Raw genomic sequence first — 1153433 nt, 5'->3', positions numbered from 1 at the left:
CAATGGGAGACTCCAGGAAGAAAAATAGGGTCTAAGTATCAATTTTCTTTCAGATCTTCATCATATGATACATCCAACAGTGTCAACTGATTGAGAGAGTTGGTGTAGTTTCAGAAAGTTCTGATTTATGATCGAATGATGTAAGAACCCTTCTCCACAGGCATAAATGTCCCTTATGCTTTTTCCCCGTAATGTGAAGTTTGAGTATTAAAGGGAAAAATTAAAATGTGGTTAAAATAGATGAAAGGATAAAATCTAAAATCAAAGTTATTTATGAGGTATTTTAAATACATTTTAAATAGACATAAATGTAGTGATTTTATGTATTTTAAAGCATATTTTAAAAGATAGCATAAAATCTCAATGATTCTGAATTGTTTAGAGATAGGAAAGGCAAGAAAGTCCAATGTCTATATTCATTTTATATATATATTCATTTTATATATATATATATATATATTTTTTTTTTTTAGGAGGCTGTATTGTACCCTAGTTAATAGCATGCATCTACAGAAAAAGAAAATGAGATATGAAACCATGATATTAAACATATAACTGGGGGGTGTTCTGGAGGGTGGTGGGGCTATGAGTGGGACTGAAAAAATTCAGAAAAGGAAATGATCCAAGAAAAATGAAAGAGAATTTTCCAGAGTTGAAGAAAAGAAGTTTCGACCAAAAGAATTGACCAAGTGCCAAGCAGAATAAACTTTTAATTATCCAACACTGGACACATCATTGTGAAATTATAGAATACTAATACTAAAGAGAGAGTCTGAAAAGCTTACAGAGAACAAAAACAGTTTATCTCCAAAGGAGGGAAGAAACTTAGACTATAATAGACAACATGCTATGATTAGCAACAGTGGATTCTAGAAGTCAGTAGAACAGTTCTGTCAAAGATTGAGAGAAATTATTTTAAACCTAGAATTCTGCACCTATGTTAGTCCATAATTAGTGAAGGGAAATTAAAGATAATTTTAGAAATACAGGAGTCAAAAATTTTATATCCTTTGAATAATATTTTTAATTATTAAAGGATATTATCTGGAGAAATGAAAAAGGAATACCAAAAGAACAAAGCATAGTGTATAAGGAATGGTATGGATCTAACCCTTGAAAAGAAAACTTGAAATGACAGCTATGCAGCAAATATAGAAGAAATAAAAAGATTTGGCATAGAGTAAAATGCCACAAATTATAACTAAAGACTCAGAGAAGTATGTCTTCAGAAAATAAATTTTATTAAACAAACTTTGTGATTAAGATGGATTATCTTAGCAACATGATGAAGAAATCATAATATATTTTTGTCAACAAAAAAGAAAAGCTTTTACAAACTCTAGAAAAACATCCCCACAAGAAGTCTTGGTTCAAATAAGAAGTAAATGAAATTGGTGTTAAAATTGGGTGTAACCAGACTTCCCTGGTGGCACAGTGGTTAAGAATCTGCCTGCCAACTCAGGGACACGGATTCGAGCCCTGGTCCTGGAAGATCCCACATGCCGTGGAGCAACTAAGCCTGTGCACCACAACTACTGAGCCTGTGCTCTAGAGCCCACGAGCCACAACTACTGATCCCGCGTGCCACAACTACTGAAGCCTGTGTGCCTGGAGCCCGTGCTCCGCAACAAGAGAAGCCACCACAATGAGAAGCCCGCACACCACAACGAAGAGTAGCCCCACTCACTGCAACTAGAGAAAGCCTGTGCGCAGCAACTGAGACCCAACACAGCCAATAAATAAATAAATAAAATAAAAAATTTAAAAAGAAAAATTTTAAATAGGGTATAACCAACCTTTCTGAGCTATGCTTTTTTTTTTTAAATAAACATGATAGAAGTTTCAAGACACCAAGAAACAGAGACCAATAAAGTATACCATAATTTCATCATAAAACAATGATATATAAGTCAGAATAGGCCAGCTTATGCCACTGAAATGAAAAGAGTCTCATGACTTTTTAACAAAATGAAATTTTATTTCTTGGTTTATCAGTTTTGATCAAGTTACCCTTCTGTGTACTTTCCTGCAAAGAGTGACCCAGAGAACCATGCTCCTTCCACTGTGTGATTCTCAGGTTTCATAGTTCTTGATTTCCAGATGACTAGCAGGGGAAATAGAACGTGCAGGACATTTTAGGGGCCTGTCCTAGAGGTGGCGTCCATCACTTCTATCCACGTTCCACTCAATCCCATGGCCAACAAAAGTGGAGTAGCACATGGATAAAAGTGGACATGATAGTTTCAGCCACAAATGCCAAGCAACGTTATGATATCATCTATATTGTTTGACTCCTTGTCATCTAAGGCGAAATTACCAAATGGCATGGTTTACTTGGTCTAAAGGGACGCCAAGGAGCTTGTACACAACTTGTCACAGAGCTTTGTATGATCAACAGAAAACTCTTAAAATGGAGAGATTATTCCAACTTTTTTAATCCCTAGAGCATATATTATGAGCCATGATGATACCCAGTTACAGCTCTATGACTTCATTTGAGAATGTGCAGATCCCTCTCTATTCTTTAATAGAAAATTAAAAGAGAACACAAACATAAGATTTGGATAGAATAAGATGTGGTACATGAATTCCACATATTTTTATCTTCTTGCCCCTCATTATAAAATGCATAATGTTTCTTCTGGAAGGGGAGCAAACAGATCTTACTGTGACATATTAAAAATAGATATGGTTTTCAGTTCCAATCTATTTTGCTTCCCGTAAGAAAGAAAAATATTGCTAATTGTAATGAGTGTTAGGGAACTTGAATCTCTCAAATCAGGCATTCTTTTGAGCAACTGGAAAGATAAAATAAATATATCTGACCTTGAAACTTGTAACATTCTCCTTTAAATGGCACATAGGATAGCATAATTTTCTCTTCAGCTCCAATCACTCTGCTTAGTTGCAGTGTATGATATGTAAATAAACACAAAATTGAAATCAGAGTTTATTGAATTTCAATTTTTAGACTCTATAGGCAATGCACAGAAGAATTAATCACAGTAACAGAATATAAATACTATAAACTTTGATGGTGTACAGGTAAAAAGAGGGAAGTTCAGGTGTTTATTCAAGTGTAAAAGTGGAGAGTAAACTGTTTAAAACTGATGGAACTCTAACTAGAGGTTAGAACTAGAACAGAAGGTAGCAAATAAAAGAACTAAATTATAATAACGTAAACGCGGACATCTGGGAGCAGGAGAGGTAATGGTGACGAATTCATTATTTTTATTGGCAGGAAAACAATAGTATCTAAATTTAATAAAGAAAAATGTTAGACATAAGCATATTATTCTGATTTTGGTTAACTAAAAATATTAAAAAGTGATGGTTAAATCTGACTACATCTAGGAGATGGCAATGAAGATAAGGGACAACATTTTATTTTTGCTTAATACTCTCTTTATTGCTTGATTTTTTTTTAACCATGTGAATGTCTTACTCTACATGTACTACTTGTATGGAAAAAAGTAACAACTTTGCAATTATAATAATATTGATAAAGTATGTTGCACTGTCCTAGACACACTGTTTTGATATGGATTCAAAACTGACCGTGAAAGGACAGTATTTCAGATTCACAAGTAATGTTAAAGGCAACTTATCCAAGCCTCTATACATACATGAATCATTTCTACAAATAAATTTCTCAGCACTGTTTTAATGCCTCTGATAAAAGGAAGCTCACTATATATATTTTTTTAAACATCTTTATTGAAGTATAATTGCTTTACAATGGTGTGTTAGCTTCTGCTTTATAACAAAGTGAATCAGTTATACATATACATATGTTCCCATATCTCTTCCCTCTTGCATCTCCCTCCCTCCCACCCCTCTACGTGGTCACAAAGCACCGAGCTGATCTCCCTGTGCTATGTGGCTGCTTCCCACTAGCTATCTATTTTACATTTGGTAGTGTATATATGTCCATGACACTCTCTCACCCTGTCACATCTCACCCCTCCCCCTCCCCATATCGTCAAGTCCATTCTCTAGTAGGTCTGTGTCTTTATTCCCATCTTGCCACTAGGTTCTTCATGATCTTTTTTTTTTTTCCTTAGATTCCATATATATGTGTTAGCAGACTGTATTTCTTTTTCTCTTTCTAACTTACTTCACTCTGTATGACAGACTCTAACTCCATCCACCTCATTACAAACACCTCCATTTCATTTCTTTTTATGGCTGAGTAATATTCCATTGTATATATGTGCCACATCTTCTTTATCCATTCATCCGATGATGGACACCTAGGTTGCTTCCATGTCCTGGCTATCGTAAACAGAGCTGCAATGAATATTGTGGTACATGACTCTTTCTGAATTATGGTTTTCTCAGGGTATATGCCCAGTAGTGGGATTGCTGGGTCGTATGGTAGTTCTATTTTTAGTTTTTTAAGGAACCTCCATACTGTTCTCCATAGTGGCTGTATCAATTTACATTCCCACCAACAGTGCAAGAGTGTTCCCTTTTCTCCACACCCTCTCCAGCATTTATTGTTTCTAGATTTTTTGATGATGGCCATTCTGACCGGTGTGAGATGATACCTCATTGTAGTTTTGATTTGCATTTCTCTAATGATTAATGATGTTGAGCATTCTTTCATGTGTCTGTTGGCAATCTGTATATCTTCTTTGGAGAAATGTCTATTTAGGTCTTCTGCCCATTTTTGGATTGGGTTGTTTGTTTTTTTGTTATTGAGCTGCATGAGCTGCTTGTAAATCTTGGAGATTAATCCTTTGTCAGTTGCTTCATTTGCAAATATTTTCTCCCATTCTGAGGGTTGTCTTTTGGTCTTGTTTATGGTTTCCTTTGCTGTGCAAAAGCTTTTAAGTTTCATTAGGTCCCATTTGTTTATTTGTGTTTTTATTTCCATTTCTCAAGGAGGTGGGTCAAAAAGGATCTTGCTGTGATTTATGTCATAGAGTGTTCTGCCTATGTTTTCCTCTAAGAGTTTGATAGTGTCTGGCTTTACACTTAGGTCTTTAATCCATTTTGAGTTTATTTTTGTGTATGGTGTCAGGGAGTGTTCTAATTTCATACTTTTACATGTACCTGTCCAATTTTCCCAGCACCACTTATTGAAGAGGCTGTCTTTTCTCCACTGTATATGCTTGCCTCCTTTATCAAAGATAAGGTGACCATATGTGCGTGGGCTTATCTCTGGGCTTTCTATCCTGTTCCATTGATCTATATTTCTGTTTTTGTGCCAGTACCATGCTGTCTTGATTACTGTAGCTTTGTAATATAGTCTGAAGTCAGGGAGCCTGATTCCTCCAGCTCCATTTTTCGTTCTTAAGATTGCTTTGGCTATTCGGGGTCTTTTGTGTTTCCATACAAATTGTGAAATTTTTTTTCTAGTTCTGTGAAAAATGCCAGTGGTAGTTTGATAGGGATTGCGTTGAATCTGTAGATTGCTTTGGGTAGCAGAATCATTTTCACAATGTTGATTCTTCCAATCCAAGAACATGGTATATCTCTCCATCTATTTGTATCATCTTTAATTTCTTTCATCAGTGTCCTATAATTTTCTGCATACAGGTCTTTTGTCTCCCTAGGTAGGTTTATTCCTAGATATTTTATTCTTTTTGTTGCAATGGTAAACGGGAGTGTTTTCTTAATTTCACTTTCAGATTTTTCATCATTAGTGTGTAGGAATGCAAGAGATTTCTGTGCATTAATTTTGTATCCTGCTACTTTACCAAATTCATTGATTAGCTCTAGTAGTTTTCTGGTAGCATCTTTTGGATTCTCTATGTATAGTATCATGTCATCTGCAAACAGTGACAGCTTTACTTCTTCCTTTCCGATTTGGATTCCTTTTATTTCTTTTTCTTCTCTGATTGCTGTGGCTAACACTTCCAAAACTATGTTGAATAATAGTGGTGAGAGTGGGCAACCTTGTCTTGTTCCTGATCTTAGTGGAAATGGTTTGAGTTTTTCACCATTGAGGACAATGTTGGCTGTGGGTTTGTCATATACGGCCTTTATTATGTTGAGGAAAGTTCCCTCTATGCCTACTTTCTGCAGGACTTTTATCGTAAATGGGTGTTGAATTTTGTCGAAAGCTTTCTCTGCATCTATTGAAATGATCATATGGTTTTTCTCCTTCAATTTGTTAATATGATGTATCACGTTGATTGATTTGCGTATATTGAAGAATCCTTGCATTCCTGGAATAAACCCCACTTGATCATGGTGTATAATCCTTTTAATGTGCTGTTGGATTCTGTTTGCTAGTATTTTGTTGAGGATTTTTGCATCTATGTTCATCAGTGATATTGGCCTGTAGTTTTCTTTCTTTGTGACATCTTTGTCTGGTTTTGGTATCAGGGTGATGGTGGCCTCGTAGAATGAGTTGGGGAGTGTTCCTCCCTCTGCAATATTTTGGAAGAGTTTGAGAAGGATAGGTGTTAGCTCTTCTCTAAATGTTTGATAGAATTCGCCTGTGAAGCCATCTGGTCCTGGGCTTTTGTGTGTTGGAAGATTTTTAATCACAGTTTCAATTTCAGTGCTTGTGATTGGTCTGTTCATATTTTCTATTTCTTCCTGGTTCAGTCTCGGCAGGTTGTGCATTTCTAAGAATCTGTCCATTTCTTCCAGGTTGTCCATTTTATTGGCATAGAGTTGCTTGTAGTAATCTCTCATGATCGTTTGTATTTCTGCAGTGTCAGTGGTTACTTCTCCTTTTTCATTTCTAATTCTATTAATTTGAGTCTTCTCCCTTTTTCTCTTGATGAGTCTGGCTAATGGTTTATCAATTTTGTTTATCTTCTCAAAGAACCAGCTTTTAGTTTCATTGATTTTTGCTATTGTTTCCTTCATTTCTTTTTCATTTATTTCTGATCTGATCTTTATGATTTCTTTCCTTCTGCTAGCTTTGGGGTTTTTTTGTTCTTCTTTCTCTAATTGCTTAAGGTGCAAGGTTAGGTTGTTTATTCGAGATGTTTCCTGTTTCTTGAGGTAGGCTTGTATTGCTATAAACTTCCCTCTTAGAACTGCTTTTGCTGCATCCCATAGGTTTTGGATCATCGTGTCTCCATTGTCATTTGTTTCTAGGTATTTTTTGATTTCCCCTTTGATTTCTTCAGTGATCACTTCGTTATTAAGTAGTGTATTGTGTAGCCTCCACGTGTTTGTATTTTTTACAGATCTTTTCCTGTAATTGATATCTAGTCTCATAGCGTTGTGGTCGGAAAAGATACTTGATACGATTTCAATTTTCTTAAATTTACCAAGGCTTGATTTGTGACCCAAGATATGATCTATCCTGGAGAATGTTCCATGAGCACTTGAGAAAAATGTGTATTCTGTTGTTTTTGGGTGGAATGTCCTATAAATATCAATTAAGTCCATCTTGTTTAATGTATCATTTAAAGCTTGTGTTTCCTTATTTATTTTCATTTTGGATGATCTGTCCATTGGTGAAAGTGGGGTGTTAAAGTCCCCTACTATGATTGTGTTACTGTCGATTTCCCCTTTTATGGCTGTTAGTATTTGCCTTATGTATTGAGGTGCTCCTATGTTGGGTGCATAAATATTTACAATTGTTATACCTTCCTCTTGGATCGATCCCTTGATCATTATATAGTGTCCTTCTTTGTCTCTTGTAATAGTCTTTATTTTAAAGTCTATTTTGTCTGATATGAGAATTGCTACTCCAGCTTTCTTTTGATTTCCATTTGCATGGAATATCTTTTTCCATCCCCTCACTTTCAGTCTGTATGTGTCTCTAGGTCTGAAGTGGGTCTCTTGTAGACAACATATATATGGGTCTTGTTTTTGTATCCATTCAGCCAGTCTGTGTCTTTTGGTGGGAGCATTTAATCCATTTACATTTAAGGTAATTATCGATATGTATGTTCCTATTCCCATTTTCTTAAATGTTTTGGGTTTGTTATTGTAGGTGTTTTCCTTCTCTTGTGTTTCTTGCCTAGAGAAGTTCCTTTAGCATTTGTTGTAAAGCTGGTTTGGTGGTGCTGAACTCTCTCAGCTTTTGCTTGTCTGTAAAGGTTTTAATTTCTCCATCAAATCTGAATGAGATCCTTGCTGGGTAGAGTAATCTTGGTTGTAGGCTTTTCTCCTTCATCACTTTAAGTATATCCTGCCACTCCCTTCTGGCTTGCAGAGTTTCTGCTGAAAGATCAGCTGTTAACCTTATGGGGATGCCCTTGTGTGTTATTTGTTGTTTTTCCCTTGCTGCTTTTAATATGTTTTCTTTATATTTAATTTTGGATAGTTTGATTAATATGTGTCTTGGTGTGTTTCTCCTTGGATTTATCCTGTATGGGACTCTCTGTGCTTCCAGGACTTGATTAACTATTTCCTTTCCCATATTAGGGAAGTTTTCAACTATAATCTCTTCAAATATTTTCTCAGTCCCTTTCTTTTTCTCTTCTTCTTCTGGGACCCCTATAATTCGAATGTTGGTGCGTTTAATGTTGTCCCAGAGGTCTCTGAGACTGTCCTCAGTTCTTTTCATTCTTTTTTCTTTATTCTGCTCTGCGGCAGTTATTTCCACTCTTTTATCTTCCAGGTCACTTATCCGTTCTTCTGCCTCAGTTATTCTGCTATTGATCCCATCTAGAGTATTTTTAATTTCATTTATTGTGCTTTTCATCGTTGCTTGGTTCCTCTTTAGTTGTTCTACGTCCTTGTTAAATGTTTCTTGCATTTTGTCTATTCTATTTCCAAGATTTTGGATCATCCTTACTATCATTATTCTGAATTCTTTTTCAGGTAGACTGCCTATTTCCTCTTCATTTGTTAGGTCTGGTGTGTTTTGACCCTGCTCCTTCATCTGCTGTGTGTTTTTCTGTCTTCTCATTTTGCTTATCTTACTGTGTTTGGGGTCTCCTTTTCACAGGCTGCAGGTTCGTAGTTCCCGTTGTTTTTGGTATCTGTCCCCAGTGGCTAAGGTTGGTTCAGTGGGTTGTGTAGGTTTCCTGGTGGAGGGAACTAGTGCCTGTGTTCTGGTGGATGAGGCTGGATGTTGTCTTTCTGGTGGGCTCGTCCACGTCTGGTGGTGTGTTTTGGGGTGTCTGTGGCCTTATTATGATTTTAGGCAGCCTCTCTGTTAATGGATGGGGCTGTGTTCCTGTCTTGCTAGTTGTTTGGCATAGGGTGTCCAGCACTGTAGCTTGCTGGTCGTTGAGTGAAGCTGGGTCTTGATGTTGATATGGAGATCTCTGAGAGATTTTCGCCGTTTGGTATTACGTGGAGCTGGGAGGTCTCTTGTGGACCAGTGTCCTGAAGTTGGCTCTCCCACCTCAGAGGCACAGCCCTGATGCCTGGCTGGAGCACCAAGAGCCTTTCATCCACACGGCTCAGAATAAAAGGGAGAAAAAATGGAAAGAAAGAAAGAAAGAGGATAAAATAAAATAAAATAAAACAATTATAATAAAAAATAAGAAAAAAAATTATTAAGAATAAATTTATTAAGAGAAAAAATTTTTTTAATTTTTAAAAATAGATTTATTAATTTTTTATACTAAAAATAAAAAAATTATTAAGAAAAAAAATTTTTTAATTTTTTTAAAATAAAAAATATGAAAAAACTTATTAAAAAATTTTTTTTTAAATTTTTTAAAAATAGAAAATAAGGAAAAAATTATTAAGAAAACATTTATTAGGGAAAAAAAAATTTTTTTAAGCAAAAAAAAAAAAAAAAAAAAACGGACGGACCTAACCCTAGGACTAACGGTGAGAGCAAAGCTATACAGACAAAATCTCACCCAGAAGCATACACATATACACTCACAAAAAAAGGAAAAGGGGAAAAGTTAATATATCCTGTTCCCAAAGTCCACCTCCTGAATTTGGGATGATTCGTTGTCTATTCAGGTATTCAACAGATGCAGGCACATCAAGTTGTTTGTGGAGCTTTAATCCGCTGCTTCTGAGGCTGCTGGGAGAGATTTCCCTTTCTCTTCTTTGTTCACACAGCTCCTGGGGTTCAGCTTTGGATTTGGACCCGCCTCTGCGTGTAGGTCGCCTGAGGGCGTCTGTTCCCCGCCCAGACAGAACGGGGTTAAAGGAGCAGCTGATTCAGGGGCTCTGGCTCACTCAGGCCGGGGGGAGGGAGGGGTACGGAGGAGGCAGGGCGAGCCTGCGGCAGCAGAAGCCTGCGTGACGTTGCAGCAGCCTGAGGCGCGCTGTGCACTCTCCCGGGGAAGTTGTCCCCAGATTACGGGAGCCTGGGCGTGGCGGGCTGCACAGGCTCCCGGGAGGGACGGTGTGGAGAATGACCTGTGCTCGCCCACAGGCTTTTTGGTGGTGGCAGCAGCAGCCTTAGCGTCTCATGCCCGTCTCTGGGGTCCGCGCTGATAGCCGCGGCTCGCGCCCGTCTCTGGAGTTCGTTTAAGTGGCGCTCTGAATCCCCTCTCCTTGCGCGCCACGAAACAAAGAGGCAAGAAAAAGTCTCTTGCCTCTTCGGCAGCTGCAGTCTTTTTCCCGGACTCCCTCCCGGCTAGCACCGAAGCCCGAGCCTCAGCTCCCAGCCCCCGCCCGTCCCGGCGGCTGAGCAGACAAGCCTCTTGGGCTGGTGAGTGCTGCTCGGCGCCGAGCCTCTGTGCGGGAATCTCTCCGCTTTGCCCTCCGCACCAATGTGGCTGCGCTCTCCTCCGTGGCTCTGAAGCTTCCCCCCTCTGTTACCCGCAGTCTCTGCCCACGAAGGGGCTTCCTAGTGTGTGGAAACCTTTCCTCCTTCACAGCTCCCTCCCACTGGTGCAGGTCCTGTCCCTATTCTTTTGTCTCTGTTATTTCTTTTTTCTTTTGCCCTACCCAAGTACGTGGGGGAGTTTCTTGCCTTTTGGGAGGTCTGACGTCTTCTGCCAGCGTTCAGTGGGTGTTCTATAGGAGCAGTTCCACGTGTAGATGTATTTCTCATGTATCTGTGGGGAGGAAGGTGATCTCCGCGTCTTACTCTTCCACCATCTTGCCCCTCCCTCCACTATATTTTTAAGGATTAAAAATATTAAGCATTCCATCTCAGTATGGCTTGAATCATTAGTAGATTCTTCCCTACTATACATCAAAAGCTACCTCATTTCAACCTTGCCCATTTGTTCTTAAGTTAATTACTGACAAAATACTAATATTTGAATCAGTGGAGATTAAAATATTAGAAATTCAATTTATAGAAATATTTTTATCTCAAAAGTGGCAATAAAATGCATTTATACAACATATATCAGTTTGTTAACAATTCACTAAATCCCATTTAACCACTGTAAATGAGCACCAAGGGATGCATCAGGTTTGTCATCTGGTAGAATCACTCTCCCCTGTTAACAATAATGGGCCTTATTATTAAAGTGTACTATGATCTGTGAAGAAGTGCCGATAGCTTATTTTAATTCGATAGAAAATTACCTCTGTTACTACTTTAAGAACAAACAAAACTAAGAAAGGACTAATCTAAATCTCCACATCGTTGATAATTCATGATTATTTAGGGGAGATTTATGCTACTTGGTAACTATTTTATAAGCTTTTCCAATAGCAGTATCAGTCTTGGATTTTCTCTGTTATTACAAATTTATACTCATTCTTATTTCCTTGTAAGTGAAACTTTTTGTTGTTGTTGCCGCCACTATTTGGCTGCTTATATTCCAAAGACAAGAGACTATGTCAGGGACATTTTCATCCTAATAATGCATGGTTACAGATTATAGTAGATCTGTTGTAATATATTCATTATAATATACTTGTAAACAGAAGTCTAAACTTAGAATAGGCTGTAAAAGGGTGGCTCAACAAAACTTTTTTGTATTCAAATATTGTAAATTCCTTCCAAGGTGAAAGAGAACAAATGAATTCAAAAGTTTATGACATACCCTCTTGCCTCAAAATGAGGAAAGAATGTTCCACGTTATGTGTGCTTAAATCTGAGACTAGGTATTATGTGGCCCAGTCTGCTTAGTGAAATTACTTAACCATCCCCCCAAATTTCCTTAAAATAATCAACATGATATGTTCTTTTAGGCAAGAAGGAACATATATAATAAAGATAATTCCTGTTCTTCAAAAATAAACAAAGGGGATTCTGAAAAGATGGTAGCTGTGGAGAGGTCCTTTTTGAACCTCTCCCATATCCCTGTAAAAATAAACAGACGAACAACATCTACCACCAAACTAGATGTAAGTTATCCTCACTAATGAAAAACATGAGAGAGAGCCACGCCAGGATTCCAATCCAGGCAGTCTCACTCCAAAGCCCGAACTCTCACTAACCACTTAATGCTACCACTAAGTGTACACGAAGCTACCATCTCGTGTTTCCATCTTCTTGGGCTTGCTGGCTTACTGTTGTGTAAAGATGACTTTTTGTTGAGGGCAGAAAAGCAGGATCATTCCCTCCTCAATGTATTCTAGACACAAAGAAAACAAAGCTTTTTAAAGGCAACTTACCCTGAGGAAGGTCACTTGTCTGCTCGTTTGTGCTGGTCTCCCCCTTTTCCAACAGTGAGCCCTGGAATCTGCTCTGTCAACCCCCAGGAGGGACTGCTGAGGCAGGCACCACTACCTAATATCACAAGAATATTTTCAAACTACAGCACCATGGTGACAAGAAAAGGATTAGCGGAAGATGACTGAATCCAACAATCTAGAGTGTGAGTTCTGTATTTTTCTATACAGAGAATTTGAGCATAATTAGACACAAAGCGCATAAGGGATGTGCTGTGGAAGTCTGGTATAAAACTGTGGTGATATTTTATTAGAAAAATAATGGCAAACTTGAACCAACGTGGATAAAAGAATCTGCATCCAATTTTTCCTTCTTCCGGGAACTGTATATTCTGCTTTGTTGCCTCAAACCTTCCACGCCTTGACTGGCAATTCTTTGTTTTAATGCTCTCATTACTAGTTCTTAGTCTGCATTTCGAGCCTTTAAATCTCACTAATTATGTCCTCCTTTTGGGTGAGCAAAAATATTGCTCTCTGCCTGCCTTGTTAGTGCAGGAATGGCTTTCTCCTTTTCAAATCTGAGGCCTTCTTAGTGCACAGGTGTCCTGAGAACAATCTGCTTTCTCTTTGCCCCTAGGAATAATGATGTTTTGTTCTGATGTCTTTGGCAGAAAGAGCCACTTACACTTTGGGGCCTAACCTGAACATAGAATCTCTCTTGAGATGTTTTCTGTGTTACGCCATTAAACATCCTCCTAGCAATGGTGCTTTAGGAACATTATTATCCAATTCACTCACTCGCAAAGTCATTAAGGCAAATGAAAACATCGACATGAGTTTTCAGTACACGGTTTCTTCTCACCAGACGTGAGGGGTCTGGATATATGAGTGCCCTCAGGGGTTTGGGCAGTGCACAAGATATTCAAACCTGGAGTTTAGCAGCGTGAAACTGGGAGAGCCAAATGGCAGTGCAACAGGCCAAAGGATACTGTGTTGGAAGCAGGTAGACAATCAAATTTCAAATCAACAGCCCAAATCAGGCTAGGCAAAATGACGGCTCCTGGTTTGAAAACAAGCAAGAGGACTTAATGATGAAGAATTTCCAAACAGACAGTGGTAATGAAGAGGTGATTTCTAAACAGAATGTGGAAAAACTGGCACACAGCTCTGGGGCTTTGTTATCTGATTCAAAAGTATTTGGACTTGGGAGATTTAGAAGTATCTATGGGAGGGCAGCAGAACGGACACTGTTTTAGTTCTGTTTTTCTTTGTGATTCCTTAAGCAAAGGAACCATTTCAGGGCTTCCCTGGTGGCGCAGTGGTTGAGAATCTGCCTGCCAATGCAGGGCACACAGGTTCGAGCCCTGGTCTGGGAGGATCCCACATGCCGCGGAGCAACTGGGCCCGTGAGCCACAACTACTGAGCCTGCGTGTCTGGAGCCTGTGCTCCACAACAAGAGAGGCCGCGACAGTGAGAGGCCCGCGCACCGCGATGAAGAGTGGCCCCCGCTCGCCGCAACTAGAGAAAGCCCTTGCACAGAAACGAAGACCCAACACAGCCAAAAATAAATAAATAAATAAATAATAAAAATAAAGGAATTCCTTTAAAAAAAAAAAAAAGAAACCATTTCAATAGGAAAATATCAGGGTGAGACCTATGCTTTGAGAGATTGATTCGGCAAATCAATCGGGAAGTACATTCATGTACTATGGGTAAAGTCAATGTTAACATATGATTTAGGTGTTGCTCTCTAACAAATTACTCTTGGTAAATGTAAGATATATGAGTATTCTGTAACCTCACAGATGTTTGCTCTTCATTTGCAAAACCATATTTGAACTATATTTGACTGGAAGAATGTGTATGTCTTCCAAAATATCTTGATATTTTTCAAATTTAGCTAACATCTCGTGAAAAGAAGGATTTTGGTATTATCGTATCTATATAAACATCATGGGACATAAAAATTACTTTTGGCTTTACAGGGCACAGAGAGCTGGTCTAATTTCTTGGATTCTATATTAACACAAAAATGTCAGCCTTTCCCTGAGTCTCACAGAGATATTTTTTAAAAATTTGTTTATATTTTTAAATATATCCCAATCATGAAACATTTGCATTTGAATAATAAAATTTAGCCTTCTAGCTTCAAGTAAAAAGGGAATCTTTGGATCAAAGATATTGAGAAAATAATTTATAAAACATGTTTCTTTTGGCCTAAAGAGAAGTAGAAAAAATTTAGATGCCACAAACATATTCTTTAAGCCTACATATTCAAGAATAAGAGTTTTATTTTAATTTAAATTTTAATTCATTCTAAAATTTTATTTTATTTCTGAAGCAGAAGAAAATATTTCTAGTTAGTTCTGAATTATCATGAAAGACTTTTTCTCTTCACTACATTCTCATTAATTTTGCCACCACCCTATGTCCTCCCATCCTGCTTTATACAGGAACACAGAAAGTTATGGAGTTCACCAGATGGGACTCTTCATTTAATGGTCTGTTGATGAATGGGAGTCAGCCCTTTCCCTCTAGGATCTGAGCAATCTGCTGCTCTAGGAGGCCCATGTTCTGACAGTTAAAGAAGTGAGAGGCCAAGATCCAAATTACATATCCACTGAAAATCACATACCTGGCTAGATGGCACTGAAAGTGCTTGCTGAGCGATTGAGTCAGCTGTCGGAAAATAGTGATGTCGTTGGAAACATGAGTGCTTGACTTGTAATCATCGCTGTCTGTACTGCTTTCAGCAGAAGTAAAAACTGCAATGGAATCACTCCCTTAGCCAATCCGCCACCCCATCCCCAGCAAATGGGCAAAAAGTTATAGGGGAAAGTACAGAGCATCATCACAGGTTGTAAAGCAAGGTTCGCAGGTTGACCAGGTAATAAGGCTACCAGAAGAGAGAAGAAGGCTAGGAAACACCTTTGTACTGTTGCGGACAAAACAATGCTTGAGGGGATCCTCTGCTGATAAAGAAGGTAACAGTGGCTTATGAGTATTCTCATATAAACATAGTAGTAGATCTCACACAAGGAGATGTATTCATTCTCTATTAGTTAGGAAAGAATATTTCTCTTTCTTGTGAAAGAAGTACATATAATAATGCAAAATAGTATTTGAGCCATAAATTTGACCTTTCCAGTTATTTCTTACAAACATGAAATAATTGTTTGGGGGTCAGCACAAATAATAATACATGTGTTCAAAGTCTAAGTATATTCTTCAAATGTATCCTTCAAAGGACAAATACACATTTATTTAATTTCTATCTACACAGATTTTTGTCACTGTATCCTATAACAACAAACTTATTTAATTACTGAAATTTATGGATTGTTTCTGGGTAATAACAGATAGCTACACAGTTCTTGAGTTTAGTTCTTATCCAGTAATGATTCAGTTATTAGAGTAACGCAACTAAATCAAGATTACACTTACTATCTTAGAGATAATGGATATATTAGAAAGTGTTCAGACTTTGAAATAATTAGAAATATCTATATTCAAATCTTTGTTCAACCATTACTTGATAACAAGTTATTTTATATAATGCTTAATTTCCTCAATGATAAATTTAGGATTTTTTTTGCAGAGATTTGCGAGAAATAAAAATAATAAATTTTAAGTTCCTAGCACATAACAGGTGCTCAATGTATAATATACACAGCAGCCATGATCATTTTCTGGTTGCAGTGTTGTTATTTTGTAGTTGCAGTGTGGAAGTAGGAATCATGGTAATAGGGTGTATTCGTTTCATATTGTTGCTGTGACAATACCACAACCTTAGTAGCTTAAACAACACAAGTTATTTATCTTCTAATTCTGAATATCAGAAGTTCAACGCAGGTCTCACAGGGCCACGATCAAAGTATTGGCAGGGTATATTGTTTTCTGCAGGCTCTAGGGGAGGATCCATCTTCTTGCCTTTTCCAGTTTCTAGGTGTTGCCCATATTCCTTGGCTCACGGACCTCTTCCTAGATCCTCAAAGACAGCAATGTCAGCAGAGTTCTTTTCATGCTGCTACCCTTCGGTTCTTACTTCTACCTCCCACTCCCACTTCTAAGGATCCTTGTGATTATATTGTGCCCACCCAGATAATCCAGGATAATCTCCCTACTTAAGATCAGTTTATTAGCAATTTTCATTCCAACTGCAACTTTCATTGCCCTTTGCTATGTAACCTAAAATATTCACAGCTCCCAAGGATTGGGACATGGACATCTCCAGGGGCCATTATTCTGTCTACCACAGATGGCTGCAGATATAAGCAATGGCTAGATTGTACAAATACAAAGTCAGATATGTGATTTCAATACTCATACTGATTGTTTATGTTGTCTGGATTATTGCTGAGAAAAAAATTTTGGTATAGTTATGGCCTGAAGTCTTAGAAAATTGAAATCCTGCTTTCTTCTTTTCGTGACTGAATCATAATTCCACTTTCTAGTGGTGCCCTTGTATTTACCATCCATCAATAATAGGCCTATTATAAACATATATACCCACCTAAAACATCTGTCCTTTCTTAGAGGAAATCAATATTAATTTCATTTTGGGGCTTTTCATCAGATCTAAAAGAGAAGAGGAATAAAGCTTTTTCCTTTCTCTTTTTTTGACCTTAACTTAAGCAAGCCTCAGGGAAAAGAGAAATCTATTTGATTTATGTATTTATGACATATTAAAAAGGATAAAGTGAAAGTCAGTCATTCTTCTAAGCAGAATGAGATAATTAAATTTTAGTTGTTCTCCAAGACAACAGAGTGCATCTTTTTAATATTCAAAATAATGTTCATTAACATTGATGTAATTTACAAATATAACTAAAAACAAGAAATAAGATTTGTCACAAATTTTGAAATTGCTTAAAGGGTATCATGGAGGCATCAGTTACAGCTGGGAAATTTCCCTCCAAGCAACTTCTGTCTTCAGGCAAAAAACAACAGCCATAATTCTTATTCTATGCCCACTGCAAATAACACCTTTAAACCTCTCCACAGCTTTTTTGCAGCAGACTGGTTGTGATAAAAAAAAAGGTCTTTTAGATCGCTTCACCAGATGCCTAAACTGAACAACGCTAACACAGAAATTGATCAAAATCCAGCAATCGAATCTTTGTAGTCTGAGAAACTCTGTAGTCTAAGACAACTACTCCCATTTGGGAAAACTATTACTGAGAAATTGAAAACAAAAAAAAAGGTCCTCAAATTTATTTGAATTTCTCATTAACCATTAAACCAATAACTCTGGGTGAATTAGATTTGGAAATTTTGTCTTTCTTCTCTCTGGATTAATGCGATTGAGTAAGAAAAACCAGTAAGTTTGTACGTTTGCTTCCCCATTGGGAACTATGAGACAGCTCTGGGATTCGTACAGGATCCCTTGAAACGGGCTTGATGTCCTTAGCTCAGTGCTTATCAAAAGTAAATGAACATGAATCACGCTGGGGTGTTGCTGAATTACAGATTCTGATTCAGTAGTTCTAAGGTGGTGCCTGGGATTCTGCACTTCTGACAAGTTCTCAGGAGAGGTTATAGCAGGTCTGCCAGCAGCAACACTAAGTCCAGGCAATCCACTTCTCCATGGATTTCTCTACTTCTCTTTCTGTTAAATGTCCTTCATGTATTTTGTTTTTTTCCAGCTCTTTCCACAGTTCTGATAGTATTGCAAGACATACTCAATTTTGCTGACAGAGTTCATAACATAGTATGGTTTGCAACCCAAATATTTATCAAATATTTGTTATATTTAACATGAAAGAAATATGGCTGGCCTCTGCCCTTTTAAAAAGAGGGTGTTTTGTTTTTGTTATTGTTTTCAATCTGCTTTTCAAGAATTCCTGGCTTCAATTCGTCAACTATTTCATTTTTCCATCTCTTACTATGTTAATCATTTTAAGCCAGATATATTGGGGTTTTTTTTTCCTATTTTTTCCTAGCTTTATTGAAATATAATTGAAATATAACTTTGTATAAGTTTAAGGTATACAACATGATGACGATACATGTGTATAAATGATTACCACTTTGTGTGTGTGTATGTTTACGTGTGTGTGTGTGTGTGTAGTGAGAATATTTAAGATCTACTCTCCTAGCAACTTTCAAGTATATAATACAGTACTGTTAACTATAATCGCTATGCTATACGTTAGGTCCCCAGAACTTATTCATCTTATAACTGGAAGTTTGTACCCTTTGACCAACATCTTCCAGTTTCCCTCACCCCCCCCCAGCCCATGGCAAGCATCATCCTACTCTCTGTTTCTATGAGTTTATAAGCTAGATATATTTGTATATGTCCTATGCATTATACTTTATCCTGGGAATAAAAGATGAATAAGACCATTTTATTGTTTTTAATGAGCTTGCTACCAAGCACAAAAGACAGAGCCATATATGTGAAGCTATGTCTGCTGGGAAGGGGTGGTGAATGTCACAAAATAAGTGACATTTTAATTGTGCCTTCATGAAGGATAAGATTTTGCCAGGTGACATTAAAAGTAATACAACTTAATAATAAACCTAATAAAATTTAACATTTAATGAGGACCTAACACAGACAAGATACAATGTTTAGGAACAATGTTAGAAGTTAAATTTCTAAAGATATTTTCCTATTCAACATGGTATCTCTCCGTTTACAATTAACGTCATCATAAAGTTGAAGAAGAGGATTTTGCTGCCATAACTTCTGGCATGGAAACCTTCGCCATACTTACTACCAGTTCTGGGATATCTCTAGAACACAAGAATTGAGATCAGAGGAGATGGGTATATTGTAGAAAACTTTTTTTTTTTTAATTAATTAATTTATTTATTTTTGGCTGTGTTGGGTCTTCGTTTCTGTGCGAGGGCTTTCTCTAGTTGCGGCAAGTGGGGGCCACTCTTCATCGCGGTGCGCGGGCCTCTCACTGTCGCGGCCTCTCCTGTTGCAGAGCACAGGCTCCAGACGCGCAGGCTCAGTAGTTGTGGCTCACGGACACAGTTGCTCCGCGGCATGTGGGATCTTCCCAGACCAGGGCTCGAACCCGTGTGCCCTGCATTGGCAGGCAGATTCTCAACCACTGCGCCACCAGGGAAGCCCTAGAAAACTTTTAACATTGTTAAGCATTCACTGTTTGGGATTTAATTGAATTGAGTAGAAGGTCATCATTTTATTTGCTTGAACACTCTCTGTTTGACCCCTGAACCACAATGAATGAAGTCTGACAACCTTGAAGCTTTCATGCTGTGAAGGAAGGTCTTGTGTAGGCACTGCAGTTGGCAGTTCTAACTGTGCCCAGTCATGGAGCCCTCCCATGTGAGTGAAAATGCCTTCAATGGGCTGCAGTCCACAGTCATCCATGTCCCCCAAGCTGAGGCCCCAGACATATTGCAGCAGAGGTAAGCCAATCTCACTGTGCCCTGTCCAAATTTTGGACTGGCAAAATGCATGAACATAAAAACAAAAAATGTTTTTGTTTTGTTCTGTCTAAATTTGAAGTGGTTTGTTATTCATCAATAGATAACTGGAAAAAGTAATAAGGAGATAATGTTTGTAAATTATTTAGAAAAATTCATGGCTCAGACAGTATCCAGCTAATGCTATTTTCTTATTATTTTCAGGAATAAATATTCCATCTATTCCCTCCATCACCTCACTTTAACTTCACCTGTATTTTCTCTTACACTTTAAATCTTACAAAAGATATAGGATTATCTCCATCTGCTCTATTATTACTCCTGGCCTCCTATCTTAATAGGTCTAGGCTATATAAAAATCTTTGTAAAGAGCATATTTGTTTAAGTCAATATATTCTAGCTATTATAGTCTAAATGGAGTAAGCTAATATCCAAGAGAAAATATTCTTCAATAGGTCTAAGGAGGTATACTTTCTTTCCTGGTAGACCTTTAAACATTACACAGAAATCAGTTTTTATAAACCATTACACAGAAATCAGTTTTTATAACATTACACAAAAATCAGGTTTTATAACATTAGAAATTCCTTCTAGATTTCAAGGGCTTTATTTATTTTATTTTTTTTAACATCTTTATTGGAGTATAATTGCTTTACAATGGTGTGTTAGTTTCTGCTTTATAACAAAGTAAATCAGTTATACATATACATATGTTCCCATATCTCTTCCCTCTTGCATCTCCCTCCCTCCCACCCTCCCTATCCCACACCTCTAGGTGGTCACAAAGCACACAGCTGATCTCCCTGTGCTATGCGGTTGCTTCCCACTAGCTATCTATTTTACGTTTGGTAGTGTATATATGTCAAGGGCTTTATTTTATTGTTCATCTTCAAAATCCCTACAGGTGCATTCTTTCTTTTCTTTTTTTAACATCTTTATTGGAGTATAATTGTTTACAATGGTGTGTTAGTTTCTGCTTTATAAAAAAGTGAATCAGCTATACATATACATATATCCCCATATCTCCTCCCACTTGCGTCTCCCTCCCACCCTCACTATCCCACCCCTCTAGGTGGTCACAAAGCTGAGCTGAATAACCTTGTGCTATGCGGTTGCTTCCCACTAGCTATCTATTTTACATTTGGTAGTATATATAAGTCCATGCCACTCTCTCACTTCGTCCCAGCTTACCCTTCCCCCTCCCCGTGTCCTCAAGTCCATTCTCTACGTCTGCGTCTTTATTCCTGTCCTGCCCCTAGGTTCTTCATAACCTTTATTTATTATTATTATTATTTTTAGATTCCATATATATGTGTTAGCGTACGGTATTTGTTTTCCTCTTTCTGACTTACTTCACTCTGTATGACAGACTCTAGGTCCATCCACCTCACTACAAATAACTCAATTTCGTTTCTTTTTATGGCTGAGTAATATTCCATTGTATATATGTACAACATCTTCTTTATCCATTCATCTGTTGATGGGCACTTAGGTTGCTACCATGTCCTGACTATTGTTAATAGAGCTGCAGTGAACATTGGGGTACATGACTCTTTTTGAATTATTGTTTTCTCAGGGTATATGCCCAGTAGTGGAATTGCTGGGTCATATGGTAGTTCTATTTTTCGTTTTTTAAGGAACCTCCATGCTGTTCTCCATAGTGGCTGTATCAATTTACATTCCCACAAACAGTGCAAGAGGGTTCCCTTTTCTCCACACCCTCTCCAGCATTTATTGTTTGTAGATTTTTTGAGGATGGCCATTCTGACTGGTGTGAGGTGATACCTCACTGTAGTTTTATTTTGCATTTCTCTAATGATTAGTGATGTTGAGCATTCTTTCATGTGTTTGTTGGCAATCTGTATATCTTCTTTAGAGAAATGTCTATTTAGGTCTTCTGCCCATTTTTGAATTGCGTTGTTTGTTTTTTTAACATTGAGCTGCATGAGCTGCTTGTAAATATCGGAGATTAATCCTTTGTCAGTTGCTTCATTTGCAAATATTTTCTCCCATTCTGAGAGTTGTCTTTTCGTCTTGTTTATGGTTTCCTTTGTTGTGCAAAAGCTTTTAAGTTTCATTACGTCCCATTTGTTTATTTTTGGTTTTATTTCCATTTCTCTTGGAGGTGGGTCAAAAAGAATCTTGCTGTGATTTATGCCATGGAGTGTTCTGCCTATGTTTTCCTCTAATAGTTTTATAGTGTCTGGCCTTACATTTAGGTCTTTAATCCATTTTGAGTTTATTTTTGTGTATGGTGTTAAGGAGTGTTCTAATTTCTTTCTTTTACATGTAGCTGTCCAGTTTTCCCAGCACCACTTATTGAAGAGGCTGTCTTTTCTCCATTGTATATTCTTGTCTCCTTTATCAAAAATTAGGTAACCATATGTGCGTGGGTTTATATCTGAGCTTTCTATCCTGTTCCATTGATCTATATTTCTGTTTCTGTGCCAGTACCATACTGTCTTGATTACTGTAGCTTTGTAGTATAGTCTGAAGTCAGGGAGCCTGATTCCTCCAGCTCCGTTTTGCTTTCTCAAGATTCCTTTGGCTATTCGGGGTCTTTTGTGTTTCCATACAAATTGTGAAATTTTTTGTTCTAGTTCTTTTAAAAATGCCATTGGTAGCTTGATAGGGTTTGCATTGAATCTGTACATTGCTTTGGGTAGTATAGTCATTTTCACAATGTTGATTCTTCCAATCCAAAAACATGGTATATCTCTCCAAGTGTTTTGTATCATCTTTAATTTCTTTTCTCAGTGTCTTATAGTTTTCTGCATACAGGTCTTTTGTCTCCTTAGGTAGGTTTATTCCTAGATATTTTATTCTTTTTGTTGCAATGGTAAATGGGAGTGTTTCCTTAATTTCTCTTTCAGATTTTTCATCATTAGTGTGTAGGAATGCAAGAGATTTCTGTGCATTAATTTTGTATCCTGCTACTTTACCAAATTCATTGATTAGCTCTAGTAGTTTTCTGGTAGCATCTTTAGGATTCTCTATGTATAGTATCATGTCATCTGCAAACAGTGACAGCTTTACTTCTTCTTTTCTGATTTGGATTCCTTTTATTTCTTTTTCTTCTCTGATTGCTGTGGCTAAAACATCCAAAACTATGTTGAATAATAGTGGTGAGAGTGGACAACCTTGTCTTGTTCCTGATCTTAGTGGAAATGGTTTCAGTTTTTCACCATTGAGAATGGTGTTGGCTATGGGTTTGTCATATATGGCCTTTATTATGTTGAGGTAAGTTCCCTCTATGCCTACTTTCTGGAGGGTTTTTATCAGAAATGGGTGTTGAATTTTGTCAGAAGCTTTTTCTGCATCTATTGAGATGATCATATGGTTTTTCTCCCTCAATTTTTTAATATGGTTTATCACATTGATTGATTTGCATATATTGAAGATTCCTTGCATTCCTGGGATAAACCTCACTTGATCATGGTGTATGATCCTTTTAATGTGCTCTTGGATTCTGTTTGCTGAATCAGATTTTGTTGAGGATTTTTGTTGAGGATTTTTGCATCTATATTCATCAGTGATATTGGCCTGTAGTTTTCTTTCTTTGTGACATCTTTGTCTGGTTTTGGTATCAGGGTGATGGTGGCCTCGTAGAATGAGTTTGGGAGTGTTCCTCCCTCTGCTATATTTTGGAAAAGTTTAAGAAGCATAGGTGTTAGCTCTTCTCTAAATGTTTGACAGAATTCGCCTGTGAAGCCATCTGGTCCTGGGCTTTCGTTTGTTGGAAGATTTTTAATCACAGTCTCAATTTCAGTGCTTGTGATTGGTCTGTTTATATTTTCTACTTCTTACTGGTTCAGTCTCGCAAGGTTGTGCTTTTCTAAGAATTTGTCCATTTCTTCCAGATTGTCCATTTTATTGGCATATAGGTGCTTGTAGTAATCTCTCGTGATCCTTTGTATTTCTGCAGTGTCAGTTGTTGCTTCTCCTTTTTCATTTCTAATTCTGTTGATTTGAGTCTTCTCCCTTTTTTTCTTGATTCGTTTGGCTAATAGTTTATCAATTTTGTTTATCTTCTCAAAGAACCAGCTTTTAGTTTTATTGATCTTGGCCATTGTTTCCTTCATTTCTTTTTCATTGATTTCTGATCTGATCTTTATGATTTCTTTCCTTCTGCTAACTTTGGGGTTTTTTTGTTCTTCTTGCTCTAATTGCTTTAGGTGTAAGGCTAGGTTGTTTATTTGAGATGTTTCTTGTTGCTTGAGGTAGGATTATATTGCTATAAACTTCCCTCTTAAAACTGCTTTTGCTGCATCCTATAGGTTTTGGGTCATCGTGTTTTCATTGTCATTTATTTCTAGGTATTTTTTGATTTCCTCTTTGATTTCTTCAGTGATATCTTGGTTATTAAGTAGTGTATTGTTTAGCCTCCATGTGTTTGTATTTTTCACAGATTTTTTTCCTGTTATTGATATCTAATCTCATAGTGTTGTAGTCCGAAGAGATATTTGATATTATTTCATTTTTCTTAAATTTACTGAGGCTTGATTTGTGACTCAAGATATGATCTATCCTGGAGAATGTTCCATGAGTACTTGAGAAGAAAGTGTATTCTGTTGTTTTTGGATGGAATGTCCTATAAATATCAATTAAGTCCCTCTTGTTTAATGTATCATTTAAAGCTTGTGTTTCCTTATTTATTTTCATTTTGGATGATCTGTCCATTGGTGAAATTGGGGTGTTAAAGTCTCCTTATATGATTGTATGACTGTCGATTTCCCCTTTTATGGCTGTTAGCATTTGCCTTATGTATTGAGGTGTTCTTACATTGGATGCATAAATATTTACAATTGTTATATCTTCTTGGATTGACCCCTTGATCATTATGTAGTGTCCTTCTTTGTCTCTTGTAATAGTCTTTATTTTAAAGTCTATTTTGTCTGATATGAGAATTGCTACTGCAGCTTTCTTTTGATTTCCATTTGTATGGAATATCTTTTTCCATCCCCTCACTTTCAGTCTGTATGTTTCTCTAGGTCTAAAGTTGTTCTCTTGTAGACAGCATATATATGGGTCTTGTGTTTGTATCCATTTGGCCAGTCTATATCTTTTGGTTGGAGCATTTAATCCATTTACATTTAAGGTAATTATCGATATGTATGTTCCTATTATCATTTTCTTAATTATTTTGGGTTTGTTATTTGTTATTGTATTGTATTGTTATTGTTGTTTTCCTTCTCTTGTGTTTCCTGCCTATAGAAGTTCCTTTAGCATTTGTTGTAAAGCTGGTTTGGTGGTGCTGAATTCTCTTAGCTTTTGCTTGTCTGTAAAGGTTTTAATTTCTCCGTTGAATCTGAATGAGATCCTTGCTGGGTAGAGTAATCTTGATTGTAGGTTTTTCCCTTTCATCACTTTAAATATGTCCTGCCACTCCCTTCTGGCTTTTCCCTTGCTCCTTTTAATATTTTTTCTTTGTATTTAATTTTTGATAATTCGATTAATATGTGTCTTGGCGTGTTTCTCCTTGGATTTATCCTGTATAGGACTCTCTGGACTTCCTGGACTTGATTGACTATTTCCTTTCCCATATTAGGGAAGTTTTCAACTATAATCTCTTCAAATATTTTCTCAGTCCGTTTCTTTTTCTCTTCTTCTTCTGGGACCCCTATAATTCGAATGTTGGTTCATTTAATGTTGTCCCAGAGGTCTTACAGATGCATTCTTTACCTCTTCTACCATTGTGCTTCTCTCCATTACAAGTCAGTATAAATAGTTAGTAGAGGATGAAAGGAGTCTAAGTAAATATGCTTGCTTTCCATTTTAGATATGTGTTCTCCATAGACTGTACCTTCCTGCTTGATCATGTTAGTTTAGAACTATAACCCTCTATAAAGCCCTCATAGCAAATTATTGTGAATTATGATGTGTATTTTTTCTGCTGGCTGTAGTAACAGGTTGACTTACACTTCCCAACTGGACCCTGGTGCCCAGAAGAGTTATGCCCATCACTTGTCAGAAGAGCCTTGCAGGTCCCTCCACTGGAGCAGAGTTTCCTCTCCCATCCTCTCATCTCTGATGTTGACTCTGTCCATGGTCTCAGCTAGATTCTGGTTATTCAGAGTGTGCTACTGGTCTAGGAGGGCTTTGAAAGGACCCCTTACTCATTATGCAGGAAGGTAAGAGTAGAAGATGTAAGAAAAAAATACCTAGCAGTCATCATATGAGCTTTGGAGCTGTACTATTTGGATTCGCATCCTACTTTCACAACTTACAGGTTTTATGACCTTGTGCAAGTTACTTGTGTTTCCTGTGCAATGCAAATGAGAGTTCTTGTCACACAGGGTGCTTGTGATGATTGTTAAATTACACAAAACACACAAGTGACTGGCACATAGTCTGTACTTTGAAGCAATGTTTGCTCTCCTCAGGGGTCTCCAGTGTAATGGAGGTGGTTCTTGTTTTTCATCTATACATCCCCTATATTATCTCTTCATTCCTCTAAACTTTGATTCTTATAGTGTTTGGTTTTCTTTCTATTATTTTTTTTTCTATTTTTTATAAGAACTCTGTTGTATTTGATGAGATTTGTTATACAGAAGCAAAGGTTTCCATCTTTTTTGCAAGCACAATGACCAACTTGTGTTTAATGCAGACATAGTTGTCATAAGTAAAAAGCTCAGAATTCAGATTAACCCTTCTATTTCTATGCCCACCATTAAGTTTATCTTTAGCTTGAAAGATAGCATGTTTGGTTTCACTACTTAATTTCGTAAACCAATCACTTCTCTAACGTGGCACAACCAATTATCTTTTGGCTACATTGATTTGCTCCGATTCAAAGATATTTTAAAAGCCATACCCTTCTTGCACTATTCTAAAGTTAACTGTGCTTCAGAACAGAGCTAAGGCTGTGAACAGAGTTATATTGTGTGACAGGTCTACTTTCATTTCCAGGAAATTACTGTGAGTTCACAAGGTTGCTCAATTCCTTGCAGATTGCAAACAAAGCCAAAACCATGACGGACTTAGGTTTAACACCTTTCTTACCTGTTTTAGCAAGGGCAACTTCAACCCTTCCACTGCTGGGTTCAGTTTTCAGGTGCTGGGATATATTTTTCATAAGATAGTGATCTCTTAATTCCTATTTATATGCCAAATTCATATCCTAGAAATCTGCAGAAGATTACCAAAGAAGAGCATTCTGAAAATTACTGGCCATAGCTTTATGTTCAGCAGTGTGATTAAAACACAAATCAAAGGTAAATTGTTTATGGATGCCCTTTAATAAAATTACAAATCGCAGTCAACAATCTTTTGAGCTATAATAGAACATAAATGATAATAAAAAAATATAGTAAGTTGAGGAATAAATACTTCATTTGTCTTACATATTAAAATCCATATAGGGCTTCCCTGGTGGCGCAGTGGTTGAGAGTCTGCCTGCCAATACAGGGGACACGGGTTCGAGCCCTGGTCTGGGAAGATCCCACATGCCGCGGAGCAACTGGGCCCGTGAGCCACAATTACTGAGCCTGAGCATCTGGAGATTGTGCTCCGCAACAAGAGAGGCCGCGATATTGAGAGGCCCGCACACCGCGATGAAGAGTGGCCCCCGCTTGCCGCAACTGGAGAAAGCCCTCACACAGAAACGAAGACCCAACACAGCCATAAATAAATAAATAAATAAATAAAATAAAATTTAAAAACCATATAATTTTATTTCTATTCACATGAAAATATCTTTGTTTAATTTTCTCCTTATAATTTCAAATCAATTTTATTAAGGTATAATTTACCTATAATAAAATGTACCCATTTTAAGAGTATAGTTCTATGAGTGTTGACAAACGTGTACAGCTGAGTAATCACCAACACAAACTAGAATATTTCTATCTTTCTAAAAATTTCCCTCATGCTCCATTTTAGTCAGTTCCTGACCTATTTTCAGCCCCAGCCATTAACTGATCTACTTAGGTCACTATAGATTAGATTTCTTTTTTCTAGAGGAATTATACACACTCTTTTGTGTCTGGCTTCTTTTGCTCAGAATAATGTTTTTGAGATTCACTCACGTTGTGTGTTATCATGAGTTCATTCCTCTTCATTGCTGAATGATATTCCTAGTACGAATAAAATACAATGCGTTTATCCATCTGTTGATAGGAATTTATGCTGTTTATACTGTTTGCTATTAGGAATAAAACTACTATGGATATTTAGTACAAGTTTCTGTATAATCATAGATTTTTATTTTTCTTGAGTAATTATTATAGCAGTGAAATTATTGGGTCTTATTATACTTTTAACTTTATAAGAAAATGTAAAAGTATTTTCCAGAATGGTGAAAACAATTAAAATTTCCGAGAGCAAAGTTTAATAGTTCAATTTGCTCCATATCATTACCAACACTTCTACTTTTTTTTTTAATTAATTAATTTATTTATTTATGGCTGTGTTGGGTCTTCATTTCTGTGCGAGGGCTTTCTCTAGTTGTGGCAAGCGGGGGCCACTCTTCATCGCGGTGCGCGGGCCTCTCACTATCGCGGCCTCTCTTGTTGCGGAGCACAGGCTCCAGACGCGCAGGCTCAGTAATTGTGGCTCACGGGCCCAGTTGCTCCGCGGCATGTGGGATCTTCCCAGACCAGGGCTCGAACCCGTGTCCCCTGCATTGGCAGGCAGACTCTCAACCACTGCGCCACCAGGGAAGCCCCTCTACTTTTTTTTAGACATTCAAGTTAATATTTATTGGTATATAACTTTTCTTTAAATTTTCACTCCCCTTTTGACCAATGTTAAGCAGACAGTATTTCCATGAATTAATCAATCATCTGTACGTCTTCCTTTGTGGAATGTTTATTCAAATTTTTTGCCCATTTTTAAATTAAGATTTTGTCTTTTTACCATTGATTTGTAGAAGTGTTTTATATTTTATGAATACACATCCTTTGTCAGATATTGTACTGAAAATATTTTCTCCTAGTCTATTATTTACTTTTTATTTCTTAATAATGCCTTTAGAGAGCAGAAGTTATTAATTTTAATATAATGTCCAATTTGTTATTTATTTTACTTTTGTAGTCAGTGCTTTTTACATCCTCTCCAAAAAAATCTTTACCTAACTCAATGTTACAAATATTTTCTCCCATATTTTCTTTTAAGTGTTCTTAGTTTTAGCATTTAATTTTAAGAGTGTGACTAGTGTCTAGCTATTTCGAATTTGAAGTGAGGTAAGGGTCAAGTATCATATTTTGACAATGGGTATCTGATTGTTTCAACATGATTTGATGGAAGATTCTTCTTTTCCCCATTGATTAACACTTGTTAAAAAATCAGTTGACCATATATATGTGGGTCAGTTTCTGGACTTTCTATTCTATACTATTGATATAGTTTTCTATACTTATACCAATACCTCTCTTGTTTTGATTATTGTAATTTCATAGTAAGTCTTAATATCAGGGAGTATAAATCCTCCAATTTTATTCTCTTTCAAAATTGTTTTGGAGTTTTGAATTCTTCAGATTTCCATATGGATTTTAGAAGCAATTTGTTCATTTTTACAAAAAAAAACCCCTCTATAATCATGTCTTTATTTTGATTAGGATTGTAATACATCTGTAGATCAATTTGGAGAAAATTGACATCTTAATAACATTAAACATTCCAGTCCATGAACATGGTATTTTATATACATTTTATTTAGACTTTCTTTAATTTCTCTCAGCAGTGTTTTATAGTTTTCAGTGTACAACACTAACATACATGTTACTTAGTTTATACATAATTATTTCACGATTTTATATGCTATTGTAAATAGTATTGAATTTACAATTTTATTTTCCAATTTTTCATTATTATTATATAGAAACACAATTAACTTTGTATATATCATGCAACTTTGCTAATCTCAAATATTTGTTTCTGCAGTATAGTAGCTATTTTGTAGATATTGTAGAATTTTTCATGTACACAATGATGTCTTCTGTAAATAAAGGTAATTATATATTTTTCTTTCCAGTATGCCTTTTTTCTTTCTTTCTTTCTTTTTTCCTACTAAACAGTCACACACAATGTTGAAGAAAAGTGGTAAAAACAGAATTTTTTTTACCTTCTTCCCAATCCTGGTGGGTAGGGAGTTGAAGGGTGGAGAAAACCATTCCATGTTTCATCAGTAAGTTTGACATTAGCTGTAGATTTTTCATAGATGCCTTTAATCAAGTTGGGGATATGCTAAGAAGCTTTTTTGTATATTATAAGTGGATTTTGAATTTTGTCAAATGCTTTTGCTTATATCTATTGAGTAAAATTATATGATTTTTCTCATTTTATTAATATCACGTATTACTTTTTACACTTTTTGACTGTTGAGTCAATCTTGCATTCCCAAGGTAAATCCTACTTGGTCATAATGTGTTAACAACTTTGTGTTTTGCTGGATTTGCTTTGCTAATATTTTGTGAAGAGTTTTGATTCTGTGTTTATGAGGGAAATTTTTTTCTTTCATGTAATACCTTTCTTTGGTTTGCTTATCAGGATAATGCTGACCACATAGAATGATTTGGAAAGCACTTCCTCCTATTTCCTGAAATAGCTGTGTACACTGACATTATTTATTCCTTAAATGTTGAATGGAGCTTTATCACTGAGGCCGTTTGAACATGAAATTATCTTTATGAGAGGGATATTTTAGTTATGAATTCAATTTCTTTAATAGATTTGGGGCAATCAAGGTTTTCTATCTTTTCTTGTGTCAGTTATGGTAATTTATTAATTTATTTCTTTTCTTTCCAGGAACTTGTCCATTTTATCTAATTTATTAGAAATTCTTCATTCCTTTACTATCTTTAATGACTTTTAGAACTATGTGATGTCTGCTGTTTTATTCCTAATACTGATGACCTGTATATGTTATTTTTTTTCTTAATCAGTCTACCTAGAGGTTTATCAGACCTACTGATTTTAAAAAACAGGTTTTTATAAACTTTATTTAAATTAATATGAAATGTACATATATTAAAGTTCACAAATCTTAAACATAGTTCTTAAGAAATTTTTATGAATGAATGCACTCAAATAACCACCACACTGGTTCAGATATACAATATTACCAGCAAAAGGAAGCTTCCTCATCATCTTCTAGTCAATATTTTCCCAAAGTTAACCACTCTTATAACTTCTATCACCTTTAATTAGTTTTGCCTGGTTTAGAATCTCATATAAATGGAATCATACAAAATGCACTTTTATATGCCTGGCTTCTTTGGCTAAACATATTTGTGAGATTCATTCATGTTATTATGAATAGTAGTGGTTAAGTTGCCCAAGTTAAAAAAATAAGCAAATGAATAAAATATAGCCCCTGGGTTTCCTGTCTTCTTATAGGCTGTTCTTTGCCACCATCTTCTCACCTATTTTTGTGCAAGTATCCAGTTACATTCTAAAACTCTGGAGGGTAGAGAGTATTTTCTAATACTTAAAATATCTACATAGTCCTGAGCATAAGGCTATTCTCAATAAAGATTTATTGACCTGGCTGGGGTAGTCAGGATTCTTTATCACTGAATGAAGTGGAAAGAGAACAAGGCTTGGCATTAAAGACTAATACTGATTCTCCTCTAGTTATTATTATCTTACTGAGTTTGGATAAGTCACTTAATTTTTTGTTTCACTTTATTCTCCATAAAATGGGAATAATATTACTTGCCTTAGCCTGTTCTGAGATACAGTGGAAATCCAATACAAGCATGTACAAAAGTACTTTGTCATCAGTAATCTAACACATTCTTTACAAATGTTTTGTTAATAAAAAAAGCACTAACTTTTATGACTCAAATCTTAAAATGTAACAGAATCCCTGGCTGTCATTTTCTGCCAAGCCTGTGCCTGAATCCAACTGGGCAGGCAGTAGGGATGATCAAGCTGGGCTGAGTCCATCTACAAGCATGTCATGACAGGACGTAGGTGCCATGATGGGGCCATGTGGAAAGATAGAAGTGGAAAGTTCAACATGGGATTTGTGTGATCGTTCATGAAATGTCTTACTATAAAACACATTGTCATAGTATCACTTCAAGCATTCAAAATTTTTATTCATTTTAAAAATTTACATACAGTAAAACTCAGTTTTTGGTGTGGCGCTAGCTTTAGGTTTCATTAATTTCCCCTATTATTTACCTAATTTTGAGTTCATTTTTTTCATTCTTATCATTTTAAGTTCCATCTTTTTATTTATACAGAGGTTAATTTGCTTTTCTTTTTTCATTCTTGAGGTGGGACCTTAGAACATTGATATTTGGCATTTTCCCCTTTCTAATAAAGCATTTATAAATTTATCCTAAGCATTACTTTAGCTATATCCCACAAATTTTGATATGCTATACTTTCGATATTATCCAGTGTAAAATATATTCTAATTTCACTTACGCTATCTTCTTACCCATGAATTTTATAGAACTGCAATGTTTAATTTCCAAATATTTGGGGAATTTTTATGTATCTTTTGTATTGTTTTTATCTAATTTAATATTTTGATGTTATTTTAAACAGTATTATTTTAAATTTTATTTTCCAACTTTTCATTACTAGTATATAAAAATCCAGTTGAATTTTATATATTGACCTTTTTTCCGGTGATTTTGCTAAACTCAAGTATTTGTTCTAGTACCCTTTTTTTTCTAGATTTCTTAATAGTTTCTCTGTTCATATTATGTTTTCTGCAAATAAAGACAGTTTACTTCATCCTTTCCAATTTGTATCCCTCTTAGGTAAGTGTCATAGAACACATTCAGTATAATTTCCACACTTTTAAATTTTTTACCCCTTTTAATGTGGTGTGTTCTATGGCCTCATATGTATCTATTATGGTGAATATTCCATGCACACTTGAAAAGGACATGCATTTTGTCATTGTTGGATGGGGTTTTCTCTAAATGTCAATTAGGTCATGTTAGGTAATAATGTTGGTCACATCTTCTAGATTATTTCTGATTTTTTTTTCCCACTTCTTCTGTCAATTACAGGAATAAGAGTGCTATAGTCTCCAGTTCTAATTGTGGATATGTCTGTTTCTCCTTTCAGATCTATCAAGTTTTGCTTCAAGTATTTTGAAGCTGTTTTTCTATGCATATTCTTTAGGATTGTCATATCTTCTTGATAAATTCATCTTATTTATTTATTTGTTTGTTTTGTTGTTTTTTCTTTATTGGAGTATAAATGCTTTACAATGTTGTGTTAGTTTCTGCTGTACAACAAAGTGAAACAGCTATATGTATACATATATCTCCATATCCCCTCTGTCTTAAGCCTCCCTCCCACCCTCCCTATCCCATCCCTCTAGGTCATCACAAAGTATTGAGTTGATCTCCTTGTGCTATGCAGCAGCTTCCCACTAGCCATCCATTTTACATTTGGTATTGTATATATGTCAACGCTACTCTCTCACTTCATCCCAGCTTCCCCTTCCCTCCCCCGTGCCCTCAAGTCCTTTCTCTATGTCTGTGTCTTTATTCCTGCCCTGCCACTAGGTTCATCAGTACTGCTTTTTAAATTTCATATATATACGTTAGCATACGGTATTTTTCTCCCCCCGACCTACTCCACTCTGTATGACAGATTCTAGGTCCATCCACCTCACTACAAATAACTCAATTTCATTCCTCTTTATGGCTAAAATTCCACTGTACACACATGCCACATCTTCTTTATCCATTCATCCACCGAGGGACACTTAGGTTGCTTCCACATCCTCGCTATTGTAAATAGTGCTTCAATGAACACTGTGATACATGCATCTCCCAGAACTATGGTTTTCTTTGGGTATATGCCCAGTAGTGGGACCACTGTGTCACATGGCAGCTCCACTTCTAGCCCTTTAAGGAACCTCCACACTGTTCTCCACAGTGGCTGTATCAATCCACATTCCCACCAACAGTGCAGGAGGGTTCCCCCTTCCCCACACCATCCCCCTAGCATTTATTGTTTCTAGATTTTTTGGTGATGGCCACTCTGACTGGTGTGAGGCAATAACCCACCGTGGTCCTGATAAACACCTCTCCAATGACCAGCGATGCCGAGCATCCCTCCATGAACCTGCCAGCCATCTGCTTGTCCCCCATGGAGAAGTGTCCACTCAGGTCCCCCACCCATCCCTGGATTGTGTTGTTTGCTTTTGTGATATTGAGCTGCACAAGCTGCCTGAATATTCTGGAGGTCAATCCCCCATCAGTTGCTTCGTTTGCAAATATTTTCTCCCATTCTGAGGGCTGTCCCTTCGTCCTGTGCCGGTCTCCCGTGCCGTGTAAAAGCTCTCAAGCTCCATTAGGTCCCATTTGTTCACCTTTGCTCCCACCTCCCTCATTCCAGGAGGCGAGTCAAAAAGGATCTTGCTGTGATTTATGTCATAGAGTGTTCTGCCCATGTCCTTCTCCGAGAGCCTCACAGCGTCTGGCCTTACAACTAGGTCTCCAATCCATCTTGAGTCCACCTTTGTGTATTGTGTCAGGGTGTGTTCCAATCTCATTCTTTCACATGTATCCATCCGTTCTTCCCAGCACCACCCACTGAGGAATATCTCTCTTTATCCCTGATTATGTTCCTTTACCTAAATTTGATTTTGTCTGATATTCACACAGTCAGTTCAGCTCTCTTATGTCTAGTGTTTGCATGGTTTTGTTTTTTCCATCCTTTTACTGCTAACTTGTGTGTTTGAATTTAAAGTTGTTTTTTTTTTTTTTTTTAATGAGCACAGTTTTATGCTGCTTTTCGTGTCTGAAAAGAGCTGTTTTATAAGTTTTCCCCAGTTTTCTGTTTGTTTACATTGGGGTGACATGTATGGTACTATTATCTCCTCATGGCCGATTTTCTTCTATACATTTTTATCCTCTGATTTGTACTGTACATGGCATTTAGTCTATACATATTGTCACCTTCATGTTAATGACTACAAGACATAATACCTTTCTTATTTATTGGTAATATCCCTTTACACATTGAATAACCATTTGCATTCGGTTTTATGATTCCAAGTGAAATGATTATTGCCTGTGTAGAAATAGCATTTATCATCAAGATGCATTTGTAAAAACCTCTAGGGACTAAAATACATATCTATCTACATAATTCAAAATATGAGCCACACTATGGATGAAAATCTCAGCTCCTCCATCCATGAAATACAAGCAAAGGAAGCATAGCATTTCTTAAATAAAATGACACATACCTCCAACATTGCATGACAAGGTGATGACTAAAACTTGCTAGCAACCAATTCCAAATGAAAAACTAAATGATTAAGTATATACTTAAATGTTAAAAATTAATTTATTTTCACATATGATATTCAGATATACAGACTAGTCTCAGTTATGTTAACAATTTGGTAGAATTTATATTAAAAAATCTTGTGGTAAAATTTTATTGAAAGGAGTAATATAATCACATATAATTTATGGCTTAAAATGTTTTACATCACTGTAATTGGATAAGTCAAATTTCACTTAAACATGTCAGTATGGTTTCTATATTTTATAATGCTCCTTTTTTACTGAGCTAGTGAATTTATTCTGTAAAGAGTTTTTTTCAAATTTGTGCCTTAAACATTATTATATTTTTCTCAATTTTAACAAAGGTTCTTAATGAATAATTTTCTAAATGTTATAAAAGTCTACTGATTTATCATTCTTTTCATCTTCTTTATATATTGATGCAATACCCCCTTAATTATCATCTTTGTGTACTATCTATAACATTTTTAAATGGTAGAAGTTGATTTCTTACCACCCTGAAACTGATTTCCAAGTTACTTTACACAACACACAACATTGGTTGACAATGCACATAAACGTATAGATGGATATAGATCATTATTTTAAATTCAACCTATTAAATCCCACCAAAATTTTACTGAATATACTTATTGTTACAAAAGTTATCTGTTGTTGTGGATTATTTACTATCTACCATCAACAAAGAGAATCTGATATGCAAAAAAATAGATAATCACACGTTTTCATTTCAGCCACAAAGAATGGTTTTTATATAGACCTTAATAAGAGAAATTTAGCTGGTGAAATAATCAAGTTCTATGAAACCTAAAATTCCTTACATAAGTGTATCTGTATTTTACCTAGTGCCTATAAGTTTATGGGCAAATGAACTGGATGTGTGGGAATAGACCAAAATTGTTGGGTGAAGGGAATTTTTAAACAATACTTCTTATTTTGAAATATTTTAAACTAGAGAAAGTTTTAAACATTACTGTTATTATGATAAATACCACCTACTAATTCTTTCAAATTTTTTCAAATTTTAATACTCATATTAATTTTTTTAATGAATGAAATTCTGGAGATAAACTAAAGTCTTACGTACCCCTAATGAACTCCATTCCCTTTCCTCTCTCCCTCCCTAGAGATAAATATTCCCTTAATTTGCTATTTATCATTTCCATGCATAATTTTTAATGCTGGATAGCATATACAAGTATCCATAAACATGTATGTATTCTTTGGGTTACATTTTAAATTTTCTATAAATAGTATACTATATTTACAATTCTACAACTTGCTTTTTTCCTTAAATATTTATCTGTGATTTATATAGCTTTGGTTTCTTAATTTAACTGCTATATTCTCTTCCAATTATATGAATATACCACAACGTATTCATCCATTCTCCTGTTGCTGGACATTTAAGTGATTTCCAATTGTTCACTATTATAGAAAGTGCTTAAAATGAACATTCTTGTGAGGACCTTCTTATGCCGTACTTGGTATACTTTAAAAGTATATTTGAAAGTGAAATTGCTGATCCAGCTTATGTTCATTTTCAGTATTTCTAAAAATAACCAAAGTGATTATACACATTTACAAGATCACCAGCAGTAAAGGAGAGTCAATAGAATATTTTTACAGATTGATTTTAATGGAAATCAAAAATCAAATTAATATTTTACTAGTCGTATTCTGTTTATTAGATGTAGGGACTCAAATGACATATTTTTATTTCTTTTAGGTATTCAAGGAAATTTAAGTATTTCAGGAAAACTTTGAAATTATCTTAAGGTACATGTTATTACAGTACCTGAGTCTTAGTTTTTAGCAGTTAATAGTTGGTTATATGTTCAGAGCTCTCCTTGATTCAGTAATCATTGTTTAACCATTCAAGTAAAATATTATTGCCCCTTTTTTCCCTGGCTATATCATTTATATTTCTTCTATAGCAGTCGCAATAATAAACATTTTTCTAGAGACTACTAACCACACTAAAAGTACCCTCAGATCACTTTCATTTTTCATGATAAGTTCTGAAAGCACCAAGTAGAATGTTTCATACTGCTGAGCACAGCGTGCTGTCTTCCCAGTGTCACGCTACATTTCCTTCACACCAGGCTTCTTACTGGATTTGTGTTTCTTTTAATCCCAGGCTGCTCCTGTGCCATCTCTGGTCACCTGAGATGGATGCTGTCTTCTCCTTCTACATTGCCTTCCCCATGCATTCCATGTGCTGCAAAAGAAACATGATTAGAGGGACTTGAGGGCTTTATTTCTGATTATGATCCAATCATTTGCTGCAGTGACAAATAATGTATCTGTATTATACAGGCCCTCTCCTGGTCTGATTAATCAATCATTCCCAAACTTAGACATTTATACTACAAAGGAACTAAATATTGAAAAGACTTGATCTTGCACCAGACATCTTCTGAGTGCATTTTCTTGGGTTTGTTATTGTCTTACATTATAATGACTAAGAAATTGAATATATTATTTATATTAACATAATTGCAATTCAATTCTTTGAAAGAGATTTTAGCTTCCTAAATATTTAAGTAAACAAAGATCACTGAAACTCATCATACCAGCAAGATAACTCACTGGTATCATTCTTTATGATCCACACACTTGTCTACATTATATAGATTAGTCCACAAAGCATTCACTCAACAAACTTTCACAGGCTGGCAGACTATACCATCATCACACACTGAACAATGTAGCGCGTCATTATTAGGCTATTACAATGATCCGATTGAAAACAGTGAATAGACATTTAAAAATGTCTTTTGCACAACTGTGCTGTGTGAACATTTCTTATGTTTCCGGGTAAATAATATTTTGTATTTCAGAAAATCAAACTCTTAGCCACTATATAATATAGTTTATGGTTTTGAGCTATGCTCGAGGGTCTGACTACCTGAAAGAAATTTTGTCAATACCTAACAAAACTACATATGATGCAATTACCCTTTTACCCAGCAACCCCACTTCTAAGAATCCACCCTAAAAGTAAGCCTCAAACAACATGAAAATGCATATATATGCATGGTTATTCATTCCAGAGATGTTTATAATTGCAAAATATTGGGAACAGTCTAAATACTCACATATAGGAACACGGTTGAATAAATAATGTTACAGTCATACAATGGAGTACTATACAAATGTTCTTTGTGAAATGATATGGAGGTGATTTCCATGATATACTGTAAAGTGAAAAAAGCAAATTGCAAAAGAACACCTTACCCTTCTTACAAGAAAGAAGGGGATGTAAGAAAATGCATTTATCTTCTTATTTATGCAAAATAACTGCAGAAAGGACAAAAACAGAAGCTCAAGAAATTTGTTACCTCTAAGGGGTGGCTGAGAAAGGGGTGGAAGGAAGAAAATTCTCTCTCTGCCTCTTTCTTCCAGGATACTCTCTTCATCTCAGACCCATAATGTAATCATATTTTTGCCTGTATAATGTCACATTCATAGGTCCCATGAATTAGGACATGAATATCTTTTGGGGGGCCATTTTCCAGCCTCCCATAATATTGATAAGTCCATACCAATGTACATAATTAAATAAATTGGGGAGAACAGACAGCTCTTCATTAGAGATAAATTCAAATTTTACTAAATGTATTGTAGAAGGAATGAAGAAATGGAAAATGACCATAGGCAAGCACTATAGCAACAATTGTTGCAGAAAAAAATCCCACTAATATATGTTTAAATCAGGGGAGCAAAAGTTTGAGAAAAAAACAAATATTTGCATAGTCTCTAAGTATTTCTCTGAAGTATCTGCCTTATCAATTACAAATTGAAAAATAATAATTTTATGTAGAGAAACATTGCAGACACCACTGTAACCAAGAGATCAATGATGAGATATAATAACACAATGTACCCCCAGTATAGATGCACCAAGAAAGACACAATAATCTTCTGTGGTATTCTTGCCAAAGTGTATAACCTCAATCTAATCACGGGCAAATATCAGACACGCCCAGATTGAGAGACATGCTGCAAAATAACTAGTCAGTCCTTATCCAAACACCAAGGTTATGAAAAACAAGGAAAGACTAAAGAACCGCCTCAGGTTGGAGGAAGCTAAGGAGGCACAATTAGATGCAATGTGAGATCCTAGATTGTCTCCTGGAACATAAGACAAGAGGCGTGAAAAAACTGGTGAAATTAGAACATGACCTGTAGTTTATTTAATAGTATTATACTGATATTAATTTCCTTGTTTTGATAACTATATGAAGGTTCTGTAAGTTTTTAATATTAGAGAAAAGGTATATGTGAATGCTCATTTCTTTAATTCTAAAATTATAGGAAAATAAGTAGAAAGAAAGGAAAGGAAAGGGAAAGAAGGAAGAAAGGAAGGAAGGAGGGAGGGAGGAAGAAAGAGAGAGAAAGGAAGAAAGGAAGGAAGGAAGGGAGACTGTTTAGCTCTTATATAAATACTTTTCAGTAGGCCCAAATGTTGGACCAAAGCCATGCCCAATGGACTCAACTTCTGGCCTGTCAGCCATTTTAATAGAGAAGTGTCATGTATGTGCTTCGATGTGCTACATTCTAACAAAGTCTCCATCACCATCCTACTCACTCACTAAATGGATGGATGGATGGAAAATAAGCAAGCAAGGAAACACTCTTTTAGTTACCAAGCAATATCTAAAATAGACATCCTCACTTCTTGGCTGAGTCCATTTTATCCCTGAACTGTTGTTACCAAACTCTTTTTTAATCATAACCTGAGGATATGGGTGAAATGTCCTTAGAGACAAACCCAGATCTAATTAATTTAAAATATTGATTTCATTATTTCATTTTTCTGATTATCAAAGTAGTGCATATGTGATTTCTTAAATAACTATATTTTAAAGAAATGAATGAATAGAAATGGACTGTCTTTCTTTACCAGAGTCAGCCACAGGAAAGGTCAGATATATGTTTCTTGCATCCACTGGTAACCAAAAACCATATTACATTTTGTTTCAAAATCTTCCCTGTTTCAAAATGGTCACTTCTCAGTACTGTCTCCTCCAAGTGTTCTGCTTCAGCCCAGACCTCATGTTTCTGACCATATATTGTTGTTACGCCGCTATTTGGGGAATCTTCCAAGGGACGAGTGGACACAGGCTCTTCCTCTGTGTTAAGTACTGTCTCTTCTCTTACGTGCCCGGCACTTATAAGGTACTGTCTACAATGAGCCATGCCTATTTTCAAGCACATACACCTTCTTTACTGTCAGCAACCAGCCACTTGCAACTCCCAAACCCTCAAGAAAGAAACCAAGCTTTTTGTCATAGTGCAAATCCTCTCATGCATTTACCTCTGGATGTCAATTCAACAGGCAGTAAAAATTGGAGAAATTTTTCTGGACTCTTGAGATCTCAGGCACTGATTGGGTGGTCATTATAGACTGAAAGAGAAATAATACCAGAAACAGACCCAAGACCTTAATGCAGAAGATCCATCAAAGTGGCTGTTGGGTTTCCTTAGAGCCTGGGCACCTTATGATGGACACATGGGCGTTAACTGGACATCCTCAGAGCCTGATGCCGGAACAAAGGCTACAGAGCCATCTGGCCACTATCCCTTAATTTTAATCCATCTTTAGCAATTATTTCAATCTACTCTGTGTATTCAAAATCCTTCTGGCTGATGTTCTTTCCACAGAGCAAAACTAACAGAGTTATTGCATCAGTTCAAAGAAACACTCTCTTGTAATCAATTAATTTAATAACACTTAAATATTGAATTCTTGTGACATATAGTTTACATCATGATTTCAAGCAACTTGTTTTACAGTCCCCAGGCCTAACAAAGTGACCTCCTAAAAAGCATTATAATGGCTTTTTTTTTTTTCACCAGGGGCAAACGGTGAAAGATCCTTTCCAGCACATATTTTAGTAGTACACTAAGATCATACATACCCTAGGCATCCTCTACTACAGTGTAATATGAAATTGGTTTATTGGAACATTTTTGTAACTTTTTAAAATTACAAAAGGCAGAACCAGGTCTTTTACTATAAAATCTCTTCTCTTCCCCTGCCTACTGTCTTCCACTGTTACCTAAGCTGCACTCTTGCGGTTGGTTTTTTTTTTTCAAGTAGAAATATGCAAACAAAAGAAAGGCAAATGAGATTATTTCCATGCAAATAGTATCCAGTTCCTCCTTTGAAAAGGAACAAACTAGAGTGAACTCTGCCCCATTCCAGAGTGTTGGTCAATGTTGGAAGTTCCCTAAATCTCTATCACACTCAGGTCTTCCAGAGCCCAGAAGATGGGGTGAAAAGAGTTTCTATTGAAATCCAGTGATGTTGCCAATACACACAAGATACTCACAGGCAACCAGGGTAAACTCATTTCTAAAAGGAATACAAACTGGCCAAATATTTCATACAGTTAGAAGGAGCTAAAGGCAAGAAACAAAGATCCAGGCAAACTTCACCAAGGCATTGATCCCTTTGCTTTAAATGTATAGTGGCATTTTCCAAAAACTTTGGAAGGGAAGGATTATCAAAAGTTCAACAATTTAGTCATAATCAGATGCAGGTGACTCTGCCTTAGTTCAGTGATATTCAATGCCTTTTTTTAAAAAAAAGGCCACCTGTGTTTAACTGCTTCTACCTTATGTTGTTTGGGTACATTTCCTTTAAATACAGGGTTTTACTCTAATAAATGTGCAGGTGGTACAATAAAACTCCTGACGTCATGGTAAGTAAATACTTCCTGGGGAATAAGCTATGCCCGTCTTTGCAATGAAGCATGCCTGACAGAAAACTTCACTCAGTGGGTTTGTGGCATCTGGGATATGTAAGTTCATGTAATATGGACATGCAGTTTATTGTCATGGAGGAGTTTATGCACCATATAACCAAACCATTCCTAAGAGTTATACCATTCCCAAAATGAAATAAATATATACAGTGTTTCATAGAAGATATTTTTTTGGCAAATATAAATTCTCCATATTGTTAGCCATTTCAAAATATGGGAGAAAAACCAGCAACTGTACTTGTAAGGATAGATGCACTTAGAATTAGACAGAATATGTGGGAGCTGAACTTATGATTTAAAATTCATCAGAACATGATAGGAGTCCTCATTAACCACTCTGAGTGCTTTGTAATAAATAAACTCCAGTAATTTTTGTCTGTGTTATGTTTCATCATGTTGCTCTAATTCCTGGCAAATCCTTCTTGATTGTTTTGCTCCGCAAAGTGTTTTATTAATGTCCCTTTTAACATTCTCCACATTGCTAGTAGCAACCTAGACTTATTAAAAAAGATTACGTTTCCACATTTAGCTTTTTACAGAAATTTAATATTTGGATTCTAAGAAGATCTCTCTGTCTAAGTGTGCCACATTAACACCTTTATCTAATCTATCCCTTGGAAACAATCAGCTGAATTATATTCCTCTTTACAGGAACAATGTATTATTAAATCCATGAGACCCCATTGTGTTATAAGAAACCATGTATCATATCCATATCTGTCTCTATAGATATGCCATTTACAAGCAAACAAGCAGATAATAGACTGTATACTCAGAAAATACTTAATGTCTTTGCATTACATCTTGTACAGTATAGTGTAATGAGGATGATATTAACCTTAGCATCAGAGATTTTGATTCAAATCTCGACTTTACCACAAACAAAGTTTGCAATCTTGACCTTTGTTTATCTGTTTATTTAACCAATTAAAGCATCAGATTCTTTATCTATAAAAATTATTAATAAGGCATAATATGCAGGATTGTCTGTAGATTTTTAAATGGCAGAAAAAATGTCCAACACAGTGATTAGATCATAATAGAAATTATATAAGCCTTATTTCCCCTTTTCTTCCCTTCTCCTGGAGTGTGTAACCTACAAGTTTTCCATTGTGAATGCACAGTAAATGTTTTTATTTCATTTACTAGTCAGTTAAATACACATGAATTGGCCAATTCACTTCAAATAGGTTATAAAGTTATTTTTGTAAAATAATTTAGAAAATGTGATTTTAATTTTTCAAATCAACTCCCAATATTCAGGTAATAATTACTGTGTATTCTCAGGAATTAAATGATGTGTAAAGAGTGTAATGAACTAATAAAAACCTGCTGTATAAAAAAATAAATAAATTCAAAAATTCAAAAAAAAAGAGTATAATGTTATATATACATATATATATATATATATATATATATATATATATATATATATATATATTTAGTGATATTCAATGCCTTTTCCTTAAAGGCCACCTGTGTGTGTGTATGTATATATATAAGATTATTCAACATATATAATATTACTTATTGATGTAGACTCATGTTTTTTAAATTAAACAAAAATGTATGTACCTGAGAGTGAATAATATGCACAAGAATTCTTATTGTAGTGTTTTTGTTATTAGTGAAAAATTGAAAACAATCCAACTACACACACACATACAGACATAGAGAAAAAAAGTATAAGTATTATTGGAAAGGGGAAGAAACAAGTTTTTTTCATAATATGTTGAGGATAGAATCAATTTATTGCTGCTTTTTTGTTAATAGTGAAAAAAATGGAAAAATATATAGAAAATATATGTAGCAAATATTAGAAGAATGTGAACTGAAAACAGTTCTTGGCATGGGGAGGTGGATTACAGAGGACTTTCTCTTCTATATTACATATCTTTCTAATGTTTAGACTGTATTAATTTGTATATTTCAGTATATATTAATATCTTCTGTAAGAAAAAATATCATTTTCTAACTAAAAATAATTTGAAAGCTTGTCCGTTAAGGCAAATAACCAAAGTAATTTAACTCTATATCCCTCAGTTAATCTACTTTATAGAATTATGGAAATAATTTGAAATAAAGCAAGGAAGACCACTCCGCAATGCATAGTGCTATCTCATAATGTGAAATCTGAAGATGGATTTGCTTTGAACTATTGATAAGATTATCTTGCCCACCTCTAATTCCAGGTGGAAGACAGTGCAGTAAATGGCTCTTACAGAGATAAGACACTGCCGTCTTTTTCAGCCAGGTTTAACTCCTTCAGAGCAGGCTATCGTCATCAGTCAGTAGAACAAAATAAATCTCACACTTCATAAAGAAAAGCTCCAATAATCCAAAAAAAGCTCCTGCATATTATTATATTGCTGACTATTCCCATGCAAAAATGGCCATCTGATTCTTTCTTTGTTTATTCAAATGCATTATTCTCCATATGTAAGATACTTCCAGATATTCATATTGATGATCTAAAGTACTGAAGCAAGACAGCTTGGGCCATAAAGTTATCTTATTATTATAAAGTTATCTGGAAAAGCACAGCTAAACAATGGAGGACATGTGTCAGAGTAGGTTGGCTTACTTGCAATGGATGTTTTTCCTTTCTAGTTTTTCAGCAATGAGAATGAAAAACCAAGACAGTAGGGGGCAGCCTCCTTAACAGCATTTGGCAGATTGAGATAGTTAGAACCTAATAAGTACCTATTAGTTGTATTAATATTTGCTGCCCTTCACCCAAGGAAATTTCCATAATTATTATTGTGTATTTACATCACCAAATGAAGTTTCGTATTTGCATTGTGGTTTAAAAGGCATATTGATTGTGATTTGATTAGTCTTTAGCATATCAAATATGGAATATCCAGGCTTTGGAAAGGTTGGAGGCTAGATTGTACTGTCCTCAAACTGGGTGATTTGTATCTTTTTTGAAAAATATACTCATGATGACCTCCAGTGTGTACATGTCTCAGATTTGCCTCCTCATAAATGACCCTCTAGATCTAGACAATAAGATGTCTCATATCCCATTTCAATGAGCAATGCTGAAACTTTCATATGTATCATAAATTGTCTATATATTGGGTAAATCTCAATTATGATCAGAAAATCAATTACAACTTTCTTAGTAGGAGAGTGAAATTTGAAATTCCTTTCTAAACCTAGTAATATTTAGATCTGTGGTATCTTATGATTTGCTCTCCAGGTTTAGTTTAAGGAACTTCTAGGTGTTAAAAACAGGCTATTTTGGAAAAATTAGAGAACAAATAAAAACCTGGAAGTTATTAAGATGAAATTATAATTTTTAATTAAATTCAATACAGTAAAAAATTTTTGAATGCAATGTGCCATCCACACAGAAGTTCATAAAGGGGTGGGGGGGGGAGAAAGAGAGAATCTTTGGCTTTAAAGAGCTTACTGTTCAGTAGGGAGGTGTCATGTAAAAAATATTGATAATATAAGTAGCTACAATTTATTTCCCACATAAGTACAGTAGTATTACTACCGCTATAATATCAATACTAATACTAATCAATACTAATAAATATACTACTACTATAATATCAATGGTAGTAAAAATATTTCAGAATGTTTACTATGTGCTAGGCACCATCCAAGACACTCTAAACATTATCTTGTTTAACCTGTCCACAAGCCTATGAGTTTACCCATTCCTATCATGGAAGAGGAAACTAAAACTTAGAGATATTACTTAAGCTAGGAAATGGGAGGATTTGTCTGGTTCCAAGATTCTGTTGAATAGTAACTTACAGAATTCTAAACAATATATATAGTACAAGACAAAATACATTCTACAAGAGTGTTCAAGCCAGGGATATTAATGCCGAAGTGGCAGGCAGCTTTTTTACCTGTTTTGCTTACTGATGTATGCCAGGTTCCTAGAACTGTATCTCATAAGTAAAAGACGCTCAATAAAGATGTGTAGAATTGAATTACATCTCAGGGAAATAAGTTTTCATTCTTTAGGTGTGAGGGTTAGAGTGGGAGTTGAGAAAGGACTCAGAAGAAATTATCTGAAGAAAGTTTTGAAGGCCTCACTAGCATCCAACTGTTAAGTTCCTTCTTGTCAAATCTCCTACCCACTGCAGCCCTCTTGATTACATGGACAATTCAAGCCCTCTTGGAACACTCCTCATGTTGTGAGATCTCCAAACTCACTTTCTGAATGTTTAGATCTGCGTGCTTAGATGCAGAGTAAGAATATGTCATATATGAGAAACTATAAATGTCATTGTTCATGAACTTGTAGGGCTATATGGTTGTGTTTGTGGCTGGTAGAAGTTAAATTACTAGAGTTGAGGAGGTTGTGGAACTGGAAAGTGTTTGAATTATATCTTATAACCATAAAGTTTGCAAGAAACAAGGTAGAGAGTGAAAATGTAGACCTGGTGCTGAAATTACTGAGGAAAGTAGAAGAAGATCTGGGTAGCTCAGTAAATGACTGTATTAAAGGACAACAAGGAACCTTGTCAATATGAACTGGAGAAAAGAAGAAGAGGGTGGAATGACTGCATTCTGGCCACTTGCAGGGAGCAAGGAATGTACAAATGCATTGTTCTGTCGATATGGATGTCTGGGGAGCACATTAAACATCCAGCTGCAACCTGTTCTGGGGGAAAGGCAAAGAAATGGAAGTGATATTTAAGGAAAAGCCTGAGAATAAATTTCTTGAGCATGTGTCTATTGATGAAGTGTCAATACTGTGCCAGTCCCCTTATCAAGCACTGGGGATGTAGAAGGCTTCCATTCTCAAAATAATAAGCATTCCAAAAGGAACAGTTAGAGACAAATAAAGGAACAGATACAAATCCAATGAGTTCAATGAGAGTAAGACTGTGCTAGTTGTGATCAAGTAGGAAGACAATATTGGGGAAGGGGGATCATCTAAAGCAGGAAGATAAAACAAGTTGTTTGGAAAGTATAATGAGATGGGATGGACATGTTGCAACAGAGAATGAAAGTGTAGAATTGAAGAAATACAAGAAAAACGTATCCTAAGAGAGATTAGTCAGACTAATTTTGATGTTTATATCTACTAGATATAATCATAGGATTATTAACTAGCAAATACCTAGAAAAGCTCAGGTATTCTACCATAACTTAATACGATTTTATGAAAGTTAATCACCCTAGAACAATTTAATTTCTCCATGACAGTGATGCCTAAGAAAGAGCAAGACAGTTAATATATCTGGGTTTTAGTAAGGCCTCTGTTACAGACTCATATGCCATTTTTCACCAAGAAATTTGGAATATTTTGTAAAGTCAATGTATAACTTCAGGAAAGCTCATACCCATAGGTGATGATCAATGGTTATGTGACAACCTAGGATCACACATTGAGAGCTGTCCCACTGTGGTCAGTTCTAATGCCCAGTATTTTTTATACATTTTATTAATGATTGGGAAGATAGCCTCACACTCAGCTTAATGAGCACACTATCTGTTCCCATCTTGGAAGACTGCCAACACTACAAGGCACAAAAATGGAATTCAGATGTCCCTGGTTAACTGGGAACTGGTCCATCAACAGTGTGAATTAAACCATAAGGACACACCCCCTATATTTAGGGAATGAACAGTAGCCACTTGCATATAAGCATTAACATACTAACATAGCCCCAAGAGGCAATAACTAAAGACAAGAGAACTCCTTTATTGACCGCTATGAATAACAACAGAAGTCCAGTTTGTTAAGAGTATCCACAATGCCTGTTATGTCCTAGTTGGAGAATTGCTTTTCTCTTTATTTTTTAACGTTTTAAAAAAGAGTTCCATAAGGGACTTCCCTGGTGGTCCGGTGGTAAGGAATCTGTCTTCCAATGCTGGGGACACGGGTTCGATCTCTGGTCAGGGAACTAAGATACAACATGCTGCGGGACAACTAAACCCACATGCCACAACTACTGAGCCCGTGTGCCTCAACTAGAGAGCCCACGTGCTCTGGAACCTGCATGCCACGACTAGAGAGAAGCCCATGCACCGCAACTAGAGAGAAGCCCGCGGGCCACAATGAAGAGCCACGTGCTACAACAAACAAAGATCCCGCATGCCTCAACAAAGATCCCACATGCCACAACTAAGACCCAATGCAGCCAAAATAAATAAATAAATAAAAATTAAAAAATAAAAAATAGTTCCATAAAAAGAGATATCCAACAAATGTTAATTGATGGCATATGATAATTAATATGTCAGATATTTTTTATTCTAAATAAATTCTTCCTATCCCCTTTGAAAATAGTAAGGATTCAAGCAATATTGGTTAAATGAATGAATGACTTGAAGAAAGAAACTTAAGATACAAAAGATTATGATTGAAGCAAAATTCACTCATTTCTATTCATTTATTCATTTAAATGACACATTGTTCTTTTACTATTTTCCAGATATGTGTTAAGCACTGGGAATACAGTAATGTGTGAGTCATTGAGCCCGTTCAGAAGGAGCAAACAGCCCAGTTAAAAAAAAAAAACAATAAGTACAATGATATGGGGCAAATACTATAAGACAAGGGTCCCCAACACCCCTGTCTGTGGAAAAATTGTCTTCCACTAAACCCGTCCCTGGTGTCAAAAAGGTTGAGGACCATTGTTATAAGAGACGCATGTCAGGGCATTATAGGACAACAGAGAATAAGAAGCTATCTAAACTGAGGCAGGGATAGTGATCTGGCTAAGGTAAAATTTGAATAATTAATTTCCAACACTGAAGTTTCAAGGATAAGTTATTCTTAACTGTATATGTGTATGAATGAGTGTGTGTGTGTATGTGTGTATGCATTGGGGGGTGGGCAGGAGGAGGGATTTCTCTTTCTGGCAGAGGGAACAGAATTGGAAAAGACACGTGACAGATTTTACTAGGGAATTTACAGACAATCCCTTCTCTCTCTTTAGAAAAGATGACACTAGAGACAAGATAGCTTAAATAAAATCAAGTGGAATTTAACTTGGGCGTAAGAATTTCTGTCAGTGTTTTAACATTGGAAAGGAGTATTCACACAATATTGTTATTTGTTCCTAGAAGTCATTAAAAATGGAATTTTAAAAAATCTATCCTTTTTATTGAATGAAAGATTCTTTAAATTCTATAGTGCTTTACAATTTTCAAAAGTTTCACACACAGAATTTAATATAATCCCATAATAATCCTTTTTTTCCCCTATCCCTATATTGCCCCTTCCCCTTTCCCACTCCCCAGTCTATCTTTGGGATGTCAACAAGATGGCAAAATAAGAGATACCAGCCTTTTTTCTCCCCACAAATGACAGTAATTCGACAGCTCTGAGAGGGCTCAAGAGTCCAATATATAGCCCCGAGAGGGCTCAAGAGTCCAATTAAGAACCTATAGTGAAAAATGGAGAATATCCACACATAAAGGATCACTAGGGAAAGCAGCTCAGTGGAAATGTCTGGAGATAGCTAGGAACAAAGAAGAAAGGCAAGACTAACAATATCAGCCACATGGTGGGTGCCATTATGGTCCCCAATGGCCTACTTTGTGGAGGACCCAGCAGCCTTTGCCTCTGAGAGCCTCTACAGCCCTTATGACAGCTGTGGATTCACCACAACTTTCATAGCAGAGGACCCCATAATATTTGTCACATGGACCCCAGAGGCCTGCTCTACAGAAGACACTGGCAGCCATTGCAACTAAGTAGCCAACAGCCATAGCTGTTATAGACTCACCAGAGAGGGAGATGCTGCTGTACTGCCCCCCTAGAAAAAGCTGCTGTTGTGTTGCCCAAGGACCAGGGATACTGCACCCCCTAATCTTGCACATGCCCCAGGCCCCAGAGCTGCAGCTGCTCCATGTGGGCCCACACTTCAGGTCCCAGCTTCAAGTCCACTCCATGTGCACATGTGCTCCAGGATCTTAGCTCTGAGGCTGCTCTGCACACACCCACACTCTAGACTCAGGACCGTAGCTGCTCCATGTACACCTCAAGCACCAGAACCAACATCACTGTGGTGTTACCAGCATCCTGGGCACCAGAGCTGTTGTCACTCCATGCATGCCTGTGCTCCAGACTTTGGGTTTGTGGCAGCTTAGTGTGTACCTGTGTCTCACACATCAGTGCTGCTGTGGGCTAGCCAATGCCCCAGACCCTAGAGCCACTATCACTCTGTGAGCACCTGGGCTTCAAATCCTAGCTTCATGGCTGCTCCACAGGAATCTGCACATCAGATACCAGTGCCACCACCACCACAAGGGTGCCCACAAGCTGGTTCTGACACCAGCAGGGAACTCCTTGGCCACGTACTTCATGGGAAAAAAAGAGATCAGGTGGTCTCTGATAACCCTCACCACTGCTACAGATACCCTCAGCATTGGTCATTGAGGGCCCCTGAAATCTTCATCAACACTGACCTCAGCTGATGAAGCTAAATAAGACTGTGCTGTTGGACCTTCCCAGGAGCTGGACCTAGCACACCCCCAGATAGCACCCTCACCTCCACCCACAGGTGAAATCTTTCCCCACAAACACTAGTCCATGAAATCTGGAAGAGGTGACTTCTTCATCAAATGCATAGACATCAACACAAGGCTACAAGAAACATGAAAAATGAAGAAAACATGACACCACCAGAGGAACTCAATAAGTTTCCAGTGGTCAAATCTAAGGAAATGGAGATCTAAACATTGCTGGACAGAGACTGCAAAATAATCATTTTAAGGAAGCTGTGATCTATAAAAGAACATAGACAACTCAACAAAGTCAGAAAAAAAAATATGAACAAAATGAGACGTTTAAAAGAGAGATATGTTATTAAAAGAGAACTAAACAGAAATTCTGGAGCTGAAGATTACACTGAATAAAATAAAAAACACAATAGAGAGCATTAAAAGCAGACTTGATTAAGCAGAAGAAAGAATCTGAGAACTCAAAGATGAAATTAGGCAGTCAGCAGAGAAAAAAGAGAAAAAAATTGAAAAACAGTAAAGAAAGCCTATGTAAATTATGGGACATCATCAGATGAAACAATATTCACATTTTGCAAGTCACAGAAGAAGAGAGAGAGAAAGGGACAGAAAACTTATTTAATGAAATATGGCTGAATATTTCCCAAATCTGAGAAGAGATATGGACACCCAAGTACATGAAATTCATAGATCCCATACAGATTCAACCCAAAGGAAATTTCACTGAGACACATGGTACTAACACTGTCAAAAATCAAAGACCAAAAAGAATTTTGAAAAGCAGTAAGGGAAACAAACAAAAAACAAAGTGGACCCATAAGGCTCTCAGCATATCTCTCAACAGAAATCTTGCAGGCCAGGAGAGTCTCATGATATATTCAAAATGCTGGAAAAAAAAAATCCTGCCAATCAAAAATACTTTACCAGCAATGCTATACTTCAGAAATGAAGGAGTGATACTTTCCTAGACAAACAAAAACTGAGGGAGTTCATGATCACTAAATCTGCTTTACAAAAAATGCTAAAGAAAGTTCTTCAATCTGAAATGAAAGGACACTAAATTCAGTAATATGAAAACATGAAGGCATAAAACTCCACTGGTAAGGAAAGTATATATAGTCAAATCCAGGATACTCTAATACTCTAATGGTGGTATGTAAATAACTTAAGTCTAGTATAAAAGTTAAAAGACAAAAGTATTAAAAGTAACTCAAGCTACCACAATTTTTTAATGAATTCACAATATAAAAAGATGTAAAATGAGCCATCAAAAACATAAAATGTGGGAGGGGGGAATAAAAGGGTAAAGTTTTTATGTGTAATCAAAGTTATGTTGTTATCAGCTTAAAATAGACTGTTACAACTATAAGACGTTTTATATAAGCTTCATAGTAACCACAAAGCAAAATATAAAGGAATCAAAGCATAACACTACAGAAAATCATCAAATCACAAAGCAAGATAGCAAGAGTGAAAGAAAGGAAAAAAGGAAGTACAAAACAGCCAGAAAACCATTAACAAGATGGCAATAATATATCTTTACATAATAATTACTTTAAATGTAAATGGACTAGATTCTCCAATCAAAAGACATAAAGTGGCCAAGTGGATTAAAAAAAGGATCCAACTATATGCTTCCTACAAGAGATTTACTTTAGCTTCAAAGACACATATAGGCAGAAAGTTAAGAGGTGGAAAAGATATTCTATGCAAATGGAAACCAAGTGAGAGCAGGATTATCTATACTTATACCAGGGAAAATAGACTTTAATTCAAACACTGTAACAAGAGACAAGGAGGTCAGTATATACAGTTGGCCCTTCATATCCAAAAGCTTTGCATCTGCAGATTCAGCCAACTACAGAGCAAAATCATTTGGAAGAAAAAATTCCAGAAAGTTCCAAAAAGCAAAACTCAAATTTGCTGCACATTGGCAACTATTTACATAGCATTTACATTGTATTTACAACTATTTACACAGCATTTACATTGTATTAGCTATTATAAGTAATCTAGAGATGATATAAAGTATGTAAGAGGGTGTGCATGGGTCATTTACAAATATTAAGCCATTTTACATAAGGGACTTGAGCACCCATGAATTTTGGTATCCAAAGGGGGTCCTGGAACTACTCCCCCACAGATACCATGGGGTCAATTAACCAAGAGGATGTGTTTTTAAGCTAAATGTATTTGAAGTAAATCTGATCTGATCTTAAAGAGTAGTGAAGAGTGGTGAGGTGAATAGAGAACATGTAGAGTTTGAAGGGCATAACATTTAGAAAAGCTTAATTTAAAAGCTCCTTGTGTGTCAAGTAGCTATTAAACATAATTTTTATGATTTTAACATAAGTGAATCTGAACTAGCATATGGACTAAGTTTCTTTTAACTTAAATGACTGGGTTTAAAATGTAGGGGAAAATGATCATTTGGTAAATATATTCTTGGTTTTGAAAGACTTACAAGTGTTTAAAAAATAGTTCTCAGATTAACTGTATCCATATGCATACAGGTTTTCTCATCTTTACCATTGAAGGATGAAAAGAATTAAAATAAATAAATAAATTTCTAGAAACTTACACCCTATCAAGACTGAATCATGAAAAAATAGAGAATATGAATAGACCTATAACTAGTAAGGAGATTGAATCAGTAATCAAAATCCAACAAAGAAAAGCACAGGACCATATGGCTACATTAGTAAATTCTGCCAAACATTTACAGAAAAATTAATGCCAGTAGTTCTCAAACTCTTCCAGAAAATTAAAAAGGAAGGAATACTTCCAAACTCATTTTATGAAGCCAAGATTACCTTGATACCAAAACCAGACAAGGGCACAACTAGGAAAGAAAATTACAGGCCAATATCCCTGATGAATATGGATGCAAAAATTCTCAACAAAATACTAGCAAATAATATTCAGCAGCACATTAAAAGGATTGTATACCATAATCAAGTCATTTTTATCCCTGTATGCAAGGATGTTCAACATACTGAAATCAGTCAATGTTATGCACCACATTAACAAAATGAAGGATAAAATTTATATGATTATCTCAATAGACACATCAAAAGCATTTGACAAAATTCAACTTCCTTTCATGATTAAAAACTCTCAACAAACTGTGTATAGAAGGAGCATACCTCAACATAGTAAGGCCATATATGACAAGCCCACAGTTAAAAATCATAATGGTAAAAAGCTAAAAGCTATTCCTCTAAGATCAGGAAAAAGACAAGGATGCCCATGCTTCCCATTTCTATTCAGTATAGTACTGGAAGTCCTAGCCAAGGCAATTAGGTGACAAAAAGAAATAAAAAGTATCCAAATCAGAAAGGAAGGAGTTTTGCAGATGATATGATCTTATATATAGAAATCCCTAAAGATTTCACCAAAAAGGTTAGAATTAATAAATGAATTCAGTAAAGTTGCAAGATACAAAATTAACATACTAAAATCAGTTGCATTTCTATATGCTAAAAATAAACTATCTGAAAGAGAAATTAGGAAATGAATCCCATTTATAATAGCATCAAAACAATAAAATACTTAGAAATAGACTTAACCAAGGAGGTGAAAGACCTGTACACTGAAAACTATAAGAGATTGATGAAAGAATGTCAATTATACCCTAAATCTAAAACAAACAAACAAAATCTATCTTTACCTATTTATTTGGAAAAAAGGATGTAGGTCTTAGAATTGATATTTAAAGTCTGCTCTTGCTTTGCAATGAAATATATTATTTGTATTATGAATAAGAAAGCACATTTATTGAGCACTTATTTCAGTCTGGCATGTACTAAGTATTTATACCTAGTATACTTATTTTGATCTTCAAAAATTATCAGTATTTTAACCCTACAAAAGGTCATTTATCTCTCACATGACCAATGCAGGTTATTAGGGCACTTTACTCACCGTGTTTATAAGAAAAGCCAGGCTGGGATGAAGTGAGAGAGTAGCATTGACATGTATACACTACCAAATGGAAAATAGATAGCTAGTGGGAAGCAGCGGCATTGCACGGGGAGATCAGCTCTGTGCTTTGTGACCACCTAGAGTGGTGGGATAGGGAGGGTGTGAGGGAGACGCAAGAGGGAGGGGGTATGGAGATATATGTATACATATAGCTGATTCACTTTGTTATACAGCAGAAACTAACACAACATTGTAAAGCAATTATACTCCAATAAAGATGTTTAAAAAAAAGAAAGAAAGAAAAGCCAGGCTGAAAGAAGTTTTCAGGTAACTTGACAGTTTGAGTTCTGGTTTTTCACCCTTCACATGTCACTGTTAATCACATTTGGAAGCAAGTCCCATGACCAAAACTAATGTCAAAAAAACAAAAAAGTACAGTGTAACTATGTGTCAGAAAGTGGGAAAGCTCGAAATATTTGGTGACCACAAAATGGCAACCCGGATTTATTTTGTTTTTTAATTTTTTTGAAGTATAGTTTATTTATAATATTCCAGGTGTACAGCAAAGTGATTTAGTTATACAGTTATACATATATATTCTTTTCCATATTCTTTTCCATTATAGGTTATTACAAGATATTGAATATAGTTCCCTGTGCTATACAGTAGAGCCTTGTTTATCTATTTTATATATAGTAGTGTGTACCTGTTAATCCCAAATTCCTTCTCCTCTTCCCCTTTGGTAACCATAGGTTTGTTTTCTATGTCTATGGGTCTATTACTGTTTTGTAAATAAGTTCATTTGTATCATTTTTTTAGATTCCACCTATAAGTGACATCATATGATATTTGTCTTTCTCTGACTTACTTCACTTAGTATAATAATCTCTAGGTCCATCCATGTTGCTGCAAATAGTATTATTTTATTCTTTTTTTAGAGCTAAGTAATATTGCATTGTGTGTGTGTGTGTGTGTGTATATATGTATATCTTCTTTATCCATTCATCTGCAGATGGACATTTAGGTTGCTTCCATGTCTTGGCTATTGTAAATAGCGCTGCTAGGAACATTGGTGTGCATGTATGTTTTCAAATTTGAGTTTTTGTCTTTTCCAGATATATGCCCAGGAGTGTGGTTGCAAGATCATATGACAACTCTATTTTTAGTTTTTTGAGTAACATCCATACTCCTTTCCATAGTGGCTGTACCAGTTTATATTCCCACCAACAGTGTAGGAGGGTTCCCTTTTCTCCATACCTCTCCAGCATTTAATATTTGTAGAATTTTTGATAATGACCATTCTGACTGGTGTGAGGTAGTACTTCATGGTAGTTTTGATTTGCATTTCTCTAATAATTAACAATGTTAAGCATCTTTTTATATGTCTGTTGGCCATCTGTATGTCTTCTTTGGAGAAATGTCTATTTGTGTTCTGACCATTCTTTGATTAAGTTGTTTGTTTTTTTGATATTGAGCTGTATAAGCTGTTTGTATATTTTGGAAATTACGCCCTTGTTGGTTGCATTATTCGCAAATATTTTCTCCCATTCCTTAGGCTGTTTTTTGTTTTGTTTATGGTTTCCCTTGCTGTGCAAAACTTTCAAGTTTAATTAGTTCCCATTTGTTTATTTTTGCGTTTGTTTCCATTACTCTAGGAGACAGATCCAAAAAATATTGTTGTGATTTATGTCAAAGAGTGTTCTTCCTATGTTTTCCTCTAGGAGTTTTGTAGTATCCAGTCTTACATTTAGGTCTTTAATCCATTCTGAGTTTGTTTTTGTATATGGTGTTGAGAAGTGTTCTAATTTCATTCTTTTACATGTAGCTGTCCAGTTTTCCCAGCACCACTTACTGAAGAGACTATCTTTTCTCCATTGCATATTCTTGCCTCCTTTGTCGTAGATTAATTGACCATAAGTGCGTGGGTTTATTTCTGGGCTCTCTATCCTATTCCACTGATTTATTGTCTGTTTTTGTGCTACTGTTTTCTACTGTTTTCATTACTTTGTAGTATAGTCTGAAGTCAGAGAGCATGATTCCTCCAGATCCATTCTTCATTCTCAAGACTGTTTTGGCTATTTGGGGTCTTTTGTGTTTCCATACAAGTTTTTAAATTTTTTGTTCTAATTCTGTGAAAAATGCCATTAGTAATTTATAGAGATTGTATTAGATCTGTAGATTGCCAGGGGTAGTATGATCATTTTAACAATATTGATTCTTCCAATCCAAGAACACTGTATATCTTTCCATTTATTTGTGTGATCTTCAGTTTCTTTCATCAGCATCTTATAGTTTTTCGAGTATAGGTCTTTTGCCTCCTCAGGTACGTTTATTCCTAGGTATTTTATTCTTTCTGATGTGATGATAAATGGGATTATTTCCTTAATTTCTCTTTCTGATAGTTCATTGTTAGTGTGTAGAAATACAACAGATCTCTATACATTAATTTTGTATGTTGCAAATTTACCAAATTCTTTGAGTTTTCTGGTAGCATCTTCAGGGTTTTCTATGTATAGTATCATGTCATCTGCAAACAGTGACAGTTTTACTTCTTCCTTTCCAATTTGGATTCATTTTATTTCTTTTTCCTCTCTGATTGCTGTGGCTAGGACTTCCAAAACTATGTTGAATAAGAGTGGCAAGACAGGGCATTCTTGTCTTATTCCTGATCTTAGAGGAAATGCTTTCAGCTTTTCACCATTGCGTATGATGTTACCTGTGGCTTTGTCATACATGGCCTTTATTAAGTTGAGGTATGTTCCCTCTGTGCCTGCTTTCTGGAGAGTTTTTACATAAATGGATGTTGAAATTTATCAAAAACTTTTTCTGCATCTATTGAGATGATCATATCGTTTTTATTCTTCAATTTGTTAATATGATGTATCACATTGATTTATTTGCAGATATTGAAAAATCCTTGCATCTCTGGGATAAATCCCACTTGATCATGGTGTATGATCCTTTTAATGTATTACTGGATTTGGTTTGCATGTATTTTGTTGAGGATTTTTGCATCTATGTTCATCAGTGATATTGGCCTGCAATTTTCTTTTTTCTTTGTCTGGTTTTGGTATCAGGGTTATGGTGGCCTCATAGAATGAGTTCAGAAGTGTTCCTTCCTCTGTAAGTTTTTGGAAAAGTTTCAGAAGGATAGGCATTAACTCTTCTCTAAATGTTTGGCAGAATTGCAACCTAGTTTTCTTGATTCCTGACTTAAGGATATAATCTGTATCAAAATTTTCACATGTGAGAATATGTAGCTCAATTATGTAATAAGATTCAAATATTTTCTTGATCATGATTTTTCATATTCATTTTTCTAAAGGACACAGGATTAAAAAACTATCCAATGTTTTCTAAACACCACATAATCGTACACTACTTTTTAACACATTTTAATGTTTTCATCTAACAAAGTAAAACAGTAAAAAGTATTAACTAGTGCAAAGTAATACAATTTTATATAGGCCCAGTATTCATGGATTTCAGAAGTCATAGGATGATCAGTTGATTCAGCTTGGTTAGTGGGGATGGTTGCCTCCAAATCTGAAATAGTGAAAGATGACAGAGATTGAGAGATAGAGAAAAAGAGAGAGAGAAAGAGAGGTGGTGGGAGGGAAGTAAATTTTTACTTAGGGCAAAATCTCCAGGAAATATAAAATTTTGTGTGCTACGAAGGTGAAATTTTGTTAAAAGGAATATCATGACCTCTGAAGAGGAAATGATGCTACAGAAGAGGTGCTGCCCACTCAAGATTGTGGAATAGTGGCAGGAAGCAGATGTCCCTAGGAGCAGCAGACTCTCTCTTGAATTTTGAGCCCTGTGTCAGTACCTGGCATATTTCTGCCCTGGCTGCCTTGTCACTTGTTAACATGGCTCTTGGACTTTTTGTGGGCCTCAGGGAATCACTAAAGGGAAGGAGAAAAGGAGATGGAGAAGAAACAAGAGAAAAGAAGAAGACAGAGAATGGGAGGGGATAAGCAATGGACCTCTGATCAGCCTGATTTTTCATCAGTTTTGACAATTTTTTTTTATTAATAAAACTGAGTGAAACAGGGAGACACCTTCGTTGGGTTTGAACGATGGGTCTAACTAGGTCCCTTGCTGGTGTTGAAATTGCTTTTCACAGAACCCCATCGAGATTATCTCATAGCATAGTAAACACTGCCTCATAGGCACAGAGGAATAAAGAGTTGTAATTGATCAAGTAAAAAATAAAGGGCTTTATTTAATTAAATTCTGAGTAGATAGATAAATAAGTAATTCAACCTTAGACTGGTAAGTCACAATGTAAGCAAATTTGTGGTTAGCACACTACATCTTTTCCTGATTCTTAAAACACTTAAGGCTTCAAATTTACTGAAGATTAGATGGTGAATTTGTTAGGAATTAAACAAAGCAAGTCATTGTTAGAAAACAGAGAGCAATTCTTGCCAAGGATCTTCTTTCCTTCTCTCTTCATATGTTTAAATCAGCTCAAGTAGCATTTATCAGCAGCGGCAGGATCATTGTTATTTTGTTGAATGTCCCTAACGATAGAATAAAAACTTAAAGTATAATTACTGTTCACTAAATGACAACTAAAATAAGATTCTCTGTGTATGTGTATATATATATATATATATATATATATATATATATATATATTCAAATATGCAAATGTATGTGAAATGTCTATATTGTTAATAACATTTATCCATAGTCATCTATGTATACATAATTCTTGGAAAAATCATATACATATATAAATTTTATAAACATGAATTTTTTTCTTGAATTTCAATTCATTATCAGTAATATGGTAGATGATGTCCCTAAACTGGTTTTCAAACTCAGGACAAAGCCATCTTTGGTACCATATTGCAGTGAATGTCCTGTTTCTGGAATATATGGGGCCCATTATTTCTGACAACATATCATATTTTAAGAGACAGCAGCTGCTAAATAAAATTATCACACAATGTCTTGCAAAAGAATCACCAAGGCAATTATTTCTCACTACGACCATATCCCCTTTAAATTGCCTTTCATGTGTCTATATTTTCTCTCTGAAGCTGTCTTGATTTTACACAAAGCAATTAAAATATATTTGGGAGTTTGAAAAATGCAGTATATAATTTCCCTGACTTCAGTCCTCTCCACTGGTAATAAACTTAAAATTTAGACATAATGACTGTCAAAGATATTTTTAATATTTATGGATTTATGCAAATGGAAAATCTCAAAGAGGCATTTAAATTTTAATAAATCACATATTTATATATGTAATAAACAATCTTTTTTAAAGAATATAACTGTCGTAAATTAAGATTGTTCTAGACAATTCAAAACATACAGTGGTTATATCTATGGCTAATTAGATGTTCCAGTTTCAAGGATGGCCATGAACAAGGTCATAATGACTGCATATCCACACAAAGAAATTTACTACTGTAGATTTATATGTGAGCTTTCTCTTTCACACGCTTAACTTCCGTTAGCTTTAAAAATGCACATGCACATACTTGTGTACATCCCCATATGTCCCCAGGCCCTCGAGATGCTATTCTCGGAACCGAAGCTAGTTTTTCATAGCTGCAATTCTTTGAGTAAATGGGAAAATCATCCTGACAGAGAATCCCTTGGCCTATGTATATCAGCAATTATATCCATGGTGACATGACCCAAGAAATAAAAATTCAGGAGATTAAAGACTCAGTGGCCTTGAATCCTGCTTCCAGCAGCTAAGAATCATAATTTGATATCTGGCACAGATTTTCCTTGTGACCTATGCCAGATAAGTTAATCGTTTTATGCCTCAGTTTCCTTATTTGTGAAATGTAGTATGAAAATAAATCTGGTCGCAGGGGGAAGAGCTGTTGTTGGGTTTACATGATGAAGTGTGATGTACATGCTGAGTGAATCCTCATTATGAACATTAGGGCCCGATTATGCTCATGTTATGTAAAAACTAGCCAATTTACAGATACATGTAGGTATTGTGCTTCAAGTATAAAAGTGAAGGTCAGAAACATTTTTCAATTTTATTTTTGAGACTGAGCACTAAAATAATGTAAAGTACAGCTCATAATTTTCTGCATTTTCCTGGGCATACTGTTCTTAGACAGTAAAATAGGATATTAGTTTGACTTTATAATAAAACTGAGCTAAATTCAACCAGTTCTTCATTTTTATTATTTATTACAGTGCCTGTAGCAGGAATGTATTGATTTTTGTGCCAACCTTTGTTTTTCTTACAAGTTTTGTCACGCAAATTTGCTTCTCTAAATGCAGTGCCCTTAGTATACTTTACAAAATATATTGGCATGACATTACAATTTGACCTTTACATCTTCTGAGGAACCAGGCCATTTCAGGACTAAAAGCCATATTTTGCAGTTCATTTTATCCCATTCATTTTCAACTTTTATTGAACTCTTCACAAAATGAAGCATGCGTTCTGCACAAAACTTTCTTTGAATGTTATGACTGAACACAGGTAGTTCAAATACAGGTTTTATATGTTTGAAGCATGGCTAAGTCATTTTTTAGAGCATGATTAAACTAAGCACATTTATTTAGAAGAAAGAATGAGTGAAAAGATGAAAATTGTATTATGAGTTGAATAAAAATTTACAAAGACACTTGGAAGGTAAAACAGTTACTTGTTACCAGTTCAGAGAGGCAGTGACATGATTTTACATAATTTTTTTTCAGAGATTCAATGTCCACAGTCTGTGGAGCAATGTGAAAAACTAAGTATGCATTTTTGAAGTTCAATAAACTATATTCTGGTTGCCCATATTTACCCTGAATTAATAACTAGCTTGGAAGTACTTGCCAATAACACAGTTCGGGAAGTACAATGTCTCAACCACCTGGTTTTCCATTCATTTAAAACTATTCGTTGAGCACCTTTTATTTGCTAGCTTCTGCTTATTTGCTTTTTAAAACATTATTGTTCGTTTATATCTTTGGGATATTTTACTTTTAGACACAGGAAATTTTTGTTGTTGTTTTAGATTTTAGGTGCAATAATGAAATATTTCTGAGATTTAGAGACAATAACCTTTCTGTTGCATCACAGTAGAGCTTTAAAATAGAAGATAATTGATAAAATGAGTAATTTATGGATAATATTCCACTAATAGATAATATAAGGCTGCCATTTTCACTTTTCCATCATTTTCTTGAAATTTAATTATCCCTTCTCTAAAATCAAACTTAATTATGCTCAGTAAAACACATTTGAGCTAAAGAAAATTAGACAAGATGATCAAAATCAGAAGAGTGTTTCAGAAAGAAAAACTCCATAAACATTCAAAATATATATTTGAGAGAAGTTAATATATTTATATTGATGCATATTATGAATTGCTGTTATTGGGTATGACAACCCATTTTATTGTATCTATTTAACATGTTTACTTATAAACTTCCTTTTAAAAAATTGTTTAAAGTAGCTCACAACCTCTGAGTGGACCCTATCAAGATAGTTCGCCAAGGAAGTTTTTAATCCATAAATCTTTTGTTTCTCAATTTATTTCTGATGCCATTTGAGCTCATATTCAAAATGATCCTACTTACAGAGCAGAGTCTAAGGAACAAGGAGCAGGATATGGATGGTTCATTGGAGCCTGTATTTTACAGTTGCCTTAAAACCCAGTGATATTAATGAGAAAGTGATGCAGGCAAATCATCACTGTAGTCATCAAACTTCCCTGAATAAAGCAGAACCTAAGAACTTGAGGTATGTAATAAAGAAGGGGAGAGGGAGATAAAGTGGATTATAATGGTTGAGCATTCAGAATCATATAAAAATCATTTTTTTATTCTTCTTTACATGAAGTCATCATTAGCCAACCTTGGTCCATAAAGCAAAACTGAAAATTTGAGCTTTTCAAGATTTCTTACAGAGTAACTCCTGACCTCTTTGTTTTGTCCTCTTACAACTCAAAGCAAGTAGTCATGAGCCCTAGAGATTATACTGATAGAATGCTTCTTAGAAAAGTCAAATATGTCATTAGTTTGTAACTCAGTGATAACTATCAATAAGTAAAATCTTGTTCAAAGAATATTTTATACTTGTCATTTTTAAAGTAAGGAAATAAAGTACCATAAGCATTCACTTTAGTGTCAGTTAAGAATTAGAAATTGAATTCAGTCAATAGTAATAGAGATGAGCATTAACAATAGCTTTGGTATATAAGGTAGGTTTCTCTCTCTCTTTCCTCTCACTCTCTCAGATACACACAAATGCACACAAACACAAAAAGAAGTGAAGAGCTAAGCAGGCTAAGATTGTGTTGGTGGATCCACAAAGATATCTAAGTTAACCCTAGGTTCCATTCCCAAAATCACAAGATGGCTGCTAGTGCACCAGCCATCTGTGCAGAAAAGAGTTAACTCAGCAGGCCTGAGTTGCTCGAGCCTTGCATATTCCCAGTACTGGGTCTGTCTTTTTGACTGGCTTAGCCCTTGACCACTCCTAGGAATTGAAGTCTTTGAGTGTTCTGACTGATGAGTGTTTTGTAGACTTGGGGCCTTTAACCACACTGTACCAGTTTTTGTAGATAAGCTGTATAAACAAGTATAATTTATGGTGAGTACCTGCTTCCTTTGGAACTCTGGAGGGACTGCAGTAAGTCCTGCAGGCATTGTACCCTTTTTGTGACTGAGCCCCATGAAAAACCTGGACACCTAGCTTCAGGCACAGGTAAGCTTCCCTGGTAGAAAACACATTGCTTGTGTTTTCACACACTGTTGCTAGAGAAATTAAGCACGTCCTGTTTAATTCCACTGGGAACAGAATCTTGGAAGCTTAAGACTTGTTTCCTCCAGATTTTGCCCCATGCACCTTTTCCCTTTGTGATTTTATGTTGTATAATTTTGCTGTAATAAACTATAACCATGAAAATAAGAACTTCTGGGTTCTGTAAATCCTTTTGGCAAATCAACAAATCTGAAAGTGGTTTGGGAACTCCTGACACACTATCATATCCTCATTTGAGACATCAGAAAGGAAGATGCACAGAGGGAGAAAAAAAAAAAAAAAACTTACCTTGAATCTTCACATAACATCTGTTTAAATCTCAGCTTGCTCCCTTATCTTTATCTTCATCTGGGCACGATACCCAGGGTTCTGCTGGCAAGAAAAAGAGAATGAATATTGAGCAGGAAATCATCTGAGTTTTTTCCCACCCAAACATCAATGTGCACTTTTTCCCCCATATATGGAAGAAACACAACCTTCCCTCAAAGGAAACAACCCCAGTGTCTCTGAGAGTTTCTGCATAGAGCTCAAGCCCCAGGATCTTTGAGTTAAATGAACATCTGTGCACATCACATCTCGGTGTGGCTGTGTGACCTGTAGATTAAAAATGCTGTAAAAGGAGAATGAGAAATGTATGGTAATCAAATGCTACCTAATAGGAATAGCCTTGAGGCCTGGCCCTGGCAGTGGAATATGTTCCATGATTAGCCAATGGGACAGGCCCTGATGCATTTCTTGCATATGTTACCCACTGTTCATTTTCCCTGTGACCCTGACTTTGAACCCTGGAAGAATCTTCTTTGCCCAATATCTCCTGGCCATATCTAAGATGAGCACTGAAACTTCCTGGGGTGGTACAGCACATTCACTCATCCCACCTCCTACCATGGCAATTTTAAATGCCTAACAATTTCTTTGTAAACCAAATTGTTATACCTTATTAAGACAAAGGTTTGGGATTTCTTTGGCAATACAGTTGCCTAAAACTTAGCACGCTTCTGGTCTATTTGTTTCCAATTGTCATGGTTGAGTGCCACATGGATGGGTTATTTTTGTCATTGATATTGCCTTTCATTTATTATTTTTGAAGCTATTACCTCAAAGAAAGTCAAAATGTTGTTTTTCCCTGCTCTTCAGGAACTTAGGATCTAATTGATGAGATGGTACATCAAGAAATGAAGCAGTAAAAAAAAAAAAAGAAAAAGCAACCTATCTTTATAAATTGAAAAAAATAGTGGATCAGAGAGTAGGTGCTACAGTACAGTTCAATTAATATTAATATGGAAATTCCCGCTGGAGTAATCCTGAAAGGCTTCCTGGAGGATATGAAGAGGTAGTCCTGTGAAGGAAAGATATTTAAAATTGCTGGAGGGAAGGGGGAAAGTCCTGCTAAAGAGACAGAATGACACTAGTATAGGATGGCATACATAATGAAAGCAGAGTATTTCCCGAAGGAAAAAGAAAGCATGATGAGATATGAACCTATAGATTAGTCTCAAAGATGTCTGTGTTTAGAGAATAAATATGAAATGGGTAAAATTTAAGGAATACAGTATTTCAGATGGAGATTTGGCTACACTTGAACTGCTGTTCAAACAAGAGTAAGCATCCTTGGGGAGTCCTGGGACACTGAGGCAAAAGAGAGGTGAGCTGGATAAGGTGCCTAGACATTTGACACCACAGGAGGTAATGCAGAATGGAAGTGATCCAGTTGGTATCTGGATGCTATAAGTAAAGTCAAATAATGTGTGACCCTGAATTTAAAGCCAGCCTGCTTTTATCACCAGCATCAGTTAATGTTAAGTACCTGGAAATTTTTCATTGATATTTCTGAGGCTGTTAAAATGCATGCATTCTCCATCACTTCGCCCAGCCCTTTCTTTCTCTTCTTCCACCTCTTCTTTCTCTTTTTTCTAGACTTTGGCCTTCCTCTGCTCCATCCCCATGGTCCTAGGGACCAATTTGGGATACTCCTTTTACCCAAGTGTAGTTTTTAACCTAAATATGTTCCTTTTTCTTTATTGGCATCTGTGTTTTGCCTATGTTCCTCTAGCTAGTTTAAGTAGAAAGAGATTTATTAGCAAGCTGGAAGAATCTCCAAGAAGTCTAGCAACAATAGAAGTTAGGAAAAGCTAATCATATTTAAGTTTCTTCTTTTTTTATTAATTTTTATTGGAGTATAGCTGTTTTACAATGTTGTGTTAGTTTCTTGCTGTACAGAAAGTGAATCAGTCATATGCATACATATATCCACTCTTTTTTAGATTTCCTTCCCATATAGGTCACCACAGAGCATTGAGTAGAGTTCCCTGTGCTATACAGTAGATTCTTATTAGTTATCTATTTTATACATAGTAGTGTATATATGTCAATCCCAATCTCCCAGTTCATCCCCCCACCCACTTCCCTCCTTGGAAACCATAAGTTTTTTCTCTATATCTGTGACTCTATATAAGTTCATTTTTACCATTTTTCTAGATTCCACATATAAGTGATATTATACGACATTTGTTTTTCTCATTCAGACTTAACTTCACTCTGCTTGACAGTCTCTAGGTCTCTAATGAAAGCACCAACACTACTCATTATAGCACTAGGCACTTAGGGTACTAGGAACCGTGTACAAGGATTTCCACTAGGGCTGAACACAAGGCATCAACCCCTCAAGCCACTGCCCCACATGCTTTCGAAAAGAACCAACATCCGTGAGTATACTTGCCTCCACTCATTGCTCTCTTCCTCCTTCTGAGTTCTTGTGGTTGTACCTGCTTAGTAGAACCATAGCTGTATAGAAACCCACCTGAAAAGAGATCTGAAAATATTAATTTTTTTCTTTTTCTTTTTCTTTTTTTTTTTTAACATCTTTATTGGAGTATAATTGCTTTAAAATGGTGCATTAGTTTCAGCTTTATAACAAAGTGAATCAGCTATACATATACATATATCCCCATATCTCCTCCCTCTTGCCTCTCCCTCCCACCCTACCTATCCCACCCCTCCAGGTGGTCACAAAGCACTGAACTGATCTCCCTGTGCTATGCAGCTGCTTCCCACTAGCTATCTATTTTACATTTGGTAGTGTATATAAGTCCATGCCACTCTCTCCCTTCATCCAACTTACCCTTCCCCCTCCCTGTGTCCTCAAGTCCATTCTCTACATCTGCATCTTTATTCCTGTCCTGCCCCTAGGTTCTTTAGAACCATTTTTTTTTTATTCCATATATATGTGTTAGCATACGGTATTTGTTTTTCTCTTTCTGACTTACTTCACTCTGTATGACAGACTCTATGTCCATCTACCTCACTACAAATAACTCAATTTTGTTTCTCTTTATGGCTGAGTAATATTCCACTGTATATATGTGCCACATCTTCTTCATCCATTCATCTGTTGATGGACACTTAGGTTGCTACCATGTCCTGACTATTGTTAATAGAGCTGCAGTGAACATTGTGGTACATGACTCTTGGAATTATGGTTTTCTCAGGGTATATGTCCAGTAGTGGGATTGCTGGGTCATATGGTAGTTCTGTTTTTAGTTTTTTAAGGAACCCGCATACTGTTCTCCATAGTGGCTGTATCAATTTACATTCCCACCAACAGTGCAAGAGGGTTCCCTTTTCTCCACACCCTCTCCAGCATTTATTGTTTGTAGATTTTTTGCTGATGGTCATTCTGACTGGTGTGAGGTGATACCTCATTCTAGTTTTGATTTACATTTCTCTAATGATTAGTGGTGTTGAGCATCCTTTCATGTATTTGTTGGCAATCTGTATATCTTCTTTGGAGAAATGTCTATTTAGGTCTTCTGCCCATTTTTGGATTGGGTTGTTTGTTTTTTTGACATTGAGCTGCATGAGCTGCTTGGAGATTAATCCTTTGTCAGTTGCTTCATTTGCAAATATTTTCTCCCATTCTGAGGGTTGTCTTTTGGTCTTGTTTATGGTTTCCTTTGCTGTGCAAAAGCTTTTAAGTTTCATTAGGTCCCATTTGTTTATTTTTGTTTTTATTTCCATTTCTCTAGGAGGTGGGTCAAAAAGGATCTTGCTGTGATTTATGTCATAGTGTGTTCTGCCTATGTTTTCCTCTAATAGTTTTATAGTGTCTGGCCTTACATTTAGGTCTTTAATCCATTTTGAGTTTATTTTTGTGTATGGTGTTATGGAGTGTTCTAATTTCATTCTTTTACATGTAGCTGTCCAGTTTTCCCAGCACCACTTATTGAAGAGGCTGTTTTTTCTCCATTATATATTCTTGCTTCCTTTATCAAAAATAAGTTTACCATATGTGCATTGGTTTATCTCTAAGTATTTTTCTATATATATATTATTCATTTATTTTTAGCTCACCAGCTTTTTCATTATAGAAAATTTCACTGGGGTGTATGCCTTTCTGTGGCCATATTGAGCTAATAGGTTTTGTTTGTTTACTTTAACATAATTGACGAAAATATTAGAGAACCAAGAAAATATACACTTGCTGTTTCTTTCTGCCAAAAGTTTTTTCACTCCAGTCTTTAATGCATTATATTTTCTCTGTTGACATCTCAACAGCCATACCATTATTTTATTTTTCAACCTGGAAATACAAAATACAATGATATCTTTGTGTTTCCAGAAATGTGTTATTTGTCTTTGGATTCCAAGTATTTTATATCTATCATCTATCTATCTATCTATCTTTATATATATACACCTATATCTCTTGTTCTGTCTCTCTGTCTCTCCCCCTCCCCATGCCTCTTTTTTCCCCCACTGTCACAATATGAGAAACATGGTTATATTTACACTAATGGCTCTCAAGCTTTTTCACTCCATGGATTCTCCTTTTAATCAACAGGAAGAAAAAGAAAGAGGAGAAGAAGAGGGAAAAGAATAGGAAGAAAGGGAAGGGGAGAACAAGAAGAACAATAACAGGAACATGAAGGAAAAAGGACAGGAGGAGAGTGGTAGTGGTAGTGGTACTGTAGTGGTGGTGGTGCTAGTGGTAGTGGTAGGGGTAATGGTAGTGGTGTTGGTGGTGGTAGTGTAGTAGTGGTGCTGGTAGTGTAGTAGTTGTGGTGGTGGTAGTAGTAGTGATATTGGTAGTGATAGAAGTAGTGGTGGTGGTGGTAGTGGTAGTGGTGCTGGTAGTGTAGTAGTAGTAGTAATGGTGGTGGTGGTGGTGGTGTATCAGAAGAGAAGTCTTCACTCTCCTTCTCTCTCAGTCTATACACTTATCTGTGTTTTCATTAATCATTACCTTCTACCCTCTTTCATTTGCAGGTATGTCACATCCTTCTCAAAATCTAATACTTGGCTTTTTTGGTGAGAAGATCTTTTCCCATCTCCTCTATTACCATGGCTCTTGCCTCATGGGTCATCCTCTAGCTCATCTGTGACTCCAAATTTCTCACTCTATTATTTCTTTCCTCTCAAAAAGTAAACATTTCCACCTTTCCATCATCTCCAATAAACAAACACACAGACCATTTTTACCTTACCTTTAGATACCTGTAATCTACTATGGCTACAAAATCTTTTTCCTTCACAGCCAAGGTTCTAAACACAGGATTTTCCTCTTCCTATTTCACATTCTTATTCCCATTTGTTTTTCAACTCACTGACGTACGTATGGCTTCCAATTCAACTAGTCAAGTGGAAAATATTCTTAGAAAATTTCAAGTGTCCCCAAGTTGCCAAATCTCAGGCACACTTTCAAGTTGGGATCTTCTCTTCTTGACAGCATATAGTGCTGTTAGATTGCTTCACATTCCAACTCTTAAATGCATTCATCCCCAGCTTCCATGAAATAGTGTCTCATGAAACAGTATCTCAAGATTTTTCTTCTGTATTTCTGGACAGTCTTTCTCAATTACATTTCTGGGCTCTTTTTCTTTCACATATTATTTATAGTTGATATTGCATTGCATTTTTTTTCTTGATTCAATTTTCTTCTCAGTCTTCAAGTTTTCCTTAAGTGATCTTATGCATATTCATGAGCTGATAACCAATAAATGTATACTATTCCTCATAATTGAAAGAGTTTTAAACTGGTGTGTCTGTGTATGTGTACATATATACATGTATACATATGTATGTATATATACTATATATATATATATACACTGGCCATACACACATACACACACACATACATTGAGCAGCTTTAACTGAATGTCTAACAGAAAGGTCACCCTTAGGATGTCCAAAACTGAACTTAACACCCTCTTTCACTGTCACCCTCATTGCCACTCTCAATATTCTCTATTCTCAGTATTAAGGGATTGTCAAACAATTTATTCAGTATTTCAATCAGTGGAAATAATCCCTCTTATTTATTCTTATTTATTCTCCCCTTTCTTTTTCTTGCAGTCAGTCTTAAAGTCATGTATGCTCCATTTCCAAAAGATCATTCTAGCCATACCTACTACCATTTCTTAGAGCAGACCCTCCACCCTTCCATGCCTGAATAGCTACAGCAGCCGTCTATCAGGCAGTCTTGCCTCCAGACCCTAAATTTCTTATCATTTCACTACTCTTCTTAAAATATATTTACTCCTAATCACTGGGTCTTTATCCTTAACTACAAAATATTGTGTCTGGAGAGTGGGAGGAATATGGAACTGGAGTATGGTTGAGAGGTCAAGGCTGAAATAAACAGCCCATGTTGATTAAGCACTTATGATGTGCCATGTATTTATTATCTCATATTATTTCATTTTAATCCTCTCTATATCCCTATGGGAAGGTATTATGATTTTCCAAATTTTACAGATAAAGAAACTGAAGTAGGAAGATATTCGATTTCCCACTCAAGGTCACAGTAGAGTAACTGGAGAGAGATGTGAATACTGGAAGTGAGAGTCCGGGACACGTGCTCCTTGGAACTACATGCAATTTTTGAAACCACAGTTAGCAACACTTGTTTTCCTGGATGAATATAAAATATCAAAATGTCTAGTAAAAACACACTGTGCTTTGGAAGACAACTGTGTTAAGGTACAGAGACCGAGAGGAACAGTCTGAGTGGTGGACGGACCAGAATAAAACATCAAATACGTCAAAAAAGGAAATTTTTATTTAGAAAAGAGGAGGCAATCCACGGGGCTAAGGTTCCTAAAATGGTGAATAGAGACAAGCTAATTTTTAAAAAGCTTTCCAACTTCTCTTAAACAATAACTGATTGCACTTGGAAGTAGTTTCATTAGAGTGGGAGTTATTTTTAATAAACTCTGGGTTATGACATTTTAATATTTTATCACAGTTGATCATTTGCAAAAACAAAATAAGAGAATAAGATTCCTCCAATTTCCAATATGCCTCTTCATGCTAACAATAAAACATTTTATTTGCTCCTAAAATAGTACAAGTAAAGAGAATAGAGAAACTGTGTTATGTTATTTTAATAACTGTTTCAATATGAATAGAATAAAACATAATGAAGAACACATGTTTGCTTGGTGCTAATGACATAACGTTTTGCAGTTTTATAGATAAAGCAAAATGCATAATTTGAACCAGATGTTGAAATACTTTGGGATTAGTATCTAAGGACAGATATTTCAAAAACTATGTGGAAAGGTAACCGCATATTTGCTACTGGGAGTCCTCTCTGTGTCTTTATGTTGCACTTTACTTGGTTTCTCAAAATGAAATTACAATCTGTTCTCAATACTATATATATTTTTTAAATCCCGTAGGAGAGGCGGTTCAGCCAAGCGGTTAAGAGCCCAGATTCTGTAGTCACATATTTTGCTTTATCGTTTTCTGGCTATGGGATCTTGGGAAACTTAACCTCTCTGAGCCTCAGATTCATCATTTGTAAAGAGAAGGATAACGGTTAAACCTACCTCATAGGACTATTGTGTTGTTTAAATTAAGATAATATCTGTGAAGTGCTTTCCATGGGAACATAGCACTCAATGAAAAGTAGCTAGTATTATTGTCTTTGTTATTACTACCACTTTTTTTTCATTATCGCTACTACCCCCTTCAAAATTATTATTATTATTATTATTATTATTTATTTATTTATTTTTGGCTGTGTTGGGTCTTCGTTTCTGTGCGAGGGCTTTCTCTAGTTGTGGCAAGCGGGGGCCACTCTTCATCGCGGTGCGCGGGCCTCTCACTATCGCGGCCTCTCTTGTTGCGGAGCACAGGCTCCAGACGCGCAGGCTCAGTAATTGTGGCTCACGGGCCCAGCTGCTCCGCGGCATGTGGGATCTTCCCAGACCAGGGCTCGAACCCGTGTCCCCTGCATCGGCAGGCAGATTCTCAACCACTGCGCCACCAGGGAAGCCCCCTTCAAAATTATTTACTGTTAATCTCCGCATTGTCACTCACTGTCAGTACCTCTGTATCTTGAGAAGTGTGTCAGCTGGGTTCTTTTAAGTTCCACGGCACAGAATCACACTCAGTTATCCTCAGTTGATCTAGGCTTATTTTTACAATATATAGAAAAGTTTGGGAAAATAGGAAGTGACCTTAGAAGCCACTCCAGACCTAAAATACCATTTCTTACTGTTCCTCTTAACCCGTGGCTCTGTTGGACTGGCAATAGCTGTACTGATTCAGAAGCATCTCTACCGGTCACTTCTGCAGAAACAGGTATTGCCTGGGCTCTGGGGAAATACTTCTGCCTCTTCAATACCCAGCTGCTTCTGCTGAGCTCGCTACACCTGAACTGACTCTGAAGTCAGGGTCAGTGATTTCAATTCAAACTCACTGAGAAAGAAACACCTTGATGAGTTGGTCACCACAATCCAGGGTAGTGTGTCCCTCATACAAGGGGCTCTCCCCTTGGTCACCACAGTGACTGCGGCAGCGATCCTTTGTTGATCAACTGTGTAGCCAACAGAAAGGGAACAGAACATGACAAGATCAATACAGAGGTGGCTGTTATTCTGAGGCTTCTTGAAGGAATCAGTGTAAATGGTAGATGCTGCATGCGTGTTAGGGGCACAGCAAGACTCTTTTTTAATTCATTAGCTTCTCTAAGTAAATCATTTTGGAGTGTCAAAATACACTATTTATATTCATAATGAATTCCTTAGGGGAAGTCACTTGGCCCTGTCTCTCCATGCCACACTTGTATGGGGACTGCTTTCTCTATTTTACCGCAGGATGGCAGGGGTTAGTCTGGGCAGCTATTTTGAACAACATACCTTGCTTCTTACTAGGCCAGGCAGGACCATCAGATTCCATTCCCCAAAGATGATCACTTAGCCCAAGCTACTCCTGGCTCAATCCCTCAGAATTTAAAATGGGGACTGAGAAAGAAAAGTCCACTGTGGAGTGCAACATGTCAGCTGAGGATTCATCAGCAGCCATGCCGATGCTTTGTTTTGTTTTGTTGCGTTTGCTCTTGGTTGGGTTTTTTGTTTGTTTGTTTGTTTTTCTATATTATATGGTCAGGAAACTAAGAGTAAGCTTATCTCTGAGAGGGAGAAAATTGAAGCAGACACAAAGAGAGGCATAATAGCTTCACCTTGCTATCCCCAGATGTTTCCTAAGAAGGATATTTATACCTACTCTTTTACGTCTATGAGATAGTTTTTTTTTTTTAATTTATTTATTTTATTTTATTTTTGGCTGTGTTGGGTCTTTATTTCTGTGCGAGGGCTTTCTCTAGTTGCGGCGAGCGGGGGCCACTCTTCATCGCGGTGCGCGGGCCTCTCACTATCGCGGCCTCTCCCGTTGCGGAGCACAGGCTCCAGACGCGCAGGCTCAGTAGTTGTGGCTCACGGGCCCAGTTGCTCCGCGGCGTGTGGGATCTTCCCAGACCAGGGCTCGAACCCGTGTCCCCTGCATTGGCAGGCAGATTCTCAACCACTGCACCACCAGGGAAGCCCTACGAGATAGTTTTAAATCATTAAACCCCACATTGTTAAGCTAGCACCTACAAGTATCTGTTTTTGAGACTAAGAATTTTAATAACCAGTACAAAGATAAATTTTTCCTCCCAAGGATGTAACTCAGGCACTAAAATGGCATAGATTTTATATATATATAAATTCCAAAATAAATTTTGCAACCATTTTGCAGTCCTAAAAGAGGGGGGAAAACTTTTGACTATTACATTCCAGGAATAATATGGTTCTTATGACCTCAGCCACTCAGCTCATGCTTTTTTGTTTCATCCTTGTTTATTGAACTTTTTTGGTCTTAACATACTTACTTGCTGATGTATAGTCAAGAAAATAAATATTTAGTTTTCTCAGGATCTTCAATTCACATAAATACTAATTCTCATTGTTTAGAAATGTAGATATAAACGCAGACAATATAAGAGATGGTACAAGGTTTGCACCAAATCCAGGATATATGTTTAAATATCTGAAGATGAATATGTGTTACTAAACCTAAACCCTGATATAAATCTATTTTCTTGTCATTTGCCTTTTTCTCTAAGGAAGTGAAATATATACATATATATACATTTTCTATAATTATAGTCTTATATATATATATTTGCATTCCAGAACACAGAGCTGGCCAGGTAGGTGATATTTGTGTCTAATTATTACCATCTGGCCTCAGTCATCCCCAACTCACCATCCTAATGCCATTTCTGACTTCCTGTAATAACTGGTTTTGAATACTAGGGGCTTACTTAGGAGGAATCTATCCTAGCTGGTTAGATCCAGATAAGCCTTGAAGAACTCCTAAGAATGATACACATTTCTGAGTGTTCTATTTCCCAAGAATTATCTTTTTCCCAAGAATTATCTTTTTCCTTTGTATGACTCGTCTGTTGCCTGGACATATTTTGGAGGTTAGGGGAAAGCTTTCTGGTTTCCCCTTATCCACACTTTCTTTTCCCCAGTTATTCCAACCATTATTGCTGCATAACAAACCACCCCTAACTTAGTGGCCTAAAACCACCACCATCTTCTCTGTTCATTAATCTGTGGGTCAGGAATTCAGATAGAGTCCAAAAAAAAAAAAGGCTGATTTCTGCTCCAGGATTCTGGAGCAAATGGATGGAGATGACTCAAATACATTGGGGCTAGACTATCATGGAGCCTCCTTCACTCACGTATCTGGTGTCTGGGGTAGGAGGGCATAACCCTGGGCTCAGCTGGACTGTCAACTGGATACTCTCACGTGGCCTCACTAGATGGTTTGAACTTTTCTGGGCACAGCAACTGGCTACTAGGTTCTGAGATACTCAAGAAGAAGTATCTGGAGAGTGAGTGTTCAAAGAGAACAAAGTAGAAGCCACATGGCATTTCTATGACCTAGTCTTGGAAGTCAAATTAGCATTGATTCCCCGCTCAGTTTCTAGGGGGGTGGATAATGACCCCACCTCTCAATGGAAGGATTGTCAAGAAATTTTCAGTCCTTTTAAATCCACTCAACTGAAAGCAAACACGAAAAGCCAAATGAGAATCTAAGTGTGCATTACTGGTAAAACTAGATTGGAGTTTACAGCAGGAATATGTACTTTCCACTCTTATTTGAATTTGCCTACCTAGTTACAGTTAAAATCTCAGAGCATCAGCCTCTTCCCCATCTCTCCACTCACTGTAGGGGAGGATAGATCCCAGGATATTTATCACATTGGGAGAGGAAAGAGAGAAGAATTCACTCTGCTTAAAGGTGGCAAGGCAGGGAAGAGAGATTTTGTGACACCAACTATGATATGGACAAATTTGATAGTCCCCTAAGACCCAACACTCAGTAAAAGAGGAAACTCAAAGAGATTAGGGTAATAGTAAACCAGCCTTCAATTGAGTTCATTTGCCAAATTGGATGAACTTGAGCTTTAATTTTCATGACCTCCTGGTTGTAGCCCTTAGAAGGTGACCATAAGGTTTACTAACTAAAATAACAGAGGATAGATGGTGAATCTAATATAAAAGTATAGAAAACATGAGACTGCCTCAAATGAGAATGATTTTTTTGTTTTGAGAAAAGTTTATTTACTTGGTCACCATGAAAAACAAAGTTCTTATTCTGTGTCATGGCCAAACATATCAAAAGCCACTGTCCTAGAAAAACTCCTGTATATACCCAGGAGAAAGGTATAAGAAGGTTCAAATAGCACTGTTCCCATTAGAAAAATAATCAGATACATTCAAATGTCTATAATCAGAAGAATGGTAAGTAAATTGTGGTATATCCAGGTAATGGAATAGTGTGCAGCAGAGAGAAATTGTGGATAACAGTTAAAAGGAACAATATGGCTAAATCTTAGGCACAGTTAATTTAAAGAACGTGTTTCTGAAGAGTATTTATAGTATGATAAATATACTTTATAAAACATGCAAAATATACATTAAAAACATGCAAAAGCAAACAAAATATTAAGTATAGAAACAGTAAAACTTTAAAAACGCAAGAGAATGATAAACAGATTTTACAAGTTTCAAAAGACTTGCATTTTCTTGGATCTTTGCCTACCAGTGAATAGTCTGTGTCTCCTAACACCAGCCACAAATTCCTAATGTGACCCTGAAAAGTCAAAATGCCTCTCAGTCTGGTTTACTGATGCCTTAATCTTAAATTCACCTAATGCAGTTGCAATTTCTGTGTGTTATCTGTGTTCCTAAATGCCAGATCTTATCTATTTCTTAATGGTCCCAGCCAGAAAAACAAGGTAAAAAGGTACTGTATTTTTATTTATTGCACAATAAGTAAAAATCCCTATTCCCACTTAATGGAATATAGTTGTTCCAATAAACACTAGGCACAAGGGGGAAATAAAAATTAAATAGTCACATTAAACAAGGCTCCTTGGTCTTATTGTAAATTCTGGAAAAAGGCAGTAATTTTGCAAATGCCATTAATTCCCTGAGATGATTGTAAGTATTGGGGATATTTTCCCCTCTAGATATTACCATGATTGTTCTTGATGGAGAGATCTATGCCAATTAGGTTTAAGTTCAGAGATCATGGGCTCTGGATAACTGGCCCTAAGCAACCAGCATATTAGCAAAGGTAAAAAAAAAACTATCTTTTCCTTCTCTGTCCACCCCTCATCCTGCAGATGTTCTCATGCTCTTTCTCTATGGCAAATTTCTTGGTTCCAGAAACCAAATTTTGCTCAAATAACTACGTTATTGTTACACAGTTTCTACCTGGAGTAGCAATCAGGTAGCAAATCTAGCCAGATCAAGAACCCAGACAGACAGAATCAAGAGTTGGTAATCACTATATCATCGAGAAACAGATTTTTTTCAGGAGAAAAACTTTTACTTTAAAGCTCTCTCCTTCTTCATGTAATGAAAGAAATAGCACTGGCTATGTTTTTATAGCTCTCTGATGTTATGTGGATTTATTAGGCATAAAATAAGTTTTAAAAGGAAATTATCAAAGTGATGAGTCAGCTTCCAAAAGTTCAATGTTTTGGTTCAGTTGAGTACAATTACTCACATTTGATAATTCATTATAAATGCCAGGCTCCATATCTCATGTTTCTTCCAACTATTCAAATTTTATGTTCATCCAACAGCTGTATTCAAGGTAAATTTGCCAAATGTGAATCATTTTCTATGCTGCTGGGTACCAGTTGCTAGGAATGATGCTTCATTGTTTTTCTCTTCAATGGCATCATTAAAACTCCAGTCAGTTAATCATGAAAGGAATTACACAAACAACTTTTTCAATTGCACCAAACATAACAAAGCTTGTCAAATTTATTTTTATACAAAATTTCCATGACAATAATGAAGCAAACACCAAAGTCTGTCAAGCATCACAGTTTCTTCGTCAGTTTTATATTTATCCATCCTAAACTTGTCAAAATATCACGACCATCCCTAGGCAAATATATTTGCTTCAGATTTTGTACGTACTTCTGCCAAAATAAGATATTTAAACAATATGCAGATCTATGAATACTCAAACCCAAATGACAATTAAATATAAAAGGAAATATAAGTGAGCATTTTTGGCTTTATGTCAAATCTTTTAAACAATGCTTTTCACAGGCATTAATTCCTTAATATGTTTTCATCAATCACCCATTGCTAATAAGATTACAAGATATTTCTCTGATTCTGTACTTTAAATGGATACCTAGAAGCATTCCTATGATATTAAAAGAGAAAAGGGAAAAGACAGACTGAGTGAATTTGTTACATCTTTTCTTCCTTCTTGCCAGGACCCAGCATTGTATCAGTGTCATGATTAGCATCTAGATAGTCCCAGATTGAAGGTTAAAATATACACAGTGTAGGGGTCTGAGGCGCTAACAGGAGTCCTAAATTTAGACATCTTCCAAGTCTACCTTCTAATTTTCTGACTCTGAGTTGAGGACACATGAGAGTATTTTAATATAATAAAGATCTGTCAACTAATTGGCCCACAGACCAGGCAACATTATTTTCAGTAAATTGTTTCTCTTTCTCCATATCTGTGCTCCAAAAGATTATTTCTTTTTTTTTTTTTTTAGGTCTTTTTTTTAAACATCTTTATTGGAGTATAATTGCTTTACAATGGTATGTTAGTTTCTGCTTTATAAGAAAGTGAATCAACTATACATATACATATATCCCCATATCTCCTTCCTCTTGCATCTCCCTCCCACCCTTCCTATCCCATCCCTCTAGGTGGTCACAAAGCACTGAGCTGATCTCCCTGTGCTATGAAGCAGCTTCCTACTAGCTATCTATTTTACATTTGGTAGTATATATAAGTCCATGCCACTCTCTCACTTTGTCCCAGCTTACCCTTCCCCCTCCCCGTGTCCTCAAGTCCATTCTCTACACCTGCATCTTTATTCCTATCCTGCTCTTAGGTTCTTCGGAACAATTTTTTTTTTTTTAATTTCCATATATATTTGTTAGCATACGGTATTTGTTTTTCTCTTTCTGACTTACTTCATTCTGTTTGACAGACTCTAGGTCCATCCACCTCACTACAAATAACTCAATTTGGTTTCTTTTTATGGCTGAGTAATATTCCACTGTATATATGTGCCACATCTTTTTCATCCATTCATCTGTCAATGGACACTTAGGTTGCTTCCATTTCCTGGCTATTGTAAATAGTGCTGCAATGAATATTGTGGTACATGACTCTTTTTGAGTTATGATTTTCTCAGGGTATATGCCCAGTAGTGGGATTGCTGGGTCTTATGGTAGTTCTATTTTTAGTTTTTTAAGGAACCTCCATACTGTTCTCCATAGTGGCTGTATCAATTTACATTCCCACCAACAGTGCAAGAGGGTTCCCTTTTCTACACACTCTATCCAGCATTTATTGCTTGTAGATTTTTTGAGGATGGCCATTCTGACTGGTGTGAGGTGATACCTCATTGTAGTTTTGTTTTGCATTTCTCTAATGATTAGTGATGTTGAGCATCCTTTCATGTATTTGTTGGCAATCTGTATATCTTCTTTGGAGAAATGTCTATTTAGGTCTTCTGCCCATTTTTGGATTGGATTGTTTGTTTTTTTGATACTGAGTGCATGAGCCGCTTGTAAATTTTGGAGGTTAATCCTTTGTCAGTTGCTTCTTTTGCAAATACTTTCTCCCATTCTGAGGGTTGTCTTTTCGTCTTGTTTATGGTTTCCTTTGCTGTGCAAAAGCTTTTAAGTTCCATTAGGTCCCATTTTTTGATTTTTGTTTTTATTTCCATTTCTCTAGGAGGTGGGTCAAAAAGGATCTTGCTGTGATTTATGTCATAGAGTGTTCTGTCTATGTTTTCCTCTAAGAGTTTTATAGTGCCTGGTCTTATATTTAGATCTTGAATCCATTTTGAGTTTATTTTTGTGTTTGATGTTAGGGAGTGTTCTAATTTCATTCTTTTACATGTAGCTGTCCAGTTTTCCCAGCACCACTTATTGAAGAGGCTGTCTTTTCTCCATTGTATATTCTTGCCTCTTTTATACAAAAATAAGTTTACCATATGTGTATGGGTTTATCTCTGGGCTTTCTATCCTGTTCCATTGATCTATGTTTCTGTTTTTGTGCCAGTACCATAGTGTCTTGATTACTGTAGCTTTGTAGTATAGTCTGAAGTCTATATCAAAAATAAGGTGATCATATATGTGTGGGTTTATCTCTGGGGTTTCTATCCTGTTCCATTAATTTTTATTTCTGTTTTTGTGCCAGGACCATACTGTCTTGATTACTGTAGCTTTGTAGTATACTCTGAAGTCAGGGAGCCTGATTCCCCCAGCTCCATTTTGCTTTTGCAAGATTGCTTTAGCTATTCGGGGTCTTTTGTGTTTCCATACAAATTGTGAATTTTTTGTTCTAGTTCTGTGAAAAATGCCATTGGTAGTTTGAGAGGAATTGCATTGAATTTGTAGATTGCTTTAGGTAGTATAGTCATTTTCACAATGTTGATTCTTCCAATCCAAGAACATGGGATATCTCTCCAAGTGTTTGTATCATCTTTAATTTCTTTCCTCAGTGTCTTATAGTTTTCTGCATACAGGTCTTTTGTCTCCTTAGGTAGGTTTATTCCTAGGTATTGTATTCTTTTTGGTGCAATGGTAAATGGGAGTGTTTCCTTAATTTCTCTTTCAGATTTTTCATCATTAGTGTGTTGGAATGCAAGAGATTTCTGTGCATTAATTTTGCATCCTGCTACTTTACCAAATTCATTGATTAGCTCTAGTAGTTTTCTGGTAGCATCTTTAGGATTCTCTATGTATAGTATCATGTTATCTGCAAACAGTGACAGCTTTACTTCTTCTTTTCTGATTTGGATTCCTTTTAGTTCTTTTTCGTCTCTGATTGCTAAAACTTCCAAAACTATGTTGAATAATAGTGGTGAGAGTGGACAACCTTGTTTGTTCCTGATCTTAGTGGAACTGGTTTCAGTTTTACACTGTTGAGAAGGATGTTGGCTGTGGGTTTGTCATATATGGCCTTTATTATGTTGAGGTAAGTTCCCTCTCTGCCTACTTTCTGGAGGGTTTTTATCATAAATAGGTGTTGAATTTTGTCAAAAGCTTTTTCTGCATCTATTGAAATGATAATATAGTTTTTCTGCTTCAATTTGTTAATATGGTGTATCACATTGATTGATTTGCATACATTGAAGAATCCTTGCATTCATGGGATAAACTCCACTTGATCCTGGTGGACGATCCTTTTAATGCGCTGTTGGATTCTGTTTGCTAGTATTTTGTTGAGGATTTTTGCATCTATGCACATCAGTGATATTGGCTTGTAGTTTTCTTTTTTTCTGATATTTTTGCCTGCTTTGGTATCAGGGTGAAGGTGACCTCAGAGAATGAGTTTGGGAGTGTTCTTCCCTCTGCTATATTTTGGAAGAGCTTGAGAAGGATAGGTGTTAGCTCTTCTCTAAATGTTTGATAGAATTCGCTTGTGAAGCCATCTGGTCCTGGGCTTTGGTTTGTTGGAAGATTTTAAATCACAGTCTCAATTTCAGTACTTGTGATTGGTCTGTTTATATTTTCTATTTCTTACTGGTTCAGTCTCGCAAGGTTGTGCTTTTCTAAGAATTTGTCCATTTCTTCCAGGTTGTCCATTTTATTGGCGTATAGTTGCTTGTAGTAATCTCTCATGATCCTTTGTATTTCTGCAGTGTCAGTTGTTACTTCTCCTTTTTCATTTCTAATTCTATTGATTTGAGTCTTCTCCCTTTTTTTCTTGTTGAATCTGGCTAATGGGTTATCAATTTTGTTTATCTTCTCAAAGAACCAGCTTTTAGTTTTATTGATCTTTGCTATCGTTTCCTTCATTTCTTTTTCATTTATTTCTGATCTAATCTTTATGATTTCTTTCCTTCTGCTAACTTTGGGGCTTTTGGGTTCTTCTTTCTCTAATTGCTTTAGATGTAATGTTAGGTTGTTTATTTGAGATGTTTCTTGTTTCTTGAGGTAGGATTGTATTGCTATAAACTTCCCTCTTAGAACTGTTTTTGCTGCATCCCATAGGTTTTGGGTCATCGTGTATTCATTGTCATTTGTTTCTAGGTATTTTTTGATTTCCTCTTTGAATTCTTCAGAGATCTCTTGGTTATTAAGTAGTGTATTGTTTAGCGTCCAGGTGTTTGTACTTTTCACAGATTTTTTCCTGTAATTGATATCTAGTCTCATAGCATTGTGGCCAGAAAAGATACTTGATATGATTTCAATTTTCTTAAATTTACCAAGGCTTGATTTGTGACCCAAGATATGATCTATCATGGAGAATATTCTATGAGCACTTGAGAAGAAAGTGTATACTGTTGTTTTTGTATGGAATGTCCTATAAATATCAATTAAGTCCATCTTGTTTAATGTATCATTTAAAGCTTGTGTTTCCTTATTTATTTTCATTTTGGATGATCTGTCCATTGGTGAAAGTGGGCTGTTAATGTCCCCTAATATGATTGTGTTACTGTCGATTTCCCCTTTTATGGCTGTTGGCATTTGCCTTATGGGTTGAGGTGTTCCTACCTTGGGTGCATAAATATTTACAATTGTTATATCTTCTTCTTGGATTGATCCCTTGATCATTATGTAGTGTCCTTCTTTGTCTCTTGTAGTAGTCTTTATTTTAAAGTCTATTTTGTCTGATATGAGAATTGCTACTCCAGCTTTCTTTCGATTTCCATTAGTATGGAATATCTTTTTCCATCCCCTCACTTTCAGTCTGTATGTGTCCCTAGGTCTAAAGTGGGTCTCTTGTAGACACCATATATACGGGTATTGTTATGTATCCATTCAACCAGTCTATGTCTTTTGGTTGGAGCATTTAATCCATTTACATTTAAGGTAATTATCAATATGCATATTCCTATTACCATTTTCTTAATTGTTTTGGGTTTGTTATTGTAGGTTTTTTCCTTCTCTTGTGTTTCCTGCCTAGAGAAGTTCCTTTAGCATTTGTTGTAAAGCTGGTTTGGTGGTGCTGAATTCTTTTAACTTTTGCTTGTCTGTAAAGGTTTTAATTTCTCCGTTGAATTTGAATGAAATCCTTGCTGGGTAGAGTAATCTTGGTTGTAGGTTTTTCCCTTTCATCACTTTAAATATGTCCTGCCACTCCCTCTGGCTAGCAGAGTTTCTGCTGAAAGATCAGCTGTTAACCTTATGGTGAGTCCCTTGTATGTTATATGTTGCTTTTCCCTTGCTGCTTTTAATACTTTTTCTTTGTATTTAATTTTTGATAGTTTGATTAATATGTGTCATGGCATGATTCTCCTTGGATTTATCCTGTATGGGACTCTCTGCAATTCCTGGACTTGATTAACTATTTCCTTTCCCATATTAGGGAAGTTTTCAACTATAATCTCTTCAAATATTTTCTCAGTCCCTTTCTTTTTCTTTCTTCTTCTGGGACCCCTATAATTCAAATGTTGGTGCATTTAATGTTGTCCCAATGTTCTCTGAGACTGTCCTCAATTCTTTTCATTCTTTTTTCTTTATTCTGCTCTGTGGTAGTTATTTCCCCTATTTTATCTTCCAGGTCACTTATCTGTTCTTCTGCCTCAGTTATTGTGCTATTGATTCCTTCTAGAGAATTTTTCATTTCATTTATTGTGTTGGTCATCATTGTTTGTTTGCTCTTTAGTTCTTCTAGGTCCTTGTTAAGCCTTTCTTGTATTTTCTCCATTCTATTTCCAAGATTTTGGATCATCTTTACTATCATTACTCTGAATTCTTTTTCAGGTAGACTCCCTATTTCCTCTTCATTTGTTTGGTCTGGTGGGTTTTTACCTTGCTCCTTCATCTGCTGTGTGTTTCTCTGTCTTCTCATTTTAGCTTACTGTGTTTGGGGTCTCCTTTTCACTACGAGGCTGCATGCTCGTAGTTCCCATTGTTTTGGGGGTCTGCCCCCAGTGGCTAAGGTTGGTTTAGTGTGTTGTGTAGGCTTCCTGATGTAGGGGACTAGTGCCTGTGTTCTGGTGGATGAGGCTGGATCTTGTCTTTCTTGTGGGCGGGACTGTGTCTCATGGTGTGTTTTGGGGTGTCTAGGACCTTTTTATGATTTTAGGCATCCTCTCTGCCAATGGGTGGGGTTGTGTTCCTGTCTTGCTAGTTGTTAGGCATAGGGTGTCCACCACTGTAGCTTGCTGGTCGTTGAGTGGAGCTGGGTCTTAGCGTTGAGATGGAGATGCTGGGAAAGCTTTCACCATTTGATATTACATGGAGCTGGGAGGTCTCTGGTGGACCAATGTGCTGAACTCGGCTCTCCCACCTCAGAGGCACAGGCCTGACACCTGGCTGGAGCACAAAGACCCGTCAGCCACACGGCTCAGAAGAAAAGGGAGAATAAAAGAAAGAAGGAAAGAAAAAAATAAAATAAAATAATGTTATTAAAATAAAAAATAATTATTAAAAATTTAAAAAAGCAAACCAAAAAACAAATCCACCAATGATAACAAGTGCTAAAAACTATACTAAAAAAAAAAAAAGGACAGAGAGAACCCTAGGACAAATGGTAAAAGCAAAGCTATACAGACAAAATCACACAAAGAAGCCTACACGTACGCGCTCACAAAAAGAGAAAAAAGGATAAAAATATATATATTGTTGTTCCCAAAGTCCACTGCCTCAATTTTGGGATGATTCGTTGTCTATTCAGGTATTCCACAGATGCAGGGTACATCAATTTGATTTTGGAGATTTAATCCGCTGCTCCTGAGGCTGCTGGGAGAAATTTCCCTTTCTCTTCTTTGTTCACACAGCTCCCGGGGTTCAGCTTTGGATTTGGCCCCGCCTCTGCGTGTAGGTCGCCTCAGGGCATCTGTTCCCACTCAGACAGGACGGGGTTAAAGGAGCAGCTGTTTCGGGGGCTCTGGCTCACTCAGGCCGGGAGGAGGGAGGGGTACGGAGGCGGGGCGAGCCTGCGGCGGCAGAGGCCAGCGTGACGTTGCAACAGCCTGAGGCGCGCCGTGTGTTCTCCCGGGGAAGTTGTCCCTGTATCACGGGACCCTGGCAGTGATGGGCTGCACAGGCTCCCGGGAGGGGAGGTGTGGATAGTGACCTGTGCTTGCACACAGGCTTCTTGGTGGCTGCAGCAGCAGCGTTGGTGTTTCATGCCCATCTCTGGTGTCCACGCTGATAGCCACGGCTCATGCCCACCTCTGAAGCTTGTTTACATGGTGCTCTATATCTCCTCTCCTCGAGCACCCTGAAACAGTGGTCTCTTAGGCAGGTCCAGAGTTTTTCCCGGACTCCCTCCCGGCTAGCCGTGGCGCACTAACCCCTTCAGGCTGTGTTCATGCCGCCAACCCCAGTCCTCTCCCTGGGATCTGACCTCCCAAGCCCGAGCCTCAGCTCCCAGCCCCCGCCCGCCCCGGCGGGTGAGCAGACAAGCCTCTCGGGCTGGTGAGTGCTGGTCGGCGCCGCTCCTCTGTGTGGGAATCTCTCTGCTTTGCCCTCCGCACCCCTGTGGCTGCGCTCTCCTCTGTGGCTCCGAAGCTTCCCACCCTCTGCCACCCGCAGTCTCCGCCCGCAAAGGGGCTTCCTAGTGTGTGGAAACCTTTCCTCCTTCACAGCTCCCTCCCACTGGTGCAGGTCCCGTCCCTATTCTTTGTCTCTGTTTTTTCTTTTTTCTTTTGCCCTACCCAGATACGTGGGGAGTTTCTTGCCTTTTGGGAGGTCTGAGGTCTTCTGCCAGCATTCAGTAGGTGTTCTGTAGGAGTTGTTCCACATGTAGATGTATTTCTGATGTATTCGTGGGGAGGAAGGTGATCTCCATGTCTTACTCTTCCCCCATCTTGAAGGTGTCCCCAAAAGATTATTTCTAAGTTTTTAATTCCAAATGAATTGACTCTCCAGTGCACAGATAGGCTATTTTTAACAACGTACTCTGAAGAGGTTTTTTATTTCCCTTTTAACATTCCTTATCTAATGAAATATATTATACTAATAGAGTTTAATATAAAACATATTTCTGTATTTTCATCTTACTTGCTCTTGGATCACATTAAAAATTTTAAATATTGAAAAAATAACTCTTCCTTGAAGTAATAAAATTACATTTTCAAATGCATAATAGAGTGGAAAACAATTTCCTCCAAGTTATTCAAAATAGTGTACTAACAAATCTCAATATTAAAACTAATGTGTTGTAATCAAAATAAATCACAAAATAACCGTAATTAAAGCAAAAGTGAAATATAATATCAGAAATTCATAGCAGTATAATTAGCTGCTTTGTCCTGCCTTAAGAAGTTTTCTAAAATAAGTAGCAGTGCAAGTCCTAAAGCTTTAACAATCTGGTTAAATTTACCACTAACCAGTGCTTAGCAAATATATAATTTTCAATAATAAACAAATATTAATGTGCTTGTTCTATTTTGACCTTTTTGCTTTAATCTTTTACATTGTAATATATTATTTAATACATAAATTATATCTGTAAGATAGAAAGAATAATATTATGAAGAATTACATTGAACTCACCACCGAACCCTCCAAACTGGACCATTTCCTATAACTTCCATCTACCTTTGTGCCATTCTTCTATCACACCTTCCTTCGAGATAACCACTATTCTATATGTTGTATTCACTACTTCCTAGATTTTCTACTTTTGTCATGTGAATGCATTGTTGGGCTTTGTTTAAGTTCTATAGTTATATATAATAATGTAAGTCATCTTCCAAGATGTACTATCTTGCCCTGATATATTTCCAGAGATGTATTCCTGTTGTCATGTTTACTGTAGTTCATTTCTTTTTACTGCTGCATTGTGTCTAATTGTATGAATATACCCCAATTTATTTATTTTTTGTCAAAGTGATTTTGAATTTTTTCAGGTTTTAGAGGGGTGTGTCTTTCTCTTTTTTATCCTCACAAACATTACTTCTGTATTCTCTAGGGTCTATGTACACACTGTTCATTAAGTCTATGTTTCCTCTTTAAATTGGGTACACAGCTAGACTACATTTCTCAGCTTTCCTTGACACAGGTATGTTCTGGTCAGTGGAATGTGAGACAATGTATTTTATACCTGGGATACAGCTTTCAAGAAGTGTGTTTTCTTTTTCCATGTCCCCTTCCACCAACTGGTCACAGAAAATAAGAGGCTTTAGAAGATGAGGAGGCTCAATAGGGAAAGAACTTGGGTCCCTATTGTGTCACAACCTCAGGAGTTCCAGGGGTGAAATTTGAAACTGGCCCCTGTACACAGAGGGCAAGGAGAGACCAAAGAAAGAGGCAGACCACTCCAGATTGGTAGATGGCAGGTTTAATAAGCAAGAAAACTGACATAGGAGGCTTGTCCTGGGCGGATGCAAGATGAGCAGATCTCCCTACCACACCCCACCCCCTGCCAGAATCTTAAAAGTTTATATAGAGGCCCTAATGGTGTTCAGTCATGTATCAGTCCAGATGGTCTCAACAACACATTACTCTCTCAAGTCTGTATCCTTGAAATGGCTCCTAGTGTGGGAATGGTGGATAGAATATACATTCCAAGGACAGGGGAGGGGTGGGGAGCGTCTCTGATTGCTCTTGGATCAACTGGCAGTCATGTCCTCTCAATGACCTCCAACAACAGTGCCTGAATGGTCACATAGCACTCTCAGGGCAAGTGATATATATTTGAGTTATTATTTGAATGAGAAATAAACTTCTAGATTATTGAGCCCATTTATACATTTTGCAATGTACTTGTTAAAACTGTTAGTATTCCTCTCAGTGTTTCACTGAGTAAAATTTTTCCACTATCATGCCCCCCCCAGGGGGGGCATTTGACAATATCTGCCAGAGCTGGGACCAGAGTAAGGTGACAAATGACCTGAGAGGGCATTACATTCTGTACCCTACGCACCTCACTCTTAAAGGGGGTTGCTACTGGCATCTAGTAAATAGAGGCCAGGGATGCTGCCAAACATCCTACAATGCAGTCCCCCATAACAAAAATATCAGCTGAGAATAACTGCTCTAATTAATACAAGGAAATAACAAATAAAAACTTAATAAATAATAATGACCCTAATGTAGCTGAGAATCTACTCAGATTAAATTTCTGTGGCCATCAGATTTCATCCTAAAGTTCAATAATCCAAATTCACAAGAGCATGTCTATTGATTAGGTAAAGAATATGTCTTAAATGTATGGCTTTCCATTTTTTAAGTTATGTAGATGCTCTTATAAAGTTTAAAATGCAAGTGCATAGGAAATATTACTCTATTTTTAGGAATGTGTATATATTTATTAATTTATTCATTTACTTCACCAATCACTAGATCAGGTACTAAAATATAAAGTCTAATCTTTGGTAATCCTTAAAATGATTTAATGTTAAAAACTACATTGGATTATTCGACTAGGAAAATTAAAATGGATGAGGCATGACATAAAAGGCAAAAACAACTTGCTTTCCCAATCTGCCCATATCTTGCCATGTGCTTCCAACATGTCACTCTAACATGACTTCCTGGGTCAGCTAAGCTTCAGGGTTGGTGTCTGCCCAAACATCAATCTGACTTATTAATTTTCCTGGCTGGTCTAAATGTTTGGCTCCAAATCAAGTTCTCTTCCTAGTTCTGTGCATCCATTGTTGTGCTTGATTTGCCTGGCCCCATTTCTTATTATCTCCAGGGGATCCAAAGGGAGACAATAGAGCAAAGTGTTGAAGAGCAGAAATTCTGGATTCCGATGTGAAATCAAGACCTTGAACAAGATGAAAACCTCTTGTGACTTATTTTCCTGTCTGTAACATGATGATAATAGGATAATGTGAAAGGCAAAGAAAGGTAATATATGTGAAACACTTAGAACAATACCTGGAACATAGTAAATACTCAAAAAAAAAAAAGTCAGCTTTATTATAAAGTTCATTATTGCCTTCCTTGCTCTCATATCTTGGGATTTTCTTATTCCTGTCTGTATGCCTACTTGATTTATATTTCAGGTGCCTTTCTTCTTTTACCTCATCCTCTATATTACTATCTGCTCTGTCTTTTGTTTGCTCTTGTGTTGTACATATTGATTCATCCATTCATTAAGCAAATGTCCATTGGGTGCCTAATATGCTCTACTCTGGTTACAGCAGTGAAAAAAACAGACAAAACCCCCTGCATTCATAGAAATTGCTCCACCAATATCTAGACTCATGACAAGATTTCTGGGCTCTTGATTTCTTCATGGTTGCTGATTTGATTTTCTTACCAGAACTCTTAAATTTAGTGTATTCTTTGGCTATCCTCACTATGCCTTCTAACCTTCTCTGCTACAGACAAATGAGAACAGCTGAACAAATCTTGATTGGTTGCAGCTCCATGAGTTGCAAAAATTACTGCACAGAAATGAAAACCGAAGAAGTGCTGAGTAGCCATTTTCCTCATACATGAGGCAGATTTACTCTATGTCTCATCAGAGTTGGTGCAGATAAAAAGTACTAGAGGTAGAAGACCACATGAAAAGATCAAGACATGTCCAGAGGAAATTTTAGCTTGGAATTCTAAGCACTGTGAGTTACCGTGGACTCTTTTCTATGCTGTTGGACATAGGGTATTTGGAAATCTTTTCATCATCCATAGATGTCCTAAAGCTATTCCTAGGCTTCTGACATTGTTTTCCTACAATATTGTTGTCTGGGATCCCAGTACAAATGCCATACTGAGTTCTATTTTTTGATGATTATATCAAAGACAAAAATGGGCTGGATAAAGTGTGTGTCTAATAAAATGCGTGAATAGACGGTAGAAATCTTTTGTTACTGTGCAGCTATATGAGTTAATTTTATTTCCTAGCTTATGTTTTATGTATTTTAATGTTTTAATTTTGAAAGATACCCAAGGAAAATTACACAATGGGCTTTAAAAATGAATAATCATGCATTTTCTACATCATGAATATAGGGCCTTAAAGTTATCTTTGAAGCAAACAGAAGATCTTTAATTCACTACTGACTAATGCCACATGCCTTTTCAGTACACAAGGGAAGGATTAACAATATGTAGGAACATGTAAACAGAGAAAATCAGTCACAGGTGCTAAAGGCACCATCATGATTGCCTTCCTATGAAGTAATAACCCTGATGTTCCTCTGATGGAAAATGGGGTTCCTCTTGGGAATATAAAATCAAGTTTTGTAACATTTAAAGGCTACTCTTGTGAAGACATTTTCAAATGGGTTGATGAAGGAAGAAACATGTATGCTTCTGTGATTTGTATCAAAATAATTGTATTACAATATAAAGATATTGAGCACAGAAACCTACTAAGTGAAACTTCTGAATTTTGATAGTAAATAGAAAGTAAAATAATAAGTCAGACAATGCTAAGCAATAGCAGATTTTTGTTTGCTTCTGATATGAACATAACATATATTTTCTGTCTGTATTTCTATAAATATTAGCATATTTCAAATTAGCTATTTTAGTTTACATGTGGAAATTACTTTTTAAGTGAATGATAGGGCTGAAAACTAGTAATATTTAATATATTACATTATCTGATTGAGGTGCAGTACTTTGTAATCGCATATATATTTGAAATTTATGCATGCCAGCGATTAGGCTAACTTACCTCCCTTGCTCCACCTAGTTCAACAATGGCTTTTATTAATTATCTATGTGGTGAATTAATGCACCACTGGAAGAGTTTAGTCATGTTCGAGTACTTATCAGCCAAATGATTGTCTAAGATATGACATGGGAATCTCTTGCTCTGTCAATGACATAAATTGTTTTAAATTACACAGTAGACTGGAAATGGTCTACAAAGAGCTGTAAAGATACTTCCTAAGCATCAGAGGCCACTAACTATGGATTATGTGATTTAGCTTTTAGTAAAAGCAGACACAGGAAGGTAGTACAACCAAAGCTGTTTTTCATCCCACACAGAAAACCATATGAATTGAATCTGGTTTTGGATATTCATGTGAAATGTGAGCAACCTAGTTACATACAAGCTATAAGTCTATGTTTGAAATAAGAGTTTCAATATTTTATTACAAAGACAAGTGAAATTCTAGAACCGTCTCCCTCTGGAGCCTGAGGTTGGCTCACTGTGGCACTTTTAAAAGCACCCCTTCCAAACTACCCTTGGATAAACAGCCTCGTCCACCAACTGAAAATTATGGGTGCAGCATTTAAGAGTGCTTCCGGAACAGTCCACGTTTAGTTAGTGCTCCTGTAATTCCTGTAAAACACTCAGAGTTTCCAATGTTTAAACTAAAAATATACAACTCCATATATATGTTTTTACATAATGTGTCACTTTCATTATTTTACTCTCTTGGCCAGAAAAGGTGATGGAAAGGTTCTTCAGGTTTTGGTGAACCTTCTCTTCTGGGGTGGAAGATTGAGCATAGGCTACTGTCAACAGAGTATGAGAAACTGACATCATTCAAAGACAGCAGCTGAGGCCAAAAAAGTAGTTTAAATAGAATGAAACTACTAGGCCTACCTTTCACTGCCTTTGATTTATCTCAATAAAATTTGCATTTAGACGGGGTAAGATTAGCTTCCTTTCATATGTTTCAGATAAGAAACACTTTTTCCCTGTACAAAGGAAGTTTAATGTCTTTTCCAACTTTTATTTCCATTAGACTTTATTACTACTGTGTCTGTTGGTATTTTGCATAAACATTCAGTAGCTGTAATACAAAAACATACGTGTGTGGTCATCCTATATAAAAAGTGAATATTTGTTTCAAAAATAGTAGTTTAATTTGTGTTAAATATCTATCTCCCATGTACAGCAACCAAATGTAACCCAGGGTTAGTTTCTAGGCAGCGTTTAATTTTTAATCAGAATGCTTTCTTTGATGTCCTATTGTGCATAAAAGACAATGCACCTTCCAAATTTAAAACATTAATTTAGATTACATTTACTGTATAGTAGAATTATATGTAAAAGTTTTACTATTAAGCCATTTCAAAGCAACTATATTGAAGTGTCATCACATTGTTTACAAGAAAGAAAAATGTCTTCAAAGTGAGGCTATTTAGCTCTCTCTAATAAACAAAATAATCACTTCTTAGATTTAAAAGCTTTCTAAAGAATTAGTAAGTGTCCATGATAGCACTCTTCTATTATATAGCACTCTTCTATTAGAAAATAGTCAATATGTATATAATAAAGATAAACCAATAAAGATAAACTAAAGCAGATCAGTGCTGGTAGGTTTTACAAGGTCAATCTGTATAACTATAGAATAAGGAGGAAGAACAGATATTTAGTCAAATTGGTCATGTATTAGAACTATATATTTCCACTTTAAAGTTTAATAATCTTCAATTTCAATTTTCCTTAATAATATTTGGGAAACAAGTCACCTTTTCTTGCAATTACCTAGCCATATTTTTCCTCAGATTTTGAGTGTTAAACTGATTCTAAATTCACTAGGATAAAATACAATCTTATGTAAATTACATGAAGCAAAATGGCAAGCGTTCAGCCCTTAATTGATGCTTACACTTGCAGAAGAGGAGGGATGAGAGGGTAGGAGAGGAATAAATTAACTAGTTTGACTCTACATGACTGAAATTCGCTAAGATAATTGACAACTTTCTTTTCGTAGCCCAGACTGGTTCTCGAATCAGTTCGTTTAAATCATCCCACATGGTGAAGTTTATCCATTTATTGCAGACTTAAATCTGGGAAATCCGCAGCTACATGGCATTAACAGCAGTTCAACTGAAAATCACATCTGAAATTCAAAATAAACAAGAAAAAGACCAGTCAATCTTAGGCTTATTAAGTGCATTTTTATTGATTGTATTAACTTCCTTCAGCATGAATCCAAAGCACAAAAACTGGTCCTGTGACTTTTCCTCTTTCATTATCCCAAACAAGAAAGGAAGGATGGTATAGAGAACAGGAACATAAAATAGCTGTTTCTGCAAAAATGATCACCTTCCTCATAGCTTCATAATTTACTCTCAGTCCATAAGGTCCTCAGTTCCAGTGACTGGAATGATGGATGACTCCACTTCAGCTACAACCGGCAAGGATGCTACAATGTATCACTCCGCAGGCTGTACAATAGAACAAACGAACCAGCAGGATGGAATGGCAAGCAGAGGTGCCAAGGGAATTCTCTTCAGTGGAAGAGTAGATAGTCATTCCCTGGAATTATGTAAAATACAGCTTGTAAATATTGCTCCCATTGTGGACACGTGCATGTGCAACTTGACAGAAAAGGGCAACACTGACATGAAAAAATGCAAAAATATTTTCCACTTCAGTGCCTGTGTTTTTCACATGGCCAGATTTTGCATTAAACAAAGCTCCAGCTCTATGCTCAATGAGTTGTTAAGAATGTAAATATATATATTTGAGGATGGGGGAAACAGCTTAGGGTTTTATCATTGATATTTGGTTTACTCTGAAGCTTATAATTCAGTGCTAAGTAATGCTAAACTGCTTGGTAATACCTGATTAAATCACATTTTTAGAATCATTCCCTATCTCTTTATAATTCAATGCTAATTTTTTTATTGAAGTATAGTTGATTTACAGTGTAGTGTTTGTTCTGTTAGTTTCTGGTGTACAGCAAAGTGATTCGGATATATATATAATTTTTCAGATTTTTTTCCATTATAGTTTATTACAAGATATTGAATATAGTTCCCTGTGCTATACGGTAGAACCTTGTTGTTTATCTATTTTGTATATAGTAGTTTGTATCTGCTAATCCCAAACTCCTAATTTATCCCACACACACACACCCTTTCCCCTTTGGTAACCATGAGTCTGTTTTGTAAATAAGTTCATTTGTATCATTTTTTAGATTTCACATATATGTGATATCATATGATATTTGTATTTCTCTGTATAAGTCAATACTAAATTTTAACTAGTTAGGATGTGAAACAACACCTAGCAAATTAACAAAAGGAGCCTTGAATTTCCATACCATACAGGCAGACGTGTTCACTTCCATCCTTGTCTGTGCAGTTTGCATATGAAAGAAAAATTCTAACTAACCATACTTTACACATTCTCACATAATCTAATAGAAATCTACTCTGTACAGAATAAGGCTAAATGTTTATATCCTGGTAAGACTTTAAGAGCTAAGAGCTCTTATCAGCAAGGGTTGTTAGCAATTTCTCCAAGTTACTAGCAACTAGCGAGAAAAACTTCTTGGCCAGCTCTTACAGCCAATTTGCAGATCGCTGTTGCCAAGTTCTTCTTTATCTTTTTCATTTGAAAACCTCTGTTCTACAGGTGGCTCTGTTTGGGGGTTTGTCTGTTTGTATTTAACTTTTATGCGAAGTAACCTGCTCTTCTACTTCCATACTAACAGGAAACTCATAGGACGTAGCCTACCAGAATTTCAGGCACTCAGCTCCGTGCAGTCTGGCCACATTTAATTCATAAGCCACAAAACAGACTGTGTGTGTGTATGTGTGTGTGTGTGTGTGTGAGTATGTGTTAGGGATGGGAGAAATTCCATAATCTTACGTAAAGTGATTGGCCCTTGTGACCGATGCAGTGACCTTTATAAGCAAATGAAACCAAGATGTGGATTTCATCTTTTACTTATTGAGATAGCCACATTTGATGTTTTGTTTTTAAACTTTTGTGGGTTTTTAACTTTTTTTTTGCTCAGAAAAGAAAATGAAACTAAAGGAGAAACGTTAATCATAAAATGATATTTTGTATATCTTTTATTCTCAGGAAAGAGATTTGAAACAACACTTACGCTTGAGAATGGATAATAGAACTCTTTGCTTCAGCTTCTCAGAGCATGAACTATACAGCATTTCCTATCACGTACTAGAAAATGCTATTATTTGTAAAAAAAAAAAATAAGCGTCTTGTGATCAAATAAGTTTGGGAAACACTTGATAAAACAAAGCTAAATATATATCTTTACTGTATACCTGCACAGAGCCTTTCATCTGTTCATATGCATTGAAAATATCAAAAAAGGGATATTGTATGCAGTTTTTCTCAAGTATACATGAATTTGAAAGCTTTTGTTTTCACTTAAAACCTATTAATATCCTGAGAAACTTACATTATGCAAAGCATATTTTGAAAAATGCTACTTTAATGTTGCATTCGTAAGTGCAGCCAATGATCTTTGATCTTATATTTTAATCATTACTGTCAGCATTCTGATACAATGCAATGTTACGATGTGCAAACTCTCCGTTTATGTGTTATATTTTCTTTTCATTCTGCTATTTTATAGAGCTAGAACCTGGTCTATGCAGTCTATTTCTTTTTCTCAAAAACTTCTAGTTAGGTTGATGACCATTGGTGACTAAAGTGACCTACCTTGAAGGAACTAACTCATAATTACGACTGTGAGGACCATGCTTTGTAATCTAGAATTCTGGGTCATTTCCTGCCCACTTTCTAAGAGAGATGCAGCCCTTTACAAATTGTCAAAGTATATGCAGCTTTGAGCTTTAATGTAAACTGATAGTTATTAAAATTCACCTCCTCCTTTTCATTTGATATTCAGAGATTCAGAGTCAGTGGAGGAAGGTGGCATATTGTAGTGGAAACAGCACTAAACTGAGAATCAAGGGACCAGAGTTTAATCACTAATAACAGTATAACCCTGGGCAAGTCACTTTCAGGATCTCAGTTTCTCATATGTAAGATGAAGAGTATATGATTCATATATTTGAATCTTTCATTCTGAACGTGGAATGGGAAATCAAAACCTCATAAGTAATTAAATTACAATGGCTCATTCTTTCTCACACATATGAGCCATTGCAACTGGAAGTCATTGAAGACTAAAAATGTATTTTTTAACTTTTACTTAAAATATATAAACAGAAATAGACTCTGACACTCAGTTTAATAAAACCTTGTACAATTAAGGCAACTTTCCTGCCCTAGTTTTGTAGTCAAATTATTATAGATAAAAATATGTGTTGTTTATTATAAATTGGGTAAGATCAGAGACTTATTAGCATGCGTATTAATCTATAGGCTCTTTTCTCAAAAACAGTCTTTAGTCTAATAGACTCAGAATTGAATTGCATATCTTTCAACTCGTTGATCTACCAACTCAAAGCTTTTTTAGTGCCTTTCTGTTTCAAGAAGAATGTGCACCTACTTGTTAGAAATCTTGGCACCATTTCTCTTCTGTATGTAGAAGATATAATAGCCTGACATTAAAAGAACTTAGCTTCAACAAAATATACCCATTAAGTGTCACAGCCAATTCTTCCTGGCAAAGAAAAAAGGTATGAAAAAAGAAAACTGTAGATTCATGAGAAGAACACAAATTAAGCCTTTTAAAATTCCTTTGGTTTAACAACCTATGTTCATTCCATTGTTCAGTAAAAGGCATTCATTACATTTTTTATGATTCTTTGCTAGGTTTTTTTTTATTTTAAATGTTTTAAGTGTGTCAATTTTACCCTTCTAACATACATGTGAAATGCTTTATACCATTCAAATATTTTAAGGGAAAACATGACCTTGAATGTTTTTGAAGCTGTACTTCAAAATTCGTGCTTTAAAACATATTATGACAAAATAAAAATGTACACGTTTGCAACTTCTGGGGCTTATGAAGGAAAGCTTAGAGCAAATCCAAATGTAAAAATAAACACATTTCTTCTGGAAAAGGGTAGAAAACATTTTAATTTCTTGGGTAAAAACACATATTTTTCACTTTGAAAACAGAGGACAAATGTTTTACTGAATATGTTGGAGCGCTATAGTGTGGATGTGTGTATCTGTTCAGGTTCTTGTTTATCATTTTACTTCTACCTCATTGAGGCACAATTAGGAGGATTAGAGGCTACACTAAGCTTTCAGAAGATGATATTTAGTTATTGCTTTAGGGCACGCAGATGGACTCCCCAGAGCCCTGAGACACTGAGCCTTGTTCTACCTGCAGGCACCAAAGCAGGTGTGTGCCGCTCATGGGGCTGCTCGGAATAGAACCTACCACAGGTGTTGCTAATTAAGGAAGCCCAGGGACTCGGAAGGAGCACACAGTTTATTGCTGATGGTGGAGTGCCAAAGGTTAGTGAAAAGCCGGATTGTCTGCTGGCCCAGGGAAGATAAGAACACAAAGGGCACAGAAATGGATTTGAATACAGGCACTTATCAGTGTGCCTTTTAAACTACATAATGCTTCATATAATGGTGTGCTTTTAGCAGTAAAATTAGGAGTCCTTGTATGAATGTACTAATTTATTAACATCAATTTGTGTCACCGTTTAAGTAGTCTTATTTTTTTTGTCATGAAGAGGGAGCATCAAGAAAACATTAGACCAACCTCAAATAAGCTATGATTAAAATGAAAATCAGATGTATAATGCCATTTTAATAAGTAGTTTTATATAGTGCAACTTTACCCCCAAGTTAAGAAAAATTATTTTAATTTCAATAACATGTGAATTGAATAAATCTCCATCTTTCCCTGATTTAACAGTTATTTTAAAAATATATTTATTTGGAGAATGAACATGACATTCCACAGAACAATGTAATTGCACTTTTGTTGGTATTGTGATCAAATGGCTAATTCTAATAAGGATAAATCAGAATTAATTCATGTTAACTTTATTGCAGATAATTTTAAATTTTATATATTCTACTTCATTATTAATTGTATTTCATTTTTAACTAATGATGCTAACCAGTAAGAAATATTGCCTAAAGAACAATGACTGTTTACAATAAGGAAGACATATAACCTGAATATTACAGATTTCAGCATGATTTACCACAGAGCAGCTAGTCAATGATAAGCCGTGTATAGTCCCCTAAAGTGTAGGTGGCAGTATAATTGATCATTTTGAAATTTAATTCAAGTAAAGTGTGTTTTTGTTATCTTCTGTTGTTCAACAAACTACCCTAATATTTAGTAGCTTAACATCAGTACCATTTTTATTTGCTCAAGATTCTGTGGGTCAGGAATTCAGGAGGTGGGTGTGCTTGACTGGGCTTTTTTTTTTTTTTTTTCTCTTTTTTATGCCATTTCCTGGGATTACTCATTTGCCTGCATTCAGCTGGGTTATTAGCTAGAAATTGGGTTCACTGGGGGCTAGTGAGAGCTGGCATGCCCAAGGTGGATTCATTCACCTGTGTGGTGTCTCAGTTTGAATGGCTGGAAGAGCTGAGGGCTGCCTGGGTATATATCTCTTCCTCTCTCCATGTCATCTTTCCAGTAGCTGGACATTTTCGCCTGGCAGCCAAGGGCGCCAAGAGAGGAATAGGAAGCTGCAGATCAGGCTTGGCCTCACAGGTTACAGTGTCATTTCCACCAAATTCCTTTGATCAAAACCAGTTCGCTAGTCATCTAGACTCAAGGGGAGGGGAAAATAGATTCTAAAGTTTGACGTGGGAGTAGAATGGGAGCTACTACTGTGGCCCTCTTTAGAAACACAATCTAAATCAGTTGAATATCTTTTGTTTTGATATTCAAAAAGACTGTATATTTTATAGCAGGGGTCCCCAACCCCCGGGCAGTGGACCAGTACCGGTCTGTGGCCTATTAGGAACCGGGCCGCACAGCAGGAGATGAGCGGCAGGCCGGCGAGCAAAGCTTCATGTGCCGCTCCCCATCGCTCTCCATCGCTCACATTACTGCCTGAACCACGCCCCTCCCTGTCCATGGAAAAATTGTCTTCCACGAAAACCAGTCCCTGGTGCCAAAAATGTTGGGGATGGCCGTTTTATAGAATAGCATTTAAAATTATATTAGACACACCGACATTGCCTCCGAAAGAGAGATGAGATAGATCTTGAAGTAATTGCTCGGTACATATATAAATTTGAAATCATTATGAAAAGTAGTTAAACAGGAAATCAGAATCTGTACCCTCTTTGCCCTGACGCAGTGTAGCGAGAGCTGTTTCAACAAGAAGCACATGTTCACCGTTATGAAACCAAACCTCAATGCACCTGGTCTCTCAAAGAAATCTAGACTGGAAAGAATGATGTAAATTGTTATGGGTGAGAATTTTCACCCCACTTAAGAATGGCTTTTATTTAGAAACAAACTACTAACATCTGGTGGGGCCATATTGTGGCCTTGAGCATTTGAGAGTGGTCACTTCAGGTATTTTCTAACAAGGTATCGTTGAAATCATGGTGACGCCAATTTTCTAAAGGACCTTAAGGACTAACTTCTATACCCAAGGGGTGAAAAACATTGTTGTCTTAAGAAGAGATTTTTGCAAAGAATGGAACTGAAAAAATAAGCTTTAACTGAAATCAAATGCTCTTTCCTTTGTGGATATCTATTCTTAGTTCTGATAGGTAATAAAATAGAATTTATTGCAAGAAGAGAATTTGATTTTCATTTATTTCAACACTCTCATTTCATTGGTTAAAACAGTAAAGCATTGAGAGGCAGAATCTTGTTCAGAGCCAAAGAGCTAACAAATTGTCAAGCCTGGATAAGAACCCAGGAATTTGATCCGATTCCTCTCCACTGCCCAATGCACCATATTGACTCACATGACTAGTACTGTGACTCTAAGTCAGGAGTCAGCAAACCATGGCCTGGGGACCAAGCCCTGCCCTCTGTTTTTGTAGAGTTCATAATGAGAATGTTTCTTTTCATTTTTAAAAGGTTGAAAAGAAACAACAAGAGGAAAAACGTTTTGTGACATGTCTTGAAACATACAAAATTTAAACATTAATGTTTATAAATAAAGTTTTATTGGAGCATAGCCACACTCTTTCTTTTATGCATTTCCCGAGGCTGCTTTTACACTGTAAAGGCAGAGTTGAGTAGTTGTGACGGAGCTCCCTTTTGGCTCATAAAGCCTGAAATATTTACCATCTGGCTCTTTAGAGAAAAAGCCTTTCTACCTCTACCCTAGGTTTTCTCTTCCCTTTGATTATCTATTGTCCTTCCCTTTCCTACCTTTTTTATCTTTACTTTCCCTCTCCCTGCCCTCTTTCTCTCTCTGTCACTTTTTTCTTTCTTTCTTCATTTATTCCTTTTGTTCCTCTCACACATTTGTTTTTTTATGGTACCAAGCCCCTCAGCTTTTCCTTTGATTTTACATGTGTTTATGTCTTATGCGTGGTTCTTTACATATATTATGCTCAAATCAAGACTTTGTCCAAGTGTTTTGTTTTGTTTTGTTTTGTTTCAAAATGGCATTCATTCCCGTAAGCAGAGGTTTGTTTGCTTGTTATACATATGGAGAAATTCAATCAGCAGTCTCTTGTCAACATTTCACAATTCACCTAAACCAGAAACATGTTAAACCACACGATGTTAACTAAAACAGAACATTCCTTACACTTGCACTTAGGCCCCAAGCACATGTGTGGCATAGTTCTTCCCCTTCTTCAGCTGTTTGCTTCAGTGTTTCCCTTTCAGCAGTGTCCTCCCTGACTGCTTCATTCACAGTGGCACAGACCCTCACAATTCCTTCTCTTCCTCCCTTTCTTAATTCCTTCACTGTGCAAATATCTGAAACATATAACATAATTTACTTCTTTGTTTGTTATCTGCCCCACTAGAATGTGAGCTTCATGAAGTCAGAGATTCGTATCAACTTTGTTTACTGCTCTATCCCCAGAGCCTAGAACAAAATAAGGAGTCAATCAATATTTCTTGAATGAATGAAAGAATGAATTTTGGGCTTTGAGACACATAGACAAAGTCGTAGTGAAACAACAAACTTAATTACTTGACCACAATTGAAACGAGTAATTTTTAAATCTTAAAGTCATTTCCAAAACTGAAAACCTAAATTGTGAGGATTTTTCCCAAAAGAATACTGCATCTTCTGAAATTATATTTTCATTTTCTCTAATAAAATAGGACAGAGTAGAAACTACTTAGTTGTTTTACTATATCTTAAAATATTTAATGTGTTTAGGTTATAATACCTTAAAATCCACTGACCCATTTTAGATGCCAAGAAGTAGTGAAAGAAATGACAACTATCAGGTGAGAAGAGAAAATTATATAAGCTCAAATTTATAGAAGAATTGAAAGTACAGTAGAATGAACAATATTTTTCTTAATCCATGGCCCTAAAATATCTTTATAGCAAGAAGATCCATTTTAGAATCAGGAATTTAATTTACTTGCCATGCCTAGTTTCTTCAATTTGGAACAATTCCTCCATTTTTCATTGGTTTCTTGACCTTGATACCTTTGAAGTGTACAAACCAGTTATTTCATAGAATGTCTCTCTTTTGAGTTTGTCAAATGTTTCTTCGTGATTAAAATCACGTTATGCATCTTCAGCAGGAATAGCATAGAAGTGATGCTATTTTCTTCTCATTGCATTCCAACAAGTGTTACATGATTTTGAGTTGTCCTATTGTTGTTGATAAATTTGATCACTTGTTTTAGGGGGTATCTGCCAGCTTCTCCATTGTAAAATTACACATCTTCCCTCTCTTACTGGTAAGAATTTGGGAGAGGAGTAGGGTAGGTACTCAGGAACTATAAAATACCTTAATCAGATTTCTCATCAAAGTTTCAGTTCATTCATTTAATCTATTAATATGGATTTATGGTTTTCTAATGTATTCATTTGGCATAATTTATTACTGACATTGTTTATTTTGATACTCAGTGTGTTCTTTATTTGTCCAGTGGGAGCCCTTCAAGTTGGCTTTTGAGTTACTTTGATGTTTCCATCATTTTTGAGTATGTCATTGCTTTCTGGCATAATAGCACATTTCAGGTTTATTTTATACTTTCCCTTCCTTGCCCTGGTATCATTTCCACATTTCCATCATTTCTTTTGGATTATTACTATTTCCAGGTCCTCTCAGTGGACAGACCTAGGGAATACATGTTTGTATATCATGGCTTATTTCCCACATGAGCCTCTTCATGCCCACCAAACCCACATTACTCCATAATTAGGTAACAATTTGTTCTCCTAGAGCATTCACAAATGCAATTAGTCACTTGATCTTTCAATAAAAGAGGTGAGTGGCCAATTTCACCTGCAATTAACCAATTACCTCATGGTTTCATTTGCTATGTGTGAATCCATGTGTTTTAAAACATTATTTGTACTGCATCCAAAACATCCAGAGGAAAGTCAGGGACAATTTTTCAAATCCTAGATTAATGCACTTGAGGCAGCACAGACTTTCTCTAAAATAGGGACTAAAAAATAAGAAATAACACAGTTAGATTTTTCTTGTTATTGTGAAACAAAGAATCCTCACATAGTAAAGTGCATAACTGCAGGATAGATTATCAACGTCACAGTCTATAAAGCTCACTGGCTTGTGCAAGGGCTATCATTTCATAGACCATTCGTTGCAGTATCTCTACTAAATCAGCAGATTTTAAGAAATGAATAACAGTGCTCTTATTTTTCTTTTCTTTTCTATTTTTAAGGTAAAGATACACATAGATGATTGATGGATAGGTAGAGAGATAGGTAGATGATAGATAGATGTGATTGAAGGTGATGGCTGCTAATTTTCAATATTTTTTTCTTGATGCATTTCACCTGTAACTAAGATATTTCATTTTCTGTGAGAATCCCACCTCAATCTATAATTAAAACACCTTAATTCAAATTTAAGATAGGAAGAGAATAATTGTTTCTGTGTTTTTCTTTGGTTCCCATCCCTGTGCTCACCAAGATCTAACCTAATCTCCACCTGGTACCCCAATCCCTTTCAGTTAGAAGATTTAGATTCTCCTATTCCAGTAACTTGTATAATAAAAATGAGGGAATGACTGTCTATAAATGGTTGATTGTGCCACATAATGCTTGAAAATTGCTGCCTTACAGGTTAAAGAGTCACCTTGGCCATTTACTATGTGATGGATCTTCCTTCACCTGAGAAAAATGGGATTTGATCAAGTGTTCTAGGAAAACATGTGAGTACATGAATTGGGATAGTCCATTTCCAGAGATAATTTTTTAAACATTAAAGCAATGGAGAAAAGGAAAGCATGAGACATTCTTCAAAGTCTTCCTACTTAGCTCTGTTCCATGAGAATTAGAAAACATTAAGATTTTGGTTGAAAGTATTCAAGACCATTTAATAATCTTTTAAAAAGCTTATTCTTATCTCACATTTCATAAACTTACTGGCAATTCATTTTTTAGTCACAAAGGATAGAAGAGTCTTCCGAATTTGCCTGGCCAGGTTACCTCTTTTAAATAGATAGTAGAAGTCCGAACATGTTGTGTACAGACTCAACCTGTTGCTCTATATTATGTTTGGAGAGACCCCATCTTTCCAGTGGTTTAAGCATACCTGCAGAATAAACACAGTTATTAACCACAAGAAGCCCAAAGTCTAATGGGAGAGGCAGGCATATACTCAATAATTTAGCAAAGCAGATTGTGATTGATTAGTGATTATAAGGTAATTAAACATGAAAAAACAATAAGAAAATAAGGGAAAGGGAACATGACCAATTTCATAGGGGTAATACATAAGACATTGGCATGTAGAGTTGGTAGAAAGGCATTTCTAGAAGAATTAAGAGAGATATCAAGTCATCCTTTGAACAACAACTAGAGGAGCAGAGGCACCACAATATGGGAAATGTAAGAAGTATTTGGAGACATTAACCATTCACTTAATTATTTTCAAGCACCTCTGTCACAGCATAAAGATGGGTACAAAATCTTTGCCACTCCTTCCCTTGAATCTAGGAGGGCTCTGCTTTAATATTATATTTTATATAGTATAATATAGCAGAATTTATATTGTGCTAGCTTCTGGACCTAAGCCTTAAGAGACTGGCAGCCTCTACTTCTGTCTCTTGGAATACTTGCTCTTGGAACCTAGCTCCCATGCTGTAAGGAAGCCCAAGCAGTAATGTGAAGCAATCCATGTGGAGAGGAGTCAAGGCACAACAACTCCAGCTGAGCTCCAAGCTGATGGCCAGGACCCACTTATAAGACATATGAGTGAGCCATCTTTGACATGTATTCTCCAGCCCCAAACTGAACCAGCTTCATCAGAGGTGCCCAATCCCACCAATTCTTAATATTCTCATAAAGCAGATTCATTAGTAAAATAGTATATTATTTTTGTTTTAAGCCACTGAGATTTGGGGTAATATGTTGCAAGATCAATAGATAACAGAACAACTACCTACATACCAAGATTGCACCAGACTCACCATAGGTAGGAAAAAAACTGACAAATTTAAGTCTTGTGTTCATGAAGTTTACAGGCATTGTGCAGTGCAGCTGGAAATGGGGTGTAGGTATGGAAAATAGTGGGATGTTGTAGAACATGAGTTGAGAAAAGTAAGTTAATTAGTGATTATATTGAGAATGCAGGGGCCCCTAATATAAGTATTTATAAAAATGTTTAGTTGTGAATGTAAACTATTGAAATTTTATTAAGTGGAGAGTCATGCTTTAGAACAGTGAAAGTGTAGTTAGTATTTGGGTTCAACTGGAGAAGGCAACACTGAAAGTAGATTCACTATTTAGGAGACCCAAGAATCCGAGAAAAAGATAATGGGATCTTAAGCCAGAGCCAAGAGGATGGAAAAGAAAAATTAGGTTTGAGTGACACTGTCACATCTCCATGGAGCAGATTTGATCTGTTCTGTTAATTCATATATCCAATTTCTTAGAACACTATCTAGTACATAATGGGTGTTCAATATCTATTTGCAGAATAAATAAATTTTTAAAGAATAAATCAATGTGACAGAAGCCTAGATAGCTTTTAGGAAAGTTATACTTCCATTTGGCTCAATTCACCTTCACCACAGCCCAACAGAAATCTAAGGTAGTCAGTCTACTGCACTCCGTGCCTCTCTTCCAAAGATACAGATCCATGCATTGGTTTAAACAAGGATAAAGGAAATACATCACTTGACCATGTCTCTATCCAAAGTGAAATTATCTAAAACACTACTTTGGGCTACTTGTACAGTATAAAGTTTAACCTGCACTACATTTAATTTCTCACCTTCCAGCCTCCTGCATTTTGTTTTTGTGTGTTTCTTTGTTTATGTTTCCTTAATATATTCCAGGAAATTTATTTGTAGGTGGTTATGTAGGAGAAGATATGATAAATGAATGTAAAGAAGAATCCTTTATTCACACTCTCCCCAGAGGAAAGGGCAAAAGAGATATAACAATAACCAATATATGATTGTATAGAAGGGCTACATACCTGATATTATAAAATACCGTATTTTCTTATAGACTTCTCATTCGTAGGCTAAAATATTGCCTTCTTCATCAAACTTACCTGACAGTATATTTGTTGTTTGATGAGTAAAAGACGACAATAATTTTATATTTCCCAAATATACAAATGAGTATTGCTATAGGATCTATATTCACTAGCCTCTAAAAATTTTACATAATTAAAATGACAAAAGAAGAAATTTGCTGGAAAGAATTGGGAACTAAGCAAATGTATTCGGTCATACTTATCTAGTTACTTAGTCTACGTAGTGAAAATGAAAGAAACTAACAAAGACTAAAAAGATAAGAAAATTGTGTATTTATTTCTTAATCTAATAGTGGACCACCAAGTGCATGTGTAGAAGTTCATTGTGTATTATTCAATGTTTGGGAATTATTGACACTACTCATATTCTGTTTGTAGCACTGTTTGATTTGTTTTGCATCTATATATTCAAATTCATCTAGAACAAAAATAAAAACAAAACATATTTTACCTGCTCTTTGGAAAAACAATTGGTAACTATTTGCCTAAATTCAGCTTCTTATTTTAAAATTTTTAATTAAGAATATAACTTTTAATTTTTAAAATCATTTCAAAATAACTGTTTGAAGAAACAATGTCTATATCTTTTTAAAAAGTGTGCATACACATATATTTAGTTTTTAGATGTTATGAGGGAAACTTTACCATATCTGGAAGCCATATGCCAAAAATGTTCAGTTATTATCAATTTATCTCTGCATAAGTCATTGCAAATGATAGTTCATGTCATAATTCATCTAAGTGTTCCTTTCCTTGGAACACTGCTTTCCACAGACAGTAACAGGACCTGGAAAAAAATAAAATAGCAATATTATACACATTTTCTATTTCTGCATTTTTCCATTTCTGGAAATGGTCATAGGAACATTTTATGACAGATTAATATCATCTATGATCCTAAATCTCTAAGAATAAAAGTGTTAGATTCTTTTGGTAAAGTTGCCATAAGGACCAAATTTATTTTTTAACCAGTTCCTTGGAGTATCAACCCATTTTTAGTTTTACAGCATATGTATCACATCTCCAACCATTTTGCCCCCATTCTAGTTCTTTTCATCCTTCAATAGTGAGGATGAGAAAACCTGGATGCATATGGATATGGTTGATTTGAAAACTACTTTTTAAACATTTGGAAGTTTTACAAAACCAAAAACATGTTTGCCAAGTGATCTTTTTCCCCTACATTTTAAATCCATGTGTAACTTAAAAGAAATTTAGTCCATATGCTAGTTCAGATTCGCTTATATTAAAATCATGAAAATTATGTTTAATAGCTATTTGACACACAAGAAGCTTTTAAATTAAGTTTCTCTAAATTTTATATCTTTCAAAACACACTTTGCTCCCTATCCACCCTCAGCACTCCTCACTACTCTCCCAGAAAAGATCAGATTTAATTCAGGACCTATAAATTAGATGCTTTCAATCTACCAATGATGATTAAGTAATAAAGAAAAATGCATTCATTATTTTCCCTTTCTCTATAGTATTTTGTTTCAGTATCTCCATGCAAGTTCAGAATGGTTTGATTTTTTTCAGGATCAATAATCTGAGGGATAAAGTCAATTTTTCCATTTGTGATTTTATACTTCCTTTACAGTACATGAAACACATGTACTTTTTGGTGTTTAATTACAAGTAATACATGAGCCTTGTATCAGCACAAATAATGCAGAATTGTATAAAGAGAAAAATAATCTCTTTTTCCTCATCTTCTTCCTCTTCCAATCCCACCTACACTAAGGTAATACACGTGAATGGTTCTGTGTCTATCCCTCCACACCTTTAATAGCTGGATTTATGTAGTATAATTCTTTTTCAGGTACAACTACACATGAATAAAACTATGTGTGATTTAGAACCCAGGATTGAAATTTTTAAGGAGTGAGGGAAGGGGAAGGGAAAATGAGAAGTTAAGAGTGGAATGCAGCGTAGAAAGAAGTCTTCTTTCTATGTGACATCTGAAGTCCTGACCACCTAATTAACCACATACTCACCTGAAATAATGAACAGATAAGCACTCTGAAAATTATAAAGCATGAATGAAAAGTGCTTGTGAGCATATTACTATTATATCATTTAATCTTTTGTTTTCCCAAGGATGTATAAATCAAAATTGTTCATATCCATTAACAAAATATTCACGAATTCATAAATTAGATAAAATTCTGACAACTTTTAATACTTTTACATATAATAATTTGGTCCGTGTGGTGCTCACTGCTCCTGAATTTCTCTCTAACATTGAATAATAACTCATACTGGTTTTCAGTAATAGTAGTAATTCAACATTCTGTATCCAAGGTTTGTGGACATTGATTGAATATGCAGTATTCCGAGAAGTTGGTAGAAGAGATTTGTGCTAATATGTGAAAGACAGTATTCTGAGGAAGGACAGAAAAAGGATATACATATAAAGAAAGGATGGGTTTTATACTATAATTTAATTTGAGCACCCTCATTCCTGTTTACAAAAAAAAATCTACTTTGTTCTATCAAAAAAATTAACTTAACTTAATCACAAGCACTGAAATTGAAACTGTGATTAAAAATCTTCCAACAAACATAAGCCCAGGACCAGATGGCTTCACAGGCGAATTCTATCAAACATTTAGAAAAGAGCTAACACCTATCCTTCTCAAACTCTTCCAAAATATTGCAGAGGGAGGAACACTCCCAAACTCATTCTACGAGACCACCATCACCCTGATACCAAAACCAGACAAAGATGTCACAAAGAAAGAAAACTACAGGCCAATATCACTGATGAACATAGATGCAAAAATCCTCAACAAAATACTAGCAAACAGAATCCAACAGCACATTAAAAGGATCATACACCATGATCAAGTGGGGTTTATCCCAGGAATGCAAGGATTCTTCAATATATGCAAATCAATCAACATGATACACCATATTAACAAATTGAAGGAGAAAAACCATATGATCATCTCAATAGATGCGAGAAAGCTTTCAACAAAATTCAACACCCATTTATGATAAAAGCCCTGCAGAAAGTAGGCGTAGAGGGAACTTTCCTCAACATAATAAAGGCCATATATGACAAACCCACAGCCAACATCGTCCTCAATGGTGAAAAACTGAAACCATTTCCACTAAGATCAGGAACAAGACAAGGTTGTCCACTCTCACCACTATTATTCAACATAGTTTTGGAAGTCCTAGCCATGGCAATCAGAGAAGAAAAAGAAATAAAAGGAATACAAATTGGAAAAGAAGAAGTAAAGCTGTCACTGTTTGCAGATGACATGATACTATACATAGAGAATCCAAAAGATGCTACCAGAAAACTACTAGAGCTAATCAATGAATTTGGTAAAGTAGCAGGATACAAAATTAATGCACAGAAATCTCTTGCATTCCTATACACTAATGATGAAAAATCTGCAAGTGAAATTAAGAAAACACTCCCATTTACCATTGCAACAAAAAGAATAAAATATCTAGGAATAAACCTACCTAAGGAGACAAAAGACCTGTATGCAGAAAATTATAAGACACTGATGAAAGAAATTAAAGATGATACAAATAGATGGAGAGATATACCATGTTCTTGGATTGGAAGAATCAACATTGTGAAAATGACTCTACTACCCCAAGCAATCTACAGATTCAATGCAATCCCTATGAAACTACCACTGGCATTTTTCACAGAACTAGAACAAAAAATTTCACAATTTGTATGGAAACACAAAAGACCCCGAATAGCCAAAGCAATCTTGAGAATGAAAAATGGAGCTGGAGGAATCAGGCTCCTTGACTTCAGACTATACTACAAAGCTACAGTAATCAAGACAGTATGGTACTGGCACAAAAACAGAAACATAGATCAATGGAACAGGATAGAAAGCCCAGAGATAAACCCATACACATATGGTAAACTTATTTTTGATAAAAGAGGCAAGAATATACAATGGAGAAAAGACAGCCTCTTCAATAAGTGGTACTGGGAAAACTGGACAGCTACATGTAAAAAAATGAAATTAGAACACTCCCTAACATCATACACAAAAATAAACTCAAAATGGATTCAAGACCTAAGTGTAAGACCAGACACTATAAAATCTTAGAGGAAAACATAGGCAGAACACTCTATGACATAAATCACAGCAAGATCCTTTTTGACCCACCTCCTAGAGAAATGGAAATAATAACAAAAATCAAAAAATGGGACCTAATGAAACTTAAAAGCTTTTGCACAGCAAAAAGAAACCATCAACAAGACGAAAAGACAACCCTCAGAATGGGAGAAAATATTTGCAAATGAAGCAACTGACAAAGGATTAATCTCCAAAATTTACAAGCAGCTCATGGAGCTCCATATCAAAAAAACAAACAACCCAATCCAAAAATGGGCAGAAGACCTAAACAGACATTTCTCCAAAGAAGATATACAGATTGCCAACAAACACATGAAAGAATGCTCAACATCGTTAATCATTAGAGAAATGCAAATCAAAACTACAATGAGATATCATCTCACACAAGTCAGAATGGCCATCATCAAAAAATCTAGAAACAATATATGCTGGAGAGGGTGTGGAGAAAAGGGAACCCTCTTGCACTGTTGGTGGCAACGTAAATTGATACAGCCACTATGGAGAACAGTATGGAGGGTCCTTAAAAACTAAAAATAGAACTACCATACGACCCAGCAATCCCACTACTGGGCATATACCCTGAGAAAACCATAATTCAAAAAGTGTCATGTACCAAAATATTCATTGCAGCTCTATTTACAATAGCCAGGACATGGAAACAACCTAAGTGTCCATCATCGGATGAATGGCTAAAGAAGATGTGGCACATATATACAATGGAATATTACTCAGCCATAAAAAGAAATGAAATTGAGGTATTTGTTGTGAGGTGGATGGAGTTAGAGTCTGTCATACAGAGTGAAGTAAGTCAGAAAGAGAAAAACAAATACAGTATGCTAACACATATATATGGAATCTAAGGGGAAAAAAAAAAGTCATGAAGAACCTAGTGGCAAGACGGGAATAAAGACACAGACCTACTAGAGAATGGACTTGAGGATATGGGGAGGGTGAAGGGTAAGATGTGACAAAGTGAGAGAGTGGCATGGACATATACACACTACCAAATGTAAAATAGATAGCTAGTGGGAAGCAACCACATAGCACAGGGAGATCAGCTCTGTGCTTTGTGACCACCTAGAGGGGTGGGATAGGGAGGGAGGGAGGGGGGGAGATGCAAGAGGGAAGAGATATGGGAACATATGTATATGTATAACTGATTCACTTTGTTATAAAGCAGAAACTAACACACTAAAAAAAAAATTAACTTATATGAAGTCAATTTAACAGGTTAGAAAAATTCAGATTTGTAATAACAAATGAGTTTTTTTTAACTACAGAAATTTTAATAATATAGACTTTTCTTTTATAGCCATAAATGTATAGTTATAAAATCTAAATATGAATAAGCCCCTCCAATGTTTGATTAACATTACATTAGATATTGCTTAAAAGCAATGGCCTTCCTTTTGCTTTTACCCCAGTAACATTATGATTAGCACAGTGTCTCATGCACACTTATTGTTTCTATCGCCCATTGTTATGATTGACAAAGCACAAGCCATGCTCAGTCATCTTTGTGCACAGAGCTGCATTTATCCTAGGGTGGACTGCATATTGGGTTTCTTAATTTATAAATCTTTATTTCCAACGCACAATTTGTAAACTCTTGCTGTTGGAAAAATGTGTGAATGGCTATCAAATCCCTGTCTGATTCCTTCTCCCCAACGTGCACACCAATTCTTTCGTTCATTGTTACAACTGTAGCTGTTCCTTAATTTTTGACTGAAACTAATCCACATTTGCATCGTTCAGTCTGATACCATTGTCAAAACTCTTGTTTTGGTTTCTTTTTATTTCCTTTTTCTTCTTACATTTCCTCAAAGAAATACAGTTTTTCAAAATAGCAAATCCTTTGTCTGAGTCTTTATGATGCAAATATGAGGACAGTAGGAACTTTAAAGACTTTTTAATTTATGTTAAATTTTGCGAATGCCTGGAACACATTTTCATCCATGCACAATGCAAAGTAGTCACCAACACAAACTGTTAAATGGGAAAAAAAAAGAATTCTTTCTATATTTTATCAGAATTTTAAGTTTTATTCCACAACAATTGCCAGATGTTTTGGAAATGGTAAAACTTCGAAAATCAAAACATCACTATTCACTATCGCGCACCGTGATGAAGAGTGGCCCCCGCACTGCGATGAGGGGTGGCCCCCACTTGCCGCAACTGGAGAAAGCCCTCGCACGAAACGAAGACCCAACACAGCCCAAAATAAATAAATAAATAAATAAATAAATAAATAAATAAATAAATAAATAAATCCTTCCCTAAAAAAAAAAAAAAATCACTATTATTTTACTACACATGAAGAATTCAGCCACAATTATAGGCAAACCAGATAGAATAGGATTTTCTCTCTCTATTTAGTTTTCACTGCTGGATATCTGATGTGCTGCTTGGTAGATCAGGTATCTGCACTGGAGAACTATACCTGAAAATGAGGTCAATTTTGGTTGTGTGAACATACCCATCAGCCTGAAGCAATAGTAACATTCTGTCATTCTGAGCATGCTCAGGCTACCTCCCCAGGCTTCAAATTTAGTAATAATAGTGAAAAATAGCCAACATTTATTGAGTACATTTGTTGAGAACTTACTATGTTCCAGATGTTGCATTAAAAACTTTATCTGCAACATTTAATTGAATGCTCACCACCACTCTCTGGGAGGTGTTATTGTTATGCTCACATTTACGTAAAGGGATTAAGACTTGGAGAGGCAAAGTGACTTGAGTATGTTCACATAGCTAATGAATTTAGGAAAACATGATGGTTTAAAACTGTGAATTTCAAAGTTACAGCTGAGACAGAAGGGTCCTTCCTCCCCCGCAAGACCCCTTGCCCACCACATACACCACCACCTACTTTTTATTTGCAGGTTGTCATCCTGGAGATATACACCACACATTTTTTTTTTATATCAGAATGGTTTCATGACATTCAGTAAAAACTAAGAAAATCTGTTTGAATAAAGTTTGAACTTTAGTCAATCTATCAGTATTGGTTCCTTAGCTGTGACAAAAGTACACTATGGATGTCAGAAGTTAACAGGAGAGGAAACTGGGTGTGGGGTGTATGGGAATTCTCTGTGTCATACTCACAACTTTTCCGTAAATCTAAAATAAAAACGTATCAGAGGGGCTTCCCTGGTGGTGCAGTGGTTAAGAGTCTGCCTGCCAATGCAGGGGACACGGGTTCGAGCCCTGGTCCAGGAAGATCCCACATGCCACAGAGCAACTAAGCCCGTGCGCCACAGCTACTGAGCCCACGTGCCACAACTACTGAAGCCCGTGCTCCACAAGGAGAGAAGCCACTGCAATGAGAAGCCTGCGCACAGCAACGAAGAGTAGCCCCTGCTTGCCGCAACTAGAGAAAACCCACATGCAGCAATGGAGACCCAGCGAAGCCAAAAATAAATAAAATTAATAAAATTTAAAAAAATAATTAAAATGTATCAGATACAATGGCTTCATATGCATACCCAATCAGTGTTTAAAGCAATCCATCCTACTACCAACAGTCATCTTTCATTACAATTTTATTATGTTTTTGTTTAAAGAGGGACATAATAATCTCCCCAGAAACAAACCAAAAAAAAAAAAAAAAAAAAAGCTGGTTTCATTAAATCCATTCTTCTTAATGTCAGAAGCCCTTATCCTTCTCTCAAAATCCATGAAATTGCATGGATCATGGAAAAATATGAAAGCAAATTACAGTAGTCAAAGGAAAATTGTTTACAAAAATGTTATTAATGAAACAATCCTTCTACACAGATGTGAACATATTTTAATAACCTTGGATATGGCAGGAAGAGTTGTAATGTAAAAAGAGATTTACATGTACAAAAGCTGAGGGAAAAAGTTTCAACTTCAAGCATTAAGGTCTTAGTTCATAAATCTGAAGGGAAATTGGTAGAAAATAAAGGCATTAGAAGAAGATATGAAAAAATGTAAAAGAATAAATGTCTCTTTCATGAATCTCTGTGAGTATATGGTGACACACAAGCTACAGAAAACCAGTTTACTGTTTGAAGGATGAATGTGAGTTCAGAAGTATCAACATGGAATTTTCAAGTCAATAGAAAATAAACTCATGTTGTTTATGCAATAATTTATAGTATCCTGGTTGAATTAAAAGGGATTCTAGAACATACCTTTCCCTATGAAACACATTTTGCTGCTTTAAAACTGCAAGGTGTTTTGAGAACAGATTAGGAAGATTATAAAATACATACTAATAAGTCAAAAACACTTATCCTAAAATCAAATTAAAACCTATTTTTTGCAGAGTTTATTTAAAAGTATTTTGTTCATTTGCTGTAAATGGTTTGTGGCCAACTAACATTTAAATCATATTAATCTTAAAATATGCTTTAGATGTAAACTAAATCTAATGCCTACAAAGTTCTTATTTTCCTATTTAACTTAATAGAAATTCCAAAAGACCACTGTCTTTTCAGAGAGAAACTTGTTGAAATAATTACCTACTGAGGACTAGAAATCCCAAGGGGTCAGCTATGGATACAGAGCTTTCAAGTTTCTAGGTCACTGCATTGAATCTGAAACCAAACCCACAGGGACTAAAAGGCATTATCAGGAAACGCTGTCAAATGACCTTTATCATATGGTCTCGGTGAGAGACAGTTGTCCACTGTTGTTGACCATCTGGGTTAAGAAGCAAGAACATAAAAGGATATGATTGCCCCTAAAAATGATCTCCAGAGATTTGATTTAGGCAAAACATTGACAGTGGACAAATTCATGCACAATGACTTAACATAATCCCTCTCTCTCTCTCTCTCTCTCATTCTCTCTCTCTTTCTCTCCCCACCCCCGGACAACACACACACTCTGCATAAGCTTCACTAAAAGGTATTTATTGAGAAGATGCTTCAGGGAAATGGGGAATTACCCCTATGCTTTGGAAAGGAAAAGACTAAATTTTCTCAAAGGGAATTAAGATTTGGATCAATAGAAAAAGATGCTATATCAAAGACTTACATATGAAAAAAGAAAAATTGTGCGTGTATTAATTACACAGGTTTTAAAATTATGAAGACAAGTGCAAAACTTATTACAAAATAGTTTCAAATTGCACGAGTTCATAAGTTAATTTTCCTATGGTTTAGCAAATTTTGAATCAAGTTCTGTCTTTCAAAGCTTTGGTGAGTAGAGAAGAAGGTTCTATAATGTGGGATTGGAGAAAGTGGGTAGAACAGTAATCCAAGTACAAAATGAAGGATGAAATTGAATCAAATACATTTAATTTATTACCGTAAAAATTGTTTTCATAATCAGAATTGAAATTGAATCTTTATGCTTATTATTTGAGTACAAATATCGATGAAGTTCATATAGTAACATTGGGGAGTAGAGTAATGGTTACAACTCTCCCCATCACCAAGAGAAAGCAAATTCAATGCACAGTCTCTGTTACTTATTTTGGCCACAGTCAGTATAGAGACTTGTGTCTGGGATTCAAATCATCTTTCTACGTAGCATACTAATTTTAGCTAAGCTCCTTCTCTGAAAAATGTGCTTAAAAAAAAAATTAGAGCTACTATACAAAGACTTGAGAGTGAGATGGGGAAAGAGAGTCTGTGGTTGATGAAATGCAAATGAGGCTTGGCTCAGACAGCTGGCTGCTTTGGATGACATGGGTGATAAATGGTTCTTAAAACATGAGCAGGCATCAGGCACCCGATTCAGTGTCGAACTGGCAAAAACAGTAGTATTACTAGATGCTTCCTTTAATTAATGCAACACTACTGCATTAGTCCGGACACTGCCGATAAATGGGAAAGAAGTGATATCGAAGGTAATATCAGAAATCTTTCAACCTTGAAGCTGGGATGTCTTGGCCAAAAGCCGCAGTATTGTAAGAGGTTTAATTGTATTTGTAATGTACCAGAGCACCATGACAAAAATGGGGAGATAGTGTAGTCAGGACCAGGAGAGTCTGTGATAAATGAGAGAATGAGTGATTACACAGCCAGGAGGACTGTGAAAACAGACAAAGGACAGGCAAATGGAAAGGGGAAATTTAGCCACCACTGTAATTTGAAAGAACTCAGAGGAACTTTGAAGTGCACAAAAGGGCAGTATTTTGTCCTTCAGGATTTTTCAGGGCTAAAGGATGCACATAATACGTAAATAATTCAGTGTGTCCCCAAATATGCTCAGACAGCATATACCTTGTAATAATGTATACACTTTAACCTATATCCAAATGGAAATGTGTATGTTATTGGGACAGTGTCTGAGAAATAGCTTTAAAAAATATACACTCACACACACGCACAAGATATTTTCAAGAAAATATATCTGGACCTCGCTACCTTTTAAGTGTCCCCTAGCTCTTGGCTCAAATTTCCACCTGGAAAACAAATAAAATTTTTCAGATGGCACCAATATTGTAAATATGCTGCATCAAAGTAAGATTTCTTTTAAAACAGATAAACCAGTAAATAATTTTCTGCAACAAGCAAATGACACAGAATTGGCCTCAAATCTCACAGTGGATGCCAGTGAGAATTCCCTGAAATCACATCTCCTTTCCCATTTTGTTAACTACAATGACTACAACCTCACGTACAAACTACAAACTGCCACACCTACAAACTGCCCTTTCTAGACAATCTCAACTCTACTTTTCTACTCTGATCCTATGTCTTCCAGCCATGACCTCCTATAGCATTTTAGAGCAAGAGTAAGCAAACTTTTCCTGAATCAGGTAAGAGATCATAAATATTTTCAGGTTTGCAGGCTCTAACGTCTGTCTCAACTACTCAGCTCTGCTATTGTAAAGCAAAAGCAACAACAGAAAATATATAATGAATGAAGGTCCATGTTCTGATAAAACTTTACTTATAAAAACAAGCAGTGAGCTAGTTTAGACCATGGGCTATAATTTGCCAATCCCTGACGGAACATCCCAACTCCCCATGGTTACCTGAAGTACAGATGTGAGTTTGGCCAATAATGATACCTCTTTGAGCACTGCTTACAAAGAGAGCGGAAGAGCCAGTCAGGAATACCTCCTCTTGATACGTGTTCACTCAGGAGTGTATGGCAAAGTCACTACATTATATTTGGGATAGTAACTTTCCTTCCTTTTTGTTCTCATCTTTTGCCCTAGAGTAAAAGCGGTCACCAAACCAAACTGTTTCAGATGGAAAAATTAACATGTCCCCTAAACCCAGTCCTTCCTGCCTCTTTTTTTTTTTTTAATCTTTATTCAGGTATAATTGACAAATAAAATTGTAAGATATTTAAAGTGTGCAATATGATGATTTGTTATAAGTATACATTGTGAAAGGATTCCCACCAACTTAATTAACATGTGCATCACCTCACATATTTACCTTTTTTGTTGATGGTGGTGGTGAGAACACTTAAGTTCTATTCTCTTAGCAAATTTCTACTATACAATGCAGTATTATCAACTATAGTCACCATGTTGTACATTAGGTACTCAGAATTTATTCATCTTATAACTGAAAGTTTGTACCTTTTTACCAGCCTTTCCCTATTTTCCCCACCCCCAAGCCCCATGGCAACCACTATTCTACTCTCTGCTTCCATGAGTTCAACTTTTCTTTCTTTTTGTATTCCACATATAAGTGATACCATGCAGTATTTTTCTTTTTCTGTCTGGCTTATTTCATTTGGCATAATGTCCTCCAGGTTCATCCATGTGTTGCAAATGTCAGGTTTTGCTTCTTTTGTAAGGTTCAGTAACTTCTTTATTCATTCATCCATCAATGGACACTTAGGTCGTTTCAATGTCTTGGCTATTGTAAATAATGCTGCTATGAACATGGGGCTGCAGATATTTTTTTCAAGTTAGTGATTTTGTGGGTTTTTTTGGGAAATATATCCAGAAGTGGAATTGCTGAATCATACGGTAGTTGTATTTTTAATTTCTTGAAGAATCTGCATACTGTTTTCCATGGTGGCTGCACCACTTTACATTCCCATCAACAGTGTATAAATGTTCCCTTTCTCCACATCCTTGCTAGCATTTATCTCTTGTCTTTTTGATAATAACCATCCTAACAGGCATGAGATGATATCTCATTTTGGTTTTGATACTTGTTTCCCTAGTTATTGGGGATGTTGAGCAACTTTTCATGTACATGTTGGCCACTAGTATGTCTTTTTTGAAAAAGTGTCTAGTTGGGCCCATTTTTCAATTGATTATTTGTTTTTTGCTATTGAGTTGTATGAGTTCCTTGTATATTTTGTATATTAACTGCTTATCAGATATGTGGTTTGAAAATATTTTCTCCCATTCCATAGGTTGCTTTTTCATTTTGATGAAGGTTTCCTTTGCTGTACAGAAACTTGTAGTTTGATGTAATCCAGCTTGTTTATTGATTGCTTTTGTTTTCTTTGCTTTTGGTGTCAAATGCAAAAAATAATTACCAAGACTAATGTCAAAGAGCTTACTCCTATGTTTTCTTCTAGGAGTTCTATGGTTTCAGGTCTTATATTCCAATTTAATTTTGAGTTGATTTCTGTGTATGGTTTAAGATAGGGATCCAGTTTCATTCTTTTACATGTGGCTATCCAGTTTCCCAACACCATTTATTGAAGAGACTATCCTTTCCCCATTGTATATTCTTGACTTTGTCGTAAATTAATTGACCATATATGCATGGGTTTATTTCTAGAATCTCTTTTCTGTTCCATCAATCTATGTGTCTGTTGTTTTATCAATACCATACTATTTGGATTGCTATAGCTTGTAATATAGTTTGAAATCAGAAATTGTGATGCTTCCAGCTTTCTCTTTTTCAAGATTGCTTTGGCTATTTGGGGGTCTTTTGTGGTTCCATACAAATTTTAGGATCCTTTTTTCTATTTCTGTAAAAAATATCATTGGAATTTTTTTAGGGATTGCATTAATCTTCAGATCGCTTTGGGTTGTATGGACATTTTAACAATATTAATTTTTCCATTCCATTAACACGGAATATCTTTATATTTATTTATGTCTTTTTCAATTTCTTTCATCAATGTCTTATAGACTTCAGTGTATAAATCTTCCACCTCCTTGGTTAAATTTATTCCTAGGTATTTTATTCTTTTTGATGTCATTGTACACGGGGTTGTTCTCTTAATTTCTCTTTCTGATTGTTCATTATTAATACATAGTAATGCAACTGATTTTGTATCCTATAATTTTACTGAATTTATTTATTGGTTCTAACAGTTTTTTGATGGAGTCTTTAAGGTTGTCTATATATAATGTCATCTGCAAATACAGGGGTTTTTTTGTTTGTTTTGGTTTTTTGTTTGTTTGTTTTTACTTCTTCCATTCTGATTTGGATGTCTTTTGTTTCTTTTTCTTGCCTGATTGCTCTGGCTAGGACTTCCAGTACTATGTTGAATAGAAATGGCAAGAGTGAGTATGCTTGTCTTGTTCCTGATATTAGAGAAAGAGCCCTTAGCTTTTCACTATTAAGTATGGCATTAGCAGTAGGTATGTTACATATGGTCTTTATTATGATGAGAAACATTCTTTCTATACCCAGCTTTTGAGAGTTTTTAACCATGAAAGGCAATTGAATTTTGTCAAATGCTTTTTCTATATCTATTGAGATGATCATATGATTTTTATCCTTTATTTTGTTAATGGGGTGTATCACATTGATAAATTTGTGTATATTGAATCATCCTTGTGTCCCAGGGATAAAGCTCATTTGATTATAATGTATACTTTTGTAATGTAATGTTGAATTTGGTTTGCTAATATTTTATTGAGGACTTTTGTGTCTATGTAATCTGAGATGTTGACCAGTCCTTTTCTTTTCTTGCAGCGTCCTTGTCTGGCTTTGTTATTCGGGTACTGCTGGCCTAAAGAATGATATTAAAGTGTTCCCTCCTCTTATATTTTTTGAAAGAGTTTGAGAAGGATTGGCATTTTTTTTTTTTTTAATGTTTGATAAAATTTACTAGTGAAGCCATCTGGTCCTGGATCTTTCTTTCCTGGGAGGTTTTGATTACTGATTCAATCCCTTTACTAGTAATTAGTCTATTTAGATTTTCTATTTCTTCATGATCCAGTCTTGGTAGGTTGTATGTTTCTAGGAATTTATCCATTTCTTCTCGATTGTTCAATTTGTGGGTGTATTATTGTTCATAGTTGTCTCTTATCCTTAGTATTTCTGTGTTGTCACTTCTAATGTCTCCTCTTTGTTTTCTGATTTTACTTATTTGAGTCGTCTCACTTTTTTTTTTTTAGTTAATCTAGCTAAGAGTTTGTCAATTTTATTTATCTTTTCAAAAAACTAGTTCTGGGGACTTCCCTGGCAATCCAGTGGTTAAGACTCTGCGCTGCCAATGCCAGGGGCGTGGGTTCGATCCCTGGTCGGGAAACTAAGATCCCACATGCCATGACGCGTGGTCAAAAAATAAAAAAATTAAATAAAAAATTAAATAAAATATGTCTAAAACATTTAAAAAAATCTAGCTCTTAATTGTATTGATCTTTTCTATTGTCTTTTTAGTATCTATTTCATTTATTTCTGTTCTGATCTTTGTTATTTCCCTCCTTCTACTAACTTTGGGTTTCATTTGTTCTTTTTCTAGTTCCTTGAGGTGTAAAGTTAGGTTGTTTGTTTCGATCTTTCTCTTTTCTTTTTTTTTTCAAAACAAACAACTTTTAATGAAGTATAATTGATTTACAATGTTGTGTTAATTTCAGGTGTAGAGCAAAGTGATTCAGTTATATATATATCTCTCTCTATATATATATCTTTATTTTTCTTAATGAAGGCATTTGTCACTATAAACTTCCCTCTTAGAACTGCTTTTGTTTCATTTCATAAATTTTGGTATGTGATATTTTCATTTTCATTTTGTCTGCAGATATTTTTTGATTTTTCTGTTGATTTCTTCTTTGACCCACTGGTTGTTCAGGAGTGTGTTGTTTAATCTCCACATATTTGTAATTTTTCAGTTTTCTTCTTATAATTAATTTCTAGTTTCATTCCATAGTGTTCAGATAAGATGTTTGGTGAGACTTCAATCTTCTTAAATTTATTAAGACTTTTTTTTGCCTAACACAGGATCTATTCTAGAGAATGTTCCATATGTACTTGAGAAGTGTGTATATTTTGTTGCTGTTGGATGGAATACTTTATATATGTCTGTTAGGGCCATGTGGTATAATGTGTAGTTTAAGTCCAACGTTTTCTTATTGATTTTCTATCTGGATTATCTACCCATTGTTCAAAGTGGGATATTGAGGTCCCCTACTATTATTGTATTGTTGTGAATTTCTCTCTTCAAATTTATTAATATATACTTTATGTATTTAGGTGCTCCTATGTTGGGGACATAAGTAATTAAAATTGTTATAGCCTCTTGATGAATTGACCCCTTTATTGTTATATAATTAATTCTTTGTCTCTTGTTAGTTTGTGGCCTAAAATCTGTTTTGTCTGATATAAGTATAGCTACCCCTGCTTTCTTTTGTTTCCATTTGTATGGATTATCCCTTTCCATGCCTTCACTTTCAATCTATATGTGTCTTTAAAGCTGAAGTGGGTGTCTTATTTGCAACATATAGTTGGGTGTTGTTTTTTTTTTAATCCTTTCAGCCACTCTGTGTCTTTTAATTGAAGAATTATTTTCCATTTACATTTAAAATAATTGTTGATAGGTTTGGATTTACTATTGCCATTTTGTTAATTGCTTTCTAACTGTTTTGTAAGTCCCTGCCTCTTTCTTCTTCTCTTGCTCTCTTCCTTTGTGATTTGATAATTTTCTGTAGTGGGATGCTTTTTTTTTAGGGTATTTTGAATTTAACTACATGTTTACCTTTACCAGTGAGTTTTATACTTTTACATGTTTTCATGTTACTAATTACCATCCTTTCATTTCAGCTTCTGAAATATCTGCTGGGGACTTGTCAGAACTACCTCTTTGTTTACTATAGTCCTGTGAGTCTTGTGGACACAACTCTCTTCAGCTTCCAGAGCTAGATGTTTTCAGGGCCCATCCCTTGGGTGAAAGTCTAAAAATGTGATGTACTAGACACACAGTCCAAACCCTTTGCTTTTCAGGGGGAATCTGGGAGTTGGACATTTCCTCCTGATTGTATGCCACTGTGCCAGGAGTGGGGTTTATGGTGAGAGTATGTCTCAGCCTTTTGTATTCATTTCAAAGTGGGTATTTTCTCATTCCCCTGATGTGTAGGAGCCACTCAGCTAGCTTGTGGATTTCTTCCAGAGGAAACTTCCATGTGTACATGCAGTGTGTCCACAGAAAAGGAAAGTTCAGGAGACTCCTAGGTCACTATCTTGGTCCCTCTCCTCCTGCTTCTTAACCTTAGTGTTAAACTTTCCTTACCCAAGGATAGTAAAGATACTTCAACACTTCTATAAGTTTCTATCAGGCATTGTGTTTCATTTCATTATCTGCAATATGCTACAGAAAGAGCATACAATTTTGTATATGTTATCTATTGCAGCATAACAAACCACCCCTCCACTGCAAACAAAAATTGTTTATCCTTTCAGCTCACACATCTGTAAACACCTCAGACACAGTTGGTCTAGGCTAAACTTAGCTGGGTTGACTGGATTTATTCATGTGCAATTTGCTAGTCTAGGAGAGTTCTTCTTTTTACTGCTTACCTTGGGTAGCTTAACTAGAGAGGTTCTGCTCTTCATGTCTTTCATCTCCTTCCTGGAACCAGGAGATTGACTGAGAATATTCTTCCCATGACAATGATAGAGGCACAAAAGATCAAGTCCCATTGTGTAAACTCAATTCAAGCCTTTGCTTGTATCATGCCTGCCGAAATTCCATTGCTCAGATCAAGTCCCATGGATAAACTCAGTTCACCAAACAATGGTAGGAGACACCATAAAGAGGATGGATTTAGAGAGATATGAAGTTGTTAAGTCAAATATGCAATCTACCAAAGACTAGGAACTAGGCAAAGTTGGGTGTAACTAGCAGCCCAGCCAAATTCCAGCTACGTGATGTTGAGCTCAGTTTTTTCAACTGTAAAAGCAGTTTATGCTTAACAAAGAAGATCATTTGTGTGATTGTGAGAAATAAATGAGATAATATAATGTGAAGGGTCAACAGTATAGTGAAAATTAAAGATATCAAAATGCATAAGCAAATATAATTTATCCTTGAACAACATAGGTTTGAACTGTGCAGGTCCACTTACATGTGGATTTTTTTCAATAGTAAATACTACAGTACTATGCAATCCACTGCTGGTTGAATCCATGAATGCAGAACTGTGATATGGAGGAAATGCTTATGGAGAGCCTACTATAAGTTATACAAGGATTTTTGACTGCATGGGTTGGTGTCCCTAACTCCCTCATTATTCAAGGGTTAACTGTAATAATCTGGAATGCCATGCACTATGTAACATCAAATTTATATTAGTTTAATCCACAAAAAGTTAAGAAAATCTAGTTTTCTTCAACATGCTTAGTTTTGGAGTTGACAACTTGAAAATTTACTCCTTTGAGAAAGATACAGTATCAATAACAACTTGGATATCTATTAATAAATCTATTAGTCTAAAAGATGTTTCTGTGGTTTTTACAGAAGTAATAATATATTATTCAGCCAAAAACTGAGTCTTTCTTGACAACTTTTAATTTAAGGTTAAGCTACAAAATTCTTTCCATGTGATTTGAAAGCAAAATATTTGACATTTCATATGAGTTTCATGTAGTTATAAAGTGTTCAAAAGGCGTACACTATTGATGCATTATCTTTAATTCTTTATCCTGTAATGACCATGATTAGTTAAATATATGGGAAAATGTAGGCTTAAGACCCACATCTATCTCTTAGATTTCAATCAATAGCACTCGTTTTAGAATTGAATGCATTATTCCTAATGTAAGGTCATTAGTCTCTAACTTAGAGTTTTTTACATGGCTCCAGCTGAGATCAAGCCTGTGCTATTTCTTGAGACCTTTCCTGTGTAACTTTAAAACTTATTTCAAGGAGTTGGAGTAACTGAAAAACTAAAGACTAAAGATTTTTCTTTCTTTTTTCTTTTTTTTTTTTTTTTTTCCTTAAATGGCTCCTCGGGGAAGATGGATTGGACTGGGGTAGGTTATAATTCTTTTTTCTGCAACGCTCATGACATGCACTAATGAAAATGTTCACCTTTATGTTCCTCTTGATTATAACCAAGGAATTTTTGATACTACATAGGCATAAATTTTTGTTTCTTGATTGGAAAAGGGCAGGCTGGTTGTGGAGTCTAATTGCTGAACGATGAAATTTGAGAACTGGAGGTCATTCTGAAGTTATATTTCTTTCCCATATCTTGACAAATAACTAAAACTCCATTTTTTTTTTTAAGTTTGAGGTTAAGCTTTATTTTCTGAGGTTACCTCTTGCATTAGCACTTTCAAAAACAACTATCTACATTTATAGTGAACTTCAATATAAAACTCATATTCCAACATAATATAAACATATATGTATAAGTTGGCTGAAGAGTACCTTTCTGGAGTCTTTAGCAGTAAAGGGCCAACTGGGGATAAAAAAGAAACCAACAAGGTTCATTTGACTCTTACACTATTGAAAACAATGCACTCATTAACAGAAGACATCAGAGACTGGCTAAAGACCCAGAACGGTGACTAATGTCTGATTTGTTTCCCTTGTCTAAAATGTGAGATATGACATTCATGTGCAAGTGGGGATCATGAATAACTGCCATCAAAGTGAATCAATTATATAAGAAAAAGTTTTATCATAACAATATTTTATCAGTTTGCTGTAACAGAAAAAATTATTCCCTGTGATATGAGAAAGTTTACAAACTTTAAATTCTCTAAACTTCAAATTCTTAAATGAACCTATCTATTTACTCATCAATTTATCAATGTATCCATCTGTCTAATGTATATGGAATAAAATTTTTCTTTATCCAAGACTTTATCAAAATGTAATAACGGTTATCAAACATTCAACTTGCTAAGGCAGGTGACTTAGAAGTTAGTTGCTTCTCCAATCTATAAAAAAAGGAAGGGTAATTCTCCACTCTTCTCATTTGCAGGCTTATTCTGAGGATCATATGAGATAATGAACAACAGCAACACTTTGTAAGCTGTGAGATCTGAGATACTATAATACAAAGGAATTACTTTTTGTTTTGATATTTGTGATACAGTGGAAAGACTACAGGCTCTGGGGTTAAATAAATAAATCTCATTGGTTCCTTCATCTATGAAATGGGAAGAAAAACGTATTTGGATTTGAAATGATATTTGGAAAGCATCTAGTGCTTTTCCTGAAAAATAACACATGCTCAATAAGTGATAATAATTATTATTATTAAAGTATCAAAATGGATGAAGATGTGATCTAAATGAGGAGGCAGAGTAGCAGGCAGTTTCTGGTATATGCACTACTCAAAGTCACACAGGTTCACAAGACACTGCCCAAATTGTCCATTGAGAAACAAGACCACAGGCAGTAGCTGGGAAGATATGAGGACTAGCACAGCCCCTCAATAGGGAAGGAAGCAACGAGATGTGGGGAATTCAGGGAAAGCTTCTTTTTACAATAAGGGAATTAATACAAGGCTGAAGACTGTCACAGTGACTGCACAAATATGGCCGAGGTTGGGGTGGGGGAAGGAAATGTTGAGATCTCTGTAGTTCAGTCTAGGTCCATCATCATCTGGCAAAGAAACAAATTTGCTGAATGACAATAACATCCATTATATCACATAATTATATAAATGTGTGTTATGGACATTCAGTACATGTGTACCCACATGCAATATATTTAAACTTTTACTTCAATTTTCAAAGCCCTTTATATTTCAAAGTCCTGTTATCACCACCCTTTATTATTTATTTTTTGCAGGAATCAGACGAGCTATCTGCTGTCATCTACCTTAATCCAGGCCTTTACTCTCGTTGTCCACCTGCATTAAATACCTTTTTTTTCTATGTTTGTTTAATTCCTACCATCTTTTAAAGCCCCAGCTGAAAGCTGAGTTCTTCCATTAAGTTTCATTCTCTGAATTCTCCATTACACTCTAATCCCCTTGTTCTCTGATCTTCTATTGCACTTAAGCTGTAACACTCCATTTAGCACATGCCCCATCTCTAATCTTGTCACATTATGTTAATCTTGTCATTCTATTATGCTTGTAAACCCCTGTGAGCACAGACTATGGGGAAGACTGAGAATTGGTTCTCTCAACTGCCATTCTATCTCCTTTCAAGTTGAAGAAATTAGAAAGCTAAAAACATTCCTAGACTCCCTGACCACTAAGATTCCAGAAGAGAATTGGGTTCCACCAATTAGATTTACTTTGAGAAGAACTGGAGGGTAGGAAGTGAGGCAGAAGCCATTCTCTTGCACATCTTTGGTTATGCTAATGAGAAATGTTATAGCCCTGTGCTGTTTTTCTGCAGTAACATTCTTGTGTCCATTCTCCGCCTTACCAGACACTTGCATCAGTAGCAGCAGCTAATATGGTGGTGGCTTTTTCACCTCTTCTGCCTCGTTCAGCTATAGGGGTGTGTTTTTGAAATCCTGGCAATAGTGATGATCTCTACATCAGTAGCTCCAGTAAAAATAAATCAACAGACACTTCAATCAAAATACAGTCGGGAGTGTCAGTTGTTACTTCTCCTTTTTCATTTCTAATTCTATTGATTTGAGTGTTTTCCCTTTTTTTCTTGATGAGTCTGGCTAATGGTTTTTCAATTTTGTTTGTCTTCTCAAAGAATCAGCTTTTAGTTTTATTGATCTTTGCTATTGTTTCCTTCATTTCTTTTTCATTTATTTCTAATCTGATATTTATGATTAATTTCCTTCTGCTAACTTCGGGTTTTTTTTTGTTCTTCTTTCTCTAATTGCTTTAGGTGTAAGGTTAGGTTGTTTATTCGAGATGTTTCTTGTTTCTTGAGGTAGGATTGTATTGCTATAAACTTCCCTCTTAGAACTGCTTTTGCTGTATCCCATAGGTTTTGGGTCATCGTGTTTTCATTGTCATTTGTTTCTAGGTATTTTTTGATTTTGTCTTTGAATTCTTCAGTGATCTCTTGGTTATTTAGTAGTGTATTGTTTAGCCTCCATGTGTTTGTACTTTTTACAGACTTTTTCCTGTAATTGATATCTAGTCTCATAGCATTGTGGTCGGAAAAGATACTTGATATGATTTCAATTTTCTTAAATTTACCAAGGCTTTATTTGTGACCCAAGATATGATCTATCCTGGAGAATGTTCCATCAGCATTTGAGAAGACAGTGCATTCTGTTGTTTTTGGATGGAATGTCCTATAAATATCAATTAAGTCCACCTTGTTTAATGTGTGATTTAAAGCTTGTGTTTCCTTATTTATTTTCATTTTGGATGTTCGGTCCACTGGTGAAAGTGGGGTGTTAAAGTCCCCTACTATGATTGTGTTACTGTTCGTTTCCCCTTTTATGGCTGTTAGCATTCACCTTATGTATTGAGGTGCTCCTTTGTTGGGTGCATAAATATTTACAATTGTTATATCTTCTTTGATTGATCCCTTGATTATTATGTAGTGTCTTTCTTTGTCTCTTGTAATAGTCTTTATTTTAAAGTCTATTTCGTCTGATATGAGAATTGCTACTCCAGCTTTCTTTTCATTTCCATTTGCGTGGAATACCTTTTTCCATCCCCTCACTTTCAGTCTGTATGTGTCCCTAGGTCTGAAGTGGGTCTCTTGTAGACAGCATATATACGGGTCTTGTTTTTCTATCCATTCAGTGAGCCTGTGTTTTTGGTTGGAGCATTTAATCCATTTACACTTAAGGTAGTTATCGATATGTATGTTCCTATTACCATTTTCTTAATTGTTTGGGGTTTGTTATTGTAGGTCTTTTCTACCTCTTGTGTTTCCTGCCTAGAGAAGTTCCTTTAGCATTTCTTGTAAAGCTGATTTGGTGGTGCTGAATTCTCTTAGCTATTGCTTATCTGCAAAGTTTTTAATTTCTCCATCGAATCTGAATGAAATACAAAGGATCATGAGAGATTACTACAAGCAACTATACGCCAATAAAATGGACAACCTGGAAGAAATGGACAAATTCTTAGAAAAGCACAAACTTCCAAGACTGAACCAGGAAGAAATAGAAAATATAAACAGAAAAATCACAAGCACTGAAATTGAGACTGTGATTTAAAATCTTCCAACAAACAAAACCCCAGGACCAGATGGCTTCACAGACGAATTCTGTCAAACATTTAGAGAAGAGTTAACACCTATCCTTCTCAAACTCTTCCAAAATATAGCAGAGGGAGGAACACTCCCAAACTGATTCGATGAGGCCACCATCACCCTGATACCAAAACCAGACAAAGATGTCACAAAGAAAGAAAACTACAGGCCAATATTACTGATGAACATAGATGCAAAAATCCTCAACAAAATCTGATTCAGCAAACAGAATCCAAGAGCACATTAAAAGGATCATACTCCATGATTCAGTGGGGTTTATCCCAAGAATGCAAGGATTTTTCAGTATATGCAAATCAATCAATGTGATAAACCATATTAACAAATTGAGGGAGAAAAACCATATGATCATCTCAATAGATGCAGAAAAAGTTTCCAACAAAATTCAACACCCATTTATGATAAAACCCTCCAGAAAGTAGGCATAGAGGGAACTTTCCTCAACATAATAAAGGCCATATATGACAAACCCACAGCCAACATTGTTCTCAGTGGTGAAAAACTGAAACCATTTCCACTAAGATCAGGAACAAGACACGGTTGCCCACTCTCACCACTATTGTTCAACATAGTTTTTGAAGTTTTAGCCACAGCAATCAGAGAAGAAAAACAAATAAAAGGAACCCAAATCGGAAATGAAGAAGTAAAGCTGTCACTGTTTGCAGATGACATGATACTATACATAAAGATGCTACCAGAAAACTAGTACAGCGAATCAATGAATTTGGTAAAGTAGCAGGTTACAAAATTAATGCAAAGAAATCTCTTGCATTCCTATACACTAATGATGAAAAATGTGAAAGAGAAGTTAAGGAAACACTCCCATTCACCACTGCAACAAAAAGAATAAAATACCTAGGAATAAACCTACCTAAGGAGACAAAAGCTGTGTCTGCAGAAAATTATAAGACACTGATGAAAGTAATTAAAGATGATACAAACAGATGGAGAGATATACCATGTTCTTGGATTGGAAGAATCAACATTGTGAAAATGACTATACTACCCAAAGCAATCTACAGATTCAGTGCAATCCCTATCAAACTACCAATGGAATTTTTCACAGAACTAGAACACAAAATTTCACAATTTGTATGGAAACACAGGAGACCCCGAATAGCCAAAGCAATCTTGAGAAAGACAAACGGAGCTGGGGGAATCAGGCTCCTGGACTTCAGATTATACTACAAATCTACAGTAATCAAGACAGTATAGTACTGGCACAAAAACAGAAATATAGATCAATGGAACAGGATAGAAAGCCCAGAGATAAACCCACACACATATGGTCACCTTATTTTTGATAAAAGAGGCAAGAATATACAAAGGAGAAAAGACAGCCTCATCAATAAGTGGTGCTAGGAAAACTGGACAGCTACATGTAAAAGAATGAAATTAGAACACTCCCTAACACCATACACAAAAATAAACTCAAGACGGATTAACGACCTAAATGTAAGGGCAGACACTAGAAAACTCTTAGAGGAAAACACAGGCAGAACACTCTATGACATAAATCACAGCAAGATCCTTTTTGACCCATCTCCTAGAGAAATGGAAATAAAAACAAAAATAAACAAGTGGGACCTAATGAAACTTAAAAGCTGTTGCACAGCAGAGGAAACCATAAACAAGACCAAAAGACAACCCTCAGAATGGTAGAAAATATTTGCAAATGAAGCAACTGACAAAGGATTCATCTCCAAAATTTACAAGCAGCTCATGCAGCTCAATATCAAAAAAGCAAACAACCCAATCTAAAAATGGGCAGAAGACCTAAATAGACATTTCTCCAAAGAAGATATACAGATTGCCAACAAACACATGAAAGAATGCTCAACATCACTAATCATTAGAGAAATGCAAAACAAAACTACAATGAGGTATCACCTCAAACCAGTCAGAATGGCCATCATCAAAAAATCTACAAGGTAAATGCTGGAGAGGGTGTGGAGAAAAAGGAACCCTCTTGCACTGTTGGTGGGAATGTAAATTGATACAGCTACTATGAAAAACAGTCTGGAGGTTCCTTAAAAAACTAAAAATAGAACTACCATACGACCCAGCAATCCCACTACTGGGCATATACCCTGAGAAAACCATAATTCAAAAAGTGTCATGTACCACAATGTTCATTGCAGCTCTATTTACAATAGCCAGGACATGGAAACAACCTAAGTGTCCATCAACAGATGAATGGCTAAAGAAGATGTGGCACATATATACAATGGAATATTACTCAGCCATAAAAAGAAACGAAATTGAGTTATTGTAGTGAGGTGGATGGACCTAGAGTGTCATACAGAGTGAAGTAAGTCAGAAAGAGAAAAACAAATACCGTATGCTAACACATATATATAGAATAAAAAAAAAAAGGTTCTGAAGAACCTAGTGGCAGGACAGGAATAAAGACACAGACGTAGAGAATGGATTTGAGGATACAGGGAGGGGGAAGGTTAAGCTGCGATGATGTGAGAGAGTGGCATGGACTTATATACACTACCAAATGTAATATAGATAGCTAGTGGGAAGCAGCCACATAGCACAGGGAGATCAGCTCGGTGCTTTGCGACCACCAGAGGAATGGGATAGGGAGTGTGTGAGGGAGACGCAAGAGGGAGGAGATATGGGGATATATGTATAGGTGATTCACTTTGTTATAAAGCAGAAAGTAACACACCATTGTAAAGCTATTATACTCCAATAAAGATGTTTTCAAAAAAAAATACAGTTGGGGCTTCTCTGGTGGTGCAGTGGTTGGGAGTCTGCCTGCCAATGTGGGGGACACGGGTTCGAGCCCTGGTCTGGGAAGATCCCACATGCCGCGGAGCAGCTAAGCCCGTGAGCCACAACTACTGAGCCTGCGCATCTGGAGCCTGTGCTCCGCAACAAGAGAGGCCGCGACAGTGAGAGGCCCGCGCACCGCGATGAAGAGTGGCCCCCGCTCGCCACAACTAGAGAAAGCCCTTGCACAGAAACAAAGACCCAACACAGCCAAAAATAAATAAATAAATAAATAAATAAAGTTATTTAAAAAAAAAAAAAGTACAGTTGGGAGGCAAACGGGAGAAGTTCTCATGCCCTAATATGATGGCAGAGCCCAACAGGAGAAGAAAGACTCCTCTTCTTGCCTGAGAAGAGTTCAGCTCATGAGATACTGTCACAATTCAGCCAATGGAAAGCCACTATATTTTGAAGTTTTAGTTCTTCCAATGAACTCTTTACTTTAGCTCTCCCAATTCCTTTCCCCCTCTTTAAAAGATTTCTCCTCTCCTCCCTGTGTGGGGTCTTGCACGTAGCTCACCATGGTTGCAGATGCTGAATTGCAGTTCTTTGCTGATCCTGAATAAGCCCATTTTTGCTAGAGAAATAACTGGCAATCTATATGTTTTCAGTCAACATTCCTAAAGGCCTTGCCTTGACCATGCAGTTGAAGTTTTCCAATATATTTCTAAGCATCTATTTCCCTCTATTAAAACTCTTCCAGGAAATAATTCCTACAGTGATTTCTATGTTCAGCATTGAGTCCTGACTGATATAGATATTAGATATTATTTTTCATTATTATCTCTGACAGCTCCTCATACAAAGTAGGAGATCTAACAAGATATCAATAAGCACTTGGATGATTGTATGAGTTATTTGTTGCTGTGTAACAATTTACCCCCAAACTTGGCAGCTTAAAACAAGAATTATTTATTTTATCACACAGTTCCTGAGGGTCAGGAATCAGGGAGTGTTTTAACTGGATGATTCTGATTCAGATTCTCTTGGGATGTTATAGTTGAGATTTAGGCTGAAGTCTGCAGCAAGTTTGACTGAGTCTGGAGGACCCATTTCCAAGTTCATTCATGTAGCTGTTGACAGTAGCCCTCAGTTTCTTACTGGTGGTTGATCTTACTGGCCTTAGTTCCTTAACACATGGGTCTCTCTATTATGCTGCTCATGACATGACAGCTGACTTTCCCCAGAACAAGTGATCTGAGGGAAGGATGGAAAGTGAGGGAGAGGAGCATCAAGATGAAAGGCATAGTATCTTTTGTAATCTATGTTAGACATGAAATACCATTGTTTCTAATAAATTAGTCACAGAGCCTAACTCTGTTACAATATGGGAAGGGACTGAAATAGAGTTTGCATTCCAGGACATGGGGGCTATTTTGGAGGCAGTCTACCCCTTCCACCAATAATTTATGTCTGTCCTATATGAAAAATACTCTCCCCCCCTCCCAAGGACCCCAAAGTCTCACCTCATTCTACCTTCAGTGTGATATCCAGAATCTTATCTAATCAGGTCCATATACAGGGGAGTCTATTTGTGTGTATTTCCTTAAGGAAAGCTCCTTGAGTCCAGATCCTCTCAATCTGGTGTCCTGTGAACTAAAGAGACAAGTGATCTGCCCCCTTCCCCCAACAAAAGACAACATACATCACTATTGGGACAGGCGCAGGAGAACTGCTACAGGAACTCTTATTCCAAAAGGGAAGACAGGAGGTACACATACTGACCCACAGCAGTTCTGAAATCCATCCAGACACATGTTGAAAGTTCCTTGATTAGGACTCAGTTCAACTCCTGCTTGCAAATGACTTACCATGGTTCTGGCCTCCACACTCTGGTATCTTGGTTCTGCACTGTTATCATTTTTTTCACAAAAGGAAATGTATGTCTCTAGCTGCTTCCTGCTTACAGAAGTTTGGAAATCCAAAAGCTTTCATTTTCTACTCTCTGTCCCTTTGAGTCAAGCTTTCTGCAATTCTTCAACTACCTTACCTACAAGGCCCAGGCTTTTCGAAGAGACTGGTTTGTTCATATACAGTAGAGTGCAGGCACAGTAATCTTTTGCAATCTGACCATCTGATGGCATGTGCATGTGAGGAGAAAAATAACTGAGTGACTGAGTGAGTGAATAGAAAGAGCTTTTATTTTGGTGCCCTAGAAACCCTACTGCAAGAACATCAAAAAAAAAAAAAAAAAAAGGCCAGATACAGCATTTCCTCTTCTCAAGAGACTGCCATGCAGTGTTGGAATTGGAAGGGGAAAGTGGAAGCTGGCAGCATTGGCAGGACTCTGAATAGAGGAGGACAGGAGAGCAAGGAAAGCCTGCACTGGCGCCCAAAGGACCAGGGAGAGATTTTCTGTCTAGAAGACCATGGTGAATAGAAGCTTAGACTGGTTCACAGTCAATGTGGAGAATATCAGCAACCCTAGTGGTGAATTGTGACAGGGATTAGAACTTCTGTGTGAAGAATTAGGAGCTCAAAGCTAGTGAGACTGCAGTAGTAATGCAAAGATGACCTAAATTGCACCCATGGGTTTGGGAGTGCTGGAGAAATTTGGTTTACAAAGAGTATGTACATGATTTCCCATTTCTTTATTTTTGGAACAAAGCCATATCCTTCAATAGAGTTCTTTGTCTTTCAAAAAAACAGCAGTCCACACTCAGCAGTCCACACCCATCAAGTAGTCATCTTTCTTATGTCCCCATTCAAGAGAGAAAAAAAAATTATATAATATATATGTATATTTATATTTACATAAATGCACACTAACAAGAAGCAAAGATCTAGTCCTCTATGTCATGTACTAAGCAAATAATTTCACAGAACCTAATTTTTTCTGCTGTAAAATGAGGATACTAATCCTATCATTGGAATATAGACTAAAAGGGTTAAATGAGATACTATTTGGATAGAAAGTTCTATAAAAACATAGTGGGAGGGGTGGGATAGGGAGGGTGGGAGGGAGGGAGATGCAAGAGGGAAGAGATATGGGGACATATGTATATGTATAACTGATTCACTTTGTTATAAAGCAGAAACTAACACCATTGTAAAGCAATTATACTCCAATAAAGATGTTAAAAAAAAAAACATAGTGGGAAATAATTATTTGATTGACTAGCTGTCCCCAGTCAGGAACCGAACAAGATTCTGCCTTTCGGTGCATACCTTTAACTAGAACAGTCTGTGGCTGAGTAGAAAGATGTGATCTATACATTTAATAATTCCATTAGCACTGATTCTTAACTAGACCCTGTATCATCTCTGGTTTTAAGGAACTACATGATATACTTGATGCCAAATAATTCTGCAACCCATCTACCCACAGTTAGGCAATGGATTCTAGTCTTACACAGTCCCTAGCCAGCTTTAATGAGGCATCTCTTCTAGGCAAAAATGATTTTTAAAAAGCCAAATAGTAAATATTTTGGATATTTGGGCCATGTCATCTCTGTTGCAACGACCCAACTCTGCCATTATATCAGGAAAGGAGCCATAGACAATATGCTAATAATCTCTGTTTTCTAATATACATTATTTAAATAAACAAGCATCAGCCAAGATTTGGCCGGAAAGCTCAAGTTTGCCGACCCCTGATTTAAACAATTACTAGAAGATACTTTGATGATTATGTTTATATAGTCTAAATCAATCTCTTACTTCTTGTTTTAACATATACTTATCTTACAAGTAAAAAGCAATCCAAATATATACATAGAACATAGATAGATAGATAGATACATATGTAGTTTAAAACCAGCCCTGTATCCCACTTCCCACAGTAAAAACCTGTTATTATTTTATTATTTTACATATTATGCTTCCAGGCTTAAAAAAAAAAAAAAGAGGTGTATAAATTGCAGGTAAAATAAAGTTCATTTGATTACTACCCGAAGTCACGTACTCTTTACAGTCTCTCTTCTTGAGGCAATCATTGTGATGATTTTGATGGATGTGTTTTTGGATTTTAGAAGTATTTAAAATGCATATTTATATGAATATAAACCTATCCAGAATATATCCATAAACAATATAATGGATTTTATTTATATGTATGGACATGGCCATCTGCCTTTTTTTTTTAAATCTATACAAATGTATTCCCCTACCAGTAGTATATAAATGTAGCTTGATTCCCCACATCCTAGAAAACACTTGATATCATCATGTTTTTCATTTTTGCCAATTCAATGAAGGAAATAAAGTTTAATTTTTAATCCTTGTCAATTTGATGGAGTCAATTCAATCACATATCATTGTTTTAATCTACATTTTCTGATTGCAAATTAATTTAAAATAATTATCATATGTTTATTGGCTGTGGAAAGCCATATAATGCCCCTTTACTATCCACTCCCCAATCCCAGAACCTATGCACCCAGAACCTTATATGGAAAAAGGGACTTTGCAGATTAAGGCTAAAGACTTTGAGATTCAGAGATCGTCCTGGAATATCTGGGTTCTTCCAACCCAATCACATGAGCTCTTAAAAGCATACAAATGAAAGAAGAGTCAAAGAAATTCAATGTGAGAAGGAGTCCGTCTACCATTGTTGGCTTTAAAAATGGAGGAAGGGGACCATAAGTCAAGGAAGGAAGTATCCTCTGAATCTGGGAACAACTCTCAGTTTACAGTTTGCATGATAACAAGGACCTCAGTACTGCAACCTCAAGGAACTGAATTCTGCCAACCACCTGAATGTGTAGGAAACATTTTCCCAGAGCCTCTAGAAAAGAAACAGCCTGCTGACTTGATTTTAGTGCATTGAGAACTATGTCAGACTTGTGACCTCAAAAACTATAATTTGTGTTGTTTAAGCCTCTGAGTTTGTAGTAATTTGTTATGACAACTGTAGAATTGGATGTTAGTATTTTACTCTTTTGTGACTTACCTATTCTTATCATTGGCCCATTTTTCTATCAGGTTGTTGGGTTTGCTTTATTAATTTGTACTTCTTTGTACACTTTAATAATCCTTTGTTATAGCTTCTATTATATAAGTTGCAAAAATCTTCTCTAGATCTGTCACTTGACTTTTTTTTTTTTTTGCAACTAGCAATTGGAATTTGTTTTTTAACATCTTTATTGAAGTATGATTGCTTTACAATGGTGTGTTATTTTCTGCTTTATAACAAAGTGAGTCAGCTATACATATACATATATCCCCATATCTCCTCCCTCTTGTGTCTCCCTCCCACCCTCCCTATCCCACCCCTCTAGGGAGTCACAAAGCACCGAACTGATCTCCCTGTGCTATGCGGCTGCTTCCCACTAGCTATCTATTTTACATTTGGTAGTATATATAAGTCCATGCCAATCTCTCACTTCGTCCCAGCTTAGCCTTCCCCCTCCCCGTGTCCTCAAGTCCATTCTCTATGCCTGTGTCTTTATTCCTGTCCTGCCCCTAGGTTCTTCAGAACCTTTTTTTTTCTTGTAGATTCCATATATATGTGTTAGCATACCGTATTTGTTTTTCTCTTTCTGACTTACTTCACTCTGTATGACAGACTCTAAGTCCATCCACCTCACTACAAATAACTCAATTTCGTTTCTTTTTATGGCTGAGTAATATTCCATTGTATATATGTGTCACATCTTCTCTATCCATTCATCTGTCAGTGGACACTTAGGTTGCTTCCATGTCCTGGCTATTGTAAATAGAGCTGCAATGAACATTGTGGTACATGACTCTTTTTGAATTATGGTTTTCTCAGGGTATATGTCCAGTAGTGGGATTGCTGGGTCGTATGGTAGTTCTGTTTTTCGTTTTTTAAGGACCCTCCATACTGTTCTTCATAGTGGCTATATCAATTTACATTCCCACCAGCAGTGCAAGAGGGTTCCCTTTTCTCCACACCCTCTCCAGCGTTTATTGTTTGTAGATATTTTGATGATGGCCATTCTGACTGGTGTGAGGTAATACCTCACTGTAGTTTTGATTTGCATTTCTCTAATGATTAGTGATGTTGAGCATTCTTTCATGTGTTTGTTGGCAATCTGTATATCTTCTTTGGAGAAATGTCTATTTAGGTCTTCTGCCCATTTTTGGATTGGATTGTTTGTTTTTTTGATACTGAGTGCATGAGCCGCTTGTAAATTTTGGAGGTTAATCCTTTGTCAGTTGCTTCTTTTGCAAATACTTTCTCCCATTCTGAGGGTTGTCTTTTCGTCTTGTTTATGGTTTCCTTTGCTGTACAAAAGCTATTAAGTTTCATTAGGTCCCATTTATTTATTTTTGTTTTTATTTCCATTTCTCTAGGAGGTGGATCAAAAAGGATCTTGCTGTGATATATGTCATAGAGTGTTCTGCCTATGTTTTCCTCTAAGAGTTTGATAGTGTGTGGCCTTACATTTAGGTCTTTAATCCATTTTGAGTTTATTTTTGTGTATGGTGTTAGGAAGTGTTCTAATTTCATTCTTTTACATGTAGCTGTCCAGTTTTCCCAGCACCACTTATTGAAGAAGCTGTCGTTTCTCCATTGTATATTCTTGCCTCCTTTATCAAAAATAAGGTGACCATATGTGTCACTTGACTTTTAACTTTGTTTACAATTGCCTTGATATAGAGGTGATTTTAATTTAATGTAGTAAAATTTACCAAAATGTGTCCATTAAGGGTATGCTTTTGTTGTGTTAAGAAAACACTCTTTCTGTCTCATTATTAAAAGATAACTAGACTGTGTGCTGATTTGATCAGTAAGGAGATTTCTAGGTTTAGTGTTGATAATGTAAATTGGTTTCTTTTAATTGCATGTAATAAGGTACAGAAAATAAGAGACGAAAAAAGAGATGAAAAGAAAAAATGAAATTTCAGTTTGTTGTAGTTATCCACTCTAATATTTAGTTTCCATTTTATTATCTTACACAATATAAAACTGACATTTTGTGGTCCAGCCAGTAGAATATTGGCAATTTCACATGATTTCACATATGTACTCTGTACCCAGTTATTCAGATTCCTTGATGGAATCTTGTCAAGGTTTATACTCTTTACATAGCTTATGAGAATTTCTCATTCAGATCATTTGGATTCCCACACTAGATTTTAACTGTTTTATTTGTTAGAGAATTTATAAAAAGCAATTTTAAAGTTACCATTAAAAGATACACAGCAAAATATTCACCATTGTCAGGCAAGATGTCTCGATAAGGAAGCTACATCTTTTCTTTTTTTAATAAATTTATTTATTTATTTATTTGTTTGCTTGTTTGTTTGTTTATTTATTTTTGGTTGCGTTTGGTCTTCATTGCTGTGCTTGGGCTTTCTCTAGTTGTGGCGAGCGGGGGCTACTCTTTGTTGTGGTGTGCGGGCTTCTCATTGTGGTGTCTTCTCTTGTTGTGGAGCATGGGCTCTAGACATGTGAGCTTCAGTAGTTGTGGCACGTGGGCTCAGTAGTTGTGGTTCACAGGCTCTAGAGTGCAGGCTCAGTAGTTGCGGCACACGGATTTAGTTGCTCCACGGCATGTGGGATCTTCCTGGACCAGGGCTTGAATCCGTGTCCCCGGCATTGGCAGGCAGATTCTTAACCACTGTGCCACCAGAGAAGTCCCACTACATCTTTTCTTGGTCTTAGGTCCCAGAGCTTGGAACTAAGACTAGACTTGCAGACAGCCAGAACAGCATTTTGCCTGGCCTGACTTTCTCACTTAAATCCTATTTATATATTACTACTGTTATGTATCCAGTAATTTTCCACATCAAATTTACCCAGGTTTCCAGTTTATTTTTCAGCATATGCCCCCTTAGGTGTTTTTGTCTGCCTTGCATGAATACGAAAGATCACCAGAGCTGATGTCAGCATGGCTTTCAGTTGGAAAACCTTTACTTTTTTGCAGAAATGCAAGCTATTATTACTTGAAAACTGGATTTGAAATGTTTTGTGTCATTATCATTATTACTGTTTCTTTTTAATTGAAATCAAGCAAAAAGGGAGGCAAATCCAAACACTAGTCCTTGTCAGCTATTGCATAGAGACTGGCCTCAAGTCTCTCTCATACAATATGCTATGCAACTTTGTGGATTTGATAATGCAAATATAATTTCTGTGTCTAGTGCAAGGTTTTATATATTAAACCAGTGAGAGGCAGAGGCTATAGCAAGCTTTCTATATTTAATGAAGCTCTTCATTATCTGGGAATGTGATCCAGGAAATATCCAATGCATTTGCTTCAAAGTCCAAATTTTGTGGTGGCAGATGGGATTACTCTAAGAATACCCAGAAGCTAATTCTCTTTCTGAAGAAATAATAAAGATGATGAATATTGTTATTACGATGATTTCTTTCATCAAGGATCTAAGTATTTTATTAACCAGAGTTAAAGTCTGGTATAATTTCAAGTAAAAATAGGGCTCTTTTTCTTTCCTCCTGCTGACAGACAAAGATTTTTAGGTTAAAATTAAAGCACATTTTAATCATGACCTTCTTTCACAGGTTAGATAACAGGGAGAGGTGAACCAGAATTTAGATAGAAACCAGTACATGATTCACTTATCTGAGATTAACATTTTCAGACCAGTTAAATACCAGTTAGTCTACTCACTAGTGAATACCAATACACAGTGGTAATCTTGAAGACTTAATGGATGAATTGAGGAACATTTATTTCAGTTTTCTTCGGTATAGACTACAGAAACTTACTCCAAGCTGCTCTAAGGGAAAAAGAAATAGATGCATTTGAAAACTGGTCCATATATTGTATATAGAGTATAGATGTATAAATAAGTAAATATATAAATATGCATATATATATAGTACAAATGAACAGCTTAAAGGTTGTGAGAAGTACTAAAATAAAGACATTTGTCTGACTTGTTTAAACCAGTTTTTTCCAAATTTATTTTACCACAGATCTTCCGTCTTGAATAATACCAGTTGATACATTTAAAAATGACATTTCCAGAAAACATACATTGTGAAACTCTGATTTACTCATTTTTTACAAACTGATGAGATCAAGATTCTAAATATTCAAATTCTTCTCTTGGATGTCTTTAAAATATATTTTATTTTAAATTCTAGCCAGAATCTACATAGAATGAGAATATGTCTAAATGTTTTTTCTCTATCCCTTTGCATTCCAAAAAGTGTCATTCCAAAAGATGAAATTAGCCACATCTGTTATACTGCTCTCAACCACTTTAAGTTGGACAAGAAAATGAACTTTTTCTTCTTTAAAAAAAAACAAACAAAAAAAAGAAGTGCATAACATTCCTCTGCATCTGTTTACCAATTACACATAATGGTGAGTCATTTTTTTCCTACAAAATTACTAATGCATAAATACAAAATATGTCTGTTTTCAATCAAGAGTCTGAACTCTGTCAGAATATTCTCAGATATCTTTTTTATTAATTCTATGACCAGGCTACGGAGGTTAGACTATATATGTAGCTATCTAGCTATCTAGCTATCTAGCCATGTTTTTTTCAATCAGATTTGGAAATCTATTTGGAGAGATCCAAACACTAAAAGAGATTTAATGTATGCATAACTATCATAATCCATATGCAGAAACTTACCTGTCTGCAAATTACAGATAGAATGAGCCCAATCAGGGAGAAAATAATGATTTCAAACTTTTTCAATGAATAAAGTCATTTTTTTAAAGCATTAGAAAACATTTTACATAAGAGGTCAATAAAGAAAACTATCTTTTCATTCATTCAAAAATTCTTTATTAAAGCATAGGCATAAGTATAAGACAGTATGTTAAAAATTAGCTGAAGGTCTAATTAAGAGAGACAAAGATGGTTAAATTCCACATTCTTGAAATCATCATGCAACTGTAAAGATGCAGGTAGTTCCCAATGGATATCACTATGTGGATAGCACTTTAGGGGACACTTGATTATTGACCAGGGTTTGGCCTGGACTCTCTTTGTGATCTCCTACTCTAACAAACTCTACCTAACTATTTGTGAGCCTAGATTGGAGCCCCAAAAGAGACCAACATTCTTCCTCCAATAACCTGAATTAATTGTGGTTTGAAGATCCCCTCCAAAAATGGGAGATAATCCCATCTACATTTCCAAGACTACCAAGAGAGAAAGATAGCTAAAGTATTCCAAACAGAAAAATGGCCACTTGATGTGGAAGGCCTCCTAATTTCTTCGTCTGAAAACACTATAACCTATCACTATGTCCTATTTATGTCCTTGAGACTGGAGTTATGAATGGGCAAGTGGAAGATCATTGAGTTCCACCAAGAGGTAATATGTATGTGTGAAACTTTAGGGAGTTATATTCTAGGAGTAGTTAGTGACTGTTAAGTGAGACTGTAGACTCTATAAATAAAAATGAGTCTCAAGCCCCACTCCATCATCTATATATTTTTCACAACACATCCAGGTGATTTCTAAAACTGCAATATTTGCCATAGACAGGTGTTGGGTGGCCTCTTGGGTTGGTAACTTTAATATAAAACAAACTACAATAATAGTGATCAAATAGGTACAGCAAATAATCTTCACTACATGAGTTACACTCAAAAGTCAAATGGATGAGTTTCTTATAGTAAGGGAATATGTTTACAGGGTGAGAGTCTAAAGTCACAGTGTCTCTTCAGAAATGGTGGGTGAGTTTATTAGCACAAACCAGGCAAAGAAGCTAGACTTTAGGTATAGGGTTAGGGTTCAGAACAAGTACTTACTACTGAACAAAGGTTTTTATAATTGCTCAAGTAGGTGTATGGAAGGATGCAAAAAAAGAATTAAATTCACTAAATTAAAAAACTACACTGAGCATAATTTAAGTTTCCATTCAGAATTAAAGACCTCTGAATCTTCAGTATAATTATCAATTCTTACTGGCTTGGCAAAGTAATAGTAAATATATCAAAATGGTGAAATAAAAGGTACATTTCCATTTCCCAAACTGCCTCTTCCCATAACATATACATGTAATATATGCCTACATATAACAGACAGCCCAGAACTCTGTATATCTGTGGATGAGAGTACATGGGGATAATATGAGAGAATGTACAACTAACTCATAATATGAGAGAATGTACAACTGACTCATACATTTTTACTGTCTAATATTGAAAGGAGAAAGGAACTTTTAAAACATATATTTTAAGCATTATAATATGTATAATAACATATATATTACATGTATACACACTTTATTTATTTATACAATACTTTTGAAGCACCAGAGTAAAGGTTGTAAGTTTTCTGCGATGTAGTGACACATCAGGGAAGAAAATACATCTTAGGGGACATTTCTTTTTTTTTTTTTTTTTTTTTTTTTTTTTTTAATTAATTAATTTATTTATGGCTGTGTTTGGGTCTTCGTTTCTGTGCGAGGGCTTTCTCCAGTTGTGGCAAGTGGGGGCCACTCTTCATCGCAGTGCGTGGGCCTCTCAGTATCGCGGCCTTTCTTGCTGCGGAGCACAGGCTCCAGACGCGCAGGCTCAGTAATTGTGACTCACGGGCCCAGCCGCTCCGCGGCATGTGGGATCTTCCCAGACCAGGGCTCGAACCCGTGTCCCCTGCATTGGCAGGCGGATTCTTAACCACTGCGCCACCAGGGAAGCCCTAGGGGACATTTCTTAAACGTTGATGTTACTGTAAGGGAATCTATGGCATGCCTCTAAATGAAAAACCTAATATCTTTTGACTCAAATTTAAGTGACAATTTTAGGAACATTATGGGTATGTGTATATAATACATGTGACATTTTAAAACTGGAGCAAGTTTGGTCTCTGATAAGAATGAGGTGCCAGTTATAATTTGCCTATGGTGACCTTTTAAAATAATGTCAAGTCCCAAAGAACTACTACCATCTGGATGGTTGCTGGCTCAAACATGGATCTAGATCTCAGGCAATAGAAAGTAAACCAGGATTATTTTAAACGATGACAAACTGATCTTAATTTGTAATAAGCCTTTGTTGGCTCCCTGGTTTAGAACTATTACCCTCTCTATGTGGTTCCTAATTTTCTGGGTGGTAATAAGTATTGGCCTTTCCAGTTACTCTCATCACAAGCCCACTTACATACAGCATAAGGAGAATGAGCCCCTCCCATTTTTCTACTCTCAAATTCCTTCTGGACAGAGGTGCTTACCAGTAGAATAGGACACAAGGTATATGATAGGTAACTACATGATTAATCGTTTACACCTAATTCTAGCCAAGTTATTAGGGAGAAACAATGGGTCTCTACAGTACCTGGGAATTCTTTCAAGCATGCAGGATCAAAAGAATCCTTTCTTTTACACGTAATAAATTCTAACCCACAGCACGAAGGTCTTTCTAAATCCTCTCCAGGCACTCAACAAAGGTAGAACTAGCTAGACAATATATGGCTCAACTATTAATTACTATTTACTTCATTTCTTTTGTTTATTCTCATTATAATAGAGAATAATTATAATTTTTCCTAAAGCACTGGTCAGCTGTGGTAAGTATCCGGAAGTGAAGCCAAGAGAAAAGCACTTAATTCTCCTAGAAGATGTTCAGAAGAGGAGGATCTAAGAGAAGGGGACTCATAAAGATATGAAAGAGCCAGATCCTGAAATCCCCGAATGCTGAACTGTTTGGACTTAAACCTGAAGTTATTGCACAAGATTTTGAGGAGGGAAGTGACATGATCAAATTAGCATTTTAGGAAAAACTCATTGGGGTCACAGAATGTAGAGAACATGGATTGGAGCTGAGCAGAACTGTGAGAAAGAAGGCTACTTGGGATGCTATTGAATAGATCCAGGGAGTAGTTTCATGGAACTGAATTAGCTTAGTGGCAGTGGATATGGATGGGGCAGATACTGGTGGTCAATTGAATAAGATAGGAGGGGATCAGAGTTTGACCGGAGAAGCTGGGTTAAAAGCTGGCTGTATTGTGTTACCGTTCAGTCACCAATGTAACTAAAGCATTAACTTTAAACTAGCTTTGGTACCAAGTATCTAGGAAGAAAAGACACTGATATTCTTTTGTAGTTTGTGTAACCAGACTCATAACTTTGTGGTTATACTGCATATGTGAGAAAACTGGTTTGCTTTGAGGGTAGTGCCAACTGTACATTTCATCTATTTATTGAAACTTACTTTAGATTTTCTATAATCTGAAAAAAAAATCACATGTCCTCAACTTCTCCTTTGTAGATGGGTGATGTTTATTTTCTTTCAACATAGGCTTATATACAGAATATAATACTTAAATTTATAAAAAGTGAACTTGCATACACAATGGTCTTATCTTTCTTGGTTAAGGTTAATGATAAACAATGAAGCAAGTAATTCATCTTCAACAAAAGATTCTTGGCCACATCTTCTTTCTTCTCCCTTATCTAACAAAATATGGTGTATTCTGCCAGGTTGCACTTGGAAAAGTAACATAACAAATCATCTTTAATATGACGATTTCACATCTTGACTATCACAGAAACATTTTCTGCATAATTTTATTTTTTTAATGCATAGCTTTTTAAATATTTTATTACTGATTTTTTTAAAGTAATTTTATTTATTTATTTTTGGCTGTGTTCGGTGTTCGTTACTGCGCGCGGGCTTTCTCTAGTTGCGGCGAGCGGGGGCTACTCTTTGTTGCGGTGTGCAGGCTTCTCATTGTGGTGGCTTCTCTTGTTGCGGAGCACGGGCTCTAGGCACACAGGCTTCAGTAGTTGTGGCACGCGAGCTCAGTAGTTGTGGCTCACAGGCTCTAGAGCACAGGCTCAGTAGTTGTGGTGCACGGGCTTAGATGCTCCGCGGCATGTGGGATCTTCCCGGACCAGGGCTCGAACCGTGTCCCCTGCATTGGCAGGTGGATTCTTAACCACTGCGCCACCAGGGAAGTCCTCTGCATAATTTTAAAATCATTTCTTTTAAACTCCAAATCATCTGTGTTGTACAATACCGTATTATATGCATCATTATATTACTAAAGAATAACAGAAACTTAGGATAAATTACCAGTAATAAACCTCTAATTTAAGTTTCTGGGCAACTAAAATACAGTTACATTTCAGAGTTGACTAAAACCAGAAGACAAAAAATCAATGAAGGATAACATCAAGCTGTGGCAGGCTGAATAATGGCCCCCAAAGGGGAACTTGTAAATATGTTATTTTATATGGTAAAAGAGACTTTACAGATGTGATTAAGTAAGGGGTTTTAAGATGGGGGGATTATTCTGGATTATCCGAATGTGCCCAGTGCAATTACAGGTGTCCTTATAAGTGGGAGGCAGAGATAGACTTGACTGGAGAGAAAGAGTTAATGTGACAACAAAGGCAGGGATGGTGGGGAGGTGGTTCCAGCAGCCTCAAGAAGTTGGAAGAGGCAAGGAACAGATCTCTCCAGGAGACTCAGGAAGGAACCAGCCCTGCTGCCTCCTTGACTTGAGCCAGGAAAGACTCATTTTGGACTTCTGACCTTCAGAATTATAGTTAAATGAATTTGTGTTGTTCTAAGACACTATGTTCGCGGTAATTTACTAGAGCAGCAATAGGAAACTAATATCAGTTTTGATACCTGGAAGTGGGGTGCTGCTGCAACAAATATCCAAACGTGGAAAGGTGGCTTTAGAATTGGGTAATGGGGAAAAGCTGGAAAAATTATTAGCAGTATAACAGGAAAAAATGTACATATAAAGGAAAAATTTTCAATTCAAATCAAGCTAATGATAGCTACCTGATTTTTTTTGGTAAACGTCTTTATTTTTCATTCCTCTAAATACAATGCAAGCTCCTTGAGAACAAAATTCCTCTCTGTATTGATGGCTGTTGTGTCCCCTGTACCTCAGGCAAACAGTGCTTTGCAATTACTTGGTTCTCAAGACATATGTGAAATAGACTGAATAAGTAGATTTTTTTTTTATTTCAAAATGAAAATTTAAAAAATGTAAATTGCCTTGAAAAAACTGTTAGAAGTAGTATGGATTTTAATGACTCTGGATAGTAAGAACTCAGAAGGAAGTGAGGAACGTGTTAAAGCCTATATCACCTTAGATGACACCTAAATTGTCATAAACAGACGGCTGTTTGTTTATCTTTACTATGGGGGGTAAAATGCTGTTCATGAGATCTCATAAGGAAAAGAGGAACGTATTATTGAGAATCAGAGGAAAGGATATCTTATTATAGAGTGGCAGAAAACTGCAGAATTGTGGTCCACAGTTTTACTGTAGAATTATGTCCTACACTTTTGTAGAAAACAGAACTTTTAAGTGATGAACTAGGAAATTTAGCTGAGAAAATTTCCAAAGAATGTGTTAGTGGTGCAGCATGCTTTATTCTTGCTACTCTTGGTGGAATGCAAGTGAAAAGAGATATATTGAGGTAATAACTGTTAAGCCAAAAAGAACTAGTAGTGGATGATTGGGAGAATTCTTAGTCCATTCAATTTCAAAAAAATACGACATTGGAGGGTCACTGTCAGGAAGCAAGCTCTAGAGAAAACCAAGTGTGTGGTGACGACCTTTTGCTAGTGCCTCTGAAGTATCAAAAGGTAAATTATTCAGTCATATAGAGGGCCCTTGACGAGATTAGATGCATGACTCAGACCTCCTCAGCTATCTCAGCAGAAGCCACACTCTAGCCTTCAGAGATCCATGTCCATTCCACATGCAAAATACATTTACCCCATCCAAAGTCTTCAAAATTCTCAAACCATTACAACATCAATTCAAGTCCAAAATCTCATAGAAGTCTCATCAGCTGAAAATTCCCAGATCTCATCATCTAAATCATCTAAATTAGGGATGAGTGAGGGTCTAGATACAATCCGTTCTGGGGCAAAAATCCGCTGCATCCGTTGACTTGTGGGGACCATTTTGGACTTACGACAATCAGAACTGTAAGAGACTATGTCTTGTTTTAAGCCACTAATTTGTATTAGCTTGTTTCAGCAGCAATAAGAAACTAATAAGCAATCCTTCAAACTTTAAAAAAATTTGGTGTTTGTGTTTGGTAACCTCTCCACACAATAATAAGTAAAAGTAGAAGACCTTGGTTTCAGTAGAACTTCGTCAGAAAAGTTTTCAACATTTCCTAGCAGATTTTTTTTTTTTCTGACGGCAAAGTGGAAAAAATTATGAGTTAGTAGGAAGTCAGTAAATACATTCTGATTTACATGATATATTTTCATCCTTGTTTGAATGAGAATTAAGATTATTTATAGGTTATAACTGTAACCTCATTATTTTCCCTTAGGTCAGCAGCCTTTGGCAAGTAACTTAACTTCTCTGAGTCTCAGATTGCTAATGTATAAAGGAAGGAAAGGAATAATACCAAGTTTATGAGATAACCATGGGGATCAAATGACCTCCTTTGTAAATTCTAAAATAGCTGCAATGTTAATCTTTTACAATTTTCACCTTACTTCATTATTATATCATTTTTTAAATATTTGTTTAAATCCCTGTTGACCAAGGAAGGAAAAAAAGATATTTTATTTTACTTAGGGATTTATTTTTTAAATGTCTGGAGTTGTGAATTATAAAGCTAAATTATTTTTTTGCATCATTCAAAGTAGCTTCTAATTATAACAGATCAAATATTTTAAAAGCATAATTTTGTTTTGTGTATGAACTGAGAACAATTAAGGATAGGTTTCAGGTATTATTTTAAGAAATCTAGTTCATAAAAACTTAGACTTATGGAACATTTTAGAGAGCTATTATTTATTTAAAAGGGATCACCTAGGGGTTCTTTGAATAGCCACCAACAGACAAGGATTACACATGTAAATATAAAATATCTACAATGTAATATTTTTAAATAGCTTGGCTGAGATTATGGAGCATTCTCCAGAACAAAAGTGATTTTCTTTCCATGTATATACATTTCCTTTACATTTAGAACAGAGTCTCACCATGCACACAAGGGCTACTTTCAGCTCATCGTGAATATTCACAAGAATGCCTATTATTAATAAACTTAGAGTTGTTTGTTTTATACTTCTGAAATTTCTTTACATATAAGATTCAAAATTTAAGAACTCTTTTTAAGTATTTCCTATCGTGAATTAGGAAAAATGAATTTTAAGGTAAAATGATTTGCTATCAGTTTGATTTCAATTAAAAACAAATATATTAAATAGGATAACACATGTAAGTTACCTACCAAAATCCCTGATACACAACAGGCATTCAGAAAGTAGAAGCAGCTGTAGTAAAATAAAATATTATAACTATATTATATTATTATATCAGTATTAATGTTATCAATTTAGGAAGGGCCAGAGTGTTACATGCACATTTTCATATGGATGAAAGACTCAGTCTATGCAAACATACATTATAAGAGTTTTTAATTCAGCTACAGAAAGAGTTAAATGTTTAAAGGGACAAAGTAGTAATTGTTTTACGTGAAATTGAACATATTTGGTTTATTTTTGTAACTAGTTACAATTTTTTTTAAAAATTCAAATTATTTAAGTGCTATGATGCATACAAAACTGCAAAAAAAAATTGGCATTTATGTTTTCTCTTCTTCGATAACATGAGTCTTTCTCCTTCACACATTTTTATGAGGTAAGTAATATGCATATATTATTAACGTAGAACATCTACTTGGATATTGAACTTGAAATAGTACTGCAATTTAACACTATTAAAATGAGAATCAGGAATAAAATCAGTATCAGAATCAGAAATCAGAAATAAAATAACACTAGAAATCATATCTAACTTTATTCCCATAATCTTGCTTTTAAAAAATTATTAAATCACTTCTTAACCTTGAAAAATTACTAAAAGCACAACATTGTTTTAAAGAATTATAAATGTGGGAGTTTTTCTTGTCATCTTCATTAATTACATATAATTTCATCACTACTGAATCTTAAGTAATATTAGTATTAGCATAGTATAATATCCTATATTTAGTCTCACTACGCCCTCATTTTTATTCATGTTTATAGTAGAACATCTGTTTGGTTGACATTTTAAAGGAGCCTGTACTGAAATAAGGCTAACGAATGTTATTTGACACCTCGTATAACTAAAAGTAATAAATCTAAAAATGTGCAGCAAGACGAGGTGATATTTACATCATTTAAGAAAACTGCGTAAGTGCTGTAAACATAATTCACTTTTAAACGTCTTTATGAGATGAGGAAATACTTTCTGCCAATCATAGTGTTTAGATTTAAAAATGATACATTTTTAATACACATAGCAAAAAGTAACTCTAGAAAGAAGTGGATATTATGGTATGCAATAAGACTCAGACCCATTGAATAAGATAAATAGTGTATATAGAAAAAAAAATGGTTTAAATGTCGGCTTTCTATAAAGAGAAGCAAGTTGAATACAATCAAAAGCAATGTCATATATTTTTTCTATGTATGTTTGCCTATATACACATATAGAGAATTCTTACAATAATAACACACACTTGTTCTGTGCTTTATGCTTGTCAATACATTTTCACATGTATCAATTTTAACCTTACAGACACACTCTTAGGTAGACAGCAGACTTTTTGATCCCCATTTTACCGATTAGATAGCTGAGATTCAAAGAGATTAATTTCCAAACTTTACTCAATTGTAAAGTGAGAGTTGGAACTTGAATTCAAATTTTCTCATGCCAAACTCTCAAAGTCTTGATATGAGATGGTCATTCATAAGTATTAGAATCCACATACACTAAGCATAAGGAGGAAGCAACACATTTCCTGTTACAACAAGCCTTCTGGAGTTCTCTGAAGGAATGATGATAATGAATGTTTGGGTACAAAGGTATGCCAAGTAAGTATCACCTCTCCTCTCTGCCAAAGTCTGAAGCAACTGAGAAGTAAGACACAAGATTATACAGGTATGGACCAAAATTATACTAAACTCAGAATTGGAGCATGTGGCTTGGACAAATGGCCATAATGGACTTCCAACTACTGGTCCCAGAAAATCAGAAAGATATAACCTCCCGGTTACCCACAGCCCTGGACCACCACAAGCCTTTCCATGGGGCAGAGCCTTTGCTTGTAAAGTAACTCCATAACCAAGAGTACATGACTTCCGAAGGCAAGCAGAACCCACAAGGAAAGAAGAAGAGGCCAAGTTTCCCAGGCCCAGTTTATTCCAATACTGACATTTAGGTGAGTGACGGGGCAGAGAGAGGCAGGAGTGTGAACTAGCAGAGCTCCCCCTACAGGGGAGAAACTATCAGGAGTGGGGAAGAAATGTTTCTTCCCCCTAAAAGTAGATGTTAAATAATCATATAAACAAGAAATATAAGTGAATACTATTTAGATTTTCAAAAAGGCTTTCAAAAATTCATGAAGTGTCAATATTTTCCACAAGAGGAGATACAAAAAATTAATGTTAAAGAAAATATGAGTCCTACTATCCAAATAAATCATTATTTCATTCAAATGAGACATAGTGGCATTCCTGTATTTATGATAAACCTGCAGTCCCCATTGGCCTATTTTAAAAATCATCTCTAAAGGTGAGGTATACCTGTTTTTTCCTGTACACTCTTAAACTGATATAAGGAAGGAAGTGTGTAGCTTGTTAAAACAACTTAAATGAGGCTTAGTATTATCTCCCAACGAGAGCTAGCTTTATGTGGGTTGTGGTCCTCCCTTCTACCCGTGGGATAGAGAGTTTATTTACCTTAGTCCCTAGTTTTGAATTTCTAATATAGTAATGAGTCTTCTACCCAGTCACCCCACCCCCTGGCACTGGATTTTTAATTGTAAACCAAATTCTTCATCTTTTTATCCATATAATGGGATGGCACAGGGTTTGGGCTCCTGATACCAACTTTTACTGGAGCTATGACTAGAGATAGTCAAATTCCTTGGTTACCGTTTATGTCATTTTGGATGAACTGTAGCGTCAGAAAGCCGTGTTTTTAGCTTGTGTCACTCCCTATTGGGGGTCAGCCCAGTTCTTTGCCGTCTGCTCCACTCTATGTATGTCCGTGCCTTGATGACAAGCTCCATGGTGTCAAAGGAAGTGCATAATTAAATTGAAATGTATTTGGCAAACGTTAAACTCTTCCAAATTTTATAATGTTAAATTTATGTAAATAAATTGTAGTGAGATCCTATGTATTTGTTTTCATAGGAAAATCAATCATTGTATGCCATTTTGGAAAAAATAGAAAGCCATGATTTGGGGCATGGGAGGCGTAATGGAGAGAATAATCCGCATTCTACTCAAAACTCTTTCTTCTGCCACACAGAAAACCTCTGATAGTTATTGTACTAATCCCTCACTACTCAGTGGGTGGTCTACTCACTAGCAGCATCACCTGGGAGCATTCTAGAAAGCTCAATGCAGAATTTCAGATCCCAACTTAGACCTACTTCATTGGCATCTGTATTTTAAGAAGACCCCAGGTGGTGCCCATGCACATTAATATTAAGAAGTACAGAAACTAACAAAACACTGTAAATCAACTGTACTCCAATATAACATTTTTTTTTAATGTTTTTAAAGTACCATATTATCCCACGAATACAACTGTTCAAAGAGCATTTGGAGCCCAAAGCATGTTGGGATATGGGGGAAAATGCTTAGGGATAAAACTGAAGTTACTGTCTTATCCTTGTTCAAATGAATGGAGAATCCACATCTGAAAAATCTCCTTGAGCCACCTCAAGAAATAATGGAGTTGAAGAAAGTCTGGAGAATGATAAATTTGAGGGGGAAAAAGGGGCTACCACGTGTGGAAAGTCTAAAGGCTCGTTCAGACTGCAAACATAAAAGATGAAGCGACTGTGATCAAAGTTTGTAAAATCAGAGAGGCCCAGAGAGCGTGTTCACTGATACTGGTGTCAGGGAACGGCCAGTGCTGGAGAAATACGTCTGTCCTCTACCCCAGCAAATGTAGATGAAGTGTCTGCTACTCAGCCAGCCAGGCAGCTGTTTGTAGTTACTAACAGTTTACTTCCAAGCCAGCTTCAGTCAGGATGGAATCTCAACCAAGTGCAAGGAACGTAAAGACCGTGGAGGCCAAGACAGTGGGCTGGCTCCGTGTCAGAATTCTTTGCTTCGCTCCCCATACCCAACCGCCTTTCCTTCCAGAGGGAGCTCTCTTCAGTTATTTTTGCTACCTGCCAGTAGTTTCAGATTATTTAGCTGGACTTCACACTCTTTACTCCTCTGCTCACAGGTATGGATGTTCTCTTGATATCTTTGGCTTATCTGATCTCTGGCTGACAGCTGCTCAGACACCCCAGCTTATCAGCTCCTGCCACGCCTTCAGGCCACCTCAGCTCTTGCTGTGGGGTGATTTAAGTCTCTTAGATAGAGGACAGTCCTTGGACTTCATTCAAAAAACAGGAAGTATTTCTCTATATAACAGTAAACCTATCCTGTAAATGGTAGACTCTAGAATTATAAGTAGGTTTAAGAAGGTTTGATGTATCATTAAATCCATGGGAATCCGTAAATCCATAAAATTATTAAAATCTATGTGGATATTCAAAGGAGGAAAGGAGACAAATATTTCTCATTAATATGTTGGAGGACCTCTCATAAAACACCCCTAAGTGGGCGGAAACAGAGCACTGAGGAGATGGAACATATTTCCACCCAGTGTGATATCTTTTCATTCTCAGTTATAAATTAATAACGTTGTCTAGTTCTAAACTCTCATGGTGGTTAAGGAAACTGAGAGACAAAAAGAGACCTGTGGCAATATTTAGTATAGTTATGTTATTTTGTTCTCAATTTGCTATGAGAGCAAAATAACGTATCCTGTTGCTATGCTCGCAGGGTATAATTTTTAAGTTTTCATATATTTAATATTTTAACATTCTTTAATGGTGTTTACTTATTAATCCGATTCTCTTGTCTTTTCCATGATATGGGAAGCAGATGGATTGATAAAAATGTACAGATGTCTGCAATCTGATGTATTTATACAAGAGGACATTTATAGAATTACAATTGTGGACTGGAAAGGAATTTAGTTCAGAGAAGGATAAAAAGGAGAGAGAGAGATAGAGAGAGAGAGAGAGAAATGGGAAATAAAGGAGATAAACGTCTTCTGGGTACCTATCATGTGCCGGATATGGTACTCATGCTTTAAAATATAACCAGATGAGATGAAGTTTCCTATAATCTGAGCGTTTATAACCAACATCTCTGAGGCCAGAAAAATTATAATATGTGCCAGTACCCATCCAGTTTTAAATTGATTCCTGTAGCATCTATGCAGGATTTGCATAATGCTTGTTTCTGCCAGCATTAACCCATCACCTATCTTCAGCCTTTACACATGGGAGGCAAGAGTATCAGAGAATTGAGGACAATGGTAGTGAGAACTCATCTGGAGAGAGTGGTCAGTATGTTCTGAACCCTCCCCTTCCCATGGGGCAGCCACAGGAAGGAGTGCCCTGCTCTCAAGCTAAGTGAGAATGGCTTCCTGGGGACTGCTGGAGAGCATAGTATACATTGTCTGGATTTTGATAGACAAAGGGTTGGTCTCTGATTCACGCAGGAAAAATTTAGAGAAGAAGAGTTTCTGACTTTTCCCACAGCAAGTTTCTCAGCCCAACTTAGGCCCAGCAAGTTAAGAGAAGAAATATTAATTGTTGAAGTTTAGAGTTTTAAGATGATACTGGAGTTGATTTTGAATACTAGGAAAAAAGGACTCTCTATTTACCTGAAACTCCCTAGAAAAACTTTGGCCTTGAATGACTTTTATGCAGGAGAAGGAAACAATAAACAACTGAATGGGATTGCAGTTGCCTTCTGTTATCTTACTGAGACCAGCTCATTTTACAAACTGGGTTACTCACACAATATCTCTAATCCAGGTCACATTAAAATTCTGTCCATAGTCACACAGCCAGTAACTGTTTTTAAAATTTTTATTTTACAAATCTTGTGTTCTTTTCAATAAATCACATTGTAAGTGAATTTACTGCAAACTCACACACATATATTTCTGCCTAATTCCTCACTATTCCCACAAATAAATTTCTAGTCAAATAATAAAGATCATCCTTTACAAACTTGCTTTTTTTTTACTTTCTTGTCTTTACTTAAATTCGACCACCTGTATTTTCTGCTTATTTTAATTCTACCACATTTATTAAATACACAAGTCATCTCAGTTGAATTTAATCTCTGCTTTAAAGCAATTCAGTTTTTGAGTGCCTTGCATGTCAGCCACTGTGGGAGGAATATCAGGTGAATGATATAGTACCAGTGATCTTAAGAAGCTAATGGATCTGGTAGGAAAGACACACATATATGTACATTTTTTTTACTAAAATGCAAAGCAATACTTGATAATTGTATGATAGATGTTGGTTCTGGGGGTGGAAAGCAAGAAAACGTACTCATTTGTATATAAAACAGAAATATAGTACATAAACATATGCAGTCCATCTGTGGTGTTCCAAATTCACAGGGCGGACAATTAGGAAAAAATGTTTCCAACGGCTCTTGGATGGTTGAGGGACGTACAGTGACAGGGAGAAAACAAACAAACAAACAAAAACCCCAAAACTTTGAGAATCACTGGACTAGAGGAATTAGTGAGAACAACCTAGAGAATTTTTTTTTTAATTTCAATTTTGAACAAATTTCAGACTTAAAAAATGTAAAGATAGTACAGAAAGTGTTTGCATATCTCAGTGTTTTCTTTGACTTCCTTCTTTTTCTCTTTGTTTTTGATTTTCTGTAGTTTGAAAATAATATACCTTAGTATAGGTGTTTTTGGCATTTATCCTGCTTATTGTTCTCTGAGTTTCTTGGAACTGTGGTTTGCTGTCTGACATTAATTTGGGGAAATTCTCAGTCATTATTTTTTCAAATATTTTTTCTGTTTCTTCCTCTCTTCTCCTTCTGGTCTTCCCCTTATGCATATGTTACACCTTTTTGTAGTTGTCCCACAGTCCTTGGATATTGCTTTTCTCAGTCTTTATTCTCTTCACTTTTCAGTTTTTGAAGTTTCTATTCACATATCCTCAAGCTCAGAGATTCTTTCCCCAGCCATGTCCAGTCTACTAGTAAGCTCATCAAAGGCATTCTTCATTTTTATCATAGTGTTTTTTTAATTCTAGCATTTCTTCTTGGTCTTTCTTAAGATTGCCGCTCTCTGCTTACCTTGTCTATCTGTTCTTGCATGCTATCTACTTTATCCATTAGAGCTTTTACCATGTTAACTGTAATTGTTTTAAACACCCAGTCTGATAATTCGAATACCCCTGCCATGTCTGGTTCTGATCCTTGCTCTGTCTCTTCAAATTGTGTTTTTTGCCTTTTAGTATGCCTTGTAATTTTTTCTTGACAGCTGGTCATGCTGCAATGAGTGAAAGGAACTGCTGTAAATAGGCCTAGAGTACTGTGATGGTGAGATGTGGTGGGGGAATAGAAGGGTTCTATAGTCCTATGATTAGGTTTCAGTCTTTTAGGGAGCCTATGCCTGCCTCTGGGCTGTGACCTTCCATGTGTTTCTCAGCTTTTTCCTTAGGTGGGACAGGATGCCTAGAGTGAGCTGGAGGTAGGTATTTCTCTTCTCCCACATAAAAGGCTAGAGCTAACTGAAGTTGGGTATTTCCCTTTTCCCAGGTCAGTTAGACTCTGCAAATACCCCAGCAGTTAGACTCTAGTTAACTAGTTTATCTTGAGGGCAGTCCTTGTTAAGAAGAAAATGCTCTGGTGTATTTCAAAATGGTCCCTTTCCCCCTCTCCCTGTTGGAAGTGTGAGGGAATTTTTCTCTGATATTTACTGTGTCAACCTGGTCAAATTCCTAGAGGTACACCTAACTCCAGGGGGTCCCTATGACTGAGCCCCCCTGGAGTTTTGAACTCTCAGACTTGTCCACAGTGAACCTACAGGAATTAGTCAATTAGAGCTCAGATTTTCCTACCCCAGCACTGTTTGCCATGGAGTTTCTGCTAGTGAGTCTCTGCTGTGGTGAGAGTTGACTCCCTGTGGTTGCCTATCTTTCTCTCTAATTTGGGGCAGTAGTGGTTTGCCTTGCATCTTCCCCTCTGTTTTGAATCAAGAAGAGCTGTTGATTTTTCAATCTGTTGAGTTTTTTTTTTAGCTTTGTAGTTTTTCTGGTTTTTTTAAATAGATCTTTATTGGAGTATAATTGCTTCATAATACTGTGTTAGTTTCTGTTGTACAACAAAGTGAATCAGCCATATGCATATATATGTCCCCATATCCCCTCCCTCTTGAGCCTCTTTCCCATCTTCCCTATCCCACCCCTCTAGGTCATCTCAAAGCACCGAGCTCATCTCCCTGTGCTATGCTGCTGCTTCCCACTAGCTAACAATTTTACATTCTGTAGTATATATATATGTCGATGCTACTCTCACTTTGCCCCAGCTTCCCCCTCCCAACCTGTGTCCTCAAGTCCATTCTCTATGTTTACATCTTTATTCCTGCCCTGCAACTAGGTTCATCAGTACCATTTTTTTTTTTTTTTAGATTCCATATATATGTGTTAGCATACGGTATTTGTTATTCTCTTTCTGACTTACTTCACTCTGTATGACAGACTCTAGGTCTATCCATCTCACTACAAGTAACTCAATTTCGTTTCTTTTTATGGCTGAGTAATATTCCATTGTATATATGTGCCATATCTTCTTTATCCATTCATCATCGCCCTTTGTTGAGTTTTTTCGCCCTCTGTGGAGTTTTTTACTTGTTGTTAAGACAGAGTGGCAACTTCCAAGCTTCTTACATGGAGAACCAGAAACTAGAAATTCCCACTCATTTCCTAAAGCAACATCTTACATGAACATAGTATAATGATAAGAACCAAGAAATTAAATTGATACTATAATATTAACTAAAGACCTTATTTGAATTTCACAAATTTTTCCACAGATTTCTTTTTCTAGGATCCAGAAATTTAATCATTTCTCCTTAGCTTTCTTCTTCACCTGGGCAATTTCTGGAGATACTTTTAGTTTTTATAACTGGAGAGGTGCTATGGTATCTGGTGGGTAGAGGCCAGGGATGCTATTAAACTTCCTGTAATGCAAAGGACAGCCCCCTCTAAAGAGAATTATCTAGCTTATAATATCAAGAGTGTGAGAGTTGAGAAATTCAGAGTTGAGGGAACAGAATGTATACGAACTTGAATGTGAAAGGTGTGCAACAATTTGAAAGAATAATTAATTGTTTGGGATGACTAATGTATAGCTGACATTTTGGAAGATGTCTTGGTAAGCTTGGGCTGCTATAAAAAAATACCATAGACTGGGTGGCTTAAGTAACAGACATTTATTTCTCACCGTTCTGGAAGCTGGGAAGTCCAACATCAAGTTGCCAGCAGATTTAGTTCTTGATGAGAACCCACTTTCTGGCTGGCAAATAGCTGCCATCTTACAGTGAGCTCACATGACCTCTTCTTTGTGTGCATAGAGAGGGAGATCTTTGGTCTCTCTTGCCCTTCTTATGAGGACACTAATCCCATTAGGGGTTCTCCACCCTCAGGACCTCACCTAAACCTAATTATCCTCCAAAGGCCCCATCTCTTAGTACCATCACATTGGTGATTAAGGATTCAACACATGAATTTTGGGGAGACACAAGTATTCAGTTCATAGTAGAAGGGGACATATCAGCAAGCAATTATTTTTTAAATGTAGTTGAAACTCAGCTTGGGAAGTTTAAGTGCAATGCTAACAAGGTTAGGCCTTATTCGTGTAATTAATTGACACTTGTAGTTTATTGTTTGTTTGTTTGTTGTGCAAGCGGGTCTTGTTTGGAGTGACTGCCCAGTATCTTACTTCCCTCCCAATTTGGGGCATCCCCACTGCATGTAGTGTCCATGTGATGCAATACCTCTTCTCATACTGAGGAAGCCAAAGATTCCTCTCTTGTCTCCTGGTGACAGTGCCTGTAGCAGAAACAGCAGCATCCTGGCCAGACATTTCCTGCTAAAATACAGTTATTGTATTTCCAGGAAAGCCCTCCCTACTGGCTTTTCCCAACACACATTTTTCAAATTTTGTTCTCCAACCTCCCATTAAGTCTGTCATTATATTCCATTTTCATTTTCATTGCTAGAAAACTGGAATTGTTTTCTGAGCCTGCAGTCACAAACCCTGACTGATATAATAGGTCCCTATCTAAGGTTTTTCTGTAAGGGGAGTGATGCCGTCATATTTCTGCATTAAGATGTTCACTCTGACCAGTCTGTAGTGTGGATGAAAAGGGGTAGGACTAGACATAGTAAGAAAAAATGTATTATGGTTGATCTGATAAGACATAATAAATGATGAGCTTGAACTAGAACAGGGGAGGAAAAGAAAGAAAACACAATATGAATGTGGAGATATAATTAGTAAATTGATATGACTTGCTGATTGCAAAGGTGCCGAAAAGAGTGAAAGAGGAGAGTAGGTGGTTACTCTTGAGATAGTAGCCTGAGCAGAACATTGATTCTACTCCCGGAGAACAATATTGGGAGCCAGAGGATGAGACACATGGTAGTGTTTCAATATCAAAAGTGAGAATTTGAGGAAGAATAATAAGATCCCTTCTGGAAATGCTGTATTTGAAGTACCAGTAAAACATGTCTTCATATGATTGCTACTTATTTTGTGCTTACTCCTTGTGTAATGTTAATTACTGGTACACAAATGTTAGTGACCCATAGCATGGTGCCTTCAATAGTGAATATATAAAATATTGGCTTTCACTTATCATAGCATTAAAGCATTTAAAGTAATTGTATCAAAAGTTGTAAATATGTATGGAGACGGTCAGCTAAATAAAACAATCCTAAGCAGAATTTCCATAAATTTTACATTATTAGGAATATTCTATAATCATAAATGGTAGGTCAGGATGTAGTGTACTTCGAGATGCTCATAAATTTAATACAAACTCTAGTATATATATAAATTGAAAGAAAACATACAAACATGCAAAACACAAATTTTTTAAACTATTTTTAAATCCCTGGCTTACAACTTTTTCTAAAAAAAAAAAAAACCACACACTTATGCTTGCTCATAATAAGATGCAAATTTGATTCATTCACGCTAAACCTCTCCTTTTTACTGTAGTTCTCTCTCATCCCCACATCTCCCTACCCAATGGTGAGGACATTAATAAACAGCAAAATAACTGGAAAATAATTCAACCAAAATAAAATATTTGCCAAAATAAATGAAGAATCACATTAGTAATGTCACCACCCTAGAGGGAAATCAAAACAGTTCATGTGATTTAGGCAAGATCACTATAAAAAAATTTTTATGGTAATTTTTGAAAAATTATTCTTTTTACTATTGCTTAGGCTGTCATTCCCAAGAGATATCAGTAGCTCCAAAATGTGTAATCAAGAAAAATATCTTTTTTTATTACATAAATTTGATAATGAATCTCAGTGCTTAGCTTGTCTTTGCCTAATTTAATGAAATAGATCTATATTTATTGATTGTCCCCTGGAAGTTGAGATTTTAACTTCAATAATCCTAGTCAAAGATAACTTTGGGAACCAAGAAAATCTCTTAACCTTCCAAGGTATCTCAGTTAACTTTTTCCTTTCTCTAAGTTTACGCTCTTTCTCTCACCCCATTGATAAGACACACTTGTCTGTATATGGAGCCCATCACTTCGAATTAATTAGGAGCCAATTAAAATAGTCATGGATAACAAAGTCATGATAGATTTATCATCTTTTTCCCAGCTTGCTTTCCTCTTAGCTGTCTTCTGAGTCTAAAGTAATAGAAAGGAAGCTTCTGTAATATATCTCAAAGTTGGGGAAGAGACAGACACTCTTGGTCTAAAAATATATCTACTATATGCCAGAAGGAGCTTAATCTTTGAAGCACAAATTGACTGATTTTCTATTAGATTCTCCCAACATCCATAAGCATCTTTCTCCACTTTTCTCTTTCCCCTACCTCCACTGATAAACAAAATCCCTGGTAATCCAAGCCAGAGGCCAGCACTAGGGCAGGTAGAAACTTGGTGAGGAGTACAAATAAAAGGGACAAAATGTCTAAGGAACTGTGTTGGAAATGGACAAAGAATAAGGTTTGAAAGTCGTGCTCTCTCTTGAGCATGGACGTGTCCACACAGTCTCTTCTGAAAACCTAGAAGTGAGGCCTCCATATCAGTGAACTCAGGCAGGGATGAATAGAACAGGCTATGTCTCCACCACATTGTGAAACTTGCTATTTGGGTTGGAATATTTAGTGTTTATACTGAACAAAAGTGATAATTTTTCTACAATTTTTTTGCTTCTAATAAAAAGATTTGTTATAGGCTTCATTATCTATAATTTGAGGTGTTATAATTTGAGGGTGGCACTGTCTTATAATATTATACTCTGACACGGTATTTGGCTGTGCCTTAACCAAATTACTCCATAGAACTAACCCTGGCAAGACACTAGGATGATAATTAAAGTGTTAATGTAAGGTACAAGAAGCATACCTAGTATTTGCCATGCATTTATCTAATAAGTATTTATAGAGTGCCGACTGTTGGTCACAATTCCCTCTCAGAGGAAAAGAGACAGAAAAGGAACTGTCTCTGAATGAGAAGACTACTCTAAGGGTAGCACTATGTCTTATGCGAATTTACCAATGGTAGTTCCCAAGAGAGACCTGGAAAATGCCAGAAGGAGACAGGTTCTGTAAAGGAGCATGTAAGACCACACCTTTACCAGAGTTTTGGAAGAAAGTAATGTGACTTTGAGAGAGAGAAAGCTGATCCAAGGAGAGAATTCATAGGAAAACCCAAGCAGACATCAATTCACTGGTGGCTACTTCGAGCTCCTAGACCAATGGTTTGGGACAAGTATTAGGCCAGGCAGGGCAGTCTATTTTGGATGTAACCATGTACTAAAAGTTGAGGGGTTTTGCATTTGACTTTTATGAGAAATTCAGGAAAGAACAAGGGATATTAGAACAGGAAAGGCCCAGTCCTTGGGTTCTATAATGCTTAAAATCCTTGAACACGTCACCCTCAGTGTACCATACGTCACTGGGCTTTAAGTGAGCATTTTTGGAGAAGAGCAAGGATAAAGGAGGAAAATTACAATTCCTTAACCACCCAGGAAATAATAGTTGACATGCTTCTTATATATTTTATCAGACTGATTGCAGACAAGAGCAGCATGGGCTTAGGCATTGCTTAGGCAATTTTTGAAAGGAGATCAGTATATCCAGGAGCTGATAGTCTACCTCAGGGCATAAGATTCATCTGAAATTTCCCTTTAGTTCTCACTAAAAATGGAGTTAATTTAGGTGAAAGAGATGAAAACCAAAGAGATCCAGAGTCACAAAAAAGTTAGTATTGCAGCCTCATTTTATTTCTGAAGTGATGTGGTTAAACATGTCATAGAAAACATACACTCTCAAGGAATTCCTTTTTAGTGGTGGAGAATATTCAAAAGTCCTCTGATTGTTCATGAAAGAGAACAGAGTCCCAAATCAGAGTCAGCCAAGTCCCCTCACACAAAATTTTGCCACTTCAGGCTCCTTACTGCTCCCAGCAGCTCCAGGACCAGGTCACATCAGTGAGAAGTTTGACAATCCACTTGTAGTTTCAATATATAACCTATTATATTTGCTGAAACCCCACAACTTCTTTAGGTCTCTAAAATGAGTTGCACAGGATTTGTGATGAGGGCATTGATCACAGCAGACTTTCTGCTCACCCCTAGTTGGTTACAGTGAGCTTAAGAGACTTCAGAAAAATGCAGCAGTATCTGGCTGTTGTCAAGAGTATCTGGGTAGATACTCAATCTTCCCATTTTCTCTTATTGAGCATACCAGAAGAAAATTTCATATCCTCTCTCCAAGTTAACTTAGAGATCCATGTGATTTGTTTTAGCCAATGAAATGTGAACGGGAGTGATATTTGCTTCTTCCTATCTTCCCAGATTCTCCCAGATAAAATTTCCCAGATTCACCTAGAGTGTTCTCTCCCCTTTGCCCTGAGGAAGAATGCAAAAGACTCAAAAGTGACAGAGTTATGAGATAAAAAGAGCCAGAATCCCTTAGTCACAACCTTGGAGAAAAACCTTGCCCAGGCAAACACTCAATTGCATCCAACTATGATGTGAATGTGTGTGTTGGGGGTATTTGCTATAATAACTAGCGTTGTTGTTATGAGACGTTAATTACTGTCTCTTGCCATACAGACATCTTTTATACCTGGCTCCCCAAGCTGGTCCAGCAGTTTTAGGAATCATGTTTCATCCTCCACCAAAGTCCTTCAAAACAGATAAAGGGTGAGCATTTACATATACAGCAGCTCCCAGTTGTTCTATCTTTTCAACTAAACAGCCAAAACCAAACATACTTGTGTCAGCTGGCGGACGACTTGTATAGCTATGGTATATTTCTAAATTTAGAAAATCTTCCCTCATGAATGACACAGAAATTTCTTTTTTCTCAGTTTATGAATTTCCTACTCCATCTGCATTCTGAGCAAGAGAGAAATGTTGAGAGTTGTTAACCATGGAGAAGTGATTCCATTGGTAATAATAAAAAAGTCAAGGTCAACTTCTTATACCTCAGGGGACCAAAACTTAAAAAGATTTAATAAAACTCTGTTAAATTATGCTAAACACATGTTAAATTATGCTAAACATGTTATGCAAAACATGAGTGTTTCCTAACCTAGGCCCACAGTAAAACTAAAATCATTGCTCCACTAGTTTTACTCAGTACATCTTGATGTTAAAATAGGACCCTGGTTCCGATTTGAATGTCTGTCTAGAGATAGAAAATTTAATTACAACTGTGAAGTTGGTTAGAATCAAACAAATTGAAAATATGGGCTTGAAACATTCATCACATAGCATCTTAAACAGCTAGGATTATTTAATTAACATTTGACACTGTGCTGAAAAACTTATATAATCAAGGAGCTATTTTTTCCAACTGAAATGATAAAGAAAACAAAAACAAGGAAGATCTTTCATGAGCAGAACATATTAATCAAATGGCTCAAAAATTCCAGATCCAAATTATATCAGTAATTGAAATTCTTCTGTAGAATCTCATGATAATAACCCAGATGCCATATATAAAGCACTAAGCTAAATATACAGGTAGGTACAATTAAAATTATTTAGAAATGCAGTTTGTTTGAATGTACATTATTGTTTTGATTTTTAATATAGAGGCTACCTTTGGCTTGCTTGACAACATGCATTTCTAGAAGGTATAATTATGTTTGAAGCTAACCTTCCTCTACTTCAGGAAAGACTCCAGAGAAGGCCTTTCAGTTGCATATATATAAGACAAGTACCCACCTATCATTTAGGAATAAAAAAGTCTTCTTAATTGGAATGGAGATATTAATGGATTCCACATGGTTATATAAACTGAATTTATCTATAGCCAGATAATCTTATAAATGATTAAGTTTTTTTCTTGAAATAAATGAATAAGTTAATTGGAATGTTGGTGGCCTCTACAATAGGTCACTTGAAAGTAATAACAGATATCTGGGGGAAAATTTGCTGTGCACTATTGGTTTATCTTGTTCATTGGATGAATTTTTCTGTGAAAGGCTGGAACCCACACTACACATTGAAAAAATAGCAAATTTACCAGCAAAGTATGTAGATGATTTTAAATTCCTCGTGACCTCGCATCCTGAGGAACTACGATGGGGTGCAGAGACGTGGTCAGTAAACATTGATCCAAACTACTGAGTTTGCCAGGTCTTGACAACAGGCTAATGTGGCAATGGTGTCTACCTCAAGCTAGCAATACTTTCCAGTTATGGTAACCAGGATTTACTTACCCTTGCTCAAAACTAACTCTAGTGGGCTTTGGAGAATATCTCAGGAAGAGAAACTGAGGAATAGATAAGATTTCCTCAGTATTCATGGCATGCAGTCTCAAAGCCATAGTGATATGACTATGAAAAGTCATACAACCTTACATTGAACCTGAAGTTGGTGAAGCCAGACATATTGGTTATTTGGGCTCCTTTCTCCAAACTCTTTTTTAAATTGCAACAATGTATGGTCATGAACACTTTCCCTGATGCTAATTATAGGTTTTCCTTATCCCGAACTTCATCCTGCCTTGCCTGCAGGAGGGAAAGAAAAGTAAAGCTTGAGTGTTATTTTTAAGGCTTACTTGGACAAACGTGGTATTTTCTTCCTTCAAAATGGCATCCTAAGTACATTCTAAACTGGGCCTGACACTTAGGTAATCTCTTAGAAGTTCACCAAGGCTATTGTAAAGGAATTCTGCCTTATCATAAGGAGATATTTTTGCCAGAGGGAGGCAGTCTGGCCACTTTTAGCTTCAAAGCTAACTTACTTCCACTGCACCAGCTCTAGTTCTCAGTATATTGTAGCCTTTAGCAAAATTGCTTCAGCAAGAAATAAGGAAATGCCATGAAGAACAAAATCATCAAGGGCAATGAAAATAGCCTTTTGAGCTATCATTTACTTTTCCCCGAGACTAAAAATATAAACTTTATCAGGTGGTTCTCAAATCGGCTTGCACTCAGCTAGTTAATAGCATGAAAAAGAAGTGCTGAAGTTCATCTCTGCAAAACACTGTGGTTTCTTATTTCATGGGTATTTTTCAGTTTCATAGTTCAATACATAAAGTGAATAAGTGGACAACCCAAGGCTCATTTTGTTGTCATAAACAAAACTGGAGTGTATATTCTCCAGGATCTTGTCACATCGTTAACTTAGAATACAATATGGGAGAAATGCTTTACTGTTCAAAATAACGTCATTGCAGTATTGATTCCTAGACCAACCACGATGGAAAGAATTAGCACTGTTTCCCACCTTTCGTTAAGCAGAAGGGATGGAAGGCTTGGGAGTGCGGGTGAGGATCCTGAGGATGTTAGGCAGTGGACACACGTCCGTCTTTCTATCTATTCTACACAACACTGAACGTCATCCCTGATTTTTTTTTTTTTTTTTTTTTTTTTTTTTTTTTTTTTTTTGGCTGTGTTGGGTCTTCGTTACTGTGCGAGGGCTTTCTCTAGTTGCGGCGAGCGGGGGCCACTCTTCATCGCGATGCGCGGGCCTCTCACTATCGCGGCCTCTCTTATTGCGGAGCACAGGCTCCAGACGCGCAGGCTCAGTAGTTGTGGCTCACGGGCCTAGTTGCTCCGCGGCATGCGGGATCTTCCCAGACCAGGGCTCGAACCCGTGTCCCCTGCATTGGCAGGCAGATTCTCAACCACTGCGCCACCGGGGAAGCCCCCATCCCTGATTTTTGTGTGTTAGTTTTTCCACTCTTTTTTTAAAAAAAAAAAATTACTTAACTCAAATTCTATAAATTCAGACAGAAGAGATCAGTTGCAGTGTCGACCAGCATAGAAAACAGTTCTGAAGTATGGTAGGTCACGTGACACTGAGCTCCTTCTCTTCAAATAGCTTTACATTATCTCTCAAGTCTGGCTAAACTGTCAGACCAAAAAATTTTTTTCAAGAGGCAAACATTGTTATTCAGGTGCCCTTTTAAAGAGAAACAAATGTACTGGGAAGAAGAAGAAGAATTACCACGGAGAAGTGCAGAAATAAAATTTCCTATTGTAGGCAGTTAGATAATAAATTGCTCAAGCATGGAAATGTAGAATACTTTACATCAACTGGAGAATTGGGGTTATTAAAATGATCTGTCAACAGAAACAAAGAAAAGTTTAGGTGATGAAAGGCTAGCAGCTGCACCTTTTCTGCACAGTCAGGAATTTATAATGAGGTTTAGGTACTGTTTTTCTTTTCTTTTCCCTTTTTTTTTGGTAAATAAACAGGAGGCTTGGAAACATCTTCAAGACTATACGTTATAGTAGATTACATTCTGTGTTTAAAATGTTGTAGAATATTTATGTTTCATAGTGAAATTTTCTGGGGGTAAAGCAATGCATATCTTCTTTTCGTACTGTCTTCAAAGCAACCCTAAACAGTCCATGAAAGCCTTGCTAAGGAAATTTATACCAAACATAAATGTCCCTGTGTCAAGGGTAGTATCTTTCAGATAATGATTACAAGCTCTGAATTTTCTTTTATAGAAGAAAACAGACAAATTACAAAACCCATTAATATAGTCTTAGATCTTTTAAAATATATTTATCGCAAAATTGCCATTAAGACTGAACATTCAAATAAATGAGCAAGGGTCTGACTCCCTTACTGGATTACCTAAAATACCACCTTAATCTCGAATCTCTATAATTCTAGGGTAAAAAATAAATAAATTACGGAACTATGATATAATTAATCTTTGGCTATAGTTATGTTCTTGACTCCCTGGCCCTCAGTCTTTCTGAACTTTGTAGCTAGGGCTACTTAACTTCATGAATTAGCTCCTCTTAAGGTTCTGGACTGAAGTCTGAATCTAGTCTGGTTTACCATATACCCATTTCGCAGAAAGAGCAAATCTTATTTGTCCAATCATGTTCGTTCTAAAAACTGGTCTGTTTTATTTGCTGCAGCCCACTGACCAAAGACGATCAGGAACACACATGTGTGAAACAAGGTGAGAACTATTAGTTTCTGGAAGCAAAAAAAAAAACACTTAGCAGAGCTATTGGCCGGGGGGATGGGTGGGGAGCACACGGAAAGAGGGGTGTGCAAGAAGAGGGTCTCTTTAGGGTTTTGGCTTATACTGGTTGATTCTAAGCAGGGACATGGAAGTAGGGGCCATTTTTGAGATGGATGCGTTAAAGAAGTGAAACAGTTCTGCCATTAGTTATTGCAGTAATCTTTGTTCAAGAAGTGGGAGCAATGAAATGTGGCGGGGAATGTCATTGGTAAGAAAGCAGCAATCCCTCTGAAGAGCTGATCCTTAGTACTTTTGCAGCTGTGGTGTGGCCGTGGGCACGATTCTGTAGAAACACTATTCTTTGTTAGCATTGTCCCTAATTCGTTGGAAAATGGTTGATGTTCCTCGAGGAACAGCATAGTCAGGACTGACTTTTACTTTCACATCTTGTTCTGCTCCAAAAAAAGTCCGTGCTACAAATTTCAGGTTCTTATTTTATTCACTGGATCCCACTATCTTACCTGTTTTGGTTTTCTATTCAATTGCATCTTTCTTCTGTTTCATTTCCCAAGACCAGGCACATGCCTCTGAATACCATTTGGCTGGGATCACAATAGTTTTGAATGTATCTTCCTAGTGCTAATGGCTTTATAGGACTCTGCTGCCAAACTGTGTCACCTGCCAGGTCATCAGCCTGTTTAATGGCAGGATATCTTAGTTGTGTAAACTTCCTCCATTGCCTGCTTCAGGAACTTTCCCTTATTTTCTGCCTCATCATTTTTGTTCTGTTCAGTCTCTCTTGCCCAACCACCAACTGGAGTCCAGCAGAAAGAATAAAGACAGAAACAAAAAGTTTTAAAACTTGGTCCAAAATACAAATGTTTCCAAATATTTAAGTGTTTGGCAATTGACAATTCACACCCTGGGTAACACCAATTAATATTTTGTAGTTATTAGTATTTGCTTTAAAAAAAAAAGAACAAAACACATTAAATTAACCTAAAATAATCAGTGATGAAAGGGGAAGTGTTTCTTCTTTGTTTCAAAACTGAGCCAAGACACTTGGGTTTGAGCCTCGCTATGCTAGTAGCAATGTGATACTGCAAAAAATGATTAAACCTCTTTGTGCCTCGAGTTCCTTCCTTTGTAAAAACAGATACAGTAATGGTCTTACCTCATAAGATTGTTGGTATGTAAAGTGCATATATGGCACATAGTATCTTGCCATTTTTATTATTATTTTTAAGAGGCAATATGTGAAGATGGTGGCATTGGAAGAAAAATAATAATTGATGTTAGGAATCTTTCTAGAAAATATGATTTAAAAGTTTTATTCTTAACATTTAAAAAAATTTTTTAGGTTAATGTCATTGAACAGGAATACATATGATAAGAATGGGAATAATTCAATGACGTCATTTCTGAGATAATATACCTAAGGTCTGCTGATGTGAGTAATAGGAGTGTTGCAGTGCTAATACAATTCTTAAGTGCCATTGTTAGTTATGCCATTGTTTAAATCATTTGGGTTTTTGTAATTTACACGTGCTGGGAGGCCTTAAAAGTAAGTACACATTATAAATCAAAGGAATAATAATAATGGCCTTAGATATTATCAGCAAATAAAATATGACTACTAAATTATCTGAGTGACATTCAGAGTAATATTTAAATATAATGTGTTATTATTTTGCTTTCCTTATTAAACACTTGCTTTAACCCAATATTTCAAATTATTCTCTCTTGCTTAATGCAGTCAATAAAAATATTATAATATTTTGCCATCCAGTGGAGGGGTGATTTAAATTCGACCATCCCTATCAACCTTAGTTTTTTTCCTCCAAATATCGCACTGAGCACAAACATGAAAAACATCACTTTCTCGGATGTATATGGTGACAGTTTTCTGAGCTCTGCTTAGCAAGTCCTCAGCATGATTGAACCCCTTCATCGTCACCTTAAATTTGTTTACACAGTTTCATTTTCTTACCAGCCGATTCAATACACTCCCTCAGCCTCCGAACAGAAGCCTTCTATTGTATTCCTTACTTTTATCGAACCCCAGCAAGCATCCTCCACCCAAACATTCTTGAAAATTAACTTTAAATCTTTGCCTGAGGGGCTTTTTTTTTCCGCCTTCCAATTTTCCACTTCTGTGGTCTTCTCTTTGCTTCAACATATTCAGAAATGTGTGCAGTTGATAGGAACACATTTGGAAAGGCAGCGCCGAGCAGCACCCCTCTCCTCTGCTTTCTCCAGAGGGCTGCTCCGGTTTCACGTGGTGTGTGGTCTGTGGTGGTGGTGTCTGCCTAACGAGGTTGTGGCCGTTATCTAAGGTTTTAGGTATTTTAGTGGAATTCAACATCTAGTCCGTCCTTTGTTTTTTAACTGCGAGACAGAGTGCCAGGGAAATGAAATTTAAATAACAGTCACAAAAACTCTCCAACATAGATGACATAAAAGGCACTTACTAAAGTAAATTATATCTTGGCAACTTAACGTCTTGCAGTAATGAGAAAATTTTAAGTCATTCCTAGGAACAATAGATCATACAGCTCCATCCTTAACAAGAGCTTAAGATAAAATGGAAAAAAAATGCAATATTAATATACAGGAAACAGGTATGAAAATAAAACTTGCAAGAGGATATACTAAATCGAAGATTTAACTATCTTAAAAATAGTGCTGCTAAAAAATAGGAAGCAATTTTAAACACAACAAAGAGCCTTTCAAAAAAATTACAGTTCAGCAGTCTTCAAACTCAACTTCGTCCCAGGCAAAGCCTTATGGCACTTGGTGAGTATGTATATGGTTGCTAAGATATGTGCAACTGAGCCTTAGAAATAGAATTTGAAAAATGCTTCTTCTGGTTGGCATTTTCCTCTATGAGTTGTAGGTGGTTCAGTTTATTCATCACCAGTAGACGTTTTAGAAAATAGTTGATCACATCTAGAGAATTGATTTTATCAATTCACAAGCAGTGATTAGAGTCAAAGACAACGTTTATACCTAACAAATTCACAAGAGACTAAATATTAAACTTCATTGTCAATGTATTAATTGCACCCAGGTATGTGCAAGAGGGCAAAGATTTTCCATTTATTTTGTTTCTTCTTATTACCAACGTAGAAGTTGTTCATGTAGAAAATCTAGAGAATTCAGATAACCTGAAAATGGAAAATAAAATTCAACCACATGTGCATCACCCAGAGATAACCATGCTAGCTTTTTGTAGTATGCCTTTCCAGCCTTTTTATGCATCCTTTAATATACTTTTTAAATTTTAGAAATAAATGATACCCAATTATATATATTATTTTACAACTTGCCGTTTTTTATTTAATAATATATAACAGATGTTTTTGATGTAATGAAACGTATCTAGAAAAAAGTTTTGTATGGCTTTAGTACTCCCTTATTTATGTGATATTTGAAATTTAAGTAGGCAACGTACCTCCTCCACAATTAACCTTAACCTCAACTTTCAGTGACTGATGCAAAATCTTACACTTAAAATTAAAGGAAACTGAATTTCCTTTGGATGAAATTTTCATCACATTCAAGATTCTTTGTACTTTCTGAGATGGGGTCTGTGTCTTGGAAGGAAGATATGCATGGTGGATATAGGGTGTATGTGTATTGGTGGGGGGGGATTTCCACAGCTGACTCCTGTTACCTGAATCTTCCCCACCCGCATGTGGTCCCTGGTGCTGGTGAAGTCCATTGTTGCCTGATGAGTGGAAGATAGGTGTCTGGGTTCTAAATATGATTTGATCTGATGCCACTGATTTCTGCTGTTACAGTGGTTTTGGCAAGGATCATGTCCATTTCCTTTGCTTTCAGAGGATCCTCAGCCTCTCTCTTTTTCGCTTCTGTCAGCATCAAGAAGGAGGTCTTAAGCCCATCACTTGGCTGAGAGACTTCAGCCTCTGGCTCTTCTCTCTCAGGTCCACAAGAGCCTGGTAGTTTATATTCGTTACACACTGACATCCAAGGACAACTGGTGGGGAAAAGACGAGGAAAGGAGTGTGTCTTCCAGGCTCTCCTACCCAAGCAAAGCACACTGCATTCCCCCAGTCTTCCTGAAGTGGCTTCTCTTTTTGGTGATTCTGAACACTGACCAAGGGACTTCGCTGGTGATCCAGTGCTAAAGAATCCTCCTTACCATGCAGGGGACGAGGGTTCGATCCCTCGTCAGGGAACTAAGATCCTACATTGCCACAGTGCAACTGAGCCGCCGCATCACAACTACTGAGCCCACACACCCTGGAGCCTGTGCACCACAACTAGAGAAGAGAAAACCCACATGCCACAACTAGAGAAAAGCCCACGTACCACAATGACGAGCCCAGGAGCCGCAACGAAATATCCCACATGCCTCATCGAAGATCCTGTGTGCCGCAACTAAGACCCGATGCAGCCAAAAATAAATAAAATAAGTAAATAAATCTTTAAAAAAAAAAAAAGAATACTGACCAAAAACACATCAAATAAACTTGGAAAGCTCAGGGCTAATTTTATTATGCCTTTTTTTTTTTTTTACTAAAGACAACTTTAGGATATTTAAATGTGCCTTATGAATGCACCAAGAATGTGCATTGAATGTGCACCAAGAATATAAAGTATGCAGTGTTTTTCTTAAATGTATTTGACTACAGTATACTTACTCTGAGGAAAATCATACATAAGTCCTGTTCCATGGAAGACTCTTTGAGAAATGTTTCAGGTTTCTCCAGTCTGCCTGCCACAAAAAAGTCAGAGTAATCTTGCCAATATTCAAATCTTACCATGGTCCTCCCCATCTCAAAAGTTTTCAATGTTTTTCCATTGACCTACAAAATAAAAGTCTACACTCCTTGGCAAGACATAAAATAGTCTTTCAACATTTAACTAACTTCTGGTTCCTGATCCAACCACTTAGCTCTTTGCAACCTTTCCCTAGCTATTATTATTACCCAACCAAACTTGGGTCCAATTGCCCATGTGCAGTAAAGCCAATCTACTGACACCGAGTTTTGGTGAAGGAAAGTGCAGTGTTTATTGCAAGGTGCCAAGCAAGGAGTCCAGGCAGTTAGTGCTCATAAGGCCCCAACTCCCTGATGGTTTGTAGGGAAAAAGGGAAAAGTTTTTAAAGACAGGGTGAGGGAACAGGGTTGTGGGGTATGTGATCAGCTCATGGACATTCTTCCGATTGGCTGGTGGTGAGGTAACTGGGAGTCAACATCATCAAACTTCTGGTTCCAACTGGTCTGAGATCTATGTGCTTATGGGCAGCATACGGTTAACTTCTTTCACCTGGTGGGGGTTTCAGTATCTTCCAGACAGCTCAGAATATTATCTATAACCCTTGAGGAGAAGCTAAATGTCCTTGACTACGTTTAATGGCTAAACTATTACTATTTTGTCTTGCTTGACTGTATTCCTTTGTTTCTGCATTTTCTCACTTCTCTGATTAAATTTATTATTTGGAACACAGGGAAGGGCTAGAGGCTAAAGTTTCTCTACAAACAAGAGGCAGGCGGATGACATGCGGAGTCTGTCCTAGAAAAGGCCCCCTAGGGTCCTGCTTGTTTACATTATCTCCTACTTATAATCCCATGATATTGAGTTGCCCATAGATTCCAGAACAAGCCTTTCTCCTCTATACCTTTGTATGCACTATTCCCTCTGCCTGGTATCCTCTTCTCTTGGGAGTCTAATCAACTTTTTATATCTTAAAACTCTCAGCTCAAATGCTGTATTCTCTGTGACATTGAACTTGACACCCCTAGGCTGGTTTAGGTGCTTCTCCTTCTAGTGCACTTGGCACACACATCATTAAAGCAATTGTCTTATTTAGTTACAACTGTTTACTTGAAGTGTCCCTCTGCAGTAGGCTATAGTTCCTTGAGGGATTAGGCAGTGTCTTATTTCTTATATGTCATTAACACAGGAAGGAGACATGAGTACAGTTCTTTACAGAATCAAGTTCCCTGTCTCTGTTATCCCATGAATTAAGTACCCAGAGTCAGAGCGATATACCAAGAAATTCTTTACTTCTGGTCCAAGTCTTCTCCACACAGGACTGCATAGTGAGTGGGGGGTAAGAAGAGGCTTATAATCGCTACTCAGCAAACCTACCAGTAACTTCCTGAATGTGACAGAACTTCATTCTTTCTTATTCTCACTTCCCAAGTACACTTGGGAGTCTCTCCTTACTGTAAATTCCTTTTTTATTCACCCCTCTCCCATTCATTCCAGAGTCCCTTAAGGAATTGTTCTCTCTCATTCCTGCCCTAGCATCTTGCTTCTTTTTCTCAGATTTTATCCTTGGTTTACAAGCTTTCCCTTTGGTCTAATTTTTATTAAAATAAATTGAGAATTTTTGGATCTCTGAGAATAGAGAAAATATTGAAGGAAAGAATGACTGTTTCAGCCTCAGGATCAAATATCAATAAGACAATCAGTCATTTACATCGTCCTGAGCAATCTTGTCTTAGCATAACTACTGTGTTTTATACAGAGAGAGATATTTCCTTTTCCTTTCTTTCTCTAAGTTGTATTTTAAAGGCTGCATCTTTTTTTTTTTTTAAACTTGATTAATACCCAAAAGGAGAGGCTAAATTTTATGTCCAAGAAGGTGGTAGTGATAGATTGGTAAAGAAAATACTCTCTCCTGCCATGTTGCATCCCCAATGTCTAGCAGAGTGATGACACATATTACATATGTCTAATAATCTTTTAAATGAGCCAAAAATTAACAAATTAATGATGCTCCGAACTAAAGAGTTTTAGGTATGGAATATGGTCAGGAACCAGTTTGAGAAATGATTCCGGGAACCCGAAGTTGAGTAGAAACAGAATGTTTAGGCCTCTTCTCACAGCTTTGCTCTGAAAGAAACAGAGCAGCATTTGGAAAGGTACACAGGATCAGAAGTTACCTTATTTACTTGCTTTCATTTTTGTTATCAAGATGGGAAACACATAAACATATCAATGTAGTGAAGGGAAAGTCTCTTTGAGGACTTTTCCTCTTTGAGGAAACTCTCTTGACCAAACATAAAAGGATTCAGTTTACAAAAGAGAGAGCCTTCTGTCTTTAAACTGAGGGTGGAGCAGATGTGAAAATGGACACAGAGGCAGTAAAGTTTATCACAGAGGATCAGTAATTTAAAGAAATTTGTATCTGAGAGCTTCTCTCTATTTAGACATGTATATATGTATTTTTATTTTGTTTGCCTAGAGTAAATCTGACTTAACATTTCATGGCACACTATCAAAACTGACCCATGTAAGTTTCTTCTTTTGTATTATTTATTCATCAATTTTATCCCTATTTCCACTTTCACTCATCTACTCTGCCCCTATAGGCACTTATTCAAATGTCATTTACCAGTGATATTTATCTATCTCCCAGTGCATTACTCTTAGCACATGTTTAGATGGGGTTGAGGAATATGTCAGCGAACAAAATAGAAGAAAAAAATTGTCCTGCCCTTGTGGACGTTTTTATTCTAATATCGGGGAGGAAGCAGGGAGAAAGAAAAAAGAAAATAAATAGGTAAAGCATATAGCTTAGATGCTCATAAGTCTTAACAAGAAAAAAGAAATCAGAGAATAAGAATAGGAAGTGCCCAGGAAGGGAGAGGTTTGGGGTTCTGATTAAGGCAGTCAGAGTCTCACAGAGAAAGTGACATTTGAATACACACTTGATGTCACATCTTGCCTCTTCTCTGCCCAGAACCTTTAAAGAGCTTCCCACATCACCCAGAGCAAAACCAAGGATCCTTAGGAAGGCCTACAAAGCCCTACACACCTGTGCATCCTTCACCGCTGTAAACTCATCTCCCACATCCGCTCTCTCCCAAGGCCCAGAAATAATGGACTCTGTGCTGCTCCCAAAGCCAGCACCTCCCAGGCTCTGCATTTGCTCCTCCTTCAGCTAGAATCGAATTCCTCCAAATATCCAAACAGCCCCCCTATTTACCTCTTTCTGTTCTTTGCTTAACTGTCACTCTCCCAACAAGGCCTTCCCTGAGCATGCGGTTAAAAGAAAGCAGTAACATGCCCTGAACAAAAAATGGTGATACATTGTGTCCATGCTTATTGTGGATGGGAATAGATTTCCAAGAGATGCAGGGTGACTTCTGTACCCCTTTAATGACCCATACTGAGACGACAGCTTCCTGGCTTCCTTTCTTGCTCTCCAGCTATGAAGCCCTGCCATCCCTGAAAGAGGGACTTAATAAAGCCAACAGAGCATCCAAAAGATAATAAATAAATAAATATGTTAACATATTCTCTATCCCACATCTACAGTCTCTACAGCTCTTCCCTGCCTCATCTAACTCCAGACAGTGTATCACTTTCTAATATGCTATAGCAATTGCTCATTTTGTTTATTATCTGTCTTCCCTCAACTCCCCTCCCTACCCTCCCACTGGCACACACACTAAAAGGTAGCTCCTGGGGGATCGGGGGAAGGAAGAATTCTTTTCAGTTTTAGCCACGGATACGTTCACCGACCACCCACTCCGTCCCTGAAGTACCTAGAAAATTAGTCTTTGAATAAATATTTGAGAAATACAGGAACAGAGGGAACAAACCATGGGATATTTGGAAGGCATATGGGAGATGTCTGCAGGGTGTGGACCAGAGGAAGAGTGTCCCTGGCCTGTTCAACAAAACAGTAAAGAGGCCACTGTAGCTGGAAGAGATGACCACAGAGAGGAAAGTAGGGCAGTAGGGAGATCGTGCTGCATTTTGTTGTCCCCCAATAGGATTTTGGCTTTTGCTTTGAGTGTTGTGAGAAACCTTGGAAGAATTTTAGCAAATTAACTGTAATGGGTCAAGGGCTAAGGGAGACCCGTCAGTAGAGTGGTACAATAAACCAGTGTAGATATGATAGACGAGGATTAGCTTCTTATAAAATGCTTAGTGTTATCCTGTGTTCATGTATTTTTAATTAGAACAAATGTTATTATTGTACTATATGTCTCTTTCTCTTTCTTACTTTTCTTTCACCAGCTATGCGTTTTTATGATGTATCCATGCTGAAGGGTGAACAGCTAGTCAATTGTTTCTAATTGCTAAGTATTATTTCACTGTCAGCTATCTGTGTCTTTTTTCCAAACATGAACTAGAAACAAGGTTAAGATCAGCATATTTGTTTGTTAGGGGAACCACATTAGGGGAATAAAGGTAAGGAGCAATTTGCTAAATGGGATAGTGTGAGCAAAATGGAAAAGCAATGGGTTGGTTTAAACAGTGTTGGAATTTGCCAGGTGGGGTCTGTGAAGGAAGAATAAGGTTAGAGAACTAAAGGAACTAATAAGAAAATGGCTGAACAGATGAACCATGGGTTCCATCTGGATAGTAATAATATAATAATTATAACATAATATATAATTACATATAATATAGTAATAATGATAATAACAATAACAATACCGCCAACAATAAAGTACTTTTTCCTAAATACTTTTAATACGCAGGACACCCAGCTAGAAATTCACTTACATTCATTAAAATAAGGGACTAATATATTTGGAGAACAAAGAGAATACAAGGCATTTGATAGGAACTCAGCAAAGCAATTTAGTGGAAATAATAAAATGAAAGTGTTAGAAGTATAGAATATGACATTCCAAAGTACTGATATTTAATTTTCCAGGAGTGAATACTTTCAAGATTGCAACCAAGTGAATGTCTTCATAACTGGATAAGGAGCTAGGCTGTTAGAGAATCATGTGTGTGAATGTTGACATTCTCTAAGATGGCGGTAGGGGTTGGGGTGGAAACCTCAGATGCTGGCATGTAATGACTGCACTTGTGATTAGGAGATGGGATGATGCCATCCCAACCTCGTGTCCCATTGACATGTAAGGCAGGGGGGAATAAGAAGCCCATACAAAGGAGGAGAGGAAAGAAGCGACAGCAGAAGGAGACTCAGATTTAAGGCAATGCAGAGAAGGCAATCACGTGGAGACATTGAGTTATAAGACAGTTTATTGTCAGTGGGACAAGAGGTCCCAAATGGCACAATAGCAAGATCTAAAGGAAGATAACAGAAGAGAATACATAGGGTGGACAGAGGAAGGAAGAAAAAACTCATGAAATGGGCTTGCATTTAGGCAGAGATATCTCGTGGTTCTAAATAAAATAATGGCCTCGTCGCCCCAGTTAATTAAATAATTAATTTGGAGTGAAAGCTATTAAACTAGACAAGTGCTTTTGCTCTCTAAATACAACCTGTGCAGTAGAAGTGCCTTCATGATGGGGGAAGGAGAGTCTATTTCACCCAGTTCTTCTGACATTCTCAGCCCAACCCCATATACACGGGCACATATGCAAAATAAAATTAAAATTAAAGCTATTAAACAAAGTGTCATATTGTCATGTTGGCTATTTGATCAATTGGAAAAAATATAACAAGATATTATCCCAATAATTACATTAAATGGCCTCTCATTCTCTTTCCCCTTCTTGGAGCAAATAATACATTAATCTGCTTCTGACATTTAATAATTTTAGCTTTCTAAAATTTTTCTAGTTGGTTCTTTGCCTGACAATTGTTAAAGTGACTAACTGTCTTTTTACCTTCAGAGTGTTTGATAGGCACACAAGCCATTAACAGGTCTGAGTTTTAAATAAATACACAGAATGCATTTTCTCACCTCGATGTTTGCACGTCATTCTAAAAATAAAATATGAGAAACTAGAGCAGTTTATATTTTGGGGAATCACAGTGTGTTTAAAATTCAAGTGATAAGGTTTGTTTTTAAAAGTTAAAAAAAATCCATACTAATTATTTGACTTCTACATGTGCCAACTGCTTAGTAGCCCTGAGCACATTCATTAGATGCAGGAACCACGTAACATTTATCTCTGAACTTTGTGACTTTCCTTGTCTTTGCCGACATTCCCCAACGTTCACATTCACTTTGAAGTGAAATTGGGCCTGACTTTGTTTCTGTGGAAAGTCTAAATCTCCCCGCAAGACTGATAGTGACGGGATTATGTCCTAAAAGTTGCAGTTCACAGAGAAGTTCCCAGACTCTATTTTTCCAAGTCCTAGTGGAGAACATGGTCATGGGTAACTTCTAAGATGCGAGATCATTCCCATAGCCAAAGAATTGCCAGGTAGAATTGTTTATTAATAAAAGAGTTCCACAGCTTAGAGATACAAGTCAAATAGCTGGGCACAAATATAACATTTGCTCTCTAATTTTTTTTTTTAATTGAAGTATAGGTGATTTACAATGTTGTGTTAGTTTCAGGGTGTACAGCAAAGTGGTTCAGTTATATATATATGTAAATATATATTTATATATGTATATTCTTTTTCAGATTCTTTTCCATTATAGGTTATTACAAGACATTGAATATAGTTCCCTGTGCTATACAGTAGTTCCTTATTGTTTATCCATTTTATATATAGTAGTGTGTATCTGTTCATCCCAAGCTCCTAACTTATCCTCCCTTGCTTCCCCTTTGGTAACCATAGGTTTGTTTTCCATATCTGTGAGTCTTTTTCTGTTTTGTAAATAAGTTAATTTGTATCATTTTTTAAATTCCAAATATAAGTGTATCATGTGATATATGTCTTTCTCTGTCTGACTTACTTCCCTTAGTATGATAATCTCTAGGTCCATCCACGTTGCTGCAAATGGCATTATTTCATTCTTTTTTATGGCTGAGTAATATTCCATTGCATATATGTACCACATCTTCTTTATCCATTCATCTGTCAGTGGACATTTATGTTGCTTCCATGTCTTGGCTATTGTAAATGGTGCTTCAGTGAACACTGGGATGCATGTATCTTTTCAAATTAGAGTTTTATCTTTTCTAGATGTATATCCAGAGTAGGATTGCTGAATCATATAGGAAATCAATTTTTCATTTTTTGAGGAACCTCCATACTGTTCTCCATAGTGCTGCACCAATTTACATTCCCACCAACAATATAGGAGGGTTCCCTTTTCTCTACACCCTCTCCTGCATTTATTATTTGTAGACTTTTTGATGATGGCCATTCTGACCAGTGTGAGGTGATAACTCATTGTAGTTTTGATTTGCATTTCTCTAATAATTAGTGATGTTGAGCATCTTTTCATGTGCCTGTTGGCCATCTGTATTTCTTCTTTGGAGAAATGTCTATTTAGGTCTTCTGCCCGTTTTTTGATTGGGTTTTTTTTGAGCTGTATGAGCTGTTTGTCTATTTTGAAATTAAGCCCTTGTCAGTCGCATCGTTTGCAAATCGTTTCTTCCATTCCATAGGTTGTCTTTTCATTTTGTTTATGGTTTCCTTTTTTCTTGAACAGCACTGTGAGCTAAGTGCAGGGAATGGGGATGAAATGAACATGGAATGGCCCTGGCGGAACTCATGGTCCCTTGAGGGAGATGGATTGCAAATACCTTACAATAATTACAGTAATTAATAAATGCAACTCCTTAGTTGTGGCTGAATTGCCTAGAAGAGCTGGAATGACTGTCCATTAATAGAAAGAAATCAACCTTATTATTAATAACTTGTGAACAAAAACAAAGTCAAGGATATGATACCAAATCTTTGTTTTCTTCTTCTAACCAGAAAAAGTTCATTCTCTTTAGGGTCCTTTTCAGATGGCCATCAGGTGTTTCATCTCACCCTAGCTGTTCTCTTCCCCTCTTCTTTCTGCCTGCATTTTTCAGGGTGTTTTCAAACCTTTCTTGATCTTTCTACAGTGTACTGGTGCCAGACTGGAAAAATAGCAATAGATCCTTATTGGTCTTCATACAAGGAAGCTATAGTCCTTAGGATTCTCCAGAATGGAGAAGCTACAGCATGTCTTTCTTTATTATGTACTTCTGCACCAAGATTTCCCATACTACCCCGTGAAGTTACTTTATATAAAGTTGTTCCAGTATTAATGGGTAAAGTCTGGCAACGTGAAAAAGTGATCAAGCTCATGGATTGTGGAGCCAGACTGCCTGGGTTTGAAACACTACTCTGACATTATTTAATGTCTTTCCTCATGTCATTGGTTGAGGATTAAATTAATTGATAATATATGTAAAGAGCAAGGACAAAATGAAAAGCAAAAAGTGTGACAAGAACAGCAAACCTCGTCCTGCCATAGAAAGGTAAGTCAGCAACTCTGCAAACCCAGGGGAGTCAGGCACACTGGCTTTGTGCTAATCTTCTGTCCTGGTGCCTTTGCTTCCACATCCCCTTTTGTCTGGGAGAAACTCTTGCTCTTATGGTCTCCGAGAGATGCCCCCCAGAACTGCCATTCCTGTGGCCATCCACACGGAATTTGCCCTCGCAGGTTGATGCAGCCTTCTCTGGTCATGTCAAGGTGAAGAACTGGCTCACCTTCTCCCTCCAGCCCCATTTTCCTCACCAGGTGGGTAGGTCCTTTTCCCATGACGGAGCTTGACAGATTCCAAGAGCCCAGGAGTCCGGCCTCTGACTGCTCATCTCTGCAATGTGCTAGAATTCCTTATTGCTTTTCATGTCTCTCTGACACTAGTAAATGGAGGCTTTGCTTGACCACCTTGCCAGCTGAAGCTGAATCAACCAGCTTCTATTTCAGGTCTGTGGACCCCAAGGAGTAGTCCCATGTATGTGGTTTCCTCATCCAGGGATATTTAACTGACCCATCACATTCTTGGCTGTGAGAATCTAAGGACGCCATCACTGCTAGTGCAGCGCCAATGGGTTTATCCATTAATGGGAGTACATTTCCATAAACCTAGTAAGAAGGAGGTGGTAGGGAAGATGGAACTGGGTTGTCTTTCGTTCCTCCTTTGGCTGGGTCCAAAATTAGGACCCCATCCTCATTCTTTTGAAAACTCCTATTTTTTGAAATCTTTCTTAAGTTTTGAAGTTCTCACTTGATTATTGCCTCCATAAGGTGAAACATTTACAATGTAGCCCTTAGCTAAGCACATTAGATCCTACAAAAAACTGTGCGTAGCCAATTTTTTTTTTTTTTACTTACAATCTATAGGAAACTATCACAACGTGAGTGTCTTCTACAGAGTAGCATACTATGTGCAAGGCCACAAGGAGAGCAGTGGAGAAATTTTTACTTCTAGAAAAGAATACTGCTTATAATCTTAGAAACCAAGATTTTAAAGAAATCGATCTCTAATGCCTTCTTGAACAAAACAAATAACAGCAGAACATCTTTGAGAGAACTTAATCTTAAATTAGTAGAACATGGATTAAAATCTGTCTCTCCCACTTACTAGCTTCTTGTCTTGAATTATTTACCATCTCTGGGTATTTGCTTTCTCTTCTATGAAATGGGTATGCTAATATCTACTTGATATGACTTTTGATATAATAAAATGAGAAAACATATAGAGCAACTAACAAGAGTATGGTGATCATAACAAAAATCCACCCATTCATCTCTGTGTTGAATTCAACTACATGTAATTTCCAAGAGTCAGTGTGGAATTTCCTACAAGTTAAAAAAATCAACTTAATTTGCCTCTCTGGAATATTTAAATATAGCTCCTTTAAGGGAATCCAATGATTTCTTGAAGAACCATATCTGAAGGAATTAGATGATTTATTTAGCATCTCAGCCTAGATTTCTATTCCCAAAATAATCACAAAAGATTATACTATTCCTGTAGCTACATAGTTAGTACCCACTGAAAATGTTTGCACCATACTCTATAATAAATGCATTTTTCTCTTAGTTGCAAAAGACTCTATCCCCAAGAAGCTGTATGCTTTTCCAGATCATGCAAGTGTTGAAGTCAGTAATTGATATTATTAAATATGTTTACTGCTGATGCAGTGACACAGCTGAAATGTGCTTGCTTTTCTATGCTGAAAATTGATGGGATATTGAATCAGATTTCAATTCTACAGTGGATGTCAGCGAAACTTCAACATGTGAACCAAAGAAAGCAGGAACAGTTGATAAATGTTCTTTCTGAATCAGTCTCAGAAATAAGAGCAAATCAAATGCCTGTGGTAACATATGCTGCAGTTTCAGGCAGAGTCTGTGCAAAGAAACCAAGATTCAGAGCAGCTGAGTTTTCGCCACAGAATGAGGCAAAGCCTGTGGAGTCAGAGGAACTGGATCTAAGTCTTATCTTCGGACCAGGGTTTGCTTGAGGCTTGGTCTATGCCTATGGTTGTCTTCCTAGAGGGCACCTGTTTTGTTTGTTTTGGAAAGGTGACATTTTTTTTTCTACTATGCTGCAAAAATGGTAAAGAATGACAGAAAACATTCAGCCATATTGATTAGAGAAACATCTTTTGTACGATTATGGCCAGAAAAATGAATTTTTTGTTGGAAATAATATAAAATAGGCTTTTAAAAAGTTATATGATGCATTGCATATAAGTATGCACTATTTAGCCAAAGATTTATAAATTGCTATCAAAATGTGAATTTCACCGTGGACAAGCATAGAACTTATTCTCTTCCCAAAGAAATAGGCATGTCCAATGTTTTCCAGTGTTTTCCATTTCATAATTTTAGGTTGCAATCCTTTGTGCATATTAGGCTATTTCCATGGAGGACAAATATTTACATATATATTTATAATATCACTAATGCTCTAGCAAAATAATGTACTTTCACATGCTTCATCTTTTTTAATCTTTATAACAATCATGTGACCCACGTAGCATGGCATTTTAATCCCCATTTTACATATTAGGGCACTAAGACTCAGGGCAGAGAAATGACTTGTTTGGTGTCATATAGTTAATAAGTATCTCAGTGATGACTCTATCTCACCTATTCTGGTTTTAAGCTGAGTGGGTTTTGTTTTACACTTTAGTATATCAGAGCACATTTCCCGCTTGCTTTGTATCATTTACTGACATAAAATAGGAAAAACTACTAAAACTTTCCCCTTTATTATTTCATTCATTAGACACGCTTAACATTAAGAATTGTGTTGCTCATTGAGCAAGGATCACGGAATGTTAGATCTGAAACATGTTTGACAAGTTTGCCAAATCCTTTTTTCATTTATACCTTCTATAAACTTGGCAGACCTTCTCCATTGTTCCCATCCAAGTACTAACCAGGCCTGACCCTGCTTAGCTTCCGAGATCAGGCAAGATCTGGCACGTTCAGTGTGGTATGGCCGTAGACTCCATTGTTTCTATTCTAAGATTATCAACGTGTCAGTTTCCAACTTACTTATGAGGCTTATTGTCTGGATCTGTTGCAAACTTTTCAAGGAAGATGTGGAACAAACCAGCAGTATAACTGAAGATATGTTATAAATGGGCTAATTACAAAGGTGTGGGCAGGGTTAAGAGAAAGCAATAAGAGATGGTGCAGTACCTTGAACTCACTGTCTCCCGTGGGCCTGAAGGAGCCAGGAGAGGGAGCAGATGCTGGAACCCCAAGAGAATGGTTGGAGGAGAGCGCTGGAGTGGAATTGGCAAGAATGAAGACAGGAAAACAAAAACGCTGAACTCACTTTCTTCTGAACTACCTATATCATACCGTACCTCCCATTGTCCCAAACCAGAAGCCAGTGTATTTTAAACAGAGCCTAAGCTAACATGTTCCTTGGGAATACAATCCTGGGGAAGCAGAACTGAGGGCAGGGAGAGTGAAGAAGCAAAAGGAGAGCAAATATAAAAAGTGCTTTACTGAGCTGGCCCATCTTCACAACAGGCAGATGTCTTGGTTTCACAAAACATCTCCAGAAAAAGTGGTATGAAGCTGTGATGTCTGTCAAGAGTTTGAGGGGTCCCATTGGCTATTAGTGGCCCTGTGAAGTGTCAACTCCTCTGATCTTCTGGATTGTGTCATGCAGGGGCACTGAGTGGTCCTGAGGTGTTTCCCACTAAACAACAATGAGGAAGCTGCAGGGTGCAAGGAAAAAACTGTGAAGCCTGAGCCAGCGTTCTGTGGGGTCACACCTGTGAACCATCTGAAGGAACCACCAAAGCAGAGGCACTCTCAGCCGGAAGTGGCTGGAAAGACCTAGCTCCACGATCTTTAAAACAATGTTAGCTCTGCTAAGGCTGCATCAGTCAGAGGGCAAGCAGGGTAATGGCGCAGATCTGGGGACATGTAAACTTGTCTCGGTACAGAGGGCCAGAGTGTTTATAGACTGGGACCAGCCTCACAGGGAACAAGCAGAGGCAGGAGTTGGGGGAGAAGAGAAGTGGGTCTGGAGGGGCAAATAGAAAATACGCATCACGCATGTACACAATGGGAAGAAGTTTCTACAAACTAGCCACGCTCTATTTTGTAACACTGTATCTTCAAAATTTATTCTTTTAAGATTTCTGAAGTTGAAGTGGCAAGACAGAGTGTTCTAGTGGTGTAGTCTGATGGCTTTGTGTGTAGCCTTAGAAAATTTTGCTCTCTCCCTTATAGTGGTTTATTTTCATCCAACCTCCTGTAAAACTGCATTTTTACTCAGGGCTCATCCTTACCATGTCAGGGAAACAAATGCCTTGTTTCCAGTCTTCCCTTTCCTGCAGAATCTGCTTCTGGCCTCCTCACCTCAGTCTCATCCCCAACTCGAAAGTCTTAGCTGTGTTAGAGATTTATATATGCATTTTAGTATTTAATTCTTTTTTATACACTGTATCGTTAGTACATTTAATGCAGTAATTTTTTTATCTTTGGAAATTACAATAAATTTTAATTTTAATCACTATTTAAAGAGAATACCATTCCCCCTCTTCAATATTGTAGAAACTAACCTGACCTAGAAGTAAATTTGCACTTATTAATGTCAAACATCATGTAGTTACCCGTAATTGTGATTGGAACCACATGAAAAAGAAGAAGGAAAAAAGGGTTTGCCTACCTCAGCTGTCTAAATTTGACTAACAATTAATATTTGCAGGTGCTGGGAAATTAGACTGTTGCTGCCAGGGCACACCTTGATCTACCCTTGAGGCATGGCATTAGGCCTCCAAGTACATAACTCAGAAAGGAATTATGCAGGTGCAAAAAGGATTCACAGATGAATTGCCAAATGCCTCCTTTTGTACTCCTCCGATTCTGAAGACAATGTCACTGGTCTGGTTTGTATTAACTTTTGATAAGATCTAATTAGAAATAAAGATGAGAACAATATTATAGAAACAAAGGATTTTTTTTAAATCAATAAGCTTTTGGAAAATCGTAAATTATTCTGAGGTCTTCCCCTCATTCCTAGTTCCACCCTTGCCAAATTGCATATATAAAGCCACCTTTGCAAGGTTGGTATAAAATTCCATCCATATGATTAAATCTTCTGCTATAGACAGGAGTAGATATAGTACACAGATTTTTTTGCCAGAATGTTCTTTTTGTTTAAGTGATGGGGAAGTGAGGAGTGTCTGCAAATGGGGAGCTTTCAAGAAGCTTAGTTCCTCCTTGAAATGTGGTATACATGGCAATGACCCTGGCAACACCTGTAATGGCTAAATACATAATAATATTTCTTCACAGTAAGGAAATAAAATAAGCTATTAACTCCAGAGCTAATATTATTTTGGAATAAAGAGTGTAATTTTGGAAGGGAAGGGCACGTTTTTGTAAATTTCTTTCTCTTTTGACATTTAACTTAGAGGTTGGGGGTAGATGGTATAAATTACCAAGATCTGAGTTGTGGAACAGGGCCTGCACCCCAAATGTGTTGTATATGGTTACCAAGCCCTCAGTTTTGTTTCGTTTCTTTGGCCATGCCATACTTTCCGAGGCCTAAGATGGTTTGTTTTCTTTTGTTTGTTTATTCATGTTTTTCACTGGTAGCAGGACCCGTTCTTAGCTATGCACCAAATCGCTAATGTTGATGTACTTCAAATCCATATAAATAAAAATGGAGCTACTTTCATGTATCTCTACTTTAGAATTGCAGTTTTTCAAAAAGTATTGTAGGGTGAACATTATTATTTCAACGAAAATTTTTTCAATACTAACCTGGCTTAAATTTCTTTTTTCTAAAGCCAGTAAATAAATTAACTAAAATTCCTTTAAAACACAGCATTAACAATGAGTAGGGGGACTTCCCTGGTGGTCCAGTGGTTAAGACTCCACGGTCCCAATGCAGGGGGCACAGGTTCCATCCCTGGTCAGGGAACTAACATCCCCCCTGCATGCCCGGTGGCCTGGCTGAAACAAACAAACAAAAACAAACAAAACAAAACAATGAGTTGGGTTATGCTAGATGAAAGGATAAAAACATACTATTTTAGCCCCTCCTTGTTTTTATTGATTAAAAAATTAAGACTTAGGACTGTGTTCTCTAATAACACAGTTGGAAAACCAAGAAACTAAGAATGGAATCAAGGTAATTTGCTTCTAAATCCAGTACCTTTTTCACTATTCCATTCTAGCGGACTCTACCTAATACATTATAAACCAGTGTTCTTCAAAATATAGACCCCAGGTTCACCTACATTGTCTATGATGCTTTTCACGATATAGCTTCAGACACACATGCTGAGATTGACTCTGCAGATGTGAAATAAGGCATTAGCATCTGCATTTTTAACAAACAACCACCCAGGGGACCTAATGCACAGTGAGATCTGAGAACACTGCCAACAGCGTGATGCCTTGGATCACTGTGCGGCACTCTATCAATGCTGGTCACCTGCTCCCCATACATTTCCGTGAAAGTGTCCACAGTATCTCTAATTCGGATATTGGTACTGAGCCTCTGACAGAAAAAAATAAATAAATAACATGTAAGACTTACCTGGGTTAGTCTATTTAGTCAGTGAAGCAATAGATGGAATATAGGATCTGAAAACACAAATTAGCTCTCATCTTATAAACGTCATGCACTAAGTGAAAATCAACTTTTGCATCCTATTTCTTCGGAGATGCTGGCAACCAGCATTAAACAGAATGGAGTGGATGTATTTCTCTCGAGGGAATGGTCAGATCCTCAAGGAACCTTCAGCTAGCAGCACTTAATTATATCAAGCCCCCAATTCAGAATTGGTGAATTTCTGGAAAAGGATGGTAAGTTCCATTGACTAGCTTAGAAATGACACTGTCAAGGTTCACTATAATGTTATTATGATCATCAGGAACAGACTAGTACCTATTTATTTACGGAGGTTATGATACAGTTTTCTACTGACGACGTTCGACAGGAATCAAGGCAACGTTTTTCACGTCAGGTTTTGATTTTGTTTTTGTTTTAAGAGAGTGGGTGGGGGGAGACGGAGGGATACTTCATATCAACGTTTGATTGAAAACAACCAAATGCCTGCATGTGTCTACATACAAGGCGCAGCTTCAAGTTTTCTCATTTCAAGCCCGAGTAATTTAGATCATCTGGAAGGCACGTGGGCTGCAAGGCCACAGATTCTAGTCAGTGTCAGTTGCCTTTGTACACGAGACAATCAAGCAGCAAAGCACACTGTAATTTTTCTTTTATGTTTCAAAGGGTTCTTTAAAAAGATTGTATTCTTCCCTCACATTTTCCATGCCACAGCTGGTGGCTCCCTCCTAAATGGTATATTAGGGCCCTGGAGCACTTGATGTCTATCTTCTCTTACTTGACTGACACGATGTGTGTGTCAAAATGTAAATAGTCTAATGCAGAAAGCACAAGAATTCAAGGAGAAATTATAAAACTGTTTCTGAAATGTCTCTGATGGCTGTGCTCTGAGAAATTTCAGCCTGTGACCTTCTCGCCGTCTCTAATTCTAAGCTAGTGGATTTATAAAGTTTTGCTAATGACCACATGAATCTATAGCCACTGAAAAGACTGAAATGTTCTCTCTCCCCTCCTTGAAAACACAGCACTTTCTGCAGTGATCTGAGGCAGATTATTCACAGCTCGCTATATAGCCCTACAATTCCTTAGAGCGAAATTAAATTAAGCTCATTTCAGATTCTTTTACTGGTTATTAAGGATTAGTGCATTTCATTTTTAGCACTTTGCTCTAATGAGAATTCTGTTGTTAATGAAATCATTAGGCATCAATAATGCTGTCTGCCTCTGACCAATACAACTGGACGTAGTTGTGGAATGTTAGAGATGGCAGGAAGTTAGAGACATAGGACCACTGAGTTAGGTAAACGTGCCCTCACCTTCATTTTCAGATGCAGTGTTCTCTGTGAGTTAACGTCAAACAGCCACACATGAGATCAGCTAATTCTCTATCCACTCCTATGATTGCTCTTCAGATGCCTCCCACTTTGGCCACAGAGCCACCGCCCCGATGGTGGAGATGGAGAAGAATCTCAGGGATCCTGGGAGAGGGAGTCAGACTCCCTTGGCAGGTCAAATGCTGGTCTCAGAGTCTGCGGTTCTTTCCTTTCTCTCATCCCTCTTACTGCCCGTATTTCCTGAGGGCCAGGTTTTTCCAGGTACACTGCTAAGGATAGAGGTTTGGAGATAAGTAAGAAAATGTCTGCCCTCAATAAATGAACAATTAAATAGTCGTACTTGTGCATCAATAACATAAGATAGATATTAATGGAGATATTGTGAGGATGGAAAGGTAAGATTTGCTTGCAGGGTGATGAAATGCACCCCCGCCGCCTCTCCAGCCGGACAAGGGATTACTCTTTCTTCCTCTCTCGTGTTGTTACAATACCTCACAGCTAAGGGTCTGGCCCAATCAGAGTGGTCCTACTCTCCCAACATACGGTGGCGTTTCACACCTCTCATCCCTTCAGGGTTTTATTTTTCCAGAAAACATTAGATAATCTAATGGACAAAATGACTCCTATCAAATATTCCCCTCCACCGTTTCCCTACTTCTAGAAACACAAACACACACCCCGCGCACACCCTCTCGGTCTCTTCTCTGTGTGATCACGATGTGTACCTTGTGAGGACGACATAGACTAGTCTAGTTCGCAGAAATTTGGATCATTTTTTGACCTCAGGATTCATTCTGGCTTTTTTTGAGCAAGTAATGAGATCATTCAAGCCCAACTCAAATTATATGGTTGGTTAGGTTTACCAGATCAAGGGACTGTCTTTTTGCATCATTGTGCATATTGCAGAGACAAGTTCTTGCTATCTAAGCTCCTGGTTTCTAAATGACATGCCTCGGTATTTCTTCCATCAAGTGGGACCCACAAAATGGAGGCCGCCCCAGTGGCCCAGCTTATGTCACAAATCAAAGCCTAAACCAGCTGGCCTTCAGGGGAAATACCTCACTGACAAGGAAACCTAACGTACACCAATTACAATCCTCCAACTCGGCTTTGGCTGGCTTACCTTATCCTAGAAAATAGGACCTGCTCGCCTTATACAGAAATCCCTGGCCCCCTTGCCCATCATGCCCTGTTTGAGGATTGGCGCTTCTAATGCGCTATAAGACGCTTGCACTAAATCCCTTGGGAACAGTGCTTCACTGCTTGTAAAGCACTCTATTCCCCCAGTGCAGGGATTGTTTTACCTTGAATACAGGACATCTGAGGTGTTGCTAAACTGTTCTATTTTTGTCATTTGAAACTTGTCTCCTGTTGAAATGTGTGTATTTATTTCTGAGTTTGTTTTTATTTATACATTTGCATATGACTGTATGTTTGTGATTGAGTAAGATCAGTTACATTAGAGCTTCAGTTAGTAAAAAATATTCATACATAGCTTCAAATAGGATACTGAAATCATATCCATAGGTCGCCTAAGTCACTATTTACTATTCCTTTCAAGTTGAGGCAATGCAAATAATTTTGACCATTACAATGTCACTCTAAAAATGATAATCTCATTTCATAGTTCTGGGGAACTATCATCAACAAGGATGGAAATCTGGAGGGTGGCGGTGAGGAGCCAATATTAAGCAGTTGCCTCATCGTTTCGTAGTGGATTTTTAATCTATTACCTAATGCATGAATTTCAATGTCAACAGGAGGATAACACGAATACGTCACATTTGTACAGGATTTTAAGTATTAAAACAAATATTAATTTATTTGATTCTCACAACTTATGAGAAGAGAAACTTAAGAGTAGATTAAAAAAAAAATGTTAATAGATAAATCATTGGTGTTTTTCCCACCAGCAGAAGTGAAAAGACCTCTCATATCAAAACATTCAATTTGCCTCTAAATGAGAATTCCTGGAACATGAATTAGGTCAGCTTCTTTAGAGCTTTGAAGAAACAGCAGAGCTGGGCTATATCGGATAGAGGCACCAACACTCCTAGACTTGATAGGCAAGGATATTTTCATGTGTATGTGCAGCACCTAATTCTTGCTGGTCAGGAGTTGGGCGGGTGTACGAGTGATGGAAATCCACAGATAATCAACAAACTTCTTTTGCTCGAAGGGTTTGTGCTTTATCCCCAAGGAGGCTTTTGCCGTGATCTCTACCTAGAAGGAAGAATTGGCTGTTCTTTCTTCTTCTTCAAGCTCCCTTCCCAGCGTGTGGTCATGAGGCTCCCCTCCAGGAGTTTGTGTAGCATCGCCACTGGAGGTCATCTTTTTTTCATCACCATCTGGAGGTCTTTTCCCAGGCACTTTGGTTGCCCCTCCACCTGATTACAATATCCCACTGATCCTGTTTTGCACTCTCTGCTTCTTAACAGGATCTCTCTTTGGTGTCCCAACACCATAAAGAAGTTAATAATGCATAATGAGCTTGGACATCAATAGTTTCAGCTGTGGTGGGCTAAAATTACCCTTCTCTTTCATGGCACCATGAAGGCAGAGTCTGATCATCGGTTCAGTGAATTCCCACGTTGTCAAGACAAACAGACATAGGTGAATGTTTCCTGAACAACAGTAAGCATATGAGCAAAGGCCACGGCAAATGCACCTCTCTTCCTCATGCTATTCATCTGGAAAAAGGATAGCTTTGCATTTGTCCTTGAAAAACCAGCAACTAATAGTCTGGAAAAACTACCTTTGTCTTGTAAAATGCACAATATAATCTTTGTCGTTTCCACATAAATCCAGGTTGTCTTTCATTACCTTTGGTTTTGTGTTTCTTAATAAATTATGATTAGCATGCCTAGACACACTTTTAAACATATCTCTTTTCCTTAAGCTTGTAAGAGAGTCATGGCTTAGGTATGCCAGGAGCTTCCAAAACATATTCCTTTTTTTTTTTTTCTTTTAGTACATTAATAGAAAGGAAAAGGGTGTTTGCTCTATGAATTGATTGCTTGGAAAAATAAAACAGACAGGGGCGGGGCGGGCGGTCGTAGCAGCTGCCAGTCCAGACCGCCTGGGATGCGCGCCTCCCCCCACTATCGAGCCGGCAACAGGAGTACCAGCAATGAGAATGATGATTAGTAATAAACGTTATAATGGAATCTTCTCTTTCCTGGTCGCTTTGTCATGCTCTGGGTAAATGTGGTAGAGAGTCCTGTCCCTACTTTACAGGAAAAATTTATGAACCACAGCATGAAAATCTACCAAAAGTCTACTTTTTCATCCCGAATGAAGAATCGTTCACACCTGGGCCAAATAGGAATCTTCGCTGACAACGGTGGTACCTCAACTGAAAAACTGGGGCTAGATCCCACTCTTATTCTCAGATTAACAGAAGTATGCTCTGTCAACCAAAAGAAACACAATTCAAAAGTTTGAAAAACATGCAACAATGAAGGAAAGACAACTCATGAAAGCAGAAAAAAAGCTCGAAGAAGACGCAATGGCCTTTGAAGAGTTCCTTCGAGAAAACGACCAGAGATCTGTAGACGCTCTTAAAATTGCAGCACAAGAAACTATAAACAAACTCCAAATGACAGCAGAGCTGAAGAAGGCGAGTATGGAGATACAGTCGGTGAAAAGTGAAATAGCAAAAACAGAATTCCTCCTTAAAGAGTATATGAACTACGGATTTTTTCTGCTGAAATTGTCTCCAAAACAATGGCAAATCCAGCAAGCAATGAAAAGGGTGTCAAAGAATAAAGAAAATGTGAATGTCATGCTTCCAAGTATAATGACAAAATTAAGTACAAGGAGAAGAGAGGGCAACATGGAGTTGTCCGGGAGGATATCATTTTCAGAAGACGCTTCTCTGGGAAGGGGTAGCCAAGCAAAACCGCGCAAAACGACCACTCCCACCCTAGAGCAAAAGAAATCATCCTTATCAAAGTACGGTACATATTGATTAACTCTCTTGGAAACTGTGAATTTTTTTTTTTTAGCAAATATTTCTTTTAGCCTTTCTTTAACATATGTACCACGTATCCACACCCACCATAACAGATGCCGGAGGTAGTGGTTCCATGTACTCCTGAGGTGACCAAGCTCTCATAGGCCTCCCTGCATCCTTTGATGAGGGCCTACAACTGCTATTTGCAGAAACTGCCTGCGCCCTGCATCTTGGGTCTTTGCCTCTCAGAATTCACTGCCCAGTTGTTTGAATCCACTGCTGACTTGTGTGTTTGCAATTTTACCATGTCATTCAAAATTGCTGCAATAAGACTATAAAGCATTTTTTGTTTCTTCCCTTAAAAAAAATAAAAAAAAATAAAAAAAAATAAAACAGACATACAAAAGCCAGTATTTGTTAAATGAATACGTGAGTAAACTAATCCCCTAAAACAACTCGGGTACTTAGACAAACACTCTATTTGGGGAGAGGACGAGAAGTAGGAGGCAATTTGGGATCAGTATTTGCTCCAATGAGTGTAATTATTGTGTAAATTGTGGCTCTTGACAAAAATCTCTGAGTCCTGTTGAGATGTTGTTAATGCCCCAGGAAGAAACCTGCCTTCTCTAGTGTGATTCCTTACAAAGATGCTGCCGCCTCCTTCCTCCTTTTCCCACAGGAGATGGGCAATTTGCCAGTGTTTCATTTTCAAGTGCCATTGTTCACCTAGAGCTTTAGGAAAAGCTCCTGCTTTTTATTGTTAATCCAAGTCTAAATGATGGCCATTTTTTTAAAATCCTGGAACATTTTATAACAAATTTATTGGGCACTGACACTAGCCACGATGACACAAATAGCTCTGTCACTTATTTTTTAACTTAACAAGTAATTTAGTAATTTATGCAGCTTCGGAATTACTTTATTGGTTTGTGAAATCTTCTATGAGTAATTCATGGGAAAAATTATAAATCTGCAGCTGTTTCTGCAGTACCTTTCCGACCTCATTCCATTAGTGATGATTCTGACAACAAAGCAACATGATAATGTTTATTACATGATTTAATCACTTTAATGTCATATTTTACATTGCATGTATATACGACACTGAAGAACAGTCCAATCATCCTACATTCTAAGGAAATAAGATACATGTATTCATTAAAGAAATTGAAGAATAGGTTAAAGATGTTAATGATTATTGAATGTGAGCTCATGCTGGGACCTTATGTGAATTAGGTTTGGCAGTCTTGGATTAATTCTTCATATTTAACCCACACTGCACATTCGGGGGGTAATTTCCTGTGTTTTATCATAAAGACTGAAGCAGGATCAAAATGGATGCCAGAATTTGAAATGGTTCTATGCAAAAACAGAAAGCAGGTCATCTTTGCTTTTATCACCCCTTCTAAAATCCTTTGAGCCTGTCCTCCCCTCACTTGTCATAGGCTGCCCACCCCCCCAGCACTTGAGATCTGTCATTTGTCCAAAGCCTCCACTGCTCCCAACCTTTCCTATTCCCTTCACTCTCAGCTCAGAAATTTCCTACAAACATTACGTTCTTTAAGGGTCCTGTCTAGTCTAGAGAACAAGAACACTGATTTGTGTTTAGGAGTTAATAGCTGGTAGTAGCTATTAATGTGACACCCTTCCGGATATAATTTGCATTTAAACAGCTGCCTGGAACTGAAATAACTGGAGAATGCTGAGGGTTTCAGACTCTGAGGCAGGGCCGATGAGAATTCTTTTTTGTCACCAAGCCCTTCCCAGGACCCCTCAGGTGTTTACTCAGCCTATGAGACCTTAAGACGGAGAAAAACAAATAAACAAGGCTCTGATTTGATTCCCAGCTCTGACAATTACTAACTATGTGACCTTGAGCTAGTTCTTCAGTGTCCTCAACCATAAAATAAGGCTAATAAGTTTCTTTCTTTTTTTTTTTTAATTTATTATTTATTTATTATTTATTTTTGGCTGTGTTGGGTCTTCGTTTCTGTGCGAGGGCTTTCTCTAGTTGTGGCAAGCGGGGGCCACTCTTCATCGCGATGCGCAGGCCCCTCACTATCGCGGCCTCCCTTGTTGCGGAGCACAGGCTCCAGACGCGCAGGCTCAGTAGTTGTGGCTCACGGCCCTAATTGCTCCGCGGCATGTGGGATCTTCCCAGACCAGGGCTCGAACCCATGTCCCCTGCATTGGCAGGCAGATTCTCAACCACTGCGCCACCAGGGAAGCCTGGCTAATACGTTTCTATGAAGGCTAAATGAGTAAGATAGCTAAAACTCCTAAAAGGTTTAATATTATAAGAATGCCAGTGAAAAATCTTTTGGTTACAAGTGACAGAAATTCAACTCACACTAGGAATTCTGATATAGTAAAAATGTGTTGTTGTCTAGAAATGTGTATTTGTTTAGCAAGCAAAAGATTCTGATATGGGTGATAATTGGAGCATACTTCAAAGAACACTATTCTAGGGGTTCAAGGAATATTCCACAGACCTTACAAAATGAGAGACAGGAGATGATAGAGAATGTAATGGTCCAGATCTAAAAGCATCTGGAAGATGAGGATGGAAACTTCAGTAAGCCATAGAGAGTACAGGCAAGATTGAAGTGTCATGCCTAAAGTATACCAAATTATACACCAAATCTTTAAGTACTTGAGGATAATCTTTGACAATAGAGAAAACTATGTTTTTTAAAAATGTAGAAATTAACTGAAATCAGGGAAGATAATTGGACCACTAGTGGTAAATTGATAAAAGAAGCAGAAAATGAAAGAGGTGCCGAAAAGACTGGAGATGAAAAAATGCAGTTCCATTTTTCTTTAAAGAGCCCCAATCTGTTGTGACATAGAAGAAAAAATGCATTTTCTATAACACACTGGTCCACCTTCTCAGATTCTAATTCTGTGAGAACTAGTTACCATTCCGTAGGTAACTGAAAGATGTACAAATGCTCTCTTTTTTAGGAGAGGTTTAAACGTCTTCCCTTGAACTCTGTGAAAAAAAGGTTTGCCTCTATCAGCAATTCATTGCAACATTCTTTTATTCCTATAAATTTGGGCCTTTTTGACTTTTTCTTTAAACTGGTTCCCTTATATGCCTGGTTCTCTCAGTTAATGAGTAGAATGAAGCTTAATTGCATGATCATTTTATATCCAAAGGAGAGTCATAATTTTACCTTTTTTTTTTAAAGTATCTTTCAACAGTGAAATCACTTGTGTAGGATTGGAAAACTCCACTGTATATTCTTGAGAAAAATGAGCAATAAAGAAAAATAATGCCTTAGTATTATTAAGAAAGTAGTTTTAACTTTGCAGAGCCCCCAACAATCTTAGAAACTCCCAGGTAATCTCAGAATCATATTTTGAGAACTCCTGCTTCACAATTTTAAGAAGAGCAGTCTCATTCAGCATGGCCAATGAAAAGAATTTTTTATTTAAAGTCAAGTCAAAAAGGATTTTTTATTTAAAGTCAAGTCATTTTACTACCTAAAACATAGTCTGATAGAAAAGTTTAAAGAAACTGAATAATACATTTAGCCAAGAAATGAGAAAATATAGGGAACAGGATATTAATATTCAAATATTTTAAAGGCTTAACATAGAAGACTGACATCTCTCATGCAAAGGTGGAGTTTGAGTCCTTCCCCCTTAAAGTGGAAGTTTAATGACTTGCTTCTCATGAATAGATTGATGAAGAAGTGACACTGAATGACCTTCCACATCTAAGTCATAAGTCATACAAGATGATAGGACTTACCTGATTGTCTCGCTGGACGGTCATCCTCAGGACCTAGCCACCATTTTGTTAGGAAGGAAGCTCAGGTCACATCACATAGAGAGGCCATGTGTAAGTATTTTGGCCACTGGCACAAGCCAAGGTCCAAGTCAAGAGCCAGCATCAACCACCAGACATCTCAGTGAACAATACTTCAGCCACCAGCCTTAGGACCACCCAGCAAAAGCTGAGTAGAGCAGAGACAAGCTGATGACTGCCGTGCTCTGACCAACTCGCAAACCCATGATCAAAATATATGTCATTGTTTGTAGCCACTAAGATTTGTGATGGTTTGTTATGAAGCAAGAAATATCCAGAACAAAGAGCAATTACTTCTTAAAGGGTTAGCTCTAAATTTTTGCAACAATTACATGGAGACCAAATTTGGTTGACTATATAAAGACTTTTATAATGAAAATCTATTTAAAAATACAATCATACGGGCTTCCCTGGTGGTGCAGTGGTTGAGAATCCGCCTGCCAATTCAGGGGACGCGGGTTCGAGCCCTGGTCTGGGAAGATCCCACATGCCGCGGAGCAACTGGGTCCATGAGCCACAACTACTGAGCCTGCGCGTCTGGAGCCTGTGCTCCGCAACAAGAGAGTCCACGATAGTGAGAGGCCCGCGCACCACGATGAAGAGTGGCCCCCGCTCGCCGCAACTAGAGAAAGCCCTCGCACAGAAACGAAGACCCGACACAGCCAAAAATAAATAAATAAATTTATTTTTAAAAAAAAAATCATAGAATGAGCATATTTAATGTTCTTTTTTTAATTTTATTTTCCATGTGAGGAAATGTAGACATAACAAGGTCAAATGGTTTGCTTCTCTGCTCCTTAATGGCTCAGCCAGAACTAGAAGCAAGGAAGTCTGAATCAATCAATTTCGTTTTCCACTACTCCTCTTGGGAAGTCTTGGCTTCCCTACCTCCAGAGCTCTTCAAAGAGCTTGACTTCCTACTTGTCAGGAGTATGGTGTAAGGGAGTACAAAGTAGGATGGGTCTTTTGAGCAGATGATATAGAAGCATCTTTCCAACACCAAGATGTTACGATTCTATGATTTAAAAAGGACATGTGTCTGACCTATGAGCAGTAACAGTCTTTTCAATAGCACACCACTTACATGTTTCTGGGGTTCTCTGTATCCCAGACTAGTAATTCATATATGTATTTATAATTTAAAATGCTGCAGTGTTTTAGTTAATTATCCCTCAAAGAGACTGAGAGCTGCAGCATGCACTTATGTCCTCACTGGTTCATGTTTTATACATTGAAGGAACTAACGCTATTTAATTTCATCTCATCCGACCCAAATTCTTCCAAGTAAATTTTCATCTGATTCAATTTTTATCCTTATTCTATTTTCCTTAGTGCTAATTTTTACATGTTTGAGAAAGGTAAGAATTATTCTGTTATTTTTATTAAATTATGGATTAGTAGAAAACATTAGAAATGGAAATATAATCATAGAAAAATGTAGGATTTTTATTACAAGTCTACACTGGTGAGCTGGGAATATTTTAATTGTCACTACGTGGAATATTTGCTTTCTTTCCTATGATTGTAGCTAAAATAAATGAGATGTTTAAAAAAATCAAAGCAAAAGGCAAATATTTTCCAGAAGTCTAAGTTAATTTCTATTTCTATACAAAATTTTGAGGACAGCAATACAGGGTAATGGTTGACAGGGCAGATCTGTAACCAAACTGCCTAGGTTCCTATCTCAGTCTGTGCATTTCTTCACTGTCTTACCTAGGGTGAGTCACAAACCTCTTTCTACTTTCTTCATTTGTAAAATGGGGATGATCATTATAGTACCAATTTCATGCGATTGTTACAATAGTGAAAGAGTTAAGATTTGTAACAATACTTAGAACAATGCTTTGCCACATGGTTTGTGCTGTATACCATTTGTTAATTAAAATGTGGACGTTTAGTAATACTTTGTGTTCCTCTTTCTTGCCATTCATTACAAAGCTCAGTTTTGTAGATTTATTTACCTGACATTTGCTTTGAAAATTGATGAATAAATGGCTTTAGACTTAATTTAGGCATAACAGTAATCTGCCAATTTATTTTTCTATCTATTTTTAAATCCTCTAAAATTTTGGAATTCGGATGGTTTGCTATCACTGTAGAACTATTTAAACTTAATCTAAACTGTCTACTTAATTTTATTCTCGTTAAATTTAATTTTTACCTTAGGTTCTTTGCTTTGGAGATTTTGTGAAGGCTTTCATCACTCTAGGGGTGGAGTGGGGATGGGTTCATACATTTTCACAAGATTTACAGTATTACCTTTTGCTCCTTTTTAATCCACCTAAATTTAAACATTTTGTGTCATGTAAAATAGGCATCTAGATTTATTATTTTCCATATAATTAGCCAATTTTCACAATGCCGTATAATAAGCCATCCATATACAGAAGTGTCGGCATCTTTATCATACACAAAGTGCTCATATGTTCACAGGTCTGTATCTGGACTCTTGAATGTAATCCATTGGTCTATTTCTTTTTCTTTTCCTGTGCCTTACCACACTTTTAACCTTTATACACATATAGTAATAGCCATTCTTTACTGAGCAAGATGTATCACTTAGGATGGTAATTACAAACTATAGAGTGTAATGAGAAGCTTATTTTAAAACAGAGAAACAAAAGTGGAAAAAATCCAGTCACTGAGGAGTGGGTAAGTAAAGAAGAATGTGGATGAACATTAGTACTCAAATGAAAAGCTTATTAACTATCAAAGTGAAACTGTTGTTAGAATTACAAGGCAACTCTCCACGAGACTGACCGTATGTGACGTTCAGACAGCTGTTTTAGCCCATTTATCATCCATTTAAGGTAGTACCTGAAACTAACAATACGAAACTTGATCATTAGCAACACACCCTGAAGAATTAGACATAATAACATAGAAATTGTCAATGGGTCCCGGATGCCGTGGTGTCACCTGACAGGTGGAATATGTAGAGCATGTCACCCCCGCATTTCTCAGACTTGGTTGTGGACCTGAGATAAGAAAGGGAGTGAATGAAGACTTTGACAAAAAGAACTAAATCACTTAAAAAATGTAAATAACCAAAAGCTGCCTCCCATGTGGCACATTTTTGTCTATGCACTGTTATCTCCAGACAACATTTTGCAAATGTATCCCTTTCTATCTGTTGCTAATATTGTAATCGTCCTTTATCCTGGGTTTTCATAAGAATCCTGGAGGATTTGAGGAAGACCAATTAATCAATGCCAGAGTAGATAATGATTTGTGACCAGAGTAAAAATAGGAGTGCATACGTTTCAATGTGGTCCCTTCTCTCTGTTGATCAGATTTTTTTTTTTTTTCTTTCTCTTGGAATGACTCCAAACATCTTGCTGGCAAAGTGGGTGTATTTTTTGAGATAGCAAAGTTGTTTATTGAGCCACTGAGTTCAATCAGCATCAGTAACTCCTGCGGTAAAAGGAAAACTGGAAAGAAAAGACTTAGTGTAAATTCTTCAAATATAGAGTAACCCACTAGCTGGTTCAGCAAGTCACAGGATGGGCCTTATGATGTGGACAGATGGTGCAGGGAGTGTGTGTTTGGGTCTGTCTGTTTTAAAATATATAAAATAGTCTCTTCCTATGGATGCATTTTTATTACGCTGCCACATTTGTACCCAGGTGTTTAGATAGCACGGCTGGCATAGCACTCCCAGGCAAAATAAAAGATAGATATAATTTTTCCTTGAGTTCTACTTTTGTCCTTCAAGATATCTGGTTCAAATATTCCATTAGATTTTATCACCTTTGTTTCCAAATCATAAATTGTTTGACAAATACCATATCATTGATGTGCATCATAGAATAAAATAATATCTTCTTTCTTTGATGAGTGATTATGGTAAACTATCTTTATATTGCTGAGATTTATGGTACTCTTCAGCAAGAGCTACTGTAGGATGGTGAAATGAACAGTAATAAAGTTGGCAAGCTGAATGCTGCAATGTGTGTCTAATGTCTGAAAAAGGAGTCTGCTTTTATGCAAATACAAATTGGCTGTGAAGCTTGTAATTCTGGAATCCAAACATCAAACATGTGTCCTCTGTATGACCCACAGTGATTTGAAAGACAGAGTGGAGACAAAGGGTGGAGAGGGCAAGGATGGAGAAGGAAAATATTAATGTTATTTGTAGAAATTTGTTACAGGTCAGTGCCTATTAAAGAAAAAGACAGGAATGGAACTCCTGCTAAATTACAATCTTAGTAATAAAAGAATAAAGAACTGTTGTTATTATTTTTCTATAGCAACAATGAGGGTTAATTAATAGCCAACACTGCCTTTGGTATCGAGTAAATAGATGATTTCATTTTATTAAGTGTTGTTGTGAATACTAACAGTACTCCTTTTGTGAGAAGGAATAACAAACGACAGGAAGGGAATGATGCCTGGTAGATCTGATATATGGAAAGGGCCTGCTGAAATCTGAGAGTTGGTACCCAAGGACCATTTCGAACCGTATTAAAGAGGTTACTGGGTCCCCCTGTAACAGTTAATGTAAGAACTGGAAACTCTCTCTTTATATTCCTGCACTGAGTATCTATTGTTTGCTCTGCCTGATTCTCTCCTTCTTCCAGAATTCTTGCTGTCTATTAATGGTTCTCTCAGTAGAAGCCATGTTTTCATGACTCTATCTCTTAAGCACCATCATTGGGTGAGAACTTGTCCAAAGCTGGTAAAAATAGAATTCCCTGATGTTGAAGTCACTAGTCCAGGCTTGGGAACTGCATCCTACCAGACTAACCAGGGTAAGTCTGTCTCTCTGAGATTTGAAAACTTAAGATGAAAAACACAGAAGCTATAAAAAGCCATGTTTTCTGCCATATAAAGGAAGCCATTATAGCTTTTATATATTGAGGAAAATGATATAAATAGACAAATGGCAGCTCAGTTAATACATTGGTCCTTAAAGCCCTGTTTCTAGGAGTTCTTAAGCCTCAACTACACCCCCAACTTTCTCATACATTGGGCATTCATCTATACCTTCTGTTCCTTGAGCTGAAACATTCCATGTTTTGCCTAATTAATTCAATTTGGGATTTTGTAATCTGCAAGCAGGAGTCCTGATATATTTTCCAAGGTCAATGATTTTTAGGTATCCTGCAGAGAAGGAGTGTTACATATTAACTATGGTGTATATAAAAAACATTATGGTGCCAGATTTGTGTCTAGAATTGACACCAATTTTTTTCTTAATAAAATTGTTTATATAAACTATATTTCAGAGGTTAAATAATGCTGAAGAGATTTTCATAGTTTAGTGTGACACAAATTAGTACAGACAATTTTATTCCTTTTATAATGTGATTACATCAGGTAGAAGATACTAAATCATTACTCTTTATTTTAGCTCACCAAAAACTTCATAGATTTTTCTATATACAAGTTAGTATAAACTTAATTGACTGACCACTAAGTAAAAATATAAATGGCAAATTAAAAATGGAGAGATTCGAGTTGCTTATCTCTTCTGCAGAGCAAGTTCTGTGATATTTTCCCCTGCTTTTTGTAGATGTTGTTGTTTAGAATCATTTGCAGCTACCATGTAGCAAGAACTGAAGATGGAACTCAGAGTCTAATGGAAGAAGGTAATAGTGAAATCCAACCAGCACAGACAGAGAGAGGTGAGAGAAGAATACCCATCTATCAGGGTTATTTTGTGAATATAAAAGGAATTCACATTCAAGAAAGCATCTTCTTGGAAAGAGAAGGTACTCACTGTATGCAAGGCGTGGGTGAAGTCTTTCTCCATCCCATTTCCATTCTTCATATTTGTGTTGATTTGGAATCCTTATATGCACCCTTGTTGTTTGCTTTCTCTTTTCTATCTTCTTCGACTCTCTATAGATCCACTGATTTCCCATATGCAGGTTCAGCATCCCCAACTTTTCTGAATTAATCCCAGTTGAACCAGAATATATTTCCATAGCAGCCATAACACCCTCTCCTTAATTCCAACCTAATGAGATGGGGCTTTGAACTGTTATGTTCCTATACTTATCATTAAGGTTCCAGGCATTACTCTCTCTCAAGTGTCCCTTGCTGCTAATTTCTGTAAAGTAGAAATAATGTGTATGTCCCATGGGGTCACTGTGATGATTAATTTTTTAAATGGAGAGAAAATGCTTAGGCAAATGACTCTCATTTGTATATCTATAGTTATTATATTTGTTAGTGATATCTATATTTATTATTTGTCTTTTTTCCTATCATTACTATTCTTAATTATTATCTTCCAGGACCAAATGATGGGTGCCTCTGTCTCACCCAAACTAATGATCTGGTATTTGCACCAGTTTTCAGGATTGCTATTCTTTCAATATTCCCCCATTTTAGTTCATTTGTTCAACAATTCATTTATTCAGTTAATATTTTGCAAAAAGAAGCAGGAAAAAGGAGGCTTATGTTAAAGACAAGAAATGAGGCAAAGAGGTAGCAGAGATGACTTAGCTAGTTCAGCCCTGAGAGAGATGGAGGTCAATGGGGTGGTTATATCCAAACATAATAATAAGGACATGGGTCTTTATTCCCAAAATGGGATGAGAAGAATCAAAGGAAAGAGGTCAGAGTATCTTGTTAGGTTTTCCAAACTATAATCATAATCTCTGCCCTCAAGAAGTCCATAATATAGGAGGAAAGACTGACACATGAACATACAATATAATGCAGGGTCCTAAGCGTTATATATGTACGAATAGTAACACTAATAGGTAATGTTTATGAACACATATTACATGTGACTCACTGTGCCAAATTTATAGGTGTGCCGGAGCTGACTCTTACCTGCACACAAAATCCAGTCCGGTGCGTATCCATTTAACTCAACTTTCCATGGCATCATGATGCTACAAATCAGGTCCTTCTTTTAACCTGGCAATCTGTTTTTTTGTTTGTTTGTGTTTTTAACACTTACCAGAATAACACAGCCTAAATCATTTAAAGCTGTCATCTTATTTTCTTATGTCTTATTTAATCCCAAGATGCAGGTATTATAATTATCTCTTTTTACAGATGCGTTGTTTTAAAGTTTTTGTGACTTACCCAAGGCAGTTAGTGGTTGTACCAAAGTTTGAATTCAGTCTAACTCTAGAGTCTGCAACTCTAAACATGATACAGCCCAAGGAGGGCTGGGTATGGAGATGGTACCTTTTCTAAGAAGGCTTCACAAAACTGCTGTTGAAGTTTGATTTGAACAGGAATAAGAATGGGCTGCAAAGATATGGGGAAACATAGAAGCTGGATGTTCTAGCTCTGATTTTGCTCTAAATGAGAGAGGGAAACGAGCCAAGAAACATTTTGATCCTTTCACACTGCTAAGATTGACCTGCTTTTAGCTTATTTCCAGTTACATTTTATGAATTAAAAAAAAACAACACAACTTCTCACTAACTGGAAATTCCCTTCTTCCAATTATCCAGGCCAGTATATTGAGTTATTTTTGACACCTTTCTTCCCTTTAGGTACACATTCAATTAATCAACAAATGTGAGCTCTACTTTAAAAATACATTCAGAGTCTGACCACTATTAATCAACCTTCAATGGTATCACCCTCCCCCAAACAGTCATTATCTCTTACCTGCAATAGTTTTTTTGTTAGTCTCCTCGATTCCATTCTTGTCCTGTAGAGACTTGACTTCACAAAATATCCAGGAAAGTAAATCATGTCATTTCTCTGCTTAAATTTGGCAATGGCATTGTGTCTCACTCAGAATAAAGTCCTAAATACTTACCATAGTTGGGTTTCAGCAGAATCACACTGGCTGAGCTATATGACCCTGAACATCATGAGAAGGGAGAATTGCTTCTACAGAACTTGGGCAGGAATAAATAGATGTCTAGAGCTCCAGGAAGGTATCGTGGGAATGCAGGGGGCCAAGTACAGCTATGGTAGGCAAAGTCCTACCTCAATCTCAAAATGCTAATCTATAGACAGAGCACATCACACCATAGAGTTGTCTAGATCAAGGTTTAAGAGAGTTGAAAATTCATACCTTCATACCATAATTATTGTTTTAGGGCTCTGCCTGGAGGGACATAAATTCCAAGCCAATTCCCACCCTCTTTGTGTGAGTAGAATAAGCTCAACATCCCAAGAACAGTCCTATGAGCAAGAGATGCAGGTTCTGGCTGTTGGAGTCAGAGTGAAAATGAATTTGTAAAGGAATCCCAGGGAATGTGTGTGAAGCACAGTGTCTGTTACAACCCACCCATTTCAAGGTGAGATCTGTTCAACCCTTGCATTAAATTCACTGTACTGATTCTTCAGGATGGTGCCTGGTAACATTTCTAAAAATGATACTTAAAGAAAGATTAGCAGATTAAGCTACAGCCTCCACTGCTGTGGTTGGTTTTGAGGCAGAGGTGATGATATTCATCCTCCGCCTACTTTCACTGCCCTCTTGGCCAACACTTCCGCTGCTCTGGATTAATTAAATGGTGAGGTAATCTAGATCTTTATACTGCAAGTGACAGAGCCCTTGGTACTGTGTCTTTGGCTATGATCTGTTCACGGTTAAAACAGTCGTGAGATCACCAGGGTTGCCACAGTGTATCTCCAGAGGTTCAGTCTGCTTTCTGTATCTTTGTATAGAAGCAATTCTACCTCCTCATAATGGTCAGAGTCAGTTACCACTGCCAATATGGTAACTTTCTTGTCTGCTGGTCTACTGGATTGAGGACCAAAATGGCCAGGTAGAAGTCATAGTTTTAGAACTCTAGACCAGGCAAATTAAAAATTGGAAGGACGAGAAGCACAAATCCTCTAAATGGGTCACTGGGAGTGATGGAAATGGGGAGGGGGTGTCCCTTCTACTTTCACCCTATCATTTCTGGACTTATAAGTATCAGGGACTCAGGACAAAATGGCTGTTGGCTAAAGGTATATACCATTTCTGAAAGGAATCCTCCAAACTAGCAAGGTGTTATTTGCAAGTTGGAACTTTAGCTGTGCCTTTGAGTGGGCATTGCAGCATTATATCAGACTGGCAGGCTCTGGGTGCTACAGAAAATACTAGAGCCAGTGATCCTTTGAGCCAGGCTCAATATTAAAATCACTTTTCTGCAAAATGTATCCTTTGGTCTGAAGAAATATTATATAAGATAAAATGTCAGTAAATCAGATACACTGTAAGCCTTTAAAACTGACCAAAACATTAAGGACAGGAAAGGAAAACACATACCAACATATCTGTCAATTACTGCCCATTCCATAGTGGATGGGGTCTGGTGTAATCAACTTGCCACCAGGTGGCTGATGGGTCTTGAGAACGGATAATATATCAACAGCCTAGCATCACAGTTTGTTGACAAGTGGGATTTTTTTTTTTAGTGGTTTGGCCACGCCGTGCATCATGTGGGATCTTAGTTCCCCAACCAGGGACTGAACCCGTGCAATGACAGTAGTTATATCAAATTTGTTAGAATAAGTCCGTGCTATTGGATTCATGTATAGCCATCATCTCTTTTGTCATGGCTAGTTCATTTATGGGTTTATTATATGAACACTGGCATGAATGAGTACAGAGGGTATCTGTCATATACTGAATGAGTCACTCTGTCCCCCTGCTTGTTTAGTACCTCCAATTAATTCATTTACTCTGGTTTGCATTAATGTGCTCTACAAAAATCTGCACACATTCTGATGACTCTCATGAGTCCAACCATATGCCCTTAATCTAGACTTTCTCTTTCAATCTTGCTCTTTCCAAGCCACTGATCAACCAGCAAAGCCTTTTACCACTGGTCAGGGATCTGAGTATGTCCCTACTACAGGCCACTTCTTTCTCCACATGAGATAGAAGACCAGATGCTACACAAGGTCTGTCTGTTGGGAGGATTTTTTCTTGCCACTGTCTTTCAGGACCCATTATGCACAGGACTGCGGTACAGCAAGAATGTCCAGACCATCAAGATCCCCTGGGACCATATCATAAAGTAGAAGGAGAGTTAAAATTGCACTGATCAAGACTGGACTGTATATTTGTTACTGTCTGCCCTCGATATAAGTATATTTATCCCAATTAAAAACTCAGGGACAGGAAAATGACCACAAGATGAGACTATGTTTGCTCTAGAATTGGACAAGGACCTCGTTTGCCACATGGCATTGCACTATAATGGGTGGCTACAAGGGGATTTGGGATCCTTGGTATCATGTTAGCTTGGACCTTGTAACCAACAACTTTCAAAAATTCTGGATATCCCCCCATTCCAATGGACATAGATCTCTTTGGGGAAGGATTGGGTGAATCGCTGTTGCATTGCAGGTTTCTTCTTCAAATGCACCTGCATCTTTTTCAATCAATCTCAGGTCTGGAAACTGGATGAAGAATAATGATTTTCCACTGGGGTGGTTAATACCAGTTCATCTGCCTTCAATCTTTTTTTGATTATATATATTAAGTTACACCGCATTTGTTCCTCCATTTATCTGACTCTTGAGAATGTCCTGGTGTACTAGCCATCACCACAGATCCCTGTGGGTCAGAGTTGCCTTGTTTCCATTTCAACCTTACTACCCATAATGGCAAATACACTCACCTTGCGTCTGATGGTTAAATGTTACCACCTGGCCTCTGCTATTCTGTAAACCTATCATTCTCATAACAGAAGCTCAGTTTCACATTTCCTATTATTAATGTTGTCCTTTAGTGGATAGCCATCACTCCACCACTGAGCTTCCACATTGCTGGCTCCTCTCTCACTGAGTGCTTTCCTTAGGAAAAGGAGTGTCCTCTGGGCCCTCCCAGGAAACATAGCTATTTGCTAGGTTTGGGGCTCACATAATAGATATATTCTTGCGTATCTACCTCTCTGAGTATTTGTGATCCTTTCTCAACATTCTGCCAAGAGGAGTTCTATCATTTCCAAGTACTTTACTGTGGAGCATCATTATGTCCAGCTTTCCAAGAGCCAACCCAACAGTGTATCAAAACCAAGCCCTTGCTTGGGTGTTGAATCTAAATCATCGGAAAGAGCCCACCGTATATCCAATCCTCCCAATCTAGCATTATATACAACTCACTTTGTCCAGTACCTTCAAGTCTTATTTAAGTTTCCTTGATTCTAGCTGCTCCATACTGTCTAGGCCTTATTGTTCCTTTGGTGAATAATGCCAATCCTCCCTTAGTAGAGTCAGTACTTCCCAGTTGGACCATCCTAATACTTGACTTTAGTTATTGGTGTCCTAGCCAGGAGGGGTACGCCTTAGGGGAGATTTTAGCATGATCACAGGCAAAGAGATGTCTCTGCATGGTCTTTAGGAAAGGATATGTTGCTATTCTCAAACAATAGTAAGTAGCCATTTCTGTAGACATGGATGGTGCAAGGTAATCTTAGATTCAATGTATTCAAGCACATTCACCCAGATATCTCCATAGCAGGTCGTAGGATCTCACTCCCTTCCTGACTTTAGACCTTGCCAAGGCTGTGAATTCATCATTCTTTGTAGCTCTGCTATACTCACTCTTGAATTCTGGGCCTGGTCCTCAGCATGGTCTACTCTCTGGCTATAGGTGATGAGAGTCTCTATTAGTGATGCCATGGAAGCTTTTTCACTTTCACATCATGCCCCGAGTTGGTCATTGACCGACCTGAGTTTGTCATTTTCTTTCTTTACCTCATAATTGACACTTAGCAAAAAAGCAATCAATTCCACAATTCTAAAAATAACTATTGTTGTGCCAGGAGTTACCGTCTATCCAATTTTAATTGCTATCTGGCTGGTAAGTGACCCCACTCCAGAATTCCATTCTGGCCATCTATTTTCTAAACCACCTCTGTTAACAACTATGTTATATTGAATTCCCCAAAATCATATTCAGAGACAACGTTTGTATGAAATAGAGTTACTAGAAAGAATTCACTGAAAAAAAATTGGTGCCGAAGTGGGTGGATAAGACTTGGCAAGAATGGACATCACACAAGGGTGTGATAACAAGGAAATTCCCACAGGTACCAAATTAGTTTTCTATTGCTACATGGCAAATTACAGCTTGGTGGCTTAAAACGATGACCACTTATAAGCTCAAGTTCTGTAGGTCAGAAACCCAGGGAGGGCCAGCTGAATTCTCTGCTTAACGGATCACAAGGCCAAAATCAAAGCATCAGCAAGGCTGAACTCTCATCTGGAGACTCTTGGGAAGAACCAGCTTCAAAGTTCATACAGGTACTTAGCAGAATATAGTTCCTTGCAAAGGTAGAACTGGAATCCATGTTTCTTGTTGGCTGTTGATCAGGATCAGGGACACTCACAGCTCCTAAAGTCTACTCTACAGACTTTGCACATGGCTTCCTCTATCTTCAAGGTCAGCAATGACCCTTGGAATCTTTCATGGGCTTTTTAGCTCTGACTTTCCCTTCTGCTACCAGTGTGGTTAGATTAGGCTCACTTATTATATGAGAACCTAGTTCCTATGGGATTTTGAGGCGGGTTGATACAAAGGCTCTCTGTGATGTAGGATATTTGTCTCCCATTTGGTTTACGGAGCCTGATTATGCATTAGAACACATTCCAGATCCTTGACCATCGGAGATGAATGCCTATAGCCATGAACCGTCAAAACTCAAATTAAATCTGACATGCACACAGAGTAGTTGGAGTTAATATCCTCTTATAAAAAGGTCAACTGGTTAGGAACCTTAATGAAATATGAAAAGACCCTGTGCCAAGTAAGACAACATAGTCACAAGAGTAACACTGTAGAGCAGAGATTACAAATGCCGTCTCAGAATTCTGTCTACCACAGTCTGCTACAGAGTTTCCATCAAAAAATATTTGAATCAATTACTTTATTTATAAAATTAAGAAAATAGTATCATCAAACTCACTGGATTGTTGAAAGATTAAAAGAGAAATTAATTGATTAATTAACTAATTAATTATTAACATCTTTATTGGAGTATAATTGCTTTACAATGGTGTGTAAGTTTCTGCTGTATAACAAAGTGAATCAGCTATACCTATACATATATCTCCATATCCCTTCCCTCTTGAGTCTCCCTCCCACCCTCCCTATCCCACCCCTCTAGGTGGCCATAAAGCACCGAGCTGATCTCCCTGTGCTATGTGGCTGCTTCCCACTAGCTATCTATTTTACATTTGGTAGTGTATATATGTCAATGCCACTCTCTCACTTAGACCCAGCTTACCCTTCCCCCACCTGTGTTCTCAAGTCCATTCTCTATGTCTGTGTCTTTATTCCTCCTGCCCCTAGGTTCGTCAGAACCAATTTTTTTTTTTAAGCTATATGTGTTAGCATACGGTATTTGTTTTTCTCTTTCTGACTTACTTCATTCTGTATGACAGACCCTAGGTCCATCTACCTTACTACAAATAACTAAATTTCGTTTCTTTTTATGGCGGAGTAATATTCCATTCTATATATGTGCCACATCTTCTTTACCATTTCATCTGTTGATGGACACTTAGGTTGCTTCCATGTCCTGGCTACTGTAAATATTGCTGCAATGAACATTGTGGTACATGACTCTTTTTGAATTATGGTTTTCTCAGGGTATATGCCCAGTAGAGGGATTGCTGGGTCGTAGGTTAGTTTTATTTTTAGTTTTTTAAGGAACCTCCTTACAGTTCTCCATAGTGGCTGTTATCAATTTACATTCCCACCAACAGTGCAAGAGTGTCCCCTTTTCTCCACACCCTCTCCAGCATTTATTGTTTCTAGATTTTTTGATGATGGCCATTCTGACAGGTGTGAGGTGATACCTCATTGTAGTTTTGGTTTGCATTTCTCTAATGATTAGTGATGTTGAGCATCCTTTCATGTGTTTGTTGGCAATCAGTATATCTTCTTTGGAGAAATGTCTACTTAGGTCTTCTGCCCATTTTTGGAGTGGGTTGTTTGTTTTTTTGACATTGAGTTGCATGAGCTGCTTGTAAATTTTGAGGGTTAATCCTTTGTCAGTTGCTTTGTTTGCAAATATTTTCTCTCATTCTGAGGGTCGTCTTGTTTATGGTTTCCTTTGCTGTGCAAAAGCTTTTAAGTTTCATTCGGTCCCATTTGTTTATTTTTGTTTTTATTTCCATTTCACTAGGAAGTAGGTCAAAAAGGATCTTGCTGTGATGTATGTCATAGAGTGTTCTGCCTAAGTTTTCCTCTAAGAGTTTTATAGTGTTTGCCTTACATTTAGGTCTTTAATCCGTTTTGAGTTTATTTTTGTGTATGGTCTTAGGGTGTGTTCTAATTTCATTCTTTTACATGTAGCTGTCCAGTTTTCCCAGCACCACTTATTGAAGAGGCTGTCTTTTCTCCTTTGTATATTCTTGCCTCCTTTATCAAACATAAGGTGACCATAGGTGTGTGGGTTTATCTCTGGGCTTTCTATCCTGTTCCATTGATCTATATTTCTGTTTTTGTGCCAGTACCATACTGTCTTGATTACTGTAGCTTTGTAGTATAGTCTGAAGTCAGGGAGCCTGATTCCTCCAGCTCCGTTTTGCTTTCTCAAGATTGCTTTGGCTATTCGGGGTCTTTTGTGTTTCCATACAAATTGTGAATTATTTGTTCTAGTTCTGTGAAAAATGCCATTGGTAGTTTGAGAGGGATTGCATTGAATCTGTAGATTGCTTTGGGTAGTATAGTCATTTTCACAATGTTGATTCTTCCAATCCAAGAACGTGATATATCTCTCTAAGTGTTTGTATCATCTTTAATTTCTTTCCTCAGTGTCTTATAGTTTTCTGCATACAGGTCTTTTGTCTTCTTAGGTAGGTTTATTCCTAGGTATTTTATTCTTTTTGTTGCAATGGTAAATGGGAGTGTTTCCTTAATTTCTCTTTCAGATTTTTCATCATTAGTGTATAGGAATGCAAGAGATTTCTGTGCATTAATTTTGTATCCTGCTACTTTACCAAATTCATTGATTAGCTCTAGTAGTTTTCTGGTAACATCTTTAGGATTCTCTATATATAGTATTATGTCAACTGCAAACAGTGACCGTTTTACTTCTTCTTTTCCGACTTGGATTCCTTTTATTTCCTTCTTTTTCTCTAATTGCTGTGGCTAAAACTTCCAAAACTAAGTTGAATAATAGTGGTGAGAGTGGGCAACCTTGTCTTGTTCCTGATCTTAGTGGAAATGGTTTCAGTTTTTCACCATTGAGAACGATGTTGGCTGTGGGGTTGTCATATATGGCCTTTATAATGTTGAGGTAGGTTCCCTCTGTGCCTACTTTCTGGAGGGTTTTTATCATAAATGGGTGTTGAATTTTGTCAAAAGCTTTTTCTGCATCTATTGAGATGAGCATATGGTTTTTCTCCTTCAATTTGTTAATATGGTGTATCACATTGATTGATTTGCATATATTGAAGAATCCTTGCATTCCTGGGATAAACCCCACGTGATCATGGTGTATGATCCTTTTAATGTGCTGTTGGATTCTGTTTGCTAGTATTTTGTTGTGGATTTTTGCATCTATGTTCATCAGTGATATTGGCCTGTAGTTTTCTTTCTTTGTGACATCTTTGTCTGGTTTTGGTATCAGGGTGATGGTGGCCTCGTAGAATGAGTTTGGGAGTGTTCCTCCCTCTGCTATATTTTGGAAGAGTTTGAGAAGGATAGGTGCTAGCTTTTCTCTAAATGTTTGATAGAATTTGCCTGTGAAGGCATCTGGTCCTGGGCTTTTGTTTGTTGGAAGATTTTTAATCATAGTTTCAATTTCAGTACTTGTGCTTGGTCTGTTTATATTTTCTATTTCTTCCTGGTTCAGACTCAGGAGGTTGTGCTTTTCTAAGAATTTCTCCATTTCTTCCAGGTTGTCTGTTTTATTGGCATGTAGTTGCTTGTAGTAATCTCTCATGATCCTTTGTATTTCTGCAATGTCAGTTGTTACTTCTCCTTTTTCATTTCTAATTCTGTTGATTTGAGTCTTTTCCCTCTTCTTGATGCGTCTGGCTAATGCTTTATCAATTTTGTTTATCTTCTCAAAGAACCAGCTTTTAGTTTTATTGATCTTGGCCATTGTTTCCTTTATTTCTTTTTCATTTATTTCTGGTCTGATTTTTATGATTTCTTTCCTTCTGCCAACTTCGGGGTTTTTTTGTTCTTCTTTCTGTAATTGCTTTAGGTATAAGGTTAGCTTGTTTATTTGAGATGGTTCTTGTTTCTTGAGGTAGGATTGTATTGCTATAAACTTCCCTCTTAGAACTGCTTTTGCTGCATCCCATAGGTTTTGGGTCGTCGTGTTTTCATTGTCATTTGTTTCTAGGTACTTTTTGATTTCCTCTTTGATTTCTTCAGTGATCTCTTGCTTATTAAGTAGTGTTTTGTTTAGCCTCCATGTGTTTGCATTTTTTACAGATTTTTTCCTGTAATTGATGTCTAGCCTCATGGCGTTGTGGTCGGAAAAGATACTTGATACAATTTCAATTTTCTTAAATTTACCAAGGCTTGATTTGTGACCCAAGATATGATCTATCCTGGAGAATGTTCTATGAGCACTTGAGATGAAAGTGTATTCTGTTTTTTTTGGATGGAATGTCCTGTAACTATCAATTAAGTCTATTTTCTTTAATGTGTCATTTAAAGCTTGAGTTTCCGTATTTATTTTCATTTTGGATGATCTGTCCATTGGTGAAAGTGGGGTGTGAAAGTCCCCTACTATGGTTGTGTTACTGTCGATTTCCCCTTTTATGGCCGTTAGCATTTGCCTTGTGTATTGAGGTGCTCCTATGTTGGGTGCATAAATATTTACAATTGTTATATCTTCTTCTTGGGTTGATCCCTTGATCGTTATGTAGTGTCCTTCTTTGTCTCTTGTAATAGTCTTTATTTTAAAGTCTATTTTGTCTGATATGAGAATTGCTACTCCAGCTTTGTTCTGATTTTCATTTGCATGGAATAACTTTTTCCATCCCCTCACTTTCAGTCTGTATGTGTCCCTAGGTCTGAAGTGGGTCTCTTGTAGACAGCATATATATGGGTCTTGTTTTTGTATCCATTCAGCCAGTCTATGTCTTTTGGTTGCAGCATTTAATCCATTTACATTTAAGGTAATTGTCGATATGTATGTTCCTATTACCATTTTCTTAATTGTTTTGGGTTTGTTATTGTAGGTCTTTTCCTTCTCTTGTGTTTCCTGCCTAAAAAAGTTCCTTTAGCATTTGTTACAAAGCTGGTTTGGTGGTGCTGAATTCTCTTAGCTTTTGCTTCTCTGTAAAGGTTTTAATTTCTCCATCAAATCTGAATGAGATCCTTGCTGTGTAGAGTAATCTTGGTTGTAGGTTTTTCCCTTTCATCACTTTAAATATGTCCTGCCGCTCCCTTCTGGTTTTCAGAGTTTCTGCTGAAAGATCAGCTGTTAACCTTATGGGGATCCTTTGTATGTTTTTTGTTGCTTTTCCCTTGCTGCTTTTAATATTTTTTCTTTGTATTTAATTGTTGATAGTTTGATCAATATGTGTCTTGGCATGTTTCTCCTTGGATTTATCCTGTATGGGACTCTCTGAGCTTCCTTGACTTGATTGACTATTGCTTTCCCATATTAGGGAAGTTTTCAACTATAATCTCTTCAAATATTTTCTCAGTCCCTTTCTTTTTCTCTTCTTCTTCTGGGACCCCTATCATTCAAATATTGGTGTGTTTAATGTTGTCCTAGAGTTCTCTGAGACTGTCTTCAATTCTTTCCATTCTTTTTTCTTGATTCTGCTCTGAGGTAGTTATTTCCACTATTTTATCTTCCAGGTCACTCATCCATTCTTCTGCCTCAGTTATTCTGCTATTGATTCCTTCTAGAGAATTTTTAATTTCATCTATTGTGTTGTTCATCGTTGTTTGTTTCCTCTTTAATTCTACTAGGTCCTTGTTAAATGTTTCTTGTATTTTCTCCATTCTTGTTCCAAGATTTTGGATCATCTTTACTATCATTACTCTGAATTCTTATTCAGGTAGACTGCCTATTTCCTCTTCATTTGTTTGGTCTAGTGGGTCTTTACCTTGCTCCTTCATCTGCTGTGTATTTCTCTATCTTCTCATTTTGCTTAACTTACTGTGTTTCGGGTCTCCTTTTCACAGGCTGCAGGTTCGTAGTTCCTGGTTTTTTTTTTTTGGTGTCTACCCCCAGTGGGTAAGGTTGGTTCAGTGGCTTGTGTAGGCTTCCTGGTGGAGGGGACTGGCGCCTGTGTTCTGGTGGATGTGGCTGCATCTTGTCTTTCTGGTGGGCAGAACCGTGTCTGGTGGTGTGTTTTGGGGTGTCTGTGAACTTATTATGATTTTAGGCAGCCTCTCTGCTAATGGGTTGGGTTCTGTTCCTGTATTGCTAGTTGTTTGGCATGGGGTGTGCAGCACTGGAGTTTGCTGTTCGTTGAGTGGAGCTCGGTCTTATCATTGAGATGGAGATCTCTGGGAGAGCTCTTGCCGATTGATATTACGTGGGGCTGCGGGGTCTCTGGTGGTCCAGTGTCCTGTACTTGGCTCTCCCACCTCAGAGGCTCAGGTCTGACAGCCAGCCAGAGCACCAAGACCCTTTTGGGAAGTCTGAGGTCTTCTGCCAGCGTTCAGTAGGTGTTCTGTAGGAGTTGTTCCACATATAGATGTATTTTTGATGTATTTGTGGAGAGGAAGGTGATCTCCACGTCTTACTCCTCTGCCATCTTGAAGGTCCTACCAAGAAATTTATTTAAAAGAACTTAGTATATTGCTTGGCAAATAGTAAGCTATAACAATTCACTTAGCTAATGAACTGATAGATTCTGGTAGGTAGTCTCTAAAGATGGACCCCAAAGCACCCAGCCTCCTAATACTCATGCCATTGTTTAGTTCCCTTCCCTTGAATCTGGGCTGACTCTTGTGATTCACTTGTAATAAATAATATGTGACAGAAAGAATACTGTCTGATTTCTGATGCTAGATCATAAGAAATCTCATAGTTTCTGTCTCAGTCTCTTGGAACACTTGCTCCAGGGAAGGCTAGCTTCCTGAGAGTGCCATGTTCTGTGGCTACCCATCTAGCCATGCAAAGAGGTGGGATGGAGAGAAAGATGCCTAGGCGGCCCTAAGTTGTCCCATCTCAGGCAGACGATACATCTGGGATTGAAGAAGATATCTTGCATTTCCAGTTGAGCCCTCAAAAGAGTCCAGACCGGGCTTCCCTGGTGGTGCACTGGTTGAGAATCTGCCTGCCAATGCAGGGGACACAGGTTCGAGCCCTGGTCTGGGAAGATCCCACATGCCGCGGAGCAACTAAGTCCGTGTGCCACAACTACTGAGCCTGCGCGTCTGGAGCCCGTGCTCCGCAACAAGAGAGGCCGCTATAGTGAGAGGCCCGTGCACCGTGGTGAAGAGGCCCCCGCTTGCCGCAACTAGAGAAAGCCCTCGCACAGAAACGAAGACCCAACACAGCCAAAAATAAATAAATAAATAATAAATAAATAAATAAAAGTGAAATTCTAAAAAAAAAAAAGAGTCCAGACCCTGCCAACATCTGACTGCAGCCTCATGGGAAACTTACAGAACCAATAAAGGTGATAGTAAGTTGTTGCTTCAAACCACTGTTTGTCATGGCTATTTATGCAACAATAGACAACCTGGATGGAGTTCTAAGCAAGTTACTAAATTGAGTTTTCATTGAGGATTTCCTTACTGTCCCAATTGGGTTATATCCTTTCCCCAGTTCCTACAGGTCTTTGAAGTTGGTTGATATAAAGGTTTTCTGTGATGTAGCCTATGGGTCTCTCATTTGGTTTATGTAACCTTATTCTTCATTGGGACCTACTCCAGTTCCTTGATCGTCTGTGATAAATGCCTATGTCTATGCACAGTCAAAACCTAAATGAAATCTGACATACACGCAGGGTGGTTGGAGTTACTTTGTCCTCCCCTGGTTCCCACTTATTACAGAAAGACCTGCTCATTTAAGTGTTTTCAAGCTACATGTTCCCATATTTGGAAGTTATTACATGTTGATAGTTGTCTTCGCTGACATTCACTAGCCTTGATATGCCAAGGAATTTTAAATGGAACTGAGAATCAAAGGCAACACAGTTATGCAGACACTAGAACATGAAATAACACTCCAGTTACTTAAAGAAATGGAATGAATGCAGCCCTACTAAAATATGAAGGCTTTCCAGCCCTAGATCCTATTATCTCCAGTGATACTCCAGTTGTCTGTCTTTTAAAAGTGTGGATGCAATCCAGTTAGGAAAACGTCACAGCTCTCCTGTAAAAACAACATGCTCCACGTCACAGTAATAAAGATTTCCTCCATCAGTGAACATTGTTGTCTTTGGTCTCTGGGACTGAGAAGTTTCCCCCCACATCTCACAATCAGTTTGTTTGACAAGTGGGCTGATCTCAGCCACAACAGCAGCAAATATCTTCTTTAACTTTGGTAACTTGCCAAAATTAAATAAAGGACGTGATCCAAGAGGAGCAATAAACAACAGAGCTGCTAGGATGCTAGTTGAACAGCCTAGCTTGGCATCTGTGTCCAGCAGAGCGCCTGCATGTACTATTGTCAACAGCTTATTGATGATAAATGACAGAGAGGTCATTATTTCCCTGAATGCAATTGCAAAACCTCCTCATTCTTATAAGCACAGTCATGCCTGACAGACATTTAAAGATGCTGGTGACTGTCTAGGAGCATGAAGGCTGCAGCTCCAAGCTTCATGGGCAGAAATGCGCTCTGAAGGAAACGAGAATTATCTGAAAACCCAAGACTTCAAAACATCTGACAGTGCAATAAGAGGCACTGAATTCATAAAAATGTAGGGCCGCCAAACTAAGGGGGTATTGTTTAATAGGTTCCTTTACAGGAAAATCATTAGCTGCACAAGACTATAAAACTAGCTAAGTTAGAGATCCATACATCTCATAATAAAGGAATTTTTTTGCCTTGATTTTTTTTCCCCATTAAATGTCTTTAGATCAGTCCTTATAAAATACAGCCATGGTATGTGCATGCTTGGAGGAACTGAAGGAAATGAGTCAACAAATAACCATAGAACTAGAAGGGACTCCAGAATTTTACTGGTTTCAGTCTATTATTTTAGATTTTTCTCCATGACACCAGCCCAGAGACTGAGAGCTGCACAAAGCGTCGCAGCTCATCTGTGGCAGGACCTGACCTGAATTTCCTGCTTCTGCGTCCTTTACTCAACCCATTGCTCCTTCGAGCTGCTGGATACACCACAGATGCCATTCTATTAAAAACAGGCTACTTTCGATTAAGTTCTTCTTTATGTGGCTAAAGTCCTAGCACTGATGGTGATGAGAGAGGAAGAGGGGGAGGAAGGGTTCACTGTTCTACATTCGTTGAGCTTTAGGGAAAGTAGGGCAAGCAGTAAACGTGTGACCAAGAGAAAATTTCTGACGTTCGAATAAAGATCTTAAATATTAGGGATTATTGACGAGGGATCTTATAGAATCTTAAAGTTAAAAGAGAATTCAACTATTCCATGTTTCAAGGAACAAAAGAACAAGCCTTATAAACATAGCCCAAAGAGGCCTTTAAAATCAGACCATATCTTTACTTTTCGGTTTCATTTTGAAGCTCCCTGCCCCCCACCCCCTTCCATCTCAAAGACTACGTTTCCAGTCATACGTCATTTCTCCCTATTCCCTGTTTGTTCCTCTTTTATTCTTCCTAACGAATTCTTTGTTGTTGTTGTTATTTTCAATACGGCAATGTTCTCAGCTAAATATTTGCTTTCCCAGATTGCCTCCTTGCTGACAGGCATGGAGAGAGGGGAGAAGGGTTGAAAGGGAACAAATGTGATACATCCAGGCTGAGATGTAGCTTAAGTCATAGGAGAAGGGAGGCAGGGTCCTAGCAAAGCTCTATCCTTCCAGGTAAAAGAGAATGGCTGGTATGGACATTTTGTCTTTCTCCTTCATCTTGACTAAAGAATGTGTGTGATAGCTGGAGCTGCAGCAGCCACCTTGCAACCATGAAGGAAAGGCATAATTGATTCCCTGAACCACGTGCAGCAACTACCTATTGTGAGCATTCTTATGCCAGAAAAGCCAACTTTTTTGTTTAAAATACTGTTATTAGGTTTTCTATTACTTGCAGTGGAGAGAATTCTAAACTAATGCACTCTCTCAAGGTGCCATTGTTATTTGTCCATGTGTTTTTTTTTTAATACTGGCCATTTTGAAATGAATGTCTCCTCTCTCCTTGTGTGAAATGTGTTATTCTACCTTTAAGAAAATAATTAACTGTAGCCTTTCCTGTTGATCTCTCCCTCAAATCCTCCTGGAGTTATTAATTCCACATCTTTAGGTGTCCTCATAGCTATTTGTACCCACAGTCACTAGATATTTTTTACATGTTAGTGATAACTCTGTATATAACCTGTATGTTCCCATTCAGTTTCCATAGACTCTGAGATTGTATTAGCATTAATAATCATTTGTTACCTCGGTTCCCTTCACATTCATGTTCCTGCAGAGACAGGAAATTCCTGCAAAGACAGCCCACCCATTTCTCAAATACTGTGGATGCCACATGTATGAAAGGATGAGTACCTGCCTCCGGGTGGAGCTGCCCCAGCCTCAGACCTCTACTGCTGACCTTTTCTATCTGCTGCGCATTTGTTGGATCTGATGAGTTTCTTCGCTCCTGTTCTACCTGCCACAAATTCTCCCTCCTCTTGGGAGAATGAGGTCCTGCTCTGGGTACAAAAGTCCAAAAGTCCAGGGCAGCCCAAAGCTGCAAAACCGCCAATGTGTCAGAATCGTGTGATGCTTCCAACTGAAAGCAGCAGGATCAACTTTACTGTCTCACGTTTCTCTAGGCTGCAGCTCAGATCCAATCCCGTGGTCCTGCAGGAGGCCAGATGCCAATACAGCCCAGTTTCTCCTCCATGGCCCTCCTCTCTCTTCTCTTTTTCCCTGTGACTGCAGCACAAATCTCTCCTCCTCTTCCTTTACTACTTCTAAAGAATGCATACATTTTGGCTACCTGGCACAGCGGTCATGGACCACACATTTTACACACAGGCAGGCTCCCAGGCTGATGTCAGCTGACACCCTGCTGTTACCTATGCTTTTTTTTTCTACAAGGTTTTAAGTTCTTCTGGGCCTTGGAGCTTTTAGGTTTCTTTATCTGTTTGTTTTTGTTTATTTTTCTTTCTTTATCCCTGCACAACATCTGACATACAGTGGGTCCTTGAATAATGTTTAATGAGTTAATGAGGCAAAAAAATGCTAAATGACAATGTCCAAACCTGTCCAGCTAGACAGTGGCAGAGCCAGAACTAGAAGAAATTTCTTTGATTTCTAATCCTGTACTTACTCATTCCTTTGGATGATCTTAATGAGAGCTTGGAGCATGCGGAAAATAGAACTAATAACACTGTTAGCGGTGGGGGGTTTTCTTCAAGAAAAAAACATATCTCTTGCTTGAAATTAAATCTAGAACTTATAGTTTGACAGACAAAATGGAAATTATCATTTCCTATAGATGATTTGTGGCCTGCCTCAGAGTCCTAGCAGGCCATGTGCCTTGAAAGCCCTGGGTAACCCTAGAAAGCACAGTGGAGGTCAGCTCTGCTTCTATTTGAGAATTTACAAGGTCCAAAGATGGTCAGTGGTCCACTAGTTGTACGGGGGGGAAAAACAAATAAACAAACATGTGTCAGATTAGTGCATGTGAAAAACAATCTCTCATATGTATACAAGCAACACCCCCTCCATACACACATATATTGCTTCATATAAACATATCTCAGCAAACTCATAAAATACAGCAAAGGGAACTCATAGAAGCAAAAAGACAACAATCAGTACTCGAGTTGCCCTGGCAACTGGTGAAGGGGTAGAAAAGCTACTGCCAAGCGACTCATATGATAGCAACAGTCTTCATGAGAGACCTGTGGTAGCACCGTTAGCCATCTGGCTTTAAAAACAGTAGAGTGGAGTATTGCCAGGGCATTACGTTATTTTATGCATGCTTCACTCTATCCCTCAAATCCAGGCTTCTGACTCAAACTGATACGGATTCAGTTTTCTTTTAAGACAAAAGTTACATAGGGTGTATTAAGGTAAGGGAGACAGGAATTTTTTTCTTTTTCTATTATCTATAATTTTAAAATGAGACGTATCAGCCGACTCAGGGTGCCATAACAAAATACCACAGACCAGTATGAATTAAATAACAGAAATTTATTTCCTCACAGTTCTGGAGGCTGGAAGTCCCAGGTCAAGGTGCTGGCAGATTTGGTCCCTCGGGAGAGCTCTCTTCCTGGCTTGCAGACAGCCACCTTCCTGATGCATCCTCACATGGCCTTTCCTTTGTGGCATGTGGAAAGAGAGCTCTTCCTCTTATTATAAGGCCAACAATCATATCAGATGAGACCCCCACCCAAATGACCTTCTTTAACCTCAGTTACCTCCTCAAATGTCCTATCTATCTCCAAATACAGTCACATAGGGGGTTAAGACTTCACCACGGCAATTTGGGGAGAGAATTCAGTCTGTAGCTTAAAATTCATGTCCTTCTCAAATGTAAAATGCACTCATTACACCCCAACATCCCCCAAAGTCTTAACTCAGTGCAGATAGTCTAATGTCCAATGTCTCATCTAAATAGCATCAAAGTCAGGTATGGGTGAGACTCAAGGTGTGTTTCATTGAGGCAACATTCCTCTCCAGCTGTGAACCTGTGAAACTAGCCAAGTTATGTGCTTCTGAAGTATAATAGTGGAACAGGGGTAAGAGGGAAATTCTCATTCCAAAGGGGAGAAATGGGAAAGACGGAAGGGCGACAGGCCTCAATCTAGTCCAAAATTTAGCAGAGCAAATCCCTTTAGATCTTAAGGCTAAAAACGGTCCTCTGTGCTCTGATGCTCTCCCCTCCAGGCCCACTGGGGTGGCAACATCACCCCATGGCTCTGCAGGGCAGTCGTCTCTTTGGATTTGTGGGGTAACCTCCCCACCTCATGCAGCTCTCTGTGAGGGTCCCCCCTCACAGAGAGCAGTTATCTGTGGCGGCCTCTTGCCCCCTGAAAGGAGAAAACAGCCTTCCCCCCTGGGTCTCTGGTGGGAGTGGCAGCCCTCACGATCTCTGAATTGACTTTGGGGGTCATTCTTCCCTTTTCTTGAAGATTAACACATGTTCACAGCCTTCCTTCATTCCGCTCTATTTTCTCTGTTTCCTTTGGTCCAGTGTCGCATCTCTGTCCTGCCCTCTACTGAGGTGGCTGATTAGAATCATGCTTTGCACTCATACGAACCTCTTTATCAAATGATTGTTCAGATACACCCTCAGCGTTCTCTTCAGAACAAGCTTTCTCATTTTTGGTAATAATGGACAGGCTGAGAATTTTCCAAATCTTCAAGTCCTGGTTCCTTGTTGCTTAACAATTTCTTCTTTAATTCATCTCTCCCCTTTCACATTTTACTGTAACCAGTCAGGATGAACTAGGCTACTCCTTCAACACTTTGCTTAGAAATCTCCTCAGCTATATATCTAATCCATTGCTTGCAAGCTCTGCTTTCCACAAAACACTTGGACTTGCACACAGTTCAGCCAATTTCTTTGCCATTTTGTAACAAGGATTGCCTTTCCTCCAGTTTCTGATAACCTCTTCCTCCTTTCCATCTAAGATCTCACAAGAATGGTCTTGAATATCCATATTTCCACCAACATTCTACTCACGATTATTTATGTATTGTCTAAGGAGATGGAAGCTTTCTCTCCAGTTCTTTTCTCTTTCTGAGATCTCATCGGAATGACCTTTAATGTTCCTATTTCTATCAACACCCTCTTCACCACAATCTTGGATTTTTCTAGCCTGCACCTCAAAACTCTTCCAGATTCTACCCATTTCTCAGTTCCGAAGGCACCTCCACATTTGTACGTAATTGTTACTGCGGCACTCCATTTCTCAGTATCAAAATCTGTTCTAGTCAGCTTGGGCTTCCATAACAAATACCACAGGCAGGGTGGCTTAAACAACAGAAATTAATCTTCTCACAGTTCTGGAGGCTGGAAGTCTCATATCAAGGTCCAGCAGTGTTGGTTTCTAGGAAGAAATCTCTTCCTGGCTTGCAGACAACCTCCTGCATGCTGTTTTCCACCTGGCCTTTCGCCTGTGGCATGCCTCTCTCCTATTCTTTTTATAGGACAACCAGTCCTATTGACTTAGGGCCCCATCCTTTTGACCTCATTTAAATTTAATATCCCCTGAAGGCCCTATCTCCAAATATGGTCACTTTTGGACTTAGGGCTTCAACATATGATTTTGGAGGTGGGGAGTGAAGAGGGGGTGGCACGATTCAGTTCCTAGCAAGACTGTATACAACATAAAACTTTTTCTAAAACACAAACTTGATGAAAAGGAAACAAATATTTCTTGGGCTTAGTAAATTGATATGAATGGACATAAATAGCATGACTAAATAGCTATTCAGAGTATTCTAACTAGATACCATTATTAGCCACAATGAGGTACAAACCTCATTCAACTGGTAGCTTTAATAATTCTTTTTCTAGCTATAAAGTAAATATGGTGTGAATTTCTTTGTAGGAGTGAGAAAATTATAAACCTGGTAATGCAGTTGAGATTTACTCTGAAATTATGGCTAATTACCTACAGTTTAGAGATGATTAAAACCTAAAAACCTGTGCTTTCTTACCCCTAGGGCTGTCCTTTTAGACTGATTATACACTTTTTTTCTCCTATAGACAAGGCAACTGAGATGGTTACATTATTCTCTTACTCATATGTACTATGATTAATATCTACAGAGTAATGACAACAGTTTTGTGATTGACTTTGTAGGAAAAAAAATGGATTTAACCATGTAGAGTCCAAGGGTGAGTATATTCACTGAGCCAGAGTCTATGTTATATTTTGCTTCAAATGTAATATGTAGTAGCAGTTTTCTTCTACCAAGTGTACCTACATTTATAACATGCCTCCAGCATGTACTTCAGTGGCTTCACTTAAAAAATGATAGAAAAAACTGCTTAAAATAACCACATGGACTTGCATTGTCTGGCCTCTACATTGCCCTCTAACCACATCTCAAAGCATACTCATCCTTGTGTTCTCTGATACTAGCATCATCATACTATAGCCAAATGGGAACGATACGACAACTTTTAAAACAAGATAGTTCAATAAGAGCTCAATAAATGAACTATTTACAAATATGTGAGTGAGACAGATTGAAACCACACCCTAGAAGTGCTACCATCCTTAGGACCAAAGGGATTGTGAGATAGGAGTGCTTATGAAAACTGGGAAGATGGATCCTTTTGGAAAAGACTTGAAAGAAACCGTGACCTTTAGTGAAAGGCATCGCCTGAGGCAACCCCACAAGGAGGGAGCCAGAGGAATGGATATCTTGACTTCTTCATGCTCCCTTCCGTTGTTTTTCCTTTGTTTCTTTTTTGGTTAGGTCTCCCCGCTGACGAAAAACTAAAAAACTACAAGCCAGAGATAAGAGACTCCATTGTTATAAACTATTCAGGTCAGCTCCTGGGGCAGAAAGCTAAATGGTTAAGAGTATTTTGGAGGGATAAATAGAAATATCCAGCAAATAGGGTGTCTCTATACTGTGTTTGTCATGATCTCTCCTGAGAAATGGTATCTGCATATGTCATTCCTTCTCCTTGAGTAACTCTTCTATTCGCTTTGCTAATTCCTATTTATACTTTGGATATTAGCTTAGAAAGTCACTTCTTTAGTTACCCCTTCTTCCGTTCTTCATTAGTCAGGATATGTCAGGTTATGCTGTGATAATAAATAACACCAAATCCCCAATGGCTTAATACAACGAAGGCTTATCTCCTACTTAACAAGGTCAGCTTCATGGTCATGCAACATATGCAGTCACACAGGTCCTCATGCCCAGGAGGACCAATGTCTGGTTTAAGGCTCTGCTGTAATCCTTTTGATATTCTTGATAAGGTTTTTTTGAATTGTGGTAAAATATACATAACTTGAATTCTTTAATTCTGCCTTTTTTTTTGGCTGCGCTGCTCAGTTTGTGGGATCTTAGTCCCCCAACTAGGGATTGAACCTGGGCCCCAGCAGTGAGAGTGCTGAGTCCTGAGTCCTAACCACTGGACCAGCGAGGAATTCCCTGAATTTTGCCATTTTTACGTGTATAGTTCAATGGCATTCAGTACATTCACATTTGCATTAGGCCCTACAAATTGTGTAACTGGTCCTGCTCACTAACGGCAGATGCCCATCATGGGAACATATTCCATCTACTCATGGAGAAATCCAGGCCTATGGGAAATCCACAATCTTGTAACTGAACCCCCAGAAATACGTGCTTCCTCCACTGCCGTGGCAGGAGAAGAATCCTCCAAGTCAGGCCCACGTGCTCTTCTCTACATTGGCTCGGAAGTGATAAATATCATTGCCTACTCACTGGAATTTGTCACATAACCCAGTTTAACTGTAAGGCAGCTAGGAAACTGAGGCAGCTCTACCACAACCCATGATTACATCAAATTCCCCAATTAGAAAGTCCCGTAATATCATATGCCTTTCCTTCATCATTGGTTTGAAGCTGATATTTTACCAGTACGTAAATTGCAAGTACAGGGTCTATTTTTGCCTTGAGCACCTTAGTCAGGGCCCGGCACCTCATATTGCTGTATTAGTCAGGGTTTTCCAGAGAAACAGAAACAATAAGATATATAATAGATGATATCGATATAGATATATGGATAGAGATATAAGAGATTTATTGTAGAAATTGGCTCACCCAGTTATGGAAGCCAAGAGGTGCCATAATCTGCTATCTGCAAGCTGGAGAAACAGGAATGCTGGTGGTAAAATTCAATATGAGTCAGAACGCCTGAGAATCTAGAGGCCAATGGTGTAGTTCCAGTTTAAGTTGGAAGTCTGAGAACCAGAAGTACAAATAAACAAGGAAAGGAGAAAATTATGCCTCACCTCAAGCCGAGAAAACAGATTCTCCCCCTCTCTGCCTTTTGGTTCTACTCAGGCCCTCAGTAGATTGGATGATAGTGTTGACTTAAAAAAAAAATGCACAACATGACAGTTGTGAGTTACGTTTTCTGGGGGGCAAAATGAGGACTCTAGCCTGGGAGGCAGCATCTCAGATAGCTCTGTGAAACTGCTCCAAAGAGGCAGGGGGGAAGGTCTAATATATATGATTTTGGTGAAGAGGGAGTACATGCAACCAAGCACAAATTTTTTGCAGAAGATTTCTGCTAGTCTCATGGTTACTGCTAGTCACAAGGAGCAGACGTCACCATGAAGGATTTTAGTGCTTTTCTAGATATGAAGAGATACAAGAATTGGGCTCATAAAATCAGCTCCTGAAAATATCTTACTATCTGAAGACCTGTTCTGCCAGGTTTCCCCAGAGCACAGAGTGTCTCATTTCTGCTCTCCACCTGAACTCCTTTCAGGGGGTGTTTAAAGTCAGCAGATGCAGCAGCACATGATTTAATCCCTGTAGAGGTAGACGGCAAGTGCCGACGGCAAGTGCCAATGCCAAGTGCCAATTTGTAGTTGATAATACCCACTCACAGTGGTGAGGGCAATCTTCGTTACTCAGTCTACTGATTCAAATGCTAACCTCACCCAGAAACACCCTCAGAGACACACCCAAAAATGGTGTTTTACTAGCTATCTGGGCATCCCTTATTGCAGCCAAGTTGACAAATAAATATACCATCACAATTACACAACAAATATAATTGAATTAATGAATGAATTAGAAACTCCCACAATGGTTTATTCCAGTGGCTCTCCATGTCACTGGTCTCAGGATGCTTTATCCCTATACTATCCAGTAGATGGCCACAAGCCACATCCACTATTTATATTGAAATTAAATAAAATTTAAAAATTCAGTTTCTCAGTCTCACAAACACAATTCAAGAGCTCAATAGCTACATGTGACTATATTGGACACAACACATTGGACACAACAAATATAGAACATTTTCATTACTGCAGAAGGTCTTATTGGAAATAGCTGCTTTACACTCAAAAGATTAGATAACTCAAAAAATTTTGTTTATGTGGGTTATAACTACAGAGACTTACTGTATTCGAAATTTAATTAATTAATAAAATATATGTTAATATATTTTGAAATAACAATAGTAAACACTTTACGTAACATATATTTGTTTAGCTTGATAAAAAGACTTAGATTTTCACATACACGTCTATGTTTAATCTATTGAGATATGTCATTTTGGTTGAACTACATCCTGCCTTACACACATAAGTAGTTGGAAAAGGAGGAGTATTTTAACAGCCTTTTCAAATAATGATGGCTGTTCCTCTTTTTATACTATGTAAAACTTGACAAGTGGAATTTTCTGAAATTAAGTCACAATGCGAAATTTGAAACTGTATCAGTGAACTTTTAAAACTCTGTTACATTAAAATCCATTAGCCTATCATGCACTTTGAATAGATCTTTTGTCTATGCAAGATTTTAAATACCATGCATTGGCCAATTGGAAGATATTGACCCATTGAGTTATGCAAATCTTTCAATTGTTGGCTTACTTTGTTATATAATATCAAAAAATCATATATGCCAATATTATTACCAGTCTTACCAGAAAAGCCTTTAAGTATTAGGAAGTTGTCAAGTTCATGGTGGCACATGTATGTTTTCTAATTCTAATTTTTGTTTGAGAGCTCAAATTTTGTCATTAGTAATACTCTCATGTATTTTTGCTTGAGGTGTCAGGCTCACTTCCTTTGTTTTTGTTTTTGTTTTAAATCTGTCAGATACATCTGAATAGCTATTATTTGTCCGTTAGTATTTATTTATTTTATATTTTAAAACTTTTTTTTTTAATTGGTGTATAGTTGCTTTACAATGCTGTGTTAGTTTCTGCTGTACAACAAAGTGAATCAGCTATATGCATACATATATCCCCTCACTCTTGGACCTCTCTCCCACCCCCCCCCCCATGCCATCCATCTAGGTCACCACAGAGCACTGACCTGAGATCCCTGCACTATACAGCATGTTCCCACTAGCTACCTGTTTTACACATGGCAGTGCACATACATCAATTCCAATCTCCCAGTTCATCCCCCTGCCATCCCCATGTCCACACAGCCATTCCCTACATCTGAGTCTCTACTCCTGCCCTGCAAATAGGTTCATCTGTACCATTTTTCTAGATTCCACATACGTATATACAATGGAATATTACTCAGCCATAAAAAGGAATGAAATTGGGTCATTTGTAGAGACATGGATGGACCTAGAGTCTGTCATACAGAATGATGTATGCCAGAAAGAGAAAAACAACTATCATATATTAACACATGTATGTTAATCTTTATTTTAATTAAATATGTTCTGTTTTTTAAAAGTGGCTAGTTCAATCTCACACATGTTTTATCTGGGACTCCCATTCATACGTTGGTGTGGAGCAGAAGTGTTTATGGGTATTTCCCATCCATTCATCACGCCGAATATTAAAAATACATTTACTCAGGGGTTGAGATTTAATAAAATTAATACTTTTTACTGCTTCATCAAGATATTCTTATCTTTTTAAGTTATGTGTGATGGTGAATGTTATGGGCTGAATTCTGTCCCCCTCAAATTCATATGTTGAATTTCTAACCTTCAGTATCTCAGAATGTGACTGTATTGGAGACTGGGTTTTTAAAGAAGTAATTAAGTTAAAATGAGCACATTAGGGTGGGCCCTAATTCATTGCGACTCATGTCCTTATAAGAAGATAATATTGAGACACAGAGGAAAGACCACATAAAGACACAAGAAGAAGTCAGCTGTCTACAAGACACAAGAAGAAGTCAGCTCTCTACAAGCCAAGACCTCAGAAGAAACCAACCCTGCCGACACTTTGATCTTGGATGTCTAGTCTCCAGAGCTGTGAGGAAATAAATTTCTGTTTTTTAAGCCACTTAGTCTGTGGTACTTTGTTAAGGTAGCCCTCGGAAACTAATACAATGGATACAGTAAAAAACACAATGATTACTAGTAAGTACATTTTGGTGCTAGTAACTTGATTTGTGCTGAAGGAGCAGCAGTTTCATCCATCTCTACTTTTGCAATATCACTGCAAATAACAACCCAGTGAAAAAGACAAGTGACATCTTGCTACTATTATGAAAATAGTGTTGACGTCACAATGTCTCTGAAATTGTCTTGAGGACACCCAGGGTACTGGAAAGATACTTTGAGAACCAGTAGATTATCCATATTACATACTTTATTTTATTATTATTATTCCTTGCCTGTGCCATCTGGGAGCTACTAACTCCATCTTTTCTAAAATGTCTGATGATTCACATAAATCTGAAATATATCTATTTCCACTGGACTTTTTCAGAATTCGTATAAAGCATGATTTCTTACAAAATAATTAACATCACAGATAAGTCTCCTTTGTTTGTCCACGTCCTGAAGTGAAAAAAAATAATTTTGAACAAAGCTTTGACACTCCATACAATTTTTCTCTTGAACAAATTTAATTAGAAAGAGTGGGTAGGATTTGGGCAAGATTATTCCAAAACTAATTACATTTATTTTGTTGCCAACTCATTCACTGCAACTACTCTGGAACTACTTACCCACTGGCAGCTTGTTAAGTTACATTAAGTCTGTATTTTTAAACTACTTCCTTTGGGGAATATCCTGTTTCTTGCACCCAAAAGCATTGACTAATACACAGGGGGTATTCTACTGAAAATTTTTAAATAAAATTACATATATATTTTTTAATTTACCCCTTGTTTTTAATATGAACCTTCACAATTTGGATCAACAATTAGGAAAAAATAAATGCATATCATTATTATTGTAAACAAGAAAATGAGAATTGAAATATTAATAAGATTAAAACCTGTTGCCTAATTTGTTCTGATAACTTCCACTGAGCAGTCATTGTACTGAGAAATAAAATATTGCCTGTCATATCAGTAAACAAAGAATGTCACAGTCATCAGCCAGCACATCGCAGCTGCCCCGATGGTGAGCCCTGAGGAAACTCAGGAAGGAAACAAAGAATGCCCATCATCTATCAGTCAATTCCCCCCATCCCACCCCCAACGGTGCACCCTGAGGAGACTCAGGCTGAGAAAGTGTTACCGACCAGGGTTCTTGGCCTTCCTTAATCAATAGAAATTGATCAAAGGTCAGACAAGATTCAGGCAGGGCTTTATTGGGGCTCCTGCTGCAGCAGGGGGGAGCAAAAACCAGTAATAGTTTCCCTTGCTCACTCCCTGGGTGGGTGAGCTGGTTCCTTATATGGGGTGTGTGCAGGGGTCGGGCCAGAGGGGTGGCTTAGGTGTTTTGCCCACCCCTCTGGGGGTGTGGAGTACAGGGGGCATGCACAGTACCCTGCTTTTTCCTCCCAACGCCCTGTTTTTGCTCACAGCTCTTTAGAAGTGGCAGTTGGGTTTTTGGTCTTTTTGTATCTTGTTATCCATAATTTGCCCCAGCTGTTCATGTACACAGTTATTTTTAGTCCCTCATAGTTTCTTTTTATTTTGTTGCTCGAAGAGACGTTTGTCCAGGTGCAAGCAAAGGGTCCCAGGTCCCAGCCTGTCTCAAAAGCACAGTAAGATACTGGCCCCAGATAGCTGAGGTGCCTATCAAAGGAATGACTTCAGTGAGCCCAGACTCTTGCATCTTCCCATACATAGAAAAACACTAAATTCCTTAACTTGAGGTTCTGGTTTTCTTTTATTAACGTAATCCTTTGTTCTCACTACCTGGTGTTGTTGCAGAAACTCCTATATATTCTGGCTTCCCCCAACCCTTTGTCTTCGGAGCAGTTTTCTTAGGGTTACTTGAGAGGCTGCCTAGCAGGCTTGAAGTCCCAAGAATGCAGAATAAAACATAACTCTCAGCTTTTAGGTCGTGCATTATTCTTTTCTGTCGACAGTACTAAACAAAACCAGTGTGTACATCACACTCATCAACATCTATACGGAAAATCTAAGGTTCACTGGGTTAATTGACGAGTTGCTTGTTTCACAGGTATATGGGGTGACTTCTGGTGTGCTCAGCAGACTGAGTGCGTTCCACAGCATAGCTGAGTTTCTTTAGTTTCTCTTACGAGAGCACATGAAGGGATCGTTTTATGCTCAAGGACAATTTCTTCCACATAACGCAGCATGCAGGCATTTGCTAAATGCTTCAGATGATGCAAGGATCTTCTCACTGGAAAATATTGACTCTATTTGCTCCCGAAGTATATGTCGCTTAAGTGGATTGACCTCTCCAGGTACAAAAAAATATTGGTCTACTGCCTACACTTTAACACCACCAATAAAATTGCCTTGGATAAGGTAATATTTACTATGACTTCAATCCTCAGCTTTTAAAGGGTTTATATTAAAAAATGAGCTATTTGAAAAATAGTTCTCTGACTTTTGCAAAGCTGCAGTTGAAGATAGTTCTACTGACTTACCCACAATTTATACAAAAAAATCTCCTAGTAAATTTTTGCTTGCCTGAGGTTTTAGTAGAATAAATATGGTTGTCTCTTTAGAGGAATTTCATGTTGTTTACTTTGACATAAAGAGGTAAAATGATGTATGTTTTGCTTCTCTTAAGTGGGTTTAAGCCCCAAACGTAACTGTTCAACAGGCACGTGCCTAGTGGTTTCTAAACACATTTTTGCTGCCCTCTATTCTGTTTCCACTACTAACTAGCTTATTTTGTAATATGGTCAGACTTTAAGCTCTTAGATAGGGTATTTAGTCAAATAGAATGAACGCTTTTACATGAAAAGTCACAGTACTCTTTTACTTAATGTGGTAAAATAATTCAGTGGGTGCCAGTATAGTCAAATCAATTTAGCAGCCTTTCAATTTAGTGTTGCATCAGAAACTGGAAGTTACAAATGGGGCATAAGACATGATGTTTCAGTGTTGTACATTTTAAAATAATTCACAATATGTTTTAAGAAACCCTCTCTCAAATCTCAAATGGTTGGGAAAATAAATATCCACATTTTCAAGGGAAAAAAATCATTTCTAATAGCACTAAATTTAAACATGGAAAACTTGAAATCTCTGAGGACAAGCTATAACTAGAGAAAGATATCAAATAAAGTGTTGAGCAGGTATAGTTTATGCCTGGAAAGCTAATCTAGCAAACTCACATTCAAGGGTATGCTGAATATTGCCCCCTAAATCTCATAGCAACTTAATTTTGTCAGCAAATAGCTTTGTTTGCCATTTGTATGTGTGTGTTCATGAATGTGCATGGGTTTTACAAAATAAAAGTTCTTGGGCATTTTAAAATTATGGAGCCACTTCAGAAGAGATTTGCAGGGAAAGGATGATTAATTATATTTTGCCACTTCGTAATTATCCATACTTCGTCTTATGCTCTCATTATTTTTCGTGTTTCTGAGCTTTTCTGTTGTTGGTCTTTAATAAAAGATAATCAACAACTCATTAGGATCCTGGGGGAAGGCAGAATGGGAGGGAGGTAAGACAGGAGGACCAAGATCCATTTTTCCCTACAAAGTTTTATTGCACATCATTATCTTGGTTTCAATTCATCTGTTCTTGCCAGGATATAGTTTGATTTGTTTGTGCTCCTTTTGTGGTTGGTCCTCAGGCAGATTATTGTATCAGATTTATCAGCATTGTGTATTGTTCTTAATTTTCCCTAATGAAGTTCCTATTTGAGCCCTGGGGTCTGGTTTGGCTCTGCTGCATTCAATGGCACATGTGTGGAAAGCTGCTCTGCCCCATTTGGGATTGTGTTCCTCCTAATTGGTCTCGTTCTGCTTCTGCCTGGTATTTCCTGTTGTTGTTTACATGAAACTGCACACTTTCTAAGTAGGAATATTTCACACTGTGTTATATTTATGATACTTATTTAGTTTGCACATTTAGGCTTATATAGCGTTCTTTATTTGGAAACGTATCACATGAATGGCAAATTTGGATACATAGAATTTAAAGGTAGAATTGAATTTTCCCATTTACAGAAGCACAAATCCCCTTTGAGGGTGAGACGTCCTTACCTCCCCAGAATGGAAAAAGAAGCATGTGCTTCTGCAGAGGGAAAGTGAAGCCCTCATTTAACTCCTTTGTTTAGGAGGAATAGAGACTCTCTGGGGCATTATTTGGTCTGGAAGGCCTGGCTTGACCCCTAGAGTCTGAGTTAGGTGCCCACCTTCCATACCTCACTATAACACTGCACATATTTATCATATCTTAGATTCCATCTTATGATGTTTGTTGGAAATGTTGGTTCAATTCGCTGGTTCTCTCATGAGACTGCAGTTTCCTGTAGGCTGGAGACTGCGTTGTGTCTGCTTCCTCTCCACCAGGTTATGTTCTATCAATTCTTCCCATTTAAGGCCAAACCCAATCTGTTTTATCACCGAAGTCTCACTGACCATACCAGCCCTCAGTGTTCTCTCCTACCTGTTAACTCCTGAAATGGATTTCTGCGACATTCAGTCTTATACTGTTTGCTTCACTTGCTACTTCTAATATAATGTTCATGCCTTCTATTGCTTTTGACTAGTTTATAATGAGATTGTATTATTTATCACTGCCAGCCTCCCATGACATTGTGCCAAGCACAATACTATGTATACAACATTTGTTTATTCATTCTAAAACATTTGGTTATTCAAACAACAAAATATCCATTCCTTCACATATACGTATATATTATGATATATATGATGCACATGATATACATAAGTTTATGTGTACATGAGTGTATGTACACATATGTATAAATATAAATGTATATATAAAAAATGAGTGTATGTGTACTACACACAAATAAAAATGCATATATATAAAAACATATATGCACGTGAGTGTATATATACATACATATAAGTATAAATGCTTATATAATTTGTCCAGGAGAAACAGAGATTATCTAAAGCATTATTCAGTCTGGGATACTTGTCTTGATGCCTATAGTCTTTGTTAGGTGCCCTTTTCCATACTCCATGAGTGTATTCATCGTATCTTAGATTCTACTGAATTGAAAATCATTTATATATGTATTTGTGTGTGTGTATACATATGTGTGTATCTCCTACTACATCTATTGGCTACAAAATACATTTTAAGTGTTATTATTCATTTTATTTTTAATATTATTAAACAGATCCAAAATATCTTTCCTCTTGAGAGTCAATGATAAAAGCAGCTCTTATCATCATTATAAATTTTAACTTTTATGATAATAACTAGTTAAATGATTTTAATAGGAATTGGATGATATTGGATATTTAACACACATATTTCTTTAAAATTATGCTTTATTGTCATATGTTTATGAGTGTGTATTTTATACATTTTAGGTATAGTATACTATACTATACCTAAAGTATACTTTAAATGCCAGGTAAAGGCTAAGAAAAATTAGCACATCAACATTAATGAAGACAGGGATTTAATCTTTGGAGTATAATTACTTGCACAAAAATGCTTGCACATTTATTGAAAATGTTTTAATCCCTTTTCTAAAGCTGACTGCCACTTTCATCTTGTGTCTTTTTTTCCAGGCTGCTTCCATTTACCTGTTTAGTCTTTTTTATTAAACTAACCATTACCTGTAAGCAACTACTCTCAAATCATCTATGTTGAGGCATTTTAATCTATTGATTGCATTCATCTACCATTATTCAAAATTAATCAAGTACATTTAAGTCCCTTGTCCCCCCATTTCACTTTAATTTCCCTTATAACATATCATCTTCTTTTACACTTAATGCCAGCAAAAGTTCATATAACGGTAATCCTCAATTTTTCTTTTATATTTTTATATTTATCCATTTCTGAGTACACTGAAGTTCATCATTACTAATTAGCTGTTTTCCACATCCCACTGCAACTTAGTTCTCTATTGTCTTATTGACAAATTATAAGTTCTGTCCTTGTAAATTTTGTGTGATCCACTATTATTTTTAGCAATGTTCCATTTGAAGTAGAACCTAGTAATAATCAGACAGTACTCTTAAAAAATGAATAAACTATCCTTTTTTAAGAGTTGGGAGTTAGGGGAGATGGAAGACAATGAGTGTATTTTCGTGCTTTCGTTTTAGCCTAATGATTTGGAGATTTAACAATACACAAAAGAAATACGGAAAAGCTAAAGAACATATTGCAACCTTACCTGTTGATCAAGTGCTCAACACTGATATCAATTAAGTACTTGAAACTCTACCAAAAAGGGGAGGATACATGCAATTTCTCACTACATATTTTTTCTCTATTATCTCCACAGAATACCTGGGATTCACATGTGTTTTTCTCATGACTGAATGACTTTAAAAAAACCACAGCAAGGCATGGCATGCATGCCTTGGGGGCTACTAATGTAGAGCCTCGGGACAGAATGAGGTATGACAGCTTCTAGAAGAGTATTTCTCAAAGCGGGTTCACATAGTACTAGTCTTACAAGATGCTCCAGGACTAAGGGTTTTATGTCAGATAAGATTTGAACAGATTTGAAAAGAAGTCAAGTAGTAAAGAAATCTCTACATATTCAACCATAGAATTTTCACTCCTTTATCTTCTTCTTTATTTTAAATATACCTATTAAAATTCCATAGACTGTTTTGAGAAAAACTAGAATATTGGATAATGTGATGGGGCGAAGGGAAATTAATGAAACTAGTGCAGATTTTATTGCTTGTGAATTTTTTGGAAAGTCTTGCTTCAGGCCTCTTTTCCTTTAGTTCAAAAACATTAATCAAAAAGATACTTTTCTTGGGCTTCCCTGGTGACGCAGTGGTTGAGAATCTGCCTGCTAATTCAGGGGACACGGGTTCGAGCCCTGGTCTGGGAAGATCCCACATGCCGCGGAGCAACTGGGCCCGTGAGCCACAACTACTGAGCCTGCGCGTCTGGAGCCTGTGCTCCGCAACAAGAGAGGCCGCGACAGTGAGAGGCCCGCGCACCGCGATGAAGAGTGGCCCCCGCTTGCCACAACTAGAGAAAGCCCTCGCACAGAAACGAAGACCCAACACAGCCAAAAATAAAAATAATAAAATAAATAAAAATTGACCAAAAAATGTTGTCTACTACCCAGAAGCTGTATCCACCAAGGCATTTTGTAGACAAAGGGTGATATGGTGCTGTGACCTAAGGGCAGTTACAAGGGCCTGCAAATTGGAGGTTGACTTGAGCCCAAGGTCATTGTATTTGAATTATAAAACAAAAGTATCTTTCCTTTATTAATTACAAAGATAACTGAATATATATATATATTTCTTGTAGCTTGACAGCTGGAAGGAGAAAATGTGTTGACTAGAAGATGCAAAGGAAGTCACCTTTGTAGTTCTTTATAAATTAAATGCACAATCATACAAGTGTCTTGCATCTGTCACTTGGATTCTTGACAACTTTGCAACTCTTGTGTACCAGATTCCTTCCCTGGGCCTGAAGAAAATTCCTTCTGAGGGTGAAGACCAAAACAAAACGCTAAATTCATCAAGGTGAAAGAGTCCTTGAGAGCTTTTGGAGATGGCATATAACTTCCCCACCCACCCCGCGAATCCCAGCACCGTCCCCGTCCCACCCTTAGCAAGTCTTTCTACTTGCCTTTTCTTTTGAATTCTTATGACAGTTTTCTGTTACTGCAGTTTTTTTTCACATCTCTGCTATAAAGTGAAATTTAGCATGAACTCTCCTGATCGCTTCTTTGAAAGAGGTAAAATACATTTCCACAAGTTGAGGACATTAAATATTATTTGTTGTTTAAATGCTTTCTTGTAACATTGATACATCTTTTCTCTAGCTCATGTACAATAATTAAGAGAGAATAGTGGGAAAAAAAAATAGAGCATAGTGTATCTTTAATAAACCTTTCTGGTAACTTTGCACTTCCGCCATTTGCAGGAGATTCCATGGTACACTCAGACTCAATAGAGCAATGATTGTTTTGTAATTCCGCTACCATTTATCATACTGGTAACTGATATATTTTTTCTTTAACCACATATATTATATATTGCCATTGTATTATATTAAGACAGCATTATTTGTAATTATTTTAATACTATTTTATTTTATTATTAATGTAAATTAAACTCTGAAATGTATGGTCCACTTACCATGTATTTTTAAAAATATTTAGAGTTAAAGGTTTCTTTTTTTTCACTTTCCTGTTACTATGATTATTAATTTAAAGAACTCAAAAATTCTTTTTATTTTTACAGAGCATCTGAACCTGTAATTGTACTTAGTGAAAACGAATGAGCCAAGAAGTTTGTATTCTATCTATCTGAAGTCCTTTGTGGCATGGGGAAGATCAGATCTGTACAGTAGTGCTGATAGAGTGGGATCTGTAATTTCAAACGCTTTTAACATTTCATCAGTGACTTTTAGTCACTACTCTAAGTCAACACCAATTTCTATTAATCACCACCAACCCATAACCAAATGAGAAAATGAGATTATGCATTTGGCCACAAAATATTAATGTAGAGTTCTGAAAGTGACAAAATGGTCTGTTTTTGATTTGTCTACAAGCAAGTCTGTTTTACATAAATGGCTTTTTTACAGATTTGAAATGTGAATATATTTTATTTTTTTCCCAGTGAGTACACAATACACAATTCTTTGACAATACTATTAATCAATTTTATGCCAATTTCTTTTCCGATCTAACAACATCAAATGAAACACATTAAGATTTTGGACACTGTTTGGTGACTTAAACAAACTACAGTTAAAAGAAAAGTACATCTATAAAACAAAGTATAAAAAGTCTACCCACGGCCACAAAATCCCTTATCTTGCAACACTTTAAAGTCACAATAAATGCTTTTGAAAATTATGAGATAAGAAAAAATTGAACTTCATTAGTAAAAATTATGGTGTTTCATTTGAAGTACATATCGCAGAGAAGCAAAATAAAAGTAACTTCACCTCTAAGATAATGTGGAAAGACATGTTGCTTTACACCAATTCTTGTCATGTAATTCTATAAATACAATATACAGAAGCAGATGAACAAATCAGTGAACGTTACGGTTCTGCATATCTTTAATACTGACACACAATCACTTTCCATTGGAGAAACCACAGTTAAGAGCTCATTGGTATTATAATTATGTTGTCAATGGACAATTACATAAATTTGTTGAATAGAAATTTGGAGGTGTTCTATTAAACTCATACAAACTTTCAACTCAAATCCCACTGAAGGTATATTTAAATAGCCAGAGCATTAGACTAGGACATAGAACACCATTTAATGTTTTGTTACAGAGAAAGTCAACTTGCAATGCTTTTACTTCCCTTTGGTTACAGGATATCTTAAATGTTGGTCTGGATTTTCCTATATTCTCCTTTGAACTGGATTTGAATCCAGTGAAGAAATCAATTGTTTTCATGCCCCCGTACTATCCCACCTTACTTTAAATACAGCATGGGGAAGATTTGGAGAAGGGGTAGGGCGACTCTGCCTGCATACACTGAGGCACACCTGAGTTGGAGCACTGATTGGGCCATGGCCCCAGTGCAGACCTTGCATGTTAAGAATGGAGCTGTGCTTGTGTTGGGCGTGACTGCATAGCAGCGCTGCCAGTGAGTGCAAGGTAAGATTATATTCTCTCCCACCCAGGCTTCCTTCTGACAGCTTATGCAGGCTTCTGTTTAGACCTGCACAAGAGTGAGCTCTGTGAATTTCCACATTCATTTAACTGGCTTCAAAAATGAAAAAATTCATGGTAGCTCTCATGATACTCTGACTTATCCTTATTGGAAGTTTTTTACATATAGCAAGTTGACAAAGGCTTTTGACTTTCGGTAGTGTTCCCGAATTCATGTGAATTGCCACGGTATTTTTTCTTGCTTTATATCTACGGAGGAGGATATTTTGGGTGCAGTATTAGACTGAAATCAATTAATTTAAAACTAGACTTAACAGAGGATGTGAACTATTGTAAAAGAACATTCCAAGTAACCATAAGGCCTGATATAATCTAACCAAAACAGTTAATTTTTATGCACTGAAGACAATCAGGAAGGTACGATGCTCTGCCCTGCATTACTCCAGAAGTCACCTGCATACACATACTCTGCTTTTGAAGTCTTAGTTTATTAGTCACATACACCTGCCAGTTACCAGGGGTAAAAGTTTATGTGTAATATGAATTAAAGTTTTAGGCTAAACTGGGTTATAGAGGAACATAAAGAGGAAAGAAAAACAAACAAAACTTTGCTTTTAAATAGAAAGAGGTGAAGTAGGGAACTGCATAAATAAAGAATTAAATTCCTCACATCTTAGAGCTGTGAATAAGTATTCATTCTTCACAGACACTTCTCATCTTCCCCAGTCTCTCTGTCCCAGAGAAATCAAACTGCATTAAAATTCAGGCACTGATGGTGGAAAGTTGATAAAGGGATTAGTAAGTGGGTCTCAGAATTTTTTTTCTCTTCTATGAAGAAATGAACTACATGGGACCAAGCAGATGTTGGTCCCATAAAGAACATTATGTTCCTCTACTCTTGCCTGTGTTGATGCAGTCTCGGGGAATAAAAAAGATGGAAACATTGAACTATGTCCTTCCTTTGCTATAACAATATGACACACAATTGGTGACTGAGCCAATAATGCACGGAGTATGAACTGTCATTCAAACTGGCCCCATATTTTAGAACCGATCCTAATCATTACATTGAATATTTTTCATAGTACCAACTACTGAACACATCATAGGGAAAACATGAGAAAGTATAACTAGAAATAGAATTTACAATTGTGTAGGCAGCACATGGAAAAATGTCACAAGTGGGAATTTCAGGGAAGTTTGGGAAATTCAGGAAAGTTCTCTTCTACTTGACTGATTGACTATACATGTACAGTAGCTAACATATATTTCAAAGTCATATTCATTTGGACGATACCTGACTGATGTTCAGGAACTTCTTGTTCTCAAAGTCATGTAAACAAATGAGGCAGGACACTGTTATTAATGTCCACTTACGAGGTTTGGTTTATTTAAAAAGTGTATAAACATGCATTTTTCTTCTTTAAAATTTTTCTTTTCGATTTACTCATTCAAAATGGGTCAAACATATTTTAGTTGGTAGCCAATTTTTGAGAATGTACCATAAAATATTTATTCCAATAACTCTACTTACTGTGAACTGAACATACTCTGAGCACTGCTTTTTAAGCACTTACAATTGGCTATATATTTGGTGGCATAACTTCACTTCTTAATCAAATAAAACACAAAATTGTATATAGACTGCATTATTTTTAAAAAATCATGAATTTAAGTGATGCAGCTCTATCCTCTAGTGTGTACTGTACATGTATTAGAAAGATGAAACAAGATATTGCAATAGAGTTTTTATATTTGGAAGCAGCTCGAGTATGTCCTAGTAATAAATTGCCTCTTTAACTATTTGCTAGATACTCTAGAGTTCATTTTGTTTGTTTCCTTGGGGAACTTCATATTATATTCTGACTTAATGAGTTGGAGAGATTAGTTATGGTAATTCAGAAAATGCTTTTTTAAAAAAACTGTAATATAAATACAGCTCTTGTGAAACACCTGAATTTCCTTTTGCTTGTTGTAGTTCTCAGATGGGTCAATTACAATGACAGGTAAAGTTGATTCTAAATATAACTTTAATTTCTTTTTTTTAAGCAAGTTTAGTACATCATTGCTACCTGTATATTTTAATGCCTATTCAGTCTTAAGACTTCAACTTCCTTCTTTTGACCCCTGCTTTTGTCAATAGTAAAAGCCACCTTTCTGCTTTTTTTTAATTGACTCAGTCCCTGATGTTCCAAGAAGACTTCGCCAACACCACTGTTCCTTTGCATCTTTCCTATTTCTACACCCCAACTGAAAACCCCCTAACATGATTGGTTACAACCAGCATTATCCAACCTAGCTTACAGTACAGAAACTCCCTTCACATTCAGTCTTTTTCTTCATGTCACGAGGAGTAGAGATTTGTGCTTATCACCAAATAAAATTGCAGTGCAAAATTTAAACATAAAAGTTACACAATTAAAAGTTAATATATGGCACCACAGCCTATTAATTCACATATAGTACAACAGACCAATAAGAACAGACAATAATATGAACAGAGCTAAAAAGAGTGAGCTTGCATAGCAATGCACGAAAGAAATTATATACAGAGGAAAATCCTTTTCTTCCTGGAGGGCGAGCTTTGTTTTCTTTCTTTTTTTATATACTCCTGACAAGAAAGAGTTAAGGTGGGTGGTGTACTTAAGAGAAGAACACAAGTAAAATATCTGTGGGATATGTGTGGCTGTGTGTCTTTACATTGCATTTACAGTTCTTTTAATAGTACATAAATAGAAATTGTTCATTGCACTGTTTAGTGTCATCACTTCCATGAGTTCAGACCTGATGGTCCTTCAGAGCAGCTTTGCATGTCTCCTCTCAGTTACTCTATAAAGAGATTTAAAAAAATCAGAAATAAGTTTGCGTTTAAAGTAAGTATTCTTTATCTTGATCAGCATAACAAAAAGCAAAGCAAACAGATAACAGATGAAGATAACATCTTGGATTTTGTGAGGTTGTGAATTTAAAAAATTATACTTATGGAAAGTGAAAGAAAAAAAAAAACACTGTAAAATTTGGAGACAAAATCCGAGTAGATCATTTTTGCACTTCTTATGAGTCTATAATTACTCCAATATAATAGTTAAAGAAAAATCCAAGTAGTCTTGAATCAAATGAAAAATTACAAGCATATCTTAATCAGATTATTAATAGACAACAGTAATGATAACTTCCATTAATAAAGAAATTTACAGTTTTGCAAGTACTTTCACTTTCATTATCTCATGGCATCCCCCAGTCCGTGATGTGAGCATAAGATTAATACGATTTTTTAGATAAGGAGGTAGAGAAATTAAGAAGGTAGTTTACTTTCTCTTCTCACATAACCAGTAAAAGTTGACAAGATTGGAATTCAGGGCTATTCCTTTAGATAAACTGAATTCATGGAAGCAGTTGAAAATATTCAGCAAGTATAATTCTGACATTGGATAGTGAAATTGGTAACTTTCATGATGAAATTAACACAAAGAGTTCAATGTTTTTTGCTGTGTGTGACATACTGTGACATCCTACCTTTCTCTAGTATTTTATACTTGCCAAGTAGTTTAGTTATATTAACTACCAATGGCAGTTCTTTATCAAAAAAATTTATTTATATGCTATTATAATTCAAGTATTAAAATTTACTAAAATCAAAGATCAACCTTTCAAGGTTGACTGCCTAAATTTAAAAAAATAAATAAATGAAGAGCAGCTAAGGAATGAGGAATTCCCAAGGAGGTTCTTTAAAACTACCAAAGGGCCAACATTTCCTTATTAAATAAGAAAGAAAAGGCAAAGAAAACTACAAGAACTATATTTAATTAATTTGTAAGTATTAAAATTAATTGCCTAAATTCTGCAATTTTTGCACAGAATAATTCAAACGAAAGAGCAAAATGTTTATTTGACTGATGTAAATAGCAGTGGTCTTCATTATAACCAAACCTACTCAAAATCATAATTTTTTTTCTCATAGTAAAGCAAGCTTTCTATAATTTTGAAATTTGTTTATTGTGGCAATGACATTGTACGGGTTCAGGACATGCTACCCCAAAATGTGTGGTACCTTGGCATATTGAATACCTTAAGGCGAGGGAGTTTGGAAAACAACAGCAGAAACAGAGAGGTCACTGTGACCTCTCCCACCTCATCCTTCCCTGAAGGATCATAAAATCTCCTATGTGACAGGTACCCACCCTGTAGTACCAGGAGGAGGAAGATAGTCTTGTCACCAGAGATGGGGAACTTGGGGCTGAGAAATCTGTACAAACAAACCTTGTTAAACTAATCCTTATCTTCTCAGTTACCTCTTCACCATGTACTACTCCTAGCCCAAACCTCTCTGTCTTACCAAATTTAAACGCATTTATTGTTTCTTAGTCTAAAGGATTGAAAAGCTTCCTGCTCTGGTCACTTCTTTGAGTCTTCATTCTCTTGTGAAGGCTCCATGTTCATGTACAAATTCAATAAAATTTGTATGCTTTTTTCCTGTTAATCTATCTCATCCGTTCGGTTTTCAGACCCAGTAAGAGATCCTAAGAGGGTCAAGGAAAACTTTTTTCTCCCTTACGTTATTAACCCAGTCGTCTTTCTGAATCATCATAGCCTTTTAAACGTCCTAATGCACTTACATAATTCACCTGTAAACTGTCCTTGACTATTTGAGCCCATATATCCTATGTCAAGAAGGTCGCTGGCATTGCGCTGGTGGCTTCCCCTCAATGCCTCGGCTTTCCTAGGTCCAGTGGATCCCTTAGAAGAAGCCGTTCCTGATGAGCTATGGCCCCCTGGAGATGGGAAACTGGGCTTGCTGTAGGGCACCAAGGTCTCCTCTGAAAAAAGAAACACAAAAGTTTGCGTTGAACAGCAATGTGGAGGCAAAACAAAACTTTAAATACTAAGCTCAAGCTAGGCTATTTTATGATTCCACTCTTCAGTAAAATTAAAAATAAGAGTTTAATAAGGCCCAAATAGTAAAGGAATTTCTATGTGCAAGCAACATGTCCTACAATAGGAACTGAGGCAGGATTAAATTAAAAGAGATCTTGGGATAAGTATCTAATGTTATATATTATTTGCAAAATTTAAACTCAGTTTAAAAGATACTTGCATACAATAACCATATTGTTTAACTAAAGCATTTCTGAGAATAATTTCTGGGTTCAAAGAGCCTGCAATTTACTTTTTTCATTAAGAAGGAAGGAACATGGTTTTTGTTTTAGTTTAAATTATGGCAACATTTTCTCAATCAACTTAGATAAATAAGTATATATCAGTTTAATAAACTAAGCTTCTTAAATTTCTATTGCTTCTTTGGATAGAAATACATTATTTGAAAAGCTGTGTATTTCCTTAAAAGAAAAAGAGAAACTCATTCATTTTAATAAATAATGTCCATATTCTTTTTATGTACCATCTCTCTAAAAATAATTCACGATGTGCATTACTAAATACTTAAAACACTGAAATAACTTTTTTCTTTCTCTCTTTTTTTACTTTCTTTCTTCTTTCTTTTTTTCTCCCCTCTCTTTCTCTCCACCTCTCTGTTTTTTCTTTCCTTCTAGGTATGGGTTATTATTACTGCGATTAGATGACTAAAAAAAATGCTGACTGAATTTAGTATTTCTTTTTAGATAGTCTTTAATGACAAGGGTCACGTGATTTTTCTCTCACAACCTTAATGGTGTAAGCATCCTAAATGTTCCACTAAATCTAGATACTAATATTATCATATTTTGGCTTTTTTATAACTGTATCTTCTAAAACCTTAAGCACCAAGTTGTGACAAAATATAATTATTGAAAATGCATGAGTAGAGGACATATCCAGAAAAGACTGAGTCCGAATGAATAAAAGAATGTGTAAGGAAACTCTTTCAATTGTGTGTGTGTGTGTGTGTGTGTGTGTGTGTGTATGTTTTAATACTCAATGAATCCTGACATAAGAAGAGATGTTCTAGAAAATCCATTTCTATAAGTGGCTCAACATCCCCCTACCCAAAAAAAATCCAACCACAAACCATGAAACTTATTTTGTGACATTTCCAGGAAGTTTGAGTTATAAACAAAAACATTTCTCGTTGAAGTGTTATCAACTAAATTTAATCAGTTGGAGCAAGTGCAGGCTCCAGTTTAACCTTTTCTAATATGAGAATTCTGTGATTGCCTATTTATATGCAACTTTGTTATTTCCATTAATTTACCGATTTGACTGAAGCGAGTTCGCCTCTCAAAATGACTAGTTACTTCAGTCAAAATGAACAAACGGTTGAAGGCAGAGATTCAACTGACACTAAAGATGAAATTTAGTGGTCTAAAAGGACTCAATACAAACATTAAAAGGCAAAAGAAACAAACAAAAAAATCAAATGGTCTCTTGAGCACTGCAGATGAAGCCTGGAGGTCTCTTGAGCTCAAAGACCCTGTGCAGAGGTAAACTTGAGGAACAACCCTCACTGAACTGACTCAGCCGTAAGGGATGTGCTCGTGATCTCTGCTGCGGAATTCCAACTTCAATTAGTGATTCAAAGCAAACGCATTTCAGGTGCCCTTAAACAACTGGCATTTCCAAGATACCTGGTAGAAAAAAAAATGTAAAAGTCCACACTTTCTTGGGACTGTGCAGAACACACCTGGTCCAACACCTTGTTTGTGGAGGGCTTTCCGTATGTCTTCTTGGCGTTCTGTGGAGTTTATCCATTCCTGGGTTTGTCGCTGCCACTCTAGGGATGTTTTAGCTGGACAATCCAAAGAGCTCTTTGTGTCTTCTAAGTTGGATGCTTGCTGTCTCTCCAGAGAGCTTCCTTTTCTCTCTGTTGAGTTTTCCACGTTACCAGCATGCTGGCTCGGGCCTATTTGCTGCCTTAAACCCTGACCGGGAGGGGGATCTGGTGGTGGTGGAAGATCTAAAAATTTTGAATAATGTTTAGAATGGACTAAAATGTAATGAAAAGTACAGGTTTTAATTCAAGATGAAGAAAAAACCCTTGCCCTCCTACAGGTATCACCTATGCGAAATGAATTTGGGGGAGGAAAAGGTCAGTTATTTATATCTAAAATGCACATTATTGATCTCTTTGCTATCTTTTGATCACAGTGTCTTTGAAATAAAATCAACTGGCTTTATCCAACTATTGTACATAGAGAGTGTTTTCAATTGCACATTGAGGCTGATGTTCAAGGTGTAAAGAGCAGTTTATGGTTTCTCCATCTTTAATCCATTGTCCGCTGCCACCTCCCCAAAGTAGAAACACCAAGACACAAAGTGAATAGAAATTCTAGCAGCTGTGTTAATAAAAGGCCCTGGGAAGAATAAAAGCTGCCCTGCCAATCTCCATAGGAAATGTTGCCCTTGGGAAATTAAGAACTGTATGCCGTATCATATACAGCATATGACTGCTCTTATCCGTGTACGTGGCACATTTAGCAACAGTCAAAGGGTTAAGCTAACATTTATTAAATGCAATTAACATTCTGTCTGACAACCAATTCTGGCTGTTCGTTTCATGAGTTAGCTAATGAGTTACAACTAATATATTATAATCTTCCAATGTATTAATTTTAATAAGTAATAACCAATGTTCAGAGTTTAGATAGAATACGCTTCATGGTGCTAGAGTAGACAATGCATCATGAAAATTTGAGATGTGGTGGAATAGATAATTTTTCATAAAAGCTCTTTACATTAAATATCAGATATGAAAAAAATTAAAAGTTCAAATACTCAGCTAATTTGTCATTTTTCTTTTATTAGCTTTTCATTCCATGACACTTTTATATTTTGAATGTCTTTGGTTGTGAAATCATAATCCCTTCTTTCATATTTCTTTAAGTATTATAGTTCTATTATATAATTTATTCTATTATACTAGTCCTGAAATTACTTTGTGGAAGATTTTGAAATCTTCTAAACATTCTAACGTTCTTTTGGATTATTTTCTTCTCATTTTTCTGGAATGCTGTTGCAAACTTCTTTGTTCATCCTTAGAGTATCAGTAATTATGTTATTTGTTCACAAAGATCAAATATCATGGACAATATACATACTTATATCATTAATAGAGGATACTGTATATAACATAGGTAATTATTTCCCATGCCATTTTAGTAATGATGCACTTGTGTCTAATAATATTGTTCATGAAATTTAAAAGGGGAAAATTTCTTGTGTACAAAGCATAATTTCTTTAAGGAAGGCTAAGTTGCTCCTTTTAAAGACTTTATTAAGAAGCTTCATACTCTCTCTTATGAACAAAATAATACTGTCCTCCATTGAACCAACAATGAAAATCTCCTCCGTATCTGCTTCGGGAGTTCCCACATTGGAGCAACATTCCCAGTTCTTATGTATGTCCTCTTGTTAGATTATGAATCACTAATTATTGAAGGGAACAGGTTTTCTATCTGGGAGAATAAAGTTGCAATTGCAACATTTCTTCCAAAATGAAGAGCTAATCCAATCCTGAGGAAACTGTTTGTTGAATAATCCACCAATGAGTTTGGTATTTTCTTTATATTCAACACTGACTCCCTTCAGTTTGTATTATTATAAATGCAAATTAATTATTTCATTTGAGTAATTGGACTTAAGACTGCCAGTTGGGGGGAAATTATTATATTTGCTTCTAAAATAACATATCTTGTCACCGATTTTTATCCTCCATCAGAGCAGCTTAATTTTTAAAATGGCCAAAATGGCATCTGCTTATGCTAGCTAAAATTCTGATTACTATTTAATTTAACCTGAAATTATATGGCTACGTAATTAAGTAATATCCTTGGAGTTTGTATAGTCTAAGAAGAAAGAACATTGAAAGCACATTGAAATAAACAAATTGGAAAAAAGATGAGATTAAGAATGGCTGTGGAAAAAATAAAAGTATGTAATCAAATATGTTTACTTAAATTAAATTTATTATTCATTTCTCTGTTGATTCATTTCAACTAAATCAATTCACTAAAGAGTCTCTGGCTGGCCTACTGAGGATTTGCTATTGTCAGGCACACAACAGTTCAATGATATATGTGCCATTATTATACTCTTTTTTTTAGGTAAGAAAAAAAGGCATAAAGAAATAAGTATCTCCAGCCTGGGTCTCTCCTTCCATGAACTCCAGACTCATCTAACCAAATCCATACTGGAGAGTTCAGCTTTGATGTTTGGAAAGTATCTCAAATTTCACACATGAAATCTGAGCTCTAGATCTTCCTCCACAAACTATACTTCCTCTCTAGTGTTCCTCATCTCAATTACTACAAGTTGGCCATAACTTTGGAGTAATTTTTGGCTTCCCTGCTTTACAGCCTTTATTAATTTCATTAACAAACCCTGTGGGCTCTGCCTCCAAACCATACTCAGAATTCAACATTTCTCATTGCTTCCACTGATTCTAGCTTGACATGAACCTCTAGCATCTATTCCCTACATTACTTCCACAATTTCCCATGTGGTTTCTGTGATTCCACATAGAAGCACATTCAGTCTACCTCAACCTAACATCTAGAATGACTTGTTTTTTAATAAAAATATAAGGAAAATCCTGTTACTCCTCTGCCTTAAACACACACACATGCACACACACACACACACACACATACATACCATCAGTGGTTTCCCACTCAAAGTAAAGAGCCAATGTCCTTATAGAAACTTAAAGGTCCTACAGAACGCTGGTCCTCACTTACTTGTCTGACTTCACAGGCTATTTTGTTGCTCCCTCTGCTTCAGTCACACTGCTCCTCTTCCTTTTTATCAAATATTTCAGGATTCCACTTGCTGTTCTCATTTCCTGGAATGACTTTTCCTCAGATATCATCATTGCTCTTTCCCTTGTAATCTTCCAGTCTTTTCTCAAATGTCATCATCTTGGTAAGTCCTTCCCTGAGCAATCTAGTTTAAAACTTCCCCCACTTCTATATTTCTCAACTTCTTTCCTATGTTTTTTTTTTTTCTCCATGACACTTACAACCATCTTGTATACTTTTATTTTTCACTTATATATTTATGTTGGTCTTTATCTATCTTCTCTCACTAGAATGTAAGCTACAGGAGGGCAGGGAATTTTGTCTGTACGGTTCCCATTGTGCCTGTCATTTGGTATAAGCTTAATAAATATTTGAATGAATAGATTAATGAATAAAGAAATTTGCTCAATGGTCAAAGCTAGTCCATGGTAGAGCTGGAAAAGAGCCCCTTCTCTGAATAGACAGTAGGGTGAGGGGAGGACAGGCTGGAAGGAGATGGGAAAAAAGGCTGACAGATAGAGAACTACCTCTCTGCCTCCTTTGTTTAGCATTGGTCAATGTATTGGCTTTAAAGGATATTCTTTGGCTTATGCAAATGCAATAGATGATTTGAACTGAACAATGCCTGCTCAGGTGAGACTTTATCCAAGGGAGAAGAACATTCCTTAACATGTGTGTGAGTTTTTGCATAGTCTTTGAGACAGAGACTGAGGTTGCTCACCACTCCCAATTCCTCTATTGGCCACAAGGGAAGATTACTTTCCCACTCCAGTAGTTAGTTTGATGCCATGTGACAGAGTTCTTGCCAATGAAGGAGGCATGTCCCACTTTCAGGAGTAGCCATAGAACCTCTCAAATAATCACCTACGTTCTGTCTTCCCGTCACTCAGAAACCATCAAGGTCCCATCTTGGAAATAATGGTGTCTCAATATTTAAGAAGCATACATCTTTACACTACAACTTAGAGGAGAGTCACCTGACTTTTATAAATCACTGTGTCCATGAGAAATAAACGCTTACTGTGCTAAGGCACTGAGGGGATAGAAGCTGTTTGGTATAGCAGCTAGCAATAATTACTCTGATTAATGTACTCATAAAACACTGTTGTAAAATCTATAATGCAAAAATTTTACGGTAAAACGTCTATACGTTAAGTGCTACTAAATAGCAACCTTCCTCAAAAGAACAGTTTGATTTTATATACAAATATTATAAATTTATTACTGATGCATGGATTCATACCATACAAAAGCTACGACATATACATCTGTGGTAAAATAACAAAATCCTTAAGGATAATCTGTAGAGTGCTATCCAAAATAAATGTCCTTGTATCATAACTAAAATGTCTTTGGATCAAACACTTGGAAAGACATGTGAGCCAAAATTTGCTTTGCAATATCACCACTTCCAAAATGTATCTACTAATAGCACCTAATCCATAACCTTTTTTGGAATGCCAGTAAATTTGAAATGTTAGGAACCTATTTGTTTTTTAGAAATATAAGCAATATATTGATCATGCTTTAAACTAGGAGGTAGCTTGTTTTCACTAGACACTCTGAAGAAAGCTTGCAAGGAAAGTGTTTTAGGAAGAAAGAAAAGAGCTCTCTATTTTGCTGATTTATATTTTATATCTTCCACATATTCTGGACATGATCTTCAAACATTTTGGAAAAGCCACAAAAAACCCATATTGTCCCTGGATTTTTTCCTCTCTCCAAGACATTCATATCAGGAAAATTACACAAAATTATTAATGCTGAGATTTGTAACTAGAATATCAGTGAGAGTAGTCCTTTTTATTTAGAGGGAACAAGATCAACGCTTCAAGTGCTCAGCTAACCTTTAGATCATCTGAGGCAGAAAGGAGGTAATAAGCATTTTTGCTCACCACAGGATATCCACTTACAGAGAATCAAAATCTTGATTGTACCCTTACCCTTGTATTCCATAGAAACACTTTCCAATGGGGACAAAGTAAGCAGGAAAGATGGAAAGATAAGTAAACCTGAAGGTTTTTAGACCAAGTTATTTTGGCTTTTAAAGTCTTCTTAGCATTATAAAATGACAAGAGAAAGCACAACGGTGGCTGCCAGCTAAGGACCTACCCCCAAACCAATAAAGAACAAATACTTCTTTTCCAACTAAGCCTCATTCTGTCCTATAATGTCTAAGAGAGTCTAAGAGACTGAGATGAGTGTGCAGAACTCAGTTATAGCTTCTCAAAGCTGACTGCACATTAGATTCTCCCATGAAGCTTTAAAAATACTCGTGACTGGTTTTCACCCCAGAACAAATAAATCAGAATCTCCAGGGTATATTTTAAGAGTTCCCAGACGGTTCTCATGTGCAGCTTGGCTAGGTTCATCCTTTTGATGTTTAGTAGTACTATCTCAGGAAAAAGTGTGTGTGCTTGCAGGAGATATTGCAGAGAAGGGGGAAGAAATTTACCTTTCGGTCTGACGTTATATTGGGCTTTTTACATATATTATCCTACATATTCCTGAGGATAAAACTTCAGGATAAATACTTTTATTCCTATATTTAAACATATGAGAACTAAGTTGAATATTGAGCTGATGAACTACTCATTATTGAACAAGGATATCGTCCAATAATATTTTGTTTCCTGAAACTAGCAGTATTTAAGCAAATACTCAAAGACTGGACGCTATACATAAATAAAAGAATTGAAATAAATCAGCAAGCTATGGCCCATGGGCCAAATTAAGCCATTGCCTGTTTTGTCAATAAAGTTTTATTAGAAATCAGTCACACCCATTCATTTACATTTTTTCTATAGCTTCACAGACACTACAATTGAGTAGTGTTGAGTAGTCTTGACAGACACTGTTTGGCTCGCTAAAGCCAAAAATATTTACTATCTGGACTTTTCAGAAAAAGTTTACTGATCCATCAACCAGATGATCTATAGCATATTTTTAGCCCTGGAATTAATGAAACTAAAAAATTACTAAATTGGAAATCACTACACGGTCTTTTTCAAAAGTGAAATACCATCTAAGATATCTTAATTCAATTTCAAAAATGATCCAACAACATGGCAACTGCAATGCTACTTATGTTTTCTTCCTTAATCTTAAAAAGGAATGTTCACTAAAAAGCACTAATGGAAAATGCCAGAACAGCAGAAAAATCAACATTGCAAAGCAGTATGGCCTGTATTTCTTGGGGCTGGATAATGTAGAAATAATTCCAGATTGTTAAAAAAAAAAAGAGGGTGTTTTATTGAAACAAGACCACATTGCCAGGTGTTCAGCCTGGTTATATAACAAGACAATGCCTAATCTACCATAGCTTCTTTAATCTAAGTTACTGATTGCACAGATCATGTCTTTTCAGTTAGGAGACGAGAGAAGGAAACAAACCTACCATCTGTCATTCCTTCCCTTCGGTGAGGCAATGCTGGTTGTGGGTCCACTCGCCCTCCCTTGTGTTTTTTAGTGGGCCGAGGCCTCTGACTTTGACTCATGGCTGCACTGGTGTTACTGTCAGTAGAAAATGGGCTGGTTGGTCGAGGTCTTTGAGAGGAGGTAAAGGCTTTGCCTAAAAAGTAAACAAAGGGAATGAGGTATAGAGAATGTTATTATAAGACATTGATTCTGTCTTGTATTTCTGCTCTAAGACTAGCCTCTAAACCTGCCTGGAGATGACGTTTGAAGATACAAAATACTGGTGCATCTCCATAGAAAAAAATATGCCCTGCTGCATTTAGTTTGTCCGATTTTTATAACCAACCTACTACCCACTGAAAAAATTTAAACAAATGAATATGAAACAAAACCACTAACCAAAAACTCAATATTCCGTTTTTTCAATATTCCTTGATTATATTTGTATTTAACCTTGACAATCTTAGTAATATTTTCATAGATATAGGCAAATTCATGCAGCTTTTACTCCTTAAAATTAAAGAAGCTATTTCTGAAGTGAATTATGTACTGTCCTATCTGTTTAATCAAATTTCACCCTTGGAATCTTACAAACTCTCTTTGAGCACAGAAAAATGTCCTGTAGTAATTACATTTGAAATTTTACATGAAAGGTCTGCTCAGATACATATATTTAATTGACCTTACCACCCATACACATACACGATGAATTCTACCTGTCTTAGCAGAAACTCAATAACATTAGTGTATAGTATAGGATAGAGAGCAGGTTAAAATCACCTTGTATATCCAAAGTGCAATAGGTGTTTTCTGATGAATAGTATTGTATCTGAGCAGACTCCAAATTCTCATTGAAAAATGAAATGTGCTATGTCCTTTTCTTGTAGTTTAGTGTACATATGCAGGGAAATATATTCTGGCAAATGGTAAGCTAATAAATTTTCAACATCTTACGATTTTAATAACATGTTTGTTATGGTATGAGAGGGTTGGTTTATGTACATGTATTTATTCTCTATTGCATGTTTTCATTTCATTCAAAATTACTGTATATAGTTACATTTTAAGTCAATGTGACATGATACTGCTTAATGCTTTATTAGCTATTAGCATACATGCAAGACATGTACTTATGCCTTCTAATTTATTAGTTTCCTTGCACTTTCTCACTGCTCTGCTTATAGCTATGCCACAAAAAGCACTCAGGCAACATAAAGTTTCTGACTTACGCCTTAGAAAGCAAGAAAATTCAAATAACCATTATATTACAACATATTTTAGTTCAGATGCTATATGAAAAATAAACCTCTGCAATGCTTGGAAAATCTTCTTTACTTTGAAGATGCCTAGTGCATACTCAAAAGAAATAGCATAACATTATATGATGGTATAATTCAAAGGAAGCTTCCAAGACTCATTTTTATAACTTGTGAGTTTAGTGAAGGGTCAAAGTCATTTATTTTTCTTTACTATTTGAATACTATTAAGATTTCAAAAATGCATTTAGAGTTTCATTAGTTTGTTTTGTAAGGCAACTCAGTTTAATTCATATATCAGAAGTTTCTTCTATGTGCATTTAAGAAGTACACATAGTCATGTAACAGGATCATGCCAAAGTTATTTTGTTCAGTAAAACAAATGATTACAAAATTACTGATCTATTAATAGAGTGAATCCCACATTTATTTTTGAGTTAATGATCAGAAACGTGAAAAATTACGTATTTGGTCTTTTATATTATTATTATTTATTAATTTCAGAAACCAAAATTAGATTGTGATAAAGAGCAATATACAAGTAGTCATCATTTTATTTAACTTGCAAATGCAGTGGGTGTATTTTTAATTAGCATCCTTTAAAACAAATAATAAATTATTGGATTAAAATCTTAACAGCCAAACAATAAGACCATCAGCCATTTGAACTGTTAGACTGACAGCCTCAGACCCATTCACCCCATGCTGAGAAAGCCTTCCCAGAAAATGCATTTGCAGAAAGAAATGGGGCAAAGGAAAGTAATGGAGATAAAAGCTGAATAATTTTAATCACTGGGTACATTATTGATTGTGTGAGAATTTTGCAAAGTGCGAGTTATTGAAAATTTAATGGCAATCTGAGTTGCAGCGTTGCTATAGTATAAGAAGGAAGCATATTCCAATTAATCAGCGGAGCCATGAAGGGAAAGGGGAACAAAGGATGGAAGGTGGTGAGTAGGAGCCTATTCTTGGCTCTGCAAAGGGAGCATCAGAAGAGAGTTCTGTCTGATAACTGAGCATCCAAACTGTGTTCATGCATATTAAAGAAAACCCTGCAGTCAGACTCGCTGAGGAGAAAGGACAGAAGATAAATAGCTCAGTGTCCAAGGACAAGATTCTCTCATGCAAAGAGTGTTGACTCAGTCTACCAACCTGTTCTTGTAAGGCTGGTTCCATCCAGCCTAAAACCAGCTTTATCTGCTGCTGCCACCAGTGCTTGTGCAAAACTGCCGCTGGCAAAGATGGAGCCATCTGAGGAGCTACCTACACTAGATCTATGACTAGAAAAGTTACGATCCTCATCAGATGCAGAGCCCCATCCATTTACCATTGAACCTAAAAACAAATGTAGTCGTCTAGTGAGTGGTATATATTGCATAGCTCATCGGCTTGTACATACTATACTAATGAACAAGAGCCTGCACTCCTCACTCGTCCTTGAGGTTAAATCGGGTTTCACCAAGACTTCTTTAGCCATGTGCAAGCATCATCCATGTTTTAAACATTTCTAATGCAGAAGAATTAAGCTCATTGAAGACATGTATCTGTTTTCAACACATGAACAAAACATGTACTGTACGATTCCATTCTTACATTGTTTAAATTGTTACACTATTATTTTCTAAAAGAGAATTGCTATGTATATTTTAAGGCCTAGACTTCAGAGAAAAACATTTTTACTGAAATAAATTATAGTGTGTTTAAAGTCAACTTAGCAAGAACTCAGTTGAACAAATAGTGTGAATATATTTTGAATTTAATGCAGACTAGTGATAATTTTCATGAAATCTACACTCACATACTGCAGAAGGGCTAGAATTATTTCAAGAATTTAAAATAAAAATTTAAATACTCGGGAAATAACAAGCACTAATAATCAAAAATGTATAAATAATACCAGAGCAAATAGACTTAGAATATAACAAAATATTTACTTTTGAAAAGTTCTATTTTTTCAAAGCTTAGTGTGATTTCTTTGTTTTCCAATTACTTTAAGACCTCCAGTTTTCTCTTTAATACTAATCTTTATTTTAGAAAATTAATCATTATAAAGAATACCACTGACATTAACATGGATTTTTCTGCAAAGTGCAACATGGCAATAGAGGAAAAGAATCACAGCTTTATGTGTAGAGAGCTGCAAAATATGATGCTACTGAGAAATAATGCTTATTCTTAATTTTTAGCAAGTCATTTACACTTTTATCCTTTTTTTCTTAGACCAAAGCACACTGAGACGATCTATTACTTAAAGCAATTAACATTACAATATTTATTTAGGTTGTTGTACCATTAGTGTATGACACAATAAAAATACCAAGTGTTGCTTATCCCAAATTTTTAAAAAGAGAGGCACAAAGTATTTATAGGAAGCTAATTTAATATTCCCAAATAAAACAAACACATATTCACATAAAAGAGACTAAAGTTAAGTGCCATAGATTTTCTTCCCCCTTTACTCCAATGTTTAAGAGACAGCAGTAGAGTTAGGAGTGTTGCCATGATCAAGTGTTTGTACTCTTAGTTCAGGTGCCAGGATACAATAACATGGGTTTATGCACTTTCAAGACAGAGAAAACAGGCACTGGAGGGGTTAGAAGGATGAGAGAAGTTAAAAAGGTATTAAGTGTAGCAGAAAAAGAAAGAGTTTTGATTCTATTTGCCAAAAGCATGGAGATACACTTTTTACTTTCCAAACAAATTCGCTTGACACAGGCCACTGCAAGGAAGCCAAGATAACACCAGCAACTGAGCCTCCTCTGAGAGAACCATTTCTGAGTTAATAATCACAAGTCAAGGACCAACAGCCCAAAATGAAAGGAGAAATGATGCAATCAGCTTTGCAATATAATGCTACAGTAGATAAGAAAAAATCAAAGTGATTCAGCCAGTGATCACAAAAGAATATGAAACCCTAGAACTGAGGATACTTTGGAAACATGGGAAAGCTCAGTTTTGAGCTTCTATGTCCTGTTTTCTGTATTTCTAAATGTCTGCTGAAATCTGCAAATAAATCTGTGCCGGCTATTTGAAACTCACTCTCCAAACAAGCATCTCCTTTTCTACATCTCCAGTTTCATTCCTAAGCTCCTCCGAACTGATTTCCTTCTGGTCCCTTCTATCTTCCTCCTTGCCATATGAATTACTTTTTCTGGAACATTTATCACATAATTCTGTCTTTCCATTCAAAGTCTTACCTAGTTTGCCAATACATTTAAACACTGACTGAGGTATTTGAGATTCTTCAATATCTAGCCCAGCCTACCTTTCCAGCCCCATTCCCTCTAATAGCCAGTTCAGTCCCATTGCCTCTCATTCCTTTGACACACAATAGACTTAGATTGTTACTAAGTCTATTGCCCGGTGCCTAACTTCAAAGTCCAAATCAATATCATCTCTTTTATCACCCTGACTCCACTTCATCTTCAACCCTGTCTTAGAGGGAATCAATTTCTCTACCTCTTGTGTTTTTCAAATAGTATGCATACGGTAGCATATCATATCTCTACAAACTAGCGTTTGTTGCATATATGTTTTCTCTTCCAGACAGTGGAACTCTGGAGATTAGGAACTATTTATTATTCATTTTAATACCTCATGTACAGGGACATTTCCCAGTAAAAATTCAATAAACATTGGCATAATGAATTAAATGCCTTCGATATTTTCATTATTCAGTATAAATTCTGCATGGGATTCTAATCCATGTGTAATTTCCTAGCAATGGCCTTACTTTAGCTACAGAAAGAACATACTCATAATAACTCCCAGAAAATTTATTAAATAAGGAATATAAGGTCAGTCAACTCTTGTTGATTACTTGGACAATGGGGAAAGCAGTGATGTAATTAGTCCTTCATATGAGGATTTCCCCATACTGATTTGCCAATTCCTAAACAAATCAACTATTTTCCGGCCTTTGGGTCTTTGCTCTGACTTTATCTCAATCATTACTGCTCCTTACTATTACTCAGAAATTCCAGTTATTCATGAAGTTTTCCCTGATGCTTTTTTCCCTTCCCTGGGAAGAGAGGGTAGCATGGATGAATGACATGGCTTCAAGTGGGTGTTGGTCAATATAGAAAGATATTCTTTTTTCACCACTCTCTGTACAAAGAAACTAGATAGATGACTTCAGAGTTGAAGAGATGTGTGCCATAGTGATTTGCCCATAATGGGCAATAGGAAACCTCATCACCACAAACTAAAGAGGGGCAAGTGCCCTCAGCTTAATATAGTTGAGTTTGCCTTCAAAATGGAGGGCAAGAAGGAAACAAACAGAAGGAAAAAAATTTTCTTTCCCTCTTTGTTCCTCTGTCTTTATGTTTGACAACCCATTCTCTCTATTTGAGATATGGAGTACTTATGATATATGGAATGGCTACATTTGTGGGAAATATTTTTAAAGAAAATTGGCAATACACCATGAATAAAAAAGTATATAACATATATTAAATTTCTTCCATAGTGTAAAATTGTTAAAATTTATTTAATGATTACTGATTTCACCTCTCTGTGGCTACCATTCTTTCTTTTTCTTTATATTTAAACATCAAAGATTATCTGAAGATTTATGTAAACTATTACAAAAAAAAGGACAATGATTATAAGAAAAGAAAAACATTGATTCATCAATTAGAAAGTAAGCCATTTTTGTGATAACTGGCTTTCTTTCATAAATGTAAACATAACCACGAAAGTTGAAACGAACACTAGATAAAACAGCGAAGGTAGAGATTCTTCACAAATTACAAGCAATCCATACCAATTTGACATGTTATGGGCACAAACATAACCAATACATATTTAAACATTTAATGAAAAATGAATTTGTGTAACATAGCCAGATTTATTTGTGTTTACATCTTCCATCTTTCCAAATTTCTCAGGTTTAAAAATTGCTGAAAGGCCAAAAAAAATCTCAAATGTATTCAAGCTGTTAAGGAAGAACTGATGATAGGACATTAAGTTGTGGCAAAATGGTACTGAGCAGTAAAATACCATGATAAAGTGGCATCTTGCTGTATCTCCATTATATCTTCAGCACTAAAATTAATTTATGATCAGTCATCAATTCATTTACATGTCGTTTTATGCTAAATCCTTCCTTGCTGATAGATGCTTATCCTTAGACCCATTAAGCTAGAGTCAAGTGTATGCTTTATAATATGACCCTGCTAATTGTTGCATTACCATTTTTATGAGATACAAAAACTGGCTGTCCCCCATTTTTTCAGCCAATATTTAATCCAGGAACTCTTCCTATTAAGTGCAATCTGTTTAACTATCTGTTAAATAAAATCTTCAGCTCTAAGTGTCTTTGGACAAATCAATCCAAATATTGACCTCTGCCTAGATGTAGAAAAACATTTCTAATATTTAGAAGTTCTTTCACTCAAACATATTGAATACACAACAATTCACCTACACTCCTCAGAGAGAAAGGAATGTGTAATATAAAAGGGAAAGCAAAATAAGAAATTAAAAAATCTCTTCCTTGCGACCTATGACACCTGCTAATTTGTTCTACTCAGATAAAAGTTGAATATATGATATCCACGTTTATCTGTTAAATTTTGAAGTGTGTATTTAATTTCTTTTTAAATAAATCAGAGCTGTGGAGAATGTCTAAGAAAAGTATTTAGTGATTTTTAGCATTACCTCTGAAATTTCCCTATTACAAAAATATTTTCCTTAAATTTTTGCAACAAAAGCAAGGCATCAGGTCATGCTTTTAAGTGGCCAATTCTTTAAAAGCTGTGTGGTCAAGTAAGGTGGTGAGGCTGCCAGGTTTTATTGTTTTCAAAATAATCTGCTTTGGGACTTCCAGCAAAAACCTCCAAAGACATAAAATACAGAAAATATAGAGCCCCGATTTCCGTTCAACTAGGGTATTTACGTGGGGTTCAGCAGTCAAGGAAACTTTTATTTGTTTCATTTAACAGCACTCACTCTCAGTCTTACTTTTTGTGATCACTGAGGCAGTTAGAACCTTGGCTCCATGTTCAGGACATTTTTCTCCTGCCCTCTCTCCTATTGCCTTCTGTTTTTTTTTTTTCCTGTGCTGGAGTCATTAAATCCAGGAAACACTCACCCTTGACTCCCACCATGGAAGTCAAAGAAAAAAGTATTAAAGGTTTCCCCAAACCTGTTACCCAAAAGTGGTGGGTTTGGCATTTAGAAAGAAATATTACAAGCATATTCCTGAAGACTGAAACAATCCTGTATGTTTACTTTCTAGGCAAAAGAGTGTGATGTGCTGTAATCAGAACATTTTTTGTACTTTATTACAACCAAGTAGGTTTAAACTGTAAGTATAAATTAAAATAAAATTATAAGAATGTGACTCCCTATAAAAAGTACTGAGAGTTGAATTTTGTTGGCATGAGTCATTATAACTGAATATAGAATGAAATATGAGAAAAACAAATAATAAAAGTTACATCTAAAAATTTAATATTTTTGATCTTGATTAAGTGTATAAGGGGTAAAAACGAATGTTTCCAGAGATAAAATGTGTTGTATTTGTATAAATATATATTTATTCATATATGTATACATGCACACGCACAGAAAGGGAGAGAGAAGAACAGACCAGGAGATCATTTTCCTCTTAAATATGCTAAATCCAAAGATGAGAAAACAGTTGAGCATTTCCAGAGCAGGGATCATGATAACTGGTCTTTGGAGTAAGGCTGATTGATTTTGAACATTCTTCTGCCACTTATCAGGTGGGTGATCTTAAAGAAAGTCTTTAAACCCCTCTGTGCCTCAATTTCCTTATCTATAAAATGAGAATAAAAATGGGGTTGTGACAATTAAATGAGTTAATACATGGTAAAACCTTAGAACAGGGATCAGCAAACTTCTGCAAAGTGCCATCTACTAAATATTTTAGGCTTTGCTGTCTGTCACTTATTTTTTCTTTTTGTTTGTTTCTTGTTTTCTTACAACCCTTTAAAAATGTAAGAAGCATTCTTAGCTCACTAAGCCACCCATACAAAAAACAGGCAACTGTTTAGAAGAGTGCCTTGGGTGTACTAAGGGCTATATATGTGCAAGTTGTTGTTGCTGTTGTTATTATTACTATTATTACCAAATCTAAATTCCTAGCCAAGTGGTTGGAAGGAATAGACTTTCAATAAATATTTGTTGTGGAAATCAATAAATAACAGATTTTCAAATACATTTTCCACGCCTGAATGTTATGGACTGAATGTTGACATCCCCCTAAAATTCATATGTTGAAGCTCTCACCCGTAACGTTATGGTATTTTGAGGTGGAGCTTTTGGGAGGTAATTAGGTTTAGATGAGGTCATGAGGGTGAGGTCATGAGGGTGGGATTAGGGACCTTATAAAAAGAGATCAGAGAGCTTGCTCTCCTTCTCTGCCATGTGAAGACACAGTGCGAAGATGGCTCCCTGTAAGCCAAGAAGAGGGCTCTCACCAGAAACCCAGTCTGCCCACACCTTGATCTTGGACTTGCCAGCTTTCCACTGTTTGTTGTTTAGGCCACCTAGTCTATGATATTTTGTTATAACTACCCAACCAGACTAAGACACTGAGATTATGGGTTATAGAATTATTGATATTTTCCTCTCTTCTTGGCCTTCTCCATTCATGAAGCATTATTTCAAAAAATTTAAAGTCCCTCATAAATTACTTAGTTGTTCAGAACACATTTGAAAATAATATACTTATTTCTTTACAAAAATAGGCTCTGTACCTTGTTAACTGCTGATATTCCTGAATGTGGCAGCTGTTGGAATGCAACGTATTTCAGAAGTAAAATTCTAAATAATTTTATATACAGTCTTATTAGCCCATCTTTGTGTTATCGCTGGGCTTTCGTTCTGGTTGGCTTTAGAGTTTCAAGGACTGGAAAGTAACTGTTAGTTCTATTTCATAAAAAATGGTCATTAGTTTCATGAAAATGAAAATAGAGAATTCAGATGAAAGTGATGACTAATTTACTCACACCACACACAAATTTAGAATTCAAAGTAATTTACAGAAAAATCAGAATGCTCTCCGTGGGCACTTACCATCTTAAAAACATACAAAGCCAATGGAAATAGCCTCTGTTTTAATGCCCACCTCATTTAGCACCATTAAACTAGCCTTGAGTGTCTGAAGAAAACATAAACACGTTAGAGCAATGTTCATTAGCATGTTGGTTTCTGTAGCATTTGATCCATATACACATGCATCTCAGGGCCACCCCCAGGTACACATACAGACATGCACACATGCTCTACTACACCCAACATCCTATGTATGCTCATATACACACTCCTACGTACACTCACACACACACACCTTACACATAATCACAAACCCTAGCTATACTTTCAGACATGCACACCCTTCTGCACACACACTCCCTACACACACATCCTTTTTTCTGAAAAACTATATTTACTTTTATTTTTAACTTTTATTTACTTTAAATTACACTTACACCCTAGAAAGCAAATTAAATCTTTGATCATACCTTCCCCACAAAGTTATTGTAAATAAAACAAAAAAACAAAAAAAAAGAAAAAAGTTTCCTGCTTGGCTACTTCGGTGTAGAGTGCAACTTCTTTTACTAACTAAGGAGAGATATTATTCATAGGATAAATTCATTGTGCAATGCATACCTAAACACCTTGAGGTTTTTATATATGGCAGTAATTAAGCACCGAATTCAAGTAGGAAAACAGACTTTTTCTTACCAATAAAAGCTTCATTTGGAACGAACATTATACCAGCTACAAGGAGAAATTCAGATTGTCTTTAACCGCCGTCATATTAAACAGTGAAACATGTTATTAACAGGTGAGCATGTAAAAGTTCAAAATGGCCTTCTCCTGATTTATAGACATATTTATCATCTTTGACATTATAATATTTAAGAAAAGAACTACATAGTCGGTGGGTGACTTTTATCATTGCAATTTTTACTGCATTCCTAATAGAAAAGAGTTCAGTATCAGCAGTGAGACATGCAAAACTATGCAGATTTTACCCTGAAGGAGATTATGCTAGAAATTCAGGCAAAGGGGCTTAACATAATAGTGCAGTAATAAGTTAGCTCTCTGCATTCAAAGATTTAAACTTTTGCTCTGCCACCTTCATTCGGATCTGGATTTCAAATCACAGCAGTATATCTGCAGGTCTTAAATCTTAATTAGCTCGGCAAGCAGCCCCCAGGTAAAAAGAAAACCTGAAAAGTGTAGGCTCGTGCATGACATTGTGTAATTCAGGAAGTCGTGCAGAGGAAACATGTAGGTACTCATGTTTCTCCATCACTGTCATAAAGGAGTTTCCATCAGTGTTTTTGAATTGTAACACACAGTGTGAAATGTGTGCAAATTAAGAAGCCATTGGAGGAAAAATGAATTAAATGGGACTGTGGTAAAATGCACTCCTAGAATGAAGAGTGTCATGAAGGTAAATGTAGAAATGGGTGGTATACAGAGAAGACTCAAGGATAGGACATGCATGGGCAACACATTTGTAGCAGTTATGTCTTTATAGTCATGTAAGAGGCATTTGCGTGTGTGTATCAAAGAACGGATACCTACTTGAATAGAAAGACTGAATTTTTACTTTTCTCCACAGTCATTGTGTACACATTAGGATTTAAGTTTTTTAAAATACAATTTGCTAAATTTAAATCCTTGGAAATAGGTGGCAATCCTGGGATCATCCTAGGAGGATACCAGTTGCAGCCTTTCACTTGGTGAAGGAGGCCAGAGGAAGTCAAAGGGGTAAACAGCAAAAATAACTATTTCTTGGGAGAGGAGCAATTATTGGATCAACAATATGAAATGCATAAATGTATGGTTTATCTCGCTATACATTTTCTCCACTCTAAAAATAATACCTTGTGCAACCTTAGAGAGCCTTATTCTGAAGAGTTGCTTATCTTCATCAGTGAATGATTTTACAGAGTGAAATATCAAGAAGCGTTTTAAGATTGCATTCACTTTGTATGTTGCTCCTGATATACAAAATATATCATCTCTAAAAGTCAAGGTTTTTTATGTAATAGACTTGGTTCCCCAGTAGAGTGAACTTTTCATGAAAGCCCTGGATATAACTGAGTTTTCTTTCATGTCTTTAAAGCTTTTTAAAATTCATGAATTTTTCTTATCATTTTTTCAGCAAAGCAAAAGTATTTCCAAATCCTTTTTGAATTTTGTGTTTAATATTAACATATTAAAAATGTTACAGAAACAGACGGAGTGGAATAAATCTTACAAAAGAAAGTATTTGACTTTCGATGCATTTTAATATTACAAATGGGTCACTTATTCCTATTAAATCAGTTCCATTACCTGTCACAGAGCTGTCTAGATTGTCTGTACTGGATCCGGGCGTCTGTTCTAGTGCTCTCAGGGGCCTGGGGATTTCTAAAGCTTCCTCTTCATCATCAGCATCATCATCTGGAACATCTGTTTCCAAATCGGAAATCAAAGCTCCGGACATGTAACCTAATGGTGGAACCGGGGGCTGCGGAGGTTGATTATTGCTTTGAACATGCCTAGGATTCACAAGGGAAGGAAAAAAAAAAGCACTGGTTAGCATTCCACAAAATTGTAATTAGAATGAAACAGCCTGCTGTGGTAACTAATTTTGTTTTCTTGCTTTCCTTTAACTAATTCTGGAGCTTACTGTGCTTTCTTACATTTCAGCAGAGACAATGGTCTACGTATACATGACTTGCCAAAACAGTAACAACAGTATAGACTATTACACTCTTCTATGGGTATTTACGGGACGATACACAGAGGAAAAAGAATACAGACCCAGCATTTTTGTGCAAATAAATCACCCAAAGGAGAATAGGAATATTCATCACACATATCTATTTAAAGCTGATTTTTTTTGGTCCAAAAAGAATACAATTACATTTCCAGTTTTGTGTCAAAGTTCTACTCAGCCTGTGTAACCCACATCACCTGCTGGCCCTTATGAAGAAAAGATGTCACATGAAAATCTAATACCAACACCTTCTCCCTCCAACCATGGCCCATTCGCTGCCCTACAAGGCTTTCCTCCTGCACTATCCCCCAGGAATCAGGCTGGGTGATTGTTTCCACTTTAACGAGTTTAGGTTAAACTGGGGAGGAATGGCTACTTTGTGCTCTAGCTAATATTTTTGCATCTGTCTTAGCCACCCAAGTCTTAAACACCTCAAAGGCAGAAAAGATTCATCTCAGCACTCTGTGTTTAGAACAGTAGATGTGCCAAATAAACCAGCTGCAATGAATGAATAACTCTAATTGCAACCTTGGGAAGTAGATAGAACTGGTATTATCACCTCTCTTTCAGAATTTTTTAAAGGGAGGTTCAAATTTAAGTGACTTAAGTTTCAAATAACATGGCTAGTAAAATGCAGAGCTGGACACTAGAGTCCAGTCAGCTCTTTTTGTGACTACTTAGGAGTTTTTTCTAAACCATAAAATGCTGAAGGAAAGTAAGTCTGTTATTTGTTACTGTCATTAAAGAGGGAATATAGCATGTTTTGACACATTTGTCTTTTTTTTTTTTTTTTTTGCCTTGATACAAAATACTTAAAAGACCACTGGATTTAAGGGCGATTTATGCATTTTTATGGTTAGTTTTTGAATTAAAGATACAAGATTATTTTTCTTTAATATTTGCATTTATGGGGAAAATATTTCATTTTTCCAGAATTTGTTTAATATTCTCCCAACTGCATTCTTGAACTTGTAACCAACTCCAATATTAACAAGATTCTAGATCTTTTAATGTTAAAAAACCTAAGATATTAGTTCTGGAAGCTACCTCAATATCATTAGGCCCACATCTTTAATTTAATAGTTAAGGCATTTGAGGTCCCATTTATTATCTGGCATTCATCACAGCTCATTCATTGGAAAGTCAGGAAGTTTCCTAACTAATACTTTCACAGAAAATCTTGAGTGTTGATGGCAACATCTTGCTCTAAGTGTAACCTCAAATTCTGTTTGTGAAGCGGGGATGGATTGAGTCAAGTCATGAGCAAGAGAATATAAAGTGATATTTATATACATGAGCCATTCTTGTCTAATAATTTGCACTTTGGTCCTGAGAAGGACCGAACAGACCAACACTCTAGTCCTACAGCACTGCTGACAAGACACCTCTTGTTGGAACCAAGACACACTGAGTGGTGAAAATGTATTCCTTGAATTCGGGAGAATTAGGAGATGAACAGGAAAAGGGTACGTAACATTTTTAAGTGTCTTCTAGTGACAGGCGCTGTGTTCTGCACTTCATGGGTCAATATGAACAGAATCCCTGGAGGTGAAGCCTGGAATTATTATTTTTAAATACTCCTCCTGTGATGTCGATGTGCAGCCCAGATGGGCTGGCACTGCCAGCCTAGTAGGGCAAGGTCCTGTGCGAGCACATGAAGACTCATACCTCCTACACGGGGCGTCAGCATGGCATTCTGGAGGACTGTTGGACTGAACAGAAGCACACTCAGAGAGAGAAGCAGGGTGTGCTCTGTGGGTACTTGGGGCAGGTGGGCATGAACTAGTTTGTTCACTCTTTCAACAAGTGTCTATGGAGCACTCACTAAGTGGGGCTCTAAGAGTGGAAAGACAACAATAAACAACTCAGGTGAAAACCCAAGCCCTCTGAATAATAACAGCTATAACGTGGCTAGATAATTTACTAAGTACTATACAAGTGTAAACTCATTTAATTCTCCCAAAAACAATGGTGTGAAATAAAGAATTTGACCTTACCCAAAGAGAAGTTAGACTTTTGCCTTGTACTCCTGAGAGGTAATCTCTAAGCTCTAGAACATCCTGTCTGATAAAATGTCTTTACTTGGAGGCCAGAGGCTCCTCCAGCAAGTCTGACTATATGATTTATGGAGGGAACTTGGAGGCACAGGCTATCAGCTCACCTTCTGGAGGGGCCATAGACCCTGTTCAGCCATGCAGATAGTCAACCACATCTATGGGACAGACCCCCAATAAAGACTCTGAAACTCAAGGCTCATGTAAGTTTCCCTGGTTGACCCATATTGTCACACTGCGTTGCTGAGAAATTATGCTTTTCACTACTCCACTGGGAGAGGACAAATGGAAGGTCCGTCTTTGGAATTTCCTAGCCTTTCTCCCACGCATTTCTTCTCTTGGCTGATTTTAATCTGTATCTTTTCACTATAATAAGCTATAACTTCAAGTATAATAGCTTTCAGTGAGTTCTGTGGCTCCTTCTAGCAATTCTTGAACCTGGGGGTAGTCTTGGGGACTCTCCAAACTTGTACATAGTGTCAGAAGTGAGGGTGGTCTTGGGGGGACTGCCCTCTCACTTTGTAGATGAGTCAATTCCTATCACCATGATCATTTTACAAATGGGGGACTGAAGCACAGAAGTGTTAAGCGAGTTGCCCATTGTCATACAGCTAGTAAGGAGTGGCAGTGGCAGTGGTCCAGCCTTGGCTGACCCTAGTCAAATCCCAGACCAAGCAATCAGAATATCTGGGGTTGGGGCCTATGCATCCAGGTTATCCAGATGATTCCAAAACGCAGGCAGCGTTGAGAACCTCCAAGCTAGGATCTGTGCTTTAAAGGACTAGTATGCAGGGCTTCATTTAATTAACTTGAAGGAAATCTTCTGGCTCTTAAAGCAGCTGGCTTCAACTTCAATAGTTGTATTTTATAAAGCAGACTGATGCAAAATAATAGTGTTTAACAGTAAAATGTCTTTGACCTTTGGAAAAAACCCTGATGATTGAGAAAGCGTTCAAGAACCTCTAGTTCTAAAAAAAGAACCTATGTTTGTAATAAGCTTTAAATGATATTCCTGGTTTGAGTATCTCTTTGCATATTTAGTTGTATTTTTAAAACACATAGTTCATTAACACTGAGAATAAGACATCTCATTATCAGCTTATCCCAGTAGCTAAAACTACCAAAAAAGAAGCTAAGGCTCTTTCATAAAACTTTAACTTCAAGCACAGGACGTAAATCAACATAAGATAATCAGAGGTATGTTACTGAGATTTCATTTTCAGGAGTCACACTTATATGTTATTGTTTGGGAGAAGGGAGAGCAAATAAGAAAAAATAACTGCACAGAATTGTGAGAGTTGGTTCCACTTGTATTCCTGTCATATTTTTCACAGGATACATCAGCAGACTGCCATCTATACCTTATGTAAGTTTATGAATCAATGAGAAAAAAAGGAATTTGGGATTTGTAATTTATTCTAGAGGCTTTTTTTTTTTTTTGGATGCATTTACTGTTACTAACATTGTTGTTCTTTTCTGTCTCGTTTAGTTCAGCCCAAAGAAGGTCTTTTAATAACTGACACTGACCATATTTGATTTGCAGAAGCTTACATTTACATATTCACAACCACATACAGAATTAATCACAGGCACTTTGAAGAATCTAAAAAGAGTCCTTCATTATGGTGTTGGAAGTGAGTTCAAGGATAAGCTAATTGAAGCTAAACTGTAAATTAGAAAAGATTCTGGCGTAGCCAAAAGTACTTGAGCCTGAAATTCAGCAGATCTGAATTCTTGCTCCAGTTCACTCTAATTAGTTGTGTGACTTTGGTCAAATTATTTAACATTTCTTCAGTCAATTTCCTTATCTGGATGATGAAGGAGTTGTACAAAAGCATTTCTAACCCCAGCTGTAGAGTTCAATGAGACTCTCTTGTGAATTTAATGTGAAAGAACGTTTCCTCTATCCATGTGTTGAAAGCATGGGTCCCCTGACCTCATGAGGATATTTACCATGTTTGCTTTGCTATGTCAAACTGATAGGCCCTTGTCAACTCATCCAGGTGAGCCTGCAGCATGGGCTGCATCTCTTCCCGTGGGGAGGGAGTTAGAGTTGCAGTGGACTGCTGTCCAAAGGAAATAGCAGGGGAAGAAGCCACGCCTCGGACAGGAGGTGTTGGGACACGATCATCATCTTCTTCGAGTTCATCTTCCATACCCTGGTGTAAATAAGTTTGTACTGGTAATGGTGGGCACCAGCTATCACTGTCATAGCTGAAATTAAATGAGGAAAAAAAGCACATTAACACTTAGGCACACACACACACACACACACACACACACACACACACACAATTACACTGGCAATGAATGGCAACCACAATGGCATCTAAAATGTTCTCCCAGTTTATTTCCTCCTGATTTCCGGTTGTTGGCACTATTATAGTAAATCACCTGGCTGTTATCTAATTTCTATCATAAGTACATCGGTTATCTCAAGATCTCAATTTATTCTTAAAAGATCTTATTAGCTAGTTGTTACCCCGACAGTTACAAAAGGCAATAACTTCCCAATAAAGTTACTCACGTGGAAAAACCAAATTGCCAATCAAAGACAATGAATGAATTTAGTGCTTGTAGATTTAACTACTTTCTTCTCTTGTTCATCCTTGTGCACCAACAGAATATGCCAATATTCATCTAAGAAGTGTTTGATAATTTTATTTACTCTTATTCTAGATCTATGCCAACCTTTCATTCCATATGACATGTCAATCATTAAGACTTTGTGCTACAAAATGTATTCAATAGCCTTTCAACTGTCTTAATTTTCTTAATTTTTTTCATTAGAAACTGATGTCTCCTTATATCTCAACATCTCAAATCTATAGAAACAGAAGTTTAAAACCTAATCCTATAAAATATATATTAAAAAGAAAAATAACAATTTTAAAAACAGCATGTTTTAGGGATTCTGGTTAGGGAACATAGAAAATTAATCCAAAGTGTTTGTTTTAATTGTGACACAAAATCAGTAGCATTTTTATTTACACCTTCTCTGTAGTGCTATTATTTTCTTAAATCAAATAGATCCCAATGTACTTTTAAAAGGAGACTTAAGGATAAGATAAGCAATATTATTAGATGTAATTGTCCTATAAATTCAACCTCTTAAATATCCCCCAAGTCTTTATTCTACACTTCACCTCTACTCCCATGATCACAGATCAATCTCCTTCTGATATGAACCAGCCCATTAGCTTTCCTAGTCTCTTGGAATGTCATCATCATCCCTTCTATATCTTCCATACAGGCAATCGGATTATATTTCTAAAATCTTCATTCACATCACACCTATGCTTAAATTATTAGTGATATTGCTAATGTAAGAAAAAGTTCAAACCCATTAGCAAGGACTAAAAGATCCTTCCCCATCTCATCAGCCTATTATTCTAGCTTAATTTCCCATTATTTCCCCAACACCAGCCTACTCTATGTTTTTTTTAATCTCTGGGTCTGTATATGACTACTCTCAAATCATGTGACTGTGAGCCACTGCTTCTCCTTCAAGGTTCAAGTCAAATGTCCTCAGTTTTGTGAGCCTTCTCTGCTCCCACCATATGGAACTGATTACAACTCCATAATACTTATACTGTGCACTCCCCATGTTATACTGGAATTATTTGTCTCACGTCTCTTTTTCCCCACTATTCTATGAGATCCTTAACTCGAGAACTCTGTAATTCTCCACTTCGCATTTCCAGCACCTATTACAGTATCTAGCATATAGAAGGTTTTCATTAAAGAAACTGAAAATAGAATGAATATTACAAATATATATATCTAGTCTTGATGTCCCTTACAAAACACTAATTTGTAAATGTCCAGATGATTCTTGAATAGTTTTACTTGAGTGTCTTTCCACTTATCCTGTTTAAAAATGAATTTGTCAAAAAGCCTATACATGGATGTTTATAGCAGCTTTGTTTATAATTAGTGAAACTTCGAAGCAAAAAAGATGTCTTTCAGTAGGTGAATGAGTAAATAACACGTGGCATATCCAGATAATGGAATATTATTCAGTGCTAAAAAGAAATGCACTATCAAGCCATGATAAGACATGGAGGAATCTTAAATGCATATTACCCAAGAGAAAGACGCCAACCTGAAAAGGCTACATACTGTATGATTCCAACTATATGACATTTTGGAAAAGGCAAAACTATGACGACAGTAAAAAGATCAGTGGTTGCCAGAGGTTAAGGGGAGGGAGGGATGAATAGACTGAGCACAGAGGATTTTTACAACAGTGAAACTACTCTGGATGATACTACAATGGTGGATACATGTCATTATACACTCATCCAACTTTTCTTTGTACATCTGCACACAGAATGTACGACACCAAGAGTGAACCCTAAAGTAAACCATGAATGTTGGGTGATAATTATGTGGGAATGTAGTTTCATCAGTTTAACAAATGTACCATTTTGGTGGGAGATGTTGATAGTGGCAGAGGCTATGCATGTGTGGAGGCATGGGAAATTGGGAAATTATGTATTTTTTTGCTCAGTTTTGCTGTTAACCTAAAACAGATCTAAAAAAATAAAGTCTATTTAAAACTCCTGAATTTATCATCCTTTGATTTGACAATCATGTGTCAGGTAACTGGATCTTTTTATAGAGCATAAAATCCAGTGGGGCAGACTGATATGAAGCAAATAATCAAAGATACCAAGTATTATAGGAATAAAGCAGGGAGGCTGAAATTAGTTTGGGGCTTGGGTGAGGCTCTGCCGACCACTGGAAAAGGCGATATTCTAGGTAACAAATGAGGGGCCCCAGAGGAAGAGAAGATATAAAGTATTTGAAGAACTCAGTTTTTTAACTGGTAAGAGCTGGCAAATAAAGAAGGTTGGTTATAGATGAGGCAGGAGAGGTGAGTATGTGCTAGATCGTGAAGGGCTTCATCAGCCCCGAGAAAGAGTTTGGAATTTTGCCTGTGGGTGATGGATAGTCTCACTGAGAGGTTTTATACAGAGTGTGATGACATCTTTGGCTGTTCAATTTTCATCTCTTGTTGAGGGTACCTGAATAATCTTCTACCTCGATGAGTTGCAAACTGAAGACTTTGTTTCAGAAGCCCTGTATAATCTGATAGGAATATCTCTTCTGAAATGTCTTTTACATTTTAGTATCAGGCACACTTTAGTGTGTTACAAATAACCACTTTTATATATTAGAAAATAACGGTTAAACTTGTATTCCCATTTCTTGACTATATAAGTACCAGTATGACCTGAAAAAATATATTGCTCTAAAACGATGGCAATTTTAATGTTTTTTATGTTGGAGATCACAGTTAGATTTCATTCGAAGATAAGAGTCTGTGGTGTAAAAGGTTCATAACCCACTATTCCAGTTGGATTTATTGCTTTTAGTTTTCCCCATCTTCTAATCAATCTTGCACATCACTTATACTTTCTATGAAAACATCAGAACTCTTGGAATAAAACATTCACTTCACTTTACTCTGTTCTGTCCATTAAATGTGTCAAAGCCTCAACCTACCTTTTCAGATGTTTTCTCCAGTTTCTCAACAAGAATCTCCTGCTCAGAAGAAATTGGTTTGTTTCCTCCTTTCTTTGTACTTTTCCATCCTGGTGCATTAGTTTAAAGAATTCAACTTATTTCAAATAAGCTAGACTCCTCCAATTTCACCTAGCTTACTCTTACAAATCCTTCAAGCTACAGGCTAAATCCCATATCTTTTATAAAGATTTCCCTGATGAGGCCAAGTAGCACTGATATATTACTCTTCTGAACTTGCACTGATAATATTTTTGCACATTTACTTGAAAATTGATTATACACTGTCTTCTGCCATTTCCAATGTTGATTTCTGTAACTGTTGTCCAATTTATTTTAGTATTTAACCTTTCACATGTTAATAGTATTTTTTCCTCAAGTGGATTTAAGCTACATTAACATAATGACATTGAACTATTCCTGTTTGGCCACATCTGACGTAATACCTTAAAAATAGTATGTGATAAGCATAATTTATTGATTTGAAATGAAAACTCACAAACTGCTTCATTATTAAGAATGCTTAGGTTTCTTTTCTTAACTTACTTAACTTTAAATGCTATATTATTAAGTCAAACAAAAATATGTATAAGTAGCCTAATTTTTTTTTAAAAACTGCCCATTTTCAATATGGACTATGCATCCTGTTATACTTCATCAATAGTTATAATTAAATTTATTTCATAAAACTTGTTACAAAATAGCACAATTTTATTCTATAAACTAGTACATGTACTTTCCTTGCTTACATAGACTATTGTCAGGGATGTCCTACCTTTGAACAAAGAAAGAACATTTATATATTCAATCTTTCAAATGGAAGTAGGCAATTATCTCCTAAAATTTCCCTACTTCATAAGTAGTAAACTATTCTTACTTCAAATAATTTAAAGGGAACACACACATGGAATGAAAATACATACAGAACATAAGAAAAGGAGTAAGTAATGGTACATATATCATGTGTTAAGGTAACGTAAAAAATTGTAATTAGTTTTACTCAACTCATTTTTTTATTATTCAAATACCATCAGGCAAAGGAGAGTCTACCATATAAATATGAGTTTTAACATTATAAAATTACATTGCATAATGTACTAGATGACTAAAGAAATATTCTAATTGCTATTCCATTTAGCTAGAATGGGTGTTCATCATCAATTCTTCCAAGTCTTTCCTACAAAGATAATCTAGAACAGTAGTGAGCAAACTCTGTCCCCCTGTGGAACATAAGCAGAACTAAGAAAAATCCATGGATTCATCTCAGTCGTTTGTGCAAGAAGTGGAAAATAGAGAGGGGGGATAAAAGAAAGTCTAGGCGAAGAACATGAGAGAACAGGTTAAAGAAATTTGGGATACGGTGCAAATCATACGATGGGGAGAACTGTGCATCACCTCTGAGGTATTCATGTCTTAATTCATTCCAGAACAACAGATACTTAGGTTCTGTGCAGTTTCTGAAGAAGGGCAAGAAAGTAATAGATGACTCTATGAATGTTATGAAAAGCATAGTTCTGGTTTTAGAGTTTCCTTCATATTTACAGATGTATATCTTATTTGAGTGATGAAAATTCAACTTTTTCTTGTAGTAACCTAAAAAAGACTGTGAAAACGATTCTAATACCAATCCAAAGGTCTTTTGGCCAACCTTTCCTAGAGAAGCTTTTGTTCTTTGACTTACTGTCAGTGAAATATGAGGCATCATATTATCTGTCTTGCCTGGTGAATAATGAGCAGGATGACAAATCAATGTTGCACGTGAACCAACTTGTGAAAGGCCAGATACAAACACCAAACTACTAATAAAAATACAATAGAGTTCAACAACCACGAAAGCCTGCCGATTTCTAATTGCAATAGCAAAACAAAGCATTAGTTTTCTATTGAATTACTACTGAATTCTTCCTAGCATCATATGATTACATTAAAATACATTATATTTATAGCTAAGAACAAACATTTTGATACATTTTTGTCTAGCTGAGAGAGGCATATTGATGAGAGAGAACATTTACCATTGTTGATATAGTACTGAATTAACAAATCATTGTCTATTAGGACAATGATTTGATAACTTTTGATATTTAGTGTTGTGGGGGAAAAATGGCTCAAGAAAGGCTAAGAAAGAAAATTGATGATATCTAAGCTCTTAGAAACAATATGAAACATTGTAATAAAAAGCAAAAGACAATCTTTTAAAGATTGTGATTATTCTGGGCTAGATACATTTCTAATATCTATCCCTCTCTCTCCATCCTGCTGCCATTGCCTTATTTTATTCTCTTATCATTTTCATGGCATTGCCCATTCTGCTGCAATATCCCATACATTATCTACCTGCCCTAGCCTCATGTCCTCCAATCCATCTTCTATACCCAAAGATCAGAATTCCTATAAGACATACAAGACTTCACAACCGGCCTCACGACACCTTCTCAAATTATCTTCTATCCTGTGCATGTTTCAAGCTCAACAAACCTCATATGGCAGAAAGATATAGACAAGCAACTAGAATGCAATGTGATGAGTATTACAATAGAGAAGTAAGTTTAAGGAATAATGACAAATAAAGGAAAGGTAAGTAACCTTAACTAGAATAGGCTGGGGTTTCAAAGGAAGAGTAGGAAGTACTAAAGGAAAACTAATGGGACTATTCCTTTTTTTCCTCATCTTTCATTTTATTTCTATTTTTTGCCTTTGGCTAGGAAAATTTCTCTCCACCTGCACGGCAAATAGTGACATTAGTAACATTTGTTGTACTCATTGGTTAGAAATCTATTTTGATGTGGAGATTATGTTAGGGACTACTTCTCATTATCTTTGTCCTTTTTGCTTCTGGCTCAGAGCCTGGCACCCAATAGACACCCAACTCTGGGTACTATTATTTGTGAATAAGTGATTCAAGATTCACCTCAAAACTCAACTTCTATAGGCTTGCCCCAGCCTTATCTGGCATACATGGTTATCCCTTTCTGTAAGCAATTTATTATTTTGTACACATTGCTTACCTAGGGCTCGCCATACAAAATAGTGTGTGTGTGTGTGTGTGTGTGTGTGTGTGTGGTTTCTGGTCTCTACCTCTGAATTCTGTGAGTTTCCTAAATCAGGGATCAGATCCTCCTTATTAATTGTGGTTTTGTTTCTTTCATCTCTTTTGCTTTCCTTTCTGGCACTGGGCTTAACAGTTCTTATGTACTTAAAAAAAAATGTATGTTGAATAAGTTCTCTATTATGATACACTAAAACAACAAAAGCAAAATCTACATATCACCATAAGAAGTACAATTGCTGAATCCTTGTTTGTTAGAAATAAAAATTATTAAAAACAGGTGACTTCTAAAGTTTTCTGTTGTTTATATTTCAAGAAAACTTTAAATTTGCATAAGTTTCAAATCAAGGCATATAAACAATTCTATAAAAGCTCAAAGTTAATATCATGAATAGCAGAGTATAAATATAGAAAATATTAAAAAATCTTTTTTCAGTATTATAAGGTTTTCACATTAGAAAATACAAAAATATTAATAAGATAACAAGAGATGGACAAAGTCATCATCATCTCAAATCTACTAATCAAGATTCCAAATTACCTACAATATTTATGTTATCTGAGTTCAAGACTTTATGTTTATAAATGTTTAACAACACTACTTTTCTCTCCCCAGTTTACAAGTTCTATTTTCTTATTTTCTAATTACGGCCTTTAAAATGCATTTTTCTAAGCCCTGTAATAATATTTTCTTGTGAAATACACACCTCTGTTCCCTACTTCCCGGCCTAGGAATTGTGTGACACTAACATATTTTATTATTGATATGTATTACATAAGATCATGGGCAAAGTTTTGTTTTTAAAAACGTCAGAGAAAGAAGGTATGCTTTTAACTTCCTATTTCAGATGTGAACGTTTTAACAAAAGTACAATAAAAATGACATGCATATATATGGGAACTACAATCTCACAAAAGCAAATGAAGCCCTTTGGAGGGAAAGAAAGATATAGAGAAAAAATATGGAGGTATGCTTATTTATATATATGCATGCCCATCTATCTATCTGTGTATCTAATGCATATATAGAGTATATGTGTATATATATTAGGTAACTGAAAGAAAAAGCAAATGGAATCTTTTTTCGGAAGCAAATGTGATAAAGTTCTAGTTAGGAAAATTAATCTGGAGACCTCAAAGACAGCAGTTATGTAAGAAAAAAGGAGATGGAGAAAAAATTATAAGCGTGTGCATGTGATCTTTATGTAAAACAAGATAAGAAATAAAACCATTATTTAAATAAACTGAGATATTTTAATACCTAAATACTTCTAAATAAAGGAAAACTTGGAATAAAAAACTGCCTCTATTCTGCATTTTTCAGTTTCAGTCAAAAGCAATGGGTGACCTGGAAATTGTGCTGAAGACAGAGCACTTAGAATTATTAAAATAGAAAAAGAGACTATGTTTCTTCTGACTAGCTATTTTTTTTTTTGGATTAAAAAATAAACAGTATCAATGTCTTTCTACTTCAAAATCAATTAACACTTAAACTAACAGAGGAAAACAAACTAATTCCTGTGAGATGTTTGGGAAAGAATAAGGAAGCTGGTCACTTAATTTAAAACTCTTAAAGGAAATTTTCTAACTTAAAAGGTTTTGTTACAGAGTGTGCATTGGCTTGAACCTCCTTTATTGTTCGGACCCCTAAATTCCCATCAAAGCTGATGATTAAAGTCCTACCCACTGGCCAGATCCCTACAATTATCCCATTGTGATGGAGCTCAACAGTGGGCGCCCTGCTATGGCCAGACATCAAGCCATTAGAGAAATGCGAGGGATGATGAAGAAGGTTATTTTAATTTCCTTTTCAGCCCTTCTCGGGAGTGCCTCTTTAGTTCACAGAGCTCTGGGTTACTTGCTTTCAAACTAACAAGCAATATTATAAATGGAGGCTGCATTATCATGATTGCAGACAATCTAAGGCACTTGATGGCCAAGGATTCTACGTCCTCAATATGTGCTGTGTTGTATTTATCAGCTAAAAATATATAGATGGGGCAAACAATAAAAGAGGGGGGGAGCAATGAACAGGTTGGGAAGGCAGCAGGGAAAACAGGAAGATGACACGGTATCAAGACAAAAATGCATAACAGAGAAAGGAGGAGAGCCCTGGGCATTTTGCTGGTATATGAGATATTTTTACCCATTTTCTTGCAGTTCCACTGCATAGTGTTCCAGCTCTGTACCAGGAAGGGGCTGGACGGGGGGAGGAGGTAGCGGAACACTGGCCCAGGTTGATCCATTGTTTTTCTGTGCTTTAGAAGAGTTTTTATTTTTCTTCTTTTTTCCACCTTTCCCACCTGAAAATAATAATACATTTATTCAGACATAGTGAATATCACAAGAAACAGAGTATATCAGACAGGAAGACGTATTTATGTTTTCAAAACACCAGAAATCAGTATGTTACAGCTGTTAAAAGCTATAAACAATGAAATGATATAATCAGAAAAACATTTTTGTAAATCACTCAAAATGATACTGTTTCTTTCACAATGCATTAACTGCAGAGCTGAATAAACCAAAAACATGGCTGCGGTAGCAAAAGCTAATTTATTGATTTATTCACGTTTGCTGCCTCCACATTTTCATTGTTAGATGAAATAATGGGCCATAACAAATTCTTTCAAATGTCAGATTTTAGTGCGTTTATAATGCTCTTTTGCATAATCTGTCTCAGTGGAAAATGCAGTATCTAAGGATACAGGCTAAACTTTTCCATTAGAATTTACTCAATTTAATTAATCCAGGAGAGTAACAGTTTTCTCTCAAAAGTAACTTATAAAAATCAATCAACTACAATCTGGAGGATACTTGTAAATCTTTCACAATGATATGTTTTATAGAATTTCTGACTAATGAATGGCACAATTATTTTTGCATATAGTGAGAGTAGTTCCCAGATGTCTAAGCATAACATTTCTTAAAATTCCAAATATGGGGAAAATTAATGGAAATATAGTAATCAGTTTCAGTATTCTCATAATACAAATGAATTCATGCACAAAACATGAGCAGAAAGTAGGTTGGCAGCATATAAACCATATCTGGAATTACCAGAGCTTAATGAAATAGAGTTTAAAAAATATAAAAATATTTAAAAAAATATAAAAATATAGTTTTATCATTTGTTCAATGCAGTACTTTTTACTCTGCCAAAATTAAGTACATCAAGTTTCTTCCTAAATGGACCACAGTTGGATGCAGAAATGTGTACTTCTTAAGCAGAATGACAAAAAATGTTTCAGGGGAATCTAAGTAACTTCTGTCGCTCCCACTACAGTCAATAGCTGTATTTCCCAAAAAAAAATGGTATTGACCCCTTGAACTACATCTTTCTGGAACTAAAAGTTATGAGCATCAAATATTTGTAGCAGAGCTATCTAACAATAGAGATATCACTGAAGTTTACCTCATCTCCTTTCTTCTACCAATTACTAACCTGCATCAGCCAATTCAGAAAATTATGGAATGTAATAATAACTTTGAGTGCCAGAAAGTGATGAAACTACTGAACTGGACATATACACTATTGCCAATTATGGAATTACGTCTGTTTTCTAGGTAGTGTGCACATATACACACATATTTAAAAGAGCATCCCTGAAAACTGAGTGCTTTCACCTTTCCTTTCACTTTTTATCTTCGGTAGAAGAAGTATTAAGAGAAAGGAGAGCAGGTATCTTCTGCTTTGAGGATAAGAGCTGGATCTCTGGTTTTGAAAACTAGTTTCTCACCTACTTGACAAGTTATTCATAGATATCACCTCAATTTCCATACATGTAAAAAAATATAAAGTTACTATGTTGGGGGGTTATTTTGAGTATTACAAGCGATAATGCATATAAAGGACTCAGAATATATAGAATGTTCAATAAATGCCAGTCATTATCACACTCTCCCATCTCCTCTATCTCAAAGCAAACTCAATTCTACCTGTTTCCAAAGCCATTCCACACCCAACTCCTACCCCAATGAGGATCCCAGAAATAACCCGATTCTTAGAATAAAAATAATAAACCTGATTGAATTTAATTTTTGTGTTTAAGGTAGGTGAGCCTTAATTCTTTGTTTCCTGATCAAAACGATCATAAACAAGATTGTATCTTTCTCGGTAGTATCAGAACTATGTCTCAATACTTAAAAGAAGAATGGGTTGGGCGTGTGTTCTTCATAGCTTTTCCCTAGTTGTACCTCTTTTATCCCTTGTATATTTATATGTGTACTATGCTTTTTTCACTTTTTATAGCACTTTTAGAAATGTTATATGATTACCACCAGAACTGAGTGACACAAATAGGGAAGTTTTTACATCTCCATTTTATAGATGAGAAAATAGAGGTTCTTTCTGAGTTTGTGGTCCATATTCACACAGTAAGAGAACAAGCAATCCAGAATGCAGCAGCTTTACTGGAAATTACAATTTCTGCAGCTCTGAACCCAGCTGTGTTGAAATCCTTGTCCAAGGTCAGGAAAGCCATTGTCAACTCTTCCAAGCAACTTACTTAAAAATGTGTTGTGGAAGCAGAGGTGATTCATAGGGGGAATTTGTGAGGGTTTTCCATACAATGTCTACTTTCCCCTCTTTGGGGGAAATTTCTGCTCTCTCATTGTGGGTACTTTTGGTAAGACTATCAATCAACGTGCTTTGTCTTCTCTAGAATGAGTTAAGAGGTGGGCTCTTAGCATAATAGTGGCATATGATATGAGCTGAGAAATTCTCATCTGAGATCTGTATCTTGATCTAAGTGAACCCATTGTGCTGCTGTTTACTTGCAACCAAAGATCATCAAGCATTTTAAGGTGAGAACTGCCTGCATTATATTTTAGGGGAACATATTTTGATGACTTGCAAATATATTTGACCCGTCCCTCTTCAACTGAAAATGTAAATATTTGGATTTATATTTACTTGCTGAACAAATGACTTCTATGTAAAGAAAATTATGAAAATAGCTCATTTTAAAATTAAACTTATAGTCTATTTTTAAAAAACACTGGCATATAAAAAGATTTTGTTATTACTACTGGCACTGTGTTGTATATGCATGTTTATATACAAAATTATGATTGCAGATACTATTTTGAAAAAATCTGAGTTTTATATTTTTTTAATGGTTGGCTTTTTTAACAGAAGTGCTAAGAACTTATGTATTTAATAAATTATAAGAGTGTTTCAAAAAGGGTGAGAAATTCATTCATATAACTCAGGAATGTCCAATTTTCTTTATTACTGTGATTATTTTAAATTTGTTTCATCACTGTGCACAAATTAAGAAAATCTTATAATATCAATATGATATGATCCAATATCCATAGGGCAGTTTGATCTTAAATCTAAGCTTTAAGAAACATACCTCTGATTATAAGCACAAAACAAACTCTAATATTAAACTCAATTTGACTAAACTAAGAAGAGAATAATCACGTCACTCTTACCTCCTAAAGAATGCTTTCTATCACCGATTTAAGTAATTTTGTATTCAAATGTAGATGAAGTAGTTAATATAATTCATATATATATATATATATATATATATATATATATAAATGTCACTCAGGAGATTAATAGATTCAAAAAAGCAGTAAGCACTATTGTGAATCATGTTCTGCTTACAATTACTCAAAAGATAACTTTTAAAACTCAGTGGTAATCAGGATATACAGAATATTTAATAAGGAATTCACAGAAGGTCTTAAACAATCCATGGCTTACAATATATAGATTTAAAAAAAAAAAAAAAATATATATATATATATATATATAGATTGACACTTTGCATATCTTGAATGAAATAAGCCTAGGATAAAATTAATTTTTTAATTATTCAGTACAATTATGGGATTCCTCATAAATAAATGACAGTACAAATGACATATAAGGTTATTCAAAAAATTCCCCTATATTATTAAGCCAGTTTAAATTCATAACAGATGTTTAAAATTTTCTGCATTCTACAATGTATCTAATTCTACCAAGAAGAATTAGAAGAGTAAATGGCTCATTCTGGAGGGGAGAGAGAACATTAACATTTTCAGACTGAAAGGGTTCTATCTCTGAGGAAAAGTCATTTCATAAATGTTAACTTAATGATGTAAAAGAATTAACTCTTTATGGCCTTGATGCCTCATAGCCTGTGACATATCATAATACACTATAATCTTCTATTAAGAAACTGAGGTTAAAAAAAAAACTTCATAGAAATAAATAGTATATCATTAGTATGAAAAAATAAGCAAATAAGGTCATGGCATCAACTAGAAATGTGCAAAGTCGTCAGTCATACACAACATACATGTTATGTTTGAAAGTTAGAATGTCTACTAGGACCTCCTCATTTTAGAGATGAGGATCCTTGGGCCTAGAGAAAATCACTGATATTCATTATGATAGGTATGTATTTCTTTCCAGTAAAATGTGTTTTTCCCCACGTGTGCTATACAATACCTGCAGTACAGACTGTTAGTTCAGCTGATGTATCTTGAATATATATTAAGATTTACAGCACAAAAGAATTATCAATATGAAAGATTAGGGTTTTTTTTGGCAATTAAATGTAAAGAATAATGTCCCATATTAGCATTCTTGTTTAGCATGGTATCAGGACCTTACTCTAAATAATATCATTCAATAGAATCCTATTACATAACATTTTGGAAAAATTGTCCAAATATAGGAAGTCACATCACCAGACTCCTAATATTATGAACAATCTCCAAAATCATTTGCATTTTTGTTGAATTCATCTTTTGGTGTCCACACCATGGGGTTGACTTTCCTATATGATCTTTTTATTGTAAAGTTCTCTTGACTCTTAAGTAGGGTTCAAGGCAGATCAAACTCATCTGCTCCTTAATAATTCGTATTTAGTAAAATGGTACTATTTTTCCCTGAATACCTCCTTGTACAATTAGTACATAAAGGGTGATGGTGAATTTTACCCCCTCCCCCAAATCATGATTTCCTTAGGATAAACTGTTATTGTTATTTGAAAGATAAATGTCTGACAGTGAGTTGTGATCCAGGTACTTCTTCATGGTTGTTAGGAACACAGGTCATATGCTGGTGACAAACAAATATTTCTCCTTACTGTGACGAGACCAACCTGAGAGACTGCCACTCCTCTCTGAGCTGTTGTGAGAGCTGGTGGTGCTGAAATCCTGTGACTGGTTGTGTGGCATTCTATTAGACAATCCCTCAGCCAATCGGTAGTCAGGGATGTAAAGTAAGGCTAAGGGTTAAAGGGCAGAGGTCATAGTGGCATCATGTGATTAGTTCACAGCACAAGCCCATGCAGAACATGCAGTTAGCAACTCAGAAGCAGATGTCATAGGACAGTGGAGGCATGTTTTGTCTATCCTGCCTAATGGAAGTCGAGATGGACTATTGATCACTATTGAAAAAAGAGCTAAAAGGATGAAACTGATTGGTGTTGGTGTGTGGTGATAGTGACGACGGTGGTGGTGGTGGGGATTGTGGAAGGTACTGAATACATGCCGTTATATTTTTTAGTTTAGGTAGTGAACCTGGTGATGAATCACTAAACTGAACAACAAATACTAATTTCTATCTCATGCAAAAATGATATGAAAATAACTCTTCAGGAAGTAAGGACTTGACATACCATTGTTACCTTTGTTCTGATCAGGTAGAGAATAACCAAATCCCATCAGATCTGTTTTTTGCTGAATTGAGCTTTTCCACTGTGGATCAGGCAGATCGACAGCCAATTCATGTATGCTATTGGAATGCAATATCTGTGTAGTGGCATATGGAGTAGCCTGTGTTATTTGGCTGGAACTGTTGTAAGTGGTTTTGGTCGTGAAGTCAATGCTGCTATAAATGGCTCCATCTGAGAGCATCGTTGCTGTTTTATCCCCTTGGCCTGGAACTGGTGGCAGCACATCTGTGGTGAACATAGGGAAATGAAACAATTTAATGATGCACGGGAAGCCCAAAACCATCAGGACTGAAGATGAAAAATAAATGTGTCATGCCACACGTTTGCATTTCAGCTGAGATGGGCTTCATGAGCCAATGAAGGGTAGATGATATACAACCATCACCAAGCTATCAGCCTTGTGACAGGCAGGCCTACGGCTCGTCCTTCATGTCTCACTGGTTAACACACCCCTTCCCCCATCTTCTTCAACCATGAATGAGAAGTTTGGTATATTTCACTATTAAAAAATGCTTTCAGTTGCTCATTCTGTTTTAGACTCTATGAAATTGTTAGCTCTTTACTGAAGCAATGACAAAAGTGAATCTACAAATCATGGATAAAAGCATCTTTTTCCACTTTATCCCAAGAGACATGGAACATAACTGCTAAATAGATGCAAACATGTCCAAAATTATACTCTCCAAACTATGAGGCACTTTCTTCTGAAGTTTCAACTTGCTGTTTATCTGGGTTGATTTCACAGCTCCAGAAATGGAGTGTAACTAATGGTGGCAATTGTTTTTTTCTTGGGTAACAAAGGAACATTTTCATGAATAAGTCATTTTCACAATACAGCAGGCTTTAACTATAGAAAAAGCAATGAGTGATCAGCCAGTTTAGTTTATGCTACCAAATCTTAGAAGTGGAGAATTATAGTTTCAAGTTGTAACACAGCAAGTATAAAATTAAACTTTAGGAACAACACTGAATATCAATCAGTCCATTTATCACTTTGGTGTGCTAAATTATCTTTACATGATGCTTTTTATTTCAGAACTGCCACCTCTCTCCTGAGCACTTACTTTCCTTCCCAGAAGAAAGATACTAGTATCTAAAAAAAGAAAACAAAAACACACACACACTAATACTATTTTTAATCATGTAGAGTGAAAAGTGAATACAATTATATTATGCTCCTTAATAATGTATGTTCTGAAAGTCACATTTCATAGGACATGAGGTCATCAATCCACTTGATCTTTTCATTATGGGAAATTTTCAACTAGTTATAGTACTGTAATAATAAACCAGGTTGTCTCAGTACCCAAACCAGGAGAAAGCTGAAATAGTCAAAATATCCTAAAACTTTTAGATGAGATGATGCCCAACAGTACTTGAAATAAGGATCCTTGTAAAATATTAATTTTGCTTTTACATTTTACAAAAGCTTAAAATGATCTTCTTTAGCAACAGTAACAAGACATTTATAATGTATTTTATGCACTGTATAATTTAGGTCTCTCTGAGGGTTTTGATGTCTGGAATTCCAACTCGTTTTATAATTAAGTATATATGTACTTTATTAAATGACTATTTTAAATACATATCAGTGAGATTGTTAAACATGTTCACATTTGTAATATTTCACCAAGTTGTATAAGCAAGTAAATTGTTCTTGGATTCAGAATTTTGTAACTACTTTCTTGCCCTTCTTGTTTTTAGCTATAAGCTAATTAGAAAATTTGATGACAAAGAAGCATATTTCATTCTAAAGCATTAGGTCAGTATCATTTTATTATCAAAAACTTTTGATATTTAACAATATATCAAGATTGTGAAGGTAGATCCTTCACTCTAGGAAAGTTTTTAGAGTTTTTTTTCTACTTCCTCCACCATGTCTTTCACTGATGAATATTAACTGGATAGATGTCTCTCCAGCATTGATCCCAGCTTCCCAACACCTTAAATATGATGTTCTCCAAAGCTTTAGATTTATATTGTGAGCCACTGAAAGTTTTTGAAACGGTTGTGTGTTTAAAAATGGAAAAAAAATAGTCCGAGAATCTAATCCTTCATAATGTTATTCTGCACCGAGTAAAGCTACGGTTCTAGAAATAGAATCTCTCTCTGCTTATGAATTATAGAAACATTTCCCTCCAGTTGGATTTACTCATGATTTCATTCTGCAGTCTTTCAGCACCTTGGTTACACAGGCATTTATTTCTTTTTGCCTGGAATAATTACTTGTATGAATGACTGTCCCTTTCACTGTATCTTAAGTTACTTGAGGACAGGAGTACCTGGGATTTATGTCTCTAATTCCATAATTCCTCACCTAGCATTTTGCAAAGAGTAAGCACTTACTGAATAGTTAAATGAATTTTTATAGTTTGTATTGTCAAAATGCAGACATGTGATAATTAGTAACTTTATTATTCAAAATACTATTTTCATTACATTTAAACATGTATTGGTATAACATTCTTTTTTTATTGTTATTAAAGTTGACATATTTGGTGTCAGAAGCCAGATTTTTAATGTTTATTTATTTATTTGGCTGTGCCAGGTCTTAGTTGTGGCACGCAGGACCTTCGTTGCAGCACGCGGGATCTTTTTCTTTAGTTGCGGCATGAGAACTCTTAGTTGTGGCATGTGGGATCTAGTTCCCTGACCAGGGATCAAACCCTGGCCCCCTGCATTGGGAGCACAGAGTCTTAGCCACTGGACCACCAGGGAAGTCCCAGTATAACATTATCAAAGGAAAAAAATGTCAGTATCCGTGATTATTCTTCTAAGTGAACATGGTAATACAATCATACATGTGAATCCCACCTTAACTGCAGAACAGTGTAAATAAAAGAACCTAGGCTTTAAAAATCTGTTAGATCTTGATTCTACACATAGATCTCAAATTTTTCATCTTGATAAACCTTAGTTTCTTGACCTCTAAGATGGAAATATAATTATCTATGTCTGTCTTACATTTATTGTGCAAAGGAAATAAAATTTGCAAAAAATCCTATCTTTGGTACATAGTAAACGCTTAAAATGCTTATCACACTGAAAAGAGATACAGTAAACCCTGCAAAAACTTTGTCTTGGCCTTGATAGCTACCTGTGAAATATTTTCATGTCATGAAAATGAAGTGGAAATGGAAGAAAACCTTGAAAATCTTCAAATGTGCCCTTTGGCTAAATTAGACTGAGACATTTTAGATGTTGATGTAGTCTGCTAGAAACTGAAAAAACCAAAACCAAAACCAAAACACTTTCTCCATCTTCGAGCATTTAATTCTTGATATGTAGATAGAATGGCGTGTTATTCCAATACAAGTACAAGAAAGACAGGCAGCTATTCCTTGATTGATAAAAGCTTTGGGACCAGAATTTCAAAGTCAGTGGGTAGGGCAGGGCAGTGTTTTGCTTTCTTGGTGAGGAGATGCTTGGGCACAGAACTACCCAATGTAAAGTAGTAGCCTATAATTGCAGGGCTCAGAGTTTGGACACCTAGGGGAGGCAGCCACTATCAGAGGGTCTGGGCAAGTGAGAATCTAAACGGGGAGTACTGGATTACAGAGGGTAAGCAAGACTCTGAGGAGTCATACAATTTACTTTCTAGTCTATCATTTACTCCCCAATCATGCCTGTTGGCCACTGATTGTATGTCAAGCTTTGTGCTAAACCTGTATATTTAGTCATCCATTTAATTCTCATTACACACCTATAAAGTAGGGCTGGTTATTTTCTACATTTTATTTGGAGAATGGGAGGGAGATCCCTCTTTTTCAGTTGGTATTGACACAATGCAGAGTTGTGCAATAATTAGTAACTTTATTATTTGAAACAATATTTTAATTATATTCAAACTTGCATTGATATTACATTTGTAAAGAGAAAATGCCAATATCCATGACTATTCTTCTAAGTCAATATGTTTATACACTCATATATGTGAAATCTATCACTGAGGCTTATAATGGACTCAGAATAGTTTAGCTCAGCCCTGGGTCTCCTACATTAATTCTACCTAGAAGTGTAGAAATCCTCCAGTGGATTCACATGAACTTTCTTAGATTACAGCACTATTTTCCTAAATAATCACCCAAATTTTCCACACTATCTCGATTCTCCACCCAGCAGCAGGATGGATGATTTAAAACAGTACTCGCATTCTAGCATTCTCCTGTAAAAGTCCATCAGTGGCTGCTGAACATCCTTTGGCCAAAGTTTAAAGTCTTTGTGTGGCTCAGAAGGCCCTCTGTTACCCGTCCTTCTATATTTCTTACCACTTTTTCTGCCTTGCAATCTATACTCAAGTCATTAGGAAATTTATTCGCTTCTTAAATAGGTCAATGTTTCTTTTACTTTCTGGGCCTTAAAACAGTAGGTTTCTTCTCTACACACTTTCTACACACTTTTGACTCCCCACCTTTCCTTCATATATCAGCTTAAATAATACTCCATTCACAGAACTTTCCTACTCCCGGGGGGCAGCTCTTTCATCTGGGGTACTGGCAAGGCAGCTCCAGTCCATTCACTGTCTGTACAATCCCCTGCCAATGAAAAACTCATGTATCGGCTGGACTGAACAACGGGGCCTGAGACTTCTCTAGTCCCATCTTTCTCTAAACCCATTGCTCTCCTAGTGACTGGATGAAAAGATGGAGAGGGGAAGGTGGTCATTATTTATAGTAGGTCCAATTCTGTCTCCTTATAAAGACCTATGGGGAGGACCCTGGTACCAAATTTTGAAGACCTTAGCATGTCAGCCACTTAGCATTTTTTGTCTTTTATTTAGGGTACCAGTTATCAGTTGTAGAACTACAGAAAAGCTCTCTGTCAACATGTTGTTATACTTATTTAAGTGTCTATTCCTTACATGATATTGTATTTTTACTGTCTGCCATAGTGCCAGATACACAGGACATGCTCAATAAATATATATTGAATGAGAATCAGAGAAGTGAAATGACTAGTTCGAAATCATAAGCCCTGTTTGGCAGCATGGTTCCTGATTTTAGTAATCTTGTACTAATAGTCCCAAAACCAAATGTATTATGAATATTTATCTTCTTGGTTAGTGATGACGTCCTTAAAAGCTTAGTTTTACTCAAGATAATAGATACAACAGTTTTATAATAAAATATTTAGCAAATGTACAGCATTATATGTACATGTGCATCACTAAATTTAATTATGGAAGAAAATACTTTTTAGTATGCCTTTTTCAAAACATCTAGGAAAGCCAAGAAAACAAATAAGTGAAAAAATTTTGAAAAACATAACTCACCTCCACGCCCAAAATTCGCAATCTCATTTGGGCCACTATTGCTGTTGTTTACTGGCAAGCTCGTGGCTGGCCATGAATCAGCAAGCCACGGATAACTGGGATCACCAGCATTTAGAAGACCTGGGCGGCTAAAACAGGAATTAAAAGGAAATCAATCCATGGAACTCAATGAGAGAGTTGGACATCTGTCTCATGAACTAAAATGGATTAAAGAATTTAAGATTTTAATTCACTTTCAAATTAAAATCTGTAGGCTCTCAAGAATTAAGGAACTTTAGCAGTTCACTAAGGCTGTATATAGATCAACCCTGTCAGTGGAAGCCGAAGAGTGCTGCCTGGGATTCTGCTGATATCCAAATGAATTCAGTCCTCTTCCCTGAAACTGGTGGGAAACTGGTAGCACGGCAGCGTCCCGAAACAAGGTCTGATGATAAACTGGCACCTCAAGGGAACAATTGCTCAGAATGATTGCTCAGTATCAGCCATTTCCAGGACTTTGGACTATTGCTTCCTTAATTCCTGCAGCTCCCATATTTATCTGTCCCCTATAGGCTATAACCCCTGATATGGGCCCTCATGCTTGATTAGAGGCAAGGAACTTAAGGGAAATTAATGAACAGTATTTATACTGTTCCATCAATAGCACATTTTCAGGTTCTCTAAATTTAAAATATTAGGAGAATATTAAAGGTTTTTTTAAAGTAATAAAAGATCCACTGTGGTCTGATCCAGCATGTGTACATAATCTACGAAGAAAACTTCCTTCATATCCTATTTAATAAAGAATGCCCATCTTTAATATAAAAGATGGGATTCTGATCACTTTCCAGATTATTAGCATATTTACAAAGATACAGCAACATCTATAGTCATTGTACTTTTTTTTCTGATAGACCCTTTGTGATACAATCCCTAAGAGAAACATGTGTTTCTATGGAAACTGCAATAAGAAGATCCAACTGCTTTCTTGCTACATCCACTAGCTCTCATTAGACCTAATCTCTTTTTGCTAAAATATTGATTAAATGGGAGATTGGAAGTCATTACCAGAGCCTAATTACAATCTCCATATCGGCAAAGGGAAAATAGATGAGGATATATGGGTTTCTTATCAACTTTTATCAATTTCAATTGAGTATCCAAAGTTGTGGAATCCAGTCTGATCAATCTACAGCCTATTCATCATCCATGAATCATTTACTTTGTGATCGATTATGTGTAATTGTTCACTCACGGCAATTTAGTGAGAACCAATAAGGAGCCTTAAACAACAGCAACTTCATTTGCTAATGTCTAATTAATGCAATAAACATCCTGCTAACAAATGAACACATTCCTTGTGATATTTACTACTAATTTCTTCAGGGGCCTCTGGGAGATATGAAACATCTGGACTTGATTCTTCTAAAGTGCACAACAGATAGGTCATTAAACCTTGTGGTAAGCCGTTTAATTCCTCCTAGAATTCTCAGACTTATAAGTGATTGTTTATTACAATAATAGCCTCTTACTATAGAGTTTCCTCAGTCCTGATTAAGAATAATAATTTAAAAAATCTCCTCAGTATACCTTCCATTGCTCATTAGTCCTCCATCTCCTCTTTGAAATGTAACTGTAAAAAAAAAAAGAAACATACACAAGTAGTCAATATTAATTATGATTAATAACAACTACATATTGGCCCTTAGTTTAGAGCTGAAACCTCTGGGAATTTTAACAAAATATAATTAACATAATTGTACAGAGAATAAGAAGCAGTGGTTTGGCCTAAAGCAAAGCTATCATTTGCTCCATCTTTAATAAGACATTAAAAAATTCCTCAAGCCAAACATATGGTTAAGTCAAAGGGGCAATTTTTATTTGGGTGTCAATTGGTATATACATGGTATTGGAAGATCGACATGCAATAACGGGGAATTATCAAATCATGACTTTTAATGTTAACATATAGGTGTCCTAATCAGAGGGCCGAATGCAAAATGCACATAGTAGAAACTGAAACAGGATAGTCCAAACAGATAATATCCTTCCAATGAAACAAGTGAAAGTACTGATTGACAACACATTCCTCCCCATCACAGGTCCTTTTAGGGACACTGAGAAGCACTATGAGTTGAAATACTATAATTACAAAGACATGAACTGTAATGAATAGAGAATACATAATGTATTGGGTGCTTTGTTTCATTAGCCAACTCTTACAAAAATGAAACTTTCAAATAATTGATACTGAATATATTCCAATTGTATGTAATGATTACAAAACTTAAATCCTTTTTAAAACTGTGGAACTTATTAGCAATATCAACAAGCATCCAGGAGGGCCACAGCTGAAGAATCCACTCCCTCTGGTCACTAGATTCCATCCTACAAAGCTAACAACATGAAAGTGGGTTTCAAGGATTGGCCAAAGAAGGTAAATATCAGTTTGGGTCCATCATCCCGTATCCAAAACCTTTGCAGCTAAATTTATTTGGAATTCAAAATGCTTCAGATCTGAGATAGGTAATACGATGCATACTGCAGAGAGGGTCCAAGGCAGCAAATGTATTTAAAATTATTGTTTTTGCAATGAGATGTGAATATTCATGATTAATGGAAAAAAGTCTATAAAAAACTTCATAGTATTTTGGACCAAATTTTGCCACTAAATTACTTAACTAGAAAATCATTGGGAAAAAAAAAATCGGTGTTTAGAAGTTTATGGATTGCAAAATTGCAATTCTGACCAAAATTAGTATGGATCAGCTAAACCAATCCCTGGGGATGAAGGCAAAAATACTATTTCACAGATGTGAATCCAACATATCCTATCTTTGGAAGATACTGATTAGATTTACTGTGATTACTTGGTGAGCAAAAGTAAAAATAAAATTTTATGAATTGATTCATAATTTTAATAAACTGAGGTCATATTGCTACTTAAAGTGCACACATAGTAAATACTTTCTCATTTGGATAATCTCTCCATCATTCACCTGTTTCTCAAGTTTGAGCTAATAAATATGATCACTCTTTAGATCTTATAACTTTCTAAATGTAGTTCCCCAATCCCTTCCCTAAGGTCATCTAAGGATATATCTCTCATGGCATCATAATTAGGCAATAAGATGGCTAAGGTTCTTTCAGGAATTCATGAAGCAGTGCTTTCAGAAACATCTTGGCACCTAAAAGTACACTGCCTTATCAAGTTTTTAGGTAATCTGTCAAGTGAATTATAGAACAATCTTGACATAACCTTTGTACCTGCCCAGGACTGGCTATGGACAGCTCCTTGGAGAAAATAAAAGAATACTGATCACTAATCGGCTTCCTGACGGACTCAAGTGTCGGGAATCAACAATCAGCAGTGTATCCACACCACACTGGGTCCCTTTAATAACCGCTTTTAACAACAACAATAAAAAATTGATCTGAAAAAATTATTGAAAAAATGAGCACTGGTGGTATTAAATAAAGGCCTGATTAGGAGGAAAAAACACAAAATGTGAAAACAGTACAGCTAATTAGCTTTCTATCTGATGTGATTTCCTAGTTATGTGGATTTTTAATGGACTATCAAGTGATTGTTTTACTCTGGTAAAAGAGAGCTAAGATAATGCTGTGAATATCATTGTGAATATGCAAGTCAGCAGGTACTGATGGGCTACACCTCCAAATGTGCTGCTTAGGAGACACATGGGGAGAAGCTGAGCACTTCTCTCTAACTTAGATGCTCTTTTTCCTCACCCAAATTTTCTGTTACTGTCAGAGCAATAAATGATATTAGAGAAAAAGAGGACAATTGAAGCAGAAGCACAGAAATTAAGTTGTATTTAACTTCATGTACTTACCAATGGTTAACTTTTCATAAACTGTAAATTTTAAAGTATTATGATGCAGCACTGAAAATCTTATCCAAAAGATATCATTCAAATGGCTAATAAGCACATGACAAGATGCTCAACATCAGTAATCATTAGGGAAATGCAAATCAAAACTATTGGGTTGGCCAAAATTTCATTCAGATCTTACGGAAAAACCTGAACGAAATTTTTGGCCAACCCAATACAATGCGCTGTTACTTCACACCTATTAAGTTGGCTGCTATGCAAGAAACATAAAATAAGCATTAACAAGAATGTGGAGGAACTGAAACCCTTGTGCACTGTTGGTGGAAGGTAAAATGGTGCAGCCATAGTTGAAAACAGTATGTTGGTTCCTCAAAAAATTAAAAATAGAATTACCATAAGATCCATCAATTCCATTTCCAAAGGAATTAAAAGCAGGGTCTCAAAGAGCTATTTGTACATCCATGTTCATTGTAACATTATTCATAGTAGCTAAAATGTGGAAGCAAACCAAGCATCCAGTGATGGATGAATGGATAAGCAAAGTCTACATATAGACACAATGGAACATTATTCAGCCTTGAAAAGGAAGGATTTTCTGAAATATGCTAAAATTTTGGTGTACCTTGAGGACATTATGCTAAGTGAAATAAGCCAGTCACAAAAAGATAAATACTGTATGAGTCCACTTATATGAGGTACTTAGAGTAGTCAAAATCATAGAGACAGAAAGTAGAATGGTGGTTGTGAGGGGCTGGGGGGAGGGGGTAATAGGGAGTTATTGTTTACTGGATATAGATTTTCAGTTTTAGAAGATGAAAAGATTTATGGATATGGATGGTGGTGATGGTTGCACATCATGAATGTATTTAATGCCACTGAATTGTACACTTAAAAATGGTCAAGATAGTAAGTTTTATGTAATGTTTATTTTACCACAATAAAAAATTGAAAAAAAAATTTATCAAGTTAATTTACAGCTGTGTTAGAGTATGGACTCTATGGTATGGTCCATATTTACCAAATGAGAATTAAATGTTGTGAATAAAAGAATTTTAAATTTCAAAACTTTCAAGACATATCGATTTCCTATTTGTATTCCAAATCATTAAACTGTTTTCAAATGGTTCTAGACTGCTGAAAGACTGTCAAAATATTTCATAAAGACATTTATCTTTGTACCTCTGCATACCAACTATACAAAGGCAAAAATACACAGTCATTATGTAAATACATAATTGACTTAAAATGGCCCATGGATACAATTTGATATACATGAGAATCTTCAATTTTGTATGTTTCTATCAGGAGAGAAAAACAACAACAAAAAACAATACCTTTACTTAATAAGGTTGATTAGTTGTCTTTTTAAAGCAAGGTAAAGAGAGAGAACACTTCTTCCCATGCTCCAAAGCTTTTGGATTTGTTCCATTTTGAAAAGTAGACCAAAAATAACTGAGTTCTATTAGACCATGAGATTAAAAGCAGACTAGAAATAAGGATGAACAATTAGAACTCCTAAAATGGAAGTCATATTTGGTGTTTTGATCAGCATTTTTTGTGTGTGCAGAGAGAGAAAAACATAAAAATAAATGCCACAGAAAGTGAAAGCTGTTTTGAGGTAGCTCTCATTTCAGAGATGTTGAACTACCTTAAAGCTGAAAGCAAGAGGTTGGGGAGGGTAGGTGGTTGGACAATCTTGCTCTAGTCACAATTTTGATAATCACAGTGTGGTAACTTTGTGCTTATCAGAATTAAATTTGAAATAAGTGTGAATCTTTACCAGGAGTTTCTGCTAGCATCTAAAATTAAGAATTTTCAAGGGAGCAACATAGAGAAGTTTTTATTGCTAAAACTGACTGACTAGTGCTAAGGTTTCCAAAAAGCTCTATAGGCACCACAATCTTAAATGTTTTAGAATTGCATTAAATATTCTGAATTTATTGCAGTATTTATAAAAGATATAAGGTAAAGAGATTTTGCAAGTTCATATCATACACAAAGTACCTCTACTATTATCTGACAGGATTAATCCTAATCTCACGCTTTCTAGAATTGAGGGGGAAGGGAAACAGAGCTACGTGGTAAATTGACATTTTTGAGGTAAGGAAGCTTTCAGAGTGCCTATCTCTAGTAGGCCAGGCCACATTTTCCTACTCCAGATGGAAACTTTAATGTTGCCAGCCAAGCCTCACTCCCTTCCCTGATAAGCTATTTCTCAACTATGAATGTAGATTAATCCTCTTTTAATAAGCATTAACTCAAGCCCAGATAATCAGAGTATAAAAATTCCATCAAATCTTTTAGCTGTCTTAGGGTCATTTTGTCAAATAATTTCACCAACGGTTTAAAACCTATGCATGAAGTGTTTGGTATTTCATAATTTGCTCACTCATTAAATTATTTATATTTACTGAGTCTAATAAAATCTGTTCTCCTCAAAGGTAATATTCATAAAATAGAACTCACCCCTTTAAAAGTGAAAATATGTTTATTTTCATTAAAAAGTTGGTGACTTAAAAATTGTGAATAGAAATATGAACAACATAAGTTTGAAAAGAATCGTGTAGCCTTCATGAAGATTATAATATATAGAATCTTCATGAAGGTTGCATGGCTTTTATTCAAACTTATGTCGTTCACTTTTCTATTCACAAATACCGTTAATACATATAATCAAACATTTACTCTAGATTCAAAATCACCTAGTATTTTCTGCCTAAATATGTTTACAATTCTATTTCACCCAGTAATTCAGGTAGTGAATTCTTCTGGCAGTCAGGAACCTCACATGCAGTGACAAGCAGACTGTTAGTGTTCAATGAAGATTAAGATAAATAACACTGCATGTTACTCTAGAAAAATATAAAATGATTTCATGTAGAATATGAGATATGAGGATACCTTTCTCATTCCAGCTGCCCTTCTTTGAGCCACGAGCAAACCTGTCGTGCGTGCTTGTGTCTGAAGAATTTAAATAAAGAATAAATAGGAAAAAATTGAATAGGAAGTTAGTGTGTAATTTTGCCCTGGGGAAATCTCCAAGTTCTTCTATGTAAAGAAGCAAAACACGTTCAGGCCAAATTCTCCTCTCAGATCATTTAAGTGTATAAGTTTACATTTGATTCTTGATAGTTGCTTTTACAATCTAAGGTGCTAATCCACTTAGTGTTCTATGATCAATATGTTAAATCCTCTGAAACATAAGAAAAATATCAACACTGAGTGGCATGTCATTTTTTTTACCTTCCTTTTAAGCATTCAAATATAATTTTCCACATGGAGATGGAGAATCAAAGATTAGCCACAATAAAATCAGCGGGTGAGTTTTTGCCTGTACCAAGTGAGTGGAAAGTATCCTGCCGAGAGTTAGATTCTCCACTCTGCAAGTTACTTCTTCTCCCCACTAGTGAAAATCTTCCCTCTGGTGGTTAAAATCTACCTGTGATGGTTAGGAAGACTTGGAATGAAGTAGGAAAAAGCAAGTGCTGAAATCAAATTTTACCTGCTTTTCAATTCTACTTAGGATCAGTCTAGCGTTATTAAAATACATGTTTCTTAATTTACATCAATTGCAGCAGAGTTTAAGTATAATCCAAGATCACATTTGGGGTTTGAAATAAATGAAGACATTTTTTGTTATAAATTAATTTAAATACCGATCCCAAAGTAGACTTTCATTTATTTGAAAAAAAAATGTTATTGCTATCATAAATCAATAAGAAAATTTTGAAACTATATAGATATTACCATGTAGTACTACCATGTAGTACTTTTACTTTTACTACCATGTAGTAAAAAGTGGAAACATTAGACTTTTCATTTTGTGAATAAAATTACATTGCTTTAATGTTACTGGGTTTAGTTTTCATACTTGTTAAATTATAGGATTTCCAGAGAAATTTTTATGAAAACCAAAAATAAACAGAACTAGTACACATAGACTATTTTCTCTATAATTTTTATAAAACACTTCAGAGAAAAATATCCCTGTACGAAATCCCTGTTCTCTTAAAATGGATCATTAGCTCATGCATGAAATATCAGAAATTTAAACATAGGATAAATACATACTACACTAATCATTCCTATTTAAAATCCTCATATTCTCAAGAATATAAACATTCCAGGAGGTGGAGGATAGGATATTTATGGAGGAAAATGTGTAGAGAACATCGCCAGGTCAGATATGCAATGCTAAGTACCTGTGGTTTGGATTTTCATTTGCTTCTCACCTAGAAGAGAACAGCAGTTGCTGGAAGGCAAATTACCAGCTGAAGGTGAATCCATTCTGAGAGTCAGCCATCTATCAATTAAGTATAAAGGTTCAGAAAGGCTGCTCTGTGGCTTGGCCTTATTCCAAAATATCTGAAGTGCATAGCACCTTCCGAGTTAGCAGTTCTTCTACAAGCAGATGGGTATCAATCACAATGAGAACTGATAATAGGAAATGTTCTATTCTTGTCAAGCTCAAAGACCAACAGATATTCTCAAATTAAATGCATAGGTTTTGCAAAGAACTGCTGTTTAAAAAAAAAGAAGAAAAAAGGCTATCTGACATAATTTTACTAAAAACATAAACTACTAATTACGAGACCTATGCTATTTTGAAGGAGTGAGTGAATCGAGATGTATGGAGGGTAAAAATGCAACACTCCAAACGTGGCATCTTAGAACTTTGTACTGAAGTGGCTAGCATAGTCAATCTTTTATTATTTTCACTAAAGCCAAGCAATGAGATAAACATAAAAATAGTCCTTGAATTAAATCATTCTTCCTTATTTCTCATGTGATTTATATGAGCGTGTCACAGAGACGAAATGGAACGTGGTGATTGACTAAACAGACAGGTTGATGGACAATACCTTCAGGGAACGAAAGCAGAGGACTGGACTGCAAAACAAGAAGTTACGTTAAAGTATCATTAATGTTCATGACTCTGACACTCAGCAGTTATTGCCCAGCATCCCTTTCCAGGAAGAATCCCTCACTGGTAGGGTGATAAAGCACTCAGATGACAAAGCGTTAAGGAAGCAGGCATCAGCAACCAAAGAGAAATGAGAATGGCAGAGCAATAGCAAGTCACAAAGCATGAAAGCCCCTTTTCAATGGATACATTATACTACCTTCTCTAGTCCTGGGAATTTGTTCTAACCAGTAACTAATAAACTTTATTTTCACAAAATATAGACATGAGCCACAGTGTGATCGTCAAATGATCGTATTTAAACGCTATCGAATAACAAGAAAGACAACCAAGTGGGTGCTATTCCTTTCATTTTGAACTATTCTCAGAAGCTCAGACACCTACAAGCTACAGCAGCGGATAAACTTAATAAGAATTGAAGCCTCTGTCAAAGTCACTTAACACATTTATGCTTCTTACTAAAGTAAAAATTAGAAATAGAAGATGAATAAAATATCTCAAAAATTTTAAAATATTTGTAGGACGATGGTAAATTAAAATTGTTCCCTTGTAAATTCTACACAAAGTGTGAAATACTGTGAGACAATTTCTTTTGATGATCATTGTTAGAGAAAGTACTTAAAATGCATTGCAATTTAAACTGTAATTGAATATAACTTCAGTATTGAGTTCATTTTTCAATCACTGACTTGATAATTTTCTCTCTCTCTTCCTTGGAAGTATTTTGAAGGCCATAATTTTGGACATCCTTAAAATTCCTTTTCTTGATTCTAAGAAGAAAACATTTTTGTGAACAAGTAGAACACCAACGGTCTTCTTTTTCTTCTTCTGCTTCTTTTGCTTCTCCTTTTTCTTCCTTCTAAAATGCCTATTGGTCACTTTGAAATAGACATCCTATTTAAGTGACTAGTAAATCACTTAATTCATGCCTCATCAGTCTCAACAATCCTGGTGAGATTTTTTTTGCTTCGTTTCTATTTTCCATCTGAGACACAGTTTGTATTGTAATCTGTATTATGAAATACAAAGAACTACATTTCAAACCTTTTCTCTTTTTTTCTGAGCATTTTAGGAATGCTCTTGCTTAAATCCACTTTTCAAACAACGGAGTCATAGCATGCAAAGTCTGTGTGTGCGTGTGTGTGTGTGTGTGTGTGTGTGGGTGGGTGGGTGTTGAACTAGTTGAGAAAAATGTCTAAGCACTTTATCAGTGTGCATTCTTCTTATGCTTCCTTGGAGATACAAGCAAAAAGATTGCCTTATGGTCATAATGTGATATGGTGAAGAGCAGTGCATTAAAGCATGTTGTTTGCTTAAATCAAGCCAAAAACATCCATTCATTCACTCAGTTATTCCATTCCTTTCCTTCCCTTGAATTTTGTCATATTCCTAAAGATAAGACATTTTTTTAGCTGGAAATAGCCTCTTACCGGCATAATTACTGAGTCCCTTTCTCTTCTTTCTTCGCCAATACAACCAGATGCTAAAACCCATCAGAATTACCCAGCAGGCACCACCAATACCAGCTATAAAAGCTGGTTGCTTCACAACATCAGTGATTTGCTCAGTTATGCTGTTATTGTTTTCAGTAATGACAACTTCATTCCTTCCCCCTATGGAAGAAACAATAGTGTTACTGTTAGTAAATATTAAGACAAAAAACCCCACAAAAATACATATATGGTATGCCAAAGGCACAGAAGATTAGAACATTCTTTGAAGCAGGTAATATTTGTTGTGTCCTGAGCCTGTCACAATTTATTGGTAAGCATATTTTGTAAGTTTCAGAAAAAGAATCAAATCATAAGTTTGAAATGTGATTAAGAACATTGCTCCCTTGTGTTTTGTTTTGCTGTGGACAGGTTCAGAACCACTTCTTGATTTATTGCCTCATAAATAAGTACTAAAACAAGTGCTGTGAGCTGAAATAGTAGTAACCTTTCTTCAGTTAGGTAAAGCATTTTGTAATATAATTCTCATTTTTTTAAAAAAGGCAACTACAACATTTAACGCCAGGTATTTGAAAATTACCTTCCCCCTACAGCACTGCCTAAATACAAATATTCAAAATATTGCTCTTAATATTCTACCAAAGGTCTTATTTTGATCAAACATACTTTAATTTTCTGGAAGGTATTAAAATTACTATATTAAACAATGACAATTATGTAAACATCTTTTCATAGAGATTAGTATCTACAGTTAAAATGTCATGAAAAGATAAAATTCCTAAATGCCCTTAAAGTATTTGAAACTAATTTGAAAATCCACTTGAAAGTTGGATACAAAACAACTTGAATATTAATTCTAAGGTCTATGTAACAAAAACATACATTTAAATCTGGACTAAGATTATTCTAGAAGTAGTCATGTTTCTGACAATTTAGCCCTCTCTGAGGTAATAAAGAAAATCTCAATCCACATTTTTAAACAGGTTTAAAACTCATGGAATCATAATATCACTGAAGAGCAAAGATTTATGTGTTTATTTAACAGATGAATGAATTCAGACACCGGAAATTAAGTGATTTCTTATGTTAATATCATATCTCATTAGTAACTAATCCAATACTTAAAAAATAAATTGTAAGCAAAATATAAATGGCAAATTTCAGCATATCACATCACAGGAATGTGTAATTCTCATTGTTTCGGTTATCATGGCACTGTAACATATTAGAAAGTTCAAGGTCTTTGAAGTTCCACATTTGAGTATCATCTCTGCCACTTACTAGCTAAGTAAGCAGTGAGCTTATGTAGGGCAGTTAATCTTTTGGAATCCCTGTTTCTGTTAGTTGGCAACAGTACTGTCTATTTCATGTAATTGGGAGGATTAATTGAGACGATGTATGTAAAGAGGTTAATAGGAACACAGTAATTATAGCCCATGTAAGGCTAAGAGTTACTTTAAGGGCCACTCAGGTAGGAATACAAGTTGTAAATTATCTAGATGTGAGAGTCCTGCAAACAATAGGTGACTTGTTTACCAAGGTTTCACCTTTCTTCCAGGGCAGAAAATTAGCCTATATTCCCCAGCCTCCCTTGTAGTTGAGTACAACAAAGTGACTGAATATTAGCCAATTGTACACAGGCAGATGCATACTACCTCCGGCTCTGACCCATAAACCACTGTGACAATACGTCACACTCTCTTTCCTAGCATGTTGGATAGAAACGAGGGATCTGCGGCAGGATGCTGACCATCTAAGACAGTGGTCCCCAACCTTTTGGGCACCAGGGACAGGTTTCGTGGCAGACAATTTTTCCACGGGCGGGCGTGGAGGAGGGGAGAAGGTTCAGGCGGTAATGCGAGTGACGGGCAGATGAAGCTTGCCCGCCCGCCTCTCACTTCCTGCTCTGCGGCCTGGTGCTTACCAGTACGCGGCCCAGGGGATGGGGATCCCTGCTCTAAGAGACGTAGAGCCATTCATGGAAGGAGCCAAGTTCCGTGAAAAATTTTATGGGGTAGAAACCCCATCCCCCATTCTGATGACTCAGACTGGGCTATGAGTGAGAAAGAAACTTTTACTTTGTTAAGCCCATCAGTATGCCCACTTGTTTGTTACAGCTGCTAGCATTTTTTATAGTCTAATATTCCATTCCTGAAATGTCTTTTGTGTTAATTTCCAGATTTAAAAACCAGCTTCACTTATGTAGTGAAGCTGGTTCATTTTCCTAATCTATCTGCTCTTAGTTACTATACATATAAACATAGTCAAAAATGTATTTAAAATGAGCTCATATTTTCAACTTGAGACATATCAATACATATATCTGGTGATTGTGCTAAACACTAGTAGTTACTAAAAAGAAAACACTTTATAGCACAAACAGAAAAGAAAATTCGTCCTTCATTTGTGTAAAAGATCCATAAAATGTCTTATTGAATATAGTGAAATATTTATGTTACCCAAAGTGTATGAGTATTTCTTGTGCTGCTAGTATTTTTAAAACAATGTTGTCAGTTGGACTAATTAGAGCACAGACATGGGATGTGTGTGACCTGTAACACTCCACTGTTCTTTCAGACAAAAAAGTATAATGAAATATAATGTCTTCCTCCCACTGGAGAGTAATGAAGAACAAAACTAATTTGTTGGACTAAAAATTAATTAGACACATCAGATTCAATTGTACCTATTACTGTGAAAGTTTGCAGTTGTTCCACATATTATTACCAACTATGTAAGGTAAGCATGAAATAGGCAAATGATTAAAGAAACAATAGGTATATTACTAAGCAAGATTACTGAGAATTTTAAGTCAATGTAATTTTGTTATATGACATGCTGTTTGATGCTTATATATATAAATGTATTTGGTTGTATTTGTGTGTGTGTAATTGAAAACATATAAAATTATGGATATTTTGATGTAAAAGTCACCTTACCAGTGGAGACAGCAAATAAAAGAACAATACTACTTTTAAGTTTGTGTAAGGCTATTTATTATATTTATAGAAATTTTAATTAAAGGTCCCTTAATGTAATTTTTTGGAATAAAAACTAAGCTGAGAAGGAATAGATGAAACAGTACATTGTCTGGCATAAGACAAATCTAAAATTATCAGCCATAAATTACATCAAATGCCAATACATGATTTAATTAAAGCAAAGGGGAAATGAGGAAGAGCTTGAGTCACTTCAAGCGCTGTTTCCAGTACTGAATAGACAATAGGGAAAGCATAAATTGAAAGAGAAAAGGAGATTAGCCATCACTAAATCACTTTTCAACTAAGGAATAACAGTTGTGTAGATAAGGTTATCAGACAAGATGTTAAGGTAGATATGCAGGGGTAATTAAAGAAACAAAGGCTTCTTCAGTACAATAGTAGATATTAAAAAGAAATAAATCTCTCGAGGACAAATAGCCTTTTCCAGGTTAAATTGTGCTTGTGTGTGTGTGTGTGTGTGTGTGTGTGTGTGTGTGTTTATTTCAAGTAGTACAATTCTATTTTCTATAATTATGTCTTGGATATTGTGTATTCTAACTACATGAAAAGGAGATAGAAATATTACTTATTAGATTATTTTTTATTTCATAGAAAGATTTGAAAAGTACGATACATAAACAAATTAAAAGGTACTCATTATCCACTTGATCAGTCTTTTTAAAATAATACGAGTTAAGCAAAACTTTCCATTTGATTTAAAATAACCTTAGTTAACATTATTATTTTAAGTTACCATACAATTGTTTATTCTTAACTGTCATGACATGAACTTGGGGAAATGGTATTACTGCAATTTTTACTTGCCTCCAAATACAATAAATCCCCCAAATATTGTGACGCAAATAGGTAGCTACTACAAACCAAAATCAAAACCAAAACAAACCAACTTTTCCATACTTGAAAATTATATTTATTACCAAAGATGACAGAAAAGAAAAAGAAAACATGAAAGGAAAATATAGATATTTGGTAATCCTACTGATCTTTGATTTAGAAAAATTACATTCAGTCAATCTTTTTCATATATATGCTAGAAGGGCAGTGAAAAAAAAAAAAAAAAAAAGCTTTGTTTACCTATCTAGGAGCTCTCATAGAAAGCTATACCTTTCAAACATGTTTCATATTTTTTAAGTGAAAAATTACTGCCTTATTTCTAAATAACATAAATATTCTAAATATTATTTAGAAAATATGTAGAAATAAGAATAAGTTCATCTATATCTGTTAAATCCTTTTGGGTGTACCAGTATTTCTTTCTTATTCCAATTTATTTTAGAAAATCTCAGAAGGGCAAGATTATAGGTTTCCCTCAGGTTAAGAAATTAATTCAGTTTGTATGACTAATTAAGAAAGGGAAGGCAATTTAAAGAAAAGTTAATACTATAACTTTTTAAATGTTTTTAATATATAAAAGAAAGAATACTTGGAGAAGCTAAAAAATTTTAACATGACAACTGAATATTAAATCTCTTCATTATACGATAAATACATTGTAAAAAGAAACAATTTCCCAGAATTTGGTAGTATGTTCTATGTGTATATTTTAGAAAATAAACAGAAAAGAATGCAAGTGGCACATTGGCTTGTATGAAACTCTGGACAAGTATTTTTAAAATATATAAACTCTAGGAAGAATATTTAAAAAGATAAAGACACCGACAAACAAATAAAATCAGGGTAAACTGAAGGGATTTGCCTTTTGAAAGAATAAAACCACTCAAGAAAAAAATAAATCTGCATTTATGAGGCTTTCTACCCCCTTAGAGAGCTCAATCCATGCAGCGCTAAGGAGCTAGAATTCAAGCTGAAAATCTCAGTCTTATTTCTAGGAGGTGTCAGAAGATAGCCTTCAGAGCTGCCAGTGTGACAAAAAATTAAGGGAGAAACCATGTGAAAGAGGGAGAGACAGGAGAGTGATGTTCTCAAATCTGCGTATAAATTCTCCCTCAGTACTAGTGTGAACCCTGAATTGTGCATGCAGAAGGACGATTTCAAGGATCTGGTGAAACTCAAAAGGTAAAAGGCTGCAAAGACTGAGCAGACTCTCTCACTGCAGAGAAGATTGTGTTTGAAGTTTAAATTCCATCAAGTTAGGCAGACCAGATAAATATATTAGGCTTTTCACTGAAAGTCCAGGAGCACTATGCCTTAGAAGTAAAAATTAAACTGTTTTGCCTGAAGAATATTGTCAAAACGTAAATAGTCCATACTAACAATATGTAAAAACCAAGCCACCACAAGATCAAGATGATCAGCCAGTAACATAACTGCCTCTAAGGAAAAAAACACAACATTCTTCAGAAGATCACAAAATTGTATAGTATGTTTTCTGCAATGTCCAGTATATAGTAAAAAATTACCAGGCATGCAAAAACAAGCACAACAATAATAACAACCACAACAGCAAAAATGAGGAAAAGATAACCCCAGATCAAGAGGAATAGTAATCAATAGAATTAGACCATGAGATGACATGGATGTTGAAATTAGGAGGAAAGGACTTTCAAGCAGTTATTACAATATGTTCATTAATTTAAAATAATAGAGTCCTAATGAATAAACACATGGGGAATTTCAGAGGGAAATGAAAAATGTAAAAGAGAACAAATGGAATTTGTATTATATAAACTGAATAATTCACTGGATACTTCCACTTCTGCCCATGAAGGAATAAAAGGAATGAGACATGCAATCCCACCATAAACAAGGAAAACCTAGGCAAAATATGTGAAACAAAAGGACAGAACTATGAGAAAAAAGGAAATAAACAAGGGGAATCTTATGATATTCATATCTTTCTATCTGGAGACAGTTTCTAAAACGTGATGCAATGAAGGGGAGTCCAAAAATGGCTGAATAGCATTACTGAGTTAAAGAGACAGTAAAACTCAGGCAGACTCAGGGACTGAATTTAAGGAACAGAATGTCAGATAAAGGTGGGTAATATAAAATATTTTTTCTTAGTTTTAATTTATTTGAAAGATAGTTGATTGTTTAGAGCAAAATCAATAATAATACTTTCGTTTGTGTATTGGTTTTTATTACATGTGCAGGAGTAAAAGGTAAAACAATAGCAAAAAGCTTGAAAGGGAGGAAAATGGAATTATATTTTCTAAGATCCATATAGCATAGGCTAATCCTAGAGTAATCATTACAAAAATAAGTATATTTAATGATTCAACAATGAACATAAAATATTATACAGGGAGTCATTTTATTCATCCAAAAGAAATCAGTAAATTAGGAAAATAGGAACAAAGTCAGATAAAAAAAAAATAAATAGCAGAAGGGTAATTCTAAGCTCCAAAACATCAATGATCACATTAAAGATAATAAACACTCCAATTAAAAGGCAAAGATTGTCATATTGGATAAAAAATAAGGCCTAACAATATGCAATTTAAATAATAGAAATGTGCATTAAATACAAAGACATAGGAGTTAAAATAAAAGGATGAAAAAAATCACAAAACGCAAACACTTACACGGGTGTACTAACATCAGACAGAGTAAGTTCCGAGACAAAGAATCTTACGAGGAAATAAAGTGAGGCATTTCGTAATGAAAAAGCACAAGTTCATTAAGAAGCTATAACACTCTTAAAATATACTCAGTTAAAACAGAGTAGCAAAATACATGAAACAAAAACTTATAAACAAAAAGGAGAAATATACAAATCCATAATTATAATAAATTGCCAGGCTCTTTTCTTATTAATTAAAAGAATGCATTAACAGAAAATAAGTAAGGACTTGAACAATACTACCAACTGATTTGACCTGACATTTACTGAACATTCCATTTCAAGATAGAAAAATAAAAATGAACATAGTTTTTAAATGCACAAGGCACACTCGCTCAAACAAAATTCTGGGCCATAAAATAAGTCTCCATATTTAAAAAGCTAAATTCATGTAAAATACACTCTCTGACCTCAGTGGAATTAAATTAGAAATCAGCAACAAAAAGCTGTATGGAAAATACCAAAACATTTGGAAATTTAATAGCACATTTCCAAATAACTTCTGCAAAACCCAAAAATTTTTAGGGAAAGTGAAAAGTGTTTTCAACTTTATGATAAATGGAAACGTAACACATCAAATTTGTAAGATTCAGCTGAAGAAGTGCTTAGAGGGAAATTTATAACTTTAAATATTCGTATTAGAAAAGAAGAGAGGTCCAAATCATTGGTATAAGTTTCTATCTTAAGAAGCAACATAAAAGTAAGCAGAAGAAAAAAATTTCAGAAATCGCTTAATTAGAAAACAAATAAATAAAACTAACAAAGCCAAAATTTGTATGCTGAAAGGATTAATAAAATTGATAAATCCTTATCAAGATTAAAGTTGGAGAGAGGGAAGAGAGAGAGAGGGTAGGGGGCAACGAAAAAGGAGAAGAGAGAGAGAGAGAGCATCAATCCACAGTACTTATGAATAAAAGAGATGGCATTACTGCTCATCCTGCAAACATTACAATTAAAGGGATTACAAATAAGGAGATACTGCAAATAAACATGTGATAATAAATTCAACAATTTAGATGGATTAGACAAATTCATTGGTGGGCAAACACCAAAAATCCATTTACCACAACCAACAGGGAAGAAAAAAATATCTGAATAAATGTAAATTCATAACAATAAAAATAATGCACAAAGAAAACTCTAGGCACAGATATCATCATTGAATTCTAGAAGTATTTTAGGAAGAAATAGGACCAGGCCTACCAAGACTCTTACAGAATGTAGAAGAGGAAGGAATACTTCCCAACCCATTAAAGCTAGCCTCCCTGAATCCAAAACCTGACAAAGATATTAAAAGAAAACTACCGATCAATATCCCTCATGAACATAGATGCAAAATTCTTTACTAAATGTTAGCAAATCAGATCCAGTAGTATCTGTAAAAAGCATAATATATCCTGACCAAGTGGGATTTATCCCAAGAATGCCAGGTTTATTTACCTTTGAAACCATAGAATTTATCATATTAACACAAATAAGGAGAAAGAAAATAGATGATTATCTGAATACACTCAGAAAAAGTATTTTGCAACTATTAAAATAAGTGAATGAAGTTAGTAAGGCCATAAGATAAAAGGGCAATACATAAAATTAACTTTATATATAACATAAAGTAGTTGAAAAAGGGAATTTTATAACTCCACTTATAATAGTGTAAAACACATTAAATACTCAGGAAAAACTTTGACAAAACATATGTTAAGGCCATATGCTGGAAACTACAAAATATTGTTGAGAAAAATAAAGATAAATAATGGAGAGGTACATCAAGTTCCCACAGAGAAAGACTGACTACGAAAATGTTTAATCTTTCCAATTTGATGTATAGATTCACTGTATTTTTAAACATAAATATAATTTTTCCAACATAATTTTGTAGAAAAAAATTTTCCAAATTTTTTTTCCAACATAATTTTGTAGAAACTGACATGCTGATTTGAAAAGTATATGGAAAAGCAAAAGGTCTGGAATAGCCAAAAAAATTTTGGAGAAGAAAATGATGCAGTATTCACATTACCTGATTTCAGGATTTTCTATGAGCTATTAGTAATCAAGACACTGTGGTTTGGCATATGGATAGACATATAAACAAATGGAATAATACAGGGAATCCAGGAATGGATCCACACATATATAGTTAACTGGAGAAAGGAAAGTTTTTTCAGTGAAAGATACCTATGCATTTTGATTTTACATATGGAAATAAATAAACCTCAACCCTCAAATCACATGCAATTACTTTAAGATGAATTATAGACCTATGCATAAAAGCTAAAACTATAAAGCTTCCGGAAGAAAATATCTTTGCTATCTAGATCTAGGACATAGTTTCTTAGAAAGTACTAAACATGAAAGAAAAATCTGATAAATTATAGATCATGTAAATTGAAAACTTTTGCTCATCAAAAGACACTATCAAGAAAAGGACTAAGAAAGCCATAAATTGGGAGAAAATATTTGTGATACAATCTATGACAGATAATTTATATTGAAAATGTACAAATAACTCCTCTTAGTAACAAGAGACAAATGACACCATTTTAAAAAAGGCAAAGACCTGGAAATTTTACAAAAGAAAGTATGTGAATGGCCAATAAGTACACGTGAAGTTGCTCAACATCATTAGTCATCAAAGAAAATTGAAGTTAAAATGACAATGAGGGACTCTTACACTCACTGAAATGGCTAAAATGACAGATGGCAACATTAAATGGCAGTGAAGATGTAGAAAAACTGGAAGTCATATTCTTTCCCAGTGAGAGTATAAAATTATACAGTTTGAAAAAATATTTAGAGTTTCTTATAAAGTCAAACTACATCAGTGCTGTTACCCAGAAATTCCACTTCTAGGTAATTCTCCAAAAGAAATAAAAACATATGTCCTCAAAAAAACTTCTTACACATTCTCTCAAGAGAAAAGCAGAGAAACAAAATATGATACATTCACATGATTGAATACTGCTCAGAAATAAAACATATGAATTGCATAATACATCTATGGGAGAATCTCAAAAACATTATGTTTAGTGAAAGAAGCCAGACACAAAATATTATATTCTGTATGATTCCATTTATATATATTTCAAGAAAAGTCAAACATAATCCATGGTGATAGGAAGCAATTTTCTGTAATGATGATAGTAGATTGAATAGGGATTTCTTCTTTGGGATAGTTTATTTGGATTACTAGTTTCTTTTGGCCTGTTTCTGGTTAATTTTTGACATTTTTCTGGCTAAGAAGAGGTATACAGATTTGAAACATAATGCGCCTTCTTCAGTAACTGCCTCATTTCCTATTGTATTTCAAAGGCATCAAAATTACAAATGAAACTATAGATTAAAAATAATTTTCAAACCAACTTTCAGCATGTAAACTCTTAATGATTATGATTTTAAGAAGTTTGTGGAAATCCTAAAAGCATAAGCAATTGCTAAACATTTTGTTAGAAGCTCTAGTCAGTTTATTTGCCTATATGATGTGCGCATCTTATTACTTATTATTTACTGTATATCCACTGTTGGGACGTAAATTCAAAAGAATAATCTACTTTGTTACCAGTTGACTGATTCTAAAACACATACCATATGGATTGGTACTCACCAATTATTATTGGCTGTGGCTCACTTTTTACTCCAACTCCTGCACTGGTACTAGCTGCAACCTCTACCCGGTATTGAATACCTGGGAATAATCCACCAATTATTACAGATCGAATGGCTGCATCCACAGTTTTGTTGATGTGGAATCGTGTTTCATTCCCCAGACACCAGATCTATAGAAATGTAAAGTGAATACCAAAAGAATATAAAATTATTTTTTTCTGGTAATTAGTTCATTACAATTGATTTAATCTTTTAGTAGAGACCAATCTATTTTCTATTCTTATAGAAGTATTTGTAAATGACATTTTCTAAAGCCTAATTTCTGCTGTTTATATATACACGTATGTATGTATATATATATGTGTGTGTGTCTGTGTATGTGTGTGTGTGTATTAAAGAACAACAAAAGAAGCTAAAACTATGCAGCGTTCCTTTATATTTTACAATCAACACTGAATGCTCATAGTACAATGATTCCCTCAATACCTCTGCAAGGTCTGGAAAGTGGTCCTTGATTGCAAATGGCATTTAGGTATGGATTAAAACACACAAATTCCTCTGCTTAATTTATTTATCAAGATTTATTAGGCAAAGAATTATTAAAAATATGGTGATTATGAGTTGTAGTATCCAAAGTATATAGGTGCATATCTAAGTAATTTATATTTCATTTAAGAAATTATTAACTTACACAGAAGTGGTTAACAAGATTAATTGACTAAAGTTACAGGTATTGACTGAGATAAAATTAAAGCCAATATTTACACTGACAGTAATAAATCTTAATATTGATCAAAACATATCTATACATATATACACATGCATGAGAACAGTGGTGGGAAGTGTTTAAACACTGATGTGAGGGACACTAGGCTTGTACTTCCAACAAGAATCAAATTTTAAGTCATACATTCTTTTAGGATACGGAAATCTGTTACTGTAAAATGTGTTATAAAAAATTCTACTGTGTGTACTTATTTGTATTTCTATTATACAGTATTTATAATCTACATGCGGACATATAAGTAGGAACACACATTGCTTGTTTCTGAAAGAGGTAAGTTCCTGAAACTTTTTCTTTAAGAGAATACCTTTGAATTGCAGATGTCTTTTATTTAGTCTATGAAACCTAAGTTACTAGTGAAGGATTATTTAGCCCCTACCAAGATATACACATTTTTACCAAAATAGGACAATCTCATATGAGTGAGAAAATTTACAACTTATGAAAAATTATCATGTTGTGAAAAAAAATCAATTTTTAAATAAATAGAAATTGAAGATATTTAGTCCTAGATGATATAAAAGTAAAATTCTAAACTCATTAAAAAACACACACACTCCAGGGTAGATAATGTTTTGCTTTTAAAACAATGTGTCCTAACACTTATAAAATTTCTGATTTTATATAATTATGCTATTGTAAAAGCACTTACTCTTATATTCTTATTCACATTTCTTTATAATGTGATGGGAATAATTTTAAAATAAATTCTTATGAAATTTAGTCCATTTGCTTCAGTAACTTAACCATTAACTTAGGAAAATTCTACTTAAACTTTCACATTTTTTCCTAGAAGTAACAATGTTTTGAGTAAAATTATTCAGCTTAATTTCACATACCAACTATGAATTTCTGGGGTGAGGTGGGGTGTCTAGTTTTCTTTTCTAATAGATCTCCTTAGTATGTTATTATCAGATTTCTATAAAAATTTATTAATAGCAAAAAAGCATAGTTTTGAATTTTTACAAGATTTAATGAGGTGTTTTACTCTCCCATGTGGTCTAATCACATCAGAATTAATCAGAACCTTATTTCTCAAAGTTAGACAACTTGTGATTCTTAAGTGATGTCGCTCAAATGATGGTGAAGAAACAACGAACATATACTGTTTCCAAATAGCAACAAATTCATCAGTTGAAAAATAAGAGTTTTTCAAAATTTGTTTTTTCAATGGCTCCCGTTTTTCAAGTGAAATATTTTACAGAACCTTTTACCAATAACTTGGTAAAAGCAGAATTTACAGTGGGAGGTGGTACTGCCCACCCTCTTATCTCCATCTCAACTCTTTAAACCCCTGAAGCATCTTTTTTATGAGAATACAGTTTAAAAACAGCTGTTCTAAGTCCCATTACACAGAAATCTAATAACAAAGATAAAGGCACTTCCTAGGATAGGGCTTCACTATCTACCCTGTACCCTGTCTCTCTAAATCCCTGAGGTTCTGCAATCACATTATTAAAACAAACAAACAACAACAACACTGCATTCTTATGGTTTACTTGTCCAACTGAGTTTGTGTTATCTGTGACCTTGGAATTAGGTTCTATGCATCCTATGCATTTGCTTCTTTACCTGTCACACAAAGATATAAAATATTACTTTACACTCAAACTCAATAAGAGGGCCACTAGAAATGTTCCCCCTCCACGTGACCCTGAGACTTCTCTGGGAACTTTTACCTGTGAACTTTCCTTCTTCATCCAGGCCTTACCTTGTATTCTTGGATAATTCCATTCTGATGATCAGGAGGAGGAGGATCCCAGGAAACACTAATACTTGTGCTATTGTGGCTTCCAACAGTCAGCACAGTGACAGATTGTGGAGGGGCACTTGGGGCTGCAGAGGAAGTGATTAGAATAAACACAAACTGTTAAGTCTCGGTGTACATTAATGCTGCTTACAGAATATGAATATAAAGACAAAATGCAAGAAGGTCTGGTTTCCAGTAGTTCTGAATTAACAGTGACAGTTTTAAAAAAAAATCCTTTATATATAATGGATAGATCAAAGCAAATACAACAGCTATGGTAATATGTCCTCAACAATAAATTTAACAGCTAACATTCAAATGAATGTTTCCTATGTGCCCAGAACTGAGGTGAGAGTAAGATTTAATTCTCATAATAACCTCAGGAAATAAAAACACCTCTTATCTCAGTTTTACAGATAAGGAAACTGAAGACTTAGCTAAGTCAAACAATGAGGGAGAATTTGAACCCAGGTATGTCTGATTGATTCTAGAACTTTGATTCTTTTGACTCTAATAGGCTCGCTTTTTAAAAAACAAACAAACAAACAAAAAACAACAACAACAAAAAAACACTTCTATCAAAAATGTTCTGAGAGGATGCATTCCAAAATTTTATGTCATTATCTCTGAGTGGTAGCATTACTGACAATCTTTTTGTTTTGTTCTGGTTTGCGTTTAATACATAAAAACAGAAACACAGCTATAAATTTCACCAATCCAGAAAAAAGACACTTCTGTTTTCATGTTGAGAAAAATAATTGACTGTTATAAATTGACCCATAATTTAAGATTTAAAACTTATTTTATATTGATGAGCAAGGAACTCTGAAGATATAAATGAAAGCAGTTCATGTTAGATCAAATGTGAAATGGACAGATTTTAATTTCCTACAATTCTCTTCCTTTATCGTTTTTCCTATAACTAATTATAATCATACTGAGAAAAGATGAACAAGAAAAAAAATCATGATTTTGGAATGTAGCATCTCCTATCCAGTATATTTGAGAGCTAAATCATACTAATTTGGCCGGAAAACTAATCAATTCTCAGTATATCTCTGAATTTAAACCAAATGTTGAAAAAACAAATCAAAGTACTAACAGTTAAAGCAAAATTCAGATAATTTTGTGGTACAAAAGAATTTTTACATATAAGATCAATGCTTTCACAACTACACAACTTATTTCTTTGAAAACGTGTACACTTCAAACATAAAAGATATTTTAAAAGACTATCAATAGGGGCTTCCCTGGTGGCACAGTGGTTAAGAGTCCACCTGCCAATGCAGGGCACCCGGGTTCGAGCCCTGGTCCAGAAGGACCCCACATGCCGCGGAGCAACTAAGCCCGTGCGCCACAACTGCTGAGCCTGCGCTCTGGAGCCTGCAAGCCACAATTACTGGGGCCAAGTGCCACAACTGCTGAAGCCCACGTGCCTGGAGCCCATGCTCCAAAACAAAGAGAAGCCACCGCAATGAGAAGCCCACGCGCCACAACGAAGAGTAGCCCCTGCTCGCCACAACCAGAGAAAAGCCTGCGTGCAGCAACAAAAACCCAACGCAGCCAAAAAAAAAAGCCTATCAATAAAGTTTCCCACGTTTGATAAATCTGTCACAACATATTTCACTAAGGTATAGTCATCTTTGCATTGAGTGTAAGACACACACAGACACGCTACCACCATACTGCTCTTTATCACTCCTCTGTGTGATAACGTTGCTCCACAATGTGGCACAATGACATCAATCCAACCATTTGCCTACCAGTTTTGTAGTTATTAAGTAGACTTCATTGAAAAGTAACATTTTGGAGAACTGGTTTCTCATTTGCCTTACCGCTGGCTTGGCGAGAACACCGTGCCTATTTCCTGACCTGTCAATTATTACACAGATGTGAAAGAACCCACTCATTGCTCCCAGACAAGCCCAGCTGAGTTCCATTTGTTCCCTTCAGAAGGCCACAGAAAGCGGAGATGAACGTATACCGAATGGTGCCAAATGTCTAGTCCAGAGGCAAAGTCTAACTGCAGTGAAATTGATTTTTGGAAATATGCTTCAAATGTAGCATTCTGTATTAAATTTACCCACTCCACTCATTAGTTCTACACATTATCCACATAAAGTAAAATTTAATGGGGGATGAAGATCCTATTATTAATTTTTTTCTTTACAAATCTTAAAGGTAGACTAATGATGCCTTTAAAAATATGCACTTCTGCGCATGTCAGTATATCACACTGTAAACCAATATGAAGATAACATTTCTCTGTGTTGCTTATTATAAGATACGTATAATTTAAAAGCTCTTTGGTCAAACATGTACATCTATGTTAGCATGAACAACCTACACACATTTTCTTAAGGCTGCTCTTATATTGATTTATATGAAATATGTTTTTGTACATAAAATTAGTACAAAAGCAGAAAAGGGGGAATTTATTATAGTTGGTATCTGATTTTTTGTACTTTGATGATAGCATTCATTATAAACCTCTAGTTTAAGGAAGGAGACACTAGAAAATGGACTGGTTGAGACCCACATTAATTTCATGTCCATCACAGACTGACTTTAAAAGTATCTGCAGGTAAGAAAAGTTACCAAGGGAAGAGGGAGAGGGAACATCCCTAAGAAGAATGCTGCTGCAAACATGCAAGGGGCCTTCCGGATTAGAAATTATGAATCAGACTGGCAGAGCCCATAGGGAAGGAGGCTTATGAAAGAAAATGTCATGCTTTATCCTACCCAAAAAAAGAGAGACAAAGAACAGCCTGTGTACTTGGGTTTCCATTAGCCTGTCCTTTAATGAAGCCAAATGAGCTAAATCCATGTGTAAAAAAAAAAAATAGGAAAACATTATAATCAAATTCCAGTGCACTGAAAAACAAGAGTTGAAGCGAATGTTTCCTTAAGGAAAATTCAAACTACTTGAATGTCATTTTTTTGAGTTGTTAGATTCTATGAAATTCTCAGAATAAAAGGAGAAAATGATACTTCCTGGATTCACTTTTAGAATCTCTTTTGCTACCCTTCTAAGGAAGATGATAAACTAGAACTTCAATAGAAATTGATTTCATTATAGTTTAAGTTTGGTTTATGTTAGAAATCTGAATACTGACCTTCTTCAGTAGTACGAACTGTTTTAGATTCACTGTCCATTCCTTGGAACTCATTAAAATATGGTCGAACTTTAATTTCATAAGTCACCCCCTTTTTCAGATTGACTAAGACAGCACTTCGCTCAGTCGGGACTTTAGCATCTAAATTCTGCCACGTTGATGTAGCCTGCAGTCCTGAAGTCTGACGGTACATCACTCGGTAGCCTTGAATAAACTGGGGTTGGCGATCAACCTGAAAAACAAAGCAACAAACTTTTGAAACCAAATGGAAGTGTCTGAGTGATGCCATAGCTTTCTAATTCATCTCCCTGCTTCTAATATCCTTTTCCAGTTCTGAGTTCACGTTGCTCCTAAGTTGTTATTTCCAAAATGAAGAGTGCAACAACATTCTCTCCTGTTAAAAATACTTCATAGTAGCTAAGATACTCAATTAATTCAAATTCTTTGGATTAGCACAAAAGCCTGTCAAGGCCTAGACCTGCCAATGTTTCTAGCTTTGTTGCTCGTCTGTTCTTTTTTGTAGTCAACAATTCTCATTTTTTTGGTTTTATATGTAGTGTGCTATTTGTCAGGAATCTCCATTCTCATCCCTTGTTCATTCACTAATGCCTTCACTCACTCAAACATTTTCTGAGTTCCTACTAAGAGGTGCCAGTTATTCTGTTAACTCTGAGGGTGAAAATGGAGAATGAAAGTAGAGTCAGTCCCAGGCCTCATGGTGCATAGAATTCAGGTAGAAGGTGGGCATTATTTAATGATCACTCAAACAATGGGCAGGTTACATTCATAACAAATAAGCATACGCAGATATTATGAATGAGTTGTACTAGGAGCTAAGAAAGCCTAGAGTGGAGAGGAAGTTGAGTGATCAGGAAGGGGAGACAGTTTCCTGGAAGAACAAGCGCTGAGATCTGCATGGAAAGTAAGATTTATTTAGGGGAAGAAGAGTAGGAACAGAATGTGTAAAATTCCTGTAGCTGGAGAAAGCATATGAAAGAGACTCAAGAGTTGTGGCGCCAGAGCGTCTGTTTTAAATGCATATGAAAAGCTTATACCCATTAACAAATATTAAATGAAAGACAGTTATTAAGTAATCAATTTCTGCCTCCTCCAATATCCCACTATTGGCACAACCTGACAACTTTCTTGATCCTTTCATTCATTTGAGGTACAGAGGATAAGCAGCTGTTTTTAATAAAAATCTGAGATTTGGAACCTGAAAACCAATATCAAAATATCAAAAAATATCAAAAAACAAGTTCTCGTTTTACATTTATTGAAGAGTCTTTATTGGAGTTACCATTGTTTCATTTCAGGGAGAAAGGGACTTTTAGGTTTTTAAACTTTTTTAATGTCTTGCCATTTTTTAGAAATGCTTGACAAATATAACTATCACAGCACCTTCTTCAATTAATATTCCATATGCTATAGTTTAGTAGCCATATTTTATTTTATTTTATTTTATTTTATTTATTTATGGCTGCGTTGGGTCCTCGTCTCTGCGCGAGGGCCCCCTCCAGTTGCGGTAAGCGGGGGCCACTCCTCATCGCGGTGCGTGGGCCCCTCACTATCGCAGCCCCTCTTCTTGCAGAGCACAGGCTCCAGATGCGCAGGCTCAGCAATTGTGGCCCACGGGCCCAGTCGCCCCGCGGCATGCGGGATCCTCCCAGACCAGGGCCCGAACCCGTGTCCCCTGCACCGGCAGGCAGACTCTCAACCACTGCGCCACCAGGGAAGCCCCTAGTAGCCATATTTTAAGAAGCCTTTAACTTGACATATTTCACTGTCAAATAAAGTGTAAAATTCAATGGAGAAGAGATGGAATAACCTCATTTTAGGAAGGTTGAGGAGAGAGAGGAAATAAAGAAGGTGATGATGGAAACGGTTACTTCAGCTTTTTAAAAATGTCTTTATCCAACTGTTAACACATAATAAACAAAAGGTATTCTTTCATGTATTAACTTCTGGCATTTCTGCATTAGTTGCAGCATCTTAAAATATTTTTTTAAGTGAAGACAGAAAATTAAAAAATACAGAACCTCAATCAAACTACAGTGAAACAAAGGGACATTTTTTTGGTATTTCGAATGTCCAAGCTAGAAAAATCCATAAAGTTGGTGAGCATGAGCATGTGTGTTTCTAAGTACAACTAATTCCAGTTTCACAGATGAGTCTCAACAAGTAAGAGTTCCTTCACCCACCTGACAGTTTTCTAACCCTCAAAGATTTGTGGAATTAGTGCTACGCTTGTATGAGGTGGTGTCAAGGAAAAGCAAGCTCAGTTCTGATACCAAAGCTCATGACCTTTGAATCTTCATCCATGCTACCAGTTTGTGTTCATACCAAAATACATAGTATTTGAAAAGCAGAAGTTGTTCTGACATTATAAAACAAGGCAAGTAAAAAGCAAAAAGGTAAATTTCTGAGAGCCAAAGAGAGATGCCTTTCATCAAAACCGTCAATGTTCAAAACAATCCCTGCAGCATATGTTAAAACAACATTAAGCTTGCATTTTATAAACTTCTCTGCATTCACTTTAAGTGAATTTATATACTGAAAGAAAGACATAACTCACAATAATAGCTTGTTAATACTGAAAGAAGCAAGCTGTGTTTTTAAGAAGGACATTAAGCAGCTGTTTCCAGATGAAGGGAGTCTGTAAATCAGGGTAAATTGGTTTTATCCATGTTTGGTTTTCATTAATTAAGTGGTTTAGGACTTTATGAAGCTAATGTTTACTACACAACATTGCTTTGCTCACTTCGGTGTACACTGCCTTCAACCAGTGTATTCTAATGGCCTACTTAATAGCTAAATAGTTTAACTTGATTTTGCGCGGTTGCTATACATTCTTTTCAGAAGGAAATTTGTTGTTACAGGTGAAAGCAAAAATGAAAATGCTGCACATTACCTATTAAAAAATAGGTGGGGTTTTTAGTGGATATGTGCTCTACAGCACTGACTTTTGGAGCACCTTTTGACAAGTGGTCACTTTTGAGTTAAACCTTATGCTGGTCACTAGTTTTACTAACATTCTAATTATGAGAAGGAGGATTTTCTTTTAGAGTTGATTATAATCCGAGTCCAGCCACAAATCCATGCACGGGCTTATAGAATTTTAAAAATTGGTATTTTCTGACATCTGAATAAAAAAGAATTGTCTTAAGGAACATGTGAAGTGTTTCGGTCTTCAGGTCATAAGGTCTCTATTAAGTGACAGCTTAGCCTTTTAAACTTTCTGAGCCTCAGTTTACTTAGTTTGCTCAAATAATACGCATATTACAAGGGCACAGAAACAATTAAATGACTAATACAGTTTACAGCACTCTGCAAGTTTTAGAGCTGTACAATGATAAAGCATTGTTACGTAAGGGATATACTAAAAATGGGGGCCCATATGTGGCCCTCAAATCAGCACTTTCATTAAAAGGTTTAAAGCGAGATGCTCAATATCTATCATTTCAATTTTAAAAATTCCATCTATACTGAAAATTCAAATTGAATTTCCTTTGGTGGGCTCAGCCTTCTAAGTAACTGATCTGGGTTTAATTGCGTTCTGAAATTCTAGTTCACCAAAGCACTCTTTCAACTCCAGTAGCTGTGATGTTTAAGGGGCAAGGGGCCTGTAATCCTTTTTGTCCTTGAATAAAAACAAACCACTCACACACAAAAAAACTAGAATAATGATTTTAAAATAAGGGATTTATTGCTATTTTCTTTGTAAAACAGCCATTTTCATCATTTTTACCTACCCTCATTATAACAGCAGTCATTTTTAGAAAGTAGCCTTTGTTAAGTATTGTTGCTTCAAGATTAGACCTGTGGGGCAGGCAGATGGTCTTTCCAGTCCAAACATCCTATGTGTTTGGTAATAGAATCCTGCCAACTATTGATAAACCATATCAGCTGGCCCCTAATCGAAATACATGGGCTGGGGAATATATTTCTTCCCTCAAACATCAACATGTCTATAACTCAAATACTAACAATGTTATAAGTCAAAGAACATACACATTTAGCAAGTTGAAAATATGACATGAAAATGAAATATTTGGTTACAATTTTTTGGCAACTGATCTGACTTCCAGCCTAAATTTATTTCACTAAAATTTACCTCTGAAATACATACTTATCTCATGTGTAACTACAAATTCATGGGGAATTTGTGATATAATTGAATGGTTTCTTTTTTAAAGTAAAAAGTTAAAATGTATGAAAACAACTGATTTGATCATTCAACAGACAGTTACTGAAAAAGTATTTCATAATGAATGCTTTGCTCTGAAAAAACAGAAATGAAAACATGAACTTTGGACTCTCAGAACTCAAGCTCATGAGGGATAGAGATATGCAAACTAGTAATGACAAGTTTCTTGGGATATAGAGATGAATATGACAAGGTCCCTCTCCTGGAAGAACTCCCAGACTACTGATCTGAAATTTTTATCTAATTCGATTTATTCTTTTAAATTCAGTGACTTTTAAAGTGATTAACTTCATAAACATAATGACTTTGATTCTTACCCAAATAATTTCCACATTTAGAAGCAGCTTAAAAAAGAAACCCCTTCAAAACTCCCAACAAAGCAGAGAAGACTTTTGCAATTGAGAATGAGGAAAAATCTGTTGTTAAAAATCCAACCCTTTCCTTGGCTTTATTTGTTTTGTATCTAGCCAAAGCTACAGAAAGATGGAAGAGCCATGGCAGATGATACCCTCTCTGTGCCATTGGAAAAATGATGAGGTCATTATGCTCCCTTCATGGGAGCAGAAGAATAGAAGCCATTATATGCAGAAAACAGAATAAGTCTATGTGAAATTAAATCAAAAATAAAATTGGAAACAATGTAATCTTAAATAATCATAATTACTCTTAAAACATAAATATAGTTTTATTTTTTGTTAAAGCATTACCCAGTTTTGTACTCACTAAGCATTTGACTGGTCTGGTTTAAGAAGTAAAGTGCCCCATCCAGGATCATATGTTGAAATTCCACAGTTAAAAGGTATTTCTTTCAACTAAATATTTGTCTACAGTTTCTCTTTAAAGTGAAAAACACAAAAAGCAGGTTTAAAGTCAGGAAATTCTAATCCTATCTTTACCTGTAAATAGATGTAGGATATTGGGAACACTGTTCAACCTGTCTGCATTGGTTTCCTTTTACAAATCTATAGAACTGGACACAACAGCCTTAAATGTTAATTTAGTTTCCTCTGTTCAAATAAATAATGCCTCTATATTTCCCCATATAGATGTAGATAAGTGATAATGCTGTTTCTGATGCCTGAGGATAGAGTTAATCACTTCCTCTTTGATGATTGAAACCTGTGTTTATAAAATGTGTACATACGGTTATGGCCCTTATCCCTGTGTACCATCATTAAGAATTCCCATGTTTTTCTCAAGCAGATTTGTGTCTCTCTATACAGTGTTTCCCCACATCTAGTGAAAAACTGGTCCTCAAAAAATGCTTGTTGAACTGTGTTTGCTCAATGGTTTTATTATTAAGAGGACGCTGGAATAATTCTCTTCATTGTGCTTCATATTTCAGACATAATTAATTAAGAACTGACGAAAAATAACTGGTTTTCCTTTTTCAACTTCTTTTGTTAAGGGAATTGATGGAAATGGGTGAAATAGTTAGTTCCCTAAAGAAACTTGGATTCTAAGGGGGAAAAATCCATTTTTTTTTTAACTTACAGTCATTCTTCTACTACCACAAAAACAATAACAACAACAAAACTAATAGTCATAATTATAAATATTTTCTAATTAATATAATTCTTTCTAATTAATTATGATTGATATAATTCTAATATTATAATTAAAGTGAAAATTTTCTAGATATCCATAACTCAAATGACCATTACTTACACAACATACAAGATCTAGCACATATACGGGGGGCTTTAAAAAACTGTGCTCTTTTATCATCCTTATGGATTTTTAGCAGCAAGAGATCTCAGGCATAAAGGAGAAGTTGGCAAAAACTGTATTAGGCACAGGGAAAAACATTATCTGGCTCTTCACAAAACAGACACGCATAGACACAAACACATATACAAGGGTTAATATCCTCTAATATGAGTAATATGGCTATTTTTATGCTATTTCTTGTTTTCATTGCAGGGGCTATCATGCGATGAAAACATTTGTATTTTGAAATAACAGTGGGCAGGTTGACATTTAATAATGCATGGAATTTGGAATTGGATGTTCTTAGCATATATTAAAATATCAATCTACTTCCTAAAACCCATTAATTTTTTTTACTACATATATCAAATTATAAAAATTATATACTTTTCTTGGTACTGCTGGATGAGATTCAGCTAAAAGAATGTGAAGATGATTGATTTATATTTAGAAGAAAACTTCAAATAAAATTTTTTGTGCTTCAAATGACATCATTAAGAAAGTAAAAAAACATCCCACAGACTGGGAGAAAATATTTACAAATCATATATCTGATAAAGGATTTGTATCCAATATGTAAAGAACATTATAGAACTATACTAAGAAGACAAACAACTCAATTTAAAAATGGGCAAAGAATTTGAACAGACATTTCTCTAAAGAAGATATACAAATGCTCAATAAGCACATAAAAGATTCAAAACACTAGTCATTAAAGAAATGTAAATTAAAATCACAATGATATACCAACCATACCCACTAGAACAGCTATAATCAAAAGGACAGGATAAGGTGCAAGAGAAACTGGCAAGGATGTGGAAGAAACTAGAACCTTCAAATGTTGCTTGTGGGAGCATAAAATTGTGTAACCACTTTGGAAAACATTTTGGCAGTTTATCCAAATGTTAAGCAGAGAGTTTAATTCAACAATTCCTAAGTATATGCAAGAAAAATGAAAATATATGTCGATGTGTACACACAAGTGTTCATGGCACCATCATTCATAATGGCCAAAAGTGGAAACAACTCAAAGATGAATCAGCTGATAAATGGATAAACAGATGTATGTGATACATCTATACAATGGAATTCTACTCTACAATAAAAAGGAACAAAGTACTAATACATGCTACAACATGGATGAACCTCAAAAACATCATGCTGAGTGAAAGAAGCCCGACACAAAAGATCGTATATTGTATAATTTCATTCACATGGAAGAAATAGGCAAATTTATATAGACAGAGAACAGATTAGTGGTTGCCAAGGGCTAAAGTCAGGGGAATGGAGGAGTGACTGCTAATGGGCGGAGGGTTTCACTTTGGGATGATGAAATGTTCTAAAATCAGATTCTGGTGATGACTGCACAACTCTGCAAAGACACCAAACAATACTGAGTTGTACACTTTAACTCTGGTATGTTAATTATATCTCAGTAAGGCCAATTAAAAATCCAGGAGACAGATCGTATTGTTTATACTGCGATCTATTTTTACTCTAGTCACACTTTTATCTATTGAATTTTTTTTCTTCTTTGCCTTTGATTACACCTTGACTTTAAATGGTGAGTGTTTTTGCTACTTTTTTTGTTTGTTTGTTTGCCTTTTTCTGTTTTGGTTTGTTTTCTTAAAGGAGTAAAAGGGACTACCATTAGGATAGTCTTTAAAAACTTACCGTCCACGTGACTTGAACAGTAGTGGGAGTCAATACAACTGGAGTATGAAGATGGACAAGGACGTCGCCGAGTTCTTTCTGGACTTGTCTATGGTCCACTCCCTGTGCTGGTGGGCTGATATCTACAGGGATAACCATTCCCAATTTTTTAAAATTAACAGTGGAATTCTAATATACATTATATAAGCCAATATTATGCCATTAGAAATAATTACAGGGGACAAATTAAGAACTCTTTGGGACAAACAACATTAAAGCATTTTTATATATGTACCACCATTTTAGAACATAATTTGAGAACTGATATTTATCTTCACTAAAATAATATTAATAAAAGTGTAGGCAACCCCTTATCCCCACTCAGTATACTGCTGTGAAAGATCTATTATTTTCTTATTAAAGGATGAAGTATGTGCTGCAAGACTTCTTTAGAAACATCACTTTCACACAGATGTTGCCATGTTGAAGGACTTTTCCAAGTAGTTAATGGGGCCAGGTCTGAAAATTGCTGTTGAGGAATTTGTTCAATCCCTTTCCCCAGTTAGTAGGTTGTGTGTTCCTATTCCTTGACCTATTTCAGCCTGGGAGTGTGGAAGAGAAAGTAATCGGGGGGACTGGGAGTGAATTATGTTACTAAAAGTAAACAAAATGAGGGAAAGAAGGGGAAGAACCCTCCCAAATTCACAAAAATAATTTTGACTGACCAATTTAAAATACTGATAAAATGTTCCATGTAATAAATTCTGAACAGTACACCAATATCTGACAAAAAATCATGCTGCTATTTTTTCGAAGTGATGGAGGGGGTAGGAGGGAGAAAGAATTGCAATGTTTAAAATGATATACTCTCAGCCATAAACTGTTCTGACCCCTTATTCACCATTTGCCTAAATACTACTCTATTTCCCATACAATGGTTTACATCCTATGTGTCCATTAAGAAAAAAGATAAATTATAGACGTCCAAGTCCATCAAATTGATATCAAACACTGAATTTCACACATACTCAAATCAGCTTCTTTAACTGGTGCACTGCAATGTTACGTTGAATTTTTTTCTTCAATCACCTTATTTAAGGAACGAAGTCCAACTTAAAATGATTTATTTTCTTAATCTTGTTTTCTCCTATTTTCTCAGGCCACAATGCAACACTCTTGCAAAAATATTTTTAAGTGCATATCTCAGCCATAACTTAAATTGGGTGCACTAAAGTTGGAACATAAATAATTGGGGACTACATTTTGGTAATTTTTTTCCAGTTCCACTATTTTTCATCCTTAACATAAACAACACAGTGAGTTTTACTTGATTTAGAAATCATATATATATGTGTGTATATATATTATTAATATCATGTGAATACTATTAATCTTTGCTGATATATCTATGATCTACTGTGATATTGATGGTACAAGTACTTGCTGCCTTGCTGAAATAAGAAAATGCTAAATTCTACAGTATTTAATATCTTTGAAAAATAAGAGCTCACACAGCCAAGTGTTCTTTGCAAAGAAGTGCTTTGCAGAATGCAAAGCTGCTGAAAGTGTGGTGTCAAAAATGATCCTGACATTCAGACATAAAACATGAGTTTTTCTATTAAATATCTGTTAAGGGAACATAAGTCTTTTTCTCTACATAGTCTCCCGACTGGAACAAGCCAGATCACAAGCAAGTTTTCATTAATCTTTGTTGACCTTTTCACCAAGAAGTTATTTTATGAGTCAAGATTTAGTGACTGGCACTGTTACTGAATGATCAAGAAGAGCCACTGGATTTAACCACACCAAAAGTCTTCCCCACTCTGTGATCTCCCCACCTTCCATTGCAGCTATGCACAAAAACTGACTACTTCTATCTACACAAGTAAAAATGATCTGGGTACTACAATTTCTTGACTTAAAACCATACACCTCTTCATTTTCAAGTTCAATAATTTAATTTACTCATTAAATTCAGACACACTAAAAGCAACTGGATCCAGGCAAGGTAAAATAGAAACAGTTTCAGGTCGTCAAATTCCTTGTTGTACTTTTTCCTTCTCTTGAGACAGGTTCTTTACCTACAGGCCCTTTATCATTATGGAAAATTAATCACATTACTGCTTAGAGAACAATAGCAAAGTGGCATCCCCTCCTCCCTTGACTGTCATCATGTCAGCAACGTTGCAAAATCACGTGGTGACTTTATTTGACTTGATTCCTTTAAGGTGCCCTTCTCTGTTATAATAGCATGCTAGTTACTATCACCAAACTACATTGTAATTATAATAATATTTTATGGCTGTATGGTGCTTTTCATAGCATAAAAATACTACTTTGAATTATAAATATCTTGTTCAAAGCCTTTTACAAGTAAGAAATAATCAACCCTTTCTCAAGAACCCTGTGGGAAGTAAGCTGTAACAAATAATAAAGCCACCGTTTCTATTTTATTAATTCCCTTCATCTACTAGTAAGAAGGAAAATTATAATTCAACATCCCATATTAACCCCTAGACTGCAGCAACTTCTCAGTTTGAAGAGGCAGGCTATGAAAGATGAGATGAGAAATCTTCCATTTTGATCTTATAATATTCTGGGTGGGTTTTTTTTGTTTTTTGTTTTTTTTTTATTAGTCAAAAGCATTGCATACCTCGGGAAGAAAGCTTGATTTACTGCTTCCTAAAACAAATTGTTCCTTTAAACATGTGGTTTAATAAAATACACTGTAATGATGCTTGTCAAACTTAAGCATGAACATTCCTGGAGGGCACTTTAACAGGCTGCCAGGCCCCATCCCCAGAGCTTCTGAGTCAGGGCCTGAGAATCTGCATTTCGAATGTGGCCCCCCCCAGGTGATGCAGATGCTGCTTCTGTGGGAACCACACCTTGAGACCCACTGCACTATCAAAACACAATTCCTGAACTAGAGGAAGTAATTTTGATATCCCTAACAGGGCATTTTATCCATTGAAGATCACTTTTTGCTATTGTACAATTAACTTCAAAGAATGAGAAACATTTTTCCTTCTTTTGAAATATAGTAAAACCCTACAGTTAAGCCCCAATTAAACTTACTATGTAATTGTACCAAGTTATTTTGCTTCTTTTTTACTAAATAGACTCTGACAGCTCCAGAAAGAGGACACACTCACCAAGGTGAACAACAAGTTTTCTTCTCTTTCACTGGATCAGGTCTAGTGAAACATTATAATAAGCAATGCAGACACATTTATCTTTGGTCCTGCAACCCCTTTGTCCTTAAAGATCTGTTTAATGCCTCCTTCTAGAAACAGTCATGTTTACAGCTATTGAAATTACCTTGTGTGCGCACAGGATCTGACATAGCACTTGGGTCACTGAGACCTTGGGGGTTGATTGCTCTCACCATGAATAAATAGATTGTATTGGGCCGCAGTCCTCTCACTGTATAGAGGGTGGTCTTTACGTGGTTTGCCACTGTCTGCCAGCTATTGCTCACTGATTGGCTGAAACATGAACAGAAATTTCATTTAAACAGCAGTCATACGGGTCTTGGAAATGGAGTTCGGTATCAATGACAAAGGTTAATGGCTGAAAATTAAACACGCACACACACAACGCTTGAAGTGTTCAGCCCAATAAATGAAACATTTGGATGATTTCAGTTTATTCAACAACAAAGCCGAGCCCACCTAACGGAAGTGCCATGCACAACAAAATTAAACTCAGCCCAGGAGATGTGATAGCCCTTTGCTAAAGCACAGCAGCCACTAAATGAATACCTGTAAAAGGAACAGAGGCCAAGATCACAACATCAAGTTTATACAATAAATATGGTCCTCGTAAATGTATATATATATACCTTGAAAAGAATTAACCTGTAGAAAGAATAAATGGACTACAGAGTAAATTATGCCAATACATTTTCCTGTTACAAGGTGTGTTTTCTTTTGCATCAATTCCACATGCAATATTATAATAGAGCCTTCTAAAACTACATATCTGTAAAAGAAGAAAGGAAGCATGTAATGAATATTTTCCCTTGGTCACATTTTTAATAAAATTGTACATTACACAGTATTGTGATTTATCACTTCGGAATGGTGAAATATCTCTGAATCTGTATGTGTGGACCCTTTAACAGTCATCTACAGATGGGATGCCCTTTTATAGCACTTTGTCTAAGGTCAAATGCTGCTTTTGTTTAGAATGAGGAGGAAATGTGATTTTCAGGGCTGTCTGTTTATTTTTCAGAAGTCTTTTTACATCAAAGCATGAAACTTATAGAAAAACACTGGAAGTTTGAAAACTATATATCGATCATTAACTTTAATAGATTAGGGAAGCCTAAAATGAAAGTGATGATTTGTCCGAATGCTTATAAAGGAGAGAGGCTATCACTATATTTATAATGGCAAACAGAAGCACATTGAAACTAAATATGAAGCCACATTTTCCCATTAGTACAACTATTTTTTCAAATTCTCATAAAACAATTTTATACTAGTATTTGCTAATTTATAGTCTATATCCTTGAATTGACAGCAATTATTTCAAATAACAATTGGACATATCTTTTCCTTTCAGCAATCAGAAGTGCATGTACTCAATCACTTAATTGTAGTTTTTAATATTCTCTTAGGCATAGCCAATACACGTATTCAAATATATAGCATAAAACACTGGAATTATTTTAAGTTCTGCTCTAATTATTAGGAAGTAAAATTCCAAGCTTCCATGCCTCAATAACAGTTGCATAGCTTAAAAAGTGCCTGTGCCTAATTAAATTATTTTCTGCTTAGTTCTAAAGCCAAAATTCACATCTGATAAATCCCTACAATGGTCAAGAGCTAAGTGATTATGTCATAACTAGATCCCTATAGACGTAGGCATGGATAATGCATATTTAATCTTATAATTAAGGTATGAATGAAAAATAAAACTAAAGTCTATTCTTGAATAAAGTCAGATATAAAAGATAAATTCTTAAAATGCACTGATTAAGCATGTCCTTAGAATAAAACAGCAGGATAGCTCACTTGAGATTTTAGGATATAGGAGCTAAAGCAAAAACTCAATGGACAGAAAAGGAACTGTCTCATACCTGAAAGCCTCAATGATATATGCACTTGCTGGTAGGGTTCCAGGGGTACCTGGTTGCCAGGACAAGGTGACACTGTTCTTAGTAACATCAGTGACCTGTGGTTTGGATGGTGGTCCAGGCAGGTCATTAAAATCATAATTTTTACTGATTGTTGCTCCAGACTCTAGAGAGGACAAACAGAAAAAGCTTCATTTCTGATTGCATAAGCTGACAAAGATGCTTAAAAGGAAAACAGTCTATTAAAGAATTTGAATAGACAGTGAGCAATTCATCTTCATGAATCAAAAGTATACAAGTGAATATTTGTTTTTTCCTACATATTAGTAAATATTTACTTTCACACATGATCACTAGAATTGCTTGTTCTTTAGACAGAGAAAATAAAATAACAAGATTATTAAGGACAAATGTATCATATTTCATATGTGCAATGCTATGTACCAAGAGGTATAGAAATGAAAAAGTGGTGTAAAGCTTAGTTTTTACATTCAATATATTTAAAATATTGATCTCTCTTTAACTTGTTATTTGATATTGAGCTAATCACTGAAACTGGCTCAAGATTTCTTCTGTTAAAATAGTTCACAAAGAACCCACCTGTCACATCCAGCACAGCACTCCAGGAAGTCTCCCCACTTGAACTTGCAGCCACACAAGTATAAGTGCCAGTATCAGAAATCTAGTGTGCATAGAAGGGAGAGAATAAAATTGTTTTAACTGATTTGTAGAATAATTACTCAATCTCAACCAGGCAATATTTGACTGCGAAAATGTGATATATCATTTGGCTGTCCAAATTATACATTAGAGTCAATCATATGCACACATAAAATATTAAAAGAAGCTCATATCATGTTATTTTATTCATAATGGTGATTCAAAGATTCTTATTATTTTTCTACAACTAAATGCTATTTGTCTGTAAACTTTAGTTGTCTTTCTATTTGCCTCCACAGCAACCCCCTTATCTTTTAATTCCAGCTTATGTTGGTGCTTCACTGTGTCACAGTTAGATTTGGATAACTCAGGACAGAATTTTTCAGCATCCTATAAACATTCAGAGATCAGTAATGCAAAGCTGTCCTCTTTGTCGTCAATAAACTGTATTTCACAGAATAAAATATACACAGGAGTAAATAAGCACTGAGATAATAGGGGGGAAGACCTTCTTTTTTTTTTTAAAGACATGGAGAAAAGTGAAGAAGAAATTTTTTTTTAAAAAAAGGAAAACTAAATCTTTCCTTTTAAAGAGTGCAGTACTCACTTTTATTAAAATTGTAGCAGTGTAACAGTGAATGAAGTAAAGTTGTGTCATTAAAAACAAGCAAACGATACCCATGGAATCATTGCAATAGAGAGCTGAAAGGGTCACAGAAATCATCTAATCCATCACACTTTTTAAAGCATACTAAAAACTGTCTTTCACTGATTACATAAAATATTTTTGTTATTCATTGAAGAGCGGCAAAAGACTTTGAGGAATAGTTGACAATATAATCAAGAGTTCCCTTTTGTAAATGTTAAAAGGCAGAAGATTCCGTGATATACCCTTAACAAAAACTTCAAGATCAGTAATACATAAATCAAAATTCCTCCCTGTGGTTGAGCCCCAGGGACCTAAATTGCAAACAACATTCATTCACGTTAGTTTAGGGGTGAAGGAAAAGTGAGACTGGGAAGAGAAACTGATGACCAAACAGAATAAGGCAAAGTAGAAGATGTAGAATTAAAATTCCACGATGAGCGCGAGAATAATTGTTGATAAAATATGGGAGTTCATGGAATATAATATCTGTTGGGTTCAAAATGTAAGTGTATTGATGACTCAACCTTCCACAACTGATTCTCCGGTAAATCATTAGTGCCTGGATGTTACTGCGGTGCCACAATTTTAATTGATTTTAAATGGCATTATGTATTTTAACTTAAGTTTCAAATTACTCTGTCACGTCATTCTTTACCATATTATCTCTGTACAATTGTCTTCTATTATACCAAGGGATGATGGGGGATAGCCATTGTAGAAAGAGCCATTTTTTCAAATGCGGCTGTGCACGCATTATAGTCATTAGAAATCTTTGCTTTTAAGAAGCATCACTCACAAACTAAATATAATGAGCCGAGGTTGGATTTTAATGGGATGTTCATTTGAATATGGTCTGTGAAAGAGTAAAAAATTTGCATTTTATTATAGCAGTTGAACTAAAATGTAGCACTTGTTATTATGTGCAAATGCTAAAAGAAGAATACTAGGTAATGCTTCTTAACTGCATCTCCTTGTCATTGTGTGGAGATACAAGTCTGACATTAGCTGTGGTAGTAGGTTTTAATGATTATTGGAATATTCTCCTTCTCAAAAGAAACGGATTCAGCTACCAATTACTGGACCACGAGAACACAGTGTTCATCACACTATTTTTCCCCCCTTGCATTAAGTACTGGAAAAGAAAGTAAGACGTAAAGGAATATGATCTACAGAAACCCTCTCTTGACTGTATCTGTGAAGTAGTGTAAAACATTTTATTTCCGTAAAAGACAGTCATCTTACAGAAGAAATAACAATGTTTTCATTATGGAGTTTATCAAAAGTGATATGAAAACCTAAATATTGCTAAAGCTCACTCTTGTATCACCATCATCATCACCATATTCATTTTTATTCCTTTAACTTTAAATAATGTCTTCTCTGGTCATGAGTGCTTCATATCTTTTCCATCCTTCTCTTTTTGTCCTTAATCAAGTGCTTTGAAAAAGACTAATGTGCTGGCACACTCTCTCACCTACTTTTCTCCTTGTGTAGTTGGCTGCAAACAAGCTCCCAGGAGTATGCATCTCAGAAAGACTACTCAGAAGCCTGACAGAAGGGCTCAAACTTTGTTTGACATCATCAAGCACCCACCTTTAATTGCTTCTTTTAAACACTATTGGGGGTCTTGACTGTTCAAGCACACCCTTTAATTCAGCAGTACAGTGGAAATGCATTAACCTCCGTGGCCCAAGAAGTCTGCCTTTAGCTCAAAGAGAGAGGTCAAATTGTTTACTCAAGGAGAGCTGGCATTTATTTTTTAATAACTCCCATTTTGTCCAAAGAAGGTTTACAATTAATTTACGATAAATAAAAAGACAGGCTAAAAACCTGTATTAATTTATTTTTCTTTAAATTGAATTTGATAGCATTTTGTCTACTTAGAGCAATAATTAATGCCTATCTCAAAATTAAAGTAAAAAAATATATACATTCATTATAGTAACAAATTAAAGATTTGTGTTTGTGTATGCATGTGCACACTACAAAAAAGTCATTCTTCCTTTTTGTTATGTGTCCGTACTTTATACATCTGATAAACATGTGATTGTAAATAATTTACATTGTAAGAAAAAAACACTCCCCGTTGTGATCATTTGAAAATACACATAATAAAAATATTTTATCTTCCTCCTCAGGCTTCTGAATGGGAAAATTCAACATCTTTTCGTTTGTTTTTTAATCACCTTGGTTCCCAATTTATACCTAGATACCAGATGCTACTAATTGTTCTTCCACTGAATCATTTTCAGTCAATTTTTCTTCATGTACTATTACATCAACCACCCTAATTCTGGCCCTCATTCCCAATCTTGTGACTATTCTGACATACTCTTGAGCTTTAGCATAGTGCTTGCTACATGGAGGGGAGGCTTTCTATATTTGGTTGAATGAATTGAATATACTTGTGGAGGGCAGGTGGCCCCCATGATAACATCCTTCTGGTATTCACACCTGGTGTAATCCCTCACCTTGAGTGTGTGGAGGACCTGTTGACTTACTTCTGGCCAATAGAATATGGCATGAAGGTGACAAGATGTCACATTTGTGATTATGTTATATAGGATTGTAATCCTGTCTTGCTAAAAGACTCTCTTCCTTGTTGACTTTGAGGAAGCAAGCAATCATATTGGGAATATCCACACGGCAAGGAACCACAGGCAGCCTTCAGTCAACAGCAAGCAAGAAGCTGAGGTCACCAGTCTGATAGTCATTAAGAACTGAATGCTGCTAACAACTATGTTGTTTGGAAGCAAACTGATCCCCAGTCAATTTTCAGATGAGACTACAACCCTGACTGTAGCTCTGTGAGACCCTAGGGCAGAATACCCAGCTAAGTCATGCCCAGACTCCCACAGAAGATATGAGATAATAAACATGTGTTGTTTTGAGCCTAACAACAACAAGTGTTGTGAAGTGTTTGCTAATACTGTTACATAGCAGTAGATAGCTAATACAATATTCAGAAGTAAACATTTATTTTGAGCTGCTCCTGAAGCAAGTCTAACTTGGTAAGTTGGCAGGGATGGTCATTTTCTATCATGTCATCTTCTGTTAAAAGACCAGCAATGGCTTGTTCTTGTGCACAGATTTAAATCTAAACTGCACAGCAACTTTACCTAAAATGTAAGATATTTTTACCAACTAGCCAAACCTGCTTCCCATGCAGTCATCAGTCTCATCTCTTTATTATTTTCCACATAACTGTTTGGCTGAGCCAATTTATCCACATTTCATTATGAACTTCCCTTGTTCATGAGAGTAAATCAGAAGCATTTCTCATTTTCAATTATTTTAAATGTACTATTACTATCATTAACTTTATGTGTTTAACCTTTTTAGTTCCACTGATTACATACATATAAAGGATAGAATGAAGGAATAAAAAGTTTCTAGGCCTGTTATGAACTTATAATTAACTTAAAGACAATGAACTTCCCTCTAATTTCAATTTGTCATTTGTAAATTAAGAAATAACAGAGTCTATAATAAAATGTATAGCAATTATTCAGGGATGTAAGATTTTAATTTCACAACACAGTTTTTCCCTAGGGAAGTACATACTTCTGTTGAGATGAAGATCCAAATACAAATCCAACATTACTTACCCGTAAATTCTTAATCTGCAAGGTTCCTTGTTCTTGTATAGTTGCTCTTGGATCTCTACCCAGAAAAGTAAATCCCTCCTTTAGCCAGCTAATTACAGGAAGAGGGTCACCAGTAGCTTTACATTTCAGTAATGCTGTACCATCTACTGCTAGCGTTTGGTTGGCTGGGCCTTGTAGAATTATAGGTGGAGGTCTATCTGTCAAAACTAAAGGACAAAGATATTTTTCAGGATATTTTAATTTTATGAAATTTGGTAGTCTTTATATCATCAGTAGTCTTATATCAAAAGTAAGATTAAAGCCCCAAAGTCATACATATTACTTATAATTTTTTCTGTAATATTCTACATCCATTATATATCTATCATCTATAATTACTATACATATACCTGTACGTATTTTACTGAAGCCATACTATATTTATAACTTACTCTGAGTTACCTATAATTAAGATGATGATAAGATAAATTCTGACACCTTAGAAAGGCTTAATCATATTAAAATTAAAATGTTGAGAGCTTATGGTAATCATTTGCAAAATGGCCATTTTATCTCTCATATGCATATTTAAGAAAGCCTGTGGAATATCACATGAGTACAATCAATTTTCACTTTTGCTTTTATTATAAATATATGAGTAATACGTAATTTTACCTTCATAGCACCAGTTGCCAGCTTTATTTATATAGACTATAATATTTTGATGATGTTAAAATATTAGACTATAAATAATTTATTCCTAAAATTGTGATATTGGGCTCTAGATTAGAGTAATATAATGTGGATGATATAATTTAATTAGTCTATACATTTAAGCAAAATAATCTAAAGACCATATTTATGACATGACAAAAATAGCGTTTTCATGAAAATTTGTGTTTACATATATATCCATTTTTGTGATCATTTGAGTAAAGTTTCCATAATTTCATAAACTTAGTTCACCGTGTTTTTTTTAATTGAATATTGATTTGTAGCAGTACCATCAGTGCCTTTAGAAGTATTATATAATGATTTAGGAAGTGTATCAGAATGTATAGTAATATTTAAATGGGTAATGAAAATATGGAATCAATTGGAGGCAGGCTTTCATCTACAATTCATTAGAAGACCATCTCATAATGAAACTGATATATCCAGGTCCAAGAAAGGATTTCTTAAGAGAAAGTTTTGTAAATTTCTCATAGGTTTTGGTTAATTATCCAAATATGCTCTTTATTATGTATAGTAATATATAATAATAACAAATATAATATTTATATATATATATATATATATATATATATATATATATATAAGTTCCACAAAAAGAAAAAGATGCTGAATCTGAATTATTGCTAAGCAACTGTGAAGAGTGCTTTTTCTCAGGAAGGTCATCTTGGATTACTATGTACATAATCAAAAAAAGTCATTTTGCTTATTAATGCTCTAATTTCCTTTGTCTACCAGCTTTTACAAATACCCGTTTATATGTTTATATATTTCTCAATCTATATGCATTTTTATTTGTAGAGTTCACAGTTTTGGGGAAAGACATTAAATCAAACAGCCCTTTTAGAGGCTACCATGAGAAAGCCAACTGATCTTGATTTAAAATAGAGGTCCCCTGCATGTCAAGACAGAGTGGACTTCCAATCAACCTAAACCTGTTATATCAAAATAAGTATTAAAATGTGCGTATATGTAGAAAACCTTATAAAAACCTAAGGAAAACAAGATTCTCTGTGTATTCTTTGCAAATAAAAATTAGATCCATTTAGTTCACTGCTTTTCTTGATCAAATTCTTCATTTTAGAAGTAAATTAAATAATCTTCAGAGAACGTGAAAGCACAATATTATACCAATTCTGACATATCTGGCAATAATTGTGCAAATAGATATTCAAGTTGAACGCTTTGTGGAATTTATTTTCTCTCTAAGTCAAAAATGGAAGGCCAATTCACCAAACATTATGAATAATTTTAAAATTCAGTAAGAAAAATGGGTCTGCATTACCAGAGAAGAAACTATTTATTAAATTTTATATAATGTTACTTTTTTGTTTCAAATTAAATATCTATATAGAATTCAGGTAACTTCTTATAACCTGCTCTTACTGTCATATCCTTGAAATCATTATATATGGGCAAAGGACATACAATTAGTTTCTTTTTTCTCTTTTTTACTGCCCAAATGAGTAGCTCATTGTCTTTTAAATGAATTTGATCAAAAAAGTAACTGAAAATCTCCTGGCCAGAAAGAACTTTCAGTTTCAAGGACGTTATGGGTGAAAGATGACCACAAGTTTCCATAACACTAAGGTCAGAGGTTAAATGAACATTTAGGGTTTCCAGTGATCTGTGAACAATTCCATGGTTTTCTCTAACTATGCATTGTGAATCCTCAATAAACCAATCATATAAGATCATGATGTGACATCTATTGTACATTTCTTCTCTCCAGTCCTTTTAGATTCTATTGGCTCTACTCAGAATTCTCATTACAATTTTCTAATTTTCTAAGAGAAGAAAAGAAATGAAGAACAGTGTTAATGAAATAATAAGAAGGTCTTTTAAAGGGATGTTTTGAAATTCAAGTGTATTAAAGATCTTAGCTCTACCTATAATAAGTAAAATTATCACTCAACAGCACCTTTCATCACCATTAACAATCTCATCTCATGTGAACACTTGAGTTAAAAATATTTCCAAGAAAGGAGTCTAAGTACAAAAACGTAACAACAGAAACATCGCTATAGATGTTTTGCTTGTTTTTCTGAACATGACATATGTTTTCATTCTACATTGGAATTTCATTTGGCTCTAAACTGCCCTGGATCATACCAAGCAACACGTTCAAAAGGAAAATGATGGCTTACGTATTATTAAACTGTTAACCAGTCTGAAAAATTCAAAACTATGAATAAAAGCTGAAGTCATCGGCCAATGTGGCAAGTTAATATTTAGAGACAGTTATTTATAATAAAGTGTGTGTGTGTGTGTGTGTGTGTGTGTGTGTGTGTGTGTGTGTTTAGGTCTTGAAGTTAGATTTCTTTACTGTCAAAATCAATAACTCTATAACCTCCATTCAACGTTTTTGCAAAAGTATCTTGACTTTGTGATTGCTTACGAAAGTAAAAATCAATGTAGCAATGAATATTCAAGCCACTTGTAACCAAATGTTCAGAGACATCTCAGTCATCAGATTTAAATTTCCTTATCACTCTTTTCAGTTTGACCACAGAACCAAAGCTAGAATTACTACTGGTATGAGAGATTATGTCAACAACAAACATAATTTCTCAAAACAAGTTTTCCTTTTCATTATATCAGGCACAATTTTGAATATCCACCTGTTTCATGAACCACATCAGTCATATCAACTGGCTCTTCTAAATCATCAACTTTGTTTTCTACAAATATGGTTTGCCTTCTTCATAACACTTTCTTCATTTAGAAACATTTAAAAGTCTGTCTTTTGTAAAATACCATAAGCAGCTATAGTGGAGTTCTTCAGCATTATATTTGGAATCTTTCATAGTAGTATAGAATAAAACTTAGGTTTTGGCCAGAATACCTTATTTTCCAAGTGTATGTTTCTAGACATTTTTTCCTAGTAGAAGAAAACATAGGAACTTAAAAAAGATTAATAATTATATGTTATTTCTTTTAAAGAAATATGGAGGTTTGAAGGATCGATGATCTTGTCCATGTAAAGGAAGAATTTCTTGGCACTATTACCCTTGAACCTGACTTCTTTCAGTTCCATAGCAGTAAATCTCTGCTGCATCAGCAGGTATGGCCATTAATGACTCAATATCCCCTCAGCTAATGTTTGTCTGTTCTATTTATTCCCATTCCTGACATGGCGCTGAATCAGGCAATACCATGGGCAGACATTAAAAAATACTGCCTTTCTATTAATTTTAAATGACCTTTTAATCTACATGTAAATTTGAATTGTATAAAAGCTCAGCAGAGAAAGAAGAGAATCAGAGAGGTCACAGCCCAAAGCTCTTTTATCGCAGAACCCAGTGTGGGAGGGTGCGGGTGTGGGGAGAATCAGAAACCCCACAAATCAAAGAGAGCAAGAGAGATTTTTTTAATTTAAGATATCAAAGAATATGGCTTAAATTAATGCTCAGAGGTTCACAAATATCTAAAACTCCCTACGTGTCAATTGTGACAAAAAAGCTCTTGGGAAAAAAAAATCAGACATGAAGAGCGCTGCATGGTCTTCAACTTTCACCTGAATCAGGTGCTTCAGTTAAGATTTGTAGTGCATACATACAAATAAAAAAATAGTTTTAGCATCCACTTGTAGTTTGGAAGGTATTTAATTAATTTAACTTTGAATGTATAATTGACACATCATAGGATGTCATAATGTGATTGGCTAAGTGAAAAGTCATCTCTGTTTCCACTGATAATAAAGATTATATCTCTCTCTCCTCTAGTAAAATAAGATTATTACTATCCATTAGAAGCAATCATATCAGCACAAGACTGAATAAAAATACACAGCTAACATTCCTATTTCTATTTCACTAAAATAATGCATCACTATATTTTTAAGAATAAAATAGATTGTGTTTGATGTTCTTCTTTGGGAAAGTAAATGGTATTAAATCAGGGAGAATTAGAAACTATTAAGAATGTTATTTTACCTAGATTCAAACTTAGAAGATAAGCATTAATTTTAAGGATTTAACTAACAGGTCAGAGAATTTCATAGTTTTGAAATAAAAATCATTATTTTCAGAAAACAAATTCTAATAATATCACACCATCAGTAACTTCCAGCTGAGCTTTTGCTAAAATGCTTCCTGCCACGGTTAGGGCCTGGCAGATGTAGTAACCCGCGTCCGAGCGCTGAGTGTCGGTAATTGTAAGGTCCCCGGCTGGCGACACAGAACATCTGCTGTTGGCCTGTTGGGGTTGATTTGGGAAAAGCAGGTTCTGTGGAAACAAACACAATGTTACTAAGAAATCTCTTCTCACTCAGAAGGAAAATTATATTAACAACAGCTACTGCAGTTAGAGAAATGTGGCTGGAAAAAGAAAACACAAAGATTTAAAAATACGGTACCGAAAGGGTTAAAGGCCACACAGTGAGTCTCACTGGGAAACTTTTTTCCCATCATGGGAAAATGATGTGCTCTAAGAAGCGAGCATGCTCTGGCTGAAGGAACAATCATCTAGGTCTGGATCGTGACCTTTTACTCTCTGCCTGACTTTCTGTGAGTTACTGAACAGTTTTGAAACGCGGTTTCCTCATCTGTAAAATGGACATAATAATGCTCATCTGACTCAACTCATAAGACATCGTGAGAATCTGGAATGTAACATCAATTGTGTATGTGTTTTATAAACTGCAGACCACCAAAGAACGCAAAAATATTTTCTGCTGACCCTTTTGAATATTTGACATAAGTAACTGGATTTCTCCTAAAGGTATTCAGAAGTGTGTGACTGAGACTGACACAGAGAGACAGCTGAATCTCCTTCTGCTGTAAGATTTCTGCAGGTTGTAACAGCTTTGAAAGGAGCTAGGTATAAAGGCTACCGTCTGAGCAAGATTAACCAAATCACTGAAAATAAAAAGAAGATGCGGGATGTTTCTGAAGGATGCGTGTGATGGTAAAGAATTTCATAATATTACCCTTTCCAAAAATAAAAGGTTCTTTAGTTTCCTATATAACTCATATTAAATACAAGCAGCCAAATCACGAAATTGTGAACGTTCTTATAGGAGAGCAGTAGTGATAACCTGGATGACCTATGTTACTTTACTGTTGTTCAATTAAAAAAAAATTTGGATATAATAAATTATATTGAGATATGCTTCCAAGTTGGATTATAAATAAGGACATATCAATTTTTATGTTGTATTTACTTACAAAAAAGAACATTATAACCCTCTGGGATCTGTTTCTCGACATAGTAATTAATTTTCCAGGTTTGTAATTAAACAGTTTCAATATGTTACAATCAGGAGGTAATAACATTCAATTAAAGGCATAAGACACATTTTCCCCTTAAAATGTTTCTACCCTTGAAGTAATACCAATGAAAGAGGATAAAATAGGGTATTAACACTTTTCAATTACGCTAAATGACTTTAATCCTGCGAATGAGGTCCTACTTTAATTAGAAGCTCTTCTCTTTATTGCAACATGATGGATGTCCACTTTATTAGATTCGAGTGTGACACTGTAAGCCCACTTTACATAAACATACTATGTTATTAAACCTTTTCCAAAAGAGGTGATGTTTGCTAGCATGTCAGGAATATAATCTCAAAATGCTATTGCCTTCCTATAAAATTTGTATTACTATATAAGGCTAGACTTTTTCATACATATGAAGCATAATTTGAGAACAAGCTAATTCTCCTGTGGAATCCAAATATATTACTGAAATAAACCATCTGAAAGAGAAGGGTCTAAATTTTAAAGCCACTTGGAAATGATACAATAACTCAAAGTGTGCACTTTCCTACAATTAGCCATTAGAATACTAATTTACATAGCACTAATACATCAGATGGGCTTAATTCTCCCCGGGATCTCTTCCTCTACAATGTGTTATCAGTCCACCTTCTAAATGATTCGATGACATGAAAAATGGCATATGATTGAGGTTAACCCATCATTTTTATTCCCTGTTTGTATGACATAGGCAAAAGAAAATGGATGACAAGCAAAACCCAGGAATTCTACAGAGCTCTTCTTGCCTTGAAGTGCCTGGGTATCCTATTAGTGCTAATTGGCATTATCAGCACATATTGAGGAATATGGACCATTAAGTCCAGGCTCTTAACTCTCTATACTGATGGATAGTCATAGATCACTGTAAAAATTGGATACTGCAGACAGTAAGACCAATTTATTTTTCCTAATGTCCCAATTCATGATTTGAAAATTTACAATTTGCTCAAGCATTTCTCTTTTGTTCTCATTCACAATCTCCTTTCTCTCTCTCCCCTCTCCTCTCTCCCCCAACCCCTCTGTCTAATGTGAGGGAGATAGGTGAAATAAAGAAAACGAGGCCTAAGATTATAATCAAATCAAATCACCTAACTCGAAAATTTTTCCCAGAGATTAATATCTCTGGAATTACATGCCACTTTGTCAAATAACAGAAAAAGAAATACTTTAATGTTATTTGATCATTACTTGTTTAAAAAACATTAAAACACAACGTAGCATATTTAAATATCATGCTCATCGGGCCACAAGACCAATACACATTTTATGCAATAGCATGTATAAACCTGAAGCTATTTTAGGGCATGTGATTTATACATGATATAGCTGTATCTACATGATAACAAGTTATAATGAGATTTAACTCACTACATGGATTTAAAGTGTAAATCTGCAACAAATTGCTTTATAACATTATATTTGTATCATTTATAAATAAATAATATATTCACATACATATATTTACTATCAGTGGCTTGAGAAAGTAACTTCTGTGGACCCCATACCTCCCCGAATGGATGGAGGGAAGGAGCTACAGGCAGGAGTGAGAATCTTGACAGGCTACCAGGGCTCTCCAGGTTCATCCCCTCCTGCCTTCTCAGGCACGATGTGGGTCTGGGGACAGAGGTGACCAGAGTGGTGCTGCGCTTCTGTGCGTGGGCAGAGGGATACCTCTGGCCCTAGCAGCCTGGCCTGAGCGGAAGCATGAACTTGCCACTTCAGTCAGGAACAAGGGAAGGCAGATGCATTCTGCATTTTCCCCATTTCTAACCTTCAAAATGTGTAAAGCATTTTTACATATAAACTAACTTAATCACATAATCTTCATAACTTATGTGAAGTAAAATATATTATCTTCAAATTTTAGATTAAGAAAATGAGCTTCAGTAAATTTAAACAGTGCTACAAAGATTGTAAAAAACAGAGGGAAAATGGCTTTAGAATTCTTTCCTTTTTCAGGGTACGTGTGTGTGTGTGTGTGTGTGTGTATGTTCAAGTGTGTTATAACTATATCATGTTGCTTTACACTCACTTTAGAGTTTGGGATGTTTTAATCTGAGAGCAATTTTTAAGTGAAGAATCAAGGAAGTCTATGAGTAGAAATCTATTGTATAGTTACTAACTGATAAAAAAAGATGGCAATTAAGTCCTGGAACAATCCTGATGTGGGATAAGGCAGTGGCCAGAACTTTACCTTATCCTTCTCATCACTATATTTCCATCCCACAAATCATGGGGGAAGTGAATCCAACAAAGAGCACTGAGGAAAGGAAGAAAGATAATTTGCCTGTCCATACTAAGATGTTGAAACTGCTAGCTTGGAGTGGTACAGAACTGTACAGGAATTCACAACAATGCAAAATGACGGCTGAGGGAAACTTCCTGATGTCTCTCTACCCAGATAATCATACACGAGTTTTGATCAACAGGTTCTCTTAACTTAGTCTAAAGCATTTTCCGTCTCTGGCAAAGTTTTTAGATTGCCTGAGACTTTTAATCATGGTTTCCGTGTTTGCCCAGGAAATTCTTCCAGAACTTTTACTAACACCAGAGGGTGCTGAGGAGGAACACCACTAGGTCTCTTCCTGCGAACTATATGCCTCCTTCGGAATGCTTCTGGAGAGACTAGAACGAAAATTATCTCTAGGTCCCTCAGGAATGCACAGGTAAGTCTTTAGACAAAGAACTCAGTTTCTGATCTGGTTTAAGCTGGAAGTTCCACTCATTGCCTCAGAACCTAGAGGCCTGTGCTTGTCCAAGTTTGGACCAAGTTCTAAATGAGAAAACTGGTGTATTCAATTCGCTTTTAGCAGAGTCTGAGAGATCATGCTGCCCGGAGAGGGCCCGGAGAGGACAAACCAGGGCACAGCAAAGACCAGACAAGTGTTGGTTTTTTTCTGGTATTTAATGTATTATTTCCTGTCTAACCCCACTATGAGGGAATCCAGAAGGGATGATGGAAGAAAATATTTCTCCTACTCTTAAATGGAAGCGTGCTTAAATTAACGGTAAAGAAAAGGTATTTATACTATATATCTATGAAAGGGGGTTGAAACTAGTTTCTAGGCTGATTAATAATGGAAATATTTTTGACTGTTTTACATTTGCCCAGGATGTCCTAAGTGCTTTATATATACTAACTCACTTACTTATCCCAATGTAGCTCAATGCAAGAAAGCAAACTTACCTTTCTGTTAGGAGATTTTAAACAGCTACGGGTTAGACTTTTTCAGATAATTTGGTTATACTGCATTGTATCTATTTGACGTAAGATAAAAATATTAGAGAATTAACACTAGAAAAAAAGAATGTTATATTAAAGCATCTGACTCCCGCTAATTTTAGAATTAATTGGTCTCTTTTTCAGAAATAAAATAAATTCAACATTGACAACAAGAAAGGAAAGACAAACTTTGAGGATCACTAGAGACGGGGAGTTCAGAGATTTCAGAAAAGCAGTCAAGGCTTACACTCACCTGGCTGCCTTCTTTTTGCCAAAAAACTGCTGGCTGTGGGTTTCCTTTAGTTTCACAGGGAAATGTCACTGTACGACCTTGAGCAACAATCTGATCTCTTGGCCTAACCACAAACTGTGGAGGAGCTATAATTTAAAAGGAAAGAAAGTGTGTCAATATAAACTGTTGACAAAGAAAAATATATCAAAGAGAAAATCTGATACTAGGTGGATTGCTCAGTGCCAGACAGAGGCTACAGTTTTTTATTTATTTTTAAGCATTTCTCAAAACACAATGGGGAAAGAAAAAAGAGCACTATATCAAATGTGAGGAAAGAAGTAAATGTATTCATAGACACACTTTAAATGTACACTGTAAATCCTGCAGCCCCTATACTTGCATAGGAAAATAGATTTGTAATGATATTCTAAAGTTTTTAAGAAAAAACATAGTTCCCCAATATGGTTTTGTGTTTTGAATGAAGACAGAAAAAGAAGCATTGCATTACTCAAATATCTCCTTCCTGTGAAATCAATCTACTAACAAACATTAATTGTTCTTGTAATATTTGCAAGACATTGTACTGGGCACAGGGATACCAGAAGGAATAAAATATGATACCTATTCTCAAAGTGCTGATATTCTAGACCTGAGGAGTTGAAGTGTTGAAAATATCAAAGAATTGAAGAGATGGGAATTACATACAAAGATAACTAACAATATAAAGAAACATATGAAAGTGGTTGATTCTATTTAATTCATTTCATTTAGATCAATAAGCATTCGGCAATTACTATGTTCCCCTACTGGGCACTAAAGATACACAGATAAAATCATCTACCCTGCAGCCATGAAGGTACTCATAGTCTAAGAGAAAACACAAAACATGATCATGATGACAACAACAACAGCAAAATTAAAACAACAATTCTCTAAGGCTGTGGTAAGTTCAATGATAGAGGTGCTCTCAGAGCACAGAGGAGAAGCACTTAAATTATAGTACACATCATAAGTGTGATAGGACTCAGGAGAGAGGGATCCCTTTGTGTTACGGTAGCTGTGAAAGGCTTTATGCAGGAGGTGGACATTATGGAGACTTGGAAGAAGGGGTGGCATTTAGAGAAGTGGAGAAGTGAACATATTCCAAGCAAGGAGCTAACTGAGCAAAGTGTAAGAAGCAAGAACACATCTAGCATACAGTGTGTAATCCCAAAGGAATGGCAAGTCCCCATTGTAGAAACAGCATTGGCTACAAAAGATAGATTTGTATCCAGTCTAAGAATGGCCTGAGAAGACAAACTGAGGATTTTATTCCGACTCTTTCTAAGCTGAGGAGTGATAAATGTAAAGCAAAAATTTTGGAAGCTTTAACCCTCTAATGAATGTAGTATATAGATTGTGAGCGAGACAGATCGGTGAATAAAGTAGGGAGGCTGACTGGAAGGCCAGTAAAATGGTGTAGGCAAAAATAATGAGACCTAGGTACAAGGAGCTCCAGTAGAAAATAAAGGGATGGGGTAAAAATGCTAAGGAAGTTCAGATTTAAATTTGGGGCTAATTATAAAGAGAAAGAAGAAAGTGAAAAACAGCAGACTGTGTAACTGGACGTTTTCACAAGGACATCTTCTTCATACTAAAATCCACTCCTGTTGAAGAGAAAACAGCATGTTTATTCTATGACTTTTCTAATCATCTGTTTCCAGTGTAACTCCTGGCTTATACTAGAAAACTTAAGACCAAGAAAAAAACTTTAAAATGAACTCGAATTTTTAGAATCCAGTGTACATGGCCACAGTCCTAAAATTTGAGCGCTGAAGAATTTTAACAGCAAGCATCATTCGGTAAAGTCCTTTACCCAGAATTCTTTCAGTCCTTTAGGAGTACATAACTGTAGGTCCAAGAACGGAGTAAATGTAGGGTATCCTCAAACATGCAACCAGTTACTCATCCTTACAAGAATGTTAGCATAGAAACAGCAGCAGCATTTTTTCAAAAAACTCAAGAGATTTGTAGTGGCTTATTTTTTGGTGTCCTGTTTTACTGCCTCCTAATTCAACACATTCAACACACACCTCAGAGACAGAAGGAATAAATCTACTAAGTGAAATTTTCTTCTACAGCTATAGATAATAGCAGACTCAGTTTAAAAGGATGAAGAACCCAGATTTATGGATCTATTTGAACAGGACATGATTTATGTTGCCCTGTATTTTCAGGAGATTACTTGCTTCTTATGATCTTCTTGTTATTTCTACACAATTCCACTGAATCGGCAGATACATTGATTTTTGTTCCATTTTTTCTAATATGAATGATAGTTTAAATCAACATTACAAAATTACTTTAGGTACGACTCTTAAAACACTGCAGTGTCCATTTTTCAATAGAGATGTGAAACCACCGATAGTTATACACACAAATACTTAAGATTGGTCTCTATCATCTGTAATATCTAAGAAAAATTATATACATTAAAAAAAATTTAAAGATCAATGTATATTTCTTTACTTCTTAGTAATTCTATGAAAAAAAGTTTACTGCCAACATGGACACTAAGTAAGAAGTACTGAGTAACTTAGCTTGTACCTCATTATCAAAAATAAAAACTAAAATAAAAGTCAATATAGTAAAAATCAGTTAACAGTCTTTGATGAAAATCACATACACAGCTTATTAGTTCATCTGTATTGCTTTGGACCAGAAGGAATTTGAATTGGCTCTCATAACTAGCTGGTAAAACTAGTTAGTAAAAATTTAGAGGCCCATATGAACCATAAAATCCTTCTTTATATAATTTTTTAAAAGTAATAACTGAGAATACACATGATTAAAATCATCAGACGAAACAACAAATGAAAGCAATGAAAACATATTTTATAGTTTTAAGCATATTATGCTAACTCTGTTTATCTATCATCTATCTCAGTAAAATTACCATTTGTACTTTAAATATTAAACTATAGACTTCTTAAATTTGATTTTTCAAGCTTTCAAAAACCTTTGGATAGATGAGCGATTTTGTAAAATGCTTTTGGAATCCAGATCCTACAATTTTAACACAGCTGCTAAAACATAACCCCCAAAATAAGGACGGGCGAATAACCAAATCTATCGATCCACTTTATGAAAAAGATATGATTCATCTATTTACTCGTTCAAAAATGTATTGACTAGCTACAAACTATGATACATTCTGCTTGGTACAGGAGATAGAAAACAGAATAAAAAATTGTTCATAGCCTATGGCAGAGACTTCCTATTAAATGAATAAATAAAAACAAATACAGCAGAATATGATTTGTATAATAATAGAAATATGCAGGGGGCATCAGGGGAAAAAGTGTGGAAGCGCACAAACTAGATCAAGTAACTGCTGAGGAAAAAAGAGGAAAGATGCCAGGAGATGGCTATGTTTGAATTGTGCTTTGAAGCACAAGTAAGAGTTCACGAGATGGAGAGGACTCAGGTCACCTGGGACAGAGAGAGGCAGACACAGGCAGAGACCTGTGGAAGCAGATGTGCTGGGAGGATATAAATGATTTTAAAAATAAACTCAGGGATGCAGACGTGACATAGGTAGGGTGAGATAATTTATGCTAAAGGAGCTTAAATTTTGCCCTAGAAAGTATGGAGATCTTTTCACAGATGCTTATGCAAGAAAGATATAATTAGGTTGTGTTCTAGAAAGAATGCTCTTCCTAAAAGAGAAAAGGCAGATATGAGGTTGAAAAATCTTAGCAAGTTGGGACAGCAAATCCAGTTGAGAATTGCTATATTCATAGTAGCACCTAAATATAATATTTCATAAGAATTCTTAAAGGACAAAGAAATTCTGCAATATCACAGTGCAATATTTACCACTGATGATATAATCTAAAAGACCAGGAAATCAAAGTTTCTTGAGTTTTTACTCAGTAATGAATTTTTAAAGACTAGTAACGAAATGCTATCAGCATTTGTGTTATTCATGCTATGAAATATCCTTTCATGTGATGTTTATATATATTGTACTTTTATTCCAAGTTATTATAAATACACTGTATTTCTAATGTACCAAATTACTTCTTGTCACCTGAAATTAAATCACACTGATCTTGCTGAAACTAGAATCACCTTTTCATTTTTAAAATTAAAAAATAAAGATATTAAAGCATTTAACAAAGCAAAAGATTTTAAAAGTATTCAAGTCTCTGAAAATGTACATTTTTTTTATTGTCATCTGAAGTTGAGCCACCAAAACCAACTGCATCAATCACTTTTACTTCTGTAGACTCTCCTTCTCTGCCCAAGACCTATACTGTAATCTTCTGTGAAGGGATATCAGCTGAAGGACTTTATTTTTGAGGTTTCAAAATGAAAAACTGCATCAATAATTCTTCTGATAACACTTCACAGTTTCAGTATTTCTGCCAGGTGGCAGTGAAAATGGTTTGAAAAGACAGTACTTGGCCGATGGCACCAATAGGAGGGAGTAGGCAGAGAGGTGGCATTTTATCAACACAGCACGATAGCACAAAGTGTGCTATACACAAAATGGATTTTCTATGATGGCTCTCATTAAATATGAAAAAACACAACTAGGTCCTCAGGATGACAATCCAAAACACATATTTAAACCCAATGTGAATTAAAGAGTTTGAGTTATAAACTCCAGAAGAATATGCTAGTTATAGAAATGGCAATTCTCATATATTTCGAAGACGGAAGACTATAAAATACACATTTTTTATGTCTTCTCTAAAACCTGAAGCATTAGACAAATCTCTTGTAACTATGATGTAACGACCGACTTGCTTAACCTATTAAGTGACGATACTTTATTGCTTCAGCTATAACAAGAAATGAAATGAAGAAAACAGAGTGGCACAATTCAATGTTCAATTACACATGTACTAGTTAAAAACAATAGCTCCTTAAGAAAAGTACCTTGTGTGATTTCCAGAGGACTAGACCCAGATATAAAAAGGTCAATTAAGATTAGAGGTCTGTCTCAATGGTGAAAAACTGAAACCATTTCCTCTAAGATCAGGAACAAGACAAGGTTGCCCACTCTTACCACTATTATTCAACATAGTTTTGGAAGTTTTAGCCACAGCAATCAGAGAAGAAAAAGAAATAAAAGGAATCCAAATTGGAAAAGAAGAAGTAAAACTGTCACTGTTTGCAGATGACAGATACTATACATAGAGAATCCTAAAGATGCTACCAGAAAACTACTAGAGCTAATCAATGAATTTGGTAGAGTAGCAGGATACAAAATTAATGCACAGAAATCTCTTGCATTCCTATACACTAATGTTGAAAAACCTGAAAGAGAAATTAAGGAAACACTCCCATTTACCACTGCAACAAAAAGAATAAAATACCTAGGCATAAACCTACCTAAGGAGACAAAAGACCTGTATGCAGAAAACTATAAGACACTGATGAAAGAAATTAAAGATGATACAAACAGATGGAGAGATATACCATATTCTTGGATTGGAAGAATCAACATTGTGAAAATGACTATACTATAAGATTCAGTGCAATCCCTATCAAACTACCACTGGCATTTTTCACAGAACTAGAACAAAAAATTGCACAATTTGTATGGAAACACAAAAGACCCCAAATAGCCAAAGCAGTCTTGAGAAAGAAAAATGGAGCTGGAGGAACCAGGCTCCCTGACTTCAGACTAAACTACAAAGCTACAGTAATCAGTATGGTACTGGCACAAAAACAGAAATATAGATCAATGGAACAGGATAGAAAGTCCAGAGATAAACCCACGCACAAATGGTCACCTTATCTTTGATAAAGGAGGCAAGCGTATACAATGGAGAAAACACAGCCTCTTCAATAAGTGGTGCTGGGAAAACTGGACAGCTACATGTAAAAGAATGAAATTAGAACACTTCCTAACACCATACACACAAAAAAACTCAAAATGGATTAAAGACCTAAATGTAAGGCCAGACACTATAAAACTCTTAGAGGAAAACATAGGCAGAACACTCTATGACATAAATCACAGCAAGATCCTTTTTGATCCACCTCCTAGAGAAATGGAAATAAAAACAAAAATAAACAAATGGGACCTAATGAAACTTAAAAGCTTTTGCACAGCAAAGGAAACCATAAACAAGATGAAAAGACAACCCTCAGAATGGGAGAAAATATTTGCAAATGAAGCAACTGACAAAGGATTAATCTTCAAAATATACAAGCAGCTCATGCAGCTCCATATCAAAAAAACAAACAACCCAATCCAAAAATGGGCAGAAGACCTAAACAGACATTTCTCCAAAGAAGATATACAGATTGCCAACAAATACCTGAAAGGATGCTCAACATCACTAATCATTAGAGAAATGCAAATCAAAGCTACAATGAGGTATCACCTCACACCAGTCAGAATGGCCATCATCAAAAAATCTACAGACAATAAATGCTGGAGAGGGTGTGGAGAAAAAGGAATCCTCTTGCACTGTTGGTGGGAATGTAAATTGATATAGCCACTATGGAGAACAGTATGGAGGTTCCTTAAAAAACTAAAAATAGAACTACCATACGACCCAGCAATCCCACTATTGGGCATATAGCCTGAGAAAACCATAATTCAAAAAGAGTCATGTACCACAATGGTCATTGCAGCACTATTTACAATAGCCAGGACATGGAAGCAACCTAAGTGTCCATCAACAGATGAATGGATAAAGAAGATGTGGGACATATATGCAATGGAATATTACTCAGCCATAAAAAGAAACAAAATTGAGTTATTTGTAGTGAGGTGGATGGACCTAGAGTCTGTCATGCAGAGAGAAGTAAGTCAGAAAGAGAAAAACAAATACCGTATGCTAACAGATATATATGGAATCTAAAAAAAAAAAAAAAAAAAAGGTTCTGATGAACCTAGGGGCAGGAAAGGAATAAAGACACAGACATAGAGAATGGACTTGAGGACACAGGGAGGGGGAAGAGTAAGCTGAGACGAAGTGAGAGTAACAGTGACATATATACACTACCAAATGTAAAATGGATAGCTGGTGGGAAGCAGCTGCATGGCACAGGGAGATCAGCTCAGTGCTTTGCGACCACCTAGAGGGGTGGGATAAGGAGGGTGGGAGGGAGACGCAAGAGGGAGGGGATATGGGGATATATGTATACGTATAGCTGACTCACTTTGTTATACAGCAGCAACTAACACAACATTGTAAAGCAATTATACCCCAATAAAGATGTTAAAAAAAAATTAAGGAAATTTTATCAAGAAACTAAATATAAGACCTAATAAAATAAAAGGTCTTAGAAGAAGACACAGGAAAAAAAAAAAAAAGATTAGAGGTCTGGTACTGTTCACTCAAAACTGTGTTTTTGAGAATTTAAATACAATGCACAGTAAATTAGATTTGATTTCTGCTAAGCTATGCTTTGATACTGCATTCAGCCCAAGCTGGCTTCAATCAAAGTCACGCTACAGCTCTGTTACGCTAATGCCCACTGCTGTGAGTGAGTGGGTGATACGGAAATCAGATGGCTGAACACGAGTAGGAAGCATAGGCCTTGCATGAGGTGGGCTTGGAGATGTGGGATGGGGAACCCTAAAGGTTATCACATCATGTTCAGAGTTGTTTTTACAGGAAAATATGACTTTCTATGGCAGACATGAACATGGAGACAGTCATGAAGAAGTTGCATACATTAATATGTGATAGGGTGGTTACAGGCACACCCAGCAGCTCTTCCTTTGGGTACAATTTTGCACCTGAGTGAATACGCTTCTTCTTCTGTAACAATAAAGATTATGAACTTTGTATCCTAAACTCAAGTATAAAATTTTTTTGCTATTTAATGTTGTTTGCTTGTTAAATTATAATATATTCTATAAGCATATTTGAAACACACATTCTTCCATCATTTGCTTGTTTTAAAGATATGCAAGTTGAAAACTGCTTAATACAACAACAATAATTAAAATTAATTGAGTGCTTATTAAGTGCCAGGAGGTGTGTTAAACCATCCACAGGCATTATCTCATTTAATATTCAAAGAGCCCTATGTCTTAACTTCTATCATTATGATGTAAAGACCAGAAAATTGAATCTCATGAAGGCTTTTAAAGATTAAATCAATAGATAGGAAGAAGGACTTGAATTCTGATCCATCTGATATAGTTGGAACTCTTAAACACATATGGTTCACTTCAAACCATATGACTAACTGAGAATCTGTCATGTCTATTACCAAACTGAAGGGTAAGAATTATATGCTATAATTTCCAATATGGTATAATGTTGTTAAAATCATAACATGTTTTTCCTAAATAATTGCTTTTATTGTTAAAGTACATAAAACCTATAATCTTGCTCTTTCTGTGCCACCTGTAAGTACAACCTTTCTTAAGTATACTTATTTCAAGTGATTCTTTATTCAAAAACCTACAGTGCTTTTTCTATTGCTTGCCATTGCAATGCTTGCAAATCATTCTCCTCTGTGTAGCATTTTGTCTTCCATCAGCTGGCCCAGGGTTTTACCATCCTGATGCTCACCTGTCCCCAAACTAGCTGCAACATTTCAGCAGACCAGTCTACTTTCAATCACTTGCATGCGTATTTGCTTGTCCTAGTGGTTAATCCATCTTGATATCTATTATCCTTTGATCCACTTTGTCGACAACGATTAACCTGAACACACTCTAATCTTGTACTTTTCTTGTGTTCTTCCCACTTAAGGTACTTGCCCTTGTTTGTATTGTCTTGTTTCTATATTTGTTCCCCCTGCCTGTGTGCCTTGATTCTTCTGTTCCATTGTAAACTCTTAGTGTTATGGTGTGCTGTCTACTATTTTGCAATGAAATGGTATCTTTATTTGGCCTGGAAAATCTCCAAATAGTCAACACTAAATAAAATTCTTGATTTAAAGCAAATACTCTCATTTTTTTCCATCTCATCATATTAAAGAATATGATGCATTCTTACCAATGACAGTAACTCACTATTATAGTAATTTGGGTGGGGAGAAGTCAAAGAAAATATGTTTGAAAAATTTTCCTAACTGATTCTTATATGCCCCTCTGTAAAGAATGCCCAATATACTAAATGAAAATCTATAACTTAAAGACTATAAATGAGTAGCCACCACCCCAGAGTGACAAAAACAACATAAAAATGTTTACCAATTCTAAAAGTTCCTGCAAAAAAAATTAGTTAATAGGCTTGGCCTCAGCAACAAGAAATAGCAAAAATGCATTTCATTAACATGAAATGTAGAGCAGGAGTAAGAGATGAATGTTTACTCAGTAATCAGAACAGGCTGGCTTCTAATTGATAAATGATTCTTCAACTTATTTAATTCTATTTAATTTTTACTATTTAACACTTCACTTGATTTCAAAAGAATTTCTGTTAATAATACTGAAAATGTATAATGTCATAAAAATATTTGATTTGAAACTTATTAACACATAATCCATTTCAGAGGAAGTAACGAATTTATAATGAAAAATATAACTTACGGATATAGGATATAAAATGATCATTTTTATAAACCCCATTTAATCACAGTTTGTTCATTTGCCACTATTTTTCAGGAATATAAACGATCAAATTGCTAAATTACCTACCTTTCCAATTAATCATTTTCTTACTGAGTCCATGGCAATAACTCTTCTGGATGAGTGCTGTGATTTCTTTCTCAGCCAGTACCTTACTTCTAACTAATATTAAAAATTCTTATTCCATAACAAAAACCAATATCTATACCTTTTTTCAACAATAATCTAATAATCTCTCTCTCAATATATATGTTATATATATATATATGCTTTCTTAATGTCAAAATGAAAAAGTAAAACTACTAAATAGTCTGTTGTTTTCATAAATATGGAAAGTATAGTGGTCAAAAAAATAAAATGACTGAAATGAATCAAAATCTTTAGATTCTTCATCTATTTAGATTTCATATTCTACTCTCCACCTATGAGAGCCCTCGCATGTACAAACTGCATTCAATCCTTGTATGAGTAAAGACGTGTTGCAATTTTGCAGCTATACTCTTTATATTTTTTAACCACTGTTGTGGAATTTATTGACTGTGGGAAGACTAATTTTTGAAGGTTCATATAATATTGAAAACTAAAAGTAACTCATGTTTGTCCAAAGTCTGATGACTAAAGTAGGCCATGAAGCTAGTCAAGTGTGTTATATAGTATAACTATAAAATAATGTAAGTGGCCTTCTAAATCGACATTTATAATAACTGGGAAAGCAATTCCAAAGAGGGTCAAAGGTACTGAGTTTTGGTGATAATGTGACATACACACAGAAAAGTATGTGTATGTTTTGTGATAGTGATTAAAACCATGTTCTTTAATGTATAGTCACAGATAGTATGCTTCTCCTTGATAATGAGCAATGTAAATATAAAAAATGAAATAATTCTACAATTATCTAGAATAAATAGAATGCCTTTGAAAAGGATAACCTCATTTGGTTCAAAATACCCTGCACATTTAGATCTCACTGCAAGCATATAAAAAGAGTGTTATAATAAACAGCTCCACCACATAGCCAACTTTTTTTTAATTTTTGAATTTTATTTTATTTATTTTTTATACAGCAGGTTCTTATTAGTTATCTATTTTATACATATTAGTGTATACATGTCAATCCCAATCTCCCAATTCATCACATAGCCATATTTGACCTTAATTTTTTTAAGGCAACATATTACTGGAAAAAATAATAAATAAATACAATTTATTATTATTATTTAATAATAAATTATTAAATAAATATAAAAATAATTTATTATTACAAATTTGTACTAGAAATGAATTCAGATGTTTGTTGGCACTTTAACTCATAATAGCGTTTAATTATTTTAAGCAAACATTTACTGGTTTTATATGGTGTCAGGGTCTAAGAGTACTAAAATCTCTGTTCTCTGGAACTTACCGCCTACCAGAGGAAACTCACATGCAAACAATCAAGCATGACACAACATGATGAACATGGTAATTGCTGTAATACAGGATGTCCCACCATTACGAGAGTAACTTGACTCAGTCTGTCTCCAACAGTTGGGGAAAGCATTGAAAGAGAAAAAGAGAGAGCGAGAGAGAGATTTGTTCTTTTGAGATTAAGTAGGTAAGAAAGGAAGGGTGTGAGGTTGTTCCTCACAGAGGGAAAAATACATGCATTATGTTAGAGATAGAAGCTTTCCAGACTGCACCAATGCACCATTACCATCACCTGGCTTCACTGACACCTTTAGAAAAGCAGGTAAGTCTGTTTGTTAAACTGAAGGATTATATTGGTGGAACCATGTATTTTTCTGTGTAAATGGTCTTTACTGGCTTTAGCAAGTCCAACTTAATCCTCTAATGGTATTAAATATTTCTATATTGTAATAAATGAAATAGCTAACTAATAAAGTAACTAAGTTGGATATGTTTACAGATCATTTTAGATTTTATTATATTTCAGATTTGCACTTAAATTATAGGCAAGTACAGAAAATCATGTAACTATAGGAAATCATTCTGAAATCTAACATGCACATTTCATAAACTTTTGAATTCTACAAGTTACAAATTAAGAAAAAAATTAAATTTAAACAAATTCTGAATTGTAAATCACATTTTCCCATATTATACTGTCCTTCACCAATCTAGCTTTGCTTCTCTACTTTGCTTTCCGAACTAAAATACTGAGTAGAAAATAAAATAATAAAATTTTGTTTTCTTTAAGGGACTGTTAATTTTCAAGGAAAATACTATTAATTTAAAAACTAATGAATCATTAAATGAGGCAACATTTACATTATTTTTGAAAAAGATCTCATTTTCACCAGCAGAAGAAAAGTAGTTCAAGTAGTGGTGAAAAAAACCCTCTCCAGATACTAACTGGGAAAACTAGAGTTCTCAGTATTGTGGGTAGAAGAGGTTGTAAGTGTGGAGGTGAGGAGGGAAAACTATAGCTTAAAAATGGCTCTTCATGTAAATGGTGAGACAAGACATCCATTTTCACTCACTTAACCTGTCAACTTGCCAGAACCGTCATGTCAGCACTCTAGCTAAACCACAAAGGCTGATCACATCCCATTATCTCATTTTTTTAGAAAAAGACTGCATGAAGATGCCAATCAGAAAAAAAAAGGGGGGAAACTTGCAAGCAAGGAACAAATGTACTGAAGCTGAAGGGCTGCTTAGTTAACGGAATTTTAATATGCAACTGCAATGTTTCTTAATAACATTAATTACACGCTTAGTAAGGCACCATCCTAACTCATTAGTGCCTTCTTTTCTGTTGCGTTTTATCTCCTACTAGCAGAATGGGGACTATATGATTGGCCTGTTACCATTAATGTTGCTTAATCTTTTTATAGCACTATTTAAAACTGCTTGCATAAACATTTTCTAGGCAAGTATTACCTATGTATGCATATGTGTGTATCAATTAACTGAACCAACATTTGGCGTGCCCCTCCCACATGTAAATGTTATGCTAGACCTAGAGGCAGCAGAAAGATAAATACAACAATGTATTTACTGACAAAGAGCTAATAGTTTTGTAGGGGAGATGAAAATAATAGCCTCAGTCAATCTGGGAAGCCATGTTTGCCATAAGAGATTTAAAAAAGCTTTCAGACGTATTTTAACTCAAAATTTAATTTAATTTGGTAGTTTATATATTTTTAATGATTCTAATTATGTACTATTCCCTTGAGTGACATTTAATATGTTTATATAAGTAGTGCAGTAATTCAAATGTCATGCATATAATATTTAGGTGTAATGCACATCATGATATATATTTTACAGTATATACATATGTAAATAGATATGATATCTTTCTGTCACCAAGTTATTATAACTTATAAAAGTGAAAATTTTTACTTTCTAAGAAGGTGTGACTAAAATATTGATGCTATTTCTTTCTGGCAATAGCCAGTGAAATCTCTTAATACTAATCTCATAATACTGTTTCTAGCCAGAACATTTGCATTATTGTGATATTTGATATTTATAGTACTTTTAACTACTAAGTTAACAAATTTAGTGTTTATTTTATTTTCATTTGGATAGACCCCAAAATTAATGAGTAATGGAGTAAAGGCTTATTGCTCCAGCTTCCTCTATTGAACATAACAAAATAAATGAATAATATGGAAAAACTACCATTGCCTCAAACCACAAATTGTGAAGTACCCCTGCCAAACAGGTCATATCCGGAGGAAAATGAGGATGCAAGGTGAGCAACAGCTAGCCCCATCCACAATCCTCTATCAATGCCAATTTCACAAAAATTTTCTGTCAATACTGTGAGAGCCCATTCCATGATCCTTTGATAGAAAGAAAGGAGATCTAGAGTCAAGAAGGAGACTTGGGAAATATGAGACATGACTTTGCAGATAACCAACTAAAATTAAGAAGTCTGGAGAGAAGGTATTGAAGGAAAGAAAAAGCCAAGCCTACTATGGATGGCGAAAATTTAAGGGGGCCCCCATGACCTTCCCTTCATGGAGTTACTCCCATGGTTATGTTATGTTATGTGACAAAAGGGATTCTGCAGATGTAATTAAGGTAACTAATCAGTTGACCTTAAGATAGGTCTTAGGGACCTTAAGATTAGTTTAGGGGTCTAACCCAATCACATAAGACCTTTCAACCAGGGAATTTTCTCTAGCTGATAGCAGACTGGGAAGTGAGAGAGATACAAAGCAAAGCCCCTGAAGGATTCAAGGGATCACTGCTGACTTTGAAGGCTGTGGCAGCCATGTGCAAAGGTTAGCAAGTGAACTGTGAGCAACTTCTGGCTGGCAGCCAACAAGGAAATGGGGACTTCAATCCTACAACCATAAAGCACTCAATACTGCCAACAACCTGCATGAATTCTGAAGTAGATTCTTCTGGAGAGTCTCCGGAGAAGCGCTCAGCCTGATCGACATCTTGATTTAGCCAGTGAGGTGCTAAAAAGAGGACCGAGTTGAGCCTGGTTGGACTTCTGATCTACAGAACTGCGGCCTAAGAAACGGGTGCTGTTTAAGTCGTTCAATTTGTGGTAACGTGTTATGCAGCAGTAGAAAACTAGAATACCTAAAAACCATCTTCATTACAAAGCAGGCAGTATGAAGGAAGATGAAGAGTGTTTCCTATGGAATACAGAGAGCTTGTAACATAAAGTGGTGTGCTGTGTATTACTAGAATCACTAGCTTACCAAGGAGAAAATAACATGTTTTTTGAAAAAATATTCCAGATAAGAGTCCAAGTAGAGGTTACTGAATGACCCTGATACTTTTCACTTTCTCTTCTCCAAACATGTAAACCCTAGTTTTCAGCAGTTAACTAGATGATTAATAATCAAATAGGGACTAAAACAGGATCTACGTAAAATAAAATAAAGCAAACTGTATATTAACTAATTACTTACTAATTAATGACAGAAAAGATCATAATCAATTAATCAAAGGGAGATAAAGCATTTATATCGTCCAAAAATAACCCAACGGAACACAGAAATACTTTAGAATAAACAGTTGTCCATAGTCTAAATAGAATTATGTACAACAGGGCCTCTCTTTAAAAAAGAAACAAACAAACAAAAATCTCAAAAAGGGGTAAAGGCGTTAAAACACAAGTGAAGAAGAATACTTTGTTCAAGCTTATCAAGGAAGTGAACAAAAAGTTAAAGTAAATTAAGAAATATATTTTAGAAATAAGAAAAAATGATAACTGCAATTGAAAAAGTTAGGAAGGTGATAAATAGGCATTAAGAAATAATACAATGTGAAAGAATGATGACTTCAAAATTATTATAGAGAAGTTAACAAATATGGAACTCAGACAAAGGAAAGCCAATATAACTGATGTATTTGAGAAAAAGAAGTAAGACAGAAAAAGTATTCAGAGATAAAACAGAAGAAACCATTTTGAAATAGAGTAAATTAAAGGATGAATCTGCAGATTCTAGGGGTTGTGCTGTCCTAGGAACATTAGACACAGGGTGATCAGGCCCAAGGTATAACCCAGCAAAGTCATGGAAGAAGGGAATACATTGGTATTCATATTTGTATTCATAAAAGGGTATCCCAGCTGAGGATAAAAATATTCTGTAAGCCTTGTACTTCCCTACAGTACCATTCAATACAAAAACAATAAAACATTTTCACCAAAGTCTGAGAAAAGAAAGTATGACTCAATAATTTTATACCTACCTTTCAAATTAGAGGCATTGAACAGACATTGTCAAACACACAAGGTGCTTCCAAAAGAATTAAGTCAGTGACTAAAACCAGCCAAGCATGAGAAGTAACCACTACTTGTTTTTCACTTGAAAAATTAGTATTAGCTAAAGATATTTTAAAAGTTTCACATTATGGGAACGCTGTTAGAATATACAAGACAAAATACAATGCATTTTTTAACCTACAATTTAATCAAAACATATGGAGCAATGAAAAACGTGATGCTTAATAAAAATTAAATGGGACATTGCATAAAGTAGCTAATTAGCGCCAGGTGTAGGAAACATCAAGGGCTCCTAGGAGAGAGATGATCAATCACCTCAGGTCATGGGGTAACACCTTGCCCAAAGAAGAAAGGCTGAAGAGAATAAAAGTATAGGTTTCCTTCCAAGATACCCTCAGGATGCCTTTTGCACAAAAGTGGATCTAGACATGAAAGGATTCGTATATAATATCCACCTAGTTTCTGATTTTTAAAAAACTGTAATATTTCCAATATTAAGTTGAATTATAATCCAGCACATTAAATTTTCCAAATTTCAAGGTGGGGTGGAGGGTAGGGGTGTTGAAAATACCAGTTGCATTATTTTTAAAGCATTATCTGATTTCTATTTTTTCCTGAATGAATTTTTTCAGTCACTCACTTTTTATTGGATCTTTTGGTGGCCTCAATAAAATGCAACAGAGCATGTTATAAAAAAAACTCCACTTCAACTCAAAAGAAAACTTTCTAAAATGAAGATATGTTAATTTTTGTGTTTAAACAGTTAAAAGATTGAAAAAATATGTCCCTATAGGTTTCTGTTTAGAATAGTGGCTGCTTCTTTAAAATAATAATAATAATAAAAGATGGGAATTTTGCCAAAAACATGTATATTTCTCAATACTTATACACTCTTATGTGGCCAATTATATTCCATAAAAAGAAACATACTTTTGATTTACTAAATTAGGAAATAATTGGAAGTTTCCATAAAGTTGTGTATTGTCAATTTGTTTTTGATATTTTAAATGAGTTTCACCTGATATACTCAGTTTTTAGTTTCCATACTGGAGGCAATCACCATCTAGCATATGGTATACATGACACAAAATGGAGCAGGCCTCAGCTTCACAAGCAAGGCAGCTGGTAGATTTGACGGTCCTTTTCCAAATTACTCATTATGTTTTGAGTTGCTGCTAGGAAAAAATGTGTTGCCCATCTCCAAAATAGATGTTCTTTTTTATTTTTAAGCTTGGGAAAGACTTCCAATAGAAAGTAAGACAGATGGGTATAGGAAGCAAGATATTTATTTCTATTTAGATCCTTTTCTTCTGTCAGTTCCCTCATCAAAAGAGTCTTCCAAACAAACAAATGAATATTTCAGCATTCAGACTTAACTCTGTCCTAGGATGTACTTTTGCTCTCATATAAAGAATGCCTTTGGAACAGTAAAAAGTCAAAACCACAAGAAGGGATGGTAGATTTTTAATGATCAAAGTGGCATTTGTCTAGATTTTGTGGTAAAGAGCAACTAGGGAACTTAGATTCCAGGACTCTTTCTGAGGTGTTGATGACATTGCAGATGAGGAAGTGAAATCTGGAGACTACTTTGCTCCATTGGCAAGTATGTGATTGTTTGCTTTCAGTAGGACTTCCCACATTGATGATCCTCAAAATCCAAAGTTTTCTTACACTCTCAAAAGTACAGGCAAGAAGGTGTTTATTCCAACTGTAAATTGCATAGAGTTTCCAATTCTTTGACTCAAATGCAGCTTATAAGAGTCATCCAGTTTGGTGGTTTAAAATGATTTCTAAATTGGCTTTCCACACAGACAATCAAGTTTCATCTGGTATGTAATGTAGTGATTGGTTTCTGAATCTGTAAGTATTCCAGAATATGCATATATTTCTAATTTTCTTTTAAAAGCTTTAGACAGGAACTACCCCTTGAACTTTCTCTAAATTTTACATAGTTGGTACATAGTTCTTCACATTATTTATACTAGAATCAAAAGATGGATTTTTCTCCCCCTTCTGTGGTTTCTACTTTGTAGAATGCTGATTATGCTATTGCTAAGAGCTTCAAAGTTAAAAAACTTTTAGTCTAGTAACAAATATTAATGTAGTTTTCTATTATTTGAATATTTAATTCATGATTTTACTTAATTTTTAGCTTCTCACCTTACAACAAAAGTTGGCATATCTATACTTCCTGAATTAAAATTGATGTAAAAAGTTGATGCAAAGAAAAAGCAGGCTAATTTCCTCATTATCAGTCTCTTCTTTGGTGATCCAATATGAGCATATCAAACATTCAGTTTCCCAAATTAATAGTAGTTGTCAAGTTTAAAGTATAGTTCTTCATATTTCTGAGCACTGTCATAAGCCATTTAAGAAAGATTTATGAAATGACAGACTTTCCCAGAATGAAGTACAATGTGTCAAGAAGCTATTCTTTAGTTCCAGTCCAATGGGAATTTAAGAAATCATTTCAAAAAAGAATAAAAGACAGAAATAACTTGTGAAATGCCTTGTAGGCGACAAATATATCTCAATACTCTGTGTATATCACATTTTCTAAACAAGGTTTTTTTTATTCATGAGTTTTAATATATTGGAAATTATTAACATATTGTCCTATATTCCGGGAGCTTGTGGAATAATACAAATCAAGCGGTCATGGTTTATCGGCATAAGGCTTCTATATATAAAGATTTATAATTTAAATGTGATTTTTCCTGTTAATTTATGAAGTTATTATCTTATTCTTTCCCATTTACTTCTTAATTTTAGATGTCATACCATAGATATGTAAAGTTATTATTAATATGAATTCTTACAAATGCAAAAAAATTAAAAACTATAGTATATTCTTTAATTTTCTAACAGCATTAATTGTAAAAAGCATGATCAATTTAATAATTGTGTTTTAAGAAAAAATGCCTGCAGTTTATGTTCAAATTGATCATAAGCCACAAGTATACTTCAAAAATATTGAAATGTGAAATAATGCATGTCTCAGAAACTAGGAATGTGTTAACAAATGTTGGCATACAAAACTTTTTCACATATATGATCAATTTTGAACTCAATTCATTCCTATAGCAGTTTTGATACGTCAGGGCTTTTCTCTCCATTTTATAGAGGAAGTGATTAGGGATTAGGGATGTTGAATAACTGACAAAGGAAGTACTGCTCAGAAATGGCAGAGCAGAAATTCAGATTGGGAAGCCAAAGTTCTATTTATTGTATTTGCTATCCATATAAGAGTACATTACATAACAATAATGTTTGTGAATGTTTCAACCAACAGGGGAAAAATGTTATGAGTCTGGATGACTATACATCAAATGTCAACAATGTCAAGCCAGTATAATAAGAAAGCTTTTGAAGTTAGGTGGACCATTTATAAAGCTGTGTCAAATTGAATAACTTATTAAAGTATCTCTTGGTATATTAAAGAAGCAATGTACTAAATTAATTTATTCATTCACCCACCCATCCATTTATGCATATATCTATTTATTTACTTATAACACAATTACCAAGATTTCTTTTATTCAAACACATTTCTTGGTAGGTTAAGCAAAACTTTAAAAGAGATGCAGAAAGTTTATCAATACATTGGAAAATATTTTATTTTTGTTTACAAATAATTACCACTTAAATTACTGCAAGCGCAAGCTGTTAACTTCAGTTTTGCAAAGCCAAATGAAGAATAAGATATATTCAAACAACTTTTCATGCCAAAGAACACGGCTCATCCTTCCCTTTTCCTCTTAGTGTAAGCATCAACTTACAGTAACTTGAAGCATTCTACTAAATTTTAAGTAGGCATGCAGATAATAAGTATGCAGCAGTAAAAAACACCCTTACAGAGCGGAGACTCTAAGCAGCTTAAAATGAAAGTGCATAAAATAATAGAACTTCTTAATTTAGTTCATAATCTTTTATATTAATGAATATCAAACATAACTAATAATTGAATATTTTATACACACAAGAAAAAGGAAGTATTGTATTTTTCTCAAGAAAAGTTAGAAGATTATAATATTCATCATTCATATATTCTTTTACAAGAAAATTGTTACCTATTAATTGCTAAGTAGCAAAAAGCCACTACAAAATGGTTTAGTAAAGTGATGAAAAAGTTAGGAGCAACTTTTACAGCAGACAGTCCCTCAAGTAATATTTTAACAGGGGTGAACAAATGTATTTCATTCAGTCATATCCTACTATGCATGAACTATGAAGCATTGTACAAAGCCATGCGAAATGGATAGAAGGATGGCTACTTACCAACAGGGCGAGCTGTAGACATTACAATGGTGTGGTGAGAACATAAAAAAGAAATTTAAAAAAAAGAAAGAAAAGAAAATTATCAGAATGCATGATGTGTAATGTTACATTTAAGTATGGACAGTAGGGTGATTTTTAGTCTCATTATTCAAGTATGAACAGGATTTCCTAGCTTGATAAAAACTGAACGTAATTATAAATAGAACTCTAAGAAAATAATTACTTTGCACACCGAGATTAACTCTAAGCAATTTGAGAGATACTTTACATAAGGTCTTATTGTCATCATCATTTACTATAGTTATTATTTCAAAGATCTTTTTAGAGTTAAACAGCCTTGTGTTACCCCAAAGTTAAGAACCTGATGAATATAACTATTCAAGTCACAGACTAGCAAATGTCATGTCAATAAAAGAAGGCCTTGCTGTCTGATTTAAATAGCAATTGGATTTTAAGCATGGTTAGTCAGAACCATTACAAGGACTACAGAAAAGCCCCTGACGCTGCGTTTCAGCCAGTAATAAGTTAAGATCACATCACTTTTCATCCGTGGACAGGGTAGATGAAAATATAACAGATAGGTTGGAACATCCTTAGAGATTTCAACTGAGTAGCTCTCTAACTACTGTTAAGCTATTTTCTTTTTTTGGCGGAGGGCAGGAAACAATGACTGACAAATAGATTCTTGTTCATACTGAGAATGGCTTTCAAACTGCTGCTTCAACAAATTATTATTTTTTTTTATTATTCTATAACTTTCAATCACTAAAATCAGTTGTCATAGACTGCCCCCTTTTTTAGTGCACAGAAACTGTAAGAGACACACATGGGCTTAATAATACTTTCTTTAAAAAGAATAATGCCAAATCAATTTAGATAGTAAACCACTTTATATAAAAGCAATGGACAAATATAAAACATATGGTTCCATTTTCAAATGAAGAAGAAATAGATTTAGTAGCGTTTGAACTTTTATTAAATCTTACATTTCAAAATATAAATTTATTCAGCAAACAAGTGTTTCACCCATACCCCAGTGGGTAAAGCTCCAGTGTGAACACAATGTAACTCTCGAACTTATGAGTAGTTTTGTCTTGATGACTTGTTGGCATGGTGAGATAGATATAGCCATTGAAACCATATTTGTAGACCTTCATTCACTCAACAAATACATCACAATTCTAGTTCTGTGCAATCTTTGGAACTATATTGGAGTGTCTTCTCTATGAGATTCATGGTCTTAGAATATTATTCACAATTAAAGGGGGGGTAATACAACTCAAAGAAGACTAAAGCAATTATAGCAGCTGAATGAAAATTCTGGCTTAGTGAAATTCTAGTGTGTCCTACAGTCTATAGTGGGTTTACTATAGCAAGAGGGAGAAAGTAAGTTGAACTATGCACAATAATTTCTTTCTTTTTTTGTGGGGGGGGGCACAAAAATAACAACTAAGAACAAAACAACAGACTAACATAATGAAGTTGTGCCTTATTCTAACTGATGAGATTTCGCTTGATTTTGCCAATGTCTAGTAGTAAAAGTACTTTGTGTTTCACTTTTGAATTTGCATTTTTCAGGTGCCACCTCCAGCTGAATCTGAAACATAATGTTTCCTTTAGAAACAAAAAGGCATTTTGAGTCTATGATTGTAAAGAGAGAAAAGGAAAAAAACATGGTGAGAAATCTTGTTTTAAAGAAATAAAATATATTTCTTAGTCTAGGAAAATTCCAAAAAAATTAAAGCTTTATTGCTCTAGAACCAAGATAGTTTTCCCAATGAAGGCTTGATTTATGCAAAGCCAATTTAAGCAACTGAAAAATGGGAAAAAAATATGTTTACGAATATGCAGTTTGTGTTCACTCATTTTGGAGCCACTTTAAAAAAGTTCTATTAGATCATGAAATATTTGATTAGAATATAAATGCTAGGAGGCTTATTATTGTCTAGCAATATTTCTTTCGAATTTTATGTTTGTCAAGTCAGCAAAGGGAGCTACTTGCTGTTAAGTTTAATTTTATACTCTATTTTCACCATATTTCTGAAGTGGAAAACAACTGAGTAAGTCTGTTTCAGATTGTGATTATAAAACTTCTTTTTCTTTTCCCAAATTGGCTAAAGTGAATATCATGATAAAATTTTAGCAGAAACATCACAATAAAACTTGTCTTTGTAACATAGCAACATTTCATCCTGAAAAAAACCCAGCAGGTGGATGTTTTCAAAATCAGCAAATTAAACTAAACTGTGTCCCTGCATTAAATGGATGAAAATGGATGTGGCCTCTTGGGTCAGTTGACCCTGTTCTAATAAAACAATCCAGAGAAGGGCTGAACATTTCATTTATGTGCATAGAAAAATGAGTGTAAAAAAAATAAGCCGTAGATAATATGTTTTTTTTTTTTTCCGTTAACCTCTTAGTATGAGAAATCCCAACCGCTTTTCCTAATGGTAAAAAGTATTTTTAAACAATTTTTACTCCACATTCTATTATATTATGGAGATTTTAATTCTTTAACCCTGTTTTTGAGGGTTCAGTCTTAGATGAAATGCATACTACATAGATTAAACACTCTAATCCATTTACAGGACACAGATTAGGGGAGAGACCATTAAGGTTTGCTGATTTAAAAAAAAAAATCCTATTGAAAACAAACAACTCTTTCTATTAGTTTTGTAAATTAGCTTCAAACATCCATCCCGGAGTAGCATGCTTTGTTAAATGAAATGGTAAACCTGAAACTTTCAACAAATTATGAAAACAATTAGCTGGGAAAGATCTTAAAGCAAACAGACCACTTCAAATCTCATTCATCCAAGCATTCAAGTATAAAAGGAACCCTGCTGCTTCTACAAACAAACAACTCCTCGCATTTTCTCACCATTTGTTTAGTCAGCAAATATTTTTTTGAGGGGAACATTTCTTGGTTAGTTGTTTATTTTCTTTTTCCACTTACTTTAGAAAAAACAAACAAACAAACTTTGGGGGAATTATGGTCAAGTGAATTGCTTTTGCAAAGGACTGACTAGATAAAAGCAAACAAATATACATAAATATATAATCACCTACCAGAAAATGTAGGTTAACTATACTAAAGTGGCTTACAAATCAGATTTTGATCATATATTATCAGTATATATATTCATTTGGTGTATCATCATAGCTTTTTGTGATCTGTTAACTAACGAGGAATGAAAATCTTTTTAAGCAACTAGCTTGCTAATTTTGTCTAAGTTTATTTTATATCCAAGTCCACACTAGAATATCTGGATGGGGGAAAAATGGATTAAGTGGAATAGGAATGAAGTGATTGAGAAGTCTGGAACTCACCAGTTTTTTTTCTAGGTATCCAGAGTAAATGTCTCCTAATATTTACCTGGAGGAAGGTTTTTTTTTTAAATGATATGATGCCCAAATCATACATCTGGCAAAAATCATTTTTCTTACCAGCTAGAGGACCAGTCTGAGAATCCCTGACACACTTCTTGTGAATCCAAATTCCTCCAAGACTTTCTCCTAATCTTATGAAAACTTCTGCAAGCAAAGCTGCACAAGGCTAAGAGGTCTGACTAAACAGGGTGAGATGCAAGTGAGACATGGATATAAACATGCAGCCAACTTCCTTATCACGAGGGATGGGAGGAGGAGGCATCAGTTAAGGTACTGGAAGAAAGGCTGAAAGACAGAGCAATGGATGTACTTGCCTATCTCTGAAGTTCTGTGAGTGTAAACAATGCCATGGGTAATATCTACCTGGCGAGAGTAAGTGTAGCTGTGTACTTGGTACTACTTGGTACCTTGGGCTATATAATCTACTCATGTGGATCAACATGCACCACCAGGAAGATAGTTAATTCATTCTAGCTCACTGTAGGGTTAAGTAATGCTTTCTTTCACTTATAAGCAATTGCAGGGAGTCTATAAACGAAAATTATTCCATGACTGAGAAAGTGCATGACACCCAGAAAGTGAAAGTTATTACAGGAGCGGCACTGACTATTGCAATTTTTTAAGGCGAATGAACTTCACAAATCACTCTCTAAATCAGATTTTCTCAACATGGGAGCTCCTTTGTGTCCATTTTTCACCTTTGGAAGCAGTGTTAGCTTTTTCAGATTGCTTTTTGAATGCTGAAATAAAAAAGAATTTCAAAAAAAGTCTACTAGTATAAAGTGACAATCTAGTAAACAGAAAACCAAGTATCTTTGAAACTAGTGACATTTAAAAGCAGTAAATAGTTCAAAACATTGGAAACATAAAAGATTAGTGTAAATCTTTCCTATTTTTAAGATTTACTTTTAAACTACATTAGTTATTATTTATTAAATAAAAATTAATCACTTCAAATGATCATCCCTTCAAACCCAAATTTGAAAGTAATTTTATTTCAACTAAAAATAGACAGGACACAAAATCTAGGCATTTTAATGTAATAATAAAACAGTGTAAGCTATTATTTTGATTGTGAGTTCACTTACCAATTTAACCAAATATTAGTCTGCTGGTTCAATTGTATTTCACATCTTAAGTCTCTTACCTCGGACTGTGAGGGTAGCAGAAGCTTCCACTTTTCCAACCCGATTCTCAGCAATACACATATATGTGCCTTCATCTGTACTCATGGCCTTTTTAATTCTCAGTGTGTAATCATCTTTGATGTCATACCTGTGTAGAATATGAATTGGTTTTATTAAATAACATTGATTATATTTAGATAACACTAAGTATTCACCTTCATTTTTCTCTTTTATACTGTATTTTACCTAAAATAACATACACACACACACACACAACGTTCAGCCATAAAGTGCAATTGCTTAGATTAAAGGTACTGCTAATAAGATCATTAATTTTGTATCTTATCTCTAGCTGCTTGATTATCAATTACCGATAATTTAGATATGTATACAACTCTGGCTGCATCAAAACTGTCAAAGGCATTATTAACACTTCGACTTTTTTTGGTAGCTCTTAGATAGTAAGAAAACTGTATATTTCAGTTTCTTGGTGAGTTATATTTTGTAAGTTACACTGCATTCAAATATATGATTTATTTTTTAGGCACCTTGACTATAATAGAGCTGAAATATATTAAAGGAGAAAATGCTCTTATTTGTTGGCAAACTGACAAAAGAGACATTGGCTAAAAGAATTAAGAAGGGGTAATCCTTCTTTAAATTAGCAATATTAACTTTTAAAACATCAACATGCCTTGGAGTGATTTCTGGAAATGCACGTCCTCGGCTCTTTCACAAACATTTATCATCACACTTCTATTTTTTAACAAGTACACTAACATACTAGTTCAGAAAAAAATTCTAAAATTTTAACATGAATTTTTTAAGAGCTTGCATAAGAATATGCTCTTACTAGATTCTAAGAAATGATACAAATTAATGAAGAAGTTATCTTTACATTCTTTTCATATCTGATTTTTCTTCTTGATTTTCACTGATGGTCTTTGTTATTTCACACACACATTGTTGCAATAGCTTCTGGTTGATCACACTGACTGTCCTCCTCATACATACCACACAGTTAAAGCTATATTTCCAAAATATTACTTTAATTGGTTCTGTCTGCTTACAACTAGCTGTGACTTCCTATTGCTTTTAGGACCAAAAAAAAACTTTTTAGGCTTGCACTGAAGATTATTATAATCAGATTTCTTCTACTTCTAGCTAGTTATAAAAGAATAACACAGCTTAACATTATTACGAGCTGAGACATGGACCTAATAAAAGTTCTGTTTTACAGAACTCTGCAAGACAGAAATCAAGTGTCTATGAACCAAGCACGCCAACTAAACGTAACTATCCTTGCTCCTCCAGCCTCCAGTTATGGTGGTTACTTTTCTGTCCGCATGTTTTGGGTTAAACTTCTGCTGATTTACAATGTCCTAAGTCATGAGGGAAGCCTTATCTTCCACTACTCTTGTTTGAAGCCATCCATTACCACACTAGAAAATGATGATTCTTCTCTCCTCAGAACAAAACAAAACAAAACAAACAAAAAAACAAAACCAACCCCCCAAAGCAAACAAAAAAACTTATTGCTACACCAATCATTCTGCACTTGCTCACATTTTGATTTGTCTATTTTGATAAAGGCAGAGATCCTGTCTGCTTCACTCACTGCTATATCCAAAACCCCAACACAGAGCTTTTAACATCCAGTAGCATAACCAAGTGGTTAAGAGCACAGACTCTGGTCTTTGAGATTTTTAAATAATCTCTCCAACTTCTTGTTCACTCTCTTCTAACAACATGGCCCTTTTCCCCTTGTTCAACATAACAACCTAATTACCACTGTGTCTTTGTACTTCTCTTGTAACTTCAGGGGATTCCCTTCCCCTACAGTCTTCATTGCTGATCATTCTTGACTTTCAAGATAACCCAAATATTTCCTCAAAGATGTCTTCTTGCCCAAACAATGTAAAGTAGCCCTGTACCCACCAGTTACATTTTAAAATTACTTTTACTTGTTTTTATTCTTTGTTTTCATATTTTTTGTTAGTTTTAGTACTTTTTATCTTCTTCAGAGCACACACCTCTATCAAATTTTGTTTGCTTGTTTATTGTCTTCCTAGTTTCCAAGAGCATGTATGCTCCATGAGAACAATAATTGATTCTCTCTTGTTCCAAACTATATACTCTGAAGCCTACCAAACAGCACCTGAGATCTTGGATGTGCTCAATGAATGCTTACGGAATGAGTGATGAACCATCCAAGAAATTCTTAAAATTCTTCTATAGTTCTTTCATAGCATGGTTATTAGTAAAACAATTGTATGCAGAACTGAAAGGTAAACTAATATGAAATATGGAACTATACTATAGCAAGAAACAAAGTAGTGTTATTAGTTTTATATATCAGCAGTTAGTTCTGAAATGTAGGTTAAATCAAACAAAATACTGTAAATGTTAAGACTCACAATATTAATACATAAATGCTACTATGGAGATAGAGCTAAAATAAAGAAGTTAGCAAATCCTGACTAGTAATCTAGACTTTTGATTTACATATTATCACTGTAAATTTCCCTCTGTAAGTTAGTAACATGAAAAAAACCCTCTCTCTCTGCACAAAAATAAATGAAATAATTCTAGAAGAATATCTAAAACAATGTGAAGACTACAGGAGAACAAAGTAAAGCTTCGTGCTTTGTTCAATGCTTTTGAGAATATCAACTCATTATTTTGGCAACTAGGGTGGTTTCTAATCACATGTGTTATTAAAATAAAATAATGACAAAAATGCATTTGCATAGTGTTCTTAAATATACTTTTTAATGTATTCTCATAACAATTCTGGTAGGTAAGGAGTAAAGTTATTATGTCTCCTATTTAAAAAATTAGAAATTTTAGGCATATAAACTTCAACCTGAAACTATATAGTTTATTTTTACACTTTTATAAAATATGGCATAGCAGAATATTATGTTCAATTTTACCCCCTATTTATCAAGAAAGGAATTAGAGACATAAAAATTGAAAAGGTGACATACATGAACTTGAACTCTTCACGTGTAAAAACAATAACTTCAAAAAACATAATTTAAGTCTAGAAAACTATGAAGAATATGAATCAGTAAACATGGAAATACTCAAAACATCCCCAATTATCAATATTAAAGGAGAATACTTGAAGCCTAAATAAAATACCTTTAGGATAAGAGGGGGGAAAAGGCTATTTAATTATGCAATTATAAGAAAATACATGGAAATTGGTTATTCCAGGAAACCAACAGATTATAAATTCTGAGACATAGGGAAAAAATGAAAAAATATTGAGTCTAGTCTAATGTTCTAATTTTAAGATTAGAAAAATAATACTTTGCTATTCAGAGTCTGGGAATTCATTGGTAGCAAAAGTTTAGACCATATTAAAAACTAGATCTCCTGGAACATTCTTCATCAATTATATTACAGAGGTTACAACTTTCTACCAAAAGAAAGCATAAAGTTTCAATTTTTAAAAATCGTGATGTATGAATCTACAAAGGGAAATTAAAGTAAGCAGGGGATATACTACCAAAATGGCAACTACTCTCATAAAGTTTTCCTTAATGGGTTCAATGAATAAATGGTCAACATGCCAATTAAGCTTTTAGTGGCAGAGTTGTTGTTAGAATTCAGGCCTTGTGGTCTGACTACAGAAATTTACACTGGATACTATAAACTCATAATTGCAGTTTGCTCATTTGTGGACTGAAATCTGCATGAGAGCAAGTGGTGTGTGTGTATCCGTGTGTGTGTTTGTGTTTTGGCTCACTAATGTTTTAAAATTATTGGAATAACTGATATTTAAAATTTTGACACTTTCACATAGAAATTTGGGTTTTCAAATCAAAGTCTGTCTTCCGCCGAAGTACACAGTTTTTCTCCTTCATCACACTGCCTACATGGGTCTAATAGAACTGTACAACTGGAGACACTGCGGTCCCTTCCAACATGACTGAACCACTGTGCCAGTCTCTAGCCTGAACCCTGACAGTACCCACAACCCAAGAGACTGAAGCATGTCATGGTACCTTTGTCGATTTTCACAATAAGATACAACTCAGATCAGAGAAATGATAAACCTATAATTATGATCAAATTAGCTCTTACCTGCAAAAACTTAAGATATTTGAAGGTTGGTTTTAAAGAAATTTCGTCTAAATGACTTCAAAACCCAGAAAGAAGTAGATATTTGGCTCATTGCTAGTTTCACATTCAGGCAAGCTGAGGCAAAATACGACAAAGTTCCTTTCCCAAGGCCACACACATTGAGACAATTATAGTCAGGAGAAAAATTGTCATGAGTATCTACTACCAGTCTCTGCTTTCTCTACAGGTCATGATGTCTCTGAGACAATAATTTGCTTCCTAAAAGTACATATTTCTCAAGAAATTAGATGTCAAATATTTCCACAGGTCCAATAATTGTGGCCTTATTTCTTGTATTTTTTTCTGGATAAATTCGTACATGCTTAATAGTAATCTCATTGATGCTTTACACTACTAGATTGGATAACTGGGGAAACATTCATTTTTCCCTAGAAAGCAAATATTGACTGAGTAATATAAATAATTATAAATAATAGTTCCTTATATTTAAAGAGATCTTTATAGTTTATAACTGAGATTCATATAAATTTCACAACAATAAATGACTTAGAGAAAATGTCTATTTCCAAACACCATTTTATAGAAGAAGATTCTGAGATTGTTGTCTCGAGTTATAGAGAGACTGAAATCGATGTCCTGTGTATCAGTGTCCATTTATTTTTCTAACACAGAGCAACACACCTTTTCCATTTGATGTGTTTATTGCTCTGTGTGCATGTGCTTTGAGCAGGTGTGTATTTCTGCATCAGACTCTATGTTCAGAGTCTCAAAAACTCCAGAAACTAACTTTTATCAATATTTTTCTCAGTATTACTCTAAAACCAACTGTAATCCTAGGAGGGTCATAAATGCGTTTCCTGATATATATATATATATACTTTAAAATTATTGTTTTATTAAACAATCTAATGTACCTAAAATTTTCCCTGATTTGCTCTTAGCCTTCTTTACATAGTGGAGAATAAATTTTTAGTAACTAGAGCACACTTTGGTATAAAACAACTAGTTTTCCAACATGGTATAATATTATATGTGATCAACATGTAGGAGGTATTGTCTGACTTTAATTAAAAATAAGAAAAAAAAAAAGAAACAGATGAAAAAACATTACTGGTGAGGAAATTTTAACAGAAACTGGGTGATTTTGATTGTGAAATCTGCCAGTCTCAGACTTGTATAAATGCAGTCGTTGTTGCCAGGTTTGATTAATGACAGTTGTACAATCATGTGCTGACAGTCCCCACTATAACGATACCTTTTTTTTTTTTTTTTCCTGATATGAAACACTGCTGAAAAATGCAACCCAATCAGATTTGGCCCCCGGACAACATGTGCTATCATCACTGTACCGTGAATTGAGATTGATTGGTAACCAGCTGTGACAAAGTGGGAAAAGAAGCTCTGGTTTTTGTGTTGTTTTTTTCCCAAAGGAAAAAAAAAAAAAAAAGAGAGAGAGAAAGGGAACTAAATTGTGTCAAACCATTACCATCTGTTCAGCTAAATAATAAACAAAACAAAATACATTTCTTTTAATACTTAAAACAGCAGTTTGTATGCAAGGTTCTGTTTGTGTGTGACCTTAAATAATCTTAAAAGTGTGTCAAAAGAGAAAATATTACTGATATTTTAAGAAACAGAATACTATATGCTAAAATCACTTCCAAATTTAAATGAGATAATCTATTTTATTTCTTCCTGCTAAAGAAACCTCTCACAGCTAGTGGGAAGAGTTCCTATAAATCTAAATTTACTTTGAAAATACCAAACAAGATTTTTGAAAACTGGCAAAATTTTATAACATAACCACATTTTATACATATCTCATACTTTGCAATCCCCAATGTACCTTAAGCTTCTAGGGTAGGAACTTCTCATGATTTTCTGGCTTTTATGAATATAACTAAGATAACTTAGGGACCACCCCCTCCAAATCTCCTAAATTATAGAATTTGAGAGGAGAAAAGACAAAAGAAAATATACTACGTTTTCTATTACGAACTGGAATTTTACCACGTTCAGTTTAAGTCCCTGTATCTCATTGCCTTGTTTGACTTGTGTGAGGTCTCTACACTAATAAAACTTCCTGAAAGACCGTTCTCATCTCAAAAGCACCTTTGTTTTTCGTGGAAGGAAATTTATTTTCTCAGCGTTTTTAGTTTTGAAATCACCTACTACTTCTTATTATAGGATGTCTGGCTCCAATTCTAGAATGAGTGTTTTGAATTAGCACTTAAAATTTTATTATGTATCTGCTTTATTAATCATTAAGTTGGCCAATCGTAAAAACTATGAATTGAATCAGGAAATATTTAATATCTACACAAGTAAATGTTTCTTTCCTTTTAGGGAGACTTGAAAAGTTTGTTTTCAGTTTTCAAAATACTTGCACTCAATCAAAATAGCTGAAGATCACCTTACACCTTTTAGATTCTTTCAGAAAATTAAGGAATGTCTGCAAAAATAGGCATTCCGTAGCTCCAAATTCAGTGAAAATTTAACTATGGAGCTTTTACATGAAAATGTTACAAAGTCTATTGCTTTGTTTTCAACAGAAGAATTTTTAAGATTAAAAAAATCACTTATTAATCTCATGGAATCATTCACTGATAATTAGAGACACACAGATCAACTAATCAATACCACTATAGGGATTACAATGAACATGGAGATGCAGCCAGTTAGAACTCAGTGATGTTTTTCAATTGCACAAAAAGAGTGCATTTTAGCAACTCACAACTTCGAATCAAGGCACCCTTCTATAAAACATAAACCTTCTTGGAGAAATTTAAATATTTTGCTTCTTTCACGCTTGGCAGCTGAAAATAGGAAAAGTGGATCAATTTTCCTAAAACGATCTTTCTGCTCACAATTTATCAAACAAAATCCTTCCACAGATAATAGTTGAAACTGTTATTAAAACTAATGTAAGCACTTCTTGGTAGCCTAAATCCCAGGTGATATTTTCTCAATCTATAATATTTAAGGTGTATCCTAAAGTGGAGCTTTTAAATCACAATTGAGAGCTGGGACCCCAAAATGAACACAATAGGCCATTATTTTGTTGGCAAAGGGATATCAAGTAAAGTTTTCTATACTTTATAGCCTACGTGGGTCACATACTTCTTTTTATCTACAATTATAACACAGGCTAATGTTTACAGTTTGGATGAAGGAACCTTTATCTATTTTTGCAGGGTTCCGGTCGTAAGCAAGACTAGGCAGGGCACTTAAGAGCAGTATGAAGAACAGATATCATTTAAAAATTAAAATTAACATAACATTCATTGGGAACAAAAGTCTTGGGAGATTAGACTTATAGGGAAATAGTAAGAGAAAAGTGGTCCCCAAACAGAACTTTCTGTTCTCTTCTGGAAGCTTATACAGAAAGCCAAAATGAAACTTGAACTATGATGGCATTCTTGACTCTGTCTTAATTAGCCAAACAATATTTTATCCTTTTTTGGCTTTCCGTAAATGCTATCCTCGTTATCTTCACCCCAATCACAGGTGGCTCTACCCTTGTAAGCTTGACCCATCAATGGAAAACCCCTCTTCTAGTCTCTCTTTAGCACAGCTGAGAGAGTAAGGAGTTTTCCAACTAAAACGCTAAGAGAAAACAAGCAAACAAAAAAGATAACTAAAATACCCACAAGAATATAACAATAGTTAACACAGAGCACATTTCAAATCACAGGATAACTAGGCCCAAAAGACAAGGCCTCAAATGACTGCCAGGGAATCCCAGACATTGACCATCTTGAAAGCAGAGTCCATCTCTGGAGACTGGGCAATTAAACCAAACTACAGCCAAGCCCTTCCAGAAAGGCCAAAGCACCCTGCTCACCCCAACTAAAAGTGCCTCCAAGTTTTAATCACTGAGGCTATGGCTGTCTTTTGAGTAGCCCCTGTCTCTCCCATCTTCTACACCTATGACAGACATCGGAGACTCCAAGGATTAACTCCCCTGGCAAATCTGTGGACAACTGTGAAGTTCATAGCCTGGTATCCTTGGTCACCATCCAAGTTTCCGTCTTCTCCTGTTATCTATTCTCTCATTTTCACCTCCTCTGCCGTGAGTTTTATCTCCTCTGGTATAACCTCGGACAATTTTTTTGTGGTCCTCTTCACAAAATTTTTCACTGTGCCTTCTGAGCTACCTGTTCACTGATTTGTAAAACTTCTTGATCCTCTATCTTTCTCAGATTTTCACCTTCACCTCCATGCATTAAGGGAAATCTGGCTCTTCCCTGTGGGTTTGTGTAAGGGTGGAGAAAGAGTGAAAGTGAGAACATCTTCCCAGATATTCCAAATAATACCCAGAGCCTGACATGGAGCAGTTACTCAATAAATATTTTTGGAAAGAATTACATAGCCTCAAAACAAACAAAGCAAACTTTTAAAAGCAAAACCAAAAAGTCCTATCCCATTGAATAGTAATTATGTTATCCAGTTTTCAAATGGAACCTTTAGAATTTCTTTGCATTTGACAAAGATGGCATTTAATAAGGACCTACTTCACAGGGATGCTGTAAGGATTAAATGAGTTAATACATTTAGAGTGCTGAGACCTGAACCTAGCATATGGTAAATGCCCAATAGATGTCATGTGAGATTTTCCGTAGCTGCCTCTCACTTCTCTACCATCTCCTCTTTCAGAGATATTGTCTCCATCTCCCTTTGCCATTGTCCCATAGCAAGATCCTGGAACTTTTCTTCAATTGGAATGGCTCCATCTTTGAAATCTGAAGTTCAAATATCTGATCCTGCCATAACCTTGGATGGTTCCTACTCTCTTAATCAGTTTACAAACTGAACCTCTTCCTCAATTTCTATCACTCCTTTGCATCAACACTTGTTTGTCTACCCTGCTTAGATTCCATGGCCCATAAGATGCTTGCCAGTATCCTCACTTTTCTTGTCCCACTGCCTTTCTGTTGCATTTGCCTAGGAAAACCTCAATTATGTATTGACGTAATTGTGTGTGTGTATGTATATATATATATATATATATATATATATATATCTATAAAATCATGTACTCTTCCTTCCACACTCATATAAAATCAAGTTCAAACCATTCTAGAGATATTGGGATTTTCCTTTGGCTCATAATAACAGAAAGGAATGTTTAATTATTTTCACGATTGTCCTTAATATGCAACCATTTTGTGATAATTTTTTCACTAACCTTTAGCAGATTATTCAAATAATATCTGCAACTCCTTAAATGTATTACTTTTAAATACTTTTTAAAATATTGCAGTTATTATTTTAACTAATTAGAACAGAAAAATTTAGGGTAAAAAGTGCAAATATATCACAATTAAGGAGATAATGTTGGAACAAATTAAGTGTTGAAGCAGGTTAAATTATCCTCCAATTTAGAAATAATTATTTTATTGGCATAAGTGCATTCAAGACAATTTGGTTTTACAATAGGACTAGAAATTGCAATATCAGATTTGGAAAAGTGGATATATCTCACAGTTTTGTGTTTGGTGAGAAATTAATCTTAACTTTAAGTTCTTTTAGAAAAGGACTTCAGAGATTAAATTCACAAGAGTCCACAGAACTCACAGCTCAGACCAGACTTTTTGATTAGCAGCTCCCATTCTTCTTGCACTCTTCTGAGTTGGGAATGAACTCTGTGCAATAAGGGACTGCAAGTTTGGGATAAAATGGATTTTTAACTTTGCCACATACTTAGTGGCTTTGCAGTATTTGATGGACAAACTCCAGGAATTCTCCTTCATAGGTGTTCAAAGTGAGCAGTAGGGGCAGGGGAGGCTTCTGTGTCCTCAGAGAGATGTTCATTCTAGGCGGTGCTATGGAAGGTTCGGAAGGCTTTCTTTTCTTGCCTTCTGCCCATAGAAACTTCCTTGTGAAATGTGCTTATGGAGTAATTTAGAAATTCAACATGACATAGGAGCACTTATCATTAAATGTGTCACAGAACTTGTGGGTTGGTAGGTCTACTTGAAAATGAAGGCTCAGACACTTCTCTAATTAAGCTACTCAACTAGTTTGATCAATTCAGTAACAATTTCATGACCAAGAAATGAAAAGAAAAATTCCCTGCCTCATATGTTCTAGAAAATATGCAAAAATATACATTCACTTCAAGTCATTAGTGAACCAAAGGGTCTTCTTCTTGTGTTAAATGATGACATGTTTATGTCAAGTCCATTCATGGTATTATTTGTCCATCTCACTGGTATAACCTTCATAGTTAAGGCAATAAGAAAAGACTATTATCTTTGAAATCTATTTCTTTGAACTATATTCTATTATTTTTGCCCTAACATTAAAAACAAAAATAAAAATCAAATAAAACAGCATTCAAGTGAGCAAGGCCCGGATTCATCGTTTCCTCTAAATCGGGTTTCTCAACCTCAGCACTATTGACATTTTGGGCAGATTATTCTTTGCCGTGGGAGTTGTCCTGTGCATAGTAACAGGATGTTTAGTGGCATTCTTAGCCTCTCCATACTAGATGACAGTAGCACCTAATCCCCCAAATGTAGCAATCAAAAATGCCTTCAGACATTGCCAAATGTCCCTCTAGGAAAGAGAGAAGCATAACTGGCCCCAGTTGAGAGCTACTATACCGTACTGAATGTGTATTTGGGGAGCTCCACATGTTAGACGTAGGACTGGATATTTGAGATCAAGACAAATATGGCAAAGGGAGTTGGGGAGTCTGGGAGAAAAAGAAACAATTACAATAATGATGTCAGAGAGACCTGGGCGTGGACTCCAGCTCTGCCACCCACAGGTCCTGTGATCTTGAGCACGTAGTTTATTTGCTCTAAACCTCAGTTTCCTCCTTTGTTAAAAGAGGGGATTCATACTTCAAGGCTGTTGGAAAGATCAATTATAAAATGTGAAACAGCCTAACATGAAGTCAGTGGGCCCTCAAAAAATTATAGTTTTTGTTATTATCTTAATATAATTTTCTTTAAAACAAATTATTTTAGTGTAGTAGTTAATAGAGTATACTTTAGGGCTAAAGTGCTTCGATCTAAATCTCTGTCTGCCAGTGAAATTTGCTCCTCAGATCCTTCAACTGTAAAATAAAGACAGTATAAAAATACTTACTTCATGAGGCTATTGTGACGATTGATTAAATGAGTTACTTGCATGTAAAACATCTGTAAACATTAGCTTTTACTCCCATAGTTAATCAATTTTAAGATACACATTTTTCATATTTTAAATCTCTGAAATTAGAAATCATCTATCAGAGATGCCATATCACAGTTGATTTGGCAATCTTTTTTCCACTTAACTCAGAGAAAAAATACTCTTGTATCTCACAAATAATTCTAACTTGAATTCAGTTACATATGGTATTATTATATGATTAAAAATGATTTAGGTTAAACAAATCTTTTGACTTCTCTATTTATTAAGGACAACATCATTCATCCAGGCACCCAACCTCAGAATAAACTTCAGTATTACTTTTAATCCTTCTTTTCCCATGAACCCTGACATAGAATCAATTTCTAATTAAAAAAAAAAAACACATTTTTCTTTGTATTGCCACTTGCATTAATATCCGTGTTGGTGTATTCACAGGAAATACTCCAATGTAATCCACTAACTAGCTTTTAAACAAGTTCCTACCAGGTATGCCTACCTCCAAACTTTCTCTGCTCCAAGCTACACTACATATAAATGTAAGAATCAATTTTCTAAACGTAGAAACAAGAATATATTTCTATTCAATGTGTTTAGTGAATCCCCATTTCACAGTGTGTTCAGTATAAACACTTCACTTGGGATTAGAGGCTTTCATAATAAAGCCTCAACTAACCTTGCTGGCTTTAAGTGCCACTCCACTACGCTCCAGGGAAACTGAACCACAAATTGTTGGCCTACACTTTCCACCACCAGAGCTTTTTCATCCTGCTTCCATCTCCTGGAATAGTCTTCTTTCCACTTATAGAAGTTCTATTCTTCCTTTCAGACCCGTTTCTAGTGTCACATGGGACTAGAGAAGCTTTTATTTTCTGAAACCCTAAAGAGTCTTGTACATCATAGTCTGTATATAATTTTCCTTATTTAATAATTAATGTTTTTATATCTCATACTTTCCTCTAAAAGTCTTACCTTCCTTCTCAAATTCTTGAGAGCAAACTCATTTTTTTTAATATGCTGGGATATCAACACATAGAAATGTTTGATTGATGTCTGTGGTTACTTTTGAAATAATTCATGAAATATAAATAATATTTTATTAGTCTACATTGAAGATTTTCATTATTCCTTTGAGATAATTGATATCTTACTATAAATTATGTTCAAAATATTTTCTTTCAGTCTCTTTATGAAATCTCAAATAAAGGTAAAAGTCTTGATTGACTTTCTTGTTTCTGCTCTATGTGCTGTAAATATTTGGACAAAACTATTAGAAAATGTGAGTTAATGAATGGAATATTTATAGTTTTCATTGAACATTTTTTATAACAAGTGCCATATGTTGTATGAATTGCAATGACACAGAATACTCAACCAGATATTCTTTATAAAAGTGCCAAACGCCTATATAGTCGATGAAATGAGTTGAAAGATATTATAATAACCTTTGCAATTGTGACAGTTATGCTCATAAGAATAACTAGCAAAATTTCTGCACTGAGATTTTGTCACAAGGCTATTACATAGATCTTTTTTCTTTAATTTTTATAGAATTTTATATTTTGGCCACACTGCGCGGCTTACAGGATCTCAGTTCCCGACCAGGGATCGAACCTGGGCCACGGCACTGACAGAGCTGAACCCTAACCACTAGGCAACCAGGGAACTCCTTAAGGCTATTCCACAGATCTATATGATTGATCAATCACCTTCTCAGAAGAAACTTCTAGTACTTGAATTTATTGGCAAAGGTTCACTGTGCCCCAATCACAACTCTCCCTGTCTAAATATGGTCTTTTAGAATGAAGCTCCAATGAGTTAATACTGTGTACCAACTAAAATAGATTTCACTAAGCGTTGTTTCTATTGTGGTGGAGTATATTCTTAGTGTGCTTTGGAAGCATTCTCTTATCTTTTATCTCTGGCAATTGTATCTTTTTCACACACTAACAAAGATATAATCCTCATTCACATTGTCATTGTAATACTGGGTCTCAAGTTATTATTTGTTGTTTTTCCCTTTGTCTTTCAATTCATACCAGTTGACGTGAATATGTGGGTCAAGCAGCAACTTTCCCAAAGGGACTATTATAAGAAATAAAAAATATATATATGTTTGTAGAAAATATAAAGTCTGGAACACAGTCCTGCCTTCCAGTTTATAACCGTCCATGAAACTGTTGATAATCAAATATTATCACGAAAATATTAAAAAATACTCTTTTAGTAAATTCAAAAGTGCCCTGAGAATGAAAAGATGAGTGAAAGTATCATGCCCTGGAAGAGTTCATAGTTCTAGTATTTATCCTTTACTCATGATATTTAATTCACTTGGCAAGCATTTCTTTAGCTTCTAATGTGTTTCTCGTGACTTCATTTTTTTTTTCCAGATACACTGTTGTGAAGAACACAGATATATTAAGTTAAAATGTTCTGTGAGAATAAAGATAGTTATAAATTCTATTTCAATGGGCAGGGTAAAATAATAAATTTTTTAAAGATGAAAATTTATTTATTTGATGATATAATGGATTTATTTATTGCTTATAAGTACCATTATAATGAAGATTATAAAATCTTTATTATGTACTTTACTACACAGATATATTTTGTGACTTTCTGATGAAAGTGACACTTCTAAATGCTTCAGGTGTTTACTAAGCTGTATTTTCCTAATCTTCAATCCCAAATGGAAAATGGAAAAAAGTTGTTCCCATCCAGTACCTCAAAGTAGTGGTCAAGAGTGTGGACTTTGGAGCCAGAAATCCTAGACCCCTTACTAAGTGACTTTGTCATACTTAACCTCATTATGCCTCATTTTTCCCATTTGTAATATTGGAATAATAATAGTATTTACATCACGTCCTAAGGATAAGTGTATTAATGTAAAATGCCTAAAGTAGGTCTGATATAGAGTAAGCACTATGTAAATATAATTTATTAATATTATATTTATGGGAAAGGAAAATGCAATTAAAAACAACACTTTTGATTCAGTACTAGACTTTTTAAATAAAGTCTAATAAACTTTTTAAGTAAAGTTTTTAAATAGACTTTTTAGATAAGCATTCAGGGTCAAAAACAATTTTGAATTAAAATAAAGCCCATTTACACATAGAAATCTGAGAAGATATATGCAAAACGTAAAAAGTAGATGCCATTGGTAATGGTTATATGAGTAATTTTAATATTCCTTTTTAGGCTCATTCATTTCAAATCTTAGGATTTTTTCCTCTAAAAATGTATTATACTTTTTAAATCGTTTTGCATTGCTGCCATTCATAGATTCATACCATTTTGGAATTTAAAGGTACTGCAGAAACCATCCAAGGCAACTTACATATTTTGAGGATGTGGACTGTGGTACTCAGACAAGTAACATAAATTGTTTAAAATAACATGATGCATCATGACAGGGCTGGGATAAGAATGTTGATCTCCTAAATTCCAGTTAACCTTGCAGCTCCACATTACGATTCAATTTATTAAGAAAAACAACAGAAAAAAATAAAGAAACAAACAAACAACCAGAACTGTATCTTAATTTGAAAAGCCTGTGGAGTAATTAATTCATCTAAGTGATTCTAACCACAAATTGTCTTATAAAGGCAAGGATTTGTGTTGATACAGTCAATTACATAACTCTTCCCTTTATTTAGTTAAGGCAAGAACCCAGGTATGAGAAAGAGCGTCTCTAATGATAAACATCCAGTATATCCACCCTTGGGATACAGTGTGATGTGACAACTATCTCATCTCCTGCTAAGCCTTTGGCCTGTCCTCCTGTTTGGGCTAAGGTGAAATGTTGCCCTGGTCCCGACCTTACCCTAGCTGAATGTTCTAATATGCCACACTTTGATGGACGAAGCACACCTGCTGTGGCTCCTGGTGGGACGACACTCACATGCCAGTGACAGGTGGCACTCAGGCAGATCCTCTGCTTTGCAAACTGGCACCTGGTCTTGGCTCTGCCCTCACACAACACAAGAGCTGCCAGTTAATGGACAGCAGAGCATCTCTGACTTCAAGGCATTTCTTAGTCCAAGTGGTCCCAGCTTGTTAGTTGACCACTGGCCAGAACCCAAATTGCATGCCAGTTCCTGCATTGTTCCTTAGCAGAGATTCTCAACAGATGGGCCAGTGTGGTCACAGGACGAGGCAACTTGCACTCCCCACCCTAGGTGGCAATTAGTTTTGTGTTAACAGCAACTATTAGCACCTATTTGATGAAAACACAGAAAAAATACCATTTTGGCATCCCTCTGAAAATTGCTAATTAATTCTGTTTATAAACAAAATCTATATTTTCAGCTTCCAAGGAGGGAAGCTTGACCTGGTCCAAGTTTAGATTTTCAAAACACTGGGACATTTTATGTGAGGGTTATGCAATTGGTCTAAAAACTACCCTTAATAGTAATGCTATACAGTATTCCTATAAAGTTACTCATAATATAGTGTTTCTAACCAATTATTTAAAATTTTATCTAAAATGTAAAATTTGTAAGGGGCTCAATTCCGTAAACAATTCATAATCACATAATTACAGAGCCCATTACTTTAAAATACAGGTTTCACGTTGGACAGATACAAAGTCAGGTCCTGGCCCTAACACATATTAATGTGTGTCTTTGGAAACAATTTCTTTAAGCTATTTCCACATACCTCAAATGGGAGTAATATTATTCTGGAACACTAAGCTTTAAAATAATGAAATTAATATATGCAAAAATCATTTAGAAGAATGCATGGCAAATAGTAAGTCCTCCAATAATACTTGCTTTAATCATTACATAATCTTCTTACAAAGATTATGAAAGATGGTGGTTTTCTTATTACCAGTGGACAAAGGATACAGGTAATGTGTGAAATTTGAAGTTCCCAACCCAGATAACTGATTGCACTGGGGTTAGAATATAATATCTGGACCATGTTCAATCTCCCAGAGGTAGAGAAGAGGGTGACAACTTTTAGGCTTGGCAAACGGGCGGGAAAAATTTATAAATAAACCTATATGATTTAAAAGAAAAAGTGATATCTCTTAAATCAATAATATTTTATGTGTTTCTTTGGAAATCAATTGGCCAGAGAGAGGAGAATTGTGATTATTTCATGAAAATTATATACCCGGTATTTTTTAGCATTAACTATGTTTTCTTTGTAGTTACCTACATAACTAATAAATACCACCAATCAATAGGATTTATAAAACTGAGGCAGCTGTTATGTACACCCACTGTACAGTGTTTACAGTGCTCTGAATAAGTTATATCATCTTAATAACCCTTTGAATTAGAATGGATGGCATAATGATTCACCCTGCACAAATGAGTCAAAGTATAAGTTAATCATTAGTCCCAATGCATTGCTGGTCCATATCTTCAGGATGTAAAACACAAAGAGTTTAAATAGCTTCTTCAAGGTCACACTCCTAGTTAGTGGTAGAGAAATCTGTTGAACATCATTTCCAGAACATGCGCGTATAACTAAAGGGATAAATGATCAAACAGTGTCAGAACAAGGCTAAAATCCAACATCCCTGACAATGACCTAAATATTCTTTGTTACTGGTTGCTCTATTAAAAGATCCCACAACAATGGTCCAGGCAGTTCTAATTATTTTTTCAAGCAGAAATGCCTAAAACATCTGTATAGCTGAAAAATCATAGAATTTTCATTTACACTTTTCCTTATATTTCTAAATCTTAGGGACCAGTCTATTTATTCAAATGCCACATACAATATTTATATACATTGCTTTTCTCCTGCTCTCAGTTTTTTTCCCTTCTTTTTTGAAAACCATTTTAATTGACCAATCTTGACCAGCCAACCTTATCAGCGTGGTTATTTATCATGAGCCCAAATTACCACATGTCCTTGAAACACACACTGTATGTGAAGAAGGCTGATCTCCTCAGCAGGGTAGCTTAGCACCTGTTCAGTGTCTCTGCATCCCAGAAGCACATGCTCTAAACAATGGAGCTTCCAAACAATTAATATAAGAACATTTTCCAGGGCTAAGCGAAAAGAGCCACTTAGTGTAAAAATGCCACAAAAAGGGGACTTATAAGTGGTCCTATTCATTCCTTTTCTTAAGGAATCATGTATTTATGTGAATCTCACATTTCATGGAACTAAGAACTCTTAAAAAGTCTCTCTTAAAGTAGATTTGCACTTTAGAAAAAGGAATTTGTCAGTTGGTTCAGGAAAATTGATAGAATTTTGCACTATATATCTTGAAACTCTTTTTCTCTAGTCCCTTTTCTATTTTTATGAAATATTCATGAATTATATCCACGATGTGAAAGCCATCAACTGCATTTAGAATTCACAGGCATACATAAGTATGTAAATGGCATATTTTATTTCTTTTTTTCTGTGACAAGCTATTATGAACATTCCTTTCTCTACTCTAGATCTTTATTGAGAAAGTTAGTGTCACTTTAGAGTTAGTTTAGAAAATAAATAAAAATGAAATAAAAAATATCTTGGAACTCACTAATGGTGGTATACTGATATATGATTGATGCAAGATGTTAAATTTCCTGCTTATAGTCCTTTAAAAGATTGCTAATAATTATCTGAAATACAAACTATACAGACAAACCCAAATAAGAAAACATAGTTGAATTAATCATACTACTTCTTACCCAAATTCTGAGAAGAGATATTTTTATTCTCCTCACAAGTATTAAATTGAACACAATATTGTAGCGTTGGTAAATTTCAATTTTTATTGTTATGTCTTTGGTTGTAAATGTATAGTATTCTGTTTCTTTTATATTAGTACATGCTATTTTTCATAAAGCTTCAGCATATATATACTTTTTTCATTACAAAATATACAATATCCCTATGCTATGATGGAACATTGCCTCAGTTATTATAAATACTGGCAATTTCTATCACATGAAACACTTTGTGAAAAGTACTAATTAGCAAAAAGCTCTAGGTTTGCCTGAGAAAAAAAAATGTAGCACCCAAGCAAGACACTAGAATTACTTCAGTTTTAACTTTCATTAATGTATTCAGTATGTGAATACTTTCCTACATCACTCAATTTGATCAACATAAAATAAAAAATAATCAATAACAGCATACTTACCTTGCTTAAAGTGACTTCTTTTTCACAGACTATCAATGGCACTTAATAAATACAATAGGCACTTAATAAACATAGGTAAACCTTAAAGTGTTTCTTCTACAATTTCAATTATGCCTTGAAAAAACAGTGTTTTTAAAACACATAATCATTACGAACTACAAAATGTCTTTCCCTTATCTCCTCATTTTGTTCCCCCACCAACTTTATTTTCACGGTGGTGTATAAAATTCTTATCCCTAATAAATGAGTCGTTGTGCATTTATTTGAGCACATACGTATGAGACTCTCTGGAGAAAAAGATATTGATACCTGGTACAATCAAAAAAAAAGCAGTGACCTTTCTCTTCCTGAAATCTTCAACTGTGAAATAGTAGTATTGTAAGATGTTTCTGCAAATGTAACCAAGCAGGATCCTATGAGGCCTTCCCATGACAAGCTCTCCCCCATATCCTCTGCTTTAGCTCCTCTCTGAAGTACCTAGATAACAGTACCTGATGCACATTTCCTGAGCTGTTTTAGAGATGTGAAAACCCCCCACCAACTGGAAGATGTCAACTACTTGATGACCATGAGCACGTAGGCCCAGGCCTCCAGGAGCCGAAGACTGGTAATGTTAATCCCTGTGACATCGACCTGTTACCTCACCATCAGCCAGTCAGAGAATTGTGCATGAGCTGATCACATACCCTGCGACCCGCTCCCTCACCTGGCTTTTAAAACTGCTTTGCCAAAACCCATCAGGGGACCTTGGGGGTTTTTTAGAGCATGATCCACTCCTCTCCTTGCATGGCCCTGCAATAAACCTTTCTCTGCTCCAAACTGCGACATTTAGGTTTGTTTGGCCTTGCTGTGCGTTGGGCACATGAACTTGCCCTCACACAAGCAATTAACATTTTAACAGTAGCATATATAAAATGAAGGCTCCTTCCTATTTTGTCCCTTTTTTATATGGAAAATGTCTAAATAAATAACTTTTCCCTGGTTGGGCATCAGGGTTATTGTTAGACTTGGGAATTGCTATTTACCAACCTCACCGAAATATTTATCTAATCAAAAAATGGCTTTAATAAAACTCACCAATGGTAAGTTGTAATTTCATTAACGATAGTTACTGAGAAAGGTCAGAAATTTAGGGCTAAATCAAAGAAAGAGGTATACGGGTACTACTTAAAAAATGTTTTCACAGTGAAGAAAAAAATACTCCTTTAATTCATCTCTGGTTACTGAAAGGTTGGCACAGATACCTTCTTCTGTGTTGAAAGTTTAAATAGCTATCACAGCATTTCATAAATTTAAACTTGAATTGAAAAGCTTTTCTTGTCTCCAAAAGAAAAATAGTCACATATTACTTACATAGTAATTACAGGCTATGCAGCTGCCCTACAAAGCTTTACTATAAATGTGTTGAGCATGAACCACTACACAAACCTTATTCAAATTGCATAAATGTTAAGCCAAAGAAATGTCATCCTCCACACCACTCCACACAATTGCTTACACAAGAACAATGGCCATCTCCCTAGTCTGAGACCTAAATAATGTAATAGAATCAATGTTGTTGACTTAGGCTATGGTTGGTTAAGTCATTACTGTTATTCCTCACCAAGCAAAAAGGTCTCCTTCCCCCTCATTATGCATACATGAAGCTTATGCTAATGCATACAAATCTAAGAGTGAATAAGCTTCTTTGAAATACCATTTAAAGATTGAGATTTCAAGAAAAAGTACATGGCTTCTATCATGATAAAAGTACTGACCTCAATTTCTACATTGCACTGATCCTTGCTTTAAGTCTTTCTAACATACAATATAAAGCTTACACAGCATTTCCATTTGCCTAATACTTCAAAAATATTTAGCTGGTCACACAAAGCACTGTAGTCATATCATGACAGTAACAGAAGAATAAAGAGGACAAACTTACGAAATGTTTTAAGGAAAGTTGGTAGAGGTATGATTTTGAAAAATTTCAACTTCGTCTTTAGAGGCCTTTATATCAGCCATTCTAAATAGGCAGTTTGAATGCTGTTGTTTGATTTGTATGTATTATTTGAGCTCGGAAGCAAATGAATATGGCAAGATTTGGAGAATATTGTGGCAAACAAAGCTGTCAGGTTTAACGACCTAACACCTAGAGCAATCTGGGAACAAATCAAACTGGGCTTAAGTTGTATTTTACCTTAATTCAAAGACATAGACGCATTAAAATGTAATACACCCTTACCACTTTCTATTTTCTCAACTTTTGTCAATAGGATCCTATTTAATGATTAAAAATATCAGGATCACCAGGGATGTAATGTGAATATCATGTAACCCCTGATAATCATGTGACAAAAAGGGCACTCTCCTTGACTTTCTTCCTGAAGTCCCAGAAAGCCAGTCTAATCATGAGAAAACACTAGACAATCCCAAGTTTGGGGAACATTCTTAGTATACCTGTCCAGAACAGTCCTAGGATACTTAAGACTTGTCAAGGTCATAAAAACAAGGAAAGACTGAGAACCTGTCATAGAACAGAGGAGACTGGGAAAACATGACAACTTAATGCAATATCCTATAATATCCAACTAAAATACCCCAGGTAGGATCCTGGAGAAAAAGGAAGACTGGTGAAATCAAAATAACATATAAACTTTAATTATCATGTATCAGCATTTGTCTATTATGAGTTACAAATCTTTCATATTTGTGTAAGATGTTAACAATAGGGGAAACCAGGTATAGGGTACATGGGAATTCTCTGTACTAACTCTGTAACTTTCTGTAAATCCAAAATTATTCCAAAATGAAAGATTTTTTTTATGGACAGGCTATTTATTTCTACTAATTGAAAATTAATCTTTGTCTACACTAATTTTACAGTATAATTAATCTCTTAGTCTTACATCAACATTTTAAAATTATACACGAAGTGCCCTCAAATTTGTGGAAAGTTATTGAGTATACACAGAAGATGGACTCCAATACCTCAATTCCATCACCTCTACTTGCTTTTCAACCTGCTTCTCCACTGAGAAAGTTTGAGGAGGCCCACATTCACTAACCCCTCCTAATAACATTCTTTAAAACTAGGTGTCTGACAGCAAAGTGAGAAAAGAAACATAGTCAACTTTCTCTACCATTTATGCCGAAAAGCTAAGCAAAGTAAAATTTTCACTTGTCTCTTTGCTATAGATTGCAAAGAACCTGTCACTATTAAAAATGTTTGGTCCATTTGAAGCCAGTGCTGTTGATGATGTGACTTTAGAAAGTATAGTATCAGAGACCTAGGGATATGTAAAAATGAGATTTTGAAATGAATGTATAAATTCAGGAAAGAATCAATAGCAGTGCCAGTGAAAGCACAAAAAAACTCAATTTGATTTCTGTGAAAGCATGTTTACTTTCAGTCAGTTGAATGAAACCTAATTTCTTTTTTAGGAAAGAAAATTAGCAAAAAAGCAGGATGTGAAATTTTTTGCAGACCCTGATTGTAGTATGTGTGATGGCTGTAGTTTCAGAAGGTAGGACTAGGATGAAGTCAAAAGAAATCTTATAGCTAAATACGCTTGTTTCATAGGAAAAAAAAAATACTTGAATGATTTATTTGATCATAAAAGGCAAAGTCCTGGGAGAATTTAGACTACAAAAAAGTTCTATTTTTATTTTTATAAAAGATGACAAGCATTTCTGGACTTACCCTAGAGAGTGAGAGATTGGGTTTTGGGTTTGGTGATAAGAATAGAAAAGAGTTAGAAGAGAAGATCTCCATGAAGAGATGGCAAGTGAGAAAGTGACAGGAGGTCCTTAAGTGAAAAATTCCCTATGTGGATAGCGATGTGCCTTTTCATTATGGTATTGAATGAGATCCACTCTTTATTGCAGACCCTACAGTCCGCTACACCCAGTAGCCATGGCCACAGAGCAGTAGTTGAAGGGGGCATTTGGGGTGGGTGGGTCATTAGAAATTCAGCAGGAACAGAATGGCAGACCTAGATGGGGCCAAGAGAAAGAGAGTGCCTTAAGAATTCCTTGATATTGGGGGATAATAGATGGAGTTGAGGGTCAGGCATTTATGTGAAAATTCAATGAAAGAGTGACATCAAAAGCCTGAAGGACTTCAGTATATAAAACAGCAGATATCTGGTTTTCATATATAAAAATCATGTGTGAAAATAACATACCAAGATATGAGTGTTTGGTGGTACAATGGGGGCTGTCTTTTTCTTTTATAATTATTCAATGGTTATCTAACAATTTTCCATCCATATGATGTTCTTACCTTCCTCTTGGCAAGTCTGCGTCATCCTTTTTCCACCGCACAGTTGGTTGAGGATCTCCTTGGACCTGACAACGAAACTCTACAGCTTCTTCCTCCAGCACCACCTGGTTAATTGGCCTCCTGAGAAACGCGGGTCGTTCTTAGGGAAAAAAAGAAACAGTAAAATAAAATGAATGTTGTGCATATTTCAAGTGCATTATGAAACAAAGCATAGAAAATATGTGGTTTATTTTTGGTACATAGGTACCTAATTTTATAGCTCAACTATGTCTTGATAAGGCCTTACAGATCCAACGTAATTGTATAAGATAAAATATTTTTGGAGCACATGAATAGCTATGGTTTGCATATAAATCCATACAATCTGTTGGAAAATATTAAATTGATTCTTCTGTGAGTTTCTGAGCTAAATCATGTGGAACTTGTCATAAAAAACCTGAACAATGAATTCCAAAGAAACAAGGAAAGAGATGATTATCTTAATCCATTAAAATGACTCAGAGTGGGAAAAATGAAAGTTGAAACTAATGGAACATATCAAAAAGGAAACAAATATTAATATTCCATCAAGAATGCTAGAGAAAACTAAAAACGTTGTGCTCTCAAGATGAGTATTATCTAAATTTTCTCACTAAGGCTATCCATTTGATAAGGACCCAATAATTCCATGACTATTTTCACTTCATATGTGATTTTTTTTGGTCTTAAATTTTTAAAAAATCTGTCAATCTAATTTTTCTTAAATAAAAAACACTATCATTATTAATTATTGTAAACTATTTACTGACACATACTTTTCTAAGGCTACTTCTAATTATCTTCTCCTAAGTGTTCCAGATACTTGCCCATTTTTATTTACTTAACTTTTCTGTTGGTTTATTTCTCTAGTATTCTGTTTTAGTGTTTCTGTCCTTTAGTCTTTTGTTGTTAATCTGTACCTAGCACTGTTAATCTGCATTCTAACAGTCTTCTTTTTTTTTTTTTTTTTAGACTTTGCGTTTATTATTTATTTATTTATTTATTTATGGCTGTGTTGGGTCTTCGTTTCTGTGCGAGGGCTTTCTCTAGTTGCGGCAAGCGGGGGCCACTTTTTTTTTTTTTATTAATTTATTATTTATTTTTGGGTGTGTTGGGACTTCCTTTCTGTGCGAGGGCTTTCTCTAGTTGCGGCAAGCGGGGGTCACTCTTCATCGCGGTGCGCGGGCCTCTCACTGTCGCGGCCTCTTGTTGCGGAGCACAGGCTCCAGACGCGCAGGCTCAGTAGTTGTGGCTCACGGGCCCAGTTGCTCCGCGGCATGTGGGATCCTCCCAGACCAGGGCTCGAACCCGTGTCCCCTGCGTTGGCAGGCAGACCCTCAACCACTGCGCCACTAGGTAAGCCCTCTAACACTCTTCTAAATAAAGCCTGGAAAAAATAAATTCCTGGCCATAAGAATCTTACTATTGAAGAGAAGTATAAAACAAAATGTAGTTTTACATATCTGTAAACACTTCAATCTCTTGTCTAGTTTCCTCTCTTTTTTATAATGATCTGATTCTGATACAGGAAAAATCACCATTTAAATTTTTATTAGCCCATGTCTCTCAATCATAGGCAAGTCCAATATTGCTACTTACTGAAGTAGGAAGAGAAGTCAAGGAAAAGAAAAATGAAATCCATAGGGAGTTGACACAATTTATGGCCATATGGCCATACTTAGTCACTTAGAACTTTAGTTTCAAACCCAATTTAAGAATGTGAATACAGTGGCACAAAAACTGAAACATATTTAGCAAGAAATCTTTAAGGAAAATAAATCACATCAAATAACATATGCTGAGTATAGACTGGAAGTATATGATTTTATTGACTAAATAAAGACCCATATTTATGAAACAAATGTGTAAGCTACAAAAGCATATTTTACTGCAATAAAGTCAACCATCATTGGTATTCAGAAGGAAGACAACTGCATCTCTCCACAGGGCAGTTGACAGTAGGGATCAAAATTTTCTTTAAACACAGACAGACCTGCACATGCTCAAGTATCTGTACACTGGGGCCCCCAAACCCCAAGCCGTAAAACAAGGCTCATGGACTTTACCATGGAGAGGTTTTATAACACAGGATTTAGAAATAATCCATATAGACTTGAGGGAAAAGTTTGCTTCAAAAGATTTTAGGTGGTCGGAAACAATTAGCAGCTAAGTGTGCCCCTTTGACCACAGAACAAATCTGCAAGTTGGATAGAATTACTTAGTGTTATCCTTTGACCACTGGACACTGTGTGCTCCAAACAACTATTTTAGTGCCTGCATAGTTCATATTGAGCTACTGTTTTTGGCAGTATATAGGCAATAGGATCAGTATCTTCTTATATGAGTGTTTGGAATATTAACAGAAAAAGATGAGTCATTAGCAAAGAAAGCAGGATTGATTTCTTCTTTGCTATCACTTAGGGATATTCATCCAGCTCAACCAAAAGCTGCAGTAACCCAATATTAAAAGAGATCCAAGCCACTGCTGATATCACTAATGAATGAGAAATCATCTGTCAGGCTATCCCTCCTGCTCCCTCCGATTTTAAAGGGGGAATTGTCCTAAAACTTGGCATATGGATGAGTAAGCTAAGAGAAGTCTTTCCCTCATCCACTCATTCATTCAGCACGTGTTAATGCAGCTTCTCCTATGCCAGGTTTCGAGCTTGGTAGCTGGTGAAGAGCCAGCAGCTTGGTTTCATCAGAAAAGTGGTGAGAGATGAAACTAGTTAGTTGGTAAATGGTGAGACAATGATGGGCCTTCTATACCCTGTCAAGGAATGTGAGCTCTACCCTAAAGGTGATAGAGAGATGTTGAAAGATTTTAACTAAGGAAGCACCATTTTTAATAAGCATATGAAAACGATCGTGTTGGCAGATCTGTGAAAAATGAATTAGAAGAGAATATGAAGCAGTGAATTAGGTCAAACAGTTATTGTAAGAAATTATTTCAGCTTAGAACTGACAGAGTGGTTCTAGGGATATGGAAGAGGGAACAGAATGAAGAGATACCAGAACTGGGTGATCACTCAGATGTGGAAGGAAAGTCTAGAAAGATTCTCAAAGTTCCATTTGGCAAACTGGAACAAAGTGGCAGGTAAGGTATGGATATGGTGTGTGACTGTGTCGATCCTTTCATTGCAGATATGGTAGATATGAAAAAAATGGGCCCCTTACACTTAAGCCATTGTTAGCCTTCTGTTACTTGAAGTCAAATGCATTCTTAATTAATATGGTAAAGGAGGTTACTTATATTATAGAGAGGAGAAAATAAATATGATTACATCTATAGACATAGAGAATCTGTTGGATTAAAAAAATTCTAAATAAAGAAGGAATCACAAGAAACTTCTTAAGTATAATGAAGATATTTTATCAGAAACTAAATGCAAAAATTATTCTTTAAAAGTAATATACTAAAGTCATGCCTAATACAATCAGGAACAAAATGGACATGCTGACATTAATAATCAGTAAGAAAAAAAATGGAAGTGTGAGTGTTGGAGAAGAACCAAAATAGTCATTACTTGCAGACACTCCACAATACAAATAATACAGAACAGTAACTTCGATCATTGATAACTGCGACAAAAGATAAGAACAACATAGGATCATTGCAGGATTGCTGGCAGTATTGGAAAATCGGGGATTTTAGGATAAATTGTGGCAAAATCATACCTTGGGATGTAAATGCTATCTATGTATCTATCTCTCTAACATGGAAAATTTTCATGGCATGATGCTGACTACAAAGTATATTGCATAAGAGTATATAGATTAGTTCCACTAAAATACACATTAATATTTTCAGGCAAAGTTATTGTATGTTTCCTTTAACATGCCACCAGTCATAAAATTGCAACATATGAGTATTATTAATTCAAAGAGCAAACTTTGAAAGAGTTGCCACAAAACTAAAATTGTCTCTTCATTCAGAGGACACCATTAGGGTCCTTGAGGATTTTTTTGGTTATCATACCTGTTCTAAGTCCCACTGTTTTGTATGGAGACACGTGGAAGCACCTGATTTACAATTTCAAGAAGGAAGAAAGTTATGGGGTTCCCTGCTGCTGTTCTGATGAACTCAGTAGGGGTGGAGAACTTTGCAATGAACTTTGTCTATTCTATTCTGCCCTCAAGCAGAGTTTAGTTGCCTAGAAACTAGATAACCACAGGAGACTACGTGGTATAGAATTTTTGGAAGCCTAACATTGGTTTATGGTGGCAAATGCAATTCAATTGATTAAAAAAAATGGACAATGCAAAGAATAACCCAGAAGAAAGTCATTTGCATATACATGGCACGTCAGAAAGGGTTTTATACCTGAATGTACCTGAGGTTGTGCCTTCCAACAAAGTAACATTGAAATTTACCAATTCATTGGAATTTGGTCACAACTTTTAAAAAATTGTTCTGAGAATTTCCATAGCACCTGTTGCAGCAATTATCTCTAAATTGTGTAATTCATTATTTCAGTTGTTTTCTGCTAATTATATTAAGTTCATCTTCTACTTTGTAATTTTAACAGCCTACAAAAAAACAGTATGTTAAAAACTGTAGGTTTGCTTAACATTTATTTAAATGGAAAGACTTTTTTTTGGTAGGAATTATTTTCAGTTTACTTAACTAGACTTTATCTCCAGAAAATCTGAGAATCAAAAATACGAGTATTAAAGACTAAGTAAGTTATACAGGCAGAAATGTATTTTTAAATGCTTTGCCTTTGCAGGGGCTACTGTTACCATAGCCAAACACAAAACCACACCCCTTTCAGACGCAAATTACAAAAATTACAAGGAATTATCATGGGGTTTATTGTTTTGTGTCAAAATCATCTGCAAATAATGTAGTTAGAAGGATTAGAAAGTAAGATGACGAGAAGCATCCAGCAAGTCGATAACTGACCACATTCAATACCCATTAATGCCCCGTGAAGTTTGTACTCCATGAAGCTCTGGACAACTACAATAAATATACATGAAACATCTTGAACTACTGACTAACAAGCAAACCAAATTTTAAGGCATGTCAAAATAAGGTCACTGATTTTTCTATGTTGTTACCTTATGGCTGATTACACATTGAAACATGGGTAGAAATCTCAAGGGCTATTTGCTGAAAGTTTATCAATGAGATTAGAGTCCCTCTGAATGGCCTGATCCTTAATTATATAGCCACAGCATGATCAGAGGCAATGTCTTTGTCAATGCAATTAACATTTTTTTATTGTGAGATTAACTGGATTTGAATCACCTGCATAGTTTGCTTATAAGGTTAATCTCTCTTGAGATAGCAGTGTTCTTTGGCAGCGTGGTACTATGTAAAGTACAGGTCTCAAATAGCCAGGTTAATTTAGTTCCAAATTGGCATTGTGGAAAATCCAGCTTTGTATGCAACTGTAATAAAATCAAATGCCGAGTCTCCTTGTGGTTACGTCAATAATACTCAGAAAGCAAAATATTCAGTTCAACCCCAAAACCATAAATCTGAAATGTGGTTGCATAATATCTCTTAACTTTCTTACTTACATGCTACAATGAAGGAAATTAAGTGTCCAGTGAACAAATTTCTTTCAACTGTATTCAGTCATTGACGATGGCTGTAAAATTGGCAAAGGCTGTGCTGTGACAGCTATCACTAGGACAACCTTAACAATTTAAAAATAAACTTTGCTTGACATTATAAATGTAGCATTATGGCAATAATTATATAAGTAGAGTCCTTTAAGTCCTCTAAGACCAAAGCTATGCAGTAAAAGCACATGAGACCTAACCACTGCTTGTAAATCTTATCTTAACTTCAGGTGACCCAGAAGGATCCTCCACCCAGTAGTGTCTATTAAACTGGAAAGTGAGATGGCTAGTCCTAGTATGTCTCCTTTTTTAAATGGGTATGCGTGAGGGGCAGGGGGTTATGATAGCCATTGAATGTGAATTACTGTGCTCTTCCAATATAGACTGCATGATAATGATCAGTCTGCCTGACTGTGATAAATAAATCCTTGCTGCACTAATTTCTCTTCTTGCCAAGAATTTTCTTTGTCTGAGAGAAACCATCCTGTGAAGCAAAAGCAAACATAGGTAAATATTCTCAGAGGGAAAAGAATACCTTTCTCACCATGCTTTAGAGGCAAAGTTTCATGTTATTGCTGATATGATATGAGAGTCATACTGAAAGCAGGGGACCTGTCTATTCATTTCCCTACTCTATTTAAACACTGAGAGCCTGGCACATAGTAGGTGTTCAAAAGATATTTATTAAATAAGTGAACAAATGAGAAATATTTTGCTGTTTTAAAGTTTGCAAGTTAATATTATTTAAAAGAACTAAATTGCTCTTAACAATCACCTTGATTTTAATAACACCTTCTGTTTTAAATTCTTAAATGAAGGCCACAAGTTATCAGTAACACACAGATATTTCCTAAGGTTTGGTTCTGAGATTTCTTCCCTCATAGCTTTGTCTCACAGTATCTCAACTACACTCAGGCCATAAACTATTATCTCTCACTCAATAACTTAATATCAATATAACCAGACCCAACCTCTATCCTCATCCCGAAGAAAATAGTCATTTGAAGAAAGCCTCCAGTGTAAAAGACAGAACAATGCAGGCGAGAGGTCAGGGAAAGGAACTTAGAAGAAAAGGAGGAATGCATCATGAGAAAATTTTATTTTAAAAAAAAGAATATTGTTAAAATCCTGAGATGCAAGATAAGTTAAAACATCCATGAAATAAGAACAAGATGCTATAAATAAGGAATATTTCAAGAAAAGAAAGATCTAGGAGATTTAACATCTCATTAATGAATTTATGCTTGACAGAGAAATGGAATAGAAAAAATGGACAGTATATTTCATTGACTTTTTTGAATAGAGTGTTTTTAGATTGAGATTGCTCAGTAAGTGTCCAACCAGTAAAAGAAAAAAGTGCCAAAATGAGGCATGGTATTGAAACATTTCAGAACCATGGGATAAAGAGAAGGTACTAAATAAAGTTTGGAAAGAGAAAAAAAAGGAAAATGATCGCATAGGGATCAAAAGTACAGTAGACTCCTCAACAGTAACGATGGAAGCAAAATGATATTGAAGTGGCGACCTTAATATTTCGAGCAAAAATATTTTTTTAAACTTGAATTCTATAACCAGCCGAAGTATCCATTAAGTTTTGGATTGAATAAAGATAGTTTGGTCTGGAATGTGCTCTAGGCTCTAGTCAAGGAGACATCAGGAGAGAAACACTGTTCTGAATATAGGAGTTAAACAAGAAAAAAAATACAGGATATAGGAAACAGGGAATCCAGCATCAGAAGAAAGGGAAGATGAATATCAGAATGAAGTTTCTGGGGTAGACCTACATAGAATCCAGCCCGGTTGGACTGGGCAGAAGTCTGACGCCTCCAGGATGGCTGTAGCAAGAGTAGACTTAATAGCTAAATAGAGTTTAGAGAATTTTAAACCTTCTGTTGAAGATTTCAAGAAGAATTCATGACAGGCATAGATAAACATAAGTAAAAGGAAAAATGGATTTATTATTAATTCGAAGAAGACCAAATATAGTGCCAGAAAAGTACTGCCATTATAATAGCATAACACTTAGCTCACAGTCAATATTTACAAGGTTATAATAACTTAAATTCTAAACATTAATATAATCAATGTTTCTAAAGTCAATATACTGAAAAGACAAAGAAGGGAAAAGAGAAAAAGAGGGGAAAGTACAGGTGAGAAGTTGAGGAAGGGAGTATAAGTGGACCAAATCATCATCTTCCAAAATAAGAAGTTAAAATGTATAAAACTGCAGAATGAGCACATAGAAATATGGAAATAAATCCCAGAAGAAAAAGATAAAACAGGCTTACAGGAATGTTCAAAGATAAGAAATGTGTGTGTGTGTATGTGTGTTGGGAGGAGGGGAGGTTGCAAGCTCTTTCGGTATTTCATCATAAGTTTTGCAATACTTCTAATGTCTATTAGAAATGTAACATAGAAAATCTTTTTTCATGTATTACTTCTATAAACATTTAAAAATCATTAGGAAAAAATTCTTATTTTTAGTTGCTTTTTAATGATAGTTAAATTCTAGATAACAGATATCCCAAACCTACCCATAACTGGAAATTTAATTATGGACTTCAACTCTAGTTTCTCTGTCTTCAGGATCTCTAGAATTTAATTAACATATGTAAATTGCTATGAAGTATTCTTTATGAAGACATCTAGACTGTGCCATAGATTTTAGTGTCCTTCTACACTATGATGCCTACTTCTAATTTTTAGATTTGGTACTGCCACTTAACTAGGATGTTACTTTATGGTCAGCAAATACTAAAGAAGAACAAACAGCATAAATGATTCATAGAGTATGGCAGAGTAACATTTTGAAAATTAAGTCACACTGATTTAAGACTTTTTCTAAAGCGCAGATTTTTAAAGCATAATTTGCAATTTTCAAACTAAAAAACTTCTAAGTCCAATCCCACTTATTAAAGAGCCAAAATACTTGCAGATGGCTATTGTCTTGGTAAAGACCCTTTATCCTTTTCATTGGTTTCCTTGCCATTATAAGTGAATTATATTTTTGAACAATTAAATATCATCAGTTACTTTTTCTGTATTATATATCTTAAAGATGGAGTTGCAAAGGACATTTTAAAACTTCCATTTAAAAGCTGGAAGAGTACAGAGTTGTCACAGCAGCCAGAGTTTTAAAGGCAGAATTGTTGCTACATGAAAACAGAATTGAGAGAGGAGAGGTAAACTGTCACTAACCAGTTTTACATTTATAAACCTCCCACCAGAGATAGAATATCTAACAACGATGAAATACAGATAGGTTTACTAGAAAACATTTTCTGGATATAGAACATCAAAATAAGCTAAAGAAGGCCTCATTATACATAGCACACTAGTTATTTTATTTTCTCTAAGCATTGGGGAATCAAGGTACAGGAGGGGGTCTTTCCCATGCGATACTTGTCACAATCTTGATTTAGACCATCACTACTCTTTTTATGTTTTATTTCTAGGTTTGGATGTTGTTTTCTTATCAATTATGGAATTTTAGTTTTTCCCTCAACTTAATATTGTACTTAGGTCAGTTCTGACTAGTTTACACCATGAGATAAACGTTTCTCAGCTTCCTAAATCAATTGTTCCAGAAGAACTGCCTGTAGACAAATTCAATCTTTTTGGTTTATAGCTACTTTCAGAATAATTTAGAAGTCCCCCCTGTAACTCCTGACATATTCAGGGATATCCTGTAGTTCTCATCATGTTTTTAGAGAAAGTAGGGTGAATATTTCATAACACAAGTCACATTTGATAAGTCTAATTGCTTGGGTAATAACACTAAACCCTTTCAATTTTCTTCTGAAGGCAATATATACTGCTGTAATGAAACATTTTTCTGTTCCAAAGCTGGTGGTAGCTACAGAAGAATAGAGATGAGTGTTTCTTTAAATAGAATAGCTGTACTTGTGGGTTTTCAATGCTAATGTTCAGTGACCGCTAATTTCATATCTTAGCAGGCAAAACTGTATTTTATTCATTACGGAGTGAAGCACATTTTGAGACTCCTATAGATTGATAACTGCATGAAATGTAAGGGCAAACTGATATTGTCTGAGCTCTCTGTAGGACAGAAATTTACATGCATACTTTGAACAGTTTTATTTTTACTGTTCAATTCCTTTAATGAATTATGGGATCCTGGTTTTGTCATTTGGGACTTCAAACTGCTTAGTATCCACAAGGAGTATTACCAGAGATTACCTGATACTCAGAGCAATTGAAAAGAGAGGCCTGCACTCTAGTACATATTCATAAAGCACACCTAATACTCTAACTGTAATGGAAACCATAATATGGCTCTTTTTTGCATCGCAGCACGGGATCCCATTATACCACGGGTGGCACATCCCAAACTGCAAAAGAAGTTTCTTTAGGGATGTATGCCAGATTCTGATGCTACCTCAGTGTGTTCTGGAGTAATGACATAGGACCTTATCATACCATGCACAGATTCAGAAGATTATTTTACTGGCACACACAAAAAAGTAATTTTAAATTCACAATTATCGCTTGCATTTAAAAAAGAAATCATAATATCTGCAATAGTGACTCTTTTATTCAAATATATATAGGGAGAGATTGATATACACACTTATCTATATATGTGTGTGTATATACATATGTGTATGTGTTTGTGAGTGTGTTTGTGTGTATACATATATATTTCCATACAGATACTTGAATGGGACTTCCATGGGACTTCAGTGTCTTCTAAAGGAATGTTTCATTTTCCAGCATCTTTAGGATCCCCATTTTCCCCAATTTTCTGCCATTGTATTTCTCTTTCAATTTTCCACAGCTGCCCTGTAGCATTTTCCTTACTTTTGTTTAATTGGCCATCTTTACTACCTCCAATTTCCTCCTTCCTAATGCTTTCTCCACTATTTCTGTGATATAGATCTTATCACGTTTTCATTAACTAATTGAATTACTCCAGCTAAAGAGTCCTTTGGCTCTTAAAGTTGAAGAAACATGAATATTATAGCAAAATAGTTGATCAATTTTTTTCTAATTTTGATTGCGTGTGTATAACTAGCAAGCTAGTCTTTTTATCATGAGGTAAAACTGCAAATAGCTCAATCTGAAATTTTTTAAATTAGAAAACAAGTGAAATGGCTATACACTGCACTCTCTAATTTTTAAAAACCTTACCCTGTGTCATGCACATAATAAATACTTGATAAATGCATCACAATGGAATGAGTGATAAATTTTAAATGTATATAATCTCTCAAATAGATTTTGAGAAAGAACAGTTTTTTACCTCCTGATGAAAGGCAAAATCCTATAAACATATATTAATAAAGTAGGTAAATTAATGTTTCAAAAGTTTAATTTTCTTCACATCAAAGATTTCATCTGAAAGACAGAACCAGAAAACAAGACAATTCTAGTCTATTGAGTTCACCACAAGTCAGAAGTAACTGTCCCTGTATGGCCTGGTGTTTGGTATTAGCAAAAATATTTAAAGGAAAAGGAAAAGTAGATAGTAAATAGCAATTTATAATTTAAAAGAGAGTTTTACCAAAGACAGTCAGCTCTGCTGGATCACTGTCTCTTTCTCCCACCATATTGGTGCCAACACAGGTATACATCCCTGCATCACTTTTCCTGGTATTGGAGATCATTAGTTTTCCACCACGGATCTGTTAAAATTGAAAAAAAAGAAAATGGAAAGGAAAAGAAACAGAGAAAGAAAGGTCACTAATAAATAATTTTAAATATTTAAGCACATATTTTTTCTCTAAAAGAAATAGCTGAGTGTCTAAGACACAAAACTCTCCCACTATTTTGGCATCTGCATGTGTACTTTCTTCTCTTAAATTCACCCTCAATATAAGCCTCCATATTCCATTTCTAGAGAATGCTTCTTTAAGGCAGTCTTCCTCTCTATTGCCTGGTCCTATTTTGAATCTTGTGACTGCCCCCATTAAACCACAGTGGTTGGTCTTCACTCTGAGATTCTGTTGAATGAATTTCTATTGACATTTGTCATCAGAACGAAGTACTAGATATCTGCTTTGGATAATATAATGAAATCTAATTGACTCAGAAGAATTCAGTGAGTATTTGTTGAGTACCTCTATGGGCTGGGTAGTGTTCTAGGCCTTTGAGATTCAATAGTCAACCAAATAGTAAAAATCTCTGCTTTCATGGAGTTTACATTTCAATTGTTAGTATTAAAATAATCTTTGCCTCATCTTAACTGTATTTATGAGATAATTTTTGAAGAGGAGGTCAGGTTGAATAAAAACAAATAATTTTTTTTTGAATGATGAGTATGACTTGGTACAAACCACTGGCTTCTAATATGTGGTCCCTAAATGTTTCTTAAATGAGAAGCATTTTTGTTTGAATAAACAAATGTAATAATGTTAAAATGTCTGTTAGTTAAAGGGTACATTAAAGCAGAATAAGGTTTTCAGTAAGTGAATCATCAACTTATAGCTTCTTTTTCCAATTTAAAAATTTTTTTATTATTTATCTAGTTCAACAATCTTAACTTTACAATGACTGAGTGTTCTTAAAGAGATATGAGATAAGAATATGCTGGTTTCCTCCTTTAATTTTAATTTCACAGGCAGACAAACCTCAAGTAGGTACGTTTTCATCAGACTTATTCAGGCTCTAAAACTAGCCATGTCATAGAAAGGGATTTTCAACAGTTTTTTTTTACTTAGGAAGAAAACATAGTCAACCTATTCTCAACTGTATGCAGTAGAGCATAATAAATGATAGGTTTAAACCACGGAGGCCATTTCTCCTTCCCTCAAAGCTGAGTGTGACAATATGATTTGATTTGATTTGATCAGTGGAACTAAAGCAACATTTCACCAGAAGAAAGGCACTCGCATATAGGGACTTGCCTTCTCTTGCTGCAGTTGGAACCCTGAGACCAGTATGAGAACCAGCCCGAGCTAGCCTGCTGGAAAATGAGAGGCCGTGAGGAGAAGAACCAAGATGGCCAGCTGAGAGACAGTCAGTGGCCAGACATGTGAGTAAAGTTATCCTAGATCATCCCAGCTGCCAGCACACGTTTAAACAAGCCACAGCAACATGAGAAAGCCTAGCAAAGATCAACCAAGCTAGCCCAGAGCAAAGAACTGTCAGCTTACCCACAGAATCATACTGTAAATGCAATGGTTATTATAAATCACGGTATTTGGGGGTGATTTGTTACAAAGCAAAAGCTAAATGATTACAAACATGAAAAAGAAAATCTTGAACAGGAGCACATTTTCATAGGTTTGGTACCCAAGCACAGACCACTGGGAACCAAATTATCTTTCACTGTATATCCTCACAGTGTCAACAGTTCAAGCCAGAATCATATGGAATATGTTGTGATCTTTTGCATGGCCTCTCTTGTTCTGTGTTATGATGTAATCACAATGTACACATAAGAATAAAACCTCATTTATAAGATATTTTTAAAGAGAATAGACACCCAGAAAACATGGACTTTTTGATAGAAATGGCACATTTGTTTCGTTGAGACATTATTTTAAATAAAATATATTAATTCTCATTTATTGTACTGAGTATAAAAATTATACTAAGAACCATGTCAGAAGGTTGAGGCATTATCTACTATTTCAGTGGACTGCTCTCACAAACTTCACATACACATGTTGAATGGATCCTCTGAAAAACTAAAATAACTATATGCCATTTCTCTACCTTTTTACCATTTTCTGGGCGTTCCATGTTGAATATTAATTGACTGATTAACCTGATCATCCATTTCCCTTGAAAACAGACTATTTTTCTACAAGGGTTAAACTATAAAACCAGGCAGTTATTTTTACATTGATTTTATTTTCTATCTCTTAAACTTTGAAATGAGTTCTCATATAATATTTTAGTTATAAATATTACATTGGAAAAACTGGAAAAGAGCTTGAAATATTCATCACCTCAAATTATTTCCTCTTATAATTTTGGAAGTAGTATGAAAAGAAATGTTCTAGTTAATACAGTTTATGGCCATCATTTACACTTTGACACTTATGTATTTCATGATCAATAGATGCATTTGGAGATCTTAAAAAAGAGCTTCGACATCAGTATTCTACTGCAAAGATATATTTACATATTCAGATTGGTCCAGTTATTAATATATCATATACACTTGATTTATATAATATTTGACTCTTTGAAGCCTCATTCCAAAGTTTTTATTTTTGGTTATCTTTTTTCAGTCCTTTCAAAACTGTGTAAATAGTAATTAGCACTCAAATACAGTTCTACAACTTTATTAACAAGAAATAATAAATAATATAAATAAAATATTATAAATAATATAAATAAAATAATAAAACACATCAATTTTAAGGCTTGATATTCAATCTCTCTAGGGGTCCATTTTAGTTTAACTCACACTTATTCTTTCTTCCTTGTCGTCAATTCGAATTTTATCTTTTTTCCAGTAGATGGTGGGTTCTGGGTGTCCCCGGGGAGGTTGGCACTCCAGGATTGCAGGCTCTCCGGCTGCCACTACAACATCTGTGGGATTTTGCCGGAAGTCATCTCGTAACACTGAAGAAAAACAATTGTAGTAAAAGAAAACTCAGTGACAGTAACTTTAGCTTTCTCTTGCAAAAGGTAACTTCAAGTCTTAACTTTGTTCTAATAAAATTTGCTGGTATTTACTGAGAACAGAACCACGCCCATCTTAAAATATTTTAGAGCCAATCTAAGCGCTCATCAACAGGGAAATGATTAACTCTATGATTATGAACCTTTGCTATAAAATCTGAGTTTAAAATGAGATAAGCCTAAAGAAAATAAGATGAGACACATTCATGATATAGTTTTGACATTTAATACAAACTCAAGGTACAAAACTGTTTATGTAGTATGATCCCATTTTCTATTTAAAAAGCATATACGCATACATACATGTGTATAAATACATTAAAATAAGTTGTTATACTTGTTACACTTAAAGCCCTGAAACAAGTCATGTGCACGTGGTCTGGGAGCATGTATGCCTGTCAGTCTGGGAGGGGAAGTGGGGTGAGAACTCCTTGAGAAAGCCCTTTCTCGTGACATGAATATGGACAAGATCCACACTGTTTTCATTACACTTCTGAAGATAGACTCATTGTTCACCCTTGCAATGCACTAGCACCCACATACACAGGGCTACATTTTCATTCTGTCTGCATCTCCACCTGCCGAGCGACATCTGGGCAGCGTGACATTCGGAGCAGAGATATCCCTTATAGCAGTTTTGCCAGTCTGAATTTCCCCTCCTTTCATTAGGAGAACAGCAGGTTGGACCTCCGTTGTAACCTCCGAAAATCTGGCATGCCTGGCTCTCCAAATGTCACCTATCTATCTGTGTACTTTTCTTCCCCTGGCAAAATGAAAAGCCTGGAGAAATGACTCAGTCCTATCAGACTGTAGAATGCTGGTTTTATTTAGCAAATAAGGACTATATCTATTTTAGGGTAAACATTAGAAAAAGCAGTTGAGAAAACAGGCGAAGGAGATTAAAGGGTACAAACTACCAGTTATAAAATAAATAAGTTACAAGGAAGTAATGTACAGCACAGGGAATACAGTCAATATTTTATAATAACTTTGTATGGTGTGTAATCTGTGAAAATATTTAATCACTACTTGTACACCTGAAACTAATATAATATTGTAAGTCAACAGTACTTCAATAAAAAATGTAGTTGAGACCAGCTAATATACCATATAACACAATTGCCTCTGCTTTTTGTAACTGCCTTGACTTTTCCTATTCTTTGATATTCTAACACAGACAAGTTTTTTTCCCAATGTACCTTGGGGTAAAAAAATAACACCCCCCCAACACAAATATATGGGTGTATATGTATGTGTATGTGTGTTATACATGTGTACATATATATACACACCCCTACATACATATATACATAAGAACACACACATACATTTTCTATATATAAATTGGTCAAGCTATTTGAAATTGGTCAGCTATTTGAAATCAAAATTGGGCAGCTTGTGCTAGCTTGTTATGTAAATCATCTGCTGCAAATGTGGATTAGGTCAAACCAACTGCCTTTGATGTCCTGTAATGAGACCCACTTCAGCACTCTGCTTCTTTGTTGGGCCAAGTCTCCAGGTTAATTGTCATTCTCCAAATAAATAAAAATCCCCTGTCCTGAAAATAGGTCCAGAGAGACAACTGAGTGACTTTTAAGGCTTTTCTTTTCTTGTCTCTTGCAACATAGTTTTCCATCTTAATGAAGTCATGACCTTTTATGAGATTAGAGAAGCTTGTCTCCTATTGAAGGAGCAGCAAGAAAGAATTCAGCGCAAATTGCTCACTCTTAGTTTATACGCTGATTAATTTACTGCTTTAGCTGCTGAGGAAATGTGTTCCATTTTAGCACAATGAACTGCACATTTTTCGGTTCTCTTGTCTAACTGGCAAGAAGGATGTGATTTATATGCATAGGGGTTTGCTTCTGAATGGGCTGAGAGAAGTGTGCATTTAAATCTGATGTTCAGACACGAGGGTAAGAAGGGGTTAACACTGTGGTTCCCTACTGCAGGTAAATCCTCAAGGTAGAGCAAGCTGGTGACTCATTTATATTCTGAATACAGAACAGCTGCCTATTTATGCAATGTTAAGACTCGCAAAACTATGGTAACAGGGTGGTGAGCACCCCTACAATATCCGGTACTGGCAGCAAATGGTGTTTTGGCAGGCTCTCAATCTAGTCCAAAATGACACATCTGGCCAGTTGGAGAACCTTCTCCAGAACTGGTCTCCTGACAAGTAAGCCAAAAAGCCTCTGCTCAAATAGTACTTAAGACCACTGCAAACGATTCAGAAACACAGTATTACATCAATCTGCAACAAGCCAAATTAAGAGAAAAAAAAAAAGGTCCTTTGATATGGGGGATAAAAAGGAGAAAAATATCATAACAAACTAGGGGCTGCTGCTCTTAAACAATATAACGTGTGTTTATGGCGTTGACAAAAAAAGAAAATGACTCCCATTTGCAAATGAAGCCAAGAAATCTAACATCAACTGTAATTTTAGGCTTTCCGACTATTCACCCAGAGAGTAGAGTGAGATAATAGTATAATTGGTACTGTACCCTCTTCAACTTGTAAAATGCTCTTTGGGGTTTATAGAGTAATTCATTTTTGCTTAGTGATACCATTTCTTTTACGCTACATCTTTGGGGGTAATAAAATGTGTTTCTTCTCTCTCTCTCTCTCTCTCTCAAATAAAACATTTAAAAGAAAAACAACCCTTTCAGCAGGTTCTAGTACAGCAAACAAATATAGAACCTCTCTTAGGAAATAGAAAGTCATTTTTACTCGTCTCAAATTGTATAAATGTTCTGATACCTGCTTCTGTGTTTCTGAGGTTTGTATACCCATTCACAAATGTAAACAAAATAAAATGAAATATTTATTGTTTATAATTTTTTGCTAATTATTCATTTCTGTCTTGGATTTTGCCCTCTGCTTTATGGCAAGTGATAAAAAATAGAAGGTGTTCTCTACAGTAAAGGATTTATGTATGTTAGATAACGGGAACTAAAACAGTCCTGCTGTAAATGTAAAACAGCAAAGCAAGTCCAAATTGAGTCTATATTTTTTTTCTCATTAAGCTCCTATTCTAGAAGGAACTGGGAGCCATATTTTCAATGTGGCTTGACAAGTAAGCCAAAACAAGAACATGCAGCAATATGTGTTTACCTAAAGCTCCAAACAAGTCTTTAAATAGGGTGAAGAGAAATAAACATGATGAACTGAAAAGAATCTGGTTAAAAAGACAAAAGCTGGGGGCAGGGTAGAGGTGAGTTGTACTTTAAAGAAAAAAAGATATAATAGGTACACTTTTGATATAGTACTTGCTTGCAGATCTAAGTTTAGAATACAAGGGTTCAAATCTCCATGGGGGAAAAATAGAAATCTAGTTGGCTAAAACCCAAATATTCATTTCTCTATATGAGCTGAAAACACAAATGAGACTTCACTAAGCTAGTCATAACCTGGGTTAGACTTGAATTCTTTTTACATTGACATGCACAGTGACTTAGAAAGTTATTCTGGAAGATCAATAAATTCTGAATTACTACTGTGTTTGATATGATAGAGTTCATATTCATGACATAAAGATTTGTAACAAATTAATTCAATTCTACAAGAAGACACTGAATACTACAATGTGCTTGGCAGTGTCTTATAAAATGGTTAAGGAATACTGTATAAAACAGAAATGACATAACGGTGCCTGTGGTAGGCTTGTTCTCTAATGCTCCGCAATAACCTCGCCCTCTTGGTATTTATTTTTTGTCTCATCCCCTCCCCTTAACTGTGGGCTGGACCTGGTGACATGCCTTTAATGAAGTGATGGAATGTCATTTCAAAAATTAGGTTACAAAAGGTTGTAAGTTTCATCTTTTTTTTTTTTTAATTATTAGCACCTTTAATTATTATTTATTTATTTATTATTTTTTTTTGGCTGTGTTGGGTCTTCGTTTCTGGGCGAGGGCTTCCTCTAGTTGCGGCAAGCGGGGGCCACTCTTCATCGCGGTGCGCGGGCCTCTCACTATCGCGGCCTCTCCTGTTGCGGAGCACAGGGTCCAGACGAGCAGGCTCAGTAGTTGTGGCTCACGGGCCTAGTTGCTCCGCGGCATGTGGGATCCTCCCAGACCAGGGCTCGAACCCGTGTCCCCTGCATTGGCAGGCAGATTCTCAACCACTGCGCCACCAGGGAAGCCCGTAAGTTTCATCTTTTTGGTTCTGTCTGTCCTTCTGTCTCTCTCTCTCCCTCTCTCCTCATGTGCTTCCTCTGATCATGCAAGATGCCACATTGCTCGATGTAGAGGCCCATTTGGCAATGACCCGAAGGCAGCTTTCAGCCAACGGTAAGCAAGGAACTGAGGCTTCAGTCCACATCCCTTGAGGGCTCAAATCCTGCCAGCAACTACTTAAATTTGGGAACAGAAACTTCTGCAGTTGAGCCTTTACATGAGACCACGGCCCTGACCAACATCTGCATTGCAGCATTGTGAGAGATCCTTAGCAGAAGACTAAGTTAACCCATGTCTGGGTTCCTGACCCACCGACAGTAAGAATATAAATGTGTGTTGTTTTAAGCTACTAAGTTTTGTGGTAATTTGTGATACAGCAACAGGTAACTAATACAGTGCCCTGAAACAGCTTCATACCTAGGTATCCCTTTAGAGCTGACCTCCTGGACTCCTGCTTCTTACTATCCCACATTCTTTAGCTCACCAAGCCCTCTCCCTTCTGTCCTAATTCAATAGTTCTCAAAATTCTTTTTTGCCTCAGTCAACAGAGACAAGGCAAATCATGACTCTGACATTTCATCATTTTAAAATAAATTAGCAATAATAATGAAATGAGACTGCATAATTAGCAGACTTCTGAAAGATACATTTCTGACTTACAACCTACACATGCTTCCAAGCAGTTATTAAAAATGTAGCGCCTAAGACATTATGGATGAAAGTATTCATACACACCATCAGATAAAGAAGACCATCCACAACAAATTAAACTGATCATGGGAAAGGTAATTTAGAAAGAGATATGTAATTAAAAGCATGGTAGCAGCAGTTGAAACCTCTGGCAACTCAAAGCAACGCTGATCACAAGGCTTCCATGCCAGCAGGATTTCTCTCTGTATGTGCACCTGAGCTGTCAGAGCTGTGCAGCAAGAGACTTCGCAGTAGAAGACTGACGACTAGTTCCAAGAGATGCCCATCCAGTGCATATTTTACTTTAAGAATACAAAATTTGAGTAAATCTTGATACTTAAAAGGACCGTCAGAAGCCTTTAGTCATGCATAATATATGAAATAACAATAATTTTTTTTTAAACTTGCTTTTTTGAATCAGCAGCACACACAGTAACACTTTGATCTCCCTATTTTAAAAGTAACTGCCCTACAATAATAGCTAATATTTAATGAGTACACACTATGTGCAAAACCTGGCATCATGGATATGTCATAGGTCATTTGGAATGACCTATTGTGGTGGACAAGTACAGAGTCTGAACCCTGCAGGTCTGACTCTAGACCCTATACACAGTCATTATGCTACAATGATTTGTAATATCACCTGTATCTATTTATTTTGTCCCCACTGCCCTAGTTCAGGATGTCCTCATCTCTTCCTTAATTACTTCCAGGGTATCCTATTTAAACTTTTTCTCTGATTTCTCTTTTAATCTCTCTATTGTGGCTATTATGAGTTTGCTAAGGTGCACATATGATCACATCAATTCCTTTTTCACAACTTTTTAAATGGCTCTTAAGAAAAAATTCTCTTCTTAATGTGATATCAAATGTTGTATAGAATCAGGTCTCTGTGTTTATATTTCCATGCTCATCACATACATTTCTGCAACCCTCTTTCCGTAGACACACAGAGGAACATCTAATTATCGGTGCACATTAGCATATATGGTCTTTCTGCTTGAAAATCTTCCCCAGATACCTCTTTGTTCCCTTACTTTTTCCTATTTCTTTCTTCAAACACATACTGTTCCTTCAGTGTCAGCTTCAAATTCACTCATCTGAAAAGTTTTTTCTTTTACACTTACACGGGACTAGGTAACCCACCAAAGGGCTCCCATCTTGAAGGGCATCAGACGAGTTCATCAAGTATACTTGACAGGTTGATTGAATTGATGAACTCCTCTTCAACGGGTGTGTTGCAGTCTTTTTCTTATTGTATAAAATACACTACAGTGTTTTAATTTGATTTCAAAATGTCATTTCTGAAGAACAATTTAAGTTGGTAGGATTTAAGAGACAGTGCACTTGACTTGCCTACCTGCAAGCTCGTGTATCTCTAAAATAAAAGCCAGGCAGTTCAAAAAGTTCAGAAATCAATCACTCAAAGGAACAACATATTTATGTGCAACCAATAAAACTGCTAGCACAAATTATAGTATATCATAGTAAATATTACAGTGGGTTAGGAAAAATAGTGATAGCCATTTCTACAACTGGTACACATTATTTTCCTATCCTCAGCACCAGCAGCACCTCTCACCATGGGGAATGATCGGGTGTAATCCCAGCCAGCCTGAAGTCCAGGTCCTCTACGCTACTTCCCAGGAAAGAGCACTGTCTTGTCCTGCTGCACTAAATGGCTGTTGTTGGCAGCCATACTGTGACCCCAGGGGGAGCTCCAGCCTCAGAATGAAACTGAGGCTCTGCACACGAGAAAAAATATCTGGGTTCTTGATGCCATAACTGAACAAAGCAATTCTGAAGACTGTGTTAAATCTGGATTTTCTACGCATGGGATCTAAAGAAGTTTTCTTTCATTTTTAGGCCAGTTGAAATTGAGTTTCCCCCTTCAACTGAAAGCTCTACACGGATAAGTTACAATAATTCCGTATTTTTCTGAAGTTGAAAAGACCAAAAGACCTAATAAATCTAAAGAGGAACCATCATTCACAACAAACTACTTTATTATATTTGGTCCAATCAAACACGATATGGTCAGAATGGACAGGCCAGCCACCAGCTAAATAGACAATAAGATCTGATATTTAGGAAACAAGTCATAAGTGGTTTGTTCTGCACAGAAGGGGAATGGGAAAGAAAGAACTCAGTGGGGAGACATCCTGCTACCGCTGTGCAAGCTGACCTCTGGCACCTCTGCAACATGCTGACAATTCCAAAATGAGAAGCTCTCACCCCTCATCCCACTAAGATTCCCTGTGCAAGCAAATTCACTCAGCAAATGATCCAGATAAACCAGTGGTATGAATTGGAGCATGATAAATGAACAGGGATACCCTGTGACTTGCTCATTTTCAAGTCATAGCATTCTGTGAAGCCTCGAATTCTGCAGGGAATAAAACACACAAACACACAACTCATCCAAGAGGGATGGCCAGCTCCAAATTTCTTAGCCAAGTCTTTATTCTCGAATCCTTTTTTAGCCCTGTTCTGTCCTCATCCGCAATATAATTTGAAGTCCCCCTAAGAGTGCCAAGTCTTCCTTAATGTTTTCCATTAATGTTTAAAACTTGCTGAAGGATTCTTAGAAATTGCATGGAAACATCATGCTCTCTGTAATTTGTATCCGTAACCTCTGTAATGCATATGTTCTCCTTGGGGACCAAGAGTTGAGATCATTCATAAACTCTTGGATCACATGTGGCACTGCAAACTGGTGACATCTGACCACGGCAGACTCGAGGCCTGTCTCTGGTAATCATTTCCTTTGGTTTGAGTTAAGGAGCCAGCAGTTGGCACTCCTTCAACACTTGGAAGTCCTATTTTTGGCAAAGTCTAGCATCTGATATTTGACAGGGATCTGCATACCCTATCCATTAGCTTGTGAGGAAGTTGTGGATTGAGGCTAATTAATGTTTAATCAGTTCCTCTTTTTTTCTTAAAGTGCCATTGTCCACAAAATTGTTCATGTGGGATTGATGTTTCCAGAATCACGGAAAACTCAAAGGCATGAGGGGAACTTAGAGGGTGTGTCCGAATATAATAGTACGTCAGGAGGAGAACGGTGTGTAGAATTGAGGGTACTGGTCTAAATGTGTTCAAGGCGGCCTTCCTCTACTGTAAAACAAAAACTCTCCACATCCCCAAAATGTTCTACTCTGCTACCCAACCTCCTTCCAGCACCTGCCCTTTTGCTAATTTCAATCTCAGTCACAGAGATAGCTATAACTCTGGATATTGGAAGAAATAATACATTGAATTTAAAATTCAGAACTACACAGATTAGTCCTAAAAAAAGCATTAAGTGATGTTTCTCAAGATGGTAACAAAGGGAAACACCAGATTATTTCAAGCTAAAATACTGCCTCCTACTTTCTCTAAATCTGTGTTGGGGCATTAATAAATAAATAAATAATCACAACATCTTTATAGCATTTATATTTACAGGACGATCACAAATAACCATCTGTCTGCTTCTAGCTCTTCAATCTGGTTCATGTCCCATGAGCCTCAAGTCTTCAGCTAAAGCAGTTAGGCTTCTAGGTATCAGGAAGGCTTGTTACAGGTGCTTTGTGGAATGCTTTTTTTTTTTTTTTTGGCCCACTATTTCTCATTTTTTTCCCACACTCTTTCTTTTTTGCCTCATTTAGCTCTCACTGTAAGACCAAAGAAAACAAAAAATTGAAAGGGACAAATCTCTTTTATATTTTATATATATAAAATTTGTATACATATGTCTGTAAAAAATTTTAATTCAATATACTTATATATTTATTTAAGTGCACATTTAAATTTAAAATATACATAAGTATTTATTTAAATTCAAACTTCAAGATTCATTACTGCCTTAAAGCTACATCTGTCAATTTGAATAAAGAAATAAAGGGCTATCAAGTAAATATTAATGTGCTGCTTTATTCTGGATCCCAATAGATTACTACTCTCCTCCCGCCTTGTTAGTCCTTATCTGAAGGCATTAGCTTTTACAGCATTCTAACATTGCACAGTTCACAGAGGTACACAGTCTGAGCAGCTGTGCACCTCTGTCATTTCACCCTTTCCTAGTATCAATGGGTTAGTGCTCTGATATTTCTCTCCCATGGTGTATTCTGATGTGCCTGATCAGCATGAATTACAATGCCAAGTAACTGCCAGATGTCATGAGTTATAAACTCAATAGTCTAAGGATTATTACACATTAGGGCACCCTACAGTGTAAGGGTGTCCTGGAATTTATGTGTTATTTATTACCTATTGGCAAGGTCTCAAAGTAATCTCACCCCTGCTGATGAAATGAGGGTTGGAAGGAGAAGAAGGTCAAGGTCAACCTTCCTTGTCAAGAATGCCAGTTACTTTGAAACTACTATTGCTCTATCTTTTTTCCTGTCTACCTGAAACTCAACAGATTTCTGAATAAGTGAGCTATATGTTATAATGGGCTTTCAACATGATTCTGCTGATTTCACAATTTCCATCATTTCACCTATTTTAACAACACACTTCATAACCATAATCACTAGTGGTCTGATTTAGAGTGTAACAATGAATCTCACCATAATTCATGAACTTAAAAATGACCACTGGGAGAGTATGCTGTTTATTTCCCTCTTTTACACAGGAATATATACCAAAGCATAACTGCATGAGACTTACTTGAATTCAAATGCAACAATGAAAGTATTTTTTATAAATTTGTGGAGGTGATCACTCTGTAGTATATACAGCTGTTGAACTATAATGCTGTATACCTGGAATTTACATAATAAAAAAATCATGTTCCACATGCCTGTGGGCTCTTTAGTCTTTCCTATCTAATATTAAGATTTGCATACATCCACACTGCAAAATATGGGCATTACTGTAAGCTGTCAGGAATTTTGCTGAAATGGATGTAATTTGACCTTTGGGAAATGTTCTATTTGATTACTACATGACAAGAACTTTGAAATGTTTCCTAATCCAGAACATAGCATATTTATTTTTTAATTGGCTGATTAAAAAAAAGCTCTATCATCTCTCTACTCTATCCCAAAGACCCAGTAACCTTCTTTTCTTTTGCCACCCAATGAATTCTGAATGCTGCGGTTAACATTCAGCAATCTCATTACCCATCTACCGTAAATCTTCAAAAGCATCACCGTATTTTGACAGCTAAGCAGGAGAAGAGGAAGCAAGAAGCATATCCAAGCACCTTTTATGAATGCAAATGTGCTAAAGACCACATTTAAATTATTTCAGAAAATTCATATTACATCATTGACAACAACCAGCAAACAATGTGCTTGAACCTATGAGTAGCGCAATTTCTTTTATTCCTGATGCTAACTCCACAGGCCCGCATCCAACCTTGCCATATAATCTGTGGAAACAAACTGATACCAAAGAACAAATGATGGATAGCTTTTTAAGGTGTAAGTGATACTGAGTTCTCATGATGAAAATTTATTATAAGTATGTTTTCCCCAAAAGTGTTTAAATATTTTAAAATTCATGTAAACTCTAATCAAACCTTCATATCTTACATGAAACTAGAAAGAAGTCTAGTTTCTTAAGCATGGAGGTTTAGAGAAAAAAACCCCCTCTTCCTCATACCCTGTAGCCTTGGTCAGCCACAGAGTATATGCTCAGCAATAAGGGAATAAATCAAATTGCCCTCTGAGTCTTTTGCTATATTTTTATTTTCTGGGCTCCATGGTTATTCCTAGGACTAAGACTCAGTACAATTTTACTCTCAAAATAGTCATGGATAAAAAATAAACAGAGCCACTTCCTTCCTGCTTGGTGAGGTGCCAGCTCCCTATATGGAGATAACCACCTAGTTGCATGTGATTGTTTTAGCTTCTCTGCCTGGGAGGGTACCAAAACTTAATAAGTGAGATTTATCAGAAAGCCTGCCAAACCTTTACTGTTTAGTTCTAATCAAAGCTATTTGTGATGCCAGATTATTAAAATTCACAAATTATTATAATTCCTAATTTGGGCCATTTTCATGCACCACATATCAGCCACTTCACCCCACTCTTCCCCAAACTTTCTACACATGGTAAAATTAGAAACTTTTTTCTTGATACTCTCAATGAACAATCAAATTATAACTGTTCTGAATGTAAGCAAAATACGTATATTAAATGTGGGCCAAATAAGAAAATCAGAGGTTGGCAAATGGGTTAATTTTCAAAATGAATTAGTGGATCCTAAATAATCAAATGTTACATATATTTATGCAGTGATGTCTAAAGCACATGGCTAATACAGCCCTTGAAATGTTTTTTTCCACATTTACTTAAAAGGAAGACCTTTGCTTCAGTAAGCTTCTAGGAGATATGGCTTCAGTTCCTCACTGGGAATGTTGTCAGTTGATAAAAGTGCTGGGTATGGAGTTTGGACTATAAGACTTCTCATTTCCCTGCTAATATCACAAGTAGCTGGGGAAAAATTTATTCATTCCTTCTGAAATCTAAAATCTTTAACCTTACCTATTATTATTTTATCTTCCATACTAAACATTTGAGAAAGTAAATGGAAGCATTCTTCATAATTATGCCAGGACAGTTCCAGGAAATCCAGGCAGAATGTTAACTACCCTCCTCTTTTCTTCTGTGTGGTTTATTCTCTAAAAATCTCTACTGCCTCATCTTTGCCCTCTCAATCATAATTCGCACCCACACTGGCCTTTCCTCAGGTCCTGGAACATAGCAAGCTCTTTTCCATCTTAGGACCGTCACACTATTTTCTATTTCTAGGTGCACTCTAGTTCCTCTCCACTGTTTGCCCAGTTCCTTTCATGATACCTAGAACTTCCATTTAATAAATGTTTATGGAACTATTACTTTTTGACGGGGAGGCAATATGACATTATGGTTAAAATAATGGGCTTAGTCAGAGGCCTGGGTTTGAGGCTCGGCTCTGCTACTTTATTAACTTGATGGTCTTAAGTCTCAGCCACGTTAAGGCTCACCTTCTTCATCTGTAAAATGGGGATATTAAAGTTTATGTCTTTGGATAGTTATGAAGAATAAAGAAAGCGATCTTTGTAAAGCACATCGTGAAGCAAAGGAAACACTTCAGAAATAAGAATTATTATTGTTGTTAGGAATTAAGAATGCTAGTAAACAAAAAAGGGACCCTGAACCCTATCTTCAAGAACCCTATCTTGTGTATAAAATAATTCCTCTTTTAAGGTCTTGAGGGTCAGACAGTCAAATACTATGCAATTGCTACTGGATGGTGATAATTACTATGAGTGAGTACTACCGGATTTAGGATTTATATATAACAGTATAATTCTAAAGTCAAATGTATTTAGGTATCATTATTTATGTTGTAAAGTATTATCTGGGCAATAAAATATCATTGGTTCCTCCAAATCAAAAAGTTTAACTTTGCTCAATAAGTTTTACCCAGCTCATTTCTAAAAGGTGATTTTAATGTGATATTTAATTTTGCTTTGTTTAATTGATACCAAGTAAATTAGATATTCTCACTTTTCAATCAGTTCTAGTTCTAACTACTAATTTGAGATAACAGAAGAGTTTTTTAAATCATTGGTTTCTTTTTTATTTAAAAAGTAGGTACTGAATATTTTGATGGTGACAGGTGCTATCACACTTAGAAGTACAAGATATTTCAAGCAGAGATCTTGCCCTCAGGGTGCTAAAGAGATTTAGAAAAGTTACCAAAATATAAGTCAAAAATCACAATCTGAAAGAAAAAAAAGCATGCAGCATCATAGAACCACATTGAAAATGTATTAGGATACAAAGGAGGGAAACTGGTTTCAACAAGAAAGTCATTTTATCAGGGCCAGCTTCAGAGCTGGGTTTGAAACATGCACAGTATGCTTTAATTAATTACAAAAAGAAACATGCTGGAATGTGCTTGCATGTACAAAAAACAATCTCTGAAAGGACACACAAGAAACTAATAATAACAAAGCCTTTGCAGAGAAAAACAAAAGTGGGAAGTGAGGGATGAGACAGGAAGACTTCACTATATGCACTTCATACATTTTGATTCTTGAACCCTGTAAGTGTATTAATTACTTACTAATATGTATATTTTACAATGTATAAAGAAAAATAATTTTGACTAAGAGTGTTTTGAAAGTATACCATCTGCTGCAGCTGGATTCAACACAAAGAGTTGGGAAGAGGGTATGGAAACCTGGTTTCTCACAAGAGTCACTCAGTGACACAAACTGCAAGTTTACAGAAAATTGGTGCTTTCAAATATAAATGCCAACAAAGTACCTGTAGAATGGTAATAAGTCTGACCTTTGAGATCAAAATATATAACTCGATTAATTAGTTATTTTCTAAGGTAGAATAAATATTCAGAGAAATTTAATGCTAAGAAGGTCTCTTCATTTAAGATGAATTGAAGGCCAACTCTGAGCTAGGTACAAGAGATATAAAGGTGAGTAAGATGACAACCTTCTGATCTAGACCTAGGCCTCTTAAGTGCCTCAACAGAGGACTGAATAAAAAATGAGGAAGTTATAGGGGAAGGAGCAAGCAGTGGTGACTGCTCTAGATGAGAGAGGCTTAAAGCCATCACATATATTCACTGTCAACACATGATCCATAAAAGGCAAAATATCACTTATTTTTGGTGCTGGGAAAACTGGACAGCTACATGTAAAAGAATGAAATTAGAATACTCCCTAACACCATACACAAAAATAAACTCAAAATGGATTAGAGACCTAAATGTAAGACTGGACACTATAAAACTCTTAGAGGAAAACATAGGAAGAACACTCTTTGACATAAATCACAGCAAGATCTTTTTTGATCCACCTCTTAGAGTAATGGAAATAAAAACAAAAATAAACAAATGGGACCTAATGAAACTTCAAAGCTTTTGCACAGCAAAGGAAACCATAAACAAGATGAAAAGACAACCCTCAGAATGGGAGAAAATATTTGCAAACGAATCAACGGACAAAGGATTAATCTCCAAAATATATAAACAGCTCATTCAGCTCAATATTAAAGAAACAAACAACCCAATCCAAAAATGGGAAAAGACCTAAATAGACATTTCTCCAAAGAAGACATACAGACGGCCACGAAGCACATGAAAAGATGCTCAACATCACTAATTATTAGAGAAATGCAAATCAAAACTACAATGAGGTATCACCTCACACCAGTTAGAATGGGCATCATCAGAAAATCTACAAACAACAAATGCTGGAGAGGGTGTGGAGAAAAGGGAACCTTCTTGCACTGCTGGTGGGAATGTATATTGATACAGCCACTATGGAGAACAATATGGAGGTTCCTTAAAAAACTAAAAATAGAATTACCATATGACCCAGCAATCCCACTACTGGGCATATACCCAGAGAAAACCGTAATTCAAAAAGACATATGCACCCCAATGTTCATTGCAGCACTATTTATAATAGCCAGGTCGTGGAAGCAACCTAAATGCCCATCAACAGACGAATGGATAAAGAAGTTGTGGTACATATATACAATGGAATATTACTCAGCCATAAAAAGGAACGAAATTGAGTCATTTGTTCAGACGTGGATGGATCTAGAGACTGTCATGCAGAGTGAAGTAAGTCAGAAAGAGAAAAACAAATATCATATATTAACGCATGTATGTGGAACCTAGAAAGATGGTACAGATGAACCGGGTTGCAGGGCAGAAGTTGAGACACAGATGTAGAGAACAAACGTATGGACACCAAGGGGGGAAAACTGCGGTGGGGTGGGGATGGTGGTGTGCTGAATTGGGCGATTGGGATTGACATGTATACAGTGATGTGTATAAAATTGATCACTGATTTAAAAAAAAAATCACTTATTTTAAAAAAGTTCCTCATTTCTCCCAAATTATAAGTTGTGATTCTATAAGCCCACTTTAAATATGTGAATCAAGAAAATTATAAATGATTTCTCTTTTAAAAATAAAAACTTACCTCCATTTGAAGTTTCTTTATGGAGTTTTATTTAGAGAAAATGTGAATAACTTTAACTTTATAAAAATTTTGGTTTATTTTCCTTGATATGTCTATGCCTTTTATACTCATATGATTTGAGTGTATAAAAACATCATGAGTTTTTTATTTTAAAACTTGGAAAAAAAGGATAAAAAAGATTAAGTATAATGATCCATTAATATAGTTTTTCTTATAGAAAGGTGGTGGTATATCATAAAATGAATTATAGTCCATCTTAAACAATACAATTAGCTCAAGGAATCTTTCTCTATACCAGTAAATTCAATTTTGTCTAATTCTTAGGTTTATGATAATTTCAGCTCCTTAAAATGTTAGTTAAAACTCATTAAATGCATCTGGAGAGGTAACAGCTTCGTTACTGTAATATGATGTAAAGAAAAAGAAAATGCTTTATTATCATTTAATTGTTTTCAAAACTGAATATATTTGTATAATAAAACGTTCACTGTATATTTTCAATAGTCTTCAAAAATTAAGCAGCCCAATAACTAAAAAATGTTATTTTCTAAAAATAATTTTGTTCCTGAAGAGTCCTGGTTCTGTTTTTCTGTTCTTTTTCCATTAGATAAAGTGGCCATCTTAGAGATGGTGGTTATTAGAGACAGAAAATCATTTGAGATAATACTAAAATACACTAACATAGTCTTTCTTTCTTTCTGAATATTTTTAATGTTTAGGTAGAAGAGGCTTTCCATACAACAGATATATTAATCAAGTATTACATTTAATTGCCTTCACTAGGTATTATTTCAGTGCCTTGTAAGACTAAAAAGAGTCGGATGGAAACTATATTGGAAATTAGCTATGTCTCCAATATAGATGTGACTATTTCATGTTTCTCTCCCATAGTAGCTTAGCCATAGAAATTGCTTGATAATATTGCTGAGAGTTAAGATGTGGAAAATAACTATAGTGATTTTTTTGTACTCTCCCCCAAATCCTACATGATGAAACCAATACCATTAAAGCACTGCAAAAATAGATCTAATTTAAGCTTGTATTTCTTATCTTGTGTTCTGAGATACTTTAATAATTTTCCTCCCTCTAGCCATTACTCTTGACTGTACTTTGCCAGAAACGTCTTGTTCTTAAAACATAGTCAATATTACTCAAAAATGGAGCGCTCCCAGACACAAATTCTTCGTAGTTAACCTCTGTCAGTCCTGCCTCCATGCTGATGATTCTAAAATGAATGCCTCCAGCCTTGAGCTCCCTGGAATTCCAGACTGCCTGCTTGACATCACCTCTTGAATGTCTAAGAGTATCCTGAATTTAACATGACCAGAATTGAATTCTTGATTTTTGTCACACAAATCTTCCCCCCGCCACAAAAACTTTTGTGTCTTTGTCTGTGGTACAATCGGGTATAATTTACCAACAAATTATTATTTTTCCTCCATTTCTGTCACCCATGAACATCCCCCTCACACACACACATCATCGTCATCTTGTCCATTGGTAAGCCCCAATGACCAAAAGACTTACCCATAACCTGCCTATTTTTCTTTACTCCCACCCCTATCACTTGGTCTGAGTCACTGTCATCTCTCAGGGAATACTGCAGCTGACTCTTAACAATCTTACTTTTACTCTTCTTACAGTCAATTCCTCACATAGCCAACAGAGTAACCTCATTAAAATTGTAAAACAAATCTTGTCATCCTTCTGCTTAAAATTCTCCAAAAGACTCATCACATCTACAGAAACATCCAAATCCTTACTCTGGCTTACAAGGCATCTTGAGATCTGGACTCTCATCTCATGATACCCATTCCTCTTGTTCCCTCTCCCCCAGCCACACTGGCTCTTCTCTTCTTCTAGCAAGGCAAAGACTTCTTTAGGTCCTTTTGCTACACTATTCACTGTGATATGTTCTTCCCCTAAGACTTCCTTTTAGCTCTCTTCTTCTCGTCCATCAAATCTCAGTTTATATGTCAATTCTTTGAGTTTCCCTTTTATGACTACCCAATCTAAAGAAGCAACAAGATCACACATATCACACCCTTTTGGTATTTTCTGCCTGCATATCACATATGTGGAATTATTTTGTCTGCTAGCTTGTTCACTATCTATCTGCCTTCAGTAGAATGTAAGCCAGCTCCATGAAAGGAAGGACCTCATTCATTGTTTACTGTGGTATCCCCAGGGTCTAGAATGGTATTCTTGGCACATAGCAAGTGCAAAGTAAATATTTACTGAATGAATAGATGAGTGAGGAATTTCAATTCTTGCCATCAAGATAAGACTACACTGGATAGAGTTGATTATTACATATGCATCTTTAGTAGAAAGTTCCCTAAACTGGTTTAATGATTTTACTCAATAAATGTATGGGAAGTTGCTTGTCATTTGCTTTAGTAAAAAATATAGTATGCTTTGAGGGGCATTATTGTGGAATGATCTTCCAGTAGTGGAATGCTAGTAGTTTCTCATTTTCAAAGTTAAAAACTAACACAAATTTCACAGTATTCAAATGGTCAGAAAAATGTCAGAAACTTTTATCACTGCTTAAAACATTCATAATGTTTTCAAGATTATGTCCTACATTTTTTAAAAAAAAATCTCAGTTGTCTAGTTGGATGGGATAAATCAGTGTCTAATAATGATCAAGATTTCTTGCCTATAATGGAAACCCCACAATAACCCTGTGAGGTAGGTAGGCTTATGAATGAAAAGACAAATGTTTGAAGATATCAACTTCATCCAGTTAACAAGAGGAGGGACCAGGATTTGAAAATAGACGTTTTTTTTTTCATTTTCTATTATTTTGAAAGAAACTTAAGCATAACACACATATTTTATAATTCCTTAACCCAATAATTAAAGTATACTAAAAATAATTTAACTTGGAAACTAAGGTCGTCATTATAATCAGTTATTATATCATGCTGTGAGATGGTGATTTCAAACATTAGGCTAAATCTATTTTTAAGTTAAAATTCACGATGAAACTTGCTTCTTTGAATGAATCCCTAATATGAGCTTGATTCTGTACAATTGCTTTTGCATAAAAACTGGAGGACAAAAGCTAATGGTGAGTGAATTGCTGATCAGTATTACACCGCTATCTTTCTGTATAATGAACTACTGCAGCTTTTCTAATGGTAGCTCAAGCCGTGAGGATTGCAGTCTTCTTTTTTTAAAAAAATAAATGTCAATCTCTTTTTTCAGCAAAACTAAACTTTTAGTCAGATTCAATCTTTTTTGTGTTTTCATTTATCTTAAACGGAACATTAGAAAATACATGTAACCATCTTGGAGACAGTTCATTTCTCAGAGTGATATAACCATTATGAGATTATATCTTTTGCACTTATAGGTACAGACAGAACATTGCATCTTCAGCAGTTCCTGGCCCTCTGCAGGTGAAGCCCACAGGTTTTGGTGAATGAAAGCCTTCGGTTTGAGTTCTGGCACTGCTGCTTATTAGCTATGGAACTTGGGGCAAGTTATTTATCCTCTGTAAGCTTCTGCTTCTTCATCTGCAAAATGGGGACAATGGTGCCTATCATCTAGGGTGACAATGAGGATTAAGTGAAAGCACTTTTTGGCATTTAGCACATAATTAGCAAAGAGGAAGTATTCATTAATTTTCATGGTTTTGCATAATCAAATAGACAGTGATGTTCAAAGTTATATATTCTCCCTTATAAAGTATGCATCTCCCCACAGTGATAATTCTCCCGGTTAAGTACATAAATATATAACAAAGTTGTAGATTAAATACAATATCATGGAAATTTCTCTGTTATTGCACTAATTTAATAATGGAATATAAAGTAACATCAAATAATATTTTGCATAAACAAAATAATGTTCATTGGGACTAAATAATTGGTTTAAACATTTACATTAATTAGATTAGATAAAAAGTTGTGGCACTTTAATTTTGCTTTATATTATTTAAGAAAAAAACTCAATCATTTACTTTTAGGGTAGTCTTTCTTATTAAAAACACATAGAACAATTGGGGCAAGATTTTCAGCAAAAGAAAGAATCACAATAGTAGCAAGCAAGTGCAAAGAATGACACTACTATAATGCCAGGAGATTTTTATGCCTAATTTTTAGTGAGCAATCATTTAATTTTAGTTTAAATGTAAATATTTTAACCAAAAAATTAGCTCCTTCTTATTACAAATTTTCACTATGCTCGAATTTGTAAGACATCTTCTCTCTTTATATCTTTAATTGCTGAACAAATATTTTCATCATTTACTAGCTTGGGTATCTGATCCTCAGTATTATATAGCTGGTGATGCCTAAAGATTAAAATAAATCTTCTCAAGAACACAAAAAGAAAAAAAGTTGAAATAGTGAGAGGAAAAAGCAAATCAGGTTTAGTTCCTCAAGAACCAAAAATCACCTGTTCCTGACAGTTCCATCTTCTACTCTCCAAATGCCTGTTAGTAAAAGAAAAGCAGTCCAGCCCACCCCCTGACATCTTTAATTGACTTCCTAGAGAGTGTTATCAAGAGCTACTCAAGCGGGGCTAATAGTGCCTGCAGATTGCTCACACATGGCAAAGCTGGGTGTGTTGGACTTTAAAAGGGCTGGAGGGAGAGCATAATCTCTACTTCATGTGGGAACAAGAACCAAGGGTTATCTGAAAAGCAACAAATAATCCTTCAGCACTCTTGAGACAGAAGGAAGGTGCGTAATTGGGAGCTGGGGAAATTGGTGCCTACATGCAGACATCTTGAAGATGCTTCGCATCACCATATTTAGATTGTGACCCTGAATTGTGTCAGATGTTGGGAACTAAATGATAGAAAAAGACACTGGCCATGCTGAGCCTTCCTTTTGACAATTAATGTTGAGTCTTTTGAGAGCATATTGTACCTAGAGAGGCATCTTATATTGAGAAAAAGCAAAAAGGATCTGGCAGAATTCAGACAAGCCCAGGCATTTTCAGTTCCGTGTAAAATGTCATCCCTATTGGGAGGACAGCACATATGGTGCCTAAGATCTACTTCTTGGACTGCTGCCTAGGCATACTGGGATGAAAAGAAGTTTGTTTGTTTGTCCTCTTTTCATTTTCCTTGTGCCACTGAATTTCTCACTTCTGAGTATTAGAACTAGATATTTAATTGAAACAGAATGAAAGAAAGCATTGCACACAAAAAGCAGCATGTTGTATATCTTTTAGCTTTTATTAAAACCTCATATTTTCACATGAATGTTTGCCCATCATTTCCAAGACTGTCCCCTACTTCCTCTCTACCAAGTTAAGATTCTTTCCTTTGAAGCAGGGCCAAGCCTTGAGGTTTCTTCAATTACCAACAAAACATGAGTAATTATGTTTCATATCTAAAGAGGGCAACTCCTGTTCACTCTCAATTTGATATCTTTAATGACTATTTTCATTGGCTTACTGCATCTAACTATGAAAATTTTCACTGTACAAGTGAAAATACTAAATGGCTTTCAATATTATTTCATTTTCTAGTTGACATCCAGTTGCATTCTACTTATTTGTAGTTCTACGTAGAATGTAGTTCTATATAGAATGCGCTATGATATTATGGTATATTTTTACACCATGGTACTAAATAGTGTGCTCAGAATTCAAGGTCATATCGGAACACTAATAATATTTACTGAATAATTTCTCCATCACTTCACTACAAGAAGACATGAACAGCCTTGATAATAACAATCTTATAAGAGAAAAAGAAATAAAAATTGGCATTGACTTTGCAAATTCCTTCCACATTTAAGGACACTTTATTGACAAAGTTCTTTAGTTACCGTTTACCTCAAAGGAGTTTACTATAAAGTGAAATATTATAAGAAAATCTCTTTGCAAATGAGATCATGTATGTTATGATGGTATTTGATATTTATTAATAAATGAATAAAAAGGAACATTGGCTATTATCACCAAAATTTTTTTAGAAGGAAGAAAGATTTTTACTCTTGCTTACATTCAGATTCACCTGTTTTGTCCTAATTACCTATATTCACAATGTCAGCTACTATAGGAATTTTTTTTTTTAGTGTCATACTTTTTGAATGTTTCTATACAATCTTTCCCCTAGTTCTTGTAATTTACAAAAATAAGTTTTTCATTAATGATTGTAGCTGCTCAAACATTTTTTCAAGTTTAATTTATTGTCTTCTCAAAGATGTGAAAAAGATTCTGCCATTAATCAAACGATATGCAAGCTTTGCTAACTACAGTAGTAATTCTATTCATTTGAAAGGTAGTTAAATTGGTTGTTTTGGGTTCAGCATTACAGTTTCATTCTTCTATTTGTTATATCATGATAATTTTACCTTTTCAAATTACAAACCATAGAATTAAAAATCTACTTTACATTAGCCATAGAATAAAAAATCTACTCTACATCAACAGTAAACTTATTGAAGCAATCTCTCTTGCCATTTCTTAGTGTTAAGCCACTTTCACACACCTGGGAGATAATAGCCTAAATTACAGGTACAGCCTGAGTGTAGGAATGACTGCAAAACTAACTTGTCCAAACCATGATGATTCATATGGTATCCCAACAAACTGAGTTAGCAGCATGTCAACTTCTATCACTAACAGATATAAACAAAATAATATAAATAAGTCATTAGAAAGGGAGAAAAATAGAATAGACAATTAAATAAGATTAACTATAATGAAAAACAATAATAATCCTAGAAAATTTCAAGAGTATATGGTGGATTCTTATGAATTTAGAAGAATGTCAAAGAAATATTCAAAGGACAACCTTTCAACATGTCAAGCTGTGAAATGTTATAGGTCAGCTACACTATGGATTAATAATAATGTTCTGCACAGATGATGCCAGTACAGAGTTAAAATGATATCTGATATCATAGCATACATTGTTGCTGTGTAGAAGATTAATATAATATTTCCGTCTTTCTGCCTCAAGATGTATTAGTATAAGTAAGGACTAAATGAAAAGGTTCCTGAATATAAAAACTGGTAGGCATTCAGGAAAGTTTTGATTGTAAAGGAGTCTGGGGTTTGGCATAGTGCATGACCAATGTGATGACAGTGGAAATATATAGAAATTGATAACTACAGACTGTGCTGCATTTAACAAGGCAGAACAATAGAAAATACAAAAACAGTGAAACAAAATTGAATGCTTATCTTTTTTTGAAACAAAATCATGTTCGTATGATAAACCACAGAGTAGCTATCAAAATAAATATCAATGTCCTGGACAAGTTTAAAAAAATTAACGTACTAGCAGGTATTTGTGCCATAAATGAACAAATAGTTCAAGGGGATGGTGTAAAAGAAAGGCCCAGAGTAAGAAGATTTTTGAAGGGGATGCCAATCTCAAATAAGGCTACACACACGTTCTTTTTTAAAAAATTCCAATGAAGGTCCCTGATCAATCCAACTGTAACTGTTGATGAGAAATGAAGATTGAGAACAAATGTTCTGAAGGAGCGACAGGAAGGGCATGTATTTGAAGACACCTAAAACACATGAGAAATCTTCCAGTCTCCTAGTGATTCCTTCACTTTCCTTTCTAGAAACTCACATTATAAAAAGGTCATATTGTTACTTGCCTTTTTTTTTTACTTGCCTTTGATTTGGGTAGTTAATTGATGTAAATTAATCAAATAATCATTTAATTACAACTCCATGCTATGCACTCAAGTAGGACCTGTAAGAAAACAGTTACTAAGATACCATTTCTGTCATCAATGACCTAGGACTCTAGTGGGAACTATGGTTAAAAAAGAGAAAATGTTTAGTAATTTTCAGAAATAATCAGGAATATTAACTAAACTTTACATACCTCATTATTATAGCTGTTTGGAAAAAATCTCAAATTATTAGACCAATTAGCATCTGTAAATTGCGAGATTAGATTATCTCCAATTCCTTTTAGCCCTCACAACCTATAATATAAGCAAAACAGTAATGGAAACCAGTATGGCCAGTGAATGTGAAATTATAAGTTCCAGTTAGTGGATATGATTAGAAATTTAGATTAAAGTAAAAGAAAAAAAAGCCAGCCTTTAAATTTGTAACTTATAAAAATCAATCCATGTAGATGAGTGTTGGGGAGAAACCCTCCTTATTAAACTCCGCACTCCCAAAGTCGAATACAATGATTAGGAAGTTGTTCCATAAATGCTTAACGAATTAAAAAGATGACATGGAAGACCATTTATGGAGCAGATATAATATTTTTATTTTTTATAAGTATTTTTCCCCAATTTGGAGCAGCTTAATAGGTAACATGGTACTTTTAGTTTTGGACAAATGAGAAAATAGAATAAAATATCTGTGAGACATCCAAGTTACAATGCTGAGTTGGTTTGAACATAAAGATCTGTGATAGCTAGGCGGTAGCTATTCACTGAGGAAATGTCAGCACTCATGTAATAACTGAAGACATAAACTTAAAATGCATCACTCAAGGATGTGGTAGGAATCCTGGAGGAGAACTATGAGAAATACAAGTTTACAGAGCAAGCTGAAGAAATGGAAACTGTAGAGAATACTGCAATTTGATTCACATTGGTTTGTATGTGTGCTCTTGATATTCAAACCTATTTCTGCAAATTAAATGAACTTTTCCAATGATTTCTATTTCTATAATTTACATTTTTATGGAAAAACATTTTGGTTTTAGGGCACAAAAATCACACACATCATATTAATCATTTAAAAACTAATCCTGTCACCTGTAAGCTGATCTATTCATAATAATAGCTAACATTTATTGAGCACTTACTATATACTAGTTACTGTTCTAAATCCTTAACAAGAATTATCTGCTTTAATCTTAATAATAGTACCAAAAATATTGTTAAATTACCATCTTACAAATGAGAATATCTAGCCATACAAATATATACAATATATATTGCCCACTGTTCCCATGATAGTAAAGGGTAACTGGGAGATTGGAGTCAGTGTTTGTTTTACCCGAAAGCATGCTCCTTGTATTCACTATATAAGATTGAAACGTAAGCACGATTAATTTATCTGAGTTTAACTATACGTACTCAGAAGGAGAGGGAGACTCTACTTCCACAGTTCAGTCACTTCCCAATACTATTCCTATGAAATAGGATTTAGAAATCTGTCCTCTCACAGTCTCCCTTTCCACATGTAATGAGAACATCTCACTATTCTGATTGCAATGAATGAGTGTGATACTTTATGGATGATTCAATGAATTTTGAAAGATCATTTTTTTTCATTATTTTGCTATTGACTAACTGTTAAAATAAATTCCAATTTAAAATGTAATTCAGTGAGATGTTTATTGTTTTTCCGGGGGGAAAGATGGAAAGTAGGGAAAAGAAAAAAGGGAAAAAAGAGAAACGGAGAAAGGCAGGAAAGAAGCAAAGAAGGAATGAGGAAGAAATCAAAGAGTGCATCTTGACTGACAATAGTGGAACACTGAAATTTCAGAGTGAGATCTTTCAATATTCTTCTCATTTATTCATTTAATAAATATTAAACAAAACCAACTTGGGCAAGCACTGCACTAGCATCAGGGGATGCAATGATGAACCAAAACACACCTGAACCCTATAGGCTTTCATTGAAATAGCTATACCCTCTTGTCATGAGGACATTAAGCCAAGAGTGTGTGATCTAGATAGTGAAAAATATAGGAGTTCAGAGAAAAGCACTATGAGATCATAATAATTTAGGAAAGATGTAGGAGGAGATAGTTTTGTTTGTTTGTTTTAAGTTTGGAGAATACTTTTAACGTATCAATTGAAAATTTTGATTTTATAGACATGGACAATTCTAAAACTTCAAAATTCATAAGCATTAAATGGAGAGAATTGGAAATTATAAATGTTTCTTAGTGAAACATTTTTACACTGAATTTCAAGCTACTGAAGAAAATTTTGATATAACTAGGAATTAAGAACATATAGAAATCCACTTATAATGCATGTTATGATTTCCTTTGAAAATCACAACTGTTCTCAAATGCATTTGGATTTTTGCAAAATTATATCTATATAACATTAAAGGACATAACTATTGAAACTGATTGCCAAATGTAATGAAATGTAAAAGAAAATTATGCCTTTGAAAGAAGCTTTTTAACTTTATAGAATTTTAAATGTGCATTCACAATTAATATGTTTCACTATATTCTGCAGTATAATTAATGAATCAAAATTAATTCTCTACTTACTCAGCTTGAATGCCATCTATTATCTCAAAAAATGATTCTAAAATATATAACGTATAACAAAGGCATTTTTCTTCCATTAAATTCATCTTTACCTTGCCTAGACTTACAAATATCACAAGGAAATCTCTAGTATCTCTAAAAGATAAAGGCTTTAGCCTTGTTCTACTGATTCTACCATCTTTGATATTAAAAAAACAAAAATCATATATATAAGTATCCATGAATAATATTTAAATGTTTTTCATGTTAACTTCTGGGATAAAAGGAATAAAAATAAAAATGTGCTAAATATACCTGTTCTAATTATCTTCATCACTCTTGGGATATCTATTACCCAGCAGGCACCATATTGGATACATAACCCCTAAATCATGCATCACTTTTCAAGAGAGTATCTCCAGTTCAAAGATGTATGTTTCTGAGTTTCAGAAATTGACTTTCTAAATGTCATATGGCTTAGAGTTAGAAACCCAGGGCTCTTTTTCTCTAAAGCATGAATTCCTTTCCCTTCCTTTACAAAAAAAAGTCTCATGTTAGTTTAAGTTACACTATTAGTATTCCATGCTAACAATAAGGAGTGAAATGTCTCATTCACCAACAAAGTGGAAAAAGTAGATTTGAACACTTTAACAACTGGATTCTCAATTCTAAATAAAAACCAGCTGACTCTACAATGCAATTATTCTAAAATATGCTCAGAGAAAAGTGTCTAGAGAGTATCTAAAGATTAGCAACCATATATTTCTCAAATGGAAAAGCAAAAGCTTATGGCACACATTACAAATTTTGGACATTTTATTTTTTTCTGTTTACAGGACAGTTGTAGATTTTTTTTTTTTACTAGAGCTAAACTATTAGAAGCTGAAACAGAAAGTTGCTTTATTAAAGGGTGGGATTCCTTATTTTTATTTTTGCACCATTAAAAATAAAAAAGCTCATTGTGTTTACCAAGAAGGTTTGGGCCTTACTTTTAGCAGAGCTACAATGGCTCACTTGATAGTAAAATGCTAGCCAATCAATCCCCTCTGGTGTTTTTCAAGGTCTGACTGTACTCACTTGAGAGACACCATTTTTTTCACTTGAATAATTTTGTATAAATAAACTCAGATTTTGCTAGCTAAGCACGTGGAAGTCATATAAAGCACACCTAATCACATAGTTTAAGCATTCAAAATGTAGCATATAGCAAAAACTGCAGTGCTGTTTCTGTCAAAACCTGTCACCTGATGCATAAAATTGTTGGTTTTATGAGTCATTTTTCAGTGAACTCTAATGGAAACACGGCTGATGGAGATTTTAATGAAAGATGCAGATTTCTTTCTTCCTTACTTTCAATGAAACTCAACCAAACTGTCCTCTCTGTGATTAAAAGGAACACATTTTTTCGTAAACAGAGAAAAAGCCATTTATAATGTATTTTAAGGACTTACAGACTTTACAGCACATATATTATCCTTTCATTTCTCTAAAAATATATTTGCCAACCTAACTCCGTATCTAAGAACCTAAAATTTCACTTACCTCCATATGTGTTTTTTAAAAATTCAAAGATAAAAATTGAAAATATATACCCTTCCCTTCTTATTACTATTTTGGTTTTATAATCTCAATAACCATTTGCTTCTATCACTAAGAGTGATTATTTCATGCTATGAACTTCAAGCTCAAGTTTTCTTCTGTAAAACTTAATATTGAATTATAGAATAGAATATTTCATAAATGTTAATTCCAAAGAACAATCAAGCTAATTGTACTATGATTATTATTACACCTTCACATTAAGTCAATTGACATATCCGATTAAATGTCCAGTATTCTTAGAAATACCTTTCACTTGGTGGCCAGTAAAACTACAAAAAAATTACCTTAGAGAGCTAAGATATTTATAAACAATTTATAGCTATCTATAGATATCTAGAATGAAACAGATTTTTGATGATTTTTATTCACATTTCCTCAGATAATTTCTTTTCACATAGCTTTGCATATAAACATTTTTACCCTGGCTCTTATAAGTGATTTTATGATGAAAAAGCTTAATGTTGGTCCCAAGCCCAGAACTCAGTAAGAGGATGGAGGTGATTCTCATAGGCACTAGTTAAGTAAATGATAAAGTTTCTGTTGCCTAATTCCCTAGTGAAGTTGTTACTCTCTTAAAGCAAAGTTTCATTTCATTTGATTGAATAATTTTTCCTTACTATCTACTATATTCAAGGCAGTGTAAAGTACATAAAATCACTAATACATGCCTTTTCCCTTAAGAGGTATATGCATCAGCTAACTATTGCTGCCTCACCACAACCTCAAAACTTGGTAATAGGCAGATGACCTAAATAGACATTTCTCCAAAGAAGACATACAGATGGCTAACAAACACATGAAAAGATGCTCAACATCACTAATTATTAGAGAAATGCAAATCAAAACTACAATGATGTTATCACCTCACACCAGTCAGAATGGCCATTATCAAAAAATCTACAAACAATAAATGCTGGAGAGGATGTGGAGAAAAGGGAACCCTACCACACTGTTGGTGGGAACGTAAATTGGTACAGCCACTATGGAGAACAGTATGGTGGTTCCTCAAAAAAAAAAAAAAACCAGTATGGTAGTTCCTAAAAATTGAACTACCATATGACCCAGCAATCCCATTCATGGGCATATACCCGGAGAAAACCACAATTCAAAAAGATACATGCACCCCAATGTTCATTGCAGCACTATTTACAACAGCCAAGACATGGAAGTAACCTAAATGTCCATCAACAGAGGAATGGATAAAGAAGATGTGGTACATATATACAATGGAATATTATTCAGCCATAAAAAGGAATGAAATAGTGCCATTTGCAGAGACGTGGATAGACCTAAAGACTGTCATACAGAGTGAAGTAAGTCAGAAAGACAGAAACAAATATCGTATAATATCGCTTATATGTGGAATCTAGAAAAATGGTACAGATGAACTTATCTGCAAAGCAGAAATAGACACACAGATATAGAGAACAAACTTATGAATACCAAGGAGGGAAGGAGGGGTGGGATGAACTGGGAGACTGGGATTGACATATACACACTACTATGTATAAAATAAGTAACTAATGAGAACTTACTGTATTACTCAGGGAACTCTACTCAATGCTCTATAGTGACCTAAATGGGAAGGAAATCTAAAAAAGAGGGGATATATATATATATGTATAACTGATTCACTTTGCTGTACAGCCAAAACTAACACAACATTGTAAAGCAACTTTACTCCAATTAAAATTAAAAAAAAAAAATCAACTTAATGGCTTACAACAACTATTCCATTGGCTCACACTTGGGTGGGCCAGCAATTAAGGCTGGTTTTTGTTGAGTAGGTTTTCTGATCTTGCTTGGGGCCACTCATCCATCTATAGTCATCTGGGGGCTCTACTGGGGCTGGATGGTCAAAGTCAGTCTCATCAACATCTCCAGCTAGTTGTCCCAGCATACTGGGACAGTTCTATGGCTGTATAGTTGGGCCATTCTCCGTATTTGGTCTCTCAGTCTCAAAGGGTCTAGGTCATGCTACTTCACATGGTGGCGTCAATGTTCCAAGAAGGCAATGTGAAATCAGCAAGGTCCTCATGAGATGTAGGCTCAGCATATCAATTCTACTGTATTCTATTGGTCAAAGCAAGTGACAAAGCCAGCCATACACAAGCAGTAGAGAAATGGACTCCTCCTCTCGATAGAAGTGACATTGTAGAGTATAGATACAGTGATGGAAGAAATTAGTGTACTCATCTTTGCAGTTTACTATAGTTTAAAAAAATTAATGTGACACTATAAGCTTTACGTACAATAAACAAGAGTTTATATTCAACAGAATATCTCTCACACATACAAATTTAAATAGCTCAACATTGCAGGCACTTTTCTCCACCTCTTATAATCTCTCAAGGAAAAACCTAAAAAGTAATTAAAAACGACAACGAAAACATAAAGGTATAACAAACATGGGGTCTCTCTTTCTTTATTGTGTTGTGCACTAGAACTTCTCGATAATGGAACTTTAATTTTGGAACCAGCAGATGAGACCTCAATTTTACTCTTAATTTAAAGAAAAATGCTTGTTAGTTCAAAAGGATGCTATCCATGATGTTCCTGATGGAACCGTATGGATATAAAACACGAACTCCATCCCAAGCAAAATGTGATGCCAAGGTTTTTTCTATAATTTACATGGTCCATCTTGCGACCTAGCTGTCTCTCCAGAGATGTCTCACGAGCAGACTACATGGGTTTATATGGCAGAGTACGACTAACTGAAGCTCACTCTGTTAAAATTCGGTTTACTGTATAAAAGCTTTAATTGTTAACAGTTTGTTTTTATTTGATGTTCTTAGAATTTAACAGATGTTAACAATCCAACAACAATACTGAAAAACAATCTCATCATTATTAATGGGCAGAAAAAAAAAGCACAAGTGTTGAATGTTCCAGCACATGGCAATCAGAATACCATGTTTCTTAGTACCGCATGCTTCATCGAAAATGTTAATGGTGCCTTCTTCCTGTATACACAAGAACAGTTAGGTATTCATAAACTATCAAGCAATACTGCTAAGTAACTTATTAGTCTTGGCTGTTGTTATGAAACATTTCTGGGCATAGGATCAATTTAAATCTCAATATACTTGAGGGAAACTTCCCTCAAATAGCAATGAGTTATAAGCAGGTTTTCCTTTATCAAAGTCTGATCTCGCTTTTCTTTGAGAAAATTTCTGACTCTCCAGGAAATTAAATGGCATCTGATTGGCTTGTTTACACTTTCTCATTTCCCCAAACCATTTTGCTTCATTTACTGCATTCTGTCACAGTGTAAGTGATTTGGGGATTTAAAATGGATTCATTCTGCTCAAACAGATGCTGAAGATGAGGTACACTGGTTTTAACAACTATTTAGGGGCCAAAAGAGGAATAGCTCTTCCCATGTAAAAGTCTATAGTGAGCATCCAAAGGAGTGTTTTCTATTTTTCTCCACAGCTATATTTCACTAAATTCAGTCAAATTTATTGAGCAAGTTTTGTGTATCGCTGCAGAGAACTGACATGCATCTTTAAAACTGCTAATGTATTATAGAAATTATAATACATGGAAATAGTTTTGTTTTGCTAGAAACCACAACACAGAATTTGAGCACTGTGAGAAAAAAATATACATCTATTTTTACATCCCTAAAGTGATTTTAAAAGAAAATCAAAAGTTATGCTCCTTATATCATATTTCAAAGGATGTGACAACATAATGAACAAATGTGGACATATGTTTATTTTTGGTTGTACGTTTTTGTGGTAGTGGCATTGGGATGCAGTGAGAAATTAATACTTGCCTAGCAGTTAAATCAGGCATGGCTAGAACTTAGTGATATAGTATTTTTGATAATGCTTAAAATTATTATTGGTTTTAAACTATGTCATATGCATTACAAAATATTACCAGATGAGGTGGAGAAGAAAGAAAATATTAACTGCCTGTGTCATCATTTTCTTTGTGTTTGTATGCACGTGTGTGTGTATGCATGGCTTTGATGTCTACAATTTTGTCTTAGTAAGTGATTCTTTGACAATTAGATGGTGCTGAAAAGTATTTAGTGACCTGAAGTATGATGCTATTAACATCAGCTAGAAAGACAGAAAAAAATCAATACAAATTTTGCTCACAATTAGCAAATAATTCAATGACTTCTTGCTAGTTCTCTAGAGAGGAGGGTTGTGGAATCCTTGAATTCAAGGGAAGATACTCTGGATTTATTTCTACAGAAAAGCTTATCTCACAAACATAATGAAGAAAGGCATAATTCTAAATGAGTCAATGCCTCAGGATAATTGGAGTTACAAACCCAATTACTAAATGTCATCCTCAGTAATTATTTTACTTATGCAATATATTAGACATAGTTTCAAGTATTCCTATAGTTTATATTTCAAAGAAAAGCTAGTCTTTCTATTTCTATATTTGCAAAGCCACGCTTTTAAATTGTTGAAAAGCAACTGTTACCTTTTTATTCTAGTACAATTAATTAAACAAAAAGACAACTTTATATATCTTTCTTTTTTCTAAGAAACTATCATGGAAATTCTATCTTCCACAGTTACCAAGTTAAGTTTAAGTCTGTATTTAAACTGTGCACTTATTTTATTGAAAGACGTCGTGGACAAACATAAAATCTCTAACCTTGTTTTACAAAATTATTTACTACTGTAAGAGTCATCTTTTCTTTTCCTTTTATGAGTTTTGGTCAAAAATCACTTTTAGGCAGCATATATGACCATTTTTGTATGGACATATAAGGGTGAGAGTACTAAAAAGTATATATAATTTTGGGGGAGAAGGGAATATTCTGCGGATACTTAACATGTTCATATTATACCCAGTCAGCTTTTGGTTTGTTTATTCCAACTTAGATTGACTTAGAGATATATAACAATTATTGAATGTTATATTTGTTCAACTGGTTGTTAGCAATCCTGAAATAGTCTTAATTTTAATATCATATTTTTTCTTAAATAAAAAAATGATTATAATTTTTACAATGTATCTTTTCACTATTAGCACAGTGGCTAATGATGCCGGTGGCCAGGTGCCCGTCTTTCTGCTTTCATGCCAGTCATCCTCCTAAGATACTGAATTATTTGAGTCCTTGAAAAGGCTGTTTCTAAGGAAGAAGCAAAATATGTCAGCAATACAGCAGGAGATGTCACCAAACTGGTGTGGCACATCAATCACTTACTGATTTTTATTTGCCAAAAAAGGACAATATGCCATTTAAAGAATGAGAATACCATACCAAACCAGCTCAGGATTTGGAACTGAGAAGCACTGAACTGCAGACATGTGGCCCATCCTGATTCAGTCACAGTAATTAGGAAGGATGACTCCTGACACTGCAAACACAGGTGACAATTCTGCTGACAACACCTAACTGGAGATACTAACTAATCAGATACGAAATCCAGGCCTTTCCTCTATACATAACTGAAATAAAGGTCTTTCCTAATTCCCAAAGCTTGAGATAAACAGACATGTTCTTTTCAGTAACTGCTACCCTTTTCCCATTTAGGATTTCATATCTGATTCACTCATAGAGACTTCACAGTTCAGGCAGCAATTATTCTCTGTGGAAAAGTCAATGCTGCTAAAACCAGAATTCCCACGAAGTTTTTTGAACTTCTTTTTTCCTCTTTAAAAGTTCTCAGGCTAGCAGAATGTTAGTTTCAATTAACTGAACATAGCAAAGTATAACTTCCCTGTCAAAGGGCAGACTAATAAATCCCAACAGGAAGAAACTGGTATAAAATGACATTCAACAGAGTTATTGAAGATGTTTAGATGGAGACATAAGTTAATGTATACAGAATGTTCATTAAAATATAAAAGTTTTATACATACATATCTACCTAATCAAAGTGCCTAATGACATGCTCAAATCTACCAAGTACCATAAAAAGTTTATATTGTCTTAAAACCACATCCTCTGTAGTAATTAGGTTAGTCTCTCTAATAAAATATATAAAGACACGAACCGAAACTAATTTATGCAAATACATGTGTAGGAAGGGGTGATATGAATATTAGAATTCTGCTCAGCAGTATTCCTAAATTTATTTATGTGAACTTTAAAGGGAACTGTTGAATAAATAGAAGATCTGAAGTGAAAGATGAAGGCATGAACAATAATAAATGAGAAACAAATACAGAAGGAATCAGAGGAAGAAAAGAGGTGAGGATAATTAGGGACATTATCTGCTTAATTTGTAAAGTACATAGCCTGAGATGCTACATATAGATCATTTTAGAAGGCTGTGAGGTAGGTAACATTGATATTGGTATCAAGAAAAAAAAAAAAAAAGATTTGGCATGAGGGAGAGGCTCTGATTAGATAACTCATGGCACTACCTTTATCCCTTCTTTAGTCCAAGATGGCCACCGCAGTGACATGTTTGCCTACAGGGTACAACTTGCATGGGGAAAAGAGAGAAGAATACTCCAAATAAAACCAGAGGATCTAAATTATTTTTATTAATATGAGAAGTGATTAATATACTAAACTGTAAATTACTTATAATAGTGTCTTATAGGGACATAGTAAAAATGCTTTGAAGGAAAAATGAAGAGAATTAAGGTATTTTTTTTCTGAAATGGCTCTATTATTTTGTAAAATTCAATTTTAGTAGAAATGTCCTGCCTCTAAAACAGGAACTCCAAAAGCACATAAATTTATCCTCCAATATCATTCTGAGGTGTTTCATGTTATTGATAATAGCTTAATAGTTATAAAATTGAGTAGAACTGCACTGTCTTTAGTTGACAGTAAAAGTGAGTGAGACTTAGACTATTTGCCAACATATGTAAATGATGTTGCAACATTCACCCAAGATCTTATTTAAAGAGATCTCGGAAATCTAAGATTTCAAAGGAGGAAAAATTCATATCAAGCTGAATTTATTTTTCTTTTGAGTCTTTTTCCTTTTCAGGAAAAGAAGTGATAATTTTAACCACTCTGTCCTATATATCTGACAAGATTGTTTTAAAGATTATTGAACACAATATGTGAGAAATGGTTCTATAAACTATTCAGAGCTATACAAATCTTATTATAAGCAAAAATAATACCTTGGCTTTTACATTTATTTTTCTTCCGATTGCAGCCAGTCAAATTCTAGTATTCCTTAGAACTGTCTAAGGATTCCAACAATATTAGATTTGAATTTCATTTTAAATTTGTTTTTAAACTATCTTTAAATACAATAAAAAAATAATATGCACTAAAATATATTGTATTCCTAACCTACCATTCAGCAACCAACATATGTACTGCCAATATAACTGACTTGATTCAGAGCTTAGACTCAAACTCATCCTGAGCAATGAATATAAAACTAAACTGCTTATTACTACTCATGCTTATATAGCATTGTAAAGTTTTAAAAACCTAGGACATCCACACACATTACATTGCCATAAATCTTGGATCAGAAGTCTGGTCAAAATCACAGACTTTATGATTTTTTTTTTTTTTTTTAATTTAAAGCTTGTTCACTTGAAAAAAAAAAGTGAAACTTCTTCACTTGTGAAATGGTACAAATGAGAATACTACACACATGAACTCTGGTAGGGCTCGTTGACACTGAGGGGCATCTGCTGTGTTGGATAAGGACACATCACAGTGTTAGAGTCATTTGACCAGTACCAAATGATATAACACGTCACAGCAACATGAAATTGTACTCTAGATTATTTTGATATTCATCAGTTTTGGATGCTTATCAGACATTCATAATTGTGATATCTCTTTAAATACTGTTTAATTATATTTTATATGTTAGAGTTCTGCTTTTGAAAAGCTTTCCATTGGTTGAAAAAAAAAGGTTTGAAAATTGCACTGTTTTTTCTTACATAATAAGATGATCTTGCATAATGGCCATAACCTATTTTGAACTAGAAATAGCAGCATGGAAGGATTCATGACTGTAAATTTTATATTATTCTGATATTTTAACTTAGAAATCAATTCTAAAATGTTTTGTGTTTAAACCTATAAAAAAAGACTCAAATTAAAATGCTTGAAAGCATTCCTTACCCCATAAACAAAATATTGATAAGCATCAGCAAAATAGATCATTCTAAATTTGTGTTTTCTTTGAATTGCTGAACAGAAGAATAGTTTAAAGTAGCACTCTTCCAGTTTCTTCACACTTATTCACCAAAATTGATTTTTAAGGTTTAGAAACTAGCAGCCTGTTTTCTACAGAAGGCAAAAAGTCACTTTGAAGACCTCGACCAAAGACATTTTATCTTGTAACTTTTACTCTGGGTGATCATTTTTCTTCAGTTTGATCCCAAATGCCTCACTTACACAGATGTCCTCTGGAATACTGATTTCTTATGCAGTGCAACTCATTTTATAAAGGAATTCTTTCCTTATTTAAATTCAGACATGAAGATACATATTTTCTTAGTATCTATTATTTTTAATCCTTCCAAAAGTCTTTTTAAGTACTGTTTCACAACGTTAAATACAGTTTTGGTATTTTTAACTTAGCAATTGTTATCTATTTTTACTCTAATTACCTTATACAATATACATGTATACATACATATGCAATATGCATATATATATGCACATTCTTGTCACTTTTTTTGAAAACATTGCATGCTTTGCATAACATACTTCAAAACATATTTCTTGGATTAAATGAAAGGATACAACGTTCAAACGCAAGAGAAATGGAAAAGAGCTGCTCTATTGTAAAACCAGTTGGACAATGAAAGTGACATGGGGTCACGCCCCAAAATGAAAGAGGAAATGTTCACAAGGAGAGGCTGAGATGTACAACACTCCACACAATGCACTTCTCACTTGTATCTTCTCCATTGGATATTGACTTTGCTGACTCAGTATGAAATCTTTGCCAGGAAGAATTGTACCGATTTTGGAAAATCTAAAGAGACTTAGGGCAAGAAAGGGACAAATAGAGAGGCAAGCAACAAAAGAGGGTAGACTGAAGGCTCTTCCTGGATCTGGGTGTTTAGTGAGAGAGTCTCTCCTCACACTCCTTCCACCCACCCTCAAATATTTCTGGAGAGGCAGTTTCCAGAAACAGGTCAGTTCACAATGGTATAAATGGAAAAGGGACCTAGCAAAAAGTGATCAAGACTGCACACTAGGCGGAGACTTTCCTTCTTCCCACATAAGAATCAACAGAGAAAAATAAAATTGGCCTTTCACATAGGTATTAAGATTTAGGGAAATTTTAAGACATTTTATCCAAAGCGAAACCACAGGAAACTAACTATAAATGTTTACTTTACTATAAACACAATGAATTTATCCTTTTATGGTTCATTTTGCTTCTTATAGAATAAAAAAAGACACTTCCATTTATCATGTCATGACCCATATATATTGGCTGAGACATTTAATCTGTGCACATTATAACTACTAAAGCCATATGCATGCCTCATTATAAAAAGAAACCTCTATTCCTGTAAATGCAAAATTGTTACAGTTATTTGAAAAATAGTCAATAGGCATTGCTGCAATTTAACTTTTATTTATATCAAAAGACTCCCAAGTCATCAACGAACTCTGCTATTCAATACAAAAAAAAAAAAAAGATGCAAAATGGCATATGGAAGCAATTACAAGGGCAAAGTTCTAGATTCAATAGGTACATCATACCCATCGATATGAAAAATTAGGCTTTTTATTGACCAAATGATATAAGAATGTATCAGATGTAAAGACAAGGTTAAAAAGCATCCTGAGAAAGGAAATGGTATTAGCAATGGTCATTTTATTCAACTATCTATCTCATTGTCACAGCAAACAGATAATAGGATAACATAAATGGAAACAACTTGTGTGTTTTACATACATTTGTATTCTTTGTATCTCACATTGAATCAATGTATAAGTATCTTATGATTTTGAAACTGCAGATTAAGTAAAAATTTCATTTCCTTTTGCTACATCATTTATTCAATAAACACTACCCGGCTGCCTGCTGGACCAGTACCAGACCAAAGTGTATTTAACTTGGTTAAAAGCCATTTACAGTATATCGAATCATCTTTAAATATACTTTAAATATCTTACAACTTTGTCAATCATACCTCAATAAATCTAAAAGAAAAAAAAGCCATTTAGAGAACAAGGTACGACATGTATGAGGGTGTCTAGAATAGACCTAAAGCATGTTAGAAAGTGAAATGTTCTGTTAAATAATGTTTGTTTAGGAAAGAAGAGAAGAGAAGAGAAGGAAGAGAGGAAAGAAAATGAGAGAAAAATAGGAGATGAAAGAAAGTAGCAGAAAATGTTGTAGGAAATAGAATTTTCAAAACTGATTGACATCATCACCTTAGAGAGTTGCCCTGCATTCCTGAATGGGGATGGTGAAGACACTGTCTTCATTAAAATTGTATTGATGCAAGGAACTCCACATGCTTAAAGAAAACATTTTTTCCCTCTGTGGATCATGTTCTATTCTAATCTGAACACCATAAGGATTTATTTCCGCATATGCCAGAGGACGGGGGAAGAGAAAACATAGTCTATCTTTTCCAGGGCTAACTTGGATATAAAAATTACTAATTCATATGATAAGAGGCCACAAAACTATGCAGCTTGATAAAATACAGACTTAATGCAATGGAAAAAAACACATCAGACTATTTCCTTTTAAATATGCCATATTCCTCACATTTTAACATATTTCCTTGATCATCATGTCTAAGTCCCAAGCAAAGCAGATAGAGTGCTGTTTTAATAAAGTGATGAGTCCAGATTCTGGAAATTTTAAGATGTTAATTGCTCCTTAATGACTTGCAAGATATCATTCATTTTTTTTGCTATTAATTTAATGGCTAGTGGATAATAGTAAATAGAAGGTTCTATTCTATTTCGTTACCATTCAGAAAATTAGCTGCCAAACCTGATGGTAACTGTAATAATTTAACATATAATAATGTTCTTTGGTAATTTTTATCTTCTTCAGTTATAATGGTTATGATTTTATCTTTCCCTTGAAGTAGAGAGGTTGCTTTTATTTTAAATGACCTTGGAAATACAGAACGCTACCAATTTAACGTTTCTATATGTAATACTACTTCAAGAAATGATTTCATTTTTTAATAAAACCAATATAATTTATTCAGTTTCCTATGATAGTTACATAGTAACACATCCTCCACAAAAGAAATATCTCTCATTTTGTATGTACTTATAAAAAGTATAGTCTAGCAGAGAGGTCTGCAAATAACAACCCATGGATCAAATGGGTCTGTTACCCATTTTTTTTTTAAGGTTAGTAAGGTAAAAATGGTATTTACTTTTTTTAGTTAATTTTTTTTATTGAAGTATAGTTAACTTAAAATATTATATTAGTTTCAGGTGTACAATATAATGATTCAATATTTTTAGACTGTACTCCATTTAAAGTTATTATAAAATAATGGCCATATTTCTCTGTGCTGTACAATATATCCTTGTTGCTTGTTTATTTTATACACAAAAAATTTACATTTTTAAATGGTTACAATTTAAGTAGTTAAGTCCATACATAATACCCTTGATTTATATATAATAGACATATCTATTAATGCTAATGTAATATATTATACATAATCTACATAATATCACATATGCATGTATGTATATGTGTCTTCTCTCCTTTGGAAACTCCTTTTCAGATACACACTCTTTAGCTTAAATACCCTCAAGTGTTCTAGTAAGTAAGGCTGCTCTCTCACAAACTGTGTATGTGCACTCTCTCCAAATATATAATATATACAGTTTTAACACCTGGTAAGACTCAGAGTCAGGTCTGACATACTAGGAAATCAGTCTAGGTGGGCAGTGATTTGGACAACTGTGAATCCTGCTTGGCCATTTTTTTGTCTCTGTTGCCGTTTTTGCTCTGCCCCTTCAGAGGCCAGCACTGATATATACACACACACAGAGCAAGAGAGTAAGCACACTTGCATTTTCCAGACCAATCAAGGCTATGTAGGTTGAAAAGTGTGTATCTGAAACTGAGTGTTTATCAAAGAGGAGGGGGTATGGCAAGACAGTGCAAATATCCCAGACATCATATATAAGGTAATCCAAATCATGACCATGTTTTAACTTGCTACAAGGCGTAGATTCTCATTTCCACACAGTACATTTTATTTATTATCCTAACTTTGCATACTGTAGTGTCTGGGCTTTGATAAAAGTTCTGGCATCCAAATACTAAGATTAAGAATAGACTGGCCAGAAGGCAGAGTGTATTCAAAAAAGGCTGCCATATTTTACTGTAGACATTTTCAAAGGAGATTTTCTTTGATTTTCCAGGAGGAATTTTGAGTAGGTCATCACCAAATCAGAAAACTTTGCCACTTTCTATGCTAGACTGTGAAAACAATGTCAAATTCCCTCACTTATCTGTAAGGTTGTGATGGATGATACAATTAATAAAGGAATTTTTCTAGCTCCATTTCATTTAGAAAGCTTAGACATGTTTCAGTTCTATACAAATATTGTATAAGAAACAAAGAAACAAACTAAAATTAGATGCTTTAATAGGAGGTACTTAAAGCTATGTATTTCTTTTGCTAACATAAAAAGTACACTATTAATTACTATTATGTAGTTTTGTTATAAAGTAATAATAATCACTACTTTATTTAAATCCAATGACTTATTCCTCTGATTACTATTTAAAATCATAAATATATGACCCCAGTCACATTATAATTTCAGTTCCCGAGTACAAGTTTTATAATATGAAAGGAAATATAATGCAGTAACACTTTGTGCTTAACTGAAACAGTATTGTAATAGAGCAAAACAACACTGACTCCATATTGGATCTATTCCTTTAGCTCTAACCTTCGTGCCTGCTGCCTGTGCTTAGTCATGCTGGCTCTGAACACTTAAAAGAATGTTGCCTATAGCCTGAAATATACATGATAGTCCATTCTCAAGGCTCTGCCTCCCAGGCTTGACCTTTAAAGGTATAACACTTTTCATTCATAAAAAGTTGCAGAACAGAGAATAACATTTTTCTTGTGGGAGGTTTACAGGAACATTGTGCCCAGACCTACATGGACAGCTGCAAGAACAAAAGATTCTAGTACCAAGAAGTTTGCAACACCCAACCACACTCCTCCCCTTTTAGTATAACTGAAGTTGATTGTAATTTGGGTAAGATGGTTCTTTTGGCTTTCCGAATAAGGTTGATATTCCTTGCCCAGACACCTCATCTCTCAATGTATTGTCCTCTTGTGTGGCAGGCAGTATGAGCTTGGACTCAGCAACAATATCACATTAAAAAAATTCTCATATTATGAACAAAGTTTTAGAAATCACAAATTAAAAAAAATAATAATTTGTCAATTATTCAAAGTATTTTAATACTGACAGGCCAAGTTAATGGTGAACTGCCACATGACATAACCACAGTTTAACAAAAAAAATCTACACTGTTTGTGAGCAGGGAATGACAGAAGATTTGGATTGTATAAGGTATTCAAGCACATATTTCCTTGCATGAATTACAATTGCAATGTATTAATATTTCATTAGACCTGAGTCAGAAGGTACATAAAAGCAGAAAATCATACATGTATATAAAATCGTCCAAGGATTGCTAGTATAGAAGACTCACACTTCTTAATAATAAAATAAGTTGCATAAACAAAGAGGGTGAACATGCATTATGTGTTATTGCATAGTACTGAATTTTTAGAATTGACAGATATTTCTTTTGGACATAAGTTATCGTACTTTTTTTTTCTTTACTCCTCTAGGTTTTAAGTCAAAATAGACATTCAAATCAGCTTTAAAAACAAAGATAACATCTACATAAGAAAACTCCTAACTGCACATATATTTTTTTTTGCAGATAATGTTCTGATTATTTTACATATTATTTTCTTCTGAAATCCAGTATTTCTACATATAAATTAGTTTCTCTATTCCTCTTGTATCATCTCAGAAGGTCACATCTGACCATATTAGACTCCTCAAAAATCCCCAAAGACATGTTAACTTGAATAATTCATAAAATAGAGTATTTTTATTCTTAAAGTAACAATGTTGATACAGGCTGACAGCTAGTTTTGCTCTTAAAATGTAACAAGTCCCAGAAAAACTGTGGCAGTCAGGGTGGGGAGGTGGGTTAGAAAGTTAGTGGTAGGCTATTTTTTCCATAGCTTTAATATTGCAATTAGCCTTCTCTGGTTCTATAATATAGTGGTTCGGATTATGCAAAGACAATTTTTTGCCTCTGCATATGTTTCATTATAACATATTCAATTTTATTCCACAGGGGGAAAGCTGGCCACCTGATAAATGATTACTTCATGATTATTCCAGAAAATACTTCTTCCATCTCTCAACCTTTTATCAGCCCAGCATGATATATCTGATTTTTTTAAATCTGAAACTTAAGAAATATCTGAAGATAATATAAAACATAGGTTGGAGAACCTAAGAAGCAACTGTATTACAAATCACACCCAGCTAGCTAAGACCAAGCATAGCTATAGGAGCAACATTATTTGAAGAATTAGATCCAAAGTCACAATACATGCCTATGCTCAAAGTAATAAAGAAAAGATATTTTAAAGAAATAAATCAAGATTCAAAAGTTAAAGATCAATAAAGAGCTAATCAGACTATGAACTAAACAAATGCTTCTGCTTGGGAAGGGGTTGACCTGAGGGGACCAAAATGCCATGAGACACAACAGATGTATTGAATAATATGCCATTAAATTTTTTTGTCATGTTGAAAGACTGTATGCCTATTCTAATAAAAACCCGAAGAAGACCAAAAGGTAAACCAGCATTTGGTTCCCAGAGGATTATATAGATCACCCATTCGGATCTGAATTAAGGCCTAGAGGGAGGTGTCGGGGAATTCACGACTTAAGGGCATTTGAATATTACAAGTGTTTGGTACAGGGAATGAGAAACAGGTTTTTAAAAGAAAAAAAAACACACACACATATGGTGAAATGAGGGCAGGACTGAGCAAGACTGTCTTTATCTCACAAATTCACTACCAAGTCATTCTTAAGAATTGAGTCTTAATTTCTTCAAAGTGGCTCTTATGATCCTGGTAGGCATTTTTGGTCATTAGATATTTATGTTGTGAATTTTTTATGCAGTAAACCTACCTCATTCCTTTATAAACACCTATCAGATGAACTTTACGATATGTTCATTGCATGGTCTCCAATAATCTTGGATACCCTATTTCTTTTGTGACCTTTGCCTGCCCTGTTTCATTCTTAACTGGTCTCTGCTGCACATACACATTGATCTGAAGACAAAGCATTGTCAAATGGAATCAATAGATCATTCCTTTGGTATTGAGACTGGCTCTTGCATAGTTTACTTTCATTTTTTTAGCAGATCAATAGTGCTAAACTGATGCATTACAAATTGGGGGTACAATTAGTATCTGTCTTCAAGCTAGTTAACATGGGAATACTGCTTGATTGGTAGAGTTTAGACAGAAAAAATTCTTTTGAAATTTTTAAGTCGTATCAAAATTGCCTCTAAAATATAAATGTTTCAAAAAGAAATGTTTAATTTCTTTAAAAAATTATTTTTCACATTTCTTAGTATTTACTTGATTTAAAAAGACATTTTCTTATTAGATACTTTTTAATAAAATATGATTTGAAATAAAATACTTTCCATTGATGGATCAGGAAAAGGAGTTCTTTTTGAGTCTATATAGTCCTAGTCTAGAAAGAAAATAATTAGATTCATAGAGTATTCATTGAAGAAACTTAAAAATAACTGTATTAATCTTAAATGAATTTTCTGATTTAGCTTTATTTTATTATCTATATAAAAATGCACAGTTAAGACATTTTTTAAAAGGAATGTTAAGAATTAACTTTTTTACACTTACACAGTTGCTTTAATGCCTCTTCTTTACCTACTTCTTAGTTTGCATTCAAGATTCATTTCACTGGTGACAAAAGAGAGTTGAGCCCATTTTCTTCCATCTCATCAATATATTCATTAATGGGACTTCATCAATCTCACTGCACTAAGAAAATGTTAAATCTTCCAAGCATATTAAGATTGATTTCATGATTTGGGGATCAAGTATTTATTATTAGGCCATTTTTAAATTTTATATGTGAGTGCATCAAAAATAATAATAGTCAGACTAAGTGGCCTTAAAATAAAGAGTGATATCCAGTGAAGCCATTATCTATGTAAGAGTAATAAGGTACACAATTTATTAAATTTGACCCTTAACACCAAAAACAGTGTGACATATTGATTTGCTCTTCCTTTACCTAGGATCCAGTAAGTAGCTGGACCTCAACAACTTTTCATTATACGTGGCAATGGGGAACACAGATGAGAACAAATACATCCTAAGCCTTCTTTGCAGCATATTGCAGTGCATGGTTTGAGGGTCTCAGCCTAGATCTGAAACTTAGTTTTACTTACTTACTACGAATGGTGGTAATAATTAATATCTTACAAGACTGCATGTGTTAAAGAGCTCATTCATTCAACCTGTCAGTAGGTTCATTTCTTTCAATATTTATAGAGTTGGTGTATTAGGAGGTGGAAACATAACTCTAAGGAATAAGGGAATAAGGAAAAGGAAAGGGGCAAGATAGACACAGGAATTCTTGTACTGAGAACTTTCATAAAGATGGAGACATTCACTAAGATAGGCTATGATAGAAGAGTAGGATAAAAAAACAAACAAAAATGAAAACCAAGAGCTAGCCCAAAGGAAATGTTTCCAAGTAGGTGGTTGGATATCTAGAAGACAGGTCCAGGCGACAGTTACACACTTGAGTTATCAGTTTATAGAGGGCAGTTGAAGCCATGAAGTAAAGGTGATTGTCCGGGGAGAAGTACAGAATGAGAGGTTTAAGAGCACACACAACTATGTCTAGGGGAACTCAATTATTTAAAGATTAGATGACAAGGATTACATCTAAGAAGAAGGAAGAGCAGTTGCCAGAGAGAGAGAAGGAAACTCCTCTGAGTGCAGAGCAAGCCAAGCACCCTGCCTGGCCCATGGCAACGTTACGTAAGTGTCATCTACCAGTAACACTGCCAGTATGACAAAGAATAATAGAGCCTAATACAGAACAGCTTAGGAAAGTATAATACAGCATAGGCAATACCTACTTTATGTTCATCTTTCCTAGCTAATAAACTGAGATACCCAAGTGGCCCAGGAGCCCCCTTTTCCTTCTCACAGCTGCTTTTAATATCCTCTTTATCTCTCCCATTCTTGCTCTGTTGGCTCCTGCCCAGGATAAAATCGTGTAACTTTCAACTCATGTCTACATGGTACCTCACCCTAAGACGTATCCTGAGCAGGATCTGAGATGAGAGAGGCCAGGTGGGAACAGTGGTAGTGAGAGGGAAGGAAGGAAGCAGAGGAGATTCAACCCTGCAAAAGACTCCTGCATCACAAGCTCCCAATAGAAGGCAGTGTCCTCCAATCAAGCCACATGTCCTCATTCCTCCAAAGGACTCGAAACAACAGAAGAAATAACCCACGCCTACTCTCTTATGTCTCTAGCCTATGTCCTGCTGGAGTCTCCTCCTCAGATTTTGTGAATCAATTCCTGCCAGTCACTGACTGGTGGGACAGGAAAATACAAGAGGAAACTACAAGGCACAATAAGTCTGCTTACTGCTCTGGTAGAGGATAATCCATTCCTGATCTTCAGAGTCAAAACTCAGAATGAAATTCCCCACAATTCACTCTTCCTTGTGGTGTTAAAGACTAATTAAGAAGTGAACATGATGGATGTTCACTAAACTTATTGTGGTAATCATTTCATGATGTATGTAAGTTAAATCATTAGGCTGTACACCTTAAACTTATATAGTGCCATATGTCAACTATATCTCAATAAAACTAGAAAGAAAAAAAGAATTAATTAAAGACTCTCCAAGGGTTAGCAAATGTTTTCTCTGAATTGTTTGGCTTTCAGGACAAAAGGTCTCTGTTGCAACTACTTAGTTTTGCCACTTTTGCCCTAAACTATCCATAGACAATATGTTAGTGAATGAGCACGGCTGTGTTCTAATAAGATTATATTTACAAAATTAGGAGGTTGACTGGATTTGGCCCACAGACCATAGTTTGCCAATCCCTGGCCTGTAATATCATTAATGCCTTCATAGACTTCAGGCACTGAGCTAAATCAGGTGTCATAGACTGGTGTGGGGATAACTAAAAACCAGTATTGTTTCTATGCAAAACTGTTTACTATATTGCAAATGATTATTTACAAATGAATTTTGGGAACACAATCAAGTCACAGAGGCCATTCTGCATTCCTCATACATAATTCTCTTTAATTATACATGGTTAAAAAAAAAAACCTGTATATAAAATGCCATTCCTTACACTTCCTATAAAGTTCTGTAGATACACTGCTCTACCTTGAATATACAAATAGTTTTTTGTTTTATAATCCCCTCTTTGGCCTTATTCTGACTATATATATTAATAAAAACAGAAGAGTTAAAACAAATCTCAAAGATTTGATTCCAAATTGCTGAAGAAGTAGGAAGCATATTTTACATAGATTGTATGCTGCAGAGGGAATTGTTCTGCCTAGTTTTTCTAAATATTTATAGCTATGACAATACCCAATACAAGTCTCTTAATCCTTATCCTTAGTTCCAGGGTTTAGAGTCCAAGGGTGTCTCTATATCCAATGACTGCTAGAGTTTTCACTCTGGAGACAGTGAAACATCAGCGTCAAACCACATACTTTTGTTATTGATTCTTCCCTATAGACTTCCTTATAGACTGATAGGCTTTCCTTGGATTTGACAGGAACAAAACCAAGACTTTCTAGCTTTAGCATCAACATCTTCTTTCGGCCTGGCTAAGGACTGACGTCAACTAGTCTGCCCCTTTTCATCATTGACTAGCCTTCCTCTTTTATGGAGCCAATTATAGATTCTTTATTTCTTAACCCAACCCACATTTACTGAATATTATGAGTCAAATCTGAGCTAGATGCTGGGAACACAGGATGAAAGTAAGACAGATTCTGCTTTGGGAAGGCTCAAAGTCCAGTGAGGGTGCCATTTCAGGAAGAATGTGCAAATAAGGTTATCACTAAAAGCTGAAAAGAGAAGCTTAATTCAATAGAAATCAATAATTACTTACGTCTATTTTTGAACTGTAGGTGACTTCAACAATTAATTAGAAAATTATCCTGAACAGCATGTAGGATGTTTAGCTTCTCCTCATTAGTATTTGCTCTTCCACAGATACTTGTTGAATGCATGGATTTTTATATCCCTTTTCTCTTATGGTATCATCCTATCCCCTTCACCTAAGCATAAATTTTTGAAATCTTCTTTAATTCCACCTTGCTCCCATGTCCAATCAAATCCCACTGATTATTTTGCAGATTTTCCCACATGCAACTTATTTTCCATTGACATCAAGATCATCATCACCTTTCACATACTAAACAGTTACTTGCTAGAGGCAGCTCATGCAGGGTCACAAAAGCCAACTGTTAAATTTTCAGGTATTTTGTGAGTCTGTTGATAAATTATATACATTTACAATTGGTACTGAAGCTGAAACAGTTTTCAGTTTGAAGAATATAATTTAGACGAGAAATAGTTTAACAGTAGATCACAAATTAGAGATGACAACAATAAATGTATTGGGAAAAGAATTAGCATACTGGGATTCAACTCCATTTGGTAAATCATGATTGAACTGCAACCATAGACTGACTACAGATACAAGAGTTTTGCAAAAATCCGTGAAAGCATTCTGAAATATGAGATTCACAATAAAAGGTATTATATGTTCTATTATTTGTAAATTGGTGTTGCACATCCTTCACATCAGTAAAATTTATAATAAATAAATACTTACATGCACACACAATTTTATTTTGGAAGTTGTCTATTAAACATTTACCAGCACACCTCTGATTAGCAGCCACTCCCTACAGACATACATACAAATGCAATAACAACAATGAAACTTCAAAGATACCCTCCCAGACGGTAAAAACTTCATAGCTTATCATCCAAGGCTTTCCATATAGCCTTCCTTTCCAGACTTTCACAGTTTCTTCATGTAGACCTTCAGCTCCTGTCCTCACTATTCTAGTTACCATTCAGCAGAGCTCTCTTACAGGTTCCAATCTTTCATCTTTGTTCCCACCACTCTCCCAGACTGAACTGACCTGTCTTCCTCCCCACCAGTCAATTTCTACTCATCTTTCAAGAATCTGTTCAAGTCCTCCCTTCTCCCCAGAATTTATTCAGAACTGCTAATCAACACTGGCTTGGATTTCTAGCCATCACTCAGTGTCTATGCCATGTTTCCAGGCATAGGGGTTGGATTACATAAAACATGCTTATCGTTCTCTATTCTACTAGTAGACTCACTTGATCTATCCCCATGGTCATGGTAACAGCAGAGTGGACCAGGATAGGCTCTCACTCATAAGCTCTGCCATGCTAATCCACATTCTTTCTCTTTCTCTCTCTCTCTCTCTCCAAACTGTTGGTAGCGGCCCCTGGAACTAAGAGGCCATAATTTTGCAACTTGGATGGGGTCATTTCAAACTACAGGTGAAATGTATAAACAGAGAGAACAGAGGCACCAACAGGCAGAAAGAAACAGGGCACAGAGAGAGCGCTGTGTTTCTTACAAAAGACTACAACCTTGTTTTTCAACTTCACTACTTTCAACTTCACTTTTTGTCCTTGAATTTCATGAAATAATGAGAGCATCTTTGCCAATAAACCAGCTTGTTACATGAGCAATTTTTAGTTGTTTTTTATTACTTGTAACCAAAAGATGCATGAACAGAACAAACAGTAATGTCCTTGGTTCTCTATAATTCATTGGATTCCCCTCAGATACTAGCAGAGTAGAATTTTAATTGGTTGATTGCATAGGGGTTAGGGGGGGAACACTAGTTCACTACTGTTCATTTCTATTATATGCTTTCTGACCAGTTGGGGCCACCATGATGGCTTAAAAAATATGTGGGAAAGTCTAGTAAAAACAAGTCAGGTGCATTTATAGGATTGTAATAAAATGTAGCTCTGGCCTGTTCCCAGAATCAGTGAATGGAGAAATAAAACACAGAAGAGAAACTGCATTTGTGACCTTTCATTCTCCCATATGCAAGAGTAGTTGAGGATACTTTTGATTTCATACTTTGGGTTTAAATGGCCAATTTGCTTCATGATACAATAAGATTAAAAAATTTGCTCTATTGTCGTATATGTTTCTAATGTTTTCAGATTGGGCAAAATAAACCATTTTCATAGATTAAAAAATGTCTTGTATAATTTTAGATTAGCATTAATTATTTCCTTGGTTCCAATCTAAAAATAAGTCAAAAGTCTATAGTATGGTTCTGACTTTCTCTTCCACAGATATGTGTTTTGACACAAAATGCATTGTTCTTATTATACTGTTAAAATGAAAATCTTTGCATTAAAATTTCTTGATGTCATGCATATATGCATTATGCAATATAATCCTAGTATGCAATGGACCAACATGACTACAAAGTATAAGTATTTCTTGTTATTCAACTTTGTCCAGCCACAGCAAAAACATAAAAATAAATTAAAAGCTATGGGAAAAAAAGCACTGCTCTGAAAACGTTCAAATGGAAATTAACACTAAAATATCACTTAAGCTTTGATGTGAATGACTGAAATATAAAATATTTCAATTGTCAGGTCTTACAGGTCAGATAATTTTGATACTGTATCTCCTTTAAATTTCAGTCACAAATAAAATCACATATTTGCTATAGTTCTAAGAGGAAAAAAGATCGATCTTCTGAATTAACAGGACTAAGAAGTGTGTGTACTTGTGTAGATTGAAAAGGATGAAAATTTCAGTTACAGCACTAAAACTGTATGTGCTTTAAAGCTATGCTGCAATGATTTTTTATTAAAAAGATAACATTTGTCTTGTTGTGCTTTCTTGGTAACTCACAATATTTTCTTTTTCCTGGAATGAGATATCACAGTAAAGATTTCAATGATAAAATAAATGCCAAGTTTTTAATGAAAAACCAGCTCAGCTCAACTCAGCCAAAGAAATGGCTAATAGTTGCCTGTAAGGTTAAAAATAGAATATAAAATTAATCTTTTTATATCAACGATCAATGCAAGCTGAATAGTCAAAATTATTTCTCCTTATTAACCATTATCTTTAATGATTTATTGCATTGTTTATTGATAGTTTAAATTATTCCAGTGAGGTAATTAGCGGTCCTTGCAAACACAATGAAGCTGACTAAATGATTCAGGTGAGATGAGTCAGCAATGGACCAGGTGCAGAAATTGCAAACCTTGCAGCTGGGAAAATTATGGTTTATAAATTAACAACTTGCTGTCATTTCCTTATCTTTCCCTTATTGACAGTGGGAGTCAGCAGGCTGTCCACTCCAGGCAACAGCTAGTTTTTCTTTCTTCTGGGATTGGAACCTTTTGTCTACCTGTGGTGACATTTCTTAGGAGAACGTTAGAGCCAAGGCCAAACATAGGAAGAAATTCTGTTAGCTGTGATGTCATGCTGTGGAAAGGTGGGTACATGGGCAGAGCTGACAAACCCTGAACTACATTATCAAGGGAGTGTTTCGTTCCACCGACTCCCCCCAAACCCCATCCTTATGACTTCACACACACAAACATACACACACAGAGTGTTCATATTTATTTCCAGGAAATATACAAAAGAAAACTAAGCTCTCTATCTAAGAAACCTTCTCAGCATTTTCTAAAGTTGATAGAAATAATTTGATGGTGATAAATAAGAAGCAAAAGAAGAAAAAAAATAAACGCTTTGTATTACCAGTGTGGAAGGCCAGCTGTTTTAGTGATGTAAAAATACATTTATGTGAAAACCAAGTTTTAAAGTATGAGATTATAATTAATTTTCAACATTGTTCTAACTTTTAATGTAGAATACTTTTGCAAATTGATATTTATTTTTCAACCTAGATGGGACACTCTCTAAAATTTCACATGCATTATCTTATACCAAAATCAGAAAGCCAGCAAGAACTTATCCCATGACTAAAACCACACACTTTCTAAGGACATAAGAATAACCATTGACTAATCTAATATTCTCTTCACTAGCTCTTCTCTGCACATTTTAGACCTTCCTACCTCTACGTTTTGCTCATACCATTCCACTCACACTCTCCCATTTCCTCCAATAAAATTCTGCCCATCTTTCAAGATTTGATTTAAATCCCAGTTCTTCTACAATATCTCCACTGATCGTCATTGTCTGGAGTTATTCCAGAGTTACTATTTCTTTGCTTGAATATCTGTGCTAATTATCTCCCAAGTATTAGATACACTGGTACCCTTAGGTGACACCAAGCTGGTGTAGAATAAGATAGGAAATTAGCGGGCACAGATATTCAAGTAAATAAATATATTATAGATGATTTTCATATCTTGCTTGTGCTATCCCAGCTCTAACTCAACTCTTAAAGAACCAGGAAAAACTCTTATTTTATGACCCTCAGTTTTTCTCATTTGTAAAATGAGGGGCAGAAGTAAAATATCTACAAGATCTCCCCCAGTTAAAAATATGTTGTTACTGAATTATTAATACATTCACACATTCATTCTTTCAGCACTTACTTAGCTCTTGTTACATGCCAATCAGGTTAATAAGCTCTATAGACACAAATATGTTATGACACTATCCTGGAGGAACTACTTTTCAGGAAGGACCACAGTAAGGTAGGGGTATATGAAATTATGTACTATAGGATATATCCACACATTGAAGTATTTTAAAAGTAAGAGGTGTGTAATCAATAATGCAGTGTCTAACTCATCCTGTGAATTTCAGGAAAGATTCTCAGAGAATATAGTGCTCTAGCTGAGACTGTACAGATGAAAAGCAGGTGTTCCCTTCAGACAAAGTAGAGAAGGACCTTCCAAGTAGAGGGACCAGTAAGGACAGAGGCAGAGTAGAGGTAGAGAGGGATATTAGGTAAAATTGTGATAAGTTTGGAGTTATATTAGGTCAATCACAGTTGAAAATGGACAATATCATATATTTCAACCTAATATTACCTTATCAATTATTTATTTTAAACTTTTACTTTTGGTATTTGCTGTTCTGTGTCGCGTGTATGTCTTAATTCTGTAACTACTTTGAAAGGCTGCGGCATGAAAGGTCCATTTCTTATATAAGAAAGTCATTTAATTGGACATAGTAGCTTCTCAATAAATATGTAATTAATATGACATGATAATTCATTTAGACTTTAAAAAATAATTTATCTGAATGACATCATAGAGACTAAATAGTAAGGTTAAATAAATCTTGCTTAAAAATATAGCATCCTGGGCTTCCCTGGTGGCGCGGTGGTTGAGAATCTGCCTGCCACTGCAGGGGACACGGGTTCGAGCCCTGGTCTGGGAGGATCCCGCATGCCGCGGAGCAACTGGGCCCGTGAGCCACAGCTACTGAGCCTGCGCGTCTGGAGTCTGTGCTCCGCAACAAGAGAGGCCGCGATAGTGAGAGGCCCCCGCACCGCGATGAAGAGTGGCCCACGCTTGCCACAACTAGAGAAAGCCCTCGCATAGAAACGAAGACCCAACACAGCCAAAAAAGATAAAATAAATGAATAAATAAATAAATAAATAAAGTCAGGAGCTCTTTAAAAAAAAAAAATTCATGAGATACCTAAGAATAAATCCAACAAAGGAGATGAGAGAGACATAAATCATGAAAATTATAATAAAAAATATATATATAGCATCCTCATTTATTTAACTACCATATATTTTGATGATTTTTGCCTACTAAGTAAATAATAGAAAAAGTAGTTACTTGCATTACACTGCACAGCATAGCATTACACTGCATTTATCCCAGGAAATCTGCTTTTTTAATCATTTAACTTCTAGATTGTACAATTCTGACTGCCACAGAGAATATACTTACACTATGTATGGGGCACCTGGGAACTGGTAAATAATGAAAAATAGTAATTTACATAAAAGACCCAATGATAGCCTTCCAGTGGCACATCATATCTCTAAAAGCGAGCAAAGTGTTATATTCAAAGGGTACTTGAGTATTCATAAATTGAGGGCACATTATTTTCTAAGCCTTTTACGCTTTTATAAAAAGTCGTATAATTATATAATGATAGGCTGACACGTTCATGAAAAATAGGTGCAAATCACTGTGAGTGTCCAATCAGTGCCACGCCCTTCAGCAATAAAGATGGAGCAATTCAATGAAGGGAGGTCAGGAAAATGCAAAGAAACACATTAGCTATGTTTTGCAGGAAAATATTAAGATAATCACTTTAAAATTCATGCTTGAAATGCAGTTCTATTTAAATAATTCCGTGATTCAATATGATTGGACTGACTGTAATTTTTGACACAGCAGTTTGGGAACAGATTGATTCCAGAGTCATCCTTCTATCTTAGGAAGACATGGCAAAGACATTTTAAAAAATGTGTGCTGAATGCCCACCATATGCAAAATTTGTGCCAGGAACAGTTTAAGATGCAAAGGTAACTAAGACATAATCGCCTTGTAGGGCAGAAAGATACATATTAGCTATAAATGCCTTCTTAGCCTCATGTCTATTTCTGGGGAAGACTGTCTTGACATTAAAAGATATAATGGGTATAGTAGGGAAGTAAAAGTTGTTAAAATATCAAATATAAGAACCTGCCAGTCCCTTATCTTATTCTACACCAACTTGATTTTGCTTTCAGATACCAGTACCATAAAATTGCATATAGGCTATTGGGCAGTTAAACTAATACTGCATTAGGTAAATGGCTTCTTAACTTTTGTGACTAGTCTGCCAATGTTGGCATATTCTATGGTGCTGCCTCAGCATTTAAAATTACTAGAAGAGTATAAAGCAAAGTGCCCATTAAATGCAAGAATACAAATCACAGCACATGAATCTAATTCCTCATGATATTATTTCTAATTCATTCAAATGAATTTTGATGAACTGCAAATTAGAGTCTAAATTAATGGGATTAATGTACAAAGGGAGATAATATCTTTAACAGCAAATATTCTTTTTTTTAAACTTTAAATTATTTAAGTTTTCTATAATTTATTTGTTCATTATAATAAAATTTTTACTTTACTGAAAATAGGAGAATCAATGGATTATTTTTAAACCCTATTGATCCACTTTCATTTTTCCATTTCTTCTTGTCTTTTTCATCTTTTATATCCACTTCAATTAACTTGTTTTTATAGTTTTTAACAGTGTTATGATGCTCACTAGTTCAATGCTTTTGGTTATTAAAACCTGAGGCCCATTTTAAAAGTACATGCATAGAACATTTTCCTGAAATCATTAAACAAAATCTTGATTATATGAGCTAATCTTTACATTAAGCCTTTATCATTATGAAATACTCTTACAAACAAATTCATACTGAAGTTGCATCATCCTCTGCATAATGCTGAATATGGCAACAGAAATAAAAGATGCTATACAGGGTCAGATAGGTAAAATGAGATAAAACTTGAAACCTCTCTGGATGTTTGCTATGATGTAGATATCAATGGGATAGATAATTATATAAAACATAAATCTATCAAAATAACAAAATTTTTAAAAACAGATAGTACTAAATAGTTACATAAAACAAATGCCCCGTGATATTTCTAGAGACACCTAATCCACAAAATAATCCTATTTAACAGATTACAAAACTAAGGCTCAGAGGGGTAAAAGAGCATGCCCACGGAGCAAATTACAGTGGAGGCCAGCTTTCATCTTGCATCCATGTGATTGAAAAAGCCTGTGATTTTTTTTTTTTTTTTTTTACTTTCTATGTTATATTGTCTCATCTTTAGACTAATTTAAATAATTATAGAGACCGAGGTGGGAAGAAAGATGAATTGAAAATTCTAATGGGAGTTTGACATTCAGTTTGCAGGACTAGGGACATAACCACATATTAAAGGTAAATTGTCAATGGGGAAAAAATGTACCTAAATCTACTTAGATTAGACTAAGGCAATAATGCAGTCTTAGAGTACAACAATGTAGCATGCAATAAGGGACACATTCTAGAATGTCTCGTTTTCCAAACTTATCTCTCTAAACAATCTCCACTCTTCATTTTAGAAGGGCATCTTCAAATCAATGGAATCTGATAGACTGAAAGAAACCTCAAGCACAACAGGAGTTAACAAACAGGACATATTTTCTATATGAATATCTGACCAGTTTAATTTCCTTTTAAAAACTGAATCACAGTGACAGACAACACATTTGGTAAAGCTTCAAACCGCCTGTTTGGCTGAAATCATTACTGGAGCAGGTGGCTTTTATTCTGTTGGACGTTTCCCAGTTGTACAGCTGCTAAATGGGAAGTAAAGAGAGCAGCCACTCCCAGAAGGATGTGTGCCCAGGAAATCTGGCCCTTGGTAGAGCCAATCCCATGAAATGTGAAGGCTTCTTTCTGAATAGCTAGAGACAGACCAAAATACACCTTTTAATTTTATTTCATTTTGAGAGACACACCATACATAATATCATATACATACGTATATTCAGACTTATTTAAATGTATTTTTTAAAAATGACTTTTCAGACATACTGACTTGACTAACAAAAAGTAGCCTGTAAAATATTTACTTTAAATATTTACTTAATACAACTCCTTTGAACTAGAAATGTATGGAAGCTGAGATCATGCTTCATTTTGTGGCCTTCTCTTCCATCTCACCAACATCAGGCTTTTATATAAGATCAAATTAAAAATTAAGGAAATGAGTTTTTTTAAAGAAATTGGGGTGGGGATATTTTGAATATTTAACAGAGATCAATAGTTCTTAGGTATTTAGTATTAAAAAATTATCCTGGATACTTGCTTAAAATGCATATTGCCGATTCATCCTGTTCCTTGAGACTTAGATTCTGAAGGAGTGGATTTGGGCACAGTAATCTTAATTTTTAATCATTTCTCCAACCCCATTTTCAGGAAGACCATATGGAGAGCATACTTGAGAAATACCAGCTTGAGAAGGCAACTCAAAAACTCCAGTCCTAGCATAGAAATATAGTCATTTTAGCGGAGTTCTTGGTTTTATTTCCTTTTTAACAAATATCAATTTATTTATAATGATATTTCATATTAAATTCTATTAAACAGATAAAGTTTTCAATTCCAAACAGCAGGGTTTCAAAGCTATGTGCACTGTAGCTTTCGTTTTTATTGTCATAGTAAATGATCACCTAATATTTTTTATATTGTGAGATGGGTTTTGTTGCAGAAGGCAGAAGCAGAAAGTGCTAGAAGTAAGTTGCTTATAATACAGAGTTCCATTTCTTCTGTCACATACCACACTATGGTTATAACATTTATGCCCATGTAGTATTTGTTTCTTTTTTTTTAAATTTTCATAGTAATATATGTTCTCATGTTCAATTCATTTTATTATTACTCTACTTATGACAGGTAAGTGTTTACAGATATCACCGTTAATTAACTTCTCTATTCTTCCGTTTTCTTATTTCTACGAAGAACATGCTAGTATTACCATTAAGGTGAGGATTAAATGAGATAGTATATGTGAAACATATATCTGTGTTCAATACTTGATAGCTATTGTTAAAAATATTTATTATTAGTATGTTAGAACGTCAATGTAGCTCTGTAAGCTGACAAAGTATGATTTAAGCTTGTCTATGATAGGGCATTACTGAAACCACACATTTATGTTTATGTTAACTTAGAAGACCTTTACAGTATCTGTCTATATGGTACTGGCACAAAAACAGAATTACAGATCAATGGAACGGGATAGAAAGCCCAGAGATAAACCCACGCACATAAGGTCACCTTATCTTTAATAAAGGAGGCAAGAATATACAGTGGAGAAAAGACAGCCTCTTCAATAAGTGGTGCTGGGAAAACTGGACAGCTACATGTAAAAGAATGAAATCAGAACACTTCCTAACACCATACACAAAAATAAACTCAAAATGGATTAAAGACCTAAATGTAAGGCCAGACACTATCAAACTCTTAGAGGAAAACTTAGGCAGAACACTCTATGACATAAGTCACAGCAAGATCCTTTTTGACCCACCTCCTAGAGAAATGGAAATAAAAGCAAAAATAAACAAATGAGACCTAATGAAACTTAAAAGCTTTTGCACAGCAAAGGAAACCATAAACAAGATGAAAAGACAACCCTCAGAATGGGAGCAAATATTTGCAAATGAAGCAACTGACAAAGGATTAATCTCCAAAATATACAAGCAGCTCATGCAGCTCAATATCAAAAAAACAACCCAATCCAAAAATGGGCAGAAGACCTAAACAGACATTTCTCCAAAGAAGATATACAGATTGCCAACAAACACATGAAAGGATGCTCAATATCACTAATCATTAGAGAAATGCAAATCAAAACTACAATGAGGTATCACCTCACACCAGTCAGAATGGCCATCATCAAAAATCTACAAACAATAAATGCTGAAGAGGGTGTGGAGAAAAGGGAACCCTCCTGCACTGCTGGTGGGAATGTAAAATGATACAGCCACTATGGAGAACAATATGGAGGTGCCTTAAAAAACTAAAAATAGAACTACCATATGACCCAGAAATCCCACTACTGGGCATATACCCTGAGAAAACCATATGAGTCATGTACCACAATGTTCACTGCAGCACTATTTACAATAGCCAGGACATGGAAGCAACCTAAGTGTCCATCAACAGATGAATGGATAAAGAAGATGTGGCACATATATACAATGGAATATTACTCAGCCATAAAAAGAAATGAAATGGAGGTATTTGTAATGAGGTGGATGGAGTTAGAGTCTGTCATACAGAGTGAAGTAAGTCAGAAAGAGAAAATCAAATACTGTATGCTAACACATATATATGGAATCTAAAAAAAAAAAATGGTTCTGATGAACCTAGGCGCAGGACAGGAATAAAGACGCAGACGTAGAGAATGGACTTGAGGACACGGGGAGGGGGAAGGGTAAGCTGGGACAAAGTGAGAGAGTGGCATTGACATATGCACAATACCAAATGTAAAGTAGATACCTAGTGGGAGGCAGCCTCATAGCACAGGGAGATCAGCTCTTTGTGACCACCTAGAGGGGTGGGATAGGGTGAGTGGGAGGGAGACACAAGAGGGAGGGGATATGGGGATATATGTATGCATATAGCTGACTCACTTTGTTATACAGCAGAAACTAACACAACATTGTAAAGCAATTATACTCCTATAAAGATGTTAAAAATAAATCAATAAATAAATGAAAACAACACTTATTATTTACTAGCTCTTGGAAAATGTAGGTTGGGCCTTTCCCTTCTAAATCTCATAACTCCTAGTAAAACAATAATTTCCATAAAAGTATCAGTCATATGAATGTATGAATCAGAATACTTTTCTTCATGGTTCTTTCTTTCACGTCAAACAATATTCCGAATTGTGACTCTCCAAGAAAAACAAGAAAATGAGAAATATACTTGGAAATGAGTATGTTGTAAAATTTAGAAGAATTAAGTTAATTCTTAAGTATCTTTGGTAAGCTGAGCCATGCATAATAAAAAATTACCTTATAATTCAAAAGGTTACTATGTACATCTGCAATAAAAATGTACACTTGTTTTGGGATATGGATGTAGCTGATAAGTTGGAAAGTTATTGTGCTATGTAAGAATATAGTCCAAAAAATGAGGAGAAGCTGATTAAAAAAGCACCAACTGCTTTTTAATACTATAAAAAGTATATAGTATTGAAAATGTGCTTACCCTGCAGTAAAAACATTGGGAAGCTTTGATTTTGCTCTGTATGTAATGAATTTGTCCTTTAGCATTGAATGTCCTTCACATCAATTTTTTTTTTTAATTATTATTTATTTATTTATTTATTTTTGGCTGTGTTGGGTCTTCGTTTCTGCGCGAGGGCTTTCTCCAGTTGCGGCAAGCGGGGGCCACTCTCCATCGCGGTGCGCGGGGCCTCTCACTATCGTGGCCTCTCTTGTTGCGGAGCACAGGCTCCAGATGCGCAGCCTCAGCAGTTGTGGCTCACAGGCTCAGTTGCTCCGCGGCATGTGGGATCCTCCCAGACCAGGGCTCGAACCCGTGTCCCCTGCATCGGCAGGCAGATTCTCAACCACTGCGCCACCAGGGAAGCCCCACATCATTTTAATTGCACCTAAATATTGCTATTTTTTTCTTCTTCTGTTGAGTTCCAATGATAAAGTATTGCTCAAGTACTATACCCATTCCATGCTAGACCAAGCTGGCATCTCTTCAGAGACACTAGAAGTGCCAAAAAGGCTGCTGTGACTTTTTCATATACCTCTCCACAAGTAAGAAAATCATATAATAATGTTAGTTTTAGTGGGTTACTCATATTGTTCAAGGTAAGATTTAAAAAAAAAACTTGAGGTAGTAAAAGGGTTTGTTAGTTCGGTTTGTACATTCATTTATTCTTTCTTTTATCTTTTCTGCTGCCCCCAAAACACTTTAGGCAAATAATAAAGTCATTTATTTAATAAAAATATTAAAACTAAAAAAAAAAGTTTTAAACATGTTAAATGAGAAAATTATAAATATATTAACAATAAAGGCAATTAATGTATTTGCCATGATTATGCATTAAATTTAACCAAGTTTCCAGGGGAAAAAAATGCATTGAATATATATTATCTCACAATAAAACATAATGCTAGTAAATTCATGTGATAATCTACCTGTTGTTGGTACCATTTTCTAAGTATGAAAATGTTATGATAGTGTAATTCGAAAACAGAAGGAAATATCATGGCATATCATGGCATTCTTTAGCTTGTTAATGAATTTACTAATATTTGAAGGTTTACAAAATATTGAAGCCATAAACTAGAAAGGCACGAATTAATGAGGTCTTTGAGGATTGGTCAAATAAGCATTCTACTCTGTCATTAAATGGTCTTGGTGTATAATTAATGACTTGGGCAATGCAATAGGGAGCTTGATGCATTTATTATGTATGTTTTATTGAAGTTCTTAGAAATCTTAAAACTATACCCCACAGCATTTTCCACTGGGCACATAACCTAGGAAGAAAAGGGTATCTCTAAGCAGATTACTCCTTCTCTTTATGGTGTATTATTTTATCGTTTCCTTTCTTATGATCTCTCTTGTTTTTTTTTTTAATCAATGGATTGATTCAACATGAATATATAATAACAAAGAAGAAAGTAAAATGTTTTTGGCAAATCTTATAACTTACAAAAAATAAATCCAAAAAATGTGGTTACCCTGCACTAAAAATATTGGGAAACTTTGATTTTGCTTGGTATGTAATGAATTTGTCCTTTAGCATTGAATGTCCTTCACATCATTTTAATTGCGCCTAAATATTGCTATTTTTTTCTTCTTCTGTTGAGTTCCAATGATAAATCCAATGTCCACTGAAAGAAAGGAAAGATGTCAGAGAAACAAATCCCAGACTTTCCAGCTGCTTGAAATTATCTAACATTCAACGCACACATAATGAACTTATTATGTTTGCTCACCTCCTGACCAAAACTGCCCATCCTCTGTACTCTATGTCTTGACAAATGACATCAAAGTGTAACTTTTACCCCAAATAGAACGTTGTAGTCATTGTTATATGTTCTCTTACTTTCCAAATATGTCTTAAAGTCCTGTTTTTCTTCCCCTAAAAAAACACATTAGGATCTACCTTCTCCTCTCAATCACTCTTGCCATTTCCTTATTATATTCTGCCTGGGCTATTTTAGAGGACTCTTAATAGTTTACCACCTCCAGTTTTGGCCATTCTCTGCTCCACATAGCTACCAGATTTATCTTTCTACAATACAGACATGATTATATCACCATTGATGGTTAGAGAATAGTATCCACACACACTCCTTAGAATAAAATTCATTCAGTATGACTACCTGCCCAGGCTTAACTCCTGCCTCTCCCTTTGTTTCAGTAATTTTCAAAGCCATAACTGTGCTTTCCCACATCTCTCTGGCAAAGTTGAGCATCTGCTCTTCTGTTCTTCCATAACACTCTGTATTTCTCTAGTTCAGCACATAAAACATCTGATACTGATTACAATAAGGGCAAACATATGCCCTGAATATCACTGGATGGCCCTCATGTTAAATACTCTCTTCTGTTTTCAGCCCATGGGTGGGGTCATCAGTCTTTATTTTTATTTAGAAAATATGGTCACCGCACTTTGGGGCTTGTCCCACCAGACAGGCAGCTCCCTGAAGGCAGGGGTGGGGTCTTAGTAATCATGAACACTCAAAGGTTCATTGTTTAATTAAACCAAATTGGAAAAGGAATTCTCTATTTATACAAGTTGACTATAAAAGGAGCCATATGTAACAGATTACGCGCGATCTCAACACTGTCTGGAAATCTGTTCTCTTTCAACACAATTCATTGTTTCTCTACAAAACAATGTAAGCCAGTGTTCCCATTTTATCTTCAAACATTAATGTGAAAAAATGATCTTGCATCTTGAACTGTACCCTACGAAAATCATATATGTGATTATCTACCTCCTTTACCCACCCATATGACTGCATCTGGGCCCATTATCTACCTTCTCTCATGACAACAGATGATCTGTCTGTGTGTCCAGATTAGAGCAACTTCTCCACTTTTGCCTAGCGCCCATCTCCTTTTGCCCACTCAAGGACATTGCTTCAGCAATTTCCCTCTCTCTTTCATGTATCATCAATTTTTCCCTCTTTACTAGATGATTTCCGTAACACACAGACATGCATTTATTTATCCCACCTTAAAAACAAACAAAAAACCCCCTCTCTATTGTCTCCACTTTCCTCTCCTGATACTCTCCATCTCTCTGTGGTCTGGACTGAAGAACTGTGGTGTAACCTCCTTACTTACTGTCTCTTAATTTCTCTTCTCCCATTCTCTCTTGAACCTCTTGCAGTAAAGACATCACCCCCACTATTCCAGCAAAATTACTCTTATAATGGTTACCAATGACCTCCATGTTGGTCAGTTCCTGTGGCTCATCTCCTTTCACGCTTCAGTAACGTCTGACACAGTTGAATGAACAACTTTAAACATTTATTTCACTTCACCTATGGCATAACATATTCATTCCGCTTTCTGCCTACTATCTAACAGGTTTTTTCTCAGTCTTCTTTGCTAGGTCCTCTTCATCTTGTCAACCTTTAAAAATAAAGTGACCCAAAGCCTAGTCTTAGGATTTCTTCCACCTCCACGGACTCTATGTATAGTCCTATCAAATCTGATGACTTTACTACATGTATGCTCATATCCAAATTTATATGCCCAAGCCAGACTTCTTCCCTGGACTCACTCCTCCAACTGCCTACTTGACATCTACATTTTTAGATGTCAAAGAGACAAGCCAAATTTGACTTGCTCATAAAGTCTTCACTTCTCACAGTCTTTCCATCTCATTAAATGGCAATTCCCTTCTTCCAGTTAAGCTGATAATAGTTGATTCTTCCTTGGCTCTTGCCCTTTTCTCATAACCTCACATAAAGTGATCTAATCCTGATGGTTTTAATTTCAAAATGTACCAGACTCTAATCACCTTGCAGCACCTCCACTGCCTCCACCTGGTTAGCTCTCACCTGGATCATAGTAACTTATCTCCCTGTTTCAGTCCTGATTTGTAAAATTCTCAACTAAATGCCAAGAGTGATCTTTTTTAAAACATAATAGACCATGTCTCTTCCTTCTTCAAAACTTTGAATGGACTGACTCACTTAACATAGAAGCCGAAGCCCTCAAGGGACTACATGACCTGGCCTCTGCTCACCACTCTTAACTCAACTCATCCTGCGCACCCTACCTTATTCTTGCTCAAGCTCCATTCACAGTAACCTCCTGGCACTTTCTGACTTGGGACCCTCTTCCTAGAACATATTCTACCCCCACCCCTCATTTCCACAAACTAGTTTATTTTCGTTTGTTTGTTTATTTTCGTTTTTAATTTCCATTAGGGCTTCACTCAAAATTCACCTTCTCAGGCAAACCTTCCCAGGCCACTTTATCTAAGATTGGAACCTCTCAGATGCCCCCACCCAACCCAAACACACACTTTTTTTCCAGTTCATGCTTCTTCTCTTTGTTATGCAACTTGATTGCCCAAATAATGTATTTTATTTGCTTGTTTGTTGTTTATATCCACGGGTAGAAAGAAAGCTCCATTTTGGTCTCTTTTGTTCCTTTCTGGATTCCCAGGGCCTAGAAAAGTGTTGGGCTCAAAAGTTGTGCTTCATAATTTTTTTTTTTTTAATGACTGAATAGAGTTCCAAGAATCCACTGCAGTTACTCATTCCCAGAAGGCCAAGAGGCATTAGTTACAGTGGGAGAGGAACACACTTCACTAGCGCAGTGTCCCAGGGCAGAGGCTAATGCTAAGTATAAAACAAGAAGTGTGGGGCCAGGCCAGGACTGAGCTAAGAGCCCCTAGGAAATGGATTAGGAAAGCATTTCTGGGATACGGTCCAGGCAGGATGAGACTTTCAAGCCCTTTTCAAAGACTTTCAGATCTTTTACTTAGAGAATCCTGGACTTGGCTGCTCAAAGATCACTCAGGGCTTGGGTATTCCAGGAACAAATACTTCTGGTTTGCGGTTCCATTCTCACCAGTTACTGGGAGGAGGAAAACTGCGAGATTAAGTCGTGAAGCTGCAGTGCTCCAACAAGGGTTCTTCTCTACAGTCTGATTCAGTAGATCTTGGGGATGGAGGGGTCTCTGGAGTCTTCACTTTTAGCAAACAACCCTGCATAAAGCAAATGTCATGTGTTGTGTGTCTTTATAACACATGTGTCATAACCACAATTTAAGCTACACTGGTTTAAAGCTCAGCAGCTCAGTTCCTTCTGTACTTGAACTTGTCCCCTCGGTTTTCCAACAGGCAGTTCCCAGGAAGCCCTCTAGGTGTCAATCTCCAGGTAGAAGCTTGCTGTGACTGGTGTGGCCATTTCTTCCTTTTGTCAGGGATGTGGATTAAAGAACCTATAACTGTCTTTGGCTTGCTGGGCTCACTTTAGTCAAATGATCACACACATACTGCCTGCAAAATCCTTTTAGAACTTCTGGAAACTTAACCAGCGAGGATTCCATGTGAGTTAATAACTCTCCTCTTCTAAATCAGAAACATCATTGGAAGGTATGAAGCTATTGGTCAACCACATATTAATATAAATTTAGGTTTTTTTTCCTAATAGCCAGCCAAAATCGACAACACTAAAGTGAGGAGGAGGATAAATGTAATTTGAACATTCAAACTTGACATATCAGGTTTGGATGAAAACATTAAAGGATGTGCAATTCAGTATCTTTTTCTTTTTTCCTCCTTATAAAGTATCTTGTAAGCCTTGCTGTATCAATGCATAAAGGCCTTCTTCATTCTTTGTATGGCTCAAAATAAGATATAAAATAACTTTTTTAGTGATTCTCCTATTGACTTGATCCTGTTTAGGTTGATGCCTACCTTTTGCCATAATACATTAAATTTACACATATAGTGCTATTTTACACACATACATATATTTATCTGAAATATACATTTACAAAAGTAAATGCTGGATCTAAAACTACTTTAATTCATATTGTTAAATTGTCCTTAATAAAGGTTTTATTAATTTGTACCCACACCACTGCACTAGCAATGCATGAGAGGGCCTCTGGGATGACTTTGGATAAGCATGCAAGTAGCCTGTGGGCACTTTTTTCCTGTGGAGACAGGGATGAATGGGCATCAGGAGTTAGGAGAACCTTAAAAGTGGTGCTAAACTAGTTTTAGTTTTGCTCTGTGGTTATGAGAAACTACAAATTACTTAACATTTTATTATACTGTATGTAACACAGTCACCTCTGAGTCAGCCCCTGCCAGAACTATTACAGACCAAGAAAATGAGCTATAGGTTTTTCTAATATACTTCTAAATGAAATTTAAAGACTAATAATTAGAATAAGAATTTTAGAAATGTAAGCCTTATATTAAGGGTGGGTAATTTAAATATTAATACATACACTAAAAACTTGGGTATATAGAAACAGATCCCACAGACAGATGTATTAATCCATTTATCTGTCATGTTTCAAGAACTTTTGAAGACTGCTGAATTCAATGTTAATTCAAAACCAACTTTGGTAGACTAGTAGGAGCTCATATCTAACATCTTCAGGCAGTTACCTTTCTAGCAGAGCATGTAAATTAGCTATTGCATCAATTTACTGATCCCTTAGAAGATAACCTAATTAAGGACGCGAAGGTTAGCATGTATAAATTTAACTACATAAGGAGTAGTTTCTGGTTAACATGTATTTTTATTCTGCTATTCTAAATATGAACATCTCTGGACTTCAATTCAAATCTTCATATTGAAAAACTATGTGAGCAGAATTAGCGCATGTGTATGTGGGCAGCAAGCAGGGTACATACACGTTACATATTATTCACTTTGGTCCTTTCCTTGGCCTGATAATTGGAAATATTAGCTAGAGACACACTGCAGTTTGGCTCTATAGCTTCATCAGAATCAACAGAGCTGCCAGAACATTTTTAATGCTATTTGAAACCATTAATGACAAAGAGTCATTTGCTTACCCATGGTGCAGTCCTTCTCCAGTGAAAATTACTGGTCATGAATCTGGTGAACATTTACAGGAATCTCCAAATGAAACAGCTAAATCCTTGATGACAGGGAGCCTCATAAAGGCGGCTCATTTATTCTCGCAGGGCATTCATCCCTGCCACCGGGATCAATAGAAAATCTCATCTGATATATCCTTAAATGCCAGAGTACAAATGCTCTCTTCGCAATTTTGCAGAGAAAAGGTCCCACTTCCACTTTAAGGGACTGACACCAAATCACTAAAAAAACACAGTCTTATCCTGCATTTCCTTTAGACTTAAAGCCTAAGCTTGTAGAAAAAAAATAACGCTTTTTTTCTCATAAAAAATAAAAGTAAAACTCAGACACTTCGAAGATTTGTAATTGACTACCATAATAAATAAGAGTTTATGATTTGGCCACATAAATATTAACAGCTTCAGAGTCACAAACAGAAGATATGAATTAGCAACTTGTTGCAGTATAGCTGCTCTGTAATCTTTAACAGTTTACCCCACAAAAGTGATTTTAATCTCAGTAAAGGACTTAAAAATTTATATAAATTCAAGACGCTTGCACAAACAATTCTTCTAAAGCACATCTAAAAAGATAGAAAAGGAGAAATCAATGTAGCCTAAACAGAAGTTAAAACCCTGATAGCACTTGGGAAAACAAACAAACAAAAATAAATTTATGATAATAGATTTTTTTAGCCCAGGACCTGATAGGATATTCTAAACTATGACAGAAGAGATTTTACTCCTTCTCCAAGTGTTCTCCTTTATAAACGCCATGACTTGCTTACTAGCAATTTTCTGTTTAATTAATACAGAGGGTCTGTCAATTCTAAAATCTTAACAACCTAATAAAATGCCTTTTGGCAAGAGTATAGACTCTATTATGGTTGGTAAATTAGAAGACTAGGGTTTCTATAAAGGGGCATGTGCTTTCCTTTCAACTTAGAGAAGCTTCACAAGGATATTAAATCTTTTTATTATTTCCTTCATTGAAAAAGCAAAAATAGAATCAACACACACACACACACAAAACTCATTATAGAATGAACATACTCAAAACACAGAGGTGTATTTATTCTAAGGGGAAGTCAGTTACTACCTAACAGATCTGTTTATTGCATTATAAGAACTGGAATGTTCCTGAAGGAACTTCAGGGAAGGTTTTGGGGTTTTTCTCATCCCCTCCCCTCCACCATTCAATTACTAAGATACATTTATCAATTCATAATTCATTGACAAATCTGTTAAAGGAAGATAAATTTGGGAACAAAGGCATAACTTTCCAGCATAATCAAAACTAAAGATTTATATTACTATAAATTTAACTTAATCTGCTAGTAACATGTAATGTGGCTGAATGTAACTCCATAATCCTGTCAGGGACTAGGTATGTATTAATAGAATAGGTTTTTTTTTTAATCAAAACTTTAGAAGAACATGATCATTTTTACACTTTTTCCGTGCAAAGACCTATTTTTTAAAATAATATTATTTTAAAATAGTCCTAAAGATGAGGAATCATGTCAAAAAGAAGCATGAGCATCACTTTTGCAAAAATGCTTTTCTTTCTTAAACTGTGAACATAGTTTGGTTCAGGCTGTGGCCTAGGCGGCAACAGGCCAGCAGGAGGCCAGTAGGATTAACTCTAATTACCTCATGTTTCACCTTAATTAACTCCTGATACAAAAAGTAAACGCTGCAGGAAGGAGAGAAGGACCCTAGGCCAGAAAGCAAGATATCTAAACTCTCATTGTTTGCACATGATAATCTTTCTTTTGAATTTCCCTTAATTCCTCCAAAAGATCAATTGATGGACACACATTACAGTGTGATTAGCTGTGCTACGGAGATAGAATGCTCTTTTTCATATTTGTTCTTGGCATGGAAACCACATTTTCAACAAGGCGATACATCAGTGAACTGTCATAGTACTTTTATTATATTTGTTTAATAAAGCCATAATAAATAGCTGAAAAAAAGCTCTTCTAGAAGGTCCAGGACAAACTATTCTGTGGTTGAGGTAGTAATTATTTCAGGAAATATTTGACCAACCGATTAATAACTTTTTCTTCAATCCACCAAAAAAACAATTTTCCAGATGCCCCTGTACCATATCTTCCTTGAGAGCAGAAGACAATATGAATGCTTCCTGCTCCCTCATCACTTAGGAGTGGTGAATACCTACAAACATAAAAGGAGTGGCAGCTATTAAAACCAATAAAGCCTTTTTTCCTCTTCTTCCTCATAAAAGAGCCTCATTACCGAGTACTTATCGCAGTGCAACCTAAACTTTAAATAAAGTTCAAATATTTGCTAAGTTTAAAATGTAAACTTTGAGAAAGTCATGCACTGTGCGTTTTCATCAGCAATCCCAAGATGCTGAAAAGAAGCATGAATAATCCAAATAACAAAAATAATTACAAATGATTTTAGAAATGGGAAAGCATGGAGGGGGTACAAAGAGTGACATTTGAAGCCTCGAATTAAAAAATGTGTAAAAACCAAGTGAACCACTTACAGTCATACTATTACTTTTTAATTTACACATAAATATATTCTAAAATCCTGGAAAATAAATAATATAAGACCTAGCATAGGATTATTATTACTATTCATAACTGTTATCTAGTCAGCGTTATCAAACATGTAAAAATGATATAAGGCCATGCTGAAAAAAAATTTTAAGTTATTGCCTCAAACCTCTCCTATAGGAACCAAAAAAAATAACGGCTTCATTAATTTCTGACTTAGTCATTTTAACTTTAATTTTTGTTTGCAAGATAAAAATTAGTACATAGAATAACAAGTATGGAGGCCTCTAATTTTCACCATTCAGCAAACATTTTTGTGAAAGGCCAGATAGCAAATATTTTCAGCTTTGGGTCGGGCTGGATTTGGCCCAAGGGGACTTTTTGCTAACCTTTGCACCATTAAATTGTATTTCTTGCATTCCAAGGACATTTGTGTTCTTTTCCTTCTTTCCCTTTAAACTCCTAAACTCCTAAAAATCTCCAGTCCTTTACTACACTTGGAAAAATTGGTATTTGGCAGAAGCTTGTACTTTTTATAACTAATATTTATCCTAAGCTGAGTAATTGCAATTCTGACTTCTGCACATTTCCCATCATTGCCTAATGTTTCCTGCAATGTTAACTTCTATTTAGGGCAGAACACTGCCACACACTCACTTTAAAGGCTTAACAGTTATTTAAGGCTTAACTGTAAGGATAATATGAAGCTATGAAAGATACTAAGGTAACCTTAAATTTTTTGTTAATTAAATACAACTGTGGTATTGAAACAAATTTAAATATCTTTTACAAAAAAGGTTTAAGATATTATTTTATTCCTATGAAAAAGTACACTTTCTACCTTCTCTAGTGATTAAAATGGAAATTCTTAAATCAAAATCAGTAAATATCTGTACACTTATGCACTAACATATACATGTATTTATTTATTTTTCTTTGAAAATAATTCTTATTCATCACTTACTGGGAACGCTCAGCCCTGACCTAGCAGTATATGAAATAAGAAGTACCTGATGAGTCAAAAATAACTGGAAATGCAAAGACGTGTTATAAGAGAGGTCCCTGGTTTCAAGAAACTCCTAGTCTGGTGACACAGATGAGTAAACAAACAATTCTGTGAATTTTGCTCTCAGAGAAGTATGTGCAAGTATATGAATTGAAGAAGCACAAGAGCTGGGAGAAACAACGTCACTTGGGGAGGGTTTGAGAAAATTTCATACAAATTTTTCAGGGCAGAAAAAATGCCAGTACTAAAGCTTTATTCCTCACACATGGAAATCTATCCTTCAAAATCAGTTCCAAAACTTGAGGATGCCATTTTTGTCATGCTATTATTTGAATAGAATTAATTCCCGTTGACTGGAATAACTCTCATCTTATTCTTTTGGATTTTTAAAAATCCTTATAATACATGTCAAGTAATTATTACAAGAATAGCGAATGTGTATTTCACTTCCATTTTGCCAAATTTCCCATAATTGATTCCAGGTAAGTTCCCCTGCCCCCATTAAATTCTAAGAACATCCATATGTCCTTGTAAAATGTTACATTAATCATCTGGAGAGAGTTTTTCTTCTTTCATATTTCATTTGAACATATGCAAAGAATGACACGCTTTGAACTGCAGAATACATTTTTTCATGTTAGAAGCAAGCACTGGAATTCCATGTTTATGCCGCGCCATATTGCTGACCTTTAGGATCCCTTGTTATTTATGTGTTTATTTCTAGACTGATTACTAAGTTTAATTATGACATCTGTAGGCTCTTAAAATGTCAAAGCTTGTTGTCCAACAACTGTGAGAAGAAATACTGTAAGTGACACACACAATAAGAAATGTAATCATGAAATTATCTGTTTTATATAAACACAACTAAAAGTCGGTTTTGCCTCCTTACATCTTATACATACGCACACACTTAATGTTTATACAGAGGGTCTAATGTACATAAACTTACACATAAACGATTATACTTCACAAGGCTTTACCCTCTTTTAATGATTTCCTCATGCCTAATGTTTATTTTAAAACAAAGCACCCATGAGTAATGATATTCTATATAGAAACTGTCACATAAAATTTTTGCAGTCTCAATATACCGAGGAGTCATCCCCCAATTCCTCCATAGTTGTCAAGGAACTGTGGTCCTTGGGTACCTTTAATTGGAGGCACCCATTTGCCAGTGTTGTTTTATTACAGCAAATGCCAAGTGAAAAGCCAACCATTTGTAAGCATAAAGCCAAACTGGAACACTGATCTACTCCAGGCAACCGAGGCCTGAGGACCAAGTGCCAATTGTAAAACCTTGTTACCTCGGTCTAGTTCAAACTCCACTATTCTCATTTGGATTTGCTACTCTATTGAAATGTTTGGTCTATCCCTGCTTACTAATTCCATAGAATATGTCCCTTAGAGCTTTCCTTCCAATAACTCAATGCTCTCTGAAGGACACCAACCCACCGAGTTTTCAAGTGCATACCCCTTTTATAGGTCCAATAGGTTTAACTCTGCCTCTTAAAGAGACAGGATCGTCTTCAAAATGAATTACAGTGCAAAATCTAATTCAAGAAGCATTTGAGAAAAATCCTGGAACTTCCCTGGTGGTGCAGTGGTTAAGAATCTGCCTGCCAATGCAGGGGACACGGGTTCGATCCCTGATCCGGGAAGATCCCACATGCCGAGGAGCAACTAAGCTCGTGCACCACAATTACTGCGCCCACACGCCGGAACTACTGAAGCCCGAGTGCTCTAGAGCTCGCGTGCCGCAACTACTGAGCCCGCGTGCTGCAACTACTGAAGCCCGCGTGCCTAGAGCCCATGCTCCGCAACAAGAGAAGCCACCGCAATGAGAAGCCTGTGCACCGCAACGAAGAGTAACCTCCGCTCGCCGCAACTAGAGAGAAAGCCCGCGCGCAGCAATGAAGACCCAATGCAGCCAAAAAAGAAATCCTGAGTTCTATCCAGCATATATACAAAGCAATATAAAATACGCTGTCTCTATGTGAAGAGACTTGGATTCATGAAAAAGTCCGTAACACTGGATGAATAATAGGTGCTGAATTCTAGAAATATAAACAAAGTCATTTTGCATTTAAGGATTGGAATCCTCTTCCTAGAGTTCTGCAGTAGCACATGACCAGTATAAATGACATGAAGTATAAACTCATAAACCATCTGACAAGAGCCGGATTTTCAGTAAAATGTAGGGGCTGACGAAGAAGCAATCTAACCAAAGGCAAGAAATTTCTGGACATATTTAATTCCTTTTACAATGTTTTTGTATCCTCTGTATCTGTGACTTGTGTCAGGAAATAACCAAGAATCCAAAGAACAATCTGAAAAACTCACACAGTCCTGTATTTTTATTATTACAAGGGACCCTCCCAGAGAAGGTAGGAAAGATCATAAATTAAAACTTACTTCAAACAGAATAAGACACAGAGATTAACAACAGAAATTTTGTAATGAGAAAAAACTTGACTTGTAATTAGAAATTTACCACTCTCTAGGCGTAGAGTTTCGAAAATTCACCTAACTAGGCTCTACCTCATTTTACCTCATCTTTGAAATGGAAATACAGGGCTGCTGTGAGACTAAATAAATCTGCATTTAGCTCACTCTCAAATGCATAACACGCCATCTACTTGCCAGTATAGAAGTGTTCTTGAACCAAATCACAAAACAAGCACAGTTTAATAAGGGAATGTTCCTCAGAAGAAAAGCTGATCATGCTCTTTCTCACTTAAAACATATGCAAATTAAATATTTTAAATCAATTACTTGTAAAGTGATACGTTTAGAAGAACAAAATGCACTGGATAATTTTTAATATTTAAAGTGAGTTTACTGGCTTTTTAGAGCTATGCTCCCAGATGTCTGGTTTACTTCACAAGGCCCCCAAAATGACTCTAGAAGAATCCATGGTGGATTTCACATTATCAATCCCTGCAAAAAGCTACAGGAAAGTAAGTGCAGTTCAGAAATATCAACTACCAGTAATTATACAAGATGTCCTTAAAGATATTGAAACATTTTAATAGTTCTGATTATAATTTACCAACAGTCAGATTATTCCTGTCACCCATACATTCCTCTTTGAGCTAAGTCTATTGTTTTTAAGACCTGAATTTTTTGAATGGGTAATGACACATCCTGGGCCAGAAGTAAGGAATCTTTTTAAACAAAAGCCAAGCTACATGGTTAGAGTAATTACAAAATAACAGTTTTAAGAAGTACAATTTAAAAATCAATTTCAATGCTTTTATTCCTAATGCTTTTGTTTGCTTTCCTCTACCTGCTTATCCATCTTCCTTGTCTTGTTTCTCCACACACTCCCCTCTTCATCTCTCTTTTCCCACCTGATACCCACACAGCAAAGTATCTCCTAACCTAGAAAAGCCCAGCCCAAGGCAGTGTACTGCAGTGATTTCAACCTACACCCTAGTGCCAGGCTGCTTGGATTTCAGTTTCAGCACCATGACTCTTAGAGCTATGTGATTCTGGCAGGTTACTTAGGGTTTCTGTGATCTCAGTTTTCTGGGGGATAATACAAGTGTGCTTTTTTTTTTTTCTACTTTTGATAAATTAAAAAAAAAAAAGTTAAAGGATAGATAGATCAATATGGATGCACACACACCCACCACCACAGGTATTCTTACCCTTAAAAGGTAACACTATATTCAGTGCTGTTAAGTACCATATATGTGCCAGTCATTATCATGGCCACTTAAGTCAATTTACTCCTGAGCATATTCCTGTCTCAGTCAGTTTGGGCTGCTAAACAAATTACCATTGACTGGGTGGCCTAAACAACAAACATTCACTTCTCACAGTTCTGAAAGTGGGGAAGTCCAAGATCACGTTGCCAGCAGATCCACTGTCTGGTGAGGGCCTGCTTCCTGGTTTGCAAATGGCTCTCTTCTTGCTGTGACCTCACATGGTGGAGGAAAAAGAGAGAGGAAGCAAGCTCTTTTCTTTCTCTTCTTTTAGGGCGCTAATCCCATCACGAGGGCTCCACTCCTATCACCTAATTACCTCCTGCAGGTCTCACCTCCTACTATCATCCCACTGGGGATTAGGGTCTAAATGTATGAACTGTGGAGGAGACACAAACACGCAGTCCATAACAATGGTCTAATTCTCATTAAGGTATGGTTTTATCTTCAAGGAATTTAGAAACTTAGGGATAGAGGACTTGCTTGGAGTTTGGCTTTAAAAGGTACAATTTGAAATTTGTGCCAAAGAACATAGATTTCAGATCCCCAATTCAGCAGCTTAAGGTGTATTGAATTGTGATTTAAAACTAAAAAACAAAACAAAACAAAATATTGGTTTGTCAAGCCACACATTGTAAAGAAATCACTAAGAGACTTCCATAAAACATGTCCTGACTACAAAGCCAGGATTAAAATATCTCTTGTCACCAATGTTTTCATTAGGGCACCCTGTCTGCAGAACTTCTGGGGGAAATTTTAGATATCAAGAGAATTAATGTGCCAAAATAAACTTAACTCTCTTTATCACTCATTCAAAGTTTTTAACTAGGTTATTCTCATAGTTAACAGTTTTGACTACTTCTCTAGAATTGCTCATTGCAGTTCATTTAAGTACTTTCCTAAAATCTATATCTAATGAGAGCGGAAAGGAGGGAAATATGAAAAAACAAAGCAAAACAAAACAAACTTGGCAATTTAACTTGTCTTTTCAAAGACACTTTCAAAGGCACCTGTTAAAAACCAACTACTAAGAAGTAATTTCTGATCTTTGATAATTTCTGACACAGGATCTTGAATATCACTTTTAGAAAGAGGGAAAAATCCTCTGTTAACTCCAGGCTTTTTACAAGACTTGCCTTTAATAAAGTCATTAAAAAGAGGTCTAGTAAAAAAAACTATGTTGTTTACAAATATGACCAAGAAAAGTTTCTTTACTAAAGTAAATAATTTTATTTTCATGTAGATAATATTATATTGCACCAAACATAGACTAAGTATAAACTACTAGGTGTAATCTCCTTCTTTCTCTGTTTATCTCTCTTCAGATTTCAAGAATAGAACAAAATCACTGGCAAAGTTAATAAAATTAAGAATAAACTCTTAGCTGGGCACCAAGACCACCCTCTTACTTTTTAGTCTGAACACTCACTTTTCCCAATCCAACATTCCACACTAACTTCTGCACCTTCCCTGAAAACCCTCTATTTTGGTTTCCCTGAATCAGAAGAGATTGCAAATGGTTTAGATGTCTAAAGTCCAAATAAGTGCATAAGGAAAGGTCATATAATTGGCTGAAAAATGAATCTTATTATCCCATTATTGAAGTGACTATTAGTGTATATGATTTATACATAAAATATATTACATACATCATAAAATACTTATGTACTGTATAGTTCCTCCTGCTTAGAAAATATAAAGACTAAACACCTGAATCTTAAAAACATTCTTTTGGTACTAAGATTTAAAAGTGTTTAAAATTTTCTCTCTCTCTCTTTCTCTGTCTCTCATCTTCTTTTCGTTTGTTCTTACTGCTTAATTTTTCTAAAAATAGCATATATTCCTAAAATAAAGTAATTAAAGGGCTTTGCAGGTAAATCCAGAACAAAGCTAGAAAAACACTTAACAGTTTCTTCCACTTCAAGACAGCTTAGAGCACTAAAATTTTATAAATTCCATTAGGTTAAAAAATTCTTAAAAAAATAAATGCAATTTTAAAATCCCAATTTTTTGCCAAAAAATATTTTATGAATGATATAAGCACTCATAGACATTTATTTATAAGTAAATATCATCCATATATATGTTGCCTAAAGAAAGACATACATCTTTGCCAAACGATGTGGCTACTAAATACACAGGGGTACATAGAGAGAGTTCTTATTTAGGATTTTTTAGTCAAAGTAACTGATTGTATTCTCACCTATAAAGCTCCCTCACCAACCTGGGCTGTCAGCCAGAAGGTAGGCAGAGCCTTCTAGGTAAGAGATGTGATGATGGACTGCCTAAAGATGGATTATTCTAGAGGATGCATCTCCACCCCTCTATAGAAACTAATGTCTCTGATTATTACTCTCAGATAAGACTGGTTTAAATGCATCTTCATGGAGAGGGATTCTACCATGTAGATTTTTATGTACTTTGAATCCACAGAATATCTAGGTTAGTAGGGTGCAAAAGACAAACAGACCATGATCAATCTCACTGACTAAGTTTTTTGGTCACTTACAAGTTACTCATTATGCATGGATTCCCTTTTGGATAAAGGGATAAATAATTTTTCAGAAACATGATTTATTTCTATAGTAACACTGTGAATATGTTCTTTGAAAAAAACAGATACTATAATGATATGTGTACTACTCACACAGCTAGATCTTTTCTAAAATTCAGATGTCATAGCTTTAAATATTCCTTAAGTATTTGTAACCAGGAAATTTTAACATATATTTATATATAATCTAAACTTGCCAGTTTTCTCAATGCATTCACTTTTACTAGAGACCTCAGAGATGAAATCTTCATTCCCTCTACAAAGAAAAGCTAAAAACTGTTCTACTCATGAGTTCACAGTATTATGAAATAACTTGACAAGATAAGTGTGGTCTTTTTCTTTGTTTACCTAATAAAACGAAATGAAATTGATAAGATTAAAACAAATGACAAGATGTACTTTTGCTGACTGACTCATTGCAAGACTTAAACCATCCATCCTCAACTGGCAGTTGACAGGCATATAACTGAGACACTCAACAGCAGCAATCTAAGCATGGCAGAGTCTAATAGAATGGTTGTGTCCAGAGATATTTAGCACTCTGGGGTAGAGGGGGGAAGCTTAGTAGATATCAACACCTGCAAATAGATACAAGTGTTTAAGTACAATAGATTAAGCATCAATGATTCTGCATAATTGTGCTCAATTAGTCCCTAGTGGCCATAATAACTATAACAGTAATACAATAACACATAATAATTTTAAAGATCAAAGTGTTTCATGTAGTTACTGTTTTGTCACTACAATGTCATTGGAAGAAGATGAGGATGCTCTTATTAATTTGATTATTTCAAAGATGAAACAACTCAGAAACACAGCAAGAAAGAAATTTACTTAGAGTGAATAACAGACTGTCTAGCCTTAAAATTTGACTCTTCTATAATTTTCTTACAAATTATGAATCTTCTCTCTTTGAATGATATGGGAAAAGGCACTACCTATCTTATCATTTAGGATGTAGAGATACAAATAATAACCTAGAAAGTAGATGAGACAAAAATAAGAATTTCAACTTGGGGATGTATGGATGGATGCAATTGAGAATGGAAAACATTTTCTTTAAAATTTTATCAGATGTAATTTTTAAACCTTATGGCTAGATTTGAAAATACACAATTTTCTTGATTATTTGGAGGTTCCAAATGATTAAGTTATTGCAGAATGATTTCCTAGTAGTTGAAATTTTCAACATGCTTCCAAAATGAATTGGAGAAGAAAAAAAAAAAAAAACAGAGTCCTGAATACTGGCAAAATTACAGCACTTCCAAAGCTGTGACTTGTTCATACCTTAAAGAAGTATAAAACAATCCATGCAAAATATAATCCAACAAAAATAAATTTAAATGGTAGATTAATGTATCACACGATACATATTGAATTCCTTTAAAAATTCTACTTCTAATAAAATAATTTAGTAAACTGTGATTAATAATTAAACTCTTATAAGGGAGGAATTATATTGTATTATACTCTATTACAATTAGGTCCTTTACAGAACTTATCCTGATGTCAGTGTATGGTAAAACTCCAGAAAAACTTGTTGGATTAACTAACAATGATAACAATTAATTAGTATCAGGTTAGAACTTGAGCTTTTGTTATCCACAAATATCTAAAATACAATTTAAATAAAATGCAGATAATAAACTATAAACAAAGCTTGAATTTAAAACTGAATTGGACCATCTTATAGTCTTATTCCTTCTAATTTTGCTGCTCTCCTAAAGCATAAATCTCCTTCTATTCCCTCCAAAACGTTCAATTTTTAATAAAGTAACATCTGGTTTGGGGATGAGGCTATGCTACCTGCTGTTCCCCCACCCCTCTGGGAAAGTGGAAAAGTAAGCAGCTATTCAACATCATTTTTGTTATCCTAGTAACAGCTGTGGTTTTTAAAGGGATAAAGCAAGAGAAATTAAAAACAAGAGTACTTGAACACTGTGTGTGGAATCTACTGTGATATGTAATAAACTACATTAAAATTAACGTATCCTAATGGAAGATTACACTGTGGTACTCCTAAATGGGAGGAGGGAGTAAAAAGAGAGCAAATGTTGGATTATGTGGTAACCTATTGCCATACGTATAAGTAAATTAAAACAGCAGGAGAAACCACTAAGTAAATTATTTTCTATGTAGTTTGATTTTGTGAGTGTAAGCATCCTGTTAGTACAAGAAAAGGAGAAATATTGGGCCTATTTATGCAAGTTGGAACTTAAATAAATTCCAAATTGAGTAATAGTTATTACTGAAGAATTGGCATTGAATTTTAAAGGTGGTGTAACATGGTGAGAAGCTTTTTGATACCTTGATATCAACACTGTTCCTGATATTCGTGCCAACAGACAATTTGGTGAGGAAAGATTTTTACCTAAGGCTATAAAAGCCATAATGAAAATTATTAGAAACATTAAAAGCCAGAGATTCTTGGTACATTTATTGTTACTTTTAAAGACATTTTAATATTTTTTAGTGTTATTCTAACATAGAAATCAGTACTCATCTAAAGGAAAACTGACCCAAAGTAAAATGAGCTACAAAGTCACTTACTTTTTGCATTCTCAAAACACATATTTCTGAAATGTTGTAAGAAAAAGAAATGGAGACGTTAAACTCTTCTAACACAAAATAGGAAACCGTATTACTGTGTTATCCTCTTAATAATCGGTACAGAAATATGTGTTCATTGAATTTTTTTAATAGTAGTTCAATATTTCATCCTTCTTTTAACTGGTGTTTCTTCTTCCCTTTATTATCCTTAATATATTCCACTGAGAGTTTTCTTTCACTTCAAGAATAGGGAGGCGACAGGCCAACGGCATCTCCCTCCCAGAAGCCATTGCCATGAAAACTTGCACACTAATCAGAAGTGGGTCAAATGGTCTTCACATGAAAGCATCTAACAAGGTCCCCAAGGAAGCCCTTCTAAGTGGCAGCAGAGAAAAGCACGATTGCTTTTTTATGAAAGACGAATGCTAGCTTCCATTGGCCCATCTTAAAGTACAGATGCTTGCTGCTTTGAAGTTACTATAATCACGGTTGCTTTTGAAAGATTATTATGGTGTTAGAAACAAATTCCCTGAGATTTGGGATCAGAAGCAGTTATGAGGGCTTGCCATACAGGGAAAGACTACACACATAAAAATAACATTTTTTTTTTTTTGCCACTGTTTGGTCAAATAAACCCTTGCAACCTTCCATTTCTCAGCTCCCAGTTATAAATATTTACATTAACTATGAATTTGATAAAGTCTACTGTAGATTTTAATAAATTAGCAGAAAAAAATGTATAATTATATTCCATAAGCATAGTATATTAAGTGAAGAACTCCAAATTTGGTTGCAAGGAACAACCAAATTGATCAAGTCAAATACTCAGCAGCTCATATATGAACAGTAAATCAATGACGATTGAATAATAATATTATGACATTTGGATCAGTAAAGGCTGTAATCAATTTTCTCCAAATATGAATATTCTGGACTATCTGAAACGGTCCTAGCTAAAGAGCTATCATCATCAAACAGCATTGTTTGAGAAGTTTATCATAGAATATAAGATTGCTAATTCATTCACAAATTCATTCATATACTTGTAAGTAACTGACTACATGCTAGTCAGTGTGTGATACTGTAGTCATAGGCAATTTTTCTTTTGTTCTTGAGAAACAAAATTTGAGCCAATAGAATGAGGTAAGTTATTTATGCTTATTCTCTGTCTTCTAGAAGTTTTAGCTCATGCTATTCACCAGCTTCTAAAGCTTTAAATTGTATTTTTCAAAAAAAATAGGCAAACAAAACCAAACATAAATTTCCATTCAAAAGCAATCTTGCCACCCTGCTTAACACATCTTCACGATTATCAGGAGATTGAGAAGGGAAATTGATATATCATTCAACTTCTATAGGTAAAAGAAATAAAAATATGTTAACTGATATTATGTCAATGAACAAAGAGATATAGAAAATGAGATTTCATTAGGAAAATATGAAATAAATCCAAATGTGTTACTTTAACATGGTTTGAAATATAACTAGAAAAAAAGAGCTCTTCCTAACACAGAAAAAACAAAAATGCTCTACTCATAAATGTGCTTCAATCTAAATTAAAAATGGTATTAAGGTCTTCTGAACCTATTATTTTATGAACATTCATGGCAAAATTTCTAATATCAGCACAAAATAATGAGAAAGGTCAAATGTTAGTGGTATCACAAACTTGTTTTGTCCAAGATTTACTTAGTATGTATAAAATGAACAGACCAAAGTTCATAATACTTCTGCAAATTCAGAAGGAAAAAGACAAAGGAGTAGCCTCCTTTAGGAATAAAAAATAGTACTATGTTTAAATCCCACAAAATTAATGTTTAGCTCAAGGATTTGCTGTTCATCTCAGAACCCCTCAAGCCTGAGGCAGGATTAGGTCAGACTCGTGTTCAAACAACTGGAGGAAATCAATGGATTTCACTTTATTAATAATTAAAAAGCTAATGCAGACTGGCAAGTGATTAAAAATGTGTAGAACACATATTTATTACTGCAGTTTCAAATACCTCCATAATATATAATTTTAAATTGGGCCGCACAAGAAAGAAAGAGGTTATGGTAAATAAGAACAAATGACAGATAGAAAGAAGAGGCGAGGATTTCTGTGTCCATTGTAGATGGAGCAAAGTTTCTGCCTGCAGCGGGAAAAGCAAAGCTCGTAACTAGCTTGGATCCATGACAGAATGTTGGGTTACTGTTGTAGCTTATTCTGTCACCCATAACTAAATTAATCCCTATTAGGATTTGTCAATGGTGACAGAAACAAAGTTTGCACAATGAAGGACATTAAAGCTCTTCTGACATAGTTAAATAGGTTGAATTTTAGCAATTCAAAACCAGAGTTTATTAAAGATACATGTTAGACCACACTAGCAATCCCTCATTTCTAGAATCCACAGTAACTTCATTACTGTAGCTACTAATAGCCTAAATATGATTTATGAAGTCAAAGAATAGATGAATACACTTCTAAACTAAAATGCCAACCTTCAATTTGACATCAAACCTTCCTTAAATATCACTGCTTTGACAGTCCTTATTTCTCACTATCATTTCTTCCATAGATAAAATCTGTTATGCATGGTCTGGCTAAAATTAAGTTTTTGAAGTAATGAGTCTCAAAGGAAAAGAAAGGATATGGACAATAGACCTTAGGAAGCAAAAAAAAAAAAAAAAAAAAAAATTGTCCAAACTCTCTAAGGTGTATATACTCCTCACCTTACAAAACAGAATGCTTTCTGTTTTCATATTTACATATAATATTGTAATACAAATCCAGGGAATTCTAATGGAAACAGCTTTGAACAAACACTTCAGGTTATTTGCTAGGAAGGTGTTTTGTCTTACGCCTCCTTCTTCCTCAACTGCTAGTATAATACCGGACACTAAGAATAAATTAATCCATAGAATATAGAGAAAATAATGTTCTCCTATAAATGCACAGACTCCTGGGCTTCAAGAGAGCGAAAGATTCTGAAAGGTGGAATTAAATCCTTTAGGGAGGACACAGCAGACTCAAAACTATGAGACCCAGAACTCAGGAGGGTGTCTAAAGTGAAGGCAGACTTGGAATCCAAAGGGACTGGAACACATCCAGATAGTATTTAGAAGGAAGGGAAACATGTGTTCACTTATCTGCAAGCTGGACTTGGTTCTAATGAGAGGTGAAGACTGGAGAGATGACCAGGATTGTTGTGATGCTGGGGACTCAGCAGGGCAATCGCCCCAATGAGAACTTCTTCGGTCACTATGTACATTGAATGTGATGCTTGCAAGAATAATGGATAATCTGGATTGCCATATGTCTTTAAAATGTAAATGGTTTCACTTTGTTATACAGCAGAAACTAACATACCATTGTAAAGCAATTATACTCCAATAAAGATGTTATAAAAAATTTTTTAAATGTAAATGGTTCAAGTGTTATTTAAAAATATAGCATTCCCTCTTATTGTATCACATTTTGATTATAGATGTCATAGACCAAAGAGAAAACAAAAAAGCACTTGACTGGAATGTTTTCATACATGATAGATTTTCCAGGAGGAGATTAATCAATTTACAGATTACCTATAGGTAAGGTAAAATAGGTAATTTGGGAGGCACTCAAAGCTACATGGTTGATGTGCAAGGAGGGGCTCAGCGACTGGCCTGAGGACCTGGCTCTTCCTACCATCATCCCCTTGATGCTCACTCCACTATAGGTGGCCCAGCCCCAAGACTGATATTTGGGAAAACCCACTTTATCTCTTCTGGATATGGGTCATTGCATTTAGTATACACTCTCAGGTAAAATCACAATGTTATAATCTTCTTTTTATTCTCGTCTAGTGAATGTGTCAACATTATGAAGTGTAAGGCAACAGTACAACCCAGTCCTGTCATAGCCTGGAGGAGCACATCTCTGGATTGGGATCCATGCTAGCTGCAAATGATACCACAAACACACACCCATGTGGATATAAAGTGATAGCAAATGTGATCTTGCTGAAATATAAAAAAAAAAAAAAACAACTTAATGCCTTAGGTCAAAATTTAAATTATTCAAAGAGAGAAATTAAAAAGAAAAATATAAAGGAAGGAAAGAAAGAAGAAAGGAGAATATACATATATAATATATATATTACATATATAATTACTGTATATATATAATTAATGTGTGTATGTATATATATATATATATATATATATATATACTTTCTGATTTTCTTGATTAGTTCAATATCCAACTCTCTTGGGCAGTGCTGTCAACAGGACATCATCTGTGATGATGGAAATGTTCTACACCTGGGCTGTCTTACAGAGTAGCCAACAACCACAGGTGGCTCTTGAGCAGTTAAAATGTGGTCAGTGCAAATGAAGAACTGAAATTGTTATTTTATTTAACTGTTAATTTAAATGTAAAAAGGCACATGCATCAGGTGGCTACCAAATGGTAGCATACATCTAGGGAGGAGGAAAAAATTTTTAAATAAGAAATTAAATTAAAAAAGAAAAACCTCTGCAGCAAATTCTGAGTTTGCTGTACATTTTATAATTAACAATGCTAAATCCTGTTTCCATTTAAAAATTGCCTTTAGAGAACATTGTTCTTTAAGACAGCCTTTTATAGATTTTATTGGTGTATTAAAGTTCCTTCTTGATTTACAGTCAATTTACTATGGAGGTAAAAGGCCACAAATTGAAGAGTGTGATAAAGTACTTAAGACACATCACTCTTTGCCGGCACAAACTAGAACTTGGCATTAATTGTGAGAGAAGGGAAGGGATAAAGGGGGAAGAAAAGGGGGAGTGGGAGGGAAGGGAACCCCAAAACATTTTCATTTATTCAATACAAATTGAGAAGAGAACCAACATCCTTTACATTTTAGTAAAATGATGCCTTTACAGGAAAATGCGTGTGGGCATGTGATGTGTGTGTCTGCGTGTGGGTGTGTATAAGTGATCGAGAACAGAGTTTGGGCTGCTTTTAGATATTCAAAGAATATAACTAAATTTGCTATAAACTTCTGACCACTTGGCAGCTGTAAGCAGTGGGACAGGCTATATTCATGTTCATAAATAAGGCAAAAGTACTTCAAAATCTGACCTTCCAATTTTTCCTGTTTGCACAAGCAAGATTACCGTACAAAAGATAATAATCTAGTTGAAAATTTAATCGTGAGTATTAAATGTTAAGACACCAGGTTTTAATAAAACATCATCAACTTGAACCTCAAGTGCTGCTACAAATGCAACTAACACTAAAAGAAATGCTGCTGCAGTGGTTCTGTTCTAGAATTTTTGTAGTCCGAATTGTAAATAAATATATTCAAGAAATCTCTGTGTGTTTTAGAAAATTAAGCTTTCCACGGTATCTCTCTTTTTAAAAGTAGGAGACAGCTCTTTGGTAAATGTTAGTAAACATTTTGGTAAACACTAGTGTTTCAGTTATGAGAACGAGCTCTGAGGTCAGAATTTGAATCAATTTCTACTGGCTGTGCAACCTAAGGAAAGTTATTTAACTCTTCTAAGTCCTATTTTTATCACCTACAAAGTGAGGAAGAAATTAATACCCACATTTGAGCAGTTCTTGTGAAGTTAAAATAATAAAATGAAAGTAAAATGTTTAGCATGGCACACAGTGTTTGCCATTAGAAAGTACTGAACAAATGTCACCAGTAAAATATAACTGTCATTATGAATTTATAGTACAGTATTTCATATTTTTGTTTCCTTGTTGTATTGTTGCTGTTGCTGCTGCTACTAGATTTTACTTTTAGATTTAGGATTAGAAATGATGTGATACACCGTTCAGAATGGCCATCACTAAAAAGTCTACAAACAATAAATATGGGAGAGGGTGTGGAGAAAAGGGAACCCTCTTACACTGTTGGTGGGTATTTAAATTGTTACAGCCCTTATGGAAAACAGTATAGAGGTTCCTCAAAAAACTAAAAACAAAGTTGCTGTATGATCCAGCAATCCCACTCCTGGGCATATACTCAGACAAAACTATAATTCGAAAAGATACATGCACCCCTATGTTCATAAGAGCACTATTTACAATAGCCAAGACATGGAAACAACCTAAATGTCCATCGACAGATGACTGCATAAAGAAGATGTGGTATATATATACAGTGGAATATTACTCAGCCATAAAACAGAATGAAATGATGCCATTTGCAGCAACATGGATGGACCTAGAGATTATCATACTAAGCGAAGTAAGTCAGAAAGACAAATCCCATATGATGTCACTTATTTGTGGAATCTAAAGTATGACACAAATGAACATATCTATGAAACAGAAACACACTCACAGACATAGAGAACAGATTTGTGGTTGCCAAGGGGGTGGGGAGGGAGGGAAAGATTGGGAGTTTGGGATTAGCAGATGCAAACTAGTACATAGAGGATGGATAAAAAACAATGTTCTACTGTATATCACAGGGAACTATATTCAATATTCTGTGATAAACTTAATGGAAAAGAGTATGAAAAAGAATATATATATCTATAACTGTCACTTTGCTGCACAGCAGAAATTAACACACATTGTAAATCAACTATACTTCAATAAAATTTAAAAAAATTTTTTAATTAATAATTAAAAATTGGAAATGATGTGATAGAAAATCCCTGGACTGAGTGTTAGGATTCCTCTGTTCTATGCTGTGTCACTCACTTTTTTGAGGGTTTTGGGTAAATCATTTAACTCTGCAGCAAGGTGTCTGCAGTGTTCCATGAGATAGGAGAACATAGCAAACTCCTCCTATGTAGCAAGAACTTCATGTAAGATAGGATTGTGAATTGAGATGTCCTATCTCATTTGAGGGTTCATTCCAAAGATCTCACAGAATAGAAAACTTGCATAACTCAATTTTCCCATGGAATAGGTATAAAATGAGTCTGGAGGAGGGGCTTCCTCAGATATACCAAGGTGGGCGTTTAGGTTTCTTCCTGGCTTTTTACCACTGCTAAACTCTGTTCCAAAGTAATTCATCTCCAGACATATTTTCTAGATCCATGCTCTATCACTAAAAGGTCACATCAATGACATTGCAATGGATATTGAAAAGGTTTAAAATAGTAATAATTATGAATGTTAAAATGTGAAAATATTTAAAATAATATTAATTATGAATGTTAAAATAATAGCACAATGCTACTAAAACCACTCACAGATGCACTAATAAATTAAAACAAACAAAGAAACAAACTTCATATTTGAAACCACAGAGCCTGGATTCTAACAAAACATAGCAGGTGTCTCTAATTACCAGAGAATGGAAACTGTCTCTTAGAGTTATCAAGTCAATAAGCCCAACAGCTTTAAAACTGTGGGAAATTTTGAAGAAGTAGGGGTAGAGAGAGGAAGGTTCACACTATTTAAAGTTTTATCCATAAATGAAATCTATAGTTATATTCTACATCTTAATATTTCAAATTCTCGTAACTCAAATTTTAGTTGTGTTTTATTTACGGTTCAGGACTCTATAAGGAGCATGCAAAATATTTTGCAGAACTTTTTAAAGGTTTATATTTATTATTTAATGAATTTAAATGAGATTTATTGAGTATCACTTGTTTCAGGTAAAGTACTCGGTAGAATGCCATACAGACGAATAAGGCACGATGTTTGTTTTCAAGCAGCATGCAATCTTCTGAGTAACTAGTGACTACAAGGCTATCATCCAATTATTTCTATAAGTTTGAAGAGAGGAACTTATCTTCCTGTTTAAAAAGAAGACCAGTTTATCCATCTGGAAAATGGGTCTCAGTAGTACTTGGAATCTTTTTTTAGAAGACAACTTTGTATAAAGTAAGTAGTGTAAGCGCCACAGAGTGCAACAGCAGAAAAGAGATGGATTTCCCAAGTTATTAACCCAAGTTCTGGAAGGAACTTGGGTTAATAACTTTAGAGCAAGCATTTACTTGGGTTAATAACTTTAGAGCAAGCTTGTAATGTGCAAGCCTTTACACAGTCACTGAGGACCAAGTATTATCAGAGTATCTGGGAAAGATTAATTAATATATTTCAGTTTGGCATAAAAAACCCTATCAGAAGAGTTTCAGTTGATATATATTTAGATTTTAGCACTATGATAAATAATTATCACTAATCTCCAGCCAAATATCACATAGATTTATGATGACTCTATGTGTAAAGAGGGTATGTGAAAAAAGTAGAACTGATCCTGATTCATGTTTTTGCAAACATTTTGCAACATTTTACATGTAAAAACACTCCGTAAAATGTATTTTGTTTTGGCAATTGGCCAATTCTTTCTGGAATACCTCTCAAATTTTTCACAGATTTTTTTTTTTTTGGCTGCACCGCACGGCTTGCAGGATCTCAGTTCCCCAACCAGGGATTGAACCCGGCCCCGGCAATGAAAGCCTGGAATCCTAACCACTAGGCCACCAGGGAACTCCCTCATAGAACTTTTTCAGGTAAGTATTCTAAATATAACCTCTTCCCTCCCCAAACACACACAAATAAAGCCCTGGATTTTTAGTGATTTTATTTGAGCTCATCTATGCAAGTTTACTAGAATTGAAATAATAAACATCTCTGAAACAGTAAAGGTTATATAATGGATGAAAGATCTCTTTTGTTGAAAACAAGCATGGGTGAAGCAAAGGGAAAGAAAATAAACCAAATGTTAAACTTCCCATAGGTGGTATCTTCCCAATCTCCTTTTCTTCCATGGCAAAATGTAGAAAAGAGTTCCTGAATCATTAGCTTTTAGAGCAAAATCAATATATCTACCTTTAAGAACCTAAACAAAAAAGTAGTTAACCTTCATCCCAACTCTGAGTTGTCCTAATACGAGGCCTTGAAATTCAATACAGTTGAAAGTAGGTTTAAGTAAAGAAGACTTTAAAAGTGATGATTAATACAAAAAATCTTAGATTTACAGCAGAATGTAAAAGGAGAAGGCCAGAAATATTGATATATACATTTTATTACAACAATTTATTATAAGGATTGTATTATAAGCTCCTGATTTGGTCTCTGGGTTGGTAATAAAACATCTGCGTTTCTAATGAGTTCTCAGATGGTGCTGATACTGCTGGTCTAAGGACCACACTTTGAGAATCATTGTACTGGGGGAAGAGTGTGAGTTGGATGAGCTCAGATTTTGGATTCCACCAAGCCTGAGTGTGAACTGCAGAGCTTTTGGTTGGCTAAGAAAAAGCTTCATGGGAGAAGTTATAAAGTCATAAGACTCCAAAGAGAGGAATGGAGTTAGGCAGGCAAAAAGTAAGAGAGAGAAAAAACAAAGGAGAATTCCAGGCAGGGAAGTCTGCCTGAGTACTAGCATCGAGATGAAGAAGAAGCAGAGGCTCAAGATGGCGGAAGTGAAAGGTTTTGTACAACTGAAGGGTTAAGTTTTATAAGGAAGAACTGGTGTGGGATAAGGCCAATAAGTAGACCATATTCATAATATGAAGAGCTTTGGCCACCATTGTAGGAGCTTAAGCACATTGTCAGTTTGTTTCTTAGAAATACAATATTAAAAATGTCTTGGAGCCACGGAAAGACTGGTCAGGAAGTTGGGAGTAAAGTTTGTAAGACTAGAAAGAGGTAAGGAAAGCCTGAACTAAAGTAGTGGTTGAATAGTGAAGAGAAGCAGAAAAACTTGAAAGAAGTGGAGAAGAATCAATATGATTTAACAATTGGTTAGTGTGATGGGAGAGAAAGAAGATTGGAACGTGACTTTGAAGCAACTGGATGTTGACACACACTGAGCTATTATTTTACTTAATAAAAACAGACTAGTGAGTACAAACCAGCATAATGCTGAAAGCTGGCTCTATTTATTGCAAACCTGAGTCCTCACTCCATTCATGTAATAAGCATGAAATAATAAAATATATACATTAATAAAAAAAATAGTTTTAAGTTTAATAAAAAGAAAATATGGAAGATTAGTTTCCATATTTGAATATTATTCAACTTATTCAATTCAAATATTTCCATATTTGAATTGAATAAGTTGCTTAACTCCCTGTGTAGCTTTCCTGATAGCAAAGTAATAGCAATAGCTATTTCACTACTGAGTTCCAAGCACTTTTACCATATGCGTCCATTTAATCTTCAGTTTAGCCCTTTGAGTTAGGTACTATTATTATCTCCATTTTACAAATGATAAAACTGAAGTTAAACAATGTGTCCAAGGAGACATGGTTAATAGGAGATTCCAGAATCTCTTTTCTTATCAGCTATACACAGTGTGGTAATAAAAATATTTTTACTTAAGTAGCTGGAGATTGCATGAAAATTAATAAAATATCATTTTAAAAGTTATAATATTAAATGTATATGCAGTGGTTGCCTATTTAATCCTTCCCAACAGCTAGGAACTTGCAGATTAAATAAGTCTATAAAAAGGAATAAAAGAAAAACAAAAATCTGACAGCAATTTAAAATCCTCAGGCACAAAAAAATTATTTTGTTGATATATTAGCAATAAATAAAGATGAAGTATTATAAATACTTCATCTTTTTTTTTAAAGAAGAGCATGTTTGCTATTATTTTAATGCTGTAATTTAGAATGTTTTAATTTTAGTAGCCCTTTAATTTTAAAGGGCCTATCAAATTTTCTGAATTCTTAATCACAAAATTTTATCTAAAATTTTAATTATTTTTTCATGTCTTTAACTAATTTTCATGTTATGTAATATTTTTCATATATTTCCAGGTTCAGTCTTGTGCACACCTTTTAATTCAATCAGCAGCCTTGCTGTTTACTCCTCCACTTAGGAAAAAAAGTCAAAAACTAAAGAATCTTTATTTTAATATGTGTCTGCTTGTTGGTATGTGCCTGAAATATGTGATTCAACCAGGAATTATGAGTTCTTTGCAAAGCATCAAGGACAAATTTGGCATTTAATGGATGTTATCCGAAGGGAAAAAAAATTAAAAAATAAAATCTCCTAAACACCTCAAAGTTCTCTCCAGAAAAAATAGATTTCATGTCAAGATGGTATCACATTTCACATATCCTTTCCTCAACAAATCAGAAAATTTCCATGATGAATTTACTCTGGTTTAAAAATAAATTTATAGAAAGGTATAATCCAAGAAAAACAGAATAGCAATAGCAAAAATAAAAAAGGAGAATCATATGAGAGGGAAACAAATGTAACTACTCACATATGTGAATACATGCAAATGGAATTTTCTGAGTTTTTCTATGATTATGTTGACAAGTATCCTTGCCTGAAGTCATTTTTCTTCTTCAGAACCTAAACATTCACAAATATCTAAACTTGTGATTATCTAACCATGGGTAGTGTGTGTACTGTAATATATGCCTCAAGGGAACTGCAAATGTCAGGAAGATGCAAAAATAGTCATAGAGTGTGAAATCATCAAAGGGATACTGAAAGTTTAGAAGCTATCATTTAAAAGGCCCTTCATGCAGAGTTTCTCTGTTGAAAACAGCCCTGCATTATATTTCTGAAGATCTAAGTTAAGCTGAAGAGACTGGAAATCTGATAATGGTTTTATGGGCTAACATAACAGGGCATCCTGGATACTTTCAACCTTCTATAGATTCCATGGAAACAGGAAATGTAAGAACGTTGTCTTGATTATTCTAAATGTCTGCTTTAGGAAGAAATGGGGAGAAATGCCAGTTTCTTTTTCAAGGGAAAAAAGGAAAAAAAAAAAAACTCTCTGATCTAACTCACTTTGAGTTTGGGGCTGGGGTGGGGATGCAGGAATGGCATCAAAAGATCAGGGTTTATCACACTTGCCATTTGGGATGGTGCTAATCAGTGGCAAGAATGAGAGAAACATTCATCTTCACACAGATTCACCACTGAAATAATCTCTGTAACACCCACTGCTCTGACAAAAAAAGAAAGAAAGAAGGGACACTTTAGCCTAAGAACGTAAGAAAATGTGTAAGAAAATAAAGCACTATCAATTCTATTAGTGCTTGAATTCTAAAAAATTCCCAGCTGTGATTTATCATTACCCTTTTGTTTTCATTTTTTTCCTTTCGTGTTAATTTGTCTTCACATAATTTTGAAATGTTTTAACATGATATTACATTTTGGTCCTCGGTCTCATCACGTTTTCCTCAACCTCTCCATTCTCCTTCCCTATGACAGCCGGAGAGGAAAAACAATAGACCAGCATTCCATGAAGGTCCACACCATCTGACTTTCCAATGGGAAAGATAATTAAGAAGTTTAAACAGCCCACTGTGCTAGTGTGTTCCAGCTTCGAAGTAAAAATTGCATTATTTTGATTTCTTACAAAAAAAGTAGGATTTTGTGGCTTGCTGCCTATTACAAGGAAAAAATTCAAATTCATATTGTTCACTGATGGCCTTTATTTGGATAATGTTCCTTGTCTCCTACGTAATATCAGTAGCCTCCACTTCTTTAACTGCACAGAGGCGCAGAGTAAGCATGTTAGGACAGAAAAGATGCTTTAGAAGGGACTATCCATTAAGTCCTTCTGAGTGTTTTAGGATAGTCCAAATAACTTTGCTTCTCCCTGGGGATAAGAAGACAGATGATGTGCCTGGCTGAGAGATGGAGGGTGAAAGCTAACAACTGAGTCGACACAGGATCTAGATCCTCTCCCAGGACTAAGAAAGGTGAATGGGAGCCTGCATGCAGCTGACTGTCATCTAGGGGAAGAGCTGGGAGGAGCAAGGCTAGGAGGGGACTGATGGATAGAACAGGGAGAGATACCGATAAAGCAAAGAACAGGCTCCGCAGGAGTGAAGGAGTGCCCTGAAAAGAGGTAGCAGGTCAAGACTAGGAATTTTAGAGCAAGCCGTACCTCATTTTATTGTGCTTTGCTTTATTGTACTTCACAGATACTGTGGGTTTTGCTTTGTTGTTTTTTATTTAAATTGAAGGTTTGTGGCAACCCTGTGTTGAGCAAGCCTATTGGTGCCATTTTTCCAACAGTATTTGCTCAATTGGACTTTCGGTGTCTTATTTTGGCAATACTCCCAATATTTCAAACTTTTTCATTATTATTTTATTTCTTACGGTGATCTGTGGTCACCGTGTGATCTTTGATGTTACTAGTGCAAAAAGATTACAATTCCTTGAAGACTCAGATGATGATTAGCATTTTTTAAGGGATCGATATTTTTTTAATTAAGGAATTTACATTTTTTTTAGACATAAAGTTATTATACACTTAATAGAATACAATATACTCTATAGTATAAACATAACTTTTTTATGCACTGGGAAATTTCTGTGACTTGATTTATTGAGATATTCACTTTATTCTGATGGTCTGGAACCAACTGGAATACCTCCAAGGTATGCCTGTATCAGAGTTTAGAGGCATAAGAGGATTGATTCACATGTGGTGATAAAGGATAAAAATCATTTAAGCTATTATTTAAAAATTTTTATCCAAACCAAGAATGTACAAAGATATTAATACATATTTTGCTTTAACAGTATCACATTTCTTCAAGTTATGTAGCTTGAATTCATTACAGTTAAGCAAATATTAAGTTAGATAAATCTAGGACAGTATAAGAACCATCAATTTTTCAATGTTTTTATTGAGTGCCTACCAGAAGCCAACAACATGCTATATACTTTGGACACAAAAACCAAATCAGCATACTTAATTTAATGCTATCACAGATTAACTAAAGATGCACATGTGTAAACAAATACATATGATAAAGGGTTGGTAAATACCTTAACTAAGCTCTGTAAAAGAATACAGAAGTGACACCAAGGAGAGATCGATAAACTTCACCTGTTCTGCATGCTCGGTCTGGGGATGAATGACCACAGAAAGCTTCATAGAAGAAACAAAAATTGAACAGATCTTCAGTAGAGGTTTTACAGGCATCTATGCAGAAGAGGCTGCATAGTTGACCATGATGTGGAGTTATAAAACAGTTCAAAGAATCTATGATTGGTCCAGTGAATGCAAAGAGAAAATTCACTCACCTCAATAACACACAACCTATTTCAGATATCTTTACCTCTATCTGTATTTATATTTGTACCTATATTTATCCATATCTATCCATATGTAGTGAATAAGACTATATAGATTTTGGTCTCAGACTTGGTTCAAACCCTGGCTTTGCCACTTAATAGATACATGGCTATGAGCTTTTTGAACTAATTTCCTCATTTGAGAGGCTACATAAATTCAGTGGTAAAAAAAGTAATGGCATTGGAACTAAATTTATTGGGTTTTTTTGTTTGTTTGTTTAAATTGTCTCTCTAATGTACCCTAGTTCTGCTGTTTTCTTGAGGAAATTTTTAAGTTCTCTGCTTCCCAGTTCCCTTGTTTTGTAAAGTGGGGATAGTAACATTCCTACTTCATAGAGGTTCAAAGAGTTAATACTTGTAGGGCTCATAAACTGTACCTGGTAAAAACAAAGTCCTCAAAATATATTAGCTGTATATTCAAACTGGGGAGAATAACACTTACCGATTGATTTGCAATAAGATTATGATAATTTTCAAAAATGTTACTTCCCTTCTAACTTCAAATAAGGAAAAACAAGTCTTATGTATACTTTCTAAAAAAAAAAAGTCTGAGATTTATTCATCTTTCCAAAGTCCTATTGCTAAGAACTAGATTTAGTTGGCGCCACCATTTAAAAAATGCAACAGATAAAGCTTTCTTCCAGTAAATGTAGACATGACCTAAATTACTGCAAAGAGAAAACTCCAGAGAGTCAAAGAAAATAAAAAAGTATCCTTCACCTCTGGAAATACCTGATTGTATCTTTCTGATTAGTTCTGAACTGCTTTGTTTTGCCACCAGGCTGAGGAATCACTGCCATTAGTCACTGATATTAAGTATTGTTTATGTCCAACCCAATGGCAAAGGGTTAAAGTAAAGTACACAAAGGATTAAACATCAAAAATCCTGGGTTTTCCTTTTGAAATGGATATACCCAACTAAATCAGATATCTGACTCCAATTACAGTAAGTCAATAACCTCAGTCACTTTAACAACATGGTACAACGGCTAGACACTCTTGCCATGGATCATGATCTCATATCTTTCCTATGGTCTTAAGGACATAATTGGCTTCTGTGTAAATGCCTACTGAATTTGTAATCCAAAAATGAAATGCAACAAACAAAACTCAGCTTGTACATGCCATATAATGCAACACCTATTGAGCCATAGAAATGAATGACGATTTTCTGGTTCAAATGTAGAAGATCACCATAATATACTAAGGGGAAATCTCAAGGATTCATAAAATTATATATAGTAAATTGACTACTGTATAAAAAGGGGAAGAAATAATGTACCTTTTATACATGTATTTGCATACTCAAAAACCATTTTAGGAGGACTAACCAAGAACTCTGGAAAGAACAACTGGATGGGCTCACAAGATAATTTTTACTGTTTATTCTTTTCTACTTTTGAATTTTGAATCATGCAAATTTACTGTATCTTCAAAAATAAACAAAAACAATCTAAATTTAAGGTATAATTAAATTTTCTAAAATAAGAAAATCAGCTTCTGGTCAAGTTCATAAATCACTATATAAAAGTATGATTTTAGTAAAAAAGAACTTTTATCCTAAGTACATTAGATTTACAAATGAATAAACCTGGCTTAATTATTCCTACATAATGAGAATGAGGGAATAATTTGGGGTGACATTTTCTCATTAATCTAGTAAGCTTATTTCAAGAAGCAAACACATTTGATCTTGCCAAACAGTTTCATACTAACTGTATAGTAGAAATGGTAGAATTGACAAGTGAATGATCATTGGATACTATGATGAGAGCCAAAGTCAATACATTTATAGCATATGCCCAGCACTATGCTAGGACTGAGTTTGTGCTCTCAAGGGACTTACTGTCTAATGAGGGGAGGGCAGTAAGAGTTGCAGAAAATATACAGGTAATTACATTCAGCAAGATTAAGGCAAGTTAAGCAATGGACATTCTGAATATACGTAGAAAGCATACGCAACCGGCCTAGAAAGAAAAGGAAAGGCTTTCAGGGAAAATGAATCTGAAATGGTCTTCAGGAACCGCACACCTAGACTTTTTCATGAAACTTCCACAGCTTGTGCTATTTTAACCTTAATGCAAAATCAGGAAGACTTGCAGTTTGTGCACACAAACTTTACAGAAGTTAATCCCAACTGTGATGCTGATTTGCATTCTACAGTAGTACCTATAAGAGGATCTGCTCCCATCAGCTATAATGAAATATTCCCAAGGAAATATCTCCTAAACTGTGCCTAAACCCTGAAAATGAATGCCAAATAGCCTTAGAATCTTCAGAGACAAGGATGGCCCTACTTGAGAATGAAACTTAAAAGCTTTTGCACAGCAAAGGAAACCATAAAAAAGAAGAAAACCCTCAGAATGGGAGAAAATATTTGCAAATGAAGCAACTGACAAAGGATTAATCTCCAAAATTTACAAGCAGCTCATGCAGCTCCATATCAAAAAAACAAACAACGCAATCCAAAAATGGGCAGAAGATCTAAACAGACATTTCTCCAGAGAAGATACACAGATTGCCAACAAACACATGAAAGGATGCTCAACATCACTAATTAGAGAAATGCAAATCAAAACTACAATGAGGTATCACCTCACACTGGTCAGAATGGCCATCATCAAAAATCTACAAACAATAAATGCTGGAGAGGGTGTGGAGAAAAGAGAACCGTCTTGCACTGGGAATGTAAATTGATACAGCCACTATGGAGAACAATATGGAGGCTCCTTAGAAAACTAAAAATAGAACTACCATATGACCCAGCAATCCCACTACTGGGCATATACCCTGAGAAAACCATAATTCAAAAAGATTCATGTACCACAATGTTCATTGCAGCTCTATTTCTAATAGCCAGGACATGGAAGCAACCTAAGTGTCCATTGACAGATGAATGGATAAAGAAGATGTGGCACATATATACAATGGAATATTACTCAGCCATAAAAAGAAACGAAATTATTTGTAGTGAGGTGGATGGACCTAGAGTCTGTCATACAGAGTGAAGTAAGTCAGAAAGAGAAAAACAAATACCATATGTTAACACATATATATGGAATCTAAAAAAAAAAAAAAAGGTTCTGAAGAACCTAGGGGCAGGACAGGAATAAAGACGCAGACGTAGAGAATGGACTTGAGGACACGGGGAGGGGGAAGGGTAAGATGGGACAAAGTGAGAGAGTGGCATGGACATATATACACTACCAAATGTAAAATAGATAGCTAGTGGGAAGTAGCCACATAGCACAGGGAGATCAGCTCGGTGCTTTGTGACCACCTAGAGGGGTGGGATAGGGAGGGTGGCAGGGAGGAAGATGCAAGAGGGAGGAGATATGGGGATGTATGTATATGTATAGCTGATTCACTTTGTTATACAGCAGCAACTAACACACCATTGTAAAGCAATTATACTCCAATAAAGATGTTAAAAAAAAATGAAAAAAATAAACGCTAGTACAGCCAAAAAAAAAAGTTAAATTTGCTCTTGGATGATTAATTTTGTTTTTCTTTTTAAAAATGACAAAGAACAAAATGTATTTGACCCCACAAAGGGTTGCAATAAGAAAAAAAAGAAAAGAATCATAGAAATTTAGTATGGATAAAATATAAATAGAGAATCAAGGTGTTTGAGTATTATAAGCTATGCCTCTTAAAGACTTATAACCAGAATCTGTTTAATAGACAAACACTTGATAGATATATAATGAATACTCTATGAAAATGTTTATGTGAAGAGAAATACCAGAAAAGGTATAGGACACTGAAAACACCAACTTATTCATAAAATTTCTCTAGTAATTTCATAGGTTAATATTATTAGATGTAAGAAAAATTAAGTTCCCATAAAACTATATTATCAACCAAAAGCTCATTTGCCATATCCACCAAAGACTTTTATTAAATTCTGAGGCTCATTAGTCAAATATTCACATAAAGCAGCACAAGTGAGGTACTGAAGTGTCAGACATTGGTAAATCTCAGCACTCTAAGTGTTAACATGGAAGCAGAATCCCTTTGAGAGGATAAACAGAATAAAGTTCTGGAAGCTAGAGGTAATATTTCAACCACAGAGTTTATTACACACAGTTTCGTTGCTAAGCATAGCATGTCCCACGGAATCACAGAAAATCACTACTGCTGATCTCAAAGGTTGAGACGCTATCTCCTTCTGATAATTCCATAGTAAAATGAAGAAAATGTCTCCTGGCATCTTCACAATACCTTGGGTTTTTCACGTTGAATGTCTTTTTTTTTGTTTTTATTACTCATCTAAGAAAACTATCAAGAGCTCAGCTATTAACCTTACTGAGTTATTATTATTTCCAAAGTGGGGATGACTCTCAGAGTGTGTATTAGAAACTAACTATCCCTTATTGAATGGAAGGTGGGGGGAAGGGGCCAGAGGAAGGGAAGCTACACTCCAAAGATACTCACAAGGATACAGATATAAAGGAATACACTAGTCTTCTCCTTAGAAAATGGACACTTGTACCTAATCATTTTTTCACTTTGGTTAATCACCAGTTCAATAAGAATTGTACACAGATTTCTTGCTTGTAGTTTTTAATGCATATATCCACACAAGAACACGATCATACAGTAGTACCTTAGTACTATTTGAACTCCAAAGTGCAGTGTGTCCACAGAATCAACAGTGGGCAATGAGATTATAATCAAGACAGTGCTAGGGTTTCAAGGTGAGGAAGGCCCCTGTGCAGAAATCCCCACACCAGATGAACTGCATTTTCTAGAAGGCATGCAAGTTCTTCAAAATGTTTCTTTCTAAAGGTCCATAAGTGGATGAGTGAATTTATTAAAATAAATACTTCTTTTCGCAAACTCGACAGAAAAAAATCACTTTGGTTGTACTCTCATTTTGGTTATCATAACAAAAGCAGAATATAATCATTCAGACTGCTCTAGTATCTGTTTTATGTTGAACTGTTCTTTAAAAAGAGGTGGAGAGAAAAAAAGAAAAATGTTCCTCACTCAAGGTATTTTTCTAGTCCTTACAACTGCCTTTCATTTCAGATATTTTAAATTTTGCTAGTCAATACTTTTGTCTCCTCCCTAATTGAAATGCATTGTCCAATAATTGGTTTAGAGCTTCTATTCACATCTCTATGTCCTTGGGTTGGCTAGAATAGTTCACTGAAGGCATTTTAATTGAGTCTGGGGTATACTGTGAGAGCATCCTAATATTGGCACAAAAATGTGAAAGTGATTCAGAATTCACTATGAATTTTGTTACTATCTATGTAATGGTTTACATGTAGCCAAGAAATCTGGAATTCCTTTCCACACCTAACTTGTCTGCTGAATCTCATACGTGTTACACAAAGTGAATGTTACGCAAAGCGATGAATCATTCTAAGAAGATAGGATGATCCTTTACGTTTTAATTGTAGGGATGGGGCAACTACTTAGACAAAGGTCTACTGTAGTCATTGAAGGGACCAGCAACCAATCAAAATGGTACAAAGGTTAAACTGAAACCACCTGAACAAACCACAGCTGCAGAAACAAACTTTATCTAAACTTAAGCAGAGGCTCCTTAACATACAGCTGCCATTAAATGCTTCCAAGGGAGTCTCCTGCTTGAAAGAAGACTGACCCTTAGCACTAAGAGGTATAAATTCAGTTACCATAAACCCCCTCTGGAGGAGCTTCTGGCCAGGAGGGAGACTGTCTACGGGCTTAAGGATGAACATGTCTAATGGAAACACACTGAAGCCCCAAATTCCTCATTTTTGCTAAGCTGGTATATAAGCCCTTGCCCTTTGCTATTCAGCAACTTTCTCACTACTGAGTACTCCCCCATACATGTCAATTAAAATTTTTCTCCTGTTAATCCGTTGTCACTTAATTTGCAGGCCCCTGACCACTTGGAGTTACTAGAGGAAGTTTTCCTCCCAAAGCCATGCTAGGAATTAAAAGCATTATCTCATTAAATAATCTAAATAAAAATGAATAAATTTTCTTAATATCACTATTCCCTGTTTACAAATCAGAAAACTGAAGCTTAGAGAAACTGTGAGACCAAGGATATATCAGCTAATATGTGGTAGAACCAGTATTCTGACCCCAAAATGATCGTCTTTCAAATATTTATTTCCTTATGCAAAGAGACTCTGATATGATTCCTATTGACTCTCTCCCTTATAGTTTATCAGGGCTCCCCAAACTTTTCCAAGTCAATGCACATATAGAAAATGATAATGCACTGGTACTGCCCACACCAAAGGAAATGAAAGAGGCCACTTGTAGCTATTGATATATGTGATGACTGTGGCAGCCTACACACAGCCCTACCCAACCTCTTCTCCAGTGCCCCATGGCTAACAGGCAGCCCATCTGTGACATCAGGCACAGTGGCTGGGAAGCACCAGACTAGAGGATATCAAGCATTATAGAGCAGCTGGTTCAATTAGTGGTGATGGACAGCTATGCTGAGAACCACGAGAAGATATACAAATAATATCGGAAAATATCAAAGAAGTGAATAAAATACAGGACCTGCCCAGAATGGGGAGGTGCTAGAAAGGCTTCAGAAATTAAGTATTATAGAAAGTAAGTCAGCCCCTGCAGGCTTCAACTGCCTGGTAACTGTGATTATCCATTTTTTATTTCTAGCTGAAATATTTTCTGATGCCGTTCAATATCTCCATATGGATGGTTCAGAGACTTTACAAAACTCAGCATCTCCTAATCCATGATTTCTCCCTTCAGACTTCTTTGCCTGTTTCAGGATATGGTACTACCATCCATCTGGCCAACTACACAGATCAGAAACTTGAGAGATCTTTGGACACTTATCTTCCTCAACCTTGATACTTAAGCTGTTACCATTTCTTTTCATTTTCCCTCCAGAATAGCCCTCCAAACCATCTAACTCTCCCTTAAATACACTTCCAAAAACTAGAATATGGAAGAATGCTGTTTTTGTATACCACACAAGAAAAGAATGCTTTTTACATCTTGAAATGGTTAAAAAAAAAAAAATCAAGAGACTACTATATCATGACACATGAAAATTATAAGAAATTCAAATTTTAGTATCAATAAAAAATGTTTTATTGGAATGCAGCCATGCTTCCTCATTTACATATCATCCATGATTGCTTTGGCACTACAATGGAAAACCTGAGTAGTTGCAACAGAGACTGTGAGGCCAGCAACTCCTAAAACATTTACTATATGGCCCTTTACAGAAAAATTTACCAATTTCTGTTGTAGACTATCTTTGGTCTTTTGGCTGAAGGGCTATACTGACCACCCAGGAAATGGTTTATAAATCTTCCCATCAACTCTAATCTTTCCTTCAAGCAGCTAGATTTATCTTTTCAAATGCAAATCTTATCACTCTCTTAAAGTTTTGCAAAGTCCTTCCATTGTTTTTTTACAATGAAGATTAAAATGGCCTGCTGGGTACCACTTTATCTGGTTACAGACTTCCTGGGCAGCTCTTTAGTTACACTTAACCCGCCCACTGGAATTCAACCACAGATGCCTGCTTTCAATTCCTTTGCTCAGGATGCTTCCATTTACATGGAAATCCACTTTCTTTTCTTATCTTCTCTTTGCCCAAGTTAGTCCCATTTAGGCTTTGGTTTTAGCTCAACTTTCACTTCTTCAGGCAAATCTTACCACACCTTTCCTCTCCAACACATTAGTTGGGCTCCCTGTCCTATGAAGGGAATCATTCTCCTTTACTGGACTTATTACAATTTACTATATATTTGTAAGATTATTTAATTAATACTCTTCTCCATTGTTATAAATTCTGCAAAGGCAAGGATAATGCTTATTTTGCTCATCCCTTTTGCCTGGCATTTTAGGTACTCAGTGAACATTTGTGAAATGAATAAACATTAACAGGATCCTAAATTTATGTTTACCCCTCCCCACCAAACCATTAAAGGGTAACTGGGTCAGTTATACACATATTTAAAGATGATTTGATGTACAACATTTTAAAACTAATAATGTTTTTAGATCTTTCTCTCCTTTAAAGTACTGCTGCCAGATGAAAATAAGATACATATACAAATAAGTAAAACAGAATGACCTCTGAAATTTGGATTTAAGATGAACAACAAATACCTTTTGTAATATAGGCAAGTTCCACGCAAAAAATTTGTCCCAATACTAAGAAAAAAAACTATTCGTTGTTTACTTTAAAGACGTCTCTAATGAGAATTAAATTTGACTTGGTTATTGAGGTTTTAACTAGGCATTAGCATAAACAGATGATAAAATTACCATCGAAGAAGGTGACTGATAGAAATGAAGGAATGTGGCATTTTAACGTAATAATAATGCTTGTCTATGAAATTGAAAAGGTCATAATCTTGGAAATAAGAAAATCACCAGAATTAAAGAGAAACAAACCACCAACAAACTAATCAGAAAAACAAAAAACAAGGCCAATGTCAACTGAAAAAGAAATGCACAACGTCAGAGTGGTGAGTTAAGTTTTATCTGGGGCAAAATGATGGCTATAGCCTTGGAGACCACTTCTCAGATAGCGCTGTGGAACTGCTCCGAAGAGGTAAGGGGGTCAGTATGTATGTGATTTTGGTGAAAGAGGATACATGCAATCAAGCACACATTTTGACAGAAGGTTGCTACTAGTCACAAGAAGGTGGCTGCTAGCAGATGTCTCCTTTAATGATTTTAGTGTTCTTCTAGATAGGAGAAGATGCCAGAAATGGCGCTCATAAAATCTTCTCCTGAAAATATCTATGGAAAGGTCTGTTCTGCTAGTTTTTTCCAGAGCACAGATTGCCTCACTCCTGATCTCTGCCCTGAACTCCTTTCAGGGTGTGTTGAAGGTCAGCGACTGCAGTGACTAGTGACCTAATCCTTATAGAGGCAGACGGCAGGTGACAAGTTTTAGTTGGCACCAAGCAATATGCAGATAAAAAAGATTTGGCAACTAGCTCGGAGTCTCTATGAAAACCTTCAGGTTCTCCTGAAAATATAAAATGTATTGAGATAAAAGTGCAAAGAATTAAGTTGACAGAAGGTGGGAGTGAGGTACAGGTTCAGCAATATGTTTGGAAAGGAGGGGTGTGGACGGGATCCTAAAGCTTTGTGAACACAAGTCAATTTGCTTCTTAGAATACATGTTTAACTTGAAATTAAAGCTAATAGCAGGTCATATGTCACAGTTTTGTCTTTAACTTAAAAAAAAAAAAAATTTACTATGAAAAAAAGACACCTAGCATGCTCAATGCCTATATAAGGCTTGCACTAAACTATCACAAAGGAATTTGCTGATAAAATACAGATGCTTGTCATTAACTATACAAGCTCAAGGTAATATTTAGAGCATTTAATAATCACACATGCTGACATAGTTCACTTATTTTAATTACCTAGACAAATTTATTTTTACCTCCTCACCACTCTCCCTCTCCATCTGCATCTCAAAAAAAAAAGTGTTATCAATGAATTTTTCTTTTACACAATCTAATTTTCTACAGGTGTCAAATTCATGGCTATTTGTGGGTAAAGTAAATCCTTCCAGGGCTTCCAAATCTTGATGGGGTTTAATTATGTTCTATTTCTTGCAGATTAGTACATTTGCAACTAGAATATCTAAGCAGCTCCCTCCCTCACCCACCCCAACACCCACCTCCCTGCATTTGATGGTTAATGAAGGGTTGGTCAAGCCAGTGGATGCTAGTGAGTATTACCTTGAGTGCTCAAGTGGAATCTGGGGGATTCCATCCCTAGCAATGCTGGGAGCATAGGAGAAATTTAGCACTTCAATTTCTACATTTAGCACCTATGTACCCTCCTTTTTCTTTGATTGAAGAACTGAATTAAGAAAGCTGTATTTAAAATGTTTTCTTTTCCTGAGCTGTCTATAGTTGTCTTCTCCACACTATCTGTTCTGGTAGGCAACTCAACCCAACACACATTCACACTGTTATAGTGATCTTTGATTTCTGAAGCCTCACTGGACGGAAATAATTGCAGAATACTCAGGAGAGACATGTTTGAGTTCTCTAAATCAGCATAGGTAAACTTTGTTTTTCCAAAACAGATGGTTTCTGCCTGAAAGGACATACACACACATTCATCTGTTTTCTACATTTTATTGTTATGCTATAAGGTTCTGAAATCATCTCTCTTTTGAATTTCACTTGATCACACTCCAACCACAGTGTATAATAGTTCCCAGCCCTCTAAGCTGACATAGAAATGTATTTTCCATTATTGTTCACATCCCTGCCTGCCTAGACAGATTTTCCCAGGTGCTTCAGCTTTTGCAGTTCAATGAACGCGTCCCTGAGAAGCGAATAAAATCCAGTTGTTTTCTTGTTTCTTTTGCATCTTTTTCCAAGAACATTTGATTCCTATTTAGATACTCATGCGCTGCTTTCTATTCAAGATGGGGCAGGAAGTCAGGGTGACAAAGAGCACTAATCCTTACACATGAGAAAAACAATTTTGTTTCCATTAAGGCTTTCTGCCAGGGAAGAAAATAAAACAAAACAAAATGGAACAACTAAATAAAAAGGCACACAAAACATCTCATCAACAGCTTTTCCTACAAAGATTCTGCATGTCTTGCAGGCCTACAATAAAAATTTACCTCACCAAAAGGTTATTTATGCAATGATTGTTTGATATGAATACTATAAGCTACCCTGAATAAGGAATCTGAGAAAAGGTAATACAGTTTTATGCCACTGGTTTCTTTATTGTAGTGATACTTTAAAAGTTTATTTTTCTAAAGAGATTATTATTTAGATACAAAAATCTCAGTACATAATAATAAATGCTAATGATTTAAATTATGTGTATTACTCAGAAATAAAGCATAGCATATATATAGATGCACTGGATATCTATATTATTTATATTTTAATGTAATTTTAATTTTTTATTAATGCTGAATATTTACCAAGGTCAAGAATAAAACCTGAAACTTATAAATTTGTTTTCCTGGTTGTCATGGGATGATCTGTTTCCCACAACAATGTATGTTGAAGTCTTAAGCACTAGTAATTTAGAATGTGACCTTACTGGAAATAGGTTTATAGCAGAGATAATTAGGTAAGATGAGGGAATACTGGAGTATGGTGAATTCTTAATCCAATATGATCAGTATACTTTTAAAAAGATGTGAAAATACAAGAAAAGACTGCCATTTGAAGATGGAGGCAGGAATTGTAGTTATATAGCTACAAGCCAAAAGCACCAAGAATTGAGCGCTGCCCACCAGAAGCCAGGAAGAGGAAGAATGCATTCTACTCAGAGTCTCAGAGGGAACATGGCCCTGCTAACACCTTAACTTCAGAATTCTAGACTGAAGAATTATGACAGAATACATTTCTGTTTTAAGACAACAAGTTTATTTTACTTTGTTATGAAAACCCTTGAAAACTAACACACCTATTTACCCTTCAAGATTGCCAGTGGGGATAATATCTGAAATAGGATCTTGAGAATACATTGTTTCTCTTTTATGCTTGAGCTAGCAGTTCAAAAGTGGAACTACAGATGGAGAAGGGATCAAGATGGTGGGAGTAGGAAGACCTTGAACTCACCTCCTCCCAAGGGCACATCAAAATTATAACTACTTACAGTAGTAATAAATATTTGCTCCTAATCAATCAATGAGTCATAGCATAAATAAAAGAGAAAAAAAAAATACCTGGAGACAAATGAAAATGGAAACACAACACTCTGAAACTTACGGGACACAACAAAAACAGTTCTAGGAGGGAAGTTTATAGTGATACAGGCCTACCTTACGAACCCCCCCAAAAAACCCCCAAAGTTAGCAAAAGAAAGGAAACAATAAAGATTAGAGCAGAAATAAATGAAATACAGACTGAAAAAAAAAGATTAATAAAACTGAGAGCTTGTTCTTCAAAAAGATAAACAAAATTGATAAACCAGACTAATAAAGAAAAACAAAAGAGAGGACCCAAATAAATAAAATCAGAATTGTAAAAGGAGATGTTATAACCAACATCACAAAACTACAAAATATCATGAGAGATTACTATAAACCATTATATGCCAAAAAATTAGACAACACAGAAAGAAAAATGGGTCAATTTCTAGAAACGTATAATCTTACAAGACTGAATCAGGAAGAAATAGAAAATCTGTACAGATAGAGCACTAGTAATGAAATTGATCACTAACCAAAAAAACTCCCAACAAACAAAAGTCTCGGAACAGACTGTTTCACAGGGGAATTCTACCTGGGAATAATAAGAAATTATTCTTATTTAAATAAGAGTTAACACCAAGCCTTCTCAAACTATTCCAAAATATTGAGGAGGAAGGAATGGTTCCAAATTCATTTTATGAGGCCAGCATTCCTCTGAATTCAAAACCAAAGACACTACAAAAAAAGAAAATTACAGACCAATATTCCAGATGAACATAAATGCAAAATTCCTCAATAAAATACTAGCAAACTGAATTCAACAATACAATGAAAGGGTCAGACACCATGATCAAGTGGGATTTATTCCCGTGATGCAAAGATGGTTCAATAAATGCAAATTAATCAATTTGATACACTATACTAACAAAATAAAGGATAAAAATCATACGATTATCTCAATAGATGCAGAAACCTTTTGACAAAATTCAACATCCATTTATGGTAAATACTCTCAACAAAGTGGGTGTAGAGGGAACATACCTCAACATAATAAAGGCTATATATGACATACCCACAGAGAACGTCATATTCAATGGTGAAAAGATAAAAGCATTTCCTCTAAAATCAGAAACAGAGAAGGATGCCCACTCTTGCCAATTTTATTCAACATAGTAATAGAAGTCCTAGCTACAGCAATCAGAAAAATAAAAGGAAAGAGTCTAAATTGGAAATGAAGAAGTAAAACTGTCACTGCTTGCAGGTAACATGATACTGTATATAAAAACCCTAAAAACTCCACCAAAACCTGTTAGAACTAATAAATGAATTCAGTAAAATTGCAGGAAACAAAATTAATATACAGGAATCTGCTGCATTTCTGTACACTATAATGAACTGTCAGAAAGAGAAATTACCATCACAATCCCCTTTACAATTGCACCAAGAAGAATAAAATACCTAGGAGTAAATCTAACCAAGGAGGTTAAAGACCTGTACTCTGAAAACTATAAAATACTGATGAAAGGAGTTGAAGATGACATAAGCAAATGGAAAGATATACTATGCTCATGGATTGGAAGAATTAATGTTGTTAAAGTGTCCATACTACCCAAGACAATGTACAGATTCAATTCATTCCTATAAAAATACCTGTGACCATTTTTTTTTTTTTGAGAAAGAAGAACAAAGCTGGATGTATCACACTTCCTGATTTCAAACTATACTACAAAGCTACAGTAATAAAAACAATATGGTACTGGCATTCAAACAGACATAGCGATAAGTGGAAAGGAAGAGAGAACCCAGAAGAAGAAAACATGCTTATATGGTCAATTAATCTACAACAAAGGAGATAAGAACATACAATGGGGAAACAGTCTCTTCAACAAATGGTGTTGGGAAAACTGGACAGCTACATGTGACAGAATGAAACTGGATCACTTTCTCACTTCATATACAAAAATAAACTCAAAATGGATTAAAAACTTAAATGTAACCCTGAAACCGTGAAACTTCTAGAAGAAAGCATAAGCAGCACACTCTTTGAGATTGATGTTAGCAATATTTACTGCATCTGTTTCCTCAAACCAGGGAAACAAAAGCAAAAATAAACAAATGAGACTACATCAAACTAAAAACCTTTTGCACAATGAAGGAAACCATCAACAAAATGAAAAGGCAGCCTACTGAATAAGAGAAGATAATTGCAAACAACATATCTGATAAGGAGTTAATATTCAAAATATATAGAGAACTCATATAATTCAAAACAAAAATTCAATAAATGGGCAGAGGACTTGAGTAGACATTTTTCCAAGGGAGACATACACATGGCTAACAGGCACATGAAAAGATGCTCAACATCACTAATCTCCAGGAAAATGCAAATCAAAACTGCAATGAGATATCACCTCACACCTATCAGAATGGCTATCATAAAAGGACAATAAATAACAAGTGTTGGCAAGGATTTGTGGAAAAGGGAATCCTTATACATTCTTGGTAGGATTGTAAATTGGTGCAGCCAATATGGAAAACAGTATGGAGGTTCCTCCAGTAATTAAAAAAAGAACTAACATATGATCAAGCAAGTTCACTTCTGGGTATTACCTAAAGAAAAGAAAATTAATTCAAAAGGATATATATATCCCTATGTTCATTGCAGGATTATTTACAATAGCCAAGATATGGAAGCCATCTAAGTGTGCAGAGATGGATGAATGGATAAAGAAGTTGAGATATATATATGTGTATATATATACATATGTGTGTGTGTGTATACATATATATATATGTATATATACACACACACACTGTGGCATATTACTCAGACATAAAAAAGAATAAAATCTTGCCATTTGAAATAACCTGGATGGCTCTAGAGGGTATTATGCTAAGTGAAATAAGTCAGACAGAGAAAGACAAATACCATATGATCTCACATATGCGTGGAATCTAAAAAACAAAACAGACAAAACAACACAAAAGGAAAACAGACTCACACATAAAGAGAAAAAAGGGTGGTTGCCAGAGGGGAAGTGGGTGGCTGGAATGGGTGAAATAGGTGAAGGAAATTAAGAGGTACAAATTTTCAGTTATAAAATAAATAAGTCACAGGGACGTATTCATACAGCATAAGAAATATAGTCAATAGAACTGTAAAAACTTTGTATGGGGACAGATGTTTACAAGACCTAACATGGTGATTATTTACTAATCTCTTTAAATGTCCAATCACTGTTATATACCTGCAACTAACACAATATTGTTCAATGAGTATATTTCAATAAAAAATAATTTAAAAAATCTTGCATGTGCTTGAGCAACTGAAAAAAAAAAATTGAAAATACAAGTACTTCACACCCATTTCTATTAAATCTTTTAAAGATTTAATAGGCTGGTGATTTTCTTTTCAGAGGGAAAGGTAAATTTTAGTCTGTACTAGTTTTCTACTTTTCCTCAAATCTTGCTTTCATTTCCTTGCCTCATCTCCTAATAACTCATGTGATTTAGGACTAGCACCAGGCCCCTCTATGTTTCTTCTCACAACAGAAAAATAGTATTTGGTGACAGAACATGTAGGTTAAGAGTTGGGACTTTGAAAGGGATCAGAAAGCTTAGGTTCATCTTGGTTCTATCCCTTGATTACTGAGTGACCATGGATAAGGTTCTAAACCCATCTAAGGTCATTTTCCATATGTGTGATTCATAAAACTGTTCTAAGAATTCAATGATAAAATACACAAAAGGCATTTGCAAAGTGCTTAACATACATTAATGTTTTAATAAATATGACTGATTATTTGTATTATGATAATTCAAGAGAAATCTCAATAGTATCATCTCATTCCAGACTAAACACTTCTCTCCCCATCCCCAATTTTAAGCAATATTTATCATATTTCCTCAAAGTAGTTCTGTTTTTTCTTTAGTCTTCATCTAAGCAAAATACTCTCTTTGCTTCTAGTAATGAAAAATAATAGAAAATAATGTAACAGGTCCCCATATTTCATTCATCCAGATTTAGCAAACATGTTTATTAGCAAACAAGTTTACATGTCATATATGCTTTAGACGTTTTAAGGAGTCAAATATAAAGACAAAGCCCCAACTCATACCATCTCCTCCAAAATTAACCACTCTCTTGTGGTAGTGTGGTATTGTTCCTTGCATATTTCAACCATTTACTAATATGTATTTCCCCAGAATAACATATAAAATCAGTTTTCTTAAAAATGTTCATAAAAGGTATACTATGAGACTTCAATTAATTCAAATAATTTTTTTCTACATTGATACATTGATAGAGGTGTCTCTAGATTATTTATGTTAATGCTGTAAAGTATCCCATTGTATGATCATTCCAACCGTCTATATTTTCTTCACTGTCACTAACCAATATATGAAAAAAAGCATATATCTATAATGCAACTGTTTCACTTTTAGGTAAATATCTGAGAGAAATTATTGATGCATATTTGCAAGAGTAAATGAATAAGAATAATAATTGCAACAATGTTTGCAAGAGCATAATTTTAAATCTTAAAAATAGTCAAGCCTTACAAAAAATGAAGAAAAATATGAAATATTTTCTTTATAATCATACCCAATCCCACACCCTCTGTAGAAATGCTGCTGTTAATCTTTTAACCATCTGGTGTGAATCCAGTTGTTTTTCTTTGTATTTACTCTCTTGCTCTTTTTCACACACACAATCACAAAAGTTTCTTTTAATTAGCTATCAAAGGAATCATGATGAATAAACGGTTTTGCAACTTTTTCATTTAACATAGAACTTTCCATGACACCATACAAATCTAGTTCATTCTTTTTAATGGCTGCATAATATTTTATTGTGCCCATGAAACAAAATTTACATATTTATTTCCCTATTGATGCAAAACAATCTATGCCCACATACATAAGTATTACTATAGAATGTAGTTCCAGATGTGAAATTGCTGAATCAAACAGTAATGAGAATAAACATCTTTTTATATGTATATTGGACACTGTTTTTTCAGTACATTTTTTTTTTCTGCTTTGCCCATTTTTCTTTTGGGTTGTTTCTTTGCTCATTATACAGCGTGTATATCAATACTTGGTTATATATGCTATTAAAGCTTCTCCCTAGCTGGCACATGTTTTACAACTTAAATTATGGTGTCTTTCACCTTATACAAATTTTAATTTTTTATATTGCAAATTTTTCCTAAGTTCTATTATTTTTTTGTCTTGCTTGAGAAACTATTTTTCATTCTAAGATTATACTAAATAAGTCTCCTAAGAATTCTTAATACTTTCATTGTTTTATATTTAAATTATTAATTTAATATTATTTTTTTCCCAAGTGGACAATTCTCATTCATACCTAAATCACTAGAATGCCTGTCAGTTCAAACTTCAAAATACTTCCCACATCAACCATTTCTCAGAACCTCCACTGCTGCCACTGTGGAAACCATCATCATCTCCCTTTGCCTAAGCTGCTATAATCACCTCTTAACAACCATGATACCATGATTCTCATCATAGTAACTGAGCTATTTTCACAAAACATAAAGCAGTTTGTATTATCCCCCTTCTCGAAGCTCTCTGTATACATGCAACAGTAAGAATGAATGGCAAGTGCATTTTGCTAAGTGAAAGAAGCCAGACTCAAAAGGCTACACATGCTATGATCTAATTTATAAGATATTCTTTAAGAAGCAAAACTATAGCAACAGAGAGCAGAGCCATGGTTGCCAGGAATTCGGGGTGAGAGGAGGGCCTGACTTCCAAAGAGACATTATGGAACTTTTTGGAGTGATAAAAATTTTTCTTTGTTTTGATGGTCAAAGATGTTTACCTGACTCTATGTGTTTATCGAAATTCATAGAACTATACACTAAAAAGAGTGAATTTTGCCATATGTCAATTATACCTTAATAAACTTGACTTAACAAATAACCCTCTTGCGTCCCTCTATTGTTTTTGGAATGCAATGTAACTTCTTATTATAGTTTATAAGGCTCTGCTTGAAATCAAGCCTGTCTACTTCTCAACTTTATCTCCCACACCTTTCCTTTCAACACCTTCTGACCCAAGAAAGCAGGGCTTTTTATCCTCTCGGAGCAATGCCAAGTTTGTTCCCTTCTCAAGGCACTGCACTTGCTCTTTTCTAGGCCAGAAATGCCTTTCTTTGTGATTATACATGTTAGAATTACTAGCTTCTAAAAAATACCTATGCTTAGGCATTGGCCTCAGAAGTTCTGATTCAAACAACACCCTCATTCAACACACTTCTGCACTAGGAGACTTCATGGAGATATGGCTATTTCAAATGACAATCAAGTTCTTCATCTAAGATTAGGCCATTGGCTTTCCAAAGATATCTTGGTCTCACTCGTATTATAAAGCTAGTTTGCTTATTTATACTCTGCTTTTACCAAAGATTTTAGATTGCTTACAAAATACATACTACAAAAGCAAATTAAACTAAGTAGTGAATGTATCAAGGTGAAAGAAAATAAAATAGGAAAAATTTTAAAAATAATATGCAGTAAGACCATCACAAAAGAGCTGTGCTATTCTGTACCAATCATAGAGATGTGCCCTAAATTGCTCTGTGTTTTCTAGTCCCTAGTATAAACTGGAAAACAATCATTTTTGTAACTCTCAGTGTCCATGAGACCAACAACCACTTGCTCAGGAAAGAGAAGACTATTCTTGGTACTGACTCTGGAGATATATTTCTCCAGGGGGTTCTCGCGAGGTGTCCGCAGGGTAATGCAGACAACAACATCCGCAACAAAATTCTTGCAGTAAATAAAGTAATGAGTTTCTCAGGGCTGTTTCTTCTAATGATCCTCAGTGTGGCCCAAGGGCATAGTTCCAAAATACAATTCTGTAAAAACAATTCAGGCATGGAGCTGCAGGAGAGATGGGGGGTGGTACTTGATTGATGTAATTCATTTTCACATTTTTTTATACTTATAGTTTAATCCAAGAAGAGATTTCAGATTATCTAGAGCAATATTTTCCAGTGTATGTTCTGAGCAGTGTTAATAGGTATTGAGTTTAAAAAACAAGTCTCCATGGTAAGTTACCCTATGCATGAAAGAACTATTTTGAAGTATATTGAAGAGATTGATGCCAAACATTCTCCTTCGAACATTTTTGTTTCAGCATTGCCAATCTCAATTCAAATAAAAAGAATAGACACAAACAGAAGTGTACCATACTCTTCCTGGTTCTTAACTATGTCCAGAAATGTGCTCTCCTCCCATCATGCTTTACCTAAAATGTGGACTTGTAATAAAGCCTCCTTCTCAGAAGCAGCGGTCTTTCCTGTCACTAACAGAACCCCCTAAATTTGTGTGTCCCACAGTGCCGAACTGTATCATTTGGCTACAGGAATTTCTCAGAGAATAGACCGAAACATTATCATATGAACTTGAGCCCAGAGTTCATAAAAGGGGCTTAAAAGATCATCTTTTTTAAAAACAAAAATTAACATTAATAATGGCCTGAGGGACTTTCCTGGTGGTCCAGTGGTAAAGAATCCACCTTCCAATGCAGGGGGTGTGGGTTTGATCCCTGTTCGGGGAACTAGGATCCCACAGGCCGCAGGGCAACTAAGCCCGTGCGCCACAATTACTGAGCTCGTGCACTTCAACTAGAGAGCCCGCGTGCCGCAAACTACAGAGCCCACGTTCCCTGGAGCCTGCGTGCCACAACTAGAGAGAGAAAACCCGCATGCCACAACTAAAGAGAAGCCCATGCACCACAACGAAGAGCCCACGTGCTGCAACGAAAGATCCCGCATGCCTCAACGAAGATCCCAGGTGCCTCAACTAAAACCCGATGGAGCTAAAAATAAATAAATAAATAAATAAATGATAAATCTTAAAAAAAAAAAATAATGGCTTGAAAAAGCCTGAGCCAGTAAGAATTCTTCCTTCATCATGGAATTTAAAGGAGCAGTTCTGAAAAGAAGTCTGTTGATAACCTGTAAACAAAGAGATTCAATCAAACACAGACAATACATGACCCAGAAGATTAATAGATCTGTTGAGACAAATGCAAGTTATTTTAGTTACAGTGATTTTGTGATGGACCATATGAAATGAGCTGTTTAAATCCAGAAATACACTGCATCCTTATTTTCCTGACCTCCTAATCTAGCCATCTCGTCACAGAAAGAAATACCTTCCAATATCCAATGTCCAGAGCAAATTAACGTAAGATCAACTCAACAAAAAGACAAATTTGCACTGAAAACTTCTTGGTTGCCACATCAGTGCTCCTGATGTTGAACCCACAAAAAGTAAGATCAGGGTAAAATTCAACGAATTGTCCATTTTTTTAAAAAAAGTAAGAGTTTTGAAATTTTCTGTATTATTCAATCTGTATTATACTTTTCTTCAGTTAAAAAACCCCATGTCTTAATTTCTTCATGGGCTATCAAATGAATAAAGAAAGTACATTATGACCTTGTAACTTCTACCATCAGGATGTCATTGACTCAAAACACTGGGGAAAAACATAGCACTGCTTCCTGTAATTGATGTGTCTCCTTTTGGTGACGATGCTGTGCATAGACACATAATGTCAGGCAGACCATTTGAGAATATCTTCTATAATATAGAATGAGGCACAAATTATAATGAAGCCCTTGTCATCACCCCCGAATCAAGAAGTTTGACAATACATCTCTAGTCATGCCTGTCCATGTGTTCAAATCCCAGGCCTTCTCTGATACCTTAGAAAGACTAGATTTTTCATTATGCAGCTCTGTAGTGCTTTGGCCTGAGTTGAAAACAAGCTCTTCTAGAAAGCTAGTGTGAAATGCTGTTACCTGCAATTCTTGCTATTGGAGACTCCAGATTATATGGTGCTCCTTCTACTTATACTGTTGTTTTTTGTTTTTTTTTTTAAATAAATTTATTCATTTATTTATTTTTGGCTGCTTTGGGTCTTCGTTGCTGTGCGTGGGCTTTCTCTACTTGCGGTGAGCAGGGGCTACTCTTCATTGCGGTGCGTGGGCTTCTCATTGAGGTGGCTTCTCTTGTTGCAGAGCACAGGCTCTAGGCACGCGGGCTTCAGTAGTTGTGGCATGTAGGCTCTAGAGTGCAGGCTCAGTAGTTGTGGCGCACGGGCTTAGCTGCTCCGCGGCATGTGGGATCTTCCCAGACTAGGGATTGAACCCGTGTCCCCTGCATTGGCAGGTGGATTCTTAACCACTACGCCACCAGGGAAGTCCCTCTACTTATATTGTTGACATAACATGTCCTTCCTGATTCACTCTTCACAACTTTAGGCTAATGAGAAAACATGATTAATTATTAGAGTTATCCTCCCTTTTACTCGGAGATAAATGCAGCCTTCCTGATGCCTGAAGTATCCCACCTCCTTGTATTTCAACATCGATGATTTAGCCACCATGTTAAGGGAGAATATTCATGATGACTAGTGAGGTACCTTAACATTCTCAACCACAGAACTCTTTATCCCATTTCACCCCCATCCCCCATTCCTGCCAGTGCTGGTTCCTGAGCCTGGGGATAACCTGTCTAGTCCTCATGGATCCCTTCACCTGCCATCATAAGTCATTTCATGCCCTCCCGTAAAAATCATGACACCTTTTTCCAACTCACCTTCCACTAGTCATTTTTTACTTCTGTGGTAACTAAATGGTACCTTGATTTTAAAAAGAAAATTTAAGCACTACAACTAAAATTCAGGTGTTATTTAAACACAATGCCAGTATGTTTTGATATGTTTATGTTGCTCTCTGTTCCATCAAATTAATTATTTATTCAAGATCTGACTACAGTACAATAGAAACTTGAAGTTGTCACAGTAAACCTCCCAAATATTTATCTTCCATGATGAAATAAATTAAAAAGGCAAGTAAGGAGTAAAACAAACAAATAAGAGGACTGGCGCTTTCTTGCAGGAAATAAAATAGTTTCCCTAGATGTTTTGTTAGCTATTATTCAACACTTTAAAATGGAGCAACCATCAAAACACAGCTTATTGAAACATATATAAATGTAGAAATGCAAGAATTAAAAACTATTTGTGACCAAATGTACTTGGTAAATCAGGATGTCAGTGAGTGTGTGTTTAGCTCTAAGCCTGGCAGACTTAGAAACCTGGTTTTCGTGTGTGAGACATCCCTAAAGACTGAGAATTTTCCACTGCGCCTCACTTGTGTCCTGTTCCCTGCAGCTGTTTCTCCCCACTCTCTCTCGCAGGCCACCTTAGCCCCAACTGTCCTTCCCTACCACTCTTGATAAAAATCCAAATTGCCAAAATAATTGCTGCTAATCTACAAGAACAATTCCTCCCTCTTTTGAGGACCAGAGCAGTCTTTAACCAACTAATTATTCCCTAAAGTAGCTGAACTTCAGCTAATGTTCTATTAAAAAAAGAAAGGTCCTCCCCCCGTAAGCCAGAGCTCTCCTTCAGAGTCTGCTCTTGCCCAGCATTTCAAATAGCAGCTGACACGAAGGAGGCGCTGGTTGATTTTCTTCCACAGCTGAAAGGTTAAGAGCATCTTCATATTCAGCAGAAGTGGGAGAAGGTGCAGAAGAGATTCACATTCAGTTAACCAAGTTCAGGAAACTGATATATAAAATCATAAACTGATTTTTTAAAAATCCTTATAACTGTCAAACAAATCAGAATATGTGTGTCAGGACATGTCTTTTCACAGAAGCCAAATCATAATTATAAGGTCAATTTATTAACTTTCACTAAGAAATAGTTAACATCAGGACAAGATTGCAAGGAGAACATTTTGCCAGGAATTTTACTTCTGCAGGGAGACAAGAGCTGCATGGAAAATCAAGTATTAATCATAATATTGTTTGGTGATTATAGAAAAAAAATGAGTTAGTGAGATGAATCAAATGTTCATTGGCAATGGACTAAGAGAATCTGACTCACCCATGGACACAAAGGCTCTGGAATTCTCATAGTTCACTGGCTGAATGAGGCTCCCTCCCTTTGGACACATTTTACTAACTTTTGCTTTTGAGTATCCTTTTAAACTGCCTCTAGAGAGTCTGCCCTTTCTTATTAAAACATTCTTTCCTTAGAAATGTTAAGCCATTTAATAGGTAAGGGTCCCTTTGGTTTAAAAGCAATTCTAGTTCTTTAAAGTAACTGATTAATTATATGTTGATTTCATAGAGTAACTCTCAGAAGGCAATCTTATTTCTTTATTTCCAGGTTCTTGGGGGACATTGCAATATAGCTCCCCAGAACAGATAACGCTATATTTTTAGCACCTATTGTAGTAGGAAGAAAACCAGGTTAGGAGTCAGGAGAGTTGAGTTTTGGTTTAATCTCTCACACTTAACTAGTTTTGTGACCTTGGGCAAGACATAATAATTGCCTTCATTTGGAAAATAAAATAACACCTGCTCTATTTACCTTATAGGGTTGTAGCCAAGTATACTCTATGACAATATACTTTACTTATCTTTTTCCCCCACCATGAAATATTTACTGACCACTTACTATATTCCATGCTTTGCTCTAAGCACTGAGATAGTGAGGAAAATGCAGACAAATGAATCAGTCCACATGGAGTCTATAGTCTAGGTGGATGATAGGTAAGTTATAAGAAGAAAATAAAACAGGAAGGGGGAATAGGAAATGTCAAGTGGGAATGAGAGCACTGCCATTTAAGAGGAGTGACAAGGGAAGATCTCCCTTAGAAGAAGCTTTCTGAGAAAAGAATTGAAGAAAGTAAGAATTGGCCAGATGGGTACACATTGGAAAAGTTAATGAGGCAGAACCAATAGCTAATGCATAGACTCTGGGGTAAAAGCCAGGGTCACTTGCATGAAAAAGCAAGAAAGTAAATGAGGACTTGGCAGGTGTATTAGGAGACAAGTCAGAGATGTGTTAGGCACTGATGCTGATGTGAGAATAAACTGAAGGGGGGTGCAAGGACAGAATTAGAGAGACCTGTCATGACGATTTTGCCATAATCCAGGTGAGAGATAGTGATTGCCTGAACTTTTGACCTTGGGCAGTGGCAAAGAAGATGAATATAATCTAGATATATTCTGAAAATAGAAGAGTTATGTTTTCACCAAGAACTGGATAAGAGATTAGAGCAAGAAAGATGTACAAGATCAATCAAAGTTTTCGGGCCTAAGTAAATAAAAAATTGTGGATGGAGAGGGTTTCAGGAAGGAAAGTAGAAATATTAGTAGTTCAGGTTGGAGCATATTAATTTTGAGATTCCTGTTGGACATTGAAATGAAATATTGAGTCAATAGTTTTGGAAGCTGAAGGAAGAATTCCAGGCTTCAGATATAACTTTGGTGACTATCAACATATAGAGAGGGCGGCTAAAGCCATGAGAATCATTGATATCACCTGGTAAGCACATTTGCATAGAAAATGAGAAAATTCAAATGCCATGTGTAGGGGCACTTCAAAATACAGGGTTTGGGCAAGAAGGTGAAACCAGAACATATATCAAAGAAGGAGTAGCTGGGAAGACAGGAGAAAGACAATGCAAGAATAATGTCTTGGAAGCCAACAAGGAAGAAAGCATATCAAGGAAGAAAGTGCATCAAAGTGTATCATCTGGATCAAATGCTGATTATGGGTCTGTTAAGATGAATACTCAGACATGGCCATCAGATTTAGTAACCTGGAGGTCACCATGGTTCATGATAAAGGCAGTTTGGGTAAAAGGCTGGGGAAAAAAAATGCTGGATTTTAGAGTAGACTCAGGAAAAAAATCAGAACAAAATTGCAGACAAAAAAATACAAATAAGAAGGAGAGAGAAGGAGAGAATTGATAAAATAAAAGTTCTTTGTGTGTGTGTGTGTGTTTAATGGGAAAAATAAACATAATCATGTATTGATGGGAACCATCTAGATAAGAGGGAAAGAGAGAAACATTGCTGCAGCAATGTTTTCAGAACAAAGAAAAGCAAATTATGATGTTTGTTTATTTATTAATGTATAATCAGAAATAACTTAAGGTATGGAATATAAGATATTTATATTACAGTTGTTTTGGTTTATGATGGCGTCTGTTTTTCTTGACAGGCCATAAGATGAATCAAATATGAAACTTAAGGTTGTGTGGTGTCCTTGGAATTAAAGCAGCCTTTTCATGAGTTTTCTCTCCATAGTTTCCTAGACTCCACTGAAATGTAACTTTTCCTGAGAGGACTCAATCAAGTTACATCACTCTAAGCTTCTGACCAACCAACAACCTTATAGTAGGGAGAATTCTAAAGAAATCCCTGAAATATTTCCTTCTAGTGGTTAATCAATCAGGTACTGCTATGGAGGGACTTTGCAGGTGGAATTAAGGTTATGAACTGACTTTAAAATAGGGGGATGAGGATGCAAAATTCATGTCTCCACAAAACTAGGGCACCTACCAGGCACCGGTGGGGGACCACGGACACCTAAGGGGACGGGAGGAACCCCCAGCAACCGGGTAGGACGTGGGGTGTGGGGGGAGTGAGGGGGGAGGAGAAGTGGAGGCGGGACGGCACCGGCACCCCTGAGTGGTGGCTGGGGGAGGGGAAGGGATCCCACGCCCAGAGGGGGAAAGAAGGGGACCATTGGGAGGGCAGAGGATCAAAAGGGAGCATGGCCAGCATTCCCCCTGCCCACTTGGGCCCCCAGGAAGCTGCTGAGATCCTGGGCCAGATCCTCTGCCCACCGAGGCCCCCTCCAGCTGCGGGGGTCCTGAGGGAGTGGGAGGGAGGGAAGGGGGAGCAAAAGTAAAGGCTGGACCTAAGGTATCAGCACCCCTGAGGGGTGGCTCGGGGAGAGGAAGAGTTCCTACACCCAGCAGGACCCACCCACAGTTAAGGGTCAGGCAGCGATGGGGGAGACCCTGGGGTGGTGGGTGCAGAGGAACAGAAGGGAATGCGGCCAGTGCTTTCCCTGTCCACCTAGGCACTGTGGAGCCTGTTGGGCTCCCAGGCCTAATCCTCTGCCCTCGGAGCCTCCCTCCTGCTGCAGAGCCCAAGCCCTGCCACTAACCCCCACCCAGGGCCCCACCTCTACACTCGGAGACCCCCTCCGAAACCCCCTGCAACTGCACTAGGCCTAAACACCACCCACGCAACCTCACCCAGGGCCTTATCTCCAAACTCTGGAACTCCACACTCTGGAGGTCCCCCTTTGAACGTGCTGCCTCTCCCCTTCTGCACAGGTCCTAAGCAGAGTCCCCACCCCATGCTTAAATGTCACCCCCTGCCTAGGCCCTGCCCCTGCCTAAACTCTGCCCCTCCCTAAGTTCCAACCCCTGCCTAAACTCCGCCCCCCAGAGCCAAGGCCTTTTATTTTTTTTTTCTTTTTTCTTCTTTTAGGTTGGGGTTCTGTTTTACCTTGTTGTTGTTGATTCATTTATATTTTTATTTTTTCCAATAAATCTTTTATTTTTCTAATTTTATTTTATTCTTTATACTTTGTTATGGTTCTGCTCCTTTTGGCTAGTTCCCCCTTTTTTTTTTTAATTTTTTAATTTTTCTATTGTGGTTTTGTTTTACCTTGTTGCAGTTGTTTCAATTATATTCTTATTTTTCTTATATATTTTTTATCTTTCTAATTTTATTTTACTTTTTATTTTCTGTTATTATACTGCTCCTTTTTTTCTTTTCTTTTTTTTTTTTTTTTGCTGTGCCATGAGGCTTCTGGGATCTTGGTTCCCAGGCCGGAGGTTGACTCCAAGCTCCTGTGATGGGAACACCCAGCCCAAACAGATGGACTAACAGAGAACCTCAGACCCCAGGGAATATTAATCAGAGTGAGGCCTCCCAGAGATCCTCATCTCAGCACCAAGACCTGGCTCTACCAACTGCCTGTAAACTCCAGTGCTGGACACCTCAGGCCAAACAACCAGTAAGACAGGAATACAGCCCCACCCATCAAAAAAAAAAAAAAAAAAAGAAACAACAAAAACATATGTTACAGACAAAGGAGCAAGGTAAAAACCTACAGGACCAAATAAATGAGAGGAAATGAAAAAGAATTCAGAGTAATGATAGTAAAGATGATCCAAAATCTTGGAAACAGAATGAAGAAAATACAAGAAACGTTTAACAAGGATCTAGAAGAACTAAAGAGAAGACAAACAGTGATGAACAACACAATAACAGAAATTAAAAATACTCTAGAAGGAATCAAGAGCAGAATAACTGAGGCAGAAGAACGGATAAGTGAGCTGGAAGATAAAATGGTGGAAATAACTGCCAGGGAGCAAAGTAAGAAAAAGGAATGGAAAGAACTGAGGACAGTCTCAGAGACCTCTGGGACAACATTAAACGCACAAACATTCGAATTATAGGGGTCCCAGAAGAAGAAGAGAAAAAGAAAAGGTCTGAGAAAATATTTGAAGAGATTATAGTGGAAAACTTCCTTAACATGGGAAATAATCAAGTCCAGGAAGTGCAGAGAGTCCCATACAGGATAAACCCAAAGAGAAACACGCCGAGACACATATCAAAAATTAAATACAAAGAAAAAGTATTAAAAGCAGCAAGGGAAAAGCAACAAATAACATACAAGGGAAACCCCATAAGGTTAACAGCTGATCTTTCAGAAGAAACTCTTCAAGCCAGAAGGGAATGGCGGGACATATTTAAAGTGTTGAAAGGGAAAAACCTACAACCAAGATTACTCTACCCGGCAAGGATCTCATTAAGATTCAGTGGAGAAATCAAAAGCTTTACAGACAAGCAAAAGCTACGAGAATTCAGCACCACTAAACCAGCTTTACAACAAATGCTAAAGGAATTCCCCTAAGTGTGAAACACAAGAGAAGAAAAAGACCCACAAAAACAAACCCAAATCACTTAATAAAATGGTAATAGGAACAGACATATTGATAATCACCTTGAATGTAAATGGATTAAATGCTCCAACCAAAAGAAATAGACTGGCTGAATGGATACAAAAATAAGACCCTTATATATGCTGTCTACAAGAGACCCACTTCAGACCCAGGGACACATACAGACTGAAAGTGAGGGGATGGAAAAGGTATTCATTGCAAATGTAAACCACAAGAAACCTGGAGTAGCAATACTCATATCAGATAAAATAGACTTTAAAATAAAGACTGTTTCAAGAGATAAGGAAGGACACTACATAATGATCAAGGGATCAATCCAAGAAGGAAGCATAACAATTACAAATATTTATGCACCCAACATGGGCGCACCTCAATACATAAGGCAAATGATAACAGCCATAAAAGGAGAAACTGACAGTAACACAATAATAGTGGGAGACTTTAACACCCCACTTACACCAATAGATAATCCAGACAGAAGATAAATAAGGAAACACAAGCTTTAAATGACACAATAGACGAGGTAGACTTAATTGATATTTTTAGGACATTCCACCTGAAAGTGGAAGAATACACTTTCTTCTCAAGTGCACATGGAACGTTCTCCAAAATGATCACTTCTTGGGTCACAAATCAAGCCTTGGAAAATTTAAGAAAATTGAAATCATATCAAGCATCTTTTCTGACTAAAACGCTATGAGATTAGAAATCAATTACAGGAAAAAAAACTTTAAAAAACACAAACACAAGGAGGCTAAACAGTGCAATGCTAAATAACCAAGAGATCACTGAAGAAATCAAAGGAGAAATTAAAAAATACCTAGAAACAAATGACAACCAAAATATGAGGATCCAAAACCTATCGGACACAGCAAAAGCAGTTCTAAGAGGGAAGTTCATAGCAATTCAAGCTCACCTCAAGAAACAAGAAAAATCTCAAAAAACAATCTAACCTTACACCTAAAGCAACTAGAAAAAGAAGAACAAAGAAAACCCAAATTTAGAAGAAGGAAAGAAATCATAATGATCAGAGCAGAAATAAATGAAACTGAAGGGAACAACAGCAAAGATCAATAAAACTAAAAGCTGGTTCTTTGAGAAGATAAACAAAATTAATAAACCTTTAGGCAGACTCATCAAGAAATAAAGGGAGAGGACTCAAATTAATAAAATTAGAAATGAAAAAGGAGAGATTACAACTGACACTGCAGAAATACAAAAGATCATAAGAGACTACTAAAAGCAACTGTATGCCAATAAAATGGACAACCTGGAAGAAATAGACAAATTCTTTGACAGGTACAACTTTCCAAGACTGAACCAGGAAGAATTAGAAAATATAAACAGACTGATCACAGGTAATGAAATTGAAGCTGTAATTAAAAATATTCCAACAAACAGAAGTCCAGGACCAGATGGCTTTACAGGCGAATTCTATCAAACATTTAGAGAAGAGCTAACACCTATCTTTCTCAAACTCTTCCAAAATATAGCAGAGGGAGGATCACTCCCAAACTCATTCTATGAGGCCACCATCACCCTGATACCAAAAGCAGACAAAGATGTCACAAAGAAAGAAAACTACAGGCCAATATCACTGATGAAAAGAGATGCAAAAATCCTCAACAAAGTACTAGGAAACAGAATCCAACAGCACATTAAAAGGATCATACACCACGATCAAGTGGGGTTTATCCCAGGAATGCAAGTATTCTTCAATACACGCAAATCAATCAATATGATACACCATATTAACAAACTGAAGGAGAAAAACCATATGATCATCTCAATCGATGCAGAGAAAGCTTTCAACTAAATTCAACACCCACTTATGATAAAAACCCTTCAGAAAGTAGGCATAGAGGGAACTTTCTCAACATAATAAAGGCCATATATGACAAACCCACAGCTAACATCGTCCTCAATGGTGAAAAACTGAAAACATTTCCACTAAGATCAGGAACAAGACAAGGTTGCCCACTCTCACCACTATTATTCAACATAGTTTTGGAAGTGTTAGCCACAGCAATCAGAGAAGAAAAAGAAATAAAAGGAATCCAAATCGGAAAAGAAGAAGTAAAACTGTCACTGTTTGCAGATGACATGATACTATACATAGAGAATCCTACTAAAGATGCTACCAGAAAACTACTAGAACTAATCAATGAGTTTGGTAAGGTTGCAGGATACAAAATTAATGCACAGAAATCTCTTGCATTCCTATACACTAACAACGAAAGATGAGAAAGAGAAATTAATGAAATGATCCCATTTACCATCACAACAAAAAGAATAAAATACCTAGGAATAAACCTACCTAAGGAGGCAAAAGACCTGTACTCAGAAAACTATAAAACACTGATGAAAGAAATCAAAGATAACATAAACAGATGGAGACATATACCATGCTCCTGGACTGGAAGAATCAGTATTGTGAAAATGACCATACTACCCAAAGCAATCTATAAGTTCAATGCAATCCCTATCAAATTACCAACGGCATTTTTCACAGAACTAGAACAAGAAATTTTATAATTTGTATGGAAACACAAAAGACCCTGAATAGCCAAAGCAATCTTAAGAAAGAAAAAAGGAGCTGGAGGAATCAGTCTCCCTGACTTCAGACTATACTACAAAGCTACAGTAATCAAGACAGTATGGTACTGGCACAAAAAGAGAAATATAGATCAATGGAACAGGATAGAAAGCCCAGAGATAAACCCACACACATATGGTCACCTTAGCTTTGACTAAAGAGGCAAGAATATACAATGGAGAAAAGACAGCCTCTTCAATAAGTGGTGCTGGGATAACTGGACAGATACATGTAAAAGAATGAAATTAGAACACACCCTAAGACCATACACAAAAATAAACTCAAAATGGATTAAAGACCTAAATGTAAGGCCAGACACTATCAAACTCTTAGAGGAAATCATAGGCAGAACACTCTATGACATAAATCACAGCAAGATCCTTTTTGACCCACCTCCTAGAGAAATGGAAATAAAACCAAAAATAAACAATGGGACCTAATGAAACTTAAAAGCTTTTGCACAGCAAAGGAAACCATAAACAAGACGAAAAGACAACCCTCAGAATGGGAGAAAATATTTGCAAACGAAGCAACTGACAGAAGATTAATCTCCAAAATATACAAGCAGCTCATGCAGCTCAATATCAAAAAAACAAACAACGCAATCCAAAAATAGGCAGAAGACCTAAATAGACATTTCTCCAGAGAAGATATACAGATTGCCAACAAACACATGAAAGGATGCTCAACATCACTAATCATTAGAGAAATGCAAATCAAAACTACAGTGAGGTATCACCTCACACTAGTCAGAATGGCCATCTTCAAAAAATCTACAACTATAAATGCTGGAGAGGGTGTGGAGAAATGGGAACCCTCTTGCACTGTTGGTGGGAATGTAAATTGATACAGCCACTATGGAGAACAGTATGGAGGTTCTTTAAAAACCTAAAAATAGAAAAACCATATGACCCAGCAATCCCACATATACCCTGGGCATATACCCTGAGAAAACCATAATTCAAAAAGACACATGTACCACAATATTCACTGCCGCACTATTTACAATAGCCAGGACATGGACGTAACCTAAATGTCCATCAACAGATGAATGGATAAAGAAGATGTGGCACATATATACAATGGAATATTACTCAGCCATAAAAGGGAACGAAACTGAGTTATTTGTAATGAGGTGGATGGACCTAGAATCTGTCATACAGAGTGAAGTAAGTCAGAAAGAGAAAAACAAATACCATATGCTAATGCATATATATACGGAATTTTAAAAAGCGGTACTGATGAACCTAGTGGCAGGGCAGGAATAAACACGCAGACGTAGAGAACAGACTTGAGGGCACAGTGGGGGAAGGGAAGCTGGGATGAAGTGAGGGTAGCATTGACATATATACACTACCAAATGTAAAATGGATGGTTAGTGGAAAGCTGCTTCATAGCACAAGATCAACTTGATGCTTTGTAACGACCTAGAGGGATGGGATAGGGATGGTGGGAGGGAGGCTCATGAGGGAGGGAGTATGGGGATATATATATACATATAGCTGATTCACTTTGTTGTAGAGTAGAAACTAACACAACATTGTAAAGCATTTATACTCCAGTAGAGATGTGGAAAAAAAAATAGGGGAATTACCCTGGATTATCTAGTTGGGCCTAATATAATCACATGGCCTTTAAGGCAGAGAAGACTAGGTAGAAGGAGATTCAGAGAGATTCTAAGTTTGAAAGGACCTGACCCCCAGTTGCTGGCTTTAAAAATGGAGGAGATGGGCCACAGGACAAGGAATGCTGACACCTCTAGATGGTAAGAACCACCCCTTCCTCACAACACACACACACACACACCACCTCCATTCCCATTGTCAACAGCAACCAAGGAAATGGGAAGCTCAATCATGCAACTGCAAGAAATTGAATTCTGCCATGAAACTGAATGATCTAAAACACAGATTCATCCCTAGCACTTCCAGAAAGAAATGCACACTTGCCAACACCTTGATTTTGGCCATGTGAAATCCAGAGCAGAGGACGAGCTGAGCCTGGTCTTCTGACCTATGGAACCGTGCAATAATAAATAGATGTTTTAATCCACTGAATTTGTGGTAATTGTTATGTAGCAATAGAACATTAATAAAACCCTATTTCCAAATGCTGCTCACTGGTACTAAAAAAATAGCTGATGTTGTAAGAGTGGAATGAGGGGTAATAAAACTAGACCCAGGTAGTAAGTTGATATTCCATTCCATTAGCAGTACAGTTGAAGGAATAATCATAATCGTACTTATAACTGTAGCCCTCATGAAGCTTAAATGTACATTTAACTTAAAATTATGACTTGCATTTGTTGTAGAGGAGATTACACTTTGACCTACAAATATTTAAATTATATTGAACAATGCAGCCTAAATATATCAAATACAAGCTAAGACTTAAAGATCATTAAATATTTAATCATGTAAACTACTCCTAAACACAAAAGTATCTAATGTTTGATTGAAAGTAACGTAAGACTGGTGATTTGGTTTTAAATGACGCAGGATATGATGTGCTTGTACTAAAATTAGCACAATAATAATGAGGCACAGTAATATACGACAGCCAAAGAACCAACCAATAAGTGCAATTGCAGGATGTACCATGTTAGCCACTATAGAACAGCATAATTAACATTTAACCTACATTAACTGGCAAATAATGTGGCTAACATTTTAACATAGACCAAATTAACTGTTAATTGGTTGAAAAGATTATTACAGTAATGAATTGAAGAGAATACTGGAAAATAATCACCATCAATTATGCTGGACAAAGTCTTCATAATTTATTCTCTGCATATATTTTCACCTTTTGATTTACAAAGTTATTTAATATCATTATTCTGTTAAGTAAAGCTAATTTAAGTACCTGGTCAGAAGAAAGACATCATTTTGTAAGTGTTTACTTTAGAAACCAGATATGGATATTAAGGTTCAAAGATAATTATGTCAGTTACTGGTTGAAAACTACAAATTAACTAGGGATTTTTTTTTTTTTGGCATCAATTCCATGAGCACAATATCAAGATTATTTGTTTAAATACTAAAAATACTATTTCTCCCTGTGGTGCCAGCTTCCAAGATGGCCACCAATTATCTTCATCTGCTAGTATTTATGTCCTTAGATAGTCCTCTCCCACACTGAATAGGGCTGACCTGTGTGAACAGTACCATGACATAAACGTGAGGGTGTGTGACTGCCAAGCGTAAGTCATAAATGACATTGCTATTTCTACCTGATCTTGGATTGCTCCAGGAGAAGCCAGGTGCCATGCTGTGAGGACACACACGCAGCCCCATGGAGCTGCCTCCGAGGGAGAAACTGAGGTCTCCTGCAAACGACCATGATCAACTCAGCAGTCATGTGAGTAAACCACGTTGGATACAGATCCTCCACTCAGTCCAGCCAGTTTAGATGAAATCAGCCCTTATTGACATCTTGACTAACACCTCATAGCAGTTTTTATGGTTTTTTGGGGAGAGAGTTCCTAAACCAGAACCCCAAATTCTTGACCCATATAAACTGTGAAGAAGAATGAATGCTTATTGGTGTTTGAAGCCTCTAAGCTTTGGGGTAATTTGTCATGCCTCAACAGGCAACAAATACACTTGCACTCAAAGACGGATGATCACAATGCTCTTCAGGATAGTTTAATGGGTAAGGAATAATACAACAAAACAAAACAGAATGCTAGAGTATAAAGCAAGTTAAAAACAAGTTTTAATATGGACATTTTCAAATGTACATGACATTAGGAAGAATCTTATAACAGACTCCCAAGTACTTACTACCCATGTTTAACATCCATCAGATCTCTTACGGATCTAGTACCGCTCTGCCCATCTCACTTATTGCTCTTGTTTTTTTTATTGCCCCACTTTTTTCTTCTGTATTTTAAAGCAAGGTCCACATATACTATCGTATTTAAAGAAAGAATATTTTAATGTATGAAGGACATTTTTCCATTTGCCTGGATCTTTACATGGCTGACTCTTCTGTTATTCCAATTTTAAGTCGAACATCACTTTTTCATCATCTTCTAGGAAAACATTTCAGACCACCATAGGAGGAGCACTATATCCCTATGTAAAGGTCATTTTTTGTATTCTTTGCATTTACAACTCTTGATCACTTACTTAATCATTTATTGCCCCCTCCCCCTAAAAAGTCAGCTTGAGAACAAGGATTTTATTCTGGTCTACTACTCAACACCAAGCCATATAACCTGGAACCTGAGAAGCTCAATTAAAAAATAACTTAAGAACATTTCTTTGTCTTCATCTCATTCAGCACATTGGTGATACTCTCTTTTTCATCCATGTATTTGCTTTGTACTTGCCATTCCCTTTGCCTGCTGTTTACTCCCTTTCTTTCTTCAACTGCAATCTCACGTTCATAATCAGATGTTATCACCACTGAAAAGTCACTAATATACAAAGGATATTTATTTCAATAGCATATTATGTTAAGCACTTAACATATTGCTCTGAAACTCTCTTTCTTGCCCACTCTGAGATGCTAAGGGGCAGAATGTTGTCAGGTTATTCTTTACATCCTATAGTTCTTGGTCTGTACTCCTTATGCATGTGGTTGGGCACTTCATCAATGGGAAATATACAAATATACGGATTCATGAATGATGAATGAAATCAGTGTTCAAGTTATTGTACTCTTTTAAGATAATAAAAGAGGAGATCACAGCTAGAACATATAACATCCTTTAATATTTAAAATGCATTTTGTAGTTTACTAGAATTAATATGAGCATATGATGAAGATTAAGAGAATACTTCAACTCATGGTTGAAGATACAGGTAGTCTAACTCTACAAATATCTCTTATAGCTTCATGTGAAGAGAAAAAATGCTCTCTCTTGCTTACACAACTCAAATTGTGTCAAAGGTCTTGTTAAGGACTGAACTACATCTGCTCCCACATAATTCATATGTTGAAACCCTAACCGCAAATGTGACTGGATCTGAAGGTTTGGTTTTTAGGAATTACAGTTAAATAAGGTCATATGGGCAAGGTACTCTTCCAACAGAACTGTGTGAGGACACAGCGAGAAGGCTCCGTCTGTAAGCTAGGAAGAGATCTCTCATCAGAATCTGACCACATTGGCAAACTGATCACAGACTTCCAGTGTCCAAAATTGTGAGAAAATAAATTTCTGCTGTTTAAGCCACCCAATCCATGCTATTTTGCCATGGCAGCTGGAGCTGACTACAGTACTTTAAAGGCAAAGACTGTATGAGGAACACAGTGATGGGCTTTGTGGAACAGATATATGGTCTCCAACATAAAGGCATTTACAAGGAGGGACACAGTGACTACACCAATAAGAATCACGTGTGTATTGGGTCAGGGGGGTGGGGGGATGTGTTCCCCCAAAATGATTTAACAAAAGGGGCCAAATGGAGAGTCAGGGAGAAAGGTTCAGCAAGGGTGTGACACCATATGGACCAGTAAATGGGGAGTGGACTTCTTGGACTCCAAGGAGCCTCCTGGTGTCCCTCAGGGTACAGCAAAGAGATATTCAGGTGCAATAATATAGAAAACATGTTCAGATACTTAAGTTTATACTCATACATGTATGTAACTGTCTAGTTACAAAGGAATACTTCTCTCTACAACAATTATGGACGATTTTATTTTTTTAAATCAACTCTGGAAATTTCAACTAGAGCAGACGGTCTGTTTTTGTTTTACAGTAACCTCACACAGTGCTTTCAATTCAGGTGTTGAGAGAACAGAACTGACACATCCTATGTTTCCTAGACTTTAATGATGCCCAGAGCTTTCATTTTCTTTTACACACTGACAATGGAAAACATGGTCTCCTTATGTACAACATAAAACCTAATAAAGTATCCAGCTGTTCTTTCCCTGGTGATTTCTGCTGCTTCTAGCTGAGGTATAGTAATGTCAAATTTTCATGAAAAGGGTTAGAAAATATACTGTATAATTGTACCATGCCGGAATATCCATAGTACATTTGCCTTTTTCTTTGTGCCTGTCTTTATATATCAAATACATGCACAGAAGCTTTATTTCCCAGTGGCTTAAACCTACAAGATAATGCATATTCTTAATATCCACCTCTTTCTACATTGCTCTCTCTTGCAATATTCCAAGAATATGCTTTCTTTGTTTTATTTCTTCTGTCTCAAACTACAAATGCATCTGTTTCTGATAAATGCAGAGATGAAAAGAACTAGAAATATGTTTATAATTATTTTAAGATTGCCTTAATCAGAATAAGAATATAACCACTCATGTTCCACGTTGACTCTGAAAAATTCTGCAAAGTCTATTTCACAAAGCACAACCACGCTTACTAGCATTGTTTTAGGGGTGATGCTAGATTGCAATGATCAATATTACACTTTCGCAACACTATCACATGTAATTCAGTATCTATAGAATGTTAGTATCCTCTTAGGTAAAACAAATCCTTGAGAAATATTTAAAAGTTTGAGAAAATTAGTTTTCATTATATGATGTGATGCTGCTTCACCAGACACAAAATACCACTTCCCCAGTCCCATCGGCCACTGGGCTTTGAATGTCTGTGGGCAAGCCCAAAGACCCAATGGCAGTAAAAATAAATTAGACTTAATGTATTGAATGTTTTAGGGCTTAAAATTACAAGAACTATAACTATGTAAAAAGCTGTTTCAGGAAAATTTAAATCTACAATCAAGATCTCCTCTTCCATTTGGCCTGATCTGGTCATTCTAGGTATGGTAGATTCCCCTGTGATTGAAGAAAAGGCCAGATACATAATGATTTTTTGTTCTTATCAGTATCCCCAAAGTGGGAGGCTTTGAGAGTTAACCCCTTGTATTCTGATGCTCAAGCAATAGGGTCAGCAAACTTTTTCTGTTAAGAATCAGTAAATATTAATATTTTAGGATTTGGGGGCCATACAGTTGTAGCACAAAGCAGCCGTAAACAATATGCAAAGTATATTTATTTTTGGGTACCAAAATTTAAATTTCATGTAATTTTCCTATGTTACATAGTATTATCCTTTTGATTTTTTGTCCACCATTTAAAAATATAAAGAGCATATCTAACTCATGGTTGGCCAGGTTTGGTCCACAGACTGTAGTTTACTAATCCCAGCTTTAGCACTGAATAAGTGACAACACCTCAGAATCTAAGGCTGAATTTTTATTTTTTATTTATGTATTTATTTTAGCCTAGCTATCTTTGGGATCATCAAAAGGGTTAGCTACTGATTGTCAAACTGTCACTAGCTACCATATGGAACGCATTCTTACAGTTAGGTCACTAGTATTACATTTAGTAACCTGTCTGGTATGACCTGGAACTTCCTAGGCAAGATCTGACCGCTCATTTATAAACAAAAGCTAGCCAACAAAAAGGACTTAAATGAATTTAAACATATGGTGCCTGTGAAAAGGAACGACCTGAACGGGGTCTTCTTAATAGTTTGCGTCCTACGCTAGCTAATGAAATAGACCTTAAATACATTTCTGAAAAAGGTGATTTGTCTTTTTATGTCCAATTTTTACCTCATTCTACCAGAGAACTCAACAGTGCAAACTGGCAATGAACAGTGATTTAAAAATACAACCATGGACTCCTACAAGTATCAAAGAATCAAAATCACTTACCTAATTGGAAAACAAAGAGCAAAGTCATTTGAAATCAATCAGCAATCGTTGTTTCCAAATCCGTGTTAGAAGACATGAAAGAAAAGGAAAGAGAATATTTCATTAAGATATTTTCTTCAGAAAGTGACTTCTACCCAGTCATATTACTAATTCTATTGCTAATAAACCACCACTGTTTGGAAAACCAACTGGAGGCATTCTTTTATTGTTCTCTTTACCACTCATTACAGAGAAATGATTTTAGAAATATCTGATAAAAACCTGTACAGCACTTGTATAGCTAATATGAATTGAGCAGTCTTACCACTTATGATAGCAAGTAACATAGGACAGTTTTGAAAATCACTTGAATGACATCTTTATCTGAATATCAGCAGGGAAAGGGCCAGGGTGGAAATTATACAACGAGAAGGAAATTGAACAATTCAGATATGTTTATGGAAAGCTTGCAACTTGGGGCATCTCATTTGCCATCAAATAAAGCTGTTATTCATGATGTGCAACAACAATAAAAAGTAGCTGTCTGGTATAAAAATTTTGCCAGCAGAGCAAGTTCAGGCAAATAAGCAGTTTTCAAACAAATGCACTGAAGAGGAAGGAAAAAAAATAAGCCTATAAAATGTTTGTATGTATGCTTGCCTCTCCAACTCTGTCTTTAATATACATGATGATGCCTAAAGCCAGCAATTCATGAGTAGGTCATTATTCCCTAAAACATATATTTTCGTTCTAGGTAAAGGCCATGATAATAATGGTTTCTTCTTGCAGACCTAAAAAATGACATAAATTTTAAAAGACTACCTAAAGATACAAAAAAACTGAAAAGTGTCTTTTCTTTCATTCAATGTATTACTTTAATGCTATACTGACCAGGATCATCTCTTGCATTTTGAGGTGCTCAGATGCTGTCCACACATGTAGGTTTCACTAAGATTTCCCGTTCAGAGCATCAACACTGCTCCAAAGATTTTTTGGGAAAGGCTGAGATTCAAGGACTCAAAACTTTATTTCCACATGAAGAAGACAGTGAAACACATCTGAAACTTTCAAGCTTACCACACTTTTCTTCATTATCTGAACATTTCAACATCTTCTTGGTTAAAATTAGCTGTATAGCCAAATTATCTCAATCATAAACTCGTGCTCAAATTCTCTTTGCTCATTTAATCACAGTCAACATTTAGTAGGTTAACTGAAGATTATCTTCTAACCCTGACCTAATCCTGGATGCACCTACTTTAACAATATGGGCCACACCTATGTTTTAAAAAAGTATGATTTTAAAAAGGTATTATTTTTAATTATTTGCCAAAATAATAAAGGAAAGAAAAGTTGTCTCTATGTCCCCATCTTCCCACCAGGAAAAAGTAAATACATTATAAATGATTAAGTATCTCACAAAGGATTAAGTAAATACATTATAAATGATTAAGGAACCTGCTATTTGTTCTACCAGGATACTCCTCTAATCTGGAAAATTAAATGAGCATTTTGGGATGGTACTAGGGACTCGCCTCTAGCACTGTTTCTATTATTAGACATGCAATTCCAAAACAAATCAATTCTTTCAATACATTAGCTTTATTATTCTAGCCTCACTTATCAGTGAAATATGGAATCAAACAATTATTTAAATAATTTACTCAAGAGAAATGCAACAGTTTAGAAAAAATGGCATTGCTCTTTTAGTATCAAACACCTAATCCTACTCATTTTCTTGATCTATGACTAAATATATTAGTATTTTTAAAAACACTGAATACTTGTCACTGCAGATACTTAATAACTAAGCATATTGAAAACGATATCTTCATTCAGTAGTTGTATTCTGTGGTTCCTTAAAGATCTTTGTCTGCTTTTTTTTCCTCTTTTCCTTTTACAAGGTAAAATAAATCATTTAAAAATAATCACCACAACATTGCCTCATTGCTCTGTATCAACGATGTTCATGTGTTTTGCTTTCTGCATTTTATCTTTGGAGTCATTTATCTGAAATGCATGAGCTTTAGTCTTCTTGATGTTCATCTGCTCCTTCTTCAACCCCTCTCTAGTGAGGTCATGATGATCATGTCTGAGATCTCATGAACAAGTCCAAAACAACCAGATGTGGGGTCTGACCAAAGCAAGGGAGGAGCAGATGGCATCTAAAAACAAAGTGCATTTCCATAAAAATATCCCAAATAATGAGAACTGGAAGAAACCCAATGTGGAAACTCTGAAGTTAAATACTTCCTCCAAACAAAGATTTTTCCTAATCCCCCAGATCAAAATAAGATATGAGCTCTAGCTTGTTTGAACATTAAAAATAGGTCTGTGGTCCTCCTTCCTGATGCCTGTTTTCTAAAACTTAGCTTTAGAATTGGAAATAACCACGTTTTCTTTGTTTTACCCAAGTATATTATTACTGACCATAGTTGTTTATTGGAAATCTAAATGTTCAGTAGAATGTTTCAAGGATGCTGGGATTAAACTTCAACCAATACTTAATGATTTATTATTTAGTAAAACAATTTTGATTACATTGGTTTGTGGAGTCAAGTTTGAGGGTTTTCTGGAAAAAAAAAACAGAAATTCACTAATAAAGTCATTTGGGATAAACACGTTTTACTGATTATGCATACATTTAAAAGACTCTACCACTTCATACTGGAAAGTAATACAAAGATTTTTTTCCCCTAATTTTTGCAACATGTTCTTAAAAGAAATGAATTCAGCACGAAGATTAGTAAATGCTTATGTGATCCCAGAATCAATTTGCTTTGTGATGTTCTTATTTAATGTTTTGTGTGGTCCTAAGGAATAGCTTTTTTGGACAGGCTATGCAACTTGCAAGTTAATTGTTAGGTTCAAATAAAATAAAGTTACAAATACAGGAAACATAATTAACATAATTCATCTCAAATAAGGTATTTTGTTATTACATTTTAAGTACTTTTTAAAAGTACAGTGAACTCAAGTTCAGTTAACATAATATATTTTAACATGAACATAATTTGTGGTACAAACTCACTAACTTTTGAACATGAATAGTCTTTGTAATAAAAACTCCCTAATTTTCTTTTTGGTCATAAGGATGAACAGAATTGGCTGTCTCATTCCCAGCTTAACATTTTAGGAGACTAATCTTGGAGAAGAAATGTCATTATTCTTAGAGCAAAGTTTTTCCTTCTAAGAAAAAAGCAATGTACCCTCTGATAATTGTGCCTGCCCTATGGACGGAAAAGGTAAACTGTTCACCTTTGAAAGAAACAAAAAAAAAGACATTTTAGGGCTCCCCGATTTGTCTTTGTGTTAGCGTCTCTTAAGAAATAGTAGCTGATGTTCTAATGGCTAGAAATTGCTGATATTCATTCAGAAAGTAAACAATTTCTTCCAGACATAAAAATCAACCCTTTAAATTATTTGTCCTATACAAACTTAAGATGAAACTTCATCTCTTGGGGACCATCGCTCCTCCTTTCTCTTTTTATAGAACTTGTATTTCCAAGTATTTGCTGGACAAAGATATTGCCGCATCCTGGAGACATGCTAAACTTAGCAAAACAAAAGTGGAACTTGTTTCTCTCTTTTCACCTCACAAATATTTTCCACACCCTTTGTTTCTGACCTTGGTAAAAAGGCATCACCAACTCATTCAGTAACACAAAATAGAAAGTATCCTTTTATTCACTATTACTTTTTGCCAGCAATAAACCTTTGCAGACTGCCTATATGGTGTCAGGCAATGGTGTGATACACTAGGCTTAGGGAGGGAAAATGAGACCTTTCCCTGTCTTTGCTCTCCAAGTTTGTATAGAAAATGCCCCACTTTTTATACCAGCTACTTTCTTATGGAAGACCCTCATTCGGTTCCTAGTGGGTCGCTGCTAAATTTTCTCATTGTTTCACATACCAACAGTCTCCCCCAGCCCTAGTCCATCTGTCATACTTCTAGTAAGAAGGATTATCCTTAAATTAAGAGCAAAAGGGGGAGAAAAGGAGCAAAAGGAAGAGGAGGAGAAGGGGAAAAAAAGGAAGAAAGAAAGAAGGAAGGACATAAGGAAGGTTAGAAGAGAAGATGAAAGAGACAGAGACAGAAAATCCCTCTTGATTTCCTGTTGCTCACAAAAAAAACCTTTTTTTCCCTTAATCAAATAAGTTATCCTTTGCCCTCTGTCTTCTGTCTAACCATTCAGTCTCACTTCCCATAATGCCACTTGCACACTATGCTCCTGACAGACAGGCTCTCTGTTCACCTACAGAGCCTACTGGAACTCTTCAAAAAACTCTCCATGTGTGCAAGCAGGATCCTCTGTCTTCCCTGTTCTTTTTCTTCACCAGGCATATTCCTGTTCATTCATTAATCCATCTCAAATGTCATTACTATGAGGCCATTCTTGTCTTTCCCAAGCAGTCACTGGAACCCCCGTACTTTATATTCCATACTAATCGTAATGGGCTATTAATGGAGCTTCAATTTTGTGATTCCACAGTTCCTTGCGCAGAGCTCAGCTATCACAAGTTCCGCATTTTTAGTTTATGAGGTTGTTTTTCCTATCAAAGCATGAGGGCTCATTAACTGCATCTTAGTCAGCACTTAGAATGGTGCACTGTGTACGTTTGGTGTATGTGTCTCTCACCCATTGTAATATCAACACTTTGAAGCCAAGGTTGCCTTATCATTCAAGAAATGACTGTGAATCATTTTCTTTGCTTCTTCCTTCAAGTATGATCACTAATGTTCATATGTAGACCCAATTAGAGGCAGATGAGTTCTAAGTGGGCTTGGGGTGTGTAGCAAACAAGGTAATGTAGGTAAATAAATAGAGGTAGAAAATATTTATAACCCAGCATAATACTAAATAGCATCAATTTTGTTCTGTAATTAAGTTAAAGAGCACAGATATAGACATAGTTAGAGATGACAGAGATAGAGATAGAAATGAAAGGATAGATTTTTTTGCCCTCAATATTTAGGGTTTTTCCAGGCTTAAAGTATGATCAGCTATCTGCTACATTCAAAAGCATAAAGTAAGTTAATATTAATCATATGTGTACTGAAACAAATTTGAAGAAAAGACTGCATTGCCTCTTCAACTTTTAACTCCTTTTTGTTTGTGTGATAGTATCTTTATGAAGGTCCATCTTTCTCACCTACTGCCATAGACTTGAAAATGTCAAATGCAATGAAAGAGATAACCTTACAAAATAGATACGTGTCTTGCTCTTACAGGGAATTCTCCTACGGGCTGTGAAGACTTTTCAGGACCACAAGTAAACTTGTGTTACAGGGCTTAATAATTGCCACCTTTGCTGCTGGTTTGTGTCTCAGTAGGGCATACACCATCAAAAAAAATTCCTGAAAAATAACTTCTGTCAATTTTTTTCCCACCAGGCTTAAAAGTATCTGTCACTCCTCTGAGCACTACCAAAGAGCTACTGCCTCTTCTTCTGCCACAAAGCCCATTATATCATAAGGAATATCCCAGAGCTTTAGACGTGCCTATGTATGTAAGGGAATAAGGAAGGGAAGGTGTGAGAGAAGCAAATTTGTGATGGATGAATGAATGAAGCAGTGAATGCTTCATCTTATCCTGAGCCTGGGTCAAAAAAGAAAAAGAAATCCCTCTTCAGGCCTGAAAACCTGTAGTAGACATCTAATGGATTGGATTGTATGAGTAAAGAAAATTAGTGCCCGAAGCTAAGCACAGGCAATGCGGGACAGGTCCACCAAAGATTTCACTGGAGATGATGTTTGGCTTCATATGGGTCAACAGTGCCCAAGGCAGAATTACACAGCGAAGAGTTTCTTAGGCCTCCTCTCACTTTCTGCTCTGCCTCTATCCTCCCAAGATTTTTAATCATACTTCTTTCACTCCTTACTCCCAACATTCTTATTTTTCTCTTTGGCTGCCTGTAGAAACTGAGCACAATTTGAAAGTTCTGAAATTATCACTTCCTACCTACCAGTCAAAATTTCCATGCTTCTGGGGTAGCTGAGTTCATGAAGGCATTAGAAGAAAAGTACCTATAATCTTTATCAAGATCATTCACCCTAAAATATAGGTGTGGACAGGACAGCAGATGTTAGATTCTGTCTTTTAAAAAAATGGAAAAAAAAGCTTACTAAATCTGAATGAATTTTTCTGTAGAGAGTTTGGGACAGACATTCCAGAGGCTTGCTGGTTCCTCTTGCCTAGGCTGGGTTAATACCCTTTCTGTATATATTTTTTTAAAAAATTGGCTCCAAAGTACACACTTCTAAAAAGTGTCTACCTCATCCCAAACTATGGGTAATTACTCTAAAAAACACAGTGTGATGATTTTCATTATTGAAGCAAGGAAATAGACAAACTGGTCTTTGCTTTGCATAACATATTTGATTGCAGATGGTTATAACAACCTAGAGGACACACATTTATAAAAATTTAGGCATATGTGATGGTGGATCCTGAACACATGAGAGAAAACTCACTGCCAGGTTTCTTATCAAGAGTCATGTGGGCGATGGTTTGTCACTGTTTGTTTATCATAATAACAAATATACTTCTCTTTATCAACAGATGCACTAAAATTCAAATCACCAGTTTATAACAAAAATGTTAAGTGTAGATTTCTGTTCATGTAGATTTTTTCACTTATGAGCTTCCGTATTTGAATTCTGTTCATAATAATCAATCTAATAAAACTAAAATCTAGGATTCTTTACCTTGTCAATTGCAAAGAAGCAGAGAGCTTCCCTTCTAACAGTAAAATGCAAAATACAGTGGAAGAAGTGGCTGGTGAAATTTAGGAACAACCAGGTTTAATTAAGGTGTCTGGGACACCATCTTAAGAATGCATGATTGAATCAACAAATGTAAAGCTATAGCCTCTTCACAGTTAATAAAATGGCTGAGGCTGGAATATAACCAAGCCTCAACTGAATCCATTATAAGAAACTGCCTTAAGCTAGCAGAACTGTAATCACACGCATTGTAGCCTGTGAAGTAATTCTTTTCTTTGCGGGGCGGGGGAAGGAGAGGAGTCTCTACAGAGTACAGAAAAGAGGAGTCCAGAGTAAGAATTCAGTAGACTTCAGTCAACACCAACTAGAAATCATCAGACACATTTTCTGATTAAAGCAAGGAAGTTTTCCACAGCCTGTGTGAAATTTGCATTAAGACGCTCTCCCTCTTTTTTGACTACTTTGATCTAGGATTCAGCAAGTGCCTTTCTGATACGAAACGGTACTAACACTAATATTAATAATGCCTAATACTGATTCTTCATTTTGTGCCATACATAGATTTGTTTGATTCGACCATGTGTTTTCTTTTTATCATTACAGTAATCCAAGAAGTACAAATAGGTACTGCTCATTTTGGAGTTAGGCCTAATGAAACACGTAACTAGGTCAAGGATGCACAGTAAGAAATTGATAGGATCACTATTCAAGGCCACAAAGTTCAGTTCCAGAACTTTTAACTACTCACTCTAGAACACAGCCTCTGGAAAAGCAACCCACAAAGCTGAGGACCAGACTAGACCAAGAAGCCGCAGCACCACGCTCCCACCTGGACAGATTCACTGGCTCATCTGCTACCATATCTCTGTGTCATAGTCCTATAATTTTAACAAATTCAAATTGGTCACAAACATTTCAAATAGAAACAAAGGCAAGAACAAATATATCACCTGACTTCTTCTTCATTTTAAAAGTTTCAGGTGATAGATGTGAATGTACTTTATGTCTATGAATACAAAAATGAGACTTATTCAACACCAGAGCAGATATCTGAAGAGCAGTGCCAATTTAATTTCTATTGTGGGAATGTTTCAAGCAATTTCAGAGTTTTTAAATACAGGGAACAAAGAATATCAACCAGTGTACAAATACCATATCTAACCAGAAAAGCAGCCATTTCAAGCTTGTAAAAACAGTGAGAGTAACCTTTAGTTCAACTGTATAAGTAGTAAACTTAGGATTCTTTGAACCTCAGAAAATCCAGGTATCAGATTTGCAATAGTGCTGTTTTTTTCTTTGCCTTAAATATTCAAAATTTAGTTGCTGAAAGGTTTTTGTTTGTTTGTTTTGTTTTGTTTTACCAGTAGAAATTTGATTACCGATAAAATTTGATACAACACTCTGGGGCACATAAACCACATCCAAGAAAATACCCAGCTTTATTGTTTTCCAGTCTACCCAACTGCAACTGCAAGTGTCCTCAAAATGTCATCAACAATAAACTGCAAAAGGCTTCACATCTCCTCATTAAACAGTCTCCCTAAAGCCCTGGGCTGTAAACAGAAATTGCCTGGTTCCTAAGACAGCATTTATGAATTCAGACACAGACACTGGCACTTTCACTAAACGCAAAAATTTATCTATTGAACGCTGTTTATGTAGCAATCAGTGCAAGGTACATAGAAGCAAAGAAACACTCTACATAATTACGATATGAATGGGCTTAATATTTTTCTGACATACCCCAAACATCTACTGCACAATCTGAAATCTAGATTGGAGAATATGTATTCCTAATGCCCTGGGGGTTTTTTCTTGTCGGATTCCACAGCACACCCTCAAGTGACAGAAGACACAGCTAACTTTTTCACACTAAAATGACAAAGTCTATTTCATAGGGAATACTATATGATTTACCTTTTCTTTAAAAAATGGATGAATCAAAGTCAGTTGAATATTGAGAAAAAATTTCAACTGGTAACTTATTTCATGTTGGAATTTAGAATTTCTAACACTTTGTTTTAAACACACACACACACACACACACACACACCTTCTTTACCAAATAAAGAATATCACCAAAGAGGGCCAAAGCTGGTATCTATATTCTCCCTTCAAGGCTTGCGGGTTAGCAGCTTTATAGACAAGGGCAGTCTGGAACAGAAACCCAACTGCATTTGCACAAAACAATAACCTATTCCTTCTTGTCTTAAATCCTGGCGCTCCTTTTTCCTCCTTCCTAATAAATGTCCTTTGTGGCAATTTTTGTTTTTTTCTAGAATAGGGCGCTTCTGTCTGCATTAAAGACCTGTTCAGGCAGATATCCTTTCTCTTCAATGATTTTCTTAATGGCATCTGGGAACTTGTCTGCTGCCTCTTGGTTGGGAGGGGCTGCTTCTCCTGTTATCTTGACATTTTTAAAGCCAAACTTCGTTCTAAAAATTATCAAACTATCCTTTGCTGGTATTAAATTCTCTAACTTTAGATTCTTCATTTTCCTTTTGCTCTGAGCTGTCATATAATAACTTTACTTTTTCCTCAAATCATATTACAGTCTATAGGTATGCCTTTCTTATAATAATCTTGCATCCACATAAAAGCTGCATTTTTCAATACGAGATAAAAAGGTATTTTGCAAAACGTGGGAGGTTTTCACGCCTGCTGGTGTAGCAGCAGCATGTTTCACTAATTTCCTTTTCTGCTTTTACAAGGGTCCTTAAGCTGGGTTCATTTATCTTGAAATGGCAGTCAACTGTGGCTGCAGACCTCAGTCTATGGTCAATGGTACATACCAAGCAACTCAACTTTTTCTTGTAATGTCATGACTTTTCTCTGCTTCTTGGGAGGGCTTCCAGCATCACTAGTGGCACTTCGTATATGTCCCATAGTGTTATTTAAGGTTTACAGTATTGCACCAAACATGATGAAAAATATGTGAGAACCACAAGAGATCACTTTCTACTGCTCTATGCAATTTACTGGAGGAGAGATGAACTGCTCACATGGCATCTTAAGCAGATACTCAAAACACTTGAGCTCACTACCATAGCAATGGTAGGTGGCTACAAAATTAATACAGTAGTACAGTGTGTACTACAGTTAGTTTTATGATATTACTGCATCTTTACTTACATTTACATTTCACTCAGTGAGAATGGCACCATGTATGATCTGTGTTTGTGTGTGTAAGTTGTGATAAATTTTAACTTTTTATAATAGATTTGTGTGTATTTTATGATAGTAAAAAATAAAAGACTAGTATCTGGGACTTCCCTGGTGGCGCAGTGGTTAAGAATCCACCAATGCAGGGGACACGGGTTAGATCCCTGGTCTGGGAAGATCCCACATGCCGCGGAGCAACTAAGCCAGTGTGCCACAACTACTGAGCTTGCGCTCTAGAGCCTGCGAGCCACAACCACTGAGCCCACGTGCCACAACTACTGAAGCCCACGTGCCTAGAGAGCCCTTGTTCCGCAACGAGAAGCCACCTCAATAAGAAGCACGTGCACCACAAGAAAGAGTAGCCCCTGCTCGCCGCAACTAGAGAAAGCCCACGTGCAGCAACAAAGACCCAATGCAGCCAAAATTAAATAAATAAAATAAATAAATTTATTAAAAAAGACAAAAAAAAAAAAAAAAACCCCAAAAACAAAGAGGGCCAAGATGGTATTCAGTAAGTATACCTCAATAGAAAGCAAGCAAGCAAAGTTTACAACATGTCATCAGACCAAGGCCCAAAATTCTTTGGTTGCCTTTCAAAGCTTTGTATGAGCTCCCACCAAATTGTTCATTCTTTACTTTCATGCCTAAGCCCTACACTTCCAACTGATCTTCTAATAACTCCCTAAACACACTCCATAAATGCCCACCTCTATTCATCGTCTATTCATTTATCTAGATGGGCTTCCTTACCACAGACCCTGAGCTCAGTCCTAACTGACTTCCATTCAAATCTAAATATGATCCTTAACAACATAGTGAGTAATTATTAGACATAAATCATGCCCAGTTCGAGGTCATTCTCTGACACAGTATAGACACCAAATCACCAAAAAGTGAGTGGTACCTCGTAATATGCCTTATGCTTGGAATTTGGGGTGAAGTAGAGGGACCAATGGTTTAAATTATACTGAGAGGTAAAGAAAATAATCAAAGAAGTGGTGGAGAGGGGATTCAGTTTGAATTTGTCTAATGCTAAAGTTCATGCACTTTAGCCTAACCAAACATCCATCATGTCTATGAATTCTTCCTTCATAACCCTAAACTTCAGAGTTGTGAACATTAATATATGTCAAGCACAGTAAACATTACATAAGTATTAGTTACCATTGCTTATGTCATTGTGCTTCCCCTCACATGACACTAAAAGTAGAGATAGGTTATAATCTGGTTAACATAATCAGTGTATATCAACAGTTTGACTCCTTAGCTTGGCTACAAAAATTAGATGAATGCACATCTCTTAAGCATTGCGCAAGAGTAGACCCAGTGAAAGGCGTACGGAAGTAGGGAATGAGAATTAAGGTTAAATACCCTGAATAAAATGGCTAAAAAACTCACTATAATATCACTATCACCATAGAGAACTCTTTCTTTTGAAATTGTTTTTACTCTACTTATTGTCAAAAAAGCAGCCAGGTAGGATATTCATGTTTCATAAATGATATGGGATCCTCTTAATATATAGGGATCCTATATAAACAAGAGTTACAGTGGTATTCCAGTAGTCTAAACATGAGAACCAGAGTGGCATTTGTTATGATTTGCCATGCAAGTAAGGAGTGAATCTTAAAACCCCAAGTACTAGAAGGAGAATAAAAATAGAAACAGAAGTTCCCAGAGTTCTAACTGTTTAAGCCCCAATAGAATTTTATTCACATGTATCCTTCTAGAAAGTCTCACATCTAGTATTGCCTATTTCATCATTCCTCCTTTTCTTAAAAGCTTTCTTTCTAATTTACCCAGTGCTAAATTAGCTTCAGATTATTTATATTTGTCCTTAAAAGACTACATCAATATCAACATTAGATCATTGATTAATGGAGAAAACCCAACTGTCAGACTCTGTTTAGGCACTAACTTGTGTTTTAGGGAGACTCAGATGAACACATCAGAAAGCAATACAGGACAAAGAAATTCAGTGGGTTTGACAAAAGAATGCAAGGGAAAGAAAAAATAAAGAGCTGAGTTCCAGCATTGTTCCTGCAATTATTGCCAAACTATCACAGATTTCAGCAGTTTATGAAAACAGTATTTTGTGTTTTCAAATATGCTCTTAAATTTTTCACAGGATGTATCAGATGGGATACATTCTTGTCATTTTTGGAGAATGTGGAGAAAACAGGCATGCCAAAGACCAAGAACAGCATGTGGGAATAACACTTTACATGCTATTTTAATGCCACTTGTTTTTCAAAGTGTAAAGTGTTGTGAAACATTAGCAGGGGCAATGCAATGTCAAAAGGTTTTCAACTATATATCTATCTCGTATTGCATTATGGTGCCCTGTTACATTTTTAACATATGCCATTATTATTAATGCCAGCTCATCATCTTTACTGTACATTAAACAGCAGATCAATTGCCACATAACAGCACAGCAAAGGGTATATAGAAAAATGATGAAATGCTGGCAGGTGATTCATATAAGAATAGCTAGTTTACAACTTTAGATTTGGTTAGATACTGTCAATCAGTGAATTCTGGCTTAATAGCATGGCCCTATAGAATATGAATTGGTACACTGTTGTTGCAGCTTGTAAACATTTACACAGCCAACTGTATTCCACGTCTTAAAACAATAATGCCTTTCAAAATGTGGCCTAAACTTTATCATTAAACTCAACGGTGGCATGTGGTTAATTGCTCAATTCAAGGAGCCCTTATATTAGCTTGCTATGTGTCTCATCCACCAGGCATTATGGATGCACCAGAGAGGAAAAGGCTCCCAGCAATTCTGGCGGGGAGGGGAGGTACAGGAGTGGTAGCTGCGAAGGGAGGGAGGCAGGGGGAGCAGAACGAGGTGGGTACAACAGGAACATTTCCAGTGTTTTACTTTGTAATGCAACATATAAGGGTAGCCACTCAGCATAGTTTCAGAAATATTGTTCCATGTGCAGCCAAGACCCAGGAGCATATTCCTAGCCTTTGACACTGGGATCCCCTCATGACCTTATTATTCCCTTCCCTAGGCATGGTTCCTGGTCTCAAGGGTACAGAATTAAACTGCAAAATGGAGATACAGTGACGGAAGGGGTAAGGAAATAAAGAAACCCTTAACCCATAAATTATCCCCAACCTAGTTCTCTCTCTTTCTCCTATCTCGGAAGGTACAAACCTGCCTGTCTCTCTGATCCTAGGAATGGCACACTGTGAATAAAATCAATCTGAAGGCATTCCCAAACAAAGAAGGTGTTTTCCCCGCCACTACTGAATCTACAACAAGGCTTAGAACTATTCTCATAGAACTGATGTTATACATAGAGGCTAGACGTTTAGAGTGCTAGTTATAAGTATATTAAGCTACATTACGGGTTAAATAGGCTTTGGAGGGCTGACCAAGAAACTTAATCTTATGGAACAATGTTTCTATGGTAAATGGCATCCCAAGTTCCAAATTGTCTATGACTTACCCATGGTCTTTTAGAATATGATTCAATTGTGAACTGAGAACTGTCTTCACTCTGTTCCTTTATGACACAGTGTATTTCACTGTTTGAGCTGAAGCAAAACTGGCTAGTTCTTGATTCTTGGAAAACAGAATGAATAAAACTGTCTTCAAAGCAGAATTCATGTTGAGGAAGAATTTGAATAGAACCCAGTAAGGAGGAAAACAGCAAATGAAGCATACATCTCCAGCACCACCGGGGCGACTTTGCAGGAATTAGCTGGTGTTGTGTTAGTTCTTATCCCTGAAGAATCACTGCTAAGCCATTTGAAGCTGCTTTCTCAAAGGGATTATCTCCTTCAATCTGTTTTAATCACAACTAAATGCTTTCAATTGTTAGATACTGAGCTAGAATTAGAGAATCAGAATTCCCCTAGATCTCTGTCATTTGGTTGAAAGAAAGAAATACACACACTCACACACACATACACACACAGTCTAGAAATTAAATTGTCATCTGCCATTGTTCAGGTTAATTATGAAAAATAAAAGGGTTATATTTTTAAACAGCACAAAACCAGATCAATGCATACATAAAATATTATACATGAAAATGCTTTGGAGATTAGAGGTGATTTTTCAGAAGCAGGAAAATACATTCTTTAGAAAATGGCTACATTTGAAGAAGATTACTGTGGTTAAAAATAAGTGAAATGAAAAACAGAATGACAAACTGAGCTACAATTTGCAAGTTAGGTAATTATTAATTGCTTAATTTGCTCATTGCTGAGATTTGATATCAACCAAAAAATTCCCACACATTTATTTACTACACTACAAATTTTGAGTGTCACACAATACAAGTTGTTAATTGATATTTTCTTAGATGAAAGGAACAATTATTTTCTTGCATTAAAACTAAAGAAAAAAAACTAAAGAAAAAAAAAAAACAACTGTGGCCCAATGAAAGAATTTCAGCAATCCAGAATATTCAATTCCATGGTAGAAGCAGTATAATTCAAGGTGAAAGCATGGACCCTGGAACTAGATTGTCTGTATTTGAATCCCCATTCTACCACTTTCTAGGAGTATAATCTGTCCTGTCACATGAGGTCAAAATAATACTATTTATCTTGTAAGATTGTTGCAAAGATTACATGAGCAGGTTGCTTAATGTGTGCAACCACTATGTGCCCAATAGATAGTTACAATTCATATTTTTGTGGACCAAATTTAAAACAAAGTATTACATAACAATAAGCCAGATGAGTCTTAATTCTCAATTTTCCACACACACCCCCAATTGCAAGACTTTGATGGCTACTTTATAGACATCAATAGGTTCACATTTTGCACAAGATGTAGAGCTATCAAATAATTTTATGCTGACATCAGTTGCCCCTGACAGCTCTAAGATAAGAAATAACAAGCAGTCAATGTCAGCACTCCTAAATCAAGCCCAAGGGCTTCCATGGCACCAGACAGTGGCAGCTTGTTACTGCTAAGGAAATGTCAGTCCAGTCAAAGCATGGGGGAGTTGTCAAATCCTTGGTTGTGTCTGCCCTGGTATAACTAACATTCTGTAAGGTAACATTCATAAAGATGCTGTTATGTTGCCAAAAACCCTGAAGCAGAACAGCCAAGGTGGCTCTCAGAGTTCAAGAAGTTGTTTGACTTCTTCGATCACAGGAATTCCTCTCTCCAGGAGACAGGTTTATTTTCTCTCTGTTTGTAGGCACAGCATTTAGGATCAGAGATCATATTTTCTCCCTGTGAATGTTATAAGATTTGTATAAAGCCAGACATCAGTATACATGTGATGACTGACTTTCAGTTTGCATTCACAAGCAATGCTTATGAACCATTTCTTATTAACTTCTTAAATGCATTGGTTTTTAAAATTACTTATGTCTGCCCCCTTATATCATAACTGGATTTTAATTTCCTTTGACTGGCACTGATTCTGATACCCTGTTATTATCCATTCTCACCCATAGCATCTTTGCCATGGCAGGTATCACTTACTTCTAAGGTAGCACGTTGGTTGAATCCAAGGGTCTTATTAGAGATTTTCTATTTCCATTTAATTTTAAGGATAGCTTCCAGCACAGGGAGGGGGAAGGGTAAGCTGGGACGAAGTGAGAGAGTGGCATGGACATATATACACTATCAAATGTAAAATAGATAGCTAGTGGGAAGCAGCCGCATAGCACAGGGAGATCAGCTCGGTGCTTTGTGACCACCTAGAGGGGTGGGATAGGGAGGGTGGGAGGGAGACGCAAGAGGGAGGAGATATGGGGATGTATGTATATGTATAGCGGATTCACTTTGTTATACAGCAGAAACTAACATACCATTGTAAAGCAATTATACTCCAATAAAGATGTTAAGAAAAAAAAAAAAAACAAAGAATAGCTTCTAGGTAATACATATGCTGGTTTAAAAGATTCATTTTCTTGCTGTTCCTGTAAAGTATGGTGGCATTTTGTTTGTGTGTCAACTTTCCCATCAACAAGCCCATTTCTAGTCTCTATGCCACAAAAAATAATAGAATGTGCTGGCTGTTCTCAGTCCTATTTTGCCAATAAATATCAGTGCTCATTGATCCAGTTTTTCATTACAGTTGGCAAAGACCTTTAGTAACATTTAAGGGTTTCAATCCCAGAGTGCTATACAAGCACCAATCAGAGTTCCATCTTTTGAGTCCATGCTAGAAATGTACATTCATCAACATACTGCAGGACCTGGATCTCATCCTTTGCTGACACTTATAGACAGTCCCCTGTGACTTTTATCATGAAGAGTGTGTTGGGGTTAGAACTGGGTTATAGTCTGTGGTCATTAATCTAAAGTCTCACTGTGGACTTTCCTGTGCCTCAAATTGCAAGTCTCTCTCACCCTCTTCATACACCAGTGTCAAAGGAAATACTTACATGTGTGCTATAAATCAATTTGAATATATGGTAACAGAAACAAACATATGGGTTAAATTTCCATGAAATTACACATGGTTATAAAAATTGACCTAAAAAAAAGTACTTGGAAAAACATGTTTGGGATTTGATCGAACAAAAGTATTTTAAAATATCTCAAGCTGTTTGGCAAACCTCAGAAATGCCAAGTGATTTCCAAGCCTACTCACAGCATCCTTTGTCTAATACATCAGCCTTTCAAAGCATGAAAGTGTGTGTGTGTGTATGTGTGTGTGTGTGTGAGAGAGAGAGAGAGAGAGAGAGAGAGAGAGAGAGAGAGATGAAACAATGAGCTTTGTAACCATCTTCAGGAGTTTCATCCCATAAAAACAGACTAATGAATAACATTGCACAACTGTTTAGGAAATTTGTTATCAGTATTGCAAATACCTATCAGGTACAGGTTCAGCTCTACACACAAGTAGACTCCTAAGGTATGTACTTGCTGTGATTATGTGATGTCAAAGGTACTTGACACTTACTTTCTCAATCAAACGGCATGTTTTCTGCAGAAAAGCTATTTGTTTCAGTTAATTTGGGGAGAAACACAGGTTAAAATGCAAATGTGTTACTCTATTAGCATGGAGCGGCACACACATCACACACTTGATCTCCTCATATACTTGATGTCTGGGTCTTGAGATAACAGGTGTAAGAAACGATGAAGTCTCAACTCAGGAGAGCAGATAAGAAAAGTCAAGAGCATGAGGGCACTGCCAAGGAAGGGTTGATTGCTTGGGGCGTGAAGGCCATAGTCCTGGGCAGTTGGAGATCCTTCAGTATGTGAAGGTGGGGTAGCATGGGTGGTTTCCAGCATAGAGAACGTGTTTATGGACATGGGGGTGAAACTTTATTTGATGCATCGAATTATACCTGTCTTTATACCTATAATTATATATATAATATTTATATATAAGATATATGCTTCATATATGTTATATACATTATATGAGTATATATAAACATTATATATAACATACACTTTATACCTTTATACCTGCAATAATACCAGTATCTTAAATAACTCAGAGACTCTATAATACTCAAGCTTGAAAATAGCCATAGAAAATGCATAAAATACAGTCAACCTAACCAGTTAAGGATACTATCTAAATAAGTGTTTATCTGTCTCATGACTTCCTCATTTCCTTACTTATGGCTGCCTCGCTCTTGGTCATCAATCTGCTAAATTTGCTTCTGATTGCATCTTCGGAGTTTCATGTTCCTTCAAATCATTGTGAAACTTTGCCACTAAAAACTTTCTTAAGCATTACGCTAGGCAAACAACACTTCCAGTTAGAACTGGTAACTTCCAATTTACTTCAGAAGGAAAGCAAAACTTTTGAGCATGCTTAACTCTCCGATCACCATGATGTCTGTTGAGGCAATTTGCTCAGTAATACTTTCAAAGTTGAGCACCTCCTCATTATATGTCTCCTTCAAGTCATACAACAGAGTGACAAACTAATTCCTTCCAAGAAACACTATGTTAAGAAATCAAACTTAAACATGAAAACATTGTTTTATCACAAGTTTCTGGACTACCTGGTGTTATTTGAATCTATCTACAATTTTTGTAAGATTAACTCGTAATATTTATGTGTATGACCTAGGGATCAAAACTTAATCTTCTCTCATTTGATAATTTGTCACGGGATAAAACATAGTGCCTGCTTAAGGTTTGCTCTAGGAAAATTAAGCGATGTGGCCCCCTCAGGTCTGCCCAGATAAATCCTCCATACTTGAAGCCCCTTCTCTACCGATTACTCAGAACCACAAATACTGCGGTGCTTTCTGCATAGGTAAGACCCCAGCACTGTGCCCAATCTCTTGACCGTCTCAACCACCCTTCTGTGCTTAACTGTGTTCCCCAGCCCTATGCACTGTGGGCGTGCTCCCTTGGTTCTATAGGAACCTTCAAGCTGTGAACTTTCAACTACGCGAACATGCATCTGGTTCCAACAAGGAACCAGAACCTGTGCCATCAACTTCAGGTGTGAGTGAAATTGCAGCTTGCCCTCCATCTCCTACTGCTGACAATCCTTCAGCTCTACCATCTCCCACCCCCTCTCCCTCCTCCAGTCAGTCACCCTTCTGGCCTGTTCACTCGATGCCAGCCCCTGGATGCCAGCTGTTGTACTGTACTACCGTACTTTTCAAGGTACTGTACTGTAAGACTAAAAATGTTTTCTTTATGTTTTGTGTTTGTTCATTTTTTATGTATTATTGTGTGAAAAGTATTATAAACCTATTACAGTACAGTACTAGGTAGTCTACTGTGTTAGTTGGGTACCTAGGCTAACTGTGTTGGACTTTCAAACAAATTGGACTTACTTACAAACGCACTCTTGGAACGGAACTCGTTTGTATGCAGGGAACTTACTGTATTTCTACCAGCACTGTCTCACTGCTTAGTCATCTGTTCACTAGCCTTTCACATGTCTTGTTTGTCTTCGTATTTCTTCCATGTTGTCTGGAATGTAGCACATTCTTGGTATTGCTTACATACTTTCCAAGTAGATAAATAAATGTGAACAAATAAACTCAAATTACAATTACAACTCTCAAATGACCTCTAGTGCCATTTAAATTCTCATACTTAAATTTTAACTATGGTTCTACCACCTCTCTCTAAAATTTTTCTCATTATGAAATATTTCAAATTCATAAACATAGTGAATATACTCACCACCCAACTTTATACTTATACTTTTAAAATTCCTCCAGACACATAATTTCTAAAAAAAATACAGACCTATTTTACTATCTTTTTAGTCAGTTAAAATCCTTTCATTTGGAATTGTGTGCTGTGCTTGTGTGGGTGCATAGTAAAGTACCTTTGTCTACTCTTTCACACCTACGATTTTGAGTCTAATAATTGAAAAGACTTCTAATGTTTTTAAAGAGTTGAATTTTACTTGCAAGACACATTCACTGATACATGTAATAAATAATTATACATATCATATCATGTTTTAAAAAAGAAACAATGAAATAAAGTTCTCAAAAAAATGTTTGGATGGTAGCCTGTGAGTGAAGTACCATTTTTGGCCACTAGAGGGAAGCTACCTTCAAACTCGTCGAAGAAGTTTTTTTGTTTTTTTTTGTTTTTTTCCTCATTTAACAAGTCCCCTCCCTGGTTTAGTCAGGTATTTGGTCAATGTACTAATCAGAATCCTTCATTAACAATACATTTAATGACAACGTGTAATCAAAGAAAAGACCCTTTTTCTAAGAGCTAGAAACAAAGAACCATAACTGCTAACTGCTATCTGTGTCCCTCTAGAGGCAAAAGGAAACCTATAATTTGCCTTGAGAAAGTGGAAAGAGATCATGAGGCAAAGACAGAGGCAGCATCAAAGTGCAATCTTATTCCTTTACCATCTGTCACAATCACTGTCATTCCCCATAGGCCATTTTAAAAAATGAGACGAGAGAGAGAGCCCAAGAACTTGAAAAAAAGTAAGAGTTCCGAATCACACTGAATATTAAAACTCAACAAGAGCAGCTAGCAACTGCTAGAAATCAAGAGGAAAAATGTCTTCCAGTATAAGCCCAAAGCAGGGAGTAGTTTTTTAAAACAAGTAGAGAAGAAGGAAGAAGAGGATGAGCACAAAATAAAAGCTTTAGAAATATGTTTCATGAAGGTTGGCTGTATGTTTTAAAGTTTATTTACTTAGTGTATTGAATTAAAATGTACAGCCACAGTTTCAAGAATTATTATACTGCTATGATTTGAACAGGTGCATCCATATTACATTTAATAAATTTCAAATTGTTCAGCTGTTACATACCAACAAAAATCAATCAGGCACACAATCGCAGCAGTAATCGATTGACCACATTGTTACCTTTTTGGGGTCTCAGGCTCTCCACCACTTGGGGGCAGACAGAACAGCAACAGGACCGGGAGGGTAAACAACATCCACAGATTCCCTAAGTGCTTTTTAAAATATGAATGTGTGAATGAAAGCCACTTAACTTTCATTTAAATCCATTCCATATATAACTAGAGAACATAGACATTATGACAGAGCCAGAGTATCATTTGAATAATTTCATACTAAAATTTTACGTGAAAGAAAAGGCATGCTCAATATTGCCATTCAGCACCACTGACAGGCCCAGGCATTACTGATAGAGGAAAAAGACAGAGTGTCTTTTTTTTTTTTTTCCTGTTTTCCTTTACTCTTTAGAGGTTTCAATTAAAGCTATCTTACTCATAGCATAGTCGGTTGTAGCATAAACTTCCCAGTCAATGGACAAACCTCAAATGGATAAATCCCAATGAACAAAACAAAGGCCTAGACTACTGACATAGTCAATGCTTGTTCTGTCAGTTGGCATGAGCAATTAGGTTATTAGTTTGTAGCAATTCTAGGCAGGTCCAAAGACAATTCCTTCCTCTTAGGTTAAGAGACTTCTGCAGTTAGACCTGATCAATGACTAAAGTCATTGTAATAAAAAAATCTGTATTTCCAGGGATAGGAGAAGTTTAAAATATAGAATAGAAAGAATAGTTATTTCTGTACCCATAATTAGACTAATGCATGTATAAAATGTATCAGAGTTCTGTGGCTTCATCTTTTCCTTTTTTTAGATTTGAAGGGTAGACTTCTGAACATCCAGCACATGAGCAATTAGCTCATAATGGACTTGACCAAAGCCCATACTGTCAATGCTGTAAGACCAGATTAAAATGAAAAACAGAAACATAATTACTTTCCAGGTATTATAATATTGGATAAAGAGCACAGGCTAATCAAAATCATTGACTTGGGCATATCTATAGAAGATGAATCCAACGATATAAACGGAAAAATACAGAGATTTATAAAAGATGAATAATAACCACTGTCATCTTAAAGAAGAATCTCAAAGGCACTAAAGCAAATCTGATGACCTAAAGTACAATAATTTGATGAACATTATTACCTTGACGTTGATTTCAATAAAATGTAAATCAGCTTTAATTTCTCAATCATAAAATGTATAAAAGAACACTGGGTGGTTGGTGGCAGCACCAACTATGTACAGAGTGATTATTATATTTTAGGCACTGTCTTTAGATATTGTACTTTACAGGTATTAACTAATTTAGAACTTGAACTTGCAAAGGAGGTGCCATCTTATCTTACAGAAAACTGAGGTTTAAAGATGTTAAGTAATTTGTGCAAATGGTGGGGCCCTGGTTTGAATCTAAGTCAGGTTCACTTTAGAACATATAATTTTAATTTACACTGTCTCTTGTTAATTATCACTCTGGTTTGCTGAGATTCCAGCCCAGACATACTAGCAAATATAAGTAAGACAAATGCTGTAACACTTTTATCTATAATAGGAAAACAGGTCTCTATGGCAGAAACCACCAGTTTCTGATGCAGTATCTTTTTTTTTTTCTGTAAATTTATTTATTTTTGTCTGCGTTGGGTCTTTGTTGCTGCGCATAGGCTTTCTCTCTAGTTGCGGCGAGTGGGAGGCTACTCTTCGTTGCGGTGCACGGGCTTCTCATTGTGGTGGCTTCTCATTGTGGTGGCTTCTCTTTGTTGCGAAGCACGGGCTCTAGGTGCGCGGGCTTCAGTAGTTGTGGCACATGGGCTCAGTAGTTGTGGCTCATGGGCTCTAGGGCGCAGGCTCAGTAGTTGCGGCGCACAGGCTTAGCTTCTCTGCAGCATGTGGGACCTTCCCGGACCAGGGCTCGAACCCATGTCCCCTGCATTGGCAGGCAGATTCTTAACCACTGCGCCATGAGGGAAGTCCCCTGATGCAATATCTTTATTCTCCTTTTTTTTTTTTTATTAATAGAACCCTAGTTTCGGGGTGGGGGGGAGGCATAATGTGATCAATGATAAAACCACACTGCCCAGCCTTATTGCAATGTGGGACCCTGTAAGAAAATGCTGGGCATAGAGTTGTAAGCAAAACACACTGGCACTTCTTAAAAAGCGGACAGACTCACTAGCCTCTAGTCTTTTGTCATTCTCATTATTCTATAAATAAGACGTTGTGCAGACCTTCTTGCAAAACATGTAGGCAATTATGAGAGGGAGACCAAGAAATCTGCAAACACCTTAGGTGCATAAATTGATAATTTATATATGACATTAACTTTTAGAACTCTTTTACTACCAGTTGAATAAAATCTCTAACTGATAATAGCCCAGTTTTCTTAAATGTAAGCAAAGGGATTGAAGGATATAAACTCAAAGTCATTTCTAGTTCTTAACTTTTATGACTTTATTAGATTAAGAATCCCAAAGATAAGAAGAAAAGAACAAGTCAGCTTCACAAGCATTCCCTGTTTGTTCCAACACTGTAAAATTCGATTAAATAAAGCCCAAACTTGTTGGAATTCATCACAGAATGCCATTCACCCTCAGACCTTGTAACTCAAATACATGAGAGTGGTTTGATCAGATAAAATCAGTGTGGCCTGAATAATGAAATTTAATTTCCATTTAAAATTGTGGGTTCCTTTATATACCGTCACACGAAGCTTCTATTTACGTAGCTATGCTAAGACTGTTCTGCAAATAAGCCCCTGGTGTAGTTCCAAGTTCATATTATTAGTTTGTAAAAGGTCAATTTTGTTTTCTCCATTTTACAGAAGAGGAAACTGAGGCTTTGGAGACATTAAGTAAACTTCATAAGTCACAGTAATGTGGTCCAGCACTCTTCTCCTTGTACCACATTCTCTTTATTATTATTATTACTCAAAATATCCATGAGCTTACAAAATAATGGTAATGATTTAGCTAAGCAGATACATGTAAAATTTGAAATTTGATTTCAAATTGTTGTAAAAGTGTAAATATGTTACTGAAATCTAGCCAAAAGACCAAAAGATGAGCTTATTTTTAATAAAACAGCCTGCAGGTACATGCCCTATAGCAGGTTATGTGATAGCCTTGCTCTCCAATGAACTGAATAAACCAACTTCAAGATAACAATTTCTCTGTCTTCCTTCCCACCCTAAGTGGCCTGATATAAATGCTTTGTGTACAATCTTGTTGAAATATAAGGAATAAATGATATATTTTAACAATTCCCTATCAGCCCTCTGATGATAGGACTCTATGATACACAGTCTACGCTAATACTTGTAAAATGGTCAGAAATATCCTTGAACTCTTTGATAGCAGAATTTCATGTATAGAATTTAATCCTGTTGAATCAATGTCATAATCACTGGGTTTAGTTACTAATGACATATTCACTAATGTTCGTTTTGACCTAAGACAAAAAACCCATAAATAATACATGGAAAAGAACTCTGTTGAAAGAAAAAGAAGCTAATGCAAGATGCAGTTTTTAAAAAGTCAAGACATCAAATATGCAGTTAATCAGCATCCAGACTAAATAAGGTTGGTAGCAATGGGGCTATACTGAGATTGGAGATTTGTAGTTACTATCTGTATAATCATTATCACTGTTTGCCAAATGTTTCTGGTTGTCCCCTCCTTCCAGACACATGACTAGATTGCTTTCTGACTTCTTTGTGGGTTTATATGGCCATGTGACTTCCTGAAGCCTATAAATTGTGAGAGAATATGGCATGTGTTACTATAGGATGAAACATTTATCTTGATGCAACAGCCTCTGGAACTGTCCTTTCCTTCTGCCACTGTCACCAGAGTTCAATATTCCTTCACCCTGGCTGATAAAGGAAAGTTAATGCCTTTATCTGGTATTAAAGTTAATACCAGAGCAAGGCCCCAGCCAACCTGCAATAGGCATATAAAGAGTGATACATTTTTTTTTGCTTTTAAAACTATTGAAAATTTTGAACTTTTGTTACCACAGAATTTCTAACCCATCCCAAGTAACATAATAAAATTTGGTGCCCAAAGTGTTGAATGTAGGCATGCGTTATCTTATTCTTTAGATATTTTCCTTGATGGAGGGTGGAGTAGGCGACACCACATTCATATAAGAGGCATTTCCTTTTATTGAAAACAGCTGCTAAGTTCCAATTAGACATTTTAAAAAATGAAGATAAGCTTTGTACTGTCAGCTGTGAAATTAAGCATGACTCTAAAAGCCATCAGGCAAGAAGAATAAAGGTTGTAGATTTATAGATTTGGTGATAATTAAGATTTCTGAATTTTAAAAATGTGTGTGCAGTCATTTCCATGAGTAACTGACATAGTGAATTCTGAAGTGCAGTTTTCTATTTCACTCTAATGATGGAGTAAGGACTGTTTCCTCTTTTGGGTCAAGGTAGACATTTTCACACACTAATAATACAAACTTAGTGTGCTTTTCACTTAAGACATTTAAGGTTTAACATAAGAAAACATATAGTCATTAAACTCTTTAGCTTGTGAGAGGAATCTGTCTTATACTTTACGGCTGGGGAACAAAAATGATGAATTATCAGACTTGTCTAGACACTCACTCAAAAATCTTAAAAGAGACAAGGGTTTATATTTTACTATCTTACTACTTCCATCATGGTTTATGTGTGAACTGAAAGGTAAGACGAAAAGAACTCATTTGTTTTCTCTCCTGTTCTGGGTTAGATATAGGAATGTGAGTTTTTCTATTTCTCTAAGGGCATTCATAAATCTGGCTTCATAAAAGGCTTCTAGATAATACAGATGAAGGTCATCATTTGCAAATAATGCATGAATGATATGATACATGATAGAGATCAAGACATACCTGAAGCCACTAACAAGTTATTTTAAAAATAGCCTAGGTATTGAGAGGGTGCAAAATGGGTGAAGGGGGTCAAAAAGTACAAACTTCCAGCTGTCAAATAAATAATAACATACTGCATGGTGACTAGTTAATAATACAGTATTGCATGTTTGAACATTGCTAAGAAAGTAGATATCAAAAGTCCTCACTGCAAGAAGAAAAAAAGAAAAAAAATTGTAACTAGGTATGGTGACCGATGTTAACCAGTCTCATTACAGTGATCATTTCCCAGTGTATACAAATACCAAATCATTATTCTGTACACCTGAAAGTAATATAATATTATACGTCAACTATTCCTTAATAAAAAATAAAAAAAATTAAAAAAAAATTAAAAATTAAAAATAGCCTAGGCATGTAAAAACAAAAATAAATAAAACATTTCTGTACCTGCTTTTATTTATATAGTGTCAAACGTTACAGAAATAATCTGAAAAATAGCTGGAATTCAACAGGATTTTATATACATGAATAACTGCTGCTAAAGGCAGGTAAGAATTTTAAGAAGTATAAAAGTTTTCTGAATCATTTGTTTTCAGAGATGAGGATGAGAATCATTTGTTTTGAGAGACAAGGATGAGAAAATGAGATAGTTGCTTGAAACAGAGAACAATTAATTGTGAAAAGAATTAGGGATCTATACTAAACCATATCATACTATCTAATATAGAGCAAGAACCTTTAGAAGTTAAGAAGTGGTTAAACCCACTTATGGTCAATTAATCTATGACAAAGGAGGCAAGAATATACAATGGAGAAAAGACAGTCTCTTCAATAAATGGTGCTGGGAAAACTGGACAGCTACATGTAAAAAGATGAAACTAGGAATATTCTCTAACACCACATACAAAATAAACACAAAATGGATTAAAGACCTAAATGTAAGACTGGATACCATAAATCTCCTATAGGAAAACATAGGCAGAACACTCTGACATAAATTGTAGCAATACTTTTTTGGATACATCTCTTAAAACAAAGGAAATAAACGCAAAAATAAACAAATAGGACCTAATAAAACTTAAAAGCTTTTGCACTGCAAAGAAAACCACTGACAAAACGAAAAGACAACTGACTGAATGGGAGAAAATATTTGCAAATGCTATGACAGATAAGAGGTTAATATCCAACATATATAAACAGCTCATACAGCTCAACATCAAAAAAACCAAACACCCTGATTAAAAAATGAGCAGAAGAACTCAACAGGCATTTTTCCAGAGAGGAAGTGCAGATGGCCAACAGGCACATGAAAAGATGCTCAACATCACTAATCATCAGGGAAATGAAAATCAAAACCACAATGAGATATCATCTCACACATGTCAGAATGGCTATCATCAAAAAGAACACAAATAACAAATGTTGGTGAGGGTGTGGAGAAAAGGGAACACTCATACACTGTTGGTGGGAATGTAAATTGGTGCAGCCACTGTGGAAAACAGTAAGGAGGTTTCTCAGAAAACTAAAAATAGAACTACCATATGACCCAGCAATTCCACTCCTGGGTATATATCCAAGAAAAAATAAATAAAAACACTAATTTGAAAAGATACATGCATCCCAATGTTCATAGCAGCATTATTTACAATTGTCAAGATATGGAAGCAACCTAAATGTCCATTAACAGATGACTGGATAAAGAAGATATGGTATATATATACAATGGAATACTACTCAGCCATAAAAAAAGAATGAAATCCTGCCATTTGCAGCAATATGGATGGATTTGGAGGGCATTACGCTAAGTGAAATAAGTCAGACAGAGAAAGACAAATACTGTATGATAGCACTTACAGATATAGAGAACTAGTGGTTACCAGTGGGGAGAGGGAAGGGGGAGGGACAATATGGGGGGTAGAGGATTAAGAGGTATAAACTATTAGGTATAAAATAAGCTACAAGGATATATTATACAACACAGGGAATATAGCAAATATTTTATAATAACTATAGATAGAGTATAATCTTTAAAATTGTGATTCACTATTGTACACATGTAATTTATACAATATTATACATCAACTAAAAATTAATTAATTAATTAAAAAAAAAACAATGCAACAACAACAAAAGAAGTAGCTTTGTTTTATTGAAGTGAATTCAGTTGAATTCCAGTGTTCTATGGGGGATAATGATGGCCATGATGTATGCTGTATGAGGACTTTTATTACATACTAAATCCTTTTTGTTTTTAATCATTGACCCAGTGGCTTCAAAATATTTTCAGCAGTTACAGTCTTACCAAAGATCATGATAAGAGGAAAACAGTAGCAGTCAATTAAATAGCCTCATATATCCCTAATTGACTGTGTCTTGTAAAATCCAGTTGTGCAAAAATATGGCTCATCTATGGAAACTGAGAAATCATGTCAAAGATAAATTTGATCAGAGCTACTGAAAACACTAGGTTATTTCTAGTGTACATAGAATCCTACAATATTATTGGAAGTGCTTGTTGTATGTAATTGTGGCGTCTTTGGCAAAAACCAGAAACAAAGCTGCAAAGAATGGTTGCACAAATCACAGTCCAGTCAACTGATAAGGAAAAGAAAAAATTAGAAATGAATACATACATTGAGGTAAAACTCTTATTACCAAAATCGCTTTTTTCATGCATCTAGATTTTGTTTTGATTTAATAAATTAAATGAGTCAGAAAATGAATTTAAACCTACCCAGAGAAATTCATAATAAAATGTGTGGTGGATTACTTCTGCTATGACATTTCAATTTACTCATCAGAAGACATTTGATTACTCATGAGTGCTTATATTACATTAGCCTCTTTACTCATGACAAAAAGATAGCTATATCAGACCTAATCCATTACGGTGTTTTTTTTTTTGTTTTTTTTTTTCCATTTAAAGCTCATCACTACTATGCACACTGAATTGTATATTTAAATGGTAAGATATTGAACTGGTAAATCATGGTCCTAGAATAAAATGCTGTTCTAAATTATTTTTTTATCTATCAGGATACTGAATAAGTAATTGTTCTGATAACAGACCTTGAGTCTTAAGTGAAACAAGATTATATAAGTTTTTGCAATACCATTTAATTTTAAGACATCTCAAGTGGAAAGAAATTCACAGTTTTTCTGAAAGATACAGTTGCTCTCTCTGGAAATTAGTATTTTTTTCTTTTTTTTTTTTAGAACCAGATTTGAACTGAACAACAAATGAGTAGACAGAGACAAAATCTTTTCTACGCATATATCCTCAATTGCAGAGATTTTATGCTCCAAACAGAATTGGAGCCATTGTCTTGCTTTCTTGTCTGCTTTAGCATTCTTAGGATGCAAAAAAGAAATTCATTTCTCCTAAAAGGGTCTCCAAAAATATCTTTCTCACTTTAATTTCTCATAGGTTTTCAGCCACCTGCAATTCTCTGTTTAGAGACGTAGAGAATATAACTTAATCTAAAACTTCTTTTCAGGCTATAAATAGGGACTCAATTTTATTATATGTTTATATTTAGATTCCTAAAAAGACAGTTAATTTTTTCCATAAATGTGTTCTAGATTTGAGTTTATGTGTACTTAAAATTTGATATGTGATCCACTGAAAGAAATTTAAAATAAGGGGAAAATTTCTTCTCTCAGTCACTGGAATCATAGGAGAAGCCATCTTACTCTGAATAAAGAATCTCTGGATGTCCATCCTAGATAGTACATAGAAATTGAACTTGAAGTCTTTAAACTTTTTTAATGGAAGGAAGAGCTAAGGTCTGATACCACTTCCCCATTTTGATTTACTATGAATTGTCTAGAGGAAGAATTTATATTAAGGAATGAAGGAAATCACTTCTAACACTGACATCGAGGCCTTACTCTTGCTGTTTTTCAAGTATCACTGCTTTAAATATCACAGTCATCTCCCTATGGGCCCTTCCACAGAACTGCATACACAAACGTGGTTCTTGCTGATATAAATGTTTGATTCTTCCTGGGATTGTCCAGAGGGAGGTTGCAGCTAGGTTACTATCTCTAGAGATGGGAAGGATGACATTTTGTCTTTTGCAGGCAGGGCAGTTGCCTTCACTCATCTGGGTAGGAAGCTAAAAACACTGGTCCAGAGATTAACTTGAGAACCAAGCTCTTAGGAATACGGTTGCCAGATGATCAAATTCAGTACAAATATCTTTATTTTGTTAAATCTGGCGATTCTAATTATGAGCCTTACATCATTATCCAGTGGCTTCTTCCAGGGCAGTGTGGAAGAAGGAATCTCTCTGTAAGTATGAAGCACTAAGCACACTGTAGACAATCAGCAGAAGCTTTTTCACTCCCTCTAGGTTCAAACACCAGAATCTAGCAAAACAAACAAACAAACAAAATGCAAACACACACACAAAAGAAGCATCTTTCCCATTGGACAGCCACATGTAAATCAATGAAGCTAGAATATACCCTCACACCATACACAAAAATAAACTCAAAATATCTTAAAGACTTAAATATAAGACAAGACATCATAAAACTCCTAGAAGAGGATATAGGCAAAACATTCTCTGACATAAATCATACCAATGTTTACCTAGGTCAGTGTCCCAAGGCAATAGAAATAAAAGCAAAAATAAACAAATGGCATCTAGTCAAACTTATAAGCTTTTGCATAGCAAAGGAAACCATAAACAAAATGAAAAGACAACCCGCAGCATGGGAAAAAATATTTGCAAATGATGCAACTGACAAGGGCTTGATTTCCAAAATATACAAACAGCTCCTACAATTCAATAACAAAAAACCAAATAACCCAATCGAAAAATGAGCAGAAGACCTAAATAGACATTTCTCCAAAGAAGACATACAGATAGACAATAGGCACATGAAAAGATGCTCATCATCGCTAATTATTAGAGAAATGCAAATCAAAACTACAATGAGGTACCACCTCACACCCGTCAGAATGGCCATCATTAAATAGTCTACAAATAATAAATGCAGGAGAGGGTGTGGAGAAAACAGAACCCTCCTACGCTGTTGATGGGAATGCAAACTGGTGCAGTCACTATGGAAAACAGTATGGAGGTTCTTCAAAACTCTAAAAACAGAGTTGCCATATAATCCAGCAATCCTACTCCTGGGCATATACCCAGACAAAATTATAATTCAAAAAGATACATGCACCCCTATATTCATAGCAGCACTATTTACAATAGCCAAGATATGGAAACAACTTAAATGTCCACTGACAGATGAATGCATAAAGAAGATGTGTATATTTATATATACACACACACCATGATAACGCCATTTGCAGCAACATGGATAGACCTAGAGATTATCATACTAAGTGAAGTTAAGTCAGAAAGAGAAAGACAAATCCCATATGATATCATTTATATGTGGAATCTAAAATACAACACAAATGAACATATCTACGAAACAAAAACAGACTCACAGACATAGAGAACAGACTTGTGGTTGTCAAGAGGGAGGGGGATGGGGGAGGGAAGGATTGGGAGTTTGGGATTAGCAGATGCAAACTATTATATATAGGATGGATAAACAATAAGGTCCTACTGTATGGCACAGGGAACTGTATTCAATATCCTGTGATAAACCATAATGGAAAAGAATATGAAAAAGTATATCTACATCTATATATCTATAACTGAGTCACTTTGCTGTACAGCAGAAATTAAATACAACATTGTAAATCAACTATACTTCAACAAAATTAAAAAAAAAAAGACCCCCCTCTCCTTTCCCCCCCCCCTCCACAAAAGAAGCATCTTTCCCACTTTTCCTTCTAATTGGCTTCACATTTTGCATTTCTCCGGAATCCCCTAAATTTGTATTTGGGAAGAATAATTAAGCACAGAAACTGTATTTCTGTGAAGGATGTATGTATATATTTATATGTTGTGAGTACATAATATATGGTTTAATAGCTACCAATACACATTAGAATGCATACGAAAATAAAATAGAAGGAAAATAAATTTTGGTTTTTTAGATATTAAACCAATGTTTCTCAATCCTGGCTATAAATAGGAATTAATTGGGATTTAAAAACCTCCCCAAACTGATGACTTGATCCCAACCACAGAGATCCTGATTGAATTGGTCTTGGGTGGGGAGGTCTTAGATGGGGAGAAGCAATTGGTACTTTTAATTAAGGTCCCCAGGTAATTCTAATGTGCTGTCAAGGTTAAGAGCTACTATTGCAGACAATAATACCAGCCAACTTTAGAAATATATGCCTATGGGCCGCTTTAGTAGAGTCAGAATTAGGACCCAGTATTCATTTATCCTCCTGATTTATGGTGGAAATAATATTAGACTAAACACCTTGGATCTAATCCCAAATCAGCTATTTACTGTACGCATGGCCATGTGGTCAGCTATTTTAACTTCTCTGGGTATTGAGTTTCTTAATCTGAGAAAAATGCAGTATTCCCAAATTACCTACACATTTTGAAGAGGGTGGATGAAATAATGCCTTTGTATACAGATACAGGCATTTTAAATATTACTGAAATTACAGAATTTCTTGGTCACATCCATTTCACTGAAGTTGACAGGCACTGATCATCTTTACTAGTCTGTCCTAGCTCCATAAAGTTATGATAATGCAAGAATGGTCAGAAATAGCCCTATTTAAATTCTTCAGCAGATACTCTAGTATCTACATCTAGTATCTTGCATCCAGATATCTCTGTTTCTCTTTCCAGGTCCCCTTCATTCCAGCCTCTTAGGATGTGTCCAAAGTCACTGACACAACTTTTAGAGTCCTAGGCTACTTAGAGGTTCTTTCTTCCACTAGATGTTCTCCCATGAACATCTAACTATGTCCTGGTGTTTATCTTTTAATACAATTTTATTCATATATCACTAGAAAACTGATAATGGTAGTGTGAATCAAAATCCCCAAAAGTCCAAGGAATTTAAATAAGATCTTCCTGCCTACATAGAATATGACTTAATATTTGGCTTAGACTTGTTAGTTCTAGCATGAAAAGAATGAATACCACATTTTCTGAAAATTTTCAAATTAATGCTTACATTTAACTTTCCTTTTGTACACATTGAATATGTACTCTTTGTATGAATGCAGTTTAGTAGAAAAAAAAAGAAATGTTCTCCTTTAATCAAGTTAAAATCTCTTCTACCCAACTTACTTATAGTTAATATTTTTAATTTAACTCATGTTGTTCCCAAGAGAAATTTCATATGTTTCTCAAATTTGACAAAAATATCCCTACTCCCCCCCTTTACTGAAAATCCTGATTAGTCATAATTAGTCGAGTGATTAGAACTTCGTCAAGATGTCAGAAGTGAGAGCCCTGGGTAAGGTTTACACCGAGTGTTTAAAGAAAATGTGCCTGTCTTTATTCAGGGCATTGACTGTCCATTTCACTGCAGTCCACCCACATTAATTTTACTCACTTGGCCCCTGTATGCTTTTTAGTTTGCAACATTTGGCCAAAATGACAAAACTCTGTTTTCAAATAGTTGACTTAAATTCCACAGAATATATTGTAATCTATAATTTTCTGATATTAAGAAATAATACTAGTGTCAGGTTACTTGGTTCCAACAGAACAATTCTATTTGAACACAGAAAAATACCAACCTGATATCTCTCCATCATCACTTTCATACCACCCAAACATATATGAGCTAAGTCTGTAAGCTGAGACAAGACTGCAAGAGTAACTTGACTTCTCATCCAATGAAGTTTAGTTGTCAGAAACACTCAATGTACTGTATTTTCCAGACAGCTATGTTATGCATGTTTAAAGCTGCGATTGTTTCGTAAAATAAGATGTTTAAGGTGATAAGGTATCCATTTTGAGGCAGGGTCCAAGGTGGCAAGGATGCATTTATTGAACATTTTTCAAGGATAACTAGAATGAAAAGTGATACTCTATATTGTCAAATGCAGAGATAATGTCCTTCACACACAATGCCTTTGTTCCTGATAGGAGCAAAACAATATTAGCATGACATTTGATTTTCAGGCTAAGGTTTCTAAATAAATGTTCTAATGACCTTTGAAAACAAAGTTTCTAGGATAATACATTCCTCTAATTCTTGAACTAAACTAAGAGATGTCAGTTAATAATTTTGTTATTATAGAACCATGGGAAGATAAATTTATCCCACATACAGACTGACAAAAACAAGTTTTATGTTATATGGTTTATATCTCCATCTTTTTTAAAGAATATTTATTTTCAAAACTCAATTTAGCTTTCAGAAAATAGTTTATTGGTCTATTAGTGAACTTACCTCTTAAAATAGTGTCACATTGCATTTTTTAAATATATGTTTATTTTAACAGAAGCTAAGATTGAAGAAACACTTTTATTGCATTGTATAATTTAATGTGAGATATATTTCATCATATTAATGATCACACTTTATAACTTTGAGGTTATACATATACTTTGCTTTGCCCAAATAATTGAATACTTTTAAAAGGTGTAAACATGTACTTACATTTTATTAATCAAATTGTATACCATACATACTAATAGAGCTCTCAAAAAAAAATGAGAGATTTGTGAAAGGGAGTTTCTATCCAATTAGAATACAATAATATTTTGAAGTATTTAAAGAAGGTTCTTTTAAAATCCAATACTTACATAAATATAGTATTGGTTACTGAATATATACATACATTATTGTAGTAAATTCACTATTTGAGCAAACTTCAAAACTGAAACAAATATATTTATTTTCATTTACTATTTAAAATGATTCTTCTACTTTTATTGTTACTATGTGGAAGAAAAGGGGAAATAGGATGTTCTCATTATTTCCTAAACCTAAAATACTCCCATGTCTTATGAATATATTTTTAGAACAATAAAGAAGTTACCTGAAATAAATATATTCAGTTTTGTTTTGTTTTTTTCTAAAGAAGAATAAAAGATACACACACACAAACACACGTAAATTCTTAGGTAGATATTCGCGTTCACTCTCATTTAAATATTATAAAGCTAATTTCATACTCTGGAAAACTTTGAAAAAATTAATTTTTTAATATTATTTTCACATGGAAGTCTAATAGTTTTTTAAAATTCAAAGTAGTTTTAGTTTTCTTCTTTTGTGACTTTTTTTGCACTTATGACAAATGATAATTTTAAAATAGATACTGAACTTGGAGCAAAGATGTTATCCTTCAGGCTGAGAATGCTTTCTACCATGGGCTTTAATTTAATTTTGATAATGCCATGTGAACATGAGTGAATTTGCAGATTTTAATTTAACATTTTAGACTTGGAGATAAAGGGAGAAACTGACAATATCTCAATACCATAGACTGTACTCTTCTACCCTTTTTACATCCTACCTGAGAACACCATCCCCAAATGTGTCAGCCTACAGCGCTAACATATTGCTGTGCATGGCACATTCTGGGACTTGGATATGTAGGCAACCTTCCGTTTTATAGTCTAACACTCAGAAAAGGCAATCACAATGATTTGCTAGGAAATCTAGTGAAGAATGCTTCCACAAGGGCAGTTGAAACCCCTTGTCTAACCTCTTTTATGACTGCAGTGTTTAAAAATTTCACATTGACTATTTGATGTTTATTGTATATTTTAACAGCTATACTCACAGATTATTTATTTTTCAAATGTTGCAAGCCATGGGTCAAAATCTCCTTAAAATCAAAGCAAAACAGCCATCTACTTTTATTGAGCAACTTTTCAAATATAACTGTGCTTAAATTAACTCATGATGGAGGATGACTGGTAGAGTCCTTACGAGCAAATAAATATTCCCCAAGGGGTCAAAGAACTGGGAAAGCAGACTATTTAAAGACCCGTTGTAACAAAACCCAAAGACAAATAAATAATGCAATATAGAAAACTTCATCTGATCATTTTAGTGCGAAATACTGCAGGCTTATAAATGCATTTGCCAAAAACTACAGCTTACTTAGGTATCCTCTCCCCAACTGACATATTACAAATAAATTTACTCCCCTCGTAAGAACAATCTTCTAAGCACAATACGTAGATGCACATACCAAATTTATCACACTGCTGTTTGACCAGAAAAAGATAAAATTTCCTAATACTAATAAAGTGAAAATGGTTCTTCCAATTTAAGGTCCATAAAACACTTATTAAAGATAAAAGCGGGTTATTTAGCAATACCGGACTTTGTGAGATGCAGTATGTGCAACAGAATGAAATAGAAATTTCAGTGATGGAAAATCATCCTCCTTCCCTCGTGATAGTATAATAACCTTTTAAATCATGTTTGACATTTGTAAGTCGAGTGAGCTGGCAGCCCTGCAAGGTCTATGTGGTAATATATGTGGTAAACCCTTTCTGGAGCAGTAATCTCATTGCTGTGTCTAACGGCTCTAACTTCATGTGGCCGACTGGGCCCCAAGAGACTTATCTGGCTCTGCATTTCTCAAGCCACTGGTTGCTAATGTTCCCTATTATGAGGAAAGCAGAAACGTGCCTTCAGGCAATGGCCACTCGGCTAGAGGTACACCACCAGCCAACCTTCTGCTCAGCTGTTTTGTTTTAAACTATTAAATATGCACATGCGTTATACAAAGGGGGTTCTTTGTGCTTCAAAAAACAATATGACAGCGATATTTACTCTGCTCCATTTGCTAATCTGACAAGCTCCATCTGGTAAGCAGACCCTTTATCTTCTCATCACCCTAGATCTCTGAAGGAAAGTGGACACTAGTGGCATATGTCCATGGCTGGTCCTTATGCTTAATGAAGTAGAATATTTATAGGTTTAAACTTTAAGGACACCTATAAGACATGTTACTTGATGTTGAGAAGGAGAGCTATTCCATTACAGCGAACTATATCAGGCCATTTTCTATCACTCCGCATTTCATTTGGAAAGGGAGCCCAGCACTACACCTCCTTACAAAGGTGAAACTGAGATTTAATTCTTCTCAAAATATTTAATGATCTTAAAGTGGCAGCTTCAGTGTCCCCAGGGTAACCTCGACTTATCCTTAGCTCTTGCCTCTATATTTTAATTGTCTTCTTATATGTCTCTCTTCCCTACTCAATTGTAAGCATTGTGAAGGCAAGACATGTAGATTATTTCATAAGTCTACACAGTAGATGCTTTCTAATAGTTCCATGAGTAAATGGATACATTTTCACTCTGTTGTAAACATGGAATATTTACATTTTCCATAGGAATAAAAATGATGACAAAACAATCTTTTTACCTTATCATAAAAACAAACATATGAATTGGTAATTTTTGCCTTCCACAGTTGATCAAACAGCTTCATTTATCTTGTTCTTTGTTACTCATTGAACAACTCATGCACTGAGTATCCACCCTGAGCAATCCATATTCAAACATGAAAAATATTCTAGGAATATTTTCAATTCAACATGGTACTCTGTACATACAATTTAATTTATCATACTTTGTAGAAATATAGATGGAACATGGCATGGAGGTACTACTGTGGGTTAGCCCAGAATCAAATGTGTATTCTGAGGGAATTAGCAAGATCTACCTTCGAAGTTGGTAGCATAGTAAAGCCCATGAATTCCAGCTATGGAGAGATTAAAAATAAAGGCTATTGTTCATTTTAAGGAAAGAAATATAAGTGCTGCTTTCTATTAGGTGCTGATGAAAAAAATCTGAACAGGAAAGATACAGTATTCCCTTGCTTAATTGGTATTTCGTAAACAACCAAAAGCCAACTTTATCCAATGGGGATTTAAAGGCATCTAAGACTTTGGTTTAGAAGTGGGAAATAAAGGATGAAATCTCCTTGTCCATTTTCTGGGTCACTTTCTCAATAAAAAGGTCATAGCCAGCTGCTATGGCTTCCTTCCAAGTATATATTTCAGCTATATTAATGCATTATTTTATCTTTTTATCATTTAGAGAATATTTAGTGTATTTTCCATTAAGTGCCTGAAATTACAGTTGATTTTAAATCTTTCAAAATAATACAGTGAGCTGCAACACGGTAGAGAAGAGATTTGGAAATCTGGCATTATCCCCTAGATTTGGTGTCCACGCCACTATAAATTGTAAGAATTGCTAGCCCAAGAATATACGTTAAATATAAAAAAAAGGTGTGATTATTCGTTCATTGGTTTTACTTTCTTAGCTAATACAACTCACAATTATTTAGGAGTGACTGTGGAAGATGGGAAAGTTAAGCCTAATACTTATGTAGGCTTAGTGAAGAGAAATACAGCTTTAGTCCGAACGATCATAGTTAAATTAAGCGATCACTATGAATGAGGCACTGATCTAATTTATATATTAGTTCAATCAATCTTTACAACCATCCTGTGATGTAAGTACTGTTATTATCCTCATTTTCTAAATGAGAAGACTGAGGTCAAGTAACTTGTTTGAGGACACACAACTACTATGTGACAAAATTGGGCAGTTTAGTTTGAGTCATGTATTTAACCACCAACTGTGTCTCTAGTAATATCTGAAGTTATAATGTTTGAAGACTGGCTTGTAAACTAAAAGGAAGGTCTCATTTTAACTATTATTAAGAGTACTTGTACTAGGTACAAGGGCTAGAAAAGGGAATTTTTCACTTGACTGTTTATGCCTATTTTGCAAATGAATGGTATAAAAAACTTATTTTTGTTTTTCTTCACATGTGAATTTAGATATCTACAACTATATGTATGATAGGAACTCAAATATTTGCGGAGTGGATGGATTTATAAGTGAATAAATACACGGATCTCTGTATAAAATATATTTATATAACTTTGTCATCTTGGAGCAATGCATGCACATGCAAACACAGAAGAGTGAATGGAGGTTACACAGAAATAACTAGGAGCCACTACTGAGTATCATTTATAAACTGCACTTTGCTAATGCAATTGATTATATTATCAGCAATGGTGGGAATTTGCTTTGCACCTCTCCCAATCACTGTTAATAACTATCCTGACAATAATGATAGTAATAATAATAAAATTCACTGGGAAATTGGAGTCTAAAAATATTATGGAAAGTATTAATAAATGCATCTTTAGAGAACTTTGTTATCATTTTAAATCAGTAACATATCTAAATTTTTAAATGCATCTATTGTTCCGATGTAGGTTTAAGACAAGTCCCCCAACCTCTCTATTTCAGCTAGATTGTAGTCCCTAAAACTCTCTTAGAAAGAAATTCTGGAAATACTCATTATGTAAAATGTTGAGGTTTTAAAGAAAATGACTGAAGCAGAGAGAGAGGAAGTAAAAGATCACGTGTGGTTTATTTAAAAAGTAAGGACTACCACCTAAATGGGAAAATGACTAGGTTTACTGTACCACAATTTCTTCTTCCTCTTAAAAACAATTTGTTTTCTTTCAGCCTTTTGACATCGGTATTTTTTGTAGCACAGCAAAGACAGAACTAAAAATTCCAAAGACTGATGTAAAAATAACCTCTTTATAAAATTAGAAGAAAAAAAAAAAGAACAGATGGGTTGGGCGCCTACATTCATGCTCCCTACATTGTACTAAATTGAATTAGAAGGAATAACCATCTCTTTGGGTCCCTGCCTAAATATCTAGTTAGAGCTTGAATTGTAAGCTACTACAGATTATCTTCAATCCTGAGTGGCTGCTCTATAGACTAAATTAACTCACTAAGTAACTTTTTTTAAAAATATATTTTGGAATATATAAGGCAGCTTTGCAAATGATAAAACTCTAGGCAGTGTCAATAGCTTGAACAAAAGCAATAATAAAAGTGATTTCACCACTGCATAGTATATTTAATTCTGTATCAATTTCTCTTTGGCTCTGAATCTATGCTAATCTGCAAAAGTGAATAAAGATACAGCATATGCATTGGTGTCCATGTTGTGTATATACAATATATAATATGGATGGCAGATTTATATGTTTACGAAAAGAAAGAATGAGGAATTTTTTTACAGTATGAGAATAGGATGAGTGTTATAGAAATATTCGCATTCCATATTTATTTCATGAATCTGCCTTCTTCGGTGTCACCCAGACTCAGAATCTTTGAAGTAAGTTGGAGTCTCCATCTTCCTTTTTTTACTCTCATCTAGTTGGCAGACCTTGCCTGTTATTCATCTGCAATGCCTTCTATGTCATAATCTTCATTCCTACAGCTGCCTTTCTAAGTTCCACTCTCTATTAGCCTGAACTAATTTTGCAATCATGCCCTAACACTTTTCTAGACTTTCGCTCTTTATTCGCGCTCTCCAAATTACCCTCGACTCTCTCCTAAGTTGCTTTTCCTAAAACACATCCCGATACTAACCCTGCCATCTCCATCTATTTCAGTGCCTCCTCTCCTTGATTTCAATGGCAATATAAACATACTTAGCCCAATATTTTAGGTTTGCCTGGATCTAATTCCAACTCACTTTCCCAACCTTATTTTCAATAATGTTTCACGTTCAGTGAAAGAGCATTACTTTTATTCATGCGTGCCTCTATTTTCCCCCTTTCTAAAATGCTTTCTCCCTATTCTCCGCCATACACATCCTACTTAGCATTCAGTATTTAGTTCAAATTCTTTTTTTTTTTTTTCCATGAAATTTCCTTGACTCCGTAGTTCAACACTTCCACCTTCTCAGATTCCCTGGCTGTTAATCTAGTACCACTGAACTAGACATTAGAGCACAATTTTCATAATCAGTGTTTTACTGTAATTATGTATATATATATCTCATCTTCCACACTAACTGTAGCACTTTAAGGGCATAGTCTCTTACACTATCTAATCTACAGTGCCAAGCACACTGCATGCATATAGGAGGCACAGATGAACACATACATGTATGAAAGAATGATGACTTTATCCATAACAGAAAAAAAAAATTGAACTCAAGTCTCCTGAACCCCACCAAGCTATTCTGTTCACTGCTTTGCTGATGGTAACTCGCTATTTAGTCAGCTGTGACTGTTACGATGCACCTACTTCAAACATTATACTTGCACAGGGTTAAGTAATCTTCATTACAATTTTCCATGACTGATGTAAACCTTTCCCACAGCGATTCAGTCTCCTTATATGTTGCCCTGATCTGAGGGCAGCAGTTAGAAGGCAAAGGGCCTGTGAGTGAAGCAGTCTGGATTCTTAGGCTTTCCTCTCCAAAATTTCTTAGCTTAGCAAATCCCTTATAGCCTTCATTTTCTCATTTGTTAGATGAGGGGTTTGGGCTGGATGATTCAGGAGTTCCTTTCCAGCTCTGAAATTTATTGGAGGTGAAAGGTATAATCTACCAACTTTGACCTTTAGAAAATCATTTTACATGCTTGAGTTCCTATGGATTATTATTAAATGATCCTCTGTTTCCCCTGGTGCTGGCTGGTATGGTTCTAACACTCATTCTGATCTCTAACTTTCAAACTTTGTTTCAATATTGTTCAATTCATGCTGAGAATTTCCCTACATCTGTGTCACAGCCTTCAGAATTTCCCTGGAATTCTTCACCCAAAAGGGTTCATTTCCCTATCACTGAATCCTCTGAGGGTTCTAATGCCATTTGTTATTTGGTTGAGGAGGCTAGGCTTTGCTAACAGCCCGCGCAAGCTTAATGCCCTGCCTCCTTGGGTAGCTGTCCACTGACAAGCTCCTGCATCTGCTGCCTGATTTTTCCACCTTCTTGGCGCGTGTCCAGTGACTCTTCTTGCTCCGTCTGACCTTCGTAACTATGCCTCTTCACGTCAATGTGCCTTCTATCCCTTGGTCTGTTTTTCTCCTTTCTACCCACATTCAAGGTCTTTTTCCTTTCCTTTCTATTCCGTACAAACTTCCTTTGCTTCTTTTGTTTGCCGATTTCTTTGTCTTCTCTTGATGTATAGACTCTGAGTGTTAACTGAAGTCTAGAAAATCAGAGGCTTTGATAAAATTGGGTGGGCTTGACATAAATGTGGGAAAATAATCAGAACCAAGAAATGGAGGTACAAACGTTTAACATTAGATCCTAGATGACAGACTTGAAATTGCAGTATGGTAAATGTGATACCGTCTATGGCAAACTTCCAGAGGACGTGCGGATTCTGTCATCTTATCACCAAGCATTCTGGAAGCTGTTTCCTTTCATTGGATCTGCCTTGCAAGAACTTATCTCTATTCTGTGAAGACAGTGCACTTAGACAAATACCTCAGGGTGTTCATTTTAACGTCCCCTCAGTTCCAAAACATCAGCGATTCCAGTTCAGCCTGAAGATCAATATGTCCAAAGTTCCATTAAATTTGAAGATTTATCCAGTAGATAGTGGTTATCAACTCTGGTTAAACATAAGAATCACCTATGGAACCTCAAAAATTATGCTTACCTATCACCCCTAAATTGACTGATTTAAGCCTGGACATCAGTATTAGTAAAAATTTCCCTCCAGCAATCAAGCTCCTTGGTACTTACCCAAAGGAGCTGAAAACTTACATCCAAATAAAAACCTATACACAAATGTTTATAGCAGCTTTATTCATAACTGCCAAAACTTGGAAGCAACCAAGATCTTCCTCAGCACATGAATGGATAAATGAAGTGTGGTACATCTGGATAATGGAGTATTATTCAGCGTTAAAAAAGAAATGAGCTACCAAACCATGAAAAGTCATGGAATTAGCTTAACTGCCTACTACTAAGTGAAAGAAGCCAATCTGAAAGGTTATATATTGTATGATTCCACCTATATGACATTCTGGAAAAGGCAAAACTATGAAGATGGTAAAAAGATCAGTGGTTGGTAGTGGAGATAAACAAGTAGAGCACAGACAATTTTTAGGGCAGTGAAAACACGCTGTATGATACTGTAATGATGGGTACATGTCATTATACATTTGTCCAAACACATAGAATGTATAACAAGAGTAAATCGTAATGTAAACTGTGGATTCTGAATGACAATGACTGTCAGTGTAGATTCATCAGTTGTAACAAAGGTACCTCTCTGGTGGAGGATGCGGATTATGGGGAAGCTACGCATGTGTGGGGGGGCAGGGGGTGTATGGAAAATCTCTGTACCTTCCTCTTAATTTTACTGTGAAACTAAAACTGCTCTAAAAATTAAATGCATATATATATTCGAAAACTCACTGCAGTATAGTCCAGCTCAGATCTGCCTTTGGTGGCTGGGAGACCAGGAGGGTGGGAGGTTTATCTAATGATTGTTTAAGAACCATTTTGATATTTTTATACATTTTCCAGTTTTGTGGTAACTTAAGCCTGGAAAAAAAGAAAAGCTTTCAGTTTCTCTAATGTCCCTTGATCTCAAAAATTATTCCTGTTCATTTAAAGGTACAGACAGGTCAAAATATGCAAAAAAAAAAAAAAAAAAAAAGAGCAGTCAACCCTGTTCATGCTTCATGCTTTTCTGGGAGAAAAATGTGTATGTTGGGGACATTTCTAGGAAAAGACTTAAATGGCTGCCCATTACCATTCAGCAAAAACCTAAATCGGTAACATGGCCTACAAAGCCCGGCATAGACTGCTTCTTCTTTCCCAGCTCTTCAGTCTCCTGTCGCACATGACTCCCCAGATCCCCCCTCTCAGCAGCCACTCAGCAGTACCTGAACTTTCAGCTTTATTAAGGTTCTGCTGAGCTTCATCTTACCACTGGCCTTCTCCATCTGCCTAGAATGTCTCTCCAATGGTTCTCAAGCTTTGCTGAGCATTAAAATCACCTGGGAGCATTCTAAAGCTCTCAATGCCCATGTCCTACTCTGAACAATCAAATTAGATTTTCTAGAGATGGGAGTCAGCCATCAGTAATTTAAAAAAAAAATCCTCAAGTGCTTATGATGTGCAGCAAAGTGTGTGACCCAGTGTTCTAATTTCCTCAGCTCATCTGCTTAACCTCCGATTTGACTTCAGGTCTCCACAAATTTTCACTTCCTAAGAAAAACTTCCACAATTCACAATCTGGCCAAATACCTCTATTTACAATTTTACAGCATCAAGCACCTTCCTTCGTACTGCAGTGTTAATTTTCTATTTATTGCTTGGGGCTATAGTCTCTGTCCCAAACTCCAAACTAGACTTTACAATCTATGTAGTCAGTAACTATACGGTATCTAATTTTGTTAACAAGAGTATCCCCAGGGGCTTCCCTGGCGGTGCAGTGGTTGAGAGTCTGCCTGCCAATGCAGGGGACACCGGTTCGAGCCCTGGTCTGGGAGAATCCCACATGCCACGGAGCAGCTGGGCCCGTGAGCCACAATTACTGAGCCTGCGCGTCTGGAGCCTGTGCTCCGCAATGGGAGAGGCCGCGATGGTGGGAGGCCCGCGCACCGCGATGAGGAGTGGCCCCTGCTTGCCGCAACTGGAGAAGGCCCTCACACGAAAGCGAAGACCCAACACAGCCATAAATAAATAAAAATTAAAAAAAAAAAAAACTGTCACTGTTGGCAGATGACATGATACCATCCATAGAGAATCCTAAAGATGCCACCAGAAAACTACTAGAGTTAACCAATGAATTTGGTAAAGTTGCAGGGTACAAAATTAATGCACAGAAATCTAAAAAAAGAAAAAGAGTATCCCCAGTCATACAACAACAGAAACAAACAAACTAAAACAGAATTTGCCTATGTCTAGACTCCTAAATTCATAACATGTATAGATTCAGTAAATCAGCTGGACATCATAGAGGTCCATAACGGTGCTATAAATATATTGACAACTTTGCTTCTAATCTTTAGCGATACTTTCGCTAGATCTGATTTTACTGGTAAATGATATTCTCTGTGATAATATAATACAGTGTTATTGCACTTTTCAATTCTGGACACAAGGTAAAATCATTTGCATGCATTGGCTTAAATCGTCTCTAGTCTCCTTTATTTTTTTCTCCAGTAAAATGTATGCAATCCACTAATTGTAGATCTGCTGTAACACATTCTGTTAATGCAGTTGTTCAGGAAAAGTGTGATTACATTTTTGTTTGGGTGTATTTTGTAAAAAATCTGCCACTTTGAAATTTCCTCAGCTGTTGGTTCACAGAGGGTGTCAGACCTGTGGGCTGTCACATGGTCAAATAAGGAAAACAGCACATCAGGCATGTTAATTAGTATTGCATAAGCACAGCCATAATGAAGTCTAATTGCTTTTGCAGTGGCAGTTACTGGAAGACCCAAAACCCATACCAGTCTTCCTCCTGTGAAAAAAAAGACAGAAAAATAAAAAAAAAGTGTTTTCCAAAAACTTATATGCTTTTAAGGATGCTGGCATGTAAATGCTCTACTGAAATGTTTGCCACTTGAATATTTTTGCTTTATGCTAATATTTCTCTACTTTTAAACTTCCCTATCCATTACCATCATCCTTTCCGTACACACATTTTTACTAACAACTGTTCCTCTGATTCTTGCCATCTAAACTAGCTCCACAATTTCTAGAAACAATTTCATGCTCAGTCAGTTTTGCAGTCTGTATTTGATCTTAGTGTGAAAAAGAGAAAGAACAAAATTCATCACTACACACATAAAATACCCTGTTCTTCAATAAACCCAAGAATTAAATGGGAAACCTAACAGTTTCTCATGAACCTAAATTACTGTACACCAAGATATCCAGTTTTAATCAAATTTGGAATGATTCAATGAGGATCTAATAGCCAAATGTCAATTTTATATATAATATTGTCACTAATCCTAAAGGAAAAAATAATAATAAAGACTGTATGTGGTTATTTGACCTGTTTCATTCATGCTTATGTTAATTTAATTCAAAGTTTTCAAGGAACAATGACTGTCAATTAAGTTAAATTATACTCTAGGGAGAGGCCTTCGGAACATGTGCATTACAATCTGCAAAAGAAAAAACAAGACATCAAAGCACTTCACTGATCTGAATTTCAGTCATCTTTTAAAATGGCATCCTAAGAAATTTTGAAAGCAGAATCTATGAGTGGCTCCTCTCAAATATCTAAAATCCTCGAAAAATCCATCTCTTACACATATAGTCACTTGCTGAATGTTTCCTTAAATTTTATTCTCAAAGAATGAACAATTTGGATTATGATAGCCTTAAACATGTGAAAGACATAACATTGCTTCAATATTTGAGGAAGGAAAATAAATTGGGAAGTATCTGGGGATGGTGGGTTTCAAAAATAATTTGCTTTATTTTTTCAACTAAAAGAAAATGTATCACAGAAGTGTTTTAAATTAAAGAAATAAGGGATTATTGGTTTTAAGGAATAAGAATAATTCCTGTAGCTAGATCCAGAAATCTATCAAAAGATAATGTTAAAACAATGTCTGCCAATTTGAAAAGCATGTTGCAATTCCACTTTATAAGATGTTTTGTGAGGGCACAAATCTCTAAAGAGAGCATGTATGCATAGAGGAGTTTGTGGGTGTTTATGTGGACGGGAGAATGTGTGCTAGTGTGCATATAGCATCTTAACAAATTCTCCTGGGTTTATTTCAAGAGTAGAAGGGATTGTATGATGAATCAATTCCATAAAACAATGGCTTATGAACTCCAGATGTAATGCTTTTGCACTTTGTCTAATAAGCAGCGAAATTTGTCAAAAACAGCCTTCCTTTCTAAGAGAACCCAAATGAACAGCAACATCTATTTTTAATCTGTTTAGAATTCCAAGTTGTCGTTCACTTGTACAAAGGAATCAAGAGTGAAACCATTTGCACTTATATCTTAGTGGCATATTACTCAACATCTGGTATGATCCAAAGTTCTGAACTATAATTTAAACAAACTCCTGGCTAGAATGCAACAAATAAATAAGAAAAAATTGGGAATGCCTCACATATTTTTCAGAGTAGACTTCAATAACAATAGACTAAATATTTACTCAATACACTTATGTGAAGGATAAGGGAAAACCACATAGACAAAGTGGAAAAACAATTGTCAGCATAGTTCAAGACATAAACATCATTTTAAAAAATTCCTCTCAAAGTTACAAAAATAATTATCAGAATAGTCTATACTCATGATGTCGACAATTTTATAGTATTTGCAAAGTTATTCAGTTAAAAAATGGCATTGCCCCATAATTTCATATTTCTATGCTTCCATAACTTCTTTGGGTATTTTTAATTCACTTTATTTATCAAAATGGAATATCTTCAAGATATATGATTCACTTAATGAAACATAGTATAATATCTACAACAAGCTACCATTTTTGTAAGGCACAAAGCTGTATGAATATGCACAGATTATTCACATATATTAATGGAAGTTTGTACAAGAAAAGGAGCAACATTTGTTACTTCTGAGAAAGGAACGGGATGCTGCGGGGTTAGGGTGAGAAAGAGACTTGATTTCCTTTAATAGCTTTTTTACTTTTTGGTTTTGTACTAATAGAGCGTTTTGTTTTAAAAATAAATACAATCTATATGTTAAAATCATATTTGATTTCCACTATAAACCCAGTTGTTGATTTAAGACCTTTTTTGTCTTATCTTCATGGAACATATATTTTGGGAAAATAAGTGATATGTACATAAAAAAATAAAATTCAAACAAAAGTTTGGAAAGTAGCACAATGAGTGTATGATATGGAGTGAAAGTGGTCTAGGAGCCCCATGAAGGTCATAATGCCTTAAATAGTTAAAGAAAAGACTTCAGGTAAAACTGGACATTGTAGGATTTACAGAGAGAGAAAAATAAAAGGGCAATTCTGTCAAAAGCCACATATTTGAAGCACCATATGAAGACAAGGTTGGCCAAAGCAGAGTCCCACTTGATTACAGAGACTTGTGTGCGTGCGCGTGTGTGTGTGTGTGTCTGTGCACACACATGTGTTGGCAGACTCTATGTGGCTGTGGAGAGAAATGTGGGTGTGAGTGTGTAAGTGCTGGAATGAGGTGAATATATCAGATGGCAGAAGACATTTTTTTTATGATTCTGAAAGCAGGACAAGTGGTTGTACTTATTTGGTTTCTCTCCTTTCTTTTCTTTTTCTTTTCTTTTTCTTGCAGTTATTTTAAATCTCAAGTATTAATACACCTACAGTTAAGTGCACAAGTCAAAACTGCTCATGTGAATAAAGATATACAAAGTGAATGTATCCACGTAACCTATACCTATACGTAGATGAAGATCTATAATATCACTAGCCTCCCAAAAGACCTTTCCCCCACATTCACACCCCCAAAAGGTAACCAATATTCTTTTCCATCACCAAAGATTAGTTTTGCTAGTTGTGGAACTTTAACTAGAGAGGATCATATCACGTGTGTTTTTCTGGATCTGGCTTTTTCCCCTCATTATGTCTATAAGGTTCATCCGTGTTGATGCATGTGGCAACCCTTGACACAAAAAGGTTAACCTTGAGCGCTTTGGCTAAATAATTACACACATTCACTACATGGAAGCAAGGTAAGGTTAATTAGGCATTAAAACCTATGAATTGTATTGCACGTTACAATTTACACTGCTTCATATTTCTTATTTCATTTGCCCTTTACGATAAACTAATAACCTATTAGAAGATGTGATTATTATATTATTACTATTATTATTATTTTACAGATAAGGAAGTGCAGATTAGAGAGTTTGCAATAACTTACTGAAGGTCTTATTTAAACAGCAAGTAAGGAATTAATTGTTATTCGCAGTCAGAGCTTCCACCTTCAAAGTCCACGATCATAATACAAGACCACATTATCTCCATTATTATTTAAATAGAGAAAATGGAAAAAAACTACAATAATATAGTTTAAAGTCTATTTCTCCACTTTCATGACCTAGCATTATTCCTTAGAAAATATGACGCTGATGCTGACACTATGGGTCAGGTCTTTTCCTGAAAGCTTGTATTATTCCATTTAATCATCATAAAAACCATGTGAAGTAGGTACCATCATTATTATTATTTTACAGACAAGGAAACTAAAGCCCAGAGAGGTAAGAAAACTTGCCTGAGGTCACACAGTGTACTAGTATATCTGAGTTGGTAAACTTCTCCCGTAAAGAGCTAGATAGTAAATATTATATTTTAGACTTTATGGGCAATATGGTCTCTGTTATGACTACACTGCTTTACTGTCACAGCACAAAAGCAGCCATAGACAGTAAGTAAATTAATGGGCATGGCTGTGTTACAATTGGACCTTATTTCCAAAAACAGGCACTGGGTCAGATTCAGCCCACTAGCTGTAGTTTGCTGACTTCTTAGAATCAATGTTCATAGAATGCTTGAAAATACCATAATGCAAATTCCAAGTAAAACTTAATTCATGGGTGAAGCTGTAGAAACAGTTGCAAGATACAAAAATTAAAGTATGTTGCAAAAGCATAATACAGCGGAACCCAGAAGCATAAGTAAGCTAGATTCCATATTAGCTAGTAATTCCACAGTGGGTAACTTGGACTTGGTGCAAATGCAGAGCTCAAGCCAGAATCACATGACAAGTGAAAATGAGTTTCCTCAACAAAAAGTTAACCTTAACTTTTCCTCTCTTACTTTACACATGGAAACTTTATTCAGAGGCCTGAATAATCAGAGCTGTAAAAACATTGCATCATGTAACGTAGGCAAAGCCTGGGTTTCATTGATCTAGGAGTTAGTAAAGGAAACCAGTCAGGTAGGTTCAATAGCCCCAAATGAATACAGCAAAATTAAAATGCATGAACATATTGTCATTCGTAAATTTAAATATTTAACTTTTACCATTTTTAAGAGTGGTTGGTATGCGTTTTTTTTTTTTTAATTAATTAATTAATTTATTTATTTATTTATGGCTGTGTTGGGTCTTCGTTTCCTTGCGAGGGCTTTCTCTCTAGTTGTGGCAAGCGTGGGCCACTCTTCATCGCGGTGCGCGGGCCTCTCACTATCGCGGCCTCTCTTGTTGCGGAGCATAGGCTCCAGACGCGCAGGCTCAGTAATTGTGGCTCACGGGCATAGTCGCTCCGCGGCACGTGGGATCTTCCCAGACCAGGGCTCGAACCCGTGTCCCCTGCATTGGCAGGCAGATTCTCAACCGCTGCGCCACCAGGGAAGCCCTGGTATGCGTATTTTTAATTTAGAGATAAAAATGTGCCCTTACTCATATTTTTTAAAGAGTCCCAATGATAAAAGCTCTGTCATCTTTGTAAATTGTATGCTTTGCTTGTCCTTGTCTTAGAATCCAGTTTATTTTTAAAACAAACATTCTGAAAACCTTTGCTACTGCATTCAGCAACCCATCTGCTCCAATGTAAATCCTTTCAAGTGCAGGTGGCCTGTGACGTTGTGTGAGAGCAATTAATGAAGTTTTGAATCTCTTTTGCTCTTTCACGCTTGGCTGAATGGTAAAAAGGGGTTATCATCTTTAATTCTCCAGCTTCACAGTATACACAATTAGATATCTTCATGCATTTTCATTTCCCTTTTCGATACATATATTATACATGTTATTTTGGTTGTTCTAGATACAGACCAAATGAACTCACCAATGATTTGCAGGATGGATGAAAATTTTAATATCTAGTAGAGGTTATATTAATAATGCTTTTTAAAAGTTTAAAGAAAATATTTCAATCTGCCAGCATTGTCATTTAGATTCTCAAGTTTACAAAAGCAACTAAAAAAAAAGCAGAAAGCTTTTTATGCCAACATCAGTTGTTTAATGAAAAAGTTCAAAACTTTAGATATTTATCATGTTTCATTTAATATATACTTTTCTTCATATGCTAGTAAATCATTCACTCTAATTAAATAATAACTTAATAGCTGATTTATAAATTATTTGATTAGATCCCCAATTTTTCTGATTATCATATTATGCTCTGAGCCTAACAATGACTCAGATCAAATGATACTTATAATAAAATGTGTGAGAGTTTATGCCCTTATCTGTATAGAGATAGTGTTTTGCTAAGTGCATTGAGAATTTATCTGACAATAACCTTACATTTTATAAGGTATGAATGGTTGTAGATAGCTTTGTGAATACCACATTTGTTTCTTTTTTCCTTTAATACAAAGTTTGTGTTTCTACTTTACAGGTAGAATAATTAAGGTCTATTTTCTATTTATAGTAATAATTGTGGAAGCATGGTAAATATTAAAGACTAAAGAATAGAATCTCTAAAGGAAGCAGCCCATGGGATAAGTCTTGTCATTCTGAACGCAGTAAAATTTCATCTATAATGCCAGTTAGTTATCATTCAACAACCATATTATAGTCTACACATCCCTATAAATTATATTAAAAATTATATTTTCATGTTTTAAATCAGTTATTTAAAAAAATCAGTCATAAAAAGGGGGAGGAAAATACCTGTAGAAATATAAAGAACTCCAACAGTTGACTCTAATAGCTTGCAAAATATATGCACTTCTAAGGATATTTCTAGTACTTTTTCTCTTTATCTTTAATTATATTTAATGCAAAGTAAAATCTTAATATAGAGGCTTAGAAGAGTTATTGTCTAGCTGGAGACTTGCTAAATTGAAGTCAGAAAAATTTTGTACTAAAACTGTCTATAAGAAAAACTTTTGCTCTTTTGTTTTTGTGAAAATACAATTTTTTTAAAAGTTAAAGTCTGGAATTTAAGAGAAGAAAGAAAGATTGAAGTTTTCTCAGGAAATCAACCTAAAGGCCAAATATAGTCTGGACAATTCAAGACACAGAGTACAGGTTTGGGACTCATTCACTGTCAATTGAAGTCATGCTCATAAGGAAAATGAACAAATGCAAGCATCTTCAGCTAGGGATGAATATTCAACCATTGAATGGCTGCTTTTTTGAGTAGGTTACATGGGAAAGTATAAGCATGGCCCTTAACACCCTGCCTAACCCAGCACCCGACAATACAGATAGCTTTACATTCCACTTGATTTCCCCAGAAAAATTTATTCTCTCATGCCATTGCATATTCTGTTCTCTATAACTGGGATACTTCTCATCCCTATGTTCCTGTTCTACTTCTGTGTCACTTGCTTATTAGTCCCTGAAGCTAATGTTAGGCATGCCTTTGTTTTGACTCTTAGTTACTTAGCTTTTCCAACATAGATTTTGATTGGTTTTATCTGATCAGTGCACAGAAGAGTGCCTGGCACTAGACAGACGATCAATGTACTGAAAAAGAAAGAGTCACAACAAACAAAGAAAATGAAAGAACCTATAATACATGGAATCATATTGTTGTCAGGGATATCATGAGATTGCTTAAAATTATCTTATCTTCTATTGTTGGGTTATAATCAAACTGGTGTGGGAAAAAACATTTCACTCATTTTATAGTTCTGTAAGTCTCGTCATTCCTTTTGATTATAAGATGATAATGAACTTATCAGTTAAGAGTTCATTAGAAGGAAGTACCCATCCTTTCAATAAGCCAAGTCAAGCCAAATCTGTCCTGTCTTTAGCTGCTTACTAGATTTTATGGGGTTAACCAAACCAACAGAAGACATGATTTCTCTTCTCTAACTGGAAAGACAAAGCATTCACATATTTATCAACTATAGATTTAAATCAGCTATAAATAGTTATATAACCAATTTGTAGGGAATGTAATAAACCAACCATAAATATTGTATGAATTCAGCAATAGAAAATATCATTGTGGCCTAAGCAAGTTGCGTAAGGTTTTATGACAGAAAATTTGTTTCCCCAGATATGTGGGTGGTAGCAGAGAAAAGTTTAACGATCATGCATTTATGGGAAACATAAGAAACAGTATAGAAACCAGATGAGAATGGAACATCTCAGGAGCAGTGAGCAAAAGAGATACTTTGTACTGAAGAACAACCTTCAATGCTTAAAGATTTGAGATCATATCTAATAGTTAATCAAGAATTAATAGTCTCTTAAATAGAAGGTCATAACCTACTTATATTAATACCTAAGAAAATATACTTTACACTATACTGAAGCAAATATATTTACACTATTTGAAGCAAATATATAGGACTTTTTTAAAGTAATCACACGATAGTCTTTCACTCTCCATTAATAATTGAATGTCTCTGTGAGTGTGACACCAAAATCCGAACAACCCCCAAAAGCACAATTTAACATACAAAACGAATTAAGCCCTAACCACAACATTCTAATGCATAGCATAGCATATACTTCATAGGAAAAGGCAGATACCAAGATTGTTTTTTCTTAATGTTGTTATTTTCATCCACACTGAAGCCATAATAAGTAGAAAGTATTTAATTCTGTGTTCTTAATATTTAAGAAAATACATCAAAGAGAGAAGGAAAGAAGACTCCAAATGTTAACATGTGTATTCATTTTGCCTTACTTATAATGTTAGTCATTTAACTGAAAAAAAGAAAAAATTAGTCAGGTCTGGATTGGTCCGCTAAGGTTTCAACTGCTTTTTGCACATTAAAAAATGCATATGCATGAATTCTGAAATAATCATTATGAACACACCCCACAAGTTAAGTAGAATTTTCTACTATGCATATTCAAAATGTCTTTTTCAAATGCTAATTTGTTAATTACAAACTTTTTCTCCAGCTTAACTAAACTCATAGACTTCATTGCAATCATTTGCATAATGTTTCCTATATAAGCAGGGCCATCATTAAGTTACTGGAAATTTTCATACGAAAAGTACATTTTATTAAACTCAAAAGAATTAAATTTGTTATTGAGGACAATCATATTCAGAAAATATATAAGGTTCTGAAAACTTAAGCATTTGAAAAATAAATGGAGCACTCCACTCATTTTATATTGTGGTAACTTATAAGACGTTTTCAATTTTTATAGAGCACTGTTTAATTATCATCCACACTTCTCACACCAACAAATAATCAGGAGCATCGCTAATAAAATACTGGTGTCTGGAGTCTAAGGAATATGATTAGGGTCTCTAAACTTTCATCTTCTCAGTAAGATAAAAGTACTGCTATGAGTGTGATGATGATTTAGTTAATAGTTACCTAATGCCAGCTGTTTTCATGATTATGATAATGACAATTGTAGTTTCAAAACTGCCAATTCAGAAGTTCTGAGTTTAAATCATGTTTCTTGTCTTTTTTTAACTCCTAGTGGCTATTTTGCTTTTATACTTATTGCTAACATCTCCACAACTGGGAAGGTAGAAAGACACCATAAAAAAAGGGTAAAACACAAATTAGTCAACTCTTATTTGTATAATCCTTAATTATAACCATCAATAAAATTAGCTATTAAAACCAGTTCTAAAAATACAGCTTGTATATTATTTCACTTATCGAGAAAAAAGGGATAATACAAAGGGTCTACTCTATAAGCTTATTGTGAAGATAGAATTAGAAAATGTATATAAAGTTTATAGCACTGTACCTGGCTTCTAGTATGCACTTAATATATGTAATAATAATTCATAAATTCTAATCATTCATGTATCCACTTGTATAAATTATTCTAATTTGTAAAATTAGTATATATGTTTTTACATTATATTTATTTCCTAGTAAAACTATCCTTCAGCTCAGGATATAAACCCTGAACACACATCTATTTATAGGATTTTGGAGCGACATCAGTTGCAGTGGTATTAGGAAGGCTAGAGTTGGGTGTAGGATACTCATACCATCATTTAACATCATGGGAGTCTACAGGAGCTACTGGAGTTGATCATGACAGACAACCTCAATCTGTCAGCAGGGATTTTTCCATAGGTTTACATGGCCTTTCACTCATGGAACAAATATTAACTCTAAATATGTCAGTTATGAGAATCAAAAATCTAAACTCTTTGTTTAAAGGGAAAATTTTATTCTCATCTCTTCCCATCCTCCCTGTTCTCTCTGAAATGGGCAAAGAAAATTGCATTCCTCTGAATGGTACAATTATTGAAGCTTTTCCAGGTAAAGATCAGGAGAGATAATAAAGAATAGCAAAAAAATCCTTATGCATGAGAATGTGTCTTAACTATAGGTGATCTTCTTATACTGACAGAGCATGTATTCTGAATGGGGTCATTGGAGCAATATCAACCCCAAGGGGACAAATAGATTCTCATTGCAGGGTTGGGTGCAAATGTGCTTTTTATATATAAAAGCACAGACATACATACAGTACATAAACAAATATAGACTTCATCGGTAGTACTAAAATTTCATGGGGATAGCAATTAGGAAAAAATGTTGAAAAAGCTCCTATAAGGGGCAATAATGAAAAAAGGTGAGAAACACTATGCTACTGATATCAGAGAGGTTTTTAAATACAATCTATTAACTATTAACATGGAAGGGCATACCTAGAAAATCATGAATACAATTAAAATGTGTAGAAAGAGTGGAGGGGAATATGCACAACTTTTTATAGTATGTTTAGGAATTTTTGCAACCTCTCCATAGATTGTAAAATCAATCTAAATTACATAATGCATCACTAGCACACAAGTATGTTTGCTCAACTCATAGAGTATTTTGATAGCACCTCATATAAGGGGAAAACAATTAGATGCCATCATGTAGAAAATGCATGCTTCAGTTTGCTTTAAGAGCTTCATGTAGACAAAGTCAAAACCCCCTAAAAACAAGGGTAATTTAAAACAGCCTTTCCAAATACCACATCACTTCTTGTGTTTCATCTAGAGACAAATTAAGAAAAATAATTTTTAAGATATATAATCTTTTATCATATTGTACACCACACTGTGGTCCTGGCACTCTTGCACCAATTTTTTTTGCAATTGATACTATAAAACTTTATCTATTATTTTGATATATGGCTTAACACCATAATTTCAGTACTGCAATGTGGAGAGAAAAACCCATTATTTACTGAAAGAAGAATAAAATAGGATAAAGAAGAGATGCATGAAAAAAACCTGAAGATATTTGCATTTATATACCAGTTTTTTTTTCCAAACTTTATATTTCTTCACTAGTTGTACATATTATAAGAATAAACTGGACTTCCCTGGTGGCTCAGTGGTTAAGAATCTGCCTGCCAATGCAGAGGACATGGGTTCAAGCCCTGGTCCTGGAAGATCCCCACATGCCATGGAGCAACTAAGCCTATGCGCCACAACTACTGAGCCTGCGCTCTAGAGCCCACGAGCCACAACTACTGATCCCGCGTGCCACAACTACTGAAGCCCGTGTGCCTAGAGCCCGTGCTCTGCAACGAGAAGCCACCGCTATGAGAAGCCCGCACACTGCAACGAAGAGTAGCCCCCACTCGCCGCAAATAGAGAAAGCTCGCACACAACGCAGACCCAACGCAGCCAAAAATTAAAAAAAAAAAAAAAAAAGTTTAAAAAAAGAATAAACTATAGGTGCAGAGCAACTCTACTGGAGAGAGAAATAGAAAAGAAATATCTTTAGCCACAGAAGTAGTGATTTTTCAGACAATGTGCTCATTTTATTTCAGTAAGTTACTTGCATACACTCAAGTTCCTCAGTGATCAGACATGAAATGCTGATGTTCTATCTAAAGTTTTATCTAAAAAGGTCTTGACATATGATAGTTTTGAATGACAGAATATTTAGTTTTACTTCAAGTTTATACAAGGTGTCTCACCACACAGGATGTCTCCTCAAAACTGTGTCTGAAAGATTTGTCCTCAAGACAAATCAGGTGTTCCAGGTCAATTATATATGCTTGTTGGTTGACACGTATGCACATATGTATATATGTTTTATATATATATATGCATGTGTATATCTATTGAATTATGTGATATATTTTCACATTTCAAATAGGAAATTTTACAATTTAAAAATGTTCCTTAACAAATGCTTCAGTAACTCCTCTAATTGCAATGTAAATCTAACGGAAGTATCAGTAATTCAGACAGCTAATTAAAAAAATCCATGTCTCAATACAATATGTTTTTTTAAATATATAAAAGAATCCTTCACTTCTTCAAATTCTTAGTACCAAATCCTGATGAACAAATACAGATATCTGATTTTTATTTTTAAATCAATCTTTCTTTTCATTCTAATCTAAAACAGAAGAATATTTTGACTGTCTACTGTTCATAGACTGTGTCACAGTGACTTTAAATTCATCTCTGTGAATCAGTTTATTAATCCACAAAACAATGCTTGAAGACTATCCATTATAAGTACTGATTTTAAAATTGTTCATGGAGGGGGAAAATTACTTACTAAAATATATATGATAATGCTTTACCACATCTATTTTCCCAAAACAGTTTGGAAGAGATGCTACATCTTGAAATTCATTCTCCTCATCTATTTCAATCCCTAGCCTATGATCTTTTATTTTTAAAGATGGAGGATTTTTGAAAATATCATTAAAATGAAACTCAATCACAGAATATTCATTAGGTAGCCATCCATGTTGCAACATATTTCAAAGTGGCTGGGAAGTGACAGGTACAGTTGTTTCTCAACCTTATGACAGGTTTTGCTAGTTTTAAATGACAATTCTAAAAATTTTATTTTCATGAATAAATATAAAACATTCTAACAATATATGTAAGTGTGATTTTAATAGGTAGCTAACACTCCCCATCTGCCAGAAAATAAAGCCATTTGAAAGACTAAGACAGAAGAATCCTGCCAAGTTATTTGGTTTTAGTGCTTCTTAGATAATAAAAAAGAAAAAAAAGACCATATGCTTCCTAATTTTCCCACAACACTTTACATGCAAATTTGGATGTAAAATGCATGTATTTTATGTGCACTTGTGTGATAAATGTTTCTTGGAAAAAAAAGGTGTTTAATTTTGGTTAAAAATTTATGCTTCTGTTTATTCTACTCAAATGCTTACAGAGAAACTAGAGGTAAAGTCAACTCACACGAAGCTAGAATTATATTAGGGCTATAAATGATTACAATAATAACTTTATCAGTAAACTCAGTATAGCTTTAATTTATGGAAAAAAATTTTTAAACGTCAAATTATTTAGATGATGTTTACATCAAAGCGAAATAATATTTTTAAAACTTTTTTTGGATATAATTTCATGTGATAAAATTGACCAAGTTTAATAAAGAATTGGATGGGTCTTGAAATACGTACACAGTCATGTAATTACTACCACACTCATGCTGCAATTGTGATAAAGAACATTTCCATAACACCAAAAATTCCCTCTGATCTTTGCAGTTATTCTCTTCCCCCAAACCCACCCCTGAAATTATTGTTCACCTTTCCATCAATACAGTCTTTTACCTCTTCAAAAAGTTTATATAAATCAAACCATGAAGCATATAATTGTTTGAATCCACTTCTTTTATTTAGTATGTTTTTAAGAGTTCTTCATGTTATTGTTCTGTACTAGTAGTTCATTCTTTTTATTACTATGTAGTATTCTATTTTATGGCTATAACACAATTTGCTTATTTATTCACCAATTTATAGATATTTGGATTATTTCCAGATGTTTACTATGATTACTAAAGGTGTTATTATAACATTCACAAATAAGTATTTGTGTAGATATACATCATCATTTCTCATGGGTAAATATCTAAGAATTGAAATGTTGAATCATATGGTAATTGTGTACTTAGCATTATGAGGAATTGCCAAATTTCCAAACTGTGCCATTTGCCTTTCCAACAATGTATGAGAGTTCCAGTTGCTCCAAATTCTCAACAACATTTGATATTGTCAGTCTTTTTAATTTTAGCTAATCTAGTTTGTTTGCAGCATAACTTTTTGTGGTTTAGTTAGCACATCCTATAATAACAAATAACAATGAGCACTTTTTCGTGTGCTTACTTGCCGTGAATATTTATTCATTGGTGAAGTGCCTATTCAAATTAAAAAAATTTTTTTGAGTTGCATGTTTTCTTCCTATTATTAAGATATAAGTGTTCTTTACATATTCTGTATGTAAGTCCTTTTTTAGAGATATGTTTTAAAAATAGTCTTTTGAAGAGCAAAGGTTTTTAATTTTGATGAATTCTAACCTTTTTTTTTTTTTTGATGGCTTATTAGAAATCTTTGTTTACTTCGAGGTCACTTGATTTTCTCCTATGTATTTTTAGAATACATGTTACAGTGTTAAGCTCTTTCATATTTAAGCTAGGATCCATATTGAGTTAATACTTATATGAGGCACCTGGTAATGGTAAAGTTTCTTTGGATACTTTTAATTAATTAATTTTTATTTTCATATTGCAGCACTATTTGTTGAAAGACTATCCTTTCCTACATCAAATTACCTTCCCGTATTTCTAAAAAATCAACTGCCCGTATATATGTGGATTTATGTCTGGACTCTATTCTATTCCATTTTTCTTTATGTCTATCAAGTCAATATCACACAGTCTTGGTTACTGTAGCTTTACAATAAGACTGGAAATGAGATATGTGAGTCCTCCTTCTTTGCTCTTTTCCAAAACTGACTGAGTAAAGAAGCCTTAGTTTGTTGTTTTTTTTTTTTTTTTCTTTCAGTAATTTAAAGAAGTCATTCCACTGTTACACAGCTTGCATAGTTTCCGGAGATAATTTACTCTCATTATTATCTTTGTTCCTTTTAAAATGTTGGGTATTTATTTCTTCTAACTTCCTTCAAGATTTTTTCTTTATCATTGGTTTTCAACAATTTGATTATGATGTGCCTCAACATGCTTTTCTTTAGTTCTATTCTGCTTTAGGTTTACTGAGATCCCTTCAATCTGTCAGCTCAGTTTCCATTAAATTAGAAAAACGTCCAGCTATTATTTTTTCAAAGATTTGTTCCATCTTTTATTCTCTCCTCTACTTCTAGTACTCTAAGTACATATATGCTAAATTTCTTGGTATCACCCTGCTAATAACATAGTTTCGTTTTATAGGTCTTCAAGTTTGCTGATCTTTCCTTCTGCTTTTTTTCTAATTTGCTGTCAATCTCATTCAGTACATTTTTCATTTTATTTTTTGTCGTGTGAGTTTTTCAACTTATTTTTTAATAATATTTTTCAGAGCAATTTTAGGTTCTCACCAAAGTTGAGAGTAAGGTACAGAGATTTCTGATATACCCCCTACTCCCATGCATGCACAGCCTCTCACATTCAACATACCCCTCCAGAGTGGGACATTTGTTAAAACTGATGAACTTACATTGACAAATCATCATCACCAAAGTCCACAGTTTGCATTGTGGTTCACTCTCATTGTATGTTCTATGGATTTTAACAAATGTATAATGAGATATATCCATTGTTATGGTATCATGCAGAGTATTTTCACTGCCCTAAAAATCCTCTGTGCTCCACCTATTCATCCCTTGCTCTCCCCTAACCTCTGGCAGTCACTGGTCTTGTTATTGTCTCTATAGTTTTACCCTTTCCAGAACAGTACATGGGAAGAAGAAAAGGGGGAGGGGCAAATTAGGAGTATGGGATTAAGAGATTCAAACTACCATGTATAAAATAGATAAGCAGCAAAGATATATTGTATAGCACAGGAAATTATAGTCATTATCTTATAATAATTTTTAATGAAGTATAATCTGTAAAAATACTGAATCACTATGCTGTACACCTGAAACTAATTATAAGATTGTAAATCAACCATACTTCAGTATAAATCGATCAATCAATCATCAATCAATCAAAAAATAATTTAAAAGGTGGCATTTCACACTGGTGGCATTTCAAATCATGTTGGGACAATTAGCCATTAAAAAATAAGTTTTAACACTACACACCTATTAGAATTGCTAAAATCTGGAACACTGACAACATCAAATGCTGGCAAAGAGGTGGAGCAACAGGAATTCTCATTCATTGCTGGTGGGAATACAAAATGGTACAGGTACTTTGGAGGACCGGTTGGCAATGTTTTACAAAATTAACTTACTCTTACCATATAATTTAGCAATCGCAATCCTTAGTATATACCCAAAGGAATTGGAAACTTAGGTTCACACAAAAACCTGCACATGAATGTTTACAGCAGTTTTATTCATAATTGCCAAAAGTTGAAGCAACCAAGACGTCCTTCAATAGGTGAAAGGATAAATAAACAGCCAGGCAGTGGAATATTATTCAGCGCTAAAAAGAAGTGAGCTATCAAGGAGTAAAAAGACATTGACGAATCTTAAATGCACATCACTAAGTGAAAGAAGCCCGTTTGAACAGGCTACACACTGTATGATTCCAACTATATGACATTTTGGAAGAGGAAAAACTATGGAGACAATATTTTTTATTTTAGACATCATATTTTTTTATCTCTAAAAGATGTATCTTTTTGTATCTTCCATGTCTCTCCTCATCATGCTTTCTTTACTTTCCAGAACATATGGAACCTATTTATAATAACTGTTTCTACTTCACTGTCTGCTAGTTACATTATCTCTGCTATGTCTAGGACTGCTTTTAACAGTTGATACTTATTCTGGATGTGGATAATATTCCCCTGCTTTTTTTTCATATTGTGTAATTTTTGATTGAATGATGAACATTATGAACTTTATATTACTTCTTGCTAAATTTTTGTTGTATTCCTTTAATAATGTTAGATTTTGTTGTAGTGTGCATTTAATTTAGAGGGAATCAGTTGAATCTTTTTGAGGTTTGCTTCTAACCTCTGTTAGGACAACTTCAGAGAAGTTTTAGTGTAAGGCTAATTCATACCCCCTACTAAGGTGATACTTGTCTGAGAATTCTATCCATTGGTGGGAACATAAACACTACCCAGCTCTGTGTGAGTGCCAAGATTTCTGCCATTGGGTAGTTTCCTTCCATTTATGAACTGATCAAAACTCAGCCAAAGATTTGAGGGGGCTTCTCTGCAGCTTCTCTCTCTTTCTTCCTCTCTCTCTCTCTCACAGAGCTTCTTCTCCAGTGCTTTACCCTACAAATTCTATATATGCCTACTCTCCAAAGTGTGTGGGATCTCTCTGTTTTACATCTCAGTGAGATGACCAGGCCCTGTTTGAGCTCCCCCTCCCTACTTTGTAAACTAGAAAGTGCCTCCAGAAAGAAAGCTAGAACGACTGAAAGGCTCATCTTTTTTGTTTACCCTTTCTCAGAGATCACTGCCTTGAACTGCCTGCTATTCAATACTTGAAAAACCACTGTTTCTTTATTTTATCTGGTTTTCTAGTTGTTTAGGGTGGGAGGATAAATCCTAACCATTACTCCATCATAGCTGGTGAAATTAATTTTTATATAGCACCAAGATATTGATACCTTGTGTACATTCAATAATTAGACCATTTTATTTACTGGTTTTGCTTCCTAACAGTATTTTTATAAAGAATTGTTATTCCTCCTTAATATTTAAGAAGTATATCTCATGACTTGTGGTTACTATTTTTTTTACAAAAATGTCATTTATTTTGCTTATATCAAATATTATATAAAATTTTCCATTGTGTGCTTATATACATTAGGAAGAAAAATTAAACATCATGCCTATAAAAAGTACGTTTTATGGCCAAGTTGCAGATTAAAAAAGAACTGTCACATCAAATAACAGTAGAAATTAAGGCATGAAAAGCTTTGAACATTTGAAGCAAGACTTAAATAAAAGTAGATAAAAACACCATTAGGGCAGACTAGAAACTAAGAGGAAAGTCTTGAGAAGAATAGAAACTGTAAAAAAGAAAATACTGGTCAACTAGCCAAGAGAAAATTTTATTACTTGCTATAATTACACATAATACATTATCTATACTTTGGTTACAGTTTTGTAAAGTTGCTAGATTTCTTTTATTTTTCTGTATCTAGGACTCAGATTCATGAATATTCTTCAGGTATAGTTGAAATTATCCAGTCACAATTTTGGTACTTCAACAAGATTATTCATGCCTGAGTTGGCCTGACAAAGCCATTTACAGACACCTTCTACCCTACAAGAAAGGACTCTGATTTAAAAGTTGCCGAGTGGCAAGACTTTATTTCATTGATAACTGTGAAAGGTTTTCACAAAGATAAGGCACAATTATAGTAATAAAACTGGGATAAATTATGATAAAGATATAGTTGTAATAGAGTAACTGCTGGATGATGCTACCACTTTTATATTAACTTGAACCCTACATTTATAAATCTTTCCTCATCCTTAACAATTTTGTATTTTGATTATAGAAAGCTTAGATTCCTTTTCAAAGAGTCTTTTAAACTAGTTCATCAATTTAAAATATCAATTGCTCTAATTCCTCATATTAGGGTTTAGGATGGCAAAACAATCAGGTTGAGAGAGAAAGAAAAAGAGCTATTTCTCTCACATGGTGTAAAATTACAGCCACCTGCCCTATGTTTGCAATGTTACTAAACCAAATAAAAAGCTCAAAATTAAGTACTTCCTTCTACGCTCCACAGAGAAGAGTGTCTTACAGCAGGAAAGAAGCCACTCTCCACGGCTTACAGAGGCATGCTAAAAATAGCACTCAAACGTTCCTGCTGTAAGAACTTGTTCAGAAGATGAAAAAGCTGTTGGTTAACCATAAGGAAAAATTCTTGCAATAATGAAACCATATGAAAAAGGTAAAGTCAGGCAGGGCCCATGGGGGCATCTAACGTTGCTACAAGGTAGTTTTCTGTTAATATGTAATTTAGGGAACCCAAAACCAACAGGCAAAGAACAACAGGGTACATCTGAGTAGTACTTAGATTTTTTTCACCTGTGATTCTATTTTCTTCTACTTTATTCTCTTTTGTACAAGGACAATAAAAAATGTCACTAAAAAATTACCGATGTGATTGTGTAGCAAGAGACTGGCTAAGAATAGTGCACTGCAGAGGGTCTAATCACAGTGTATGCTTATTTCCTCACTCAATCCTGATGTTCCTTAATCCTTCAGCTGTTACTTCTAAATACTCTTTAGGTTAATGTTTGACACATTCACTTCTGTCAGCGGATGGTGCCATGTTTTAAAAAATATAACATAAAATAAATACAATAAAGTAAATATGTCATCCTGCAAAATGCATTATATCTTTCTATTATAATTTACCAGTAACTTTCCCCTCTGCTTCTGGAAAGCCTCCAGCTACAGAATTATTTTTAGGAATTATTAGAGAAACATTGAAATATTCATGTAGATATCATTGTAGGTTTATACTGCAAGTTTTTACAGGCAGAAGAGGTAATCTTGTTCAATGTTACCTTTCTAACACTTAGCGTTGAGTAGGTCCTCAGTAAATATTTGTTGGTTTACTGTATATATTAAATAGAAGATATAAAATAATTGCCTTAATGCATAATTTTTACACAGAGAATGAGGAATTTCTGAAGACTGAAAATGTACATGTACAGTGATAAAATGATATTTTTTACATAAAAAGTACAAAATAAATATCTTTATCACTTTCAACCATGATATAGAAGCTCTATTTTAAAAAAAGAAAGCAAACTCTAAATTTTCATTAAATATCTTGCATCCTTTTCAATCATAAGTAACTATCCTTATATCTTTCATGTAATTTTTGTCCTACTGGTAAGTATACAGCAGCAATCTTCAAACATCAATGATTAGGGATTCTTATTTGCATTATCATAATATTTTGAACCATCGAGTTCAATATTGAGGTTTTTTTGCCAATATGGTCAATGCTATAACTTAATGTAATATCAGATATCCATACAATTCTAAGAAACAAATATATTTAAATATATATACACAGGGAAGAATTGACTCAGTGTTCTTATCAAATATGATGCTATCAAAATGTGGCAGGATGTCACTCTGGTGATAGCAAGATTACTTGGCACTTTGTGAGCCAGCATAAAAATAGGTCACCAAACATCCACAGTTTTTTAAATCTGAGCCAAGAAAGTTTAATTTAGAAAATGGTATTGATTTGAGCATTCTAGAATGTTTTTAAAGAAAAGATTAGTCTGTTGGTTGTTTCCAAGGAGTACAAACTGATTTCAGCTACATTATTTAACTAAGTAAAGAACTGGGAAAAGACATGATAGGAAACATGGAAGAACTATGTTCTTAATCTTCATTTGCACCAACTCTAACTGGCACATTCAACTTTCTAAAGCTTGACATTCAACTTAAAGCCTAATTTTGTATTTTGAAATGTTTCATGTGCCATTTGTTGCTATGTTTAAATTTTAATTAGAGTACCTTTAAAAACTAAAATTAATATAATTTGCAATATAGTTTTCATTTATTTTTAAAGCACACAATGAATTCTAGCTGCCAAATTATAATCGAGGAGAAATCACACCAGGCCAGAGAAAAGTTCTTCTGCCAACACACTTTCTGAAAACTCTCAAGACTTCTTCTAAAACATAGGAACGAGACTATCAGTGATTCATCTTTGCCTGTTATTAATCTCAGAGATACATATTATAGATGATCATCCCTTATGCATTGGTATGTGTAGGAGAGTTGACGATTTGTGCTTCAAAATGTTGGTCCCTTTTATAGGCAGATATGTTTACCCTCTATCTCAGAAAACCCCTTGCCAACCATGTTTTCATTCGAATTCCTTAAATTATGGAACAATAACCTCAAAGGGGATGGTTTATTAGAGGTTTCTAGGCACCCTATATACCTGTGACTTGCAAATGAATTTTAAATGAATGCTAGGAGTGCCAAAATCCAAAAGAAAAGCCCATGTGGAAAAAAGATGTATCAAAGCCTAAAGGATTTATGTTTAAATTATTGAAATTCAATTGTGGAGGCATGGTTTATTTATGCTGATTTGCTTTCTAGCTGCATTGTATGCTCTAAGTCCACTGGGTTTAGGACAGAAGACAACGACTTCTTTTCTGTATATTTTAATATTTTTTCTACATCACTTGTCCATGTTGATAAGACCAGTGACTCAAAAATGAAAAATGTTCATGTAGTGTCTGTGTAAGTCAACTTTCCTCTCATCTGTCTTTTAATTGGCTCAGAGATCTGGATTTTCACTGTCGTGTGAGAAAACTATTCATTAGTTAGAAGAATTAAAAATATGAAAACCTTCTTTTCATACCAATGAGAGAAATGAAACCGAATCTGATAAAAATGAAAACATTATATACATATCTAATATATGATAGAACTATTACTTAAACATACCGTGCATACACCATGAACAGCATAGTAGCAAGCTATCTAGAAGAGGAATTGTTTCATGAGAAGCCTATTATTACAAGCACAAAATATAAGCAGGTATACCCATCTCTTACTACTATTTCTAAAGATGGGCAATGCCCTGGGGAAACCTAGGGATCCAGCCAAAGATACATAGCTCCTTTGATTCTTCCTACACGTCTCTGGCGTCTTTTCAGTGTTGTCAAATCTGTCAAGAGCTGTGCCCAAAAGAGGACCAATAAAGTGAATATGAAAATGCCACTTTAGACTCTGGATTAGCAAAGAATGTATGCTTGTTGCCTGCAATGATGTTTTCTCAGAATTCTAAGGAAGGACCCTTTTTCCTCCCTTCTCCAAGTGATGGGCATGAACCTGTGTCAACTTACTAGGTTTCCTAAAATTAGGCAAACTGTGCTAACAAGCGTGTCATTGAATAGTGTTTCTTCAGTTTTACTCTGTTTGATGGGTAAAAATTACACTAACACAATATATAAGCAGGAACTTTTTCTAGTCTTAGTGTCATTGTGTCCACCCCCCGCTCCCTCAAGTAGCATATGGGCCTCAGAAAGCCTACATTATGAGAAGATCCCAGTGCTGAGGCTGAGAATTAATACTTTCATGGTGTGAAGTCTTTCTGCTGGAACTGACTCTGTTGAAAAACTGGAGTACACTAAGTATTTAAAACATACTCCGTATTTTTTCCCATTATTCCATACAAATGCCCTAATATTTTTTAAAAACTTGCTTCTTTGTGGGAATTAAAATATATGCATTTTTCATTGAGCGTAGGTTCCATATTTTATTAGGAAAAAAGAAGACCCAGACAAAAGAAGCTAGTTAAAAAACACTAAATGTTTCTTTAGTGTGCTGTATTAACAGTATTTAAGAATTATGTTATAACAGTAAGCTGTAATTATAACATGGCAGAATAATGATATAATTCAGCAAGCTCAAAGCAATTCTACTATATCCAGATACAGTGAATACCCAGCAGGGAATGGCATTTCACAACAACTTGCTCTCATAGTCTATGCAGGTCATATAATATTTATCTTTTATTTCACTGAGTGTGATCATGATGCAAAATAATGTGCTCTGTTGTGCAGAAAGGGTTAAGTTATGGCTTTTGTGAGCCATTAGGTGGAGATTTATTGGGGGAGTTAGTAAGTCTATAGTTCAATATGTGGTGATTGAACAAGGACCATAGGTGCAGAGACAGAGAGAGGAAGAGAGCTGAGGCAAATGACATCCCTAGGGCTTTACAACATATGGCCCATCAGTCAAGGGTCAAGTCCCCTCACAAATTGCATGCACTTTACATAGCCATCTGCATCAATAAATTACTACTCTCCTGTAGCCAGACACTAATGCATGAGCAAGAGGGATCAGCCCCACTTAAAAATAAACTGTTTTATTTATTCTTGTTCATTTTGGCACAATACTGCGACCCATCATTTCCACACAAGACTTTCCCCCCATAGTCAGGCCAATCCACTAATAAGTACACTAAGTTTTAAAAATATATATTTGTCTTTTCCAGAGTGATGGAACATATCTTATAGAGTAACTAAGGTGCAGGTGAAGTAGGTCATTTATAACCTAGGAAGATGAAACTTCAACACATTATCTTATTTCTTTCTGCTGAGTTTCCCTTTGATGCCCAAAGACTGGTTTGCTAGAGAAAACTTCCTGGAATATTGTACTTTGCATTTTTGACATTGTCCATTTAAAATTAAGAATGTCAGCGCTAAAGCAACCAGTTATTTCACTACCATGTATTTGTGGAGAGAACCTTTGAAACTGGTAATTCTGGGGCACATTTGAAACAGCATGCAAAATAGAGCTCAACTAAGATGCTTTTTGTGTAAATTCAGTTGTTATTTTAACTGCATAATCTCAGAACTTTTATGCTTTGGTGCTTTTGCACAAGAAATTAAAGCTTTGTGAGTCTGAGAGTGTCTTTCATATCTGAAAGAAAAAAATATATATAGTGCTTGGCACCCAAAAAGAAGCAAACACTTTTGAAAACGAATAAATACTGGAGAAGTTCAGCAGTTTGTAGCCATGTGATTGACTGGTGGTACATTTAAAAAGTCAACCTTTTTCACAGAAGCAGGGTATCTGAGGTGAAAAATGGGAAAGTAAAGAGGAATAAGTACCACTTCATTTAATTCTTGCAACAATCCTCTGATATCTGTAATTATTATCACTATTATATAGATTTTTAAAAAAAAGAGAGAGAAGGACAAGATTAAGGGATTTGCCCAAGATCACACAGTGAGAAGAGGTAGAACAGGGATTTATAGACAGCTCTTCCTGGTCCAAAGTTCACTGCCATCCAACTTTCCAAGAAAGGTGGAGGAAGCTGTGAGATCCACAGTGGGGCTGTGAAGTCATGGGATTCTAGGGGAGGGAAGGCCCTTATATATGATCTTGCCCAACCACTTTTCTGCGACTTTAAACAAGAAGCACTCACAGGAAACAGAAAGGGGGAGAAGCAGCAATTCAGTTCAAGAAGAAAAGTAATACAGGTAAGAAAAGATATGCATTGTTAGTGGGAATGTAAATGGGTGCAGCAACTATGGAAAACAGTATAAAGGTTCCTCAAAAAATTAAAAATGGAACTACCATGTGATCCAGCAATTCCATACTGGGTATTTATTTGAAGAAAACAAAAATACTAACTCAAAAATATATATGCACCCCTATGTTCATTGCTGCATTATTTACAGTAGCCAAGACACGGAAACAACCTAAGTGTCCATCAACAGGTGAACGGATAAAGAAAACGTGGTTTATATTTATACAATGGAATATTATTCAGCCATAAAAATGAGTAAGATGGCGGAAGAGTAAGACGCGGAGATCACCTTCCTCCCCACAGATACATGAGAAATACATCTACACGTGGAACTGCTCCTACAGAACACCCACTGAACGCTGGCAGAAGACGTCAGACCTCCCAAAAGGCAAGAAAATCCCCACGTACTTGGGTAGGGCAAAAGAAAAAAGAAATAACAGAGACAAAAGAATAGGGACGGGACCTGCACCAGTGGGAGGGAGCTGTGAAGGAGGAAAGGTTTCCACACACTAGGAAGCCCCTTCGTGGGCAGAGACTGCGGGTAGCAGAGGGGGGAAGCTTCGGAGCCACGGAGGAGAGCGCACCCACATTGGTGCGGAGGGCAAAGCGGAGATTCCCGCACAGAGGAGCGGTGCCGACCAGCACTCACCAGCCCGAGAGGCTTGTCTGCTCAGCCGCCGGGGCGGGCGGGGCCTGGGAGCTGGGGCTCGGGCTTCGGTGCTAGCCGGGAGGAAGTCCGGGAAAAAGACTGCAGCTGCCGAAGAGGCAGGAGAATTTTTCTTGCCTCTTTGTTTCGCGGCGCGCAAGGAGAGGGGATTCAGAGCGCCGCCTAAACGAGCTCCAGAGACGGGCGCGAGCCGCGGCTATCAGCGCGGATCCCACAGCAACAGGGACGCAGAGGGAAAAACGGAGAGATTCCCGCACAGAGGCTCGGCGCCGAGCAGCACTCACCAGCCCGAGAGGCTTGTCTGCTCACCCGCCGGGGCGGGCGGGGGCTGGGAGCTGAGGCGCGGGCTTCGGTCGGATCCCAGGGAGAGGACTGGGGTTGGCTGCGTGAACACAGCCTGAAGGGTCTAGCGCACCACAACTAGCCGGGAGGGTGCACGAGAAAAAGTCTGCAGCTGCCGAAGAGGCAGGAGACTTTTTCTTGCCTCTTTGTTTCGCGGCATGCAAGGAGAGGGGATTCAGAGCGCCACTTAAACGAACTCCAGAGACGGGCGCGAGCCGCGGCTGTCAGCGCGGACCCCAGAGACGGGCATGAGACGCCAAGGCTGCTGCTGCCACCACCAAACAGCCTGTGGGCGAGCACAGGTCATTCTCCACACCGCCCCTCCCGGGAGCCTGTGCAGCCCGCCACGGCCAGGCTCCCGTAATCCGGGGACAACTTCCCCGGGAGAGCGCACGGCGCGCCTCAGGCTGCTGCAACGTCACGCCGGCTTCTGCCGCCGCAGGCTCGCCCCGCCTCCTCCGTACCGCTCCCTCCCCCCGGCCTGACTGAGCCAGAGCCCCCGAATCAGCTGCTCCTTTAACCCCGTTCTGTCTGGGCGGGGAACAGACGCCCTCAGGGGACCTACATGCAGAGGCGGGTCCAAATCCAAAGCTGAACCCCGGGAGCTGTACGAACAAAGAAGAGAAAGGGAAATCTCTCCCAGCAGCCTCAGAAGCAGCGGATTAAAGCTCCACAAACAACTTGATGTGCCTGCATCTGTTGAATACCTGAATAGACAACGAATCATCCCAAATTTAGGAGATGGACTTTGGGAGCAGGATATATTAACTTTTCCCCTTTTCCTTTTTTTTGTGAGTGTAGATGTGTATGCTTCTGGGTGAGATTTTGTCTGTATAGCTTTGCTCTCACCGTTAGTCCTAGGGTTAGGTCCGTCCGTTTTTTTTTTTTTTTTTTTTTTGGCTTAAAAAATTTTTTTTTTCCCTAATAAATGATTTCTTAATAATTTTTTCCTTATTTTCTATTTTTAAAAAAAAATTTTTAATAAGTTTTTTCATATTTTTTATTTTAAAAAATTAAAAAAATTTTTTTTCTTAATAAATTTTTTCTAAATAATTTTTTTCTTATTTTTAGTATAAAAAATTAATAAATCTATTTTTAAAAATTAAAAAAAAATTTTTTTTCTTAATAAATTTACTCTTAATAATTTTTTTTCTTATTTTTTATTATAATTGCTTTATTTTATTTTATTTTATCCTCTTTTTTTTCTTTCTTTCCATTTTTTCTCCCTTTTATTCTGAGCCGTGTGGATGAAAGGCTCTTGGTGCTCCAGCCAGACATCAGGGCTGTGCCTCTGAGGTGGGAGAGCCAACTTCAGGACACTGGTCCACAAGAGACCTCCCAGCTCCACGTAATACCAAACGGCGAAAATCTCTCAGAGATCTCCATCTCAACATCAAGACCCAGCTTCACTCAACGACCAGCAAGCTACAGTGCTGGACACCCTATGCCAAACAACTAGCAAGAGAGGAACACAGCCCCATCCATTAACAGAGAGGCTGCCTAAAATCATAATAAGGCCACAGACACCCCAAAACACACCACCAGACGTGGACGAACCCACCAGAAAGACAACATCCAGCCTCATCCACCAGAACACAGGCACTAGTTCCCTCCACCAGGAAACCTACACAACCCACTGAACCGACCTTAGCCACTGGGGACAGATACCAAAAACAACGGGAACTACGAACCTGCAGCCTGTGAAAAGGAGACCCCAAACACAGTAAGATAAGCAAAATGAGAAGACAGAAAAACACACAGCAGATGAAGGAGCAGGGTCAAAACACACCAGACCTAACAAATGAAGAGGAAATAGGTAGTCTACCTGAAAAAGAATTCAGAATAATGATAGTAAGGATGATCCAAAGTCTTGGAAATAGAATAGACAAAATGCAAGAAACATTTAACAAGGACGTAGAAGAACTAAAGAGGAACCAAGAAACGATGACAAGCACAATAAATGAAATTAAAAATACTCTAGATGGGATCAATAGCAGAATAACTGAGGCAGAAGAACGGATAAGTGACCTGGAAGATAAAATGGTGGAAATAACTACTGCAGACCAGAATAAAGAAAAAAGAATGAAAAGAACTGAGGACAGTCTCAGAGACCTCTGGGACAACATTAAACGCACCAACATTCGAATTATAGGGGTCCCAGAAGAAGAATAGAAAAAGAAAGGGACTGAGAAAATATTTGAAGAGATTATAGTTGAAAACTTCCCTAATATGGGAAAGGAAATAGTTAATCAAGTCCTGGAAGCACAGAGAGTCCCATACAGGATAAATCCAAGGAGAAACACACCAAGACACATATTAATCAAACTATCAAAAATTAAATATAAAGAAAACATATTAAAAGCAGCAAGGGAAAAACAACAGATAACACACAAGGGCATCCCCATAAGGTTAACAGCTGATCTTTCAGCAGAAACGCTGCAAGCCAGAAGGGAGTGGCAGGATATACTTAAAGTGATGAAGGAGAAAAACCTACAACCAAGATTACTCTACCCAGCAAGGATCTCATTCAGATTTGATGGAGAAATTAAAACCTTTACAGACAAGCAAAAGCTGAGAGAGTTCAGCACCACCAAACCAGCTTTACAACAAATGCTAAAGGAACTTCTCTAGGCAAGAAACACAAGAGAAGGAAAACACCTACAATAACAAACCCAAAACATTTAAGAAAATGGGAATAGGAACATACATATCGATAATTACCTTAAATGTAAATGGATTAAATGCTCCCACCAAAAGACACAGACTGGCTGAATGGATACAAAAACAAGACCCATATATATGCTGTCTACAAGAGACCCACTTCAGACCTAGAGACACATACAGACTGAAAGTGAGGGGATGGAAAAAGATATTCCATGCAAATGGAAATCAAAAGAAAGCTGGAGTAGCAATTCTCATATCAGACAAAATAGACTTTAAAATAAAGACAATTACAAGAGACAAAGACGGACACTATATAATGATCAAGGGATCGATCCAAGAGGAAGGTATAACAATTGTAAATATTTATGCACCCAACATAGGAGCACCTCAATACATAAGGCAAATACTAACAGCCATAAAAGGGGAAATCGACAGTAACACAATCATAGTAGGGGACTTTAACACCCCACTTTCACCAATGGACAGATCATCCAAAATGAAAATAAATAAGGAAACACAAGCTTTAAATGATACATTAAACAAGATGGACTTAATTGATATTTATAGGACATTCCACCCAAAAACAACAGAATACACATTTTTCTCAAGTGCTCATGGAACATTCTCCAGGATAGATCATATCTTGGGTCACAAATCAAGCCTTGGTAAATTTAAAAAAATTGAAATCGTATCAAGTATCTTTTCCGACCACAACGCTATGAGACTAGATATCAATTAGAGGAAAAGATCTGTAAAAAATACAAACACATGGAGGCTACACAATACACTACTTAATAACGAAGTGATCACTGAAGAAATCAAAGGGGAAATCAAAAAATACCTAGAAACAAATGACAATGGAGACACGACGATCCAAAACCTATGGGATGCAGCAAAAGCAGTTCTAAGAGGGAAGTTTATAGCAATACAAGCCTACCTCAAGAAACAGGAAACATCTCGAATAAACAACCTAACCTTGCACCTAAAGCAATTAGAGAAAGAAGAACAAAAAAACCCCAAAGCTAGCAGAAGGAAAGAAATCATAAAGATCAGATCAGAAATAAATGAAAAAGAAATGAAGGAAACAATAGCAAAAATCAATGAAACTAAAAGCTGGTTCTTTGAGAAGATAAACAAAATTGATAAACCATTAGCCAGACTCATCAAGAGAAAAAAGGAGAAGACTCAAATCAATAGAATTAGAAATGAAAAAGGAGAAGTAACCACTGACACTGCAGAAATACAAACGATCATAAGAGATTACTACAAGCAACTCTATGCTAATAAAATGGACAACCTGGAAGAAATGGACAGATTCTTAGAAATGCACAACGTGCCGAGACTGAACCAGGAAGAAATAGAAAATATGAACAGACCAATCACAAGCACTGAAATTGAAACTGTGATTAAAAATCTTCCAACACACAAAAGCCCAGGACCAGATGGCTTCACAGGCGAATTCTATCAAACATTTAGAGAAGAGCTAACACCTATCCTTCTCAAACTCTTCCAAAATATTGCAGAGGGAGGAACACTCCCCAACTCATTCTACGAGGCCACCATCACCCTGATACCAAAACCAGGCAAAGATGTCACAAAGAAAGAAAACTACAGGCCAATATCACTGATGAACATAGATGCAAAAATCCTCAACAAAATACTAGCAAACAGAATCCAACAGCACATTAAAAGGATCATACACCATGATCAAGTGGGGTTTATTCCAGGAATGCAAGGATTCTTCAATATACGCAAATCAATCAACGTGATACATCATATTAACAAATTGAAGGAGAAAAACCATATGATCATCTCAATAGATGCAGAGAAAGCTTTCGACAAAATTCAACACCCATTTATGATAAAAGTCCTGCAGAAAGTAGGCATAGAGGGAACTTTCCTCAACATAATAAAGGCCGTATATGACAAACCCACAGCCAACATTGTCCTCAATGGTGAAAAACTGAAACCATTTCCACTAAGATCAGGAACAAGACAAGGTTGCCCACTCTCACCACTATTATTCAACATAGTTTTGGAAGTGTTAGCCACAGCAATCAGAGACGAAAAAGAAATAAAAGGAATCCAAATCGGAAAAGAAGAAGTAAAGCTGTCACTGTTTGCAGATGACATGATACTATACATAGAGAATCCAAAAGATGCTACCAGAAAACTACTAGAGCTAATCAATGAATTTGGTAAAGTAGCAGGATACAAAATTAATGCACAGAAATCTCTTGCATTCCTGTATACTAATGATGAAAAATCTGAAAGTGAAATTAAGAAAACACTCCCGTTTACCATTACAACAAAAAGAATAAAATACCTAGGAATAAACCTACCTAAGGAGACAAAAGACCTGTATGCAGAAAATTATAGGACACTGATGAAAGAAATTAAAGATGATACAAATAGATGGAGAGATATACCATGTTCTTGGACTGGAAGAATAAACATTGTGAAAATGACTCTGCTACCCAAAGCAATCTACAGATTCAATGCAATCCCTATCAAACTACCACTGGCATTTTTCACAGAACTAGAACAAAAAATTTCACAATTTGTATGGAAACACAAAAGACCCCGAATAGCCAAAGCAATCTTGAGAACGAAAAATGGAGCTGGAGGAATCAGGCTCCCTGACTTCAGACTATATTACAAAGCTACAGTAATCAAGACAGTTTGGTACTGGCACAAAAACAGAAATATAGATCAATGGAACAGGATAGAAAGCCCAGAGATAAGCCCACGCACATATGGTCACCTTATCTTTGATAAAGGAGGCAAGCATATACAGTGGAGAAAAGACAGCCTCTTCAATAAGTGGTGCTGGGAAAATTGGACAGGTACATGTAAAAGTATGAAATTAGAACACTCCCTAACACCATACACAAAAATAAACTCAAAATGGATTAAAGACCTAAGTGTAAGGCCAGACACTATCAAACTCTTAGAGGAAAACATAGGCAGAACACTGTATGACATAAGTCACAGCAAGATCCTTTTTGACCCAGGTCCTAGAGAAATGGAAATAAAAACACAAATAAACAAATGGGACCTAATGAAACTTAAAAGCTTTTGCACAGCAAAGGAAACCATAAACAAGACCAAAAGACAACCCTCAGAATGGGAGAAAATATTTGCAAATGAAGCAACGGACAAAGGATTAATCTCCAAGATTTACAAGCAGCTCATGCAGCTCAATAACAAAAAACAAACAACCCAATCCAAAAATGGGCAGAAGACCTAAATAGACATTTCTCCAAAGAAGAGATACAGATTGCCAACAGACACATGAAAGAATGCTCAACATCATTAATCATTAGAGAAATGCAAATCAAAACTACAATGAGGTATCATCTCACACCGGTCAGAATGGCCATCATCAAAAAATCTAGAAACAATAAATGCTGGAGAGGGTGTGGAGAAAAGGGAACACTCTTGCACTGTTGGTGGGAATGTAAATTGATACAGCCACTATGGAGAACAGTATGGAGGTTCCTTAAAAAACTAAAAATAGAACTACCATATGACCCAGCAATCCCACTACTGGGCATATACCCTGAGAAAACCATAATTCAGAAAGAGTCATGTACCAAAATATTCATTGCAGCTCTGTTTACAATAGCCAGGACATGGAAGCAACCTAGGTGTCCATCATCGGATGAATGGATAAAGAAGATGTGGCACATATATACAATGGAATATTACTCAGCCATAAAAAGAAATGAAATGGAGGTGTTTGTAATGAGGTGGATGGAGTTAGAGTCTGTCATACAGAGTGAAGTAAGTCAGAAAGAGAAAAACAAATACAGTATGCTAACACATATATATGGAATCTAAGGGAAAAAAAAAAAAAAAAAAAAAAAGAGGTCATGAAGAACCTAGTGGCAAGATGGGAATAAAGACACAGACCTACTAGAGAATGGACTTGAGGATATGGGGAGGGGGAGGGGTGAGATGTGACAGGGTGAGAGAGTGTCATGGACATATATACACTACCAAATGTAAAATAGATAACTAGTGGGAAGCAGCCGCATAGCACAGGGAGATCAGCTCGGTGCTTTGTGACCACCTAGAGGGGTGGGATAGGGAGGGTGGGAAGGAGGGAGATGCAAGAGGGAAGAGATATGGCAACATATGTATATGTGTAACTGATTCACTTTGTTGTAAAGCAGAAGCTAGCACACCATTGTAAAGCAATTATACTTCAATAAAGATGTTTAAAAAAAAAAAAATGAGTGAAATCTTGCCATTTGCTACAACATGACAACATGGACAGAACTTGAGGACATTATGCTAAGTGAGATAAGTCAGACAGAGAAAGACAAACACCATGTGATCTCCCTTATATGTGGAACTAAAAACAAACAAACTCATAGATACAGACAACAGATTGGTGGTTGCCAGAGGCAGGGGGTGGGGGAGAAATGGGTGAAGGGGGGTCAAAAGGTACAAACTCCCAGTTATACGATAAATAAGTTATGGAGATGTAATGTATCATGGAGACTACAGTTAATAATACCGTACTGTATATGTGAAAGTTGTTAATAGAGTAGATCTTAAAACCTCTCATCCCAAGGGAAAGAAAAATTCTAACTATCTATGGTAACAAAAGTCAACTGGACTTATTGTGGTGATCATTTTACAATATATACAACTATAAAATCATTATGTTTTATGCCTGAAACTAATGTAATCTTACATGTTAAATTATACCTCAATCAAAAAATAAATATTTTTTTAAAGAAAAGAGAACGGATAACTGTAATCAGTACAGCTCTGAAGCTTAAATGTTGCCAGGAATAAGCTCAGTAATTGTGCATATCGAGGATAGGTTTCAACTTACACATTTTCTGAAACACTGAGTAGAGCAGGATTCTGAGGGATGCCCAAGATCAAGGGGAAAAGAGACAAAGACAGAACAGCTTAGAAATAAATAGCACCAGGAAAAACAGAGAGTTTAGAGAGATGCCTATACTTAATGAGATAATCTTCATCTTATCTGAAAAACTGGTTGAAACCTCAGTTCGTTTCCTATACTTTATAAGCGTGGGCCTGGGTATCCTTTTGGAAAGTTTTTGATTCTGCATATTTTCCAGAATATATAGAATACCTTTAAATGTACAAAAATATTGAGATATATATCCATGAAAGATTTTTTCTTTTGGTTTGGTAAGTATTAAAAGGGCAAACTTGGATTCCCATAAACCTTATGTATTTCCTTAAATACTCTAAAGTAGTCTATCAATACAAAACTTAATTAATTACCTTTTAGACTGAGAGCAAATAGACACAGGCATGATTTAGTATGAGAAACACAGATGTGTACTTCACATCTGAGATTGGACTCTAGTTCACGAAACATATTAGAGTGGACACAAGACCAAATTCTTTTGATTTAGATGGAAAGCATACAGTAAGATTTGCATTGTAATGGATCCATTGACCCCTGGTCAAGATGGAATTGTCAATAGAAGTGTCTTATGTATGGTATGAATCATATTTAATGGTTCTATTAACATCATATTGAGATTGAAGTCTCAAGGAGCATGACTTAGAATAATGGAAATGGAAGAGGGCTTTATTTATTATTTTCATTTCATTTCTACAAGTGTATTTTTTCACTTTTATATCATCTCTCATAAAAAAAAACAAGCAATGATACACTTATTAAAATTATATCAAAGCACACAAACTTGTAAAAGGCATCCAATTTTAAAACAGATGATTCTCCCCCCGCAAGATCAATTCCGTAATGGCCTACACCTTAAGGAACAAGGAGGATACGGACTAATGGAAAAAAGGGTGGATTGACAGTGAGCAAACATAGCATCTTCTGCTACTCCTGAGTCTGACATGCTGTGAAACGGTAGGCAAGTGGTTCTATTTCCCTCCCTCAGATTCTTCAACTGGAAAATAGGTATAACATATGCCTTCCCTTTTATGTCATAAGATGCAAGGATGAATCAGATAATATAAATGAAGCTTTTGAAGCACATTAGAAGAAATTGGTTTTTGAGTTATGATAATTATTTAATGATTTCTTATTGTTATTACATCAGAATAATAACTACTGACCAAATTCAGTATTCATGTAATAAAATGGACAATCATCAATCTACACAATTTTCTAATTATCCAAGGTATTTCTGAAGGAACAGGAATTAGATATTTTATGCAGTGACATACTTGAAGTAGTGATCTGTCTTATATGCCATTTTAATTTTTAAAATGTTAAAATACAATATCTGAACTACACTCTCCATTTTCCTAACAGTTAAATGGGAAGGCAGCTCTCTATTCAGACTTGTCAGAAGTAATATAATGACTAATAAAATTATCAAAGAAACAGAGAATGTTAAAGGGAAAAAGAGAGAAAAATATTTCTCTTACTATATGGTCATCTATACACTAGAAGTAACCATACTGTAAAGCTGTGATTCTAGAAGACTGTGAATGGTAATGGAAGATCATGGGAAAACAAAATAGCATTGAATCCTCTAGAAGGATCAAGTTGAAAAACTGAAGGATACTTCTCCCAGCAGACACAGGCCTTTTTCAAAACTGGGAAAATCATAAAAATGTAAATTTAAAATTCCTCTGTGCCGATGGACACTTAGGTTGCTTCCATGTCCTGGCTACTGTAAATAGAGCTGCAATGAATATTGTGGTTCATGACTCTTTTTGAATTATGGTTTTCTCAGGGTATATGCCCAGTAGTGGGATTGCTGGGTCATATGGTAGTTCTATTTTTAGTTTTTTAAGGAACCTCCATACTGTTCTCCATAGTGGCTGTATCAATTTACATTCCCACCAACAGTGCAAGAGGGTTCCCGTTTCTCCACACCCTCTCCAGCATTTACTGTTTGTAGACTTTTTGATGATGGCCATTCTGACTGATGTGAGGTGATACCTCATTGTAGTTTTGACATATATACAATGGAATATTACTCAGCCATAAAAAGAAACGAAACTGAGTTATTTGTAGTGAGGTGGATGGACCTAGAATCTGTCATAAAGAGTGAAGTAAGTCAGAAGGAGAAACACTAATACAGTATGCTAACACATACATATGGAATCTAAAAAAAAAAAAAATGGTTCTGAGGAACCTAGGGGCAGGACAGGAATAAACACGCAGATGTACAGAATCGACTTGAGGACATGGGGAGGGGGAAGGGTAAGCTGGGACGAAGTGAGAGAGTGGCATGGACTTATAAATACTACCAAATGTAAAATAGATAGCTAGTGGGAAGCACCACATAGCACAGCGAGATCAGCTCCGTGCTTTGTGACCACCTAGAGGGGGGATAGGGAGGGTGGGAAGGAGACGCAAGATGGAGGAGATATGGGGCTATATGTATATGTATAGCTGATTCACTTTGTTATAAAGCAGAAACTAACACACCATTGTAAAGCAATTATACTCCAATAAAGATGTTAAAAAAAATTTTTTTTTAAATAAAATTCCTCTGATGGCAGCGAATAAATCTGAGTAAAGCAGAATAAATATCAACGGAAATTACAACCCTTCTCCAAATGTACGCAAGTAAAAAGGAAAAAAAATTCTGGAAGCTCATGTGAAATGGCCGTTACTACAAAATCAGTTTGGTGTGAAAAGAAGCTGAGGATGGATATGACCAGCAATGACCAATCAAAAAGTCCACGTTAGAGATTCACTAATAAAGTTGAAACCTGAAATTTGTCCCTGGATCTTTAACTTTCAGTTTAGACTTAGACCAGGATCTATAAACAAATAAACAAACAAACAAATATTTTCTGTTTTTATAACTACTTATATCATGGCTGTACTCTCCATTGGTTATAAGCAGTGAATTTGAAACTTCAGAAATTCTAATATTTTAAATGGCAGGTAAATGGCTTAAAACTTAGCTTTACTCCTTTCAAGGCACACCTGTTTGGAATGGGAGCCTTTTCTACCTCTATAGTAATTCAGGGTTTTAAATTTCCATACTTGATCAGATGACCCTACAAATCATTTTGCAACTTGTTCCAGAGAGATCCACTACAACACAGAAGATAGAATCTTGAAGAATCTATTTAAGCACTGTGTCTCAGTTTTTTAGATGTAAGATGAGAACAGTATGGAAGCATTGTGAGGATTAAATGAATTAATTACCAAAGTATTTATAATAGCACTTAGTTCATAGCAAGGTTAGCTATCATCTTCACCATCACAGTCATCACATTCATCCTCCTCCTCCTCCCCATCATCAAGGTCATCTGCTCTCTCAAAGATTTAATGTAATATTTGCCTATTTTATGATATTTCAACTTTGATTTATGATGCGAAATGACAATGGTTAAAATATGCATGACTTCCCAAGTAGCTTTTAAGGATTTTTTATATGCTTTTTCTGGGGAGTTTTTTGATATACATTTTGGATTCTTTGTGTGTGTGCATGTTCCTGCCTGGCTGCAGCCTCGCTCCACACCCTCCACCCCCAAAGCCACCATCAAGGCTTGCTCCCCACTTCCAGGTTCAACTTGAAGCTGGCCCCTTCAGAAGAACACCCAAGGCTTTTTTCAGTAGTAATCCATTACTCACAAAGATGTATAACCAAGGTCCATCCAAAGACTTGTATGAACAGAATGCTCTCTCATTGTGAGGGCGCAACTCCTGGTACACCTATCAGCACAAATGCCCTTTTGCTTTGTGTAATAAAAAATGTGGTTCCAATTGATCATGAACTCACTACTTTTTTCACCTCTTGCACATCTTCAGCAATTTAAGCACTGCAATTTTGCCATTTTTCAATATGCAAAACATAGGTATCAAAACAAAAGCAAAACGATAGAATCCTCTGATGTGTTTTTCAATCACTGGACATTATATATAACATATAACTTATTGGTTCACTTGAGAGCATCTGTTTGTTTGCGCTTCATCTCAAAGATATCCTCTAGCTACTGTATGAAATGGAGCGGGTGATGCATTTGTTCCCAACCATAATAGTTTTGTGAAATATTTATTTTCTAACAAGCAAAATAATGTATAAAATTGAAGTGGAGAAAATTACTAGGTGGGCAGCTTTAAACTACTGTTTTTCAGAAGGCCTGAGAATGTGTCAATCAGTGTAAGGATATTTCAAAGTACTATAAACTTTTCTCCTCTCATTCACACAAAAGATGAAATCTGAAATGCATTCCTTCTATAACAGAGCAACCAGAGGTTTTGCAGTAGTTGTACTGCCTTTCTTCCAACTAAGGTAATAAGCCAAGTTTTAAAAAAACATGCACACAAATATGCATATGGGAGCATATAGTGCCAGCGTATCTTAGCATTTCACTGCTGGTATATGTGTGAGTAGTAATAGTGTCATGATTTCTGATTAAAATATATCCTTGTATAAAAAAAGCAGAGATTCTCCTGAACAAAGGATTAGGCCACAATAAAAGCTCCCTTTTATGCCATTTCCTTAGAGAACTGACAACACAGTATAGCAATATGTCTTGCTCTTTCCAAGACTAAACATCATTTAAAAAAGATCTATTCTCAGCCTACAGAAAAGCTTTAACAGCTCATTCCTATTCAAAGTGTCTTTGGAGAGAATATCATCCTTCCCTTGGATCTAATTGTCGCTGTTAAGAATTCTTAAGTGGCTACAGAACTTGTAAGGCTGTTTCTGTGAACCTCTTGGCATTCCCCAGGAATGCATTTGCCATTTGGGTAGAGGCAAGGATGAGGGTCCCGTCTCTGTCTCCCTACCTGGCTTTATTTAAAATGAAGCACTTTGTTTCTATTGCAGACAAAGAAAGCTGACGCAGATCTCCAGATAAATTTCTTTCCCATACTCTCTCTCTGTCCAGAGATACCTCCTCAGATATGTGACAGGTCAATTGGAAACCAAGAGCCTGGGAGTGCCTCATTTCATCACTAATTCTGCGCTGGCAGCCTCTCAGTGAAATTCCCATGAAGCCCAGACACCAGGAATCAAACCAATGCAGTTTCCTTCATGTTCCTTCCTTGCTGCAGCCTTGCTCTACATCCTCTACTGCAAAGCCACCGCCAAAGGTGGATTACCCACTGGGGCAGCACAATTGTCAGAGTAGTGAAAGTGAAGGGGATGGTGCACAATTATTAGGTCACTTAATCATTTCAGGGACTCGATTATCATGATTGACTCTCCTGTCAGTCCTACTGTCATCAGATAATTGCACAAACTGCATCTTCACCTCCACTCTGAATCGATGGCCTGTGTGACCTTGGGTAAGTCGTTTAAACTCCCAGAGCCAATTCCTCTTGCCAGATATAACACACCAAATTACTGTTTGAGCTGAATATTCTTTATGCTGTATTGCTTCGTTTCAAATGAAGTGCAGTTTACTGCACTTCAAAACAGTGAATCAACTTGCTTCACCGTCAAGAAACTTCTTAAAGCACATTTCTAAGGATCATGAATAGTCATTTTATCCATCCTGAGTGGCCAGTGAATCTTCAAACGACTCAGTCCATTGATCGCTGAGAAATAGTTTAGCTGTGCTGTGGAGTATTATCACCTCAATTAGTGATGAATATGCCTATTTCAATAAGTTGGATACAGAGCTTATAACAAAGTATGTCTTCCATTTCAATGATAACTGTGTTAAACAATATAGTCAATAAATCAAAAGGGTATTCATATTTTCCCTTAAATCCACAAACAAGCTGCTGTGCATCCATGAAAGACATCTTAACCCAGTGCTGTGAGAATAGCCCTCTTCCTTCTTAGACTCAAGGACCAACTGTTTTATTACTTCTGTAGGACATTGCAGATACATTAAGAGGAATAAGTTGATAGCATGTGAGAGTAGTTTAAAGGGAAATTCTAACCAGAATGACAAGAGGATCTCCTAAACGGTCTGACCCTCAGCATGTCCCACAGGTAGTGCCACGGCCCAGCAAAGCTATTAGTGTACACATCCAAGAGACAATAAAGAAGGCTGGCCAGAGCCCCAGATGGTGCTGCCGTAAAAATACATTCCAAAGCTTGGCATCTGGATTTTGCAGCTGCCATGCATAGCCCATATGTGGCAATAAATACTGGTTCTGAGATTGGAATAGCTAGAGGTTAGGGTCAAATGGAATCATCTGAACCATCACAATGGAACAAACAGACAAAGCACGGAAGTGATTGTGAAATGGCATGTAATTTTTCATACCTCTTACTCCTTTTACTGTTGTCAGCTGCTGAAATGCTAAGGTAAACTTTCAGCAAATAAGGGTTTATTTGTCAAAGAACAGCAGCTAGCAAATAATCATCCTTTATTTATTATTGTTCTTTATTTTGCCAGTTCCAAATATTAAGCTCTGCTTACTCTCATCTATCTTTTTCGTCATCATTTAAATTCTTAGTACTTCCGTTCAGCCACATCTATCATTTATGACATAACCTCTTAGTAACCAATTGTCTTCTCTTAAAAATGTACAATATTTTTATTCATTTATTTGTTTATTCATGCAACAACTATTTTACTGAAGATTTCCCATGGGCCAGGCACTGTTCCAAGCATGAGAGATAAAGGAATATACAAAACAAAGCCCCAACTCTCATGATGCTTACATTCTACTAATGCAAATTCATGTATATGTTTCTTAATATTTATTGTGCACTGACCATATGCCATACGGTTCTCATCTCAAAGACAGAGGAAACTCTGTCCAAGGAAACAGACAAGAAAACAGGTAATAACAAGCCTGTGAAATGCTAACTACAACAGCAGAAGATAATTTCCTGAGAACACAGAGAAGGGTCATTAAATTGGATATGAATATAAGGAAAGTATCAGGAAGGGCTTTGCAAAGGAAGAGAGACCTCGGCTAAGAACTGAAGGCTTAGAAGGAATTCACCATGGGAACAGCCAGAGGAAAAAAACAAAAAGAAAAGAAATAGATTTGAATGTGCAGAGCTCAGCCAATTGTTTGGCGGAGGTGGAATGTAAAATTGTCAAATGGGAGAAAAATATGGAAAGAAATAAAGGTAGAGTGAGCAGCAGTGGCGAGTCATGAAGGGCTTTTGCAAACATCCATGAACAGAAAAAAAAAAATTTTTTTTCCTCAAGGCCACCTAATTTGGGAGATTTATAGGTGCATAAATACCTATATATAGGTAAAAAGGATACATTCCCAAAGAAAGATACTTTGCAAGTTGAGAAGAGATCACACTTATTTACAGCAGAAGGTCACTGAGGAGGCATTTATGCTGAACTCTGAAGCAGAAGTAGGATTCTATAGAAGAGGATCATGGATAATCTGGCAAAGATGAGTATGAAATACTTGAAACTCTTAGTTGGACTTTTTAAACAGTCTGCTCCTCTGAGGAAAAGGAGTATAATTCCTCAACCTCTAAAGTTAAGAAAACTCAGGAAGAATATAGGATTAGATAAAAAGTAACACAAACTTGAACTGCTATAGCAGCTATGTTCCCCCCACTCACCAAGTGACTTAGTTTAATTAATTTGGTTATTACTTAAACCAGCATTAATCCTGCTTCTGCCTTTAGGGTTGACCTAAAATTTCCACCTATACTTTCACTTGAAATTTGTACAAGTGGATTTGAATCTACCTTTGTAGTCTCCTATGTATACTTTCCATGGCACGTTGGCCTCCCTCTGACATGCTGGTACATTATTTTAAACTCACAGAATGTGGCTCATCAATAGGTTATAAAACCAATATCTTTTTTTATTTTATTTTATTTATTTATTTATTTATTTTTGGCTGTGTTGGGTCTTCGTTTCTGTGCAAGGGCTTTCTCTAGTTGCGGCGAGCGGGGGCCACTCTTCATCGCGGTGCGCAGGCCTCTCACTGTCGCGGCCTCTCCCGTTGCAGAGCACAGGCTCCAGACGCGCAGGCTCAGTAGTTGTGGCTCACGGGCCTAGCCACTCCGCGGCATGTGGGATCTTCCCGGACCGGGGCACGAACCCGTGTCCCCTGCATTGGCAGGCGGATTCCTAACCACTGCACCACCAGGGAAGCCCAAAACCAGTATCTTTTATCATATACTCCCTAGCTAGTAGAACTGAATACATGTTATCTTGCTCCAGATTCCACTCAAGACATTAGCTGAAGAAATATTTAAATGACATTATAACGAAGCATCTTTCTTATCTAGGAGATAGATTCAGATAACATATCCTGACATATTATTATCAAAATATCTTTATGGCATTGCTTCTTATTACACATTATTTTTCCCCAATTGTGTCTTAATCCATAATGTAATATGAAAATACTGGTAATAACATCTTCAGTTACACCATTGATCTCTCACCTCTTAAGCTGGAAGCAGAAAATCATAAAAGCCCTGAATTCCATCCAACTAATCAGATTAGTTAGGTAGGCAATCTTATGTTAAGATAATGTTGCTGAAAACACAAGTCTGACCTTTTTTTTACCAAAAATTTTTCACTGTTCACATACAGGCTACTTTGTCCTTCTTTATTTTTACTGAGAGTTTGCACTTTCTAAAGAGTAACACTTTTTATTTCTTTCAATCAGTACATAATGATTTCCTATTATTTATAGCAATCATTCCCTTTGAAATACTGTTCTAGTGCCCTACACAGGTCCAAAATGCATGCCCATTTTCATGGTCTCTGCATCTGACCACAGCAGCTTGCCAATTAAGTCTTGCCAGGTCCTGTCATTTCAGCGTTTAAAAGAGCTTCTAAAGTCCCACCTGCTCTGTGAAGCTCCTCAGCAATAAAGATAATTCAGAGGATTGTTTGTTCTGCCTAGTCATAACCTTTGGGCTACATTCTGTTTGCTGAAAAGCCAATCTTTTCCCTGATATGGTTTGCTGAGGGCCCAGTCTGCTTTGTGCACTATGTGTATTTAAATAATAAAACAGAAGCTGGTGATCACAGGGACCCTCATTGCAGATTATCAAGTGTAAATTAGCCAAGTGTTTTGATAGCTCTTAATTACTGACAACAGACAGACTCATGGAAGAGTCTGCATAAGCCACACATCTAGGTAATATGAAACCTCGCTCCACTCCAATTATATATCTGCTGAGATATGGGGAGGGGAGGGGGACCACCAGGTGTCCACCAAGAAGGACAGAATTTGTGGATTAGCAAAAAGTGAGAGCTAATGAGATTGTATGCTAGGAGGGCTTTCATTAGCAGTGCTGTATTAGTGCATAATTCAGAGACCATTTTCAAAAAGGATCTAAAAATTCCCTGGAAGATCACTGGTACACAATATAAGTTACTGGGGTAAGCAGGCTAGTTTACTGACAGTGCCAGGGTTTGTTTGTTTTGGTGTTCCTTATAAACCTTGGTTTCACCCTCCGCTCTTAGCAAAAGGCTGTCTTGGGACTAGCTTATTCTTCTTGACTCCCTTCTCCATCAATATTCTCCACAAATAAAGTACTTTACAATATCAATTGATCAATTATTGAAGCTTTCTGTACTAAATTTTTGTACTAATGCTTAAACTTCCCACCATCTTTAAGCTAAATAAAATATGAGATGTCAAGATGTTTATGCTGAATAAAAGAGATATTTTTGTTTATTGTTTTCACACATGCACATACACACACAGTGAAAATCACACTAAGGATTTTACTTCTCTGACCTCTGTTTATACTTTATGATCTTGATGTTATCCTCCTCATGCACATTAAGGAAACAGAATAAATGATTTTCCAAAATTACATACCCTGTAATTGGTACAGACTTGTTTTTAGGACAAAGATGCATTCCTAACATTCTTAAATGTTATAGAATATAAAAACAGTGATAACACGTAAGTATTGACTTTTTAAAATATTTCTAGGATAATAAAGCCGAAAGTATCTTAGATTTGTCTTTTGTTGTCATCTGTACTTTTTGCTCTATTAATCCCATTTCTGCTAGTGAAATTAAAACAAGAGGATCACTGGCACCTAAAGAGAAATTATCTAAAGAAAAACCGAAATTTGACCAACTGTTGACAATGAGGCGGCTTCATTGGGTTAATGAATTTATAGACACCATTAGCTATCACATACAGAGCTTCAATAATTGATCATTTTGGAATCAAAGATATTTTTTGATGTGATAATTGAAACACATGCTCAAGGCTGACAGCAAAGCTGGCTTACAACCTGCAGGAAATGCTCAACCTCCAGACAGAAACACCATTGGTCAGTTTTATAACTACAGCTAAATGTGAGAAGAAACAGGATGACTTCCACTCTCATACACCCATAGATTCCCATTGGCAAGACTGTCTTCTCATTGCTTTCTACAGAATAAATTAAAATGTATTTTTCCAGAAGAAAATTGTGTTGATGTTTGGGATCTGCTTAAAAACATAATGTTTTCTTCCACCATGAACACAAAAGAATCTGAAATGCAATTTAGTTCCTATTCTTGCTCACGTTTTTTATCTTGTGATGTCTATAAAATAGCTTTGCTCTCCAAATCTAAGGGGTTTCTGAATTGCTATAGTAAGAGTTTGGGTAATAACCGTGTCCCCACAGACTGTCTGTTTCTTGAGTTCAGAACCACCCACATCATGTATTATACTATTATTTTAGCACTTCAGAGGTTAATTTTTCTCACACTCAGGGAGCCTGTCTCTGAAATAGACTTGCAACCACAAGGTGGCAGTAGAGATTTGTGGTCACATGGTCTAACTTCAAAGATTGGTGCTTAAATATATTTATTGTGTATACTACATCTACTCAGTAGTTGAATTGTTTTTAAACATGGACCACTTTACACTTGGCTTGTTTTATTAATTCTTACAAATTTTCACTTTGCCAACACTTTTCTTTAAACTTACAGGTGCCTTTAAGAAAGGCTTTCTCTACTTTCACACTCATTTAACTGAATTTGATTTGAAAACCTCCAAAAAGGTCTTGGTTCCCATAAATTCTTATTTCCCTGGGTAATATCATATTTCTGTGTTTCTTGTATCAAAAAAAATCCAGTATCCCCAGTGCTAATCTGAATCCTACCCTCCCTAGGTATTTGGGATCTTAATAAAGAGTCTCACCTTCTCTAGTTTTCCCCCCAAAAGTATAGTTTAAACTGCATTTCAGTATATTTTTGTCTCTAAGAAAAGATATAGTGGCCTGCCTCTATGATGCACAGAATTGGCTACTGAAGTTTAATGAAAAGGTCATTAACCTTGGGTCAGAAGAACTGGGACCTTTTTTCTATTCTGCCACTTTTTCTGCTGGGTGACTTTGAGCAAGACACTTAACCCCTTTGACCCTCGGTTTCCTCTTCTGTCAAATGGAAATGCTGGTTCAATATGGAAATAAGGGTTAAATAAATGTGACTGAAATAAGTGCCTAAAACAGAGTAGGTCTTTAACAAATTTTATACTAGAAGTGCTTTAATTTCTCACTGTAATTTGGCAACCAAAAAAGAGATTAAGCATAAAAACAACCTGTAATAAAACCAAACTTTAAATTGTGGAACAATTCTTTCCTCTTTTCTAGCAGTTCTGAAAGGTGTTCTACCTTAACATCACATAAGACTATAAGTAAGAATATTTGATAGTTTTGTTTTCAGCTTTTAAGTTCTCAGCTTAGAGAAAGGAGACAAAATCATCATTCTCTCAAAAAGCCCAACAAAGAAACGTTTTAATTACTTACTACATTGTAAAGCTATTTCTAAGGTTTAAGCCTCTTTCTACTTCCTGGAATATAGCAACCACATTAGACAAATTGTTTTGTATTGGTTCAATTAAAATATGAATATGTTGACTTGATAGAGCAATCACTATTCACTAGAATAGCTAAAAATGTCTTTAAAGAAAAAACAAAGCAACAGATTCATTATCTTCTCAAACAAAATCAAAAGTAACTACTTAGCTAAATTCTCCTTAAACACAGTAATTAAGCAAAATATAAAAACAGAATATGAAAAGAAAAATTATGTCAAATATGTCTTTTTTATTATTTTGAACACCATATTTCAAATACAATAGATTAGGATTTTTGTTTAATGTCAATTTTATATTCATGGTTCTAGGTTATTTCTTTACCATTATTTCTAGTTTACTGTATCTAGAGCTTAGAAACCACATCTGTGTCTAAGAAAGCAACAATCTTCTTACGGAAATAACCCAGATATTTAGATGGAAGAATATGCCATTGCCACGGTGCTGACATATGTCGTCATTTCTCAGTGGCAAAGAAGAAAAAAAAATCTGATCTTCCATCGTTTTAAACTCATTCAGGCCTTTTGATCACATTGTATGATTTTTATTGTCCAAATAGATTTTAATTTTTTCTACCCTGGAGAAAAGTTTGTTCCATGTCAAGACATACATTTCATAATACTTTGGTAATACTAGATTTAATCTTTAAAAAAGACAAAATTTAAGAAGTTTTCTTCTGGAATAGAGCTATGCAATGAATATTAAACTTAATTTTGCAGTTTACAGCACAAAGCTCTTTATGTAAATTACTTCTAGAGAAATTATTTTTCTCCACTTGATTTAATTTTAAATACCTCTTCCATGCAATCATATTTAAATACTTGACTCAATTTGTAGAAATAATTCCTTGGCTTAGATGAACTTTTAATTTCTAAATTCAACTCTTAAAAAAGTCTGCTAGGAACAATAATCATATTTCTAATATTCTCATTAAAGTCAAAATTTTAGTGCTGAAATGTGTACTTCAGAGGCAGTCCCCTTTTTACAGAATCAAATATAAACATCTGCTGGCCATCTGGAGAAGCACAGAGACATGCCAGCTGAGGACTCCTATACTGTGCTTACTTCTCAAAAATTTGTTTGCAATGTTTCCTAGTTCTCTTTAGCTTGGATCTTAAAATACTCCACACACATCTGTAATGTCAACTTCAGTGTACCCACACATTTTTCAAAGCAACATAAACTGAAGGTTAATACAACTAGCTATATAAATTAATTTAATGCTGTTTTGTCAAATAGAGTAGTTCACATTTTCTAAACAGGTGACCAGTTAGAATTCATTTACCAAAACTTTTTGTTTATCCCTAATTTAAAAATAAGATGCAAACTGTTCGTTCTTTGGGAAAAAATCAAGTGCCATTTAAAATGAGTGAAGTGATTTATGAATAAGCCATGCACACATTTGTCACTCTGAGTCAATGTATTAAGCACCAGGTTTTGTTTTGTTTTGTTTTTAAAGAAAGAGTGGCCTCTCCTCATTTATGAATCACAGCTGCAAAAAAGCAAACACTGAAAGGCATCACCACTTGGTTGGTGGTCATTAATACACAATCCAGGTGTATCACAAAGTAAGCAAAAGGATTGCAAAGTGGACAACATCAAAGAGAGTGCCTCTTCCAAACCTTCACGTTTGATTCTGAAGGAAAAGACCTGTGTCTGCCTCAGCTGCTGTTTTATTTGCACGGCTCAGTCATAGCCCACAAAGACTGTAGGTACTTTTGACTAGTTTGACTAATTTACTTTTAAAAAAAGGATTAAAACAATGTTTAAACCTAAAAAGTAAAACCAACCATCTGCTAAGGTTATGGAAGATTTCTCTCTGAGATACACTGCATTTAGGCATACAGCACCCAGCGCCATCTTGCTTCCAGCACTAGGTGTCAGGGAGACCAGATACTGAAGGGGAAAGAGAGAAGGCATTTCCACCTGTAGAATGACAGAATTGCGTAAGGCTGAACATTTGTTGAAAGCCCAGTAGGAGACAGCCCAGTCCAGGCATTTTTGACAATTACCAGACTCAAAGTAATCTTCCAAGGTATGAGGGCCTGCATTTTATAGATGAGGAGACTTAAAAATGACCCAAGCTAAATAATTTGATCAAGATTACAAAGTAAATCAATCAAAAGCTAAGACAGAATTCAGTTCTAGTCCTTTCGAGATCTAAAATTAATATGCTACTCTGAATTATAGTGGTTTTGAAGTAGGCTAGTCATTTTACTTACAATTTTTTTATATAATAGCAATATTTTAGGGCTATAATCTGACCTCTTGCATGTAGAATATTAATATGTTATGATATAACAAAGGTTTTCTGTGTTTATATATAAAAAATTTCTTCCTTAGAAGAGTGGTTCCCTCAGGTAAAACTTACAGATGGAAAATCAGGAAAAACCAACAACTCTAAAACTTTGGAACTTTATAGCCAGCTCTTAGTTTTCTGTGATTATGGATCTAGGTCCTAGCTATCATCATCAACATCATCACCATCATCACCATCATCACCATCATATATGGTAGCTATCCTCAAATTTGATTAGTATAATCAATTTTGATTATACTAATATTTTTTTAAAAGAAACATTCTCTTTGACTTCTAATATTAATAATTATTTGTTTTATATTACTTAAATATACATATGAATTCACAAATATAAAATTAGGTTTAAGTTTCATAAGTTTATGTCCTTGGGCAACTGTAAAATTTGTAAGTATAAACCTATGCAACTTCTAAAATTTAGATTAACAACCTAATTTTAATTTGATAGATGCTATTATGCAGCTGAAACTAAATGTCACTTACAATATTAATTTGAGGCTGACTGTCAGGGACCACGTGCATACCACTTATCCTTTTCTATTCAAACACCTGCAAACACTTTGTTCTTACTATGTTGCCTTACAGTCTTTGTTTTTCCCTACTGCCTCACATACCTGTAAAACTTTGATTATTTCCCTCTAGATCACACACATTAAAGAACTATCATCTGGAACAAAAGCAATTGTAAAAAATTAGACACAGAAGTCACAGAAGGAATGTTTTGTCATAGGTGGTTTCCAGGTAACCCAGAAAAAGCATTTTAGGTTTTTTTTTTTTCAGTTATCAATGAAATAAAAAATCCAAATTAAAAACTTTTTTGATAAAGAATCCTTACACTTATGAGAATAAAACTGGTGGACTCAAGTTCCAGAACACTTATATCAAATGATCTCCCGAACTCATTTTACTGAGTAATTTTTCTCTGACAAAAATTTAAGGAAGTGTTATTACTAATTTAACAACATAATTTTACTTGCTTAACATCAAACAGTTGGTAAGAAGCAGATCTGGGATTCAAACCCAGATCAGTTGGATGCTTTGAAATGCTAAGAGAAATAGTGAAAAAATATTAAAATTCAAAGAAAAAAGAGAGCGCACATACATTCGCAAAGTCAGCAACATTGTGCCTTTCTGTCAAGGAAAATGATTCTATCACTCAGAATTTGGGGTTGTAGGGGAAATACTCTATAAGTAGCACCATTATTCTTACTGAAGAGAAGAGAAGCCCATGCATTTGTGAGAGGATAACTGAAGGGTGACAATGGGCCTCGTATTTGGGATGTGAATATGGAGTTACTCTCATCACTCTCAACAAACCTAACTGAGCCCCCAAGTACAGATTACTCGAGCACTCAGACTAACGGCCCTGCAGTACAGCCTAATTCTAAAATTTTACAGAAGAAAGGCAGTATCCTCTCACCTAAAACATAAATAAGAGTCTACTGATTTCTCCCTTAGCTCCATGACAACCTACTCTTGCCAGCTCCAGGAATAAAGACTAGACTCAAAGCTTGGGAGCTATTCCGAGCTGCTTATGGGAGAAGCATTACACAGTCCCACAGCAAATATCATTAGTGATCCATTTACGTTAAATAAAGCAGTTCTAAGCTTGGAATCTATAAGTAGAGACATGGACTAAAGGCTTCAAGCTATTCAGAATGATTCCTCTCTCGGCAGATCACCACTAAAATAATAAATGCAACTGTTTATTAAGAGTGAAATACTTTAAAAAGCATCCCCTTGTTTTTTCTTCATTAATATTTACCTTAAATCTCTCATTAAGTTGAAAATACATAGTTCGCCCCACCCCCATTCAACTTTCAGCACCAGTTATCAGTGATCAGTTAAGCAATGTTTGGGAACCAGCTAGACATTCAAATCAAACAGCCAATAAATCTTCCTGTTTCTTTGACTGAAAAATTATGCCTCAGAGACAGGTTGTGTAAAATAAGAAGAAGTCCAGCTATAATCAAGAGGCAGATTCTCTCCAAGGAATGAAGTTATTTAAATTAAATTCATTGTTTACCAAAAAAGTGCTAAAGTGCTTTCTTGATGGCTTTCAGAATATTTTAGGGAATCTATGCAATATTGCCTTGGAGTTCCATCAGAAAGAAAAATAAAATGTTGAGTACCAACACGTCAAAAGATAGTTGACGTCTCGTGATTCATGTTTCCTTGAGAATGCCAAAGTGTGCAGCATCTTCCACATGGGGCTGAGTTCATTTTGCTATCTTGTATTTCACATTTATTTTTTTACATGGTGGCTCAATATCTAATGGTTTAGATCTGGCCTTACCACTAAATTATCTTCCATTCAACCGAGGATTGATCCAACCTATATAGTTGGAATTAGAGTGAGTGTAGCCACACAATCTCAGCGTTAAACTTGTCTACAATGGTCCCCTCCTCCCTTACTTACCCACCCAACACACACACCTATATATATACTAGATACTTTAAAGCCAAACTCAATTCTTGATCCTAGCTCAGGGGTCTTCTGGGATTCAGGGAAGAGCTCATGGATCTCTCTTTGTGCCCAAGAAGCCAAAAACTCATTAAAAAGTGGTTTAGACTATTTCTTTTCCTTTTACCTAAGAGTCAGGAAATTCCAAGTAATGAGGTAAGAAGAGCTGACCAGCTACAAATTCTTGACTTTGTTCATAGTACATATTAATTGGCATAGTACTATGTTTACTTGTTTTAAGTTCACATTATTTAACTAACTTAGTTCCCCATGGCAACTATTAAAAAAACAGACCTTAACTCAGACTAAATTGGCAAACATTACCATTAGCAGTGAATGCTTATTCCAGTTATTATAACCACATACCTATATAAAGGTACACAATTTATTTTTATGCCTCAGACAGATCCTTCAGCTAACTACAGTTTCCAATTTTATAAATAATTCAGCAATAGCAAGATCAGTCTGTGATATCTGGTCTTAAAATTCTTTAAAATATTATGGTTCCATTTAAGTCCTAGCAATCTTTGCTTTTCTTTGGTCGCAGTTTTCTGTTTATTTTGCTTGTCATTTTCTATGTACTTTCAAAAGGTGTCTTTATGAAGTTTGCTATCCTAGCAACAAAGTTTTAGATGTTTGAAAAAAAAAAATGATTCTATTTTAAAAAGTCACATTGTACTAAACATCAGCTTGAAAGAAAGAAGCCGCAAATGACAGAGTTTTCCCCTCACCCTGGATGAGAATCAGAAACCACGCTTGTTTGCCAAAGTTTCTCTGAAGTCTCCATTGTATTCACACAGCCTCATCCTATGGAGAGTTGAGCTAAATGAGTCAGTATGTTAATTATGTGCTCTGGGAGCACAAAGAAGAAATAAAGAAGTTATTACCTTCCCAAGTTTCTCAGGCAATGAGACCCACTTCTGGAGATATGTGGCGCTCTACCAGAATCTATCATGAGAACGAGCTTTGCAGTAAAATGCACAGAACTAATTTTTTAATGAAAATCCTCTACTGGTTTTCTGAGTCAAATCCACCTGACAAATGTCACTGGGCAACGTCATCACCAGTTAACCAGCACAAGGCCTTTAGAACAGATGGTATAGCGATGCCTTTTCAGAAGTCAGGCTGGCTAATTTCAGCCACCACCACCCCCCACCATGAAAAGGAAATAAAATAAAATTGGCTCCATGTCACTCAAACGTGACAGTACTTTGGATTTCTCCCCCATGATGTTTTTTAGCCTTGAGGCAGATATGACAGGCGCCTTATTAAATTCCAAAAATAAATGTGGAGCAAGAAGGCAGTGCATTCCAATGAGACATCCAACTTGTTAAAATGCAACATGCATAAAACTTGGTTCATTTTATTTTTAGCCATCATCCTCATCATTTGAAATCAAAATGGAAATATAATATTTGTTACCATAATCTGAGTAAAATTAGTACAAAGATCTGTTATTTTTTAATAAAAATTAGCCATTCATTTGTTCACATGTACTTAAGCTGGAATTTCCCAAAAATATCTCCATCAATATCCAGAAATAGGCAAAAAAGAAAAAAAGATTTACAGAAGATTTCTCACTCTATATTTTAGCATACCCCACACATCTACTAACATTTCCTTAGACATACCCAGTGATATTTATGGATCCCTGCCTTTGTGCATGCTGTACGTTTTCCTATCTGTATTTCTGTCTCTCAAACTATTACAATCCTACTTTGATTTTCACCATCTTTTCCTGACATACACCCTCTTCCCCCATACCCCCATACCATTATAAGTGACCACAATATGTGCCTTGTTCATCTATTTAGCACTTAATTCATTTATTTATTCTGCCTCACGTGTTAATTCATTTCCTCCACTAGAAATGTATTTCTTCTCCAAGGAGCTCCTAGGCATCCTTACATAACCTACAGCATCTAGCCTGAGGCATTATACATATCAGGGATTCAATAAATGTCAAAAAGAAAAAGCATGACCAATTGCACACATCATAATGATACAATCACTATTGTTTCTTCATTGTTTTGCTACCATGACTCCAAGAAATTTGGGTAATTGATCCCAAGAAGCAACCCAATCTTGAAGTCCCAATACGTGTATATTCTGTACTATAAAAAACACAACAGAGTGTCTGAATCTGGTCTTTATCTTCAAGAAGCTTTAAGCTAGAGTGTAGGGACCAGGCTTTGAGGACAATTCTCGGGACATCTCTATGACTCATTCCTTGTAACAATGATAACCAGCATTTGCCTTGGGATTAACAGTAACTAAAGTACTTTTAATGCATCATTTAATGTTAAAACATTCCCATAAAGGAGGCAATACTAGCCCAGTGTTATATATCAGAAATCAGAGATTCAGAGAGTTTAAATCACTTGTGCAAGGCCACCTGCCTGCCAAGAAGTGACAGTACTGGGGTTCAAGGTCGTGTATGTTAATGACAAAAAAAACATGTACTACGCACCTTCAATGATTCCACAATTTCACAAAGCACAAATGTATGTCCCAAGGAACCTGACGAGACTGGACTAGCAAATCCATGACACTGTACCCAGAATATTCACTCAATTTTACCCAGATGATTTTTCCTAATATCTAAGGAAGTGACCCACCTTCCATTCCCAGCTCCAGGGAGCTCTGGCAGAGCCCCCTCCCTCCAGACCATTGTGTTCCCACAGATACTTCTAAGGCTTCCCTGGTCCTAGGAATAATAATAATAATCATGTAGGTCTTTAATCAGTATCAGGGTGCAGTTAGCAATCATGATCCAAAAGATGGTTCAAAGTCCTAAAATTTAGCTTATTTTTATTTAATTCTATTTCTCTTGCAAAAAGCAAATTAATATTTTGCAATATGATCAGGTTTAATCTGAAATGCGTTATGCAAACCATCATTATTTCTAGGAAAAAAAATAAGGTTAACACAAGATCATAAAGACGGGAAAGGCTTTCCTATAACTAAAATTCCTTCAGAGAGTTTCTGTTGCAACATCCTAGGTCAGAAAGCTGACTAAGGCAGGTTGGAGCAGGTATTAAGGTTCTAATTCTCTCCCTGTTTCTCTATCTTTCTCTCTATCATCTCTATCTCTTTCTGTCTCTATCTCTATCTTCCTCTGTTTTCCCTTGTTTGATATCTTTCATTTAATTAATTTCAAACCAGGTAATATCTTGCAATATTAAGGCACACTATAATAGGCCATATATAACCTTCCACATTGAGGACCATATACAATTTGAAGGTCCTTCCTTACATATAAAAAGAAGGCAAGGGCTTCCCTGGTGGCGGAGTGGTTGAGAATCTGCCTGCTAATGCAGGGGACATGGGTTCGAGGCCTGATCTGGGAAGATCCCACATGCCGCGGAGCAACTAGGCCCGTGAGCCACAACTACTGAGCCTGCGCGTCTGGAGCCTGTGCTCCGCAACAAGAGAGGCCGCGATAGTGAGAGGCCCGCGCATCGCGATGAAGAGTGGCCCCTGCTTGCCACAACTAGAGAAAGCCCTCGCACAGAAACGAAGACCCAACACAGCCAAAAATAAAAATAAATAAATAAAAAAAAATTAAAAAAAAAAAAGGCAAAAGACACTATCAGCCACTCTCTCCTCTGCCTTTGATGTGACTCTACACGTTCAAGATTACCCCCTTCTGTTCTCTCTCCCACATTTCTTCTCCCTTTTCTGTTGAAGTTCAACAAGAAAGCTGTCTTACGGTAGAACATTTGCTGTTTATACCACCCTCTTGTAAACAAGTCATGTCACTGTTGTCATGATGTTGTATCTATAGCAGAGCTGGATGCAAAGGAAATTTCAACACACTGGAGAAAGTATTTCAGTAAACTTCAAAAGAGAGTATATTCTGGATAACAATAGCATGGAAGGAGTGTCAGCTTTTCTGCTAAATACCTTCCCACACCTTAGATTTAAATTGCTTTAACTATATAATTATCTTTTCTTTTCATTCAAAGATGTGAAAGAAGACTATACAATGCAAAAGAAAAATGTTTGCTTGCCAAAACGTTGGTTAGAAAACTAAGCCTTAGAGAAAAGAACCTCAACAGGGAAGAATATTGCTATCTCTTTAGCCAAATGCCATGTTTTGCCTTTTGGTAACACTTTAAATTCTTAGAATATATTATTTCTTCTCCTGACATAAATATAAATGTATCCAATCTTACTTGAAATGTGTGAATCTTTAACACTAACAACCCCTGCCAACTGCAATCCATAAGGCAATACGTATTTCAGCGCATATCTGGGTCCTCTCTTAGTATAAAAATAAAAGTAATTCAAAGTTAAGTTGTTAAAAGAGCTTATTTTCCACATGTTAGCAAAATATCTACAAAGTGCTTCACATATTTGGGCTTGGTAAATGTCTGTGTTTATTATCAAATCTCCTGATAATAAAAAAGACTGTTCAAATGTCACTAAAATAGTCAAAGCTTCTGACTTTTGATTCCTTATGCACTTGGTATTTTAGATTCCAAACACATAAAGGAAAGACTGATACAAATGGATGATCCTTTCTTGATACTTAGTTTGCTTCCTGGTATTGATTAATCATACTGCAGTTGTGGAAAGCTCTGAATTAGAGGTCAGAAGATTGATGTTTTTATAATAGCTTAGCCACTATTTATTTCCTGTGTAAGCCTGCCACCTGACTTAACTTGTCTGTACCCCAATTTTCTCCTCTGTCATTTGGGATCCGTAATAATTTACCTCTATTTTAATGAACAAATGGATAGTGATTATTGTTTTTATTTATTCGTACTATTCTTGTCAGATAAATGAACTATAGAAATTCATTTAAAATGTAAAGTTGCATTGAAAATAGTGTTATCATTAAGTAGCACAAACTGAATTTAAAGGAAACAAGAAAATAAAAAATAACATTTGTCTATTTCCTTACTATAATTATTTTAGTTTTTGATTTGTGCACTTTATGGTTTGAGTCAAAACTAGAAACAGAAATATGAGATCATTATTCTGTTAGTACCATCCCCCAAAAAAGTGTAATTTTCACAAATGCTTCTATTTCACCAGACTTAGAGGGTGTTACATAGTTAAAATTTGACTTATAAGTACTTAGAACTTTTAAAATACTTCACCTCATCCAGCCTTTGATATTTTACTATTACTATCTTTGACAACCAGTAAAAAGTTTGGTGAATAGATCTGTTTACAAAATGCCAGTTGATGCACCAGTGATCAAATATGTACAAAGTACAGAGATTTCTGTATAAAAATAGAAGCATTTTATGTACTCACTCATCAAAACAGATGAGTTTTATCAAAAGATGCTTTTGTGGAGTTTCTGAAATATTTTCATTTGAATTGTTACACCTGCCAATCATCTCTGACTTCTCAGCTAATCATCAGACAAAAAGAAAAATCAAAGAAAATTTGAAATAAGATTGTAGCTTAAATTTAAAATTACTACAGCCTGGTGTTCATTTTTGGTTTGTTTGTTTACAATTTCATGTGAAGCCTGGGCTGCTATGTAAAGTTATGTTATACAGTTTCCCTCAACACAGCCATTCAGCTCTCATTTTCCCTGTTCTAGCTGGGTAGGGATTAGTAGCCCATTTTCATCAGAAATATCAACATTTCCTAAAGTTATTAGAGATATGTAAAAATGTCATCAAAAACTATATATTTGGGGGGACACTAGGAAAATTATGAACTTTTCAGGATATCAGCTACCTCCTCTATCTGCAGGTAGAAAGAAAACAGGAGTATTCCTGAGTAAAGGTCCATGTCACTAGGATAGTTCTGCATTGTACATAGTGGTGACTGAACACACAGTGGCAGAAAATACTTGTTGACAAACAAGGTAGCCTGTTTGCCTAAAAAGGCCCAGCGATAAACAAATTTTCTTTAGAAAGAAGTGAAAAATATAATCATAATGAGCAAAAGAAAAGTACTTTTAGTCTACTAAATGAAATATGTCTCTATAAAAGAAAATCGAATAGTAAATATGGTGGAAGCTATAATTAAAAGCAAATATTTAGAAATACAGTACATGTTCTTCAACAAAATTTTTTTCATTAAACTTCATTTTAATTTTAAAAGGAAACTATTTAGAAAATTTTAAGCCGTAAGTATTCTTAATAAAATTGGCAAAATAGGAAGTAGTAATCGTGATACGTACTTTATTTTTAGGGGCAAGTGGGATCAAAAAGGCATCGAACGTTAATACCAGATTATTCTAGCAGAAAGAATTTTAATTATCCAAATGAATGCTTTTGAATCACATTGTACTTTTGGCAGAAAGCATGATAGAAATATGTTAAAATAAATTTTCTTAAATCTCTGAAATTTTCTGTCTAATATATAAGTGAATTGATTCTTCTGCTGACAAAACATCACAATTTTTGACATTGCATTAAAAAAGCATATATGTGTTATTGGTTCAAGTTCATATTTTATATTTAGGTAAATTCCACTCACATCATTAACGTCTTTTTTCTCTCATATTATTGAACGTATAAGGTTGTAAAGCTGGAAAAGGACTTTCAGGTCATATAACATTTCTTTAATTTTAGAGGTTAAAAAATTAGTATTTAAGCTATTCTGATTTCATATTTAGTCATCACTTTATGTGTGATTCTTTTCTCCCAAATATATGGTATATTGTAATTAAGCTTATTTAAATATTGTTTACTGTAATAGATTATAAAATCTACCAAAATACGATACAAAGTCATTGTTTTTCCATTGGTCATCTTTTGGGAGAAGACACAATAACAACCTCTTCATTTTGTCTGATTGAGCTATTCTGTCTTTTCCAATTTAAATACTTCAATCACAGAAATGCATCACTTTTTGAATGTTACAGTGAAAAAAATATCCGCAATGCTTAAATACCAGCAACCACCAGAAACCCCCAGAATTAAAGTAAGGCCAGTTCATGATGCTGACTTCATCCACCTGAGCATCAAGGAACCAATCCCAAAAGTCCCCAACCAATAACCAGAAAGCCCTGACATTGAGAAGATAAGCTCTAAACAGACACTATTGGAACATTTGTCATTGAATTTTTAATTCTGTTTCTTTTTCAATAAACTCGTCCCATCTGATGACTTTCCTAGAAAGGGTGAGTATTACATGGACAAAGCACTCACATAGGCCAACATGAAAATTACAAAAGGAAAAAGGATAAAGAGATTGCAACATTTGATTGAAAAATATTAATAAAAGTCTTATTCCTTTTAAGTAGTTCCCCTCTCTCCTTGGGGGATAAATGTCCCTTTCATATGCTAGAAACCTTTAAATAGATGCATCTTTCATTTCAAAGAATGCTCTAAAGAGCAGATTGTCTCTGTGATTCACCTAATTGTATTCTTTTCTGTCCACATTCACATTAAATGCTTGCAGTGTAATTCTTGAAGCCAAAAGAATTTCACTGCCTCAAAAGTAATAACAGACACCCAGGCATGATTAGTACTCAAATATTTGACTGCTCTCTCTTAGAACCCTAATCTCACTTCATTTTAACATGAACAACAACCCCAGGGGTTCTGAGATGGTAATGATGTCACAATCCCAAGGGCAAAAGTGGGAGAAGGGAGGGGCGAGGAGTCAGGTTTGATTTCAATAGACAGTGTGAGTTGTTGCTCTTCTGTGAATTTTGACATCGCCTTGGAAGGAAGGAAGGAGTCTGGTCAAAGCCAGCCTAGACAAAGCAATATTAAATATTTAATTTCCAAAGGCAAAACCCCAAGGTTCCAAAGCTCCGTGAAAGCTAATGGTCCTCTCCCTAGTTAGGCTGTAAGGAGCAAATACCAAACTCAGAACTAATTTGGCTATAAGATACAGGGACTTTCTTCAGAAATATTTATAAATCCCCAGGTTGTTTTCATTATTTTTTAAACAGAAACACAAAGTATGCATATTTTAAAATTCTGCAAATATTAATACACATGTATTTATATACTAAGAGGATTCACTAACACATATCCTGTCTTGTATATAGACGTTAAAAGCAAATGAATTGTAGTTTCATTTAAATATTGCTCTTCTTGAGAAAAAAAAGTTAAATAATGAGAATGAAATGCTCACATTTTCTTTTCTAAAATTAATATAAACATCTGATTATATATAATATTAACTTAAAACATATAAAAATCTATATAAACACTTATTTAAGATTTGGTTATAATTCTTAAAAATTATTTAAAACGGTGACAGGTATATATACTTAACATGGGATAGTGTTCCAAAAGTATTATACGAGTACTGTACTAAAATATGGAATACAGTTAAATCCCCATTAACTTCTAAACACTCATATGGGCATTACACACACTGGATAATGTTCTTTTGCATATAATGATGGGCAGGGTTTCTCTCCTTCTGTACCACAGAAAACCTACGAAGCAGATGTCATTTTTTTTCTTGACACCAGGGCCTAATAGTGTACTCTTTTAAATCATACTGCCTTTACCAATGCATAACTGCTTCAGATTCATTACCTATAACCCAGAGAACTGCTAAAGACAAAAAAAGCAAGGATTGTTTTTTCACATTATTTAAATCACATTCCAAATATAATACAAAGAGGCTTCACCTCATTGATATTACTGAACTGTTCACAGTATTATTAACTTCGAATTTTCAGACTCCTAATTGATGAGGCAGCAATCAATCAGATTAGCTATGCAGAGATAAAAATTGACCATGAAGATAGGTAAAAGCGATTGTATGACCTGTTGTAGACTTTTTTCCCCGTTTAATTTTTCCACATAAGTAATATACTTCTTTATATTTGTTGGTTTATTATACTACAAGCACTAGCCTCAAACACAATGACTTGGTTTCAGGTGTAAAATATGTGTCAGATGCAACCCGTGCTGGTAAATAAAAAGTTATTCTTTAAATTAAAGGAAATAATATACAACTTGAAAATTATATATTATTGTAGCATAAGCACAGAAGTACTTTGAAAATCATGAGGCAATTGAAATTAACAGATATCTTTGAGCACTGAACTAGATGATGGGAAAGGGGATCATGGGCCAAATCAGCTAGCCAACACAATTTGGAAACTATCCTTACCAGATTCACCACTCTTGTGTCTGGGCTTTCCACTTGTTCTTTCTTCTTCCAGGATTCCTCTTACTCTGATCTTTGTAGGACAGCCTCTCTTTAAGAGAGAACATTCCTGACCACACCAGGTAAATAGCTCTCCCTGATCCAGTTACTCTATACATCATTGCTTTATTATTTTTTTTCCGTAAGATTTAACTACCATTTAAAATTATATTATTTGCATGTTTCCTAGTTCATTTTCTCTCTCTTTCCACAGCACACAGCTCCAAGACAGCTGGGATATTTTCTTTCTTAGTCACTTTTGTAAACACAGTTGCTCTAACATTGCTCGACTCATGGCGACATGCAATAAATTGAAAGAAAAATCAGTGGATTTGGGAAAGAAGGAAGAACACAGCAAGGTTGAAGATAGGAGGAGAACCAAGAGTGTACGATACTAGTGGATTCAAAGACAGACAAATATTCAAGGAGGAGCAAATGGTCAATAATTTGAAAGCTACAGAGAACAAGAGCTGGGTAAAGCATTGAAAGACTTTGGAGAGAATAGTTTCAGTAGAGCTACAAGGATAGAGACTAGAGTCTAAGAAGAAGAGGACTGGGATAATCTATTTCCACAAAGTGTGTAGAAGAGATAGTGAGTGAGGACAAAGAATCAGTGGAGAGAAAACCAATAGAGCTATGAAAGAGAGCCATAAGGGACAAAATATCACCCCAGAGAAGGGTGACAGGATTAGAAATAAAACACCAGTATAGGGTTTCAGACTGGGAAAGAGTGGAAGCAAGTCTGTCCTTGAAACTGTAAGGAAAGAGAAGAAAATTAAGATAACATACTAAGAATTTATAGGTAAAAACAGATAAAAGATTCTAGCACAGCCAACTCTATTTTCTTTGTAAAGTAAGGGGTGAGAGTTTAAGAACTCAAACAACAGAGTAGGGCATAGCATAGAACATCCAATAAAGAAAAAGAACCTGATAAGGATTCCTAGCATTTCTTTTCTTCCCCCTTTTTAATAAAAGGCTTTTCCTTTATACTAAGGCCCTTATCACCAAAAAATTACATGATCCTACTGAACAGGATGATTCCTAACTAGCGAGAAAGCAACTCACAATTTTAAGTAAAGCCATATTTTTTACCAAACCTGCCAAGCACATGTTTAATCACACAAATTATTTTCTTTTATTAACTGAAAATTAAACTGCATATTGAGTAAATATTTTAGAAACAAACTTAAAATAAAACAGTACTTCAAAATCTAGAGAACCTAAATATGCCTAAGTCAATGATTTTCATGAAAAAGATAATAAGTGAATAATTTTGCATTCAAAAAAGTCCAATTTTAAGGAAAACCAGAATTGCTGTTTGAAATATTCTTTACAAATGGCCTATGTTTTAGAGAAACTGTAGTTTCTCTATATTTTATGTGGCAGCCAATCTCCTAGTTTTTTCATTAAGAAAATTTGAAAAAGAAACAAGCTTTCAGATAAGTACTTAGAGATTTGCTTGAAGGATTCTAATAGAAAAGTAAACTAATACAAAATTAATGTACTCTAATAAATAGGCCTTCAATTGATATAGCCATATATATCCAATTCCAGTATTAATATCTGTTTAATTTTCTTTTCCTATTGCCTTTGTCAGACCCTACTGTATTCACTTTTGCCCTCAAAGAAATCTAGGTTAACATTATACTTATAGAGTAACTTATGTTTATATTATTATTATTGTTGTTGTTGTTATATTTTAAAAAGTAGTTTAACATGGACGATTCAAGTAATAACTCCAGAGTTCTCTGACACAGAAAAAAGATGTATTTCCCAGCACCAGGTGGAAGTCACTTAATAAAGCTCAAGCTTTTATTCACCAGAAAAAGCAATACTTTTACTTTCATATAAACTGTTATATGCTTTCACCATTTAACCTAAGACAACCCAGTTAAACAATTTGTAGTGTTATTGTACAATAGTTCTGAAGTAAAAAATTGATCTTTTATCACAGAGGGAATTCTGAATACAAATCATTAGGGAAACTAATAACCTCCTGATTCCAATGGGTTGAAATCTCCTAAAAGAAACAAAGATAGCACTAGGGAAGCATGGCAGCAAGCACTCGACACCACTGCCTATTCTATTTCTTACGAAAGAAGAAATATTCTTATTTTCTGAGAAAAAAGAAGAAATATTCTAAGAAATATTCTTATTTTATTCTAAGAAATATTCTTATTTTCTAAACATTTTAATAAGAAATATTTCTTATTATTCTATTTCTTATTTCAACTTGGCCCATTCTTTTAACTTTCCCAAGCCCCAATTTATGTATCTGATCAATAGCTTTAATAATACTCATGATGCTTATTCCTGAGGATGTTTCTGAAAAGCAAATTAGATAATGTACATAAAACAATCTCAAACTATACACAGTTACATAATTTAGATTAGTATTGAATCACACACACACACACACACACACATACACACTAACCAAAAGGTGCATCCTTGTCATTACGTGTTATTTGAGAGAAATATGTTACAAATACTGAGGTGAAGGCTTAGAAATTAAAATGAGTTCTTGAATGTGAAAGTTTCTTAGAGATTAATTTCATTGGTTTGGCAGATAGCTTATCAACAAAGCATGCCAAATGAACCTAGCAGACTGAATACATGTTGAGCCACATAAAGTGCATAAGAACTAAAAATGAGTAGTCCAACTATTTTAAAGTTTGTGTCCTATCAGCTAGTTTGTTGGCTTGATAAACTTAATCTGGACTTAAGCATATCAACAGAGGAACAACTTCAAGAGATCAGAAATATTTAGGTCTTTTACTGGCACGGTTCTGTGTTTCTCTCTGGATTTTATTAAGATTTTCTTTTATTTTTATTTGTTTATTTTTTAAATTTTATTTATTTATTTATTTATTTTATTTTTGGCTGTGTTGGGTCTTAGTTTCTGTGCGAGGGCTTTCTCTAGTTGCGGCAAGCGGGGGCCACTCTTCACCTCGGTGCGCCGGCCTCTCACTGTCGCGGCCTCTCTTGTTGCGGAGCACAGGCTCCAGACGCGCAGGCTCAGTAGCTGTGGCTCACGGGCCTCGCTGCTCCGTGGCATGTGGGATCTTCCCGGACCAGGGCTCGAACCCGTGTCCCCTGCATTGGCAGGCAGATTCTCAACCATTGTGCCACCAGGGAAGTCCCCTAAGATTTTATTTTTAATCTTGCAAGTAATATTTTAAAATTAAAATATATATGTGTGTATGTGTGTGTGTGAACCACAGCATCTGTTCTCCTAGCTATTCAATGAAAACCCTCAATAAAATCCCAGAATTACTGCTAATTTGAATCCAGCAATAGAGAAAATATTGCTAAATGTTTTTATAAAGAAATATTTTAGTTGTAGGCTTTACCAATTACTTGAGTCTGTCAAATAATAAGTCAAATATTAGGAAAATACACTGTTGGATTTAACTTTAGTCTGGTTTCTCTCCTAATACACATGCACACCCATGAACATTTGTGTAGAGTTTTCAACACGTGGACTGAAATAACTGTTATGTCTGTGTTTGCAAGAGCAAGGTAATGGAGTCATAAAATAAACTTCTGCATACATGCAAAAACTAGTTTCACTATTTTGACGGACTTGACAGTCAATGACAGGGCACGGCAGCTGAAAGAACAATCAGATTATCTGATTGACCTGAAAGGACAGTCTAACCTGTTTCCTCTCCCTCATCCACCCAATACTCCACCTTATCCTGGTCCAACCTATCAGTCAAACCCATCATATACAAACCGGTCTGTACAGGTAAACATTAGCTTGGGCAGCATAAGTGATGCCATTCTAAAAGAGGAGAGAACTGTCTTCACAAAAATTCAACTCTGTTATTTATATATTATCCTTAACTTGTTCTTTCCTTAGAACTGGGTTGTCCTCGAGTGTCTGTCCAACAGCACTTAGGAAAGGAGTCAAATTGTTAATTACTTTACCAAAATCCTATTTTAGTAGTCAAAATGTATCATAGTAAAGTTTTTTCAATAATCACCATTTGAAAAATCTTGTTCAAACCCATTTATGAGAGAAAAATAATCTATTTGAGAATATTTTTCTTGATTGTTCTAAATGGAAACAGAGAAATAAAGCAAATTGACAAAGTTGTATGTCTGAATCTTGCATGAATATTTTAAAAGCCGTATTTGTTGTTCTTTTTTGTTTTTTTTTTTTTTTAACTAGTTCCATTTTTTTTTTTTTTTAATTTTATTTATCTATTTATTTATTTATTTTTATGGCTGTGTTGGGTCTTCGTTTCTGTGCGAGGGCTTTCTCTAGTTGTGGCAAGTGGAGGCCACTCTTCATCGCGGTGCGCGGGCCTCTCATTATCGCGGCCTCTCTTGTTGCGGAGCACAGGCTCCAGATGCGCAGGCTCAGTAATTGTGGCTCACGGGCCTAGTTGCTCCGCGGCATGTGGGATCTTCCCAGAGCAGGGCTCGAACCCGTGTCCCCTGCATCGGCAGGCAGATTCTCAACCACTGCGCCACCAGGGAAGCCCTGTTGTTCTTTTTTAAACTGAGGTTTATGACCTCCTTAAATGTCATTTTTAGTCAAAGTTTCTGAATTTTATTTTTTTACTCATATTTTGGGGCAGTTAAAATACTTTATTCATTTTGCACTACAAAAAAGAAATCCAGAACCTGTGTGTTCCACTACTATAAACAGAAAATTGTGAGCCTAAAAGCCATTTAATAAAAAACAAAATGTTTTTAAGGTGAAACATCTTTCCATTGTATAAAAAGGTCAAGAATTTGTTGAATAAAATTGCATTTTACTTTGGCCTCACAATTCAAGCTTTGAAGAAAAATCATCTTGGTCAGCACCACTCATTAGCTGAGTAATCTTGTCTTGATCAGTCAGGACAATATAAGGAGTTAAAATAGCATGTGTGGAGGCAGATTTACCCCAGCTTATCCTTACGTTGTTTTTCTTATGGACATTTCAGTGTAGGCACCAGACTCTACAAGCAGCTCTGAGCCATGTACGTGTGGGAAAGAGCACGTAAAGAGTAGAAAGGAGAAGAAGGAAATGGGGGGAGGGGGTGGTGGTGAGGAAACGGGGAGTGAGAAAAAACTGCCTTCAATTGCAATCCAACACAAATTAAAGAGAATACACAAAACTGGTGAAAAAAGAGGAGGAGAAGAGCAGAAGGAAGGGGAAAGAGGAGGAAGAAGAAGTGAGAAAGCAAATGCTCATTTAGAACAGTCCTAATAGGGTCATCTTGTTTTACCAGGATAGTAATTTCTTGCCATTTATTTTTTTGTTTTTTAACAAAAAATAAATTGTATTTTTCTAGTCAAAACAGCCTTAACTGAATTTGTTTGTTATTTACTCAGTTTAAACGTATCTCAACTTTTTGATGAATATAACATTCCTAAAATAAAAGATTCATGTTCTATTATTTCTTGCAAATCATGGAGGAGTAGAACTGTATCTCCAAATTTTCATTACAGAAATTTTCCAGATGATAAGAACAAGTGATGTGGATAGTGATCCCATGATAAGGATAGTGATGTGTGATATCATATGCTTAACTGAATCTCATGATACATTACTCCATTCTCACTAAAATGTTTCTCCTTAAAATTTGAGCTTTACAAGAAATACGGTCTTAAAGTAAACATCATGAACATTTTCCTGTAATGAAATTTGCATAGCATGAAACCACATATAGAAATTATATTTCTGGCTGAAAGTGAAGGATTTTGCTTAAATATTTACAGCCTTTCCAACACTATTATGAGCATACAAGTGTTAATTCAGTTTCAATGAATGAGTCATTTTTTTTTTACTATTAAGTGTATTTTAATACACTATTACACACAATCTCTTGATGGTATATATGCTCATAAATTGATTTAGCTGCACATCCTATTTTCCCCTATCTCTTTAATCATGTTTTTAAAATCAGGTTAATCAAAAATGACCCACACAGAGCTTTATTTAATTTATTATAGGATTTATTTTTTTAAAAAAAGGTTGCCTGGTAATGAATGCATGGCTGAAAGTATATTAAAGAAATGCACTTTGAAGAACAAAAGGAAAAAAATAAAACAGGGCTTCACACAGCCCGAGCATATTGTTGAAGATGAGTTTCCTCTGAGCAACACAATCCAAAAGCCCTCAGAAAGAATAAAAAGGCGCTGTTTCATCATTACATATTATGCAAAATTTACTAAGCTAGAATCCATTAATGAAAGCAAAATTGGGGGAAACACCCTTGAAAAAAATTCAGTCATTGTTTTCAATAGAATGAAATAATATGAGCATAGTAACCCCAGTTATTCTATATCTTCTATTAAAAAATAAAATACCTAGAGTAAATTTCACTAATTTTGTAAGGAAAAGTCTATATATACTGTGTGAGATGCTTACTGAAATATCTAGTAGTAAAATGAGATGCTTTAATATACTTCAGAGTGAAGAAAAGAAGGAATAAACATTGTAGCAAAATATCAGCATGGTTACATGTCAGATCATTATACTGTGTTCTATAATTTTGTATATGTTTGAAAATTTTCAGGAATCTTTCCTAGGGAGAGATAAGTGTCTAATAATATAAAGTGTATCTTATCTAGAATCTATATAGTCAAGAATTTCAAATGGATTCTCCTAACTTTTCTTGGATCATGACTCTATGATTTTAGGAGAAAAGTATCTGTAACTAATGAACTCAGGAGAAGTTTAATTAAAAAAACCCACGCCCCCCCCCCAAAAAAAAAATTCAGTCAAACAATAAAACAAATTTTAGGATAAACTGTAGAATTAACATAGATTTAATTCACCAATACAGTAGGTCCAATGAACATTAATATCCATAGTGATAGCATTGAAGCATTATAAAACTATAAGTCCAAAGAATATTAAATGTTGTTCTCTGTATTTTATTAATGCATTTTTTAAGGCAGTAAGGATTTCTTTGAGAAAGTGTAAGCCAAGAATGCCATTTTACATAATCTTAAATTAGCCAGATATCTTTTCCCCAAGCATCTTATAAGTACTGTAGTTTACTTAATTAGGCAATCTTTCAGCTCTAATATTCAAACCTTTGTGGTTTATGAAGAACCATGTACACTGTCTTTGGATTTGGACTATATAGTAAGTAAAATCAGAAATTTGTGTCAGGGTTCAAAACTCCTTTTACTTTCTTCTGATGAAGGGGCTGTCTTCTCACAGGCATCATATTGGTTGAAAGCACATTCATGAACAGTGTTAGAGAATATGGTTTACAACTAGTAGTCAAAAGGAGTAATGCTAGTTCTAAGATCATAAGCCTGAAGTACTCTAACTACAACAGACCATCTTAAAACACAGAAGTGGCAAAGGCTCATTTATACAAATTTAGAAGGACATAACTTGTAAATCAATTCCAATAGCAAAAGTATACACTAACCTCCTTTAAAATATTTGAACAACAATGAGGATGCCACATATGAATATGATATACATGGACAGTTATGGGAAACCCAACCATATGACAAAATAATATTGCAAGCTAATCAAATCACCTTGATATAATCACATTGAAGTAAACACATAAACAAAACTAAAAGGAAAACAAAACGAGGTTTTTCTCTTCTCTGGCCTTAATGAAGTATTGTAATGACTCCTAATATAATCCACATATAAACATAGTCTATGTCACAGTTTCTCAAAATGATTTTTTTTATTGTTCAAGGATTAAATATGCTTAGGCAACTCAGTTGAACCAAGAGAGCACAGATAACTTTACTATAAGTTTTGCAGAGAGTGTAATATGCAAATTTCAATTATGAATCTACAGGAGAAGGAAGAGTAGGTAGTATTTGACTGTGTAACCCTTTTGTCATGGAACAGAGAACAGAGTAGGCAAGTATAAATAATTAGTATTCTGCAGGACACAATTTTGTGGAATGTGCATCAAAACCTCAAATAAACAAGTTGACATCAAATTTGCACCCCCTGAAAAAAATGGCTCAAATGTCTTGTTTAGGTGTTCCCTTCTCTTGGGAAATCAAGTTATCAATATTTAGTCTCAGTACCCATTAAGTATGACTATGTTGTACCTAGAATTGTTGAGGTAACTGTTTTCTTAAAATGTGAAGCCCTTTCCAAATGCATATCAAAATGAAGATAGAGATATTCTTTTCAAGGCCTATTTTTTTTAAGTTTAAAAATTCCTTCTTTACAAGTTGAACTATTAAAAGCCCACAGAGCCATCCTTATAAGTAAAACAGTATAGCTAACTAATAAAGTAATTCACCTAGACTTTCAGCTTGTGTAAGGGTAACAGCTTTGACTGTGAGGAAAACAAAGTGAAGGCTCCTGTATATTGTACACCTCAATGATCTTGGAAATCATTTTCCCAGGGTAGAAGGGGAAGAGGTCACACATACATTCTATTTGATTCTATTTTGACAGGGTGAAGTGGATTACCAAAACAACAGTTCATACATATTTAAAGAGGAAGGAAAGTACTCCTTGGGAGCTACAGCTTTAAGTGCTTTCTACACCAGATGTCTGCTTTTTAATGGGTCTTCTTATTTAGGAAATGAAAATGAAATTAGGAGTAGGCCACATTTTCCCATTGAACAAATGTGCATATCACATGGAGCACGTGGACATATCACCATGCTGTCTCATCATCAGCTTAAAATACAGAAAGAATTTAAGTGGGAAGAAAATGCTTTTAAAAAAGTTTTATTTATAAATGATTATATGTATATATATGAAGTTTTGAACAGCAGTTGTTTCCAATGACCTAAAGAAATTTTGAGGAGAATGACCAATAAAGATAACCTGAAGGGAAAAACAGAATCTACTTTGCAAAGTAATTCATACTTACATTCCTTCATACTGAAAAATGCTGCAATTTTTTGAAAACCTTCTAGGAAAATCTCTCATCTCTTTATTACTCAGAAAATCCTCTGTGATATACCAGAGGTACATACATATACATATAACCCACTGGGAAATGCATATACCAAATTGGTAAAATAAAAGGATCTAGAGCAGGTACTATTCCCTATACTTAATTCTTCATATTGACAAAATTTCTGTACCAGTTTTTGGCTAGGATCTGTATATTCAATCAATATAACTTCTCTTTTCCACTTAGGGTTTTGGGACAGGAAGGTAAAATAAGATAGCGTATTAATAGTCCAATGGGCTATCCACCCATTTTTTAAAAACAAGTATCTATCGTTCATTTGTTGGACAAGTATTGTCTCTCATTACAGGACTCCCTTTCTTTTGGGAACTCCTATTCTGTAATTCCTGTCCAAGTGGCCACATTTTTATATGTCCCAATGGATCGGTGCATAGATGGGCACTTGATCTAAACTGGACATTGAGTCCTTTTTATTTAAGGGACGTTCGGCAGTGTGAACTATAAAAGGTTGCATAAGAAGGTTAGTTAGGAGAAGAGACAGACAGACAGACCCTGGGAGGAAGGTATGAGAGAGACAAAAAAGGTTGGAGAAGGTCTGAATCCTGGTGTCAGGCTCAGCTTCCTCCCTGTGCCTTGGATCAGTGACACACGCTACCAGCTTTATAACAAAAACCCTTTTTAGCTCAAATTGATTGAAGTTGTATTTCTGTAATATTTAACTAAAGACTACCAAATAATACACTGTAACCCTATAAACTCACTTTAAAAGGGTAAACACCTTCTATCTACCATGAAACTGGTCTGAGTAATGGGATTTCAGCTTATAGAGCCATGCAGTGCTGCACTGCAGAGCACCAGGGAGCATTTCCACACGGGCAGGGGGAGCCAAATCAAGACAGAGTGCACCCCAATATATGAACCATTAAAGCCATGGGAAGACAAAGCTGTGCACCTGTCATGTTTACATCTGCAGTGTTCATGTAATTCACGTTTTCCTTGTCAAAAATGTTCAGAACGTGTAAAACCTAAGATGCATAGGAAAGCTTTATCATCACATATATAAAAGTCACTAAAAATTATACTTATGCTAAATACTACCTTTGTCTCCTTCATTTGGATTATATTGTCTATGAATCTCCTTCACCCATTTTTTTGTAATAGAAAATATGTAATTTCTCCTATTATACAACATCATAATACTTAGGATGCAGAAGTTAAACAATAATTAATCTTTTTCCAAAAGATGAATGGGTAACTCTGCTGTGTAAGACTGAAAGTTCATTAATGTCTAAATGATAAAAGAGATACTAATCTCTCTTCATTAGTTAGGTGAAGTTAGTTACACCTTCTATGAAAGTGTATTCAGAACTTACATAATTTTAAGTATACACTGGAAGATTCCATGATTCAACTAGAACATTAGAAAAAAATGTCCATTTAATCATCTTGACAGATTCATGCCTTTATTAATTTTAAGAATCATTTATAATTTCTATAAAGAATCGAATTGAACTGAATTAAAATAGCAGAGACAGTAATATTGTAATATTTTAGATTTATGGGGAAATGATAATATAAATGAACACGTTTTAATATATATATAAAGCATTGACTTAAAATGAGTAATTTCATTTAAATAATGGCACACGCTTTTACAGTAAAATTTCTAGGAGAAGCATATCCATATTTTCAGTTGAGGCATGAATGTAACTTTTTTGTATGTGAGGTTTCCAGTTTGTGAAGAAATGCAAGCATGTTTTCTAAAGCCATGTTCCGAATATTTTCTATTGTCATCTGTACTTCTGATTGGATATGCTACTGCTCCTATATTACTAAAGGATTTTTACTTAAAGTAATTGAAATTTACACCTCTTTTCTATATCAAACATATTTTTAGAGTTAGTATCAGACATCTAAAAACTTCCTACACAATTTGGACTTTTAATTTGATGTGAAATTAGTAAAAATCTTTGACACATAAAACATTTTGATGGTTACATCTAACTTACAACTGTGATTTCGTGAGGGCAAGTTTAGCCATTTTATAAATCAGCAAACCGATGCTCACAGAGGCTAAATGACTTCCTTAAGCATCACAATTCAAATCTTCAGTTTCTTACCTAAATCTATTACCCCCAAAGGAAAGTACCCAACGTGATATATATACTTAGGTAGCCAATATGGTTCTCTCAAAAATTTTACTTATAAAATAAAGACTAGTGAGTTTGGTTATAATCATTTAACAAAATGTGGGGTGAGGGGAGAGAGAAGTTTTAAGATAAATGAAAAGGAGTAAAAATGGGCACTGTATCTCAAAAGAAGTTGATAAAACCTAATGCTAAAGATATTGGAAAGATGAGAAGGTCATTCACTCATGTACATTTAAACACTTTCAAAAAGTTTTAAAAGTAAAAAAAAAAAATTATAAAAAGACACTTTCAATGTGCCATGTTTTGTGCTAGATTCTAAGTGTATAGTATTACATAAAAATTTACAGTTCTTAATTAATAGAGTTTATAATCTAGAAGGAAGTTCAGATATTAATCAAACACAAATAAATGTATTACTACAAACCGCAGGAAAATATGAAGGAAACGAATAGGGTGATAGAACTTCTGTAAAGAAGAATTTCAGTTAACTCTGAAAGATAAGTAAGAATTAGACAAGTGGAGAAATCCAGGCAGAAAGGAAATCATGTAAAACTTTAGTGTGAGAAGGAGCTTGGTATATTAAAAGAGCAGGGTGAGGGGAAGATGGCAGAGGTAAGGACTAGATCATGAAGGGTCTTATTTAAAGAACTTGCTTTTTAATGCCCACTCCATTAGGAAAGCATAGTGGACAAGGGGATTTAATACATTCATACACGACGACTGGACCCTACAAATCATCAATTTAAACAGAGATTTCCATACTCTTAAATCTTGGTTATAATTTTCTTGGAATCTGGGAAGTATGTATCTATTTACTTCAAAATGTCTTTTTGGAAATTCAAAGCTGTCTTTGGCATGGATAATTGTGCCAAATGTATCCCAAATGGACAAAAGATAACTAATTTCAAAATAATGAGATATTAGCTCACTTAGATAGAAAACTACTCTAGCCTGTTACATTAATTTATTTTTCTGTGTTCTATTGTTCTTCTTTATGAAATAAGGGTTAAGCCTAGACCTTGGGTTTCCAGTATGAATCCAAAAGCTGTGAAGCTTAATCAAATTAATAAAAGAAAATTGATCTAGATTGCTAGCTCACATGAGTATAATACCCACATACTACCTCCTACAATTTTTATGGAACTGGTTCCCTTCAGGTGTCATGTTAATAAGCTTGAATCAATTAATAACTGTAATTGAAGCTGAACATAATTAAGCATTTAATTTTGAGCTCTTCAAGTATAATTCCATTAAAGTCACATCATGAAACTGGGGCAAAATAAAGAATTATTGACAAAAGATGACCAGAAATGAAAAAGCTTCACCAGGCAGTGATGCATGGCTTAATCGGGTCCAAACTGACTATTAAGTATGTTTATCTTCAAGTCAACAGTAGAAAAATGAGGAGGCCTACACACCTTTGAATTTCTGGTTGTGAGTTTACTACTTATAATTTTCCCTCAGCAAATGATCTCCTATATTTTGAAGCTCTGACATCAGTTACATAGGGTGTTAAGATAGTTCTTCAGATTTTTAGGTTAAAAAGTGCCTTCATGCCACTGGTCTCCGTACACCGCCTTACACACTTGCCATGGGGATTTTTAAAATAATACAAAGTAACATATATTTTGAAGAAAAACATGTCCGTCTAAACCAAACAAAACACAAAATAACCTTTCATAATTCTATCTCTTTAGAGATAGAAAGAACATCTCAATATTGGGGTATTTTGCATTAGAGCCTTTTTTCTCCTTGCACATGGGAGATTTTATTTTGGTCTGTTTGTTTACGAACATAGAATACTACCATTTGGTAATTTGCTTCTTTTACTAAATAATATATAGTGACTATTTTCCGTGTCAATAAAGTAAATATAGTTCTAATACAGACTTTTTAATCTCAGCAGAGTATAATATTTTATGGTTATACCAAAACTCTTTTAACCGATTTCTTGGTTTTGGTACTTATGATTTTTTTTTTTTTTTTTAATGCTATTCTTGTCTGCTTACATTCTTTTTATGTATGTATGTATGTATGTATGTATGGCTGTGTTGGGTCTTCGTTTCTGTGCGAGGGCTTTCTCTAGTTGTGGCAAGCGGGGGCCACTCTTCATCGTGGTGCGCGGGCCTCTCACTATCCCGGCCTCTCTTGTTGCGGAGCACAGGCTCCAGACGCGCAGGCTCAGTAATTGTGGCTCACGGGCCGAGTTGCTCCGCGGCATGCGGGATCCTCCCAGACCAGGGCTCGAACCCGCGTCCCCTGCATTGGCAGGCAGACTCTCAACCACTGCGCCACCAGGGAAGCCCGGTATTTGTGATATTTTAAATTAATTTTTATGACAAAATATGCTGCAAAGATATCCTTATCCATAAATCTTTGAACACAATTTAAGATCAATTCCTAGAAGAAAACTGTTAGGCTAAAGCACATGCAGTAGATATTTTAAGGCCATTTTCCAAATGGAAGGGGGCAGGGTGATGTTTTGAGATACTTATAAAAATATCTGCACAGGATGCTGCTCAACTACAGGAATACGAGCTTACTTCCAAAGCAAAAGTCCTAAGAACCTGATCACCAAATCCATAAATGTGTCCTAACTTATACGGTAAATATTCTTGGAAACAGCTTAAAAAAACATATAATTTATTTATTTTTTCCTTTAAAAAGGAGGAACTTTTAGGAGTCATGTGTTCCAACTGTCCTTAAATATCAGAATCACCTGTGTTGCTTTGTGTAAATACCTGTTTGTGAGCACCAGTCTGGACTTAATATATAATTATTTCTGAGTGCAGAAACTGGGGATAGTGGTATTTAAAAGTTTCCTAAACGATCCTGATGTGGCCAGCCTGACATGTGCCCTTGGACCAGCATTTTGGGTCTAACTGCCTACTCCAATCCTCTCATTTTGTAGATTAGGAAACTGACTCCACACACATTTTGTTGTTTACCAAACTCTCTAGTTAAACAGGCAGATAGAAACCTCTAAATCTCAAATCAGTGTTCTTTTTGCTATATTAATTTGCTTCCATTGGTGTCAATGTGGACTCATGTGATAATCAGCCCACTGGATCTACCATTAGAAGACCAATCAGGAAAGAAATGGATTATTTAATAATATTCATTGCATTATCTCACAAAGTGGAATGCATGTCTTTTGAACCCTGTTTATTGCTATTTTGATCTTATTGCTTTTTTTAACCTTGAACTTATTGAAAATTAGATGAAACTATCAAAGTAAAATACTCTTAGACAATCTTACCTTCAGTTAAGATGTCTTTATGTGACATCAATCCACTAAAATAACAATCAATCAGCAAAAAATAATGTTTTTGTCCAAGGCAAATAAATATTTAATTATGTTTTCTATAAACTATCTGGTCTTAGATTTATAGACCATGAAACAAAAATATTGAGTTCTATTCTTCATTATTATTCATATTTGCTGCATAGAACTAACATTACCAAATTACTTCTCGAATAAAGTTGTTAATAAATGATAGATTAATATCTTTATGAAAAGCATTATTAACTTTACAAGACCATGCTTATTTTTCAAAGAATCAGATGAGAGATCTCTTTCTTAGAATCTTTCAAAGCTTCACCAAAAATGAAGTAGAATTGTTTATAATACATCAACCATAAGGATCTCTCAAAAATGTACAATATAATATCACACCATTATTTAACACAGTCCACTGGCTTCTTTTTGCATTAAAAAAAATCCAAATGCCTAATTGTAGCTTACATAGCCCAGTGCCATCTGAACATGACTTTCTCTTTGAACTTATCTTCTGCTGTTTTTCTCCTCATCTATTATGACCAGTCATATTGGCCTTCTTTGTCTTCTTCACTCTGCCCTTCTACACATTTGGATCCTGAAACTAGCATGGTACCTGGAGTACCATGCTCTAGCTCCAGAGAGCTGTGTGATTTTCTCAGGCAAATGCCTCTTTTTTCAGAGAGAACTTCTCTGACAGGCATGTGTAAAATAGTTACCAATAAACATCTACTGCAGCAGATTTTAATTCTCTACAACAGTTGTGATTAGCTAATGCTTCTTCTGATTTGCTTGTTTGTATATTTATTTGCTTACTTGTTTATTTTATTTACTTTGACCACCAAAATGTAACCACCATGAGAGCAGGGGCTAAGTCTCTTTTGTTCACAGGTAGTCTTCCATAAGTAGGTGTTGGGAAGAATGAATGAATGAGTTTGTACAGGAATAGAGATCAAATAAAATATTGTAGCCAACATTTCATTTTTAAATATTTTTTCATTATGTAAAAGAAATTTGTTAATTTAATTTGGGATTGTGAAAAATTCAATATATCTCTATATCACATGAGATATGAAAATATGGCTTTCTTAAACAAAGCCCCAATTTAGGTTACACAGATAACTCGGTGAGGCATTGTGTCAAAAAACATGTGGCCATAAGCTATTGTCCATCTTCAAACAAATATGAGACTGATTTCTCATTCATGGCTGTAAAAATAGTGTCTGTCCATTAGTATTAACTTTGTCCAGCCTAATAGGTCCTCAGGAGCTAAGTTTTAACAGGTCAGAAGTCAATGAGAACACATTGATAATTCTAACAGTGTTCATCATCAGCCATCAGCATGCTGTCTGTCATGCCAACTTGTGAAACTGTATTAACTGCTTTAAAGCAAAAGAAAATGAGAATTTATGATAAAATCAACTGATACAATATATAGCTTAATCAATTCACCCAAAGCAAAATGTAGTTCTATAGACTGAGACAGTAATATAGTCACAACTTCAGAATTCTTAGGGAGCTTTGAGTTCCAGGTGAGATACTTTTTTAAGAAATACAAATGAATGGGCAAGGTCATGAGATGAATACGTTTCCTAATCATTCTGTTCACACTAGGTAGATCTTTGTCAAATGGTTTAGAATCACAGAAAAAGACTAGGAATTAAACTTAGCATTGCTTAGTTTTAATGCACAAATCTTAGTCTTTAAGGAGAGAGCTCATGATAGATTCTTTATCTGAGCCAATTGTTGCCCTCAGATATTCACGGATAATTCCCACCGTGGGAGAGAATCCACCACAAGCTCCTGTTGAGTATGAAATCAATTCTCAGGAGTAAGAAGACATCTTCAGTGCCCACACATTCTGAAAAGCAGCAAGGATCTTAAAATGTCAGCTGCATGTAAGGCATAACATGAATAGACTCCACTGAAAGTATTTAGAGGTTCAAACACAGAGCCAATGAACCATGATACCCTTAAAACTGCTACACACTAAAAGCCTATGACTGTCCTTTTGTGATCGCTGGAACTTACCTCTAATCCCATTTTGGGAGCTACACATGCGCCTCACTGGACAGTGAAAATAATTTTGTATTTCATATGGGCACAACATACAAAGAGTGTCAATATGAATTACACGCTCGTTTTTAACCTTCCCTTTATCTAAAAATGATGTTGAGATCAAATTCTGCTAGTGTATATTTATAAGTATGTTCTAAAAATAAAATGATGGCTAAAGTGAATAAAAGGTAGAAACACTAGTAAAACCATAAATTAATAAATGGGTGTTCTACTTAAATATCTAAATGTAAAACGCAGATCAAAAATAATTCTGACTCATTTAACATAAAACTGGGATGAAACATGATTCTTAATATGAATAGTATGACTGCCAGAATGGATTTTTTAATATCATATAAAGTTTATATTTTAGAATGATCCTTACTAACTAAAATAGACATACAGTAATAACTCTCCTATTAAATCCTCTCATACCTCAAAGTCCTTCTATCAATAAATCTTAGACTTCTGATGGGAGAAGCAGGACTCAATAGGAGAGAAAAATCATACACACATAATGATATTCCTTATATTCTCTATAACCATAGTTTGTGTTGCCAAATAAATCAATTAAATTGATATAATGCCCATATTTAAATAAAATTATTTAAACTATATTCTGTATTTGTAGTTTATAGGAACAGAGTGTCTATTATATAGAGGATGGAGTACTTCAAATCACCAGTCCATTGATGAAAGGAGAAAAAATAAACAATAGCCCAACCAAGTGCCATGCTTTATGTGTGACCAGTCAGTGAACAGTGCACAATCATGTAGCAATTCAAGAATATTACAATGCATTTAAAATGTCCATGAAAAAATTAAAAAATATTAAAAAGACCACAGAAACATTTTCTTACAAGAGAGCATAGCTAGGGCAATCGTTTTCATGCAAAGAAGGGGCAGCACTACAATTAATCTTATTCCAAAAGGGAAATAATATTAAAAAATTTTTAAATCTATATCCTCATTATTATGGGCTAAATTGTGTCCCCCAAAAGGATGTGTTGAAGTTGTAAACCCCAGTACCTACGTATGTGACCTTATATGAACTAAGGTCTTTGCTGATGCAATCAAGTTAAGATCTGGTCATACTGGAGTAGGGTGGGCCTTTAATCCAATATGACTGGTGTCTTCATAAGAAGAGGAGTGAGAGATACCCAGGAAGGAGAACACCACGTGGAGACACAGACACAGAGAGAAGACAAACGTGTGAAGACAGAGGCAAAGACTAGAATTAGGCCTGGAAGAAACAAGGAAGGATCCTTTCTTAGAGGATTTGGAGAGAGCATGGACCTTGATTTCAAATTTCTTTCCAAAACTGTGAGGTAAAGTGAATAAATTTCTGTTGTTTTAAGCCACCCAGTTTGTAATACAGTAATTTGCTAAGGTAGCCCTAGGAATCGACTCTTGTTCCGCATAACCCTGATCTACATAATTTATTTCAATATTTTCCTTCTCATCAGTCAAAGCAAGGTTATTATTCTTTAAAGCCCATATTTGCAATAAAGTCAGTAGTAATTTTTTTTTTGCTTATACATTAAAGAAGTATAATTCCTCCAATGGCACAACACATTAAACTAGTTTAAGACTACATGTAATTGAGCTATTGGTATGAATCTCCACACACTCCTACCTCCCTACCTAAGATCTGGTTAATTAGGTTGGCCAACATTAGACATTTTCTTGAGGAAGAAAAATATGGATTATCTAACTTGGAGTTCATTTTGTTTTTTTTGTTCACACATTTACAGGGAGAAAATACTAAATTATAAAAAGTACTATCAGGTAAACCATTGGATAGTCAAATAGACTTCAAAAAAGGAAAAGAAAATTGCATATTCTAGGAAAAATCTGAACCTTTTTTCTACTTTTATTAGAATTGAAGGGAAGTCTAGCAGTCTAAAAAGTTTCAAAAGACAGATTTAAACATATTGATCTTTTAAAATTATGAATTCCATTACAAAAATCATGGCACTTAAAGTATAAAGCTATTGTCATACATGCCTTCTAAAACTTATTTCATGTATTTGTTGGGAAAAAATTGCTCTTAATTCTAAGTTATCTTGCAGTTTACCACCAAATATCTTTTATTTGCAGTGAAAGAATCTTCAAGTTTGAATAATGTAAAAAAGAAGTATTTGGTATCAAAAAAAGTGATATTTTTAAATTGCACCCACTGAATTGAATGTTAAGATTAGTGTGGCTTTAGGAAAATGCCATCCAGTATTATTTAATGGTTGTGAAGCAAGTGCAGAGGTAGAGTACAGAGTAAACGATGGGTAACCATTGGGTAACCACTGAGCTCTGTTGCTAGTCCTACATCTCTAGCTGTTCCACTGGAATCCTGCAAAATTAAGCCAGGTTGGCTGGGAGCTCTGACTCAAAATGGTTTCCCTAATATATTTTAAATAATATAGGCAGTGCATCATTCTTATTTACCTTCTACTCTAAAACAGGTTCACCTCCTATTTACATTTTTGGTTGAGATTAAGGCCACGCCAAATTATGCATCATATTTTGTCCTAGGAGGGAAAGTATCCAAAAGAGAGTGATCTTACGCTTATTTAAGTTGCTTTTTTCATGGAGAAGCAGTTTTGAATTGTGGTTAAGAGCACAGGTCTTAGAACCTTGCTCCTTCACCTACTAGCTGTGTAGCCTTGAAGATATTACTAATTCATTTGTACTTTAGTTTGCTCATCTACAGAATAGGGACGAGTCTAGTTTCTATCTCACAGAGTTGTAGTTAAGGACTGAATGAGAAAATACAGGTAAATCAATTCCAACAGTGTCAGTTTCAGCCACCACTATCAACACAATCATCACCAAACTATACTGCAGAGAAGCCATGAAGTCTCTTTCAATAAAAACATGAAACAGTAAAAAAGGAAAAAATTAAATATGTGTAAATAATTAACTGGTATTTGGTTTCTTGAAAAAGATGGACAAGTTTGATTCAGTAACTTTTACATAGTAAGTGTATTCAAACACTTTGAAGCTGACATTTTAAATGTCAGCATCATCATCGGCTTCTGATGCCTTAGTTACACATCAATCTTACTTTAACTAGTTTTCCCTCCCAAGAAAATGGGAAACCTAATTTATTTTTATATTATAAGTGTTTTCGGGAAAAAATCGATTCTTAACCTAAGATTATTTGCAAACTCTCAAAATGCCATAAACAGTTTGTACCCCACCCCCAAGAACAGAGTGTGAGCAATCATTCCCATGATATATTTGCACTAAGTATTGCTTAATCTTCTTAATCAACACAATAAGAAAAGTAGGTGAGGTGACCTTCTGGCAAAAAATACTCTACAAATTGCATAAACCCTTCACACACCTTGAGTAGTACCTTTACATGCAATGCTTTGTCTTTTAGCATCAAGCAGAATTGGAGAAACATATTACTTGGTTTTTTGATTCTTTAGGCACAGTAGGACACAATGCTACACTGCAATGCCAAGAAAAAGAGATAGGTCTTCCTCCAAATCCCAAATGACTTTATGGCATGACTGCTGCCAACCCATCCAGCTGTACTCCTATGAGTGGCTGAGATTCTATTTTGCTGCATGCTAAAAGGCACTGTGCAGGAAAGCAGCTCTGTTGGGGAAGCTCTCAATGAGAGTCTGCTAGAAACCATCCTTGCTGAGGATCTCCTACCCTAAGGCCTTTCAGTTAAGTTCAGTCATGTTATTCTGAGAAGGTGAGTAATTTCATTTCATGGGGCTGTTACAATCACCCAAGGAGTCATTTGATAGACACTAAAATAAATATTTGATGAATGCAAGAAAGAAAGAGAGAGAGAAATAAACCAAAAGAGAGGGTGAAGTAGCGGGAGGAGGTGATGGAGCGGGGTAGAGGAGATGGAGAGGGAGAGGGGGAAGGAAGGAAGGGAGGGAGGAAGAGGGGAGGGAGGGAGGGAAGGAAGGAAGGAGGGAAGGAGGGAGGGAAGGAAGGAAGTGGGGAGGGAGGGAAGGACAGAAGGAAGGAAGGAAGGAAGGAAGGGAGGAAGTCAAGTAATTTAAGTTGAGGGCTTTCTTACGTAATGCTTCCATTACTCATGCTGCCAAGGAAAATCAAATTGCCTATGAAGAATAATTTTTAAAACAGTAATGGTTAGAAGGACAGGAAGGAATAACTATTTCAGAACAAGCCCCGCCCTGGTCATTTCTACAAGTTTTAAGGAGAAGGATGATAGGATAGGCATACATTAAAAACATTAGTCGTCGTTACTATGTTATCCCTCCTGAAATATCACCAATTTGTTTTTCTTCAAGTCATTCAGCATTTTTCTATTACTCTAGAAGACAGACATGTAATCAGATGGAGCAAATTAGAATAAAGTACCGTAAGGTAGCAGTGCTCTACACTGCAGAAAATGTTGTCTATAGCAGTTTGAAACATGGTCAAAATTCAGAGAAAAAGCCCAGCAACTAGTAATTTCACAGTTGGCCAGCTTCTCTCTAATCTCTGCTATTATTCTTGACTCTTTCTTTGACTTCTGAGTAAGTGCGTACCTATCTGGGCAAGTCAAAATTAAAGTTACTACTTTAATCAAAATGTAGATTAAATAGGAATCACACCTACACCCTTATTACCTCTAAGTAGCTTGCATATGTAATTTGTTTAAAACCTAGGAATTTGTGAGCAATCTAGATGTATAATTTTTAAGTTAGTAAAACTCATTAGGCCATCCATAGTTTGTTTGTCCTTGAAGATCAAAGTACAATCTATATTTTTAAAATAAATTTATTTATTTATTTTTATTTATTTATTTTTAAATTTTTGGCTGCATTGGGTATTCATTGCTGCATACGGGCTTTCTCTAGTTGCGGCGAGCAAGGGCTACTCTTCTTTGCGGTGTGCGGGCTTCTCATTGTGGTGGCTTCTCTTGTTGCACAGCATGGGCTCTAGACGCACAGGCTTCAGTAGTTGTGGCACGTGGCCTCAGTAGTTGTGGCTCATGGGCTCCAGAGTGCAAGCTCAGTAGCTGTGGCGCACAGGCTCTGCAGCATGTGGGATCTTCCTGGACCAGGGATCGAACCCTGCATTGGCAGGCAGATTCTTAACCACTGTGCCACCAGGGAAGTCCCTCAAGGTACAATCTTAAGGTAAACAATATTCAGGAAATTGGCTGTTGGCAGTTACACACTATATTTTAATGTAGATTTCAGAATATAGGTCTTTTTTTTTTCATGGAAATTATGCCAGTGACTTCAAAACCAACATCCAGATAATATAAAAATGTTACTATATTTTATTATTTGTTATAAAAATAGAAGTATAGCAGAAACCTTCAATGAAAATCCAGGAGAAAAATATTTATTTTCCTTATACCTTATCCTCATTCATGATTTCATGATTACTTTCTGTGTCTATTTGTCTTTAGATGGTTTAATTTGCTTTTTTTTTTTTTTCTTTTTCTTTTCACAGCCTGCAAGTATTACCCTGTGGTGTGTACCTGTATTGTAGTTTTATTACATTCAGAACTGGAAAGTTCTTTTAACCCAATCATTTTCCCCTCAAAGTCTGATCATGAGTCCCCCAGTTACCACTGACACTTCTTAAAAATGGAAGTTCCTCATCTCTGCCCCATACTCACTAAATCAAAATCTCTGGGGGTGGTTCCACGAATCTGGATTTTTAACAAATTCCTCAGTGATTCTTATAGTCTAAAGTTTGGGTATTTCTGCCCTAAACTCATCAGTCCAGTTATGGGTACAGTCATACATAGGATCCAAAAAGAAATTTTTAGGTGACAAATGCAGTAAATGTCCATGAGCTCAGTTCAAGATGAACATGCCAAGGCATGCAGAAATAAATAGTCTGTTCTGATAACATGTCCAGGTGAAATAAGGCAAACCAATCTACTTTAATGTAGAATTTAAAGATGGAAAATTGGGATTGTATTTTCAGCTACAAAAAGTATGAGTTTCCTTGATCTATTCAAAGTTCAGAGGTCTTGTTATTAAATTAATTTCAGAGCCACAAAGAGCAACACAATACATATAACTTAGAAAATAAGAAAAATTAAACTGTAATTGTTATTATATGCTCAAATTCTAAGTTAAGCACAGATGGCTGCAATGGGGTTTGCTACTTTGGGGGAGGATTTTGCCCTTACATTATTCTGTAAATCTTCTTAAACAGTGAATCGGTGAGGTGCTGCCTCACCAAACAAAGGAAGGGAATGTGACGATGTAGAAGAGCACAGAATCCAGAAACACCTGACTTCAACTCTAGGTTGTTCCATATTATGAGAGGTATGACCTTGAGCAAGTTACTTAAAATCTCTACAGCTTTGTTTTCCACATTTTGCATAATGAGGATAATACTATCTTACCCTTCAAGGTTGTAATAAAAATTAGGTAAGTGATATAGCACTTATAATGAATGACCAGCACCTAGTAGGTGCTTGAGATATTATAACTAGAACAGCCGCAATGACAAAGGCAGCAGGTACAATAATTGTATTCAAATTATACATATTCTTTATATCAAAGAAAGACTTGCAAATATGCAATTACAGATTGCCTGGAATCTGACTGAGGCCTTGGTGAGGAAAGGGAATGCTTGGCCTGTAGTGTCTGGGATAGTCCCTGTTTGCCAGTTGGCTTGTTGTTTAGAGACAATATGTTTAAATCCTATGTGCTCTCCAGTCACTGGTATCTGAAGGCTGGCAGAATATAGCACTCCAAAATACACCACTTTAGCATAAGGATAATTTTAAGCTAAAGGCACTTGAAAAATAGCAGGTACAAGAAAGGCACTCTGACCTTCCCTTTTCTTCCTGAAAGTAGGAGATAAAATTTATGCGAAAGATGCCTTCCTTATACCAAGAGGAAAGAAACATTCTTATCACCAGAGAAAGGGAATAGAGGTAGACAGAATTCTGTAGGAAAAGACCTTGTTAAAGTAACTTTCATCTTTAAAGCCCCATATGTTTAATTGTCTCTCTTTGTTCAAGCTAATGTATAAGCACTTAGGTTTTGCCATTTCTTTGGCTCTTCATTTCCATATGAGGGCCCCCATGTGATGTAAAACTTATATTAAATAAATTTGTATGTTTTTCTCTTCTTTATCTGTCTTTTGTTATGGAGCCCCAGACAAGATCCTAAGATAGGGAAAAGATTTTTCCTCCCCTACATATCAAACATACCATATACTCTTTAAGAAAATTATGTGGCTTTCAGGGACTTTTGATTTTAAGAACACTCTTTTTTTCTTAATCCTCAGTCTGGTAGTGACTAATAAAGAAGCCGAACTATAGTTCTTCTGACAATACCTTATCTTAACATCTGGTCTGCTTGCAGACTAGGAGCATCCTCTTCACTAGAGACAAACAGACCACCTGTAACCTAAAACAACCCACAGCACAATATAAACACCTTTTTGAAAAACTTTTATAGGACTAATGAGAAAGTAATACTGATTTAATTTTTCTTTTCTAAGTTGCATTTACTATGTTGCTCTGTGGCTCTGAAATTGATATAATACCATGGACAGCTACCAAAAATAACAGTATCTGTGATCTTTTAAATGTTTTCCATTTTATGCCCTTAGCCTACAGTAATTAGATTATATATAATAGATTACATAGGTTACACACACACACACACATTATTGGTATATATTTCATTACTACCATCTCTTTGTAAATAGTTGAAATACTATTATTAAAATGAAAGTGATCCATAACACCTTCTAAAATGCCATTCCCTTTCCAAGAGTAAACAGGTTTGTGGGTGTTTTTTCATACCATTTCTTACACATACATATACATGTAAAAGTATAGAAATTAAAAATTTTTTTTTTTAATAAATTTATTTATTTATTTATTTTTGGCTGCGTTGGGTCTTCGTTGCTGCATGCGGGTTTTCTCTAGTTGCGGCGAGCGGGGGCTACTCTTCATTGCGGTGTGTGGGCTTCTCATTGCGGTGGCTTCTCTGTTGCGGAGCACGGGCTCTAGATGCGCAGGCTTCAGTAGCTGTGGCACGTGGGCTCAGTAGCTGTGGCTTGCAGCCTCTAGAGCGCAGGCTTAGTAGTTGTGGCTCACGGGCTTAGTTGCTCCGCGGCATGTGGGATCTTCCCAGACCAGGGCTCGAAACCGTGTCCCCTGCACTGGCAGGCGGATTCTTACCCACTGCGCCACCAGGGAAGCCCCTAAAGATTTTTTATATAAATGAAGTCATGCTCTTTTTCCACTTACTCTTTACATTCAACACTATGTAATGGGATATTTCCATGCCAGTTCATAAATCTCTACAAGTACACTATTTATATGTGATGTAAAGAGTGACTATGAGAATAAGAATAGCCTGCATTACTGACTGCCCACTGTGAAGAGATGAATTAGCTGAGGGACAAGAGGTTGACCATTTTGCCTAAGGAATCACTGACTTTTAACCCATAATGAAAACAGCTGAATTAGCCTTTATGATTTATTTTTTTTTCTGAATACCTTGTCTCTGCTCTCTGGACTTCACCTGGACACCACCACTTAGCGAACAGTGACTCATTTCACTTGACCTCATTCGATGTCTCTGGCTCCCCAACTAGGGATCAGCTAAGTTCTCTACCTCAGTTTCCAAGGGAGAAAGGCAAAACACTCATGATTCAAGCCACCTAGATAAAAACCCTAATGCATAACAAAATAAGAGAGAAAACAACTGCATTAAAGGAAGTGTCAAGGAGTGAGTGGTACCACAAGGAGATGAAAACCCAGGATGGAATCTTGCGAGAGATTATAAAGTATTTTCACCAAAGGGGCTAACACTTCACTTTATCAACCACCAAATATTACCCTTCTGGGAATCATTACTATTGATTTCTGTGTCATTTATATGTATCACACTGTATGGTAATTATCTGTTTATACATCTGTCTCTCTAGAGTCTGGGTTCTTTGAGAGTAGGGATTACTTAAAGTTTATCAATGAAGACCAAGCACTTGAATATAGAGTATATTTTTATGAACTACTTGTTGAAATGAAATGCCTTTCTAAGAAACATTTTGGGGCCTGACCAAAGAAGTCATGTGCAATCTGAACTCTTTACCTTGGTCCTGAGAAGCCCACATAGTCAGGCCACTGTGGCCTTTCCACCCTTCCATTTGATAACTCTTGCCCCCTGTTCACTCCTCTCCAGCCACTGGGTGTTTTTTCAGTTCTTAAACCAGCAAACTGCTTTTTCAACTTAGGAACTTTAGGCAAGTGGTTCCCTATCCTTGAAATTCTCTTCCCCTAGCTCTTTATGAAACTGATTCCTTCTCATCCTCAAGTTTCAGTTCAAATATTCCCTCCTCAGTGCTGACCACCCTGACAGGGGCTCCCTGCTATTCACTATTTTAGCATGCTGTTAGTTTCTTCCCGGGACTTATCCTAACCTCCATTTTGAAAATAGATTCTTCTTATTCAGTGTCTTCCCCTAGTAGAATGTATTCTCCACGAGGTAATAGACATTAGTGACAAGTATCATATGAGGCACATCCAATTTTGAGGCCTTAACTCAATCTAAGGGTAAAATATCAACTCTCCAGATGCACAGTATATATCTTCTTTACTGCATTTCTTTTTTCTCTCTCAGCTGGACTTCTGAATACAACAAGATCTGTAGATGCTTGCAGATAGCAGTCAAGAGGGAATCCTTGACTGCTTGGGGAAAGCTTAGATAGGCTGAAAATAAAGGGTTTTTGCCCCATTGCTAACGTACCATGAATATACATTATTTCTAAATAATTAACTAGGAGATCATGAGATATATCTTTATGAGTTATCAAAATTTTAAAAACTATGTTCTATAGCACTGATTCATTTGTTCACTAGTTTATTCATTCAATCAAATAGTTGTTGAGCACTTGCTATGCATCAGGCATTGTTCTGGGTGCCAGGGATACAACTGTGAGCAGGACCAACTTCTGGCCCCTGTGAAGCTTGCATTCTAGCTAGGGAGCCAGAAGATAAACAAATAGAGAGACTTGGCTGGCGGCCACTTTCTCCATCTTCGAAGCTTGCAATGTTGCATCTCTCTGACCCACCTTCCATAGTCACATCTCCCTCTGAGTTCAGTAGAGAAAGGTTCTCAGCTCCAGAAGATTCTTGTGGTTAGATTAGCTCCATCTGGATAATGCAAGATAATCTCCCCATCTCAAGGTTCTAACTTAATTACATCTTAAAATCCCTTTTGTCCTGTAAGGTAATGTAGTCACAGGTTCTGGGGATTAAGATGTAGACATCTTTGGCAATCCATTGTTTTGCCTACCAAGCTAAAGGAAGCTAAATGAATTACTTTTCATCTTCCTTTGCAGTCAGATGTTTGGCTGTTTGATTTACTCTCACTCCATTTCTGATGGCAGAAACATAGAAGTCAGCAGCGTTCGGATCAATTCCCCATTTTTCCAACCATTTTCTGACGAGCCTCCACTTGTCTTCACTGGAACCAACAGACTCCACAATGAACCCTGTTTTTTAAAGAACATAATAATTTAACCAGTCTCTTTTTTGCTCATATGTGATGCTTAATAACCAGATGACTTTTAGCACTGTATCATACAGACCCAGTGAAGATGAACGTCAGACTGTGAATATTCATCACAAGGTAGATAAAGTTAAGTCATCTGTTGTTCAGTAATGAAGCTTTCCACATAAGTTCAGCCAGCAGTGGAAGCAGTTGATCACTACATATATTGCCCTCATTAAAACTTGCAAAAGTGAAAGGTGTGACATTTCAGCTTGGGTACTTGGAGGAAATAAGATTTTGAAATGGGATTGATGATCTTCCTCCAGAGAAATCACGTGGAAGCATTCCTGCCCAGGAGAAACATTCTTTCATGATACCATAAAATATTTTAGGAGATAGCCAATGGTTTCATGTATGAGAACACTGGAACTATGTGAACTGTTGGAAGTTTTGCTTTATTCAATTTACTTTGTCTTTTCCCTCTCTTTCCACCTCTCTGCTTTCTTCTTTATAATGTAACAAGGAATTTCATTAGGTCTCTCTTTTTTCTTTTTAATTAAGCCAAATTTTTACCAACTTTTGCCCCTCCTTTTTTGATTCTATTGTATACAGTTATTTGGTTCAGTATATAAGTTAAATTTTCCAATGAATAAATCCAGTCATTTAAATTTATTTACTGCTTGCTCCTGCATTTGCTTAATCGGGTACAAGCAGGGAATAAAGAACATATTTGTCTGTGTTTGCCTGAGGCAACACAAGGTTGCGTAACCATTACCTTTTTTTTTTTTTTTAACATCTTTATTGGAGTATAATTGCTTTACAATGGTGTGTTAGTTTCTGCTTTATAACAAAGTGAATCAGCTATACATATACATATATCCCCATATCCCCTCCCTCTTCCGTCTCCCTCCCACCCTCCCTCCCTATCCCACCCCTCTAGGTGGTCACAAAGCACCGAGTTGATCTCCCTGTGCTATGTGGCTGCCCTCTAGTTATGAGACATCAATTTATCAATATATCAATATCAATCTATCAATATAAATTAAAATAATAAAAGATTAAGGGAAAATAAATATGTATGAATATATTAATAATAAAATATATAATATGTATGTGTACATATACCCTTGAACTACCACAGTATATTTAAGTATTGTGATAAAATACATACTAAATCAATTTATTAGATAAAAATATAAAAGGGCCAAACTGTTGAATTCTGCAAGGGGAAAATGAGATGCTCTCCTCCTCATCAAATTTTGCTAATTCAGTAAAATAAATATTAACATCCTTCTCAAATGATCTATTACAAACTTACAAAAACACAAGACTAATTAGCAATCCCCCAAAGACTTGGGTTTGAGAATTCTGATTCTTTATAATGGAGTTCCTAGATTTTCCAGAAGGAAGTATGTTTCAAAGTCACACGTTTAATGAAACACTCAGGTAAGTATAGCATTGGATTAATCCACACACACATTTGTACTACGATACACAGTGGGTAAAATTACACAACAGGCTTTCCAATGGATTTCTCACATTCCCATACAAAGCAAGCAGAGCCCTGCACTGCCTGTCTGTTGCTCCCTATTAGCTCGCTACTGCTGCTCTCCAGCAAGGTGCCAGGGAAGGCTCTAAATATATTTGATTAGTTTCAGGCCTTCATTTTTAGCAAGTCATCACCCTCTTAACAGCAGATGATGCCCTCTAGTTCGAATCAATGTGAGTGGCCCTGGTTACAATGGGCTGGATTAATGATGAAAAATGTGTCGTCAGCCTAGAGGTCCTTGGACATTCATCACCCAATGGGTCTGCCAATTGGTGGGCTGCCCCTGGCTCATCAGCACAATACTTTCCCAGCCTTAAAGAGATAGTGTTCTTTTCAGATTAATTTAATGAGGTCTGGGAGGTGGGGAAAGGGACATGGTGAGACAGTTAACTTGACAGATTTAGGTTCTATATGTTTCAGTACTTCTCTAACAAGTGTGCTTCCTTGTGAAATTTGCAAGGGAAGTATATGAAATTATTAAAAGCTGTATCTGGAAGTCTATAATTGCTGATGTTTCATTCTAAAGTATTTTTCTTATAAAATAAACCTAGAAAATGTTATTAATATGGATATGATAGATTTAAAATGTTTGCGGTTAACTATAATATTTCCAGAAACCTTAAATGCCTGATTAATTCTCAAAATGAAGTGAATATAATCTTTAAAATTATTTTATTTTATTCACTCCTTTTTCCTTGAGTTCATTTATACTGTTACTCTCAGCCTAGGACTTTTGTCTTGACATTGATCATCAGTGCATATACTTTCATTTAAAAGATAGAAAAAACTGTAAGGAAGCCACTTAAGTTCTCCTTTTAAAAAAGTTTACATTCATCCTGCATTCATAAATGTTTACTTAACATTTCATTGAGCAACTTCCTGTCCTTCTCCAGCTCACCAAAGTAATGGACATGTGGAAATTAATATAAGAAATTGTTCTAGGTTTTATAAACAAGTCAAATAAAATATATTTGGCAAAATTAGCAAGGAAAAAATAGATGCCAAGTGTAATTTATATTGTCTCCTGCTTATCTGAATTTAATACAGTTGAAAAAATATTAAAAAAATATTAGTCACTGAAAGGAGACAACACACTTATGTCATGGGTTAAGATTGGGGAGGGGGAGATGGTGACAGATTTTAATGTCATTGTTAACATGGAAAATCCTAATAGCATTGCCCCTTCATTCTGAAATTCTTTCTTCCAAGAGTCACCTGATGTTCAATTTCTGATAAATTATAATGATTACTATGAAAAATGATTTTATGATATAAATCAAACATTACAAATTAAGCTTTACACTATAATTACTCCTCCATCCATTGCCATGTTTCTAAAAACCCAGTAATGCATGCTGACTTTTTCAATTTTGGTCTGAAGGACATAAATTTGTCATTTAATGGGACGTTCGTAACTTCCCATTAAGTTTGTAACTTCCCATTAAATGACACAGCAAGTCCAAGATACTATAAGTGAATAATAGCAGTTAACCCATCCTGAAAATTGGGGAATACGTTTTCCAGATTAGTAAAAGAGATTTGTAAACATAATTTACCCTATGAACATTTAATCTTGGCAATTAACAAGTTCTCAGGAAACACATACTGAGTTGAATGAATTAACCCAATTTTCTGCTGTTAGGAAATCTTAAACATAAACCTATTGCATTCAATCAGAAAATATTACTAAATGAAGGGTCTGGAGTCTGGAATGACCAGAAGTTATGTAAGAGAGATTAAGCAACATCCTGAGAAAGGAGTCGTTAAAGGTAATAACCATGTTAAGTTTGGCACAAGCGAACTTACATGAAGAGTAGCTGGTCCAAGGACACAGGACAGTAAGGTGTTAGGAGTGAATGGGGCCAGTGACAAGAAGACAGCTTAAATGGAGAGTCCCCCAGAGAATTTGGAGGGAGGCTGTAAACTGATATATTGAATTAAGCTGCCACTGATCTTACTATCAACTAGAACTAGCTATAACATTTATGAATTTTTCTGGATTAGATATGAAATAATAAAATCTTTAAATCAGTATTCCACGGCCATTGGTGTTTGACATCAGCTATCATCTCACCTAACATAAGTTAGTCTTTGCTTTATTCACTTTAGGCTTTGACAGCTGTTTGAGGACAACAAAATATAATAAAAAACTAATCTATATCTGAAAATGTAGGTTCCCAATGTCTACATTAAAAAACAGATGCATACACGTGGGTCCAATAAATAATATCTAGCTATAACTCGATAACTAGAACTTCAAAAAAGGGAGTGCTTCACTTTTATTCTTGAATTTTTCCACTTTTAGGTATTTTCACAAATTTGAAAAGATATATGAGGTTTTGCGTCATTTAAAACAAGAACTTTTTCAAAGAATTCCCTACTAGAGTGATGATATAGTTTTGTTTAGCCTTGCTTTTTAGGTCATGACCTGTCTTCACCTTCTGCTACTCCAAGGTCATGGCCCTATTAGCAAATAAGGAAATTTGTCCATAAAACTATTTTGTTGACTTAAATACATGAAGATTCCAAAGGTCCACACATCCATCAAAAACTCCTCCCCCGTCATCTTAGTAAGCCCTCATGCCAAGAAGAATCCTTTCTGTACAATTTTCTCATAGAATTAGGTATGACTCTGCCCTGGAAATTGATATCTTCTCTGAATCCAAGGTAACCGTACCATTACAAATTTTGTTCTGAGAGCATTTTTACTCCTTCTAGCATTGACTATCCTACCAGACTGAAAATCAAACTATATTGAAACAACATTGACCTTTTAGTGTTGGCATGCCACTTACAGACCAGGCAAGGCTGCGAACATATTATGGAAATGTATTCTAATATTTGTAAAGCAGAGTAAGTGTCAAAAAGGAAATATGCTCTGTTATCAAGAAGAAAAAGAACTCTCAAATTTAATGAGAAACAACTTAGTTTACAGCACCTTATTTGTTATAGCAAAAAATACTCATTAACTAAGAATAGTTAACCAGCAGTTCAAATTATTTGGCAGATAACTTCTATTGCTAACATTAAAATTATGACTAAAACTGAATAGTTGCAGTCAATATTTAAAGGTATCTTTATTCTGTAAGAATTAGTTCCAATAAATGTATAAAGATAACCTAGCAAAGCAGAGAAATGTGTGGTAGTCCAAACCCACTCATTAACTTTATGAATTGGAGGATTTCCATTTTAAATTCTTAGGAAAATACTTTCTTTTTTTTTTTTTAAAGCATGGCCAGTATATTAAAAAATACTTACAAAGCAGAACACATTTTTTATAAACTTATGAAGACAGGATATCTATGAAGATAAAATAACTGCATTGAGGATGTATTGGCATTTAAATTTTACTTTCAAACTATCTTGTTAAATATAAAAAATAAAATGACACACCCAAATGACACATTTTGATATGCATCAAAAACTGCATACCCAACTTTTCTAAATAATATTAAATTACTTACTTTTTTCAATGCATAGTTTACCACACTCTGTTTAGATTCACGCAGTTTCTTTTATTTTTAATTTTTTATTTTAATTTTATTTTTTAACATCTTTATTGGAGAATAATTGCTTTACAATGGTGTGTTAGTTTCTGCTGTATAACAAAGTGAATCAGCTATACATATACATATATCCCCATATCCCCTCCCTCTTCTGTCTCCCTCCCACCCTCCCTATCCCACACCTCTAGGTGGTCACAAAGCACCTGAGCTGATCGCCCTGTGCTATGTGGCTGCTTCCCACTAGCTATCTATTTTACATTTGGTAGTGTATATATGTCCATGCCACTCTCTCACTTCATCCCAGCTTACCCCTCCCCCTCCCCGTGTCCTCAAGTCCATTCTCTACGTCTGTGTCTTTATTCCTGTCCTGCCCCTAGGTTCTTCAGAACCTTTTTTTTTTTAGATTCCATATATATCACGCAATTTCTTCCCCAAACAGAATCACATTCATTTTATGACCATGCTGTGTACTATCTACAATCATCTGACATTTAAAGGAAAAGTGCTATTTATAATGTTTATCATGCTTGCCAGTATACTTTTACAAGTCTTTGACATGTCAATGTGAAAAATTTATAGATATACAATAAAGCTTCATTGTAAGGATTTTCAAATAAACTAAGATGCATTTTGTGTTTGTCTAAAAGGCTCAGTAATGAAGCCCTGGGGACTTGTTTATGCAGAGTGTTTTCCCAGTAGGAGAACCAATATTGGTCAGTTCTCTTGTCCTCAGAGGCCTTTCTCAGTAAATGGAACAGCATTAGCTCTGTTCTTTAAGTCTAATTAACAACCAAATCATAAATTGTAGGCTTTGCCCAATTGAATTAAGCTTTTAGCATTGCGTGCGTTAAAAAAAAAAATCCTACTGCCTTGAATTTTATTAGGTAAAAAGAAAAAAGCAAGGGCAAAATGGTGAATACCAAAAGCAAGATAGTGTACAAGTTTAATGCATTAGCCTCTTATCCCTAGAGATCACGGTTCCTACCTGTCTTAGGCCGCACTTTTAAAGAGTTGAATGATCTAGAGAAATCCCTCATGAGTATTTAGCCCTATCACTGAGTCCCTGAACAATTAAGACTCTCTGCTCAATTTATGGCTCTCTACTGGACAAGCTGGTGGCACAACAGGTCAAAAATTAAGGCGCTCACACTAATTTGTTCTCTCAGTAAACTTACATTGTCTATTAGGGTTATTTCAGGACTAAATGAAATAATACACTTAAAGAACAATATCTGTCACCCAGTAAGTCATATTAATATACGGTTGCTCATATTATAGTACTTTCTATTACTTTTATTTTACTTTCTATTACTAAAACTGACCATAAGAACTTAGACAAATATTCCAGACATGCATAATGTATTTATTTAGCATCTAATAAAAGCCTTATTTGAAAGGTAAGGTTGATCATTTATTTTTATCTTCCTGAATAAAAATTCAGGAAGTGTCTTTCTTCCAATTTTTTTTTTTTTTTTTTTTGCTTATAATGTCTTATATATTTCCAGGAGCATCTCTATGAAATGTATTTCCAAAATGCAAACACTTTTCCTGAGCTTCACATGGATGTTTCTGGCCAGCAGGGTCATTCACCTTTGATATGGGCTACCTTAGCATTTTTGTACAACACTGTAAATTGTATAAAGAACACAGACATTACCATTTCAGAAGTTCCTTCAGTTTACATCAGTGTAATAATTTTGTGTATACACTTCACATTCCTTATAGTCCAAGAGTCTAACCATTGAATAAAACTAATAAAACTCTTCTTTTCAAAATCTAGGATAGAACAGCAGAAACAAATTCTTTTAAAGCATGTTCTTTTTAAAAAGGCTTTAGCCAAGATAAAAGTACAAAGTATGTTCATCCAAAATATAATGCTTCCTTGCTAGATGCTGCCTGCCAAGATCCGGTGTGTTTCACAGATTATAATGCTGCATTTCACTGTTTTCTCTAAAAATAAGTTATACAGTTTTTATTTGAAAAGAAAATAGAATTCCTTTTATCTGATAAATTGGGAGGAATGTTAAAGGAGGCATTCAGGTCAGGATTTGCTTACAGAGCTCTCAGAGACAATATCTTTTATTTTGAGAAACATTTGGCAGAGCAGTTAACAGTAGAGATCAGAATTCATGTTTTACTCGTTTACACATAGATAATGCCACCCTCAAAAAGTTGCAAATGACTAAAGAAAGAGTACTTTCTAGCACACTTAGAATTTTCCAGTAAGTTTAAGCTAATTGTCCAGTTTTAATTTTATTCTCGTCCTTCATGAACACTTGGAATAAAATTGGTGTTTAATGGAGATATGGATCTTCTCTGCAATAATTTCATGCATTCTTTAGGAAAAAGGGTCAAATTTTCCACCGAATAATATTTCATGACACAGAAGAGCAGACATATGGTTTCAACCGCAGTGCTAAATTAGCCTAAAATATTGCCTCTGTTTTTTTTTCTTTCATGAAGCTATAAGGAATAAGGATAAGAGTGCTAACATAAGTAACTTAAGTTGATTTCAGCATCACAAAACTCAACTAACTTGTTTTAAGCTAATGCCATCATATTCTACTTAAGATACAACTACAGATATTGCTGTCCTATTCAAATATTTGTTTTACTCTGAAATTTATTTTTATAGTAAATTGTTATATACTGTATATGTTCACGTACCTTCTTATATGTCTTATAAAATCTTACCATAAAATAAACATCATATTTTAAAGACTACTTATTTGGGGGATATAATATTGAGAATAAACTCAGCCTTCAAGAAAAGAAGTAGATTGAACAGGCACTGTTTTGACATGTTCAAGGTTTGCTATTGCTTTGTGTCATAGGGATTGAGTGCTTGTAAGCAATACATTTTCCTGTGCCCCCGATAAAAGAGGGCACAGGTATCTTCTTTAAAATACAGTTATCATGCATGACATATGAGGTAAATATCATTTATCATCTTTCCATGGTCACTTCTAAGAGCGTTTCTTAAAAATCTTATCTTCAGTGTTTTTGTGTCAGCAATCATGTAACTTCTTCAGTTTCCACATAATCTTCAGGATGTTCCACATTTTAACCCTATCGTATCTACTTACAAAAGTTCACAATATCAAACCAAGACACATTAGCACAATAAGCATTTACAAAATTTGTCACATCAGGAACATAAATTTCTCAGAAATTTCATTAAGAGATCAAATGAATGTGAGAACTCATGAGAAGAGTCTATTTAAGCTAGAATAATATGAGTTAAATTTTAGAAAGTATCTGATACAATATTTTTACTTTAAAAGAATGTGTTATATATAGGGAAAATTTCTGTATTTTGAACCAGAAAGTCAACTGCCTCTCTCTTTCTCTCTCTCTCTCCCTCACTTTCTCTTTCTCTCTCTCTCTTTCACACACACACACGCACACACACACACACATTACATAAGTAATCTGGCTTTAAGTTTTAAATATTTGTTCTTGCACTAGAAATGTTATATTTTCTCATCATGCATTGCTTAAAAATATATCAAGAAAATTCTTTTCTTCTAGACTGCTTTTTGGCTCTGTCAACACCATAGATCTAAAACTATGTTACACAAATATCCCTTTGGTAGACTTTTATAATTTCAGAACTAATTTTTAAAAATTTTGATGAGTATAAAATGTAACTAGACGGATGCTAGACTACAAAGATACAAAATAAAAATGTCCTCTTATAGCATAATAGAACGTTATTGCCAGTTTTATCCTGAAAAGAGTACATTTTGGTTTAGCACTACACATTACACTTTTAATGGTAGTTTTTCTGCCTTCAACTAATCAAGAACACATAGATAAGTATGAAAATGCCATGTAAAAGCATAAGCATTCTCAAATAAATCCAGTAAGCAATGCAATCACATGCCCAGAAACTCATTTCTTCACCTTTGTTTCCAGGGCATTGATGAGGAGGTAGGGTCAGAATTTTTTTCCATAATCCTGACAGGTCATTTTGCATATAAAATATATCTAGACTTGAATAACCCTCTAGGGTAATGGTAGCTCTGTTTTGACAAATATTAGTGCTTCCCTTCAAATTATTTAATCCTTTAGTTGGAAAAAATATCATATACATTAATTTCCCCGGATGTTTGTAAATCCACTCAGTTGGCTTTTACCCTTCAGAGTAAATCATATATAAGTGAATAAGCCTATAAGCCTATTTTATTTCAATCTATCCTATGTCCTTTTTTTTTTTTGTCCTTTTTTTGTAACACTGATAATTCAAAGTAAGAATCCACATAACACTGAAGAGAAATAATATGTAAGCAAAGCACAACAAACCTGAAACTTCTCATGCTTAACGTTATAAAATGTATGCTCTTACTCATTTACCCCATTTGAAAATATTACTCCAATATTTTATCATATTTGAGATTGGAAGTCATTTTGTTCATAGCATATATGTGATACAGTCAGTATTCTTGTAGTTGGCTCTGAGCAATTACAGTTAACATTTTTTATAATTTACTGAATTTATCCCTTACTCAGTTCTAAAATGAAGAAGTCAAGTTATTCTCTGGTACTTATTTCAATGAATTATGATGAAAGAAAATACACACATACCAATTCTAAGTGCATGAATTAATTTAAAACATAGTGCACTTTATTTTTTATTCTTGTAACAGTTGAGATTTGGAACTTAAAAGAATTGCAGAATTGCTTTTCCTATAATCCACTATAAAGAGAGACTCTAAATGCAGAAATAAATAGAATTGGAGAAACTGTCTAGGATTTTTAAAAAGAAAAAAGGTACTGATATGTTGAATTATTCAGGAAACAGTGAATGTGAAGATCTACAGATTCTGCAGTGGGACTAAAGTACTTTTTAAGTGCAACAAGTCACTATATGCATCTACCTGTCAAAACAAGACCAAAGACAACTGTAAAGTCAAATATATTCATCATAAATATAAAGATTTTTAATACAAATTTAAAAATTCATTTGGGTAATTTCAAGTATATTTGTTTTAAACTGGTATTCAATTACTTTCAGTGCAGTTTGGGTGTTGAATAACTGGGCCCTTTAGGCACGAATCAGAAGTTTCAGATTCCCAAGAATGGCAAAACCAAACCTTATGCATATTACTTTTTCTTTAAAATGAAAGAATTAGGTAGTCAATAACTATCTGATATCTTTGTATGGTGATATATTGTAACTAGACTTATCATGGTGATCAGTTTGAAATGTATAGAAATATTGAATTTCTATGTTGTATAACAGGAACTAACATAGTTTTCTAGGTCAATTATACTTCAAAAACAAACAAACAAACAAACTCATTGAAAAAGAGATCAGATTTGTGGTTACCAGACGTGGGGACAGGAGGAGAGGGAATTGGATGAAGGCAGGCAAAATGTACAAACTTCCGGATATAAGATAAATAAGTACTAGGGATGTAATGTGCAACATAATAAATATAATTAACACTGCTGAATGTTATATATGAAAGTTGTTAGGAGAGCAGTCCTAAGAGTTCTCATGATAAATTTTTTTTTCTATTTCTTTAATTTTGTATCTGTATGAGACCACGAATTTTCACTAAATTTATTGTGATGATCACTTCATCATGTATATGAATCCAATCATTATGTTATATACCTTATACAGTGCTGTATGTCAATTATTTCTCAATAAAACTGGAAGAAAAATAATAAAATAAAATGAAAGAATTAGTCGGCACTTCCTAAAGGGCCAACGTTTCAAGTTAATCTAAATAGACAAGTTCACTTAACTAGAGCAAATACTAATTTTAGATTCTTCTTCCAACCTCGCCGATCTATAGAAGAAATATTTTAATATATATGACTTATTTTATCCTAGTTGCTCTTTTATTGTGTTTTTACAATGAAGGATCAGTCTTATAGTTTTCATTTTCAATTAGTTCAGTGAGAATTTTGTAGGAGAAACAATAGCTGTGATTACATTTGTGACAATTCTTACAGAAATTTATAGCTTTTACTTTCTGCCTCCTGAATACTGAAAGTACGTTTTCAATCATCTGATGTTGACGTGATGTATATTACATTACATATATGTAACAATTCAGCAGACCAGTTCGCTATATAAATAATAGTACCTAATCAAAAGAAAGTTAAAGTAGTATTTTAATCAGCTCATCAGCATGAAAAAAAAAAGTCAAAAGTAAAGTAGTAATAATAGGCTGCAAGTTAGAAGCCACATGGATCCGGGCTAGACTTCTAACTTGGCACAAACTGTTGTATGATTTGAGTTACATCATTTAACCTCATGGAACCACAGTTTCAAAATCTGCAAAATGGGATCAGTATTAGCTACCTTCAAGAATTGTTGTCAGGGGCTTCCCTGGTGGCGCAGTGGTTGAGAATCTGCCTGCCAATGCAGGGGACACAGGTTCAAGCCCTGGTCTGGGAAGATCCCACATGCCACAGAGCAACTGGGCCCATGAGCCACAATTACTGAGCCTGCGCTTCTGGAGCCTGTGCTCCGCAACAAGAGAGGCCGCGATAGTGAGAGACCCGCGCACCGCAATGAAGAGTGGCCCCCCCCTTGCTGCAACTAGAGAAAGCCCTTGCACAGAAACAAAGACCCAACACAGCTAAAAATAAAATTAATTAATTAATTAATTAATTTTTTTTTAAAAATTGTTGTTGTCAGGTTTAAAAGATAACCACGAAAAGCAATTCTCTCATTACAGGAAAAACAAAACAAAAACTGTCTTTTTGTAAAAGTCCTATACAGCCCTCTGTACTCTGGATAAACTAATTTGCATTTGACTGAGGTCCAGCCTTCACCAGTTGCTTTCTATTAGAATTTAGATTTATCTCTTGCCTTGGTCTTCTCTCTCCATCTTAAAGGACCCTTCCTCTCATCCTGCTGGTCCTTCAAACTATTACCTCCCACTCTACTAATAATCACTCATTTATTTTTTACCCCCTTGCCAGTTTGGTTCAAAAGTTATTAATCTATGGAATCTTCTCTTTATAAGACCATCTGTGAACTTGCTGATCTTCAAAATTTTGGGGCTTTTCCTCCTTGACTTCATTTCAATCTCCCCATGGTATTAAATATTACTGTTCACTTCTAATCTCCTTATTCTCTGCAATGCTGACATTTTGGTATCCCTTCTACTTCTCCCACTACTCACTTGTTTCCTTCTGTCATTCAATTTCTTTTCTTTTCCAAAAATATTCACTCCTCGAAAACCTGTTTTTCAGCATTATCTATGTCTGCCTATAATTTCCAGGTTAGTAATCTGACTTTACCATTCTAAACAGATAACTCTTCCACTTTATCTGCATCTAAATCTAAGATGGCCATTATATAGCATTTCCAATGCTAGGTCCCCAAATGAACACATTCTATTCCACATAAACTTACCCCTGCCCTCACTCTTTTTGGTGGGACCTATCTTTATGGCAGCCTTGAACCCACACAAACACTTGTCAAGTTTTGCAGGTTCTGTTTTCAAATATCTCCTTCATCTATTATGTTCTATTTCTATGGCTGCTCTGCTATTTCTGGCTGTGATTATAATTAATTCATCAACACGTTCTATAAGCTACTGTCAGACATTATACTACAATCTGAGAATGTAAAAATGAGAACTGTATTATCTCAGTCTTATCTGCCCAACTGAAGAGCCTGAAATATCCTCTAAAACTTTTTTCCCCCAAGTCATTGTATATATAAAAGAAGCAGAATATTTTCATGTGAAACTCATACTCATAAATAGTACATATATTTCTACTTCCTATACAATAATATAATTTCTTTAAACTGACATTGAAGGATTACCTAATGTGAAGCAAACTTATTTCAATAGTTTCTTTCATTCTCAATAAATGTATTTTACATGTATTTAAGAAAATACATGCATTTTCTTACCTGTGTTTTCACTCACATTATCCCACCAGCTTGAAATGTCCTTTCCCTTCCAAATGTTTGATGTGCAAACCCAAATCTCACCATCTTTTTTATACATGCTACAATTGCCAACGTTCCATTAATCACTGCTTGGTTCCCACAGATAGAAGTGATCCTTTGAACTCTTAATATTTTATCTGTATCACTTCTTGATTGCATATTTTCTACTCTACTGTAGTTCCTTATCGTCACATAATATCTCCTTTTTAGAATATAAGATCATTAATAGCAAAATCTACATCTAATTCATCTCCCCATCTCCCATGGTGCCTTATACATAGAGGATGCTTCATAATTTTTTGTCAATCAAATGGCTGCATTTCTAGTTTTGAATTTCTGTTCAAAAGATCAAATACTTTATGAATCTCAGAATTTAAAATTGAAGCTGATGCAAGATTTATAAGGGTACAACACATACACTTTATAATTAGTCAAGATCAGCTCTGGAGATTCAGGTTATGTTGTCCAGCAGTAAGGAAATCTCCTGAGCCTTCATTCATTATACCAATCTTGCAAACATGCTTCTAATCATTCAGTGAACACATCTATAAATATTTTTATCCTGAAGGTTTGCTTGGTGTTTAATGGGATCTAATGATGTCCAGGGCCATAAAGGAATAGAGAGTAAACCTCAGATGCAACCGAATGTGAAAGATATGATGATGATTAAAGACAGCAGAAAAACTGACATTGTGTGCTAATGTGATAAACAGCACAGGGCAAATCAACAATGATAGCAAAGATTTTTATAAATCTCAGCATATCACTTGAAAATAAGAAAGTTAATCAATTCAACAGTGATTTATTGAGTGTTTATTATGTGACTAGTGATCTGCATCATGTTCTAGACATGATCAAGAGGTTCTAGTCCAAATGAAATATCAAGGCAATTGAACAGACAAAATACACAAACAATACCTTTCATCACTATTGCATTAGTTTGTAGGGCTGCCAATAACAAAATGTCACATTTTGGGGAGTTTAAACAGAAATGTATTGTCTCACAATTCTGGAGGCTAAAAGTCCGAGATCAAGGTGTCAACAGAGTTGGTTCCTTCTCAGGTCTCTCTCCTTAGCCTGCAGATGGTTGTCTTTTCCCTGTTTCCTCATATGATCTTCCCTCTGTACATGTCTGTGTCCTAATCTCCTCTTTAGAAGGATTGGATTAGGGCCACTCTAATGACTTCATTTTGGTTTAATCACCTCTGTAAAGACTCTATCTCCAAATACAGTTACATTCAGAGGTATTGGGAGTTAAGACTTTAGCATATGAATTTGGGGGCACACATTCATCCCATAACAACTATTACTACCTAGTCATGTGTCCAGTTAAGGAAGTAATCCCTGTGGCAACACTGGAGAAGAGGGAACTCTTAGCGTCCTGGAATTCTTAAAGACTATAGAGGAGCAAATAAAGGAAGAACATGCAGCTTTGTCGGTTAGAACAAACAAGGTTTTTTGTTTGTTTGTTGTTTGGTTTGGTTTGGTTTGGTTTTTGAGAACACTTAATGGGTTAGTAACAATAAAACATGAGTTGGCATTGGTGAGATACAGATTTGCATACTATCTGGAATCTGATTAGGTTATCATCTGATAACCACTTAGGGAACAGAGCAAGATCAAGGAAACGTCTTTTTTTTTAATTTTAAGTTTCATTTTGTTTATTCCTTCTATTCCCTAAGATAGGAAGAACACCTTGCAGAACATTCAGAAATGATAAAGTAACATTTTCATTCAAAGATAGATTTGATGACTCATATTTTATGAAAAGTGGTTATATTCAGGAGGTCTCAGATAATGTCATTTACAGCCTGGTTACATGCAGTTTTAGACATTCTTTACTAACACCTTTTTTTTAAAAGTTCCCTTCACTGTGGAACTGCCTCTCTTGGGAGGGATTGAGCAGTACACCAACTCACTGTAGCCCTGCTTCTGTCAGCTCGCTATTCATTGAGGTCTGCTCAATCTAAGGTCTGTCTTCTCATCAGCTGATCGAGGTTGGCACTTCTCTTTGGCTAAACAACTCAAATTAGGAGGATGGACTGTTGCTCTCTCATGAATTATTCAAAAGATGTGTTCGAATTCAATTCCTCCCCTACCCCACCTCAGACAGAATTAATCACTCCCTCCTTCAGAATTACTGTTCTAGCTTGTACATACCTCTATTACTGTGCTGATCACATTGTACTTTACTGTATTACAATAATTTATTTGCATGTCTTTCTCGCCTCCTGGACTAGGGACTCCTTTATGAATGAGGACTGTGTATATCTTTTTTGTCCCAACACCAAGCACAAGGCCTGTACTCTGTCAGTCCTCAACCAGTTTGTTAAATGGATGAATGAATGAATGAGTTATCTGGCTCTTCCCACCACCATAAGTATACATTGTTATTACTGTATATGATACCAATATGAATTACCCACATATTCAGTCTCAGCTGTTGGAAATTTCTTGATAAGGAGTGCTTTAGTCTCAATTAGCCTTGTTGAGGATGGTTACAAAAGTTGCCAAATATAAATTAAGTCTTTTCGAAGGAATAAAACAAAACCCTTTGCATGAGATAACCATTTACTGGGAATCAGGTTACTGACAATTTTTATAACAGCAGGATACATACAGCTAAAACTATACTGATGTTTGTGGCTCATAAAGGACTTAAGGCTATTTTAACTAAAATCAATCATTGCACCAATAAGAGAAGTGTTAATAGTTCTCCTTACTTAAGAAATGATTAATCAACTTTATTGCGCTTACCACAAAACTATGTCAATCAACTTACATGTGACTTTGCATTTTAAAATATTTTCATTATAATTAAATGTTTGACAATTTATATATACTAGAATAATAAGAACAAATATTATTAAGACATTGTGAAACACAAAAAGCCAGCATATTTGTGCATCATTCTTTTTATTAGTTACAGTACTCAGTAATGCATTTTCAATCTGAATATTTTATATTCTAAATGACTTGTGAAGTTTTATTCCTTTTCCTGTTTAATTTCTGCAAAGAGTTTAGAAAGAGAGATACACTTTACACACCTTAGGGGGCCCAGGCATGTGTGAGAAAGTATTAGCTAAATATTACACTAATGTCTCAATTTTTTTTTCATTTCCCATGTTTAAAATTATATACTGAAATAAAATGCTTAATATGGCAGAACAACCCTATCTTAATAAATTCAGACCTACATTCTCAATGACAGGTGAATCCTTCATCCAGAAAGACACAGACACCACTCTGAAAGGTAGACGGAAATTAGGAAATATCCCCTTCTATGAGCTTCTCCTGGAAACATGGGCCATATCTCATCCCCTATACTATACAGTCATTAGCTCCACAGCATGTCAGATAATCTTGTAAGTCATCTAATCAAGTCTAACAGGAGTGTAGTGTGGATTCACTAAAAAATCTTAAGCTGTTCCTAGCATAATCAAAAGGCATTCCAGTTTATCTCTGGCAGTTCACCTATTACAACAGGTAGACAACATTAAACACTGGCAACCAAATGAGATTTAAAAATGTAGTACTGTATTTTTAAACGCTACCCTTATTTAATTAGGCCCTGAAGGTCACATGTAGGGGATTATTTGAATTTGCAGTAATAAGTATGTGCAAGTTTTATAACGATGTCTATGGAGTTCTGGCAGCAAGGTAAGTGCAACTCAGTAGAATCTGGACCAGAGGCACCACTTTCCAATAATCATTTTACTTGAGAGTTCTAAAGGTCAATATTAAAATCTAGGTGCTTTTGTGGATTTTTATGAGTGGATATCATGGGCCAAAACAAATACCACACATAAAAGTATACATTAATATTTTATCACAGAATTTCTCTCTCTCTTCATATACTATACTGTATGTGTCTATACATACACACACACATGCATACACCTTTCTATGTAACAAGTTTCAAAAATACTTGGGAAGTATTTAAGAAGAATTTGCTTTTAAAGAGAAGCATGAAATGAGACCTTCAATTCTACAGAGATAATACACCCCTAATGTGCTTATGAACTGCATAGCATTTCCTTTTATTTTCATTGTCTTTCATTCAATTGACATGGTATAGAGAAAAACATATAAAGGATTCCTATAGATAGTTTAGAAATATTTTCTACTCTTTATCACGTCCCCAAATCATTCAACCCTTTTGCTCTTGATTTTTTTATTTTTTAACTGCTCCTTTCACACTTGGTTCGATCATTCAAATAAAGTTTATTTTTCTAGACCTTGGCTGCACCATGGAGTTCATACAAAATATGCTCCCTGTTCTATTTCCTCTTTGTGGTGCCTTATACCACTTACAAGTGTTTTTAGTGGTAAACAGAAGATTAAATGTTAGTATTAGATCTCATCAACACTAAACATGGGGGAAGAATGTCTGTGGCTCTTTTCCAGGCGGCAAATTAAAGCATTGCTGGCAGTGGTACTTCAAACAAGCCCTGATGCTTTTATCGACTCCCTCACCATCTCAAACACAACCCAGTATTCAGTCAATACTTGTCATTCCATGGGAGCCACTAACTCACTGTTGCTGTCAGTTTTCCTTATCTAATTACAAATGGGCTCCTGTTCATGAAAGTATCTCGTAATAGAGTACACCCAGGACTGTAACTTGTTAAGAGACAATTTAACTAACTTTAGCAGTTGTTTAAGATCTTCTTATATTCACATGTATTTATATTCACATATATTTCCTTAATATTCACATATATTTCCTTAATATTCACATGTATTTCCTTAATAACAGCATTTTTTCCCTTTTGTTTATATATTACCTTAACAGCATTTTTTCTCTTTTGTCTATATTTGATCGTGTTTTTATGGAAAGTAAGTTTATGGGAGATTTAAGATTACATATTTATGTACAAAATAAAAAACACTGGATATTGATAGCAACAGAAGTGTCAATGCATTCTTTTTAATGCTATTAATTGTTATTATCTTGATGCTGCACAAATTTAAAGTGTAACTTTTTCCTGCCTCCTACTTTTGATTAGATTTTCCCTGGTCCTACTATTTTCACATAAAATATTTACAATTTTTTAATCTATGTTTTCCTCAAAACATAAATCTTGTTAAATACATATGTATGTATTTGTATACATTCATACGTTATGTGAAAGAATAAAATATATTTGCACTGCATTGTAGGAAAATATAATTAAAAAGGAGATATGTACGGCGTCTTTTGCTTAATTTCACTTTTTTTTTTTTGCACATTTATTAAGTAAACTTGCCTATAGCAATCCAATCTCCTGAGAACTGAAGAGTTATTAGCAAGCGACCAGGAATTTTGAAGCCTATTGTTAAGGATGGAAAGGACACTGACAATCTACACCTAAAGGCAGTTACTAAATATTAAAACTTTCTGAATTTTCATTATGCAAAAGGCAGTTTAAGAAAAAAGTCTTTCATTTTCATTATTTCTAAGGAATATTCTGTACCTTGTAATAATGAAAATAACTAATTTAGAAATAAAAGGAATACCTATAGTAAGTAGCCACACATTATGATATGTTAATACATACCTAAAATACACTAAGTCCATCAAAATGAATTATTTTGGAACTATTGGCAGATACCCAAGTCATCCAAATTTATACCAGTATTCAAGCACACCTGGCATCAGCATGGTGTCTAAACAACAGTAGCAATAGAACAAGATAAGTATTTTTGTTCCAACTCAACCTCAAACTTGACACTGAAAAAGATGAAGTTTGCTCTTACTATGAGTAGCCTTCCTATTTTCAAGATATTTCTGCAGAGTACTAAAGAAAACAAAATAGCTACATCTTAGAAAATGTTGCTAAGAAAATATTTAAACATAACCATGAGCCAAAATAATCCTTGTAAATTGGGGTTTTTTTATATATACATGGCAACAAATAATTGTATATATACTGAGGAGGTTATAAAATTATATCAAAAAACTAAAATGATACTTATTTTTAGTGCATTCGTTTCTTAGATATTTAAAATTTTCTCTTTGCTGGTTCTCTTGAGCATGCATCTTCAACTGTTTAATAAAGTGGGATGTCTTTTCATTAATCTGAAGCACCGAAATCAGTTTGTAAGTGTGCATTTTGTGTAGAGCAGGTTTTGGAGATCTGGGATCAAAGCTGTTGAGCGTGAGTTCATGGCAAACACACTGAAAGAGTACCTCTTCCTTTAAAAAGTCAAAACCAATAATCTAGGCATCAACATATAGTTCTACCTGGCAGTGCTTTAAGGTATTCTGAAATCACATCCTAATCTGTGTGTTGGGAACTCCAGTTCTACAAGACAAAATGATCAATGGAGGGAAAAGACAAATATGGATTATACATTATTGAAAGAGTATGCAACAGATATCTGCAAAGCTTGCCTTCTACCATCCATTGCTGTCTCCAGATCTACCTTACATAGTGTCCCCACTCCAAGAGCACTTTCTATCCCCTTATCTTCTTTTATCTACCTGATGTTAAATTTTATGTTGTCTATAGGTTTATCTTCTGTCTTCCTCTTTTACATGGAAGCTCTACAAGGCCAAATCTTTATCTCTATTATCTACTGCTCTGTCCCTGAGCCTATAACATCACTAGGTACATTGTAGATGCTCATTATATATTAGCTAAATATGTAAATTAGGAAAACACTGAAGGAGGTGCAGAAGAATAGAATGGTAATCAAACCATTTCTTTTGTACATATACATACACATCTATGAACAGAAGAGTGATTCGTGTTGATTCACTAGAAAACATGAAGGAAAAAAATTAACCTATCAATTCACCCACAGTCTTAGTAGGGTATGTGGAATTTCCTTCTTCTTTCCTATTGGTTAAAAATATAATGTTCAATATATATGATTAATCAGAAAAATGGAAATTTAGACTCAAAACCACCACTAAGGATAATATAATATGAAATAGTTCATATTATGATATGAAGTTATAAAAATATAGTAAGAAATATGAAAATATTGTTTGGTGCTTAAAGTAGATGGGTTCTTAGAACCAAAGGACAGGGTAAAGAGCATGTTTTGTACTTGTTTATGTAGATGAAGAAAAATCTTCAGAGGTTTTGGAGTTGAAATTTTGTTAAATGAAACACTGAAAATATTTTGGCTGCATTTGAACATTTTTCAACTCTAATTAATGAGATATATCCGAAGTATTAACAGACAGTGGAACGGAGGTAAACAAATAACCAGTGGGTACAACTGAGAGCCCTTTCAACAGCTGTTTGGACTACATTTGTATATTTTCCATAATTTTTTAGCCAAAAATTATTGAATTCACAAAAAATTATCTATAAATTATTTAAAGATATGCTTTTTTTGTTCTACACGTAGAGAGTACTAAGTTTGTATTTTTGCTTCCTGACTTTGGTCAGATTCTCAGTCTTGAACTTGAAAGTTTTAGATGATAAAATTAAACAACAGTTGACCAAAATAAGATGTCACATACTTCTAGACTAAAATTCATTCTGATCTATATGGAGCAGACCAGAGTAATCTAGTTTCAACATAATGTAGTTTATTCCTAGAAAGAAATAAAACAACTTATTTGCATTAATCTCAATTATTTTCTTTTTTTTCTTTTTTTTTTTAGTTTAAGCATGTGTGGATCTAGTAAGATCCACAAATTTTTGGCAGCAGAGATAAAGATGAATAAATTCATAAAGTGAAGAAAAAACAAAGTGCATTTTGGTCTTATTCCAAGATGCTATATGCTTTTTGAAGCATATGGCTGTGTATAAGGTAAATACTATATACCAGTTCATATTTACCTACTGACTTCCATTATAATTTTAAAGATGTTTGAACACAATGGAAAAATTAATTATGCACCTTAAATTTTACTTTAGAGATTGTGTGTTTATGAACAAATAGTCTAAAGACATTATTTCCACACAATCTCTGATAGTACCCAAATGAATAATCTGTTCACATAAGCTTTATATATATATTTGTTTTATTGGGCATTTTCACTGCCTCATTCATATTTAACCAATCTGTGTCTACCATTGTTGGAGGTCCTCAGTAGTGATCACCAACATAAGGCTTTCTTTATAGATCTTGGTTGAAGTAAACACCCTTTTCTCCGTTAGCTCTGAGGTATATGAAATTTGACCACTTCCTGCTTCTTGGAAGTCTCTTCCCTTTCACTGTTTATGACTCCCCAAATTCATCTGCACTTTTGGAATTGTCCTTTCCTAATTCTCCCTCCTGATCCTGCTACTTGCTACCTAAATGTGAGTGTCACTGTAGGCTAATTCCTCAGCCTTCTCTCTCTCTCTCTCTCTCTCTCCTTCTTATTTTTCCTGTGCTTCATTCTTAATGATTCCATCTATTCTAATAGATGTTCTATTCTGTTCTAAGTTTGGTTTCAACTTCCTTAAACTAGATGATTCCACAGGTTATATTTCTGCCTCTGACTTTTCTCCCTGCTTCTAGAATGACATTTCCAAACTTTTCTCTGGTTTTTCCATTAATATATCAAACTTATTATGTATCAATTCAGATAGCACCAAAATCCAATTTTCCTCTTGATTTTCCAGTTTCCATTAATGATGATTCTTTCTTCTCAGTCACCGAGTCATCTCTCTCCACCCTTGCCTTTGATCCTAAGGTCCCTGACTATTCCAGCTTACAAATCCTGGAAATTCTACCTAAACCAGTCTGACCAATTTATATCCTTTTCATTGCACTATCACCTTCCTGGTTTAGGTGTCATGATTACTCATCCACACTGCTGCAATAGTTTCCAAATGATTACCCATTTTATCAATGTTTCCTGTGTCAATTTATCCTACACTTGTTAACATGTAGCTCTAACACCATCACTTCATTTTCAAAATTTTGATGACTAATTATTGCATATTTATTAAATTAAGTCGGAATTCTTCAGTCTAGAATTCAAGAACCTCTCCAATATAGTTCTGATTTACATTTCTGTTCCTACCTCATGCTACTTTTCTTTAGATGCTCCAAAAGAAACAACTAGTTTTGAAAATAGATTTGGAAAGCTTATAGAGCTAACAGCTTTATAGTTAATAATATGTGCAAGTACTGTGTGGAGAGGCAGTAAGTACAGTGGTCAGGGAAACATTCTAGAGCCAACTAAGTACCCACTTTGACTCTAACAGTTACTACTACTTAGATGTATGACTTCAGGCAAGTTATTTAATCTTTTTGACTCACTTTCCACATCTGTAGAATGGGAACAGTAATAGAATAGTATTGGGAATAGTAATGGGAATAGTAATATCTTACAGGGTTGTAGTGAAAATGTATGGGTTGTAAATTCAAACCATTAAGAAGATTATGTGATTCATTGTATGCTTTAGCTATTTATTAAAAGTGAGTTCTATTTTTTTTTTAAAAATTCTTGATGACAATTAGTAGTATTTATGTTATGACAGGCTTAGTATTTAGGGATGTCTTTAAATACCACCACTTTATGAAGCCTTCTTATTTTCCAAAATTAAATGTAGTCTTTTTTTAATGAAATTCTATAGAATTTTTCTGTTTATCTATATTGTTCTGTGTTTGGCATGGAGGAGTATCCGGTATGTTTCTATTTTAAGGGAGAGTCAGTAAAGAGTAAAACAGAATGGTTATTTGTCAGGTACAGAATGGGAGAAATGAAAACCATAAACATAACTAAATAGGTTGGCCTTAGACATATAAATTAGCTTTAACAGAGCTAAACCAAATAGAAAAGGATAAGTGAAGTTTTGGAGAAATCTTAAGATGAAGAAGGAAACAGAAATAATTCACATATAATAACTTGGTGTTGTTTCATGAAATTCAGATTAAAGTTATCCTCTAACAATGAAAGGTGGTATGGAAGGAGGAGAGATCCGTGCCAATGGCACCGGAGAAATGAATTTAAAGAAAGAAAAAAAGAAAACCAGCAAGCAGTATTGAAGGCAAAATTGAAATGTGTTGGTTTGGATGTTTTTCAATTTAAATCTATTAATAGGGGTTAATATAACAGTTTCTGGATTGTATAAAGAAACCTCTCTTTCCTTTGTAAGAGTAATTTATATATTTAAAATTTTCAAAATATTTTAATTGTTCTCTAAGCTTGAGGCAATGCTAATCAACACTGAAAAGAATCTTTATTTAAAATTCATGATTAGGATTTTCAGAGTCAAGCAAAGCTACGGGGATGGGACACCCGTGACCCAGTCAATGTCTTAGTTGAAAGGTGTCATTACTTTATAAACTACCTAGTCTAGGAAATCTAGCTTGGGGATAGAATTCTACTCATAAGAAAAAAGTGAGTGACAAGAAATGAAGAGTTAGGAAAGCAGCCCTGCGGGTTATAGTTATTCCATTTATTTTCATTCCTTTTTCTTCTTTTGAGTAAATAAATGAATAACAAACATGTGGAAAGTCCAGGATACATCACACACTTAACTTTTAGGATGCCTAAGGCATTGTATATCACAATGAGAAGACAGAGTATGCGAGATGGTAGGTGTTTGGAATCAAGAGCAATTTCCCTTACGGTCAATGCTAAGAAAACAAAGGTTGTAGCTTCAAATCCAGAGAGAATTAGGGGAGATAATATTACCTCTTTATAACCACTGGATCTTTTAAAACCCTTTAGATATAATACCTTCAGAAATACAATATGCATTCCTAATTTATTACAATTTTTTTGAAATGATTAAACATAAGTAATGCTTTAGGAAAGTTTATATAATATACACACGTCTTCTACTTAAAATAACAGTGGCAGGCCTGTGTTAGATGATATACATATATATTTCATGATTTCATTGTTTATGAAAACTCTTTGGGATGGGCATTATCATCGCTATTTTACAAATGAGGAAACTGAGGGTCATAAAAGATTAAGCAACTTACTCAAGATTATATAATTATTGTGTGGGTAAGCAAAACCTCTCAGACTCTGAATCTGAGTCTTTGCATCATACATGTGAAGGGGCAAACACAATTAGGAAAAAAAAGAACCCTAAATTATCAAGGTCACTTCTTGTTTTTAAAACAATATACTTGCCAAATTGTTAATTTGGAAAAATAATAAAAGCATGGAAACTTTTTGCGAAATACGAGTGCTCTCTGGGGTTGAAAAAAAATTAGAATACATAAAGCTTTTAGAAATAAATATTTGATAGTCATTTTTCAAATGATATATCATTACCTTGTAGGCTTAAATATATAAAAATCGTTAATATGTTATCTATTCTTAAAATCTACCTACACCTTCTTCTAAATAGTGTTTCTTCCTTTACAAACTGTTTCTAACTTCCCAAAGTCTTCAAAGGTATGAGCCAACCCTTTCTAAATAAAGATGGTTCTTCCTAGGTATTGATTCTGCCTTGTTGTTTTACCTTGTCTATCTACCCGACATCTCCACTCCATTCAGAGTTCATCGAATGCAAACATCCTTCTGATTAATGGCTAATTTATTATTTGCCTTGCAAATGTTTATCTGCTGGGAAATGGGATAAATACTTCAGTTCTGACAAGTAGGAGGGCCACTATTCTAGGCCTGATGGAATGGTCAGTTGATGGCATCCCAGAGGACCTGGGCCCTGCCTTGATTTTCTGAGACAATCTTCTGAAAATCTAAGTATCTATTTTTAATGAGTGCAATGGAAAATCAATTAGCTAGTGGTTTACAGAAGGAAATTAATGATAACTTTTGTATGGCATCTTACAAACCTAATCACAAATAACCTGCATATGTAATCACTTGGCAATATTGTAACCTACTTATTTAAAATAAAAGTACACCACCAGAATCATAGACTTAACTATATATTTACCAAGCTCCAAAACAGCATCAACGAAAACACTTAAAAAACACACCCACATACATAAACATTTAAAATCTTAAAATAAAAGCCAAAATGGACAAATATGAAAATGTTAACAATGTTTTCCACTAAATGGTAGGTGATTTTTATTTTATTATTTGCACTTGATAATGTTTGTTAAATTTGTAACAAAAACATATTCCTTTAAAATTATATAAATGGTATTTAAGAAAATATTTCTCACAAAAAAGAAATATATCCAATGTAAGTAATGAATGACACATAGATGGTAGAAAACCAACATTGTATATACAATTATTTTTTATCTCTGCAGTGACCAATTCTGTGGAAAGCAACCTCATGAGACAACTGGGTATAAGCCACGGAAGTATTCCTAGTCTATTCTTCTTGTTGGGAAGCAAACAAAAATCTGTTTGTCTATGTATATACAGATATTTTCACACTGATGCTAAGAAAATCTGGAGTAGGGGAAGATATCTAATTCCTACAAAACAAATACTTGTAAGTTTGACTACATAAAACTATACTGTGAATTTTTCCAAACAGGAAAATTCCAGGCAGAATATAATAGAGCTGTGAAATTATTAGTCTGGGTGTAATTAAATAAATGGCATTTATGAACTAACACAAAGAAAAGTCTCTTGCTGAGAAAGAAATACAGCTAACCGACAATTCTGATGCTCCAGGTGGTCTGACTAATTTAGGTGTTAGTTTCTCTACAACTGAAGGTAGGCATTTGAAATAGTGTTCTTTTTCTTCAAATTTACTTGAAATTATTAAACAGTAAAACAGAAAGAAATGGAAAACATGAGACTGACAGACAAACCTTTTAAAAAAGTCTGACAGATATGCACATGTACCACCCACCCTGCCTAGAATATATTCCACATTTTAAATGATGCCTTTCTGCTAAAATGATGGAGCTGAGGGTCTCATCCTGATACTTATTGAGTGAAATTCACTAGCTGTGCATTTGGACTTTGGCTAATAACATGAGCACAAGAGGAAAAGTTAGAAAAGTTATCTTAACTCACAAAGAAACATAATACAATGTAATAGTCATTTTTGTAAAGACTTTCAAGCCCATTTGAATTCTCCAAAGTCTATTTTAATTATAAAAAAAAAGACAAAACATCTGTCTTCTGATATTAACTCTCAAAAAGAAATAATGCCAACAATTAATGTTATCCCCCTAAAAACTAACCCACGATTACTTTTCTAAGTGGGATGAAGTCGGCTCCATGTTTCTTCAGCAAGTACAGGCAATCTGCTGGGGTCCTGTTATTCAGACATCATATATGTAACCAGTCCTGACAACTGCTGATTATATCTTTTTTACAGGAGTGCTTTCCTCTTTTTTGTTTGCCAGTTATATCCTCTAGTGTATATGCCAATGCAGGTAATGTCCCATCACCAGTAATTGTCACTGGGCTGTCTGTCAGTGACGAGGAGAAAAGGGTGACAGCCTTGACATCCCACCACTCATCCCTCTGGAAAATTGATATTGTCCTTCCCAGTAAACAACAGCTCAAGAATCGACCAGTCCCGCTGGCACATCCCCGAACAATCAGCTTCCATTAAGGACAGAAGCCACACATTTATCCCACCACAGTCCAATCAATAGGAAATTGACTTTTTCTGTCCCTTTTAAGCACCCTCTACTTGTATTTTGCACCTAATACCCCCCAATTACAAACATCCTGTGGTCCTTGTTTGCGTCACTAGAATTCACAGTAAGATCTGAAACATTCATTTGGGAGGGGGTAGAGAAATCCTCATATGTAATGGATAATTTATTTTTAATATGATTAAGATGCAAATATTGAAGAGATATAAACTTCTGCTCCTTTAGATTTGAGACTTGCCAAATTTTTACAAACATTTCCATTAACTCTTTCTAAAGGCTAAGTAATTCTATTACTGCCATTTACATATAAACCAAATTAGGACAAAATAAAACCAGATAACAGTACAGTTGATACAGATGTGGCTTTCTAGTAAAGTGAAATGTGTATCACAGAGAAGATACATATTTTTTAATAGAAACAAATAACCAATGGTTATTGACTTAATGGCAATCATTAAAGTCTGATGATGTTAAAGTCCTTTTTCCCAACTCACAGATTTTTAAAGCCTCTTATCATGTACAATGCTCTGAAATATTAGTTATAAGACCATTAAATGCAATATGTTATCAGTAATTACAAATACATGTTCATACATTTACATGCTTATTTTTTTACAAAAAAACATGCATGTTGGGTTGTGTTTAGTTGTGTACCCAATGACTACATGGAACTTCCAAGTTTTTAGGGCATAAATTTAAAAACTGCCTTGTCTATAATGACAGAGATTTTATAATACATGGGCAGCCACCCAGAAAATATCACCTAGGCAGAATATGGAAGTGGATAAAAAAAGATAGGATTCAGCTACAGTGACAGAGAATGTATACTCTTTAAAAGGTGACGAGTGTCAGCTCTGGGGGGAAGGCAGTGGCTAAAGGATCATGCCGGAACACTCACTTGCTGATTTACGAAGCTTCCCATGTGTCAGTCTGGGAGCATGACGTGCTGCTCTATTTCTGGACCAGAGTTAGGTACAAAGGAAGGAACCAGTCAAGGGAAGCCCATCACCGTCAGATCCCATCTCACCCCCCAGAGCCTCTAGGAGGACCACAGTGGGGGGGCTCCTGCTCAACTCCCATCCCCTTTGTGGGGAACTGTGTCTGTTTCCATTGTAATCTCCAACCTTTTGGAATACTTTTAACTCATGAACTACCTTCTTAGAGTGACCTTTATCTTTAGAATAAAAAAAAAAGAAGGAAAAAAAAGGCAAACATCAAGGTAGTTATTACTAAAACAGGTTTGTAGTTTAAGCACTCAGTCATAGATACAGAGAAGTTTTCACTGAAACGTGTGGATAAGTAGGTTTGATTTACAAGTAGCACTATAATTTTCAGAAGCAATATTCACAAAATTCCTACTATATATATGCTTGAATTCCATTTAACATAAAATTTTTATTAATATTAATGAAAACATTTCTTTTGAGGAGTTTAATGTTGGAGTTTAATGTGACAATGTTGGTACATATTAAAAGTGATTTACAAACAACATAGCAAGTCAGGAGGTCTTATGATTTCTTTTTATTTTATTTTCATTTAGAGCTTCTGTCTAGTAAATAAAGATAAAAGACTACTAAAGCTCGACAAATTTGAAGACTAAAAATGAAACAGAGGGTTTACTGTAGTCGTAGATATCTACAACATCCCAGTAGGACCATTAAAAAAAACCTCCAAGTATCCAAGTGAAGTTTTTAAATGAACAAAATGCTAAATAAACATTTTACCTATAACAAGCCTAATGACTTGTTCACAAGCTCAAAGAACACAGACATATATTTTATATATTCACAGTTTTAGAAGCTGGAATTTGAATGCTTTCCATTTGTATACATGTAGACACAATCAAGACATACAAATGCAGGAAGTACAAATCCTTATTCTGTGCTCATTTAGTCTTCTTTGGACACTGGAAATAGAATCACTCCACACTTCCTGTTGGCACTTAAAGACAAGACAACTATTGGACAAAAACACAGTTATCTAAACCTGAGAGAAATTATTCACATAGATGAGAGAAGGCAAGTCTCCACACTCCAGCACCAATTTTTGTCCTTCCCTGAGATGGACACTGCACTTTTTCAAGGTGACATGAGCAGGACTCCATGTGGCAAGAAGCAAAGGGAACCCTTGGTGAGGGTGAAATTGAACAATTTGTTCATTCAATCATTAAAACATTCCCTGATTGAGCAGACTTTTCGTTTTAAATTCCATTCTATGGGTTATGTACTTACTAGGTGCTAGGGCAAAAAATTACAATTGGATAGTATCTTATATAAAAAGATAACATTCTAATGAAAGGACAAGCAAGTAAAATTAATTGTAATGTGAAATAAACACACTGCTATGAGAATTAGTATGAGGAATGTAACCATGGCCAGTACTTCCATTGTCTGGGTCTCTAAGGTGAAGGAAATGGAAAGGAAGATCAAAATTTCAATCAGGCTGGATATTTCCTATGCTTCTTGCTAGTTTTTAATGTATTTTATTTATTTATTTATGGCTGTGTTGGGTCTTCGTTTCTGGGCGAGGGCTTTCCCTAGTTGTGGCAAGCGGGGGCCACTCTTCATCACGGTGCGCGGGCCTCTCACTATCGCGGCCTCTCTTGTTGTGGAGCACAGGCTCCAGACGCGCAGGCTCAGTAATTGTGGCTCACGGGCCCAGCCGCTCCGCGGCATGTGGGATCTTCCCAGATCAGGGCTCGAACCCATGTCCCCTGCATTGGCAGGCAGACTCCCAACCACTGCACCACCAGGGAAGCCCTTCTTGCTAGTTTTTAAAGCTATAACTTCACACATGTAATTGAGAGGACAAATGCTCCCCATGAATGTGAGATAACTCCATAAATAGAAAGATTTACACAGTGAAATTCCTTACAACTATACAAAGTCATGATGTTTTCCTTCATAATCAAATTTCGTAAGACCAAGACTAACATCAACTGTAAGAACCATACTGGTTACACAGCCGTTCTGCCATTGACTTAATCTTGTATTTAGGGGCAGGAGGTATGTTAAGCAAACTGTTTGCAATGTTTATTATTGTGGAGGTCCAAGTATAATGATAAAATGCCAAGCCATTGGGGAGTTACTGCACCCTCAACCTTACTAAATGGCACAATCAATACCTTAATGGGGGTGTTTGGAATCAACCTTATGAGAACCAAATTGGCACATTACAACACATTTTCCAGCTAAGCATTAAGTTCATTTCCTTTTCTCATTTGAATTACAAATTTCATTTCTCTGATCCAGATAAAGACAAGATCTCATTTACAGGCTCAGAGTTTTGCCATGTTAATGTTTTACAAGGAACAATAAAGTTAATGCAGCAGAGAAACATCACATCTCTTCTCTTGGGAGACAATTAGAATAGAGTATAGAGTTAGAATATAGAGTTCCATATTCCAATAATTCTGATGGAAGTGGCACAGGACCTCCCATAAAAAATGTGAGAAAATTATGAAGTGAGAAGATTCAAGGACTAATATATGATATTTTTAAAAAAATGTTTAAAATGCAAAACTATAATATAATATCACAACCAGGATATTGACATCCACATACCATTTTATCTATATATGGTTATGTATTAGAGTGGATTTTCTTTATCAGACTACCTTTATGCAGTGGGGAACTGATCTGGTTGATTCAAATATATTCATCTTAAGAAAAGAGCTCTGTGTGTATATGAATATATCTGTATTGGTCTATGGTATGTCTGTCTAGTTATCCATCCATCCTTCAAGAGAAACCATTTTTGACTATGCCAGAAATAAATTTAAAACATAGATGAAATTTTAAAAAAAGTAACAGTAAGATATTTAAACTATTACAAGCCACGCAAATTCAACATAATTTTCTCAAGCTCTTAGTTTGTGCCCCAGATCATGTCTAAGTATAAGGTGTAAGTTGTTTAACAAAAGAGAGTTGTCAGTCAACTTGAGAAAACAGACATTAAACAAATGAACATGCAGATATGATTTCAAATTATAATAAATACTATAATGTGAAATGACAGGGTGTTATAAAAGAAAATAGCAGGAGGACCCTAAAAAGATGCCAGCAAGTATAGATGGCCTCTATGATTAAGGAAGTTTGAAATATAAAGCACTATGCAATAAATGGCCTAGAACACAGTGTATGTCGTTGGATTATGGGAATCTCTGTAGGTTAACAGTTTAATGATTAGCAAGACTACTGTCAGAATCAGCTAGACCTCTGCCTTATAGCAAGATTAACTCTCACTCAAAGATATTTGGGGACAATTTATATAATGTAAAATAACATTTGTATCATCTATGTATGGGTTATTTATTCCTATAGCATGTCTAGACAGCAAGAAGAATGTCTTGGTTATATATACATTTTCAGAGTTAGTGGACATCATTGACATCAGAAAATGTAAAAATTTTGTATAGATTCAAAAGAAGCAAATTTGTAACTCCAACTTTACTGAAATTTTCAAAGTAATACTCTTAGGTCCTAAACCAGAGAATTTTCAGGGTCTCCCACCTCTAGTGCCAATCCTCGTCACCCCTCCCACTCCCACATCCCCACTTCTCCTGGCCAAAAATGCTTTAAATCCTTTGCAGGCTTATTAGACAAAAAGGGAAATGCATACCTTCTATAAAGGATAAGTTATTTAATTCATATAAAAGGGAGGTTATTCTAATGTTCCATGCCTTATAGCTTTTGATCAGGGAGAGAGTGATACACAGGCAGGTGTATACTGTTTGCATTAGCAAGGTTTCTAGAATTCATTAAGACACTAAACTTGGCATATGAGATGCTACTTCTTGGATCCTGACAATGGAAATACTGTTGCTTATCTGTTTGAAAGTTCTTTTAATTAAATGTAGAAGACAATGGTAGCTTTTTTCCAAACACAGTACTTTTATACTCATTCATTGTATAGAGGATATCAAACAGTGTAAGGTCAATATTTGTTAAGCCATGCATTATTTTAATATCCATCTTCCAATCGGAATTACATATTTAAAGCATCCAACAATTTTGAAACTTAAACTGTGAAAAATATATAGTACAAATATATTTTGTGTTGTTATTACTGGCATGGCCATAATATTTATTCTTAAGCTGTTTTATTCTTTCTTTTTTAGCTATTATATTTCACAGAGTATGCTTTCTGCTATATGCCCTATTTTTTAACACTGGAGAGTTTTGACTTAAGAAAGTTTGCTAATGCTCCAAGTTAAAACTTGGTGAGTTTAACTCTCAAGTTTTTACACACTGAATTTGTATCTATATCTTCCTTAGAAAGAGATTATTTTAAAATGTATTGTTGGTATTACTGAATTTGCAATAGAGAAGTTCTAATTCTACATTATATTCAGACCATGACTTTGTATGTAACTTGGACAAAGCTACTAATTTGACAATGATATGGAAAATGGAATATTCTTGTTTAGAAAGGAAGCTACATGTTTCAATAAGGAAACATGACAGCAGAGAATGGGGCAAGAAAGAAGAGAAAGGAGGTAGAATAGAATAAGGGAAACAATGGTAAGAGAGACAAAGAGAAGAATATATATTTTCAGAAAATACATGGAAGTGAATGAAAGCTAACTTAGTAATTTTCAAATTGAATTTTTTATTTCTAAATCTGATTTCTTAAGAGGAACCGAAAATAGAGTATCTTTGGGCTATTTTTCAGAAAATAAAAATACATTGCTATGGAATCATTCTCTAAATAAACCAACTTCAACCAGTTTATTTTTGTCATGTTAATGCAAAATTATAAGAAGGTGATATATTACTCTGAAATGGAAAATAATTTATAATCTTTTACCTTACTTTTAATATCAACTAAAGATTGTGTATACATATTTGTCCTTAATAAAGAGTTGAAATGTTGCTTGAAGAGCAGTCACCAAGAACATATAATACTATAATAAATTAAAAATGTCAAATAAAGCACCAGCATCAAATGAAGCCTGTATTTGAATTGTCTTGGCTCCATATGCAAATGAAGCATCATAAAAATGATGCTGAGGTTGCATTTTATGGAAGATAAAACTTTGTATTGTAGATGCAAAAATCCAATTCCAAATACATAATTATTATTATGGTCATAATGTGTTTTCCTCAACACCTAAACAAACAACTAAAACCCCCTGGGATTGAAATGCCCTAGGCAATCATGCTCTATTGGCTCCCTCTTTCTGAGAAGTGCAGGCCATGAAGCTTACAGAGAGGGAGGGTTGTAATTAGCAGCATCTTCCAACCCATTGGAGTACTCCTTTTACCTATCTGTGGAACCAGTTAACCATTCAGTCATAAAGGATGCTTTAATAACACTTTACATATTCTAATTCCATAGAAAATTGGGGAAGTTATCATAGCAATAAATTATTCTTCAGCAGCCCAAACTCACAATACGATCCGTTCAAAATCAACATACAATTTCACATTCAAGTTCTTATTTGTTTAAAATTACAGTATCAGTATTTCTCTAGGTCAATCTGTAACTCCTGAGTAATTACATGCCAAGAATGCAGTAATTATATGCTCAGTGTCTAACTTGAAGTAGCAGTAATAAAACTGTAGTTCAAATGTAATTTTCTATACCTCTTATTGGCAACCGTTCACATCTAAAGTGCGTGGTATGTCCCATACATATTCTGAACAGTTTCATCCTAATTACTGAACTATATTACATATACCAGTTTATCAAATGAAATAATTCAGGTAAAAAAAACACTTGACTTCTCTCTCTTTTTTTTTCATTGTATCAACATCACCTTTTGGAGATGCATTAGCAAATGAGTATACTTCAGTAATGAAAGAAATGGCTAATGCATCCAATACATTACTCCAATAAAAATATCTCAAGATGATGTAAATAGAATAGCATTAATGCAGTTACTCTACAAAAATAGTTTCACAGTTTGTAGGAAAAAGTATTTTCCAAGACAAGCTTCATAGACAGTAACTGTATCATTTTTTTCAAATGTGTTAAAGTTTTTGAAACTTTTTGTCTCCCTCACACATGAAATGCTACCACATGTAATGAGCTTTTCCTAATCACTGGGAAAGCTCATCTCTATTTAGGAAATAAATAAGTTTTCTAAAAATGACATTGAAAAGCATGTCTTGTGTGTTTGCCCTCCACAATTATCAATACTATTAAGATAATAAGCATCAGAGAAAGTATAATTCATGTTCTGTCTGAGGTGAACAGACACACACACACAAATCTGTTATCTCTGGTAAATGTACATTTCTCTCTTTGTCTCTCTCTCTCCTTTTTTTCTTACAGCTAACTCCCAGACTAATGAAGAAAACATGATTTATTTAACTTATACACTTTTATAATTTCATATATTTATATGAGCTACCCTGAATTTTACATTCTTATTAAATTATCCAAGTTTGGTTACAGACTATGGAGACATATTATGATGCCTCCTTTGACAGGAGGTTTTTAACCCTTTGATTTGGACAGGTAGACACATTTTATTTTCATTTTCCAGACAATATTAAACAAATCACCTACTCTACTTTACAGGTGCCATTGATGACTAAAGAAGGGAAAGTGCTGGATATAAGTTCTATTAACCAGGCGTTCGTCATAGTGAAAATCCGCTGGGGAAGAACTGTGCAAGGATTGCTGCCAAGTCTGCATTAGGAAAATGAGGGAACCTGCTACAACACCCCCTAGTGCAATAGCTGAGAAATTCATTACTAAAATGTAGTAATCATCTTGCAAAAGTACCAGCATTTTGCACACATTACCTCCTGCAGATTGAAGTGGGAATAACTAAAAGAAAAAGGGTAATGATGGTCCGGGGAAATTGAATTTTCAGTGCACTTATCTTCTGTGTCATTCTATTTGCATGAGAACAATGTTAGCCACAGACATTACAGGACCCTAATGAGAAAAGGAGCCTCGCCCCGATGGGTAGGAGCCAGGATGGGTGTGGATGAAACCAATCTATCAATGAGATTTTAAAAGGTGCAATAGTCCCTGCCTTGCTCAGAACCCGTGTGGGTGGGCCTTCCATCTGAGGAGAGAAAAAATTAAGAATGATGACTTGAGAGAGTTCAAAGCACACTCGCCTCTCTATCAGCTGCCCCTTAATGATAACGTACTACTGCTTTCCTTAAAGAGCTTCATGTCTTATTCAGAGTAAATGGTGAAAATGTGGCATTTTAGAACCCATGATGTGTTTTTCTATTGATGCTGTCAGTGTGACCAGCCGCTAAAGGAAGAGTTGTTTGTCAGTTCCATTCTCTTTAGTGATTCATCAAACAGTGGCAGTTCATGCATACAGTATCAGAAGAGGAATAAATAACCTAACAGCTCCATACTGAACACTCACATATTTTATTAAGCTGCCACCAACACCAGGGTAATTCAGCATGTCAGAAGACAAATGCCTCTAGGGGAGTCTCTGAGCACATACTTTTAGTTACAAGCTACTACCCGCTACAATTATTTATTATTGAAATATGAAAACATCTTTTGAGTTACAAAGGCTAGAGATGCATTTTATCCCTTGGCCCTATTCTTTATGTCATGAGTAAACTAGTAATGATATTCATTATTAATGTATTCAATTTGTAAACCACTTTTCCTCCAAAGAATTCAACTTGCAGTATCCCCAATTACATATATTAACTTATCTCATATGGTAAGCGGTCTGCTTTTCACATGGTGAACTACATTAGTGCCTGAGTGGTAGCTCTCTAAATCATAGCTATTTAAGACCAAGTAATAGTCTTCAAACATCAGTAGCAGAGGACATTCCCATGTAGGTTGGATAGACCATAGAGAAAGTTTCCAATAACCACTTTGGTTATCACCAAGCTCTACCCAATGTTGAAACAGGGGGTTACTAGGGGTCCTGGCATGTGTCCAATTCATACACTGCATGTTGCCAATTTAAATCTTTTTCAAAGTTTTCACTGTTAACCATTTTCACCCCTGGGTCAGTCTGCAGGAAAACAATACATAAGTATAATTTCAGTGACTGTATTTACAGGCTAGGCAATTTGAATGAGATTATTTTTATATAAGAACTTTGAGTTGTATTTCATATGTTTCCCTTATCTTTTTTATATATCAAACAACTGAATTATGAAGGCTTGGCTAAAGGCAAGGCCAATCATGGCTACATTTCAGGATTTCCTCTGTGTACTGTTATTGCCTCTCTCCCACAACTCCCATAAGAATTTTAGTAAATATCTACTCACTGAAATTTAATATCTAAGTAGCAATGTTTATTCCCCAGAATCAAATACAGTTAATCTCTAATATAGAAACAAACTGTGTCCCAAACGCTCAATCAGAATTGGTTTTAGAACACAGAATGCAATTCCTCATAAGCACTAGTTTTATAGTATAGCGAAGCAAGGCTGTTCAAATCAACTCACGACCAACATGCCAAAAACCAAGGAGCGCACAGCGTCTTCACCTGTTACTAATTGCTAACAAGTCCCCACTTCTTGGACTCCAACAGCCTTCAGGGTTACCATATCCTTTTCAATGGGAGTAGAGCAGAAGTGTAATAAGAACTGCTTTGCAACCACGCAGAAAGCAAGAGAATTCTCTTCCAATTATAAACTTATGTTTCTTTCTTTGGCAATCCTATCTGGGAATTGGAGAATCATTGAGCTTCCATAATGAAATAAAATAAAACTTTTAGCAAAGGACACTGAAATTAAACTTACTTCACAGCAAGAACATTCAATCAATTTTTAGACAGTCAAATTTAATTGGGGATGCTAATTGCTACGTCTGTTATCCCTTGTTTAGTAAGTTAGAATAAAGCATTGAATTACTTGCTTATTCTGCTTTAGTGGCCAGAAATAAGTGAGTCAAAGAAGAATAAGAAAGACATTAGGTGCTTGTCATATCTTTGGACTATAAGAGTTATAACAACATCGTTTTTAGTATTCATTGTGCATCAAAATCATCTGGAGGGCTTATTAAAACATCTATTGCAGGGCTCCATCCCAGAGTTTCTGGTTAGGTAGGTCTGAGGTGGGGTCTAAGTGAGGTTAATGCTGCTGGTATGGCAACCACACTTTGGGAACCATTGATATTAAAGAAAGAGTACAGACATTAGAGACTGAAGCACTCTATTCAAATTCAGGGTTTTTACTCACTAGTTAGCTTAATTCTTATAAGTTCTAATGAATCAATAAAAAGGAATACTAAACACCACCACAAAGTTGTGAGAATTAAATTGAGGTGTTATAAAATAAAAAATATGAAATATTACAGGAGCTTAATTTTAAGACTGTATTGCACAAACACTATTGAAATCTTTGAAAAAAATCTGTTATAATTTCTTACGTCAACCTGCAATATATAGGAAAATGTTTTTTCCAGTGAATTTCTAATGATTTGATATGTGTGTCAATTGATTTAACGAATAATGATTTCCCAATGTCATAGGTACATCAGCACATTTACAACTCAACCAGGCAGTGAATGCAAAACCAGGTGACATTTGGGGTGCAACTAAATTGGCAATTGATAACAATTGCCATCAATTAAATTGACATCAATTTAACTTTGGAAAATATGCAAAATTATTTATATGCATGAAGATACAATCTTACATTATTTATCATGATCTCAACATCAGATCTGACTGCATTTTCAACACATCTTCTAGCCTACATCAACCATCCCCCAACTCCTTCCAAAGTAGAGCCTACCCTTACCTTCTCAATCAATCCAGAAGGACACACAATTTATGACAATACTGGAGGAGAAAACTAGGAAGAAACTAGGAGATCTTCATTCCATATTATTTATTCTTTATGCTTTCAAGGTCATGATCCCAATTATTTACGGTCTCTGATAAAAAATGGTGATGAAGATGAAAATTGTGCTAAAATGATATTGAGGAGGCGATGCTTCACTTGCTTCTAGGGTTACTGAAATATTTTAGCAAACTGGCACTTGTAGGCATTCTGCCTTGATTTTAAAGGCATAGAAACTATTAGATAGAGGTGACAGAGTGAGATTGACACTTTAAAATGACTCTGGCTAAAATATGGAAAATAGAATGAACACAGTACAGAGTGGATGCAGGTGGGTCATTTAGTAGTTCAGGTGAGAAATAATAATAGCTAGGCTAGGATGTTATAGGTGGAGCAGGAATAAACAGGATCAACTAAAGACAGATCTAAAAAGTAATAGCATGCTGTAGTAATTCTTGGATATAAAAGGAGGAAGAGAATGGTGTCATGTGTACAGGAAAGTTATAAGTTAAGTTTGGGAGATGCTGAGTTGAAAAGTCTTTGAGACACAGAAAGGAAAGTCAAGTAAGCAATGGGTTATATGGGTAGAGCTCAGAAGGAAGGTCTAGACTGAAGATGGAAATTTGCTCACCATCTGGAAAGAGTGGCAATAAAAGCAGTTAACCAGCAGATGGGAGCTCCTAGAGAAAGAAGAGTAGAGGGCTCTAAATAAACTAAGATGGATTGAAATGAGCTGTAAAGAGACCATGAAGGAGAGGTCAAAGAAGTAAAACAAACAAACAAAAGCACAAGGAAGTGCTAGGTCATGGAAGGCAGAGAAGACAAGTGTTTTAAGAAGGTAAAAGGAGAACAGTTAACAATGTCAAATGCTTCTGAGAAGTGAAATAAAGTGAAGACTGAAAAATATGCAGAGGGTTAACAGCATGGAGGTAACTGATGATTTGCACAAGAACAGTTTTAGTAATTAGACCTGTATCCAGATCACAGTGTGTTAGTTTCCACTAAAAATACTACCATGTGTGTTAGCTTCCTATTGCTACCGAAACAAATTACCACAAATTTACTGACCTAAGAGAGTTTATTATCTTAGACATCTTTAGGATGGGAGTTTGACAGGCGTCTCACTGAGCTAAAATGAAGGTGTTAGCAGAGTTTCTGGAGGATCTATTGGGAGAAACTCTTCCCTTGACTTTTCTAGCTTTGAAAGGCCACCTGTATTCTGTGGATACAGGCCACTTTCCTCCGTCTTCAAAGCTAGCAACAGTGAGTCAAGGGCTCACATTAAATGACTATGATTCCTTCTTCTGCCTCCCTCTTCCACCTTTAAGGACCCTGTGATTACACTGAGCCCACTTGGATAACTCAAGATAATCTCCCTATTTTAAGATTAGCTTAATCAGCAACCTTAATTCTATCTGCAAACTTAATTCCCCATTTGCCACGTAACCTAACATAGTCACAATTTCAGGGGCTTAGGGCATGGTCACATCTGATGGCCATTATTCCACCTTCCATATCAAAGTCATTTAACATTTATTGAGCACTGACCATATGTCCAGTAATCTCCTTCATTTTCCCCAAAACAAGTCATTTCAAAATAAACACTTTGAGGAGACACTTTGCTAGGCAAATCTCTTTTCTATTTTAACTTACAGAAATATATGTCATTAGCTGCTTTTTCTCTGTACATATTTACTGTCTCTTGATTATTTCTTTTATGTCACACTGAAACAAGGTCAAGAAAGAAAAACACATGGTTAGAAAATGGTAGGAGATACTTTAAATTATGTGTATTGTTTCAAGAGAAAATTCATTAGGAATTTAAAGTGTAGATTATGTTCTCAGAATTTTTTTAAAGTTTGATCCATTATATTTATGTTACAAATCTACTGAGAAGGAAATGCTTTGCTGCCTTAGATATATAGATAGACAGACAGATAGATAAGATTCAAATTTAAAACTTTTGTGCCTCAAACAATTCCATCAATAAAAGTTAAAAAACAATGAACAGAATGGGAGAAAATATTTGCAAATCAAATATGTTATAATGAACTTTAATCCAGAGTATATAAAGAAGTCTTACAACTCAACAATAAAAAGACACAAAATTCAATTAAAAATTTGGCAAAAGATTTAAAGAGCCATTTCTCCAAAGAAGATATATAAATTGTCAATAAACACATGAAAAAAAGGTTCAACATCATTAGCAATCAGGGAATGCAGATGAAAACCAAATGAATATCACTTATACCTACTAGGATGGCTAGAATCAAAATGATGGGCAATGACATGTGTTGGCAAGGATGTGGAAAAACTGGAACCCTCATACATTGTTGGTGGTTTTGGAAAATGGTGCATCTACTTTGTAAAACAGTCTGGCAGTTCCCTCAAAAATTAATAATAGAGTTTATATATGACCCAGTAATTCAACTCCTAGATATTTACTGAACAGAACTGGAAATAAATGTCCAAACAAAAACCTACACGTTAATAAAGCGTTATTTATAATAGTCAAAAGGTAAAACAACTCAAATTTTTACCAACTGATGAATGGATAAACAAAAAGTAGTATATCCATGCAATGGGATATTATCTAGCCATAAAAATATATAATACTAACACACGCTACAGCATGGATGAACCTCAAAAACTTTTTGCCAAGTGACAGAAGCTAGACAAAAAGGGTCACGCTAAGTGAAAGAAGCCAGACAAAAAAAGCCAGTATATATGATATATTGTACTTCCACTTACATGAAATGTCTAGAATTGGAAAATTCATACATACAGGAAATAGATTAGTGGTTGCCAGAGGCTGGGGCCAGAAGTGAATGGGCTGTGAAAGCTTATCAGTACTTTCTTTCTGAGGTGAGGAAAATATTCTAAAACTAGACAGTAGTAATGGTTGCACAACTGTGAATATATTAAAAATCACTGAATTGTACTTTAAAAGGGTGAATGTTATGGTATGTGAATTATATCTCAGTAAACGTGTTATAAAAAATAATTCATGGCATAAAGAGTAATACTAATACCTATTTTCTACACATTTAATAAATTAGAAGTGTCACATCAATTCTAGAGCAATACTTTTCAGCCTTTAATGTGCCTCCAATCAGCTGAGGATCTTTTAATTTTTTTTATTTTTTAAAATTTTTATTGGAGTATAGTTGATTTATAATGTTGCGTTAGTTTCAGGTATACAGCAAAGTGAATCAGTTATACATATACATATATCCACTATTTTTTTTTAAGATTTTTTTCCCACATAGGCCATTACAGACTACTGAGTACAGTTCCTTTTGCTATACAGTAGGTTCTTATTAGTAATCTATTTTATATAGAGTGGTGCGTATATGTCAATCCCAATCTCCCAATTTATCCCTCCCCCACCTTATCCCCTGGTAACCATAAGTTTGTTTTCTACATCTGTGACTCTACTTCTGTTTTGTAAATAAGTTCATTTTTATCCTTTTTTTAGATTCCACATATTAGCGGTATCATATGATATTTTCCTTTCTGGGTCTGACTTACTTCACTCAGTATGACAGTCTCTGGTCCAACCATGTTGCTGTAAATGGCATTATTTTGTTCTTTTTTATGGCTGAGTAATATTTCATTGTATATATGTACCACTTCTTTATCCATTCGTCTGTTGATGGACGCTTAGGTTACTTCCATGTCTCGGCTATTGTAAATAGCACTCCAATGAACATTGGGGTGCATGTATCTTTTTGAATTATGGTTTTCTCCAGGTATATGCCTAGGAGTGGGATTGCTGGGTCATATGGTAGTTCGAATTTTAGTTTTTTAAGGAACCTCCATACTGTTCTCCATAGTGGCTGTACCAGTTTACATTCCCACCAACAGTGTAGGAGGGTTCCCTTTTCTCCACACCCTCTCCAACATTTATTGTTTGTAGATTTTTTGTTGATGGCCATTCTGACTGGTGTGAGGTAAGATTCTGATCTAGTAGGTCTGGGGTGGGATCTAATATTCTGCACCTGTAACATGCTCATGGGTGATGAGGATGCTGCTTGTTCTAGAGGCACACTTTGAATAGCAAGCTCCTAGAAAGGCACTGTTCAATAGGGTAGCCACCAGCCACATATGGCTATTGAGCACTGAAAGGGGGCTAGTTTGAATTAATATGTTTTGCAAGTGTAACGTAGCACTGGACTGCAAAGACTTAGCATGGAAAAAAAGAATTTAAAGTATCTCATTAATAACTTACACTGATTATATACTGATACAAAATTTTGGACATTGTGTTAAATATTACTAAATTAATTTCACCTGTTTATTTTTACCTGTCTAATATGGCTCCTAGAAAACTTTAAATTACTTATGTGGTTTACATTATATTTCTCAGAGCTATCCCAGGGTATTTTCTTAGTATCATCAACAAACTGTGTTGCTGAACTTTAAAGGCCAAGAGTTATCGGTATCAAGAAGGTTGTTAATTGTCATCATCTGTAAACAGGCAGGCCATAGTTGTAGCACAAATGTACTCTGCTGAATGAATACAAAGGATAGATAAGAGGAATATACCCAAGATAGTGTTGTACAGTGATCCTAAGAAGTGCTACCAAAAGCAGAAGAGTAGGAGAAAATTATTTGAAATGCACATCTTCAAATAATGTGATATAACTGAGGATTGTGCTGATGCTACAGTACTAGAAAGTACATATACTAGAGCATAGTAAAGTCAATGGACAAAAAAAACAATCTAAAGAACAGAACTTAAATGGGAGAGATTTTGTGAAAATCAAGAATATATTCATGGTCAATGATAAATTTTATGTATATGTACCATGGAAAGGCCCAAATGGTATTGCTTAATTTCTTCAACCTCACCTAAATATGTCAATTGCAATGCAAATTTTAAAGTAAGACATAAAAGAAAATGCTATTATTTTGTGCTGAGCTGGGCATGGAAAATTAAAAAAATATTTTTCACCTATTTAAGGTGCATTGGATACTTATATCAGTAAATAAGCATAAAATAGAAATACTTGAGCATTATCACAAACTTAGTCAAAGACAACCTGAACAGCAAATCAAAGTGCAGTCTGTCAAAATAGTGTATGCTGACAGACAGCTGTCCACATAAAATTATGCTAGAGATCTGAAAGAGAAGATTCACAAAGCATTCATTCTGGCAAATTGGATGAATGAAACCTTGAGGTTGTAGCTGATTGCAGTCTTCTTGCGGTCAAAATGGTCCAGAGTAAAGGTAGAAAACCAGGCAAAGATAATAAGAATATTAATTCATCTTCCATTTAAAAAAAATTTTTTTTCCTTTTCTTTAAGACTTCAGACCATTTTGAAAGGCACTCAGTGAACTAAGTGATACTGTACCTAAACACATAAAGTCAGCACCAAAATTAACTTTCAATGCAAAACTGAAAATAATAATTTTAAGTTTATGTGCAACCCAAACTCAATGATTACACATGTATGAGGTATATTCACTAATCAATTTTACTATAAAAAATAGATGACCCCTCATACTGCAGGTATATAATACTATCCTGATACACTTGGAAAAGGTAACCTAATATGCAAGGCAGACATTAAGCAACTAATGCCAGTAATATATAAAAATTTCTCACTCTGAGAACTGATAGAGAGGAAGATGTATGCTGCATTGAGTGGCCAGAATATGGAATTTAATTTAGCCTGAGGGGAAAGAGGAGGCTAGTCAATGCAGGCATCCCTGGTGTGACTTTGAGCTGACATGAAAGATGAGTACAAGTTACATATGTGTCTATGGAATTAAAAAACATTACAAGCAAAGACCGCATGTGCAAAGGCTCTGGGGCAGGAGGAAGCTTGATGAATTTACAGAACTTAAAATATGAGGCTGAACCATAGAGAGAAAGTATAATTAGGAGAAAATAGGTGGGAATCATCCAACATAAGTCCTTTTAAACAATGAGAAGCCAATGAAAGGTATTTAATCCGTATTTCATTTTGATAAATCATTGAGAATGTAATAAAGAGAAAAACGAATTAGAAATTACAGTAGCCCAGGTGAGATATGATGGTTGTTTGATGGAAATGAGAGAAGTGAGATCATAAGAGAGATTTTTTAAAGGTAAAATCAATAGGACTTGGTTCTGGGTTAGATTTGGGGGCTAAGAGAGGGAGTCAAAGAGCGTAAGCAAATGAATGCCATTTGTTGGGCTAGAGTACCTGAAGAGGGTTCTTTTGGATGTTGAGAGACATCGTTGGTAACATTTTAGACATTATGAGTTTGAAGTACACCTGAAGCATTTAAGAATAATTGTCAAATACACAGTTGAAAACACGGGCCTGTAGCTCAGCAGACTGGCCTACCTCAGAGACATAAATTTGGTAGTAATTTGCAGACAGGTTATAATTAAAGCCATGTGTATAGATGCAATAGTTTAGGAAGCATGTACAGGTTGTAAGAAGGACTCAGAATTGAGAATTAAGGAATTCAAAATTTTAATAACCTGGAATACAAGAACATTCCTGCAAAGGAGAAGGAGAAGGAGAAGGAAAGACCAGAGATGTTAAAAAAAAAAAAAGAAAAAGAAAAAAAAAAACCGAACCAAACAAAAAACTATTTCTCTGTTTACCTCACTTGGAATAAAAATAATCTTCTTTGATTGGAAATTCCTATTTATCCCTGAAGGCCCAGATAAATTACAACTTTATTTCTGTGGCATGTTCTTAACCCACTCAGCTTCATTGTACCTTTGTATACATAATTCTGCTTTGGCTCATATACTGTTGTAATAAATTTTTTATGTTCTTATATAAACTTTTGAGGATAATACATTATTAAAGGAAATAGCAACTAACTTCTAAACTGGAAATATGTATTTTATTTGTCTTTATATTTAAAATACATCTAGCTTAATTCTTTTGATAGAAAGATGGTAAGTTCTCGGTTCCTACTTAAGTGTCCATGTTAAAGCATGAAATGTCACATTTTCTAATAACAAAATTATGATAATGAAATTTTATTTTAATTGGGAAATAAACTGTATACTGTTAAAAACTCAATTATACTTGCAGCTCTAACTTGTAACTACTATGTCTTGAAAGCATCTGTTCTTAAAGTTAATTAAACTTGACATTCAAATCCTGCCAACCATAGTTTCCAAATAATTTTAATTCCCTATAACACTCTGCCATAGAATCACATCCACTTTTGTTTTGTTGGCACTGCTCTGTAATAAACTATCCTTGAAAAGTGCAAGAATTAGGAGCCAGTGTCCTTATGGGAAAAAAAAACAACAAAAACTTCTCATTTCAGGATTTCATTGATGTAGCCAAATCTGCATTTTATAATTTATAAGGCTTTTCTAGCCTGGCTTTGAAGTATGATTATCTACAGACACTTTTCTGTTGTTCTCTGCAGAAAAGGGGGAAAAAAAGATAACCCATCTTGCCCGGCCATAAATATTTTATTCAACAATCCTTTCTTTTCTGATATATAAACAAGAAAGAAAAGAACCACAGTTTGAGATAAAATGTTCCTCTTAACTTTCAGAGGCTTTTTTAAGGTAAAAAGATTACAAAAAGTGAACGAGTTACTCATCTGTCCTTCTCCACGTTTTACTATAAAGAATTTTTCTTTTGTTCTCAATGCAAATGGTCATTGGTTCATTTCTCTCACCCGGGACAGTTATGTCACATCTCTTGACTAATACGCATGCATTTGCCACTAAAAGACATTTTAACTGAGAGCTGTCACACCCGTCATCTCCACTCGGCCTGGTTAAAAATTTTATCTGCCGTCTTGAATTAATTTCAGCTTGCCTGAGCCCAGCAGGGGAGTTTAGAGTGGTTTAGTTAAATTCTTCATTTTAAAAGAATATTATCGTTCCCTATTTAGAGTTTTCCTCCACATCTAATTTTTGTTTCACATTACTGAAACAATGATATAATTATATATCCATTGAAAAGGGAAAAACCAGGAACAAAAAATAAAATAAAATAATTATCCAAAGTGACATTTTCCTGAGGAAGCCATTTTCTTTTGCTTTGTTTTCTTCACCAATTTTCCTGTTATTTCACAAATTAGCTATAACCCTGCCTAAACAGTACACAATTAAGAAGTAAATATGCAGAATTGAGAGAAAAGAAAATGAGAACCCCAGCACTAATGACAGTAGAATCACAAAAGGAGGGAAAAAAAGCAAAATAGGAATAAGGCCTTAAAGACCAAAATATTTAATATAGAGCACATCTGGGACAAGACTGAATGCAACCAAATCAATAATCTATTCTCCTTAAAGACGTTCTTCAACAGTTTGCTTGTCAGGCAGCCAACACAGATATTGGTAGGTGAGGAAAGTTCAAGCTGTGAGTTGGATGAGAGGGCTGTTTGAAGCTGCCTAATGTCAACAAAAGTATCTAAGTCTCCTATAAGCCACTCCTGACCTGTGGGAATACAAACCTCCTGTGACAACTACTGAACTCAGGACAAATACATAATCTTACAGGTTGCAAGTTGAGTTTTCCAAGCATGGAGATAGCTACTAGGAAGGCTTAGTAAGGGCATGCATAGATACTAACTCCCCCAGCCAGGATCTCTAGTCTACATTAAATACTATCTACGTACATATGTTTGCAAAATACCATTAGACTTCGCAGTATCTCCAAGCTTTTAATTAATGTACTTTGGTCAGTAGTGATTTTAATACCTTAAATTGAAAGGAAGCAGCAGAATCTCTGTTGGGTAACTGTAACCCCAACACCCAACTTTTTCAGGCATTCCGTTAAAAAATCTGAGGGAGAGTATGCAGTACATGCTGTTGCTTTTATTTAAGCAGGATTAAGGAAATTGTACCTCTTAATTAAGCTAAATTGGTAGTTTAAAATGCTATATTAAATGTATTTGTGAACCATAAACTATTTTATGAAATAGAGTCAATATTTTGTTTCATATTTAATGGCATTTGTTTGACATAATGGGATTTAATATTTGTAAGATCTCATCTGATAGGAATTATTTTTGTGCCTGTACTCTCTAGGAAAAATTGCGAAAGCTGCAACATCAGTAATCTCTTCTCCTTGAGATTATCTTCACATAATGCTGCCTTAAAAATGTTTTTACTAAGGACAGAGAACATGAGAAATGAATACAATGTAATTCTTTTGTGTATTATTTTACCTTTGTACAAGGAGTAAGAAATGAGTTCCCGTAGTATTTCTTTTGTTAAATGTTGGGTGAGTAAAGGTAGAAACACAGTTTTCATGCAGAGATTATCAGGCACAGGGAATGCACAAGGAAATGCCTACTCATACTTGGGTTTCCCCAAATAGCAATGAATCACAATACGTCCTGTGCTAAAACAGACAACGCAGTATTGTGTTATTAAAATCCTTTTAATCAATAGGAATGATGAAAGTGGCTAAATCAGAAGTGGTAACCAAAACAGTTGATTGCAATGGGGTGAGGAGTGGGGGAAAACATTAAAGGAGGAAGCACAGTAGTGTTTTAAACCTGTATCCTTTAAAATTTACTAATTTAGCCATCTGGCAAGTTTACTGCTATTATAATACATTCTTATTTAAATGATAATAAAATCACTTGCCAACAGGAAATTAGTCATGCAAGGACCTGCAGATGCACTGCCTCCTGCCCAGGCTCTGGAACTCTGTGTGTAAAGTTCAAGGCTGCTCATTTGCTCAAACCACCTACTAGGGGTAGTGCAATGCTGACAGCTTTAAGTCTTTCAAGGTATCCCCCAAATTCAACAGATCTTTTACAGCTTTTAGGGATATAAGTGTGTGAGAGGGAAGAAGTGTATATTTATAAATGTCAGATTCTCTCCCCAAGGTATTTCATCTTTTCTTGTTAGATTAAATGTTAAAAACCCAGAGAAAAAAGGATACATCAGTCTGTATAACTTTTACACTAATTCTTGGCACAATAAAATAAGAGTGAAGTGTGATATTAGCAATGATATTATATTAAAGATTCCATTTTGAGTCTCTAGAATTATTTTGTAAACTACATATAATAGAAAAGTACATCATGAAAACATTTTAACATACAAAACTGTGCTTTTACACAGGAAATATTTCTATGGAACTTTTATCACTATGGTCACAAATTCGTTTTTGAAAATACTTTGTCCTTATAAAGAAAGTTTATTTAGTAAACCAAGTATTTTATCTTATGAAGATGGTGGCTAATTTTATATAACATCAATATTAAAAGTAACACTACCTAATGTAACAATTTATTTAACACATTATAGTTTGAAAAAAACCTCTGTTATTGTGTTATTAAATTTTCACCCTTTGGAGCCCTCTCAAGTGGGCACCAGTTCTCCCTTTTTACAGATGAAAATACTGAGCCTCAGGAAGATTAAATAAGCCACGCAAGGATCACAGAACTAAGAAATACCAAAGGCAGCAACCAGTCTCAGGTCTTCTGATTCAAAGACCAGAAGACAGAACACATGATGCTAGAGCCAGTAAACCAGAATGGAACTATATCTAAATAAACTGCAGTTTAGCAAACAAGCTAAAAAAGAAAGCCAGTAGTATTGCTTCTTGTTAGGTAGATAACTTCCTAACATAAACAGGTGTGTATTGCATATAGCATAGATATATAAATTTACTAAAAATTCCACCTATATGCATGCCTGAATTTCACATTCTTTCTTTAACATGTTAGACTAATCAATCAGCTTTTTACAATGGCATCATTTGAAGTTTTTAGGGACAGTAACTTTAGAAAAGATCCAGGTAACACAATTCATCATTGTATTTACAATTCTCTATGTAACTGAAGATATCGTATATTGATAGAGAAGATAATCAAAATGAGTATTAACTTTGTTTTTACTAAAATCCTCCCCTATTCAACTCTTGGAAGAAAAAATGATGATTTCCACAGAGAAAACTCATCTTTTATCAACCAAAACTGTCCGATCGTGCCTCCCCATCTCCCTACAAGCAGGTTTTGGCTTTTCTGCACACAGTAATGAACCGCTTCTGACAGAGCCATTGCCCTTCCCCCCTTGCTCCACCCCCTGCATCTATTTAAATTCAAACATGCACAGCTCATGTATAAGCAAACAGGTGCAGAGATCAGGGGGCTGCCAAACCCGGAGCAGGCAGGAGGTACACGTGTATCTCACTGATGGTGGCACGCTACTGATAGAAGACGACAAGCCCAGACACTAGGGAGGGTCAGTAGGTGGCTCTTTGATTTCTTTGGCTTCCTGACATGGCAGCAGCCTGGGAGTCTGCAGCTTGTAGAAGACCTTATGTTCACTACCTTATGACATTTAAGTGGCAGGAATGAAATTTTTAGATGACCTGAACAGCAGCTTTCTGCATTTTCTAATGGCTACCTCCAGCAGTTAAGTGCATGAGATGGCTACCCAGAAACTTAAGATACCAGAAGTCCCAAACCACTGCCTCTTCTCCCTCAGAATTGTCAAGAAACAAAGAGCAATAATGTCACACAGTACACACAAATGGATAAGCATGCTACCAGAGTTTGAAAGAAAGTATGTGAAAGAGTATTAATTAGAAAAGAAGAATGTCGTCAGGTTGTTTATTGTACATGTAGAAGCCATCTTTTCTATCGACACTTAAACCAATACAGATTTATGCCATATTTATTTGAGGTCACCCCAACGCTAATCTCATTCAGTTGAGGGGTGGTGGAGGCAGAAAAATGATATCCTTAAATCAGGAAAAGTATCACCTTGTCATATTTCATGTTAAAAGATCCATCAAGGTTTTATAGCTTGCTTACTTTTAGAATATGTGGGGATATTCTGAAACACATAAAAGTTTAAGCAATGTTTTACTAACATTTTAAATTAGTGTCTCTCTTAACTTTTTAAAGCAATGTAGAGCTTTTAACCTCAATGCCATATAAAAGCATATGTACTAAATCACATTACTTCTCCTTTAGAAAATTAGCTGCAAGAATCACAGTAATATACTTGCAAATCTAAACATACATTTTTCATAACCATAATTGTTATAACACAAATGTTGAATTTTCAACGTCTCCCATGAATCAGTATTCATATTATTTTATCGTAATACTTTTTAAGAAGTTAAAAGATCATGAACTTCTTTTCCTTAGAATTTCTTTTTTGACTTCTTAGCTCCTGGAGAAATGAATTCTCTACATTATCTACATAGCTCATGTTCACCCAGCTAAACTACACTAGCCACTCTTCAGATAACTATTGTGGAGACTCAGGACTCTAAACTATTAAAGCCAATGAACTTCTCATATTCGTTTTCAGTTTGAATCAAAGTACCTTCATTATATATGATATTAATATTTAAAAGAAAGTGGAAAAAGATAAATGTACCAGGGCCACTGACAACTTCCTTTCATGATCCGTATTTTTACAATTAGGGAGATTAAAATAAGATAAAACAAATGCTCAGAGATGTATCTATTGCCCATTTTCATCATCGTGCTCCACTGAGCAAGGCATTAATAAATAATTACTTCAGGGCTCACACTATCACTGATATTTGAGGCTGATATTGATTCACTATTTCATCCAAAGTTTACAAAGTTTAAATAAAGTGTCTTATAATATTTTCTTTTTGAACAAGGTGATGTGTATATGTACATGTGTATTTATATATAGTGTAGACAAAAATACATTGTTTTAAGCAGAACATGCTGGGAAGAATACTGCCATGGAAAAAATCATACATAGAGTATGTTCTTAAGAGGTTTAAAATATTTAAAGAGTCAAAATTTCCCCATATGAAACATTCATATGGAAAAATATGGGACCAATGATTACCCAGAGTTAAATTATGTAAAAAAAAAACCCTGTAAATTCAATGGGATTTCAAAGGAGGAAAGGGCCAATAGAATCTGGACTTGTATGAGAGTAAGGTTTGATAAAGGAACTACGATTTAATTTTCATCTTGCAGTACATTTAAGAGGAAAAGAAAATGGAGATTAAGTTGGTTAAACAAGTAAGAAAAGCCACTGAGTCAGAAATAAACATTAACATAAGTGAGAGATTGAGGGTTTTGTCTACGTAGAGGAGGCATTTCCTGATAGGAATTATGAAATGCAAGGGTTTCATAAATAAGGTAGAATCAGAGCATGTAGGGAATTCAGAGTAAATCAGTGAATGGTGGTCTTTCTTTTTAACTTAACCTGACAGACAATGTGCTTTAAGGAAAGCGAAGTGCCATGCAGAAAGTAAATGTTTTAGAATAATTCAATTGTCAGTAAGCTTACAGGGTAGAATGGAGTAGCAAGAAGTCTAGAAAGCATATGAACAAGTGCTCCTAGGAATAGTGCGAGCAACTGTCATAGGGGGGACACCAGAATAGTGAATATGAAAAAATGAACAGGAAATAATGAATGTCAGAGAAATTCTGAAAGAATATCAATATTTAGGTAACCAAGAATTTAGCAGAAATATGCAACACTGGATTGAAGTGGGGAAAATACTTTTTACTTCTTATTTTCTATATCTAGGTCAAAAAAATAGGTGTTCAGTCCACAAGTATTAAACAGAGATGAAGAAGACACAGTATATTATACTGATTTTATAGCAGCTATAAAATATAAAATGATGTTTGACACTTTAAATGGATGAATTGTATAGCATGTGAAGAATATCTTTAAAAGCCCTTGTTTAAAAAATGGTGTCTGGGAGATGATTTGCAAAACTGTCATAAAGCAATACAGCTAGAAGTTTCCTTTTCTTTGTGCGCTTGCTTATGTTAAGATACACAGAGCCCAGATTCAAATCCGGTTTTGCCCGGTTTCAATTACTGTAACCTTAGTTGAGTATACCTGGCCTTACTCATTTTGTTTTCCACTTGCATAATGACGGCTGGGGACCAAGCCCTGTGCTGAATTTGGAGGAAACACCTCTCACCTGTAAAAACAGGGCTAATAACAACATCTCCTTGAGTTATGATAAGGCCAGAATGCAATTCTATATGTACACGGGGAGCATGGCATCTGACCCACCTCAGGCCCTCAGAAAAGGTATCTGCCTTCCCTTCCTCCTATAGCAAGCTCCAGAGGGCTCCGTTTAAAGGAAATTCTGAATTGGCATGCCCTGTGCTCCTTGAAGGAGCTCACGTGTGCGGAGTGTGAGGAGGAAGTTAAAGGAAAGAACTCATCCCTCCATTAATCCTGGTAGGGAGGCCCAACCAATAAGTTCCTGCTACTTGTACAACTTATTTTGTATTCCATGTGTATAAGCAAGAGGCTCCAATAGCAAAAAAGGGCCGCATTTTACAAAATCATCTGATAAAGTTACATTTTAGCTTTTACGATGTCTCCTTTTTAAAGTTATTTCCATTTAATTAATATTTTTATTATAGTAATATACTTAAGATTTGCTATTGACACTAAGGAGAAGTGTCACTTTGGAGGAAAAATCTCAGCCTACTTTTGAAGACATATCTATTTTTAAGTGAGGGTATGTGTTCTTAACCTTTAAACATATAATTAAGTATACTTTTCTATACAAGTGTATTTCCACTACATATTCAAACTTGAAGATATGTTAAGAGTTTATGATTTTATCAAATATATAGGAATATTAATTAGGTGTTTCCTGATTAGATTGATTCTCCTTTAGAATCAATCTTTTAAAATTTAAATTTAAAGCTTTAAAATTGGATAAAGGTGTTCTCAAGATCTGAGTGTGTATATACATTTGGATATTTCAATAGGCTTTACATACAGGTGTGAGAAAGGGAGGGAAAGTAGGAGAGAGTGAGACAGAGAGATTTTTCTGAGTTTTGGTAGCTCTCTTCCAAATACTAACTGTTCAATTTATAAGAATTCACAAGCGTGCTAAACGGAGCCTGTACTTTTAATTAAGTATGTGGTCTTCAGTCATTTTAAAACTACATTAACTGAATAATTTTCTAGCTTCTACAATCAGTAAAAGAGTAGTATAACACAGGAGTAGGAAGACACAGTGGTGTTAGCACAATTCCTGCAATAGAGTTTTACCCAAGGATGTAAAAGAAATGAAAAATCATTCATTCAGTATAAGCCTGTTTGGCTTGCCTCTAATTTATCACAGCTTACAACTCTTGCCTGCCAGCAGAGCTGAATTCATACGTTATTGTCCCAAACCTGTCACTTCCTGGACTGCTTTTTAATCTTCCTCCCTGAATTACATTCAGAAAGGTCACCGCTATCCAATTAGAACCTTATCAAAGATGCACACGCAGTCCAGATTTACGCTTATCGAGAATGGGTCATAAATCCAGAAACTGCACATCACAAAGTGCCATTACCATAATGAATAACTGAGGAGGGGACAAAAAAGAAGTGACAAAACACCTGTATATTTGCCAGTCTTTGACTCCATTCTTGGGAGGGGTCATGAAAGGTGAAAAACTGGAAGGTAGGCAACAGGGTGATGGAGAAGAAAGGAAGAAAATCAAAGCAATGGGCTTCAAGAGTGTCACCTAGAGCATATCATTCTGCCTAAAAACATAATGAGAATGACCAAGGATAAAACAAGTACACCTATTATGAGAGCTTATGTATTGCACCTTAGGATATAAAGGAAAAAGCAAGTGCTGCTTGGCTAGAAGGAATTATATATCCACAACTTACTATATTTCTATACAGGCTTAAATTCTTATTAATCTTGGATAAATATTACTTGCTGTAAGGTTAGGTTAGATTTGTTCATTTCAGAAAATACTTAGCACACTTTCTTTCTAATCCTAAATTATCACATTGGGTCATAACTTTCTTGGAAATTAATGGTTTCTTTCACCCTGAGAGTGAAAGTCTCATTAACAATTTATCACGACACACCATAGGTAACTCACTACATAACACTCATAGAATGCAGCAAATAAAAATTTTGGTTTAAACAAGGGAGAAGTGAGGAGGTAATATTATTTTCAGTTTTATTGAGATATAATATGGCATACGGCACTATAACTTTAAGGTGTACAGCATAAAGACTTGACGGTAATGATTTACGGTACAGAAGGATTTCTTACTTTCCAAGAAGAAGTTAAAAAGAAATTTCTACAGGTTCCCTTTAAACAGAAAGCCCTTCAAGTATTTAGAATAAAATGGCCCACAGAATTTTAGGAAAATGTTTTATTGTATAGAGGAAGGTATACCACAAGTAGGTACTAAATTGGAACCCTGGGCTAAATTTTAACCTCGCACCATATTCTCTTAAGTCAAAGTGCTGGGATTATTGAAAGTGTATGAAGTTAACATGTTGATAGGAGTATAATTTGCTCTGTTTATGTTTTCAGGGTCAGTTACCAGCAGACTCAATCATGCATATTTCTATGAATGCTGATTTCAGGGAGACTGGGAGGTACTGTATAATTAAATGTAAATGGATCTCTGACATAATCTGAGCAGTACAAGCTTAATATCAAATTTCATAGCGTAAAGAATATATCTATCTCCTTGCTCCTTCAGTGTGCAGTGTGTCTTTATCCCTATAATGGTCCTAGCTGAACTTTCAGTTCACTCAGAATCTGGTTATAAAAAGAGCATTATTTGGTCCCCTCTCAGCTTTAAAACATTTCATCTTCACCTAAAAATTAAGCTGGCTTCAGAAAAAAATACCACAATAAAAGTGAAACCTCTCTGTCTAAGGCACTACAAGGTCACACTGTTAACAGAAGTATTTCCATTCCATCAGGGTGCTCATAATCCATGTTTAACAAGCGGAATGTAATTGTCCATTTGTGAAGCTTAAAATTACAAAAATCTCCCTAGAACTATATATCTGCAGTTGATAAACGCAGGGCATACAGTCACCCTTCCATCATCCCCTCCTGCCTCCAGTTTTCTGTGGGGTTTTGACGTTCAGCTGGTCACGAGGAAGTAAAGATACATTCACGTTTTCTGATGTTGACAAGCATGTCATCTATAACTTAGGCTCTGACAAGTGGGGTTGTCAGGATTTGCCTTGATGGGAAAGTGATTGACCTTTGCTCATAATTATCCAAACAAGGGGAAGAAAAGTGACTAGTGAGGCAGCTGCTACTTCGGCTGCTGTCCAACTTCAGAGAAAGAGAGGATGAGAGGTCTTTTTAAAATCTGAGTGCAGAAGACACAGCCTACAGGAACACAAAGCTTTACTGTAAAGTGCGAATTGGCACTAATACTGATGTACTCTGAAGGAGTGTTTTGTTGTGAGGATGGGTTGATCTTTATACCTAGGAACTGTTAAGTTATTGAACTGGTAGGACTTCCCTGGTGGTCCAGTGGTAAAGAATCCGCCTTCCAATTGCAGGGGGCAGGGGTTCGATCCCTGGTCGGGGAACTAAGATCCCACATGCCGCGGGTTAACTAAGCCTGCGCGCCACAACTACTGACCCCACACGCCTCAACTAGAGAGAGAAAACCCGCACACCACAACTAGAGAGAAGCCGACATGCCACAATGAAGAACCCGCATGTCACAACGAAAGATCCCGCATGCCACAACGAAGATCCCACGTGCCGCAACAAAGACCCGACGCAGCAAACAAATTTTTTTTAAGTTACTGAACTGGTTTCATATCTGCATTACATACCACACTTCCAAATCACTCAAGTGATGTAGGATTCAAACACAAACTTTAGGCATTAAGTCATAATTTCATTGTGAAGATCTTACAATGTTGGAACATGTGGTTGCAAGGCTTCTTAGTATTAATATACCCTAGGTAAGTTTTGGTTTGAAGTACCATTCCAAGTACAACCCATTACTGGATTTAAAATTCAATAATTTGGTAGGAGCTTCAAGATGGCGGAAGAGTAAGACGTGGAGATCACCTTCCTCCCCACAAATACATCAGAAATACATCTACATGTGGAACCACTCCTACAGAACACCTACTGAACGCTGGCAGAAGACGTCAGACCTCCCAAAAGGCAAGAAACTCCCCACGTACCTGGGTAGGGCAAAAGAAAAAAGAAAAAACAGAGACAAAAGAATAGGGACGGGACCTGCGCCAGTGGGAGGGAGCTGTGAAGGAGGAAAGGTTTCCACGTACTAGGAAGCCCCTTCGCGGGCGGAGACTGTGGGTGGCGGAGGGGGGAAGCTTCGGAGCCGCGGAGGAGAGCGCAGCCACAGGGGTGCGGAGAGCAAAGCGGAGAGATTCCCGCACAGAGGATCGGTGCCGACCAGCACTCACCAGCCCGAGAGGCTTGTCTGCTCACCCGCCGGGGTGGGCGGGGGCTGGGAGCTGAGGCTCGGGCTTCGGTCGGATCCCAGGGAGAGGACTGGGGTTGGCGGCGTGAACACAGCCTGAAGGGGCTAGTGCGCCACAGCTAGCCGGGAGGGAGTCTGGGAAAAAGTCTGGAGCTGCCGAAGAGGCAAGAGACTTTTTCTTCCCTCTTTGTTTCCTGGTGCGCGAGGAGAGGGGATTCAGAGCGCCGCTTAAAGGAGCTCCAGAGACGGGCGCGAGCCACGGCTGTCAGCGCGGACCCCAGAGACGGGCATGGGACGCTAAGGCTGCTGCTGCAGCCACCAAGAAGCCTGTGTGCAAGCACAGGTCACTAACCTCACCGCCCCTCCCGGGAGCCAGTGCAGCCCGCCACGGCCAGGCTCCCGTGACCCGGGAACAACTTCCCCGGGAGAACGCACGGCGTGCCTCAGGCTGGTGCAACGTCACGCTGGCCTCTGCTGCAGCAGGCTCACCCCACAACCGTACCCCTCCCTCCCCCCCGCCTGAGCGAACCAGAGCCCCCGAATCAGCTGCTCCTTTAACCCCGTCCTGTCTAAGCGAAGAACAGACGCCCTCAGGCGACCTACAGGCAGAGGCGGGTCCAAATCCAAAGCTGAACCCCGGGAGCTGTGCGAACAAAGAAGAGAAAGGGAAATCTCTCCCAGCAGCCTCAGGAGCAGCGGATTAAATCCCCACAATCAACTTGATGTACCTGCATCTGTGGAATACCTGAATAGACAACGAATCATCCCAAATTGAGGAGGGGGACTTTGGGAGCAAAGATATATATATATTTCTTTTCCCTTTTTCTCTTTTTGTGAGTGTGCATTTGCATGCTTTTGTGTGTGATTTTGCCTGTATAGCTTTGCTTTTACCATTTGTCCTAGGGTTCTGTCTGTCCTTTTTTTTTTTTTTTTTTTTTTTTTTAGTATAGTTTCTAGCACTTATTAACATTGGTGGATTTGTTTTTTGGTTTGGTTGCTCTCTTCTTTCTTTCTTTCTTCTTTTTTTTATTACTTTAAAAAATGTTTATATTAATTATGTTTTATTTTTTATTTTATTTTACTTTATTTTATTTTATCTTCTTCTTTCTTTCTTTCTTTTTTTCTCCCTTTTATTCTGAGCCGTGTGAATGACAGGCTCTTGGTGTTCCAGCCAGCCAGGCGTCAGGGCTGTGCCTCTGACGTGGGAGAGCCAACTTCAGGACACTGGTCCACAAGAGACCTCCCAGCTCCACGTAATATCAAACAGCGAAAATCTCCCAGAGATCTCTATCTCAACGCCAAGACCCAGCTCCACTCAACGACCAGCAAGCTACAGTGCTGGACACCCTATGCCAAAAAACTAGCAAGACAGGAACACAACCCCATCCATTAGCAGAGACGATGCCTAAAATCATAATAAGGCCACAGACACCCCAAAACACACCACCAGACGTGGACCTGCCCACCAGAAAGACAAGATCCAGCCTCACCAACCAGAACACAGGCACTAGTCCCCTCCACCAGGAAGCCTACACAACCCACTGAACCAACCTTAGCCACTGGGGACAGACACCAAAAACAACGGGAACTACGAACCTGCAGCCTGCAAAAAGGAGACCCCAAACACAGTAAGTTAAGCAAAATGAGAAGACAGAGAAACACACAGCAGATGAAAGAGCAAGGCAAAAACCCACCAGACCTAACAAATGAAGAGGAAATAGGCAGTCTACTTGAAAAAGAATTCAGAATAATGATAGTAAATGTGATCCAAAATCTTGGAAATAGAATGGAGAAAATACAAGAAATGTTTAACAAGGACCTAGAAGAACTAAAGAGCAAATGAACAGTTATGAACAACACAATAAGTGAAATTAAAAATTCTCTAGAAGGGATCAATAGCAGAATAACTGAGGCAGAAGAACGGATAAGTGACCTGGAAGATAAAATAGTGGAAATAACTACTGCAGAGCAGAATAAAGAAAAAAGAATAAAAAGAATTGAGGACAGTCTCAGAGACCTCTGGGACAACATTAAACGCACCAACATTCAAATTATAGGGGTCCCAGAAGACGAAGAGAAAAAGAAAGGGACTAGGAAAATATTTGAAGGGATTATAGTTGAAAACTTCCCTAATATGGGAAAGGAAATAGTTAATCAAGTCCAGGAGGCACAGAGAGTCCCATACAGGATAAATCCAAGGAGAAACACGCCAAGACACATGTTAATCAAACTATCAAAAATTAAATACAAAGAAAAAATATTAAAAGCAGCAAGGGAAAAACAACAAACACAAAAGGGAATCCCCATAAGGTTAACAGCTGATCTTTCAGCAGAAACTCTGCAAGCCAGAGGGAGTGGCAGGACATGTTTAAAGTGATGAAGGAGAAAAACCTACAACCAAGATTACTCTACCCAGCAAGGATCTCATTCAGATTTGACGGAGAAATTAAAACCTTTACAGACAAGCAAAAGGTAACAGAATTCAGCACCACCAAACCAGCTTTACAACAAATGCTAAAGGAACTTCTCTAGGGAGGAAACACAAGAGAACGAAAGACCTACAATAACAAGCCCAAAACAATTAAGAAAATGGTAATAAGAACATACATATGGATAATTACCTTAAATGTAAATGGATTAAATGCTCCAACCAAAAGACATAGAGTGGCTGAATGGATACAAAAACAAGACCAGTGTATATGCTGTCTACAAGAGACCCACTTCAGACCTAGGGACACACACAGACTGAAAGTGAGGGGATGGAAAAAGATATTCCATGCAAATGGAAACCAAAAGAAAGCTGTAGTAGCAATTCTCATATCAGACAAAATTGAGTTTAAAACAAAGACTATTACAAGAGACAAAGAAGGACGCTACATAATGATCAAGGGATCAATCCAAGAAGAAGATATAACAATTATAAATATTTATGCACTCAACATAGGAGCACCTCAATACATAAGGCAAATACTAACAGCCATAAAAGGGGAAATTGACAGTAACACAGTCATAGTAGGGGACTTTATCATCCCACTTTCACCAATGGACAGATCATCCAAAATGAAAATAAATAAGGAAATACAAGTTTTAAATGATACATTAAACAAGATGGACTTAATTGATATTTATAGGACATTCCACACAAAAACAACAGAATACACATTCTTCTCAAGTGCTCATGGAACATTCTCCAGGATAGATCATACCTTGGGTCACAAATCAAGCCTTGGTAAATTTCAGAAAATTGAAATTGTATCAAGTATCTTTTCCAACCACAACGCTATGAGACTAGATGTCAATTACAGGAAAAAATCTGTAAAAAATACAAACACATGGAGGCTACACAATACACTACTTAATAACCAAGAGATCACTGAAGAAATCAAAGAGGAAATCAAAAAATACCTAGAAACAAATGACAATGAAAACACGATGACCCAAAACCTATGGGATGCAGCAAAAGCAGTTCTAAGAGGGAAGTTTATAGCAATACAATCCTACTTCAAGAAACAAGAAACATCTCAAATAAACAACCTAACCTTACACCTAAAGCAATTAGAGAAAGAAGAACAAAAAAACCCCAAATTTAGCAGAAGGAAAGAAATCATAAAGATCAGATCATAAATAAATGAAAAAGAAATGAAGGAAACGATAGCAAAGATCAATAAAACTAAAAGCTGGTTCTTTGAGAAGATAAACAAAATTGATAAACCATTAGCCAGACTCATCAAGAAAAAAAGCAGAAGACTCAAATCAACAGAATTAGAAATGAAAATGCAGAAGTAACAACTGACACTGCAGAAATACAAAGGATCATGAGAGATTACTACAATCAACTCTATGCCAATAAAATGGACAACCTGGAAGAAATGGACAAATTCTTAGAAAAGCACAACCTTCCGAGACTGAACCAGGAAGAAATAGAAAATATGAACAGACCAGTCACAAGCACTGAAATTGAAACTGTGATTAAAAATCTTCCAACAAACAAAAGCCCAGGACCAGATGGCTTCACAGGAGAATTCTAACAAACATTTAGAGAAGAGCTAACACCTATCCTTCTCAAACTCTTCCAAATACAGCAGAGGGAGGAACACTCCCAAACTCATTCTACGAGGTCACCATCACCCTGATACCAAAACCAGACAAAGATCTCACAGAGAAAGAAAACTACAGGCCAATATCACTGATAAACATAGATGCAAAAATCCTCAACAAAATACTAGCAAACAGAATCCAACAGCACATCAAAAGGATCATACGCCATGATCAAGTGGGGTTTATCCCAGGAATGCAAGGATTCTTCAATATACACAAATCAATCAATGTGATACACCATATTAACAAATTGAAGGAGAAAAACCATATGATCATCTCAATAGATGCAGAGAAAGCTTTTGACAAAATTCAACACCCATTTATGATAAAAACCCTCCAGGAAGTAGGCATAGAGGGAACTTTCCTCAACATAATAAAGGCCATATATGACAAACCCACAGCCAACATCGTCCTCAATGGTGAAAAACTGAAACCATTTCCACTAAGATCAGGAACAAGACAAGGTTGCCCACTCTCACCACTATTTTTCAACATAGTTTTGGAAGTTTTAAACACAGCAATCAGAGAAGAAAAAGAAACAAAAGGAATCCAAATAGGAAAAGAAGAAGGAAAGCTGTCACTGTTTGCAGATGACATGGTACTATACATAGAGAATCCTAAAGATGCCACCAGAAAACTACTAGAGCTAATCAATGAATTTGGTAAAGTAGCCGGATACAAAATTAATGCACAGAAATCTCCTGCATTCCTATACACTAATGATGAGAAATCTGAAAGAGAAATTAAGGAAACACTCCCATTTACCACTGCAACAAAAAGAATAAAATATCTAGGAATAAACCTACCTAAGGAGGCAAAAGACCTGTATGCAGAAAATTATAAGACACTGATGAAAGAAATTAAAGTTGATACAAATAGATGGAGAGATATACCATGTTCTTGGATTGGAAGAATCAACACTGTGAAAATGACTCTACTACCCAAAGCGATCTACAGATTCAATGCAATCCCTATCAAACTACCACTGGCATTTTTCACAGAACTAGAACAAAAAATTTCACAATTTGTATGGAAACACAAAAGACCTCAAATAGCCAAAGCAATCTTGAGAAAGAAAAACGGAGCTGGAGGAATCAGGCTCCCTGACTTCAGACTATACTACAAAGCTACAGTAATCAAGACAGTATGGTACTGGCACAAAAACAGAAATATAGATCAATGGAACAGGATAGAAAGCCCAGAGATTAACCCACGCACATATGGTCACCTTATCTTTGATAAAGGAGGCAAGAATATACAGTGGAGAAAAGACAGCCTCTTCAATAAGCGGTGCTGGGAAAACTGGACAGATACATGTAAAAGAATGAAATTAGAACACTCCCTAACACCATACACAAAAATAAACTCAAAATGGATTAAAGACCTAAGTGTAAGGCCAGACACTATCAAACTCTTAGAGGAAAACATAGGCAGAACATTCTATGACATAAATCACGGCAAGATCCTTTTTGACCCACCTCCTAGAGAAATGGAAATAAAAATGAAAATAAACAAATGGGACCTAATGAAACTTAAAATCTTTTGCACAGCAAAGGAAACCATAAACAAGACAAAAAGACAACCCTCAGAATGGGAGATAATATTTGCAAATGAAGCAACTGACAAAGGATTGATCTCCAAAATTTACAAGCAGCTCATGCAGCTCAATATCAAAAAAACAAACAACGCAATCCAAAAATGGGCAGAAGACCTAAATAGACATTTCTCCAAAGAAGATATACAGATTGCCAACAAACACATGAAAGGATGCTCAACATCATTAATCATTAGAGAAATGCAAATCAAAACTACAGTGAGATATCATCTCACACCGGTCAGAATGGCCATCATCAAAAAATCTACAAACAATAAATGCTGGAGAGGGTGTGGAGAAAAGGGAACCCTCTTGCACTTTTGGTGGGAATGTGAATTGATACAGCCACTATGGAGAACAGTATGGATGTTCCTTAAAAAACTGAAAACAGAACTACCATATGACCCAGCAATCCCACTACTGGGCATATACCCTGAGAAAACCATAATTCAAAAAGAGTCATGTACCAAAATGTTCATTGCAGCTCTATTTACAATAGCCAGGACATGGAAGCAACCTAAGTGTCCATCAACAGATAAATGGATAAAGAAGATGTGGCACATATATACAATGGAATATTACTCATCCATAAAAAGAAACGAAATTGAGTTATTTGTAGTGAGGTGGATGGACCTAGAGTCTTTCACACAGAGTGAAGTAAGTCAGAAAGAGAAAATCAAATACCGTATGCTAACACATATATATATGGAATCTTAAAAAAAAAAGAAAAAAAGGTCATGAAGAACCTAAGGGCAAGATGGGGATAAAGACACAGACGTACTAAAGAATGGACTTGAGGATACAGGGAGGGGGAAGGGTAAGCTGGGACAAAGTGAGAGAGTGGCATGGACATTTATACACTACCAAATGTAAAACAGATAGCTAGTGGGAAGCAGCCACATAGCACAGGGAGATCAGCTCGCTGCTTTGTGACCACCTAGAGGGGTGGGATAGGGATGGTGGGATGGAGGGAGACGCAAGAAGGAAGAGATATGGGGACATATGTATATGTATAACTGATTCACTTTGTTATAAAGCAGAAACTAGCACACCACTGTAAAGCAATTATACTCCAAAAAAGATGTAAAAAAAATAAAAAAATAAAATTCAATAATTTGTAAATGTCAATAGAGTGTATTAATGGAATAAAGTACATGGAGGGAGATTTTTTCTTGGATAAAAATATTCCGAATATTCTTGTCTAATACCAGGTTTTCAATGTCAGGAAATCATCCACCTGTAACTAAAAATTTTCTGTGTGTATTGAGGCAGTGGGAAGAGGCTTGTCTGTGCTCCATACTCTTGAGAATGATCCGATTAACTCCCAGTAGCATTTTAAATGTAGAGTTTTAACATTTTCCTCTATTGCTCTTTTTGTCTATTCTCTGCTACCTATTTTCCTGTAGACTCAGAGATTATAACTGCTCAGACTGCCTGACCATTTTCCCTTTAATAGAGTGTAATTTTATAATAAATTCTTGTATCACAAATACTTCTAAACACAGTTCAGCTGTGAACTCATGATCTAGTATAGAAACTCTTGTGCTTTTTAACACAGAGCCAGACATTTATTTTTCTTTTTTCACAGCCAGGCACTTCCAGTCTTGTGTTCATGCATGTGTCTTCTCCTCACTAAGTGTGGAAGCTACAATTGGCCAAAGCCTGCATAAGCTCTGAGATTCTTCCTGTTATGCCACATTCTACTTGCTTGCTTGTGGCTACTTTCTGGCATAAAACAGAACACAGAAATCATCATTCCAAGTCTTTTCACCTCTGTTATTAGTTATACTCTAGACTTAGAACTAAAATAGAACTTCAACCGAGGGGTAAACACACATACAAAAGAGTTTTAAAAACACACTCCACATAGTTAATTTAAAAGATCTTAAACATCACATTAGTTCTTTTATCTATTTATTTCTTCATATAATGATTAGTCTCTCTCTTTTCTGCTAATCATAGTTCATGCTCTATCTTTAATATGAAAATATGTTTTTGAATATTCTGAGCTAGATACACAAGAGATTCTGTGACAGTTGCATTTATTACTCAAAAAGAACTTCTGAACTTGCAATTCTCTCATCTTGGAAGTATCATGTTATCTAAACTATTATGGAGAGGAAATTCCTTAAACCAGATTTAAGCAGTTTGGTGAATTAAGAGTATGTAGTAGACACCAGGATACACTGTACTGTCATTGATAGCATGAGTAATTAACTGTATTTCCTTAAAATAGAATCAGAATGAAAAAGGATTATTGTACTTCAATAGATTACATGTGTTTTAGTGCAAAAAGTAAGGAGCAAATTAAAACCAGTGGGAAAACTATAATTTCTTGTATTATTGGTCTGGAGAATTGAACAATATCTTCAAATAATCTATCACTATTTTAAAAGTTAAGAAATTGTACACTGCAGGGGAAATTTTTTGGATGATAAGGAAAGTTCATGATAGTCAGATTCAAGGTGTTGGAGCCATCTTTGTGTTCCAAGTTTTCCATGGTATCTGAAATATTTTGAATTCTGAACAATTTTTGTTAAATTTAATTGCTTTTGCTTGGAAGTGCTGCACAGAGCTCTTCTCTTTCAAGGTCACTGTAGAGAGAGGGATTGTCCAGCTCTAAGGGAGATCATTCTGAATATACTGAGCTGCACTCATTAAATGTCCTACTTAGGCAGATAGGAGAGAGCGAAGCACATCTCCTCCACGTTTCCTCACTGGATAATTGACATTTATGGTCAGGCAGCCATTTGGAGAGTTTCTCTCAAGCACAGACTTGTTTGTGCTCACTAGACTGTACAATTAGAATCCCCTAGATAACGAGGAGAATTTCCCTCAAAACTGGTGGGAGTTGAGCCAGAGTTTTAATAACTTTTACCATCATTTAGTTTGCTATTTCTCAAGTCACAAAAAGTTAAATGCAAATAAAAGCCAAATTAAATTTCTTCAGATATTATATTGAATATATACCCTATCATTAAATCTCACTGTGATGGCCTTCTTTTCCTGGGAAACGCTAAGAAATAACATAGTAGTAAAGTTAAAGAGCAGTAGACTCTTTAGTAATGGTATCAAGAATAAAGTGAACCTCACCAGAACCTCTAGTTTTTAAAACTAGAAAAAGGTATATTTTCTTGTCCTTTCTTAGTTATATGAAAAGGTGAAAGGTATCAAGATATGAATTAAACAGATTAATTTTCCTTAATACAACTAGAATATATTATTATCCAATGGAACGACAATTGAGAAGAAGAATTTAGTGTAGCCTAACAGAAAATTGCACATTGGTATTTAATTATGGAGCTATTTTTTAAAAATCCTAAGTCTGACTCAGCCAAGATAAAATTTTAATCAAAAGAAATTCATCTATTATTTTCATAAAGATAGCTCTGAGCTCTATTTTCAGTGTCTCTTGTAACTATGTTAGTGCCTCCATAGTTAAGAATAACATTTCACATCTGTCTGTAATTCCTTACTCCGTAATATCACATTCTGTGTAGAACACAGAAGTAAGAGGTATCTGCTGGGTGCTAACAGTGTACACAAAGTACCTAACCTGAATTATTCTACAAGTAAAGTAAAAGTAGTAAAAAACACATCTTTATCACTACTACTGTCACTGTGTACCGTGCTATATGAAATACCTTTCAGTCATGAAGTTAAGAACTTAATGTATTTTTAACTGTAGAAACAAACATTCCATTGACATGTTACATAGAAAGTTTATATGAAAATTCTCAGCAATTATAATAATTCTGCTCTGATAGAACAGGTTCCTTTCCTTTCTCTCCCCACTGATGTTAAAGTACCAAGTAAAGTACCAAGAGTTATCACGTGAAGTAAAGAGATAGAGAATGATTCAAAATAAAACCAGTCACTTCAAGATTCTCCATGTGAGTGACGAGAAAGGGCAGAAGACTAGATAAGCCCAAAGTTTCTGCAACCAACATTATTATTTGAAGATACTCCTTTATCTGGAAATCTAGATGTGTTTGTAGTCTTATAACTAACATACACCCACGAGAGACTTCAAATAGCCTGAGGATCATGTTAAAACCTTGGCAAAGTACTATGTTGCTGTTTGGCTCTCACATAACTTTTCATATTATAAATCTAGAGTTTAAACTCCCTCATTCCCACCAATTCTGTTTTGTTCCCATATTTCCAATTGAAAATCATGAGCCAGGAGTTTTGCATGTTGAAAGCTGCCAGTAGTGTTGTCAGGGATGTGTAACTGCTGCGCAAGGCTTTTACAGCTGGCTTCGAAGCTGATCTATGGAACCACTCAATTCCACAGCTGTCAAACCACTGATACCAACTGCAGTTAATGACACAGCGTCATCCTCTAGCTCGTTTACCTGCCGCCCTGCAAACAAATGGACACTGGCAGTAAGGGGAAGTTCAGTGAACAGCAGATACCAGATTTATCATAATCACTATGATCCATGGTAGAGGAAAATCAATTTCTCTTAATCGAGTAGAGTGACTTATTAAGGGTTATGAGTCCTGGCTGGATAGCTGTGCTGATTTGATTATGTTGGGAGGGAAATTAGCGGTGGCCTCCTACACAGTCTTTTCCTTTGTCTTCTGGCTCGGAGTTTGTTATTAAATTATTATCTTATGAAAGCCTTAGTGAGCAGGTCACGCTTTGATCAAGAAGAGACTGAGAAATAGGGTGCTGGAAAGGTTTCAGAAGTGTTGACAGGTAGAGATGTGAACATTCAAAATATCTTCACTGCAGAGCTATTGGTTTATAATTGAAAGGGTGTATATGTAGCATAAGCCTGTGCTAACGCTGGAACCTTCTTGAAAGAACCATCGTAAGTTAACCTTTGTCCTTCAGTTTCTCCTTCCTCTTTTTGATACCATAATCTCAGACACCTGGAAAGCAAGGTACCTTGTTATGCTGTCTGAGAGGAATAGGTCAGTAGGTTAAAAGTCATGTACATGTTTTTAATCTTTAAAGATGCTTTGACCAGAATCAGTAGTAGAAAAATAAAAAAGTTAAATGTGCGCTAATTTTCTTTAACTCTCCAGGTTTTTAGAAGCTCACAAATCATGAAAAAAAGTGGAAAAGATTCTGTGAAAGTAACTTTAAAACATTTTGTCACAAGAACCACTTTTCTTCACCTTCCTATGTCTCTGATGCAATATTAGGGAAAGGAAATAGAATAAATCAGTTGTTTTTCTGAACAGTTTTAGTTGGAATTTTGCAAACATATGCGCACCATCAGATTAATTTCCCTCTGAATAAAAAAAATAATAAAATTATGAGATGTCTCATCTCTTTCAACATATATAAAAGCCAAAAATGGCAGGTTAGTAAAAATTACTATCCTTTGTAAATAGTTCTATTATAGACACTGTCCATATGTACAACCAAATATGTACAATTTTTCTTAATAATAGTATTTAAGATACCAAATAAAATTATTGGGTGAATTTTTCTTAGGGGCAAGCATAGAAACTAAAGGAATCCCAAGACAGACTGCTTTGTAGTTGAGCAGAGCACAAAATTGCTTTTTCTTTGTCTTTCTCAAAACACATAATCCAATAGATGTACATGATTCCTTTAATAATCATGCATTTGTGCTTTACACATATTAGATTTAAAATATTTGATAAATATAATGCCAAGATTTCTTTTGATGGTTTCATAGTTCTTAATAGAGTTGTTATCTGATCTCCCTGTGAGTAAAATGTCATTGTTAGTACCATGATTTTAACAAAGGAATGATGCAATTCTTAGAAATAAGACAGTCTGGGTTCCATAATCTTTTGTTACCTTGAAGCTCACACATGTATTCTCAATTCTCTCTCCAGTGGCCTCATACTGTCCCTTCAAAAAATTACCTGACACATAATGGAAAATTTTTATTTTATAATCTTCCTTCACCTTTCAACTCTCATTTAAATAAACGGCTTTTTGGTCTCAATGACCCAAAAAATCTGAAATTGCACTTACAAACCTTATTTGCCACACAATGTCCCAATTATGCATTTTACCATATAACTAAATAGGTACAGAGGTACATTGCAAGATTAAAGGAAGTAGAAAGTTCCTTACTTACTTATATGCCTCCATTCTTGGTTATCTCATATGTCATAGTCTAGAAAGGATGAATAGACATCTCCTATCCATTCATCTCTCTCTTAGCATATATTCATTTTTGTAACCCTGCAACCTAGCACACAGCCTAACATAGAAAAATGTTCAAAAGATATTTGCTGAATTAAACTCAACTCTACTAGACACATATCAAACATGGTTTACATGGACTACTTTCTTTCTTTGGAATTTTCATTTCTGTTAATGGTCCTCATTTTTCCATCACTTCCAATTACTGGAGACATTTTCACACTCAAGAAAATAAAGACAGTTGTACTTAAAAAGTCAGTAGTCAAAAGAGATTTAGCGACTGAATGAAAACTTCCATTAGTTTATTAGGAATAATTAAAATTTTTAAAACCTGTGGATACATAGTTCATTTTTTTCATCTAATGTTTATAAAGGTATTTTTGGCTGATCAAGTAGTAACCAAGAGTAACTTTTCATAAGGACTCTCTCCCTGTGGTATAAATAATCTTGTTTGTGAATATAATGACAACTCAGTCAAAATAGCGCTTTCCAAGAGCTGAAACTATCATAGCTAGTTTGATGATAAATTTGAATCTGATTAAATTGACACATTATACCAAAAAGACCATATTAATCAGAGGGAGTTGGAGAAACATTTGCCACTGAGCTCTACGTAGGATCATTTTATTACTTATCAGTCAATAATCACCAAACGCATTCAAGTACTCTGTCTCCTGGCTCAGAGAAATTAAAACTACAATAAATCTTCTGACATACAGTATTACAGTATTATTAAACACCATCATTCAACACTAGGACATTGGATAAAAATCACAATCCTGTAATAAATCATATGTATTTTGGAGGTAAAGATTAAAATATACTTATCTTTATTCTTATAATTTTATGAGTCACAGGAATATATTAGGTCCTATTCTAAAGGAAAATATACATTCAAATTAATCCATTTTAAATACATTTTAAATGATGGATTTCAAAGAAATTCACCCAATAATTTAATAATGTGCTTTCCTGATCTTTAATGACCAAGTTTTAGAATATTATTCTTTTTGAAAACATAGCCACATACAAAACAATACACATAAATACTCTACAAGAAAGTGGTAGGAACTGTTTTCCAATTAATTTTATATTTCCTTCACTAAATGGTCAAATCTGATAGGAACTAAAGATTTGTTTCTAAATTCCCTAGTCTCACAGGTAAATTGTAATGAAGAGTGTGGAAACTATATTATTTCAACAAATTATACGTGCCATAGATTTAAAAAATTAATGAAACATACAGTTCTGCCCCATTGAGCTTAGAGTTCATCATTTATTTTCATATATACAGATCTCTAAGATTATATATTTCCCCTTATGTTACTGAAAGCTTTAATAGTTCTTAAAGCATCAGACTTATAAATCTCTTGACAACTGACATTTTTTATCATCAGTCTTCAGCCACTAATGCAGTTGTCTTAAACTTATATTCCAACTGGGTCTAGCAAAGTAATCTATATGAGTAAATCATTCAAGGTGTGGGTAAATCTGGTTTGTAGGGCACGTGGATATCTGGAGAGAACAAGACTTATCAAAAAGCATAAGTGCAATTGGAACATAATAGCAAAACACTAGGAGGGCTGAGCCTGTCTGTATTCAGCCTTTCAGCTGCCTGTATTAAAATAAGAAAAATAAGGCAGAATACCTCCAGCCTATCTCTGGGGGGAAAGGTGGCAGGGGGGTAGTAGGGAGATATCTTTCACCCAAAGACTCAGTGTAGACCTAGGGTTCCACCAAGTCAACAGAAATGGGGAGGTAGAAATGACACCCACGTAAACAGTACACTGCATCTCAGTCCCTTTAATGTCATTTTCACCTTTTGCTAGCAGTGTCTAAAACTTCTCCAATAATATATATCAAAGGGGAAACCAATAAGAACTCTAGTACTCTAATAGGAGAAAAAAATCTACTTCTGCAACTAGTTAATATAAGTTTACACATAAGCAATCTTATATTAGTATTGTCAATATAACAGATTAGGAAAGAATGATGGGAATTCATCTGTTTCAGTTTTGAAGTAATCAATAGGAAATCATGGAGGTTACTGTGATAGTTTTGCTATATAAAAATGGAAAACCTTTATGTATGCAGACACACAGGGACATGAAAAGAGGACAATATTCTTCATATATAACAAGCTCTCAAGTACCAATAAAAAGAGCATTCCAAAAGGAAAAACACTTAAACAACATGAACAAGAAATTCACTAAAGGAGGAAAAATAAGCCAACACTCACATAACAAAAGCTTTAGCCCCACTAGAAATAAAATGTAAAATTATTAGGAGATAACAATTTTATCTATCATATTGGCAAAGGAAAATGTCCAAAAGGAAGGCTATGAGTAAACCTGGACCCTCAAGCATTATTGATGGGAGTTTAAATTGGAACAGCCTTACAGAACCTACAAAACTCTTAAAAATATCTATAATCATTGATTCAGCTATTCTCTGTAATTGAATTTATTGGAAAGAAGTAATCTGGAATGTGCACAAGAATTTTCATCATAGTATGTTCTTCATAGTTTATATATTCATATACATTCCTGAAAAACTGGAAACAACTTAAATATCCAATGATAAAGAATAAGAAAATTAGCATACAACACAGGATGAAAAGTTGTACCATTAAACACTATAGTGAGGAAGAATATGATATGAGAAAGTATTTATGAAATGCAAAGAAGCAAGATGACACAAGCTACAATGATAATCTGAAAAAAATGCGAAACACAGATACACATAAAAGCATGCAAAAATATAGTCATCCACAAATCATTAACAGCAGACTTCTGAGTGATTTTATTTTAGTATATTTACATTTATATATCTTTCACGTTTCTACACTGAATATGCAAGCACTGAGAATATAAGTTCCATGAAGCCATAACTTTTTTCTAGTTTATTCACTGACATATCCCTAACACTTAGAACTGAACCTGGCACATAGTAGATGCACTATATCATTTGCTTAAATGAATAAAAAAGTATGTTTACTTTTTGAAACATTTCCAATCTTTATAACTCACAAATGAATCAATCTTGTATAACTATAAAATTATATCTGTAAGTATCAAAACAACTTTGTAAGGTTAGAATCCTCATCCAGTTTTATAAGTAAAAAAAAAACAAAGACTCAGAAGTTAAATAATTTGCCTGAGGTCACAAAGCTAACAGGTAATTTATGGGAAGGAAGAGATCTATAGCTAGGATTAGAAGGAAGGTCCTTTGTTCCCACTTCGACCTTGTACCCTCACCTCAACGATACAACCTCAAATGAATGCTGTTCTGCTGGTTAGGATCTTACTAACCAGCAGAACACCATTTTTTAATTCACCTGCCTGGACAACTCAAAACTTTAGCCTTAACTGATGACACAAGGCAAGAAGAAGCATCATCCTAAACTTCCTCTTAATTCATTCCTTAGGACAGATAAAATGTCAACCTTATGTAGAGTCACTACCTTAGAAAGAACACTATGTTAAAGTTATTAGCAGTTAGGAGATATCCAATACATAACTGACCTATCCAAACAATGAACATCTTCTTTTCCTAAATGCACTTTTCTCAAAAAATTAGGGCCAACCTTAAATCAACTTTGCAAGAAACTTCTTGTAAAGAGTATCTCTGTCAATATAAAAGAATTTCAGAATTCATGATGAAAGATAAGGTGTAATGAAAGGCATGGCAGTGATTGTAAGGAGCCCAAGAAAAAGTTCAGGATCCAGAAGAATAAGAGAAAGTGCAAATGAAAGAAGCAAGGACAACTGTGCATAAGATTGGACCAGAAATGAGAAGTGATCAAATGAAATGGGTTTTATATGTGAGACGTTCCACTCTATTATTGCACTTGAAACAAAAAGGATATCTATGAGGATACTTCTGAATATAAGAAATTCTAGAGAAACATTCAGATATTGTAGTAAGAAGACTGTGGGAAGACAGTTTTTCTTAGGTTAAAATTTCTACATTATTATTAATCGAGAAAGATAAGCTTCAAAATCAAATATATAGAAAGTATATCCCACAAAGATTTCAACATCTTTCACAAGGAAACAATTATTGTGCATTTATATTCCTTCTTTCTCTCAACCACATAACTTTAAAATGTTGCATCAAATTCCCCTGAGTACTTGTGCTGAAAGCCTGACATTAAACTACTAGAGAACATACAAATGAAAAGTGCTGAATAATTTATCACGAATTGGTGATCGTGGACAGAAATGTCTAAAATAAACTGATATAGACAACGATCAAGAAGAAAACAACTAAAAATATGAGCTGGAAATACCAAACCACAAGGGATAATGTTTTTAATCCAGTGTTTGCTCCTGCATTTCTCTTCCATAAATTGGAATCTGTAAATCCGATTTGTGAATTTTAAGTAGGCCAATTATGGATCAAACAGATGATTACTTCATTGCTTCCATAATAACACCGCTAGGTAACCAATTCAAACTTATATTTAATGGTCGTATATTTTCTTTTAAATCATCTTCTGAATACATTTTGGAAATGGACTGTGACAATGGTTTAAAGCTTTATTCCTCTCTTCAGCTACAAGTCATCACAATTCTGACTGTAATGAGGTTACTCTGCATCTGTCTGTCACAAATAACCTAGTAACAACTAAATGGAGTGCCATCAATCTTTCAATTAGAATATATAACTTTATTAGCACAATATTTTTTGAACTGATTGTATTACTTTGAAAAAGGGCTTTCATTTACTTTGTCATTTAGGGTCAAATGTGTGCAATCGCTGGGAGCTGAATAAATAATAATAACCTGTTTTGAATTTGTGGGCTGTAGCCTTTGTTAACATGTTTTTCTTTAATTATGTAAGCTACAACAACTAGTAGTACTTCAGAAGTAGAAATGAGCTAAACATAGGCAGATTTTTATGACAATTCTGCACACGTTATTCTACGATGTCAATTCCTAACAACTGCACTCTGTAAAACAGCTGCTAATCAAATTTACACATCAGGAAAATTTCATAAAAATATTATTTTTAATAATTTTTTAAAGGTTATAATTTTTTTAAAGGTTATAATTATGGTGAAGGAAACTCTATATCCAAAACATTTTTTTCACATTTCCTTGTAATGAAAAGCTTAGATTCACTCACATTACACCTTCAATCAAGCATCAAAGAACATAAGAACCCATGAGCAGTCTGGACGGTATCTGTTTTCTTTCACTTCTCAATCTTTTCTTTGTTAAGAAGAAGAAAGAGTAGTAAAGCAAGTGATAGAGACCTAGAGCCTTAAATTGAGCAGAATTAATATTAATCTATTAAAACAATAGCACCACATCTGAATGAAACTCAAAGTATTTAACGAAACCAACACCAATCGACTATCCAAGTCCCTGGAAAGGTTGAAAGCTGTAGTGATTTATGCTTCAAAGGCAAAAACTCTTCCTTCAGCAAAAACCACCTGGATCTACCTAAACGGCACTCTGAGAGGTAGAAATCCAGAAACACTCATGTGGCCATGACTTGGAGATTGTGCAGACAGACCACAGCTCTTATAGTTAATATGTTTTTTCCACTATATGTGGTTATCTGGCCTACATTTTATTATAGTCCCAGGTTTCACAGCAAATAAAGGTTTCATCTAAATACTACCTGGAAAATTAGTAAAAACAGGGAGCTCTCATCATTCAAACTAAATATTTGAAAAGTGCCTGGATTCTCCCCTTTCAACCCTGATATTCCTGTATCATGAAGATATAATACTATATTAGAATTTAATATTTATAATAATTAAAAGGTCAGTATTCTTTATGGCAGAAAGGGATATAGAAAGAAGAAATGAAGCAAAAAAAAGAGAGAGAAGATAAAGATAGAAAATAAGAAAAGAGAAAAGATGAAGAGAGGGAGAAAAGGGGGAAAGACAGGTCCTTGAGAGCAGTAAGCAATTATAATGAATAAATCAATTTGCTACTTTAATTTGAATTAAAAATGGTTGCTTAAACAAGATGTATACTGGGATGTACATGTTTTTATGACTAATACATGGTACAAAAATAAAGGTAACTGCACTATTTCAAATTCAATATTTATTTTACCAAAGTGAACTCAAGAATCCAGAAAACGTCTCCAATCTCTGCTCCTACTTGGATTTTATTTTGCACAATAACTCATATCCACAACCCCACCAAACATTACAGTATATAAACACTGATTTCATTGTGTCCTGTCCATTTTCAAAGCTTCCTGAACATATTCATTTTGCCTCCTGGATACTCCAAAAATTTTCTGCCTGGAATTTGTGGTTCGTGTTAACTTGGCTCAACCTGACCTCGGCCCCTCTTAAATCAATATTATAAACTCCACTCCTGCCAGGTTGGCCAGACCTTCAGATAACACTGCTCCTTTCTAGCTTCAAGTTTCTACCTTCACTATGTTCTTCCCTTCCAATATGCCCCACTTTCCTCTCTTCCAATTTTTCGAATATTCTTGAATTCAAAAACATTTCTCTAACAAGGAAGGCTGCAACTTCTCTATCCCATAGCCTTCATTCAGCTCAGGCCTCTCTGGTATCCTATGAAAATGGTTTTTAACCATTTGAACTCTGAAGATTCAAAAAAGGAAGGAATTAACAACCTCTGCTTTTATCCGACCTGGACTCTGGACACTGGGGTTTCCAACAAGATTTTAAGAAAGTATCTTTTCAAATGTTTTACACACATACACACATGCACACACACATGCAGGTGTACATATTAAAACTGTTGTCCTATAGCATTACTTATGTTTATTACTTTCTTCCCCTCTACCTAGAATTGACAACACTTTCATATGTGTATGTCTTATTTCTTCCAATTAGTATATAAACAGTCAAAAAGCAAAGACCACACCTTCAAACACACTGAAACAGGCTAAGTTCATAATAAATTCTAGTAAGTACTTCACTGATTGAATAAATAAATGAACAAAATATTTGCAGACTTTTCTAATAATCAACCTCAATTATTTTCTAAATTCTCCAAGATATTTTCATATGTCTTTGTAAAAGCAAGAGTCAAATAAACTACCTTGAATTATATAGCCAGAGAAGAAAAACTTTTGATTCAGTGGAAAAGCTGCAGCAGAGAAAATGTGCCTAGAATATATTTAAAGTCTTGGTTCCATACATTGCTGATCACCTTCCCCACCAGAACTGTATAATATAGTGTATAACTAAGAATCAATTCACAGAGCACTTTAAACTTCTACCTTTATTTTTCTCAATGCTGTTGCTCCATGCATGTTTATGAAAATCAACTGGTTAACTTTATTGTGAAAGTATTAAATTGTATATATATATGGCTAATACCTTTAATCAGCAAACTGCTTTTGAGTTCAGATCCTGAACTAGCCTTTGTTTTTATTGCTGATTCCTCTCCATTCGTTTCCTTTAACAACAAAGTAATATGGTTTTGATAAAACCATCCTTTGCAGCCTGAGAAAAGACCCGCACCAGCTGTTCCCAGACTTACTATGGAAGACTTACTATGTCAGAAGCAGTGAAATTGCACATTGGCTTAAAGGCCATTAGGCACAAGCTAGGAAAAAAAGGGAGGGCATTCACTTTTAATTTTGAATCTATCAGACATGGCTTGTCGACATTATGTCATTGGCCTGTCAGAATGAAAGAACACAAGACAAAACTGTTTTAATACTTCACTGCTCGCAATATTACTACAACACCACATGTGGAATAGATACGAGAAGGAAGCTTTGAGGAAGCATCACAGGTTCATTTTTTACGTTGTCATCACCGTAAAAAAGATATTTGACTGGACTTCAGCCTTTTGAATGGCCATTCTCTGTGAGTTTAGCACTGGTATAGCGATAATCTGCTTAAATCAGCTAACTTTTTGGATTTCTACATATTCTTTGACTATGAACGCTAATGAAGAATTTATATGTTAACTATTTTAGTCCACACAAAAGGAGAGGGGCAGTGAGAACTAAATTATAACCCCAACTTTTTGTCTAAGAAATGCTTACTAATTCATACATCTGTATGGACCACCAGCAAATTTACAACTGCAGCTTTAGGTGGCAAGGGGCACCAGTCTGAACTTTAAAATCATACAAAAAGTGCCTATGTTTGTGGCCACAAAGCAAACAGTCCACCTTTCTATTGTTGGGGAGAGCACATTAGTATTTAATACCTTGTTGCTCTCTCTTCCCACATATAAACACACACACACTCCAGTGTTGTGAACAGTTATCTACTTCATCTGCAGAGAATGAGAGTTACGCCTCAATAAACCAAGATCCTGAACTCTCACAAAAATCAGAATTGCTTGTTGCACTTCTAACTCACAAAGAGATCAATCCTAAGAAGTCTCCCTTAGATCAAATACTCTAGAAACTGTTTAAGTGGAAAGAAATTCAGATCAGTGAACTGACACATAGGGATTCAAAACTCCCCTCTGACAAGCTGTATGGCTTTAGGCAAAGTTTTTGTCCAACTTGCCATTCAATTTCTTCACAATGAAAAAAAGAAAATAATATCCTAAACATCAGTGGCTTGAAGTGAAGATGGAATGGAGTATGAAAATTTTCCAGAATATAATTAGTGTTCAACTTATGTAAAGGAAAGGCTGAATTTTTCACTGTGCAATACCATAGCACATTCAAGTTTCATAATATAAAGAAAACTAATGCTTACAGTAACTATCCTGATGAGACCTTAATCACTCAAGAAATTTCAACTAATGCATAATATAAAATAAAAATTTTAATAACAATTTCCAACAGACCATCGTTGCTTATACAAAACAAACCAAAGGAATCTGGTTTAACTGAGTTAACTGGAAAATATTTAACAGTATGTCCCATTTCTCACTCAATTTCAAGCAATGAAGGACTTACATGGCCAGACAGTGGAACTAGTCAAATTATTAGCCAAGTTATTCTGCTAACAGAATATCAAAAATTTTTAAATAATTTAAAAAGAATATTAAAACCTGAGTATATACTCAATGTTGGCATAATAATACTAAACATCTGCATTGTGCCTCCCATTAATTTGCCCAAACATTGATTTATAAGAAATTTGGGGATTCCTAAGTGTAAGAATTCTGTCAAACAAGACTGGCCGGGTACAATTTCCAATTTTTAAATTGCCTCTTCAACTCAGTATAAAAAAATCGCTCAATTGCTTTTTCTTAATTATTTTTTAAGTCTTTATTCAGACTTAGCTGAAATGCATAATATTCTGAATATAGAAGAGGGTAATATACTTAGCTGGCAAAGTTGGAATTTTTTCAAAGCCAAAGATATCACTGTAATTCCAGCTATGCCATTGAATTCTATGTTTGTAACTGTTAGAAATCATAATTATGCCAGGCTAATCACAAATTCAAAGAATAAAGGCAAACTTTCCTTCCATATTTTGTGTAGCTACTCCATATTTAAAATTTTACTATCAACTTACAACTATCAGTTGAATATTAACATATCATCAGTTTTTTGAGAGGTAATTACACTGTGAATCAATCCAGCTCAGGGGTATAATGTGATTTAGTTTGAATCCCTTCAGCATACATTTTAGAAGTTTTATAATTTGCCAAATTACCCCAGTGCCTACAACCTTTTAGGTAATCAAAGTAAAGTTATTAGGTTGTTATATCAACATCATTGACTTAGTTCTTTTCCATATCTTCCCCAAATGTCCTGTACATTTTTAGAAGAAACGTATATGCTGGACACATTGGAATAAATGTCAGTGCATGTTACAAGTTAAAATAATCATACTTTCATTTACTTGTTACCATAATTGTTCATCACATTAAAAAATGGAGTTTAAATGCTGAAATCAAGGTTGTAGATAATGCAAAGCAGTAATCCCATAATATAAAAAGAGTGAAAAAAATCTTTGATGCTTACTTAATAGGGTTTATGAAAAAAAATAGTCGAGGATGAAAGTCATTCCAAATTACCGATACAAAGGCTTACCAGGGCAACATTTTGAAACGGTGGTTCTGAGCATTTTAGTACATGAAATTGGCCAATGTTAACGTCCTTGAATGAAAAATAATTATATATCAATATGAATTCTGTAAAACCATAAGTCTTAGACTGTCAGCACAGAAGCCTCTAAGAATGGATAGTTATGTATTTTCTCCCTTACCATCTCTGTTCCAAGAAACGCACACAACATTAAAATAACATACTTCACATTAGAGCTCTTTATAGTTTATAAGGTACTTTCACATGCATTTCTTTGCTTAATTTCTCAGTCTCCCTGTGTGGTAACAGATAATAGCATCATTTTCTATATGAGAGCACCTGGCAATCTAACATATGAGTGCCCTTTATGCAAAGAAACTTTGACACATAATTTATGTTAATGAATTAAGTTGCTTCATTTTGATTAAATCATGTTTCCATGTAATGGATCTTTGTTCCAAAATAATGTGTATCATTTTTCCATTGCTGTTTGCTTGTTATACATGGAAATATCTGTTGACCTGCTCCTGGTAACTTAAATACAGTTCATATGCCAGAAATTGCAAATGAAAAAAAAAATTGTTATTTTGGAGAGAAGTAGGTGGTGTAGAATAAAAGTGAAAGGCAAACTTAGGCAGGTAAAAGTTAGTCAAAATATGGAGAACATAGTGAGCACTCCTAATTTTAAAAGCACAAATCTTAAGAAGCATTAAGTAGTAGGCATCATATTTAAGGACTTAAAGCAAATGACAGATGTGAAATGTTCTGATATTTAGAAGGGTTGGCCTTTAAGGAAGATGTTGCAATGGTTTCCCTGTGACTGCTCAAAACAACCCTTCAAATCCATATATCCTAATCTGACCACCCTCATTTTTTAATTGTGTCTGATCTAAACATCCATGACAGTCTAACTGACCACACACCTTGATTCCAGAGAGGATCCTACAACTAGAATTCATCCAAGAATTTTCCAAACCAACTCAGAGGCATCTAAGGAGAGATGAGTTGATTAAATGCTATAGTCAACTACTAAACATTTTCACAAAATTATAGAAGAAACCTCATTTAATTTCAAGACAAATCAGGAAGTCTGTAGCAATAAATAATGACCTATTATGACCTGTAATATTGCCAAGTTATTACACATTGTGCTGGACATTCCAAAGGGCCTATCAATTTTATGGCAAATAGCTCTGATGTGGATTTAGTGAATAAATGTAAATTATAATGTCAATGAGTTCAATCTTTATTTTGCAAACAAAGGTAACATTTCTAAGTTCTTACCAGTTTGTAGATTCAAGAGAATGTGTGAAAATGAGCCCTTTGAAGATTAAGAATCATTTTCAGCTTCACAAATACTTTTATGACAGCACACATATATATTAAATGTAGAATCACTGAAAAGTAGGGCATTAGAGACACTGGATATAAGGATATAGGGATAATCACATGAAATATTTACAAATGAGAATAAAGTTGAAATAAAACTTAGAGCTTATTATCTGTCATGATATATTAATTCCTTAACAAGTGTGACCAGTTTTTAAAAGATACGAACATACCTCAAAACAAACTGCTAACCTGAATCATATTTGTTTGAAAAAACTAATCACAAGATTATTTTTTAAATTTTATATGAAAATTTGAAATAAGGATGTGAAGAAGATTGTATTGGAATAAATTTTAGTCAAATGGACAGAGGAGTAGAATTATTTCCATGTTAGATTAGCATTTGCTACAAGACTCATTCTTTATTATTAGAATTCACTTAGGATAAAAGGATCACTCAACAGTAACAATAAAAAGAAGAAAGGTTTTTACAAATCCTACTTGAAATCTTGTTTATAATTAAAAAAGAATTACAATGGTAAGTATTTGACTTGGGGTTTTATTTTGGAAATTCCATAACTTCAGTAGACCAAAACTTAAGCCCATTTTTTATTTCATTACAATTTTTAAATAAAACATTTTGACCCAAGTAGTTCTTTACATGTATTATTGTTTCCAAAGTATTTCCAAATATCTATTTCAGCAATTCCAAAATGTGCTTGTTAAAGAAATTATAAAAACATTACCCAAATCAGCAAAGCATATCTAAAGTACAAGTCAGTTTTCATTCCAGCCTTAAACAGTGTAAACTCTTGGGTGTTTTTACTTTTCAAGTGTAGGGCAGAGCTCTTCTAATTTCTGTGACTTCTGTGTTATTAATTCTGCACAAAATATTTCCAATATCCAGCTCTGTGATCACACAGGTAGCTGAGCATGTTATTGTCCAAGCAAATGTGTCATAAGTCCTCAGATGATGGACTACATTGAGGCCAGATGTCAGAGGTGCTGAAATTGATAATCCATCAGTAATTTTCTATCTGTCGCAATAGCTCTGACCCATTGAACTAAATAAATATGTTTAATCACTGACTGGTCAACTTATCAAATGGTGCCCTGGGCTAAGGGGAAAGACTTGTCAAATGTGGAACAGATAAAGCAAGAACCACAGCCAAAGGCAAGAAAATAACGGCATCCTTAATCTCTACCCTTTTCCATCTCACTTTGAGAAAATAGACTTAAGTGGAAATCATATTAGGAAAACAACTTTTAGGCTAAGAAATAACAGAAAAATATTTCATCACAGTTCTACTGCATTTCTTCTATTCTTTTCTACATAAGCCAAACTGTTCATAGGTTTCAATCTGATTGCAGTTATATAAAGACATCCCAAGTTCAATGACAAGTAACACACTGAACGCTGATAATGGGCAAGAGTCAAGGGAGAGCTACATCACGCAGTTACCATGCCACGTTACAATAGTGACTGCAAATAAGGGCACTCAGTGCCTAAGATAAAGCTCTCATCTGTTCAAGTAAGCTAAGGGATTGAAAATTGCTGAATGCGAACAGTTACATGACAAGCCCATTCCACACAAACATTAATCATAGTTAATGAGATAAAAGCCTTAGTAACATGTGACACTAGGTAAGCGATAGATCAGCCATCCTTTCATTGAATGTGCCAACAGCTCTGTGATTATAAAGGCCAACCGCCACCACTGTCCAGGAATGGAGCAAACTGAGATTAGGTGCACTGCAGTGACCACAAACACTAGTGATTTCTCCAACAGGATTTGTGGAGGTGCACAAAGAGCATTCTCAGCATTAAGTTCTCTATGTCTTACTTTGCCAATTCCACATGCTGGCAGCCATGACAGAAAACTCTTGAACTTGTTTATTCACACTTGTTTAATCCTGACTCTACACACTGATTCAGCCTGTGGGGTTAAGAAGATGGATGAGAGGAGCCAGGGCCACAGAGGGGTCAGGGTCATGATGTCGCTAGATCTCATTAACTACATCACTCAAGACACCAGTCACTCCACATGTCACTCCAACTGAGGACTAGGGTATAGGTAAAAGAAAACTAGGTGGATGAAATAAACAAATTTTTCTTAGAACTGACATCACATATGAAAACAAAACTATTCTGAATTTGCTTTCTAGTCCCAAATATATCTATTTATTAAAATAAATAGTTTTAAGAAATGAAGAATAAACTACCTCTAAAATCCCAAGCAAAAAATACATAAATATTTTTAAAGGGCCCATAAAAGTCTAGTCAGTCCCTGCACTGAAAATTACTTTGTTGATTTTTACCAAGTAAAATTTGGCCTATTATATATGGCAATTAGTTTAAAAAAGGTGGAAGAAGGACTAGTATTCACAAAGGCATCACCACAGTTAGAAAGCTGAAAGACAACTTTTTTTGTGACAGAAAAATAAATGATTATAACTTATTTTACAGAGATGATATAAAGTATTTGGCAGTAAGACTATGATATGAAAACTCTTCCAAAAAACCACAGTGTTAGAATTTGTAATGACTTATTAAACATGTTTGCAATTTAGATTATTCCTATTTCCTTAGTGCATGTGCAAACCATTATTATAAGATTTCTAAACGTTCTTTGAAGAAATATAGACAAATTATGTTAGAGCTTATCCAATTTGACCAAAGTATAGATATATTTATTTACATGTGTAGTATTTTCATCTTTTATTTTACTGAAGTATTAAAATTGAATCCATTTCACAGATTGTCTATTATTAAAGTGATAGTGTTGATAAAGAAAAAAAAAACACAGTGGAAATAATGATGTTTATTTCTGGTGGTAATTTTTTTCTTTACTCTTCTTTAGTTTCCAACATTTCTAAGATGAAAAGACAACCCTCAGAATGGGAGAAAATATTTGCAAATGAAGCAATGGACAAAGGATTAATCTCCAAAATATACAAACAACTCATGGAGCTCAATATCAAAAAAACAAACAACCCAATTAAAAAATGGGCAAAAGACCTAAATAGACATTTCACCAAAGAAGACATACAGATGGCCAAGAGGCACATGAAAAGATGCTCAACATCACTAATTATTAGAGAAATGCAAATCAAAACTACAATGAAGTATCACCTCACACTAGTCAGAATGGTCATCATCAAAAAATCTGCAAATAATAAATGTTGGAGAGGGCGTGCAGAAAAGGGAACCCTTTTGCACTGTTGGTGGGAATGTAAATTGATACAACCACTATAGAGAACAGTATGGAGATTCCTTAAAAAACTAAAAATAGAACTACCATATGACCCAGCAATCCCACTACTGGGCATATACCCTGAGAAAACCATAATTCAAAAAGATACATGCACCCCAATGTTCACTGCAGCACTATTTACAACAGCCAGGACATGGAAGCAACCTAAATGTCCATCAATAGATGGACAAAGAATGAATGGATAAAGAAGATGTGGTACATATATACAGTGGAATATTACTCAGCCATAAAAAGAAATGAAATTAGGTCATTTGTAGAGATGTAGATGGACCTAGAGTCCATCATACTCTAGAGGGAAGTAAGTCAGAAAGAGAAAAACAAATATGGTATATTAATGCATTTATGTGGAATCTAAAAGAATTGGTGTAGACGATCTTATTTATTACAAAGCAGAAATAGAGACACGGATGTAGAGAACAAACGTATGGATACCAAGGGGGAAAGGGGGGTGGGATCAATTTGGAGATTGGGATTGACATATATACACTATTGATACTCTGTATAAAATAGATAACTAATGAGAACCTACTGTATAGCACAGGGAACTCTACTCAGTTCTCTGTGGTGACCTAAATGAGAAGGAAGTCCAAAAAAGAGGGGATATATGTATATGTATAGCTGATTCACTTTGTTGTACATTATAAACTAACACAATATTGTAAAGCAACTATACTCCAATAAAAAAAAAAAGAATGTATTTATAACCAGAAAAATAAAAGACAAAATAAGGAAAAATAAAACAAAGAAACAAAAAGACACACACAGTAGAAAGTTTTTTTTAGTAATTTATATAACATGGGTCCAGAAAGAAGAGCAATGTTATGTTGGTCTAATATATGCCTGCTTATGTGTATAATTATGAAATTAATTTCATATAATGAAAATATTTCAGTAAAAGACAAACATGCATTTTACCTAATAAAATATTTTATACACTAAGTGTAAGTCAAATACATCTCAAAAATTAGCTGCTTTGCTTCATAGATTTCTTTTAGAGAAACAAAACAAGATCCAATTTATATACTAGAAGTTTATATTTGTTTACATTAAACTTCAAGAGACCAGAAACACTGATCCAGAATATACATACTTTTGCAAAAAAAATTTACCTTAGACCTGAATGCCTAAAAGAAGAATGACTTAATTACATGGTGACAAGGTGACCAGGGACTGCATAGACGTGGATCCATGATCAGTTAAATCCTCAAAAGACATAGAAGATTAAGGAAAATCTTCATTTTATCAGCAATATTATCAATTACTTGTTGTCGACCAGAATTTGCTTGAAGAAATGGTGAAAAAGAAAGAAAAAAATAATATTATCTGGGATAAGAAAAAAGTTTTTTTCACAGACTGGGGGAATGGCCAGTTAAAAAGACTACTGCTCAATTACTTGATATCCAAGGTTGGCTCCTCTCAGTTTCTGGAATCCAAACATACATGATCTGTTGGAAATATCTTTTTTCAATGAATTTTGTCCAGTAGTCACATGCAAACCCTCTATAGTAGCTCAGTTAGATTTCCACTTTTCTGGAGGACGAATGATCTAGTCTAATCCCCTCACCTTAAATTCAAGAAAAGAGACCCAGAGAGGTTAAAAGCTTTGCCAAAATTATAGAACTAGTTAATAGGAGGACAGGGCCAGAACCTGGTCCTTTCTGGGAAAAGAAATTCCCCAAATTATCTTTCCTCTCCATTGCTGTCTGATGAAATTGGCTCCCTCATTTGTCATCTCAGGCCTGCCTCTCATCAACTGGGGGCTTTGATTAAGTCAGTTCATGTCTCAAGGCCTCAGTTTCTACATCTGAACAACAAGAGGACTGATGATCTCTAAGGTTCCTCCAACCTGCCAGCTTCTTCATGCACGGTTTTATGATGACCTGATTCACCCAAAGGTTGCTTTTTTTTTTTTTTTTTTCTGATTTAGTCCTACATCCATTTCTTATGAGAAAGCTTCCATTAATGCCCCTGTAATTAACATCAAACCCAAATGGAATGAATGGGAGATTTTCTTATGCACAGGATAAGGACCCTTAAATAAGAATGAATAATGATAATATTTCCCAGAAGACACTATGGCAGCCCTCAAGCATGATTAACTACACCACTCCTTGTCTTTCTTTCTCCACAGAAATAGAACAGTTCATTTGCATGTCATCTGATATAAAGAGAGATCCTAGCATATAATGGGTTATTACCATTGGGTACTTCATTAGTAAAGCTTTTCCTTATGATGTGACAGAAAAAAGAAAGACAAAGTAAATTGAGAGATGTAAATTCTTACATCTCTATTAATGACAGACACATATGAAGATTAGATTCTATCAGCTTATCCATCAATCCTAAAGAACCAAACAAGTAGTTAGGAAGGATTTTGCAAGTTGACCCCTTTCTAGGTAGTCCTGTTTAACAATAGGCTTTGGAGAGAAGCTGCTTTTAAAAGAAAATCTTATATGAATATGAAACACAGCATCTTCCTCCTTCTTTTAAGAATATTCAAAGCAGATCAAGGAAGAAAACAAAAATAAATCAGTCTTTCTATCAAGCTACTCTTGAATCTGGACATGTGGGTCCTGGGGAATTATATGTTATAAACGAGGGGTTGGACTACAAAATGCAATTAATTTAATTGCTTATAATCTCAAAGGATTTCAAGATAAGATGTGTAAGACATATGCATAACTGAGATTTTTCCAAGGACTTTTCATGAAACATGATAATACTAAATTTAAGGAAATCATTTCTACTTTATGGAATTCCTTGTGAATAATAAAGTGATGAGACTAAATAAGTCACCAGTACTTAAGTTTTGTTACCTTGTTTCATTATCATGAAGACTGATTTTTCCTTTGAGGTAAAACATAAGGTAAAGCTATAAGAAAATATATAGTTGTATGTAATTTTTTAGGGTCTCTTCTGACCACATCATCATATTGGCCTTGGTTTGCCTATAATTCCCTAAAAATCCCAAGAAAGAACACGTACACCATAATTATTGTCTGGCACGCTGAGGCAAAACCTGCAGCTTCCATACACTGGTCCTTTTCTTTCCTCAAGGGCCACATGGAACAAATATATTCTCTCTTTGGGATGACAGTTCTTGATGTGCTTAGTGAGAACTACCGGCCCTACCCATGTCTTCGTTGTTCCTCAATAATAATTCCAATTCCTTCCGCTTTTTCTACTTGTGACAGTCTTAAATCCTTAATCTTTCGCTTCTAGTGGTATTCCAGTTTTAATGGTGAATTTAAACTGGTACTCAGAACTATTAACAATATTCCACCCATAGTTTTAGCAGCAAAAAAATCAAGCTGGATCACATTTCTTAATCTGAACTATTAATGCAGTTTAGAGTAAGAGACTTTTTTGGCAGCTTTATACAATAAGAGACCCTGTTCATTAGGTCAAGTACTGGGGACTCTTTATTCTTAGGAACAACCACTCCCCTCTTACTTTAACACCCCCGCTTCCTTCCCCCCAATAAAAAACCCTATAATTACACTCAAAACCCATGATGGAGCAAAAATCAAAAGTAGAAAAAGAAATTCACAGAACTGTATGTAGAACATACCACAAGTTGTATCTAATTAATTTCAGTGAATCTGAATAAGTGAATTTTAAAGAAATTTGGAAAAATCTGAATTCATCAAAGTTTAAGCAAAACACTTAATATTTATAAGTCATAAAATAAATTATTAGTTTTTAATAAGACATTTTTATATACTTATGTTTACTTGAGGTAGTTAGCTTATTTGTTTTAAACTTTTATTTTGAAATAATTACAGATTCATAGGAAGTTGTAAAGATAGTACAGAGATGTCCCCTGTACCCTTTACCCAGTTTCCCCTCAGTGGTTACATCTTACATAATGATAGTAAAATACCAAAACCAGGAATTTGACATTGATACAATGCATGTGCTTCTATGTCATTTTATCACATGTATATTTGTGTAACCATTATCACAACCAAGATACACAACTGTGTCATCATTACAGAGATCATCCTCTTGCTCTCCCCTCATAAACACACCCATGGCTCTCTCCCCACCATCCCTAACCCTTGGCAACCAGTAATCTCTTTTCCATCACTATAAATTTGTCATTATGAGGAGGTTATATAGATGGAACCATACAGTATGTAGCCTTTGGAAATGGCTTTCTTCACTCAGCATAATGCCCTCGAGATCTAAGTCATTGTGCATATCAATAATTCATTCCTGTTTATTGTTGAGTAGTATTCCGTGGTATATATATAACATGGTTTGTTTAACCATTCACCTATTGAGGGACATTTTAATTGTTGTTTCCATTTTTTTTGCTTTTACAAATAAAACTGCTTTAAAGTTGTGTATAGGCTTTTGTGCAGATGTAAGTTATCATTTCTCTTAGCTAAGTGCCCAGGAGTGCAAATGTATGGTAAATGTACGTTCAGTGTTTTAAGAAATTGTCAAACTATTTTGCAGAGTGACTGTACAATTTTACACTCCTACCAGTAATGAATGAGAGATCACGATTTTATATTTTGGCTGTTCTAAATGGTAGGTAGTGATTGTTCATCATAGTCTATTTTAATGTGCATTCCCCTAAGCCTAGTGATTTTTAACATCTCTTCAAGTGCTTATTTCCCTGCCATACATCCTGTTGGTGAAATGTCTCTTTATGCCTTATGCCCTTTTTGCTAACTGGATTATTTGTTTTATTTAATGTTGAGCTTTGAGAGATCTTTATACATTTTAGGTATGAATCTTTGGTCAGATATATGTTGTTCGCAAGTATGTTCTCCTCGTACTTAACTTGTCTTTTTATCCTCTTGACAAGATCTTTCAGAGAACAAAAATTTCTCATCTTAATGATGTCAAATTTATTTATTTTATCTTTTTGGTTTGTGCTTTGGTATCATGTCTAAGAACTCTTTACCAAGCCCAAGGTATCAAAGATTTTTGTCCTATTTTCTAAAAGTTTTATAAATTTTATGATTTACATTTAAATATTTAATCCATTTTTAATTCATTTTTGTATAATGTTTGAACTGTAAGTTGAGCTTCTTTTATTGCCTTTGAATATCCAATTGCTCCAAGTTATCATTTATTGAAAAAAACAATTCTTCCTCCTTTAATCAATTTTTAAATTAAAAATAGAGTTAATTGAAAGCCAAATTGACCATTGTTAACATTAAGTACTGAACTTAGAAAGAAACTATCAAAGTTAGCAAATTTCTACAAATATGTATGCCATGAGATAATGCATGTTAATATGTTAATAACTTCCAAAGAACTCAAGAAAATACTGTAAGGGTATCATTGCTATTATCATACTCCCTTTTTTTTTTTTAATAAAACTTAGTCAAGTTATCTTTAGATATTAAATGATAGATAACTCTTCTTATAAATTTGATTCTTAAGCTCCAAGCTGCTTTGGCCTGCAAACATGTCAATAAGACCTGAAAGTGATGGATCTTCCTGACACTGATATTTGACAACTAGGAACTGTACAGAGAAAATCGAATTACTTGAATAAACTAATGAGCTCTTAAATGTCAATATATAACTAAATTAAAAAAAAAGAAAAGCTTACTCTTTCTGTTGTTTGTTTCCTTTAGTACCCCATGAATCACAGAATTTTAGCACCGAAATGAAGCTTTAGACTTCATCTAGTCCAGCATTCTCATTGTATGTATACAACTGGATAACCATTTCTGGATAGAATACCTAAAACAAATGCTAATGATTTCTTCTAAGTGTCAAATGATTTTGTTTGTTTAAATGAATCAATGAGACCACTTAGCATGGTAGTTAAGAAAGCAAACTCTAGGCAAAGGCTGTCTGGCTTCATATCCTGACTCTTCTTAACTGTGCAAAAATTGCTAAGTTAACAAAGATTTGGCCTCAGATATAATAGAGAGAAAATAATAAGTTGTTTTGAGAATTATACTCAAAATAAACTATAAATATAAAACACTTAGGAAAAAATCCTGGCATTTAGTGATTATTTTTACTGACTTTCCACTTACAGAAATCATTTCACCTGGTCCATATTTCTCTTGGCAAAATCAATACTTTCTTCCTCTGAATTCCCACATGTTCAGGTGTTCCTCACTCTAGGACTTACATTTTATACCATCTTGTTGAACACTCTTTGATGGCATGTCTCTTGTTCTGTTTTTTGTTTTTTGTTTCTGAGGTAAAAAAACCACAGGTAACATAAAATATACCATCTCAATCATTTTTAAGTGTACAGTTCAGTAGTGTTAAGTATATTCACATTGTTGTGCAAGAGATATCCAGGACTTTTTCATCTTGTAAAACTGAAACTCTATACTTATTAAACAACTCTTGTTTTAAATATCAGTATCCTCAGCACCTAGCTGAGCACCTAGCAATTAGAAAGTACTGTCCAAAAATGTAGCAAACTAAATTTATATCATCCCTTGGACCACAAACTCATTTCTTAAATTTGTATCAATTCTCCTTTGAAATGCCATCTCCTATCTTTCAGGCATCAATTTAATTCATCAAATTAATTCAACCTTCTTCTTACCATACCTTAATTTGTAATAGATCTCCTACCTTCACATTCTTCCATGTTCTAATCCACCTTATACTGCCTTTAACATATCCCCTCTCATACTTTACAAGTAACATTCCCGAATCAAAAAAACATTGAAGGCTCCCTCAGGTCTTCTAGGATAACATGCAAGCTCCTTAGTTTGTTTAATTATGACCAATCTCTACTTCCCTATTTAAATTATCTCCCTCTACTCTCCTACATACGTTCTCCAATCCAACAAATATAGAAATTACTCCCCACACTGGCCAATCACACACAGCCTCAGGTCTTTGCTTTTACACTTCTCTCCAGTTTGCTAAGGCCACTTTCCATTCATATTCATCCAGAAGCATTTGATGTCACTTCTTCTTCTAATCTGCCTGTGGCATGTCCTTCTGAGGGCCCTTACCCCACACCACAGTGGAAGGTTAGCTGTTACTTGATGAGGCTTCCCAGGCTTCTCACTTATAACACAAGCACCATTGAAGGCATGGATCTCTTAAGCTGCTTTTTACTTCTAATGCCTAAGAAAGCCAATAAAGACCTTTGAATAGATTTAAGGAAAAACACTGAACATCCTCATTCAATGTGAATAAGCAGAAAAAGCAAGGAGGAGGAGAGTGAAGCAGGTTGATATATATATGTATACGTAACAGTCTATATTGAATATGACATTATGAAAGTAAAATAGTCATGTTACCTTTCCATAATTTTACAGTTTATACATAAAAACTGTAAAGTTTGTGCCAAAGTCTTTGTACAGACTTAGATGTTAGATAACCACATAAAAAACTTAATGATTGTCTTTATAAATAATAAGTACTTGTATAACTGGAAAATGGCCTGATTATCAGAAAAAGGTATATGTGATAAAAAGAGCCCTTTTCTTCTTAGATGTTACTTTACACTCAGTTTCTAGGCCCTACTTGTGATGCTACTTAAAGGGCCAATGGCGTAGGCCAATCGGACTTTTCTTGCTTCCTGTAACCCAGGCTGACACTCTTGTTTGCAGGCTTTGTGAGGTTCAATTTTTTAACAGGCTTAGGCTAACCTCTCATCCTTCAGCAGTTAAGTCACAGGCTGTTACAGACTTCTACAGAAGAAGAAATTTCCAGAGTTGAACAAAATATCACCTGCCGTTTTTACTTCTGTACTCCTCTAAAGAGCTTAACATATATACTGACTCATGCATGAAAAAAGTGCAACCCCCTTTATGTAATTATAGAAACCTTGTGGGAGCCGCTTCAGAATTAAACAATGTGTATTATAATTATCAGAAACAAATTCAACCTAACGAAGGAAAATTGGAGACCTGTCTTTCTGATGAAACACATATCTTGAGAGAAAAGGATACAAGTTGCTGCACAAAATTACGTTTCCTAACTACAGTGTCAACCTATATACATTTTCAGTAGAATCAATTTATATTTACAAACCAGCTGAAATCGAATAAATTGAAGGTTTATAGGTGGGAAACCCTCCAAACCATAAATAGTCTTTTCTTACTTTTATCTAAAAAAAATTCTGAGACTGAAAACAAGAGCTGAACTCAACAAGTTTTGTCTTAATACACCTTAGCATCACTATGAATATGTTTGGCTATCATTCCATGGATAGGATTTACATGTTTGCAGACTTCAGGATTAAACTGTTTTTGGAAATAATCTTTTGAAAAGAAGAGAACATCAAGATTCCTCTTTCTCTTATTTATGTGCTTTCCTTGGAATCCGAGTTAATTCAGGCTAATTTTAGTAAATGGCAACTTGAGACTTGTAAAGGGAGAGGGGTTGAATACAGTTAATACAGTTAACAGAAACCTGATATCAAAATACAGCATTACACATATTTAAATAGTTCATAAGCTGAAACATGTACTCCAGGCATAGCAATTTCACACCTTCATTTGTGAAGATTAAAGGAGAGACCTGTATATGAAAGAATTTGATGGAGTATTACACAATTAAAAGGTACACCGACAAAACAGCCCAAGTAACACAGATGTGTGCGTATGCACACTCATGTACCTTCTAACACTGTTCTCTAATACCAAAAAAATACCAAAACATTTGCTATTGTCTTTTCTTTCTAGTTAAAGATGTTTTAGATTGATTTCTCTATGCCCATACATTCACAGTTTATAATACTTTCAATTGAGTTTACAGATTTCTTTCAAAACAGCCTCGGGCCAACATTGTGGATGCAGGGCAGTACAAATCCACAGAGCACAAACAATATTTGATTCAAATCATTATGTTTTTTTTTTTTATATGGTCTCTTACTAGTGGTTACTCTTACTGTTAAGACAAATGGCCTGTATTAATTTGCTAGGGCTGCCATCACAAAATACCATAGTCTGTGTGGCTTAAACAGCAGAAATTTATTTTCTCACAGTTCTGGAAGCTAAAAGTCCATGATTAAGGTGTTGGAGGTTTTAGTTTCTTCTGAGGTTTCTCCCCTTGCTTGCAGATGGCCACGTTCTCACTGTGTCCCCACATGGTCTTTCCTCTGTGCATGTGCATCTCTGGTGTCTATGTGTCCAAATGCCTTCTTCTTATAAGGCCACCAGTTAGAATAGATTAGGACCCACCCTAACAACTGTATTTTAATTTATTCCTTTAAAGACCCAATCTACCAACACAGTCAGATTCTGAGGTACTAGGGACTAGAGCTTCAATATATGAATTTGGGGGGGATACAATTTAGTGCATAACATGGCCCAAGTACATTAAGGTATGAGTGTTTTTCAGTGGTTGTCTGTATACCCTCCCCCAAAATTCTCTGCATTCTCTCTTGAAATTTGTAGAAATACAAACAGAGGAATCATGAAAAAGCCAGTAGCTCTTATATTCTTCTTAGTCAAAATCTATGAACATCAGTTCCAATTGACTAGTTGCCTCTTATGCATTTAAATAGATACATTTGTTTGTTTTAGGAAAGTTGAGTCATGATAGCAGTTCTTTGTTTCCCTACTCCTGGAATTACTTAGTCAACTTCTATTATAATCACCATTAATTTCTTATTCTAAACCTTCCTAGTAAATGAAAGAAAAACAAACAAACAAACAAACTTTAAGACCTTTGAAAGGAAAAATAACCTGGGAACAGGAAAGGTTATGTCAATTATTCTCAGAAAAGATAATGTCATCTCCTGAGAAGCCAGAATATTGTCCTCTTTCAGGACAAATAAAAATGTGGCAGAAAGTGAAGTAAGATTCAAATAGCAAGACTGTCCAACTTAATTGGGGCCAAAGTCAACATGGTTTGGTAAGAAGTTTTATAAGGGGAAGTGACTTCAGAATTTATTTCATCAATTCATACCTACTTGAATTAAATAACTAGGTCAAAGAAAAAAATAGAAACTTCATGACCATTCAGTGGCTTTATAGAGTTAATTATTTTATATTTTTAATTAATTAAATCTTATCTTAAAATATGGACATATAACACAAGGAAGTATAACATGCCAGCCAGTCAATAATATTTATCAAATACTGGCAATGTTTCTAGCTGTGCCTTGTACTAAGAGGGGAGTTGGATACGGTTAATTCAATAACACTAATAAATATTTTTATCTACACTTAAAAGTTACCTATAAGTCCCTTAAAAAGTTGAGTTACCATATGACTAAGCAACTCCACTCTTAGATATATACCCAAGAGAATACCCAAATGAAACCATATGTCACACAAAAACTTGTACAAGAATATTCATAGCAGCATTATTCGTAATAGACAAAAAATGGAAACAACCCAAATTTCCATCAACATATGAGTGAATGGATAAAATGTGGTATATCCACACAATAGAATATTATTCAGCAGTGTAAAGAAATTAAATACTGATACATGCTACAACAAAGATTACTCCTGAAAACATTATACTCAGGAAAAGAAGCTAGTCAAAAAAGACCATGTATTGTATGATTCCATTTACATGACATGTCCAGAATAGGCAAATATATAGAGACAAGACAGTAGATTAGTGTTTGCTTAGGGATGTAGCAGAAGGGTTCCAGGAGAATGGGAATTGGCTGCTGATGGGTATAGAGTTTCCTTTATAAGTGACAAAAATGTTCAAATTAGATTGTGGTGTTGGCTGCACAACCCCGTGAATACACTAAAAAACATTAAATTATACATTTTAAATGGGTAAATTATATGTGAACCATATCTCAATAAAGTAATTTTTTTAAAAAAGCTCTCCATGGCTCAGGCTTTTCTGCAATTTAATTTATCTCATGTGTTTTTGGAGTATAAAGGTATTTTGCCTGGATAACATTCATTTACAGCCGAAAGTAAAAAAAGAAAAAGAAAAAAATTACATATTTATTAACTTGGAAATATCAATGAAACAATTCACCTTGTGTTCATTTTTAATGCCACCTGTGACCTCTGTTACTAAAGTCAGTCTACTTCTATAACCTTTCTTCCTTGTACAGATAAAACATCAATTTAGTTTTGGATTTAAAGCAGGATCATTATGTTTGTAGAGCGTTCCATAGCTTTGCTATTCTAGCAATCTGTGACATAAATAATGCAACACCTTTTCCTTCTCTAAATGACTTTCTTGAGGCATGGGTCTTCATATGTGGAAACAAAAAGGAAAAAAAAGGAAGAAGAAAAGAAAAGAAATCACCCTGAAGTCATGGAATTCAATCTATTTCTAGTTCCCCAACTGAATTATGAACCACATCTGTTCTCTTTTGTAGTTCCATCAAAAGCCAACTTTCAAACATTTAGCCATTTTATTTTATTTTTATCAAAGCAAAGGTAAATCATAGCTAATCTGAAAAGTTCTTGTGTTTTAGTTTTGCTTTATAAGTAAGGAAAGGGGAAAAAAAAGACCGGTTTCTAAGTGACCCTTGACCTTTGAACCACAACCTCCTTGCCACTAAAGCGTTCATCACTTCATTTAATCTCCCCTCTCTGCACTGGCATAGTGCAGAGAAAAGGAAACGGAAAAAATAATCTGGGGACTTCATCAATTTTTCATGAATTTTCATTTAGGCCAGAACCCCCTCTTACCCTGGTCGATAGATCAAGCTGCTGTCATATATTTACCACCTGGGGCTACAGCTGCCATCTCTAGGCACTGCCACTGACTCAGGCTGCATCACAGCCAGCCACAATCTGTGTGAGGACCCCTGTGCTCCTTCCGCTCCAAACACAGGGAGCCCTGGAGTTCAAACTGAAATCCTATCTGCACCAGCTATGCCTCAGCTCTCTTGGTAGTCCCATTGGAAAACTATGTATTGAATTCTTCAGTGCCAAGTGCGTTGTAGAACCTGCAATTCTGTTTTCTAAATATGTAAAAATCACTTTTTTGCCTAAATACCTTCCTTGAGTTAAAGTGATCTAAAAAGTACTTTCTGGATTGCTTTTTTTTTTCCAAACCAAGAGGGGAAAAGAGCAAATATGTGTAAGTGATTCAAATCTCCACTGCAATGACTGGCCCTGAATAGTTTTTTCCTCAATTATATTGTTCCGTTACATAAAAGTGAACTCTGTATTTAATAAAACAAAAAGAGAATGAATAGAGTATGATAAAAACAGGCTAACTTCCATACAATCAGTCAAGACAGACGGTTATCAATAAAACTGCTCATATCGTATGACAGCAGAAAGCAAGACTGTTGAAATTAAAAATGAAAATCAAGATGAAGCAGAGTCAAAAATTCCAGATTTTTTATCAATAATTATTTCACAATAAAAGTTATAACAAGGTTGTTTGCTACTTTATCCATCCATACCACCTAGATATTCCTATATACACCTAAATCCATTCTCAACCGATTTTGACCGCCCCTGAGTTCTTGAAAGAACAGGCAGCACTTGCCATTCCAACTCCACTACCTACTCATTCTTCAGCTGCTGTGCTTTCTTTCCACCCCTAGAGACCACAGATACTTTTTATTTAGACCACCACGTGGCATTTGCATTGCCCACCACTTTTTCTTTCTTAAAATTATTTCCTTATTTTTCTTGTCACTCCACTTCCCATGTTCTATCACTCCAATACCTCCTCTGAGCTTCCTGAACTAGACTTCTTTCCTTTGCCCACCATTAAATATTGTTTCCAAACAACGGGAGTGATCGCAGCCCTATACACAGCTTGCCTGGGCAATCACATCTATGTCTATCTACTCCCCTGGCTTCAACCTCCATCTGGGAAAGACTTCTCAATTCCAGAAGCTCTTTTCTTAATGGAATATGGCATATTTTTACCCTGATATTTCATTGGTATGTCAAACAATACAACAAAGCTGACTTCACTTTCCTGTTCTCACTAGAGTTATTTCTCCTGTATCTGCCATCCCTTTGGATGGTAGGTATCATAATATACACAGTCACTCCACCAAAAACATCTGGTAATCACCCTCTATTCCCCAAACCAACCATAAAGTGATATAATTTATAATTTCTAAATACGGTTCAAACTATTTCCTTCTTTTAATCCTCACTTCTTTGTTCAGTTTAAAATCTAACATATACTCTTTTCTGAATGATTTGACAGCTTCTTAACTCTGCTCAACTTCAATCATCATCCTTTTAACCCTATCTTCAATTTTCTTTCAAAATTGAAAGAAAAGACTCTCCTTTTACATAACAAAAAGTCTAGATTTTATGATTCAGCACATGCCTATCTTTCTAACCTACGCTGCCCACCAACCTCATATCAAGCTACCTGCAGCTCTCCAAATACATAGTGTTTTTAGGTTTCCATTCTTTCCTTTAACAAATGAAGAAATGGATACGCCATAATTGAGGAATTATGTTGAGTGTCCTAAAATATGAAGGCCAGACATTTATATGACCCACAGCGGTTCCTATCATTTTATAAAAATACACCTTGGTTATCAATAGGATTGACAAATCACAATGTTTTGACCTAAATTTCCATATTAACAAATTTTATGAAACACATAAGGAAATGGAGAAGACTGATGAGCTAATGCGAAAGGGATGAGCAACATATCAATGGATATTATTTGATCTTTTGTTGCCTCAAATGGCATGAACTGTTGACAGGGCATCAGAAGAAAGAATTTTATTCACTAGCTAAATCCAATTTAGAACCCTTCTTGTTTTCCTCTCTAGGTCAGAAGTATTTTTTAGCATTTCTCAAAGCTCATTGATTTAAAAATAAAGAAAAATGCAACTGTCATATTACATGAAACAAAAATCGTGGTTTAAAATTTTCCCTCTAAAACAGTTTGATTCATTATTAATGATGCAATTAAGAAAGAGAGAAATCCTTTATGTTAAATAAAAGTACAAGATGCATGTGTGTTGGGAGCAATTTTAACAATGCTAAGGATCAGAATAAAGATCAGTTTAGAGCTGTCTAACAATAAAATGACTGGCCAATTTAGATAAACTTTAATATTGAGAAGAAAGTTAGTGAAGGATTAAAAATAGTTATTTGCTTAAAATAAATAAGCTACAAAGATATATATAGTACAACACGGGGAATTTAGCCAATATTTTATAATAACTATAAATGGAATTTAACCTTTAAAAATTGTGAATCACCAGGTTGTGTACTTGAAACGGATATAATATTATACAACAACTATACCTCAATTTAAAAAATAAAAAGTTATTTGCTGTTGAGTGGATAAAAGAAAAACTTTTAATTAAAAGTTCTTTATTTTTATTTATATAAGATGAGCCAGGTTTCATTTGAGCGTTTTTCGAAATATGGTACAATTCTCTCAAACTGAAAATTAGAACAGTCATGGTCTGATCCTGAATTCCCCATTAATTTATTGTCTTAGTCTTGGTCACCTAACCATCATGGGTTTCATTTTATCTATAAAAGGAAAGAATAATGCATGTTATATTTACTATAAAGGGATCTGGTGGGGAAAACAATCAATAGAATTGACATTGAAATATTTCAATTTGTTTGAAATGTTCCAGAAATAAGATATTTCAAAATAAAAATGGACAGTTAGGAATATTTGCATTCTTGAGGTTCTGTGTGTATATTTCAAACCTCACTAAACTGCATTTAATCTAACTGCTTTTTGAAGTAAGTTATAAAAATGAAATTACCTAGCAACTGGCGCAAAATGGCATTGCTAGCAAAAGTTCTAATGCTTATATCTCAAAGTACTTCACGTAATAAATTTGGGTTTTAGGATTCCTGTAGACTTTTCCTATTGGACTTACACATCTCAAGCATGGACTGGGTTCCAGATTTCTTGGTACAAAGCATAAATCAAAAGACTGGATGCGTAAAAGCAAAAGCTTTCATTGTGATAGCTGAATAAGAAATTGTATGATTTTGTTTACTAAAAGATGTTTTCATATATAAAGGTAATGATACACTGTGAGAAGTTCGATACACATATACACAAGTTTTATAATTTAGTGTGATACCATATAGCATGTGAGTATATGTATCAAAGTTAATTGCAGACATGAGACCATGAACTATTATCCAGCACTCTCATTCCAGCTATATAAAAAAGACGCATGCATCCTGAAATATTTCAATTCTCTTACCTATGAACACCTACTGGTACAAGCAGAAAGTTGAAGAGCACAAACTTTTTTTAAGCTCAGTTATTGCTATCTTATTCACAAATAATTCTTGATAAAGTATTCCTTCAAAATAGAGAATACCAAAATAATTATGACACCAAATCCTCACTTATAAACCAGAAAACAAATCTAACATATTTTGAAATTTGTTCTGGAAAACCATCCAGAAAAACAAAGTTATGGACTCAATGATCAAATAGATGCAAAGCCTTGATGCCTTGATTTACTAGTGCTATTTGGGCTACCTGATTAATAAATAAATATATTTTTAAGTGGCAAAGGCAGGACAAATCCTTAGCTACTGCTGATTACCAAAACTGAGCAAGACCTTCCTCTATATGCACATTTTGTCCCTAAACAGAAATCAGTTCTCTTCTCTGATGAATTTTTTGATAAAAAAATATAGTTGCTGTTGTTGGTATATTTTCCCCTGCATGCCTAGGGTAATGATCCCTGAATTTAGCCTGGAAGTAAAAGAGTTAATATAACCTAAAAGAGTATATTCTTTTTAAAGTTGCCCAATAAAAGTTAGATTTAAAAAATATATATATGTATATATATTAGTTATATATAAATAGGTAACAGGAATAGGTACAATAATGAATTTATACCTTGTATTTGATGCCATGTTACACATAAACTTTTTATTTTAACATCACCAACCTTAATATTTTATTATATCTCTCATTAATAACCCAAATTTTAAATACGACCAGCATCATCACCGCCTTGCTTGGGTATCATAATACCCACATTGCTTCAATATAAATAAATTTATTGCAACACCTTGGCTATACATTATTTTGACGAGCTTTCTTTGGAGAAGGCAAAGTAAAATTATGCAGAGAGTATTGACTGTTTTATTGTATAGGTATTAAGCATCTATGAGAACAAATCAAAGCTTATTAAAAAAAAATCAAAGTAAAAGCGCATGCCATTTATGAGATTCATTACGTTTACTTACATGCCACTTCCAGAGATGCATTTCGACTCACTGCTTCGCCAAGATAGTTCCTTGCAACACACACGTAGCTTCCTTCATCAGGTTTACTTCTGCGCCCATGCACAATGCGCAAGAAGAATAAGGAACCGCTGGGCAGAAGCATCCTGTGGGACCGGGGATCATCCTTGTCAGTCTCCACCCGCTCACCATCCTTGTACCACTCAATGGTGGGCGTTGGCCGGCCCTCGGCCTTACAGTTCAACGTGGTGGGCTCTCCCTTGGAGACAATGACATCGGAAGGGTGCTCCACAATCCGCGGGGGAAAGTCTTCCTGGCGAAGACGAGATCCTACAAAATGTGACAGAATGAAGACAAGCTTTAACATTCCTTATCTATAGCTTTTGTTTCACTGAGGTTCACACTGATAAAATTAAACTATTCAATCATTCATACTGCACTTACTACTATTTTATTTATGTTTCAGTCTTTTGTTCTTTATGCATCTCGTAAGTCATTCCAAGTCCCTTGTGGAACAAGACAATATAGCAATAAATTAATATGTTAATTCTAATGAGTTAGGTTTAACATGTTCCATGAGTCAGGACAAATAAAAATAAGCATGAAATTTTCTTTTGGAACCAGTAAGTTGCAATGGGTACTAAGATGAGTAAGGTTAATTTCCTGTCTTCAAAGTGCTTACAATGTACTAGGGGAGAAAGCCAAGTGGACAAGTGCCTAAAATACACACATAGAAAACGTTTATCATGCTGGCACTGTGCTATCAGAGTCAACACAAAAAAAGACCTGAACATTATGTACAAATAGTAACTCAATTTAACAGATGAGGAAGAAGTTTAATGACATATATTGTCTAGGACTGTGGAAGAAGTAAGCAGTAGAGGCAGGATTTGAATCCAGGTATGTCTGACTGAGGAACTCAGGTTAAATCACTATGTGGAAATAAGTGTTGCATGGAGGTCCAAGAAATGTATTACAGGAAAAGATCGGGAAAAGTAATGCCAACTCTAACTAGAGCACAGTGAGAGGCTTCCCCCGAAAAGGCAGCATTTAAACTGAGTTGTAAAGAATGAAAATAATATGTCAACAGAAGGAGAAAGACATTCAGAATGAAGAAATAGCATGAGCAAAAGGACAGAGAAATGACAATATACGTATAATACATTTCATAATCAGGGAGGAAGTTAACGTGGCAGGTGAGGGTAAAAGGCAGTCTTACAGCCGGAGACAAAGGGGCTTAAAATACCACGCTAAGGAGTGTGACTTTTATTCCATATGGCTAACTGATTTTGAGGGAGCAGTGACATGACCATCTGTGTATTAGAAAGATTCTTTTGGTCTGTACAGTAAAAGATAGATAGCGATGGAGGCAAAAAAGACAGGTGAGAGTTACTTCTATATCCCAGAGAACAATAAAAAGAACCTGACCTTGAGACACTTAAGGTAGAAAAAAGAAGGAAGATATAAGTTATACTGTAAAATAATCACTTGAGAGAATTTGGTATTCCATACAGTAAGGAAGAGTGACAGGTACCAATAACTTTCCTGTGGCTACAATGAAAATGGGGCCATTAAAAGTTAGAAGAAATAGGAAGAGAAGGACCTGTTTGGTATCTTAAGATGAAAATTTTACATAATGTACTGTTTTGAATATTTTAATTTATGAAGTGTCAGAAGCCATTATTTGTGGAAAGGTCCTACCAGCTGCTGCAAATAATTCTAAAGGAGACGGCTGAGAGAACTCTGTCTGGAGACATAATGATAATCTACATACGAGCTTTTAAAAGCTCTTACAATTTTCCAACCAATCACCCAATATTGGCACATTTCTGTTCAATAAACAGAAGTAATATTTACTCATCAATGTGATTCCAGTTAACTTTCAATATTAATTTAAAATTTGTGTTTGAATTTAATAAAGGGAATTTAATTTGGTAGTGAATGAATGTTTTCTGTAGAGGATTAACTTTTAAAGGTTGCTGATTACCATTTGTTAGCTCATCAGATGCAAGAAGGAACTTATACATTACAAGTGCTAGGTACCTAAAGCAAGAGTAATTTACACTACACAGGTCAAAATTTTAAGAAAAGAACTAAAGAGACCCAAAGCATTTAAATATGGACAGAAAATCACAACCTGCATCACAATAATAAAGAAGGTTATATATTGTAAGTACTGAGGCCCTAACACAAATGAGGAATTTATAGAATATAAAAAGTAAGAATTATTTTAAAAAGTAATAATCAAATAAGATCCCAAAGTACTTAATTATGAATAACTAATCATAGCTTGCAAATCAGTAGCATATTCCCAAATGTAAAGGTCTGGACACATAGCCATAGAAACTGATACTAAAATGCACCAAGAGTTATATGTCACTTTTCATGTAACAGACATACGGTAGCCACAGTCATCTTGTTTGGATACCTTCCTTGCTCTTCTCTAATCTTCCATATGCAATCATCTACATTCTCTCTAATGCCAAAGTTGTTCTATTATTAAAACTAAGCAAGTTAACTGTCCATGTTTTTAGAGTGCTATTTTCTACATCAAAAAGTTCTCTGCCTTATTAGGCAGTTTGGCCTGGATAAGGCCTGAACAGGACCTGAAATACACTAACACTTATTAAATAAAATATAGAATAATAGACTAATAAGAGAATTAGAGGCAAAACATCTAAACTATTTAGCAATAAGATTTAGAATCTAACATGTCCAATAGCACTCAGAGAATTTTACTCATTTATCACTATAACATATGTAAACTATTCTAGTGCTATTGCATTTGGATATTCTTGTAGTAGCTTTACTCCGCTGTTATAAAAAATTCAAAAGAATATCTACAACCTAAATGTAAGAGGTAAAATTATCCAACAATTAAAAGAAATTACAGGAGCATATTTTTATGATCTTGAGTTAGTCAAAACCTTCACGAATGTGACACCAAAATCACATGCAACAAATATATTTGTTCTTGAAAAAAACATTAGAAAAGGAAAAACAACCCACAGAATCAGAAAAAAATTGCAAATCATATATCTGATAGAGGACTTATATCTAGAACATATAAAGAACTCTTACAACTAAATAAAAGTACAAATAACCGAATTTAAAAATGGGCAAAGGATTTGAATAGACATTTATCCAAAAACGTTAGACAAAAGGTCAGTAAGCACATGAAAAGATTCTCAACATCATTAGCTATCAGGAAAATGCAAATCAAAACCACGAGATATACTTCACATCCACTAGGATGGCAATAATCCAAAAAATGTAAAATAACAAGTATTGTCTGGGACGTTGAAAAATTGAGAGCCTCATACATTGCTCGTGGGAATGTGAAATGGCACAGCCACTTTGGAAAACTATCTGGAGTTCCTCAAAAAGTTTTGGAATTAACATATGACCCAGCGATTCCACTGCCTGGTATATACCCAAGAGAAATGAAACCTTACGTCCCCACAAAAACTGTAACATTGATAGCAGCATTATTCATAATAATTTTTTAAATGGAAAGAACCCAAATGTCCATTAACTGATGAATGCATAAATAAATGTTATATATCCACATAATGGAATGTTATTCAGCAATAAAAATGAATGAAGTACCGATACACACTAAAACATAAGTGAACACTGAAAATATTACGCTAAGTGAAAGAAGCTAGTCACAGAATGATTCCACTTACATAGAAATGTCCAGAATAGTTAAATTCATAGACACAAAAATAGATTTTCAGTTGTCTAGGGTAGGTAACGGGGGTGAGAGGTGAAGGGGGACTGGAGAATCTTTTGGGGGTGATGAAAATATTCTAAAATTATTTATGGTGATGGTTGGACAACTCCATGAAAATAATAAAAACTATTATATTGTACACTTTAAATGAGTAAAGTATGTATGAATTATATCTCAATAAAGTAGTTTTTAAAAAGGCATAAGTAAAGGCACTGTGAACAAATTTAATACAAGGCATTGTAACAATTCATGTTCATTCTGACCAATAGTTAGGTTATTTTCCTCATTCATAGTTTTAAGTTTAAATGTAATCATCAGGCCAGCAATGGCCAATAGGGCATAAAATAAAGTTAAAAGGTTGTACCAGTCAGATAGATGATTGATAGTCATATAGGTAGGTAGGTAGCTAGCTAGCTAGATAGATAGATAGAATGATATGGAGAAATGCAAAAACATAGCTGCAATCTAAATTTTAAGATGTTATTAAAAGTGAGGGAATTAATTTTGAACTCCCTTAAATTCAGACATTACACAACTATAGCAGTGACCCTTAAGATGGGTAAGCCTTAGATGGGTTCGTGAATTCTTTGAAATTGTGTATAAAAATGGGTATTCTTGTGTGGGCAGGAGGGAGTAGTAGCAACAGGGGCTACAGATTTCATCAAATTTCCAAAGAGGTCTGAGGCTTTAAAATTATGAAGGGCCACTAAAGTACTAGGATCAAAACAACCCCATTATTTGGTTAAAAAACAAAAACAAAAAACAAAAAAGATAGCTGAGTTGTCAGCCAAAGTCACTGGGGATTCAAAACCCAACAGTAGAGGGGGCTGTTCATCACATGAAAAGCCATGAAACAGTTTAACTTCAAAAGCTTTGATATCCAAGGGCAAATAAGAAATACAGGGTCCCCAGCCCAACCCCAGACCTACAGAATCAGAATCCGCATCTTAACAAGATTCCCTGGCAATGCATATGTGCATTAAAGTTTGAGAAGCACTGCTTTAAACAGTTTTAGTATGACCTTGAGCTAAGGATGGTTTAATATTTTTAGCATGTTGTTAAAAAAAGAGGAGGAAGAAGGATAAAAGAAGCAGAAGGTGAAGGAAGAACGAGACTGTATACTGTCTACAAAGCTTGAAATACTGTGATCTGATCCTCCGCAGAAAAAGTTTGCCAATCCTGCTCTAGAGCACCTGTTTATCAATTTCCATTAATAACTTTAGTTTATTTTTTTATATAGGACCATAGAACTTTTTTCTCCAGATTTCAGATGAAAAAATACGTCAACAGCAGGAAAATAATATTTTGCTCATGTAATGGGAAATGTTCAGGATCTCTATTTGGTCAGATGCGCTAAGCACTGTATCAGAATTACTATCTGCAATTCTAACTTTGCTTGCAGCTAATAGCAAGTTTGGACATCATTTTATATCTCAATTATGAATTGTGCAATAAAATAGTCGTTTTAATCTAAAACATTTTATTCAACTGTCTTTAGCTATTATAAGGAAACAATGTAAATTAGTCATAGGGTACTATAGGTGAATATCCAAATGTTTATTTTTACTGTCCAAGAAAGTAAGCTATAAAATAGTCAAGTGATTTGTCCATAATCGAACAGCTATTAGAGGCAGAATTAGAACTCAAGGCCTTTCATCCAAAATGTACTAGGCTTCTGAAAATGCTGGAAGCTTAAGGAAAGAATGCACACTACAATGAGACTAATTACAAAACCCCTTCTCAAACTGATTTCAATAAAATAAGTCAAATTAATGCCTCTAGTCGTAATAAAATCAGAAAACATCTTCCTTGTTTTTTCAAAGTGTGATTCTTAGACTACCGGCATCAAAATCACCTGGGATTTTTTTTTTTTTTTAATTTTGTTTATTTATTTATTTATTTATTTATGGCTGTGTTGGGTCTTCATTTCTGTGTGAGGGCTTTCTCCAGTTGCGGCAAGTGGGGGCCACTCTTCATCGCGGTGCGCGGGCCTCTCACTATCGCGGCCTCTCTCGTTGCGGAGCACAGGCTCCAGACGCGCAGGCTCAGCAAATGTGGCTCACGGGCCCAGTCGCTCCGCGGCACGTGGGATCCTCCCAGACCAGGGCTCGAACCCGTGTCCCCTGCATTGGCAGGCAGACTCTTAACCACTGCGCCACCAGGGAAGCCCTGGGATATTTTTTTAAATGAAGATTCTTGGTTCCACATTGAACAGAAGGCATCAGAAGTTACAAGTGGAAGGATCTAAGAAGCTGCAGTTATAGCATGCCTACCAGGAGAAGGGCATGCACTTATATCTGGCTAGATGTAAGCACGCCACAGAAATACCAAATTAGTGAGCTGAATGAAGATGCATCTTTGAATAATGTTCTAAGCACCCAAATTTACATAATGGATTATTTCCGCTTCTCAGGGACTCTCAAACAATGATTTTGTAATGATTTTAGTAAAATATTTAATAAAAAGCAAATTGAATGGTTTATTAGTGCTTTAAACTTTAAAGAATTGGAGGTGAAGTATAAAATCATAATTTGTGAATATATTTAAATTTAGTTTTATTTAGTCAATAACCACTCATTTGCAGTGAGTGCTACAGAACTGTTGTTTTCAGAAGTGATTTCAATTACATAATATAATAAAGGAGGATAAAGCACTGAGAACACCTGTTGATTTCATTTCACGTATTTGAAAGTAAACTTTTTCTGTCTCCTTATTCAGTTGGAATATAATATTTCCTTGGACTAAGCTTTACTTTTCATTCACATACTAGATAGCATATCTAGCTAAGCAACACATTTCAAACTTCTCTGAATTTTCCCTCCAGCAAAATTTCTATGCAGTGTCCGTTTTTCTTTTTCTTAAAAACGTACGTAATATACATTGTGTCCTAGTTCATAATAAGTATGTTTGTTTTAACAAAATATTTTCCAAAAAGTTTAGTAAAATAAAGCCAGCAAGATATTCTATGATTACTCCAGATCTGAGTGTGACCAGAGATTCTTCCTGAAGTTATCCCTCCCCCAGTTTGAGAGGTACCTAGTGCAACATGAAAAAGTGAAGGCTGGATGACCCATCACAAAAAAGAGGTGGTGTGGTAGGAATAAAGGAACGGGTTATTGACCAGAAAATATTTATGCCTCACTTTTACCAGGTACAAATCAGAACACTAATGTCTCAAGAGTTGGTTTAGGTGATTAAAAGAAATCATATATATAGATCACCAGGACATGTGGTAAGCATCCAGTGTACCTTATATTTCCCGTCTATAAACTATTACAAATATTCTTTCCAAAATTTGCCCCTTAAAACGAATCACACTGACAAGTTTCTCCTTTCTGAGGTCATTCTTGTATTAATTTTTTCTGCATGGTAAATTTTAGCTAGACCAGGCTGATCGCTTTACACTAGATTTCAAAAGGATTAAAGCCCTTACTGCTTTCTATTTTACCAGAATAAATCCTACTCAAAATTTTCTCCACAGAAAGAAACATATCTCAGTGCCACTACTAATGCTGTCCACATTTATTAGTGAGCTCATGTAATTTGTAATGCAATGGAGTTAATTAATCACTCCATCAAGTCTGTCCTTAGAACTTTTCCATCCTTGAATTCTTCATAATGATTAAGTTCCAGTGTACTTCCCTTATCAGAGGGGGGAAAATAGAAGAGGGATACAAGAAACTTTTTTTTCCTAGGAGTCCTATGATGTGATAAGATGTGGTGAGAAAGCTAATGTTTGGAAAACACAAAGACTGTTTTATCCATTTGAACCTTACTGAAATTCTCTCAGGAGATGATCTAATTTAGCAATGAACTAAATACGTTTATAAGATTCTCATTTCTTCTGGAAGCACAGCAGTGTTAAAAATAAGTTTAAATTAGAAAGGACATCAAAATTAAATTGAGGCCTGAAATACTACTTATTTATTACAAAAATTCTAAATGGCTTTTTTTTTTTAGATTCTTTCCCCATATAGGCCATTACAGAGTACCGAGTAGAGTTCCCTGTGCTACACAGCAGGTTCTTATTAGTTATCTATTTTATACATAGTAGTGTATATATGTCAGTCGCAATCTCCCAATTTATCCACCCCCCATCCCCTAGTGACCATAAGATTGTTTTCTACATTCGTGACTCTACTTCTGTTTTGTAAATAAATTCATTTGTACCCTATTTTTAGATTCCACATATAAGCAATATCATATGACATTTGTATTTCTGTGTCTGACTTACTTCACTCAGTATGATAATCTCTAGGTCCATCCACATCTCTACAAATGACCCAATTTCGTTTCTTTTTATGACTTTGTAATATTCCATTATATCTATGTACCACATCTTCTTTACCCATTCATCTGTTGATGAACATTTAGGTTGCCTCCATGCCTTGGCTATTGTAAATAGAGTTGCAATGAACATTGGGGTGCATGTATCTTTTCGAATTATGGTTTACTCTGGGTTATGCCCAGGAGTAGGACCGCTGGGTTATACAGTAGTTCTATTTTTAGTTTTTTAAGGAACCTCCATACTGTTCTCCATAGTGGCTGTACCAATTTACATTCCCACCAACAGTATAGGAGGGTTCCCTTTTCTCCACACCCTCTCCAGCATTTATTGTTTGTAGATTTTTTGATAATGGCCATTCTGACTGGTGTGAGGTGATATCTCACTGCAGTTTTGATTTGCATTTCTCTAATAATTAGTGATGTTGAGCATCTTTCATGTGCTTTTTGGCCATCTGTATGGCTTCTTTGGAGAAACATCTATTTAGATCTTCTGCCCATTTTTGATTGGGTTTTTTTTTTTTTTTGATATTGAGCTGCATGAGCTATTTGTATATTTTGGAGATTAATCCTTGTTTTGGTGCTAAATGGCTTTTTAATGCCATAAAACTAAAGGGACAAGGCTATGAAAGGAAAATGACAAAGATTAAAGACATTTCTTGTCAAACTTGGCAGCCTTAATTCTGAAAGTTTCAGTTGTACAATATGGCATCTAGTATCGTCCCTATGTACCCAGTCTTCCAGGTCCAACAGGCAAAACATTGAGCTACCAGAGACCCTCTTGTCCCAAACAGCATTTTAGAGTTGAGAAGGAGAAAGAAAAAGAGAAGCAAATAATTGAAGTTTCTTTCCCCAAAGCTGAGACTAGAACACTTTGCCTTAGCTGGGAGTCCATTTCCAGGACAACTTTTTCTTCTCTATCTCTCCTCCTTCTTACCCATATTTTGGGTAAGTCTAAAATAGAAAGTCCCAAGTACTAGATTTCAGTTATTGGGTTTTTTTGTTTGTTTTGGTTTGGCTTCTTTTTTCCTTGGCCATTGTTTGTTAGGTATGTGACCTTAAGCAAGTTACCTAAACTTTCTCATGGTACCATTTCTTCATCCCAAAACTGAGGCAACTAGAAGAGTAAGTTGCTACAAGTTCATTGTTTTATAACATGATACACTTTTTATGGCTGTCACATCATAATGGACATAGCCATAGGAAAAGATAAGAAGGAGCAATTTAAATTTATTACCACAGAGCAAATTTTTAAAGATATACACTACAGATTAATGTTCATACTTTTAATATAAGTAGAGATTAGAAAGGTTTGCCCTTGATAGGTCTTATGTCTACTATCAAAAAGCAATGGTTGCCAAAATGCCTTCTTAGAGCACCCTCCAAAGGTTAACAATGATTTAAAAGCTTTTGTTTAAAAAGCAGCTCATGTAACACTTAGAATTTATTCTTAAATTTATGTTAAATTTACTTACATTGCCAATAAATACATGGTGCTACAAATCATTTAAACCAAACACCAACTGGTAAAACATAGGTACTTATCTTAAAAGTAAATTGTTTATTTAAAATATAAACAATTAATCAATTATTTATAATATAATCTTAGTCAAAGATATTTAAAATTTCCTTCCTTATTCAGGGTGAGTAGCTGCTATTTTAGGATAAGGTAACTAAGGCAGCTTTCATAAAACTTTTCTCTGAATTTCACAACTGTATTTCAGGTCTTTATCAGTGTATCCTTAGCAGAAATTACTGAAAATATTAAAAGTGGAACACATTTTCCCTCTTTGTTTCCCCACCACCTCATGTTATTCAGTGCCCTTGTTACATAAGTTTTTAATTGCTTAACATAGTAATTCATTTTCTGGCTGCCTACATCCAATGCAGTGAGCCACTGACCTCTTGTGAGCAGGTGGGGCCAGGTGACAGAACACCAGCATCCAGATGGAAGGCAGGACTGGTTTGGGCAAGTTAAAACCAATAGCAGAAAGCAATCAAAAACAGGGGTTAAACACATGAGAATATCTATATAAAACTGAAGAGAAATTTTGAAACCACAAGTCTCTAAGTTTCCAGTAAGTTTTTAGTAGTGATTTACTCCTGAGAAATAAAAAATTAATTTCCTACTTTATAAATTCATTTTCCAACAATTCAGTGAGGAGCCAACGTATTAACCTGGACATTCATCCAAAAGTATTTCAAATCAATTTGTTACATCTTACCATGGTTGAAGTCATTCTTTAAAGAGTGATTTGCCACCAAATCAGAGGTTTTCATGGGTTATGCAGATTTGCCTTATGGTGACAAAAAGAATCTGTATTCCAGGAAGATATCTTTGAAATTTAGCTTCTTACTGTCGTATTTATAATATTTTGATGTGGTTTTAAAATTGCATTTGGCTTTGCAAAAGATGATGCAATGAAACAATCTCCAACCTCATTCAATTGTTTAATAATGTTTAATTTTCTAAAAACTATCAATATTTATTCGGTGGAGACTCCAGAAAAGGGCATTCTCCTTACATAAACCCCTAATGTACTGATAACATTTTGGCTTTCTATTCTATTTCCTAAGCAATATATTCTGAAAATGCTGTGGCAGTAGCATTAATCTTAGTAACTGCAGAGTCAAAGGTCCCAGGGTCAGTGTCAGAAAACACCATTCCTACTAGCACTGATATTTTACACCTGTGATAATAAGCTCTGTTAAATATTTAGTTTCTGATAAATTTGCCTAAAACTCGACATATTTTCCTCTTATCTGAAATGTTTTATTATAAATTTAAATTGAGATTCAATAACCCTAGTTAAAATTGCAAACGTCATTTACTGTATAGTAACTAAGGCTTTTTTAAACAGAATTGAGAATGTTAATTCAATCCAGAAACTTTCTTTAAAGAATAATGGCTAAGTCATTACCCCCCAAATTATAGCTGTCATGAGCCAAATGTATTAGCTGCATCGTCTCCAAGTCATACACACAATGACTGGTTTTAGACTTGTTCATTTCCAACTGACATCCAACTGCAATTTGGCCTAACATATGAAATCGCATTGCATTACACCATTATCTTCTTAAATATGGTTCTTAAACCATGGATTACCTTATGTGGAATAGAGGATGACACCTCAGATATTGGGGGTAAAATTTTGTGTGCACGTGTGCATGTACGTTTTTAAGAAATAACAAAGCAGATCTTTGACAGTTAATACAGATTTTCTGTCTTTAAGAAGACTCTGACTTGCAATTGCTCTTGTCCAAGTGTGAGACAGGACTATGAAATCAGGCAAGTTTCCTACCCTCTCCACACTTTGGTTTCCATATCTATAAAACATAGCAGTACCAACCTAATATTGTTGTGAAGACTACATGAGATTTTTCCATGTGCTGAGCACACAGGAAGCACTCAGTGAATGTTCACTACTATTAGTGTTACTATAATGCATAATTCTTTTATTAGTATCACCTCTATCACTATACTCAAAGGAATTTGTGACCCCATAAAGCTAAAGACTACCATCTATAAGATATAGTCTTTTTTATGCAATAATAAGTCATTCAAAATACAGTTTCTGCCTATCTCTCTATTGTGATTTTCTACTACTGCCTGTTCTTACCTACCAAATAAAAGGTCATTCTGAATAATATACCTTACCTACATTTCCCTAAAGCCTCCATGTTTTCAACAACTCTGCACCTTAGGTTTGTCACATACACTATCAAGTTCTAAAGATGAAAATATTAGGTGCTCAATCAATATTATATATAAATGCATGAATAAATATGTCACTTTTGCTATTCTTTCAGTGGAGCTATAGCAACTAAAGAATACTTCTACTGTAGTTCATGACAAATTGGATGGGTGAGACTTTAGTACCAGGCATTACTGTCTAGGCATGCTGAAGAAACTACCTGCAAATTATAGTCATTGGAATTTAATCAAATATCGATGTTTAATAATTCTTTGTGTGTCCTTAAATATTTTATTGAAATAGGTTATACCAATACTGATGATTTTTCTTTATGTAAATCTTGAAACCACTGCGTGATTAATACATGGGAAGAATCTATTTTTTGGTGACTTTTCCATTATAAATTTAACGAGAATTAAGGACTATCAAAATAATCTTTTTGAGGGCACAATAACATGACTGAAGTTAAATGACAAACGGGAACAAGAGTATTATCAGAACACTGTCTGAAATTAACCCTTACCAGTAGTTTAAAGCGGTGGTGATAAAACCATTTTCTCACTTTTAAAGCAACATATTTCTTCCTTGAAGTCTCTAAATTATAGTTCTGTGAAATTATGTATCCTTAAAATAAGGCTAAGATCTCTTGCGATTAAAAAAAAAATAAAAAGACAAGTCAAAGATGGGTATAGCAATCCCAAAGATGAGAAGATTTTCTCTTGCATAGTAGCAACAGCCATATTGTATTTAGTTTTTCTTAATGTTGTACAATGGACTGATGTTGTACAATTCTGTAATTCTTTTTCTGAAGCCTATACCTTGGAGAGTAAAGGAGGTTTATAAAGGTATCTGAATACAACTTATACTTACTGCTTTGTCTTTGACAATCAAGCTCAGAGTGAATGAGCTTTCACAGTTGACCAAACCGAATGGAAGTGACAGCGTCACATTTCTGTGGAGGTATTTGCAATATAGGCACCTAAATTCACTGTTGAAATGTTTATTCCACTAAAAACACCTTGAACAAGATTTTGATCCAGAAGATGTTGAAAAAGAAGCCATGTTTAATCAGTTGCAAACAGTTCTTAGGCTTGGAATTGAATGTTTTCAAATCTTTAGCACACTGTCAAAAAATTTCAAAGTTGGCATTTTGTCCTTCGCTTTATGCATTGCATTAAAATAATAAATAAATGTAAATCTAAATTAGTCTCTTTAAGAAAAAAAGATTGATTTAGTAAATCACAATGATTTTGATATAACTTCTGTCGTAAGGCGTACAAATGGTTAGTTAAATTTAGACTGAAAATCAGAGTAGCTTTAGTCTAGCAGATAAAGAATATGAGTTACCTTAATTATCAGGATACTTTTCATTTGGGGATCTACTTTCTCTTCATTTTTGTTTATTTATGCTATCTGTTGATGCCTTTAAAAAATGAGTGATTTAATAAAACTTTAAATTTCCTTTCAAGGGATGTCTTCTGTTTCAGAGTGAAATGACCACCAGATAACATCATTGCTGCAACAGGAATACTGAGTGTAGTTTTCAGTTAAAAGAGCTTGTCTGCATAGAGAAAAACGAGCTTGTTTTTCTGCTGGATGGAGAAAAGCAGCAAATGGGAGTGCTATAAATATTTTAAAATGATCTTTTTCTGCTTGAATTATGTTTCACTAAAATACATCAGAGACTCAATTCCTTGGGTCTCTCAAAAAATGTCTGCAGTTTCTAGAGAACTTACGAAAAGTGTTATTTTCCACTCATTTCATTTACTTTGAAGCCTTATCAGATGAGGGATCAAATGAAACCGATCATCCCCAGGTTTTCCCAGGTTATTACCATAAGGACATGGAATTAACTTCCAACCAGCCACTCTCAAAATGCAATGCTTTCTTGTCACAAAGCAAAAGAAGTGGAACACAAAGAATTATTCTGGATTATGTTGAAGGGAAAGAAAATGCTGACAGGCAGAGGAATAAAAAAGTAGAGGAATAAAAAAGTATAGAGTTATGGTAATTGTGAAAGACAAGAATAACAATAGCTTAGAATAGGGTGGTTATTTTTTTAAATGTAGGAAGTTGCTTTTACAGTCAAGTACTCAATACATCAAACTCTGACAAGTTGGATTTTATAAAAAAGCAGCAACTGAAAATCTGGAAGAAAATGAAAGGTGTATGAATTTTAAAAGAGTATAATGATGTTTGCTTAATATGCCAGGTAGGTATACTACTTTCAAAAGAGGCAATAATAACTCTATTGGGGTTTTTTTTGTATGAGATATACAAACTGTTGTTGACATTTAAAAAATAAAGAACATTGTTACTGGGTACTTTTGTTATAAATTTCTATCACTAGGGAGAAAAAATCTTTGAGTTATATGTAAACTACTGAACTAGAAGTTTGAATTAAGTCAAATAATTTCTGGCTCAATAGTTAAGGCCTCCTAAGACCTCGGCTCTTCTCTTCAGTGTATGGGGACTCATTCCCTCTCACTGTCAGGTATCATTTCTATGACAACAAGAGCCAAATCTCTAGTTTTGTATCTCCAGCTAAGGAAAGCTCTAGGCTTGTTTCAGGTGCCTACTGAATGCTCATTCATAACCTCAAATTCTGTATCTCTCAAAGTGGATCCCACCCCTCTCTCCTGTCCCATACCTCATCCTTCTCTTCTTCCTGACATAATTCCATCTTTCTTCAGGTCCCTAATACTAAAAGTCTTAGTTGTAGGGTTTAACCCCTCAATGTCTTTCATATCCACTTAGGCACAGATTCCTGTGGATTCTTCCTTCTTTCTCTCACTTTATGTCTACTGCTCACTTCCATCCCTCTCTAGGCTCAATTTCACACTATCATTATTCCAAAAGCCTTAGAGTTTCTCAGTTCCAAGTACATTCTTATTCCTTTCCCTCATCATTCTATACCTAGAAAAATATATTCGGATTTTAGAGAGCTAGGTGTAACTTTCCTTTAAGCAAACAAAGAAGTAGGTTAGCCAGCTAAATCTTCTCAAACTTTCACAGAGTGCTCTAAATTCTTTTCACTCCCTTGGCCAGTAAAAATCCATTTATTCAGCCAGCTGAATTACAAATTGCACTTTTCTAAGTCCAGCTTATGCAGCCAGGATTAAGCAAATTGCCTTGTGAGTTTTACGATGAAGCACAAAACTCTGAACCATCATGCCAAGGCTCGGCATTTATTTGGACAGCATTTACTCATGCTGCCACGATGTCTCTGCAACACTGATTTATAGTCAAAGGTGCCAGAACATCATTTATTGTATTAAAACTTGGCTGTGTTTCTCCATTTTCTGAGTTCACTGCAAATTTGAAAAAATATGTTGACTGCAGGGGAAAAAATGAGATGCAGAACCCTTACTTACTGAGGTAGCTTACACTTGATAAATGTATCTAAACTGCCCACACTGAAATCAGGCCTATGGAACAGCTTTGTCACATGAATCCTGAAATGATGATGCAGGCATTAATAAAATCAGGCTGATTTTTTTTCTATTTTACTTACGAGTACCTTTAAATATAAAATAAAGAAATACCACCTAGTAAATAAGCACCTTAATTTAATTTCTAAACATTCCCTGTGAGATAATTAGCCAAAAAAATAAGAAGAAAAAAGACTGTAGTAGCTTCGATGTAGTTAACACACATTCACCAACCTCAGCATTTATATGTCTACTACGTGAAGTTTGAACTCAAATGTACAAAAACAATGAAACACAATTCGCAGTGAAAATACACCCACTGTCTAAAGTCTATCAACAATCAGGCAATGGAGGAGGTTGTATATCTGTTGTCATTAGTTTACAACCAAGTGATTTCTTTAATTATCCTCAATGGGCTCAACAAGGTATTAAACACCCAATGATCAGTCACGGAAACAAAGGCATGAGTAAGAGCACAAAGTCTGACGTTGCCAGGCTCAATGAGCTCCACCTTGATGTACTGATGGTTCTTAATGAAGACAACCACCACCAATGAGACAACTGACAATTAGGTTGAAAACTAAAGTGTCCAAACAGGAACAAGGGACTGACCCCTGAATACTAAATTATTTTTAGGTGGCATTTAATCACTCTCACAACAGCAAGAGACAGATTTTAGGGGTTGCTCTTTACTCCAATGAGGAATTCTGCTTTACACTTTACATTTTGCAGGTTGACATGTTAGCTTTTTTTTTCACTCTTCTAAATTTTGCTGGAATCTAGCTTGAAACACTATTTCATTATGATTAACTTGTATCAATGAACATACAATTAGAAAGATGGGCCATAAACAATATTTAAACATAGGATCTAAGCAGATAGTGCATAGATTCTGGATTTAGACAGACCTCAGGTTTAGTTCTGGCTCCTAGAGGGCAGGTTATTTCTTAAGTAGAAGATATGAGTGTCACATTATTTAGCCAATATTCAGAGTGTCTAAAGCTATCTTAGTACTGGGGTCTGTCCAATAAGGATTGAGGAGAAGTCCCAGGTCAGCCTAGGGGAGGAGTGGCCATTTTTGTAAATATATCATATAAATAGGAGACACATAGGAAATATATATCATATCCATATATATATATACACACACACATACCCATATATATCCATGTATATATCTTATTCCCACATCAAGAATATTGCCTGAAGAGATCATTGCCCACAGAATTTTCTTCAAAAAACCAAAAATTTTCAAACACTTAACACACTTTTGCACAAGCCACTGCCTTCCCCCACATAAAAAAATAAAGTCTTTCTGTTTGTACACCAGCCGGCATCCCACATTTGCCCGTACTAGGATTATTTCTGAATGATGTGGCACAACCTTTAATGATATGCTTCTTGCATCACAGGATTCAATGTTCCACTTTTGTCCATCTCATTGCTTTAGTCTCCCGAAGTTGCATTTGCCTGATTATTATTAATACACAGGGGCATGGCTGCCCTTAGAGCCCACACGCCTGGGCTGCCTCAGAGGTAAGATCACCTTTGGATCTCCACTGGCTCTGTTCCCTTGGACAGGATCCAAGACAGAACTGCCTTATGTAGAATCTCACTGCTGTGGCCAATGGTGTAATAATGAGGTTCCCATGTCAATACACCTTGGATTTTCAAGGGTCGTATTTCCAATATAAGCACAGGCATTTAAAATGATGTGTTTCTTTTAATTTCATTTCATTCAACTTTTTTCTTTCAGGATCAGGTCCAATACTATATACACCAAAATGCATAACACTGTCAATAACTTGAAATTTCCCATAAACTAGCATAGAGACATCACACACACACACACACACACACACACAGGTATAAACACAGTCACAGAATTATGGGAACAAAATTTTTCTCATTCTTCCCTTCAAGGAGAAATCTGCCACTCAACATTAATGTCAAATATTTGAGTCATTAGGCAAAACATATAACTCCGATGGATATCTTATAAAAAACAGAATGTAGAATATATATAATTTTATAATCAAATTAATATAGCCACTCATTTTTAGTGGAACTGTGTCTAGTCATTAACGCAAAACTTCAAATAACTATGTATTTATGAACAGAAATATATGAGCAAAGATTTTCAAGCTTACTGCACTCCTGCCAAAGGCAGTTAGTTGTAAGCATGAGGCAAAGGACACGGGTCTACCCCCAGAGTCAACTGTAGCTAGCTCAGCTGACGAGAGCTTTCCGATTCTTGGCAGAATAACAGATTCTCAAGCAGAGAGGGGATAGGGGTGAGATTTTTTCTTCTGTAAGTAACTTAATGAATGAAGTACTAATTAGCATTATGGCATTGATAAATGGAGAGAGAGATTAAATGGATGTACTCGATATTCAGACCTTCGCAGATGGACGGTCAAAGCCACATTAATTCCTATCTCATTGGAGCATCTGCTTCTCCCATAATCCACTGCCCCTTGGTACAAACAACACAAACTGTTGTGACTCAATTCGATTTATATCAATCTAATTTCTTTTAATCCAATTTGTATTCCAATCTACTACCTTCTCATCACTTAAATCTTCAGCCTCCATCTGGTAAATTTTCTCTCAAAATTAACCGAGCAGATGCCTCTGCGATTGTCCTCCACAGTCAAGCTAATCAGACCCTCGCAGTGGCCTATAGAATCCGCTGAATAGGTACGTGACTTACGGTGTTGCCCTTCCAGTTACAAAATCTGTGAGGTAGGAAGACCATTTAATATGTCATTAATTGGTTCATTTGCATAACACTGCTTGGGAAGAAGCACTGGACACAAAAGCCAAGAGAAGAAAAACTACAGGAAGAGAGCAAAATGCGCTCATTTCTCAAACGAGCTTTACAATTCAATCTGTCTTCTCTTTAGGTTAACAAACATGGGGTGAGAATATTATTTAATATTGCATGGTCTAAAAAGCTACCTACCCTCTGCAGGATATGGTATTAGAGGAGTTTTGTCTAGTCATCACAAAGTCATACTGAGACCTAACTTTGGTTGACAAACATATTCTTAAAATATGCTTCTGAATTTTGGAACTATGCACTAATTTATTCACTGGAGCATATGTCATATAAACAATAAAGCCCCTGGCTAGCACTGACTTCCACTCCCACTGAAGTTCCACTGTGATCCATAATTAACACCACAAATTAAACATCTCCTATGAGAAAGCTGGCAGCACTACCTGTGGAATAAACATCATTCTGGAGACACAGTAATTAACAAAAATGTAAATAAATAAAAGGACCCAAGACATATAAAGACAAACACTATACTGAACTACTTTGAAGTGGAACCGGTTTTCATAGGAGACTTGGGTTTCATTAATTTACAGTCATACTTACACACATAGTGTATCATCTCGATAATATTTTAAAATATTTTTTTCAAATTTCAAGATATCATAAATAGAAATACTAAAGTGTTCCATGTGCCCACATAAGGATTTAGCCTCAGGAAGCCTTTCGCTGTTAGAAAAACTTGAAAAATTAGCGTAGAAAATCATTAAATCTACAACATAGTCTTAGAGTGAAGAATTCTTGATACGTCAGCCTCATTAACATTATGAAACAGAAAAATGTCAAAATGTCTTCATAAAGCATAACATAAAGCATAAACTGTTGGATTAAACAATTGAATGTAGAATCTATTTCTATAATTTTGACTAGAGTAAGATATAAAAGGTAAGGCCTCTTGTGGTTGGGTCACTGGGTGTCCAAAATGACCAGAGAAACCCAGGTGGAGAAATCAGAGGGCAACAGCATTGGATCTTCTGGGAAACTGGCAGGACTGGGGAACTGGGGGCATGGTGAGAGACACTGATCCGTCTTTCGATCTCAGCACAAAGATAGTAGGTGACATGCAACCACTCAGTGAATAAAACCAAGCACTTCTGGACCTAGCTCAGTCGCAGATTTGATGCTCTAAGCCTCAGTTGTTTCACCTGCAAAGTGGACTGAAAATTATGTCTGCTTTTATCCACTGTATTAAGGAAGAAATGAGATTATTCATGTAAAGTACCATTTTTGAATTCTAAGGCACCATATAAATAAATGTAAGACCCCAGAGCAAGGCCATTTAAAAACATGGACTCTGGACTCAAATTTGAGATCCAGACTTAGAGTTAGGTTACCTTCAGATAAATTACTAACTTCTCAGTACTTCAATGTAAAATGGTGATAATAATAGCTCCTATTCCATGTTACAAGAAAATAAAAAGAATTAACGAATGTAGTATGTCTAGATGAGTAGCTACAACAAAGTATCTCATGAAAACATAAATGTCAGGTAAAGGATAAAAGCTAAGAAATTTGTCTTTGTATGACAAGTTCTCAAGTTAATCTAGAGGTGCAGTAACAGTTCAGCAGCTAAAGGTAGTGTCTATTTTCTCAATTGCATTCTTCTTTTCAATAATAGAGGCGAACTAACTTGTTAAGGATATAACTGTTTCAAGTGCTGCAATGAGGTCTATCTACAGATTGGAAAGAAAAATGTGGTTTGTATTGTACTTTTAATTGGCTTTCATATGAAAACAGTGACCTCAATGGTATCAGTAATTTTATTAGTTACTGAAATAAGCACTTACTGTATACCATGTGCCAGGCATTGTGCTAGAGGGAGGGAGTCCCACCCTCAAGGAATTCAGAGTCTTCTGCCCTGGCACTTTGATTAAACCCTTTTCCCACTCTTGGCAGTAGAATATCTGAAGCAGACGTGTCACGTGCTTCCTTGAATGCCGATGTTCACATAACTGACTCAGAATTGTAAAAGTATTAGTCGAAAGCCCACTTCCATAATCCTGGCCTCAAAACTAAAGTAGAAATATAAATGGGTATGAATTCTAGAACATACGGGAATGATTCTATACTTGGATGCGCCACCTACACACTCAAAGACTATCTGTGCCCCACCTCTGGTAAGGCAAAGAATGGCCTTTGATGGATAATAATATGTATGTAAATGTAAGTATTAGTGTGTGTGTGTATATATATATATATATATATATATATATATATATACACACATATATATATGCTTGATATATATGTCTATGTGCTCCTTCTCTCTCTCTCTATATATATATATATATATATGCACATACATACACACACACACATATATGTATTATAGAAGAATAACCAAGGGGGCCAGATGCTACTCTGAAAAAAAAAGCCTTGAAAATCTAGAGAAAATTGGAAGGTCCAGTTGATGAAGGAACACAGTTCCAGCTTCCTCTGTGTTAACCACAGTCCTAGTTGATTCCAATCATTTCTCGTCTAACCTTTCACCAATGACCTCTCAGTGTCAAGCCCCTCCCCAGCAATCATTCAACCAAACGGAATCCATAATTGACCAGGCTTGCCAGCAATTTGCACAGAGTACCAGAAGTATTTTCTCAATTGTTATTCTATCATTTTAGTTATGTATATAAATCTTATTTCTGCTGCAAGTTTTAACTTAGTATTTTTGGTGCCTAGCACAGTACCCTAGTATATCACGTATGTAACAAACATTAACTCATTTTCAATAATTCTAATACTCAATAACAAAACATTATCAATATAGCTACACTTTGTCAAACTTTTGGCAACAAAGACTCTTTTATTTCATTCTCAGTACAACCTTTGTATAATTATCCTTGTTTTATAGGTGAGAAATCCAAGAATTTAAATAGCTTGTATAGATTCATACCCACAGAACTCAAGATTATCAAAACATAATAGGAAATTTTGTGTCCTATTTTTCAAAAGGCAAGAAGATATATTTTAAATGTGCTGTGTTATTGTGCGGTTTTTGCCCAAGATTTAGGAGACAGTACATTGATCAGGAAAGAGTCCTGGTTTGTTTAAGTGAGCTGTTTCAGCACCATCTTTGAAGCTCCCCATCATCAAATCCTTTCCTTAAAAACATTAACATTATCAGTTTTAAATAGTTAACGGGGTTCAGAACATGCTCCCCCCAAATAGGGCACCCTTGTATATTGAATTTTTTAAGCTAAAGGAATTTGAGGAATGGTAGGTGCAAGAACGACTTTGTGACCTTCCCCTGAAACAGGTCATAAGACCCTCATGTGACAGGTGACCTCTTTATACCTGGAAGAAAGGAGCATCCTTACCTCCAAAGACTAAGGGACACTGAAAGGAATGAGGAGGGACATAGATGTGAAGGAACAGGCCTTGCTACGTTTCCCCCAGTTTACTAAACTTACCTCATACCCTTTGTCCTATCACATTTTCCCAAGACTTTCCCTTCTTCATCAAACCTAGTATAACGACACTTAGGTTTAACCACTTTTTGGGTTTTCATTTCCTTATGAAGTCTCCTGTGTCATGTAAAACTTAAACAAATGTGTAGCGTTTCTCTTGTTAATCTGTGTTTTATTATGGAAACCCCAGCCAAGAAATTAGAAGGGTAGGGCTTCCCTGGTGGCGCAGTGGTTGGGAGTCTGCCTGCTAATGCAGGGGACACAGGTTCGAGCCCTGGTCTGGGAAGATCCCACATGCCGCGGAGCAACTGGGCCCGTGAGCCACAACTACTGAGCCTGCGCGTCTGGAGCCTGTGCTCTGCAACAAGAGAGGCCGCGATAGTGAGAGGCCCGTGCACCGCAATGAAGAGTGGCCCCCGCTTGCCGCAGCTGGGGGAAGCCCTCGCACAGAAACGAGGACCCAACACAGCCAAAAATAAATAAATAAATAAAATAGGTTGCAGTTTCTTTAAAAAAAAAAAAAAAAAAGAAATTAGAAGGGTAGAAGGAAAAGATATTTGTCCTCCCCTATAGAGTCCATTACAAAATTTGCACTGATCAGTTTTAGTTTGCTGAAATCTTTAAGGCAAAACTGAAAGCTCATAATTTTGAGTTCTTTTTTGTAGAATAAACACATTCAAAACTCAAAATTTTCCATAAATGCCAAACCTATAGTTTTAATTGAGGCAAATTATTAATGCTTCATATAGATTTATCTGTACATGATATTGAGTTGTATACGGTGCAAAGTGCTACATTATTTACATTAGAACATATAACTAATATTTATTTGAAAAGTTTTATTAATTTTAAGGCAATCCTTCATAAAGATTTCATACAGTTTCATCTTGAAATAATTTATAGGTGGTTGGTGACATATAGTTTAATTAAGAGAAGAAAGACCATCTTGTCTTCTCTCCAGTTTTACTTGTTTTCTTTACCTTTTAAAATCTCTATCACTTAAAAAAGCAAACTTGAAGCAAAAAAAATCCAGAAACACAAATTGTTGTCAGACATTTTTGTACCATATATGTTAAAACATATCCCTTCTGCCAAATAAGTTCTAAACACTTAAATTAGGTGTGTTTTTAAGAACCAGTCTAATTTAATCCCTAAAAAGTTAAAATGTGTTAATAAGACAAACCAGGAAGCACAAGAAAGCACAATAAAATCAGTACCACAGTGTAGGAGAAAAAAATATAGAATTTATATATTAGATCTTATGATACAATCAAGAGGAAAATTATGGGGAAAATGTCTTTCTAAATAAAACTGCAAGACAGCAAAATATGCTTGAACTTTTCAAATTGTTTTCAAGCTATTACTATTTCCTGACCTCAGCAAAGAACAGTAATTTTAAGTCCCATTAGTGTGCCAGAAGACATAATAGTAAATAATTAAAGCACCCCTCCTACAGGAAATATATCGACAATATTTTGGTGTATATATTAACATAAAAATGCAAAACAAAGTTACTTTTTATGTTAGTTACTCTCATCAGGAGTTTACTGATTAAAGAAAACAGAGATAGGCCCAACCCTGACACAGCGACCACTTTAGGGTACCCCTCCCCTACTCACCTCCAAGTCTTTAACAAATACAAGGACAGGAATCCCAAATCATCTCAAAAGCCTGCCCAGCCTCGGTGAGAGAGGGAAAACATTACTCTTCACTTTAAAATCTTACTGGTGTTCTCAATTTCTTTTATTAGTGAAACTCACCAGTATGTTCATCTGAGGTGTTGCTATGTCTACATAAGTGCTCCCAACTGTGGGTCAATCCGTGGTTGATTGAATCTGTGAATGCAGGACCCCTGGATATGGATGGTCGACTGCACTATGCCATTTTATATAAGGGGCTTGAGCATCCCGGATTTTAGTATTCATGAGGGTCCTGGAACCAATCTCCCACAGATACTGAGGGACAACTGCATGGCATTCTACATACTGTACCTTCAGATACAGATATGACCCCCCAAAATTCTCAGCTGAAATTAGAAAAGAAAGATATGGCTGCTAATAAACCTGGTTGGTCACTCTATAGCCTTATAATGTTAATAAAGAATGCTAACATATAAATTATAATGCTCACATATAAAGAGATTCACTTTATGTATATTTATTTGTGTGTATTCATACTGACCACAAGCAAAGTGACTTCTCCCTTTCTACTTATGGTCCATTTTCCATAAGTCAGGTTTTAATGTACTCAACTTTCCATTTATGAAAATTTAATTTAAATTAATGTGACAGGAGCATAACAACAGAAACCTTTACTTGAAAACAGTGAAAATACAAAGTTGGACATTCTTAAGTCTTTCCTCTCAAGACTGGGTAAGGAAAAATATAGTGCTTTAAATACTCATGAAAGAATACTTCCCTTGGTGGAAAAGATTGCTACACCGTCATTTCACCCTGCCCTTAGGGACATTTATGCTGTGCTGAAATAACATTATTTCTTCAAAGGACTGAATTCATTCACCCATTCATCATTTATTTGTTTACTTATAGGTAATGTTCCAGTGACTAATACACTTCACAGCAGGAACAAAAAACAATAAAGGAGATGCTTTCTCCAGGAAGAGTTGCTCTAAAAATTGGACAGAAATACAAAGTTATGAACTCACCCAGGGCGTGACTTTTTCTTTTTTTAAATTGAACTAGCTGTATTAGTTCTTCTTCAATCCTAAAGGAAACATCTGTCAGCAAACCAGCTGAACTAATAAACACCCTAATGTGTTAAAAAGAGTATGACTTGATTCGTTCAAAATATAATAAATACAAAGACCCTCTCAGGCATGTAACTAATTGCCTTAGTAAACATCTGCAAGGAAACAAGACACATAAAAAATCATCTGTTTCTAACTACTTCTTTTATGTCCTAGAATTATCATACAGGTGGAAGGGGACATCTTTTAAAACTGAACCTTACAGAAAAGAAAGATGAAAGAAAGTAAGTTAGAATGATATTTTGACATTTTAGAGATAGCCTTCACAGGTGTGGAGAACAGAAAATGCAATTACATCACATATTAATGTTAGTAAAAGAACAGAGCATAAGTGAATATTTATGCCACATCAAAATTTGAATCTGCATTTGTAATTCTTCAATGTTCATAGTGCTAGTGATAAAAAAGAAATATTAACATTACCTGTTTCATGCGTTTGTACGACATTTTGTACGAATGCATTTGTATGCATTCATTTGTACGACACAGGATTTTAATTTGTAATGTAAATGTCATACACTTTTGTATTTAGCAATATATATCAAAAATGGTTATCAAAAAAGCCACTTTTTAAGATAAAATGTATGATCTAGTTAATGAACTTCATTTACTCCCTTTCTTTGTGTATATTTTCAGGGCACAATCTCCAACTAGGCCTAAAGCCACATGAATCTGCATAATTTCACATTTAAGGAGAACACCACACCCATAGGACAATTCTATCTGTTCACCCTGAGTGTGAGGGTCAAGCTGTGTAGTCCCCAGAAAGTAGCATTAAACAAGACAACTTAATAATGCACCAGGGAGGAAATCACTTAATATTCATGTTGACAGAAGAGAAGATTAATCACGGGGACATTGTGCTCTCAGAGAGGAATCAAGAAGGCCCTAGGTTCCAGTTCCAGGAAAGTTGATTGCTTTAAAGTAGTTCACAGCAACCCTTTGATGAAATGCTAAGGTTTACTGCAAATTGGCACTGGGTGACAAATGAGAGACCTTCCTTACTTTAACTTCAAATTGGCACTGGGTGACAAATGAGAGACCTTCCTTACTTTAACTTCAAATTAATCATATTGTCCCATTGATCTTTGTTTTCTGTAATGTGCTTCTCACAACCTTTTCTCCTTTTTTGTATAGAAAAGCAATCTTTTCAGTGAATTTTAAACAATTATAAGGAATAGTCTCTCTCATATTTACTTCACCCTACAGGTGATTTCAGAAACAGCATGCTTTTTTTTTTTTCTCTTAGCAAATATAAATGTGTCCCTCTCACACTCTGCTCACTTTTTATGACAAAGTAAACATTAGAAAAATAATGGTCAATGTTTACCTGGTATCCAAAATGCTGAGTTAAAAGCATTCAACCTGTGAAAGACTATTTTTAATGACAGTGATTAAATATAATTATAACCCTTTTCCCTTGAGCAATTTATTAACCCCCTTTGGATTAAATACTCATTTGCTGTAATTTTTAAAGGGCAATTGTTTTCATATCTATTAACCATTTTCCTCAAAACCTACCTACAAAACCATTCAAAAGCAGCAATATTACAAACATAATAAAGGCTTAGCTGATTCATTTCCTATTCATGTGTTTTAAATGATTTCCCTTTTGACTTCTAGTAATCATTGCATTGAATTAAATCATAATGGTCTTACAGTCCTTCCATGAAAAAATGAACTTCACTGTTATATCTATAGCAAATAAATATAAATGCAATCCTGAATTTAAATAAAAACAGATTAATGTGGGACACAGACTCAAAGCACACAAACTTTAGGGATGACGAATGTTTATAATCTCTACTACATATTAAACATAAAATACGTTCATTCACAAATATATATGCTGAGTATTACCAGCTGACACCGGGTACACACGAATGAACAAAGCAGAGACACACAGAGATTGCTATCTGGTTGTATATAAGTATACAGCATATAAATTTTGTTTTTAATTGTGGAAAATGCTATAAAGAAGGATGTAGTACCAATTTGGATTATTGGGCAAGAAAGTCTTCTCTAAGTAAGTGACTCTTAAGCAGAGACTTGAAAGATAAATGGAGTTAGCTAAAGAAAGAACTGGAAAAGAACATTCCTGGCAGAGTATCCAACATAAGCAGTCTCTTAAATGGGAATGAATGACCTTGGTATGTTCTAGAAACTGAAATAACATCAATGTAGCTGGAATATATGGTAAGGGAAAGAATAGTGGAATAAAGTTTAAAAAGTAGGTAGTGAGACCAAGATTATGTAGGAACTTATAAGGCCATATCAACGATTACAATCCTATCATAACTGCAACAGAAACCACAGAGATATTTTAAACATCTCAGGAAGCTAACATCATCTGCTTCACATTTTCAAAAACCGCCCTGCCTTCTCTAAGAGTCCAGGAAGCTCTTGGAACAACCCAGATAAGAAATGATGGTGACTTGTGAGTATGGGGAGAAGTAAGCAGATTTGTTATATAGGAGACAAAATCAGCATAACATAGCTCGGCTTCATGGTAGCAAGGAAACTTTCTTATGTGCAATGTTTTTATCACAGGAAGCTGATGATTTCCTAATCACTTTTTCAGTGGCCTAGAAACACCCTGAAACAAGCAGAAAGGCAGCAGTGCCTCACAGGAGGGAACATCTAGACATACCACCAACCCCAGGCTTCACCTCAAATGGACTCTTCCAGGGACTCCCCATGCCCCTTGGGCAAGCTGCTTAATGACCACGCTTTCTAAAACACCATCACTCATTTCCAAGGAGTGAGAGGAGAAACAACGGAAGAGAGAAACCATTTCATTTTTCATTTATGATTTTTGCAACTGGGGGAGGAGGTACTTTTCTTATTTCTAGGAAAAAAGCCTAGGCTATGAAGGCTTAGGTAACTTCACAAGTATTCATTATACAAATATCATAAGGAACATTTATACTAAAACTACTGGTTTTATTTTAATTTCATCCTATTTTAGAATTTACTGATTTTTTTTTTTACTGAATGAACAGCTGTTTCTAAAAAGTAAGTTTTCTAGTCTGGAAACTTGCTCATTAACTGGATTTTACAGAAAAAGAATACCTCTAGTTTAGAAAGAGATATATGTCATCTTAGAAAGAGAAGATTCTACATAGATTATTTCCTCAGAAGAATGCAGACAAATCTGGCGTTTGCTCCTAAAGCAGAGACTGGGAGACAGGACCAGGTGGGAGACTTTCTTTTCACAGTATAACTTTCCGGAGCTTTCGAAAGATTTACAGTCTATTATTACTATTAAAAATAAACAAGCAAACAAACAGTAAGAAAACAATCCAGGATTTCTCTCCACTCCGTAGCACATCACTCATAAACATTTTGGTTTATATCCATTCCACCAGCACATCTTCCAAACCTGGCCACACTTCTTTCCATTTCTGCTGAGCCCCTGGTACACCTCTCCACGAGGGCCAAACATGATTCTCCTTGTTTCCACTTTTTTCCCATCAGAGTCCATCCTCTACACCACAGCCAAAGATGCCTCTCTAAAATACAAATAAATTATTCTACTTGTGCGCTTAAAACCATCCAAGGGATTTTCTTTATATTTAAAATAAAATCTAGACTCCTCACCAGGATCTACAATAACCTACGTAACCCATCCATTGTCTTCTCTACCTTCCTTTTGTACCACCTTATCCCCTTTGCTGACTACTCTCTAGGTATATCAGCTGTAGTGGGTTGACTAGCATCCCCAAAAATTCATGGCCACCCATAACCCCAAGATGTGACCTTATTGGGAATAGGGTCATTGCAGAAGTAATTAAGGTAAGAATGAAGATATGGTCATACTGGATTACAATGGTCTCTAAATCCAATGAGAATATCCTTATAAGAGATAGAAAAAGACACACAGAGATGTAAGGGACAAGTCCATGTAAAAATGGAGGCAGAGACTGGAGTTATGCTGCTATAAACCAAGAAATATGTGGAGCCACCAGAAGCTGGAAGAGGTAAGGAACATGTATTAGTTTCCTAGGGCAGTCATAATAAAGTATCACAAATGGGGTGGTGTAAATAACAGAAACATATTATCTAATAGTTCTGGAGGCTAAAAGTCCAAATCTAAGATGTCCGTAGGATTGATTCCTTCTGAGGGCTATAAAAAGAGAATCTGTTCCTGCCCTCTCTCCTAGCTTCTGGTGGTTTGCTGGCAATCTTTGGCATTCCTTGGCTTGTAAATTACCCCAATCTCAGCCTTCATCTTCATATGGATTCTCCTTGTATCTCTGTGTCCAAATTTCCCCTTTTTATAAGGACATTAGTCCTATTGGATATGGGCCACCTTAATGACCTCATTTTAATTAAACTATCTCTGTAAAGACCCTATATCCAAAACAGATCACATTCTGAGGTACTGAGACTTAGAATTTTGACAAATCTTTTTGGAGGTCACAATTCAATCCATATCAGAAGGATTCTTCCTACACTTTGATTTTGGACTTCCGGCCTCCAGAACTATGAGACAATGAGTTTTGTTTGTTTGCTTGTTTGTTTTGCAGACATTTTTCCGATGCTACTATCAAAGGCCAAGATTTCTATTATTTGTAAGCCAGGAAGTTTGTGGTTATCTGTCACATCAGCCCTAGGAAGCTAATACACCAGTTTCCTCTCTGGTTCTTTAACACAGCAAGTTCTTTTCCACTTTAGGGGTTTGCATGGGCCCTTCTCTCTCCTGGAATGCTTTTCCTGCAGATCTTTGTAAGGCTGGCCCTTATCCTGGTCTTAGCTCAAACATTTCCTCCTAAGAAGACTTCTCCTGATGACTCTACCTAAGAATGCAGATCTCTGTAAGGCAGGCCCTTATCCTGGTCTTAGCTCAAACATTTCCTCCTAAGAAGACTTCTCCTGATGACTCTAAGAATGCAGATCTCTGTAAGGCAGGCCCCTATCCTGGTCTTAGCTTAAACATTTCCTCCTAAGAAGACTTCTCCTGATGACTCTACCTAAGAATGCAGATCTCTGTAAGGCAGGCCCTTATCCTGGTCTTAGCTCAAACATTTCCTCCTAAGAAGACTTCTCCTGATGACTCTACCTAAGAATGCAGATCTCTGTAAGGCAGGCCCTTCTCCTGGTCTTAGCTCAAACATTTCCTCCTAAGAAGACTTCTCCTGATGACTCTAAGAATGCAGATCTCTGTAAGGCTGGCCCTTATCCTGGTCTTAGCTTAAACATTTCCTCCTAAGAAGACTTCTCCTGATGACTCTACCTAAGAATGCCTGGCCTGCCTGGCACAGTCATAACACTATTCTGTATCCTCACAACATCAATTTGTCTTTTAAAATTATCCAGCGACTGGTTTGATTCCTTGCACTTTGTCTCTCTCCACCTCAAGGACTCCAGCCTGTCAGCTCTAGAAGAGCAGGCCTTGGTCTATGCTGCTTACCACTATAATCTCAGTGCCTGAAAGAGGTTTCAATGCCTATTTGCTGAATTAATTAATGAGAAAGTAAGAAAGTCATTCAATCTAACCTCTTCCAGACATTTTGACCAAGGGTTTAAATAGCCTGTGGCTGGATAATCAAAGTACTAGAAGTCAATGGCGCACAAGAAAAAAAGATTCCATTTTAACAGTATAATTCTATTAGTATATTTTTTTTTCCCCACATTGAATCAACATACCTTTCAGTAAAATTCCCACCTACTGCTCCTAACTCCAACTTTACCCCTTTGTGTTAAATATAATGAGACTAATCATTTTCCCATGTGATAACAGATATTTAAAGATAACTGTGGTCCCGATCAACTGCTTTTTCTGGCAAAGCATCATCATTCTTTCAACCATTTCTCATATCATGTTTTAAAACCCATCTCAGCCCTCCTCCTCTCTCCTAAGCGATCTCCTTACATGAATTCCAATTTGTCTATTTCTGTCTTGAAATTTAGCACTTTCGTATACGGTCTAAGAACACACGCTAGGGCACAAGGATCACCCCGTCTATTTTAAGTCAAAGATCAGCAAACTTTTTTTTTAAAGAGCAGGACAGTTAATATTTTCAGGTTTGTGAGTCATACCCTGTCTGTCACAGCAACTTAACTCTGCCTTTGTAGTAGGAAAGTAGCCATGGACTGTGTGTGAATAAATGAGCACGGCCAGGTTCCAGTGAAACTATTTGTGGACAAGAAAATCAGATTGAATAAAATGTTCACCTATCATGAAATATTATTCTGCTCTTGATTTTTAGTCAACTATTTCAAAATGTAAAAAAACAAAAATATAATAGTTTGTGGGTCACACAAAAACAGGTGGCAGACTGTATTTGGCCCACAGGCTGCAGGGAGCCCACGTCTATTTCAGATCATGTGTTCTATAATGAAGCCTAGGAAAACAGTAGCATGTGGGAGTGGGCTGCCAGTACTGTGCAATTACATTGAATTTAACGTTCACAAAATCACTGAAGTCTTAATTCACATGGTCTACTTCCAATTCCACCTTCTCTCATGCTGTTTCGATGCCATTCATCCTCTCCTACAAATGAATAATGTGCTTGAATTATATTTTCAAGATATGTTTTTCTTTAGAGTGAATATTAAATGGGGCTGTTAAGTGACTGGTTGGTAGGAGGTTTTGGATATTAGCAATGGAAAAAAATGATTATGCTTGAATGTATACAATGTTTGTTTAAACAAAGATTATTCTCAATAGGGTGATTTGTTTATTCTCATTTTAAAAAGTCAAAACAGAATGGCTTCTACTGCTTCCCTTGGGAAATGATGGCACAGCAGAAGGAAACATCTTTGCAAATGCTGTCTTAATTTTATTCTTTGTTTCCAACACATAAGACTGACAGCTTTCTCTCACCACAAAAATATGTTTTCTCATATCAAATTAAGGTTCACACCCTTAGCATAAATATCAACCAAGAAGCCTGTGCATTCTCAGTGGTGAGAGGGAAGTGAAACTTCAAAAATAAGACAGCCTGTTCCCTCTAATTATGACTTTAAAACAACAACAAAGGCTAATGGTGTCTCTTTGGAAATTTTTGCAAATATACACTTATAATTATTTTGAGAACAACTAAAAAGGTGCCAAGAACAAAAAAAAGAAAAAGAACAAAAGCACAAAGAGAAACAAATAGAGCAGTTTTAGACATGATTGTTCAGAGTTGAAGAATAGATCTTAAAGTGGTCTACTGTGTAAGAATTAGTGTTGATGATTTTAAAAATCAATATATGAAGTTGTCATCAATAAAATGAAAAAGAAAAAATATGTTTTGAAGCATCCTCTACATCCTCTTTAAAAACTGAGCTACTCTCGTAACTGTGAATGGAAACATGACATGTAGAATTAATTCCCAGGAATTTCATACTAACAGCAGTCTTGATTTTCTCACGTACTTCCTACTAAAGGTATGTATCCTCTGAGGCTAATGATAATATGTCAGTAAAGAACAGATGCCCTTCATCAAACACTTTATGAAAAGAAGGAACAAATACTCAATTCAGCACTGGCTCTATGCCAAGCATGGCGCTAGCTGGTTTTCATGTGTCATCTCAGTTAATGTTCACATAAAAATCCCATGACATCTTCCCCAATCTTTTGTCTATTACCCATATCCAACTCAAAAGCTGTTTATTGTAGATACATATATACTCATTCTTTTCAGTTTGGTATATATGAATAAAATTCCTGCTTTTTTGTACTCACAGTTGTCCTCTGGCTTAACTTTTGGTAAATCAAGATGATAATGAATATACTGAGTACAAATAGCAAAAAAAAAAAAAGTTTGAGAGAGCAGAACTGAGACTTACTGAGTATACCATTCAACTGACGGGAGCACTAGTGCCCACCACACTGGGAATGACCCCATGAGCTGTGTATATTTGAAGGGACTCTGGCTTCAGTCAGTATGATTCGCAAAGGGAATGATGGCTTTGGTTAACCCATTACTACAACTTTGGTGGTCACGAAAAATGAAGTAGAGACAATTCTTGAAATCTTTGGAAAACTTGCTAAGGCCTACCAACAACTACAAACTGTTTTGTAATTTTGTTTTGGGGTATGCATGTATGTTGTAGGAGTGGGGGAGGAGGGAAGAGGGTCTTTTTCTTAAAATGATATTTAATCCAAAAGCAAATGAAGAGTTTAAAATTTGCTAACCTGAACATGAGTGTTAATTTTAAAAATTACTGCAAGTCTACTAAAGATTTGCTTGTTTTATTTTGAGTAAATACGTGGATAATGGGGATAACTGTTCTATGTTTTAATACAATCTTCCAATACTCAGCACTAAGTAAACATTCCTTAAAAATTCTTTAGGTTGCTTGTTTGTACTATCAAAAACTATTAAAAGAATAAAAACAATCATCCCCCCAAAATGTAGATCAATTATGTAATTGAAATATGGACATCTTTAACATTAACGTATACATCGCTATATAATAAGGACTATGTATACATTAAAATAAGTTAATGTATACATAGACCTTATTATATAGAGTATATTATATATGTATACATTAACTTATTTTCCCTGCTCTTAGTCCTTTAGTTTATTGTATACACATCGTTGTATAATTTACAGAGGGAAATTATATACAAAAGCCTTTTTGACATAGAGTATTTCTGGCTAAGGTTATTTTTTAAATTGACATGCTATTAATATACATGATAAATTTTTGAGAAATTATATAGATTATTTATTATTAACAGAGGAACCTATGGAACAAAGAGCTGATTTTGAAAACATTTTTTCCACCTGCAGTTAATATTGTCAGAATTATTATTGCCAAATGTCTTTTGACATCTAATATCATAGCTATGCATTTAAATTTTAAAGTTTATGATAAATATGAATAACTATCAAGTCATTAGAATATAAAAACAAGCTTTATTTTTCTCAATATGAATGAAGATAGTTATAAAACTACTAGTAAGATCAAGAAGGTGGCCTCTTCAAAATTATTTCAATTTTTTAATTATGTCATTTCCCATAGGTGTTCCCATCTTAGTAAATGTATTAAAGTGTTATTGTGCTATTATCAATCACCAAATTGATGATGATGAGACATAATCTTCCCTTCTCAAAAAAGAACAGACCTATTCTAGGCCATTTTTACAGACATTTTAAAGAAATCCATGATTATTCAAGAATCTTCCTTTGTAATAAGAAATAGCTTCAGCTTCATTGCCAACAAAATCCTAGGAGAATGCCAATTATGCCAATTTTGCAAAAACAGATGTATGGTGATTCTGTGATATGGACTAGTTTTACACGAGGGACAGAGGCCAAACCATTCATCTCAATTTACTTAGGACCCAAGGCTTAATTTGAACTCTGACCTCAGAGTGGAAAGGTCATCTGTATATCCAATAGTGCACAAGGCACTATTTTCAAAGAGAAACATATATATTTACCTTCACATTCCATTAATTTTTCAATTAATTATGCAGTGACATTATTTTATTATTTTAATTGTATCTTAAAATTAATCAATTCTAAATGTTTAAAATTTGGATCATTACTAAGGTAACAAAGTGTTTAATCAATAGTATGGATGATGGCCATTGACTGAAACTCCTCATTTAAGGTGCTCTCAATCTTGATCAACGATGGTCAAATGACACCTGACTAAAGATTGCTAAGAATCTTGTTACTCGCTGACTTTAATGGAATTTTGAAAACAGGTCATAGGAATGACAGGTAATTGGGATTAAATGAAAATACAAAAGGAAACAATGAGCTATATTTCACAATTAATTTTGAAGAAAGTTTTTGTTTTGTCATTCATTTCTTATAATGAAAAAGAGTAAGTGTATTTCCATAAAAATGAGTTGCAACTTTTGTTGACCAATCTATACATACTAAGAATGCAACTATTTCTAATAGCCTATTAAAAGCATCTTCTCTTCAACATGTGATTTATTGCCCTACTCCTTCCCAGGGAGCTTCTGAGAATTAGTGAGACAATAGCCAAGCACTTGAAGCTCCTTAGGGAAAGACTGTGATGATATTATTAAACACTATTGTTATTATTATTATTTTATATGCAGTTCTTGCAAATTTTTTTTCCTAAATTAATGTAGTGGCCTTGATTAAGCTAGACCCACCTTGCATTTAAATCATTGAATAAAAATACTCTGTGAGCACCCCTGCCTCCCAAATCTGGGAGATACATAATTCTGGTCACTTTCCAGAAAACTATTTCTTGCCTGAAGCATTAATGCTATCAAGACTTCCATATCCCCCTGGTGGTCGTCAAACTTACAGAAAAATGGGAAATGAGAACATCAAGGAATCATTATTGAAAATATTTTATCATAGAAAATAATTCACCCTCCATTTTTCCTCAGGAAACAAAAGCAAAATATTTGAATGAAAAAGCACAAATCACTATTATATAAATTGTGATATCTCTGATTCAAATAGTTAAACATCACAAATTTTTAAACTGTTACAAACTTCTGCACTTTTTCCTCTAGAATAATATGTGTTTTTATATTTTGAAATATCATTAGTATTCAACTATTAATTTTATTAAAATATGTATAATATAAAATTGCAATTTATATAAATATATTTTTACTACAAATTTTTCACATGCTTGGATTTTGTTTTACAAACTCTTATAAACTAATCTTTATATTGTACTTTAATCTTCTTTCTTTGAAAGGAATAAACTGACATAATTTAATATACTTGCTTTTTAAGGTAATTTTTTTTTCTTTTGGTTGACGCCACACGGCTTGTGGGATCTTAGTTCCCCAACCAGGGATTGAACCCGGCCGTTGGCAGTGAAAGCACGGAGTCCTAACCACTGGACCGCCAGGGAATTCCCTTAAGGTAATTTTTTAAGTAAAGTCAACTCTTTACAACAAAAACTATGAAAATTAATGAAAAAAAATGAAACATAAAACATGAAAATTTCATGACAGGAAATTTCATGACATTACATAACAGAAAGCTTAACAATAGTAATATAAGCACATTAATTTTTCTGCAGACATTTAAATTAACATGAAGAAAACAGATTTTCCTTCCATCCAGGTAAGTAAACTAACAATTACAATACAAAGTGTACATTATGAATATTCTTAAATGATAAATTGGATTTAATCACACAAATACAGATAGGAGATAGCCCAAATTCAGAATACACAAATTGTGTATATTCAGGAAAATATTGTGATGAATAGATCATTTTAAATTTGCACACACCATTGATGAATTCAGCACAACCAAGGGAAAAGAGTAGCTTTTCCTTAGTCTAGAACAAGTAAGGACAAAGAAGACTTAAATGAAGTGGACCATTTTAATTTAATTCAACTGAACACTTTATAAATGTACAGTTCTCTGCTACCCACAACAAGCAATAGCAAGTAAGGTGGAAACAGCTCCTGACATGAAGTAGCCTAACATAAGTGTGATTCATAAAGCTTATACATAAATTATTACAATTCAAGTGAAATAAGATGTAATCCAGGGAGATGAAGAAAGAGTTATGGGAGTTGATGGGACAGGAGATCCTGTCAATCATTATTTGCATCCCTCATTGCAGCATAATTGAAACTTATTTTATTTATATATTTCTTTAGTTATTTTGGCCAAACTCCTAGGTATCTCTCTAACTCATCCCCTCATCATCCATTTGGCTCCAGTCTCACCGACTGACTTCCAGCTCCTCAGCAACCTCTTCCTGTGTCATTCCTTACCACCTTCTCACTGTCCACACTGGATGAGTGTGAAGAACCATAAGAGAGCTTGTAGCAAACTGACACCCAGTCTCCTGTCCCAGCCTTTCTAATGTAACTGGTCTGGGGTGAGGACTGGGCAATGCTTCTAGCTAACTCTTAGTCTGGACTCAGCCCAAGGTATCCCCCTCAGAATCCTTAGCTCAACGCTCCCCCCCAGAATGGTTTGGTTCATTATGCTTTCATAGCCTCCTGAGGCCACCTCCAGCTAACAGCTAACCACAGCTAACAGCTAACTGCACTCCATAGTATTCTGATTTACCACTGGACCTCTTCTACCAGCCTGGAAATTCCCCTAGGAGCAAAACAATGCTCCAGTGTCTTCTCATTGTCTTCCCATTGTCTTAGGATAAAGCTTAGAATCCTTACCCATATAATCTGCACCATTAAACCCAGCCTTCTTCTACCTTTCCTTGGCTCGCAATTTCCCCCTCTACTTTTCTTCTAGGTTTTCAAAGGTGACAGGTTTCCCCCTCCCACCCTCTTCAGGACCTTCTCTCAGTCTGAAATGCTCTTCCCAGATCCCACCCCTCACATGACTATCTCTAATCCCACAGGCCTCAGCATAAATATAACTTCCCCGAAAGACTCCAGGCCCAACAAACTAAATTTTGTAGATTTTTTGTAGCTTAAACTGAAAGCTCAGCACCCGATTCCAAGCACCCAGCACAATGCAATTGCTCAGTAAATATCTTCTGAGAGAACTAAATGAAAAAATGTGTATCTGCACTATCATCTAAACTAGTAATAATAGTCATAAACTTGGAAATAGCTAAGCAAGATGAAATTTTTTAAAAATAACAATTTATCCCTAAGTGCCATATCCCACAGACCCATTGTTTTCCTTTACTTTTTCAAGAGTACTAACAATATCACTTGAGGTCTTCACTAGCCCTAAGAGGAGTTACAGATTCATTCTTAGGGATGTTATGGAACAGAGGGCAGGATGTACCAGATAGCACACAATTTGTCTTTTTAAATTACAATAACAAGGTTACTGTGGATATTACTTACATTTGGTTGGAACTTTCAGGTAACTAAATATTAGAGTATTGTAGTTTTAATTTTCATGAATTTTGTCTCAAGGCAACTGAATAAACCTAGTTTGCTATTAAGCTAAAAGCATCTATGCCCAAAGGTTTTTATTCACATATTCTATTCACATGATATTTGAAAGCTTAACAAAAGACATTAAAGACATTTCTTACCCCCAATATTTTAATAGAGTTTTCTTAATAGCAAATTAGTAAGAAATGTAATTATTCCTTTTTCTGATGGTAAAAACAACACACGCACACACACACACACACATACATGTAATGACAAAATTCAATCATAATCCCAATCCAAGTTCATATTAAACAGAAACACTATAAAATTCAAAGCAAGAAAGGATGGCTTGCATGCCAGTAACTAATTCACATGAATGTTAAGACAAAAGGATAGAAGTGCCAAAGCCTTTCAACTTGGTTGTATGAATTTTTAACTACATTGTAAGTATATCTGTATATGTGTGCATGCATGCATTTGTGTGTATATGTGTGCACATATATGCATGTCTATATACACATATATTACATATATACTTGTACATGTATATTCCTTAATCTACAAAACACATTGTGCGTGTTATGGATTATGATCATGGCTTCAATTCAACCATTTTATGTTTCATGTTAGAAATATTAAGCAATATATTTGAAAAAAGTTATTTTTATGTTATTGTATCTACAATCCTTAATGTAATTGCCAAAAAAATGTATATCTTATATTTAAGCTTTGAGTTACCTATATATTTAGAGCTGTGAAAATTACACTAAATATACTATATATTTTTTTCTTATATGCTCAGTTCCCAGTATTTCCCAGTCTTTAATTTTTCAAACTGCCCATATAATTTCAAGAAATGAAAGATTGCTAGTTTCTCACAATCCAAAATAAAATTTTACACAGTTCTCAAGTGTTCTGGTGAATAAAAGCACATCTTGAATTAAGATATTAATAATAAGCTAGAGGATCTTTCATTTACAAATATACACCTTTATTTTTATTGGCTAATCCGAGTGAATCTCATCAAACAAAATTAGGTCTTCATAAGCTCTATCAAATTTACTAAATACCACCTCCTTTGAAAAAAGGAAGGGGGAGAATGTGCTTTTACACAAATGAATAGAGAAAGGATGACTTCATCAAAGAGAGTCTTAGCTACATTACAGAAAAGAGCTGGGAAACAGTAGCAGGTCTTTGTGGCCATTCTCTGTCTTATTCTGAGTACTTTATCTTGCCAGAACTTGTTTAGACTGAGTGTGGCTTCACAAAGTTGTTACTCAAATATTTCAGGCCTTCCTGTGATCTAATGTTTTCTCTCTGAAGGAAACTTTCCTCTTATTGTGAGATAAATACCTACAAAATATTTCCTAAATCCTCTCCCAAAAGATATTATTAGTACTGTGCACTCATTTATAAGGACAGTTCAACTACTCCATTTACTTTTTTTATTTAATGCATTCACGCTACTTAAAATAGCTGTGTTATAACAATCACCATTTTGCCAAACCAAGTTCACCTCACAAACCTTCCTTTGGTTAACTTGACCCTACTTTTAAAACTTGAAATTAGAGGGGAAAAAGTAAAAAATGATCTGGCAGTTATATAAATTTACAGAAATAAATTGATTGGTATTGGGTATAATAAAGTTACCCTACTGGTTTTGATTAGTTCCCCGGGGTACAAAAATGTAGTTTAGTTATATTTATATTACACAAGTTATAGTCCAAACCAATTTATATTAGGTTTTATGTGAATATATTGTACTTAAATGAGCTCTCCATATATATATATTTGGAGAATTCTTTATAACCGTTACATGGAATGGAAATTGAAGGTACTGAGAAATATCGTGATAGGATAACATGTTAGGAGATCACAATGAAGAGGAAAAAAAGGAGAATGAGCCTAGTGTATTTTCTTTTGCAGCATCTATATTTCTATTCCAGATTTATTATGAGACCTTCTATAGTTCTAGTCATTTATGTATGCCCCAAATGAGTCTACTATATTTTCTTTTACAGCATCTATATTTCTATTCTAGATTCACTATGAGACTTTCTATAGTTCTAGTCATTTATATACACCCTGTCAGCAAACTAGTCCCTCCTGAGTTCACAGACTATTATGAGAATGAAAGTCCCTTCATCAATACAATATGCAATTTACTGGCCTAATAACAACACCAGGAGAATGAATTTTATGCAGAGACCCCTAACACCAGGAGCATCTTTTTCAATATTATATGCTCTGTGTTACAGAATGATGAATACTACATGCAAAAGTGTTTGATGTTAATGGAAAGAGGCCGAGGAAGTTGGATAACAGAGAAAAATCTAAAAAAAAAAATCAAACTATAAAAGTAGCATACAATCATACAAGGGTGAGTTCCAGGTGAATGCTTTTTTGTATCTGTTATTTCTAAATATTAATGACTGCCTCTCTATCCTGTACCATACCTCCAAATTTAACATGTAGGCACTTAATTATTGGGACTCTTATCTCATTTTTGATATATTACACTTTTAGCAAATATAGATAGATAGATACAGATATAGATATAAAACACATACATATTGATGAAATTGTATAGAGTTAGCCCCTTCTCCATCACTGGTTGCAGATGTTATGGCACAATGCCCATATGCTTTCAAATGTTAGCTATGATATGGCCCCATAGCATGACAGTAACACAAAATTGAAAAAATAAAGCCAATTTGTAACTCTAGGCATTGGCCCTCATCACCTCACTGTCCATCTTATTTTTTACTTTTAAATTACTGAGATACTGGATCCATCCTATTTCTATCTATCACACTCTTATATCAGGAACGACAAATACAGAGAATTCTATGGACTGGGGGAAAGGAGCCAGCACATAATTGTACAGCAAGCATAGAATCTCACTTATACAACCTCCCAGCCCTTTATCGTCCAGCCGAGTAGTTAATTAAATACCAAATTGGTACAGGGAATATATTTAGTTTGAAGAGCCATTGTCCAGATTTGCTCCACTCCATGCAATACTTTCCTCTTTTACTGGAAGAAAGCTAGATCCTTGACTTCAACAGGAAGTTTTATTCTTGAACATATTTGGGGTCAGGTGGCATGAACTCTATTGGCTTCTGCCTAACATGCTGTCTATAAAGGACAAATTTATTCATCTAACACTGAGCCCTACTTTGCACAATTCAGCAGATATAAAATGGACTAAGATGTAAACATGGGCCTTGCTGTATACTGACAGGCAGTAGAGATTTCTTGGAAAGCTTCGTGAATCTCTTCTTGATTTTGCAGATGCTATATTCTCTATACAAATGGAACTACAAATTTTTAATTGAAAGCATGTACATAGGAGTTGATGTCATACCTCTAAACTACCTGCAAATCTAAAGCTGAATTCAAATTTACGCCAGCCCAAAAAAGTAGAGCATGAAGAAATCACACCTAGCAAAAGAACTACCAACATTTTCAACTTTAGAGGAGCAGCAAAAAAGGATATGAAGAAAAATCTTTCTTGTTTAATCTGAAAGATAATTAAAACCAATACAACTGGAGGTGTCTTAATTCTGACTCACCTTCTCAAATTCCCAATTTAAACTTAAACTTCTAAAAATACTTTCTCCTCAACTTTCTTTCCTTCCTTTGTTCTCCCACCCCCAGTCCAATTCTGTCAAATCTACCTCAATAGTTTTTTAATCCATTTCACATACACTGACAATAGAGTTTGTTTCACATCTCCTGACAATTCGTTTATGCCTTCACCATTTTAGCCTTAAAGGGCTTTCTCTGCCTTTGGTCTTTGCACCTTTAACAACACCCTCATAGAGGTCACATATTGCATTTTTGAACAACATTAACCAACTTTAAAACCTCTAGGTGAGTTTTTCATTGCCTTCCTTCCACGACTGAGCCTTTCTCAAGAAACCCTCCAACCCCATTTCCCAGTGAGGAATCTCCTCTCTGCACCTATACTTCAACCAGAAACACCGTATCAAGTAATCTCATGCCTTAAATACGTTCCGCCCTATCCCCAAGCACTACAACCGCTTGTCCAAATGGCAGTCGCAACACTCCTTTTCTTCCTAAGACTCTGCTCAAGTTACCTGACAGGTGTGCAGCTGTCACCTGCAAAGCCCATTAGGGTCCCGGGGGAAAATAAGATGGACTCTAGGTGATAAGACCAGGTCTAACCTCTTCCTTGATGCTTAGCCTAGTTGCACTTGCTCATAGGGTGCCCCATGCAGAGGTCCTGCCTCAAGGCTTCCAGACCAGAGTTCCTCCTGAGAAACTGCTGCGCTGACACCTCAGCTCGGGGACCGTGTGCAGAAGCCACGCACAACACTCAATCCAAGATGGCGGCGGCGGGCCGTGCGCAGAGACGCTGCGCGATCTGGAGGCGGAGCAGAGCAGTTGCGACTATCGCGAGAGAACCCAGGCCCCCTCACCCCGGCAGATGGGATCTCTACAAAGCAGCCCTGCCCACGGCCTGTCAGTAGAGCTGTGTACTCTAGGAGTGAGAGCCCACTTCTCCATTCTCTGATCAAAGAATAAAGCTTTCCTTTGCTTCTGAACTGAACTACTGGCATGCGCAACACCAGGCAGGAGGACCCTTGTTGGGGACCGATTTGGGAGAATCAGTAAGGAAGCTTTCTCCTAAGGCTCTAGGCAGCCTTGCACGGGGTTCTCAGCGCAATGTACAAATACCTCAACTGCAGCAGGACTTGAGGGCAGTGACAGTATTTAAGTCGGGGCTTGGGATCTAAAGAGCTCAATCCACTGCACATAGTAGGTACACTCTGAACATGTGCTGAAAGAATGGATGAAGAGTGATGAAGTGGGAGAAATAATATGGGCAGTGTGGGGGGGGGGTGTTCATCTTCTGGCTCCATCTGCCTCTTGCCCCATCCCACCACATTCTTTCTTCTACTCCTCTAATGAAAAAGCAATAATTTATATTCTACAGCAAACTATAACCCTTAGGCCAAAGCTGGCCCACCCCTTGTTTTTCTATGACCTGTGGGTAAGAATTTTTCTTTTTTTTCATTTCTAAACCATAGGGAAAAAAGCAGTCAAGAGGAAAATGTCATTTTGTGAGATGAAAAAATTATTAAAAAATTAAAAATTCTGTGTCTATGAATAAAGTTTTACTGGAACAAAACTCTGCCGTTCATTTACATATTGTCTATGGCCACCTTCTCCCTTCAAAAGGCAGAGTTGAGTAGTTGTGACAAAGGATGCCTTATGGCCAGCAAAGCCAGAAATAGTCACTACCTGGCTCTCGAAGTTCTAAGGCACCCCAGTTCACAGCATCATGCTCCCTTTCCTAACACAGGTACCAGAAGACTGTAAGAACAGGATGGCGTTGATGGGTGTCGGCAGTCAGCTCTGCATTCTTTCTGTTCTCTTGGGCTTATCATTAATGATATAAAATAATCACCAAGCTCAGGTACTAGCTTGTATATGATGCCTATCAAACAACTGAAAATGTTGGAAACCAAGAAAGGTGACTTTTAAATCCAATGACAGGATATTGTTCTGCCCCCTCAAAATAATTTATTCAAAATATTGAGGCCAGAAGAAAAACACAAAAAAAGAATGCCAACTCATGAAGCCAATCTTACACATTATTTTCCATTCCTGCTATCATTTTGCAGTTCTCTATAGAACAGAGACTATCAAGTATTTCACATTTCTCTTAAACTGTATAGCCCCAAAGGGTGCATGTCTAGTAAGACCTCACTAATGTTGAAAGTGGATTATGTTCTGGATCCTGTTCAGCCAATGAGTCTGATTACAATTCTTGTCTATTTACATAGTGGACTCATTGTTTATTACCTTTCCTTTGACATACAATGCAACTTTATATTAAGCATCTCCTATCATTTAAATCAACAAAAATGTTAAAATATGAGTATTTTCCCCCTTAGCATAATTCATTGCTTCCAAGTTTTTCTGATTTAGTTATGAAAAGTGGTTGGTGAAATACTTTAAACATGGTTACATTTTGCCAATCGTTCCCCTCAATATTTGAAAAAGTTTAATGGGATCCATCTCAATACTGTTTCTCATCTATATAGGTCAGGATATATAGAGGCAATAAGTACATCCTTCTCTAGTTTTAAGTGGACAGACATCTTCCAAAAGAATCTGTCTTTGTACTCACTCCTGCTTCTATTCTGCCAATATCTCTCTCCCACACTCATGTTCTGGCAATGAAGTGCAAAATGAAAGAAGTATTTCAACTGCACTTAAGCCACGCTCACTGAAAGAGAATCTCCACAGTCAGTGATGCAATACTCCCTAAATGGGCACTATAATCCCCTGACCTTTAAAACTGGGACATAACACTCCTAATCTGAATCGCATTTTCTCCTGGTCCCCACTCCCATATTTATCCCCTGGGCCCTTTCAGTTTTATTGCTTGGCTGGCTTCTCTCTCTAGTTAGATATCTAGGTTTCTGATTATTTCCCTGAAGAATTACTTTACATTTATATATCAAATAAGGCATTAGTTCATAATCTGCTAACAATTTTTGCTGCCTAAAGTTTTCTAAATCATTTCTATGTTCATTAGGGGGTATGGGTAGGTGGTGGGGGAAGAATTTCCTGATAGCTTTTTAATGTTGAAATATGTCAATTTCTTTATCATTTTGTCCTCTCCTTTATGTCACTAATAAAGATGTTAAATCAGACCTCACTCGAAGCTGATCTCTAGACATCACCCACCAAGTCGTTACATTTTCATCTCTGATTGCCCTTGGGTATTACCACCTCTTAACAAGATATTTCACTTCCACAGAGTCAAAAACAGGTTACAGGAAGCATCATGCAGAGTTCTTTAAATGTTGTTTGTTCTCATATTCAGACTACAGTGAAGCCTTTTTAATGAACATGAGTACATATTGAAGAGCCAGACTAAGCTGCTACATCAAAAATAAATGTAAAATGTAAAATGAACAGAAGAATTAGAATAATTTTAAAAGAACACTGAGGCTTGGCTTAAATTACCATCTAAATAATAACAGCCTGGATGACATTAGAATCATGCTGAAAAACAGTATGAAGAAGCACCACCTTGCATTTTCTAGTTGCCTACACAGGGCACCAAAACCAGAAGCTTTTCTATCTATGCACCTCAGATGATAGGCAAGCTTTCTAAACCTTACACAACTTTATTTGAACTATGCCATGTACTCAATGCAATCAAAATATATAAAGAGAGGTAATAGGGATGGATTATAATGATAACATCCCAAATCCCTTATGCTAAACTAGCCTATAGATATAAACATACATACATATATATATGTATATATATATATATATACATATATATATATACGTATCAATATATAAGAACTTCTTTGTAAATCACTGACTGCCCCTTATATTCAAGTGCTCATGGGAAACAAACACCTGCCGCCCTTAACACTTTCTCATTAGATGCTTCTCTAAAATCTCAAGAGTATTGTAATTAGTTTCTTTATCAAACAAACAAAAATGTGATTTGGATGCTGTGAAATAGATCAGTGTAGACAACATTTTGAATATAATCACTTAACATCATGTTTTTAGTTTGATGGTCATCATAAAACATTGCCAAAATATAAGAATGGCTAACTGATTTTCTTATAAGCGTTCATTTGGGACATTTTTACCATTTCAGTTGTATCTGACAATAGCCACAATTAACAGTTCACGAAACAATATTTTTTTTAACGACTACTGCAGGTATTGAAAATTTAGCAACTTCTTTTTCAAAAGCATTGACAATATATAAGATCTAATTTGCAAAAGAGCCAAAGTAGTATGAAGACCTTTCCTGTCTGCCTTTTCCCCCCCCATTAAAAACAGAAGGTATTAATCACTGGATTTCAAAGGCAGCTGACTGATGCTATTCACTGAGTAGGGCATTCTCACTAATGTGGCCCCATGAATAACTCTCAAGGCTTTTATTAGGGCTCTGAGTGGACTCTTAGCAGCACAGCCTCCCTTTAGCAACCCTCTTCCCCTCAGGCTCCAAAAGGATTATAGATAGCGGCTGAAAGAAAGCATCATTGGTAAAAACAAAAGTGTTTAAAGGGGAAAAAAATGGGAGCAAAGTGGACATATTGGAGACAAGTCATGATTCATGGCCTGTACTGTGTTCCGCCTCTCTTTTTCTTATTCAATACACTCTTTAGTTTTACTGCTGGATAAGAGGGGACCAGACCAGTGCACTTCTCCTAGCAACCAATATCAGTCAGCAAAGAAGGCATGTCATCTGCTCAAAGGGAAAACGGAAGAATTTGGGGTCATACAAAGCCAGACACATGTTCTTTTGCATCTGATCCCAAATTGATTATCAAAAAGGATTCAGTAAATGCTAAATAATTCTGTTTTATGTGAATGTTAACAATCCATAGAACTAAATATCAGCTTGTCCGCTTGCTATATAGCCGAGTTTCAAATGCTGGTCCAATTCATTTCGTTCAAATGTTCAATTTTTCACTTTTCCAACACCCCCTCACTCCTCATTGTTCATAGAGACTGCCTCTCCCAGGTATATCCTTGCACTTCCTGGACTATTTCAAATGCAAAGATCACACATAAACTCCTATAACACCCCAAGTTCAGAAAGCTTTGAATTGCACCCTGAGAAAGATAGACTATAAAAGCAATTGCCTAGTTGTCTTATTTGCATGCTATGCTTAGTTGCTGCTTAGAAAGATAAAAACCACTTTCTGAAAAGAAAAGTTAAACGAACTTGGAATTTAAATTCAACATGATGAGACGCTTTTACTGAGCAGCTCAAAAATCTGGGGAGTTTCATAAGATCCAACTGGTGAACATCACAGGTGTTACAGTTTAACAGTAAAGTACAATAGTAATTCATAGCCCGGGAAATGTTCTTCATAAAATAAAAGTTGTCTGTTGGATTGTGAGTAGAGGGCAGGTATCAAACAACTCAGAAGCTTATTCATATCTTACAGTCATGTGTGTATGGGGCGGGGCGGGGGGGGATAAGAGGTATCTCTGCCCAAAATCTGTACCCACATGCTGTACATATTTTTCCCATTCTTTATTCTTTCATTTTGTATTACAAGTTCGCATTATCCAGGCTTTCAAATCACAAAGGCGAATTGAAACACTTAAAAGCGTACTTAGCTACAAAATCACCTACATGTTTTCAGGATAGCCAGTGAGGAACTCCCCAGTAAACTCTGTTAGCACTTTCTTTCCTGGTGAAGTTATTCAACAGCACTTGTGAGAAGAAAAGGAGGCTGCAAACCTCAACTGAATGACAGCTTGAAGATTTGTGAGTACAGGGCTCAGGTACCATGGAAATACACTTTCACTGTTAGTTTTTAACTCTTGAGATTATCACTGCGTCGAAGAAAAGTGGTTCTGAAACCATTATCACTGCGTCGAAGAAAAGTGGTTCTGAAACCATAAAAGTCAATGTTCTAACTCCTCACAGTCCGTTTTGAATGAAAAAAATGCTGACGAATGTTAAGTTACCGGGCACTTTCTTTTTGAAAGGTAACATTCTTCTTACTCAGTATCTCCTCTAATCAATGATGCAGATGCAGTTAGGGAGGGGTTCGCATAATTTGCATTTGGGTGAAGGCATCTTGTAGTTGTTCACATGCAAAGGTGTTTTAGAATGAACAAGCTGTTGCATATTTAAGGTGGGGAAACTGAAATGCCTGCTCTAGTTTTAATAGATCAACACTTAACTCAGTTTTCAATAACTACACTATTATTTGACAACACATTAAAGTTCACTTTAAAATAAAGATACAAAACTTAGAATGCCTATTGCTAGGTTCATCCTGAATTTCCCTTAATTTACTGTAACCCTGAAAACTACATTTTATAATTATCAGATGTACCTTAACAAATTAGTGTACTGTATTCGAGCATTTGCTAGTATTTGTAAGTATATATTGTTAAACTTTAAAGTATGGCTATAACATTGATTTATAAAATTTATAACCTTTTCTTTATAAAGAAAACCTCTTGACCTAATTTTTTGAAAGTCAAAAGTTCTCCCTTTTTTGTTCATACTTATGAACATTTTAATTGGTTATAACTGTTGCCCAGGTTTTGGAAAAATCCTTTAAATTCCAAATGGTTTCCGTGTTCTTTGCTTAAACTTGAAAAGCAGTGTAATGAAAGAGTTGAGTTATATTCCATGTTCTCCAGTTCATTTCCAAAAAGGCTTGGGACCAAAAACTAGGGGAAGAGATCCCACATCAATCCTTACAACAGAAATTAAAAAGTGGCTGTTGACCCCTCTCCTGAGCTAAAACTGCCATGTCACATACAGTTCTAGTCACAGTGGCCATAAACTAGTAAGTACATTGGCTTAAGACTATTGTTTTTTTAGTATTATATTTTTGAATCCCATTTATTCATAAAGAAACAATAAGTACCATTGGTCATTAATGAATGAAAGTGGATGTGAATCACAAGGCTAGTGAATTTTGACTATCATCCATATTCACATCATTAAGCCCACATCAAAATAGAGCCCCCATGCAGACTGAACAATAACTCGTGATTATTTTCAAAGATGGATATTTATGGTTTGGGATAATTTCTTTCCAGGATAAATTTTCCCCTTTAATTGTACTCAAACATAATGCAAATGATAGGACATTTAACTAAATGACTTACAGTAAGAGAATTTAAGGCTGAGACATTGAAGAGTACATGGTCAAATACCTATTTTTTTATAAGAATCCAAAGTCATACAATTAATTAGTGGTGAAGCTTAAACTGGAGTCCACAGCTTCTGGACACCCATGGTGTATCCCTTCCACAATAGCAATGGTTTTGCTTTAGTCAGGTTATCCTTGATATACACAACCACTCAATATGCAAATCTGGCTAATGGATAATTGTAAAAAGTATTAGAATCAATGATGTCTATACTAGATGTAAGAAAGATAAGTGGGCTATTCAGGAAAAAATGTTGAGTGGAGACAATGTTAATTTTTTAAAAATTTTCTGTACTAGAAGTGTTTACTTGGAATTCAGTAAGCTTTGTCTCTTACAAGATTTATCTTCATGATACTTTATATCAAAAGCACCAAGTAAAAAATGTAAATCAGTCAATGTGAACCAAAACGCAGGGTTTTACTAGCATGTTCTGTTTGTTAACAAATTTCTATTTGTAGTATGCCTCTCTTGTTTATTCCTTTCATTCATAATACCACTCACTTGGGAATCCCATTGGCTCTGTAATCAGCACATGATGCAATGGAAACATACATGTCATAGCACGTTTGTCACAGTTGCATAGGTGTGGCCACAGATGAGTCCCCTTAAGAGGCAACAAAAGTTCTTATTTAGTCACCTGAAGACTCATGCTTGAAAGGTTATATGAAAATCTTCATGAAACGCATCTCAAATGTAGTTCATGATTAGCCTGATAGAAAAGGTCCTCTTAAATTTACTTCTACTCCATACTAGGAAAGGAATACCAATAGAATAAAAATACTACTACTAATAAAAAATAATAATAAATAACACTTAATTGGGGTTTATTAAGTACCAGGCACTGTTCAAAGCATTTTAATATAATTTCTACATATATAACATATATATGCAACATACAGATATATATTACATATACACACACATCTAATTCCATATATGATAACATATCAATATATATGCACACATATGTTCCATATACACATATATACATACATGGGTATGTATATGTGTGTGTGTGTGTGTGTGTGTGTGTGATGAACATATATGCATCTATTCCTCATACCAGCTATTTGAGAAGACACTATTACCATGCCAATTTTAAAGATAAGGACACTCAGAATGGTTAAATTATTTGCTCTTACTCACTCAGTAGTGTTTGTTGACTGTCTTTCAGTAATCATCTCACACTGCCCCTCCGTACAACTATGTTACAATTAAACTAGACTCCTTGCCTTTCCCCTAGCACACCTTTGTCATCTCCATGCCATTCCTCCTGTCATTCCTTTTGCTGGAATGCAATTTCCAATCTTTCTGTCTATTAAAAGTTCACTCTTCCTCTAAGGCCCACATTAAGTGACCCATTTGGTGTTGACTCTTCCCAGATTGCACTAGTTGGAAATCATCTATTCTTTCTCTGAGTTCCCAGACTATGTTGTGAGTTCCTTCAACGCCCCCCCCCACCCCCGCATTTACCAGATACTACTTTTATTTTAGTGACTTGAATATTTGTTATCTTCTCTACTAAAGAATCATCTCCTTGAAGGTGGGAACTATTTAACTTCATTATGTCCCTCACAGAGCTCTCAGCAAGGTGCTTTGTTTATAAATAGGTGCCCAATAAGCATGTGCTGAATCAAATGAATAACCTCAAGGTATCTCAAGCTAATTCCCTTGTTGACATGTTCGGAAAACAGCTGGCCATGGCATCTCAAGCTAATTCCCTTGTTGACATATTTGGAAAACAGCTGGCCATTTTCCGTTAAAGAGCCTGGAACTCTTGTTAAGGAGTTCCAGGGTTGAGAAGCTGGAAATAGTCTTTTGAGAGAAGTGTGGTATAGAGATAAAAAACATCCCTGGACTCTAGTTTCAGCTCTACTACTAAGCAGCAATAGGCTATGTGACAAGGCACATAAAAACTCTGAGCTTCACACATGTACCCCAATGTTCACTGCAGCACTATTTACAATAACCAGGACATGGAAGCAACCTAAATGTCCATCAACAGAGGAATAGATAAAGAAGATGTGGTACATATATGCAATGGAATATTACGCAGCCATAAAAAGGAATGAAATTGGGTCATTTTTAGAGATGTGGATGGACCTAGAGACTGTCATACAGGGTGAAGTAAGTCAGAAAGAGAAAAACAAATATTGCATGTTAATGCATATACGTGGAATCTAGAAAAATGGTATAGATGATCTTATTTGCAAGGCAGAAATAGAGACACAGACGTAGAGAACAAATGTATGGTCACCAAGGGGGGAAGGGGAGGGTGGGATTAACTGGGGGATTGGGATTGACATATATACACTATTGATACTATATATAAAATAGATAACTAATGAGAACATACTGTATAGCTCAGGGAACTCTACTAATGCTTTGTGGTGACCTAAATGGGAAGGAAATCCAAAAAAGAGGGGATATATGTATACATATAGCTGATTCACTTTGCTGTACAGTAGAAACTAACACAACATTGTAAAGCAACTATACTCCAATAAAAATTAATTTAAAAAAAAAACTCTGAGCTTCATTCTCCATCTGTCCAGCCAACGAGAGAATTGTACCACAAAACTGCAAAAACTTCTTCCAGCTCTGAGATGTTATCATTCTGTGATTTACATTTAGTATTGTTGAAGTCTCTGCTAAAAGTGACAATTTCAATTTGGGTTAATTTCATTTGTAAAACTTTACAGGGCAACTGAAGAAGACTTAGAAGACAATCACTGAAGGGATTAGAAATTAGGACTACTGGAAACTTAAAGCATATTATTATCATATAAAATTGTCTCACTACAAACATATATCCAACTTGTAAAGGCCGTTCAACATTTTCTTTCCATGGTGAATTAAAAGAATATATTTACCTCATACGTTGCCATTGGGAATGTAAAATGGTATAGTTGCTTTGGAAAACAGTCTTGCAGTTCCTCAGAAGGTTAAACACAGAATTACCATATGACCCAGCAAGTCCACTCCAGTTATACACCCAAGAGAAATGAAAACATATGTGCACACAAAGATTAATACACAAATGTTCATAGCAACGATCTTTATAATAGCCCCAAAGTGGAAACAACCTAAATGTCCATGAACTGATAATTCAAAGAATAAATGATATGGAATACTATTCAGCAATAAAAAAGAATGAAGTACTGATATACACTACAACATGGATGACCCTTGAAAACATTAGATGAAGGGAAAGAAGCCAGTCACAAAAGACCATATATTGTAAGATTCTATTTACATGAAATGTCCAAAATAGACAAATCTACAGAGACAGAAAGTTGGCTAGTGGCTTCCTAGGGCTGGGGAAGGGATGGCAGATAAGGAGCAGGATACTTGGCTTCTTTTTTTGGATGACAAAAAAGTTCTAAAATTGGATTGTAGTTATGGTTGCACAGTTCTCTGAATACACTAAAAACCACTGAATTGTACACTTTACATAGGTAACTTGTTTGTGAAATATAATGTGAATTATATTTCAAGAATTTCAGTGAAGTTGTTGGGGCAAAATATTTAAGTAGCAATATTTAGAGAATGTCTATGTTTGCTTTATCTCAGTTTTAAAAAATAAATTTTCCAGTAAGACTCCTTTGAGTTATTTTCTTAAAATCAAAAGTAGGTCTATAAAGAGGGTCCTACCTGCCAAATTCCTGGGTATATCTCAGTTTAGTATCAATGATGGTAAACAGGGTCCTAGACATGATGATTTCAACAGTAGATAGGGTAGGGTAATTCCAGTTGCTGCAAGTATTTTAATCTTCCTCTTCTTTTTCAATTATTAGTGAGTTATATAATTGGAGACCAATTTTAGAAGTACTCTTTTTAATTCTATGCCTGAACTAAAGTAATCATTTTTATCTGTTGCTAATGCTTAAATGAAAAGTTGCCCTAAAGGTGAAGAAAAGTCTCACTTTTTGGACTAGATATCATTGTATAAGTCAACATTCCTTAGTCAGATAAGAGTGTATGTGGTCCTATTAAGGCACATTAGAATCATTTGAAGGAGTGCCTTGTCAAAATATATACACCACTCAACAGTGTGCTAAAACATCCAACAGTGTTAGTATGGGGATTGGGAGTGACCATGTAAATCACACCATTGTAGAAAATACTCTTGGTTAGAAAAGAGACATATCAAAGCAAATAGTCAATTCTATATCTCCTGCCAGGTGAAAGGTGGAATACTAAATCATCAGAAATCATGATGTCATTTAGGTCAAAATATGCATGTTTGATAACTCTCTCTCTCTAAAGAGAGAGAGAGAGAATGAGAGACACACAAATACATACCTCCAAATAAATAAATAAACTTAGTTCATGTGAAATGTTTCACATGTTGGGCTAGGGCATGAAAATAAACATCTCAAAAGCACTCCATAAGCACATTTTCATTTATTCAACAAATACTTGATTCTACTATGTGTCATCCTGTGCTCTAGGCACTAGAGGAACACAGGTAAACAAAATAGACAAAGGAAGTCCATGCCCTAGGAGCTCAGTGGAAGAGGCAGACAATGATCATACTAACATATGCATACAGCAAACAGTCTTCTAAACTCTAGATGGTCTCCCTTCAGAACAGAAGGCAGATTTGCTTACTGTCTAATATAGTCAAGACAATGTTTCCCTCCAGGCCAAAGGTTAGGCAGATTTCCTTATCGTCCACTATAAAATATCCTGGTTCCCAAGCTCAGGGCTCCTCAGCTGTGAGGCTAACCCATTATGTGTGCATCATCTACCTGGGCCCCACTGCATTGCCCCTAAGGGTCTTCAGGGGAAAGGTAAATCTATACAAACATGAAGTCATGCTGCTTGCTGTGACATGACTAATGAAATCTACCATCTGTGACCCAGGAGTTTCATGTCCTTTGCCAGCATTCATGAAGTTGTAGCAGTCTAACTTCTTAGCTCGCAAGTAGGGTACAATGTAGGTCCCTTCAAGGTTGTTTATACAAACACGTGCATGTGCATGTGGACACGTGCGCACACACCCACACAAACTTTAAGAAGGTGATAAGAGCTCATAAAAAAATTAAGATAGGTAAGGGGGGTAGTCCAATAGTGTTTTAAGGGAAGCATTTTTACATTAGGTGGTCCATATATCTGAAGAGATGACATTGGATAGGGACTCATTACATCAATTGAAAAAACTCACCCATGCAATGATCAGGGGAAGCACACTTCAGGTGAAAGAAAGAACAAATGCAAAAGCCCTGAGTCAGGAACAAAACATCAAAAAGAAAGGTCTAAACCTAGGCTCCAGAAGGGAGTGTGAACAGATGAGGTCAGAGAGGCAGTGAGGGACCTGAATTTGAAGAGTCCTGTAAACTATTGCGAAGAGTTATCAGCGGAAGCCATTAGAAGCTTCTGAGCAAGGAGCTGCCATTATCTTATTTACATGCTTTTGAAAGGTCCCTGTGGCTACTGGGTGGAGAACTAACTGGTTGGAGGTAAGGTGTGGGGATAGGAAGAACAGGAATGGAAGCAGGTTGCTCATTTATCAGATTATTCCAATAGTCCAGGTTTTGACCAGGATGGTAGTGGCTGAATTAGTAAGAAACATTTGGAATCTATTTGAAAATGCATCAAAACAATAAGATGACTTAATGGATGCCTAGAGGAATGGGTAAACGGATAGATATGTGGTAATCAAGTATAGTAAAATAATGGTAGAATCTACGTGGGAATATGAGTGTTCACTGTAAAATTCAGCTATGTTGCATGTTTGAAAATGTTTATATTAAAATGTTGGGGAAAAAATCACAAACACACGCATAAAATTGTAGGTATCAGGGTATACTTCAAAGGATTTACTAACAAGTCAGATATGGGCTGTGAGAACAAGTCAAAAATGATTTCTAGTTTTGGGTCATGAAAAACTGTGAATAGTGATGCCATTTACTGAGCTGGAGATGACTGGAAAGAGAAGCAAATTCTATCCCTGGCTTGAGTTTGATATATTCATTTTTTAAATTATTTTATTGAGGTATAATTGACATACAACATTATATTAGTTTCAGGTGTACAACACAATGATTCGCTATTTGTATACATTGGGAAATGATCACCACAACAAATCTAGTTACTATCCAAGTTTGATATATTCTTATTAGATATCAAGCAAAGATGTCATGTAGTCAGCTGGATATGTCAAGTAATGTACGGGCACTGGAGATACAATGGTATATAGAAGAGCCAAATTGTAATCTCATGCAATTTACATTCTTCCACAAGTGATTAGGGCAATTTGAGAAGTATCAGCATAAAGAAGTATTTAAAACCCATGCGACCAGATGAAAGATATTAAGGATTAGGTGCAAATGGAGGAAAAAGCACTAAGGATTGAGGCCTAGATTACTCCAATGTTGTTTTGTTAGAGACAGGTTTTTGGGGTGAATATGCTACACTTTAGATGCTATATTAGATTTCTGCTATGCTGAAACACTGCCAGAGTTTATGGAAATTTCCCCTTAAAAGACTTTATGTCATCATTCATTCACGCTTTATTCAATAATTTAAAAAAGAAGAAAATCATTAACAACATCAATGTATTGATTTAGGTTGACAGGTCTATACCTGGAAACACTATAAGAAACATAACAATACTTCTCTTTGAAAATAAATCTCTAATATAGCACTCTATAACTTTCTGCTAGAACTCAGATCTGTAGACTTCTGTCTGCCTAAACTGGAAAAAGAACTATATAAGTTTGCATCAAGCTATACAGGATTGTAAAAGAAAAATGATGAGTCAAGATCCCAACTGGGTATATCCAAAGTTAAAATATTATTAACATATCTCCTTTAAATGCAGATTTTCTAAATTGTTATCCAAGAAACCTCTCACCTATTTTCTTCATTCTTCAAGTATTTCTTCAATTCCTTCCACTGGGTCCAAAAAAGAAGGAGAAGAAGGAGGGGAAGGAAGAAATGAAGGAGGAAGAGGAAGAGGGGGTACAGGAGGAGTAGGAGAAGGAGAAGAAGAGAACTAGGAGTAGAAATAAGTAAAAGGAAAATCTGTTTTTTCTAACTCTTCAAAAACCAAATTGCACATAGGAAGTAAATAAATAAATAACTCCTATGGACTGCAGGAACTACTGAAGCAGATATTACTGGGCACACACATCCTACATACATAGGCTCCCTTCATTACTATATATGTATATCCAAATGTAGGCAATGTGCTTACATATCCATATTTTTATTAGCAAAGATGCTGTTTTATACAGGTTGCTCAAGGATGCAAAGACTAGAATTTTTCTTTTTTTTGGTATAATCATGACCTTTTTTTCTTTAAGATACTCTTTTCTCTATGTATTAAGAAATCCTTTTGGTTTATGGTCCACATGTTGCCTAGAATCAAAGGTTATTCAAACAAAGCCAAGTCAAACGTGATATTAGTGTATAGTTGCAAGAAGAAATTTCAGGTTACTTATATGCAATTTAAGTTCTGAAATGGACTACATATGGCTACAATAATGAGTCCATTACTGAAAGAAGCACTTTAGCAAAACGTATAAACCTATATGAGATTATATATCTGCACCATGCACACGTATCATCTTTATCTCTCCAAATATCACAAGTGCCATTTTCATTTTAGAACAGTTAAGGATTAAAGATTAGAAATATTTTCATCTTAAAAACATCTTTTCACCAGTATTGTAAAATTATCGAACTGACACAATGTATGAAATATAGATGTAATCCAACAGTCTTGTGACAGTTCATATTAGTTCCCTGTAAATGATTACAAAACCATATTCTTATTTAAAAATAAAGAAAATCTGGAGAACAAAGGCTAAATTCAATACATATTCTCATACATAATAGTAAAGAAAAATCTGCATTTGGTTAATTAATCTGTATCGAATGCGATCATCTTTATTTACATCCCAAATAGAAAAGTTTGCCTGTAGTTCTCAACTAACTTAATATTTATTCTCTACAGATTTCTACAGGCACAAGATACAGAAAAATCATAAATAATAATGGCACGTAACTTCCATGAGGATGCAAAACTCTTAACATTTTTCATATACTATAAAAATGCACATATAAATAACCCACCAAGCAAATTTCAATGCAAATCAATGTATCATTTGTCACTGAATAAAATTAATTTCTGTGTCTAGCACAAGGAGAGTCAGTATATCTTTGAAATGGTACAAGCTTCTCTAAATTTGAAATTCATGGGGAGAATAAGCACACACCTCTAAGAAGGATAATAAGTAAATAGAAATCATAGAACCCTGGAAAAGTAAGAAAGCTTAGAGATCCTACAAACAACCCCCTCATTATATATGTAAACACACAATCCCAGTGTGTTGAAATAGCCTAGAGGGCAGTGTTGTCTACATCCCAAATTTTTAACAATCCCCATGGAGGGGCTGTCATCATTGGGGGGTAAACCAAAGGCAATCCAATGTCAAACGTATGACTTACATACTAATTCAGTAAGTGTCCACAGTTTCCATTGCTTTGGACATAGTAGATGCTAAATCCAAAAAGTAGTTTCACACACACAAGAATTTAATACTACCTTTTCAACTCCTCAATCTTGGGCATTTTTCACTACATTACTATGAATGTTGCTGCACAGTTATGGCCCAGACACAAAATACCCCCTTATCCTGTAATGTTAAAACAGAACAAAGGTCCTAGGTGTATCTGTGGGACAGGAAGGGCAAGGTGAGGGGAGAGCGGGAAAGAAGGGAGGGAGCTAGGACACGAAGGAGGGAGGGAAGGGGAGAAATGATGTCTTGCTACTGCTGTTCCAGCAAGGTGGTTAATTGCATTTGTTTCATATATCTCCAAACACCCTGGTACATTAATTACATTCTGTAACACCAAGCTCTTCTGATTCCCTCTGTCACTTCCACTGAGCAATTTAATTGTATTCCAGCTAGCTAGCTACACAACAACTCAAAAAAACAAAAAACAAAAAAAAACTTGGTGATAGTTCTGTAATCTAATATATACTTTATAATGCATTTCTGGCATTGCAGTATATAAATGCATGGCTTGTGAGGACATATCCAAAAAGTTATATCAAAGTCTTATTGTGATAATCAAAACACTTGGGACAAAACCTTTTTGTGATGGTAATCTTAATGTATTACAAAGGTAAATGTATTGAAGAAGAAAATGTCTGGTGAATGATTAGATATGATTAGAGATATTGCCACAGTAGAATTCACAGTGATTTACTCCTATACATCTACTACTTAGAAGGGAAAAAAGAAAAAAGCAGTGTGCCCACATGAACGCCTCGTGCCTACTATCGTTGGGGGGCATGGGTACTTATGTAGTCCAGGATTGAAAACAGCCACTTGACTGAAGGTAAACTCATCCGTATTGCCTCATGTTTATAGAAGGGCTTCCTTTTTGAGTCTGATACATGGGGCTCTGTGCAACAGCAGCTGCCAGGAACAAAGTTAGCTCCTACAGGCGGGCAAAAATAGGCAGTGTCCCAAATAATGACTTCGTCCACAATGCAAATACTGGAGGAAAGTTTATGTAGCAACAAGCTACTATAATGGCTCAAGTATCTGGACCAATACACCTCAGATTATTAATAAGTACAGTAATTAAAAATCTAAAGTACTACAATCCACACATGCAGGCAAAAATATCATGCTCTAATCTTCTCTTTAGACAATTATTTCCATTGATGTGAAAATTAAAGTCGCTAGAAGGTTAATACCAAATGTTCTTTTGACTTTCTTCTCTGGAACAAACAAACAAAAACGCATGTTAATGATTACTTCCACTCATCATTCAAAAGAGCTACAAAAAAGGATTTTGCAATCCTGCCACAGGAAACTGACATCCTTTGAAAATATCCCAGGAAACCAAATCTGAACAAAAGACAGGAGAATCAGAGGCAGAATGCTGTCTGCTTGACAGACTGACTCAACCTAGAGCGAGACACCTACAGCACCTGTTTCAGATCCCCATTGTGTTTGCCACTAGGGACTAAGCGGAGTGTTCCATGCCCACAGCCAGCCCACAGCTTCTGCTTCCCCCTTTCTGGAGCCTCGCCCTGTCTTACTTTTGACAGTTTTCTCCCTATGATCTAAATCTTCATTCTGATATCACGCTAGGAGAGCACTTAACCAGCACACAGGTGATACACATTGATCCCTGTCTCAAATTCCTAACCTACTGCACTTTCACTGGGGTGTCTATTACTTATTTCACTTGAATTTCTAAGCCAAAGTTCAGATACAAGAACAAACCCCAAATGGAGAACAAGCACAGGAGTATTAGACTCGTTCAAGAGATTTACTTTCATATTTCTTTTTCTAACAAAACTGAGAGCCCATCATTTATTACCCAACTCCTCAATTAATTAAGTAAATTACAACAATAGGTGACTCCTAACACGTTCCATTTGCAGCAGTTTAGAAACAAAAGACTTAAAACCTCTGCTTCCCCCAAAGCCCCCATGCCTGGCCAAAAGGGACCAAAAGATATAATGTCATTTTATTTATAGCCCACATCCGACTCAGAAAGAAATGTTTTTTGGGGGGGTGGGGGAGGGATAGGATAGAAACATTTTAACTTACCATCAACCCGAACATATAAAAATCCACAGAGCAGTAGTTGTGTAAACATCAGCCGACTCATTTTGACATATTAAAAAGGATCCAGATTGTTTAAGAAACCAATCCCAGAGAGCAAAAGTACAAAAATAAGTATCAAAAAAAGAGGTAGGTCCAAAGTTTAGACTTTTCTAGCTGCTAATTAAAGTCAAGAAGAGCAAATGGCAAGATCAGAAGGGGTTAGTGGAGAGGTCTTGAATGGGGCACATTTAGATCCATCCAAATTAACAGAGAGCACTCCCAAGGCTGCTGTACTTCCTCACTGTGGCTTCCTAAATTCCCACGAATTCAGCCCAGCCGGAGGGATTATTCAAGTGTGTCTAACCCCCTCTCCTCAGGCTCCATGGCAATCCAAAGCCAAGTTCGTTCTTCAGAAGTCAAGAAGATGACGGGAGAGGAAAAAGACCTAATTCCTAGAAAGTGTTCCACAAACTTGCCAGCGCGCTGCCGAAAAAAAACATTGGCCTGCCCACTGGTTTCCTTTCCCCCGGTCTCCGTCTGGGTAGCAGCTCCACGTCCAGAGTTTTTTCACTAAAGTTCCATAATAAGGATGTGTCAAAGCAACACTTTGCAGGCGGGCCGATTTGGCGGGCCTCTCCTTTGCAACCTCGTTGCCTCCCTCCACCTCTCTCGTTCCCGAAAGAGAGGCAAAGGGAAATCGGGACGAGGCGGGTGGAGAATCCGAACTCCTACGTGGTGGGGCTGCAGGGAGGGAGGGAAGGCGGGAGGGATAGAGGGGCAGGGCTGAGGCTGCTGCCACCCCCCCCCCCACCCCGCGGTGCCGCCTCCGAGCGGCTGTGAACCCGGGCGGCGGCAGGCGGCGGGCGGGTGCGGAGCGGGGCGGGTGCGGAGCGGGGCGGGTGCGGAGCGGGGCGGGTGCGGAGCGGGGCGGGTGCGGAGCGGGGCGGGTGCGGAGCGGGGCGGGTGAGCCCAGGGGCCCAGGAGCGGGAGAGCAGGGGAGCGCGCGGTCCAGCCGCCCGCCCGGGTCTAGCCGCCAGTCCACCTGGTACGGCCGCCGCCGCCGCTGCTCCCGCGGCCCCGCAGCAGAGCGTCCGCCTCCTCCTGCAGCTGCCGCGGGTGGAAGGACTTAGAGGAGGGAAGGCGAGGAGGCAGGAGGGGAGGGGAGGAATGAAAGCTGCTTGGAGTCTGCCCCGGGGAGGGGGGGCGGGGGGTGATGAGGGGGTGCACGGAGCCTCCACCTCCACGCTCCGCCACCCGCCCGCACAGGGGGCGCCAGCCCGCTGGGCAGTGGGGGGAGGGGGAGCTGGAAAGCCTAGAGCCCTCGTGGGACAGAAATTAACAAATTCGGAGCCGAGGCTACCGGTCAACTCCTTCCCCTTCTCTGCGCCTCCTCGTCCCCACCTCCTTCCCGCCTCGGGAGGGGATAGGTGGGCTCTAGCCTCCTGCCCTTCGCCGCGTCCCGTTTAATGGGCAGGTAATTTTCTCGGTGAGCGATTTCATGGAAGCTCTTCCTAATTATTCATCCCTCCGTCTGCCGGAGATGCACACGCTTTCTGGAAAAAGATCATCCGTCCAGGACCCCGGGTGCAGCCTCATTACCCGTTAAAATCACACAAACATTCACTCTTCACCTTTTAACAAAATGAGAAGCTGAGCGGGAGGGAGAAAAGGAAAGGAAACAATATAACCATCTCTTGGAGCGGAAAGGTTGTGTCGGGGTGCTTTCTCCGTCGTTAAAAAGGCACAAAAAAGGGGGGAGGGAGATGTACAGAAATCTGTAGTCTCCACTGGCTTGTTTTAGCCAAGATCTATGGCCCCCTGAGGAATCCCGGGTGGGGGGGGGAGGGGAAGGGGTGGCATCCCCTCTTCTGTTACTCAGTTGCCTTATGACCCCCTCAAAGATGAATTTGACGCGGGGCTGAGGGATGCCAGGGAGTTGAGAAAACGCTTAGGATGGAGAAAGGAGATCAGGGAGCTTGGGTGCGGGGGGCCGGTACCCGAAGTTACTACCCTCCAGAGACTAGCACCTCTGAAAGGAAATTCGGAAAACCTGAAAACCCAACTGAGCTAACGAAGCTCAAAAACAGCTGAATTGCAGCCCAAAGACGAAAAAATCCTGAAAATTAAGGCAGAACCCACCAAGTGAATGCCATTCAGGACCGGGAAGATTAAGGCAGGCCACATTAGATCAAAGAGATGCTAGTGTCTGGGGTGCCACCGGTGTGGCCGGTGGAGCCCGGCCCACGTGTGATCACAGGCTCGCTGGTAGTTGTTTGATGCTAGTTCGGATGATTACAAGGCGGGTTATAAGAACTCACGCAGGTTCCCGAGCCGAGCTAAAAGCTGGATGGTGAGTCTTTAGTTCCCCCTACTGGAAAATATTAGAAAAGATTCTTTCTGTTCGTGGCCTTGTGAAGCAGTTTGAAGAAGAGCCTTTGTCTGGTGGTACATTTTGGTGTTGCCACTCAATTTAGCTCTCCCGTGCCTATTATGGATGTGATATTGTGTGTTTCAAAAAAAAAATGGTCAGTGACACTCAAGTAATTAGGAGAGTTTTTATGGCACCTCTGCATGCTTGAAAATTATGGTAATGAAATAGTCTTGCAGAAGAATAAAACAAGCCACTCTTCTTGTGAAGCATTAAGAGTAATTTCAGCACGCTTTTTATATACATTATTTAGTTGTTTTAAAAAAGTGCATTAGTGTGCTGAAGTTAAATCACTTGAATTCTCACAGTAATGATTCTAAATGTATTATTCTTTTACCACTCTAAGAAAAGAAGGGAGGAGGGGAGGGCGAGACAAGTTCACATGCTTTTTTTTTTTTTTTTTTAACCCAAAGGGCCAAGTCTAACTTAGATGATATGGTGGTCATGGAAAATGACAAAATTCATTGGATTAATATCTCTCTTATCTATCTTTAATGTTGCCACATAATTTATAATTCTTTAAATTTTTCATTTTAAACATTCTGACTAGATTTAAAATCAGGGATTACAAAGTCTACTTTATTCCTCTAATGTACCACCACCACCACCCCCCAATCTCTATTTCAAATTTCCCTACATGGGTACAACAGAAAATATTCTGAAAGTAAAAAGTCCCCCTAATAATAATGCAGAAATTAACAAATCATATAGACTTAAAGCTCTTTAATTTTAAGATAGATCTCAGAAAGGAAGATATTGGGACATTTCATCTTGAAAAGTTTTGTCATGGCTATTCATCTGGAGGGAAAAAGGTAGATTTGACTTCATATATGTTACACTCAACCATCTACAAATGCCTTTCCTTAGGTGATCTATAAAATCACTCGAAGGCAGCAGAAAGGGTGTGCGTGGGAAGTTGGAGGAGGGTAGTTTGAAGGAGAATGACCTAGCAATTGCTGTTGTTCCCTAGGGCAGAAAAATGTTACCTCACATCTCACAGAAAGTTGTCCTTGTATAGAGTATGACAAATGACCTCACACAGAGAAAAGATTTATTTAAGAGACATTCCTTTGGTTACATTTATTTGGCATTTTGGACCAAGCATCATCATTTTGCATTCATACTTTACTTACTAAAAGTGACAAAACACACCATTGATTTCAGTCTGGTGCCATCTTTTTGCAATACATTACCTACATTATTTAATAATGTCTGTAACAAAGGAATTTAGGGGTCTATGTTTTGTGATTTTTCTTGAAGGTAAGTTCATAAATGATGTTTAAAAAGAATACTCTGTCAGTCTCTCATTTGACATAAAATGTGACCAAGGGAAACTGATAACTTTACATATGACTCTCATACCAAGTGATGGTTCAAGATTATGACCAAAACTCTCAACACTAACAGTTACTGTAAGAGTCTACAGACAGAAATGTAATATGGACAACAATAAGTCCAAGGGGAACAAAGACACTACCTTCTGGGAGGTTTGAGAAGATCTGTATTAGAGAAAAGTTTACATTTCTATTAAATTTAACACACTTTTAGTGAGCAGTGTCTATAGAAGAAATGGATTCCTCACTTGGTTTTTCTAAAAGGAAAATCTTTAAAACCTGAACATTCTAGTAGAAGTTGGAAATTCAATTTTAGTAGTGCTTTAGTTAAAAAAAATTTTTTTAGGTTTTCATTAAGGCAAAGCCAGAAATAGCTTAGAACAATGAAGCACCCGCACTGCCAAATTAGAATGTTTAAGATACATAAAATTAAATAGGCACTTGGCTATAATATCTTCCCAAATATCAAGTGTTTTTTTTTTTTTTCTTCTCTAAACAAGCTGCTAAATAGAAAATGTACATGGAAATCTAGGCTCCTTTTACGTAAAACCTGGAATGGTATTATTATGTGCTCAAAATGTGCCTACCGGATAAATATATATTTTAATATATCTAAAGACATCTATGTGTAGGAGACTATAATTAACCCTAATTGGGGTAAGGTGATCAAATGATCCTCTTTGTGATTGCACTTCTGAGTTGGCATTCTTGGAGAAACATAAAATACTCATCTGAAGCCAATCTGCACAATATAAGATATAAAATATTAAATATTTCTTTTCCATACCAGATTCCCAAAGGATGTGGTATAATTTGAAAAATCCCAATCTATTTTTTTTTTTACTCTTTCCAACATGCCCTCATTAGTTGCAAGGTGGTATACATAGGCAAATCAACTGATCCCTGATAATGATTTTAATATCTACTATGAAGTGGTGAGCACTTGCTATATGTCAGGAATTGTTCTAGTTTTTAAAAATTCATTAAATCATTTAAATCCTATGAGAGCCTTATGTGGTTGATATTATTCCCATTGTACAGATGAGAAAACTGAAGTTTAGATATCTAACCCAAATTAATAAAAAGTGGAATCTTCCTTTGAATCCAGATCTCTCTACAAAATCTATGCTCCTAAGGGTTTTAAAATATCTTCCACATTGTAGAAACACTGTAACACTTTAATAAATTGCTTTGATTGATTAATTTAAGATGTGGTACACCAAAACATATAGAAATACATAATCAGTTTTTGTTTCCAAAATTGAAGAACCTTTTTACAGCCAGAAGACCATTTGTTATCAGTTCAGTTTGAATTTTTCTATATAAGATTGTCTTACCATACTATGCAGAAACAACACATTTACATGAAACGTATGGGTTACTATCTACAAAAGAACACTGGACAATTAAAATAAGCGAAGCATTAAGAATCCAGATCAGAGAAGAATGACTCATGTGCTCTTAGGTTATTCTTCTTTTTATTACACTCCAACTTGTTGCAAAACGATTTGAGGGAGCCAAGATAAATTGCATATTGTTCTTCTGAAATATGTTCTGAGTATCTGATTTCAGTCAATTCATTTTCAATATTCACTAATACTCTGTATGTAATCAGTCTGCCTATCTATGTATCTATCTATGATTAGTACTTTTGGTACATTACATGGAGTTATTAAAATATTCCATTCTTAGAGATCTGAGATTTAAGTTGACTGAAATGTAGCAATATATCACAAAAACAAAGTATTTTCTACCAAATACCATCATTTGTGGTCAAGAAGAATTTTTCTTTTTTTTAGAATTAAAATCAATTTGGAAAATTATTTTCTATCTTGATTGAAAACTTCAGTGATACTTCCAAACTTAACATAGCTTTTGATTAAATAAAATATTACATTAAGTATTAATAATAAATAATATCGAGGCATAATTTCTCTAAGTGTGTATACCTTAAAATTTAGAGTTTTTAAAAACACATAAAGCTATTTCAGAGTTCATCGATGAGATTTTATCTCCTTAATGTCAGTACTCCTCATTCTGAGGTTGTCCGTTACCCCCCTCCCTCCGTTTAAGTGATCTTTGAAACCGCAACCTCGGCCATAAATTAAAAAGTAGCTCTTTGGTGGGGAAGATAACCTTTCATCTAGATTAGGAAAGTGTTTTTAGAAATAAGCAAAATTGTCAGTCTCGCAAAGATAGAAATTATTGACAGGTGCACCTCCATCTATGTGGCCTCTGACCATAACTGGCTAGGCTTCCTATTGCTGCATAGTCTTTTTCTGCTGGTTATTTTATCATCTCTATTTAAAGCTCCCGAGTTCTAATTTTAGTATGCAGCCTAATTTCAATGATGTTAAATAATACACTTTTTGCTATTTTTATACCACAACATAATGAACCCAAGAAAATCCCTTTGTTTTTTTGCCAAACGATTCCAAGTCCATCCGCTCCAATCTGGGCTTTGTATAATTGAATTTTAGCAACACAACTGTAATCCTAATAAGAAGGTTTTTCTAAAAATCCAAAACAGAATTTTTGTTGTTCTTAAGAAGAAGGGATTGTCAAAGATTTAGGAAAAGATTCATCATACCTATAGGCCAAAATTTTTAGTTATCTGCTCACTGAGTTGTCTTTTAGACTAACAATGGATTCTTCAAATTCAAAAGAAGTTGCTTACTCTCTCTTAACAATAATATCATGGAATTAATCCAAGGGCACATGTAATCCAATTGAACTGCCTATGGTTCTGTCATACAGAAGAACTAATCTGCTCGGGAGCAAATTCTGAATTTCTTCCAATATCCAAATTATCTTATTTCTGCCTGATAAAATAACTTCTGGCTGCCTGCAGAGTTCTTGAAGTCCTTCTACAACGAGTACTATGTTTTTAGTTGTTAGATACCAGCAGGGAGGCTAGGTAATATAATTTTGCTTCAAAAAATGAGAGATGTAAATACACATTCTCTTACTAAAGTGATAAAGTGAAATATCTGGGGACCTCCCTGGTGGTCCAATGGTTAAGACTTCACCTTCCATTGCAGGCGGTGTGCGTTTGATCCCTGGTGGGGCAGCTAAGATCCCACATGCCTTGTGGCCAAAAAACCCAAAACATAAAAAAGAGAAGCAATATTGTAACAAACTCAATAAAGACTTTAAATGGTCCACATCAAAAACAAATCTTTTTTAAAAAAGTGAAATATCTGGAAAAATTGTCATGGTCCAAGTTGAGAAACAAAACTACAAATGAAGGAATAATATGACATATAAAGTACTTCAAATCAAAATATTTCAATTTGGATAAAAAGTCTCTCTTAAGCAGTTTCTACTGATTAATCATTTACTAAAAAGCAGTATAGGTATAAGTGACTTTTGTTTTCTGAGTAATTTTGGCTTTTCCAATATATACTAATACTAATGTAAAAAGATCGAAAAATCAAATCATTAAAATTGAAAAATGCTAGTGTAGTTTTTGACAATTTCATACAAATGGTATGGTCCTCCTATCAAATTGGCTTGTTTTAATTTTTAATATACTTTATTTTCAATGACTAGCTCTTTATATTTAGTAGGAATATACAATTTAAGTATGTTTATATTGTATCTAATGTAAGATATACTGAGCATCTAAAAATTAACTTATAATTTTTAGCAATGAGAGAAATGTTTCACCAAATTTCTATTCTTTAATTTTTCATTTTTCAAAGACTACTAATCTATGATCCTTTCCTTCGGCAATCTGGCAAACATGAGTGTTTGAAGCACTGATTGGTATAGACGGGGTCAATGAAAATTATATAGCATGATGAGCACTGTGGGATTTTTTTTTTTTTTTTTTAGCTTGTCTCTACATCTGGCTTAAGTTCAGGTTATTACTTACCTATTATTTTGTTCCTCCCTTCTCTACTTCCCACCAAGCACACACATTAAAAAGACATTATGTCACAAAGATGGAGCAACAATTTATAGGTGTATTGATAGTCTATTTTCCAGCCTTTGTTCTGAATCATGCTTAAATTATCAAAAAAGAGAGGAAAACATTTTATTTTAAGACTTCCAGGGATTTTACAATATTCTTAAGTAAACCATTCACTCATCATTGGGAAAATTTTATTCTTCTCCAATCTAACTGTGAAGTAGCATTTCTATTTCATTATCCCTGGGAGGAGACGGAATGATGAATGAATGACTAACTGGGGAAATTATAGAGCATGCTGGCTAAGAGCTGGAGCTCTGGAACAAGCAGATCTAACCTTGGTTATACCATTTACAGTGTGATCTTAACAACTGTTTCAACCGTAAAATAAAGATTAAAATAGTGCCTACTCAGATGGGTGTATGAATGATGGTTTTAAAGAACTTGCACAGTGAACATCTTAACTGGTTTCCAACACTTAGGGTGTTGGAGTGTATTAATGAATCTCCATCATGGTGGCAGAGACAATGCTGTATGGCAAGCTCGAATTATTTTCTTTCCTTCTTCTACTAAGAGCTTGGTTAAATATCCCAGCTCCCTTGCAGGTAGATACCCTGTGACTGAGATGTGGCCAATGCAGGCACTTCTGAGACTGGTCTCTAAGATACCTCCCATAGCACCCCAAACACTTTATTCTATCATTCATTGGATGACCAAACCCTGTAGAAAACACCAAGCCACCAGATGGAATAAATGAGTCCCAGAATAAGTATGTAGAGCAAATGATCACACTCTCTCCTGAATGTTTTTCATTGAGTTGGACCAAAAAATAACTTATAATTATTATTATACTTAATAAATTATTGAAGTTTTTGTAATCTTTGTTTTAGCACTTAGCCTATTCTGACAAATATAATAAGCTACTTTGAATATCGCCTAAAGTTTAAATGGAAATGTGGTATTTATTTCTTCACAAGACATTGAACCATGATTAATATTAGAAAAATACCTAACTTTTAAAAACTATGTGGCAAGCACTTCAATAAGTCTTTTATATTAATTGTCTTATTTAGTATCACAAAGCATATGAGGGTAATGTTATTTTTAGCCCCACAGTTCAGAGTAGTTAATGAAAGCTCAAATTGAAAAAACTTTGAAAGTGTCATAATTTGAAACTAACTCATATTCAGTGTCAACAAACCTATGGTATCACGCAGGATAGACTAGGTTTTTCTATGGCAGAGTTTCTCAACCGTTTTCTCACTGTTACTCTAAGATGCATTTTTAGGTATTTTTGTCCTAATCAGCTCCCCATGGAATTTAATACCACAGATACAGTACCTATGTTTATGTGCTGTATGTATGTATGTAATTTATACATAAAAAGAGTAAGATTTTGTTTGCCCCCCAAAACCAATTTTACATCACTGTCATTGAGGATGCATATTCTACAAATACAAACAATTCCAAAGTCTTAAGCAATAAGGTTTATTTCTTGCTATATTGTGAGTCTATTGGAGACTCTGTTCTACATCATCCTCGTTCCAGGATCTAGGTTGCTGGAGCACTCACTTTCTGAACAAATGGAAAAGCAGAATATGGCTGTTAAATTCCTTGGCTGGGGATGAATTACACTATTTCTTATATTTCGTTGCCAAAACAAGACAAAATATCCACCCTACTCCCTCTTCATGGATGCGAAGAAGCTGGAAATATTCGTTGATCAGCTCTATTTACCATCCCACATATCCACCCCCTGCAGACTTCCTTGCTTTTGGAAGGAATTATTTAAATTCATTATGGCAGTATAGGTTATTGCAGGCTAAAGAGAAACTCTAATTTATTATTATATGTTTTGGTACTGGGTTGAGTAGTGTCCGCCCAAAACCTCAGAATGTGTCCTTGTTTGGAAATAGGGTCTTTGCAAATTTAATCAAGTTAAAATGAATTTATGCTAGATTAGGATGGGCCCTAATCCAATGACTAGGGTCCTTAAGAGAAGAGGGAAATTTCGACACAGACACGGAAGTCAAAGGGAGAACATAGCTATGTGAAGACAATGGCAGAGATTGGAGTTATGCCGCTCTACACCAAGGAATGCCTGGAGCCACCAGACTCTGAAAGAAGTCAGAAGGGATTCTTCCCTAGAGCCTTCAGAACATGGCCCTGATTTTCTAGCCTCTGGAACTGTGAGAGAATAAATTTCTGTTGTTTAAGCCAATAAGTCTGTGGTACTTGTTATGGTAGCCCTAAGAAATTAATATAACCATTACAAGTTTTAATAAATTCAAAATGGGAAAATAACTTTTTGTTTATTAAAAGCCAAGTAGATGAATGATAGATTAGTAGAAATCTTGGAAAACAATGGTAATATGCATTCTAAGCCTATTTAAATCAAAAGTTTATCATATATATAGTCAAACAGACACATGTATGTCTAACACAAAGAAGACTAAAGAGAGAGAAAAATTAAAATTTAAAAAGTTTACTTTAACACAGACCTACTAGAGAATGGACTTGAGGATATGGGGAGGGGGAGGGGTCAGATGTGACAGGGTGAGAGAGTGTCATGGACATATATACACTACCAAATGTAAAATAGATAGCTAGTGGGAAGCAGCCGCATAGCACAGGGAGATCAGCTGGGTGCTTTGTGACCACCTAGAGGGGTGGGATAGGGAGGGTGGGAGGGAGGGAGATGCAAGAGGGAAGAGATATGGGAACATATGTATATGTATAACTGATTCACTTTGTTATAAAGCAGAAACTAACACACCATTGTAAAGCAATTATACTTCAATAAAGATGTTTAAAAAAAAAAAAGTTTACTTTAAATGATCCGTTTTAGAATTTCAGAATTGAATGATAGCCTTAAGATCATCTATTATAATCTCATTATATATCTCAAGGATAGGAGGCCAATTTAAATTAATAATAGATACCTTATCTTATTCATAAATTAGTTTTTAAAAAATTATATTAATTTAACTTAGAATTTTTGAGTTTAGATATTGTCATTACAACTGCCAGTGATTTCTGATTAAAATTTAATTTATACATATTAGTCCATTAAAAAATCTTCGTATAATTAAAATATATCAAAATTTAAAAATAACTCTATACCATAAAAATGTTAGAAGAAATACTAAATAACTATAGTCTCTATGCGAAAATACTAAATAAAAATATTCGATCCTGGTCTTATTGATGTTTATTACAGAATGCCTCTTGCAAAATGTAGTAAAGACTATCCCAGAACCAGATTTACACAACTGCCTATGGCAATAAATAGAAGACTTAAGTCATTTCCTCTGTTGATTATTTAATATCGTCTTAGAGGGAAGGCTTAACTCTCATCTTTTTACAGCTTTTCTGTTTTAAAATTAAAAAAAAGAATTAGCCAAATCTCAATTTCTATGTCACTAGTCGACTTCCTACATCAGTTTTCTTCTAGATTCAATTTTTTTTAATTCAAAAAACACAATACTCTCTAAACTTAGAAGCTCCCCAAATTATGACACATGATTTTTGGCAACTTTTTCATATGTACATTAGCCCCAACAGAAGCCAGCCAGTCACCAAAATCACTACGAAGCAGTAACACACACACACTAACATGCTGGGCCTCTTACATCAAGTTGAAGGAATACAGTCTCATCGGTCCATTAACTTTCAATCTAAAGCAACATCCATAACAAAGATTGAAACATATCACAAGCTATATTCATACAGAGAAACATACATGAAATCAAGACCAACTTCTGAACTAAATTCATAAATAGACATGCTATTAATCAATGAAACTTTGCACTACACTCAGTGCTATGTGTTGCACCGAAACCTCAGGGTGAAAGGGAGGTGCTAGAAAGGAGAGAGAAATGATCAAATGTCTTATAGACACCAAAGTAATGAAACAGGGAAGTTAGATGTTAGAAAATTTTGAAAAGGAAGAAAATATTCCATATATATTGAATCCCATTCATGGTAGCGTGGAGCCAGAGGTGGAGGTAAGTGAGAAGCCTCAGATGCATAGAACCAAGATAAAAGTAGACAAGAGATGTCAGATGGTCTTGTAAAGTTCTCAGAGGACTTAGATGAGAGACAAAGAAAAGACTGTTCATTATGAACAACAAAAAATTGAGGCTCTGAGAAATTAAGTAACTTTGACAAAAGAGTACAAAAATAAATGAGTGCTGAGACCTGACTGACATCAGAATCTATTTCATTTCCACTAAACCGTGTTAACTAATTTAATGTTAATCATTGCTTTCTGGCTATAGAGAGGGTGTGCTGAACATTTTTAACTTGAGAGAAGCATTGGCAATTAGTGAACTAGGGGATTTCAGGAGCAGTTCCTTGTTTGTTTGCCTCAATCAGTTATGAAAAGGAGTAAGGAAATGAAACAGAAGAAAAGGAAAACAAAGGTGAGAGGACAGAAAAACAGGAGGGTAAGGAAGGAGAGAGGAGTGTTTGATAAACTTGGTTTCACTAAAAAAAACCTAGAGAAAGCCATGTGATTTGATATTCTTTGGGCTTCTAATTCTGCTTTGCAGCTCTTATTAAGTATTCTTTCTGATTTCTTTCTACCCACTTGACTTTTGTCTTGTAAGAAAACTGAGATGTAGCCTCATTTGTTCACACCACAGAACTTTTGAGCCAGCTTAGCCCTCATGTTTCCCCCTCCACTTAATTAAATATGCAAAGTGGGTTAGAGAGTAGTGCTTGACTAATACCCTTACTAGAGTTCTGAGTTTGACCCTGTTTGGTCCTTAAGCTAGCTCTCAGTGCTTAGAGGACTATGCTAACTGCTGTAGTTTAATAAAGTACCATGCTGTCAAAGATGGTTTTTAACAGTTCCTTTTATATGACCTTGGAAGAGTTAAAGCAACTTAGCCAGTGCATGTAGCAATTTCCTACTCACAATTTGGTTTTGCATTTATTGTCCAATTGACTTTTGCTGCTATATATGCTCTCTGGGATGTCCAAACTAGAAATGTCTGTGTATGCTTTGCATGAGCTTTGGAAGCAGTGGTTGAGCAATTTAGTATCAGCCCCTCTAACATACACAATGCCAGTCTCCTGGACATGTCACTTTCTGAGTGTTTGGTCCATGAGCCTGACAAGAGACCTAACTGCATTAGGGGCTTCAGGGGGATTCTTCTACCTGTTTCCCTCAGACTGAGTTTTTTTTTTTTTTTTTTTTTTGGTAATATGATGTTGTCATCACTATTGTCATCAGAAAGACATATAAAGGGATTTGTTAACATTATTGTTTTTCAGACTTCTATATTAATTTTCCTTGAAATAGTATTGCTTCAACTGAGAAATACAATTATATTTCGCCCTGTCTCCAGAAACGCTTATAAATTAGAACTGATGTTTGAGCTACATGACTTTTTATGGCTGATGTAATTTGCTTTTTTACCTGAATGTTTGATAAGTAGCAGTATGACTCTATTCTTCTAGTTACAAATCCATTAACCTCACCCTTAAAAAGCTGTTGCTTTATAATACTAGCTTTTACATCAAAGACAAACCCCAAAATATATCATGTTAGTCAAAATGCCCGCACATATTTCTGGATAGGTCACCTAGATATGATGAGGTGCACTAATTAAAATAAAAAAGATTGGGGGAAAAAGGATTCATTTGTTCAATTCACTCAACAAATTTTTATTGAGTGCTGTTACATGCCATCCTATAACAGAAATGTCTGTCTCATAAACACACATAGCTTTTCTGGATTTTAGTTCCTTCATCTGTAAAATGAAAGAGTTGGACCAGTGACTTCTAAAGACTAGTCTCCTTAAGAGCAGACATTCTATTACTTATTTTGCTCATGTAGAAAAGCATGGATTTGAGCTCTTGTAGCAATAATAGGGCCTGAGCCCTTTGCAAAAGATAAAGAATCACTGCCTCAAGTTTCAGATTCTGTGACACAAAGTTACTTTGAAAGCTATGATATGAAGTGGTGTTTATTTTGATAGTCTTCCATTGGCACATCTGGTCTAATCCATCATGCTTGTATTTATGGGAAGCTGTTATAATGTTAGCAGTTGTTCTTCAGGGCCAAGTGTAGACTGAAAAGTTATGGCCATTCCTGGTAGCTGCCTCATCTCTGTTACATTACATATGTATAAGGTACCTGCTTTATTCTAATATCACAACCCTCTATTAAAATTAAAAAGGATACTAGCATCCCTGATATGGCACAGCTTATAATGATACAGATATGGATATCATAAAGGTCAAAGTTTAACCCTGGATGTTAAGTGGTCTGGAGGGATTCCATGAAGTTTTATTACTAGAAATCTACGGGACTGAAGGAAACTACAGTAGGCTCTCAACATTAAAACAAAAGACAGGGACTTCCCTGGTGGTCCAGTGGTTAAGACTTTGCCTTCCTATGCCAGGGGGGTTCCATCCCTGGTCAGGGAGCTAAGATCCCTCACGCCTCGCGGACAAAAAACCAAAACATAAAAAAGAGTATCAATATTGTAACAAATTCAATGCAGACCTTAAAAATGGTCCACATAAAAAAATAATCTAAAAAAATACCCCAGAGATTTAAAACCAAGCATATGAGCATACAGACTTTTTAAAAGTCACTTGGATATCTTCTTATGATGACCATTTAGTTTTGACTGTTGATCTGATGGTGGTTGCAGCGATCCCGGTGAAGGCATTTTTAAAATAAATAAATGGAAACGTTGTGGTGCTAATAGTAGAACTGTGTCTGCCAGTAGATAGTGTCGAGGCTCTTTCTTTATCAGACACCTCTTAAACAATAAAACCGTGTAAAACATCAAGCTACAAGCAGCAACAAGGAAAATGCCTCTCAAGGAGTAAGGCAGAGACTTACGTGGGCACCTTCAGCAACTGCTGCAGGGATTTCCACATGTTAATCTCCAAACACCAAGACTGTAGTACTTTCCATTAGCACCCCACCAGCCCATTCTAGGATCCCCTCAACACAAATGATACCACCCAGGAGATTTTTTCCAAGGAGAGCTGTAAAGGTTTTTGAGGTTGTTTGCATTTCAAAAGAAATTCACTTAAATCATGAATCTTTTGTCTAACCTTATGTCATCCCCTTTTATATTCAGTTGGGAGCAATTTGTCTGTTCTTTCAGAAACTTTTGTTAGTTATCATGTTAACTAAATTTCCAAGTCACTGCAGGACATTACTTTGATTTTGCCCTCAGCAATAAATTTATACTTGAATTTGTTATACCAAGCAAACTGGAACGCTTCCACAAATTTAATTATTGAAGTCACTTGGACATGTTTGATTATATTTTGTTTTCAAGGCACAACATCGTAACAGAATCCTAAAGAAAAAGAAAACAATTTTGGAGGAGTCTTATGAACTGACGGCAGGTTTAAACAGTCATTTGTAAAGTCCAAAATAATAACTAAGGCTTGGAATGAAAATGACATTTAATTGACCTAAAATACCTAATAGCAAAAGTTGAAAGAAATATTTTTTTTATTACAGTTAAGTATTTTGTGTTAGGGGCTTATGACCACTTCCTTTCCACATGACCATCGTCCATTCTAAAGCGAGGAGCTAGGCATCCAGTCCCCTGCTTTTTAAAGAAGGCACACTAAATTAATTTATTGCCAAAGGACAGACCTTCTGTCTTTTCGAAAAAGTCCAAAAGAAAAAAAAAGACAAGAATAAAGTAAAATAGAAAGAAAGAAAATATTTATTTTCCAAAAGAAAATAAAACAAGAAAAGGTCAAACTAGTGGTCAGTTCACTAATGCTTCAATGTCTTCACTTCATGCTATTCATAGATTTCAAATCATGTATTTTCCTCTTCCAGTACGGTATTAAGTCACAAATTCAAAAGAAAGATATGCATGTTTGAAGCAATAGTTAACATAAGAAAATGCTCCAAAATGGTGATGCCAAGATTCATGTTATAAAAGCAAATTTCAAATTTCTTTTCCCTCCTCTTTTGCTTTATTATTATTCAAAACAAAATCCATAACAACTGGTATGTACAGAGTCTTGGTATCTCCAACCTTCAGTTATTTCTCTCAGTGCAGAATTCAGCATTTCCATCTCTTAGCTATTCCTCTCAGTACAGAGTCTACAGATTCAACTCCAGCTTTTACTCTAAGTATACCACTGTCTCTAAACACTAGGTCAGAGTATCATAAATGTTTGTGTTAATGGTATACACAACAATTTCCTTTTGTAGCTGATATCACTCTCTGTTTTATTGATCCCTCTTCCTCTCCATCAGACCCTCAAGCTGCCCGTTTTACTGTCTCACTTCCCACACAGTTTCTCTCAGTGCCAGATCAGGTTCTGCACTGAAACTAATATTCAGAACAAAAAACACACAGGGATGTTCTTGAGTTTCCTTTTCCATCTGATCCCCTCTTAAAGATTTCTGAGGTAATAATTCCATCTATGCTGAAATAGTCACACAATATGATGCCTCACCTAAATTCAGAAGTTTAACTGGGTAGGGACACACTAAGCGTATCAATAAAGTTGTACTTTGGAGCAATGTTGAGAACTTATGACAACTAAGTGAATCCATGTCAGTCTGTGTTCTCCCTCTATGCAGAACTGACCTGTGCGTATTTGGTCATAAGTGTACCTGATATACAGAGAATCTCAATTATTAGACCTGAAGAAAATGTCAAATTAAATACCACGTTTTTGTACTTCAAGCTGTTATATTAAGGTGGCTAACTGTAACTATAAAACATACTATAGATATTCTTAATTTTCAAAAATATAGATATAAGTCTTTTACTGTGCCATTTTATATATATTTTATAATTTAAGTATAATCAGAATGTTACTAAAAACTACTTTGGCTGTAGAAATTATAGGCTGCAGACCCATCAGAATAAGAAGCCAGTACCTTGGCATGAGAATTTCACTAGTATCGGCTGATTTTTTTTCTGTCTAGTTTATGTTTGAAAGAAATATTATAACATAATTCTGTGTTGATAAGGGGGTAATTAGGTTTCTTTTCATGCCCGCCCCTAAGAGGCTGTATCCTTTCAACAGTGTCTAAATTCCTTGAACTCTAAAAATACTAAAACCTTTGACATACAAATGGTTATTAAAATTATTATACGTCACTCCAATCATAATATAGCTCAACAATTTTATAAGTTTTGGGAGCCTGTTTGGTCTTTTATGATTTTATTTCCTTATCCACTATTTGATTTGCTTTCTAGTACTTTCCTGGAGAGAGAAAAAAAGGGTTTGCAAAAATATTAATCCTCAGGCTGGTCACAAAATGACAAACACTGTAAGATTCTACTATACAAGTTTCCTAGAGTAGTCAGAATCATCAGACAGAAAGTAGAATGGTGGTTGCCAGGGCCTGAGGGAAGGAGAGATTGGGGAGTTATTATTTAATGGGTACAGTGTTTCAGTTTTGGAAGTGAAAAATGTTCTGGAGATGGGTGGTGATTGATGATGATTGTACAATAATGTGAATTAACTTAATACACTGAAGAGTACCTTTTTAAATGGTTAAAATGGTAAATTTCATGTCGTCGAAAAGATTTAATTTTATGGTATATTTTATATTTTAATGATTAAAAATATTAATTTGCATGTTGTCTTTTTAAAGTAGCTCATGCACTGTTTATTATAGAAAATGTTCAAATACTAAAATGTATAAAGAAAAAATTCAACAAGTCATCATCTTACCATTCAAGAAATAAACACTTTTTTCATGTGTTTCCATTTTTCTCCATATACTGCTTTACAGTTGCTAGCTTAATATTTATGATTCTGTATCCTGCTTTTCTTCAGCTTAGTGTTGAAAAATAAAACGTTCCTGTGTCATTAAACTTATAAACATATTTTTTATGGTTTGTGATATTATATAGTTTGGATATGCCACATTTATTTAATATATTCTCTTATTATAGGACATTTAGTTTATTTCCAGAATTATTTTGGACATATTCCATAATATTCTTTGTTTCCCTTTATTTCCCTTTTTGTTTACACTGTCTTGAACATATTTTTCTATAAGCCATTGTGTACATTTTTTATTTATTACAATATAAGTGTTTGCTTAAATAGATTGACTTGCTGACTCAAAGGACATGAACATTTTTAAGATTTTTAATATGCATTGTAAAAATATTTCTGAGAAAAACAGAAAGCATTTACATTATACCAGCCATGAATAAGAGTGTCTATTTCACTAATGCTTTTATATATAGAAGTTTCCCCCCAACCAGATATTTGATAAATTATTCAGTTCTCAGTTTTTACTGCTTTGTTTGTGGTTTTATTTTTACATTTAACTATAAAAATCAAGATGTATTTTCTATTTTAGTATAAAGTGAGGTGAATATCTAAATTATTTTTCCCAAAACCTATTCAATTTTCATTTATTTATAATTTTTCCTGTTCTCACTATTTAAAAGCAGCAAGTTCCCTTTCAATAGTTCTAGCAATATAGTGAAAATGGTAATGACCAGAATCAATGACTGTGCTTTATGTTTGCTCTGCTGAGCATTTTATATACATGCACTTGGTGATGATCCTTTGGATTCCCATTACTAAGTCCCCACTTGGTCCTCACATTACCCTAAATCCCCTTTACCAAATTAGCTAGCTAGAAGTGGCAGAGTTGCGGTTCAGATACAAATCTGTCTGAATATATGACCCAAAGTCTTAAACTTCAAGAGGCCATGTAGAATCATCATTTTGAAGAAACCAACCAGTCTCTTTAGTCTTGTATTTCAAAGTTTTCCACAGAATGTTGAAGCAAAGGACTTCTTAGCAAAGTTACAAATACTTGCAGATGAAAGGGTCACTCAAAAATCCTTTAAAGTGAAAGAGAGAAACTCCTGAAAGTGCAGGGTCCATTTGGGCATTCCTGACTCTATTTCACCCCATGTGACATTTCCTTTTCTGGAATTCCCTTCCTTTTCTATTTACCTTCTCCCTTCCATTCCCTTCAAGGCACATTTTTTCATGAAGAATTTCCTGAATTCTTTAGCCAGAGACAACTCTTTCCCCTTTTTAATACTTATTTTGGGGAGCTCTCATTTGAAGTTTATCCTAAGCTCTTTGAGGTCCAAACAAAGGACCATTGTTATGTCAGATCACTGATAGAAGAAAGATGTTCTATTTTGGAAGAATGACCTGTTGGCCCACTACCCACATGGGAAAGGATGCCCCTGGATCAGAGACAGGTGGGGCTGTTTTTTCTTGGTAATCCAGAGCGGCAGAATCAACTGTGACAACTGTTTCATGATGGGAGATGCAGCCAGATTACCCTTACATCCCTTACATCCTATTGATTTTTTTAAAATTAATTAATTAATTTATTTATTTTTGGCTGTGTTGGGTCTTCGTTGCTGTGAGGGCTTTCTCTAGTTGCAGCAAGCGGGAGCCACTCTTCATCGCGGTGCGCGGGCCTGTCACTATCGTGGCCTCTCTTGTTGCGGACCACAGGCTCCAGACGCGCAGGCTCAGTAGTTGTGGCTCACGGGCCTAGTTGCTCCGCGGCATGTGGGACCCTCCCAGACCAGGGCTCGAACCCGTGTCCCCTGCATTGGCAGGCAGATTCTCAACCACTGCGCCACCAGGGAAGCACCCTATTGATTTTTTTTAAAAAACTCTATTGAGTTTATACATGTCAGTAGTAGAATATATTTAAAATATTGTTCTAAACTGAGAAAATCTTTCCCTTACCATATACATCATGTTCATAGCCTTTTCTATAGGAAGGCAATATAAAGGTTTTTGGGCTAGGCTATCAATGTTCTATTAATATAAATTTAAAACAAAAACAAACTGTTAGAAATGTAGTCTTATGCCCATAGTATTTTTTATTATCAATTAGAGTGTAAGTCAAGAAGAAATTGAAAAAATTATTTTTTAAAAATTGAGTGAATCACAGCATCTATTTAAAAATAATATTGGGCTCTTCAGATATATGTCCACAAAAAGTGATAAAATAAATAAAAGTATGCAAAGAATATAACAAATACTATGAGAATCTTCCAAGGTTTATGTTTTTTCCTGATGTGTCTCATTTTTAATTTTGCCTTTCCTTTTTAAGTTTATAATTTATATAAGAGGTCTAAGTGGCTTTTTCTAAGGCTAGAACAAAATGTTATAAATGTTAAAAATTCTCAAATTGTTTTCAGCTTAAGCAACATTTGTGTACTTTTATTGGACTAATACTCTGGAGTGATTGTGAAAGAAAACCATGGCCAATCTACTTCATATACACTTTAATTTCTTGGGTCGGTCTTAATAGCCATTTGATGTTATCCCTGACGGAGTCAAATAATCTTTTCATACATCAGCATTACTTCCCTCATCTATTTACTTTATCTTCCTTTTACAGTAGAAGGTTTTCTGTCGTGGTTTTTTGTTTTTAACTCATTTCCTTTGAATTTAAAAGAGGAAAGTTCATAGACACAAAGTCTGATTATTTTTCCACCTAACAGTTTCTGAAGTTAGATACAAATTCCAAGGCAACATTCTCACATTTTAATAGCCTTGCTTTCTTGTTTTTTGGTCTAATGTGTTTATATTTTAGTTCAGCATTCTAGACAAAATAAAGATTTCCTGGTCAGATAATAAGATGAGGAAGTATTATTGTGCATAAGAACTAGAGTAAACTAAATAAGATTGACAGCTGATTGACGTAGTGGTGGGCTTAAGAGGTAGCCGAAAAGATAATCTGTACTACTGATAGCTGATCACAGTTTTAGTAAATATTATTATAATATATGAAGCTTAGCTTAGTTCATAAAGAAATATATTCCACTTGATAATTGTTTCCCTTTTTCGGGAACCCATGGAACTAAGTTTTGCTTTGAACAAATTTGCTCTCTTTATACATCCATATGGTCTGAGCATGTAGAGCAGCTTGGTGCAAGAGAAAAAGGCATGAGATTTGGAGAGATGTGTATGCCCAATCCCCGCTCTAATATTCCTGGCAGTGTCACCCTGGGCAAGGATCCCATCTGTGGACCTCAGGTTCCTCACCTACAGAATGGAGATAACAGTCACATTACAGGGCTATTGGAAGTAGTACCGGTTGTATTAGGTTAAGTCACATGAACATGTTTTTGTAGATTAAAATATTCAAATATTAGCAATTTTATATGATTCAACCTAATGTATATGAAGATACTATCTCAGTCCCTTGATGACTATTGGTATTACCATTGCTATTACCAGGAGCTGGACTTGCAAAGATAAACATGATGTAGTTTTTGGTGGCGGGGAGTCTTATATGTATATAAAGATGGTGAAAAGTGTGCTATTGACAACCAACAATAAAACATTTTCAGTTTGTTTTATACTTTTGTTTTTTTTTAAGAAGACACATAAATTTATGTGTGGATCCAATTTGCAGTAGCACCATGATCTGAGAAAGCAAATTAATATAAAGTGTAAAACTCTGTAGGTAAAAACAACATATTAAAACATGGATAGTGAGAGGCAACATAAATAAATAAATAAATCGTAGTATTAATACCAGATATGGATCAGGCTATATTTCAAATGTGTGAATGCACAGTGCTGACATAGGCAAGGCATTTAACACATTCAGGTTCAGTTTCTTGTTATGTTGAGATAAGAGATCATTGTATGGTTTCCAGCCTACGGTCTCTGGGCTGTGGGTGAGGAGTTGTGATTCTGGAGAAACCCAGTAGGCTCAGTTTAGGTAACCCATCCCTTCAGTCATAGCAAGGTGCATTTTTAAGCATTTGTATGTACTGGGGTTCTTACAAGAAGTACGCTGGTAAAAATTATTTGAAAATTACTGGCCTGTATTGTTTAGCCCCTTCTTACTCTACAAGCCATTGATTTTTATGATTCTACTTAATATCAACATTGTTAAATGTCATCCTAGAGTATAATTTGCATAGAGTTGTTTTAATCCTGGGTGGTTATAGGTTAAGTATTTCTTGATCCTTCAGTGACCTTTGGGGAGACATTCCAAGGAGACAGAGTAAAAATGGAGTGTTCTCTTAAAATATCAAAGGCAAGGAAAAGACGTAATCACTAATACCGCATTAAATTTCTGTGCTTCCCATAAATCCCATACGTGTACACAAAGGCTCTTTCATTACAAATTGGTCACACTTTGTAGAAGTGACACCACTAATAACAACCCCTAAATGATATTAATCATGTTTAAATAAAAGAGAGTTCGCTTTAGTAAAACATTAGCTAACTCTTGTTAAATTGATTTTGGTCTTCTTGGTTAATTGATTTTAAACACTATTTCCTTAGAGCTTTTATGATGAGCTGCACTGGAAGGAAATGACAAGATTTCGCCTGAAATACTGACTAGAAATATATTTCCTTTTTTTCTTAAAAGAATACTTTCTTTTTTTGGTTTTTTTTTTTTGGCCGTGAGGCATGTGGGATCTTAGCTCCCCGACCAGGGATCGAACCCGCACCCCCTGCATTGGAAGGCGACGTCTTAACCACTGGACCGCCAGGGAAGTCCCTACTTTCTTTTTTAAGAGACTTTTTTTAAAGTTGAACTTTTAATATGTAGGAATGATACAATTGAGAAGCAACTATCTATATTTAAAGATAAGTTTATTAGAATTCACTAGATATTTATGATTATAATCTATATTTTTTAATAATACAAACAGGACAAATTTAACAATAGAAATGTAAGGAATAGGGTGAAAGATTCATGATTCAGCAAAAGTCTAAGAAAACAGGCATGCAAAGGTTGAATAAGGCTCTGCTTGTTCCTTTGGGCTTCCCCGGCCCCCCTCCTCTTTCAAATGGCCACCATCTACCCACAATTCCTTTGCTTCTCTGTGACAATAGAATAAAACTTAGGTGGTCTTTCGACCACCCCCAGTCTCCGGCTGCTCCTGATTGTTCACTCCCTTAACAAAACCAGGTCTTGTCTGATATAGCACCTCACATTTCAATTGAACTGGCTACTCCACGGTTTAAATAGAGCTGGAGGGGACTGATGTTGAAAACTTCCTACCCACTGTCCTGTTCTCAGGGGTTTCACATCTTAGAAAGTGAGTGTGAAAACTGCTGGGATCTGTATCACAGGGTTGTAGCCCCATTTGGAGCTTAGTCCTCATATGCAGTTCACCTTGTGAGTATCTCAGTCAGCTCCCTATTCAAGCACAGCTCTTGCTGGGGAAGGACTGAATTCCATTGTTTGTTATTGTGAGCTGAATCAGAGTTTTACCAAGGTCTTCCTTCGCCTGGACAAATTACCTAAGTTGCTTGGGAGGAAAGAATGTCAAATGAAAAAGTAATCCATTAGGTGGCTGTGTGGCGAATGTTGAATAAGAGACAGGGCCAATTTAGCAGCCATTATAAAACTTTAATGCATTAGAAGTTTAGAGTCTGTCAGACCAAAGGTTTATACCGACTAAAATTGAGGCTCAAAAATAAAGAAAATGAGATTTCACACAACTATAATTACCCTGCAAGTATTTGGGCAGACCTCACTGAAAGGAAATTAACCAGAGAGAAACTAATGTTTATCAAAATACTAAACCTGGGTAACTTATATTACAAAATGTTCTAGGTTACTGGAAATGCATAAAATAATCAGCTTCTAGAAACACTGTTCCTAAGTACACCCCCTCAATCCCCATAGTCTTGTATATCACAGTCCAATATACAATTAAGGCACCAGTGTTAATTAAAATTTGTTTTAAGTGTAGGATCTTTAAAAAGTCCATACTTACTAGGGATACAGAGATAATATATTAACTCAACAGGAAGGAAGCAACAATGCGCTTTATCTAGTCTGCTTCTCCTTATAGGTTTCATATTCTTCACTTATGTCTACAGCCTTAAATGCATGGGGTTGAGGTATACTATTTCTTGACCTCTTCAAGTATTATTATTTTATCAACAGCTATAATTTATGTTTAAATATATGATTTCAAAAATAACTTTACATTAAAATTATGTTTTCTTTCTCTTTTAGTCACAAGACCACATTCACCTTTGCACCCCACTCTTAAGAATCATGCCTTTGCAATTATAAGCCCAAATCAATGAGAAAATATAATTTAGTTAATAGAAATTACCTCGACAGCCAATCTTTCAGAAACACATCTATCTTATAAAGTAAGGTGCACCTATAATCTAATTTATTTTATCATTATTTTTCTACTTTCCTTTAAAAATATTTCAATTCTTATTAGATTAGTGATGTGAAGCCTAGTGATTGCAAATTGTATTAAGACACTAATGTTGGTTAATGCTTAAAGATAAAAGGATTTTTAAAGAAATTTTTATTTCTTTTTCTTAAATGAATATAGCTTTAGTCAACTGCATTTTCTAATTCTTACTTTAACACCTGAAATTAAACTAGAAACACTTCTAAAAAAAGGTGGCGCTATTAAAGAAATTGAAACAGGTAGTAACAGAAATCTGCAAATGCAAAAGTGGAATTAATAGAAATCTGTCCATGCAAAGGGAAATAGAGCTGAACTGGATTTAGGAAGATGCCACAAAAAATAATCCACAGTAGCTGATCATCAGAAGAACCTGGGTTGATTGAAATAAAGATTTCCAGGCCAACTCCTGGGCAATTGAATTCAGTATTTCTGGGCTCACGCTGAGAACCTATATTTTAAAAAGTTTATCAGGTAATTCTGATAATCAGCAAAATTTGGTAATCATTGATTTCTAAGCTTCCATAGAATGAATTTTGACAATAAAAGCTTCTCACCAAATTGTTATCTTTCTATCCACCCACATAACTGAAATTCCTATTATGACATGACTCTTCAAGTTACAACAAAGCAGATATACTATTTCCAGGGGACTAAATTCATATATGTTATTCAAGTTTGTTTGATAGTGTGTTAGAATCATTTAACATTTGTTGTTTGTTAACATGAACTTGATATCAGGGGAGCCAATTTTCATGCAGGAAGCTTCATGAAGCCTTAAAATAGAAAGTCAACAAAAGAGGTAACATCCCCAAAACAAACTTGCAAATTTCCATTTTTTGGTATTTCTGTGCTCTGAAGTCATATATTTCAAAATGGACCATGAGTGATTATAAGATATGCAGTAGTAGACACTGAGGTACAGAAAACCACAGTGTAAACTGTGCATATTCCTGAAGTATCAAGTTTATTTATATCTTATTTATTTATTTATATTATAATAAGCCCCAATATCTCATAAAGTAAAATATTTCATATTTCATATAGCCTTCACATGGTCATGTGGATAAGAATATTCTTATATAATCGGTGCTTTGTGACCACCTAGAGGGGCGGGATAGGGAGGATGGGAGGGAGACACAAGAGGGAGGAGATATGGGGATATATGTATATGTATAGCTGATTCACTTTGTTATAAAGCAGAAACTAACACATCATTGTAAAGCAATTATACTCCAATAAAGCTGTTAAAAAAAAGCATATATAATGAACATATATGTATAAATACATACATATTCATTCTTAGATTAGAGAGGAAGAAGAATATATTTCAAAAAAATTTCAAGCCTAGATTAAGTTGCTTTAAGTTGGGTGCTCATAGCTCTTGTTTTTATACCATGCCACCAAATGATGAATTCATTCATTATTTTCGAAATCTATGTGAAAAACCTTTTGATTGAAATTTCAAAAGAAGGTTTTTAGCAGGGAACAGATGGCACACTCTGATATTTTAAGTCTAATAAAGGAACTATTTACAAAAGTTAATGCAAAGTTTAAGGAAAATTACCCTAGGTCCAGTCACAAGGAGGAGCTATTACCACCCCTAGGCCTGAAAAAAGTAGCTGTATGAAGATGTCCATCTGATAGGACTGTGGCCTTTTGTAGAGGGCTAAAGGGATGCAGCCAACTCAGTTCAATATAGTGGGAAGAGAGTCTGGTAAAAAATTCCCAAGTTCACCTCTTCCTGCTTTACAACCACTTGCAACTGCCCCCATTGGCCAAACTCAAGTAGAGGTCAGGCTGTTGATATTGTCCAAATGGTCAGTCTCCCAGGGCACAGAGCAGGGTGAAGGGTGGTGGTAGATCTTGAAGAATAAGCATAAAGATATCCACCACAGGGAACAAATCCTTTTGATGCTACTAACATGTATACCTATTTGGATTTGCATGTAAAAATAGTCATTCATTCATTTGACAAATATTTATTGAGTACCTACTATGCGTGAAGCTCTGCGAGAGGCATTAAAGATATAATAGTGAACAAAACACACAATATCCTTATATTCATAGGGCTTTCATTCTGTATATAAACAGGTAAAGAGAGAAAGAAAGAATTTTAGGTGCTATAAGTTTTGTAAAGAAAACAGTGCAGTTTGAAGGATAAAGAGTGACTGGGGCATGGGTATCCGTGGCGGTGTTTTAGTTAAGAGTTCAAGGAAGATCTTTGTGAAATATACAAGAACTGAGAGAAGCCAGTCACAGGATAATCTGAAGAAGAACATCTTAGGAAGAAGAAACAGCAAGTGCGAAGATCCTGAGACTGGAACAGACTTGGCGTATTCAAGGAAGAAAACAAAGGGCCAAGAAGAAGTCAGTAAGATAGGGAAGTCTGATGAGAGTTGAGGTGGAAGTGGCAACACGTGGTCTGCTTGTGCAAGGAATTATGGTTTATTATGAAGAGCGTTTCTTTCATTATAAAGTAGAGACGTCTTTGGAAGTTTTAAGAAGGAGAGTTGTGATTTAACTTGAGCATTTAAAAATATTGCTCTGTTTAATCTTCCTTTGTGTAGGGAAGCAGGAATCGGGTTATAAAACTATTGCAGTAGTCTAGGCTAAAGATCATAGTAGTGTGTACTGGTGGTAGGTGGAGATAGTGAGAACAGATTCTGCATATGGGCTGTAGCTTATTCCTCCATGTGTATTTCAATTTTATTGAAATTGAACTACTAATAAGAATTTTGAATGATCAAACTCCCTCACTTCCAGTTTCTGAAATCAACCAAGTTTAGTGAAAATAACATAGGATCAAATCTAAAAACTGATCTTTCAGTAAGCTTTCTGATTCTTCTTACATAAACAGTTTATGGCAATCAAATTAATCAGATTCTGAATTTATGCCAATTAAAAGCTGAATATATCTGTAAACCAAGATCTAATTTTGTTATGTCTTTTTTTATGAGTAATTGTTTGTTAAAGGTGTGTACTTTAGAATAAATCTTTTCTTAAGATGGTTTTATCCTTTGGGTTTGTTAGTGAAACAAAACTAAATTGTCAAGACCAGATGAGACCAAGTGTCATTACCATAATATTGTATTTAAATATTGTTTCTGAAATAGCTTGGTATTTTAAATACAATTCTTATGCAGAGAAGTAATGAAAATTATCAAGAATATAAATACATTGGATTAGAGTTTTTATTTTTAATTGTTTAAAAATTGGGTTTGATTTCTTTTTTTAAAAAAAAGTATCCTAAATTTTAAATAAGTTAGTTTGGCTAACAGTGATTTACTCAAAGGGAAAAATCAGTTCAAACCCTCAAAGAATTTTCTCAGTATTTGAGTAAAATTATTGCTAGAGTGAGGACAACTACTCAAGAACTCTGAATTCTCATTCCACAGTTTAACATTAATAATAATAAAAATAGCTACCATTACCGTGCTTAATAGAATATTCATAATAGAATCAGTTTCTAGGCAAGGTCCTTTAAACAGATTATCTGGTTTAATCCTACTTTTGAAGTAAGTGTTAATTTATTCTCATTGAAATGAGAGAATTGACCACACAGCAATATGCTTCAGTGTCCCTACTGCTAATTTTATTATATGTATTTATCATCACTTTTTAATGGGTTAACATCCAAAGAAAAGGATACAAGTAAATGAACAATAGTTTACACATCTACTTAGAAAATAGTTATTGGACTTCTACATTGTGGTATACATAATTCCAGGTGCTAGGGATAAAGTAGTGAACAAAACAAGAAAAAAATAAATCTCAACTTTTGTGAATCTTCCCTATTTCAGGTCCTTTAAATTTTCTGATTAGTTTTTTTTTTTTTAATATTTATTTATTTTTATTTATTTATTTTCTTGGCTGCATCAGGTCTGAGTTGTGGCACGCGGAATCTTTGTTGTGGTGCTCGGGTTTCTCTCTAGTTGTGGCACACGAACTCAGTAGTTGTAGCGCGAGGGCCCAGGTGCCCTGCAGCATGTGGGATCTTAGTTCCCCGACCAGGGATCGAACCTGCGTCCCCTGAATTGGAAGGCGGATTCCTTACCACTGGACCACCAGGGAAGTCCCTTCTGATTAGTTTTTATTCTATGTTTTCCTTCTGGATGATTTCACACAAATCTGAAATAAGACTCTAATATTTATAACTATCTCAACAGATGTTTTCCAATTCTATATCTCTAGCCTAGATCTGACAGACTGAAAAATTGAAAGCAACAAGTGTTTTCTAAAACCATGAGCAACTTTCTATGGTTTATGTTGTTTCAGCTATTCTGTTGTCATTATTTTACAGAATAGGCTTTCCTACAGTTTATATTCTTAGAGATTATGGGTGGAGATTTTATCTGTTTTATCAATTACTATACTTCAGTGCCTAGAAATGTTGTGGGCTGATCTTTGGTAATAACTGTTAACAACCCGCTCAGACTGCTCACGTCTGGGTGACTAGAGAGTGACTATCTTCACACTTTGTGTGGTAAAGGTTAACTGATAGTCAAAAGAACCTGAGAAAAGTTTGCAAGTAAATATATTTATAGCCCAAGGGAAACTATTCTGCTTTTCTTACATAAGGTATAGTAGAAGGTGCCAGCTAAAAATTGGCACTTGTCATCTGCCTCTAAAAGGATTAGGTCACTAGCCACTATAGCTGCTGACCTTCAACACACCCTGAAAGGAGATCAGGGTGGAGATCAAGAATGAGGCACTCTGTGCTCTGCGGAAAACTGGCAGAACAGGCCTTTAGATAGATATTTTCAGGAGAAGATTTTATGAGCCCAATTCTTGTATCTCCTCATATCTAAAAAAGCACCAAAATCATTAACGGAGACATCTGCTCCTTGCAACTAGCAGCAACCTTCTGCCAAAATGTGTGCTGGACCACGTGTACCCCCTTCACTAAAATCACATGTATACTGACCTCCCCCCCTTACCTTTTCAGAGCAGTTTCCCAGAGCTATCTGAGATGCTGTCTCCCAGGCTATAGTCCTCCTTTTGCCCCAAATAAAACATAACTCACAACTGTCACGTTGTGCATTTTTTTTAAGTCGACAAAGGTTATCACTAAATTAAGTTCTCTAAGAAAGCGCTTACTCTAATAATCAACTTATTAAAAAAATTCAGAAAACCAATGAATTCTTTGACAGACAAAGAAACAGAGTATTTGCGGAGAGTGTCAAGTTCTGGTGCCAGCAATTTCCAATTAGAAGAAAAAATGACTCTGTCCTTTTTTATGGCATGATCTTCTTTAAGAATATGAGGGTAGGACAGCTACAGAAACCAAATTCACATTCTTGGTCAAGTTTCCCAAGAGTCATATACAAAAACCGTAAATAATTCACTGTCCTGATAGAATCAACAAAATCAGCCTGACGATAACGTTAGTTGCTAGCCTTGTCTCCTTTTAGCCTTCTGCTGTCATTTGTCATTCTTATTTAGTTTCCTTTACTCTATAAAGTACATTTTTATTAGTCCTCACAGAGCATATATATGTGTACCAATACCTTCAACAAACTCCTTTCCTTTCCACCTGGCTCATTATCAAAATATAAAGTCCATTTTGAACCAGAAATGAAATTAGTTCATCAGTAATGAATGATACTTGCCTTTTCAGCATAAGCCCATTTTACTTATAAAATATATTGAATAACAAATATAAGGAATTGTATGCCAAACAAATAATACATTACTGTCATGCCAAACAAATAATACACTACTGTCACTTAGGATAATAGGGAGTATCAAATCTGTTCTAGAAACTGTGCTTGGTGCTGTCACTACAAATGTAAAGACATGGTCTCTGCCCTCAGGAAGCTCCTGAAGAGGTTGGAAGGATACTGTGTTACCAGGTACTTAAAATGCAGTACCAGGCAACAGAGAAGGGCAACGGGCCATGGGAGTTAGGAAATGCTTCCCACTGGTGGTGACATTTGTATGGATAGAGGTGTGCCAACATCTGGGCAGCGGGAAGAAGTTGTAGTCAGTGGGAAAAGTCTATGCAAAAGACATGGTATTTTGGGGGAATATTGCCTCTGAAATGTACAAGATGGGGATTGCATCGTACAGCTGCTGAGATAGATGGATTCTATAAAAAGAAAAGTTTATGTCATCACCATCATATTACTTTAGATAATCAGTTGCAAAATATCTGAAGAAACAAATATCAGTACCAAGACATTTTACTGAAGGCAAAAAGCCTATAAATTGCACTTTCTTCTGACTCTGCCATAGATCTCTCAATAATCAGTCTGGTCCCAAAAGCATGAATGAGAACTTTGTTGATAAGCAACTTTCAGCTGAATTCAGACATTTGGTTTAGATTGCTTCCCTGCATAAGTTAGAAATACCATGGATGCTGTGTAGCTCTTGGCAAGTGATTGACCTAACAGGGGTTCCTATTTTCTGAGGGAGTGAAATGTGAGGGTAGGCCTAGCTTCAATTACAATCTCTCCTTCTACTTTCAGTTCTGAACTATTATGCAACCAGTTGTCGGCAAGGAACAAAGAAAGAAAAAACTGAAAGCATTGTTGCCTATGGATTTTCTTTATATCTTTTTCTTTTTTTTTTTTTAAATACCATTGGCAGAATTACAAGCCACAAAGCTTGTTCCTATATTTGAGAAGCCAACCAAAAGAACTATGAAGATTTTATTAATGTCAATAGACATTAAATCCTGAGGTTTCTAAAAAGTTTAACATGACAACAAAATAATTCTGTTATCGAAGCACATTTTTATTTTTATTTATTTATTTTTATTGGAGTATAATTGCTTTACCATGTTGTGTTAGTTTCTGCTGTACAGTGAAGTGAATCAGCTATATGTATACATACATCCCCTCCCTCTTGGACCTCCCTCCCCCCCCGATCCCACCCACCTAGGTCATCACAGAGCACCAAGTTGAGCTTCCTGTGCTATACCGCAGGTTCCCACTAGCTATCTATTTTACACATGATAGTGTATTTATGTCAAACCTAATCTCCCAATTCATCCCACCATTTCCTTCCCTTCCCACTATGTGTCCACACAACCGTTCTCTATGTCTGTGTCTCTTTTCCTGACCTGCAAATAGGTTCATCTGTACCATTTTTCTAGATTCCACATATATGTGTCAATATATGATATTTGTTTTTCTCTTTCTGACTTACTTCACTCTATGTGACAGACTCTAAGTCCATCCACATCTCTACAAATGACCCAGTTTCATTCCTTTTTATGGCTGAGTAACGGTCCATTATATATGTATATCACATCTTCTTTATCCGTTCATCTGTTGATGGACATTTAGGTTATTTCCATGTCCTGGCTATTGTAAATAGTGCTGCAATGAACACTTGGTATTGATGTACATTTTTAAAGTGCCCAGAGTTTATTATAGAGGACCTTACTATAAACATCTCAAAATTAAATATCTCTGACACAGATAAGAATTTAAATATTTCAACGTTTCTTTTTTTTTAAGCTGATTTATCAACTGAAACATAATTAAAGAAATGAACATGAATTCTATGTAAGAACACATTTTTAGGTTTGGCTATATATTCTGAGGCTGCCAAGTTCACAATGAGTGGCTAGTGGACCAGCCAACTAGATACATTCTAGGCTGAGAGAATATGCATTTCACAACTTTTCCAGGAAAGCTCCACTAGATCTGATTAAAGAATCTCCATCTCTATAAAGCCTGCTCTGTATTCAGTCTAACTGGGTAGAGAAAAGCTTGAAAAGGAACAAAGACTGATGGTGATAATAACTGTTCTTTTTGTTGAGTAGTATGTACAACGTACTGTTTTCTAACTCTTTAACAAGTATTGTCTCATTTATCCTCACAGCACTATGAGTTATGTGACATCATTACACTGTTCCCCTGAAAGAAATGTCTTATTTTTATTGCCCCCTCTGAATTACTCCTGAATATGGACATCTCTTGGTCCTATCTTTTCTCCAGCTGTAGCGACAGTAAGTATCATGGGATTGATGTGCTTCTGGAACAATAGAAGTGATGTGCTAATTCTTATTTCATAGAGGTTATTAATTCCAAGCAAGTTAAGGAGCTATAAAGATGCTATGCAACAAAGAACATTTATGAAGCACCTACCATATTCACAGATTTGTTGAGAAAAATATTAGATACTCTCTGAAGGGAGATAAAAAGTAGAGAATAATATAGTGAATATACTCAAAAGATAGCTTGCTTTTTCCTTGTGGTTATGCAACAAAAGATTCATAGGCGATATTTCTGTTCTTCTACCTTAATTACAGTGTATGCCTGGACATATGGTCTGTCGTCAAAATGCTTTGATCTTGTCATTATACATGAATGTTTGAGTAGGTATTTCCCTCCTCCTTTAATATGTATTCTGGACCTGTACTAAGTAAATATTATTGTACTATTTCTCTGGCTTTCGTGGGTATGCCAGATCAAAAAGAAAAACATAAAAAGGTAACACAAACCGCAACTAAATTAACAATTATCTATGGCTTGGATTTAGAGACTGAGACAAAAAGATATCATTGAAAACTAAAATCCAAATTGAAATCCTTTGCCAATGTTTAAACAAGACTAGAAACTTCAAAGCTGAAATGAATTCTTATATTTGTCTGTTAGGTCTTCTTAGTAAATAAAAATGTTACTACTGAGTTACTGGAAGAATCACAACTATCTTATTATTCTAGTATTTTTTCTAGTATTAATTGGACTTTTGAATCTTCTGAGATACTTTAATAAACCACCAGTTTTAGAATTTCAAATAATTATCTTCAACTATAAAATAGATGCTAGAATATGGCAGTATTTTAATACAGAATAATGTATTATCAATATAATTTATGTCTTTAATAAGAGTCAGAGCCATTACAATTTATATTTTGAGGATATGGAGTTGTAAGATAAAATGTTGAGAGAAAAAAACATTTTATTTGATGTGTAAATTAATGTAAATAATAATTACATTAATAAACTTAGAATTAATTTATAAAGTCCCAATATGGAATATAATGGTCTTTCCAAGAGTTTGAAAGTGGTAATCTAGGGACAAATAAAATAAAACATTAACTTAAATACTAAGAAATTTAGAAACCATACTTTAGTGTGGTTGAAAGGCAAAATTCATTTTAAAAGATACATTCATGCATGATAATTAGTAAAATTAGGATGTTTATTTCTACAGATATATTTACCATACTCTCTCCAATGATATAATAGATTTGAAAATGCTTTCATTCATTTAAACAATACTTACTGATGTTCAGTTTGGGGCTAGACATTGTGTTAGATGCTTTGTGAGGATCAATTAAGTAGGTGGAGAGGATACACAAAGAAGAAGACAGGATCCCTAACACCGGGTAGCTCATGTTCTAAACAGGAAGATGGTCACCCACATGTGTGCAACAAAATATATTAAGTACAACTATTTTTTGGAGCAAAAAGGCAAGAGTAACTTTATACAGTTGTAAAACTGTTAGCTCATTTAGGATTAGAAAGATGTTCATAGTTATTGGTTGAGTTTGCTTTTAAGAGGACTACTTTGCCCACCCACAAGGAATCTTGGTACCACTAGCCAATTCAGAATTCTGGTCTAGAGCAATCATAGATTTTTTTTTTAGAAGTTTGCATTTCATCTTCTTTATTTTTTATTTTTTCTTGAATTTTTGAATTTTATTTTATTTATTTTTTATACAGCAGGGTCTTATCAGTTATCTATTTTTTACGTATTAGTGTATATATGTCAATCCCAGTCTCCCAATTCATCCCACCACCATAGAACAATCATAGATTTGACACAGGATGGTGTTTAACATATCCCTATGAGATGGAGACATTATACTTTTTGCTCTTTAGAAAACCTCGAAAATCCCCATTCAGAATGCCCTCCACGTGTGTTGGCAGTGTTATGCATCATTGATCATATCTGAAAAGATCTGCTGCTCTTTGAATAAGAATCATGTTTCTACTGCTGTTTGAGATATTTCCATTGTGATGTTCACAACTATTTTTAATATTTATGGGATGGTGCTTCAGTCTGTTGCAAATTCAGAGCACATGTTCACCAGTGACAAGAACCAGAAGAATGCCATACATTTTATGAACTGTTAATAAGTCCGTACGCTGATTGTTTTGTAGCCAAAACTCTGCTACTACTGGCATTAGCCGACATTCGAGTTTGGATTTCTGCTTGAAAATGAGTCTGTTTTAAAGTAATAACTCTGTTCTTGCCCTACTTTTGCTCAAAGTAGTATCAGATTTCATTTATGGAACATAATTTTAGGAGGAAAAAGAAATGAGGCTGCACTGTTGGTTGCTTCCTTGTTCTTAGGTAAAGCCAGCATTCTCTGTTTTAGACTTTGTGCTTATTTCTAGAAAGTTAGTAGGCACACAAGCAATGTCTATTGAGTAAGCTTGTCAAAACTTGTCAAAACTGCCTTTTAAATATATGGTGCTAACTTGAATATATTAACACCCATGGCATGGCATGTCAGGTTTTAGGAGGTACCTCTGTGTGGAAAGCAATTCATTATTCAGATATTACTAACGTTGTAACAAATGAGATAGTACCTGGGAATATTTGTTTAATATAAGAAGCATTTTAGATATGAAAGTTTTTTTACTTTATTTTCATATTATTTTGTATATGTAGTTTCCATCTCCCATTCTACTTCCTTACATTCAAGATACCTTTCCCCAATAGATCAGTATTGTCATTAACAAATGTTTATCAATTATCTGCTATATTCAAAGTTCTGTTTTAAGAACTGTGCATATAAAAACACGTAAGACATTATCGCTGCCTTTAAGGAGTGGTTTTTTTTTCCTTTTCACCCAAGTGCATAGTTTATATTAGGGTTCACTCTTGGTGTTTTATATTCTATGTATCGTATATTTGCCAAATGTATCATGACATGTATTCTCCATTATAGTACCATATAGAATATTTAAACTGTCCTAAAAATCCTTTGTGCTCAGCCTATTTATCCCCCCTTTCCCCCAAACATCTGGTTCAGGGAGTTTTCAGACATTTGATGAGGCCATGCCTAGAGAAAAAGTAGCCCCAAAATATCAGCTACCCATAAATACATTTCCAATGAGTGTTTGCAAACATAAATATTGAAAGGGTTCAGAAGACGGAATGACCACTGTGGGCTGAAATGACCGGCAATGGCTTAGCTTACATGGAACTTACCTGGAGGGGCAGGACCTTGACTGAGCAGAGAAATAGAGGAAAAGCTGTTCAAACTGAGAGACTGGCAAAGGGAAATTCTGGAGGTAGGTGTGTTTTTGGTTGGACCTTGACATTTAATATTTGATGTCTTATATAATTTTGTAGGATGCGAAGACCTTCAGTGACCTACCAAGAACACATTTGAATCATGTCATGCCCAGTAGAGATGGGAGTGAGTCATCAACTACCACTGACTTTGAGAGAGTCCATCTACATCTAACCATAGTTCATGTGTGAAATCACCCTTCCTCCGTGGTCTCTTTCTAATGGGAGGGTTCTTAAAGTTCTGGGGTAGTAGTTTTAGCCCAAATCAAGGATTGATTCTCTCTCTCTCTCTTTCCCTCTCTCTCAGCTCTCAGTGGACATTAATTAGGCCATCTTGTCCCAGGTAGAAGAGTAATATAAAGGAGGAATAAAATAAGTCTGAAAATGTGGGGAGTTACAGAGTACAGGTTGCCAGAAACTCATCAGGAAGTTTATGCTGAGCGCTACCGTGTACGATGTATTTATTGTGCTAGTTGCAGTGGAGGATACAAAAGAGGTGAAATGCACCTGTATTGTCAAGCTTACCAAGTCAAAAAGAAAACACATGAAATAGAGAACACACAGGTATATATGTTTCCATGGTGAATTGGAAAGCACACACTTAAAATGCCGCAGCTCAGGACTGTGGAATAAGGCCTGCATTAGGAGCCTTAACACTGGCAGAAAGTGTAAAACTCTTAAAAAACGTATTTTATACAAATCCCAGGGGCTTCTCATGTATGTTATCAGTCTTGACACACATTTCTTTCTCAAATGTGGGTCTTTTCTGTTTTTAGTCAAGAATTGGAATTCCTGTAATTATTACTACAGGGAATAGCATTAACTAAAACACAGTTTCTCCAGGGGGTAAAAGAAGAATGACATTTCTAAACGACCTAATGTTATTTTAACACGGAGTCCTTCGACAAGAGCATTTGGCTCTGCTAAGCTGTAAAGACGCAGGTTAAAAAAAAAAACATGTAAGTAACAGTGGACACATTGGACATTTTTCACTTTAAGTTAAAGGGCACTGTTATCTGGGGTAAGGGTCTTAAAGGTACCCCCAGTCATCTACAAAAGGGTTGTTGCCATTATTTGTGATAACGTGGAGTATACTCTCCCGCTCACACATGCGCAGATTGAGAGCCGCCCAGGCTATAGGTGACGGTACTAATCCTGAGTCTAAGTGGAGAAAACAAGAGTACATTTCACAACAAATAAATAGGCATCTGGGATCATTATCTAGTTTATGTAAAAATATCTTCTCCTTTCCATCAGTAGATGATTAAAAATGTACTCTAGATGCAACATCATTAGTCCGCAGTAAGCCTAAACACAGAAAACCTTGTGGATTTGGACTAATTTGGAGGAAGGCCAATATGAACTTTAATATAGTTTTATTGATTTTGAATATAAATATTAATTTGAACTAAGAGCTAATTTAATACATATAAGTTGAAATCTTGCTGGGATTACTTCAATAAATAGATAAGTTTATTAAGTTCCTTTAAAAACTGTTTTATGAAGCAAATAAAAATGTTTCCTACAGTCAGACTTACACCCTCAGTATACTTGGCAAACCGTTCTGCAGTGTGTGTGAGAAGGTGCACCGAGTTCAACCCTTCCAGAGAACTGCCAGCCTGTTGGCTTCATTAATCACCTAATTCCCCTGGGCAGGAAAATTAGTGATAGGCTAGCTGTGCACTCACTTGAGAGTACCAAGATGTGAAGGGTTTTTATACTCAATTACCTGTATAACTTTTTCCTGAAAAGTAAATACCACTATATTCAAAATGACTACTGTGCACAGTATGTTATGAGCCTCTGTTTCCCTACCTGTAAATTGTAATATTTGTCCCACTGATTATTATGAGGATTACATGTATATTATTTTTGTCATATGAGGATTAAATATATGTGGAAGTTTCTTTTAAAACTCTAAAAAGTACTGTATGTATTGAATAAGCATTGTTGTTAATATTAGCTGAGACTATGACCTTTGTCTTCAGATTTTCAGTAAAGATTTTTTGAGAAGTATCCTCAATTTCTCTTGCTCTACCTTTCATCTTGGGTTAATGTTTTATACAATCTACCTGACTCACTCTGTCTCCTTTCTTCCTTCCCTTCCTCCCTCCCTTTCTCCTTCTCCTCCTTCCTTCCTTCCTTCTTTCCTTCTATCCTTTCTTTCTTTTTCTTCCCCTTTCATTATTTATAACACATGATTGCAAGTATTAATCAACTTGTCCTCCTAAAATAAGCAACTCTCAACAGGCCTTAATATGTAGGTCAGTATATACATGTTTACTGTGCCAGATTGTAAAACTGACTACAATTCTTTGTAGAATCTCCCATAAAAAGATGGAATCTCTTCACCCCTTGCATCTGAGCTGGTCCTGTGACTTGCTTTGACCAATAGAATGTAGTGGAATTGACGTTGAAACCATTCCGAGCTTAGGACTCAAGAGGCCTTACATTACTTTGTGCTCCCTCTTGGAAACCTTTACTGAAGTGTATATAAGCCCTGATTAGCCTCCTGGATAAAGAGATAAGCCCTCCCAGTTGCATCCATTTTATGCTATTTCCCAGCCTACAATGCAGCTGCCAGCAGTGCATGAGTAAGCCCTGCCTACCTCAGAGAAACCACCCAGCAATCCAAATTGCTTATCCACAGAATCATGAACAAAATAAAATGGTTATTGTTTTGAGCCACTAAATTTATTTACCAGTAGTTATGCAGCAAAAATGAACTGATACCCCTACTGATGACAGGTTATACAGAACTGAGACATCAAAAGCCCAAATCATAAAATCTCTCTCATGTCACTCTTGCTCTGGTATTTGTCTTTTATTTTTCATACTATCAGTATTTATTTTCACTTGTCCCATTATAATGACATTGTTATCAGAAAACACTTCTCTAATCTTTGAAGATCATTGGAACTGTCTTCATGTGCTCTCAGATATTAGAAAACCCTTAGATTTAGGGATATCTAGAGGGAGCACGTTCTCAATTAGTGAGCAAAGTCATTGATAAACATATTAAGGATCATTAGACCTCCATGATTGTTTTGACCAATGAATGTAGTGGAAGTGATGTAGAATCCCTTCCAAGCCCAGGATTCAAGAGACCTTACATTCTTCTGTGCACCCTCTTGGAATCGTGCACCAAAATGTGAATAAGCCCTGACTAGCTTCCTGGATGATGAGAAACCACAGAGGGACAGACAGTATTCAAGAAGCACTATTCTTTAGCAGGAAAATACAATAATAATACAATAATACAATAATAAGAGAAATAAAAATTCATAATGAAGTATAAAATTATCGATTCTACTATCAGATCAAATGTTTCAGGTGCTTTAACATATTCATTCACGTATATTATAAGTATTCACATTTTAAATTGAAAGATATATATGACAGATGTGTTTTTCATATATACTTAAAAACAGTACTATTTTTAAAATTTTATGCTACAAACAAAAATTTCTGTAAAAACATGGAATAGATATAAGTATGGAATTTAAAAAGGTTGAAATATCTTATGTCTAAGTAAGCAGAATGGAGATTGTATAAAAACTAAATAACTTGTACATACATATTATATCTTCATATTTGTTTTTACTCTTCTTATTGACTTATTCACAAAAAGACAATAAGGATGGGGGAGGATATGCTTGTATGGGGGCAGGGGAAATCTCTGTACCTTCCCCTTAATGTTGCCATGAACCTAAAACTGCTTTAAAAAATACAATCTTAATTTAAGAAAAAAAGACAATAAGAAGATCTGTAATACTGGGGCAGACACACTGGAAGTCACATATTAGACTGTGTATCTGATAATAATGATGGTAGAGACTGTTGGTGTTGCTTTTTTCAATCATACAGTAACATCAAGCCAAGACGCCACCAAAAGTGAATACTTATGCATGACTAGTAGAATAAAATAAGGTCTGGATTACTTTGTTAAACTCTCTTTCATGATCCACCAAAGTTCTATATGAAAATACTCAATAAAAATCTACTGTCAATCTGAATTAACAATGGCTGATTACAAATTATTTTCAAAGAGATTATTTTCAAGTACATACAGAAATTCAGAATGTGGTCAAATATATCTTATGGTGTCTCCTTCAAAGACTGTTGTACATAATTATCATTTTGATTACTAATTTTGCTCATTTATTTATATCTAGTGTAACAGTAAACTTCAAGCTTATGCTCAAATTATTCCTAATTCTAAACTAATTAAAACTTTACCAATATTAACATCTGGGATAGATTTTCCAGTAACATTTTCAAATTTTTTAAAAAATGGGACTCATTGATTAACATAAGGTTTTGTGGACTTAGGTATGTTTTTATTATACTGTTCACTGTAATAATTCACTTAGTTGATGAAATGTGGAAATTTCTAGCACATTTCTGTGGCTTGTTGGAGGATGAGGACAAAGTATTAACATAGGTTTCTCTGGAATACTGACGATATAGTTTCATAAGAGTATATCTCTAAGGCAGGTATCAAGTTACCTATTTCTTAGTATGGTATCTTATAGAGCCTTGCACACTACCTGGAACATAATGCGCCCTTGGTAAAGATTTGCTAAAAGATATAATAAACAATTTCTTACTGGCTATTTTGACTCTGTCACTAATTAGGCTTCACATTAGAATTTCAGGGAAAGTTATATGACAAATTTTTTTTTTGTTATTGTACTGTTGTTATCATCTTTGCTCTTTGCAATCATTTTAGAGTAAATGACTTAGAATTATGAAAGAAAATTATGACAAATGAAAGCAGTTTCCAGCTTACACAACGCATTCAAATTTTAGAGTTTGTATTTGGGAACTCCAAGTGTGCTTTTCCATAGGAACAACACTAGAAATAATTAGGTTCCCAGGCCAGAACACAAATTCCTATTTGATCATTAACGTACCTAAATTATATTACTAATGCAACAAGTCTAAGTTCCAAGTTATGATAATTGATGGGCATACAGAGCAGCAAGAAAAATACTTTTTCTCCTTTTCTTATACAGGGTTGTCCAATGTTAACATTTCAAGATGTACACAGATTGTATTTTGGGCTCATTTATCACCTTTTTTTTTTTTTTTAAGTTTTCTCTTACTTTAAGGCCCCAAGAAGTCTCAGGAGCCCTACCCATCAAAGTGTGGCATGTAACTTACCTTTCTTTCCTCATCCTGTTTAAAGAGAGCAATTAGGATGGAAACATGCTAATTAAACCAATTCACACTGAGGTATAAGTGACTGAAAGCCTTTTAACAAAATTCAAGAGAGAGATTTGCATTTTTTTTTGGTTTTTTTAAACAGGTCATTAACCAAAGTAAACATTAGTTGAAAGAATTTCAAGCACTATTTCAAAATAATGTTAAAAAAAGAAATAGATAAAGTGAGTGAAGACATTTTGGGGCAGTTAACTAGGTTAAAAAAAAGTTGATTTTTAATGATTTGTATGTGATTTTTAGGATCATTTCCTCTAAGATATCTTTGAATTTCACAAATCTTTATTCCTTCAATTTTCACGACAGAGTTGTGAAGAGTCCAAGTTGTTAATTTTATCTAATTGTATTATTTAAAAAAAATAATACTGCACATTGAAATGATATTCGTAGCTCTTTTTAGAAGGTAGGTAGAACAAAAATTGATGAACAGGAGATTGACTGTAAGTCAGAAGTTTTGAAATCAAGAAATACTTTGATTTTTCTCAAAAAATTTTTCTAGCCAAAGTAACCTTTGAGTTCTTATTTTTTAGAATAATCACAGTAGAAAACGGGTCTCTTTAAAAATTGAAGACCAGACCTGTTCACTATATCATTTCTCGTGTCTCAGATCTATTCAGCAACAGGGATATCAAGCCCTGTGTATGAAAAAAACTGTTTCCCATATTTTAGGGAAAATTTGATGTTATGCCAAGATTTCATACAATTCTCTCTCATAAAATATTGGTCCAAGCACATTGTATTTCTCACCAGGTGTCTCAGAATGCGTGATATTTAATAACCCACTGCTATTTTTACCAGGGTGGTGTTAAGTCTTCTTCATTGATGTGTCTTAGCAATGGTGATGTATAATCTGTTATTTAGGAGAACAGAGCTTTAAATTCATTCACAGCTTTTAAAATTAAAGTTAAATTTAAAATGTATATTTACTAATATGTGGATATAGATGGCTTCTTTAGAATGGTTGATAGGATATGCAAGAGTAGGAGACAATGATCTTAAGAGTGAAAATATATTAATGTCACTGGTTCCATGCCTTCTCTGTCCTATATGTCCCTTTTCTGACTTACTTTTGGCAGAGAATGTATAATTCTGTGGGACGGTAGATCTATTTCTAACAATGTGTTTTGCTTACACTGTTGGATACTAAGTAATTTTTCTTGGGACAGGAAGGTCTATTCTCTGGGTGGCATAAATTTCACACTCATAAAAAAAAACAAGCATCAGCATTGAAGACCTGGAAGCCCCGTTTGGTCATGGAAATTTATAAGGAGCAACCCCTTTAAATTTATATAGTTTTCCATACGTACAGCAGAGTGAATATCTGATTAAAAGCTTTCAAATAACCGTGCTTTTGAGGATATATGTCCACCACACTGGGGTCATTAGCCTTACTGGAATGAAAAACACGAATTCAGAGCTTTTTGAACTCTGCCACACTCTATTTTCTCTGATAGTTAAAGCCTTTCTACTCCCACTAACGATCTATTCACTTGGTTTCTTATTGCAAATCAATAAATGTCAGGATATTCATGCTCTGCATATTAATACACTAAAAGCATTGTATGTTAATCTAATATTAGGCCTTTATCTATATTTTCTATGGTAAAGAAGATTATTTTTCTTTTCCTTGGATTGTGAATTTATTATCTCTTCAAAAATCCTCAAAATAATAAATCCCATGATAAAACAAAACAAAACAGCATTGTGGAACCATGATTTATACAGCTCCCTTGAACAAACACAGAGATTCTAGCTCATGGTGGTTATAAAAATATGAGCTACATTTCATTGTAATTGGTATCGATGACTTCAAACTACACACAGAAAGTGAAAACTAGAAAACAATGCATACTGTGGGATGATATTGCATTTAGATTAATTACTTATATGATTTAGAATGTTGCAATACAGCATATTACACAATGGTTTGAATTAACTGGTAGCCATCATCTCCCATAGGAATAAATAACCATAAGTTTCAATGGCTGTTATTTGACAATGTTAATAGTATTGAGTTATATGCTGAATATCATGTTTTAAAAAAATTGTCAACGTTGGGTGGAGCTAGTATTTATTAACTTTAATATGTTGATTTCCTAAATTTTTACATTCATGACAAACTTTAAATATAGATAGCTTCGTTATTTCAAAAGTTCTCTGTTTCTATTATTAATGATTTTGCAGATGCAGTATGCATTCTTGTGTGCATATGTCCTAACTGGAAATATATGGGCAAGAGAGCTACCTGATTATGTTGAAGAAAGAAAACCTCTGGCTAAGACTTTCAGAATGGTAATTTTAAGAGAGATGAAGAAGAAACTAAATCAAGATGAATCCTATAGAGTTGGTAATAGGTACCCTAAGCTTCCCTATTACATTTTTACATTTTATTTTACTTCTTAACTAAGTAGGCGGACAAAAGGGGAAATTAAAACAAAATTCTTTATTCAGTAAGTCTCAGAAAGTAATATGAGACTTACTGAATAAAGTAATAAGGTAAGTTACTGGGGTTGGGAAGGAAAAAAATAGTGTTGCCATTCTGAGATCTATTAGATCTCAAAAGATAAAAGAGTATAAATTCAAACCATTCATTAATTTAAATCCATAGGTTTAATGCTAATAATAGGATTATGGTGGAAGAAAGATAAATAATAAGTCTGTTAGGTGTAAAAGAAACACAAGGGTGTCCTTGTTCATGCATGCCCCCGTGCCTATGTGCATGTGTCCACAAACACACACATACACTATGTAAGAAAATTTTATTTCATCTACCATTAGAAATCCATGAAATGCTTTGTCCCAAATATCCTGCCAGATTTCTCTCCACCGTCTTACTTATATCAGTGTTCCAGCACCAAATGCCAAGTCTTATTAAAATATTGGGATGGTAGTAAGGTGGAAAATCAGAGTGCGTAAGAGGAAACATTCTCCCAACAAGGAATAATTTAAACATTTAAATTAAAAAATTAAATTAAATTTTGTTTTAGTAGGATAACACTCAATTTTTAAAATTTTTTTCAAATGTTATTCTAAAAAAAATGGCATGTTAATAGCAAACATTTCAGTCCAAATGTTGCTTAAAATAGGGACCAACTTTGAAACAAAATCACTCCCAATCTACTTACTAATGGGAAATAGAAATTGGCGTTTTTAGTCTTACCATATTATATGTTGTTTATATTCACCAGATTACAAAAGAATGGTTAAGAGTGGATTCAGCCTGCACAGATTCAAAAGCTACTTTGTTTCATTGGTCAGTTTCGGTAGCTTTTCTGTACCTAAACTCAGTTTCTTAATCCATGAAATGAACATAATATCTCATGTAAAGTGCTTAGAATATGACAAGTTTCTATAGGTCCTAAAAAGAACTACCTATTATTATCCACTCTATGTGACTTATTTTCTTAATATTTTAGCAGTTTCACATTAAATGATTTTTTGTTGTTAAAACTATCAATTTTTTTTTGGCGGTCAGTGAAAATTAGTATGGAAAAGTATTGGTATTCAGTGAGTGCGTAATTATCATGTTAATAAGGACTTTAGAGAGCTAATAAATATGAAGGGACAGCACTAATATCTCTTCTAGGAATCCTGAATTAGGGCATAATATTTTAAGCTAGGTACATTAATTTTCTAAATAGCACAGTGGGGAAGGTTCAAGTTTCTCATTGGAGTGGATCTCTAAATGGGGATCACCGTTTCTTTTCTAGACTATATCTATTCAAATGCAGTGTGAGGTTCAGTTTTGCTACTATCTATTCACTTCTTGCTGACAGAGCACAAACTGCAGTTCAGAAAGAAAGTTGTTTCAGGCTTTGTTGTCAGTTAGAACAAAGAATTAGAAGCATGCATGCCTCAGTTCTACTGAAACAAAGAAAATTACTCCACTGGGAATAACAGGGTATTGGAAGTAAGGCCCACACCAGCAGAATGAAGTGGAAAATAAAGACATTTATCAAGATAACTTAGAAGAAAAGAAGGAAGGAAGAAAGAGAGGAAGAATGGAAGGAAGGAAGGAAGGAAGGAAGGAAGGAAGGAAGGAAGGGAGGGAGGGAGGGAGGGAGGGAGGGAGGGGAAAGAGAATAAGAATATTCTATTCTTGACTTCCCTGGCATTCCAGGGGTTAGGACTCTGGGCTCTCACTGCCGAGGGCCTGGGTTCAATCCCTGGTCAGGGAAGGTCAGGGAACTGCTGCATGGAGAGGCCAAAAAAAAAAAAGAAAAGAAAAGAAAAAAAAAAAATTCTATTCTTTTCTAGGTTTCTGACCTTCATCATGGCCCAAACTCCCACAACACAATTGAGGTAAATTATTGATAGAGTTCTTTGGAAAGTGCTTTTTAGCCTGACTTATTCGCATAATTAACTCAATTCTCAATTTAGTACTTCACTCTGATGGTGAGGACGTGGGCAAAGAGGATTTTTGGCAACCATCCATTCCCCTACTGACCTCTTCCTAATCAGGTTAACCACAGATGGAAAGGGTTGTATAAACTGTATTTTTATTTGGTCCTTGGTGAAACTGGAAAAAACAGGCTTAATAGCCCTACCTTTGGATTTGGTACAAATGAGCGCTTCATAAGAGTATTTCAAAAGTCTGCTTTTCTAACAGGAATTAAGATGAGCAATGCTATAATGATTATATCAATAAATAGGTTGCATAAAATTTTAGTTTGCCTTGTAATTACCTTTCAGCCAAGTAAAGTATAGCCTATATACATACATTTTTAAAGTAAGAAATGTATGATTTTTAAAACTAAAAGCATATATGCTGACAAATGATCTTTATAGATTAATACTGTTATGTTTTTGATTCTCATTGTCTATTTGTGGCAGTTAAAACTTTTAAATATTAATAAACACACTGAATTCATCAGATGTTTGCCATGGGGGGAAAAAAATTCTTGTACATGAAATGCACATGTGGGAGAACTTCAATGTAAACTATTCTCAGGGAGATACCGATTTATGCACAAATTAACTAGGTGATCAGCAGTGATACAAAGAATATGTGAGAACTGGTATATCATTTTAGGGGTGGGGTGTAGAAGAGAGGAATTTAGAATTACTGATTTGAACGCAAAATAAAACTGGCTTTTTGAGAAACTAGAAGATCAAGCCAGTTTTTTAAAAGCGCATGAATTCTTTATGGCACAAAACCCCTTGCAGTATCCCAGTACAATATATTAATACATCGGTTTTGTCTCATCTTTTGTGACTACTTTTCCCAAAAGAGAAATAAGGCCAAGTAAATACTGCCAGAAGGCAAGGAATTCAGCTATGAACCCTGATGAAGATTTCAATCAAAGGGAAGTCACACATAGACTATAGCCCTGAGAAGGAAAATATCCCTGTGGCCTAACATCCCCCATCACCCCAGCAGTGTGGAACTTAAACAAAACGAATAGAACAAACAGGTCTGTAAAAGCATGTTCTTTGTAAATGGTCAAGATCTCTAGAGGCCAGTGTATTAAATTGCAGATATTATCTAGCTAAACTCCAAATCATAACAACATGAAATTAGTAATTGACTCAATTTGCCTCATTTATTAGTAGCTCAGACCTCTGCTTGAATTAATATTGCCCAATGGAATTTCAAGTAGTGGTGACATAGCGTATCATGACAGAGATTAGTGCCTGTTTCTATTACTGTATTTCAAACATCCCACATCCTCCAATTAGGTTAGCTCTAATCTAACATGTATGCCTTTGGCACTTTTATTGTCAATAAGATGTGACATCAGTTGTTGATAACATCATGTTCATTTTAGGCAGTGTGGGATTCATTCTGCCTTAATTTGGCATGGTCTTTACAGTTGCTTTTGCATCTTGTCTCAGCTAGGGGTTTACTTATTATATTTCCTGATGGTTTTAATAATATATAACAATTAAAGATGGAAGTTAGTTATCTATACATGTGTAAGATAAAAATTGCTAATATACTGAGTTCCATACTGTAATGCAAATAGCATAACCAAGTGCAATTATATATTTTTTAATACTTTTCTATTAATGATGATTAGTATTTTCATACAAATGCACATTAAATTTACAATATTATTTAAATAGGTTCTATTTTTTAAAGAATTGCTGATATTCCTATGTTATTTTAGTAATAACTAAAAATAATTTTCTTATCTCTGAGAATAAAGAAATTTAATTTATAGTAGAACATTAGTATTTTCATGGGCATTATGGTAATAAGTCACAGGAAATTAGGCACTGTTTTCTGTTATTAAATAACTGAAAAAATATTTTTGGTTGAAATCATGCTTTACAAAACCCAAATAAGGCTAGGTACCAGAACCCTACCATGAATTTGACCTGAGTCTTGAAAGGAATAACATAAAATTTTAAAGCACTGGCAACTCCTCAGAAGTTTAATCTATAGGAAACAGCCCTGAAGATAAATACTCTACATTTTGTAACTTGGACTTGTGTGAATTTCATCATTGGCCAATGCATACTATACAGCAAACCATTTAAATAGATGCTTTGGCTTGAATTACTTGGAGCCATTTGATCCATGAGGATACAATACATCTTTGCCATTGTGGTATTAAAAGAAAGAAAACAATGCCAAAATATACATGCACATGAACTATCATAAACTGAATCTGCTTCAAATGCTTATCATAAAGTCACTGATATTTTTTCATGGTCAGTGTATAACAAAAGTGCATCTTCAAAAAATGAAAAGATTTTAAAAGTTCTGCCCAAAAATTGTATTAAGAGAAGGGAAGTAATTGTTACAAATGTCTTTGTTGTAAGATATTTCAGACAAAATTAATGACTACACGGAGTTAATGGCCCTAAGACCACAGGCTCTTCCAGTTGATCATTAATCCTCAGGAAATACTGGCATCATATATGTTATTGTTGAAACTATATATAGCCAAGAGTTCCACTTTGTTCCTTCATTGTTGCTTGAGTTATACCCCACCTGTTGAGTTCAAGTTGAATATGCAATGGAAAAAGTCCTGAAGGACATTAGCTATTACTAGCAATAATTATCAAATTGATTATGTCCCCCTAGAGAGAAATGAACTGCTCTAATTTCTACATAAATATAAATTATCTTCATCGTACAGTTTTCCTAGTCAACATTTTCCTCAAACAGATATTTTAAAGTCATTCAGTATAACCCATATATATTTTAGATGATTTTCAATGCTTAATAAAATTCTGATTAATTACAACTGTTAATTAGAAGCTTAAAATGGAAAATGCTGAGTCCAATGAATTCAGTGTATTAGGCTTTCTGCAACTTTATGAATTGGAACAAAAGAACAAAGAAATCAAAGCAGTAGAAAGGTACGTTTCAATATAAACTAAAATTATTCACATAATTCTATATTGATTAATAATTATAATATTATTGTTTAACTCTAATTCTATACTGATTAAATTTGGAATTTCTTATTTTATTTTGGAGTTAAATTATACTAATATATATATTATTACAGTAAACTATTTCCAACATATACATATGTATTTTTGTGTGAAATTGAAAAAGTTAGAAATGAAAGAATGTATCTCTTTGTGTTAAATAAATTTCATTTTAAATTACAGTAGTATAAAATTATTTATTGCTCATTTTTTGTCCCTTCATTCTACTACTCCATTACTCCTCCCCAACAATTTTCTTTTTTTATTCTTCTTGTACCATCCTGATCCCAATATAATCATTTGATGTGAGTCAGAATCATATCTTCTTTTCATATTTTATGAATATAATTTTTGCTTTTACATCCTTCCCTTCCCACAACCTTTCCATGCATTTTTCAAACATTTTTTTTTAGTGGAATGGTTAACTGAAAGCAAAAGGGTCCAAACTGTCTCTGGATTATGGTAAAAGCATCTGTCTTCTCTGGAGCTAAACCACACTTATGAGTCTGACAGAATACGGATATTCTTGTGGTTGGACTCTTGAAGAACTGTAAGCTTAGTGCAGGTAATGGATCTGACTTTGCTTCTTTTGTGTTTTTTCTAACCTGTCTTAAACTCTCTGTTTTTTAAAACCATTTAATTGTTTGATCTCCTGTTACACTGGGTCTTTGAAGAAGGCTGAGTTCCAATAAGTAGGGAGTCAAAATAGCTGGTGTAAGTTTAGTTCAGTAGTTCAAGTTAAGAGAAAGGAATTAGAGAAGAGACAAGACGATAAATGTAAAGAAACCCAGACTTGGAGTCTAATAACCTGAGTATGAATCCCTGCTCTACCAGTGGCTGATCTTGGCCAAGTCACTTAAACTTATAGGAACTCAGTTTCTGCATTAAAAAAAAAAAAAAAAATGGAGGACATATTATATATTATCTGGATAAGGTGAATTAAATATGATCATGAACGTGAAGTCACTTTCTCTATTGTCTACTACATAATAGGCACTCAATAAATATTAAAAAAAAATATTTAAATAAAATCCAGTCAAATCTACTTAACCAATCAGTATTCTTGTCAAAGTAGTTACTTTGGGTATTTCTTCTAACATAAGATCAGACTCTAATATTTGGTGAAAGAAAGGTATCAATATGGACATTAGCAGTAGAATTCATGGATGCATTTTATTAATAGGTATAATTTATCCTTTGAGTTTATACTTATATTTTGTTTAGATAAATGTATGTACTAAATCATTTGTTGTCTAAAAAATGTAGCATATACCTTTCAAATCCTTGAGAAAATTTGTAAATTGTTGACTTACTGATTCTTATTCACTCTTGTAAATATTAAATATATACATTTCATAAATACTAAATTGAGATAAACAGCAATGCTGTTTCCTTTAATTACTTAAAAATTATTAAACCTGAATATTTTGTTGCTTGGGTATGATTTTTTAAGTCAGATGAATAAAAAGAATTCTAAGGAGCATTGATTTTTAGAGAAACCTCCTAATGCAGTGTTATGAAATGGAACAAAATATAGATTCATTTGTTGGTGTTCCTAATGTAAGACACCATTTTCAATACAATTTCTATTATATTTTAGCACTGCATAGAAAAGTCATATCTAGGGCTTCCCTGGTGGCGCAGTGGTTAAGAATCCGCCTGTCAATGCAGGGTACACGGGTTTGAGCCCTGGTCCAGGAAGATCCCACATGCTGTGGAGCAACTAAGCCCCTGTGCCACAACTACTGAGCCTGCGCTCTAGAGCCCGCGAGACACAACTACTGAGCCTGTGTGCCACAACTACTGAAGCCCGTGCGCCTAGAGACCGTCCTCCTCAACAAGAGCAGCCACCACAATGAGAAGCCTGCGCACCGCAACGAAGAGTAGCCCCCGCTCGCCGCAACTAGAGAAAGCCCGCTCGCCGCAACTAGAGAAAGCCCACACGCAGCAACGCAGACCCAATGCAGCCAAAAATAAAGAAATTAAAAAAAAAGAAACGTCATATCTAAAAATTATATTTGAGATTATTTATGTGCAATCACAAAATAAACATGTATAAATTAACAGGATGTACCCCCTTCCCCACGGTTTGTGTCATTTTGTTTTATTTCATAATATGTCTTCATGTAATAAAAATGTACTTTAGTAAAAATTGACTAGCTTATCTTAAAATTCATATGGAGAATCAATGGACCCAGGATAGCCAAAACATGCTTGAAAAAGAAAAACAAAGTTGTGGGACACACTTGCCAATTACAAAACTTAGTACAAAGTTACACTAATCAAGACAGTGTACTTCTGCACCACAGAGGACTTAATAGACATTTTCCCAAAGAAGACATGCAAATGGCCAGGTACATGAAAAGGTACTCAACATCACTAATCATCAGGGAAATGCAAATTAAAACCACAATGAGACATTACTTCATACAGGTTAAAATGGCTATTATCAAAAAGATAAGAGATAACAAGTGCTGGTGAGGATGTAGAGAAAAGGGAACCCTTGTGCACTGTTGATGGGAATGTAAGTTGGTGCAAATCCTGCCATTTGCAAAAACATGAATGGGCCTTGAGGCCATTATGCTAAGTGAAATAAGTCAGAGAAAGACAAATACTGTCTATACTATGTTATCATGTATATGGGGAATCTAAAAGAGTCAAACTCAAAAACAGACAGTGGAATGGTGGTTACCAGGGGCTAGGAGTAGAGGAAATGGGGAGATGTTGGTTAAAGGGTACAAACTTCCAGCTATGAGATGAATCAGTTCTGGGAATCTAATGTACAGCATGGTGATTATAGTTAAATATTGTATTATATACTTGAAAGTTGCTAAGAGAGTAGCACAACTTTTTTTCTGTGTTCTCACCACACACACAAAAGTGTAATTATGTGAGGTGATGAATGTGTTAATTAATCTTATCGTGGTAATCATTTAGTAATACATAGGTGTATCAAATTGTCATGTCATATACCTTAAACTTATGCAATGTTAGAAGTTAATTATATCTCAATAAAGCTGGAAAAAATAATGATGGAAATAGTAGCCAAAAAAGAATGTAATTACTGGCATTAGAATAAACATACAGATAAATGGAAAATATCTGAGAGGACACAGAAACCTTCACATATGCAGGAAATTGATTTTCAGTAATGGTGTAATAATGCTTAATTGGAAAAGAATCATTTTTTAACAAATGATGCTAGAACAATTTGTAATCAATACACAAAAGAACAAAATTGGATATCTACTTCATACCATATACAAAAACTAACTTGAAATCAAAGACCTAAACATAAAAGCTAAAACATAGAGAGAAAACAAAGGGGTAAATTTCAGTGAACTTGGGTTTGGTAGTTTCTTAGATATGATCCCAAACCAAAAGCAACAACAATAAAAAATATTTTTTATGGCTGAGTAGTATTCCATTGTATATATATACCATATCTTCTTTTCCCATTCAATTGTTGATTGACACTGAAATTGCTTCGATATCTTGGCCATTGTAAATAATGCTGCTATGAACATTTTGGTGAGTGTATCTTTTCAAATTAGTTTTTTGTTGTTGTTGTTGTTGTTTTTGGATATATAACCAGGAGTGGAATTGCTGGGTCATATGGTAGTTCTATTTTTAGTTTTTTGAGAAACCTCCATACTGTTTTCCAGTATGGCTGTTGGGAGAACAGGCATTTATTTCATTTTCCACTTTTATTGAACAAAAATGTTTTCTGTTATTTATGCATCACATTAACATGAAGTGTAGTATTCTGCTTTGAATCTCCTAGCATAAAGGGGGAGGATAAAAAAGTTCATTTTCCAACTTCCTTCTATTCAGCACACAGTTACCTTCATAAAGTAGCTGATGCTTTCTAAGCTACATTCTTGAACTGTTTTTTTATAGACTTAGAAAGCCAGCATGGATTCAGAAGGCTAAGGGGTGATAGGCAGTGCTATTTCTACTCCTTGATTACATAGGCTAATGTGGTTTAGAGACCCATGGAGAAAGAACACCCTTGAGATCAAGCTCAGGATATGTCACATAGAACAACTTTGAAAACCAAAAGGCAGCCAAAAGCTAGCAATGGAAAAAAAAAAAAATCCTTCCATTTGCTGAGTTTTATGTGTGATCTTTCTTGAGCTTCACCACCTTCTCATGAACAAAGTAAGTTATTTCTTGGAGTATGGGACCAGATGTCTGTCTGCCAAGCATCATCTCTAAATATTGCAGTTTATTTCCTTTATAACCTTAGGGAACAATTCAGCAGACAAACTTTCTACTCTGTCTCCATGTCAGGTTTCGGAGTAGGAGGTCCTTTATTTGTCCATGACTATAATTGATTCCTATTTAGTCCTTGACCTTATGAAAGTTTCCAAGCCTCGTTTTCAGGAATCTCCTCAGACTGGAAAGCAGTGAGTTTTCACTCAATAAAAGAGAACATTAGGTAGATAACACAATACATGGGAAAGTGAAGACCTTAAAATGTGTGTGTGTGTGTGTGTGTGTTTGCTTGTGTGTTTGCTTATGTAAGAAAAGTAATTGGATGAAGTTGTTCACTTTTCCAGTATAGTGAAAAAAATCAAAATAAAACAGAAACCTAAAAGAGCCCTCAGAACTCTGAAATACCATTCTAGGCCTTTACTTGGGCAATTCCCTTTAACAATCATGAGTGCACATTTAGTGTATTTGTGTGGGTGACCTCAGTAGGGTGAAAACATCCTTTATTTCCACTACTGATTATAAGGCAGCAGTTCCTCTTTTCAAAATTAGTCAAGCATCTGGTCACCTATTTATTTTTCTGAGGCATAGACAACTCCCTTTTTTCAGAACCTTGAAAATATTCTCTATAATGTTGCTTTCATGTTTTAAGTCTGAGAAGTATTGATTTCTCTGGTTATTCATTTTGATTTTGTGAGCAATATAGTTTCCACCTGGCAACAGAGAGCTAAATTGAGCAATTTAGAAGAATCTGTAGCATTTATTCATTTATAAAAGACACTCAAATACATTCCTACAGACCCCAGGTCATTAAGAGCACTCTTGATATTCTTTCTTCCAAATAAAAAAGATGTCAATATGTATTTTGACAGGAAAATATAGAAAAGAGTGCTTTGTTTCATGTAAAATGAGTATTTTCATTCTAAGACTGACCATAAATCTGATGCCTAAAGTAACCTTTATTACATTTCAATTACTCATTACCCCCCCAACCCCCCCCCCCACACCCCCTCCCGCCAAATAGGCTTATAACGTAAAATAGAAACCTGAATCAGGGTCTTGAATGTGTACTATCACTAGCTGGAGCTAGATGACCTGCTTTATTTAGGTTTGGATTTTTAATCACTTTACCAATGTAATTAATTTTTAACAGAGTTTGAAAATTAACCATAGGAATCACCAAGAATATTTTCAGGGCCATATATAATTCAAACTTGCAAGTTCATACTCAAATGGAAGAATACTAGGATTTGGAATCTTGGGCTTTGAATGGATGCACAGAAATTCATACATTTGAGAATATCACCAAAGAATTTGCTAGGGTAACTCTGAAATATAATCTGGTCTTTGTTAAACGTGTTCATTATTGCACATATATTTATTCTCTGATGAGGATATATTATTATAATCTGAAATTTACAGATTTTCCAGCCTTTACAATGTACTTTCTTTAGAAAGATACCAAATTTGATCCTAGTTATATGTGCCTGTCAAATGCTTTACACCAAACAAGCATGCGAGGTATGAATCAATTTAACTGCAGTATTCAGCAATTGAAGAGTTCTTCAAATGCTTGGCTAAAATCTAGTCACATTATAGTTTTCCCCTTATTAGAAATTTAATAATGAATTTAAAAAAATATATGAAGTTAGTTGTCTTGACTTTTAAGTGAATCAAAACTTGCTCCTAGTGAGTACTACCTTTATTTCTAAATACTTGCAAACAATACCTTACAATCCATTAAAAAATTTTTCTTTGCATTACTGCCAAGTTTAGTACAGCTTTCCATAAAATCATTTTCTTATTTACATCAACATATATTGGAAAATACCCTCATTTTCCACAATTTATTGATAATGTTTTTAGGCATTATAAAAAATTGACCATCTACCCTCCCACAAGATCAATTAGAATTTTCAGAAATCGTTAACAAACGTTCACTGTGACTCCTCATTGAATCACTTTCCTCCCGGTAAAGTTTTCATTTAAAATGTTTGTTATAATGCAATCCATAATGAACAGTGAACTTGAAACTGTTGGGGAATCTAAATATCTCTATGGTGAGCTGACAAAATTGTTGCATTGCACAGGACTTCTTTGTATGAGATTAACTAGGAGAGTTTAACCCTTATTAATTCCTGCACTGCTTACTCTCCTTTCTGGTATTTAGCTTCACTTTCAAATTTGCATGGAAACATTTACCTAGGGATGTCATTTCCAACATGAATAGCAAATAAAGCTATCTGGAAAAGCAAGTGTGTTGCTCAGTAGCAAAGGTGAATCATATATTACTAAAGTGAACACTGAATTTATATTCTGACTGAATTATTTGGTATAATTTGGTTTTCAGCAATACCATAAGGTGAAGTCACTAATCACGTTTTACTCAGGTTCAACATGGTGTTCACATATTTTGCATGGCCTGGTATGAAATTCCTCTTAGCAATGGGATTTATAAAACAAAAAATATTTTGGTTTGCCTTCATGTATTAACTTTTCTAAACATTCCCTCATATTCTCAGATGAATCATTTCATTCAAACAGCTTACAAGGTGGGACAGCACATGTGACTCAACAGAAGTTAACATAGAGAACCAATATGGGCCCTGCTCCAGGCAGGGGCGGGGAGGAAGGGGTGTTCTGCTCTATAGACGAGGTTACTGTTATAAAATGTCACCATTTATGTCACATGCAAACTTGCTTACCAGCCATTCTGTGTAATATTTTCAGTGAACATACTAAAAACTTAATCTAAAGATTAAATGGAAAACACCAGTCACTGCGATGTCATTTCCATATGATTTAGAGAAAGTTCCATGCTTCCCATTATATGATTAAAACAAGCAAACTAACAAGCAAAAATTATGTTAACGGAGTGTACATCTATGAGCTTATGTGAAAATGTTATTTAATCTGTAAAAGGCTTTTATATTATTGTAAAATAATAATGATCCAACATTATGGGGCATTGGGATATAACCTCTAAAATACCATGTAGGAAGTCCTTAGCTCAATATAGTAATAGTTTCATGTTTATTCTATCTGAATAATGTCTGTTCTGCACGTTATCTGTCACACTGACTAACTGCATTTTAAAATTTCTGCTCTGCTCCTTCAGCTTCTGTGAAGTGATTCTTTAGTTTAGATATTTAAGACACATTGCCTGTCTAAATTCTGTGTGAATTTCTAATCAAAACACCATGAAAAAATACTATATTTCGACCCTGATAAAGGTCTAAGAGCTTAAATTCAGTAGCAGACAAGACTCTCTACACCCACTTCTTACTTGTTCAATTTAAGAATGTCTATTCCATAGACATTAATCTATCATATTTGAGTTCTAGTTACATCTATATCACAGTTAAATTGTGCTTTCATTTGCATAATCAATATATGTATATAATTTAAAGCATGTCTGTAAAAAGAGTTTTGGAGGCATACAGTCTGGAAAACTAATTTTTTAAATGTTAAGAGAATGGATTTAATTTAAAATATGCTTGAATTTCAAAAACTATTGATGTTTCGATAATGACGGTGATAAAATGACCGTGGTTAAATTTATAGGACAAAATTTTAAAATAAATCAGAAGACACTTTAGTGAGGAAAAGTAATAATTTTCTCCAAGAGTAAATTAGGAAAGAAAGCTTGGGGAAAATAGAGGAAACAATTTTAACATCGTCGTCGCTGTTACATGGAATGTCAAACCAAGACAATATGATAAAAAGAGATGGAGTATAACAGTGGTCTGTATCAGTCATTCCCAACATGCGGTTTGAAGTGCAGGAGGAGTGCTGAAAATTGTTGCATAGACCCAAGAACACACATGCACAGCAAGCACTGACTGTCAACCAAAGAATGATGTATTTTCCATGTATATGTTACTGTTTTTCATCTGTATGTTACATAATAAGACATCAATTCATATTAAAGCATGTCTGGGGAATTCCCTGGTAGTCCAATGGTTAGGACTCCGAGCTTTCATTTCTGGGTCCCACGTTCAATTCCTGGTCAGGGAACTAAGGTCCCACAAGCTGCACTATGGTGTGGCCAAAAAAAAATAAAAATAAAAATAAATAAATAAATAAACTTTAAAAAAAAGCATGTCTGCCTTCCAAGCATCTTGTTATTTCCCATAAAGTAGTATTACTATAATAAATTAAAAGAGAATCCTCCTACAGGGTGAGGATGGACCATTATGGAAGACGGGAAAATTAAGACATATCTTAGCTGCCTTTAAGCTATGCACTATTTTTGCTTTTTTGAATGGTATTATTCAGCCAACTGTAACAAACTATTACCACCCCACAAAACCCTTGAAGAGCTACCAATAGCTGAGGAAGAGATGCCAAAAACATTTCTAAGAATAGATGGTTCCAAAGACTAAGTAAAATAAGCACATTTCAGTCAACAGATTTTGTAGGGATTTAGAAGCTAAAATTTACAATGAAGGTATAAAAGGCAAATGCAATATCAGGGCGGTTCCTGGGACACTACAAGAGGACCTGTCAGAGCAGAATAAATAAGCTAAAATAAATTACAAAGCCTTTGAGAAACAGGAGCTCAGTAACCAGATCACTGGCATTACATACCTTCCGACTCCTCCACTTACTAGATAATCAACCTTGGGCAAGTTACTTTCCTCATCTGTAAGCCCAGGTTAAATATATTACCTATTTTGTGAAGATCTAATTAGTTAATTCACGGGACTTTACAAATTTTTGACGGTTTCTGGCCAGCTGTCCACCAACCCCTTTTCCTTTACCAAATAATAGAATACCAAAAGGAAAAAAAAAGAAAAGAACGGGTTTGAAAGGCTTAAAAAATAGTTCAAAAATCTTTGCCTCTAGTTTTAATGTATGTTAAAAGAGATAGTTTTTTCTTTTCAATATCGCTGAATTATTATCTTCCATATAATTACGATTAGATAAAAATTTCCTTTTGCTATATGAATGTTAAAAGGCTACTCTACTCAAGAAGGACTCTTCTAGAATTGAAAATTGTGCAATTTGTTAACAGAATCCTCAAAATTAAAAAGAGAAAAGTGTTATGGAATGTTATTTGTCTGTTATCTGATCAAGAGAGCCTTAAAATTTCTTGTATTGCCATAACTCATCCTAAATTCATAGGATAATTTTGGCATACTCTTTCTCCCTGAGTTTATCATACCCTCCTCCCTGCAATCTACTCAGATCTGGAGCTAATCAAATGCAGTGAAAGCTCCTTCACAAAATGATATTGTCTATTGCATTTTCAGCTAGACTGGAACGCCTGAGATGGGATTGAGGTGGGGACAGTGTCTAATTTATCTCTTATTATCTTACTCTTTTTATTCCTAGCACAAGATCTCATTCATAGTTAAAACTTAGTAAGTGTTCATTTTTACATTGAAATTTGAAGTCTAAAGTTCAGAAAAAGTCATGCCACGCCTGTAGTTGTATCTATAGTTAGATAAAGATGTTGATTATTTGTGGCATGTTGAAATATGGTGTCCATCATACATGAAGGCAATATTATTGATAAGGTATAAGATATGATGATTTCTTTTCCTTTACAGTAGAGGTTATGGTTTTGGACTGTACACTAATCATTAATTGAATAATAATCTGAATATAATTATTAATTTTGTGGTATTCTTATTAATAGAATGTTATATATACTGACTTGAATTTTAATGACTTCTTTTTTCAAAGTATTTTTAATGCTTTTCTTTTCTCAGGGTGAGCGGCTAGGCAAAAAATTTATAGATAATCACCTGAAGCAAGTAATAGACTAAGTAGTAATTTTCAGTGGAGTACTGATGCATGTTACCCATTGAGTTGCTAGGACTTGGCCTAAGATTTTTCCACTAGGACTAGCCAGGGTTTAGGTATAACTGGAAAAATAAAGGGGGGAAGGAAGCCCAAGCTTGAGAGATACAAACTTTAGGCTTCAACACAGCTGAACTTGGGTCTTAGCTTATGTTGTTGAAGATGAGACAAATACCCTCTCTTTATAGAGGCCTCTCAGGTCCACAGGCCAAGGTTATGTTAGTTGAGTATTTGTTCTGTAACTTAATACAAACACAGCTTCTATATTAAACAACTAAATAGCTCTTAATAAAACTTTAAGGATAAGAAAAAAGCAAAAAAAAACCAAAGAACGATGAGTTTCCTTAGCAGTTGATAATTTTTTTTTTTTGCTGTTAGTCATCATTAAGGTAAGAAAAAAACATCAATTATATTTATGCCCATAATATATATGAATGTATACACATATGTTCATGAATGGGTATGAGTCATGCTCCTTGCAAAAAATAAAATATAATTAACAGTTTTCTATATACTCAAAAGAAACTTACAAAAAAATCAGCAAGAACTAACAAAACAGTGTACTTTTCAGGTTATTGAGGAGATCTTTAAAAAAATGTTTTTCTCAACAACCAATTTCCACAAAGGAAATCAATCCAGATAAAGATTTTTCTTGAATGGCAGGTAGTGAAATGTGGTTCATTTTCAAACACAAAAGACTTTGTAGAAATGGGGCCCAACCAAGCAAGTGAGATTTCTGTGGAGACTCCGGAAACTTATCAGGTTTTTGTTTTACAGCTCATTGAGTAAGAAATACAGTTCCTCCAACAATTTCCTTTAAAGCATGTGTTAATGTGTTAGCCATGATTCTTGTGGGGCTCTTGAGCAAAAGATAAAAAGGATAGAAATATAGTCTCTAGTAAGGTTGTTTGGGGAAGTTAAGTATCAGATGCTCAACAGTGAAATTGTAAGAGCTTGCATTTAGATGTGATCAAAAAAAGTTCAGTAAATACGTTATTAGAACCGGTTAATCAGCCTCATGATTGAATTGCCAGGTTAGATCCTGCTCATGTCTGCACCATCTGCCACATGGCTTCCCTTTATTGCTGAGGGTCTAGTGCACAACAATTTGTTGAGTTGAAACAAGATAATAAGTTCTTAACAGAATCTGGTATCTCTTAATTTTGCTCAATAATTTGTCTCCAAAGATATATGTGCTTTGAACTATAAACCACATGCAAAAATGTAAATATAATGGTTTTCATTTATGTTCTCTATTTATTTCTGCCAGATATACATGTTTACCCTTCACATTTTAATGCATCACCCACATATAAAATCTAACTGATGTTAATTCAACTGTGCCTAAATTGATAGTAAGCCTGGGTATATATGTTCAATTTATATAGATGTTAGGCAATTGAATCTTTTACAAATTTAACATATTTAGATTAAAAAATTCTGGAATATTTAGCATATTTTTCTTTTATAGAAGGATTTTTAATCCTATCACAGTCATCTCCATATTAGTGGAAGCAACACATCCATGACAGTTATAGTTTGAGAGGTGGGAATAGTCACGAGAAAATGATGGGCAATTAATCATAAAAGATTAAATTTGGAATAAAAAAGGGCTTTTGTCATTATTTTAAATGCATAGAAAATATTTTCCTCAAATGCAATTTTTCTGGAGTAGTTTATTACTATAAGTAACTACATACAAATAAGTGAATATACATTAATTTATATTAATGTCAAAGGCAGAATTTAATAGAGTAATGGGAAAAGTGTAGACTGAGAATAAGACAGATGAGAACTTGAATCCTGGGTCACAAATTAAATATATAATGTCAGCCAAATTTTCTTAATTCTTTTCCAACTCAGTTTTTCTTGTTCATAAAATGGAAATAGCAATAACATATATTTCAAACACTTTCTAGGAAAAGTAACAATATGATTTACGTGACATTATGTGGTTAATGGAAGGGATTCAACAAAAATAATTAATTAAATCTAAAGAAACTAAACATACGAGGTGTTAATATTCTTTACATGAATTTCTTCTTTAGAAATTATCTAGTCCTAAATACTCACTCTTTGACATTTGTGTATTTTAGTGAATTCCTGTTGGTTTACTAAACCTTCTAACTGAGTCATTTAAAACACAAATACTAAATTCACTACACTGATTCATGGCCTGAGCCAGGCACCAGTCCTTATGCATTCTAACCAGTTTTGTTTCCTGGAAAGACTCTTCTGTCACTTTCCATTTAGCCCTTTTCCAGCTTGTAGATTTAAGCTGGTGAAAATGGAAGCCGACCAAATGCTTGTCACCCAGCCAGGCCACAGGGCTCACTCGTATGAAGACATTAGTTTTTCATCATATTTAGAAGCGTACTTCTAGTTCTGATTTGACAATGAAGTGAGGTCATCTCTCAAATATGAATTAAGTAACTGAGTTCTGGCTAAAATTATCTCCTGGTAATTTTCTTTCTTTAAATGATATATTACATTTCTTTCTAAAGAATAAGATGTGGTCATACAGTGGCATTTTGTTAAAAATCTCCTTTCCCGAAAGGAAAAGAAATGGTAGAGTTAGGCCCTTGAGAAAGCAATTAATCCCCTGGCCACAGAGAAGCAAAATGACAACGTGGATAAATACCTTGTCTTTTAACACAAGTTTCAAGTGACTGTGGCCAGTCACAGCAGAAATCGTAATGAGGGGTCTGTGGAGAATGGTTCTTCAGAATAAACCAGCAAAGCATTGGTGGGAATGTAAGAAAATGATAGTGGTCTCAGAGGAATTTCCTTTCTTCCAGGCTTACACTTTGAAGCTTTGAATCCTGAACTTTTGAACTATGTTGGCTTTATCTTGTCCCTTTGGAGAGATTTGCAAGGTACTCTTATAACACTTGCTATAATTATATTCTTAAAAATTAATGATACAGTGATTATCAAAGAAATATTGTCTGCTTCAAAAAATTCTAAAACTAGCAAACACACACAGACATATACACACAGACACACATAGACACACAAAGCCTTTCTGATATGATTTGTCCTATCACAGCTTAAGAAATAACAGTCCTCTTTGTTACATATCTCCAAAGCCCCCAATAATTTATAATAAAGCTTGCAAGTCATTATCAGAGTCTGAAATGCTCTCTTTATAACTAGGAAGAAGACATAAAGGGAAAGCTAAAAGGGTAGAAATCAAGAGAGAAACCCAGCATGTGGCCAGCTGAGGATATACAATTGAGGCTGAATATATTCTTCAAAAGAATTATTTTTAACAAATCTCCTCTCAGTTTGATTATATGATTCAGCAAACGTACTGTCTTGGGTTTTGTGGCTCTTTGGTACTTAGAGACAGAGTACATCAGATTCTCTAACATAATAAAATTAGGTTATTGGAACGATGTACTGGAGCTTAGAGAGTCTCTTGCAAGGAAGATCAGTCTCTCAAAGACCCTCTATGTGCCTTGCAGTCCAGTTCAATTTCTGATCTAGGATAATGACAGAAGCCACAGTCACACAAAAGGGGCCTTGTATTTCAATTAGTCATTAAATATTAAAGCTTCATTATTTTCCATAAGGAATAGTTTTACATTTTTTTCTATATTAACATGTTTATGTATTGATTCTAAAATCTGCAATAGGTAAAGTCACATTTCCTAGCCACCTTATTGAATTCTGCAATTTTCACTTATTTTCAAAGCTAATTGAACCAGTTGATAGTCCCACCTTACAAACAGTTAACAGAAATGACTTTCATTCACTTCAAGTCTTTATTTAATAAATGTGTAAGTCTCCAAGTGCTGTAGTATCAAGACACACATTACCGAGATTAAAACATAAATTAATGAAAAGCTATCCATGCTGAGTAGAATAAAACTGACTGATTACACAGTTACGCAGCTGTCACTAAATTAACTTTTAAAAAGGATTAAATGGGAAACATCAACTCTTGAAAAATGTAAGCCACTGAAACAACATTCTAAAATATAAACCTTGTTGTAAAAAGAATAACCTACATAGCAACAGAGAATGTCACATATTTAGCTGGCAGTATCCACCAATCATTGATGAAATTATAATATTTATGATGGTTTTCTGGCAAACAATACAAACCTGATGAAAACTTGCATATAATAGTATACTATCCTCAATTTTAAAACTTGAAATATTCAAGACTTAACCTTCACTAGAAGCTGGTAGAACAAGAACACATTGTAATTTTCCTCTACACGTTAAATCTCCTCTTTTTGGACTTATGGTAAATATACTCAATATTGTTTGAATGTTTACTGTGTACAAGATATTTTATCTCATTTCATCCTCACGGGAGTCCCAAGATGGAGGCACAGACTGAGGGGAGGTGAAAGAACTAGCTTGAAATCATATAGATGGCAGGTGAAAATCTGGGATTTGAACCCAGTCTAATAGCAGTGACTAAGCTCTTACCTATTAAACCATAACCTTTTTCACTTCTTATGTTTCCACTCATCAGTTATGCATTTGCTCATATTGTCTCTTCTCTGCATCCTTATTCTTATTCTTAAAACTCCAACATCAGACACAGAAAGATGCATTATAGTAGAAAGATTTAAAGCATACTTGGTCTCAATCTTTGGCTCTGCCATTTTCTAGCTTATGACCTTGGGAAATGGTACTTAACTACACTATGACTCAGTTTCTCTTTGTAAATGGGAAAAAATGAAATAACACAGGTAAATCTCTAAGCACAGTGCCTGGAACATGTTAGAGGCTCAATAAATATTATTTATGTAGCATTTATAACTTTTTGTGAATAAACCATTAGTGTCTGTATTTTAAGTCATCTTTATGAGTCAAATAAAAGATTTGCCTGGTAAATAAATGTAAGAAAAAGGCAAGTAGGAAAAATTTATGGATATGTATAGTGCCCACAAAACAATAATTAATATTAAAATAATAATGGTATAGCAACTACCTTTTGTATAATGACATTGTGAAAGTTTCTTTACAGACATCTCTAATTCTTATAACAAGAAAGTATTATTTTTCATCTTTTATAGATGTGAAAGAGCAAATGAGAATTTAACTTCTTGCCTAAGGTTACACAGCTATTGTGTCAAAGCAAGGATTTGGTTTCTGAAGCTGCTCCAACTTTTCTCCCCATACAAGTTATAGGAATTTCCCCTTTGTAGGGAGTTTGCTCTGTGGTATAGCTATGCAATGACTGAGGAATAAGAGCTGGAATATCTGCAGATGTCTATGGAACCAATGCAAATACGAAGGCAAGGGCAGTCAGGAAGACTGAGGCAACTGATCTCCAAAGTGTAGCTTAGCGGCACACCTTGCCCTATATGTATACCGGAAGTCAGCTTGCTAGAGCATGGGTCATCTCTGCCCATGGCAGTGATATTCAAGTTATCTGGATTTGCCTGGCAGAGGGTCTGAGGGATACCTCCACCGTAACTCAGAAGATGGGTGGCTGCAGCCTAATAAGCAGCTGATTCACCTTCCCATTCCTGGTCCACCGTCCTCATCCAAACTCACTGTCAGCTCATGTCTTCTGCTGACCCAGTGATTGTGTTGACTTCTTACTCTTGCATCCACTTGTTCATGTGAACTTGTGCTATGCATAGCAGCAGGAGCTCTTTTGGGAATACCAAAAGAAAGGAGCTTAAGGTCCATTTGGGGAATCAAAGACACTCAGATGTGATATCTTAATAATAATTAATTACAAAGTGGCCCGTGGAAGTATTTTCCAGTCATTAAAGAGGTAAGCTAGCAACTAACTAGCTGATTTCTAGGTTACTATAACCTAGAAATCATCAACAATAATAAGTCTGAACCACTTGCTGCCCATGAGTTTAGGTCATATCCACTGTGTCACTTCCTGGAGCACCAGAAAAACAATCAACCCCCGCCCCCAAAAAACAAACACACAAAAAACCCTGGAAATACTAGAACTTGTGCTATGATACAGTGTAGAACAAATACTATCATTGCAGGGGAAATAACAGAATCTGAGAGAAAGAACGACCTATATCAGTCATCTAATCAAATCTTATTTCACTTAGATGACAACTAAGGTGATGAGAATGATATAGTTGGAGTATATTAAGAGGTGGATGAAATTCAAAAGGTCATCATTTGACCTATCATTTAAACCTTCATGTGAATTAAAACCAATGTGATGCCAATCTCAGTGCTATCCATTTTTTCCTTAATGACCACACATATGAGGAGCAATCCTGGATTCTCAAACTTTCCAAAGAATATTGACAACCTTCCACAATGTCATACTTCACTGTTTAACTTGTTCCTTTATGGGGGAAATTCTCTAATCTGATATTCACCCTTCAAGTTGAAGGCTAAACCATATTTTCTTGTTCATTCTTTTTACTCTGAATGGACTAGTCCTTTGTCGTGGTATTATAATTAGCCTTGAGTTCATTTGGTCCTGGGGGCAGGGAGAGAATAAAATAAATGTGATAAAGTTTAAAACCCATGCTTACTTTTTGTTTGTTTGGTTGTTCTTCATAAATTTTATGCTTAAAATGTTAATTTTCCAGTTTATATATAGATTTTAAATCTATATATCTATTCATAGCTTTTTGTAGCACTTTGATAATTCAGGGTTTTTTGATTTGCAGGTTTTTTTTCTCTAGGGACTACTTGGAAAAGCAAATCTGAACAGAAAAAAGTTATTGGGGCAATCTTATTGCTGCCTGTTACTATACAATCTACTGCTGCATTGTCTGTAAATGTGTAAGTAGTACTAATATGGGAATAGACATTAAAATTTCAATGATCAAATTTGCAAAATTCTCTATGAGATACCTGAATAGAAACAGGTCTAGAGAAGAAGTTTGTATTCCACAGAACTTTCTTCTTTAGAATCACTATATATAGTAATAGAGCTTCATCAATTCTAAGTTCCTTTTGGGGTAAAAGATAAACTTTTAATCATGTGCACAATTGTGCTTCTATGCTCCTTCTGAAATTTTTATTTAAAATTTTCTGCATTTATTTTATATAAGAACTCTTTAAAATGGTTAGCTGAAAGTATAAAATTGATTAAACCAATCGTTTTGACAATGAAATATATAAACTAAAAGACAACTGATCTAAATAACCATGTTCATATAACCATATTCTTTACACATTTTATGATCCTATTACTGAGAATATAGGTTTCAGGGCTAGTTCCAAATAATCTGTATTATAGGGGCCAGAACACTTTGTTTTGACCTCAGTATACAGATGTTAATGTTTTAAACAATTTTCTTCTTCTTTCCTTTATCTTTCTAGATTAATGTGAGGAAAAACACATGAGCATGCTTTGTTAATTTGTAAGTTGATAGCGGACAGATTTAGATATTGATATCTAGATTCAGGTACCAAAAAATTTCTATGAAGCATGCCTGAAAAAAGTGAAAAACTGTGATATGGTTACCTTAGCTATCATATATTTGGATTTGTTTTGCATTTCCATTCAAGGTCCTTAGAAAATCGAAACTAGTTTTTCTCCATGGCACACTAGCTTATAAAATACAAATGTTTACAACTATCCATGAAAATTCTGATTCAGTAGGGTCTGTGTCTTTTAACAAGCTTCAGAGCAGATTCCGATGATTCTTCAGGTTTAAAAAACAGAGTCCTAAAGAAACTATCTGCCTAAAATGGGTCCCAACATTAGACCAAGTTAAAATTTCACTGAATGTTCTTAGATCTGTTAACCGTGCCCAGTGCTAAAGACATATAAAAGTGTTCATATGCAATATGCCATTGGATGTTCAAATTGCTATCTTAGAGAAACTGCTGATTATTTGACATGTGATATACATTTTATACTGTAGAAGTTTAGATTTTAATAATATGAAGGTCTGAAAAAGTTTACCACATTGTTTTCTTAGTACCTTCTCTTGCCTCCAGTATTATGTTATTTTATATTTTTGCAGTGTAAATACTGCTACAGTTTTTTAGGTTTTTAAAGGTCATGATAATGAAAAGACTGTAAGTGGATTTCTTAAATTATGGAATTCTGTGGCAATATGTAAACCAGAGTTGGTATCACCTTTACACCTTAGAGAGCTGGGCACACATTTGTAATTCACAGTAACTTTATTTAAGGTTGCTTTCAGTTACGTGTGAGGTTTCACCTCCAAGTATATATTTAAACGTTTTTTTTTTTCTTTTTCTCACTTAAAATAATCACAACTCTTGAAGCTAAAGACTTCAAAAATGAAACATAATGTGTAAATTTTAAATATATTTTAAATTAAAAGAATTATTGAAGATTATATTTTAAATTTACATGCTATATATACAAGTATACACATACACATTTATAAGGAGATTCAGAGAAGAGAAAAAAATCGGTATACTGTTGAAAATTAAGGTGTTTAGAAAATGATTAACAATCCACATCAACAAGAAATATAAAAAGATACTTCTACTGTAGCCACTTCTAGTTCTTCTCAATATTAAGTGTGGTCACTGTGTGGGTGTGGATTCTTGTATTGCCTATATAGACTGTATACTGAAAAATAATTATAGCTAAAGATAAGTGAATCTTATTTGGGGTTTTGTGTGTAAATTTTGCATCCTAACCTCAAAGATTAACCTCTCTTCAGGAATGTCAAATTGATGAGAAAACTTAAGGACAGTTTTTAAAAAGTTTTCATCTATGTAGGCAGCCAAGTTATATAATCCACACTTTTGTTTCTCTCAGATACTCAGAAAACTGTCACATCTCAGTTCTCTCTAACATTGACTGAAACAAAGTATAGAAAGCAAATCATTAAGAAATTTTTTAAAGAAATATATAAAACAGTCAGTGAAACAAAAAGAATTGATAAATTATGAGTAACATGAAGTGTAATTTAGGCACTGAAGTATTTCAAACTCATTATTTCTGGTTTACTTTTTCTAGCATTTTTCATCGTAAGTTTATCGGTAAAGAATCACATTATACTTGTAAAATAAACACTCCCTTTAGTCAACTTTACATAAATTCAAATAAAAATTAAGTTTGAAGAATCAGCAGGAAATATTTTACTTAGTGGTGTTTTTAATGCTTTATCATCCATTACTTATTTAAATTCAGGATATGAATGACAAATGTGTATATGAAAAGCATAAATTCATGGAACTGGCCGGGATGCATCTATCATTAATCTCTAATGAGAGAAATGTAGCATCCTTGAGTACTCGTATTTGTCAGTTCTCTGCAATAGAAAACTACCTTTGAGCACTGTCTTTAAACACTATATTTGCTGTGACTTCTCTGCTACTTACACAAATGGTGTCACTTCAGTACTCAATGAACCAGCCACTAAACTGGTCCACCACAATGGGTCTGAGATCAATAACTAATTTTGAAAACTGATTAGTTTGCACCAGAGTAGTAGACAGTTCCGAATTTTGCCAGAGGACATAATCAGCCAGTAAATAGAGGTATTAGTGCACTAGTAATAGGTTGGTAATACAGCCCAAATCTGCCATAAGCTCTTTTTCACAAAGGGTGATTTGAGTCTTCATAAGCAACTTCACTTGTAAATTAAACCTTTTCTTGATGTTGAAATAAAGCTTAGTTTTATTACGCAACATTGCTTGTTAATAAGAGTTGTTTGTAAATGAATTCTAATAAAGCAAGCAAGCTCAGCCTTGGGTGGCTGCTAAAGAGCCAAAGATATTTTTTTATACATCTTGACTGGCTGTGAATTCCAGATGTTTTCAATATGAAAAATGTTATGTTCTAACAGTTAATGTTGCATTGCTAGCCATTCAGAAGATGTATCTTTCTATTAGATGGAAATGTTGCTATGGAGATAACTAAATGTCTGACCTAAGAGAAGAAGTGGGGAGGGAACTGTATTAAAAGAAAGGAGAACATCAATTATGCCGGTAATTGAAAAGGTAGTGAAAAGGTAAACCTCTTATCCGCAATTACTTCCAGAAAACAAATGTGAATATATGATGCACAAAAAGGAGGTTGTAGCCTCTTGCATTGTCCTTGTATTTAGCTTCATCACGTGACCATGTGGATAAAACTTGACCACTCAATTATAATGTGAACTGGCACTAAACTGAATCCATACCTTTAAAAAGCCTTCCAAACGCATAAGCTATAGTTTGACAATTGCTGCAGGGTTCATGGTAGGGCTGTGATAACATACAACTTCAGAGAGTTGTGTTAAAATATGCCCTTCTCAAAACTCTGAGACAGTTGTGATTCCACAAGCAAAACAAGTCTAGAAACTGGTGATATGAAGCTGGTATAATTTAGCACTCCAGATTGAATTGCTACAGCAGAGTTGCATCGTTTGGATTGGGATTTTAAATGTGTGTACTCAGTGCAATTGAATTCCTAAGCCTAAACTGAGGGAGGAAGAACAGACAGAGAAAAATCACAAGCTATATTCCGAAGAGAGATTATTTGTTTTAATAGGAGGTGGGATGTAAATACTTAGAAAACAGATTGTAATTAGGAACCTCAGGCCACCTCTGTTCATTCAGTGGATAAGAAGGCAAATTGAGATGACTGTCTCAAGACCTTAGCGCACAACAGTGGCAGCAATGGGACAAAGCTTTTAGTTTGGAACATTTAATTCACTGTAATAATGAAATTAATATTTATTATTTTGGGTTTTCTTTTGTATTCTAAAGGGCAACATTCCCCCCCATAATTCCACTTTTGAAGGAAAGCTCTCAGGAAGAAAGAAGGAAAGAAGAGACGGAGGAGAAATGAAAAGGAGAGAGAGCTCCTTCACTTGGGTCTCAAAGCCCCTCAGAGGACTTCCACATAGATAAGCTGCACTCTTTCTTCTACCCTGTGGTCGTGAACACAACGTCTTTAGGCTCATTTCAGTTCATCCAGAGTTAAATTTTAGTACTTTCTTAACCAAAATAATTGATTCTATCAAAGGCAGTGGATACCTGTCTAATTAGCTACTATTGATTCTTTACGAATTAGTTGGAAAAGCTCACAGATAATGTTGTTATCCAAATATTACAGAAATATTCTATGTCCTAGTAAAAGACCTAAGAGGTGTTCTAATGTTTAATTATCTTTAATATTGGAAACATGATGTTTATAAAACTGGCAAAGCAGGGAATTAGAGTTATAGGAAAATTATATGTAAGGAAACCAAATTGAGTTTTCTTTTATGAACAGGAGAATATTGAAAGCAAAATGGACACAATAAGCAAATAATAAAGTACAATACAGATATACTATTCTACCATTTATCTGGTAGAAATATATTTTTATTTCTAGTGCCAGAAACCAAAAAAACAGTAACAGACTAAAACATTTCAATAGTTTCGTCACAAAAATACCAACATTTTGCAAGGAGATGGATCTGATAAAATTCAGATACTAAACATATATATGTGTAAACACAAGAGTGGAAACAAAGGCCTAGATTTTATTTTTAGGAACCAATAGTTATCTTTTGAAGCCTCGATTTTTAAATCTGTGACTTGGGAATTATATAACTCTAGTTGTTAAGGTTAGCTTAGACCAGCACCTCACAGCCCTCCGCTATTTCCAAAACTTGCTTAATCATTAGACTCTTCGGTTGTGTTAAGAATGCAAATTCTTTTGTGTTCCCCTGGAGATTTTAATTCAGCGGTTCTAGGGTTGAAGAATAAGGAGCTATTGCTTAAAGGGTGTAGAGATTTGTTTGGGATGAAGACAACTTTTGGAAACAGATAGTGATGATGGTTGCACAACATTGTAAATGTAATTAATGCCACTGAATTGTACACATAAAAATGATTAAAATGGTAAGTTTTAAGTTATACATATATAATTATTTTCCTTGAATATATCCATGGAAATTGCAGTGATGTGCTTTCTGATTTCAATGGAAAAGCTAGGCTTGTAATTATTTTGTCCATCATGAAAATGTAATATAACTATATTCTCAGGTTTTAAAGGTCATTTGCATAATGTTATTGCTTTTATTGCTTTAATGACAGTCAAATAATTCTGAGAACCATTGGAAACGTTGGACAATATTCTTTGGTTAGCTTATCCATATAACATTGTTATAAGCAGAGACCTAAAGCCTTTATTTTCATCATGATATTGTGCCGAGACATGGTTTTGAAGATTCTGTCTTCTGGTTACGGTCATAAGCGTTTTGTTTTTTTGGCTGCCTTGGGTCTTCATTGCTCATTGCTGCGCGTGGGCTTTCTCTCGTTGCGGCGAGCAGGGGGCTACTCTTCGTTGCAGTGTGTGGGCTTCTCATTGTGGTGGCTTCTCTTGTTGTGGAGCACAGGCTCTAGGTGCACGGGCTTCAGTAGCTGTGGCACGCAGGCTCAGTAGTTGTGGTGCACAGGTTTAGCTGCTTCGTGGCATGTGGGATCTTCCTGGACCAGGGCTTGAACCCGTGTCCCCTACATTGGCAGGCAGATTCTTAACCACTGTGCCACCAGGGAAGCCCCCATAAGCATTTTTTAGCTAATCTCTTCCCTAGTGTGTAGACACAGCTATGGTGTTACACACGATGAGAGAAATATATACTCTTCAGGTGTGGCAACTAACACAGGTATTAGACCTTTGGACTGAAATAGAAAGTACATTCAGAGGACTTCTTGCATTGTAAGATTACACAAAATGATTAATAAAGTGTAGTTACATGTAAATTATGGTTTATTAGGTGCTATTTCAATAGCACTGTCCTAAAATACGACAGACGTTTTCAAAACAAACTTGCAGCCAATGAAAACATATTGGGACATTTAAATTGTGCCCTTCTCTGTAGGGCACATTTGTAGGCAAATTTCCCTAGGCCTAGGCCCCTGGGTTTATGTTTTATATATTGAAAGAAAGGTGGTTTCAAACTTGATAAACATTTTCCAATTTAATTCTACTGACTAAATATTTACTCCGTTGAATAAATAAATGAATCAGTTGGGACCTGTAAATTGTCACTGAATTTTCTCTCACTTCGTTGTTAAGTCACTCAGCACATATAACTGAATAGATATTTGAGGATGAAAGACAGTCAAGGTTAAGACTATAGCTATATGGCTTTTAAAAATTCCTTCTAGCACAGGAGCACTTGAGTAAAGACTTACCCTGGTGAAACGGAAATTGCCAGCCTTTAAATGTAAAATGATGGCACACATACACACACACAAATTAAGAAAGGAGCATATGGTCTTGTATGTTGATCTATTGAGATTAATGTGTGAGGGAGGGAAGGGTGTGCATGCATGTGTATATGCCTGTGTATGTCATTGTGTGTGCTTCTCAGACAGTACGTCCTCATGGCTAAACATACTCTCTACCAAACATAATACAAAATGATGTTTGATATATCGTGTACTTACTCAACCAGAAATACAGATTGAAAGGACCATTTTGCTGTAAAAGTTCATCTCCAAAGTGAAATTCAACACTCTATCAGGGGAGAGTGCTTGTTGAATTGGAAGTACCATATTGAATTATAAGAATACCAGCAAGACATTGGTGTCCTTCAGTATATAGAGTAGATTTGCAGCTTTTTAAGTCGGATCCTTGTCATTCAGGATAAAATTAAGTTTCGGTTAAATATCCTCAAGTCCTGTTTGCTCCATAAAGTAGCCGAGGTACACTACGATACAATAGTAATGGCGTCTTCTGCCCTTTTCTTGCCGTTTTAAACACTCATCCCTTGATTAAGCTGTTACATCTAAATGATTATATGCAGTTTCCTTGATGGCAATACTCATATCTGTTTGTTTCAAACTAAAATGCACACTTACCAAAAGTTTTTTTGTGACTTTCCAGCTGGGTGGCATTTACAAGCAGCAGACAGCTGAAGTTAGCAGCGTCAATCTTCCACTAACTTGTCTATTATAGTAAAATGTATTTTTTCAAGGATGAAGAGATGCTAATTCAGAAGCAATCTTTAAAAGGCTGGATAACATTTCTATTTGATTTTTCTCTCTAGAAATTGTTAAAAATTTCAGCATTAGTACATTGTCATGATTTTGTCAGGATGGTAGAGAATGGCAAAATTTTCTACAGGTTTTGTGATAACTACTGTCAAAAGTCCCTGGTGTTTGATTGCATTAAAATGCTAGAATTAGGGCTTCCCTGGTGGTGCAGTGGTTGAGAATCTGCCTGCCAATGCAGGGCACACGGGTTCGAGCCCTGGTCTGGGAAGATCCCACGTGCCGCGGAGTGGCTGGGCCCGTGGGCCACAATTACTGAGCCTGCGCGTCTGGAGCCTGTGCTCCGCAACAAGAGAGGCCGCGATAGTGAGAGGCCCGCGCACCGCGATGAGGAGTGGCCCCCGCTTGCCACAACTAGAGAAAGCCCTGGCACAGAAACGAAGACCCAACACAGCCACAAATAAATAAATAAACAAATATTTTAAAATGCTAGAATTACTAACTACCATTTGGCAGAGGTTTATGTAATGTGTGCAAATTTTAGTCAATAAATAAAAAAACTGACATCTGTACAAATTAAAATAGAATCTGAAATTTTAGTTTAATTAAATTCTCCCTGCTGAACAAGTTGGGAGAGAAGCAAATGTAGTTTATAAATTGTTATTTATTATTACAAATATAACTACTGAATATTTTATACATAAGTATCTACCTAAACACATAGATGCACATGCACACATACTAAATGTCTGGATAAGAAAATTATGCCATATGTGATAATGATAATTGACTCTACAAAAGTTTATTTCACAGGTTAGATATAAAAGTAGCTTATAATAGGAGAGTTGTTTTGTCATGCCCTGAGGCAGAAATTATTTATGTCCATTGGTAATCAACTATTGTACGAGATGACTTAAAAATATTAGTAGACATGGTCAATCGTAACGTAGGCTGAGTTTTCAGACAATATATCTACTATCTGATGGAAGACCTGCTGAAATTCATCAATCTCACATGCTATTGACTTATGCTGATTCAGAGGGATACATTACTTGACAATATAAACTACCAGATATAACTTACTAAAGTTATATAATCATAGATCATGTGTACTAAAAAATATATTTTATATCTTGCAGAACAAAGCTGGTGAAAAGCTGCCAGTGAAAACTTGGTGAGATAATTGAAGAACTTGAGAGTTTCAAGGTAAAAACGGCTACTTATATGTACTATCTGGGCCTTTGGAAATGAGAAAAAAGATACGAGGGTATAGCGGTTGGCCGTGGGAAAAATGAAAATGGGGACGTTTTTTGGAACATGGTTTATATTAGTTTAGGAACAGCTCAAATTTCATGGAGAAGTAGAAGAATATGATTCTTAAAAGAAAGAAAATTTTAATTAATTTTAATTAACTAAGAAAAAACAAAGAAAAGACATTCATATATATAGTACACTATTTCTGTTCTATGGGGAGTAGCAAGCATAATGATATGGAAATAAAAATAATGTGTCACTTTAAAAAGTCAAGAAAGTAATTAAAAACAGTGTTTTTGCCTCTATTTCTCTTTTTCCTATCTTCATATAAATGCATACTTAGACACACACATACACACACAGAATTTCAGGTTCATTTTTCCTATATTATCTTTACTGCAAGGTGACACATATATTGAAGAAAGGTAAATATAATTTCAAATATATCACCTAGATAGTGTTGAATGACTGGAATGGGATGATTGACGTTTATACCACTTTAAAAGAAATAGAAATCTGTCATGTTGATAGATGATATAACCAGAGTGTTAGTTCCCAAAAAAGAGAGTTGAAATGCATTAGAAAGGGAATACAAGTTGTAGGAATACAAGTTGTTTAGTCCTTAAAATTGAAGAAGGAATGAGTTATGGAATTCAGATTTAGATCACAATAGAGACCTGAGGCAAAGTGTAGTATTGATGGTGGTTTTAACTTCCTAGACACCTATAAAAGCTGATAAATCCTTGACTTTCATTATCTTGATGATAATAATATTGTGATTAAGTGAATCTATGCTCAACTCATACCCTTAAGAAAGTGACAAAGAAATAAAGCATATCTCAGAGTTGATTATAACATGGGAGCATCAGCCAGGTATGGTCAAATGCATACCCCAGATTGCTGTTATCCAAAGTGTGGTCTATAACCCACTGCCATAATGGGATGCGTACAGGAATTGAAAGTAAATGTTTAGAAATCTTCATGGCAATTGAAATGGCTGTGACCTCCTAGTATGTAATCATTTTTATAATAATTCACTTTTAATGTATTTTACAAAATCCATGATGGATTGGAAATAAATAATAATAATAAAACTTTTGAAATTTTTCCATCACACATAGCTTTAGAATGAGAATCACTGTCTTTTAGAAAATGAAGATTTCATGTATATTTATGTTACTCAAATGGGAATCAAGGCTTACAAAAGACTAGGCAACATAAAGACTGATTTGATTCTGTTAGAGGAAGAAGAAAACCAAGGAAAACTTTGGCTTTCTCTTTGAGTAGGAGCTGATGTGGTTGCAGAATTCCTCAACTGTTTCTTAACTCTGTCAAAGATTATAAGCTTCAAATTTAACACTATAGAACAAATATTGATAGAAGGGATTTTAGTCCCCCCAAAGTTAGGAAATTGTAAAGAAGGCCCCCACGACTGTAAATTCAATGAAGTCACTAGCCTCTGTGAATTGCATCCCAGGGAATTGAAAAAGATAATCACCAAACCAATTTGATGGATTTTGGAGAATTCATGACAAAAAGAAGGGTATCAAAAATGTATGGGTCATTCTAATTTTATAGGAAGAAAATAAGTTCAGCTAATCATACTGACATGGTTTGTGAACGTATTGAGAAGGTAATGATTACTGTTCCCAATATGATTCACTAAGAAGAAGTGGTTTTAGAATCATCTTTTTTCTTTCTCTGCAGTGTTTCTAGACAGTTGGAGCATAAAAACAGAGGGCACACAGTGCAGTGAGATCTGTTGATTTTGCCAGCACAGTATTCCTTATTGTAGTAATAGACTCAACTCTTCTTTTGGGAGTCTTCCCTGCCCCCTCTTTTATTCATATCATTTTGATAGGGCTAACCCTGAGCTCTGGATTCAGGGATTCACATTTTACCCAAACAAAAGACAGTGATACATGGGATTTTTCTTTTTTCCTGGAATTATTAAAAAAGATCTACTTCTACTGCAGCAAATTCGTGAGAGTAAGCTGGTTGTCATTCTACCAAATTTGATGAAAAAAAGTGAAACCATATGAGGAAAGCAGATCTAAGACATGAAGAGAATTTTGATGACATCATTAGGGCACCTGAAATTAGCTATTTTAACTACTGGACTCTTCACGTACGTCACCCAAAAAAGTCTTATTTCTGGCTTAAGATGGTTTGACTTGGGATTCTATCATTAAAACTGAAATCCTGACTTTACACTCAGTCTATCTGAAAATCAAACCTATCTGTTTATACCTGGGGACAAGATGAAGAAATATGGGCTGATCATAAAGATAATTAAGTGATTGGGAAATTGGTAAAATGGCTGTAATTGAGCTCTGTAATTATTGTTAAACAACACAGAGTTCTCAATTAAATACTATATGGTACTTCATCTTTATCTTTGTCACAGTGAGTGTGTTTCCAAATGACTTGGAAGAAGTTATGGAAGATAGGGCAGTATTTTGGACCTAGTAAACTTGACAAACTGTCCTATTACAAAACCTTGGAAATATCTACTAAAATAATATAATCATGATTTCCAAAAGCTTATAAGATAGAAAAGGAAGTCTTTGAAGACAAAAAACAAAGTAGCAGCAAGAGAGGTGACTACAAATCTCTTCATGGGAGTTACAGCTGCCCTGTGAATGTTTAACAACCTCTGAATCCTAAAGTGTCATGTTTTAACAACCATCTTGAGGACAAGAGGCAAAGTGCTGGGCCCCACAAGGTAAACAAGTTGATTCCATTAAAGTCAGGACCCTTGAAGGACTATATCTTCAGTGAAAAAGTACTTTAGAAGAAAAGTCCACCCACTAACAATTGGAAACAGGTGGGAAGCCTGTCAGACTCAGCCTAACCTTAAAAATAAGGCTCTCTGAGAATTCATAATTACATTCCTGCCTTCCATCTAGTTTGGAGTTCAAATTTACTCTTCCTGCTTCATCAAGAAAATTTCAGGTCAATAAATTAATTGAAAGTTGTCCTCATTGTTAGCACTGGTTTGGGGATGATGTAGAGCTGGGGGAAAAAAAATTGAATTCTCTGGAAAAAACACGCCTTCAACATAGACCTTGAAGGATTCTGATAAAATACAGCACACTTAATCCAAAGTTGCAAAACACATTAAGAAACACAAACCAATATGAGTAAGAGCTGAGAGTTGACCACCACTAGACTGTCAGGGGAAGAAATCCTAGAAATGTTCCTCAAAAATAAAGGGAAATTATCCTATAAGGAAGTTCTGAGATGCAGTAAATAATGATGAGTACAGATATTGAAAAACATATGGGAAAATAAAAACTAACATTGACTATAAAATTTTTAACTTTTGAGGTTAAAAACTCTAGCAGAACAACAACAAAACAATGAAAGGATTTGAAGTAAAAAGTAATGCTTTCAGATGAGAATGGTGACAGAGCACAAAATGACATCATATGAAATTGATCAGGGGAATTTGAAACTGCTAAAACTGTTAGCTATGAGAAGATACAACTTTGGGAAAATAAAACCTAACTTAAATAATTATAAATGTTGTCACATACTGGAACATTTATGTTTTATTCTGAATCTTACTAGATAGTAGATCAAGGAACAATGAAGTACAGATTTCACTAAAATATAAAGAAAATCTTTTGTTCTGTCAAGGCTATTCTAAAAAAAAATGAACTTCCTCAGAAACGAATAATTTTCTAGTCTCTAGAGGTATCACACATAAGGCTGCTTATATATGTTCTTGTAGAAAGAATACAAGTACTAAATAGATGGACTAAATACATTGTAATATTTCTTCTGAACAGATATTATTCTTGGACTAAGACCCTAATATAAATATTTTTTTTCTTCATTTGTGAAAAAGGAGTTAAGTACACTAATGAACCTACAAAAGATATGGAAATTTTTTTATCATATGGTGATTTTTGGATAAGAATAATAGTTTTCAAACTCTGCCTCAATTTAAGATGGAGTAACAGGAACTGGATATACTCTCCTACCTGAAACAATTAAAACATCATACTGAATATATGAAACAATGATTTTCAAGACATTGGCAAAGAAAGACATTAATTCCTGAGATATGAGGGAAAAAATAAAATGATCCCTATATTTGTCCCCAGCTTACAGCTGGAGAGGGTTTGCAGACTTTATGCAGCGAGGGGGATGCAGGTGGAACCAAACAGTCTCCTTAAATTGAGGCGATGGAACTGAGATTTTAGGAAGGCTAGTGGCTAAAGTTCACAGGACAGAGTTCCAGAAAGAAAAGAGCTGCACACAGAGAGAATTTGGGAGATCTGCAGAGGGTTCTTTTCAAGTATTCAGCTGAGTAGTGCACATGTGTGAGCAAATATCCATCACTGGGCAAAGAACCAGCCAAAAGAATTCAAGGAAAAACTCCTTGAGGATCACAAAGGGCTAGGAATAGTTACTGATCTGGCCAGCCTGAATGGAAAACCTCATATTTCAAGGGGCATTTGGTAGAGAACTAAAAAGAGTTTTGCTTCACTAGGGCAATAATTAGCCCTAGACCAAATACTGCTCTAGTCCTACTTAACAAAGCTTAAAAGCAAGACCAGAAAGGATTGAGTTATTTTCAAGTAACTTAACCACATCTCAGAACATAGTACAAGGATATTTTTAGGAGTATAAACGTACCCAGCACCTAAAAAACTAAAATTCTTAATGTCTAGCATGCAATAAAACATTAGCAGCCACAGGAAGAAGCAGGAAAATACAACCCATAATGTATAAAACAAACAAACAAACAAAAAGGAAACCGTCAAAATCAACCTGGAAATGACATAGATGGTAGACTTAGTAGATGAAGACATTAAAGAAGTTATAATAACTGTATCTCATATATTCAAAAGCCAGACGAAAGATTGAACATGTTAAGTGTAGACATGAAAGCTATAAAACAAGTATATCAATTTGAACTCGTAGAGGTGAAACTACAATGTGTGAGATAAGAATAATAGCCAATAAGACATTGCAGAAGAAAAGATTAATGACCTTGAAGACATAACAATAAAAGTACTCAAAGTAAAACATAGAGGGGGAAAAAAGACTAAAAAACAACAACTAAAAGACAATCAGTAACCTGTGGAACAACTTCAAATGGCCTGATACACATGTAACTGTAGTTTATCCAAAAGAGGAGGTGTGTTTGAGCTGGAGCAGGATAGATGTTTAAAGGAAAAAAATGGGCAAAATTTTTCCAAATTGGATGAAAACTATAGTTTCATAGATCCAAGTAGCTTAATGAACTTCAAGTATATGTTCACAGCCTAAAAAATGTCCTTATTTGTAATAGGATACTCCAGGCTCCAATTCAGATTTCATAAGAAACATTAGAAGGATAATAAGCTCAGTCTTCAGTTTTTTTGTTGTTATGTATAGTGATAACAACATTAATAATAAAATTAATAATTAACATTCATTTAATGCTTATTATATGTAAATAGTTCTGATTTCTTAAGACCTTAGCTCCTAAACTGGCACATCACCACTTCTACCATATTCTATTGTTAAAAATAATCACAACACCTACCCAGGTTCAAGGGGAGACACTGACCTTCATCTCCTGATGGAAGAAGTGTTAAAGATATGTAGCCATATTTAATCTTTCCATAAGTTCACACTACATTGCAATATTCATATCAGCTATTAGGATTTGGGAGGAATTTGGTATTAGGATATTCAGGAATTTGGTAGACATAGTCAACTATCAGAAAATAATTCCTCTTCTTATGTAGAAATGTCCAACATTCAGTCAGAAAGAGAAAAACAAATACCATATGCTAACACATATATATGGAATCTAAAAAAAAAATGGTTTTGATGAACCTAGAGGCAGGACAGGAATAAAGACACAGACATAGAGAATGGACTTGAGGACATGGGGAGGAGGAAGGGTAAGCTGGGACGAAGTGAGAGAGTGGCATGGACATATATACACTACCAAATGTAAAATAGATAGCTAGTGGGAAGCAGCTGCATGGCACAGGAAGATCAGCTGGGTGCTTTGCGACCACCTAGAGGGGTGGGATAAGGAGGGTGGGAGGGAGACGCAAGAAGGAGGGGATATGGTGATATACATATGCATATAGCTGATTCACTTTGTTATACAGCAGAAACTAACACAACACTGTAAAGCAATTGTCTGATTTTATGTTGCCTTGAGAATATCCTATTCACTGTATTTTAAAAACAATATAATAAAGGGGACAATAAAACCAACATAACTGAAATTTATATTTTCCTTCTTCAGCTTCCTAAAACATAACATGCCTTAAATTAATGGCTAAAATCTTTCAAGATTTAATTTAGTACTATAATATCTATGGATTTATAAAATGTCAAATTCTTGTTTCTGTAAAACCATGAAAATTGTGTGTGATTTGTTCTGTGGGAGTGTGAGATGAGTGTTGATAAAAGTTTATTATCTGAAAATACCAAATATTTCTCTTTGTTAATTAAGTAAATACAATGTATTTTATTTTGCTTTGAGTGAATTAACCTTGCTCATTTGTACTTTTAAAATTTGTGATAATTCATTCAGGGTAAGGCTAGAATTTGTCTTTTCACTACCTATAAAAATATATTTGCTAAAAAAGCAGAAGTATAATAGGACTCCACAGTATGTATACAAGGTGCTTAGAAAATCATTATTTTTTTAATGACTCTTACTGACTGTAAAAGTAACTATTTATAATAAGACAACTGAGAGTTTAACAAAAAAGACTTTTTAACTGGAAAATGTCTTTAATTGCTAGGTTAATTCTAATTACATGTATTTTAAAATTTTAAACTATGTGTTTAAAAATAATAATTTTGACTTTCTATACGTTCACCAAAGTGTTTCTCCAATTAGTCTATATTACTCTGTAAACAAAAAATAAAAATCTTTGAATTGGATAACTAAGCCCAGCCTGAATTCTTGTCTCCCAATTTATTAGCTATGTTACCATAGCTTTACTCCTCTTTTGTAAAGTAGGAGCTATACTACCTGTCTTACATGTACTTTTTTTTTTTTTAAATCATCTTTATTGAAGTATAATTGCTTTACAATGGTGTGTTAGTTTCTGCTTTATAACAAAGTGAATCAGTTATACATATACATATGTTCCCATATCTCTTCCCTCTAGCATCTCCCTCCCTCCCACCCTCCCCATCCCACCCCTCTAGGTGGTCACAAAGCACCGAGCTTATCTCCCTGTGCTATGCGGCTGCTTCCCACTAGCTATCTATTGTACATCTGGTAGTGTATATATGTCCATGACACTCTCTCACCCTGTCACATCTCACCCCTCCCCCTCCCCATATCCTCAAGTCCATTCTCTAGTAGGTCTGTGTCTTTATTCCCGTCTTGCCACTAGGTTCTTACATGTACTTCTGAGGAACTAATAACACAGCTTAATATCAGCCAACAGCATTCAGCACACTGTAGCAAAAAGTGTATTGTAAGGATGAAAGAAAACAAAACAAAACAAAAAACTAACCTAAACCTTAGTAAAATTTTCTAACTTCTTAAGGAACCAGGTAGAAAAAAGTACTGACACAAAAGGTGGCTTCTCTCTTTTTGCTTCTTAGAATAGCTCTATAATTTAACTGTGAGTGTGCTCTTTAGTTATCAAAATGTACTGTGCAAAACCGATTTAAAATATGGTCACGATTTTCTAGTTTGGTAATTGACTTCAACTATAAAGAAGCAGTAATTTTAAGTGGTACTTTCCCATAGGTTTTACAGACTTAGTATGTATTTTTCTGACTTCCTTAAAGATCTAGTTCAACATTTCAATCTCTGGGAGGTTTGGGATCACTAAGACCAGGTTGGAAATACAAGAAGAACATTATAGTCGAATGACAACCTTAATAATAAGCAAGAAAGGTTTTTAAATGCTTTTGCCAGGTGTGCAGACACAGATACTAACATAGATAGCAATGAGTGGTATGCAAACCTTAAGATAAATGTTGGAGGACCACAGAAGGGAATTTCCAAAATAAAATACCAGTCCTCTGAGGAGCTCTTTCAATAGGCCACAATATAGATTTCCTAGAAAGGACCAAGTCAAAGTCAATCTACTGAAAAAACGCCAAAATAAATTTGAAAGCACATTTTATTGCTAACATATTAAAATATATACCCTACCTTTCTATGCACAACTGAAGAACTCACATGAAGTTAGGAAAACATTGAAGGGGGAGCATTGCATTAAAGTCTATGTGTCTACAAAATATTTTTGAAAGGTAAGAATAAAATAAAGTCACAAAAATATGTATGATTATAAATATATATATATTAGGAGTGTAAATGAAAAAGAGTACCACCTTCTAGCCACAGTTTAGTCAATAAAATAAAATATAGTATTTCAATACTGTTATTTATTTTCAGTTAAAAAGATGGAACACTAGAGTAACAGAAGGTGAGAGTTGACAGACATAGAGTCCATCAAATCAACTCCATATTTTATAGATGAGGGCATTGAAATTGAGAATTAAGAGAACGGTTCAGGACTGAGCTCTGCCCACCAGAGCAACAGCCAGCTCTACCCACCACCAGTCCCTCCCATCAGGAAATTGCACAAGCCACTTAGATAGCCTCATCCACCAGAGGGCAGACAACAGAGGCAAGAAGAACTAAAATCCTGCAGCCTGTGGAACAAAACCCACATTCACAGAAAGATAGACAAGATGAAAAGGCAGAGGGCTATGTACCAGATGAAGGAACAAGATAAACCCCAAGAAAAACAACTAAATAAAGTAGAGATAGGCAACCTTCCAGAGAAAGAATTCAGAATGATAGTGAAGATGATCCAAGGACCTTGGAAAAAGAATGGAGCCAAAGATCGAGAAGATGCAAGAAATGTTTAACAAAGACCTAGAAGAATTAAAGAACAAACAAACAGAGATGAACAATACAATAACTGAAATGAAAAATACACTAGAAGGAATCAATAGCAGAATAACTGAGGCAGAAGAACGGATAAGTGGCCTGGAAGACAGAATGGTGGAATTCACTGCTGCGGAACAGAATAAAGAAAAAAGAATGAAAAGAAATGAAGACAGCCTAAGAGACCACTGGGACAACATTAAACGCAACAACATTCACATTATAGGGGTCCCAGAAGGAGAAGAGAGAGAGAAAGGACCCAAAAAAATATTTGAAGAGATTATCATTGAAAACTTCCCTAACACGGGAAAGGAAATAGCCACCCAAGTCCAGGAAGCACAGTGAGTCCCATACAGGATAAACCCAAGGAGAAACATGCCAAGACACATAGTAATAATATTGGCAAAAATTAAAGACAAAGAAAAATTATTGAAAGCAGCAAGGGAAAAACAACAAATAACATACAAGGGAACTCCCATAAGGTTAACAGCTGATTTTTCAGCAGAAACTTTACAAGCCAGAAGGGAGTGGCAAGACATATTTAAAGTGATGAAAGGGAAGAACCTACAACCAAGATTACTCTACCTGGCAAGGATCTCATTCAGATTCGATGGAGAAATCAAAAGCTTTACAGACAAGCAAAAGCTAAGACAATTCAGCACCACCAAACCAGCTCTACAACAAATGCTAAAGGAACTTCTCTAAGTGGGAAACACAAGAGAAGAAAACAACCTACAAAAACAAACCCAAAACAATTAAGAAAATGGTAATAGGAACATACATATTGATAATTACCTTAAACGTGAATGGATTAAATGCTCCAACCAAAAGACACAGGCTTGCTGAATGGATACAAAAACAAGACCCATATATATGCTGTCTATAAGAGACCCACTTCAGACCTAAGGAAACATACAGACTGAAAGTGAGGGGATGGAAAAAGATATTCCATGCAAATGGAAATCAAAAGAAAGCTGGAGTAGCAATACTCATATCACATAAAATAGACTTTAAAGAATGTTACAAGAGACAAGGAAGGACACTACACAATGTTCAAGGGATCAATCCAAGAAGAGGATATAACAATTATAAATATATGCATATATATCCCAACATAGGAGCACCTCAATACATAAGGCAACTGCTAACAGCTATAAAAGAGGAAATTGACAGTAACACAATAATCCTGGGGGACTTTAACACCTCACTTACAGCAATGGACAAATCATCCAAACAGAAAATAAATAAGGACACACAAGTTTTAAGGATACATTAAACAAGATGGACTTAATTGATATCTATAGGACATTCCATCCAAAAACAGCAGATTACACTTTCTTCTCAAGTGCACATGGAACATTCTCCAGGATAGATCACATCTTGGGTCACAAATCAAGCCTTGGTAAATTTAAGAAAATTGAAAGCATATCAAGCATCTTTTCTGACCACAACGCTATGAGATTAGAAATCAATTACAGGGAAAAAAAAACATAAAAAACACAAACACATGGAGGCTAAACAATACGTTACTAAATAACCAAGAGATCACTGAAGAAATCAAAGAGGAAATCAAAAAATACCTAGAGACAAATGACAATGAAAACACGATGATCCAAAACCTATGGGATGCAGCAAAACCAGTTCTAAGAGGGAAGTTTATAGCAATACAAGCCTACCTCAAGAAACAAGAAAAATCTCAAATAAACAATCTAACCTTACACCTAAAGGAACTAGAGAAAGAAGAACAAAGCCCAAAGTTAGCAGAAGGAAAGAAATCATAAAGATCAGAGCAGAAATAAATGAAATAGAAACAAAGAAAACAATAGCAAAGATCAATAAAACTAAAAGCTACTTCTTTGAGAAGATAAACAAAATTGATAAACCATTAACCAAACTCATCAAGAAAAAGAGGGGGAGGACTCAAATCAATAAAATTAGAAATGAAAAAGGAGAAGTTATGACAGACACTGCAGAAATACAAAGCATCCTAAGAGACTACTACAAGCAACTCTATGCCAATAAAATGGACAACTGAACCAGGAAGAAATAGAAAATATGAACAGAGGTATCACAAGTAGTGAAATTGAAACTGTGATTAAAAATCTTCCAACAAACAGAAGTCCAGGACCAGATGGCTTCACAGGTGAATTCTATCAAACATTTAGAGAACAGCTATCACCCACCATTCTCAAACTCTTCCAGAAAATTTCAGAGGAAGGAACACTCCCAAGCTCATTCTATGAGGCCACCATCACCCTGATACCAAAACCAGACAAAGATATTACAAAAAAAGAAAATTACAGACCAATATCACTGATGAATATAGGTGCAAAAATCCTCAACAAAATACTAGCAAACAGAATCCAACAACACATTAAAAGGATCATACACCATGATCAAGTGGGATTTATCCCAGGGATGCAAGGATTCTAAGTATATGCAAATCAATCAATGTGATACACCATATTTACAAACTGAAGAAGAAAAACCATATGATCATCTCAATAGATGCAGAAAAAGTTTTTGACAAAATTCAACACCCATTTATGATAAAAACTCTCCAGAAAGTGGGCATAGAGGGAACCTACCTCAACAAAATAAAGGCCATATATGACAAACCCACAGCAAACATCATTCTCAATGGTGAAAAACTGAAAGCATTTCCCCTAAGATCAGGAACAAGACAAGGATGCCCACTCTCACCACTATTATTCAACATAGTTTTGGAAGTCTTAGCCACGGCAATCAGAGAAGAAAAAGAAATAAAAGGAATCCAAATTGGAAAAGAAGAAGTAAATCTGTCACTGTTGGCAGATGACATGATACTATACATAGAGAATCCTAAAGATGCCACCAGAAAACTACAAGAGCTAATCAATGAATTTGGTAAAGTTGCAGGATACAAAATTAATGCACAGAAATCTCTTGCATTCCTATACACTAATGATAAAAAATCTGAAAGAGAAATTAAGGAAACACTCCCTTTTACCACTGCAACAAAAAGAATAAAATACCTAGGAATAAACCTACCTAAGGAGACAAAAGACCTGTATGCAGAAGACTATAAGACACTGATGAAAGAAATTAAAGATGATACAAACAGATGGAGAGATATGCCATGTTCTTGGATTGGAAGAATCAACATAGTGAAAATGACTATACTACCCAAAGCAATCTACAAATTCAATGCAATCCCTATCAAACTACCACTGGCATTTTTCACAGAACTAGAACAAAAAGTTTCACAATCTGTATGGAAACAGAAAAGACCCCGAATAGCCAAAGCAATCTTGAGAAATTAAAACGGAGCTGGAGGAATCAGGCTCTTGGACTTCAGACTATACTACAAAGCTACAGTAATCAAGACAGTATGGTACTGGCACAAAAACAGAAATATAGATCAATGGAACAGGATAGATAGCCCAGAGATAAAACCACACACATATGGTCACCTTATCTTTGATAAAGGAGGCAAGAATATACAGTGGAGAAAAGACAGCCTCTTCAATAAGTGGTGCTGGGAAAACTGGACAGATACATGTAAAAGAATGAAATTAGAACACTCCCTGACACCATACACAAAAATAAACTCAAAATGGATTAAAGACCTAAATGTAAGGCCAGACACTATCAAACTCTTAGAGGAAAACATAGGCAGAACACTCTATGACATAAATCACAGCAAGATCCTTTTTGACCCACCTCCTAGAGAAATGGAAATAAAAGCAAAAATAAACAAATGTGACCTAATGAAACTTAAAAGCTTTTGCACAGCAAAGGAAACCATAAACAAGACGAAAAGACAACCCTCAGAATGGGAGAAATTATTTGCAAATGAATCAACGGACAAAGGATTAATCTCCAAAATATATAAACAGCCCATGCAGCTCAACATTAAAAAAACAAACAACCCAATCAAAAAATGGGCAGAAGACCTAAATAGACATTTCTCCAAAGAAGACATACAGATGGCCAAGAAGCACATGAAAAGCTGCTCAACATCACTAATTATTAGAGAAATGTAAATCAAAACTACAATGAGGTATCACCTCACACCAGTTAGAATGGGCATCATCAGAAAATCTACAAACAACAAATGCTGGAGAGGGTGTGGAGAAAAGGGAACCCTCTTGCACTGTTGGTGGGAATGTAAATTGATACAGCCACTATGGAGAACAGTATGGAGGTTCCTTAAAAAACGTAAAAATAGAGCTACCATATGACCCAGCAATCCCACTACTAGGCACAGACCCAGAGAAAATCATAAGTCGAAAAGATACATGCACCCCAATGTTCATTGCAGCACTATTTACAATAGCCAGGTCATGGAAGCAACCTAAATGCCCATTGACAGATGAATGGATAAAGAGGATGTGGTACATATATACAATGGAATATTGCTCAGCCATAAAAAGGAACGAAGTTGGTCATTTTTAGAGACGTGAATGAAACTAGAGACTGTCATACAGAGAGAAGTAAGCCAGAAAGGGAAAAACAAATATTGTATATTATCGCATATATGTGGAACCTAGAAAAATGGTACAGATGAACCGGTTTGCAGGGCAGAAATTGAAGACATAGATGTAGAGAACAAACGTATGGACACCAAGGGGGGAAAGTGGTGGGGCGGGGGGTGTGTAATGAACTGGGAGATTGGGATTGACATATATACACTAATATGTAAACAATGGGTAACTAATAAGAACCTGCTGTATAAAAAAATAAAATAAAATTCAAAAATTCAAAAAAAAAAGAGAACCGTTCAGTGTCAGAGGGAATTGGAGTTGGAACCAGCACTGAAACTGGACTTCTGGACTCCCAGAGACCAGTGTTTTCTCTGAGCCAGACTGATGTGTCTCTATTTTGTACATCTCCTTGAGTTGAGGAGGTAGGTATGTGTAGCCAATGGAACTGCATGTAGAAAAACGTCCCAAGGCACACATGAGCTTCTGCACTTCCACAAGCAGCTGTCATGGACATGTTGATATGTGAGGTCAACACTCTTTAAACATCAGAGGTGCTTCCCATCCAAAGAATCAGAAGCAAACTCAGCGGACAGTCTTCCCCTTCTAAATTGAAATGAATTCCACTTATGTAACACTTTTATGTTATGAGTATTCCCAGTCTGTGGGAAAGGGGAGTCAAAACAATAAAGCTGAGCTGGTCATTAGGTTTGTAGGTGCTGCTCAGCCCATGGTGTTTCACTTGTAAAAGTGAAATGGTGTTTTACTTGTAATAATGAGGTGTGCTTGCAAATGGAAACCAGGCATTCCACTGGGGTGATAAAAATGTCAAACTTAGACCTGCTGGGTTGAAAGATGAAAAGAAAAACAAACCAATGAGTTTCAACAAGAAACAAGAAACGTTTAAAGTAGAAACTACTAAAAAGTTTAAATTTCCAATTTCTAAATAATTATAATTTTCCATATAATAATCCAAATAATTTTTGTATGCATGAATTTCTTTCATATTAAAATGACTTGGTATAACTTTCAGAAATGAAATAGGTAGCAACATCTTTCTACAAAATTGATCTATAATTTTATTATAAATAAGTCCAGTAAATATGTTTTCTTTTAGCTAACTTTTAGTAATAATATCACTCACTTAAAACTTTCTCAATAATCACATACAGATTATATCTTAAGAGAGATAGTCCCTTTTCTAAAGTGGAAGAGATCCTATTCTCTAATTTTAAAATATCATGTATTTTAAAATTTTGCTGGTTGGTCAAAAAAAGTTTATTAGGCAATTATTATGTAACAGGCATGGGGTTATGCTCCAGTAATACAGCAGAGATCAAGTTCTGGTGCTACAGCAATGCCCTCCCCAAAATTACAGAGAAGTAGAGAGACATAATAATCAGAAAGAGGTAAGTGCTGTGTAGGGAAAGCGTCACCACGCTGTTGCCCCAGAATCATACTCCTGCTGCCCCTTCGAATGGAAACTAACAGACCTTATCTGAGTTTCAGGCCCAATTACAAAAGGAGGAAGCTGCAAGGAGAGAAACTAGGACTGGTGAGAACCACCTAGGCCCAAGATGGCTGAAGACATGGCCTCCAGTAGACCTTGAGCCTCGTTATGTGCCCAATGTAATGCACTAGCATGTTAAATGACACCCCCCCCCCAGCACCACTACCATTGACCATTGCCATGACACCCATCAGAAGAGCCCATACAAGGACTGAAAAGGAGTGTTTCCTCAGTTCCGGGTCCAAACCACACCACTATTCTTGGATAAAAGTCATGAATATTCCTCTCTCTCTTTACTCAATTCCCTCCCTTTTACCTCAATCCGCATATATAGATGGTGTCTCAGCTCCAGTCGGGTTGATTGATTGCGAACTAAGTTCGCACTTATCCATTCTTTGGCCACTGAATAAAGCTTGTGCTGTTCTAATGTCAGCATTGGTTTCGCTATTGGCTGTGCCTTGAGCGGAAAAAGAACCTCCTCGGCCAAGACAAGGGGTCTGGGCCTGGGCTAGAACCCTGGCATGGGTCCAGGAGACCAATATGGTTACAAAAGGTTACTAGTCTAAGAGATTATTATTTCTATCACTACAGATTACAAGAAATTTCAAGAGTTAGCGAGGTAAAGGAGAAGGAGCCTTTCAAGTAGAGGGAGAAGCATGTGTGCCAACTCAGCTTTAAAAGAACTTGGTTTAATTAAGGCACTAAAAGAAGGCCAGTAGAGCTGAAACTTTGAGAGTTAGGGAGAAAGTGGCATAATACTGTCCTGGAGAGGAAGAAAGAAGTCAGATCATGAAGGACCTTGTGAATCTGGTTGATGAATGTATATTATAACAGGGTACATTCTAAACATTTAATATAAACTAGTAACATAGAACATTTTAAATGACCTAAAACACTGGAATGACCTAATAAGTTACTTGAAAAATTCTCCCTTTTTTGGTTCTGAAGAGAAAGTAGTAAAAGAGAACAAGAATGGAAGCAAGGAGGCCAAATACACTATACTGTAATATTGACTTGAAGAAAGCTAGTGGCAAAATAGATCAAGAAGAATGCGTTCAGTTGAAACACAGTTTGGAGGATGAACTGACAGCATTTAGTGATGGGGGTAAGAGACATTTTGAAGATGACTCCTAAGCTTTAGACTTTGGGAAAAGCATGGTTGAAGGTATGATGAAATCAGATGTATATTTTAAGGCAGGACAAGAAAAAATTAAACATAAAACTCTCTCTCTGTGTTTGTTTGGGCCTCCTCCATCCCTCCCTAATGTGCAGTGTGCATATGCATTGTACATAAACCAGAGCTCCTTAAAGATGGGAGTGGCGGCTCAACCATAAAGACCAATTTTTTTTTCCTTTCTTCTGACTCTAGCAGTGTACCTTCTAAAAACAATAGTGTTCTTTCCCACCTCTGTAGGGGGTCGTGGTGACTTGCTGCTCACTTTGGATGTGCTTACCTGAACTATATATCCTTGGTGAACTTTATGTAAAATATCAGTATGTCATTTTTTTTTTTTAAAACATCTTTATTGAAGTATAATTGCTTTACAATGGTGTGTTAGTTTCTGCTTTATAACAAAGTGAATCAGTTATACATATACATATGTTCCCATATCTCTTCCCTCTTGCATCTCCCTCCCTCCCACCCTCCCCATCCCACCCCTCTACGTGGTCACAAAGCACCAAGCTGATCTCCCTGTGCTATGCGGCTGCTTCCCACTAGCTATCTATTGTATATCAGTATGTCATTTTGATGTATGATCCTTTGTCTCAAAAAGGTATATGACTATTCCTTTGACGTCTAACAGGCAGAACAGTTCTCAGAACTTTCTGAGAATCTGCTTCTCGTGTTATAATCCTCAGTTTGGCTCAAATAAAATTCCCTTTTTTTCTTCTTAACTTGATAGTTAATTGAATTTTTGTCGACTGGTATCATTTGCTGAGAAATAAGAGAGTTAAGGACGAAAATATTTGGAGAAAAATCAAGGGTTCGGTTTGGATATGTTAAATTGAAGGTATCTTTGAAAAACCCAAGTGCAAAAGACAAGCTGGCAGTTGGATATACAATCAGAAACTCATAAAAGGAGTTCGGATGAAAACTGCAAATTTGTGCATCATCAAACTATAAATGGATTTAAAGCCATTGGAATGGTGGACATCACCTGGGGAAAGAGTGAAAAAGGAAGTAAGAACCTAGTGAGATCAGCTGTATATAAAACTGATGCCTATTTTGTGTGAATGTTATTGAAGGTGTTCAATATCTTTTCAAATCTGAGTAACTAGAACTCTGCAGATTGATGGGCATTGTAGTAACCTTGGGATGAATTAGAGTCAGTGTGAATGACAAAGACAAAGTTATCCTACTAAATTGAATACAATCAAAGAAAAAATCTTTTGGTAAAATACATCCAAAATTTCAGTGAATCAAGCAGATGAATGGAGTTTTTGTTTCACTAAGAAATATAACAGCTGGCCTGACTTGACCAAATCATTGTTGGCACTGGATTGAGAAAATGTTTGAGAATAACAATTAGATTAACATGGTAAAATCCATTTATTCTCCATTTTGCTAAATAGAAAGCCTTTTAAAGTTCTAGTGTTTGGCAGTTTCAGAATTTCTTATTGCCCCATCCCTCATCTGCAGGGCCCCCATCAAATTAAATGCTAATATACAAACCAGTCTAGAAACTTACGCAGTGTTAAAATTAGTCCCAATAACAGATTCAGTCAACTGCAGAACTGGTTGGGGTGCAACCTGTTATGTATAATGGTCAGAGAAGGGATATTGAATGCTCTGCTCTGTGTTCACCAGTCTTTAGATTTTGGAGGGAAAAAGATAATTTCAAAAGAAAAAAATCACATGGATCATCACTGGTATTCACTCTTTTATTAGAATTTTTTACCCATTACAAGTTTTACCAATGCTAAAAACTAGGATTCTGACAATTCATTCCACCAAAGCACAGATAAAACATGTTTGCTTTCACATATGTTACCATGAAGATTTATCAAGAAATATCTAAATAACCTCAAGAAAAGTTAGTGGAAAAATAAACATATTTTGAAACCTAATTAGTACACTAAGTATAGGGAAATTCTTTCCCTTGTTCTTCATTTTTATTATCATAAAATGTCTAAAACAGAACCATGAAACTTTAACTCACTATACTAAATCAATAACATATCATCTTTCAATTTTCTGCCTTACCTACCTCCCCTTCTGGCTTAAACTGTTCTGTACATTGCCTTCTACTCAGAGAAAGAGTAAAAGGCTGGGCTTTTAGTGTGTGTGTGCAGAGGTGACTATTGATTGAGCTACATGTGGCCAACAGTTGTTGGAAAAAAAGTGGAGGATTAGCTGGCCAGCCACCTATGTGGTGTCACTTATGTGAACTGACTATCTACTAATTTCTAGAACTATAAAAATTCGAAGATGAGAAGATCGGCTGAGAGGAGCAGAGTGCAGGCTGGTGGTCCTTGTAGGGCTATACCTAAGAGATGAAGCAGAGGAAATCAGGTGAGGAGGGAAGCAGATCAATAAAAGAGTAGAGAGATACTGAGATGAGAAAGAGTGTGTGGCCTCAAGGAAAGAAAAGTTGCCTCGATGCCTTCCTTGATTACTGACTAGCTTCCCGATGCCTGTTTTATGAGGTCTGTCTGTACTATGACTCCTATGTACTATGTACTATGGTCTGTCCCTCCTATGGCTTCTGTATTTCCATGCTGACCTACAGCACACAGTACCACCCTGACATTTTACTTGAGCTAGTTTGTTTGTTTTTTCAAATAGAACAAGAAATGATCCTAAGTGAATATTCCCAAATACATGTGGGGGGATAGAGGATGGGACAATATTGTATGTATTGACGGCCACCCAGCATTATGCGTAATATTGCATAATTGAAGCTGGCGTAAATAAATACTGTTACATCTACAAAACTGAATATTACAAACTTGTTGTACATATGTGTGTTAAGTAAGTTTGAAATAAAGGCTAAAAAGGTACAATTGCATATTTATTTTGATATCAAATATATAAAAGTGATTTTCTTTGGTTGATGGAATTACAGGTTTTTTTTATTTCACTGGATTCTCTTTATTTTTAACTTATCCAAAGTAAACATGCATTGCTTTTCTAATCAGGATAATAAACTACATTAAAAAAAGGAAATATAATAAATCAAAGAACAGAATACAATTTATAATAGACTATGACTGTACCTATGATTTAAAAAATCATGGGTAAACAACTAGAAGGATATATCTTGATATGACTCAAGTAAATTTTTATGGTAGCAGATTAAGGAATACATTTTATTTATTTCTGGTCTTTCACTGTTTCTCATAGTTTTTCTCATAACATTTAAATTAACAGGTAGCATTATCTGCCAAAGACCTGACATGGGTATGGTAGACATTTGAATCAGATGGATATAATTTTGTAATGGAAAAGTTATCTAGCTCTTACATGGCCACTGTATATTTTAAGTGCCACAAACTCATATTGTGTCATAAAGATCAACTGGTGAAGTAAGAGTAGCTCCTCACTTCTACTGTTCACATTAGGATTTACTAAGTATAAGAGGAAAATGGAGGATCAATCAATGTAGGTGGGTTGAGGATAAGGACGGATAGATCAACATGAATACCAATTTATGGTGTCAATGAACACTACATGGGGCTGGCTAGTTAATCTAGATGCTAATCTTGATTTTAACACTCCCTAGCAACCTCTGTAATTGTCTTGGAATAATGTTTCAAACAACCAGCTCAGGATCAAATATGCCCCTATGGGGTGGGAGATATATATATATATATACCCACACATACATATATATGTGTGGGTATATATATGTATGTATATATATATATAAACAAGTTGCTACATTAAGAGGAAAAGGACTAAGGCTAAAGGCAGAAAGTAAGAAAATAAAATTGAGTTAAACACCAAAATGTAATTGCTATATAGTCTAAAAAGACCACAGCTGTTGTGATTAAAATGAATTCTTTAAAACGATTTTCTCAACCAGCGTTATAAGAATGATCCTAATTTCATAACTGGTGTCATTTATACTTAATAGACATGTGCATTTATAAAGAAAACCTACTAATGTCAACATGTTGGTGCTAGTTGTCATGTGTTGGCTCCAGCAAAAAATTAACTTCTAATACCTCCTAAATACTTCAGGTCACACCTTCTCTGACTTGGAGGAGCAACGCCATCCCCAATAATATTTTCATTTTCTGCCTCAAAGTTGTGACACATGAAATCCTTAGACATTTAAAATGATTTTCAATTTCAAATGTAATTTATATTTAACTCTACAACTTCAAAATTTGCATGCCATTAGAGGCTACATGGATATTTTCTATATAACAATAAATACACAAATCATGGTCAGAGGGGGACATATACAAAGTACCCTTCTATGACACAGATTTTCACATTATTTTGGAAAGTTATGGCATATCTATGATTTACTGAACTTAGATTTCTGGTCTGAAAAATATATCTACTTTTTTAATGAGGGCATAAAGTCACCTGCGTGCTTTGTATCTATAGTTTCTATCTTTGTCTCCCTTCTTTTCCAGATGGACATCATATGCCCTGTAATATCATGTGATGAGAGGGACATAAAATCACTTTTGTGGTGTTCATGCTAAACTGCAGTACCTCAATCTAATCATGAGAAAATTTCAGACAAACCCAGACTTGGATAGTTGAGGAATATTCGAAAAAAATAATGGGTCAGTACTCTCAAAAATGACAAGGTTATGCAAGATAAAGAAAGGCTGAAAAAAATTAAAAAAGAAAGACTGTCCGAGATTGGTGGAAACTAAGAAGACATGAGACCTAAATGCAATGTAATGTCCTAGGTTGTATCCTGGGCCAGAAAATGAACCTTAGCAGTTGAATTGGCAAGATTTAAATTAGATCTCTAGGTTTGTTAATAGTATTGTATTATTGTTAATTGTAGGTAATAGGTAAACAGAAGACAGTAGATAGGGGGAATAAAAGAACAGTGGGTACTATATTTTGCTAAAATATTTTAAGTATAAAATTATTTTAAAATAAAGTAAAAAATAAATTCCACATTCTGAGCCCAAGGGGCCGAGACTTTCATTTTATATTTGTGAAAAATAAGACTATTCTGATAATTCCTACAATCTTGGCATTGCAGAAAATTTCACTGGTGAAATAATACTTTGTAATCCTTCTGAACTTCCAAATTGAAGTCAAAGTATTTTCTCCATGTCATTAGGACACTATTTAACATTTTATTCATGCATCTATTTTTTTAATCAAGCAAATCATAAATGTCACAAAAATCTGATATTCTAAAAATATATAAACTGTAAAATACAATCATCACATTTTAAAAGAAATATTTTCTGATTTGGGACCTTTAAAATCTATAAAGTTGTTGTTCCATAACTCGTTTTAAAGGTGGTTTAATGTGTGGATTTTTTCCCACTCTTTATCTCATGGCACATGCAGGTCAGTTGCTAGGAGTATGACAATATGGCTATGAGGCAGCAATTTATGTTGACTATGAATTAAATTGTCATTATGTTCAATAATCTTTTTCAAAACAAAGTTTCTAGAACACAATACAGCAAAAGCTTTTAAATGGATGAATTGTAATCCTAGATATGCATTAAAGCAAGTTTTATCCTACTGAATATTAAACTCCTGAAAATAACAATTGATGTGTAAATACTGGCAACATCCAAACTATTTTTATACAGATAATATTTCTGTAATAAAGTATTTTTTAGGAGAGATAGGATTGTGTTTTTATGATAGAGACACATATAATGATAGCTGATGTCTGGAAGGTATTAGACTGTGGTTATAATAATCACTATAATTGTAACAGTTCATGCTAGCTCAACTGCACATCTATTCTTCATTTGTCCCTAAACTAATTTGTTCTACATATGAATATATAACCCTCATCAATTTAAAGTGCCATCTCTTGGCTATGTGAGTCATTAAAGTAAATACATAATGTATGAGTTCAACAGTCCAAACTTAGAGGGGGAAAGGCTTTTTAGCCAAGTGTGAAATATTGCTACAAAGCTGACTTCTGTAATTTAATCAGTCAAGTCATGATCACTAATTACTATCAATCAATTCTAGTGTTCTTCATATATTTTGTTTTGATCAAAGGTGTTTCATTCATAATTTTGACTCCAATATTCATTATTAAAACAATTGACATCAGCAAATTATATATATGTATACATAACTCTATGAAGTTAAAGAAATTTTCTGTAGGGCATTGCCTTTCCAGAAGACAATCAAACCCTAAAAAGTGCTGAAGTTATTGGAACTAGTTCATTTAAGGAACACAACTTATCTGGGATGACAGGATGAGTAGTAAATTTGCTGTGATAGAAAATCACAAACGGTAAGTTAAGTGGAACTATTTTCCATTTTAGATTAATGCTTTGGGGGGGCTATACAGTATACGGAATATGGAGAAATTAATAAGAATGGGGAAGAATTATAACATACTTGGTGATTATGTTAATACTATAACATTCTTGACTACTTAACATTTTCTATTTTAATAACTATTATTTTACATTTCACTTCCTATCTACTTTCCCAAACCTGGTTTCAGTTGTATAGGCTTAAAAAGAATATCTTTATTCTAACAAAATACTTGTACCCTGAAACAATTACAAAATATGTTTGTCCACGATCATTCTTGATTCAGCCTTGAATAGTAAGGGTAATAGATTTTTCAGCGAGATGGATTCATTATCTTTATCCTCTTTCTGTGAACATCTGAGGGTAGATGAAATTCACAACTCGAGGGACTTGGAAGATTGTTTTAGGAATATGCCTAGGTTTCAATTTTATGTTGAAAGTGAAATGTGAAAGGTTAATTTTTCCATGTCTTCTTCGAAGTACAACATCTGAGTACTGACTTTATTGAAAGTTTAGTAATTTTTGTTTAGGTAGTTCTCTTAAACAAGAAATCGTAGAACAGCGGTTTGTTTTCTTTTGATTTGATGCTTTTCATGTGTATACTTTTGTGCAATAATCAGAAATAAGTTGCTCTTTTTTTGGCCAGAAGATTCTTTGTAGTTCAAGTGAAGAGAAAAAAATAGCTATAGCACAGGAAGAGTGGAGGCATTACATAGTACACTGGGGATTACGGCTGCAACATAGACTTTATGTTTTCAGGGATGTGTGTGTGTGGTATGTTTCTAAATATATGTGTAGAAACATAGGAGATAGGCTCTTTCCCTTTTTGTGGTAATACAATGTTTTCTCTATTTATCTTGGGCAATTTCTCATGGTATAGACTAAATGTTCATTTTAAATCACTAGGAAGATGCTGAGCTATTTATCAAACATATTAAACAAATGTATAAAATATTTTTCAGTCTTTTATTTTTCCTTTATGGTAAAAATTTTATATTCCTTTTCATGTCTTCTAGTAGAATACTGATTCCAAAGCAAGACTGCTACTAGACTTCATATTTTTTAGATGCTTTAAATTTTTTATTTGTATTCTATGTTTAGAAGTCCGGATAAAAGTTGAAAAACAAGTTGGTGTTGAGAGTCATTACAACCATATAAACTACTTTAAAACCTTTGTATGATGATTCTCAGTGGAGATCTGGGCATTTATATGTAGCTTAAAATATGTGTTTAGCATACTTGTAAATAGAGTATTAGGCTAATAAAAAATATTTAAAAATATTGCTGATGACACTGACAATATAATCAGTTTAAGACTAAATGCTCTAATGTATGTGCATGTGTGTGCACATGTATGTTTTATAAAGCATATACATATATGGTGGTATAATATTTAAAAATGCAATGCAAATATTTAAGTAAATTGTGTAAGTTAATAAAAGAATCAAAAGTTTTATATGTTTTCTTGGGTGGGAAAAAGGCATGTTTGACCTGCAGTAAGTGTGGGTTGAACTGAAATCAAATGAAAACTGGTAGCTTTCACTATTTTACTTTCTAAGTAAAATAAAATGCAAATTAAACTGATAGCGTGGCATAGATTTTTAAATATAAAAATGCAAATTGATTTTAGTTCATTTCGCTATTTTAAAGCTTTACCTTAATGGTTTAAAATTAAAGTTTTTTAAAAAGCAAAACCTTTGAACTATAAATAAATCAGTAAATTTTCATTTTAAATAACATTTGAACTTTAACCAAAAAATAAAGTGGTTAACCAAAAAATAGAAATCCCTGAGCTCTGTAAGAGAGTAACAGAAAGCTTTCCTCCTCTCTTGTTCCTTTATACAGTCCTTGCCCTTGCTTTTATTCATTCATTCATGAAGCTCCTACCTTTTTGCCAGGTTCTGTTCTCAGTATTGGGAATAGAGCAGTGAAAAGAGAGACAAAATTCCCAACACTCTTAGAGCTTACGTTCCAGTGAAGGAGGGGGAGCCCATAAGCTTGATAATTAAGCAGAATATAAGGTGTTAGACTGTGATTAAAAAAAAAAAAATGTAAGCAGGGAAGGTGGATAGGAAGTATTTGGGAGCAATGGTTGTGATTTTGCATATGGCGGTCAGTTAAGACTTCAGAAGCTACATTTGAGAAAAGGTCTGCGGAAGAGAGGGAGAACCATGCACAAAGAAAAGTGAGGAGTATTTCATGCAGGAATCTTCCCTGAGATGGGAGTGTGTCTGACACATTTAAAGAACAGCAAATAGGTCAATGTAGAGAGAGTGAGAGGAAGATGAATAAGAGATGAAGTCAGAAAGCCAAGGAGAATGGAAGGGACAGCATTTATTATTGAGGGTTTTAGCTTTTACTCTGAGTGAAATCTGAAGCTACTGTAGTGTTCAGAGCAGTGCTTCATACCCTGAGTTACATTTTTAAGGGGTTATCTTGGTTATTTTGAAGGAGGCTGGGGTGGGGGGGGGGAATAATGGAAACAGGGAAAAGAGTTGGGAAGCTACCATAAGGACCCAGGAGAGAGATGGTTGTGGCTTAGGCCAGGTTGATAGTGGTGGATGTTATCAGAAGTGGTTGCATTCTGGATATATTTTGAAGAGAGTGTCAAAAGCATTTGCTGACAGAACAGGTATTGTTCATAAGAGGAATAGAGAATGCCTCCAAGGTTTCTGGCCTAAGCACCAGGAAGAATGGAGTCCCTCCTTACTGAGATGGGGACCGGGCAGAAGTCAATAGCTCAGTTTTGGATATTTTATGTTTGAGATGTCCATGGCACATCCATGTGAGGTACTGAGCTGGGGGTTAACCATTGAGGGGTGTGATTTAGGAAGAAATATGGCCTAAAGATGTGTAAATCATCAGAATATTGAATAGATTTAAAGCCAATAGACCAGATAACTTCGCCAAGGAGGTGAGAGAAGATGGAAGGACAGGAGGCCCAAGGACTCCCCTGAGACACTGTAGGAGGTGAAGAGAGACCAGCAAAAAAGACAAGGAACAGCTGACAGAGAGGAAGAAAACCAGCAGAGGTGTCTTGGAAGTCTAGTGAAGAAAGTCTGAGTTGGTAGAATTGTTGGTAGACCCCTGAGAAAATTAAAAGGATGCATTCAGACAACAGGAGGAACTGAGTAATTGGGGGCAGAGAAGGCGCCTTTAGACCTTTGCTGAGGACCTTGAACAAGCCTGTCTAATATGCCAAAATTCTTTGGGCAGGAACTGGAAGGCTGTTATGCATAATTTTTTTGGTGCTGCTATAAAAATTATCACAAACAGTAGCTTAAAACAGCAGAAATATATCTTATAGTTCTATTGGTCAGAAGTCTGACACAAGTCTTACTGGGCTAAAGTCAAGGTGTTATCAGGCCTGCATTTCTTTCTGGAGGCTCCGGAGGAGGATGTGTTCCCTTGCCTTTTGTAGTTTGCAGAGGTCACTCACATTCTTGGTTAGGGTGAGGGTTGGGGTTAGGGTTAAGGGCCCCTTTGTCTATCTTCAAAACCAGCAACGTTGCATCTCTCTGACCATTCTTTGCTTGTCACATCTCCCGCTCTCTCTTCTGCTTTCCTCTTCCTCTTTTAAATACCCTTGGGGTTACATTGGGCCCACCTGCCTAATCAATATAATCTTCCTACTGTAAGGTCTGCTGATTAGCAACCTCAGTTCCTTCTGCAACCTTAATTTTCCTTCGCCAAGTAAACTAACATTTTCACAAGTTCTGGGGATTAGGACATGGACATTTTCCATGGGCAGTTATTCTGCCTACTACACAGACAATATGCCTTGCTACTGAATAAGAAATTATCTTTATTCTTCTTATTAGTATCAGCATGTTTATTTCTCCACTAAGCCCAGTACTTTCTGCTAAGTAAACAAACTAGTGCATTTCATATAAAAATTTTTTAAACAGACAGAACTACACATTTTAACCTGACCAATTGTGTCTACACTCTTGAAATAGAATTGTGAGGTGCGTACAACAGATGAAGTTTAAAATTCTAAATTTGACATGTGAAAAGAAGTTTAGGTTGTAAATGGATAACGTACAAAAGTTTGCCTTTAGAAATGTAGATGATGTGGAAGTTGAGACACATTGTGCAATTGTTCAGCTTTTGTTATGTGTTGAGGAAGTAAAGAAAGAGCCCAAAGCCAGTAGATCGCCTTAAAGGAAATGATAGAACTAGAGCGAGGTACTGGTTGTGAGGCAGAAGCAAAGTTAGCAAACATGATTAGGAATTGTTATTAGGAAAATCTTGTCAGAGGTCAACAAAATCCAATGACATAAATACGAGAGACAAAATACCTATGTCATTCTTGGGTCAAAATCAATAAGAACAGACGTACAGAGACAAAGATGTGGAATCTAAGTTTTAGAGTTGGGCTTCTTACAGTATCAATAGATAGGTTCCTTTGTATGGCACTGACAATTTCTCATGTTCTTAACGATTGTCTTGTACTTCCAATCTCTGGAAGTGTAACACAATACAAAGTCTCTTATGAGTATATCTTAAAAGTTCTCATCACAAGAAAAAAAATGTAACTATGTGAGGTGATTGATGTTAACTTATTGTGGTAATCATTTCCTAAGATATACATATATGAAATTATTAGGTTGTACACCTTGGACTAATGTCATGTGACAATTATATCTCAATAAAACTGAAAAAATCTGTTAACGTTTCTAACTTCTGTGACAAAATTCTCTGCCTTCAAATAAAATGAATATTTACTAAACACTTGTTATATTTCATGTAAAGTGCTAGATTCTATGGTAATATAAAGATGATGCTCTTCAGCATTTTACATCATATGGATGGATAGAGCATAGATATACAAAAATCTTAAATAAGCAGGCAAATATTGAATAGTAATACATTAATAAAATGCACATGTGATTTCATCAGACCACAATGTAGTGTTCTGTTAGGAAAAATAACTGAAAAAAAAAGCAGGTTTTTTTTTTTGTGTTATATATATGCCTAGATAAAAAGTCAGTTTAAGCCTGAGTGGGAATCAGTAATAGTGACTTATTATAGGTTTTTAAGGGTAAATGGGGTGATCAAAGCATTGTTTGGAAGATTAGTTCAACATGGTAAATAAAATAGATTATGCAAGGAAAAGATCAGAGTCATAAAGACTAGTTAAGATTTTATTTTAATCATTCAAAATTACAATAATTTAAAGAGAATCACTGTGTTTAGAAATGGAACTCAAGGCTTAGATGGGAGAGGAACTGTGAAAGGAAACTAGATAGTGTGAAGTGAAAAAAATAAGAGAATTTGATGATAATGGATATACAAATGATAGAAGACAAAATTCAATGATAACACACAAATGACCTGAAGACAGTGAGTGCATGGTCATTCCATAACATAACTAGCAAAATTAAGGTAGGAACTGTTTGGGGGAGGTGGTGGGGAGAGATGAAGTGGTTGTGGAGGGAGAGGTTGAAGTATATAATAAGTTTGTTTCCTTAGAAGATTCAAAACTAGAAAGAAAATAATAGTTCATGCAATTTCATAACCCAGAGATGATCATTGTAATTTTTAATATATTTGTTTCCATATTTCTCTATATTGTTGAAGAAATGTTTATTTAAAAAAATAAGCTATATTCTTTGTTTATTGGCAAAGTTAAAGACGCTTTGATAAAAAAAAAGCATTCTTATGCACTGTTTATATAAAAATAGTATTTCCTTCCCACACTGCAACTTGGCAATATGTAGCAAGAACCTTAAAAAATATTTAAGACTTTCTTTAGTAATTCTTATTCTAGGAATTACCATTAGAAAATAATCAGAAATGTCAATGATGTATGTACAACTGTGTCCATTGTTATGTTGTTGGGAAAATTGGAAGAAAACTATGTATAGTTTAGCATAATTTGTATTGTACAGGGATTATCATAAAATGTTCTTAGAAATTTGGAAGAAATTACTGGGAAAACTTTTTTGGGTTAAGGTTTTTTTGGGGGGAGAGGGGGTAATTTTTCAACATTATGGAGATATATTTGATAATGCTATTTCTGTGGCTATATTAAAGTTCTATTCACTTGAATCAAATGACAATTACTTGACCATCTATTGAGTGCTGTTCTGTATGATGTGAAAGAAACTTTTTTAAAAATTAGGAATACCAACCCAGAGTCTGGAAACACCCCCATCAATACTGCTGCATTCTCAGCAATTTCTTAAGTTCAGCAAATATTTAATCTAATGGGAGGCTGGGTAACAAGAAATTTTATTACAGTAATTTTTTTTTTAGTATAAAAATAATTACTTTTTCCTTTATGTGCTGCTGAGCTTCAAATATTTGAAAATGATTCATCTCCTTCGGTTTTTAAATGAAACCAGTTAGGGAAGAGGTTGCAATAGTGTTTCTTTGAGCTGGGTTGTCCTCAAAAATTACTTGAGGTAGTTATTACTGATGAGTTATTCAATGGCCCTCTGTGGATCTTTAGCACAGTTCACACTGTTGACAATTTCAAACTAATCAAATTTCCTATGTTTTGAATTACAGGATTTAGTCCTATCTCTTAAAGAAACTACTCAGATTCTCTCTTTACCTACTACCACGTGTTGACATTCCCTCATTAAGACCAGCATGTACATATCCACTTCAGTGAAGTGAATTACTTATGGATACGAAATAAATAGGAGAAAGAGAGCTTTATAAAATGAATAGTGAAGCTATTAGTGACAATATATTTCCATAAATACTTCAAATGCATTATCCTGATGACTTTTCTGAAGGAAAATCAAGGCAAATTTACAAACTCTCCAAAAAGACCCACAGAGATTCGTAGATGACTATGGTGCCTTGTTTCCAGTTGAAAGTTTCTAAGAAGACATTTCCATAATTAGCTCCTAGAATCAGTTCTCTCTGATTCTTCATATTCTGCCAAAATGCTGTTATCTTTTTATGTTAATGTCTTTGCTTAAGGCATCTCCATGCTCAACAAGAAGCTGAAATTTTAATATAACTAGAGGAAATTCAAAACAGGACTCCAAGAAATGCAGCCACATTTGACTGTGAATTTCACATCATTTAGACATAGCCATACTTCTCTGAGACAGCAATTTTAGGACTCTGGAAAGAGGAAAATAATTAGACTCAAACTGGAAAAACATGAAATTCTCAGATATGAGTTAAAATTAAAGGCACCAGATTTAATTGTGAATGGAAATCAAAATATACTGTCCCATAACCAATTTCTAGTATGGTAGTTTTTAATACAATCAATCACCACAGAAGAGGAATGGATAGCCATTTAAGCCAGACCTGTCCGTGTCACCATTCCACTGACCCCATCTCTGAAGGACAGTTTGACTTTTTCTTTGTCCAGAGGAATATAGACATCTTTTTTTCTAACATCTGTATTGCAGTGTAATTGCTTTACATTACTGTGTTAGTTTCTGCTGTATAAGAAAGTGAATCAGCTCTACATATACATATATCCCCATATGCCCTCCCTTTTGCGTCTGCCTCCCACCTTCCCTATCCCACCCCTCCAGGTGGTCACAAAGCACCGAGCTGATCTCCCTGTGCTATGCGGCTGCTTCCCACTAGCTATATATTTTACATTTGGTAGTGTATATATGTCCATGCCACTCTCTCACTTCGTCCCAGCTTACTCTTCCCCCTCCCTGTGTCCTCAAGTGCATTCTCTACACCTGCGTCTTTATTCCTGTCCTGCCCCTAAGTTCTTCAGAACCACTTTTTTTTTTTTTAGATTCCATATGTATGTGTTAGCATACAGTACTTGTTTTTCTCTTTCTGACTTACTTCACTCTGTATGACAGACTCTAGGTCCATCCATCTCACTACAAATAACTCAGTTTTGTTTCTTTTTATGGCTGAGTAATATTCCATTGTATACACATGCCACATCTTCTTTATCCATTTATCTGTTGATGGACACTTAGGTTGCTTCCATATCCTGGCTATTGTAAATAGTGCTGCAATGAATATTCTGGTACATGACTCTTTTTGAATTATGGTTTTCTCAGGGTATATGCCCAGTAGTGGGATTGCTGGATCATATGGTAGTTCTATTTTTAGTTTTTTATGGAACCTCCATGCTGTTCTCTAGAGTGGCTGTATCAATTTACATTCCTACCAACAGTGCAAGAGTGTTCCCTTTTCTCCACACCCTCTCCAGCATTTATTGTTTGTAGCTATTTTGATGATGGCCATTCTGACCGGTGTGAGGTGATACCTCATTGTAGTTTTGATTTGCATTTCTCTCATGATTAGTCATGTTAAGCATCCTTTCACGTGTTTGTTGCCAACCTGTATATCTTCTTTGGAGAAATGTCTATTTAGGTCTTCTGCCCATTTTTGAATTGGGTTGTTTGCTTTTTTGATATTGAGCTGCATGAGCTGCTTGTATATTTTGGAGATTAATCTTTTGTCAGTTGCTTCATTTGCAAATATTTTCTCCCATTCTGAGGGTTGTCTTTTCGTCTTGTTTATGGTTTCCTTTGCTGTGCAAAAGCTTTTAAGTTTCATTAGGTCCCATTTGTTTATTTTCGTTTTTGTTTCCATTTCTCTAGGAGGTGGGTCAAAAAGGATCTTGCTGTGATTTATGTCATAGAGTGTTCTGTCAATGTTTTCCTCTAAGACTTTTATAGTGTCTGGCCTCACATTTAGGTCTTTAATCCATTTTGAGCTTATTTTTGTGCATGGTGTTAGGGAGTGTTCTAATTTCATTCTTTTACGTGTGGCTGTACAGTTTTCCCAGCATCACTTATTGAAGAGGCTGCCTCTTTTCTCCATTGTATACTCTTGCTTCCTTTATCAAAAAAAAAGTGACCATATATGCATGGGTTTATCTCTGGGCTTTCTATCCTGTTCCATTGATCTATATTTCTGTTTTTGTGCCAGTACCATACTGTCTTGATTACTGTAGCTTTGTAGTATAGTCTGAAGTCAGGGAGCCTGATTCCTCCAGCTCTGTTTTTCTTTCTCAAGATTGCTTTGGCTATTCGGGTGTTTTGTGTTTCGATACAAATTGTGAAAATTTTTGTTCTAGTTCTGTGAAAAATGCCATTGGTAGTTTGATAGGGATTGCATTGAATTTGTAGATTGCTTTGGGTAGTATAGTCCTTTTCGCAATGTTGATTCTTCCAATCCAAGAACGTGGCATATCTCTCCATCTGTTTGTATTATCTTCAATTTCTTTCATCAGTGTCTTATAGTTTTCTGCATACAGGTCTTTTGTCTCCTTAGGTAGGTTTATTCCTAGGTACTTCATTCTTTTTGTTGCAGTGGTAAATGGGAGCTTTTCCTTAATTTCTCTTTCAGATTTTTCATCATTAGTGTATAGGAATGCAAGAGATTTCTGTGCATTAATTTTGTATCTTGCAACTTTACCAAATTCACTGATTAGCTCTTGTAGTTTTCTGGTAGCATCTTTAGGATTCTCTACGTATAGTATCATGTCATCTGCAAACAGTGACAGCTTTCCTTCTTCTTTTCCTATTAGGATTCCTTTTATTTCTTTTTCTTCTCTGATTGCTGTGGCTAAAACTTCCAAAACTATGTTGAATAATAGTGGTGAGAGTGGGCAACCTTGTCTTGTTCCTGATCTTAGTGGAAATGGTTTCAGTTTTTCACCATTGAGGACGATGTTGGCTGTGGGTTTGTCATATATGGCCTTTATTATGTTGAGGTAAGTTCTCTCTATGTCTCCTTTCTAGAGAGTTTTTATCATAAATGGGTGTTGAATTTTGTTGAAAGCTTTTTCTGCATCTATTGAGATTATCATACGGTTTTTATCCTTCAGTTTGTTAATATGGTGTATCATATTGATTGATTTGTGTATATTGAAGAATCCTTGCGTTCCTGGGATAAACCCCACTTGATCATGGTGTATGATCTGTTTAATGTGCTGTTGGATTTTGTTTGCTAGTATTTTGTTGAGGATTTTTGCATCTATATTCATCAGTGATATTGGCCTGTAGTTTTCTTTTTTTGTGACATCTTTGTCTGGTTTTGGTATCAGGGTGATGGTGGCCTCGTAGAATGAGTGTGAGCGTGTCCCTCCCTCTGCTATATTTTGGAAGAGTTTGAGAAGGCATCTGGTCCTGGGCTTTTGTTTGTTGGAAGATTTTTAATCACAGTTTCAATTTCAGTGCTTGTGATTGGTCTGTTTATATTTTCTATTTCTTCCTGTTTCAGTCTCGGAAGGTTGTGCTTTTCTAAGAATTTGTCCATTTCTTCCAGGTAGTCCATTTTATTAGCATATAATTGCTTGTAGTAATCTCTCATGATCCTTTGTATTACTGCAGTGTCAGTTGTTACTTCTTTTTCATTCCTAATTCTGTTGATTTGAGTCTTCTCCCTTTTTTTCTTGGTGAGTCTGGCTAATGGTTTATCAATTTTGTTTATCTTCTCAAAGAACCAGCTTTTAGTTTTATTGATCTTTGCTATTGTTTCCTTCATTTCTTTTTCATCTGATCTTTATGATTTATTTCCTTCTTCTAACTTCGGGTTTTCTTTGTTCATCCTCTTTGATTTCTTCAGTGATCCCTTGGTTATTTAGTAGTGTATTGTTTAGCCTCCATGTGTTTGTATTTTTTACAATTTTTTTCCCCTGTAATTGATATCTAGTCTCATAGCGTTGTGGTTGGAAAAGATACTTGATAAGATTTCAATTTTCTGAAATTTACCAAGGCTTGATTTGTGACCCAAGGTATGATCTATTCTGGAGAATGTTCCATGAGCACTTGAGAAGAAAGTGTATTCTGTTGTTTTTGGATGGAATGTCCTATAAATATCAGTTAAGTCCATCTTGTTTAATGTGTCATTTAAAGCTTGTGTTTCCTTATTTATTTTCATTTTGGTTGATCTGTCCCTTGTTGAAAGTGGGGTGTTAAAGTCCCCAACTATGATTGTGTTACTGTTGATTTCCCCTTTTATGGCTGTTAGCATTCGCTTTATATATTGAGGTGCTCCTATGTTGGGTGCATAAATATTTACAATTGTTATATCTTCTTCTTGGATTGATTCCTTGAACATTATGTAGTGTCCTTCTTTGTCTCTTGTAATAGTCTTTATTTTAAAGTCTATTTTGTCTAATATGAGAATTGGTACTCCAGCTTTCTTTTGATTTCCATTTGCATGGAATATCTTTTTCCATCCCCTCACTTGCAGTCTGTATGTGTCCCTAGGTCTGAAGTGGGTCTCTTGTAGACAGTATACATATGGGTCTTGTTTTTGTATCCATTCAGTGAGCCTGTGTCTTTTGATTGGAGCATTTAATCCATTCACGTTTAAGGTAATTATCGATATGTATATTCCTATTACCGTTTTCTTAATTGTTTCGGGTTTGTTTGTGTAGGTCTTTTTCTTCTCTTGTGTTTCCCACTTAGAGAAGTTCCTTATTTGTTGTAGAGCTGGGTTGGTGGTGCTGAATTCTCTTAACTTTTGCTTGTCTGTAAAGGTTTTAATTTCTCCGTCGAATCTTAATGAGATCCTTGCTGGTAGAGTAATCTTGGTTGTAGGTTATTCCCTTTCATCACTTTAAATATGTCCTGCCAGTCCCTTCTGGCTTGCAGAGTTTCTGCTGAAAGATCAGCTGTTAACTTTATGGGGATTCCCTTGTATATTATTTGTTGCTTTTCCCTTGCTGCTTTTAATATTTGTTCTTTGTATTTAATTTTTGATGGTTTGATTAATATGCGTCTTGTCGTGTTTCTTCTTAGATTTATCCTTTATAGGAGTCTCTGCGCTTTCTGGACTTGATTGACTATTTCCTTTCCCATATTAGTGAAGTTTTCAACTATAATCCCTTCAAATATTTTCTCAGTCCATTTCTTTTTCTCTTCTTGTTCTGGACCGCTATAGTTCGAATGTTGGTGCATATAATGTTGTCCCAGAGGTCTCTAAGACTGTTCTCAATTCTTTTCATTCTTTTTTCTTTATTCTGCTCTGGGGTAGTTATTTCCACTATTTTATCTTCCAGGTCACTTATCCGTTCTTCTGCCTCAGTTATTCTGTTATTGATTCCTTCTAGCGAATTTTAAATTTCATTTATTGTGTTGTTCATCAGTTTGTTTGCTCTGTAATTCTTCTAGGTCCTTGTTAAACGTTTCTTGTGTTTTTGCCATTCTATTTCCAAGAGTTTGGATCATCTTTACTATCATTACCCTGAATTCTTTTTCGGGTAGACTGCCTATTTCCTCTTCATTTGTTTGGTCTGGTGGGTTTTTACCTTGCTCCTTCTTCTGCTGCATATTTCTCTGTCTTCTCATTTTGCTTAACTTACTGTGTTTGGGGGTCTCCTTTTCGCAGGCTGCAGTTTCAAAATTCCTGTTGTTTTTGGTGTCTGCCCCTCGTGGGTAAGGTTGGTTCATTGGGTTGTGTAGGCTTCCTGGTGGAGGGGACTAGTGCCTGTGTTCTGGTGGATGCGGCTGGATCTTGTGTTTTTGGTGGGTAGGACCGTGTCTGCTGCTGTGTTTTGGGTTGTCTGTGAACTTAGTATGATTTTAGGCAGGCTCTCTGCTAATAGGTGGGGTTGTGTTCCTGTCTTGCTAGTTGTTTGGCATGGGGTGTCCAGCACTGGAGCTTGCTGGTCATTGAGTGGAGCTGGGTCTTAGCATTGAGACAGAGATCTCTGGGAGAGCTCTCACCTATTGATATTACGTGGGGCTGGGAGGTCTCTGGTGGTCCAATGTCCTGAACTCAGCTCTCACACCTCAGAGGCTCAGGCCTGACACCCAGCCGGAGCACCAAGACCCTGTCAGCCACACGGCTAACTCTGCTGGGCCTCAGGGTCTCTTGAACATATCAATGGTCGTTAGCACAAGACGACATCTGGTCTTCCTAAAGCCCGGCTGCCTGCAGCAGCAACTTCTTCCAGCCCCCGGAATATAGACTTTTTATGATCTGGCTTTATCCCTACGAGTCTATTGAACATAGTTGGCACTCATTCAATATTTTTTGAATAAATGAATGAATCTACAGATGGTCCTCAACTTGTGATCGTTCGATTTACAATGTTTTGACTTTACCATGGTGCAAAAGCAGTATGCAGTCAGTAGAAACTGTACTTTGAATTTTGAATTTTGATATTTTCCCTGGCTGGTGATTTGCAGTATGATTCTCTCGTGATGCTGGGCAGTGGCAGTGAGCCTCAATTCCCATTTTACCCTTGATCATGAGGTTAAACAATTCACACACTTACCACCATTGTGTACCCATACATCCATTCTGTTTTTCACTTTCAGTACAGTATTCAATAAATTCATGAGATATTCAACACTTTATTATAAAATAGACTGTGTGTTAGATGATTTTGCCCAATTTAGGCTAATGTAAGTATTCTGAGCATGTTTAAGGTAGGCTAGGCTAAGCTATGATGCTTCGTAGGTTAGGTGTTTCAAAGACATTTTCCACTTATGATATTTTCAATGTACAATGGGTTATTGGGTGAAACCCCATCATAAATCGAAGAAGATTGCTACTATGTTCTGGTGATACATATTTCAGTCATTAGATCTTTGACATTTCAGTTAGTTCTCTTTTGTAGGTGGCTCTTTTTTACGGGATTTGATTTGCTCTGGTTCATGCAGCACTCCCAGCATCCTCTTCTCGTTTTTCTTCCCTCCCCTCCATCATGCACTTAAGAGCACATATGAATATGAGGAGCGCATTGTGAGTATGAAAACAGTATTCTACTCTTTTTAGTGAATTATAGATACTTCTGCTTTGTTAAGTATCCTTCCCCCAAATATATGTGAGTTAATTTTAATATTTTGGTATGTTAACATTATGATATTGAAGACATTTAATATCCTGACGTTTTAGCAGAACTGGCTTTAAGAAATATTTACAGGGCTTCCCTGGTGGCGCAGTGGTTGAGAATCTGCCTGCTAATGCAGGGTACACGGGTTCGAGCCCTGGTCTGGGAAGATCCCACATGCCGCGGAGCAACTAGGCCCGTGAGCCACAACTGCTGAGCCTGCGCGTCTGGAGCCTGTGCCCCGCAACGGGAGGGGCCGCAATAGTGAGAGGCCCGTGTACAGCGATGAAGAGTGGCCCCCGCTTGCCGCAACTAGAGAAAGCCCTCGCATGAAACGAAAACCCAACACAGCTAAAAAAAATAAATAAATAAATAGAGTAGCTATTAATTTGAAAACAAACAAACAAAAAACAAAAACAAAAAACAAAAAAACCCCAAGATTATTGGGCTTCACCCTCAGAGTCTTTGACTGTGTAGATCTGGGGTGGGGACAATACTCAAAAAAAAAAAAAAAAAAAAAAAGAAATATTTACAGTTTTACTCAAATTCAAATGTAAAATTTTGAGAAATCTTTTCCAAAGCTTCCACATCCATGACAGGCTATTATTGGGCAAATATATATAAAGTAACCCAAGAACAAATCAGAACCTGTCAAGTCTTCACAGTCATTCATTCATTCATTCATTCATTCATTCATTTATTTATTTATCCAACAAGTATTTACTGTGGTTTGGAAAAGGAGAAGTGAACTAGACTTTTTTTTAAAATTGTGAGCCACTATATTTTGCATTTCACACCTATAAATTCATTCCATCATTTTAATACCTCTAGGTATGAGCTATTCCCATTTTGCAGGGGAAGGAATGGAGCTCTGAGAGTGTAAGTGTCAGAGGGGACACAACTTTCAGATGGCTGAGTTGGGATCTCAATTTATGGCATTTTTAATCTAAAGTCCCTGAATAAAAGTACAATGATGCCTCAGTGATTCACTGAGTTTGTGCAACGGGCAGGTCCATATGCACTGGGGGAATACTAAAATAAATTGAATGTGGATTCTGGATTCGGTAGCTTTTAGTTTGTAAAAATGAAAGTGTAGGTACATAAACAACTATAATACATAATAGAATGTTAAGGGACAGAAATAGATATATGTCTATCAATCATAGTTTAGGGACCTCCTTGGTGGTCCAGTGCTTAAGACTTTGCCTTCCAGTGCAGGAGATGCAGGTTTAATCCCTGGCTGGGGAGCCAAGATCCCACATGCCTCGTGGCCAAAAAACCAAAATATAAAACAGAAGCAATATTGTAACAAGTTCAATAAAGACTTCTAAAAAAAAATGGTCCACATCAAAAAAATCTTTTAAAAAAAGTCTAGTAGTATAGTTTATATGATAAAGTCTTGTTTAGGTGAAATTATAACTTGAAGGTCTACATACCTTTGTTCAAATTCTTAACTGTTCTATCCATTGAGACATGGAAAAAGAAGATTGAATCTAAGTGACAACAATAAATGGTTTTCCAAAGTGAAATACAATCATGACCTATAATATTGTTTCCAATTTACCTCATTTTTGGTTTCTGAACAATGTGTTAAAAAGAAATGGACTACTTCCAGGTTATACAACTTCATGTTTACGGTTTTCAGTTTTTCCTGGGGTCATATTTCCTTATTCATCTTTTACATTGGAACTTGGAGAAGCACAGGGGGAAGGGTCAGGCTGCCAGAATCCTTTCAGTGTGATTCAGAAGCACAACTGCTTAGTTTCAGGCTGTTGGCACAGTAGTAGACAGGACACAGTGTTTCTGCAATTAATCTTTCTGATGTACCAATGATACTTTGCAGAACAGAATGATTACCACTAGTTACTTGCTCTTTTCACTCATTCCTGGCCAATGAGCTGGGCCAATGAGCCAGAAGAACGCTGACTGAAAACCAAAAAAGGAGCTAGAGCTATTAGCATTTTCCTCTTCTCAGTATGGTCATTTCCTCCAGGTCACTGAGTTTGGATGGATCCTATTTGATGAAATAGGGACTATACATCATTAATTATGATAATATATATATATTATTCACATATGTACCCATATACCAATTTAGCTATACTTGTAGTTATACTATGTGTCTGTTTACATACATGTGTACCCTTCCAAAGCAAATCACAGTAAAATTTAAATCACAGAGATTGACTTTCCAAAGTAGACCATTATGAGGGAACATTATCATCTATTTTTAGAAAGGACGATAATGGTGTTCAGAAGCTAAATGGCAGGGAGCCATTCCCTCTGAGTCTCCAGCAATGATTCTTTTTTTTTTTTTAATTTCTATTTATTTATTTAGTTATTTATGGCTGTGCTGGGTCTTCGTTTCTGTGCGAGGGCTTTCTCTAGTTGTGGCAAGCGGGGGCCACTCTTCATCGCGGTGCGCGGGCCTCTCACTGTCGCGGCCTCTCTTGTTGCGGAGCACAGGCTCCAGACGCGCAGGCTCAGTAGTTGTGGCTCATGGGCCCTGCTGCTCCGCGGCATGTGGGATCTTCCCAGACCAGGGCTCGAACCCGTGTCCCCTGCACTGGCAGGCAGATTCTCAACCACTGCGCCACCAGGGAAGCCCAATGATTCATATTTTTGATAGCTCTGAGTGAGTTAAGCTTTGTCTCTGTCATAGCAGCCTCTTTATACCTGGATGAAGATATAAATCCTGGGGGCACCAGAAGGAATGGAGCCCATATACTCTGACCTTTATGCCAGAAGCAACTGTGCAACAGCCAGAAACAGAAATGAATGTAAACATCCTCACTGTTACTGTGTTCTTCAGGAAACAAAGCTTTATTTTATTGAGTTATCTTGACAGGGGATAAAAATGAATTCCTGATCATGAGAAGATTGAGAACATGGTACTTTTGTACTCTGTTAGGAAAGCTGGAAAGCCTAGACTCAGCGACTAAATGAAACATTAGCTGCTCAATGTATAGCACTGTACAAAAGCTCTGTGTAGAGCGAGGCCCTTACAATGCGTCCTGGATCTCTGGAAGGCTCCTGGCTCAAAAGCCTGTCCATTGAGACGTGGGGGGTGGGAGAAGTCATGAGGAATGAGCTCCAGCTTCAGCCTCTCAAAGTCTGTGAGATGTTGAGGCAAACAGTACCTCCTGTTCCAAATAGGCGGGGTGGATAAAATAAGTCTTCACTTTTCATTCTAAGGGAGGTCTTCCTGGCCCACTATTTTCCCACCTGAAATACGGCAATCCCCGTCTCAAAATCACACCTCCTCCTCACCCTTCTCATGCTTCCAGAACAAAGGTGGGAGGTTCTTTCTGTTGAATGCTTTGGACTGGGCCTCAGTTTTACTTCTTTTGCCAAGATGGTGCCTAAAGCTACGATTAGTATTTACTCCTTGTGTTCTTGAAGCACTGGCTTAGTACAAGAGTGGATTTTGAACTACCTGAGTGCAGGACTGTGTCTCCTTCTACTTGCCATCATAGTACCTTGTACATTATGCTTTCTGTAGTAGTTAAATAATTTGTTCTGATTCCACTCTATTTGTATTTCTACCTATTCATAGAAAAGTATTTTGGAATTTATTTCATTCTGCTTTGTAGAAAACCATGATATTTTCTGATTCTTCTAGTATATACATACTCAACATTTCCACAAATTTTAAGGCAAAAATTTTGGATCATTACCCCAGCTCACATAATTCCAGAAAGTCAGATATGATTCTATCTTCTTTCAGAACTACAGCAACAACATGACAATCTCGTGATTGGTTTGGGGTCTATTTTTGTTTACTAGAGTATCTCAAGTGCCAAGAATAGTGCTTGGCATATTAAAAACATTCAGTGCTATTAAAATTATCATAACAAAAATTTGAGGTTGTACCTAGCAAAAACTGGGTACTCTTATAACGGGTATTTCTCATTTACGTCTTTTTTTCCATTTACTTTTTATAATTAAACAATTCACAGGAGGAATTCTTGATGCGTCAAACACATATCCACTGTAGTACATTCTAAATCACAGACCATGGAAGGCATATATTCAAGTGATGACATCAATCAATTTATTATGGATCAATTTGCAGCCAAGCTTTCCCCTAAATCTGTCTAATGTTTTGGCAAGATACTTGAAAGGACTCACTAAAAATTTATTAGTGTAGCTTGAAATAGTTTTTTTTTCCATTCTCTGGCTTAACAAAGAGAATACTGTTTGCCCTCTGAACATATAGATTTTATAGTTTAACATAGTAATGGATATGCTTGCCAAGAATCACAGTTTCTAATGAGGCTTTATTAAAACCATTGCTGTTTTAACTTTCATTTTATGTACTGTATTTTTATTTAAAACTCATTCTATTTAAATTTGTCTAACTTTCATAATCAAAGGTTAACTTGAGTACTGCTTTGGAAATATATTTTGTATCACTTCGTACCTTCTTTTCAGTGAACCGAGTAGTTTCAATTAATCGATACTGATTTTGAACATATACAGTATGTAAACTTTTCAAACAGAATTCACATTAGTGTAAAGATCATGTTGCTTTCATATGTAATGTTTTTAAGTAAGATACAGCTTTGAAAGACTAAGTATTTCAGACACTGATTCACACTTCAAAAGCTTTAGCTTAGTGCAGTAGCCACAGCACCAAATGAGCAATTTTGTAGGTTACTATATGTTATGAATTTAAGGATAACTGGTTTATAGAAGAAACCAAACAGTAAAATTTTAAACTGACCAGAAAAAGGTGAACTTTAAACTCCAATTCTGTACACAAGAGAAACTAGTTATTTATATTGGCCAAAAATATCAAAAAGTTAACCCCAAATTTTCTTCCTAGATGACATCTGATATAAATGATGACAGCATATTTATTAATAATATATTCTAAACTATCTCCTTTAGAGAATGTCTTTTGAATAAGAAGCTAAAAAAAGTGAGTTTTGATGCCTTCAAGTGTCACTTTCTAATAAACATGTTATCATTTCTTTCTTTTTAAGCTTTGTTGAAGTATAACTGAAATGCAAAACATCACACACACGTAATGTGTACACTTTGAGGAGTCTGGACACATACATATACCGGTGGTACCATCATTACAATCAAGATACTAAACATATCCATTATCCCCCCAAATTTCCTTGTGTTCTTTGGGGTGTGTGTGTGTGTTTGCTTGTGTGTGTGTGTGTTTTGTGGTAAGGACACAACACGAGATCCACATTCTTTATATATTTTAAAGTGCACAATACCATATTGTTAGCTATAGGTACCATGTTTTACAGCCAAGATATGGAAACTATCCAAATGTCCATCAACAGATGAATGGATAAAGAAAATGTGGTGTATAGATACAGATATTATAGCCTTAAAACAGAAGAAATTTCTTCCATTTGTGACAACATGGATGAAACTAGAGGACATTACGCTAAGTGAAATAAGTCAGTCACAGAAGGATGAATATTGCATAATTGCCGTTAAATGAGGTATCTAAAAGTCAAACTCACAGAAGCAGAGGATAGAATGGTAGTTTCCGGGGCTGGGGGAAGGAGGAGATGGGAATTGTTGCTTAATGGGTATAAAGCTCTTCTTTAAATGCAAGATGAATAAGTTCTAGAGATCTACTGTATTTTCTATTACAATATTGAGACTTTAGACTAGGCTACGTTTTCTTCTTAAAAAAAACAAAAAAGAAAAAATAATCTTAAATCACAAAAAAAATGATATAGCTGAAAGCCAAATGATACATTTATTGGCAAGGGTTCCCTGAATTTACTGGATTTTTGGATTACTGCATTTTTTTTCCTGCTTTTTTATTTATTTATTTATTTATTTATTTATGGCTGTGTTGGGTCTCCGTTTCTGTGCGAGGGCTTTCTCTAGTTGTGGCGAGTGGGGGCCACTCTTCATCGTGGTGCGCGGGCCTCTCACTATCGCGGCCTCTCTTGTTGCGGAGCGCAGGCTCCAGACGTGCAGGCTCAGTAGTTGTGGCTCACGGGCCTAGTTGCTCCGCGGCATGTGGGATCTTCCCAGACCAGGGCTCGAACCCGTGTCCCCTGCATTGGCAGGCAGATTCTCAACCACTGCGCCACCAGGGAAGCCCCTTTCCTGCTTTTTGAACAGGGTCTCCTCATTTCCATTTTGCACTGGGCTTTACAAATTATGTAACCATTCCTGATCACAGTCTTCTGTGTCTGATTTTCTTAAAATAAATTTTAAAAATTAAAAAATGAAGATATGTGGGAAGTTTCTTTTCCTGTTTATCTTAACATTTAGACAAGATAATTGCTCAGGCAGTAAACTCTGTCAGTAGATTATTACAAAGTAAATGCGTATGCTTGACACTGCAATAAGGCATATCATGGAGTAATTCGAATTCTTCAAAGAGTTCAGAATCTCCTTTTGAAAGCTGCTGCGACATTGCAAAGTAAATAGCCATAGGCTAAAAAACATAAATTAAACGTAAAGATAGATGTTCTGTGCAAAAGAACACCATTTCAGTATCAAGTTTTTGGTGAATGAATTATTAAGGAAAATGACAATTAAAATTTTTTCCGTGCAGTTAAAGATGCAGTGATAGGCTGCATAAATAAGTGCTTTGAGTTATTTACAAATCATGAACTCATCTTTGGTTTCTTGTATGAACCCTATAAGTTAAAGGAAATATCAGAGGAAACATGAAAAGGCCATTATATACATTTACTTTTAAAATTAAATTCAGACTAACATGAAATTGATCTGTATGAAGAGATAAATCTTTACAGAAAAAGTTTTCCATGAGAATCAACAGCTCTATATGAACTAAAACCCACATTTTGAAATAATTTATAAGAAATGTATTCCAATATTGTCAGTCTATAAAATATTCTTAATAGCTTCAGTTGTGTCATCAGAATGATACTTCTAAATTTAAAATCATCAAAATTGTTTGCTATCCGACAGCTGCCCAGAGTAACTGCCATCATTTGTAATAATGTTGATTGAAAATGAAGTTGTTAAAAGCATAAATTTTGATGACAATAAATAAATTTATGGAAAATGAGCCAGGAATACCTTGTGATCAATTAAGATATCATACTAACAAACCATTACTGTAGTTTATAAAATTATGACACCAGAATATTATTTTTTGCAATTTGTAAGTTATTACTCGTGTTACCTCACCATGTTTTATAAGTAATAAAATATTTTAAAAGAAATAGCTTCATATCTTAGTACCTTTAACTGTATTTTTTCCCCTGCTTTTTGAACAAGGGTCTCCGCATTCTCATTTTGCAATGGGCTCTACACATTATGTAACCATCCTTGATCACAGTTTTCTATGTCCAATTTTCTTAATTAAAATAAACAGTTAAGTGGGAAGTTTTCATTTCTGTTTATCTTAATATTTAGAAAAAAAAGATAACATAGTAATATTTTCTTACTGTGATCTTTTTTCTCTCCTTTTCCAGTGCTTTGGTTCTCATTGATTACATAACTTTCTTTGTACCTGCTTATATTTTCTAAAGCAATAAGGCACCATATTTTTTCTTAGAGTAAAAGCCTGGGTTTAAGATTTAAGCCATGGTTTTCTAGCTCATCAGATATTTTCCACTTAAATGACTGTCAGGAACCAGATTTTAAAAAGAACATTTTTTCTTCAATGGGAAGGTCCTGCCAGCCATCATTCACCATATTTGACACAGCTGGTGAATGAGCAAAAGACACAAATTGTTACAGAATCCCAAAACAAACTGCACTCTTGTTTCAGCACCACCTGTGGCCTCTTAATGTATGAAGCAGGAAAAGGAAATATGCAAATGTTGGTATTCATTTGCACGGAGCTGATTCCACTGAAGAGTTTTCTTGGGTTTCCTAATGTTTTCACGATTTCCTCAGCATATACTTACCAATCATTTTTCTTGTCAGTAAGAACCTCATTTTTGTGTGTGTGTCCATGTTAAGTGTTGCCTGAAGGTACTGCAATTTCTGAATCCTCTCAAGGTAAGAATATCCTTGGAAAAGTCTATAATTCTCGACAGAAAAGAAATCACCATGACTGAAAAAGCAAATAGCAATGATGCCAGTGCATAATAAGCAACAGACTACCAGAATTCATTCTTTACTTTAGTGGGACTCTTGATTACCATATGTAGAACGTAAAGATGAAGCAGAAACATTACAGCACTAATGCCAAGCTGCAGCGTTCTTCCCTCTGGGTATGGATCCCAGCCTGTCCGTGGATCCCAGCCTCCCTTAGTCAGTCATTATCAATGAGTGCCTTAAAGAGACACTAAAATTTAAAGGTCCCTTGTCAAGCTAAGACACATCTGCTTTTCTAGTCAATGCGGTGTCTTCAGGAGAGGATGACCCAACAAATAACTAGAAAATTAAGCCAGAATCTATCTGTTCCTCAAATGGATCAGTATTTTCATTATTATAAACCTCTACTACTAATTGAAAAAAAAAGTATATAGTGGCTCATAATAGCTGTGTGGGAGGAAAGACCTGTTGTTCTCATGCTCCTGGGTGAACTCAAAGAATTCCTTTGGATTTTTAAATTTCATTTTCTTTTTGAACAACCTTTAGAAAGAAATGTTATGGTGTTAGATTATATGTTCTTTTTTATTTAATTTCAAATGTCCAGATAAAAATCACTCTGGCTACTACCTCACATGTGTTTTTAAAATACATGTGAGGCTCACAAAAATTGTATTTAACGTACAAAAATTCATCTGTCTATAAAATCTCCTTTATTTCCATTTTCTAACAATTTTATTTTCTTTTATCAGGCTTTATTAACCACAGTTAAGATTGCTGCAAAAACATGTCTCATTCAAGTGCATATATCTGTTTAATTCACATCAAAAAGTCAAGTGAGGGCTTCCCTGGTGGCGCAGTGGTTGAGAATCTGCCTGCCAATGCAGGGGACACGGGTTCGAGCCCTGGTCTGGGAAGATCCCACATGCCGCGGAGCAACTAGGCCCGTGAGCCACAACTACTGAGCCTGCGCGTCTGGAGCCTGTGCTCCGCAACGAGAGGCCGCGATAGTGAGAGGCCCGCGCACCGCGATGAAGAGTAGCCCCCGCTCGCCGCAACTAGAGAAAGCCCTCGCACAGAAACGAAGACCCAACACAGCCAAAAATAAATAATAAATAAATAATAAATTAAAAAAAAAAAAAAGTCAAGTGAAAGATGAGCATATTAAAGCTACCCTGTCTTTATTCAAAAGAACTACCAGCAACTGTAACATTCCACAACTTATTCTAAACTTGTTTTGGAGTGAATGTTTGTGTCCCCCTAAAACTCATATGTTGAAATCCTAACCCTCAATATGAAGGTATCAGGAGGTATTGGCAGGTAATTAGGTCATGAGGGTGGAGCGTTCATCAATGAGATTAGTGCCATTATAAGAAGAGACAGATGTTTGAGCCTGCTTCCTCTCTCTGTTCCCCACCATTTGAGGATACAATGGAGAAGACGGCTGTCTGCAAACTAGGAAGAGGGTCCTCATCACACAATGGATTGGCTGGTGCCTTGATCTCAGGCATCTAGCCTCCAGAACTGTGAGAAATAAATGCCTGTTGTTTAAGCCACTCCATCTATGGTGTTTTTATTATAGCAGCCCAGACTGTATAAGCAGGAAAGGACTTACTATAAGCAGGAAAGGACAAGGAAGTCACAACCTGTCTCACTAAAGTCATTCTCTTCATTCTTTAAGCCCTTACCCATAACAGTACTAAGGCTGGAATCATTTAATATTCTGTTCTTAAGCTTTCATAATGGATTTCTCAGTACACAGAAGACACATCATTCATGTATTTAAAACATATATTTCAAATTATTTGCTAGACATGGCTAAGCACTGGGAATAAATTGGTGAATAAAACAGGCATTATCCCTGCTGTTCTGGAACCCACAGTCTGGTGGGTGAGACCAACAATAAAGAAATAAAAATAAGGTTACAAACCATGATGAATACTATGAAAGAATAAAGTGCCACATTAACAGAACTACAAATAGGTATCTTAAAAAAGGGGAGGGAAGTTTTTCTAAAAAAGTTATACTGAAGTTTAGAGAGACTAGTTTCTGTTCCCATGTATAGTTACCTCAGTTTGGCAGTGGTCAACCCCACTGGGTACAAGAAAGCCTTCTTCTCACTGAGAATGTGAGGCTGTTCCTGCCTCTTTCTTGTCTTAGAAGACAACTGCCCTGATTTCTCATCTGTTGAAATTCTTACTCTTTGCTTTCTCTTCTTCCAACATGTGCACCTGTCACTTTGCTCTATAACCAAACTGAGAAAACTGACTAAAATAAGAGTGCAATATTATCTTTTTCTTCTCCATCTTGATATAGTCAGTGTAATAGCAGTATGCTGAAATGTATACCAAAAGGTCCTGTACAATTGTGTAAATTTGTTTCAGTCAGCTGCATCCAACCAACTCTGAAAGAGAAAGATACAAAATTGACCAAAAATTAAGTAAAAAATATACTACCTACTAAGAAGTGATACAGATTTCTTGGCACCAAGAACCAAGAATTATTTCTCTTGGGGACTTCCCTGGTGGCACAGTGGATAAGACTCCATGCTCCCAATGCAGGGGGCACAGGTTTGATCCCTGGTCAGGGAACTAGATCTCATATACATGCCATAACTAAGAGTTCGCATGCCACAACTAAGGAGCCCGTGTGCCGCAACTAAGGAGCCCACCTGCCACAACTAAGACCTGGTGCAACCAAATAAATAAATAAATAAATATATTTTTTAAAAAGAATTATTTCTCTTGTGGGTCTTCAGAAAAGTAAGTACTCATGATGTCATAGTAGAATAGGTCACAGTTATTCATGATGTTAAAAAAAATAAGATAATGTGCTAATGAATGCTAATATACTAAACAGAGACTAAGTTTTCCTTTTTCTCTGCTATTCTCTGTTATGTATATTTGAGTAGGAAAATTCTGAGTTTATGTTCTATCTGTGCATTTTAATTCTAAAAGGTTAGTCAACATGGAAAGATTTTACTCTTGGTGGTAAATTCATGAGGCACTTAGCAGAGAACTCTGTGTAATGCTGATAATCTTGGAGTTGGGGGTGGGGCGTTAACCTATGTGGCATACTCCATGCAACTGAGGACACGTTTTAGCAATTCCCATTAGTATACATACTTAAGAAGTTCCCATGGATACACATACTCCCAACACAAAAATGCTTTGGTAAAAGTTTTCCCTTCTAAACCATTATTTTAATTCACAAAATTACATCAGGAATCCAACTGGATTTTAATCCACTTTGCACTTACTAATCTTAAGGAGAACTATTCACCAAAGAGAAACGTTAGAATGGCCCAGCAGCAGCCCAAGAAATGAGTGGCTGAACTGAAGTAACTGCCACAGTATTTCTGGGCAGAATAAACTAAATCTGTTAAACATATACAATGTACTGATTTATTTATTCACCAGATTTGATCTGTCTTAAAAAATCGTATTAAAGATTTTTAACCATCTTTGTAATAAAAAAAATGCCCTTAAGATGTTCATTCACAGATTTCTTGACTTTACTGTAGCACTGATAATACATAGAAATAATGTTTAAAGAAGTATTCATATGTAAAATATACATACATACTGCAGGTGGAAACATGGCCCTAATTGATGTTAAATAACAGACCCAAATAATTTCTTACTTAAATTAACACCAGTGAGTAATTGATAGCTATGCCCTTAGAATGCCTTGCATGCTTTCATGAGTAGGGAGAGCCTGACTCCCTCTATAATGATGATTTTCCACACAGTAAAATGACCAGAGAAATGTCTCTTTAAGACCTCTCCCACCACATAAAATATTCATTCATACATCAATTCAGGCAGTTTCATGGGGAGAGGCCCATTTTGAAAGAGGGTCAAGGTTTCAGATTATACAGTCGGAAGGTTCATCATGCTTTGCCTTTTCCTTTGTCTTCCCATCCTATTAATTCAAAATTTTTCACAAGGAGTGGCACTAATTAGACCTGCTCTGGACTACCACCAAGATTTTCTATCAAATTTCTTTCCTGTTTATGTTTAAGTTACTCAGAAGTTATCTGTGTGCCCTTTGGACATGTAGGACCTATTTTTTTAAACTCCCTCTGTACAAAGAATGTAATCTTAGCTTCCTGGGTTCTGGATTATGTCATAGTATTTCTCTATTTCAACTGAGAAATGTCAGAGTAAAGAGTGAAAGTAGTAATTCATCATAATAATCCCCTCTTCCCAAATCAGAAAAAAAAAACCCACTTTTTGGTTAAAAGGCTTCATTGCCTGAGGTTGAATATATACTGCCTAATTAGCTTTAGTTCCATCAAACAGAAGTTTTATCTATAAATTATCCTCTTATGAAACGATTATGGGGTTGTTTCTGATGTGATAAATTTCACTTCTTTTTGTAGTTGTATTTGGGTCATTAATTGGAGAGTCATTAATTGGAAAATAGAACAATTAGCTGTTATCGATTGAGAATTATAAGAACATCTAGGAAGTTAATTGGTTACTGATTACCATGTGTTGATAAAGTGGACAGGTTTGTAAATTATTTTATCTACCAAATGGAATTTTAGCCTTCTAAACAACTTATAATCCTTGCTAGATGTTCTTGGACAATTTATGTTATCCCTGTGATTTTCATTATTTCAAAAAATTATGAGAAAGAGAATCATTACTTCAGAAAAGAAATAAAATTTTCTTATTTTTTGTTTCTTATTTCTGAAGATAAACCTTATTGTATCACTAGAACTAAAAACTTTTCAATTGTGATTTGTGGATAGGAGCTGTTATAACATGAGTGCTCTAGTAATTTAAGAAATTTGGGCAGTTCTAACTCAGTTATTTCTCCTCACAGAGAAGAAGGCAAATGCAGAGAAGTAATCTGCTCAAGTCACAAAACTCATGACTCAATCAACATAAGAAACTTGTCTTATGTCTAGTGTTCAATATCTTATCCACCATGCTTATAGGATTGGTTTTTGGTTTTATAATCTGAAAATTTCATGACAAATTTTACCTGTGCTTGAAAAATCTTCTTAAAGATTAATTGGAAGAGTGTTAGGTCCTTTTTTACCTTTTTTTTGAAAACTTATAGGACATTCTCATAATATGCATTGTATACATTGTTGGTTAAAATATTTTCTTTTTAAATAATTCATTAATGACTTTGGAGAATGATAAAAAACCTTCAAATTTGGAAACAGTAATAGCACATATTTTGAGGATCTGGGAGAATTGCAATTTTTTAACTAAAGAACATTTGTAGTTACAGGCACTGCTGACAAACTTCACTGAGTTTTAATTTTACAGTTTTACTTTGCAAATTGAATTTTTAAAGTAACCTTTATATTAAACAAAGCTTTCCTCATCTAGCCTATTCTTGTAACCTTGATTTTTTTCCCCTCACTTAATCATCATTAGGTTTCCCTGCCTCAGTTCTAACCAATTTCTTGTTCCTTGAATAGATTCAACTCAATTTCCTTCTGTTTTTTTGGTTTAAATTTGAAATCCACTGCCATGCTTTTCTCATAATTTTAAGAGAGTAAAATAGGTATTCAGGAAAACTTTTCCAGTTGCCTTGCAAATACAAAGTGGTAATGAGTTTTACAGAGACTCAAATACGTCATTATAAGATAGAAAGAAAGGGTTACATCAGATCAATAAGACTTGTGTTAGGAACAAACATTACGCCACTTGTTGACAGTCATTTCCATTTCCTCAGAAAGGACCTTGTTGTGTGCCACAACAGTGTTTTTGATCTTGAAAATGAAATCACCAGCAAGCACTACAGTTTTCCATTTATTAAAATAAGTTTCTGCTTAGTTTCTAAACTAATCTCTCTCACTTGTGTATCTCAGAAGGGCAGAGACACATTATAGAAACTTTCCAAATGACCGCCAACACATGTATTATTAAAATCATGTATTTTTCTCAAAATCATTTAGGGGACAATTTTGTGGAGAGTATTTTAAGTAGACTACTTAAAGCATCATGAAACAATGAAAAAAGCACTGTTCTCTAAGGATCGCTTTGTGAAGTAAATACATGATACTTGTCACTTCTCAAGATGAAATATTAATACCATGAAAAATGTTTTAAGGCTCAATGTTCTATGATATATATTCTTTTATTATAAACGTTAAATAATGTGTATAGTCACAATGTGTATGATTTCTAGAAGCTTCCATTTTCATAGCCCATTCACACCAAATTTTCCCTGCTTTCGCATCATTTCATAATTGTACAAAGAAAAAAATAAATTTAAATAGCTTCATGTTTATCAAAATTCAAAGGACTCATCTACAAGTTGTTGAGATTGTAGCAGTTTCTTTACACTTAATAGTTTTTGTAGCAGCTAACGAGTTAATAAATGCCACAGATTTTTAGAACAGTGTCCAGACTAGATGATTCAAACACCTTGAACAGGGCACTGAAATAACTTTTCTCTGAGAAGACTGATGAGTGTATAAGATGAGGAAAGTTTAGAACAACAACACTGACTTACCCTTATATATATTTTACTACTAATAACAGTAATTTTGTACCATCGTTCAAGAAATATGATTTCATACTGATTTTAGGGCTTCACAAAAATAGTAGGAAGAAAAGAAAGCTTGGAAAGTTAAGAAACTTGCTTAACTTTGCACAGCCCTTGAGGGGAACACCGGGACCTCCCGATTTCCTGATTTCAAATCCAGGGCTCCTTTCCTCACAGCATTCTGCCTCCCAAGTAAATTGTATGACAAGGAGAGGAAAATGTGAAAAACAGATTTTTTTCCCCTTCCTTCAATCTTTGCTTCTGCTATCTTGGAAAGACCAAATGAGAGTTTTATGTGAGGTGAAATTTACCTTAAATTTTGAGTTTATTAAATAATCTAGAATTGTAAAACTGTAATTTTGAATAAGAAAACTCAAGTATTGAAATGATTCCAAAAGATGCTAGGTGAAAGTGTCAATTTAAAAAAGAATCCACGAAGAATCACTGAATAGAGAAGGTTGTTGCAATGAGACCAAATTTAGCTGAAGTCAGATCCCATTGATCTTTATACTTTCAGTTTCATTGTCCCAAGATATTACTGTCACTCTGCATGTGATTTAATAAATGAATATCTTGTTGGATTCATTTCCATCTGTTTAGATAAGACTACACAGGGTCAATATCTCAAAAGTTTTGGGGTAAAGTAGCCCATTATTGTTCCAAATTCAAAATTTATAAAATCAAACTAGAAATAAATGTTGAAGATGAATAAGATTGCACATAATTTTAGCGTTATCAAACTGAAGGACTAAATCAATTACCTTGATAGTATGTACCAAGTCATTCATTTGAACACTGACTACTTTGTAAAGTATAATTACCCTCAACTTTCCTAGTAAAGAGGTTTCTCTTAAGCAAGTGTATATGAAACAGGAAGAGTAGAATAACTAACTCTCCTAAGGAGAAATTTTAATTATACTTTTCACTTGAGTTTGTCATTTATCTAGTCTTCTTTTCCCCAAATTAACCTTTCACCTCTACTAGTGACTTCTCAGTGCCTCTTGAATAGCAGCAGCTCATAAAAGGATTATCTGAGTTAATTGCTTAATGCACAGTATTGGATGTAAGTACCACAGAAGAAAGACAGGATGAGGCTCTGTTAACAGACCTGACATGGCTGGGGGTGTGAGAATCATTCTACTCTGACGTTTAGTCAAACCAATCACCTACTTTTTTCCTAAAAAATGGTGTCGGACCAATGACTGATATATCTGGGTCTACGCTGAGAATGCTTCTTTGTAGGTGAACCTCATTTTAGTAAAGAATTAAAATTGGAACAATACTGGAATGTCTGGACTGCCAAGTTGGAGCTACATATTAAAGTTTCAATGCCGATTTTTCACACAGATATTCAACTTTATCCAAAGGAATTAATGTTACAAAGAAACATGCACACATATGTGTATATATATATGTATATACATATTATATATGTATATATAAATTTATATATATATATAAAAATTTTCAGGGTTGACAATTTATCTATGACTTTCGACTAATTTGAAACACACTATTAAAACAGAAAGGCCACGTACCAACATCTGCGAGGGTCATTTCTTTTAGCCATTTAATTAATGACTATATTCCCCATTAGACTGCAAATTTTTGCCCCTGGCTCTAGATTAAGTATCCAATAGAATCCTTGGCACATAGTAGGCACTCAGAATATTATTAAATTATTAAATGAATCTTTGAGAAGTCAATAATTTTTATTTTATCCCTAGTATTTATCCATGGTGTAAGACTGCATCTCTTACCCTCATTAACTTGGTTAAATATATCTGCTATTGGTTACAAACTGCGAGATTGAAAAAGCAGTGAAAAGGCACCGAAATAGGAATCTGGAAATAGGGGTTTGGGTCACAGCTCCTCTTCTAGGTTGGCTGTGGCCCATCCGTGCTTTTGGAATAAAGCAGGATTTTACTTTTTGGACTAGTGAAAATTGACTACTATTCTCAAGATAATCTGAGACTTGAAAATGTAAATGTTAAAAATGCATATTATATATTCAAGTGTCAGATTATGAAACTCTCTCTAACCCAACACTAGTCTCACCTGGCATTCTTCTACTCCTTATCTTTCATGTGTCACCAATACACGCCTGTTTTGCCCTTTCTCTTCTCATTACTCTCAGTTTATCCCAGCTATAATGCCTTCCTTTTCCAGCATGTAGGGCTTGTGATGGAGCAACTACAGGGCACAGAGGAAAATTGTGGCTCCTATCTCTGTTGTCCGACACAGCAGCTGGGGTGCAACACTGGTCTCATCAATATGTTCCCATTCCATTCGTCTCACCCAAATCCTTGCAAGTATTGTCTAGGATAACCTAGAATTAAGTGAAACTCCGGAATTCAGCCTGTCTTTTGGTGGTATTTATGTTAAAAAAAAAAAAAAAAAGATTTGGAGATAGCTTACATATTTCTAAAAAAATATTTTTCATTACTTACAGAAGCAATGTTTCAAAAGTCTCAAAGAATGCACTTGGAAGAAAGGGTAAAGAGGTATAAAGGATACTCCTACCAGAATTAGTCATGGGTAAAAGAAACACAAGGCAGAAATAACAGCACTCACACTGGGCTAAGATAATGTTCTTTAGGATATGAAGCATGAGATTTTCTCTGCCCTTGAAGGCTCATACGCATGGGGTAAAGGCAGGGAGAAGAGCAGGCATATCTAAGATTCAGGACCAAACTAAGATGTATCCTTAGACTAAAAGGACGACAGGACTAAGGGCTAAGGGATGGAGAATTGTCAAGCTCACTTGCCAGCAGGTGGAGGCAGCGAGAAAGGTGTGGAATTGTCCAGATCTATGACTCGAGATGTACGAAGTTGGTTCCCCAACTGGGAAAAAACAACCATGAAACAATCTTTTACAGAATCATTCCTTTTGATAGATTTTAAGTCTAAAATCTTATTAGGAGAGTAAAATATCTCAATTATATCTTGGTTCAATAGGTTTTGTCAGCTTACCTATTAAATGTAATTGCTATATTTAGCAATATTACTATGAGAAAACGCATTGAAACAAATGTGAAGAATTGCTTTTTCCGTAACCCACATAACCTACAGCCCCTTGTTGTAGTCTCCATATGATGAGTAATTCCTTTAATTCCTATCATTCCATTACTGAATCATGAGTTTACCCTAGCATAAATATGCATATGTCTTTAAGAATATAGTACAGTTCTTTCAGCAAATTCATTTAAACGTCAATCCTTAAAAAACTTGAAATATAACAAAAAGTACATGATTCTTCTCCATAGAAATTATCCTGTGTTTTGGGGAGAAAGATGAACTTCATGGGTATTCTTAGGTGCCTGTGGTGGGAGCGAGGAGGGAAGAGTAAGAAAAAGTTTAGTGTTGAGTCAAACTATGTAGAAAAAAGAAAAAAAATGTACTAAAAACTTACATGGGATCAAATGTATGCATATATATAAATTACATATGTGAACATATTTCTTAAGATTTTAAATTATATTAAAATATCTTAAAATAGTTATATTTCTCAAGCATCTGGGTAAAAGAATAATTAACAAACCTCTTCTTAGGACTCAAACTTGTTTTTGTTATTTAGAATGCATCTGGAATAAATATTTGTTGCATAAGCCATCGTATCCCTTGTATCATATTTAAATTTAAAAGACCAATTCATTATTTCTTTAAAAGATATATGTTGAGTGCCTACTATGAGCCAGGGATTTAAAATGGAATGAAATATTTCAAAATCCTTGCCCTTGTGAAGCTTATATTCCAGTGCCAGAGAAATAACATAAACAAAAAGTTAAATATATAATATGCTATTTGGGAATATATTCCATAGATAAAAATTAATTAGGGACAGTGGTAGAGAATACTGAGAGTGTTGCAATTTAATACAATGTGAAAATGGCAAAATACATGTTAACCCTCATTCTTGGGACTGGTACCATTAGCTTCTTCCTCCCAGGCAAGTCAAATTAGCTCAGGCTCTCACTGTAGTGAGATGTTTCCCTCGAGTGTATATTATTTATGTTTGGACTCTGTTTTATTCAGTATTTAATTTATTCCTAAGCAATGATTTGGTTTAGACCATTCAGCCTAAACAACACAAGACTGTGAATGTATTTTTTTCCTTTAGTCTATTTTCCTTTAAGAGTAACTGTGAGCATAGCTGCTGTAAAACTCCAGATGGAAAGGAAGCAGTTCGATACCATCTTTTCTTCGCCTGCATTGCCGTGGCACTCAGTTTCTCATTGCACACGGGACCTTGAAAATTCCAGGCCTCAGATGTGGTCACATGTATCCTCTGCTGACTACTACAGATTTGCCTTCAAATGAACCACAGGAATGTTTCTTTTTTAATAATCAACAGCTTCGCTTGTAATGTGTTTTTTTTTTTTGTCTTTACGTATAGGCTAGCAGCATTGCTCCCAAATTTTAGCCTTAGCTGGTGGGCTACCTTCCCTATGGGAGTTTTAAAATCACCGTATTAAGTTAATTGTTTGTAACTCTTGTCAAGGGCTATGGAAAAAAAAAATCTTCCAGAGTCTTGAGAAAATATGACAATCCAGGATCTATTTATATTAATAATACTTTTAATGATTTGACCCAACTTCCTTATTATGCATATTGTCACATTATGACACCACCTTAAGTGACATACCTTCTAATGAATTGTGAGAGAAAGGTCTTCTCCAACCAGTCTAAGCTTAGAGTCAAATTTAAAATTAGTCAGGCAAACTCTGGGAAAAGGGTCCACTTCCATTCCATGATAGATGGTCATGAAATCTGCCATTAACATTGCTCCAGAGGTATAAACTTTCCCTTAACCTTCTGACAAAAGAAATTTTCATATATTGAGACATAGGAAAGTCATTTTGGCTTGTACATGAGTTAACTTGAATTTTATGCTAACTAAAATAGCCTGTTTGTGACCTATCAAACACACATTGTATATCTGCTTAATTATTAGAGAAAAGGACACATTGGCCAAAAGTAAAGAATGTCCATGTTAAAAATAAAGATTAAATGCCTCTTGCTACTGGACCTAGAGACTGTCATACAGAGTGAAGTAAGTTAGAAAGAGAAAAACAAATATCATATCTTAACACATAGATGTGGAATCTAGAAAAATGGTACAGATGAACTGGTCTGCAAGGCAGAAATAGAGACACAGATGTAGAGAAAAAACATATGGACACCAAGGGGGGAAAGGGAGGGGTGGGATGAATTGGGAGATTGGGATTGACATATATACACTAATATGTATAAAATAGGTAACTAATGAGAACCTGCTGTATAGCACAGGGAACTCCACTTCGCTGTACAGTAGAAACTAACACAACATTATAAAACAACTATACCCCAATAAAAATAAAATATCTCTTCCTAGGATGCAAATGCTGGTCCTCCTTTGATGATAAGACTCCTTTCCTGGGTGCCAAGGCCATGCCGACTTGCTGTGTACATGCTGGACTGTTTTTTGTTTTGTTTTGTTTTGTCTTTAAACCTTGAAGACATGTAACCCTGACTTGTTAAATGTTCTTTGTTCTGACAAGATACAAAACTGTGCTGAAAACCCTGCTTCTCCAGAGTAGTTTCCCAGAGTAATCTGGGAAGCGGGCTTCCGGGCTAGTCCTCAGTTTGGCTCAAATAAAACTCTTTTCTATTCTTATTATTGATTGCTTATTGATTATTTTCACTGACACTTCAAAAATAGTTACTAATGGGTATAAAATATATACTAATGAGTATAATTATAATCATTAATATTCATATAATTCTAAATAATTTTAAGTATGTGACTATGCAGTAACAAGATGTGAAATTATCCACCCCCCAAAGGCAGGAAGAGAAGAGAATGCAAGCATGATGAGAGCAGGGGTTTTGTTTAAGAAATTCACCTTGAACGGTGTCTCACACTCAACAGGTGTTCAATAAATGTTTGATTCATAAATGAAGAAATGGTACCTGTCCGTGTCAAAAAAATCTATGTAGATGTCAAGGTCATACCCTTGCAAATTAAAGGTTCATCCTTTCTATGGAAAGAAAATGGCTATCAAATAAACTGACTAATTTAAAAAGCATAACTTTAAAATATCAGCGCTACATAGCAAAATCTTCATCAAATGTTTATGAAATAAAACATAAGTCTAAGAGAATTTAATTTTCAGATTTTAGGTAGGAGGCATTTAAATCCAAATACATTTTTTACATTAGTTATTAAAACTGTGGTATTTTCTTCACTTACTTAGTATACACCTCCAAATATTTGAACTTGCGTACTTTTGACATAGGAACTGGGTTAGGTCTTTGCTTTTCTAAGTACTCTAACTTTTTTAAAGATAACAATTGAGAAAAAAATTGTGAACAGACATTTAAATGCCAGATCAAGAGCTCTATCAAAACTTCTCCCTCCCCCTTTGAAAAAAATCTGGTTTTATTTATAGTGCTACACTAGATTGGCTATAAAAAAGAGATTTTTCTTTTGAGGAAAGCAGAGGAATGGTTGAGTACATCCTGCATCTGGCACTGGTGATCTTGGAAACACATGGAACTGGTGTCCAATTACCCTTCTTCCACTTTCTGGGGTTATCACACGATCCATTCTTCTCTCCTGACAAACACATGGAAGACAGGGCTCTGTTCGTGAATGTCCACTGTCCTGGCTTGGAATAATTAGAATGTAATAAATGCCAGCTAGAAATACTGTATTTTTCCTTTCTATACTGTATATGGTAGAGCATGTACTTCTAAGAAATATATATATTACTAAAGACCTTGAGATGACCCTAAATATACAGAGAAATTTAGGTTAATGTAATAATGATTCTTTCCACCACTTACATACTGCTGGAGGAAAATTCGCTGTTCTCAAACAAATTTAGAAAGAATAACTGAATTGATTAAGACTAAGTAAATTTCTCCTAAAATTGAATTTTGGGTGGGGGGAGAGTGTCTGTTGATATATATATATATTTTTGTCTAAACTTAAATTGGGAATTGTTAATGTTCATTAGTAAAAATGCCAAAACAAGAGTATGAGTACCAAATATAAGATCTTAGCCCATTATTTCACAATGTTGAGAACACAGCAATTGACATATATATAATGAATTTGATTTTATGTGTATTAAATTTCCACTAAGTATTACCTATAAATTTTATGCACCTTCTTAAGTAAGGTGCTTTACAATTATAATTTAATACTTATTTTAGATGAATTTTTTAAAACTGTAGCAGGGAATGATTTTTCTATGTGCTTAGTATTGATGTCAGTATCATACCGTCTGTTTTGCTCTTTTAAGAAGATGAGCCTCCTATGCCTTAGACATTTTCATGGATAAACTTTCCAGGCCTCATACAAATCATCAAAAAATGCGTTGGGATGTTCCAAAGTTTTACAAAATTGCTGAAACTCTCTTTAATGTAAGTTAAAGCCAGCATTTTTGTGAAGGCAGCTGTTTCCTGATGTTGTTATGCAGTTACACAAGAATATAATTAGCATTTGTAATGTGTATCTAAATTTCAATCCTATTCCAATTACTGATAGATCCATCATAAATATGAAGTGAAAATGAAAATTGCTTTGCATATGGTTTATGTATATATATGCAAACTAGGTTCTCAGATTTCGAACACTTTGTCCATCATATTTTTAGACCCATCTATAACTAAAAGACCTGAAAGGACTCTAGGAGTAGAATGCTTAGTTTTCACGTGTAGTAGTGACAGCTGTCCACACTGTGGATTAAGTCCTAAGTATAATTTAGCACCCCTGCCTCACTCATCAACGATATAGTGACTTACAGAAAGAGGTCAAGATTTGACTTCTGCATATTTCAAAATCTAGAGCTTAAGAAATAATATTTTAAAAGTACCTAGAAATTCCCTAAAAGTTTAAAATTTTTTCCTGAATATTCTCAAGTATTTATCATCAAAATCATTAGGCTCAAGTCTTAGAAAAATTTAAGGTTGAAGCTGCTTTTACTATTTTGACTGGAAAGATCTTTTTGTTCAGTTTTGCTGGTAGATATAGCAGTTTAATTCCTCGTATTTAAAGACAGACAATATTAAATGACATAACAGTATTCTCCAGGTAGAAATATTGATGCCTTACCCTCAGAAATTGACAGTATACATAATGCTTATAGTAGGGAATAATAGTTTCGATGTAGGTGAAAGGTTAGGAACGGACCTTCTGTCTTCTAGAGATAGAGGAGACAGTCCACTCTCTAAATATACCAAATTGGCAGCAACACTGCAATTAAAGCACTGAGCTCCCGGGGGCGGGTCAGGTACAGGATTCCAACCAGAGATGAGGCCTCCCCTATGTGGTTATGATGGATTAGAAGGCAAGTCAAGCTGTCCCAGGAGCAAAAGGAAAGATTCTTCTTGTTCCCAAGTACAAAAGTTCAAGGGAGCAAGAAGTGCAGTTTTGCCAAAATGAGGAATATATACATACAGCAGTGTGGGGAGAATTCAAGCTACTTAATAACATTTTATTCCAAATCAGAAAATAAAATACCCAAAAAAACAACCAAACTCGAATAAATGAAAACTCTTCTCAAACAGGAACATAACACCTATTCTTAAATGCTCTATGATGTAATCATCTTTTGAAATTATTTTAGCTATTCTGAGCTTAATATTGTAGACTCCCAAGAACTTGAGTTTTTAAGAACCCAAAGAAAGTGATTTTTCCTTTTCTGAAGATTCCTACTAATGTTCTCAAAGCTGCTTTTAAAACACTATTATTATATAAACATGTAGTTGGCCCTAATTAAATAGATTCACTCAATAATCACTAAAGAAATTATATAGCACTGGGCTATAAAAAATACATGCTCTGATAAAGGTTAATGGATAATGAATGTATTATAATTTAATTTTAATAATTATAAATACAATAGAAATAGATGTTTTTGGCACCAAACATACAATGCTCTAGCCCCTATTTGAACTATCACAAATTTCAAATTAGTTGAAAATTTATTTGGGTACAATGCATTTTGATTAGGGAAAAATATCAAGTGGATATTTTTCATACTACCAATAGCACATATTTATTTTACTTGAGAGATTTGTTTAGTAAATGTATTTTTTATGTTTACTTTTTAAAGCCAAATAGTATCAGGGCCAACACATTAGAAAATTTAATTGGTCACCAAGATATTTCAAGAAGAGAATAGATGGGGACTTCCCTGGTGGCACAGTGGTTAAGACTCCGCCTGCCAATGCAGGGGACATGAGTTACAGCCCTGGTCCAGGAAGATCCCACATGTCACAGAGCAACTAAGCCCATGTGCCACAACTACTGAGCCTGCACACCACAACTACTGAAGCCCATGCGCCTACAGCCCGTGCTCCGCAACAAGAGAAGCCACCGAAATGAGAAGCCTGCACACTGCAACGAAGAGTAGCTCCCACTCGCCACAACTAGAGAAAGCCTGCTCACAGCAACGAAGACCCAATGCAGTCAAAAATAAAAATAAATAAATAAAATACATTTATTAAAAAAAGAAGAGAATAAATAAAAGAGAAGGAAGATAAAAATGATGATGACATGTAGGAAATGGAAAAAATGAACGAAGAATAAAAAAATATTTTTCTATGGCAGGGATACTGCAATTTGGAGCTAAAAGTCTATTTTTTCACTTTCAGAGTTTTAATTTTCACTAGCAACCTCATTATGAAAAGATTTAACATAATACTTTTTAATATAATTCTAAAAGGACAAAAAACAAAACTAAGTTAAGTAAAAGAAAACTATCCCAATTCTTCCACACAATTGCAATTCCATTTGTTTTGGTTGAACTGAAAAAACTGGGTTTATCTGAGTTAATTCAGTTGGATTAAGTCCACCCTGTCAAATGATTCAGAAAAAAATTAAGTGACTAGAGTTGGATGAGGATGTTTTCTCCAGAAACTCTGACTCTGATGTACTGAGAAAAGTTTCCATATCTATGAACAAGACTATAATTGACTAGAAGAACTTTTAGTTAGTAAGCAATTCAGAAGGCTAAAACTATTCAAATGCAAACTAGCTACGATAATTTACTATGACTACTTCAGCACAAATCATAAAATATTTCATTCACAGAGATCCCTTTCATAAGACAACACTGCCAATGGCAGGCCAAACACAGTAGCATAAATAGATCTGTTTTTTAAGACACGATGCATCATTCTTTAATTGAAAGAAAATTATATAATAATAATTGGAGATTACATTACCTACAAAAATACATCAAAACAATAATATTCCTTATTTTGACATACCAATCCAAGATAGTAAGCTATACTAAATCGCAGGCATGATTTAAACAGGCATTTATCAGTTTAAGAAGACAACAGATCTACAGAAATATCAATTTGCTAGGTAATTCAATTATCACATTTTTGATCCACAGAGATGAAATTTCGAAATATCAAAACATGCCAAAATCATATTTGTATACCAAAAGCCTAATGGAATCTGAAATGCATTGAATTAGCAAGTTGTCATGCAAGTATGGTAATAAGTTTAGTGAAAGAGGAGAAAGGGATTTTTCTCCTGAGACATAATGGACGCACTATTCCCTAAATAACAAAGTATAGACCAAGACCTCTAAAAGAAAAGCCACTGCTCAAGGGAATTCTTTACTAATCCCTACTATTGAAAAATTTAACTATTTTCATATCAGTTAGACAGAACCTTTTATCTACTTGTAGGTTCATATACTGGGATAATTACTTAATTTTTGCTTATAAAAATAAAAATGAACTAGTTGAAAGAGTTCATGAGGAACGAATCAGTATGTTCAGTCAGACATTATTATGATTTTGAGGGATTTTTTCTTTCCTATCTTTAAGGTTACCCTGATCATCCTGCTCCTCTCAAATGATATAGAAATGAATTAAATGAATTCACGCATGCAAGTGTCTGGTCAAACTGTGAAAGGATCATAATAACACTGCAAAAATAAATCAAAGGATAATGTTTATTATATATTTTCAAAAAGGCAGCCAAATTTGAAAATTTAGTTAATTAACAAAACTGTCAGATCTACCTAGGGATGGGATAGAATCCAGTGTTTCAATTAGAGGAGATGATCTTAGGCAGAAACCAGAATAGTTACCTTTTGAGGTAGGAGGTTGGTCATAGTATACAGTTAAAGAGGAAGGTAGGTTGAAGAGCTGTTGGGGCATGTGGAAATTCTCTTTAATTGCTTATATTTCTTCAATGAATTAACAAGCAAAATAACCAGCTTCGAGAAGGAGGGAAGAGGAGCTCATATAGGTTTGAGGAGAGTGGGAAAGGTTTGAAATATTCAACTTGTAAAGAGAGAAAATGAATTGGCTCAAGAAATGGAGGAGGAGTTTTTGGCTCCATTGGAGGTCACTGGTCATGAATCTAAAATGTGTCAAGCCAGTCCGATTGTGTGTTTCTCTCCAACTATGCAGGTGAAGACTAAGAAGAATTTAGCAAGAGTTGTGTTTTTGCCAGGTGAGTAGGGCAGATGAAAGAAAACTTGGTATACCAGGAGAGGATGTATTTGAGGGACTGATTACTGTGTTAGAGCAGGAAATTTCAGTCAAGTAAGGAGAGAATTGAAGGCAGTTTTTCAGACAACGAACTGAAAACCTGAAAGAACTGGAATTTTTGCTTTCATCTGGGCTGTAGATGGGGTGTACAGGACAGATAGAAAATGACAGCTAAGAGTAGAATGCTTGACTTGAGATTATGGTGATGACTATAGGCAGAGAGGACAAGAGGTCAAAATAACTGGAGTCAGAGTCCAAGAAACCAGAATGCTACAGTGGTGGATGTATCGTGCTTGTAGAAAGTCATATCGCAGAGATTCAAGATAGCCATAAATGATCTTGGTGAAGTTGCCTAGGAGCACAGATTTTTGTGTATGGTTGGTCCTCCTCCCTTTTGTGGTCTCCACCCAGGGACTGGGGGACTAAACCAGAGACTGAAGCAGAGTTCTCCATGTCCTACAAAACATTTCCCACCTCTGTATCCCTTTTAAAAATGCCAATATATATAGCTTCATTGTCACACTCTTCCTAAAAATCTATCAGGTCTGATCCCATCAATGTCACCAGAAGCTCAGCTCCCAGGTCATCTTCCAACACAGAGACTTTCATCCTTATATGCACATTCTTTAAATTCACCAACTCTTTTACCTCTCCTGACCCCCAGTCCCTTCTATTGCACTCTCTGGAACTCATGCGCCCCCCAACCATCACCCAAATCCTTCGGGGTCATCACCTTCTTCTCTGAATGTCACAGAACTAAAATAGCTATTTCTGGTGAGAATATTGCTTCTGCTGATACCCTGCTAAGCGGAGGAAATTTCATCTCCCACAAACTTCTTTCTTGAGCTCAAGGTGCTTTAGATGGCATCCCCAGTGAGATCTGGACCATTATTTCTCCTCTTCCTCCCCAATTTCTTTTAGTTTTATGAAGCTTATACCATTAAATCCAACCATCCACCAACAGTTGTTTTGGTCATCCTGGGACCTTTCTGTCATTCTCTTTGTGTCTTAAAATACTATCAACTGGAGCCTACTCAAACACTCTCCCTCCCTCCAACACCACTCCTGTCATAATTCTCGCATTTTAATATCCATATCAACTCAAGAAGAGGTGAAAGAACCAACAGACCTACAAGCACAGAAAACACTAAAAAGGAGTCAGCTATCCAATCCTAAAAGATGTTACGTTCTAATGGTTTTACTTTGATTTTTATTAAAAATCAAAACTAATGATTCCTAAGTTATTTAAACGGGACCAGGGCATAGAAAAATATAGAGATCTCTCCAACTTAGTCTACAAAATAGTATATTCTTAATAACAAAACTGGAAAATATTAGCACAAAGGAAATCTATTGTTCAATATTATGAAGATTACTCATGTGAATTAAGAAGATAAGTATAAAATTCTAAATGAAGTACTGGCAAATAAAATGTTAAAAAAAAATCATGAGGTATATAAAGGTGGCTAAATATTAGGAATTATATACATTTCATCAGTCATATTAATGAGTAAAAAGTGAAAAAATAAACCATGAGACTTTGATTGATGTCATAAAAAGCATTTGATAACATTCAAAACCCATTCCAGGCTTTCAAAATTGCTTAGCAAACTTGGAAGAGAAAGGGTTGCCTTGATTTGATAAAGAGTACCCATCAGAAACCTTCAACAAACATCATACTTAATAGTAAAGTATTAGAAATAATTACCACTAAGGTGAGCAATGAGATAAGGATGCTATTGTCACTGACTTACCAGTGCAAGGAATAAATAAGACAGGCAAGTGCTAAAAAGAAACACACAACATTGTCATTGTTTAATGATAGTTTCTGCTTAGATAACACAAAATAATTAATGAAAAACATATTTTACTGAAACTGGTTGGAGCATCCAGTAAGTGACAGAGTTATAAGGACAGTATAGAAAAAGTAATATTATAAATGATCATACAAATATGATAGAAAATATTTAGCTCACTATAGCAACAAAAGTAAATATGAAATAACTAGAAATCATCCTAACATATTTCCAAGCCCTATATCAAAACCTTGGGAAAGGCTAGTCTAGAACAAAGGAAGGACCAACTCTTAAGAATACTTACTCATGATGGGGGCAAAACACCCATGATAGTCCCACTTTAAAACGATTTAGTCTAATAGTGGTTTTCACCTGATGTTAGGTAATAAAGTGTAGTGGTGAATCCTGTAGACTCTGGAAACAGAAAACACTGGCTTCAGATCCTGACTGTACAATGTACTAAGCATGTTTGTTGATTTCATTCTTCTGAGCCTCAATATGCTTAAAAAAAAAGGATGGCAATAGTATCTATCTTTATTAGACTGTAGTTAGAATTGAGATGTGTATAAATTTCTTGGTGCAATGTCTAGCATGTGTTAATAGTTCAGTAACCCACCATCATATTTCTCATGGATTCTTACAATATCTTCCTGACTGGTCTCTCTGTTGCTTCCTTCGGCTCCTGATAGTCTGTTCCCAACGCAGAGTGATCCTGTTAAATAGTAATTCAGATGATGATAATCTTTGGCTCAGAATCCTAAAATGACTTCCTATTACAGGCAGAGTAAAAGCAAAGCCCTTACAGTGGCCTAAATGGCCTTTTTTTATTCAGTCCCTTGTTCTCTCTCTTCTCCTACTCCACTCCCACTTCTTTCTCAGGGAACTGGGATCTGTCGTTCCCTCTGCTTGGAGCACTCTGCCCTAAGTTTGCTACCTCACCTCCTTCGTCTCTTTCCTCAAATGTCATCCTTTGGTAGACAGACTCCCTGACCATCCTATCTAAAATTGAAAAACAAAACAGAACAAAACCCAAAACCCTCACTCTGATCACTCCCTTTTCCTTTCAAAATTATTTTTCCATTACCACTATGTAGCATTATATTTTACAAAAGTGTCTTTTGTTGTCTTCCCTAGTAAAGTGAAATCTGCACGGGGGCAGGGATTTTCATCTATTTTCTTTTTCCCCAGTACCTAGAACAGTGCCTGGCACACAATATATACTCAATAAATATTTGTTGCATGATTATAATTGCTATTATTATAACAATAACACTATTAAATGGAGTTACTGATTTTATTTCCATGTGTTAATATGCTGACTGTAAAATATTAAAAGTTTTCATTGTATTTCATCAGCATATTTTCTAGTGATTTTTTTTTGTTTTGCTCCCTGTGGTTCCTACTACAGGAAAGCTACCTTCTAATTGTAGTGGTCCTTGATTATCCTAGTCTATGATTTTGTTACTAACCCACACAGATCTCTCCCAAACATCTCTTGATATCTATTTCTTTAGGATCCTGTACCATAACAAGCTACAAATCTTTTTAAAAAATGCATTTCAAATATCTTTCCTCATTCAAATAAATGCCTCATTTTAAATATCTTTTACTTTGAGATCAAATTCCAAGACTGAAAAAACCAGCCACAGTGCCTACACCGAACAAGTGAGCCAGTCCAATCTCAGTCAGCAGTTTGGCTCAGTAAAGGCTTCTCTCTATCACTGTAAATACGAATCAGATTCTCAACACCTAGCATCAGTCAAACCTTGGGGGCACAGCTAGGATTTGGAGAAGCTCACAGGAAGTTGTGTAGGCCTGGCTCCAACAGAGGAGCCACTGAAGTGCATAAACAGTGTGAAGAATGAATAAAAATGATGAAGAACTTTCTCAAAATTCTTACCAAACAATCTGTCAACTTTTGAGGGGATTACAAGATCTAGGAAAAACTGGCTTTTATGTTAAAGGTTATTAGTCCTCAACAGATAATATTTTCTGGAGGAAGTCTGAACTAAAGAGGCTCCACAGAGATTAGAGGATTTTAAACATTACACACATGTGAACATTCACACCAGAAAATGAGCCAATAAATCAGCTTCCTTAACTCTTACTGGAACTGATTAAAAACTAGAGCCAAAGTCCTCCAGTGGTGTGAGATAATCAAAGGCATTTTTTTAGAGTGATATGTAGATGGTGATTTATAAACCGTAAAGATTGCCATGTCATTTGGTAAACAAAACCTAGATAACACAATTCTTCCCATATATTGCTTCAGTTATAATTCTGATGGAGTACATGTATTAGTTTGGTTGAAGTTATAAAATTTTATCTAATTCATATTCATATTTATTTTAATTGGATTTTCATACCCATTTTCTGATTAGGATATTAGAAAATCAGTGTTAACTCTGGTTCTGCTGATGTTCACCATCATAATACTTAACTAGATTCACCTACAAGCTTTTGTTTGGGATCTTACTATCCAGTAACCATACTATTTTGATTTGAAAGTAGGTAAAGTCAACAAAATATTTTGAATTCCCTAGTGTCAGATGAATATAAATCTATAGTTATAGACTTTTAGAAATAATTGATTGTTAGAACTTCCAACACTCAGGATTTGATCTAACCCTTAGGTAATAATACTTTATCCCTCAAATTACTCACTAGTTCCACCTTATGCAGATAGTAATCAGAGTGGGAGTATTACAAGACTCTCAGCCTGAGATTATATGCCTAATATGGCTTCCTGAGGTTTGACAAATAAATGCACCAGATAGAAAGCATGCACTTGAGTTTACCCATAATTTGACTGCAGGGGAATACTGGTGCTGGAATCCAGGTTTCCTTGAACCAGAGTATCTCAGAAAAGATTTTGGAGAGAACTGGGTTTATTAGTTTTAGTAGCAGAATAGTTTTTAATGCAGCAATACTAGCAATCTCAATGTAATAACCCAAGCTTCTTTCACTGAAGTGTGGAGATGCGTGGAGAAGGCAGAGGGTAAAGACCATCCCACCACCACTCCAACACCATGTGCCACTGTGTTGTCTCTGACACCTCCATTACACCTTTGGGCTCAGTTGAGGCTGCTTTGAGAAAAGGTTCTAACCTCTTTAAAAATTCATTTTTAATTTCATTTATTTTATTTTAAATTATTGCCGAGTGGTAAGAACAAGTGGGTGTGGCAGCTTAATGCCCTTATTTGTTATTTAAATTAATTTTTATTGGAGTAAATTTGATTTACAGTGTTGTGTTAGTTTGTGCTGTACAGCAAAGTGAATCAGTTATATATATACATATATCCACTCTTTTTTAGATTCTATTCCCATATAGGCCATTACAGAGTATTGAGTTCCCTGTGCTATACAGTAGGTTCTTATTAGTTATCTATTTCATATATAGCAGTGTGTATATGTCAATCCCAATCTCCCAATTTATCCCTCCCGCCCCCTGTTTCCCCCTTGGTAACCATAAGTTTGTTTTCTACATCTGTGACTGTATTTCTGTTTTGTAAATAGGTTCATTTGTACCATTTTTTTAGCTTCCACACATATGTGATATCATATGATATTTGTTTCTCTAACTTACTTCAAACTGAAAAAAGCAGAGAAGCCACGAAGCCAGGTGATTCCCTAGCATCACATGGCTAATTTTTAGACTGAAATCTAGTCCAGTGCTTTTCTTACTACATCAATCCTTAAAAAAATGCTTCCTGAAGCAAAAGCAGAGCAACCTCACTAGTAGTCAAAGAGTGCACATTAAAAAATAAAATGTCATACCTTTCTTTTTAAATAGATAATTTTGAAGGAAACACTACTACTTAAAACCCATCAACCATTACAGATAGTTGCTCCTTAAGAAAACCTTAGTACACCTTCCAAGATCTAGACGAGTACTGCCCAATAAAACATCCTATGATATTTCTGCTCTGTCCACTATGGTCGCTACTAGCCACATGTGGTTATGAAGCATTTCAAATGTGCTTCTTACGTGTGACTGAGGAATGAAATGTTTAATTTTAATTAGTTTACATTTAAGTAGCCACATGTGGCTGGGGTCCACCATGTCAGACAGCCCAGGCCTAGTACTTTCCTTCCTTTCTAGTCTCACCTTTCACCACACCTTCACCTATCACTTTATGGCTTGTCCATATTACATTTCAGTTTTATGAACTCACCTGCTCTCTCCTGACTTCTAAACATTTTGTTAGTACCACTCCCTAATTCCTCAGTTCCCTTTTACTTGCTAACTTCTATTCACCTTTTGTATTTGATGAAATGAAGCTTTCCTTAAGAAGCTGTCTTAATTCTCTAACCCTCTTCTCCCTTAACCCCATATTTACAGCATCCACCTAAGGTAGACAGCATTTAACCTACATTAGGGCAATTATATTTTTACTATCCCTTTCCATCTACGAGATTTTAAGAGTCTCTATGGAAAAAAACTGTGTTAGCCACAAGCACATGACTTGCCACATGTATTTTGAACAAATTAATATAGGAATGAATAAATGAATATTGAAATGTCTGCTTAAATGTTTTATTTATACTTCTGAAAGTTAGGCAGAAAAAAATGGATGCAACATGGAGAACTATTGTCATCTCTCAAGCAGAATAATGACAGACTAACTCCACATTTAAGTCCAACAGTAGTGTGATGAACTGATTAGATGGAATAGTGTTTAGAAATCCATTCTAATAGTCAGCAATGATATGATGATGGTCTGGACTAGAGTCACTTAAGTGATCATGGAAAAGAAGGTGTGTGTCTAAAAGACATGTTGAGAATTGGGTTGAATAGAAATGGAAGGAAACTGAGTAACGAGAAACAATTCAATGTGCCTTTCATAAGAAATACAGAGAATAGCAATAACAAACAAAGATATTACATTTGGGAGCTAAATAAAACTTTGGGTGATGCATGATAAAAATGATGATGGGCTAGTAAATTCTGAGGAATGTCAAAGTGTGAAATGTCTAAGTTGCACAAGCAATTGATAATACGTGACTATTGAGAGTGTATTGGGACAATCAGGCTGAAAGTTGTAGATATTAGAGCCATATGATTGGTTGGGCTTTTGATGGAAATCAGTGTAGGAAGAAAAAACTGAATAAGTAAGCATTTAAATATATCCAAGTTAAGAGACAAAAGGAAGTGGGAATGCCAGTAGACTATTCAGAAGTATACAAAAATCAAAAGGCAAGAGTTTTAAGGAGAGGGGGCATAGTTAAAAGTATTGACTTCCCAAGAGAAACTGAATTGGAAAGACATGAGAAAAATGAAATTTGGATAGAAAAAGTCTTAGGGGGTGTTCTTTGAGACAGCTGTCACTCTTATGCCATGTATAAAAGTGCAAAGAAGAAATATTGACATTCCATGCTTCTCAAGTGTCCAGAGGACTGTGCTCCAGATATAAGACCATAAATTCAGAGACAGGGCTTACTATTCTTTATTGTGTTTGGGCCCAGGAATTTTGTTTTTTTATCTTTATTTTTTTTAAAGAGATGGAAGGCTGAGGTCTGCTAAAAGTTTATCCCTTCAAACTTAATATAAATAGTTTTGAAGAAGTATTTGTCATTGGTTTTCCAAAACCTTGGGTGCTTAATTAAAAAGGATCCATAATCTACAGGGTCTGTATAAGAATTTTTTTGGAATAGGTTATTCTCTTAGCCCTTAGGGCATAGACACACAAAAACTTATGTGCTAATACTATATTAGGAAGTGCTCTTCCAAGGAAGTCACAATGAGGGAAAAAGGAAGGGGGGGAGAGCAAAAACATGGAGGTGCTTTGCCAACTCCTTACACTTTGTATCAAGCACAATTTTGCCATTTTTAAGAGGCAGCATGAACTACTACATCTCAGTCTACCTTGGGGTAAAGAAAGGAGAAAAGTGCATCTGTCATTTCCCATTTAAATTGTCACAGGTTTGCTTCATGGCTATTGACACACCCTCCCCTGACCCAAATACACACACTGCTAGGTTGCATACAAACACCTCTAATGTGTCCCATGATATCTCATGTCTCAGAAGCAATAAGAAAGCATCAGGGAGGAAAGCTAAATGTACCATGTGGGCATGAAGCAAGATGCAGTCATGTTGGCCAATGCAAAGTAGGTAGTCACAGTATCTGGAGTGATATAGTGTCCAATGGTCTCAGAGAGATCCTGCTAAGAGGTTCTAAGATGGCACTAAGAGGTATCTGATATAGTTCACAAGTACCAGCCACTTTATTCTGTCTTCTCTGGCCTTTGCACTCAAGGGTGGTTTGCATACAGCCTCTAATTTGAGTTCCATTTTTGTGATGGGGTAATTATAGACAGTGAATGTACAAGTGTGTGAACACTGATATTTTTAGATAATACACATCCTGGGATAGTTTGAGTAGGAATGGTGGTCTGACTCGCTTATTAACTCTAATATTGATAAATTATGGTAATTTTCATACCAGCTTTATTTCTGTATAGTTTGACCGTTGAAATCCTAGTCTCTAGACAAATCTTTTTTATATTTGTGTGATAAAAATGTACTTCATCAACCTGATGTGGCCTTTTGCCTTTTTGACATAGCAAAATGTCATGAATGCCCCAGACTCAATTCAAAAGTCACCTTTTCTCTAAAGATGATATTGTATATTGAATCTTACTAAAGCTTAAGTTCTTTAAGTCCCTTTTTAAGGAAAAAAATGAATACAGTCAAAATTACCCATAAAAGTTATTTAAATCACCCACTAGGAACAGTATTAAATACATACAAATACATACATATATCTATGTATATAGTTTGTTTATACAAACCAAATGGAACCCACTAGGTGTTGGCTAGTCAGTATTTTCTGTGTGGCTCCAAGTCTCAAGAAAGCCTTAATATCAGTCACACATTTCTTCTATCATTTTTGCTCTTGAGTTTCAGGTATACTTATATCCATTGTTTATTTAATAGAATTAAATTAGGTATGTGACTCAACTCCACTGACCAGACCTTCTCAAAAAGATAAGTCATCTCTTCTCTGTGCTTTTATTTCACCCTCTTTATGCCATTGGCAGGTAGTTTATCATATTTATCATTTCTATTTGGGGAGATGTGACAGTGAGGCATTCCCTACAGCCATCTCCCATTTGGATATAATGTTTTTGTCTTCTTAGATAGGCACTGATATTAGAATTAAAACTAGGAAAGATTAAAATAGAATATAATAGGAAAGTATTATGAATAATAACATGAAAAAACTGCAACAGCTCTACGTTTCTAGTAATTTGCTAAGTAAAAATCCATTCCCTTGATTTGATCTTTTAGTTGTAGACAACTTGTTCCTGGATCACAAAGCTGAGAACTGAAGCTAACAGAGGTCATGGTCTTAAGGGAGGCCTGTTTGGTACTTCCTGATTTGACATACCAGCTGTCCTTCTGGAAAGGCTTCTCTGCTACAGTTCTCTACAGCTGTAACAGCATTGTGGTTGGCTCTCCCCAGAGCCATCTACCCTACTAGAAAGTGAGTTCCATGAAAACAGGGATTCTCTTATCTTTGTATCCCTGATGTCCAACACAGTTTAGGGGGTAATAGGTTCTCAAAAATGTTTGAAGAGACAATAACAAAAAAGAACTTTTAATTTTGCATGTTTCCACATAAAATCTTACCAATTCTTACAATTCTCTTAAAATATATTAGATTAAATTTCATTAACTGACAATGGAGATAATTTGTACTTACTCCGTATTTGTAATTGTTATATTTTAAAACAGAATAATGATGAATTTAAACTTAATTCCTAATCAGAAGGTTTTATCTATCATTAAAAAATATGTGCCACCTAGATGATTCATAATGTTGTTTATGCCCATACTAAGCAAGAAGAGATAATTAAATCCCCTAGTGTGCTGATACAGATGGTTGATAAATGTTTATTAATTATTATGGATGTGCTAAAGTTAACAAAAGACAATATATACTGGATCATTTAAAATCAGCTGGTGTCTAGCTCTAAAGCTGAATTTTTCTCATTGCATTGCTCCACAGCCTGAATATAGCTTCAACTTGAATAATTAAATCCAGGACTCTCTTAAGAAGAACTCTCTAATGCAATCTTGAAAGAGAACATTGTTGAACAACAAGTTCCATCACAAACTCTACACTGAATATTTTTAACAATCTTAGGAAACCATTGGTTTGATAATAGCTACTCTTTGGACATCAGAATTTAATTAGGCAATCTAGTATTAGACACCAGATAAAGTAAATGGATAGTTAGCAACCTTAGATCATATGGCATGAAATAAATCATAATACAAGACTTCTTCCATTTACTGTCATCTACAGTGTGATACTAAATTGGTTTGAGATAAATGGTTTCTATCATATGCCTCTGTTCAGGATAAAAACCAGAAAATGATACTATTAATATACTGAAGTCACCTCATTATTCAGGAAGATTAGAATAAAGAACTGAGATAACAGGTCTGTAGATTGTTTTCCTAGCATATTAGAGGGCTTTGGTAATGACTACAAAGTTTAGGATCATTTATATAAATCACAAAATGTGAACATGATAGTGGTGTAAAGTGATTAGAAATATGTTTCAATAATATTTTAAGATTTCTTACATACTTATAATAATTTTCCTCTTGCAAGCCCATGAAGTAATGAATTTGGTGTTGTAGACTTACATAATAAATTAAAAAACAATATATAAGAAATTTTAAATGATGATTTTAATTCAGCCATTTATATTTATATGTATTATGGAGTAAATTATACATATGATAAATTACACATGTGATCTTTCATGATTCTAGGCAATTATTTCAGGAAGACTGAATTGTTTCCTTTGAAATCATTATAATATGGCTGATAAAGGGTTTATAAAATTTAGAGCAACCCTAAAATAATCTAATGGGTGATGATAATATTTTTGTTTGGGATTATGTAAACAAAAGAGGCCATTCTCCTTCCTGTAGGCAGAACTCCAGGTTAATATCCTTTTACAGATATGAGTTTCCCTAACATGGACAAAACAAACTGATATTGGAAACCAATTAAGACTGTGAACCCAACCCTGTTTGAAGTATCATGTTTAAGAGTCATTCATCATCAAAATTCTCCTTCAATGGCAGAGTAGCCTAGAGCTTCTATGCAAGAGTTGAGTTTCCAGTGTAATACAATTTTAGTTTCCTAGCATAGAAAGAATAAATTTCTTTCAAATTCATAGATGGCAGAAAAATTTAACAATTAATACATGCAGTAAATAATTGTGAATAAATTAATACAAGTAACTTCTTTTCCCAGAAAGGTCTTAATAAATTTTGGAAATCATACCCTATTTTAAAATTTATATCAGATTTATTTTTGCTAATTTTATTTTTTGTTACTTGAAGGTATTTTTTGCTTAGCATGCTATAGGTAACAGATGCTGAAAGTGCTAAAAATACGAATGCTATTTTCAAGGAAAACAAATGCAAAATGTTTTTAAAAGCTATTTTGATACTCTGTTTGAAATATAGGGTGGCCGGCAGCAGCGAAGGTGAGGGCGGTGTTGTGGAGGGAAAAGTGAGTTATTTGTGAGGGAGGAGTGATGATATTGTATTTTCAAATGTACCAAAAGACAACCCTCAGAATGGGAGAAAATATTTGCAAATGAAGCAACTGACAAAGGATTAATCTCCAAAATTTACAAGCAGCTCATGCAGCTCAATAACAAAAAAACAAACAACCCAACCCAAAAATGGGCAGAAGACCTAAATAGACATTTCTCCAAAGAAGATATACAGATTGCCAACAAACACATGAAAGAATGCTCAACATCATTAATCATTAGAGAAATGCAAATCAAAACTACAATGAGATACCATCTCACACCGGTCAGAATGGCCATCATCAAAAAATCTAGAAACAATAAATGCTGGAGAGGGTGTGGAGAAAAGGGAACACTCTTGCACTGTTGGTGGGAATGTAAATTGATACAGCCACTATGGAGAACAGTATGGAGGTTCCTTAAAAAACTAAAAATAGAACTACCATACGACCCAGCAATCCCACTACTGGGCATATACCCTGAGAAAACCATAATTCAAAAAGAGTCATGTACCAAAATGTTCATTGCAGCTCTATTTACAACAGCCAGGACATGGAAGCAACCTAAATGTCCATCATTGGATGAATGGATAAAGAAGATGTGGCACATATATACAATGGAATATTACTCAGCCATAAAAAGAAACGAAATTGAGTTATTTGTAGTGAGGTGGATGGAGTTAGAGTCTGTCATACAGAGTGAAGTAAGTCAGAAAGAGAAAAACAAATACAGTATGCTAACACATATATATGGAATCTAAGGGAAAAAAAAAAAAGGTCATGAAGAACCTAGTGGCAAGATGGGAATAAAGACACAGACCTACTAGAGAATGGACTTGAGGATATGGGGAGGGGGAAGGGTAAGATGTGACAAAGTGAGAGAGTGGCATGGGCATATATACACTACCAAATGTAAAATAGATAGCTAGTGGGAAGCAACCGCATAGCACAGGAGATCAGCTCCGTGCTTTGTGACCACCTAGAGGGGTGGGATAGGGAGGGTGGGAGGGAGGGAGATGTAAGAGGGAAGAGATATGGGAACATATGTATATGTATAACTGATTCACTTTGTTATAAAGCAGAAACTAACACACCATTGTAAAGCAATTATACTCCAATAAAGATGTTTAAAAAAAAAAAATGTACTGAAGATTAACTTTGTATCTGGAGGTAAAATCCAGGCAGAAAAATGAAGCTATGTGACCTCATAGGTTATGATAATTCTGATTTTGAATGTGATAGACTACCAGCACACGTATTTCACCTCTACAAGAATTTGTATTGTTAATTCCATGATTATTTTTAAAATTTTATGGACGTATAGTTGATTTACAATGTTGTGTTAGTTACTGTTGTACAGCAAAGTGACTTAGTTATACATATATATGTATATTCTTTTTCATATTCTTTTCCATTATGGTTTATCACAGGATGTTGAATATAGTTCCCTGTGCTATACAGTAGGACCTTGTTGTTTATATACATCCTATATATACTAGTTTGCATCTGCTAATCCCAAGCTTCCAGTCTTTCCCTCCCCACTCCCCTTCCCCCTTGGCAACCACAAGTCTGTTCTCTATGTCTGTGAGTCTGTTTCTGTTTCATAGATATGTTCATTTGTGTTGTATTTTAGATTCCACATATAAATGATATCATATGGTATTTGTCTTTCTCTTTGTGACTTACTCTGCTTATTTTTAGAAGCGATTCTAACTAACAGCAACAGCAATAACAAAACCCAAACCTACAACCAACAAATTAAAAACAAAACAAAATAAATATTGCCCACGAAGAAAACCAACCTGCCACACAACAAATGCCCTGGTAATCCTGCTAAGTCAAACCAAATAGTAATTACAAGGGCGGGCATGAAAACCAGCAGACAGAGTTATGTTTGATCACACATCAGGCCTTGCCTCCATGCTTTCTGCCGTATTCAGGGCCATAATCATAGTGCCCCATTTAGATGCCACGTCTAGGTCAAAAGACATATTCAGAGATCCAAATAAGCACTCTGAGTAGGAGCAAACTATTGACCTATGAACATCTTTATTTGCACGTTGATTTTTATTCAACATGTAATTTATTCTGATTTGAAATAGTAGATACATAGTCTGTAGTTCTAGAATAATTTTGCAGCAGGATATTTCTGATATTGACATTTTCCTGAAATTTTTGAAAATGGCACATGGGAAGTAAGTGGTCAAACATGTAGCAGATGAGGCTCAGAAACAGAAAAGTCTCTTTTAGGCAGAAGTCTATTGCAACTATGCTTTTCTCATTTTAAAATGCAAGAACTAAGCTGGGATGAAGTGAGAGAGTAGCATTGACATATATACACTACCAAATGTAAAATAGCTAGCTAGTGGAAGCAGCTGCAAAGCGCAGGGAGATCAGCTCGGTGCTTTGTGTCTCCCTAGAGGGGTGGGATAGGGAGGGTGGGAGGGAGACGCAAGAGGGAGGGGATATGGGGATATACGTATGCATATAGCTGATTCACTTTGTTATACAGCAGAAACTAACACACCATTGTAAAGCAATTATACTCCAATAAAGATGCTAAAATAAATAAATAAATAAAATGCAAGAACTAGAGTATTTCTAAGAACCCTGAACACTTGAAGATTCAGTGACTTTACATGTTTTTATACATACTTCAGATTTCAGATTTTAAAACATAGGAATAAATTTATATTCTTTGGTTTGAATATCCTAGAGACTAAGGATCATTAGGCATGTCTTAGAGCTTAGTCTCAAGTTTTAAGAATTAGCTCTTCTATAATTCTATACACTCTGATCCAATTTAATAACAGAGAGAGAGATACATAGCACTGTGGTTAATTGCAGAAAATGATTGCCAATGACTATTTTCTGAGGTCTGGGAAGCCATCTGAAAGATCAAACAGTACACAAAACTAGGTACAGTGTGTTGTAATTAAGCATCACAGCTAATGGCCCTCAAACAAAACTCTGCTGGAAGACACAGTGATTAGAGACACCTGCAGGTTAATAATTAGAAGCATCTGAGCACAGAAGCAATTAATATAGGGAAACTCTCCCAGGAAAAAAGGCTGAGCAATAAACAAAATAAAGTTCTTTTCAAATTCCCATTTTAAAAAGTCTGTGTTAATAAAGTGTCACCAAGCCCAAACTTTTAAGAATGCATTAAAGTACTGATATTTAGTTTGTTCTGTAGCATATCTTTTAAATTCACTGTACTCATAGATGTTTTCATTCAATGTAATCAGAAATGATTGTTTTTCTCCATTTACCAAGTGAGTATCAAACAATTAGAAGCTCTTCAGTATCACGTATGATAACCAGTAGTAATGATTTGCTAGGCAAAACAAAGACCACCAACATTGAATTTATGTCTAAATTTCTAGAATTTTTTAAATGAAAGCCTCCAAAAACCTATTTTTTTCAAATTAAAAACCATACTAACATGTCAAGTAAACTATCTGTAAGTGAAAATGTTTAAATTTTTAAAGTGTGAAACTGCTTCCATCTTATATAGGAACATTAGATCATTTCAGCACAGCAAGATTTTTTATATTTAATAAGGACTTTTGGTACACACCAAAATATGTTCGGCTGGCATACATTCCTCTATTTAGTGCTGATCATATTTTGCTCTTTATTGTGTGTATGTATATGCATTTTATATTTCAAAATTTTGTTCGTTTTAGCCATCTTAAACACATAATGTTCATTTAGGTCCCACTGTTCATTTTCTGTTCCAAGCTGATTGCAAAAGTAGATGTTTTGAGGGTATGTAGCAAAGGCTAATGTATTCCTAAGCAAAATGGAAAAATGATAAACCAGGAAAAGGAGAGACATTAAAGGACATTAAAGGACTGTTCTGGCCATGTGACCTAATCATTAAAAAACACTTCCAGGGGAAAAAAATCTCAAACATTACAGAAATACAGATTCATGAATTATGTATAGTCATAAAGGCCCTTGGAAAACATGTGAAATTCAAGCCTTAAATCATTACTTTGAGAACTACTTCCATTATTTTTCTTTGTCTTATAAAGAATAATTTGCATCAGAATCCCAATACATTTATATCCTACAGCAAAATTTACTTGGTCAAATATGAAGGGTATCACATCCCATTTTCAGTTTGTTTTTGATTTCATCTTTTTACTAGTATTATCTTTTGTTCATGAGGCAGATGTTGAACAGTTTAGAACACAATGGTTCAGATTTCTGTTAATTATAATCCAAGTCAACTATGAATAAACAATGTAGACAGTATAGATGCTATAAAATATTAGCTTTACTATTGGTATCATAGAATCATTATTATTAAACAACTGTTTAGATACCCCTCGGATACAGTCCATATAAGGTTTGTTCTATTACCATAGCTCTGGCTTCTCGAATGCATTCGTTAGTCTTAATCTTCTAGATTTGAAATAACTTCAGAGACCTTTAAAGATGCACTCTGTTCGCTGGGTTTATTCTAATGCTACATCTTTTTTATTGTTGTTTAAATTTGATTTTTTTTTCTCTTCTTATTTTTTCTGAGGAAGACATTACAATTACTGGAATTGTTTAGATTTCCCCCACTGTCATCGTTCTCTAGCACTTTCATACTCAAAGTGGTGTTCTACGGGACTCACCTGGGAGCTGGTTAAAACGCAGATTCTTAGATCTCTACCCCAGACCTACTAAATCAGAAGTTTCACTTTAACAAGATTCTAGGTGATCCAAATGCACATTAAAGTTTTAGAAGCATTGTAGAAGGCACCACATAGACAAAAGCATACACCTCAGAGATATTGTGGGTTTGGTTCCAGACCACAGCAATAAAGCAAATATCACAATAAATCAAGTCATACAAATTTTTTTGTTTCCCAGTGCATGTAAAAGTTATGTTTACACTACACTGTAGTCTATAATGTGCAACAGCATCATGTCTGAAAAAGTATACACCTTAATTAAAAAATATTGCTAAAACATGCTAACAATCATCTGAGCCTTCAGTGAGTCATAATCTTTTTGCTGGTGGAGGGTCTTGCCTTGATGCTGATGGCTGTTGACTGATCAGGTAGAGGTTGCTGAAGATTGAGGTGGCTGTGATAATTTCTTAAAGTAAGACAATAATGAAGTCTCCTGCATGGAATGACTCTTCCTTTCATGAAAAATTTCCCTGGGGCATGCAATGCTGTTTGATAGCATTTTACCCCCAGTAGAGCTTCTTTCAAAATTGGAGTCCACGCTTTCAAACTCTGTTGCTGCTTTATCAACTGAGTTTATGTAATGTTCTAAATCCTTTGTTGTCATTTCAACAATCTTTACAGCATCTTTACCAGAAGTAGATTCCATCTCAAGAAACCACTTTCTTTGCTCATCCATAAGAAGCAACTCATTCATTAAAGTTTTATCATGAGATTGTAGCAATTGTCACATCTTCAGACTCCGCTTCTAATTCTAGTTCTCTTGCTATTTCCACCACATCTGCAGTTACTTTCTCTACTAAAGTCTTGACCCCTCAAAGTCATCTGTGAGGATTGGAATCAACTTCTTCCAAACTCCTGTTAATGTTGTCGTTTGGACTGTTTCCCATGTTTCATGAATGTTTTTAATGGTGTTTAGAATGGTGAATCCTTTCCAGAAGGTTTTCAATTTACTTTGCGCAGATCCATCAGAGGCATCAATATCCTGTAGCTGTAGTCTTATGAAATGTACTTCTTAAATAATAAGACTTGGAAAATCAAAATTACTCCTTGATCCATGGGCTGCAGAATGGATGTAGTGTTGGCAGGCAGGAAAACAACATTAATCTTGTGTACATTTCCATCAGAATTCTTGTGTGATCGGGTGCCTTGTCAATGAGCGCTCATATTTTGAAAAGAATCTTTTTTTCTGAGCAATATGTCCCAACAGTGGGCTTCAAATATTCAGTAAACCATGTTGTAAATAGATGTGCTGTCATCCAGTCTCTGTTGTTCCATTTTTAGAGCACTGACAGAATAGATTTAGCATAATTCTTAAGAGACCTAGAATTTTTGGAATGATAAGTGAGCATTGGCTTCAACTTCAAGTCACCATGTGCGTTGGGCCCTAACAGGAGAGTCAGCCTGTCCTTTGAAGCTTGGAAGCCAGGCATTGACTTCTCCTTTCTAGCTATGAAAGTCCTAGATGGCATCTTCTTCCAATATAAGGCTGTTCCATCGACATTGAAAATCTATTGTTTAGAGCAGCCATTTTCATTCATTATCTTAGCTAGATCTTCTGGATAACTTGCTACAGCTTCTGCATCAACACTTGCTGCTTCACCTTGCAGGTTTATGTTATGGACATGGCTTCTTTCCTTAAACCTCATGAGCCAACCTCTGCTAGCTTCAAACTTTTCTTCTGCAGCTTTTCACCTCTCTCAGCCTTTGCAGAATTGAAAAGAGTTAGGGCCTTGTTCTGGATTAGGCTTTGGCTTAAGGGAAGGTTGTGGCTGGTTTGATCTTTTATCCAGACCACTAAAATTTTCTCCTAACCATCAATAAGTCTGTTTCGTTTTCTTATTATCCATGTATTCAGTGGAGTAGTAATTTCAATCTTCTTCAAGAATTTTTCCTTTGCATTCACAACTTGGTTAACTGTTTGGCACAAGAGGCTGAGCTTTCAGCCTATCCTAGTTTTCAATGCTAAGCTTAATCATTTCTAGCTTTTCATTTAAAGTGAGAGATTGTGACTCTTCCTTTCACTTGAACACTTAGAGGTCATTGTAGGATTATTAATTGGCCTAATTTCAATATTATGTCTCAGGAAATAGGGAGGCCTGAGGAGAGCTGTAGAGACAGGGGAACAGCTGGTAGGCCGAGCACTCAGAACACACACATTTATTGATTAAGTTCACCATCTTATACAGGCACGATTTGTGGTGCCCTAAAACAATTACAATAGTAACATTAAAGACTACTGATCACAGATTAGCACAGCAAATATAATAACAATGAAAAAGTTTGAAATATTTTGAGAATTGCTGAAATGTGACAGAGAGACACAAAGTGAACAAATGCTGTTGGAAAAATGGTGCCAATAGACTTGCTGGACATAGCCTTGCCACAAACCTTCAATTTATAAAAAACAACATCTGGGAAGCACAGTAAAACGAGGTGTGCCTGTACCGGTTTAAAAATGAAGACATGATATGTCTCCTCTCTCCTGCACATTTCCTTCGACTGCACTTTCAGTACAAAAGGGTCAATTAGAAATGGCATGGAAATTCAATAGAGCAATGGAAGTTTACATAAAAGTAGAACTAGAGGAATCACCTGATGGATCTTTTGCTGAATAAATCTTGTGGCTTGGTTCAACTGAAATTTACATTTTAAATGAACTAGCTTTACACTTAAGAGTATTATTAAATTATTCCCCCTCACATTTTTATTATTCCAGCTTAATATTTTAATTCTTTCAAAAAAATTTTGAAACCATAACCACATTTCTTTTTCAACTTTATTTCTATTTTTATAGTGTCTGTGGGTATCTGGATAGGCACAGGATGCTTATGTACAGGATGAAGTCCTAGACTCCTTCCCCAATTACAAGAGGTTTCTTCTCCCTGATGAATAAGTGATGAAAGAAAATAGAGGTGGCTGGCAAAATTTTACTTGGCAATCTTGGTTTACAATTTTTAATATTGGTCTTAGCTCAGAATTTTGTTATTTGGTGTTACATTCTAGCAATGCTTTAAATGTTATTGAATATAAAACAAAGATCAGATCATATTTCTTTTATTTTATATTTATTTCCATAGGAAATATTTAAAAAGAGCCTAAATCCTTTCCATTGTAAGCCAGTAACATACCATTAGAGTTAAATGAATAAATTTTAATGACATTTTGCTTTTTCTTTGCTTTTCCTCTTCTTTCGAACAGCCATTGATAGAGAGGCAATAATGAATAAATCTCCTTTGTGTCAATTTTTACTTTATTTTATATAAGAGTAGCTGCTTAAGGGACTTTCCACAAACACCAATTTTTTTAATTTTTTTAAGATTTAATTTTTTTTTTTTTAATTTATTTTTTGGCTGCATTGGGTCTTCGTTGTTGCGTGTGGGCTTTCTCTAGTTGTGGTGAGCGGGGGCTACTCTTCGTTGCGGCACACAGGCTTCTCATTGCAGTGGCTTCTCTTGTTGCGGAGCATGGGTTGTAGGCGCATGGGCTTCAGTAGTAGTGGCACACAGGCTTAGTTACTACGCAGCATGTGGGATCTTCCTGGATCAGGGTTCGAATCCATGTCCCCTGCATTGGCAGGCGGATTCTTATCCACTGCACCACCAGGGAAGTCTCCCCAATTGTTAAAATTGATTTAGTAAAATTATTGTCATCCAGAGTTAAAAAGTTTCTTTCATTTAATTCTGTATCCATCTCTTATAAATTTTCTTGACGGCTCCCTAAATAAGGGAATGTATAAAGTGTTCCACGAATCATGGGGATGGAATGCTCTGGACTGAATCACATCCCCTCAAAATTTATATATTGATACTCTCACCACCAATGTGACTGTATTTGGAGATGGAGCTTTTAGGAGGTAATTAAGGTTAAGTAAGGTCACGAGGGTGGGATCCTAATCTGACAAGATTGGTGGTCTTCTAAAAAGAGGAAGATAAAGACCTCTCTCTTTTCACTCACACACTGTGAGGAAAGTTTATGTGAGCACATTAAAAAGGCGGATGTTTGCAACCCAGGAAGGGAGCTCTCACTAGAATCCAACCATGCTGATACCCTGATCTTGGACTTTCAGCCTCCAGAAGTGTAAGAAAATAAATTTCTGTTGTTTAAGATACCCAGTTTATGGTATTTTGATATGTCAGTGATAGGGTTCAGGGCAGGCCACCCCAAAATATACCATTTTGACATATTGATTATTTTGAATTAAAGTTACTTGAGAAATGGCCAGTTCAAGAAGAACACTCTGACCCTTCTTTGTCCTCCTGAAAGCAGGAAATAAATTTCTCATCTGAACCTATCCTCCCTATACCAGGAGGATAGGAGGCATTTTATTACCAGAGATAGGGAATTCAAGACTGTATAAACAAACTTTATTACTTTGCTATCCCAAGAAAAAAATCCTTTGTTTTGTCAAATCTTCAAAAATAATTGTCTAAAAGGTATAAGAGCTGCCTGCTTTGGTCATTTCTTTGAACCTCATATCTTTGGGGTTCCAGTATGTACAAAATTGTTTTTGACAGTTTTCTCCTGTTGATCTGTTTTATGTCAATTTAATTATTAGACCAGCAAAAGAAAAAAAAAAAAAAAAAGAAAAAAGAAAAAGAAAAAGACCTAAAAGGGTAGAGGAAAAGTTTTTCTCCCTTACAGCAGTCTGAACAGACTAAGACAGGTTTCGGTACTGAGAAGTGAGGTGCTGCTGTAACAAAAGTTTAAGATGTGGAAGCAGCTTTAGAACTGGGTAACGGGCACAGGCTGGATGAACTCTGAGGTTCATGCTAGAAGTACAGACATTAAGAGTAATTCTGGTAAGATCTCAGACAGAAATGAGATCTGGAAAAAATGTTATTGGAAACTGGAGGAAAGGTGATCCTTGTTATAAAATGACAAAGAACTTTGCTCAACTGGGTTATATTACTGTGGAAGATAGAATTGCAAGCTATGAAGCTGAATATTTAGCTGAGGAGATTTCTAAGCAAAATGTTGAAGCAGCAGCTTGGTTCCTGATGGCTGCTTATAGTAAAATGTGAAAGGAGAGAAATGAAATTGAGAAGGAATTATTAAGCAAAAAGGAACTGGAACTTGAAGATTTGGAAAATTCTTAGTTGACCCATATTGGGCCAAAAAAATGAGAAAGCATGTTGTGAAGAAAACAACAAGGGTATGGCTGGACCAGCACTTGATAAAGAGCTTACAAGATTTTACTTGATAAAGAGCCAGTTTGAACTGAAGGGGTTAGAGATGAGACAAAATGAAGGAAGATTGTTGGAAGATTTGACAGGAAAAAACAATAGACCTATTTGGCGGTGAATGTGCTCTATTCTTAAATAATAGGGGAACGTGACCCTGAAGGTGATTCAGAGATCATCAAGGCCACCTCCTTGGTTTCAATAGGCCAGATAGCCTCTGCCTTGGGGTCCCGACCCTAGGCTAGAAGAGTTGCAGGAGTGAGACCCCTGCCTAGAATCTGGGGGTGATGCTGCAGTCACAGTGGGCCTGGAGGGCAGAGTATCAAACCAAAGAAGATTATCCTTGAGCTTTAAGATCTAATGGAATTTGCCTTACTAGTTTTTGGACTTGTTTGGGACTTGCTGTTTCTTTCTTCCTTCTGATTTCACCCTTTCAGACTGTGAATGTCAAATCTATGCCCATCCCATCATTGTATTTGGGAGGTAATCACTTGTCTGATTTCACAGGTTCACAGCTGGAGAGAAATTTTGTCTCATAATGAATCATACCACTAGTCTCACTCGTAACTGACTTAGATATTTAGATGAGACTTTAGACTTTAGATTTTAGAGTTGATGGGGGAAATGAGTTAAGATTTGTGGGACTGTTAGGGTAGAGTCAATGTGTTTTGCATGTGAGAAGGACACGAATTTTGGGGGCCAGGGGTGGAATACTATGGACTGAATTCTCACCCAAAATCCATATGTTGAAGCCCTAGCCCTCAATGTGACTGTATTTGGAGACAGGGCTTTTAAGAGGTAGTTAAAGTGAAATGAGGTCATAAGGGTAAGGTCTTAATCCAATAGGATTAGTGGCCATTTAAGAAGAGGAAGAGAGATATCACGCTCTCTCCTCCTGTGGACACACCAAGGAAAGGCCATGTGAGCACAAAGGGAAAGATGGCACTCTAGAAGCCAGAAGAGAGCTCTCACCAGAACCTGACCATGCTGGCCTCTGATCTCAGATTTCCAGCCTCCAGAACTATGATAAAATAAATTTTTGTTGTTTAAGCCACCTCATCTTTGGGATTTTGTTGTGGCAGCTGGAGCTAAGACACCAGATATTTCTAGAATATCTATTGTATGTTACAGAACTTTTGAACATACAAAGTATAAAATAGTGCTTAAAAGCAAAACAAAGAAACCTGTCTCATAAGTTACTTCATACTAGGAGTAATAAGGCCCTAGGTTTGTACATCAGCTACCAGTTTTCTATTTATCTCCTTTCCTCCCACAGCCTTACAGTTCTAAAACATTTGTTTTCTTTCCCTCTTGACTGCTCAGTATTCCAGAGCTTTGGAGAACAGAATACGAAATGAATTAGGCTTGGTTTCTGGCCTAACAACACATTATCCTGAAAGAAAAATGAAATTAGGTGTGCACTGTTTGCATGTAATTCAGATTACTATCCTTCGACCAGAACCAGAATATTTCTAAGAGCAACCTTTAAGGTAATATCAAGCTAGTCTGTGCAGAGGAACTTCATTATTACTTTTCCTATTCTATGATACTGCTATTATAAGCTCTGACTTTCAAACACTAATAAAGTAATACTATTTTATGTTACATGTTCATGTATAAAATATTTGTGCAATTTGAATGTCTTGGAAAACATTTTGTTTTTTACTTTTATAGAAAATGTAAAATATGCTCTTACTTAGGATTTTGAATAATTTTTTTTCTGAGTCTGAATGTTTTATAAAATAGTAGTATCTGGTAGAAATCTATTTATTGACATTTTAGGATATGAAACAGCAACTACTTATGCTTTAATTAGGCTAAATTTATAATTCTGGGAGAAAGTGTTAGCAATTTCTAGATGCGGTAAAATAGCAAGAATTCCGTGAATTTTACTTCCTGCATGTAATTTTTCTGTTTAGGGTCTTATTACATTTAATAAGACCAGTAAACCACTAAATTTGCAACAATTTGTTATACCAGCAATAGGAAATTAATACACTATGCATAGCAAGGAAAGGATGCTCATGTTAAATCATTAAACAATTAAATCACAAAAAGAATGAATTCTGTTACACATGTAGCATCTCAATCAAGTGTTCCCACTGCGTCAGATGATTTGTGTTTTTGTCTTAGCTCTGTCATTGACTAACTGGGTTACCAGGAAGTCACTTCACCTGTCTGGACCATATTCCTTCTTCTTGTATCGACTGTAAAGGAATTAAAAAGGATCATCATCTCCCAAATTTTCTTTACTAATCCCATGTCCCTTTTAAGGTTTTCCCTGTCTATTTAAATTTTATTAAACTTTAATTTTGGTTGCTTGGATTATGGGAAAATTGGCACGTTAAAAATGCTTTTCAAATAATTATCATTTCTTCCCCACCCCTGAGCCTTGGATATGAACTTCTGTGATGGGCTATGGAGAAAGTGGAGACAGCATGGGCTCTCCATTGGCTTGAGAATCAGAGTACAAATACCCTCTTGGCTTTGACCATCTGATTTAAAATAAAACCATGCCAACCCAACCCCCGGAACTTTTATGTAGTTTAAAAAGAAATCAGGAGCACCCTCAGGATTTCTTAGTAAGATTTCTGGGCAATAATAAATAATTAATTGAAAGGAAAAAAAGATTCAAGAAACTTGATGGTAGCTTGGGGACAAAATAACTTGTCCCTAATTCGGCTTTGGAAGATTCTTAATGGGTGAGATGAAGTATGGGCTGACAGAAACAAAGTTAATGGTTCTTAGAAGTCAAAGGCACTTTTTCTTTTATTGGTCTGAAAACAAACAACTGACTTTTACATAGAGTCTTTAACCTAAAGCCTTTGTTTAACCTAATGGCACTTAAATTCCTTTTCTCAGATTCCCAGGGTGACTTATCTCCTCAGTCAATCAACTGGGCTGGCCCACTATCCTGCTCTCCTCTCTAACTTGGGGGTCTCAGGGAAACACTCATTCTTTGGCTTATTTCTGTTACGCTTCTGTTTGGTTCTTTCTCCATTATATTTATCTTAGCTAGTGCCATTCTCTATTTCAAGGTCACCAGGGTCAATAATCAAATTAGGAGGCAACCAAAGCCTTTTCTTTCTGGGTGGTAAACTTCAGAATACCCAGTCTGCCTCTGGTAACTGGAAAGAAGAATGGAAAGAGAAACTCTTTCCTAGCATTGGCAGCTCTTCTGCCAAATGAACAAATCTTGCCAGAAAGCTTTCAGGACAAAGCTTACATTCAAAATGTGTGTTGCTGCTTCTGTTGTTTCAATTCTTTCCATTTCTGCAACTGGCAGTACAAGGTGATCCGTGGAAGTGAAAAGTGCCACAAGTGTCCAGAAAGCAAATTGTTCAGTTCATCTCCCAATTCGAAGAACATTTTATAAAAGAAATTGGAAATTCAAACAAAAAGTTTTCCTTGCTGATTATAGAAGGGGATTTGCTGTTTCTAAAATGCTGAATGTCCTCAGGAGTCTATAGCGATTCCAGACACTACATAAAAAATAAAATAATTTCCAAGGTTTACAAGTCATTCAATATACCCTTCTTCCAGATCTGAAATAATTAAAATATTTATGAAGCTTTTCCCCTGCCCTAGAGCACGTGAACTTTGCCTTAGAAGAGGCTTAAATATTGACTGATCCATTGTAATGTGACATTTATTAACCTTTGTAACATTTAATGTGCACTAAAAGTAATCTTGGTTTAACATGCTTCTGAAGAGTTAGAAGTTTTTGGCTATTTTTTAGTTAAGTAAGAGTTAAAAATACAAGACTTGTTTTTCTTGTAAAAGATATTTAAAGTATCAAAATTCATATGAATGCTTTGAATGGACAGAGCAGAACACCAATTTTATATTATATATTCTTGAAATTGTCAGCATCTAAGAATATTTAGGACTTTCATGTTGCTGTTGTTCACTTTGATATAATGAATGTGATTTTTTTTGTTTTTTTTTTTACTAGCCAGGCACATTGATGATTCTGGTCTACATAAATATAAAATACTTGACAGGTATAAAGAAAAGCAACATAAAAAAACATATAGGAAGTCCTAATGGTAAATTATTTATTTTATAAAAGCAGAGATGCATGTAATTCCAAACCTTAGATCTACAAGTATGAATATTTTTAACACAAAAAAACTTGGTGTTAAAAGTTCACTTAATTCTAATTTAAAAGTTGTAGCAAGCATATGAAAAATTTCCTGATGCCATAGAATTTATTTCTCACCAAAGCTTACACAGATTGTGACCTTATTGATTTTAAATTTCATAAACTCAGAAAGACGTTGACTATTAAAATCTCTTCCTGGAATGTAATAACTTATTTGAAAATATTTAAATTTTTTAATAAATAAGCAATTTAAAAAGTGACGATCTTGAGCAGTTTACATATCTCTTGCTAATATGTGGAGTTTCTTAACTTACAAAGATTAAAATGAAAATAAAATGTTTTTAATCCATAAATATAACTTCAAGAAACAAAAAAGTTTTTTTTTCTGAGCGTTAGGATTATGAATAATTTGTAATTTCATTGTATTTTCTATATTTGTATAGTTTTCTACAAGTCTGATTTGCTTCTGTATTAGATTTTTTAGGTTACTATACAAACATTCTATTTGAGTCATATTTTAAGTGTTTCCAGTAAGAACACACAGGCTTCTGGTCTTCAAGATAAATCAGAAAAAAAAAATTACAGGAATATTTTAGTTGAGCAGAGTTTACTGCTCAATTTAAAAATACTATTTTTTGGATTATGTTCCTAAAATTTAAGAGAGAAGATCTTTGCAGAATACAAGAAAATCAAAAGTTGTTATCTTCTGTTGGTGCCTCGATTAATATTTCAGTGACATTTATGACAAATCTCCAGGTGTTACAATTTTCCAAGTTTAGAGCTTTCATTTAAAAAAGAATGAAAGAAAAATTTTTAAAAACTGGGAAGACTTACTGCTGAGTTGCAGCCCTGTCATTATTTCCGCCAGGTTTACATCCCTATGGCCATCTGCCGCCACAGACCTTCAATGCTAATTATATCCATGGTCAGCTCAATTTTGATGTAACCAAAAGCTAGTCCCTTTCGGATCTACTGTTGTCACAGTTAGCCAGACACAGACTTTCCGTGAAACAAGTTGGCTGCCATTCACAATCACAAATCTCCAGATAATAGGTGATGATCACAGGCATGTTTCTCAGCTCCCAACCAATTTCCTTCATTTCCCTGAAAAATGTGTTTTATCTTCATAGATTCTACTAATCATTTCTTGAAGTGAGTTAGTGATTGCTTGAATTTTTAGCTAAATAGATATTTTTCAAAGACTAAATCTTGGATTAAGTTAGATAAAACTCCACAGAGTACAGAGGAATTAAAAAAGAAACTAAACTAAAAAAGATAGGTATTTGGAGAATTCAAAATAGTGGCTGATGACCAAAGATTTTAGAGAAAACATTCCCAACTCCTGAGAAGAGCAGATCGCCACATGTCACAAAACAAAAACAGTCACCAAGTCGTATGTCATTTCAAACCCAAAAACTATTGAATAAGCTTAATGCTTTCATCATTGTTGTTTGTCTCTATGGATTAAGTCCACATAGCCTGATGAGGTAAATCCACTATTTAGAAATGTCCGTATATTCTGTTCCAGTCTACAAACATTCCCCTAGTTATAATTCCTATATTTAATAAAGTGAAAACGAAATAACTAAATATATTTTATAACCCAATTTTATTTCTAGGTATGGTGGGTGAGGGAGCAACTGGCAGAGTTCCTTTAATGTTTTTTTCATTTAAATGCCAAAAGAAATGTACCTTTTATATTGTCTTTAAAATAGAAAAAAAGATACAAATGAACTTATTTCCAGAACATAAAGAGACTCACAGACATACAAAACAAACTATGGTTATCAAAGGGGAAAGGGGGGTGGGGGGAGAGATAAATTAGGAGGTTGGGATTAACATATACACACTGCTATATATAAAATAGATAACCAACAAGGACCTACTGTATAGCTCATGGAACTCTACTCAAAATTTTTTAATAACCTATAAGGGAAGACAATCTGAAGAAGTATATATATATATATATATATATATATATATATATATATATATATATATATATATACACACACACACACACACACACACACACATATGTATCACTTTGCTGTACATCTGAAACTAACACAACCTTGTAAATCAACTATACTTCAATTTAAAAATTGCTTAATAATAAACTTTAGATCTATTACGGTCAGTTGGTGGGGATAAAAGGTAATAAATTCAGTCACTTTATTGTATACACAACTGATATATGTTTGTCTATTTATGACATTTATATACTGGGTATTAGTTTGAATGATTAACACACACAATTACTTTCACTTTAAATACTGTATTATGGATGAATATTGACAGCTCCAAGTCCAGCTCTCTCCTGCCTAGCATATTACTGACCTTTTTAGATGTTAACTTTCCTCATCCATCTAATATCTGATTTTTCTTCTAACAAAAACCCGATTTTTGTCTCTCTTCTCTTTCTACAGTTTTTCATATCCTTAAATGTACTATAAGGCTCATAATTTTTTTCTTCTTTTTTGATTTCTGGCTAACGATTTTGACTCAGCATATGGACGTTTAAGATCTGGTGTATCTTGTATCGTTTTGCCTTATCCTTGAGATAACTGACAGTTAACCAACTAGGTCAGATCCATTTTCTGTTACATAAAATGTTTTACTTATGCATTTCTTTTTAATTAATGTGAGAAGTTATGTTGATTTGTTGGTATTTTTAATTTATTAAATTAATATTTACTGAATGCCAGACACTCTCCTAGACCCTGGGTGACAGAGATGAATGAGACATGCTCTCTAGGAGTTCAGAGTCTAGTGAGAAACTGTAGCCTAGTGCAGAGAACTCACTTGAATGTACACCAGAGATAATTTTCAAAGTTAAGCTGATATACCTCATGGAAACCTGGGCTTCCTAGGAAACTGGAAGATCATCTGAATACATGTTTCTAAATATACAGTCTATTGCTTGGCTGTTCAATAGGAGAATCATTTGGAAGAACTTATAAAAATAGAGATTCCATCAGCCTCTGGAGATGGGGTGTGAATTTATAATTGGAAATGTACTCCCAGGTGATTCTGATGAAAGCCAGGTTTGTGAATAACTGTAAGCTTAAAAAATCTACTCTTGCGGGGGGGATATATCCTAAGAGGTCAGTCATTTGTACATTATTGCTGTTGTTACACAGTTGTAGTATTACTGATATGGAAAATAATATTATTCAGTGATGCACCAAAGGGAAAAAACTTCACATTAGCACAATACAAGTTATTTCTCTGAAAAAAGGCTTTTGGAATTCCTGCTACTCTGTGTTGCAAAATTAATGCATGATTTTAGATTTTTCACAATAATATAAAATGATATGATATTTAAGGAGTATGTTTAGTCTTTTTGTTTCTCTACTGTGTCTTGCTGGGTATACAGAGAGTTTTATCTCTTCTTTCCTATCATTTTTTATACCTAGAGACAAGTTTCTATCTAAACTAGAATGGGAAAGTAGTGTTTGCCATTAGTTCAGTGACATTATCTATTTTAAATACTGCTCACTGCTTAGCTTGCACAAACTCCGGGCATTTGCTCAGTTCCAAAGAATTTCAGTTAAAAAAAAAAATCTTTTAACTTACCATTTTGTGTCCATTAAAAATTAGTATTTTTTTTCTCCACAATTATATGCCTTAGGACCTGTCACAACCATCAGTAATACCCTTAAAATCATTTTTCTTGCTAAATATACCTTTGTGTATGTATATTAGATAATGTTTTTCAACACACGAGTCTCTAAATGTCTCTAAATAGTTTTAAACAAGTAGATTTTTTCTTTTAGATAACAGCTTACAGGTACATTTTAAGACCATTTTTGCCCCTAATCTCTCTGTACTAGAAGGCTACACTTACCTCTCAGTTTGTTTCCGGTAATGTTACAAGAAGCCAAATATCTGTTCAACTCACAGCATTGCCAAAGCTGCTGGAACTTGCAAATTTTAGTAGAAACCCATACTGCTTGGGGACGTGGGGGCTATCAGACTACATTGCTCCAGCCAGGGGATCAGGAGACCAATATCCTAATCCAAGTAGGAGGTTGAAGTTCTTTTCAGGTTTGCCCTAATTCAACAGGTCCTAGGAGATTGGTTGGGTTATGTGATATTTGAGGGATTTTTTAATGCCTTTGAGAGTTTAATAAATCAGGAGGAAATCTTAAGTATGTCATAATTATTTGACATTGAGCATGAAGACTGAGTGGAAGGAACAGAATAAAAATTGTTAAAGGACACCTCTAAATTAGAACCAATCAAATTGAAACCAGTCCACTAAAATTTCATTGCCCTTCTTTGCTCCCAGTATATGGTCTGTAGATATAAATAGCAAGTGACAAATTTGACTGCGAAGTGACTTTATTTTTCAATATGAATGAAAGCAATGACACAGATTATTTTTATGGTTTCTTCCAACTCTGATAGTCTCAGTTTCAGTGATAAAATTCATGATATTAAAAAACGGTCAATATCTACTAGTCACACAAAATATTCCCCAAATGCTATAAACATTCCTTGTTGAAAAAAAAGTTAATAGCATTGCAACTGTTCAGATCTATGTCTTCATTAACAGAGAGACAGGGCACACAATGGTTGAATAGCTGGTTTCGACTCCTAATTCTATCCCTTACATCACTCTCAACAAAGTACGTGAGCTCTCTGTGCCTCAGTTTCTTCATCTATAAAAACAGAATTATGATTTCTATTTCCAAGGGCTTGGAGATGATTAAATGAGTGCAGAAATGCAAAGCACTGAGGAAGGAAAAAAAAAAAAAACTTGCACAGAATAAGAAATTATTAAATATTATGATATCTTTTCTCTGACTCCTTTGGCATATCTATCTATCTATCTATCTATCTATCTATCTATCTACCTACCTATCTATCTATCTATCTACCTACCTACCTATCTATCTATACTGAACTAAAATACTCTGGTTAGAATGGAAAGTTTTCACACAGGCATAATATTACTGATAGAGATAATTATTCCTAATATTATTTAGTGATACATCTAAGAGAGAAAATACACATTAGCACGATACATGCTATTCTTCTGAAGTGCTTTTTTAGTTCCTACTAATCTATGTTGCGAAAGCAAGGAGTGATTTTAGATGTTTCATAAACATAATATGACATTTAAAGGCTATTTGGATACTTTCCTTTTATTCCTGTATTGTCATCATTGTTAATCCATTTATTGCTGTAAGACAGAATCTGGTTCCAATGAGTTCTTATTGAGATTTTTAGCTGGGATTTTTATATTCAATTTATTTAGTGATTTAAACAACAGAGGCAACTTCGAGTGTTATCTGATAACTGTCTGGATATACTTTCATAAGATTCTATCAGAAACTTACCAGAGTAATTTGTCCTACTTTAAAAATTGAAAGTTATTACTTATTGTCTTGATATAACTCTTAAGTATTAATGTATTAATGAATGTACCAAATATGTACATGAGAGGGAAAGCTCCATCTCCAAAGAGAATTGGTGGTCAGCTCTTGTTCATTAAGGGGCAGTGAATTAAGACAAACATGCTAAAAAAAAAACAAAGTGGAGGACGACAGGAAGAGAAAAAAGTATTTAGAAGAGCATAGTCATTGTGTTGACAGATAATAAATTTATAATCTGAAACTCAAGAAGAACTATAGATGCTTAGAAGAAGCAAAGATTCAGGAGAAACAAAGATTCAGAAATTAGGGAGGTTGCCAAAAAGAATCCATGTTGAATAAAAAACATAATTGTAACTTATAAAATTGATATATGTATGCATTTGTTTTATCATGTCTGAATATTTGCTGTTTCTACATTTATACCCACCGCTTATAAAAACCTATAGTAGTATCTGTGTAGGATGGTCCTAAAATGGAACTGAATGTATATCATATGATAATTTACAATGAAGAAGATTAGTTTGTGTGTCAGGGGACGGGATGACATTGCCAAGCACCTAATACCATGAGAAAGTATAAACTTTTGGGTGCTGACAGGGGCAGAGTGTGTCAAGCAGAGTCCCTGGCATGAAGTGCATACCTGATATTTTGATCATTTGCTTCAAGTATTATTGGCAGCCTTGTTGTGGTATCTAAAACTCTATGGAGAAAACAATGTTCTGGCTTCTCGGAAGCACTTCTACCTTTCCCTTTCTCATGCAATGAGTTAAATTTTCCCAATAAAATGTAAGCATTTTCCAGGATAGAATGAGCATGTGTTTTTTTCCTGAATAAACACTTCTTTTATTTTTAGAATTCCTTTTTAATTTGAAACAGTTTAAACAGAAGAATGAAACTGCCAATGCATTCCATTGGAAATTGATGCTGATACTTTCTTTTAAAAAGAAAGAAACTGGATACTCAAGTTCTTCATTGTCTTCCTATCTTGTTGAGCAGCACTGAATAAAAATGCCCTCAAAATTGAGCTTCAATAATAGTGGGCTTTAAAAGTCAATTTCTGTGGGCTAAATTTTTCTTAAATCTAAGCTAAAACAAAAACCAACAAACAAAGCAAGATGAATGCACAACATCCTACAATGTACATAAACCTCCCATAAAATACTCTCTTCTTGAAGATGATCCCTGATCATGCATGTGTCAATAGCACTAGAATGAGAATGCTGTCTGTATAATGTATAAATGCCCGATTAACCCATATTCTTTACTAAAATAAGTAATAGATGCCTTATGAGAGCCCAAATGACAAGTTTTTCACTGAACAAGACTTCTCTGGAGAACAAAGGTCAAGCTGATAGTCCATTATATGCCATTTCCTCCTGTCTTACAAAATAACAGTAATCTAGGCTAGGTTAATACTCTCCAACATATAAACACTTAATAAATGTCTGTTGAACTGAACCAACGCCCTCCCCCTTTTCTTGCTTAAAAATAAGTGGTGGTCACACTTTTCAGTTAAAATGTAGCTACTATCTGATTGTGAGACAGTACATTATATATTCCAAGTCACTTAATGACTTTACCCTGGTAAGTCACTAGAAATGGCTGAACAATTAACATATAGTTCATTAAATGAGGAAGATCAGGCCCTTGAGAAAATCCCAGCACACTGGGAAGTAGCAGTTGAGATGTGCAGGTGCATCTAATTAGAGCTAGTGTGGATTGTGAAAACTATCTTACTTTTCTGTTATTCAACCTGATTATGTATAAACAATCATCCTCATTTTTCATTTGTTTCTTATTTGCCAAAAATAAAATAAAATAAAATACTAAAATTAAATAAAATAACGGCCAGATTTATAGCAGAAAAAATTTATAGCACAAGTACTGGTTTAAGGTTTAAAAACTTAAAATATTATTTGAGAATTAAATGGAAAGAAGAGATATAGAATAGAAACTTGAATGATTAACTAACAAAGACAATCATAAATATTTCTCTAAACTTGGAGTCTTGAATAGCATTAAATTTATCATTCTTAGTCCCCAAATGGATTAATTTTGTTTTAATGTAAACTAATAAAACCAACTTTTTGGCATATAATTCAGGTCTGGAAGCCATAATATTTAATAATCACCATTATCAACATAACCATTACCGTTAATGTCATCTCGGAGTAAAAAATTAAGTAAACAGAGGTTAAGGCACACACTTTATGTAACTGATAATAACAGAATCATAGCAAATATAAACAGTGTTCTTCCAAATATGATGTTTTATATTAAAAATATAAAATTAAATAACTTTATGGCAAAGAACACTATGTACATCCTTGATTTTTTTCCTTTCTTTTTTTAAAAGCAGTATAAATTACTTGTCCATATGGAGTAGTAAAACTATATAGAATATTCTTTACCACTTCCAGTCTGGAAGTTCTTTGAAAAACTCATGGACTTCTCTTTCTTTGATCAAAGTAAATGGAGTGAAACATGCACCCCCAAGGCAGTTTTTAGATAGGAAAAGATCAAATAAAAGCAATTACACTGTAATTTGGCTGGTAAGGCTTAAAATAAGGAGCCTATTGAGAAGCTCTTTCATACTTCAACTCCTGCATAAGTAGCCCGATTTTTATGTTTAAATTAATATAATCATGTTGAAGTACCTACTAAAATACAAGGTAGCTATAATTGATCCTAAAATTCTACCTGCAGGAATAAAATGCCTCTTAATTCAAAATGTAACATAGCATTTGAACAGGAATGAATTAGATCAGTCCTGTTTAAGATATTCTTTGTGGGTATAGCAGGATATTCCTTTATAGCTTTTAAAATTTCATTCAGTACTTGCAATTAAACAAAATTTTATTTACCTACCATGGGCCAGGTTGATTAATATTAGTGACAAAAATATCAGTGACCTTAATTTGGTAATCTGGACTAACATGGTGAAGTTAGTGTAACAAATCTGGTTATGACCTTGGAGATACAATCTACACTTTTAAATAACCTAGACAATGGTAGAACATAGAAGACCGACTCAATTTGGGACATTGTGATAGCGTAAAGCAGTGCTACTCAAAGGGTGGTCCCTGGACCAGTGCGGGTCCACAAAGTGCTTGTTACCGGTCCACGGCGTGTCAGGTACAGAACTTAAGAGTAAGCTTTGATAGCAATTTGACAGCTATGTGGTACTACTGAGTCTAATAATCATTTTAAGAATTGGTGGTTTTAATTTGTATGACTTTGTCTTTTTATTTTTCTAGTAATTCATTTTTATTGTATTATGTGAAAGTTTTGAATCAAAACATACTGCAAAAGAAAACAAAATTGCAAACAAAGAAGTAGGTGATATGCTTGTCTACGTTTTTGGATATATTAAAAAAGAAAAGAAATGAAAAAGCACAGGGTGGAAATAGACTATTCTGTGAGATATCCCTAGGGAAAATAAATGTCATACTTGACATTTTTAATGACAGCTCCATTGCTCAATAATTTAAATTCTGATTTTCTGCCATTCTAACAGTGCTTTCAATTTAGCTATGCTAAATTCGTTAGACCACTATTATATTGTACATTATTAAAATTTATCTTGACCTTCAAAAAAGTGCAGACTAGTTCCATGTTGTATCACCTGCCATTTTTAGTTATTTTAGTACAAGTCTATTCTTAGGTCATTTTAACAATTCAGATGGAAAGTACTTTTTCTGAATTTAGATCATTATAAAGACTGATTTTCATTGTTTATATTCCCATATATACATCACTTGATAACCTGTTCGACTAATTATTAGGCAACAAAACATCATTTTTTGTCTGCAGATGTTAAACTTAAACACAAATTGCTATCAAGGTGTAGATAAACTGCTGCTCGTTATGGCAAACTGATGCTCATGCCTAAAGAGACCTGCATGTACTTACAGACGTACAGTGACAAAGTTTTTGATGAATGCCAAAATAAAGGCACGTCCTGGGAGTAAGAAATGCTATGATGTCAACTTGAGTTTCTGACAATTCTACCTTAGAGATATAATGAATGAGAAAAAACTGAACATGAGATATGAAATGCAGAGACTAAGGAATTCTCGTGATTAGTTCTGTGATGTCTGTGGAATAATTCTCCTATTCATCAAGATAAGGTGAAGGAAGTTTGATACCTTAACTGATATTCTGGGACAAAACGATTGAAGTGAAAAATTATTCAATCTACTTTCTTTCATATAGAGAGGAATATTTTACTGAAAATATAAATCAAGGAATATATTCCCAATATTATAAAACAACATTCAGATTTGTAAACTGAAAAAAACACAGATTTATAAACATCAAATAAAACATATTGTGAATGACAGAGTTCCCAGATGTATCTTAAGTATTTATAATTTTTAAAATCTATGGCCCAGATTCTATTAAATAAGAGCCCATTCTGGAAAAGGAGTTAGTTCAACTCAATAGAATGACATGTAGTGAATTACTGCACCAGAGAACACACTGGTTCCTGGGAAATGCTCGCTCACCTGGAAATACTGCACTCTTCTGTACTAGAAAAATTTACATTTCACAACAACGGAATTCCTTAAGTCTTGTCAGGATTATTTTTATTTAAGGAACAAAAATCTTGTTAAACTTCAACAAAAGACAATTATTTAGCAAAAGGTAATTTAATTCACAGTCTTCAAATATAGATTTGGATAGCCTATAAAGTTTAGTGTTTTTATTGCTTAAGATGTTGATTGGTGGAGGTGGTTATCGTCATTACAGTCCTGGCATACATTCTTAAAATAATTATTATATATACTAACATTTTTAATTTCATATATTTAGCAATTCATGAAAGCTTTATTGAGTACCTATACTTTTGTAACAGTATTGCAGATAAACAGATAAGCTTATGTCCCATGACATTCACACTCCAAGAGGGAAGACAGATATATAAAATTCTACTTACAAGACAAAGAATAAGTTCTACACTAGAATATATAATGTGTACAAGATACAGATCTATAGGAGTATGAAGGTGCTAGTAGAAAACTCAATCTGATTAAAAAATTAATAAGAGAGTAATATCTGAGTTGGACCTTGAAGGACATATAGATATTCATAAGATTGAAAGGAGAGGGAAAATATTTCACGCAAAAGAAACAGCATGTACAAACCTACAAAGACAAACAGATGAGCAGCAAATACAAGAGATTGCAAATAATTTGATGTGGCTGGAAGACAAGGTAGAAAGACTGTTGGGAGGTAACGTTACATAATTCGGTTGATTTGCTTTACAGAGTGCAGTTTTTGCCCTTTTTAACAAAAAATTGCAGATGTTATAGTTTGGGACTGTTAAAGAAAAGTTTTGAGGTGAGAGGTTAAATGATCAGGTTTGTGTTCTAGAAAGTTGACTTTATCAGCAATGTGGAGACTAAGATTCATAGCATTTGCTTTTTTGGAATGATAACATTAAACTAGGGCAGTGGCAGTGGCAACAGAGAAGAGGCAAAAGATGGTAAATTGTTGAATTATAATTTATAAAACAATAGATATTAGAGACCATTCATTAAATCACCAAAAAAATGTGATGTGATGGATTTGTTAATCAACTAGATGGGAGGAATCCTTTCACGGTATATACATATTACCATGATGTATACTTTAAATTTCTTATCATTTTACATGTCAATTATACTTCCTAATAAAGCTTAAATTAAAAAAATAAAAATATTACCTTCTTCTGTATTGAATTTTAGATGAGAACAAGGCCATCCAGAATAAAGACATCATTTCCTAGCCTCTTTGTGGTTACATGTAACCATGTAACTAAGTCCTGGGTTATGGGATGTAAGAACAATTATATTGTGTAGCAGCTTTAGGGAACAATTCCCACCTATAAGATGGAGGGTATGCGCCTTTAAAATAAAATCTTCCTTTTAACTGCTGCCAGAACTATGGGCATGATTGCTGGAATTCTATCTGCTCTCTTGAGGTCTCCATTTTAGGAAGGAAGAGAAGTGACCTACAAGAGCCTGAGTATCTGGGGATATAAATAAAACAAAATAAATGACCATATTTAAGCCATTCCTACCTGAGGTCTCTGTTAAATGTAGTCAAGTCTTGTTCTAATGATACAGGAATCAGAATTGGAGGGAAGGGAAAAAGTAAGTTGAATCTTCTGGCTTGGAAGATTACTGATTTTAATAAGAAGTCAATTAAAAAAGCATGTATTGAGAGAAGATAGTGACATATTTAGAAATTTTGACTTTAAAGTACCAGAGTGACATCAAAAAATGTTGTCCAGAAGGTAGTTAAGTATATTGGCCTGGAATTCAGGTGAGCGGTTGGATATAAAGACTTGAGAGGCATAAAAATATATGTGGTGATGTGAAGACTTTATAAATGTATACGATGGCCCTTCGAGAGCACACAGAGGAGATAAGAGGGCTGAGAAAATAACTGTAGGGCACATCAATACCTAGACTGTGGGTGAAAGAAAACAGGGGGAGCAAGAGGAAGAGGATTAATAGGAGTGGTGCTGGTGGTGGTGGACAGTAGCTATTAACAGTAAAACAATAATTTACTAAGCAACTACTATATGCCAGCCATTGTCGTAAGTGCTTTACGTGTATGAACACTCTTCATCCTCAAAACAATCCTCTAAGGTACTATCTAACCCATGAGGTAGGTACTATTATTATCCCCATTTTAAAGGAAACAGACACAAAGAAGTTAAGTAAGTTGACACGCTATTACACGATTCGCTGTGGTGTCCAGTAGCCTGGTTCCAGTGCTCTGGCTCTGTACTATTCTACCCTACTTCCTCAAAGTAGATGGAGATGTTCAAAGGGTTAGGAAGAAACTCAGAATGGAATCATGGCAGAGAAGGGTTGAGAATTTCAAAATGACGAAGTTGTTGGCTATTACTAATGTTCAGAGATGTTAGGGGAAGAGGGCCAGGTAGAGTTGACCGGACTAGAAATATTGGATGTCACCAGTGACTTAGCTGAGACCCCCTTCGTGGAATGGTGAGTCAAAGTTTGACATGGATGCAATGGACTGAAGAGAAAGTTCACGCCTTCCTTTTAACACACACACACACACACACACACACATTATAAGTGCAGTTTTTAAGAAGTGAAGGGCAGGTGAGAAAATGGAGAGAAAGGGCATACCATTCACATGTGCATTAAAGTGAGAGTCTGTGAGAAGAAACTAAGGACAAAGGGATTTTTTTGTTTGTTCCTTGTTAGACAGAAGAGACACGTGTGATTTATCCTATGTAGTGAAGAGCTCAGTAGGTGGACTGTTCAAAAATACAGAAGGAAGATGGAAAACTAATTGGCCAAGTTGCAAGAAACTGTGGAAGACAATGCCATCAGTAGGTCATGTGGCAGGATTAGCCTGGAGCATATGGATGTAAATGTCCTCATGGTTCAGTAGAAGGTAGTAGAAAATAAAGAAAACCTGAAAGTAATGCACTCAATTATCTTCTGAGAACAAAGAAAAGAAACAAAACCAAAAAGGACCCAGACGACAGCATCCATCATAAAACAGTATGGGGATCATTATTAAAAAGCTTGGCTCCTAGTATGAGCTCTGTCACAAATTCATTGGTAGAACGCGTCTTCTTTAGAATTATGGTATCTTAATTTTCTTATTTGAAAAACAGTTCTATTGAAACAGTATACTTTTTATGAAAAATTGAAATAAAAAGCCTTTGAGGTAAAAGTATGTTTCATGAATTTATCACTATCAGGAGAAACATGAAGAAACTGAAAGTCACCATTTGTTGTAATGGGAATAGTCCCAGCCATGGGTCAGCTCTGCCACATCTACAGTGTCTCTGAGCAAATCACGCAGGCACTCTGAATCTTGGTCACTTCCTTTGTAAAATAAGGATAATTGCCCTTAGATCAAAGACCTGCTCAAGGATCGAACTAAATTTGTATGAAAACACTATAATACAAATTACCACACAAAGCACTTCTTTTGAGAATCATGACATAGCATCTGTAACCGAAGATAATAATAGCATTAAGAGATGATGAACAGCATTCATGCCCAGATAGCTCAGTGGAGGTTAGAGGTAGACGCCACAAAGTCACATCTGGTTTCTTTTGTGTTCCAATGAGTCACACGTAATTTTAAACAGCACGGCAGCACTGGGAACAAGGGAAGTGGTCCAGGGGATCATGACTGCTGGACAGTGAATGGTTAGCTGCCATATGCTACCCAGCAGAATAGAGAGATGTGTGGCCACCCCCAGCGGGGTGGGAAAAAGATGCTGCCGGAGGTTGTGGCTGAGGAAATTTCTCTTCAGTTATGGGAAATTTTTCTGCTTTCCCCATGTGGTCTCACCACATCCTCATGGACCTCCATGGTGGGGTTCTCTGGAGAGAAATAAAGGAATAGGCAGGGCAGGAAAGCACACAGAGGGTAGAGAGAGATAAGCCAAGAGGTATCAAGCAAGAGGAAGAGATTGAAATAGAAGGGAGGGAGTAGAGCTATAGAGAGGCATGAATCACCAGAAGGGGCAGTTGCACATACTCTGCTTGGACTGGAATATCTGTGATGATAATATTGAAATTTCCTCTCTTGAAATCACGCATTCTTTGGTCAGTATCTCTTTTCTCTCTATTCTGCCACAGTTCCTCACCTTCCGACTTCTCTTTTTACTCTCTCTCTGACAAAGTGAACGTTCAACACTCATAGAATCAATCCCCCGATTTATGCAACTGATGCCCATTTTCAGAATTTGGGCCTCAAGACCTCATTCACACCATGGACTCTTACTTTTAATTGCTTACAGATTTTTCTGATTTCCCATTGACCTTTACCTAAACGTGATTTTTCCAAAATCCCATCATCCTCCATGAGACAAATGGCTTTCCTTATTATCACCCTATTTCCAAAGTACTACCATCACACGTTTTATCCTCTAGGACAGAAATCTAGGGGTTATCAAGCCTTGCATAAGACATATCTCTCACCGCTTCACCAACATTAACACCCTACAAATGTGTATTATACTCATCCCACATCGGAACTACTGTAAAAGCTTAAATACATTCTCTCAGTTTTCCTAAATCAATGTTTGCATTGTGTTACTTTCCAATTCAAAATTTGATAATAGTTCTCTACTAATTATCATGTTAAAAATCAAACTTCTCTGCCTGATTTAGTAGGTCCTCCACAATTTTGCTTTAGATATCAAATCTGACTTCTCATTACTCATGATATGGTTAGTAAATTATTTTTTTTAAAAGCTCTTTACTGATTTGCTGTTACATGTTGACTCTGTGATAAACATAAATACAGATGGCACAGTTCCTGTTTTCCAAGAGCTTAAGACTTAACAGTAAGGCCAATGCCTAGTGTCCCTAGTGGTATGTTTGAAATATCTCAGGGGTATTAAATGGGGATTTTGAGAATAAGGACCAAATAGGACCACAGAGGAAAATTCCCAAAAGAAGTGGAAAAATGAGGTGAGTCAAAAGACAAATAGAATGAAGTGGAAAAGATAAGGAATGAAGCTATTTTAGGCATGGGGATAAGTAGCTTGAGAACACATTGTATATTTAAGGACTCCTAAGTTGTTTTTGATGGCAGGATTAAAAGATTTAGCTATAAAACTAAAGAGGAAGGCTGGTGTCAGTTTATGAAGGGCCTTGTAAGTAAGGCTAAGAAATGTTTATTTCATGCTGAAAGCAGTGGGAAGCTGTCAAAAGATTTTAATTAAGATAGTGAGTTGCATGATCACATTTGTGCTTTAGAAAGATGCCTGGCAGCAAAGTTGAAAATGCTTGGAAGGGAATGAGTGAAATAGAAAAAAGTTAGAAAGTTGGGGTTTGGGCCTCTCATAAAGTCTTGAGAAAACAGTTACTGCTTAAAAACCACCATCACACACTTTTCTTCACCATCAGTGCTGAAACCCTATAGGCCAACAAAATTGTTTTTGATAATGAAGATGTATTAAAATAAAAAACATTTCAAGAAAATATGTGCCTACTCTGCAAAACACAGAGATCAGTATTTCATAAATTGCAAGTAAAAATAAGCCCACTGAGTTCAATAGCAGATTAAGGAAATATCCTCTAATTCCCATGGCCTTCTAATCTTTTAGATATTTTTCTCCAGTATTTTATTTACAGATAATTAAGATTAGGGATGCATTAATATACTGTCACATTATACTTCACTTTTCAATAAAAAAGTGGGGAATTCAGATTCTACATCGTAAGAGGATTAAAAAACTAAATTCTTGCTTAGTTTTTAACTCCTTGCATATAATATATACCATACGCAAGCATAAAATACAAAACCAGGATTAGAGAAAACACTTGCTGTGTTGGATTATCGTATGTGTATGCTGTTCTGAACCCTCATCCCCCCATAATTTCTGCAATTTGTCTGCCATTACAGGCTTCTTAATGATTTGCTGCTCTGTTTTTTTCTGGAAGATCTGTGCATATTTTGTTGAAGACCAATAGATAGCCAATACTATAAAATATTTATAGATAGTGTGGTAGGATAGCATCATCACTACTTAGGAACTTGTTAGAAAAAAAAATTATTGGGGCATACCACAGATATGCTGATTAAGAATAACCTGCGCTATGGCCCAGAAACTTACTATATTTTGGTAAGCTTTCCAAATCATTCTTATAAATCTTAACTTAAGAAGGACTGTAGTAAACGGTCAATCTAAAGGCAGAACAATCTAAAGGCAGATTTTAATTAATTAAAAAATTAATTTTGCTGCTACGAATGTCTTGACTTTTGGCAGATAGACACAAATATCCACTAAAATTGTACCAAGCCTGTGTTGCCTCCCGTTGAACCAATTATGTCTTCTTGTTCATATAATAATGACCTATAGAAAATATATCCCATTAAGCTCATGTTGTCTGTTCATGGGACTCCTATGTCACCAAGACCTGATTGACTCAACCAGCAAGGAATACCAGTATATAGCCCAACCCCTGGGCCACAGACTGTTACCGGTCCGCGGCCTGTTAGGAACCGGGCCGCACAGCAGGAGGTGAGCGGCAGGCTAGCGAGCGAAGCTTCATGTGCCGCTCCCCATCGCTCGCATTACCGCCTGAACCATCCTCCCCCGCCCCCATCCCCCCACTCCCCACCCCGTGCGTGGAAAAATTGTCTTCCATGGTCCCTGGTGCCAAAAAGGTTGGGGACCGAAAATGAAGGTGCTCAGTATGGATAATTTTTTAAAATAAATTTCCTATAAAACAAAAAGGTATACTGTTTTTGGTGAGTTTGTGAGATATTTCTTAGTCACTTTGTTTTTCTGGATCATATCAAATATTCTTATTTTATAAATTAGTTGTTTGATACTGACATTACAGTAACTTAACCAGTGGTATAATGTGCTGAACCCTATTAGAATGATTTTGAATTAAGAAACGAAGTAGTCCTTTTTCTTGATGGAAATCGAATAAAAATGTCAAACTGCTGCAATCAGACATCCCAGATATGAATATTCATTGGCAACTGTTCATGGCAGATTTATGAATTCTTTCACCTGCTGTTAGGAGGAAAAGGAAAACATTAAGTTGCCAAATAAAGCCATTAACATAAGCTAAAAGAAAAAAATATATATACACAGATGGATGCTGATCTTGGAATTATGCAATCTTAACAAAAGAGACCTATTTCTTTTATTTTGTGAAAACATTTGTTTTGTACATGCAGATTGCAAAGGTCTGAGATTTGAACTCAGTATCTACTATAGCACCCTCTCTTGTGGTTTATGAAGGACAGTGAAACCAAACATCTATCAACTTGTCATGGGATAGCTATGTGTAAAGATACTCATTAACAGTCTGAGTCATACTTTATGAACGTCTGCCCCATTCCTTCAGCACCATTTACATCAGTATCCAAACACATCGGACTATTTTGCCCTAAAGAAAAGATTTTGACTAAATTTGAGGGTATAATTTAAATGGATGATAACAAACTACGTCTATGGATTTGGTTGGAAGGTTGAGTAACGAGAAACCATATAAAATGTTTGCTTAGGTGTGTTAGGTTACTTATTTGACCATGTGTGAATTTCAGTTAATTTGTGGAATACAGTTTTCATGAGCATTTTTAGTGCTTTCTGATTACTACCTGGGTTGAAATGCTACAAAAACATAAGATTTCCTGAAGCAGTTCAGCATTTTCATTTATAGGCAAGGAAAGGATGCAGAGCAGCAATAAAAACTAGCCTTTGAATATATGATTATTCTCACATACACAATTCAGTTCATACTTAGTTCAAATATTTTTTGGCTTACCTTTTAGGTATGTTTGATACAATCTTTTAAATAGGTATAGGGTTTTCTCTTTTAGTTTATAGCTTAAATAAAGACATAGCTAATACTAATGTACATTTCTATGTTAATTAATTGAATAAAATAGCAATGGAACTATGAGGCCAAGAAGAATTTGGGTTGTATTTTACCCAATAATCATAAGATTTCAAGTGAATTATTTGGCCAAACAATCATTGCATTTTTCTACAAGAAGAGGCATTGGAAGAGACCTGCAGAGATCTGAAACAAGAAGCCCCCAGTTACTGTTCCTCAACTGTGCCAAGAAGTTAAACAAGAAGACTGTATCCCCAATCTACCGGGCTTGGTTGACAAAACAAAAGTAAATGGCGCTGAGTTCTCAAAGGTTTGCATTATCACACTCATTAATTGTTGGTGGAAGTGTAGATTAGTGTTGTCTATGGAGGATAATTTGTTAACATTTTTATGGAGGATAATTCACCTAACATATGAAAATTAAATATGTATGCACCATTTAGTCCAGTAATTCCACTTCCAGGCATTGAACCTATAAAAGTTTACCACATTCAAAAGTATTAACTGCATCAGAGTTGTAGTAGCAAATGACTGACAGCAATCTAAATGTCTATTAATAGAGGACAGGTTAAATAAATCCTGGTTCACCCATACAGTGGATGACTTGTAGATGTTAAAAGAGTGAGGTAATTCTATAAGTACTGATGTGGACTAATCTTTAAAGTGTAGTTTTAAATTAAAAAAAAACAAGGCACAAAATTGTATATATAATATGCTATAGTTTTAACATGAGAGAGAAAAGAGAGAATACATTTTTCTGTTTATTCATTTATCTATTTATCTATTCAGAAGGATATATAAGAGACTCAAAACAGTGATTCTCTCTCTATAGGTGACTAGGGTGGGAATACACACTCTTCACTCTAAATCTCTTTGCATTTTAAAAGATATTTATCATGTGAAGGTACCAAGTAAATAGGTTTAAGAAATAAAATTTTAATTGCAGATAATTCATTTCTAAAACTATACCACATTATGAAAAGTATGAGTTAATGTATACATAGAATAAATGATCATATCCTAAAGGTTCAAGTGTTGGATACTAGGTACAGTTAGGGAATATTCTTATAGTGGACTTTGATTATTTGAGTTTCTATCCAATCAGCTACATTTTGTATCTTAAAATTTTACAGTCAATGCTATACTTTTTCAGTTTGGTTAAGGTTATAGGCCCTCTCCTCCCCAAACTGCACACATGCCCACACCCACAAATGTACAATAAACCCAGGGGACTTATCAATATTTATTACATGCACTCCAAGACAATCATCTATGGATCTTTAATATTCTGTGAATCTTGGGATAACAACTCCTTATTTTAATAATGATATAAATGTGGAATGAACAATACATATTGTTCATTCTCAAATCATGTACAGAGAAAGACTCTAGTAATCACTTTGAACAAGACCTTAAAAATAAATACATGTGTTAGATTGAAATTTGTGATTATAATCTAAGCCTGTGTAACTCTTGAAAAGCAATATATTTAGAGTCCCAAGTGGCCATCTCACCAACTCCTTTTTTAGTCATTTTGTATCTTGGCAGCATTTTCATCATTATTAAAATATTTTAAAAAATATTTGCCTAAGGGAAAAAAGAAAGTAAATATTAAGAAAGTTTTATTATATTTCAAGAGCTAAATAATAACAATGTGGGTTTTTTTGCCATTAAAAAATTTATTTGAAACTAGTTTCAAGGGTGTGATGAGGCCCGATGTTATTTTAAGATATAAATCTCAATATCTATCAATTCAAAAATAAGCAGTATTGCCTAAAAGAGTAGTCACTAAGATACTACCTCTCTGAATACACAAAATTCCTTAACAATTACTCTCAGTTGTTTGTGTAACTATGACAATGTTTTTATGTATATGTATACAGATTTTTTTTTAGTATTGCATTTACAATAATCATGACACTATTTTAAAATAATAGTGAATACAAGTCTAACTGCTAAGCACATAGGCAGAATACATGAAAGATTCGTTAATGTAAATTTTGTAATTACTAAAAAATAATGAAAGGTATTTAATCACCCCATAGATATGTTCTTAACATAATATCACTGTTCATTCAGATTGGGTTTTGTATTTGGAGATTTTCATTAGTTATTTTCATGGATTTGTTTGAGCTTCTCATTTTCTCTCTCTTAAAATATTTGAAAAGTAGCATAACATCTCTTTCCTTTGACCTCTTCTGACAAATTAAATATTCAACAACCCTCAAGCATCCATTACCCTTGAGATGACATCATGATCTCAATAACACTCCTTTCAGCTAATCAACATAATTACCACACATCTAGAACTTACAGAGATCCTTCTCAGACAAAGGTAGCAGCAGAGCCTCCGCTATTAAGGGGTCAGAATATAGGTTTAAATGGCTTAGGGTCCTAGATTCAGCACTTTATTTAATACCTGGGTAAAAATATGCTTTCCCTTTAATTAACAAATGAAGGAACATGAGGCAATGAAATTCATATCCATAGGGTATGGTGGGAAAGAATATTCTATAGTATCTATTTTGGATATCAAAGCCTTCACCAAAATACTTTTTTCTAGTTTTTAAAAGGAAATAATGCAGCTGACAGGCAAAGTGAAGAGCTTCCTAATAAGTGTCCCATTGGGGGACAAAGGGATTTGCTCTCTCATTATCGATAATAGTTTTACTGGCTCTTCTGATTATATAGCTGGAAATCTTAACCCGGGTTTTATATTTAATGGAGCCCAGATACCCTAATGAGTATCTGAAAACAACAATAAAAACAATGACACTTATCACAAACACTTACTATGTGCCAAGCACTGTTCTAAGTGTTTTCAGACTCTCTAGTTTGTTTACTCCTTTACAGCCACCTTATGACATAGGCAGTATTATTAACTCATTTACAGATGAGGAATTTGAGGTGAAGAGGCGTTTACTTATCTTGCTCAAGGTCATGGAACTGGGTGGGGAATTTGAATCCAAACCAAGGAAATTTACACATTTAAACACTACTAAACTACACTGAACATTAAGGAGATGTTTTAAATCACCTTATATTTTTTTCAAAAGAAAGGTCACAGGAAGAGAGGGTGATGATTATCCATGGACTCGTCCAACAGATATTTATTAGTTACTGTTAGGCATGGTGGTAGATGTAACTAAGAAAGATATGAATGACAAACAAAATGAAGCTGAAGAAACAATGCAAAGGTAAGTTTTTTACAAAACTTTTTACTATTCTAACTAATTTCCAATTACATCAAGTAAGCAAATTAAAATATATGAGACAAAAAACTTTCAATTGTTTCTGTAATTCTCATCTATGTATTCTTACAACCACTATATTTAAAAGAGCTTTAAATAAAATGGTTGTAAGGATATATTTAAAGAAGTGTTATTTGACTATTTTATGATTTTACTCTATGCAATTTTTCTTTTCCTCTCTATTAATTTAAGTCTAATCGGTATCACCAAACAATTTCTCTGACTTGTTTCTATTCAAATGTGTATAATGCCTGTAACAATCTACTTTTCTGATTAACCTTCAGATTCTCTATCTACCATGAAGTCTTCCCTGAAAATTTGCATCTAAATGACTTTAAAGTATGTGGTTGGGGGCTTCCCTGGTGGCGCAGTGGTTGAGAATCTGCCTGCCAATGCAGGGGACATGGGTTCGAGCCCTGGTCTGGGAGGATCCCACATGCCGCGGAGCAACTGGGCCCGTGAGCCACAACTACCGAGCCTGCGCGTCTGGAGCCTGTGCTTCGCAACAAGAGAGGCCGCGATAGTGAGAGGCCCCTGCACCGCAATGAAGAGTGGCCCCCGCTCGCCGCAACTAGAGAAAGCCCTCGCACAGAAACGAAGACCCAACACAGCTAAAAATAAATAAATAAATTAAAGTATGTGGTTGAAATGCTCACTTGGTATCAACTATAGCCAATCACATATTAACATTTTACTGAATTTTTAGGTATTATTTCTTGAAGACTAGTTGTCTGGTTTAATTTTTTGTCATTAAAAGCAGCTCTATCTAATATAATTTCTGCAGAGACAGGCATATTCCATAATTGTGTGGTCCAATATAGTAGCCACTAGACACATATGTGTATTGAGGGCCTGAAATGTGCCTAGAGGGACAGAACAATTGAAATTTTACTTTTATTTAATTTTAAGTAATTCAAATTTAAATTTAGTCACATGCGGCTAGTGGCTGCCTATTAGACAATGTAGACCTACAGTGATAAATGTAGAGCAGATATTTAATAAATTTTGTTGAATGAATGAATGAATGAATGCATACATAAAAGTTCTCAGGTTCTTAGGAAATATCTATCTGCACCCAAACTTTTATTTTGGAAAGTGTTACAAATCATTTATGAAGGCAAACATTCTAGGGATAAATAATCTTAGAATCATAAAGTTAGCCTGGGGAGAGACTCTTGATCATTTAACCATCCAAACCTTTATTTGACAAACAAGAGACAACTGAGTCCAGGGAAGACAAGAGTCTTTGTTTCAACAAGTTTGTAAAGAGGCAAGGGCTAGAGCTCAGGTGTCAGTTTCTCAGGGTAGTATTTTTGCCATAATATTCTGAAATTTTCGGGGTCATTAAACATTTTGTTTTTCCATTATCTGCAAAACTGTAAACCTATTTTAGTGTTTTGTTTTGAGGTTACCCGAAAGCAGACCGTAAAGCCAGGATTAAAATACAGGTTGTTAATTTGGGAGGTGTGGAGAACACCGGCAGGGAAGGCTAGGTAGCAAGAAAGAGCATTATCAAGCCAGAAAATGTGGGCCTCAGAGTTTAGTTTCATGAAGAAAATTCTGGGATACAATTTAAACATGCATACTTCAGGGTTATCTCCGTTTGGGAGGCTGGGGAGGTGTCAAGTGAGAGAGCTAGAGTATTTATTTATCAGCTCCCATTAGTTCCTGGACATGTGGAAGTCAGCAGATCCCAATGATGAGGTAAGGTAGAAGGATTTTGGTGAGGCTTTTCCAGCTTCTGACCACTTCGTACTTAGCACAGGGTTAAGCTATAGTAGTTGCTAAATTAATATTTGTTTTATTGAATACATATAATGGGAAAGATGTTATGTACCATAAAGAGATAAGGTGCAAAACAGCTTTTTTTAGCCATAAAATCTTAATGGACTAAGAGTTTTTAAAGACAGATAGAGATACTAATTTTTGTATCCCAGGAGCTAGCACAGTGATTAGCACAAAATAAATGGTTTTCAAATTATTGCCATAACTTAATCTTGTCAACATAATACACAAAAGAACAACATAATATTTTAATACTCTACTCCTCCTACTATTCTTTTTTTTTTTTTTTAATTTATTTTATTTATTTTTATTTTTGGCTGCGTTGGGTCTTCGTTGCGGTGCGCGGGCTTCTCACTGCAGCGGCCTCTCCTACTGCGGAGCACGGCGCGCGGGCTTCAGTAGTTGTGGCGCACGGGCTCAGTCGCTCCACGGCATGTGGGATCTGCCCGGGCCAGGGCTCGAACCTGTGTCCCCTGCATTGGCAGGCGGATTCCCAACCACTGCGCCACCAGGGAAGCCCCCCTCCTACTATTCTTAACAGTAAATACTAATTGTATCAACTATCTGCTTCTAAATAATTTTTGTATATTAACTCATTATTCCTCACCTTAATTCTAAGCTGTATGTACTATTTCTCACCATAAAATACTACTACAACAAAGCATAAGTAGGATTTTTTGTGCGTATTTTAAATGATACATAAACTATGATATTCAAAACTTGCATTTATAATTTAATGCATTATTATTATTTCTAATTTGGGAGATCTTTTATTTTGGAATCTCTTTGGTTTTGAAATCTGGGGATGGAAGCCTAAGGACTTTGGTTCTTCTTATGCATCTCTGTATTTAAATTTAGCTGCAAAACTAGTGGTATTCTGAAGCATGCAATGCAGACATGGCCATGAAAGAAAACCAGAGTTTAGGAGAGCATATGGGTCTGGAAAGGAACATACACTACTTCTCCCCTAAATTTCTTTTTCCAAATAAGAGATTCCAAGATACTTGCTATAACACCCCGACAATAAACACTGAGCCCTCACTAGGTGTATTCGATGTGATACCTAGGACAAACCATTTCCTTGACTTTAGAACAGGTTTCTAAGTTATTTGCCTGCTGAGAAATTAACGTCTGCAGAGCATATCTGATGTCTATATTATAGTACAGTTTTACTAACCAGAAAGTAGTAAGATGGTAAATATCTGTTAGAATTCTACTGCCCCAGAAATAGAGTCATTTAGGAAACAGATGGGTTGAAACTTGGGTAAAAATATTGTTTAGTGGAACAATTAAAATAACTTTGTATGATTTTACTTCAGTTTGTTTACATTGGATTCTTTCCATTCTTTTAAGTCCAGTATCAATGCGTGTTACCAAATGGAGAACGTTGATATGCTTCTGATAAAACTACAATAGTGAGATATATAGGGGCAGGGGCAGTGGTTTACTGAAGCCTGTACCAACTAGCTTACTTAGCTGATCATGTGCAGAGATGTGCAGCATCTCTTCTCAATTCCAAATTCGGTGAAGAGACTTCACCTTGGGAGCTTGAAATCCATCATGGTGGGAGTACTTACACCACTGAAATTGTACATGTTACAAATCAAGCCGTTCTGCTCCCCATCCTGTTGTCAAACATTTAGCAGCATCATTTACCAGTATGCCACTGTATAGCAAAGCCTATGAGGTGTCTCAGAACTCATAACTAATTTAACTCAACATAAAATTTATTTGTAGAAGCACCTCACCTGTGTGATACATCATAATTAGGTGACCAAATTGTTTCTGGAACAAAAAAATCATGAGTCTAGAGCTGAGGTGTTGCTTTATATAATGACTGGCTCTATAGCATGAGAAACTAATGGTATAGACTGGTAGTTTTCATATTTAGATTTTTATTACAATTAAAATTTTTCCTTTAATTCTGAGACCATCACAAGGTTTCCAATTTTTATTTTGTTAATGAAATCATAAAAAATATATTGCTATCTCTTCTCATCTTAATTTCACAGCTGAAATAACTTCTAATACTAAAAAAGTAAAAAACAAATTAAAAAGATATAATCTCAGAATAAATTATAATTCTTCCTAGGAAAGAAAAATTTCCATTCTTTTTTTTTTTTTTTTTTAAACATCTTTATTGAAGTATAATTGCTTTACAATGGTGTGTTAGCTTCTGCTTTATAACAAAGTGAATCAGTTATACATATACATATGTTCCCATATCTCTTCCCTCTTGCATCTCCCTCCCTCCCACCCTCCCTATCCCACCCCTCTAGGTGGTCACAAAGCACCGAGCTGATCTCCCTGTGCTATGCGGCCGCTTCCCACTAGCTATCTATTTTACATTTGGTAGTGTATATATGTCCATGACACTCTCTCACCCTGTCACATCTCACCCCTCCCCCTCCCCATATCCTCAAGTCCATTCTCTAGTAGGTCTGTGTCTTTATTCCCATCTTGCCACTAGGTTCTTCATGACCTTTTTTTAAATTTTTTTTCCCTTAGATTCCATATATATGTGTTAGCATACTGTATTTGTTTTTCTCTTTCTGACTTACTTCACTCTGTATGACAGACTCTAACTCCATCCACCTCATTACAAATACCTCCATTTCATTTCTTTTTATGGCTGAGTAATATTCCATTGTATATATGTGCCACATCTTCTTTATCCATTCATCCGATGATGGACACCGAGGTTGCTTCCATGTCCTGGCTATTGTAAACAGAGCTGCAATGAATATTTTGGTACATGACTCTTTCTGAATTATGGTTTTCTCAGGGTATATGCCCAGTAGTGGGATTGCTGGGTCGTATGGTAGTTCTATTTTTAGTTTTTTAAGGAACCTCCATACTGTTCTCCATAGTGGCTGTATCAATTTACATTCCCACCAACAGTGCAAGAGTGTTCCCTTTTCTCCACACCCTCTCCAGCATTTATTGTTTCTAGATTTTTTGATGATGGCCATTCTGACCGGTGCGAGATGATACCTCATTGTAGTTTTGATTTGCATTTCTCTAATGATTAACGATGCTGAGCATTCTTTCATGTGTCTGTTGGCAATCTGTATATCTTCTTTGGAGAAATGTCTATTTAGGTCTTCTGCCCATTTTTGGATTGGGTTGTTCGTTTTTTTGTTATTGAGCTGCATGAGCTGCTTGTAAATCTTGGAGATTAATCCTTTGTCAGTTGCTTCATTTGCAAATATTTTCTCCCATTCTGAGGGTTGTCTTTTGGTCTTGTTTATGGTTTCCTTTGCTGTGCAAAAGCTTTTAAGTTTCATTAGGTCCCATTTGTTTATTTGTGTTTTTATTTCCATTTCTCTAGGACCTGGGTCAAAAAGGATCTTGCTGTGATTTATGTCATAGAGTGTTCTGCCTATGTTTTCCTCTAAGAGTTTGATAGTGTCTGGCCTTACACTTAGGTCTTTAATCCATTTTGAGTTTATTTTTGTGTATGGTGTCAGGGAGTGTTCTAATTTCATACTTTTACATGTACCTGTCCAATTTTCCCAGCACCACTTATTGAAGAGGCTGTCTTTTCTCCACTGTATATGCTTGCCTCCTTTATCAAAGATAAGGTGACCATATGTGCATGGGCTTATCTCTGGGCTTTCTATCCTGTTCCATTGATCTATATTTCTGTTTTTGTGCCAGTACCAAACTGTCTTGATTACTGTAGCTTTGTAATATAGTCTGAAGTCAGGGAGCCTGATTCCTCCAGCTCCATTTTTCGTTCTCAAGATTGCTTTGGCTATTCGGGGTCTTTTGTGTTTCCATACAAATTGTGAAATTTTTTGTTCTAGTTCTGTGAAAAATGCCAATGGTAGTTTGATAGGGATTGCATTGAATCTGTAGATTGCTTTGGGTAGCAGAGTCATTTTCACAATGTTGATTCTTCCAATCCAAGAACATGGTATATCTCTCCATCTATTTGTATCATCTTTAATTTCTTTCATCAGTGTCCTATAATTTTCTGCATACAGGTAAAAATTTCCATTCTTTCACCACCATCTTACTATGTATCAGTAAAAGCTTTGTCACAAGCTGAACAGGAACTTTGGAATACGAGCACAATAGATAGTAGGAACAATATTCTGAAAAATGATTATATCCAGCTTTGAACAGTGATGAGAGAGTTGAGGTTGCCAGACAGAATACCCAGTCATACAAAAATCATAGAGTGTCCATGGATCTCTTAGCTGAGGAGTTATCAGATTATCTAAATTCCTGGCTTCCTTATCTATACTCACTTAAGTAGATTTCTCATAAGAAAAGTTTTTTCAGTGTTAACTTTTCTACAGAGAAAATGTGACCACAACTATGTGGTCTCCTTACGAGCTGTCTTTCAGAAAAATTAATAAGCTCTATAATCTCTTACTCCAAATCATCTCTTAGTCTCTAATACGTTTCACTGAGCTTGAACATCCTGGGTATCACATGTAGTTTTATAATGAGCAAAATGAGGACCTTAACTAGAGACAAGGTGAGTAGTTTCAAGCCTGGCCTGATCAACTGCTGTTGTGATAGCTGATCAGGACACCCTGGCATCAACACTACCCCGTGTCCTTCAAACTATGGTAAATATAATTTCAACTTATTTGAAAAATGTTCACTTACTTTTAAGTGAGATCAGATATCATTATTCCTTATGTAATTATTTCTAGAAAGTTATTGCCAATGTATTTAAATGTTATTTTTCTACCTCTGAAAATGTAACAGGAATAGGGTATTTTATGTCACCTCTTTTTCTAATCAAAAGATTGATACCTGAGAAAAAACTAAACTCATGTACAGTAACAAATCAAGCAAGGAGGTACAGTCAAATATGTGTTTGGCATATTTAACAAAGCAAACCAACCAACAGCTGTAAATTAACCATGAATTTGTTTTTGTAAAGGAGAATTATTATTGACATTTTCAGCTTGAGGGGCCACTGAGAGTGAGTAAGTTGATTGTTGTTCGGTTATTTAATTAAGTTCCAGGAAAGATGTGAATCACAAGGTCAGCCAGCATCTGAACTGAATTATAGAAACAGAGAAGTACTGGTCAAAAGGCAGACTGCAACGATCACTGAGAGTGTGATATAGATTGACTCTCTTTGTCAGCTAGTATACTGACAAGTGAAAATGTGGAAAACTAATTTTGAACTTTTGAATTAAAATGACTTAAAAAAAGACTAAGGAACCATGAAGAGTTTAGTGAATGTAAGCATATAAGCTATTTTAGCTTATGTGATCTCAGAAGAGCCAGTAAACAGGTACAAATATAGAGGAAAGTTTTTCCAAAACCACTTCCAGCCCAGACAACAGTAGTGAGTATTGAGAATAACAAGGTACCAGCATTGATAGTAAATAGAAGTACTGACTCTTCAAACCATCATTTAGAAATACAAAAGTAGAAACACAGGACAGTCATTCATCTTTCACGTTTTCAGATTTCTAAAAATGTGAAGACATTTACTATATGTACATTATGAACATAATTCAGAAGGTATAAATGTCTGCATAGTGAAATTTGGGCAGAATATGATATTCATTGCAATAAGCTATGAAAATCTATGTAAAATATTTCTTTCAGGACAAGTATATGTGCAAAGAATAACTATTCCGTTAATTACCAGTGTGGAAGAATAATTACTTTGTTAATTCCCAGTAAGGCATATATATCCTTTATGATCAAATTCATCTCTGATAGAATGACAGACATGACCAATTGAGGGAAAGTAGTAGATCCAATACAGTTTTATTTCATAAAGGTTTTGGTTCTGTACCACATGCCAGAAGTCATCAGTAAATTGAGATATATTGTCTCTTTTCAACCACCATTAAGTTACAGCACAGAGCTATAGGTTTATAGTCAATGAGTTGTATTTGACGGCCCATTGCCAAGTTCAGGTGACATAAGTAATGTTTCACAGTGGTTGGTCCCAGGCTCATTGTTGAGCATTTTAATCAGTGACTTTGATGATTGAATCATGAACATGATCATTAATTTTGCAGATAAGTTGCAGAGAGTGACATCTTGAGCACTTCAGAGGAAAAGAATGAGAATATAAAATAACTTTAGGAAATTCCACAAGTTTTCAGAATTAATTATGATGAAATTCAAGAGGCACAAATAAAGGTTATCATGTTGATTGAAAAAAATTAAGGAAATATAAGAGTGAGGAAATGCTGTCTATGCATAAACATATTTGAAGAAAGTCTGAAGCACCACAGAGAAAGTGATTAAAAAGTCAAATATGGGTACACAATGTACTGCAAGTTTTAAAGGGAGAAAGAGACTCAGTTACTTGAATGAAGTAATAACAGCATGGCACTGTGGACAAAAGATTTGGGACAGAAGACCTGAGACTGAATCCAAGATCCACACTTACTAACTTTGAGACCTTGGGTTGAGCCATGCTATAACTCTGAATCTCATTTGAAAGATGGAGGTGATACTAGCCTTGAGCTCAATAAAAATAATTGGGATAATCTGTGTAAAAATACATAGTGAATTTTAAATCACTATACTAATGTTGGTTTTTGGAAATAATTTTTGTAAAGGTAATAACATTCAAATTACAGATATTTTATCCACATGTTATAGGATTTTTGGAGGGCTGAAAAATTTAAAGGACTTAGATAACATTTTCTATTAGAAGATGTAAAATTGCATTTGAATTTTTTATTGTTTTAACCAAAATGTAATAATTCTAACATTTCTAGAACACAAATGGGAAGTAAGCATTTCTAAATTGCTAATTAATCCAGAAGTTGTTTTCTGTTAACTATAGTAGTGAAGATTTAACTTTAATTTTAAGCCAGGGTTATTAAATTCTGGCAGGCTATGAAACAGTTGATTTTGTACATTTCAAAAGAAAAAAAATGAGATGATTTCATTTTCATCAATCTAAAACTAGATAAAGTCCAGGCTAAAAACAGTTTGTATACTGTTTAAATGATCTTTCAAAAGGCCTTCCTGGTTTAGTAGTAGGTCTTTTCTTTCTTTTTTTTTTATTTGCTATCCCCAATTCATTGTTTTTACTAGCCTGAAGTCACTACTCTGTTGATTTTTCTAATGCAGTAAATACATCTTTATTTTGCTAGTGTATAGAGACAGTTTTTTATTTCTCCTTTGGTCTTAGGCAGAAGGAGATGATAGTGGGAAAGACAAACCTCTGGTTTGAGTGCTAAGACAGGAATATAGAATTCTACACAAATAGATGACAATTTATTATAAAGTATATGCAAATGGAATCCCAAATATCTCTTTCCATAACACTTACGGGACTAAGTTTTGGCGGGGTCCAGGCAACAATGAGGCTCAGGGGAAAACCACTAAGGAAAAGGTAGGGGCTTAAGTATGTTATCATGTTAAAATAGATAATTGAAGGATTTTTCTTAAAAAAAAAATTCATAGTTTTCACTTACTACTGTTCCTTGATCTGAAACTCACAACCTTGATGTGAGAAACCATTTCTCCTGATTAAGTAGTTTAATTTGCATATGTGGTTTAATATATACATAGATCTTTCCATATATTCTAATTTTTTGGTGTGAAATTCTCACCAATTCAGAAAAATTTACATTAAGATTGCTTGGTAATGTGAAATCTGTTCAGAAGACTGGAAAACCATATTATATTCCCAATAGATTATACTAGCATTTATAACAGTTACATCAAAACAAGCTCATATTTACCCAATTGCAAACAATGTTGCATGAAGTATTTTAACCCCAAATAAACATACTGTTTATTCAAATCTGTAAGTGTTGGAGAAACAAAAAGTCTGATGCCAAAGTCCCTTAGCAACAAAGAACTTGAATGATTCTAAAAAGATTAACATCACTTAATCTCTAAAATAACCTAAACCCAGTAAAATTCAGAACCCTTATATTTAATGATGATGCAATTCAACAATTCCACCTTATTTTTTTCACTTGAAAGGATGCCAGCTCTTTTTTTCTTCTTTTTTCTCCTGCAATTCTACTCCTCTTTATATAAGATCAAGGTAACCTAACTCTTCTACTCACCATATATGAAAGATACATCCAGCAAAATCATAGCATTTTACTGCTTGTGGCTTCTAGAACAATGCTTCTAAAAACCTTAATGTATAGACAAACCACCTGGGGATCTTGTAAAAATGCAGATTTTAATTCAGCAGGTCTGGCATGAGGGCCCAGATTCTGCATTTCTAATAAACCACCAGATGATGTCTATTCTGCTCTCAAGTAGCAGCAAGGTTCTGAAACACAGAGAGAAGGAATATTTCACCAAATCTTCAAACGATAGCAAAAGTTTTTTTTTTTAAATCCTGCAACTATGAATAGCTCAATAATAACACAAATATAATGTGGTGGGAATTATGACTGTGGCCCCCAAGATGTAGCTAAGGAATCTGAGCTAAGGAAAATGGCACCAACCACAGAGGTCAGTGTCCCTATATTCCTGTCAAGAGGTAGTAATGCTTTAAATTTCTCATTAACACTCAAAATATTTACCATACCAACACGTAATGAACTATAGATGCACTATTTTGAGTCACATGGTACCTCTCAAATCTTACCTTGGAAGTAGATTTTGAATAGCACGTGATATTAATAAATAATATATATTTAAAACATGACAGTTAATGAATCATCTTTAAGGACAAAATTGTGAGGTAAGGCTGTGATTGATGGCATTTAAAAAACAAAATAACTAATTATAAGATACTTTTATATGGCTCAAATGGAAATGCCATAAAGACTGACTCACCTTCTGCTTGTTAGATTAGTAGAAAACAATGCTATTTATTTTTGTTACCTTTAAATCCATGGAAAGGATGAAATAGTAGAATGAGCATTGGGTTGGAGAATGAGAAGCTCTGAAGTAAAATTATTACCTGTGTAATCCAAACCTCCATGAACCTCTGCTCCTTGCGTAGTTAAGTGAGGCTAATAACTCATACATATAGAGCTGGGACAAAGGAATGAGATAATGCATGGAAGATCCTTAGCACTGTGTCTGCCCACAGCTGGCAACCTACAATTACTAGCTTAAAATATTAGTACTCCTAATAATCTGAGTTTCTGCGAACATCATATAAATGAGAAAATATTCACAAAACACCTTTCACCGTATTACTCCTAATAACAACAATAATAATATTGATTCCACCATTTATTGAATACCTATTTCATGTCAAGTATTGTGTGAAAAGCAGTAAATAATCTCATTCAGTCCTGGTACATATCTGAAGTTTATATATTATTTAAGAATAATCAAGTCCAGAAAAATTAAGTGGTTTGCCTAAAGTCCCTAGAGTTTATTAACAGCAGAACTGGTATTTCAGCTTAGAGCTTCTAACTTCACAATTCCCGGTCTTTCCACTACAGTGATGTATAAAACTGTCCCCTGGGGTGTTGTCATCGGTTAAATGGGATTAATAATGTAGACCACACACACTTTAAAAATTGAACCAAATCATGAGTATTGAAAAACCCACATAAGGCCTGGCACAAAGCTAGCAACAAGTACACAGCCCCCGTCCACAGCCATCACTGCAGGTAATACTCATCGCTCCAGAGGAGTAATCAAGTGAATATTAGTTTTGAGATGGGCTTTGCTTACTGTAGCAACAGCATGGTAAGGTTTTCCATCTTACAACTCTGTTATCAGCTTCTATTGTATCCTTTACTCCTGTCTATGCAGTGTTTTCCATCAAGCCATCGATTCTATTTATCCAGATATAACATAGCACTGTTGTGGCAAAATAAGCATTCTGCCTTTTTTTTGGATTCCTGGCAGAATGCTCCAAACACAACTTTCCTTTTGCTGATGCTGTTAATTGCACAAATGCTCATGTCATCTTGTTTGGATTGTGGTTTCATCCTGTTTTGACTATCATGTTGCCCTTACGCTGGTCTCCCTGTTGACAGACTTCAGCTGGTACATACTGCGCCTTGGAGTCTGATAGGCATCAGCTGCAGCAAATAGACAATTTCTGCTTCAGCTAGCTGCCAGACACAAATTTCTATTAAATTGTACTTTTAATTCTCCTTAAGAAAATATCTCTAGATTTATGTATGAAAGATGTCCTTCCTTCTTGAGTATTTAGAAATGTCTAATAAATCCTCCCTTTTCTCATATGTGCTGAAATAGGTGGCATGAAAAAAAAAAACCCAATGGCCCTTTCTATGTTCTTAATAGTGGTGCCTTTTACAAAACTACAATTTATCTTTTATTAGCACTCTTCAGGCTGATGAAGTTGGATTTATTACATGTACAGTAAAAAGAGAAGATGGATGTCAGAATTGTCAATGTTTTCTCTCTCTCTCAAAAAAAAAAAAAAGAAAGAAATTTACCAACCCTCACCCAAATTCCATGAACCCTGGCCAGTTTAGTGCACAGTTTTTTCTAAAAATATGCATTCCATATATTATATCTTGCTTCCTCTTTTATATTTGTGATTTTAGCTTATATAAATTAGAAAGACCACAATTTAAGGACACTGAAAAAATACAGAGGAATCCTGTTCAGGTGCACAGGGGAGTGCTAGAAATGTGTGTATTGAAAGCAGAAGCTCTGTCAGTCATCTGCAGCCACATGTGTCCTTGAATCCAGAGCATCATTACCACATATCTGGGACAGTACAAGTCTGTAATTGTTTCTTTCTCATTCTTCCTGATCCAATGGCTCTTGCACAGTGCTACGAGACTTGAGTTCCCTAAAATGTTGTTTTCATTATGTTGTAGACATTTTCTTCCCTTTTTCTTGGACACCTGGTGAACATCACCTCTCCTTTGTTCCTAACAGCACTCCTATTTCTGTTTGGAGAATTAGCTCTGCCTTACTGTGTGTAGTCTTGGTACTGTGGAAATGAAGGCGTTTTCCTTTTACTACTGTAACAGAAAGGATCAGAGTCTTCTACTCACTACTCAGATATAGCCAGGGAGTAGATGTGTGGCCTTTATTTGGTCCCTCAGACGTTCCCTTCAGGGACTTAGAATCTTGAAGGAGTGTCATAAAGTTAAAAGAAATAGTTGGAAGTCTGTTTTCTTCAACTATTATTGAAGTTGAATAATAATAATTAGAAAAGCCCCAAACAAGATAATGATAATTAGAAAAGCCCCAAACAAAAATAATAATAATAATTAGAAAAGCCCCAAACAAAAATAATAATAATTAGAAAAGCCCCAAACAAAAGGAGGGTCTCAATAAACATACTTATTATAAGTAATCTCCTACAATTCCTACCGCTCCTTTACCTGGGGCAACCCAAATTCTGTCACTTTGTCTCCTAAATTCCCTTGGAATATTTGAGCTCTGACTACAATTACAGTATTTTCTTTTGCTTATTTTAGCAAGACTTTACTCAAATATCTCTGGATGCTTGCAACTCAGGAACTGTGCATGATTATATTTTCCTACTTTAAAACTTTTCAGTAGTACGATCGTCTAAAGAATGAGATATCAATTACCTTGCATCTGGCTCAGTTCTACTCTCCAACATTGCCAGTTTTACCCAAACAAATGCTTTACTTGAGGTGGACTAATTTATTTGTGTGTGCTTGTGTGTGAGAGTGTGTGTGTGTATTTATCTTCACCTCCCTGAATAGACTACCCGGTACTCATCCCTTCTTAACTTCTGCTTTTCCCCTCTTATTTGGATCTTATCTATCTTCAAAGCCCAAATCAATTCTGCGAGTCCTTTATAGGGCCTTTGTTCAGCACTAAATCCATGATGGGATCTCTGTTCAGATTTTATAAGGATTATTATTACTGTGTGGCGCTAACATTCAGTAAAGTTCCTGAGTACTCTATTAACTCAGATTATTATTATATTTTCCTGCATGCTTTATTTCACCAATTATCGTGAATGGGTCCAAGATATATTTCACTGATTTCCTACAGTGTTTAGCATATTGTCTCATGAAATAATTTTTTATTTAATTAGCATTTTAGTTCTCAACATTGAATTCCTCTTTGCTTTTGGAAAATTCTTACTGTGATATTTTTTTCCTTTTTCTACTTTAGAAAGTAATAATTTGAGTGACTACTTCCCTATGCTCTGTAATCATGTGTATTAAGTAAGAGTTAAAAAGAATTCTGCCTTCAGAGCCCTAACACTGAACAACAATGCTCTAATGGCATTGTGACAATTTCTGGATACAGATCAGCAAAGGAAACTTTAGAAAATATACACAGTAATATAAAGCTGCTCCTAATGATTACAGAATAACTTAGGTTATGTGGTCACCTATACAAGCTGATTTTGAGAAGAGCTAAAAGGACTGACTGCTCATAAAACACCAGGGCAGGTCCATGGTCAAATGCTCTAAAAGGCTCCCACTAGAACTCTTCCTTTTCAGAACATATTCTAACTACTTAAATGCTAGATTTTTTTTCTACACCACAAAGCATGTGGCATCTTTATGCCAAATCTCAAAAAGAGGACTTCAGCTAAGATATTTCTTAAATGTTGTATAGAATAATGAAATGTTTCATTAAGTGAAAGAATATTGCCTCTTTAACTCTAAGAACACTGCATATATATTTTGGGGATATGCTCCAAATTAAAGAACAAAAGGAGACAAGATGGAAAAAAACCCCATAAGATATATTACTGGCAAAACTTGAATATGGACTGTATATTAGACAGTATGGCATAAAAGTTAAATATTCTGAATTTGATAACTACAAAGAAACAGATTGTACTTGTTCTCAGGAGGTAAAGATTGAATTATTTAGAATAAGAAGATATTCTGTCTGCAATTTTTCTATCAAATGAGCGAACAGTAATAATAATATAAATAATATACATAAATAGAGGATGTTAAATCAATCATGGTAAAATGTTAATTTGTGAATCCAGGTGAAAGTTGTATGTAAGCTTATTGCACTATTGCAAATTTTTCTGTGTTTTTAGTGTTTGGGACGTTAAAAAACATTAAAAGTAAAAAAAATAACCATATAAAATGGTAAGTACGCTTTCTAAATTGGTTTAACTCTTTTGGGTATAAGAGGTATTCTAAAAAAACTCAACTCCTTTAATATAAATACTTACATTTATATGAATCAAATACCTATATAGGTAGTTGGTTCTTACTGAAGTATTCTCTTATAAATTCCTTAATGGTGATTTTTGAAATAGCATATTAGTGAATGGTTTTTAGGATATGCAGTATGTAATGTCTTAAATATTCTATAAATCTAAAGCATTTGAAATATTTATCACCTGCAAAATTTGGTATAAAGTAAGATTCAATGTCTTCAACTCAATTTTCCTTGATTGTATGAAGTTGCATGAATTCAGCATGGCAAACTATAGGACAACATTGTAATAAAAACGCACTATCCAGAACAATACATGTAGTCGGTAACATTAACTTGGTAACATCTTGACATGGGAAAGGTATTTTGTCATACTTTGTCATGTTATATTATACCATATCATATTATATTATATTTCATTCTGCAGTGATAGTACATTCCACAATTATTACTCTGCTCTTAACAATTGATAGGGTATATTGACAGAAAATCTTTAAAGATACATAAGATTTGAATAACACTATTGACCAAGTTGATTGAATTAATATTTATAGACTATTCAACCCAAAAGCAGAAGAAAAAACATTCATGCAAGTGTGCAAGGAGCGTTTATTGAAATAAATCATATCCTAGTTCATAAAGCATATATAAATAAATTGAAAAGGATTAAAGACTTACAAAATAATCTTCTGAGTACAATGAAATTAAATTAGAAATCAATGAAAGAAAGATATCTGGAATATCCCGAAATATTAGGAAATTAAATAATAAACTTCTAAACAACCAATGGGTCAAATGAAAACCAAAGGAGAAATTATAAAGGTTTTGGACTCTCTAAGGGAAAGTAAAAAGTATGTGGACTCAATAAAAATGAAAACACAACGTAGAAGTGAAGAGATTAACAAATGTAGCTACTAAAAAAATCTATACTTTCTCCAACCAAAGTTTTTTTTTAAGTACTCTAAACAAATTAACAAATTAACACACAGTTTCAAAGTAATGAACAAAATATTCAGTTAAGAGGATAACAGTTCACTCAGAAAAGGGCCAAAATCAACAATGTGTAGGAGCAAATATGGTAGTGGGAGAGGACTAGTTTTTAATTAAATATGGCACTGGGAATACATAAATTCAATAACTGACATTTGGGAGAATCTCATAAAATATTTGTTTAACTATTAGGAACATATTAGAATAAAGGAAGTAGTAGTAAATAAGCAGTAGACCATGTAGAACTGAAGCCAGTAGAAGATCATATAGAGAATCCCTCATTGATATTTACATATATGATGTATTTAATGAAATCTTCAAACTCATTATTTCACTCACATGACAAATATATTCTGAATGACTCAGTCCCTGCTCAAATAAATATTAACCAAGTACAAGTAACAAAAACAAATCCTCAAATGGTATTCTCATTACTAAATATAGGGTATTAACAGAGCTTGTTCTTACAACCCATCTATCAGGTGGGGCAGAGCTGGTACCAAAACTGGCTCTGAGCTGCTTAGTCTCATTGGTACGAAATTCAAGAATCCAAAGTGTCTACTCATGTTGCTTCAAATGAAATTCCCATAAGTTACAAAACTTATGTGTGTTTTATATCTATAGGGACATGGTCTTGGATTTTGGAATGTCAATTCCAGGGAAAACATAATTTATTCTTTATATTAGGAAACATGAATTTTTAGAAAACAGTTTAAATGGACAAAAGTAGAGACTGCAAAGAGAGCTACGTTGAAAAGTTTATCAACACACTGAATAAGTATCAATAATAGGAAAATCCTGCATTGAATATAGTTCAGGACAAATGAAAACAAATTAACATGTTGAATGCAAATTATGTTGTCCCGGAGTCATTGTGGTGCATATCAAATTAAACATATATATCAGTGATCATTTTGCAAAAAAAACAAAAACTGAATATATATTTCTGTGTGTGACTCTGTGTATATCCATTAGTATTTGCTTATAATTAATGTATTATATATTATTGTGTTTGTAGAAATATATATGTATATTGTGTCTATATACATTAATAGAAGTTTATCTTTATTTTTAAAAAATGACTCACTGCATCATATAGAATGTAATAGGAAAAAAAATTCTATTTAAGTATTGCCAATACTGCCATATTAAAAAAAACAACTTTTCAAGATTATTTTTAGATTTCTCATCATACAAATTCTCAATTTTCATTGTTGTAAGTAAGTTGTAAACATTTAGAAGAGACAAGTTAAAAGGACTCTTTACTATCAAGGAAATGTAACTTGTACCTTGTTTTTGTGCTCAACTCAATCATTTGCTTTGAGTATTTATTTATGCCAAGAAGTTTGCATTGTACATTGACAATCATTGTAAAATGGTTTCTTATCGTTTATGAGATATAATTTCTTTTGCTTTTGTAAAATTGTAAAATTTTCAAGTTTTTGGTTTACAAGAATTCTGTAAAAGCCACAACAAATCTAAACAAATTTTTATATGTATTTAATAATTTGGATTGCCTCAAGAATTTGAAGAATGTAATGTTTTGGTCAATGAAGAGATTACATGTATTTACGTATATATGCACGCTTTCTCATTAAGGAGGGTGATATAATAAACAATGTAGACTAAATTCAGAGTCTAGATAAATTCCATAAAAAAATAACCAGTGGATGTTTGGATATCTCTATCAAGAAGACAATAGGAACAATGCCATTATCATTGGAGATCTAAATCTAGCCAGCCCAAGAACATAGTAGGCACTTTCAATTAATTTCAATAACTTAAAGTAGTAGATTTGAATCTTATGTTTCCCTGAGAGTGTATGTGTCTGTGTGTGCATTGGCAATTGTGAGAGAGAGAGAGACAAAGAGGGAGAGAGGGGAGGGAGGGAGGGAGGGGAGGGAAGATGGGGGAAGATGGGGGGAAGAGAAGAACTGGATAAGAGGTAGGAAAGAGACAGTAAGTGAGTATTTGTGCGTAAGTGCTTAGGTGCAGTTGTGGAATACAGATAAATTTCTTTATGAGCTCACTTTTGGTATTTCCCACTACCATGTCAAAGTATAGTTGACATCTCTATTAAATACATCCATACAACACCAATCAAAGTCTAAATGAAAACTATAGATTTCTCTTACACGCGTGTTTCCACATAACATTACACCTCTTAAATAGTTTATTTCTTCATAATTCTTAGACAAAACGCTCTATCTGACAAACTTTAATTTCTAATTGTTTCACTTTTGCTGAAATATCTGACACCTGGTGGTAATCATACATTACTACCTACTAATTTTTTTTTTTTTTGGATACATGTGTGATCCCACCAACCTTTGCCACCTGTTTCACAGTGAGCAACAGAGGAGAATAAAGGAAATTATTTTGTTGACATATTTGCTATCTGCCGACTATATATTCAGACCTAATAAGGATTTGAAACCCACCCCCTTCATTTTATAAACGAGGGAACTGAAATGTCAAGAGGTAAATTACTTGTTCAAGGTTCCATACCTTGAAAGAGTTAAAAGGTCCTAATCTCATTTCTGCACTTCTTGATCTGAAACTGATTTTGGCTAAGACACTTTTATTTACCCTTTCCTGTCACGTTGGATTTAAGATATATGTGCTTTCTTCCCCAAATTGAAACTTAGCCTATCTCTTTGTTCTCACTGTGTCTGAATTTGTATGTCTAAGACAAATGAATTTTTAGACTACTGCTTTGACCATGTTTTCCCTCAGATAAAGACTAACCGATTTTTCTGAAACCTGTCCTTATGCTAGAATTTTAGGTATAATCTATCCTCACCGGAACTATAAAATGCCCTCTACTGTTATTTTAAACAAGGACCTGTTTCTCAGGGCAGACAATCTTTCCTGTTCTTTGCCACCTACCTGTCTCAAGCTCCCCCACTCCCGCACACACTCACATCTTGTGAACGTCTTCCAAAACCATTTGCACTTACTTATCTTGTTTTCTTCATTTTGAACGGATTTTTCTGCCTTTCTCTACTTATCCAAATTATACCATCCTTCCAGAGTCATCTCAATTCCCAACTGTTTCTAGAAGTCTACTCCCTGACTTCTGGTCAATGAAGACACCTCCTTTCCTTGAGGGAGCGTTTATCTTATATCATGATTCTATTCTCTATTGCACCTTAGAATGCATTAAATGGTGTCATTCGTCAATTGTTTTATGTGTTTAGGTGTTGCCTTCACAACCAAAGTTGTTAATTTCTCGAGGGCAAAGACCAAAGCTTATGTAAATTCTGTAATCCTTGTCATTAATAAGTGTGCTATAACTTTGTATTGATTTTAACAGAGAGCAGGAAATAGTATAATAATATAGAACAGTCCTCAATATATAGAACAGTCCTCAAATTCTGTGCTTATTTAGAGATACATTAAATTGAAAATTAGTTCAATAAGTCTTTACTTTCTTTGGATATATCATGGAAGTACTTTAATTAATTCAATGATTTGTGTTAAATTTCTTCACAGTCTTATGTAGAACATTGCAAAGTGAAGTCATTAAATGAAGTCAAAATTATTAATTAATCATACTGGTGGTCACTGTACTTGTCTTCCCAACATTCATTTTATCAATTTCACCGTTTCCCCATATATAGCAATCCTGTAATTTGGAAGGGATTGATTTCTCCCTTCTCCCTCTATTGCATGTATTGCTTTGACTGGTTTAAACAAGTAAGTATTCTTTTTTATTCTGGTAAATTCCAGTAATCCTGGCCTAAAACAGTCAGCACATGGTATTCCCCTGGCCACAAGACTGGTTCCGAGTTGACCCATTCAGCACAAAGATTAGCTAATTTGGCCAACACAAATCCTTTCCTTTTTAGGTCCAAAAAGTCTTCTAAAAAGTTTAAGGCAATTTATGTTGGAATTTCCACTAAATATAACTCAAAGCATCCTAACAGTTCTTGTTTGTGATGCTTTAAGAGAATAATTTGAGAAGACATTAATATGTTTTATCTCATATAGAAGTATGTGCTAAAAAGGGAAACAAATGATTGAAAATAGGTAACACAAATTTATAAATGTGAAACAAGCACAAATGGTTGCAATGGTTTCCTATAATAAGTTGAGTCTTGGGGAAAAATGAATGCATTTAATATTACAGGTAATTTTAAAGAAGCTTAAAAACTAGTCCTCATTTTTTCACTTTAAGGAATACTTAACACTTCAGGTAATACTACGCCTAAAAATATAATCCCATATAAATTTGCACTTTTAGATATTCTAGTAGATTTTTCACAATAATCCATATGGTTTATGTGCTAAGCCTGCCTTGTAGATTTGTTAAAATCAGCAGTGTTTTTGAAGTTCTTTAAATAGGTAGTTGGACTTACCATATTATAAAATTTCATATTTTTTATTTGAAAATATTTATTTTATTATATCCCTAAATAGCATGGAGAGAAAACTCATGATTTAAAGATAAAATAAAACAATCCCCACCCTACTTCTTACTTTCCAGGATATTTTTGACCCAGGATAGGACACTTCTGGATGTACACCACATCTCTAGGTGTTATTTTGTCATACCATGTAGTAACTGGGCTCAATATCTACTGAAGAAGATCCAAGTGCATTGTGGTGAGTGCTAGAAAGAATGACTATAAGATAATGTAAGTAATTCTAATTAGGGCATGCCATGGTGTGATTGTGACCAGTGGTTTTGAAGTATGAGTAGAATAAATAGGTGGAAAATGGAAATGACATGAACAAAGCCATGAAGGGGAGAAAATTCTTGAACTGCCTGAAGAACTGGGATATGGCAAAGTTCAGATTGTGGAAAATGCTAAAAATATTTCATTTTCTTATGTAAGCAGTATGGAGCAAACGAATGTTTTTTTGACTAGGAGATAATATTAGATTTTTTCTTTGGAGAGGATATCCTGTTGGGGTTATGAAAGCTAGATTAGAAAAGAAAAAAAAAAAATAACTAGAAAAGAGAGAATCTTCCACAAAGGAATTTGAAGAATATCAGCAAAAACTGAGCCGTGGAACATGTGTAACAGATATTTCTGAGCTAATATTGATAGAACTGATAGATGCTAGTCAGTTGTGAGGATGAGAGAAAAATGAATGTTACAGTGACCAAGGTACACAAATATGCAGATATTTCTTGCAATAATCAAGAAAGTGAATAAAGTTGGCCTTCTGTTTATCCTCAGGTTCTGCATTCTTGGAGTCAACCAACTGCTGATTGAAAATATTTTAGAAAGTTCCAAAAAGCAAAACCTGAAGTTGCCATGCACCAGCAACAACTTGCATAGCATTTATATTGTATTTACAACTACTTACATAACATTTACATTGTATTAGGTATTACAAGTAATCTAGAGATGACTTAAAGTGTACAGGAGGATGTGTGTAGGTTATATGCAAATACTATGTTATTTTACAAAAGAGATTTGTAGTTATATGCAAATACTATGTTATTTTACAAAAGAGACAAGGATTTTGGTATCTGTGGCGGTCTAGAACCAATCACTCATGGATGCCCAGGGATGGCTGTAGTGAAGGAAGAACATGCACAAGGGAACAGAGTTGAATATCAATGTGATTGGATATACTTAGGTGTATTTTATGTCAGTTACATAGAAACAGATATTCCCATAACGTGAATTTTTGTGAAAGTGAATATTTTATGATGTTTAAAAGAGCCTAGAAAATTATTACCTAATAATGGGAGAGTGCTTCTAAGAACCTAATTTATGAATGAATTTTCAAACAGGTCTCTTGCTTTTCACTAATACACACCTTTTGCTCTATTCATTTTTGCTCACTGATAAGTTTTATTGAGTGTTTGTTCTCTTTCCATACCGTAAAATGAGCATTGTCTGTGCTAAGTGTAAATAAAAAAGAACTATATATATATATATATATATATATATATATATATACATATATATAATTATATATATATGATTTTATATAGTGTCTAGGTCTAGGTGGGAGGGTAATATGAATTAAATATAATTAAATTAAATATATATTAATTAATATATCATTCTCCTATAATTAGATTACTTAAATGATGTATTAATTCAATATTTATATACTACATGTTATAATTATATAATATAAATAATAATATATAAATAAAATAAAAATAGAAATCTTTTACTGACCACCTACCATGTGCCAGCCTTGTGCTAGACAGGGACTTTTCACATTATTTCACTTAATCCTCACAGTCACACAGTGAAGTAGAAACTGAGACTCACAGAGGTTCACCAATTTATCCAAAGGCACAAAGCAAGGCCAAGACATGAACTCAGGTCTCACAATACTGCATGCAGGGTGTTGCTTTAAATAGTCTGTGACCATGTCTAGTGACATAATTTTACTTCTAGATCTGTGCTAGGGGTAGAAAACAGTTGATTCTTATCTTCTGCCTACAACTCTTGATGTAAAGCCCTTTTACTCACCATTTATTATTATTTTCTCCAATAAACAAATCTAATTTCTTAATGGTCCTCAATCTTTTATTTCTTTTCTGCTTGGTTGGTACTGTCACTTTATCATCTTTCAGAAATCTGTGAGGTCCTCAAATCATGGCAGTTTTAATTACAAAAGGCTAATCATAACAACTTTTCCCCTAAGCTCCCACATCATGAGTTAGGCAGTGAGTTTGTGGGTGAGAACAACAGGAGAATAATCTGCAATATTATGCAATAGTGTAATAATGAACTTGGAGGATACTCTGCAGAGTATGCACCCTAGCCAGAAAGAATCCTTAAAGTGAATTGTGAAAATGGTTTTTTGATAAAACTACTGGACCATGAGTCTGAACACCAAGAAGTTATTTATGACTGCGCCAGTAAATGTGACCTTGTCAAGTTCCTTAAATGTTCAGTGCTGCTGTTTCCTCAAATATAGACGAAAGAATTCATTAAACAATCTTTCAGACCCCACCTAGTCAATAAAGCTGTTGGATCGAGCACTATTTAAGAACATCTTAGGAGCAGGGCTTTCCTTAAACTAACGGGTTATGGAGGGAGAACATACAAATCACTTTCTTTTGACCTTTTACGTATAGACTAACTTCTCAAGTGGCAAGCCATCAGAAGCCAGAAGGAAAAAGCAAAGACTAGATGTATCATTCATTCCTGACATATATAAAAATCCAAAATACCCACCTGAACTCAGTTAAGTTCAAAAGGGCTTTTGTTTTCCTAAGAGGAGTTAAACTTAAAATCACACCACATGTCTCAGGAGTTAATGCTGCTGTTCAGATATCTTAGCTCAAATCTCTTGTGATTTACTGTCACAAAAATTTCTGAATGATACCAAAGCAACCCTACATAACAAACAAAAAGAGAAGCTATAACCATATATTGTCATGCGTGACAAGTTAATGTGGAGCATTTTCTAGCGCTGCCCTCTCCAAAGGTTCCAACACACAAATATCAGGCTGAGTGTATTTAAACAAGCAGTGTTTGAATTCATTCCAGCCTCTCCATTTACAGCAGTTTAAGACTATTTGTATTCAGGAAACAAAATAACAAGGGACAGCTGTTTCTCCACTTTGCTCTTCTATGCTATTTGAAAACACTTTGACAAGTTAAAGTTGTAAAAGAGCATCATCTTTATAATTTAGGGTATAAGCAAGTCAGGTAAAATTATGGAGACTAGCATAAAATCAATAGTTTCCTTTTTAAGCCAATTTTACTAACAGACAACTAGCTTATATTTTGGAATACAGGCAATATGCTGGGTGTTTAATGTGTTATATCTTCAATCTTAAGAGATTCAAAACTGAGTCTATACAAGAGCAGAACCCACCACCATGGGTGGTCCTCCATATAATTAGCCCTATGAAGCATGCCCATAGCATTATGGGTCACACCACTCAAGCTGAAGACGGCTCAGCTGATGTGCATGGGAATTACCTCAACAATCACTATCAGCATTGCATAGTATAAAAATGTTATGACATGCTAATAAATTACCTTCTCCTCTGATTACCAGAAGGAAATCTGGTATGGCTACCACAACCATATCACTGGAGCCGTGGACAGCATTGCACCCACAAACTTAAACTGTCTTCATTGTTATTCAACCAAACAACAAAAGGATGATGAACGAGGGCCTAGGGTATGCCTTACGCTATTCTATCTCCATGGGGGATTGTAATGTCATGCTCAAGGAATTCCAATTTCCAGTGCTTGGCTGGGCTACACACAGCCTGAAATTTTCAAAGACGATCATAGCCTATTGGAAACCCACCTTTCAGAACTCTGCATATGAAGAAATGAGTTTGGAATCAAACTCTAAATTGCTACTTCAAAATATGACACTATTACAGCTACTTAAAAGAAAAAACACAAACTCGCTGATTGAATGTGCCTAAAAGAACGCTTTTGATTTTCAAAAAAAAACTCATCAACAGATTTTTTCCTGCTTCCTAGGATGTGTGAGAGTTGCTTCTTTTCCTCAGATACCGCATATGAATATTAACAAAAGAACAGTATGCACGGGAGAAATGCTTTTTTGTAAACTCAACGGAACGAATGTTAACAGTTTTAGGAATACGTTAGGGTAAGGGTGGGGGGGGGGCGCGGATGGGGGGAGTCCGAATGAATGTGATTATTTTTAGGTAGCAAATTACCTTCAAAAGGAGCCAGATGGCTCTAGGAACACATCTGCAGCTTTGGTTTTCATTTTCTCACTACTCACACTGATAATGACAGGGTCATTGAGGAGATGGTCGCAAGCAATCCTATGAAACAGACACTGCCTTGTGTGAAAATAGGAAAAAAATGAACCCTAAGACTTTTTTAGCTGAGACTATACAAAATTGGACTTCCATCACTGTTTAGCCAATTGACAAAATTTTCCTTCATGGTTCCTACACATAGTGGTGAGGAACTTGTTGAGGGCCATTACAGCACTGGGGGAAATAGGAGGGGAAGTTTGCAGATTGAAGATTATCCATGAATTAAAAACAACCTTCTTTTTTATGAGAGTTTTTGTTGTTTATATTGCCTCTGCACAGCAAGGGAACCATCATCAAAGTGAAAAGGCAACCTACTGAATGGGAGAAAATATTTGCAAATCATATATCCAATGAGGGGTTAATATCCAAAATGCATAAAGAACTCATATAACTCAACAACAAAAAAACAAACAACCTGATTAAAAAATGGGCAAAGGATATGAATAGACACTTTTCCAAAGAAGACAAACAGGTGGCCAACAGGCAAATGAAAAGATGCTCAACATCACTAATTGTTAGGGAAATGAAAATCATAACCACAATGAGAAATCACCTCACACCTGTTAGAATGGCTATTAATAGAAAAGACAAGAAATAGCAAATGTTGGAGATGATGTGGAGAAAAGGGAACCCTGGTGCACTGTTGATGGACTATGACATTTTCCATCTCACTCAGTTCTAAACTAAGGAACTTTATTGTGATAAAACAATAAGGAAATAATACAACAATTTTATGTCATGGCCACTGTGCCAGTTATCAGTTTACTGTTTTCCACCTTTCTTTGCCTTGTTTTATAATAGTGGAGCTGGATCCTGTAAACACATCTCCTTTGCCAGCTGGGAGGATGGTCAGCCTTTGTGGTGGAAGGTATGAAGAGGACCCTTACTGAGGAAGAGGCTGGTGGAGGGTGTGGGGGGAGGTCGTCCTCTTACTTCAGGTGCAATTTATTATTCTTTCTCCTAGTGCACGATCACCAGTGGAGACGAGGACATCCAGTGGTACTCATATTCCAGCAAGTTTCACCAGCACCCCCAAGGGAAGCTGCCTAGTGAGTTTTGCGGGTCCTTGATTTGGCAGCTTCCCCAGACAGTCTCAGCAGGAGCCGGGCAGATGGTTTCATGCTAGCTACTGCTGGTCTGCATCACCTCAACAAACTCTACCATCCAGGGGTTACTCCCACACCCTCTCCAACAAAGCCTGAATCTCAGCTTTGGGGAGGAGGGTGGGAAGTAGGTAGCGGGGGGCTCCTCCAAGTCTGTCTTTTCCTTGAGTCTCTTCTGTCCACCCTAGGGATAGTAGCTGACTCTATATTTGCTAATTCTGAATTCTTTGGAGTTCTCTTTACCCCTTAGTGGTTAATATCCTGATACTAGTTAAAAATAATATTAAAATTCCCGTGTTCAAACTACTGGCGTGGATTCTATCTCCTAATGGGACCCCGAGTGATACATTCAGTTAGTTAAAATATTCAGGAAGGAGGATAAGGAGACATATTAATTAAAGAAACAAATGAAGCAGCTGAAAGTTACAAAGTTTGGAGAACTATGAAAACACACCATGGAGGTGTGAAAAAGGAGACCAGTATGGCAGAAAGTATTAGCTCTTTGCTAAAATCTGCCATCTTCCTTTTTGATATTTACAGAATTACAGCCAGACACATGACTGCCCAGCTGGTCTATATTTACCTGCTGCCTTGCAGTTATGTATGGCCATCTGACCAAGTTCTCACCAATAGAGTATGAGTGGAAGAAACACATGTCACATCCTTCTCTGGGACTCGAGAGATCATGAATGTCTCTACTACATTCTTTTCCTACTTTCTGGTGGGAACCCAGATGTACAGTGACTCAGCTTTGACCATGCAGATGACAACATTGCTCTAAAGCATGGTGGAACAACAATTTAGAAGGAAGCTGGTTCCTGGTTGACTGTGAAAAGCAGAGATGCCCCTACAAAACTGGACCACTCACCTCAAATCTGATTCACAGAATAAAATAATTTTAAGCTACTGTAATTTAGGGTCTGTTCGTCATAGCAGCTGGGTTTTACCCTAACAGAACTGCCAGTCAGGGAAATCACTACTGTTTCTGTGTCTTATGTCTCTTTCCAACCTAGATGTCATTATCTAATTATACTTTTTCAGAAATATTAAACTATCATTCCCCTATTTCCATACCCAAATGTCTTTTCAATCCAAAAAAAATTTATTTCCAATCTCTAGAACATCGTCTTGGTGTTCTCTATCATTCTATAAGCCTGGAATGTTTTTACTCTTTCTATTGCTTCAATTTCTAATACCTCCCACCTTTCAAAAATTATCTCACCTCACCCATAGCACTTTTTTGACCAGATTAATTCTACTTTTTCTAACTATGAAAGCAATTATTTTCTGAACAAGTCACAAGGCTAAGTATCAATTCCGAAATGAAATGTCTCCTGTCTAGAACACTTAAGATATGCATTTATTTTTTATAATAGAATCCTTCTTGTATTTAATTTTAATCTCATCAAATAGATTATAAATTCTCTGAAAATAAAGCATCTTTCTAACTTTCATTAAGTCTAACCCAGTGCTCTATACAAAGGAAATATTAAAAAGCTTACTGTTTTAACTTTTATTCTGAACTAATAGGAACCAGCATTCTGTGGAGTAATGGATTCATCGTGTGGGTCAATAAATATAAAAGATAAGCCTGGAACTTGCTGACATACCAGAAAGCTAGAAAGCCATCAAATATTACTAGCAATATGTCAAAAGAAACCAATCTGAAGAGGCCCCCACTTATCAAAAATAGGACAATTTAAGCCTCAATATGCATAAAAATTTGCAATGGATAGAGGCACACATGTTTATTTTTCTCCCTAGTTTATAGATTAAGATATTTAAGACAGGCACAGAAAAAGTAAGTAACTCGTCCAAGTTCCTGCAGGTTGTAAGTTCTTATTTAACCACCGTTCTCCATAATTTTATAGGATCAGTGCAGAGCTATAACAAGAAATACCTTTTTCTGGCTCTATTTATTCTAAGAATATCACTGCTCCTTTGGGGGCGGATGGAGAATAAAGAAAAGACAAAGAAATATAGAAATAAAAGAAGTAGGGTCTTCCCTGGTGGCACAGTGGTTAAGAATCCGCTTGCTAATGCAGGGGACACGGGTTCGATCCCTGGTCCGGGAAGATCCCACATGCCGCCGAGCAACTAAGCCCATGCGCCACAACTACTGAGCCTGAGCTCTAGAGCCACAGCTACTGAGCCCACATGCCACAACTACTGAAGCCCGCACGCCTGGAGCCCGTACTCCGCAACGAGAAGCCACTGCAATGAGAAGCCCGTGCACCTCAAGGAAGAGTGGCCCCCGCTTGCTCGCTGCAACTAGAGAAAGCCCGTGCACAGCAACGAAAACCCAACGCAGCCAAAAAAAAAAAAAAAGTGAAGAAGAAATTAAGTTAAGAAGATAGGAAATCTACATCCTATCTTCTTAATCTTTAGGGGTCCATGAATATTTGTAGAGGTTCCTTCATTTGACCTTTAAATCCACACTCATTTCCTTTTTCTTTAACCCATATTCTGCCACACTTTTTATCTTTGCATAACATGTTGTTCTATTCTTATACTATTTATAATGTTTCATCAATGAAAATGATTATTCATAAAAAGAATTTATTTTCTGTTAATTGGGGATGATAGGTATGAAGATTAAATAAGTCCAGACATATAAAGTGCATGGAACACTGCCTAGAAATAGTAAACACTCAGTAAATGTTATATATTATTATTGTTCTTGTTACTAATTCCTACTTTGTATTCCACATGTCAATAGCACATGAACTAAAAAATGGAACTCAGAAGTTCTCTCAGTATTACATTAAGAGAATGAAAGTTTACGACTTAAAACTAGAGTTTTATCACTTAAGAAGTCAAAAAACATTTGCCCTTTTATTATCAGTTTCTGCAGCTGCATACCAAACAGGATAGGGCTGTGCGAGTGGTTGACCCTGGCAGAGGGGAATATTTTACTACCGATATTGTTTAGAATTGCCTGTGTATAGTTACAGTTAAAAGGCTGACCAACTTTTAGTCAGTTTTATTACCGTTTTAAATCTATATCCTATCCCATCTACAGAGTACCCAATATTGAAGGCACCTGGGGCAGAACGCTCCTGCTATCCTTACCCCTTGCTATGCCACTGATTTCCTGCAATAATGTTGGAATCATGTAAGCAATAATACTATAGACAATAATGATTCATTTGAATTTGGGTATTTTATGATCTATTCTTATATTTATAGATCATTTATTATACACCAGGTGTAGTCTGAAGTACTTCACATATATTAACTCCAAGATCCCTCATAACAACCTTTTAATGAAGATAAAAATATTTTAAAAATAACTTAAGGATTTTAGTTCAAAAACTTCACTTAAAAAGAGTCACTACTGCTTTTCTATGAGCAAAGATATTGGTAAGATTTTAAAATTGTTTTGTACTATAGAATTGAGTTTTACCTTGTAGACTGAAATAACAGCTACTGTCTGAGAGGGAATTAATTTAACCTTTTTGAAATGCTAATTGAATTCTTATCTACAAACCCAATATTTGCATTGTTGAGATATGTAAAGGAAATATAAAATCCATAGGGCTGATGAAATGATAAAAGACATTTGTTTAATGAAATAACTAAAAAGAAACAGTCACTTTTATTCTGGGTCTATGTTCTGTCCCAAGTGTAAGAATAGAACAAAATAATACTAATACACAGAAAACATATGACACTTAACTATATAGTAGTGTTTGTTATTTGGATTGTTTTGACAATACACAGAGGAATATTTCCTGAATTTTAAAAACTAGAAAATTTTCAAATAAATTATTGAATGATTTCAGTGGTTTCTGTGAGCCTAAGAACTTAAAATTTTCACCAGCTTCCAAGTGTTCATTCTTGTAAGTCCAACATCATTTATGCTTTACATATTCCTATCAGTATACTCTGTTATAATTTTAATTATAATTTTAATAAAAAACATTTTCCGTTGGTAGGAAATCTTACGACATAACTCCCAATGAAGCTGATTGGTGGTAATGATTCATAATGAAACAGATACACAATAATTCATACTACACTACATATTGTAACAATAGCTGCATATTTTTAGACTCCCATATTTCAATCCACCTCAAATAACCCTACTTTCAAAGTACATTAGTACGGGGAATTTTGTCTACTTCCCATTGGAATTTCCTGATATAAACTAGTTCGGACCAAGCAATTATTATTATTTTGTGTAATTCATTTGGCCATAGCTAAAGCTTTTCGTTCTTAGATTTTTAAAGGAAAACTGAATATACAACAACATTTTCCTTCCTCTTTATTATGGACTACGGTAATGGCATAAATTACATATAATCATAAGAATATAAGATTATATATTTTAATTATTTAATTCAAATTATAAGAGAAAATAAATAGGTTTTCACCACTGAAAATGGAATGGATTTTTGTGTACATAAGAGGACATTTTTCATATTGAAACTAGTACCATGCCAGAAAAAGTTCTATAAGTAAATTCCTGTCTTACGATAAGAAACATGCATGTTCATATGTGTGGAAATGAAAGAAAGAGTGGGTGCTTGAGAATGCTACAGGTGTTGATTTAGATGGAGTATAATTGTACTTGAAATTCTGATGCTTAAAATCACTGTGAATCAAAATAATGTGTACATGGAACAAATCGATCAACAGGCCTTCTCTAATAACTGACATGTGAGCAGGGCAATATTGAACCAGGATTGAACTCAAGTCAGGCTGTCAGTCATGATTTACCTGGTGGAGCATTTTGTTTGAGTGAAAGTGAGTAATGTCTTTGACTAGAATGTACAGAAAAATAGAGTCATCAGACAGACAGAATAGAGATTGGCTTGCTTAAAAACTTCTATTGAACCAAAGCCAGTATTTATCCTCATTCTCCCAATGTAGGTTCATACAACACAGGTCGTAGTTGAAGTTGCAGTAATAATCACAGCAGAGTGCCGGTTATTGCTCTGAATATACTTTAAACTGCTAAAACAAAACAACACAAATTGGATTATTTCCCTTTGCTGGTTTTTGGTATACTAGATCTTATTCATAAAAATGATCAGTTAATTAATATATATTAACTTTCTCTCTACTAAAGAACTTGATCTACTAGCCAAGAGGTTTAAACAGACTCCCCCAAACCCCAACAAAAAAGGCTCTCAACAAAAGACTGCCATGTTTTCTCTCTTGTTACTTATCTAGAGATCATTGATGATGCTCTCCATTCCCTTCCTGAGATTACACATTTTTAGCGATGTTTCAGTGGCTGGGGATGAGGAAAGAGTTTTCCAGAGGGTCTGACACCTTTCAGGACATCACTGGAATCAAGAAGTACAACATCCAGAGAAAGCCTAGTAGCATAAAGGAAGATTCAGCTCAGCAAGGGATCAGGGAGACAGTATTTGTCTAGATGAATGTATTCAAGGGGATAACAGATTCCTTCATGGCCTAATCTACCTAACCCCTACTTCTTTCTTCCCTTTGCTAACCCTTACTCATGCTTCAGATCTCTAGTTAAATATCATTTGGACCGAGATGTCCTCCCTGACCCCCTGACTAGGTTAAAGTACCTTATTATACACTCACACTACTCTCCACTTCTCCCTTGTATAATTCACTGTTACTTATTTATCTGTTTGGCTGTGTTTATCTAATTTTGACCTAAATTTCTAGTTCCTTGCCTATAACAGGCACTCAATAATATTTGTTAAAAGAATGAATAAATAACTGAGATCAGTGAAAGCAGTTATGTTTTATCCTGGGCTTCTAGGGAGAAAATTTAAGATAGACAGTTTGAGTTTGATAAGTCAATACTGGACCATCTTTCTCTATCACTTCTTAATAATTTCTTCCTCTGGTTTGGAGTCACAGCTCTCAGCTTATTTTAGCATAAGGAATACAATTAACCCGATGCCTTGAGAAACACAAACATCCTTAACTTTATAGTACACATGCTACAATGCGACAAATAATTTTTACCAGCTTAATGAATGGACCATAGAGCAGCCATCTGAGTCTTCGACTCATTCCTTGTTTATGTACTTGGAGACTCCAGGTGTTGCCAATAGCTTAGAATTATTTTTAATAGGCTAATGGTTGACATTAGAACAAACCATGTGCACTTGAGCATGATAAACATCAAAGTGTTGCTAGTATCATAGCTATCTCACATATTAGACTGACCTTGCACTTAAAAACAATAGCAAAGCAATTATGGTCACTGTTAAATCCAGAATCACATACTTTAGCTCACTCAATGATTACACTTATTTATGGAGCATTTCCTGATGAGGATTCTGTACTCATTCAATTGAATACTGCAAGACACTAAAATCGGTCATGTAAATTCACTTTCAACATTAACTAGAATCGGAAAGAATGTGTTTTAACAAACATATTGCATCATATTACATTCTTCTTTAGAGTGTCACTGATAAGAAAATTCCCAATCTACATTTGGTCTTCAAACACCAGTGTCCTGTCTCTGCATTAGAGACTTTGTTTTCAATTACTCAGCACTTGCACAAATCTTTTCCTTCTCTCTTCTCACTCCCTGTTTGAGTAACAAAGAGTATAACACATATTAGGCAGTCTAAAATCCTCTCTGATGTTATCCAGAGGCAGTTAGTCAGATAGCTTTCGAAGGAAAAGTCCTCCCCAACACAGAAAAACATGCTTAAATATTTTGTAAGGGACTTTGTAGAGATGGAAATAAATAGGAAACTACAAGCTGGTGAATTCACTCCCCTAATGTGTCTTTGCTGTCATACAAGCAGAATTTAATTCAAAACTGAACACCACTTTGGAAATTTACTTTCCTCAAGAAAAGTGCAGCCTTGAGGAGAAAGTAATTACTAAATATAAGTGACGAAAGGGAACGATGGGCCGAAGCCTAAACAGATCATTATAGTTGTTACCAGAGGGTTTCAGAGTCACAAAGAGGAAGAAAATGGTATGTACATGTTTGACCTTTTAATATTACACCCTCATTAGCTGCCTTCTAAACTCTGAAATGTTTGACATGTAATTTAACTTCTGAGAAGATAGGCCATCTCTAGCCCTTACAGAACAATTCTGTTTAAAACAGAAAAAGAACAAAAGAAGAAGAAAGAAAAAAATAAAAGAAGAAGAAGAAAAAAGTATTGTGTGACTACAGTTTTAGAAACTTACAGACAATATTTATCATTTGGGATAATACTGAATCACCTCTAGTACTTTTAATAGAAGTTGTAAGTTTCTCATTATTGATTTTGACACTTTATTTTTCTCGTCATCGTTTATTGCTATTGACTGGGGAGAGGTTGCAAACACAAATATTTGTGCAAATTTAAATTTAAAATAGTTCTTAAAGAGCTCAATGAATCTTTACCATAACTTACATAAATTGCACAGAGATAAGTACTGATGACTTTCAAAGTATCTACTAGAGAAGAGGTGATATTTGCTATCTAATTCTTTGCTGACTGTTAACACATTTGATGTTAAAAAACATCCTGGTGGATCCTTTATGAAAAATTAGATACTGAATTTTTTAGACAAAAATTCTTCAGCATAAATATTATTGTCAGACAATAGGATCAGTAGCTTGGCTACCCTATCAAGTGAGAAGAATCCAATAAGCAGCCTATTTACCTGTTCCTTATTTCAGATCCACTGGAATAACAATTCATGTTTGAAAATCATAATTGAAGAGAAAACATGACTATAAACTCCTCAAGCAATGGCATCGTGTGTTTTCCTCTCTGAATCCTCAACACTAGCAGATTCTCAGCAGATGTGGCTTTTCGTTTTTCTTTGTTGCTTAGTGGTCTGGTTCAGAAAATAGTAATAAACTCCTTTATTACAAAGTTCTTATATTTTCCAAAAAATGTTTTTCCATGTTATTTTTATCCATTATCCCTTTTGGCACAATGTGAAATTGTGAGGACACGTACCAGGTGAAATATCTAAGTGCCTTCTTTATTTCTTGAATTACATGGTTTTCAGACTCATCTCTTAGTGGGAACTTTATTCTAAAATATATGAAGACGTCCTAAGTGCATGTTTTTCACAATAAATATTTAATTGGTTGATGGGAAAGAACTGTTACCTTTTTTATATATTCTACTGCTCCAACTAATTTAATTAAAAGAATATATTTATTTTGCCCAAACCAAGTTTAGCTGCTTCCTATTAATTGAAGAGGTTCATCTTAACTCATCACGGAAATGGATGTTTCCAATACAACGGATAGACTGACATGTACCGTATTTACTCTTCATGATGACAGCTGTGAAGGTTTTTGTTCTTTTTGGTGGTAGAGACAAACAAGAAGTGGAGAGGTGAGAAGGGATACATCCTTCAAACTCCTAGTTTCCTTCAGGCCTTCTCTTCTACTCACTTCTATCTCATTTTCTCTGCATCATCTCTGAATACAAACAGAATTCATAATTTACTCCATCGCCATAGTCATCTAGCCTTTGTATTAATGTGTGCCTTGCTCAGGGCTGGAGCAGAGAGAAACTTTTTACTTAAATGAATTTATATTTTTATCAGCATTGCTTGAGAATGCTCATTTTCTCATACACTAACTAGACAGAGTCTGTTTTTAATTTGCCAATCTAGTTTGGAATATATTTTTATGTATTTTTCCGATTACTAATGAGTGTGAATATTATTTTGTTTACCAAGCATTTGTGTTTCTTTTGGGAATGACCTTGTTATATTTTGCCCATGTTGCTATTATGTGATCATTTAAAAATGATTTATTGAAAAGATTGATATAATTTTCTAGTTCTTATCTTTTAAATGTGTGTTATATTTCACTGTTCTTAAATCAGTAGAAGCAGATTTTTCATCAAGAACACAATATATTCCTTAACTTTCATCTTTAATTATCTTTTTTTTTAGAGCATTGAGTAGAGTTCCCTGTGCTATACAGTAGGTTCTCATTAGTTATCTATTTTATGCAGAGTATCAATAGTGTGTATATGTCAATCCCAATCTCCCAGTTCATCCCACCCTCCACCCCCTCCTTTCCCCCTTGGTATCTATACGTTTGTTCTCTATGTCTTTGTCTCTATATAATCATCTCTTATATAGAGAATGCCAAAAATAGGGACCCTGAGAAATACGTTTATATGTATAATAGTGAATTTCTCTTGAGAGTTACCAGATCAGCCAAAATGAACATAGATACTGGGCTATTCAATTATAACATTGAGTAAGGAATTATTTAAATATTTACATTCTTTTAAAAATCACATTAACTTCATAAGTTTGGAAATAGTTACCTTACAACATCACTTAACAAGTACAAACTAATTATAAACTAAAGCATCATTTGTCCCTCTCCAGCATTTTTAAGTTTTCTTTTTTTTTTTTTTTTAAGTGGTAAAAGCATATTTTAATCAGAAATTATTGCAATCGAGGAAAAGAGGTCTCATTGTAACTGGGCTCAATTCTGAATACAAAGAAAAGTGGGAATTTATAGCTACGGGGCAGAGTCGGGGTGGGAGTTGGTGGGTGGAAGGTAGGGTCAATTCTTGCTAACAGATCTAACAGGATTCTTGCTGAGAGCAGTCAGGGTGATCGGGTAACACCTGGGGGATGCTGAAGGGTGAGGAGCATGAACAGACATTGAGGGTGGAGAATTCTGGCTAAATCAACTTGGCTTTTAAGTTTTCTTAAAGCAAAAAGATAACTTTTTAACAATGGAGGAAATTATTCTTGTCTGTAAACAAAATTACTTTTAAATAAAATTTTTAAAATGTTTTGACACAAAAGGATGGACAAATCAATTGCATAAAAATTACCGCATGATTACATTTAATGGAGCCAATACAAACTTAAATATGTCCTAAGTCTCAGGCTTATGTTATCTACAGATTAGTAAATTTTTGTGCTACTTTAATTTTAGGGTTTCTGGCTAAAGATCAGTCAAGGTTAAAGTTTCAAAAAAGTAATGTTATTTAAACATGGAAAATACCTTAAATATAATTTTTTTGGTCCTGCATATGTATATGTACTTGGAGAGAGGAGCTGCAGGCAGTTTTCTTAATGAGCTATAGCTATGCTTAAAAGAGCTCGTGTACTATGCTAATTCAAATTTCTTGATAAAAATTGGTTTAATATTTTTCCAGGTTTTAAAGTTTGCCCAGTAAGAGTGCCAGTACAAACAATGAGATGTATTTATTTATTCATTCTTCTCTTTGAGGAGTCTCCTAAGCAAGTGTTTTTTTTTTTTTTTTGATTTGTGAAATTATATTTAATTGGATTTCTGATCATTATTATGCCACTTGTGAAAAGCTTTCTTCTTTTACTAATTTTGTTCTACATGTTTTACAGTTGCATTTCTAATGTTTAAAAAGTGCTGACTGAATACCTATTGATATTTTATGAATGTATTTTAGAAAGCTCTACTGTCTTATTTCAATTATAAATACCTTCATTTGAGAACTAGTACTTTGTAGAGAAACAGTTGAATATTTTTTGAGAGAAAAATACAGCTTCATCATAAACAGCTGATTCTCATACATACATAAAGGTAGAGGAAGATCATAGATAATTAGTTCTTTTTTGCTAAACTTTTGTTTTTTTAAATTCAAGTTTTCCATTTTAGAATTCAGGACAAAGCCTTCTCCTTCACTCCAATCCCCCACAAAATCCGTCTTCTTCAGATCTAAAATCTCTGATAACACAGGGCTGAAATTCTCAAATACCCAAGATATTTGGGCATGAAATGACCTGCTGCAAAAGTTATTTCTTTAAAAGATCTTTTATCTTTATAATTCATATAATTTTAAAATTTTAGTTTGTAACGTAGCTATTTGTTTCAATATAATAAGAATGTTATAGACTTGAGACCACAAGACTCCTAGAAGAAAACACAAGCAGTAAACTCCTTGACATCAGTCTTGGTAATGATTTTTTTTGATCTGACACCAAAAGCAAAGGCAACAAAAGAAAAAAACAAATAAATGCAACTATCTCAAACTAAGAAAACTTTTGTACAGAACAGGAAACTATTAACAAAACAAAAAGGCAACCTACTGAATGGGAGAAAATAATGCAAATAATTTATGTGATAAGGAGTTAATATCCCCAATATATTAAAAACTCATAAAACTCAATAGCAAAAAACAAAATATCTGATTAAAATATGGACAGAAGGTCTAAACAGACATTTTTCCAAAGACATATAGATGGTCAACAGGTATGTAAAAAGATGCTCAATATCACTAATCATCAGAGAAATGCAAATCAAAACCTCAATGAGATATCACCTCACACCTGTTAGAATGGCTACTACCAAAAGAAGAGAAATAACAAATGTTGGTGAGGATGTGGAGAAAATGAACCCTCATGCACTGTTAGTGGGAATGTAAATTCTATAGCCACTGTGGAGAACAGTATGGAGGTTCCTCAAAAAATTAAAAACAGAACTATCATATAATTCAGCAATTTCATGTCTGGAAGTAAATGAAAACATTAACTCAAAAAAGATATAAGTACCCCATGTTCATTTCAGTGTTATTTACAATAGCCAAGATATGGAAACAACCTAAGTGTACATTGATGAATGAAAGGTTAAAGATGATGTGTGTGTGTGTGTGTGTGTGTGTGTGTGTGTATGTTATGGAATATTATTCAGACATAAAAAAGAATGAAATCTTGTCATTTGTGACAACACGAATGGACCTTGAGGACATCATGCTAAGTGAAATAAGTTAGACAGGAAAGACAACAACCATGTGCTCTCCCTTATTTATGGTATCTAAGAAAAACAGCAACAATTAACAACAACAACAAACCAAGCTCACAGATACAGAGAACAGATTAGTGGCTGCCAGAAGCATGGGATGGGGAGTGGGCAAAATGGGTGAAGGGGTTCAACCTCCAATGATTACAGCTAAAAATACCATACTGCATATTTGAAAGTTGCTGAGAGATCAGATCTTAAAAGTTCTCATCACAAGAAAACAAAAATTTTCTAACTATGTATGGTGATAGGTGTTAACTAGACTTATTGTGGTGATTATTTCACAATATATACAAACATAAAATTATTATGCGTACACCTGTAACTAATATAATGTTATATGTCAATTTTACAATTAAAAAATGTATAGACAAAATCTACAATAAAATATGCTGTAAATTACTTAACATAAAATAAATTAGACAGTTTAGGGAAAAAAAAAGAATAATATCTTGTTCCCCGAGCCAAAAAAAAACAAAAAACAAAAAACGAAGCACAAGAAACTATACAAAAAGCCAGGAAAGCAGTCTGGAGAAGAGAAATAGGGAAATTACAGCACAATCTTCTTCTCAATCCTTTCTTGATGTGACAAAGATTGTATTCGGTATTCCAGGTCTGAAAAGTCTGGGCCCTGGAGCTGAAAGTGTCTGTAGCGTGACAATTCACCAAAACTTGCAATAAAGGCAATTTGGTCACAAGGACCCTAGGTGAGATATAACCTAACCAACATTTACAATAGGATGCTCAAATCCAAATCCAATGTTCCAGGCATGTTCTGACAAGCAAAGAAAATGGTTGAAGGATTACCTTCCTAGATAGAGCTTTGATTTTATCTCAACATTCCATAATCTCATCAGTTTTAAGATCTTACACAGGCAGTATTACTTTATTGGTAGGAAAATGGAGCAAGAACTAACACAAAAGAAAAATTTCTCTGTGACTATTCTTTTTACCTAAAATAAACAATACCACCATTTTTTCCAGGCTCTTATACTTGGAGAAGCTACACGCTTACCAATGACTACGTGCATCTCAGAAACATCTGATCACAAATGCTGGACTCCTCTCTTGAAACTACTGGATTATGTTAGCCTAAAGGCAGCCTTTTTCCCAAACTTTGAATATTATAGAATTCAAGATAATGAAAAATCTTTTTAAAAAAATGATGTCTACTTATTAGTCATGCAACACTATGAGTTTGTCCACCTCATCATGAAGCCCTTATTTAGTAATGAAACGCTGATTAACACTGATTAACTGATAGATCACTGATTAAAATGGTTCATTAGGGAAGTAACTTGCATCTTATTAATAAACAACCAAATTATCTTCATCTCACAAACTGTCATTAAATAGTTTAGTCTTCTTAAAAGGAATTTCTCTATCTTCTCCAAATAGTAATTCTTTATTTCTTAATATCTTTCTTAATTTCAAAATGCTAGTCTCTTAGTACACTTACAAAATAAAATTTTAATAGCTAAATTAGATTTTTTTTGTCCTCAGGCAAAGTTTTCACCATTCTTGGGGAAAGTTTCATAAAACATTGTACTTAAAACCTCCTTGCTAAATAGTCAGGTAATATGCAATAGTCTTTTAATCCCTTTAAATTGTGTCTTTGATTGTTATTTATTCTTCCTCCTTCTACCTCTGAAATATGAATGTTGCCTATGGTTCATCGTAAGCTGGTTATCGTTTTCTCTTTTCTCTTGGAGAACTCATTTGATAAATGCTTTATCTCCACCCAATAACACCCAGATCCTTTCCTCTAGTGCAGCTACTTTCCCAAATGTCTTCTGTTATCTCTATATTTTCATTATTTGTTATGTCTATATTTTCATTATTTGTTACGTCTATAATTTCATTATTTGTTATGTCTATTTGATATTGTTCTTCAGCCCAAAATTCAATATTGGACTGTAACTCTGGTCCAGGAAAAGCTCATTACAAACTACATACAATTTAAAAAATTTGGCTGGGGTCCTGAATGTGCCCTGATTGTTTGTGTGACCTTCCTTAGGGTCACTTAATACCTTCCTTATCTCTAAAAGAATGATATTACGATAGAATGTTGTTTATTCCTCTACTCTCCAATGTAATGTCATTTGATGACTAAAACTAGTCATCTTTTCTCCCACCCTTTTGGTTCTTCACGGATCTTCAATTTCTATGATTTATATCCTCATTCTTCCATTCACCCAGGCATCTGGAATCATCTTTAAAATGTCCTGATATTTTGAACTCTAAATCCTGCCATTCAAAACTTATTGGCAATTCACACTTTATTTTGATTCTTGCACAATAATATTCCTCAGATACATCTGTCCCTTCCTATTTGCACTGTATTCTCCATGATTTAGATATTACTTCCCCTCTGACATAATATCAAAAATCATCCTAACTGTTCACTGGTCTCTAATTTCTATTCTCCCATTCCTTTCCTCTCCTTTATTTTATTGAATTGTTATCTTCTATTTTTCTTAATTTTCTTCTCTTCATCCTTATTTTGTTCCAAAGGAACAAGGAATAAGGTGATAATCTAAAAAAAAAAAAAAAAAGGTTCTGAAGAACCTAGGGGCAGGACAGGAATAAAGACACAGATGTAGAGAATGGACTTCAGGACACAGGGAGGGGGAAGGGGGAAGGGTAAGCTGGGACGAAGTGGCATGGACTTATATATACTATCAAATGTAAAATAGATAGCTAGTGGGAAGTAGCCTCGTAGCACAGGGAGATCAGCTCAGTGCTTTGTGACCACCTAGAGGGGTGGGATAGGGAGGGTGGGAGGGAGACGCAAGAGGGAGGAGATATGGGGATATAGGTATATGTGTAGCTGATTCACTTTGTTATAAAGCAGAAACTAACACACCATTGTAAAGCAATTATACTCCAATAAAGACGTTAAAAAGAAGAAAAGAACACTTCCTCTCCAAATTTTAAAAAAGCAGAAAGAATAATCATCAAAAATGGAGTCATAAAAAGTGGTCACAAATGAGGTTTGAGATAATAAATAGATGTTGCTTTAAGCTACTAAGTATGTGGTCATTTAATAAGCACCATGGAAAACTAGTAAAGCATTCCATTCATTCATTAACTCATTGGAACAAATGTTTTACTTTCTGTAAGCAAATTGTCCTTTAGAGGGGTTAGAGTGTCTATTCTTGCAAGGTGATCATTGGGAGAACCAGAAACCCACTTGGGTAATATGACTGAGATCCGGGCTCTTTTTCCAAAACACAGCTGCCTCCCTATACCACTTCCACACTAATGTCTTCCCAACACACTCTTCACTAATCTGTTCATTCCCTAATCACTGACAATATAATGACCATACATGGCCCCTTTGGCTCTAACTTCTATAGCCAGCCTCATACTCATTTCTTTCTAACACAAATGTCTCCCATCGTTGTCACCTATTTACTGTCCTCTGCACATACTAGTCTAATACCCATATGCGAGCCACCTCCCTCTGTCCCCCTTAGACATTCTTAATCATTCTTATTCGAATTATTCTCTTCATTCTTTAAAATTCTGATAATTGTTTGGATTAAAGCTTAGTGATCTTTTTCTACCATGAAGTCAGGAAGACTTACCACCATCAAATATACTATATATTTTACATATTTACCTTTTTCATTGTTTTCCTTCTCCTTGTAAGGCTCATAAGGAGAGGGATATTTACTTTAGTTAACTAGTGTATCCTTAGCACTTAGAATAGTGCCTGGCACAGAGGAGGTGCTCAAAAAATATTTGCTGAATAAATTCGTAACACTTATTGTCAGTATCACTTATTTAGTGTTGAATTTATAAAGCCATAACTAATCTCATATGTTAGCTTATTATCATTTAATTTGGGGGTATGCATATTATGTCCTCATCTGGATTGAGGACCAGGAACCAGTGCTCATTGCAGTGCATCCCCCGAATAAGGCCAGTGTAGCCTAAGTAATGCAACAAAAATCTTTGGACTGAATAGAAAGAAAAAGTTGCACATTGTATCTTCGTATTATAACTGTAAGTAGTGTTATACGTTCACCATATCCTTCAAAGTTTTATTCAAGTAAATTATAGTTCTAATGATTCAGATTATAATTTTGAATGTAATTCTTTGCAATTTATTCATCTTCTATGGACAACAGCTTTTAACATTTTGACTTTGATAGCTTAACCACCTAGTTTTTATTTTTGGTCAGGTAATTAAATGATCTGCAAAATAATAATTAAATCCTTTAGGTATTAATTGTCCTAAATTTGTGTGAGTGAATAGTTTTGTAATAAATGTGTTTTTAGTGATCAGAAACTCATCATAACTTATCTGCCCAGATATTTAGATATTTTTCATATATTCAATTGTTTTAAAACAGGCAACACCTCTTCAGAATACATATAATTGGCTCGATCATGTCAGAGATTAAAAAAAAAAATCATGCACACTTCTTTACAAGACTGAAAATACACTACCAATTTGTTACTAACATTCTTCATGGTGATGTTATTAAAAAGAGGATAAACACACACAGAACTCACTCTACTTCTCTAAAAAATCACTACCAGGAGCTAAATAAATAGTTAGAACCCAAAAGATGATGAAGGAATTTTCAATTTTTAATTAGTTAATAAATTTCGAAGTAGGTGGCAAATAAAATCCATTAGTAGGTTCTTATCAATGAACATATCTGTAGGGAGTCTTCCACATCATGGTCTGTCAATAAATGAAGGAGCTGAAAATTTTCATTAAGTGGAACACAGGCATTTTTAAAAGTGTGTTTATATAGGTTATTTTCAGGGATGAACACAGTAGGAAATAAAAATACTGAAGCTGAGGACTAATTTCTTGCAAGAACCTCAATTACAGCTTCTATTATAAGCAAAAATCTGCAAGTTCAGTTTGATATAAAGGATTCTATTCCTGGCATCTGGAGGGGGAAAAATAATAAATAACCACTTGCAAAGAATTCAGATGTATCATTCTATAATAAATCTGAATGACAGCATATACAACCATTTCACATACAACATATATAAGACTAACATTTTAAATTGCAATAATTAAATCAGTGTAATTCCTTTGTAACGAGAAGTTTAAAAGACTTCTTCCACAATTTTAATGTAGGGAAACGCAGCTTCATTGTATTGATTCGAATTTCTCATAAATTCATCATAAAAGCTCATCCACAAATCATAAGTTAGTAACTACTCAATTCTAAGTGTGATTGTACAGCTCACAATTTGAGTCCAAAGTGTGATACTGAGACAAGAGAGCTAATAATATGTTTTCTCATCATATGCACAAGTCACAAATTTATTACCTGAAATAGGTAGGGCATATTATAAATATATATATGTATAGTATATAAATTATATATTAATATATAAGTACATAAAATATATAGTAAGTGTAGTAGGTACAGCAAATATATATAAAAATTTACGTATATAAAAGTTTACATATATGTGTGTGTATATATATATATATACACATATGTATAAGTACATATGTGAATGTGTGTGTGTGTATATATATATATGTGTGTGTGTATATATATATATGTATATATATATCAAACAAAAATCTATCATTTGAGTACTAAAAGTTTATCTTCAGGGTTCCAAATGTGACACCTTAACCATAACTTTCTTTGTGGTAGACTAAAGCTCTTTTTTTTTAATGTGCATTTAAAAATTTTTTTTAAATTTTATATTGGAGTATAGTTGATTTACAATGCTGTTTTAGTTTCTCTTGTACAGCAAAATGATTTAGTTATACATATTCATATATCTAGCCCTTTTCATATTCTTTTCCCATACAGATTATTACAGAGTACTGAGTATAGTTCCCTGTGCTGTAAAGGTCTTCTAATGAAGCACTAAATGCTGCCAGGAAATCTACTGTGTAGTTTCATTTATTTACTTTTTCCTATTGTGTACTTTTAAATGGTGAATATGCCAAACATTTTAGCTGGCATCTCTGAGAAGCTGAGGTGCTTTCTTTCAGAAGCTGCAGCTACTTTTTACTAAAGTGTTTCATTTTTATCCATGTTTTCTGGCACACTCTTATTCAGTTTTCCGAGCAAAATCCAAGGAATCTTATTTTCAAAAACTTGAAAGAGTTGGCTAAGATATACTTCTTTTATGGATTTCTGTGTCACAGAATTTACCTCATTGTTTAGAGAACATTGGTTTACTCATCTAGATATCTTGAATCCTAGTGCAAGAATAGAGGCTCATTTCTGTTCCACCTGGTATTCAAGAGGAAGGTGGAGAAGAATCTGAATAGGGGAAAAGTATATTTGTGTGTGTTTGTGTGTACCTACACATGCGTGCACACACACACAAGTGCACACACATGTGGGCACAAAGAAAATAAGCAGACCAATACCCTGATAACTGGAATTAAAATTCCAGAAGAAATAATAACATAGAAGAATTTAACACAGAGGTTGAGATAAGGGAAATTACAGACAGTAAATAATCAAAAGGGAAAGAGAAGAAGGATTTCAAAAGAAACTTCAAAGACTAATTAAAATCACCCAGATGCAGAGAAAGCAGACCTTCAAGCAGAACCATGTAATGCATTAAGAACACAGACAGCTAGAGGAAGAAGACTAGATGTAATCTTAGTACAAGAGAAACAAGCCTCAATATAAAGATGGAAATCGATTTCACATCAAGGGAGGGACTGGGGCTCTTTGGTCTGTAAATGGAAAAGATATACAGAGAGGGACTTCAGCTTAGAACAACAGTGGCTATGTTTGGAGATGTACAAGACCCAAGTTTGAAGATATATGACCAAGAAATGAATTGAGAAAATATTAGACTTTTGGATGTGTAACATCCCACCATCTCTAAAGAAATATGAGGGAGAAAAATGATTTAATGTTCTTACACATTCCAGCATACCAAAAGATGTGTCTTTTAGAACACGCAGACTTTCCACTGTGTCTTAGGAAACAAAGACAGGGTTACAGAGAACAGAAAATGACCCCACAGGCCAAATATTTAGATTCAGTTTGTAAGACTTGAAGGATGCTTATTTAGATATAACTGCCAACAATTTGGTATACAGTTCACACACACACATACACACACACACACACGAGAGTAGGTCAGTAGAACTAAGAAACTTCATGAGCAAGAAACAATAGAGTTTTATATAATATTGCTTTTTTGATCATGCTACAATAATAGCTAAAAATTACTATCTCAAAAGCTATGAAATTTATATACATAGATAGGATATATATATATATACATTTTTTTTGAACAAAAAGAAATCAAAGTAAAAGCAATGGTTGGAAGAAAAGATGCTTAGCTCTCTTTTCAAGACATCTTGGTGGCAGGATATATTTAAAATGATATAAAGAAAGCATTCAAGGGAAGAAGTAAAACCAGAGGCTTTAAAGAGAAAAGCAGGTATTCCCAGCTGTAGAAGTGTTCAGTGGAACATGTAGTTGGAAAAAAATAATCAAAGGTGAAGTGGAGCAGAAATAACAAAAATGAAAGTGCGAAGGAAAGTCGTTTATATTGATGGAGTTAAGAGAAGAAAAGAAGAAGGTAGTCAGCTAAAAATAAAGATTCTACCCACAGAAATTCTAAAGCTTATTTGCTCTTTCAACAGTCATTTATTATGAACGTACTGTGTGTCGGATACTATAATATGGAGCTTTGAAAATGAATAGACCACAATTCCAAACTCTCAAAATGATAACTACGATGCAATATTTATCGTCATTGATCTTCATTGGAGGGAATCAGGTCTTATAATATTTTAATGTTTTTCCCCTGTAGTACTTTGCTAGTGAACACATATAAAGAATTAATATAAATGCTTTAGAGTCTGCTTATTAAAAAGAGCATATGCTCTGACAGTAGACTGACGAGGATTATTCCTGGCAGAGTTCAATGAATTCTGATTGAAGGGTGGACTCATAGTAAGTATTCAGAAAATGTTAGTTATTATTTTGTTTTTTAATTCTCAGAACAACCATAGGAGGTAGGCACTATTATTATTCCCATTCTAAAGAAAGGATAGAAAAGATGAAGAAAGATTAAGAAATTTCATAGCAATCGCAAAGTTAATAACTGGCAGAGCCAGGACTCAAACCCAAGGTCTGTCTGCCCTCAAAATCTGAACTTTAACATCATACTATAGTTGTTTTTCAATGTAATCTATACAAAACGTTTGACCTCGAGGCACAAAGTAAAGTCCTCAACAAATATTCGCTACTACTATTAATATAAAAACCCTGTCAAGTTATTGATGACATCATTTCTCAGTTTGGGTACCTATCATTGTTAGACAACAGCCTGCTATCAATCACTGGCCTTCTTTCTGTATTGTAAACATACCATGTTCGAGTCTCCTTAAAGGCCTTTGTGCTACAGTTCCTGCTGCCAAAAATGCTTCTTTTGGGGCTTCCCTGGTGGCGCAGTGGTTGAGAATCCGCCTGCCAATGCAGGGGACACGGGTTCGAGCCCTGGTCTGGGAAGATCCCACATGCCGCGGAGCAACTAGGCCCGTAAGCCACAACTACTGAGCCTGCGCGTCTGGAGCCTGTGCTCCGCAACAAGAGAGGCCGCGATAATGAGAGGCCCGCGCACCGCGATGAAGAGTGGCCCCCCGCTCGCCACAACTAGATAAAGCCCTCGCACAGAAACGAAGACCCAACACGGCCAAAAATAAATAAATAAAATTAAATTTAAAAATATATTACTAATATTTATTACTGTGTTAGTTGTATCTTTCAAGACCTCATAAAATTGTCTTTAGTAGAATACTCTATGCCCTTATTTCTCTTCCATCTATGAAATGAGATTTTAAAAATCTCTAAATTTGAGTATTTATCCATGGTCTTGAAGTTTATTCTCTGCAAACAGTAAAGAAAACAGCTACCCAGATAACTTTCCGTAAATCACAGACATCCATGTTCTGCTTCTCCACTGGCCTCAGGTACATTTGTCCTTGTCCTTCACCCATGTGGCACATAGCTAAATACTTACTAAGCTAACGTAAATAGTGTCCAAATCACTATGAAGGGCACTTGCTTTACCATCAGCACTCATCATCCTAAGAAAAAATATTTTTTTAGGTCAAAAGAAACAATTCTGAAAGTAGTATCTTATTGTGGTTTTAATCACCCCACTATGAGCCCCAATATGCTGAAAGGTCAGGTGTTAAGAATGGCAGATTTAATAAGCAGATTTGCAAGACAATTGAAGTAGTGTATACTCAGAATAATTTTTCCTATAATATATTTGTTTTGGACTATTGGAAAAACACTTACAAATAATCCTGAGAGTTAGTTGTTTTTTTCTATTTTACAAATAAGGAAATTGTGTCTTGGAAAAATGATTAGCTTTACCAAAACTGATGAGTTAGCCAGAATAGAAACCCTAGTGAAAATACTTTCACTAGAAGGTCTAGTAAGTTAGCATAAGGGCATTCGTTTTATTTTAAGTAGATTGGCACAGGAATTGCCACAAGTGATTTAGTCTGGATATATTTTATATTGCTACCCTTATTTAATAAAGCTATAATAAATTTTAATGAAACCCATTTGCTGTAGGGTCAAAAAAATGGCTTAAAACACAATCAGAACATGATATATAGCAATGAATAATACAGATTGTTCAGGTATAGAAAACCATTTTAATGATAATAACCCATCTACAGCTTTATCCCAAATTTCAAAGTACTCGATATATTACCTTCACATATAGTATATTTATAGGAATTTTCCTTAAAGTTAGAAACCCTATGAAAGTTCAATAGCTTTTGTTACTCTCACTTACAAAACTAACTGAAGAGCCATTATTACAAAAGTACAAAATGCAATTGTTTCTAAATTTAACATAAACTTTAAGTTTAAAAATATGACTTTAAAGTCTACTCTGACTAGTTTGTTTAGAATCAAATCTATTACTGTTGAATTTGAAGGTGAAAGTTTCTAGAATTTATATAAAGTAAAATATGTTCCCACAAAAGTTCAACAATTTTTCAATATTTTTCTACTTGTGTCTATTGTAAGGGAACACAGATTGGCAAAGAATAAAAGTTGACTGCTAAAGGACTGTTTAAAAATTTTTATGTACAATTTTAATTAATAAATATCTCACAGCAGCATAATTTACAATAGTGAAGAACAGGAAACAATACAGATGTCCACCAACAGAAAAAAATTGGATAAGTAAAATATAGTATATTCATACAATGGAAATAAAGACAATCTCTTCAACAGTGGTGCTTGGAAAACTGAACAGCCGCATTAAAACAGTAAGATTAGAACATTTCCTCACACCATATACAAAAATAAACTCAAAATGGGATAAAGACCTAAATGTAAGAACTGAAAATATAAAACTCTGGGAAGATAACATAGGCAGAAAACTCTTTGACATAAATTGTAGCAATATTTTCTTGGATCAGTTTCCCAAGGCAAAAAAAATAAAAGCATAAATAAACAAATGGAACCTAATTAAACTTAAAAACTTTTGCACAGCAAAGAAAACCACTGACAAAATGAAAAGACAACCTATGGAATGGGAGAAAATATTTGCAAATGATGTGACTGACAAGAGCTTAATATCCAAAATATACAAACGGCTCATACAACTGAATATCAAAACAAAACAATCCAATCAAAAAATGGGTAGAACGGGACTTCCCTGGTGGCGCAGTGGTTGAGAATCAGCCTGCTAATGCAGGGGACACAGGTTCGACCCCTGGTCTGGGAAGATCCCACATGCCACGGAGTAACTACACCCTGCACCACAACTACTGAATCTGTGCTCTAGAGCCTGCGAGCCACAACTACTGAGTCCATGTGCTGCAACTACTGAAGCCCACGCACCTAGAGCCTGTGCTCCACAACAAGAGAAGCCACCACACCGCAATGAAGAGTAGTGCACACTCGCCACAACTAGAGAAAGCCCGCACACAACGCAGACCCAACGCAGCCAAAAAAATTTAAAAAAATAAATGTAAAAAAAATGGGCAGAAGATTGAATAGATATTTTTTTCCAAAGAAGACATACAGATGGCTAACAGGCAAATGAGAAGATGCTCAGCATCACTAATTATTACAGAAATGCAAATCAAAACCACAATGAGGTATCACCCCACACCTGTCAGAACTGCGATCATCAAAAAGTCTACAAGGGACTTCCCTGGTGGCGCAGTGGTTAAGAATCCACCTGCCAATGTAGGGGACACGGGTTTGATCCCTGTTCTGGGAAGATCCCACATGCTGGGGAGCGACTAAGCCCGTGCGCTACAACTCCTGAGCCTGTGCCCTAGAGCCTGCGAGCCACAACTACTGAGCCCACGTGCCACAACTACTGAAGCCCACGCGCCACAACTACTGAAGCCCATGCGCCTAGGGCCTGTGCTCCGCAACAAAGAGAAGCCACCGCAATGAGAAGCCAGTGCACCACAAGGAAGAGTAGTCCCTGCTCGCCACAACTAGAGAAAGCCCACATGCAGTAATGAAGACCCAAGGCAGCCAAAAATAAATAAATTTTAAAAAAGGTCTACAAATAACAAATGTTGGGGAGGGTGTGGAGAAAAGGGAACCCTCTTGCACTGTTGGTGGGAATGCAAATTGGTTCAGTCACTATGATAAACAGTATGGAGGTTTCTTAAAAAACGAAAAAATAGAACTACTCTATGACCCAGCAATTCCACTCCTGGGTATATATACGGAAAAAAACAAAAACATTAATTCGAAAAGATACGTGCACTTTTAATGTTCATAGCAGCACTATGTACAATAGCAAAGACATGGAAGCAACCCAAGTGCCCACTGACAGAGGAATGGATAAAGAAGATGTGGTATATATATCGATACATAAATGGAATACTACTCAGCCATAAAAATAAATGAAATAATGCCATTTGCAGCAACATGGATCGACCTAGAAGATATTATGCTTAGTGAAATAAGTTAGAGAAAGACAAATACTGTATATCACTTATATGTGGAATCTAAAAAATAATACAAATGAATGTATACACAAAACAGAAACAGACTCACAGATATAGAAAACAAACTTGTTACCAAAGGAGAGAGGGAAGAGAGGAGAGACAAGTGAGAGGTATGGAATTAACAGATACAAACTATTACATATAAAATAGATAGGCGACAAGGATATACTATATAGTACAGGGAATTATACTCTTGTAATAACCTATAATGGAATATAATCTTCAAAAATACTGAATCACTATGCTGTACACTGAAACTAACACAATATTGTAAATCAACTATACTTCAATAAAAAATGTGGTTTATTCATACAATGGAAATTCATACAGCAATGAGAATAAGTGAACTGCAATATGCAACAACATGAATGAATCTCACATATACTACACTGAGTGAAAGAAGCTAAATATTAAAGACTACATACTGCATGATTTTTTTTAATATGAAATACAAAAGAACGCAAAACTAATCTATAGTTTAGAAGTCATGATAGTGTGAACCTTTAGGGGTATGCAATGGCAGGAATGGGCCATGATTAGTGCTTCAGGGATACAGGTAATACTCTATTTCTTTATCTGTGTGCTAATTATATAGGTATGTTTCATAAAAATTTATCAAACTGTACAGGGATGACTTGTGCACATTTCTCTATAACATATTTTAATAAAAATGTTTTCTTTTTAAACCCTCACCCTGTTTAAACATCATTACAATATTTCAAGGTCATTCAAGTTATCAGAGCCAAAAAAGAGACCTAATCCAGGGAGAGGCAGAACCAGAAAAGAGGAGCATCTCTGAAGCAAATAAAAAGAATACTTTAAAGAAGGAAGATAAGAATAGGTGGACAATGATATCAAATTCTGTGAAGAGATCAGGTAAAGATTTGATAACCAAAATATTACATTATTACAACATCATTGGACAGAGTGTGGGCATTATGTATTCCCTGAGATGTTTCTATGGCTCCTTAAAAAAGAAAGGTAGATTAGGGAGAGAAAGAGGTAAGAAATGGAGGCAAGATTTGGTGGTAAACACAAAGGAGAGTGATCTTGTGGCAGCTGAGGAATTAGCAGAATGGAGGCATTGTTGAGAATTTACTATCATGATTTTACATGATTTGACAGCTACTATGTTTTCGACTTCCTGGAACACTTCCATTTGGGAGCAGTTTCTTCCACACTCCCTTACTCATTGTAAGAATTTTGTTAAGGTGTTCTCATCTACTTTCTATCTCTTCCCCTCCAAACCCCAAACCTAAAGGGGAGCATGTGACCCAAGCTAATACCATTCATGTTCTCCCTATTGGAAATGTGGATCTTGGGATTGGGTATTCCTATTTCCACACATAGATGACAGGATGAAATGATAAAGAGGATGGGAGGACAGATAACAAAATATTAATAATGGTTATTGTTGAGTTAGTATTTCTAGAGATTTTATTTTTAATTACCTTCTATGTGCTACTTATAATTTAAAAATTAAAAGAAATCAGAGTAAATATAAATGTATGCTTATAGTAATGTAAATTTTTACATATGGGCATATTTTGGACAGAATTCGACAAACATCAGAAATTTGAGAGGTAGGAAAATGGGATTATGTTTTTGTCTCTATTTTTATATTTATTTAGTATTATGTTGCCTTTATACATTTAAATTTTTTGTAATTTTTATGTGAAAATGAAAATATTCAAAAGAATGGAATTTAAGAAATTTTAAATTGGTGAACATTCTTAAATATCTGTTATACCCTCTTAACATTTTAAAAGACTTTGTGACACATCAGAGCTCTGAACATTTACATTACTTTTATTATTGAGTCTTATTTTAGAAACTAGCTCTATTGCAGCTATTCATCTCCTACAACGTTTGTTTGAACATTTTGTTTGAAAAACTTATTTTTTACCAGGCACGTTTTTTTCCTTTAAGGAGAACAATACAGTCCCCTGGTTCCAAATGCTTTGATTATATTTTAATCATAAACAGTTACATGATAGCTTCCATCTAGGTGAAACATTTTCAAATTTTAATGTAATATTGGCTAAAAATATTTTCCATTATTGAAGAGGCAAAATTGCTTTCAATAATAAATAAAGGGAACCTCAGGATGTAATAATAGAGGCTATAATGGAAAATAAATTATAATGATCTATTTTTACATTTAGATAACAGGTTATAGAGTATTAGTTATTTACTGTGACAAAACAAATTACCCCAAACTTAGGGGCTTGAAACAAATATCTCATATAGTTTTTGAGGGTGATGAATCTGGGAGTAGTTTAGCTGAGTAGTTCTGGCTAAAAGACTCATGAGATTGTAATCAAGCTGTAGATCATGGTTACAGCCTGTAAATGTCTGATTGGCTCATTCATGTGGCTATTACCAGGAGGCTTTAATTGATCACCATGGGGGTCTCTTCATAGATTTTCTTACAAGATAAGCAGCTAAATACTTTCAGAGCAATGGAGAGAGAAACGGAATCAGCAATGTTTTTTAAAACAATTTCAGAAGTGATATCCCATGACTTCTGCCATATTCTATTGGTCACATGGACTAACTTTGGTACAATGTGGGAGAGGATTACACAAAAGGGTGTGAATATCAGAGAACAGGGATAATTGGGGGCCATCTTGGAGGCTGGCTACCACATGCAATACCAAGATATTTTACTTATCCACTTATTTCTTTCTTACTTTCACCAAGCCTTTCCAGGTTCTGCTCTACTTGTACTTATTCTTTTGTGCAATCCACATCTTACATCATTTACACTACTCTGCAAGGTACATTTCTGGGACTTTTTTTCATCACACTGTGGAAAAAAATGGGCTTTTGCCCTTTACTCATCAAATAATAATAATGATTATTGGAGATTATAATGTTAGTAATAGAACCTAACATTTGATGAGCCTTTTCTGTGCATTTTTATGGTTTATCTCAAGTAATCCTACAACAACTCTGTTAGGTAGGAGCTATTATTATTATTCCTATTTAACTAAAAAAGGAACTAAAGAAACATAACTTGTCCAAGGTTACTCAGGTAGTAACTGTTAGGACTGGAAAGAACCCAGTACTATTTGTCATGAGATCATATACTCTTTTTGTATGTTATAATATTTTAATCTATTATTTAAAGCTATAGTTAAGAAATAGCTTGAATTCAGTAATGAACTTTTTTGGTTTTGATTTTACTACCTAAGTATTTATTTACAATATTATTATTTTTTAAATAGTGATATATTTAATTTGGGGATATATATTATATATATTATGTTTTCAGCTTAAAATATAATGCATATAATAGTTTTAGCTTGAAAAGGCTTAATTGCACTTATGTTATAGCCTTATGAACAAAGGATATTTTAAAGAAAGGCAAAACAGGACATTTGCAAATTTGATTTAACTTAAATTTGACATATATTTTAAATGAGTTCATTTATTTATCTATTCTTATGTAGAATATTACCATTCACTCAATTTATTCCTTATTGTATCTTCCTCACTTTTAACAAAATAATACTATGAAAAATACGTTCCTATATTTTAATATTTATCTCTTTAATATTTTTCTTGTGTCTATGTCACAGAGTAGAAAATTCATAATAAACCATATCTTATCCTGCAAGTACAGATTTGTTTTAGAACAGTAAATGAAGATCACCTTTCATTTCTGCTAGTTAACTAATCATAGTCTGTGACTACATCTACATATATACAAATAGCACCATGACTTCCACTTAGAAACTCACCATCGATGATGAGATATTAGTTTACATATAGGAGATAACCAGATTGACTAGAGAAAAGGTTGAATAAGGAGCGCTTTCTAAATATACAATATATACAAGTCAGTTTACCAAGGCCCTAGGTCTCTTAACTATGTTCTGGTCAAGACTGATGACGTCAGAATTTGTAATCCCAAGTGTAGTGAGGGCCAAGGGATACAGAGTAGGAAGAGGTAAATGAGGAGGAATTTGTTGAGAATTGATTTTTTGACTGCTTTTGAGACATTTCACTCAAATATTAGAAATAAATGTAGCCAAATTAGCATCACTAGAAAGGCAATGTCATAGCAGTAGTGTTTGGGACTGCACTGCACATTATTAAGACCTAAAAATGTACGCTGCAACTCATCAATTTCTTTGGCTTAGTAGCAAATTCCTGTAATAGCCCTAAAGCTCAAGACTGGCTACAATTTCCCATATTACTTGGAAATCCTCATTACCGAGGACAGCTGCAAGATACTGATGAGGTTTAGGGGAAATGATCTCTTAAGGAGCCATCTACATCTTTGATACAACAAGCTATATTAACTTTCAGAGTGGGCGGATATTTTGATTCAACAGTTTGAGGCCAATTCCGAATTCTAGTCGAATGTGTATACCAATATTTTTTTAAGCCATAGGTTATAACCAGTTGCTAAAATAAAGATTTAGTTTTAACTTTTTTTATAATCATAGAAAATATAAGAATATCAATAGTTTATATGTGGCTAAATGAGTTATTTAGACTGTGCTCTAAATTAGCTTTTCAATTTATGTAGCTAGGAGAGTTGTATAACAGGGGAGCTATGGTAGAATCAAAAGGTTCTCCATGGACTTGCTATTTTTTTGCGTCTGGGCCCTTGACTTAATACATGACATTCCTTTTTCTGACATTCTATTTCTTAAATCACATTTGCCGTCCTCTAAATTGGATGGAAAAATCAAGTTTCATTTTGTGTTATGCTCTTTGTCCTTTTTCACTTATAAACTCTACATTGATTTTAGTAAGGCACTCACCACAGCTTATGAACTTGGGCAGCTTCTTTGAAAAAAAGAAAATGAGTTCGCTTGTGAGCCTGTTTCCTCCCCAAGCCCTTTGGAAACTAATTACTACCTCTGCAGTACAATAGCAAGGGGAACAGAGCCTAGCAGAAGGTTAGAGAAGGCAATCAGACAGCATGCTCTGTCTGCACAACATCCTGCGAGCCAGGATGCTGCCTTATCTTTTGCTGATTACCCCTGTATACAGCGTGTAGCCACCAGCCATGAACTCCTTGAAGAACTCCAAGTGCAATTTGGAGTTGCCAGTGCAGGCTGCTCCTTCATATAATGGCACCCTAGGTCATTAAATAGTAATTTATATTGTTCTGCTTGGAAAAACGAAGCCATTGCAATGTTCTTTTTAAAGAGAAATGGGGAAAGAGTAATTTATAGACATATAGACAATAGAGGACCTGGGCTACTCAAAACACCGGCAAGCTGAGTGCACAGAGAAATAACCACCTTGCATCTAAGGGTCCAGGATTCTTTGTGCCTTTTGATGCCAAGCAAACTCTAGCCATGCTCTAATGAGGTGCTTTCCTCCTAACCTATGTGAAGCCACTGACATTTGGCATGTTGGGAGATAGATCAAAAGTGGCCTACAAGCATGTATAAATGTTTAACACCCAGGTGCTTGACTTGACATTTTCTTGCTATCTAGCAGCTGCCTGATTATTTAAGCATTACCAACAGTCATTGAACATGGAGAAAGGTCCACCTGTACTAATCATTTGCTATAATAGGATCAGTGTTCAACACTCAGGTTCTTTTGATTATCACGGTTAAACTTTCTCTTAGGTCCCCTGGCTTGCTAGAGGAAAAAGACTTACTGAACTGTGCTATATCAAAGCTCCTACTATTGAAATATTAGTGGAGGCTTTTGTGTCCCCAATAATAGATGTTTCTCTCCTTAAGAAGCTCAGATAAAGATTACTAAAAAAAATTTTACCATATAGATATGCTACATCATTTCTCTTGTCATTATAAAATCATACAAAGTGGATATAATATAAAGAAATAACTTTCATGCCAAGCTGCTATAATTTCATAGTCTAATTTCTTGTTATAAAATTAATACTAAATTGGCATTAGAAGACAGCGGAGTCTGTTCTAGTCCAAGTCCTGTCTCTGACTCTATTAAATACGTAAACTTGGACAAGTTAACTTCTCTGATCCTCAGTTTCCCCACTGGTAAACAGTTAAAATAGGTTTGTTAAGAGAGATTAAAAGAACTTTAAACAATACACCTTTTATAGTAAGCACTAAGTAGGGTAGGCTCAGCTAGCACTCTACACCATTTCAGGTAGAAGCAGGGAGGGGTGGTGTTTATGAGTATGTGTCGCATCAAGTGGAGGTAGAGTGCTGAAAATATCCTCTCCTTTTCTCCCAAATAGTTTGCCCTAAGTCTATTTTTATTACTAATATTTTTACTTGCTTTGCAGAATCTAGGCACTCAATAGATAGGAGTTCCTTTTTTGTTTTTAACCCACATTTCCCTTTTTTATTCCTTCCCTTTTGTTTTATTGATAATGGAATGAGAATCTTCTGCAAATAAGGAGAGAGGGTTGGTGAGATAAAAGAAAATCCTATTCCTTTAATTCTGTCCTCTATTTGGACCGGTTTAAAACAGAAGCCGGACAATCACTTTTTCAAGTTTGTTCTAAGTTGTTGTCAACATTAGATTTATTTTTATTGCAACTGAGACTTGCTATCTGGGTGCTTAGTTACGTTCCTGCCATATATATTGCAATACTAATATCATGATGGGTTGTTATAGAAAGCAAATGGCATATGGTTTGTGAAAATACTTTGCTAACAGTGTAAACATCCAAATATATGCCAGTTGTTCTTGTTATCTGACGCTTGTCATAGACCTAAATACTTTGGGATTTTGGGACATTTTTGGACTTTTAAAATATTTTTATTTCACACGTTAGCCAAATCTCTGGCTTAATCACTGTTGGCTGGTATGTGAGTCACTAGATTTATCACTTCTGAGAGAGAATGAAAATGTGTATCCCATTTACCATTTCTGAAGATACAGTTGACCCTTGAACAACGTTGGGGTTAGACGTGATGACAAAAATCAGAGTATAACTTACTGTCGGCCCTCTGTATATGCAGTTCCTCCACATCTCTGGTTCTGCCTCTGAGGATTCAACCAACAGCAGATCATGTAGTACTGTAGTATTTACTATTCAAAAAAAATCTGTGTACAAGTGGATGCACACAGTTCAAACCCATGCTATTCAAGGGTCAACTCTATATTGAATAAAATGCATTTAAAGCATTTGTGGATATCAAAAGATAAAATTGCAATCATATTGCAGGAAGTCACATGCACTTTATCATTTGAGGGTTGTGGGGTATCTCTTTCTGCATGAGGTTTTGTTGGCTGATGAAGCAAATTTAAACCTTACACTCTGGAGAAAATAACCAATAATGCTACAGTAGGGTTTGGTCAACTATGGCCCATGGGCCAAATCCAGGCAGCTGTCTGTTTTTGTGTGGCCTACAAGCTAAAAAGCTTATTTTAAATTTAAAATGGTTGAAAAAATTCAAACAAGAATGCTATTTTGTGACGTGAAAATTATACGAAATTCAAATTTTAGCATCCATAAGTAGAATTTTACTAGGACACTGCTACATCCATTTATTTACATGTTGTCTGTGACTGCTTTCACGCTATAAAGGTAGAGTCTAGTAATTGTGACAGAGACCATATGGCCCACAAAACCTAAATAACTACAATCTGGCCCTTTACAGAAAAAGTTTGTCTACTCTTGGCCTAAGGAATCATTAACATTTTGAGACAATTTAGTATTCTCCTAGATCAAATAGGGTAGAATATATCTCAGTCATTATGTATACATTGATCAGAGAGGCAAGCTGGAAAAATGTACATTAGACAGGAGACTAAAATCTTGAAAGATTTGTGTCCTGGAAAATTATGAAAAATAGATGGATAGAGTTGAATTGTACCAATAAGACATATGGGTTTTCCAACTCTGATATAGATTGATTTACACACACACACACACACGTACACACACATATATATACACGTATATGTGGTTAAAAGGGTAAATGTTAGAGCAGGAACTTGATCTTGATTAGGACTCACTGATTGAAATTCAGCTGGGTGGCTTCCTTGTTCTCCACACCCTCTCTAAACCTGACTCTAATGAAAGTAAAAACTTAGAGCAAAAATCAAGCATTTATGATGCTGCTTGTAACAGATCCATATTAATTTAGACATAAAGACCAACAACCTTTTAAGATAAGGCATAATGCCTCCACAGATAGCTTTCATCGATATGTAGCACCCGTCTATTGGTGGTCACTTAAAATGCATAATTGTACATCAGCAAAAGATTCTGCCCAATTAACATTATGTTCTGACACTCATCAAATGCCCAGGTTTCATCATCTTGAAATATCCACTTTGTAGCAGCCATTTTGGCCGTCTGTTTCCATTAAAGCCAATTGTTCAGACTAATAGGAAACATCTGGAAACAATGAGCTAGAAGTGTCCTGTAAATCAGAAGAAATACCTAGGAGAAGAGAGATAGCAACATCTTAGTAAATAACGAATACTAATGCTTCCCGAGCACTTCTCTAGCCCTAGACGCTGTGCTAAGCTCTTTATATACATCATGTCCATTAATCCTTGCAACAATCCTATGAAGTAGGTACAAACAGTATTATTGCTACAGAAAGAGGAGCTAAGGAACAGTTACAGATTTTGTTGATCTCAGAACAGGATCTGAAGTCCAGGAATTTGTGTGTGTGTGGTGTGTGTGCGCGCACGCGTGTGTGTGTGTGAGGGAGTCTTGATGAGACATTCTACTCTGCTCTTAATCAGTAGGCAAGTAGGATTGGCTTACTTGTCACCATAGGACATTTTTGGTGGTGAGAGGGGATGGAGTTTATGAGAGAAGGTATAATGTTGTGTGCAGATAGACTGCCAAAATATAATTCTTCTTTCTCTCTCAAATAGTTGGCTCTGAGTTTAGGTTATTTTAATTTCTAGAACAATATGCAATATGAAATGAGTATTGATTTCATGCTAATTTAATTTTATTAGTATTTCTTTTTAAAAAAAAGTACCATCAAACTGTCCATTGCCATGTCAACTATAACAAGAACCCCAGACATGTATGACTTAATAAGTAAAACAGATATACCCTTGGTATGTGTACTATTAGATGAGCTATTAACATAACACCATGCTTTAGGAGGACATGCTCACTGATGAACTTGGGTCAAGTTTTCTTAACAGTTTAACAAGACAGTCCTAGTTCAGTGAAGCCTCAGGTTGATTGGTCTTCAGATCCTGAGATTTCCCAGCATATAAACAATAAAAATACAGGCTACTTATTATACAATGCATGCCAAATTTGAAGCTCAGTTTTAATTTCCTGTTGAGATTAAAATAGTAATAAAAGACAGAAGGAAGACATGGGAGCTTTAAAAGGGATTGGAACTAAAAATAAAGCCAAAAATTAGCCAAAAATAAAGAGGATAAAGAAAAGAATATGTGCCAATGAAGAAAACTTCTCCATGGTGCCACAAACTAACACTGGGGTCTCTTTCCTTTAGGACTCACCTTGTAATGATAGAAAGGGCATGGATTATGGAGCCAAACAGAGCTGGGTCCTAATCCTTTATAAAGCACCTATTAGCCCTATAACCTTGTACAAATTAGTTAAACTCTCTAAATCTTATTTTCTACAAAAGTAAATTGGGAAAAATACCTATCCAACAGGATAAATATTAAAAAAAAATAATATGTGAAGTTTCAAATGCAGTTCTTGAAATTAGGAAAAATGACAAATACTAATGTTTTGCCTTTTCTGTGTGCAATCTTTTTCTGTGTGTGTGTGTGTGTGTGTGTGTGTGTGTGTTCTTGGCATTTTTCAGTCCCCTCTCTTCCCTTACTTGCTAATATTTCCATTTTTTACACCCCCAAATGTCCCTACATTTAATTACTAAAACCTAGCCACTATAAGAGCTAAAAAGAAAAACCTTGAATAGTCAAGCACTCATCAACCCTGACCAAAGGAATAATAACCATTAGTTGGGTATAAATAATGTGAACATTTGAGCACTGTAACTCACAATGTCCCTTTCCCAGCTAAAAGTACCTGACTCTTAGAATTATTAGTCACCCAGGATAAAAATGTAAAATATTTTGGAGAGAAGACAAGATTGCCTCATATTCATTCATTTTTTAAAATCAATAAAATTTACGTAGCACCTACCTTGCATATTAGACATGAAAATTGCCACGAAGAAACTTACAACAGAGTGGCTAAGACAGGCACTGGTGAAATGATTATTTTGTTCAATGTCAAATTGTAACTGTAGTAACTGTTGTAAATGAAAGTATAAATAAAAATTCTATGTGAGGTGGTAAAATAGAAGGGGTTGATATAGACACCTGAGAAGGCTTCATTGATGAAGAGACCTCAGCTGATATCTGAAAGTGAACAGGGGTAAGCAGATGGAGAGAGGCAGAAAAACAAAAGCACAGGCAAGAGCATGTGTGAAAAGAGACATGTTGACTGTGAGGAGATGAAAGGAGGGTGTTATGTCTACAGCAGAGAAATATTACAAGATGGAAGAGGAAAATAGGAGCTGTGTTTATTTTTTATAGAATGCTAGCCTGAAGGGGGAGTAGATGGTTGACTACAGGATGATTTAAGACATACTTAAAGATGCTACCATTAACATTCTCTCCCAGATATTTTACCATTCATTCATCTACCTAGTTAATGAACTACTCCTAATCAGATACAGGTAATCTTCACTTTGCCTGTTAGTGCAGGACTGTGCAAGCTGAAACCATGCAAAGCAATTATAATATTAATGGAAAAATTAAGATATTCTGTAACTACAAAATTTTGGTCAAAATATTAAAACCTCTCTTACTCTCAGTTATAAATGTATAGGGAAATAAAAATAATAGTAATTTTCATTTAAAATACTAATTCAAAATTTTGGAAAAATCAAGAATTGAAGTATATTATTTGTTTGTAAAAAAATACTTATCAAGAGTAGTTTGAACAGTTGTTGCCTCCTTCTCATCATATAACGTGATATGGAGTATCTTTGCTGTGTGTTGGTGAACTGTCATACTCCTTACTAAGTTTGGATCAGCTTCCAACATTTTATCTTTCACACTTTCAATGTCATGAAATATCTCTGAGAATTCCTTTAATGTCAAGTATTTTGTCAGAGCACTTCCTCTGGGATATCTTTAGCCTTTTCATCACAACCATTTTCCTAATTTATGTTGATAAGTTCACCTTCTCAGTTCCTCTGGCTGCATATCTGGGATTTCTTGAATGGTGACAGTGTCACCATTCCCAGGGTGAACTATTTCTTCTATAACTTCATTTCCATTTAATTTTTTCACTTCCAGTGTTATCACCTTTCATTCTTCTGCTGCAGTTTCATCTCTGTCAGTCAATTCCCTCTTTCAACTATCCATTTTTTCAAGTGCCACAGGATATCACTGGGAGATAAGGAGTCAATACAAATACACGTGTTGCTGTTGCTGTCTGTGAGCGTACTGAATACCAGGTATGTGGTGGCCAATCACTGAAAGGTTTTCAAAGAAGTCATTGATTGGTCACTAATCATGATGTGCATCTGTATCTTATAACAAGTTTTTCAAGTATTTATAGTGATCATGCATGGTCGAGGCACACTGTTACAGAAAATCACAATAATGGGAAAGAAACACTATAGGGAGAATACACAAGAACCTTTTAGACTCTTTATTTATGTTTACATGGATATAATTGATCTTTTTCTCCAGATAACTAAACTGCCATCAATTATCAATAAGTATGATCGACCTTTATATAAGAATCAGGGGCATGGGCATTTTCTACACTCTATTAGTATAAATCCAGGATAAGACACATACATGTAATTTTTTTCAGATCAACCTTCAGGAAGAGATAAAATACAGGAAACATCACTAACAATCTGGGATATGTAACCATCAAACATGCAAAGGTATACATAAAAGGTTTTGTTTTATACTTCACTTTCAGTGTCCACTACATTTCAAACCCAGCTTTGATATTTCTGCTCATTTCAGCAAAAATCTCATATGCACTAACTAGTATTTTAAAATTAAAGTCATTTATTCAGCAGATGAGAAATTAAGAGTTATTACTTATCTCATACATAATTCTACCAGTCATCCTGGTAACAATCATTTCTCTCCATAATATCTCCTTAAAAAAAGTCAATAATCTTTTCACAGTGGATAATAACTTACACAGTGAATGTGAAAAGAGTGTTCAAGTCCTTTGTGCAATCAACCCAGTGTCTTTTGTTAAGTATGTATGACTTCAAATCAGTGTAAAATGGCAGGCTAGCAGTTAAACAGTGTGCATTGCTGGATCTAATTAATTCTACTATTTTATGCCAAAAATTCCATTAGTTTCCATTAAAGGTCTTGATGTAGTGCAGGCTCCTTTATGTTTTGTAGTTAAAACAATCAAACTTCATCTCAAATGAAGGATTGTACTGCAGAACTAACGGAATGCTAGTGTGGTTTTCTAGCATTGAATAAGTTACTTTTAACAGGATATTCAGAACAAAAGGTAACTGCAAAACAGTTACCATGAAATGCAGCAACAGAAAACTTAAATCCACAGGGAAAGGCAGCTGGTAAAAGGCACTTTAAGAGTCTGCCCTATGGGTTATAACTTTACGATAATATTATAATCTGCCATTGAAAATGAAAGTTTCACTAGTGTTATTGGTAATGTTAGAATCAGCAGTGTAGCCAAATTTAATATTATTATCGTGCTTGAGATTTATACCTCTGCTATATATGCTCCTTTAAAGATCCCACATAGTAATAATGCATCATATACTTTCATAGCCCTTTTTTGGGTCAATAAATAATACTTATTATGTGCACACTATGTGTAAAGCATCACCATCACTATTTGATGACAAATAGATCATTTACTCACATGGAGAATGAACCATGAAAAAGGGAAATGGCATATCTTTATCTGCTCCCAAAGTGTATGAAGTATTCAGAACTCTTTCTAGTGGGTATCACTAGATTTGTTTAGTTTACTGGTTTTTTTTTTTTTTTTTTTTGGTGGTTAGAACCAACTTCCTTTATAGTTGGCTTGATGATCAAAACCAATACTTATGTAAGATAATCACAATTATAATCTATAATAGATAAATTTTAATTCTTACTTAAGAGCTTTTTAAGTAAAAACATTGATAAACTGCTTCACATGTATATTTTACTGCCAGAGGCTTATTTTTTATTAATTAATCAGCCATCAAGCATCATCTGAAAACACACTATTAAGTAAGACTTTATATTAGTAGTTGAGACTAACACTAGTATACAATTAGTATGGCTTCAATCAAGAGAAGTTTCTTCAAGATAGTTTATAACTGTAGAGACCCCAAAATTTTGAACATTTGTGTTAGTGTCCATCCATGCTTTTCTTTGGAGGAGACGATCCATAGCTTTAGTCAGATTCTTGAAATCAATGTTCTGTTAAGGGTGGGAAATATTTTTCTGGATAGACGGATATACAAAGAGCTTACACTAAGTATTAAATTGAATTACATGAATTAAACAAAGACCGAGGGCAAACGTTCAAAAAAGTCAGTGATACTATGGGTTGGGATAGTAGAGAAGAGCTACATTGTAAGACAATTTTAACTGCATAAATAGATAATATATACCATACCCCTGTTTTCTAGGTGTTTAGGAGATAAATACATTTTCTATTTAATATACTATAGTGATAACTAAAAATCCTATTTCAATTTTATATTTCACTTAGGCTTAAATTCTTAAGCTACACAAAATAATTTGAAAACCTAGTTAATATGACTGAACAATTAAATAGCATCAATATACTCCATGAAATGGATTTTGTCAAAAGACCAATATTTTCATTGACACTTCTTTCCGTAAAGATGAATTTTATGGATGGAATTAAGTTCAACTGATTCTAAAGAAAAAACCTAGGATATGAATAAGTTCTATATTTAGTATTTTCTGTGCAGCTGTTTTAAAACCAACTTATCCACTGCTAAGTACAATAAGTCACCAACAGTAAACAACAAAAGACTGAAGTACATAAAAAATTAATTTTAGATTTCACTTTACATTTTCTTCTGTCTACCAACATTTTGTCAATTACTTAAATCCTTTATAAAATAAATTTAATATCTAATAGCTACTTCAAAAATTGAAGCTACAGCCTTATTTATAATTTACATGTCATATTCTGCAAATTAGGGGGAAATTCTTTTGAAGAGTTTAAAAATAAATAATATTTCTTTTCTGCAGTCTTTATGAACAGATAATTATATATACGTTTCAGATGCAGAACAGTAATAAACCTGGATAAAACAATAAAGCCTATTCTATTTTCATGTACGCAAGGTTAAGTAGTAGGTATTAAACAGAATTACATAGTTACATATAGACAGGGGGAAATTTCTTTTCTAATTTAATAACCATATTAAGATTTAGATTAGTTTTTCATTTTAGAGAAAGATGTTTTTAGAAAACTTTGGATCTTTTTATAGTTTTAGTTTAGATATTTTATATCAATTCCATTTTTCCATGAATTTGACCTTGATTATGAAGCAAGACCAAAGTAAATCCAATTTGTCCCAAAACTCCTTTGGATGAATTACATCCTTTCTTGTATTTTGAGTCTTCATGCCAGCTTTGCATCAAAATCTCTTTCAATTATTTCATAAAGCTTTTGATTCATAATAAAAGAAATATTTAGTTTTACAATTATTACTTCTCAGAAAAAAAGGATATTCTAATTTCCAAGCTTTCTTAATTTCTCATTGAATGCAAAAAATATGAAGTTTAAGCAGACACTGAAAATACTGTTTTCGAAACTATGCAAGATTTCTTTCAAATCAAAACGAAAAACAAAGCCTACTTTCTATTTGTCATTGAGCTTGACCATCCCTCTCCTTTTCCTTACTCCTACTAACTGAAGGTGTCTGGCACTTTTATAGTCTGCCTGTTAAAGGGGCTACAAGCACGAATTTAAAGGAATTAATAAAAATCATGATTTATATCAGGTCTTCTCTCTTAAAAATGTGATTTACCTGAAAATAGAAAGATTTAAACTAAGATATACTGTGAATTAAACCAAGATAAAAAATTATTTCTGTATAGAACAACCTTTCTTTCAAACAAATAAGAAGGAGGTTACCAGATGGAATCTTTCTCCCAACTCTGATATTCTATGATTATAAAATCATTTTTATATTTAAAAGCAGAAGAAACAATCATTTAGTTGTTATGCCAGGACCAAGGAATCATTTCTTGCAATTTAGAGCATTAGCGTTAACTTAATATTTTTGATTGGTTATTCACAAATGCATTGGAGATAAAACATTGACTCATAAATTCCAGAATTACAATATAAGCTACACAATATATCCATCGGATGAAGGCTCATTCATTTCAAAGAGAATATAATGATCTGAACTGTGTTTCTGTTTTAGCATCTGAACATACTTACAGCTTTCTCAATTATTCAATGTCTCAAAGTCCCATCGAAAGAACTACATCAGCCACGTGTCTCTAGAAAGGAGCACATTTGTATGAGCTGAGAAAAAAGCAATCAATATTTGTTCATATTTTCCATTAAAAATGTCCAATGGAAAAAACTTCACAGCTTCAATGCCTCAATTGGTAATTTATTACTCATGTTATTACGATCCCCATCTTTTGACTTGGTTTAAGACAGAATAAATCCGGTTTCTTTGTATTCTGCCCAGGATTATTTTGCAAGCTTTTTTTCCCCGCATTCTTTATTGATTGCTCTTAAGATATCTTTATTTAATCAGAAGGTCAAAATCTGATCTCAGTACTCTAAAAATATCCAACTAAGACTATATATAAAAAACATATAAGAACATGACTCTCTCTATAGATACCTAGACAGATATGGATATATATGTATGCGTATTTATTTGGCAATGTTTATATGAAAGATGAAAGTTTATTGTTACAGGATTAAAAAAAAAAATTAATCTTAAAAAAACTCTCAATGGGCTTCCCTGGTGGTGCAGTGGTTGAGAATCCGCCTGCCAATGCAGGGGACACGGCTTCAAGCCCTGGTCTGGGAAGATCCCACATGCTGCGGAGCAACTGGGCCCGTGAGCCACAACTACTGAGCCTGCGCGTCTGGAGCCTGTGCTCCGCAACAAAAGAGGCCCGCGCACCGCGATGAAGAGTGGCCCCCGCTTGCCGCAACTAGAGAAAGTCCTCGCACAGAAACGAAGACCCAACACAGCCAAAAATAAATAAATAAATAAATAAATTTTAAAAAGAAAAGATGACTACTATCTTAAAAAACAAAAACAAAAAAACCCCTCAAATATGAAGCCCTTCATAGATAATAAGACCCAAAAAATGACTCAAGAATGGCATATGTTAATGAAAAAGTAGTAAAGATCAAAGCAGAAAGCTAAGGCATATGCATATGGAAATCTCATCAAGTTCAGATAAAAGCTAATGTATGTGAAGAAAGAATAAAATACATCTGTCCATCTGTCTAATACGGTTAATTAACCTAGTCTTGGAAGTTTCCAAGAAAAAGGTCATTTATGAAATCACAAGTTCATTTCTAAAAAATAAATGAATAAATGTAACAGTTCAATAATATAATAAAACTTACAATTTTAAAAGAAAAGAATAAAAGCTTGCTTCACAATAAAAGAAACCTTCAAGACAGATAAAATCATGGTATGAACAATGTTGCATTTTATTATTGATTAAAAGGGTTTGACCATGACATTTCATTCATCAGATTCCATTTCTCATTATATGAAAACAATGCACATTTATCAAGTATATGTGTGGCTTCTCACATTTATGTTGTATCTAAAAATTTTTTTGCCTTAATTTCCAATGATTATAGTATTTATTATGATTTTTATCAGAATTGCAGGCTCTCATCATCACAGTCCTTCAGAATTTCAGTCTATTCTAAAGACTTTGTGCACACAGAGAAATTTTAGCCTCATCCCATTACTGCATTAATTCAAATTTCTTTGTGTCAGTTGTTGACTTAAGTATAAATCATTGACTGTTAAGGACATAGATTCTCACTAATGAAAATGGAAACCAGTTGAATCCTCTGGAACTGGTACAAATCATTAACATGATTCAGTAATAGTCCACTCTGGCAAATCACCATGAGACGATGATTATAGCACCCCTTAAAAGGTAGTAAATTGTAATGCACTGACCACTCTGTGCTCACTTCACTTCTCTGCTAACTCAGTAGTCCACTAAGAACAAAGTAAACGTTAAGGTAAATCTTAACAAAAATCAGAGTGTATAGAGAAATCAAGATCTACTTCCTTAATGTGGATCCTGAAAGATAACTTAAAAATTATGAGGTATGATGTTGTGCTTGGGGGTGTACTACACTAACCATGGAAAAATTTACCAAATAGGTGTTTTTAAAAATATATGTGTGTGTGTGCCTGCGTGCATGTGTGTATGTATATATGTATATATATACATACACACATATATGTTTTTATTACTCTTCATGATTATTTGGTGACTAACAAAAAAATAATCTTGAGAAAGCACTCTGCCTTTGTCAAAGTATCTCTTTAGATATGACTATTATGGATTCTGGAGAACAACACTTTAAGTTAAATATAAAGACCTCGTAAAAAAAATTATGGAATAAGGCTGCCTTATAAACAAAGCCCACATTATATGAGGCAGTTTTGCTGCTTCACTCTACATGCCTGGAGAGGAGAAGGCCCAGAGCAGATTTGTCTTATGCTGATTTCTGTTGTTTACTAAATAATGTGGAAATACCTCTTTACCCTACTATGATTAAGGCATGTATTAATATGCTGGTGGCAATACATGTTTGTATCTTCAACATTTCTACTGTAATTTTAAAAGCAGGATTAATATATTTTTTCAAAGTAAGAGAGTAAAAATTAGTGTTATACTAAGCATTTTACAAGAAATGAGAGAATACTTAGCTATAAATTAATAAGAAAATGCCATAAGTTTAAAAATAGCAAATTTAGTATTCTAAAATTTTTCTATCGTACTTTCCCCCTCGATTTTAAACTTATTTTCAAACAATTATTTTTAATTTATAAAAAGCATATAGTCATTTTGTACAATGTTGTTGATTACTGTTTAAGGCTAAGAATGAAAAATCACTTTTCTAAATTTGAATACTTTATGATACTTAAGTGCTTTAGAAAATAGATGCTAACTTTGAGTTTGACTTAAATATATGGTTTGGGAAAATGATCTTTATTGTGAGGTTTTTACCATGTTTGAGGAGGTTTTTTTAGGATTCAGATTGATTGGGAATGACATTATCAAAATAAGAAAACAATATTGCGCACTGCAGAATTAAAAAAAACAACCTTATATCAGTACTGTCCAAAAGAAATATCATGTGAGCCACAAATGTAGTTTTAAAGTTTCTAGTAACCATATTAAAACATTAAAACGGAACAGGTGAAACTAATGTTAACAATATATCTTACTTAACCCAATATATCCAAAATGATATCATTTCAACATACAATCATTCTAAAAAATTATTAATAACATATTTCCCATTCTTTTATGTGTTCTAAGTCATTAAAACCTGGTTATGTTTTATACTAACAACACATCTCAATTTGGACATGTGATTAGTAGCTGCTCTACTAAACACAAAGCCTTAGAGGACTCGGTGGCAATGCTCTTGGACCCTACCTTTTAAAAGAAATTTGCACTTAAGGCAAGAAAGGTAAAATATATATAGAAGGTATCAAAAGGAAGAAAATATCACAGTACCATAAATTTAATATTTATGATATTAACCCCCTTGGATGTGAAAACATACCAACAGAATTTTCCACAGAAGTGTAGTCAAGGGCAAGAAAGTAGGTCTGGAAGAACAGCTGAAGGAGGTATCATAGTATACTTGTTTTATTGGTGCCCTGTAACCAACACAGATTGCTGCCATTAACTTGTAAGACAAAATCACCTGAGGTACAGGCATTGTGCTGTATGTTTCTTACCATATAGCATCTATTTCTATTTTCGCTGGTTCACACTTATGGTTATTCGAAAAAAATACACTTTTAGAAAAACAACTTTGTCAATACCCATGTGTTTTAAACTTAATCCTTCCCCTCTCTCCCTTACATTCTTTGTTCCTCTGTAGCCTTTGCAACATGTGCCTGCTAAATAAATAAATAAATACTTGTATATTGGGTGTAAGGGTGCATATTTATGAGAACCAGGCATGTGGGGAAGTCACACTGTGAAGAGAGTGTTACTTACAGAGGCTCCTGACCCTTTGAAATACCCTCAGCTGCTCTGAAAACCACAGGAAACCTGTTTGTTTATGGAAGTGTGCCAGGTGTTTCTTTTTCATAAATTCGTAATTGATTAATCATCATCATCTAGGAAAAAAAGGGCAACGCCATGATGAGAGGCTGTATTTTCCATCTGTACATTAAATAAATAGAATATTTCAAATGAGAAACAATGAAGAGAAAAAGAGGGAGCAAGGAAGAGAGAAAATATGAGCAAAAAGTTAGGCAAGTGGATTTATAATTTAATCATAGTTTATACTCCCAAGCTGTTTGAATTTTACATCCACTTAGTAAAACCCTGTGAATTGACAAAGTCTGTGAATATTTTATTCTAGAATTATACCCGATTTAGTTATTTTTGGAATAATATTCAGTCAAAGGAATGAGGTAAAACATGGTGTGGTCATCATTTTAAAAAAACTGCTATACTTAGATAATAATATCTTATTAAAATTAGTTTTGAATAAAATAGGAAGTTGACAATAAGTGAAAAATATGTATTTTTAAATGGCAATTGTCTTCCTTGGAAGCTTCCAGTATTTATTTAAAAATAGAAAGTGGACACTTAAGAGAGATGGTAGGATGGAGAGAACAATGATAGATATCTAGACACTAAACTAACCATGGAGGAGATGAGCAAACATGACTAAGTTATCGAGCAGATCTTTTTCTAAAGCTAAATTACTTTAAATAAAAGAATATGTCCCAATCTCCCAATTCAGACATACATACACTATTGATACTATGTATAAAATAGATAACTAATGAGAACCTACTGTATAGCACAGGGAACTCTACTCAATGCTCTGTGGTGACCTAAATGGTAAGGAAATCCAAAAAAGAGGGGATATATGTATTCATATAGCTGATTCGCTTTGCGGTACAGTAGAAACTAACACAACATTGAAAAGCAACTATACTCCCATAAAAATTAATTAAAAAAAAAAGAATATGTCCCTGTAATGGACAGCATGGGAGAATAATTTATCTACTTGGATATACACTGAAACATCAGGGATGAATTTTAGCAGGGTCTGGACTACTTGGTAAGAGACAACAAAGGAACTACAGATGGGGAGCTCATTGTGAAGACTACATTTTGAAGAATACGAAGCAAATATTAAACACAGATTTCAAGCATAACAATAAATGATTGCTAGTTAATAAGAAACGACCATTGTCTTTTTACCTCTAAGTGTGGTTTTATTTTGGCTTTTGTTCTGAATTATGATTTACAGGTGAACAATAACTGATTATAAACAATAAATGATAAATCATATGTACAGAATTGGTCAATGCAGATCACTGATAGAGCCCTGAGCTGTACAGCTGACCAACTAAATCATCACCATCATCATCATCATCATCATTTGGGTGTTAGTTAGAAAGGAAGACTTCCAGGCCCTACTCCAGACCTACTGAATTAGGATCTTAATTTTGACAAGATTCCCAAGTGATTTGAATGTGTATTAAAAGAGAAGAACAGCTACATATATTGGTTTTCACTTACATTTCACTGAGTATAGCTAGATATAGCTATACTTTGACCATTACATGTACCAAACCAAGATGAACAATGGGCCAGTCAACAAAACTTAGGTTTTTGGTTGTAGAGCATTGCCATAAGTTTTGCTGAGTCTCTATGGTCATGGTGGAAAGTCACATATAGAGGAAAAAAAAAAGTCTATGATGCTCTTTTAACTTAGATGTTTTTGCTGATATTTTTCTACTTAATCTATAAAATTTTGAACAAGTAATAAACTGAAGATTTAAATTAACAAACTTTATTTTTATTTCACAGTCTTCAAATATATAAAGTTACTATATAGAAAACTTCCATAATCTGATCTAGACATATAGATATGTTTAGCCATGCAAAAAAAATGACTTTATCTATAGATATGTGTGTCTGTGTGTGTTTGTGCGTCTGTGTTGCTAAACACTGAAATAAAACATCATTTCACAGATGCTTTTAAAAAAGGAAAATAAATTATATTTAAAATGACTACCTAGGGCTTCCCTGGTGGCACAGTGGTTGAGAATCTGCCTGCCAATGCAGGGGACACGGGTTCGAGTCCTGGTCTGGGAGGATCCCACATGCCGCGGAGCAACTGGGCCCGTGAGCCACAACTACTGAGCCTGCGCGTCTGGAGCCTGTGCTCCCAACAAGAGAGGCCGCAATAGTGAGAGGCCCACGCACCGCGATGAAGAGTAGCCCCCGCTTGCCACAACTAGAGAAAGCCCTAGCACAGAAACGAAGACCCAACACAGCCAAAAATAAATAAATTAATTAAAAAAAATTGTTAAAATGACTACCTAGATTTATAAGATACAATTTTGTTAACTGAACTAGCCTGTAGTTTAACATGATTATTAATTTCAACTAAATTTTGATTATATTAAATCTTGACAAGTCACTTATTTAGAAAACTTTTCATCTCAAATATAAAGTAATTTTTTACTTCATACTACGTAGTCTATAGTTTTCTAATATATTTCTCTGTCATTTACCAATGAAACATGCTAAAGTTTCAGGTAACTTTTTATCTAGTAAATACTTCTAGAACAAAAAAAAGATTAAAAGTCAACTTCAACTTGATTTAAACCAAGAAAGGAAAACAAAACAGTGAAACTCTAGAAACACTGAAAAAAGATAGTGAGATCCATCTGTTAGTGACAGAATGGGAAAATGAGATTGTTTGCATTAGAAAATGCTGCATAGAGCAGATTATTCCAAATTGTGTTTTGCAGAACTCTGACCTCACAAAGGTGTGAGAAAAAGTGTGCACTGAACAAAATAAGTTTGGGGCGCTCTGAGCAAGTTCAGTGAAGATTAGTATATCACACTTATGAGGTCTCCAATTAAAAAGAAACACACACATGACTATTTTATCTGCATTTTTCAAACTTATTCCATTAATGTGTTCCTTTATATTTTATTGTAGAATACTGATATACTGATAAATATACTGATTATAGAACACTTTTTGGATTGCTATAAGAAGTTATCAATACCTATTGTATCAGTTCCAATGGGATAAAAGCAAATTTTTTTTTTTTTTTTAAGATTTTATTGATTGATTGATTGATTGATTGATTGCTATGTTGGGTCTTCGTTTCTGTGCTAGGGCTTTCTCCAGTTGTGGCAAGCGGGGGCCACTCCTCATCGCGGTGCGCGGGCCTCTCACTATCGTGGCCTCTCTTGTTGCGGAGCACAGGCTCCAGACGCGCAGGCTCAGCAGTTGTGGCTCACGGGCCTAGTTGCTCCGCGGCATGTGGGATCCTCCCAGACCAGGGCGCGAACCCGTGTCCCCTGCATTAGCAGGCAGATTCTCAACCACTGCGCCACCAGGGAAGCCCCAGCAAATTTTAATATTATATTAGTGTACCAATTTAAATAGATATTTCTTTGCTACCAAAAATATTGTCCCTTTTGCCTATATTCAGTAAAAAAAATCCAAAAAACTAGATTCCATGTTCATCAAAAGCTAATGTGCACAAAATAGCAATTGAGAATTAATATCTGATTACCATTATTTGATAATGTGGACACTTCAATGACATTCTGTACCTATGAATGGACATATTGAAGTGGAGGCTAAAATATCTATGAGATGCACTTCTCTTATATCATACATACATGCCAATATGATATGTTACTTCAAAACTAGAACAATGACAAGTTTAATTCAGAAAGAAAAACCAACAGAGAAAAACAGAAATAAACAAACAAAAACCAGCATTACACCCTGAAAAGTATTTTATAAAAATCAACTTTGTATGCACTTTTCTTTATGGAGGTTGTTCTGGACTAAATTGGTCCAAAGTAGTATATGGAAGAAAAAGAAATATAGGATATGTTTATTCTTTGTGTCATTTAAAATAAAATTTTATTTCCATTTCTATTTACTTAATTATAATGTTTAATACGTTATGAATCTATGTCATCCATATGTTATAAATAACAATGTTCATGATGCCTACTTTAAATCATTCTTGGAAGAAGATGTATGATTAGATAATTAATTGCTTACTAATTACTTTATGGATCTTGACTGGCTAATCCCACTAATCTACGAACTTTAATAAGTATTTACATAGGAGTTACATATTTCAGGTTTTTTTAATATAACAAAGGCAATAAAATATAAAAGTCATCCATTCTTAGAAGATAATTGAAAACATCATTCTTAATGCATAAATATTCTGAACTTCAATCACTTAACTAAAAGGTTTTTGTCATACTTGTTGATTGATGAGTTAATACAAAGAAAATAAGCTGAAAGCAGAATTCGAATGATGTCAATTATTTTTGGTGTCTTTAATCACCTTTGTTTTGAGTTTCAGTTAATATGGTTAATTTTCCTATATTTATCATATAGGTAACTTACCTTTTTCCTAAGTATTAATTCATTAATCTCTTTATAAATTTTATAAACAATGTGAAATGGGAATGATATTTCGCCTTATAGAAATTCTTCCATTTTTCAAGCTATGTAGGCTCAGTTGCTCTCCTATTGTCATTCAATGAGTCGATATTAGAGCCAAGATACATTGTCTATAGTTCCCTAGCCCTATATGTGTCCTCAGAGTATTCAATTACCCACCAGAGAGCAATGGCAAATATTAATAAATGATTTATGGTAAATCGTTAGCTATTGTTCCATTATCCATTTATCCCAACGAGAGCTTAGCCTATTTAAATATTACTGCACCTTCACCCCCACTTTGTTTTTAAGGAAAATATCCATTGAGGATATCAGTAAAATCATGACAGTTCAGGAGTTTTGGCAAGCACATTGTCCAAAGTAGGGGAATGTGAGTCATGTTTCCCATTATAAAAATAACGACTGGGAAAAAATGCCACCACTTTGCCTCGCTCACCTATTTTCAATGAATTATTGCTTGTCTTTTCATTTCTCAAGCAAGCCATCACTTACATTTTTCTGTGACTTTCTTCCCCATACTTTATAGCAATATTCCAATTTAAAAAATTTTTTTATTATTATTATTATTTTATTTATTTCATTATTTATTTGGCTGCACTGGGTCTTAGTTGTGGCTCGCAGGCTCTTTAGTTGTGGTACTTGGTCTCCTTAGTTGCAGCCATGGGCTCCTTAGTTGTGGCATGCGAGCTCTTAGTTGCAGCATGCATGTGGAATCTAGTTCCCTGACCAGGGATCGAACCCAGGCCCCCTGCATTGGGAGCACAGAGTCCCAACCACTGCACCACCAAGGGAGCCCCAGCAATACTCCATTTTTAAAAACTGCTAGCCTCCATGCTCACATTATTACTTCCTACTCTAAGTTCATAGATTTAAGTCGAAAGATATTATTATTGGAAGATTATAGAATCTTGGAATCATAGAGCTAGATCAGACTTTGGAGATCATCCACTGAACTGGTAATTCTCACTTACAGGTGAATTGAATTAGAGGTAAGGGTGTATGCAAATGTCTAGGTCAGAATTTCCTTTGGCTAAAGAGAACCTGGAGTAAGATTTGTGTTCAAGTTCTTATGTGGCAAAAGCCTACCCCTGAAATGTCAGGCCACAGTTGAGAGATAATAATGATAGCTATTTTATCTCTGAATTTAGAAACATGATAATGTTGATAATAGTTTTTGAAAATATAAGTTATTATTGTTGATAGCTACCAAGACTAATTAAGACTTAAAGAGGAAGAGTGACTTTCCTGTAGGCATACAGATAGAGTAGGGACCAGGGTCCTGGTTGTGACTCTGATTGGTTCTATTTACTGTTGCTGTGTAACAAATTACCTCTAAATTGAGTGGCTTAAAACAGTTTAATTTGCTCCCTATTTTGTGGGTCAGGAATTGGAGAAGAGCTTGGCTGGGTCGTTTGCTCTTGGAGTCTCTCATGCAGTTGTAATCTGATGTCAGTTGTGGTTGGCTGCAGTCAAATGAATTTTACCTAACTGGGCTTCCGAGCTGTCCCATAACTTGGCTGGCAGGTAACGCTGGCTCTTGGCTAGGAGTTCACCTGGGGGCTTTCGACTGGAGCACCTACACATGGCCTCTCCAACATGAAGGTCTCAGGGTAGCTGGATTTCTTACGTGCTGTATGGCTTCCCCCAGAGTGAGAGTGCCAAAAAAACCAGGTGGAAGCTAAACGTCCTTTAATGAACTAGCCTTGGAAATCATCCAGCATCACCACCACCATATTTTATTGGTTGAAGTATTCACAATCCTGCCCAGATTCAAAGGGAGGTGACGTACACCCCATATCTCAATGGTAGGAGTGTCAAAGAATTTATAACCATTTAAATAAACACCATAATCTGGGTTCATTCAGCCTGGCTCTGGTATACCCTACTATATCCTGTCACTCCTTCTGAAACTTTATGAAAAATTATCATTTCCCTATGTTTTCCTGGACAGCCAGGTATATAGTTTTCATGCTAGAACTACACTGGACTTGGAAATAAGAAAAGTGTCATATATTTAATATTTAAAATTTAAGTACATATCATTCATTAAAAAATCAACAAAACATAACTGAGTACTACTATGTGAGAGTCCCAAACCTAAGTACTGGAAGTACAACTGTTAAAGAAAAAAACTGCCCTCAAGTCTATTAGGAAAGGCAAAAAGTAATAACAGAGTTGGAAAAAATGTTGCTAAGTTGTTATAACTGAATTATGCACAGGGTTGGCTATGGAAGGGCTTTACTGAAGGTTAAAGAATGGGGTTAAAGAAATGGCTGCAGAGAATTGAGGTTAGAGGAGCATCTGGAGGGATCTTTGACTAACAAGGTGGCCAGACCTCTCCCTGATCAAACACACGGCATTCCAACACATATATCAGAGAAAAGTTTAAATTAAAAAATCGAGTTAAATTTATAAGGCTAAGGTGTAAGATATATATGTGGTTAAAGAAGATGAGTGTGGAAAACTAAATAAGCGTCAGAATTTGAAGCCTTTTCTATCATGATCAGGAGTTTGTATATAAAAATATTTATATTTTGTATATAAAAATATTTATCTGGTCATTTAATATCAATGATGTAACTGAAATAATTGAAAAGCAGAAGTTGTTATTATAACATTTCTGTGGTGATACTTTTAAACAATGGACACAGTGCAATTAAAATATTTAGAAGTAGTCAAAACTACATAAAGTTACAAATAGAATTTTGAGCAGAGAGGAAGCATATTGAAACAAACCATGGAAGCTTAATACAAAGGGCAACATAAATGGAACTAGATTGAAATCCAGTGTTAACTTAATTTAACTTTGCCATGGCATGTGTTGGGTTATGTTGGAATCATCCAGTATTTGCATCACATATAGTAATCAAGGCAGGGCAAGCAGCAGGGAGAATGGAGTCTACATTTTAATTCTCCAGGGACAAAACACATGGAGTTCAATTCACCTGGCTCCTGTGATTTTACTGCATGTGAACTAGCTAATTAAAGTGAGTGTGAGTTTCCTAGGTCAGGTATGAAACAAAGATCCTTTGTGGTTAAAGTTTTCTGCACATGGCATGTGTTAAAGTAGGATAAGTATGCAGGATGTTGTTTGCAGCTCAAAGATTTCATTATTTATAAGAAGAATGTCTGTTGAAAATAAATGGGATGCAGGAAAATAATTTTACAGGCCAAGTGGGGCACCAATCCTCAGTCTCAATACAATGGAGGCTCGCTCCCCAAAGTGTGTTCTTTAGAGCAGAAGCATGGGCATCAGGTGGCAGCTTGTTAGAAATGGAGAATTTCACCTCCCACTGAATCAGAATCCACAAGATGCTCAGGTGATTCCTATGGACATTAAAATCTGGGAAGCACAGATTTTGGGGACAGGACACTGAAGGCTTAGGATAACCTTGAAAACTGTAGTATAGACCTTTGCATTTGTTTTCATTAGTTGGTTTAAAGAGCATGAATCAAATCTTGAACAGGAGGAAAACACATAAAAGAATAAAGGTGAGAAAAATTTCAAATGGAAGGGATTGAATAAGTAATCAAGAAGGAGTAGCAATTCATACATATAATTGCTACCTATATCCATATCTATATCTATACAGTCGAATTTGAATTAAATAATGGACAGTTAGTAGTCGTTGTAGACTGCTATTAAGTGCCTAAGACAGTGGTTGGCACATGTTAGACATTCAATATTAATATTAATTGAGTGAATAAGCTTTACATATATCACTTTATCATACAAAGTAATTTTGCACACATTATTTCACTTTGAGTCTCACAACATCTCTGTAAAGTAGACAGAATGAATAGTTGGCATCATTAGACAAATGCTTTCAACTTGTCTGCTTTGTAATAACTTAAAATCAACAGGTATGACAAAACCTTTTAGTGTATAATTGATGTTAAGAATATTCATGCATTAAAGAAAGCATTTTCAATTGTCTTCGAAGGAGGATAATTTTTACATGTTACTGCCTTTGTTTAAGAAAGCCTAGGATAGTTAACTGCTATGTAAATGCTAACTAACTTTGAATAGGGAATTCACTCAGTTTAATTAATTTACCAAATTATCTTACCTTGTTATATCAAGGATTTAAAACAGGCATCATGAACAATGCAATTTAAAAATATATGAGGGAGAGAGCTAGGTTGGGAACATACCACACTTTGTCATTATTGAAATAGAAATGAAAATAGCATGATGCTGTAGGTGACTCTGGGAACACATTTTGCATCTTTTTTTCCTCAATGTAGAACATTTGACCATTAAGCCTGTACAACCTCCAAAAAGAAATGTGCTTTAACATGAGGCATAAAAAACAGGATCTTGAGAATGTTGAAAGGCAGACAAGTAGCAAATTTTCAAAATCACAGGTGAGACTAGGATTTGAAGTCACACTTTCTGATTAAAAATTGAAAAAATGTTCCTCCATAATGACCCTCATTTTCAATTCCAAACTTGGAACACATTGTGTAATATGTGATCCGACCAAAAGATGGTTGTTTGCAGTTCATACTGAACATCAGTGTAAATCTGGAACATATTTTCAACATAACTTGCCTCTCAAAACAGCTTGCTTATGTTAAGGGAACAAATAAAAGTTGGAATTCTTGTTGTAGAGAAAGAACAAAAGTAATTAAAGAACATATGATGCTTTATTTTATGAGATAAATATTTGACTTATATAAAGGTATACTGAATTATATACTTTATTAAATGAGCAATTCTTTCTTAAGATATTGAAAAGTTTTTCTATTGAGGACAGAAGTTTGTTACTTGACAAATCAAAGATCTTTTTTTTTTTAAATTATTTTACAAGCTGATTCTTCCAATGTATTGTTCATTTTAAATTTGCTCAAATTCATCATAAGCAAAGTAATTACATAAAGGATAATCTCTTTAAAGGATAATTCAGGTTTTTTGTTCCATCATTAGTTCTAATTGGTTAAGTGCTTAAAATCCATACTTTTTAAACATTTGAACTGAATACTAATCTCTGGAATCAGTCAACCACATTACGCAGTTCAACTTGGATTGAACTCTACCAAACTACATGGTTTAGAGAATTTTCTCTTGAAGATGAAACAGAAACTCTTTTACTCCATTGATACCCATAAATGTCCAGTGATCTTATCCAACAAAAAATGATAATTATAGTTGCTTCCATGTTTTCTACACTGGTTGTGCACCAGGCACAGTTCTGAACACTTAATATATAATGCCTCAACTCTTACAACCATCATTCAAAAAAATGTCATTATCCTCAAATTATCGAAGAGGAAATGGAGGCTTAAAGAAGTTAAATTTGCCCAGGATCACAACTCAGCCAGACTATATTCTAGCTACTATGTTCTTCCTACCATGCTCTGCTTAGCTTATTGCATTATACAAAGTCACAACTTTAACAAGATAGTGTTTGCCATTTCCAGAAGGTCACTGGGCTTTGCATTTCTGTAAATCTCTTAAGAATACTCCTTTAGGTAAGGAGAAGTGATAACACAATATTACTACACCTTATTACTCAATAATTACACAATTACACAATAACATCATAAGGTCTAGTTCAGAGGGGAAAAGACAGCATATTCTGAAATATTCAAATTTGAAGGCAATGGTAGAGAATATCCCCATTTTAAAGTTAGCTAGGGATAACTTTGTGGAAGGCCTATAGAGTATATGCATGGTAGTAAAGGGACCATATAACTTACTTTCCAAACAAGGACACTTTTGAGAGTGAAAGGGAATAATCACCAGACAGATGGCAGAGCAGCAGGTTTAAATAGGGACCGTCCTGGGAAAATCTGAATGTATGGTCATCCTGTACACAGAGGAGTGATAAATGCTGATAAAGTTGAATTGGTGAAGGAGAGAAACAGAACAGAGACTAACCTGAACTCTTAATCGGGAGTGCTTTTTTCCTTAAGGCTTGAATGAAGTAATTGTATATACCTCATAGAATTTTTTTCCTTCTGGAAGAGGCATGACAAATGAGGGTTAGGAAAATTTGTCCAACGCTATTTGTGTTTAACAAATTGCTTCCTAGTTAGAGTGATCTGATATAATGAATTAACTTTGAAAAGGATACTCTTAAAAGGGTCAGCAACTGTTCCAGGTTAGAGAAAAAAGGGAAGGAAAAATGCCGGAATCATTCAGCCTTTTATGTCTTCCTGATTCAGTAGCTGTATCATTTCCTTCTTAATCAAACTACACCCTTCTTCAACCAGATATTTATAACATTCCATAAAGTACAAAAAAATATGGTTGTAAAACAACAAACACACCACATGAAAAATAAATCTATAAATACTAAATGTTTTCGCATTGTATGAAAAATAATTTATATAATTCTAAAACTAATAAAATTGAATTGATTATCCAATAAATGGAATTTTATATGATGTTTGTTATCAGCTAAATAATTCATTATTTCATTTTATATACACACTCTTTAATTACTTACTGACTCGGAGGTAAGATGCTGCTAATCCGTTCATTTCCCCAAGCCCATAAAAAAAAAAGTACAAAACGCATGAGACTATAAGAGCAAAAGGTTAAGAGTTTAATATGAAGGAATTTTTAATCAGAGGAGAAAGCAGCTGGTTGAGGTTCTTTCCACCTCCAACTGGAGATCCCAGATTGCACGGTGATTAGTGACACCTGTTTTTTACTAGTCTTTTCCTGAAGCAGGCAAAGCATGAAGTTGGCTACAGAAGTGTTCTTGGCATTTTGTTGTTCTTTCTTTTAAAAACCACATTTCTTTTAAAGCCAGATATTTATTTTTAGCCATGGTGTGCCTATTAAAAAAATTCAGAGGCTAAATTCGTCTGTAGGTAATAGGAAACTATTTTATAAGGGGAAAGAGAGGATAATATTTTCAGTAATTTGGAAAGAGTCTATTTTAGTATACTCATAAGTGTTTAAAAATTTTTAAAAGAGTCACTTGCAACTTACAGTTTCAATAATATTTTACTGTTAGAATCATACTCCCCAGATCAAATCATTGAAGGAACTGGTATCTCGGTTTGAGTACCACAGGTTAGTTTTATTCCATATGGCCCCTCCACCCTTTTGCTTTATCTACTACTTCCTTGGAATCTGTATTCATTTATTTTCTTTCTTCCACATGTCAGAGTTGGATTGGATTTAAAAGGCAATCTGGTTCTACTTGGCCATGTTATGGATTAGAATTCTGAGGCTTAAAGAGAGGAAGTGACATAATCAAGATCACACAGCTTGAAGGTGGAAGAGCCGAAACTAGGGTGTGGTACTTTGTTATGGTCACCTTATAACAAACTAATACAAAGGACTAGGTAAAGAGAATTATGCAACCATTGTTGAGAAAAGAATTTCTTTTCACAAGATTGATCACACTGTAAAATATAAAATAAAGAATTTGGAATCAAAGTTATGGCCCAAGAGAGGCAACCTCTCCAGGTAGTTACAACAAAAACAGACTTAGAAATCCAAGTTTCTAACTCCCAAGCTAGCTAATCACTTTCCAGTACTCCATGCTATGTCTCACATACACAAACCCAAACACAAAAACTATCCTGTAGAAATCCTTCGTCCCAGAAGAGAGAAACTCCATTTACTGTTCCTCCATTTTCAGAAACTCCATTTACTGTTACTCCATTTTCAGAAACTCCATTTACTGTTCATGGTTTGGTCGAATACATGGTTGCTTTTCATGTTTCTGCACCTACTTAATGAATACATTTATTTAACAGAGTGTTACAGAGCTTCAACTATGTGCTAGGTACCATATCATACTTAAATGTTTTTATAGACAAATCCACAACTGCATCTACCACTTTTATTGTCTATTACATTGCCAACCTCAAATATGTATTAAAATGTGCTTAAGTTTATTTAGCACTCTTAAGTTTTATAGGCACACTCTAAAAAAATCCACATCATAGTAGTGACTCATGATTAAAGAGAAACAGTGGTATAAGGGACAAAGCACTAAAATTGTTGTAAAAAAAGATTTGAGTTCTTTATTCTTTAAATTTTGATATTTAATCAAATTATGTCACTGAATATAAGAGCTATACTCTTGATTAGACTTTAGGGACTAGGTCAGATTAGAGGGAAAAAAAGCATTATTAGAAAAAACATAGGACCAAAAACTTAGAAGATGACTCCTAGTTTTAACTTTTCTGTTTACTAGCTTTGACTCTGGCAAACCGCTTGGCCTACCTATGCTTCAGTTTCTTTATTTGCAAGATGAGAAAATTTGATTCATCATTTAAGATTTCTTGTAGGTCTAACATGATTGAGACCTAAAAGAGTAAATATAATTTGTTTAGTTGACAGTTTCCTTACACAAAGGATAGCTCAAGAGATACCAAACTACTCTGACATCCATTTTAGAGCAATATGTGTGCTCTGTCCTTTTTTTTGGGGGGGGGGGGTTCTTGAATATTTATTAGTTTCCTATCGCTACTGGCATTACTTGGCTTGTGGCCATATCACTCTGATACATGCCTCCATTTTCACATTTCCTTCTCCCTTTCTATCTGTCCGCAATATACACAGCAAAATGCAGCGACAGAAGTCCTTTGTGTGTGTGTGTGTGTGTGTGTGTGTGTGCGCGCGCGTTTGGAGGGGGCAGATAATATACATCTTTAAAGTCACACACACTACTCCCTTTCAATAGTCTAGTTTGTTTAATAGAAACAAAGAACATGTATTCTTATATTCAAAGCCTTTCCCAGTATAATTCCTTAGCATGTGATCTTCATTTTTTTAATTGAAAATAGACATCAGTGGACAATAAAGTGAACTGCCAACAGACATGATGGTATATTGTGTTAAGGCCTATATCAATCAAGTGTCTGTATATCAGCTTTGACCAGGGGGGTTTCATTTTCCCAACGGAGAGGTGCAACTAATGAGAAGGTGATGGGTTGGTGCAATCCTTAAGAACTAGGTAGGAAAATTTCAGCTCCTTAGGGAATTTCTGGAGGATCAAGGACATTGCTCCATCTTTCAAAGCACTAGAGATTGTAAAGGCACTTCCTCCAAGAGAATTGCAAAGATGAATGAGAGATATGGTGGTCAAGAGGAAAACCTGAGCATATACTTTTGCAGGCCTCACACCATGTCCATGAAACTAAGTGGAACCAAGAGCCTCCACCTTAATTGTCAGTTTTCCTTAACAGAGGCAAATTCCTCTGTTTCAGCACAGGGCAAGTCTTCTTCATCTAGTCCTGAAGGTCTCCTCCCAACACCTTTGCTCAACAGGAGACATTCCTGATAATTACTTTCAAGTAGTAGAGGCATTAAATGGTAAGAGTGTTGCAGGAATGGGTATTACTTTTTTTCCCATTGAACAAAATTATTTATGTACTTTTCTTTGTCAATATTAATTTTATGCACCTTGACAATGGTTAATTTAAAAATCCATTTATTTGCTTTGGAACAAGTTAACTTTTAAGGCTCTGTTTCTAGTCTGCCTTTAGTAAAATACTAGAGTACTGTATCTTTATTATTTTAACAATTAGCTATTGAACAATTAATCTGGGTCAGGCAGTATACCAAATACTAAAGACACAATGCCCTCTAGAAAACTTACAAGAGACAAACAGGGAAGTAAATAGAAGACAATTAAGTTTGACAGAAATAGCTTAATTGGGGCAGCCATGGGTAGCAGTGTTAGATGAGTGTTTCTAGTGAATGTGATAAGATAATGCTGGAGAACTGAGGAGTCAGGCAAATTTGTCAGGAAAAGTAGATGGAGGAAGGGGATAAATGGGCAAAGAGAATGAAAGTGTTAGTGTTAGTGTAGGAGAGACCACCCTTCTCTAATTCTTCCTGCTTTTATAATTTTGGTTCTCCCTTAGAAGCAGTTTTTTTTGTTTTTTTTTTTTAACAAATTGTGTCTTTAGGAGAAAATTTTGTTCCTGTAACCTTACTATGGAAAGGCCTGACAGCTTCCCTAGAGATACTGGTTAATCACATCTAGTTCTAACCCTTCCTACCTTGTCCTGTTGAGTGAAATCTCTCTATGGCTTAGAAGGTTTGATCATCTCTCTTTGGATGAGAATTAAAAACTCATTTGTGTAAGTGCATATCATTTATTATGTTTATTTTCTTCTTCCTTCTCCCAATAATTGAATCACTCATTTTATTAAGTGTTTCAGAAAAAAAAAAAAAAAGCATGATTTATCTTATCAACGAAGAAGCATGCTAGCTGGTTTTAAATAACATAAGACTATTTTTCTGTAAGTGATCAACTCTTCACCTACTAGAGCTGCTGTAGTTATAAGGTCAAACTGACGATTCTCATTACATTGTGACATTTCCCAGAAGTTCAAGTCAGGCCAGGGCCACCAACCCTACCTCTAAGCAGCAGAAATTTCAACCCAACCCTCTCTTTCTTTTCCTTGATGACCACACAGATTCCATATAACTCAAACATGGAAGAGGACTAATATGATTAAGGATCTGAAGTTATGTACAATCTTTTTTCCCTTCCACTTAAATTGTTCCTACCCTTATTTCTGGTGAACAACCTAAGAGTTCTATGCCTCTGGGTCTCATGAAATTGCCTTTTACAGACTGTGAGCCCATGTCCATAGGATTAGAACTGTAAGACCTAATATCTTCTTTGTGAACTTTAATTAAATTTAATGTCTCTTTATTCGATTTTCTTATCTGCAAAATAAGGACAATCATCTTACTTTCCTCACTGGGCTGTTGTGTGCATAGCATGGAAAGAAAAAAAAACAAAAAAACCATGCTCGTAAATGTTTTGCAAAATCCAAAGCACCACAAAGATATAAATAATTGCAATTACTTGAGGGTGTAGCAAACATAATCTCAAAGGTCTCTGGACATCAACGTGATCGGCCCAAATGGCTTTATGTACTGAGCTCTCTTACCTATTCATCACTAATAATCCCCTCATTCCTCCTTTCCTCTTGGATGTATTCGGTGTATATAACTGACAAGCTGCTGTTTTAATTCAGAGAACTTCATAAAAACCCACTCCACCTCCTTCAATAAGACTACATGGCCTTGGAAGGCAGGACCATATCTGCCTGTGGACAGGGCTATTTAGGATGTAAACAGATTGTAAAGCTCCCTGGGAACAACTTGGTATCTCCTTTGATCATAGGTGGAGCACTCTTGGAGCATAATGTGGAGCACTTACCCAGTTAAGAAAAGTAGATAATTAAAAGTAAAGAACTATGTTAACTCTAATGGATCATCTGGTTTAATGAAATTATCGTGGAAATTGTGGTAACTATATCCACTGCATTTTCTTCCTTTTGAGTCCCCAAACATCTTGAAATAATACACTCTTATGACTATGGAATAATAAACTACATTTTCAATGGCCATTTGAAAAAATGTATTATTTTTTCACCCCCAAAATCATTCTAAGCTTACTGCAATATAAGGTCCAGAGTTTTGACTATAGATATACTTTATTCTAGCTTATTTTAAAATTTTCCCAAATTTAGGAATGGAGCAAAATGTAAAAACAATCCCTAGTTTCATACGTCCTCCTGTACACATGTTTTATAGATATTCTATTGTGGATTATTATTTGATGATTCATTTCCATGATTTCAATTATTTCTCATATTGATAATTAAAAGCTTTTATATTTTATAGCCAGAAACATTTGCAAAGAGTAAAAATAAGCCAGTAACATATTTGACTGATTCAAGAGTTTCTTCCTAAGCCTGGCCAATAGACAGTGAAGATCCAACTTATATTTTCATAGCATAAGGCCTAAGACTCTTAGATAAATACTGTTATTATTGGATTCAAATTTCATATATTCACAGCTAATTAATAACCTATACTATATATAGGCTATTAAAAATTAAAGAAATTTCTCAATTTTACCACAGATTTCTTACTTTCACTATCACTGGGTAAGTAGGGTAGTCTCCCCTTTTGCTGATCATGTGTCCAGAAAAAGGGATACAATGGTTGGATTAGGGAGTTTTTATATTAACAAGTTTTGAGATCTTCTGATCTAATCCAAGCAAATTCAAAGAGGAAAAACTGATTTTCCCACAAATAACGTAGAGATAAACAGAAATAGTAACCCAGATGGGCAAAATGGAATCAAAGTCATTGATTTATTCACTCTTTGAGGGCAATTATGTACAAATCATTATTCTAGATGCTTCGTTTATAGTTGAAAAGAGATATAATCCGTTACAACAAAGAAGTTATAGTTTGCTGGGTGGTAGGGGCATGAGAAAGCAAATATTTGACCCTAGAAAAGATGAGATGAGAGAGGAATCAGGGCAGGTACAAGTGTGGAGGTAGGGCTATGTCTTGGACGTCTAGCTAATTTTCTAATACCATTTTACTGATGCTTCTAGTATCTCTGTGTTTCTATTAATCTGAATATTGTTAGCACAAATCTTCATAGATGCCTTTTTCTCAGGATCAAAACTTGAAAATGAGCTTATGACATAAATCCCCAAGTACCTATGGTTACTAACTTTTACTCTAGGGTAGTTGTCTCTTAGCTAGGCTCTCATAACACTCTCTGGACACTTCTATTACAACACTTATTGATTCCAGAATAACAAAAGAACTGAAAACTCCTCAAAGGTAAAGAATGAGTCTTTTTTGAATGAGCACTCTTCTAGAACCTAGAAGGTGCCTGTCCCATGGAAACTGTTTAGTAAGCATTCAGTGAATAAATGAATAAACACTAGGCACCAAAATAAATAGATTTTGATATTTCTTAGACTTTATTTTATTGAACGATTCATGTAATCAATCATCTGAATATAAAAAGACGAAATGCCAGTTTCCAAGAAACAAAATTAATCATAAAATTTGTTTAATTTCCTCATGAAATTTGACTATAGAAAAAGTTTATAATGTACAGAGCTACTACAGATGAATTTTACGTAATGTGAATACTTGAATAGCATTTGTTGGTTTTTCATTTAAAGGTGCTTACTTGTGTAGAATTCAGACTGGATACATCCGAGCTCAATATTTTCTCCATTAGATTTTAAAACCCCTGAACTTCCTTTGTAATTCCTCCCCATCGCTCCCCACCTATCACACAACCGTGTCACAAGCTGATACCCAAATGCATATGTGTAATGACAAAGCACCAAGTTCCCTAATTCGTGCTGTCTCAAAATTGACAATCTGAAACATGTTATTAGCAATAACCTTGAGGTGTCTATGAGTGAGTTATTAAAAGGGAGGTCTTATCCAAAAATATGATTTGGGCACTTAGAAAGTCTTAATAGCATCTGATCAGCAGTATGTTTCTTAATTGGAAATAATAAAAGCAGCAGCATTATCACAAATAACCAGATTTTCTTAGTTATGATACTTAAACATCATAAGACAGGTGATTTATTCAACTATTTGGAGCTTTTCCAGAAAAGATAGGACATAAATAAAATACAGAAGAGCAGCAAGACAGTGCAATTTAGGAATTGTGAAAGGGTTATACTCCCCCCATCTGCAGTGTAGAAGTTTTAATGAACATGGTGCAGTTAACCTTTGACAAATAACACCACTTCTGTCCAGATACTAATACACAGATTATTTCTGTATCTTTCCAAGTCCACGTTCAAAAGCCATTTGTCAGAACCGTCTTAAATTCTAATTTCTCCAATGACCTAGGGAAAAGAAACTCACTTTAAAAAAAAAAAAAAAAGCTAGACTAAATTGCTTTGTGTATTTTTGTGAACTCCCCTAAGTAAAGCCAGCTTTTATTTGAAATCACAAGTATTAATGAAAGTATATTTTTGTTCTCCTTCCTGCTATCTCTATTAAAAATGCATTGTTTATTTTTTCGAACATATATTCCCTAATTTGTCTTTCATTAATTATATATGTAACAATAAAAAAGTTTACAAAGATTTGTTAAGAAGTGGTATTATTTTCATTAATTTATACGGGCCTCATACAGAGGAAGATTAAAGACAAAGCATAAAGGCAAAGAAACAAACAAACAAAAAAATTGACTGGAAAATAAAAGGCCAGAAGTTTTACCGTCAAATGCTCAACAAGCTAAGTTTGTTTCAGTTACATTCAGAACAAGGACTGAAAATAATTCGATTACAGAGAAAATTAGTTTGCCTGTAATGCTAAGAGCAGCCCCTGCTGGTTACTGTCATATAATTGAGTCATGGGAAATTTTAATGAAAGAAGAAGTTGAAATAAGAACAGAAGATACTGGAGAGTTCTTTATTTTTCGATAACACATGATCTCTCCTTTGACACTTTTTCAATATGCGACCTGCAATGTTTGCCACAAATCACATATAAATTATCAAATATCTAAATCTGAAAGTTTTTTTTCCTTTGAAGCAATCTTTTTAAAAAATAGCTCAAACAACCACTCACTTAATAGTTTACCCAAATCAGCACCCCTTGACTCCCCAAAACTCACCGATTATAAGAGGAAAACTAAGAAAGCATTATTGTGGGTACATATTTGTAGTTTGAACTAAAAGTATGACTTTACTAGATTCACACTTCATTAGATCATTATTTTTAAAGTGCATAATACAGTCATATTAAAATAACAGAATAAAATATAAGCTTCTAATTATGGCTCTATAAATGAAACAAGACAAACAAAAGTTGGTTTAAAACATTTAAAAACTATATTCCTTCTTGCAGGGGAGTAGAAGTGGGAGTAAATAGGGAAAAAAATAACAAAAAGAGTTAAAACAAACTGAAATAATTCTGTGCTTTATATTTTTCCTGTCTTCCCTTGATTTGTCCTCCCAAATATGTTCCACCTATTTCCAGAACAGTAGTTCTCTGTCCACCTAAGTCTTTGGCTTATATTCCAATAAAAATCTGAGATGATCTGTGTGTAAATACATGTTACATCTACCTTTAAAAAAAATCATAGATGTTTGCTTAACTCTTTTGAATTAATAACCAAACCATAAACATTAGTATATTTGTTTAATTTGATGCCATTATAAATTCTTCACTGACTAACACTGGATTTTCAAATTTTCCTTCTCTTTGCATTCTAAGTGTTTTGCAAAGTGTGTTCTGTGGAATCATAGTTCTATAAGATGTTACTTAAAAACAAATAAATACGGACTTCCCTGGTGGCGCAGTGGTTAAGAATGAGCCTCCCAATGCAGTGGACGTGGGTTCGATCCCTGGTCCAGGAAGATCCCACATGCCACGGAGCAACTAAGCCTGTGCGCCACAACTACTGAGCCTGCGCTCTACAGCCCGCATGCCACAACTACTGAGCCCACGCGCCACAACTACTGAAGTCCACGCGCCTAGAGCCCGCACACTGCAACGAAGAGTAGTCCCCGCTCGACGCAAGCAGAGAAAAGCCCGCGCGCAGCAACGAAGACCCAACAGAGCCAAAAATAAATAAATAAACAAAATACATTAAAAACAAAAGTCTCTATAGCCTTAGAGGTTTAAAAAATTCTACATACTATGTTCTCTTAAAGATTCAGAATGTAAATCAGCGTATTAAACTCTTTGCTATATCCTTTAGTAGAGAAACATATTTAACTTCTTCTAATTCAGGATTCATCAGACTTTTCGGTGACATGGAACTCATTTTCATAGCAAACCTAGCAAGATATGGTGGAACTTATCTTTCTGAGGAACACTCTGTGTAACACAATTCTAAGTCTTTGAGGCTGAGTACTAAGTGTACTTTAATTCCTAAAGCCTCCTCATCCTTAGGCACTTCAGGACATTCAAGACTGATCCAGAGGAAAAAGACCGTATCATAGATGACTGTTGTGGCCACATCCCCAGGGCTGTACTTTCTTGAGCCTGCCCCACCACGCCCTTATCTAGTGACCACCAATCACCCACAGCCTCAATACCACATTTTTGATGTCCCACTACTGTCTATAGGATAAAGTTCAGTCATCTTTCCAAGGCACATAGTTTGGCCTACGCCCTGCCATCAAAACTTGAACACCTAATGATATGTATTCTTTTGTTTTATTTCAACCTTCATGGCTTTGCTCATGCTGGTCCTTCTGCCTAGAATATCCATATCTTACATCCTTTCTTGATAAATTCTACTCAAGCTAGAATTTGTGACGATATGTTTATCTTACCCAATAAACTGAGCAACTGAGGACAGGAACAGCAAGAAAAGTACTCTGATATTTTTAATTTATTCTCTCTGATTCTAGTCAATTTAGTTTTAAGAATAATCCCATTGATTTTTTAGGGGAGAGGGGCAGCGGAGGGTTGGATTGGGAGTCTGGGACTAGCAGATGCAATTATATATAGAACGGATAAACAACGAGATCCTATTGTATAGCATGGGGAACTATATTTAATGTCCTGAATTGAACCATAATGGAAAAGAATATGAAAAAGAATACATATATATATATATATAAAACTGAATCACTTTGCTATAAACCAGAAACTAACGCAATATTATAAATCAACTATACTTCAATTAAAAAAAAGAATAATTACATTGAGTTTCATCTATTTAAATGTAAGTTGGGCTGACTCTAAGGTATGATTGTATTGTAGCTGTATGTATACAATTGGAAAATAAAATAAACACTTCTATTTCTTTCTTTTGAGATAGATTACCTTTAAAAAGCAGATTTAGAGGCACAGCAAAATTGAGCAGATTACTCATGTAGCTGTGTGCCCTGACATATGCACAGCCTCCCTCATGATCAACATCCCCCACCAGAGGGGTACATTTCTAAGAATTGTTGTACCCGCATTAACACATCATAATCATCCAGAGTCCATAGTTTACCTTAGGGTTCATGCTGGTGGTGTACATACTATGAGTTTAGACAAATTTATGCTGACACGTATCCACCATTAAAGTATCATACAGAATACCTTCACTGTTTATTTTTAATTGTTGTTTCAAATAATACATGACTATTTTTGAATATTTAAGAAATAAAAATATAATCATACACAATCTAAACATCTAAAAATTACATCTATTAACATAGTTTGTATTTTTTCAGTCTTTGAATCTCTCCATATGTACACATAATTTTTATAAAAATGTATCATACTATACATTTTGTATACTGTTTTTATTTAATAATACAGTACAATACACCTCATTAAATATTCTACTATAATTTTATTATAATTAGCTTTTGTTATATTCACTACTTTTAGTTTTAGATTCCACATACATGTGATATCATACAGTATTTGTAAAATAATAGTTACATTATTTTAAAAGAAGCATAAATATTTTATTGTGAGAAAGATAAGTCAAAATGTATTTAATCAGAATTATGCAGCTGAATCTTAGATACTTTTAGTTTTCTTTTCAGGGTTACAAATCACAATGTGATGAACATCCTAATAGATTTATATAGGTATATCTGTGATTACCCTCCTTAAAACAAATTCCTAAAATTAGAATTACTGGATCAAAAGTTATGCAAATTTTAAACACTTTTCAGGTGTATTTTAAAATTATCCTTTAAAATTGTTAACAATTTATAGCCCTACTATATGATTTCCCATAGTTTATTAACCGTAGGTGTTATACTTAAAAATAAAAGAACAAATAAATGTCACAAATAACATTAATAAATCTAAAAATAGGTGAAAATATACATACGTGTTTTAATTGTCTTTTATTTCTAGTGAGATTGAATTATTTCCATACTAACAACTATATTTATATATAGGATTTTGTTCTTATTTTTAGCATTTCATTCATATTTTAATTGATCTTTAAAACTTTATAATCAAGCATGTTATACATATTACAAATAAATATACAGGCTTTAAAAATTTTTAAGATGCTTTCTAATGCAGAATGCTCATTAATTAATATTTTTCTTTGTGATTTTTTATCTTTAATTTTAGGCTTAGAAATAACTTCATCAATATAACATAATATTAATCATTTATATTATCTTCTATTATTTTCAGCTTCTTTTTTTTAATACAAATAATATTTTAATGCATATTATTTATCAGTCAAGCCACTATGGTGGGGAGAAGACAACAATCCAATATCCTGACCTTTAATTTTAGGATATTCTGTTAATTTACTAACAAATATTTAGGGTAAATATGCTGCCACATTAAATTTATATGGATTGAAAGGTATCATCAGGTTTCAGGAATTTTAAAAATGTGATAAATAGGAGATCAATATGCTACTTGATGGCCCCATAGCAACTTGTTTATATAGAGTTTAGGACATCTTATAGCCATCAATTCTCTCCTGTTATCATAGGGGACAGAGTTTACAAAAAAGACCCCTAAATCTATAAAAATGTTTTTTGTCCTTCCCTCCAAAAATCAAATATTAAATTAAATTGACACCTGCGTTAAATTAAACCCACAAGCTAATTTCAGAGGGAAAATACGTGTTTAAATTATTTAAACTAGATACAAAGATGTTTGAGCATTCTACTTGTGTGAAATCAACTATTATAAAAAATGCATATTGACAATCTTTTTACACAGGATATTGACAAGGACTGAATGTTTTTTTTTCTATAGTACTTAGAAATGTGTTAGGTTTTAGTCATGTTTTAGAAAAGCTCCTTGATAGTAAAATTATAATAGCAGAGATCAATTATAAAGAGAAGTGTTCAAAGCAATAAAATCTCTGATTCCTTTATTTAAAATTAACTGTATTTTAATTTTTGAATGTAATCAACCACCATTCAAATGCAGTTGTATTCACCTATTCATGACAAGGTATAAAAGTAGATTTCTCGGGCCTCCCTGGTGGCGCAGTGGTTGAGAATCTCCCTGCCAATGCAGGGGACACGGGTTCGAGCCCTGGTCTGGGAAGATCCCACGTGCCATGGAGCAACTAGGCCCATGAGCCACAACTACTGAGCCTGCGCGTCTGGAGCCTGTGCTCCGCAACAGGAGAGGCCGCGACAGTGAGAGGCCCGCGCACCGCGACGAAGAGTGGCCCCCGCTTGCTGCAACTAGAGAAAGCCCTCGCACAGAAACGAAGACCCAACACAGACAAAAATAAATAAATTAATTTTTTTTAAAAAAGTAGATTTCTCTAAGTCATAATATTAACACAAATTCCTTCCGTTTTCTTTGGTCAAACCTGAGTCTTAATACATTACAGTTAAAAACTTTAAACATCTATGAATGATAGAGATGTCAGTTTTTAAAAATTACGCATACTCAAACAATGCCATTATGAAAAATAGACTGAACAAGAAAATTGCCATAAATTCCTTCAGAGTCACTTACGGCTACCATATGAAATTATCTCTTACACTGTTTTGCAAATCATTTCATTGGTCAAATAAACTGAACAGGTGGTGTTTGTGTTTACATATATTCCTAGATAAAAAAACAAGCACATGTTTTAATAAGGACCTGACATAGATTTGAGTATGTCTAGAGGAGAGTTCCTCAGAGATGAAGAGGGAGTTTGCAGGAAATGCAGAGAAGGCTCAAAGAAAATGTAATAGCTATCCTCACACATACAAAAGAACTGCCATGGAGCTGTAATGTGATACACTTGATCTAGTTGCCCCAGCACACAAAGAAAGTTACCCTCAGGAATAGAAGTAAGAAAGATTCTAAATGGAAATGGGCCACTTTGATTTTTATTGCCATTTTTTTTTTACCAGCTCTAAGAAAATATACATACACACATTGTTCCTTCTCTTTCCCCGTAGGAAGGAAAAACATGGCATAATCCAAAACAATGTAATTCCAGGATGATCTAGAATAAAACTCTGGACTTGTATCTTATTACAATGTGTCTTTTACAGCTCATATATAATAGCTGAAGAGGTGTAGTACTGAAAAACATGCTAACTGTTGATATCAAAGAACTTGGGATAAAATTAGTCACTGGAAACCTGAGGCGATAAAGAAAGAGACAGAGATAATAAACTTCTATTTTCTGTGATTAATTTATATAATATCTATCTATATCTATCCATTGAGGGATCCATCGATATACTCATAAAGCAGAATCTATATCCAGAGAGAGAGAGAGAGAGATTGGAATGGTAGATACTTACTTATTCCTCCTCAAAACACAGCAGCTCAACATCAACATTAACTTGTTAGAACCCAAATAAGATTAATAGCAAAAAGATAAATCCTCAGATAAATTAAGGAAAGGTAAGTCTTTTCAAAGTTATATGTACTTTTGACTTCCAATGTAATTTGAAAGGCAAGGGATCATTTTACAGAACATTCATAGAATTAGAAAAGGTCATTAAATCTGAGTCCCTTGTCTTTTGCAGGGAAAGCTAAAAGTAAGTAGACAATAAAGCATGTATAAATCTGAAGAAATCATGTATAAAGTTCTTCTTTTTCAGGGAAGAAAAAAAGTAGCACTCTTTGAATAGGCCAGAATGAACATATGCATTTTTTCATAGCACAAATTTTATTCAAGCTAAAAAGTCATACTTCCTTGAGAAAAAAAGTAGAACAACCAACCATTCTCTTTTAAAATATTTACTTGAGTTTGAATTTTTAATTGAATTTTTTAAAGGCTACATTAAAACTCAACTTGTTACTACATAGATTTTCTGTCATTAATTTATATTTAATAGTTCAGAATTCATTGAGTTTCTATGATGTTTCAAGCAATATAGGTACTAGACTTACATAGCATAGGAGGAAAAAAATGGATCATGAAAGAGAATAAAAGTCTCAAAATGACAATATTTCTTTAAAAATCTAATCTAATTCTTCTCTGTCCTCCACCTCATTCTTTTGTTTCATTAAATTGTTTTATGTTCACATGATTCTCAGAAAGTAGAATATAAGTTCTTTGCTCAGAGTAAAACTTTTTAATTTTCAAATACTATCCACAGTTGTTCAGATATCACCAGCAAAATTTGCATGACACTCTTGGTTGACCTGATCCATTCTCTCATTTATGAGTAACTACTCAGTTTTTATTTCATTAAAGTTTTATTTCATTACTGATTTGGCCTAAACCAATTTGTGAAATTCTTAGTTTTAGCCAAAGTGATTGGTTGGGAGATTGGCACTTGATTTAAGGTCATCCAATCAGAGAGGAGTGCAGGACTTGGGTTCTAAGTTTGAGGGGAAAATTGTTTGCCCTTGTACATGACCTAGATTATATTGCCCCAGTTGCTCCTGGCAGCCATCCTGTGATGCCAAAGAGAGTCAGAAAATATTTACCTGACACAGGATTTCTCTAAAAGAGTGTGCTAATAAAAAGTGCATAATAATTTGCTAATATCTCAGCATAATATTACTGGCCAGAGAGCTGACTGTATTTAATTGTATATATCCCTATCCCTTGGATTTCATCACAAGGTTAATTAAGGAGTTAAAATAATTTCATTATGCAATGAATGAGGACATTGATTTTGTGTGACTTTGTATTGATTTTGAGCGTATGTGTTGTGTTCCAAAACAAATCCTTTTTTAACAAATAAAAATTGCTGAAGGTAAGTCTTATTCAGCCTCAAAAATGGAATAATAGTAAAACCAAATAACTCTAATGTGGTGTGATATTCTTATAAAAAGCTAACTGGCTTCCAAAGGCTTACATGAAAATCAGTCTTACAGCTGTAATTAATCACCCCAGCACATACATTTTCACACGTCTTTTTAATCTTTATTTGGGGTGAGGTAAGAGGAATATGGTCTCATCTCTTCTGTGAACTAAATGGAATATTAGTTCATAGAGACCCTGAGAACCTTTCTTTACATCATCCTTTCAGCCTTTGTTTCCACTGTGTGTGTGCTTACAAATTTCTTTGCCGTGTATTTTCAGGTAGAGTAGATTTTTTAAAATGACTCTATTTTATTCATGTAGAACAAAGACAGCTTTTACCTATGAAACATTCACTTGCCTAAACTGTAAGAATTCAAATTTTAGTTCTGACTGAGATCTGACCATCAGCTAGCCTTTCATCTTTTAGAAATACACGAAAATTAAGGGTATGAGGGAGTTCTAGGGAGTGCCTTTCTTAGTTAAAATATGCAGAACATCTACATCTTTGTACACAGCATCTCTGAAGAATTTGATCACTGTCAGGAATCTAAATAGACAGACCTGTATCTACTGTCGTGAAAGCATTAACTTTCCGTACGTAATGACATTATTTACTCACTATCTGGTGCCTGATTCAAGAATAAGCTAATAAAAATAAATATTTTACCAAAAATAAACTACATCACTTATGAGAGGTGACATCAAATTGTGATACATCATCCACCATTCACAGATAACTATATTTGTAACTCCTATATAGGCCTTACCCTACTATACTGATGCATTAAAAGAATGCTATTCACCTCTCAGTGTCCTGAAGAATGAAACCTGGACATTCAAAAGAAAAGAATAAGAAACACAATGTCATTCTAATCTGTAATTCTTAAATTACCAACCTCTTGCTCTAGAAATCAGTATAAAGTTTTTAATCTTGATACTTGGCAGTCATGCTATGAATTAAGTTTTTAAAAACTTTAGAGAAAAGTTTATACTCATAAATAAATAAAATATGATTCTTGCTTAGTTCTGTTGTAGAAAATATTAGGCCCATTTACTGGCAAGGAAATCTTTACTTATTGTCAAAAACGTGTGGAGTTTATCTGGCCACCTTAATAAAGCGAAGATTGGGCAGATTGACATTTAAAATCTGGGTACACAAAATTAAAAAGTTTGGAAGTCCCATTAGCTGCTTTTCATTAATTATTACTTAATCATCAAGTTGAACAGACTTTATTTATTTTACTTCTCTTTATAATTTTCAAAATTGAAAATTTCTCCCTGGATTTGAGCTAAACACATTTGGAAACAGTAGATAGACAAGGTATTTCTGGTAGAGACCAAAGTGCATTTCAGATACTCCCTTAAATGTCTTAGCCTATAAACTGAGTCCCCACCAAAGTAATGAGATTAGCAATGCCTTACAGAGAAGAACAGGCTAAGTGGAACCAGCTAGAAAGGATTATAATAAAACACCAGAGCATTTATAAAATACTATCAGAAGGAAGCCACTGGTTTTTCAATACTGTTTGCTAGTGCAAAGGGTTATACTTCTTTAGAATGACCAGAATAAGGCAAGAATACTGGTAAAATAACGATTCTACAAACACCCAAAACAGAATAACCCTTTTTGTACATGTAGCTACTTAATTACCCTTTGTAAAAAAGCCAAATTTATTAAAGTAAAATATATTTCAAAGACATTTATAAAAAGTCTTAGAATCTCACGTGATTTATATGAAGCTTTATGTTAGCAATAATTTGGTATTTTTACAAAGCAGTGTATTTTAGTTTTTCTAAAAGCCCTGGTAATTTAGTTCTCAAAGATTTTCCCATAAAAGGTAACACAGAAATACGGGTAAGACACAAAAGGTCACTGTCATAGCGATTAACATCCATTAGTCATGAAAGTCAGGGCTTTTTATAAATGTAAATATATTTCATAATATAAATATGTTTCACTCTTCCAGGTCAGAAAATTTCAACTAAAGATGAAATTAAAGCATTGGTCAAGCTTTTAAAATAAAGGTCAAAGTGAACATTTCCTCAATTTATGTTCAGTTCTCTGGGGTGAGTTACTACTTTCTAAAGAATGAGCCACTGGTATATATCTTATGTAGAATATCTAGGTCAGAAGAGAGGCTAAGGTAGCAAACTGACTGCAGATTTCTTCCAAGTTTGTGATAAAGTAGGAAATAATTTACTTTGTTCCCAAATTTGTGCACTCATCAACACACTGAGTTTGAGTTTTTCTCATGGAGGACACTTTCTTTTTATGTTATTGAACTTGTACAAATGTATCCTCTTTTGTATCTTTTATGACTCAAATCAATAAAGCCATATAAAACTCTAAGCCAATTGACTTCAAGTCAGAGACTATACTGATTTAACGATAAAGTTGTTCCTTAACAATAATTTTCCTTATACTATTGCTATTGTTTGGAATGCAGTGTTTTACAGGCAAAAAGATCTACAAAAATGTATTTGCTCTTAATTTTGAAGTGGAAGACTTAAATAATATGTTTTTATTTACTACAAGAACAAGGCTAATAAAATTGTTTTAGTAGAAAATGTTTTTAATGGGAATTGTGATTAATTTTACATAAAGTATATTTTTTCTAGCAATAAAACTTAGAATTAGGAGTATGTTTTATTTCAGGTATTATTTCAAGATCAGTGTCAGAGAGTTTGACAGAGAATTTCTGGACCTTATCCATTTTTGATGCATATAAAGTTGAACTCTGCTTTTATTACTTCCACAACCTATGCTTATCTTTTTTTCAGTGGATGACCTTGTTCTCCACTTCAGTAAGAAAATGCATCACCAGTTGCTGTACTTTTGCTAAATCTCTATGCTCTGCTATAATGTAAAAAGTATCTTATCAAGTCAACTCCTCTACTTTTGAGCTGAATCCTCACCCAACCTCCTTTTCAGGGACCGTTACCCTCTTCTGTCCCAACTTTTCCCACCCTACTGAATCTTACCCAAACACTTACAAACGTGTAGGAGCATCTCTCATTTTTTAAAGAGAGAAAACAATCAAGAAATAAAAATAACAAAAACAGCCTAACTTGATGCCACATCCACCACTAGCTTTTGCACCACTTATTTCCTCCTCTTCACAGAAGATACTTCTCTCCAGAGTTGTCTCCATTTCTTCCTTCTCATTCACTCGTCCACACCATTCTAAACTTCATGTTCAGCACTCCTATTCAAAGGGTGTTTATCAAGATCATTAACGACCTCTATCTTACTATATACAAAGACCAATTTTCTCTCCTCATCTAGCATGGTGGCTCTTATTGGGGACAATTTTGCCTACCTCTCCTTCCCCCAGGGGACAGCTGGCAATGTCTGGAGGCATTTTTGGTTGTCAAAACTGGGGGTGTGTGCTACCATTGGCATCTGGTGGGCAGAGATCAGGGATGCTGCTAAACATCCTGCGGTGCATGGAACAGCCCCCTACCACAAAACATTATCTAGTCCCAAAGGTCAATACTGTTGAGGTTGAGAAACCCTAAACATCTCAACCTTTCAACAACATCCCACAGCTCTAAACACTTGTTGTCTGTGTCTCTCACTAAGAACATAAGCCTAATGAGTCCTTACCTTTCTTATTTTTTATTGTTTTCATTGTGTGTAGAAAAGTGACTTGCCCCATATTAGGCAGGCAATTTCTACATTTCATCAGTAAACTTCTCTTACATGATTATTGCTTTATTTAGCAATCTATTTAAATCTTGGACTAATGGTAAAACAGATTGGTTTCACCCTTGCAGAACTGTTTACCTAACTTCCACTCCACAGTACAACTTCTCCAGAGCTGTTCAAGATGAAGTTCTGTTGCTTCCCACCCTTCCTTCCACCTGTATGCTGGGAGATGAGATGAGAAAATTTATAGACTTACAGCTAAGGAAAAATAGAGTTCAAGGTAGCTTAGATTCAAGTCTGTTACCACTGATGAGTATTTAGGTTATTATACAGCATTTTAGGCTAAATAGTCCTTTTTGAACTGGTCAAGAACCTCAATCACCATTTAACATTTTGAACTGTTTGCTTAATTGTTTCATATGAAGAAATGGATTAAAGTCTCAGAAAATAACTTGCAAATGGATTTGAGAAAATCAGTCTTTTGAACATGAGAAATATCTACAGCAGAAACCACAACAGGGATTACCAGAAAAAGAAATCAGTGAATAATGAAAAGGTCAACATTGAAAACTGTTCTAGATGATAAAAATAATATGAACTTCCTTCTCACTAGAAAATAACACAGATATAAATAATACCTGATAAACTATTCATACATAAATTTCATCTAGAAGTGAATTAATTATATTTCAAAGAGGAAAAAAAGCTACTATATTAGTTTCTAATATGCAAAATATGGTTACAATTATTTCATGTAAAAACATTTAATTCTTAACATCAAATATTTAAACCTGTATTAAGCTTCATTCTTTGTCATTCTCAATAACCATTCAGAGCCTGCGCCTTAGAAAGAGTTTGTGTATGCACATCTTGGGAATGCACATAAAAGCAGGATGGATATGCTATAACAGTGAAATACTACCATTCCTTTCTGCCTCACATATTTTAGATTACCATTTACTGTCGACGATATAGAAAGGTACTTTCTTTAAACAGAAAGCTTTAAATTCTTACTGAGAACAGTAGTATACAGTAATGATTTTACCTTAGAGTTTACAAAAAATTTTTCATGGATTCAATATGCAAATTATATTCTTCAACTTCAAAATAAAATAGCTAAAATCATACCATTAGGTAATAAGGCTACATGACCGTTTTCAAGTGATTTTTCAAAGCCCAGTTTACAGAAAAGATGGGCAGGTTTCATTTGAGTCTGCACTTCTACTTATGAGAGTTATTAACTACTGCAGACTTTCTTTCATTGATCTTAGAGTTCTGTCTTCCTCTATCCACTGAAGCCAATGTTCCAGACAAAACATTTACTGGTGAAAAGGGGAATATTTTTCTGCTATATAACCAATTCTGTTTATAAAAACTGCCTTTATGTAGGGAGTACTTAACATTTAACAGCCTCCTTTAACCATGAATGCATTGAGCATTTGCAATGTGAAAATGCCTACCACCACACAAAATAGAACAACACTAAATTCTACCCACCGGAAGTTCAGTGTCTACTGACGGGAAAAGTTTTTGCAGAAAAGTTTTTATTTGTGTTGTTACTTATGTCAAAAAGCATCAGCCACACAATTGCTTTGGCTTCTTGAGATTCATCTAATTAATGAAGAAGGATAAAGTAAACTAATTATATCAAAAGTTTATTTTAAACCTTATTCTTACAGCTTCATGGTATTTGGGAGCTGATCTTTGTTTACGTGACTCTTTATGAGGCCATGTAATGGTGTCTTCTCTGGACAGCCAAATCCTAGTCCCCGAGAGATGACAATTTTACTTAATGAGGTATCTGGAAGTGGTGAAGAGTGGCAAAGCCGCACAACTCCCCATAAGTTGGTTATACTGACAAGGTGTCTTTTGTGCACCTGATCATTCAATGCTAGGCAATAGTGAACAGTTGTATTAACTAATACTGTATTACTTTGAGTTACCTTTGAGAAAGGGCTTGAAAAAAATTGTGTTGTGGCCTAGAACTGAGGGTTTGAAGTAGAAAAGCAGGGTAAGGTCACAATGATATACTGATCATGATTTTTAGGGGAAAAAGCGTATTTTCCCCTGAAAAAACATGCCTTTCAAGGATTCTTAGAATCACGCAACAGTGAAAAGGAGTTCCCTGGTACTCAATGACTTTCCTTGGTATTCATGAATTAAGGAAATCTTCCAATAAACTGGACACTTCCAATAAACTGGACTATGGCATCAGAATACCTGTTACTCATTGTTGAGGACTCATGGCCTCCAGGGCAGGTACTGATTTGTCTACCTGCCCAGATCATTCCCTTTTCAACATCACGCCTGTTTTTCACTCTTTAGTATCCCACCTTCCATTTCATTCTCTCCTCCTGCCCACTTTTCCATGCCCAAGAAACTCATACCACTTTGTTTTCCTCAGGGATCCCCTAACTTTCACTGAAGTAGCAAAGGAAATCTAGGTGTTTTCATTAAATCATATATATGAATATTTAAACCGACATGACAATATTTCAATTTTTTCACATTTATTCATTTCTATTTTTACTGAAGACAAACTTTGATGCTTTTCAAATATTTATTTTATATACCCAGACTATGGAAATAAGTCAGATACCAGGCTATAAACTTCTCAAGAATATACTAATGGAAATGTCTTAGAAATACATGTGTACTCAACAGAAAAAATAGTACATTTAGAACATTTAAACATAAATATGAACACTGAAAATAAACCTCAATATACACCAAACATTCTTGTTCTTTTCAATATTGTATTGTTTCATGGTGTAATCTTATTATAGTCATAAAAATACATGTATTAAACCTCAGCTGCCATAGGTTTACAGAATGATTTTGTTTTAATAAACTGTAACTATTAGACCAGTGAGTTATCACAAAAGAGGAGAGAGTACTCCCACTTTGCTTTCAGAGTCGATTTCTAGGATAATTTTTAATGCTACATCCTAGAATTTGGCTTCATTTGAAAACAGTCAGGAAACCTTGGTAATTGTTTTGCTTATTTCAGATGAAAAAGACAGTTACTCTGGTATAATAGGCAGAATCCATTTACAGAGTTCAATCTGTTTATTAGGAACTGAAAACACCTCTGGATAATGAACAAAGTAATAAACAAATCTCTGAGAGGGAACGTAATGATTTTATTAGAGCAGGGTCAAAACCGATGAGCAAGACAGAAATCATCACTGAATTACTAGGAAAGTCAACATTTACTAAGAGTGATAAGAAAATGCTCTGAGTATGAAAGATAGAAAGGAAAATAGAGAAAGAAGAAAAAAATAAAGGAAGAGAAAAAAGGAAATATTGTAGTGAATGGAATACTTTTAACAATGTTATCCTATAAGCAAAAATTTTTTTTTTTTTAATGCAAGGGGAAATATTTTTAGCAAAATGCCTTCTGGCACACTTTCTACAAGTAAATAATGAATTTTGCATGAGCATATTTTACTTTTTCAGTTACCATTTCTACTTTGCATTCACATTTTAAAGACAGGGAGAAAGGATTGTAGGTCGTAGAGATGAACTTCTAGACAAAGGTTGACCATAAAGCCAGTTAACTGTTTTTCCAATAATTACTGGCCTGCAGGGAGACATAATTGAAATATATGAATTTCTAGCATCATGGTTTCCAGTGAATACTGTGCTTTATGGGACTGACAGGACTAAATAAAAAAGATGTAGCAAAAGAAGACCTCAATTTTATGATTTTAAAACTAACAAATAAACAAGGCTCTACAAAATAGAATTTGCAGTCACGTCCAGTATTATAAGAATTAACTTTGGGAAAATATATAGGTCAATGTTCAGGAAATTTAATACACTTATTACTCAGTTTTAAAATTAACGATAAACCAAAGTCTTGCTTATTTTCTAAAACATGAAATGTAACAATCCTTGGGAATACTAATTTTGGTGCAATAATAGAACACAATTACTCTGCTAGTAGGGGAAAAGAAAGGTAACTATATACCATGTATATACTGTTTTATATTATGTATTTTTGTATTATGCATAAAACTGATTATGTTGTATAATAGATCTTGGGTAGTAACAGCACATGTCTACAATTAGGCAGATTTGTTTATCTGTCTCCAGCAGTAGGCCATGTGCTCTTCCTTTTTTTTAAACTTTTTATTTTATATTGGAGTATAGCTGATTAACAATGTTGTGATAGTTTCAGGTGCCAGCAAAGGGACTCAGCCATATGTGTACATGTATCCACTCTCCTCCAGACTCCCCTCCCATCCAGGCTGCCACATAACATTGAGTAGAGTTCCCTGTACTCTAAGTTGCCCTTCATTTTTTATTCTTCCCACATTACAGTCTGATACACGAGGGATAAATAAGTATTTGCTGAATGAATAAAAATGAATGAAAGTACACCGCTTAAAAGAAATTAGCCAAATAAAGATGAATAATAGGAATTTAGAGCAACAGATCAGAAATCAGTACTTTTCAAATATTTCCATTTTGATACTTTTGTCTTTCCTGGTTTTTTTTCTCCCCCTCTTTTTGTGGCCCTTATATCTTCTTACTCAAGGTCATTTTAATATTAAGTGGTGGTCTCAGGACTACCCAGATCAGAACCCAGATCTTCTGATTTCAGTAACTTTATTCTTAGAGCCTAGCAGCTAAAATATCATAAATGTAGAAATATATAATGCATATATATGTAGAAATACATAGCATAGCTTTTTCAACATTAAAAATACTGTCATTTTATATTCTTTGGGACTATGAATACATGCATATACAATATTAAAAAATCTAACTCTGACATTTCAGCTTTTAAATTTAACATAGACCAGAGACATGATCAGAGAACGCAATGACTCAGTCATTGGGAATATCTGTTCCAGTTTACACATGCCAATCATAAATAATTCATTTTATAATAACCCACATCTGAACATCTTTTACTACCCTCAAAATCAAAGGGCCTAAAAATTACATAAGTGTCTTTTCTGCAGCTGCAAGAGACACTTTTGCCTATGAACTAACAAAGAATTTTCTTTGGCTCTGGAATTCATTCATTTATATTCATTCATTCCCTCTTTATTTTAAAATTTGTCAGATATTTATTAATAGCCAATAAGAATGAGTCTTCTGCATTTGAAACAGACTCTCAGGAAGCTTACAGACTTGGTGGGAGTGGCATGGACTTATAAATATCTAAAATGCAGTATCAGCAAAAATATAAGGTGTAGATAGTTTAGCTAAGCTACTCCATGGTACTGGTGCCTGGGCATCCATTTTGTGTGTCCAAGTGTCCTGCAGAGACTTTAAACTGGCACTAGACCCTTCATGCAAGAGCATTGCTTAGATAACAGCTACAGAGTCACAAGCAAATATTAAGTCCCTGATATGACTTCCCCAACATCCCTTGAGATGAACATTCTCTCTTGCCTCCCAGCAGCTGTATGCCTTACATGGCCCTTGGATAAGAACCCCAGGGGACTTAGGAAAACCCCACTCTTTTGTTTTAAATCGACCAATCGGACCCTAGCCCAGGAACCCCAAAGCACTCTAGCTACAGATGCTAATAACAGCAAGTGCACCAGGTCCTGTCACTCTCTCTGCCTGCACCCTGCCTTGACCTCTCCAAATAGCCCCTTGAGGTGTGCTGAATACCTCCTCTGGGACCTGTGAGTAATAAACTTCTCTATTTCAATTTCTCTTTTGGTCTTTTGTTGAACAGATTCACCATCTGGCACCCTGTGCTCCACTTAACAAATGTTAACAAAGCCAGAAGATGAAGTTATAAACTCAGAAAAGTGAAGACAGGGGAAAGGGGAACTTAAGGTACCCAGAAAAATATGGTGGCTCCACAGAGGATCTATCTTTTTAATACATATCTGAAGAATGAGGAAAAGACAATTTGCAGGGAGCAAGTTGGAGAGGGCGAAGAGGCAGTCATATGCCAAGAAACGTTACAGTTTTCTTTCTAAAATTTTGAGAACTACTACTAATTAAGTATTTCTGAAATACGATTGATATGTTGAGTAAAAAGAGCCCCTGGATAGGCAGGCAGAAATCAACACCTGCCCATGAGGTCTTAAGAGACTTCAGTGATGAGTAACAGGTGCCAGAGTGAAAGATCAGCTTGGAAACTGTGTGGAGAATGATATGAAGGGGAGACATAAAAAGCAGAAAATTGGGTCTTGAAATTTTCTGTGAGGTAATGTACTTTAATTAATTCAGGAAGAACAGACTGACACCCCATCTCACCATTCCTGACTTCATCACATCTCTAAAGACCATTTTTCCACATAAAGTTACATTTACAGGTTGCAGGGATTAGGATTTGATATCCTTGGGGCTATTTCTCAGCCTACTACAGACATTTAATTTTAAGTGGCTGCAGGAATCAGGGACTGGAGGTATGAAATAGGAAGCAGAATCATTTGCTAAGAGAAGATAGTGCTAGTGACACTGGATTCTTGGCATCATCAATTTCTGATGTAGCTGTTGGGGAGAATGTAGCAGAGAGCTGACTAGTTGCTAAACAGTGTTTTTTTTTGTTTTGCTATTCTTTTTCAGATTCTTTTCCCTTGTAAGTTATTATAAAATATTGAGTATAGTTCCCTGTGCTATACAGTAGGTCCTTGTTGGTTATCTTTTGTGCATATAATAGTATGTATATGTTAATCCCAAACTCCTAATTTATCCCTCCCCACCTTTCCCTTTGGTAACTATAAGTTTGTTTTCTATGACTGTCGGTTTATTTCTGTTTTGTATATAAGTTCATTTGTAACCTTTTGTTTTAGATTCCACATATAAATGATATCATATGGCATTTGTCTTTGTCTGGCTTACTTCACTTAGTATGATAATCTCTAGGTCCATCTATGTTGATGCAAATAGCATTATTTCATTCTTTTTTATGGTTAAGTAATATTCATTATACACACACACAACACACACACACACACACACCGCATCTTCTTTATCCATTTATCTGTCGATGGACATTTAGGTTGCTTCCACGTCTTGGCTACTGTAAATAGTGCTGCTATGAACATTGGGGTGCGTGTATCTTTTTCCAGTTATGGTTTTCTCTGGATATATGCCCAGGAGTGGAATAGCAGGATCATTCAGTAGCTCTATTTTTAGTCTTTTAAGGAACCTCAATATTTTTTTCTCCATAGTGGCTGCACCAATTTTAGTGTAGGAGGGTTCCTTTTCTTCACATCCTCTCCAGTATTTGTTATTTGTAGACTTTTTGACGATGGCCTTTCTGACCGGAATGAGGTGATACCTCACTGTAGTTTTGATTTGCATTTCTCTAATAATTAGCGATGCTGAGCATCTTTTCATGTGCCTTTTGGCTATCTGTATGTCTTCTTTGGAGAAGTATCTATTTAGATCCTCTGCCCATTTTTTGATTGGATAATTTATTTTTTTGATATTGAGCTGTATAAGTTGTTTGTGTGTTTTGGAGATTAATCCCTTGTCAGTCGCATCATTTGCAAATATTTTCTTCCATTCCGTAGGTTGTCTTTTCATTTTGTTTGTGGTTTCCTTTGCTGTGAAGAAGGTTTTAAGTTTAATTAGGTACCATTTGTTTATTTTTGTTTTTATTTTCATTACTCTAGGAAACAGATCCAAAAAGGTATTGCTGCAATTTATGTCAAAGAGTGCTCTGCCTATGTTTTCCTCTAGGAATTTTATAGTGTCCGTCTGTAATCCATTTTCAGTTTATTTTTGTATATGGTGTTGTGTATGGTGTTTTTTTTACATGTAGCTGTCTGATTTTCCCAGCACCACTTATTCAAGAGACTGTTTTTTCTCTATTGTATATTCTTGCCTCCTTTTTAGTAAATTAATTGACCATAGGTGCATGGGTTAATTTCTGGGCTTTCTGTCCTGTTCTATTGATCTATATGTCTGTTTCTGTGGCAGTACCATTTTTGTTTTGATTACTGTAGCTTTCTAGGATAGTCTGAAGTCAGGGAGCAGGATTCCTCTAGCTCTGTTTTTCTTTCTCAAGATTTCTTTGGCTATTTGGGGTCTTTTGTGTTTCCACACAAATTTTAAAATTTTTTGTTCTAGTTCTGTGAAAAATGCCATTGGTAATTTGATAGGGATTGCATTGAATCTGTGGATTGCTTTGAGTAGTACAGTCATTTTCACAGTATTGATTCTTCCAATCCAAAGAACACGGTATATCTTTCCGTCTGTTTGTGTCATCTTCAATGTCTTTAATCAGCTAAGCAGTGTTTTGGATGGAGTAGAAAGACAGATAGTCGCAAATATGGCAGTGGCAATAATCTGATGAGTTGGAGAAATGTTTCCCAGTCACCTTCAGATGGCTGGATGTAGGACACAAGATGACAAGTAGTTGGATTAATCAGAGGCTCGAGCTTGCTGACCATATGCAGTTGAAAAAGATAAGTGAGAAGTTGGGGTCAGGAGTGCTGTTTAAATTTGTTAAAGTGTTGGAGGATGGGACTTAGGCCAGATGAAAAAGCAAGTAAACTCAGGAGAATGCTGAAATACTTGAGGAAAAAAAGTTGAAACATGATTAATAGGAAGTAAAAGATTAAAGTTTATGTTCAAAGAGATTTATTATTTCAAAGGGAGAATAACAGATAGCAGTGTGTACATGGTAATGGGTGACTTGATAGTGTGAATGTTGAATATTATTGTTGAATAGAATAGGAAGTGAGAGGGCAAGGACTGTCATTCTCAAATTTTAATGTGTCTAAGCATTGTCTGGAGAGCTGATTCTACTTTTTTTTTTTTTTTAAGGCAGTTTTATTATTTATTTATTTATTTATTGGCTGTGTTGGGTCTTCATCGTTGCGTGCAGGCTTTCTCTAGTTGAGGCGAGTGGGGGCTACTCTTCCTTGTGGTGCACGGGCTTCTCATTGCAGTGGCTTCTCTTGTTGTGGAGCACGGGCTCTAGGCGCACGGGCTTCAGTAGTTGTGGCTCGTGGGCTCTAAAGCACAGTCTCAGTAGTTGTGGCGCACAGGCTTAGTTGCTTCACGGCGTGTGGGATCTTCCCAGACCAGGTCTCGAACCCATGTCCCCTGCATTGGCAGGTGGATTCTTAACCACTGCGCCACCAGGGAAGACCCTGATTCTACTTCTGAGGATTCTGATTAAATAGGTTTGGTGTGGGATCCATGAATTTGTATCTGTAACGAAGACAATTTGGATAAAGGTAGCAGACATATCACACTCTGAGAAACTGCCATAGGATTTTAGAATTATAGCTTACATAAATATTGTTGAAGTAGTATGGAAGCAAGATTTTGGATGAGAGAGAAAGGTGTGTCAAACCAGTCATCAATACAGGTGAGTGATAAAGAAGTCAATAACACTAGAATAAATAGTAGTGGGGATAAAAAGCATTGGATGAGATGGACAAAAATGGATAAAAAGGTTTTTGCATGAGCATAAGAGTGGAATAGGTTGAGATTTACAACAAAGGGCAAGGAGAATGCCAACTCCATCCCTGGGTGGGATGAGGGCAAGAAAGTGTGTTGTCTCTACACAAGGGCCGTTCAAAAGAAGTTTTTTTTAACATCTTTATTGGAGTATAATTGCTTTACAATGGTGTGTTAGTTTCTGCTTTATAACATAGTGAATCAGCTATACATTTACATATATCCCCATATCCCCTCCCTCTTGCATCTCCCTCCCTCCCTCCCTATCCCACCCCTCTAGGTGGTCACAAAGCACAGAGCTGATCTCCCTGTGCTATGCGGCTACTTCCCACTAGCTATCTATTTTACATTTGGTAGTATATATAAGTCTATGCCACTCTCTCACTTCGTCCCAGCTCACCCTTTGTCTTCAAGGAAGAGCCAAGGTTCAAGTAAACTAAAGGAATAATCTTGTCACTTGTGTATATGGATTTATCCCTCATAGATAGTATATTACTCATATTTTATTTACCACATTCTCTTTGCATGTAAAAGAAACTCAATGAATGTTATAATTTTAAAATAGTATTTATTTTTTCTTTATATACCAATTTGGCCAGAAAACAGTCTATAGATACTTATCTTAATAGCATATTTCTTTTCAAAATGCAATGTTATGATATTAATGTACATTATTGGAATAGATACTTCAAAGGAATAATTCTGAAAATTGAAACATTATTTGTTTTTCTATTCAAACAGCAATACTTTATAATACAAAAATAATATATTGACATATACATATATTTATATATTTTCTCACTTTTAACAGTAATTGTATTCTAATTTTAGTGTACGTAATTAAAAGCAATGTACTTCTTATTTATTTATTTTCCCATTTTATTGAGATATGTCAACACGATGTATTTCTCTAATAGAAGTCCACATTTCAGTCATAAGGCAGCAACAAAAATAATATACAAGCAAAAATTTAAGTTGAAAAAAATTTGTTTAATGTTCATGGCAACATTATTAATAGACAAAATGTAGAAGCAATCCAAATGTCCATTAACTACCACTGAATGGATAACTAAAATTCATACAATGGAATGCTATTCAGCAATAAAAAGGAATGAAGTACTGATATATGCCACAATATGGATAAACTTTGAAAAATTATGCTAAGTGAAAGAAGCTGCTCACAAAAGATCACATATTATATAACTCCATATATTTGAAATGTCTACCATAGATAAATCTAGAAAGAAAGAAAGTAGATTGGTGGTTGCCAGTTGCCAGGTTCAGGGTGTAGCAAGAGGGAATGGGTAGTGAATGCTAAAGGATACAAAGTTTCTATTTGGTTGATATCTTAATATTAGCTTATGATAATGGTTGCACAATTCCATAACTGTGTTAAAAACCACTGAATTTCGCACTTTAAAATGGTAGATTTTGTGCTATGTAAACTGTTTCTCAATAAAACTGTTTAAAAAATAAAAAGCTTTCTGTCTAAATTCTCCCTCTAGGTTAACCTGTGGTCAATTGTATGAAAAGGTCTCCAACAATATTTCCTCGTATCTCGTTCCCTCTGTTGTGCTACTTCAAGTCAGTTCACTCTTCCCTGCCTTTAGTTTCTATAGAACACTTCCAGAGGCATTGCTACTAACACAGAGACCTACTCCATTCACAGTAACATGAGTCCCACTTAAGTCTTTTTCTTTTTTTTTTTTTGTAGTTTTTTTTGGGTTTTTTTTTTAAACATCTTTATTGGAGTATAATTGCTTTACAATGTTGTGTTAGTTTCTGCTGTATAACTAAGTGAATCAGCTATAGGTATACATATATCTCCATATCTCCTCCGTCTTGCGTCTCCCTCCCACCCTCCCTATCCCACCCCTCTAGGTGGTCACAAAGCACGGAGCTGATCTCCCTGTGCTATGCATAACATCACTAATCATAAGCCTTTACTTTTCAAATCACTTAAACTTGATTTTTTCGTAGCTGACAGCAGCATGACTTCCTACCCCTTCTTTTTCCCTTGCTAATGAATATAAAACACATTCTGGAACACAATCGCAAGTTTCTTGTAAAATAAACCTCCAAAGCCAATTGTAACACACTGGGTGTCCCAAATCTTCATCCCAAATCTTCTTCCCAAAGATCAAAGTCTGATTTCCCTGGATTGTTAGCATACTTGAAATGAAAACAGCCTGCTTCTAGCCTTCAGTCTTATGATCGTGACAATAAAAAGAATAAATGTGGTAGAAACAGCTGTACATTTTCAGGAATGATAAACTTCAGCTGGAATTTTTTTTAAACTTAAATTTGAAGTTTATACCAGCAACTAACTTTAGACAGAAATGGGGCTTTGAAGATGAAAGGCAAAAAGCAGCACAACAGAATAAGGTTGGTCAAAAGAAGATGAAAAAAACGAGTAAATAATGCAGGAAGTAATCAGATTCAGAGAAACATGGTATAAAGTACTTAATAAATTGAAAACCGTTTCTGAGGGAAAATATATCATAATGACAGCTCCTTGCATTATATTATGAAGGTAATAAAACTGAAGAGTCAAAAGACTCATCAGAAATATGCTACTTTATAATTAATGAGAAACAATAGATGAAAGGCAAATAATAATGTGTTTATTTCTCTTATCACAGAAACCTAGGTGAAGTATAAAATATGAATACTTCAAAAGGGAAGGAAAATGTTTTATGTAGAAGTTGGGAAACTTTGTAAAAAAATTGATATTTTTAACTTTACTTTTGCAATATAGAGATTTTTGATTTGGGATATCAAGTAAACTTCAGAATCTGGGTTGATTATGTTTTTGAAAGGTGATAATTTGTACTAAATGGAAGCTGTGAGCTCTCCTGGCTAATTGCAAATACGCATCTTGACTCATGTTGAAGGATCCAAACTGTTCTATGATTTATGCCAGAGTTTTGAAAATCCTGGGTTTTGTCAAATTATATATATATATATATTTTTTTTTTTTTTAAAAAAAAAGCTTTTTGATACACAACCTGGAATATTTTTGTGACATAGCGGATGAAGGGAAATTAGTAACCAACTTCCATATTATCAGAATTTGATTATTGTGCTAAGAAAATATAGTTGCTAAACAAATTCCCTCAATGAAGAGAATTATAAATTTCAGTATTTTTAACATTATCCTTTAGTGGCAGACTTTGCAAGAGAGAGCTGCAAATCACTGGTCTCCTAAATCAGGATTTTATGAAGCTGAATTATTCTAACCATATTCTTTCACCTAAGTGACTAATTTTGACTCTAAAAATGGATGTTATTTTCATGTTACCCAAGTCTATAGCCTCTTCCCCCCCACCAGAAAAAAAGTAAAATATTGAACATAAGCATATTGCTTTTCTTTGGTCCTGCCTATGACAAACTTGTGAAGTATAGAAGATCTGTAACAAGTAAGATTTCTTCCATCTCTTCTTTTTATCATTGCTTTCCTTCAGGAAAGCAGATGCCTCTGAAACTTCAGGCAGATGCATAAGCCTCTCAGACTTTTTCTACATGGATAAACAAAGGAAGGCAAACATTTCTCTCTAATAACTCTGGCAAAGTTATCAGTTGAGTGCCCTATTCGCTTATGTAGAGACCTATTTGATAAGCTCTCAGTTAAAGAGGTAATTGAAGTTTTTAAGAAGTCATTTTTTCTAGCAGAACTTTTACATTTTTATTGGCAGATTTTTACCAAGAAAATTTTGTCAATGACACCATTCAGGATGAATTCATTAAATGTATTTCATGTGGATGTTTTTACTTTAAAAGATACAGTTATTAATCCACAGAAAATAAAAAATAATCTTTAAAGTGGGAGATTACAATTACAATAAAGTCAGATAAAATTTTAATAAATTAGTTAAAATTAAAATAGATATAATCAAACACTCCATTAAACTAATATTTAAAAAGTCTCATCTGAGGCAGTGTAAATATTATTATGATGTCTGGATAATTGAAAAAACAGCCAAATCCATATGTTTAAATAAATCATTCCTTCTATGTCCGTTTATCTATGTTATCAATGAATTCACATTTTCCATTAAGTTTAAAGTATAGGTTCCATTGTAAGTACACCGAATGTATGCTAAACAAAACCTTAGCAACCTTTTTAAAAATAAATCTACTTTAATATTACATCCCTAAAATTTAAAAAGTATGCCCACACTAAAATTTCCTCTGTGCTGCATGTGGAGAATGCATAAATGATTTTTTAAAAAGCTAAAGGAGTGATGGATAATGTAATGAAGCAAAAAGACCCAAAGCCTGGAAAATTTGTTCATGCTTTGTTGAATGTGCCTGTATTGAGTTGAGTATTGTATTTTGTGTCATTTGAAAGGACACATGTCCATGGAAACAGCCAATAAAATGTTTTGTAATAAAAGTGACTAAAATATTCTAGGCAATGGTTTTGAATTTTCAGGTGAATAAAGTCCTTATTATGTGACCTTTGTACTGCAAGTACATTCTTTCAATCTACATTTATCTAACAGTAAATGTAGGCTCAGTACCTCTAACTGTTAAATAGCATTGCTCACAAATCAAAGCCTCAAAGGGAATATTCTTGTGATACTTCCTGAAATGATGAGAGCTCTTCAGACATATATCTTTAATGCCCCATGACTATTTATAATCACAGAGAGGCTTTCTTAATTTAATGATTTTTAGGCTTAAGTTGCTAAGATCTTTAAGCCCATTCATGGTAAGTTTTCCCTTAGGAAATTGTTCCAAGATGAAAATTCAGAAAAAAACTGTGCCTCTCAACTAAGGAAGGGTGATTACAGTTATTTTGGGAATATATCAAAATAACATTGGCAAAAGGAACGGAATTTGATGAAGCTATTCCCATCCTGACCACTAAAATTTAAGTTTAAGCTGGTCTATGCATAAAATTTATCAAGTAGGATGGTAGTAAATTCTAGCCTATTAACTGTACTAGCATTATATAACCTGCCCTGTAGTTTCTAATGTTAAACTGATGGTAGGGATAGCTGTTCTTATATAACTCTTAGGCTTAAGCTTGTATCTGCTCTTCTGTGAAAATTAGATGGATGTAATAAAAATTCTTTAGCAGAGATCTGTTGTCAGTTAATGTTTCCATATAAAATTGTTATAGAATCCTATCCTGAACGAAAATTTTTGGCCATCCCAATACAAACATCATTCATTCACTCATTTCTTTAGGGAATGGTGAACTACCAACCAGTTTGGGTAGGTTATGTAATGGTAGTAAAACAAATAGGCCAAGATTACAACCATTCTACTAATGGATTTTATGCTTACATCAGTTGAAATTTAAATATTGGTGGTCAGAAATATATATATAGGAACTATAAAATGTTTCTTATTACCAGTTAGTATCTAAGATGTTTCCATTTTAAAATCATTTGGGAGATTAAAAATGGTTTTGTAATCCTCTGAGTTACCTTCAAAGACTGTTAATTGTGGCCAAATAAAACTTACACAGCCAGTAAAGCTCTTTACATCAGAAGGTTTTGCTTTCAATTCCTCTGACTGCCAATTGTAGAGATTCTTTTTGAAAACTTGCTACGGAGTTAGTTCATGGGTTACAGAAGAATATCAAGGCTCTTACCTTTTGATCACATTTCCTTTTTTAAAGTAAAATTGGTGTATCTAGTTTAATCACCTACCTAATGAACCAAATTCAGCTGATGCTCCACGATGAAATGTATAATAGTCATGTTTACACTATCTACAACTCTTGTTAGATCGATTATGGGGGTTTTAGTCAAGCTACCTTTCATGAAGAAATGGTGGATGGGGTCTTTGTGAAAGATTTATAGAGTTAGTAATGAAAACAAAATAAATATACAGTATATCATGCTCACCAGTCTGCTCTGTGGCTATACAACTTATGTCAGACATCACCTTAATGTCAACAAGGTTGAATGGCTTTACACCCACATTTTAAGCAAAAATGCATATAGAAAATGGATGGATGCGATGCCAAATGTGGCAGTTATTTCTATGCATAACATCCTTGAAATAAATTACAATGTGATTTTGGTACATTTTCATGAGAGTAGACATGACTTACAACTGGAGGATGTTTGTTACTCACAAGGATTTGCTATGACAGTTAATGTGGGACAGTTAATGTGGAGCTTGCCATTGGATATTCCACTAAGCAATTTAAAGATTCTCTACAGGCAAATTTACGCACATGCAACATCTGAGCTCAGTCATGGAAGTCAGAAACGAAAACAGATTCCACATGATGGCTCAACTATTTCATTTTTAATGGTCATTAGTGGCCTGTAGACAAGGCTCAACCTGCTAGGTAAACAACTGATTTGTTTGTTGTTTGACTTGTAAACAAGGGATAATTTATTCATTTGTTAATTTTGTTTCTTGCTTTAGCACTTTAGGTTGTATTTGTTCTCTGACTTAAACAACTTTTATCTAGACTCGTTTAAACTGCAGTTTTCTTCAAAATCCGTAGCAAGATACTTTTGAATAACCTCAGTGTGGAATATCTCCAATTTCTATGACAAGCCTGTTTTTTTTTTTTGTTTTTTGTTTTTTTTAGTAAACCAAATGGTGTTTGGAAACATATCTATTCGTAAAAAAAACTAAAAACTAATAAGTAAACAAGCAGATGGACAAATAACCTGAGATATACATTTTTTCTTATTTTTTGGGTAAAGATCAAATATTCACTAAGGCAATAATGCCAGCTTTCTTGTAGTTAATAAACTAGCTTTAAATACAATATCAAAGAAAGAGATGCCACAACAGTATCTAAAGCAGGATTGCCTGAATGAATGTATCATCAATGCACCTAATTTGACAATGAAATAAATAAACTGCATTTCCTTATGGTCATATTTCATATGCTAAACTGTGATAAAACCAGAATAAAGTAATGCCCAAAAATGCATAATTTAAGTATGACAAATCCTGTCATTAAAGTATTATTTACAAACTAGTCCTTTTTGAGAACATAATTCAGATAAAATCTTTTAAAACAAAGCTTCTAACCAAGAGTGAACATACAATTGTTTTGCAGACAAAGCCAAGCTTAAACCTCCTTTAAAAACAGAGCTTGACAAAAATTCATTGTAAACATCTATGTCTCCTTTGCTGTATGTTGAATAAGATTTATATATGAGGTAAGCCATAGATCTGGTTTATATTCTCCAATAAGAGAGAATAAAAGGGGGCTGTGGATTAAAGCCCTCTGTGTATATTCCTTTTTCATTAAAGGACCATAAAGAAAGAAAATTGGATTAAAATGGCTAAATGTTCTTGGAACAATTCCCACAAATGCCAATAATTATAGATTTTGGTTTCTTTGGTTCTCATGGCTCTAATCTTTAGTAGCTTATTACAATGTACAACACAGCATCGGGTACTTTCCATACAACACACATTTAACATCCTCACATTACAGACCAGGGGCCAAGATTGTGGTTCAAATGCAGTTAGGTTTAAGCGATGCAACAGGAACCACAGGAAATGTGACAGCTGTCAAATACTACACTGTCCATGCTACTGAGCTAGACTGTACCAGAAAGAGGTCAGCCTTTGAGACTTCCATTTCTCATCTCTTACAATTCTGAGTCCACCTTTACTGAATGTGTATTTTATAGGATTACAAGGGTTTTTGTTGTTGGCGGTGGTAGTGTTTTTAACAAAAGCATAGCATAAGCTGCCTGGAAGATTAGTAACTTCTTTTTCTCAGAATTTCAGCAAAGTTGTTTGCAGGGATTCAAATAAGATTCTATGAGAATACTTATTAATCTGGGCCTGGGTTTCTAACCATTTATTAGATGGCAGTGGAAAAGAACCTCTCTTTCTCTATGTCTAAGTATACATTGGAAAATCTATTTTAACCCTAATAATTGTACAAATACAAAATGACATTGCATTCCATCATTTAAAATAAACAGATCAGGGAATTCCCTGGTGGTGCAGTGGTTGGGAATCCGCCTGCCAATGCAGAGGACATGGGTTCGAGCCCTGGTCCAGGAAGATCCCACATGCCACAGAGCAAGTAAGCCCGTGCGCCACAACTACTGAGCCTGCGCTCTAGAGCCTGTGAACCACAGCTACTGAAGCCCGCGCGCCTAGAGCCCATGCTCCGCAACAAGAGAAGCCACCGCAATGAGAAGCCTGGCACCACAACGAAGAGCCCTCTCGCCACAACTAGAGAAAGCCCATGCGCAGCAATGAAGACCCAACACAGCCAAAAATAAATAAATAAATATTTAAAAAATAAAATAAAATAAACAGATCAAAAGCTTAAAATATTTCTACACTGGTGTCAGAAAGAAAGACATAGTATTTATGAGCTTGGGGTCACCTACTGCAAATTAAGGTCTATAAGATGAGGAGTTAACCTCTCCCTTTTTTTTTTTTTTTTGCCCAACACACACTCATTAGGCACTGAAAAGAACACGCTAAAGGCTTGAATACAGTTAATAGAATCTTTGGTAGAACCATCAGTCTCTATATTTCATATCAGATTGTAGTTTGTTGCAAGAAAAATATGAATTAAAAAGTTCCCAGGGGCTTCCCTGGTGGCGCAGTGGTTGAGAATCTGCCTGCCAATGAAGGGGACACGGGTTCGAGCCCTGGTCTGGGAAGATCCCACATGCCGCGGAGCAACTGGGCCCGTGAGCCACAACTACTGAGCCTGCGCGTCTGGAGCCTGTGCTCCACAACAAGAGAGGCCGCGATAGTAAGAGGCCCGCGCACCGCGATGAAGAGTGGCCCCCGCTTGCCACAACTAGAGAAAGCCCTCGCACAGAGACGAAGACCCAACGCAGCCAAGGATAAATAAATAAATAAATAAATAAATAAAATTTAAGAAAAAAAGAAAAGTTCCCAAAGTCAGTGTCATGTCAATAGAATTGAGTACTATTTTAATGTATATTTATATCCTACTTCAGTCTAGTGCTAATTTTGGAAAACTGTACCATGTTGACTCTATCAGAAACTACTCTCTAAATTCTGAGTAATGGGGGTCTCCAGGAAGGGACTGTCCTGCACTGTCCTGTTGTAGTCCTTTAAGCTCTCTGCCTTGTGAAAAAGGAGCATTAGCTGGATACATGGTATTCCACGCATGTATGTTCTGGTTGGCTTCCTCTGCCACACGTTCTCAGAATTCCTCTCCCCAAATGGAATTTAACTCTCTTCAGTTCTAGCTAATATCAAAAGTTTGCTTGTTGTTTATTGGGTTCAAACTAATGTTTCATAACGCTGCTTTTATACAGAACCCGTCATTCCATGTCTGAACTGTGACTAAGTCTAGTTTTCCATACGCTTTGAAGAATAATCTCCTAAAGCAAAGACCATATTTCATTCCCACACAATGGGCGTCAGCAGCAACATCACTTATTAAAGCTTATTCAACGCTTGATTTAGTTACTGAAAAAGAAAAGATGTAAATAGCTCATGAGCAAAGCTTCCTACCTGATTTGGGGATATTGTTGAGTTATACACAAGGTCATTTTCCATATTCTAAGACAAAAACAGAAACAAAACTCAGTATCAAAAGACTCCACTCCTGGGCTTCCCTGGTGGCGCAGTGGCTGAGAGTCTGCCTGCCAATGCGGGGGACACGGGTTCGAGCCCTGGTCTGGGAAGATCCCACATGCCGCGGAGCAACTAGGCCCGTGAGCCACAATTACTGAGCCTGCGCGTCTGGAGCCTGCGCTCCGCAACAAGAGAGGCCGCGATAGTGAGAGGCCCGCGCACCGCGATGAAGAGTGGCCCCCGCTTGCCGCAACTAGAGAAAGCCCTCACACAGAAACGAAGACCCAACACAGCCATAAATAAATAAATAAAAAAAAAAAAAAAAAAAAAAACACTCCACTCCTTTAAGCAGACTACCTCCTTTTCTAATATACTAATTATACAGTTTTCTAAGGTATAGTTTTCCATATTTTTCTGAAGTCTTAGTTTTTTACTTTAAAAATTCACAGTTCTAAACCTATTACTTAAGAACTATCCTGATTTAATCCAGTTAAATGGAGCCTAGTCTCTTAGCTTTTAATTTATGTTATCTTTCAGCCATAATTACTTACAGTGGAATTGGAATTCCTCTACACCTCTTAGGTATGATTGAGAACTCAGTCAGCTTACCTCCAATTTTGGAGGGCATTTTTAAACATGTGCTTAATTTTGAATAAAGATGGCTAACTAAAGCCTACCAATTGGTTGGAAGTAGAAATAATAAGAGAAAAAGAGGCAATTTTCTTTTTCAAACAGGTAACACAATGAAAACTTACCAGCTTTTCTTAAGAAATATTGACATTTAATAGTTATTGCACTAATCCCCAGAGAACTAATTGGTCAAAAGCAAGTGTGTTTTGTTTTGTTTTGTTTAATGAATTATTAATTTCTGACCAAACCACACTTTGCATTCATTTGAATGTTAAACCACATCCAAACAGTTTTTTGGGAATATCTTATTAATATAGACATGGAAGCTCTGTCAGTGGGGGGGAGACATAACTAAATAATCAAGATGAAATCTCAGATAAACTAGGGAAATCTTTAAAAGATGCACAGAGGGCTTATTGTATGGGAATCACTGATTAAAACTAGAAGGAAAGTATTTAATTCAAAGAAGCATAAGTAAATCATTATCTGATTATCAGAAGCAACCTTAAAATAAACAAGTTTAAAATGGCATAAAGATTTGAAGCTCTTCATTAGGAAGTCAAAATTGCTGGAAAGTTTTTCTCCATGCACTGTAAAAGAATACTTTCCCAAGGCTTGTTAGATGGATCACTCATTACATAAGATGTTTACAGATGTGATGCTAAAAAATAGCTCCAAGTCAATTAATTTGGAAAATCTTAGTTTTTAAAAGACTACTTATTACATTTCTTTGTTGAAGAGTTTATTGAGTTTTATTATTCTAGGGTTGTCAAAACTTTTAATATGCTTATATTCCTTATGAATCTGAGAAAAAGTAGCAGTGTTAGGAACGTCTTGTGGGCAGGGTTCCAAAGATCACTTCTTTAATAATAAGTTACCATGACAGATGTTTAATGTGGAAGGGTTACCTTAAAAACTGGAAATCTTAACTAAAATAACTTCATTCTAATATAAGAAAGAAAGTAGGGAAAGAAAGAAAGGAAGAAAGAAAGAAAAAGAGTTCTGTGGTGACTAAACTATTTTACAGCTATTTCCATGAATTTTTACTCTCCTTTAAAAATAGAGTGAATGTCATTATTTAAATACAGGATCAGGTTCTGGGTCATAGCACTGTAGAAGATAAAGACACTATCAATTTTCTTAACTAAAAAAACCCTGGTAAGAAGAGCACCCAGATGTCACAGTGAACCACGCATTCTAGGTCCTGTCTGTCTGTTGATTTGCTTTTTGTAAGGGTCTTCTAAGAACTTAAATCTGAAAGGAAGTAAAACCATGATCAGAACAGCACTTGGGCTCCTTTATTCATGATGGCTGTCACTTAACCTCTCCTGGCTTTTCTAATTCCCTTTACATTTTTTTCTCTCCTGGCTCTTCTTGAACCTCACAATTCTCCTTCAATGGTAATCATGTTCCAGACTAACAGGACGGTGTACTATTTTAATTTTACCTTCATCCTAGTAGAAGTTCTTAGCAAAAATGATAACAAATAATAAAATGGTAAGATGCCATTGTAATGCATACTGGATTTTAAAGTTTTTACCTAATGCTATGGGGACAAAAACTTTAATTTGGACCCACGTTTACTATTCTTTCTATAAATCATTATCATGCAGCAACCAAAAATTTATTAGAATGATAGGGCTATGAGAGGCAAAAGTAGAAGTGTTTTTTGTTCATTCATATAGTTAATCAGCAAGTATTAGCTAGAATCTATTTTATTCTAAGAAGTGTGGTAAGTACTGTAAGTATAAAAGTTAATAGAGCAAAATTCTCATTCTTTAGAAGTGTCCGTTACTTGGAGGAAACACAGAAATTAAGAAATAATCAGAACAATGTAATTACTACAGTGATGGAAATGTGAACAAGATACTACGCCAGAAAGAGGAAGAAGCCCTGGGTATTGCTTGGAGAACTGAAACCTGGAAGAAGTGACATCTACATAAAAGCTAGTAATAATCATTAGGAGTTTCCAAAGGGTCCAAGAGTGACACAGAAAAAGACTCCAGAGAGAGAAAAGTGGTTTCAAGATAGGCAAGAAAAAGCATGATGTTAGATGAAATCTGACTCTTGCCTAGCACCTGCGATCAGCTCAGCGTACCCTGTTGCGGATGTTTGACCTGCCAGGCTTCCTGCTCTATTTACCTTCACCTGTCTTGCACACTGCCTGCTGCAAAATCGGTGCTCAATCTTGATGTGTAAGAAATGGTACCTCATTGTTTTAAACTTTATATTTCCAGCTAGTGATCCTACTCACCTTTCTCTATGTTTATCTGCCTAAATGCAGGTATCTTAAGCAACAGATAATCTGAATTACAGAGAAAGTAATCAAACTTGAAGCAGCAATGATAGTAATGATGTAAATATTCAGTTTCCTGTGGACCATTCAACAATTTAAAAACCCAAACCTAAAATATCTTTTTAATTTCTATAATTTTGAAAGCCCAGTAGCAGAAAACAAAGAGTATGAGACTATTGATAAATGACAGAATAAATGACCTAAAAGTGCTTAAGGTTTTTGTAACACACAGTTGTATTCTTAGGTAAATTCATTTTCTCTCTCTCTCTCTCTCTCTCTCTCTCTCTCTCTCTCTCTCTCTCGATTCTCCCTAGGAAGATGCATATCTAATTTTAAATGACTCTTTTATGCCCATCTTTTCAAGGTATTATTAAATATTTTTATAAAGATATTTCATAGAAATTTCAAATTCAGGATATAAAAATAAATCCATTATCCTCACCTCTCAAAATCAAAACCAAAATGTCTATCTTTCCTTTTTGAGCTAATGGCACCATCATCTACACAACTGCCCAAATGAGAAACCCAGAAGCCATCCTGACTCCCACTGTCCCTGTGATTCACATAACCTATTACTCACAAAGGCCTGATGATTGTATCTGCCTAATCTAAACATTTCTTTCTTTTTAATTGTTTATATTCCCATATTCAAGTTAAAAAGTCTATTTTGTTTTCATGCAAAGTAGAAATCAGGGTAGAATCATTTTTTTTTTATTCTACCTTGAGGTGGTTTTTGTGATACTCAAAATCAAATGCCAACTGTCATGAAAACATAATTAGATATAAATATTATTATTACTTTCTTTTATGGATTATTACAAAAATTTAACATATGTTTACATCCATGACTAGGAAATGAAGTGGATTGAGAAAGTATTGTATGTCAATGAGAACCTTTTCTTTCTTTTTATTTTTTTTTTAAAATAACTGGATTCTCTCTTTGGGAAAAAGAGACATTGACTTTACTACAGAGATTATCACTAAATTTGTGCTGCTCACCCACCAGCCTAATCATTATTGTCAGGAAGTCAATTTGAGATCACAGGTCACAGCTTTAAATTCAAGTGTGGCACAGGGAATTTAATCAATATATGTATGCACATGGAAGAAAATATGCTGCAAGCAGACCTATTTTAGTAATACATTTATTTAAACGGGCTTAAAATTATTCTGGAAATGTGTTTAAGTGAAGATAATATTTGGGTTGTGTGCATTTTAAATTAACCTGTGTTTAATATGAGAAGATCTCCTACAGCTCATTAGTATAAGGCCTAAATATTTTGCACTTTAGTTTCTGCCTCAACAGTTCTATTGAAACTGCTTTCTTAAAGGTCACCTATAACCTCCCAATTGCCAAATCCAATGGCCTTTTTTTATTGATCTTCTTTGATACTGTTGCACTATTTGATACTGCTCACATCTTCTTTCTTGAATGTATACTCTATGTTACAGAATAAAATGAATTCAAGACGTGTACCCCTCTAGATATGCCTCACTGGGTGTATTATTTTTGTCCTTTTGGAATCCTTTTGGCAATAAATGTAAGCATATACTAGGTGGAATTCATGAAAAGTTATTAGCTATTGTATTATTCAGGCATTTGGGATGTCTCCTTTTCAAATATGAGCAATCATAGAGGATTTATCACAGAATTAAATGGGAAACTACACAGAGGTAATGGGTTAGCTCAGGGTAGGCAAACTATACCTACGGGCCAAATCCAGTCTACTGCCTTTTTTAGTAAACCAAAGTTTTATTTGACAATGGCCACACTCATTCACTTACACACTGTCCGTGGCTGCTTTTTTGTTACAAGGGCAAAATTGAGCAATTGCCATAAAGACCAAATTTCATGCAAAGTCTCAAATATTACTATTTACCTTCACGCAGAAAAAGTTCACAGGCCCCTGGGTTAGAGGATTAATTAAATGACCTGAGAAGGAACTACCTAACTTTTGATGCAAAGAAAAGGCATCGTTATTATAAAGCTTCATGCCAATATGAGAGTATGGTGTGGAACTAGTTGTAGGCGCAAGATTCTTCTAGAGATGCCTGTTAAGGTATGACTTTCCTTTTTGGCACCTTCCCTCAAGAATAAATGTGAGAACCCAGAATAATTAGTTATCTACAAAGATTCTAGAAGACCTCATACCATCTCATCCACTGTTCTGGCTTCCAGAGTACATACAAGCATGCAGAGCTTTATCTGGGGAAGGTGCCTTATCCTTGGAAGCCCAGTGTCGGGAGGAAGAAAAGGAAGGAACAGTGATGTATGGTGTCTTCTCTTATAACTATTGCATCCCAATAAATTAGTCTGTTTGAGACTCTCTATGTTGTGAGTAAAACTGATCTACTTTATTCCAAGCAAGAAAGGTGCTAGAAACCTTGCCGTAGTGAAGTTCCTACAAGCTCCGTTGTACTTAATTTCTTCCAGGATTCTATCATACCTCCAACATTCTTACAATAACCAATCCTTCCACCTGACCATTATTTCAGCTAGCCTAGGTGGGCTTGTCTCCCTTATAACCAAAAGATGTTTGACATAAATGGACTTGGACTGACACAAAGGAGACTGAAGAATCATAGCAGGCTCTTACATGGTCCACTTTATATATAAGGATATGAAAAAAAATTAACCCAAATAAAAGTTTAGTATTTTCACACTGGTCTTAGCTCAAGCTACTATAACAAAGTACCACAGACCGGGTCGTTTAAACAACAGTTCTGGAGGTCAGAAAGTGCAAGATCAAAGTGCCAACAGATTAGGTTCTTGGTGAGGGCCCCCTTTCAGGCTTGTAGACAGCTACCTTCTTGCTATGTCCTCACATGACCTTTCCTTACTCACATGAGTGAGTGGGAGAGAGCTAGATCACTCTGTGTTCCTCTTCTTATAAGGGCACTAATCCCATCATGAGGGCCATACCTTCATGACCAAATCTAAGCCTAATTACCTCCCAAAGGTACCACCTCTATATACCATCACACTGGGGGCTGGCATTTCAACATACGAAATTTGGGGGGACACAAATATTTAGCCTATAACAACATTCATGTAGAAACTTTCACTTTGATTCAATATCTGTCATCAGATTATCCAGATGCGTGTTAGTTCAATTGATATCTGTCATCAGATTATCCAGATGCGTGTTAGTTCAATTGTTGTTATCCAACAAAATATTTTTTTCAGAGGAATTTCTATGGTACATAAGTAAAACCCCATTAGAGATTTTCAGAGGGCTTGATTTTGTGCTGAATGTCTAGGTTTGTGTTCATATATATATAATCGCAATATATTTTTTAAAAAACATATAATTTAAAAAATTGAGGTGTATTAATTATTTGAGATTTTTTAGACTTAATATTAAAAACACAGTCTCCTATATCTATAGAAGTTTGGCAGAAACAACATTTTAAAAATAATCCAATTCAATAATTCACTTCACCCTATGAGGCTACAGTCTCTTATTCCTGAAAATATATTTGAAAATTTTTCTTTAATAATTGACATTCAAACTTGTGAAAAATAGGTTGGAGAGGTCAAATGTGTTCCCACTGTACATCTACCTACCTTATAACCACGAACATTACTCAGAACCCCTCAAGAAAGAGGCTTACTCAGCTGTTAAATGAAATGAGATTATTTCAAAGGTCCTTTCAAGCTATAAAATCTCATAATTGATAGAAGACTCTCAATAATGATCTGACCTGCAGATTTACTGTTTTCTGAAGCTTGTTATACAGTTTCTCAATTGACATCATCAACAAGAGAGAAATAAGTTACCATACCTTAGTCAATTTTCTCACAGTAGCTCAAGTCATCAACATCTAAAACTCCAATATTTTGTGTCTCTAATTTGATGAAACGATAAAGAGTTTTACTAGGATTCTCTATCTAACATTTCAAGTGGTATTTTATGTACAGGCAGTCCTCGTTGTGCATATTTCTGAAATGCAGAGATTTATCACAGTTTAGTTAAATAACTCCAGTGTCCCAACAACAGGGTTCAAATTTCAGTTTCCATGGTATATCAACTATGAGTAAACTCATAAAGTGCAAACTTCACTGCTAGCTCTTCTGACCACAAGTCACTACATAAACAAAAGATGTGCATCACGATAAATAACAATTTATGTCACTTCTTTCAAAGTCTGTCTGTGATTGGTCACCGTGCATTTGTTATTAAATTCATATATAGATAGCTAGCTTGTTGTGCTGACTCCTTGTCTCCCAGTGATAAATCCAGGTGCCATTTTACAAAAATGGATAATTAAGAGAGGAATTTAGTCAACAAAAATCACCTCACACCTGTCAGGGTGTTTACTATCAAAAAAACAGAAGACAACAAATATTGACAAGGATATGGAGAAGTTGGACCCTTGGACACTATTGGTGGGAATACAAAATGGTGCGATTGCTATGGAAAAACGACTGCTATGAAAAAGAGTATAGAGGGTCCTCAAAAAATTAAAAGTAAAACTACTATATGATCCAGCAATCTCACCTCTAAATATTTATCCAAAAGAATTGAAATCAGGACCTCAAAGAGATATTAACACTCCTATGTTCATAGGTGCATTATTCACAATAGCCAAAAGGTAGAAACAACCTAAAGGTTCTTTGACAGATGAATGGATAAAGAAAATTGGCATATAGACATAACGTGCAATACTATTCAACTCTTAAAAATGAAGGATATTCTGCAATATGCAACAACACGGATGAATCTTGAGGACATTATACTGAGCGTAATAAGCCAGTCACAGAAACACAAATACTGCATGATTCCACTTATATGATGTATCTAAAGTAGTCAAAGTCATAAAGGCAGAGAACAGAATGGTGGTTGCCAAGGGATAGGGAGAGGGGAAAATGGGGAATTGCTGTTCGGTGTGTATAAAATTTCAGCTATGCGAGATGAATAAATTCTAGAGCTCTTCTCTACAACATTGTACAATAAGGTACACTAAAAATTTAAGAGAAGAGATCTTATGTTGTGTTTTTACCACAATAAAATAAAATTAAATTAAATTAAATTAAAAACTCAATGAGTAGTAAAGAATTGGAAAGTGATGATGCTGGAAGTGAAACTCAAATTGAACATAAATGGAATTTTAGAAGGAAAAGCTATCTGTGTGATTGTCAACATTTCCACCCTCTGCAACATGCAGCCAAAGGTACTTAGTGAAAGCAAACTTGCTGACATAAATGAGAAAAGTGGTTATGAAGAAAATGATGAAGATGTCCCAGAGGAAGTGATGCTGGCAAAATATTTCACATTAAAGGAACTCTCACAGATATTTCATTACACTGAAAGCACAAAAAATAAATTGTTGGAAGTCGATCCAAACTTAGAAAGGAGTATGACACTTTAAAAGGCATAGAAAAGATGCCTGTTTCATAGCATAACTTATGTAACAAGAAGGCAAGGCCTGTTCTTGATGAGTTTTCATAACTAACTAAAACACATTAATTCTCAGTGTTTTTGATGTTTTAAATCACACATACTAAATAAATACATTTTACTATTTTTAAAATTTCCCTATTCGTTTATAACAGACAGTAAGAGGATTTTTAATGTTTAGACTCCAAAATTTAAAGGTCATGGAACAATCATAATTTTTCCCACTGATTATTAAGATTTCTGCACAATTTCCATTTGCACGGTCATTTTAACAGTTCTTTACCATCTGGCAAAGTGAGGACTGCCTGTATTAATTTCAGTAAATTTTACTGAATATATCCTATAAGAATTTTCAACACATACAATAGTAGAATGCCATTATAAACCATTTGGGAGGTAGAAAGTATTGAGGAGGACCTCTGACTAGAGTTGATACTTCGTCTGATTTTCATATGAACTTAAACTTTGTGCTCTGTTCAGTGCGTAAGAGACTATCCCTTTTAGAGGCATAGTAAGGTTTAAAAGTAAAAGAGTGGTTGAAGAGCTCTAGGGATTGAGTAAACTAATTATCATTTCAATAGCAGTAACATCCTGGTTTAGGGTTTGAATACCTAAAATCCTAATATCTGATCCTCTGTCTCATCTTCTCTACTCTAGCATCTTTTTGAGTCTCACGTTTCTCATTTTTTCCTCCTCTTTCTCCCCTCATTCTTTCCCTTGACTCTTTTCCACCTAACCAGTCTTGGAATAGATCCACATCTTTATTATTATTGTTGTTTTTATTTAACATGTATTGTGTTTTTTGACAAACCTTTGACTTTGATTCAATATCTATCATCACATTACATCATACAGCATATTGCTCAGAATAGACAATAATTCCTAATTCTCCTCTCTCTCTCTCTCACACACACAAATCAACACAATAAATAACATCTTAGAAAAAGTGTTTTTCCTTGTATATGACCCTCAGTCGATTTCCCCCCCTGTGTCTCCATGGCACTGGAATTATATGCATTAAATGAAACTCATTTCCCAGCATTAACTCTTCAATACTTAAACAATTCTATTGACACACAGGTTAGAAAGATTTTAATTGCATGCATCAGTCTGGGTCCAGTTCATCACAATCACCCAATCCTACAAACATAATTGGCTTCTGGGACCGTGCACAGTATTAACCCTCTAAAATAGTTCACTGTACATTTTGGCAAGCAATTATGTTTCTAATGTGTTAATTGGAAGGATAAAGACATGAAAAAATATAAACATTGAAAAGCTAACTGTAAGTTCCCATTTAAATATATAAAATATTGTAATATGCAGTCATATATTCCAGAAAAATATATACCATTCATTTGCTAGTACAGTATTAAGTTGGGGCACTCTGCATGAGAAATTGACAAGATATGTAGAAATTGGCCCAGAAAAATGTGTATTTCATACTCTGATCTATATGACTTTGACCCCTTGTCCGAGAAATGAAGAGACTAACTTTATTGGTAGCTAAAATATTTTCAGTTTCTAAATATATACGGTTTTCTGAACAAGTTCTTTAATTAATCCTGAAAATAATCTTTTTTTCCCCCTAGACTCCCACATACTACCCTAAGTACTGATTATTTTGATAGCATACCTCAAATAAAATCTAAACCAAAATTATAAAGCAAAATGCCTTTAGTTCATTTTCCCCTTTTATTACATCTTGTAAAAGAAACTGCTTTTAATCTGATGGCCTTCCGTAGGTTGTATTCTATTAGAGGAAATTGGACCAGAATTGATCTGGGTAGCAAAATGTATCATTAACCACAGAAAACGGACAATGATATGTGATTAGGCTACATGTGCCCATCACTGCCTTTTTCAAGAGCAAGACTTGAATAGAAAAGCCTGGATCCAATGAATCAATAACAGTAAAAGCAAAATTGGAGAGCTGTCAAATCAATTTAATTCCTCTCCTCTGATCAAGTGGCATCCAATCACCTAAAGCACAAAGTTAATAATCGAATTAGATTGCTTTTGACTCCTTTTACGGGAGTCAAAACACACATCTGACTGTGACATTTTATATACTCAACTTTGAAAAGCCAATAACATACCGATGTATACTAGAATTAAACACTCATTGCATTCTCAGGATGAGGCAGAGGACAAAACTACTTTTGATTATGCTCTAAAACTCAATGGAACAATTAAAATAATAGGTTGCATTCATCCATTCAACAAATATCTCAAACCTAAGGAACTTTGCAAGCATCAGCATATTAATATGGTTTATCCCTTTCTATGGCATTTCTTTTGCAAAAAGCAGCCGTTTTTCACTCTTTGCTAGTATGGAAGACCTAAATATAACATTCATTCAATCAGATCATACACCTTGTCACCTGGCTCTAGGTATCTTTCTTATGGGTTTCCTTGGCAATTTATACCATAGCTCTTCTTATACTGTATAATAATTTCCTGTGCATAATAAATGAGAGAAATGACACAATATTCTTTCAAATGTAAATGTCCACCACAGTGCTATTTATTGAGTACATGAATTACTATGAAAAGATAATGTTATGGATATAGCACAGTCTAAAACTGTGAGAGTGTTTTGGTAGAGATGAGATTGGCTTTTAAGAAAAAAGAAAGTTATACTTAAAATCCTTAAGGGGAGAATTTTTTCTTCAGGAGTGTTACAGAAGCTATAAACATACATCTGATGCTTCATCACATCACATTACCAAAGGCAACATTTCATTCAAAAAGATGGTCAATGTCTTATAGTTTTCTGAGTACAGGTTTTTTACCTCCTTAGGTAGGTATATTCCTAGGTATTTTATGCTTTTTGTTGCAACGGTAAATGCGAGTTTCCTTAATTTCTCTTTCTGATCTTTTGTTGTTAGTGTATAGGAATATAAGAGATTTCTGTGCATTAATTTTGTATCCTGCAACTTTACCAAATTCATTCATTAGCTCTAATAGTTTTCTGGTGGCATCTTTAGGATTATCTATGTATAGTATCATGTCATCTGCAGTGACAGTTTTACTTCTTCTTTTCAATTTGTATTCCTTTTATTTCTTTTTCTTCTCTGATTGCCATGGTTAGGACTTCCAAAACTATATTGAATAATAGTGGCGAGAGTGGACATCCTTGTCTTGTTCCTGATCTTAGAGGAAATGCTTTCAGTTTTTCACCATTGAGAATGATGTTTGCTGTGGGTTTGTCATATATGGCCTTTATTATGCTGAGGTAGGTTCCCTCTATGCCCACTTTCTGGAGAGTTTTTATCATAAATGGGTGTTGAGTTTTGTCAAAAGCTTTTTCTGCATCTATTGAGATGATCATATGATTTTATTCTTTAATTTGTTAATATGGTGTATCACATTGATTGATGTGCATATATTGAAGAATCCTTGCATCCCTGGGATAAATCCCACTTGATCATGGTGTATGATCCTTTAAATATGTTGTTGGATTCTGTTTGCTAGTATTTTGTTGAGGATTTTTGCATCTATGTTCATCAGTGATATTGGTCTGTAATTTTCTTTTTTTGTAGTATCTTTGTCTGGTTTTGGTATCAGGTATGGTGGCTTCATAGAATGAGCTTGGGAGTGTTCCTTCCTCTGAAATTTTCTGGAAGAGTTTGAGAAGGGTGGGTGTTAGCTGTTCTCTAAATGTTTGATAGAATTCACCTGTGAAGCCATCTGGTCCTGGACTTTTGTTTGTTAGGAGATTTCAAAAATGACACAAACAGATGGAGAGATATACCATGTTCTTGGATTGGAAGAATCAATATTGTCAAAAACATGACTATCCAAAACCTATGGGTTGCAGCAAAAGCAGTTCTAAAATGGAAGTTTATAGCAATAAAATCCTACCTCAAGAAACAAGAAAAATCTCAAATAAACAATCTAACCTTGCACCTAAAGGAACTAGAGAAAGAAGGACAAACAAAACCCAAAGTTAGTAGAAGGAAAGAAATCATAAAGATCAGAGCAGAAATAAATGAAACAGAAACAAAGAAAACAATAGCAAAGATCAATAAAGCTAAAAGTTTGTTCTTTGAGAAGATAAACAAAATTGATAAACCTTTAGCCAGACTCAACAAGAAAAAGAAGAACTCAAATCAATAAAATTAGAAATGGAAAAGGAGAAGTTACAACGGACACCGCAGAAATACAAAGCATCATGAGAGACGACTACAAGCAACTCTACGCCAACAAAATGGACAACCTGGAAGAAATGGACAAATTCCTAGAAAGGTATACCTTCCAAGACTGAACCAGGAAGAAATAGACAATATGAACAGACCAATCACAAGTAATGAAATTGAAACTGTGATTTAAAACCTTCCAACAAACAAAAGTCCAGGACCAGATGGCTTCACAGGTGAATTCTATCAAATATTCAGAGGAGAGCTAAAACCCAGCCTTCTCAAACTCTTCCAAAAAACTGCAGAGGGAGGAACACTCCCAAACTTATTCTACAAGGCCACCATCACCCTGATACCAAAATCAGACAAAGATACTACAAAAAAAGAAAATTACAGACCAATATCACTGATGAACATAGACGCAAAAATCCTCAACAAAATACTAGCAAACAGAATCCAACAACATATATAAAGGATCATACACCATGATCAAGTGGGATTTATCACAGGGATGCAAGGATTCTTCCATATACACAAATCAATCAATGGGATACACCATACTGACAAATTGAATAATAAAAACCATATGATCATCTCAATAGATGCAGAAAAGCTTTTGACAAAATTCAACATCCATTTATGATAAAAACTCTCCAGAAAGTGGGCATAGAGGAAACCTACCTCAACATAATGAAGGCCATATATGACAAACCCACAGCAAACATCATTCTCAATGGTTAAAAAATGAAAGCATTTCCTCTAAGATCAGGAACAAGACAAGGATGTCCACTCTCGCCACTATTATTCAACATAGTTTTGGAAGTCCTAGCCATGGCAATCAGAGAAGAAAAAGAAATAAAAGGAATACAAATTGACAAGAAGAAGTAAAACTGCCACTGTTTACAGACGACATGATACTATACATAGATAATCCTAAAGATGCCACCAGAAAACTATTAGAGCTAATCAATGAACCTGGTAAAGTTGCAGGATACAAAATTAATGCACAGAAACCCCTTGCACTCCTATACACTAACAACGAAAGTTCAGAAAGGGAAATTAAGGAAAAAACTCCCGTTCACCATTGTAGCAAAAAGAATAAAATACCTAGGAATATACCTACCTAAGGAGGTAAAAGACCTGTACTCAGAAAACTATAAGACACTGATGAAAGAAATCAAGGATGACACAAACAGATGGAGAGATATATACCATGTTCTTGGATTGGAAGAATCAATATTGTGAAAATGACTATACTACCCAAAGCAATCTACAGATTCAATGCAATTCCTATCATATTAGCAATGATATTTTTTACAGAACTAGAAAAAAAATCTTAAAATTTGTACGGAGACACAAAAGACCCTGAATAGCCAAAGCAATCTTGAGGGAAAAAACCAGAGCTGGAGGAATCAGACCCCCTGACTTCAGACTATACTACAAAGCTACAGCAATCAAGACAATATGGTACTGGCACAAAAACAGAAATACAGATCAACAGAACAGGATAGAAAGCCCAGAGATAAACCCATGAACTTATGGTCAACTAATCTATGACAAAGGAGGCAAGGATATACAATGGAGAAAACACAGTCTCATCAATAAGTTGCTGGGAAAACTGGACAGCTACATGTAAAAGAATGAAATTAGAACACTCCCTATCACCATACACAAAAATAAACTCAAAATGGATTAAAGACTTGAATGTAAGGCCAGACACTATAAAACTCTTAGAGGAAAACACAGGCAGAACACTCTATGACATAAATCACAGCAAGATCCTTTTTGACCCACCTCCTAGAGAAATGGAAATAAAAGAATAATAAACAAATGGGACCTAATGAAACTTAAAAGCTTTTGCACAGCAAAGGAAACTATAAACAAGATGAAAAGACAACCCTCAGAATGGGAGAAAATATTTGCAAATGAATCTACGGACACAGGATTAATCTCCAAAATATATAAACAGCCCATGCAGCTCAATATTAAAAAAACAAACAACCCAATCCAAAAATGGGCAGAAGACCTAAATAGACATTTCTCCAAAGAAGACATACAGATGGCCAAGAGGCACATGAAAAGCTGCTCAACATCACTAATTATTAGAGAAATGTAAATCAAAACTACAATGAGGTATCACATCACACCAGTTAGAATGGGCATCATCAGAAAATCTACAAACAATAAATGCTGGAGAGTGTGTGGAGAAAAGGGAACCCTCTTACACTGTTGGTGGGAATGTAAATTGATACAACAACTATGGAGAACAATATGGAGGTTCCTTACAAAACTAAAAATAGAACTACCATACGACCCAGCAATCCCATTACTGGGCATATACACTGAGAAAACCATAATTCAAAAAGGCACATGCACCCCAATGTTCATTGCAGCACTATTTACAATAGCCAGGACATGGAAGCAACCTAAATGTCCATCAACAGAGGAATGGATAAAGAAGATGTGGTACATATATACAATGGAATATTACTCAGCCATAAAAGGGAATGAAATTGGGTCATTTGTAGAGACATGGATGGACCTAGAGTCTGTCATACAGAGTGAATTAAGCCAGAAAAAGAAAAACAAATATCGTATATTAATGCATATATGTGGAATCTAGAAAAATGGTACAGATGATCCTATTTGCAGGGTAGGAATAGACACGCAGACATAGAGAACAGACGTGTAGACACGGGGTGGGGGGTGGGATGTACTGGGAGACTGGGATTGACATATATACACTACCATGTGTAAAACAGATAGCTAGTGGGAACCTGCTGTATAGTGCAGGGAGTTCAGCTCGGTGCTCTGTGGTGACCTAGATGGGTGCAATGAGGGGGAGGGAGACGCAAGAGGGAGGGGATATGCGGATGTATGTATACATACAGCTGATTCACTTCGTTGTACAGCAGAAACTAACACAACATTGTAAAGCAACTCTATCCCAATTTTTTAAAAAAAAAGGTCAAGAATACCCTTGAAGCAAGCAGTTTCCAACGTGGATTCTAGGGCGAGATGGGAGTTTTAGTGGATGCTACACTGTATATCTTTACATTGTCACAGTGTGCTCATCAAGAGTGCTGGAGCCCAGGCTGCCTTCAGAGAGTTTTCCTGGGATTCGGAGAAAAAGCAGATGAGTACACAGTTAAACTTTTTCTTTCCCAACTGATATATTTATAGCTCTCTGGACAGTTTTTCAGTTGGCGATTGCATAAAGTTTAGACAGAAGAAAGGAAGTCTGTGGTTAAAGAGTAAAGATGAAGGAAGAAGAGAAAGTGGTGAGTTAGCAAATCTTAGAGAAGACAGTTTTCTTCACTTCAATAATATAAAATGAGATTATACAGTGACAATACTGTCAAATAGAGTCGAAAGTATAAATTAAAGCCTGGGAAACAATATTAATGAAGATAAGAAAAGGGAAAGAATTTGTAATGGACAAAAGTAAAATGACAAAAAGAATGGGGGGGAGGAAAGTTTTGGGAAAATAATAGAATGGTGATATTGGAAAAGGGAGTGGGCATTGCTGCATCCTTTTCTCAAGAATAGCTTCTTTGTTGAAAGCATTTATAGACCTAGCTTTAGAACAAGGCAGTGACCGAGGTGCATGTTCTTTTTGCTTTTTCTCCTCTTATTCTCCCAAAATATGATTCACCCAAAAGGAACAGGAGACCAGAAGTGACATTTACCAAGCTCTGTCCCTCAATAAGAAGGATTAACTTGGGAGCAATATCCATAGTGTTGGCTGTCCTATAGCCCAACAGGGTTTGGTGTGGAGAAATCTATGGCAGAGCTCAGCACATCTTCAAGCATAGGGTTAGATATAAAACAATCAAAGTGGAAACAGAGGGAGGAAGGTAGGTGTTAGCTACAAAGATATAGAAAATGAGCCCTGGCATTAGTTAGTGATCAATACCACCTTGCAAAGTCTTGCCTTTAAAAGGCATCAGTGTTTCCGGGCTATAAAATGATGTGCATTGTGTTAATGGATATGTGTTTTTAAAAGGAACCTGGGAGCACATTTAAACATTTGCAGATGGAGCAGATGGGACAAAAAAAAGAAAACTATTCAATATGTTATTCAGCTTACACTGCCTTGGTCTGGACACTGATCCTAAAACAAAGGCAAGGGCTAGAAGGAGATTTAATATCAGTATCAGATCTTTACTACAGACATACACACATCTGCTTTGATGGGGACTAAAAGGAATCTGGATATCAGAAAGTCCAAATAAAAGAGAAAAAATTCTTGGTGAAGGCCTGGAGAAGTCTGAGTTTATGAGACTTCCCTTCTCATAAACTCATCCCGTAGCAAAAGATAACTGAAGTATAAAGAACTTTTCTCAGATGGAGAAACCTTGTCATGCAAATTTTGTTTATTCAGCAAAACCTGGATAAACAGCAGATCTGATTAGTAGCTAGATAAACGAAGTACTATGGTTGCCCCTGCTAAGAGTTTTGAAAAGATCTTAATACAATAATTAAGATTAAGCTGATATCTGATAATAGCAACTGTTAAAGTCTTTATATTTCTTTTCAGTGTGGCTCAAATTGACAGTCTAGCAAATAAATGTTTAGTGAATTTAAATTACAATTGTATTTGTGTTTAAACTTCTGTAGATGTCTTCTGTGTCTTATAAGAACTCAGAAAGATGTCCCAAGGACCTTATTTCTTTAATTTTCACTAAAGAGATACAATCTGTACATTTTTTGAAAAGTTAACAATTACTTTCTAGAATGGAGCTAACACTGCACATAAAGCAGTTATGAAAATATGGAATAAAGTGTATTTTATTATAAATACAAAATATAAACAATTTCTTTTAAAATGCATCCATTGATAACCAAAAAAACCAGAGTGTTTTTTGTTTGTTTTGCTTTTATTTCAGGAGGAGCAGGAAAGTGGCATAAAACCTGTAGCATACGGAGAGGTAAATAAATGGTTTTCCACCACGGTTAAAAATAATTTTGGAGTGGTCTCCACACAAGTACTCCAGGTAGATCTTGGAAACATCATAAATCTAACAGGGCTTATAGGACAGATTTAATGACATCAGTGCACTTCAACAGACTGCTCTCAACCAGGGTTCATAATGGTTACTTTATTTTGAGGAAAAACAGCCACCACTACAAGCCTGCTGGAGCCAGCTCACACTGTGAGAATGTGCACATTTTTCCTAGCTCTATGTCTTGTGCCACCAGGTTAGGAGCTTAAAATTGGCCTTGGAAATAGGCAAAAGCTACAAATCAGGGCATCTCCCACTTGTGTTAAACAGTTACCAACACACCACTGTCACTCTTCTCACTCTGCTTTTTATTATCTATCTGAACAGTGCCACAGTAACTCATTAACACATTGCCAGGGAACTTGTCAATAAGACACCTTGTCAATGGTCAATGTTGATTTTCGTTTTCAGCCCATAGCCTAATAGTGCCTCAGGACTTCCTGCTCCATTCTCACTGTTCATAGAACTGACTCAGTGTCAAGACAGCAAACACTTTGCTGTCTTATGCATTTGAACATACTTGATAGGTCTGGCTAGGACAAGGCTAACAATACAATCTGTCCATGATATTAATATGGATAAGTGTGAATTTACAGTCTACTTATTCTGTCTAATAAACATGTAGCCCTTTATAGATTCCATGACATTCTAGCTATAGCTCAGCATCTACATAAAAATAGTTATGAAAAGTTTTAATAATAGAATTTCATTCATATTCTTAGAATACCATCAATAGATACTTTATCCCAATATCCCAGTCTAGCACTACTGACCTACAAATTAGCAAAACTTCACATATAATTGGATAGTTTGCTTTTTACTATCAATAATACCAATCTACTTTTTCCAGCTACATTTGATTTATCAAGGTAAAGAAAAAGCAGAACAAGATACCTAGAAGCAAACAGGGAAAATTACTTCACACATCTAAATATAAAATGTGTAGCATGCTGTGGACAGAAGAAGGGCAATTAAGAATTGTGCTTTCTCCCTTATGACAATTGAAAATGTGGCCTAAAGTGGAAATTGACAGGCAATGCTCTTGAGTTAGCTGTTACCATATCAATAGGTGTAAATTGCAACAGGCAATGTTGATTTTAATTGGAAGATCCCTACCATTGCTCTGATTTTAGCTTTGAGATACACAAACAAGTCATTTTATTCTGTCACTTCATATCATAGTAGAGATACAGGTCAGGGCAACAAGTTCAACCTAAACAAATAGAATATAATGCCTCACTTTATCTAAGAACACCAAGAAGGTGGCTATGTGCACTGACACACTTAAGGACAAGTGTTAATGATTTCTAAAGGCTTGTTAAAGATAGAGGTCCATTTAAAATTGTGTTTAGTTTGGCAAAAAAAAAAAAAAAAAATGCCCTGGAGGAACTAGGATGAACAAAAGGAAAAGAAGGAATAAACAAACATTGCCTCTTCATTGCTTGCTAGTTTAAAATCTATACAATAGAAATGTCTAGAAAAAAAAGTCTCCACTACAATTTTGGGAAAGCTAGACAGGTTACTATTCCTCTACCAAAGCCATTAATAACTAGGTCATAGAGCAAAGTCAAGGCATTGGATCATAATTAAAGATGTGAGAAACCACTGGAAAGCAATTTGATAAGACATTTTAAGGGAAAAGAAATTGAAAAGCTCAAATGTATCTATTAGTGAATTACATAACTATACTTCCCAAACTCTGGACTGTGGAGCACCTAGGAGGTAGGGAGTTGTCAGTATGTATCTCACACATAGAGGCTGTGTAGCACAGTGATTAGGCACTTGGACTGAAGCCAGACAGCCTGAGTTCAAATCCCACTTCCTCTCCATATGACTTGCACAAGTTACATAAAGTTCTCTGAATCTCATTTCCCTCTCATATACAAATAAGGGGATGAAGAGTAACTCCCTTAGAATTGTTAAGAGATCTAAATGAGTTACAACATCTAAAGGTTTTGGGATAGCACTTGTTACATAGTAAATACTCCAAAAGGGTCTGCTCTTAGTATACTTACACGACAATTAGCAATTGTAAAATACAACACCATACAAACTAATAGTAACAATACAAACTGATCATAAGATACAAACTAATTCAAAAGCATTATTATATTTATAGTAGCCTTTTCTCAGTGTGTATCTTCTTTATCAGCAGATGCTCATAGTACAACCATTTTCCAGAGGAAGTTCACAATATTTTTTCAAATTAAAAAGAAATGAGTCAGAATGCTAAAAGTAAATACAGATATGTTTGAAAATGGCCTACTAAAAACACAAACAAGCAGACAATCAAAAAACTTCCATCTATTTACCTGATAGAGATGCCAGACAAGCATTAAAAACAGGGCTGGGTCTCTGAGTCTCTGAGCATCATTACCTCCGTTATACACTATTTCCGCACTGACACCAGAACACTGGGTTCTCCAAAGAGATGAACAATTCATCACTGCAGAGGTTTGGTGGTTTATAACGTGCCAGAACAAAAACTCAGGGCCTACGGTCTTGATATGTGTTTGACTGGCCCATATTTTTAAAATAATTATTAAGAAAACATAAAATCAAAGAAATCTCATACTAATTGTAAAAGGCCAACCCTGGCAATGTTCCTAATAAGATAGGAGAAAATAATAAATTATTCTGCTTCATTAAAGCGTTATTTCCCCTAGCATTGTGTGCCCTACACAGATTAGAAGCTTACTTACATTTACTAAGTTGATAAAAGCAAATTTTAAAATGAAATAGCTAACCAATGTCTTTTTCTTTACAGGGTAGGAATACTTATGGTGTTCCTGATTAAAACAAATGACAAAAGTTCTTTAAAAAAACACTGTAAAGTGTCTACATGAAGATAATATATTGGGTTTAGTTGTTGGAAGACTTTGTACCACTTTCTGATTGGTAAGAAAAGTAATAAAGCTGCACTTGAGTATGAAGAGGATGACCTCTTTTGGCTTATTTGGACTCAATATAACAGTCACTGAACTAGCTAATTAGCTTGGCACAATTTCAAGCTGTTGGATGGTAGCAAGTGATAGAGTACAACAGGAGGCATCTCTTGGCGAGAATAACTATAACTCATCCATTTCTGGAAGGCATTCTTGTGGAAAGAACTTTTAGCAGCTTTTTGATCTCTGGCACTGATTTAGAATAAAGAAAAACGCCCATTTAATTCATCATGGTAATATTCAGTGGTGAGCAAGCATAAAAGGACAGCAATGCATGATCTATAAAAGTGAGGCATTAGGAAAATGTGCTGTTATCCAGGCAATAAACCTTTCTCTTCAGATAAATAATTTGGAAAATTTTATACACAAACTGCATTAACCTACAGAAATTGTAGGCAAGTTGAAAACCTTCATAATCTTCCTCTATCAGAGAGAATGTATATGAATATACCCCTCAATGACCCAAATCATAGATTCCAGAAAATTCCATTTATCATCAAAATTTGGAGCATTGACCTGACCTGCCTCCTTCTGAAAACATGGATTCCCAAATACCTAACCAAAGGAAGAGATGGCCTTTGTCAAGCTTACTCAGATGTCCAATCTGCCTGAAAGATGCATTTATAACCAAAAATTAGTAAATCGATCAGCTCAGAAGGTCTGTAAATGTTGTAAAGTGTGTTGTGTCAAAACAGGGCCTCTGTATATCTTTGGAGAAATGTCTGTTTAGGTCTTCCGCTCATTTTTGGATTGGGGTGTTTGTTTTTTTAATATTGAGCTGCATGAGCTGCTTGTGTATTTTGGAGATTAATCCTTTGTCAGTTGCGTCGTTCGCAAATATTTTCTCCCAATGCTCAACATCACTAATCATTGGAGAAATGCAAATCAAAACCACAATGAGGTATCACCTCACACCAGTCAGAATGGCCATCATCAAAAAATCTACAAACAATAAATGCTAGAGAGGGTGTGGAGAAAAGGGAACCCTCTTGCACAGCCACTACGGAGAACAGTATGGAGGTTTCTTAAAAAACTAAATATAGAACTACCATATGACCCAGCAATGCCGCTACTGGGCATATACCCTGAAAAAACCATAATTCAAAAAGAGACATGTACCAAAATGTTCATTGCAGCACTATTTACGATAGCCAGGACATGGAAGCAAACTAAGTGTCCATCGAAAGATGAATGGATAAAGTAGATGTGGCACAAATATACAATGGAATATTACTCAGCCATAAAAAGAAACAAAATTGAGTTATCTGCAGTGAGGTGGATGGACCTAGAGTCTGTCATACAGAGTGAAGTAAATCAGAAAGAGAAAAACAAATACCGTATGCTAACACATATATATGGAATCTAAAAAAAAATGGTTCTGATGAACCTAGGGGCAGGACAAGTATAAAGATGCAGAATGGACTTGAGGACACAGGGAGCGGAAGGTAAGCTGAGACGAAGTGAGAGAGTGGCATGGATTTATATATACTACCAAATGTAAAATAGATAGCTAGTGGGAATCAGCCGCATAGCACAGGGACATCAGCTCGGTGCTTTGTATCCATCTAGATGGGTGGGATAGGGAGGGTGGGAGGGAGAAGCAAGAGGGAGGGGATATTGGGATATATGTCTACATATAGCTGATTCACTTTGTTATACAGCATAAGCTAACACAACATTGTAAAGCAATTATACTCCAATAAAGGTGTTAAAAAAGAAAAGTAAAGAAGAAACACGGCCTCACCTGCTAGAACTGGCAAGTATTCACAGTGAGCAGAAAATGTGGTTCTTTAGAGGCTGTGTTGGCTTATGTCCTGTCCGTGGTGTCAACAGTCTATGCCTTGGAGGGTCAGTGCCTCTGTCACCAGGCTCAGCATACATATACCAGCCCTGTGACCACACGGGAGAAGTTCTGTGCTAGGAGTTGCTAGAGTTCACACAATCCACTCAAATTTGACTCCTCCCAGAAGGACCAATACTAATCCTAAGAATTTTCTTGAAAGTGGCTTTGGCCAGGCTAGGTAATGTTCTGAGAGATCAAAAGAACCTGCTGTGCTTTCTCTCCTGATCATTCAAAAAGAGTGGCCAGCTAATTCCATGTTTCTCAACCCTGTTATTTTTGGTCAATGCCAAAATCACCTGCTTTCCCTTTTGCTCTTATTCTCTATCTCTGTTCTTCTTCTCCTGATTGCTACTCTTTCCCTCTTCCCCAACTTTTTAATTTTATCTCCCGGGACAAGGCTTAACAAACTCTCCTACCATCTCAGCTACTTCTCTGAACTTCTTCTCCATCATCTTCTTGACTTAAATGTAACTTCTCTCCTCCCTGAAAATATCGCTTCTATAGTCTTCTCCACTGAGGCTGTTTATCACTAGAATCCATACACCTCAGGTGTAGAAGTTGGTCAGCTTTTTTTTTTATTCTACACTATAGTCCTGCTCTGCTTCCCTCTAGTTGCCTCATCATTTTCCTGTAAGCACCTCCTTGGTGCATTACTCATAACCTCTTTCACACTGATCCTGCTATCAACCTGAAGTTATTGTGTTCTCTCTTCGTTGACCTCATGATCTCCAAAGACATACACTTCATATTAGCCATCCAAGCCTATGTCTATGCCCTGGATTTTATCAACATTATCCAGAACTGTTTCAATATGAATCATTATTTTTACATCTATCCATCCTCTCATCAAAGCCTCTTTTCCCTCTAGCTCTATTTCCTCTCTTTTCTCGATACTCCTTTACTCAAAACTCATTAATGTCTTCAATTGCTTTGTCAGTTTATTTTTACTTTCAGTCCCCACCTATTCTTCATCCCATTCTAATGTAAATTACCTAATCAATTATTTTATCTATTTCTCTCAGAATCAATTAAACTCCCTTGTCCCAGTCTTACATCTACCTGGGAAGTCTCAACCCTGGATAAATCTACTGTCTTCACAACTATATTTAGAGCTTAAGTCCACTATTAACTCAACATTTACCAAATTAATATTTATTGAGCAATTCTGGGTTCCAGGTAGCAATTAGGTACCAGGGGTAAAATAGTGAACAAACCAGTCAAGGGTTCTGCTGCATAGCTGCATCCATCTAGAGGGTAATAGAGGCACTGATTAAATAATAACATAAGGGCTTCCCTGGTGGCGCAGTGGTTGAGAATCTGCCTGCTAATGCAGGGGACATGGGTTCGAGCCCTGGTCTGGGAAGATCCCACATGCCGCGGAGCAACTGGGCCCGTGAGCCACAACTGCTGAGCGTGCGCGTCTGGAGCCTGTGCCCCGCAATGGGAGGGGCCGCGATAGTGAGAGGCCCGCGCACCGCGATGAAGAGTGGCCCCCGCTTGCCGCAACTAGAGAAAGCCCTCGCACGAAATGAAGACCCAACACAGCTAAAAATAAATAAATAAATAAAAATAAATTAAAAAAAAAAAAACAACATAAATAAATGTAAAAATGCAAACCTGATAAGGAAAGACTTCTTAATATGGTTCAATATGTACTCCATGATTGAGCATCTACTTACCATTCCAGGTTCATATGGAGTCATGGTCTCTTTCTCTGTTATTCTTACAAGATGCTTCCTTTGACTAGAAGATGTTATGGATAATTCCTATTTATTCTTTTGGTCTCCTTCCATTTTCAGGTATGTGTTTGGTACTGCACAATGTATTCTTATGACACTTAATATGTTGCCTACCCATGGTGGTAAGAGATTTCACTACCCAGGTTAAATCTCAAGGGATAGGCAGTAAAATGGAAAGGAAAACTGTGGAGGAAAGGAAAACTGTGTTATCTGTTGGGAAACATGAGAAGAGAGTAAAGAAAGTACAGAAATTGGAAGAAGAATGTAATAGAGGACTGACTAAATACAAAGAGAGGAGGAGACTGGCTATACAAAAAGGAAAAGAGAATTTTACTAACTTCTATAAGTGTGAAGAAAAGGAATGATGCCTAGACAAAACTATTGGGATGTTTTCTGTACGATAACTATATAACCCCTCTTACTTGTTTCCTTCAGGAATGCTGAAATAAAGACTTATGTTATTCTTAAAGGCTCCTGGCTGTTGAATTGTGTTTCTTACATTTTCTTTTTGTGGGGACAGGAGAAGGGGAGGTTTGCATGCAGAGGCAGGCTGGAGGAATTTGAGCTATATTTTAATTATTTGTGCATTGTATTACAACTGTTTGTTTCACTGTTTTCCCTGATAAATTTTAAGCTCCATGGAAGCAGGCATCATGATTAATTGGCCAGTACACTGCAATTGGCTATTGCACTTTTCCTTCTTTTTTCCCTTCTAAGCCTACTAATATTTATTTCAAATTTTAATGTCAATTACTAAATATTTTCAATATTTAACTTGATGTTCCTGCAGACGAAACAGTCCAGAACCTTCCTAAACACCAAATATGACACCATGTTTCCTTGCTTAATTACTCTCTTAACTCCTTACGATCTCCTGATTCAGGTTTGATATCCTTTGCACTGCTTGTGTGACTTATCACTATCTTATCTAAGAACCATCTCAGCCATAGTGTATTTATAATTAATTCTCCCCAATAATTCTGTCACACTGAACTTTTTGCCATTTCTTGGAGCTTGCCCTGCATTTCCTTAATGGATGCTGTGGCAGACTCTTATTTGCCAAGCCAACATAATGAATGTGAAAACGTGGATACACCGTAAACTGTTACACAATATATTCCCTTCATATGATTAATACTTTTCTGTGGGGACTATTTGATTTTCAGAGCCATTGATATGGTTCTCCCATAACCTTCTTCATGAAGTGTTTAAAAGCTACTAAGGAGAGAAGGAACTATAATCTTAACATTTTAGCAATTAATTTATTTAGTAGAGATTAAATAAATATCATCATGGAAGATGGCATAAATCCAATATATACAAGCCCGCAATTAAAAATATCCTTTTAAAAACTGTAGCGTTTAAGGAAATTTAGAATACTCCTTTGTAAAGAACATACGACACTCCTTTGCCGTAAATATTGGTGATAAGAATACAAAGACCCTTCATCTAGCTGAAATTGATTTTTGACATTTCATGGTGATTTTTTTCAGAAAACTAAAGCTTTTTAAAAAATTACTAATTTGAATAAATTTCTAGTAATATGGCCAAAAAGTATCTTGTTATAATTTCCTGCTTTTTAAAAGGTGATCATGAGGAATAAAATTCAACATGTTCTTATTATGAATATATTATTGTTCTTTTATGTTAAGTAATGATACCTACAGAAGTTTTTGAGTCCTTTAGGTCTATTTTCCCGTCTGTTTCTTGAGTTTTTTAAATGTCTGTTTTGGTAAATTTTAAATCTTTTCTTTTGATGCATGACTGTCATTTTTTAAGGCCTAGGGAATGTTTATACTTATTTTCTACTGATGCTGAGGCTGCCAAATCATAACAATAATACATACTTATTGAATGTAAACTATATATGAGATGTTTTTCTAAGCTCTCTGTATGAATTAACTCATTTACTCCTCACATGAGGTTATATCTATTTTGCATATGAGTAAATGGGAGCACAAAGAAGTTAAAATATTTGCCCAATATCACATGACTAGTAGGAATTTGACCCCAGTTAGTGAGTGTGGTTTTAATCCTTGTGCTACGATGCCTAGGTAAATGTGTATTGAAAAATTTAGACTATATTATGAATGTGTATAAAAAATACTGTCATATTAAAATTTTAGAAGTCAAAGGAAACATAAAAAAGAAGAGAATTAGAACTAATATGCATTAGTTTAACACAAATTTATAGAGCACTGAGTGTATATCAGGAAGCTTTAAAGTGGGAGCAATACAGACTTTGTCCCTGCTGTCAAGGAACTAATAGTGTAATGGGCAAAACAGAAATGGGTTCCACTAAAATGCCGTTAGTGTTAGAAAAGGGAAAATCAGGGGAACCATAGAACATGGAGCAAGGGGATATATCAGATTCCAGAAATAACTACTGCGAACATTTTGGATCATAAAGTTAAATATTTTTCTCTATCTTCGTATAAAGTAATCATTTTATATACTCTTCTCAAAGATGTTTATCTTTTAAGAAGTACACTATTCAACTAAAATTTATGAATAATTATGTTTTACATACTTCTTACATATCAGTTACTCTTTGGTTATATCTACAAAGAGCTGGAAATTAAATCTGAAGCAAATTTTTAAAAAGTACTTCAGATTAATCTGAATAGTTAGAATGCTTTTAGGCTAACCCCTGTGATTTAAACTTTGGGAACAGGACAGTTATGTTAAACAATGGATTCTTAGGGCTACTTTGATGAAAGCACAAAGTTGAGTCCAAAATGAGTGAAAAATGTACTACGTCAAGGTATACATTTTCATTTACTTATTAATTTTACTGTTCTGCTAGATAATCATTTGGGGGAGTTTATCTGATTCTTAAAAATTCCTTGTTGGTAAGACAAAGCTGTAGCTTTTATATTACAGTGTTTACTGTAAAATAATTTTTGATATGGAGATTTCTTTCTTTTTAAAACAATTAGTATTCAAATACCAATATGATCTCTAGAACAAAAGGGATTTTGGAAGTTTCCTTGTAGACTTTATGGAATTTATGAAGACCTGGAAAATGTAAGCAAATTTTTAGTATACTTGCTTTTTTGAAGGAGAGGATACATGGCTTATGTGTGAGACTCTCAGAGCAGGATCTGAGGCCAGGAAACTATTAGTACCATCAGTCTTGGGAGCTTTAGATTCTGTTGCATTTTACTTTTTCATGGATTGATTTTAAGTAAAATATTATCTGATGAAGTTTATCTGGTAAGCAAGCTTATTACTTTTCTTTATGAATAGAATAGACTAACACCAAACCTTGGGTTTTCTAAAGCCCAAAATATAGTCAAAGATTATTTTATTGGGAAAGTATGTTGGAGTATCAGTGGGCTTCAAAGTCACAGTAAGCGCTTAACTGTTTCGTTAATTCCTTTTTCCCTCTAAGTTGACTGATTCAACCAGAAAACTAATAGGAAACCTTTGATTGTGTCAAATAGGATATGACTATATCTTCTCATTTAACTGAAGATCAAAGGGATGGTCTTTTCCCCCCAACTGGATCACTATCACATGATTTTAGAGATAAGGAAATGAAAACCCAGACTTCTTCTGGGAGGAGGGGGGAAGGTTCATTGTAGCTCTAGTTTTTCATTAACCTTCTGCTTACTCTTTCAAGGCCATTTATCTACCTTGTGTTCAAACTTAAGAAAGGCCACAAAAGGATGAGTATTCCCTATTAAAACTTGCAAACCAGGAAAGATAAATGTTAAGTTATAAATCATGTCTATCTAAGCCACTTAAATAAAAGAATACTTCCTTCATGATTTATTATTAATTTACATTAGTATTCATTTACCTTGTCCAAGGACTTATTGTAAAAGAAATATTCAGGCTCCAGTTACAAGTTTAAACTTAGTATGAACCTTCTATTTTTTAAGATAAACTTGAGTGACCTTTTTTTTTATAAAAAAGCACTAGTTTTACTTACCCAAGTTTTGTTGCCAAATGGATGCCCAAACATTAATTTAAAAGAGTTTTTAAAGAACAGAGAAGAAGGTAAAATCCATCAAATAAAACCACAAAAGAGGAAAATATAACTAAGTCATCACCTCCTACACTGTTGGGGGAGCGTGTAAGTTGGTACAGCCACTATGGAAAACAGTACGGAGGTTCCTCAGAAAACTAAAAACAGAATTACCATATGATCCAGCAATCCTTCTCCTGGGCATATACCTGGAAAAAACTATAATTCAAAAAGATACATGCACCCCTATGTTCATAGCAGCACTACTCACAATATCCAAAACATGGAAACAACCTAAATGCCCATCGACAGATGAATGGATAAAGAAGATGTGGTACATATATACAATGGAATATTACTCAGCCATAAAAAAGAACAAAGTAATGACATTTTCAGCAACATGGATGCAACCAGAGTTTATCACACTAAGTGAAGTAAGTCCGAAAGAGAAAGACATATACCACATGACATCAGTTATATGTGGAATCTAAAACATGGCACAAATGAACCTATCTACAGAATAGAAACAGACTCACAGACATAGAGATCAGACTTGTGGTTGCCAAGGGTGGGTGTGGGGAGAGGGAGAAGGATGGACTGGGAATTTGTGGTTGATAGATGCAAACTATTACATTTAGAATGGATAAACAACAAGGTCCTACTGCATAGCACAGGGAACAATATCCAATCTCCTGGGATAAACCATAATGGAAAAGAGTATTAAAAAAAAGAATGTATGTACATATATATGTGTGTATGTAAAAGTGAGTCACTTTGCTGTACAGCAGAGATTGGTGCAACATTGTAAATCAACTATACTTCAATAAAAAAATAACTAAGTCATCAAAAGTCGATGATGTGTCTGCACTTTTGAAAATCAGAAATCTGATTCACTACCATGTTTTTTTCTTACTTTGCAAACTTTTGACTGTTTCTCCTATTTTATCAGAGAGAAAATTTCCAATAATTCTAAACTTTGTGTTTTACTAAAAATATTTGAACCTTAAAATTTGAACTTATGATAATCTGAAACACAATGTCAAAATTAAGGAACAGGCTATATACTAGCATTTCCTTTTTCTTGAGTACCCACTGTGCTTCAAAACCTCTCTGGGACATGTCTTCCTTTGCCACAGATACTTTTTGGTACTCATTAAGCTAAAATTACTGGCAAAAACAAAAACAAAAACCCATGAACAGTTTCATGGCTGGTGGTCTATGATTTCAAGAATTAGTTACGGTTTTACCAATTAACTCTTGATTGTTCTATACAAATTTTATTGGACAAATGTCCTATGTGGAGACTTTTCCTTCTGGGAGTGTGGGAACTTTTTTCCTTTCCATGTGTGGGTGGGGAGTCTGCATTTGTAGTGCAAATGTTACAATTTATTTAAAATACTATAACAAACTTTGGCCTGAGGTTTTTAATTCTCTTTTAATCAAGTGGTACTAAAATAAATACACATAATTTCCTTTACCTGTAAACATGGTAAAGAGTAAAGAAAGATAAATGTGTGTAACACTGATTAAAAGTGTCTGAAATTTAAAAGGACAAAAAACTTTTTAAATTGATGGCATCAGTTTTATCAGTGTGAGAGCACAGCTTTAAGAAAACATTTTTATTTCATCTATTTTTGGAGAATCGTATAACGGAATATGTAGTGAGTCAAGGATATTCCTTGAGCTAGAATGAGTTCTTCTGTTCTTTGCTTCATGACAGAACCTTTATATATTGTTTATGTAAACCTTTGCTGTAATATAAAATTAATATGGAATTAAAGCAGAATTCAAAGAAAGGACCTAAGTAATAGACAACTTTTTTTTTCTCCCACTAATACTTACCAATTACAAAACAGTTTTTGTTGCCCTCTTTCTTCTTTCAACTTCCCCTAGTCCCATGTGGGCTTTGAGTAGAATTAATGAACTCTATACATCTAGCTGAATAAGACTGCTGTAGATTACTCACAACTTTGAACACTCAAGATATTTTCTTGTCAAAAGCCTTTACACTTTCTTCATCTAATAGCTTTTCTTGAATCTCTGACAAGGTCATATAACTTCCAAACTAGAGGTGGCAGAGAAACAAAAAAATAGGGAGAAGGAAGGCAGAAAATGGGCCGAGTACTTTTGTAGCAAGAAACTCCACAATATAATGTTTGTTTGTTTTTTAATCAATAGACTAATTTTTCCTTCTCCCAATTATAACTATTCTCTTTCTGGAGACAGATCTAGTGATGTCCTAAAATACATTCCTTCTCAATCACTTCGAGAAAGCACGTAAATTCTAAACAGCCGCTTGAAAAAGAATTATGATTTCCTCAGACTTTCAGAATACAAATTCTTGAAACAAGTAGAATTCAATATGATTTATTTCGTAATGAGAAAAACACTTAAAAATTAAATTTTTTTTCCAAATGGGGACTAAATTTTATTCCTGTACTGCCTAATTCTTTATTTAGAGTGCTATATAATTTCACTGTTTAATGGAAGTACCCAAAGAAATAGATAAAATCCTGGGATATTTGAGAAAAGAGGCTCTCACAACCACTAGAGAATTTAGCCCACATTTAATCTTTTTTTCCCTGGTTTATTTCAAGTCCAAACAAATGTATAAGGACTTAAAAGCTATTTCAAAAATATGTCTCAGAAAAGTCAGTCATAAGAAATTATAGAATATGTACACAAATGAAGCATTTGTAATCAACTGGAGAACCACAAAGAAATGAATTTGGAGAAATAATTGTAACCTAATGCTTGATAGACACCAGATGACATATGCATGTATTTTTTCCAGTTTTTTGGGGGTAACTTTTAAAAATAATTTTATCATCCAAATCTATATTAAACAGAATTGTATTATACTGAAGCAATTGGAATTTTAAACAGCTTACCTTCTATAAAGAAATCAGGAAGCTATAAAAACCAAGGAGTTATAATTAATATAATATAATATAATATATAATTATAATATAAGTAATATTAAAATGAAATGTTTTTTGATCAAGTATGGGTTGGTTCCAATTGCTCAATATGTGTCTTAGATTATTTTTAAACTAACTAAGTTATAGAAATATTATTTTACCTAATTTAATTGCCCTTGGTAATCAGGTTTTCTTGTTTAAGATTCTTATATATTCCTCAGGATACCACAATCTTTCTGTTGCTCATTTTCCTTGTAAAATACATAAGACTTAACCTAATTTTTCTGAAATATTTGTTTAGATCATTTATCTAATGATGTAGATGGTCCTTCAAGGCTCAGATCTGGGCCCTCCTCTGTTCTCTGATTTATCTGCCTCACTAATCTCATATAGTATCATTTAAATCCCTTCTTTATGATAATAAATCCCAAATTTAGATCCTCAGTCCAGACCTTTCTTCTGAGCTCCTGTTCACCCATACAGTTGCTTACTTGACATGTTCTCTTGAATGTAAAGCAGATATCTTCAACTTAACATGCCAATAATGGAACACTTAATTTTTTTCTGTTACAACTCTTAGCCTCTCCAGTCTTCCTCATCTCAGCTAACGGCATCACTTACAACTGAGTTACTCAAGCCAAAACTTTCTCTCATTCTTTCTTATTTTTAAAAATTTTAATAGGCTTTATTTTTGAGAGGAGTTTTAGGTTCACGGCAAAACTGAGTGGAAGGTAGAGAGTTCCTATTGCTCTCACACAGGGACACCCTCCCCCATTATCAACATCCCTCACCAGAGTGGTACTTTCCTAACCACCGGTGAATCTACACTGAAACATCATTATCACCCCAAATCCAGAGTTTACATTAGGGTTCACTCTATGTGTTCTACATTCTATGGGTTTTGACAAATGTATAACTGCCATTCTTTTTTTTTTTTTTTAATTTTACTTATTTATTTATTTTTGGCTGTGTTGGGTCTTCGTTTCTGTGCGAGGGTTTTCTCTAGTTGCGGCAAGCGCGGGCCACTCTTCATCGCGGTGCGCGGGCCTCTCACTATCGCGGCCTCTCTTCTTGCAGAGCGCAGGCTCCAGACGCGCAGGCTCAGTAATTGTGGCTCACGGGCCTAGTTGCTCCGCAGCATGTGGGATCTTCCCAGACCAGGGCTCGAACCCGTGTCCCCTGCATTGGCAGGCGGACTCTCAACCACTGCGCCACCAGGGAAGCCCTAACTGTCATTCTTGACTTCTCCTTTTTTTCTCCACCTTCATCCCTTGTTCTAATTAATCTATGACTTATATGGATTCCACCTACAGAATGCTTCCTGAATTTGTCCTTTATCACTGCTACTACCTCTTATCTCACATGTGAAATAAAACAGTAGCCTCCTAAGTTGCCTTCCCAGCTTTACCCTCAGCAAATGTACTCTTTAAATGTCAATCAAATCATTTTACTCTTGGCTGCATGGCTTTTGATTGTACTTCAAACACTATCCATTCTCTGTACACAGACTACAGGTTCTAAACAATCTAGCCTTTGCATACATCTCTAACCTCTTCTTGTACCACTCACTCCCGAAGTCACACCTTTCCAGCCACAGGCACCCTCTTCCTATTACTCAAACCTCCACACTCTCGCTTGCTCCAGTGTCTTTGCACAAGTTATTCCTCTCCTGGATGCTCTTCCACTCCCCATGCCTTTCATGTGGCTGGTTCCCTCTTGTCCTTTATTTTTAATTTTTATTAAAAAATTTATTATTATTATTATTATTTGGCTGCATTGGGTCTTCGTTGCTGTGCGGGCTCTCTCTAGTTGTGGCGAGCAGGGGCAACTCTTTGTTGTGGTGCGGGGGTTTCTCATTGCGGTGGCTTCTCTTGTTGCAGAGCACGGGCTCTAGGCGCATGGGCTCTGTAGTTGTGGCACTGAGGCTCATTAGTTGTGGCACATGGGCCCTAGAGCACGCAGGCTTCAGTAGTTGTGGTGCACGGGCTCAGTAGTTGTGGCTCACGGGCTCTAGAGCGCAGGCTCAGTAGCTGTGGCGCACGGGCTTAGTTGCTCCACAGCATGTGGGAGCTTCCCGGACTAGGGCTCGAACCCATGTCCCCTGCATTGGCAGGCAGATTCTTAACCACTGCGCCACCAGGGAAGTCCCCCTCTTGTCCTTTATATCTCAGTTTAAATGTTCACTCTGGAGAAAAGCCTCCGTTGATCACCTGACCCCAAACAGGGTTATTAAGCCAAACTCAACCACTTGCTAACTAACTTTGGGCAAACTCAAAAACATCTCTGAGCCTCAATTTCCTTATCTGTAAGGTGTGTAGAATTAATAACTATGTACTTCATAAGGTTGTTGAGAGGATATAAGCAGTTCATATGTGAAAAGTGCTTAATATGTAATAGCTGTTGTATGGTAAGCACTCAGACATTGTATTATTACCTTGCCTCCTTTTCTTTTTATTTATTTTTCATCAACATAGTCACTTTTTTTTTTTCCTCAAATGCACTCAACCAACAGTGGCGGGTTTATAGTTGGGTTCTCTAATTTTCCCTTCCTATTCCTCCCAACACCAAAACATCCTCTGTTAACATTTGATTTTAGATTAATTATCTTTTCTAATATCATTGTTATCACTTGGAGAGTTTTAGATAATAATAATCCAGTTTATTTAAAATATAAAATCTATTGTATTAAATGGTGATGAGGTACTTACTTTATGTATATTTTTAAATTTATGATATCAACAATCATATTTCTAACCTTCTTAGGATTTTAAAAGCAAAGGTACTAAGAAAATACAAACAAACAAACAAAAAAACTATATCACACAAGAGAATGAGAATATTTTATGTGGGAAGATGAAAAGGAGAAGCCAGTAGCAACCCAAATTACCTGTTTATGCCATGTATGTTAGCTTTTGGCATTAACCTACTTTCTCCTGCATTTTATCAACATCCATATCCCTAATAAAACGGTGATGTCAGCAATGTCAGCAGAAAGAAAAAAAAGGTAAATTTTAAGTTGACAGCTTTAGAAAAAAAAAGATAACAGGTAATTAAGTCTGATGTCATTTCCTGTTTGTTTTTTAAATATATCCCTATCAAAAAGTATATAAGATCATTCTATAACTAAAGTGAAAATACAAAAAGAGCAAATAAGGTTCTAAAATATTCAGATAGTGCTTGGGCTGTCAGAGGTAAGAAACATACATTTTATAGAAAATAATTTTCAGTATTTGAGTCGATTTTGAAATTATCACCAAGAATTTTCTATAAGTTCTTTAGTGTAAGAAGATTTTTAAAATATAAAGAATGTGAGGTTTTAGGTGTCAAAGCAAAGCTGGATTTCTTTGTGAACTGAAGATTTCTAATCATCTTTCTCTGCACAATGTTTAGCTTTAATTACCTTCGAAAACATACCAACTGCACACAGCAATAATTTTATACTTATGTTGACAAGAGCTTAACTATACTCAGAGCACCACAAAATCCACCATCTCTAATCCCAGTGGCTCCGGAAAAATAACACTAAAGAAATCTCAGCTTAATTTAAACCTGTAATAAGCCAAAGAAGGAATAAAGATAACTATCCCCAGATTAGCACACATTCTGACAATTTTAAGAAAATAATTACCACAACTTTCTTATGTGGAATCGCTAATTTTGCAAGGCACAAGTTAGGATAAAATAAAAGGACAAAAAGAGTTTCACCACATAATTATATTGTATCTAAAGCAGCAAAATCTCTAACTGGATTTCAATGCCTCCTACCCCACCAAGTGGACTAATGTGTTATTTTTTTAACAGCTTTTAAAATAAAATATTCAAATTGCAGGCTAAGGAAGCAGAATAAGATTCCATAGTAAAATAGCTGTTTCCTTCCAAATTTAGGTTTATAGATTTTAGCACTGAATTGTAAAGCAAGCAGCATAAAGTATTTTATATGCAGTTTTAGATCTATGGAACTATTCAGAAACATATACCCAACTTTCTCTACAGCTTATGATTTTAGTATATAAAGGAGTTCAGTGTAACTCAGACTAGATATTTTAAAAAGGAGAGTTGATTATAAATGAGGTACAGAAATTAATATATGCATGTTATAAAATAAGATAAAAAATAAATACCTTTGGAAATTTTAAAAAGGTTTTATTTGACAGAGGTAATTTGAGTTTTTCTTTATTTCTTAACAGATAATTTAGTCAACCAATAACATTTCCTAAAAGCAAAATGGAAAGATTCAATGATTTAGAAATGACAGTACTATTTAAGAAAATAAAGAATAAAGCTGAAAGTATCATGTAGAGGAAAAGTCAAAGGTTTTGAAGTCAAAAAGACTTCTGTTAAAGTTTTGAATCACCATTTACGATCCTGGTGACCACTGGCCATCTTAGTCCCATCCGTCAAACGGAGTTAATTATACTTAATAGGTAGAGGTGTTGCAATACATTCCACAGTATGTGACTAGAGCTAGCCTGATTATGAGGACAACAATAATCATTCTTGTAAGAAAAGTAAATAGCAAATAATCAGGGCTTACTCCATGTCAGGTACTATTTTAAAGGCTTTCATGAATTATCCCATAAAAAAACTCATATACATTATCCCATTTAATCCCACTTATTACTCCCATTTTACAGAAATGGAAACTGAGTCACTTTTTCTAAAACCAAGAGAAAATTAGGGGGTCTGGATTTCCCCTGGGTACATTATCATGATACATGGTCAAGGACACTACCATTAAGGAATGTTAAGCTATATCCTGTAAACACTAAGAAAACAAACTCTAAGGGGGAAAAAGTCTAATAACCCTAGGAATAGTTGCATACAGCATTAGTTTTAAATTTTCTTTTCAATATTATAATTTCCTTCTGCTATTTCAGGGCATTAACATTTTGTTAAATAATACAGTAAAATTAATCTGTGGTGTGACGAAGTCAGGAAGCACCTTCTCTTATCTAGTCCTAGGTAGATATCTTGGTACCTATCTTGGTATGGGTGATTGGCATAAAACCAAAGAGGAAAGCCCAGATGATAAGAAAAGTGACCCAGAAGAAGCTGGAAGAGGCCCTGAGCCAGAAGTTGGCTGAGGTGAAAAAAGGCCACGAAAATGTAATATGTCAGCAGTCTTCAGAGATTTTCAAAAATATAGGTTAAGCAGAACACATGAAGCATGAGTTAAGTCAGGATGTTGTTACTTGGGTGTTAAAGGGAAGGGTAATGACCAAGGTTGAAATCTGGAGAGCGTGAGCATATCTAGATTGCTTTAGTTCATCTTAGAAAAACAAACATACACACACACACACACACACACACACACAAAGCCAAAAGAAAAAAAACAGAAAAATACCTGCAATTCTACCTGCCAAGATAGACTTTGTTCACATATTTTTTTAATCCAAAGATATAATTACAGTCTATGGTTTTGCTTTCTAAATTTCCCTTTTCAAAACTTAACAATATAGTACATGCTGTAAACACGTTAATGTGTAAATAAATTTACTACATCCATTTAACAGCAAAGGTACCTTTTAAATAACTAATTTTGAAACAACTAAAAACAAACCTCACCATACTTTCAAGTCTTCAACAAGCGTTGTGGAAAACTGCCTCCAGTAAATGTAGAAACAAGCATGAATTTATGTCTCCCCAAGATTTTTGTACTTTTGGAATACTAAGAAAACAAATTCTCTTGAGGCGTTTAAATTCTGAGACTTAGAAGAGAAAGAGGGTCTCTTTTTACTTGAAGCTAGATTGTATCTTCTACAAACCATTGTCCTCAGCATTTCTGTAGAGTATGGTCTGAATAAACCCTGAAGTTGATCCAAACTCCTGTAGGGCACACTATAAAACTGAGACCTGTCCAAGTTTCTCAAAGCTAAGCCCCAGTCTAGGTAGACTTCGAGTATAGAAGGCTCTAAACTAGGGTTAATTTGGGGGTCCATGTACGATGTGGACTTCAGAGTGTCCTTGAACTACGTGCAGTTAAATACAAAACTCTCTTTGTTTGTACACATGAGTTTTTCTAGTAAGAAAATCATTGTTCTCAAAGGGAGCCATAACCTTAGAAAAATGTAAGGAGCTGTGTTCTACAGTATGTAAATTGCTCTCTGATTTCTACTTGAGAATTATGGCGAGGACACAACTCATCCTTGAGTCTCTGCTTCCCAGGCTAATCCTTGGAAAATCAGGTGGAAAAGGTTTTATTAATCTTTCATATTCTTCAGGAAACTTGTCCACCAGAGGAAGCTCAGGAGCCTTTGCAGAGGCATGTAAAATGAACCCAGAACAAATCTAGAGATTTTGACTAAAGATGGCCGGTGATGTGCCTTTATATTTTGAAAAATAGTCTGTGGCTTTAGGCCACTTTTAGCCCTTTTCCACATTTATTCTCAAGGAATAAACACAATAAATATTTTATAGTACTCTCAAAAGGAGCTATCAAGCCTTCCTTTAGACAATAAAAAGTTGGTTGCTTTTTTCACTCAATCTCTAAACCAGAAATTTAAACTTCAACATATTTTGATTTAAAAGAAATAGCCAGACTTCCTCAAAAACTGAGCTCATGTGTCAAGGCCATGCTACTTAGATAGAGTGTGTTTCCACAGCCTGGAGCAGTCCTTGGTGTCCTTGGAAATGCAGAATCTCAGGTCCCACCCCATTCCTACTAAGTCAGAATCAGTATTTTTAACAAGATCCTTAGGTAATTTGTATGCACATTAAAATTTGAGAAGCACTATTTATGCTATTTAATTTGCATTTTCCACAGCTCTGTGTGTGTGTGTATTCTGGGGAGGAAGAATATGGTTAGGAGGCATAGTCAGTCTCTACCAGAGTTTTGTCACTTTTTACCTTTGTAAAGCTTTGACATTTCCTTTACAAGGACTTGAGTGACTGCTATCAATTTGAAATTGGGATCCATCTGCAACCCCAAATTAAAAGCCATTCTGAAGCACTATCTTTACTAGCTACTTCTAGATTTTTATATCAAAATCTAAATTAAAGTTTAAAATTTTTAGGAAGTTTGAATTATACAAAATTTTGTTCTATTTGGTTTTCATAGTTCACTGAAAATTATTTTTTAAAATACAAATATCTGTGAATATGTCTTTCAATACTTACACAAAATGTCATGTATTAATTACTGTTTTTAAAAATATTTTCCCAAATACCTATTTCTAAATGAAATATTTACATACTTATAAATCTTGTATGCTTTTTAGCTTTACTTTAGAATTTCCTCTTCCACATCTCAATGTTGTATCGCTAAGCAATTTCATCTGTAATCTTAAGAAGGCTCAAGGGTTTCAAGCAAGAATGCACGTGTTCTTTCACTTTTTTAACAGGTTTCATGAAATGACAAAAAGCAAAACACAAACAAAACAAATATACAAAATTCAAGAAAAAACAAACCTGAAAAATCAATTAAGAAGAACAATGACAAAAAAGTGTCTCAGGAAACAGGGATCTTAGAATATTTACTATAGCATAGCTCTATGAAAAACTGAAAAGTTAAATAGACCATCTAATTAATATTGTCTGAAGCACGTCATGTATTGTCTGAAGCACGTCATGTATTCTCAAATGATAAACATTTAAGGTTATATGGCTCTTCATCTTGTAGGATTATAAAAATAAAGACATTTATTTCTCTCTTTTCCTTTTGAAAACCACTCCAAAAAACAAAAAAAAAACCCAAGAACAGGGAGTAGTAGTCTTCAGCTTTTATGAACGAAAATATATGGAGATAAAAGACTGAGAAGAATGATAAATGACTTCACAAAAAGGAGGAAGGTGGAATCTCAGGGTCTTGAGAAGAAGAAATATTGCTGAGAAGCAAGCTGGCAAGCCCAGCAGATCTTAGATATTCTCAAGAATTGTAAGCAACAAAGCAAAGATTGAGTAAAGATAAAAATAGATGATTTGCAAATATATTTTTAAAAAGCAATTAGAACCTCAGGTACCCGACCTTACTCTCTCTCAGTATCATAGACGATGTGCAGTTCATTCTCTGCCGAAACTTCATCAGAGAGGTGGCAGATGCAAAATATGGCCACAGAGGGGTGAGATGAACTATGGGATTAACTGAGAGACTACAGTATCTTCATATTTTTTTCTAGGTAGCTTTCAAGGGCTTACATCCAATCTTGAAGCCCTCAGACAGGAGATTAGACGTGAACCATCCCTTAGAAAAGACCCATAGACACTGACAGGAAGCTGGAACTGAGTAAATGGAGGAGGATGCTGGGAAGCCCACACCCACATAGATCAGATTCATTTGCTTACTGAGTTTACGGAGCCTCAATTGCTTTTCTTTGTTGAAAGAAATTTTCAAGGACAGAGTAATTTTTAAATTACGAGATAGCAATTTATGAGAATAAGTGCCTAGAATTTTCAGATTTATGCTTCGAAATCACAAGTAGATTTCCTGAGAAGTATCGTGTGAGGCATGCTGTTCAAATGACAATGTAAATGTTAAAACACATTTAAGTGAAGTGAAGAGCTTTTCAAATCAGCAGGCATTTTGGCTAATGCTTCAATATCAAATAAGAGGTGAGTTTCAGTTTAAATTTTATATTCCACAGGGGAGAAGGTAAACATTGTTCTCTGAGTACCCATAAGCACCTGCTATTAGATGTCCTGGATGGCATGAGGGGGGGAAAAAAAGCTCTAAATAAATATATGCCTAAAATAACATCGTCTACTTATTCTTCAGGATACCGTTGTAATGGAGTAATCTTATATCTAAAGCTCCTCAATTAGAGGTTTCCATTTATTATTCCTGATTTACCTCACTATTTTAAAAAGATATGTCAACTGGTTAATTGTTTAATGCCTTACAGCATTTCTTAAGTTTTTACTTATCTGTGCCTAATTTCTCCAACAAGTGTATAAACTGAGGACAAGAAAGATGTATTATATTTCCTGTGACTTTCTCATAGTAGCTAGAATAGAGCCAAACAGTAGATTAAAAAAAAAAAAAAAGATTAGTTTATCTAAAACAAATCATTCAATTTTGGGGTTTATAAGTCAAGCATATAAAATGGCCAATTTTTAACAACGACAGCACGGTAACAACAAAATCATCTCTATAGACCGAATACAAGAATTGAAGAATAAAATTAATTTATAAATATAAGTGTAAAACAACCATTTTTCTAAATACTATAAACACATATCCTCCTTATAGTGAAATACTTTCATTAATTCATTGTGACACTGTAGAAGGCTCCAGTTACACAATGGTGAGTAAGACAGGACTAGTCACCCCTACGTACCCCTTACAGTATATAATATATCAATATAAATTAAGGATGCAGATTTGCCCGAGGGGTAGAAAACATAGTGAATGGAGCTTGAGAGCTTTGGGTTTAGAGCTCTGCTTTGACACTTGCTGACTGACTCTTACAGAGTATATTTAATATAGATGACATTTCTGGCAGCCATAAAGAAGCTATTTGATCCCTCATTCTTCATAAACTCATGAGATGACGTATAGGCCAAATTATTTGACCTTTTGTGGCAAAACTAGTGTAGAAACACACCTGAAAGAAGCTACTATTTTTAAAAAACTACTATAGGAATCATGTGCTCTTTCCTAAATAAAAAATTATTAAAAATACAGAAATTTATGAAATGTATGAAAGCTAAATGCATAGATAGAATACTTAAATGAAAACATTAATTAAAACTAACTTGCATGCAAGTTTTATGAAGGTCTTTATAAGCCATTTCTTTAGGTGTATATATTTTTCTTAAAACTGTGCAAGACGTTTTGTACAAATGCAAACAAGTGACAAATATTGAATGCATATAAAAATCGTTAAAATATGTAGCTTCCACATTTTTAGCTCACACAAGACACCCTATTTATTATATTCAACCTTAATTATATTAATAGAAATTAGTATATGCATGATCACGGGAAAAATATGATTGTAAGAAGCAAATTTCAGAGATTATTATTATATAGTGAGTAGTGTGAGAGAGCAAATCTCTTTTAATTAAAGGCTCTATTTCAGATTAGGATCCACGGGATATAATAATAAAAATGTGTGCTGAGAAGAAAACTTGAGAAGTTAATGTACTGATAAAAAGAAAGATTTAATTAAATTCATAAATATTGTGAACAGCAATAGTAATAGTAATTCAGCTCCTATCAGTAGCAGTTACAGCACTCAGCATACATCACATTGCTCTTACATAGTCCTAAAGCGAACTATGGGTCCCTGCTTACGGGTGCCATCAATTTCCTAAAACCAAGCTAAAATTATACTCTGGATAAGAAAGTTTTTATCACTTCTCTTATAAAGGATGGGGGTGCTCTGACAGGGGGAGGGAGAGCAATTGGGGCAGCAGTAGAACAAACTGGGCCAGATTTGTGTCCAATTTGCCTCCTGCAGTGCCTTATATTCTATATCCCAGGGAAGGATTTCCAGATCTCTTCTTCCTAGCCATCCTCTACCTCTAGAGAAGAAAGGAAGAAACCCTCCCAACCTCACTGCCTGCTTTTTCACTTTGTTCTCAAACTACCACTTTAAAGTCCTCAGAAATAAACCACAGATGGTCAGACAAGGCTAATTATTACTACCATAGCAATACTGGCTGCTTACTGATTTTTTTTCTCAGATTATGGATGTTCCAAGCTAGTTAGAATTCAATTTGTTTAGACAAGCAAACACCCATCCTAATCGTGGGAGTATTCTGAAATCTATGCCCCTGTCTACTTAGGAGATTTTCCTTGGTAGAGCAAATAAATCTTTCATCAAAGTTTATATAGAAATAAAGGTGTTACTTGGGGCTAGACTGAGGCATAGTGTTTATCGCGAAATGGCAGCTTTGCGCTCAGCCAGTTGCATGGGGATTTTCCTTGGCCCACCTCCAGCTTTTTCAATTTTTATATGGAATGTATTTAGCTGGTGCTTAAATTCTCCAGATCTATTAGATTCTACTGTTCAGGTCATCTTCCACCAGGAGCTTTACATATATAAATAACCTGCTTGGCCTCTGAAGGTATTTGAGTTTGTAGTTCCCACATTGACTAATAATATTGTTTGGTCCTCAGGAGAGAGAAGAGTATCTTGGCCCATGTCAGAATTTTTCGAATTCATAACAGTCAAAGAAATAGAGTTGTACAATTTATTTTTTAAATTATTTTTTTAAAAATGGAAATAAAATGCTTTGAGGGATTACAAAATTTTGAGATGCATTGGACAAAATCCATAGATCAAGATTTTACAGGATATTTTTTCAGACTTGCTGTGCCTTATTCAGTAAATCTATTTTTATCAAATCATGTTATAAAATATTGATTATAATTATAGTCCTTTTTATTTCATCTCATGACATGTTTAATAGTTTCTATTTTTTTATTATAAGGTATGAAAAAATCATTTTATATATCATATAATGAGGAGTACACAGTTCAAAAAAACTGCGTGGAGGATATATGAGCAAAAAAGTCAGACCACAGCAAAACATAGCCTTAAAATAAGAAAAATAATAATAGTAAGTAAACATTTACAAAAACATTTACTGTGAAGCACACTAATCATTATATGTTCAAATAAAATGTATCCAATTAATTTTATTTTGTCTAATATTAACATTAACCTGCTTATTTAAAATTTTAGTTTCAAGTCTGTTGAATAGATAGTGGTTTTTTGTTTTTGTTTCTGTTTTTGTTTTTGTTTTTGTTTTTTACCATTACTGGTTATGGAGTGAGTAAAGGAACAGGAGGCTGGTGTACAGAGAGAAAAGAAGAAACCCAAATGTCCTCTATGTTTTTGGCAAATATTATTTAATTTGAATTTAGCTTTCAATACTTTTTTTACAGCAATAGAAAAAGCAGGTGATTGCTTTTGGAAATCTTGTTTATATTGTATGTGTTTAATATTTCAGTTAAATTTTATTCTAAGTAGATTGGCAATTTGTCATCAGTTCTCAGGGTTTCCACAGTCATCTATCAATAACTAATTTGAAAAGTCATTTTGAGTTAGAGCTGTCCTGTTTACAGGACTCTAAAATCTAACTGCCCTCACCTGCAACTGTTCCCCTGGGACATTTTATGCTACAAAAAACATACTTTTCGACACCTTTTTCAGTTTCTCAATAAAAGTGTGTTACCGTAATAAACATCCTTGTGAAAGTTTGCTCTGTCCAACATATGTAAATATGTGTCATTTCATGAGTTAAATGCAATCTGAAATGTTATATATGCCATGTCCACAAAATAGAAATATTATCAGAGAACAAATCAATAAACTATTGATGAAATTCTGTCACTGCTGAGAATAAAGACTTTCTAAATCGTTATTAGTTATTTTTGAACACATCAACAATATTCAAAAATAAAATCAATAACAGAATTAATTTTAGAAAAGTGTGCCTATGTGCTGATAATAAAGCAAGTAAGAAGTAAACAGGCTTGATTAAATTTTTCAAGTAAAAAAAAATATTGAAATAAGTTTAAAAGCCAATTTGGCTTCAATGATAGAAAGAGATGTTAGATATCAAATAATCAGTTTGACTAATTTTTTTCACTTTTCAATATACTCTTTGAACCTTGGGAAACACAGAATCAGAATTAATTAAAAATATTCCACTGTTAGTGCTTTAACTTGTACTCAGGACCTCTTCCTACATACTAGGAATTTCATGTTTTTGCTCAGACAATCCAAGTTCACTGTTTTTCTTCTGCAATATTAATTAAATATGAAACCATGTTAAGTTACTTGGATAATGTTTTGAAAGTTATACTTGAAATAAATATCATCAGCCAGGACATCTGGATTGCAGTGAACTAACCTCTCTTAATAATAATTGTTAAACTGCCTGATTAAACTTTGGTCATCATTGAGAACTCCAGTTCATAATCCAATTACACAACCAGATATACATAAGCATTGTACCTCTTATACACTAAACATATGAAAAATTAACCCCAGATACCTTCAAGTTATATTATACATACCAATAATATAGAATAAAAATCTTAGTAGTTTATTCGTTTTCCTAACAGTTTGAAAAATATCTACAATAGCTATATTTACAGTATTTACAACAGTAGGAAAGGGAAACAAAATTGGATTCACTTTTGTGAAGTATGTATATTTGTATATACATATTTGATAAATGAAATATAGTTAGTTTTAAAAAGTACTACATAAGTGTTTTGGTGTTTGGGGATAAAGATGAATTATAAATTATATCATTGATTGATATGATATGAAAAAGAATTTTTTGGCTTAAGCTCAGTCTTTGTCATTGTGGTGTCAAGATCGAAAGGCATTGAGTAACTTTCTTATGAGAGGATGGGATATGAAGTTAAGTTAAGGAGATCTGTTGTTAAACCTTGAAAATAGTGTACACTGAATATATTTACTGGCATTGTGTCACTATTGCTTCAAAACATCCATGGGATTTGGGTGGAGTGAGGCAGAATCTGTGAGACAAAGAAAGAATCAGGAAGCTAGGAATAAGAAAGGAAAAAAACGATGAGGGGAAAGTGTGGAGTTTATATTTAATTTCTATATTTCCTTTTCACAACTTCTCAGCTAGGATTCAGCTTTGGCTCCCATAAGCACACTGAAAAAAAAATAGTTTTATCAGATGTCGTTTGTGACCTCCTAACCAACAAATCCAGAGCAATGCCTCTTCCTGGTCCTCATTCAACTCATCTCTGCAGCATTTGACTCTGTTCATCACTTTTAAGTACTCTCTCCTAGTTCTCCTCATCTGACTACACCTCAGTGCAATGCTGGCTCTGACTTCTTCAACGGTGCCTTAAATGTCACTATTTATTCCCCAAATATTTTTTTCCTTGGCCATCTTTAATTACATTTCATTTTATTCCATTTAACTCAACTAATTAAACATTCATTGAGCTTATTGATATCCAGCACCAAGAGAAGCATGATTGGTTAGAAAGGGTAAGTTTAAAGATACTTAAGACTCATTCTTTGCCCTCAGGAAAGTTTTATTTAGTGGAGGATACAGAAAAGTATAAATCTTTTCCTTTTTTTTTTTTTTCTATCTATTCATGGGTGACCTGAAGGCTTTAACAAGCGCCTAGTTGAGATGAGCTTCACATATTTATCTCTACCCTCAACCTTCATCCCAAACTCCAGATTCAAATTCCAAATACCCTCTGGACATGTCCCCATGGATGTCCCACCCACTTTTCATATTAAGTATTTTCAAATGTAACATCATTTAATCTTCCCGTCAACAGGGTTTCTTTGTTTTATACATGAGCTCAGTTAGTGGTCACATGATTCTTCCTGTTATCAAGGCCAGAAACCTTCTATTTTTCTTCCCTCACCTTGAATAAGTCCAAACACTTTCAAAATCTTCTTCCAAATAATCTCCCATCGTTACTCTCCAGTCCATTTCCACTGGTCACTGCCCAATATCA

At 35.3% G+C, this 1153433-nt stretch overlaps 1 protein-coding gene across 5 annotated transcripts; it reads right to left on the bottom strand.

Annotated features, from left to right (window-relative positions):
* Nucleotides 1-237339: 237339 nt before the first annotated feature.
* Nucleotides 237340-809979, bottom strand: ROBO2 (roundabout guidance receptor 2). 5 transcript variants are annotated; one of them, XM_061194027.1, is made up of 29 exons: nucleotides 809919-809979; nucleotides 751701-752027; nucleotides 397072-397229; nucleotides 394216-394336; nucleotides 383100-383238; nucleotides 360516-360643; nucleotides 355979-355990; nucleotides 336486-336610; nucleotides 331807-331978; nucleotides 327041-327246; nucleotides 322724-322805; nucleotides 322127-322289; nucleotides 320362-320528; nucleotides 317062-317183; nucleotides 309471-309702; nucleotides 306316-306440; nucleotides 303819-303990; nucleotides 293672-293854; nucleotides 285054-285096; nucleotides 283485-283612; nucleotides 278156-278437; nucleotides 272674-272830; nucleotides 263903-264163; nucleotides 259469-259674; nucleotides 250295-250477; nucleotides 247867-248040; nucleotides 241358-241630; nucleotides 239358-239558; nucleotides 237340-237570 (listed from the first exon to the last, which is right to left on the bottom strand). In XM_061194027.1, coding segments are annotated over exons 1-29 (4605 nt in total). In that variant the 3' UTR covers nucleotides 237340-237568. The 5 variants fall into 5 exon arrangements, with proteins under 5 accessions (XP_061050010.1, XP_061050011.1, XP_061050014.1 ...); XM_061194028.1 differs by having other exon boundaries at nucleotides 239367-239558; XM_061194031.1 differs by lacking the exon at nucleotides 241358-241630.
* Between the last annotated feature and the right edge of the window lie 343454 nt (nucleotides 809980-1153433).

This window comes from Eubalaena glacialis, chromosome 6 (assembly GCF_028564815.1).
Source record: "Eubalaena glacialis isolate mEubGla1 chromosome 6, mEubGla1.1.hap2.+ XY, whole genome shotgun sequence".
Classification (NCBI taxonomy): Eukaryota; Metazoa; Chordata; class Mammalia; order Artiodactyla; family Balaenidae; genus Eubalaena; species Eubalaena glacialis.
Note: the sequence above shows the minus strand (reverse complement) of the source record. Positions and strands in the feature narration are given on the sequence as shown.

Bases quoted from the DNA above. Each gene is read 5' to 3' on its own strand.
- ROBO2 (XM_061194027.1), bottom strand. From the start codon at position 809,979: ATGAGTCGGCTGATGTTTACACAACTACTGCTCTGTGGATTTTTATAT. The intron at 752,028-809,918 runs GTAAGTTAAAAT...CACATTTTGTAG, and splicing joins TTTATATGTTCGGGTTGATG to GATCTCGTCTTCGCCAGGAA. The intron at 264,164-272,673 runs GTAAAAATATCT...ATTTAATTTCAG, and splicing joins GTGGAACTGCAAGAAAATGG to CTATGACAGTGATAGCTGGT.